Source organism: Eurosta solidaginis, chromosome 4, assembly GCF_040869045.1.
Source record: "Eurosta solidaginis isolate ZX-2024a chromosome 4, ASM4086904v1, whole genome shotgun sequence".
Classification (NCBI taxonomy): domain Eukaryota; kingdom Metazoa; phylum Arthropoda; class Insecta; order Diptera; family Tephritidae; genus Eurosta; species Eurosta solidaginis.
The window spans coordinates 100,245,305-101,398,737 of record NC_090322.1 but is presented as its reverse complement, the minus strand read 5'-3'; the positions used below and the strand labels follow the sequence as shown (position 1 = coordinate 101,398,737).

The window sequence follows — 1,153,433 nt, the reverse complement described above, 5'->3', positions numbered from 1 at the left end:
CCGCTACCAAAAAGCAAATGAGACATTGCAGGAGTTTGCTTCAGATATTGAAAGATTGGCTCATCTTACAAATGCGGACGCACCCGTGGAATACACTGAAAGGGTAAAAATCCAGAATTTCATAAATGGCATACGGGACGTGGAAACGAAGCGAGCTACATATGCGAATCCAAAACTAACATTTGCTGAAACGGTATCGCATGCTCTAATTCAGGAAACAGCGTCGCTTCTGTGTAAGCCAGTTTTCAAAGCACGCCGTGTGGAAGTAGAAAGGCCAGAGTGGGTAGATGCAATATTGGAGGCACTGAAAGGATGGGAAAAGCGAAGTGAAAAAGTTATCAAATGCTTCAAATGCGGGAAGTCCGGTCACATTGCACGTCATTGTGATCTTGGCCTTAATAGTTCCAACAATGTGGGTCGGCGCAAACGCAAAGCTCGAGGAGATGAGCAAGAGCGAGTAAGAGGTAGAGAGCTAGATCCAGCTATTGAATGCCCTGTGATATCTGTGTCGCAAATTGGTAGAAAATCGAGCAGTCTTACCGTCAGAGGGAATGTGGATGGCAAAGAACGAATACTGACTGTAGATACGGGCGCATCTCATTCCTTGATCCGATCTGACTTGGTCAATAGGAGAGTAAAACCGTTACCTGGAGCAAAGTTGCGTACGGTCACTGGTGAGTATAACCAAGTCCGGGGAGAAGTGATCTGTGAAGTCTTAATTGGGAAGGTCATGGTTTTACACAAATTCGTTGTGGCGGAGATTGTTGACGAAGTTATATTGGGAGTGGATTTCTTGGTTGACCATGACATCAAGATCGACATGCAGAGAAGGGTGATGCATTATGAGAACCAAGATGTGCCACTTAACTTCAGTTTGGAAAAAGGGTTCAGCAGTAAGCGAGTGCTGGTGGAGGAGATTCGACAGAGACCACGAAAGTCAAGGAAAGTAGATCGAGCAAAGGTTAATAGGTCGAATGGGTCAAATAAAGTAAAACCAAAAGTACCTGCGAGAGAAAAACTGGCATTGACAAAACCTAAAAGACGCAGGAAAACGAAGCAACGAATTTCCGAGAAAGAATGCGAGGGTAGTTTCAAGCCGGAGCGCACTACTGTTGTGAAATGTGGGAACGATACTGATTATGCGAAGCCAATCCGTCAAGCGCAAGCTCTACGAAGTAGTTCATTGGCCAAGCAACAGAGTGCGGGGGAACGATCCAGGATAATGAGTAGTAAGATGAAACACAGGTACGACAACAAGAATAATTCGGAGGGTTTCTTGGAGGGAGATTTGGTACTGTTGTACAACCCTCGCCGGCGGAAAGATGTTCCTTCCAAATTTTGGAGCAGTTGGGAAGGCCCGTACAAAGCATCACTAAGCTATACCATCACTAAGGCGATGCTAAGGCCATGCTAAGCGGTGTTTACGTCAATAATCAAATCATGTATACACATATATAAGGCAGCCGAGAGATGTCACACACAGATGCATTTACTTATACGCCTATGTGTGCGCGAGAGACTGTAAACTACAAACATTCACATCAATAATTCAATCTTTATGTATCTACATAAACGAATAAATAATTGCGTCTACACATATGTACCATATACGAATACGAACAGCGGAGAGTAAATGCGCAAACACATGCATATATCTGAGAAGTTTGAGAGCTACTGGACTAGTAGATTCTGGAAGCGCCTAAAAGATGCATAAAATTGTGCAATTTTAGTTATAGCTGAGAAAATTGAGAGCTCATGGACAATGCTAGTAGATTCTAGAAAAAGGCGAACGAGGAAACCAAAGAGTATAAAAGGCGACAGAGGTAGAGGCGCTGTAATTCAGTTTGAGTTGAGCTATCAATCAGTTTGCTTAAGCACGCGATCTGGCGGCCAATAGTAGAGTTTCATTTGAGTTATCAATCAGTTTGGTTATTAAGCCAGCGAGTAGCAAAGTATAAATGTTATTTTGAAATACTTTAATAAAGGCCATTTTTCCATCATTCAATATTGGAGTTATTTATTCAACAGTTTAGTGATTCGAACTTAGCAGAGGATTGCAAATAAGAGGATTTGCAAGCAATTTCGTTACAATATATATTTATTACTTACTGTGAATACCACCTTCGATGAGGGTCGAGTCGGGGGTAGGTTATTCCTGCAGAAGTGGTGAGGCCAAATTTTCCTAGAAGAAAGAAAAAAAGATTACAAAAAAAGTAACAATTAAATATATATTTCTTCTTTTTTTACTTCCCGTAATAGCGCGGAATTCAAGTCAACATATGTCCGGCTGAGCTCTCGAGGCAAGAGACATTATCAGGAGTGGGTGTTCCCCGCTTTGGGCGTACTTTGTCCCGCTCGAGGGATGCTGGAGGGTATAAAAGGGCATAAAGACGGAGGCCGCTTCCAATGGTGTCGCCGAAATTCACCTGAAAAAGGCAAAATAAAAGTACTCAAATGTAATAATTTTTATAGGCATGTTTGTAAGTTATGTATACTTCCCATAAATTCGACATTCAAGTGGTTCCAACACATGGCCCGCTGCGTCTCAAGGTCAGAACCATGTGTGAGTGGGTGTCCTCCTCCTCACGGAATTACCCATGTCGCCGGTCAACTTTCATTTTTTGGTGTGACAAATCGGGTCGCCCAAGCACTAGCCTGAAAATATTAAACAAATGAATTTGTGGCGGTGCAGTTCAAGTTTTCAGAACAAAAGTGTTGCTTAGCAACGAACATTTAAATTTTATTTTTCAACAAGTTTTCATAGTTCAGTTTGTCAATAATCTTTTTCATTGTGAGATAATAAAATAATTTTATTTTTAAATTTCAATAGGAAATATTTGTTCCTTATTTCCTATATTGGTGACCCCGATAAAAGTTTATAACGTGTATCTCATAAGATGCTTCGAGATGAAGATCAGCTCATTACCCTTCGCGGAGAAAATGAGGAGCTTCAACGACATATCAACGAATTAAGCCAGCAAGCACAACAACAACATAACCGGAGCATCAGCAGCAGCAGCAGGCACCAACGCCAGCAACGACGACAACAGCAGCAGCAGCGGAATTATGATTTTGCCGCTAACATTGCCGATCATCGCCTTGCAGTTCATCGTGTTGCAGTAAAACTGCCACCTTTTTGGTCTGACAAACCCAAGTTATGGTTTTCACAGGCTGATTCTCAGTTTACGTTGTCCGATATCACAAATGATGTAACAAAGTTCCATTAAGTTGTTTCGCAGCTGGACATTCGTATTGCATTGGAAATCGAGGACCTTATAGAAAATCCTGCTCCGCTGAATCCATACACATTTTTGCGCACAAAATTGATTGATCGTTTGTCTGCGTCTGAGGAACAACGAGTCTGCCAACTTATCAGTGAGGAAGAGCTCGGAGATCGCAAACCATCGCAGTTTCTCCGTCACTTACACTCTCTCGCTGGTTCAACTATCGTGCAGGATAACCTCCTTCGTCAACTCGAGCTTAAACGTCTTCTGTCCAACGTCCAGGCTATCCTTGCGACACAATCTGAATTGCAGCTCGACAACATTGCGGAGCTTGCTGACAAGATTGTCGAAGTCTCACCGAGCACACAGACTTTCGCTGTAAATGCAGCGCGCAGCGATAAAAGTATCGAATGCAACCTATTAAATACGATTGCTGATCTACAAAAGCAAGGTGCCTAATTGTTTGCTTTTCGTTCGTGCCTTCATCATTCCCATAGTTCTTCTAACAGCTCTCGACGCCGTAGCAAATCTCAAAATTGGAACAAATCTAACCAACAAATTTGTTGGTACCATAAAAAAGGACAAAGGAAATTAATTTATAAGTCCCTGTAATTATTTGGAAAATAGAAAAAGCAGTCTGTGAATGCGGCATCAGACTGCTTGTCAACCAGTTGCCGCCTAATTTTCACTGATAAAATATCAAAACATCGCTTTGTCATCGATACTGGTTTTGACTAATGTTGCTTTCCTCGACGTCTATTACGTGATCGTCGTTCTCCTGTCAATTACGACTTGTGTACTGCACATGGAAGCAAAATCAAAACATATGGTTTTTTGACCTTGAATCTCAACTTAGGACTTCGTCGTGATTTTCCATTAAGATTTATCGTCGCTGACGTCGATCTACCAATAATTGGATCGGATTTTCTTGCTTAATATCACCTTTTACCGGATTGTCGTACAAAACGCATCGTCGACGTCACAACTGGTCAAGTACACGGTTTTTCTCAGCCTTCATTGCAAGGCAGTGTTAAAGCAGTTCAGGATTCGTCGTCTTTCCGTGCTCTCATTTTTCAATTTCCTGAAATTACTCGTCCACCAGGTTTACCTCGTAATATAAAACACGAGACTGTTCATCCCATTCGTACAACTCCTGAACCACCACAAGCAAAGTACGACGCTTAAATCCTGAGAAATTAAAAATAGCTAAACAAGAATTCGACGCTATGTTACAGGCTGGTACAACTCGTCCATCAGAGAGTTCTTGGTCATCGACTTTACACTTGGCACTCAAAACTGATTCAACTTGGCGCCCTTGTGTAGAGTTTCGTGCATTGAATGCTCGAACTATCCCAGATCGGTATCCTGACCGTCACATTCACGACGTCACTCACTTAATCGATGGTTGTACGGTATTTTCGAAAATTGATCTTGTTAAAACTTATCAACAAATTCCTGTAGCCGAAGATGACATTTCCAAAACTGCTGTTATTACCATTTGGCCTTTTTGAATTTCCGTTCATGACGTTTGGACTTCGAAACGCTGGCCAGACCTTTCAAAAGTTCATGGATGAAGTTTTGCGAAGTGTACATTTTTGTTTCGTTTATATGGATGACATTCTCGTTTTCTCTCGTTCCAAAGAAGAGCACGAATGCCATCTTAAAATCATTTTTGAACGTCTAGCAAAATATGGATTGTTGATCAACGTCAAAAAGTGTTCTTTTGGAGTTAATGAAATTCCTTTTATTGGTTATATCATCTCTGCTGCTTGAATACAAGCTCCAGAAGAGCACGTCCGAGTAGTCAAGGACTTTCCATTGCCAAAAGCAGCACAAGGTCTTCGACGTTTTCTTGGAATGTTAAACTTCTATCGCAGATTCATTCTGCATGTTTCTGAATACGAAGCTCCATTGAATAATGCAATCAGCAACCCACTCCTGAAAGGATCTCAACCAATCAGCTGGACGTTTGAACTGGAAGAAGCTTTCATAACCTGTAAAAAATGTATCTCTCTGCTTCACTTATGGTTCATCCTCTCATTGGTGCGCCTTTTGGATTGTTTACAGATGCTTCGAACCATTCAGTCGGAGCATGTTTACAAAAGCTTGTCGATGGCGTGTGGCAACCTCTTGCATTCTTCTCGAAGAAAATGTCCTCAAAAGAATGCTCGTAATTTTTTGGAAGGATATTCATTCACGATTTACACCGACCATAAACCATTACGCTTGTCAACAAAAACGTGAAAAACTTCCACCAGTTCAACTCAGACAACTCTCATTCATTGCAGAATTTTCAACAGATATCCAACACATCAAAGGAACCGATAATGTCGTTGCTGATACACTCTCACGAGTTGAAGCTCTTTCTGCACCGTTGGATTACAAGTTGCTGGTTGAATCTCAAGAAAAAGGCGATGAACTTAAGAGAATTACCCAAGAAAATTCTTCTCTCTGCATCGAGCGTGTGCCAATTTCTGGTTCCTCACTTACTGTGTTTTGTGATACATCAACAGGAAAAGCTTGGCCATTCATCGCATCACCTTTCGTCGTTCTGTTTTTGATCAGCTACATAACCTGAGCCATCCAGGTGCCAATGCTTCGCTAAAGCTAATTAGCGATCGTTTTGTGTGGCCGTCAATGAATAAAGACTGTCGAAACTGGGCTCGTGCTTGTAATGATTGTCAACGATCAAAAATTTCACGCCATGTTCCCGCTTCACTTGAAAATTTTGAAACTCCAACAAAGAGATTTTCCCATATTCACACTGATCTGATACGTCCACTTCCACTTGCATGTTCTTTTCGATATTGCTTGACTTTCATCGATCGTTTTACACGATGGCCTGAGGTATATCCTTTGCAGAACATAACTGCAGTTAATGTGACTCATGCACTTTTGGATTGTTGGATATCTCGTTTTGGCGTTCCTGAAATTATAACCTCAGATCGTGGAGCTCAATTTTCTTCTCATTTTTTTTTTCATTGTTTAACAAAAAAGTTTTGCTGAAAGCTAGCTGATGAAGAAGTGAAATTCAGAAACATGTCCTAGTAACCATCGCCGTTTGTAAACTTCCAATTTTTCTCTAATATCAATTACAAAAACCATTGTATAAAGCAATATGAGCAAAGCTCGCTAATTAAATACATATGATCATATTGATATAATAGTAACAGCGGAAGTATTAAAAAAAACAAATACTGTAAAAATCCGAACAAATGTTACTAAGCTTTCAAAAGCGCGCCTAAAAATCATATCCACACCATTAGGAATAAACTACATACAGAGTGTATGTGCCTACATGGTGATCAAAAGGAATATAAACAAAAAGGCAACTCTTAGAGACCAATTGTACAGCGAACAACGGGACATTCATATGGCTTAGCAGCTAAAGGCTTGCACTGATATGAATGTTGGAGATTCGAGTTCAACGCTCAGCTCCCGAAAAGCTAGCTGATGAAGAAGTGAAATTCAGAAACATGTCCTAGTAACCATCGCCGTTTGTAAACTTACAATTTTTCTCTAATATCAATTACAAAAACCATTGTATAAAGCAATATGAGCAAAGCTCGCTAATTAAATACATATAAAATAATTTTATTTCTAAATTTCAATAGGAAATATTTTTTCCTTATTTCCTATAAATTCAACAAAGGCGTGTACGTGAAGATGCAATAAAATGCAGTGTCACAGCGCTGGCTGACTCTAATACTTTTTTGTTGCATCCAATTTTAGCACTCAACAACATATCGGTTTATCTTTATAAACTATAAATAAAAAGTAAAAATAACTCACGTTCGTCACTTTACCAAGCACAAGCTGCCTCACAACAGAGTTAATCCTCCAGCCGATTGCCGTATTACACCATGGTATGCTTCTTGTGTATCTTGTCCTCAGTATAGTATCCCGGGTAGGTCACTAAATCAGTACAGGCACAATTAATGAAAACAAAGCACTTTTTTAGTTAAACAAAGGCTTTTTTTAAATAATTTTACAAAAATTCACAAGTTGATTGCGGTCGCTGCACAATATTTGTAAACAAATAGAGAAATGTCAAAATTAGGAAGTATTCGGAAAGTCACCAAAGGGAAATTTGTAAAAGCTTTTAAGAAAATTTGCCGGACCGCAGCGAAAGGTATGATGAAAGAAAATAGGATCGGTCGAGGAAAAGGAAGGGATATAAGGTAAAGAAAGGGCGATTAGGTTGGAAATGAAGACAATAGGAAACGGTATGTTGAACCGGTGTTGCTGTTGGATTCTGCTGGTATATATATAGGGCATAACTGTGGCGGAAGAAAAGAACAATTTTAACTGTGGGCATATGCACGTCGTGAGTGAATATATGGTAATAGTCGGTGTATTTAATTTGAAAATTTAATTTTTTAAATTTTTCCCTGTGCGCGTAAAGTCCAGTAAGGACCAAAGTCGAGTTTTCGAAACGTGTGTTCGTGCTGTGGGGCAGGATGCCCGGAAACCTAAATTAAGCGCTCGTCCAATTTGAATATTTAAATCAGCAATACAATTTGGATTTTAAACTCAGGACAGTTGGCAAAGCGAAGGGAAGACCATAAATTAAATGGTGATAAGTCATCGGAGTTAATTGGGTTAGTCAACCAAAACCCTTTTTAGGCCCTTTCCAATTTTTTTTGGCGTCGCGTCTTTTTGGGTGATTCATGCGAACCCAATTTTCTAATTTTATCATTAAATTCTAATGGAAATTTTGACCCAGCTCATCGCGTTTGTGCTGGTGCAGATTTCTGTTAAAAGTAAATTTCGATTCACTTCCTTTTTTTCATAAAATAATGTCTTCCTTATATTTTTTTTTCATTTTTATAATTTCTCGTTGTAAATTTTCATATCGCTTCATACATGTATTAGCTTTTGTAGAAATTATTCACATCCATGGTGCGTGAATGCCAAATTGGCGCTCGGGCACACCATTGTACCTTATGGTAAATTGCACCTTGTTGTTCTGCTACCTGGGATACCATAAGATTTGGCGAGCACAGGGAAATTTTCAAGTCAACACGACATTATTTCACCAAACCCAAGTCATAATTTTGATCCATAATCCGTTCCAGCAACAGTGCCTCTGCAACTGTGGGATACCGGAAACCAAGCGAACAAGCAACATTTTCTACCAAACTAGAATATGTGTACAATTAAATGTTTTATATAATTGTGATTTTGGCGACCTCTTAATTAATTACTTATTTTGTTTAAAGCTGGCTTCAGGTCAAATTGAGTAAAACACAATATGCTGAAGTTTTACTACCAATATATTTCGGTTACTCTTCCGGTAACCGTCTTCAGGGCGTAACTCCTGACAAAAACGAAACAAAATAAAATAAAACATTGACAATTGTACATATTAAAAATTATAAAATTGGACAAAATATATGTACATACATTGCATTTATTTACACGTCTGCTCTATCTGACGTGGAGCTGTGTACTGTCTTGTTGGAAAGTAAATATTTGTAGCGCGCAGTTCGCTATATCTGTCTTATAATTGAGCCTAATGTTTGTATCTTTGTCGACGATATGTAACATTTCTAGAGTGAAGCGTTTGCTATAATGTTGTTCCTGCTGGAGAATCTTTGTTTCTTAAAATTTGGTGTATGTGCTCTCATTTTACAGCGCATCATGAGTGCTGTTTTTTGATTCATTACATTATGGCAATGTTTTAAATCCGACTTGTGTTGGGCAAGTCTACTTTTAAATTTTTGTTTGCTTGTTCCTACATAAGCACTATGGCAAGGCTCACTGTTTTTATCTCCTTTGCATGGAATTTTATAAAACGTTTTATGTATATTTCGTCTAGGGTAAGATTTTTATTTAATTATATCTTCAAAAATAGCACATTTTTTTAACATTAATCGTGGCGGAAGACCACTCGTTAATCCAAACATTCACTCAAAATTCCATACATACTGCCCTTTTTTGTTAAATAGCTGCTAGAAAGCCCAGCCCCTAGGAGTCCCTTTACCACAAAAGAGAGCTATTTTAGGTAGGATAGGACCCTGGGAGGGACCTTTAAATGTTGTGCTCATATTGAGCGTTATTATTGTTTGGTTTTTCTGTGTTGGCGGGAAGTCCTGGAACACTGTGTAAAATTAATAATGTTAATTTATGCTTGATTTTGGTATAAGCCGAATTAGGCAAATTTTAAATTTAAAAGAAGCTCCATACTATATTGATGTAAGAGAAAATTTTGCTTGATATAATTACATGTGGTTGAGCCCATTATAAATTTTGATCTTTTTTATTAGTTCAACATCGCCTGTACATAAGCCAATGGTAAAGTTTGATTGTTGTTACAATTTTGTTTGAGTATGGTATGTATGTATTTATCCATATTTAACTTAATTAAAATGTTATATTGAAGCCAGAAAAAAATGTAACATGGTGTGCTAAGTTAACCGAGAAGGAAGGGGAAAGAAGAATAAAGGGTTGGTACGTTGGAATAGGTTGAGGGAAGGGAAAGGAAAGGGGACCAGCAGTGCGATGCAAAGCGAGCGGTCCAAGGAAGGATGGGCTTCTTGCGAGGTGATATGAGAGAGGAATTATTAATATGATTGTGAATCAAGGTGGAAAAAGGGTTCACAACCGCGACTCCATGTACTGAGCTAGCTGGGGCTATTCCACCTTTATTGCGTAAAGGGGCGGATCCACAAATGCATGTGTACGTAAAACATATAACAACAAAAATGAAAAATGGTGGAACAAAAGATAGCGCGATTTTCGCCTGGGGCAGATTTTTTTTTTTGCATATGTATATTAGTGTGACCGTAAGTTATGTGAACAATTTTTTTTTTTTTTCGTATTTTCACTTGGTAAACTCCTTAGATTTATTCCAAATAAGAAAAAAATTAGATGTAAAAAATTTTAGATCGTTTGGATAATTTTTGGGCGTGCCTTGAGCCCACAAAGTTTGCTAAAAATGCTATTTTTCTCACTATGGCTAGCTTTAATTTTTCTTAACTTCAGTAAAACTTATTTTATAGAAACATACTCAGAAAAAACTTGAATGAAATGGCACTTAAGAAATTTTTTCCTCTTCGCAAGGCCAAAATTTCTACAAAATGAGGAGAAATTCCTCAATTTGAAGGATTTTTCCTCATTTTGAAGAAATTTGGCCATGCGAATGAGGAAAAAATTTCTTAAGTGCCATTTCATTCCCATTTTTCTTTAATCGGGAGAAATTTTTTTCTGAGTGCACTTTATTCACAAATATTCTAGGGACATATCTGATGAACAATGCACCTCTCTATTAGTTTTCTTTAACATTAATATTTAATCCAGAAAAAACCAAATTAAAAAAAAAGCGAAATTTTTACATATCTACGCATTATTTGCATACGAACATAATTTCATATAATTACTAGCGTACCCTCGCCCGCTTCGCTAGGCGATAAGTTCAATGATTTGCGGAAAGAGAATTAAATTAATACGAAACAAAGCAAATTCTATGATACAATTTCATTCGAACTTTATTGTAACACTTTTTGGTATACAACGTTTTTGGGTTTTCCATCTTTCGCGTAAATGATTAATGACGATGGTTTGCCTACTCGTGAGCAAGCTATATACAATTGTCCATGAGAAAAAACTGGGTATTCTAAATTAATACCGCACATTTGTAGAGACTGTCCTTGCGCCTTATTTATTGTCATAGCGAAGGCAAGGCGAAAAGGGAACTGCAAACGTTTGAAATCGAATGGTAAATCCGTCGGAATCAGTGGAATTATGGGTATCAAAACGTCTTCTCCTTTGTACTTCCCTTTCAAAAATGTTGCTTCGATAACGTTACCCATTAGCTTCTTCGCAGCGAGTCTGGTACCGTTGCAAAGTCGTGGTATATTATTGTTGCGCAGCATAATAATCGGTGCTCCAATTTTTAATCGTAAATTATGAGGTGGTAGGCCTGGCAAATAGAGTGAGTTTAATAATTCAGTTGGATAATTTACGACATCATCTTGATCAGTAATAGTGTCCATTGACTTATATGCTACTATGTCACCAGGTATTTGATCCAGAATAGCTGCAATTATATCATTGACGTCCTTATTTTTCCCAGCTAAAATTGCTCTTTCGCTGAGCCAGTCATGGTTTTTGTAATGTTGAACTATGTTTGGAAATGCACTCTGTATCAATGCCTCTTTAAACTGTGCAAAAGTGCAGAAATTGTCAGGCAATGTAATCATTACTGTTGGATCGACAGACATTTGGCCATTTTCAATTTTCAGTAAATGCTGTGAAAATTGAGCTCCTGACGGATCGTTTTGTAGTTCAACACGTTTACATGTCTCTATAAATACGATGATTTTAAACATGCATTGATTTCATCTGCAGCCGTGGATTTTGGGATCACAGGTAATGTTTGCCTGAAATCTCCAGCCAATAAAATCATAGCACATCCAAAGGCTGTTTGGCTTCCTCGTAGATTTTTCAAAGTTCTATCAAGTGCTTCCAATGATTTCTTGTGTGCCATAGTACACTCGTCCCATACGATGAGCTTTCATACTTTAAGAACTTTTGCATTCCAAATGTTTTCGAAATATTACATGTTGGTATTTCATTTACCTGCATATTCGAAGGCAACTTTAATGCAGATTGTGCTATGCGACCTCCTTCCAGTAATGTAGCCGCAATTCGGGAAGAAGCGAGTGCCAATGCAACGTTATTATCTGATCGAATTGTTGCTAATATCAATGAAATCAAATAGAGCTTGCCTGTTCCGCCAGGAGCATCCAAGAAAAACAATCCACCATTTCCATGGCTAACATTATTCATGACTGCATTATAAACATGTTGCTGTTGGTCATTCAATTTCGTTAAATTTGATGTTACAAATATGTTCAGTTCATTACAATCATAATGGTATTCACACTCCAGTTCTCGATTGAAAATATCATGTATTGGACGATTTGCTGCTGGCATGCCCAATTGTACTAACGATTTATTTAACATCGGCAAAGAAATGTCGTCAATCCTTATCAATGCTTCATTGTAAATTTCCAATATGAATTCCAACTCATAATTTGCAGTGTTTCGACGCATTTGGTTTAAAATATCATCTGCCATATAATCTTTGAATTTGTTCCATAATTCCAATGGATTAGATGGAGGAACACATTGCAATTATTATCGAAAATAATGTTCGTATTTGATGTGGGCTGTCTATTACAGCTGAAACGCCAAGCGTATCTTCTCAATTCTTGTGATCCTTCAACAAATTTAATTGTTGACATGCTTCACGATATGTAGCACGCAATTCACCCAGAGAAAAATTACCACTCATAAGCACAGCTTCCTTTTGATACCCATATTGAAGCAATCATTAATAGCTTCCATTTGATACCCATAATGTAAAAACACATCTAAGGTTATTCTGATCCACGTTTTGGGCAATATCTCGAGACCATAGTCACCCAGATGTATGATATCCATATTGTATAAACACCTTCTAGGGGTATCTGGGTCCACGTTTTGGCCTATATCTCGAGACCCTAGTCACCCAGAGGTACGAAAAATTATCATGTACTAAAGCACTCATCAACAGCTTTCATTTGATATCCATATTGTATAAAAACATTCTTGGGGTACCCAGGTCCACATTTTGGCCTATATCTCGAGACCCTAGTCATCTAGGGGTACGAAAAGTACCCCATATTAAAGTAATCATCAGAAGCTTTCATTTGATACCCATATTATATAAACACATCGTAGGGTTATCCGGGTCCACGTTTTGACCTATATCTCAAGATCCTAGAAATTTAAAAACAAATTTTTTTTGCTAAAAACCTTCCCCTATTTGATCCCTATAATATGAAAAAAGAACGAATAAAATTGGCCTCGTATCGGCAGCAAAACATGGACAGGAACCAACATCATTTCATTTTTATATATATAGATTTGCAACACATAATGAGTGCAACAGTTTACCGTTAGTTCTTACTGAGTAGCAGAGAAGAATATTATTTTTGTTGTTACTTAACGAAGACTACATTTCATTTATTGTCGTGCTTTGAATGTAATTAGACATGTCATTAAGAATTTTGCTTAAAAAATTAATTTGTTAGGCTATGTTTCTCCTTCCTTAAGTGGGTAAACTACCTTCTAACAAAGAAGTTATGAAGGTATTATTTTTTAATTTACGAGCAGTAAAATTAAATTTACGTGAGAGTGCTAAATTAGTGGTCAAAGAAGAGAATATGTTTTGGGATAAAGGTCGAATCCTAGAACCAAGCAACACTGCATAACAAAACTTGAAGATTTCTATAATGCATGGAGGAAAGTGAATAAGAATTCTAAAATTAAATCGGAAACGCAAAGAGAAAGAGAAGAGGCGTGGACTCCGAAGATAGGTGACTTATTTGATATAGCAAGTGCAAATGCACTGAACCTTATTAAAAATTCAGAGGACAAATTATTTTTGGAGAATCAAAGAAAGAAAGGTAGACCGGGGTTTATGTATGGCATCGATTACAAAACAGCAGTAAGTGAAAAAGGAATGAAAGAACGTCAACTAAATCATTTAAAACGGAAAGAACAGAGAGATCGTGCATTAGCTGCTTTCGGTAAGAAGAAATTGTATATTATTTTTAATATAGTATAACATATATTTATTTGTACTGTCTTTATTCAGGTGAAACAGCTGAACTTTCCTCCTGCAGTTCGGAGAGCGATATCAGCGAAATTGCTGCTAGCTATGAGGTAAGTTCAAGGTTATAAATTATAAATAAAACGTGAGAATGAAACTATATAAAACGTAGATGAGGAATAACTGAAACACACAGGGTTACCTTACAACATTATAACCAGAACACTTAATTCTTTTTTAGCAGGTCTTGGGGACAGAAGCCTTCATGCCAACTCCAGCCAAAAAATTAGAGGATTTAAAAATATAATGACTCCAAAACTTGCAGCCGCTTTAGATGTTTGCAAGATCAGTGATCGAAAAGCCGTTACCAGCTCTTACTGGGAATCAAAAAGTTGACAGACTTCCAGTCATCATTTCATGCGGGTGTACGGAGCAACTACTTGAAGTGCCCGCATTTAAAAGTGGAACTGGCAGAGAGCAGGCGTCTGCTGTTTGTAAAGCTATATTTGAATGTGGACTTCAAGATCATATAAAAGCCTTGGTGTTAGACAAAACTGCCGTAACTACAGCCGTTTTAATGGAACCTGTACAACTACTGAACACAGCCTTCAAAAGCAGCTTCTTTGGCTACCTTGCCGTCACCACATTTTGGAAGTCGTATTAAAACGTGCCTTTGAAGTTAAGATGAGCAAACCCGAAAGCCACAATTTAGAAGTACTTGAGCAATTTAAAAATACATAGGAAAATATTAACCAAAATAATTATCAGTCTGGAATGGAAGATAATGATGTCAAAAAATATTTAACAGTAGATAAAGAAAAAATAATTGAATTTGTAAACGATGGGATCAAAACTAAACAGCCAAAGGATGATTACAGAGAGTTTCTTGACCTAACATTAATATTTCTTGGCGAGACTCCACCTATTCGCGATGCAGCTTTTCGCGCCCCTGGGTCTGTCCACTACGCGAGATGGATGGAAAAATACTGCTTAAAAATATTTTTATTTCGACGTGAATTTGATTTGGCATTAAAAGATAGGAAAACTTTACGTAATACATGTATTTTTATTTTTTCAATATATGTTGAGATGTGGTCTTCTGCCCCTTCTGCTGCACAAGCATCATACAAAGATTTCCAGCTTTTGAAAAAACTGGATTCTTTTAAAAAAATTGATGCTGATATATCTCAAGTTGCATTACACAAATTTAAAAACCACTTATGGTACTTGAGTCCTGTGTGTGGCTTTAGCATTTTTTGATAACAGTGTTTCTGTTGAGTCAAAAAAAGAGATGGTGAAGGCATTGAGTCGTGAGACTTTAGATGAAGACGTAAAACGCGTATCAATTCAAAATTTAAATGTTATGCATATTATTGGAGGCGGGATGGATCAGTTCATTTCTTCTGAGACAAAGAACTTTTTTCTTCGCTCTAAAATCAATACAGCATTTTTGAAAAATTATCCAGGTTTATGGCCTGCGGATAGTAATTTTGAAACTGCTCTTCAAATTATTAATGACCTTCACGTCGTAAAGGATACAGCTGAACGAGCGGTGAAATTGATGCAAGACTACAACCCACTGCTCACAAAAGGCGACGAACTAAAACAATATATATTGCAAGCAGTCAAAAACTATCAAAAACAATTTCCTATGAGCACGAAGGAGATTTTATTACAAAACAGGCAAAGAATGCGAAGATATGTGAAAATTTCGCTGTTATTTTTTTAATTTGAATTTTTCTGGATTAAATATTAATATTAAAGAAAACTAATACAGAGCAACATTGTTCATCAGATATGTCCCTAGAATATTTGTGAATAAAGTTTTTCTATAAAATAAATATTCCTGAAATTAAGAACTATTAAAGCGAGCCATAGTGAGAAAAATAGCACTTTTAGCAAATTTTTTGGGCTCAATGCACGCCCAATAATTATGTAAACTATCTAAAATTTTTATATATAATTGTTTTCTAATTTGGAATGTTGTTGTTGTTGTTTGGAATAAATCTAAGGGGTTTGCAAAGTGAAAATACGAAAAAAAAAAAAATAACGGTCACACTAATATATATTCTGTGTTTATATGAAGGATAATATAAACATGAAAACTTTAATATTGTTGGTCCACCGTCACTTGGGGTAAAATAATAAGATCGTCCCAGGTTAGAATAAAACCAGCTTCTTACCACAAAGATCCTTCCCGCATTAAGCTGGTTCTGCGAAAATAGAAACTGGCTTCGGAGCGCCGGGGGACGAGTCATATTCTCTGATTAGCGCAAAATAAATATATTCAATTAAGTTTTGTGAAGCGTGATTATCCCCAAAAATAGAGAAATGTGGATACACAGCTGCGTTCAGATTACTGTGCTCGATTAGCTCTCCAATTATTGGTGACATGCCGTCTTGAATGCTGTCAGTGTAGGCGGTGGAGTTAGTTTAACTCCCCATTAACAAAATCTAAGCAACTTTTACGGTTTTACGGTTTTGACTCAATCTTCTTGATTTTTGGAACTTACTACACATCACGAACCTTAACTGAATAAAATTTATTTTGCACTCATAAGAGATATGAATCATAGCCAATCGTCTCTGTCCAATTTATGATTTCATAATACCATCTAGCGTGCGGGATCGCTTTTTGTGGTGGAAAGCGGCTTTTTTTTAGCCATGGGCCATCAAATTATTTTTCCTTAATTTCCTATTCTTAAACTCAATGGCAACTTCTGCAGCAGTTTTAAATGTGTTCAGAAGAGCTATCTTCATGATATCCTTATATCCTTATCATTCCATTCAGTGGCCTTTCATGGTCATCCGCTTTCAAAATGACGGGATAAAGTCTCTGGTTCTATATATTTCATCCAGGATCTCCTAAAGGATGACTCATTGCAATGTACATCGCCTATGCTATTCATATTTGAGGTTATTTGCGGTTTGTAGACATTTGTAAATTTATTTCTTAAGGATAACACAATTATAAAAAAAAAATGTAAGGCGCGATAACCTCCGAAGAGATCTAAGGCCGAGCTTCTCTTCCAATTTGCGTCGTGCTCCTCTTGATTTTCCCTACAAATTGGCCGGACGGCATCTGCAAGACAGATGAGTTTTCACTGAAAGCTTTTCATGGCAGAAATACACCCGGAGCGCTTGCCAAACACTACCGCGGGGCGACCCCGCTTAGAAAAATTGTCTTCTAATTTAAAAACCTTATTTCTAAAATTTTGATGTTGCTTTGCCCGGAGTGCGAACCCAGGGCATACGGTGTGGTAGGCGGAGCACGCTACCATCACACCACGGTGGCCGGATAACACAATTACTTTTATTAAATATCGTTGCTTTTACGAAAACTGCTAGGGGCTTACTAACTTTTTTGTCTTAATATACATATCACCAATTGAGATGATTTATTACCAATATTGACCACAAGAACTAAAAACGTGCACCCCAGCGGGTTAGGGGGCTTAGAATATACCCGCGGCAGGTATGACTGTCGTAAAAGGCGACTAAAATACGAAATTGATTCAAGGGGTTGCTAGCGCAATATATACATAGCTTCTCAACCCAATTGTCAACCTAGCCTACCGGTGGCGAATCCTTTTTCTATAACAGCCGAGGCTCCGGCGACTCTAAGTTCCTTATGGATCTGGGGGTGGGAGGGCGGTATGACCTAGAAGGTTTCATGTGGTCATACCAAATCGCTCCCGAGATGGTCGGGCTAGTACCTTAATGGTGCTTGTGATCCGAATGTACCGGATATGCATCCGACAAAGGACAATCAAGATCGATAACACACCCCAAGGCCTTAGGGGAGTATCATTATCGCTACAACAACAACAAGAACAACAACTAAAAACGATCTTTGCGGAGCTGTAGTGACCGTAGACATACTGTAAGAGGAAAAAAATTTACGTCGACTTTTTTTTTGAGCGTAAGTAATAAGCAATTGCTTATATCCACACCGCGGCACCACTGCAAACGTGGCTTCTATTAAATAACTACGCTCAGTAATATTTTCTAGTATGAAATCGCCGATAGGCGTAGAATAAAAAATAGTGTACGCAAAAAAATAATTTACACCGTTCATTATACTCAGCTGATATTTTACAACTAAATAATATAAAAGTATTATTTTCAAATTACGAGAACTTCATTCCTAACTGTAAAGACAGGTTCTTGTCTACAATTTTGAAATGAAGACTTGGGAATATGTCTTACTTATACTTGGGATTAGGAAACTGCATAGAGAGTGCCACATCCCCAAGTAAAAAACTTGGGATTAAGACACTGCACTAGGGGTGTCATGTCACCCTTTAAATGCAGTGATATTAAAAGAGCAGAATTAAAATTGATAAATGAAATCCTTCACATTAAATATGTAGTTCGCAATGATTGTAAGTAGCTTATATAGCACTAAAATTAAATTTCTGGAGATAAAATGGTGTCGCAGAAATATATTAGCATCAACATTTTTAAAAGCAGTAAGTAAAGTTTACTGCTTTTATGCTATAAACGGCAGTATGTTCCTCAGGAATAGCAACAGATAAGGCAATACTTACAGACCTATTGCAAAGCGTGTGGCGATTCATTGGAGATTTCGAGTTCGATACTCAGCTCCCTAGAAGCTAGCTGATGAAGAAGTGAAATTCAGAGACATGTCCTAGTAATAATAACAAGAACAATTGTATATAGCAATATGATCATGTCTCGCTAATTAAATATTGATATTTAGTAGTTGATAATTACCAAATATTCATAACTGCCCGGTTACAATCATGATGTACATTCATTCCTTCACAGCTCTGATTTAGTACACCTATAATGGCTCACAGCCAGCGTTGCCACTTGCTGATTTTTTTTGTATCCAAAAGTGTATCGTTTACGGGAAAATTTATTCATTGTTTTTCAACTGAATGGTTGATATTTGTATGAATTAAGCGGGGATTGCCCTCCTTGCTTTTTAAAATGTAAGAAAACATTTATTTGAAGCAATTTTTGTTTTATAATTTATTTAATAATTATAAATTATATAACAACGTGACATTAGGACGGACAAGGCGAAAGGATCGAAAGATTATATATTGTAAATCCTTTCAAAGCCTTTTCTCTCGGGAGTGGGATTTTTACCCGCACTCCTACGATGGTTGAAGTGTTACAAACGCATTCAGGCACGTCATGCCTTTGTTGTTGTAAACTTTACCTCAATGGCCTTCCTTGCATATTTTATTCTTTTGCACAGTACATACTTTGTAGGTAATCATGTTTTAAAGTTATACTTGTTATTGGCGGTTTGGTAGAAACTGGTATTTTTGTTTTTGTTCTATTTATAGCTGCCGGGCAACGCACAAAATTTGTTTGGTGGTTACCATAGCAACGTGTAGTTGTGTGCGTTTCGGGTGATTGTCGCTTGCCCGGCCACCACACAAGCGGAAAGGCGTAAACATGTCATCGGATGACGATTTTTTATTCCTTGTAAACTTTGCGAATTTTCATAACAATTTTTCAACTTTCTTCTAAGAATTTTTTCGAGTATGCAGTTTTGTAGCTTATTCAATTTTAATATAATAAGATGCTAATCTTAAGCCACTAAGAAAATTACCTGATTTTTGGCAATTTTTTTTTTTCCATCCAACCTTTGCATTCGTAGGTTTCAATAAACCGCAACGTAAAATCTTTTTCTTCCGCGAAGTTGCTCATTGCACATTCTCACAAAACTAACACATTAATGCTTGTCAACGACGTCGTGCACGATCAAATAGACCAGCTGTCAAGCGAAAAAATCTAAAAATTTTGATTTTCATCAACGCGAAGACGACAAAAAATATGTGTGAGCACGACATCGCCCGATACGCACACAACTACACGTTGCTAGGTAACCATCAAGCAAATTTTGTGCGTTGCCCGGCAGCTTATAGAACTACAAAACATTAACCAATGTTGTATATTTGTATGAATTAAGCAGGGATTGTTCTCATTGCTTTTTAAATATATAAAAACATTTCTTTGTAGCAGTTTTTATTTTATAATTTGCGGAAAATTTAAACAATGTGACATCAGGACGGACAAGGCGACAACTTTTTCGAATATACCTTGTAAATCTCTTCAAAGCCTTTTCTAGCGGGAGTGGGATTTGTACCCGCACTCCTACGATGGTTGAAGTGGTACAAACGCATTCAGCCACGTCATGCCTTAGTTGTTGTAAACTTTATCCCAATTGCTGGTTCAAATCCCACTCCCGGGTTCAACGGGTTTTCTATTTAATACAAAGATAATATTTTATTTAACTTGTGTTTTATAACTAAATTTGAACAAAAACTATAACAACCTAAAACCATAAGATATAGAAAAAACTCAACTGCGGTCGGGAAAAAAGGTACGTATTAGAAAACATTTCTGTGAATATTTTGTACCCAAAGAATTTGCTCTTGCCGTAGCGCTATATGCTGCATTGCATTTGCCTCCGGTTGATTACCTGAAGATATTCAACATTTCAAAAAAAAAAAAAAAAAATGTAGAACCCACATGATAGTTAATTTCGAAACTGACAGAAAGTCAGAAAAATAAATAAAAGTTTGAAGAACTTCCACGAAAATTTGAAAATTTTATAGCCAGTCAAATATTAGTTTAAAAGCTGTTTTCTGGTATAGTAATAAGCCTGTAGTCCTTTGGGTGTAGATGACTGGTTCTTCCCGCTTTCGGTATGAAGACTACTCGACCTGTTCTCCAAAATTGCGGGACGTGTTAAGTTTTATGCGACCCTCAAAAATTGCTCGTAGTCATTCAAAAATCGTTTCATCTGCTATCTTCAACAAAGGATTGAATATCCCATCTGGAGCTGGTGATTTGAATTTGGCAAAAGTTCCTATCACCCATTCAATTTTGGTGTTTGTCACCAATCCTGGTGCTGCTCGCTCCGTACTTGGAGTCTAGACGTTGTTGTGTGTGACGATGGGAAGTGTGTGCTGTGAAAACACCCCACGCAGATTGAGTTATGACCAAGATAACGAGACAAATCATACTTTCCGGTTGGTATCTGAGTGGTTCAGAAATGGAATTGTCACATGTATGCAATGGCCAGGTCAATCCGCTGACCTCAACCCCATTGAGAACTTGTGGATTGGCCTTAGGAAAAGATTGGCGTCCTTTTCATTTCAAAACAAGCGAATTATTTTGGAAGAAGACGAAAGATTGGGATGGGATTGCACTCCATTGGAAACCTGCCAAAAATTATTCAAAGCCATGCCCAATAGTGTAGGCAAAGTTATACAAAACATGGAGGAGATACCGGTGATTAAGAAAACAGATGAGTAAGGAATTATATTTCAATGGTGTACTTAGATTTCTAAGAAAAGTTTCATACACCTATTATTTTGACCAACGAAAGTTTTTAATTACCCTGCAGTCAAAAGCCAAAGTAGTCAGCAAACATTCTAGCTCATTGACTATAATTTTGTGGGTTTATTCATACTAGTCAGCTTTTGAAGAGTTTATTGACTATAATTTTGTGGTGTTATTCATATTCGGCGGCCGCCGTGGTGTGATGGTAGCATGCTCCGCCTGCCACACCGTATGCCCTGGGTTCGCACCCCGGGCAAAGCAACATCAAAAATTTTAGAAATAAGGTTTTTCAATTAGAAGAAAAATTTTTCTAAGCGGGGTCGCCCCTCGGCAGTGTTTGGCAAGCGCTCCTGGTGTATTTCTTCCATGAAAACTCATCTGCCTTGCAGATGCCGTTCGGAGTCGGCATAAAACATGTAGGTCCCGTCCGGCCAATTTGTAGGGAAAATCAAGAGGAGCACGACGCAAATTGGAAGCGAAGCTCGGCTCCTCTTCGGAGGTTATCGCGCCTTACATTGTTTTTTTTTTTTTTTTTATTCATACTAGTTAGTGTATGAGTAGTTAATTGACTAGAATTGTGGGGCGTTCATCATACTGGTCAGTTTTAGAATGGTTCATTGACTATATTTTTGTGGTGTTATTAATACTAGTTAGTATTTAAATAATTCGTTTGACTAGAATTTCGTCTGTCGGCTCGAGGAAATGCGCGAGTGCTTTCTGTAGCCAATTTTCAATGCATACTTCAGTTGACAATGCTAGATATCGTCCAAATCAACGGGCACATAAATACAAGCATGACGAGTCAACCCTCACCGTTACTTCAACAGAGGTTAAAGAAGTTATTGAAAAGGCCAAGCCTTCCATATCAATAGTCCCAGACGGAAGACCTATACCGATGCCAAAACACCTTGGCCATGAATGCATCAGTTTCCAGAGTAACAGAGAAAGACCAGAACCCAGCCAGTATCTACCGATATTATATCCATAGTCAGTAACGAAAACGTTTAAAGCCGTTATGATTCCCCCAATTAAATGAAATTGTTCTGTTATCCAGGCATAAGCGTGACTTCCGTAAAGTGCATATCACTACCACCATTCTGAACTCCATTAACACTCATAACAGGACGACGCTAGTGCAGCTTGGCCTGTTTTTACACACTCAACTACTACTGATTCGTTCCTTCTCCGTTAGATAGATAGATAATTTATTGAGGATTACACTGCGACCTTTGGTCAACACCTCATCCCAGCCGACTTCCATAATGAACCCTAGCAGTTCTCTTGGCTTGATGGATTTAATGTAGGAATGTTCTGGCCATGGTGAACCCATAAACTTAGCCCTGCGTCTTGAGATTGCGTCACATTCGTGTGTTATTCCGTTACTTTTTAGTTTTCATATATATATACGTATTTTTGTTAAAATTTATTCCAAAGTGTAATGTATTGAAGTGATAAATTTTAAAGTTATATACATATATATATATATATATATATATACATACCTGTCAAAGACAGTTAGTTACGGATTAACATTCGAAGAGTGCAGACGTGCGAGCTTGCATAAGCTCACGGCAGTCGGCATATGAATTTCTATTTTTTTATTCTTTCTTTAAATATAAATGTCAACTTCAATTACTTTTATTAAATTACATAAACATAACTCGGGACGTTTTATTATTTAATCGGCATTTAATAGTTCAGAAGTAGGATTCGCGCGGGCCTAAAAAATATTTTAGACATACGTACATATATGTCTACATATCGAATGTACACAAACGAAGTTTCTCCTCAACGCGTACATATGTATGTACCAAAATAGAGCAACGTTCTCTGTTCAAACGAAAAGCTTAACAAAAAGGAGCAACGTACTTGGCTCAACGGAAAATATTTCAAACGATACTGGCAACGGCTCGTCATTCACAGCAAACAGCAACGTTATTGTTGTAGCGAAACACAGTGCAAAATTCAACGAATTAAGTCTGCTGAAGCCAAGGCAGCAACGTCATAGGTGTATATGTGTGTACAAGCCAACGACAATCAACGTTACGGGTGCAAACGAAGCAGTAAAGCGAACATACACATAAACATACTCAACGTTTTAAACGGCGCAAATCAACGCTAACGCAGAGACGGCGCAGCGATCTAGCTTCACAGGAATTGGACAACGGCAGCAGACGCTACGCAGAATTGTTTTGCCTAACGGGAAAAGAAACGAAAGTTGTTGTTGGCATGCTTGCTTGGGGTCGAAGTGGAAAAATACTGGAGTGGCAAGCAGACAGCGACAAGAACGGACAGTTTTTGGCAAGCAACGACAACGAAAAGAAGCAAAAGTTAATTGCTTAAGCAACGGCTTGTAAAATAAAGGGAAAAACTGAAGCAAAAGTCACCATGCAAATAAAAATAGAATCTTTAACCGTGGCACAAATATATAAACTATTGCGAAACGCAAATATTTCAGCGACAGGCAATAAAGCACACAAAGTTGCGGCATTAATGCAACATTTTGATTCTGATGAAATTGATGCCAATGAGATCGATCAGGAAGATCTTTGGGAAAGACCAATCAGTGAGTTGAGGGATATGATCACGGAATTAACAAGATCATTGCAACGCAAAATGCATCACGACCATCCGTTGAACCTGTTACATCCCAAGAAACAGTACGAGAATCCAATGTACAATCGACCACACAGCAGACATCCACGTACAAAATACAAGACATCGTTGGAATCTTACCAGAGTTTAACCCGTTGAAGAAATTAATCACTGCACAACAATTTGTAACGAAGGCTGAGCAGCTGCAACGAACATACTTATGGAGTGACAATTTGCTACTTTTTGCGGCACAACAAAAGCTCGTAGGTGTAGCAAAAAGCTGGTTGGATGCTCAACCGGTGTTCCAATCTTGGACTGATTTGGTGAGTATGCTATTGAAAGATTTTCCGTGTGTAGTAAATTCTGCGGAAATTCACAGGGAACTTGGCCGACGCAAGCGAAAATCTGGCGAGACGTTGATTGAACATTACTACGAGATGTTAACGCTCGGAAGACGGGGTAATTTAGATGACGCATCTATAAACTTTTATACGATCAATGGTGTAAGCGATCCACAAACAACACCTACGCTATTAGCAATGAATCTAAACACCAGCAATGAGCTGCTACAGTCACTAGAAAACTTACAAACGGTACAGTCAACAAATTCGATACAGCCAAACCCAACGTCAACGTCTAGCACTAACATGCGCAATGGAGGCTCTGGACAATTGCAAAGATCAGTGAAGTGCTTCAACTGCAACGAACATGGACATATCGCTGTTAAATGTCCGCAACCACAAAAGAAACAACGCTGTTCTAAGTGCTCGAAAGTGGGCCATGACAGCAAGGAATGTCGAGTAAACACCAAGCCAAACGTAGCAGAAATCGTGGAGTCGAAAAAACCTTCGCAAGTGCCACCTATAATTCAACACGTCACAATTGATGGTAAATCTTACGACGCCTTGGTCGATACCGGCAGCGACCACTCACTAATAAGCGAACAGGTAATACCAACGATGCAATGCATCTCTGCATATAAGCGCTTTAAAGGTTTCGGAGGTTCAACTGTGGAATCTGCACGAAAGGCCGAGGTAAAGTTAATGATCAATAACGAAAATGTCAACGCAAACTTATACGTAGTACCGGGCAATACACTTGGGTATGACCTACTACTTGGACGAGATATTTTGTGCGGAGCCAACAAACGGCTGGTCATCGACAATGGGTCTTTACAGTTACAAGTCAAATCGAACATGTTTAAAATCAACGATCAGCTGAATGATACACAACGTAACGATATAAATTCCATGTTACATGAGTATGAAGATTGCTTTGCGGAAGATGTGTCAACGTTGGGAAGATGTAACACTACCACTATCGAAATTAAAGTGACACAGTCAGGACCAATAGTCGGAAAACGATATCAGGTTCCACTATCGCAACAACGAGAATTAACGACAATTTTAAACAACTTATTGGCCAACGATATAATCCGTCCAAGTACATCACCACACGCTGCATCGGCACTTTTAGTACGCAAAGCCAGCGGAGAGAGCCGAATGTGCATCGATTACAGGGCATTGAACGCCGTCACTGAACGTAAGAACTTCACAATGCCTGTGGTCGAAGAGCAACTCTTTAAGTTAGCTGGAGGGAAATTCTTCAGTACATTGGACATGACCTCTGGCTATTACCAGATTCCGATGGATGAAAGCAGCAAGAAATATACTGCCTTCCTTACTCATGATGGATTATTCGAATATAATGTCATGCCGTTCGGATTAGGCAATGCCCCAATGTACCTCCAGGAAATGATCACCAAAGTAACGTCAAAATTATGTAATCGATACCGAGTCATCAGCTACGTCGATGAGATGATAATAGCAACACCAACAGTGGACGAAGGTAAGATCGTGCTAAAAGAGTCTTGGAGGCGATATGTCAATGTGATCTCACACTCAGACCTTCCAAATGTAACTTCCTGCTAGGTCACAATGTAGGTGACACCGGCATAAGTCCAGGTGATGGCAAGACGAAATGCATCAGCGATTTTCCCAAACCATCGAATATCGCAGAAGTACGTCAGTTTCTGGGACTGACCGGATTCTTCAGAAAGTTTGTAGAGAAGCATAGCCACATCGCAGCACCACTAACAAAGCTGTTAAAGAAAGACGCAGTCTTCATTTGGTCAGAAGAACAAGATAGAGCATTTGACCAGCTAAAGCAAGCATTCACGTCTAAGCCAGTACTAGTCTTTTACGATCCAAGTAAATCACATGAGGTGCATACGGACGCCAGCCACCATGGTTTGTCAGGCATATTGCTGCAGGAGGAAGCTGATGGGCTTAAACCAGTGTCGTTTTATAGCCGTCAGTGCAATGGTGCAGAGTCACGCTATGCAAGCCATGAATTAGAAGTCCTAGCCATAGTGGAAACACTAGACAGATTCCGAATGTATCTATTAGGCACGAAGTTCACTGTAGTTACGGACTGCAATGCGATCGTGACGATAAAAGCAACGTCGAAATTACCACCACGTATATCCAGATGGTGGCTACGCCTACTAGAATATGAATTTGAGTGTAGGCATCGTCAAGGCTCGAACATGCAGCACGTCGACTGCTTAAGCCGTTCGCCTACCCTACCTCCATCTGAGCCGGAAACTGTATCTGAAAGAGTTCTAGCTATAACCAGTGAAAACAGCGACGACTGGATTTATACAATGCAGATGCAGGATGAACATGTGAAAACGATTGTTACAGCTTTGAAAACAAACGGCGATGGAGCATCTCAGTTCCGGGATGACTTCATCATTCACAACGGTCGATTATATCGAATTGTCCAAGGTGAGCGACGACTAGTTATTCCTCAGGCTATCAGCTGGCGTGTCACCAAATCTTGTCATGACGACGCTGGCCACTTTGGAGTCGAGAAAACATTACAACGTCTGCAAAAGTATTTTTGGTTTAGGCAAATGAGGCGATACGTAAAGTCTTATATCGCAGCTTGTCCCGAATGCTGTTTAAATAAGATTAAAGGAGGCAAACTGGAAAGTCAAATGCATCTCACCGAAGTTCTACCAATTCCATTTCGAGCAATGTATATGGATCATCTCGGACCGTTCACCAAAAGCAAGCGAGGAAACCAATACGTCATTGTTTGTCCCGAATGTTGTTTAAATAAGATTAAAGGAGGCAAACTGGAAAGTCAAATGCATCTCACCGAAGTTCTACCAATTCCATTTCGAGCAATGTATATGGATCATCTCGGACCGTTCACCAAAAGCAAGCGAGGAAACCAATGCGTCATTGTTTTAGTTTGTGGTTTCACCAAATACACGATATTGAAAGCGGTACGTAACACAAAGACGACACCAGTCCTATCATTGCTGCAAGAAGTTATGGCAATTTTCGGGCAGCCTTTACGGATTACCACTGACCGAGGAACTGCCTTTACATCAAAGGAATTCGAATCCTTTATGACACGCTTTGGGATTCAGCACGTCAAAACAGCTGTACGAACGCCCCGAGCAAAGGGCCAGGCAGAGCGCGTCAACCGCACCATATTGTCAGCAGTTCGATGCTCAACAAAGACCACCAAAGATTGGGACAGCACCCTTTCCAACATCCAGTGGTGCATTAACTCGCAAAACAATAGCACAACAAAGATAAGTCCCAACGAACTTGTGTTCAATTTCGATTTACGATGCGTCAGCGATAATCGACTAATACAAGCACTAAGCGACGAAATATCCATGTCAGATGACGACGACAAACAGGAGAAGCTACAGAAGACCATACAGAATATCAGCAATGAGAAGCAAAAATGGAAGCTAAGATACGATCAAAAGCATCAGAGTCCACCAGTATACAACGAAGGACAATTGGTCGTTATTGACCATGTACCAACCGCAACAGGTGACACACGCAAACTCGATCCGAAATTCAAGGGGCCTTATATTGTCACAAAACAGCTGGTTCATGATCGATACGTTGTGGAAGATCTACCCGACGCACCACGTACACAACGAAGATACTGTAATGTAGTCTCCAGCGATCATATGAAACCATGGTGCCGTTTAAGTCCAGATCTCGAAGGCGACTATGATGAAGCAAACGAAAATACCGAGGATGAGACGCCCTAGGAGGACGAATGTCAGGAAAGGCCGAGCTGTCAAAGACAGTTAGTTACGGGTTAACATTCGAAGAGTGCAGACGTGCGAGCTTGCATAAGCTCACGGCAATCGGCATATGAATTTCTATTTTTCTATTCTTTCTTTAAACAACTTCAATTACTTTTATTAAATTACATAAACATAACTCGGGACGTTTTATTATTTAATCGGCATTTAATATACCTTTTATATATACGAAATATAATGAATAACATAAATTTGAGCTAATTTATCAATTTTCAAGTAATTTTTCAACCCAAATCAGACTAGTATATTAAATAGTAGGATGCTGATGCAAATATCGACTAGTATGTCAACTGTTATTACATTGATGCATAGACTGCAGTCAAACCAATTAGTTGTATACTAGAATAATACTAGTTTGCCAAAAATCTCAACTAGTATGAGTTCTGTCCTTTTTCCATATTAGCAACTGGTTTTTTTAATACGGCGATGTCATACGAAATATCAATTGCCAGCCTCTGCATCAGCATCATACCAATTGACAAACTAGTCATTATATACACCAACATCATACCAGATGACATACTAGTCAGCATACCCATCAGATTCATACCAATTGACATACTAGTCAGTGTATTCAACATCAACATACCCGTTGGTATACTACTCAGTCTATGCATCAATGTAATAACAGTTGACATACTAGTCGATATTTGCATCAGCATCCTACTATTTAATATACTAGTCTCAGTTGGGTTGAAAAATTACTTGAAAATTGATAAATTAGCTCAAATTTATGTTATTCATTATATTTCATATATATAAAAGGTATATTAAATGCCGATTAAATAATAAAACGTCCCGAGTTATGTTTATGTAATTTAATAAAAGTAATTGAAGTTGGCATTTATGTTTAAAGAAAGAATAGAAAAATAGAAATTCATATGCCGAATGCCGTGAGCTTATGCAAGCTCGCACGTCTGCACTCTTCGAATGTTAACCCGTAACTAACTGTCTTTGACAGCTCGGCCTTTCCTGACATTCGTCCTCCTAGGGCGTCTCATCCTCGGTATTTTCGTTTGCTTCATCATAGTCGCCTTCGAGATCTGGACTTAAACGGCACCATGGTTTCATATGGTCGCTGGAGACTACATTACAGTATCTTCGTTGTGTACGTGGTGCGTCGGGTAGATCTTCCACAACGTATCGATCATGAACCAGCTGTTTTGTGACAATATAAGGCCCCTTGAATTTCGGATCGAGTTTGCGTGTGTCACCTGTTGCGGTTGGTACATGGTCAATAACGACCAATTGTCCTTCGTTGTATACTGGTGGACTCTGATGCTTTTGATCGTATCTTAGCTTCCATTTTTGCCTCTCATTATTGATATTCTGTATGGCGTTCTGTAGCTTCTCCTGTTTGTCGTCGTCATCTGACATGGATATTTCGTCGCTTAGTGCTTGTATTAGTCGATTATCGCTGACGCATCGTAAATCGAAATTGAACACAAGTTCGTTGGGACTTATCTTTGTTGTGCTATTGTTTTGCGAGTTAATGTACCATTGGATGTTGGAAAGGGTGTTGTCCCAATCTTTGGTGGTCTTTGTTGAGCATCGAATTGCTGACAATATGGTGCGGTTGACGCGCTCTGCCTGGCCGTTTGCTCGGGGCGTTCGTACAGCTGTTTTGACGTGCTGAATCCCAAAGCGTGTCATAAAGGATTCGAATTCCTTTGATTTAAAGGCAGTTCCTCGGTCAGTGGCAATCCACAAAGGCTGCCTGAAAATTGCCATAACTTCTTGCAGCATTGATAGGACTGGTGTCGTCTTTGTGTTACGTACCGCTTTCAATATCGTGTATTTGGTGAAACCACAAACTAAAACAATGACGTATTGGTTTCCTCGCTTGCTTTTGGTGAACGGTCCGAGATGATCCATATACATTGCTCGAAATGGAATTGGTAGAACTTCGGTGAGATGCATTTCACTTTCCAGTTTGCCTCCTTTAATCTTAATTAAACAGCATTCGGGACAAACAATGACGTATTGGTTTCCTCGCTTGCTTTTGGTGAACGGGCCGAGATGATCCATATACATTGCTCGAAATGGAATTGGTAGAACTTCGGTGAGATGCATTTGACTTTCCAGTTTGCCTCCTTTAATCTTATTTAAACAGCATTCGGGACAAGCTGCGATATAAGACTTTACGTATCGCCTCATTTGCCTAAACCAAAAATACTTTTGCAGACGTTGTAATGTTTTCTCGACTCCAAAGTGGCCAGCGTCGTCATGACAAGATTTGGTGACACGCCAGCTGATAGCCTGAGGAATAACTAGTCGTCGCTCACCTTGGACAATTCGATATAATCGACCGTTGTGAATGATGAAGTCATCCCGGAACTGAGATGCTCCATCGCCGTTTGTTTTCAAAGCTGTAACAATCGTTTTCACATGTTCATCCTGCATCTGCATTGTATAAATCCAGTCGTCGCTGTTTTCACTGGTTATAGCTAGAACTCTTTCAGATACAGTTTCCGGCTCAGATGGAGGTAGGGTAGGCGAACGGCTTAAGCAGTCGACGTGCTGCATGTTCGAGCCTTGACGATGCCTACACTCAAATTCATATTCTAGTAGGCGTAGCCACCATCTGGATATACGTGGTGGTAATTTCGACGTTGCTTTTATCGTCACGATCGCATTGCAGTCCGTAACTACAGTGAACTTCGTGCCTAATAGATACATTCGGAATCTGTCTAGTGTTTCCACTATGGCTAGGACTTCTAATTCATGGCTTGCATAGCGTGACTCTGCACCATTGCACTGACGGCTATAAAACGACACTGGTTTAAGCCCATCAGCTTCCTCCTGCAGCAATATGCCTGACAAACCATGGTGGCTGGCGTCCGTATGCACCTCATGTGATTTACTTGGATCGTAAAAGACTAGTACTGGCTTAGACGTGAATGCTTGCTTTAGCTGGTCAAATGCTCTATCTTGTTCTTCTGACCAAATGAAGACTGCGTCTTTCTTTAACAGCTTTGTTAGTGGTGCTGCGATGTGGCTATGCTTCTCTACAAACTTTCTGAAGAATCCGGTCAGTCCCAGAAACTGACGTACTTCTGCGATATTCGATGGTTTGGGAAAATCGCTGATGCATTTCGTCTTGCCATCACCTGGACTTATGCCGGTGTCACCTACATTGTGACCTAGCAGGAAGTTACATTTGGAAGGTCTGAGTGTGAGATCACATTGACATATCGCCTCCAAGACTCTTTTAGCACGATCTTACCTTCGTCCACTGTTGGTGTTGCTATTATCATCTCATCGACGTAGCTGATGACTCGGTATCGATTACATAATTTTGACGTTACTTTGGTGATCATTTCCTGGAGGTACATTGGGGCATTGCCTAATCCGAACGGCATGACATTATATTCGAATAATCCATCATGAGTAAGGAAGGCAGTATATTTCTTGCTGCTTTCATCCATCGGAATCTGGTAATAGCCAGAGGTCATGTCCAATGTACTGAAGAATTTCCCTCCAGCTAACTTAAAGAGTTGCTCTTCGACCACAGGCATTGTGAAGTTCTTACGTTCAGTGACGGCGTTCAATGCCCTGTAATCGATGCACATTCGGCTCTCTCCGCTGGCTTTGCGTACTAAAAGTGCCGATGCAGCGTGTGGTGATGTACTTGGACGGATTATATCGTTGGCCAATAAGTTGTTTAAAATTGTCGTTAATTCTCGTTGTTGCGATAGTGGAACCTGATATCGTTTTCCGACTATTGGTCCTGACTGTGTCACTTTAATTTCGATAGTGGTAGTGTTACATCTTCCCAACGTTGACACATCTTCCGCAAAGCAATCTTCATACTCATGTAACATGGAATTTATATCGTTACGTTGTGTATCATTCAGCTGATCGTTGATTTTAAACATGTTCGATTTGACTTGTAACTGTAAAGACCCATTGTCGATGACCAGCCGTTTGTTGGCTCCGCACAAAATATCTCGTCCAAGTAGTAGGTCATACCCAAGTGTATTGCCCGGTACTACGTATAAGTTTGCGTTGACATTTTCGTTATTGATCATTAACTTTACCTCGGCCTTTCGTGCAGATTCCACAGTTGAACCTCCGAAACCTTTAAAGCGCTTATATGCAGAGATGCATTGCATCGTTGGTATTACCTGTTCGCTTATTAGTGAGTGGTCGCTGCCGGTATCGACCAAGGCGTCGTAAGATTTACCATCAATTGTGACGTGTTGAATTATAGGTGGCACTTGCGAAGGTTTTTTCGACTCCACGATTTCTGCTACGTTTGGCTTGGTGTTTACTCGACATTCCTTGCTGTCATGGCCCACTTTCGAGCACTTAGAACAGCGTTGTTTCTTTTGTGGTTGCGGACATTTAACAGCGATATGTCCATGTTCGTTGCAGTTGAAGCACTTCACTGATCTTTGCAATTGTCCAGAGCCTCCATTGCGCATGTTAGTGCTAGACGTTGACGTTGGGTTTGGCTGTATCGAATTTGTTGACTGTACCGTTTGTAAGTTTTCTAGTGACTGTAGCAGCTCATTGCTGGTGTTTAGATTCATTGCTAATAGCGTAGGTGTTGTTTGTGGATCGCTTACACCATTGATCGTATAAAAGTTTATAGATGCGTCATCTAAATTACCCCGTCTTCCGAGCGTTAACATCTCGTAGTAATGTTCAATCAACGTCTCGCCAGATTTTCGCTTGCGTCGGCCAAGTTCCCTGTGAATTTCCGCAGAATTTACTACACACGGAAAATCTTTCAATAGCATACTCACCAAATCAGTCCAAGATTGGAACACCGGTTGAGCATCCAACCAGCTTTTTGCTACACCTACGAGCTTTTGTTGTGCCGCAAAAAGTAGCAAATTGTCACTCCATAAGTATGTTCGTTGCAGCTGCTCAGCCTTCGTTACAAATTGTTGTGCAGTGATTAATTTCTTCAACGGGTTAAACTCTGGTAAGATTCCAACGATGTCTTGTATTTTGTACGTGGATGCCTGCTGTGTGTTCGATTGTACATTGGATTCTCGTACTGTTTCTTGGGATGTAACAGGTTCAACGGATGGTCGTGATGCATTTTGCGTTGCAATGATCTTGTTAATTCCGTGATCATATCCCTCAACTCACTGATTGGTCTATCCCAAGGATCTTCCTGATCGATCTCATTGGCATCAATTTCATCAGAATCAAAATGTTGCATTAATGCCGCAACTTTGTGTGCTTTATTGCCTGTCGCTGAAATATTTGCGTTTCGCAATAGTTTATTTATTTGTGCCACGGTTAAAGATTCTATTTTTATTTGCATGGTGACTTTTGCTTCAGTTTTTCCCTTTATATTACAAGCTGTTGCTTAAGCAATTAACTTTTGCTTCTTTTCGTTGTCGTTGCTTGCCAAAAACTGTCCGTTCTTGTCGCTGTCTGCTTGCCACTCCAGTATTTTTCCACTTCGACCCCAAGCAAGCATGCCAACAACAACTTTCGTTTCTTTTCCCGTTAGGCAGAACAATTCTGCGTAGCGTCTGCTGCCGTTGTCCAATTCCTGTGAAGCTAGATCGCTGCGCCGTCTCTGCGTTAGCGTTGATTTGCGCCGTTTAAAACGCTGAGTAGTGTTTATGTGTATGTTCGCTTTACTGCTTCGTTTGCACCCGTAACGTTGATTGTTGTTGGCTTGTACACACATATACACCTTTTTTTTATTTTTTTTTAACTTTAAATCAATGGCAGAGAAACTAAGTCTCCATAAACCAAATGTATTCCAAGAATGTTGTATTCAATTCCAAGTAATTGTAGGTAAACGAGTCCAAGTATAAATGTATTCCAAGAATGTTGTATTCAAATCCAAGTAATTGTAATAATTACACACTTTCCACTTCAAGAATAGAATTTAATTGTAACAACGACGTGATAAAGACTATTACTCAAGTAGTCATATTTGGACATGAAATACTACAGGGCGATCAATTGCATTCAACTTCACCAAAATTTGGTACTCTAACTAAAAAGTTGGGATGGATGAATCTACCACCCTCTAAACGACAGCGCGAAAACCCAGGTAAGAGTAAAGAGTCAAAAAAATAGGCCAAGCTCAAACAATATTGGCTTGGTAGGCGCCCTATATACTGAAAATAGATTTTCCGTCCTTGAAGTCGAAGAAGCAAGCCAACCCAAAGAGAAAGAACTGAAACCTCCCCCAATTTTCATCGACAAAGTCAGTAATATATCTCCACTGATGAGTTTATTATTTAATATTATTTGCCCCAAACTCGTTTCACCTAAAGCTAATAGGTAACGAAAAAGTCAAAATCCAGGCATGATTTCTCGATGTCTACAAAACTATCGTGACCCAATTAGAATTAAGAACACAGAGTCCTTTACATATAAATCTAAACAAGAACGTTCATTTAAAATAGTACTTAAAAATATGCACTTCTCGATAGACACCACAGAAATCGGAGACGCACTCAAAAATGTTGCCTACCAACCTGATATGGTCCGCTGGTCCCTTCTTCTCAATTTTGGTTCTTTTCGGCACGGTTTTTGTACGTTTATTTCTTTTTCACTGAAACTGAAACAAAAATTCAAAATACTGCTAATAAAAATTTCCGCAAATCTATTATCCACATATAATTTTCAATTTACTTCAATGGAATTCTTACCACGAAAATTGCGCTATCAGTAAAATATAGCAGAACAATGACATTTCACTTGGGAGATAATTTAGGCGAGGCTTTAAAAAGGGAAGTGTTGAATGTTCGGGCAAACACATTGTCATTAATTTTTGATGAAACAACGGACTTATCAGTTAAATATTTCGATCGGTATTCAGTTATTACACAGTTGAAACTTTTAAGACGCTTGATTTTTAGTCTGAGTTCAAAACTCACACTTACTGAATCTAGGCTCTGGGGCCGTATTACGTGTTAGATCACTGACTGAAAGGGGGGGGGGGGGAGATGTTGTCCAATTTCATGTTTTTTTTTACGAGGAGGAGGAATCGAAAGCCTCAAAGTTAGTGTGGGACTTTAACCCCACTAAACCTCCTACTGTCTGAGTACCATATACCACGGGTACCACCGTCAAGTATTCCGTCGGGAGGTAGGTTGAGCACTAAGCTCTGCGTCTGTCGGGGTCAGGTTGCGCATGTCCATCCAATTTAATGTCAAGAAACAAGAACCAGTGAATTATACAAGTGCCAAATGACGTGGAGTTTGTGCACATCTTTTTAAAACTCTGAGTACCATATCCTTTCCTTTATCCTTGATCATTTTCATATGTACACTGCTCATGCATAACCCTAAAAAAATTAATTATATTCATCATTACAATCCGAGAATAACTTTTGGATTTTCATCACTTTTCTTACCATTCAAACGATTTTCGACCATCGTTGAGCGAAGCCAAGTCATTACTCTTCTCAACGTGCTAAAGGTCCATTCTATGGAAATTGTCGTACAAGGTAATGCGATAGTAATATACAAAGCAAGCTTCGTCGTTGGATAAAATATTTACGTTTCTTGAACATCACACAGGTCTAACTTATGAAGATCTTCAGCTTTTATGTTTTTGTCCTTCCAATGAAATACCACAATTCGGCCTCCGCAGCAAAACTTGTAAGACCGTAAAACTGAATAAAATTTTCTGTTGCTTTCTTGAAGTCTTGGAAATTCATTTTCAACATGTTAGCTGGGGGCAAGTGAAACAATGTATACGTTGGCAAGTTCTCTTCAGGAAATCTTTGCTCCAGTGAGGCGAAAAATGAATCTAAATACGGAATTAAAAGTGATCTCTTCCAAAATTGAGCGTCATCAGAACCAGGATGATTCGAGCGATGTTTTTGACGGTCCACGGTCCTGGGTTTTTGTAGTTCTAATCCTAGTTGTTCAGCAATTGACTTTGAATCTGTCAAAAGTTCATAAATTCCAGAATCCGTATTCATTCGATGATCTTTTGTTAGTTGAATGATCCGTTGGATTTGTTTTCTGCACAAAAGAAGATCCAACTGCTTTGATTGTAAAATATTAACCACTGGCTCAAGATAAGACGAGCATTTCGATATCAAAGAAAGACATATGATGAAAGTTGATTGAGTGACAGCTGAGTGCAGCTGAAAGGCAGTTGTTTTTGTTGAAGTGTTTCCTTCGATAGAAAGTTCTTTTAACCCATTAACGATTCTGACAAAGTGCTGTAGAAAGATCGAAATACTCCTGTATTTCTCTGACCATCGTGTTTCGCAAAAAGCAGGAATATGTGGAACATATTTCCTTCTGGCAAGAGAACCACCATAAAAATTGATGACGTCCTTGATTGTTGCAATAGTGTTACAAATTTCGGGGACTTCATTTAAATCATTTACTACTAAGCTCAATTTGTGACTTGCGCAATGAAAGTTAAAGCTTGAATATATTGCTCCCTCAAAATAGCTTGCACATAATTTTCTTTTCCTGACATTGTTGAACAGCCGTCATACCCTTGTCCTTTAAGTTTCATAGGATCAAGTCCTGTTTTAGTGATAAAATTATCTATCGCGGTGGCAATTGTTTTGGCATCCATAGCGTCTAGTAGAATAAAACCTGCAAATTCTTCTCGAATAACTTTTCTTCATCGTAGAGTCTGATTCCAATTTATAATTTTTCATTTCCTGCTATGTCACGGCTTTCGTCCCCCATAAGACTGAATGCTGTAGCGTTTTGCATCGTTTATAATGTCATCTTGAATAACCTGTCCACAAAAGGTGATGATTTCATTCTGGATTTGGGGCGAGGTGTTAGTAGCATTTGTTTCCCTTCTTCAAAATGCAGCTTAAGATGCTGATCACCCGCTTTGATTTGGAGAGTAGGTCATAAAATACACCTTAAAGCAAAAAATAGTTTTCGAAGTTTGCTCCAAATCATGAGATACGAGGATAGAAGTAAAAGTTTTGAAACGATAAGCACTAACAAGGCAATTAAACAAGGTAGAATTGACAACTGAAAAATTTTAGTTTTGCATGAATGGGTACTTCAAAAAATTGCAAACGAGCGCATGAACCCTTCGTGGCCCAAGCATATATTTTGGAACCTACACATGACTCAACTACTGCAGGTTTGCTCACTCGAAGCACTCGAAATCAAAAATCAGTACGGGTTGCTTTTACTTAGCATGGAAAAGGGGGAGAAATTATATTTTTCTCAGCAGAAAGTGTAATAGAAAATACTTAAAGTAGTAAGTTCTAGCAAATTCATCCGAACTAGATGCCTTAAAGAATTGAACAACTGATATTCTGAGTAATTCCGTAAACAGCACAGCTTATGAATGTCTTCCCACACTGATTTATTCCAGGATATCACTTATTACGGATGCTCGTTGTTGTTTTTTTTTTTCAAAAAAAGTATTCAAATTGAAATTTTGTGTGTTTACAAAAAAAATTTAATTTTTCGGAAGTCAACGGGTTAAATATTTTTTTAATTTGAAGCAACAATTCATACAGAGAAGGGAGAACTGTCCAGTTCACTATTACTTTGTTTAATATACTTTGAGCAGTAATATTCAGATTTGTCTTATTTACAACACTTCTGTTCTATCACAACTGAAAATGAAAAGTGATATTTAGCTGAAGTGATAAAGTTACACAATTCTATATAAATCAGTAATTTACGAAGCGTCATTGGATGAGCTTTGATCTGCATAATACAAATGCATTGCAAAGTGCGCATTACTGAACAGGATAATCAAAATCCGCTATTTGTTTGCGAGAAGCGTTCTTATGTATATTGTCACAATCAAAATTTTAGATATGATTTTAAAACTGGTGCTAGTATACATAAAATTCAAACTGTGAAGGTAATATCATCATTGTTTTTGCTTCACAGTGGCAGATCATGGACGCCACAAAATATAACAGTTTCTATAATAGACGATATGAATTTTCTCTTATCCTCCACTATTTTTTCGTGCCCAATTTTGTAATGACATGTTGATTGGTGTTATTTCCAAAAAGTTCTTTGCTTCTCTGACTGCTCCCAGGTGCCATTGATTTGTAGAGTGCTTTTCGCAATATTCATGCATGTTTTTATAACGTTGGAAAGGTTTTTTTATCAATGACCGTAGAACACCTTGAACATTTTTCGGCGGAAAAAGAATACAATATAAGCACAATGCTCCATTCAGTTTCTTGGAATACTGAAGCCAAGGAGAATACATTTTCAGCCATTCAAATTTAAATTTTCGGCCTAAGTCTTTGACGTCGTCATTAAAATTATAATTTTCTGACGGTACCCAACATCTCTTTAATAATTCCATCTTGTCAGTAGTTGATATCTGTGATGATCGTCCAACACAAAAACCTAAATCATGTGAGTGATATTCTTCCAAACTTGTTTCATTTAAACATGATGATGCTGAAGTGAAAGAACTTTTTTTAACACGATCGGAGGAATTTGTAGGTTGATGGCTAGAGGTCGAAGTTTGGCCTTCATCACACTTCGAAGTGCATTCTTTCGGATCGTTCGATGGAATATTGTATACTGTTAAATTTTCTACAAATACGAGCAATTACTTGTTGTTGAGAAACTCACAATGAATGTTATCAGCATGAAGCTATAATTTTTATAAATCACAATATTCATAAGCATGTATACGCAGGTAATGTTGTAGGAGAGTGGCCGAGTGTTAAAAAAATAGCTACAAATCCGAAAGTGGTACCCAAAAACGCGTTATGCACAGCATTTCTGCGCAGAACACTTTTACCCACGAGTTTTTTTGTATGTACAACAAAAACACAACAACCACATGAAAACTTCAAATTGGTTTTGCAAACATTTCGAGAATTATCAGAGATATCGGGTTTATGATTTCGGATTCGAGATCCTGTGGTCAAAACGCGTTTTGGGTCCCACTTTCTGATTTTTAGCTATTCTTTTAGCACTCGGCCACTAGAACCTTACCTGCGTATACATGCTAATAAACATTGTGATTGGAAAAAACACAAAAAATTTATATTATTCATTCAAAATTTTGAATATGTAGGCGTCTCTTGCAGACTCGACAGCAACTTCTTCAACCCTAGTCGTGGCGGGTTCCACAATCTTTCGTTTTGGTGCTGTGAAGACACAAGTATAAAATTTGGGTTGAAGCAAGAACAAAACTTTTTAAGGAAGATAAGCTTCAAATGCGAATCCCTTCAATTTGAATAGTTTTGTGATTATGTGTGGAAATGCATTGTATACTTTAACTCCTTCAGCCGGGCTTTTAGTTGAAAAATTTTAATTGATAAAACTTCTTTTGGTAATATTCTAGAACAGGGATCAACTTCAAAATCATTTCCAAAAATATCTGGAAAGTTGTCGAAAGACCCGTTTTGACTTCAGTATTATTAATCCGAAGGCAGGAGTCCAACATTTTGCTTTATCAAAAGATACTCACTACAAAAAAACACAAATGATAATTTGCATTTTTCTGGAGTTTTCGCCTTGCGCCATTGCGATTTTATGAAATAGAATAGATTTATTAATTAATACAATATCTCGAAACAAACAATAATACATCACAAAAGTGTGTAAAATGCATTTCAAAAGCGGGCAGCAGAAAATTCACCATCCAAAATTTCAGCAAACTCTGCCCGAATAACGTGTTGGCGCCTCTTTTTAGAATTACCAAGGTTAATTGCAGACTGCAATTTTATAGAAATGTGACTAAATTTAACTGTGGTTAAAAGTGCTAAGGTTATCAGTAGTAAACACCCTACCTTTAACAAATTTGTGTATGTCCATCTTTGTAATTTATTATTAAACAATTCAACTTTTTTTTTATTTTTTTGAACTTTAAATCAATGGCAGAGAAACTAAGTGTCCATAAACCAAATGTATTCCAAGAATGTTGCATTCAATTCCAAGTAATTGTAGGTAAACGAATCCAAGTATAAATGTATTCCAAGAATGTTGTATTCAAATCCAAGTAATTGTAATAATTACACACTTTCCACTTCAAGAATAGAATTTAATTGTAACAACGACGTGATAAAGACTATTACTCAAGTAGTCATATTTGGACATGAAATACTACAGGGCGATCAATTGCATTCAACTTCACCAAAATTTGGTACTCTAACTAAAAAGTTGAACCGATGAAAACATCTGCATACGTTTGCCACTTTTTTTTTTACTTTTTTCGGTAAATTGTTATCGGATTCAGTTGGGAGAGAGGGGGTGGGGGTTTGTCAAGCGCAAAAAATAAAAAATTCATCCCACTAAAATTAAAAATGGCAAAAAACAAAAAAAAAGTAATTGTATAAATAAAAAAAGTATACGACTTCATGAATTTAGGGGAGGGCACTTGCCCCCCTACCCCCCTGCCAACGCCCTTGGCCTCGCGTTTATCTTACAGCACTTAGTGCAATATCATTTATTTGATCCCGACATTGGAAGCAGGGACAGTGTCTTAGAACGTCAAGGCTTATCTGTCCGGTCAGGCGATGCAAACCTAGAAATCATCAACATCTACATCCCTCCTACCACCTGTTGCCCCAGTGGATACCGCCCCAAACATCAGCGCCTTACTTACTGGCAATAATCGCATTATTAAACGGTTTTATTTAGCTTGACTTGACAGGCAGGCCGCACGACCGCATGCACGGCCGTTGTGAACGAATTTTGTAATTGAAATTTAAGTAACTTCCGGATAAGCTACAAGCTTGAAACTTGGAATATAGTTCAGAACCCGATGACAATGCAATAATAAGAAAAAATCGCCACTAGGTGGCGCAAGGATCGAGATATTCACACAAATCGTATTTGTGGTCCAATTTGGCTCATATTTGGAACACATAACACATACAGGAATAGAAAGGGACCCATGAAAAAAATCGCCGCTAGGTGGCGCAAGGAGCGAGACATTCACAAAAATCGTATTTGTGCTCCGATTGGCTCATGCTTGGAACACATAATACATACAAGAATAGAAAGCGACCTATCAAAAAAAATCGCCGCTAGGTGGCGCAAGGATCGAGATATTCACAAAAATCATATTTGTGGTCCAATTTGGAACACATAATACATACATTAATAGAAAGCGACCTATGATATCCTATTTGGCTCATATTTGGAACAAATTTTACATACAGTGCGGTAGAAGTGACATCAAAATATTTTGTAGTTGGAGGAGGGATAAGCATACGTGGCGCAGAGTCGAGTAAAGTCTTTGGAAGGATTATGTATTAAGGACTTAGATTGTAACTTGTAATTGTGAGGAAAGAGTGCTTGTAATAATTAGTCACTAAATGAACTAAATAGAATGAGAAATAATAGGCAATTAAACAAAGACTAAAAACTTGAAAATAAAATAATTAAAAAAAATTTTTAGTTAAACGGTTTTATGGAAAACAATACTTACATGAAGTATTAATAATACTAAAAGCTAGAAAATAATTAGGTAGGTCCTAGGTACTAGTAATCACACTCCTCATCAATCTAGGGCGTTGATCATACAATTAAATAAAAGCGTTGGACGCGTTAAATTTCTATTGATAGTCATATGTAAGACCAACTGAACCTTAATCTGGTTATGCTACGCCTAACATTTTTAGAAATTTCACGCGCCCAACGCTTTTATTTAATTGTATGATCAACGTCCTAGATTGATGAGGAGTGTGATTACTAGTACCTAGGACCTACCTAATTATTTTCTAGCTTTTAGTATTATTAATACTTCATGTAAGTATTGTTTTCAATAAAACCGTTTAACTAAACATTTTTTTTTTTTAATTATTTTATTTTAGGCGACTTCAATGCCCAGCACGATTTATGGCATTCAAACTTGCAGGCAGACAGTATGGGTGAGATGTTGGCGGATCAAATAGAAGAAACGACGTTCTGCACAATAAACGGAGATGCCCCCACACGTATGGTAGGAAGCTGTCACAGTTCGCCAGATATATCTATCGCGAGCGCAGGACTCGTAGTCTGCGTCAACTGGCAGCCGATGGTAACATTGGCATCCGACCACTTGTCTATACTTATTTCGCTCGAGCGTACCGCCGACTTCATTGTCACAGAAAACTGCACTTTCATAAGCTTTAAAAAGGAAATTGGGACGAATACAAATCCTTTACAGACAACCACTTTGCTGCCATACCAATCCCGACTGATGCTAGCTAAGGGGAGCGTGCTTTCCGCAATGTCATTGAATCCGCCTCGGCTCGCTTCATTCCCGCCGGTAGAATTCCCGAAATTCGGCCTCACTTTCCGGTGGAGGCAGCAAATTTATCGAGAGAACTTGCCCTTATAAGATAGCTCGATCCCGGCGACCCCCAAATAAGGGATATAAACCAACGCATCATATTGCTTGTGGACGAACACAAGCGGGCGAAATGGGAAGAGCACCTAAGAGGTTGTAACCTCTCTACCGGTGTGGGTAAACTTTGGTCCACCGTAAAGTCCCTATCGAATCCGACTAAGCACAATGACAAAATTTCCATCGCCTTTGGCGATAAAGTGCTGTCGGATGCGAAAAAATGTGCGAGCGCTTTCTGCCGACAATATATTATGCATTCTACGGTCGACAAAGATAGATGGAGAGCCAACAGACACGCACATAAACATACACTCAGCGCGTCACCAATTACCATCACCGCCAAAGAGGTTGAGGATGCCATCGGTCATGCTAAACCATCCAAAGTAGTGGCCCAGAGGGCATAGCCATGGCGATGCTTAAAAGGCTAGGGAAAGAGGGTTTCAAATATTTAGCGCATGTCTTCAACCTTTCTCTTTCCACCTTTATCATTCCCGAAAAATGGAAAATGGCCAACGCGGTCCCGCTACTAAAGCCTGGGAAACTATCTAACATAGGACATAGTCATATCGCCCGATATCTCTCCTGTCGCCAGTAGCCAAGACGCTTGAAACCATTTTGCTCCCCTACTTAAAAGCAAATTTGCAGCTAGCCTGTCATCAGCATGGCTTTAGAAAACTCCACAGCACCACCACCACGCTAAATGCCATTAGCACCCAGATAAATGGTGGTTTAAATCAAAAGCCCCACCATAGAAGAGTAATCGTTGCGATAGACCTATCAAAAGCGTTTGATACGGTCAACCATGGCACGTTACTGCAATACCTTGAAGGGTCTACCCTTCCCCCATGTCTTAAAAGGTGCACCGAAAATTACCTAGGTGGTCGGCAGGCGTCGGTGCAATTCAGAAACGAAACATCAAAGCCAAGAAGAATTAAACAAGGGTTGTCCTATCCCCACTTTTATTTAATTTCTACATATCAAAACTACCTTCGCCACCGGAAGGAGTTACTATCATTTCTTACGCCGACGACTGCATAAAAATGGCCACAGGCCCGGGCCCACAGATCGATGAGCTTTGCAACAGAATAAACGGCTACCTCCCTGATATCTCCAGTTTTTTCGCCTCGCGAAACCTGGCATTATCACCGACTAAATCATCCGCGGCATAATTTACAACTTGGACGTCCCAAATGTTGACCATTTTGAACATCTACGTCGGAGGCACTACGCTACCGACTGTCCTACACCCCAAAATCTTGGGTGTGACATTTGATCAGGATCTACATGTTGGTGAGCATGCAGCCGCAATTGCACCGAAAATCCAGAGCCTCAAATCTCTTGCTGGCAGTACTTGGGGAAAAGATAAAGAAGCGCTCATTACTACGTACAAAGCAATTGGCCAGCCGATTGCATGCTACGCGTCCCCTATATGATCGCCAAGCCTTAAAACTACTCACTGGAAGAAGCTACAGGCCTGCCAAAATACTGCTCTCAGAATCGCCACGGGCTGTCTTCTTATGTTCCAGAGCACCATCTACATAATGAGGTGCGAATACTCCCCATCAGGGAGAGAAATGAGATGCTAACCAAACAGTTCCTGTTGAATACCCAGAAACCTGGGCATCCCAACATGTACCTGATTGATTAGCCAACATCACCTAGGGGCTTAAGGAGTCGTTTCCGTAAGCATTATGAGGAACTACGGCACCTGAGAAGCCAAAAAACACAAGCAGGTCCTCAGTGAACTCCACAAACAGGCGTCGGACCTTTATGCCGGGAATTGCCCGGTGAATGCAGTACTAAAAGAGTAGTACCCAAAGTTTGCGGAAGAGGAACGTGCTCTCCTCAGGGAAATACGATTTACTCTAACTCAACTTCGATCTGGATACTGTAACAGGTAAAACTCTTACCTATCCAGAATCAACCCCGACATACAAAATGTATGCCCCGCTTGCGATGTGTCCTCACATGACACCAACCATTTCTTCAATTGTAATGTGGAACCAATGCCTCTAACACGCCTCCCATAATGGTCCACCCCTGTTGAAACAACAAGTTTCCTTGGACTCCCGTTAGAGGATATTGATGATAATTTGTGATCGTTCAGACCTATTGGATGGGGCGAAGCACTGCTACAACAACAACAACAACAATGAGGACAGTTCTGTTGTCGTTGAGCGCGCTTATATTAATATCGTCATTTTAATCCCTTCTCAAATTATAATTTTGAAAATCCAAAAATTGAAGCAATACAAGTCGATCGCTTAAATTGTACTTTCATTTTATAACCTAAAATCGAGAAATAAATGTGAAATTGAATTAAATTAAAAAAAGTGCAAGGATCGTTTATTTAAAAGCGGAAAAGAACTAAAAGAGGCAAGTAGTGAGCCCATATGCATGAGTGCAATTTTAAACAATGTGTAATCAAAGTGTGCCAAATGTTGTGGGCACAGTTGTGAATTTTAACCTCAGTGAAAAAGGAAGAAAAGTCCCAAAATCGTGGCTACTTCCTAAAAAGGACCAAAATTTAAAAAGAGGGACCAGCGGACCAAATGGGGTTGGAAAGAACCATTTTTGGTCCAAATGGACGAAAAGTGGCAACCGTGGTCAGCAGGCGCCTGATGAGTTGCATCGGTGACGAAGAGAGAGCTTATCCTCTCTTAAACTGTTGAAAAATAAATATCATCCAACTAAACAGAGCAGGGATGATAAATGGATTTTTTCATTTTGTACCAAACGAGGGAAAAAAATTTACCAAATCATTCAAAAAGGTACCAAAAGTTTTCGGATGCGAATTTGAACCAAACTAGAGTTATATTCTGCTTCTTTATCCAAAAACTGTTTTTATTCAGGACACGCTTTGAGTTCTTTAAATACTGCAGTTGACAAAAAGCTTTTTTCGTATCTATATTATGACAACTACTGTTAGCTGATTTCATTGAGTCTTTTAGTTTTATTAAATTCGAAATTGTATTTATTTGAAGTATATTTCTGCACTTAGTTTTAATAAAATTTTGTATAAAAATATCCTTTCTACGTTTGTGGATGAATGTGCAATCGACAATACGCCTTGAAATATTCTATAAATATTGGAAAACATTTGAGCGTTTAATTCATTTTTAACTGATCCTAATTCTGTCCAAAAGCTGCATATAGTTAAATACTTAAATTTTTTAGGCTCTCATTCTCTGCTAAAGCTCTAAATTCAGAATTAATTTTCTCTATTTTATCAAATTCAGATTTCGGAAACAAGTCCATAACTAAAGGCACAATACTATTTGTTTCGCCGCTTAAAATACTTCCTGGTGAAAGCTTTGCAGCCGACAACAAAGTTTTATCATTCAAATTTACTTTCTTTAATAAAGTACTACAAATTTGTATATAAAATTGTTTAGCAGCTCTTAAATATGTGTACGTCATCTTTTTCGAAAAGCTTGTTTGATAGAATAATATCCACATTAACACCGAAGTAAACTTCATCTGGGGTTAAGTAATTTTCGTCTGAATCAATATTTAACATCCAAATAGGACTGCAGTCTAAATAAGATTTTTTTATAAAATTTTTAATTTGGTAATAAGTAAATGTGTGCGAATATCTTCAGACTGCATTTCTATACTCACATTATTTATTTTATTTAAAATATAAGAAAGAAATGTAAAATATCTATATATATAAAAAGAAGTGTACATTTTGATTGTCACTCCATAACTCGAGAACGGATAGAAAGATTTCCATGAAATTTTTAGGAAAGATACAGTAAGGAGAGATGATGGTTAGTTGATTTTGAAATCCGAAATCGGTTTAGCCATCTATATATATAAATATAAAATAATAAAAAAAAAATTGTTAAGTTAAACGGTTTTATTGAAAACAATACTTACATGAAATAATAATAATACGAAAACCTAGAAAATAATTAGGTAGGTCCTAGGTACTAGTCATCACACTCCTTATCAATCTAGGGCGTTGAACAGACAATTAAATAAAAGCGTTGGGCGCGTGAAATTTCTAAAAATGTGAGGCGTAGCATAACCTGATTAAAGTTCAGTTGGTTTTACTTATGACTATCAATAGAAATATGACGCGTCCAATGCTTTTATTTAATTGTCTGATCAACGCCCTAGATTGATAAGGAGTGTGATGACTAGTACCTAGGACCTACCTAATTATTTTCTAGCTTTTCGTATTATTATTATTTCATGTAAGTATTGTTTTCAATAAAACCGTTTAACTTAAAATTTTTTTTAAATTATTTTATTTTCAAGTTTTTAGTCTTTGTTTAATTGACTATTATTTCTCATTCTATTTAGTTCATTTAGTGACTCATTATTACAAGGACTGTTGTTGTTGTTGTAGCAATGCTTCGCCTCACCTAATAGCCGCGACCGGTCACAGATTGTCATCAATATCCTCTAACGGGAGTCCAAGGAAACTTGCCGTTTCAACAGAGGTGGACCATAAGGAAAGGGGTATTAGAGGCGTTGGTTCCACATTACAATTAAAGAGAGGGTTGGTGTCATGTGGGGACACGTTGCAAGCGGGGCATACATTTTGTATGTCGGGGTTGATTCTGGATAGGTAAGAGTTTAACCTGTTACAGTATCCAGAACGAAGTTGAGCAAGAGTGACGCGCGTTTCCCTGGGGAGTATGCGTTCCTCTTCCGCGAGTTTTGGATAATTTTTTTTAAGTACTGGATTCACCGGGCAATTCCCGGCATAAAGGTCCGACGCCAGTTTATGGAGTTCACCAAGGACCTTCTTGTGTTTTTTCGCTTCATACGGCTGGGTTCTCAGGTGCCGTATTTCCTCAAAATGCTTACGGAGATGACTCCTTAAGCCCCTAGGCGGTGCTGGTTCATCAATCAGATGTCTGTTGGAATGCTCAGGTTTCTGGGTATTCAACAGGAACTGTTTGGTCAGCATCTCATTTCTCTCCCTGATGGGGAGTATTCTCGCCTCGTTATGCAGATGGTGTTCTGGGGACATAAGAAGACAGGCCGTGGCGATTCTGAGAGCAGTATTTTGGCAGGCCTGTAGTTTCTTCCAGTGAGTAATTTTTAGGCTTGGCGACCATATGGGTGACGCGTAGCACGTAATCGGCTGGCTAATTGCTTTATATGTAGTCATGAGCGTTTCTTTATCTTTTCCCCAGGTACTGCCAGCGAGGGATTTGAGGATTTTGTTACGGCTCTGAATTCTCGGAACGATTGCGGCTGCGTGCTCACCAAAATGTAGATCCTGATCGAACGTTACACCCAAGATTTTGGGGTGTAGGAAAGTCGGTAGCGTAGTGCCATCGACGTGGATGTTCAAAATGGTCGACATTTGGGACGTCCATGTTGTAAATAAGGTCGCGGAAGATTTAGTCGGTGATAATTCCAGGTTTCGCGAGGCGAAAAACTGGAGAGATCAGGGAGGTAGCCGTTTATTTTATTGCATAGCGCATCGATCTTTGGGCCTGGGCCTGTGGCCATTATTGTGCAGTCATCGGCGTAGGAAACGATTGTGACTCCTTCCGGTGGTGAAGGTAGCTTAGATATGTAGAAATTAAACAAAAGTGGGGATAGGACACCACCCTGTGGCACCCCTTGTTTAATCCTCCTTGGTTTTCATGTTTCGTTTCTAAATTGCACCGATGCCTGCCGACCACCCAGATAATTTGCGGTCCACCTTTTAAGACATGGGGGAAGGGTAGACCCTTCCAGGTCTTGCAGTAATGAGCCATGGTTGGCTTTTGATAGGTCTAGCGCTACGAGTACTGTGCTATGGTGGGGGTATTGATTTAAACCGCAATTTATCTGGGTGCTAATGGCATTTAGCGCGGTGGTAGTGCTATAGAGTTTTCTGAAGCCATGCTGATGTGAGGCCAGCTGCAAATTTGCTTGGAAATAAGGGAGAAAATGGATTCAACCGTCTTTGCCACTGGCGATAGGAGAGATATCGGACGATACGACTCTCCTATGTTAGCTGGTTTCCCAGGCTTTAGTAGCGGGACCACCTTGGCCATTTTCAATTTCTCAGGTATGACAAAGGTGGAAAGAGACAGGTTGAAGACATGCGCTTAATATTTGAAACCCTCTTTCCATAGGCTTTTAAGCGTCGGCATGGCTATGCCGTCTGGGCCCACTGCTTTGGATGGTTTAGCATGACCAATGGTGTCCTCAACCTCTTTAGCGGTGATGGTGATTGGTGACGCTCTGAATTTGTGTTTATGTGCGTGTCTCTTGGCTCTCCGTATATCTTTGTCGACCGTAGGATGCATTATATATTGTCGGCAGAAAGCGCTCGCGCATTTTTTCGCATCCGACAGCACTTTGTCGCCAAAGGCGATGGAAACTTTGTCTTTGTGCTTAGTCGGATTCGATAGGGACTTTACGGTGGACCAAAGTTTACCCACACCGGTAGAGAGGTTACAACCTCTTAGGTGCTCTTCCCATTTCGCCCGCTTGTGTTCGTCCACAAGCAATATGATGCGTTGGTTTATATCCCTTATTTGGGGGTCGCCTGGATCAAGCTGTCTTATAAGGTCACGTTCTCTCGCTAAGTTTGCGGCCTCCGCCGGGAAGTGGGGCCGGATTTCGGGAATTCTCCCGGCGGGAATGAAACGTGCCGAGGCGGATTCAATGACCTTACGCAAGGCACGCTCCCCTTGGCGGGAATCAGTCGGGATAGGGAGGGCAGCAAAGCGGTTGTCTGTAAAAGATTTATATTCTTCCCACTTTCCTTTTTTGAAGTTTATGAAAGTGCGTTTTTCGGTGACGATGAAGTCGGCGGTACGCTCGAGCGAAATAAGTATGGGCAGGTGGTCGGATGCTAATGTTACCATCGGCTGCCAGTTGACGCAGTTTACGAGTTCTGCGCTCACGATTGAGATATATGGCGAACTGTGACAGCTCCCTACCATACGTGTGGGGGCGTCTCCGTTTATTGTGCAGAACGTCGTTTCTTCTATTTGATCCGCCAGCATCTCACCCCTACTGTCCGCCCGCAAGTTTGAATGCCATAGATCATGATGGGCATTGAAATCGCCTAAGATAATGCGATTGTTGTCAGTGAGTAAGGCTCTGATATTAGGGCGGTATCCACTGGGGCAACAGGTGGCGGGAGGGATGTAGATGTTGATGATTTCTAGGTTTCCATCGCCTGACCGAACAGATAGGCCTTGACGTTCCAAGACATTGCCCCTGCGGTCGATGCCAGGATCAAATATATAATATTGCACACCCACTCGTATGATAAACGCGAGGCCGCATCCATTTCCGCTCTCGCGGTCTTTCCTGTGGACATTATACCCAGAGCAGCAATGCGGATGTTGTACCGCTTCATGAAATCGACTATTTCCGTAATCTGCCCAGTTAGTCCATTACAGTTTAACTGCAGAATTCTGAAGTGCATAAGGGGAGACGCCGCCACTCTGGGGGTAAGTGACGGGTGACTACGCCTGGGTTGTGGAAGGCCATGACGCAATTGCTGTTGTGGCCCTGGGACTGGGCGTCCTTGGGTACGCATTGGTGTACCCGGATGATTTGGGTTTGCGACCTGTCAACATGGCGCGATGAAACCCTTCAGGGGGTTGCCGTCGCGGAGACCAGAACATCTAGGAAAGTGGCACCACCCAAGGCAGGAGCTGCATTGGGCGGATGTCGCAAACCTATATATTCTGTGCTGGCTAACGGTGCAAACGGAGATAGGGACTAAGAGTCTGTTTCCCTGACCTGCACGATTGCTGCCGGAAAAGAGGGGGGGGGGGGAGAAGACGGGGGTAGGGGCTGATGCTCAGCATTGCTACCGTCTCTACTACGAAGGTAGTAGTTATGAGTGGTAGCAGCTTATTGAGTTGTTGGCGCCGTGGGGCGCGAGCAGCAGCGGGTACTTGTTGTGGCTTGCTGAGCAGCGGGGCTGCTGGAAGGTAGTGGGGGGGGGGCCCTTAGGCGTAGACTACGGGACGCCCTTGGGCGTGAACCGCGAGGAGCCACAAAAGATTACTAAAAGTTACGTGGACGTCGGGTTTTCGGATCAAGCCCAGAACAACCTGTCTGATGCATGCATCCCTTGCACGAGACACACTGAACAGAGTATGACCGTCCTAAAAAGATTCTTTTCCGGCATATGCAGCAAAACCATTTCTCAGGACCGGGGTCAGGAGACGGACCCGGATTGGATTCGATGCCTTCCCGGAGTAAGAGAATATGGACCAGTCCTGCTGCAAGGAGCTGCTGGGAGGATGACAATTTGTGGGAGGGACGCAACAAATTAAATGGGGTCACACTGAAATGACAGTCCTTGGTCGGGAAAAATCCCGAGTCGCTCCGGTACATAGAACTGACTGCCTTGGGAAGCGTATTACAACGACTCTTTCCTGACAATTTGTTACAACCTAAGTCCTCAATACATAATCCTTCCAAAGACTTTACTCGACTCTGCGCCACGTATGCTTGTCCCTCCTCCAACTCCAAAATATTTTGATGTCACTTCTACTGGACTGTATGCAGTATTTGTTCCAATTATGAGTCAAATCGGGCATCATAGGTCGCTTTCTATTCATGTATGTATTATGTGTTCCAAATATGGACCAAATCAAATCGGACCACAAATACGATTTTTGTGAATATCTCGATCCTTCGCCACCTAGCGGCCATTTTTTTGATAGGTCGCTTTCTATTCTTGTATGTATTATGTGTTCCAAGCATGAGCCAAGTCGGACCACAAATACGATTTTGGGACTTAACTTCAGACCAGCGCCAGCTATTCTCTGGAAAACTTCCTCCAAGTTCTTAAGATGTTCATCAAAATTCTTGCCCAATACGATGATGTCGTCCAGGTACACCAAGCATGTTTTCCAATGTAGTCCTTTCAGTACCTGGTCCATGAGTCTCTCAAAAGTAGTTGGTGCATTACAAAGTCCAAAGGGCATTACTGTAAATTGCCAAAGACCATCTCCGACACTGAAGGCTGTTTTCTCTTTGTCTTCCTCCTTCACCTCCACTTGCCAGTAGCCGCTTTTCAAGTACAGTGTGGAAAACCATTTCGTACCAGAGAGCGAGTCCAGAGTGTCGTCGATTCTTGGTAATGGGTAGCTATCCTTTTTCGTAACGTCATTCAACTTCCGGTAGTCAACGCAAAACCTCATTTTTCCATCCTTATTCTTTACAAGTACTACCGGTGAGCTCCAGGGTCTAGCTGATGGTTCGATGACGCCACTGTCGCTCATTTCTTGTATAATTTGACTCACCACTTCCCGCTTCGCCAGTGGAACACTACTTGGAGCTTGACGTATCGGCCTCGCGTCTCCAGTGTCTATTTGATGTTTCACAACATTGGTGTGGCCTGGTTTGGAATCATCCTGGTCAAATATGTTTGCGTACTTTAGGAGCAGTAGCTTTGCCTTACTCTAGCCCCTCCGTCCATTCCGTGATGTCATTTGAAAGATCAGTGTTACTAGATGAAACGTGTTCCTGGAGCTGTTCACAGTTAATAATTACTTCAGCCTCTTGGCATCTTTCCAAAATAGCTCCTTTGGTCAGTTTGAGTGGTGACTTGAACTCATTGAGTACTCTTACCGGAATACGTCCATCTTGTTTTGTCATAGCCAGGGTTTTTCCTACAAGTATGTTCAGTGCTGATTTATGTGCTGCTTCGACAACCCACAATTTGTTTGTCCCACAATCTCCATCAACCTTTGCCCAGATGACTGCTTCTGATTTTGGTGGTATTTGCTGACTCTCTTCCACCAGTACTCGTTTACTGCTGTAGCCTCTCTCGTAGCCGAAATTAAGTGGTACATCCATGTTCTTATATCGCATCGTCTTGCTTTGCATGTCGATCTTGATGCCTTGGTTGATTAAGAAGTCCACTCCAATTATGATTTCTTCAACAATATCTGCCACTATAAAATTGTGTAGTACCGTGACGTTCCCAATTGCTACTTTACATTCTACTTCTCCAATTACCTGGGTGTCCTCTCCCGTGGCTGTACGTAATCTTGCTCCAAGCAATGGTCTTATCTCTTTGTTGACTAAATCTGATCGAATGATGGAATGGGATGCACCCGTATCTACAGACAGTAACCGTTCCTTTCCATCCACATGTCCTCCGACAGTAAGATTGCTTGATCTTCTTCCAATTTGCGAGATAGAGATTATGGGGCATTCAATTGAGGGAGCCAGCTGTCGCCCCTTGCGGCTGACTCTCTTTAGTTTAACGATTGAGTGGACTTGGAGATTTGCTCATCTCCTTCAGCTCTGCGTTTACGACCACCCACATTGTTGGAACTGTTAGGGTTGGTGTTGCAATGTCGTGCAATATGACCTGGGTTGCCGCACTTGAAACATTTAATAACTCCGGCATTTTTCTGTTGTGATCCCTTCAGTGCTTCCAAAATTGTGTATACCCAATCTGGTCTTTCCACTTCCACACGATGAGCTTTGTATGCTGGTTTACTCCATAGTGAGGCGGTTTCCTGAGTCAATGCATGTGATACCGTCTCTGCAAATGTTGGCTTTGGGTTTGCGTATGTGGCTCGCTCCTTTTCGACGTCCCGTATGCCATTTATAAAGCTCTGAATTTTTACTCTTTAGGTGTATTCCACGGGTGCGCCGGCATTCGCCAAATGTGCAAGCCTTTCGACATCTGACGCAAACTCCTGCAAAGTCTCATTAGCTTTTTGGTAGCGGTTTTTTTGGTGTATCTGCTTCATGTGTTCGCTTCCGTATCGCCTCTCTAGAGCGCTCATCAATGTTTCGTAGTTGTTCCGCTCTCCCTCGGGAATAGTCTGTAGGATTTCAGCAGCAGATCCTTTCAATGCCACGAATAGTGCAGCAACTTTATCTTCCGCACTCCAGTTGTTCGCTGCTGCGGTCTTCTCAAACTGAATCTTAAACACCTGGAAAGGAACAGAGCCGTCAAAAGTTGGAGTTTTTACCTTCGTATTGCTTGCTGAAACAACTGGGCGAATTAGTTGCAATTCCTGTATACGACCTCTCAAAGCATCCACCTCTGCCTCGAATTTTTCCTCAAACTGCGTTATTTTCTCGTCCATACGCGGTTCGAGTTTTGATGATATACGTGCTTCTTGCTCTTTCAGTTGTGTTTCCATCTTTGATGTAATCTGTGTCGACATTTCTGAAATACGTGTCTCATGTGATTCCAGCTGGGATGCCATATATGTCTTCTGCTCTTCCAGTTGAGATGACATTTGCGACGACATTTCGGATATACGTGTCTCCTGTGCTTCCATCTTGGATGTTATACGTGTCTCCTGCGATTCCAATTGTGATGACATATACGTTTTCTGTTCTTCTAGTTGAGATGACATATACGTTTTCTGTTCTTCTAGTTGTGATGACATGTTGGTGGATATTTGTGATGACATTTCTGTTATACGTGCCTCTTGCGCTTCCATCTTGGATGTTACTGTCGATGTTTGAGCAGTTACTGCAGCCATTATCATGTTCAAGTCTGTGCTGGTAATTGTCTGCGATGTTTCGTTTTTCTCTTCAATTTTTGTTGTTGTCTCGTCCCCATAAGTATAAAAGACATACTCGTCCACATCAATTCCTTCTGCTTCCATTGCCTCTCGTAGCCGTTCCTGAAGTTCGAGTTTAACGCCCTTGTATTCAATCCACGGCTCTCCAACTCCTTCTTCAGTTGCTGGATCTTCAATTCACTGAACTTTGCCATGTCCAAGTTGTATTCCCAATCTTCGGAATTTACTCAACAATTCCTCTTCTGACACCAATTGTAACTAATTTGCTTGCAAATCCTCTTATTTGGCCTTCTTCTAAGTTCGAATCACTAAATTGTTGAATAAATAACTCCGATATGTAATAACGCAAAATGGCCTTTATTAAAGTTCTTCACAATAACACTCAAACTGTGCAACGAATAGCTTGTTGGAGACATGAACTCCAATTTGATTGAATTTTAAAAATTTTCCTTAATTATTTTAATTATAATATAATAATGAATTTAATACGAAAAACGAATTTACAATGAATTTACACTTATATATGTATATCCTTACCTTAGAATAACTTACCTTGTAAAATTTAACTAAACATTCACTTCTTAAAACCACATATGTATGTACTTACCTTAAATTCCTTAAATCTACTTAAATCTTTTTTCTAAAATACTTACCTGTGCTAGGATACATACCCTTTGTTAAAATACCTAAATTTACTTAAATTAAATTACTTAACTCACATTTTTCAAGCACCCTGAAAAATAAGAATTTACTTACTGTTTTCTGCATTTTTTATACTCTTTGTATATTTTCATATTAACATACATACATACATACTACATACATACTTACTTACGCTGCGCAGGAGACTTGGGAAATTTGCCAAATCAGTTCGTCTGTAACTATCGCCCGCTAACGTTCATTATCGTTCTCGAGTTAGAGCAAGTGTCGGCAAAAATGTTGTGTGGATGTATTAGTGAGAGCGCTTTGATCGTACGAACCAATTGATTCACTGATCATTCGCTTGTAAAACTGCAACGGCTAAGCATGCAATAAATAATAAATTATTGATGCGCACAATGGCAAGCGAATATTTTATGTTGAACAACGCCTTTGGGCAAATTCAATGGGGTTTATGCTACAAAACATTTTCAGCGACGTATGTAAATAACATCAAACGACATTTTGAAAGTTCGCATAAAAACTTAAATAAGTTGAATGCAACAAAAAAATTAAAACTTTTTGAGGAGAGTTGCATTTTTTCATATTAATAAAATGTATTTACGCAAATACGTGCATACATTTTTCGCTGCGCAACTAGCGATATCAACACTCGATTTTGACACGCCAACTGCTCATTGCAGACTGAACCATTCACTAAACAAAGAGCGCAGGCTATCTGTGTGAGCTGCTCACCACCTTAAGATGTATGAAACGCGGATGCCTGAGTTAGAGTTTTTTTGAGTGCCGTTAAGGAAGTTGAACTATAGTTATTAAATAGTTTGAATTAGAAAAATATATTAAACATTTCGTATTTAAAAGGTGCATTTTTCTTTACGTGACTGTGTGTGAAGTGAAGTGCTAAAGTGTGCTTTACCCCCCAGAAAAATATACATGGTCCTTTGCGGCCATAGTGAGCTCAGCGACCTAGAAATTATAAAAGGAAAAAATTATTTAAAGAAAATTACACAAAAAATATACAATTTTACTCGTACATACCTGTGAAAAAAGTGAATTTTATAAATTTTCAAGCAAAAAATTAAATAAAAACTTATACCGGGTACGCGCCGCGCTAAAAAGTGCTGAAAAAAAATTATAAACTAACTAAAATACAAAATAAAGTTGTTTCACATCAAATATTGGAAAGAAAGTGAAAGTAATAAATTATAACAAGAAAAAAACTATTTTCATAAATTGTAAAAAACAAAAAATTGAATCAGTCTAGTGTACATACACACGCTTAGATTATTATTTTAAAGTTTGCCAAAGTGCGAAGTGAGCCGGTGAAAACAAACGGTACACATACAATAATAAAAAAAGGCACTCATTAGACCCATCCAAAAAAATTTGTGTGTGACAGCGGCTCTAATTTTGTAGCAATATTTGCTATTTTTTACTATACCACGAGCAGTAGACCTGCACAAGTGGTACCCCATCAAACAGCAAATAAGCATACATCAAACCAACAGGACAAAAAAGGTGATAAATGAACAAGAATGCCAAAGTAAGTACACCCAGTACAAAATTACACATATTCACAAGTATAGCAAATTTACCCACCCTTCGAGCGGTAGTTGGAACCGTTCATTTACCCAACAACACCGCATACTCTGGTTAGATAAAACCCATAAAAGGTACAGTCGAACCTTAGCCCAATAGTTCGTACATATGGACATAATATAAATTGCAATCGAAGCAAAATTTTCCCATCTCATAGCGGATCTTATCTTTGGAAAAAAGCTGTACTTGTCCCCTCATATATACATATATTATATATATATATAAATACTCAACACCCTCATATATAAATACTGTACTCATACACTCTTGTATACATATAATTGATTCTCATCATTAGCATCCTCTCACCCAAAATTAGTTGCTACCCAAATATAAATAACCCGTTGCACACATTTTTTGCAACATAGAAAAAATCTCCGAAAAACTCAATTTTGCACTTAATTCAGTTGCATAAATAAACTCAGCCCATTACTCCAACAAAAACTCCCACCCATATATAATAAAATTGATTTTATTGGACCAAAAAAAAACTAAAAAACTAAAAAGTTAAACACCCTAATACGCACTTCTTTTAAACTAAGACTTCACTCAGTACGCAACTTAGAACTCAACTTAGTTAAATAATTGCAACTCAAAGCAATTATAGCTCCACCCACTCTTTTTTTATTTCTCCACGCCATATATACATACATATTTATATACATAACCACATACTTGTACTTAGAGCCGCTAAGACAAGTAATTTTCCACCCTCAACACAAAAGCCGCTCATATCCACTTGTTTGTGCAAATTCCGCTACTCATAATTGCACAGTGGGACTAGGCATCTCAAAAACTGAGTAAAATTACAGTGGTAAGAAACACTTAAATTCTCAGTAAATTTTAGACTCAAGTTTAAATTGTAATATGGCGGACGAGAAAAAGGAGCAACCCAAAACCCTAAAGCCACTGTCAGGACCCGTTACCCGATCTAAATCCCAGTCGGAAGATGAATACGGAGTTTTGGACAAGAAATTTTTCTTCGAGATAAACAAATTAGAAAAAATCTGCGAAAAATGGTGGAACTTAGCGGAAACGGACCACTCTGAGACCAGTCTCAAGCTGTACTTGGAGGAACTCAACAAGCGAGTAGACGCAGTGGAACCTGCATACGAAGCAGCACAGCTAGGCAGAACGGAGGAAAAATTCAGGGCGACATGCGAGGATGCATACAACACATCTCTCGACACAGCGATGAGCACAAAACTCAGGATCAGCGGGCTGATTAGCACCCTGCAGACTAGTCAACCGAGCAACATGCCCATACAGGTAAACCATACCCCCTCTCAACACGAACCCTATCTCAAAGTCCCCGCATGCGACACGGATGTCTTCCATGGCGGTTATGAAGACTGGCCGTCATTCCGGGACATGTTCACTGCGGTCTACATAAATCACCTAAAATTATCTCAGGCCCAAAAACTCTATCACCTGAGAGCAAAAACACAAGGCAAAGCAGCTCTGATTATTAAAAAATATCAGCTAAATGATCAAAACTTCGAGCTGGCCTGGGGAGCACTCAAATCCCGATACGAGAATCGGAGAATTCTCGTAGATAACCAATTAAAGACCCTATTTAATATGCCCACAGTTTATTCTGAAAATGGTGAAAGAATTCAAGAAATTCAAACCACCATAAATAACTGTATCTCGACCCTAAATGCGAGCGATGTCTCCACTGATAACTGGGACCCCATCCTCGTATTCTTATGCTCATCAAAACCACCTGATGAAACCCTAGCACTTTGGGAGCAATCACTCGACTCTAGAAAGGAACTACCACTTTGGTCGGAGATGGAAAAATTTCTCACGACTAGGTACGAAGTGGTAGAACGACTCGGCACATATAGACCCAATAAACCCCGAAACTCTAACTCTAGTTTCAACCACAGATCTTCGACGCCTCAAAACCAGTCGAATTTCAGGAATAAGACCCAAACATTCCATGTGGACTCAAAGAGGCAACCCTCATGCAAACTCTGCAATCTGAATCACTCATTAATGAGCTGTATAAAATTCAGAGATCTCTCAACCCAAGAGCGAAGCAAATTCGTAAAAGAAAACAATGATTGCACAAATTGTTTAGCTTGCTGTCACTTGGAAAGAGATTGTGGTAGCAATTTCACATGCGTGTATTGCCAAAAACGACATCACTCGCTACTCCACTTCCAAGGAAAATCCCAGCCAGACAGCAGACCCAGGCAGCAGAGGAACAGGACGCACACAACCCCTCAAGGTCTGCCACCTCCAGCTGAGACCCGAACAGGGCGTCAACCTCAAAAGAGGCCAGCCAAACCCAAGCCACTCAAAACCCTTTTAAGAAAAACTCAACCTCAACTCACTTCGCGAGTAGTAGCGAAACTACTCTTTTACCCACAGCTTTAGTCACGGTGAAAGCAAATGGCGAATACCACAAGATCCGTGCACTAATAGATCAGGGTTCGGAAAAGACATTTATAGCGTCTCGAATCCAGAAGCTTTTGAAACTACCAACCAAGAAAACCCATTATAAGATCTCGGGAATGGGCGGATCGGTAGTTCAAAACTCCAACCACATCTGCGAGATAACACTCTGCTCGTCGGATCTCAAAACAAAAATAAACGCCCAAGCGATATTATTGCCTAAACTGACCCATTTCTTACCCAGCATTAAAGTGTCAAAAATAGATTTGCAAGAAATTGCCACATGGCCACTCGCGGACCCTAACTGTTTTACTCCTTCGAGAATCGACATGGTTATAGGTAGCGATCTCACACCCCAAATAATACTCCAGGGGCTACAAGCCAACGTAAGTGGTTCCTTGTTAGCCCAAATACAATATTTGGGTGGATACTCAGCGGGCCTATTAAAGAACAAGTGAACGCATTCTCCACCCAAGTTATCGAAAACCCAGACGACACCCTTAGCACATTATTGCAGAAGTTCTGGCAACAGGAAGAAATACCTGACACCCAAGCCCTTTCGGAAGAGGACCAATTTTGCGAGGAACTCTACCGAGAAACCACTCACCGCCAGGAAGATGGCCGATATGTGGTAAAGCTTCCATGTAAAAAGGAATGCCCCAGTACCCTTGCCCTTGGACACTCGAGAATTGCAACACAGCAGCAACGCATCAGCGTCGAGCGATCCTTGGAGAAAAGACCAGAATTAAGAGAAAAATACTCAGAAGTTTTGGAGGAATACCTCACCATGGGCCACATGGAGGCAACTTCATCACGCGAAGTTATCGAGAACGGAAAGTACTCGTCGTTCTACCTCCCCCACCACGCTCTCTTAAACCCCGGCAGCAAAACAACAAAGGTACGCATTGTTTTCAACGCGTATAGAACTACCCACTCTGGCAACTCGTTAAACGATGTGTTGCACACAGGCCCCATACTCCAAAACGACTTAATGCTCGTCCTACTCAAATGGAGATTTTTTAAGTATGTATTTAACGGCGACATCGAAAAGATGTACCGCCAAATACTCGTTCATAAAGAAGATCAGGATCTTCAAAGAATTCTCTTCCGAAGATCCCCACAGCTACCGATGGAGGACTTCAAATTAAAGACAGTGACGTTTGGCGTCAACTGTGCCCCATATCTCGCGATACGGACTCTGCACCAACTCGCAGAAGACACAAAACCCACCCACCCACCCACTCGCCTATGATATATTGCTACACGAAACCTACGTAGACGATATACTTTCGGGCGAACACAGTATTCAGTCCGCTCACGACTCTCTACACCAGGTTATCGAAGCGTTGAAATCAGCCGGTTTTCCACTCAAGAAAATAACGGCAAATCACCCAAAATTATTGGAATCCATCCCAGAATCTGATCTCCTAGATGCAGATTTCCTCAAATTTCACGATGCCAGCTCAACAAAGACCCTCGGCATAAAATTGAATGCTATAAACGACTCTTTCACATACTCTTACGACCTTATACCCGCAGAAAACTCGAACACAAAGAGGCAAATTTTATCGGCGGTTGCGAAATTGTTTGACCCGGCAGGATGGCTATCGCCAATAATGATACTAGCCAAGACAATCCTCCAGCAACTCTGGTTAGAAGGAACTGACTGGGATGAACAAGTCAAACCCAGCGCTTTCCACAAATGGAACATATTTCGCGAAAATCTCTCCGCGATAAATGAAATTAAATTACCTCGATGGGTTCAATTTTCACCCAATAAACCCTTTCAGATGCATGGATTCTCAGATGCATCTGAAAAAGCATTCTGCGCTTGTGTGTACCTGCGAGTGCAGAATAGCAAGGGCACATTTTCTACTCACCTGCTCGTGCCGAAGAGCAAAGTGGCTCCCGTGAAAACCGTGAGCCTCCCTCGTCTAGAACTCTGCGGAGCAGTACAAAAAAACAAATTCGCTCACACCTAGCTCTGTCTTCACATGACCTGTTTCCCTGGTCGGACTCCGCTATCGTACTAGCATGGCTGGAAAAACTCCCACACACCTGGAAGACCTACGTGGCAAATAGAACCTCACAAATTCTGGAAAACGTGAGTAACGCCCCTTGGAAACACGTACCCAGTGGAGATAATCCAGCAGATCTTGGTACCCGTGGATGTACACCCAAGGATCTAGCCGAATGCTCCCTTTGGTGGAAGGGCCCAGAGTGGTTGGCCAAATCCCCAACGTCGTGGCCGAAACCAGTGACACAAACCCCTACTCCACCGGAACAAAAGCGCACCCATGTATTTCATGCTGTAGATGTGCCTGATCTACTCGAACGCTTTTCTTACTACTCAAGAGCTCTACGAGTCGTTACTTATATGTACCGATTTATACACAGAGCGCAGGGTCTTGATACTTTGAAAACGATCACGCTAACCCAAGAGGAAGTTCATCAGGCAAAAGTTCGTTTGATCCTGTTGACGCAACATAAATACTTCTCTGCCGAAATTGCAGATCTACAGTCCAACAAACCACTCCACAAAAAGAGTTCATTGTTAACTCTAAACCCTATGCTCGACGAATCCGGCATAATGCGGGTGAATGGTCGGCTCGCAAAAGCCAATCTTAGTTACAACGAGCGTTATCCCATTATAATTCCCGATAACTCTCGGTTTTGCTATTTACTCTTAGAATTTATTCACTCTACCTTGTTGCATGCCGAAAAACAACTGATGATCCGCATGATATAACAGGAATACTACATCCCTCGACTCAAACAAAAGGTGAATAAGTGCATTTTCCATTGTAAGATATGCACGATCTACAAAGAACAGGCTAAATCCCAAATAATGGCCGCACTCCCTCCGGAAAGGTCCACATACTCTCTCCCATTTCACACGACCGGTATCTGGACCTTTTCTCGTTAAAACATCAATCTTACGGAAGGAATCTTACTCAAAGGCATACGTTTGTGTATTCGTGAGTTTTTCAACAAAAGCAGTCCATTTTGAAGTCTGCTCAGATCTGACGGCCGCTGCCTTTAAAGCAGCATTTGCTCGTTTTGTTAGTCGTCGTGGACTCCCACACAAAATAATGTCAGACAATGGCAAAACCTTTATTGGAGCAAGTCGTGCCATTCAAAAGGAGATTTCTTCTTTTCTCACGGAAGCCGCAACTGACATAGCTCAAAAATATGCTACTCATGGACTGTCCTGGCAATTCATCCCACCATATGCTCCTCACATGGGCGGATTATGGGAAGCGGCAGTTAAAAGCTTTAAAACCCATTTCCTTAAAGTTGCACGCAGTCAAAAATTCACATTTGAAGAATTTACTACCCTAATCACTTGAATCGAAGCGGTTCTCAACTCTAGACCGCTAGCTCCGATGTCGCAAGATCCAAATGAATTACTCGCTCTAACCCCCGGACATTTCCTCCGTGGTGCTCCACTACTCGCGTTACCCGAACCCAACTCCGAGAACCTTTCGCTCATCAACAAATGGCAAAAACTACAAGTTCTACACCATCAATTTAGTACGCGCTGGAAAAATGAATATCTCAAAGAACTTCATAAGCGTACTAAATGGAAAACTCAGCAGACAAACATCAAAGAAGGTGATCTAGTCGTCGTGAAAGATGACCTTTTCCCCCCGAATGAGTGGCGACTCGGACGTGTCACTCGTCTTCATCCCGGATCGGACGAAAATGTTCGAGTTGTAGATGTCCGCACTCAAAGCGGAATATATACACGACCCATTGCAAAACTTTGCGCACTTCCCCCAGCAGAATAATATCTCTACCCTCACTCTAGCGATCTCACCGTAGCATATAAGCTCTAGGATATCCACAAAACCTTATCGTTAGCCCCCCTACTCACCTCACAAAACATTTATCTCTCTTTTTATTCTCATTACAGACGCTACGAGAGTTACAGCACTTGTCGGCTCTGTTGCCAAAAGCACTCTTTGCGCTATTGCAACGCCTTCATGGCTATGACCCCTGAAGAACGCTACGAGTCGGTGCGGGCTCATAAATATTGTATAAATTGTTTGGCAACATCCCATGTTACGGGCGCATGCGACTCCCCGGACCGTTGCCGCAAATGCGGCCTTGCACACCACACGCTGCTACATCGGCAGCAAGATAACCCTCCCAAGAAGCAGAAGAACCGACGAAATATACCGAAACCGGTGGAGAAACCCACTACTCGACGAGTGGTCATTGCAAAGCCGAAACAGAAGAGGGAAAGACGCAAGGACACTCAGCGGCGCTTGAAAACCCTGTTCTCCACAGCAGTATCCACCTTGGCAGAGATGCAGGAGTTGCTGCTTCCTTCATCGGAGCAGGCCGGCCGCCATGTTGGAGACATGAACTACAATTTGATTGAATTTTAAAAATTTTCCTTAATTATTTTAATTATAATATAATAATGAATTTAATACGAAAAACGAATTTACAATGAATTTACACTTATATATGTATATCCTTTCCTTAGAATAACTTACCTTGTAAAATTTAACTAAACATTCACTTCTTAAAACCACATATGTATGTACTTACCTTAAATTCCTTAAATCTACTTAAACCTTTTCTAAAATTCTTACCTGTGCTAAGATACATACCCTTTGTTAAAATACCTAAATTTACTTAAATAAACTTCCTTAACTCACATTTTTAAAGCACCCTGAAAAATAAGAATTTACTTACTGTTTTCTGCATTTTTTATACTGTTTGTACATTTTCATATTAACATACATACATACATACTTACCGTTTCCCTGCTGCGCAGGAGACTTGGGAAATTTGCCAAATCAGTTCGTCTGTAACTATCGCCCGCTAACGTTCATTATCGTTCTCGAGTTAGAGTTTTTTTTTTGAGTGTCGTTAAGGAAGTTTAACTATAGTTATTAAATAGTTTGAATTAGAAAAATATATTAAAAAATATATTAAACATTTCATATTTAAAAGGTGCATTTTTCTTTACGTGACGGTGTGTGAAGTGAAGTGCTAGTGGCACCTTAGACCCCCCATAAAAGTGTGCTTTACCCCCCAGAAAAATATACATATGTAGCTTAATAACCAAACTGATAGCTCAAATGAAACTCCACTATTCAAAATAATACTGCTATTGCTCGCTAGATATCGTCTTAGTCGTAACAGCTTGACAACTCAAATCAAACTGAATTACAGCGCCTCTACATCTGTCGCCTTTTATACTCTTTGGTTTCCTCGTTCGCATTTTCTAGAATCTACTAGCATTGTCCATGAGCTCTCAAACTTCTCAGCTATAACTAAAATTGCACAATTTTATAGTTTTTCTCATTGCATACTTATAGGAGTATCTCAGATATATGCATGTGTTAGTGCATTGACTCTCCGCTGCTCGTATACGTACATGGTACATATATGTAGACGCAGTTATTGTTTCGTTTATGTAGATACATAATGATTGAATTATTGATGTGCATTCACGTCACTGCTTAGCATCGGCTTAGAGACGGCAGCACTCCTTAGTTTTGCTAATATTCGTAACAATATATAAATTTGCCTATATTAGTATTTACGATGCTTTTTTCCGGGAAGTATACCAGAGACGGACTGGGACTGGGATTAGGACTGGGACTGAGACTGAGACTCGGAGTGGGAATTGGATTGAGACTCGGAATGGGACTGGAACAAAATACATACCACCCTCTGGGACTGACAATAAGATATGAAGAAGAATGAGTAAAACTTGAGAGAAGAGAAAAAGAGAAGGAGACTGAGAAAGAGATAGAATGAGACGAAGATGAAGATAGATGAAGCGAAAAATACGGAGGGAGGAGTGAACACAAAGATTAGGAAAAAGTGCAGAGGGGCGAGTGCAGAGTTAGACGGAAAATGCTTATTAAAATGTATGCAGATTTACCAAATTTAGGGCAGAACAACGTCTGCCGGGTCTGCTAGTACTTTATAATTATGACTTTATAAAATTTCAGATATAAGATTAATATTTTGATTACTGCTTTTATTTTCAAATACATAAAGTTTTAAATAATACCTGAGGGTATCCCATTGCCCAAGAATTCTATCTATGACTGCTTGTCCAGAAAGCCACCTTGTGAGGCGTACTTTAGTATAACATGCATTTCTGTACCGAAATGTTCTTGAAAAATCTAAAAGTCTGCCTTCCTAACGGCAGTTTATCCAAAAATGATAGTTTACGTCTTTTAAAAATTTATCAATTTTGTTGGGCGGCCATTGAAGCTAAATTTAAAATGTGAAAAAGGCATCCATTAACATGCAGATTTGGAACAACTTGCTTCAGCATTGCTTGCACTCCGCATTTTGCTCCCATCATAAAAATTTAAAAATCTATCAATGCACTTTTTATCAAAAATTCGAATTGAAACTGCCAAATTTTTTTATATACATATATCACTCGTTTCATCTATTATTAGAGAGTAATAATTCTTCTGACAAAATGCAATTATGGATTTATAATTTTGCGGTCCTGTTATTTGATTTTGTATTTTCTGTGCTTTAATTCTATTGGTGTAAAATTTTTTTATGTTTATGTTTATGTTTAATTTATTCAGTCTATGATTAGAATAATCTTACAGACTAGAATACAAAAGTAAATCAAAAACCTAAAACAAATAATCAACTGAAAACCACAACGAAAAACGTAAGTAACATGACTAGCGAAAACAAAAAACAAAAAGATATTGCAAGTTAAGATTAAAGTTGCTCTTGCAGAGTTGACTTGAAGATGTTCCTCGACAAAGAAAAATCAATAAAAAACCTCCCTGAGAGTCTATTAAATTCAGTTAGTGCCCGAAAAATTGGGTCAAAATTACAATAACACTGGACCACGAATTTCAACTTTTTCTCTTTACCAGAAACGCCGTTATGAAATTCGTATATAAAATCACACCCTGATTTCGAAAACTGAGTTCATTTTTGATTCTATGGTACCGTTTTTGAGATATTTCGTTATTCGAGAAAACAAAAAGATGGCTCCATTTAATTACGTTTATCTCACGAACAGGTCATGCAATTGTAATTGCAAAATAGTTTACAGAATCGGAAAGACGATAAAATTTGCTATAAACGAAGCATACATTGTTCTTTGCTCAACCAGATAGTTGTTGAGATATTAGCTTATCATTTCAGATTTTTGTTTTTTTTTTTAAAGAAGTAATATGAAAAAAATTACTTTTTACAAGGGCAGCATTCCAAAACCAAAACCTTTTTTCCAGATATTTTTTCTCTGTTTAATTGGAAAAAAGATAAGCTATCATGGAAGAAAATCGATGCAAAACTACGTAAGTTATAAGCGATCAAATAAAAATACCCAGGTTGCGCAACTTCAATGTAGGTATACATACATAGGTATAAAGTGCAAATGGGATATTATCCGGATAAACGAATAACACCATAACAATGATAATACTTGTTCTTTAAATAAATCAAATAGTACTTTTAATACTCGAATTGTTTTATAGTAGGTAGAGTGGTTGCATCGAAAGGAAGAGTGGTTGGGTTCGAAACCTGCTGTAGGCATGTAGTTATAAACATGTATTTCCGGTAGATTTTCAAAATTATTAGACATAGAACATTTTTAAAGCCTACATCTAAAGCAGGTAGTATTTTCTTTTCCCGGTTTCGTATAAAAAAGAACCTTTCTGTCTAGGTAAAATTTGATTTTTTTCAATTTTATTCTTGTTCCGAGTATAAATATGAGTTAATACGCCTTGAAACTTCATAACATCTGCAAGGCTCGCCGAAGATAGTTCAGTTCATAAGTAAAATTTCAAAACCGTGATTTATTAAAAAAAAAATGAGTAAATGGACGCGAGAATTTGAGTGTAATAACGATCCAGATATGTTCTGTTTCATGTGTGGCCAATATACTATCATAAGGCGACGACGAGTGTTCTCAGATCATATCAAAACTTTATACTCCAAGTATTTTGGCATTGAGCCTAAAAATGCTGAAAAACCATGGACACCGAACACGTATATCGTGTCGAGTAGAATTGATTCAGTCGGAATCAGGACAAGAAATAGAATTTGATACACCAATGATATGGAGAGAACCTACTTGCCATTCAATAGAGTGTTATATTTGTCAAACAAAAGTACTTGGCGTTGGAAAATCAAGAAGAGTAACCTATGCCAGCGTACCTAAAGTTACATTACCAGTACTACATTCAACGGCAGTTGGGGATCCAGTTCCATTGTCAACAGTAATATCTGAGTGCGGGGAATCAAGTTGTACTGAATTTCGCATGGGAAACGAGAGAAACGTTCTGTCACAAGCACAACATAATGATTGGATAAGAGATTTGGAACTATCCAAGGAAAAGGCCGATATCCACACTTCTCGTATGCAACAATTTAAATTTGTGTCATCCGATGTTAAGGTGATATATTGTAAAACTCGTCACGAACCATTTTCCAAACACTATACCAAGAAAGACAGTATATGCTACTGCAACGACATTCCTGGTTTATTCAAAGAGTTTGATCAAACATATGATTGAAAAGAGTGGCGATTGTTCATAGACAGCAATAAACTGAGTTTGAAGGCTGTATTACTTCAAAAAGCCTGCTATCCCGATCGCACATGCAGTAAATACAAAGGAATCCTACGAGGAAATGCTAAAACTACTCAAATTTATCAAATATGAAGAGCATGATTGGAAAATATGTTCTGATCTCAAAGTCGTTGCAATGCTATGCGGTCTACAAACTGGCTACACCAAGCACTGCTGCTTCCTCTGCAAGTGAGATAGCCGAGCTCGTAAGGACCACTACGTCAGAAAGGATTGGCCGGAAAGAGTCGAGTTTACCGTTGGTGTGGATAACATCAAATACACCCCGTTCATCAAGAAAGAGAAAATCATACTTCCACCCTTACACATCAAGCTCGGTCTCATTAAAAACTTTGTTAAGGCTTTGGACAAAGAAGGCGAAGCATTCGACTATTTGAAAACAATTTTTCCAGATATTTCTCAAGCCAAGACAAAGGAAGGTATTTTTGTTGGACCACAAATAAAAAAGTTGATCAACAATAATCAATTCAAAAGACTACTCTCATCAGTTGAGGCAGCAGCTTGGGAATCCTTTGAAAAGGTCGTTGCTTCTTTTCTCGGTAGACACAAAAACCCTAACTACGAGCAGATAGTGAACGACTTAATCAATAATTATGCGAAAATTGGTAAATATTAAAGGCTTATTAAAATTAGTTTCCCAAAATTCTATAACTTGTTTACCTATCTAATATTTTCTTTCCAGGCGTAAATATGTCCTTAAAATTCACTTTCTGCACTCACGTTTGAGCTTTTCTCCGGCAAATCTTGGCGACGAAAGTGACGAACATGGCGAAAGGTTTCATCAGCAAATGAAATTAATTGAGAATCGATATCAAGGATTCTGGGACGTGGCAATGATGGGTGATTACTGTTGGTTTCTCATAAGAGAAACCGATCCTAAACTGAATAAGCGTCAAAGTAGAACACATAATTATTTCGACTACATAGTAAAATCAAATTAAGATAAATATTGTTAAAATATAGTATAAACATAAATAAATTTAAAAAAAAGTTAAAAATATGGGTAATTTCATTCATAAATTGAACGTTTAACTAAAACAAGTAAGGAAGGTTAAGTTCGGGTGTAACCGAACATTACATACTCAGTTGAGAGCTATGGTGACAACATAAGGGAAAATAACCATGTAGGAAAATGAACCGAGGGAAAACCTGGAATATGTTTGTATGACATGTGTATCAAATGAAAGGCATTAAAGAGTATTTTATGAGGGAGTGGGCCATAGTTCTATAGGTGGACGCCATTTAGGGATATAGCCATAAAGGTGGATCAGGGTTGACTCTAGAATGCGTTTGTACGATATGGGTATCAAATGAAAGGTGTTAATGAGTATTTTAAAAGGGAGTAATCCTTAGTTCCATAGGTGGACGCCGTTTCGAGATATCGCCACAGAGGTGGACCAGGGGTGACTCTAGAATGTGTTTGTACGATATGGGTATCAAATTATAGGTATTAATGAGGGTTTTAAAAGGGAGTGGTGGTTGTTGTATAGGTGGTCGCCTTTTCGAGATATCGCCATAAAGGTGGACCAGGGGTGACTCTAGAATGCGTTTGTACGATATGGGTATCAAATGAAAGGTGTTTATGAGTATTTTAAAAGGGAGTAATCCTTAGTTCCATAGGTGGACGCCGTTTCGAGATATCGCCATAAAGGTGGACCAGGGGTGACCCTAGTTTTTGTTTGTACAATATGGGTATCAAAAGAAAGGTGTTAATGAGTATTTTAAAAGGGAGTGGGCCTTAGTTCTATAGGTGGATGCCGTTTCGAAATATCGCCAAAAAGGTGGACTCTAGAATGTGTTTGTACGATATGGGTATCAAATTAAAGGTATTAATGAGGGTTTTAAAAGGGAGTGGTGGTTGTTGTATAGGTGGTCGCCTTTTCGAGATATCGCCATAAAGGTGGACCAGGGGTGACTCTAGAATGCGTTTGTACGATATGGGTATCAAATGAAAGGTGTTTATGAGTATTTTAAAAGGGAGTAATCCTTAGTTCCATAGGTGGACGCCGTTTCGATATATCGCCATAAAGGTGGACCAGGGGTGACCCTAGTTTTTGTTTGTACAATATGGGTATCAAAAGAAAGGTGTTAATGAGTATTTTAAAAGGGAGTGGGCCTTAGTTCTATAGGTGTACGCCTTTTCGAGGTATCGCAATAAAGGTGGACCAGGGGTGACTCTAGACTTTGTTTGTACGATATGGGTATCAAATGAAAGGTGTTAATGAGTATTTTTAAAAGGGAGTGGCCTTCGTTCTATAGGTGTTCGCCTTTTCGAGATATCGCCATAAAGGTGGACCAGGGGTGACTTTAGAATATGTTTGTACGATATGGGTATCAAATGAAAGGTTTTAATGAGTATTTTAAAAGGGCGTGGGACTTAGTTCTATAGGTGGACGCCTTTTCGAGATATCGCCATAAAGGTGGACCAGGGGTGACTATAGAATAAGTTTGTACGATATGGGTATCAAATTAAAGGTATTATTGAGAGTTTTAAAAGTGAGTGGCGGTAGTTGTATATGTGAAGGCATTTTCCAGATATCGACCCAAAATGTGGACCAGGGTGACCCAGAACATCATCTGTTGGATACCGCTAATTTATTTATATATGTAGTACCTCCCAAGATTTTAAGGGTTTTTTATTTCGCCCTGCAGAACTTTTTTAATTTTCTTCTACTTAATATGGTAGGTGTCACAACCATTTTATAAAGTTTTTTCTAAAGTTATATTTCGCGTCAATAAAACAATCCAATTACCTTACCATGTTTCATCCCTTTTTTCGTATTTGGTATAAAATTATGGCATTTTTTTCATTTTTCGTAATTTTCGATATCGAAAAAGTGGGCGTGGTCATAGTCGGATTTCGTTCATTTTTCATACCAAGATAAAGTGAGTTCAAGTAAGCACGTGAACTAAGTTCATTAAAGATATGCCGATTTTTGCTCAAGTTATCGTGTTAACGGCCATGCGGAAGGACAGACGGACGACTGTGTATAAAAACTGGGCGTGGCATCAACCGATTAACGTTATAAAATCTATGCCCATACCAAATTTCAAAAGGATTGGTTAGTTTTTGTTCGAATTATGGCGTTAAAAGTTTCCTAGACAAATTAAATGAAAAAGGGCGGAGCCACGCCAATTTTGAAATTTTCTTTTATTTTTTGTATTTTGTTGTACCATATCATTACTGGAGTTGAATGTTGACATAATTTACTTATATACTGTAAAGATATTAAATTTTTTGTTAAAATTTTACTTTAAAAAAAATTTTTTTTTTAAAAGTAGGCGTGGTCCTTCTCCGATTTTGCTAATTTTTATTGAGCGCACATATAGTAATAGCGGTAACGTTCCTGCCAAAGTTCATCATGATATCTTCAACGGACTGCCAAATTACAGCTTGCAAAACTTCTAAATTACCTTCTTTTAAAAGTGGGCGGTGCCACACCCATTGTCCAAAATTTTACTAATTTTCTATTCTGCGTCATAAGTTCAACTCATCTACCAAGTTTCGTCGCTTTATCTGTCTTTTGTAATGAATTATCGCACTTTTTCGGTTTTTCGAAATTTTCGATATCGAAAAAGTGGGCGTGGTTATAGTCGATATCGTTCATTTTAAATAGCGATCTGAGATGCTCAGGAATCTACATACCAAATTTCATCAAGATACCTCAAAATTTACTCAAGTTATCGTGTTAACGGACGGACGGACGGACGGACATGGCTCAATCAAATTTTTTTTCGATCCTGATTATTTTGATATATGGAAGTCTATATCTATCTCGATTCCTTTATATATGTACAACCAACCGTTATCCAATCAAACTTAATATACTCTGTGAGCTCTGCTCAACTGAGTATAAAGAAACAGAGCATAGCTAGATATTTCACTCTTCTTTAAACCATACATACGTTTTGAGGTATACGTTGAAATTGCGCAACCTGGGTATTTTTATTTGATCGCTTATAACTTACGTAGTTTTACACCGATTTTCTTCGATTATAGCTTATCTTTTTCTAATTAAACAGAGCTTTGCGTAGAGGAAAAATATCTGGAAAAAAGTTGTGGTTTTGGAATGCTGCCCCCCGCAAAGAGTAATTTTTTTTCATATTTTTCCATAAAAAAAAAATCTGAAATGATAAGCTAATATCTCGAAAACTTTCTGGTTGAGCAAAAAAATAATGTATGATGCATTTATAAAAAAATTTATCGTCTTTCTGATTCTGTAAACTTTTTTGCAATTGCTGGACCCGTTCGTGATATATACGTAATTAAAGGAGCCATCTTTTTGGTTTTTTCGAATAACGGTAAATTGCAAATATCTCAAAAACGGTACCATAGAATCAAAAATGAACTCGATTTTCGAAATCAGGGGGTGGTTTTACATACGAATTTCATAACGGCGTCTCTGATAAATTTTGGCCATCGACCAGTGTAATTAGCCCTGCAATAACGCGTGTAAAATGGAAAAAAATGTTCGAAGACTCCGATTAGGTACATTAAATGACACCTTCGCTAAGAGAGCTGGACAATTTGCTCACAATTTTAGAATCCCTTATGGTAGTTTACACAAGCATATTTAAATGATCCATTATTGCAAATGGCAAATTGTACTATGCAACAAAACAACTTAACTATCTATATATTTTCTTCGAAACATTTTATATTTTTTTGTACATTCAGAGCTGCTTTGCAAATGACTTGAAGTATAGGGCGGTGTTTTACAAAAATGTACCAAATATGTCAATGTAGTACCAACGTACTTTCAGGAAGCGAAATGTACCAAAAATAGTACAAATGTACCATGATTATCATCACTGAAACATAGGCCCCTATTATGAGACAAATTCGATCTTCGACTGTGGCCGAAAGAGCTGATCGAACGAATTTTCATTCGGTATTACGACGCGCGTTTGATGAAGGCAAGCGTTATTGTGAATTTCGATAAAACGAAAAGTTCACAATAGCACATTTCCAATACTCTGTCAAATAAAATAAAATAAATAAACAAAAGCAGAACTAGTTATTAAATGCAAATATTAAGAATAAAAGTATGACTACAACGGAATTGTGGTTTGATGATTCGTCAGATGAAGAGGAAAGCTTACTGGAGCTAGCCAGAAGTAGAAGACAGGTGAGATGCTTCAAATCCTTTGGAAATGAATTCCCACCATGTAAGTGTAGCTTTCTAAAAAAAAAAAAAAAAAAATAAATGTAAGGCGCGATAACGTCCGAAGAGATCTAAGGCCGAGCTTCTCTTCCAATTTGCTCCTCTTCATTTTCCCTACAAATTGGTCGGACGGGACCTAAATGTTTTATGCCGACTCCGAACGGCATCTGCAAGGCAGATGAGTTTTCACTGAGAGCTTTTCATGGCAGAAATACACCCGGAGCGCTTGCCAAACACTGCCGAGGGGCGACCCCCGCTTAGAAAAATTTTCTTCTAATTTAAAAACTTTATTTCTGAAATTTTGATGTTGCTTTGCCCGGGGTGCGAACCCAGGGCATACGGTGTGGTAGGCGGAGCACGCTACCATCACACCACGGTGGCCGCTTTCTAAATAGGTGGTTAAACTGTTGAAATTATAAGTTTTGTTTATAGATTTATTCAAAATTTCATTTCATTCAATTTTTTAAATATATATAGTGATACCGTAAAATAGTAGACCAAGCAAGAAAAATTAGAAATTAGTAAAAAACCGTTTTGTGATAAGAAACTACTATGTAGATTAATATTTCATTGCAGTCAATATTTACTCTGTACATGACACAATTGTTGAAAAAAATTAAATCATAAAACAACACGATGTGGTCCTATTTTCGCAAATCTGTCAATGACATTCTCAGGTGTTACTTCAATGTCGAAATGCGTATGTAGTAGTGCCAAACCGATTAATCTTTCTTATAGCATAGTAGTTCTGAGCCATGTTTTCAAACGGCGAAGGGTGGAAAAAGAGCGTTCAGAGCTCGCTTTTGTCACAGGAAATGTGCAGAATATGCGAAGAAAAACGTGAATTATTGGGTATATATCGACATCACATTGCTTTAACGTTTCCCATGCAGAGGTCGGCAACTTATTTGTTTTCAAATTTTGCTGGAGCTGCCAATGAATTTGTCACTGATTCAAATCGCCCTTAAGCCTTAAACGTTGAACGACGTTGTCATAATTCAGAAGACCGTTGAATCTTGTAATCAAGCAGCTGATCAGATTTTCAATTTCATTTGCCTTAAGAGTACACACTTTCTCAGGAAGCAGCGAACATAACTGGAATCCATCCAAAACTTCTTTTGAAAAACGAGTTTTCAAATCTACACTGATACTGTCCAACAGTAATCTTCACAAGTTGGCATGCTGTAATTGTTGCGTCCTGTTTGTCTGCTAGATGTTTTTGGTTTTCCCTCGTTGACATCTAGTTCTTCCGCCAATTTTTTGCATCTGAATAAATAATCTTGAAGGTTTGATCTGCTGTCTTTCTACGATTTTGAAACGACACGAGCAGCATATCAATCATCGTCGATGCTTTAGCCAAATCGATATCCTCTTTTTGGAGTATGACGCTGAGTGAATGAGTGAGCGACAATACATCACACAGACAAAAGAGCCCGACAATGAATTCAAATTTGCACACAGCTGCAATAAGAACCGTTGCTTTACCAGCTGTTTCTCTGTTCGTCCACTCACTTATTTTTGTCAAAGCATGCACAATCAGTGGCATTTTCGCAGCACCCATCGTGTTTCACACGATTGAACAAGTTGTTCCCCAAGTAAATTATATAACGCTGTGGCATGCTTAGGATACGACTTTTTAAAGAACTTGTCGACCTCTCGTATGGTACTGCAAACCATCTCGATTACTCGTAATTTTACAGATTTGGATATGCTGCTGTTGAGTTTATGAGAGAAACAGGGACTTACTACAGCATTTTCTGCTTCTTTTCGGATTTCGTTGACGGCTCCGCAATCTGAGAGCATGATGGCACACGCATCGGTTCCTATTGATGCACACAATTTAATGTTAAGTCCCATTTTCTTCATTTCCTTCAAAACCATTTGCCCGTGACCGACTCCCGTTAAAGATAATTCTCTGTCAGTTTGGTTGTCTTCTTTAGCAGTCGTAGGCGACGAATTTTCATCTTCAACTTCAGAGTCATAAGCATCTGCAGTAGTATTCTTGGATAGCTCACCAAAGGCATCCAAAAACGTGCAGAAGTCCTTTCTAATGCTGGGTCCTTCTTCAGAAAAATCAACATATCGAAGTACTATACTAACCTGTAACCACCCAAAACCAAAAAAATTATATTAATAAGTATTAAGTATTTTTTTAAATTCAAAAAGAAAATTAAACTGGACATCGGAATGTCAAAAATTGAGCTGAAACAAATCATGCTACTATTCAAATTATCACGGAAAATGCAGTGTGAAATTGGTATGGATATTTCTTCCTAATAACTCTATATGAAACGAATTAATGACAAAGTAAATTTAAAAAGCGTTTTGAATAAACCCCAATGTATGCAAAGTAGTTACTCGTTTAAAAAATACATTCCGGCAAATTATTTTTCAAAATTACGACACAGGTTTTTTCTAATTATAACGTAAAAATATGTATTACCTGAGCTTTTCCTGAAAGATCTGGAGATTCATCAAAAACAAGCGAGAAGTATTCAGCTCGAGTCACTCTCATCAAAATTGTCTGTAATATTTCAACCCTGCAACACTCAATTAGCTGATTTTTCGTGTCTTTACTTATATATGTTGCTCTCGAAGACGTGCTATTGAGATGAGATTCCAGAAGTTTGTCACCTGAATCAACCATCAACCTGAGCACTGCCCTAAAGTTTCCGACAATAAATTTCTATTCGCTTGAAAATTAGATACACAACGAAAATTTCGACAGAGACGAGTTGTCATAATACCAATTTCAAATTCGATTTTCGATAGCCAGCGAAGATCGAATAATGCTCATAATAGGGGCCATAGTTAACCATCTCAATTTTTGTGGATGTGTGAGTAAAACTAAAATCATCTTATTGGTGGTGGTTTAGTTAGAGAAGTAAATTTTGAGGAGCAACATCGATAAATTGATCTTTCGATGTATCGACAAAACAAACATCGATAATAAAAAGCATCGGAAGAAAAACATCGATACATCCATATTTTCCGATGTTTTTCAGTAGAATAAAATTTTGGAAAAACTACGTGGCTCTAGTGGGTGGGCTGACATTTATAGTCGCCTGGTTTGTGACATTAGCTCACACACCCCGAAATCGAGGAATTTTAAAGAAAATTTGACCAGAAATGTATTTTAAAGGCCACTTTACAATATGCAGAGGTTTTATTATATATGTATGCAGTTACCGGCCAAAGTCAAAAATTGTGTTGCGCTTTCAATGCAAAAAATTCAAATTCAAATTTTCGCCTGGGTCAAATTAGCAGCGCAGGCGGGATATACTTCTGTAGAATTTAGCTGCTGGCTCTACCCCTAGCAGCGATGTACCAAAATGCTGATAAGTAATATATTTTTAATTATTTTTAATTCCTTTATATTAGGTCGGTGGAATTTCTTTTTTATTTATTGTTTTATTCAATTCCGCTCGAGACCAAACATTAGTTATATACATACATATAAGATGTTTGTTAAGCAATTCATTCAAATAAGAAAACATGTCAATATATATTAGGCCGGGTCGATTTGTGGGGAGGCAAAAAAATCGCCCATTGCTCTGTGAAAATCATATTCTAGGGATCAAAATAAGATACTTTGCCGAAGGAACCATACCTCTAAAACTAATTCTGATGTCCCCCTCTTTAGGTCGTAGGGGCAAATTTTGAAAAATCCCACTTTGAAATGCCTATGTTTTTTCTTTTTGGAGTTGATTTTTCTCTTTAGAAATTTATTTAGTCAAAACATATGTAAATGAAAAAATGAATTTAATAATAGATATTGAAAATAGTAATAGAAAACAAATTTAAAAAAATTATTAGAAATTAGCGTTTTTACAACCCCCTTTTAAAACCAAGGCATCACTGTGATGCATTTGTATGTCGTAAACATAGTTGTGTGGGTTTTTTATTCAACCGTTTTAAAAAATGAAGGTATCACTGTGACACAATTGCAGATCGTAAAATTGCTTGTGTTGTTTTTTTAAGCCACCACAAGACACAGCAGGTAGCAAAAGTTCGACCCAAAGGGGGGACATCAGAATTCGGAAAAGTTTCTTATTTTGATCCCTAGTATACGATTTTCACAGAGCAATGAGCGATTTTTAAATCGACCCGGCCTAATATATATACATGTATAACATAAATTATAATAAGAAAACAGAAAAAACTGATCAGGCAAAAGGCCAAAAATTCACTTAACATTTTTCATACTTATACTCATCGTACACAAATACATATATTACGAATTTATTAATTAGAATGTACATACAATTCGGGAAATAATTCATTGAAAACGGGCAGCATGGTTATGCATATACATATACAACATATATTATGAATAAAAAAAAAAGAAAAACCGAGATCAGTGAAAAGTAAACAATTCAGTTAAAATTGTATTAAGCTGTACGCATCGTATATAAATGGTTGCACTACGACTTTATTTATGACAAAACAGAATTTATTGTATTTAAAAGCAATAGCTTGGATAATCTTTTTCCACTTAGCCGATTTTGTGCTTGAGTTATTGTTGCCCCTGCTTTTGAAATTAGCCTTTCAGACGGCACAGACGTAGAAACTATCGGCAAGTACTGAATAGCAATTTTGTATAGATTTGGGAAAACACTCTTTAGATCTTCCCACATTTCTATCCCATTCTGGTCAATATGTACTGGGTTTATAGGAGATTTAAGATACAGCTGGACCTCATTTGAAATATATCTTTAAAATGGCGATGCTGACTGTTGTCGCTGTTTTAAGTTTTGAAGAGCTAAGCGGTTGTGGTACTCCCATATGTCAAACCTTCGCGGTTCATGACATTGCGAGTCAGTTTGATCTGAAGTGTCATTATCAGGTCTTACTGTAACGTTTAAGTGTTGTAAGAAGGAATTCAAATTATTAATTGCTGCACATTTAGCCAAGTAATCTTGCAGATGCAATGTTTTAAACCTCGGATCCAGTACTGTAGCCAATGCAAGAATATAGTGATGTTCTAACCGATTAAACCGTTTATTTATCTGCTGCTCAAGCTCATGTCTCAGTTGAATTAAGCAATTATGTTTAGAATTTTTAGTACGAAGAACATCTCGAACACAGTTAACGAGTGGTATAACCTTACTTACAGTCACGTAATTTTCAGCCGACAACTCCTTTTTTATGGTTTCAAATGGCTGCAAAATTTCAGTGGTTTCTTTCATAACATCTAACTCATTACCAGAAATCATTGGAGGTGAATGTGATCGAGAAAGCAATATTTCTGTGTCCATCCAGCAAGTTCAACGAATCGTTGGAGCATATAGAAGCAGGAGTCCCATCTCGTCTTAACGTCAAGAATGAGTTTCTTTATTTGGCCTTCTAGAACCCCAGCTAGTTTTAGGGTTTTTCTAAGTTCATCACTGGCATTAACGGATCTTTTTATATATTTGACAATATTCCCAACATGTGTTATTACCGATGAAACAATTACCAGGTTAATAGAATGGGCAAAACATGAAATCATTTTCTCTTCTCCAAAAAGGTTTCTACTTAGTTTCAACATTGTGCTGTCATTGTCTGATACTACTGCCACAACTTTTTTGTCGCATATTCCCCACTCAATAAATATTTCTGTCAAATCCCTTTTTTGGTATTCCGCTGTATGACTTTATGTTAACTCAAAAACCCCGATCGTTTCACTTGCTTGTTCTGCCTTTTCCAAGAAATGTGTAGTGACACCAACAAATGACTTTGTTTGCATAGTTTCGGTCCATATATCTAAGTGAGAGAATAATAGTAAATTTTCTGCAGCGACTGCTTAAATGTGCTTGACAGTACCATGTATTACTGGGGACCTTGTAAAGTGGCACAATTTGTTTCATGAGCTGTAAGAAGCGTTTACTCTGAACCACTGAAAATGGTTTGTTATCAAGCACAATAGAGTTAAAAGGTTTTGATACCGCTCCCCATCTTTGCAAGTAATGATTTTCATTCTTTGAAATATGGAACTTACGGTGGGTTGCACAAACTCCATATCTATAGCATTTTCAGATGGAAGACTTACTTCACTTAAAGATGTAGATGCCGTAGAACCGCTTTGCTCCTGCACTTCGCATTCACAGTCCTGATTTTCGACGGCGAAATCACGAATTTTTGTTTGCTTTGCAGTGGGCAGCGAATCTTCTTCCGACTCTTGGGTCAATTCATGTCCGTGGATTTTATCTAAGTGACAATGTAAATTTCATGTATTGCCGGAAGTCCTTAGAGTTTTGATGCACAATAGACACTTTGCGGAGATGTCCTTAATTTTTTTAAAATACGGCCACATCTTATTTTTGTTCGGCATATTGATTTCGGCGGCTACCATGGTGTGATGGTAACGTACTCCGCCTACCACACCGTATGCCCTGGGTTCACACCCCGGGCAGTGTTTGGCAAGCGCTTCGGCTGTATTTCTGCCATGAAAAGCTTTCAGTGGAAACTCATCTGCCTTGCAGATGCAGTTCGGAGTCGGTATAAAACATGTAGGTCCCGTCCGGTATATTTGTAGGGAAAATCAAGAGGAGCACGATGCAGATCGGAGGAGAAGCTCGGCCTTAGATCCCTTCGGAGGTTATCGCGCTTTACATTTATTTTTATTTATTTATTTATATTGATTTCGGCAAGAAGCTAGTGGAAAATAGAAGTTATTAAAAATGTGCAATTTCGTTTTAATTTAATATTAATAATTACAAATTAGAATGATAGCAGAACAAGCAACTTCCTTTTAAAAGTAATCAAAAAGCAGCCCATTATTAAATAAAAGCAATGTTGGTCAAAGTAGCTGAAAATAAAAACTATTAGGTAATCAAAGGCGATGCAAAAATTAAGTATTATCCACATAATAACATTATTCCAAAAAGCCCGGGACACTACTTCACGATCTACATATTTACATCACGCCTTTGCACTGACGATACTTCATTTTCGATTAAGATGTTCACTTATTTATTTAGTATAAAATATTCATTAGAAGTCACATCAAAATTTAAAACAATTATTATTAATAACTTACCCTTTTTTCATCAGTTTGCAGCAACTTAACAAAAGAAAAAGAATGGCGTCAATAAATGCAACTTTAGAGATGTGGCTGATCGAAACATCGTCAAAGTTGACATCGATGTATCGGCAATTCTTCGATATTGAGTAATTTTGAAACATCGATGTTAAACATCGGATTTTCATCCGATACTATCGAAATCCTGAATCACAAAAGGGAGTGTAGTTAAGTACGAAAATGAAAAAATGTAGTTAGGTGTTGCTCCTTTTTTAGCAGGAGATTTTCATTTTAAAAATGTAATATACAAACCAATGTTCATTCTATTACTTTTTTAGCATGAGATTTTCATTTTAAAAATGCAATATATAAACCAGTGTTCCTTCTATTATGGCAGCATGAAACAGCTGATTATAAACTTTTTTTATTTGATTTGATAAATCAACTTCCGGCGCAGTACGATTTTGACATTTGTCCATCGAATTTGCAAAAACAAAGTACATGGGATTTTTATTTATGTTTGTAGGTATGTCACCATGCTGCCACCTTGTATCGTTCCGCTATGATATAAACATACATATAAACATTGCTTACGATTGTGTTTGTTTGCCGAACTAAACCATAGTATACCTATACCAAGTGTGTTCACTAAGCGATAAACGTCAAAACTACAAACAGCTTCGCTCACCTGATGGAAATCTCAGGTCTAGAGTCGCATTTTTGGTCTCAAGTACAACAATTTGCGCTGGGTTGCATTCGATAGTGAAAAATAATTAAGTTATGTTAAAAGGTGAAATGATTCTGAATATTTTCAAAAACTTTAAAAATAGCAAATAAATAAGTGTCTATAATATAAATTATATAATTATAAATACATTTTTCAAAGTTTAACTTAAGTTTTACCCGGGTTACAATTTATTTTTGCAAAAGTTTTACTACGTTTGAAAGATTTTAAAAGATACTTCAAAATGCAACAATGTGCATAAAAACAACTTGAAAATGCAACACGGCGTATTTTTGTAAACATTTATTTATACCTTTTTATTTGGTAAGTAATTCATTTTTCATTATTCAATATTTCCTTACATGTTACTTATTTGTTCAAATTCATTTTTTTTAGGCTTTCCATAAAAGAAAATTGGTCGCCAAATCAACGAAGGGGTTCTTGCCAAGCAATTTTACTGCCCTAATCTACAATCGGTCATTTGAATTATGAACAAATCCAAGTTTCCAGCAGAATTGGATGTATGGGTTGGTGAAACTTTGAGATTGGACAAATATTAAATGACGTGGACATTACAGGCAATCCAATTTTATTGCACTGAGAGCTGGGTACACTTGTGGGATAGCAGAAAAATGTGAAATAATTAATGAAGTTTTCTACATTAAAGACCTAATTGAACTCAATCTTCCATACAAAATACAAATTTTTAATTATCTCATTATTGATTTATTCAATGCCTAATCGAGTGAAAAATTCAATCGGGTTTGCTTAGAGCTTCCAATTTTATTGTCAATGTAAGAAATGACAATCAAAAATAAATTATTTTCAATAATTTACATAAAATAGAAAAGCACGAAAAAATTCTAAATTTAATTTTCGCTGCATTTGCTGCAAAAGATAATATGGCTTTTTCGAAATTAGTCACATATTTGGTTAGGAGCAACATCTATGGGTAGTTCCGCATGCATTTTATTTTGATTGTATTTATAGTTAAAAAGAAAACGGCTGCTTTCAATTTTAACTATTTTTTCTAAAAACGAATTATTTTTTGGGGCTGTTGACAGATGTTCGCTTAATGAAACAAAAGTGCCTGTATGAAAAGGGAAACTTAATTATTTCATTAAATAGGATTGTGATTTGATTAAACTTTGAAATTTTGACGTCTATGCAGAAGATATCACACTTAGTTATCATTCACAATGCTAGATTCATTTACTGAACATATAACTGAAAGTGATGTGAAATTATTGTTTAACAAATCATTTTTTTTACCACCACGGCAGCCAGCCATATAATTTAGCCATGGCAGGAAAAGTAAAAAAACCCTCAGGAACAAGAGTGAATAATTCCATGTGAAATTTTTCCGCCACGAAATAAAGTGAAAAAATTGTGCAACACAGCAACACTTTTGGGCCTACATAAACCCTGTTTCAGTGTTTTGCGTTTTTGCACAAAACACTTTTTTACCGTTTTTAACCAAACCAACGACGACAACCCAGAATTTCCCGTTATGTTTTTCCGAAGTCCACCAATCGTCTCGACTTTTTCAATCATTCGGCGCATTCGGTAATGGTATCCATTTTGAATTCGCTGTCATTTTCGGTTTGCCGAATCTAGCGAGTGCCTGTCAGAATGCTTGACAGATAAGTCAACACACTTGTACTTGTACACTATGAACTAAACGATACTAAAGGCTCCATTACTGATACTTAGCATAGACTTGACTTGGCTTGCAAACTGTCACTTACAGTTCTGTTAAATGAACATTGCATGTTACTGATTACTCAAAACTTAACTTGACTTAGAAGTCTGTTGAATTTTGATTTTCTATGTAAGTTCTAAGTGACGTTTACATTTTGAGATGCCATTTGTTTGTTTCCATTTCATTTTGACATTTTGTCATACAAATTGACATTTATTTAAAAATAAATTTCAACGCTGATTATGATGCCAGATTTTATGCGCCAAGTGGAGTTAAATCGTGGCTAAGTTGCCAAGTTTACGCCAAGTCAAGTCAAGTCTATGCTAAGCATCAGTAATGGGGGCTTAATTCTCGTGCTTCGATTTTATTCTCCGCTTGCCTTCGTTTGATCAATACAATCGTACGCAAAACCTGTTCGGTCATTCGATCGCAATCATGCTAACAGGGCCTTGTAAAGACAGATGCTGACTATATTCAATTACGAGTTTATTCAATTATGAGTTTATTCAATATGAGTTTATTCGCATGATTAAATGTGAATGCAAGTTTTAGTGTTTGATTAAATCAAGAAAATTGTGATTTTTGCAGTTCTCTGCTATGTACATTCCCAAACATCATATTGCTGTTTAATCATTTTTGTTTTTGTATTCAATAATCGAATGTACCTAAATTTAAAATTTTTCTTGTCACACTTATGCTGCTACAATCACAAAAATTTTATAGGCTGTCTTGTTTTGATTTCGAATTCAAAACACATTGCGAGCATTTTCTATTGGCAATATAGGAGTATCAGATATATGGCATTATATTTTAAATTTTCTCTAACCATTCGTTTTGTGCTGACTAAATTTTGCTTATGCATAACTTTCTTTGGCTATATAAGATAACAATTCCAGAGCCGTTTTCACCATCTTCGGTGAACGCTAACAAACACTTTATTTGAAAGAAATCGTTCAGTGATTCGTCAAATAAGGGTTACTTTAAAATAACGGACGTTAAAAGTTCCCCTGCCACATGAGGAAAAATTAAACAACTATATTTATAACATGAATATAGATAGAAAATTTATTGGGGATTGCACTGCGACCGTTGATCTATTGTGCCCTCATCAGATTGCGTCGCATTCCAGGAGGATATGTTCCACCGTCTCTCCTGATCGATCACGAAATCGACATGAATACAAAATTATGTTTTTTATTTAGTTGAACGGCGATAGAAATTCCCTTATTTTTCCAGAAATCCAGGAAACTTCAAGAGGAACCCTAATTTTTTAATTATTTGTGTTTTGCTCTGACGTTGGCGGTGCGTTACTTATAGATTGAAGCAATTAAAGCGCGTGTGTTCAAAGTCAGATGTAGACGCAACGCAAGTGCCAAAACGACTCAGAAGTCACCTTAAGCTAAGTTGCTTCACGTGTTATTTATCATTATTAATTGAAAATGTTGTATCTCGTAAGAAGCTAAACTTAGGCAAGATACACACGAGATATAGCTTCGTAGACGCGTACAAAATATTGAATGCAGCTACGGTTTTCTACGCCTCAAGATTTCTTATGCTGTACCTAATATGCGTCTATGAAGATACGCCTCTTGTGCATCTTCCCTTAGATTATTTTCAAAGAAAAAATGCTTTGTTTTTTAAACTTTGTTAATATGTTTTTTAATATTTGTTAATATTCACATACAATTCTACTACTATGGCTTCCATACTACTATTTCATTATTTAAAAAAAAAAATAAGTTGTGAAAAATGCAACCTTGTCACATGCGTTCTCAAACACGGTTGCCGCACCATGTTTTCATTTAGGACCAAAATGCATCGAAAAAAAGACCAGATCTAAAAAAAGGACCAAAATTTAGGTTTTTTATTGGTGTACAAACAATTGGGATGTTTAAATGGTTTAATATATAAAATTTTAATAAAGTAGAAACTTGGTTTTAATTCAAACTGCACAAACAAAAATAAAGTGCACCTTTAGGTATTATATGTTCACCTTTCTAGGATTAGTCTATGTCTTTCACCAACCAAACGTTGTGAACCTAGTTTTGCTTGGTTGGAATGGAATAAAGTACATAGCGCAGTTAGGTTTTATTAAAGAACGGTTAAAAAATTTGCGTTGTGGCAAACTCGGTAAATCGTAAATAAAACTAAGCAGTGGTGTTAATGCTATTTTTATAGATGTTTACTTTTTCCCTAACAGTTTAAACTTCATACCAGAGCCTAGATTCAGTACGTGTGTGTCGGAACTCAGACTAAAAATCAAGCGTCTTAAAAGTTTCAACTGTGTAATAACTGAATACCGATCGAAATATCTAACCACTAAAACAAGTATTTTTTCTGATAAGTGCGTTGTTTCATCAAAAATTAATGACAATATGTTTGCCCGAACATTCAACACTTCCCTTTTTAATGCTTTGCCTAAATTATCTACCGGGTGAAATGGCATTGTTCTGCTACATTTTATAGATAGAGCAATCTCCGTAGTAAGAATCCCATTGAAGTGTAAATTGGTTAGGTATTTCAATTATTTTATACGATGTTTAATGATTAAATTGAAACACGACTTTTCTAGTCTTTAGATTTACCGGAAGTGCCGGCCACCATATTTATTTTCAAGGTTGCCCTCTATTTTCATATCGATAGTTTTACAATATTTACAATAGGGTTGCTTAACTTCTAATAACTTAAGCTACATGTACATAATGGGTAGTAAATTGAAAATTATGTGTGTGTAATAGATTTGCCGAAAATTTTATTAGCAGTATTTTGAATTTTTGTTTCAGTGAAAAGAAATAAAAGTACCAAATCCGTGCCGAAAGAAACAAAATTGAGAAAAAGGGACCAGCTGACCATATGGGGTTGAAAAGGGCCATTTTTTGTCCAAATGGACTGAGGTGACAACCGTGTTCTCAAATGCAAGCTTCCACATCAATTAAATACACATATAAGTACTTCGACCATGGTACAATTACCAGGTAGAAGCATTAGCAAAAATGCAACCCTCCCGTGTATTTTGTTGTTGCCGCTGGAATATAAACTGTCAATCGGTCTTTCAATTTCTGCTGTCAAAAGTGATGGAAGAAGAAATGTCATTTGTAATTTTTGTCAACAAACCGAAAACTAAAACAGAAAATTAACTAGTAAAAGTTGGTTTACTGATATAGGAGCTCTTTGCCGCTCACGAAATATGTTCTTTCACACCGACGCAGCACACGCAGTTGGCAAAATTCCAATTAATACAATTAACATTGATTTAATGTCAATATTTGGCCATAAATTATATGGTCCAAAGGGTATTTGGGCACTTTATATACAGAGTGCATCTGGACAAGAGCGTGGTATACGTAGTGGTACTGTACCTGTACTGATTTGGTGCTGCATGTAAGCTATTTGCCTTAACAATTTGTAGTTATCTTTCTGATATTTGTTTTGGTTTTTAAGGAAAACGTGACCTACTGGCCGAATTTTATTCGGATTTAAGCCCAAAATATATTGGATTTACAAGACCGCCAACAGGAACTGGTGCTGCATATAACGGTAGCGGAAGTGATGGGGGACTTCAAACAAGAAGTACACGGCGCCGCGAATTGCTTATACATACTACAAGTCCAGATATAGGCGGTAGCGATAGTGAGCTTTTGACTGATGCAACGACTACATTATTAGGACGTGTGAGACCTACACGTAACCAGGCAGTATCGCCTTCACCGACTACATTAGCTGTAGCAAGTAAAAAGTTTATAAGTCCTATTGAGAAATTACTTGTGCGAAATGGTTCTGCGGTACTCTGCGAAGATACTATAGACAAAAAATTAGCTAACGATTTAGATAGTATACCTACAACGTCAATGATTGGTAATATCGAGTGTGAAAGCGAGTTAGAAAAATTAAGAGGTGATTCACAAAATGAAGACTGCACTAGAGCTGATATTGAGTGTATAAACACGGATAATGTGACGCAGGTAGAACAAAAACAGGAACATATGCAAAGCATTATTGCCGGGGGAAACAAAACAGATTTATCTTTTGAGAATGGGGTATCTCAAATTGCCTTCAAAGTAAAAAATGAAATAAGGACTGACGAAGAAAATGGGAACAAATACTTACAGCTGCACATATCATTTGTTCACGTCACAGCACAACTAACAAATCAGATGCTCATGTCAATGTTAATTGGTGCTTTATATGCGTCGGAGGTGGGCAAGTTATTTGTTGTGAACCATGTCCGACTGCTGTACATGCCAAGTGTTTAAATATTGCATTGGATCCGAGTGAAGGTTACATTTGTGAGGAATGTGAATCGGGCGGCTGCCTTTATATGGGGAAATGGTGTGGAGCAAATTTACATCATTTCATTGGTGGCCAGCAATTATCCTACCACCTACAGAAATACCGCAAAATATCAGACGAAGGCCCCATAATTCAAATGATTTCGTGGTACGTTTCTTTGGTACACATGATCATGGATGGATTTCTAGGCGAAGCGTATACCTTTATTTGGAGGGTGATAGTTCGGAATCGCCAAGAATGAAATCAAGTAAGTTATACAAGTATTTATAATATCAAACGTGTTTACATGGACGTAGGGCATATTAATTGATATAGGGCTTATAGAGAAATAAGGGAGAAAGAGAAAGCAGAACTGGACGTACCGGATCTGCATCCGGCAAAGGACCATCAACTCGATAACACACCTCAAGGCCTTCGGGAAGTGTCCTTATCGCTACAGCAACAACAACAGAAAGCAGAAGGGGCCTAACGGGCTTATAATATCACCTCGGTTGTACAAGTACAAAAATACTAAGTGGCTCTGCATATATGATTTTTAGTCGTTGTTGTTGTAGCGATAAACACAATCCCCGAGGGTTTTATTTCCATATAAAGAAAAATATTTGTAATAATAGTGGTCATAATCGGTGAGTTAGCACGCGCATTTTTTATAATACTTGATTTCAAGAAACTGAGACTAAGGGCCTTATTATGTAACTCAATTCGAATGGAAAGGCTATTTCAAGGCTGTTAATATAGTGTTAACTACTTTGTACTCTTTACTTAAATTTTTAAAATAATTTTTAATTGAGTTTTCGTGTTAACTTAAAATTTTTTATTTAAACTCAAAAATAAATAAAAATAAACTTTTAAAAATAAAATAAATATTTGGTTTATTACCAAAGTCAAATTACATATATTTTTTTTTAAATGCGAAAAAAAATTTGATCAGAATCGAGTTACTTAATAAGGCCCTAAATGAACTGCACGATAGAAGCTCTCAGCTGAGTATATTATGTCCGATTACAGCCGAACTTAGACATCATTACTTGCTTTAATATGAATTTTTGGATTTTGCAGGTTTATACTACAGCTATAACAAGGGCGTGGAAGAGGCCAAACGCATTTATGAAATTTTAAAATCCAAAAAGCTAGCACAAGTCTTTTTAGCGTAATGAGCAAGCAAATGGCAAAGCCATACTCAAATCACCACAGTATCACCATAATTTTAATAATATGGAGGATATAAATAATACAAAAGTAAATTTATAATATGTAAAACATAATTGTATAGCAAATTTTTCCCTTGGTGGCCCTAATAAGGGCCGTTTTGCGTAGGTATAATTGATTAGTAATTTTTTCTCTTTGGTGATTAGTGGTGGCCCTGATAAGGGCCGTTTTTCTTATCGTCAGGTTTGTGCTGAAATAAAGATATAATTTTTATTTGAGTAAAATAATTCTAAATCTTTCTTTTACCAGATTATAGAGTTACTTTACTCATCTTTTTGTTTCGCATTACTCGCGACTTTGCTTTCTCTACCTTTAAGCGGTTATTCAAATGCCGTATTCGGAAAAAAATGCGGCACTTGAAAAAAAAAAATCGTTTTACATTTTCTGGAAGGTCCACATATGTGCTCTGGTCAACCAAGTACTGTTTCAAATTTTTGAAACATCCGATTTCAGTTGAGTTCACGTTGTCAAATACAGCCTCTAAACTCTTTATGCCATTCATGAAGTGAAACGAAGATTTCTTCAAAAGACCCTTTGATACAAGATCGGTATAAGGATATACCGTGGCATTTGTATCCTCATATTGGTTGAGATTCTGCTTTCGGATTATATAACCCGCCAAGTACGCTAATGCGTCTTCTTGCAGAACGCCAACATCGCAGTGTATATTAATACCGCTTAGCGCGTCAAAACTTCATGGTCTTCACCTTCCGCTTCATTGGGCTCGTTAGGGTTTGGCTCAATCGGGAGAAAATCGTCAGGGTTCGATGTACTGAGCCATTCTGTTAAGTCTTGCTGTACATTTCCAGTGTTATCTAAATTTTTAGTGTTCAAGTGTTCAATTAAATCTTGATTTAGACGGCGAGTCGCAATATATTTAAAATTATACTTTGATTGTAGATATTCGTACAACATTGGCAGAGCTCTAGTCGTCATCAACACACCCTTCTGAAATATTTCTATGTCCGTTTTTCAGTTTGTGCCTTTCCTTCTTTGGGAATTGCCGGTATTACCACTTCTGACATAAATGTATGCATCCTTTGTAGGATTTCTTTCTGCTGCTGGAGGTTGAGGCCAAATGGCTCCTTTAAGAAAAACTTTTTGTATACGGTTGTAATATATTTATTAAATACTTTACTTTTCCCGGGTAGTGGTAGTTCTCTACAGATGAGTTAACCACATCGAACCAATCATTCACAAGCTGGATTAAATCCGCTGTATCAACGGCATTGCAAACGTCCATACCTAGCTGGTGGCAGCGCCGTATGGCGTTTGCGGTAGTGCTGGAGAATAACTCTTCCGCTAGCTTTACTTTTTGTTTGCCTAATTTATATAAAGGAAAAATTTAAATAAATAAATGCCTTCCCAATAAACTTGCTCTGGCCCCTCCATTTTCTCCTCCTTTGGAAGCTTAACCTGTGGAGACTTTTTCTAACCTTTGAACCGAGGGAGGGGACTTTTCGAAAACCTACAGCTGAGTATATAATGTTCGGTTGCAACCGAACATACACTCTTTTATTTATATGCAAATGAATAACAATAATTCATATAAAATAAGCAAGAATTTTTGGAAGTTTTGCAATCGGTCAGGAATTAGATCGCAAATAGAATTCGTGAGTAGCTCAAACGATTAATCTATGTAAGCTTATCCCACGAGTACACAAACCTATTTTTTTTCTTTTTATAGAGATATACATACACAAAGTAAAACATGGCTATGTGGGCGAGCTAACAGATTACTGTCTTAGGACTCGTGAAGCTACTACAACTAAATAATTACACTATTCAAGTTAAAGAAGAGGTGTTTGTCGTGAGCATATGCACCGAAAACTATATGTTGTTTGGGCATCGGTAACCCACTCAGCATTTAGGTGATTCAATTTTGAATTTCCCTACATATCAATACAATTTGATTACTCTGTCTGACTAAATAATGAGTTATCATACAATTGGACAAAAGAAATAATCAAATATGAATACCTTTGATGATCAAGAACTGAATATAGTTTTTCAATCACATTTTGGAATCATATTTGAATCAAATGTGTTTACTTTAGGTGATCAAAGATTTATAATCATTTTTCATTCAGCTTTCTGAATCTTTTATGAATATATATGTTGACTGAATAATGAATTTTATACTTGTTGAAATTTTACTTTTCATTAAAAATCTTATTTTTTTCGCATACACATATTTTTCATGAAGCTAAGAAAAAATATATAAAAATTTTATTATTTATGCAGAAGATATTTTTCGTGAACGAAGATTTACCCAACCATTCCTCTCCTTCAGCTTCCCAGAAAATACATAATGATTGGACAATACATAGGTTGTGAGCTATTTGAACCCCAGGTAAATGAAACTATATTGGCATACCTGGATACGGCTTCAACATCCCGTAACGTATACGTATTTTAAGATGCAGACGATAATGCTGATGTTGGATGTTGTAGTCGCAGGTGTATATCGGTCAAGTTTGTTTGCGAGTTAGCTGTGGTTCGAATAGCTCACTTTCGCATGCTTTCTTCCCCTGATGAAATAAGATTATTATGTAGTATCCTATTTTGAATGAGATATGAAGAATAAATGCATTATAATGGCATTCAAAAATGATTCAAAAATCTCAACCAAAACGATTGAAATATATTCACGAATATGATCAGAAAATGACTGTGAAAAGCAGTCAAATATTACTCTAAAACTATTATAGCTCAATTTTACAATGATATCAAATATGAATAAAAAGCATTTCGAAATAGGAATCATAAATGATTATTCAAGAATAATCATATTTATGGTACATTTTTCTCTCGACGATACGTTAATTTTCGAACAGAAAATGCTTTTAAATTTGAACGTTTTTAATCATCTTGGGGTATGATATTTAAATATTTTTTGATCAAAACTATTAAAAAATACTGGCGGGGAACTATTTTGTTTTAATTTGTAATGTTGAATACATAAATGGTTTTAAGCCCAATCCCAAGTTCTATGCACAAATAACAGTTATGGTACTTTACTCCTAAGTTCTACGCATGCCAATTAGTATATATACAATACAAGTTAACGGAAAACACTTACCACGTAGCAACATGTTCTGCATCTGTCCTTCTGTAAAAACAGACTCTACGGCAGACATTACGATGGCGGTGTTGGCAATATTTCTTTTCAATTTTTCATTCTCCTCACGTAGCTTAAGATTTTCCACCCTCAAGCGGGTAATTTCTGACTCCATTGCACACTGGAGTAATATTTCACTAAATAATTTAAATTTATATGGGTATTAGAAAGACTAAAATGTAAAGTGAATAAACTACGGGAACTTACTGCGTCTGGGTTTCACAGCTTATTTGTTGAACATCATGTATATCCGTTTGTGTGCTGCAGTTTTTCCGTGCCAAGTATTGGCTTTTCGCTCCAAAGGTGTCACTTAAACAAAAAAAAAACCAAACATGTAGAAGGGTCTTTATAAAATAACTTGCATATATTATCTTACTTTTCTTTCATATTAGAGATGAAAGGTTCACTTTGTAGCGGCGAAAGTATTGTCCGAAATTTTGGTAGATCACCGTAGTAATTACGGTTGGGGACGACGAGACAACTCTCGTTTTCAAAAAACTCTTGATTAGTATTCCGAAGTCATAAATAAAATTATATTTCATTTTTTATCTTGCACCAATCGGGAAACTGAATACTTACATAAAAGCCAGTAAATATAGCGACGGAGTGGAGTTGGGCATCAAATTTACTCTCTGCGCTCCCACAATAAGGTCAGAGGCTTAAAAATGGAGCGAGCAAATGAAGCCGTTTTGCGGAAACTTAACGCCACAAGCTTTTTCCCAATTTTTCCTCTTCCTTGGATCTTGCGGGACTGTGAAAAGCTTCAAACCCGCTTTCTTCCTTCTAATATTGCACAAACAACACTTTCCCATATTTAAATATGCACAAAACACAAGTAAATTCTGTTTTCTTTCTTTGCAAAAATTTGTAAAATATTTAAAAACCACTGCGTAGTAAGAAATTTTCACATCAAACGTAAATAAAAGAAAAATGTTAACATAAAGAATGTTTGACATTTTATGACCACCTTCGAATGAAAAAACATGTAAAATGCAATTCTGATGCGTTTACCTGGTTATTGTACGATGACTTCGACATTACGAAATACATTGTCGCGTTGTAAGCCAAACTATTTTTGCATAACACCTTTTTGATCACCACAATACCACAGATTAAGTGTAAAATTTCACAAAAACAATAAATTTTTTCGAAAAATCACACCGAATAATTGCAATCCTTGTTTACGAATTTAGAAACAATGAGAATGGCAAACACGAACGAGTATGAAATATAATGTCAAAACGTATATGCACATTGTTGTATTTCAATGCACGAAAATGCTTTAAAAACGCACGAAATTGTTAAATTAAAGTTGAAAAAAAATAATGTTAAAAACTTTAATATAAATAAAAAGTTTCTTTTAATAACAACAAATACGCCTTATATATTCTATTTATACATCAATTTGTAAGGTTTATCTCACTTTAAAATTTAAGCTAAATAATCTAAAGTTTTTTTTGAAATTGAGTCGAAAACTGTGCGTGTGAATGTGCGAATTTCACCGATCAGCTGTTAGTTGCGCTACTTGGTAAAATTTACAATGATCTGCAACAACTAAATACTAAAGACGAAAGAGCACAATAATACGTGTGAAGTGGTGCTAATAATTCTTCAACTAAATGTTTATCCCATGGCGGAACGATACAAGGTGGCAGCATGGGACAATTGATTATAAATTTTTTTTATTTGATTTGATACATCAACTTCCGGCGAGGTACGATTTTGACATTTGTCCATCAAATTTACAAAAACAAAGTACATAGAATTTTTATTTAAGTTTGTAGGTATGTCACCATGCTGCCACCTTGTGTCGTTCCGCCATGGGTTATCCCTGCACTAAAACAACTAATCTACCCCACTCTATTTATGTACTTATGTATTTAATATTTACGCTGATCTAATTAGATTTTAACATTATTATCGGTTTGGTTTTACACACGCCAGTGACGTAGTGAAAATTATATATAAGAGGCAAGCATTGGGTAATTTAATTCCCGAACTTAGAAAACTAATTCGAATATATCCAATTATATTGTAACGAATTTTCTGCAAATCCTCTTATTTGCAATCCTCTGCTAAGTTCGAATCACTAAACTGTTGAATAAATAACTCCAATATTGAATAATGGAAAAATGGCCTTTATTAAAACATTTCACAATAACACTTATACTTTGCTACTCGCTGGCTTAATAACCAAACTGACTGATAACTCAAATGAAACTCTACTATTGGTCGCCAGATCGCGTGCTTAATCAAACTGATTGATAGCTCAACTCAAACTGAATTACTTTTTACTCGCTTGTGCCGCTTTTATAGTTTACGCTGCATACATCTAGGCTCTTCTATTTCCAGAACTTACCAACTATTTCGAGTGTTTATAGTTCTCATATAGTTTCTATTTGTTTACAATTTTCTACTTTTCAGCGTCTCTCAGATGTATGTGAGTTTGTAGTTTACAGTCTCTCGCACACACATAGGCATAAAAGTAAATGCATCTGTGTGTGACATCTCTCTGGGCTGCCTTATATATGTGTATACTTGTTTTGATTATTGACGTAAATACTGCTTAGCATGGCCTTAGTGATGGTATAGCTTAGTGATGCTAATATCCGTGACACTGCCCTCCACCTAAGTCTGATCGTCCCGATCAGACAAATCTCCCGATCTAACTGCCGCTAGCATCTCAAAATGTACCACTCTTCTAATCCGATGTTTCCCAGTGGTTTGTATGCGGTAGATGGTATCACGGATCTTCTTCACAACTTTGTGCGAGCCTTCCCAACTGCACCGAAATTTGGCTGGAACACCTTTCCACCGGTGAGGGTTGTTTAACAGTACCAAATCTCCTGCCAAGAAACCTTCCGAATTAAAGTTCTTGTCATGCCAGTGTTTCATCTTACTACTCGTTACCCTGGGCCGTTCCTTCACACTCTGTTGTTTGGTCAATGAACCACTTCGTAGAGCTTGCGCTGGACGGATTTGCTTTGCATAATCGGTATCGTTCCCACATTTCACAACAGTAGTGCGCTCCGGCTTGAAACTACCCTCGCATTCTTTCTCGGAAATTCGTTGCTTCGTTTTCCTGCGTCTTTTAGGTTTTGTCAATGCCAGTGTTTCTCTCGCAGATACTTTTGATTTTGATTTATTTGGCCCATTCGATCTATCAACCTTTGCCTTTGACTTTCGTGGTCTTTGTCGAGTCTTTTCCACCAGTACCTGATTACTGCTGAACCCTTTTTCCAAACTAAAGTTAAGTGGTATGTCCTGATTCTTATAGCGCATAATTTTTCTCCGCATATCGATCCTGACGTCATGGTCAACCAAGAAGTCCACTCCCAATATGACTTCATCACCGATCTCCGCCACAACGAATTTGTGTAGAACCATGACTTTTCCAATTAATACCTCACATACCACTTCGCCTTGTACTTGATTATACTCGCCTGTGACCGTACGCAACCTTGCTCCAGGTAATGACTTTACTCTCCTGTAGACCAAATCAGATCGGATCAAGGAATGAGATGCCCCCGTATCTACAGTCAGTACACGCTCTTTACCATCCACATTCTCTCTGATGGTAAGACTGCTTGATTTCCTTCCAATCTGCGACACATATATCACAGGACATTCAATAGCCGGGGCAACTTTTCGTTCTTTACATTCGACACGCTCTTGCTCATTTCCGCTAGCTTTGCGTTTACGGCCACCCACATTGTTGGAACTATTAGGACCAAGATCGCAATGACGTGCAATGTGACCTGGGTTGCCGCACTTGAAACATTTAATAACTCCGGCATTCTTCTGTTGAGATCCCTTCAGTGCTTCCAAAATTGTGTCTACCCACTATGGCCTTTCTACTTCTACACGGCGTGCTTTGAAAACTGGCTTACTCAATAGCGACGCTGTTTCTTGAGTCAGTGCATAGGATACCGTTTCTGCGAATGTGGGTTTTGGGTTTGCATATGTCGCTCGCTTCGTTTCTACGTCCCGTATGCCATTTATAAAACTCTGGATTTTTACCCTCTCGGTGTACTCCACGGGTTCGTCCGCATTTGCCAAATGTGCCAACCTTTCAACATCCGAAGCAAACTCCTGCAATGTCTCATTTGCTTTTTGGTAGCGGTTTTGCAACTCAATTTGGAATATCTGTTTTCTATGCTCGCTTCCATAGCGTCGTTCTACAGCAGCCATCAATGCTTCATAATTGTTCCGCTCTCCTTCGGGAATCGTCTGTAGGATTTCCGCTGCTGGCCCCTTCAATGCCACGAACAGTGCAGCAACTTTATCTTCCGCATTCCAGTTGTTCACTGCTGCGGTCTTCTCAAACTGTAGCTTGAAGACCTGGAAAGGAACAGAACCGTCAAATGATGGTGTTGTTAGCTTTGGATTGCTTGCTGAAACAGCTGGGCGGTTTAGTTGTAACTGCTCCATACGACCTTTTAACGCTTCTATTTCGGCATCAATTTTGTCCTCGAGTTGTAAAATGTTTGCATCCTGCTCTTCCAGTTTCACAAAGAGCTGCGATGATACCTGTTCCGAAATTTGTGCCGACATTTCAGATATACGTGCCTCTTGCGCTTCCAGTTGAGATGCCAAATATGTCTGCTGTTCTTCCAATGGTGATGTTATACGGGATTCCTGCGATTCCAGTTGGGATACCATATATGTCTTCTGTTCTTCAATCTTCGATGTTATGCGTGTCTCTTGGGATTCCATCTGTGATGACATTGTCGATGTTTGAGCAGATATTGCAGCCAAAATCATGTTCAAGTCTGTGCTCGTAACTGTCTGCGATGTTTCGTTTTTCTCTTCAATTTTTGTTACTTCCTCGCCATCAAGATGAAAGTCATACTCTTCCACATCAATTCCTTCCGCTTCCATTGTCTCTCGTAGCCGTGCCTGAAGTTCAAGTTTAACGCCGCTTGTATTCAATCCACGGCTCTCCAACTCCTTCTTTAGTTGCTGGATCTTCAATTCACTGAACTTTGCCATGTCCTTGTTGTCCTCTGGAATTTATTCAACAATTCCTCTTCTGACACCAATTGTAACGAATTTTCTGCAAATTCTCTTATTTGCAATCCTCTGCTAAGTTCGAATCACTAAACTGTTGAATAAATAACTCCAATATTGAATAATGGAAAGATGGCCTTTATTAAAACATTTCACAATAACACTTATACTTTGCTACTCGCTGGCTTAATAACCAAACTGACTGATAACTCAAATGAAACTCTACTATTGGCCGCCAGATCGCGTGCTAAACGAACTGATTGATAGCTCAACTCAAACTGAATTACTTTTTACTCGCTTGTGCCGCTTTTATAGTTTACGCTGCATACATCTAGGCTCTTCTATTTCCAGAACTTACCAACTATTTCGAGTGTTTATAGTTCTCATATAGTTTCTATTTGTTTACAATTTTCTACTTTTCAGCGTCTCTCAGATGTATGTGAGTTTGTAGTTTACAGTCTCTCGCACACACATAGGCATAAAAGTAAATGCATCTGTGTGTGACATCTCTCTGGGCTGCCTTATATATGTGTATACTTGATTTGATTATTGACGTAAATACTGCTTAGCATGGCCTTAGTGATGCTAATATCCGTGACAATATATGTATTACATGATATTTACATGCCTCGATTCAATTAGGCTTTCATAAAATGTGTATATATGTATGTGTACGCATACTATTTACGTTTGCATGTACGCACTACATTGTATGCCTATTTTAGAGAATATTTAAAATCATATGGAATATATTATATACTAAGATATATTACTTTTTCTTTTATTTTTACATGTATGTATGTCTACTCGACCTTATTATTTATATCGAAATTAAAAGTAATATAAACGAATTGGAATGAATTAAATGAATCAAAATAAATGAAATAGCTGTCGGAAACCTGGTTCTGCACCGAATCACCCCTTGAACTGCTACCTCGCCTCCTCAAATCGGCATTTGGTGGCTAAATCTGCCGATATCTAGACCATCACGCAAAATTCGGAAATACGGTTGGAACGGAAATTTCTAAGAGTGGTTGTAGCTTAGGAAAATTATGTCATTTAGGAAATTTATATATGTTTGCCGGCGTAACTGGCCTTCAACCACGCTTTCGCGTAACTCCTGGCATACACGTGCTAAGTTACACAAAATATATACCCCAACTTTGTTAAGTCACAATATATGTAGGTATTTTTGGGAGATATTTTTTTCTCCTTTTTTTTCACAAATTCACGAACAGTTAAACCCTTTTGGTTGTTCCGAGAGTTAAGTAAGTTTTTCCCAATTTCTATGCATTATTCTTACAGTATTTTACCTTTCATTTTTTGTTTGCCGTCTTTCTAGAACTTTTCGTTTTATTAAAATTTTTCAAAAATGTTCATACTTTTGGTAAAATTATTTAAACTTATTTTTTTTTCTTCAATTTCTTACTTTGTTTTTTTGCTTTTTCTAAATGTTCCGGTGGACTTTTTGTTTTTTTATCAAGCCGACTACTTAGCACAACCGATCTGCTGCCGCTCCAACATCAAAAAGACCAGCCTATCCCCAGCGGAAATTCAAAGTCGCTCACCTTCGTGCAGGCGGTTTCCCGTCTCTCTCCTGTCAAGTTGACAAACTTCACCGATAGGGCAGTATCGTTATTAGGGTTACCATCAAAAGCATATAATGATATTAGGTTTTTAGAAATGAGTTTTTTCGGTTTCGTAATTCGCGCTCACAAATACAAGCGGTTAGCTTTATAGTCGATGGGCTAGAGAATTTAGTAGAACACTTAGAACAATTAGCAGAGGACACTAACACCACAAGTGACACCAGAAGCGAAGCTACAGTTCTGTTGCAAAATATACTAAATTATGGTTTCATAGCATTAGTTCATTTCTGGTATGAAATCTCAAGTAGGATTGATCGTGTGCAGCTCAGACTACAAGATCCCGGGATGAATTTTAGAGTAGCGTATCATAATCTTAAACCATCAGCGACTGAACTATGCGAAATTCGAGACACACTCTGTGAAGAATCAATAGAAAAAGCGAATTCTTTTTGTGAAAAATGGGATATTGATATAGTAATACGTGTATGAAGGCCGCAAAATGCCCGGAGAATTGGCTAGAGATATTTGTCTTTTCGCATAATGTGAAATTTCTCGCGTTATGAAAAGTATTCTCGATCGTCTCCAACACGAAATACGTACAAGATTTACGCGACCAAATGACTTTAATTTTATATTTGGATTTCTCTTAGACAGTGGAAATTTTTTAATCAAGGATAATAACGACTTAGAAAGAAATTGTAAGAACTTGGGTGAATTTTAAAATATAGATTTCGATGGAACAGAACTTTTTATCGAAATATGTGACTGCAAAATATTACTTCGTAGTAGAAAAGAAATTGAAAACTCCGTTAGAATTACTTATTTTTATAATATCGTATGGAGAAGATGTTTTTTCCAAACTTCCGAGTGGCACTTCAAATACTCTTGACTATCTCAGTATCAATTGCTAGCTGCGACCTTCATTCAGCAAATTAATACTGATTTTAGCGTATTTACGATCAACGATGGGACAAGGTCACCTGAGTGACCTAACATTATTAAGTGAGAAAAAGAAAAATTTGGAATGATAAATTTTGATGATATCATTGATATATTTGAGTCCTCAAAGTCAAGCAAAATTTGCACACAGATATTGGTTTTACTAATGTATTATAATCATATTATTATTAAATATGTATTTGAGTCTACTTATAGATGATATCTTCAGCCCATGATAAAAATATAGGAATGTAAAACTATTCTCTCATCTCGGAGGCCTTACAAGCCAACCTAATATAAACGCACGCAAGTCATTTTATGTCAAAAATGTCCCATGCACATACAACTTGTATGAGAGCAACCCAAATTGAATTTGCTGCGTGAAAACCTAACTCGATTTCCAATTTTTGTTCTGCGTGACATTTATATTTGACGTTTGCACACATGCTTTACTTTGTCGCAACGCATGCTTATTTGGGTTAGGGCAAAACGCCGGTTGTTTGCGTGCGTTAAAAAAACGCAGTGCGGTTTTATTAGGTTGGTTTGTTAATGGTTATTTGATTAACAAAAAAATTTATCTCTCTCAGAAACTTTGTGGAAATGCCAAACCAAAGCATACAAGCAATAATTTTAGCATATTTGACTTTTACAAATGCCCGATAAAAAATACAAATAAAATAGATCGAAAATTTGGTTTGCATTTTTTTTAGTTCGCATTTATAGTTTGTTTTATTTTTTTTTTAATTTGTACGATTTAACGATGCATGGTCATAATTTGCTCATACTACTAGCATCCAGCTTACTTCCCTTATTAGAGATGTTGCAGGTCTTCCCAGCTGGACGATTCACCCAGTCCAATTGGGGATATTAATTTGTGGAGGTTGAATTTTTCCGACAACTTTTCCCCCACTTTAGCGTTAAGAGGGACATCTCGATTTTGTTTTGATGACATGAAGAGAGCAGCGCACATATACATTTTCCTGTTTATCCTCGACAGAACTAGGCGGCGTAGTCTTTTTCCCGTCCGTCCATGTATGGTTCTTATTTTTGTTGTATAAATCCTTCGCCTGTGTTATCAGGCTAGAACACACAAGAAAGTTTAAATAAAATCCTCTAACGGTGTTCCACGGAATCGAGCAGTTGCAATATTGATTTACCAAAAAGAAGTTGATATTACAGATTTTTGTTCCACATTACAGACGAATAGTGGGGTTGTGCTATACACCAGTTTGGGGCCAGAGTAACGCGCATATCCTTCGGAAGTGTGTATTCTTCTTCGTCGATGTCTGAACCCAACTACTTCGGCAGAACTCCTGCCGTCCACTTTCGGCCAAAAAGATCTTGCTACCCTGCAAGAGGTGGTGTCCGCCCAACGTTTGCTGAGCTGACTCGAGGCCCATATATGCAGGAGCAAACCTCAAGTGGCCAGCGGAATCCCGAAATCCCTACTGTTCATTCAGTTGTACCGATGCGGGCTAAGAGATCCGCTTGACAGTTGCCCGGATATCACTATGGCACGGGATCCAGATAACCTTAATTATAAAATAGTTCGATGCAATCGCAAGCGAGGTCAGGCACTCCCAGACCACCCTCGACCACACTGTAGTTGAACTCAAGGTCTTGATAGCCGGTTGGCTATCAGAGTAGATGTTAAATTCCCCAACCGTAGTAGCACTGGATAGCATTTCATCCACCGCCTTAACCCCAGCAGCTTCCACTTGGAAGACGCTGTAGTGATCAGCCAACTTAAACTTGCGGCTTACATTGCTCTTTACAAAAGAAAGGTCTTCCTGACCCTATCTTCAACATTGGAGTTCCAGGACAGTTTCTTGTCCCACTTGTGCATCTTGTATTTCCTGGTAAAAAGAACCAATTCCGTTTTGCCCGGGATGATCGCCAGTCCACATGATTCAGTCCCCCTAACCACAGTATCCAGGTAGCCCTACAGAACATCGCGCAGTGTGCCCAGAAATTTGCCCCTGACTAGGATAGCCAGGCCATCTGCATAGGCAACCACCCGATAGCCATTGGCTTCCAGCTCCACAAGAACTTCGGTGAATACCACAACCCAGAGCAGAAGAGATAGAACACCCCCTGTGGCGAGCCCCTGCACACCTTCCTCTCAAAGAAAAAAAAATTAAAACAATAGAAAAATATCACGCTAAAATTATCAAGTAATAAGGTTAGGTTAAGTTGAACTGGCCGGTCAATGAGGACCTCACATAGACTGAATGAGTCCGTAGTGTTACCAGAAGATTATTTAACGACCAAACTGGGACACCGTATCAAAAACCAAGACCTATGTTATAAAATAACTCCGTCGTCTTGGCAAATATTAAAAGCCCTCTAGGGCCCACTAGATCTGACAGCTGTATCATTCATCCACCCACCTCTTTAAGAACCCCCTCGCAGCGCAGATTGGGAATCAGGTAGTCTGTTCTTCGTGTAATTGATGACGCTATATTATTATGGCCTTATGGTCTGCGCTCAAGCTGCCCGAGGCACTCAGTCTCGTTTCCGTTGTTAACGCTATGTTCTTTGCAGCCAAGTCTATAAGTGGAATGTGCAGAATGGCATACAGTGCAGCCGTCGGTATTGTTTTCAGGGCTCCCATAATGCTAAACGTTGTTAGCCTGCATACCTCCTCTTGTTACTTCCTTCATATTAGGTCGGTTTAATGTTTAACCGCTTTTCATACAAATCTTGCAATCGATTTTTAAGTAACTTCTTATTGAGTTACAAACGTGAAACTTTACACATAGGTGTCACGTACACCTACTTTCGGCTCTTTGGGGTACCCTTTACTAGCTCAGTATAACAATGGGTAGTGGTCCTTAACCCTGCCCCACCAAAGAGCCAGACGGACACATATTCATATCTCCTCTTCGTTCATTTTTACCCACACACCTTCAAACCCCAAGAAGCCCACCCTACCTTGGAGCGCTCGCCTCATTTTTTGCGGTCACCCTAATGCCATGCTCCACCCACCTCTACTTACCTCTTCATCCTGCCATCCTCACACCCCGCCCAAAAAGAAATCAGCAAGCCATACTACTGCTCTTTTCAGTTCAATGACGTATTTTAATAATTAACATGATCTTCAACTCTACACACGAAGGAAATAAAATCTTACTCACAAAGCCTCAAGCTTCGTTTAAATTAAACAATATTTTCCTTCAAACACTTAACTTCCATATACATACATGCAAATTTGAATTTACCACATCTGGGTTTTTTGCTTTATCTCGCAAAAAAAAACGTACATATATAAATTTACACAGATTTATAAGAGCAGAAAAATAAACGTATGGAAACTGTATTCCTGACGTATACAAATTTTATAATAAACCAAAAAAAAATCACAATGTACATGTAAATTCCGTATATAATAAAAATATCTATGATCAATATTCTTTTGGGACTATGTTCCCGGGTCTTTCCGTCACCAAAAAATACCAAACTCGTATCTAACCAGCTGGAGTTATGAGAAAAAAGGAATAGTTTTAAACACACCCTAATGCCTGCCTAAAAGAGCTCTTTTATGTTGGGATTGGGGGGCTTGTTGATACAGGGTTCATACCCTCTGCCATAAAAAAAAGGTAAGACAAAAAAAACAGTCTAAATCGTTTCGGTATCTATTGTGACTGACAGACACCTTACAATTTTCTAGGATTTCCGATATACTAGGAATATTATGTTTAAGACTAAAACGGACCATTGACTCGGACGCATGCCAAGGCACATCCAGGTGATATTCAGATTTTTACAGCATGTACAATTTGGGATACAAAAAAAAAAACAATTTTAAGATTACCCTGACTTGTTTATTAATTCCTATCTCACCTAAAAAGCTTTTATAAATTACACTATGGTGAACTTTTATGCTGCGTGCTATAACGAGGTAGGTCGCTCCAACGTTAAGGTAAATGGCGAGACGAACAAATAAATCCAATTGGATGCAGCTTTCCGAGATGCAAGATTTGTTGCAGGGTTTTGAATAAATCGGCGATCGAATGTGTAGCGGATTTGTCCGCAATAACGCCGAGTACGTATAAAAATGACGTCGACTACGTAGAACGAATAGGGACTTTGCATCAAAAATGGTGTTGAATTTTATCAAAAGGTTGATACTCGCAACACTTTGACGTCGAAGTTGCACAAAGAATTGTTGTATTTGAAAAATTTTGATGCCGAATTCGTGGAGATTCGTAGCTTCGTAAAATTGGATTTTTGTACGATACGTGATTCGCAAAGAACTGTGATTCGTGAAAAATTCGTGATTTGTAGAAAATTCGTGGTGCGCAAAAAAACTGTGATTCGCAAAAATGTGATTCCCTGGCGCTTCCAGAAGGCTTCACTGGCCACCTCCGGTTCCCACTACGAGAATAAAATCTCAATTAGCGCCACTTAAAACAAATTTCCTTTTTTTTTTCTTCACTACGGCTCCCAAACACGATTTGGCGTTCACGCGCCTTATGTCCCACATGCATCACTGTTATATTGCCCTCATACCTACGCGCAATATGACATGAATGCATCCACAAAAATTTATTATTTTGTTCAAAAAAAAAATCAAAGCGATAATAAATTCTAGAGTTTGGGATTATGCAAACGAAAACAATGCTTGAGTGGGAATCTTCACCCAAGAGAATCCGTGCCTGCGGATTTAATGAGGAGGCTGGTGACCGAAGTCAAAATTGAGGTCGCGTGAACCCCAAACGGCGCGGAAGTCTAGATGACAAAAAAAAATCCTTTAACATTTACGGACTCACCTGCTTATTAATTATTCCACCTCTCTCTGCCGCGATGAATCCTGTCCTGTAGTTGGGTTTTGTGTTACCCTTCTCCCTCCCGATTATCGACCGAAACCGCGTTCAGAACCGAAGGCACTTTGTCTTATATCAAAACTACCGAATTGTTATTCTCGGCACTACACTGACCCTTCTGGGTCTCCGCGCACAGGGAATTTTAAAAAACTTAAACCACACACAAAATTTTCGAGGATATCTTCCTTACAAAAAAGCGGCGCGCGCACTTCAGCTTGATATGCTGCTATACTTTACTTTATTTTTGTTCTCCTTCAGTTACCCCCTTTTATACCATCCGAACCGCTGAAAAGAACCGTTTCCTTATGCCGTTTCCCACGGTCTTTCTTTTGTCTATTCCAATCCTGACCACCCTATATCCATCCCTGTCCTTATTCTCACCATATCAAGCACGCCCATCTGGCACTCTTCCAAATGAAGCTTTTTTCATCCTTGTGAACTTATGTGAGTTCACCATGGTGTTTTATTTTGGGACATTTCATTTGACATTTCTCGTGTTTACATTTTTTTGTAAACACAATTTTATAAAATTTTATTAAAGTTTCGAGTTTAGGTGCGAGGTCGACTGCTACCTAGAAGGTCGAAAGAGGTGTCCCACGACGCGTCTTAATCTCGCGGACAATATACCGAAGGCTGAAATTAAAAATTGTATCTCTATCCGGAGATATTTGCGGTGAAAGTTTGTGCTCTTCAGGTGCTTGCTGTTAAGTACCCACCAAAAAAAACTGTGAACATAAGTGTGTTGTGCGGATATAGTTTTGGTCTCCAAACCGGTGTTGGAACCACCCAGGGTACTACTTTCTACGCGCGGCCGTAGGCCACCAACGTAGAGAGGTGTTCTGCGCAAACCTACTGTGGATACCACCCCTGGTTTAGGAGGGGGACCCGAGGGTAAATCTTTGGTTTATTTGTTCATATATTTTGAACAAGGGAAAAATTTAATTCAATCTTGCTGTTTTTACCAGCGTACTCCACCTCGACATGCGAAGCTCCCTACATCCAAGCGGGCCAAGGTGTGAGTGAAGCCCAACGCGGGGACGACCCACGACCTGACACTGTCTCCTGCCTCGCGAGCTATGCCGGGCATTGTGTATATACTGGATATTGGATCTCTCCGGACGACTTGACCCTCATCGCCGGAGATAGATTTACGGGAAGTATTATTATCTCTACAATTCACATATAAGCGAGTTACTTTGTGGATACTTTGTTTATCCTTCTTTCAGGTTGGCCGACATCATCGATCGGTTGTTGCTCTCCGGACGACTTGACCCTCATCGCCGGAGATACATCAAAATGGACAGGAGCCTATTGTTTTAAGTCTTTGGGGTGCCAGGCGCCTAAACTACGTCCAGAAAGTGTTTCTAACAGGTACATGTTCTTCCCGAGTGCTTTCGTTATCCTGCATTTCGTAAATTTTTTACAAAATTTCGCGTTAATATTATTTTTGAAGTCGCTTAGCACAAAATTCCGTTTGTATACTTCCTGCCCGGGTACGAAACGCGTTTCGCGAATCCTTTCATTATACCGTGTCGCATTTGTTCTATATGCCTCATGTAAGTTATCCTTAATTTTATCCCGCATAATCCGAAGTCGATCAGTATTGTTCAGCGATAGCAATTCGTGGTCATCAAGTGAACTAAGTTTTCGGACCAAACATAATCGGCACCACTGGTGAACTGGTGCATTCCAAATAGGACAAAGTAGGGCGATACACCCGTGGCCGAATGCACTGCGCTTCGCAATGCGCATTCAATTTCCGGTAGGTAGATATCCCAATCTCGGTGGTCTGTTTTCAAGTATGCGCGGATTGCGGCCAAAACCGATTGGTTGACCCTCTCCGCTGCATTAGACTGAGGCGAATAAAAGGCGGTTTTTAGGTGTTTGATGCAATACGTCTCTACCATTTGGGTAAATTGCTTTGACGTGAACTGCTTCCCATTGTCAGAATGTATTGTTTCCGGTACCCCGAACTTGTAGAAGATTTCTTCGGTCAGGAATTTCACGACGTTGGTCGCCGTTGCTTCACGCATTGCCTTTAAAAAGGTAAATTTAGAGAAATGATCCACAACTATAAAAATATACGTGTTCCCACTCTTAGATCTGGGGTACTTTCCTAAAAAATCTACATAAATCTTTTGGAAAGGTCGTTCCGTGATAACCTCTGACCCTATACCTGGCTTCAAAGTTACATTGCTAGGCTTACTTTCCTTGCAGACCTGGCAGTCACGGACAAAATTCCGGACTTGTACGACCATGTTAGGCCAGTAGTACATGCGCCTCAAACGATGCAAGGTTTTGGTCATTCCTCCATGTGCGGCTGTTTCAGCACAATGCGCGTTTTCAATTAGCGTCGATGTTAATGACGCCGGTACCCATAGCTTCCACTGGCTTTCTTCAAACTCGATATCCCTAGCTAGCATTTTCTTAAAAACAAAACCGTCCTCTACTTTTAGATCGGGGAATCGCTCAGCATTTTTCTCAATCGTGCCTATTAACCCTAGGTATTCCTCAGATGCGAATTCTATCGTATCCATGCCTGCTATTAATGATTGCGATATATCTTCTACACAGCGAGATAGCGTGTCAGCAACTATGTTTTCCGACCCTTTCCGATGTTCGATTTTGAAATTAAATGCCTGCAGATGCAGGGACCACCTCGCTAGCCTGCCGCTCAGATCTTTAAGTGACATGAGCCACTTTAGACTGGCATTATCCGTCACTACTGTAAATGGCATAAGTTCAATGTACGGTCGAAATCTTCGCACTGCCATCACCGCCGCGAGACATTCCTTTTCGGTTGTGCTATATTTCCGTTGACACTCGTTTAACTTCTGAGAGAAGTACGCGATGGGATTTTCAGCATTATCATCCGTCTTTTGATACAGCACCGCGCCAACGCCATAGTCAGAGGCGTCACATTGGACCCAAAAACGTTTTGTGAAATCCGGGTGCTTTAGTACAGGTGCGCTCGTTAGTGCTTTTTTCAAATTATTAAAGGCCTCTATGGCTTGCGATGTCATTTGGAACTTGTTCGATTTTTTTAAGGTATCAGTCAGTGGTGCAGCCATCATTGCAAAATCCTTTATAAATCGACGGTACCACCCAGCTGTTCCCAGAAAACTTCTAACTTTTTTCACCGTTTTCGGTAAGGGGATATTTAGGATAGCCTTCACCTTTTCAGGATCCGTCTTTAACATACCTCCGCCTACAATATAACCTAAATATGGCAATTCTTTGAAACAAAACATTGACTTTTCTAACCCAATAGTTAACCCTGCTCCTTTTAGACAACCAGCCACTTCTTCCAAAGTTTTCAAATGTGCGTCGAAATCTGGAGCAATGATGAGCAAATCATCCAGATATATAAAAACGTTGGACTTTAACCTCTGCGGTATGACGCGGTCCATCAATCGGCACAACCGCTGTGCCGCATTGCATAAGCCGAATGGCATAACTACAAATTGGTACAAGGGACGTCCCGGGACGGTGAAAGCAGTGTATGGTTTACATTTATCCTCCAATTCTATTTGCCAAAAGGCGAACTTTAGGTATACGCTGCTGATGTAATGCGTATCATCGATTCGACTGATTATGCCTTCTATGTTCTGTAACGGGTAGGCGTCTTTAACGGTCAAGGCATTCAACTTCCGCGCGTCTAAACAAAATCGGTTTTTTCCAGGTTTTCGAACAACAGTCGTTCTGTTACTCCAGGGACTTTCGCTTTCTTCGATTACTCCTAGTTCTAACATTTTGTCTATTTCAGCATATACAATGGCTTGCATGGCCGGCGACAATGGATAGTGACGATCTTTCACAGGCACGGCTTCGTTTTTCGAGCGGCGTGCGACCAAGTCCATCCTGTTCAAACGTCTTAAAACTATCTTTGACTTCTTGCAACCGTTTTTGTTGTTCGGCGGTTAAGTCATGCAATATGCGACGCTCGTGTCTATCCTCCACTGTCACCATCTGTTGTTCTAATCGCGAAAAATCAATCTCATCGATCCCTATAATGCTCGGAGCTAACTGAAATACACGCCAAAAGTCAATCCCCAGATATATATTTTGCTCGAGGTATGGACATAGATAGAATGTAATGTTATTTTCTAAATTATTGTATCTTACAGATACGGTTAGCTTTCCCAGTACCGTATGTGCGCCACCTCCCGCCGTCGTTACACTTGAGATGAACCTTTCAATAGGTACCCCTACCTTGCTGACTAGCTCGCGGCATCCCCGTCCTAGAATACTCACCGATGCCCCCGTATCCAACAATCCGCGCAATTTCATCCCCTTTACCTCTATATCCGCGTATACTCGCGGGTCATTTCGCTCTGCTCTCTTAACCGTGGCCACAACTTCCCGACGCACAAACTTTCTTCGTTGAAACCGTTCTCTGGCCTTTTGTATCCTGCGCGATACCACCCGTCGACCCAGCAACACGCTGTCGGCAAAAATTCGTTCGCGAGCTTCTCGATACCTTCGCAAACGCTCCTCAAGCGAAAGCGTAACTGGACGGTTAAGGGTATTTTTGTTGTTTCCATTTTTCTGTCTATCAGGGTTTTGATTAATTTTAAAGTTTTCAAAAATCTGTGGGTGTGTTGGTTGACTTATCTATTCTTGCGGGGATTGTGTGGAGCGCGACACCCCCGTCGTCATCGCGTTCCGTTTCGCGTTTCCCGTCACATTACATACGGGACATTTAGGTGTTATAACATCCGACTTTCCGCATTTAAAGCAAAATATACGTCGCTGAAGGGACATGCACTCAGTGAACAAATGACCCTCAATTCCACAATTCCAACATACTATTTTACGGCTGGTCTGGTCGCGCCCTGGAGGGTGTTTCGTTACGCGCTGATATCGGACTTCCTCCACAGAGACTTGACCCTCGTCTCTGGGAGCTTCCTGATCATCACTCTGTGTGAGTGTGACCTCGTTTACCTGATAAGATCGGGGCACGTATCCGCCTTGCGGCATACGTTCGCGACGGGGGAAACACCTCTCCACCTCCTTACATTCCATCCGCAACTGCTCAACGGAGTACACCGCGATGGGGTAAACCATTTTCGCCAACGATTCTCTTAAATTCCCCTTGACCAGACGTACCATTTCGTATTCGGGTATTTGGTTCCTTAGCCGAGAACGAAGTACCCCTATAGCATGAAAATATTCGTCAATTGTTTCTCCGGGCTTTTGTTTCCTTTCATTGATTTCCCTCATTAGTTCAAAATCTGTGAGTTGGGAGGCGAATTGTCGCTGTAGCGCAAATTGCAAAGTTGGCCAATCTACGCTTCGGTTCGTACGAATGTACAACCAATACCATTCTCGTGCTTCGCCCCCCAGCAGACGATGGAAATCACGCAAAATATCTCCCCATGAACACCCATATTTTTCCTTTAAATATTCCAATCTAAATAGAAAATCCTCAATAGTCATAGAATCCCGGAATCCTTGAAAACTAATTCCCCATTTTTCTATGTTAAGTTCAGATCTACCAACTGCCGTTCTAACTTGACTTTCGACTGGGACGCTTTCCGAGAACGAATCCTGCCTAGCTGGCTGTGCTGCTTGGATCTGACGATGATGTATTTGCCCTGTAAACGCCGGCAAGGGACCCACCGCAGGCCTTACATGGTTAAGGGTGTCCCTATTATCTCTATTGCCATTGCTATTGACATTTTCATCGGCAATTCCATTTCGAGGAATCGACCGCCTCGACTCCATGGACTCACTGCTAATGTTGTGTCTCCTTCGCTTGTATGGAACACGCGATCTATTTCCTCCCCCAACAGCTCCCCCCTCACCGTTTGAGTTTCGCAAACTATTCATCATCTCCTGCATGTTGGTTCTCATTTCCCCTAAAAGGGCCTCTTTCGCTTCACCCATCATTTCTTTAATCATAGGTGCAACTTCGTCACGAATGTGCTGGGTTTTAGATCGCTGGGCTGTGGCGTGATTCGAAAAGTTATGGAAGGGTGGCGGGCGCGGGAAAGATAATACGGGTGGCCGTACGAGCACGGATTGAGTTACCTGTGCTCCGGTGTTCTGCTTGGGCATCGTCCCGGTTATACTGCCTGTCATAGGTGTCGCACTGCTGGTTCCCTCTTTGTCCCTTTTCTCTCCCGTTTTATCCCCACTACTCTTCGCCCCTCCAAAACGATCTGACAAATCTATGAATGAGGCATCCTCTTCAACCGCGGCGTTCGCGTTTGTGTCATTAGATGCCATGGCTGCAATCTTTGTTTTGGCTCGAGTGTTATGTGCAGGTGGTGTATTGCTCATATACAAGAAATTATTTTCCGTGTATCTCAAAACAGAATAATAGAAATTTTACCGACTATGGACCCCTATATTTTAGCTAACATTTGTATAAAAAACTAGAATATCTATGGTCGTCTATATGTGCTAAACGGCACGCCTTGTTCTCAAATATTTTAAAAGAAAAAACTCAAATATAAGTAGGACTAATCTTTCATAAATTCAAATCTATAACGATGTGCTAATTTGCGGGAGTTTGGATAGCATGACACCCGAAAAGGTTTTCCAATCGGAGGGTTTGGAGCATAGATTAACGTTCCTGGGTTATGTAGTGTGTGGCTATTTATCAACAAAAAACTTTAGGCATCACATCCTCTGCATGTTACCGCATGGTTGTGGTCTCTAAACAACTTTGTATGTACTTATGTATGAAGCATCACAAATTTAATTTCCAATTTCGGTCTCCATACACAAAGACTAAACTGCAGAATCAAATCATCCAACTATGATAAAAAAATTGAAATCTAAATATGTATTGTGTTATGGCGGTGCAAATAGGTCAATGTGCCTGTAGATACCTATGTCACCGATTGACTATTGTAGGGGGGGGGGGACAGATGAGTTGACCCCGACGCACTAGGGCAATTGAACTTAAAAAAAACGCTTAAGCAAGTCACCTTACTCGACAGGATGACAGCTTCCATCCACCCCATTGCAATGAACGCTTTGGATAAAAAGGTTTAAATAAAATTTGTTTGAAAAGCAAGGAGTAATAATTTTAAAAAATGTGTTTATATACCTAAGGCATACTGCTTAGGATTATTATTGCTTTGTTCATGGGCGCCAATTTAACCCTTTCAGCGCTGATTTTATTTCTAAAAAGCTCAGTGATACTCAGCAGTACACTAGCGAAGTTTTCGTTTTAGATTGGGCGCCATATAAATATTGTCACGTACACCTACTTTCGGCTCTTTGGGGTACCCTTTACTAGCTCAGTATAACAATGGGTAGTGGTCCTTAACCCTGCCCCACCAAAGAGCCAGACGGACACATATTCATATCTCCTCTTCGTTCATTTTTACCCACACACCTTCAAACCCCCAGAAACCCACCCAACCTTGAACCGCTCGCCTCATTTTTTGCGGTCACCCTAATGCCATGCTCCACCCACCTCTACTTACCTCTTCATCCTGCCATCCTCACACCCCGCCCAAAAAGAAATCAGCAAGCCATACTACTGCTCTTTTCAGTTCAATGACGTATTTTAATAATTAACATGATCTTCAACTCTACACACGAAGGAAATAAAATCTTACTCACAAAGCCTCAAGCTTCGTTTAAATTAAACAATATTTTCCTTCAAACACTTAACTTCCATATACATACATGCAAATTTGAATTTACCACATCTGGGTTTTTTGCTTTATCTCGCAAAAAAAAACGTACATATATAAATTTACACAGATTTATAAGAGCAGAAAAATAAACGTATGGAAACTGTATTCCTGACGTATACAAATTTTATAATAAACCAAAAAAAAATCACAATGTACATGTAAATTCCGTATATAATAAAAATATCTATGATCAATATTCTTTTGGGACTATGTTCCCGGGTCTTTCCGTCACCAAAAAATACCAAACTCGTATCTAACCAGCTGGAGTTATGAGAAAAAAGGAATAGTTTTAAACACACCCTAATGCCTGCCTAAAAGAGCTCTTTTATGTTGGGATTGGGGGGCTTGTTGATACAGGGTTCATACCCTCTGCCATAAAAAAAAGGTAAGACAAAAAAAACAGTCTAAATCGTTTCGGTATCTATTGTGACTGACAGACACCTTACAATTTTCTAGGATTTCCGATATACTAGGAATATTATGTTTAAGACTAAAACGGACCATTGACTCGGACGCATGCCAAGGCACATCCAGGTGATATTCAGATTTTTACAGCATGTACAATTTGGGATACAAAAAAAAAACAATTTTAAGATTACCCTGACTTGTTTATTAATTCCTATCTCACCTAAAAAGCTTTTATAAATTACACTATGGTGAACTTTTATGCTGCGTGCTATAACGAGGTAGGTCGCTCCAACGTTAAGGTAAATGGCGAGACGAACAAATAAATCCAATTGGATGCAGCTTTCCGAGATGCAAGATTTGTTGCAGGGTTTTGAATAAATCGGCGATCGAATGTGTAGCGGATTTGTCCGCAATAACGCCGAGTACGTATAAAAATGACGTCGACTACGTAGAACGAATAGGGACTTTGCATCAAAAATGGTGTTGAATTTTATCAAAAGGTTGATACTCGCAACACTTTGACGTCGAAGTTGCACAAAGAATTGTTGTATTTGAAAAATTTTGATGCCGAATTCGTGGAGATTCGTAGCTTCGTAAAATTGGATTTTTGTACGATACGTGATTCGCAAAGAACTGTGATTCGTGAAAAATTCGTGATTTGTAGAAAATTCGTGGTGCGCAAAAAAACTGTGATTCGCAAAAATGTGATTCCCTGGCGCTTCCAGAAGGCTTCACTGGCCACCTCCGGTTCCCACTACGAGAATAAAATCTCAATTAGCGCCACTTAAAACAAATTTCCTTTTTTTTTTTCTTCACTACGGCTCCCAAACACGATTTGGCGTTCACGCGCCTTATGTCCCACATGCATCACTGTTATATTGCCCTCATACCTACGCGCAATATGACATGAATGCATCCACAAAAATTTATTATTTTGTTCAAAAAAAAAATCAAAGCGATAATAAATTCTAGAGTTTGGGATTATGCAAACGAAAACAATGCTTGAGTGGGAATCTTCACCCAAGAGAATCCGTGCCTGCGGATTTAATGAGGAGGCTGGTGACCGAAGTCAAAATTGAGGTCGCGTGAACCCCAAACGGCGCGGAAGTCTAGATGACAAAAAAAAATCCTTTAACATTTACGGACTCACCTGCTTATTAATTATTCCACCTCTCTCTGCCGCGATGAATCCTGTCCTGTAGTTGGGTTTTGTGTTACCCTTCTCCCTCCCGATTATCGACCGAAACCGCGTTCAGAACCGAAGGCACTTTGTCTTATATCAAAACTACCGAATTGTTATTCTCGGCACTACACTGACCCTTCTGGGTCTCCGCGCACAGGGAATTTTAAAAAACTTAAACCACACACAAAATTTTCGAGGATATCTTCCTTACAAAAAAGCGGCGCGCGCACTTCAGCTTGATATGCTGCTATACTTTACTTTATTTTTGTTCTCCTTCAGTTACCCCCTTTTATACCATCCGAACCGCTGAAAAGAACCGTTTCCTTATGCCGTTTCCCACGGTCTTTCTTTTGTCTATTCCAATCCTGACCACCCTATATCCATCCCTGTCCTTATTCTCACCATATCAAGCACGCCCATCTGGCACTCTTCCAAATGAAGCTTTTTTCATCCTTGTGAACTTATGTGAGTTCACCATGGTGTTTTATTTTGGGACATTTCATTTGACATTTCTCGTGTTTACATTTTTTTGTAAACACAATTTTATAAAATTTTATTAAAGTTTCGAGTTTAGGTGCGAGGTCGACTGCTACCTAGAAGGTCGAAAGAGGTGTCCCACGACGCGTCTTAATCTCGCGGACAATATACCGAAGGCTGAAATTAAAAATTGTATCTCTATCCGGAGATATTTGCGGTGAAAGTTTGTGCTCTTCAGGTGCTTGCTGTTAAGTACCCACCAAAAAAAAACTGTGAACATAAGTGTGTTGTGCGGATATAGTTTTGGTCTCCAAACCGGTGTTGGAACCACCCAGGGTACTACTTTCTACGCGCGGCCGTAGGCCACCAACGTAGAGAGGTGTTCTGCGCAAACCTACTGTGGATACCACCCCTGGTTTAGGAGGGGGACCCGAGGGTAAATCTTTGGTTTATTTGTTCATATATTTTGAACAAGGGAAACATTTAATTCAATCTTGCTGTTTTTACCAGCGTACTCCACCTCGACATGCGAAGCTCCCTACATCCAAGCGGGCCAAGGTGTGAGTGAAGCCCAACGCGGGGACGACCCACGACCTGACATAGGTTAAAACACCGTGACAATGCAACAAAAGGAAAAATCCATTAGGTGGCGCACGGATCGAAATAATTAGATAAGAATTTGAAAATTTTCAAACTAGCTTTTAAATAACTTCTTGATGAGCTATAGACTTGAAATTTCCAACTTAATTCAGAGGTCGATAACAGCCGATGACACAATGCAAAAAGTTCCGCTAGGGGCGCACGGACAGAGATATTTGGAAAAATCAAACGGAACGCAGGGAATTTTGGGATTGATTTTTATGTAAGTTTTCATTGAGCTCCAAGCGTAAAACTTAATAGATAGGTTAATCCTCCGAGAAAATGTAAGAAAAGGAGAAAAAAATTCCGTTAGATGAAGCACGAATCGAAATATTTAGATACGAATTTGGAAATTTGGAGTTTTGAGATCGATTTTTAAGTAACTTCTCATTGAGCTACAAACATGAAACTTCACAGATAGGTTAAGATGCCGAGACAAAGGAACAAAAGAAGAAAATAAAAATAAAATAAAAAACATTTTAAGCACTTCCTTTATATAAATGGGCAAAAATCAGCGAAAAATGTCTCCTTGTATAAAGACATATTCTTGCTAAACTTTGATTTTAAAATTTTGACAGAAATTGCAAAAATATTTATGAGAAGCAAATATGTAATACTCCTATATTGCTAATAGAAAATGCTTGCAATGTGTTTTGAATTCGAAATCAAAACAAGACATAATATAAAATTTTTGTGATTGTAGCAGCATAAGTGTGACAAGAAAAAAATTAAATTTAGGTACATTCGATTATTGAATACTAAAACAAAAACGTTTAAACAGCAATATATCGGCACTCTGATGTTTGGGAATGTACCTGGCCTTTTGTAGCAATATAGGAGTATTACATATATATGTGATGAGAAGTAAAAATATAAAGGTGGAGCGCAATTGATTGACTAATAAAATCACCTTTCCTACCAACTTTCCATTCCAAGTAATGTGCGCTCCACTTTTACATTTTTACTTCTCATAAATATTTTTGCAATTTCTACGTCAAAATTTAAAAATCAAAGTTTAGCAAGAATATTTCTTTATATAAGGATACACTTTTCGCTGAGTTTTGTCCATTTGTATAAAGGAAGTGCTTAAATTCTTATTATTTTATTTTTATTTTTTGAGGTAGGTTCTTTTTTGTGTGACTTTCTACCAAATAAGAACTCCATAGTATAGGATAGGGTTTACAATCGCTGTAAATACGCAATGAGAAAGAGAAATTAAGAAAACACCCACGTACACCTCAGTGCCTTCTTCACCCCCTCCTTCGCGTTGAGCTTCCACGACAGTTTATTGTCTAGGATGATTTCCAGATATTTTGTGCAAGGTTCCTCCTATAGGGTCACGCCTCCTTACTTAGGCCTGGTCCAATTTGGGACCTTGTACCTCTTAGTAAACAAGACCATATTCGTATTCTCTGCGTTTGCTGCCAACCCGACATTAGATGCCCAGGTATGAATATCTCGAAGCGCCCGATCCATCAAAGAGCTAATCGTTGGAAGGAATTTTCCACTTATGAAAATTGCAACGCCATATGCGTAAGCTTCAAATTTTACTGGTCCCTCATTTTACTGGTCCCTCATCGAACCGTTGTTGCAGTTGCTTGATGACCAGCGTCCACAGCAGAGATGATAGAAGACTCCCAAACCATACTCCTTATATTCCAAGGCTTTCTGTATGTTTATTACCACCCTATGAAGTGCAGTGTCGAGTAATAATAAAAAAATTGCTAAAATTAATAAAAAAAATTTGAATAAAATAAAAATAAAAAAATTAATGTACATAAAAATAAAAAAGACAAATATAAAAAAACATTACGAATAAAATATATAATTGCATACGTCAAAAAATAAATAAATAAAATCAGTCAATAAATAAAATTGACCAAATAAATTAATAATACAACTACAAATACAAAACATTAAACAGAAGCACGCTACCCAACTATTATGCAAAAATATCTTTAGCCTCGTATATGCCGATCTTCTTATCTTTGCTATAACCAAGTTCATACATGGCATTTCCTATAGCTTTTAACACAATGAATTTTGTTTGTGCACCAACTTGACATTATAATTTTCTATTTGTGATCTCTGCTTAAAATTTCGGCGACATACCAATCCAATTTTAAACATAACATCCCTACTCCTAGTATTGTAAATTTTCTTACTCCTCTCGTGGGCCAACTGCAGTTCTTTTAAAATTTTGTTTCTAATAATCCGCTTTCTATCGTTTGGGGCTTCTACCTCGCAATCAACATCTTTTACCGCGACCAGCTTTCGGTATAGCTCATGTCACGAGAACATACCTAATGATAGCGTAATGATAGCGTATATTTATACTTATGACATAGGCATATTGTATGTATGTATATCCATTTGCACATATAACTATATCAGTTCCACATATGCATTTACATTTACTTCGTTACTCAATAAAGTCAGTCTTTAACTTGCACTCTACGTCTATAGTTATACGGTCAGTACTCTATCGTCACATGGTGCCGAAACCCGTTTCGAGAAAAACAAATAACGTACAACGCAATAAAGTGCCAAAGACTCCCGTTGGAGTAGCGAACAAATTATATTAAAACTTATGTAGGGTTTTGTGAGCTCGAGGCCTTGCTTTGAATAAAACACTATGTTAGTATTCATGCATTTATTTGGTCGATATTTCGACTCCAGATTGAATGTATGAATACTAACACAGTGTTTTATTCAAAGCAAGGCCTCGAGCTCACAAAACCCTACATTTTTTTAAATAAACAAGGCCATCAAAAATTATATTAAAACTTATAAAATAAAAAATTTAAGCAATATATAATTAAAATTTGCATAATTATTCAAAATAAATAAAACAAAATGGTAAAGCCACCAAAACCTCTCCTAATAAATAGCCACCTGGATATGGCACGTGAATGAAGCGAATGGTTGGAAACCTACGAATGCTATGCCCTTGCTGCGAAGGTCAACGACGAGGAAGTCCCTGTCCAATTTGCAAATTTCAAAACTGTGCTAGAGCGAGAAGGCACTCGATTAATCAATAATTTGGGCTTAACCGATTCCCAAAAATCTGATTTAACCGAGTGTTCGGCCTGAGTGCGTCGTAAACCGGCAGTGGGTAGGCGCACAAGGGTCGATCTTGGAGTGGATGGTTCGCTCAAAAGAAATAAAAGAAACAAACACAAAGAGGATTTCCTCGTTATAATAAGGTTTTATTAAGAGTGTTAGGAAATATAGAGTGGATGCAATATTACCTTGGTGTTGAACGTGACGATGGCGATCTTGGGCGATGTGTGCTGGTTGGCGGTCAATCGAGAAAGAGGCCGGTTATCCCGTTGAGGACAACCGCTAAGCCGCGGAAAAGTCCTCTGGTATTAAGGAGGGGAAAAAAGCCACACACACAACAGCCCCCACATATACGTGCATGGGTGCTGACAACCTGCACACACACGTGCATGCGTATGAAACGCATGCATGTGCATGCATGCACACAAATGCGGCGTGAGTGTGGGTGGCTGGAAATCTTATTAAAACGTTACGGAGGGGCGCCGTCAATCAAGTAAAAGTTAGGCCTTGGGCCTAAACATGCCGCCCCCCTTGCGGCACGCAACATCACAGTCCGCCAAGGATCACCGACCGTGAAGAAGAGAAGAAAAAAATAAAAAACTTATAACTAATTATATCTAACTTAACATAAACGCCGGTCAGTCCGCCGGCTTGGCGGCACGCAAGATGGTCTGCGCAATGGGTGAGCTTGGTTGCTGATGCCTCTGTCATTCGGCACTTTTCCCGTTATGATTCAAGGCCTAAGCCAGGTTTTCCTAGAGCTAGGGATTGCGAAAAGAAGTAAGAAGATATACGTGTTCATATTTCTTGCCGTTTATTACAAATTCATTGGAAATTCTATGCTTGTGAATTTTGTATGAAGAAAATTCAATAAAAAAATAACTTATTGTAATGATACAAGATTTTAAAACGCACACCTCCATTGTGAGTTCATACAAGTGGCGAATTTTCGATAAAACGTTCACAATAGTGAACAGCGAGTGAGTGTTAATATGTAGTCTGATTTTCTGTATACAAATTTAAAGGAAAAGCTGATTTGAAACAAATGTGCAATTCATGGCACTTCAATTTAATAACGGCGAACACAAGAAAAAGAAACCTTTCTTCCATTCTCTGGCCCTTCGCGACAGCCGTTCTCCCTGTCAGCTATGATTTGACACGTAGGCATGGCAATGGAGGGATAGAAAGATGTTTCACTTGTACGAACTCACAATGCACACCTCTTGCGACTGTGTACAACAGAAATTCAATAAAATAAAAAGGATAAAAAGTGTAAAAATGCATGTATTTCGGTCGTTACCGAACATTTTGCTGTTAGGCCTTCGCTGTGCCCGAGAGTACCCAACCGAAGATGGTACTCTGAGCTAACAAAGGGCCAAACGTGGTGGGCAGAATCCCTGGGAGTATTATCTCGGCATATACATCTGTGCCTAGGACGAGGCGGATCGGGGCGGATGAGTAGAACTGCGGATCCGCCAGACGAAGATGTGCGTACGCGGCTGCGATGGCACTGTCGATGCTGGTTGTGGGTGTCGTGCGCCGAAAATTGGCTACGACCGCAGCATGGGTCGCAATCCTTCTGTTCTGTCCGTGTCTTCCTCGGATACGCAGCAGACATCCTGCTTGCCCGCCAATGTTGCTGGTAGGAAGTTGGAGCTCCTGGGCGAGCTCATCCGCAATCACTGTGGTGGGGGAGCATCCGTCGATTAAGGCGCGAACGAGGTGTAGCCGCCCCCCTGCTTCTATTTTCACGACCGCGGTGGGGGTGATCGCTACCGTCGGTATCATGGTGGCCGTGGCAGCTGAATGCGGGGCTAGGAGCCCTGCCCGGAAGGCGGACACGGTGGTGAGCTGCAGCGAGTTGGATCCGTGACTGCGATCTCGTGGTTGATGATGGGTGTGATGTCGTTGTTGCAGGCGAAGAGGCCTTGTCTCCGCTCTGCGATCGCGCGGTGGTTGTCTTCGTTGAGGGGCCTTAGTTTGCCGGCGAAGAGACCGAGTCTCCGCTCGGCCGTCACGAACATGGCGCTGGACTGTAGATGGGTTGTGCTGGAGCCGCTTCCTTTCGTGCTGCAAAAGCGGTCGATACGATTTGGCTGCTGGTGTTGTGTTCGGGCGAAGAGACCGAGTCTCCGCTCCGGTTCGGTGGATTCGAGCTGGACGAAGAGGCCCAGTCTCCGTTCCAGCATCTGACGCATATAACGAGATGGAGTCGTCAATCCGTTCACGGGGTGATTCCAGCTCATCCTCAACTTGTACACTCCATGGCTTGGAGCGGGCTTCGTGGAGGAGCTGTTCCTCTTCATCAATCGAGGAGATGTGAAGCATCGTGTGATGTTTTTCGGCGCATTTTTTACATCGGCCTTGGCTTGGGCACGCGTTCGAGCGGTGGTCTAGAGCCAAGCAATTTTCACAGCAGCTCCCGCGGATCGCTAAGTAAAGGCGCTCCTCGGGTTTTTTGGCCCGAAAGATGGGGCACAGGCGTATGGGATGTTGCTTAAAACAAGCGCGGCATTCCGACGTATAACGCATGACGTTCTTGGCAGCGCTTCGTTGCATAGCGGCAAAGCGACCCATTTTTCTGAAAGAAATGCAATATGTTTGACTGGGTCGAGTCATTCTCGAAAATGCGGGGGCGAGTGGTCCCTAGTTGCATTATTGGGGATTTGGGAAATTTTATTAGCGCGCGCATAAGGGGAAACATCTGTCGCTGCATAAAAAAAATATTCATATGTGGCGTGCATTATATGCATGGCCTCTTTCCCCGCACGTTATGTGCCTGGGTCTTTAGTGCCTTATTTTGTTTATTTTGTGTCACCCGGTAGCGTTTTAGTTGGCCACGGGCACACTAGTGCTGCAGAAAATGAGCATTTACGCTTTTCGGTTCGCACATTCTGGTACCGAACCGGGTAGAAAGTGTATAGCGTGGGTTCTTTTGAGTCGCTGTTATTTGTGTTGTTGGTGCTAAAAACCAACAACTTCCCTGCCCGCCACAAAAAAAACATTTGGACAGCAAATTGTATGCTATGTAAAGAAAAATAAAAAAAATCTTCGTTTTGGACGAAGAGAAGAATTTGTAGAATGAATCATTTTTTTTTTTTTTTTTGTATTGCCCTTCACTTATTTCTTCAACTTTTCCCCAAGTACCCTTGTAGTCCTGTTTTATTGATGGCCTTTAGCAAAAGGCAAGGTTCCAGAAGGGTAGTTGGCTCCGATACCGATTTTCCAGAAACGGGTTTTTGGGTACCCGTTTGCATTTTTTTTTATGCATCCCTAATACAATGTACATTTAAAACTCGGCATATATATGTAAATACGTTGGTACAAGTATATGGGCAGTCAGTGCGCGGACTCTATCGCATTGGTAGATTGACCTACCTTTTTGACCCATTTTCATTTTTCACTACTTTTACGACTTCTGCTACCAAACCCTAGATTCTACCAATATTTCAGTATTTTCGCACTGAAACCGTATACTGCATTACAGTATTGAGTTGCCGCGCCCACCCAACTACTATTAGGAGGCGATACTGACCAAATCAGTCCATTTTGACAAATTTGTGAATAACTTAAATAGGAAATGAATTTTTTTGATTAGAGAAATATAGTAACTGAGCACGCGAGTATTTACTGCGTTATTTTTTCGCAGTTTTTTTTTTTTTTTGTGACGAGTTTGAACGACAATAAAAAGTTTTACGTAAACGATAACCTGCCGAAATCGGTTATTTTGCGGCAGTGTTTTTGGTACCTTGAAAATTGTTGTGGTTGTCAGACGTTTTGGTATGTGATTTATTTTGAGAGCTGTTTGTTTTACGATGAATTGGGAATTTTTTGTTACCAATAAAACCGTAGTTATTGTTTCCATGAAACTTCTACTACTATTTTCATTCCCTGTTTCCCAACATTTTGCCTTTTAAAAAAGTCCGTGCACTGGTAGATATTTACTAGCAGCAAAGAGAAAAGAAAAAAAGTGTGCATATTCATACGCACCCGTGTATAGAATGTAAATTCCTCTGAATTGAAGCCAACGGGATTAATCGAAAGATTTGTTCCGTTGATTCATTCTTTCATTTTTTACACATGATGGAGTAAGGTTGGTAAGTAAACTGTAATATTTTCTTTCTATTATTATAAAAATAAAATCTTTTTTTTTTCTTTTTCATTAGTAATTACTTTTATTTTATTTTCAGGTGGAGAATGGGCATGGGGCATGGAGCGCTTGGGTAAGGTTGTTTTGTATCGGATTTTGTTCTAATTTTAGATGGCGGCATCTCAAAAGGGGTGCTCCAACTGCGGCGTCGGCCGCGCTGTCAGTTGTCACACTTTTGCGATGTCCACTTATACATTTATTAATGGATTTTTTTCTTTGCAGGTTTTGGTTGCAAAAATCCATCACGGCCGCATCTCTTTGAAACGCTATCACTGGCAATAAAATCGTTGGCACAACAGCAGCAGTTAGCTCCTTTGAAGAAACATTATTTTCTGTTTCATATTGGAATTTATGCCTTATGTTTTTCAAATGCTTTCGCTATTGGTAGAAATACGCGACGGCAGCGGCACTATACCCGAGCCATACTGGGCACTTTTTCCTTGCCCGAATACACAGTTTGGCGTAACCCACTGAACTTATATCGTGGAGCTGAATACCAACGACCCTTTTTTTTTTTTGTGATATTTTTGGGTCGCTACGACGAAATCAAAGGTATACGATATCCCTCTCCTAGTTGACTTGGGGAAATAGAAACCTAATTTCTTAATTTTGACACTAATGGCTATAACAATATTCCTGGTACTCGTGTCGGCTACGGTGCTGTTTGCCATATTTTTGCTAAGCCTTCGTAGTTGGCTGCAGCGCTGTAAAACAAAACTTAAGATTCATGTGATGGGCCTGTGAATATAGGAATATTTCATCCATATTGCAATGCTGGGGGCGGTGGCGAGCGAGTTTTGTGGTGTGCTGTTCGAGCACTACAGGCGAAATACGACAATATATATATATTATATATTGACAAACAAAATAAAAGCTTCGTTTATCTGAAACGTCTAGTGGAAGCTAAGTTGTATCTGTATTTCACATTGCTGGGGCGAAGTCTCGGATGCAGTATTCTCGGACTAGAATCTCTTTGTCGATTTCCACCTGATATTTATATAGACACCACAGGATATACTTTCACGTTGCCTTTGTTTCGTTTTATTGGTAACTGCAAGATCGGGTGCTATGTGTATTATCCCACAATAAGTATGGTTTTGTTGCGGCGTGTTCAACGACGTGAATATTGTCATAACAATCAAGCCTACGTGGTTAGAAACCCATTCATCACCTGGCTCAAGGTTATATACTATCGAATTTTTGCAAATATATATAATGGGCTGGACGATGCTCCGATACGATAATGGTAAAATCCACATGGACTGAAAATCACATACGCGATTTATGGGGCGTACCTTTTAAGACTCATCGTGTGTATCCACCATGTGAAGTAAAGGATCTTAAGAGCTTAACTCGTAATGAAAGTCCAGATAAGATTGTAATCATATCTATAGGTCAATTCCGGCCAGAAAAGATCACCCTCTTCAGTTGCAAGCTATGTTAGGAAGCTCGGTGGAATTTAACGTAAAGGTTAATTTTCAAGAGCTTCTTCAATTGTATCAAAAACGCAGGAATAGGAATTCACACAATGTGGAATGAACATTTTTGAATTGGCATTGTTGAATGTATGGCCGCTGGTATAATAATGGTTGTGCATCGATCAGGAGGACCCTTATTAGATATTATTGAGACGTCTTTGTGGTACATAGCTGTTACTGTCAGGAATTTGCACTTCCACATGTTCGGATTTGGGATTAAATTTTCTCGGTGGGATGGGATACCGATTTGAGTTTTTGATACGAATATGCTGTGCAATGATTTTAATTCAACGTGATGTGTTATGTGTTTCTAATGAATTTGATACCAGTGCACGTGTTGGCTTTAATGACTACACGCCGCTGAAGTATATTGAAATGATGGGTATGCTGCGGTCGAAACCACAAATACTAAATTCCATAGATACACCACCAACTCCACAAAGCACAAGTGATTGGGATAGACCAGTGCGTTTACGTATCTCACATAGGAGAGCTTATCCGATCAACAATTGCAAATTGCTTTAGTTATATATGAACATATAAAACGGAATAGTGGGGTTGCTACCGATGGCATTGTGCCATCAACTTTGGCATAAGTCGTCGTAATTTAATGGCACAATTTAACGAGACGGCGTTAAATGAACCAGCCATTGCTACACTAGAAGATGTTGATCATACTGAAGAAGGAATTGTTGTTACTACTACTGAAATTGGCACGACTTCAGTGTCATTGACTGATATCGTGGATGATGATGAAGCAATCACTGCTATTAGCGTAGTGCCATTTTGCACGCCGACCAAAAGAGTTCAGACTCCACCAGTTACACCGAAACGTCGACCATGCATACCATACGCTATGTCTGGTCTTAAGCGTATTAAAGCAACGCCGTCGACATCGACGCCAAAACGTAGTGCTTCACGGACGCTCGGACTTTAAAAATAGCGACTACGGCAGATCCGAGCCGTATGCTATTCACTACACAGCACGTTGCATAGCGCCAGTGAGCATGTTGAATAATAATTTGCAAAATTAACGAAATCTTTTACTGTTTGCATATGCGCCTTTTGAAGACTTTAGTTTGATTCAAATGCATTATTCTAGTCATACAGAAGGCGAGTTGTATATTTGGTTATATAATAGCTGCGCTTCGATTGGGTCAACATTAGTTTATGATAATCTTTATTTATTCCATAGTCTACAAATTCCTAGAGCCTGAAAAATGATCCTTCCCAAAAAAAAGAAAACGAACGCGTATATATTATAAAACCGGTTTGACCCTAACAGCATGTGCAGATCCCTCGATTGTGGGTGAAAGTTTATCATCGGGCTTTAGGGCCATGGGGTGGAAACGTGTAAGTATAAATGAAAGAGCTGCGTTACTATGTCCATTTGCAAATCCACGCTTTACTCCGCTTCACATTTCAGATCAGCGGTCCCTCTTGAACCGAAGATAATCATAATGGATTGGTTGGCCAACAATTTTTTTTCAAATTATCAGAACATTTTCTACCCTCCAGCAATCAAGACAGCCGTGGTATTGAGAAAGCCCGACCGTATACTACCAGCCGATAAACCCCAAATCTTGACGTCAGCGCAAGAGATCATTAAGTAAGTAGCCTTTTTACGAAAACTTTATACTTTATACGAATTATTAAAAGAAAGGGACGAAAATAGGTTTAGGAACATCAGCTACATCTTTTTTGTTTTTCGCGCAGCCCTGTTTACCTTGAATTAGTTTATTGCAAGCTAGTTTACGTTGAGTTATGGTCCCACCAATTCACCTACGTTGAACAATTTAAAGATCACCATTGACCCCAGCTGGAAGGTGGCGGTAGTAGGACACCGGTAGATCACCATTGGCCCTAGCTGGAAGGTGGCGGTAGTAGGACACCGGTGCTAGCAAAGCTCGCACACACATCCCGAAGGTGATATACTTGTTGATGGTAGTGAGACGGGAAGCATCTCATAGGAGGAGCTATGCTCAAAATTTTCTATTACTCCACAAGAGCCTGTGCTCTTCTCTGCTACTAAACGTTACAATTTGGATCCATTCGATGAGTACAATAATATTGATTTTTTGTGCTTTAGAAGTTTGAGATAAATATTATAATTTGGTTGGAGCACTTGGTAGCTACTCGAGGTAAATAAACTTATTACATATAAGTGAAAAGGAGCATCACGCAATTGTAGGAAAAGTTCGACCCTAAATATCCTTCCGGCCGTTATCGCCCCTTATCACATTTGTGCACTCATATTGTATGGCACATGTCTAAATAAAGATCGGAACCTGCACTTGAAGTGTTGGTGCAAGTGTGGGGCACGTCACCTAACGCATCCGTCTGCACGGGGCCCCAGTCTTGCCATTTTATAATTTAATTTAATTTTTAATACGTTGAGCCCAAGCGATTGTGGCTGCAGTAGGCCAAATATAATAAACACTCGAACAACGAGAACTGATTCTGCTATAGGCAAAGAATTCTCCTCAATTCTGGGGAACAACTTCCATACATATGAAAAAGGGTTTTATTCGATCTTCTCGTATGGACAATAATGTTCCTTTTGTGATTTTGATAACTTCTTTTCGCCTCGTGCATTTGGAAGAGTGCATACGTGTTCTGTGGCAGACAACCAATCTGCGTTAGGGTTCTGGTGTCATAGCTCGCGGTGAGCGAATGAATTGGGGTTTGATTTTGAGAATTAAAAATAAGTGTTTGGCGGCAGATGGGGGATCTGCATTAGGGTTGTTCTGGTATCCTCGATATGGGAGAACGAGTGAGTGGGAAGATTTCTGGTGTCCTCGCTCGGGGTGAGCGAGTGAATTTGTGGGATTTTTTTTTTGAAAATTTAAAAATTGAATGGGCCGGATAATGCCTTTGGTTTCTGTAGCAGAGATCGGGTATGCGTTAGGTTATTGGTTGGCCTCGTTCCGGGTGAACGAGGGCTGGGGTTGATTTTTTTTGGAAAATGTAAAGACGAGGTTGATTTTTTTTGATTTTTTTTTTTTTTGAAAGGAGGTATGAATCGGAACGGAAGGATTGTTAAGAGGAACTCGTGGTCCTCTCACAAACGATCTCCGTAGGAAGAAGGATCAGTTTGACCAAAGGTCGTCTGACTTGACCCTTCTCGGTTATGAGGTCGACTACACGTACTCGGTTATCTTCGCCGGGGTGTACGTTGACGACTCTACCTAACCTCCATTCGTTGGGAGATAAATTGTCCTCTTTGAGGACAGCGAGATCTCCCACTTTTATATTTTCCTTGGGATGCTTCCACTTCACTCGTTTTTGGAGTTCGGATAAATATTCGGTTTTCCATCGCCGGCAGAAGGTTTGATGGAGGGCCTTGAGCTTCTGCCATCTATTTAGCATGGAGGCAGGGCTTTCGTTCGCATCCGGTTCTGGCGGCGCCAGAAGATGGCTGCCGGTGAGGAAATGTCCTGGGGTTAGTGGCTCCAGGTCCGTTGGGTCATTGGACGCCGGGCTGAGAGGCCGTAAATTTAGGCATGCCTCGATCCGGCACAAAAGGGTTTGGAACTCCTCCATGGTATATTTATGGAGAGAAGCGACCTTTTTGAAGTGGCTTTTGAAGCTCTTCACTCCCGCTTCCCACAGGCCGCCCATATGCGGAGCGCCGGCGGGAATAAAATGCCAAGTTAATGCTTGATGGCTATACTTGGAGACTGTTTTGTCTCGGCTTTCTGCCAGGAAGGCTTTGAATTCCGATCGTAGAGATCGGGAAGCTCCGACGAAGTTCGTACCATTGTCGAAGTAGATGTTCTTCGGACATCCTCTTCTCGCGATAAAACGCGAAAAGGCCGCGAGGAAGCATGGGGTGCTAAGGTCACTAGTGGCTTCTAAATGGATGGCCTTCGTGGAGAAACAGACGAAAAGGCATACGTAGCCTTTTGACAGTCGACATCCCCTACCGCGGTAGCTTTTGATGTCGAAAAGCCCCGCAAAGTCTACCCCGGTATTGGTGAACGCGCGTGTAAAAGTAGTCCGTTCGCAGGGAAGGGTACCCATAAGTTGGGACTGTGCCTGCTTTCGGTGAATAATGCAGGTTTTGCAATTGTGAATGACGGCTCTGATCATGGTCTTGACATTCGGTATCCAGTATTGGGTTCGGATAAGGCGGAGCATGAGCTGGTTCTCGCCATGAAGGGAATCATGATGAATCATCATGACGGTGAGACAGCCTGCAATTGTAAGGCAAGATGATCGGATGCCGCTCGTTGAATGACATGTCTTTTGACGCCCCTAGAGGCCCCCCTGTTCTAATAATATCATCTTTGTCGATATATGGGTTGAGTGACAGTATTTCACTCTTTCGGTCGATCGGTTCCCTATTTTTCAATTTTAAATATTCTGTACCGTAAAACTGTTTCTGGCAGACTCGTATTAATGCTTGAGTCGTTGCCTTAATCTCATCGGCTGAGATTATACACGCTTTTTCGTGGAACGAGGCTTTTGTTCTTGGCTGAGTTCTTTTATAAAACCTCCTAACATAGGATAGAACCTTCAAAGCCCTGGGTAAATTTGAAAAACGGTCGAGAATATCTACATGATCTACCCTTGTCGTGGCATATGTTTGTGTCCTCTTCTCCTCAACGGACGTTTTGTATTCGATCTCTTGTGCTGGCCAGTGAGAATTGTCTTCTTGCAGCCAAGAAGGTCCCTGCCACCACAACGAATTGTTGACCAACTCTGATGCAAGTAGTCCTCTGCTTCCTAGATCCGCTGGATTGGATTCCGAAGCCAGTCCTTGCTACCGACCATATCGACGATCTTAGTGATTCGGTGTGCGACGAAGGTTGACCAGGAACAGGGCGTCTTTCTTATCCATGCGAGTACGATGGTTGAATCTGTCCAGAGGTGAACTTTTTCTGGCCCCAAATGAATGTTTCGGAATATTGATTCCATGATTTCTGCGAGCAGCACGGCGCCGCAAAGTTCTAAACGTGGCAGTGAGATGGTTTTCACTGGGGCTACTCGGGTTTTTGCTAGCAAGAGGTTTGTGAAAATTTTATCGTCCCTTTTTACGCGCATGTATATTGCTGCTGCATATGCCTTTTCCGATGCATCGCAAAAATCATGTATTTCGATGTCGTCCTCGGGCGTAAAATTTACCCATCGCGGTATCCTAATGTTATCTATTTCGTTATAGTGTTGGGTGAAATTTTCCCACCGTTCTAAGGTAGTTGGGGAGACACTTTCGTCCCACCCGGTGCCCTCTAACCAGATATGCTGCATTAGTATTTTTGCCACTATGACCATTGGTGCAAGCCAGCCTAAAGGGTCGAAAAGTTTGGCTATAGCGGATAGGATTGCGCGTTTGGTGATGTTCTCGCCACTCTCTAAAACTCCTGCGGTGAAGTAAAACATGTCTGCATGCGCGTTCCATCGTATTCCGAGTGCCTTCACCGAGCTAGCCTCTTCAAACGCTAGGAAGTCCTCGCTGAGCAGATCCGTTTTGGGGATGTCCTGAAGGATTTCCTCACAATTTGATGTCCACTTGCGCAATGGAAAGCCAGCTGAGTGTAATGCTTCGCGAATCTCGTTTCTTGCTCTGATGGTTGACGCTATTGTATGTCCTCCAGATAACACGTCGTCGACATACATACTTTCTCGTAATATACCCGATGCTATTGGGTGCGTATTTTCTACATCATCAGCCAATTGTAGAAGTGACCGTATCGCGAGGTAGGGGGCGCAGTTTACACCAAAGGTGACAGTCTTTAGTTCGTAAAGACTGATGGGTTCGTTGGGGGATGTTCGATGGACAATCCGTTGAAATTTGGTGTGATTTTCGTTCACCCAAATTTGCCTATACATCTTTTCGATGTCGCTATTAAAGACGAAGCGATACAGTCGCCAACGTAAAATTAAAATAGGCAAGTCTGCTTGGAGTACTGGACCTGGGTGGAGTATGTCGTTTAGACTAATGCCATTTGCTGTCGGACTTGACGCGTTGAAGACGACGCGCACCTTGGTAGTGGTACTTTCTGCCTTTACAATGGCGTGGTGGGGCAGGAAATAATTATCCGAAACGTCGGATGGTACATTATTTTTGATTTTTCTCATATGTCCAAGTGTTTCGTATTCTGACAACACCCGAACATACTCTTTCCCTAACTCTTGGTTTTTCAGTAGTTGCCCCTCATTTCTGAAGAATTGTGAACATGCGCGCTTTAGGGATGGTCCTAATGCAATCTTCTCAGGGTAATCCTGCCTGAATGGTAGCGAAACTGTATATCTTCCACTTTCATCACGTTTTGTTGTGTCCTTAAATAGTTGTTCACAATACCTTTCTTCTTCATTAAGCATTTTGTTTTTGGGAACATTTTCTACCTCCCAGAAAGCTTTTAATTGGTTGTCCAACGCAACCTCGTTGTAGAATGACATGATGCTCTTCGTTGGACTCGGTGCTTCGATGCGACCGGTTAGTATCCAACCGAACACTGTCTCTTGGGCCAAGAGTGTATTTAGCACATTCTTTTTCAGACCGCTCAGTATAATTTGGGGATATATGTCTCCTCCAAGTATGAGGTCTACGTCTTAGTTGATGTAGAGTATTTTGTCTGCCAAACCAAGTCTGGGAATGCCTGCATAGTCATGGCGTTGATATGGCAGGATGGAAGATTCCCAGTGAGTTTGGCTAGGACTAGAACGGGTGTAGTCAGGCTGAAGCAGGCATCCACTGGTGAACGTAATTCAATTTTGGATGCCTCTTTCACCTGAGCTGACACCGCACTTGTGATGCCTGAAACTCGGGCATGCATTTTTCTCGCTGGCAAATTGATTCTGCGTTTCAGTCTTTCAGTTATGAAGGAACATTCAGACCCTGAATCAATTAATGCCCGTGCGGAGAAGTCGGTACCATTATGGCGAATGTGTACGCGAGCAGTTTCTAATAGCACGCCTGTGCTGGAATTGGCATGACAGGATTTTACATTCTGGTTCGCAGATTGTCGCGCCTGTGCCGAAGTTGTTGGGGTATTATCCGCATCTTTGAAAGGATTGCGTACAGCCGTGTGCTGAGATGTATCCGCATGCAGGAGCGTGTGGTGACGAGAGTGGCATTTGGAACAGTTGTAGGAACTGGTGCACTTTGTCACGGTGTGTCCTGGGGATAAGCAATTCAGGAAGCCACTTGTGGATTTTATAAATTTAATCCTTTCTACTGGGGTTAACTCGCAGAAGCGTGAACAGTTGCGTAATCTGTGTTCAGGGGATTTACACATTTTACAAATTGATTTTATTGTTTGTTTGGATACTTTTGTTTGAAAAGCACCAAGTCTTTTCGTAGGGGGTCCCGTTGATTGTCGCGACGCGGTTGGTTTTTGCTCTTTCGAAGTGGCATGCCCTGTAAAACCAGACACTGTTTCAAGTGTCTGAAACCGATTAGACAGGAATTTATCCATATCCTCCCACTTGGATATGTCCATTTTATGATCTATACTTTGCTCCCATAGAGCCAACGTGCTCTCTGGTAGCTTGGTTGAGCGGAGATAAGTCAGGATTGCATCCCAATTGGAAGTGTCAATTTTGTGGCATTTGAGGGACGAAATACAATTATTTATATCATTTTGCAGCTTTTTTATTGAACTGCCACACTCACTTTCTACCTTTTTTAAGTTAAATAAAATTTGTAGTTGTGTGTTAACTAAGATACGTTTGTTTTCGTATCTTTCACACAAGTTTTTCCTGGCCATCTCGAAACCTTCATTTGTGAGAGGGCATTTTTTAACGATATCTTTTGCTTCGCCCTGCGTTTTGTTGTTGAGATAGAATAACTTTTCCACCCCTTTCAAGCTGGAATTGTTTATGTAAATTGCCGTGAAAAGGTCGCGAAAAGTTGGCCAAGACAGATAATCCCCTTTAAAAACTTCCGTGTCGCAAGCAGGGAGGCGAATTTTATGCGCATGAGGTTCTTGCTCAGCGTTGACGTTCTTTTCATCCTTCTTGTATTTTTCTGCCTCAGCAGATATAGACGCTGAACATCGCACGTAGATTGCGTATGCTGCCTTTTGCTTCTTTCTGATCGCCATAACGTCATCCGCTGACACCTCATCAGATGCCAATAGCGAATCAAACGCAGACTTTACCTTCTTCCACAAGATTCGCAACTCTTCCTGCTGTATTGCAAGGGTGTGTTTGCTATGGTCGCTCTCCGGAATAAGGCTGTAATCTTTATCAAACTCTGCGATTGATTCTGCTAAACGGATGTAGGTTTCCATTGTTTTATCTACGTTTATTAACGAGAAAATTTCCGATTAGAAAAATAGAACTCTTCTGAGTTAATATGCCTGCCCAGCCCTAAATAAAAACTATTGAACTTCGAGTTTATTATTTATTTTGTTTATTGCAGACTTTTTGTCTTGGTAGCGACAACGAAAAGGGTTTATTTTATGGACTTTTTGTCACAGCAGCGACAACAGAAAAAAGGTTTAATTTACAGACTTTTTGTCTCAGCGGCAACAACAAAAAAGGGGACCACTCGCCACCTCCACAAATAATGGGTGTATTTTGGTGAAAGTGAAAAAATGCGTGCGATATTGCAAAACAAGCGCCAAAAAAGTGTAAAAAGTGTTTAAAAAGTGAAGTGAGCACCGGATTAATTAATTAAAGTGCACTTAATTTCGTGTTTGTGAAGTACAAAAAAACAACAAAAACCTACTTAGTATGGTGCGGGAAGTGAGGTTAGGTTGCCCTCTTCCTTGTGTTGTGTCTGGAAAACCTTACCACTGGTGGGGGGATAGACCAGATAATCACAAGGACTGAAAATAAAGGCTAACAAACCGAGTGATTTAACCTTTGAAATTAGAAAAATAAAGTGGTGCTCACTAAATCACTTCACTGTTTTCACTTTTACTTTCAATTTTTCGCGCACTGCACGGGGTTTTTTTTTATTTTGCAAAAAAAAAAAAAAACAACACTCAAAAAAAAGTGGCAAGAAATATAACACTTACTTCTTAGTTTGTCGTAAGAAAATTTGATTGTGCTGTGCTGTGGTTGGCGAATACGCTGTGGCTCTGGTCACCTATGTACAATATAAAAACTCCAACTTTTTCCTTGTCAATTTTTGGCTGCTGTGATCTGCTGTGGCAAATAAATTTTTTGTAGGCAAAATCCTTCGGCAAATTGTCTAGTAGGCAAAATGTGCTGTGTTGTGGACTGTATATATAAAGAGGCGCTTTTAGTTCCTGGTGAGGAGGACCAATGTTCGGCCTGGGTGCGTCGTAAACCGGCAGTGGGTAGGCGCACAAGGGTCGATCTTGGAGTGGATGGTTCGCTCAAAAGAAATAAATAAGAACACAAAGAGGATTTCCTCGTTATAATAAGGTTTTATTAAGAGTGTTAGGAAATATAGAGTGGATGCAATATTACCTTGGTGTTGAACGTGACGATGGCGATCTTGGGCGATGTGTGCTGGTTGGCGGTCAATCGAGAAAGAGGCCGGTTATCCCGTTGAGGACAACCGCTAAGCCGCGGAAAAGTCCTCTGGTATTAAGGAGGGGAAAAAAGCCACACACACAACAGCCCCCACATATACGTGCATGGGTGCTGACAACCTGCACACACACGTGCATGCGTATGAAACGCAAATGCGGCGTGAGTGTGGGTGGCTGGAAATCTTATTAAAACGTTAGGGAGGGGCGCCGTCAATCAAGTAAAAGTTAGGCCTTGGGCCTAAACACCGAGTTAAAAAAGAAATTAAAGGAGCACTTTGTACCAACGCGTAATAAGACGTACGAGCGGTATAATTTTCATGACATCAAACAGCAAGAAAATGGAGCTTGACGATTTTCTACAAAAAACTCGAGAGCAGGTACGAAAGTGCGATTTTAACGATGACGATCAATTCCTAACTGACCAAATCGTTCTTGGCACTCGCTCAGACGATACCAGGCAAAAACTTTGGATCGAAGTACAGCTGTCACTGCCAAGAGCTATTAATGCACGCCGCGCGGCAGAAAGAGCAACAAAAAAGACAAGACTTGAACGAACCTAGTTCTGCAGTGAAAATCAATAAAATTGATAAAGCTTTTAACTGCCGTAGGTGCCTTACAACTCACGGGCCAAAAAGTTACCCAGCATACAAAAAAGAATGCTCGCGTTGCGGCAAAAAGGGTGATTTTAAGGTCGCGTGCCAACCAAAAGCGAATAAAGAAAAATATTCCAAACCAAAAGAAAAGAACTAAAAAGAATATGAACGATATAGAAACCAACGATGAAAGCGACAGCAATACTTACGAGTTTAGGTTCGTAGGAAATATAAGAAATTCCGCTAGGACAGCCGAAAATGAAGAAAAATTGACAGAAAAGGTGCGAATTGGCGATTATCAGCTAAAATTGACGTTAGATGCCGGACCTTTTTGTAATGTACTACCAATAAAAGTTGCCAAAAAGCTCAGCGTGGAAATAAACCCCAGAGAAATTAAGCGCCTAAAGGCTTACGATGGCGGTTTTATTAAAGTAATAGGCCAAACAAAACTGATGTGTCGCACCCAGCGCACATACAACAACGTTAGAAAAAATGTATGCTTCAAACTAATCGAAGAAAACTTTCAGGCGATATTAGGAGCTGTTGACTGCGAAAACCTAGGATTCGTGAAGCGTGTAAGCCAATTGGGATGCTGTAACAATTTCGAGTACGACATTGATTTCGTAGACAACCCAAAATTTTAAGTCATCCCAGCGAGAAAAATTCCGTACGCAATCGAGAAAAGCGTACAACAAGAAATACAAAAAATGTTTAAACTCGGAGGAATAAAAAGCGTTAGTGAGCCCACACCGGCTGTTAGTCCAATTCTAGTTGTAAACAAAAGAAATAAGCTACGTAGATGCATGAACCCCACCGTACTAAATAAATATATTAAACGTCCGATCTACCCTATAAAAACTGTTGAAGAGGTAGCAGCTAAAATTCATCGTACCAAATTTTTCACTAAATTAGATTGCCAAAAAGGTTTCTGGCAAATCAAAATAACTGAACGAACATCAAAATATTTAACATTTTCTACACCCTGGGGACGTTTCAGTTACCTTCGTATGCCGTTCGGTATTTCATCAGCGCCAGAAGTTTTGTGCGGAGTAATGAATCGAACTTTGGAGGGCATAAATAGGTGTGAAGTGTCCATGGACGACATTTTCATACACGCACCGACTCTAAGTGAACTACGAAAAACAACACAAAATGTAATTAGGCGATTGCATGATGCTGGATTTACGCTATATTCCGAAAAATGTGAGTACGAAAAGAAGTCACTAAAGTTTCTAGGACATATTTTCACCGAAAACGGGTACAAAGCAGACGCAGAAATGATAAAGACAATCTGTTTGCTCAAAAGGTCCACCTGCATTAAAGATGTACAGCCGCTTTTGGGAATGGTAAAAAATCTTCGTAAGTTTATAAGAAACATGTCGCAATTGACAGAGCCATTGCGCCCACTGATACGTAAAAAAACGTGTGGAAATGAGAACACGGGCACACAAGTGCTTTCGAAGCTATGAAACGAACATTGACAACAACTCCCGAACTAGCTTATTACGATGTAAAGAAACCAATGAAGCTAGCGGCCGACGCCAGTAGTCAATCCATGGGGGCATGCCTAATCAAAGATTATCGAAAAGTAAAGATGTTGCAGGTGCAAACTTCGCACAATGTTTCGTGTAGAACAAGCTAGGTGGACAAAAACAAAGTTCTTATTCCAAGAAAAGTGTAATGAGAAATGAAAGAAAACAAACCAAATAACGGGATTTCTGGTTTTTTTGATATTTTTGCTCATATATATTGAGTAATTGAAGTAAGAAGGCAGGAGTGACCGTAAAATGCATTGATTAATTTGCAAAATTCTTGTTGAATATTAAGCTTCATATTTCTTTTAAGTGAACACTTTTATATAATTTTTTTCATGCATTCTAAGCCCGAAGGTAAGTAAAATTTTTTAATAGTAATTCTTTTGCAATTAGAGTATTTTCAATATATTTAACATTTCGTTAATAATAAGAAAAGGTATTTTTTCCCTATATTTGTAATTTTAGGGACAAAAAAGTTACATACATTCGCGGACATCCGGGCTAGATTTTACATATGTTATAGTCGGAAGTATTCTCTAATAGTAGAAAGAAAAGACCATTGCGAATTCTTTGCACATCTATTTTAAATTTTTTTTTGTAGATTTTGTTATCTCTACATATAAAATAGGATGTATATACGTACCAGCTCCGACGAGTTATTTGAACCTTTAAAGCTGATCTACAAACGGCAAAACCAATTCCCAGGTACAGGGAACAAACACGTAGCCATAAAACACACAAAAATAAACGCGCAAGGTCAACCAGAGCACACCAAAAGCAAAAAGGCGAAGATCACTGACTTCAACCTGCCACAACCTACCGCACCAGTCACCAAGGCATAAAAACAGGTACATACAAAACAATCATAATGCAGGTATAACCACACAGGAACGCTACACAAAACAACCCCATTTAGTAGCATCTACGCCAATACCTGAATGTAATATAAATACTGCACAACTGATAACAAATTAGAACGATCAACGACACTTAAGATGGCAGCACAACAATCATCAGCTATTCACCCTGTCGGAAAATCAACAACACAAAGCAGTTTAGTTATAACCGTACCAAGAACGGAGTTTTTTGACATTTGGGTTCAACATTCGAAGGAAACCAGATATAAAGAATTATTGAGTTTTGTTGTACTTAAGTACGATTTAAGCGAAGCAGCCGAGTATTCGATAAAAAGTTTAAGCTTACAAATATCGGCATATTCGTCGAAGCTGGATCAAAAGTGGAACACTTCTGAAAGACATAAGGAGCGATTTTTGAATAAAAACTCGGAGTGGCTTTCGAGTCCAGACTTCACATTTACAATAACGGTGCATTCAAAGTTGCCATCAGACCAACCAACCACTTCTTCAGGTAACCCCGACCCCGCAAAACGAAACAAGGACTTTGTTAGCTGCAGTGAAAAAACAAAACGGCGTCGAGTGGATGACCTCTTGCTATCTAGAAGTCCTGGTGAGTTACTTTATGCGTCAGAAGTATCAACGCGTATGTCCGGCAACAGAAATGTTGCTAACATTATAAAAAAAATCACAGGAAACCACTCAAATATCCGGCAAAAAGATGACATGTGAGCCAGAGGGAAGATAATAGAGCAATGTAGAAGCTTTAGCATACTACGTAGATAGCAAGTCGACGACTCATGGGTACAAAACGACTTGGAAGTGGAGCATCAAGGCAGGCCATAAGGTTTATCCATCATTTTATAGTCTAAGAAAATCTAAGGCAGAATGCTATCCAAATGAAATTGATGTGGGTGAAACACGTGCGGAAATTAAAGTCCAGTCCGTATTAGATAAAACTGTTGAGCGTTTAGTTTTAGCAAATCAAGAAGTTTTTGTTAGTTTATTACCTACAAACTTGACGTATACTTTAATCAGCAAGTGGGGTTGCGATGGAAGCTCTGGACATAGCACATATAAGCAAAAGTTTACATGCAGTTCTGACACTGATGAGTTTTTGTTTATATTTTCTTTCGTTCCTCTTCAATTACAGGATGAAAAAGGTAACATTGTTTGACAGAATCCTCGACCTTCTTCTACCAATTAAATTTATTTTTTCTAAAGAAGCAAAAGATTTTATTCTTTTTGAAACGAACAAAGTTTTAGAGGAGATAAGTGCGTTGTTGCCAACAAAGTACATGCTCGAAGAATACAAAGTTTCCGTAAATCACAATATGCTTCTTACAATGACTGACAGAAAAGTTTGCAATGCTTTGACTGAAACTTCTTCCGCACAAAAGTGTTATATTTGTGGTGCCACTCCAAAAGATATGAATAATGAGTTACGGGACTTTACGCCTAACCTAGATAATATTGGTTTTGGTTTGTCTACTCTCCATGCATGGATAAGATGTTTTGAATGCTTGCTTCACATAAGTTATCACCTCGAAGTAAAAAAATGGCAGCTTAGGAATGAGGCCGATAAAGAGAGTGTAAAGCTACGTTCCAACGAAATCCAGAATAAATTTAAAAGTGTACTTCGATTGATAGTAGATAAACCAAAACCAGGTTTCGGCAATACCGATGACGGCAATACTGCTCGTAGGTTGAACGAAAATTCTAAGGCTAGTGCTGAGAATACGGGATTGGATGTAACGCTCATCAAAAGATTCGACACTGCGTACAATATAAATATCCAAAGATTTAAAAAATTTGCGGTCGAGACTAAAAAACTATATATATATCTCTATCCATGGTTTAATATGCCTGTTACAGTTCATAAAATCTTAGTGCATAGTACTGATATTATAAAATCAGCAATTTTACCTATTGGTCAACTTTCTGAGGAAGCCCGTAACAAAGATTTGAGACGATTCAGGGACGATAACACACAAAAGCAGTCGCGTGAAGCCACGAATAGAGATCTTATGAATATGTTGCTTATAATATCGGATCCTTTAGTTAACATTTTTTGGGAGATACCTAAGAAAAAATTTAAATGTCTGACTTCAGAAGTCTTAAATTTACTGTCCCCCGATAATGTTGAGGAGTCAAAAAATACCCCAGTTGTTTCAAGCTTTCACAGTAGTGTTGCTGATGCTCATGACTATTCCACAAGTGACTCATCGAATGAAAGTGATGATAGCGAATAATAACATAATTATAAAAGATAACCTACCCTATAACTTTTTGTTGGATCAGGTTTTATTTAATTTAAATCTATTGTCTTTTCTACTTTGTATGATACTTTACTTTTAAGTTTTTGTAATAAGTAATTTTCACATAATTAATTTAATTATTTACATTGTTATTATTATTATTGTAATTACTTTTACATTCCTGACTGGTACTATAAAATAATTTTTTAAAAATTGTAGTGCCAGGACAAATACTCAAATAAATAAAAAATATGTATGTACATATGTACAGTCACTCGCATAAATAAGTAGACACCCCTTTTTGGACAATTCTTACAATTTTCGCTTTCGCAAATTTATTTTAACTAATTTCCTATAAGAAAATGTGTCACGATCTATAACAAAAACTAAATTATATTTAAAAACTGTTTGAAAAATTCGACGAAATTTCATAAAAAATTTTAATTTTTTTCGGAATTTTTAAGATTTTTTAGAGTATTGAGATTTGTAGTCCATTCAATTTAAGTACAATAAAGTAATATTCTTAAGTCCTTTAAATTTTTTTGGACCTATGTAACTTATTCACATGAGTTACTGTATATAAAATAAGCAAATGTATGCATATGAAGTAAAATTTTGGAAAAAAATAAAAAAAATAAAATATGGCTGAAAAAAATTACGTAGTTGTAATAAATGACTGCATATGAAACGGAATATCTCAAAATATTTTTGTCCAGCTAGCTTGTTCTACACGAAACACTGTGCTTCGGTGGAAAGCAGCGGAGCGTAACAAAATTCTAGTAGGTCACTTTAACACAATTTTTAACATAATTTAAGCACAGAAATACACTGATTGGAGTTTTGGAGAGTAAAAGTTAAAATTCTGAACACATTACCTGAATAAAAAGTGTACAAATAATTATTAAATAACAAATACAGACAGTGGTATTTAACAAATTCTGCTGTGGTAAGTGGTGAATGTGACCTATTAGAAGTTTGGTGAAGCTTGCTTCACACGATTTTTCGTCCCTGCAACATCTTTACTTTTTGATAATATTTGGCCTAATGCAACGTGGCAGGCCATTGGGATATGCCACGAAAGCCAATATCAGTAAGGAAGCCTGGGCCATCCGTTTTGGATGCCAAAAGTTTCACCATTACGTTTACGGAAAACAGTTAGAAATATAAACTGACCATAAGCCACTGCAAACGATTTTCAGCAATCCGATCCCGATTGCAGAATGTGCTATAAGATATTTTGCGATATTCGCCGAAAATAACGTACACAAAGGGAACGATGTTACCTATTACAGATACCCTGAGTCTCGACTGCGAACCTGCAGAAGTTGATAAATATGAGCCAGTTCATTTAATTCATGCAATTGCAGACAGCATGTGTGAAACTTTAATTAGAGAAACTGCAGCCGATGTCGAGGTACAAGCACTCAAAAAAGCGATCATAGAAAAAATGGGCAGCAAATGAGGCAGAAATACCGCACATCATTGGAAAGTCCTCGGCTTTTAAACACGAAATTACTTACGAGGCCAAATTGCTGTTAAAGGGTAACAAAATTATTTTTCCACATACTTTAATACAATCTGTCATTGCAGAAGCACATAAGGGCCACAGCGGTATCTCAACGTCCATACATCGCCTACGCCAATCATTTTTTTGGAACGGGCTTATAGTGATACAAAAAACTTCGTTGAAAGGTGTGCGGTATGCCAAGAACACAACGAGCGAACTTTAAGGAACCTCTGATACTACGTGACATACCAGAATACCCATTCAAATTAGTGATGATTATCTACTTATCGCCGATCACTACTCTGGACTTAATGAATTCCAAAACCTTAAATCTGCTACATCAAAGGAGGTAATATATTTGTTGCGTCAGTGGTTCTCCGTACACGGAGTTCCCGAAATACTTGAATCTGATGGAGGTCCACAATACAGTAGCTAAGTATTTAAAGAGTTCACAACAACTTGGAAATTTACGCACAAAATTTCGTCTCCACATTACCCTCAATCCAATGGTTTCGCAGAGCGTAACGTTCAAATCGTAAACGGTATTTTAAAGAAGTGTTGGCATGATGGGAACGATCCGCACTTAGCGATGTTGCTGCTGCGAAATACTCCACGCAACGAAATACTAAAATCATCAAGACAACGATTATTCAGCCCCCAAACCCGCACCACTCTACCGACTGAAAAATCTAACTTAATACCAAAAGTCTAATTGGCATCGCAAAGAATTGCATGAACTGCGAAACAATCAGAAACGCTACGTCGATCGGGTCGCAATACCTCGCGTATGCAATGCAAACGGGTCATCGCTAATGATAACCAGCCAAAGCAGTCGAGTTGACTGCAAGTCAACTACTACCGAAGGCAGGAAATATCGTAGAAACAGCAAGTATCTCCACACAACAAAAGCGAACATACCTTCAGAGAACGTGCCCTCTTTAGAATGTGAATCTAATAACGCTCGTGAGCCTGTATCAAACGAGCACAAGAAAACGACGCCTACCGAACAAGCCCCTACCCATAGCAGCGGTACTAAAAGTCAGCGTACGCCGGTGTTCTTACTTTAAAAAGCTTGATTTTTCTATTTAAAAAAATAGTATTTAAGAAAGGTTTTGTTTGTATGTATTTAAGGAAATCAACGTGTTGGAAATTTCGGAAAGATCCGGGGTTTTTGCTTCAAGATCCCGCAGACCGTTCAAAAATTTTCAGGAGTAGCTCCTTGCGGAGGGATTGTCCCTCGTTCACTTAATCCAGAGAGGATTCGAACCTAACCCCGGTCTTTGGAATTAGTGCTGCTGCGTCTGCTGAAAAGAAATAGAGATACATAAAATAGCCACACTTTTGTCTGCATATCCTGTGCAAAGCGTAGTTTCACTTAGGCTTAACTCATTTCTTCTCTTTAAATCATTTGCGGCTCCTTGGCGGTCACGCACAAATCGACTTACGGTTGCTATTAATGGTCTATTAATACTAATGACTCTCGCGGCACAGGGCGCCTCCAGTTTTTTCGGCTGTTTTTAAGAGCTACAATTCCCGATGTGCGACAGTAGCAATCCCGACCACCAGTCGCTACCACGCCTCCTGACCCCCACACCATATGCCAGCACAGAAGCTATAGGACTCCGACTTCGAACTCATACCTTCATCGACGTCATTTTCCTAGAAGCTCTAGGTGTAGCTCCGAAGATTTTCGCGCTATGCTGCCGAGCTACACCAGAGAAACACCTTGAAACGTTAGGGAGTGTCTATTCGGCCAAGGATGCCGTCATTGCGTAATGGGTGAAAATCGTGTAATCCTCGGCGCATCTACATAAATAAAATTTTATAAGGACCCTGGATAAAATTTTTAAAATGTAGACCAAAGTTTGCAGACGTTTGTGTTCGCATCATTGATTTCAATAGTCTTCGTTAAATCAAAACGATACTTTGGAATGAAAGTCGACCGATTTTAAGTTGAAAGATGTTTACTGCTGTTTTCCGGCCTTATGATATAAGAGCTCATTATGGATGACCGCGGTACAACATCCGCATTGCTGCGATTCAAGAGACTAAACTCACAGCAAGATCTGCATTGCAGATCTGCTCTGGGTATAATGTACACAGGAAAGACCGCGAGAGCGGAAATCGAGGCGGCCTCGCGTTTATCATACACCACTCTGTGCAATATTATATATTTGATCCTGGCACCGACCGCAGGGACAATGTCTTAGAACGTCAAGGCCTATCTGTCCGGTCAGGCGATGCAAACCTAGAAATCATCAACATCTACATCCCTCCTGCCACCTGTTGCCCCAGTGGATACCGCCCTAATATCAGAGCCTTACTCACTGGCAACAATCGCATTATCTTAGGCGATTTCAATGCCCATCATGATCTATGGCATTCAAACCTGCGGGCGGACAGTAGGGGTGAGATGTTGGCGGATCAAATAGAAGAAACGACGTTCTGCACAATAAACGGAGACGCCCCCACACGTATGGTAGGAAGCTGTCACAGCTCGCTAGATATCTCTATCGTGAGCGCAGAACTCGTAAACTGCGTCAACTGGCAGCCGATGGTAACATTGGCATCCGACCACCTCCCCATACTTATTTCGCTCGAGCGTACCGCCGACTTCATCGTCACTGAAAAACGCACTTTCATAAACTTCAAAAAAGGAAAGTGGGAAGAATATAAATCCTTTACAGACAACCGCTTTGCTGCCCTCCCTATCCCGACTAATGCCCGCCAAGGGGAGCGTGCCTTCGGTAAGGTCATTGAATCCGCCTCGGCACGTTTCATCCCGCCGGGAGAATTCCGAAATCCGGCCCACTTCCCGGCGGAGGCCGCAATTTTAGCGAGAGAACGTGACCTTATAAGACAGCTTGATGCAGGCGACCCCCAAATAAGGGATATAAACCAACGCATCAGATTGCTTGTGGATGATCACAAGCGGGCACATAAACACAAATTCAGCACGTCACCAATCACCATCACCGCTAAAGAGGTTGAGGATGCCATTGGTCGTGCTAAACCATCCAAAGCAGTGGGCCCAGACGGCATAGCCATGCCGATGCTTAAAAGCCTAGGGAAAGAGGGTTTCAAATATTTAGCGCATTTCTTCAACCTGTCTCTTTCCACCTTTGTCATACCAGAGAAATGGAAAATGGCCAAGGTGGTCCCTCTACTAAAGCCTGGGAAACCAGCTAACATAGGTGAGTCGTATCGTCCGATATCTCTCCTATCGCCAGTAGCAAAGACGCTTGAAGCCATTTTGCTCCCTTATTTCCAAGCAAATTTGCAGCTAGCCCCTCATCAGCATGGCTTCAGAAAACTCCATAGCACTACCACCGCGCTAAATGCCATTAGCACCCAGATAAATTGCGGTTTAAATCAATACCCCACCTTAGAACAGTACTGTTAGCGCTAGACCTATCAAAAGCTTTTGATACGGTCAACCATGGCTCGTTACTGCAAGACCTGGAAGGGTATACCCTTCCCCCATGTCTTAAAAGGTGGACCGCAAATTATCTGAGTGGTCGGCAGACATCGGTGCAATTTAGAAACGAAACATCAGAACCAAGGAGAATTAAACAAGGGGTGCCACAGGGTGGTGTCCTATCCCCACTTTTGTTTAATTTCTACATATCTAAGCTACCTTTACCACCGGAAGGAGTCACAATCGTTTCCTATGGCGATGACTGCACAATAATAGCCACAGGCCCACAGATCGATGAGCTCTGCAACAGAATAAACGGCTACCTCCCTGATCTCTCCAGTTTTTTCGCCTCGCGAAACCTGGCATTATTACCGACTAAATCGTCCTCGACCTTATTCACAACATGGACGTCCCAAATGTCGACCAATTTGAACATCCACGTCGATGGCACTACGCTACCGACTGTCCTACACCCCAAAATCTTGGGTGTGACGTTTGATCAGGATCTACATTTTGGTGAGCACGCAGCCGCAATTGTTCCGAGAATTCAGAGCCGTAACAAAATCCTCAAATCCCTCGCTGGCAGTACCTAGGGAAAAGATAAAGAAACGCTCATGACTACATACAACGCAATTAGCCAGCCGATTACGTGCTACGCGTCACCCATATGGTCGCCAAGCCTAAAAATTACCCACTGGAATAAACTACAGGCCTGCAAAAATACTGCTCTCAGAATCACCACGGGCTGTGTTCTTATGTCCCCAGAACACCATCTGCATAATGAGGCGAGAATACTCCCCATCAGGGAGAGAAATGAGATGCTGACCAAACAGTTCCTGCTGAATACCCAGAAACCTGGGCATCCCAACAGACATCTAATTGATGAACCAGCAACGCCTATGGGCTTAAGGAGTCATCTCCGTAAGCATTTTGAGGAAATACGACACCTGAGAACCCAGCCGTATGAAGTGAAAAAACACAAGCAGGTCCTTGGTGAACTCCATAAACAGGCGTCGGACAATTATGCCGGGAATTTCCCGATGAATCCAGTACTTAAAGAAAATTATCCAAAACTCGCGGAAGAGGAACGCATACTCCCCAGGGAAACGCGTGTCACTCTTGCTCAACTTCGTTCTGGATACTGTAACAGGTTAAACTCTTACCTATCCAGAATCAACCCCGACATACAAAATGTATGCCCCGCTTGCAATGTGTCCCCACATGACACCAACCATCTCTTTAATTGTAATGTGGAACCAACGCCTCTAACACCCCTTTCCTTATGGTCCACCCCTGTTGAAACGGCAAGTTTCCTTGGACTCCCGTTAGAAGATATTGATGACAATTTGTGATCGGTCGCGGCTATTAGGTGGGGCGAGCAATGCTACAACAACAACAACGACAACAACAATATCGCTTCCCAAGGCAGTCGGATGACCGCGTAGCTTCAGTTTTCAGACTAGTTCGACTGTCCACTACGTTAGGGTCATTATTTCGACTGTATTGGGAAAGCTTTTGCTTCACCACTTTCAGTGTTCTTGCGAAGGAAAAAGCCTCACCTGGTAAATATATGTGCCTACGTATTCACATTTGTAAAAGGAGCCGTAACGTGTAGATGATATTTCAACTTGGTTGATAGGCTATAATCAATGTGATTCACTCCAAGGGACTAGTTTTGGACAGGGCCGCCAATTTTAGGAAATGTCAAACCAAGAGACGTGGGTGTTGAAGGATGAAGTGTGAAAATGTATATTAACATTTCAGACGCTATTGTATAGCTTCACAATTAAACAACAAATTTTAGAATGTAAGCTCAAATGATTTTTCAAAACCTTCTCATACGTACATATATCCTCACTTAAGTATGAGGTAAGAATCATTTCAAAGGAGTGTTTATACCCCTAGAACCTACTAAAGGATTTTGCTATACTGATTTGTCTTATTCTTTCAGCCAATCGCAATATAATTTTTTTTTTTTAATCGGCACCTTTTTTTTGTAACAACTTGAGGACAATTTGAAAACAATTTGAAACGCCTTGGGTAATTTTCTTTGAATTCATTGTTCATTATTTTTTGGAAAAAATATGCAAAGTGAACATATAAATTTATTATATTGTATCAACACTATACATTATAAGTATTGTAGTGTGTATTCACCATTATATTTTTAGTATTATTAATCATAGGGTCACCAAGTAAAAAAATGTTTTTGCAAGCACTTCATGAAAGCTTAAATCGTAACATAAAGAAACGCTATACATTCCAATAGAATTGACAAGAGTATAAAAGCTCGATCTTCACAGCAAATGTTTTACTTTGTGATGAACTGTGCACTCGGGAGGTATGTTATATGTTGTGTATACATGTTAATTTCTATATCCATTTGATATGTTGTAGGCGCATTGCTACCATTACAAGGCGAACGGCGCAAAGCCGGTCACTAGGAAAATAGCAATGGACTGCAATATAATAGTTCTATTGCTACCACTACAAGGCGAACGGCGCAAAACCGGTCACTTCGAACATAGCAATAGACTACAATGTGTATTTGTTGTTGTTGTATGGGACAAGGCGAACAGTATAAAACTGGTCACTTGAACGGTACTTGAATTCTTTTGAATATTTGTAAATTAGTTACAGCGGTGAACCCTAATTTAATGTAAATATGACATTTTTGTATATTTTGTCCATTTAGGTTAATTACCTGCGTAAAAACCGTGACATTTTGAAATAAACATTCAAGCACAATTTTCTCTTCTTCTTCTTCCATCGTGAGAGAAATCATTTGGTATAATTCTGATTGTGTTTATACTACACAAGCGAAAAACCCAAACATAACCTTTTTTATAAGTTGGCGCCCAACGTGGGGCCATTATTTTGCGTGGCAAACTCCGTTTTTTACTGCATTTAAATCGTGGCCAATCTCTCGAGTGGCTTCTTCACTCCTATTCGCCGAAGCGAACGAATTGGGAAATTTTCAAAAAACTCCAATATGGCGACCTTCACTACAGAACAAATTGAACGACTTATACAAGCTGTCAGTAATCTTAATTCTCGTCCTGGTTCTTTCTCTAATTGTACCGCCCGTTTTAGCGGCGACCGTAGTTCCACAAAAGTAGAGGAATTTATTGATGCCATCTCCGCATTTAAGTTGGTGGAAAAAATAAATGATGCGGATGCGATTAGCGGTATGCCCATGGTTCTTGAAGGTGATGCTGCAGAATGGTGGCGTGGGGTGAAATCGAAAGCCGAAGCTTTTGATGATGTTATACGAATGTTACGTGAATCATTCGCTCCTCCTAGGTTATCTTGACGTATATACGTTGAAATTTTTGATAGCAAGCAGCTGAAACGTGAGTCGACGGATGTCTTTATTAGGAAAAAACGCGTACTTTTCTCCCAATTAAATAATTTGCCAGCCGAAGCTGACCAAATAGATATTTTGTTTAGGTTAATGCACTTACAAATCCGTTGGAAAATAAACAGTTTTGATGAGTTGCTAAAAGAAGCCCGTGAAGCCGAGTTATTCTGGCAAGAACGTAGGCAAAATACATCAAACGATAGCTACGCCACTAGTTCAAACAACTAAGCACGTTGTAATTATTGCCGCAAGAAAGGTCATAGCATGGATGTATGTATGAAAAGGAAAAACGAGGAAGCGAAAGAAACGCATGCTGCTAACTTGGCACAATCTGTAGCTTTAAAGCCCAATTTTGCTTGCTATGGATGCAATGCTCCTGGTGTAACGCGTGCCAATTGCACGAATTGCAAACAAAAACCCAAAGCAACGCCTAGCACAGTCAATTTTAACTCCTTGTCCACGTCGATTGGTACTGAAATCCCGATCGCAAACGTCCAACTTTTTGGTGTAACTGGACAGGCATATTTTGATTCTGGCGCTCGAACAAGCGTAGCGAGCACCACACTTGCCAATGGTAGTATATCTTTTCAGAAATGCCTATCTACAGTATGCAAAATTGTTATAGGTGGAAGAAAACTGAACATTAAATTTATTATATTGCCCAATGCCAAAGGTAATCGAACTCTCATTGGCGCTGACTTTATGGAACAGGCTGAAATCGTATTGAACATGGGCCAGCATTACTGGTACTTTGAAAGTGATCCATCTACCCATTTCGGTTTCGCAGATTCTGAACCAATGGAAATAACCTATTAGAAACAGTCAAGGTTAGCAAGACAGCGTGTAAACGTAAAGCTGAAGCTGAAATTCCCTGCAAGATTGACACATCGAAAGTTTATATGTCTGACTTTGAATACTACGGGCCAGAGTTGCCGAATGATTACTCTCCACGAGTCATTCAAGACATATTTAGAGATGCTATCCCGCCGGAAATGGTTACGCCTGAACGACCTAAACGTGGTGACCTGTTTACTGGTGTCTACAAGTCGACTGATTTATTTTCCATTGATTTTGAGTTCGTTAAAGAAATGGACGGAACTGAATTGAAGCTACCAGAAAAGACGCAACTGGAAAAGCTTTTGCGTACGCATTCAAATGTATTTGGAACATTGTGTGAGCCAACGCCATATGCACAGCATTTCATAGACACTGGAGATCATGCACCAATAGCTTCGCCACCGTATCGTTTGTCTTTTCCAAAATTACGAAGATGCTTGAAAACGACATCGTCGAGGAAGCGGATTCGCCATGGTCTTCGCCGGTTGTAATGGTACCCAAAAAAGATGGAGGTACACGCGTATGTGTCGACTACCGGAAAATTAATTCGATAATTACTCCAGACCGTTAACCGTTACCACGTATGGATGACTTAGTCCACTTCGCAAAAAGTACAAAATTTATGACAGCATTGGATCTTCAATGCGGATATTTTCAAATAGCTTTTGCTGAAAAGGACAGAGATAATACATGTCTTATAACGCCAATTGATACATATAGATTTAAGCGTATGCCTTTTGGCCTTCGAAATGCTCCCGCAACCTTTCAACGACTCATCGAAGATTTGAATACAGTACTTGAGAAGCTTGAAAAGTTCAACCTACGCGTAAATCTTAATAAATGTACATTCTTTTGCTCAGAAGTAAAATATCTGGGTCATGTACTCACAACATAAGGTATCAAAGTCGATCCAGAAAAAACATCTGCTATTGTGCTAAGAAAGGAGCCACGTAACTTAAAGGAACTGATATCATTCATACAAACGTGTTCCTGGTATCGCCGTTTTATTGATCGTTTTGCAGAAGTCATTAAACCGCTCACAGAGCTAATGAAAAAGAACCATGTATGGCAATGGCGTACACCACAAATTGAAGCGTTTAATCAGCTAAAACAGTTGCTGGTAAACCCTCCTATTTTAAAGCAAGCTTAATATAATATTCCCTTAGTAATAAAAACCGGTGCAAGTGATTACGCATTAGGTGCAGTATTACTTCAAGGAGAGAAAGAAAACGAACACCCAATCGAGTACGCCAGTCGATTGTTAACATCAGCTGAACGGAACTATTCCACAACAGAGCGCGAAGCTCTTGCTATCGTACGGGCCTGTTCAAAAGGATATATTGTTCGAGGATATATTGAAGGTCCTGAGATTCGCTTAAAGACGGACCACCAGCCTCTGAAATGGGTATTGAGCATGAAATCACCTACTGGTCGTCTTGCAAGATGGGCGTGACAGATTCAATTGTATAATTTTCCAATAGAGTATACCCCAGGCAAAAGCAACTCCTTAGCTGATATGCTCTCGAGACCGACATGTGATACAGATTATCATCAATCATTAAATTGTATATGTGCTTTCTATACAGATTTACCTCATAAGACATCTAGCGAACTACGAAATGAGCAGTTAAAAGATGATTACCTAATGAAAGTCATTTCCTTAGAGAAGGGCGATGAAGATATTGTCTTATGGAGCAATCGCGGTTACCTCCTCAACGACGGAGTATTATATCGTTATGCAAATGACGATTCCGAAGAGGCATAACTGGTAATACCGGCGCATGAACGCGCAAATATCTTGGCAGAATATCATGATAAAAGTACTTCTGGTCATTATGGAACCGAAAAAATAATTGACAGAATCGCTAAACGTTACTTCTGGCCAGGGATGCGTGCCGAAATAACTAAGCATGTGAGAACCTGTGTTGAATGCCAACGTTATAAAACAACAAACATGAAACCTATGGGTTACTTCAAACCACGAGTAGCAAACAAAGATTTGAAGTTGTTGCTATCGATCTTTTCGGCCCGTTGCCAAAAACAGATGATGGATATCAGTGGATATTCGTGGTAGAACACGTCGCCACTAGGTGGGTTGAATTATTCCCAATGAAAGAAGCCACAGCAGAAGCTTGTGCAGTAACGCTAACTAATGAAATTTTTCTTCGATACGGTGTACCAAGACGACTTAAGAGCCACAATGATGTACAATTTGTCTCGTCAATTATGCAAAACATAGCATACGTTATGGGAGTACAACAGCTCTTAACGCCTGTTTATCACTCTGAAGCAAACCCAGTTGAAAGGAAAAATAGGGACCTCAAAGCCCAGTTAAGTTTATTTGTACAAAACGAACACAAAGCTTGGAACAGTAACTTATCCGCTACCCGTTTCGCATTGAACACCAGTAAGTGCCAGTCAACTGGTTACTCCGCAGCATACCTCACTTTTGGAAGAGAACTTAGAACGTTTGACGATGTAGAGCATGACATCAAAGCAGTAATTGAAAGCGAGAATTTTATACCGGAGATTACGCCATATTTGAATAGGTTGGTTGACGCCTTTCAAAACGCAAAATAAGTCGAACAACAAATGCAAGATCGCAACAAAAATTATGCTGATAAGAGAAGAAGGTCACAAGGAGATATCTGATGTGGGATCTGAATTTCTAGTAACTACGCACGTACTGAGTCAGGCAGAGAAAGGAATAACTTCAATATTCGTACCAAAACATGATGGTCCATATGTTATTGTCCGAAAGATAGGCACATCAATTTACGAAATTGCAAGTACATACGAATCAAGCGTACCACTAGGAGCGTACCACGCATCTGCCTTGACGCCATATAGAGGTAACGAGGAGAATAGAGATCCAAAACCAATACAACCGATTCGGAAGAGAGGAAGACCCAGGAAATCCTAAGCAAATTTGATGATGGTTGATGAGTATATCCACCCAACATCAAGGGGGAGGATGTAGCAACACTATACATTATAAGTATTGTAGTGTGTATTCACCATTATATTTTTAATATTATTATTCATAGGGTCACCCTGAAAGCATTCCAGGTAAACAGATGTTTTTGCAAGCACTTCATGCAAGCTTAAATCGTAACATAAAGAAACGCTATACATTCCAATAGAATTGACAAGAGTATAAAAGCTCGATCTTCACAGTAAATGTTTTACTTTGTGATGAACTGTGCACTCGGGAGGCATGTTATATGTTATGTATACATGTTAATTTCTATATCCATTTGATATGTTGTAAGCGCATTGCTACCATTACAAGGCGAACGGCGCAGAGCCGGTCACTTGGAAATTAGCAATGGGCTGCAATATAATAGTTCTATTGCTACCACTACAAGGCGAACGGCGCAAAACCGGTCACTTGGAATATAGCAATAGACTACAATGTATATTTTATTGTTGTTTTACGGGACAAGGCGAACAGTGTAAAACTGGTCACTTGAACGGTACTTGAATTCTTTTGAATATTTGTAAATTAGTTACAGCGGTGAACCCTAATTTAATGTAAATATGACATTTTTGTATATTTTGTCCATTTAGGTTAATTACCCACGTAAAAACCGTGACATTTTGAAATATACCAGGGATGGACCTTAATGTTAAGCTAATCGTTTATCCAAAAATTTCCACCGTTTCCGTTCAAACACTTCGAAATATTATCGATAAAGAAATTGTCAAGATAAATTGTATTTCGTTTTTAACCGAAACGAAAAGCTTTCGTTAACGTTAAAAACGTTAACAAAAACGTGATACTTTATGTTTGAATTGTGTTGGCAATGCTATAGCCATGGTGAAGCCGTAAGGTGATAACAGCGAGCGGACATACACACACAAACTCCATGTAATTTGTTTGTGTAGTTCGTTGGTGGTAATGTCAACTCTCATACTCTGAGACATGTTCGTACTGTCAAAATTCATGAGAAAAGTTGCAAACAGCTTGGCTAATGCTTTTACCTTTAATGAATCCGCCATCAATCAGCTTTGCCAGCATAGTTTGAAATTAATAATCAACATAAACGATTTGATTTCGTTTTGATATGGCAGAAAACGAAACAAAATCATTTCGTTAATTTGACGTTCTTAACGTTAATAAACGAAACGAAATGACTTTGTTTCGTTTATTAACGTTAATTATCGTAACGAAATGTTATCGGTTCGTTGGTTAAGCATGCCTGAAATAAACATTCAAACACAATTTTCTCTTCTTCTTCTTCCATCGTGAGAGAAATCATTTGGTATAATTCTGATTGTGTTCATACTACACAAGCGAAGAACCCATACATAACCTTCATTATAATAAAACTTTTTTTGTGTTTTATTTTAATAACTTGATGAATTGGGTGATGCAAAATTCGTGACATCGAAAACGCCTGTTTTTTTAAATAACTTTCGCAATTAGTTTCTCATAACTGGCAATGATGCGCATCCGTGGATACCAATTTCGACCATAGCCGACAAATTTTCGACATGAAGAATAAATGGGCTAAACAGTCTTATACTAATTTCACACAGACGGCTTATTGAATAATAAAGGCAATTTTCTACATTAAGACGCTTATTGAGCTCAATCTTCCCTACAAAATTCGAATCTATTATTATTTCATTAGTAGCTAATCGAATGCCTAATGAAGTCAAAAGCACAATGCAACTCTGTTGGCAGCATTCCGCTTCCGTTTCCGTTTCTTAGTTTTCAAAGCAAATGTCATTGTCTGCATGGCGGAACGATACAAGGTGGCCGCATCGAACAGCTGATTATAACCTTCTTTATTTGATTTGATACATCAACTACCGGCGCAGTACGATTTTGACATTTGTCCATCGAATTTACAAGTACATGGAATTTTTTTTTGTTTGTAGGTATGTCACCATGCTCCCACCTTGTATCGTTCCGCCATGATTGTCTGTCTCATCCTTCATACTAATCGAGCAGTTACTTCTGTGTGAAAGCAAAAAATTTACGATTTCATTAGCAGGTGAAATGAGATCCTTAAGTTTCTGTGGGAAAACAGTATTAAATGAGTAGAAAATATAGTAACGCCGGATGCCGCCGCCGCCGCGCCGATATTTTTGACATTCGGCGGCGGCTTGCGAAAAACGACCCTCATCGGCAGCGGCGTATATCTCTAGGGTACAGACCAGCAGGTCTCCCTCTACGGACGCAAAATCAAACCGTTGTAAAATACGATCCCTCAAAATGTTAATAGTAATGAAGAATCTTTTTAAAAATTGGAATTGATAACACATGTACCTTCTATTTTCTTTATATACCCCATATATGAATACATACTAATATATGTATATTTGTATTTATGTAGTTTATCTATACTAAAATTGACATCGAATATTGAGATCAAAATAACTCATTGCACTTAATTTTCTTTGGTTCAGGCATAGCGGAATGATACAAGGTGGCAGCATGGTGACATACCTACAAACATAAATAAAAATTCCATGTACTTTGTTTTTGTAAATTCGATGGACCAATGTCAAAATCGTACTGCACCGGAAGTTGATGTATAAAATCAAATAAAAACAGTTTATAATCAGCTGTTCCATGCTTCCACCTTATATCGTTGCGCCATGGTTTCAGTGTTAACCAAAGTTAAAATTGTGGCTGCATTAGTGAGAGCGCGATGATCGTACAAATCACTTGACGCACGATCACAGATGACATGATATGAAACTTCTCGCTCTCTGAGAGCGCGTGAAAATGTGCATTTTTTATAATATTGGCCATAGATACCATCATACTCAAAACCAAATTTGGGTGTTTCAGAATAACTTTGGGGTATTTTACATGGTAAAGGTTTAATTTATAATTTTCACTGAAAACTTACTCAAGATTGTCAAATGGGATATCAAAAAACTCGAATTTTTGTCAGGATTACAAATCCGAAGACAAAATAACTATTTTTCACCCGTGGAAAATTTATCAGTGACAACACTTTTCATCGAAGGGCTGCACACGAAACGAGTTTTGATAGCAGCTTTCGATTGGAGAAAAAGTCAGCTTCTTAGTCTTCGCATTGATGTAAATGGATGCATAAAGGCCAGGTTTTTGTGGAGCGTTGCAACATTCCACTTTTGACAGCTGAGATAAATTGTAGGTATACGTATATGTTAACGCAACATGTATAATTAACAGCCTTTTGCGGACGACAACGCAGATACTTCACCAAGTGATATAATTTCGAAATTTCTTATAAATTTTTTGCGTTTTTTATTGTATGTGGATATACATATGTATGTAAATAAACATTTTGGTCGCATCAAAGTGAAAAAGGGGCTAGCCGTTCATTGTTATCTTATGGCGGTGCCAGCGCAACAAAGCAAAGCAACGCAATCGAAATATATTATTTCATATTTTTTCACTAATCTACCACAAAATATTTCTACAAAACTTTGCCTTTTTTTATAAATTTTAATAAGTTTTTATCACCTTACTTGCTGATTTTTTGAAAATAATGAAACCGAACGGATTTCTTGGTTTTTTTTTTTTGGTAGTTTAGACAACTCTATAGCTCTATGATGTTCAAGACCCATTCTTGGAAACGAACGAACTTTTGTTTACAGTCGAATGAACTTCAAGACCCATTCCTGGAAACGAAGTGAGAGAGAATAAAAGTTTCATATCATGTCATCAGTGCGCACGATTCATTCGCCTATTATCAAGCAACGAGGCAACATCGTATGCAAGAATTTTGTTTATTTATGCGCAAGATTACGAAATTTCGCGCATAAATAGCATAGTCGTAGGAAAACAAGCGACACCAACAATCGGCCTTGCTACTCTGCTTGTTGAGCCATAGTACAGATTTACAAGTATGATATGTATGAGAAGGAAACAATTCGTTTCTCTTTCTAACACACTGCCGTTTGACACTTCGGTCAGTGTCAAACTAGTATGGAACTCAGTGGAAACTGCGTGGAACATGCGTTTGACACTGAACGAAGTGTCAAAATTACCGGTGTTGCTGTCGTGGAATAGACGCAGGGAAACAAAAAAAGGAGCGGAATATCAGATATGGGTTGCCGTGATGGTAAATTTTTTTTTACGAGTTTAGTATGAAAATGTATTGCACCTACCCTGCAAAAATCGCGAGTACTCCATGCATGCTTGTATGGAGTACTCGCTATGGACCAACCGAGTGCTCCAAAATTAACCACAATTCATACAAAAAATATGGTCCAATTAACATTGCGATGTCCTAGGACTGGACCATATACTCCAGCTCCGCATTACATCAGAGTAATCCATGGAGTACCCACAGACCAATAAACATCGTGTAGTGATTACAATCGTTAAAAACGAGCAATGATCGGCTTACAATATGTTCGTGTATAAACATGAGTTGGTCCATTGCTGCATTACAGTGGACTACAATGGTATGTACTCCAGTGGACCACATGATCCAACGATTTTTGCAGGGTATATGCGTCCTACAGAAAATTATACAAAAGTCTTGAATTGAGGTATCTGAGGACACGTAGTTATTGCAGCATTAAGAATAGAAACACGAGTGCTAAGTTTTTCTACGCGTTCAAAAGTTCTCCGCGAAAAACAGTTTGAAACCGAGGTCGACTGCAATAATCCGTCCAAAAATGTAGAAAGAGAAATGAAAAGACGCGTTTTGTCCTGTTATCTATAGTTCAAAGGCGAAAAAGTATTCGAATATTGGAAGCGAGGCAAAAACGCGTCTGTTAATATCTCCCCCAACGGTTTTGGTCGTGTTTTAGCAATCGTCCCCAGTAATAAAGTATCACAATTTGTTAATTAAACTAGTCCAAAAACATATGGAATTTAAAGAGAGATGTAATTAAGTGCTCATTTGAAAGTAAAAAAGAATATTTCTTTGTAATTTTGCAATAAAAATTTTACACAGTTTTCGTTAGCAGCTACTACACTTTTCTTGGACCTAAGAAGTACAACAGTGCCAAATAGCATCCACACAAAAAACGAACAAGAACAAGCATTTTATCAGGTGAGCGTGGCTGTGTATGTGCGCGATGCTACATATCCTACTTGTAGACCTGTACTATGTGTTGAGCGACAACTAAAGACGAAAGAGCATAACAAATACATGTGAAGTGGCGCCAATAATTATTCAACTAAATGGTTAAAGCTGGAGAAATTGGTGCTTTATCGGTAAAGCTGCCGGGCAACGCACAAAATTTGCAATTAGCAACGTCTAGTTGTGTGCGTATCAGGCGATGTCGTGCTCACACGTATTTTTTTGTCGGCTTCGCGTTGATGAAAATCAAAATTTTTAGATTTTTTCGCTTGACAGCTGGTCTATTTGATCGTGGCCGACTTCGTTGACAAGCATTAATGTGTTAGTTTTGTGAGAACGTGCAATGAGCAACTTCGCGGAAGAAAAAGATTTTACGTTGGGGTTTATTGAAACCTACGAATGCAAAGGTCGGATGGAAAAAAAATTGCCAAAAATCAGGTAATTTTCTCAGTGGCTTAAGATTAGCATCTTATTATATTAAAATTGAATAAGCTACAAAACTGCATACTCGAAAAAATTCTTAGAAGAAAGTTGAAACATTTTTGTGAGAATTCGCAAAATTTACAAGCAATAAAAAATCGTCATCCGATGACATGTTTACGTCTGCATGCTACGAAATTTCAATACAAATGGCGCTTGATGCTTTCTGCTTGTGTGGTGGCCGGGAAAGCGACAATCACCCGAAACGCACACAACTACACGTTGCTATGGTAACCATCAAGCAAATTTTGTGCGTTGCCCGGCAGCTTAAGCGTATCGGTAACCTTATAACAGCTGATTCGACCAACATTATGCAATCGATTATTGGTGCCGCTAAGGTCGTAACCGTATCGTTTGGTTGGTTTATGGTTTGCCGTCGTAACGATAAACAGCTGATTACGTTAGGGATACGACTACAGCGATACGACAAACGGCACCAATGACTCCCGCTTAACGCTGATTTATACTGACGTAGGCATATTGTATGTATATTCCTTTGGAATATACGCATTTACATTTAATTCACTACTCAATAAAGTCAGCCTTTAACTTGCACTCAGCGTCTATAGTTACACGGTCAGTACTCTATCGTCACAGCTCACATGATGCAGTATGCTGTATCATAGGCAGCGGTGAGCACCACTACATTAACACGGTTACCAAATCGAGGATGCGTTAGTAAACACGAACGCGTGGCGAGCACGAAAGCAAAATCAATTATTTATTTAGTTTGATTTAAATGCTTGAATGGTGAACACGTGTCACACGAACTCTTTGGTACTCCGTTTTAAGCGCGCGTGCGACACTTCCTCACTGTACGACCATCGAAATTAAACTAAAAGAGCTGTCGTTGATTTTGACGAAGTAGACATTGTGCTCTCGCTTATCGTATACATATATGGTCGCTTAGCAGGTGCTAAGTTTATGCCCACCCCGGATCATAGGCATACCGAAAGTGGCATAATATGGAGTGAAGTTTACACCGGTCACTTAATCAGCGGCGGCGGTATATTTTATTTATTTTATTTATTTATTATTTAAAGTCGACGACAAACTATGGTCGACTGCATAATATAAAAGATATATAAATATACAACTCAAAAGATAAAATTTAAGATATATCGAGCTTTCAACAATGTTATATTACAAACAAAGAAAGATTAATGAACATTACTATTTAATTTCAGAATATAATAATAATAAGAAATATGAGCAGAAATAAGATCTTATGCCGAAATCTTATACTGGCGGAATGCATCAGATTCCGCTCAGCATGATTTCGGAATGCAGTGGATTCCAATCTTCCTGTTGGAATGCAACAAGATTCCAATCAGCATGTCATGGGAATACGGCAGTGCTAAGAGTAGTGTAATGAGGATATTCCATCACAAGGCATAAAAAAGTAACATGACCTGTGTTGTTGGAATGCACCGGATTCCAATCAGCTCGATGCCTGACCCATAAGATTATACTGCCGGAATGCATACGATTCCGGTCAGTGACTCATGAAAAAGCATGTTTTTTACGTTGTTAGAATGCACCAGATTCCAATCAACACAGTACTGTCTTGTTCCTTCTTAATGATACATGTTGATAAATGTTCCTCCATCCTTAAGCGAGAGATTTTCCTGTTTTTTATCGAAGGAATAAAATGCCGGCAAATTAAATTAGCTTGCATCTCTTAAATTAGATAGGCAAGTATTGCATTACGTATAGTGGCAAAAGTACATTCAAGACTGATGCAGCTATACAAGTCATTGTAGTGCGCGCACCAGATAAGAAGAGGATTATTTTTAGCAAAGTTTCGTCGACAAAGGGGTAAATAGAAAGGAACGTAGTGTCTGGATACTCTAGGGGGAACCGCAAAAAACAAGCGGCTGAGGAGGTCCGCGGAATCAATTTCTCCAATAATGAGCTTATGGATGAACAATACCCCCAGTAATATTCTCCGATTTTCCAGAGTGGGTAAGTTAATAAGAAGAAGTCTACTTCTGTATGGAGGAAGGTGGAGACTTGAGTCCCAATTAAGGCCGCGCAATGCAAATATCAAAAATTGCTTTTGAACTGACTCAAGACGCTTTATATGCTTTTGAAAAACAGGGGACCAAACGCATGAGCAATACTCGAGTATTGGACGAACCAGCGATGTGTAAAGAACCTTAGTGAGGTACGGATCATCGAACTCTTTAGCCCATCTTTTAACAAATCCAAGTAAACCCAACGCTTTGTTGGCTATAGATGAAATATGCATGTTAAAATTCAATTTCGGATCAAAAAGGACACCTAGATCATTTGCAATAGATATACGCTCCAAAGGCGTACCATCTATTACATAAGATTTCAATGCTGGCTTCACTCGGTGAAATGTCATATGCTTACATTTAGAGCAATTTAAAGCTAATAAATTTGTTGTGCACCAACATTGGAACGAGTCCAAGTCGGCCTGAAGAAGATCCAAGGACCTCAAATCGGTAGGACAGTAAGTGTAGCAAAGTTTTACATCATCCGCATACATTATAGTATGGGAATATAATATTGTCTGTGGCAAGTCATTAATGAAAAGGGCAAAGAGCAAAGCGCCTAGATGACTTCCCTGGGGTACGCCGGAGGAAACTCCGAACGATTCCGACAGATTGCACTTGAACAGGACTTTTTGGGTCCGGTTAGAAAGATAGCTTTTCAGCCACATTAATAGGTGAAACGGAAAGCCCAGTAAATCAAGCTTATGAATAAGCAACTCGTGGTTGACGGTATCAAATGCTTTGCTGAAGTCCGTGTAGATGACATCCGTTTGCTTGTTCGCTAAAAATCCTTCCATAACTATAGAGGTGAATACAAGCAAATTTGTAGTGGTTGACCTTTGACGAATAAAACCGTGTTGGCATGGAGATAAAAGACTAGAACACTGATATTGCAGTTGATTGGTGACAATCTGTTCAAAGACTTTAGGAATGACTGAAAGTTTAGCAATACCCCTGTAGTTTTCAACTTTTGACCTACTACCTTTTTTATGCAGGGGTATAATAAAATACTGTTTCCAAAGTGCCGGGAATGACGCAGATCCCAGAGATAGCTCAAATAATTTTAAAATTGGCTCATACATGTTTTCGGCGCAGTACCTAAGCACGCAACTAGGAACACCGTCCGGTCCCGGAGAAAAGGTGGGCTTCAAAGATTGAAGACTCTGAAGAACAATATTACCATCAATAGCAGGATTCCTAATGTAATTCGAGCTATCTAAGCGATATGGATATTGACCAGAATGAAAACCACTGGATGAATACGTGGACTTAAAGAACTCAGAAAATAGTTCAGCAACGTCGTCATCAGTGCAAGCTTTTTTACCTCCAAAGGTTAATGAGGAAGGATACCCAGAAGTTTTCCGCTTTGAATTTACGAAACTGTAAAACTTTTTCGGATTTCTAAAAAATTGGGCTTTACAACAACTCAAGTAATTTTTATAACAAAGCTGATTAAGACGACGAAATTTAGAACGAGCTATTAGATATTTAGAGAGGTCTGCAGATGCTCCAGATTTCTTGAACCTCTTATAAATCCTAGATTTGATGTTATTAAGTCTGATAAGTTGCCTTGAAAACCAAGGGGGCTTATTCGAACATAGGGTATAGCGAGTAGGAATGCAGGTATCAAAGAAGCTATCAAGCGTACTGTAAAATATAGAGATAGCCGAATCGACATCAATGCAAGCATAGAGATCCGACCAATCATGGGAAGCCAACAGATCATTGAGCATAATGAAATTCGTTTTGTAGAAGCATCTAGATCGGGGACGAGACTGTACTTGAATCCTACGGGGTAGGCTGATATCAAGTGATATCTCTAGCGTAGGGTGAAGAGGGTCTTCTGGAAGGGATAAAGGTGGTATTTGCGTAAGGGCAGTACCCACCGAGCCATCCACAAATACTAAATCCAACATTTTATTTCCACTATTTGGAACATTGTTAATCTGTAAAAGAGATGAGTCTAACAAGCAATTGAGAAACTCATGTTGAGCAGTGGGAGTTAAAAAGTTTGAATCACTTATATTAACCCAACTAACTGTTGGTAAGTTAAAGTCACCAACAACAACAAGTCGATCGTTATCTCCCAACTGCGAATGCAAATCACAGATGGCCGAGCTATGACTAGCATAAACATCCATATCCGAACGAGGTGGTATATACGAACAGCAAACAATTACGCTATAGCTACCGAATGAAAGCCTAACTGCTATGAATTCGATATGAGAGATATTGTCCAGCGAAATCAACTCGGACGATAGGTTAGATTCAACAGCAATAAGGACACCTCCCGCTCTAGAGATGCGATCACGCCGATAAACAGTATATTTATTTGAAAAAACCTCAGAATTGTAATTATCAGGCTTTAGCCAGGTCTCCGTAAAAGCTACAACTTGTGCAGAAAAGTTGAAAGAATTAAGGAAGAATGGAACAAGTTTTGATCGTAAACCACGAACATTTTGATAATTAATGAGAAGACGGGACAGATCAGCAATTACCGTTGTGTTGTTATTACTGTGTTCGTCATACCGTTTTTTGGCTGTAATAAAACAGGTTCGGCCCTCGCCTTTCTCGTGAACAAGTGAACCACAGTATGCTTGGGCCAAAAAGAGGAATCAAGTACCTTATCGAAATATTCATCTGAAAGGGATATTTTGAATGAGGAGATGTCTCTCTCATATTTAAAGTTAAATTTATACCTTTTATGTTACTAGTGGGTGCAACACCAAGTTTAGAGCAAACGTAATGAGCAATGTCATTTTCGGTAAGTGAGGCGTGTAATCGGGACACAAATACAGCCCTACGAGGTGGCACGGCAGTCACCTGCAAAGGAGTAGCGGATAGCGCACCAGAGAGCTGGGAAGGTGCGGCCGTTATAGCGTTGGTTATCGAGCCCGTACTATTTTTTTCAGGTACACTTGTATCGCTAGCAACAACCCCAGTATCGGTAACTATTATTGTTGGAGCTAAAGATACCGGTGGAGGTGTAGGATGAATTGGGGAGTCCAGCGAAATCAACATTGGTGACGTAGAACAAACAGCCGCAAAGGTACCACTATTAGTTCGTGCATCGTTTAATTTGCCAGAGATCGTCTCACTGGAAGTCTCGACACAACCTTGTGGAGATTCTTGTGGAGATTCCTGAGCTGCATTGTTCATATCGTCTTTGGTTAGCCTGTTCGTATTAGTCAACGCGGTTGAAGGGACATTCGTAGGAGGACAGCTTTGCCCCTGACTCGAAGACAAATTGAAGTCATTGTTGGGCATACATTTCTTTCGTTTTGGGGATTCAGATATCACTTTCAATTTTTTAAAGTGAGCCTCCATCGTTTTGAATCTTTCGTTAAGGTCACGAAACCCAATAAAAATGTTGTTGAACTCTTTCTGAGTTTGCCTCATAAAAGCTCGCATGTCATTTTCTACGGAACGACAATCATGACATGTCCAGTTCAGTCCAATTTTGCTGGATATTAGGTCAACCACCCGACCACCTATGTGAGAGAAACCGGCACAGATAACATGAGCCATATTATCACAGAGCCAACAACAAACATAAGTATCACCACGGGAAATTTTCTTTTGATTGGTGCACTTCTTGACACAGCAATCCAACATAATTGCAAAGTTAAACAAACCCAAAAGAAAAATAGGCAAAAGAAACTATAAGTATAAGATAAATTGAACAGCTGTTCAAAAATTATGGGCAAGAGTTATTTTGGAGCACTGGATGCAAATCGCAAGAAAGCGTATAGCTAGCAGCGAACACAAGACAAAGCAAAAAGGGCACACAATGACTTGCTAATAGCAGCTATCAACAAAAAGGTATGCAGTTATCACAAATTTTTGTGAAAATCTATGATATATGAACACACAGACTGAATGTTTAAATTGCACAAGAAGCCACTATGTATATTGCACTGTGTAAAGATTTAATACGAAATTAAACTTGTAAACTGTTTTCTATTATATGAATAAATATTTATAACAGATAAAACTTGTTTACAAAGTAAAAAGAGTAACAATTCGAAGAGCGATCAAAAACACGTCCGCGCACGGCAAGGTTACCAGCATATAGGCTCTATTATTTACCGGCGGCGGCGGAGTGACCGGTGCGCCGACAAATTCATCGGCGTAAACCCCTTAATGAATACGGAAATATACTGCTGACATCAATGGTATGTTTGACAATTTGGAACAATATTGCCACGAATTTTAGGGAAACTCCGCTTCTGCAAACGTTCGAATCGCTAAATTGTCGAATAAATATCTCCGATATTCAGTAATGCAAAATGGTCTTTATTAGATTACTTTGGGAGTAGTTCAATTATACTTCACTTCGCAAATGATAGCATGTTTAAATCAAACTGATTACTGACTACTCAGCTTGCTCTGCTTTTATGCTCTCTGTTGCTTTGTCTGCATATTTCTCCAAATGTGTAGACGCTTCTCCTTCTAGAATCTTATACTTGGTTACCAGCTATATGCGTGTGTATTTGTAGTTTATAGCCTCTCGCATAGCCAATTGCGTGTGTATATTTGAGTACTACTTCGGCTGATGATTACATGTGTTCATGAGTATCTCTTCGTTGCATTGTACGTATGTGGGTAAATAGTGATTAATGTGTTGCAACCCAATTGTTTATGAACACTTCTGCTACTGTTTCCGCTTCTTGATTTGGGATTGGGTATACCTCTGGCCATTTGCTGAAATAATCCATAACCACCAGTCCATAATTTTTTCCGCAGTTGCTAGTAGGAAATGGACCTGCGACATCCATAGCGATCCTTTCAAATGGCGCACCTGATTTATATTGCTTCATCTGGCCATGACTTCGGGGTTTGGGCCCTTTTGCTCTGCTGCAAACCTCGCAGTTGGCAATTCACTCAGTGACCGACTGACGGCAACCAACCCAATGGAATCTCTGCTTAATCTTCTCGGGCGTCTCCGTAATTCCAAGATGACCTCCACTTGGACCGTTATCTAGCTCACTGAGAACGTCGGGAATCCTTTTCCTTGGAACAACTATCTGTTTTCTCTTACTTTGACCATCCTCATTCTCTCATACTCGATGCAGGCAACCGGATATCAATTCTAAACTGTTCCACTGTGCCCAGTGTGACTTCGCAATAGCACTCTCTGCTGACATCTCTTCTTTTTTTCGTTTCGTTCGAGCCCTCGCATAACCTGTGACAGATCTGTATCTTCTAGCTGACACTCCTTTAGTTGTTCCATTCATCCGAACACATTATAGTCATAAGCCGGACATCTATGATGCCTTCTTTAGCCTCAGCTTTCGAACAGTGTTTGCATTCCAAATTACATGGTCTTCATATTCATATTCATATTCATATTCATATTTATTGAGTCAATGGCAGAAACCTTACTGACTAGATTTACAAGTTTGCAAATTAACTTAAAACTAAGCAACTAAAATTAATTAATTCAAGGATGAGACAAATTTTCTCGATAGTAAGACTCAATCCGTAACTTAAACAAAGGCCTGGGCATTGCAAAGTCAAGATTTAGTATTCTGGAAATTTTATTAAACTCTTCGAGACCTCTTGTGAGAGGGGCAAAGCTAAGGTAATTGGTTCTCAGAACTTCACCGTAGAATATATTATGAGAGCGCAGAGATCTACTAGGAACTAGAAAATTTAACTGCTCCAACAGAGCTGAGCAATCAATAGTACCAGAGATAATATCGTAAATAAACATTAAATGTTGTACTGAGCGTCTGACATGCAGTGGCATAACATTTATAAGCATGCACCTGTTTATGTAAGGTGGTAGGGGATTAACAAAATGAAGGGGTAGGAGGGCGAATCGAATGAATTTACGTTGAACCCTTTCAATTCTAGCAGAGTATGTGCTGTAAATGGGATTCCATATGACAGAGGCGTACTCTAATTTAGATCGCACTAATGAATTATACAATATACTCCTAGTGTATGGGTCCTTAAAATCCTTCGCATAACGCCGTAAAAAAGCTAAATTAGCATACGCTTTTGGTATAAGATACTTAACATGGTTAACGAAAGTGAACGAAGAGTCGAAAATGACACCAAGATCACGAAATTCTTTGACCGAGGCAAGATATGTATTAGCGATATAGTATGTTGACGTAAGCGCACTTGTAGATCTAGAAAACGTTATATGCCAACATTTGCTACTGTTAAGTCTCAGATGATTATTAAAAGCCCACACATTAAGAGCATCCAAATCTCTCTGTAGGAGCAATGCATCAGATACAGTGGTGATACGCCTAAACAGTTTTAAATCATCAGCATAAAGTAAATAATTTGAATGCTTTAAATATAAGCCGACGTCATTAATGAAGATAACAAATAAGATTGGACCGAGAATACTACCTTGTGGCACCCCAGAGGTTGTCAAGAACTCATACGACCTCATATTCTCGATTTCAACAAATAAAATTCGGTTTGTCAGGTATGACTTTAACCATGACAGAAAAGCTGAATGGAAACCAATGTACTCAAGTTTCTGAAGAAGTATCTTGTGGGACACTGTATCAAACGCCTTAGAGAAATCTGTATATATAGTATCAACTTGATACCCATCCTTAAAAGCAGAAACACAGTATTGCGAAAAAACAGCTAAGTTTGTCACTGTTGAACGACACGCAACAAACCCATGCTGACATGGATCGATTATTCCTTTAATAGCGAAAGCCAACTTCTCCTTTACTACTTTCTCAAACAGTTTTGAACAGGTTGATAGTTTAGAGATTGGCCTGTAGTTTGCTACCTCGCTCTTATTTCCAGACTTGAAGATTGGAGTAATAGAAGCCAATTTCCATCGATCAATGAAAACGCCAGTGGACAAAGACACATTAAAGATATGGCACAACGGCACGCATAGCGAACTACTACATTTTTTAACCAAAAAAGAAGACAGCCCATCAATATCTTTTTTTAAAGAAGATTGTAGGGACGAGATGCCAATAATAATATCTGATTCCGATACCAATAATGAGCCAAAGTCCAAGGAATTAGCTGTATCAGAACCAACCCTAACATCAGAAATATTAGAGTCAACAACAAAATTAGATTTGAAAAAATCAGCAAAAAGGTTCACTGTTTCCACTAAACTGTTTGAACTAATGCCATTAAAATTGACAGAGGTTGGAATATTGGAGCAACCTTTTTTTGTACGGACAAAGTTCCAAAAGGCCTTGGGATTTTGTTTTAACTCTTCTTCGAAACGGGAGATGTATTTATTATATAAAAACTTATCAAGCACATTGAACTGATTCATGTATAATAAATATCGATCTCTAAATGAAAAGTCGTTGGTTGCTTTGTACAACTTAAAATACTTATTTCTAAGATTTTTAAGCTTTTTTAACCTGGTATTGTACCAGGGTAATTTATGTATTTTGCTTCGAAGAAGGGGGAGATTTCTACTAAATATATCAGATAACTGCACCAGAAAAATTTCAAAGCATTCAGAGGCATTTTTAGCACAGAAAATAGACTTCCAGTCAATTTCAGCAATACTCGAATTGAGTGCATCAAAATTTGCATCTTTGAAATTGTAGGAGGGAGTATTTTGAGTGGTATTGTTGGTAGGTACAAATTCAATGAATTTTAATAATAAAGATAAGGGTACGTGATGCATGTCCGATTTGCAGATAGGAAATTGACACTCAGATAAGTGAGAAATTAAATTTTCATCGACAAAAATAAGATCCAGTATGTTATTTAGCTGGTTCACAAATGAATTAATCTGAACAAAGTTGGCACTAAAAAGAGTATCTAAAAAATATATTTCATGTTGATGATTGACATTCATAGGTGTTAATAGATTGTCATTTAGCAATTTTGACCAAACAACCCTGTTCATATTAAAATCACCCAAAACGCAAAAATGACTGTTTACATTTTTTTCGTAAACTTCAAAAATATTATTCACATGCGCGCAGTACAAAGACTCATTACTACAAGGCGGAATATACGAAACACAAATAAACAGCTTTCCAAACAGCCCACAAATAGAGACACACATTTGGTCCAGTAGCGAGTCAGTATTGGGGAGCTGAACGAAAGAAGAAAGGAGGGTACGTCTTACGGCAATTAGTACCCCGCCACCTCTTTGGCATCCCGTTTTGATTGGATCCCTATCCTTACGATAGGTATGAAACAAAGTAGTATCAAAAAATTCTACGTCAAAGAAATCATTGTTGAGCCAGGTCTCAACTATGACATACACATCATATTCACAGCGCGAAGTGACTAAGAAAATATCCTTAGCTTTAGTTCTCATCCCCGAGATATTTTGGTAGTAAATATTTACATTATTAAAAATTGAATTTTGCGGATTATTTACTAGGGGTTGAGCGTTTGGCCTTTGCCCTTTTGAAAAAAACGAAACGGCTTTACTTTAACATCAGTTGGCCATATAGAAGAGTCTAGTAATTTACTATAGATTGAAGTCGAGACCCCAAGTTTAAAATTGCATCTTACTAACGAGCTAGAATCTGTGTTTTTCTTTACTAACTTATAACAATGAATAAGAGATGGCGAAATATTCGCATTTTTTGATACATAACTGATGATATCAGTCTTCGTGACATTGCACCGGCATTCCCAAGTCATAGCTTTGTAGTCGCTCGATCCACCGTGACAATTGACCCTCTGGATTACGGAACTGCAGGAGCAATTTCAACCCTGCGTGATCTGTCCTGGCGCGGAATCGCTGCCCGTCGAGGTACTTGTAAAAATGTTTAATGCACTCTACTAATGCCAACAGCTCTCTCCGTGTAACGCAATAATTCCTCTCTGATTTTCCAATTGAACGGCTGTAATATGCAACTACCTTCTCCTGTCTATCGACCAGTTGTGACAAAACGCCTCCAATAGCATATCCGCTCGCATCTGTATCTAGAATACACGTTGCTCCTGGAATCGGATATGCCAACATTGGTGCAGTGCAAAAAAATCGCTCTTTCAATGTTTGGAAAGACACTTCTTGCTCCTTCTTTCATTCAAAAGCTTTATTTTTTCTTGTAAGCTCATGGAGGCTATGGGCCACGCTGGAAAAGTTTGGTACAAATCGGCGGTAATATGTGCATAGCCCAAGGAAACTTCTCAATTCATGCAGGTTCTGTGGTCTTGGTCAATCCTTTACAGCCTCTATGTTTTCATTCGTAGTGCAGATGCCATCTGTCTTTACCTTGTTACCCAAATAACTTACTTCTTTTTTAAACAGCGAACATTTTTTGGGACTTAGTTTCAGACCAGCGCCAGCTATTCTTTGGAAAACTTCCTCTAAGTTCTTAAAATGTTCTTCCAAGTTCTTTCCCAATACGATGATGTCGTCTAGGTACACTAAGCATGTTTTCCAATGTAGTCCTTTCAGTACCTGATCCACGAGTCTGTCAAAAGTAACTGGTGCATTACATAGTCCAAATAGCATTACTGTAAACTGCCAAGACCATCACCTCCACTTGCCAGTATCCACTTTTCAAGCTCAGTGTGGAAACCCATTTTGTACCAGATAGCGAGTTCAGAGTGTTGTCAATTCTGGGCAGGAGCTTGACGGATCGGCCACGCATCTCCAGTGTCAACTTGTTGTTTCACAACGTTGGTGCGGCCTGGTTTAGAGCCATCTTGGTCAAATATGTTTGCGTACTTTATGATCAGCTCATTTGCCTTACTCTGATAGTCTTCCTCTAGCCCCTCCGTCCATCCCGTGATGTCATTTGAAAGATTAATCTTTCTAGTTGAAACGTTTTCCTAGAGCTATTCACAATTAGTAACTATTTCAGCTTCTTGGCATCTTCCCAATATAGCTCCTTTGGTCAGTTTGAGTGGTGACTTGAATTTATTGAGTACTCTTACCGGAATACGTCCGTCTTGTTTTGTCATAGCCAGGGTTTTTGCTACAAGTACATTCGGTGTTGATTTGTTTGCTGCTTCGACAACCGACATTTTGTTTGTCCCAAAATCTCAATCAACCTTTGCCCAGATTACTGCTTCTGATTTTGGTCGTATTTGGTGACTGTCTTCCACCAGCACTCGTTTACTGCTGTAGCGTCTCTCGTAGCCGAAATTAAGTGGCACATCCATGTTCTTATATTGCATCGTCTTGCCTTGCATATCGATCTTGATACCTTGGTCGATTAAGAAGTCCACTCCAATTATGATTTTATCAACAATCTCTGCCACTATAAAATTGTATACCACCGTGACGTTCCCAATTGCGACTTCGCATGCTACTTCTCCTAGAACCGTTGTGTCTTCTCCAGTGGCTGTACGCAATCCTGCTCCATGCAATGGTCTTATCTTCTTGTTGACTAAATCCCCTCGAATGATGGAGTGAGATGCACCCGTATCTACAGTAAGTAAACGTTCTTTTCCATCCACATGTCCTCCGACAGTAAGAATTTTAGACCTTTTTCCAATTTGCGAGATAGAGATTATCAGGCATTCAATTGAGGGGGCCAGCTGTCACCCCTTGCGGCTGACTCGCTTTAGGTTAACGAATGAGTGGACTTGGAGATTTGCTCATCTCCTTCAGCTCTGCGTTTACGGCCACCCACATTGTTGCAACTATTGGGACCGGTGCTGCAATGACGTGCAATATGACATGGGTTGCCGCACTTGAAACATTTCATAGCTCCGGCATTTTTATGTTGTGATCCCTTCAGTGCTTCCAAATTGTGTTTACCCAATCTGGCCTTTCCACTTCCACACGATGAGCTTTGTACGCTGGTTTATTCAATAGTGAGGTAGTTTTCTGGGTCAATGCATGTGATACCGTTTCTGCGAATGTTTGCTTTGGGTTTGCGTATGTGGCTCGCTTCGTTTCGACGCCTGTATGCCTTTTATGAAGCTCTGAATTTTTACCCTTTCGGTGTATTCCACAGGTGCGTCGGCATTCGCCAAATGTGCAAGCTTTTCGATATCTAACGCAAACTCCTGCAAAGTCTCATTAGCTTTTTGGTAGCGGTTTTGCAACTCTATTTGGTATATCTGCTTCCGTATAGCCTCTCTAGAGCACCCATTAAAGTTTCGTAGTTTTCCGCTCTGTCTCGCGAATCGTCTGTAGGATTTCAGCAGCAGATCCTTTCAATGCCACGAATAGTGCAGCAACTTTATCTTCAGCATTCCCGTTGTTCAATGCTGCGGTCTTCTCTAACTGTAGCTTAAAGACCTGGAAAGGAACAGAACCGTCAAAAGATGGAGTGTTTACTTTCGTATTACTCGCTGAAGCAGCCGGGCGATTAAGTTGCTACTCCTGGACAAGTCTTCTCAAAGCATCCACCTCGGCCTCGAATTTGTCTCGTCCATACGCGCTTCCAGTTGTGCAGAGATCTGCGATGATACCTGTGTGGAAGTTTATGCCGACATTTCGGATATACGTGCGTCTTATGCTTTAATTTTAGATGCTATTTCTGACGACATCTCTGAATTACGTATCTCCTGTGATTCCAATTGGGATGCCATATATGTCTTCTGCTATTCCAATTGAGATGTTATAAGTGTCTCCTGCGATTCCAGTTGGGATGACATATTAGTGGATATTTGTGATGATATTTCTGTTGTGTGTGCTTCCATCTTGGATGTTATACGTGTCTCTTGTAATTCCAGTTGGGATGCCACTGTCGATGTTTGAGCAGATATTGCAACCAATATATGTTCAAGTCTGTGCTCGTAACTGTCTGCGGTGTTTCATTTTTCTCTTCCAATTTTGTTGTTTCATCGCCATCAAGATGAAAGACATACTCTTCCACGTCAAATCCTTCTGATTCCAGTGCCTCTCGTAGTCGTGCCTGAAGTTCGCGTTTATTGCCAGTTGTATTTAATCCACGGGTCTCTAACTCCTTCTTCAGTTGCTGGATCTTCAATTCAGTCCACTTTGCCTTGTTCTTGTTGTACTCTGCAAATTACTGACTACTCAGCTTGCTCTGCTTTTATACTCTCTGTTGCATTCTCCTTTTAGAATCTTCTACTTGTTACCAGCTATATGCGTATGTATTTGTAGTTTGTAGCCTCTCGTACAGCCATATGCGTGTGTATATGTGAATAATACCTCGGCTGATCGGCCCTTGTGCAACTGTGATTTTTGGAAAGAGAATTAAATAAATTAATTAAATACAGTCGAAAAATAAACACATATACCCTACGAAAATGTATAGAAGACATTTATAAACATCACGCCCAAAAAAAAAGTAGCGACTACCTCTCAGTATACATCGAGTAAATGCCAAAAAAATAACGAGTGGCGGCTCTTATTGTATTTATCCTCTTTGCTTATAGTTGCATACACTTAAATTATTTCTTCTAGAATTGGGAATAGAATTAAAGGTACGTATAGTGTTTACGAAAAAAAGTCTAGTCGACGAAACTGATTTAAATATAGGTACGATTAGATCATTTGTACGAGCAGATCTTGTGAAAGTAAGCTTATTATAAAGGTATAATGGCGCTTTAGTAAGAATTAGTCGATAAAGGCAAATGCAGCTCCTGGCTTTAATAGCGTTTTCTTTTCTGAAATAAATTGTTGCCTAAGTAAATGATAAAGCCTTAATAGTGTTACTCCTACATCTACATTTATAGTGCATACAAAGAACATTTCACCACATTCCCTCATATCACAAATCACACAAGAAGATTGCGCATTGCGTATGTAAACATTAGATCATCTCGTTTTTATGGGCAATTCTTACGTCATTTTCCTTTAGCTCTTTTTTTTCTCTCTTTTTCATTCGCTCAAACAGTCAACTGTGACGTAGATGCGCAGAACGAAGCAATTTTAAACTCGTGAATGCGTAATCTGGTAGGTGAACTGTGCACTCATAGTAAGAGAGTATATGTGGAACTCAAGATCGAATTGAGAGTTGCACTGCCACACCGCCATTTTATACAGGGTAAAAGTGTAACGCTTTTGCGTTGCGAGTAGGCAACAATTTTCCCAAAAGAACGAAATACCCCTTAAAGGCGTTGCCTGTTTTTTAGAATAGATCAACAACCCTTGCGCGGCGTACAAAAAACGTAACACTATAGCAAGAAATGAAAACGCTATAAGATAGTCAAAAATTTGACATCCCAAAAGGCGAGATTTCCAACGAGATATATGATCGAACTTTCGCAGTCCATACACGTAACGTGTAATATGGTTAAAGGCCACATCCATTTTATGAGCAGAGTGCGAGTCTGGCTTGTTGTAGATCAATTCAGTGTATGTGAAATAAGGTAGAATTAGCTGAACAGCCAGTTTATGCCTTATTTTATAGGGAGTAAACATAGCCGATAGCCGCAAGTTCCGCAGGGCATCATATACCTTACCTATGGCTAAGTTAACGTGATCAACACAAGGTTTGTAATTTTATTCACTAGCGTAATTTTAGCGGTGCCTATGTAGAGAGGTGGAATTCTCATCTCAATCAACTTTCTCTTTGAGATAGGCAGAACAAATGTTTTATTAGGGTTGAGGGCACAGCCCGTTATTATTAGCCCAAAGGGAAATAGATGAAATATCAGCATTAAGTTTCGAACACAAATCTTCAACCTCATCAATGCGGCTAGACAGGTAAAGTTGAAAATCATCCGCATAAGCATGCATACTGACGAATTCGCAGATCGTAAAAATATCATTCATCAATAAACTAAATAACAGTGGGCCAAGTATTGATCCCTGTGGTAGACCGCAGATTATTTCTCTAAGGCATGACATTTTCGACATAATTATTACGCGTTAGTATCGGCTAATTAAAAAGCTGTTGATTAATGCCAATGAATCATCACTAAACCCCAGGGATGCACCTTAACGTTAAGCTAATCGTTTATCAAAAAATTTCCACCGTTTCCGTTGAAACACTTCGAAATATTATCGATAAAGAAATTATCAAAATAAATTGTATCTCGTTTTTAACTGAAACGAAAAGCTTTCGTTAACGTTAAAAACGTTAACAAAAACGTGATACTTTATGTTTGAATTGTGCTGGCAATGCTATAGCAATGGTGAAGCCGTAAGGTGGCAACAACGAGCGCACATACACACACAAACTCTATGTAATTTGTTTGTGTAATTCGTTGGTGGTAATGTCAAAAATACTTTGAGAAATGTTCGTACTGTCAAAATTCATGAGAAAAGTTGCAATCAGCTTGGCTAATGCTTTCACCTTTAATGACTCCGCCATCAATCAGCTTTGCCAGCATAGTTTGAAATTAATAATCAACATAAACGATTTGATTTCGTTTTGATATGGCAGAAAACGAAACGAAATCATTTCGTTAATTTGACGATCTTAACGTTAATAAACGAAACGAAATGACTTCGTTTCGTTTATTAACGTTGATTATCGTAACGAAATGATATCGTTTCGTTGGTTAAGCATGCCTGCTAAACCCAAAGTAAGCCTTTAACTTAAAACAAAGTAACTGATGGTCAACGGAGTCAAATGGCTTAGAAAAATCAAGTAGACAAAGTAAAGTTACAAAGTTTTCATCAAAGTGAGTACGAATATCGTCAATAATCTTAGGCATTTCTGTTGTGCAACCATGCTTGGCCCTAAAACCAGACTTAAGAGGTGGCAGCAGCTGATTATTGTGTATGTGATTCGTGATTTTTTCAGCTATTAATGCTTCAAAAGCCTTGGAGAAAGCCGGCAATATACTTATAGGGCGGAAGAGTATCCAGATACATGTACTTTTTCATTTACCCCTTTGTCGTCGAAACTTTGCTAAACATAATACTCTGCTTATCTGGTGTTCGCACTACAATGACATAAAGCTGTATTAGTCTTGAATGTACTTTTGCCGCTTTAAGTAATGCAATACTCGCCTATCTAACCCGAGAGGTAGCAAGTAATTTATTATTATAATTTTTTAATCGCCCGCATTCTTTGTCTAGTAAAAACCCCAGGTACAATATCGTATAAGGATGGGTTGGATACATTGACTATTCAACCTGGAACATTAAAAAGAAACCAGACAGTACTGTGTTGATTGGAATCTGGTGCATTCCAACAACATTAAAAACATGCTTTCTCATGAGATACTGACCGTAATCGCATGCATTCCGGCAGTATAATTTTATGGGTCATAGTAGCCATAGTAGTATGTAAATGCCGGTTCTGGATCACATTTTGTATGGAAAGCTCGGTGCATGTCTCACCCTAAAAACTCAATACTTTTGGACCAGTCTGCCGTCAGTCAGTTAATTATTTTCAGACCAGTCTGGGATGACAGAAGGAATGAAACCAGGTCTATATTTATCTTGACCTGAAATTTTTACCACCTCTCAAGATCATTCAACAGTTCCGCTAGGTGGCGCATACGTTTTTTCGGTTTGTGTTCTGACTGATCTCACCGCTATATGGCGTGTTCTGGCAGATCTTCCGATAGGTGGCGTATAAGAAAAAGCTTAGTGGTGTATAAGAAAAAGCTTAGAGCTTTTTACCTTTAGCAAAGCTTTGCCGTAAACATGACAGCATATAAATTATATAAATATCAACAAATCGCAAAATACATACCGAAACAGACACACCATCCATATACATACATTTAGATAAGGGCTACTTGTCTCAATTTATAAAAGTTGGACATATTTTGAGTAAAAAAACGAGGATCGTTAAATGGGGGGCCCTACATTTTTAAAGGGCCGCAAATTTTTAAATGTCCCCTCATTTTTCTAATGAGTCCCAGACTACACATACATTCAGAAAGATAAGGGCTACTTGGCTCAATGTAAATACTTACTTTTTTGTCAAATAAACCTTTTTCAAATAAATAAAAACAATTTTTATTTAAAATTTTTAATTTATATTTTTCTCCATATTTTGGCGTGGTTAGCAATGCGTAATATACTTGTGTGTGTGTGTGTGTAGTTTCATAAAATTACTATTATTTTTATACTCAGTTGAGCAGTGCTCACAGAGTATATTAATTTTGATTGGATAACGGTTGGTTGAACAGGTATAAAGGAATCGAGATAGATATAGACTTCCACATATCAAAATCATCAGTATCGAAAAAACATTTCATTGAGTCATCTCCGTCCGTCTGTCCGTTAACACGATAACTTGAGTAAATTTTGAGGTATATTGATGAAATTTGGTATGTAGGTTCCTGGGCACTCATCTGAGATCGCAATTTAAAATGAACGATATCGGACTATACCCACGCCCACTTTTTCGATATCGAAAATTTCGAAAAACCGAAAAAATGCTATATTTCATTGCCAAAGATGAAACTTGGTAGGTGGGTTGACCTTATGACGCAGAATAGAAAATTAGTAAAATTTTGGACAATGGGCGTGGCACCGCCCACCTTTAAAAGAAGGTAATTTAAAAGTTTTGCAAGCTGTAATTTGGCAGTCATTGAAGATATCATTATGAAATTTGGCAGGAAAGTTACTACTATTACTATATATGTGCTAAATAAAAACTAGAAAAATCGGATAAATAAAAAAATTTTTAAAAGTCAAATTTTAACAAAAAATTTAATATCTTTACTGTATATAAGTAAATTATGTCAACATTCAACTCCAGTAATGATATGGTGCAACAAAATACAAAAATAAAAGAAAATTTCAAAATGGACGTGGTTTGCCCTTTTTCATTTAGTTTGTCTAGAATACTTTTAATGCCATAAGTCGAACAAAAATTTACCAATCCTTCTGAAATTTGGTAGAGCCATAGTCTCTGTGACGGTAACTGTTTTCTGGGCGAAATCGGTTGAAGCCACGCGCAGTTTTTATACATAATCGGCCGTCTGTCCTTCCGCTCAGCCGTTAAAACGATAACTTGAGTAAAAACCGATATATCTTTACTAAACTCAGTTCGCGTACTTATCTGAACTCACTTTATCTTGGTACAAAAAATGGCCGAAATCCAACTATAACGGCGCCCACTTTTTCGAAATCGAAAATTACGAAAAATGAAACAAAAAATGCCATAATTCTATACCAAATATGAAAAAAGGGATGAAACATGGTAATTTGATTGGTTTATTGACGCAAGAAATAACTTTAGAAAAAACTTTGTAAAATGGGTGTGACACCTACCATATTAAGTAGAAAAAAATGAAAAAGTTCTGCAAGGCGCAATCAAAAGCCCTTGGAATCTTGGCAGGAATACTGTTCGTGGTATTCGATATATAAATAAATTAGCGGTACCCGACAGATGATGTTCTGCGTCACCCTGGTCCACATTTTGGTCGATATCTCGAAAACGCCTTCACATATACAACTAAGGGCCACTTCTTTTTAAAACCCTCATTAATACCTTTAATTTGATACCCATAGCATACAAATACATTATAGAGTCACCCCTGGTCCACCTATATGGCGATATCTGGAAAAAGCATCCACGTATAGAACTAAGGCCCACTCCCTTTAAAAAATACTCATTAACACCATTCATTTCATACCCATATCGTACAAACACATTTTAAAGTCACCCCTGGTCCACCTTTGGAACTATGGCCGACTCCCTTTTAAAATACTCTTTAATACCTTCCATTTGATACCCATGTCATACAAACACATTACAGGGTTATCCTAGGTTCATTTTCCTACATGGTGACTCCCTTATTTTGTCTCCAAAGCTCTCAGCTGAGTATGTAATTTTCGGTTACATCCGAGCTTAGCCTTCCTTACTTCTTTATATTGTGTTTTATGCTAATTTATTTTATTTTCATTCTTTTATTTCAACTTAGTTTATTACTATTTAAATGCAATTTGACTAAATCGGAAAATTTCACGTTGTATATTAAACGAAAAAACGTCCCAAAATGGTTTTTGATTTTAGGTCAAAACGGCAACCAGCATCATAGCGGCCGTATTGCATATGCAGTATATTACCCACTATCTCTATATTAATACGCTAACAAAATTTCCATACAATCAATTGACAGGCTGTTTCGCATACTTACCATACGAAAAATCATATAAAAGTTATATGAATCAATTCGTATGAATCAGCCGCAGTGCATAGGCCTATTTTTGTTAGCAAATATTACTCTATTTGTTTATAATTAGTAGAAAAAGTTTTTTGTAAATTCGAACAATCACTCAAAATATCGAATTTTACTGTCGTGCACTAAAGAGCGCCATCAAGTAGGTAAGTGCTCTAAAACACACACCAACATATCATGTAACCCACCGAATTCGAAATTCGAATAGCGACTACGCAGTGTGCTCAAGTGTTTCACCTACACATATATGTGTACGCGGCAGACGGTGAAAGAATTAAACATGGTTTCCCATTGTTGCCACTTACCTATAGTGGCCTCTACCAAAATCCTAAAAGATTGTTCCAACTAATTTGTAGCGTACAAAAAAATCTTAAATAGAATTAATTTTTGACCGGCCCAATTTTTGTGGTAAATTTCACTTACACGTAAATACACAGGTCTTTATTTAACAGATCCTTTGTTTTTTATTATAGTTGCTTTCAAAAAAAAATTGAAATCACAAATATTGAGTTAACTTTTGTTGAAACTAACTAAATTTATTTATAACAATTAATGGCAAATTTGCCCGAAAATGTTTTTGCATTTGCAGATTTAATCCTCATTTTAGATAAAGTACGTCTTATACTGAATAAAAAAAAAAAGTTACAAAAACATAACACTAAATTTTTTATATTGGCTTTTATGCTAATTTATTTTATTTCTTATTTTATTTTATTATATATTCTCTTATTTCAAATTAGTTTATTATTATTTAAATGTAACTTGACTGAATCGGAAAGTTTGACGTTGTATATTAAACTATACAAAAAAAAAAACGTCCCAAAAAAGTTTTTGATTTTAGGTCAAAGCGGCAACCGGCATCATAGCGGCCGTATTGCATAGGCAGTATATTACCCACTATCTATATATTAATACGCTAACAAAATTTCCATACAATCAATTGACAGGCGGTTTCGTATAGTTAGCATACGTAAAATCATATAAATCATATGAATCGATTCGTATGGATCAGCCGCATTGCATAGGCCTATTTTTGTTAGCAAATATTACTCTATTTGTTTATAATTAATAGAAACATTTTTTTGTAAATCCAACAATCTCTCCAAATATGGACATTTACTTTCTTACACAAAAGCGCGCCATCTTAGGACCAATTATATAGGTGCTCTAGGACACAAACCTACATAAGTGTACGCGCTACACGGTGAAAGATTAAAACATGGTTTCCCATTGTTGCTACTTACCTATAATAGCCTCTACCAAAATCCTAAAAAATTGTTCCAAAATAATTTGTAGCGTACCAAACAATCTTAAATAGAATTAATTTTTGACCTGGCCATTTTTTGTGGAAAAATTCACGTATACGTAAATACATAGGTCTTTATTTAACAGATTCTTTGTTTCTTATTTTAGTTGTTGTCAAAAAAATATGAAATCACAAATAACGAGTTAACTTTTGATGAAACTAACTAAACTCATTTATAACAATTAATGGCAAATTTGCCCGAAAATGTTTTTGACTTTGCAGATTAAATCCTCATTTTAAATAAAGAACGTCTTATACTGAACAAAAAAAACAAAAAAGGTACAAAAATATAACATTAAATTTTTTATATTGTCTTTTACGCTAATTTATTTTATTTCTTATTTTACTTTATTATATATTCTTTTATTTCAACTTAGTTTATGATTATTTAAATGCAACTTGACTGAATGGGAAAATTTCACGTTGTATATTAAACGAAAAAAAACCTCCCTTGATTTCAGGTGAAAACGGCAACCGGAATCATGACGGCCGTATTGCATAGGCAGTATATTACCCACTATATTTATTATTAGGCTAACTTTGTTGGATTATATATCCATTAATCGGATGCTTAGATCCCATAACCCTAATTTGTTTATGTCGCTTAAAGCTATGAAATGAATCTCGTGTTAGTAAATATATTTGCGTGAATAATTTCAATGTTTTGTTTGTTTTTCTTTTCTTTCTAATTTATTCTGCTTTGTTATATCGTAGTATAATATCGTTCACAGACGATATTTTATGGTAGATATGGTCATATATATTCAAGAAATGGAGTGTTTACAAATTTAATACAAATTAATTACGGTCATAGATCTCAATGGGAATCCCAACATTAAATATCCGAACATTAGAATCTTCATATTTCCACAGTGATAACATTAAAAACCCGGAAAAAAGTCTAAGTGCACTTTTTGCGTTTTTATATGGAACTGTTTATTCACTTCACTTAATTTTTCGCATTTTAAGTACTTTATTTTTTTCTTTCATTTAAAATTTTTTTAGTAAACTCTGCCTTCTTTCTCATTACATAACTTTTTTATTTTATTATTTATGAAGGTATCCTCTGTTCTATTCGAAATTTTCGTTTTGTGTCAGACTTACATATTACATATGTATTTATACAAAATTAAACTCGGTAAAGCGCCAATTGCATACTTAACGGGTGGCGTGAAATAGGCTAAATTCCTTTAGCACATTTCTTCGTTTTTAACTAAAAGTTCGTGTTTTTTGAATTATGACACTATTGAAGTAAATGGGCGATATATGTATATGGGTGATATAGGCCTACTGGGGAACCGAGCACCAAAAACTAACTTCGGTAGCGCGCCAACGGGGACCTTCCGGGTGGTGTGGAATAACCTATTTTTCAATTCAATTTCAAGTAATTTCACCATAATTCTATGTCAATTTTATTTGATTGTACATATTTTTTATATTTTTATTTAAGGAGCTCCATACCAAAACGTTATATTACATTTGAAAAGTTTGTAGAAAATTTAAGAAAATATAATCAAAAAGTACAACGTCTTAGATCAAATTCAAAATTTTAATGAAAAATTTAAGTAAGTTAGACCAGTTTGCTATATTTCCAACACTGGATGCATAGACTGAGTTGAAAAAAAAAACAAGTTGGTCGAATTTCGACCACAGGCGATACTAGTATATTATTAGTACATAATTAGCAGGTAAGCAAAATTAAACGGTAGTCCCATTTCCGTCACAGAGGACAAAAACAAAAAACAAAAGAAAAAAGAAGAGAAAAACATTGCGATTGAAGTTTTGTTATTATATACTACTAATATATACTTAGCATTAAGAAAAATAAACGGGTATGCCATTTTTGTCAAAGGGGAAAAAAAGAAAAGAAAACGAAAACCCGTTTTATTTATATAATTAGTATGTAAGAAAAAGATTGTAATTGAATTTAAAGCAACCTAGTAACGCAGTTATATATTAATTGATGAAAACATTTTGAAAAAAAAAAAGAATAAATAAATACTAGGCCCAACACACACACACCAGCAGAGCCCCGTACTCTGGTACGCGGTTAAATGATACCGAGGCACAGCCCAAGGTAGAACAGGTCCTAAGACCAAAACACTTGTTCACCAAAGCGTTAACGCACTGCCCGAGGTAGGGGAGGACTGTAATGCCGTTTTACTGCATTACAAGTATTTCCTACATGCACCCCACTGTAACCAATGCACTGTCCCTATAACATACGCCACCACTGTAACAATTGGCTGCAAGCGAGTGACTGGCACTGACAAATGCAAGTAATAATGGGCAAGCATTTCATTCGCGCACCGATCGTCTAGCTAAGACGGAGTTTAATTCTCAACCTTTTTATATCCACTTCTACTTAAGTACAAATAATCTGCATTTCATGATTAGCGAGAGCTCAACCTTCTGCAAGGTAAGATCCGCACCCCATGCGTGTGAGCTGATACCATTACCTTGTCTGGTACTTTCGATCCAGTGCGAAGTGGGCGACCTTGGTCGCTTCCTTTTTGGGTGTCAGGAGAGCAGTGAGCGAGGAGATTCAATTTCCACCTCACAGTTCCCTCCGACACTGGTGAGTCATCTCCCCATTTACGGGAAGATCCACCGAATAAATTGGGTCTAACAACTAACTTCCGATTTACCGGAAGCCACCAACTTGTTAATTGGTGACATTTAAAGGTTTCACCAACCGCCGGAATCCAGCAATTTGTCAACCACGTCTTATAATGAACAAAAAAAATAATAAATTTGCTACAATAGCATAACACTAATTTTTTTATATTGTCTTTTATGCTAATTTATTTTATATTCTTTATTTCAACTTAGTTTATTATTATTTAAATGCAATTTGACGAATCGGAAAATTTCACATTGTATATTAAACGAAAAAAACGTACCAAAAACGTTTTTGATTTTAGGTCAAAACGGCAAGCGGCATCATAGCGCCCGTATTGCATAGGCAGTATATTACCCAATATCTATATATTAATTTTTTATTTATTTTATTTTGTTTGTTATGTGGAAGGAGGAAATGCTTTATGCACTAAACGGGTTATTAAGCCTTGGTGTTACTCTCTGTAGCAGCGAGCCTCTTCGAGTGTAGGACGCCCTTTCTTTTTCTTCATGGACTACCCACTAAAACCTAACCTCCCACGGCCCGCGCATTTTCCGCACCTGGTACCGCGTTTAGCATAACTTCGGGTACGGAAGCGCGCTACGTGAGCTCTTTGGCTACTCTCACGTTATTGGACTAAGCAACCATCTTGCCGTTTAGCGAGGAGGTCTATATATTAATACGCTAACTAAATTTCCAGACAATCAGTTGACAGGCTGTTTCGCATACTTACCATACGTAAAATCATATAAAAGTTATATGAATCGATTCGTATGGATCAGACGCAGTGCATAGGGTTATTTTTGTTTATAATTAATAGGAACAGTTTTTTGTAAATTCGAACAATCACTCCAAATATCGAATTTTACTGTCGTGCACAAAACCCCGCCATCTGTAGGACCTAGTATGTAAGTGCTCTAAAACACACACCAACATATCATGCAACCCCACCGAATTCGAAATAAGACTACGCAGTGAGCTCAAATGTTTCACCTACTTACATAAGCTTGAAACACAATGCCCTGACGCCGCGAAATATACGCGACGAACATCGCCTTGTCAAAAATAGAATCCCCATAATTACATTGAACACAATGAACGCCAAGAGCGAAATTTACGCAACGTAATTTTGCGAGGTAGATTTATTTATATCGTCGCCGCCGGGCGATGACGACAAACATCCCAAGGGTTGCTGCTGTTCAATTTTTTAAGTAAAAAAAAGAAAACATAATATCCAAAAACAAATTTTTTTTCTTTACATATAATTATTAATTTTTAATTCAATTTCTTAACATTTTTGTTTTGTTTTGTTAATTTCTTTACATTTTAGGCGTGTTTTAGCAGTCAAGCAGAAGATTAAAAAAGTTTTAATTGTTTTCATCTTTATTTCTAAATAATGGCTACTCTGAATAAACAGCGTCAATTTCGCCCAGCATTGTGTTTTAAGTAGATGAAATGTCTGGTTAAATGTCAGTGGTTAAATAACTAGCTACAGCCACAGGGTGTACCGAAAAGCGGAGGAATAATCCTCTGATGGCCATAGGGTAGAACATATAGCTAAATCAGGTGCGATGAATTGTGGACACACATAGAATACATAGAATTAGTGTAGAGGGTGAAATAAAGACATATATTTCAGTTACATCTGAGTATAATGCGTATTGAAATTTAGTAGGACAAATTTTATGCGCAGCAATTTCAGAGGTGTATTTAAAGTTTGTCACTTAGCAGTCCATATAAAGTTTAAGCGTATAGACGTAGAATTAAACATGGTTTCCATTGTTGCCACTTACCTATAGTGGCCTCTACCAAAATCCTAAAAAATGTTTCCAAAATAATTTGTAGCGTACCATAAAATCTTAAAAAGAATTAATTTTTGACCGGCTGTAGCATGTGTATATATTATGTGAGACTAAGATATTTGCATAGTGTTAGTTATGCGGCAGTTACCCACGAACGTACGTAGAAAAAACGTGTCAGCTGACACGACCTATCTTATGAGTGTGCAATGTAAACGAAAACTCACCGACGTGCAACGCCCGTACGTACGTAGCCCGGAACGTAGAAATCAAAACAATTTTGATTTTTTCCGTAAGAACGTGTCAGCTGATCGCTCTCTCACTAGACATAGTTGCCTAGTAAACTTTTGTGCGCTAATTTTTGACCGTTTGCAATTTTATGCAAAAAAGCCTAATTAAAGTTTAAAAAATTGTGGAAATAATTCGAAATAATTACGTAAAAGTGCTGATTATAAATATTTAATCTATTTATACTTATTTAATATGTATTCCGGCCTTTTACAATATCAAAAATTAAATTGGAAAAAGTTGATGTTTCCATAAGCATACATGCCAAATGGTCAATGGCAACAGTGCTTATCTGTAAACAATACACACACAAATATGTTATGTACATGTACACAGACGCACACATTGATTCCTACGGGCTTGAGAGTTCGGTCAAACGTGCTTCGTACGACAAACGTCCTTACGTACGGCACACGTCGGTGGGTAACTGCCGCATTAGGCTTAAGTTAAGATCATTACAGTGTGACAACATTGTTATACATAATATCCAAAGCTTGCTGTTAACTGCCCTGCAAAAATCGTGTGACCAAAAACGCACACAGCCACACGAATTTTTGACAGGGATGACGATTTGGAATGAAAAATTGTGCAAATGAAATAGCATGCTGACAAATTTTGCTTTCCCACAATGTATCGTGCTCTCTCGCACCTATTATTTTCAAAGGGATAGCAAAATACGTCATTTTTGCGTGCGAAAAATCCGCCATTTCTAATTCTGCAGAAAAGTGGAAAATTTTTTCAATTTGTGTGATTTACATTTTACAGAAATTAATATACGCATTCTTTAATATTTTGTGGTCTACTAAAGTGTGTTTTAGCAAAAAAAACTCATATCAATGTGTGCATGTTTATAAAGAAAGAAAGTGAAATATGTAATAGCATAGTATAAATAATCGTGAGCAATTCTAATGCAGAATAGTAAATTTTGATTTCTACATACATACAAGAAAAAAATTCTTGTTACCATTAAGATTTATTATCCAAAATTGAAAAAAAAAGATTAGAAAATGCGGTGTAAAAAAACCGCTATGTGTGCAATAAAATAGCCTCTCTTGTTGAGATACCCCTCCATGGTCTCTATTAATTATTGTGACGGAGGTGTGTTTGCAGCAGCAAAGTGAACCCAAACAGTGTAGGTCGTGGTGGTTGTTGTTCGTGGTCCGCATCAACTGGACCAGGTGGGGCAATGACGCCACATCCAGTTATACCAAGGTATATACCACAACAGCAACCGGGTAATGCAAGGCCACGATAGCAGCAGCAACAACCTCCCAAGGCTGGCTATCATCGTTGATTTATGAAAAAACAGTGTTGTGCATCTTTATTGATTAAATATTTCCTCTGTTGAAACAGTTTCCACGATTCACTGTTCAACGAAAGCAGCAGCCAGCGTATGCCACCACCGAACAGCTGATAACAAAAACTTGGATGCACAGCAGTTTAAATCCAAAATGGAAGTTGAGGAAATATCTGAAAATAAGGTAAATATATGTTTCGCGTTATTAACAAAATCGCCCTAAATTTTATGAATTAACAGATCGCTACGAACGACAAAGCACCCGAACGTGTGATCAAAGAAAGCACTACAGAAATTATTGCCGGCGGGGCCGTATTCTACAATCCAGTACACGAATTTAATCGTGATTTAAGTATTTCAGTACTTAATGTATACTCAAAGCGGTTGATAAGAGAGCGGGAAGCGGCGGCGCATAAAAATCCACAAAATACAAAGGAAAGCAAGCAATGCTAATGACAAGAAACCATACACGGTTGGTGGTGTAAAATACGACGATGGACTGCGAATATTGGAAGCGCTTGCTGCAACAAGTTTACGTAGCATAAGTTATGCAAAAGAAGTAGCAGGCGTGCGTGAAATTGTTGCAAATGATCTATCTAAGGTGGCAGTAGATTCCCTTGGCACATTTAATTGTGCCAAGCGAAGGGGATGCAATGTAGGTTTGATATACGAATCAATAGCTAGTGATTTAACTGTAATAATCAATAATAAAATTCGCAATAGGACTCTCATGTACATTTCAACTTCATATGAGAAGCGTTTCGATGTTATAGACCTAGATCCTTATGGTTGTCCGAATCGCTTTCTGGATGGCGCTATACAATCACTGACGAGTGGGGGTTCATTACTTGTAACTGCGAATGATATGGCTGTGCTGGCAGGCAATACGCCTGAAGCCTGCAATGCCAAATATAGTTCTGTGCCTTTGCGTATGAAATGCTGCCATGAGATGGGATTGCGTATACTATTGCATTGCATTGAAACGCACTCTAATCGTTATGGAAAATATATTGAGCCACTTTTGAGCATTTCTGCCAATTTTTATATACGCGTATTTGTGCGTATGCATAGTAGTCAAGCGAAGTGTAAATATAGCATGAGGTTGGTATACAGCATTTTGGCCTTTTACCACAATCCAATTACTTATCATATCTTTATATTATGAACACAGCAAACAATGAATAGTATTTCAATGCACTGGTTGTGATACCTATATGCTACAGGCAATAGGTATTGTAAAAAGCAAGATCTCAGGTAAAGGCAATGCGGAAGAAAAATTCGGTATACCAACTGGACCAAATGTTAATACAAATTGTGCGTATTGCGGTGATAAACATCATGTAAGTTTCAACTATCCCACTTAATTATTTAAACTCGAATAAATCAAATTTTTTCCTTCTTACTTAATTGGTGCTTAACCGTTTAAACGGTTATGTCCGTTCAAAAAGGCGCGTCAGTCGCTTTTTCAGAGGGTTAACTGGCACCAATTTTTCACACCAAATTGTTTCTTATATTCCCAAATATAGATGGGCGGTCCACTTTGGTCGCATCCCATACATGATCCAACATTTGTTGAAGAATTGCTACAAATCATAGAAGAAAAACCGCTAAGTGATTTGGACACAACGTCGTTTAAAAGGTGTGTTATCGGCGGTATGCCTGAACTTGTATTGGGTACATGAGTTTTTATGTAAAAAATATTCATCATATCCAACATCAATACCTCGCATTCAATTGTGGGCGCTGTACGCACTACATTGGGTTCACGTAATATGGACAAGCATATTGTTGATTCCAGTGGTAAGGCCACAATTTCAAATGATGGGGCAACCATTAAGAAACTATTGGATAAAATAATAACACAACGTAGCGTGCTCAAGTGGTATAAGCTTATCTGGAAAAGATATTTCGTAACGAAAACCCTGGAAGATTACCGCGCCTTGTCTGCTGTGGTTCAACAAAATATAACTTGGATATTTGTTGCTCTTTTTCAATTTTCCTGAATACAAATGTCTGGATTGGAAAAATTTCAAGCAAATAAAGCTTGGCGTGCAAAAGTCAAGAAATTACTTGTCATGCAACGGTAAATGCTTATAAATATATCATTAAAATTGCATGCTTGTTTATGATGAGCCATTCGAGTGAGCATGGAGATGGATGTTTTAAATACTGTAGAGTAAATTGGCTTACTATATAAGAATTTGAAATTTTTCCAAATCTTTGACTAAAAAGTAGCTACTAGCTTGTAGAACTTTATTACTTTACTTTTAAAAAGATAAATCACTTTAGCATGGTAATATATACCTATTATTAAAAATTAATACAAACAATATCTTCAACATTTTTTTCTCGATTCACGGACACATTTAGAAAGGCTACAACGCCTGCTAAAGAGCCGGTATCTTGCCAACGCTTTAGCTTGGATTTAGAGGAGGATCTACACACTTTGCTAGAAGCACGCGCAGCTCCTCATGTAGCGAATGTGGATCAACACGAAAGTAACGTTGCTGTTAGCGGAAATGCAATGAACAAACTATTTGAAATGGAGGATGAAAATAAATCCAACAATGCAAACACTATAAAGAGGATTCCTTATAATTTTTCAACTAAGGCATCTTGTGACGAAACTATATTTGAATGCCAACAGCACGTCTGATGAAAGTTTTATGGCTTTGGAAAAAATGTGTGATAAAACAGCATCCGATCCTAACAGCACACTATTTAAGTACATATGTACATAGCGAGAACAAGGATATGGTTAAAGAAGACGCTAAAAAGCGCAGCGCCGATGGAAACTATTTTAAAATCCCTTGTAAACAAGGTAAGTGAATATACAACATATTGAAAGTTGATAAGATTGCATGGTATAAATTTAATAATATAATCTTAGAACTACAAGAAATAGATGAAGAAGCACAATCACTGCAACGTCTATTGCATGAATTATGCGTACAGGAGCAGCATCAATTGGATAATGAAACTCCTTTAAAAAGTATTGATGTAACACTACTAGAAGATATTGAAGCGCCATCTAAAATGTGGGACTCCACAATAGTGGGCGATACCACTTTACAAACTTCACCTTTGAAAATGGTGAGACTTCTCAGACCATCTACTATACTAGAGGAAAATTGCAAAGATCAGTCTAATAGTTCTTTGGGTGGTGATGATGCATCATCACACATAAGCTTTCAAAGCGCTCAAAAAGGCAGTGAAACTTCAGCGACAACAAGCTTTTAAAAAAAAAAGCTTTACCTACGCTCTAAATCTACGCCGTCATATACGTACTCATACCGGTGGAAAACCATACAAATGCGAATACTGCGAATGCACCTTTGCTGTAAGCGATCCAGTGCTGTCGCATTTACGTACACATCTGGGCAAAAATATTCATAGATGTGAGTTTTGCCCATCAACTTTTCCTCACTTTACGGAGTTACGTACGCATTTAACTACGCACAAAGACGAAGATCCAGAAACGCGAGAGCGAAATATGACAGCCTTAAAGGAGGAGGAGGCTAAATTAAAGCAAAATTTGGCCACTAAAATTCAGCAGCCGCCAAAACCCAAACGAAAATATACGTGCAATTTCTGCAACAAGGGTAAAGGTTTATAAGACTGTGATTGTAAATGATATTCATTTTACTGATCGTTAATTCACAGATTTTACAACTTCATCTAAGCTAAAGCGCCATATACGTATGCATACCGGCGAGCGACCATACTCGTGCTCAGAGTGTGGGAAATCATTCTCATTGAAATCGTAAGAATATACAATAGGGTTCAGAGTTTGAACGGCCGGCAGTTAAAAATGGATTTATTTTAAAAGTTAATAAAAAAACTTATATCTAAACATATCCGTAAAACGAAAGGCACAAGAACAAAAGCTCAGTAAAAATGGGACAACTAAATGAAGCCTTATATCCATATCGCCTGCTGATTGGAATATCACCCGGTTGTTGTTGTAGCAGTTAGGTGGGGCGAAGCACTGCTCAACAATATCACCCGGTCTCGGGTGCCGTTTCGAAAAGCACCTTTCTCAGAAAATATTTGAATAACCCCGTATATTAGAAAAGCCCTATCACAGAATTCGGTTGAAGAATGCCCTAACTCAGATTTGGCTTCAAAAATGACCGATCTGAGCTCAAATACAACACATTTTGACAATAGCTGGAGTGTTTATGAAACAAATTCTAAGATAGGGCGTTCTTCAAACGAATTCTGAGAAAGGAAGTTTTTGGAACGGCAGCCGAGATTTGGTGATATTCCACTCAGCAGCCGATATAAATATATGGTAAGTCTGATTTTTACCGACCTTTCCTTTCCTTTTTAAAAATGTGCTTAACAAAACTTTTTTCTTTTAATGCACTCTTAAAATGAATCCATAAGCAATGTAACGTTAACAACTTTTTCATACTTGTTTTTTGATTTGTATTGAGAGTGGCGATTTATTAGAACGGCTAATTTAGACAATTAAAATAACAAAAATTACTACAAAGCCAAATTTTAGTGAGGACCTCTAGTTTACCATAAAAATATTAAAATTAAAATTCCCCATCTTTCCTATTCGAGCTAAAAAAAAATTACTCGAGGTCAAAGGTCATTGCCTTAATAGCACCGCAGAAAAATTCCTCCAATTCTTTTCTCCTAGAGAGAACAATAATTGGGGAATAGGAATTTCGAATCTTCGAAGTCAGCTGATTTGCCAATTGAAATTTTGTTGCGCATTTCTATTTTTGTTAACAAATTAAAAGTTTAGTTATTGTTGCGAATTTGTTTAAAATTGATAAAAAAAAAAAATATAAGCAAAGCAACAGGGAGCAACAAACGAATGATGCAACCATCTTTCACACGTTGTTATTGTAGCAGTGCTTCGCCCCATCCAATAGGTGCGACCGATCAGAAATTATCATCAATATGCTCTAACGGGAGTCCAAGGAAACTTGCTGTTTCGACAGGGGGGACCATAATGAAAGGGGTGTTAGAGGCGTTGGTTCCACATTACAATTAAAGAGATGGTTGGTGCCATGTGGGAACACATTGCAAGCGGGGCATACATTTTGTATGTCGGGGTTGATTCTGGATAGGTAAGAGTTTAACCTGTTACAGTATCCAGAACGAAGTTGAGCTAGAGTGACTCGCTTTTCTCTGGGGAGTATGCGTTCCTCTTCCGCGAGGTTTGGATACTTTTCTTTGAGTACTGGATTCACCGGGCAATTCCTAGCATAAAGGTCCGACGCTTGTTTATGGAGTTCACCAAGGACCTGCTTGTGTTTTTTCGCTTCATACGGCTGGGTTCTCAGGAGCCGTATTTCCTCAAAATGCTTACGGAGATAACTCCTTAGGCCCCTAGGCGGTGCTGGTTGACCAATCAGATGTCTGTTGGGATGCTCAGGTTTCTGGGTATTCAACAGGAACTGTTTGGTCAGCATCTCATTTCTCTCCCTGATGGGGAGTATTCGCGCCTCATTATGCAGATGGTGTTCTGGGGACATAAGAAGACAGCCCGTGGCAATTCTGATAGCAGTATTTTGGCAGGCCTGTAGCTTCTTCCAGTGGGCAATTTTTAGGCTTGGCGACCATATGGGTGACGCATAGCACTTAATCGGCTGGCTAATTGCTTTGTGTGTAGTCATGAGCGTTTCTTTATCCTTTCCCCAGGTACTGCCAGCGAGGGATTTGAGGATTTTGGTACGGCTCTGAATTCTCGGAACAATTGCTGCTGCGTGCTCACCAAAATGTAGATCCTGATGAAAGTCACACCCAAAATTTTAAGGTGTAAGACAGTCGGTAGGGTAATGTCATATGGTCGACATTTGGCGCGGCCATGTTTTAAATAAGATCACCGATGATTTGGTTGGTTACAATATCAGGTTTCGCAAGGCGACAAAACTGGAGAGATTGGGGAGATAGCTGTTTATTTTATTACAAAGCTCATCGGTGTAGGAAACAATAGCATAGGTGTAGAAGCAATAGTGACTCCTTCTGGTGGTAAAGGTAGCTATTGATATGTAGAAGTAAAACAGAAATTTGATGAATATGAGTTTTTTTTTAAGTTATTGCAAAAAAGCGTTGAGGATTTTTAATATCTTACGAGGTACCTTCGTACATGTTTCTAAGAATGAAGAATGATACCTATTCAAACTTCGCTATACTTTAACATACGATACTTTACCCCATTTTAACACAACTATCATTTATTGATTTTATTAAATTTTATAAAATGTTTCTTCCTCCACAGTTCCATTTCCGTATTGGATGGTAAATATGGCTTTCGCATTTTCTCCATCAATAACTGCCAAGGTGGAAAAAACCTATGCGTGTAAATCGCAACATATCTTGGTCGAGCGTTTCTAGTGGTGATGGTGACAGCAGAGAAACCCAACTGTTTACAAATGTTACAATATATCAATTGCGTCTACGGCTCAAATACCCACAGTATATGAATGAATCGAACGCACCTAATTGTCTGCCTAACGGATAGTATACATATTCATCAAATCGAAAATATTGCATCAAACGAACTGGGTCTGAATACTGAAACAGTACACATATTCAAAATCGATGAGGAAACTGTGATGATGGTATAGGGTGAGTTGTTGAATAACATACGAAAACCACTTTAACCCATCTATATATTTGCATTACAGCTAAAGCTTTACAAACAGCAAAAATTGCTGGCGCCAAGCAATTGGAAAAGGCAGTGAAGCATTCATCACACTGTACGGATGGTGTAAAGTTAGAAACTGCTGTTGTAACAGCTGTCACCGACACAACGGTCATATCTACTTCGCCGAGTAACGGCTCGTCCGACTATCTATCGAAGACAGTATAATCATATCTTTTGCCAACACAGGTTAGCGATGTGCTTGCACAGGAAAAGATTTCAATTGGAAAACAAAAACCAATTAAGAGAGTTTATTTATTATTAAAGTATTCACTTTTCTTTATATCAACAGTATTAATTTAAGTTGCAATATCACGTACATATATAATAAGGATGTGATACGATTGCTGTCGGAATTAGATTTGAAACCAATCAATACTCCTGCTAAGGGTTGTAGAATTATTGCTTGAATAATTAGATTTAGAACAATAATAAGTCTGACTTAATTACAAGTCGTACATTTTTAAATTCATCAATTACGGCAGCAATCGGATTCTACGACACATTTGAATATTCTTGATCTGAAAAAAGAGTAAACCTAATCTGAATTTCTACTAAGCTTTCAGTTGTAGATTATTCAAATAATTGGAGTTTTTTCTAAAGCTTAAAATTATTTTCTGCTCGCTTAGAAAAGATTTCAATTGGAAAACAAAAACCAATTAAGAGAGTTTATGTTATTATTAAAGTACTTAATTTTCTTTATATGAACTGTATTAATTTAAGTTACAATTTCATGTGCATATATAATAAAGTATGTCGTGGTACGATTGCTGTTGGAATTAGATTTGAAACCAATCAATACTCCTGCTATGGGTTGCAGAATTATTGCTTGAATGATTAGATTTAGAACAATAATAAGTCTGACTCAATTACTAGCCGTACATTTTTAAGTTCATCAATTACGACAGCAATCGGATCCACGACACCTTTGAATATTCTTGATCTGAATTTCTACTAAGCTTTAAGTTGTAGGTTCATCAAATAATTGGAGTTTTGTCTAAAGCTTAATATTATTTTTTTGCTCGCTTAGAAGAGATTGGAAAACAAAAACCAATTAAGCGAGTTTATTTATTATTAAAGTTCTTCTGTTTTATATGAACTGGATTAATATAAGTTCCAATTTCATGTAAATATATAATAATATTGAAAATAATAAATATTGAAAATTCAATTTTTTTGGTTCATATTTTATTCATATGGCTGCTCCAGGTAAAGTAAATCTGCAGGTAAAATTCACGTTATATGGCGGTTATATAAATGGTAAAACCGCAGTAAAATTGATTGTCAAATGGCTCGAAAATGTAGAGTGAAATGACGGAAAAATGACCGCCAATTGACGAGCATTGTGACGTGTGTGAGCAGCACAGTGCTATGCTCACATCCTATAAGTGGGAGCGGAATGCACGATCACATTAATAGGAACGAAACGGAAAATTTGGTCACAAAAGTTCATCACGCCCATGCAAACGTGACTATGAATATAACCGCTGCAGAAAGTCACAATGACCGTAAAATGACTAGTAAAATGACGTGGAGCGTTTTTGCAGGGTGAGTATACTGTCCACGGTTGCCACAGCTTGTTTTCATTTGGGACCAAAATTCGTCGAAAAAAAGGACCAAATTTCAAAAAAAAAGACCAAAATTTCAAAAATTTTCTTTTATTGGTATACAAACAATGTAATAACAACAACTTAAAAAGCATAAAACAACACGGCGTTACAAACAAACAAAAAGTGCTTCAACTAAAATTAATGATGATAATTAAATACATTTTATCACATATGGGCATATTTTTCAGTCTTATAAACATATGTATGTATATATTTAAAAACTTAAAGCATATATGTTTATAATATGATCTGGGCTACATCGAAAAAAAACGTATAATAAACACAGTTTTATATCGTTCATTGTATAACTTTTCTAGAACCAGCCTATGTCTTTCACCGACCAAACGTAATGAGGACCTGGGTTTTGCGTACAAAGTTCTTTCGCTACATTTTGTGGTTGATTGAAATAAACTCCGATTTGGTGCGTAATTTGGTTTTAATAAGAGAAAATTCAAAAATTTTTCGCTCTTCGGCCGCCGAACTATGTGACAGACTCAGTAAATCATATACAAAACCAAGCAATTCTTCAAAACACTTTTCGTTCATACCATTTCTATAAAAGCTTACTATTTCGCAAAAAGCTAAAACGTCTATATCATGCGTAAAATCACAGTCTTAAAAGCTTCCATTGTGTAACAATGGTATCTTGGTCGGACTTTATCAAGTACGAAAAATTTATTTATTAGCGGTATTATAGAAGTTTCGGTTTCTGCTAATACCTTGTCGGGAGTAATTGTACATAAAACTTTTATATCACATCTAGAAAAAACAAAGCATTTTTGCATTTGCTTTAAGAGTTCAATATAAAATCTTAAAACTTTTTTTTTTAGCGCAAGTCGTTGTACATCTGTAAAGCTATCGCTTTCAAGAAATCCTCCATCTTTACTTCCAACAAAAATATTTTTTAATTCAAGGTAGTAAGTTTTATCACTTAAATCCAAATTTTTTAAGCATGCAATAGGGGAGTGTAGTAGTTTTACACCCCTGCAAAAATCGTGTGACCAAAAACGCACACAGACACACGAAATTTTGACAGGGGTGACGATTTGGAATGAAAAATTCTCCAAATGAAATAGCATGTTGACAAATTTAGCTTTCCCACAATGTATCGTGCTCTCTCGCACCTATTATTTTTATAGGGATAGCAAAATACGTCATTTTTCGTGCAAAAAAAATCCGCCATTTCTAATTCAGCAGAGACAGCAAAACATTTGGTGGTCGAAAATTTTTTCAATTTAGAGAGTTTTAAATGGAATATCTCCGGAAAGATTTAAAATTAAGAGGGAGTTCTCCAGATCACATATATATATATTTTAAAGTGCGCAAACTTATAATTTAAAAGTTATTTGGTGTTAAAGTTTGCAAATTTCTATACAAATTTTATATGTGTATACGTATATATATGTGGCAGCACAGCTTTGTAATGTCATCAATAAAATATATGTATATATATATGTGCATGTTGCTGCAAAAGCGCGATTGATTTAATAAAAACATTTATAATAAGTGAAAACAATGCAAAAATGAAATGTGAAATATACAAAAATGCAATTTAAGTTTATCGTTGCCAATTTATATAGATATGTATGTGGATTAAGGTTTTGAAAGATGTGTAAATTGTAATTTAAAGTGCTATAGAAATTTGCTAAATTTGCAAACTTTAACAACAAATAACTTTAAAATTATAAGTTTGCACACCTTAAAATATATATATTTGTGATCGGGAGAACTCCCTCTTTCATTTGATACCAAGTTTTACCCCTAACTCGGGGGGTGCTATTCTAAAATTTTCCCAAAGTCTTTAATATACAATGATTTTTGCTGTTTATTTCGACAACAATTTTTTATTTGATTTTTGTGCTCATCGAAAGACATCACAATTATGTAGCACCATGCCGCGAATTATGATAAAAGATGGTGTGTGGAGAAACACTGAGGTAAGCATTTGACGCGACTGGTTACTCTTGGCCGTTTATTAACTAAATTGATAACTTTCAGGATGAAATCCTCAAAGTAGCTGTAATGAAATATGGTAAAAACCAGTGGTCACGTATTGCATAACTGCTGCACCGCAAATCTGCCAAGCAATGTAAGGCACGCTGGTACGAATGGCTTGATCCTAGCATAAAGAAGACAGAATGGTCATGGGAGAAAGATGAAAAGCTTTTGCATTTTGCCAAATTAATGCCAACACAATGGCGTACAATTGCGCCGATTATTTCAGAGGGTTAACTGGCACCAATTGTTCACACCAAATTGTTAGGTACAGGATTCGCCACGGGTAGGTGAGGTTGGCAATCACAACCCCCTGAATCATTTTGGTCGGCAGGTATGCCGCGGATATATTCTTGGCACTTGTTATTGATGGCTTTTATGATGCCACCAACACAACCTGGACAGACGCCAATGCTCAGTCAACCACCCAAGCCCGGTCAACCTCCAATACCCGGACACGTCCGGACGTCCTGGTTATAATGTATGTTAATACAACTAATAATTTACAAATTTGTTGATGATTGTTTTTGTGTTATTTTCTTTACCAACCACCTGCACCTGTTACTGGTAAATATCAACAGCCGCAACAGTATGATCAAGCCCAACGCCGTTTAGATCCCGATCAGATGCCAAATCCGATAAGCGTTATCATTGAAAATCAAAATAGCGCTGGTGGTGCTTTTATTACTAATGAACAGGGTTTATTACCACCATTTGTGACCACAAAATATGTGGTAGAAGATCAGGGTAACTCCTCGCCACGTTACGTTAGGTATCGATAATCGAAATTAATGTTTTGCTTGGCAATTACCTTGATCTTTCTTCTTTGCAGGTCGTCTTTGTATTGCATACCTGCAACAGCTGATTTATTAAAAACAACAGCTTTGTCCATTACACTTACCGTCTCACCAATGGCACGCACGGTTGAGGGTGAATATGAGCCACCCATTGTAAATTTTGGTGAATTGGGTGCAATTAGATGCAATCGTTGCAAGGCTCAATAGCAACTTGTAGATGCTGGTCGTCGTTTCCAATGTCTAATGTGTAAAGTAACAAGAGATGGTAAAAAAAATCTTTCACTTTTACTTGTGTTCATTGATCCATATTTTTTCTCAACAGTGCCAACTGCATATTTCCAACATTTGGGCCATACCGGACAGCGTGTCAATAAATATGAATGTCTTGAACTTGTATTGGTTACATGAGTATTTGTGTAAAAAATGCTTGGGTACCGATAGCTCCCATGGTAAACCTCAACTCATATCCAACATCAATGCCTCGCATTCAATTGTGGCACTGTACGCACTACATTGGGTTCACGTATTATTGACAAGCATATTGTTGATTCCAGTGGTAAGGCCACAATTTCAAATGATGGGGAAACCATTATGAAACCATTGGATATTGTGAATCCAGCCGTAAAACTCTAGTAGACATCGCCAAATCTCAAAATGCTGAGGTAAGTTTTTTGTTATATTAGAATGTGTAGAATAAAAATGTTTCTCTTATGAGGTCGGCGATGGCACCACTTCAGTAGTATTTTAAGCATGTGAAATCTTAAAGCAAGTTAAGCCAGATGTTGAGGAAGGCGTGCATGCACGTATCATCATTAAAGCTATACGTAAAGCATTACAATTATGCATGCTAAAATATGACATGGCGAAGCGCCAATCAAAGGAGCAACAAAGTGTTATTGGAAAAATGATCTGCCACAGCAATGTCCAAGAGTATCAGAAAATTGTTGATGCTGAATGGCGTATTCTGTAGAATAAACTAGCTAAGTAAGGCGCCAATGTTGTGTTTTCTAAATTGCCAATTGGTGATGTTGATACACAGTATTTTGCAGATTGTGATATGTTCTGTGCTGTTCATGTACCAGAAGAAGATTGGAAACGTAGAATGAAAGCTTGTGGTGGTGCTGTTATGACTACAGCTAATGATATTAATTCAAGTGTTTTGGGTCAATGTGATTACTTTGAAGAACGTCAGGTTGGTGGTGAACGTTTCAACATTTTCCAAGGTTTGACATTAATTTCATTTTTATAGTTTATAATTATTTAAAGGTTGCGTTAATGCTAGAACAAGTACATTGATTTTACGTGGCAGTGTTGAACAATTTTTGGAAGAAACTGAGCTTCGTTACATGATGCTAAATTGCTTGTGCGGGTTACAATTAAACATGATTCTGTTGTTGCTGGTAAGTCAAAATACAAATTGAAAAAAATGTCTAATCTTAGGGCCTCATTCTCTATTACGAAACGAACTTTCGATGCGGATCAGAGACGAATCGCTAGTGTATTTGCACTATGTTAAACAATGGCAACTTATCACTTGACAATTACTTTTGCCTTCCTGTTAGTTAGAAAGGCAAAGACCGAACGAAAATGATAGAGAATACCATTGCTAGACGATATCGTTTGGAGGCGAATCGTTCGTCTGAGCTGTCGTTCGCAATACAGAATGAAGCCTTTAAATTGTTAAGTAATATAATGAAAAGATTGTGTCCAAATACCCCCAGCGGGTTAGGGGTCAGAATTTATCTGCGGTAGGTATGCCTGTCGTAAGAGGCGACTAAAATACCAGATTCAAGGGGCTGTGTAGCGCAACCCTTCAGGTTGCCAGCGCAATATATAGCTTCTCCAAACCCAATTATCAACCTCACCTATCCGCGGCGAATCCTGTTTCACTAACAGACAAGGATCTGGGGGGGGGGGGGGGGGGGGGGTGGATAGGGAGGGATGGCCTGAAGGTTTAATGTGGCCACATAAATCGTTCCCGAGATAGTCGGGCTAGCACTTTAATGGTGCTGTGTTACTGGAGCGTACCGGATCTGTATCCGGTTAAAGGACCATCACATCGATAACACTCCCCAAAGCCTTCGGGGAGCAACCTTATCGCTACAAAAACAACAACAACATTGTGTCCAAATCCCGAAAAAAAAACTATAAAATTTGTGTCAGTGAAATGATAATTATTGCTTTTGGTTGTTAGTTTTGAGGCATCGTCATCGAGTTCCTTCTGATCGTATATGCCGGTTCTTTTGCATTCTTTTACATGCATAAAGTGCCGTTGAAGCCTTCCTCACCCTCTCCTCCACGTTGAGCTTCCATGACAGCTTACTGTCTGGGATCATTCCTGGATAATTTGTGCAAGGTTTCTCCCGTAGGGTCGCCCCTCCTAACTTAGGCCTGGTCCAATTAGGGACCTTGTACCTCTTTGTAAACAAGACCATATGCAACGTCATCTGCGTAAACCGTAAGTTTTTCTGGTCCCTCGTAGAATCCCCTAATCAGCTGGTTAATGACCAGCGTCCACAGCAGAGCTGATAGAACCCCTCCCTGCGGAGTGCCCCTGTCCACTAATTTCGTGGCCGCGTACAATCCCCATTGCGATGTAATCTTACTGCAGTTTAACATGCAGTAGATCCATCTGGGTAAGGCTGGATGTACTTTAACGTAATGAAGACCATCAATAATCGCTCATTTAGAAAGCCCCGGCAATGCTTAAGAAGACTTCTAGAGCATATTCCTTATATTCCAGGGCTTTTTATATGCCTATTACCACCCTATGCAATGCGGTGTCTACTGACTTGCCTTTGGTGTACGCCTGTTGTGTTGTGGAGAGCAGCTTTCCATCCACGTTGGACTTTATGTAAGCATCTAGCAGCCTCTCAAAGGTTTTGAGCAGAAATGATGGTAAGCTATTGGGTCTATAATCTTTGGGATACACGTGACCGATCTTCCCCGCCTTTGGTAGGAAAGCTACACGAGCAGTTCTCCAAGAGTGCGGTACATGATTCAGTTTATGCACCCATCGAATATTATTTTAAGCCATCCCACGACCGCCCTACTTGAAACTTGTAGCATGGCCGGACATGTACCATCTGAGCCCGGCGATTTCACCACCACTACGAGGTCCTCAGTAGTGTAATTAGGCAGCATATATGAATGCAGCTGTTTCCTTACCATTACTACAGCTCGCACCCGTCCTTCCGTTTGCGCATAGTAAACGCCAAATCCGCGCGAGCTAATTCCAGAAACCTTTCCTCCCGATGGAAGCCACGGCTCCTGGATCAGCGCGTTAGGAGGAGGAGTTCGCTCGACGCCACTTTACTGTGTTGGAGGTTTATCTGTAGGACTCGCAGCACCAATGGGCTGCTTGTCCCCCTCCAGCACCTTCATCGGGACGTCGTCGTCCTCCCCTAGCCCTTTTGGTTTAGAGTGTTCGAAGCCCCCTTCAGACTCTTGTACCTGTTGTGCCGGGTGTTCCTCTGTGCGACTCACAGCACCATCTGGCTGTTGGTCCCCTTCTAACACATTCGGAGTGACGTGGGCTACCTCCACCTGTCTTTTTTCCCTTAGGCTTTTGAGGTCCTTTTCGACTTCGCCCACGTCCAGCGTGTTAGGACTTTAATACCCGCGACTTCTTTTCCTGAGTCGCATATAAATTTTGCCTGTACCTAAGGACATTTTTCCAAGCTGCGCGTACAATATATCCTCCGCCTGCTTGTTTATTTGGAAGATGTATAACTGACCTTAATCCGTAGGCCGAGATACAGTAAGTACCTTCCAATCCTGTGCCGGTATGTTCGGATTCTGATTCTGAAAAAGTCGCATTGTATCCTCCGACTTCATCACGCATGGTATCCATACCTTAACTTTTGGTACCTTGGGGATTTGCGCTTTATCCACCATCTCAAAACGCGCGTTCGTGCCCTGCCTTTGGGGGTTTGGAACCACTTCCTCCAGCCACCGCAAGCTCGCGATGTTGTCGCACGCTATAATCTTCATACCATTATACCATCCCCCGAATCAAAGGTTGGAAGGAGCTTACTTGGTTATTCCCGCATCATCTTAAGCTCCTTTTCTACAGATCTCCACCTTTCACTAGTCATCTGTTCGAAAGGACTGCTATGATCAACCAGCGCCACAGTCAGTGACTGCTTTGCCACATCACTCATTTTCTCGGGAAAAGCCGGCGTCTTAGTGTTATTTCCCTTTGGCACCTCCGAGAAAGTCGGAGTCTTAGCGTTATCTCCCTTTGGCTTATCTCCTACTTCCATAGTTGGAACTTCCCTCTGACTCGCAGCCTTCGAGGTAGTTGATACCTCGCTATTGGGGCCCATCTGTCTTACAGCTTTGGGCCTACTTGTGTTGTCTATGGGACTGCCCTGCGTCGCGGCTCTGGGACTGGGCCCTTTCTGCCATTCGACGCTTCTTCCTCCTCATACCGGTTGCAGAACCGAGGGTTTCTCGCAGCAAACCTTTTGAACTGCCTTCGACCTACTTCTACCGCCTCATGAGCCCATGCCAAGCGCTCGATCTCCTCTTCTGTTGGGTCCACCACTGCTCCCAAGCACGGTCGACATTTGGCATGTTTTAAATAAGGTCACCGATGATTTGGTTGATGAAAATATCAGGTTTCGCGAGGCGACAAAACTGGAGAGATTGGGGAGATAGCTGTTTATTTTATTACAAAGTTCATCGATGTAGGAAACAATAGCATAGGCGTAGAAGCAATAGGGACTCCTGGTGGTAAAGGTAGCTATTGATATGTAGAAGTTAAGCAGAAGTTTGAATATGAGTTTTTTTAAGTTATAGCAAAAAAAGCGTTGAGGATTTTTAATATCTTACCAGGTACCTTCGTACATGTTTCTAAGAATGAAAAATAAAACCTATTCAAACTCAATTTTCACCAGGACAAAGCCGCTGAGACCTCGCTATACTTTAACATACAATACTTTACCCCATTTTAGCACAACTATCATTTTTTGATTTTATTAAATTTTATAAAATATTTCTTCCTCTACAGTTCTATTTCGGTATTGGATGGTAAATATGGCTTTCGCATTTTCTCCATCAATAACTGTGAAAAGGTGGAAGAAATCTATGCGTGTAAATCTCACATATTATCTTGGTCGAGCGTTTCTTCAATAGCTCTCTAGTGGTGATGGTGACAGCAGAGAAACCCAACTGTTTACAAATGTTACACTTCAAAAAGAATCAAAATATCTTCCATTGCGTCTACGGCTCAAATACCCACAGTATATGAATGAATCGGTTGCACGAACTGGGTCTGAATACTGAAAAAGTACACATATTCAAAATCGATGAGGAGGCTGTGATGATGGTATAGGGTGAGTTGTTGAATAACATACGAAAACCACTTTAACCCATCTATATATTTGCATTACAGCTAAAGCTTTACAAACAGCAAAAATTGCTGGCGCCAAGCAATTGGAAAAGGCAGTGAAGCATTCATAACACTGTACGGATGGTGTAAAGTTAGAAACTGCTGTTGTAACAGCTGCCACCGACACAACGGTCATCTCTACTTCGCCGAGTAGCGGCTCGTCCGACTATCTATCGAAGACAGTATAATCATATTGTCACGGATATTACCACCCCTAAGTTATCCCATCACTAAGGCGATGCTAAGGCCATGCCAAGCAGTATTTACGTTAATAATCAAATCAAGTATACACATATATAAGGCAGCCCAGAGAGATGTCACACACAGATGCATTTACTTATACGGCTATGTGCGCGCGAGAGACTGTAAACTACAAACATTCACATCAATAATTCAATCTTTATGTGTTTACATAAACGAATAAATAATTGCATCTACACATATGTACGTATACGAGCAGCGGAGCGGCAATGCACAAACACATGCATATATCTTATCTCAGTGGTCACAAGAGAGGGCAATAATTTGTGCACGTAGTTGTGGCTGGCGATTTTGTAGCCGAAACAACTAGTAACTTCTGGAAATCGAAGAGCCTAGAAGTAGGCAGCGTAAACTATAAAAGCAGTGCAGGCGAGTAAGAAGTAATTCAGTTTGATTTGAATTGTCAAGCAGTTACGAGTAAGACGATATCTAGCGAGCAATAGCACTATTATTTTGAAAGTCAGTTTCCTTTAAGCTATCAGTTTGGTTATTAAGCTATTCGTTGCACAGTTTGAGTGTTATTGTGAAGTATTTTAATAAAGGCCATTTTTCCATTTTCAATATTGGAGTTATTTATTCAACAGTTTAGCGATACGATCCTAGCAAAAGGGCAAATAAGAGGATTTGCAGGAAATTCGTTACAATTGGTGTCAGAAGAGGAATTGTTGAATAAATTCCGAAGATTGGGAATACAACTTGGACATGGCAAAGTTCAGTGAATTGAAGATCCAGCAACTGAAAAAGGAGTTGGAGAACCGTGGATTAAATACAACCGGCAATAAGATCGAACTTCAAGCACGGCTACGAGAGGTAATGGAGTCGCAAGGAATTGATGTGGACGAGTATGCCTTTTATCCTGATGGGGACGAGACAACAACAAAAATTGAAGAGAAAAATGAAACATCGCAGACAGTTACGAGCACAGACTTGAACATGATATTGGCTGCAATAGCTGCTCAAACATCGACAGTATCATCAATGTCGTCACATATATCATCCCAACTAGAAGCACAAGAAACACGTATGTCAGAAATGTCGACACAGATTACATCGAAGATTGAAGCACAAGAAACGCGTATGGTAGAAATGTCGACACAGATTACATCAAAGATGGAGACACAACTGAAAGAACAAGAGGCACGCATAACAGTACACTCGAAGCGCAAGAGGCGCGTATATCATCAAAACTCGAAGCACGTATGGACGAGAAAATAACGCAGTTTGAGGAAAAAATCGAAGCCGAGGTGGATGCTTTGAGAGGTCGTATACAAGAGTTGCAATTAAACCGCCCAGCTGTTTCAGCAAGCAATCCAAAGGTAAAAACACCATCCTTTGACGGTTCTGTTCCTTTCCAGGTCTTTAAGCTACAATTTGAGAAGACGTCGGCAGCTAACAACTGGAATGCTGAAGATAAAGTTGCAGCTCTGTTCGTGGCATTGAAAGGGCCAGCAGCCGAAATCCTACAGACGATTCCCGAAGGAGAGCGGAACAACTATGAAGCATTGATGGCCGCTGTCGAGAGACGTTATGGAAGCGAGCATAGAAAACAGATATTCCAAATTGAGTTGCAAAACCGCTACCAAAAAGCAAATGAGACATTGCAGGAGTTTGCTTCAGACATTGAAAGATTGGCTCATCTTGCAAATGCCGACGCATCCGTGGAATACACTGAAAGGGTAAAAATCCAGAGTTTCATAAATGGCATACGGGACGTGGAAACGAAGCGAGCTACATACGCAAACCCAAAGCTGACATTTGCTGAAACGATATCACATGCATTGACTCAGGAAACGGCCTCACTATTGAGTAAACCAGCATACAAAGCTCATCGTGTGGAAGTGGACAGACCAGAATGGGTAGACACAATTTTGGAAGCACTGAAGGGATCACAACAGAAAAATGCCGGAGTTATTAAATGTTTCAAGTGCGGCAACCCAGGTCATATTGCACGACATTGCAGCACCGGTCCCAATAGCTCCAACAATGTGGGTGGCCGTAAACGCAGAGCTGAAGGAGATGAGCAAATCTCCAAGTCCACTCAATCGTTAAACTAAAGCGAGTCAGCCGCAAGGGGCGACAGCTGGCTCCCTCAATTGAATGCCCCATAATCTCTATCTCACAAATTGGAAGAAGGTCAAACAATCTTACTGTCGGAGGACATGTGGATGGAAAGGAACGTTTACTGACTGTAGATACGGGTGCATCTCATTCCATCATTCGAGCGGATTTAGTCAACAAGAAGATAACACCATTGCATGGAGCAAGATTGCGTACAGCCACTGGAGAAGACAGCACGGTTCTAGGAGAAGTATCAAGTGAAGTCGCAATTGGGAACGTCACGGTAGTACACAATTTTATATTGGCAGAGATTGTTGATGAAATCATAATTGGAGTGGACTTCTTAATCGACCAGGGCATCAAGATCGACATGCAAAGCAAGACGATGCGATATAAGAACATGGATGTACCACTTAATTTCGGCTACGAGAGAGGCTACAGCAGTAAACGAGTGCTGGTGGAAGAGAGTCAGCGAATACCACCAAAATCCGAAGCAGTCATCTGGGCAAAGGTTGATGGAGATTGTGGGACAAACAAATTGTGGGTTGTCGAAGCAGCAAACAAATCAGCACTGAACATACTTGTAGGAAAAACCCTGGCTATGACAAAACAAGATGGACGTGTTCCGGTAAGAGTACTCAATGAGTTCAATTCACCACTCAAACTGACAAAAGGAGCTATTTTGGGAAGATGCCAAGAGGCTGAAGTAGTTATTAACTGTGAACAGCTCCAGGAACACGTTTCAGCTAGTAATACTAATCTTTCAAATGACATCACGGCATGGACGCAGGGGCTAGAGGAAGCATATCAGAGTAAGGCAAAACAACTGCTCCTAAAGTACGCGAACATATTTGACCAGGATGGTTCTAAACCAGGCCGCACCAACGTTGTGAAACATCAAATTGACACTGGAGATGCGAGGCCGATCCGTAAAGCTCCCCGTAGTGTTCCACTGGCGAAGCGGGAAGTTGTGAGTCAAATTATAAAAGAAATGAGCGACATCGGCGTCATCGAACCATCAGCTAGTCCCTGGAGCTCACCGGTAGTACTTGTAAAGAAGAAGGATGGAAAAATGAGGTTTTGCGTGGACTACCGGAAGTTGAATGACGTTACGAAAAAGGATAGCTACCCATTGCCAAGAATTGACGACACTCTAGACTCGCTCTCTGGTACGAAATGGTTTTCCACACTGGACTTGAAAAGCGGCTACTGGCAAGTGGAGGTAAAGGAGGAAGACAAAGAGAAAACAGCCTTCAGCGTCGGAGATGGTCTTTGGCAATTTACAGTAATGCCCTTTGGACTATGTAATGCACCAGCTACTTTCGAGAGACTCATGGATCAGGTATTGAAAGGACTACATTGGAAAACATGCTTGGTGTACCTGGACGACATCATCGTATTGGGCAAGAATTTCGATGAACATCTTAAGAACTTGGAGGAAGTTTTCCAAAGAATAGCTGGCGCTGGTCTGAAGTTAAGTCCCAAAAAGTGTGCGCTGTTTAAAAAGGAAGTAAATTATTTGGGTCACAAGGTAACGACAGAGGGCATCTGCACTGCGAACGAAAAGATAGAGGCTGTAAAGGATTGGCCAAGACCACAGAACCTACATGAATTAAGAAGTTTCCTTGGGCTGTGCACATATTACCGCCGATTTGTACAAAATTTTTCCAGCGTAGCCCATAGCCTCCATGAGCTTACAAGAAAAAATAAAGCTTTTGAATGGAAGAAGGAGCAAGAAGTGGCTTTCCAAACATTGAAGGAGCATTTGTGCACTGCCCCAATGTTAGCATATCCGATTCCAGGAGCAACATTTATTCTAGATACAGATGCAAGTGGATATGCTATAGGAGGCGTTTTATCACAACTGGTCGATGGACAGGAGAAGGTAGTTGCATATTACAGCCGTTCGATTGGAAAACCAGAGAGGAACTACTGTGTTACGCGGAGAGAGCTGTTGGCATTGGTAGACTGCATTAAACATTTTCACAAATACTTCTACGGCCAGCGATTCCGTGTCAGGACAGATCACGCAGCGTTGAAATGGCTTCTGCAGTTCCGTAATCCGGAAGGACAATTGGCACGGTGGATCGAGCGACTACAAAGCTACGACTTTTCCATTGAGCATCGAAAAGGTAGTACCCATGGAAATGCTGATGCAATGTCACGAAGACCATGTAGTTTGGAATGCAAGCACTGTTCAAAAACCGAGGCTAAAGAAGACATTATAGATGTCCGGCTAATGAATATAACATATACAGATGAATGGGACAAGGAACAGCTAAGAAAGTGCCAGCTAGAAGATGCAGATCTGTCACGTGTTATGCAAGGGCTCGAATGAAATGAAAGACCAAACAGAGAAGAGATGTCAGCAGAGAGTCCCATTGCGAAGTCATATTGGGCACAGTGGAACAGTTTAGAATTGATATCCGGTTGCCTTCATCGAGTATGGGAGAGTGAGGATGGTAAATACAAGAATAAACTGATAGTTGTTCCCAGAAAGAGGATTCCTGACGTGCTCAGCGAGCTGCATAATGGTCCAAGCGGAGGTCATCTTGGAATCACGAAGACGCTCGAGAAGATTAAACAGAGATTCTATTGGGTTGGTTGCCGTCAGTCGGTCACTGAGTGGATTGCGAACTGCGAGGTTTGCAGCAGAGCGAAAGGGCCCAGAACACGAAGTCATGGCCAGATGAAGCAATATAACTCAGGTGCGCCATTTGAAAGGATCGCCATGGATGTCGCAGGTCCATTTCCTACTAGTAACCGCGGAAACAAATACGTACTGGTGGTTATGGATTATTTCAGTAAATGGCCAGAGGTATACCCAATCCCAAACCAAGAAGCAGAAACAGTAGCAGAAGTGGTTAAAAACGAATGGGTTGCAAGGTATGGTGTACCAATGGAGTTACATTCAGACCAAGGCAGGAATTTCGAATCAGCTGTGTTCCAGGAAATGTGTAAGTCATTGGGCATTCGAAAAACACGGACAACTGCATTGCATCCTCAATCCGATGGTATGGTAGAACGATTCAATAGAACATTGGAGGAGCACTTAAGGAAAGTAGTAGACAAGTACCATAAAGAATGGGATACCCGCATACCATTATTCTTGATGGCTTACCGATCAGCAGTGCATGAGACAAAGGGCCAAACCCCTGCAAAAGTAATTTTTGGCAATGACCTTAGACTGCCAGCTGATTTGAAGTTTGGGATAGATGCCAATGCGGAGAGAAATGTCAGGAAATCCACTAGTGATTTGGAAGAAGAGCTAAGAGAAATACATGATCTGATAAGGCAACGAACAAAGATTATGAGTGACAAGATGAAAGCCAGATACGATAAAGCAATTAATTCAGAAGGTTTTCAGGAAGGAGATTTGGTGCTGTTATACAACCCACAACGTAAAAAAGGTTTGTCCCCAAAATTGCAGTGTAATTGGGAAGGCCCATACAAAGTTGTAAAACGGATCAACGATGTAGTGTACCGCATACAAACCATCGGTAAACCACGAACCAAAATGAAAGTGGTCCATTTGGAAAGGCTGGCAACGTTTAGATCGAGAGATTTGTCTGATGGAGACGATCAGACTTAGGTGGAGGGCAGTGTCACGGATATTACCACCCCTAAGTTATCCCATCACTAAGGCGATGCTAAGGCCATGCCAAGCAGTATTTACGTTAATAATCAAATCAAGTATACACATATATAAGGCAGCCCAGAGAGATGTCACACACAGATGCATTTACTTATACGGCTATGTGCGCGCGAGAGACTGTAAACTACAAACATTCACATCAATAATTCAATCTTTATGTGTTTACATAAACGAATAAATAATTGCATCTACACATATGTACGTATACGAGCAGCGGAGCGGCAATGCACAAACACATGCATATATCTTATCTCAGTGGTCACAAGAGAGGGCAATAATTTGTGCACGTAGTTGTGGCTGGCGATTTTGTAGCCGAAACAACTAGTAACTTCTGGAAATCGAAGAGCCTAGAAGTAGGCAGCGTAAACTATAAAAGCAGTGCAGGCGAGTAAGAAGTAATTCAGTTTGATTTGAATTGTCAAGCAGTTACGAGTAAGACGATATCTAGCGAGCAATAGCACTATTATTTTGAAAGTCAGTTTCCTTTAAGCTATCAGTTTGGTTATTAAGCTATTCGTTGCACAGTTTGAGTGTTATTGTGAAGTATTTTAATAAAGGCCATTTTCAATATTGGAGTTATTTATTCAACAGTTTAGCGATACGATCCTAGCAAAAGGGCAAATAAATGGATTTGCAGGAAATTCGTTACAATATCTTTTGCCAACACAGGTTAGCGATGTGCTTGCACAGGAAAAGATTTCAATTGGAAAACAAAAACCAATTAAGAGAGTTTATTTATTGTTAAATAGTTTTCTTTTCTTTATATCAACAGTATTAATTTAAGTTGCAATATCACGTTCATATATAATAAGGGATGTGATACGATTGCTGTCGGAATTAGATTTGAAACCAATCAATACTCGTGCTAAGGGTTGTAGAATTATTGCTTGAATAATTAGATTTAGAACAATAATAAGTCTGACTTTATTACAAGTCGTACATTTTTAAATTCATCAATTACGACAGCAATCGGATTCCACGACACCTTTGAATATTCTTGATTTGAAAAAAGAGTAAACGTAATCTGAATTTCTACTAAGCTTTAAGTTGTAGATTATTCAAATAATTGAAGTTTTTTCTGAAGCTTAAAATTATTTTCTGCTCGCTTAGAAAAGATTTCAATTGGAAAACAAAAACCAATTAAGAGAGTTTATGTTATTATTAAAGTACTTACTTTTCTTTATATCAATTGTATTAATTTAAGTTGCAATATCACGTACATATATAATAAGGGATGTGATACGATTGCTGTCGGAATTAGATTTGAAACCAATCAATACTCCTGCTTTGGGTTGCAGAATTATTGCTTGAATGATTAAATTAGAACAATAATAAGTCTGACTCAATTAATAGTCGTACATTTTTAAGTTCTTCAATTACGACAGCAATCGGATCCACGACACCTTTGAATATTCTTGATCTGAATTTCTACTAAGCATTAAGTTGTAGATTATTCAAATAATTGGAGTTTTTTCTGAAGCTTAAAATTATTTTTTGCTCGCTTAGAAGAGATTTCAATTGGAAAACAAAAACCAATTAAGCGAGTTTATTTATTATTAAAGTTCTTCTGTTTTATATGAACTGGATTAATATAAGTTCCAAGTTCATGTACATATATAATAATATTGAAAATAATAAATATTGAAAATTCAATTTTTTTGGTTCATATTTTATTCATATGGCTGTTCCAGGTAAAGTAAATCTACAGGTAAAATTCACGTTATATGGCGGTTATATAAATGGTAAAACCGCAGTAAAATTGATTGTCAAATGACTCGAAAATGTAGAGTGAAATGACGGAAAAATTACCGCCATTTGACGAGCATAGTGACGTGTGTGAGCAGCACAGTGCTATGCTCACATCCTATAAGTGGGAGCGGAATGCACGATCACATTAATAGGAACGAAACGGAAAATTTGGTCACAAAAGTTCATCACGCCCATGCAAACGTGACTATGAATATAACCGCTGCAGAAAGTCACAATGACCGTAAAATGACTAGTAAAATGACGTGGAGCGTTTTTGCAGGGCACAAAACGCCAAAAAATTATACGGCTATGCATTTGCTACCCCTGCAAAAACGCTCCAAGTCATTTGACTAGTCATTTTACGGTCATTATGACTTTCTGCAGCGGTTATATTCATAGTCATGTTTGCATGGGCGTGATGAACTTTTGCGACCAAATTTTCCGTTTCGTTCCTATTAATGTGATCGTACATTCCGCTCCCACTTATAGGATGTGAGCATAGCACTGTTCTGCTCACACACGGGACAATGCTCGTCAAATGGCGGTCATTTCTTCAGTCATTTCACTCTACATTTTTGAGTCTTTTGACAATAAAGTTTACTGCGGTTTTACCATTTATATAACCGCCATATAACTTGAATTTTACCTGCCGATTTACTTTACCTGGAGCAGCCACATGAATAAAATATCAACCAAAAAATTAAATTTTCAATATTTATTTTTCATTATAACAACCAAACATAACATATAATATAAGCATTTATCTGGTTTTGCATCTTGGAGCCTCATATGTATGAAATTGCAACTTAAATTAATACATTTAATATAAAAAAGAAGTAAGTACTTTAATAATCACATAAAAAATATATTAATTGCTTTGAGCTATATTGCTGCAGCAGCTAACTTTATATTTGGACAATTCAGAAGTGTGTTATATTCATGTAAAATTTGAGTTGTTTCCATGGTTGTTTACTCTTTTTTCAGATCAAGAATATTCAAAGGTGTCGTGGAATCCGATTGCTGTCGTAATGATGAACTTAAAAATGTACGACTAGTAATTGAGTCAGACTTATTATTGTTCTAAATCTAATCTTTCAAGCAATAATTCTGCAACCCTTAGCAGGAGTATTGATTGGTTTCAAATCTAATTCCAACAACAATCGTATCACGAAATACCTTATTATTTATGTACATGAAATTGTAACTTAAATTAATACAGTTGATATAAAGAAAAGTAAGTATTTTAATTATAAATAAACTCTCTTAATTGGTTTTTGTTTTCCAATTGAAATCTTTACTAAGCGAGCAGAAAATAATTTTAAGCCTTAGAAAAAACTCCAATTATTTGAATAATCTACAACTTAAAGCTTAGTAGAAATTCAGATTAGGCTTACTCTTTTTTCAGATCAAGAATATTCAAAGGTGTCGTGGAATCCGATTGCTGTCGTAATTGATGAACTTAAAAATGTACGACTAGTAATTGAGTCAGACTTATTATTGTTCTAAATCTAATCTTTCAAGCAATAATTCTGCAACCCTTAGCAGGAGTATTGAATGGTTTCAAATCTAATTCCAACAGCAATCGTATCACGAAAGACCTTATTATATATGTACATGAAATTGTAACTTAAATTAATACAGTTGATATAAAGAAAATTAAGTATTTTAATAATAAATAAACTCTCTTAATTGGTTTCTGTTTTCCAATTGAAATATTTTCTAAGCGAGCAGAAAATAATTTTAAGCCTTAGAAAAAACTCCAATTATTTGAATAATCTACAACTTAAAGCTTAGTAGAAATTCAGATTAGGTTTACTCTTTTTCAGATCAAGAATATTCAAAGGTGTCGTGGAATCCTATTGCTGTCGTAATTGATGAACTTAAAAATGTATGACTAGTAATTGAGTCAGACTTATTATTGTTCTAAATCTAATCATTCAAGCAATAATTCTGCAACCCTTAGCAGGAGTATTGATTGGTTTCAAATCTAATTCCGACACCAATCGTATCACAACCCTTATTATATATGTACATGAAATTGCAACTTAAATTAATACTGTTGATATAAAAAAAAGTAAGTACTTTAATAATAAATAAACTCTCTTAATTGGGTTAAATTGAAATCTTTTCCTGTGCAAGCACATCGCTAACCTCTGTTGGCAAATATATGATTATACTCTCTTCGATAGATAGTCGGACGAGCCGCTACTCGGCGATGTAGAGATGACCGTTGTGTCGGTGGCAGCAGTTACAACAGCAGTTTCTAACTTTGCACCATCCGTACAGTGTGATCACTGCCTTTTCCAATTGCTTGGCGCCAGCAATTTTTGCTGTTTGTAAAGCTTTAGCTGTAATGCAAATATATAGATGGGTTGAAGTGGTTTTCGTATGGTATTCAACAACTCACCCTTTACCATCATCACAGCCTTCTCATCGATTTTGAATATGTGTACTGTTTCAGTATTCAGACCTAGTTCGTTTGGTGCAATATTTTCGATTTAATTATGTATACTATCCGTTAGGCAGACAATTAGGTGCGTTCGATTCATTCATATACTGTGTGTATTTGAGCCGTAGACGCATTGGCAGATATTTTGATTCTTTTTGAAGTGTAACATTTGTAAACAGTTGGGTTTCTCTGCTGTCACCATCACCACTAGCTATCACTAGCTATTGAAGAGACGCTACGAGTCACGCTGTGGCCACCTTGTCACAGTTACTGATGGAGATAATGCGAAGCCATCTTTACCATCTTATAATAAATTGAACTGTAGAGGAAGAAACATTTTATAAAATTTGAAAAGTTTGATGGAATAAGAAGACGTTGCAAGTTAAAGGTTGCTACTTAAATCTTCACTTTATTGAATAAATTCTTGTCTTTTATACTAATTTGCTTAACCTATACATTAATAAATATCTAAATACTAATAACTAAAAATAAGTACATAGGGAATGGAGAATGCATACATGTCTGTTTGTATACGGTCTTTGTATACATGTATTTTTGTATGCATAACTCCATACATGTATTTTTGTACATTTAGCAGCGTCAGCAGATCAGTTTGAGTGTTTCGGTATTTTCCCAAAAGAGGCTTGTATGTTAGTATGTATAATTACAATGGGTTGTATGTTTATGTATAACTGATTAGCTGTGAATGGATATAGGTCTCATGTCCGGAATTCCATATCGTCTGTGTTAGTTCAATAATTTATGTTGGGAAAAATATTGTAATATGATTATTACTAAAATATATTTGGAATTTATACAGCGTAATGCCGCAAGTGTGTTACAGTCGTTGTGAGGTATAATGGTACCTTACAGTGGGTATGACGTATAATGCTACAAATTTAATAAAATCAAAAAATGATAGTTGTGTTAAAATGGGGTAAATTATTGTATGTTAAAGTATAGCGAAGTTTGAATAGGTTTTATTCTTAATTCTTAGAAACATGTACGAAAGTACCTGATAAGATATTAAAAATCCTCAACGCTTTTTTTGCATTAACTTAAAAAAACTCATATTCAAACTTCTGCTTAACTTCTACATATCAATAGCTACCTTTACCACCAGGAGTCACTATTGCTTCTACGCCTATGCTATTGTTTCCTACATCGATGAGCTTTGTAATAAAATAAACAGCTATCTCTCCAATCTCTCCAGTTTTGTCGCCCCGCGAAACCTGATATTGTAACCAACCAAATCATCGGTGATCTTATTTAAAACACGGCCGCACCAAATGTCGACCATATGACATTACCCTACCGATTGTCTTACACCTTAAAATTTTGGGTGTGACTTTCGATCAGGATCTACATCTTGGAGAGCATGCACTAGCACGAATACTAGTAACGAAAATCCAGAGCTGTAACAAATATTTAATATAATTCGATAATTTGGCAGTACTAGGGGTAAATATAAATAGACGTTTGCATGGTACGCGTCTCCGATATGGTCGCCAAGCCTAAAGGTTACTCACTGGAAGAAAATACAGGCCTGCCAAAATGCTGCCCCCAAAACCGCTACGGGCTGCCTCCTTATGTCCTCGGAACACCACCTGCACAATGAAGCGAGAAAACTCCCAATACGGGAAAGAAATGAAATGCTAACCAAACAGTTTCTGTAAAATAGCCAGCATCCCAACAGACATCTGATTATTGATCCAACACTGCTTAGGGGCTTAAAGAGTCATCTCCGCAAGCATTATGAGGAAATGAGGCACCTGAGAACTCAGCCGTATGAAGTAAAAAACACAAGCAAGTCCTCACTGAACTCCACAAACAGGCGTCGGACCTTTATGCTAGGAATTGCCCGGTGAATCCAGTACTCAAAGAGCAGTACCCAAAACTTGCGGAAGATCGCGTACTCCCCAGAAAAAAAGCGAGTCACTCTAGTTCAACTTCGTTCTGGATACTGTAACAGGTTAAACTCTTACCTATCCAGAATCTACCCCTACATACAAAATGTATGCCCGCTTGCAATGTGTCCCCACATGACACCAACCACCTCTTTAATTGTAATGTGGAACCAACGCCTCTAACACCCCCTTCCTTATGGTCCACCCCTGTTGAAACAGCAAGTTCCTTGGACTCCCGTTAGAGGATATTGATGACAATTTGTGATTAGTCAGACCTATTGGATGAGGCGAAGCACTGTTACAACAACAACAACAACCAGTGCTAAAGTTGATTTTATTTTAATTACTTGCAGTTGGGGCATGCCCTCATTCTCTACTGTGCTCAAAACTATCGCCTCCAAATGGCAATCCAATCAAGATGAGCTAAAAGTAACAGGCAAACATATTATAGTAGCAATACAAAAATCACTAAGCGAAAAATCGACGACAGCTGTATTTGAGCCAGGTAGTGCGAACGCTAAGCTGCAAGAGTCTTTACGCATCTTTAAGCGGCGTTATGATCAACAACACGGCGGTTTTGGTACACAACGAAATTTCCTGAAGGTTCACGTCTCAAATTCCTTTTACATGCCTATATTAGCCGTGTTTTTTAACACGCGCGTATACGTTTCGTTTGCGCGTGTTAAAAAACGCCTATCTTCGCTTAGATAATGCTTAGGAGACCCATCTAGCGGCTGTGGTAAAACAACTAGCTACAGCAACAGGGTGTACCGAAAAGCGGAGACGCAACGCTCTGATGGCCATAGGGTATAACATATAGCTGAATCAGTTGCGATGAATTGTGGACACACATATAATACATAGAATTAGTGTACAGGGTGAAACAAAGACACATATTTCAGTTACATCTGAGTATAATGCGTATTGAAATTTAGTAGGACAAAATTTATGCGCAGCAATTTCAGAGGTGTATTTATAGTTTGTCTCTTAGCAGTCAATATAAAGTTTAAGCGTAAACGGATATACGCGTGTTAAAAAACACGGCTATTATCACCAAAGATGCAGATGTGCTCGATATGGTGCTGCAAACCTTACAACACATTGGTCACGGTGGTATACATGATCATGTTTTTGGTGGTTTTGCGCGTTACTCGGTGGATCGTGTTTGGCATGTGCCACATTTTGAAAAAATACTCTATGATCAAGGTCAACTTATGACCGCCTACGCAAGTGCTTATAAGCTAACAAATGATAAGACATATGTATATGCGCTATGCTGATGGTATATTTCGTTATTTAATGAAAGATTTACGTCACCCTGGGGATGGTTTCTTTGCTGGCGAAGATGCTGATTCTTTACCTACAGCAGATGCTAGCGCAAAAGTCGAAGGTGCGTTCTATGCTTGGACTTGGGCTGAAGTGAAGTCGGCTGTGGATGCAAACGCAACGCTTTATGGAGAAATAAAATTGGACATGGAACGTATATTTGAAATTTATACTTTTCACTACGACTTGCGTGCAAAGGGCAATGTTGAACCAAAAAGTGATCCGCATGGTCATCTAACTGCGAAAAATATACACATTGTTCGTGGTTCCATTGCTGAGACATGTGATAAATTCGGCTTAACCGAAGAGCAATTACAACGGGTACTTAATATTACCAATGAAGTCTTGCACAAAATACGCGATCAACGTCCACGTCCACATTTGTATACAAAAATTATTTGTGCATGGAATGGATTAGTGTTGTCGGGTGTAGCTCAATTGGCAAATTGTGGTGGTGAAAAGCGGCACGAATATGCAAAATCAGCTGAAGATTTATATAAATTTATGCGTAACCATTTATATGATAACGAAAGAAAAGTGGTGCTCCGCTCTTGCAATGGACTAGGGACTGGTGATGCAACGCTGGAAAGTATAGCATAAGTTATTTTATGAATTTTACAGTACCACACCTATCGATGGCTCCCTTGACGACTACCTTTTTCTCATCAGAGGTCTGTTGGATTATTATAAAATGTCGTTGGATGGCAGCGTGCTAAAATGGGCACGTGAACTTCAGGAGATACAAGATGTACGATTTTGGGATAATACACATGGCGCATATTTCTATTCAGAAGAAAATTCTCCAAATGTGATTGTACGCCTAAAAGAAGGTAGTTCATTGTTTTTTATAATCAGTATTGGTTTTTGATGGCAGAGGGGAATTGAGCTACTCTGTAGCCAAATGATTTTTGGGAAACCTAAAACTAAATTATAGCTCAAAGGCAAGTCAGTGTTCAAAGTAACTAGAAGCAGGTGTTGTGATAACCTTCAGCATGCTCACACCAGTGTAAGGGGTGATATGATATTGGGGTTAAGGAAATCGTTCTCGCTATAATTGTGAGTATTTTTACTCTTACAACATAAACCGAATAAAAGGTCTCTTGTGTGATTGAAAAGGTGGTTCGAACCTGCGTAATAAAGCTACTGACTACAGCAGGGCCATCTCTGAGAATTCGAGAAATGCCAAGGCGTGGAAGGCATTAAGCTAAGATAGATACACTACCACGAAGCCTCAGTTTAGCTTTACGTAAGAGCAAGTTTGAGTAAGTGTTCTAGCACGGAACTGACATGAGGGGTTAAACTCTTACATTTTTGACAAATTTTTGAAATTAACTCTGAGCTAAAAAATAACTTAACGTTCTGCAAATGAACCTAAGTCTTTCTTATTGTTACAAAAAATGTGAATTTGTCTTACTTTTCAGATCATGATGGCGCTGAACCATGTGGCAACAGCATAGCTGCACGCAATCTTATCTTACTCTCACATTATTTGGACGAAAAAGCTTTAAGCAACGCGCTTCTAAACTGCTTGAATTCTTTGCTGATGTTAATCCTTTCGGTTATACGCTACCCGCTATGATGTCCGCATTATTGTTACATAAAAATGGTCTTGATTTGGTAGCAGTTGTCGGTCCAGAATCGAATGATACACGACGTTTTGTTGAAATATATCAAAAATTCTATATACCTCCACAATATCCGGATGATACTTATAATCAACGTGTACAACAAAAATTCAAAATGATAAATGGTAAAACAACGGTTTATATATGTCATGATCGTGTTTGTCAGCTACCAGTTACCGATCCAGAGCAACTTGAACAAAATTTGAAAGAAAATTTCTTTAAGAATGAACATTAGGCATGTAATATGTATGTAGAGTTTTTTTTTATGATTTTCGTTATATGTAATCATGTAGTAAAGGCGCTTGGAAGGTAGTTATTAGAATGAGTTATGGTGTATAGCTGATACATTTATATGTCTAGTTATTAATAAATGTATTTTCAAATTCTTCGATTTCAAACTTGAATTGATTCGATTTCAACCTCACCTAACCGCGGCGAATCCTGTTTCACTAACAGACGAGGTTCTGGCGACCTCAAGCTCCTTTGGAACTTGAGGTGGCGAGGGAGGGATAGCCTGAAGGTTTAATGTGGCCATATAAATCGTTCCCGAAATGGTCGGGGTAGCACTTTAATGGTGCTGTGTTACCGGAGCGTACCGGATCTGTATCCGGCAAAGGACCATCACGTCGACAACACTCCCCAAAGCCTTCGGGGAGTAACCTTATCGCTACAACAACAACACCAACAACGACAACAACAACATAATCCAAGTTAGATAATCTAAACTCTACCACTATATGTCTAGGTTTCATTGCTTAGAGAATTTATGTAGTAATTGCATTTACTTACATGCTTGAATTCAGAAGAAATATATGCCTTCTTTGTCAAGCTGGATGTTTTTGTTATCGTATTGCCTGTCAAACCGAATTTTGGCTAATAAGTTCGCGATTCTTGTTCTAGTTCACGAAAAACAGTTGCATTGCGGACATCTGGACTCTCTGAGCATATATAGCAGTTTGAGGTTTCTTAAATAACTCCAATTTTGGCACTGGTTTCATAGAAATTACAAAACGATTCGTTTTCTGTGCACTTGTTAGTGGTGTACGCATTGGTGATGAGAATGGAGTTTTAGCTACAAAAACATGAAGAAAATGAAATCAAATTTTATAAGTGTTATTACATTAAGTAAAAAACTTCTAAATCAACTAATAGTAATTAGTTACAACCCAGATCTAAGCGAGTTAACCAGCTTAAAAGCCATCAATAACAAGAGCCAAGAATATATCCCCGGCATACCTGCCGACCAAAATGATTCAAGGGGTTGTGATTGCCAACCTCACCTACCCGTGGCGAATCCTGTACCTAACAATTTGGTGTGAACAATTGGTGCCAGTTAACCCTCCGAAATAATCGGCGCAATTGTACGCCGTTGTGTTGGCATTAATTTGGCAAAATGCAAAAGCTTTTCATCCTTCCCCGTCTTTATGCTAGGATCAAGCCGTTCGTTCCAGCGTGCCTTACATTTCTTGGAAGATTTGCGGTGCAGCAGTGATGCAATACGTGACCACTGGTTTTTGCCATATTTCATTACAGCTGCTTTGAGGATTTCATCCTGAAAGTTATCAATTTAGTTAATAAACGGCCAAAAGTAACCAGTCGCGTCAAATGCTTATCTCAGTGTTTCTCCACACACCAACTTTTATCATAATTCGCGGCATGGTGCTATATAATTGTGAATTCGGGAAAATTTTAGAATAGCACCCCCGAGTTCGGGGTAAAACTTGGTATCAAATGAAAGTGGGAGTTCTCCCGATCGCAAATATATATATTTTAAAGTGCGCGAACTTATAATTTAAAAGTTATTTGTTGTTAAAGTTTGCAAATTTAGCAAATTTCTATAGCTCTTTAAATTACAATTTACACACCTTTCAAAACCTTAATCCACATACATATCTATATAAATTGGCAACGATAAACTTAGATTGCATTTTTGTATATTTCTCATTTCATTTTTGCATTGTTTTTACTTATTATAAATGTTTTTATTAAATCAATCGCGCTTTTGTAGCAACATGCACATATATATATATATATATATTTTTTTTTTTATTGATGACATTACAAAGCTGTACGTATACACATATAAAATTTGGAAACTTTAACACCAAATAACTTTTAAATTATAACTTTGCGCACTTTAAAATATTTATTTTTGTGATCTGGAGAACTCCCTCTTAATTTTAAAACTTTCCGGAGTTATACATTGTGGGAAAGCAAAATCAGCATGCTATTTCATTTGCACAATTTTTCATTCCAAATCGTCACCCCTGTCAAAAATTCGTGTGGCTGTGTGCGTTTTTGGTCACACGATTTTTGCAGGGACGTCGAAATTTAAAACGAAAAAAAGTTGTTCACGATCCGTAGCTTTCATTTGCTGTAGCAACGTTTCCAACACCAAATACAAAAAATTCTGGGCTCGAATCGTAGCATACGATCACGGATCAGCAACCTTACGAAAGAAAATTACGTGATACGTCAAACGTATAAACAAAATGGGATTATAACATACGATAGCAAACGGAACGTAATTTCATTTCAATTCACAATAAATTTTACGATCCACATTAGTTTGGATTGTATTTTTAGCTCACAATAGATTTTGAAGTGTCAAATTGGTTGCCAAGAATATAAAAAACAAGTAAGGAAGGCTAAGGTGTAACCGAACATTACATACTCAGTTGAGAGCTATGGAGACAAAATAAGGGAAAATCACCATGTAGGAAAATGAACCAAGGGTAAGCCTGGGATGTGTTTGTATGACATGTGTATCAAATGGAAGGTTTTAAAGAGTATTTTAAGAGGGAGTAGGCCATAGTTCTATAGGTGGACGCCATTTAGGGATGCCATAAACGTGGACCAGGGCTGACTCTAGAATTTGTTTGTACGATATGGGTATCAAATGAAAGGTATTAATGAGTATTTTAAAAGGGAGCGGGCCTTAGTTCTATGGGTGGACGCCTTTTCGAGATATCGCCATAAAGGTGGACCAGGGGTGACTCTAGAATTTGTTTGTACGATATGGGTATCAAATGAAAGATGCTAATGAGTATTTTAAAAGGGAGTGGGCCTTAGTTCTATAGGTGGACGTTTTTTCGAGACATCGCCATAAAGGTGGACCAGGAGTGACTCAAGAATTCGTTTGTATAATACGATATGGGTATCAAATTAAAGGTATTAATGAGGGTTTTTAAAGGGAGTGGTGGTAGTTGTATATGTGAAGGCATTTTCGAGATATTGACCAAAATGTGGACCAGGGTGACCCAGAACATCATCTGTTGGGTACCGCTAATTTATTTATATATGTAATAACACGAACAGTATTCCTGACAAGATTCCAAGGGTTTTTGATTTCGCCTTGCAGAACTTTTTCATTTTATTCTACTTAATATGGTAGGTGTCATACCCATTTTACAAAGTTTTTTTGCCTCAATAAACCAATCCAATTACCATGTTTCATCCCTTTTTCGTATTTGGTGTAGAATTGTGGCATTTTTTTCATTATTCGTAATTTTCGATATCGAAAAAGTGGGCGTGGTCATAGTCGGATTTCGGCCATTTTTTATACCAATACAAAGTGAGTTCAGATAAGTACGTGAACTGAGTTTAGTAAAGATATATCGATTTTTGCTCAGGTTATCGTGTAACGACCGAGCGGAAGGACAGACGGTCGTCCGTGTATAAAAACTGGGCGTGGCTTCAGCCGATTTCGCCCTTTTTCACAGAAAACAGTTATCGTCCTAGAATCTCAGCCCGTACCAAATTTCACAAAGATTGGTTCATTTTTGTTCGACTTATGGCATTAAAATAATCCTAGACAAATTAAATGAAAAAGACGCCCATTTTGAAATTTTCTTTTATTTTTGTATTTTGTTGTACCATATCACTACTGGAGTTGAATGATGACATAATTTACTTATATACTGTAAAGAAATAAACTTTTTTTTTGAAATTTGACTTTAAAAAAAATTTTTTTTAAAGTGGGCGAGGTCGTTCTCCGATTTTTCTAATTTTTATTAAGCATACATATAGTAAAAGGAGTAACGTTCCTGCCAAATTTCGTCATTATATCTTCAACGACTGCCAAATTACAGCTTGCAAAACTTCTAAATTAACTTCTTTTAAAAGTGGGCGGTGCTACGCCCATTGTCCAAAATTTTACTAATTTTCTATTCTGCGTCATAAGTTCAACTCACCTACCAAGTTTCATCGCCTTATCCGTATTTGGTAATGAATTATCGCACTTTTTCGAACAGCATAAACCTGGGGGCCTACTTTGTATTGCGATGCGAAAGAAAAAATACGCGAAATCGCAAAATCGGTACTCTGTATCTTGACATTCGCATGTATATTTTGACTTTCGCATTCACATTTTGCCCATTCGCAATTGTTCTCCCTTTTCGCATTGCCGGCACTCTGTAAAGCGAAAGCGAATGTCAAACAGCATTCATTTTCGCATTTTTCTTGCTACAAGTAATAGGCATTCGCATTGTTCAAATATGTAAGTATTAATTGATGATTTTATAAATTGATATCTTTATATTCATTTAAAAATATATAGGACAACTCAAAAAACAAAACAAACACAAAAGCAACAATTTGTAATCCTAGTGGACTTAAAATACATAAATAAATAACAATTAAATCGAAAACACTTTTTTATAAAGCATTTCTATTTGAAATCATGTCATTTTTTATTTGTTCTCTGATACAACTAGCAATATCTCCCATTCTATGATTTTCGACGTTTTCTGTATTTATCACGTTCACTTCTTCCAGTTCAATTTATGAACTGGGAGGATTTCTTCATTTAAATCAATCCTTTCTTCATTTAAATCGTTCCATAATGCTACAGAATCCTTTTTTTAATTTGTTCAACAAAAATTAATCGTTTGCCGAAATTGTAATCGCCTTGTTTCTTTTGTTCTCCTTCTTTGAGTTTGGTCAGTGATGCATACTCAAGCAAAAAATTAGCGAAAAATAAAAAAGCGACATTGTTAGCGATGCGATAGCGCTACAGAGTTCCAATTACCTTTCGCATCGCAATTTATTTTCGCATCGCACTGCCTTTCGCATCGCAATACAGAGTAGGCCCCCTGGTCTGTCATTACTACGTATATTATTAATGAAATTCTGTAATTATACTAAGTTGAGCAGAGCTCAACTGAGTATAATAACTTTGACTGGATAACGGTTGGCTGTACACGTATAAAGGAATCGAGATAGATATAGACTTCCATATATCAAAATCATCAGTATCAAAAAAAAAATTTGATTGAGCCATGTCCGTCCGTCCGTCCGTTAACACGATAACTTGAGTAAATGTTGAGGTATCTTGATGAAATTTGGTATGTAGGTTCCTGGGCACTCATCTCAGATCGCTATTTAAAATGAACGATATCGGACTATAACCACGCCCACTTTTTCGGTATCGAAAATTTCGAAAAACCGAAAAAATGCGATAATTCATTGCCAAAGACGGATAAAGTGATGAAACTTGGTAGGCGGGTTGACCTTATGACGCAGAATAGAAAATTATTAAAATTTTTGGCAATGGACGTGGCACCGCCCACTTTTAAAAGAAGGTAATTTAAAAGTTTTGCAAGCTGTAATTTGGCAGTCATTGAAAATATCATGATGAAATTTGGCAGGAACGTTACTACTATTACTATATATGTGCTAAATTAAAATTAGAAAAATCTGATGGTTTTTTTAAAGTCAAATTTTAACAAAAAATTGAATATCTTTACTGTATATAAGTAAATTATGTCAACATTCAACTCCATTAATGATATGGTGCAATAAAATACAAAAATAAAAGAAAAATTTCAAAACGGGCGTGGTTTCGCCCTTTTTCATTTAGTTTGTCTAGAATACCTTTAATGCCATAAGTCGAACAAAAATTTACCAATCCTTCTGAAATTTGGTAGAGGCATAGAATCTAAGACGGTAACTGTTTTCTGTGAAAATGGGCGTAATTGGTTGAAGCCACGCCCTGTTTTTATTCACAGTCCACCGTCTGCCCTTCCGCTCGGCCGTTAAAACGATAACTTGAGCAAAAACCGATATATCTTTACTAAACTCAGTTCGCGTACTTATCTGAACTCACTTTATCTTGGTACAAAAAACGGCCGAAATCCGACATTAACCGCGCCCACTTTTTCGAAATCGAAAATTACGAAAAATGAAAAAAATGCCATAATTCTATACCAAATATGAAAAAAGGGATGAAACATGGTAATTTGATTGGTTTATTTACGCAAAAAATAACTATAGAAAAACTTTGTAAAATGGGTGTGACACCTACCATATTAAGTAGAAAAAAATGAAAAAGTTCTGCAGGGCGCAATCAAAAGCCCTTGGAATCTTGGCAGGAATACTGTTCGTGGTATTACATATATAAACAAATTAGCGGTACCCGACAGATGATGTTCTGGGTCACCCTGGTCCACATTTTGGTCGATATCTCGAAAACGCCTTCACATATACAACTAAGGGTCACTTCCTTTTAAAACCCTCATTAATACCTTTAAACCATCTAAACAATGCTGACAATATTTACATTTGTGGTTTGTGTGCTCCATCTCAACAAGACGAGTTTATTACTTCACATAACTCTTCTTTACAACAACAACAAGCTACTCTAGTGCAAATGCTTAATCCGCTATCAGCTAATGACAATTTTGCTTCACATAAATCTTCGTTACGACAACAACAAGCTACTCTAGTGCAAATGCCTAATCCGCTAACTGCTAATGAAAATTTTGCTGAGTTGAAAATTTTTAACTCTCAGTGGCTTTCTGCTATGACTGTTTTGCATAAAGATAATGAGGGCTTACGAGAAAAAACAGATTCTCTTCAAGCTGAGGTTCGTGACTTGCATTGTAAGCTCACTGAGAACAATTCTATTTTGTCTCATTTGCTCACGAAATTTGAGAAATTGTGCTGTGTAAACAGCAACTTGTCTACATCAAGTCAGCTTCTTCGTGCGTGTCAACAGTCGCTAGTGGCTCTGTCGACGGTGCTGTTCATCCACCATCGACACTGATGCCTAATAATACTGCTGTTGCTAATATTTCAACTGCGTCTGGCTCTGCTGACGGCGTTGCTAAAGCCGTCGAGAAACTATAAAACCAGACTGATACTGCTTCCTATGCACATCCACCGTCGAATATTCTGCCTCATGATGCTGCTGCTGTTGCTACCTCTTCAAGTGTGGTGCCTATTGTTAATGCAGCTGCTACGCAACTAACTTCGCCGGTTACATTGCGATAGCAAGAAAATGAGATCCTAAATGTTCTTAATTATACCATCAAAATTTAACACGTTTTTTATTAGAACAATTAGGACTGTGATATAAACTGTAAGATTTAATAATTTAGGTGTAAAGTTTTAATGTTAAAAATATATAATTATGTACAATATAGAATTTTTTTGTCGCAGACGAAAAAGCCTAATTATCGTTTAAGCTTACAATGAACTTATAAAGTGTTATATTTCTTTAGAGTCAATTTATTGTTTACTTTTTAGTTAATTTTATTAACCAAAATAATAAAAGCTTATTTTTAAAAATGTTTTTTTTTCTTTAATTTTATTTTCTTTAATTTTATTCCTAGTATTTAGAGTTTATTTTTTATTATAATAGTAAAAAAATAACTAATAAATTTTGACTTTTATTTTAAAAGTTGTTAACGTTACGATCCCTGAAATTTAATCTTTCGTTAGGACAAGCGGGATTCAGAACAAAATGTTAACTTTTCCAAGTAAGGGGTCAAATCAGCTTCGGCATTTTGTCGAATTACGATATTATTAAGTCATTATTTTTGTAGCTGAAGACGCGATAATGATATATCTCAACCTAGTTTTGATCACAATTTCTTTCCATAGTACTTTAAAACACTATATAAACTATATATAAACATTGTGTTGTTAACACATTTTTGATCTTGTTATAACAACGATAAAATACTATAAAAAATAAAAATACGTATACGTCGTTGGCTTGCAGGTTCTGATGCTGCAAACGAAGAAAAGTCCGTACCTGGAATTTTGGACGGCGGAAACACTATATAAGTATTGAACGATATCGAAATACTTCAAAAATCAGAAACTGTCGACCCTAATACAACAAAATATACTAACCAAAATCAAATCACAAATTTACACGACTTTTATATCGAAACCGTAAGCAATGAAAAAATGCCTACTTCGTTTCCACGTGATTGTCATGATAAACCGTTTTCTACTACTATCTTAACCAAGGTCTTGCCCAACGTAGAGTTTGTGGCGCGATTGGTTGGTGTGGAGTAGCAGCAAAAATGCTGTTTATTGTATACGTTTAAATATACATGTATATACAAATGCATATAAATATGTAAAATATAGTAATTTTGATTTTGAGAATTTGTCCATTTTAGTATGGGGGCCCGGATTTTTTTTGCCACCGGGTCCGTATTTTCTCTCTACGGCCCTGGCTGAAGGTCATCGGTGTTAGCCTCTGTATCCATTTTGCTTCTTTTAAACGAAAATTTGTTCAGAATAGAACCATATGTATATGTATAATTGTGCAGCCTTGTAACACTATTAAGCACACAAAACAAACAACAACAGCATTTAAAATGTACAGCTGGGTATGTAATGTTCGCCGAACTTAGACTTCCTTACTTGTGTAATCAACTCCTTGTATTGTGTAATTATTATCATTTTATTTCTTTTGTGGGTACAACAACATTACAACAACCACATGAATTCAACTGCAAATATCTCCGGACAGAGATCAAGTTTTTCTTTTCTGCCTTCGGATTATTGTTGCCGAGGTCAATACGCGTCTTTTGACACCTCTCTCGATATTTTTTTACGCGTATTAGCAGTCGACCCCTCAACTAGACTTTTACCAGAAACATTTTTGAACGAGCTAAAGTTTGGTAATTCTTTACTTTAGCTCACAATTGCTAAAACTCTTCCAAAAATATCGGGAGGGCTGTCAAAATACGCGTTTTGAACCCACAACCATTGAAAATTGCTTGTCTTTCCGGAAAGTTGGAGTGTAGTGCATAATTTTAAACTAGGGTTATAGCCGTCCTCGAACGTGTTTGCGGAAATAGTCCTTCATTTCGTTGAATAAGGAGCACAATGCTTCATTACTTAACCGAAAATAACTTACAAATCTGCAAAATAACTTTATTAGAAGCGTTTAACCTTGCCACTTCGGCCGCTTAAGCTGAGATAAGCAGCAAAATTGTATGCTATCGAACAAAGTGGCAAGGTTAAATACTAGTCAACTTTAACCAAAGTTTAAACTCGCACTGAAAAACCAGGTAGTGCTCAAACAAATATAGAACCTGTAGATACCTTGTGGGATGGGGAAAGGGATACGATAGGAATCTTTCAGTGATTCCCAAAGTCGTTCCAGTTGTTGGGTTTTACCTTAAGGAGTGATTCTGTTTGGTCGCCTGTCAGGTTTGCTGAGAATAAAAATTTTCCATTCTTGGAAAATGAAAGTGTGAAGACTGGAGAAGGGTCCATCAGCGGGGAGATATTCATTTTTATTTTCCAATCCCATTTTTTGGTTTTGTGAAGAAAATTACAACTTCCCCTGCAGAAAATTATACTCACCTGCTTAGAAAAGGTACTTACCTGCGAACTAAATTGTACTCTGTGTGAAAATTTCACAAACTTTAACTAATTAAAAATCAAAAAAAAAAAAAAATTTAATACCTTAAAAATCCCTGTGAGTTGCAAAAACAAATTGTTGGCAATTTTTTGTTAATTTCAGATTCATATACAGCGTATTTATAAGTATAAAGAGTAATGACGTCTAGTTAAAAGCAAAGCCTGCTTTATAGACCCAGCTGTTGGCTCTAGCAGTCCGTTAAAATTTTTATTTATTTATCAAGAGCTCCCTAAAATATCTACCATGTCTAGGATTTGGTAATTCAAAATTTTGTTCAATTAGATAGATTAATTTAATAGTCAGTACAAGGTGTAATTATTTTAGAAATGTGATCCCCCAAGCGAGTTTCAGACACAACAAAATTGTATTTTTCCACATACTTTATTTAGTTGCAGAGATGTACTTTAAATTCCGTTACTCATTCTCTGAGTATTAGAAAACCTGCTAAGTAAGTATAATTTTTCGAGGATTTATTGTAAATTCATCTAAAATTAAATCTTTTAACTCCGCATCATTTTCCGCTACCAATTTTCTCTGACCACTCAGCATACATAAACCTTAAAAAAATACAATAAATAGATTAAAAAATAAAATTAAAGAAAAAAAAACTTTTTTAAAAATAAGCTTTTATTATTTTGGTTAATAAAATTAACTAAAAAGTAAACAATAAATTGACTCTAAAGAAATATAACACTTTATAAGTTCATTGTAAGCTTTAACGATAATTAGGCTTTTTCGTCTGCGACAAAAGAATTCTATATTGTACATAATTATATATTTTTAACATTAAAACTTTACACCTAAATTATTAAACCTTACAGTTTATATCACAGTTCTAATTGTTCTAATAAAAAACGTGTTGAATTTTGATGGTATAATTAAGAACATTTAGGATTTCATTTTCTTGCTATCGCAATGTAACACGCTTTTATTAGAACAATTAGGACTGTGATATAAACTGTAAGGTTTAATAATTTAGGTGTAAAGTTTTAATGTTAAAAATATATAATTATGTACAATATAGAATTCTTTTGTCGCAGACGAAAAAGCCTAATTATCGTTAAAGCTTACAATGAACTTATAAAGTGTTATATTTCTTTAGAGTCAATTTATTGTTTACTTTTTAGTTAATTTTATTAACCAATATAATAAAAGCTTATTTTTAAAAAAGTTTTTTTTTCTTTAATTTTATTTTTTACTTTTTAGTTCGTTTTATTAACAAGTAATAGAAGCTTGTTCTTAGAAAAGCCTTTTTCTGAAATTTAATATAAATATGAATTTTTTTTTTTTAAATTTTTAGTAGGGTAAAATATTGTTTAAATTAGTTACGTAAACTTTACTTAGTTATTTGTAACGTTTCTCATTCTATCCATTTCTTTTAATGCATCAACATTACAGGGTTTCTTCGAAGTCAACTTTGAACAGTCAAGTTCTTCGATTCGAATACCTGCTAAAGACCTAACTCGGCTTTTGACAGAGAGCACATATAAAATTGTGTCAAACAGTGTTAACTAACTGAAAATCATATTTTATTGTGACTTGGCCTATGTGGCGTTCAGTTTAAGCCTACTCATTGCAGATCTCTGCTCTGTGTGTTAAATCTGTTTTAAAATAATAGCCGTATTTTTTTTTTTACACGTAAACGTCTATACGCTTATAATTTATATGGACTGCTAAGCGCCAAACTTTAAATACACCTCTGAAGTTGCTGCGCATAAAATGTGTACTAATAAATTTCAATACGCATTATACGCAGATGTAACTGAAATATGTGTTTTTGTTTCACCCCCTACACTAATTCTATGTATTCTATGTGTGTCCACAATTCATCGCAACTGATTTAGCTATATGTTATACACAGGCATACAACAGAGGGTCGTGTCTCCGCTTTTCGGTACACGCTGTAGCTGTAGCTAGTTGGTTAACCACTGCCGCTAGATGGGTCTCCTAAGCATTATGTAAGCAAGGATAGGCGTTTTTTTTTCACGCGCAAACGTAAACCTATACGCGTGTATAAAAAACACGGCTAATATTCCAACTTTCACTTAGCTAAAATTCTATCGCCAAAAATCTGTAAAACAAAATCAAGTGCGCAGAAAAGTATGCAACACTTACCGATAACAGCCTAACCGCGTTACCGTTCGTTGTATCACAGAATTTTTACACTTTGAAAATGACGGCTGTTGTTTGCTAGGTTGCATTCCTTTGAGTGTTGGTTTTCACCATCTGGATTAACAAAGTCATGAGCCTGAGCATTCGCGCAATTTTAGTGATGTAAATTGCATGGCGCCAGCGCCAATGCGGTGCCAGCTCAATGGTAGCTCATTGACGAAATGACCCCAAGCGAATTTTTGACGCTACTTAGTAGTGAGTGCGTAGTACATTTTACTTGCGCTATTGAGTGAAACGACTTTTGTGTGTCAGGCACGAGTTTGGTGTTATTGGCGCTACTGGCAATGATGACACTGATCTGTTGACGGTAGCGCTGGTAGTTCAGATTTTGAATCAGAGAAAGAATTGATGACCAGTGTAAATTATTATGGCTTTGCCCGTGTAAATTATTATGGTGTATTTGTATATATTAGATTTAATGCACAATTAATATGTGTGTGTTTGAGCAGCCAAATAATAACAGTAGTATTGCTAAAGTGCTGCTTAGTTCATGGAATGTCGCTAATTTCCTAGCGATTATCAGCAGATTGTCAATATTTCGTTCAACGGACGCGCGAAATTGCCACATCTGCTCAAATTTTCCAAGATTTTCCATTCCTGATTTAACTTAAGCTGTTATGCCAATATTTTTCAGCCAGCTTTTTTCAAATAGGTAATTTTTCCAAAAGCAAAATAAATTACAGAAAAGATTACAGAGTTAAACAGCCTTAAAAATTCAGCTATTTTGGTTATACACAGAAATACAACAGAGGGTTGTGTCTCCGCTTTTCGCAAGCGCTGAGATTCACCACGCGTGATACGCGTGATTCACCACGTCCAAATATCACAATCCACGTATAGGTACCGGCGGGTTTGTATGGGACTTAGGCTGTTATGCCAAAGTAAATACAAATCTTTACCGATAACTGTGTTATCGATTAATTTATCGAATTCTAACAAAGTAATATTGCATTGTCATCTGAGTTATACATGTGTGCAAAATTTCAGCTCAATCGGACACCGGGAAGTGTATCAAATTTAACTTGCAAGATTCCATTACAGACAACAAAAGTGAAACTAAATAAAAGCTTATAAAAAAGATGTTTCGCTGTCTACTCTGACTCGAGTGAGTTTCAAGTTGGGTGTTCCTGAGTCGTCCTATGAGAAGGTGTTATGCTCAGATCTTTGGCCGGTGAACGTCGTGGTAAACCTTTTTCAGTTTTTTGGAAGGGCTCATCGGAAGCCGCTACGGAGGTAGTAAGGCGCGACTTCCCCCCTATTAAAAATATCAGTGGACTGAAAATTTATTATCAAAATCTGTCTGGCATGAGGACCAAAGCTGGCCTGGTGTACAAGTTTAGCGCGCAGTTAGATTATGACATCTTCGTATTCGTGGAAACATGGCTTAATGAAAAATTTTTTGATTCTGAGTTTTTTGACTTCAACCTTTTTAATGTATTTCGCAAGGATCGTGATGCAGAAAAAACTGGCCTCAATCGAGGCGGTGGTGTTTTAATTGCCGTCAAACGTGAACTTCGAGCTTATTTAGTGCAACTAAAAATTAATGATACTTTGCTGGACCAGATCTGCGTTTGATTAACTGGCACCACCTCGCAAGGTTCTCTGTACGTTATGGCATCATATGTACCACCTTCGAGCGCACTTGAGTTATACAAGGCTCACACAGACAATATTGTTTCTTTAGCTTTAAGTGATTTAAGTGATAATAATCTCTGTGTGCTAGGTGATTTTAACCTATGTAATGTCAATTGGTCACTCAGTTTATCTAATAACGGCCTTACGCCTTCTAATCTTTCTGGAAATCATGAATTGTACCTCATTGATAATTTATTGAGCCTAAATTTATTTCAAATTAACAATAATGTTAATTCTCTAAACAGACTTTTAGATCTTGTATTTATTAGTGATAATATTAATTGTGAAGTAAGGGAGTGCATGAACCCTATTACGCCTAGTGACAGGCATCATTTGCCTCTGATTACTACAGTTAATTTTTATTGTTTTGCTTCGGAGAATTTTGAAAGCAGTGTTTCTTTCAATTTTAATTCATTTGATTTCTCCGGTTTTAATGATTGCTTATTTCAAATAAACTGGGAGGAGCTACTTGAGGGACTTGATACCGCTAATAGCTTCCGCACTTTCAAAACTATTTTATACAACCACTGCTTGGATTGGATCCCGGTTAAAAGAAAAAGATCCTATACATTGCAATGGTATTCAAGGGACTTAAAGAAATTGAAGAATCTTAGGAACAAATACTTTAAAAAATTCAAAAACTCGAAGAATCATTTGTTCTTTACTAAATACAAGTTTTATCTTAGGAGTTTCAACAATTTGGATAAGTATCTATACACCAATTACATTCGTAACATTGAGTTGAGCATTAAATCGAATCCGAAATCCTTCTGGAATTACATAAAGTCAAAAAAATGCTGCGCCAGTGTCCCAACAGGTGTTTTTCTCGATGACAATTCTGCGAATTCTCCAACTGAAACAGCCAATTTATTTGCGGAGTTTTTCAAATCGAATTTTGACCCAGAAGATAATAATCCAATATTTGAATTTCCAGAGAGTCAGGACTGTGCTGTTAACTTTGGATCGCTATGTCTCTCTTCTGAGGATATTAGTAAACCCATTAATAAATTAAAATCCTCCTATCGGTCTGATGCTGATGGCTTGTGCCCTATAGTGCTAAAGTGCTGTCCAGCTTTAGTATATCCGTTAAGACTGATCTTCAATAAATCCTTGTCTTCTGGGACGTTCATTAATGATTGGAAAATAACTTCCATTACCCCAGTCTTTAAAAGTGGTAACAAGAACGATGTCCGCAACTACAGGCCCGTATTCAAGCTGTCTACTATTTCCGTCAATGCAAAGCTAAGTTTTGCTGTTAAATCTCTCATTTCTCCCTATCAACATGGATTTGTCGCTGGCAGGTCAACTGTTTCTAATCTTGCTGTCTTTAGTGAATATTGTATAGAGTCATTTTCTGCTGGGTTTCAAGTGGATTGCATCTACACAGATTTCTCTAAAGCTTTTGATAGAGTTTCTCATAGAGTTTTACTAGGAAAATTAGCTTCTCTTGGCTTTCATTCCTCGTTTCTTCTATGGATTGCCTCTTATTTATTTAACAGGCAATGTGTTGTTAATATTGATGGTGTATCCTCCAGGCCTTTTGTTGCCACTTCTGGTGTACCTCAGGGTAGTATATTGGGACCGTTATTTTTATTCTTTTTATCAACGACATTAGTAGTGGCTTCTCGTTCGCCAAATGTTTGCTTTACGCTGATGAGCTGAAGCTATTCTCAGCAATTAAGGAGCCAGATGATACCTCAAGATTACAAAATGACATTAACAAACTTTACCACTGGTGCGAGGAATCTCATCTTTCCTTGAACCCCGCCAAATGTTTCCACATAACTTATGCGAAAACAACTAGTACACTACATACGATTTACAGAATTTCAAATTGTGAGCTGCAGTGTGTTAATGAGATTAAAGATCTTGGTATTATCTTTGATAGTAAGTTCTCGTTTAACAATCACGTAAACTATATAACTGCTAAATCATATTCTATGCTTGGTTTCGTTAGGCGTAATACTATAAAATTCTCAGATCCGTATACGATCAAGTTATTATTCACGGCTTTTGTTAGGTCGCGTTTGGAATATGCAGTTTTTATTTGGAGGCCAAGCCAGCAGACAGCTGTAAATAGAATAGAGCGTATACAGAAGTACTTTCTTAAATATGCTCTTCGACCTTTAAACTTCTCTGAACCTATGCCTCCTTATTCTTCTCGTCTCTTGCTATTAAACCTTAAGACCTTGTTGGATCGTGGATCTATTATCTGCTTAAGTTTCGCTTATAACATTATTAATGGGTACTTGCTGGAGCGGTTTCGATTTAATGTCCCTCAACGTTCTCTCGGAAATTTCTATCCCTTTTATGGTGATAATCTTAGAACTAATTATGCCTGTAATGCTCCTATTGCCCGTGCTATACGTGAGTTTAACTCACTGAGCGTTACGGTTTCATTGGATTTTTCACTACCAAGGTTTAAATTTTTAATTATTTTAAACTCTGCATTTTAAGTTCTCCGGTCCATATATGTATATAAGTTTCATACTTTTAGCTCTACATTGAATTTAAGAACTATTTAATATATTTAGTCTGTAAGGATTTATTCCATTGACTGCAAATAAATGAAATGAAATGAAATGAAATTTGATACCCATATCGTACAAACACATTATAGAGTCACCCCTGGTCCACCTATATGGTGATATCTGGAAAAAGCGTCCACATATAGAACTAAGGCCCACTCCCTTTTAAAATACTCATTAACACCATTCATTTCATACCCATATCGTACAAACACATTCTAGAGTCACCCCTGGTCCACCTTTAGAACTATGGCCGAGTCCCTTTTAAAAATACTCTTTAATACCTTCCATTTGATACCCATTTCATAGAAACACATTCCAGGGTTACCCTAGGTTCATTTTCCTACGTGGTGATTTTCCCTTATTTTGTCTCCAGAGCTCTCAGCTGAGTATGTAATGTTCGGTTACACCCGAACTTAGCCTTCCTTACTTGTTTTGTTTATTTTTAAAGTTTCAACTTTCTACTTTCTACCTTATAATTTTCGCACATCGCGTTGCAAATAAATTAATTAAAAACCCAAACCCTTACCCTTGCTCATTATTATTTTACAATTGGCGCCCAACATAGTGGCAAACCTCTTGAGGAATTCAAAAATTCCTATTCGCCGAAGGGAACGTTTAAAAGCTATTTCTAACGCATCTCCAAAACTGTCTACGCTCACCGAAAAACAATTTGCGAAATTTCTGCAATCTGTTGTTCAGGTTAATGAAAGGCCTGGCTCGTTTTCTCGCTGCGCTGCTCGCTACAAAAGTGAACGTAGCTCCGCAAAGTTGAGGAATTCGTTGCTGCAATTCTGACTTATAAAACAGTCGAAAAAGTACACGATGAAGACGCAATAAGCGGTATGCCAATGGTCCTCAAGGGCGACGCTGCAGAATGGTGGCGTAAAAAATTAACTAAATTTCTTGAAGCCGGCTTTAGCAAATAAGTAAAACTCTTCACTTAAAATACTTTAACTTTATTTCGATTATTTGACAAACTTTGCCGCAGGTTAAAAATTTTTTAGTTTTGCTGCTGTCCGTTTCAAGCGATGTTTTCAGAATGATTTTTCATTTTCCTGTTTTCCAGTTGCTAGCCACGCCGCATGAATAATTACAGACTTCTCCCTTTGCCGCTTGCCTTATTTAACAATCAATCGGCGATCGACATATGACGTGCTTTATTTGTCGCAATGAAAAGCTCTTGATGGTGATGCTGCCAGGCTGTTCGTAACACTCCCCCATGGTATATCCTGGTCAGCAGGGTGTACCACTTTTAGATCTAGCACAGCAACTTTAGCAGCAGGTCGTTCATATACACCACTCACAGTTTTTATACTCAGTTGAGCAGAGCTCACAGAGTATATTAACTTTGATTGGATAACGGTTGGTTGTACAGATATAAAGGAATCGAGATAGATATAGACTTCCATATATCAAAATTATCAGTATCGAAAAACAAATTTGATTGAGCCATGTCCGTCCGTCCGTCCGTCCGTCTGTCCATTAACACGGTAACTTGTGTAAATTTTGAGGTATATTGATGAAATTTGGTATGTATGTTCCTGGGCACTCATCTCATATCGCTATTTAAAATGAACGATATCGGATTATAACCACGCCCACTTTTTCGATATCGAAAATTTCGAAAAACAGAAAAAATGCGATAATTCATTGCCAAAGACGGATAAGGCGATGCAACTTGGTAGGTGGGTTGACCTTATGACGCAGAATAGAAAATTAGTACAATTTTGGACAATGGGCGTGGCACCGCCCACTTTTATAAGAAGGTAATTTAAAAGTTTTGCAAGCTGTAATTTGGCAGTCATTTAAGATATCATGATGAAATTTGGCAGGAACGTTACTACTATTACTATATATGTGCTAAATAAAAATTAGAAAAATCGGATTAAGAACACGCCCACTTTAAAAAAAAATTTTTTTAAAGTCAAATTTTAACAAAAAATTGAATATCTTTACTGTATATAAGTAAATTATGTCAACATTCAACTCCAGTAATGATATGGTGCAATAAAATACAAAAATAAATGAAAATTTCAAAATGGGCGTGGTTCCGCTCTTTTTCATTTAGTTTATCTAGAATACTTTTAATGCCATAAGTCGACAAAAATTTACGAATCCTTCTGAAATTTGGTAGAGGCGTAGACTCTATGACGGTAACTGTTTTCTGTGAAAATGGGCGAAATCGGTTGAAGCCACTCCCAGTTTTTATACACAGTCGACCGTCTGTCCTTCCGCTCGGCCGTTAAGACGATAACTTGAGCAAAAACCGATATATCTTTACTAAACTCAGTTCGCGTACTTATCTGAACTCAATTTATCTTGGTACAAAAAATTGCCGAAATCCGACTATAACCGCGCCCACTTTTTCGAAATCGAAAAATATGCCATAAATCTATACCAAATATGAAAAAAGGGATGAAACATGGCAATTTGATTGGTTTATTGACGCAAAAAATAACTATAGAAAAACTTTGTAAAATGGGTGTGACACCTACCATATTAGGTAGAAAAAAATGAAAAAGTTCTGCAGGGCGCAATCAAAAGCCCTTGGAATCTTGGCAGGAATACTGTTCGTGGTACTACATATATAAATAAATTAGCGGTACCCGACAGATGACGTTCTGGGTCACCCTGGTCCACATTTTGGTCGGTATCTCGAAAACGCCTTCACATATACAACTAAGGGTCACTTCCTTTTAAAACCCTCATTAATACCTTTAATTTGATACCCATATCGTACAAACACATTATAGAGTCACCCCTGGTCCACCTTTAGAACTATGGCCGACTTCCTTTTAAAATACTCTTTAATACCTCCCATTTGATACCCATGTCATACAAACACATTCCAGGGTTACCCTAGGTTAATTTTCCTACATGGTGATTTTCCCTTATTTTGTCTCCAAAGCTCTCAGCTGAGTATGTAATGTTCGGTTACACCCGAACTTAGCCTTCTTTACTTGTTATTGTTACACTTCTTACTCTGCCATCTAGACTTTTCCATATATCAATCTCCCTCCCTTTTGGCCAGAAGTTTCGCGGGCTATTCTGGTCGACTATATAGCAAATGTTGCCAATATCGATTGGCTTCACATCATTGAACCATTTGCTTCTTCGTGTTTGTTATTTTGGGAAGGTATTCCATGATCCAATGCCGCCAGAAGGCGTCATCAAGTTATTGCTGGCGAAGTGAATGTTTTGGCCAGCTGATTTTGGTCGATTTGCGAAAATGCGTATTTAAGTTCTTTTTCCGTGCTCTTAAAATTTGTTCAATTGTCACTCCATATTTCTAACGGGGGCCCCTGCGGGCCATGAAGTTTCTAATAGCAAGAATACAAGAGTCTGTAGATAGCGAATGCGCAATCTCTATATGAACAGCCCGTATTGTAAAGCAGGTGAATAGAACATCGTATCTTGCGGTTCTTACAATGTTGGAAGCTGCGACGAATTTGATTCACCACAACGCTAAGCTTAGGGATCCAGTAATACTGGCGAATTTCATTAGCGACGGTTTCTAGACAGCCATGATGATTGTATGAAAATCGTTGGGAATTAAGAACGTTATGTGATGATTACGCGGCATCAACACAGGATCCTGTCGACCATCAATTTTTACTCTTCCATCTACTCGCAACACTTTATCGTTGCCAAGATAGGGCGAAAATTTATAGTCGGCTTTCCCTTCAACAATGAAGCTATCTCATCGGCAAACATATCCATTTGAGCTCTTTTCCAGAGTTGTTTTTGAGTTGTAACTAGGTCTTCAGAGCTGAGTGTGTCTCGTGGAACAGACCCACCACGTACTTTACTTAGCCAAGTGCGTGCGCAATCGATGGTCCTTGCAGTGGCGCGGAGGAGACGATTCCACGTTGAGAACCGTTCAGGCTCACCCGTTATTGGTCGTAAGTGTTGTAATTTATTGTGATTGCCAACATACTGTGGGCGAAGCTCTTCGGTAATGTCTTTCAAAATCGATTTTCTTTGAATAGGCCACTCGTCTGGGTTTAGTCTGAGAAATGGAGGTTCTTTCAGCTAACGGCTTTCGCTGGAAAAATCAGGATTGCCACGCCATTTTGTTGTTTCATCAGCAACATTCTCTGCAGTCGAGACCCAACGCCATTCCTTCAAATTGCTCAACTCTAGGATTTCGCTGACCCGAAAAGCGACAAACTGCTTGTATCGTCGAGCATCAGCCTGTAGCCATGCCAAGACTGTCCTCGAGTCGGACCAAAATATGGAGGCTGTAATTGAGATGGAGTGTGATTCTTTTACGTGCTTTGCAAGATGAGCTCCGAGTAGCAGCTTTCAATTCTAGTTCCGGAATAGACATAACCTTTAGTGGCGCTACCCTAGTTTTACTAGAAATCATGGCGCAGTCAACGACTTTCCCATCTGAAAAGCGCAAGTAACAAACAGCTGCATAGCTGAACTCACTAGCATCAACGAATATGTGTAACTCAATTTGAGGTGGGCTGCTGAAACTGACCCTGGTGTATTGGCGTGGAATTCGCATCTTCTCAATTTGTGGAATGAGGCTTAGCCATCGAAGCCACTTCGAGAACTGGCCATCAGAAATGCGTTCATCCCAGTCGCACCCCGATATCCATATCCCCTGCAAGATTATCTTAGCAAAAACCACGTAGAATCCGATGAATCCAAGTGGATCATAAATAGTCATTACGAGACTTAATATCTCACGTTTGGTTAGCTGACATTGATTGATCAGCAAATCTGACTCCTTGTGCTTGGCTGATACTCTAAAGGCGAGATGGTCCGTTGAGGCGATCCACCATATTCCTAGGACCTTTTCAGTTGGTAGTTTGTTGTCACAGTTGAGGCAAAGAGATTCATTCGTCGTTGCACCTAGGGCTTCCAGTACTTTGTCCGAGTTCGACAAAAAATTGCGGATATGAAACCCCCCTTTTCACGTTTAACATCGAGTGCCAGGTGAATGGCTCTTCTTCAGTGTACACGCTATCTAACATATCGTCCACGTAATGGTCATCACTGACATAATAAAATGAGTTGGCTCAAGTTTTCTTGGCTCGTGCCAGAGGAATCGGAGAAAATTTTGGTTCTCAGAACGGATCCGTACCTGATTGAACATTTCTTCAATATGGCGAAACGTTTTTTACGAAACTTGAATAGAACTGATATCAGTGGTGTTGTCAGATCTGGACGGCGAACAACAGAGAATGGAGTGATACGCCATTCACTTTAGCTGCAGCGTCCCATACAAGGCGAACCTTGCCTGGCTTATTGGGATTAGACACGGCAAATACTGGCAAGTACCAATAACTTTCGACGGCAGTATGCTCTGGTATTATTCGCCTTGCATATCCCTTTCGAAGGTAGTCAACCATTTTGGCTTGAAGTATCTCTGAAAGTTTAGGGTCACGTTGCATTTTATTTAGTAAACATTGAGCTCGGTATTTTGCCATAGGCAGGCTATCTGGTAGCCGCACATTCGGGTGCTTCCAAAACAGTCCGGTTTCAAATCGTTCACCTACTCGGACCGTGAGTTGCTCTTGTTGTTGGGCGGTGAGCTGCTCCTCTTTGGACATCAGAGCTGCATCGTTAGCTACCACGCCCAAATTGTCGAGGCATAGAAATGATTTAACGACTTGTACCAACTCTTTATGCTCAGAGCAATCGCATATGTGATAAAGATGTTGTCCTGTGACTTGGAGTGGCGGTGACCCCTGGCCTTTGATGGTCCACCCTAGCTTAGTTTTTTCGGCAATAGGAAAATTACCACCCCCTTGTTTAGACTTTACTGCGAGGCCAAGAGCAGCATTGTTTAGTCCGACCAAAAGCTGCGGCACTGCGTTGTGATAAGAATGAAATGGAATGTCCCTTAAATACTTAAACTTTGATTCTAATTTCAAAGCGTCGAGAGATTGAGTAGGCAATTCTAGTTTCTTTACGGAACGTACAGCTTTTAATGGAAACTTTTCATTGCCATTCTATGGCTAGGTCGACCATAATGGAGTCATCCTCATAGCGGTGCGTGTCGCAAAGAGGTTGCGGTGTGCCTCTTACGTCCAGTCTTTTCAAAAGCTCTTCACCGATGAGGGTAACAGAGGATCCATCGTCTATAAACGCATATGTCGACACTGCATGCAAAATTACAGGTAATACACGAAGAAACGTATTCCCCTCTTTTAAGTTATGAGAGTTAATATTAGCCGTTTGTGTTTTCTTTGTAACGTTAGACGAATGATTGCCACTAATAGGTGCAGAATCGCTGTGCAATAGTGGGTGGTGGTACCGCGTGCAACCATTTACCCCACATGTATTATTAGATGTACAGTCATAAACTGTATGTTTCCTCAAGCATTTGTATCACAATTTATTTCAACGTACAGTGTCCCACCTTTGAGGTCGCGTCATATCCTGGAAAGAGGTGCAATTAGACAAAGAACTACAATTCTCGCTACACACGATACAGCTTACCGATTTTGTGTGGTGATTAATAGAACCACGTTTCCGCATCTTTGTTTGCTCAGTTGGCACGAGCACACAGTTGGCTCCTTGTGCCAGTTGAAAGAGCCAATCACCGAAAATCTGAAGATTGCAATTCGTTAGACCTTGTTTGTGCATGCCCCAGTACGCCGGTAATAGTCCGGGTAACTTCGATACTAGTTTTTGCTCCAGATCCGGATTGGTCAAATGATTATCTAGCCCTGACGTTTTCATAGTTGCACATATATTTTGCACAGCGATGGCGAAATCTACTATAGTTTCAAGCTGACTTTCTGAAAGAAGTGGCAACTCCTTGATCTGATTTTGGAGTTCATTGATTATTAGTTCGGGACGACCAAACCACATTCTTAAAGTTCAGATGATTTGTGGTACACAGGAAGAATGAAGATATAGATTCTTTACCGCATAGCGCGCCGGGCCCTCTAGAGATTTTCGAAGCCTCAAAAGGTTCTCCGCATCGGAAAACCCACATAGCTCAGTTGTTTGGTTGAAAGTGGCGTAAAAGAGTGGGCATTCCGATGGCTTGCCATCGAACTTAGGTATTTCTTTAGCGATGCTACTTCGAGCGGCGATTTGCTTTCTGGTTAGTCGATGAGGAGAAACCACGGAGCATGCCGTAGTGAATGGTAGATCAGCAGGAGGTACTGATGAGTTTTGCAGAGAAAAGCAAACCTGATTCGTTGCAGATGTTATTCGGAGCTGTTGTTCCAAACACGATATTCTATTTAATAATGTCTGTATGTCAGTCGCTGGTGGGTTGATAGCTCCCGGTTGGCTTCTACGAATTTCAGGTAAAACACCATTACCAGTATTTAGGTGACCTACGTGCTGAATTCGATACATGCGACTTAAAGGGTTGGATCGCATTAAATTTGCCTGGAATCAAGGTCGAACATTCGCGTGGTTGCTCTGATACGTCTTTAGCGTGATCATCCAAGCATATTGTTTCGATGCGATCCAAGAGTTCACATTCTTGTACTACCAGAGCTTCCCTCTGCTTGAGTATCTCCCCCTGTTCTTGAAGTAGTTCAGCACTGCGCCGATATTCTTGTGCTCTACGGCTGGCATGACGATGTATGGATAATGGTGTTGCATATGAATTGATGGCGGTCACTTTACTCGATACGATGGTGGTCATAGCAAATGCCAGCGATGTTGGCGCACTTGTGTTTGCACCCGACGTAAACTCTGTTTGAAGTAGCCTCGGCAACGTATTCTGCGGAGCTGCAAGATTGGCAGTGGTATTTTCTCCGGAAAATATATTGCGCTCAAGCCAGCTGTTGGTGACATTGGCAAATGCCAGCGATGTTGACGCACTTGTATTTGCACCCGAAGTTAACTCTGCTTGAAGTTGCCTCGGCAACGTATTCTGCGGAGCTGCAAGATTGGCAGTGGTATTTTCTCCGGAAAATATATTACGTTCAGCGTTGTGGTGTATTTCCAGACCTCCAGATGTATCATTCAAAGCTGCAAAATTGGCAGCAGCATGTCCTTCAATATGATATTGCGATTCCGTATTTGTCGACATATTTAAGGAAACGGCAACAAATTATGAAAAAAATTTTTTAATTTTGTAAAAAATGAACTAAATTTCTTGAACCCGGCTTTGGAAAATAAATAAAACTCTTCAATTAAAATACTTTAACTTTATTTCGATTATTTGACCAACTTTGCCGCAGGTTAAAAAATTTTTATATGAGTTAATCGGGGATTGCCCCTATTGCTTTAAATGTATGAACATTTATTTTAAGCAATTTTTAATTTTATAATTTATTTAATAATTTGGGAAAAATTTAAACAACGTAACATCAGGACGGACAAGGCGACAGCTGTTTCGATTATACCTTGTAAATCTCTTCAAAGCCTTTTCTCCCGGGAGTGGGAGTCGAACCCGCACTCCTACGATAGTTGAAATGGTAACAAACGCATTCAGCTACGCCATGCCTTAGGTGTTGTAAAGTTTTTCCCATTTGCCTTCTTTCGAATATATTATCTTGCACACATCGCATACTTCGTATGTAGTTATGTGTTGAAGTTATGCACGTCTGTAAGGCGGTTTCATAGAAACTTGGTATTTTGCTCTTTTTGTTCCATTTATTGAACTACAACGAATTAACCAAATGTTGTCTCTTTTTATATAAGTTAATCGGGGATTGCCCGTATTGCTTTAAATGTATGAACATTTATTTCAGGCAATTTTTAATTTTATAATTTATTTAATAATTTGGGAAAAATTTAAACAACGTGACATCAGGACGGACAAGGCGACAGCTGTTTCGATTATGCACTCCTACGATAGTTGAAATAGTAACAAACCTATTCAGCTACGTCATGCCTTAGTTGTTGTAAAGTTTTTCCCAATTGCCTTCTTTCGCATATATTATCTTTCACACATCGCATACTTCGTATGTAGTTATGTGTTGAAGTTATGCATGTTTGTAAGGCGGTTTCATAGAAACTTGGTATTTTGCTGTTTTTTTCCATTTATATAACTAAAACGAATTAACCAAATGTTGTCTCTTTTTATATCAGTTAAACGGGGATTAAATAAAAAAATTTTAGTTTTGCTGCTATCCGTTTCAAGCGATGTTTTCGGAATGATTTTTCATACTCCCGTTTGCCAGTTGCTAGCCACGCCCCATGAATAATTACAGACTTCTCCCTTTTGTCACTTGCCTTATTTAACAACCAATCGGCGATCGACATATGACGTGCTTTATTTGTCGCAATGAAAAGCTCTTGATGGTGATGCTGCCAGGCTGTTCGTAACAGGTGGTGTGGCGTTAAGTCTGAACCACGATCACTTTCTGACGTCATACGTATGCTGCGTGAGGCCTTCTCCCCTCCAAAACCATCATAGCGTATTTATGTAGAGATTTTTGAATTGAAACAGCAGAAAAATGAACCAACTGATACCTTCATCAGTAAGAAACGTGCGCTATTTTCCCAATTGACCAAGGAGCCAGCCGAAGTTGACCAAATAGATCTATTGTTCGGATTGCTGCATATGCAAATTCGTGATAAGGTAAAACGTCACAAAGTTAATAATTATAACGAACTTTTAAAAGAAGCTCGTGAAGTCGAACTATGCCTACAGGAAAGAACTACAAAGGGTATATTTTCTAGAAAGTGAGGTGTGAGATTACACTCGCCGACGGCAGATCCTCGTTTGAAGAATGCTTAGAAACCATTTGTAAGATAAAGATTGGTGGAAAATGCCTCGATATCCAGTTTATAGTATTACCCAATGCAAAAAGAACCTTGCTAGGTGCAGACTTTATGGAACAAAAAGAGATTGTCTTGAACATGGCCCAACGATACTGGTACTTTGAGAGCGATCCTACACAACATTTCGATTTTGCGGATCCATTGCCGCTCGAGTTAAATCTTGTACAGACAGTGAAAGTAAGCGGTCCTATTGGCAAACGTAAGCAAGACGACGTGGTGATAGAAGAAAACCAGCAAAAAGTTCGAATTTGAATATTACGGCCCGGAAGTGCCAGATACATATTCACCGCAATCTATTCAGAATATGTTTAGGTATTCTCTTCCAACAGATGTTATTACACCCAAAAGAGCTTACGGTAGTGGATTGTTCACTGGAGTCGCCAGAGAACTCAGGACAACAGAACTACTTTGCGTAGACTTTCGTTTTTTAAAAGATAGTGCTGGTTTAGAGCTAACGCGAACCGAAAAGATGCAGTTGAATGACACTTTAGAAGAGCATCAGAATGTTTTCGGTGCACATCATGAGCCTACTCCACTTGCTCAGCATTATATAGATACGGGTGAACACGAGCCCATCACATTACCACCATATATATTGTCCTTCGCTAAATTTCAGGAGTTGAAGAGCGAAATTCACAAAATGATTGAAAACGATATCATCGAAGAATGTGATTCAGCTTCACCGGTTGTTATGGTACCGAAAACGGACGGAAGCATACGTTTTTGCGTATACTATCGCAAATTAAACTCTACAACAAAGCCCGACAGATACCCACTGCCTCGTATGGATGATTTGTTGCACGCCGCAAAGAGTACATGACACCTTTGGACTTGCAGTGTGGTTATTTTCAAATTTCTGTCGCAGAAAAAGATCGGCATAAGACATGCCTTATTACACCTTTTGGTACGTACAGGTTCAAACGTATGCCGTTCCGACTTCGTAATGCTCCTGCGACCTTTCAACGCCTAATTGATCGGTTCAAAACATCAATACCAAATATACAGGTATTGGCGTATCTTGATGACATTATCATCTGTTCGCCTACATTTCACGACTATTTAAAAGATCTGCACGTAGTATTGCAGAAGCTATGCGTTAAAAATGCTAAATTTGGTTTTTGCTGGGCCAGTGTAAAGTATCCTGGTCACGTCCTCACAGCTGATGGTATAATGGTTGACCCAGAAAAACAATGGCTATTACAGAGCGTAAAGCGCCTCGTAATATAAAACAGCTGGTATCCTTTATCCAAACGTGTTTTTGGTATCGTCGGTTCACTGAATATTATGCGAAAATTGCTAAACGACTCACAGATCTCACAAAAAAGAATGCTGTTTGGCAGTGGACCGACCCGCAGATTGAAGCGTTTAACAAACTAAAGCAGCTTATGGTCAGCCCACCAATTTTAAAATAAGCCGCGGATAACGCGCACTTCTTGGCAAAAACCGATGCAAGCGCTTATGCATTAGGAGCAGTTTTACTACAGGGGGAGAAAGGACAACAGCACCCTATTGTGTATGCAAGTCGTTTACTTACTTCAGCCGAGCGTAACTACTCAACCACGGAACGGTAAGCACTTGCCATAGTATGGGCATGCGTCAAGTTTAGAGGCTATATTGAAGGTGCTGAAGTACACCTACTTACCGATCACCAACCGCTCAAATGGTTACTAACCGTAAAATCGCCATCTGGTCGCTTGGCCAGATGAGCACGGCAAATTCAACAATATAAACTTCCGTATCGATTATACGCCTGGAAAGACCAACTCGTTAGCTGATATGTTTTCACAACGACCTTGTCATGAAACCAGCCATAGCACTCCGAACTGTGTATGCACTTTTCTTGTAGGTTAAAGACGAGTATTTGAAGAAGATAATAAACTCAATAGAAGAGAGTGACGAAAACGTAAGTTTATGGTGCAATCGTGGATATCTTATTAATGATGGATTTCTGTACTGCTATGCCAATGATGACATGGAAGATGCACACCTTGTAGTCCCACAGCATGAGCGAACTCATATTTTTGAAATGTACCATGACGAGAGTACTGCAGGTCATTATGGTGTGGAGAAAACTATCGCACGTATTTCAAGCCGTTACTTTTGGCCAGGAATGCGTACTGAAATCACAAAGCAAGTGTCAACGCCACAAAGCTCCCAACATGAAGCCGATGGGTTTACTACAAACCACCGCGAGTAAGCAACGGTTCGAAGTAGTCGCAATAGATTTGTTTGGTCCCCTTCCCAAGAGCAACGACGGGTATCAATGGATATTAATCGCAGAAGATGTTGCTAGTCGATGGGTGGAACTATTTCCCTTAAAGGAAGCTACTGCGGAAGTGTGCGCAAAAACACTTATAAATGAAATATTTTTTCGAAGTGTATAATTGGGCCAAATTTCTTTTAACTTATTTTGCTGCATAGAGAGCTGCTTCGGCCGTTTTTTGGTAATAAAACTAAAATTTATTGTTTTTTCATACCTACGCGTTTCGACGCGACAGCGCCATCCTCAGGGTATTCTGTTTTTATTAACAATAAACATGAAAATAGCAATTATTTATAAATACACTTAATAATTTTCTCTGAATATAATATTTTTTCATTGCGTGTTGACTCACCACCATGTAATGGTATTTGCAAAAATATATAGCTAAATCCGTAAGTTTCTCCTTACTTTGTACATGATTTTCTAACATCACAAAGACATTAATACATATAGAATTTCTAACACCAGTACATTAAACATTAATTTAAAAATATATCACAGTTCTTTTCCATTTTGATTGTCAAGTTTATTAATTTTTTTTTATTACCGCAGTATATGCACTATTTGTGTTGTTTATATCTTCTTTGAAGTTTATGACGTTTCTCAGCTGTTGTTGTATACGTAAGGTTTCCAGTGTTAGTCGTCGTTTTTCTTTTCGCTCTATGTCCAATATTTTAGCGTTGGTGAAATCAGCTGTGTGATTGTTGCTTTTCAGGTGTTTTGCAAGTGCTGTTGTATCCTTTTTATTTTTGGCGTCCATTTTATTACCAAAAAGCGGCCGAAGCAGCTCTCTATGCAACGGAATATTTTTTCGTTTTGGCGTACCGGGACGCCTAAAATCTGATAATGGTGTTCAATTCGTTTCATCAGTTATGCAACAGTTTGCTTATTGTATGGGTATCAATCAAGTATTTACTCCCGTGTAGCACCCCGAAGCCAACTTAGTAGAACGTAAAAACAGAGACCTGAAAGCCCAGCTAGCAATAATCGTCCAAAATCATCACAATGTTTGGGATATTGGCTTACCTGTTATACGATTTGCCAAGAATTCCGCTAAATGTCAGTCAACGGATACTCAGCAGCATACCTCACTTTTGGACGAGAGCTACGAACATTCGACGATATAGAGCATGATGTCAGAGCTATCATAGAAAGTGATAACTTCATTCCTCACATTACGCCATATTTTAAGAGCATGATAGAAGGGTTCACGAACGCAAGGGAAATTGAGCAATTGATACAAGACCGCAACAAAGCATATGTCGACAAACATCGCAGACCTCAAGATAATATTGAAGTAGGTTCCGAGGTTCTGGTAACAGCACATGTACTCAGCCAAGCGTCTAAGGGTGTCACAGCGAAATTTGTGCCAAAGCGCTGGTCTCTAGTATTTGTTGTTGGATAGGAATGTAATAACATATTAGGCGAACAGCGAAAAGCTGGTCACTAATATTTTTGATTATATTAAATGACACGAACAGCATAAGCCTGGTCCGTCATTACTACGTATATTATTAATGAAATTCCGTAATTTTGTTTATTTTTAAGGTTTCAACTTTATAATTTTCGCACATCGCCTTGCAAATAAATTAATTAAAAACCCAAACCCTTACCCTTGCTCATTATTATTTTACACGGCCCATTTTTTGTGGTAGGTTAGGTTAGGTTGAACTGGCCGGTCCATGAGGACCTCACATAGACTGAATAAGTCCGTAGTATTACCAGAAGTTTGTTCTAACGACCAAACTGAAAAACCCTATCAAAAACCAGTACCTATGTTATAAAATACCTCCGTCCTCTTGGCAAATACTAGAAGCTTCCTAGGATTTAAGCAACTTGCTGCTTTTAGATCTGACAGCTTTATCACTCCTAATAGCTAGAGTCTTAGCCTGCAAAGCGCACGGCAACAGCACAGAACGTGCTCGATCGTTTCCTCCTCCAGCCCGCACTTCCTACATCTGCTATCACTGACCAAGCCTAATTTAAGGGCATGTGACGCCAAAAGGCAGTGTCCAGTCAGAATACCCGTCATGAGTATACAGTCCTCTCTTTTTAATGATAGAAGCAACTTTGTAGTCTAAGGTTATAAGACCTGCACATAATCTTCGACACTTAACAGCCCCGCGCTTGAACCCACTCCTTTCCTGCTTGGTGGATCATGTGCACCTCTCGCCTTCGCTTAATTTCGCCCAATCTAATTGGGACGTCTACGGAGCAAGCTTCAAGGGATGCGCCCTTTTTAGTTCATCTGCTTTTTCATTCCCATCTATTCCCATATGCCCTGGGACCTAATATAGATGTATGCTTCTCCCTTTCCCGATTCTCTCCAGGGACTGCTTACACTATAACGCGCATTTAGATGCTGTAGTATGCGAGATTATTGCCTTAATTGCTGCTTGACTCTCAATATAAAAGTTAACACGATTGCAGATTGGGCTATTTTCTCCCAGGTTTTCTACTGCATTGGTTACGGCTACTATTTCCGCTTGGAAAACGCTACAGTAATCCGCCAGCCTGTAGCATCTGTTTATTTCCGGATCAGCACAGTATACCGCAGACCCTACTCCTTCCACTACTTTGGAACAATCTGTGTACAGATGTATCGCCTCGTCCGCCATTTGAGCATCCTTGCGCCAAACGTCCACCTCTATTGTGGCCTTAAGATCGCCCTCGAAGCGCAGATAGGGAATCAGGTAGTCTGTTCGTCTTGTGATTGATGACGCTATACTACTATGGCCGTATGGTCGGCGCTCAAGCTGCCCCGAGGCGCCGAGCCTTGTTGCAGTTGTTAACGCTATGTTCTTTGCTACCAGGTCTACAGGTGGAATGTGCAGAATGGCATACAGTGCAGCTGTTGGGGTTGTTTTCAGGGCTCCCGTAATGCTAAGCGTTGATAGGCTGCATACCCCCTCTAATTTTTTGAGGTAGGTTGCTTTTTGTGTGGCTTTCCACCAAACAAAAACTCCATAGTATAGGATAGGGCTTACAATCGCTGTACAACCCCAATGAGAAAGAGAAGGCGATAAGCCACACGTATACCCCAGCATTCTTTTACATGCATAGAGTGCCGATGAGGCCTTCTTCACTTACTGTCTAGGATGATTTCTAGATACTTTGTGCAAGGTTTCTCCTGTAGAGTCACCCCTCCTAACTTAGGCCTGATCCAATTTGGGACTTTGTACCTCTTTGTAAACAAGACCATATCCGCCTTATCCGCGATAACTTTCAACCCGACATTTGATGCCCAGGTATGATAATCGCGAAGCGCCCGATCCATCAAAGAGCTAATCGTTGGAAGGCACTTTCCACTTATGAAAATTGCAACGTCATCCGCGTAAGTGTTACGGGCCCCTCATCAAATCGCCTGAGCAGTTGGATGATGACAATTAATGGCAAATTTACCCGAAAAGGTTTTTGCATTTGCAGGTTTAATCCTCATGTTAGATAAAGTACGTCTTATAATGAACAAAAAAATGAATTTGCTACAAAAATATAACATAAAATTTTTTTATATTGTCTTTTATGCTAATTTATCCCTCACTAAGGTAGGCACCATGTTGTTGGTGTGAGGGCTTAGCCGAACTCCATAGCGCCGGACTATGAGGCGGAGCTGTTTAGGACTGACATCTACGTCGTTTCGCCTCATAGGAGGGCGGTGACCAAGAACTGCCATCCACCTAATCCAGGGTGTTATGCGGACCATGTCTATTGGACGATTTGCAGCCAGGGGATAAATTCGGCTGTATTCGTACGGAGCCTTCCCGATACCGGGCCACCTCGGGCGCTGAGCGCGCCTTGTTGGGCAGGTGGTCCTACGACCAAGATGAACGACTCATTACCTGATTGTATTAAGTACGATGTAAAGAGGATGACTGAGTCGCAAGCCAAGGACGACAAATACGCATTAAGCGATCCGTCAGACTCGGGTAGCGAGAGTAGTGCTGATTCAATGAAATCCGTATTATAGAAGCACACAAATGAAAACGGTATAGAAGAGTGCAGAAGGGTATGGAGCAGAGGAAGTAAAAGAGCTCTATCGCAGTACCGTGCAGCACTAAGGATTGTACAACGCTTGGGAGCAGTGGTCGACCCAACAGAAGTGGAGATCGAGCGCTTGTAATGGGCCAATGAGGCGGTATAAGTAGTTCGAAGCTCAAAAGGTTTGTTGCGAGAAACCCTCGGTCCTGCAACCGGTAGAGGAGGAAGAAGCGTCGAATGGCAGAATGAAGAGGAAAAGTTTGGCGAAAGGTGACAAGCCTGCTTTCAAGAGGCAGAAGGGACCCTGTCCTAGAGCCGCGAGGCAGGGCAGTCACATAGACAAGACAAGTATGCCCAAAGCTGTAAGACAGATGGGCCCCAATAGCGAAGTAACAACTACCTCGAAAGCTGCATATCAGAGGGAAGTTCCAACTACGGAAGTAGGAGATAAGCCAAAGGGAGATAACGCTAAGACTCCGGCTTTCTCGGAGGTGCTAAAGGGAGTTAACGCTAAGATTACGGCTTTCCCGGAGGTTCCAAATGGAGATAACACTAAGATTCCGGCTTTTCCCGATAAGATGAGTGATGTGGCAAACCAGTCACTGGCTGTGGCGCTGGTTGATCGTAGCAGTCCTTTAGGACAAATGACTACTGAAAGGTGGAGATCTGTGGAAAGGGAGCTTATTATCTTAATGCTTAAGATGATGCGGGATTAACCAAGTAAACCCCTTCCAACCTTTGATTCGGGGGGATGGTACAATGGTGGTAAGATGATAGCGTGCGACAACATCGCGTGCTTGCGGTGGCTGGATGAAGCGGTTCCAAACCTCCACAGGCAAGGCACGAACGCACGGTTTGAGGTGGTGGATAAAGCGCAAATCCCCACGGTACCAAAAGTTAAGGTATGGATACCATGCGTGATGAAGTCGGAGGATACACTTCGACATCTGCAGAATAAGAATCCGAACATACCAACAAAGGATTGGAAGGTACTTACTGTATTCCGGCCTACCGAGGATGGTCAGTCCTACATCTTCCAAATAAACAAGCAGGCGGAGGATATTTTGTATACGCAACTTGGCAAAATTTCTTTTGACACTGGCAAAATTTACATGCGACTCAGGAAAAGAAGTCCCGAGGATAAAAATCCTAACACGCTAGAGGTGGGCGAAGTCGAAAAACACCTCAAAACCCTAAGGGAAAAAAGACAGGGGGAGGTCACCGGCGTCACCACGAAGGTGTTAGAAGAGGACCAATCGCCAAATGGTGCTGAGACTCGCATAGAGGATCACCCGGCAAAACAGTTACGAGAGGCTGAAGGGGGCCTCGAATACTCTAAACCAAAAGGGCAAGGGGAGGACGACGAGGTCACGACGAAGGTGCTGGAGGGGGACAAACAGCAAAATGGTGCTGCGAGTCCTACAGATAAACCTCCAACACAGTAAAGTGGCGTCGAGCGAACTCCTCTTAACCCTGGAGGAGGGTCCGTTTGACGTGGCGCTTATCCAGGAGCCGCGGCTCTCATCGGGAGGAATGGTTTCTGGACTTAGCGCGCGCAGGTTTGGCGTTTACTACGCGCAAACGGAAGGACGGGTACGAGCTGTAGTAATGGTAAGGAAACAGCTGCATTCATATATGCCGCCTGATTTCACTACTGAGGACCTCGTAGTGGTGGCCGCTGAGGAAAAGAATAAGCAGGCATTTATCCTGGCGTCCTGCTACATGGCCCATGCTGCGGAGGTTCCACCGATGGAGTGCAAAAGGCTAGTACAGGAGGAAGGGCGCAAAGGACGGTTGGTCATAGGCGCAGATGCAAATGCGCACTACAGTGCGTGGGGAGGAACAGATACGAACGAGAGAGGCGAATCTCTATTTTCTTACATCCTGCAAACCAATTTGCAGATAGCCAACGGGGAAATGTCCCTACATACATTGATCCAACGTCCAGCAATATTCTGGATATAACTTTGAGCTGAGAGCGTGATATATCAAGGTATGATTGGATGGTTCTTGATAGACCATCCTTCTCCGACCATGCGTATATCAGCTTCAGCATCTCCCTAAAGAGGGTAGAGAAGGGAGGAACCTTTAGAAACCCTAGGTCAACAAACTGGAATAAATTCCAGAAACAGGTAGAAACTAAACTGGGACAACCCAAAGAGGTTGCCAATGTGGAGGAACTGGAGGAGTGGAATGAATTCCTAACAAGGACGCTTATGACTACGTGTAACAAAGCTTGCCCTCTAAGAAGATTCAGGGGAAAGAAAAGCCGCCATGGTGGAGCAATGAGCTGAGTCTCCTAAGAAGACAGGTAAAAGAAATGTTTAAGCTCGCAAAGACCGCGGAAAGCGAAGCGTGAAATTTTCAGGGCGAAGAGAATCTCGGGGTAAAGTTTCTGTACGGACATAGAGTTCTCCAGCGAAACAGCACGGTAGAAAAAGTCCTAGCTAGGGGAAACACAGTCCAGGGACTAATAAAGAAAGAGAACGGGGAATGGTCACGTAATAGTGAGGAATCCCTTGAGGTGCTTCTCGAAACACATTTTCCATCGGGAGACGGTTTAGTAGAACCAGCAGACATCACTCACACTTCGACCACGGAGCGAGTAGTGCCGGGCTTGGTGACCGATACCAAGATCGAATGGGCAGTGAAAAAGTTGTCTAAGTTTAAATCGCCGGGTCCAGACGGTATATTCCCGGCATGCTACAAGTTTCAAGTATGGCGGTCGTGGAATGGCTTAAAATAATATTCGATGGGTGCATAAGGCTGAATCATGTACCGCACTCTTGGAGAACTGCTCGTGCAGCTTTCCTACCAAAGGCGGGGAAGATCGGTCACGTGTATCTCATAGACTATAGACCCATTAGCTTAACATCATTTCTGCTCAAAACCTTTGAGAGGCTGATAGATGCGTACAAAAAGTCCAACGTGGATGAAAAGCTGCTCTCCACAACACAGCATGCGTACACCAAAGGCAAGTCGGTAGACACTGCATTGCATAGGGTGGTAATTAGGATAGAGAAATCCCGGGAATACAAGGAGTATGCTCTATGAGTCTTCTTGGACATTGCCGGGGCTTTCAGTAATGTTTTCTGAAAATCTACCTTCTAACGAAGTAATATACGAATACTAACACATATGTACCAGTAGGGTACTTAAGTATTAAATTGATATATTTACTTGAATGCTTATAACTTTTGTATTAGCACATCGATTTTCTTAAATGAAAGCTTATTTTTTTTTGTAATAAAACAGAGCTTAGAGAGAAAAAAAAATCTGCCGAAAAACATTTTTTTATATTATTACAAAAAAAAATTTAAAAATCCGTAATGATTCTGCTGGGCGTAGCAAAAAGTGTTGTATGCACAGTTTATAGCAAATTTTATTACCTTTTAAAAGCTTTCAAACCGTGTTAGAATTGCTCAATTCGTTCTTGAGATAAATATGATTAAGTGGACCCATTTTTTTTTCTTTGAAAAAACGGTAATTCGTAAATATCTCAAAAACGTTACCATAGAACTAAAAATAACCTTGATTTTCGGAATCAGGGGGTGATTTTACATAGGCATTTCATAATGGCGTCTCTGGTGCAGAAAAAAAGTTGGAATTTGTGATCCAGTGTTATTTTTCCTTTCAGTTCACTTACCCACTGTCAATCTTTGTTTGTTTAGAAATTCATTGTACTTGTAATAGTTTTTTATTTAAAACAGTTAATTTTATACATAGTTGTGGATTTATAATGTGTAATTCCTTGCATTGAACAAAAAACACCCATTTTAAAAAATTTTAGTGTTTTCCAATTTAATGTTATAATTCAATTTAGAAAGTAAAATTCTATTGATACAAAGCTCTTTTTCGCTAAGATATAGCTTATTATTTTTGTCTATGACCCTTTTAAAAATTTTTGTATAAAAGTGGGTGTTTTTAACCGATCTCGTCCATTTTTTCTAGAAATATTTCCTGATATACGGAAAATTTGTGTACCCAATTTTATTATGATTCGTTAATTTTTCTCCGAGTTATGGTTCCCGAAACATAGAAAATTCCTTAGTCATAAAAGGAGCGGTGCCACCCCCATTTCTAAAATTTGAAGTTTTTCCTATTTATTGTTATAAATCCACATGGGAAATGAAATACCATTGATATAAAGCTCTTTTTTGCAAAGATATATGTAGCTTATTTTATTCGTCCACGACCCTTTTAAAACTCTTTTATATAAAAGTGGGCATGGTCCTTAACCGATTTCGTTAATTTTTCTTCAAAGCACTCCGTATAGTAAAGGCAACCTCTCTGCCGAATTTTGTTACGATAGGTTTACCGATTTTGATTTATGATTAATAATATTTGTAAAACTGATTTTATCACAAGTGGGCGGTGCCACGTCCATTTTAAAAATTTTTTCAAATTTTTATCAAGAGCCTCAATATAAGTCCACCCGTCAAATTTCAACATTCTAGGTGAATTATTTACTAAATAATCAGGTTTTTTGTGATTTCCAAAATGTTATATATATAAAAAGTGGCCGTGGTTATCATCCGATTTTCCCTATTTTCAATAACAACCTATTCTGGGTCCAGATAAGCTCGTGTGCCAAATTTGGTGAAGATATCTCAATATTTACTCAAGGTCTCGTGTTAACGGTCAGGCCGGCAGACGGGCGGACATGGCTCAATCAAATTTTTTTTCGATACTAATGATATTGATATATGGAAGTCTATATCTATCTCGATTCCTTTATGCCTGTATAACCAACCGTTATCCAATCAAAGTTATAATACCCTTTGTACAAGTACAGCTGGGTATAAAAATTCAAAGAATGAAAATCGGATCACGTAATGCGGCTCATGTTTGTTGTGCCTTTTTATGCGCTTAGTCCTACTACGCTATAAGAATTGGCCCAACTGGTCATGGTATGGTCGTAACTTCAAAAGACGTAAAAAAATTCCTGCAGGTCAATTCGTTGGCGGATTCGGGTTCAGGGCATCACGGTGCTTGGGAAAACATCCGTGGCTGTCACTCATAGAACGTATGTAAATGAAAAAAGTTACACATTAAATTAAATTTCATATACACTAATGTGTTTTTATCTAAGATATTATTACATACTTAGAACTAGTTCTCATTTTCGGAATCAGAATTTTCTGAAGCGTTGGGTTCGGGTAACGCGTCACTAACCTCACAGTTGCCCTATAGACTTTTATAAAAAGAACGATATTCTTTTAGTATAACCAGTTTTTCGCACATTTTTTTTTCAAGTCTTATAGTTTTGCCTCGGCAATAGGCAACGGCTTCGAATACACCGGTTTGCCTTCAATTAAACAACGACGATCTTTTTTTCGGAAAGTAGTGTCGAACACAATTTTTTTAACGATTATATAAATAATTAAATATTTAAAATAACTAAAATTATTAGTAAATATGAGTACGAATGTGTGATATTCTTTTTTTTTCAAAATTGTTGAGCCATATCAACGAATATGTCATACAAACAGGAACAGCATTACTTTATTGCCAGACAGAAACATAAATGTGCCACTTTCCTTTTTCTGGCCCAACTTTACGTGATTAAATTATATGTACATTCATGAAAACGGCATTGCAAATTATTGGGGTTTCCATGTAAGGCAACGTACTCAAATTACGTGACCCCTTTAGGAGTAGGGGGGTTTCTTTAGTTATTACACCTGGTCACAGGGAGGAGGGGAGAGATTGAGACTTTGTCACGTAGTCAATAATCTCTAGAAAATCTTGTAATTTTTTTGTGGAATTTATTTCGCGTCAAAAATTTCCATGAAAAAATCATCAGAAAAACGTGCACGGTAATGCAGTGGACGACGTGTCTCGCGTGCGATCTCTGCAGGTCCTCTCCAGGAGACCAAAAGAGATCTTATGTATCGTGGAGCAAAGCGCGCAGTGGATACATCGAGGCTGTCGACGAGGAAAAAATAATTACGTCTGAGGAAACTCCTGATGCTACTGCTCCCATAATCTACGATGTATCCCAGTGGCTTGATGCTGGAAGCATTATCGTTAAAGTTGAATTAGATTAAAAGAAATAAAAAAGAAAAAAGTCATTACAAATTTAGTTGTTGTTGGAATATGTTTTTAATACCTTTTTTCTTCTTAATATTATCTATATATATAAATATAAGTTCACATTTTTGGAGTTGCTTTATAACTTGAGACCGGCTCCACCAAATTTGACCAAATTTCCACGGTACATTTGGACTATCATGTAGATGGTTTCTGTAAAGTTTCATTGAATTTGGTCTAGCGGTTCATGAGATATATCACACCAAGCTACGGCTACGTTTCATACCAATAGATGGAATAGGTGGTGCTTATTTCCATTTTGCATTAGTCAATGGAATTGACGTTTCTAGAATTATAATTTGACGTTCGGCATTTCTCAAGTGAAAACCAAACGAAAAAAAGAAGTAATTTGTTTTTTTTTTCAATAAAACTGTGAAAAAAAATAAATGAACTGGATTTCAATGAATTCGGTATATGCTGTGCTCCAATTTGGTTAGTGTTAAAAACAACTCATATGGCAGCTCTGCTAATATTTGCTTATATCACAGGTATTATATTACTTTACATTCTTTTACTTCCTTTGTTTATTTTGAACTCATCATTAAAGCCACTTGTGAATTTTCATCCGCTCGTTTTATTTCTACAGGTTATGGGCCCAGCCCACGTACGTGTTCAAAGTACGATAAATGAACTAATACGAAAGCATACGTTGCTAAAAGTTTTATTAAATTCTCGAGCGTAAAATAACATTCGTTGTAAAAAAAGAGAGGGTAAAATGGCGGAGCAAACATTACAGGTGTGTTAGAAATGGATACGTGGCTTTGTAATACAACCCTGTTTAAGTATAGAGACTGAATTCTAAAAATTTGGCTATAACGGCTTCTTCGAGCTTCACTTTTCACGAATTACTAAAGAGGAAGCACGAAGAAGTAAGTACAAATGAAATTAATTGTTTTAAAATTGGATTTTTGTAATTAATATAAATATTTGACAGATATTAAAACCGACGCTTTAATATAATCATCTTATATCGTGTTATTAATATTTTCGTGCTAATATTCAGTTGCATTCGCCGCCGCAACATTATTTTAATATTTCTTCCACGAATCGATGTGAAGAAAATTGCCATTTTAAGTTTGTACATGAGACACTATAATTTAAGAAATTACGCCACGTCGCCGAAAATGCCAAAATCGAATAATGATTCATCTAGCGATAGCGAGGCTGATCGTACTGTCATACAAGATGACACAATCAGCAATCTTCAGGAACAAGTCCACAAATTGCAACTGTCCTTGGAAGCGTCCGAAAGAGACAGACTAAACTTGATGAAAACGTTCGCTTCGTCAACGACCGCAAATAATATGCCTTGCGAATCTTCATCTGAATCATCTGAATCATCTGTTAATAACACGACAAAGATTTATGCAAATGCCTCTACTGCCGCCTACTGTTCAGCCACCATATTGGCCACCGCCGCCACATGTCCAGTATACACACTGCCACACACTGCTGCGAATTATCCAATCCGCACATCACCAGAAATCTCATCTGCTGCCGCTGGTTACCCAGCCCTTACATCACAGCACATTACAGCTACAGCCGCCAACACTACACAAATATCTACCATCACTTCTAACAGCGTTTTTCATGCCCATTCATGGAACAACAATAACATCGTATCATCGGAACAGCAATCGCCTATTGTAGCGTCACACTACGCTCCGCAAAGAAACTACATCACAGGAAGCTATCCTACAAATTTGCCGCCGTACAACTTTTCATACATTTATCCCACAGCTGGTGCATCGTTAAATGCACCACTTTCGTCACCTATACAAAATAGCTAGACACAAATGCTGATGCCAGCCTACAACCGCAAACTTCAAGATTTGCCACAGTTCTCTGGTTCGCCAGAGGAGTGGCCAATGTTTATTGTTGCTTTTCGAGAAACCACTAACATGTTTTCGTACACTAATGTTGAAAATCTACTTAGATTGCAGAAATCCCTAAAGGGAGACGCCAGGTCAAAAGTCGAATCGCTTTTAATTCATCCCTCAAGCGTGAATGCCTTAATTTCATCGTTGGAATTTCATTTCGGAAGACCGGAGGTGCTTGTTCGTAGTCAACTAGCCAAAGCTAGCGCATTCCCTTCTATCGCAAGTGGAAAGGTGCATGAAATTGTCAACTTATCTGCAATGGTAACAAATTTAGTCGCATTCCTGGAAAACGCTGGTGCTCTACCTCACCTGTCTAACCCAACACTGCTGGACGAATTGGTAAGTAAATTACCAATTTATAAGCGAGAAGAGTGGACACGTCACACATTTATTATAAATAAGCCATACCCCACTGTTAGCGATTTTAGTTTATGGTTGCAACAAATTTCAATGTTTGTTGTTAAAGCAACTGAGTTGAACACATCAAATGTCAAATCCGATCAGCTGGTGAATAAAGGTAATAGATCTGTAAAAACTGTGCTAGCCATATCGGAAGAAAAGAGTAAATGCATTTTGTGTAATGAGAACCATAAATTATATCGATGCGAAAAATTTAAAGAATCAAATTATAATGAGCGTTGGGAATTTGTGAAGAAGAATCGTTTATGTTTTTGTTGCCTTTCTGAGGGACATAGCGTTCACAACTGTTTACGACGTCGCGCGTGTAGTATATCATCGTGCCAAAAGTACCATAATAGACTGCTTCACAATCAGAACGATAATATTGGCAGCCCCATCTCAGCTGAAACATCTGTTGCTAATGTAAATATTTACAGCAACAACAACAATAGTCAGTTTAAACAATCTGAAGGAGAGCGTACAAACAAAAACATAAACAGAACCTTTCTCAAATTTCTGCCTGTGGAATTGCATAGGCCAAGAGGAAGCATGCAAGTCATAGCTTTCATCGATGATGGAGCAAAAGTCACATTTATAGAAGAAGATGTAGCAAGTAAAATTGGTCTCACTGGCTCGAAGGATTTGCTACGATTAAAATGGTTTGGTAATCAGACAACAAGCGAGATTTCTAAACGTCAAACTTGGAAATCTCAGCTACCAATAACGGTGAAGGTAAGTTTTATATGAAAGGTGTGCGAACTACAAAGAAATTGTTTTTGCCACCACAAACGTTATGCGTAGACAGCTTTAAGCAATTTAATGAGTCATTAAGAGATATTCCAATTGAGAGTTACGTTGACGCAGCCCCCAAAATTTTAATTGGAATGCCGCACACCAATCTCATTAGGCCTTTGAAACAAGAAAACTTTAACGATGGGTTCACAGTTCATAAAACTAAACTGGGGTGGGTGTTGTTTGGCTCTGATGAATATAATACTGATAACGCTACGGTGTGTCACGTACACATAGATGATAACGATATTAAAGAGTTGCAAAAGCAAGTGGCCGATTATTTTTCACTTGAGGGGTTCAACACAAAGCTAGCGCCAATAAAGTCCGATGCAGATATTAAAGCCGATCACATTTTACGCAGCACAACTAAATTAATAGGTGATAGGTACGAAACGGGCCTCTTGTGGCACAGTAATAATGTAGTCATACCAGAAAGTTATGAGGTGGCATTAAAGCGACTTCAGCTGGTCGAACGAAAAATGGCACGCGATACGAATTACTCAGAATGGTATAAAGGGAAGATAAACGAATATTTGAAAAGGAATATGCCCGAAAATTATCCGAAGTTGAAACGAAACTGCCAAATCCGCGTATATGGTATTTACCCCATTTCGCTGTTTACAATGTAAATAAAGCAAATAAGCCACGATTAGTTTTCGACGCTGCAGCTAAGGTTGACAATATGTCATTGAATTCTGCACTTATGAAGGGCTCCGCCGAATATCAGCCGATACCATTGCAGTCAATATTATTTAAATTCCGGGAAGGTAAAATAGCTATATGTGGCGACATTAGGGAAATGTTTCACCGCATAAATATTCGCGAGGCAGACCAACATTCCCAGCGGTTTCTTTGGCGTGGGGGCAATGTAAATAAAAAACCTGATGTTTACGTTATGCGAGCTATGATTTTTGGCTCTATTTGTTCTCCATGTTCAGCGCAATACGTCAAAAATATAAATGCGCTGACCTTTCAAAACGAAAATCCACGAGCAGTCGAGGCCATTATCAATCGCCACTATGTGGATGACTAATATTGAAGAAGGTATAAGCACGACGAAAAAGGTGATTGAAATTCACAGCAAATCAGGTTTTGAGTTAAGGGGTTTCATTTCCAACTCTGAGGTGCTGCTCCAATCTATTGATAAATAACTTTTACGCCAATGTAACTCTAAAAATGTATGTAATACATATTCCGAATACGAAAAGGTCATTGGAATGCATTGGCATGCAAAGCGTTATGTATTCTCTTTTAATTTAACCTTTGCAAGAATACCGAAGCCAGTTTTGGATGGTAGTCGGCGGCCAACGAAGGCAGAAGTACTAGGAATAGCTATATCGATATTTGATCCCTTCTGTTTTTTGGCAAATGTTACGCTCGCACCAAAAATTTTATTGCAACGATTGTGGCGACTAAATATAGGTTGGCACGATGCCATACCGGACGAAATTTATGAAAAATGGTACGAGTGGTATGCTATGCTTGACCAGCTAAAACAATTCAGCATTCCTCGGTGTTATGGCAGCGTATTCAAAGATCCGGATACTAAAGTGCAGTTACATATATTTGTAGATGCGAGGGAGCTAGCCTTTGTGGCTGCTGCATACTTCCGCATATTCCATGCTGATAATATTACTGTAACTTTTGTCGCATCCAAGTGTCGGTGCAGTCCTTTGAAGCCAATGTCAATTCCCCGACCAGAGTTACAAGCTGCGGTGTTAGGAACGCGTTTGAGTAAAGCGATCCATGATAGTCATACGGTTGCACCAGAAACAACAATATTTTTGTCATTCAGTGGATTCGGTCTGAAGCGCGCCAATACAAACAATTTGTGTGCAATCGCATTTCAGAAGTTCTTAATGCATCAAATGTTTCGCAATGGCACTGGGTCCCTGGTACTGTGAACCCAGCTGATGACGCAACGCGACCACAGTTTAACAAGGTATTTGTTGAAAATAGTAAGTGGATTAGTGGACCTGATTTTTTGAAAGAGCACGAAGACAAATGGCCAATGCTTCCGGCTGCGATTAAAGTGTGCAAAAACGACATCGAGATGGGAACAAATTTTATATACTCAATTAAATTAGATGAAGACGTTATACGTTTTTCTAAATTTTCGAATTTCTACAAATTTCTAAGAGTCATGACCTGGGTCCGATATGCGGTTAAAAGGTTCCGTTCTTTAGTCCAAAATAATATCGAAACGTTTACACAACCATTAAAGATCACTGCTAAAGATATTAAAGAAACCGAGTTCATGGTGGTTCGACTAGTGCAGGAGGACATATTTGCCGAAGATATAGACACATTGAGGAATGAAGAGCAGCTTTCGAAAAGTAGTCCGTTGTACACTTTAACCCCCATAATGGATGACCAAGGAATATTGCGCCTAGGCGGTCGGATCGAAAATGCTCAATGCGTAGACTTATCAACCAGACGACCCATTATCCTACCAAAAGCCCACGTTATGTCGCGTTTAGTAGTACGTCATTATCACGAGCTATTTTATCATCAGAACAGTGAGGCTATTATCGGTGCGATACGGTCCAAATATTGGATTCCCAACGTACGATGTCTTTTGCGGTCTATTAAAAGCGCCTGTCAGCTTTGTAAAAATGCAGCTGCTACTCCAAGGAATCCCCTCATGGGCCAAGTACCACCTGATCGGCTCACACCATATGTTAGACCTTTTTCGTTTACGGGAGTGGACTATTTCGGACCTGTTTTTGTTTCTATAGGGCGGCGACGTGAAAAGAGATGGCTTGCGTTGTTTTCGTGCCTAACCGTTCGAGGGATCCACTTGGAAGTAGCCAAAGATCTATCGGCTGACGCAGCGATCTTATGCCTCCGGAACTTCGTAAATCGCAGAGGTGTTCCCGTATGTATGCGTAGTGATAGGGGTACCAATTTCGTGGGAGCGAGTAAGATTGAGTGGTTGCACGTAGCTGAGCGTCTTGGAGATGAATGCACCCGCCGTGGTATTGAATGGGTATTCAACACGCCTGGAAATCCAGAAGCCGGTGGTGCATGGGAAAGAATGGTCCGTAGTGTGAAACAAGTGTTGGCATTCACTTTGAAAGAGATAGCACCCCAGATTGAAACGCTGCACAGTCTACTAATTGAGGCCGAAAATTTAATAAATTCTCGTCCGCTTACGCATTTGCCTCTGGAAAGTATTGACGATGATCCATTAACGCCTAATCATTTCATTCTGGGTGGCCTAAGCTATATACAAACTTCAGCAGATTCTCAAGAAACATGTTTGAGAAAACAATGGCAAATTTTGCAATATCTAAAACAAACCTTTTGGCGCAGATGGGTTCTGGAGTATCTGCCAACATTGACCAGACGCACTAAGTGGTATGAAAGAGTTACTACAATTAAAGTTGGGGATGTTGTGATTGTGTGTGATGGTAATGAGAATTTGGGCGAGTGGAGGCGTGGAATTGTGTTGGAAGTATTCGTGGCTCCAGATGGGCAGGTAATGTCGGCATTAGTAAAGACATCGAGTGGCACCTTGAGAAGACCAGCATCAAATTTAGCTGTAATGGATGTACGAGGTGAACCTCATATCACAGACGCTCCTTCGGTTCACGGGGGGCGGGATGTTAGAAATGGATACGTGGTTTAAGCATATGAAATAATTTTTTGTAACTTTCCTACTTTGTAATACAACCCTGTTTAAGTATAGAGACTGAATTCTAAAAATTTGGCTATAAAGGCTTCTTCGAGCTTCACTTTTCACGAATTACTAAAGAGGAAGCACGAAGAAGTACAAATGAAATTAATTGTTTTAAAATTGGATTTTTGTAATTAATATAAATATTTGACAGATATTAAAACCGACGCTTTAATATAATCAACTTGTATCGTGTTCTTAATATTTTCGTGCTAATATTCAGTTGCATTCGCCGCCGCAACAAGGTGGTTGAGAAACTGCGCGGAAGCGAAAATTTTCATACGTGGCGATTCGCAATGGAAAGCATTTTGGAGCTGTGTGACCTCCATGGGTGTATTACCGATCCTGTTACTGAAAAAGATGAAAGAAAACTAAGAAAGGCGAGGGCGAAAATTATATTATCGGTATTTATTCACATATACAAAATCAGACAACGGCGTATGATGTTTAGAAAACGCTCCAAAATCTATACGACGATACCGGATTAACGCGAAAAATCGGCTTACTACGGAAATTGATCACCACACGTGTAAAAAATTGTGAATCTATGATGGTATATGTTAACCAACTCGTAAATACTTCGAATAAATTGTCCGGCATAGGATTCGATATAACCGGCGATTGGCTGGGTGCTATTATGCTGGCCGGACTTTCTGAAGACTTTAAGCCATTTATCATGGGAATCGAGAGCAGTGGTATAAAGATTACTGCCGAAAGCATAAAAGCCAAGCTTCTTGATGGAGATTACGAAAAGCCCTCAAGTGATGGCAAGGCATTGTTAAGTGTCAAGAAAAGGTTTGCAAAAACTAACAAGCGTAACCACAAATGCTATAATTGCGGTGGAAAAGGCCATATTAGCAAAGAATGCAATCAAAGTACAAAAAGTCGACAGCAAGCTAGCAACAAAAGCAAGGTGGCCTTCAGTGCCCATGAGAGTAATGAGGGCGGTAGCAATCAGTAAGATTGGTGCATCGATAGCGATGCTTCCATGCACATGACTCCTTGTAAAGGTCTTTTGTACAATTTTAAAGGCACACCTATTAGGGAAATAACAACAGCAAACAATGAAAAAATGGCTGTAAAAGGAATTGGTAGTGTCTCACTTCGTACAGGGTCATTCGAGAATGAAATGTAACGTGTTCTATATGTTCCTCAATTGACATCACTGAGAGGGGGAACCAAGTCCTTTTTAACAAGGGCAATTGTAAGATAATTAGTCAAAATAGCGAGTTGATTGCTAACGTTAATGGTTGCTCGTGTTTTATAGACTTCGTACGCAATCGATTTCTTGTATGCTGGCGAAATCAGATGCAAGTGTAATGACGTGGCATCGCCGCTTGGGAAATTTAAGCTATGCAGATTTATGTAAGTTAAAAATGAGAAAGACTCAAATTTGTACTTCAGTGGCGATTCAAGTCAGTTGGCGAATTGTGCGGCTTGTTACGAGGGAAAGCAATCACGGCTGCCATTTACATGCCAACCTAATTAAACCGCACTGTGTTTTTTTAGCGCACGCAAACAACCGGCGTTTTTTAAAAGGGCGTTTTATACTCGGCCACCGTGGTGTGATGGTAACGTGCTCCGCCTATCACACCGTATGCCCTGGGTTCAACTCCCGGGCAAAGCAACATCAAAATTTTAGAAATAAGGTTTTTCAATTAGAAGAAAATTTTTCTAAGCGGGGTCGCCCCTCGGCAGTGTTTGCCAAGCGCTCCGGGTGTATTTCTGCCATGAAAAGCTCTCAGTGAAAACTCATCTGCCTTGCAGATGCCGTTCGGAGTCGGCATAAAACATGTAGGTCCCCTCCGGCCAATTTGTAGGGAAAATCAAGAGGAGCACGACGCAAATTGGAAGAGAAGCTCGGCCTTAGATCTCTTCGGAGGTTATCGCGCCTTACATTTATTTTTTTTTTATTTTTGTTTTTTACCCTAACCCAAATAAGCATGCGACAATGTAAAGCATGTGTGCAAACGTCAAATCCAAATGTCACGCAGAACAAAAATTGGAAATCGATTTAGGTTTTCACGCAGCAAATTCAATTTGGGTTGCTCTCATACAAGTTGTATGTGCATGAAACATTTTTGACAGAAAATAATTTGCGTGTGTTTATATTAGGTTGGCATGTTAAACATGTAGGCAGCCGCAGTTCGGGTTTATTAGAGCTTATTACTCTCACATATGCGGACCGATGGAGACAATGTCGTTTAGTGGTGCGAAATATTTTCTTCCATTCATAGACGACGACTCTCGCAAAGTTTTTGTATAGTCCCTTAAAAATAAGTCTGATGTTGTTGATTATTTTAAAGAGTTTAAAACATTAGTAGAGAAACAATGCGGAAAGAGTATTAAAGCCATACGTACTGATAATGGTACAGAGTATATGGGTGAACAGTTTCTATCCCTCTGCCGTAAATCTGGCATTGTACACCAGACATCAGCAGTGTATACACCGTAGCAAAATGGGGTTGTTGAGCGATACAACCGAACGATTGTAGAACGTGCTAAGTGCATGTTGTTTGATGCTGGCCTTAATAAAATGTATTGGGCAGAAGCTGTGAACACTGCGTTGTACATAATAAATCGGTCACCTAGTTCGGCATTGAATGGAGAGATCCCAGAAAAATTATGGACAGGCAATAATGTCGATTTAGGTAATATGCGTATTTTTGGATCTACTGTGATGGTCTATATACCAAAGTAACGTCTGTGTAAGTGGGATCGTAAATCGAAAAAGATGATTTTCGTAGGTCATAGTAATCTCACAAAAGGGTATCGCTGTATTGATCCAGAAACAAAAAATATTGTAATCAGTCGTGACGTGGTTTTTGTGGAGAGCGACCAAGAACTGTTTCGTTTGTACCAATGGCTGATCAAAATGAACTAATTTCAGTGAGGGCATTGGAAAAGGCTGATAGTGCTGCTACTATTGCGAATGACTCAATTAGTAAGGCTGCCAGTGCTGATGCCTTTGCGAATGACTCAATTAATGAAACGTACAACGATGCTGCTGACGAAACTTATGTTCCTGATGAAAACATATCGTTACCTCAGTCAATACGGAAATCTTCACGAAATGCAGCAAAACGTGAATTTTCAAGTCATGGGTATGTCAGTCATCTTGCGGCTTTGCATAATATCTCAAGCGATCCACAAACAGTAGAAGAAGCTTTGTGTAGTTCAGATTGTGAACGTTGGAAATTAACCATGCAGTCTGAGATAAAATCGCATGAAGAGAATGTAACATGGATAATTGCGAACTGCCTACTGGTCGTAAACCAATAAAATCAAGGTGGGTTTTCCAAACATAGCGTGATGAAAACAACGCTATAACCCGGTACAAAGCACGTTTAGTGGCTAAAGGTTGTTCACAGCAGTTCGGCATTGATTATCAAGAGACTTATTCACCTGTGGTGCGGTATACTTCGATACGATACTTGATAGCTCTAGCCATAAAATTTGGTCTAAAAATCGACCAGCTAGATGCTGTTACTGCATACCTGCAGAGCGAATTATCAGAACATTTTACAGAATAAATTTAGTGATTTCAACTGTATCTAAACGTGCGCGCGTGTTTTACTGTGTTTTTCATCAAATTTTTTGCACGGTTTGTATTTTCGTTTTGTCTTTTCGACCGCGCATGTGCTTTTCTTAAATTAAATTTCTTGCGTTGAACATGGAGTTTTAGTGAATTTTTTTCCTTTCTCTTGAAGAAAATGCCAGACGTCAAAATATCGGTCGACGTACGCGTAGTGCTAACAGAATGTTAGTTCAAACAAGAGCGCAAAGTATTGATGACCTGTCACAACAAAATGAAATACGACGTGAACGATATGCACGAAATAGATCTGCAAAATCACAGCGGCAAAGAAATCCAGCACGACCAAGACAAATACGACGTCATGTTCTAGAAAATATGTATCGTGCTGCTTTTAATTACGATCCACAAATTGATTACAGTATGCATGGATATATTGTGTCCACATTGTGAAGCAGCTAAGTTTCTGGGTGAAACGGCAGACATGTGTTGTGCTAATGGCAAAGTGAAATTGCCGGCATTTGAAACTCCACCTGATCCATTGCACTCATTGATTTTTGGAGGATCACCATTGTCGAAGAATTTTATGAATCATATACAAGAATACAATTCATCATTTCAAATGACTTCTTTTGGTGCTACAAAAATTATAAGAGACAATTTTATGCCGACATTTAAGGTGATTACTCCATGTGGAATATCTAATTGTTCTGTAGATCTAAATAACAGTTTCTACAATATTTTTAATGATTCTGATCCAACATCAAATTACATTGCATACATATTACAGATTCAAGGTCAGATTTATCATCGAGCGGGTGCATTGTTACCATTTCCTGACGCTAACCATCAATTTTTGCAAATATATTTTATTGGAGATGAAAATCGTGAGTTGGATGAACGTTGCACAATTGTTTCACATAGAAAACGCGCGGTTATTTGCGATCTCCAAAGATTTTTTCATCAGAACAATGAATTGGTGAAATTTTACAAAACCGCTCTCGATCGTATGCCATCTGATAATCACAAAATCATAATCAGAGCGGATAAAACGCCTTTTGGTGACCATGCCAGAAGATTTAATGTACCGACGATTGTTGAAGTGGCAATTGTAATTGTTGGCGATCAGTTTCAATCCCGCGAACAATTACAGTCTGTTTCGGAGCTTTATCGCAGTTACGACGCATTACAATATCCAATTCTACATTGTAAAGGTGATGATGGTTATCACATTAATATACCAATGATAGATCCAAGAACCGGTAAATAATATACTAATTATATTAATCAGATATTAAATAAAAACTAAAATTTAAAATCAAATGAACAAATTTTTTACAGGTCGAGATGTTCAAAAGAAAGTTAGTGCGATGAATTATTATTCTTATCGATTGATGATTCGTGCACAAGAACAAAATTACATTCTGAGATGTGGTAAACTTTTTCGCCAATACATTGTAGACATGTATGCAAAAATTGAAACTGAACGTATCAATTTCATCCGATTCCATCAAGCCAAATTGCGATCTGAAGAGTACATACATTTGCAAGATGCAATAGCGAATGATCAAAATGTGAATGATATCGGACGTCTGTCGATATTACCAGCTTCTTATATTGGTAGTCCACGCCACATGCACGAATATGCACAAGATGCTATGTCATATGTTCGAAAATACGGCCGACCAGATCTTTTCATCACTTTTACGTGTAATCCGATGTGGAACGATATAAAAAATAATTTGTTCGACGGTCAGTCACCAACAGATCGACACGATGTTACAGCACGTGTATTCCGGCAAAAATTGAAGGCACTGATGGATTTAATTGTGAAATTAAGCATTTTTGGAAAGGTATAATGTTGGATGTACTCGATTGAATGGCAAAAAAGAGGTTTGCCACACGCACACATATTGATATGGCTGGTACGTAAAATAACACCGGACGAGATTGATAGCGTCGATCTGGTATTCAAACCATCGATCCAGAATTTTTTGAAGTGGTAACAAAAAACATGATTCACGGTCGATGCGGTGAAATAAATATGAATTTACTATATATGACCGACGGGAAATTATCAAAGCGGTATCCGAGAGCATTAATTTCCAATACCATAACAGGCAATGACGGATATCCATTGTATCGACGTCGTTCATTTGAAAATAATGGTAAAACGGCGATAATAAGAGTGCGCAATCAAGACATTGAAGTTGACAATCGTTGGGTTGTGCCATATTCACCGATACTGTCAAAAAATTTTCACGCTCACATAAATGTTGAGTACTGTAACTCAGTACAGTCTATCAGAAACATTTGTAAATATGTGAATAAAGGAAGTGATGTGGCTGTTTTTAGAGTAGATGGTGAAAATAGAAATGATGACATCACTCAATATCAAATGGGGCGATACATAAGCAGTAATGAAGCAGTTTGGCGTATATTTTCATTTCCTTTGCACGAGAGACATCCTGTTGTTGTCCATTTGGCAGTTCATCTGGAGATTGGTCAACGAGTTTATTTCACTACTGAGAATGTACAGCAGAGAGCAGCACAACCACCAGCAACTACTTTAACTGTTTTTTTTTTCTCAATTGTGTGAAATCGACACTTTTGCCAGAAATTTGATATATGTTGATATACCGCAATATTACGCCTGGAATGCATGATCGAAAAAATTTCAACGGCGTAAACAAGGAACACCAGTTGATGGTCATCCAGTTATTTTCCAAACAGATGCGTTGGGCAGGATGTCTACGGTACATCCCAACAATGCTGAATATTTCTATTTGCGAATGTTGTTGGTAAACGTTCGAAGACCAAAATGATTTCAGGATTTAAGAACAGTTCACGGTCATTTTTGTCAGACATATGCTTCGCTTGCATTTGTTAGAAGATGACACTCATTGGGACGCAACACTTCATGATGCATCGATTTCATCTCATCCACAGCAAATACGTATGTTATTTTCGATTATACTATCAACATGCATGCCATCGAATCCAATTGAATTTTGGAATAAATATAAAGATTACATTACTGAAGATATTTTAATTCGGAAGCGTCGTAGAGCAATGGATCCTGATTTGCTGATTACATTGCAAATGTACAATGAAGCTTTGATAATAATTGAAGATATGTGTCTTGCGTTTGCCAGCAAAGCATTGGGGCAATTAGCTTTGACTTCACCAAATCGTCCAATACATGATTTATTTGATCGAGAGTTGCAGCGTGAACAACAATTCGATTGTGACGATTTACGTACATTTGTTCAATCCAAACATAACCAAATTGAACAATCAACAAAAAGATATATATGACAAAATCATGCAAGCTTTTTCTGAAAACACTAGTGGATTATATTTTTTGGATGCACCTGGCGGCACCGGAAAAACATTTGTGATTTCATTGATTTCAGCAACTATTCGATAGCAACAGAAAATTGCTTGGGCACTCACTTCTTCTGGAATTGCTGCAACTTTATTGGATGGAGGACGAACAGCTCATTCAGCTTTAAAATTGAATATACAGGTGGTTGAAACTCCAACCTGTAACATATCAAAAAATTCAGCGACGGCAAAAGTTTTGCAACAAGCAGCGGTTATTCTATGGGATGAGTGTACAATGGCAAACAAAAAATCGTTGGTAGCATTAAATCGAACGATGCAAGATTTACGTGGAAACAGAAGGCTTTTTGGTGGTGCTTTAATTTTATTGTCAGGTGACTTTCGACAAACATTGCCCGTTATTCCACGATTAACACCGGCAGATGAGATCAATGCATGTTTGAAGTCTTCCCTTTTTGGCGGTACGTGAAAAAATTAACAGTACACATAAACATATATGTAATACTCCTATATTGCTAATAGAATATGCTCGCAATGTGTTTTGAATGCGAAATCAAAGAAAGACAGCCTATAAAGTTTTTGTGATTGTAGCAGCATAAGTGTGAAAAAGAAAAACTTAAATTTGGTACATTCGATTATTGAATACAAAAACAAAAACATGTAAACAGCAATATATCGGCACTCTGATATTGGGGAATGTACTTAGCTTTTTGTAGCAATATAGAAGTATTACATATATGCACATAAACATGCGTGTTCAGTTGCACAATAATCTCTCTGCAGAGCAGTTCTCGAAGCAATTGTTTTTGTACAATTATCCAATCAAAAGGAGAATTAATTGAACGAATGTTTCCAAATATTGTTCAAAATTACATGAATCACGATTGGCTGAGAGAACGCGCAATACTGGCACCAAAAAATGTACATGTCAATGAAATCAATCATCGCACACTGCCAGGTGTGGTGACAACATACAAGTCAGTGGATAGCGCAATGAATCAAGATGACGCAGTGAGTTATCCAGTTGAATTTTTGAATTCATTGGAACCGTCTGGTATGCCACCACTGTTATGGTCCACTTGGGAGATTCAACCTTGGAACGTACCAGTTGGCTATTGATAGGGAAAAGATAGGATTTACCCTCACTCCTGTCTGCCTGGGGTGGTTAAAACAAAATTTTGTTAGTTTAGTGCGGGTGGCATCGCCAAAAATTCCCATGACATTGACGAATTTTCAATAACACCTGGCGCAATGGTGTAGGGGGCTCATCTCATCAGCTGATCTTACTCGTTTCATTGTACTGGCATAGAGATTGTCAAAAGGAGATGACAAACGCAAAATGAAACCGAAGCATTGGCAATTATGCACTGTCGTGGTGGTAAAATTTTACCTAATTTAGCGCAAGACGTTCCCACAACACACAAAAGTTGCAAAGTTTTACGCTTTCTCTACGTTCCATTCACCTAACATCAATACAAAGGTTTGACAACCGGAACGCGACATGTATAGTGCTGTAGGGATGAGCTAACCATAACAATGAACCATTCGATAATGGCCGCCACAAGGAGATAACTGGTTTTTTCCCATCCCTAGGAGGAGATAAAAAAAATTGTTTGGAAAAAAAACGAAAAACACGTGGCGTCGTTTGCTGTGCGGTGGTGGTTTTCTTTTTTTGCGGTTTTTTTCTGGTAACTAAAACTCTGTTTCGAGAACACCCGGAACTATTCTGATGATAATCTGGACATCATCGAATGCGAAATAATAAAATCAACAAAAAAAAATTTACAAGGCAGGACAAGTTGGTCAAACTACAAAAATCAGCAAAAAAATCGTGCACGATATAAAGGCAATAAAACGAAGAAGCCCAAGGAAAACGTGGTGGTTCTGAGGAGGTATTGGTCGGTTTGTGCGCTGCTCGCCCACGCGGATGTGCCCATGCACTCTGGAACTTTCCAGAAAATTTTGTTATGAATACTCAATACTAATAAAAAAAAAAGAGTCGAGTTGGACATTGACGTCCCGAAGGCAGTACTCAGTATAAGAATAATAATAAAAAGTGCACAAATAAGTGGGGTTTAACAAAAATGTACGCAATAACCGGTTAAATGTGATTATCGGTTTAAAGCGAAGATAGTTTGCACATATGTGTACCAAAGTACGGAAGAAAACGTGCAAGACGCGCAGAAATCCGGAGCTATAAGCAACTTCTTATAAATAATACGAGCACCAAATAATTGTCTGCTCGGGAGGTAATTTAATTCAAAACTAGTAAAGGCATCTAAGCACGGTTGTAACCGAACACTATCCACTCAGCCGCAACAAAATTTTCACAGCCATCCTTAGAGTTACGCAGAAGCCTTAACCTATTTAAAACCAACTATTGCAATAAAGAAATATTGAAAAGCGAACTTCACAAATTCGCTGCAGCATAAACTAATTAACACAACTCCTTTTGCGCAATAACCACCACCACCAACGCCCGACGACCTGCCACCACAAGGGCGACCACCTTTCGATTCAGCCCACTAAAACAGGCGGCCCATAACCACCACCAATATCTAACCACCACCATTAATCGCGCGCAACCACCAAACAGGCGGTCACGATAACAACCTCGCACGCCAAAACCGAGCGCCAAATCCACCTACACTAAATAGGTATGGTATTCCTTGTGTGTGGCATTGCTGCAACCATATATGTATGAACTAATTATGGGAAACATCTTTTGAAAAAAAAAACTAGTTACATTTCTTAAACTTGAAAGGAGCATATTTACAATTTGTGTCCGTGCTCTTCCGATTTCCTGGATCATCCGAAAGCTCTAACCTTTTTCAGTTAATTAACCATATATGTACATAGCACGTGTTTACTCATAACCCCATTTACGATATGCCTAAATGTATGTATATGCAAAAAGGGTAGAAAAGAAAACACCTAAGATTATATGAACTTCATTCACGTTTTTTTTTTAAAGAATTTTTTTTCTATAGTAAATACGTATATGACGCCTAGGGCGTGCTCATTTAAATATACTTAGATTATAAGGGAGCACACTTTTAAAAGTCGAAACTATTGATTGACGGCCAATAAGCATTGACCTTTTAGCCACATCTGTTCATGATTATCGAAACGTTAATATTTAAGGCTAACCCCAAATTGGATAATCAAAATTTAAAATCATTATTAAATTTAAAATCAAATGGAAAACAAAAAAATGAAGGATTTGATATCAAATGCCTAATCATGATAAATGCATTGACCGTAGATGTACATTTAGCTTTTAAAGACTATACAGGATAATCCGTATGCTATTTACGCATTTTCATTGAAAGTGTTAAACCATTTTCATTTGCCCTTATCGAAGATTAATTCAATTATACATACATAGATATATAAGAGCTTCTTTGATTTGCAACTTCGCAAGTAAACATACTATATATATTAGTTTTTTTTGGAATGATGTCTAAATAAAATTGTAATTTAAAATGGGAATGCTGACTTCCATAATTATATAGAAGGCACTAGGTGGGACAGGTAAGGGGCCACTGAATATTTAGGCCATGGATTTGAGGGTGGGCTATGCACCGGGCGTCGGAACAACACCCGCGGCGCCCACAAGTTACATTCGCTCCTTTTCTTTTTTATTTTAATTTTTCAGCGTTTTTTCATTTTTGAATATCAGCGTTAGTAACCGGCCATATGCGGTTCGGTAATTTTTTTTGCGTTAGATTTTTTTTTGAGTTTCTTTTTTTGAATTAATTTTTTTGAATGTTTAACGGTCTGTCCGTGGCATCCGTTTCGACCGGATGTTGTTTTATTTTGAATTATAAGCGTTTTGAGTCGGCTCTGCGCTTCTGTAAGTTTTTTTGAATTTGACAGCTGATCTTTTGAATAGGCATGATAGGAACTTTTTTTTTGTTATGGCGCAGGACCAGTAAGGTTGGCAAGGACCCCGCCCAGCCGACATGACTAGCCACTGTTGCTGCTCCCGTAGAAGATGCGTATTCCATAACACCGCATTGTTTAGTTTGAAGGTCGGCTCATCAGTTATTTTATTACGGAATTTAAATGCACCAAAATTGTGTAATGGAACAAGTCTGAATGTAAAAAAGTTGATGACGAATTTAACTGAATCAACAGGAACCGTGCTTTTCGCACGGACAGCTATATGTTGCCTGTTCCAGAGTAGGCATTCCAAATTGTTTGTTTATTCATATTCCAGATGGAATGTACTGAAAAATGTACTGTATCCAAATGTTTTGGATTAAGAAAAAAATTCTATGATATTTTATTCTTTTTCCAATATTTCTATTGGTGTAGCGAAGCACACCGGGGTCCCGCTAATTAACTTATAATTATATGTATGCACGCACGCTTCGCGTAACGCGGCGGGTGCGAATTAATAAAAACAAATATAAATCAAATAATTTTTTTTTTAAGTCAGCAAAAAATAATTTAAAATCATACTTATGAACTACTACGTGAAAACTAAAGGGGCAGGGGGGATCTTAAAATGTACTATTGTGGTCACCGAGGAGGGACAGAGGGATAAAAAGTTGTAGAAAATGGGGCACGTAGTTTGGGTACGTTCCCTAAGGTAGGAAGCTGTAGATTTGAGTAGAACCTTAAGAATCTAAAGGGTAATCCAACGAAGCTTCTAACACGAAAGCGGAAAAATTGCACATTCATGCTTCTGGCTAGCGAGCGTCGATATAATATTATTATACATATATGTATATTGATATTTTTGTGGCCTCATATTGACATTAGGCAAATCAGTCTAAAATTTACAAAGTAAACAAAATTGTTTTGTGAACAAAAAGCACATATTTCATATGTTGGTATGGAAAAAAATATTTGTATGATTCGAGCTTTGCAAATGCGGCTAGCATGAACACTCCTTCGAATCCTTTGCCCGAAAATGCAAAATGCCAAAATGACCATGCGCATAGTAAAAACAGTTTATCTTTATTCATGCAAAAATAAGTAGTAAAAATTAACACTTAATATCACTATAATAATATTCTTAACGTAGGTATGTCAGTGTGCTTCTACGAAAGTCTGAAATATTCGCATATCTCATTGCTGAGTGCTCCTCAGATACATCAGCGACTCGTCTTTCATCTTCTACTCATTGACACTTTCTGTTTGTTTCTTTCCTGCATACATATGTACGTTACCTTGTGCTTAAGTTGTACTTGTATTTGTTGCAGCGTTTGTTAAATAGTGGCGGGAGTTTTGCACAGAGATGAACAATACTTCCTAATTATCAATGATAGTATTTGTCACAGTATATTTCTCAATGAAAATGTTTACAAATTAGCTCTTTAACTTTTACTATTTTAGCTTTTTTAGATATTTATACACTGCCTCTTTTCTTCGTTTCATTGCCGAGCGCATAGATAGAGTAAATGGATCAAAATTTAGTAACCGCTTCTTCCTTCGAAATATGCCTTCCCGCTTCATTAGTGTGCAACTTAACAGAGTCTGAAGAAAAAAAAAAAAATATTAAATTAAATAAATGTATACATTAAATCACAGTCAGACCTATTTTCCGTATAACAAGGCTATCTTCCTTTTCGTAGTTAGCACTTAAACGTTAAATAAATAGATTTTTCATATACATTTTTTCCTTCAGTCATTGTTAATTACCCTGCAGAAAAAAATTACTAAATCTGTTCATAAAAGCTAATTTATAGCTGGCTATTTTATGGAATAAAAAAATAAGTTGAATGCCTATTACGGTATCCGACGGATGCCACTCACGCGATGCCATTCGATATTTACTTCCCCCACTTGTTTAAATTTACACCGACTCACCTCGCGGATTGTGTCATTTCTTTAAATGAATAAAATTTGTTTCTTGTGATTAAATTGTGCTTGGCAAAAATAGAATACTGAAAATATGGATTCAATTGTTTAATACACATGTGATTATACATTTTTTATTTAAAGGTTCATTAAACATTTTCGAGTAAATAAAAACGCTTATAATATACACCTTTTTAACAAAATTTGCGAGAGAATTCCTGTCTTGATTAAATCTACAGCAATAAGACGTCACCAAAAGCTTTCCTTATGTCTGCGAATATTAGCCGAAGATATTATATGCAAGGAATGGCTCAAACACAGATTTCGAGGATATTTGGGGAAGTTCTAGACATAATGAAAAGCGAAATGTGCTAAAAATAGATTAACTAACAAACGAATTACGTTGAACAAATGGAGTCTCGGAGTGATTCCTTCAAAAAATCAAAATTTCCCGGTATTTGTAAAATGCATTGATACTATGCACATATGCATAGCAAAACCTTTGAAAGAGAATTCCCATGTTGTTTTTGTTGTTTTGTTAACAGTGCTTAGACCCATTCAATGGGCGCTACCACTCACAATGTGTCATTAAAGTCCTCTAAGAAGAGTCCAAGGAAACTGACAGTTTCCACAGTCCATAGGGACATTGGTCTTAGAGGTATATGTTCCACATTACAATTGAAAAGAAGTTTGCTGTCATGTGGGGACACATCGCATGCAGGCTATACATTACATATGTCGGGGTTGATTCTGGACAAGTAAGGCTTTAACCTGTTACAGTATCCAGAACGAAGTTGGTCCAGGATGACTCGTGTCTCCCTTGGTAATGTGCTTTCTTCTTCTGCAATGGTGGGATATTGCATATTAATAACGGGGTTTACCTGGCGCGTCCTGACAAAGGCGTTTACCGATTCTGTGTGAATTTGGCTAAGGGCCTGCTTATGCTTGTCTGGATCAAACGGCTGTGTTGGCAGGTGCCGGATCTCTCGCCATAGTGCTTTAGGAGATGTTCCTTAATCCCCATGGAGGCGGTGCTAAATCAAGCAGTTGTTTGGCACGATGTCTTGGTTTTTGACAATTAAGCAAAAACTGCTTGTTCATCTCTATTGAGCTCTTTGGCCTCACTAATGCAGCCATTTCCAGTATGTGTTTTTAAGACCAGGCGACCAAAATGGTGACGCGTAACTCACGAGCGGCCGGCCAATTGCTTTGTACGTCTTTAGTCCGTCATCCCGCACCTGGCAGAACGGATGATCGTGGGAATGGACTTTCTACGGGAGAGGCAAATCACCCTCACGCTTGATGGACAGCCGTTAGAGGCCACCTGGACCAGGAGATCAGCCGAGCTAGACACACTATGTGCAATGACCAGCCGGGAACACGTGAGCAATGGCCAAAATTCGGAGCAGGAAACCTTTTCAGCGCACAACCAGAAGCAATTTGGCAAAACCGTTGAACCAATTACCGCAGCTGAACATTCGATTATCGTGAAGCATAACCGTCCGCTGAAGTAACGCTACTAACTCCGTTGCCCGGCCATACAGAAATATAACTTCAATAAAGAGTACCGAAAAGGAGCGCAGAACGTGGTATGCCATTCACCCTCCCGCTGCCCTTGCAGCACACTGAACCAGACATATTGTATACAATAAAAAGCAACAGAGAAGCGTCCGGCGAGATTATTGCCAACCATGCAATATCAGCGGCCAAGAGAAATAGTAGCCGCCGATCTCATCGATCCACTACCGCATTCCCAGCAAAGAAACACGTACCTCCTCGCCATGATCTACAAATTCAACAAGTGGGTTGAGTTAATCCCGGTGCGCCAAGCAACAACGGCAAGCGTGCTCAAATCGCTACATGAAAGGGTCATATACCGACTTTGTTATCCGAAAACCTTCCTCACCGACAAATCAGTTCGTCGGAAAAGCGGTAGCACCGTTCCTGAGCGACCACCGCACATGGGATCAGGAGATTCCACAAATCGCATTTGCAATAAATATGGTCAGCAATTAGCGTACAAAAGCAACTTCAGCCGATATAAACGACGTCAGAGTGGGTGCACATGGAGGGAGCAGTTCCAGTGGCCAGCCAACCGAGTGAAAATTCAAAGGGTACCAATTTGTTCGGGCCATATTTTAGCGAATACCCCATGGTCAGAATCGAATCACAACCCGAGGAAGATGGCAACAACGCCAAGGTGTCAAAGAAAGCAAAAAGAAGAAGAAGATTGATCACAAGTTATGTATTAAATTATTTTAAAATTGAATACTCTGTTAGTTTTTAGAACAATTAAATTGTAATTATTGCTACGTTGTACAAATGACTTAAACCTGATATGTAATGATTTTTTTTAAATTAGCTTTGTTAGATATAAGTGGAATGGCTCTGTATATTTTTGGGGGGAAAAAACAAATTTTAATAAAGTGCGTCTCCCACATGCACACCGGCATAATACCTAGGCCATGCCTGGAGTTGTTGAGGTCAAAATTCAGAAATCAATATTCAGAAATCAAATTTCAGAAGCCATAATTAAGAAGTCAAATTTCCGAAGACAAATTTCAGGAAATTTGCGCAACATTTAATGTTTTTTTTGCTGTCTGATTACTTTCTGAATTTTGACTTCTGAAATTATTTTCAGACTGGATCACAGCAACGTCGAAAGAAAGCGTTGTATCCAATCGAATTATGGAATATGTTATCACCAAATTGGGTGAAGTCCGGTACAAATAATTCTGTCGAAAGGTGGCAAACGTCATTCGAAGTGCGTTTGGGACACACCATATTTAATTTCATAAATAAAATAAAAAACGAACATGCAATAACAGAAATAAAACTGCGGCAATTTTCAGCTGGAGGCGAGCCATATCGGAAATGCAAGATAAAATATAAAGACTTCGTTTTTTTAATATTGTAAATTCATTTGAAAAAGATAAACGCGAAAAGATTTATTAAGAATTCATGAGCTTAACACCGGCTTATAATAATTGAATATTCAATTATTATGTTTTTATAAGAGAAACTGAAAAAAAGAAAGAATCATTTACTGGCATATTGCGATAGTACTATTTCGAAAACCGCCACGAATTCGTCGTCGGGTGAACACACCATTAAAACAAACAAACATAAATATGTAAAACTGAGCCCGAGTTTACAAAGCTTCTCATTCACAACCAAAAAGAAACTTTTCAAAAACAAATCTACATACGCACAAATTAATAGAGGCAGAATGTCTCAATTGTGTTGTTTGTGTAGAAATATAAACTGAAATACGCAAGGAAACAAATACAAACAAGATAGCCTAGTGATTAAGGCAACTGCAGTTTCACCCTGTGATTCGCTGTTCGAATCTCGGTGAAACCTTTGATAACATTACGAAATTGCCTGGTGATGATTACGTGGCGGTTTTCGAAATGGTATCATCGCAATATGCCAGTAAATGTTTCTTTCTTTGATGTATATTGGAACGATTTTCCGTCTTCCCTTGTCAAATTTGGGTTCGAGACAAATCTACCCTCGGTTCTGAATGAGCACACAGCACATAAAAAATAAAAAATAAATGTAAGGCGCGATAACCTCCGAAGAGATCTAAGGCCGAGCTTCTCTTCCAATTTGCGTCGTGCTCCACTTGATTTTCCCTACAAATTGGCCGGACGGGACCTACGTGTTTTATGCCGACTCCGAACGGCATCTGCAAGGCAGATGAGTTTTCACTGAGAGCTTTTCATGGCAGAAATACACCCGGAGCGCTTGCTAAACACTTCCGAGGGGCCACCCCGCTTAGAAAAATGTTCTTCTAATTTAAAAACCTTATTTCTAAAATTTTGATGTTGCTTTGCCCGGGGTGCGAGCCCAGGGCATACGGTGTGGTAGGCGGAGCACGCTACCATCACACCACAGTGGCCGCCCACACAGCACATACACATAACTAAATATACAAAAGCATCAATTTTGACAATACCTGTTCATATACCTAAGAACTATAAATACAGGACAAACGACAACAACAGATCAGAACGAAAATCGACACTGATGATGGCACAACGCCGATACCGGTTTGTCTCGAAACCAAATTTGACAAGGGATGACGGAAAATCGTTCCAATATACATCATTTATCCACTCTGTCGGAAAATCAACAAAACAAAATAAGGGGGTTTACTTCATTATTGTGTGTCGTATATTTGATCGTAACATGATGTAGGCAGGGTGCATTTATTTTGATTTTTAACGACGGCCAAAAAGGCAAAACATTCTCCAGAAAAAAACGTCGATTATGCAACAAGTAAGGAAGTCTAAGATCGGGTGAAACCGAACATTACATACCCAGCTGTACACTTGAAATGCTGTTGTTGTTTGTTTTGTGTGCTTAATAGTATTACAAGGTTGCGCAATAATACATATACATATTGTTCTATTCTGAATTAATTTTTCTTCGAGTTATGGCTCCCAAAACATAGAAAATTGCTTAGTCATAAAAGGGAAGGTGCCAGGCTCATTTTTTTAAATTTGAAGTTTTTCCTATTTATTGTTATAAATTTACTTGGGAAATGAAATACCAATAAAAATCTTTTATATAAAAGTGGGCGTCGTCATTAACCGATTCCATTAATTTTTCTTCAAAGCATTCCTTATAGTAAAGACAACCTCTCTGCCGAATTTTGTAACGAAAGGTTTAACGATTTTTGATTTATGATTAATAATATTTGTAAAATTGATTTTATCACAAGTGGGCGGTGCCACGCCCATTTTAAAATTTCTTTTAAAATTTTTATGAAGATCAGTATCAAATTTCAACATTCTAGGGTTTTTATTTAATAATTTGGGAAAAATTTAAACAACGTGACATCAGGACGGACAAGGCGACAGCTATTTCGATTATACCTTTTTTAAATCTCTTCAAAGCCTTTTCTCCCAAGGCAATTGGGATAAGGTTTACAACAACTAAGGTTTGGCGTGGCTGAATGCGTTTACAACACTTCAACCATCTTAGGAGTGCAGCGTTCGAATCCCACTCCCGGGAGAAAAGGCTTTGAAAAGATTTAAATTATAAATTAAAAATTGCTTCAAATAAATGTTTTCATACATTTAAAGCAATAAGGATAATCCCCGTTGTGTATTATTTACTAAATATTTACTCAAGTTATCGTGACGGACATGCGGACATGGCTCAATCACATTTTTTTTATACTGAGCTGGGCAGAGCTCACAGAGTATATTAACTTTGTTCGCATAACGGTAATCCGTAACGGCATAAACTAATCGAGATAGATAATAGACTTCTATATATCAAAATGATCTGGGCGAAAAAACAAATTCATTTAGCCATGTCCGTCCGTAAACACGATAACTTGAGTAAATTTTGAGGTATCTTGATAAGATTAGGTATTTAGCTTCCTGGGCACTCATATCAGATCGTTAGTTAAAATTATCGAAATTGGACTACAACCACGCCCACTTTTTCGATATTGAAAATTTCGAAAAACCGAAAAATTGCGATAATTCATTACCTAAGACGGCTAAAGCGATGAAACTTGGTAGCTGAGTTTAGCTTATGACGCAGAATAGAAAATTAGTACAATTTTGGACAATGGGCGTGGCACCGACCACTTTTAAAAGAAGGTAATTTCAAAGTTTTGCATGCTGTAATTTGGCAGTCGTTGAAGATATCATGATGAAATTTCGCAGGAACGTTACTTCTATTACTATATATGTGCTGAGTAAAAATTAGCAAAATCGGATTGCGAACACGCCCACTAAAAAAAAAATTTGTTTAAGTCAAATTTTAACAAAAAATTGAATACCCTTACAGTATATAAGTAAATTATGTCAACATTCAACTCCAGTAATGATATGGTGCAACAATATACAAAAATTAGAGAAAATTTCAAAATGGGCGTGGCTCCGCCCTTTTTCATTTAATTCGTCTAGAATACTTTTAATGCCATAAGTCGAACGAAAATTTACCAATCCTTGTGAAATTTGGTAGGGGCTTATGGGGGTTTTATGACGCTAACTGTTTTCTGTGAAAATGGGCGAAATCGGTTGAAGCCACGCGCAGTTTTTATACACAGTCGTCGGTCTGTCCGTACGCTCGGCCGTTAACACGATAACTTGAGTACAAATCGATATATCTTTACTAAACTTAGTTCACGTACTTATCTGAACTCACTTTATCTTGGTATAAAAAATGGCCGAAATCCGACTATGACCACGCCCACTTTTTCGATATCGAAAATTATATGGTGATCAAAAGGAATATAAACAAAAAAGGCAACTCTTAGAGACGAATTGTACAGCGAACAACGGAACATTCGGAAGCGTAGCAGCTAAAAAGGCTTGCACTGATATGAATGTTGGAGACTCGAGTTCAACGCTCAGCTCCCGAAAAGCTAGCTGATGAAGAAGTGAAATTCAGAAACATGTCCTAGTAACCATCGCCGTTTGTAAACTTACAATTTTTCTCTAATATCAATTACGAAAATTACGAAAAATGAAAAAAATGCCATAATTCTATACCAGATATGAAAAAAGAGATGAAAGTGCTAATTGGATTGGTTTATTGACGCAAAATATAACTTTAGAAAAAACTTTGTAAAATGGGTGTGACACCTACCATATTATGAAGAAGAAAATGAAAAAGTTCTGCAGGGTGAAATCAAACGCCCTTGGAATCTTGCAGGTATTCGTGGTATTACATATATAAATAAATTAGCGGTACCCGACAGATGATGTTCTGGGTCACCCTGGTCCACATTTTGGTCAATATCTCGAAAACCCCTCACATATACAACCCTTTTAAAACCCTCACTAATACCTTTAATTTGATACCCATATCGTACAAACACATTCTATAGTCACCCCTGGTCCACCCTTATGGCGATGTCTCAAAAAGGCGTCCACCTATAGAACTAAGGCCCACTACGGTTTAAATAATCATAAACACCTTTCGTTTGATACCCATATCATACAAACACATTCTAGAGTCACCCCTGGTCCACCTTTAAGGCGATATTTCGAAAAGGCGTCCACCTATAGCACTAAGGCCCATTCCCTTTTAAAATACCCATTAACTCCTTTCATTTGATACCCATATCGTACAAACAAATTCTAGCCTCACCTCTGGTCCACCCTTATGGCGATATCTCGAAAAGGCATCCACCTATAGCACTAAGGCCCACTCCCTTTTAAAATACTCATTAAGATCTTTCATTTGTTACTCATATGTACAAACACATTCTAGAGTCACCCCTGGTCCACCTTTATGGCGATATCTCGAAAAGGCGTCCACCTATAGAACTAAGGCCCAATCCCTTTTAAAATACTCATTAACAACTTTCATTTGATACCCATATCGTACAAACATATTATAGAGTCACCCCTGGTCCACCTTTATGGCGATATCTCGAAAAGGCGTCCACCTATAGAACTAAGGCCCACTCCCTTTTAAAATACCCATTAAAACCTTTCATTCGATATCCATATCGTACACACACATTCTAGACTTACCCTAAGTTAATTTTGCTAAATGGTGATTTTCCCTTATTTTGTCCCCAAAGCACTCAGCTGAGTATGTAATGTTCGGTTACACCCGAACTTAACCTTCCTTACTTGTTCGATACTGAGTTTGATATATGGAAGTCTATATCTATCTCGATTCCTTTATACCTGTACAACCAACCGTTATCCAATCAAAGTTATAATACCCTGTGTACAAATACAGCTGTGTATAAAAAGAAAGTCGAAGGCAAAAATTGCAAAAACGGCAAAACTTCAGCACAAGCTTCTCAGTTTCAACTGCTATTTCTAGCGTGCAATTCCAAACGTTGCTGTTGCTGTGGTAGCGATAAGGACACTCCCCGAAGGCCTTGGGGAGTGTTATCGATGTTGATGGTCTTTTTCCGGATGCAGATTCGGTACGTTACGGTAACAAGCACAATAAAGGTACCATCTCGGGAAACGATTTGTTATGACCACATGAATCCTTCTAGGCCATACCGTCCTCCCACCCCTTGATCTATTAGGAGTTCGGGGGCGCCAGAGCCTCGGCTGTTAATGAAACAGGATTCCCCACGGGTATGTGAGGTTGACAATTGGGTTGGATAAGCTATATAATGCGCTCGCAACCCCTTGAGAGAGTTGCTCTACACAGGAAACCACGCATCAGTAAACATCAATTAAATAGATGCAACGTTGAAACTGAGAGCGTCGAAGATTATTATAGAATCGCATTCTATACTTCCATTCCTTGTTGTATTCATAACTCATATCAAGAGCCGTTACATGAAACACCAACTAATTTTCGAAAATTTCGGTGTTTTGTTCCCCAAAAATGAATACAACGCTGAAAATGCAATAAACTGCATGAGTTTTATGAAAGTGTTGTGAATTGTTCCAAAACCGAGTTTGCAGTGAAATTCAAAATGTGGAGAAGGCGAGTCGATGGTCAGAATTTAAAAAACGTGTTTGATGCACTTGACTGGGTACAATTTTTATGATTACCCACGAAATTTGTATGCTATATTTGTTATATATAAATTCTATATTCCATTCCTTGATGAATTCATAACTCATATTTGTATGCTATATTTGTTATATATAAATTCTATATTCCATTCCTTGATGAATTCATAACTCATATCAAGAGCCGTTACATGAAAGACCAACTAATTTTCGAAAATTTCGGTGTTTTGTTCCCCAAAAATGAATACAACGCTGAAAAATGCAATAAACTGCATGAATTTTATGAAAGTGTTGTGAATTGTTCCAAAACCGAGTTTGCAGTGAAAGTCAAAATGTGGAGAAGGCAAGTCGATGGTCAGAATTTAACAAAACGTGTTTGATGCACTTGAGGTGGGTACAATTTTGATGATTACCTACAAAATTTGTATGCTATATTTGTTATATATATCTTATTTTTTCAGAGGGTGAATCCAAATGCTTTCGAACATGTACATAAGATATTGCGCATATTAGCCGTTCTACCAGTTTCGACAGCAACACCAGAACGCACATTTTCTTCCACCAAAAGGTTGAAATCATACTTGCGGAGTACAATCAGTCAAGAACGTTTGAATGGACTCGCTTCATTGAATATCCATATTGATATACCACTTTCTGTAAACGAAGTACTAGAAGAGTTTTTCAAAAAACCTAGGCAATTGTTGGGAAATAGTTATGGGAAAAATTAGTTTCTTTATGCTGTATGTGTTTAAAGCTTCAATATACAGCCATGTTTTACTGACCGATTTTGGCTACGAACCAATATTCATGTCATAAAAGAGGTACGAAAAATACCTCACATCTACACCATCTTCTTCAATTTTGTAATTAACAAGCTTGGGATGCCCATTTTACAAGCTGATGCAAATTTAAAGTATTTTTCGTACCTTTTTTACGACATGAAAATTGGTTAGTAGCCAAAATCACTCAGTGCTGATATTCTTAATAAAAGTGCATATGTTAATTTATTTAAGTTTTACCGGTAACACCGTCATTTTAACTTTGGTACTTTCTATCAACATCGCCCCGGGGGGTGGGGGGAGGGGATGCGGAACCCGACCCTCACCCCCAGTAAATCCGCCACTGGTTGTAGCAATATATATATGATAAATATTAAATATTATGTGTTAATTTTTTAGTTAAGTTTAGTTTAATCATTTAGTTGAGATATGGCAACCATTTTTTTGATGTAATCAAATAATTAAAGCATTTTCAAAGAATGCTTTCAGAGGTTCGTAATTGGCCAATACAGCTTTTAGAGACTCGATTCGCAATGTAAATCTGAAAGAAAATAATATTCCCACAAAAAAAGGTTTCACAACTTTCTTAATTACCAATTCGGACATCTGTTCCTAATACGTCGTAAACAGAGTGGCCGTGGATTTTGTCTATGATAATGGCAGGTTGCGCGAGGGGAAGAAACTAGAAAGATCGAGGAGATAGCTGTTTATTTTAAAAACTAATTCATCAATTGAAGGGCAAGGTCCTGTTGCCATAATCTTGCAATCGTCGGCATAGGAAATGACTGTAGCTCCTGGTAGGGAAGGGAGTTTTGACGGTGCTTGCGGCCATCTTTTTAGACAAGGAGGAAGGTGTGAGCCTTTTATGTCTTGGACTAGCGAGCCTTGGTTGACTGTGTCAAAAGCTTTTGACAGGTCAAGTGTCACGAGCACCGTCCAATGATGTGACCTCATTAAGTCCGTAATTTTCTGGATGTTTATGGCACGGGGTGGTGGTGCTGTGCATTTGGCGGAAGCCTGCCTCCTGTTGGTGCGTGGCTAGGCAAAGATTTGCCGTGAAATGAGTGAGCAACATGGCTTTAGTAGTGAATTTATCCTTGCCATTTTCCATTTTTTAGGAATGGCGACAGGTTGAAAACGTTCGTTAGGTAGTTTATTCCCTCAGCGCCAAGGTATTTTAACATTGGCATAGCTATTCCGTCTGGGCCTATTGATTTGGAGGGTGGCACGAGTTTATGTTATGTGCCCGTCTGTTTGTACGCCGTCTGGCTTTGTCTACAGTAGAATACATTATAAATTGTCGGAAAAAGGCGGTCGCGCATTTTTTCGAATCAGATAAAGTTTTGTTGCCGAAGACTTTGGATACTTTATCGTTGTGTTTAGTTGGATTTGACGGTTGACCACAATATACCAACACCCGCAGAGAGGTTGCAGATCTTAGAGCTCTTCTTCGAATCGTCGGGAGTTCACAAGGGAATTTACACTTTTTTTCTGTATTTTACTAATCAAAATTTTAAATCTCCATTTTTAATTTAGATTATTTATTTATTAACTAAAAAGTAAAAAAATGTAAAAAAAGTAAAAAAAATAAGCAAAAAAAAAAGGAAAAAAAATGAGCGAAATCTTGTCATTTTTGAATTTCCCTCATTTTTCCAACGCAATTGCCTGGTATTTAATATTTTAAGGCTATTGCTAGAGGAACATATAACAGTTGATAGCAGGCAGTTACAGCAACAAGGCAACCATCATATGACGATCAGCAGTAAATACAGATCCAAAGTAGCGATCTATTTCTTAAAATAACGCAGGCCGTAGAAAAGAAGTGAATTTGCATCCCTTTTCAGTCCTCACAGGTGAGCCAGCGGGAGTGAATGTCTTTTTAAAGACATAATTACCACTCCGGATAGCTAGCTGAGCGGAACGGGGCGCGGTCATGGCACAGGTCTCCCTCACCTGGCCTGGAAGACAGGAGTGGTGTCTTCGGACTACTTTTCCCTCCGTCGCCCACCTAGGTGTTGAGCGGCACGACGCCCTAATGACCAAATAAGCCTTCCCCCAGAAGTTCCAAAGTAGCGGTTAATTTCTTAAGTGCTTTATAATGCAGCCCGTATAAAAGAAGTGAATTTGTTATTGGCATTTCAGTCCTCGCAAGTGAGCCAGCGGGAGTGGATGTCTTTTTAAAGATATACTTATCCCTCCTGCTAGCAAGCTGAGTAGAAGGGGCGCTGTCATGGCGCGGGTCACACATCACCTAGGTAAGGACGAACGGGGCGGATGCCTTCGTGCTATTTCCACCCGTCGCCCGCCTGCGTGTTGTGCGGCCCGACGCCTTAATGACCATATAACCCCTTCCCCTCATCTCTGGCTCCGGCCGTAAACCAATGCGTGTGCATAAGGAGCTACCGCTGTGCTTTTAAGGTGCACTTCCCCTCCGCCCACGGATGGATCCACGTTGTCTGGGATGGTACTATGCCGCCCTCTTTAAGCACCTTCTATCTAGCGTGCAAGTGGGGAGGCGGGGGTGTCCAGCGGCGAAGCCAGCACTAACGAGTCCTCGCAGTCTCTCGTAGGTCACCAATGCGTCCGATCACGCGGACGACTACGACTAGCCAACCAGCCGCTGTACAGGTAAAACCCGTTACCAGCACACCTCCCTTCCCGCCTTCGCCCTGGTACGCGCTCCGTAGCCCACCGCTGTGGCTGTCGCTTCGTCGCCCATCTGGTGCCGCTGCTGCTACGACGACCGTTGCCCATTCGCTACTCTACCGCCGTGCTGATTCCGGCGCTGCTTCCATACCACCGTACTAAACCTACCGCTGCAAAATTTGTTTCTAATTACTTTTATTTTCAAGTTTTTAGTCTTTATTTAATTGCCTATTATTTCTCATTCTATTTATTTCATTTAGTGACTCATTATTACAAGGACCCTTTTCTGTCAATATGTTACAATCTAAGTCCTCCATACATAATCATTCCAAAGACTTCACTCGACTCAGCGCCACATATGCTTGTCCCGCCTCGAATTCCAAAATATTTTGATGTCACTTCTACCGGACTGTATGTAATATTTGTTCCAAATATGAGCCAAGTCGGACCACAAATACGATTTTTTGAAATATTTCCATCCATGCGCCACCTATCGCAGTTTTTTTCTTATTATTGCATTGTCATCCAAGTTTCAACTTGTAGCTTATCGGGAAGTTACTTAACTTTCAATTACCGCCGGCCGGCCGCTACACAGAGTCAAGCTAAATAAAACCGTTTAAAAAACTAAACCACACGCCGTAGCACAGAGGTTCGTGTCTCCGTTATTAAGAACAACTCATTTTGTAGCAGTGCCTTCTTCAATAATTGCCGCTAGATTGGTCTCTTTGCGCGCTTAGCCTAGAGAGTTACCAGCATACAAGCGAAGCTAATATAAGCGTGTTAAAAAGCGTATTGTCACGAATGTTAGCAGCACTAAGGGATTCTATCATCTCTAAGCCGATGCTAAGCAGTGATTCAAGTCACATCAATAATTCAATCATTATGACTACACATGTGTACGTATACGCAGGGAGAAGCAACGCACAAACACATGCAGATATCTTATCTGAGATATGCAATATAATTGTGGAAGTGTCGCTCACAAACACACGCGCATATGATAGCTATACACGTACATCTGTAGTTATAATTATAACAGATAACCAACTAGTAAATTCTAGAAATGGAATCGCCTAGAATATGCAACGAGGAAATCAAAGAGTATAAAAGGCAACCACGGCAGAGGCGCTGCAAGCAGTTTCGATTAAGACGCTATCTGGCGAGCAATACCAGTATTATTTATTGTGAAGTACTTTAATAAAGGCCATTTTTCCATTATTCAATATTGGAGTTATTTATTCAACTTAGATCCGAACTTAGTTGGCAACCCTGATGTGTGAAAGCTAAAGTAATTTGTGCTCCTCTTAAAATTTTCAAATTCATTGTTTATTGTGAGTCTTAATTCTTACAACCTGTGTCTAAACATTAATAAACGTGACATTAGTCTGTGGAAAGTAAGATCCTCTGTCCAGGTGATCTCCAATTCAACTTTACTAACTTGGCAGTATATTGCGATTGGTGCTCCTGCTTTGTTGTTGTTAGTCAACTTGTTTTTCTTTGACACCTTCATCAACTGTGTATCTTCCCGCCAAAAGTTTTATAGTCACTGAAGTTTGTTTGTGCTTCAAGCTTTATTTTGTGGTTTGCGTCTATGCTAAACTTGAAGCCTGCGTCATAATAATAATCTAAGCTGCGTTAGAGCTGCCACCCAGTTTCTTGAAGCAATATTTTTTTTTTTTGACCCGTTTTTTTCGAACACCATGGATCAAGTCAATGGTAAACGTCGTGGTGACGACCTTAATAACGAGGTTGATAGCGCCAAAAAGGTGCAACGGATCAGCGGCTTCTCTCCTAGTTTAATGCAAAGCACGGATCAGCGATTTGCTAAGTTCAACGATCTGATTGCTAAGCAAATTTTGGACTCGGAAAAAAGGCTCATCGAATTCGTATGCAAAAAACTAGAAGACAAATTTGTGGTGCTGAAGAAAGAGGTCAGTAAGCTTAATGCAAGAGTTACTCAGCTGGAGAGTGTGTTCGAGCGCGTTGGTTATCTCGAAGAGGAAGTAAAAAAACTCAAAAACAATGCGTCAAAGCAAGAGAGCCATATTGCCGCAAGTGAAGTCCGTGTACACGGAATTCCCTTTAAGGAAGGAGAAAACTTAGCAAGTGTCTTTCATCACCTCTGTTCCACTCTTAGATTGCAACCAATACCTATAATGAGCATTTTTCGGCTACGGAAAATAGACAACAACGTGACAGATCCGGCCGTAATAATCAAATTTCAGTCGCCGACAGACAGAAACAAATTGCTAAAAAGTATAGGCACCTTTAGGCGCCAAAACAATCCAAACATCAAGGGCCTGCAATTAGTTCATGTGGGCATAAATTCAAATGCTCCGATTTATGTAAATGCTTCGCTGTCTAGGCAAAACTAACCGATCTTCAAGGCAGCGATCCGTCTAAAGAAGAAAAGGAAGGTGGTGGCGGTTTTTTCTAAGAAGGGTCTGGTACATATCAGACGAACAGCCAACGCCAGCCCTGAAGCAGTACATAGCTTGGATTTTCTAGAGCGTCTTGAGAATACCGGCGAAGAAAGCGCGAGTTCCTTTCGAGTTGATGATGCGCCAACGAATAATGATCAATAAATTAATTTCTATGTATGGTATATTACTTAAGTTCTTGAGTCTGTTCGTTTCTGTCTTTATCTCTCCCTATCATACTTGTAAACAATCACTTATGTTGTCTTTATTGTTACGCATCGCAGAGCATTCTTTATATCCCATATATAGTGATGGTCCTAGACTATAGGTTGTCTAGTTCCAAAGACTGCTTACATACACTGTTGCGCGTATTCAGCAAACGTACTAAAGGGCTCAAAGTCATCCATCTTAATGCGCAAAGCCTATATAAAAAGCTGGATGAATTGAGATTCATATCTGAGGGTTCTGATATAGATGTTATATGTATTTCCGAAACCTGGTTTTCTTCATGTCACAAAAATGATTTGGTGCAACTAAATGGATATCAACTTTTCAGGGCTGATAGACGTGGTCATGGTGGTGGTGTTGCTATATATGTTAAAAGTAGTTTATCCTGTAAACTTTGCTGCAGTGCTAGTCCAAGTGATCTTGTCGAATATGTGTTCGTAGACGTGTTCTCTGTAAATAATGAAAGGCTTCTTATCGGCTGTGCATACAGACCTAATCGTGGAGTTGACTTCTCTGGCTTTATTGAATTTCTCGAGCCTCTACTTATAAGCTATGATAATATAATCATCGCTGGGGATTTCAACTCCAACCTTCTCGTCGACTCAACTCTAAAGCTAAGTATGGAGTCTCTTGGACTTTTTCCCACCAATTTAACTTCACCTACACACTTTACTGACTCAAATTCTTCTTTGCTGGATTTATTTTTTGTGAATGATCCCCTGAAATTGCTCCACTACGATCAATTGTCGGCATCTTGCTTTTCAAAACACGATCTAATATTTCTTAGTTACAACTTCCAAACGTCACACATACAATGTTCCTTTACATATCGTGATTTTAGAAGCATAGATTACAGTTCCCTTAATGCAGCGGTGGAGTCGGTTGAGTGGAGCTTGATTCGTACACTGACATCGGTCGATGATCAGGCATCATTCCTACAGAACCATATCATTAGGCTTTTCGACAACTATGTGCCAGTGAAACTCAAAGCTGCTACACACAATAATACCCCTTGGTTTAGTGCCAATCTAAAACACTTAATTCACCAGCGTAACCTTGCTTACTCACGATGGAAAAGATACAAAACCCTGGAGGCTCACAACTGCTTCAAAACAGCTAGGATCGCTGCAAACAAAGCCATTAGGTCAGCTAAGCAGAAATTTTATAATAGCAAGTTTAGTGCTGCTTTGAGTTCGAAGGAAACCTGGAAGTCGATTAAACATATTGGTATCGGAAAATCCAAATGTGATATTTCTGTCCTCCCTGATGTAGACATTAATGAGATAAATATAAATTTTGTAAATCTGCCAATCTCAACTGACAATATATGTGCTGATAATTATTGTATTCGCGCTAATGTTGATTTTGGTCCTCTTGAGTTTGCTAGTGTCGATGAGTGTGATGTCGTTCAAGCCATTCTTTCAGTAAAGTCTAATGCTATGGGGTTCGATGGTATATGTCCGAAATTTTTAAAAATAATTCTTCCTAAAATCCTTCCTCACTTAACCTACTTGGTTAACTCTGTGCTGACGTCCTGTGTATTTCCCAAATGTTGGAAAGTTGCTAAGGTAATCCCAATCCCCAAGCAAAACAAGGAGTATAGGCCTATAGCTATTCTGCCTTTCCTTTCCAAGGTCGTCGAACGAATTTTGCACTGCCAGATAAATACTTATGTGCAGAATAATAACCTTCTCACAGATTCCCAGTCTGGATTCAGGTCAAATCGTAGCTGTAAAACGGCGCTCCTATCGGTGATAGAGGATATTCGAGAACAAGTTGACAAAAATTTTATTGCTTTCCTGACTCTTCTCGACCATTCAAAAGCGTTTGACTCGGTCGACCACACCGTTCTCTGCAAGAAGCTGGATAACCTATTTAATTTCTCCAACTGTGCAACAGCCCTAATCAGATCGTATTTGGCCGACCGAACTCAGGCAGTAAGTGTTGGTAGCAGAAAGTCTGACTTCGTCAGTGTTTTAAGAGGAGTCCCACAAGGCTCAATCCTTGGTCCCCTGTTATTTGTTTTGTATATAAACGATTTGCCTGGTGTTCTCAAGTATTGTAATATTCACATTTATGCTGACGACGTACAATTGTATATGTGCTGTCCTAGTGATCGTACCAGTTCATGTATTAATAACTTAAATTACGATTTGTGTCAAATTGGTACGTGGGCTTCTATGAACGGCTTATGTCTTAACCCTAAGAAGTCGAAATATATAGTCATTCATAGAAGGTCACTAGATAAAAGTGGAATGGAAAATTTAATTTTAGACAACACTATTATAGAATACGTTGACACGGCAAAAAATCTAGGTATAGTTTTTAACAAAACCCTGACATGGAAAGATCACATCTTCCGCACAGTGGGAAAAGTGTTTGGGATGCTTCGTACACTCTGGCTTACACAATATTTTACTCCGTTACATATTCGTCTACTAATAGCAAAAGCGTACTTAATACCTACGCTCCTTTATGGTTGTGAGGTTTACTCCAATTGTGACTATGTATGTAAGAGGAAACTTAATGTTGTGTATAACAACATTGCTAGATACGTCTATGGGTTGAAAAGACTTGACCACGTCTCTCAACATGCTTACAGGTTGCTAAACATTTCTTTCGATAACCTTATTAAACTTAAAACGCTCACTACGCTACATAAATTAATATATATGAAGGAACCTGACTATCTGTATCGGAGGCTAAATTTTCTCCAGTCGTCTAGATCTGTTCTCCTTACCCACTTCAGACATCGTATGCTAATATCTGATCGCCAGTTCTTCATTAATTCCATACGTCTTTGGAACTCGCTCCCTTCTAGACTTAGGCTTATAAGCAATGCTCTGCTCTTCAATAAAGAATTAACAAGTTTCTATAATAACCTAGACAATTAAAATACTGATTCCTTCTAAGCAAATGTACTCTATCATTCCTTATTTATCTATTTACTATTTATTAAATATATTATTTGTTGTAACCTTTTCTTAGCCATAGTCATTAGCTTTAAGTTTCAAGATTAGATTGTTCCTATTTTATGCCTTTTACCGACTAGCACTGTAAAATAATTTTTGTCAAATTGTTGTGCTGGGATGAATTGCCTAATAAATACAAATACAAATACTTGGAAGAAGGTTGCAAATAAGAGGATTTGCAGTAAATTCGTTACAATTGGTGTCAGAAGAGGAATTGTTGAATAAATTCCAGAGTTGCAGAGCACAACAAGGACATGGCGAAGTTAAGTGAATTAAGAACCAGCAACTGAAAAAGGAGTTGGAGAACCGTGGATTGAATACAACCGGCAATAAGATCGAACTTCAAGCACGGCTACGAGAGGTGTTAGAGTTGGAGGGAATTAATGTAGACGAGTATGTCTTTTATCCTGATGTGGAAGAGCCAGCAACTAAAGTGGAAGAGAAGATAGAGACTCCGGATCTATTAGCATATGTTCACACTAACGTGATACTAGCAGTGTTGAACCAAATGTCGTCACAAATGTCATCACAATTGGAATCCCAGGAGTACCGCATAACGTCCAAGATTCAAGCACAAGAAACACGTATTTCATAAATGTCGACACAGATAAGATCCAAGATGGAAACTCAACTGGAATCACAGGAGACACGCATAACATCCAAGATGGAAACTCAACTGGAAGAACAGAAGGCATATATAGCCTCCCAACTGGAATCACAGGAGGCACGTATTTTAGAAATGACATCGCAAGTGTCATCTCAACTGGAAGACCAAAAGACATATATGGTATCTCAATTGGAAGCGCAAGAGGCACGTATATTTTATTTATTTATTTATTTATTACGACTCGAAGATTAATTAACAATAGGTACTTCAGTTTAAATAGATATATGTATATATATATAAACGAGGAAATTTGTAATTTTAGAATTAGATATATAAATTAGGAATACGTATCACAAACCAGCTGGTATTTATGTTATCCTCATAGATTTGACGTAAGTGTATAACCTTTTTTTAAACAAGTTATTATCACTATTTTTTATGTATTCAGGTAGTTCATTGAAGCATTTTAACCCTTTGTAAAAAAAGACTATTCTGTTCAGATTCTGTTTTATAATTAGGTAATTTGAAATCATTTCTTTGTCTTGTATTTCTTCCATGGACATCATAATTAACTCTAATATTTGTTATTAAGTATTCAGGTAAATTTCCGGTTTTTATATTGTATATAAACTTCATCGTAAAGAAAAATATTTGTTGCTTCACGCTCATCCAATTTAAACTAAGTAGCATATCTTTTATTGGGTTATCATAACGTTCGTTTAAGATGAATCGCATAGCTTTATTCTGCATTTTTTGCAATTTATCTATTTGCGAATCTTTCATAATTTCATTTCTTTCTGAAATGTCGGCAGAAATTTTGGCACATGTATCATCAAAACTGGAAGCGCAGGGTGCAAAAATGGCTCAATTTCAGGCAGAAGTCGATGATATAAAGGTCGTATGGAGCAATTACAACTAAATCGGCCGACTGTTTCAGCAAGCAATCCGAAGGTAAAAACTCCATCTTTTGACGGATATGTTCCTTTTCAGGTCTTTAAGCTTCAATTTGAGAAGACATCAGCAGTGAACAACTGGAATACTGAAGATAAAGTTGCTGCACTGTTCGTGGCATTGAAAGGGCCTGCAGCTGAAATCTTACAGACTATTCCAGAGTACGAAAGGAACAGTTATGAAGCATTGATGGCCGCTGTCGAGAAACGTTACGGAAGCGAGCATAGGAAACAGATATATCAAATTGAGTTACAAAATCGCTACCAAAAAGTGAATGAGACTTTGCAGGAGTTTGCGTCGGATGTCGAAAGACTGGCCCATCTAACAAATGCGGACGCACCCGTGGAATACACAGAGGGTAAAAATTCAGAGCTTCATAAATGGCATTCGAGATGTGGAAACGAGACGAGCTACATATGCGAATCCAAAACTAACCTTTGCTGAAACATATCGCATGCACTGACTCAAGAAACAGCCTCACCTTTTGAGTAAGCCAGCTCATCGCGTGGAAGTGGAAAGGCCAGACTGGGTAGACACAATTTTGGAAGCACTGAAGGGGTCACAACAGAAAAATGCTGAAATGTTTCAAGTGCGGCAACCCAGGTCACATTGCACGCCATTGCAGCACCGGTTCTAATAGTTCCAACAATGTGGGTGGCCGTAAACGCAGAGCTGAAGGAGATGAGCAAATCTCCAAATCTACTCAAACGTTAAACTAAAGCGAGTCAGCCGCAAAGGGCAACAGCTGGCTCCCTCAATTGAATGCCTCATATTCTCTATCTCACAAATTGGAAGATGGTCAAACAATCTTACTGTCGGAGGACATGTGGATGGAAAGGAACGCTTACTGACTGTAGATACGAGTTCATCTCATTCCATCATTCGAGCGGATTTAGTCAACAAGGAAATAAGACCATTGCATGGGGCAAGATTGCGTACAGCCACTGGAGAAGACACCACGGTTCTAGGTGAAGTAGCATGTGAAGTCGCAATTGGGAACGTCACGGTAATACACAATTTTATGGTGGCAGAGATTCTTGATGAAATCATAATTGGAGTGGACTTCTTAATCGACCAAGACATCAAGATCGACATGCAAAGCAAGACGATGAGATATAAGAACATGGATGTGCCACTTAATTTCGGCTACGAGAGAGGCTATAGCAGTAAACGAGTGCTATTGGAAGAGAGACAGCAAATACCACCAAAATCAGAAGCAGTCATCTGGGCAGAGGTTGATGGAGATTGTGGGACAAACAAATTGTGGGTTATCGAAGCAGCAAACAAATCAACACCGAACATACTTGTAGGAAAAATCCTGGCTATGATAAAACAAGATGGATGTATTCCGGTAAGAGTACTCATGGAGTTCAAGTCACCACTAAAACTGACAAAAGGAGATATAATGGGAAGATGCCAAGAGGCTGAAGTAGTAATTAACTGTGAACAGCTCCAAGAACGCGTTTCAACTAGCAAGACTGATCTTTCAAATGACATCACGGCATGGACGGAGGGGCTAGATCAAGATTATCAGAGAAAGGCGAAGCAACTGCTCCTAAAGTACGCAAACATATTTGACCAGGATGGTTCCAAACCAGGCCGCACCAATGTTGTGAAACATCAAATTGGCACTGGAGACGCGGGGCCGATACGTCAAGTTCCACGTAGTGTTCCACTGGCGAAACGGGAAGTTGTGAGTCAAATTATACAAGAAATGAGCGACAGCGGCGTTATCGAAACATCAGCTAGTCCCTGGAGCTCACCGGTAGTACTTGTAAAGAAGAAGGATGGAAAAATAAGGTTTTGCGTGGACTACCGGAAGTTGAATGACGTTACGAAAAAGGATAGCTATCCATTGCCAAGAATTTACGACACTCTGGATTCGCTCTCTAGTACGAAATGGTTTTCCACACTGGACTTGAAAAGCGGCTACTGGCAAGTGGAGGTGAAGGAGGAAGACAAAGAGAAAACAGCCTTCAGTGTCGAAGATGGCCTTTGGCAATTTACAGTAATGCCCTTTGGACTATGTAATGCACCAGCTACTTTCGAGAGACTCATGGATCAGGTATTGAAAGGACTACATTGGAAAACATGCTTGGTGTACCTGGACGACATCATCGTATTGGGCAAGAACTTTGATGAACATCTTACAAACTTAGAGGAAGTTTTCCAAAGAATAGCTGGCGCTGGTCTGAAGTTAAGTCCCAAAAAGTGTGCGCTGTTTAAAAAGGAAGTAAATTATTTGGGTCACAAGGTAACGACAGAGGGCTTCTGCACTGCGAACGAAAAGACAGAGGCTGTAAAGGATTGGCCAAGACCACAGATCCTACTTGAATTGAGAAGTTTCCTGGGCTGTGCACATAATACCGCCGATTTGCACCAAATTTTTCCAGCGTAGCCCAGAGCCTCCATGAGCTTACAAGAAAAAATAAAGCTTTTGAATGGAAGAAGGAGCAAGAAGTGGCTTTCCAAACATTGAAGGAGCGGTTGTGCACTGCCCCAATGTTAGCATATCCGATTCCAGGAGCAACATTTATTCTAGATACAGATGCGAGTGGATATGCTATAGGAGGCGTTTTATCACAACTGGTCGATGGACAGGAGAAGGTAGTTGCATATTACAGCCGTTCAATTGGAAAACCAGAGAGGAACTACTGCGTTACGCGGAGAGAGCTTTTGGCATTGGTAGAGTGCATTAAACATTTTCACAAATACCTCTACGGCCAGTGATTCCCTGTCAGGACAGATCACGCAGCGTTGAAATGGCTTCTGCAGTTCCGTAATCCGGAAAGATAATTGGCGCGATGGATCGAGCGACTACAAAGCTATAACTTTTCCATTGAGCATCGAAAAGGTAGTACCCATGGAAATGCTGACGCAATGTCACGAAGACCATGTAGTTTGGAATGCAAGCACTGTTCAAAGGCCGAGGCTAAAGAAGACATTATAGATGTCCGGCTAATGACTATAACATGTACAGATGAATTGGACAAGGAACAGCTAAGGAAGTGTCAGCTAGAAGATACAGATCTGCCCATGTTATGCAAGGGCTCGAACGAAACGAAAAACTAAACAGAGAAGAGATGTCAGCAGAGAGTCCCATTGCGAAGTCATGTTGGGCACAGTGGAATAGTGGGAGAGTGAGGATGGTAAATGCAAGAAGAAACTGATAGTTGTTCCCAGAAAGAGGATTCCTGAAGTGCTCAGCGAGCTGCATAATGGTCCAAGTGGAGGTCATCTTGGAATCTCGAAGACGCTCAAAAAAATTAAGCAGATATTCTATTGGGTTGGTTGTCGTCAGTCGGTCACCGAGTGGATTGCGAACTGCGAGGTTTGAAGTAGAGCGAAAGGGCCCAACACCCGAAGTCATGGCCAGATTAAGCAATATAACTCAGGTGCGCCATTTGAAAGGATCGCTATGGATGTCGCAGGTCCATTTCCTACTAGCAACTGCCGAAACAAATATGTACTAGTGGTTATGGCTTATTTCAGCAAATGGCTAGAGGAAGCGGAAACAGTAGCAGAAGTGTTAATAAACAATTGGGTTGCATGGTATGGGGTACCAATGGAGTTGCATTCTGACCAAGGCAGGAATTCCGAATCAGCTGTGTTCCAGGAAATGTGTAAATCATTGGGCATTCGAAAAACACGGACAACTGCATTGCATCCTCAGTAGGATGGTATGGTGGAACGTTTCAATAGAACCTTGGAGGAGCATTTAAGGAAAGTAGTAGACAAGTACCATAAGGAGTGGGATAGCCGCATACCATTATTCTTGATGGCCTACCGATCGGCAGTACATGAGACAACGGGCCAAACTCCCACAAAGGTAATTTTTGGCAATGACCTTCGACTGCAAGCTGATTTGAAGTATGGGATAAATGCCGAAGCGGAGAGAAATGTCAAGAAATCCACTGGTGTTTTGGAAGAAGAGCTGAGAGAGATACACGATCTGGTAAGGCAATGAGCAAAGATTATGAGTGACAAGATGAAAGCGAGGTACGATAACGCAATTAACTCGGAAGGGTTTCAGGAAGGAGCTGGTGCTGTTATACAACACACAACGAAAAAAATGTTTGTTCCCGAAATTGTAAAACGAATCAACGATATAGTGTACCGCATACAAACCATTGGCAAACCACGAACCAAACTGAAAGAGGTTCATTTTGAAAGGCTGGCAGCGTTTAGATTGAGAGATTTGTCTGATCGGGACGATAAGAGTTAGGTGGAGGGCAGTGTCACGAATGTTAGCAGCACTAAGGGTTCTATCATCTCTAGGCCGATGCTAAGCAGTGATTCAAGTCACATCAATAATTCAATCATTATGACTACACATATGTACGTATACGCAGGGAGAAGCAGCACACAAACACATGCAGATATCTTATCTAAGATATGCAATATAATTGTGGAAGTGTCGCTCACAAACACACGCACATATGATAGCTATACACGCACATCTGTAGTTATAATTATAACAGATAACCAACTAGTAAATTCTAGAAATGGAAGCGCCTAGAAGGTGCAACGAGGAAATCAAAGAGTATAAAAGGCAACCACGGTAGAGGCGCTGTAAGCAGTTTTGATTAAGACGCTATCTGGCGAGCAATAGCAGTATTATTTATTGTGAAGTACTTTAATAAAGGCCATTTTTCCATTATTCAATATTGGAGTTATTTATTCAACTTAGATTCGAACTTAGAAGAAGGTTGCAAATAAGAGGATTTGCAGTAAAATCGTTACAGTATGAAATAGCTTAACATCGCTCGCAGCAAGTAGCAGTATTCCAAAAAGGAAATACAATTTTTCAATTTAGAAAAATTTAAATATAACAATAATTATCATTAGAAAAAAACTATTGTTCTGGCCTTGAGCTCGAATCGCACCTTGAATCATTTATCAATAGGCCGATAAAAACAAAAACAATTGTTAATAAACCATGAGCACTTGGGAATGTAAAATAAAATGATTGACAATAAACAAATCCAGCATTATCAGTGATTTACAACAGAGGGCGCAACACTGAATAAATATAGTTGGTAAGAGGGAATAGAGGTAGCAATATGTCAGTCAAACAAACCACCGCTGTATAGCTAAATGGTTAGCGCAGCGTGCCTAAAGCTGGAGACATTGGTGCTTTATCGGTAACCGTATCGGTAACCTTATAACAGCTGATTCGACCAACCTTATGAGAATCAATGCAATCGATTATTGGTGCCGCTAAGGTCGTAACCGTATCGTAGCCAACCAATTGGGTTTTGGTTTACCGTCGTAACGATAAACAGCTGATTACGTTAGGGATACGGATACAGCGATACGACATACGGCACGAATGACTATGGCTTAAAGCATACTGGTGATGAAGGCTTAGCAAGCTTCGAAATGATCTATCTGCGCAGCTATGGCAGGTTGTCTGAAAATTTTTGTGCTTACTATTCCAAAAACAAAATACAATTTTTCAATTACAAAAAAAAAAAAAAAAAACAATAATCATTGCAAAAAATTATTGTTCTGGCCTTGAGCTCGTTTCGAACCTTGAATCATTTATCAATAGGCCGATAAAACAAAAACAATTGTTAATAAACCAAGAGCACTTGGGAAATGTCAAACAATAAACAAATCCATCATTATCAGTGTCTTGCAACAGATGGCGCAGCGCTGAATAAATATAGTTGTTAAGAAGGAATAGAAGTAGCAATTTGTCAGTCAAACAAACCACCGCTGTATAGCTAAATGGTTAGCGCAGCGTGCCTATAGCGTACTGATGATGAAGGCTTACCACCCTTCGAAATGCATCTATCTGCGCAGCTATGGCAGGTTGTCAGAAAAATTTTCTACTTACTATTCCAAAAAGAAAATACAATTTTTCAAATTAAAAAATAGCAATAATTATCATTAAAAAAAATTATTGTTCTGGCCTTGAGCTCGAATCGAACCTTGGGTAATTCACATCTCGTATTTTTTTGGACTCGAATTCGCCATTAGGGGGTACATAATATCCCCCATGACGCATTGGATGCCAGTTTTTCAATATTCAAAATGGCGGACCCAATATGATTAATTTTTTCAAAGTGTTTTGATTTTCTTGAAGCTCTGTATTCGGGTGTTTGTGAGGTTGATGATATTGAATCCGATGCATGTCCTATATGGCGGTCAATTAAACAAATTTATCAATCGATTTTTTTGGAAAGTCAGTATTTTGAGCCAATGGAGTTCTCTGTCTGCTTAGTCCTTTTTGAAACCACTTCAATTCTTTTATTTTTCAGTTCTTTCTGGTCTACGACATTGAATATATTTTCATACCATTTCGATGCTTCACTACTGCAAAATTTTATTAGTGTGTTATACCGTTTTTCCATAAATGAAGCTAATATCTTTGTTTAAATATCACTATTATTTTCTAAGATTAATATGGTATATGTATGTATGTGATCGTGCTCTTTTTATTTGGTTGATTTATGGAAAAACGGTGTAACTCGACTTATACCATTATTCCACACATCCCCTCAATTGTTGATGAAACAAGCGGCCAATCAGAAAATCTTGTTTTGGTGGCTAGATTTTTCGATCAGTTATCAAACACTTTTCGTGATAGATTTTTGTCACTGTTACAAATGCACGTGCATTCTAAAGAAATTTGAAGGAGTTTGCCTCTGATTAAGCCATTCTTGAATTGAAAACTAAATCAAAGCATGAGACTAATTTGTTTTATATTAAGTGCAGTTACCACTGTTTTATGTTCAAGTTATGCGTGCAAGCATATCGATAGGTATGAAAGTTTGTGAAATAATATATCGGCATGCCAAACAAAAAGTGACCCCTAAAAATGTTTACAAAGAAATCCTATGTAAAAATTTTGAATGTGTTACTTTTCGTTTGGGATAGCAATTTTTAAATTTATCTCACACAGCGCAAAACAAATTTATGAGTTTTAGGAACTCCAAAACTATTGTGGAAAGTGTCTTCTTGCGCACGCCTCACATTGCGATGCGGCTTTATTTAAAATTTTTGTGTTTAGAAGTTAATGGCGTTTCTGTTATACAGCTGTCAAATTCAATATCAGTTACAGCATTAAGAGTTTATATATATTTGCGGCCTGCAGTAAAGAGTTAAATCATAAAAAGTTTGTCTGCTGATATTATTTCATCAATATGAAGTAACTTTTGAGTAATTTTGGGTGCAATGATTATATAAAAATATTGGATATTTAAAAAATTTCAGTGCACATAATTTAGAATACTAAGTATCTTAACCCAAGGAATATTTTTATTGGAAGTAAAGCAGAAATATTTTTTGAAAGTGATAACTTTACAAATGCTCAACGTAGATCTGATATAAACGCTTTACGAATTATTCCCGTTGAAGAGCCGAACCACGGAAACTTTAATAATAACATTGTTAATTAATTTTTTGTACCTATCTAGCCAAATGCGATCGAAATTCCTTTACTACACAGTTCAAACTTTTAAGACTCTGCAATGGTAAATCTGAGGACTGTGGCTAGATTCAAAAAATGTGAGTTTTGAAATGTACATTTTTCTATAACACAAGTTATATGGAAACAAGTGTGCATTTCAAAACTCGCACTTACTGAATCTAGGCCATAGATTGGAAAATTGAAGCATGAGGGTGCACTGTTAAAGGGAAGAGTAAACAATTAAATTAAAAAAAGGAAAAAACCAATTGGAACACCCAGACATTGGAAACAATTTTTTTTTAACTTTTAGACTGATTTTATAATAAAATTGATACAACCCAGCTCTGGAGAAATTTACTTTAAAAATAACATTTTTATGTAAATAAAACAGAGCTAGTTTGGCTTGCGGCACGAGGTTTCGTTAAAACAAATATTTATATGGGGCTTTTTGTTAAAATGTGTGACTTTGTACTTTACCACAACCTGAAATTAAAGATTTTACAACGAATTCGACACATTTGTGATTTGCGGAATAGTTTGCAAGCAAATTAATACTACAAAAATTTGGTCCTTTTTTCGATGAATTTTGGTCCCAAATGAAAATATGGTGAGGCAACCGTGTTTATGAGGCTCCCGTATCAGCACTATCTCCGCGCAAGTCACTAATTCATTCATCATTGAAGACATCGCCCTTTTTCCGAACTCTTGTCAGCTTTCGGGAAGAACTGTTCCCTCAAATCGAAACGACATTTGGATACGAATATGACACAGCATTTGGAAACTATTGCGACAGGAATAAAAGTTACTAAAGCTATTAGACGAAAAGTGTCGATGAAGATAGTATTTTTTTATCACGAATGTAACTAGTTCAATAAGATATTTTAGGAATTTTAAGTTGGCTAAGAAGATTCACATTGATCTGAGAAAATCTTTCGGCAGTAGTGAATAGAAATAGAAAGCCATTTGTAGGGCAAAGCTGGGTTAAAAGGAAGCGCCTCTGGGCAGTGATGTAATCCAAAAATGCGAATGAATTCGTGTCTCATAAATAAAAGTGCGAAAGTACGTTCTTGCTTAGACAAAAATGTTGGGTCTTGCTCAACTTTTTTAATATTTGAAAAAATCAGTGTTTGAACCATTATAATGTTGTTACTAAATGAGAGATTGTTAGTGTCAAACCAAATGATTCCTTTATTAAAGAAGGTTCCTTAGTATTTATACAAAATTATTCCAAATAGTTCTTATGAGCTATATACATTACATATTTACATTAATACATACTTACATACTAAGTGTGGGACCTGCAGGCTTAACACAAATCGAAAAATTGCTGGGAACTGCAACCTACGCAAAAACGGAATAAGTTTTGGGAAATACATTTAAGCATAAATAAATCGTGGGAATAAATTGTGTGCATGCAAAGGTTTGTGGTGACCATTTAGTCGGCTTTTAGTCGGAAATAGAATGAGCTTCAAGTTACGAGACAGTAGACTGTAGCAAGAGTCAGAATATATGTATATTCAAATGAATGAATATGTATGTAAGAGTGAATGAATCTCAAGCCATACCAAAACGAGCCAAAATATATGTATGTACAAATGTATGAATCTCAAGGCACGCTACACCACCCGCCTTTGAAAGAATGGTCATACATAGTTTGTGCACCAACTATGCATGGCTATTCAAGTGACACGATTAACTTTTGAATCTGTATACATTGTTATTTTGTTTATTCATTTGGCGTGTGCCAGTATTTTATGACATAATTGTAACTTGATTTCAAAGAAGGTTTTTATTTGTTTATGTACTCTTTATGTTCTTTTTGATTTCTCTTACATTGTTTTTTTTTTTCATGTGTTCATATTATGTTGTGAGTACTTAATTGAGATTATGAGTAAAGTGGAATGCTTTTATTTATTCAAGTGTGTGCTATGTCAATTTGGTTCTCTGGTTAAGCTATTTTGTTTATTTCAAATTTATAGTTGTTTAAGCCTATTTTTATGAATTATAATTTTTTTATTTTCGTTTTTATTTTCTACATTATAGGTAATTACAGTGTGATAATGTTTATTATCTATATTTTCTACTATATAGTTCCCTTTGCCTTTACTATCTAACTTATGTCCTGATTCATCTTTAACTAGTACTAAATCTCCTATATTTATTTCCTTACGGTAACTATTTTAAACTTCATATTGAATCTTGCGTGAATAGCGCTAAAGGTAATTTGGCTTCGTTAAACGTTGGTCTAAAGAATTTAATGACCCATACGTTACAAAAACTCTTTTTACATCATTGGTCTGACCTACTTTGGAATATGCTTCAATAATTTGGAGTCCGCGTTATCAGGTTCATTCCGACAAGCTGGAATCGGTCCAGAAACAATTTTTGCTTTTCGCTTTAAAACACTTACATGGGATCCTTCTAAAAATCTTCCCCCCTATTGCAGCCGGTTAAAACTAATACAGCTGCCCACATTGCAGAGCCGCAGGGAGATGTTTGGTGTCTTATTTATTGTTAAATTAAGAAGAAGGGCAATAAATAGTCCATTTTTGCTTGGTGAAATTAATTTTAACGTTCCTATTAGGCCATCTAGACATTTTCAATCAATTTTTGTAGCTACATGCATGTCGAATTATGAAATGCACGAACCACTTCACTATTTATGTCGTGATTTTAATAAATACTGTAAAAATTTTGACGTCTGCGAATCGTTTCTTGGTTTTAAAAAATACCTTTTAACTACATTAAATTTGTAATTCGAAATGAAGCAAAGAACGCTATACCGTGATATACTGTTCAACCCTCTGTTTCAAATTTGAAGTACCAGTTACTTGAAACTTGTTTGCAAAATTGCGTTGTGATCATTATTTTTATATGTATGCAATCAAATTTACTCTGTATAAATTCTATTCCGTATATATTTTATCTACTATTAATTTGATTTATTGTCAATTTCATAAATTATTATTTACTAGCTCCTTCATGAGTACATTTTAACACATTCACAACATTTTATCTTTTGCTTACTTCTAAGTTTTTATTGAAATTTTCAAGCGTTTAATTCAATACTGTTTAAATGTTACTTTAAGGTTGAATACTGCTTATGTTGTATATATCGTGTGTTATATCTGAGATTTAAGTGTCCGTATATCTGGTCTGTATAATTGTTTAATTTGTAGACTGATAAATAAATAGATTTTCGTTTTTTCTTAGCTTCTTGTACTAATCTGTTAGCTCTTTGTGGTGCTACTTGTAACCTATATTTATTTTCCTTATCATAAGCATCACGGTTATATACTGGGCTAACTGTGCTTTCTTGTAAAAATTCGTAAGTCTGGGCTGGTTTTCCGAAAACTAGTTCAAAAGGACAATAACCGTGAATTATCGGTGGGTTGTATTGTAACAATACGAAAAATACTTAAGGTCGTCTTTGTCAATAGATATGTAGGAGCGTACATATTCATTGAATGTTCTATGGCTGCGTTCAACCGTACCTAATGTTTGATGATGGTAGGGTGTTTGCTTAAACCATTCTTATATTCGCTTTCCATATCCGTCTTGATAGTTGACATGCAACCATAAATCAGTATAAAGTGTTCGAATATCGCCTTAGCAACTGCTAGTGCATGTTTGCTTTGAATGGGTATAGTGATCAGATATATTTAGTCAAATACAATGGTCACATACAATGGTTACTGCGTATTCGTTTCCTTTTACTCTCTTTGGCAGTGGTCCAGTTGTATCGACCTCTACTATGTCAAACGCTTTCGGAGGTGTCGTCGTTATAGCCATTGGCTCTTTGATATGTTTATTAACTTTGTTTTTCTTACAGTGGATGCAATTTTTTATATACCTTTTTATGTCACTTCTCATATTTTTCCAGCTATATTTTTGCTTGATCTTATTTGTCATGCGATTTATTCCTGAGTGGCCACCAAAACCAGGATCGCCATGATATTTATGAATAATTTCTTTAATTTTGTCGACATTTGTCATATGCATAACTTCTGGGGTTAATGCTATTTTTAAATTTTTGAGAACCTTGGTACCTATTTCTAAAAATTTGTCTACTGCAGTAAAATTATTTTTAAACAATTTGTCCCCTAGAGACAACTGTATCTTTACAAGTCCTAAATTGCCGGCTTCTTTTTTAAGCCTGATCAAGAATTGTCCCAAGTCTATTTATTCATTAGCAACCCAATTGCTTTTATCTATTGAGCTACAAATTGGCTTTCTTTTTTTGAAATATAATCTCGGGGGATCGAAAACGAGCTCGACATGTCTTTTTACTTCAAATTTATTTAGCGCTTCATATATTATAGGGTTCTCTATGTTAGTTTTATTTTCTTCATTTATATTCCCTGCAGTCAAAAACCAAAGTAGTCAGCGAACATTCTAGTTCGTTGACTAGAATTTTGTGGCGTTATTCATACTAGTTATAGTATGAGTAGTTAACTGTCTAGAATTGTGTGGCGTTCATCATACTAGTCAGCTTTTGAGTAGTTCATTGACTATAATTTTGTGGTGTGATTCATACTAGTTAGTGTATGAGTAGTTAACTGACTAGAATTTTGTGGCGTTCACATATATGTAATACTTCTACATATATCACTACCACTGATGACATGATACGAAACTTTTATTCTCTCTCAATTCGTTTCCAAGAATGGGTCTTGAAGTTCATTCGATTGTAAACAAAAGTTCGTTCGTTTCCAAGAATGGGTCTTGAACATCAGATGGCTATAGAGTTGCCTAAACTACCAAAAAAAAAAAACTCCAAGAAATCCGTTCGGTTTCATTATTTTCAAAAAATCAGCAAGTAAGGTGATAAAAACTTATTAAAATTTATAAAAAAGGCAAAGTTTTGTAGAAATATTTTGTGGTAGATAAGTGAAAAAATATGAAATAATATATTTCGATTGCGTTGCTTTGCTTTGTTGCGCTGGCACCGCCATAAGATAACAATGAACGGCTAGCCCCTTTTTCACTTTGATGCAACCAAAATGTTTATTTACATACATATGTATATCCACATACATTAAAAAACGCAAAAAATTTATAAGAAATTACGAAATTAGATCACTTGGTGAAGTATCTGCGTTGTCGTCCGCAAAAGGCTGTTAATTATACATGTTGCGTTAACCTATACGTATACCTACAATTAATCTCAGCTGTCAAAAGTGGAATGTTGCAACGCTCCACAAAAACCTGGCCTTTATGCATTCATTTACATCAATGCGAAGACTAAGAAGCTGACTTTTTCTCCAATCGAAAGCTGCTATCAAAACCCGTTTCGTGAGCAGCCCTTCGATGAAATGTGTTGTCACTGATAAATTTTCCACGGGTGAAAAATAGTTATTTTTTCTTCGGATTTGTAATCCTGACAAAAATTCGAGTTTTTTGATATCCCATTTGACAATCTTGAGTAAGTTTTCAGTGAAAATTATAAATTAAACCTTTACCATGTAAAATACCCCAAAGTTATTCTGAAATGCCCAAATTTGATTTTGAGCATGATGGTATCTATGGCCAATATTATAAAAAATGCACATTTTCACGCGCTCTCAAAGAGAGCGAGAAGTTTCATATCATGTCATCTGTGATCACTACTACTGAACTGTGTAGCCTGTCAAACATTACACTACAGATATACAACGAGAGAAGGAGACAAAATCTCAAGGCTGTCGTTAAATTTTTGTAAAAAAGGGGCTTAAATATATGTATATTTCAACAAGCCGCCTTCTATTAATATTAATGTACAATATTTCTTTCTCCAAATGAAAAAGTAAGCTTTTGTTTTCCATTAGTATTATAAAATTTTTATTGTTTTAAGAACTCCGCAGAATAGCATTACCGATTTGTGCTGAGTGCGCAGATATACGTATGTAAATGAGCCCTTAGTGACCAAAAAGCGACAAAAAAAGCAAATAATGCCAACTCACAACTACGAATGTATGTATAAGTATATTTATATACATGTATATTTGAATGTTTTTCATTTCAAAAATATGAATTCTTCGCCTTGTTTGTTTTTTACTATTTATGTAAATAATGTACTTTAATGGCTGCAGCCCATATTGAAATAATAAATATATTAAGCCTTGTATTGTATTTGTTGGCGTTTTCATTGTTTAATCGAATAAACTGAGATTTGATTGTTGATTTCAGCGACCTTTCTATGATTTGTCTAAAGTATTCATTTATTTAGCCGGCTCAAGGTCAATTTTAATAAAACACTAGTTTGTTTTTATTCCCAATATATATCGATTTCCATCGGATATCGTCATCAGGGGCTACAACAACAATGTAAGTTAGCTTAAATCTACAAATTTTGCTTACATACATACAATTTTTCGTACGTACATTATTTTGTCCTTAGCTAAACTACATACGTCCGTCCTGTTTAATATGCAGCTTTGAACTAAGTTTTCCAATCATCTAGTAGGTGTCTGTAGTTGTGTGAGCAGTTGGCAATGTCTATTTTGTAATTGAGCTTTTTATTTGTTGGTACGTTTGCTATGTGGAGCATCTCTAACGTGAAGCGTTTCTTATAATGCTACTCTTGCTGCAATACCCTCACAGCATCAAAATCTGCTTTATGCCCGCTCTCTGCACAGTGAGCTGCGAGTGCTGTTTTCTGTGCCCTTCCTGATATTATATTTTTCATATCCGATCGATGTCCCGATATCCTCGTTTTTAGCTTATTCTTCGTGGTCCCGACATATTCCTTATTACATTTCATGTTCCCGTCGCCAGCACATGGAATCCTGTATATTACGTTATTCTTGTCCATGGTTGCTGTTCTACTTTTCATATTGCTGAAGAATTTATTCGTTGTGTGAGTCGATTTATGTGATATTTTTATATTCGCCTTATTGTATGTATCAGAGGCCTTTAATCGTTCCAAAAAACCGGGTATATATACCATCGACTTGTATATTTTCGTGTCCACTGCTATGTTTTTTTTGGGTCTTTGCGTTGGTTGTGTGATTTTATCATCATCTGTATTATTCCTGGAGGGAAATCATTAATTTTCAAAATATGTGCAATTGTTTTTTTATTTTCTGGATGGAACACTATGTCGCTTGTGTCCAATACCTTCGCGATGAAAATTTTGGCCGTATTTATTTTCATATTTCTAGGGTGTTTCGATTTGTAATTTATTAATCTTCCGGAAGACGTGGATTTTTGGAACCAATCCAATTTTATTTTGTTGTCCCTTTTGCAGACTAAGGCTTCCAAAAAATGTAATTTATTCTCCGTTTCCAGCTCCATTGTGAACTGAATATCTCTATGGTACGAGTTTAATATGTCCTTCGTCTCCTCCAGGTCTTCCTCCTTTACTATGGCAAATATGTCATCTACGTACTTGGTTAGTAGTCTCGTTTTTGTCCCTATTTTTTCGAGAATTTCCTCCATAATGATGTCTGCTACTACCGGCGATGCTGGAGATCCCATCGGAAGCCCTTTTAGCTGTGTATAAATCCCTTCTTCATACTTTAAATATCTATTTTCTACGATACAAAAGGTTAATATTTCCATAAAAAGTCTCCTTGGAATATTCGTGTGTTCTTTTAAGTTCTTCCACTTTGTCATTATAGTTTGTATAGCTAAATCTGTTGGTATACTCGGAAATAATGATACAACATCAAAGGACACTAGACGCTCATAATCATATATATAGGAGTCATTAATTTTATCTTTAAACTCTATTGCAGTTTTTACATTGGGTTTCGATTTTGTCGTCAGGTTTTTTAAAATATTTGTCAAGTATTTGCATAGGTTGTAGGACGGGGTATTGCTCATAGAACAGATGGGTCTTAGGGGCATATTATCTTTATGTACTTTGGGTATACCATATACGTGGGGCGGGAGAGCGGTGGGTGTAATCATTTTGTACTTTTCACTATTTGTTATCAGACTCAATTTATGTAATTTTTCCACCAAATTATTATTTTTCGTTTGTAAACGTAAAGTTGGGTCCTGACTTATTCTTCTGTATGATATTGATAAATCTCCTAATATGTTTTCCATTCTCGAGCTGTAGTCGCCTTTTTCCATCGCAACCGTCACATTTCCCTTGTCCGCGTTCAAAATAATAATATTTTTATTTTAGTTTAAAAATGTTTGTGTTCGCCTCACTGTATCACTAATAGCAATATCATTGCTGTTCGCTCTGTGCTTTGTCGTAGTTTCTTTTATTAATAGTGATAGTTTTGTTCTCGCGGATTCTTGCTCTTCTTTGTTTTTAACAGTTTGTATTAAATCTTCTCCATCCGCTATACATTTAAATATAGGGAATGCATTTTTTGAGATCGGCGAAGCGAACTATGGACCCTTACCAAGCAGCGATGCGATATCAGGTGGAATTTCAGTTTTTGTTTTGTTAACTAACCACTGTTTGTTGTTAATATTTTCTAATACATTTTTATTCCGCGCGCTTCTCAATTTTTCGAATTTTAATTTTTGTGTATTATTCCACTGTTTGGATCTTGTGAGTGCAAGTTTTTGTTCACTCTCTAAGAAACTGTTGAGCTCGTTTTCAAGCATCTTTCGGCTCAGTCTTGCCTTTGTATGCGCCAGCTGTTTTGATTTAGCTTTTAAAATATCGTGTTTAAATTTAATAAGGGTGCTCATTATTTTGTTGTGAAATAACCCAGTGTGTCTGTCCAGTATGTGTTTTATGTGTTTCGGTATGTGATTGTCAATAGTACATATGTAATCTAATTTTGTAGTGTTTTGTAAAAACCTAGGTATAATTTTCGACTTTCTACATTTTAATAAAAACTTTATATTTGACTTTAATTTTGCCACTTGGATAGATTCCGTTTTAAATTTGTTTAAAGATGTTCTTGTATTGTTGTTGTAGGTATTTTTCAGCTTCGCATAAACCATTTTCTTATGCTCACTTCACGGCGTGCCTTCCGTAATATAAATTGATTGTTGATTTCAGCGACCTTTCTATGATTTGTCTAAAGTATTCATTTATCTAGCCGGCTCAAGGTCAATTTTAATAAAACACTAGTTTGTTTTTTATTCCCAACATATTTCGATTTCCATCGGATATCGTCATCAGGGGCTACAACAACAATGTAAGTTAGCTTAAATCTACAAATTTTGCTTACATACATACAATTTTTCGTACGTACATTATTTTGTCCTTAGCTAAACTACATACGTCCGTCCTGTTTAATATGCAGCTTTGAACTAAGTTTTCCAATCATCTAGTAGGAGTCTGTAGTTGTGTGAGCAGTTTGCAATGTCTATTTTGTAATTGAGCTTTTTATTTGTTGGTACGTTTGCTATGTGGAGCATCTCTAACGTGAAGCGTTTCTTATAATGCTACTCTTGCTGCAATACCCTCACAGCATCAAAATCTGCTTTATGCCCGCTCTCTGCACAGTGGGCTGCGAGTGCTGTTTTCTGTGCCCTTCCTGATATTATATTTTTCATATCCGATCGATGTCCCGATATCCTCGTTTTTAGCTTATTCTTCGTGGTCCCGACATATTCCTTATTACATTTCATGTTCCCGTCGCCAGCACAGGGAATCCTGTATATTACGTTATTCTTGTCCATGGTTGCTATTCTACTTTTCATATTGCTGAAGAATTTATTCGTTGTCTGAGTCGATTTATGTGCTATTTTTATATTATCCGTATTGTATGTATCAGAGCCCTTTAATCGTTCCGAAAAACCGGGTATATATACCATCAACTTGTATATTTTCGTGTCCACTTCTACGTTTTTTGGGTATTTGCGTTGGTTGTGTGATTTTATCATCGCCTGTATTTTTCCTGGAGGGAAATCATAAATTTTCAAAATATGTGTAATTCGTTTTTTATTTTCTGGATGGAACTCTATGTCGCTTGTGTCCAATACCTTCGCGATGACATTTTTGACCGTATTTATTATCATATTTCTAGGGTGTTTCGATTTGTAATTTATTAATCTTCCGGAAGACGTGGAACCGACTCACACAACGAATAAATTCTTCAGCAATATGAAAAGTAGAATAGCAACCATGGACAAGAATAACGTAATATACAGGATTCCATGTGCTGGCGACGGGAACATGAAATGTAATAAGGAATATGTCGGGACCACGAAGAATAAGCTAAAAACGAGGATATCGGGACATCGATCGGATATGAAAAATATAATATCAGGAAGGGCACGGAAAACAGCACTCGCAGCCGACTGTACAGAGAGCGGGCATAAAGCAGATTTTGATGCTGTGAGGGTATTGCAGCAAGAGCAGCATTATAAGAAACGCTTCACGTTAGAGATGCTCCACATAGCAAACGTACCAACAAATAAAAGGCTCAATTACAAAATAGACATTCCAAACTGCTCACACAACTACAGACACCTACTAGATAATTGGAAAACTTAGTTCAAAGCTGCATATTAAACAGGACGGACGTATGTAGTTTAGCTAAGGACAAAATAATGTACGTACGAAAAATTGTATGTATGTAAGCAAAATTTGTAGATTTAAGCTAACTTACATTGTTGTTGTAGCCCCTGATGACGATATCCGATGGAAATCGAAATATGTTGGGAATAAAAACAAACTAGTGTTTTATTAAAATTGACCTTGAGCCGGCTAAATAAATGAATACTTTAGACAAATCATAGAAAGGTCGCTGAAATCAACAATCAATTTATATTACGGAAGGCACGCCGTGAAGTGAGCATAAGAAAATGGTTTATGCGAAGCTGAAAAATAACTACAACAACAATACAAGAACATCTTTAAACAAATTTAAAACGGAATCCGTCCAAGTGGCAAAATTAAAGTCAAATATAAAGTTTTTATTAAAATGTAGAAAGTCGAAAATTATACCTAGGTTTTTACAAAACACTACAAAATTAGATTACATATGTACTATTGACAATCACATACCGAAACACATAAAACACATACTGGACAGACACACTGGGTTATTTCACAACAAAATAATGAGCACCCTTATTAAATTTAAACACGATATTTTAAAAGCTAAATCAAAACAGCTGGCGCATACAAAGGCAAGACTGAGCCGAAAGATGCTTGAAAACGACCTCAACAGTTTCTTAGAGAGTGAACAAAAACTTGCACTCACAAGAGCCAAACAGTGGAATAATACACGAAAATTAAAATTCGAAAAATTGAGAAGCGCGCGGAATAAAAATGTATTAGAAAATATTAACAACAAACAGTGGTTAGTTAACAAAACAAAAACTGAAATTCCACCTGATATCGAATCGCTGCTTGGTAAGGGTCCATAGTTCGATTTGCCGATCTCACAAAATGCATTCCCTATATTTAAATGTATAGCGGATGGAGAAGATTTAATACAAACTGTTAAAAACAAAGAAGAGCAAGAATCCGCGAGAACAAAACTATCACTATTAATAAAAGAAACTACGACAAAGCACAGAGCGAACAACAATGATATTGCTATTAGTGATACAGTGAGGCGAACACAAACATTTTTAAACAAAAATAAAAATATTATTATTTTGAACGCGGACAAGGGAAATGTGACGGTTGCGATGGAAAAAGGCGACTACAGCTCGAGAATGGAAAACATATTAGGAGATTTATCAATATCATACAGAAGAATAAGTCAGGACCCAACTTTACGTTTACAAACGAAAAATAATAATTTGGTGGAAAAATTACATAAATTGGGTCTGATAACAAATAGTGAAAAGTACAAAATGATTACACCCACCGCTCTCCCGCCCCACGTATATGGTATACCCAAAGTACATAAAGATAATATGCCCCTAAGACCCATCTGTTCTATGAGCAATACCCCGTCCTACAACCTATGCAAATACTTGACAAATATTTTAAAAAACCTGACGACAAAATCGAAACTCAATGTAAAAACTGCAATAGAGTTTAAAGATAAAATTAATGACTCCTATATATATGATGATAAGCGTCTAGTGTCCTTTGATGTTGTATCATTATTTCCGAGTATACCAACAGATTTAGCTATACAAACTATAATGACAAAGTGGGAGAACTTAAAAGAACACACGGATATTCCAAGGAGACTTTTTATGGAAATATTAACCTTTTGTATCGTAGAAAATAGATATTTAAAGTATGAAGAAGGGATTTATACACAGCTAAAAGGGCTTCCGATGGGATCTCCAGCATCGCCGGTAGTAGCAGACATCATCATGGCGGAAATTCTTGAAAAAATAGGGACAAAAACGAGACTACTAACCAAGTACGTAGATGACATATTTGCCATAGTAAAGGAGGAAGACCTGGAGGAGACGAAGGACATATTAAACTCGTACCATAGAGATATTCAGTTCACAATGGAGCTGGAAACGGAGAATAAATTACATTTTTTGGAAGCCTTAGTCTGCAAAAGGGACAACAAAATAAAATTGGATTGGTACCAAAAATCCACGTCTTCCGGAAGATTAATAAATTACAAATCGAAACACCCTAGAAATATGAAAATAAATACGGCCAAAAATTTCATCGCGAAGGTATTGGACACAAGCGACATAGTGTTCCATCCAGAAAATAAAAAACCAATTACACATATTTTGAAAATTAATGATTTCCCTCCAGGAATAATACAGATGATGATAAAATCACACAACCAACGCAAAGACCCAAAAAAACATAGAAGTGGACACGAAAATATACAAGTCGATGGTATATATACTCGGTTTTTTGGAACGATTAAAGGCCTCTGATACATACAATAAGGAGAATATAAAAATATCACATAAATCGACTCACACAACGAATAAATTCTTCAGCAATATGAAAAGTAGAATAGCAACCATGGACAAGAATAACGTAATATACAGGATTCCATGTGCTGGCGACGGGAACATGAAATGTAATAATGAATATGTCGGGACCACGGAGAATAAGCTAAAAACGAGGATATCGGGACATCGATCGGATATAAAAAATATAAATTCAGGAAGGGCACAGAAAACAGCACTCGCAGCCCACTGTGCAGAAAGCGGGCATAAAGCAGATTTTGATGCTGTGAGGGTATTGCAGCAAGAGCAGCATTTTAAGAAACGCTTCACGTTAGAGATGCTCCACATAGCAAACGTACCAACAAATAAAAGGCTCAATTACAAAATAGACATTGCAAACTGCTCACACAACAACAGACACCTACTAGATAATTGGAAAACTTAGTTCAAAGCTGCATATTAAACTGGACGGACGTATGTAGTTTAGCTAAGGACAAAATAATGTACGTACGAAAAATTGTATGTATGTAAGCAAAATTTGTAGATTTAAGCTAACTTACATTTATAACAATTAGTATGCCGAAGTTGGGTAAAGTGGATAGTGACCCGTTTGGCCCCTTTAATACTTTTTTTACATACGCTACTACAATTCACTAACACTAACAAAGCCCGCGCATGCGCAGAACATACATTTGCACAGTTTGAGCAAATAATGATTGACAGAAAATTTGCACATTAGGAAGATAGGAAGGTATTGATATAGAAGTATTATATATATGGGCGGTCATCATTCTAGCCAGCTTTTGAGTAGTTTATTGACTATAATTTTGTGGTGTGATTCATACTAGTTAGTGTATGATTAGTTAACTGACTAGAACTTCATGGCATTCATCATACTAGTCAGTTCTAGAATAGTTTATTGACTATAACTTTGTAATGTTATTCATACTAGTTAGTATTTGAATGATTTAATCGACTAGAGTTTGATCCCAGACGGAATACCTATGCCGATGCCAAAACACCTTGACCATGAGGGCATCTGCAGCCTCGCACATTTTTTCTACTTATCGTTAAAAGCACTTGCCATTCCAAAATAACGGAGAATGGCAAGGATAAACCCCCTAAAAAAACCGGAAACCCAGCCAGTATCTACCCATATTATCCCTTTAGTCAGTAACTCATTTAAACGAAATTCTTCGGTTATCCAGACTTCCGTAAAGTGCATATCACTACTGAACTCCATTAACACTCATCATAGGACGGTGCTGGTGCTGCTTGGCCTGTCAACCACGACTGGCTCGTTCTAAAGCTTTTGATACGGTCAACCACGGCACTTTAATGGAAGACCTAGAAGGGTCTCCCCTTCCCCCGAGTCTGATCGGCAAGCATAGGTGCAATTCAGGAAAGTAACATCAAACCAGAGAATTGTTATACAAGGGGTGCCACTTTTGATTAACTTCTTCATATGACCGCCAGAAGGAGTCACTATCGCTTCCTACGCCGATGACTGCAAAATAATGGCCACAGGTCCAGGCCCACAGATCGATGAGCTTTGCAACAGATTAAGCTACCTCCTTGATCTCTCCAGTTTTTTCGCCTCGCGAAACCTGGCGTTATCACCGACTTAATCCTCCGCAAATGTCGACCATTGTGAACATCCACGTCGATGGCACTACGCTACCGACTGTCTTATACCCTAAAATCTTGGGAATGACGTTCGATCAGGATATACATGCAGCCGCAATTGTACCGAAAACCGTAACAGGCGTAATAAAATCCTCAAATCTCTTGCCGGCAACACTTTGGGTAAAGATAAAAAAACGCTTTTTGACTTACAAAGCATTTGGCAGGCCTTCGAAAATACTGCCCTCAGAACCGCCAAGGGCTGTCTTCTTATATCCCCAGAACACCATCTACACTATGAGTCGAGAGTACTCCCCATTAGGGAGAGAAATAAAATGCTAACCAAACAGTTTCTCTTAAATACCCACAAACCTGGACATCCAAACAGCCATCTGAATAATGAGACTACACCGCCCAGTGGCCATATCCGTAAGCAATATGAGGAAATATGGCACCTGAGAACACAGTCGTATGATGCCAAAAAGCACAAGCAGTTCCTGGGTGATATCCACAAACAGGCGTCGGACTTCTATGCCAGGATTTGCCCGGAAAACCGCTACTCGAAGGAAAGTACTCAGAACTAGCAGAGGAGGAACGCGCTATCCGTAGGAAAACGCGCGCCACTCCAGCTCAACTTCGCTCTGAATACTTTAATCTACCCAGAATCAACCCCGACATACAAAATGTATGTCCTGTTTACAATGCGCCCTCACATGACACCAACCATCTATTTAATTGTAATGCGGAACCAACGGGTCTCATTATGGTCCGCCCCTGTTGAGATAGCAAGTTTCCTTGGTCTCTCGTTAGAGGACATTGTTGACAATTTGTGATTGGTCGCACCTATTGGATATGGCGAAGCGCTGCTACACAACAACAACTGGCTCGTTCCTTCTCCATTACATGGATAGATAATTTATTGATTGCACTACGACCATTAGTCTATTTTGCCCTCACCTCCTTCACACTACCTCATCCAAGGATGAACTCTAACAGTTCTCTTGGCTTGAGATTGCGTCACATATCAAGAGGATATGTTCCGCCGTCTCAGCCGTTCACAAAATCGCCAAGTGTTATTTCGTTCCGTTGGCTGAGTAGATTGCGTGCAAGCTTCTTGAGAGGCCGGCCAAAGTCGGTAAAGTTTAGGAACGATACTTCAAAATCAAGGAGAACTATATATAATGGCAAAAGTCTGTGGCCCCTCCATAGATAAATTAGTTTACAAAATGATTGATTATCTATCTAATTTAATATCTCTCTAGTTCAATATACATTAACTTAATTGTAATATGCATACAAAGGCATTACTATAAGGCCGCAAGACACCTACGTCCTAAAATTTTGGAGAAGTATCAAAATACTTGGTTTGGAACGCGAATCCGAAGAAAAAGTCAAAGAGTTTGTGTCTATCGAAATTAATGTTATTTATTTTATTTTGTATGTATGGTTGTTTATTTTATTTGCTCGATGCAATAGATTAATATAACATATCAATGTAAACAAATTATTATGAAAGGCGTCTATAACTCATTAAAATTTACAAATGTATAAGATGAACATACCATTAAATTTCGAGATCATAAAAATTTAGCAGTTAGTTTCAACATTTTATAAAAAAGAATTTGTTTGAACATTATGATAATAGCAAGACTATAAAGTAATATCATTAAAATAAATGTACGAAAATGTCCTTCGTATCCACTGTTTAAAACAATTATTTAGGGCCCCATTCTATATACAAAAGGAACGTTCGTTTCGCCTCAGAGACGAATCGCCAGTATATTTGCATTATTGTACACGATGGTAACATATCATTTGACAGTTGCGTTCGCCTTCTCGTTTGGCATAAAGTAAGAAACGTAAAGTCCGACGAAAAAGATAAAGAAGACCATTGCTAGACGAAATCGTTTGGGGGCGAATCAATTGTTTGAACTATCGTTCGCAATACAGAATGAAGCTCTTAATTTCATTTTCTATTTTCCTTATCATAACCTAACTCATGATGTTTCTCTATTGCAGCTATAGTTTCCCTCATCTCATGATTCCGTTTTTCCAGGGTATCCTTCATACGAGTTTCGATCTTTGTCAGTGAAGTATCATATTCTGTTTTAAGTCGATCATATTCTCGCAATATATGTGCTTCTTTATCTTTGGCGAAGCGCTTATAATTCGCTGCTGTATGTTTTGCTGAATTGTATTTCTTTTGCCATGCTGTCAACGCCTTTCGGTGCGCTCGCTCCAAAGTGTGTACCTTATCTTTCCATTCACTCTCTATAGCATCGACATGTTTACTTTGCTCCTCCCATTGCATCATTACAGCTTTCATCGATTGACGCTCGGCTTCGATTTGCGTTTGCCGTTCTTTCAATTATTTAGATAGTTGAACAGCATGTTGATTTTGTGCTGATAATTCATCATGACATTTATGCAATATGGCAGTTTGTTTTTCAATCATCGCATGCGCTTCAGCATCTTTTTTGTTTAGTACTTCTGCGATATGTTCACGTTCAGCTAGAATAGCTTTCTTTAATAATCCACTTCGGTTTGTCGCTGTTGTAGGACTTTACGCGCAAGTTCATATCCACGTTGTAAACAAATATTTTTCTCTTCAGTTTGATTGTTTTATTTGAAAACGTTTAATTTCGATGGCAAATAACTTGGACATTTCATCGCGTACACGCGCTTCAATTTGCTTTATCTCAATTGTGTGCAAGTGCTTATTTTCTTGCCCATTACTGCCGGTTGCTTTGGTGGAGCTGAACTATGTTCGGATGTGCTACTTTTACTTTTGATATACTCTTCGAATCGTGCAGCTTTGGCTTTGAGCTCGCGTATAAGCGTTTCTTGTTCTTCGGTTGGCTTTAACTTTTCATTGAGCTCTACAATTAAAGCTTTAGATTTATTTAGTTGTTGCGTAAGATCGTCAATTTCCTTTTTATAAATTGAATTGGTATTACTCAATTTTAGATTTTGTAATTTAAACTTTGTGATCTCAGTCATATAATCAATGCATTTGCTCAATTATTGGATCTTTCTGCTTTTGCTGCCTTCAAATTTGCTGTTTTCTCTTTTTCCCAAGGTTCCTTTAATTCTTCAAAATCGCGTTCATGACATGTTTTCTCAGCATCCAATATCTTTGCCAATTCAGAAGATTTCACCTCCGCTAATTGTAGAGCCCGTTGAAGATTGGCTATTTTTTCTTTACATATACGTAAATGTCAACGATGACAAAAGATGTTCGATAAACGAAACTATCGATTTTGATATATCGATATAAGTAAGCATTTCAAAATTTTACGCGCTGCCTTATATTACCCAAAACCATTAAGTTATGGGTTCCTGTAAAAGTATACTGTTCAAAATTTTAAGTATACGACTGTGTTTAGATCCAGTTCAGTGAAAAAAATTTGATGTTCAAAATTTTGTATAGAAATTTCATTTAAAAGGCGATTGGAATTTTTATGCAAAAAGGTAAAATATGTATGAGTACACATTATAAGTTATAAAGATGCCATATAACCCCACGGATTCATGTTGAATAGTGAAAATAGTACAGATATATCGTCAATAAAAGTAAAGGCGGACTTACATGCGCGATATGTAGCGGCAACGGCGCTACAATTTTTGGACTTTGCCCATTAGAATACATGCAAAGAATATTTTGCCGCGTAGTGTAGTGCAGCTAAATCTGTGCTTGTATTAAAGCAGCAAGACGTTTCATAGTTCAAAATCAAGGCAGCAAGGCGATCCATGTAAATTTTTTTGCTCGCGTTGCTTTGCTTTGTGCCTTTGCTGCTGTATTCAACCCATCATCGATTTGCTATCTGTCGTTGCTGCATTGGTGGTTTTACATGTAAAGCTTTATATATTATTTGGAAAACAAGATATTGTGGCTATTCCATAAAAAGTTTGTTATAGTTTTAATATAACAACAGCTGTTTTAAGAAAAACATAACACGAGCCCGGATGATCATATCAGCTGACTACATTTTTTCTATACTCGGCGGCAATCGCCATAATCGATAAACGGCTTGCATATACACATCTAATTTTTCAGTATACATTCCAAATTATCAAACTTTTACGGAAAATTGGAAAAATTTTGCTCGTGCCTTATAAAAATAATATAAAATAAAAAATAAAATTAAAAATATAAATTTTGTGGTGTTTTGCGATTTTGGTGAGTTGAAAATTGCATGTAACAATGAGTAGCAAACGTAATATGAGAAGACTTTTCAAGAAGCAAAGGGAAATGTATGCTAGGACTTTGTTTGGACCAGTTTCTAATAATGATGAAGCAGGGCCATCAAAATCCTCTGTGGAGGAATGCGGTACTAGCATAAGTGGAGTTGGCGATATAGGGAGTTTGCTTACTAAGTATGAGGTGGGTTTTGTCTAAGTCTGGGGTAACGCTCAGTCAATCCAGAGTCGAGTAAAGGTCCCACAAACCCCTACTGAATAAATACACAATATTTATGTGTTACGAACACACGCACACACGGCTGGAGATATTAGACGGGCAGCAGCTTTCCGTCGCAAGATGGTGAGGGGGCGGAGCGGCGGCTAACGGCCGTTGGAGCAGAGGAGGTTAGGTAGGACGGATGAACGGTCGGGTGACGTGCGGATTGGTACGGTGGTACGGAAGCAGCGGCTCAACGGCGGTAGGTCGTCGTAGCAGCAGCGTGACGGATGCAACGTCGGTGGGCTCCGGAGCGCGTACCAGGGCCGGGTGAGAGGGGAAATAGGCTTGCGACGGGGTTTACCTCGATAGCGGCTGCGTGTTCCGGACGGGGTAGGATGGGCGTAGCAAGAGGCTGGTATTGGTCGGTCGGCTTCAACAGGATCGGTAGTCCGCGGGGTCGGTCGCCTGGGAAAGAGACTGCGAGGACTCGTTAGTGCTGGTTTCACCACTGGACACCCTCGCCTCCCTACTTGTACGCTAATAGAAGGTGCGTAAGAGGGGCGGGCTGTACCAGCCGATACACCGTGGATCGATCCGTGCGCTGAGGGGAAGTGCACCCTAACGGCACAGCGGTAGCCCCTTATGCGCACGCATTGGCTCACGGCCGAAACCAGAGCTGAGGGGGAGGGGGTATAGTCATTAAGGCGTCGGGCCGCTCAACACCCAGGGGGGCCACGGGTGGCAATATCACAAAGGCATCCGCCCGCTCGTCCTTACCTGGTTGAAGGGTTACCCGTGCCATGACGGCGCCCCTTCCACTCAACTAGCCGAAGCCAGAGCTGAGGAGGAGGGTTTATATAGTCATTAAGGCGTCGGGCCGCTCAACACCCAGGGGGCGACGGGTGGCAATAGCACAAAGTCATGCGGCCCGCTCGTCCTTACCTGGGTGAAGGGTGACCCGCACCATGACAGCGCCCCTTCCACTCAGCTAGCTAGCAGGAGGGAAAAGTATGTCTTTAAAAAGACATCCACTCCCGCTGGCTCACCTGCGAGGACTGAATTGCAAAAATGCAAACTCGATGTTTATATGGGTGGTGCCGCAAACTGGTTGAGAAGTCAACACACCATTATTGTGATTTTCATTGGTTTGCTATCATTGGTTGTTGACTATGCTATAAAAGAATAAGTACAAGTGGTTGTTGGCTATGCTATAGAAAAATAAGTATAGGGAGGTTCAGCTTTAAGTGAATAAGGAAATACAGGGGGTTGCGTTATTGTAACGCTACGTTACAGTCCCCCTCCCACTTCGGTTGACGGAAAGCTGCGGTGGGGAAAGATGGATCTCCAGGCATGGCCTAGGTCTTATGCCGGTGTGCATGTGGGCGAAGCACTTTATTAATTATTTTTTCCCTTTTTTTCTCAAAAATATACAGAGTCATTCCACTTATATCTAACAGAGTTTATGTTTTGTAATTCATTTGTATAACGTAAGAATAATTACATTTCATTGTTCTTAAAACTAACAGAGTATATTTCATACAATTCACTATAATATATTATATTCTTCTTCTTCGTTTCCATCTTCTTCGGGTTGTGATTTCATCATTGTTATCAGGTCTTCGGTAAAATGTGGCCCGAAAAGAATAGGTCCTCTTCGCGTTTTAGTTCGGTTGGCTGGCCACTGGTACTGCTCCCTCCGTGTGCACCCGCTCTGACGTCATTTTATTTCGCCGCAGTTTATGCCTGCTGTAGATGCTTTTTTACCCTCTTTTCTGACCATGTTTATTGCAAGTGCGATTTGTGGAATCTCCTAATCCCATGTGCGGTGGTCGCTCAGGAACGGTGCTAACGCTTTTCCGCCGAACTGCTTCCCATTGTCGGTGAGGAAGGTTTTCGGACCACCAAGTAAGTATATGACCTTTTCTTGTAGCGCTTTCGCCACGCTTGCCGTTTTAGCTTGGCGCGCCGGGATTAACTCCACCCACTTGTAGAACTTGTAGATCATGCTTCTTTGCTTGGAACGTGGTAGTGGTGTCACGAAGTCGATGTTTACTATTTCCCATGGCTGCGGATATTGCGTGGTTGCCAATAATCTCACCGGGCTCTTCTCTGTCGCTTTTCATTGTGTAAAATATGTCTGGTTCGGTGTTTTGTAACGGGCGGCGGGAGAGCGCATCGCATATCGCGCACGGCGCTCTTTTTCGGTACTCTTTATTGAAGTTGTATTTTTGTATAGCCGGGTAACGGGGGTAGAAGCGTTGCTTCAGCGGTAGGTTGTGCTTACGGATGGTCGAATGTTCGGCTGCAGTAATTGGGCTAACGGTTTTGCTCGATCGCTTCTGGTAGTGCGCTGAAAAAGTTTTCTGCTCCGAATTTTGGCCATTGTTGGCGTGTTCCCAGCTGGTCAGTGTACATAGTGTGTCTAACTCGGCTGATCTCTGGTCAAGGTGACTTTTAACGGCTGGCCATCTAGCGTGAGGGTGATTCCATTCCTAAGATCGTCCTTTCTGCCAGGTTCGGGATGACGGACATCATTGTATTAGTGATTCGTCCTTGGTACGTAATCCTTGCTGGGTAGGAATTAGAACTATAGACACACGTCTGGTCTGCCAATTGGACGATCCGCCTGTTAAGACGTGGTTTGATGTTGCTTCTCTCCAGGTGATTTCGTATTGACTCATCGACGTATGAAAGGGTGGCGCCGGTGTCCACTAGCGCGCGCACGCTCATGCCCTCGATGGTTATCGGTATATAGAAACGGTCATCTACTTGCATTTCGGCAGCGAGATCGCAGGCTGGTGGTTCTATAGGCTTCTGTGGCCGCACAAATAATGCTTGGCGGCTTCCTTTCACATAACTTGACGGCATCCTGGATGTGTTGTTGTCGGTGGATTGGTTGGTCGAAGGGCATAGGCAGTCCCTGGAGAGGATGTTGTCTTGTCCACACCTGGAGCAGAACATTCTCCAGCGGCCCCTGCTTTGGAAGCGGCGGTGTCCACGTTCCTTGCAGCGCCAGCAGCACTCCTTGCTATCGTACTCCTCTTGAAGATGATACAGGCTGTGGATCGCCTCTTTGTCCTGTTACGCTTCCTCGCTTTATAGCAGCTCATATTCCTCCGTTATTTCCAGGAGCTCATCGATCGTTTTATACTCGCTGCGCTTGACGAAGAGGCGGTATTCAACGCGTAGGCCATCGTATATTCGCTCGAGGTGATTTTCCTTGTACATTGTCGGATGCTGGCGGATCAGCGTTTCCAATGCGAGGACGTAGTCCTTGGCCTTTTCTCGGCCTTGTTGCCTGCGTTTTCGGATGGCCTCTTCAAAATGTTGAAGACGACGCTTAGGCAGAAAGAAAATTTTCACCTCCCTTCGAAAATCGCTCCAGTGGTTGATTTGTTGCTTACGGATGCGGTACCATTGGAGTGCTTTGCCACGCAGCAGTTCCGACAGCGTTAGGAGGAGCCGGTCGACGGGGATGCGGTAACATTCGGCGAGCTCCTCTATTCTCTCCAGAAATTCGTGCAGCGACTCCTCGCCCGAAAAATGCAGATCCCAGTGGCGGACGGTATTCATTAGCTCACTGGTGCTCATTTCGGTTGCGCGCGTTCTCTCTCATGCGCATGCGAGAGGGAATTTTGTACCTGGATGGCGGTTGTTGACTTAGTCGGTTGTGTTGGGGTGATTTTTAGTGTCGGTGTTGGTAGTTTAACTGGTTTCCCTTCGTCCTCTTCTACTTCCTTCTCCAACTCCTTCAGTAGGTCTTCACTTGATTTCCTCGTGCGTTTTGCTTGCACGTACGTGCTCAGTGTGCGGCGTAGTTCGGCTACGGTTTGGCCTTCCACGGGAATGCTATGCTTCTTACACTCCTCTATCAACCTCTCCCTTTTCAGTAAGTAGATCCAATTGAGTGAGTCGGTATTCAGCATCATAACTTCGGGGGCCGGTGTGTTTGTTGTTTCGGATGGAGTGTTCGTCGAACCCGCCCCGGCAGTGTTGGTGGTTATTGTATTTGTTTTTCCACGGTCATCTGCAGAGGAGGGTCCCTGCTCGGGCGCCATTTATGAGGTGGGTTTTGTCTAAGGCTGGGGTAACGCTCAGTCAATCCAGAGTCGAGTAAAGGTCCCACAAACCCCTACTGAATAAATACACAATATTTATGTGTTACGAACACACGCACACACGGCTGGAGATATTAAAGGGCAGCAGCTTTCCGTCGCAAGATGGTGAGAGGCGGAGCGGCGGCTAACGGCCGTTGGAGCAGAGGGGGTTAGGTAGGACGGTTGAACGGTCGGGTGACGTGCGGATTGGTACGGTGGTACGGAAGCAGTGGGTTAACGGCGGTAGGGTGGCGAACGGCCAACGGTCGTCGTAGCAGCGGCGTGACGGATGCAGCGGCTTAACGGCGGTAGGATGGCAGACGGCCAACGGTCGTCTTAGCAGTGGCGTGACAGATGCACCGGCTTAACGGTGTTGGATGGAAGACGGCCAACGGTCGTCGTAGCAGAGGCGTGACGGATGCAACGTGGGTGGGCTCCGGAGCGCATACCAGAGCCGGGTCAGAGGGGAAATAGGCTGGTGACGGGGTTTACCTGGACAGCGGCTGCGTGTTCCGGACGGGGTAGGATGGGCGTACCAACGGGCTGGTCGGTCGGCTTCAACAGGATCGGTAGTCCGCGGGTCGGTCGCCTGGGGAAGAGACTGCGCGGACTCGTTAGTGCTAGTTTCACCGCTGGACACCCCCGCCTTCGTACTTGTACGCTAATAGAAGGTGCGTAAGAGGGGCGGGGCTGTACCAGCCGATACACCGTGGATCGATCCGTGCGCGGAGGGGAAGTGCACCCTAACGGCACAGCGGTAGCCCCTTATGCGCACGCATCGGCTCACGACCGAAACCAGAGCTGAGGGGGAGGGGTGACATAGTCATTAAGGCGTCGGGCCTCTCAACACCCAGGGGGGCGACGGGTGGCAATAGCACAAAGGCATCCGCCCGCTCGTCCTTACCTGGGTGAATGGTGACCCGCGCCATGACAGCGCCCCTTCCACTCAGCTGGTCGAAGCCAGAGCTGAGGGGGAGGGGTGAAATAGTCATCAAGGCGTCCGGCCGCTCAATACCTAGGGGGGCGACGGGTGGCAATAACAAAAAAGGCATCCGCCCCGCTCGTCCTTATCTGGGTGAAGGGTGACCCGCGCCATGACAGCGCCCCTTCCACTCAGCTAGCTAGCAGGAGGGAAAAGTATGTCTTTAAAAAGACATCCACTCTCGCTGGCTCACCTGAGAGGACTGAATTGCAAAAATGCAAATTCGATGTTTATATGGGTGGTGCCGCAAACTGGTTGAGAAGTCAACACACCATTATTGTTATTTTCATTGGTTTGCTATGAGTGGTTGTTGACTATGCTTTAAAAGAATAAGTACAAGTGGTTGTTGGCTATGCTATAGAAAAATAAGTACAGGGAGGTTCAGGTTTAAGTGAATAAGAAACAGGGGCTTACGTTATTGTAACGCTACGTTACATAAGTATGAATGTGAGGAAAGTGATTGTTCTGATGGAGCTATTAATGTAGATAGTGGAAATTCAGTTATAGGCAAACTGCAGCGTTCCTTTAAGGAAAAAATTCCTGGAATGGTTTACTACTTTTAGACCATCACGTAGAGCATTTGAGAGCCTTCTTAGTATTTTACAAGAAGAGAATATAAATGTACCAAGAAGCGCCGAAACACTCTATGCCAAAAGAAGAGAAATGGCAGTTACTAAATCCATTCCACCAGGACTCTATTGCCATGTTGGTTTGAGCAAGCAATTGGAGAAAATTGCATACATATTTAAAGAAATTGTTACTGTTTATATAGACATCAACATTGATGGGTTGCCATTATTCAGAAGCTCTTGCATTCAATTGTGGCCAATATTGGTGCGGCTATTTGATTTTAGTTCAGTTTGTGTTTTTCCTGTCGGTATATATGTTGGAAATAAAAAGCCAAGCGATGTTTCGGAATTTTTAAAACCTTTTGTTACGGAAATAGAGAATATCTTCGAAAATGGCACTGAACTAGGTGGCAAATTGTTAAAAGTTCTGATAAGGTCAATTGTATGTGATGCTCCCGCGAAAGCGTTTGCTTGTGGTAGACCTTATCATTCAGCTTCTCATGGTTGCAGCAAGTGTACGCAAATCGGGGTAAAGGTAAACCATGTAATGGTATATTCTTCTGTGTCTGGAAACTTGGTAACTGATAATGACTATTTAACCAGAAGATACAAAACACATCATGAACCGAAATTAAGGAATTCAAAAAAAAAAAAAATTGGTGTAAAAATAATAAGCCAAGTAAGTAGATATAGATAGTATTCATTTGGTGGATTTGGAGATAATGCGAAACTTTTTAAAAAGAATGATACAAGACGATATAAGTTTAAAAGTTGAAAAGCTTAAACAGAAACATATGTCACAATTTTTAGTCTCTCTAGCACCGTTCATAACGAAGGAATTCGCCCGTAAGCCCAGATCGTTCGATGAAATCTCAAATTGGAAGGCAACTGAGTTTCGCCAATTTCTGTTATATACAGGGGTCCTCATTCTGAAAGACAATGTTCATGGTGACTTACATTATCAATTTTTGATTCTATTCTGTGCGTATAGGCTGCTCCTTTATCCCAAATCATATTTAATGTTGTTTTTATTTTTATTTTCGGCCTTTCAAAAGTTATATCAAGAAGAATTTCCGAGCTCTAGGCCACACATATATATTAGTAATAAAAATGCAATTGATTATACCATATATGTTGTATTTATTTATTTAGTCGATATTTCGATTTCAATTAGAAATCATCTTCAGGGCTGTAAAAAATACATTTTTCTATAAAAAACATAAATGCACAAATATAATCTGACACTTACACTTGTGAATGCACCTTGTCGACTAATTTAAAATTTCAATGCAGAACACAGAATATCATAAACAGAAACAAAGATGTATACAAATAATAAACAGTAATAATAAACAAAATATCTGCTAACAACAACGTATATATCAACTTATTTGGACACCCTCAGCATTATTGTTGCTAACTTCTCTTCATTACCAAATGTCTGTATGTGTGAGCGATGTTGTCGGTGTCGCTCTTAAAATTCATGCGTATGTCATTAGGTGTATTGATAATATGTAGCATTTCGAGAGTGTACCGCTTGGAATATTGTTTTTCTTCTTGCAATATTGTAACATTCTCTAAGTCCGGAGAGTGTCCCGTGGTCTTGCAATGTTGCGATAAAGCCGTTCTGTTGTCGTTAGAGTGGTCGCGATTTTTGATGTTCGATTTGTGAGCGGAAATCCTTGTCTTTAGTTTTGATTTAGTAGTACCCAAATATACTTTGTTGCATACGTGGGACCCGTCGCCATTACATTTAATTTTGTATATTACGTCGGATTTCTCGTATTTTTCGATTTTGCTTTTGTATTGCTGTATATTTGTTGTAGGGTATTTTTATACTGGAACGCGATTTGGAATTTTTCTTTGTCCTACATGTTTGAATGTTTTATTCGGTTAAACAAACCAGGTACAAATACGGCAGTCTTATATATATTCTTTATGTTTTGTTTTTGGTTTTTATCCGTAGCGTAAAATTGGTGGATATAACCATTGATAAGGTGGATCGGAAACTCGTTGTTTTGAAGTATTTTTTTGATGATTCCTATATTTTTCGGGTGATATATTCTATCGCTGATAGAGAGAACTCGCCTGATAAAATTTTTGGCCGTGTTTATTATTATACTCCTATCATGTTTCGAGTTAAAATTTATTAAACTCCCGGAAGCCGTATGCTTTTTATACCAGTCAAAGGTTAGGTGGTTGTTATTTCTTATTACTACCGTGTCCAGAAACGGCAACATTCCATTATTTTCCATCTCAGATGTGAATTTTATTGAGTTATGAAATGAGTTCAAGAGGCCCACCATTCCTTCAACGGAATCGGTTTTCACAATAGCGAATAAATCGTCAACGTACTTTGTGAGCAGACGAGGTTTGTGCCGTGATTCTTCCTCAAATTTCAATAGTAATTCCTCCATTACTATATCAGTTATTACCGGTGATGCTTGTGATCCCATAGGCATACCCGATCGTTGTTCATAAACTTTGTTTTTGTACCTAAAGTATCTGTTATCTTGTATACAGAAGCGTACAACACTTAAAAATAGCTCTTGATTAAGGGTTGTGTGGGGTTTTATTTGGTCCCATTTGGACGATATGATCTCTATGGCATGGCCTACTGGGATACTAGGAAACAGGGACATAACATCAAACGACACCAGACTCTCATCATCAAAAATATATGTATTTTTAATCTTATTCTTGAACTCAATCGTGTCTTGAACATTGTACTTGGACTCTTTAGTGATATTTTTCAGGACATTAACCACGTATTTACACAAATTATACGACGGAGAATTAATGGAGGAACATATAGGTCTAAGTGGAGTTCCTTCTTTGTGGATCTTTGGTAGTCCATACAATCTGGGCGCATTGGCCGTTCTGTTCATTAGTTTATATTTTTCTTTTTCATCTATCATTTGGTTTTTAAACAGTTTTTCTACGATCTCGTTATTCCTATCTTGCAATTTATTAGTGGGATCACGTTTTAAAACATGGTATGAGGAAATATCGTTAACTAATGTTTGCAATTTTCTATCGTAATCGGATTTTTCCATTACAACTGTTACGTTTCCTTTGTCTTAGTTCTCAAATGCAGGTAGGAGGAATTACTATTGAAATTTGAGGAAGAATCACGGCACAAACCTCGTCTGCTCACAAAGTACGTTGACGATTTATTCGCTATTGTGAAAACCGATTCCGTTGAAGAAATGCTGGGCCTCTTGAACTCATTTCATAACTCAATAAAATTCACATCTGAGATGGAAAATAATGGAATGTTGCCGTTTCTGGACACGGTAGTAATGAGAAATAACAACCACCTAACCTTTGACTGGTACAAAAAGCATACGGCTTCCGGAAGGTTAATAAATTTTAACTCGAAACATGATAGGAGTATAATAATAAACACGGCCAAAAATTTTGTCAGGCGAGTTCTCTCTATCAGCGATAGAATATATCACCCGAAAAATATAAGCATCATCAAAAAAATACTTCAACTCAACGAGTTTCCGATCCACCTTATCAATGGTTATATCCACCAATTTTACGCTACGAATAAAAACAAAGAACAAAACATAAAGAAAATATATAAGACTGCCGTATTTGTACCTGGTTTGTCTAACCGAATAAAACATTCAAACATGTATGACAAAGAAAAATTCCAAATCGCGTTCCAGTATAAAAATACCCTACAACAAATATACAGCAATACAAAAAGCAAAATCGAAAAATACGAGAAATCCGACGTAATATACAAAATTAAATGTAATGGCGACGGGTCCCACGTATGCAACAAAGTATATGTGGGTACTACTAAATCAAAACTAAAGACAAGGATTTCCGCTCACAAATCGAACATCAAAAATCGCGACCACTCTAACGACAACAGAACGGCTTTATCGCAACATTGCAAGACCACGGGACACTCTCCGGACGTAGAGAATGTTACAATATTGCAAGAAGAAAAACAATATTCCAAGCGGTACACTCTCGAAATGCTACATATTATCAATACACCAATGACATACGCATGAATTTTAAGAGCGACACCGACAACATCGCTCACGCATACAGACATTTGGTAATGAAGAGAAGTTAGCAACAATAATGCTGAGGGTGTCCAAATAAGTTAATATATACGTTGTTGTTAGCAGATATTTTGTTTATTATTACTGTTTATTATTTGTATACATCTTTGTTTCTGTTTATGATATTCTGTGTTCTGCATTGAAATTTTGAATTAGTCGACAAGGTGCATTCACAAGTGTAAGTGTCAGATTATGTTTGTGCATTTATGGTTTTTATAGAAAAATGTATTTTTTACGGCACTGAAGATGATTTCTAATTGAAATCGAAATATCGACAAAATAAATAAATACAACATATATAGTATAATCAATTGCATTTTTATTACTAATATATATGTGTGGCCTAGAGCTCGGAAATTCTTCTTGATATAACAAATCATATTCAGATAATTTGGAAATTGTCAAAAATATGTTATCTTTATTTGCTGAAAAATTTCTCAACTATATTGAGAATTCCAGTGTTACTCATAAAGTTCATCATTTAATGCATCTAACGGAGAGTGTTGAATCAATTGGTATGTTATCAAGTTTTTCAGCTTACGATTTCGAAAATTATTTACAAACATTAAAAAAGTGTGTCAAAAAGCCAACTCAAATTCTTCCAAAAATAATAAATCGAGTCAGTCGTGAAACTTTGCTTGCAAAGGAAAAGCATCAGGGCGTTAAAACTTAGGGGCAGAGGTTTGTGTCATTTTTTCCAGGATTGCGCCTTTTCTTCTTCTAAAAAGCCAGATAGCTTTTGCCTTATTAAACCATTCAAACCAGTAGAAATTACAGGGTTTTTAGGAGACAGACGTTTTATAATAGGGAAAGAATTTGCAAATTTGAGAAGTTTCTTTTAAGAACCAATTAACTCCATGTCTCTCCGTATTTGCGTGGGCGACTTCTCACTCATAGAAGAGGAAAACCAATACCCTATTGAAGAAATAGAATGTAAACCCAGTAGAAAAAGGAAGGAGTAAGAAGCAATTACAAGCTCTTCTCCTGAGTCTAGAGGACCTTACCATTCCGATGAATTCCTTAATTATTTTTTATATGAAACGGGCCAAATTGAAGGGCTTGCCTTTCCGCTTCCGAAGAAATGGCTTTTAGAAGGAGTTCGTCTCAAGCACTCCATATACGCCTCGTTCTAAGTCATTACCGCCTCGCTTAATGAGGAATGGCTTATAGAAGGAATTCGTCTCAAGCACTCCATATACGCCTCGTTCTAAGGCATTACCGCCTCGCTTCCTGAGGAATTGCTTATAGAAGGAGTTCGTCTGAAGCACTCCATATACGCCTCGTTAGTATAAACTAGTAGGTCTCCCACATATTGATAGCATATTATTGCTGCCATTGTTACATGGCACTTTTAACTCAATTTAAATTGAACACATTAGGAAAATTAATAGTTTGTTTTGTTTGGTGGTTCGAAATCATATGCAATTAAATATTAATTTCCCTACTTATTAACTAAATTAACATACAGTAAACTTTGACAATAAATATAACAACCATGCCAAAAGAAATAAAGCGCGTATCCTTCAGCAACGTCGGGAACGTACCATCATCCTCTTGTAAGTTTCATCACATATACATCTGAATAAGATATCATCAACTCAAGTATTCTTTTTGTAGATAAAAAGTCACAAGTTGCAGAGTGTGCAGGTTGCAAGGCGCTGCATGCAAAGATAACAAATTTGCAAGGTAAGTTATTTAATGGGCATGGTAGTCACAGTTTTAGGCTATTTTTCGCTCCCCCGCGCAATACGAGTATAAATGCACTCATCCGTCAGCTTACTATGACACATACAAAATCTTATGTGTCGGACCTATAAATTTCAGTCCAAGAGTTAAATTAATGCAATTTCGATAGTACCATCGGTACTATGCGTTCTCTAACTAGGTACCCTCCTGTCATATCGAACAATTATGTAAACAAATTGTTTATATTTTGAGAACAAGTTCAAGATTTCTTTTATAACTCGTCAACTTTCGCTTAACCTGATATTTTAAGGGATTTGCACACATCGCTTGACTATAATAAAAAAGATAAAATTTTGTGCTACAGGTTTTTACTTTACAACAGGTGTTAGCTGATTAGACACGTCTAAATGTTGCAAGTATGTTACCCCTTTTACGTTTGCTAACCTTGCGCTTTAACTAGAGGCAAATTAAAAGTCCTGGTAAAAGTCTAGTTGAGGGGTCGACTGCTAATACGCGTCCACAAATATCGAGAGAGGTGTCAAAAGACCTCGACAACAATAATCCGAAAGCGAAAAACAAAATTGTATCTCTGTCCGGAGATATTTGCAGTTGAATTTGGCAAATTTCATGTGGTTGTTGTAATGTTGTTAAGCTCCTAAAAAAGTGTGTGTTCAAAGGGATTTTACACGCATTTAATTTTGATCCCACCCCATTGGTGGACCGGCCAGGGTAATTCTTTATAATCGCGGCCGAAGGTCCCCAACGCAGAAAGCTGTTCTCCTCAAAATTTCGGAGGAACCTGTTTTACGTTAATATCTTTTGAACGAGTTATAATGTTTATTTTCCGCCTTCGGATTATTAATACTGAAGTCAAGACACCTCGTTTGACACCTCTCTCGATATTTTTGGACGCGTATTAGCAGTCGATCCCTCAACTAGACTTTTACCATATAAATAAGCCACACGCAAATTTTTACCGTACACCCGATTTAAATGAAATATACAAAAATTTGTAAAAAAAAAAGGGATTCAGTGTACAGGGGGTAATTTTTGTATGTATGGAGCGAGGCATCTCATATGTATACCAACAAAACCGGGGCAAGCAGATGACCAACACCAATCAGTGGAAATATCAGTAGAGAAAAGTGGTAAGAACTGGGGTGCATATGAATGAGGGTCGTGACATCTCCCATACAATATTAATCCAAATCAGATCAATATAGTTATTTTCAAAAAAAAACAGCATATGTTGGAAAGTTACAAAACTCTAAGAAGAAATATCAGTAAAAAAGTTTGAAATTCTGTGGTTGTTGAAATTTTGATGATTTGGCTGCACATTCCATTTACGATTCCGGATAATAAAATAATTTTTGTTATAAGTCTACACTTTTTCCAGTCAAGTTCAGAAAATTACAATAGAAGATCAAAAATTTCAATTTAAACTCAAAAGTTATTGCAATTAATTTTACCTGTGTGCTTGCAATTGACCCAATTTCAGGGCAGGACAAATTTACATGAATACAAGATATATTTCTTAATTTGTGTTTTTTTTACTTCCAGAATCCGTCGGAAACCTGAAGGAGACCATTTTGTGTAAGAATGTTAAATATTTTCTATATATTACATTTACTTAAATTCAACTTGATTTTCTTTAGCCTTAATATCTTCTCAGAATACTGCTGTGATGACTGAATTTGCAGACACGAAAGTGGTGATGAGCAAGTTCAACAAGATGCTGAAGCATGCTCAATAAAATCTTACATTTCTCTGTCGAGTGCAGAGGATTTGTTTAAGAAAAATGAAAAGGTTCTTCCTGAAAACCGGAGTTTTTTTGTGAGTATTTTTTCCAACAGTGAAAATTATAAATAATCAACTAGGTTTGTGGAACTGTTGTTGAATTTTTATATCTTTCATGAGAATGAAATGGTATATTAATTTCGTCACGAATCCCAAAATTGTAAGTTCTTAAAGGAAAATTGATAAACCCACCATTAAGTATACCGAAATGAATGAAGGATGAAGAGCTGAGTTGATTTAGCCATGTCCGTTTGTCCGTCTGTCTGTTCGTATGCAAACTAGGCCCTCACTTTTTGAGATATTTTGATAAAATTTGGTGAGCGGGTGTATTTAGGTGTCCGATTAGACATTTGTCGGAACCGGCCGGATCGGACCACTATAGCATATATCCTCCACACAACCGATTTTTCAGAAAAAGAGGATTCTTGTCATATCTTCCTAAATTTATCAGACTGAAGCGTCAAACTTCACCATATGCTTTCGTATATTGCACATATTGTTGTCTTAAAAAATGGATGATATCGGTCGTATATATAGCATATATCGCCACAACCGATTGTTCAGATAAGGAACTTTTCGTAATTACTGCCCCTTTTTAAGAGCTAGAGGCTTCAAATTTCAACGAATGCTTACGTATATAGCACATGCACGTGCGATAATTCATTACCAAAGACGGCTAAAGCGATGAAACTTGGTAGGTGAGTTTAACTTATGACGGAGAATAGAAAATTAGTAAAATTTTGGACAATGGGCGTGGCACCGCCCACTTTTAAAAGAAGGTAATTTCAAAGTTTTGCATGCTGTAATTTGGCAGTCGTTGAAGATATCATGATGAAATTTGGCAGGAACGTTACTCCTAAGTAAAAATTACCAAAATCGGATTGTTAAAAAAAAACATTTTTTAACAAAAAATTTAATATCTTTACAGTATATAAGTAAATTATGTCAACATTCAACCCCAGTAATGATATGGTGCAACAATATACAAAAATAAAAGAAAATCTCAAAATGAGCGTGGCTCCGCCCTTTTTCATTTAATTCATCTAGAATACTTGGTTTGTTGACGCAAAATATAACTTTAGAAAAAACTTTGTAAAATGGGTGTGACACCTACCATATTAAGAAGAAGAAAATGAAAAAGTTCTGCAGGGCGAAATCAACCGCACTTGGAATCTTGGCAGGAATACTGTTCGTGGTATTACATATATAAATAAATTAGCGGTACCCGACAGATGATGTTCTAGGTCACCCTGGTCCACATTTTGGTCGATATCTCGAAAACGCCTTCACATGTACAACTAACGGCCACTCTTTTTTAAAACCCTCATTAATACCTTTAATTTGATACCCATATCGTACAAACACATTCTATAGTCACCCCTCGTCCACCCTTATGGCGATGTCTCAAAAAGGCGTCCACCTATATAACTAAGGCCCACTACGTTTTAAATAATCATAAACACCTTTCGTTTGATACCCATATCGTACAAACACATTCTAGAGTCACCCCTGGTCCACCTTTATGATGATATCTCGAAAAGGCGTCCACCTATAGCACACTGAGTGTGCTTTCAGAATAATGAACGTATTATTCTGGGTTATGATAAAATATTTGTTAATGTTATAATAAGCCATGTAATGTTGTAGATTGCTCCGTCGGATTTGTTTTAGCGTTAAAAACGGCGTAGGATGTCTTCAGTTGCCGATGTGTAGTAGTACATCCAAACCTGATCCTTGCAAGCATTGATCAGTTTGACTCGACTTAGTGTTATCATCACCACGGAGATTTGCAAGCCTCTTTGAATTTCGCCAATTGATTTTTTTTCAAAAAACAACAGTCTGCTAGCTTTAAAGTGCAGCAGTTTGCTTATTATGTCACTGGAAGGATCTCAGCAGTCTGCTAATTTGAATTGCAGTAGTCTGCTTTTTAAATCACTGGCAGGATCTCAGCATTCTGCTTATTATCAAGCAGGTCTGGCGGGATCGCCATGTAATGTTGTTATTAAATGAAAGAACTTGGTTGCTTGTTAGTGTCAAACCAAATGATTCCTTTATTAAAGAAGGTTCCTTAATATTTTTTACAAAAATTTTCTAATTAGTTCTTATGAGCTACATACATTACATATTATTTACACATACTTACATACTAAGTGTGGGAACTGCAGCCTAAACACAATTCGAAAAATTGCTGGAAACTTCAACCTACGCAAAAACGGAATAAGTTGTGGGAAATGCATTTAAGCATAAATAAATCGTGGGAATAAATTGTGTGCAAGCAAAGGTTTGTGGTGGGCATTTAGTCGGCTTTAAATGAAATGGAATAAGTTTCAAGTCATGAGACAGTAGACTGTCATAGCACGAGTCAGAATATATGTATATACAAATTAATGAATATGTATGTAAGAGACAATGAATCTCAAGCCATACCAAAACGAGCCAAAATATATGTATGTACTGTAGTGTTACATGGAAATGCCCCTTCTTCTGAATGCACTTAACAATACTAAATACAGAAGCACTTACAAACCACACAAAAACCGACCCAAATATTTATTTATGCATGCTCAGCGGGGGTTCACCAATGGGTTGTTAATGCCTGCACATCCAATGCATAGTTGTTTACATTTGTCAATTCGTCACATTGACCAACCCACTTATCGAGCAGTCAATGGTCAATGTGACTGCCAAAATATTTATATGTAATACTTATAGGTATCTAATTGCATGTGTCCGTAAATAGGTCACTAGAATAATAATATGCTGACTTGTCATATATGTACTAGGAATGTAGGTACTTTTTAGTTGGTGAGTATTAGTGTAAATACGTATGTGTAATGTAAGAAATTTGGTATAAAAGAGAAAGCATTTTCAAAGAATAGAAAGGTAAAGAATCAATAATTGTCACGACGCACAGTGGCGCCTCTGCCGATAAAGCATGGCAAAAATCAAAAAAATCATGAAAGCCTTCGCTAAATCTAAAACATGCTTTTTTACAGAAAATTATAGTTTACCAGGTAGAGCCGCTCAAAGTTGACCAATTTTCAACATTGGGAAAAATTTTAAAATTTTCTTATTTTTCGTTGTATTTAAAATGGGTTTGTGAGTAAATAAGGCGGCCGGTTGTCGTTTTCTTGTAAAGCATTTAAAGATAATTTAATTTAGGATTGAAACAACAACAAAAAATTGTTTTTTTTTGGTAAAAGTTGGCGGATATACCTGTTTTTCGAAATGCCTAGTTTTAGGCCCTTTTTAAAACTTTAATGAAAAAGAAATGTTAAAATATGTGCTCCGTCAAATTAACAGCAGTTATTTGTGAAGTATTCAGTTACCTAAATTCATAAAGTCTACCTGCATGCAGCTGCAACTTCACTTTTTATATTAAATAAAGTTAAACAACCTTGGGCAGAAATACGCGCCTGAGCAGGTATGTATAATTCAGTACGGCCGGCCTTAAGGTCGTTTCTTGTTATTGGAACTTGTTAACAACATACATTTTTTTAGTTACGAATTGTATACCTGAAATTCATTTTAATAATTTGAGTAGGTATATAAAGCTATCAATCATACAATGCACATTATCATTCGTCTTTTGGAGATTAAGGAACTAAGTATTTTGTTTACTTAAATAAAGTGAAAAGTATTTTTAAATATAGTTCACAGTTTAATATTTAGACAGATACACTCGAAGCCAATTCTAACATGTATCTAGAAAACTCGAAACTATTTGCGGTGTTTACATCTACAAAGTCAAGACTTCTTTGAGGCTATTATGAGAGAATTAGCGAGTAAAACAAGCATTAAAGAAAAGGAAGGCTTGGAAGAAAAAATTTGTTTACAATACATTATGATAGAAAGAAAATGGAAGGACGGCTATCGTAACAATTCAAAATTTTATATAATTATAAACAAAGAATAAATGTAGACGATGAAACAATTACAGATAGTAATATGTTTATGGCTTCTATTGTTCCATTACGACTAAAAGATGAAGCTTCAGAGTATTGGAAAAATCCACGTCCGTCATCAACTATATTGTGCCACCCGATATTATTTCAATACGAGAAGGAGTCTTCCGAACTCATAAAAGCTACAGTTAGTGATATAAAAAATCAAAGTGCCAAATTAGAACGAACAATAATTGAAATTGAAGAGAGGAATATCATTAAAATAAAGCATGATTTTCTTCTAACAATGGTCGATGGAAAAGTTTTGAACTTAATAACAAATACGACATCTACAATCAAATGTCCAATTTGATTCAATAACTGACGAACTAAATTATGAGTATGGAATATCTCCTTTGCATGCTAGGATAAGATGTATGGAATTTGTTTTGAAGCTGGCTTATACAGTACCACAACAAGGAGAAGTTTTCGACGACAATACAACATGTAAGGAGAAACAAAACAGGAGAAAAAAAATAATTCATGATGCATTCTATAAAGAGATTAGCCTTAGAGTTGATTGTCCAAAGTATGGATACGGAAATACAAATGATGGTAACTCCTCAAGAAGATTTTTTGAAAACGATAAAGTGACTGCTCGCATAACAGGAGTTGATAGAAATATTGTGAAAAGATTGGGAGTAATTTAAATATTTTAAACCGCCATGAACCAGTTAATGGACCCGAATTTGGAGAATATGCATTTAAAACTACAGAGTTGCTGCATCAAAAGTATCCTGAGAAGAAACTTACACCAACGGTACATACAATTTTAGCACATGGAAAAGATTTAGTAGAGTACCAGTGCTTACCATTAGGAGAATTGTCTGAAGAAGCTCAAGAATCTAAGAACAAGGATTACAAAAGATATAGATGTATGAACACCTGCAAAGTATCAGGAGTTAGAAAAAACGAAGACCTTTTCAACATGTTAGCTATCTCTTCTGATCCAGTCATATCATCTATGAGGTATGTAAGAACACAAAAAGATCTTACAGATGCGTATAGCTCAGAAATGGTTGCTTTGTTAGATATATGTTCCAGTGACGATGACTACGTTAAGATAAAATAAGTTTCTCACTACTTATCACAACAATGAAAAAGAGATTAACTAATCAATTTTGTTACTTTATTGAAAAATAAGATATCTATGAACAAGTTAATTTTTTATTTCAAATAAAAGAATTAATTAATTTAGTAATTTATAAATATATACTTTTAGCTATTTCATTTCTTTAAAGTTTATCAAATTTATTTTAAAGCTTAGGCATTTCGCCTTCAAACGATTATTAAATTTTTATAGAAATCAATACGTCTATCGAGTTTGGTACAAATTGGTAAAGCGGTTACTAAGATCAAACTTTTTAGCATAAATGGGCAGTGCCACTCCCCTTTTCCAAAATTCGTTGGCTATTCAATCTTTAGCTCAAATAAAATTTCATTGAACCACTTTCAATAACTTTTAGTTATTAATAAAATACATATTTGGCTTGTAAATTAAAAAAAAATATGTAAAATTTTACGATGAATTTTGAAGCACCTTGTTATTGTGGCACCAAAAACGGACATTTGAGTTTAATAAGAGTATTGCCATTTAAAAGAAACAATACGTCTATCGATTTTGATAGTTATTGATTACGTGACTACTTAGATACAACTTTTTATCATAAGTGGGCAGTGCCACGCTATCTTATCAAAATCATTAGTTTATCTTATTTATTGCTTAAATACGTCATTATAAGACAAAGATGAATAATTTCATAGGACGTTTAAAAATTGCGAAGACACAATAAAATGATTTATAAGAATTACTGAAGAGGTTCTTAAAACCCGTACAAGCTTAAAGCAAGGTCCGACACCGATTACCATAGAAGAGTATCGGCGACGGAATAAGCTTAATAAAAAGGAAGAAATTCCTAAATATACCTACCCCAATAAAAAACCGAAGAAGAAAGTAGGGAGGTAGACAGTTTAAAAAGAAAAAGGAAATAGCTGAAACCTTTAGGTTACTAAACTTAACCACAATTACAATATAGAGGCTGAGACTCAAACAGAAAATAAAAGAACTAAGAAATAGTAAATAAATTAAAATGTTCATATTTCATAATTATTATGGCGGTGAAAGTATAATAATAGCATACAACTTAATTATTACAAAATTTATTTTAAGCAATATTTTGTGAAATAAATTCAAAAAGAAATTAGTCTTAAGAAAATTAGAAATGTTAAAAATATTAAATAAAAAAAAAATTTTTTTTAGGAAAATTTAAAATTTTACAATAAAACATTTTGAATAATAATTTTTATAATGTTAATTAAGTAAAATAAATCAACAAAAGATTTAAGTAAAACGGAATGCTGAGGGTTAAGAATAAAATCAAAAATTTTTTCATTAAAATTTGAATCTATCCCCTTCTTCACGGAAACAGAAAAAATATTATAGAAAATTTAAAAATGTCGTGGTGGACAAAGATTGCGCACGGTATCATGATAGCAATAGAATTAGGGAAAGAAAACTCTGAAACAACAGAGAACCGGATAGTGAAGTATGAACCACCAATAGAATCAGATACGAAAAACGTTCCAAATGTCCCAGATGTTTGGCTAGCAGTCCTAATTTGTGCATTCATGCTATTAATCATCACAATAGCTATGATGCCCAAAAAACTACATGAAACATAAATATAGGCAATTTAAACCCGTTCAAGCTCGTATCAAAGAAATTTCATTTTTAACATCCTATTATTTAAAAACTTTATATTAAAATTTAAAACTCAATTTGCTTCTGGGGAAGAGCTGCAAACTTTTGAAAATTAAATTTTAAACATTAAAATGTTGCAATGAATGGTAAAGGCAGACTCATTAGCCCTGCCAAAGTTCAATAGCAAATCAAGAATTTGCATATTTTCTTTGAATGCTCTTGATATCTTTGAAGACGAAGATAGTCATGAAGCAATAGAAAAATTCTAGGACGGCGGATATATGCAAGGCACAAAAATGAAAAGCCAGCTCATTACAACAACAAAATAAAGAAAAGTCACAAAGAGAACACTAATATATATGTGAAGCGCTATATAAATTTGCAACAATAAGACTAGTCGCGCTCCTTTTCATCTTAGGATAGAAAAATGGTAGCGTAACAGATACAAGCAACCTGATTGACTTAGGACAATTGCTTATTAGGCTGTAGGCACGCTGTACAAATTTTACCGATCTAGGACTTGTAAAGAAGAAAAAACACAGTTGTCTTGAGGGAAAAATTGGTGAAAATAATAATATATACTGCAGTAGGCAAATTTAAAAATAAAAATAGGTACCCAAGTTCTCAAAGATCAAATAATTGCGTTAACTTTAGAAGTAATGCAGGTGACAAATAGCGGTAAAATTAAAATAATTCTTCATGGAAATCATGACGATTCTGTATTGGTGGCCTCCGCAGAAATCGCATGACATATAAGATCAAAACAAAATATTGCTAGAAAATATGAAAGATATAAAGATATGAAAATTTTTGCATCCACTGTACCTTCCTTTTTACCCATTACTTGAACTACTTCTACTAATATGAACTACCTTGCTCTTCCATCAATTACAGCTCCTTTATTTTCCGTATAATTAGTTGCATATTTCTTTTATATGATCTAAGTTTTAAAATGAAAAAAATAAAAAATCTTTATTTAATAGGAATAATAAAGAAAATAAAAGAAAATATAAACTATTTGACTCTATTAGCTATTAGAAATACCACATTAAAGAAATAAATATAAACATTTATTGGCACGGGTTCATCTAAGAAAACCTCGCCTTTTAGAGATGTCATTTAGCCGTTACGTTGGATAATAAATACAAAGGACTGTATAGAGTAAAAAATATTGATAAAAACAACTTCACTCGTCAAGCACATAGAAAAAATCAAAGGCCAACACATTATATGTAAATTAAAAAAAGACAAGAATCAGCATAACATGTTCAAATATCAAGAATGAAAAAAAAAAACGCAATTTACTCATAATTCGTATTAAGTACCCAAAAGGCAGCATACAACAAAATATGAAAAAACAAGGTCAACACAATATGTACACATGACAAAATAGACAATAAGAACATAAGTAAAGCAAATGTGAAAAAAAAATTCCAAAAAAAAAAAAAAAACTACATAAACATACCAATTCACTTTGGCATCAAGTTACCTTTACTTCATAAATTATGACCATACAACGATTAAATGTTAAAGAATAATTTGTAAACACAAGTGGATTTTAAGTGGGTCGACACACTTGAAATTCGATTGTGTCAAACGAATTTTAAATGGGTCACAAATGTAAAATGATACGAAACACACCCCAAATTTAAGGATACAATTTGAATAGCCACACAAAATTAGCAAACGCACATTGTGTGCGGCCATCCTTCAAAAGCCGATCGTGTAGTATTGCATGGAAATGCCCCTTGTTCTGAATGCACTTAACAATACTAAATACACAAGCACTTATAGACCACACAAATAGCCGACCCAAATGCTTATTTATGCATGCTCAGCGGGAGTTCACCAATGGGTTATTAATATTTGCACATTAGGGCGGGTCGATTTAAAAATCGCTCATTGCTCTATGAAAATCGTATTCTAGGGATCAAAATAAGAAACTTTGCCGAAGGAACCATACCTCTAAAATGAATTCCCCCCCCCCCCCCCGCTTTGGGTCGAACTTTTGGGTAGGGGCAATTTCAATTCTACCTGCTGTGTCTTGTGGTGGCTTAAAAAAAACAACACAAGCAATTTTACGATCTGCAATTGTGTCACAGTTGATACCTTCATTTAAAAAAAAAAAAATAAAAAACCCACACAACTATGTTTACGACATGCAAATGCATCACAGTGATGCCTTGGTTTTAAAAGGGAGTTGTAAAAACGCTAATTTCTAATAATTTTTTTAAATTTATTTTCTATTACTAAGTTAAATTCATTTTTTCATTTACATATGTTCTGACTAAATAAATTTCTAAACAGAAAAATAAACTCCAAAAAGAAAAAAACATAGGCATTTCAAGAATATGGTTTTCACAGAGCAATTGGCGATTTTTTTTGCCTCACCACAAATCGACCCGGCCTATTGCACATGCAATGCATAGTTGTTTACATTTGTCAACTCGTCACATTGACCAACCCAATTATCGATCAGTCAATGGTCAATTTGACTGCCAAAAATATTATATGTAATGCTTTTAGGTATCTAATTGCATGTGTCCGTAAATAGGTCCACTAGAATAATAATATATATTTGGTCATATATATATGTCATATCAATGGCGGATACCCCATCGCCCCCCCCCCCCCCCCCCCCCCCCCAGACCTACCTGAATAAATATTGGGCGTGCTGAATTTCCAGAAATTGAAATGCATTTTTTTTAGATTTCCGTAAAATTGAGATTGAATGAAATATTTCTTATCTTCTTTTGTCTGCTTGTCTAGCGAAAAAGGGTAAATAATAAATAAGTGAGTTTTGCTTTTTCAGCTTATTGCCGCAGATATGCCATGGTTTGTGAATAAAATAGTTGAAACATGGTGACCTTGCAAAACATAAAAAAATTCTTCATATCACCAACCAACTTCATTTTTTTTTATAAAGTTCCGGAACACACCTAATATGTCGTTTCATTTATGCAATATCAGAGCCACTGATGACCTGATACGTAACTTTTATTTTCTCTCAATTCGTTTCCAGCAATGGGGCTCGAAATCAGCTGTCTGTTCATTCAATTGTAAACCTTGCAAAACATAAAAAAATTCTTCATATCACCAACCAACTTCATTTTTTTTTTATAAAGTTCCGGAACACACCTAATATGTCGTTTCATTTATGCAATATGAGAGCCACTGATGACCTGATACGAAACTTTTATTCTCTCTCAATTCGTTTCCAGAATGGGGCTCGAAGTCAGCTGTCTGTTCATTCAATTGTAAACCTTGCAAAACATAAAAAAATTCTTCATATCACCAACCAACTTCATTTTTTTTTATAAAAGTTCCGAAACACACCTAATATGTCGTTTCATTTATGCAATATCAGAGCCACTGATGACCTGATACGAAACTTTTATTCTCTCTCATTCGTTTCCAGGGAATGGGGCTCGAAATCAGCTGTCTGTTCATTCAATTGTAAACAAAAGTTCATTCGTTGTAAACAAAAGTTCATTCGTTTCCAAGAATGGGGTCTGAAGTCAAATTATTCATCTCTTTTTTTCCTTTTTTGATTGCTGCAATAGATATAGATTCAAAATAACTCCACTTAGTTAAAGCCACAAGTGAAACTCTCTTATCAGAAAGAACTAGCTTCTACCTTTGAGCTGTATAAAATCATTTCTTTGATTGTTTTTTGTTCGAATTCTTTCAATTAGTTGAGCTAATTTGAGTGCTTAAAAGATAAATTCGATACGTTTATTTGTAATTATGTCAAAATTGTGTTCTGAGCTGTATAAAATCATTTCTTGATTGTTTTTTGTTCGAATTCTTTCAATTAGTTGAGCTAATTTGAGTGCTTAAAGATAAATTCGATACGTTTATTTGTAATTATGTCAAAATTGTGTTCTGAAGTTAATCATTAATTTATATTACTGACTTCCATGGCAAAAATTGATTTTGAGCTTTCGGCCATGATTGCCCACCCCCTCATCTGGAGACCTGTATCCACCCCTGTGTCATATATGCACTAGGAATGTAGGTACTTTTTATTTTGTAAGTATTAGTGTAAATACGTATGTGTAATGTAAGAAATTTTGTATAAAAGAGAAAGCATTTTCAAATAAAGAATCAATAATTGTCAAGACGCTAAGCCTAACAGCGCGTTCAAATTATTTAATATTTCAGTACAAATGTATGAATCTCAAGGCACGCTACACGATTTACTACAATAAAGTGTTTATTCAAGTTAGGAAATGAAAAGCATTCAATTGAAGTGAGAGCTCAGAAATTGCAATAAAGGGTAACTCAAAACGTTAAAGGTAATTAGCGCGTAAATATCTGCTTGGAGGAAAAAATTCCGATAAAACATTATAATAAAATTTAAATTATCTGAAAATTGCTGGCAGGATCTGTGTCCATTGATTTTAATATAATAACGGACGTTTCCTCACGTGAACTTTAAAATTTATCTGTCCTATAATCATGAATTTCGTTGAGCTACTCATATTTGCGGAAGCTATATTGCTATAGTTTGAGCGTAGATCAGTAGACATTTTTTAAAATGAAAATATGTTTTTCCTTTGATTTTTCTTTATGATTTCATCATTTTACATTGATATGCCATGATTTTATTATATTATGGGATTTCTAGTTATACCATTGGATTTCTTTCCAATCATTAAAGAAAAATAATCAGCACCTCATTGGATCAGACATTTTGAATCAATGATATCAGATTTAAAATCAAAAACCTATAAACCCTCGAATACAGAGTTTCAAGAGAATCTAATCACTTTTAAAAATATTGACCGTCTATAGGAATGAATTCGATTGAAAATAAGCGTTTGCGAATTTGCAAAAAAAAACCTTTTGAACCACTCTATGTATATGTATGAAATATTTTTTATAAAGAAAATTACCTCGTTAATAGGAAATTCTAGAAAGTTAAGCACGCCTCTTAAAGTTGTTTCCAAATCATTGACCAAATCATCGTAAAACAGAACTTTTACATTGCCAGAAAAATCTCTTCCCAGCTAAAATTAGTAGCCTCCCATAATTTCAAGCTCTTTAGAACAAACTGCTGCCAATCTAAAAATCAAAAATATTAGAAAAAGTGGTGAAGATAAATTCTGTTAATAAACATTTTTAAAGAATATACCTATTTATTATAACTTATAATAATCAAGAACTTCTGTAGAAACGTTGTTGTTGGTTAAAAGTGCTCTGCCTCATTCAACCACTAACATTTGTCATCAAAGCCCTCCAAGGAAACTAGCAGATTCTGCACGATGGACCATAGGAAGGTTTGTCATGTGAGGACACTTCGCATGCAGGAGATACATTGCGTTTGTTCGGGCTGATTCTGGACAAGTAAGAGTTTAAAATGTTACAGTATCCTGAACGAAGTTGGGCCAGAGTGACTCGTGTTTCCCTTATTAATGTGCCTTCTTCTTCTTCAAGAGTAAGATATTTTCTGTTCAGAAATTCCTTGTGCTTTTAATGTTGAGCTCTTTGGCCTCGCTATGTAGGTGATGTTCAGGGGACCTGAGGATACATCTCATGGTAGTTCTGAGTGATGCCTTTTTACAGGCCGCAGCCTTTTCCAGTATGTGTTTATAAGACCTGGAGACGCGAGCACATGAACGGCCGACCAATTGCTTTATACGTGGTTAGAAACAATTCTTATCTTTTCCCCAAGTGCTGCCGGCAAGCGACTTGACTTGCGAAATTTTCCTTTAGATACAATTTCCGTGGCATGCGCATTGAAGGTGAGAGTATTTTTGTACTTACCCCTGGAACTGGATAGAAATGATAGTAACTCCTTCTGGTAGAAAAGGAGCCTTGATATGTAGAAATTAAATAAAAGCGGGGATATGACACCACCCTGTGGTGCCCAATGTTTAATTTTCTTCGGCTTTGAGGTTTCGTTTCTAAATTCAACCGACGCTTGCCGGACATTCAGATAATTAGCGGTCCATCTTTTAAAACAAGAGGGAAGGGATAAACCTTCTATGTCTTGGAGTAGCGTGCTGTGGTTGACTGTGTCAAAAGCTTTCATTTTTTTAGACACGTCGACTGACCCGTCGTACCGATGGTCGAAAATTGAAGCCGCAGTAGAAGTAACATCAAAAGTACATTAGGGAAGCTATCTGAAATTGAGTTGCCCAACCTCCTGGAATTTTGGCTAGGTTTGATTGTTTAATTTACTCTCTTCATCGTTCTTGGCAGAAAAAATTGGCAGATAAAAATTTGGATAGCCTAATTGAGCCCTTGATTTTGAAAGTGGTATAAGTCAAACATTTTAAAAATCTAGTTTATCAGCTATTTCATATCAAATCCTAATAAAATAACATAATCTGAAGAGATTAGGAGTATGCCATGAAAATTAACTCGATAAAATGTGTTTATTTTTTGGTGGGTAAACATAATACAGTTACTGTTTTTTTTGATATAAGTCAATGGTATAAGTCAATCTGTTCACAAAGTTTGCAAAAAAATAGTAATTTTATCATGTCTTCATATAGTGCTTCAGGTATGATCACGTAATCCTTTTAATGTAAAACGCACTAGATATTTATAGTTAATTGTATACATTATACGGCGAAGAAGTCTAAGTAATGCTCCCAAGAATTTGAATCGAATAAAACTTATATCGTCTTCAGATGAGTCAGTTCATACTTTAAAAGTGAATTCGGAAACCTTACAAATGGAAGAAAGCAACATGAAAGAGGACACGAAATCAACGTATCTATGCACAAAATATAAGAAAAATGAAGGGAAATAGTTGATAGCAATATGAGACAAAAGAGCGGTTTCTTTTCTGAAATAAATTGTTGCCTAAGTAAATGGTAAAGCCTTAATAGAGTTACTCCTACCCCCAGAAAATTTTCAACATTTATAGTGCATGCAAAGAACATAAATAGCTACCGCGTGTATTAGCTGATTTTCACAAACGCGCTGTCAGTGATAATACAAATTCATTAGCAATTATTTCCTTCTTATGTTGGTTGGGCCAATTTATAAATGTTTGGTTTGCTAAAATGAGCATTTGTGGCCATAAATTAAAACAGGGTATATTTGTGGTTCCCGACGCGTTTCGTCGTTTACCTTACGCCTTTCTTCTTTGGGGATCTATTTAATGTTAAGTATATAAAATTAAATACATAAAACATTATACATTAGGATATCTAACAATAAAAATGAAACTGACACATCATTTAACACTTATTTTGCTACTTACATTAATATTAACATTAATACTTATTTGGTTCAAGTACTAATACAATTTGTTGCACAACATTATTCACCCATTAAATGACATTTGTTTATTTTTTTAATATTCTCTTGCATCTCTGTACAACAGCTGAGTAGACGCTGTTTATATTGTTGTTGTTGTTGTAGCAGTGCTTCGCCCCACCCACCAGCCGCGACCGAACACAAATTGTCATCGATGTCCTCTAACGGGAGTCCAAGGAAACTTGCTGTTTCAACAGGGGTAGACCATAATGAAAGGGGTGTTAGGGGCGTTGGTTCCACATTACAATTAAAGAGATGGTTGGTGTCATGTGGGGACACATTGCAAGCGGGGCATACATTTTGTATGTCGAGGTTGATTCTGGATAGGTAAGAGTTTAACCTGTTACAATATCCAGAACGAAGTTGAGCAAGAGTGACACGCGTTTCCCTGGGGAGTATGCATTCTTCTTCCACAAGTTTTGGGTACTTTTCTTTGAGTACTGGATTCACCGGGCAATTCCTGACATAAAGGTCCGACGCCTGTTTGTGGAGTTCACCAAGGACCTGCTTGTGTTTTTTCCTTCATACGGCTGGGTTCTCAGGTGCCGTATTTCCTCAAAATGCTTACGGAGATGACTCCTTAAGCCCCTCAGGGGTGTTGGCTCATCAATCAGATGTCTGTTTGGATGCCTAAGTTTCTGTGTATTCAACAGGAACTATTTGGTTAGAGTATTCTCGCCTCATTATGTAGATGGTGCTCTGAGGACATAAGAACACAGCCCGTGGCGATTCTGAGAGCAGTATTTTGGCAGGCCTGTAGCTTCTTCCAGTGGGTCATTTTTAGGCTTGGCCACCATATGGGTGACGCGTAGCACGTGCTGGCCAATTGCTTTGTATGTAGTAATGAGCGTTTCTTTATCTTTTCCCCAGGTACTGCCAGCACGTTTAAAGAAAGACTCCATTTATTTCGAACAAACGTACTATTTAAGTGCACAAACTTAAATAAAATAAAAAGTGAAAAAAATAAATAACTCCTAAGGCATACTAGATCGGGTGGGTCCCCGAAAGTACCCACCCGAAGATCGTACTTTGCGCGAGCAGCGCTCCGAACGATGGTTGTAAAACTCCCGGTGTTATCACCTCGGCATAGACATCGGCGCCGAGAACAAGACGGATAGGTCTAGAAGCATAAAAGTGTGGATCAGCCAGGCGGACACGCTCGTAGGGAGTCGCAATGCTGGCGTCGACACTAAGTGAAGGGCTGACACGCTGAAAGTCGCGTATGCATACCGCATGGGTCGTCACCGTCCGGCTGTTTCCATGTTTCCCGCGGAGTCGCACAAAATAGCCGACCTCTCCGGCAGCGTGGGTGGTCGGAAGCGCTAAATCTTGCGCCAGCCTGCGGTCGATCGTTGTGCGGGGGGAACATGCGTCAATAAGTGCTCGAATGAGATGCAATCGCCCCCCGGCTTCCACCTTCACGATCGCAGTCTGCGCAAGACTTGCCATCGGTCGCAGAGTTGGGCCCAAGGTAGTATTAATTATCGGAATACCGTTACGAAATGCCGAATAGATAGGTAGCTGGCGCGGCCGTGGGGCCAGTATACGCTCGTGGTTGCCGTCGTTGTGGGAGGAGTCCGTCGTGCGGTGCAGCTGGCGTGGCCGGGTAGCCAGTCTGCGATCATGGCGGAATGGATGTTTCTGACGTTTATTTGAGTAGCGGAAAGGCCGTGATTCCACGCCCCTCTGGTTTCGTTTCTCATGGGCTAACAGGGGTCGGAACGGCCGTGGGTCCGATCCCCCGATGTACGGTTGTGGCGACTTTGTGGTTGCTTCCGCCTGGTGATTTTCTGGTGCGTCGCGATAAAAAGCTGACTCTGAAGCGTGAATCGATAGCACTTCATCCGTCTCTTCTCCTGCGTGGTGGGACCTACTCTCTCTGGATGCCCGTAGCATTTCGCGCTCTTCCTCTTCCACTTGCTGTGCCCAACTTTTATAGAGCTCTGGTTGTCGTGGAAGATCTTCCATAGGTAAATGTAGTGTGGTGTGGTGTGGTCGACCACATTGTCGACACCTGCCGTCGCTGGAACAATTTTTAGCGCGATGTACCATCGATAAACAATTTTGGCAGTAGTTAAGGCGGATGATCTCGCGCAACCGCTGCAGAGGGGTCTTCGCCCGGTAGACAGTACATGAGCGAATGGGATGTTGAGCGTCACATAGAGGGCACGGCTTGGGGTAGCGACCGGCCTGGCGTTCGGTTCTTTTGCGCAACGATGCGTAGCGAGTCATTCTATGCAGTGTGAAAGAAAACAAAAGGAAACTCGTTTACTTATAATGACTGTGTCACGCGTTCGGTGGCGAGTAGGCCCGAATTTGATTATCGAGATTAAGAAATTTTATTAGCGCGTGTGTAGGGGGAAAATCATCTGTTGCTGCAAAAAAAAATATTTGGCGCACATTATGTGCATGGCCTCTTTCCCTGCACGTTACGTGCCTGGGTATTTAGTGCCTTATTTTGTTTATTTTGTGTCACCCGGTAGCGTTTTAGTTAGCCACGGGCACACTAGTGCTGCAGAAAAATTAGCATTTACACACACACACGCATTTGCACATTCTGGTGCCAAACCGGGTAGAAAGTGTATAGCGTGGGTTCTTCTGAGTCGCTGTTATTTGTGTTGTTGGTGCTAAAAACAAACAACTTCCCTGCCCGCCACAAAAAAAAAAATGTTTGGACAGCAAAATTGTGTGCTATGTAAAGAAAGAAAAAAAATGTTCGTTTTGGAAGGGGGAAAAGATTTATAAAATGTATAATTTTTTTTATTTGTTTGTATTCCCTTCGCTTATTTGTTCAATCGTTCCCCAAGTAGGCTTGGAGTCCTGTTTAATTGACGGCCTTTAGCAAATGATACGGTTCCCGAAGGATATTTGGCTCCGATACCGAGTTGTGAGAAACGGGTTTTTGGGTACCCGTTTGCCTCGTTTTATGCATCCCTAATATAATGTACATTTAAACTCGACATATATATGTACATGCGTTGGTATAAGTATATGGACAGTCAGTGCACGGACTTTACCGCATTGGTAGATTGACCAACCTTTTTGACCCATTTTTCATACCTGCTACTCCACCCCCAAACCCAAAAAATCTAACACCATTTCAATATCTTCGCATTAAAACCAAATATTGTAATAATTTGGTATTGAATTGTCGCGCCCACCCAAAATAACATTAAGGGGTGATGCTGACCAAACCAATCACATTTTGAAACATTTGTAAACAGACTGCAAAGACAAGAAATAAAGTTGCTTATCATCAGTTTGAGTGCACAATTCTGAACGAAAAATAAAGTTTAAAGTAAGAGAACATGTCAGTGGTTTTATGGCAGTATTTTTGGCACATTGGAAAAACCTACCACTACCAACCTTTTCATTATTTAGAGTCCGCGCACTGGTATAAGCATACCAACGGCAACGGCAAAAACAAAACAATACTCGCGAACATTGATACATACCTATGTACATATATAACGTAAATTCCACAGAATTGAAGCAAACGGTAGATTGCTTCATTCTTTTCATTTTTTACGCTGGTTGGAGTACGATGTTCGGTGGTCATTGTGGACATGGTAAGTGAATTTTAATTGCATTTGATAATTTAATTTTATAATTAAATTTACATTATGTTATTTATTTTATTTTTCAGGTGGATATGGGCCCGGACACCGTGGATTGCACACAGAAAACATCTTTCTTCCAAGCTTTATCTATTCCCACAAAGATTTCGAAGGGTACTATTGAAATCATCAACGATGTACCTATTTTGAAACCTGGTGAAAAGGTCGGTGCTCATGTGTGAGCTCATTTTTACACCTCAATTTCAGTGAATTACAAATTTGAATATATTTTCTGTCTACATAGAATCGCACATTGCTTGCCTGTCAATTTGTGCTGGACGTAGGGTGATTCAAGCAAACACAATAAACTTTATACATCATATAATTCTTGATGAGTACACTATCTCTTCACATTCGTAAATTGTGAAGATAACAGTTTTCCCTTGTGCGGCTTACAATTCACACGAAAATAAAACTTCCATTATGCTTCGCCTTGCTATTATCGGAGGTACCGGCATGACCGGTCAATGTGTTGTTGATTATGCTTTGGAAAAAGGGTTAAAAGTTCGCCTTTTGCACCGCAGTGAATCGACATTACCCGATCGTTTTAAGGATTTAGATTCATTAGTATTCCAAACCTTATGCACAATAATAAATTACTGGTGTTTCCGAAGCAACATTCCTGAACATGTTAAAAAGCTCGCCGTTTTCATATGGTTTCGTAATGAAGCATCTTAATTGGGATACAAAAATACAAAATAACAATAGAAAATTATAAATTCACTGAAAACCGATTAGTGTAAACTGTAAAAATTAATTTAATTGAACTGATTTGATTAGTTCATTGCTGTTGAGACCAAACTTATTCTGATATTCGTCGTAGGAAAGGCGAGACGGATGCCAGCGATGATGCTGGAGAAACATCTAGGGAGGGTGACAAACATAATTCTGCAGCAGATTCATCATGAAAAAGTTGTAGGTGAGCTATCAAAAACGAGTCCTTAAGGAATGGACAAAATTCCTGAAATTTTGGATTCAGCGTTGAAAGGTCTTCCAGACAGGTGGAAGAACTACGTTATACGTGGCATATTTACATGGATTATGATATGCGGCTTTGCACTTATAATATACGGAGGTCCGTTAGCACTTATGATAACGACGCTCCTTGTACAAGTTAAATGTTACCAAGATGTGATTTCCATTGGCTATCAAATTTATCGCATACATGGTCTACCATGGTTCCGCAGTTTTGTCCTGGTATGTTCTTCTAACGTTCAACTCTTCTTCTATGGTGAAAGCTTAGTAGTTCTTCTATGGTGAAAGCTTGGTAACTTATCATTGCTTCCTGTCCTTTGCGTTATATTGCATTGGGTTTGTTTGGTTTGTGCTGAGTCTGGTGAAAAAGTATTATATGAATCAGTTCAGTTTGTTCGCTTGGACTCATGTCTCGTTGCTGATCGTGGTTACACAGGGTTATTTAATAATACAAACTATTTTTGAAGGACTTATTTGGTTTATATTTCCGGTGTAATTAAACTAAGACCAAAGAAAACATGGGAAGGTTTTATTGGTGGTGGTTTTGCTGCAGTAATTTTTCTGAATTATCTTTTCCTAATTCCTTTGCCATTGTCAATACTTTGTATGTCCAATATTATTCGGAGGAATTGGGACGCATGAAAATGGTTTGTCAGCCAAGTTATTTATTCACAAAATTACAGCTAAGGTATGTTTGGTATGGGTAAATCTATAAATATATCCATTTGTGTGGCACTCAGTTGCATTGAGCTTATTCAGTTCAATTATTGGACCATTTGGTGGTTTCTTAGCCTCAGGATTCGAACGTGATTTCAAAATAAAGGACCTTGATGACATGGATATGGTGGAATAATGGATGGCTTCGACTGTCAATTTTGGGATGGCAACTTTTGTGAATGTCTACATTTTTAGCTTTATTAGACCTCCTGCACCATCGAAGATATTAACACAGATTTACAATTGGAAACCGGAGCCACAACTACAAATTTACAAATCACTCAAAGAAGATCTTGGAGACTTAAAAACCAACTACAAGAACAAAAAGAACCCCAAGCACTGTCACCTCAATGCAACAGCAGCAGCAGCAACCACTTTGATATTTTTCATTCAATGCAGCAACATCATTTGCTTTGGTGTATGTATATGTAGGCTACCGTCTGTATAGTAAGCTGGTGCTGTATGACGATGAAAATGTGGAGGTACGCCGTGATATCGTGTGGCAGACGCGGATTAGGGAGTTGTACTAATACGCCATGTGTGGAGATTTCATCTTTTGCTAACCCCAATAGCAGATATTGCGCTTCAGGTCCAGCTAGAATTGCTTTCATCTGCAAGTTTGCTAACAAAAAATTTTGTCTATCTGATAAAATCCGCAATATTTTCATTGCAATATTGAATTTGTGTTTGCTGCTGATTGCATATACTAATCATGCCATGCCTGTTTTGTATACCAATTTGCCCGTTTTCATTGCTTGCGCCGCGCAACAAAATAATGTTGTTGGCTGACTGTTGCGTTGGAGATTGGGTTTTCGCCAAAAAAAAAACATCATATGATGATATCACATCAGCACATGATTCCAAACACATCATGTGATAATATCACAGATGATTGTAGTTTTGGTGCTTGTGATATACATGAAACGAGTAGTGAAAGTAGTAAAATTAAAATCTGACTAATAAAATAGACACATCATCCATAAACGAAGCCAACAAAAAACAATCATATACCCCTAACGTCCCCCACATCGACAGGTAATACATTAGCCGGCGGAGCAGCATCACCAGCAGGTGGAGGAAATACATCAACAAGCTGGGCGCAGTCGTCATTCAAATCGTCTCGCTGGTAAGCAACGCGCAGTGCGTGTACGCAACGAATCATGTCCAATAAGTGCGCACTATGATATAATATGCAAGGAGAAAGATGCAGTTATTGTTACGAATGCAGCCAGTGACGAAAATGCATTGTAAGCCGCATCGAATGATATCGAAAATTATAGCGTTGGCGCTAATACAAATGTCGACCAGAACGACGGGATACTTTTGATGGCGGGTCAGTGGGTCTAGATGAGATCGAACCACGACTCTACTTAAGTAAGCTTGCCTAGTAATTAATATATGGATATAATAGTAAATTGCTTCCGCTTTCCTTTAGGTACTCTCACTTCAGCGACACGTATGGAAACATTGAAAAAGGAGAATATGGCGCATATATTGACGTTGGACTCAGTTCCGCGGCCACAACATAAAGCAAGGGCAAGCTTCCTTACACCCAAATATGTGCACGGTAAGTTGGATGTATACTTCTTTGGCAGTTTGCAAAAATCTTCGTTAATTGGAATTTGGTGACTTAATAACACCCAATGCTCAAGGACTAAAAACCCAAGATTCTCATTTTTTTTAAAGAATTTTGCATTATTTTAGATTTACCTCTATATATAGAGTATATTAAAGCTTCTATTCGAATTTAAGAGCCATCTGCAAAATTTTGCTTAAATTTATTCAATGCTGCATGCGGTTTTATATCCTTATTCCTTGCACTAAAAATTAATGAGTTATGAAGCTGAAGGCTTAACGTTTTAAGAATATTTGAAAGTTTTGGGAGTTTTCATCGCATTCTTACAAATTCGGGTTGAGTTAATTGAAGTTTGTAAAACTCTAACTCATTTAAAAATGGTAATGTCTGGGGCAGATGGGTTTTCTCGTCTGCGGTAGGCTTTTCTGGTGTCCTCGCTCTGGGTGAGCGAGTGAATTTGGGTTTGTAAGATTAAGAATAAAATGGGCTGAGTCCCTTTCGGTTTTATGTGGCAGATATCGGATCTGCGTTAGGTTGTTGGTTGGCCTCGTTTCGGGTGAACGAGAGCTGGGTTTTGGTGGGTTATCGATAGGGAGGTGGAGTTCGGAAAGGAGGGAGAGGAACGGAGGGATTGTTACGAGGAGCTCTTGGCCTCCTCGCAATCCATTTCCGTTGGAATAAGGATCAGTTTGACCAAAGGTCGTCTGACTTGACCCTTCTCTGTTATGAGGTCGACTACGCGACCTCGGTTATCTTCGCAGGGATGTACGTTGACGACTCGCCCTAACCTCCATTCGTTGCGAGATAAGTTGTCCTCTTTGAGGACGGCGAGATCTCCCACTTGTATGTTTTGTTTGGAATGCTTCCACTTCACTCGTTTCTGAAGTTCGGATAGATATTCCGCCTTCCATCGTTTGCAGAAAGCATGATGGAGGGCTTTGAGTTTCTGCCACCGATTGATCCTCGAGGCAGAGCTCTCACTAACATCTGGTTCTGGCGGAGCCAGTAGGTGGCTGCCCGTTAAGAAATGTCCTGGGGTTAGTGGTTCCAGATCCGTTGGGTCATTCGACCCTGGACTAAGTGGGCGCGAGTTGAGGCACGCCTCAATCCTGCACAAAAGGGTTTGGAAATCCTCCATGGTGTACTTATGGGGAGACGCGATCTTTTTGAAGTGGCTTTTAAAGCTCTTCACTCCCGCCTCCCACAAGCCGCCCATATGTGGAGCAGCGGCGGGAATAAAATGCCAGCTTAATGCCTGATGGCTGTACTTTGAGACTGTGTTGTCTCGGCTTTCTGCCAGGAAGGCTTTAAATTCGGATCGTAAAGACCTTGACGCTCCGACAAAGTTTGTGCCATTGTCGGAGTAGATGTTTTTCGGACATCCTCTTCTCGCGATAAAACGCGCAAAGGCTGCGAGAAAGCCTGGGGTACTAAGGTCACTAGTCGCTTCTAAGTGGAAGGCCTTAGTGGAGAAACAGACAAAAAGGCATACGTAGCCTTTTGACAGTCGACATCCCCTACCGCGGTAGATTTTGATGTCGAAAGGCCCCGCAAAATCTACCCCGGTATTGGTGAACGCGCGGGTAAAAGTAGTCCGTTCGCAGGGAAGGGTACCCATAAGTTGGGACTGTGCCTGCTTTCGGTGATTAATGCAGGTTTTGCAATTGTGGATTACGGCTCTGATCATGGTCTTGACATTCGGTATCCAGTATTGGGTTCGGATGAGACGGAGCATGAGCTGGTTCTCGCCATGAAGGGAGTCATGATGAGCCATAATAACTGTAAGGCGAGACAGCCTACAATTGTAAGGCAAGATGATCGGATGACGCTCGTTGTATGACATGTCTTTTGACGCCCCTAGACGCCCCCCTGTTCTAATAATATCATCTTTGTCGATATATGGGTTGAGTGACAGTATTTCACTCTTTCGATCGATAGGTTCCCTATTTTTTAATTTTAAATATTCTGTACCGTAAAATTGTTTCTGGCAGAATCGTATTAATGCTTGGGTGGTTGCCTTAATCTCATCGCCTAAGATTATGCACGACTTTTCTTGGAACACTGCTTTAGTTTTAGGATGCGTTCTTTTATAGAATCTCCTAACATATGATAGAACCTTCAAAGCCCTGGGCAGATTTGAAAATCGGTCGAGAATATCTATTTGATCTACCCTTATTGTGGCATATGTTTGTGCCTTCTTCTCCTCAACGGACGTTTTGTATTCGGTCTCTTGTGCTGGCCAGTGGGAATTGTCTTCTTGCAGCCAAGAAGGTCCCTGCCACCACAACGAATTGTTGACCAACTCTGATGCCAGTAGTCCTCTGCTTCCTAGATCCGCTGGATTAGATTCCGAGTCCACGAGAAGCCAGTCCTTGCTACCGACCATATCGATGATCTTAGTGATGCGGTGTGCGACGAAGGTTGACCAGGAGCAGGGCGGCTTTCTTATCCATGCGAGTACGATGGTTGAATCCGTCCAGAGGTGAACTTTTGCTGGTCCTAAATGAATGTTTCGGAATATTGATTCCATGATTTCTGCAAGCAGCACGGCGCCGCAGAGTTCTAAACGTGGTAGCGAGATGGTTTTCACTGGAGCTACTCTGGTTTTTGCTAAAAGTAAGTGTATGAAAACCTGATCGTCTCTTTTTACGCGCATGTATATCGCTGCCGAATATGCTTTCTCGGAAGCGTCACAGAAGCCGTGGATTTCTATGTCGTCTTCCGGTGAAAAATTTACTCACCGCGGTATCCTAATGTTATCTATTTCGCTATAGTGAAGGGTGAAATTTTCCCACCGTTCTAAGGTAGTTGGGGAGACAGGCTCGTCCCACCCGGTGCCCTCTAACCAGATATTCTGCATTAGTATTTTTGCCACCATGACCATTGGCGCGAGCCAGCCTAAAGGGTCGAAAAGTTTGGCTATAGCGGATAGGATTGCGCGTTTGGTGATGTTCTCGCCATTCTCTAAAACTCCTGCGGTGAAGTAAAACTTGTCTGAATGCGCGTTCCATCGTATTCCGAGTGCCTTCACCGAGCTAGCCTCTTCAAACGCTAGGAAGTCCTCGCTGAGCAGATCCGTTTTGGGGATGTTCTGAAGGATTTCCTCATAATTTGATGTCCACTTGCGCAATGGAAAGCCAGCTGAGTGTAATGCTTCGCGAATCTCGTTTCTTGCTCTGATAGTTGACGCTATTGTATGTCCTCCAGATAAAACGTCGTGGACATACATACTTTCGCGTAATATACCCGATGCTATTGGGTGGGTATTTTCTACGTCATCAGCCAATTGTAGAAGTGACCGTATCGCGAGGTAGGGGCGCAGTTTAAACCAAAGGTGACAGTCTTTAGTTCGTAAAGACTGATGGGTTCGTTTGGGGATGTTCGATGGACAATTCTTTGAAATTTGGCGTGATTATCGGTCACCCAAATCTGCCTATACATCTTCTCTATGTCGCTATTAAAGACAAAGCGGTACAGTCTCTGTTAAATGTTTATTAGAAAAGCGGTATAAGATTTATTTCTGTATCAAGTGAATTTTTACAATAGACTGACTTGAGAGACAACAGTTATCTGAAATAATAAAAAACATGTTTTTCGCCTGCTGCCGCTTATGTTCCTTTTGTTACGGTTGTTGGCTTTACATATGCACATAGAGAGCGGAGATCGACCAATCAAAGGCTGCGAACACATCAAAAGCTCTTGTTAACGAAAGTAAGATGCACAAAGCATAGCTACCGATGAAAGGTGCACTCTCAGCATATATTCATGCGTTTTTATTAGGGCTGCTGTGCTGCCTGATTGTATTGATCTTTAACATTCCGCCCATCTCGTCCATCCAGTGCGACGAAATTTTTCAGTGACAACCGCCCACCATGCGAATCAATATCAGGGTCGGTCGGTAAGGGGACTAGCTTAGAGATGGCGCGCTTAAATGTTGACGCGCCAGTGCGTATAGTTGCCACCCTCACAATACCATCGCTACCTGGGTGTATCTCTACAACTCGACCAAGGGGCCATTGCAACGGAGGAGAGCGTTCATCTCTAAGCAACACTAAATCGCCGATCTTAAGGTTCTGACACGTCTGCTTCCATTTGTATCTGACTTGCAACGCCGGAAGATACTCACGGCTCCAGCGTTTCCAGACATCTTGTTGAATCTGCTGTAACAATTTCCATCGTTTCAGCCTATTTGTGCTTAGTTCAAGGAGGTTGGGCTCAGGGATAGCGACCAACGGCCCGCCCACCAAAAAGTGGCCGGGAGTAAGCGCTGTTAAATCACTGGGTTCATCCGTCACAGCACATAATGGCCTTGAGTTTAGTGCTGCCTCTACTTGTTTGAGTACAGTAAAGAACTCTTCGAAAGTTAGTGTTGCTCGGCCTATGACGCGTTTTAAATGATGCTTTGCTCCTTTGATTCCAGCTTCCCATAGACCGCCGAAATTCGGGGAGCCTGGTGATATAAAGTGCCACGAAATGCCTTTGACTGCCAAAAACCGAGCTGCAGCTTCAAATTGTTCTTTACAGGCCGCAAGGTCAGCCTTCAGTTCTGCATTCGCACCAACAAATGTAGTTGCGCAGTCGCTGAATATGTGAGAAACAGACCCTCTCTGCGAGATAAACCGTCGTAGAGCAGCTAAAAAGGCATCGGTGCTTAAATCGCTAACAAGCTCCAAATGAACGGCGCGAGTAACAAAACATACAAACAGTGCGATATACCCTTTGTAACTGTGATGGCCTCTACCCTTTGTAGTGCGAATATAATACGGTCCACCATAGTCGATACCGCAATAATCAAATACTTTAGCTGGATTGCAGCGATGTGAGGGGAGGTTTCCCATAAGTTGCGTGAGTGTTGTTGGGTTTTGCCTGACGCATTTTATACATCTATGAATGTACTGTTTGACGGCTGGTCGTGCTTTGATAATCCAATAGCGCTGTCTTAAAAAAGTAAGAGTTGCCTGTGTACCTCCGTGTAAGGTAGTTTCATGTGCATGTGCAATTAACAGATTGCTCAGTATTCCATCATGCGGTAAAATGACTGGAGAACGTTCATCTTCTGAGAGAAATCGCGCATTTTGTAATCGCCCATTTAACCGAATGATGCCATCTTTATCAAGAATTGGATTGAACTGAAGAAGCTTGCTTTTTGTATTGATCGGTCGGTTCATGCGAAAACAAGACAATTCGTTATTAAAATGTATACTCTGAACGTGCCTTAACCAGAATTTCAACGTTTCTGTCCGCTCTTCGGCAGAGCACCATGAAGTAGTTTCGTGTGGTTTCTCCCTTAAAACTGCGATGAATCGTCGAACAAAGGCGGTGACTGCTAGCAATTTGTTAAGATTTGAATACTTGGAGAGTAGTGCCGTTAAAAACGAGGCAGAGTCGCTTAATGGCGTGGTGACCAACGACGAAACAATTCCATCACTCTTAGCTGGTTCATGGTGAGTTTGTTTGGGCCATTGGTGAGGTGGCAACTGAAGCCATTTTGGTCCATCCCACCAAGTAGAGAGCTCCATTAATTGTGATGGCATGCAACCACGCGATGCTACGTCTGCAGGATTGCTTGCTGTTGGAACGTATTTCCAAGAGTCAATCGATGTGTAGGCTTGAATTTTGCTTATTCGGTTACTGACATATTGCTTATATTTTCCAGGATTTGATCGGATCCAACTGAGTACCGTTTTTGAATCAGACCAACAATACTTTTCAAGAGACGGTAGCTGAAGCGTTTCAGAAAGTTTGCTTGCAAGCTTGGCTGCCAAGAGAGCACCGTTTAATTCCAAACAAGGAATGGTAATTTTCTTTAGGGGAGCGACCTTTGTCTTTGCTGCTAAAATAGAAACTTGAACGTTGCTATGCGATGTGTTAATTCTGAGGTATGCTACCGCAGCATATGCAATGTTAGACGCGTCGGAAAATACGTGCAGTTGAAAACCTCCAGACTTGGGTTCTACACCAAGCCACCTGGGAATCCTTAGACGTTCAATTTCACCTAACTCTTTTCTAAATCGTTGCCATTCCAGCTGCAATGGGTCGGGGATGGGATCATCCCAGTCTAAACCTACTAGCCACAGCTTTTGACACATAGCTTTTCCAGTTACAGTTATTAAGAATTGGAGGGTCATAAATTTTTCCGATGTCTGATAGTTGCTGACGTTTGGTGATTTGTGTCGGTGAAGAAGTGAAGCTAACTTTGTATGTTAAGGAGTCTGAATCACACAGCCAATAAATACCAAGAGCTTTCGTCTCGCGGTCTAGATTTAGGTTACAGCAAATGGTTTTCTGCTGGTCATCTATGCTTAAACGCTGCATGGAGTCTGCGGAATTTGAACTCCATTTGCGAAGAACGAACCCACCTCTTTCGAGTAACTTTCGGAGTTGGTATTGCACTTCCAATGCCGCTTCAACAGTGTCAGCTCCATGCAAGCAGTCGTCGACATAAAACGACTCTCGTAAAACCTTTGACGCCTCCGGATAATCTTTCTCTTCATCGTCAGCTAATGTTCGCAGTACTTTAATTGCAAGGTATGGTGAGCAGTTCAACCCGTATGTGACGGTTAGCAACCGATATGCTGCTGCCCCACCCTCGTCATTTCTCCAGATAATGCGCTGCATGTCAGCGTCTTCTCGACTTACCAGAATCTGGCGATAACACTTTTCTATATCTGCCATGAAAGCAATGCGATGTAGTCGCCATTGCATAATTATTTGGCTTAAGTCGCTTTGCAACTTCGGCCCGACATGGAGGCAGTCATTTAAAGAGATGTGCCCTCCCGGTTTACGGGACGCGTTAAACACGGTACGCAATTTAGTTGTAGAACTTGATTCCTTGTACACGCCATGATGCGGTATATAGCAAACAGCTTTTGGTTCGTCGTTTTCAACTACTTCCATATGCCCTAAAGATAGGTACTCTGTCATGAAGGCCGTGTGCAACTGATTCATTTCAGGGTTACTTCTAAGTCTACCTTGCAGAGAATGGAAGAGATTGATAGCGTCAGCTTTCTATCTTGATAATTGTGTAAGGTCACAGTCTTCTTTGAACGGATAACGAATTTGATACCGCCCTAAACTGGTTCTCTGAACTGTGGATTTGAAAAATTCTTCGCAGAATAGTTCGTCTTGTGTCATCGTGGACATAGGTTGAATATCATCGCATTCATGGAACTTCCACATCTGCTGGACTAAACTGCTTAAGTCATCCGCAATTGTTGTAGTACACAGCGTTGTACATAGCTGAGGAGATGCAGAGCTGGGTATACGCCCATAAACAACCCAACCAAGGTGTGTATTTTGTGCTATAGACGCACCACAGGCGGTATGCTTGACATCACCTTTTAATAATAGACCATAGAGGTCTGCGCCAATGATGACGTCAATCGAGCCTGGCTCGAAGAAACAGGGATCTGCGAGTGTAAGGCCTAAAAAGTCCGTGTATGATTTTGGATTGACTCTCTTTAATGGTAAAAGATTTCCCAACCTTGGCAAAATGAGCGCAGAGCAAGTGACCCTAAACGATGGTTCTGTAGGTGATGTTAAAACGAATGAGGTTATACCTTTTGATTCGCCAACGCTACGACCGCCGACGCCTGTTATGGGAATTTGCATCCGATTCCTACGAAGTCGTAATTGTTGAACGGCATACTCGCTTATAAAGGATGCTTGCGAGCCGTTGTTGAGTAATGCCCGCAGTTTCATGTAATGCCCAGTCAATGACTGAGCTTTGATATACGCCGTAGCTAGCAAAACAGCTGGAACACTGGTTTTAGCATGGCTAGGAGTTTGGTTATCGCAGTGGTCTGAATACATGTGAAGTGCAGCGACGCTACTACGTGGTGACGACAGGCTGTCGTGAAGAAGAGTGTGGTGCTTCAGAGAGCACCTAAGACAAGTATATGATGATTGACATTCGTCCGCGGAGTGATTTGTTTTAAGGCAGTTTTTACATAGTTTGAACTTTAAGACCAGTTCAAGCTTCAATGCTGGTTGTTTCTTCTTAAACTCAGTGCAGTACATTAACGCATGCTTACCTGCACAACATACGCAACGTCCGATATTGGTTTGATGAGTACGAACTGTACCAAGAGCTATTGGCTTACTACTGAATGATGCTTCTTTCTATTTGGTCTTATGAGCCGAAGAAACTGCTTCTAGTCCCTGAATACGTTTTTCGAGAAATTGTACCAGTGTTTTATATTCGGGTATAACATTCGCCGATTCCAATGACATTTCCCATTCCTTAACTGTTGCCGGATCTAACTTCTCAGTTACAAGTAGGACAAGCCAATCATCCCAATGTGCAGTAGGTCGTCCAAGCTGTTGTAGTGCGCGAACTGATTCGGTGTCAGTATCCAATAGTTTTCGCATGGCAACGTATGACTCATAGCTGATTGTTGGAAGTTTGGTGATATTTCGAAGATACGACTTAACGAGGCGACGCTTGTTATCATAACGTTGTTGAAGCATATCCCAGGCTATTGTAAAATTCTTCTCCTGTACAGTGACACTGCGAATAGCGGCTTCGGCCTCACCAAGTAGACTGCCTTTCAAGTAATGCATACGTTGCACATCCGATAAATTTGGTTCGTTTATAACGCATGTTGTGAACATGTCCTTGAAACTTAACCATTTGTCAAAGGAGCCATCGAATTTTGGCAGCACAATCTTCGGTAGTTTGGACGTAGATGTGTTGCTCGACCCGCCACATGTAGTATTAAGCATGGCTGGTCGAGAATCTTCACGATGATTGCTGTCGAGTTCATCGATTTCGTCGTGTATTTCGCCTAGTGCTTCGCAATATGCCGACTCTATAGTTGCTAGCCGAGTTTCGCTTAAAATCGTCTTAATTTTTTCTTCTTCCCCATCGGGAATGTCCGCTGAACCCAATTCATCGCGAGCGTCATTATAGCGCTTCCAATAATCCGATAATAGATTGCGCCTTGCCACCAGGTAACCCTTCGTCCTCTTTTGTTTCGAGACCTTTTTGTTGTTTGCAGCAAAGTTAAGAATTAACCTGGATAGGCCTTCCTCCTTTTTAATAGACATATCTAAATGATTGCGATAATTTGTAGTGGACTTAATTGTTTTACGAGCGTAGTTAACAATTAAACAATTGGCGAGAGACGGTTCCCCGCAAGGGATGCCAAGAATGTTAAATGTTTATTAGAAAAGCGGTATAAGATCTATTTCTGTATCAAGTGAATTTTTACAATAGACTGACTTGAGAGACAACAGTTATCTGAAATAATAAAAAACATGTTTTTCGCCTGCTGTCGCTTATGTTCCTTTTGTTACGGTTGTTGGCTTTACATATGCACATAGAGAGCGGAGATCGACCAATCAAAGGCTGCGAACACATCAAAAGCTCTTGTTAACGAAAGTAAGATGCACAAAGCATAGCTACCGATGAAAGGTGCACTCTCAGCATATATCCATGCGTTTTTATTAGGGCTGCTGTGCTGCCTGATTGTATTGATCTTTAACAGTCTCCAACGTAGAATTAAAATAGGCAAGTCTGCTTGGAGTACTGGACCTGGGTGGAGTATGTCGTTTAGACTAATGCCATTTGCCGTCGGACTTGACGCGTTGAAGACGACGCGCACCTTGGTAGTGGTACTTTCCGCCTTTACAACGGCGTGGTGGGGCAGGAAATAATTATCCGAATCGTCGGATGGTATATTATTCTTAATTTTTCTCATATGTCCAAGTGTTTCGTATTCTGACAACACCCGAACATGCTCTTTTTATAAATCTTGGGTTTTCAGTAATCGCCCCTCATTTCTGAAGAATTGTGAACATGTGCGCTTTAGGGACGGCCCTAATTTAATATTCTCAGGGTAATCCTGCCTGAATGGTAGCGAAACTGTATACCTCCCATTTTCATCACGTTTTGTCTTTTCCTTAAACAGTTGTTCACAATACCTTTCTTCTTCATTAAGCATTTTATTTTTGGGAACATTTTCAATCTCCCAGAAAGCTTTTAATTGGTTGTCCAATGCAACCTCGTTATAAAATGACATGATGCTCTTCGTTGGACTTGGTGCTTCGATGCGACCGGTTAGTATCCAACCGAACACTGTCTCTTGGGCCAAAAGTGTATTTAGTACATTCTTTTTCAGACCGCTCAGTATAATTTGGGGATATATGTCTCCTCCAAGTATGAGGTCTACGTCTTCGTTGATGTAGAACCTCTTGTCTGCCAACACCAAGTCTGGGAATGCCTGCATAGTCATGGCGTTGATATGGCAGGATGGAAGATTCCCAGTGAGTTTGGCTAGGACTAGAACGGGTGTAGTCAGGCTGAAGCAGGCATCCACCGGTGAACGTAATTCAATTTTGGATGCCTCTTTCACCTGAGCTGACACCGCATTTGTGATGCCTGAAACTTGGGCATGCATTTTTCTCGCTGGCAATTTGATTCTGCGTTTCAGTCTTTCAGTTATAAAGGAACATTCAGACCCTGAATCAATTAATGCCCGCGCGGAGAAGTCGGTACCATTATGATGAATGTGTACGTGAGCAGTTCCTAATCATAATTCGTATGACAGGATGTAATATTTTTGTTCCCGTTTGAACCTGGTTTTTCTGATTCCTGTCTCGCTAATGCCTGTCTAGAAGTAGAGGGCCTATTATCGTAGGAGTGTTGGGGCGGATTGTAGGTGGTGTTTTTCTGTAGGGTATCCGCATGCAAGAGCGTATGGTGACGAGAGTGGCACGTATTGCAGTTGTAGGAACTGGTGCATCTGGTCACTGTGTGTCCTGGGGATAGACAATTCAGACAACCACTTGTAGATTTTATGAATTTAATCCTTTCTGTAGGGGTTAACTCGCAAAAGCGTGAACAGTTTCGTAATCTGTGCTCTGCGGACTTGCAAATTTTACACATTGCCTTTGACGTCGGTCTGGATACCTTTGTTTGAAAGGCACCAAGTCTTTTCGTAGGGGGTTCTGTTGATTGTCGCGACGCGTTTAGTTTTTGCACTTTCGAAGTGGCATGCCCTGTAAAACCAGACACTGTTTCAAGTGTCTGAAACCGATTAGACAGGAATTTATCCATATCCTCCCACTTGGATATGTCCATTTTATGATCTCTACTTTGCTCCCATAGAGCCAACGTGCTCTCTGGTAGCTTGGTTGAGCAGAGATAAGTCAGGATTGCAACCCAATTGGAAGTGTCAATTTTGTGGCATTTGAGGGACGAAATACAATTATTTATATCATTTTGCAGCTTTTTTATTGAACTGCCACACTCACTTTCTACCTTTTTTAAGTTAAATAAAATTTGTAGTTGTGTGTTAACTAAGATCCGTTTGTTTTCGTATCTTTCACACAAGTTTTTCCAGGCCATCTCGAAACCTTCATTTGTGAGAGGGCATTTTTTAACGATATCTTTTGCTTCCCCCTGCGTTTTGTTGTTGAGGTGGAATAACTTTTCCACCCCTTTCAAACTAGAATTGTTTATATATATTGCCGTGAACAGGTTGCGAAAAGTTGGCCAAGACAGATAATCCCCTTTAAAAACTTCCGTGTCGCAAGCAGGGAGGCGAATTTTATGCCCATGAGGTTCTTGCTCAGGGTTGACGTTCTTTTCACCCTTCTTGTATTTTTCTGCATCAGCAGATATAGACGCTGAACATCGCACGTAGATTGCGTATGCTGCCTTTTGCTTCTTTCTGATCGCCATAACGTCATCCGCTGACACCTCATCAGATCCCAATAGCGAATCAAACGCAGACTTTACCTTCTTCCACAAGAGCCGCAACTCTTCCTGCTGTATTGCAAGGGTGTGTTTGCTATGGTCGCTCTCCGGAATAAGGCTGTAATCTTTATCAAACTCTGCGATTGATTATTCTAAACGGATGTAGGTTTCCATTGTTTTATTTACGTTTATTAACGAGAAAATTGCCGATTATAGAAATGGAACTCTTCAGAGTTAAAATGCCTGCCCAGCCCTAAATAAAAACTATTGAACTTCAAGTTTATTATTTATTTTGTTTATTGCAGACTTTTTGTCTTGGTAGCGACAACGAAAAGGGTTTATTTTATGGACTTTTTGTCACAGCAGCGACAACAAAAAGGGTTTATTTTTTCAAACTTTTGGTCACAGCAGTACAACAACAAAGGGTTGTTCTTTTAGACTTTTGCCTCGGCACTAATAACAGAAAAAGGGGGACCACTCGCCACCTACACAGTTTAATGGTTGAATTGTAAAAAAAAAGAAAAGTGCGTGCGATATTGTTTTTCGGAATTGAAAATAAGCGGAAAAAAAGTGTAAAAAAGTGTTTTAAGTGACGTGAGCGCCTGCTTAATTAAATTGTACTTAATTCTGTGTCTGTGATTTACAAATCTACAACAACAAAAAGGGTTAAATATCGTAAGGTTGTTTGAAAGTGAGGTTATGTTATCCTCTTCCTTGTGTTGTGTCTGGAAAACCTTACCACTGGTGGGGGGATAGACCAGATAATCACAAGGACCGAAATAAATGAAAAACAAGTGATTTAAATTTTGAACCAAGGAATTAAACCATTGGCGCTCACAAAAATAAATTTCACTGTGTACACTTTTTTTTTTTTTTTGAACTCAATTCTTCGCGCCTTTACGTGTCTTTCTTTATTTTTAAATCACTAGCACTCGAAAAAAAGTGGCAAGAAATATAAACTTACTTCTTATGTTGTTTTTTGTGGAGAAATTGATTGTGGCTGTGGCAAACCTTTGGAAAATTGTGCTGTGTTTCCGGTGGCTGCTAGTATCGTGTATTATATGCTCGCAATGAAAATCGGTGTTTTTTCTTGGCTGCTGGGGCAAATCCTTTGTGGCAATTCTTTGCAAAATGTGGTAGTAGGCAAATGTGGTCTGTTGTGGACTGTATATATATAAAGGTGCTTTGAGTTCTTGGTGAGGAGGACCAATGTTCGGCCTGAGTGCGTCGTAAACCGGCAGTGGGTAGGCGCACAAGGGTCGATCTCGGAAGGTTCACTCAGAAATACAATGAAAGAAAACACAAAGAGGATTTCCTCGTTATAATATTGTATTTAATTAAATGGAAAGGGAATGTATAAAGATGATAATGATTTTACCTTGACGTAAAGATGATGGCGGTGATGATCCTTGGACGATGCGTATCGTTAGGCGGTTGATCGAGAAAGAGGCCGGTTGTGCCGTTGATGACAACCGCTAAGCCGCGAAAAAGTCCTCTGGTATTAAGGAGGGGAAAAAGCCACACACACCACCACCCTTACGTATACGTGCATGGGTGCTGATAACCTGCACACACACACACATGCATGTGTATGAAACGCATGCATGTGCATGCATGCACACAAATGCGGCGTGAGTGTGGGTGGCTGGAAATATTATTAAAACATTAGGGAGGGGCGCCGTCAATCAAGTGAAAGTTAGGCATTGGGCTTAAACACCCAGGCTTTAGTAGCGGGACCACCTTAGCCATTTTCCATTTTTCGGGTATGACAAAGGTGGAAAGAGACAGCTTGAAGACATGTGCTAAGTATTTGAAACCCTCTTTCCCTAGGCTTTTAAGCATCGGCATGGCTATGCCGTATGGGTTCACTGCTTTGGATAGTTTAGCATGACAATGGCATCTTCAAACTCTCTGGCGGTGATGGTAATTGGTGACGCTCTGAATTTATGTTTATGTGCGTGTCTGTTGGCCCTCCTGTCTATCTTTTTCCCGTAGAATGCATTACATATTGACGGCAGAAAACGCTCGCGCATTTTTTCGAATCCGACAGCACTTTATCGCCGAAGGCAATGGAAACTTTGTCATTGTGCTTAGACGGATTCGATAGGGACTTTACGGTGGACCAAAGTTTACCCACACCGGCAGAGACGTTACAACCTCTTAGGTGCTGCTCCCATTTCGCCCGCTTGTGTTCATCCACAAGCATTCTGATGCGTTGGTTTGTATCCCTTATTTGGGGGTCGCCTGGGAAACGAATAAAACTTATATCGTCTTCAGATGAATCAGTGCATACTTTAAAAGTGAATTCGGAAGCCTTACAAATGGAAGAAAGCAACATGAAATCAAGAAAGAGGACACGAAATCAACGTATCTATGCACAAAATATAAGAAAAATGAAGGGAAATAGTTGAAAGCAATATGAAACAAAAGAGCGGTTTCTTTTCTGAAATAAATTGTTGCCTAAGTAAATAGTAAAGCCTTAATAGAGTTACTCATACCCCCAGAAAATTTTCAACATTTATAGTGCATGCAAAGAACATAAATGGCTACCCCGTGTATTAGCTGATTTTCACAAACGCGCTGTCAGTGATAATAAAAATTCATTAGCAATTATTTCCTTCTTATGTTGGTTGGGCCAATTTATAAATGTTTGGTTTGCTAAAATGAGCATTTGTGGCCATAAATTAAAACAGGGTATATTTGTGGTTCCCGACGCGTTTCGTCGTTTACCTTACGCCTTCTTCTTTGGAGATCTATTTAATGTTAAGTATATAAAATTAAATACATAAGACATTATCATTAGGATATCTAACAATAAACATGAAACTGACACATCATTTAACACTTATTTTGCTACTTACATTAACGAGCTGTCTTATAAGGTCACGTTCTCTCGCTAAATTTGTGGCGTCCACCGGGAAGTGGGCGGAATTTCGGGAATAGGGAGGGCAGCAAAGAGGTTGTCTGTAAAAGATTTGTATTCGTCCCACTTTCCTTTTTAAAGTTTATGAAAGTGCGTTTTTCTGTAACGATGAAGTCGGCGGTACGCTCGAACGAAATAAGTATAGGCAGGTGATCGGATGCCAATGTTACCATCGGCTGCCAGTTGACGCAGTTTACGAGTTCTGCGCTCACGATTGAGATATCCGGCGAACTGTGACAGCTTCCTACCATACGTGTGGGGGCGTCTCCGTTTATTGTGCAGAACGTCGTTTCTTCTATTTGATCCGCCCGCAAGTTTGAATGCCATAGATCGTGATGGGCATTAAAGTCGCCTAAGATAATGCGATTGTTGCCAGTGAGTAAGTCGCTAATATTAGGGCGGTATCCACTGGGGCAACAGGTGGCAGGAGGGATGTAGATGTTGATGATTTCTAGGTTTGCATCGCCTGACCGGACAGATAGGCCTTCACGTTCTAAGACATTGTCCCTGCGGTCGATGCCAGGATCAAATATATGATATTGCACAGAGTGGTGTATGATAAACGCGAGGCCGCCTCCATTTCCGCTCATTCGATCTTTTCTGTGGACATTATACCCAGAACAGGTTTGCAGTGCAGATCTTGCTGTGAGTTTAGTCTCTTGAATCTCAGCAATGCGGATGTTGTGCCGCTTCATGAAATCGACTATCTGCGTGATCTTCCCAGTTAGTCCATTACAGTTTAACTGCAGAATTCTGAAGTGCATAAGGGGAGACGTCGCCACTCTGGGAGTAAGTGACGGGTGACTACGCCTGGGTTGAGGAAGACCAGGACGAAACTGCTGTTGTGGCGCTGGGACTGGGCGTCCTTGGGCAAGCATTGGGGTACCCGGGTACCCGGTAGATTGGGGTTTGGGATCTGGCAACATGGCGCAATGAAACCCGTCGGGGGGTTGCCGACGCGGAGACCAAAACATCTAGGAAAGTTGGACCGCCCAAGGCAGAAGCTGCATTTGGCGGATGTCGTAAACATATATATTCTGTGCTGGCAAACGGTGCAGACGGGGTTAGGGACTAAGAGTGTGTTTCCCTGACCGACACGATTTCTGTCGGAAAAGAGGGTGGGGGGGGGGGGGGGGGGGGGGAGAAGACCGGGCAGGGGCTGAGGCGTAGACTACGGGACGCCCTTGGACGTGAACAGGAAGGAGCCACAAAAGATTTATAAAAGTTACGTGGACGTCGGGCTTTGGGATCAAGCCCAGAACAACCTGTCCGATGCAACCATCCCTTACACGAGACACACTGAACAGAGTATGACCGTCCTAAAAAGATACTTTTCCGGCAGATGCAGCAAAACCATTTCTCAGGACCGGGTCAGGAGACGGACCCGGATTGGATTCGATACCTTCCCGGAGCAAGAGAATATGGAGCAGTCCCGCTGCATGGAGCTGCTGGGAGGATGACAACTTGTGGGAGGGACGCAACAAATTAAATGGGGTTACACTGAAATGACAGACCTTGGTCGGGAAAAATCCCGAGTCGCTCCGGTACATAGAACCGACTGCCTTGGGAAGCGCTGCTTATATTGTGAAAATCTTCTTTGAAGTTCATCGCGTTTTGTAATTGTTGTTGAATGCGTATACTTCCCAGTGTCATCCTCCTTTTCTCTCCCTGTTCAACGTCTAAAATTTTAACATTTGAGAAATCCGCTACGTGATTGCTCTTTGTTAGGTATTGTGCTAACCGGGTCGACGTTTTTTTGTTTTCTGCATCTTTCTTATGTTCATTAATTTTTATACCTAGTTGCTGTTTTGTTGTACCGATGTAACATTTGTTACATTTTTCATTTTCGTTACCATTGCAAGTTATTTTTTAAACAACATCGGTTTGTTGTTGTTTTGTAATTGGGTCTTTTGTTCTAGTGAAAATTTTTTTGAGCGTGTTGTTTGGTTTTGGTGCGCGTAATTAATGTTTTTGTTATTTATTGTTTTATGTAATATTTCATTATCTGTAAGGCCCGGGATGTAAGTTACGCCTATATATTTCTTGTTCATATTATCTTGTTGTGTGTTGTTATCTTTTTGGTGAACTCTGTTCACAGTATTTTGGATTAGTCTATCCGTAAGAGAACTTGGATAGCTATTGTTATATAGAAATTCCTTTACCTTTTTAATGTCATCCGTCCAGAAATCTTCATTGCTAAGTAATATTACTTTTCTTATTAAATTCGTTGTTGTGTTGATTTTTTGTTTCCATGGATGGTTTGAGTGGTAATTTAGTAATCGTCCCGTGGCAACGAATTTTGCGTACCAATTCATTGGTAAATTTTTATTTTTTCTACTCACTTCTACATCTAGGAAGGCTAATTTATTGTCTTTTTCCATTTCAATCGTGAATTTTATAAGCGTGAGTTGAGAATTTAATGTGTTTAATATTTCTTCCGCGTCTTTAGATTTAATTATTGCGAATACATCATCTACATACTTGTTGATGTATTTGATATATATGTCCTTTTTCTTTAATTCAGCTATGCTGTCGTCAAGGATTTTGTCTAGCACTATATCCGCTATAGTCGGAGATAGTGGATTTCCCATTGGCATCCCGTAGGTTTGTTGATACAATTTTGAATTGTACATGAAATAATTGTTTTCTCGCAGGCAAAATTCTAGTATGGTTTGGAATTGTTTCTTTGAAATATTTGTATGTCTTTCCAACTGCGTCCATTGTTTCATTATCGTCTGTATCGTCTGTGTGTGGGAATGTTTGTAAAAAGTGAAATTACGTCAAATGATATAAGTATTTCGTCATCATCAATATTAATGTTTTTCAATCTCTTCTTTAATTGGAACGCATTTTTTACATTATAATCATCAGATATTAAGTTTTTCAGTATGGCACCGGTATGTTTAGCTAACCTATAGCAAGGTACTTTCGTAGATGATGATATCGGCCTCAGTGGCATGTTGTCCTTGTGGATACATGATAATTGAAATTTTTCTCTTGCATTAATTTTATTTTGTTTGTATAGCTCAGTTTTTCCTCATTAGTTGTTGCGTTGGATCGTTTCTAATTATTTTTTAGACTTTCCTGTCGCTTAGTAAGTCTTTCATTTTTTCCTCGTACTCGGTTTTATTTATCAATACCGTTTTGTTACCTTTATCCGCCTGTGTTAGTACTATTTTTTCCTTGTGTTGACGTAAAAACTTCTTTGTGTCTTCGAAAGTTCTCATAATTAGCTTATCTATGGGATTCTGGTTGATTCGTCTTTGGTAGCTAGTGATTTTTTCAGGTTTCACTTTTTACAAACATTCCCACACACATAGCAATACAGACGATAATGAAACAAATGACGCATTTGGAAAGACATAAAAATATTTCAAAAAAACAATTCCAAACCATACTAGAATTTTGCCTGCGAGAAAACAATTATTTCAAGTACAATTCAAAATTGTATCAACAAACCTACGGAATGCCAATGTGAAATCCACTATCTCCGACTGTAGCGGATATAGTACTAGACAAAATCCTTGACGACAGTATAGCTGAATTAAAGAAAAAGGACATATACATCAAATACATCAACAAGTATGTAGATCAGAGTTTCCCAAACTTGTTTGTGTCGTAGACCCCTTGCCATGTTTTTCCGTGTTGGGTAGACCCCTACTTACCTGATATTGATTTCCTGGAAATTTCTAACTGTAGTGAAGTTTAGTGTTAAAAACTTAAAGTAAGAACACATGTTAATTTATACATTTATTAATTGAATTTAAATTAAAACTACTCAAAATATAATTTTGTATCTGTTATGTAAAATATACGTAACATTAAATAAACATAAAGTAAACTATAAATAAAATAACATAAGCAATAAGTCAATATTTTTAGTGGGAAGGATGAACCTGATGCTTTAGTAATAAATTATCAACATTTGGGGTCAATTTTGTAAGGGTTAATCTTAAATCTTCTCGGCTAATGATGTCCAGTCTGCTTCTTTTTCTCGTTAGGAGATTGGTAACAGCGCTGAACCCCCTTTCCACTAGGTAAGACGACGGAAAGGAAATTAAAAATTTCCTCACTATATTCCATAATACGGGATAAGTAACGGGTATCTTGTTTTGCAGCCAGAATTGCTGATATCCGTTTTTAAACTGAACCTTAAGTTCTTCGTTTGTACTTAGTGGTGGTATTACCATAGTCAAAATATCCTCAAACCTACAATCTGAATAGAGGGCATTTAAATGTTGAACGTAAGTTGAAACGTCGTCTTCCTGGCAGCTTGTCTGTGACAAATTGGGGAACTGAGAAAATTCGCCCCGTCCAATATTTTGCTTCATTAGTTTAACTCTGGCAAGAAACGCAAATAAGATGGACTTTGTTTTAATCAAATTTAAACTGTCGCCTTGTAATTGCAAATTAACCATATTAAATTTTGTAAACAAATCTGTTAAATACGCGATGTCTGTTTTCCTCTTCATTAAATTTTCTTTTAAAATTGTATCTTTAGTATCCAGAAATTCTAAAATAGTCTCAAAAAGCGCAAAAAATCTTGTCAAACATAAGCCTTTCGAAAGCCAGCGTACTTCAGTGTGAAGGAGTAATTGATGAAAGTGTTCGTCATTTTCTTCACACAACTGCGCAAATAACCGCGTATTCAACGCGTTGCTTCGGATTCGGTTTACTGCATCAATGACTAAATGAAGTGATTCATGCAATCTAACACTCAAATTTTTAGCAACTAAATGTTGTCGATGGATGACGCAATGTATTGCTAACACCCCTAACACATTTTGTTTTAAATAGCTTATAAATCCACGAAACGTCCAACCATGGCAGGTGCTCCATCTGTAGCTACTGATATTATATTTGATAAAGGAATTGCTTTTTCAATGAAGTAATCCTTCAAAACATGAAATATTGATTCACCTTTAGTGTCGGTTATCAAAGTTCTTGCAAAGAGCAGTTCTTCGTAGATTTCTTCGTTCATAATAAAACGAACATATGCCAATAATAATGCTGCATTACCAGGTAAAGTTGACTCATCCAGTTGTATAGAGAAATGGGTCATTTGCAAATAATTGCATAAGAAGCTTTCAACATCAGAACTCATTTCATCAATACGTCTTTCAACAGTATTGTTGCTTAAGGGAATTCTTTTAATGATAGCAGATGTAGGTTTGTGTAGAACAGTTTTTAAAACCTCTTCAACGGCTGGCAAAATTAACTTCTCTCCAATAGTATGCGGTTTTCCGGATTTTGCTATAAGTAACGAGATATTGTAAGACGCCCGCAAACCATCATCATTTCTTTGTGACGTCGAAGCGAACATTCTGTCCAGTGTAGGTCTCTTCTGAAGTGCATCTTTGAGTGTTTGAAAGTATTTCAAATCTTTCTCTGTTTTATCAGGGTGGCATCTTCTCAGATGATCTTGCAGTTTAGATGGTTTCATAGCGTCATTGCCCAAGACTTTGTTGCATAAAAGGCACATAGGCAATTGTTTGTTCGGCAATGATGGAATAAAGCCAAATTTCAAATAATCAACACTGTACTGTCTACATTTCTTTTTAGATCAGTCATCTGTGGGCAAAATTACATTATTTAAATAAGACAGAAAATCCAGCAGCTGCATATTAAAAATATTTTTTTATTTTTCCGAAAACATTCCATAGCTCGAATTACGGAGATTGTACAGTAATTATAATACCGATTGCTAAAACTTTCAAAAAGAAACTATTGAGGAGTACTGGTGTAATTTTGCTATTGATTGAATATTAACTAACTAAAGACATGATTGGCGTAATTTATCTATTTTTGCTAACTACGAGTACAAAATAAAATTTAATAAAAAATAATGTACTTACTTTTCTCCAGCACTACCAAACAAAATAACACTGTCTCACTATAATTTGGGTGATATACTATCTGCTTATATTTTTTAAAATATATTCTTAGCACTTTCCTTTTCAAGATTCAGGAAACGATAAAACGTATTTGTCCCACATTCGTATTTATAGAGTGACAAATTGAACAAGTCAGTGCAAGCTAGCGAACCTCTGAGACTGCGACTACGACTGCGACTCTGAGATTTTTACAAGTTCAAAATGTATTGCGACCACAAAGCGAATACCAACATCCTACAACAGCATTGCTAGAAACGAACGCAAATTCAGTGCTGTAGCGGAAAGATGTGTAATGGTGTTAGTAGATCAACTGCCCGTCGTTTATTCGGCTAACGAATGGGTTTGTGGTGTATATTGAGCGCTATATGATGCCTAGGTACTTTTATAAATAATGTATGTGTTTTGATATTGTAAGATAGTATGATGTAAGTAAATAGGTACTATCAGTGTATGTGTTGAGATACACTATCGTGGACCGCCATTTTCATTTCATGGACCCCCAAATTTTTTTTCGCTGACGTAGACCCCTTGCAGGTTGTCATAGACCCCTAGGGGTCGATATAGACCACTTTGGGAATCACTGATGTAGATGATGTATTCGCAATAATAAAATCTAAAGACGCGGAAGAAATATTAAAAACATTAAATTCTCAACTCGCGAGTATAAAATTCACGATTGAAATGGAAAAAGACAATAAATTAGCCTTCCTAGATGTAGAAGTGAGTAGAAAAAATAAAAATTTACTAATGAATTGGTACGCAAAATCCGTTGCCTCGGGGCGATTAATAAATTACCACTCAAGCCATCCATGGAAACAAAAAATCAACACAACAACGAATTTAATAAGAAAAGTAATATTACTCAGCAATGAAGATTTCTGGACGGATAACATTAAAAAGATAAAGGAAATTCTATATAACAATAGCTATCCAAGTTCTCTTACGGATAGGCTAATCCAAAATACTGTGAACAGAGTTCACCAAAAAGATAACAACACACAACAAGAAATATATCGGCGTAACTTACATTCCGGGCCTTGCAGATAATGAAATATTACATAAAACAATAAATAACAAAAACATTAATTACGCGCATAAACCAAACAACACGCTCAAAAAAATTTCCACTAGAATAAAAGACCCAATTACAAAAGAACAACAAACCGATGTTGTTTACAAAATAACCTGCAATGGTAACGAAAATGAAAAATGTAACAAATGTTACATCGGTACAACAAAACGGCAACTAGGTATAAGAATTAATGAACATAAGAAAGATGCAGAAAACAAAAAAAGCGTCGAACGGGCTAGCACAACACCTAACAAAGAGCAATCACGTAGCGGATTTCTCAAATGCTAAAATTTTAGACATTGAACGGAGAGAGAAAACGAGGATGACGCTGGAAAGTATACGCATTCAACAACAATTACAAAAGAAGATTTGGCAATATAAGCAGCGTCTACTCAGCTGTTGTACAGAGATGCAAGAGAATGTTAAAAAAATAAACAAATGGCATTTAATGTGTGAATAATGTTGTGCAACAAATTGTATTAGTACTTGAACCAAATAATTATTAATGTTAATATTAATGTAAGTAGCAAAATAAGTGTTATATGATGTGTCAATTTCATGTTTATTGTTAGATATCCTAATGTATAATGTTTAATGAATTTAATTTTATATACTTAACATTAAATAGATCCCCAAAGAAGAAGACGTAAGGTAAACGTCGAAACGCGTCGGGAACAAGAAATATACCCTGTTTTAATTTATGGCCACAAGTGCTCATTTTAGCAAACCAATTATTTCCTTCGTTCCAATTTTCTTCGCTAAAAATTTGTGAAGTTACAAAAATAAATTTTCACGATCAGCTGGTTTAGCAGAGTTGCACTGCCATACCGCGATTTTATGCAGGGTAAAAGTGTAACGCTTTTGCGTTGCGAGCAGGCAATAATTTTCACAAAAGAACGAAATACCCCGTAAAGGCGTTACCTGCTTTTTAGAATAGAACAAAATATATTTACAACCCTTGCACAGCTTACAAAAAGCGTAACACTTATGCCAGAAAAGAAAACGCTATAAGCATGTGATTGGTAACCTTTTCGAAAATAAAGATTGCCTTTGTTCCAAAAATGTATAAATGGAATCGGATATGAAGACAGGAAAGCTAATTTTGAATCTTTTTGGAAATTAGCAAGTTTCGAAAAACAGAATTTGTGTCGGTATGGTTTGGTTCGAAAACAATCAATAGAACAAAGACGACCCAGAAATTACGGAGGATATATGAGAAAATGTAGTTTTAAGTTTCATCTAAATGTACGTAATTCAGAAGTTTCTGTTTGCAAAACTTTTTTTGGATACTTTCAAAATATCTAACGGAAGATTAAGCCGTATCTTAAATGCTTAAACACCTGGAATGGATGGTCCTGCCAAATGATGGTTCATCTAGAAAAACAGATGAAGAAAAAATTGTGGTACGAGAACATAATTTGAGTTTTCCAGCATGTGAGAGCCATTACATGAGATCACATCACACTTCAGGTCGAGAGTATCTAAGTGCTAACTTAGATATTCGAAAAATGAAAATAATACATCACTTGTGAAGGAGTTGACTTACAGGAAAATATTCAATACGGAGTTCAACTAAAATTTTCATACTCCTCGCAAAGACACGCGCAAAAGTGTGATTCGCTAAAACTAAAAATTAAAGCATCCAGTAATGAAGACGAGAAGTTGCATTTTATTGAAATTCATGATTCACATCTTAACAGTGCCGAACAGGCTAGAAAAAGTTTAACAGATGACATACAAAAAGCAAAAGTAACCCGAGTGAATATTACGGATTCACATTTGATCTTTATGTTTCGGTAGCTTATTATAAGCGGAACATGTACATATGTATACAATTTAGGGTTTCATAGTTTCCACAATGAAAATGCTTAAATGTATGCATTGGGTGAAACAATCGCCTCAAGAGGATCACAGGAAGTTGCGTCCTGCATCATAAAGCACATTCGGGACATAACCACACAAACATAGCTTTAATTTGGTTAAAAGTTGTTCTGTCATCTGATAATAATATTGAAACAGTTGATCATAAAGTTATGGCATTCGGCCATTAGTTTTTGCCAAATGATAGCGATTTTGGTTTGATAGAAAATAAAATTAAAAAATTTAATGATTTATACATCCCTGAGCATTATTATAATTTAATATAATTATGTAAAAAAACCCATTATTGGTAGTACAAATGGCTTAGAAAGATTTCATTTCGACAAAACAACTAAAAGAATCAACGAATAATAGAAAGAAAAACACCAACGAAAAAGCTGGGTCTTGGCTAAAAATAAAATGGATCAGATTTATAAAAACTGCTCCATATAAGATGTTTTATAAAACTTCCTTGGATGACAATTCCGAATTCAAAATACCAGACCTCTCACTTAAAAGAGGAAGACCTAGAATATACGAAAATATTTATTTTCTTCCATTATACACAACAATTAGACCAATAATAGAAGAAAAGCGTAAATATATGATGGATTTACTACCCTATATCCCACCAATTTTTCACAAACACTTTATTTTCCTATACACTAATAAATAATTTACTTAGTTACAATGAAATGAGTTTGAATAAAATGTTTCCTTGATGGTGTAAGTCATTTATAAAGTCAAACAGTTAATTTTGAAAGTGATATAAGTCATTTCAACCTTTCAAAACCACATTTCCTTTTAAAAATGGTTATAAATTTCACAGTCATAATAAATACTTGTTTGTTGGCACTACTTTGCTGTCGAAAAATTATATGCCATAATAAAAAAATATTTTTTAATCCTTTGAAAGGCAAACCTCTAAATATCTCGAAACAAGGAAAATATGACTTATACTACTTTCAAAATAAGGGCTCAATTATTTAAAAAAATAATAATATTTTATGGATCAAGTGAGTACGCGTTGTCCTTAATTTACATATTTCATTAATCCGATGCACAATTTCGGAGCCATTGTGATTTAAAAAACGGCATTCGATCACGGATCGTATGTTACGATTCGGCCCATGATTTAAAAGCATGCGACGTCGAAAATAAATGCCCAATCAGAATACCCATCATAAGACTGCAGTTCCGCCTTTTCAACGATAAGAGTAACCTTAAGTAAGGTTGTAAGGCCTGCACATGATCGTCGATACTTTGTAGCCCCGCGCTTGGTTTCACTCCATTCCTGCTTGGTCGATCATGTGCAGCGAGGTGCCGTGTTTAGCTAGCTCATTCCCAGGGACCTAATATAAATTTATATTTCTCCCTATTATACAATGTGGAAAAAATTAATAGAGTGTTTTGTGAGGTGTCAATGAGTGAATGCATGAATGCTGCTTTATTCAAATATTGTCAGCTTATTTATACTAAATTATTCTACACATATTCTTACATACATATTTAATTTAAGTATACATACTTACATACATATTTACCTTAAGCATACATACTTACATACCTACATACAACTCGACACAAAATATGTACCTAGACATCTGTGTTGAGCTGTGACTTCTGTGGGAAATGCAACGTCCGCAAATTTGCCTGAATGCAAATTTGGTTTGGTCGTGCGTTGTAAACACACGTGTATTAAATCGTGTGAATGGCTATGTCATCAACAATTAGGAGATGCCTTTTTTTTATGTTGATGAAAATTTTAACTCTTTTTGTTTCAGGGTAGCCTATTAACTGATTTACTTATTTGGCATTGAAATTGTTGGCTGTTTACACTACACTTATTATATCTGTTAGCGTGACCATAATATCTTCGGTTTTGGTTACCTCGATAATTATTTTGGTAGCTTCTTCGGAAGTTACCCCGGTAATTACCTTGTGAGCGCTTCAGGCGTAACACTGTATTTGGGTTACCCGTGACTTCAGTACCGCTATTAGTGAATTTTGGAATAGCCTCGTTCATAGATGTGAACGTTCCTGCTTGCATTATCAGTTTAACTCTTTCGTTAGCCGAGTTCTTACACATGGCCTTTACAGCTGATTGTGTGGCATATTTGGTTGCCACATCAGGTGCAAGAACGTCAGATATGTAAGCACCCTCCAACGATTTTGCTAATTTTTTGATTTCGGCAGTGTACTGGTTAGCTGTTTTACTGCGCTATTGGACGTTTAGGAGTTTTGCCGTCAAAACTTCTACAGATTCACCTTTAATTGCTGAACTCAACTTTTGCCTTATTGCTAGTATTGAATTTTCAGTGCTCAAAAGGTTTCTAGCTGTTCCCTTGAGCATAGTCTTTATTATAGATACTGCTATGGTCTCGTGAGTATCCTTAATTTGTTCTAGGATATCTAGTGCGTCTAAGAAACTATGTAAGTTCTCAGGCTTACCATCAAACTCACGCAGAATTGACGAAGCCGTTTTTAAGAATTCTACTGTGGTTTGTTCCATTTTGTATTTTCTTGTTTGGTAGTTTGGTGTCTCTATTAAAATTTCTTTTTGTTCCTGTTTTTGTTCTACTTCTGGTTCTTTTTCTAAATCGGAGGCTGACACCAGAGGAATCTGCTAAAGTCTATTTCTATTTCTTTCTTGAAACTCGTTGGTACTATGAATTCTATATCCTATCTTGCCAGTGAGGATACCAATTTGTCTCTAACGCTGGCAAAAATTTGATATGCTTGGTCTTTTCGATTGCCGTCTAGTTTACCATTTAACTGTTGTATTGTTTTTCCTATTTTGTTAAATGCTTCAACTATTATTTTAAGATGCTTTACTACTGTTTCTGCCTTAACTTTGGCCTTTTTATTAATACATTTGTAAGATTTTTCTCCTATCGTTTTTTCTTCTATGAGTAGTTAAACGATAACTTCCCATTTCCCCATTGGGAATGGTAGATAAAAAAGTTTGTTTAAAATGCTTTGGGATGAGTAGAGCTTCAGAATCAAATTAATGCAACCAGCTACGCAGATAAATAGGAGGATCATGGTATCCTAATGCTAATTTATGCTTATTTCTTTGTTTTTCCTTTATTAAATTTTTGTCATTATATTAATCGGTTCTTCCCATAAATTTGACTTCCAACCTATATAACTCTTCAGGTGTTATTGCTTGTGGGTTCCTAACATTCCATATTGTTGGTTTCCTAGGCATATCAGTGAGTTTCCATTGGAAACTTTCCAATAATTTTTCAACCATACTAGAGTTTTTTCCTCATCTACAATTTCAATTTCATTTTTAAGGCAGGGTTTGAATTGCTTACTGAAAAATAGTCAAATTTACAGATTTTTGGCTTTATCAGCAATGAGTTTTTTGTCGGTTTGGAATTTTTGTATACAGCTTACATTTGTATTTGAAAAATATTTCAGAAACAGAAAAAAGCAAAGCAAAAAAAAATTTTTTTTACAATTTACTTCAGATATTACTTGAATGAATGCGAGCTGTCGTCGTCAGCAGAAACAAAAAACTTGAATATTTTACTGTGCTTTGAAGCTATAAGTATTTCATGATCAACTATTTTTAAGTAAACATTTTTCAGTTTTTTAACAGCCGAAATTCTGTTTTCGAATTACTTGCTGAAAATAAGTAAAAGTAAATTTTTTTTACTATTTCAGCAGAACTATTTGATTTTCAAAGGGACATACAAACAATTGTACGATGTATTGATCGTAATAGCCTTCATCTACGAGTAGGTATTTCTTGTTTTTATGTTGTTTTAACCCCCGACACACAGATATTCGCATGCTTCTACTGAAAAAAAAGACAAATACAGACGTACGTACAAAATCTGCACCTCCACCGGTAGCTTGATATATGTACTGGAGTCACTCGGGGTTTTTCCGTGACCAAAGCATGGCATTTCAATATAGCATGGCTCAATTTCTCTCGGATCGTTCGAAATTTGTCATACAATGAGTAGCTTCTTGTGGAGAGACTGTCCTTCATTCGTTCCTAGAGACTAGCAATGCCCCATCTACCGAAAAAATACATATTTATAAAACGGGCACATATATCTCACATGCAAAACGCGATGTTTGAGGCTAACCCCTAATACTTATTGTCGACGCGATTTCTTTAAAACATGTATGGCTCCTTTCTGTTCACAACCAAGAACGATTCACACCGCGTTTAAGCGCACCTCCGTTCCTTCCTCATCTATGAACACCAAAGCTGGTCTGATAGCAAAATTCTCGCTTGTTGCTAATTGTTGTAATGAAATTTGTCATGCCGCTACTTTCGAACACGAGTAAAGCTGGAGACATTGGTTCTCTATCGGTAACCGTATCGGTAACCTTATAACCGCTGATTCGACCAACCTTATGGGAATCAATGCAATCGGTTATTGGTGCCGCAAAGGTCGTAACCGTATCGTAGCCAACCAATTGGTTTTTGGTTTGCCGTCGTAACGATAAACAGCTGATTACGTTAGGGATACGACTACAGCGATACGACAAACGGCACCAATGACTCCCGCTTAAGGTTCCTACAAGAAGTGGCCGTAATCGGTATATAGCCACGCAGAGTTTTTATATATATATCAAATATATCCTGTAAATTGACTTTTCGATATTTTAATACCTAATTGAGCTATTGCCTTCAAGTCGAGAGCAATATCTTCAGATATTCCTATTCAAGGAGGAAGTGCTCAAAAAAAAAAAAATACAATCGGCAGACAACTACGTCCACTTTCTTTATAAAAATACAAACATATACATAAAAGATATCTCTGTAACGAAGAGCTGCAATCTTAAAAATTAAGGGGAACATCCTCGTAATGATGACTTAAATTACGTATTTTACAAATTTGAAAAACTGGTTTGGCAACGGCTTATTGGGCCATGTATACTATTGCACTTATTGCACTGGCAAAGTTTTAGACCCAACTTAATAATCTGGCTTATTTCTTTTTATATTTTTCAAATATTATATTTTAACATATCTAATTTTCAAAGTGCCTCAAAAACATTTTTTCAATTAAAAAAAAAATTATTTTGCAATGACCTGGCAAAGTTTTAGACCCAGCCTAATAATCTGGCTTATTTCTTTTTATATTTTTCAAATATTAAATTTTAACATATCTAATTTTCAAAGTGCCTCAAAAACATTTTTTCTATTAAAAAAAAAAAAATTATTTTGCAATGACCTGGCAAAGTTTTAGACCCAGCATAATAATCTGGCTTATTTCTTTTTATATTTTTCAAATCTATCTAATTTTCAAAGTGCCTCAAAAACATTTTTAGAAAGCAAAAATTAATTTTTTTGTTAAATTCAAGGGCAGTCTCAGCCCCACCACCCCTTAGCCAGTTCTGCATTTCTATACTTAGATACCATTAAAAAAGCATTGTACATAATTTTCATTGTGCTTCAAATACCTGCTCAAAAATGCTTACCAGCTCTTAGACTATTAGCATATACATGCAAAAATACTAAAAAATCAAACTTTTGTTTAAGAATTTTAAGGAAATGTTCAATATTTTTAACGAAAGAGTATTTTTCGAGAGATGTATGCATTCTTAGCCATTTATTATTATTTGTGTATGTACATACATATGTATGTCAAGCTGATATGAAAACACATAGAATTTTTTAAATCCATCCATCAGTTTATGAGTTATAGCTGTGTAAACAAAAATTTTATGATTTTTTACTATATTTTGGCAATTTGCCACGCCCCTAAAATATATACCTTCAAAATATAATAACTCTACCATCACACGTAGCTAAGCTTTCAAATGCAAAAAACCGTTTTAAAATCGGAGAACTCTGTGTGAAGTTATGTGCATACATGTAATTTAGCGACTTTATTTTATAAGATTTATAGGTTATTCTACACATATTCTTACATACATATTTACTTTAAGTATACATACTTACATACATATTTACCTTAAGCATACATACTTACATACTTACATACAACTCGACACAAAATATGTACCTACACATCTGTGTTGAGCTGTGAATTCTGTGGGAAATGCAACGTCCGCAAATTTGCCTGAATGCAAATTTGGTTTGGTCGTGAATTGTACACACACCTGTATTAATCGTGTGAATGGCTATGTCATCAACAATTAGCAGATGCCTTCTTTTGTGTTTAATGAAAATTTAGACAGGGTAGCATAGTCACTGATTTATTTATTTGGCATTGAAATTGTTGGCTGTTTACACTACACTATCCCGACTCCTTCCAGGGATTTCTCATACTCTAATACACTTTTAGATGTTGAGCTATGGGAGTTTATATTTGCTGTTTGGCTGTCAATGTAAAAAATTTACGCAGATGGTCAGTAAACCATCGGTATACACGTGTTTCGCCTCGGCGGCCATTGCGCCAACTTTCCACCTCTATCGTGGTTCTAAGAGACCCATCTAAGCGCAGATAGGTAACTGAGTTGTTCGTCCGTCCAATATTTGATGAAGCTATACTATTATGCGGTGGCCGCCTTAGTGTGGTAGTAACAAAATTTAGAAAAATATTTTAATAATATAAAATTTGTCTGGTCAGTGTCGCCCCTCAAAAGTGATTTGGCAAACACTCTGAGTATATTTCTTCCATTTAAAGCCTCTCAGTGAAAACTCATGTCCCTTGCAGATGACGTTCGGAGTCGGCGTAAAATATGTATGTTCCGTTGCGACAATTTCTAGGAAAAATTAAAATGAACACGAAGCAAATCGGAAGATGAGCTCGGCCTAAAATCTTTTCGGAGGTTATCGCGCCTTGAATTTATTTTTTCTATACTACTATGGCCGTATGGTTTGCGATCAAGCTTCCCCGAGGCATTGAGTCGGTGTATAAATACACTCGCCGAAGGTTTCAGGGAGTGTTACCGTTGTTGGTGGTCCTTTTTCAGCAATAAATCCGGTGCATTCCGATCGCAAGATATATTGATCAGACCAACCATTAGTAATGTATCATCGGGAAACAATTTAATTTTACAGTTCTTTATAGAGTTGATTACGTCATTAATATAAATATTGAACTGGTTGGGTGCCCAGCACAGATCCCTGCGGTAGACCAAGAGGTGCCTCTCTTATTTCTGTTAAGGATGTTCCAATCACTGTTCTTTGATTTCTGTTAATCAGAAAATCTCCGAGCTATTTCAGTTTTTTACCAGTAACACCAATATTGGAGAGCTTTTCAACATTAAATTTTGGTCAATCGTCTCAAATGCACGTTTTCAATCAGAGCTCAGCTATTACGTGTTTTTCTTGCTCAAGTCCTCTCTCCAATTAGCTATAACGATTTAAATCATCGAACTTCTCAGGTCCAAGCCCCGGATAAAGCAACATCAAAAATTTAGAAACAAGTTGTTCAGTAAGAAAAAAGATTTTCTAAGCGGGGTCGACCCTCGGCGGTATTTTTGCAAACACTTCGAGCAAAGAGGATAAAAACCAAAGATTTTAAAAATATAAAATGATGCAATGTAGATTGTAGTTGGGGCATATCGGAACCGCTGCACGAAAAATTCCCCATACATTTTACTATGCTGTCCGCCCCAAGACGGCTGATTTTTAACACTGTCTAGCTCTGTGAGTGAGGTGGCAATTTTGCGCGTTCGCTGAATGAATTGTTGACGATCTATTAACATCACTAGCAAATTGGGAACATTCAATGAATTGAGAAAATCTTTATCAATACTGTTGTTATTATTTGGCGGCTCGAACACAACCATATGTGAGGTTCGATTGATATCCGCCAGTTATAAGCATTTTATTTCCGGTAGCCATAGGAAATGCTTCTCGTTTATTAGTAGGTGGTATAGTAAACATGTAGTATGTTAACAGGGCATGTGCATGAGCAGTTTCGAAGTTCAAGTTAATATTACAATACATACATTCTAATCACATAAATTCTAATAACAGAAGTGGGAAAATATGTTAACAGGCATCATAACAGCAGGGCTTACACTGTGGAATTTTTGTAGGAAAATGTTGCAGAAATTGCGTGAGAGATTGCTTATTAAAATAACAGCGTGAAGTATGTGAGTATAATATAAATTTATAGGTTTGAAAAGACTAAAAATATAAAAACTATATAAAGGAAAATAGTTCGAAAACAGCCGAATAACGGGGAAAAATAGTTCGCAAACAATTTTTCGAATAGAAAATAGTTCGAAAAAAAAAATTTTTTTTTGAGAGCAAGTGGCTTAATTGCGGCGGACACCGATCTTAGAAAAGGATTACGAAAAGTTCGACAAGTCAGTTGCTGAAGGATTTGAAACATGATCGGATGTCCGGGGAAAAACTAAAGAAAAAATATATATTGTTTCAAATCCCGCCCGTGCGTGAATTTTTTTTTTTCAAACTTCAAAAATTAATAAAATTAAACCTTATAAAGTGAAACTTTTAAAACTTACAACAAAAAAAAAAAATACTATTTTTGTTTAAATTTTATCAATATCGAAAAAAATGTCTATCAAAAGTGAACAAGTAAACAAAAAACGTTATACAAAAAAAAAAAAAAAAAAATTTAAAAAAAATTAATTAGTTGAAAAGAAGAAAAAACTTATTATGCAATTGGAAGTTTAAATGTTTGAATACAAAAACAAGAACAAAACCAAAAATACTAAAATATTTAATTTCGAACCAAGCCACTTGTGAACCGAAAAGTTATACAAAAATCGAGTAAATTTGTCGAAAAAACAATCATTTGGAAGTTTGAAACCAAAAAAATTATAAGAACAAATGAAAAATATTAAATTTCAAAAGGAACCGAAAAAAAACAGGAAAACTTAATAAAAATAAATAAAAAATGAATGAATAAATAAATAATTATTTGGCAGGTTGAATCCAAAAACAAAAAAAAAAATAATAATAATATATTTGATGTTAATATAATGAAGATTTTTCAAGGATCACCCAAAATAGAAACGTAGAACAGACCAAGTAATAACGACAAAGGTTTACGCTATGTGAGAAATGATTTAATTCAAGTATGAGAAGAGTATTGGTTACAGTTTATGAAATATACAAGACGTATCAAAAGAAACGTGTTCACCTTAGCGAGATCTTTTAGAGAGAGAGATAACAAAAACGGAAGAAGAATTACAGAATCCGCCATATTTTTAATTATGACATACAAGAAACGAAATGTAGCTGCCACATTGTAAGAGACAGTTTAATTGCTAAAAGTAAAAATCTCAACACTCCCTCTCGCTTTTACAATTAAACGTATGTTAGGATAGAACAAACTTATTGACAAGATGAAGAAACTTTTCTTTGTTTCCATATACTGAACATCGATTTCGCCCTGAGCTTGCATGTCGCATGTATAAAAATATTGAATGTCAATGTGTTTTGCGGCCGCCGTGGTGTGATGGTAGCGTGCTCCGCCTACCACACCGTATGCCCTGGGTTCGCACCACGGGCAAAGCAACATCAAATTTTAGAAATAAGGTTTTTAAATTAGAAGAAAATTTTTCTAAGCGGGTTGCCCCTCGGCAGTGTTTGGCAAGCGCTCCGAGTGTATTTCTGCCATGAAAAGCTCTCAGTGAAAACTCATCTGCCTTGCAGATGCCGTTCGGAGTCGGCATAAAACATGTAGGTCCCGTCCGACCAATTTGTAGGGAAAATGAAGAAGAGCACAACGCAAATTGGAAGAGAAGCTCGGCCTTAGATCTCTTCGGAGGTTATCGCGCCTTACATTTATTTATTTTTTTTTTTTAATGTGTTTTGTTCGCCTTGCCGACGAGGGACTTTTAACCAAAGTTATAGACCGTTGATTGTCTGAATACAATATTGTAGGCGATGGCTGTTCATGCCCACACTCATACATAAGCTCCCTAAGCCAGTTCGACGCTTTTGCTGCTGCACATAACGAAACGAACTCGGCTCCTGTAGTTGACGTAGCAGTGATTGTTTGTTTTCGTGAGCTCCATGCAATTGGACCACCATTTAAGAAATCAGAATACATCATCAACTGCAAATGCTTAGAAAACAAATTAAAATATATGCCATGATCTACTGCACCTTTCAAATATTTTAGAATTCTTTTTACGCCTTCTCAATGCGTTTCGGAAGGCCTCTCAAGATATCTGCTTAACACACCCACGCTGTAAGCAATGTCTGGTCTGGTACACACCATTTAGTACATTATTGACCCGATGGCTTCACGGTATGGTATTTTAGGGTTCTGTTCAGTTGCATCATCCTTTGAAAAATATCTTCCAACTTCAGCTGGTGTTGACACAGGACAACATTGCATATGATTAACACGTGTTCCAGTACTTTTTCTGCATACACCTTTTGATGCAACTTCAACATGTGATTGTGTTTATTCACTTCAATTTGAAATCCAACAAAAAACTCTGCCTCGTTGTATGATATCTCGAACTCAAGGTGTAGGCTATGTAACCACTTCTCCATTATTTCTTTATCGCTGCCACGTATTATACCGTCGTCAGCGTAGAGTAATAGGAACATGATGTCCTTTTCGGTTTGGTAGATGAATACACATGGATCAACTGATTAAACCCAAACATCAGTAAAAACTTTGCAATGCACTTTTTCCATTGCCTTGAAGCTTGCTTGAGGCCATACAAGCTCTTTTTTAATAAGCAAACTCGATCATCTGTGACAAAACCATACGGTTGTTCCATGTATATGACTTCGTCTAAGTTCCCATGTAGAAAAGCAGTTTTGACGTCGAATTGAACCATATCCAAACACGAGCTGCTGCAATGGCTATAACCATTATTACTGATTCATGTCTGACAACGGGAGCAAAAACCTCTTCACAGGCGACGCCATATTTTTGAGAGCATCCTCTTACCACTAATCGGGCCTTAAACGTGTCTACCTCTCCATTGATTTTAAACTTTTTCTTAAAACCCAACGATTTGTGATTCCGTGCATATCATTCGTACGTGGTACCAAAATCCATGTATTGTTTGCTCTCAAAGATTGAATTTCACTTTGGATCGCTTCAGTCCATTTGTCGCAGCCTTCACTTGACAAAGCTTCTTCTAACGATGAAGGTTCTATAGATGCTATGCATAATTCAGCAACCACTGTGTTAGCAGTTTGCTTTTTAGTCTTTGTTACACTTCTCGTATTATATGGACTTCTCATTAATGTTTGTTGCTTTTCGTTTTCTAGCGAGTTTCTTCGTTCAGGTGATGTGGATGATACTGTGGGTTTTGTGCCCACTCCCTCTGACACTGTACTATCATCCATTTTCTTTTCATATACCTCGGTAATTGTTGTAGGTATTTCATTAAAAATAACATCGGGCCGGATTAGGACCCTTCTGGTCTCAGGATCCTATACTCTATATGCTTTGCTCACTTCATTGTAGCCAACTAAAATACCCTTAAAAGCATTTATCTCCCATTTTGTATGCTGTTCTTTCGGTATGTGAACATACACGTCACCACCAAAAACCCGAAGATGTGTCACTGACGGTTTCTCACCAAACCACAATTCATATGGGGTACGCCAACCAATAACGCTCGAAGCTGTTCTATTTTTTAAATAAACTGCTGTATGCGTAGCATCAGCCCATAAATGCAAAGGTAGCTGCCTACTGTGAAGCACAGATTTTGCACTTTCAACTATGGTTCTGTTTTGCCTTTCAATAAAACCATTTTGTTCGGGCGCTCTTGGCCTAGTAACTTAGTGTTTTATGCTTTTTTTCAGGAGCAATTGATCAATGTGTTCATTACAAAACTCTAAACCACCATCTGAACGTATGCGCTGTACAGAATGTCCGTCTGCTCGGACGTCTACCAAGAACTGCGAAAGTTTTTTATAAACATCTGTTTTATAAATTTTTATAAAATTTTTTTTTTTTTTTTTCGAGGCCTAGGCCATGTATATGTAAATTAAAACACCAAAAATGCTTGTTTTATATATAAATTTTATATCTGTCAAATTTATTTTTATAAATTTATTTTAATCGATATTTCGATTTCAAACTGAAATCATCTTCAGGACTGAAAGGCATGTAAAAACAAAAAAATATTAACACATAAAACATAACAACATTCCATAATTTTTAACTTACACTCTTGAGTGCACCTGATCGACTAATTTAACAAATCTTAAAATAAACAAGTACAAGGGAAAACGATAAACAAAAAAGTAAACATCTAAAGAACCGTAATAATAAACAAATTTTTACATAAACAACAATACGTTAAATAATAAGTAGTAAGTGGCGCTCAGCACATTAGCGTTGGGACAGCATATTTGGAACGACACTCTTCTCACGAGGAATTGTAGTTGTTGTAATCAACCGACGATAGGCTGCCGCGCAGCCTTCTACATCTGCCTTAAAATTTATTCTTTGATCTCTTGGTGTATTGATAATATGAAGCATTTCTAATGTGTATCTTTTGTTGTAATGCCTCTCTTGTTGAATTACTGCTACGTTGTTTAAATCTGGAGAGTGTCCAGTTACTCTGCAATGTTGTGTCAAAGCTGTTTTATTATCATTAGCGTGGTCCCGATTTTTGATGTTAGATTTATGCGCGGAAATCCTTGTCTTTAATTTTGATTTTGTAGTCCCGACATATACTTTATTGCATACGTGGGACCCGTCGTCGGTTGATTACAACAACTACAATTCCTCGTGAGAAGAGTGTCGTTCCAAATATGCTGTCCCAACGCTAATGTGCTGAGCGCCACTTACTACTTATTATTTAACGTATTGTTGTTTATGTAAAAATTTGTTTATTATTACGGTTCTTTAGATGTTTACTTTTTTGTTTATCGTTTTCCCTTGTACTTGTTTATTTTAAGATTTGTTAAATTAGTCGATCAGGTGCACTCAAGAGTGTAAGTTAAAAATTATGGAATGTTGTTATGTTTTATGTGTTAATATTTTTTTGTTTTTACATGCCTTTCAGTCCTGAAGATGATTTCAGTTTGAAATCGAAATATCGATTAAAATAAATTTATAAAAATAAATTTGACAGATATAAAATTTATATGTAAAACAAGCATTTTTGGTGTTTTAATTTACATATACATGGCCTAGAGCTCGAAAAAAAAAAAAAAAATTTTTATAAAAATTTACAAAATAAAGGCCGAAATAGAATAAAAGTAATTAGGGAACGGAGAGCACGCCGTAACAACAACAACACAAGGAAAATCTACAAAGGCATTAAAAACAAATATAATAGTGAGACTAAAACATACATAAAACGCTATCAATATAGCACAAAACAACTAACCAAGCTGAAGCAAACCATAAAGTTTCTAGTGAGATGCAGAAAGACCGCAATAATACCAAAGTTTATATGGAATGCCACACAAACAATTTCCTACGTTCTCAACTGTAATACCAACGACAAGAGAATATCGAAGCAGATTAGGAGCGCAGCAGCAACATATATGAACACAGTACAAAGCAAACTTTTGAATATTATTATCAGAGCAAAGCATGAACTACGGAAGCTGAAAGAAAATGAGGTAAATAGCATAAGAAATAAATTACAACAAAAACTTGATACGGAAGACGCGACCGCATTTTTCGAAAGTGAGAAACCCTTAACACATATTTTAGAAACGAAGGTAAAGAACACACAAACCAACAAATTCGAGAGACTTAAAGACGCTCAAAAACGATCGCTTAATATCCAAAGCGTGCCGGAATGGCTTTGTAATACGACGAACACAAACATACCGACAGACACACAGTGGCTACTCTCCTTAGGTCCAAAGTTCTCGTTACCAACAACCAAGGATAAGTTTCCACTATTTAAACTGATAGCTGACGGAGAGGACTGTATACAGACTATTAAAGAGAAAGAAGAGCAAGAAATTGAGCGGAACAATTTTACCACATTAATAAGAGATCACTTAAACAAGTCAAAAAACAATGCGCGGGACAGGTTTATTTTAGACACACTACACCAAACGAAAACTTTTCTCAAAGAAAATAAAAATTTATTAGTTTTGAATGCCGACAAAGGGAATGTCACAGTTCTGATGGACAAATCAGAATACGCCAAAAAAATACAACAAATCGTGAATGATATTTCGGCTTATCGCGTACTTAAACGTGACCCTACCAATAGGTTACAGGATAAAAACAACGAAATTGTTGAGAAACTATTTAAAAATAAAATAATTTATTTGAAGGAGAAATATCGTCTAATAAGTAAAACGGCAAACGCTCCAAGGTTATATGGTCTTCCCAAGATTCATAAGGAAGGCGTACCCCTGCGTCCTATATGTTCGTCTGTTAACTCCCCGTCTTATAAGTTATGCCAATATGTTGTTAAAGTCCTCAAAAATCTAACCAAAATTTCGAAGTACAATGTCAGAGATTCGGTAGAATTCAAAAACAAGGTAAAAGATACTTACATAGACGACGATGAATGTCTGATTTCGTTCGATGTGGTTTCCTTGTTTCCCAGCATTCCAGTCGACCATGCTGTGGATATTATAGCATCTAAATGGCACCAGTTACAAGCCCATACAAGTATTAGCAAAGAATTGTTTTTGGAAATTGTGAGATTTTGCATTAAAGAAAACCGATATTTCTAATAAAATAATAAAATATATGAACAGCGGTCGGGAATGCCAATGGGGTCACCAGCATCACCTGTCATTGCAGACTTAGTAATGGAAGAATTTCTGAGTAAATTCGAGGAAGACTCTCCTAATAAACCCCGTTTTTTATCTAAATACGTCGACGATCTATTCGCCATCGTAAAAATTGATGCTGTAGAGGATATGCTGACGAACTTAAACAGTTATAATAAATCAATAAAGTTTACCCATGAAATTGAAAAGGATGGCCAGTTACCATTTTTAGACACTATGGTGATAAGAAAATACAAGAAACTGTACTTTGACTGGTATAAAAAGCCTACATCGTCAGGCAGATTGATTAATTTCCACTCGAAACACAGCAAACCAACTATAGTAAACACAGCAAAAAATTTTATTCGAAGAGTGCTGACCATCAGTGATGAAATATACCATAATAAAAATATAGAGATTATTGTAAAAATGCTTAAAAACAACGACTTTCCGATATATCTCATAAAAGGTTATATCCGCGATTATTTTGAAAAATCAAGTACCAACCGAATAAATAATAATAAAAATAAAATATATAAAACGTCCGTATATGTCCCTGGACTGTCCAACAGGCTAAAGTACTCCAATATGTATGACCACGAAAAATTCCAAATGGCCTTCACTTACAACAATACCGTACAACAAATTTTTAGTAACACAAAGGACAAAATCGAAAAATACGAGAAATCTGACGTAATATACCAAATTTCCTGTAACGGCGACGGGTCCCACGTATGCAATAAAGTATATGTCGGGACTACAAAATCAAAATTAAAGACAAGGATTTCCGCGCATAAATCTAACATCAAAAATCGGGACCACGCTAATGATAGTAAAACAGCTTTGACACAACATTTAACCGGACACTCTCCAGATTTAAACAACGTAGCAGTAATTCAACAAGAGAGGCATTACAACAAAAGATACACATTAGAAATGCTTCATATTATCAATACACCAAGAGATCAAAGAATAAATTTTAAGGCAGATGTAGAAGGCTGCGCGGCAGCCTATCGTCGGTTGATTACAACAACTACAATTCCTCGTGAGAAGAGTGTCGTTCCAAATATGCTGTCCCAACGCTAATGTGCTGAGCGCCACTTACTACTTATTATTTAACGTATTGTTGTTTATGTAAAAATTTGTTTATTATTACGGTTCTTTAGATGTTTACTTTTTTGTTTATCGTTTTCCCTTGTACTTTTTTATTTTAAGATTTGTTAAATTAGTCGATCAGGTGCACTCAAGAGTGTAAGTTAAAAATTATGGAATGTTTTATTTATTTATTTATTATTTATTTATTTATTTATTATTTATGTTTTATGTGTTAATATTTTTTTGTTTTTACATGCCTTTCCGTCCTGAAGATGATTTCAGTTTGAAATCGAAATATCGATTAAAATAAATTTATAAAAATAAATTTGACAGATATAAAATTTATATGTAAAACAAGCATTTTTGGTGTTTTAATTTACATATACACGGCCTAGAGCTCGAAAAAAAAAAAAATTTTATAAAAATTTACAAAATAAAGGCCGAAATAGAATAAAAGTAATCTGTTTTATTTTTCAAAAAATAAACAAAACAATAACGCGAGTAGTCATCTTTCAAAAGAAGAAAATAATTGGACCCACCAGCCGATGGAATACTCACTTTTCCACCTAGGCCCATGTGAAAAACTTCTCCCGGTACTTGGGCACGTTTCGCACCGCTTTTTGGAAAAGATTGTCTGTGCTGTTTGCCGTATGCGCAGCCCACATTTTTTGAAGTGTACTAAAGTTCACGTGACCCAATCTCTCATGCTATAACATTGCAGTCTCAGATGTTAGAACATTTGCAGCTGATGCCACCTCTGGTTTCAAGTCCATACGATACAAGCCGCTCTCAATTTGACCTTTGCTAATTACATTTTTTTCATTCATAAAGTAAACATGCTTGCCACCAGATTCGAATACTACACTTGCACCACCTCTGGTCGCTTTAGATATTGAAATGAAATTTTTGTCTAAATCTGGAACTAGTAAAACGTCCTTGATTATGTGCAAGCAGTTCATGTAGCCACGTACCTCGATATCGCCTTTACCTTCAACTTTGAGCTGCCTGCCGTCGCCAACTTTTACATATACGTTGCTAACTTTGTTATTAAAATTCGTTAAGAGTTCTTTCTGAAATGACATGTGATCTGTTGCACCAGAATCTGCATAGAAAACATTCTCAACTTTATTTGCATTTTTTGATGCGTTCAAAATAAATAAATATGAGCTTTGACGATCAGCTGTTTCTTTTGTTTGCCCTTTCCTGTCATTCGCTTTACTTTCAAGTAATTGATTTTGAGACTTAGTTTTCTTATCTATTACGTTTTTTTGATGTTTTTGACGTTTTCGACATTCGCGAGCCCAATGGCCAGGCGTATGACAATAGTTGCAATTGCCTTTTCGCTTTGCATTATTGTTGTTCTTACCTTTGTTTGCTGAATAGTTGTTGTTGTTGCCTCTAAATTTACTTGCTGAGTAGACCGAACTGCTCACATTGTTGGTGTCTACATTTGATCGGGAATTCATGAGACTTTCTTCGTTTACTAGATGCTCTGTTAACCGCTCAATATTTTGGCTTTCACGTGGAATTGCATACCAGGCTGTGCGTACATGATCAAATCTAGCTAGCAAACTGCTTAAGATTTTTGCAAATATCATAGGCTCCTTCTGCTCTAACTCCATATCTTTAAGTCGTTGTGCTACGGATGTAATATCTGCGGCGTAATCGACAATTGGCTGCTTATCGCTCATTTTAGCACTCATAAATTTTTGTAAGAGAACCTGCGCTGACTGTTCGCTTTTTTCGGCATTTACAGCTTTTAATTTAGACCACATTTCGGCTGCTGTAGAGCATTCTGTAAGATACTTTAATTGTTCAAGCTCGATACCTCTCATGATGAAGGCTTGCGCTTCTGCATCCTTTTCGTCCCATTTTGTGGCATTTGAGTCCGTCCGCTTTTCCGCTCCCACACACAGAAAAATTTCTTACATTTTTAGTTAACATGAATCATGTTGAATCAACATGAACAGCTCTAGTACGTAAAACAAAAACAATTTCGAAAAATCAATACGAACATTTTAACATGAATCGTATGGTTAAAATAACATGAACTATTTCTGCATTAGAATAACATTAGTATGTATCCCTCACCATAAATTCGGTTTGATTTAACATGAACAAGTGTTGTTTTCGACCGCCATCTGTCTCCCATCGAAGGTTGTGAACAGAATTTTGTTCTCAAAAGAACAGAAGTTAAGTCGTGGCCAGTGTTGCCAGTATTGGTAAGGTAAAATGGCCAAAAGTTCCAAAGTACCAAAGTTCTCTTATCGAAAAAGAGAAACATTATTGTTTGTGGCATATTGGAGAAACTTTACGAGAGAACATCACGCTTTGGGAAAAGCTACTTTCTGGGAATGGTAGAGGGGGTCGTACAGATCACAACTGTGAAAGTAGAACCTAAAGGAAATTAATATTTTAGTGTGTATATATGTATATATGGGTACCTACCGAAAATCTGATAAAATATATCAAATAGGGGACCCAAACAGGCGTATTTACGTCTAGATTAGGAATCTGGAAACAGAAATTTAATATCTCAATTCGATCAAAAGTAATGCGCGAAAAACCGTGCAAACCCAAAAAAAAAAATGCAGAATATAATATTAAAAGTTTAATAAGTATGTAATAAATGAAAAATAAATTACAATGAAAAATCGGGGTACAAAAGTTTGAAGTAAAGACTGTTACGTTACAAACCACTTTGGGCTCTGAACAAGGTCTTAACTACAAACTCTGCTAATATTATAGTTTATATGAAAAATAGACTTGGAATGCTCCAAGGAAATTGCATTTTTCTGGTTTGTTGACATGCTAGACTTTGGACAAAAAACTATTTTGAATTTTGGACTGTTACGTTACATGAAAAAATGCGATCGAATTCATTGTGTTCAAAAGTACTCAAAACATTTGACTTCTCGAAATATTTTATCTAATTATTTTCAGTTAACCTAAATCTGCCAGAAAAGGGTAACTAGAGCGTTAGAAATAAGATTCCTGTAATGCAACGTACCTTTTCGTTAGATAATGAAATTTTTAAAAATTTTGTTCATTAAGAAACACTACAGAAACTATCGTATGTTTTCGAGGAAAACAAGAGGTTGCGCGATGTCTTCAAGCATAGGTTTCTTTGGGCATGTGTGTAACCCCAAAACAATCAAAAGCACACAATATTTGAAAAAATCTAATTTTTTCTGTGGTTTCGTTTTTGGCTATGTTGGCCATATATGCAAAAATAGAGTACAAAAAACTAGCTTGACCTTAGAAACTAACTTAGTAGTTAAACACACCATTTTATTATTTAGTTTACATTTGGATAAAAAATCTCTCTGTGGCAACACTGTTCGTTCGTTTTTCAATGCTGCGCTGCATGGCGAAACAAAACCAGGTGGCGTCGGTAAGCAGCTGATTGCTAGTTTTTTCATAAGATTGGACATAACATTCTCTAGCGTAGTGTGATTTTGACATTACACTAGAGAATTACAAAAACAAAACACATGGAACGTTTGTATGCATGTCGAGCCGCGGCCACCTTGTACTGTTCCGCCATGGCTGCGCTGCCTCTTGCATTATTCCGATTTTAATATGCAAGCGCATACGTGGCGAAAAATTGTGTGAATTTTAATTACATTTCGTGTTCTAACGTCGTCGCGTCAAGTTCGTTTCCCCACAACTCAACCGCGTGCTATAAAAGGACGCTATTCATGCGGTTGAGAACAAAATGGCGGATAGTGAGGGAATCGAAATGACAAAAAATTATTAAAAATAGTTGGAAAACTTAAAATTTATCGTACTTGGAGTAAACCATTAAATCTAAATATATAATAACCTTAATTACGCAGAAACCTACGCACATGGGTCTGACCTTAGTGTATTACCTGTGTGTTGGTGGAGCAACTGTACAACAATTTAAAGACATTAAAATTTGAATATATAACATGGTGTTATGGATTAACACCAATGAAGGGATAACCTGGTGTATTATAAGCTTAAGCTTTAACCAAGAAACTAATAATCCAAAAAAAAAAAAGAATTTTTAATTATCTAAAACTTTATTTTGTGAAATTGTGCGAACAAATAGATTTCCTTATGCCTCATTTCGACCAAGAGTCGTATGTGTTATTTGTTGAGACTCCAGAGGAAATATTATTTGATTATTCTCCGAATAAAGAAGTGGAAGCTTTACGCGAAATTATTTGCGGTAGGATGCAATTTGATGAACGAGTTTTACAAAGAGTTTTGGGTAAGTAATTTGTGTAATTTTTCATGTTACGTAGGTATCAATAATCCGAAGGCGCTTCCATGGTATTTATGTGCAGAACAGAGTTTGGCATTTGTTTCCTTCTGTGAAGAGATATTTGCAATCAAAGTTGCAAGTTTTCATGAGGTTGTTGTAATCACATTAGGCAAAAAAGTGTTCTGCGCAGAAATACTGGGCATGGCGTCGTTTTATACCTATTCCGAGATTTTTTGGACGTATTATAGCAGTTTTACAATTGCTTGGGCAATTTCGCAAGTTTTTTATGAAACGATTTTGTTTAATTTTCAGATTGTGGCTTAGATGCTGGAAGCATGTGTCTTCTAAACGATGCTGACTTGGCAGACATTTTCCTAAAGACAGATTGGGCTAAGAATATAATTCAGGGAGCGGCTTTCAGACTGGCGCCAAAACGAAGTAAGTTTCCCTTTTTATGTATTTGCCTTATTGTTATAAGGGGTATTCATGTTTAATTGCATATGGGTTATATATTTTTTATAAAAAAAAATTGTAAATGAATTATAAAAGTATTTTTTTATACATAAGTTTTTTGTGTGCCTTATTATTTTGTTATGCGAGAGCGCGTGCACCGAGTGTCACTCAAAATGTCCATATTAGTATAAAAAAACAATCCTTAATTGAAAATGTCATAAATAAATAAAATTAATTTAAAAAACCAAAAGCCAGGTGTTTTATTTTTAGCATGTTCATTTAACAATAAAAACCATGTTAAAGTAACATGATAGATCGTGTTAATTTAACAATAAAAACTGTTAAAATAACATGATAGATCGTGTTAATTTAACAAGAAAAACCTGTTAAAATAACATGATAGATCATGTTACTTTTACAATAAAAAACTGTTAAATAACAAGATAGATGGTGTTAATTTAACAATAACAACCTATTAAATTAACATGATAGATAGTGTTAATTTAACAATAAAACCCTGTTAAGTTAACGTGATAGATCGTGTTAGTTTAACATGACAAATCGTGTTATTTCAACATAGTATAGTGTTAGTTTAACATGTCAGATCGTGTTAGAGTAACATGAAATAATGTTAATTTAACGAGACAAATAATGTTGTATTAACAGGAAGTCATGTTGATTCAAACGTTTGTGATCATGTTAAATTCACACTGTTCCTTCATGTTGATCTGACATGTAGGAACAGTGAAAAAGTAGATTCATGTTAAAACAACCTGAGCGATAGTGTTGAAAAATAATAACCTGAAAAAGTGTTAAAAAAGTGTTGATTCAACATGAAAATTTTTCTGCGTGCAGGATGTATTTCTTTAGCTTATTTTCAGCCATGTATATTTCCATTTGTCTACGCCATAGTTGGTAGTTCTGCCCATTAAAACGATGTATGTAATACACCTTCGATTCACTCATCTTTGTCTCAGTAATGTCTTCACCCTCGGCTTGAATAGTCCTATCACCGTCGGTTAAAATCTCGGTAAGCTCCGTTCCAATCGCAGTATCTATATGGGAAGATGGTTCTTTATTTTCCATATGAAAATGTTATGCGTTTTGTGCAGTTAGGATCCTGAGCCCATAACCTGTTAATATAATGAAGATTTTTCCAGGATCACCCAAAATAGAAACGTAGAACAGACCAAGTTATAACGACAAAGGTTTATGCTATGTGATAAATGATTTAATTCAAGTAATTATGAGATGAGTATTGATTACACTTTATGAAATATACAAGACGTATCAAAAGAAACGTGTTCGATTTAAAAATCGCTCTTGCTCTGTGAAAATCGTATTCTAGGGATCAAAATAAGAAACTTTGCCGAAAAACGAAAACGAATTCTGATGTCCCCCAATTTGGGTCGAACTTTTGGGTAGGGGCAAATTTTGAAAAATCCCACTTTGACCCATTTAGAGTGCTCCAATCGAGTCCAAATGTATGACCGACCCCCACTAACTTTGGAGGCCCGACCCACCGATGCCAGTGGCACACCCCCTGGAACCCCCCTGGGGGTTCACCATACAAACATTTCAAAAAATCGCCGGTTTTGCACTTTACATGAAAAAATCAGCGAAATGCCTATGTTTTTTCTTTTCGGAGTTTATTTTTCTCTTTAGAAATTTTTTTAGTCAGAACATATGTAAATGAAAAAATGAATTTAACTTAGTAATAGAAAAGAAATTAAAAAAAATTATTAGAAATTAGCGTGTTTACAACCCTTTTAAAACCAAGGCATCACTGTGATGCATTTGCATGTCGTAAACATAGTTGTGTGGGTTTTTTATTCAACCGTTTTAAAAAATGAAGGTATCACTGTGACACAATTGCAGATCGTTGTTTTGTTTAAGCCACCACAAGACACAGCAGGTAGAATTGAAATTACCATTTCACTCTTATTACCTCGTCTCGTAGACCATATATAACGCAACAGTTTCTGTGAATACATTAAGTCGTCGTGAAGAACTCAAAGTGTGAAGTGCTAATTTCAGATAAAAAATATTTCAAAAAAAAATAATAAGTGAAGTGACCATTCCAAATCAAAAAGTTTACAATGAATCCACCATCCCCTACATCGGCAAGATGAAGCAACTACATCAACAACTATCGAAAACCCAATGAGTCATATACCCACATGATGTTAGTGTTTTTGGTGTGTCTACTGATTTACTTAGGCGAACGTGCTAAAACAGAACAAAAAAATTTTTCCCATAAATCATTCACTATTCAAGTACAAGATAAGTTGATTGGAATTTGGGAAAAACTTGGTATGGAAATAATGTTGAAAAAAAGTGTATTTAATAAATAGAATAAATTGCTTGACAAGTATCAACAGCAAATCAAGAGAAGAAACAACACCCAACAATTTACAGAGTATGTAAAATCTCTGGAAAAAATTTTTTACATTGGAACATGTAAATGCGATTTGAAGGCAGCTCCATGTGCATGCGGCTGGCCTCAAAGAGTTCATGAGAAGACTTACAATGATTGCATTTATGATGGAAACGGAAGAGCAAGGAGCAACGTCTATGTCATCAATGCCAACATACCAAGATCCCGATGATTCGACATACGCACCGCCACCGGTTCAAGAAGATATGGATAGAAGCACAAGTTGACAATACACAGAGAGATACGATTGTTTTAACTTTGCCTTGGTATGTGACAGATTTTGTGTGCCTGACAGAGTAGCATCAGCATTGGGAACCGCTCTTTTGCAAGATTTTAAAATTAAAGATAAGCATGGGAAACCTCTCATCATGGATAAATCGAAAGTTCGCAGAGAAAAAGAGAAATGCAGACAAGAAGTGCTTCGCAAACGGTTAGATGATACCAATTTGTTAGCGTCTTCATTCGATGGCAGAAAAGATGATACTTTAACGATAGATAAAATTGATGAGAAGTATCATACCATACTAGGATGGTAAAAGAACCTCATCTTGTTATTTTGAGATAATCCAATTCTGAATTGATTGGTTACGTAAGACTGGAACATGAAACCGCTGAATACAAAACAACCAAATTAAATGGTTTTTGCAACGATAAAAATATATCACTCGATGCATTAATTGGAATATGCACTGACGGTGAGCCAACAAACACTGGCCCACACGGTGGAATTATACGACGATTCGAATTGCTGTTAAAAAGACCATTGCATTGGTTCGTTTGCCTTCTACACTTCAACGAACTTCCGTTTCGGCATTTGTTTGAAGCTTTGGATAAATCAACCAGCACTGGACCAAGATCGGCTACCGGAAAACTGAGCCGTCAAATCGAAACTTGTGAAACTCTTCCGGTAAGTTATTGCTATCACTCATTTATTATAATTGTCAACCATTTTTAATTATTTTATTATTATATATTTTCAGGTGGTGGACGGCTTCCAGAAAATTGAGTTGCAAAATATGCCCCCTGCTCCAGAAAAAATTGAATTTTCCACCGATTCGAAGTACTTATACGACATGGCCCATGAAATTTCTAGCGGCGTGGTTCCGGTGGATCTGGCTAACATCAAACCAGGGAAAATTGTACATTCTCGGTGGCTCACCAAGGCCGCTAGATTATTGCGATTATATGTGACAACGGAAAATCCAGATGCAAATTTAAGAATTCTGGTTGAATTTATAATTAAATGTTATGTGCCAATGTACTTCAATATCAAGTATTACAGCTCTGTTGTTGTTGTTGTAGCGATTAGGTTACTCCCCGAAGGCTTTGGGGAGTGTTATCGATGTGATGGTCCTTTGTCGGATACAGATCCGATACGCTCCGGTAACGCAACACCATTAAGGTGCTGGCCCGATAATCTCGGGAACGATTTATATGGCCACATTGAACCTTCAGGCCATCCCTCCCTCCCCACGCTCAAGTTCCATGAGGAGCTTGGGGTCGCCAGAGCCTCGTCTGTTAGTGAAACGGGATTCGCCGCTCGAAGGTGAGGTTGACAATTGGGTTGGAGAAGCTATATGTTGCGCTACACAACCCCTTGAATCCCTTACAGCTCTGTCGTGTACGGCAGTGCATTATTTTTCAAGTTCATTGGTTTGTCACGATTTCTAGAACCTCGTTTACGCAAAATTGTCAATCATGTAATTAAAGATAATTCATATTATGCGCATTCGGAAAATATCTTGTTATCAATGTTGTTTGATGATAGCAAACAAAAGCGCGACTGTGCCATCAAGAAAATTCTACGCTGTTGAAACGATGTTGACGAGCCAATGGAACTTAGAGTTTATAAAAAACCAGATATAAACTTTAATTGCACAAGTTATACGGAAATGATCAATTTGAATGATATAAATATCGTATTTGAACCACCATTCACGCGAAGCATTCCCTACGATACATTGAAAGAATATTTAAATCAAGATGATCCACCGTTTAATGATCCAAAAATTCCATCACACATACAAGGAACGGAACGACATGTTCAATTGCTAGCTACCGTTTCCAAACGGGTTATACCGGAAAATGTAGAGGCTGTTATGGCGACGAAATTAGAGAGCCGTGCGAAATTGCCCAGACTTGAAAGTAAAAAAGACTCCAAACAATAATTTTTTTTATTTTCTTTTCTATAACTCACTTAAATTAATTTTTTCATTTACATATGTTCTGACTAAATAAATTTCTTAAGAGAAAAAATAGATATTATTATAAATAAGTAATAAATATCATTATACATAAATAAATAAAAACAAAGAAAAAACATAGCCATTTAGCTGATTTTTTCATGTAAAGTGCAAAACCGGCGATTTTTTGAAATGTTTGTATGGTGAACCTCCAGGGGGGTTCCAGGGGGTGTACCACTGGTATCGGTGGGTCGGGCCTCCAAAGTTAGTGGGGGTCGGTCATACATTTGGACTCGATTGGAGCACTCTAAATGGGTCAAAGTGGGATTTTTCAAAATTTGCCCCTACCCAAAAGTTCGACCCAAATTGGGGGAGATCAGAATTCGTTTTAGAGGTATGGTTCCTTCGGCAAAGTTTCTTATTTTGATCCCTAGAATATGATTTTCATAGAGCAATGGGCGATTTTTTTGCCTCCTCACAAATCGACCCGGCCTAGTGTTCACCTTAGCGAGATCTTTTAGAGAGAGAGATAACAAAAACGGAAGAAAAATTACAGAATACGCCATATTTTTAATTATGACACAAGAAACGAAATCTAGTTGCCACATTGTAAGAGACAATTTATTTGCTAAAAGTGAAAAACTCAACATTTAATTTAGAATAGAAGAAACATCTACACGAGTGAGCCGAATAGTTATAAACCGAAAAAAACAAACACCGAATTATTTGTAATTTCGAAAAAAAAAACATTTAAAAGAAAAAAATTCTTGAAGAAGAAAAACCTATAATGTGTAAATTTTAATACAAAAGTTAAAATTTAAATAAAATGAAAGCACCATTTATAAGCGAACCTTTATAAGAAGGAAGAAGGGAAAAAAAATATTTTAGAAATTTGAAAAATCGAAGAAAAAAAACCGAAAACAAATGAACAGAAACTTTATTTGTAAATTTTAAACTTAGCAAAGTTCTGAATAGCGCAAGAAATATTTTTATATATATAAATAATTTGCGTACTTATTATAAAAATAACCAAAGCATGAGGAAGAAATTTTTAAAGGAAATGGGGTCAAGTCGGAGTCCCTAACATCGGCAGTAGTTTCGTCCTGGTGCAGGAGGCGCAGCGACAAAACATTTTTTTTAGTTTGTTGTAATATATACGTATTTCTAACACAAAAAAAATTATTTGTATTGTGAAAAGATTAATGTAAGGTCGCTGTGGGGGAGTGAGCGAATCAATATGCCCCAAAAGAATATTCAATTTGAGAAGAAAATGGGTGTTGTTAGGAAAAGGTGCTAAATAAAAAATGATTTTGTTTTCTTCCTAAAAATATTCTAGCAACAACCGTCAACTCTCCATTAACTGGCCAGCGGTAGGAGGATGATTCGTTAAGTGCCTCATCTTTTGACACATGTACGTATAAGAGACCTGCTAAATACTGATTAACCAAAAACAAAAAACAAAAAGTTATTGTTAATTCATTTGTTTAAATTGGACTACTTATTTACTGAGTAAATGCGGAGAAATTACCTAATCCAATCAGTTGATTTAATTGCTTTCTCTGTTAAATCGTCTTTATAATATTTAAATTTTAGCATTTTTTTTTTTTTGTGCGATGAATGTTCGACACATAGTTTTTATTCATTAAAATGATTACCTTAATGTAAAAATTAACCGGTCTGTATATATAATATCTATACAACAATTCATGTTTTTATTTGCACCACTTTGTTGGTCACAAATTCGACTAAAAGTTTACGCTAAAAATAATAAGAACAAAGTAAAAAAAAGTTTTTTTGTGACATTAATAAACTTTTGCGACATGAGCTTTTGAATTTCTTCTGTCTTTGTTTGCACTATGTGAAATTGGGGCACGTAACAACGTTAACTTTAATCATGTTGCAAGAGGGCTATGTTACCACGGTTGCCACTTTTGGTCCATTTGGACCAAAAATAGTCCCTTCCAACCCCATTTGGTCCGCTGGCCCCTTTTTTTCAATTTTGGTCCTTTTTAGGCAGTAGCCACGATTTTGGTACTCTCCTTTTTTTACTGAGGTAAACAACACTGCTCACAACATTTGGCACACTTTCATTAACCAACATAAGTATAATTTCAAATTTACTTCCACACACAATTCCAATTTACTTTTTACCACAAAAATTTTATTGGCTTGCAGAACACCTCGGAGATAATTTAGTATAGGCATAATAAAGAAAAGTGCTGTATCTTAGGGCAAACACATTACACGGACATATTAGAGTTTTGTTTAAGTGGCTTCAAAGATTTTTTTCACTAGTCGAGCTAAACAATTTTTTTTCAAATACACATGTGCCGCTGAGAAACTTGGCAGGGTTTGCCACTGATGGAGCTATTACAATGGCCGTCGAGTTAAATAAATTGAAAACTAAGTAGAAGAATTAAACTAATTTGTTTTATGTTTGGTGTACTTGCCAAACAAAAGGTAACACCTTCAAAATTTTTTACGGATTTTGAAGCAAACGCAAAAGATATTTGATTTCGGAAAAATTGTTTTGTGACAAGTTATTCCCGTAGGTATAATAAATTTCAATAACAACACTGTTATCTAAATTCTAGTACCTAATTAAATGTAATCAGGTTCCGTTATTGCACAGTTGAAACTTTTAAGACATTTGATTTAAAATCCGAGGCCTGGGGCTAGATTCAGTAAATGTGTGTTTTTCAAAAATTTCACTTACTGAATCTAGGCTCTGGTATAAAATTTTAACGTTAAGGGGGAAAATTAGGCATCTATAATAGTAGCATTAACAAAACTGCTTCGAAGAATTGCTTGGTTTCAGTTATGATTAACTGAGTTTGCCACATGTTTCGGCAAAACCAGAACGCGGATTTTTTAACCGTTTCTTACTTATTTCATTGCAATGGCTAACATAATGCTGGAAGTAACAGCTCTGGCAACAACATTAGATTCAAAATGTTTGGTTGGTAAAAGACGTAGACTTATCCTAGAAATGTGAAAATGTAATATACATATATAAGTACCCTTTATTTTTGTTTGTGCAGTTTGAATTAAAGCAATTTTTTTTTGTTTTTATGATTTCCGGTGAATTTATTTTTGTAAAAAAAGTTTTTTTTGGTAAAATTTTGTATATGAAACTATGGAACCATCCTAAAATTTTTTATCATACAAGGAATACGTCACTCTTGTGAATTGCCGAACTAATTGTGTCTCAATAAAATAAAACACAAAATGTGGTCCTTTTAATTTTGGTCCCAAATGAAAACATGGTGTGGCAACCGTGTATGTTACCGCATTCACATAATTTCTATTTTCTACTAAAGATTTTTTTGTTTTCCTTCTCTCAATTTGAAAGAGAATTTGAACCACATAAATATGTTTCCTAACTTCTCATACACAGCTGCTCATTAACTTCAATTTTCTTTCGTTGTTGGTTCATACTCTATGCCAGGGCCATTCAAAACTGAAGGTGATATGAATTATGTTAAATGTGAGAGAATTAGTATTGAGAGATAACTTTTATACTCAGCGTGCTTTGCACACAGAGTACATTAACTTTGATTGGATAACGGTTGGTTGTACAGGTATAAAGGAATCGAGAGAGATATAGACTTCCATATATCAAAATCTTCAGCATCGAAAAAAAATTTGATTGAGCCATGTCCGTCCGTAAATATTAAGATATTTCACCAAATTTGGTACACGAGCTTATCTGGACCCAGAATAGATTGGTATTGAAAATTAGCGAAATCGGATGATAAACACGCCCACTTTTTATACTCAGTTGAGCAGAGCTCACAGAGTATATTAAGTTTGATTGGATAACGGTTTTTTTATATATATAAAGGAATCGAGATAGATATAGACTTCCATATATCAAAATAATCAGGATCGAAAAAAAATTTGATTGAGCCATGTCCGTCCGTCCGTCCGCCCGTCCGTTAACACGATAACTTGAGTAAATTTTGAGTTATCTTGATGAAATTTGGTATGTGGGTTCCCGAGCACTCATCTCAGATCGCTATTTAAAATGAACGATATCGGACTATAACCACGCCCACTTTTTCGATATCGAAAATTTCGAAAAACTGAAAAAGTGCGATAATTCATTACAAAAGACAGCTAAAGCGACGAAACTTGGTAGATGATTTGAACTTATGACGCGGAATTGAAAATTAGTAAAATTTTGGACAATGGGCGTGGCACCGCCCACTTTTAAAAGAAGGTAATTTAAAACTTTTGCAAGCTGTAATTTGGCAGTAGTTGAAGATATCAAGATGAAATTTGGCAGGAACGTTACTCCTATTACTATATGTACGCTTAATAAAAATTAGCAAAATCTGAGAAGGACCACGCCCACTTTAAAAAAAATTTTTTTTTAAAGTAAAACTTTAACAAAAAAATTATTATCTTTACAGTATATAAGTAAATTATGTCAACATTCAACTCCAGCAATAATATGGTGCAACAAAATACAAAAATAAAAGAAAATTTCAAAATGGGCGTGGCTCCGCCCTTTTTCATTTAATTTGTCTAGGATACTTTTAACGCCATAAGTCGAACAAAAATTAACCAATCCTTTTGAAATTTGGTAGGGGCTTAGATTCTGGGACGATAACTTATTTCTATGAAAAAGGGCGAAATCGGTTGATGCCACGCACAGTTTTTATACACAGTCGTCAGTCTGTCCTTCCGCATGGGCGTTAACACGATAACTTGAGCAAAAATCGACATATCTTTAATGAACTTAGTTCACGTGCTTACTTGAACTCACTTTATTTTGGTATGAAAAATGAACGAAATCCGACTATGACCACGCCCACTTTTTCCATATCGAAAATTACGAAAAATGAAAATATGCCATAATTCTATACCAAATACGAAAAAAGGGATGAAACATGGTAAGGTAATTGGATTGTTTTATTGACGCGGAATATAACTTTAGAAAAAACTTTATAAAATGGTTGCGACACCTACCATATTAAGTAGAAGAAAATGAAAAGTTCTGCAGGGCGAAATAAAAAACCCTTAAAACTTGGCAAGTATTACATATATAAATAAATTAGCGGTATCCAACTGATGATGTTCTGGGTCACCCTGGTCCACATTTTGGTCGATATCTGGAAAACGCCTTCATACCACTCCCTTTTAAAACTTTCATTAATACCTTTAATTTGATACCCATATCGTACAAACTCATTCTAGAGTCACCCCTGGTCCACATTTATGGCGATATCTCGAAAGGCCACCTATAGAACTAAGCCCCACTCCCTTTTAAAATGCTCATTAAGCCCTTTCATTTGATACCCATATCGTGCAAACGAATTCTAGGGTCACCCCTGCTCCACCTTTATGGCGATATCTCGAAACGGCGTCCACCTATGGAACTAAGGATTACTCCCTTTTAAAATACTCATTAACACCTTTCTTTTGATACCCATATTGTACAAAGAAATTCTAGGGTCACCCCTGGTCCACCTTTATGGCGATATCTCGAAACGGCGTCCACCTCTGGAACTAAGGATTACTCCCTTTTAAAATTCTCATTAACACCTTTCTTTTGATACCCATATTGTACAAACAAATTCTAGGGTCACCCCTGGTCCGCCTTTGTGGCGATATCTCGAAAATGCGATCACCTATGGAACTAACACCACTCTCTTTTAAAACCCTCATTAATACCTTTAATTTGATACCCATATCGTACAAACATATTCTAGAGTCACCCCTGGTCCACCTTTATGGCGATATTTCGAAACGGCGTCCACCTATAGAACTAAGGCCCACTCCCTTTTAAAATACGCATTAACACCTTTCGTTTGATGCCCATATCGTACAAACGCATTCTAGAGTCACCCCTGGTCCACCTTTATGGCGATATCTCGAAAAGGCTACCACCTATACAACAACCACCACTCCCTTTTAAAACCCTCATTAATACCTTTAATTTGATACTCATATCGTACAAACACATTCTAGAGTCACCCCTGGTCCACCTTTATGGCGATATTTCGAAACGGCATCCACCTATAGAACTAAGGCCCACTCCCTTTTAAAATACTCATTAACACCATTCGTTTGAGGCCCATATTGTACAAACAAATTCTAGGGTCACCCCTGGTCCACCTTTGTGGCGATATCTTGACTCCCTTTTAAAACTTTCATTAATACCTTTAATTTGATACCCATATCGTACAAACTCATTCTAGAGTCACCCCTGGTCCACATTTATGGCGATATCTCGAAAGGCCACCTATAGAACTAAGCCCCACTCCCTTTTAAAATGCTCATTAACCCCTTTCATTTGATACCCATATCGTGCAAACAAATTCTAGGGTCACCCCTGCTCCACCTTTATGGCGATATCTCGAAACGGCGTCCACCTATGGAACTAAGGATTACTTCCTTTTAAAATACTCATTAACACCTTTCTTTTGATACCCATATTGTACAAAGAAATTCTAGGGTCATCCCTGGTCCACCTTTATGGCGATATCTCGAAACGGCGTCCACCTCTGGAACTAAGGATTACTCCCTTTTAAAATTCTCATTAACACCTTTCTTTTGATACCCATATTGTACAAACAAATTCTAGGGTCACCCCTGGTCCGCCTTTGTGGCGATATCTCGAAAATGCGACCACCTATGGAACTAACACCACTCCCTTTTAAAACCCTCATTAATACCTTTAATTTGATACCCATATCGTACAAACATATTCTAGAGTCACCCCTGGTCCACCTTTATGGCGATATTTCGAAACGGCGTCCACCTATAGAACTAAGGCCCACTCCCTTTTAAAATACGCATTAACACCTTTCGTTTGATGCCCATATCGTACAAACGCATTCTAGAGTCACCCCTGGTCCACCTTTATGGCGATATCTCGAAAAGGCTACCACCTATACAGCAACCACCACTCCCTTTTAAAACCCTCATTAATACCTTTAATTTGATACTCATATCGTACAAACACATTCTAGAGTCACCCCTGGTCCACCTTTATGGCGATATTTCGAAACGGCATCCACCTATAGAACTAAGGCCCACTCCCTTTTAAAATACTCATTAACACCATTCGTTTGAGGCCCATATTGTACAAACAAATTCTAGGGTCACCCCTGGTCCACCTTTGTGGCGATATCTTGAAACGGCGTCCACCTATGGAACTAAGGATTACTCCCTTTTAAAATACTCATTAACACCTTTCATTTGATACCCATATCGTACAAACGCATTCTAGAGTCAACCCTGATCCACCTTTATGGCTATATCCCTAAATGGCGTCCACCTATAGAACTATGGCCCACTCCCTCATAAAATACTCTTTAATGCCTTTCATTTGATACACATTCCAGAGTTTCCCTCTGTTCATTTTCCTACATGGCTATTTTCCCTTATGTTGTCACCATAGCTCTCAACTGAGTATGTAATGTTCGGTTACACCCGAACTTAACCTTCCTTACTTGTTATATATAAAAAATTTTGGAAAACACATAAAACCTGATTATTCAGTAAATAATACACCTAGAATGTTGAAAAATTAACGAAGTCGGTTAAGGGCCACGCCCACTTTTATACAAAAGATTTTTAAAAGGGCCGTGGACGAATAAAATAAGCCATATATTTGCAAAAAAGAGCTTTATATCAATGGTATTTCATTTCCCAAGTGGATTTATAACAATTGTTTAGTTATAAGCATATTGTACATACATATTTAAAAGTATAAGTTGATAATTCCTTATTATTACGTTTTGTCATGTACGATCACTGATAACTTTATTTACTTATTATCACTTTACACACAATTTATAATGTTCATATGGATATACATAACTTCATAAACACATATGCTAACATTTGCTTACTTTAAATCTGCACTCCATTTAAACGCTATTGTTATCAATGCATACAAACCTGTTTACTATTGATCTGTAATCATTGTTCTACATAAACATACATATGTACAAACCTATTGTGCACTACCGCTAAAGCAGCTGACTTTGTCAGCATATGTTTGTATATACTTAGTTAAATCTCTTGTTTTTGTTACCGTTAAATCAGGCAACATTTCTGCACCAATGAAAGTGCTCTTTATACAATGGATGCATAGAATAATGATATGATAAGGGTAAATGCTAACAGCAGTTTTTTGCCAGACGTCTTATGTTCATGGTGCAAACTACATATCAAAATAAATTTAATATTTGCATATATCGTGCGGTTTTCTTTATTGCAAAGTAACACGGGTAATAAAAAAGTTTATTATCCTAAAAACATTGTTGACCCCGACGTGATCGCGGAATCGGTTCAAATATGAAAAGTAATTATTTTCGAACACCGTGTTAAATCGTCAAAGTAAATAAAATAAACATTTTCGTAAATGGCACCAACCAAGAAAATCTACTCAGTTGAAGCCAAGAAGAAGATGGAGTCACTAGTCCATCAAATTAGCCAGATCAACAACTCACTCACCTTTGATGTTCTACATGAGTTCGACGAAGCTGCAGTAGAGGTACGCATCGAAAAAGTGGATCGCCTAGAGAAGAGGTTCGATGCTACTTATGCCCAAATGGAAGACAGCGAAGCTGATGACATTTGTACTACGTTTACAAACCATTATATTGAGGTAAAAACGAAGTTGACTCGACAGATGCACACATGCCGAACTACAGAAGGTCACAGCTCTATGTCGCGGGTATCTGCTGGAGATCAGTCGTCGTTCATCTTTACTCAACCTAAGCAAAAGCTGCCCATCCTGCAAATTCCCAAATTTAGCGGTAACTATGTAGATTGGCCAGATTTCTTTTCGATGTTCAACACCGTTGTGCATCAAGACACAGATTTAACAAGAATAGAAAAATTTCAGCATCTTCGATGAAGTCTACATGATGCAGCGTTAGACACAATTCGATCGTTGGAAATATCAGAGCAAAATTATGATAAAGTTATTGTTTTGTTAAAATCTAGTTTTGACAATAAACGCTTAAATTTCCAGGCTCATATCAGGGACATTGTGCAGCTCAAAAAGGTAGAAGGTGATAAGGTTGCCAAACTTAGAGAAATTAGTGATACCATGAACGCTCATTTACGTGCCTTACAAACCATGGGAACAAAGGAACAGATAGCAGATTGTCTCTTGATTCAACTAGTTGCACAGAAGTTGGACATCAAATCTCGATCCAAGTGGGAGGAAGAAGCACCTACAAACGAAATACCAACGTGGAATTCAATGGCCAAATTTTTGGAGCAACGTTGCCAATGCCTCGAAAATGTTGAAAACGCTTTTGCATTGCCGGATAAGCAGGTAGGAAAGAAACTGTCCTATGACAATACCATAAAAAGGTTCTATTGACGTCAACTGTAGCTGGCTGCACCTTAGGCCGCTCTAGCGAACATAGGATTTCAAGATGCCAACAATTTTTAGGTCTTTCCCCATTAATGCACTACAAAGACGTGAAAAAACTACAACTTTGTCTCAATTGCCTCCGAGGAGGTCATTCTATCAAGGAGTGCAAGTCTGGTCATTGTAGACATTGCTCGTCGAAGCATCATAGTTTGCTTCATCAAGGTGCTACTTCATTTGAGAATTCGTCTCAAGTACCTAAGCCACTATCACCTGCACATATGACAACTGCACCGACCGCTCCTGTTAATTCACATTTTTCATTTCCATCTTTCGTTCCTCCATCTTCAGCACTTGTTAGTTCAACAGAATCTGGTGTTACTGACAGAGATTTCGTTCTCTTAGCTACCGCTGTAATATACCTAAAGAGTAAAACTGGCTCTCTAATTACTTGCCGAGATCTATTAGATTCTGCGTCACAGCTCAATTTCATAACCGATCGGCTAGTTAATCAATTGCAAATCAATAAAATTAAATCATCGCAGTTCATTTCTGGTATTGGACAAAATGATTTCGTCGCTAATCATATAGTTGATTTAGACCTGCATTCTCGTATTACTGATTACGCAGCGAAATTGACAGCGGTCGTCACATCTACTATAACAGATTACTACCAAGTCGTACATTGAAAGATGTTGATTGGAACATACCTTCCAATATATGCCTCGCCGACCCGCTATTTTTTGAACCTCAACGGATTGACATGCTTATTGGGGCTAGTTTATTCTTCGACCTACTTTGCGTTGGTCAGATAAAGCTAGCTGAAAATTTACCAGTTTTGCAAAAAACCAAATTAGGCTGGATTGCGTCAGGCGCAACCACATACAAAGCATCCAAACTATCGTGTTTGGCAGCCATCGACATGGCTCTCGATAATGATACAGATATTGATTTAAATAAACTAGTCGAAGGCTTTGGGACTATATAAAATTGCAATGCCTCTTCACCGAAGAATACAGCAGAGGAAGATTTATGTGAAGAAAAAAAAAAAAAAATAAATGTAAGGCGCGATAACCTCCGAACAGATCTAAGGCCGAGCTTCTCTTCCAATTTGCGTCGTGCTCCTCTTGATTTTCCCTACAAATTGGCCGGAGGGGACCTACATGTTTTATGCCGACTCCGAACGGCATCTGCAAGGCAGATGAGTTTTCACTGAGAGCTTTTCATGGCAGAAATACACCCGGAGCGCTTGCCAAACACTGCCGAGGGGCGACCCCGCTTAGAAAAATTTTCTTCTAATTGAAAAACCTTATTTCTAAAATTTTGATGTTGCTTTGCCCGGGAGTTGAACCCAGGGCATACGGTGTGATAGGCGGAGCACGCTACCATCACACCACGGTGGCCGCCATTTTGTGAAGAGCATTTTATAAAAAATTACAAGCGTTTGGAAACTGGCGAGTTTTCTGTTCGCTTACCAACAAAATCGCCTTCATGCGAATTAGGAGAGTCGTACGAGCAAGGAGTAAATCGTTTTAAAGCCCTAGAGCGAAAGTTGCAGCGTAATGCTGACCTTAAACAATAATACTCTTCGTTTATTAAGGAGTACCTCGATTTGAATCACATGTCTGTCGTTGACGCCATACCAAACAAAATTCCCATATACTTTCTACCGCATCACTGTGTGCTAAAAGCTGATAGCACAACAACCAAACTACGTGTGGTGTTTGATGGTTCTGCGCCGACCAGTAATGGGCATTCGCTGAATTCCATTCTTATGAAAGGTCCTACCATTCAACCCCAGCTTTTTGATACTTTGCTCAGGTTCCGAACTTTTAAAATTGCTCTTACCGCCGACATTTGTAAAATGTATCGCTGCGTAAGAATCTCACATCCTGACAACTTTCTTCAATGTATAATATGGAGGGATAGCCCTAATGAAAATTTTCGTATTTTTAAATTAGACACTGTCACATATGGAACAAAACCAGCGTCTTTTCTAGCTATTCGTTCAATGCAGCAGCTTTCTCTCGACGAATCTCACATTTATCCAGTCGGAGCTCAGATAGTACAAAATGGGTTTTATGTAGACGATATGATATCCGGCGCTGACTCCATTGATGATGCCAAAAGAATGTTAAGTCAGACAAAGGGGTTACTTTCTCTTGGGACCTTCCACTTAAGAAAATTTTGTTCAAATGACATTACCGTTTTGGATGATATTGATGCAAATGATAGGCAGGAATTGCTTACATTTGATGATGGTACCAGTATAACAAAACCACTTGGATTGGTATGGGACCCAAGTATAGACGTCTTCATATCCTCATTTTCACCCTTTGCCCCACCTAATAAGGTAACTAAACGTACAATACTTTCAGCTTTAGCTAGACTTTACGACCCACTTGGCTTGATTGGGCCCGTAGTGACCAAAGCAAAGATATTCCTGCAGTGTTTGTGGAAAGAGAAGCTACCTTGGGACGAAAGTCCATCTCAGGCAATAGCTTTGACCGGTACTTGCTTATACCCGGATCCTACTTAAAAATACATGGATTTTGTGATGCGAGTGCTGCTGCTTATGGCGCTTGCATATATATACGTGCTGAAAGGGATGGAAATGTACAAACCAATCTTCTCTGTTCCAAATCTCGTGTAGCTCCTCTTAAAACGCTCACGATACCGAAGCTTGAGCTTTGCGGAGCATCCCTTTTAGCCGAACTTATTGCAAAGGTGGCCGATTCAACTCACTTAAAAGCAAAGGGAATATATTGCTGGTCGGATTCTACAATAGTGCTCTCATGGCTGCGAAGTGAACCAGCTAACTTTAATGTCTTCGTCGCAAATCGTATTAACACGATCCAAACCCTAACGAAAGGTATGATTTGGAGCTATGTTCCCACCGCCTCCAACCGAGCGGACATTCTGTCAAGAGGGGCCAGCCCGAAAGAGCTTTTAAACATGCCCTTATGGAAGCACGGACCGTCGTATCTTAGCAGTGATCTACGAGACTGGCCGAAATCTCCTCTTTTACCTTCAAAGGACTTACCAAAATGTCGCAAAGAGCGTTCGCATTTACTACTAAATAAAAAAATAAATGTAAGGCGCGATAACCTCCGAAGAGATCTAAGGCCGAGCTTCTCTTCCAATTTGCGTCGTGCTCCTCTTGATTTTCCCTACAAATTGGCCGGACGGGACCTACATGTTTTTATGCCGACACCGAATGGCATCTGCAAGGCAGATGAGTTTTCACTAATAGCTCTTCATGGCAGAAATACACCCGGAGCGCTTGCCAAACACTGCCGAGGGGCGACCCCGCTTAGAAAAATTTTCTTCTAATTTAAAAACTTATTTCTCTGGGTGCGAACCCAGGGCATAGGGTGTGGTAGGCGGAGCACGCTACCATCACACCACGGTGGCCGCCACTTTACTACTACGTATTTATTTCAATTCCAAATTTGTTAACTCGTTTGATAGATTACAGAGAGTATATGCATACATTTATCGTTTTTCTCAATAAGCTAAAACTAGAACATCTGGACTACTCAGTACAAAGGAATTACAAGAATGCACTTTCCTACTAATTCGAATGATTCAGAGAGTGCATCTTCGTGAAGAATACAAAGCCATCGAAATTGGACAAACGATCAAGACTTCGTCTGAAATTCTTTCACTGGACCCCTTCCTTGACGAGCGTGGACTGCTTCGTGTTGGCGGAAGACTTCAGCATTCAAGTATGGACTTTTCAGCAAAGCACCCAATTATATTGCCGAAACGGCACCCTGTGACTGATTCAATCATCAGCAGTTTTCATAATAAACTTTTACATGCTGGACCACAATCTCTACTAGCATCCATTCGTCTTCAGTATTGGACCAATCGTGCATTCCTAACGACCCGAGTCGACTTTTGCGGTCCGTTTTACAAATCCGACGTACGAAATCGAGCTCCAATCAAGTGTTATACCTGCATATTTATTTGCTTCGCAACTAAGGCTATACATATGGAGCTGGTCAAAGATTTAGCAACCTCGTCATTCATCGCGTCCTTAAAGAGATTCATTGGCACTCGCGACAAGCCGCAAGTCATATGGTCGGACAACGCCACTAACTTTGTTGGAGGCAAAAATGAGCTATCTGAACTAAAAAACTTATTCTTCGATCAAGAGAATGTGAAAATAATACATGAGCAGTGTGCTAGCGATGGAATTGAATGGAGGTTCATTTTCTATGATTCCGGAGCCATAACTCGAAGAAAAATTAACGGATCGTAATAAAATTGGGTACACAAATTTTCCCATAAGCAGGAAATTTTTCTAGAAATGGGCGAGATCGGTTAAAGACCATGGGCGATATCGGTTAAAGACCACGGCCATTTTTATATAAAAGATTTTTAAAAGGGTCGTAGACGAAAATAATAAGCTATAACTTAGCGAAAAATTTTACTTTCTAAATTGACTTATAACATTAAATTGGAAAACACAAACATTTTTGAAAATGCGTTTGGCCGCCCCTTTTATGACTAAGCAATTTTCTATATATATCGGGAGCCTTAACTCGAAGAAAAATTAACATATCGTAATGAAATTGTGTACACATATTTTCCTTATAGCAGAAAATATTTCTGGTAAAAATGGAGGGGATCGGTTAAAGACCACACCCACTTTTATATAAAACAAGTTTAAAAGGGTCGTGAACTAGAACAATAAGCTATAACTTAGCAAAAAATAGTTTTGAATCAATGATATTTCAGTTATCAAGTTTTATTTTAAGAGGAAATGGGGAGACATTTTTTTTAAACGGGCGGTGCCACGTGTTATGTAAGAAAGTAATTTATCTGAAATGAGTTGTACAATTGAAGCTCACGCTGAGTATATAATGTTCGGTTACACCCGAACTTAGGCTTCCTTACTTGGTTTTTTTTATACTCAGTTGAGCAGAGCTCACAGAGTATATTAAGTTTGATTGGATAACGGTTGGTTGTACATATATAAAGGAATCGAGATAGATATAGACTTCCATATATCAAAATAATCAGGATCGAAAAAAAATTTGATTGAGCCATGTCCGTCCGTCCGTCCGTCCGTCCGTTAACACGATAACTTGAGTAAATTTTGAGGTATCTTGATGAAATTTGGTATGTAGGTTCCTGAGCACTCATCTCAGATCGCTATTTAAAATGAACGATATCGGACTATAACCACGCCCACTTTTTCGATATCGAAAATTTCGAAAAACTGAAAAAGTGCGATAATTCATTACAAAAGACAGCTAAAGCGACGAAACTTGGTAGATGAGTTGAACTTATGACGCGGAATAGAAAATTAGTAAAATTTTGGAGAATGGGCGTGGCACCGCCCACTTTTAAAAGAAGGTAATTTAAAACTTTTGCAAGCTGTAATTTGGCAGTCGTTGAAGATATCATGATGAAATTTGGCAGGAACGTTACTCCTATTACCATATGTACGCTTAATATAAATTAGCAAAATCGGAGAAGGACCACGCCCACTTTAAAAAAAAATTTTTTTTTAAAGTAAAATTTTAACAAAAAATTTAATATCTTTACAGTATATAAGTAAATTATGTCAACATTCAACTCCAGCAATAATGTGGTGCAACAAAATACAAAAATAAAAGAAAATTTCAAAATGGGCGTGGCTCCGCCCTTTTTCATTTAATTTGTCTAGGATTTTTTTAACGCCATAAGTCGAACAAAAATTAACCAATCCTTTTGAAATTTCGTAGGGGCTTAGATTCTGGGACGATAACTTATTTCTATGAAAAAGGGCGAAATCGGTTGATGCCACGCACAGTTTTTATACACAGTTGTCAGTCTGTCCTTCCGCATGGGCGTTAACACGATAACTTGAGCAAAAATCGACATATCTTTAATGAACTTAGTTCACGTGCTTACTTGAACTCACTTTATCTTGGTATGAAAAATGAACGAAATCCGACTATGACCACGCCCACTTCCATATCGAAAAATGAAAAAATGCCATAATTCTATACCAAATACGAAAAAAGGGATGAAACATGGTAAGGTAATTGGATTGTTTTATTGACGCAAATATAACTTTAGAAAAAACTTTATGAAATGGTTGTGACACCTACCATATTAAGTAGAAGAAAATGAAAAAGTTCTGCAGGGCGAAATAAAAAACCCTTAAAATCTTGGCAGGTATTACATATATAAATAAATTAGCGGTATCCAACAGATGATGTTCTGGGTCACCCTGGCCCACATTTTGGTCGATATCTGGAAAACACCTTCACACCACTCCCTTTTAAAACTCTCATTAATACCTTTAATTTGATACCCTATCGTACAAACTCATTCTAGAGTCACCCCTGGTCCACCTTTATGGCGATATCTCGAAAGTCCACCTATAGAACTAAGCCCCACTCCCTTTTAAAATGCTCATTAACTCCTTTAATTTGATACCCATATCGTGCAAACAAATTCTAGGGTCACCCCTGCTCCACCTTTATGGCGATATCTCGAAACGGCGTCCACCTATGGAACTAAGGATTACTCCCTTTTAAAATACTCATTAACACCTTTCTTTTGATACCCATATTGTACAAACAAATTCTAGGGTCACCCCTGGTCCACCTTTATGGCGATATCTCGAGACGGCGTCTACCTATGGAACTAAGGATTACTCCCTTTTAAAATACTCATTAACACCTTTCTTTTGATACCCATATTGTACAAACAAATTCTAGGGTCACCCCTGGTCCACCTTTATGGCAATATCTCGAAAATGCGACCACCTATAAAACTAACACCACTCCCTTTTAAAACCCTCATTAATACCTTTAATTTGATACCCATATCGTACAAACATATTCTAGAGTCACCCCTGGTCCACCTTTATGGCGATATTTCGAAACGGCGTCCACCTATAGAACTAAGGCCCACTCCCTTTTAAAATACGCATTAACACCTTTCGTTTGATGCCCATATTGTACAAACAAATTCTAGGGTCACCCCTGGTCCACCTTTATGGCGATATCTCGAAAATGCGACCACCTATGGAACTAACACCACTCCCTTTTAAAACCCTCATTAATACCTTTAATTTGATACCCATATCGTACAAACATATTCTAGAGTCACCCCTGGTCCACCTTTATGGCGATATTTCGAAACGGCGTCCACCTATAGAACTAAGGCCCACTCCCTTTTAAAATACTCATTAACACCTTTCTTTTGATACCCATATTGTACAAACAAATTCTGGGGTCACCCCTGGTCCACCTTTATGGCGCTATCTCGAAACGGCCTCCACCTATGGAACTAAGGATTACTCCCTTTTAAAATACTCATTAGCACCTTTCATTTGATACCCATATCGTACAAACGCATTCTAGAGTCACCCCTGGTCCACCTTTATGGCGATATCTCGAAAAGGCGACCACCTATACAACAACCACCACTCCCTTTTAAAACCCTCATTAATACCTTTAATTTGATACTCATATCGTACAAACACATTCTAGAGTCACCCCTGGTCCACCTTTATGGCGATATTTCGAAACGGCATCCACCTATAGAACTAAGGCCCACTCCCTTTTAAAATACTCATTAACACCATTCGTTTGATGCCCATATTGTACAAACAAATTCTAGGGTCACCCCTGGTCCACCTTTGTGGCGATATCTTGAAACGGCGTCCACCTATGGAACTAAGGATTACTCCCTTTTAAAATGCTCATTAACACCTTTCATTTGATACCCATATCGTACAAACGCATTCTAGAGTCAACCCTGATCCACCTTTATGGCTATATCCCTAAATGGCGTCCACCTATAGAACTATGGCCCACTCCCTCATAAAATACTCTTTAATGCCTTTCATTTGATACACATTCCAGGGTTTCCCTCGGTTCATTTTCCTACATGGTTATTTTCCCTTATATTGTCACCATAGCTCTCAACTGAGTATGTAATGTTCGGTTACACCCGAACTTAACCTTCCTTACTTGTTTTTTTTTTGCGTTAGTATTTGGATAATAAAAGAATACATTTAATGAGCGACTTTTTCCATTGTACATAGTAAGAAAATCTCACACCAACATTTTTGACAAGTTATAAGAGATAAGAATAATTTTGAGAATATAAAGAAATCAAAGAAAACGGAATAATTAATGTCTTTTGGTTAAGAGAATTACCTTGAATATGCAAAAATTTGGTAAATTGATTTTATGAATTTAATTTTTATTGAGAGACTTCGAAATAAAATGAAATATTGAGAATTCGGTTTCGATAAACATGTTCGAATGTAGGCTAATATATGTGATGTAAGGAACAGTTTAGGTATGTTAGCATATACATATACGTAAAGACATGTCGCACAAATATTAATAAATAAAAACCAAAATAAAAATTCAAGTTTAGCATAATAGTAAATATAGCAACAATAGAAATGTATGATTGAACGAATATTGATTAAAGTTTAAAGATCTGTAAAAGGAAAAAATGAAGGTTTAACTTCTTTTGGATATTTGTGGCAGAGGCAGTGGTGAGTATGTGTGGGCGAAGAGATTAAATATTATCATTCTTTCAGCAGGTTGGATGGGTGTAAACGGAAGTGCAACGACAGCTTAGCCTTCCACCTCTGTAACTGCCGCAAGAACCCAAACAATGCAACGTGTTTCAGGTAGTTTTGTATTAGTTGACCCTTTTATTGTTCTTTCTTTACCTTTTTTTGTTATTGCTTGATTTGTATGAGCCTAACCCTTCGACGGCCTCAAAATTTAATTTTTTTTAGTAAATCTCTGTTTGATTTTTTTAATGAGAAACCGAGATAAAAAACAATGTAGGAGCAAGATCCCTTTATATGTCGAGTTAATGCGTTAACCCGTCAATTCTTGAAAGGAAATTTTAATGTATTGTGTCGATATGTCCACATGCTTTTTGCAGATAATGCGGAAGCTTGGTTTTGGAGGCATCACAGATCGACTGAATTGGGAGGAGATTTGTGAAGGATTAAGGTAAAAATATAAGGACCAGTTGAGCGACTACGACCGAAAAGAAAATATACGTAGACGCAAACAGAGAACCAACGAACCATTTGACCAATTTTTAGATGAGTTGTTAACCATGAATGATAGGCTTCGAATTCCCTCCCATGACAGATTGGGAGCTTATAGAAACAATGATTAGGAATTTAAAACCCGACCTTACATACGAGCTTTTGCATTTGGACATAATCGACTTATCTATGCTTCGAAGAGAATATCACAGGCATAAGCACTTCATGGCTAGTTTCATTAATAGTGCTCCTATCCGAAACTTCCCCGCTAGAAGAAACCAGGGATGGGCGTTATCAAAAATTTGAATAACTATTGACAAAAAAAAATAAAAAAATATTCATCATTTAAAATTTTTTGATTGATGAATAAAAAGTTATTTTGTTATTCAAGTATTTTTGAATGATGAATAACATGTTATCGTTATTCAAAATATCCTGAGTGATAATAATCGGTCATTCTTATTTTTGTAAATTTTGAGTAAAGAGTTGAGTTATTATTCCTTATTTAAAAAATATGGAATAACAATAAAATTTCAATTTTTATTTAGTTATTCAAAAAAAAAAAAAAATAAATAAACCCTCGAGATGGCCTGAAAATATACCCATATGCGTAACCAATGCGCGTGTAGTTCTGAAACTTCTGAGTGTAATATTGAGATGATTTTGGGAGTATTCGCGGGGTTCTTGGCGTAATTTGGACGTAATTTCTGGGACACCTTGGGGATCCTCCCTGGGGTCTCTTGTGGTAAATTTTTGGGTAATTTCAGGGACTCCCTTGGGGTCCCTCCGGGGTTTTTTGGTTTCCTTCCAGGGGCTCCCTCGCGATCCTCCTGGAGTTTTAGGGGGTCATTTCGGGATAGTTTTTGAGACTCCCTCGTGGTCCTCCCGGGGTCATTTGGGGGTCGTTCCGTTTCCAATTTACTTCCATGGAATTCTTACCACAAAAATTGCAAAGCCAATAAAATACAGCAGAACACCTCGGAGATAATTTAGCTTAGGCATTAAAAAGAAAAGTGTTGGATCTTAGGGCAAACACATTACACGGATATATCATAGTTTTGCTTAAGTGGCTTCAAAGATTTTTTTCACTAGTCGAGCTAAACAATTTTTTTTCAAATACACATGCGCCGCTGAGAAACTTGGCAGGGTTTACCACTGATGGAGCTATTACAATGGCCGTCGAGTTAAATAAATGGAAAACTAAGTAGAAGAATTAAACTAATTTATTTCAGGTTTAGTGTATTTTCCGAACAAAAGGTAACACCTTCAAAGTTTTTTACAAAAAAATTCTATGTAAAAATTGCACGTCGATATTTAAATCATTTTCACCCAGCTCCAAGTAGCTTAATGAGTTCAAAGAATTCCAGGACTATTTAAAATTAAGAGCTTGACATAAGAAATATTTTAACTGGAAGTGGGGCAGAAATACTTCTCGAAAGTGATAACTTTATAAATGTACAAGTAATTGCGATTAAAACCAATTTATTTTTATATTCGGATTTTGAAGCAAACGCAAAAGATATTTGATTTCGGAAAAATTGTTTTGTGACAACTTATTCCCGTAGGTATAATAAACTTCAATAACAACACTGCTATCTAAATTCTAGTACCTAATTAAATGTAATCAGGTTCTGTTATTGCACAGTTGAATTTTTTAAGACGTTTGATTTAAAATCCGAGGCCTGGGGCTATATTCAGTAAATGTGAGTTTTTCAAAAATTACACTTACTGAATCTAGGCTCTGGTACTGCTTCGAAGAATTGCTTGGTTTCATTTATGATTTACTGAATTTGCCACATAGTTCAGCAAAACCAGAACGCAGATTTTTTAACCGTTTCTTACTAAAACCTAACTGCACTATACATTTTATTTCATTGCAATGGCCAACATAATGCTGGAACTAAGAGCTCTGGCAACAACATTAGATTCGAAATGTTTGGTTGGTAAAAGACATAGACTTATCCTAGAAATGTGAAATTGTAATATATATAAGTACACTTTATTTTTGTTTGTTCAGTTTGAATCAAGGCAAAGTCTTTTTTTTATACTCAGTTGAGCAGAGCTCACAGAGTATATTAAGTTTGATTGGATAACGGTTGGTTGTACATATATAAAGGAATCGAGATAGATATAGACTTCCATATATCAAAATAATCAGGATCGAAAAAAAATTTGATTGAGCCATGTCCGTCCGTCCGTCCGCCCTTTAACACGATAACTTGAGTAAATTTTGAGGTATCTTGATGCAATTTGGTATGTAGGTTCCTGAGCACTCATCTCAGATCGCTATTTAAAATGAACGATATCGGACTATAACCACGCCCACTTTTTCGATATGGAAAATTTCGAAAAACTGAAAAAGTGCGGTAATTCATTACAAAAGACAGCTAAAGCGACGAAACTTGGTAGATGAGTTGAACTTATGACGCGAAATAGAAAATTAGTAAAATTTTGGACAATGGGCCTGGCACCGCCCACTTTTAAAAGAAGGTAATTTAAAATTTTTGCAAGCTGTAATTTGGCAGTCGTTGAAGATATCATGATGAAATTTGGCAGGAACGTTACTCCTATTACTGTATGTACGCTTAATAAAAATTAGCAAAATCGGAGAAGGACCACGCCCACTTTTAAAAAAATTTTTTTTTAAAGTAAAATTTTAACAAAAAATTTAATATCTTTACAGTATATAAGTAAATTATGTCAACATTCAACTCCAGCAATAATATGGTGCAACAAAATACAAAAATAAAAGAAAATTTCAAAATGGACGTGGCTCCGCCCTTTTTCATTTAATTTGTCTAGGATACTTTTAACGCCATAAGTCGAACAAAAATTAACCAATCCTTTTGAAATTTGGTAGGGGCTTAGATTCTGGGACGATAACTTATTTCTATGAAAAAGGGCGAAATCGGTTGATGCCACGCCCAGTTTTTATACACAGTCGTCAGTCTGTCCTTCCGCATGGCCGTTAACACGATAACTTGAGCAAAAATCGACATATCTTTAATGAACTTAGTTCACGTGTTTAATTGAACTCACTTTATCTTGGTATGAAAAATGAACGAAATCCGACTATGACCACACCCACTTTTTCCATATCGAAAATTACGAAAAATGAAAAAATGCCATAATTCTATACCAAATACGAAAAAAGGGATGAAACATAGTAAGGATTGGATTGTTTTATTGACGCGAAATATAACTTTAGAAAAAACTTTATAAAATGGTTGTGCACCTACCATATTAAGTAGAAGAAAATGAAAAAGTTCTGTAGGGCGAAATAAAAAACCCTTAAAATCTTGGCAGGTACTACATATATAAATAAATTAGCGGTATCCAACAGATGATGTTCTGGGTCACCCTGGTCCACATTTTGGTCGATATCTGGAAAACGCCTTCACACCACTCCCTTTTAAAACTCTCATTAATACCTTTAATTTGATACCCATATCGTACAAACTCATTCTAGAGTCACCCCTGGTCCACCTTTATGGCGATATCTCGAAAGTCCACCTATAGAACTAAGCCCCACTCCCTTTTAAAATGCTCATTAACCCCTTTCATTTGATACCCATATCGTGCAAACAAATTCTAGGGTCACCCCTGGTCCACCTTTATGGCGATATCTCGAAACGGCGTCCACCTATGGAACTAAGGATTACTCCCTTTTAAAATGCTCATTAACACCTTTCTTTTGATACCCATATTGTACAAACAAATTCTAGGGTCACCCCTGGTCCACCTTTATGGCGATATCTCGAAAATGCGACCACCTATGGAACTAACACCACTCCCTTTTAAAACCCTCATTAATACCTTTAATTTGATACCCATATCGTACAAACATATTCTAGAGTCACCCCTGGTCCACCTTTATGGCGATATTTCGAAACGGCGTCCACCTATAGAACCAAGGCCCACTCCCTTTTAAAATACGCATTAACACCTTTCGTTTGATGCCCATATTGTACAAACAAATTCTAGGGTCACCCCTGGTCCACCTTTATGGCGATATCTCGAAACGGCGTCCACCTATGGAACTAAGGATTAATCCCTTTTAAAATACTCATTAACACCTTTCTTTTGATACCCATATTGTACAAACAAATTCTGGGGTCACCCCTGGTCCACCTTTATGGCGCTATCTCGAAACGGCGTCCACCTATGGAACTAAGGATTACTCCCTTTTAAAATACTCTTTAACACCTTTCATTTGATACCCATATCGTACAAACGCATTCTAGAGTCACCCCTGGTCCACCTTTATGGCGATATCACGAAAAGGCGACCACCTATACAACAACCACCACTCCCTTTTAAAACCCTCATTAATACCTTTAATTTGATACTCATATCGTACAAACACATTCTAAAGTCACCCCTGGTCCACCTTTATGGCGATATTTCGAAACGGCATCCACCTATAGAACTAAGGCCCACTCCCTTTTAAAATACTCATTAACACCATTCGTTTGATGCCCATATTGTACAAACAAATTCTAGGGTCACCCCTGGTCCACCTTTGTGGCGATATCTTGAAACGGCGTCCACCTATGGAACTAAGGATTACTCCCTTTTAAAATACTCATTAACATATTTAATTTGATACACATATCGTACAAACGCATTCTAGAGTCAACCCTGATCCACCTTTATGGCTATATCCCTAAATGGCGTCCACCTATAGAACTATTGCCCACTCCCTCATAAAATACTCTTTAATGCCTTTTTTTGTTTTCCTTCTCTCAATTTGAAAGAGAATTTGAACCACATAAATATGTTTCCTAACTTCTCATACACAGCTGCTCATTAACTTCAATTTTCTTTCGTTGTTGGTTCATACCATGGGGCAACGATACAAGGTGGCAGCATGTGACAGCTGATTTTAAGCTTTTTTTATTTGATTTGATACATCAAAATACGGCGCAGTACGATTTTGACATTTGTCCATCGAATTTACAAAAACAAAGTACATGAAATTTTTATTTATGTTTGTAGGTATGTCACCATGCTGCCACCTTGTATCGTTCCGCTATGGTTCATACTCCATGCACCCATGGCGGAACGATACAAGGTGGCAGCATGGAAACGTTGATTATAAACTTTTTTTATTTGATTTGATACATCAACTTCCGGCGCAGTACGATTTTGACATTTGTCCATCGAATTTACAAAAACAAAGTACATGGGATTTTTATTTATGTTTGTAGGTATGTCACCATGCTGCCACCTTGTATCGTTCCGCTATGCATGCACCAAATAAATTATTTCTAAGTGTAGTGAGCATATGAGAGAGCAATATCAAGAGTGAACATACTGAATATTAAGTGCAAGCGGTGATTCTCGCTCACTAGCAAACTGATAGCTATGTATAGATATGTTTGAAATTATATTACATATAAACTTAGGGAAATCTCAGGTGATATGAAATATGTTAAATGTGAGAGAATTAGTATTGAAAGATAACTTTTATACTCAGCGTGCTTTGCGCACAGAGTACATTAACTTTGATTGGATAACGGTTGGTTGTACAGGTATAAATGAATCGAGAGAGATATAAACTTCCATATATCAAAATCATCAGCATCGAAAAAAATTTTAATGAGCCATGTCCGTCCGTAAATATTACGATATTTCACCAAATTTGGTACACGAGCTTATCTGGACCCAGATTAGATTGGTATTTAAAATGAGCGAAATCGGATGATAACCTCGCCCACTTTTTATATATAAAAAATTTTGAAAAACACAAAAAACCTAATTATTTAGTAAATAATACACCTAGAAAGTTGAAAAATTAACGAAATCGGTTAAGGGCCACGACCACTTTTATACAAAAGATTTTTAAAAGGGCCGTGGGCGAATAAAATAAGCCATATCTTTGCAAAAAAGAGCTTTAAATCAATGGTATTTCATTTCCCAAGTGGATTTATAACAATAAATAGGAAAAACTTCAAATTTTTAAAAATGTGCGTGGCACAGGCCCTTTTATGACTAAGCAATTTTCTATGTTTCCGCAGCCATAACTCGAAGAAAAATTAACGGATCGTAATAAACTTGGGTACACAAATTTTCCCATCAGCAGGAAATTTTTCTAGAAAAAATGGGCGAGATCGGTTAAAGACCACGCCCATTTTTATATAAAAGATTTTTAAAAGGGTTGTAGACGAATATATAAAGCTATAATTTAGCGAAAAAGAGCTTTATATCAATAGAATTTTACTTTCTAAATTGAATTATAACATTAAATTGGTAAACAATAAAATTTTTGAAAATGGGTGTGGCACCGCCCTTTTATGACTAAGCAATATTCTCTATATCGGGAGCCTTAACTCGAAGAAAAATTAACATATCGTAATGAAATTGTGTACACATATTTTCCTTATAGCAGAAAATATTTCAGGTAAAAATGGAGGGGATCTGTTAAAGACCTCGCCCACTTTTATATAAAACAAGTTGAAAAGGGTCGTAGACTAGAATAATAAGCTATTACTTAGCAAAAAATAGTTTTGAATCAATGATATTTCATTTATCAAGTTTTATTTTAAGAGGAAATGGGCAGACATTTTTTTTTAAACGGGCGGTGCCACGTGTTATGTAGGAAAGTAATTTACCTGAAATGAGATGTACAATTGAAGCTCACGCTGAGTATATAATGTTCGGTTACACCCGAACTTAGCCTTCCTTACTTGTTTTTTTTTTTTTTGAATTAGTATTAGGGTAATAAAAGAATACATTTAATGAGCGACTTTTTCCATTGTACATAGTAAGAAAATCTCACACCAACATTTTTGACAAGTTATAAGAGATAAGAATAATTTTGAGAATATAAAGAAATCAAAGAAAACGGAATAATTAATGTCTTTTGGTTAAGAGAATTACCTTGAATATGCAAAAATTTGGTAAATTGATTTTATGAATTTAATTTTTATTGAGAGACTTCGAAATAAAATGAAATATTGAGAATTCGGTTTCGATAAACATGTTCGAATGTAGGCTAATATATGTGATGTAAGGAACAGTTTAGGTATGTTAGCATATACATATACGTAAAGACATGTCGCACAAATATTAATAAATAAAAACCAAAATAAAAATTCAAGTTTAGCATAATAGTAAATATAGCAACAATAGAAATGTATGATTGAACGAATATTGATTAAAGTTTAAAGATCTGTAAAAGGAAAAAATGAAGGTTTAACTTCTTTTGGATATTTGTGGCAGAGGCAGTGGTGAGTATGTGTGGCGAAGAGATTAAATATTACCATTCTTTCAGCAGGTTGGGTGGGTGTAAACGGAAGTGCAACGACAGCTTAGCCTTCCACCTCTGTACAATGCAACGTGTTTCAGGTAGTTTTGTATTAGTTGACCCTTTTATTATTCTTTCTTTCATACCTTTTTTTGTTATTTCTTGATTTGTATGAGCCTAACCCTTCGACGGCCTCAAAATTTAAATTTTTTTTAGTAAATCTCTGTTTGATTTTTTATGAGAAACCAAGATAGAAGTCAGTGTAGGAGCAAGATCCCTTCTATATACGCCGTATACTAGCTGGTAGTAACAAACAGAGTATCCGCTCCTTAAACCCTATATCTACTAGGAGAGCTGTTGCAAAGCTTAACTATTGTCCCCTAATTCAGTGCAAAATAAGCTAAACGATTGTCACATAGACAGGAGTTCGTGGCGGGAATGGTGGACGCCAATGGGGCCAGTTTCCTTGCTTAGATGGTGCACTATGTGGTATGCAGACGGAGATATGATGCTATTGGTTCATTACATAAAATGGCGCCCAGCGTGGGCCAGAGAAGGTTAAGAGTTCATAAATTTTTTTGGTAGTTTATTCAATTTTTTTTTTTATCACTTAAAAGATTTTTCCTTGGATTCTCATTATCTGGATTATTTCGGATGTGAACCGGTAAACTTTGTAAGATTTCTTTCAAATTTTAGTATGTTTTGCAGCTCATTACATTTTTTTAGTATGCTTTAACGCAGTTTAACCCTACTTTCTGAAGCTTCTGAGTGTAATATTAAGATGATTTTGGGAGTATTCGCGGGGTTTTTGGGGTCATTTGGACGTAATTTCTGGGACACTTTGGGGATCCTCACGGGGTCTCTTGTGGTAAATTTTTTGGTAATTTCAGGGACTCTCTTGGGGTGCGTCCGGGGTCTTTTGGGGTCCTTCCAGGGGCTCCCTCGCGATCCTCCTGGAGTTTTAGGGGTCATTTCGGGATAGTTTTTGAGGCTCCCTTGTGGTCCTCCCGGGGTCATTTGGGGGTCGTTCCGTTTCCAATTTACTTCCATGGAATTCTTGCCACATAAATTGCAAAGCCAATCAAATACAGCAGAACAAATTGCTAAAAAGTATAGGCACCTTTAGGCGCCAAAACAATCCAAACATCAAGGGTCTGCAATTAGTTCATGTGGGCATAAATTCAAATGCTCCGATTTATGTTAATGCTTCGCTGTCCAGGCAAAACTATGCGATCTTCAAGGAAGCGATCCGTCTAAAGAAGAAAAGGAAGGTAGTAGCGGTTTTTTCTAAGAAGGGTCTGGTACATATCAGACGAACAGCCAACGCCAGGCCTGAAGCAATACATAGCTTGGATTTTCTAGAGCGTCTTGAGAATACCGGCGAAGAAAGCGCGAGTTCCTTTCGAGATGACGATGCGCCAACGAATAATGATCAATAAATTAATTTCTATGTATGGTATATTACTTAAGTTCTTGCGTCTCTTCGTTTCCGTCTTTATCTCTCCCTATCATACTTGTAAACATTCATTTATGTTGTCTTTGTTGTTACGCATCGCAGAGCATTCTTTATATCCCATCGATAGGGATGGTCCTAGACTATAGGTTGTCTAGTTCCAAAGACTGCTTACATACACTGTTGCGCGTATTCAGCAAACGTACAAAAGTGCTCAAAGTCATCCATCTCAATCCGCAAAGCCTATATAAAAAGCTGGATGAATTGAGATTCTTATCTGAAGGTTCTGATATAGATGTTATATATATTCCCGAAACCTGGTTTTCTTCATGTCACAAAAATGATTTGGTGCAACTAAGTGGATATCAACTTTTCAGGGCTGATAGACGTGGTCATGGTGGTGGTGTTGCTATATATGTTAAAAGCATTTTATCCTGTAAACTTTGCTGCAGTGCTAGTCCAAGTGATTCTGTCGAATATGTGTTCGTAGACGTGTTCTCTATAAATTATGAAAGACTTCTTATCGGCTGTGCATACAGACCTAATCGTGGAGTTGACTTCTCTGGCTTTATTGAATTTCTCGAACCTCTACTTATAAGCTATGATAATATAATCATCGCTGGGGATTTCAACTCCAACCTTCTCGTCGACTCAACTCTAAAGCTAAGTATGGAGTCTGTTGGACTTTTTCCCACCAATTTAACTTCACCTACACACTTTACTGGCTCAAATTCTTCTTTGCTGGATTTATTTTTTGTGAATGATCCCCTGAAATTGCTCCACTACGATCGATTATCTGCATCTTGCTTTTCAAAACACGATCTGATATTTCCTAGTTACAACTTTCAAACGTCACACATTCAATGTTTCTTTACGTATCGTGATTTTAGAAGCATAGATTACAGTTCCCTTAATGCAGCGGTGGAGTCGGTCGCATGGAGCTTGATTCGTACGCTGACATCGGTGTACCATATATGTGCCATACATGGTTTTAATTATAATGAATCAGAGAGGCCCCGGCGTGCATTTGCAAAGGGCTTGCCTACTCTGGGAATGATTACTTACAAGATGCCTTCCTGACGGCGGGAGCTGCAGCCTTGCAGCTTGTCTCAAATAACACCTGCTGTACTGTAGCCGGCACTCAATAAACGGAAAGATGGTTTTGTTGAATTTCAACTAGGTTGCTTTATTTAACACTTTTTACTCAATGTTATGTTGAAGCACTCTATGCTTTCATTGTATTTTTAAATTACAATTTGTTATAAGTTAAACCATAAGTTTAATTATATGAAAAAAGATGTGTCCGCTCTTGTTGCCGAAAATATAATGGCCGAGCCACTCACGCACTGGGTTGCATTTTGCCCGTGCTCGCGACGTCAGCTGATGTGTGCTTGATGTGTTGAGTTTGAGAAAGGTGTCATTACATCACCCTCCTTTGGAAAAGAAGGAGTCGGCAGGGTGATCAATTCTGCCGGCTTCTTCTTGCCCAAAATTAATTGATGTGTAAGATGTTTTAAATGCATAAACTCAAACACATATCAGCTTAAGTTTCAATTAATAATAAGTACATTTAATTGTACAATGCTATTGAACTTATTTAATATTTAATATGTAAAATAGTTTTAATATGTGGTAATTCGATTTATTTATACAATGCTATTGAACTTATTTAATATGTAAAAAGAGTTTTAATTAATGCTGATTACATTTATTTATACAATATTTTTGAAAAAGATATATATATATATTTTTTTTCATTGCATTGCACTATGCAAATATTAGTTATATGATATAATCTATTGTATAAACAGATTATTGTTTTTGTTTTTATCGGCCTATTGATAAATCATTCAAGGTTCGAATCGAGCTCAAGGCCAGAACAATAATTTTTTTCTAATGATAATTATTGTTTTTTTTTTAATTTTTCTAAATTTGAAAAATTGTATTTTGTTTTTGGAATAGTAAGTAGAAAATTGTTCAGACAACCTGCCATAGCTGCGCAGATAGATCCATTTCGAAGGGTGCTAAGCCTTCATCATCAGTACGCTTTAGGCATGCTGCGCTAACCATTTAGCTATACAGCGGTGGTGTGTTTGACTGGCAAATTTGCTACTTCTATTCCTTTTTACCAACTATATTTATTCAGTGTTGCGCCATCTGGTGCAAATCACTGATAATGCTGGATTTTTGTTTATTGTCAATTACTTTGTTTGACATTCCCAAGTGCTCATGGTTTATTAACAATTGTTTTTGTTTTTATCGGCCTATTGATAAATCATTCAAGGTTCGAATCGAGCTCAAGGCCAGAACAATAACTTTTTTCTAATGATAATTATTGTTTTTTTTAATTTTTCTAAATTTGAAAAATTGTATTTTGTTTTTGGAATAGTAAGTAGAAAATTGTTCAGACAACCTGCCATAGCTGCGCAGATAGATCCATTTCGAAGGGTGCTAAGCCTTCATCATCAGTACACTTTAGGCATGCTGCGCTAACCATTTAGCTATACAGCGGTGGTGTGTTTGACTGGCAAATTTGCTACTTCTATTCCTTTTTACCAACTATATTTATTCAGTGTTGCGCCATCTGGTGCAAATCACTGATAATGCTGGATTTTTGTTTATTGTCAATTACTTTGTTTGACATTCCCAAGTGCTCATGGTTTATTAACAATTGTTTTTGTTTTTATCGGCCTATTGATAAATCATTCAAGGTTCGAATCGAGCTCAAGGCCAGAACAATAATTTTTTTCTAATGATAATTATTGTTTTTTTTTTTAATTTTTCTAAATTTGAAAAATTGTATTTTGTTTTTGGAATAGTAAGTAGAAAATTGTTCAGACAACCTGCCATAGCTGCGCAGATAGATCCATTTCGAAGGGTGCTAAGCCTTCATCATCAGTACGCTTTAGGCATGCTGCGCTAACCATTTAGCTATACAGCGGTGGTGTGTTTGACTGGCAAATTTGCTACTTCTATTCCTTTTTACCAACTATATTTATTCAGTGTTGCGCCATCTGGTGCAAATCAATGATAATGCTGGATTTTTGTTTATTGTCAATTACTTTGTTTGACATTCCCAAGTGCTCATGGTTTATTAACAATTGTTTTTATTTTTATCGGCCTATTGATAAATCATTCAAGGTTCGAATCGAGCTCAAGGCCAGAACAATAATTTTTTTCTAATGATAATTATTGTTTTTTTTTAATTTTTCTAAATTTGAAAAATTGTATTTTGTTTTTGGAATAGTAGGTAGAAAATTGTTCAGACAACCTGCCATAGCTGCGCAGATAGATCCATTTCGAAGGGTGCTAAGCCTTCATCATCAGTACGCTTTAGGCATGCTGCGCTAACCATTTAGCTATACAGCGGTGGTGTGTTTGACTGGCAAATTTGCTACTTCTATTCCGTTTTACCAACTATATTTATTCAGTGTTGCGCCATCTGGTGCAAATCACTGATAATGCTGGATTTTTGTTTATTGTCAATTACTTTGTTTGACATTCCCAAGTGCTCATGGTTTATTAACAATTGTTTTTGTTTTTATCGGCCTATTGATAAATCATTCAAGGTTGGAATCGAGCTCAAGGCCAGAACAATAATTTTTTTCTAATGATAATTATTGTTTTTTTTTTTAATTTTTCTAAATTTGAAAAATTGTATTTTGTTTTTGGAATAGTAAGTAGAAAATTGTTCAGACAACCTGCCATAGCTGCGCAGATAGATCCATTTCGAAGGGTGCTAAGCCTTCATCATCATTTAGCTGTACAGCGGTGGTGTGTTTGACTGGCAAATTTGCTACTTCTATTCCTTTTTACCAACTATATTTATTCAGTGTTGCGCCATCTGGTTCAAATCACTGATAATGCTGGATTTTTGTTTATTGTCAATTACTTTGTTTGACATTCCCAAGTGCTCATGATTTATTAACAATTGTTTTTGTTTTTATCGGCCTATTGATAAATCATTCAAGGTTCGAATCGAGCTCAAGGCCAGAACAATAATTTTTTTCTAATGATAATTATTGTTTTTTTTTTAATGCATGCCTAAAGCGTACTGATGATGCAGGCTTAGCACCCTTCGAAATGGATCTATCTGCGCAGCTATGGCAGGTTGTCTGAACAATTTTCTACTTACTATTCCAAAAACAAAATACAATTTTTCAAATTTAGAAAAATTAAAAAAAAACAATAATTATCATTAGAAAAAAATTATTGTTCTGGCCTTGAGCTCGATTCGAACCTTGAATGATTTATCAATAGGCCGATAAAAACAAAAACAATTGTTAATAAACCATGAGCACTTGGGAATGTCAAACAAAGTAATTGACAATAAACAAAAATCCAGCATTAACAGTGATTTGCACCAGATGGCGCAACACTGAATAAATATAGTTGGTAAAAAGGAATAGAAGTAGCAAATTTGCCAGTCAAACACACCACCGCTGTATAGCTAAATGGTTAGCGCAGCATGCCTAAAGCGTACTGATGATGAAGGCTTAGCACCCTTCGAAATGGATCTATCTGCGCAGCTATGGCAGGTTGTCTGAACAATTTTCTACTTACTATTCCAAAAACAAAATACAATTTTTCAAATTTAGAAAAATTAAAAAAAAACAATAATTATCATTAGAAAAAAATTATTGTTCTGGCCTTGAGCTCGATTCGAACCTTGAATGATTTATCAATAGGCCGATAAAAACAAAAACAATTGTTAATAAACCATGAGCACTTGGGAATGTCAAACAAAGTAATTGACAATAAACAAAAATCCAGCATTATCAGTGATTTGCACCAGATGGCGCAACACTGAATAAATATAGTTGGTAAAAAGGAATAGAAGTAGCAAATTTGCCAGTCAAACACACCACCGCTGTATAGCTAAATGGTTAGCGCAGCATGCCTAAAGCGTACTGATGATGAAGGCTTAGCACCCTTCGAAATGGATCTATCTGCGCAGCTATGGCAGGTTGTCTGAACAATTTTCTACTTACTATTCCAAAAACAAAATACAATTTTTCAAATTTAGAAAAATTAAAAAAAAAACAATAATTATCATTAGAAAAAAATTATTGTTCTGGCCTTGAGCTCGATTCGAACCTTGAATGATTTATCAATAGGCCGATAAAAACAAAAACAATTGTTAATAAACCATGAGCACTTGGGAATGTCAAACAAAGTAATTGACAATAAACAAAAATCCAGCATTATCAGTGATTTGCACCAGATGGCGCAACACTGAATAAATATAGTTGGTAAAAAGTAATAGAAGTAGCAAATTTGCCAGTCAAACACACCACCGCTGTATAGCTAAATGGTTAGCGCAGCATGCCTAAAGCGTACTGATGATGAAGGCTTAGCACCCTTCGAAATGGATCTATCTGCGCAGCTATGGCAGGTTGTCTGAACAATTTTCTACTTACTATTCCAAAAACAAAATACAATTTTTCAAATTTAGAAAAATTAAAAAAAAACAATAATTATCATTAGAAAAAAATTATTGTTCTGGCCTTGAGCTCGATTCGAACCTTGAATGATTTATCAATAGGCCGATAAAAACAAAAACAATTGTTAATAAACCATGAGCACTTGGGAATGTCAAACAAAGTAATTGACAATAAACAAAAATCCAGCATTATCAGTGATTTGCACCAGATGGCGCAACACTGAATAAATATAGTTGGTAAAAAGGAATAGAAGTAGCAAATTTGCCAGTCAAACACACCACCGCTGTATAGCTAAATGGTTAGCGCAGCATGCCTTAAGCGTACTGATGATGAAGGCTTAGCACCCTTCGAAATGGATCTATCTGCGCAGCTATGGCAGGTTGTCTGAACAATTTTCTACTTACTATTCCAAAAACAAAATACAATTTTTCAAATTTAGAAAAATTAAAAAAAAACAATAATTATCATTAGAAAAAAATTATTGTTCTGGCCTTGAGCTCGATTCGAACCTTGAATGATTTATCAATAGGCCGATAAAAACAAAAACAATTGTTGATAAACCATGAGCACTTGGGAATGTCAAACAAAGTAATTGACAATAAACAAAAATCCAGCATTATCAGTGATTTGCACCAGATGGCGCAACACTGAATAAATATAGTTGGTAAAAAGGAATAGAAGTAGCAAATTTGCCAGTCAAACACACCACCGCTGTATAGCTAAATGGTTAGCGCAGCATGCCTAAAGCGTACTGATGGTGAAGGCTTAGCACCCTTCGAAATGGATCTATCTGCGCAGCTATGGCAGGTTGTCTGAACAATTTTCTACTTACTATTCCAAAAACAAAATACAATTTTTCAAATTTAGAAAAATTAAAAAAAAACAATAATTATCATTAGAAAAAAATTATTGTTCTGGCCTTGAGCTCGATTCGAACCTTGAATGATTTATCAATAGGCCGATAAAAACAAAAACAATTGTTAATAAACCATGAGCACTTGGGAATGTCAAACAAAGTAATTGACAATAAACAAAAATCCAGCATTATCAGTGATTTGCACCAGATGGCGCAACACTGAATAAATATAGTTGGTAAAAAGGAATAGAAGTAGCAAATTTGCCAGTCAAACACACCACCGCTGTATAGCTAAATGGTTAGCGCAGCATGCCTAAAGCGTACTGATGATGAAGGCTTAGCACCCTTCAAAATGGATCTATCTGCGCAGCTATGGCAGGTTGTCTGAACAATTTTCTACTTACTATTCCAAAAACAAAATACAATTTTTCAAATTTAGAAAAATTAAAAAAAAACAATAATTATCATTAGAAAAAAATTATTGTTCTGGCCTTGAGCTCGATTCGAACCTTGAATAAACAGATTATGTATAAAATTTTGATACAAAATTCAGTTCATTTTTGTACTATTATTTAAACTATAGTTAAAGTTTTGTAAAGTTTTCAATATTATAAAGTACAATATATTCTTTTTTTTATAATTTTACATTAGATAAGGAAATTGTTGCTTTTAATTAATAATTATTTTGTATGTTGTATATATATACTTATAATAATAATAAAGTGAAAAACTTATAATTATATAATTTGGATTATTTTTTTGAAGGTTAATAAAATAGGAAATTTTGTGTGTTCCGTTTAGTGTAATGATAAAAATGGTCTATGTTACTTTTTGTACACGGTTTTTATGGATTGTTTTTAATGTTTTAGTTTTTTGCCAAAAGTTTTTACATTTACGCCATCCATTTGCTTAACTACGTATGGACCCTCGTATTTGCTTGCGTGTTTATCGCGCGGTTCTTTTTCTACTAGGACCGTATCGTTTAATGCAATGTCTGAAGGACGTATATTTCTATCGTAATACAATTTATTACGTACCTTATGTTTATTTATGAGCTCTTTTGCCAATGCATGGGATTTTTGCATACGGTACTTCACTTCCTTTGCGTAATTCTCTACATTATATATTGGATCAATGGTTTCTTTTTTTAGTTCATTTGGTAACACTGGCTTCCTACCAAATGTTAGATCAAATGGAGTGAATTTGTTGTCGAAAACAGTGTTGGATGTTGTATTGTGTAGGAAAGTAAAGTACTTTAAATATGTATCCCAATCAGAGAAGTTTTCGTTAAGATATGACCGTAGGTATTCGTTAAATACTCTATGGTTACGTTCTATTGAGCCAACTGTTTGGTGATGATACGCTGTTGAAAAGTCATGTTTGATATTCAAAAGTTTCATAAGTTCTGCAAGAATTTCATTCTTATATTCGGTACCTAAATCTGACCTGATGGATTTCATAGGACCATATATCAAAATAAAACTCTCGAAAATTGCTGAAGCTGTTGTTTTTGCGCTTTTATCTGGCACTGCTATTGTTACCAGGTATTTTGTTAAATCGCATATGATGGTAACTACGAACTTGTTACCGTAACTCGATTGTGGTAAAGGTCCGATTGTATCAATAATAGCTATATCAAATGGTTTACTCGGCGTTGGAGTCAATACTAAATTTTCTTTGATTTTTGGTTTGACTTTGTTTACTAAACATTTGTGAAAATTTTTGACGAATTTAGCAATGTCACGAGTCATGTTTTTCCAAAAGTATTTAGTACGAATCTTTGCGTAAAACTTTTTAACACCGCAGTGACCGCCTGATATGGGGTCATTATGATAAATTGTCATGATTTTGGTTTTTGTATTGTCGTCTGTTATCGTCTCTACTGGGTCTGTAAGTTGTATTTCTAACGTTTTTAAAATTTTATTTCCGCATTGTTTTAAATTTAAAATTGTACAATATTTGAAAAATAGATCATCTTTTGGCCATTCAACTTTGTTAATATGGTGTTTGTTAACTACTCTTTGTAACTTCGAAAGTAACTCTCCTAAGTTTGTTATTTCGTTACCAATGTCTATATTAAGTAGTTCGATCTTTTTGCGTCGCATTGTGGTTCTTATACGCGGAACTTTTTTCCAATAATTAAATGAAAATTTGTCATAAACGTGTAAATTAAGTTGTTTTTCCTCTTTTTTGTCTGTTTTCTTAAGAACGTTTTCATCGTTTTGCCGTTTTGGCAGTCTGTACTGCTAAAATTTGTTTGTTCGATTCATTAATCTCATCGATTGTAATACACGATAGCGCATCAGCACCAACGTTTGATTTACCCTTTATATAAACTATAGTAAAGTTGTATTCTGCTAATTCTAGCCTATTTCTTGAGAGTTTTGAAGAGGGGTCTTTCATATTGAAAAGGTATACTAGAGGCCTGTTATCTGACTTTACAATAAAATGTGTGCCATAAACGTATGGTCGAAATTGCTTGATTGCAACGTTAATAGCTAAAAGTTCCAATTCTATTATTGGTTTTTTCTGTTCGGCTTTATTAAATGCTTTAGAAGCGAAGCAAATTGGTAAATCACTACCTTGCTGTTCTTGACTCAAAATAGCTCCACATCCAGTTGTTGAAGCATTAACGGTAATTATGAATTGTTTCGTAAAATCTGGATATTGAAGTAATTTTGGTGAAAGTAACGCTGCTTTCAAAGATAAAAATGCCCTTTCGCATCTACATCCTAAACGAATTGAACTCTTTTTCTACTTAATCGGTTTAGAGGCGCTGCCAGAGACGCAAAATTTGGTATGAACCTTCTGTTATAGTTTGCAAACACAACGAATCGTCGTACCGCGTCTTTAACAGTTGGCTTTGTATACTTTTTAATTGCGTTTATTTTGGAGTCGTCTGGCAACAAACCTTTTGCTGAAAATTTATGACCTAAAAATGTAACTTCTGGTAGTAAAAAGTTGCATTTATTCGGGTTAAGTTTGAGATTGAAAGACCTACAAGTATCGAAAACTTTTGAAAGATTTTTAATGTGGTGTGCTTCGCTGCAACCTATCACGATAACATCGCCGACGTACAAAAATGCGACATTGGGCGGTATACCCGAAAAAGCTATTGTCATCATTCGTGAGAATAAATTAGGTGCTATATTTAAGCCGAATTTAAGCACTTTCCATCTAAATGCACCTCGGTCACTGCTGAAAGACGTAATGTCACGTGAGTCAGGATGCAAGGGGATTTGATGAAATCCAGAAAAAAGATCTAATGCGGAAAAATATTTTGCTCTACCGAGATTATCTAAAATATTGTCAACTCTAGCTAGTAGAAAATTATCAGCAATGAGTTTTTTGTTTACTGCGCGAAAATCTACGCACACACGATAAGCTTTTTGACCGTTAGTATCTTTCTTTGGGACTACAATCAAAGGACTATTGTAGTTAGAGTAACTGGGTTCAATCAAATCGTTGTCTAATAATTTATTTACTTGGCGATTTATTTCTTCGCGTAGAGAGTATGGCAATCGATAGTTTTTTACATATACCGGCTCGTTGTCTGTCAATCTTAATTTTTGCTCGCAGAAGTTGTTTAAAGTCATTTTGTCCGTGTCAAGAGCGAAAATGTCGGCATAATCTATGCAAAGATCAATTAATATACTATGAGCATGTTGAGGTATTTAATTTTTTAAAATCGAAATAAGTTTGTTCGTAAGTTTGTCTTCTGTTTCTGTCTTGTTAATTGTATAAACATTGTAGCTTGAAAGTTTTTCTGTCCTACTACTATTTCTTTTCACATACTTTATATCATCCGTGTTATTTATGACTTTAGTTATTGGGTTACTGGAATTAACAATGCACCTAGCTGTGAAAACGCCATTTTCAATTTCCTGCGAGTCCACGAAAAGTGGCTCGGGTGAATCTCCTAAATCAAAAAGTCTGAACATTTCACATCTGGGAGGAATGATACAACTGTCGTTTTCTGTTCCATGTAGGATTGGTATCGCGACTTTTTCATTACCTACCCAAAAGGAAATTCTGTTTCTTTCATAATTAATAATTCATTTGTTAATTTTCAGAAAATCTTTACCCAATATGCCATCGGATGGAATATTAAAGTCTTCATTTACAACATGTAAAGTATGTTTAAGAGAAAAGTTTGAAAAATTTAAATTTACGGTAATTATACCTAAAGTCGAAACTGAATTTGAAGTTAAGATGGTGTTGTTGGATTTCAACTAGGTTGCTTTATTTAACACTTTTTACTCAATTTTATGTTGAAGCGCTCTATGCTTTCATTGTATTTTTAAATTACAATTTATTATAAGTTAAAACGTAAGTTTAATTATGTGTAAAAAGGATGTGTACGCTCTTGCTGCCGAAAATATAATGGCCGAACCACTCACGCACTGGGTTGCATTTTGCCCGTGCTCGCGACATCAGCTGATGTGTGCTTGATGTATTCAGTTTGAGAAAGGTGCCATTACATCGGTCGATGATCAGGCATCATTCCTACAGAACCATATTATTAGGCTTTTCGAAAACCATGTGCCAGTCAAACTCAAAACTGCTACACACAATAATACCCCTTGGTTTAGTGCCAATCTAAAACACTTAATTCACCAGCGTAACCTTGCTTACTCACGATGGAAAAGATACAAAACCCTGGAGGCTCACAACTGCTTCAAAGCAGCTCGGGTCGCTGCAAACAAAGCCATTAGGTCAGCTAAACAGAAATTTTATAATAACAAGTTTAGTACTATTTTGATTTCGAAGGAAACCTGGAAGTCGATTAAAGATATTGGTATCGGAAAATCCAAGTGTGATATTTCTGTCCGCTCTGATGTAGACATTAACGAGATAAATATAAATTTTGTAAATCTGCCAATCTCAACTGACAATATATGTGCTGACAATTATTGTATTCGCGCTAATGTTGATTTTGATCCTCTTGAGTTTGCTGGTGTCGATGATTGTGATGTCGTTCAAGCCATTCTTTCAGTAAAGTCTAATGCTATGGGGTTCGCTGATATATGTCCGAAATTTTTAAAAATAATTCTTCCTAAAATCCTTCCACCTACTTGGTTAACTCTGTGCTGGCGTCCTGTGTATTTCCCAAATGTTGGAAAGTTGCTAAGGTAATCCCAATCCCCAAGCAAAACAAGGAGTATAGACCTATAGCTATTCTGCCTTTCCTTTCCAAGGTCGTCGAACGAATTGTGCACTGCCAGATATATACTTATGTGCAGGATAATAACCTTCTCACAGATTCCCAGTCTGGATTCAGGTCAAATCGTAGCTCTAAAACGGCGCTCCTATCGGTGATAGAGGATATTCGAGAACAAGTTGACAAAAACTTGACTGCTTTCCCAACTCTTCTCGACCATTCTAAAGCGTTTGACTCGGTCGACCACACCGTTCTCTGCAAGAATCTGGACAACTTATTTAATTTCTCCAACTGCGCAACAGCACTAATCAGATCGTATTTGGCCGACCGAACTCAGGTAGTAAGTGTTGGTCAGTGTTTTAAGAGGCGTCCCACAAGGCTCAATCCTTGGTCCCCTGTTATTTGTTTTGTATATAAACGATTTGCCTGGTGTTCTCTAGTATTGTAATATCCACATTTATGCTGACGACGTACAATTGTATATGTGCTGTCCTAATGATCGTACCAGTTCGTGTATTAATAACTTAAATTACGATTTGTGTCAAATTGGTACGTGGGCTTCTATGAACGGCTTATGTCTTAACCCTAAGAAGTCGAAATGTATAGTCATTCATAGAAGGTCACTAGATAAAATTGGAAGGGAAAATTTAATTTTAGACAACACTATTATAGAATACGTTGACATGGCAAAAAATCTAGGTGTAGTTTTTAACAAAACCTTGACATGGAAAGATCACATCTTCCGCACAGTGGGAAAAGTGTATTGGATGCTTCGTACACTATGGCTAACACAATATTTTAATCCGTTACATATTCGTCTACTAATAGCAAAAGCGTACTTAATACCTACGCTCCTTTATGGTTGTGAGATTTACTCTAACGCCACGATTCTAGTGTGGTAACAGCATTATTCACCACGGTAACGAAATCATGTGGCAACTTTTACACCCTTTTGTATTCTACCTGCGACAGTAGCTGGATAATTTTTTACCCACAAAAGTAGGTGGTTACATCGAAGTAACCACACAACAGCTGTTGTTCAGAAATAGAGTTGTACTTTTTCGTTCATTTCAGAGATTCGAATCTTTCGTTCTTTTTCTGATGTTGTTCTTTTTGTTCATTTGTTCTTTTTTTTCAAGCAAATTTCTTCACTGCTGCTCGCCCCCGCGGAAAAAGCCCACACGTATAGATTGGGGTGTGTATGCAGCAATGCTTTGTGTAGGTATATTTAAATGTGTTATGAATAAATAAGTTAATATATATATATATGTATAATTAACTTAAAAAAAAAAAGTTACAAATTTCGGAAGATCCAGGAAATTGAAAGAGTACAGACACAAATTATAAATATGAACTTTTCAAGTTTAATAAATGTAATAATTAGTTTCTTACAAAACATGTTTTTCATAAATAGTCCATACATATATTAGCCGTGTTTTTTAACACGCGTATATCCGTTTACGCTTAAACTTTATATTGACTGCTAAGAGACAAACTATAAATACACCTCTGAAATTGCTGCGCATAAATTTTGTCCTACTAAATTTCAATACGCATTATACTCAGATGTAACTGAAATATGTGTCTTTGTTTCACCCTGTACACTAATTCTATGTATTATATGTGTGTCCACAATTCATCGCAACTGATTCAGCTATATGTTATACCCTATGGCCATCAGAGCGTTGCGTCTCCGCTTTTCGGTACACCCTGTTGCTGTAGCTAGTTGTTTTACCACAGCCGCTAGATGAGTCTCCTAAGCATTATCTAAGCGAAGATAGGCGTTTTTTAACACGCGCAAACGAAACGTATACGCGCGTGTTAAAAAACACGGCTATTGTTGTAGCAGTGCCACACACAAAAATGACCATACATATCTTTAGTGTAGGTGGCATAATCGACATTCGTGCTCACCGTGAATTTCTGCGTATGTATGTATGAATTTACGTATGTATGTTCGCGAACGAGATGAGAGAAAGAATAACATTAGATAAAACGAACTAAAAGAACAAATGAACTAAAAGAACAAATAGAACCGAAATCGAAGATCTAGTTCACTTGTTCAGTTGAGAGACCCGGTCAATTGAACAAGTTCAGAACGAAACGACCCAACTCTTTATTCGTTAACCTCGTATCTACAAGTGAGACATTTTCGGTAAAGCGAACACGGTTGCCACACCATGTTTTCATTTGGGACCAAAATTCATCGAAAAAAAACCAAATTTTTGTTTTATTTTATTAGTATAAAATACAAAATTTTAGGATGTTTCTATATAAAATTTGACTAAACATAGTGAAGACTTTCCTTTAATTCAAGCTGAACAAACAAACATATGGGCATGCAACCAAAAATGATATTATATTTTGACATAGGATAAGTCTATGTCTTCCACCAACCAAACATTGTGAACCTAGTTTTGGTCACAAAGCTCTTGGTTCCAGCATTATGTTGTTGATTGCAATGAAATAAAATGTATGGTGCAGTTAGGTTTTAGTAAGGAACGGTTCAAAATTTGCGTTCTGGTGTTGCCGAACTATGTATGTGGAAAACTCAGTAAATCATAAATGAAACTAGGCAATTTGTTAGTGCTATTTTTATAGATGCTTATCTTTTCTCTTAGCGTTTAAACTTAATATCAGAGCCTAGATTCAGTAAGTGTGAGTTTTGATCACAGGACTCAGGGATTCTGCTAGCACCTACGGGAATAATTTTATACAAAACATTTCTTCCGAAATCAAATCTCTTTTGCATTTGCTTTGTTCTGTCTTCGAGTTAAAATATTTCTTGTGCGAAGATACTTAGTTTTCAATTACGATGCGTGGCTTAACACCACAATAGTACTGGAATTCCTTGAACTCATTCAGCTGGGTGAGAAAGATTTAAATATTAAATTTCCAAACGAGAAGTAATGCATCGAATTTCTTTGTATAAGTTTTGAAAGTGTTAGGCTCACGACAGATTGCTCGCTATAAGCTATGCTAGGCGAGAAGAAATTTCTATTTTCATATATTTTACATAGTGTTGTATAACCGATCGAAATATCTAGCCGTTATTAATATTATTATAAAATAAGAGTTTTTTTTAGATTAGTCGGTTATTTCATCAACAATTAACGGCAATGTGTTTGCCAACACTTTTCTTTTTACTGCCTGTCTTAATTATATCGTAGGTAAAATGTTATTGTTCTGGTACATTTTACTGACTGAGCAATTTTTTATGGTGAGAGTTCCATTGAAGTAAATTCAAAAATATATGGGGGCTAACGAAAGTGTGGCGAATTTTTGGGCAATATTGTGAATTTTTACCTGAGTGAAATAGAAAGAAAAGTACCAATTGTGGCTACTGCCTAAAAAGGACCAAAATTGGAGAAAAGGAACCAGTGGACCAAATGGGGTTGGAAGGGACCATTTTTGGTCCAAATGGACCAAAGTGGCAACCGTAAAAGTGAAAAAAACTACCATTCAAATTTCTCCACAGACACTGGTGAGTTTCTTGGTAATGACAGCGTTACCACTTGGGTCAGAATCGCGAATAAAAGAACTGGTAACGATATTCGGTTACATAATGTTCTGGGAACTATTTTACCGGTAACGCACAGAATCGAAGCGTAATTGTGACTATGTATGTAATAGGAAACTTAATGTTGTTTATAACAACATTGCTAGATACGTCTATGGTTTGAAAAGACCTGACCACGTCTCTCATCATGCTTACAGGTTGCTAAACATTTCTTTCGATAACCTTATTAAACTTAAAACGCTCACTACGCTACATAAGTTAATATATATGAAGGAACCTGACTATCTGTATCGGAGGCTAAATTTTCTCCAGTCGTATAGATCTTTTCTACTTATCCACTTCAGACATCTATGCTAATATCGGCAGTTCTTCATTACTTCCTTCCTACTACGCTACATAAGTTAATATATATGAAGGAACCTGACTATCTGTATCGGAGGCTAAATTTTCTCCAGTCGTATAGATCTGTTCTACTTATCCACTTCAGACATCGTATGCTAATATCGCCAGTTCTTCATTACTTCCATACGTCTTTGGAACTCGCTCCCTTTTAGACTTAGGCTTATAAGCAATGCTCTGCTCTTCAATAAAGAATTAACAAGTTTCTATAATAACCTAGACAATTAAAATAATGATTTCTTCTAAACAAATGTACTCTATCATTCGTTTATTTATTTATTATTTATAATTGTTTTTGTTTTTATCGGCCTATTGATAAATAATTCAAGGTTCGAATCGAGCTCAAGGCCAGAACAATAATTTTTTTCTAATGATAATTATTGTTATTTTTTAATTTTTCTAAATTTGAAAAATTGTATTTTGTTTTTGGAATAGTAAGTAGAAAATTTCTCAGACAACCTGCCATAGCTACGCAGATAGATCTATTTCGAAGGGTGCTAAGCCTTCATCATCAGTACGCTTTAGGCATGCTGCGCTAACCATTTAGCTATACAGCGGTGGTTTGTTTGACTGGCAAATTTGCTACTTCTATTCCTTTTTACCAACTATATTTATTCAGTGTTGCGCCATCTGGTGCAAATCACTGATAATGCTGGATTTTTGTTTATTGTCAATTACTTTGTTTGACATTCCCAAGTGCTCACGGTTTATTAACAATTGTTTTTGTTTTTATCGGCCTATTGATAAATCATTCAAGGTTCGAATCGAGCTCAAGGCCAGAACAATAATTTTTTTCTAATGATAATTATTGTTATTTTTCAATTTTTCTAAATTTGAAAAATTGTATTTTGTTTTTGGAATAGTAAGTAGAACATTTTTCAGACAACCTGCCATAGCTGCGCTAAAGCGTACTGATGATGAAGGCTTAACACCCTTCGAAATGGATCTATCTGCGCAGCTATGGCAGGTTGTGTGAAAAATTTTCTACTTACTATTCCAAAAACAAAATACAATTTTTCAAATTTAGAAAAATTTAAAAATAACAATAATTATCATTAGAAAAAAAATTATTGTTCTGGCCTTGAGCTCGATTCGAACCTTGAATGATTTATCAATAGGCCGATAAAAACAAAAACAATTGTTAATAAACCATGAGCACTTGGGATTGTCAAACAAAGTAATTGACAATAAACAAAAATCCAGCATTATCAGGGATTTGCACCAGATGGCGCAACACTGAATAAATATAGTTGGTAAAAAGGAATAGAAGTAGCAAATTTGCCAGTCAAACAAACCACCGCTGTATAGCTAAATGGTTAGCGCAGCATGCCTAAAGCGTACTGATGATGATGGCTTAGCACCCTTCGAAATGGATCTATCTGCGCAGCTATGGCAGGTTGTCTGAAAAATTTTCTACTTACTATTCCAAAAACAAAATACAATTTTTCAAATTTAGAAAAATTAAAAAATAACAATAATTATCATTAGAAAAAAAATTATTGTTCTGGCCTTGAGCTCGATTCGAACCTTGAATGATTTATCAATAGGCCGATAAAAACAAAAACAATTGTTAATAAACCATGAGCACTTGGGATTGTCAAACAAAGTAATTGACAATAAACAAAAATCCAGCATTATCAGGGATTTCCTCCAGATGGCGCAACACTGAATAAATATAGTTGGTAAAAAGGAATAGAAGTAGCAAATTTGCCAGTCAAACAAACCACCGCTGTATAGCTAAATGGTTAGCGCAGCATACCTAAAGCGTACTGGTGATGAAGGCTTAGCACCCTTCGAAATGGATCTATCTGCGCAGCTATGGCAGGTTGTCTGAAAAATTTTCTACTTACTATTCCAAAAACAAAATACAATTTTTCAAATTTAGAAAAATTAAAAAATAACAATAATTATAATTAGAAAAAAATTATTGTTCTGGCCTTGAGCTCGATTCGAATCTTGAATGATTTATCAATAGGCCGATAAAAACAAAAACAATTGTTAATAAACCATGAGCACTTGGGAATGTCAAACAAAGTAATTGACAATAAACAAAAATCCAGCATTATCAGTGATTTGCACCAGATGGCGCAACACTGAATAAATATAGTTGGTAAAAAGGAATAGAAGTAGCAAATTTGCCAGCCAAACAAACCACCGCTGTATAGCTAAATGGATAGCGCAGCATGCCTAAAGCGGACTGATGATGAAGGCTTAGCACCCTTCGAAATGGATCTATCTGCGCAGCTATGGCAGGTTGGCTGAAAAATTTTCTACTTACTATTCCAAAAACAAAATACAATTTTTCAAATTTAGAAAAATTAAAAAATAACAATAATTATCATTAGAAAAAAATTATTGTTCTGGCCTTGAGCTCGATTCGAACCTTGAATGATTTATCAATAGGCCGATAAAAACAAAAACAATTGTTAATAAACCATCAGCACTTGGGAATGTCAAACAAAGTAATTGACAATAAACAAAAATCCAGCATTATCAGTGATTTGCACCAGATGGCGCAACACTGAATAAATATAGTTGGTAAAAAGGAATAGAAGTAGCAAATTTGCCAGTCAAACAAACCACCGCTGTATAGCTAAATGGTTAGCGCAGCTTTCCTAAAGCGTACTGATGATGAAGGCTTAGCACCCTTCGAAATGGATCTATCTGCGCAGCTATGGCAGGTTGTCTGAAAAATTTTCTACTTACTATTCCAAAAACAAAATACAATTTTTCAAATTTAGAAAAATTAAAAAATAACAATAATTATCATTAGAAAAAAAATATTGTTCTGACCTTGAGCTCGATTCGAACCTTGAATGATTTATCAATAGGCCGATAAAAACAAAAACAATTGTTAATAAACCATGAGCACTTGGGAATGTCAAACAAAGTAATTGCCAATAAACAAAAATCCAGCATTACCAGTGATTTGCACCAGATGGCGCAACACTGAATAAATATAGTTGGTAAAAAGGAATAGAAGTAGCAAATTTGCCAGTCAAACAAACCACCGCTGTATAGCTAAATGGTTAGCGCAGCATGCCTAAAGCGTACTGATGATGAAGGCTTAGCACCCTTCGAAATGGATCTATCTGCGCAGCTATGGCAGGTTGTCTGAAAAATTTTCTACTTACTATTCCAAAAACAAAATACAATTTTTTAAATTTAGAAAAATTACAAAATAACAATAATTATCATTAGAAAAAAATTATTGTTCTGGCCTTGAGCTCGATTCGAACCTTGAATGATTTATCAATAGGCCGATAAAAACAAAAACAATTGTTAATAAACCATGAGCACTTGGGAATGTCAAACAAAGTAATTGACAATAAACAAAAATCCAGCATTATCAGTGATTTGCACCAGATGGCTCAACACTGAATAAATATAGTTGGTAAAAAGGAATAGAAGTAGCAAATTTGCCAGTCAAACAGACCACCTCTGTATAACTAAATGGTTAGCGCAGCATGCCTAAAGCGCACTGATGATGAAGGCTTAGCACCCTTCGAAATGGATCTATCTGCGCAGCTATGGCAGGTTGTCTTAAAAATTTTCTACTTACTATTCCAAAAACAAAATACAATTTTTCAAATTTAGAAAAATTAAAAAATAACAATAATTATCATTAGAAAAAAATTATTGTTCTGGCCTTGAGCTCGATTCGAACCTTGAATGATTTATTATTTATTAAATAGATTATTTATTGTAACCTTTTCTTAGCCATAGTCATTAGCTTTAAGTTTCAATTGTTCCTATTTTATGCCTTTTACCGACTAGCACTATAAAATAATTTTTGCCAAATTGTTGGGCTGGGATGAATTGCCTAATAAATACAATAAATAAAATACAATAAATACACCTCGGAGATAATTTAGTATAGGCATTAAAAAGAAAAGTGCTGGATCTTAGGGCAAACACATTACAAGGACATATCAGAGTTTTGTCGAGCTAAACAATTTTTTTTCAAATACACATGTGCCGCTGAGAAACTTGGCAGGGTTTACCACTGATGGAGCTATTACAATGGCCGTCGAGTTAAATAAATTGAAAACTAAGTAGAAGAATTAAACTAATTTGTTTTAGGTTTGGTGTACTTGCCAAACAAAAGGTAACACCTTCAAAATTTTTACAAAAAAATTCTATGTAAAAATTGCACGTCGATATTTATATCATTCTCACACATCTCCAAGTAGCTTAATGAGTTCAAAGAATTTCAGGACTATTTAGAATTAAGAGCTTGACATAAGAAATATTTTAACTGGAAGTGGCTCAGAAATACTTCTCGAAAGTGATAACTATAAATGTACAAGTAATTGCGATTAAAACCAATTTATTTTTATATTCGGATTTTGATGCAAACGCAAAAGAGATTTGATTTCGGAAAAATTGTTTTGTGAAAACTTATTCCGTAGGTATAATAAACTTCAATAACAACACTGTTATCTAAATTCTAGTACCTAATTAAATGTAAGCAGGCTCCGTTATTGCACAGTTGAAACTTTTAAGACGTTTGATTTAAAATCCGAGGCCTGGGGCTAGATTCAGTAAATGTGAGTTTTTCAAAAATTACACTTACTGAATCTAGGCTCTGGTACTGCTCCGAAGAATTGCTTGGTTTCATTTATGATTTACTGAGTTTGCCACATAGTTCGGAAAAACCAGAACGCAGATTTTTGAACCGTTTCTTACTAAAACCTAACTGCGCTATACATTTTATTTCATTGCAATGGCCAACATAATGCTGGAACTAAGAGCTCTGGCAACAACATTAGATTCTAAATGTTTGGTTGGTAAAAGACATAGACTTATGCTAGAAATGTGAAATTGTAATATATATAAGTACACTTTATTTTTGTTTGTTCAGTTTGAATTAAGGCAAAGTCTTTTTTTTTATGATTACCGGGGAATTGTTTTTTGTAAACAAACACCTTTTTTGGTAACTTTTGTGTATATGAAACTATGGAATCATCCTAAAATTTTATATCATACAAGCAATACGTCACTCTTGTGAATTGCCGAACTAATTGTTTCTCAATAAAATAAAACACAAAATGTGGTCCTCTTTCTTGATGAATTTTGCAGGCATGCTTAACCAACGAAACGATATCATTTCGTTACGATAAGCAACGTTAATAAACGAAACGAAGTCATTTCGTTTCGTTTATTAACGTTAAGATCGTCAAATTAACGAAATGATTTCGTTTCGTTTTCTGCCATATCAAAACGAAATCAAATCGTTTATGTTGATTATTAATTTCAAACTATGCTGGCAAAGCTGATTGATGGCGGAGTCATTAAAGGTGAAAGCATTAGCCAAGCTGATTGCAACTTTTCTCATGAATTTTGACAGTACGAACATTTCTCAGAGTATTTTTGACATTACCACCAACGAATTACACAAACAAATTACATAAAGTTTGTGTGTGTATGTGCGCTCGTTGTTGCCACCTTACGGCTTCACCATTGCTATAGCATTGCCAGCACAATTCAAACATAAAGTATCACGTTTTTGTTAACGTTTTTAACGTTAACGAAAGCTTTTCGTTTCAGTTAAAAACAAGATACAATTTATTTTGATAATTTCTTTATCGATAATATTTCGAAGTGTTTCAACGGAAACGGTGGAAATTTTTTGATAAACGATTAGCTTAACGTTAAGGTGCATCCCTGGAATTTTGGTCCCAAATGAAAACATGGTGTGGCAACCGTGTATGTTACCGCATTCACATAATTTCTTTTTTCTACTAAAGATTTTTTTGTTTTCCTTCTCTCAATTTGAACCACATAAATATGTTTCCTAACTTCTCATACACAGCTGTTCATTAACTTAAATTTTCTTTCTTTGTTGGTTCAAACTCCATGCACCGAATCAATTATTTCTAAGTGTAGTGAGCATATGAGAGAGTAATATCGATAATGAACATACTGAATATCAGTGTTGCCAGGTTAGCCTTTTCGAGGCTAGATTTAGCCTTTTTTTTGCCTTTAGCCTCGAAATTTTGTGTTTAGCTTCGTGACTTTTTTCTAGCCTTTTTTACTCCGAATATATTTTTAAAAATTTCTAAAATAAAATAATTTCAATAGTTCCTGTGAACACCAATACCTAATAATATGAGTTCTCTACAAAAGATGAATTCTTTTTCTGCTGAAAATTCGTTGAAAATTTCAAAGCCAGATGTATTTTCTTACTTTGAAAAAGAGAAGTATAGTTATTCTGCAAGTCAAATAGCATTAATAGAGCTGCAGTCGCGAAAACTTGTAACTATACAAAGGAAAAATGTACACTCCACCATGGAATTTTGGTCGGAAGTCCGACAACATAAAAATGCATTAAACGAACCTCCTTTTTTAGAACTTGTCGAATTCATATTTAGTTTTTTAGTATTACCACTCAGTAACGCGGAGGTTGAAAGAGTTTTTAGTGGCATGAAAATTCTGAAAACTAAATTAAGGAACAAACTAAAAATTAAAATGCTTAATGCGCTGCTTAATATTAGATGCTCGTTAAAACGCTTATCTAAATGTTGTAATGACTTTGAAATTACCGATGAATTTATATCTATGGTAAATAGCCAAACTTTATACCCAGACATAAGCTTTTCTGATTCTTCAGACGGGGAATATTTTATATAAATAATTAGTTTGTAATATTTTTTTTATGTATATACACATATGCAATCATTTAAAGTAATTCCATGTGCTAGTCAAAGAAAATGTGCCTGATATGTTTTGAAACAGAAAGTTATGCTTAAGTTATGTTTATAAGTTTTTATATAAAAAAATTTAATGAATTAACCAAAAAATTTCTGGCCTTTTTTAGCTTCTTTTTTTTCTAAATTTAGCCTTTTCTTACCTTTTTTTTTTGCCAATCTAGCTTCTTTTTTTTGCATCACCTGGCAACACTGCTGAATATTAAGTGCAAGCGGTGATTCTCGCTCACTCGCAAACTGAGAGCGATGTATAGATATGTTTGAAATTATGTTACATATATATATATATATATATCAATACCTTCCTATCTTCCTAATGTGCAAAGTTTCTGTCAATCATTATTTGCTGAAACTGTGCAAATGTATGGTCTGCGCATGCGCGGACTTTGTTAGTGTTAGTGAATTGTAGTAGCGTGTGTAAAAAAAAGTATTTAAGGGGTTCAACTGGTCACTATCCCCTTTACACAACTTCTGCATACTAATTGTTATAAAATCTCAGTTTAGTCGATTAAACAATGAAAAGGCCAACAAATACAACACAAGGCTTGATGTATTTATTATTTAAGCATGGACTGCAGCCATACAAAGTATATTATTTACATAAATAGTAAAGAAAAAAACACGGCGAAGAATTCGTATTTTTGAAATGAAAAAATTCAAATATACATGTATAAAAATATACTTATACATACATCCCAACAAGCATTTCTTTAAACGTTTTTAAAAATAATTTAAAGTGAATTAGCTTGAACAAACGATATATAAAAGTTTTCAAAAATTTTACTTATTTTGAGTTTTCTAATGAAGTAAATTTTTGATGAAGTAAACAAAATATGAGTAGGTACTGGGCAGGCTGCTATTGGTGTTGAAATAATATAAATTTTTTAAGTTTTTTTTTATATTCTTTTTCGCCCGTGCTTTTTTTCGTTTCAAAAAACAAACGAGGCTAAGGGCTCATTTACATACGTATACCTACACACTCAGCACAAATCGGTAATGCTATTCTGCGGAGTTCTTAAAACAATAAAAATTTTATAATACTAATGGAAAACAAAAGCTTACTTTTTCATTTGGAGAACGAAATAGCCTAATGCACCATATTGATAGAAGCAAGACGGCTTGTTGAAATATTCATATATTTAAGCCCCTTTTTTACAAAAATTAAACGACAGCCTTGAGATTTTGTCTCCTTCTCTCGTTGTATATCTGTACTGTAATGTTTGACAGGCTGCACAGTTCAGTAGTAGCGATATAGAAGTATTACATACATGGTTACATATAAACTTAGGGAAATTTCAGGTGATATGAATTATGTTAAATTTGAGAGAATTAGTATTGAGAGATAACTTTTATACTCAGCGTGTTTGCACACAGAGTACATTAACTTTGATTTGATAACGGTTGGTTGTACAGGTGTAAAGGAATCGAGAGAGATATAGACTTCCATATATCAAAATCATCAGCATTAAAAAAAAAAAAATTGAATGAGCCATGTCCGTCCGTAAATATTAAGATATATATATAGATTGGTATTGAAAATTAGCGAAATCGGATGATAACCACGCCCACTCTTTATATATAAAAAGTTTGGAAAACACAAAAAACTGATTATTTAGTAAATAATACACCTTGAATGTTGAAAAATTAACGAAATCGGTTAAGGGCCACGCCCACTTTTATACAAAAGATTTTTAAAAGGGCCGTGGACGAATAAAATAAGACATATCTTTGCAAAAAAGAGCTTTATATCAATGGTATTTCATTTCCCAAATGGATTTATAACAGTAAATAGGAAAAACTTCAAATTTTTAAAAATGGGCGTGGCACAGGCCCTTTTATGACTAAGTAATTTTCTATGTTTCCGGAGCCATAACTCGAAGAAAAATTAACGGATCGTAATAAACTTGAGTACACAAATTTTCCCATAAGCAGGAAATTTTTCTAGAAAAAATGGGCGAGATCGATTTAAGACCATGGGCGATATCGGTTAAAGACCACGCCCATTTTTATATAAAATATTTTTAAAAGGGTCGTAGACGAAAATAATAAGCTATAACCTAGCGAAAAAGAGCTTTATATCAATAGAATTTTACTTTTTAATTGAATTATAACATTAAATTGTTAAACACTAAAATTTATGAAAATGGGTGTGGCACCGCCCCTTTTATGACTAAGCAATATTCTCTATATCGGGAGCCTTAACTCGAAGAAAAATTAACATATCGTAATGAAATTGTGTACACATATTTTCCTTATGGCAGAAAATATTTCTGGTAAAAATGGAGGGGATCGGTTAAAGACCTCGCCCACTTTTATATAAAATAAGTTGAAAAGGGTCGTAGACTAGAATAATAAGCTATTACTTAGCAAAAAATAGTTTTGAATCAATGATATTTCACTTATCAAGTTTTATTTTAAGAGGAAATGGGGAGACATTTTTTTTTTAAACGGGCGGTGCCACGTGTTATGTAGGAAAGTAATTTACCTGAAATGAGATGTACAATTGAAGCTCACGCTGAGTATATGTTCGGTTACACCCGAACTTAGCCTTCCTTACTTGTTTTTTTTTTTTTTTTTTTTTTTTTTTTGGAATTAGTATTAGGGTAATAAAAGAATACATTTAATGAGCGACTTTTTCCATTGTTCATAGTAAGAAAATCTCACACCAACATTTCTGACAAGTTATAAGAGATAAGAATAACTTTGAGAATATAAAGAAATCAAGAAAACGGAATAACTAATGTCTTTTGGTTAAGAGAATTACCTTGAATATGCAAAAATTTGGTAAATTGATTTTATGAACTTAATTTTTATTGAGTGACTTCGAAATAAAATGAAATATTGAGAATTCGGTTTCGATAAACATGTTCGAATGTAGGCTAATATATGTGATGTAAGGAACAGTTTAGGTATGTTAAAATATACATATACGTAAATACATGTCGCATATTAATAAATAAAAACCAAAATAAAAATTCAAGTTTAGCATAATAGTAAATATAGGAAAAATAGAAATGTATGATTGAACGAATATTGATTAAAGTTTAAAGATCTGTAAAAGGAAAAAATGAAGGTTTATCTTCTTTTGGATATTTGTGGCAGGGGCAATGGTGAGTATGTGTGGGCGAAGAGATTAAATATTACCATTCTTTCAGCAGGTTGGGTGGGTGTAAACGGAAGTGCAACGACAGCTTAGCCCTCTGTAACTGCCGCCAGAACCCAAACAATGCAACGTGTTTCAGGTAGTTTTGTATTAGTTGACCCTTTTATTGTTCTTTCTTTCATACCTTTTTTTGTTATTGCTTGATTTGTATGAGCCTAACCCTTCGACGGCCTCAAAATTTAATTTTTTTTAGTAAATCTCTGTTTGATTTTTTTTATGAGAAACCGAGATAAAAGTCAGTGTAGGAGCAAGATCCCTCCCATATACGCCGTAGACTAGCTGATAGTAACAAACAGATTATCCGCTCTTTGAACCCTATATCTACTAGGAGAGCTGTTGCAAAGCTTAACTATTGTCCCCTAATTCAGTGCAAAATAAGCTAAAGGATTGTCTATGTGAAGGAGTTCGTGGCAGGAATGGTGGACGCCAATGGGGCCAGTTTCCTTGGTTAGATGGTGCACTATGTGGTGGGCAGACGGAGACATGATGCTATTGGTTCATTACATAAAATGGCGCCCAGCGTGGGGCCAGAGAAGGTTAAGATTTCATCAAATTTTTTTTTTATCACTTAAAAGATTTTTCCTTGGATTCTCATTATCTGGATTATTTCGGATGTGAACGGGTAAACTTTGTAAGATTTCTTTTAAATTTTAGTATGTTTTGCTGCTCATTACATTTTTTAGTATGCTTTAACGCAGATTAACCCTCCTTTTGCTTTCCTAAAGATTTTGCCTTGAATTGTACACCATCTGGATTATTTCGGATGTGAACCGGTAAACTCTATATCAGTGTAAGTTGTTTGCATGCTTTGGGCGGCGAAGTAGATGACATTGGCTAATGTCGAATTCATATCCGATCAAATAGATAAAACCTTATATTGGTTTCCGTAAATTTATATCGGAAATCGTTAGAGATTTTTTCTACTGGGTTATCTTGGAAGATTATTCACGAATTGTACCGCTTGATATTGTTTTTTTTTTTGGATTAAGTAGCTAGAGGTTATTTTAGTTGATGACTAGACTCTCGTCACTTTTCCGAACTTGAAATCGCAGCCATTAAATAAATAAATTTTTGCACTGTCATTTTGTTGCTGGGTTGAGTTCAACCGGTAGTACGTACATACATGTACTGAAGCCCATGTAAGGCCTCGATGCCACAAATATATTATCACGATAATAATTTTTTTTGCAAAAGGAAAAGAAAAATGCTACATATATAAAGAAATGAAATCAAAAAAGTAAACGTATAATAAATCTAAGATACGTAAACCTGAAACGATCAACACTAAACAAATAAATCTACGTTCGTCAATAATAATAAACGGTGTGCATATCGACTAGTTTGCACAATGTTTCAATTAAGTAAATCGAAGCGTTTTCAAGCAAGGTGATAAATGGATTGGATTTTTTTTTTTTTGGGAAACAACATACTTATAACGAAAATTTCGTCGTGCACGGATTTATCTAGAAAACCAAATAACTACAAATACGAATAACTAAAAACATAAATAAATATAAACACAAATAAATATAATTACTAGTAATTAAGTTTTTCTTCAAGGTTCGAAACGAGCTCAAGGCCAGAACAATAGTTTTTTGTAATGATTATTGTTTTTTTAATTTTTCTATAATTGAAAAATTTTATTTTGTTTTTGGAATATTAAGTAGAAAATTTTTCAGACAACCTGCCATAGCTGCGCAGATAGATCAATTTCAAAGGGTGCTAAGCCTTCATCATCAGTACGCTTTAGGCACGCTGCGCTAACCATTTAGCTATACGGCGGTGGTTTGTTTGACTGACAAATTGCTACTTCTATTCCTTCTTAACAACTATATTTATTCAGCGTTGCGCCATCTGTTGCAAGACACTGATAATGTTGGATTTGTATATTTTCAATTACTTTGTTTGACATTTCCCAAGTGCACATGGTTTATTAACAATTGTTTTTGTTTTATCGGCCGATTGATAAAGTATTCAAAGTTCGAAACGAGCTCAATGCCAGAACAATAATTTTTTGTAATGATTATTGTTTTTTTTTTTTAATTTTAGTAAGTAATTGACAATAAACAAATCCAACATTATCAGTGTCTGCCAACAGATGGCGCAACGCTGAATAAATATAGTTGGTAAGAAGGAATAGAAGTAGCAATTTGTCAGTCAAACAAACCACCGCTGTATAGCTAAATGGTTAGGGCAGCGTGCCTAAAGCGTACTGATGATGAAGGTTTAGCACCCTTCGAAATTGATCTATCTGCGCAGCTATGGCAGGTTATCTGAAAAATTTTCTACTTACTATCCCAAAAACAAAATAAAATTTTTCAATTATAGAAAAATTAAAAAAAAAAAACAATAATCATTACAAAAAGTTATTGTTCTGGCCTTGAGCTCGTTTCGAACATTAAATACTTCATCAATAGGCCGATAAAACGATTGTTAATAAACCATGAGCACTTAGGAAATGTCAAACAAAGTAATTGACAATAAACAAATCCAACATTATCAGTGTCTTGCAACAGAAGGCACAACGCTGAATAAATATAGTTGGTAAGAAGGAATAGAAGTAGCAATTTGTCAGTCAAACAAACCACCGCTGATAGCTAAATGGTTAGCGCAGCGTGCCTAAAGCGTACTGATGATGAAGGTTTAGCACCCTTCGAAATTGATCTATCTGCGCAGCTATGGCAGGTTATCTGAACAATTTTCTACTTACTATTCCAAAAACAAAATAAAAATTTTCAATTATAGAAAAATTAAAAAAAAAAAACAATAATCATTACAAAAAGTTATTGTTCTGGCCTTGAGCCGATAAAACAAAAACAATTGTTTTTTTTTATAATGGCGGTGAGACATAGCAATGAGGAATTGAATTTAAATAACGCAGCCGAAGAAATGATCTGCACAATTTGCAGCGAAGGTGTGACACAGGATCGTGTTGAGACTCCTTGCAAGCACATCTTCCACAAGTCATGTTTAGGTAGGTGTATAGACACGAATATTTCTTGTCCTTCTTGCAGGGAACCAGTAACCATGTCCGACCTACGAGGCCCTACTGGCGTAGCGGGGGCAACAGCCTCACCAGCAACTACTTCATTCAGAGCCATAGGAGGAGCTATATCCCGAAATAGAGTAGAGACTCGATCAATAACACGTGCACTTGGAACCACTGCCACTGATTTAAATAGACCGAACGCATAACATTCACCTAGATACGACCACAGATTGACTGCTACTGCTCCTATGTCAACTAGTAATGTAGATTACTCTAGAGTTCGAAACATAATTCAGGAATCTTTGACTAGATTTCGCGAGCAAATAACCGCCCAAATCGGTAGTGATTTGAGCACCCTCTTGGGACATTTAAATGTAGGAGAGAATCGCTATCGCCAATCCACTCAAGAAACTCAAAGGTGACCACAGGAGATGCCACCTAATCAGGAGGAGCAACCCAACCGACCGTACCGTGATAGTGAACCTCTGCCCCTGACGAGCAATTTACAGGCTAATAAGATCTCAAGCATGATTTCCAATTGGCGAATACGTTTCAGTGGTAAGCCAAATGATATGTCGGTGTAAAACTTTATATGTCGAGTTAATGCGTTAACCCGTCAATCTTTGAATGGACATTTTAATGTATTGTGTCGATATGCCCACATGCTTTTTGCAGATAATGCGGAAGCTTGGTTTTGGAGGCATCACCGGCAAACAGATCGGCTGAATTGGGAGGAGATTTGTGAAGGATTATGGCAAAAATATAAGGACCAGTTGAACGACCACGACCGAAAAGAAAATATACGTAGACGCAAACGGAGAACCAACGAACCATTTCACAATGTTTCGTGTAGAACAAGCTAGCTGGACAAAATTATTTTATGAGATTTTCCGTTTCATATGCAGTCATTTATTACAACTACGTCATTTTTTTCAGCCATATGTTCTTTTTTTATTTTTTTCCAAAATTTTACTTCATATGCATACATTTGCTTATTTCATATACAGTAACTTATGTGAATAAGTGACATAGATCCAAAAAAATTTAAAGGACTTAAGAATATTACTTTATTGTACTTAAATTGAATGGAATACAAATCTCAATACTCTAAAAAATTCTAAAAATTCGGAAAAAAAATTAAAATTTTTTATGAAAATTCGTCGAATTTTTTAAATATAATTTAGTTTTTGTTATAGATCGTGACACATTTTCTTATGGGAAATTAGTTAAAATAAATTTGCGAAAGCGAAAATTGTAAGAATTATCCAAAAAGGGGTGTCTACTTATTTATGTGAGTGACTGTACATATGTACATACATATTTTGTATTTATGTGAGTATTTATCCTGGCACTACAATTTTTAAAAATTATTTTATAGTACCAGTCAGGAATGTAAAAGTGAATTGCAATAATAATAATAACAATGTAAATAATTAAATTAATTATGTGAAAATTACTTATTACAAAAACTTAAAAGTAAAGTATCATACAAAGTAGAAAAGACAATAGATTTAAATTAAATAAAACCTGATCCAACAAAAAGTTATAGGGTAGGTTATCTTTTATAATTATGTTATTATTCGCTATCATCACTTTCATTGGATGAGTCACTTGTGGAATAGTCATGAACATCAGCAACACTACTGTGAAAGCTTAAAACAACTGGGGTATTTATTGACTCCTCAACATTATCGGGGGACAGTAAATTTAAGACTTCTGAAGTCAGACTTTTAAATGTTTTCTTAGGTATCTCCCTAAAACTGTTAACTAAAGGATCCGATCTTATAAGCAACATATTAATAGGATCTCTATTCGTGGCTTCACGCGACTGCTTTTGTGTGTTATCATCCCTGAATCGTCTCAAATCTTTGTTACGGGATTCCTGTGCTTCCTCAGAAAGTTGACCAATAGGTAAAGTTGCTGATTTTATAATATCAGTACTATGCACTAAGATTTTATGAACTGTAACAGGCATATTAAACTATGGATAGAGATCTATGCATAGTTTTTTAGTCTCGACCGCAAATTTTTCAAATCTTTGGATATTTATATTGTACCCAGATGCTAATGCGCGAAGGAGAGTGTCGAATCTTTTGATGAGCGTTACATCCAATCCCGTAATCTCAGCACTAGCCTCAGAATTATCGAAAAACCTACGAACAGTGTTGCCGTCATTGGTATTGCCGAAACCTGGTTTTGGTTTATCTTCATCAATCCATTGTATGTACCTGTTTTTATGCCTTGGTGACTGGTGCGGTAGGTTGTGGCAGGTTGAAGTCAATGATCTTTGCCTTTTTGCTTTTGGTGTGATCTTGTTGACCTTGCGCGTTTATTTTTGTATGTTTTATGGCTACGTGTTTGTTCCCTGCACCAGGGAATTGGTTTTGCCGTTTGTAGATCAGCTTTAAAGGTTCAAATATCTCGTCGGAGCTGGTACGTACATATATCCTATTTGATATGTAGAGATAACTAAATCTACAAAAAAAAAAAATTAAAAATTGATGTGCAAAGAATTCGCAATGGTTTTTTCTTTGGACTATTAGAGAATACTTGCGACTATAACATAAGTAAAATTAAGCCCGGATGTCCGCGGATGTATGTAACTTTTTTGTCCCTAAAGTTAAAAATATAGGGGAAAAATACCTTTTCTTACTAATAACGGAATGTTAAATATATTGAAAATACTCTAATTGTGAAAGAATTACTATTAAAAAATTTTACTTACCTTCGAGCTTAGAATCCATCAAAAAAATTATGTAAAAGTGTTCACTTAAAAGAAATATGAATCTTAATATTCAACAAGAATTTTGCAAATTAATCAATGCATTTTACGGCCACTCCTGCCTTCTTACTTCAATTACTCAATATATATGAGCAAAAATATCAAAAAAAAGCAAAAATTCCGTTATTTTGTTTGTTTTCTTTCATTTCTCATTACACTTTTCTTGGAATAAGAACTTTGTTTTTGTCCAGCTAGCTTGTTCTACACGAAACACTGTGCATTTGACCAATTTTTAGATGAGTTTCTAACCATGAATGATAGGTTTCGAATTCCCATGACAGATCGGGAGCTTATAGAAACAATGATTAGGAATTTAAAACCCGACCTTACATACGAGCTTTTGCATTTGGACATAACCCACTTATCTATGCTTCGAAGAGAATATCACAGGCATGAGCACTTCATGGCTAGTTTCATTAATAGTGCTCCTATCCGAAACTTCCCCGCTAGAAGAAACCAGGGATGGGCGTTATCAACAAATTTGAATAACGATTGACAAAAAATAAAAAATTAAAAATTATTCATCATATTAAATTTTTTGATTGATGAATAAAAAGTTATTTTGAATTACATTTTATTGTTATTCAAAATATCCTGGTGATGATAATCGGTCATTCTTATTTTTGTAAATTCTGAGTAAAGAGTTGGGTTATTATTCCTTGTTTAAAAAATATGGAATAACAATAAAATTTCAACTTTTATTCAGTTATTCAAAAATAAAAAAATAAACCCTCGAGATGCCCTGAAAATATACCCATATGCGTAACCAGTGCGCGTGTAGTTCTGAGGCTTCTCAGTGTAATATTGAGATGATTTTGGGAGTATTCGCGGGGGGTTTTGGGGTCATTTGGACGTAATTTCTGGGACAACATGGGGATCCTCCCTGGTCTCTTGTGGTACATTTTTGTGTAATTTCAGGGACTCCCTTGGGGTCCCCGGGGTCTTTTGGGGTCCTTCCAGGGGCTCCCTCACGATCCTCCTGAAGTTTTAGGGGATCATTTCGGGATGGTTTTTGAGACTCCCTCGGGGTCCTCCCGGGGTCATTTGGGGTCGTTCCGGGATCTTTTTGGGGACTATCTCAGGGTCATTCCAGGATGGTTTTGGGGCTCCCTAGGGGTCATTTGGGGTTCATTCCGGGATGGTTTTGGGGACTCCCTCGGGGTCATTTGGGAGTCGTTCCGGGATCTTTTTGGGGACTCCCTCGGGGTCATTTGGGAGTCATTCGGGAATGGTTTTGGGGACTCCTTCGGGGTATTCCTGGGGTCATTTGTTGTTGTTCCGGGATCTTTTTGGGGACTCCATCGGAGTCATTTGGATGTTGTTCCGGGATGGTTTTGGGCAGGGACGGAAAATAATAATTTTTTTCGGTGTCGAAAAAGTCCTGGTGAAAAAATTCTCCTAGTTGAAAATGTTTGAGTTCCCAGGTATCCCTATAGCAATATCATGTCGAATCACGCATCCCTTTTATTTTTCGAACTTTTTTCATAGAAGTCCACATATAAAAGTAAAGTCTGTATTTTTATTTCTTTAGACCGATAGAACTAGTTAAACTCGGACTTTTAAAAGTAAAAGTCCGGAAGTAGAAGTTGAATGCGGGCTTTTATTTTTTAAGGCCAAAATAAAAGTCCGGCTTGATAACAAAGAAACGGCTTATCCGTATTAAAAAAAATTGTTTGTTTCGGATAAGCCGTTTCTTTGCCATCAAGCCGGACTTTTATTTTGCCTTAAAAAATAAAAGTCCGGATTTAACTTTTATTTCCGAACTTTTATTATCAAAAGTCCGAGTTTAACTAGTTCTATCGGACTCAAAATATAAAAGTCAGAAAATAATTTTTATCTTGATCGAAACACATATATTAAAATTAAAAATTAATAGTTTTGCAAGGAATTATATTATAAAAGGAGTAACAGTTTCGGCCCCTGGTTTTGGGGACTCCCTCAAGGTCATTTGGGGGTCATTCCGGAATGGTTTTGGGGAATCCTTCGGGACCTCCCGGGGTCACTTGGGGGTTGTTCCGGGGTTCTTTTTGGGGACTCCCTCAGGGTCACTTGGGGGTCATTCCGGAACATCCCCCAAATGACCCCGGGAGGTGCTCGAAGGAGTCCCCAAAACCACTCCGGAATGACCCCCAAATGACCCCAGGTAATCCCAAAAACCATCACGGAATAACCCCCAAATGGCACCGAGGTAGTCCCCAAAACCAGTCCGCATTTAACTTTTATTTCCGAACTTTTATTTTCAAAATTCCGAGTTTAACTAGTTCTATCGGACTCAAAAAATAAAAGTCCGAAAATAATAATATATTAAAATTTAAAATTAATAGTTTTGCAAGGAATTATATTATAAAAGGAGTAACAGTTTCGGCCCCTGGTTTTGAAGCAATTTTGTGATACTGAAAATTAGTTCAGCATTTTCAAACCCTGCCCCAATCAAAATAAATGTTTCATACCTATTTATTAAGATTTCTTTTCTTTTATATTTTTTGATAAAGAAAATTAAAAAAAATCCTTTTTAAAGCAAAACTCAGTATAATATTGTCCGTATTTGCACGCAGTCAAAAAACTGCCAGCGGCGGGCCTGATTAGTATATAAATAGGTTCCGCTTCTTTTATATTTTGGTTTTATTGCAGTAAAAACTCAAATTAGAAACTAGTCCGATGAGGGTTTGAAGAACTTATTCTACTAAGGGTTTAATAAAAACGCTTTTTATTCCAAATTGTCGCCTGCAGCACTTCTTTAGCTGAAAAGTCGGATAAAACACTGGTCTAGTTGGAATTCCTTTGAAGAAGTGAGAAGAACTTAAACAAATACAATACGACACCCTTATTTGGCGGACAAGGAAGAAACTGACAGCTGAGTTGATTGTGTTTGATGGTAAATGCTAGATAGGCAAAATATCACTGGCATTGGTAATACTTTGCCAATTTTCTATCTTAGAAGTAGGTAAGACATGTTACATATGTTGAACTTTCAAAAATTGTGTGAAATAAAGCAATGCTACAGTTCAATCTTTGATGTGAAATATCTATAGGCGCACGTAAAATCGACTTCTGTCGTGGCGACGCGTCGCCACGCTATATGATGGTATCTATGTACATATACATTTATACTCTATATGCAGTAGTGTGTGGCGACGGAGCCCTATCGGGAGGTTTTGGGAACTCTCGGGGTCGTCCTGTAGTAATTGGGAGCGTTACTGACCGATTTTCAGACTCCGCGCGATTTTTCCGGGGTCAATTTGGGGATAATGTCAGGATGACTTCGGGAACTCCATTGGAGTCCTCCTGGAGTAATTTCGAAATGAGTGTGGTCCCGGCATCCTTCCAGGGTCATTTGGGGATCACTTCGGGATCGTTTGGGGGTTATTACGGGATGATTTCGGGATCCTTCCAATTCCCAGGATCTCTTCGTGGTCATTAGGAGTACATTTCGGAGCTCTCTTGGGTCCTCCCGGGTTCATTCATTTCGGGATGATTTTGGCGACTCCCTCGGGATCCCTTCGGTAAAATTTATTTTTTTCTTTGTGTTGGTGCTGGTCTTGATATAATAGATCTAAGGTTATGGCCTATTTTTATAGACCAAAAAATAAAAAAATTTTAAAAAGCCATAAAGTAATTTGGCCGCATAGCCTTTAAAGTAACCATAAGATCAATTGGCCTCATGACGACTTGAAGAGGAAGTAAGACAGTTGACCATATGACCTTGACCTACCCCACTTTTAAGACAGAAGGCAGGCTAAGTTCACTTTTAAATAGAGATAAATTAACACTTACATTTTCCTTTAGTTCTCTTATAATGATCGGGAGAGGCAAACCCAATATGACCACCACCTTGTCTATTAAATTCTGCCAATATCGCTTTTTCTGGATCTCGTACTAATAGAATAGCTTTAGTAAATGCTTTCCAAGCCTTAGGCCCATACTCGTGAGTTTTCACAATTAACACGGAGGTATTTCGCACATTTTCCGCTGGAAATCCTGATTTCAGCAAACCGTAATCCTTATAAATACTCCCAGTTAAAATACCTAAAACAAAGGTCGCATCCATGTTAATTCATAATTGCATTTAAAAAATGTAGTCTATAGGGCAGTTCCTCTGTCTAGGAAGCGCAGTAAACGTAAAAAATATTCCATGTTTTCTAGGCCAAATATATAACACTCACGCACCACTAACACAAGAAATATCTTTTCGATTTGATCATCCATTTAGCGCCGAAAGTTAAAAGAAAATGAATATCTCCCTAGAAAAACATAGTTTCTACACCAATAAATTGAAAACCATTCACTTACATTGATATTTAAACATTGAAGCTAAAATAGGAATTTAGACATTTATTTTTATCATTAAGTTAAAAAACTGATTTTTAGAATTAAAAACGATACAATCTAATGTGGTACACTTGTCATACTAAAAACTAACTAAGTAATATTAAAACTCATAATCATAATACGTAGCTAGCCGCGATACCGTCTGTGTCCTCTTTCTTGTTCATCGTTTTATCTCTGTTTTGCAAAATCCGTAAGCTCTCTAATGTGTATCGTTTTTTTTTTTGGCTTCCTTGTCTATAATTTTCATGTTTTTAAAATCAATCATAAGCTTGTGTGTAGTTGCGTGCTGTGAGAGAGCTGTGTTTTGTTTTTGCTTCCTCGGCTTCATGTTCGGCTATTCGCGTGCACAATGCGCGCTTAGTTGTGCCTATGTAAATTTTATTGCAATTTTCATCATTGTTTCCTTAGTTTTCTATTGACAATAGGCTACCGATCTAACCACACGTTATCGAGTTATTTAATAAAAACAAAAACCCTACTCAACATAGAACAACAGAACAAAGTGGTTTATAAAATAACATGCAAAGGAGAGAACGATGAAAATTGCAATAAAATTTACATAGGCACAACTAAGCGCGCATTGGGCACGCGAATAGCCGAACATGAAGCTGATATTAGGAAGCAAAAACAAAACACAGCTCTCTCACAGCACGCAACAACACACAAGCATATGAATGCTTTTGCAAACACGAAAATTATAGACAAGGAAGCCAAAGAAAAAACACGATACACATTAGAGAGCTTACGGATTTTGCAAAACAGAGATAAAACGATGAACAAGAAAGAGGACACAGACGTACAGTCTTTCGTGTAGAACAAGCTAGCTGGACAAAATTTGTTTATGAGATTTTCCGTTTCATATGCAGTTATTTATTACAACTACGTCATTTTTTTCAGCCATATGTTCTTTTTTTTATGGTTTTCCAAAATTTTACTTCATATGCATACATTTGCTTATTTCATATACAGTAACTCATGTGAATAAGTGACATAGATCCAAAAAAATTTAAAGGACTTAAGAATATTACTTTATTGTACTTAAATTGATTGGACTACAAATCTCAATACTCTAAAAAATTCGGAAAAAAATTAAAATTTTGTATGAAAATTCGTCGAATTTTTCAAAAATTTTCGAAAGCGAAAATTGTAAGAATAGTCCAAAAAGGGGTGTCTACTTATTTATGTGAGTGACTGTGCATATGTACATACATATTTTGTATTTATTTGAGTATTTATCCTGGCACTACAATTTTTACAAAATTATATTATAGTACCAGTCAGGAATGTAAAAGTGAATTACAATAATAATAATAACAATGTAAATAATTAAATTAATTATGTGAAAATTACTTATTACAAAAACATAAAAGTAAAGTATCATACAAAGTAGAAAAGACAATAGATTTAAATTAAATAAAACCTGATCCAACAAATAGTTATAGGGTAGGTTATCTTTTATAATTATGTTATTATTCGCTATCATCACTTTCATTCGATGAGTCACTTGTGGAATAGTCATGAGCATCAGCAACACTACTGTGAAAGCTTGAAACAACTGGGGTATTTATTGACTCCTCAACATTATCGGGGGACAGTAAATTTAAGACTTCTGAAGTCAGACTTTTAAATTTTTTCTTAGGTAACTCCCTAAAAATGTTAACTAAAGGATCCGATGTTATAAGCAACATATTCATAAGATCTCTATTCGTGGCTTCACGCGGCTGCTTTTGTGTGTTATCATGCCTGAATCGTCTCAAATCTTTGCTACGGGCTTCCTGTGCTTCCTCAGAAAGTTGACCAATAGGTAAAATTCCTGATTTTATAATATCAGTACTATGCACTAAGATTTTATGAACTGTAACAGGCATATTAAACCATGTACAGAGATATATATATAGTTTTTTAGTCTCGACCGCAAATTTTTCAAATCTTTGGATATTTATATTGTACGCAGATGGTAATGCGCGAAGGAGAGTGTCGAATCTTTTGACGAGCGTTACATCCAATCTCGTATTCTCAGCACTAGGTTCAGAATTTTCTTTCAACCTACGAGCAGTGTTGCCGTCATCGGTATTGCCGAAACTTGGTTTTGGTTTATCTACTATCAACCCAAGTACACTTTTAAATTTATTCTGGATTTCGTTGGAACGTAGCTTTACACTCTCTTTATCTGCCTCATTCCTAAGCTGCCATTTTTTTACTTCGAGGCGATAACTTATGTGAAGCAAACATTCAAAACATCTTATCCATGCATGGAGAGTAGACAAACCAAAACCAATATTATCTAGGTTAGGCGTAAAGTCCCGTCACTCATTATTCATATCTTTTGGAGTGGCACCACAATTATAACACTTTTGTGCGGAAGAAGTTTCAGTCAAAGCATTGCAAACTTTTCTGTCAATCATTGTAAGAAGCATATTGTGATTTACGGAAACTTTGTATTCTTCGAGCATGTACTTTGTTGGCAACAACGCACATATCTCCTCTAAAACTTCGTTCGTTTCAAAAAGAATAAAATCGTTTGCTTCTTTAGAAAAAATAAATTTAATTGGTAGAAGAAGGTCGAGGATTCTGCCAAACAATGTTACCTTTTTCATCCTGTAATTGAAGAGGAACGAAAGAAAATATAAACAAAAACTCATCAGTGTCAGAACTGCATGTAAACTTTTGCTTATATGTGCTATGGCCAGAGCAACCCCACTTGCTGATTAAAGTATACGTCAAGTTTGTAGGTAATAAACTAACAAAAACTTCTTGATTTGCTAAAACTAAACGCTCAACAGTTTTATCTAATACGGACTGGACTTTAATTTCCGCACGTGTTTCACCCACATCAATTTCATTTGGATAGCATTCTGCCTTAGCTTTTCTTAGACTATAAAATGATGGATAAACCTTATGGCCTGTCTTGATGCTCCACTTCTGAGTCGTTTCGTACCCATGAGTCGTCGACTTGCTATCTATGTAGTATGCTAAAGCTTCTACATTGCTCAAGCATCTTGCATCTAGCTGACATGTCATCTTTTTTCCGGATATTTGAGTGGTTTCCTGTGATTTTTTTATAATGTTAGCAACATTTCTGTTGCCGGACATACGCGTTGATACTTCTGCCGCATAAAGTAACTCACCAGGACTTCTAGATTGCAAGAGGTCATCCACTCGACGCCGTTTGGTTTTTTTACTGCAGCTAACAAAGTCCTTCTTTCGTCTTCCGGGGCCGGGGTTACCTGAAGAAGTGGCTGGTTGGTCTGATGGCAACTTTGTTCCACCGTTATTGTAAATGTGAAGTCTGGACTCGAAAACCACTCCGAGTTTTTATTCAAAAATCGCTCCTTATGTCTTCCAAAAGTGTTCCACTTTTGATCCAGCTTCGACGAATATGCCGATATTTGTAAGCTTAAACTTTTTATCGAATACTCGGCTGCTTCGCTTAAATTGTACTTAAGTACAACAAAACTCAATAATTCTTTATATCTGGTTTCCTTCGAATATTGAACCCAAATGTCAAAAAACTCCGTTCTTGGTACGGTTATAACTAAACTCTTTGTGTTGTTGATTTTCCGACAGGGTGAATAGTTGATGATTGTTGTGCTGCCATCTTAAGTGTCGTTGATCGTTCTGATTTGTTATCAGTTGTGCAGTATTTATATTACATTCAGGTATTGGCGTAGATGCTACCAAATGGGGTTGTTTTGTGTAGCGTTCCTGTGTGGTTATACCTGCATTAGGATTGCTTTGTATGTACCTGTTTTATGCCTTGGTGACTGGTGCGGTAGGTTGTGGCAGGTTGAAGTCAGTGATCTTCGCCTTTTTGCTTTTGGTGTGCTCTTGTTGACCTTGCGCGTTTATTTTTGTGTGTTTTATGGCTACGTGTTTGTTCCCTGTACCTGTGAATTGGTTTTGCCATTTGTAGATCAGCTTTAAAGGTTCAAATATCTCGTCGGAGCTGGTACGTACATACATCCTATTTTATATGTAGAGATAACTAAATCTACATAAAAAATTAAAAATATATGTGCAAAGAATTCGCAATGGTTTTTTCTTTCGACTATTAGATAATACTTGCGACTATAACATATGTAAAATTAAGCCCGGATGTCCGCGGACGTATGTAACTTTTTTGTCCCTAAAGTTAAAAACATAGAGAAAAAATACATTTTCTTCTTAATAACGGAATGTTAAATATATTGAAAATACTCTAATTTCGAAAGAATTACTATTAAGAAATTTTACTTACCTTCGAGCTTAGAATTCATCAAAAAAATCATATAAAAGTGTTCACTTAAAAGAAATATGAAGCTTAATATTCAACAAGAATTTTGCAAATTAATCAATGCATTTTACGGCCACTCCTGCCTTCTTACTTCAATTACTCAATATATATGAGGAAAAATATCAAAAAAAAGCAAAAATCCCGTTATTTTGTTTATTTTCTTTTATTTCTCATTAAACTTTTCTTGGAATAAGAACTTTCTTTTGTCCAGCTTAAATAAATTTAAACGGTATCGCGGCTAGCTACCTATTATGCTTATGAATTTTAATATTACTTAGTTAGTTTGACAAGTATGACAAGTGTACTACATTAGATGGTATCGTTTTTAATTGTAAAAATCAGTTTTTAGTTTAATGACAAAAATCAATGTCTAAATTCCTATTTTAGCTTCAATGTTTAAATATCAATGTAAGTGAATGGTTTTCAATTTATTGGTGTATGAAACTATGTTTTTCTAGGGATTATTTTAAATCGTTAACTGTTGTTGTTTGGTATGTTTTATTGTTAAAAATATAGATCCGCCCCTTAAGATGCCAAGGAAAGTTGGCGAAACGTTGGGCCGTAAGGTGAAATAACTCGTTTTATTTGCACTCAACGCATTTAGACCGAATGAGCTTAAAAATTCACGAAAAAGTCTACAAATCGATCGGAATCCAATATAAAAAAAAAAGAAAATGAGTATATTTTGCATTCAAAATGTTTAAAAAACTGTCGCACACAGAAATATATTGCTTTTTTGAATTAAAAATTCAATTTCAACATTCTTGTCATATTTATAAATTTTCTATTCAAATATACATATGCTTGGGTATAGAAAATGTGAAACCGTAGAAAATTATTCACAAATGTATTTTGTTGTTGCTTGTAGAATCCTTTCGACAGTCAAGTGGAAATCTTTCTACGTTTTCTATGAATTCTAGATAGAGATAATACCCCTTATGTATATACCGTATATACCACTGTGGATAAAACAAGTGTGATATCTTATCCGTCAACTGCCTGACAGGATGTTCAATATAGCTACTTTTTACCATTTTGGCAGCGTTTTGACAGGGTGTTCAATATGGCGGCGCATAGGGCCGGCTATCTTCAGCGGGTGATAGAAAGAGATGCAGAATGAGACAGCGATAGTCAATTAGAAATCAGGTGATCCATTCTATTTGTAATTTTGGCGTCTATACAGAAGTTATCACACTTGCTTTATCCACAATGGTATATACCGCTTAATTTACAAGCGCTAAACAACAAATTTAAAATTTTACAGAGAAAGCAAAAAACATTTTTTTTTCGAATTAACTATATTCAGATATGGGTTCTTGAAAGCTGCGGAACTCCGTTTTTTGTTGGTTCGAACACTTTAAAGTTTTTACTGATGGTGTATTTTTATATATCATACCGAAATATGTGAACAACTCAATTTCGACAAATCGGTTGGAAAGGGCCTTCGTGAATTATGAGAACGAAATAAAGAAGTAAGTTGCTCGTTTGTCCCTCTAAACTCGGCAACCGCTGATGTTGTGATGTTGAAGTGTCGGGATCATAGAATTGACAGGGACATAATTTTACCGCTTTGCCATAGAAAATAAAAAACTTTTTTGAAACACGTATTTCAAACTGAACATTGTGAAGATTCATACTATGCTAAGTAATACATCATTCAAAGAGTGATACAATTGTCCTAGTGAGGTCAATATAAGATAAATAAATTTAAACATTTTCTTTTATATAAATGGACCAAAGCAGCGGAAAATTTATCTTTAAACACAGAAAATAGCTATTGTAAACATCTTATCAAAAACAAAACTATAAAGTGTGCGTTTAGTAAAAGTCCATCTAAAAGGGGTACTTCGCAGAAAAGAAAATATTGAACGTCCATAAATTGTACTCTACCTTTATAAGGGAGTTCAGGATTTTGTGCAAATGGTGTAGCAACATTGCATTGCAAACTTACGTAGCATACATTTTAAGATACACTAACAAAATACATGGCTATGCATTTTCTACGTCATTGCAAATACGCAACATCATAAACCGTGGTTTATTTTTTCAACACGAAATTGAAATCAGCAACTATGAACATAAAATAAAAATTGGAAAGAAAAATGTTTAAATTGAAAAATTTTCTTACGAAAACTCTGAACTTTCTTTAGATTAGCTACCTTACAATAGCTAATGTATTTCAAAATAGTAATTCATCACCATTACTGTGTTTAAGGAAAATTTTGCGTCGTGTTTTGATCCATTTATTTAAGGAAGTGTTTAAAGTGCTTGTATCTTATATCCATTTTACACTTTTGTTGCCTCGCCTCGGTGCTCTGAACGTTTCAAGATTGTAACTCAAAGGCACGTATGTATCTTAAACAAATTTATAAGATTTCCCATTAGAAGTAAATTGCCCTTTCCTGATCAAAATTGGCAACGTTTTCACTGACCAAGTTATGAGTAGATTTCCAGAGTATTCCATGGTCCACAACCAGGGAATAAGGAGACAGACATCATTTAATTCGGTATGTGTGTGCAGATTGTGATTCCTATTTGAACAGCGTACCGTCATTTGAGACCACTTTTACTACATCTTCAACAATCGATCAGTGATTATCCGTAGCACGAATAGCCCTTTGATCTATCTGGTACTTTTAATGAATAGGCATGCGTATTTTATTTGCATATAAAATTTCAAAAGAAAAGAAAAATGAATAATCAATAATATTTTATTTCTGAAGTTTAAGTTTAGGGTGAAAACATGATTCAATCACAATTAATTAATTAAATAAATTATGGGGGAAAAGTATGCTGATTAAAATTCAAAATTTTTATTTTGTACTGTCTTACTAACAGCTTTCAGTTTAAGTTTAGGGTGAAAACATGATTCAATCACAATTAATTAATTAATTAAATCATGGGGTGAAAAGTGTGCTCATCAAAATTCAAAATTCTTATTTTGTAATGTCTTACTGACAGCTTTCAGTGATTTAGGTTTTTTTCTCGCACCCAGACTAAATGATAATACAATATTTTAAGTAAAATATTTAAAGAATTGGGATTAATACCAAACCAATCAAATTAAAGTGGAGCTCTGATCTACATGAATTATAAATGTCAACTTATACGTGTACGTTGCCCTGTCGGCCTCAAGTAAGGGAGGAGGGTAGCGAAGTTAAGTGTCGTTCCTAGGGTGCCGTTATTAAGCAGGTGAAATCGCCAGGGAGGATCCACGCAGTGAATTGAGTTCCCTCGCACAGTACTGGGGCAAATACTCAGTGGGGTAACAACAGGTTGACAGGGCTTGCAAAATGCCACGGGCGTCCGACCAAGGAGGGCACCGGGCCAAGAGGCCGCGAGCTCGAAAATATTGTAACGAATTTACTGCAATTCCCCTTATCTGCAATCTTCTGCCAACGTTCGTATCGCTAAACTGTTGTATAAATAACTCCAATATTGAATAATGGAAAAATGGCCTTTATTATAGTACTTCACAATAACACTTATGCTTTGCAAAGAATAGTTTGCTTAATAGCCAAACTGATTTATAGCTCAAATGAAACTGACTTCTCGCCTCCACTGTTGTCGCCCTTTTATACTGTCCGACCTCCTCGTTGCATATTTCTAGGTTTTTCTAATTCCAGAACTTACTAGTTAGTTATAAATTTCTCAGCTTCAACTACAGATGTATAATTTTTATAGCTTCTCTCATACCCCATGCGCTTGTATGTGTGAGCGACACTTCCACAATCACAATTGCATACCCTTAGGAGCATTTCAGAAAAGATATCTGCATGTGCTTGTACGTTGCTTCTCCGCCGCGTGCACGCGTATGTGTAGACATAATGATTGAATTATTGATGTGAATTCACGTCACTGCTTAGCATCGGCCTAGATATGGCGGTACACCTTAGTGTTGCTAATATTCGTAACACTGCCCTCCCGGTCAGACAAATCTCTCGATCAAAACGCTGCTAGCCTCTCCAAATGAACCACTTTCATTTTGGTTCGTCGTTTGCCAATGGTTTGTATGCGGTACACTACATCGCTGATCCGTTTTACAACTTTGTATGGACCTTCCCAGTTACACTGCAATTTCGGGGACAAACCTTTTTTCCGTTGTGGGTTGTATAGCAGCACCAAATCTATTTCCTGAAACCCTTCCGAATTAATTGCTTTATCGTACCTCGCTTTCATCTTGTCACCCATAATCTTTGCTCGTTGCCTTACCAGATTGTGTATCTCTCTCACCTCTTCTTCCAAGACACCAGTGGATTTCTTGACATTGCTCTCCGCATCGGCATCTATCCCATACTTCAAATCAGCTGGCAGTGGAAGGTCATTGCCAAAAATTACCTTTGCGGGAGTTTGGCCCATTGTCTCATGCGACATCCTTGGCGGGCCTTTCAAATGGTGCACCTGAAATATATTGCTTCATCTGGCCATAACTTCGTGTTTTGGGCCCTTTCGCTCTGTTGCATACCTCGCAGTTGGCAATCCACTCGGTGACCGACTGACGACAACCAACCCAATAGAATCTCTGCTTAATTTTCTCGAGCTTCTTTGTGATTCCAAGATGACCTCCACTTGGCCCATTATGCAGCTCTCTGAGCACGTCAGGAATCCTCTTTCTGGGAACAACTATCAGTTTCTTCTTGCATTGACCATCCTCACTCTCCCATACTCGATGAAGGCAACCGGATATCAATTCTAAACTGTTCCACTGTGCCCAATATGAGTTTGCAATGGCACTCTCTGCTAACATCTCTTCTCTGTTTTGTCTTTCGTTTCGTTCGAGCCCTTGCATAACATGTGACAGATCTGTATCTTCTAGCTGACACTTCCTTAGTTGTTCCTTGTCCCATTCATCCGTACACGTTATAGTCATTAGCCGGACATCTATAATGTCTTCTTTAGACTCGGCCATTGAACAGTGCTTGCATTCCAAACTACATGGTCTTCGTGACATTGCATCGGCATTTCCATGGGTACTACCTTTCCGATGCTCAATGGAAAAGTCATAGCTTTGTAGTCGCTCGATCCGCCGTGCGAATTGTCCGTCCGGACTACGGAAGAAGCCATTTTAACGCTGCGTGATCTGTCCTGACAGGGAATCGCTGGCCGTAGAGGTATTTGTGAAAATGTTTAATGCACTCTACCAATGCCAACAGCTCTCTCCGCGTAACGCAGTAGTTCCTCTCTGGTTTTCCAATCGAACGGCTGTAATATGCAACTACCTTCTCCTGTCAATCAACCGGTTGTGAAAAAACGCCTCCTATAGCATATCCACTCGCATCTGTATCTAGAATAAATGTTGCTCCTGGAATCGGATATGCCAACATTGGGGCAGTGCACAAACGCTCTTTTAATGTTTGAAAGCCACCTCTTGCTCCTTCTTCCATTCAAAAGCTTTATTTTTTCTTGTAAGCTCATGGAGGCTATGGGCTACGCTGGAAAAATTTTGTACAAATCGGCGGTAATATGTGCACAGCCCAAGGAAACTTCTCAATTCATGTAGGTTCTGTGGTCTAGGCCAATCCTTTACAGCCTCTATATTTCCGTTTGCAGTGCCGATACCCTTTGTCGTTACCTTGTGACCCAAATAATTTACTTCCTTTTTAAACAGCGCGCACTTTTGGGGACTTAACTTCAGAACAGCGCCAGCTATTCTCTGGAAAACTTCCTCCAAGTTCTTAAGATGTTCATCAAAGCTCTTGCCCAATACGATGATGTCGTCCAGGTACACGTTTCAGTACCTGGTCCATGAGTCTCTAAAAAGTAGCTGGTGCATTACAAAGTCCAAAAGGCATTACTGTAAATTGCCAAAGACCATCACCGACACTGAAGGCTGTTTTCTCTTTATCTTCCGCCTTCACCTCAATTTGCCAGTAGCCGCTTTTCAAGTCCAGTGTGGAAAACCATTTCATACCAGATAGCGAGTCCAGAGTGTCGTCAATTCTTGGCAACTTCCGGTAGTCCAAGCAAAATCTCATTTTTCCATCCTTCTTCTTTACAAGTACTACCGGTGATCTCCATGAACTAGCTGATGGTTCGATGACGCCGCTGCCGCTCATTTCTTGTACGATTTGACTCACAACTTCCCGTTTCGCCAGTGGAACACTACGAGGAGCTTGACGTATCGGCCTCTCGTCTCCAATGTCAATTTGATGTTTCACAACATTGGTGCGACCTGGTTTGGAACCATCATGGTCAAGTATGTTCGCTTACTTTAGAAGCAGTAATTTTGCCTTATTCTGATAGGCTTCCTCTAGCCCCTGTGTCGATGCCGTGATATCATTTGAAAGATCAGTATTACTAGATGAAACATGTTCCTGGAACTGTTCACAGTTAATAACTATTTCAGCCTCTTGGCATTTCCCAAAATAGCTCCTTTGGTCAAATTAAATGGTGAAAACTCATTGAGTACTCTTACCGGAATACGTCCACCTTGTTTTCTCATAGCCAGGGTTTTTCCTACAAGTATGTTCAGTGCTGATTTGTTTGCTGCTTCGACATCCCACAGTTTGTTTGTCCCACAATCTCCACCAACCTTTGCCCAGATGACTGCTTCTGATTTTGGTGGTATTTGCTGACTCTCTTCCACCAGCACTCGTTTACTGCTGTAGCCTCTCTCGTAGCCGAATTAAGTGGCACATCCATGTTCTTATATCACATCGTCTTGCTTTGCATGTCGATCTTGATGCCTTGGTCGATTAAGAAGTCCACTCCAATTATGATTTCATCAACAATCTACCGTGCCGTTCCCAATTGCGACTTCACATGATACTTCTCCTAGAACCGTGGTATCTTCTCCAGTGGCTGTACGCAATCTTGCTCCATTCAATGGTCTTATTATCTTGTTGACTAAATCCGCTCCAATGATGGAATGAGGTGCCCCCGTATTTACAGTCAGTAAACGTTCCTTTCCATCCACATGTCCTCCGACAGTAAGATTGTTTGACCTTTTCCAATTTGTGAGATAGAGATTATGGGGCATTCAATTGAGGGAGCCATCTGTCGCCCCTTGCGGCTGACTCGCTTTAGTTTAACGATTGAGTGGATTTGGAGATTTACTCATCTCCTTCAGCTCTGCGTTTACGGCCACCCACATTGTTGGATCTATTGGGATCGGTGCTGCAATGTCGTGCAATATGACCTGGGTTGCCCACTTGAAACATTTAATAACTCCGGCATTCTTCTGTTGTGATCCCTTCAGTGCTTCCAAAATTGTTTCTACCCAATCTGGTCTTTCCACTTCCACACGATGAGCTTTGTATGCTGGTTTACTCGATAGTGAAGCAGTTTCCTGAGTCAATGCATGTGATACCATTTCTGCAAATGTTGGCTTTGGGTTTGCGTATGTGGCTCGCTTCGTTTCGACGTCAAGTATGCCATTTATAAAGTTCTGAATTTTTACCCATTCGGTGTATTCCACGGGTGCGTCGGCATTCGCCAAATGTGCAAGCCTTTCGACATCTGACGCAAACTCCTGCAAAGTCTCATTAGCTTTTTGGTAGCGGTTTTGCAACTCTATTTGGTGATCTGCTTCCTGTGTTCGCTTCCGTATCGCCTCTTTAGAGCGCTCATCAATGTTTCGTAGTTGTTCCGCTCTCCCTCGGGAATAGTCTGTAGGATTTCAGCAGCAGATCCTTTCAATGCCTCGAATAGTGCAGCAACTTTATTTTCAGCACTCCAGTTGTTCACTGCTGCGGTCTTCTCAAACTGAATCTTAAACACCTGGAAAGGAACAGAACCGTCAAAGGATGATGTTTTTACCTTTGGATTGCTTGCTGAAACAGCTGGGCGATTTAGTTGTAACTGCTCCATACGACCTTTTAAATCATCTACTTCTGCCTGAAATTGAGCCATTTTTGCAACCTGCGATTCCAGTTTTGATGATACCTGTTCCAAACTTTCTGCCGACATTTCTGATATACGTGCCTCTTGCGCTTCCAATTGAGATGCCATATATGTCTTTTGGTCTTCCAGTTGAAATGACACTTGCGACGTCATTTCTGAAATACGTGCCTCCTGTGATTTCAGTTGGGATGCCATATATGTCTTCTGTTCTTCGGGCTGTGTTTCTATCTTGGATGTTATTCGTGTCTCTTGCGATTCCAGTTGGGATGCCATATTTGTGGATATTAGTGATGACATTTCTGTTAAGCGTGTTTCCTGGGTTTCTATTTTTACCGATATCTGTAATAACAAAGCCAATATCGCATTATTCTCGCCGCTTGCGATTGGACTCGGACTTCCGTTCTTCTCTTCAATTTTTGTTGTTGTCTCGTCCCCATCAGGATAAAAGACATACTCGTCCACATCAATTCCTTGCTACTCCATTACCTGTCGTAGCCGTGCTTGAAGTTCGATCTTATTGCCGGTTGTATTCAATCCACGGTTCTCCAACTCCTTTTTCAGTTGCTGGATCCTCAATTTACTCAACTTTGCCATGTCCAAGTTGTATTCCCAATCTTCGGAATTTATTCAACAATTCCTCTTCTGACACCAATTGTAACGAATTTACTGAAATTCCTCTTATTTGCAATCTTCAGCCAACGTTCGTATCGCTAAACTGTTGAATAAACAACTCCAATATTGAATAATGGAAAAATGGCCTTTATTAAAGTACTTCACAATAACACTTATACTTTGCAACGAATAGTTTGCTTAAAAACCACACTGTTTGATAGCTCAAATGAAACTGACTTCTCGCCTCCACTGTTGTCACCCTTTTATACTGTCCGACCTCCTCGTTGCGTATTTCTGCTTTAAATTTCTCAACTTCAACTACAGATGTATAATTTTTATAGCTTCTCTCATACCCCATGCGCTTGTATGTGTGAGCGACACTTCCCCAATCACAATTGCATACCGTTAGGAGCATTTCAGATAAGATATCTGCATGTGCTTGTGCGTTGCTTCTCCGCCGCCTGAACGCGTATGTGTAGACATAATGATTGAATTATTGATGTGAATTCACGTCACTGCTTAGAATCGGCCTAGTGATGGCAGTACCCCTTAGTGTTGCTAATATTCGTAACAATATTTTTTACATTGTACTTGAGTATTTAATTTTATTTGAAAAGTATATTTTTATATGATTTGCTTAAGGCAAGTAATTTCAAGTTAATCATTAAGCGTTTCAACCAAACTAAACAAAAAGATATTGATTAATCTTTAAAGATGTAAAGAGAGAAGTTATTGATATGCCAAATTTTTTTGCTTTAAAAGCCCGGTTGATGAAATCCAAAAAGCTTTAACGAAAGCATTCAGTTAAATTGTAAATCAAAAGAAAGGAATGAATCTGTTTCACTCAAAAAGAAGATCGAAAACTACAATTTTGTTATTGGTTTCCCTTTGCAAGATCCTACTTACTATCGATGCAGCCTCTAAAGCATTTCAGTGTAAAGCCATCGATCTCTCAAATGCCTTAAGACGTTTGAAAATTTGTCCAGAAGAATTGGAAAGGTATCGACATGAATTTGAAATTTTAAAAATGTAAGCGAATAGTGTAGCAGAAAAATGATCCGCTATTTTGATGAGCTTTGCGAAGATGAGCGTCTCCAAGATCCAGAAAGTTTGTTCAAAGTGAACATATTTTATCGAGTATTGGACTTGTGATAAACCAACTGAAATCGCGTTTCATTCCAATGAATTAAATTATTTAAAATGCGATTGTTTTGCAGACTTCCACTTTAAAAGTTTTAAATGACACTGGCCTTTTAAAAAAAGCTCAAGAATTTGTTGAGATATATAAAAAAAGACATTTCTTAATCATTTGCCAGACAAATTCTCAGTTTTTGACTCACTTTCAGAGACGAAATAGAAAAATCGTGATTTATTAGAGACCTTGCTGATTTATTAATAATAAAAAGTCATTTTAGGTCATCGAAAAAAATGTTTTTTTTCTTGAAGTATTATTGTTTCCTGTGAGAACCGCTAGTACTGAAAGATAATTTTAAAAACTAAAATTGATAAAAACCTACTTATAGAACTCTATGAGACAAGACAGGGTATATAACTTCGCTATTCTGTCTATTGAAAATTCTATAGCCAGATCTTTAAACTTTGATTTTTCTTAATAAATATCTTATTGAAATTAAATTGTTATTTTTATTTCATTGTAAATGCATTCAGGTTTTCGCATTGGGCTAGCATGGACTACATACCATTCCTTCTTGCCTAAGAGAGGAGGCCTATGGTCATTAGTGGGACATATACAACGTGTAATTGAGTATGCTGAAAATCTCGAAGTTTATTAAAATAAAACTGAGTACAATGCGAAGATTTTTATTGATCGGGTCCCATAAAATTAATTCTCCGTGGATTCAAAATGGTATAGTTACGCATCTGCTAATACAAAAAAGGTATTGATACTTGAGGGTACAAAATTATATACGGCAAAGGCCTATGATTTGCATTGAGCTTGCCAAAATCTTTTGATGGTATTATGGTGGCTAGCACATAAAACTACAAATACTCTGAAAAAGCAGTTACCAAAGAGATTAATTCAGGTGTGAGATCCAAGAATCCAGGAGTCATTTCGTTGATTTTCCTGCAGGGTTTGTTTGCCAACTCTTGTCATATTTGGTTGGGAGATAAACCAGTTTCACTGTTATGATATCTTTAATGTAATTTTTCTTTCTGATGCGCTGTTATCGTTTGTATTGTATGTATTTAAAGTTCGTAAGTAAATGTAGGTGGTTTTCAGCCGATCACTCCGCTTGCTAAGATGAGGTAGGTAGAATTCAGTAATTTCAGTCGTTTGACCCATTGTAAACCTTATTAACTAGCGTAACTCGCAGCTGATCGCTCAAAATAAGCACAAACACACAAACATTTCTCGACTCTATTATTCAAAAATTTTTTTAAATTTAATGTAAGGCGCGATTACCTCCCAAGAGATTTTAGGCCGATTAATTAAACTTTAATATTTAACAGATATAAGCTTTGCCAATTTTAGAACATACAGTACTTATAATAACTTATCCCTCACTAGGGTAGGCACTTTGTCGTTGGTGTGAGGGCTTAGCCGAACTCTATATCACCCGACTATTAGGCGGAACTGTTTAGGACTGATATCTACGCCGTTTCGCCTCATAGGAGGGCGGCGGGATGCCGGTGACCAAGAGCTACCAACCCCTTAATACAGAGTGTTATGCGGACCGTGCCTACTGGACGATTTGCAGCCAGGGGATAAATTCGGCTGTATTCGGATTGAGCCATCCTGATACCGGGCCACGTCGGGAAATATTTATGGCCTTACCACAGAAAGGGCCGCTGCTGTGGCGGACGGTTCTTTCCCCGTATATAATACCGGACCGCTGACCCCGACTTGTCGGGCATGTGGTCGTACGACCAAGATGAACGACTCATTACATGACTGTAATAAGGACGATGTAAACAGGAGGACTAAGTCGCAAGCCAAGGACGACAAATACGCAATAAGCGATGCGTCGGACTCGGGGAGCGAGAGTAGTGCTGATTCAATGAACTCCGTGTTGGAGAAGCACACAAATGAAAACGGAGTAGAAGTGTGGAGAAGTGTGGGAGGGACGCACCAAATTAAATGGGGTCACACTGAAATTACAGTCCTTGGTCGGGAAAAATCCCGAGTCGCTCCGGTACATAGAACTGACTGCCTTGGGAAGCGCCAAACAGTTCCTGTTGAATACCCAGAAACCTGAGCATCCCAACAGACATCTGATTGATGAACCAGCACCGCCTAGGGGTTTAAGGAGCCCTCTCCGTAAGCATTTTGAGGAAATACGCCAGCTGAGAACCCAGCCATATGAAGCGAAAAAACACAAGCAGGTCCTTGCTGAACTCCATAAACAGGGGTCGGACCTTTATGCCGGGAATTGCCCGGTGAATCCAGTACTTAAAGTATCAAAAACTCGCGGAAGAGGAACGCATACTCCCCAGGGAAACGCGTGTCACTCTTGCTCAACTTCGTTCTGGATATTGTAACAGGTTAAACTCTTACCTATCCAGAATCAACCCCCACATACAAAATGTATGCCCCGCTTGCAATGTGTTCACACTGACACCAACCATCTCTTTAATTGTAATGTGGAACCAACGCCTGTAACACCCCTTTCCTTATGGTCCGACCCTGTTGAAACGGCAAGTTTCCTTGGACTCCCGTTAGAGGCTATTGATGACAATTTGTGATCGGTCGCGGCTGTTAGGTGGGGCGAAGCATTGCTACAACAACAACAGCAGTGGAGAAGGGTACGGAGCAGAGGAAGTAAAATAGCTCCCTCACAGTACCGTGCAGCACTAAGAATTGTACAACGCTTGGGAGCAGTGGTCGACCCAACAGAAGTGGAGATCGAGCGCTTGGAATGGGCCCATGAGGCGGGAGAAATAGGTCGAAGGCAGTTCAAAAGGTTTGCTGCGAGAAACCCTTGGTTCTGAAACCGGTACGAGGAGGACGAAGCGCCGAATGGCAGAATGAAGAGGCAACGTTCGACGGAAGGCGACAAGCCTGCTTTCAAGAGGCAGAAAGGACTCAGTCCTAGAGCCGCGAGGCAGGGCAGTCGCATAGACAAGACAAGTATGCCCAAAGCTGTAAGACAGATGGGCCCCAATAGCGAGGTAGCAACTACCTCGAAAGCTGCGAGTCAGAGGGAAGTTCCAATTACGGAAGTAGGAGATAGCCAAAGGGAGATAACGCTAAGACTCCGGCTTTTTTTTTAAGACTCCGGCTTTCTCGGAAGTGCCAAAGGGAGATAGCTCTAAGACTCCGGTTTTCCCGAGAAGATGAGTGATGTGGCAAAGCAGTCACTGACTTTGGCGCTGATTGATCGTAGCAGTCCTTTCGGACAAATGACTACTGAAAGGTGGAGATCTGTGGAAAGGTAGCTTATTAGCTTAATGCTTAAAATGATGCGGGAACATCCAAGTAAGCCCCTTCCAACCCTTGATTCGGGAGGATGGTATAATGGTATGAAGATGATGGTGTGCGCCAACGTCGCGAGCATGCGGTGGCTAGACGAAGTGGTTTCAAACCTCCAAAGGCAAGGCACGAACGCGCGGTTTAAGGTGCGCAAATCCCGACGGTACCAAAAGTTAAGGTATGGATACCATGCGTGATGAAGTCGGAGGATACACTGCGACTTCTGCAGAATCAGAATCCGAACATACCGACACAGGAAGGCCAGTTCTACATCTTCCAAATAAACAAGCAGGCGGAGGATATTTTGTACACGGAGCTTGGCAAAGTGTCCTTTGGCACTGGCAAAATTGACGTGCGACTCGGGAAAAGAAGTCCCGAGGATAAAAACCCTAACACGCTAGAGGTGAGAGAAGTCGAAAAGGACCTCAAAAGCCTAAGGGAAAAAGGACAGGTGGAGGTCCCCGCCGTCATCACGAAGATGTTAGAAGAGGACCAACCGCCAAATGGTGCTGAGACTCGCACAGAGGAACACCCGGCACAAGATTAACGAGAGGCTGAAAGGGGCCTCGAATACTCTAAATCAAAAGGGCAAAGGGAGTACGACGACGTCACGACGAAGGTTCTGGAATGGGACAAACAGCCCAATGGTGCTGCGAGTTCTACAGATAAACCTCCAACACAGTAAAGTGGCGTCAAGCGAACTCCTCCTTACCCTTGAGGAGGGTTCGTTTGACGTGGCGCTGATCCAGGAGCCGTGGCTCTCATCGGCAGGAAAGGTTTCTGGACTTAGCGCGCGCGGGTTTGGCTTTTACTACATGCAAACGGAAGGACGGGTGCGAGCTGTAGTAATGGTAAGGAAACAGCTGCATTTACATATGCTGCCGAATTACACCACTGAGGACCTCGTAGCTGTGGCTGTTGAGTAAAAGAATAAGCAGGCATTTATCCTGGCGTTCTGCTACATGGCCCATTCTGCGGAGGTTCCACCGATGGAGTGCAAAAGGCTAGTACAGGAGGAAGGGCGCAAAGGGCGGTTGGTCATAGGCGAAGATGCAAATGCGCACCACAATGCGTGGGGAGGAGCAGATACGAACGAGATAGGCGAATCTCTATTTTGTTACATCCTGCAAACCAATTTGCAGATAGCCAACAGGGGAAATGTCCCTACATATTTTAACGATTTTAGTGCAATTCTCCTTATCTGCAGCCTTCTGCTAACGTTCGAATCACTAAACTGTTGAATAAATAACTTCGATAATGCAAAATGGTCTTTATTAGACTACTTTCAAAATAACACTTCTATTGCTCGACAGATAGCGTCTTAAATCAAATTAATTTTCGTGCCTCAATTGTTGCTGCTTTTATAGTATTTAGTTTCCTCGTTGACATATTTCTAAGCGGTTCTATTCTAGAATTTACTAGTTAGTTAGCAGCTATAAAATTACCAACTATAACTACGTTTATAGCTTCTCATATGCGCGTGTATATGTGAGTGCTACTTGCACAAATTATTGCCTACTTTTGAGCGCATCTCAGATAAGATATATGCATGTGTTTGTGCGTTTTCTCTCTCCTGCGTGTACGTACATATGTGTAGACATAATGATTGATTCGTTAATGTAGATACAAGTGACTGCCTGCTTTATTGTTGTTGTGGCTTCATTTACTTAGCATCAGACTAGTGATGTGAGTATCACTTAGTGTCACTAATATTCGTCACTCTGCCCTCCACCTAAGTCTGATCGTCCCGATCAGACAAATCTCTCGACGCTGCCAGCCTTTCCAAATGAACCACTTTCATTTTGGTTCGCGGTTTGCCAATGGTTTGTATGCGGTACACTACATCGTTGATCCGTTTAATAACTTTGTATGGGCCTTCCCAATTACACTGCAATTTCGGGGACAAACATTTTTTTCGATGTGGGTTGTATAACAGCACCAAATCTCCTTCCTGAAAACCTTCCGAATTAATTGCTTTATCGTATCTGTCTTTCATCTTGTCACTCACTTAGCAGATCGTGTGACTCTCAGCTCTTCGTCCAAGACACCAGTGGATTTCTTGACATTTCTCTCCGCATCGGCATCTATCCCAAACTTCAAATCAGCTGGCAGTCGAAGATCATTGCCAAAAATTACCTTTGCGGGCGTGTTGCCCATTGTCTCATACACTGCCGATCTGTAAGCCAACAAGAATAATGATATGTGTGTATCCCACTCTTATGGTACTTGTCTACTACTCTCCTTAAATGCTTCTCCAATGTTCTGTTGAAACGTTCCACCATACCATCGGAGTGAGGATGAAATGCAGTTGTCCCTGTTTTTCGAATGCCCAATGATTTACACATTTCCTGGAACACAGCTGATTCGAAATTCCTGCCTTGGTCAGAATGTAACTCCATTGGTACACCATACCTTGCAACCCAATTTTTTATACACACTTCTGCTACTGTTTCCGCTTCTTCACTTGAGATTGGGTATACCTCTAGCCATTTGCTGAAATAATCCATAACCACCAGTACATATTTGTTTCCGCAGTTGCTAGTAGGAAATGGACCTGCGACATCCATATCGATTCTTTCAAATGGCGCACCTGAGTTATATTGCTTCATCTGGCCATGACTTCGGGCTTTGGGCCCTTTCGCTCTGCTGCAAAGCTCGCAGTTCGCAATCCACTCAGTGACCGACTGACGGCAACCAACCCAAAAGAATCTCTGTTTAATCTTCTCGAGCGTCTTCGTGATTCCAAGAATACCTCCGCTTGGACCGTTATGCGGCTCGCTGAGCATATCAGGAATCCTCTTTCTGGGAACGACTATCAATTTCTTCTTGCATTGACCATCCTCACTCTCCTATACTGGATGCAAACAACCGGATATCAATTCTAAACTGTTCCACTGTGCCCCATATGACTTCTCATCTCTGTTTGGTCTTTCGTTTCGTTCGAGCCCTTGCATAACATGTGACAGATCTGTATCTTCTAGCTGACACTTTCTTAGTTGTTTCTTGTCCCATTCATCCGTACACGTTATAGCCATTATCCGTACATCTATAATGTCTTCTTTAGCCTCGGCCTTTGAACAGTGCTTGCATTCCAAACTACATGGTCTTCGTGACATTTCATCGGCATTCCTATGGGTACCACCTTTCCGATGCTCAATGGAAAAGTCATAGCTTTGTAGCCCCTCAATCCACCGTGCCAATTGTCCTTCTGGATTACGGAACTGCAGAAGCCATTTCAACGTTGCGTGATCTATCCTGACGCGGAATCGCTGGCCATAGAGGTATTTGTGAAAATTTTTAATGCACTCTACCAATGCCAACAGCTCTCTCCGTGTAACGCAGTAGTTCCTCTCTGGTTTCCCAATTGGACGGCTGTAATATGCAACTATCTTCTCCTGTCCATCAACCAGTTGTGGCAAAACGCCTCCTATAGTATATAACAATTCCTCTTCAATTGTAACGATTTTAGTGCAATTCCCCTTATTTACAAGCTTCTGCTAACGTTCGAATCACTAAACTGTTGAATAAATAACTCCAATATTCGGTAATGCAAAATGGTCTTTATTAGACTACTTTCAAAATAACACTTCTATTGCTCGACAGATAGCGTCTTAAATCAAACTAACTTTCGTTCCTCGACTGTTGCTGCTTTTATGGTGCTTGGTTTCCTCGTTGACATATTTCAAGGCGGCTCTATTCTAGAATTTACCAGTTAGTTAGCAGCTATAAAATTACCACCTATAACTACGTTTATAGCTGCTCATATGCGCGTGTATATGTGAGTGTTACTTGCACAAATTATTGCATACTTTTGGGCGCATCTCAGATAAGATATATACATGTGTTTGTGCGTTCTCTCTACGCTGCGTGTACGTACATATGTGTAGACATAATGATTGATTCGTTTATGTAGATACAAGTGACTGCCTGCTTTATTGTTGTCGTGGCTTCATTTACTTAGCATCAGACTAGCGATGTGAGTATCACTTAGTATCACTAATATTCGTCACAATACCTTGGTCCAACATCCAGCAATGTTCTGGATATAACATTGAGCTCCGAGCGTTATATATCAAGGTATGATTGGATGGTTCTTGATAGACCACCCTTCTTCGACAATGCATATATCAGCTTCAGCATCCCCCTAAAGAGGATAGAGATGGGGGAACCTTTAAAAACCCTAGGTCAACGAACTGGATTAAATTCCAGAAACATGTGGAAACAAAACTGGGACAACCCAAAGAGGTTGCCAATGTGGAGGAACTGGAGGAGTCGAATGAATTCCTAACAAGGACGCTTATGACACAAAGCTTGCCCTCTAAGAATATTCAGAGGAAAAGCAAAGCCGCCATGGTGGAGCAATGAGCTGACTCTTCTAAGAAGACAGGAAAAGAAATGGGATCTACTGAGGATCTACACGCGTGAAATTTCCAGGGCGAAGAGAATCTCATGGAAAAGTTTCTGTGAGGACATAGAGTGCTCCAGCGAAACAGCACGGCTGAAAAAAGTCTAGCAAGGGGAAATATAGTCCAGGGACTAATAAAGAAAGAGAATGGAAAATGGTCACGTAATAGTAAGGAATCCCTTGAGGTGCTTCTCGACACACATTTGCCATCGGGAGAAGGTTTAGAAGAGCTAGCAGACATCACTCACACTTCGATTACGGAGCGGGTAGTGTCGGGCTTGTTGACCAATACCAAGATCGAATGGGCAGTGCAAATATTTTCTAAGTTTAAATCGCCGGGCCCAGACGGTATATTCCCGGCCATGCTACAAGTTTCAAGTATGACGGTCGTGTAATGGTTTAAAATGATATTCGATGGGTGCATACGGCTGAATCATGTATCGCACTCTTGGAGAACTGCTCGTGTAGCTTCCCTACCAAAGGCGGGGAAGATCGCTCACGTGTATCCAAAATACTATAGATCCATTAGCTTAACATCATTTCTGCTCAAAATCTTTGAGAGGCTGATAAATGTGCACATAAAGTCCAACGTGGATGAAAAGCTGCTCTCCACAACACAGCATGCGTACACCAAAGGCAAGTCGGTAGACACCGCATTGCATAGGGTGGTAATTAGCATAGAGAAATCCCTGGAATATAAGGAGTATGCTCTAGGAGTCTTCGTGGACATTGCCGGGGCTTTCAATAATGTTTCTAAATGGGCGATTATGGCTGGTCTTAATTACATTAAAGTACATCCCGCCTTAATCAGATGGATCGGCTGCGTGTTAAATCCAGGAAGATTACATCACAATGGCGATTGTACGAGGCCACGAAAACAGTGGACAAGGGCACGCCGCAGTCAGGGGTGCTATCACCCCTGTTGTGGACGCTGGTCATCAACCAACTGCTCAGGCGATTCGATGAGTGGCCCGTAAAACTACGGCTTACGCAGATGACGTTGCAATTGGCATAAGTGGAAAGTGCCTTCCAACGATTAGTTCTTTAATGCATCGGGCGCTTCGGGATATTCATACCTGGGCATCTAATGTCGGGTTGAAAGTCAATGCGGAGAAGACGGATATGGTCTTGTTTACAAAGAGGTACAAGGTACCAAATTGGACGAGGCCTAAGTTAGGAGGGGTAACCTTACAGGAGAAACCTTGCACAAAATATCTAGGAATCATCCTAGGCAGTAAGCTGTCATGGAAGCTCAACGTGGAGGAGATGGTCAAGAAGGCCTCAACGACACTCCATGCATGTAAAAGAATGCTGGGGTGTACGTGGGGCTTAACGCCCTCTTTTTCTCATTGGGTTTTTACAGCGATTGTAAGCCCTGTTCTTTACTATATATGTTGTAACGAATTTACTGCAATTCCCCTTATTTGAAATCTTCTGCCAACGTTCGTATCGCTAAACTGTTGAATAAATACCTCCAATATTTAATAATGCAAAATGGCCTTTATTAAAGTACTTCACAATAACACTCAAACTTCGCAACGAATAGCTTGCTTAATAACCATACTGATTGATAGCTCAAATGAAACTCTACAATTCAAAATAATACTGCTCTTGCTCGCTAGATAGCGTCTTAATCGAAATCTCAAATCAAACTGAATTTCAGCGCCTCTACAATTGCCGCATTTTATACTCTCGGATTTCAACGTTCGCATCTTCTAGGCGCTTCCAGAATCTACTAGTCCAGTAGCTCTCAAACTTCTCAGCTGTAACTACAATTGCATGGTTTTATAGTTTTTCTCATTGCATACTTTCAGGAGTATCTCAGATATATGCATGTGTTTGTGCATTGACTCTCCGCTGCTCGTATACGTACATGGTACATATGTGTAGACGCAATTATTGTTTCGTTTATGTAGTAGATACATAATGATTGATCTATGGATGTGCATGATATCACTGTTTAGCATCGGCTTAGAGTTGGCAGCACCCCTTAGTTTTGCTAATATTCGTAACATTGCCCTCCACCTAAGTCTGATCGTCCCGATCAGACAAATCTCCCGCTCTAAACGCCGCTAGCATCTCCAAATGTACCACTCTTCTAATCCGTGTTTTCCCGGTGGTTTGTATGCGGTAGATGGTATCACTGATCTTCTTCACAACTTTGTATGGGCATTCCCAACTGCACCGAAATTTGGCTGGAACACCTTTCCGCCGGTGAGGGTTGTTTAACAGTACCAATTCTCCCTCCAAGAAACCTTCCGAATTTTTGTTCTCGTTGTACCTGCGTTTCATCTTACTACTCATTATTCTTGATCGTTCCCTCGCACTCTGTTGTTTCGCCAATGAACTTCTTCGCAGAGCTTGCACTTGACAGATTGACTTTGCATCATCAGTATTGTCTTGATGTTTCACAACAGTAGTGCGCGCTGGCTTGGAACCACCCTTGCATTCTTTCTGAAAAATTCTTTCAGTTGTTTCAGTGCGTCCATTAGGGTTTGTCAGTGCCGGTCTTTTTCTCGCAGGTACTTTTAATTTCGCTTTATTTGGTCTATTCGATCCATCAACCTTTTCTTTTGACTTTCGTGGCCTTTGTCGAGTCTTCTCCACCATTACTCGATTACTACTGAACCCTTTCTCCAACTTGAAGTTAAGTGGTATATCCAGGTTCTCATAACGCATCACCCTTCTCTGCATATCGATCTTGATATCATGGTCAACCAAGAAGTCTACTCCCAATATGACTTCTTCAATGATCTTCGCCACAACGAATTTGTGCAGAACCATGACCTTTCCAATCAAGACTTCACATATCACTTCTCCCTGAACTTGGTTATACTCGCCAGTGACCGTACGCAACCCTGCTCCAGGTAACGGTTTTATTCTCCTGTTGACCAAGTCAGATCGGATCAAAGAATGAGATGCGCCCGTATCTACAGTCAGTACACGTTCTTTACCATCCACATTCCCTCTGACGGTAAGACTGCTCAATTTTCTACCAATTTGCAACACAGATATCACAGGGCATTCAGTAGCTGGATCTAGCTCTCGATCTCTACCTCTTACTCGCTCTTGCTCATCTCCTCCAGCTTTGCGCTTATGGCCACCCACATTGTTGGAACTATTAGGACCAAGATCGCAATGACGTGCAATGTGCCGGACTTCCCGCATTTGAAGCATTTGATAACTTTTGCACTCCGCTTTTGCGATCCTTTCAGAGCCTCCAATATTGCGTCTACCCACTCTGGCCTTTCTACTTCCACACGGCGTGCTTTGAAAACTGGCTTATACAGAAGCGACGCTGTTTCCTGAATCAGAGCTTGTGACACCGTTTCTGCGAATGTTGGCTTTGGGTTTGCGTATGTAGCTCGCTTTGTTTCGACGTCCCGATGCCATTTATAAAGCTCTGAATCTTTACCCGTTCAGTGTATTCCACGGGTGCGTCCGCATTCGCTAAATGTGCTAGCCTTTCAATATCCGACGCAAACTCTTGCAATATTTCACCATGCCTCTGGAAGCGGTTCAGCAACTCCATTTGGTATATCTGTCTCCTATGCTCAGTTCCGTATCGTTTGTCTAGAGCGCCCATCAATGCTTCATAACAAATCCATCCGCCCGCTGGAATGGTTTGTAAAATCTCAGCCGCCATGAATAATGCAGCAACTTTATCTTCAGCATTCCAGTTGTTCACTGTTGCGGTCTTCTCAAACTGTAGCTTAAAGATCTGGAAAGGAACAGAGCCGTCAAAAGATGGAGTTTTTACCTTCGTATTGCTTGCTGAAACAACTGGGCGAATTAGTTGCAACTCCTGTATACGACCTCGCAAAGCATCCACCTCGGCCTCTATTTTTTCTTCAAACCGTAAAATGTTTGTATCTTGCGCCTCCAACTTCGAGGAAATACGTCCTTCTTGCTCTTCCAGTTGAGCAGAGATCTGCGATGATATCTGTGCTGAAATTTGCGCCTACATTTCGGATATTCGTGCCTCTTGTGCTTCAATCTTCGCTGTTATTTCAGATGACATTTCTGCAATACGTGTCTCCTGTGATTCCATCTTGGATGTCATATATGTCTTCTGTTCTTCCAGTTGAGTTTTCATCTTGGATGTAATCTGTGTCGACATTTCTGAAATACGCGTCTCTTGTGTTTCCATCTTGGATGTAATCTGTCGATGTTTGAGCAGATATTGCAGCCAATATCATATTCAAGTCTGTGCTCGTAACTGTCTGCGATGTTTCGTTTTTCTCTTCAATTTTTGTTGTCTCGTCGACATCATGATGAAAGACATACTCTTCCACGTTAATTCCTTCTGCTTCCATTGCCTCTTGTAGTCGTGCCTGAAGTTCGAGTTTAATGCCGGTTGTATTCAATCCACGGCTCTCCAACTCCTTCTTCAGTTACTGGATCTTCAATTCACTGAACTTTGCCATATCCTTGTTGTCCTCTGGAATTTATTCAACAATTCCTCTTCTGACACCAAAAAAACATTTATATGGCGCGCGGTATGGACGTACAAAATTCTGCTCGGGAAAAGTTAACTAAAATAATAGTAAAACGCTCCTAAAAAATGTTGAATATCGCTGCAATTGTGAGATAGAGACTCAATAAGTGCTTTATAATAATTTTGCTAAAAATAAAGTGCAACTATTTTATATTTAAACAATTTTAAACTATATTATTAATTTAAAAGTGCTCAAAACCATAAACGCGGATAAACAAACGGGAAAGAGAAAAAGAGGCAAATTATGGGTGTGTGTGCTAAATGCAATGGTAGTATCAGAGGGGAAAGTGGTATACCGTGCGAAGGTGTGTGTGGTAAAATATACGATGATAGCGTTCAATGCTCAGGAGTTGATAAATACAGCTCAAAAATTATTGGCGAGAAAAACCATATGGTTCGGTTTATGTGTGATGAATGTATAACATACATTCAAAACGTTGACTTGGTGTTACAAGAGATGCAGGTTAATGTGAAAAAAAATAACTCAATTCTAAGTGAGTATAAGCTTGAGTTTGAAAGTGTAATGAAAACAAGCCAAAATGAAATAAAAGCTCTATTGGAAGCAGTTGAGAGTCGTTACACTCAACGTGCTGCGATGATAGAAAAATCGCAAAAGCAATTTGAAAAGAAAATAGGAGAAATGAAAAGTTTATATTCCATGGTTGAAGAGATAAAAAATAAAACTGATTTAATTGGCAAAGGCAGTGAAAAGGTACAGAATATGGTTGAAGAAGTGAAAAAGCAGGCAGAGTTAATTGGTAAAGACAATGAAAAGGTGCATACTGAAATAAAAAAAATAAACAGCAATAATAATGAAAAGAGAGTGTCATATGCTGATGCCATAAGAAATAATAATAAAAAGAGTGAAGTACCACAGCTTAAAAAAGACTTCGCAATAATAGTGAAACCGAAAGGAAAACAAACAAGTGAAAAAACAAAGCAAGATCTGAACAACAAGGTGGATCCGAAAAACCTAAAGATTTCAAATATCGAAACAAGAAATAATGGGGTGATGGTAATCCATAGTGAAAATAATGATGAGCGTGAAAAAATAAAATTAGCAATTGAAAACAACATTGGTAGAGAATACGAAGTAAAAGTGCCTGATCAGATTCGTCCAAGTTTTGTAGTCACGGGCATAATTTTTAAATACGAAAATGATGTGCTAATAGACACCATAAAAAAACAAAATGAATGTGTAAGCAAGAGTTCACTAAAAATTGTAAAAAAAAATCGAGAGAAAACGAGGTATCACAATGGTGCAAGATATAATTTTTGAAATTGATAAAGAGGACTTTTCCAAGATTTTGGCAGCTGAGAGAATTAACATCGGGTGGGAAAGATGCAAAGTGTATGACGCGATTAGCGTACTAATGTGCTACAAATGTAAAGGTTTCAATCATAGAGCATCAGATTGTAAAAGCGATGAAGCCTGCAATAGGTGCCATGGAAAACATAGCTCAAAAACGTGTGAAGAAACCCCCATAAATAAATGCCTAAATTGTATAAAGGCCAAAGAAAATTTGAAGTTAGAAATAGACTTTAATCACGACACATTTGATAAAGAGTGCCTATGCTATATCAATAAACTACAAATAAAAAAACAAAAGTTCGGTTATTAGCAATTAAGAAATAATGAAGGTACCAATATAAAAGTACAAAATAAAGTGAAAGCAGAGTTGAAGTGTGTATACCTCAATACTAACAGTATTACGGCAAACAAAGCCGAAGTCCAAAGAATGGTTGAAGAAGAAAATCCCAGTATTGTGTTATGTGCTGAGACCCACACCACAGAGAATATAAGTGACACAGAAATAAATATTATTGGATATAATCACGTTAGATGCGATTCGCATAGCCGACACACAGGTGGTGTCCTTATATACATTCATAAATCGATCGAATTTAAAGTAGTATTTAATAACAGTATTAATAATAACCTATGGTGTATTGTGATTAAAACCATAAAAAACACGATTAAATGGAAAATAGGTGTAGTATATCACTCACCAAACACAAGCGATGCTGAATTTATAAACCATATGGGCGAAGTGTTAGAAGAATATTTTTGTGAAACTGAAAACAATATTATTATAGGCGATTTTAACATAAATGTGAATGTACAGTCAACGTACACAAACCAGCTAAATCATATATTCGCGATAGCATCAATGCACCAACTAATTAAGTTTAATACAAGGGTAACAGAAGTGTCACAGACAAAAATGGACCTTCTTTATAGTAACAATGATAAAATTGAAATAAAAAATCTAGAAAACCATAGAATATCAGACCATGAAACGATCTGCTTCAAAATGCCTGTTCAAGAAAGACACAAAATGAGAATATATGAAAACCGCGTATGCTGGGATAATTATACAAAGGAAAGTCTGGTTGCTCTCCTTAGGAATTACAATATATCGGAACTGAATAAATGTGATATGGGACTTAAAGTTGAAACTATTAACAATATATTAGGGGATATAATGGCAACGCTTACTTACGAGAAACGAGTGCAAATTAAATTAGTAAATAAATGGTATGACCGGGAGCTTACGAAGTTAAACAAATTAAAATATGAGCTTTACAAAATAGCACAGAGTACAAATGAGTGGGATAGTTATAGCTATACAAAACGTATATATAAAAAACTTGTAAAAATAAAAAAGAAGCAATACATGGAAAATAAAATAGCGCTTAATTGCAACAATCAGAAACTAATGTGGAAATGTCTTAAAGATGCCATAAACATGAGTCATGACACAGCCCAAATAAAACATATAGTAATAAATAGTACAGTTATTGAAGGATACCCCGATATCGCGACCCATTTGAATCAGTTCTTTGTCGAGAGCATCACAACAAAATGTAATACCATTGAACCAGCTACATCAGATGAGGCCACAGAGGATATTAGGGGGAGTGTTTTTGAACTGAAGCAAATAAATGTGGAACAGCTGTTGAGAACAGCAACTAATTTAAAAAATAAGTATGGAGGAAAAAAACTGGTAACAGAAGGTGTATATAAAGACAGTATGGAATATTTGGGATACGCTTATACATGTATTGTTAATGAGAGCTTTAGAGAAAGTGTAGTCCCAGCATGCTGGAAAACATCGACAGTGATACTAGTTGAAAAAGTTAAAGGGACTGAAAAACCAGAGGAAATACGGCCTATTAATACGTTGCCTAGTGATGAAAAGATTTTAGAGAAAATCGTAAAAGACCAGCTTCTCGATTACCTGAATAAAAATCAAATTATTATATGTGAACAATCAGGGTTCAGAACTAAACACTCTTGTGAAAGCGCTCTAAACCTGGTTATAGCGGAATGGAAACAAAGCCTATCAAACAAGTTAGTAACAGTGTCGGTCTTTCTGGACCTAAAAAGGGCATTTGAAACCATCGACAGGGTCCTCCTACTAAGGAAACTGCATAATATTGGGGTACGTAATACAACACTGCGGTGGTTTAAAAGCTACCTTACTGGCAGAAAACAGAAAACCATAATTAGAAGCACATCGTCGCCGGAAGTTGATGTTGACATAGGTCTTCCACAAGGATCTATTCTTGCTGCAATATTATTCATTGTATATATAAACGATATAAAGAGCTGTCTTAGCCACTGCAAGATACGACTCTTCGCAGATGATGCATTATTGACAATAAGTTGTTCATCGGAGATTGAAGCTATAACTAAAATGCAAGCGGACTTGAATGCTGTTTATAACTGGTTGTGTCAAAATAAGCTTAAAATAAATATTGAAAAAACCAAATGGATGACCATGAGAAGAAAGAATGTAGAAGAAAATAATTTAGCCTTGAAAATAGCAAATAGTACCATACAAAAAGTTAAAGAAATTAAATACCTAGGAATTATAATTGATGAGAAACTTAAGTTCAATGAGCATCTTAAGTATACAGAGGCAAAGATATCAAAAAAAATTGGATTTATGTTCCGGACATGCAAGCACGTCAGCAAATATTATAAAATTATGGTTTATAGGTCCATTATAGAACCTCATTTCATATACTGCCCTACGATATTATTCATGTTAGCCGACTCGAACATCGCAAAACTACAGGTGAAACAAAATAAAGCAATGCGGTTTATTCTTAGAAAACGATATGATACCCCAATACATGAAATGTTAGAAAGTTTAAATTGGCTGAGTGTAAAGCAACTCATTGTATACTACACTCTAAAATTCATACACAACATGAAACTAGGCAACCTGCCGAAATATTTAAATGACCGAGTAACATACAACAACGAGGTTCATGACTACCACACAAGAAACAGGAATAACTTCCGTCTGCCAGCTGTTCGATCAGAATTCGACAAGAACAATATATACTACGAGGGATTGAGAGAGTACAATGATCTACCATTTGAAATAAAACAATGTCCAAATATCAATAAATTTAAGAAATTATTATATAACTATTGCAAAGCACTACCATTTAGATAATGATCTCATACATACATGTACCTAATTTAGGTCAACAAGACTGTAATTAAATAAATAAATAAATAAATTGTTACGAATTTACCGCAATTCCCCTTATTTGAAATCTTCTGCCAACGTTCGTATCGCTAAACTGTTGAATAAATAACTCCAATATTTAATAATGCAAAATGGTCTTTATTAAAGTACTTCACAATAACACTCAAACTTTGCAACGAATAGCTTGCTTAATAACCAAACTGATTGATAGCTCAAATGAAACTCTACTATTCAAAATAATACTGCTCTTGCTCGCTAGATAGCGTCTTAATCGAAATCTCAAATCATACTGAATTTCAGCGCCCCTACAATTGCCGCCTTTTATACTCTCGGATTTCAACGTTCGCATCTTCTAGGCGCTTCCAGAATCTACTAGTCCAGCAGCTCTCAAACTTATCAGCTGTAACTACAATTGCGTGAATTTTTAGTTTTTCTCATTGCATACTTTCAGGAGTATCTCAGATATATGCATGTGTTTGTGCATTGACTCTCCGCTGCTCGTATACGTACCTGGTACATATGTGTAGACGCAATTATTGTTTCGTTTATGTAGTAGATACATAATGATTGATCTATGGATGTGCATGATATCACTGTTTAGCATCGGTTTAGAGTTGGCAGCACCCCTTAGTTTTGCTAATATTCGTAACAATATATACCACCTACCTCAAAAAATTAGAGGGGGTATGCAGACTATCGAAGCTTAGCATTACGGGAGCCCCGACGGCTGCACTGTATGCCATTCTGCACATTCCACCTGAAGACCTGGTAGCAAAGAACATAGCATTAACAAATGCAACTAGGCTCGGTGCCTCGGGGAAGCTTGAGCGCCGACCATATGGCCATAGTAGTAAAGCGTCATCAATCACAAGACTAACAGACTACCTGATTCCCTATCTGCGCTTCGAGGGAGATCTTAAGGCCACAATAGAGTTGGACGGTTGGCGCAAAGGTGCGCAAATGGCGGACGAGGCGATACATGTGTACACAGATAGTTCCAAAGTAGTGGAAGGAGTAGGGTCTGCGGTATACTGTGCTGATCCGGAAATAAACAGATCCTACAGGCTGGCGGATTACTGTAGCGTTTTCCAAGCGGAAATAGTAGCCGTAACCAAAGCAGTAGAAACCCTGGAAGAAAATAGCCAAATCTGCAATCGTTTTAACTTTTATATTGACAGTCAAGCAGCAATTAAGGCAAAAATCTCGCATACCACAGCATCTAAATGCGCGTTAGAGTGTAAGCAGGCTCTGGAAAGAATCGGGATAGTGAGAAGCATACATCTGTATTGCCTCCCAGGGCATATGGGAATAGATGGGAATGAAAAAGCGGACGAACTAGCTAAAAATGGCGCATCCGTTGAAGCTTGTTCCGTAGACGGCCCATTAAACTGGGCGAGATTAAGCGAAGGCGAAAGGTGCACATGATCGACCAAGCAGGAAAGGCGTGGGTTCAAGCACAGGGCTGTAAAGTGTCGAAGATTATGTGTAGGTCTTACAACCTTAGACTAACAAAGTTCATTCTATCATTAAAAAGAGAGGACTGTAGACTCGTGACGGGTATTCTGACTGGACGTCTGGCGTCACATACCTTTAAATTAGGCTTGGTCAGTGGTAGCAGATGTATGAAGTGCGGGTTGGAGGAGGAAACGATCGAGCACGTTCTGTGCTCGTGCCCTGCACTGGCCAGGCTAAGACTCCAGCTATTAGGAGTGTTACAGCTGTCAGATCCAGAAGCAGCAAGTGGCTTAAGTCCTAGGAAGCTTCTAGTATTTGCCAAGAGGACGGAGTTATTTTATAACATAGGTCCTGGTTTTTGATAGGGTTTTTCAGTTTGGTCCTTAAAACAAACTTCTGGTAACAAACTACGGGCCCAGTCAGTCTATTTGAGGTCCTAATGGACCGGCCAGTTCAACCTAGCCTAACCTATAACAACTTATATGTATTGACAGAGAGAAAACTTTAATTCTTTTTCAAAAGGTTATTAATTTTTGTACAATTTTCTCTAATATCAATTAAAATATTTTAAGTGTTTTGGTACAATGCACCTTAAATCAGGAAATAGAGAAAACCTTATGGCATTTTTAAGTTTTTAGTTATTTTTTGACAATCATATATAATACAATTGTTTCTGTTTTTCTCGGCTTATAAAGGATTCCAGATTCCATTCGAGCTAAAGGCCATTACAATCATTTTAATGGCAATTATTGTTTTTTTTTTAATTGAAACATTTCTTTTTAATTTTTTGAATAGAAAATAGAAAATTTTCCACACATACCAACCCTAGCTTCTCTTCCAAAAAAAAAATTCAATTATAGAAAAATAAAAAAAGCAATAATTTGTTATGGCCTTGAGCTCGAATCGAATCTGGAATAAATATCTGTAATATTGAAGGATTTTTTCATACATTGCAGCTCTGGCGCCGTGGTGTGATGGTATCGTACCAGAAAAATTAAAAAATGCAATAATTGTCAAAACAATTGTCGAATCGAATCTGGAATCAATTATCTGTAATATTGAAGGTTTTTTTCATACAATACAGCTCTGTTCTTCATTCGACTGCCAGTTTAAAATCTTGTGTTGGAAATAGGATTTGTCCTTTCACATATTATTCTACCTTCAGGTTTTTGTTCGTAGATTTCCACGTTTTCGAGTAATTTCAGATGTCGGCCTTTTGCTTGTTTATGAAGGACCTTGACTGTTTTATTGATTTTTGCATGCACCCTGGTATGATGGTTGCATTCCGTGTCTTTTTGTTGTAATCTCTAATTGTTTCTCTAAACCTCATTCTTGCTAGTACTACGCATGTAACTGTGTTGGCATTCGCATGTAAGATTGTAAACGCTGTGGCTTCTTAATGGATCCTCTGAATTAGTGTTGATTCTTTGTTTTCACCCTATATTGCTCGATTTTTTAAATGCTGTGCTAGTATTGTATTTCCTAAAAAAATTGAAAATTCATATATTAGTTTTCATCTTTTATATCCGTTGTTTGTAGCAATATCATATGTATATCACTCCATGCTCTCTCATATATGTATGCCGCCTCTGCTCTGATATATACCAAGTGCCCTAATGCTGCAGTTTTATGTTGTGGGGGATTCGAGGTTGTTGTTGTAGCAGTGCTTCGCCCCACCTAATAGGTGCGACCGATCACAAATTGTCATCAATATCCTCTACCGGGAGTCCAAGGAAACCTGCTGTTTAAGCAGGGGTGGACCATAATGAAAGGGGTGTTAGAGGCGTTGGTTCCACATTACAATTAAAGAGATGGTTGGTGCCATGTGGGGACACATTGCAAGCGGGGCATACATTTTGTATGTCGGATAGGTAAGAGTTAAGCCTGTTACAGTATCCAGAACGAAGTTGAGCTAGAGTGACTCGCGTTTCCCTGGGGAGTATGCGTTCCTCTTCCGCAAGTTTTGGGTACTGTTCTTTGAGTACTGGATTCACCGGGCAATTCCCGGCATAGAGGTCCGACGCCTGTTTGTAAAATTCACTGAGGACCTGCTTGTGTTTTTTTGCTTCATACGGCTGAGTTCTCTGGTGCCGTATTTCCTCATAATGCTTACGGAGATGACTCCTTAGGCCCCTGGGCGGTGTTGGCTTATCAATCAGATGTCTGTTGGGATGCCCAGTTTTCTGGGTATTCAACAGGAACTGTTTGGTTAGCATCTCATTTCTCTACCTGATGGGGAGTAGTCTCGACTCATTATGTAGATGGTGTTCTGGGGACATAGGGACATAAGAAGACAGCCCGTGGCGGTTCTGAGAGCAGTATTTTGGCAGGCCTGTAGCTTCTTCCAAAGAGTGGTTTTTAGGCTTGGCGACCATATAGGGGACGCGCAGCATGCAATCTGCTGGCCAATTGCTTTGTATGTAGTAAAGAGCGTTCCTTTGACGGCTGTGGATTTTAGTTACAATTGCGGCTGCATGCTCACCAAAATGTAGATCCTGATCAAACGTCACACCCAAGATTTTGAGGTGTAGGAAAGTCGGTAGCGTCGTGCCATCGACGCGGATGTTCAAAATGGTTGACATATGGGACATCCATGTTGTAAATAAGGTCGCGGAGGATTTAGCGGTAATAATGCCAGGTTTCGCGAGGCGAAAAAACTGGAGAGATCAGAGAGGCCTTTGGCAATTATTGTGCAGTCATCGGCGTAGGAAACGATAGTAACTCCTTCTGGTGGCGAAGGTAGCTTAGATATGTAGAAATTAAACAAATTTGGGGATAGTACACCACCCTGTGGCACCCCTTGTTTAATTATTCTTGGTTTTGATGTTTCGTTTCCAAATTGCATCGATGCCTGCCGACCACCCAGATAATTTGCGGTCCACCTTTTAAGACATGAGGGAAGGGTAGACCCTTCCAGGTCTTGCAGTAACGTGCTATGGTTGACCGTATCAAAAGCTTTTGATAGGTCTCGCGCAACGAGTACTGTTCTATGGTGGGGGTTTTGATTTAAACCGCAATTTATCTGGGTGCTAATGGCATTTAGCGCGGTGGTGGTGCTATGGAGTTTTCTGAAGCCATGCTGATGACAGGCTAGCTGCAGATTTGCTTTGAAGTAGGGGAGCAAGGTGCTTCAAGCGTCTTGGCTACTGGCGATAGGAGAGATATCGGGCGATATGACTCTCCTATGTTAGCTGGTTTCCCAGGCTTTAGTAGCGGGACCACCTTGGCCATTTTAATTTTTCAGAAATGACAAAGGTGGAAAGAGACTGGCTGAAAACATGTGCTAAATATTTGAAACCATCCTTCCCTAGGCTTTTAAGCATCGGCATGGCTATGCCGCCTGGGCCCACTGCTTTGGATGGTTTAGCATGACCGGTGGCATCCTCAACCTCTTTGGCGGTGACGGTATTTGGTGACGCGCTGAATTTATGTTTACGTGCGTGGGGATTCGAGGTGTCAGTTGGTTTTTTCACTCTGATATCAAATGAGGTTAGAAAGACTTATTTTTTTTTGTTGATTTTCCGACCGGGTGGATAAATGATGTATATTGAAACGATTTTCCGTCATCCCTTGTCAAATTTGGAACGAAAATCGACCCTGATGATGGCACAACGCCGAAAGCGGTTTTTCTCGAAGCCAAATTTGACAAGGGATGACTGAAAATCGTTCAAATATACATCGGTTAGAAAGAGTTAATTTTCGCAATTGGTTTCTAATTACTGGCAGTGATGCGCATCCGCTGATACCCCTTTCGACTATATCGGACCAATTTTCGACATGAAATTTAACGGAATAGACAGCCTTAAATGAGTAGAAAATATAGTAACGCGCCAAACGCCTCAGCCACCGCATCGATATATTTGGCATTCGGCGGCGGCGTGCGAAAGCCGACAATAATCCGCTGCGGTGGAGTTTATTTTGTGGCGTATATCTCTACTCAGGATCTTAGACGAACAAAGTTACTCCGATAAAAAAAATATGGAACTGTAGACTCATGATGCGTATTCTGACTGGGCACTGCTTTATGACGTCACATGCTTTTAAATCTGGCTTCGTCAATGATAGCTGTGTGCTCATAACCCGCGCTCGTCAGAATAAGACTTCAAATATTAGTTCTAGAAGCAGCAAGTAGTATAGACCCTAGATTGCTTCTAGTTTCCAGGGTCTTTCAGTTTGATCGTCAAAAAAACACTTTGCACACATTTAGTCTATGTGAAGTCCGCAGGGTCGGGCCAGTTCAACATTTTCTAAGATGAAAAGGTAAAACTTGTTTACCCAACAAGGCGCGCCCGTCGCTTTTTCGCGTTGCCAGCTGGCGCCATTTGGTCACAACAAGGGAGTATACATCGTTTTCCACCTGGTCCTCCCAGTGGAGTGGGGGCCTCCTTCTTCCCCTGGTGCTCCCCATCAACTCAGAAGAAAAAATTCCAGAAACACATTTTGGCAGAAAATATTGGTCGGAACCCTTTTTTCAGAAAGACAACATTTAGAAGTCATATTTAAGAAGTAAAAACTCAGAAGTTAAATTTCAGTAGCCAAAATTCAATAGGGGACATCCCTGCCAACCATGACTACCCACTTTTAACCACTTTCCCCTGAAATTCCAACGCCATCAAAAATTTCGGTATCAAAAAATTCAAGTTTTTGGGATATTTTTCAGGGTGAAAAAAGTTTCCCATAAATAGAATGAGTGCGAATAAACCAACATGAGTGTCTTGCTTATGAATATCCCAAAACAAGGGAAATAAAGAAAAATTATTTGACGTGCCATTGTCGTTGGAAATTTTCAAACATTTAAACGTGATTTTTGTAATTTTGTTAAAATTAATAATTATTTACAATTTAATTGTTAGAAATACCAAAAAAAGTGAACAAACAGTAAAGTACTCTTGCTTAACTAAAAACAAAAGTGGAACCGATGACCAGATTTATAAGAACTGCCGTTTTCAAAAAAATTGTGTATTATTATCCTAAATTAATATATTATGGTATCCAACATAATATAGAGATGCAACTGCGCTGATGTATCTATATATTATGACGAATACCAAAACGAGTGAAGTGCCAGGCCCCTGAAAAAGTTCAGGAAGATTTTATGGTATCACCATAATATGTTCATGTACATGCTTGTGCATTTATGTATCATGGTGTACACCAAGACAAGTGAAGTGCTAAGTCCCTGACAAATTTCATGAAGATTTTACGATGTTATCATAAAATATATATGTGCATGCGCCTGTACATATATGCATAATAGTGTATGTCAAAACGGGTTCAGTGCAAGGCCCCTGACAAAGTTCAGGAAGATTTTATGATGTTATCATAAAATATATATGTGCATGCGCCTGTACATATATGCATAATAGTGTATGTCAAAACGGGTTCAGTGCAAGGCCCCTGGCAAAGTTCAGGAAGATTTTATGATGTTATCATAAAATATATATGTGCATGCGCTTGGACATATATGCATAATGGTGTATATCAAAACGAGTCGGGACTTCGAGATCCTCTCAGGGTCATTTTGGGGATCTGAAAACATCCCATATTTCGGGATCATTTTGGGAACCTTTCGGCATCATTTTTGGATGATTTTCGCGATACGTCCGCGATACCGTCGGGGTCATTTCATGGCTTTTATGGATAATTTCGGGATCATTTGGAGACGCTGTCAGGTTACCACCTTGTCATTTAGTTCTCTTTTTTACTCTATCACAAAAATAAAAAAATTACACAGAAAAACATTTTTAAACAGATAAATTCATAAGCAGGCTAACGTTAATAGCCCATATATTTCTAAACAGATAACTTGATAAGCAGGCTAACGTGAATAGCCCATATATTTTATTTTCTCCTTGTGAACGGGCCGCGGATAAAGACTAGTAAAGTATATATTATTAAAAGATATATTTGCAGGCTTTATTACTTAATGTTTTTAAAAAGGAAAAGCTGATTACTTAAAAAATGATTTAAAATTGGTGCGCTTAAAGTATTTTGTTGGAACAAATGCATACATACATTTGTCATAAAGAAAAGAGAAAAATTGGGCTTTAAAGAGAATTTTCCATTGATTCCAAAGGTATATCTCTTTCTTGTGCATATAGAAGCTTTAGGGGTAATTCCACGTCAAACGTTCAAACCATCGTTTTTTAAATTGAAATATTTTCAAAACTAGTTAACGAATTTTAACATGATCACAACTCCAAAGTAGCTTATAAAAATACCTTCGAATTGATATATATCTATTTAACCACTAAAATCCCCATTTACTAAAAAATTGCAAAAAAAATAACTTTTTATTTCCAGTTCTTTTTAGCAACACACTGCAGAAGAGCACAAGAAAACAGGATAACACCTTTTGGAAGGAGCAGGACCTAATGGATTGCCAGTGGACGCCAGAACAGTTCTGGGTACAAGCAGGGAACTAGTAAGTATTATGCCTTTTTCAGCGGGCGAGCTTTTGTATTTTGGGATTGAATATAATTTTTACTTTAAAGAATTTGATTATCTCGAAAGTTTAGAACGAATTTCAATAGATGTGGGGATAGATGGGCTTAAAGTTTTCAAAAGTTCTAACAGGGCATTATGGCCAATTTTGGGCCACGTTGTAGATTTCTCCAATTCGGAACCATTTATGATAGCTTGTTATTCAAGGATGAGTAAGCACCCAGATGTAAATGATTTTTTAATAGAATTTTGCAAAGAGATATTCACTTTAGCTCAGAATGGGGTGAAACTAGGATCTAGACAATTGTTAAATGAATTTAGTGTTAGGCTATTTACTTCCGATTCACCAGCTAAGGCATTTATAACTGGGGCAAAGGGTCATACGGCAAAAATAGCTGCCAGAAATGTTTGCAAATGGGGCAACATTTAGATCGGGTGTGCCTATCCCAAGAAGTGGACGAGCTAAGAACAGATGATTCATTTAAAAATAGGCTAGATTTGCCATTCCATAAGCAGAGGGAAATTTTGCTAAAATCCGTAAATATTGGCATGGTTTATCAGTTTCCCTTAGAACCCATGCATTTAGTGGACTTAGGAGTAAATAGCTATTTTTTAACCCGAGCTCTAAAAAAAGGGAAAATCAAGATTTTAAAAATCGTGTTGAATAAGCAACTAATCTTTGCTTGTAATTTTATTTCAGCAATAAATATTCACCTCAGCACTAGTGTATTTTCTTTAACCCGAGCTCGAAAAAGGGAAGATTCAGACTTACACAATGTTGTTAAATTGATTTCTAAGTTTGACTTTATTGTTCTTTTTTTCTTCTTAGCAATCAAACACTTCAATCTGCTTTCATAACAGGGTGAAGAAATAGCTTCGGTAAGCAGAACTTTAGAAAAGGTAAATAAAGCCTGTCTCTAAAAGTTATATTGAATCTATAACTAATTTTGAGTTTTATTTTTTCAATTTTTTCAGTAGCAAACATATTGTTCGGAGCATCAAGAGGGACATCATCAGAACCACTTCTGCTGACAACGAAGAAAGTATTTTTTTTAACTAATAACTTAAATAGCTACAAATAATGTTAAGAAAATTTTAAATATGTAACGAAAGTGAATATTTTTCACTCATTGTAAACGAGTAATAAATGTTAGTATATATCAAAAGAAATGTATGATGATTACTTTTCTTTCGATACTACTATCGTTAAAATTTATAAACGATTTCTGAAATTTTTTTCAAATTTATAGACACATATATGTAGCTAGAGGAAATGTTGTTAAAATTGTAACGAAAGTGAATATTTTTCACTCACTGTAAACGAGTAATGAATGCTAGTATATATCAAAAGAAAGGTAATTTCATTACTTTTCTTTCGGTACTACTATCGTTTAAATCTATATCCGATTTTTTTAAAATTTTTGGAAAATAAGAGGTACATGTTGAATTGATTGAACAGTTGGCAACCCTGATGACTAAAGGAAAGTTTTTCGCGCCCTTTATACGATTTTGTTTTTAAAATTAAAGACTTAATAGCCAATTAAATATAAATAAAGCTAACTTCACAAGCTAAAGTGCATTTAACAACTTTTATCATTAAAAATTTGTTCCGGCGGATGTATTTTTGTAAAAACAAGTAAGTTTTTAAAGGTGCTCCTGCTTTTTGTTCTTGTGTTGGCAAACCAGCTGTCTCGATATAGCAACAACAACTAAGAGAATCATCATCTGAGTTCTTGTGTTCAGCGCCATCTGTTGTCAGATAACATTGATCTTGGTTTGTGTCCTGGACAACTAACAGTAGCGCCATCTGCCTGAAAACTAAACATCTCCTACAAAGATCGTGCTGCCACCTCTCATTCAACTAAAAAACTTAAATATAACACTAAAGAAAAAAGAAAAAATCATCAACGGTATTTTATTTTACAACACAGACCTCGAGCCAGCTAAATAAGATAGTAATATTAGAATCTGAAAGCAGGATTAAGGAGGATTTTCGCATAAAATTTGAGGATAAAATTGCTAGTTTTCAGAGCGAACTTCTGAATCTGAGCGAAAGAGTCAACTGTTTGGAAGACGTTTCGTAAAGAATAGTTAATCTGGAAGCTGATATAATAAATAAAATAAATGTAAGGCGCGATAACCTCCGAAGAGGTCTAAGGCCGAGCTTCTCTTCCAATTTGCGTCGTGTTCCTACTGATTTTCCCTACAAATCGGCCGGATGGGACCTACATGTTTTTTGCCGACTCCGAACGGCATCTGCAAGGCAGATGAGTTTTCACTGAGAGCTTTTCATAGCAGAAATACACCCGGTGCGCTTGACAAACACTGCCGAGGGGCGACCCCGCTTAGAAAAATTTTCTTCTATCGGAAAAACCTTATTTCTAAAATTTTGATGTTGCTTTGCCCGGGGTGTGAACCCAGGGCATACGGTGTGGTAGGCGGAGCACGCTACCATCACACCACGGTGGCCGCTGGAAGCTGATATATCTTCTTTACAAATGAAACTGTCAAAGCAAGAAAACCTTAAAGCTGCTTGTGACGTTAGAGTACATGGTATTCCTCGAGAAGATTCTGAAAATCTTCAAAACATGTACAACCAACTCTGTTTCGCCCTGAACCTTCAGCCGCCCCACTCAAAAGCATTTTTAGAGCACGTAACCTTGCAAATAGTCATGTAGACCCTGCTGTCATTATTAAGTTTCAATCTCCAGCAGACAGAAATCCGCAATTGAAAACTGTGGCAGATTATAGGCGGCTAAACAACAACGGGCTACGACTAACCCACGTGGGACCTAACTCCGATTCCCGCATCTATATAAATGAGTCATTAACTAAACACAATCATGACATTTTTAAATCAGCTCTAAGCCTTAAAAAACGAAAAAAGTTTGCTTCCGTATTCACGAGAAGGGGAATCGTCTATATCAAGTGTGGGAAAGCCGACGAACCACGCCCTTTTCACTCTCTGGATTCCCTTAAGGATTTTGCAAATACCATTTATGAATGCGACCGATCCTTTCGTGGAGAGCAAAACACTTCGGCTGGTCAGCAGGGTACTCACTAATATCTTTGATCTATCCATATATTACTTTTATTATTCTATATCTTTTTATACTCAGTTGAGCAAGCTCACAGAGTATATTAAGTTTGATTGGATAACGGTTGGTTGTACATATATAAAGGAATCGAGATAGATATAGACTTCCATATATCAAAATAATCAGGATCGAAAAAAAATTTGATTGAGCCATGTCCGTCCGTCCGTCCGTCCGTTAACACGATAACTTGAGTAAATTTTGAGGTATCTTGATGAAATTTGGTATGTAGGTTCCTGAGCACTCATCTCAGATCGCTATTTAAAATGAGCGATATCGGACTATAACCACGCCCACGTTTTCGATATCGAAAATTTCGAAAAACCGAAAAAGTGCGATAATTCATTACAGAAGACAGCTAAAGCGACGAAACTTGGTAGATGAGTTGAACTTATAACGCAGAATAGAAAATTAGTAAAATTTTGGACAATGGGCATGGCACCGCACACTTTTAAAAGAAGGTAATTTAAAACTTTTGCAAGCTGTAATTTGGCAGTCGTTGAAGATATCATGATGAAATTTGGCAGGAACGTTACTCCTATTACTATATGTACGCTTAATAAAAATTAGCAAAATCGGAGAAGGACCACGCCCACTTTTAAAAAAAAAATTTTTTAAAGTAAAATTTTAACAAAAAATTTAATATCTTTACAGTATATAAGTAAATTATGTCAACATTCAACTCCAATAATGATATGGTGCAACAAAATACAAAAATAAAAGAAAATTTCAAAATGGGCGTGGCTCCGCCCTTTTTCATTTAATTTTTCTAGGATACTTTTAACGCCATAAGTCGAACAAAAATTAACCAATCCTTTTGAAATTTGGTAGGGGCATAGATTTTATGACGTTAACTCTTTTCTGTGAAAATGGGCGAAATCGGTTGATGCCACGCCCAGTTTTTATACACAGTCGTTCGTCTGTCCTTCCGCATGGCCGTTAACACGATAACTTGAGCAAAAATCGACATATCTTTAATGAACTTAGTTCACGTGCTTACTTGAACTCACTTTATCTTGGTATGAAAAATGAACGAAATCCGACTATGACCACGCCCACTTTTTCGATATCAAAAATTACGAAAAATTAAAAAAATGCCATAATTCTATACCAAATACGAAAAAAGGGATGAAACATGGTAAGGTAATTGGGTTGTTTTATTGACGCGAAATATAACTTTAGAAAAAACTTTATAAAATGGTTGTGACACCTACCATATTAAGTAGAAGAAAATGAAAAAGTTCTGCAGGGCGAAATAAAAAACCCTTAAAATCTTGACAGGTATTACATATATAAATAAATTAGCGGTATCCAACAGATGATGTTCTGGGTCACCCTGGTCCACATTTTGGTTGATATCTGGAAAACGCCTTCACACCACTCCCTTTTAAAACTCTCATTAACACCTTTCATTTGATACCCATATTGTACAAACAAATTCTAGGGTCACCCCTGGTCCACCTTTATGGCGATATCTCGAAAATGCGACCACCTATACAACAACCACCACTCCCTTTTAAAACCCTCATTAATACCTTTAATTTGATACCCATATCGTACAAACACATTCTAGAGTCACCCCTGGTCCACCTATATGGCGATATTTCGAAACGGCATCCACCTATAGAACTAAGGCCCACTCCATTTTAAAATACTCTTTAACACCATTCGTTTGATGCCCATATTGTACAAACAAATTCTAGGGTCGCCCCTGGTCCACCTTTGTGGCGATATCTCGAAACGGCGTCCACCTATGGAACTAAGGATTACTCCCTTTTAAAATACTCATTAACACCTTTCATTTGATACCCATATCGTACAAACGCATTCTAGAGTCAACCCTGATCCACCTTTATGGCTATATCCCTAAATGGCGTCCACCTATAGAACTATGGCCCACTCCCTCATAAAATACTCTTTAATGCCTTTCATTTGATACACATGTCATACAAACACATTCCAGGGTTTCCCTCGGTTCATTTTCCTACATGGTTATTTTCCCTTATGTTGTCACCATAGCTCTCAACTGAGTATGTAATGTTCGGTTACACCCGAACTTAACCTTCCTTACTTGTTCTTATCTATTAATGTACGTTACTTCTATATTCTACTGGTTAAGTGTATGTTTGGTTGGGTCATATAGTTGTCTAAGTTTATTGTTTTTGATTTTAAGTGAGCCCTATTGTCTATGATATCTAACTGTAATGTAACGAGCTCCAAAGAATCTACTCACACAATGCTGCGTATACTTAGTAAACAAGCTAGCGGGTTAAATCTTATTCACATTAATGCGCAAAGTTTGTATAAAAAGATTGACGAGTTTAGATACCTTTTTAAAGATTCGGAAATTGACGTTCTGTGTGTGTCAGAAACATGGTTTACGTCACGGCACAGCAATGGTCTGGTAAAAGTTAATTTTTATCAACTTTTCAGGGCTGATCGGAGTGGTCATGGTGGTGGTGTTGCAATATATGTAAAAGACGGTTTATCTTGTAGAATATGTTGTACTTCTAGTGATGTTGACTCCGTGGAAAATGTGTTTGTTGAGGCTTTTTCAGATCAAAACAAGCTTCTTATTGGGTGTGTATACCGTCCCAATCGCCAAGTTGACTGGATTTTTCAGAATTTATTCAGCTATTACTAAACAACTACAGTAGCATTATAATAGCTGGTGATTACAACAGCAACCTGTTCGAAGAAAATTGTTTAAAACTTTTCATGGAATCTCGGGTTCGAATCGAGCTCAAGGCCTAACAATAATTTTTTATCATTATTATTGTTATGATACATTTTTTCTTAATTGAAAAAATTTTTAAATTAGAATAGAAGAAAGAAAAAATTTAGACAACTGCCAAAGCTCGTTGTATAGATCCATTTCGGGAACTGCTAAATTCCTTCATCGGCAACGTTTAGGCGCCGCTGGAATCTCTTGGACTATATCCTACCAATAACTCTTCGCCAACGCATTTTACTCGCAGAAGTAGCACCCTAATCGATTTATTCTTTGTCAGTGATCTTGAAAAGTCACTCCACTACAACCAGTTATCAGCCCCTAGTTTCTCAAAGCATGACTTGATCTTCATGACCTATGACTTTCAACAACTAGAACACCTGTCTATGTAACTTATCGCGACTTTAATAGAATCAATTATGAATCACTTACACTCGCCGTAGATCTGGTGGACTGAAGCCTCATCCGAAGCTTCATATCTTTTGAAGATCGAACATGCTTTCTGCAAGATAAGATGAACTGGCTCTTTGATAATTATGTCCCCTTAAAAAGCAAAGTAATTAATCGCTCCAGTGGGCCTTGGTTTAATGCGAATATCAAACCCTTAATCAATGTGCGGAATAAAGCTTATTCGCGGTGGAAGAGATACGGTACTATGCATACATTTAACAAATTTAAATCTGCCCGATGTGCGGCCTCCAAAGCAATTAGAGCAGCCAAAACCTTGTTTTATAGTGAAAAGTTTAGTATAGCAATATATTCGCGACGAACTTGGAATACCATAAGGTCGATTAGTATTGGAAGTCCTAAGACAAGTGTACCTATTTCCACTGATTTGGATGAACTGAACAATAATTTTGCTAGTTTTCCTGTATCCAGTCCTCGTGCATGTCTTAATAACTATCCTCTTGATTTTGTATGTGTTGATGACTGTGATGTTGAACAAGCCATACTCTCGGTAAAATCCAATGCTGCTGGATTTGATGGAATCAGTGCAAAGTTTCTTAAAATTATACTACCTATGATCCTGCCGCATGTGACCTGCTTAATAAATTCTATCTTAACAACTTGTGTTTTTCCTAGGTGCTGAAAAGCTGCCAAGATTATTCCTGTACATAAGAAAAATAATGAGTACAGACCCATTTCTATCCTACTGAGCGTATCATGCATAAACAAATAATGTCATATGTGCTGGACACCAAACTTCTTACAAACCGACAGTCCGGTTTCAGACCGAAGCGCAGTTGAACTTCGGCACTGTTGGACGTAATCGGCAGCATTCGAATGGAAATTGATGGCAGTAATCACTGCTCAACCATTCCAAAGCATTTGACTCAGTCGACCACGACGTTCTATGTTGTAAGCTTAAAAATTCTTTAATTTCTCTAGTCATACCATTGCTTTGATTGGGTCTTACCTTGCTGACAGGGTGTTCCGCAAGGTTCTATCCTGGGGCCTCTGTTGTTCGCGTTGTATGTTAATGGCTCACCTAATACTTTAAGATATTGTAATGTTCATATTTATGCTGATGATGTCCAATTATATTGTAACGAATTTACTTGCAAATCCTCTGGCCTTAGCATCGCCTTAGTGATGGTATAGTTTAGTGATGCTAATATCCGTGACACTGCCCTCCACCTAAGTCTGATCGTCCCGATCAGACAAATCTCCCGATCTAACTGCCGCTAGCATCTCCAAATGTACCATTCTTCTAACCCGTGGTTTCCCAGTGGTTTGTATGCGGTAGATGGTATCACTGATCTTCTTCACAACTTTGTACGGGCCTTCCCAACTGCACCGAAATTTAGCTGGAACACCTTTCCGCCGGTGAGGGCTGTTTAACAGTACCAAATCTCCCGCCAAGAAACCTTCCGAATTAAAGTTCTTGTCATGCCAGTGTTTCATCTTACTACTCATTATCCTGGGCCGTTCCTTCACACTCTGTTATTTGGTCAATGAACCACTTCGTAGAGCTTGCGCTGGACGAATTTTCTTTGTATAATCGGTATCGTTCCCACATTTTACAACAGTAGTGCGCTCCGGCTTGAAACTACCCTCGCATTCTTTCTCCGAAATTCGTTGCTTCGTTTTCCTGCGTCTTTTAGGTTTTGTCAATGCCAGTGTATCTCTCGCAGGTACTTTTGATTTTGATTTATTTGGCCCATTCGATCTATCAACCTTTACCTTTGAATTTCGTGGCCTTCGTCGAGTATTCTCCACCAGTACCCGATTACTGCTGAACCCTTTTTCCAAACTAAAGTTAAGTGGCACATCTTGCTTCTCATAACACATCACCCTTCTCTGCATATCGATCTTGATGTCATGGTCAACCAAGAAATCCACTCCCAATATAACTTCATCAACAATCTCCGCCACAACAAATTTGTGTAGAACCATGACCTTCCCAATCAATACTTCACATATCACTTCTCCCTGAACTTGGTTATACTCGCCAGTGACAGTACGCAACTTTGCTCCAGGTAACGGTTTTACTCTCCTGTTGACCAAGTCAGATCGGATCAAGGAATGAGATGCGCCCGTATCTAGAGTCAGTATTCGTTCTTTGCTAACCACATTCCCTCTGACGGTAAGACTGCTCGATATTCTACCAATTTGCGACACAGATATCACAGGGCATTCAATAGCTGGATCTAGCTCTCTACCTCTTAATCGCTCTTGCTCATCTCCTCCAGCTTTGCGTTTACGGCCACCCACATTGTTGGAACTATTAGGACCAGGATCGCAATGACGTGCAATGTGACCTGGGTTGCCGCACTTGAAACATTTAATAACTCCGGCATTCTTCTGTTGAGATCCCTTCAGTGCTTCCAAAATTGTGTCTACCCACTCTGGCCTTTCTACTTCCGCACGGCGTGCTTTGAAAACTGGCTTACACAGAAGCGACGCTGTTTCCTGAATCAGAGCTTGTGACACCGTTTCTGCGAATGTTGGCTTTGGGTTTGCGTATGTAGCTCGCTTTGTTTCGGCGTCCCGTATGTCATTTATAAAGCTCTGAATTTTTACCCTTTCAGTGTATTCCACGGGTGCATCTGCATTTGCGAGATGAGCCAATCTTTCAATATCTGAAGCAAACTCCTGCAATGTCTCATTTGCTTTTTGGTAGCGGTTTTGCAACTCAATTTGGAATATCTGTTTCCTATGCTCGCTTCCGTAACGTCTCTCTAAAGCGCTCATCAATGTTTCGTAGTGGTTCCGCTCGTACTCTGGGATGGTCTGTAAGATTTTCGCGGCAGGCCCTTTCAGTGCCACGAACAGAGCTGCAACTTTATCTTCAGCATTCCATTGGTACCTTTGGATTACTCGCTGAAACTGCTGGACGATTTAAATGTAACTGCTGAATCCGATCTTTCAAAGCATCCATCTCAGCTTCCATTTTATCTTGTCGTTCACTAAAACCCTCCAACTGCGATGATATGCGATCCTCTTGCGCTTTCAACTACTGAGCCAACTGAGATATCATATATGTCTTCTGTTCTTCCAGTTGCGATGCCATATATGTCTTCTGTTCTTCCAGTTGAGATGACATTTGCGACGACATTTCTGAAATACGCGTTTCTTGTGCTTCCATTTGTGATGACATATACGTTTTCTGTTCTTCCAATTGTGATGACATGTTGGTAGATATTTGTGATGACATTTCGGACATTTGTGCCAATATTGCTACCAATATCATGTTCAGGTCTGTGTTCGCCATTGTCTGCGGTGTTTCATTTTTCTCTTCAATTTTTGTTGTTGTCTCGTCCTCATCAGGATAAAAAAACATACTCGTCCACATCAATTCCTTCTGCTTCCATTGCCTCTCGTAGCCGTGCCTGAAGTTCGAGTTTAACGTCGCTTGTATTCAATCCACGGGCTTCCAACTCCTTCTTTAGTTGCTGGATCTTCAATTCACTGAACTTTGCCATGTCCTTATTGTCCTCTGGAATTTATTCAACAATTCCTCTTCTGACACCAATTGTAACGAATTTACTTGCAAATCCTCTTATTTGCAATCCTCTGCTAAGTTCGAATCACTAAACTGTTGAATAAATAACTCCAATATTGAATAATGGAAAAATGGCCTTTATTAAAGTACTTCACAATGACACTTATACTTTGCTACTCGCTGGCTTAATAACCAAACTGATTGATAACTCAAATTGAACTCTACTATTGGCCGCCAGATCGCGTGCTTAATCAATAACTGATTGATTGCTCAACTCAAACTGAATTACAGCGCCTCTACATCTGTTGCCTTTTATACCCTTTGGTTTCCTCGTTCGCATTTTTCCAGAATGTACTAGCATTGTCCATGAGCTCTCAAACTTCTCAGCTATATGCATGTGTTTGCGCATTGACTCTCCGCTGCTCGTATTCGTACATGGTACATATGTGTAGACGCAATTATTTATTCGTTTATGTAGATACATAAAGATTGAATTATTGATGTGAATGTTTGTAGTTTACAGTCTCTCGCGCGCACATAGGCGTATAAGTAAATGCATCTGTGTGTGACATCTCTCTGAGCTGCCTTATATATGTGTCTACTTGATTTGATTATTAACGTAAATACTGCTTGGCATGGCCTTAGCATCGCCTTAGTGATGGTATAGTTTAGTGATGCTAATATCCGTGACAATATGTATGCTGTCCCCAAAATCGTATTGATATATGTATTAACGAACTTAACTCCGACTTGAACCAAATAGGTACATGGGCATCTGCCAATAGCTTGTCAATAAATCCTGACAAATCGCAATGTATTGTCATTCGCAGGAAGACCTTCGATACACAAGCCTTAAACAAGGTAAGGTTGTGCTGAGCAGTCATTGAATATGTTGACACAGCGAAACATCATGGTCTAATATTTAACAATACTCTGACGTGGAATACTCACATCTTTAGTTCAGTAGGTAAAGTGTATGGAATGCTTCGTACACTCTAATTAGCAAAGTACTTCACTCCTTTCAACATTAGACTTATTCTTGCGAAAGCGTACCTTATACCTACGCTACTGTATGGATGTGAGACTTTTGCTAACTGTGACTATGTATGTAAGAATAAACTTAATGTTGTTTATAACAACATTGCTAGGTATGTACTTGGACTTAAACGACTTGACCATGTGTCTGCTTATGCCAAAAAGTTGCTAAGCATTTCCTTTGAAAACCTGTTAAAAGTCAGAGTGCTAGTATTCATACATAAGGTTATCCATAATAAGGAGCCAAGCTACCTGATTCAAAGGCTGCAGTTTCTCCAATCTTCAAGGTCAGCACAGCTTGTCTATACTAGACACAGAACTCTCACCTCTGAACGCCAGTTCTTTATAAGTGCGGTTAGTCTTTGGAATTCTCTTCCTGTTAGATTAAGGCAACTAACTAATACACTGGTTTTCAAAAACGAGGTGACCAGTTTTTACAATAATTACAATAATGGATAAATACTAGTTATGTACAGCACGAGTATATATGAACATATATGTATTCTTTTACAATCTATATATATATCTATTTTCTCTAATATGTTAATCTTAATTATTATTGGTATATTTCACTTTCTTTCTCTCTACTTCTGCTACTACTTTCATCATTTCCTTCTGTTTAATTAATTACACCTAAGAAGTTAAATTGTATAACACGTGACTGCCACTTTAAGATAATTTTGTTTTAAATTGTTGAGTCAGGATAAACATTTATATGTTAATAAATAAATAAATAAATAACAAATAAATACATGTATATTACTTACTTACTTAATTGGCGCTTAACCGTCTAAACTGTTATGGCCGTCCAAAAAGGCGCGCCAGTCGCTCCTTCGCTCCGCCAACCGGCGCCAATTGGTCGGACCAAGGGAGTTTAAATCGTTTTCCACCTGGTCCGTCCAACGGAGCGGGGGCCGCCCTCTACCTCTGATTCCATAGGCGGGTTCCGATAGAAACACTTTCTTGGCCGGAGCATCATCTTTCATTCGCATAACATGGCCTAGCCACCGCAGAAGCTGCGTTTTAATTCGCTGGACTATGTTGATGTCTGCGTATAGCTCGTACAGCTCATCATAAATCTTCTTCGGTACTCGTCATCGCCAATACGTAGAGGTCCATAAATCTTTCGAAGAACTTTTATCTCGAACACTCCCAAAGCCGCTTCATCTGCTGTTGTCATGGTCCATGCTTCTGCCCCATATAGCAGGACGGGTATGATAAGTGACTTGTATAGTATGATTTTCGTTCCCCGGGAGAGGAATTTACTTTTCAGTTTCCTACCTAGTCCAAAGTAGGATTTATTGGTAAGATTGATTCTTCGCTGGATTTCAGTGCTGATGTTGTTGGCAGTGTTGATGCTGGTTCCCAAATAAACGAAGTCTTTTACTATTTCGCATTTATGGCTGCCAACAGTAGCGTGGTCGCCAAGGCGCGTATGCGCTGACCCTTTGCTAGATGACAGCAGGTACTTCGTTTTGTCCTCATTTACCATCAAACCCATCTTTACCACTTCTTTTTCCAGTTTGGAGTAAGCAGAACTAACAGCGCGGGTGTTTAGACCGATGATATCAATGTCATCAGCATATGCCAGTAATTGCACGCTTTTATAGAATATTGTTCCAGTGCGGTTAAGTTCTGCAGCTAGTACGATTTTCTCCAGCATCAAATTAAAGAAATCGCACGATAGGGGGTCACCCTGTCTGAAACATCGTTTAGTTTCGACCGGCTCGGAGAGGTCTTCCCAATTCTGACTGAGCTGATGGTGTTGCTCAACGTAATTTTGCACAGCCGTATAAGTTTTACGGGGAAACCAAATTCAGATATAGCGGAATATAGGCAGCTCCTTTTCGTGCTGTCGAAGGCGGCTTTAAAGTCGGCGAAGAGGTGATTGTGTATTTTCACGGGGTTTTTCCAAGATTTGGCGCATTGTGAAAATCTGGTCGATGGTAGATTTACCAGGTCTGAAGCCGCACTGATAAGGCCAATCAGCCGGTTCACGGTGGGCTTCAATCTTTCGCCCAATACACTTGAAAGGAACTTATATGTGTAATTAAGAAGGCTGATTCCACGATAGTTGGCGCGTTTTGCAGTATCCCCTTCTTGTGGACTAGGCAAAGAACACTTAGATTCCAATCGTCGGGCATACACTCGTCCGCCCATATTTTGCTAAGAAGTTGCCGCATGCGCCTTACCAACCACTCGCCTCCGTACTTGAATTGCTCCGCAGGCAATCCATCAGCGCCCATGGCCTTGTTGTTTTTCAATCTGGTTATTGCTATTCTAACTTCGTCATAATCGGACGGGGGACATATATTCCATCATCATCGATTGTGGGATCGGGTTCTTCATCTCTGCGCGGTGAATCGCTGCCTCCATTTAGGAGAGCAGAGAAGTGTTCCATCCATAATCTAAGCACTCTCTGGACATCAATTACAAGGTCGCCGTTTTTGCTCTTACAGGAATTTGCCCCGGCCTTAAAACCTTCCGCCTGTCGCCGTATTTTTGGTAAAATTTTCGGGCGTTATTCCTGGTGGCTAGCAGCTCAAGCTCCCTGCACTCACGCCTTTCTGCTGCTGCTTTTTTCTTTCTAAAAAGGCGTCTCGCTTCCCTTTTCAACTCACGATTTGCTTTTATTCGGATAGCGGCGAGACGCTCGTCCACAGGCGTGAACGCCAGAACTTGGCGACGAAGTCTCTCTCCCACCAAGAATCCGACGCCGAAACTGCGCTTATTCGTAGGGCCACTCCAGAAGATGTCAAAATTTTTCATCTTCTCTCTTCTTTGCTTCGTCCAACGCATTTCTTGGATGGCAGTGATGTCAGGTTTTACTTTGACGAGGACATCAATCAGCCGGTCATCTGCACCAATCCCATTAAGAGAGCGGATGTTCCAGGTGCATAACCTGAATTCATTTTCCTTCACACGTTTGCCATGGTCGTCATCAATAGTGCGTGTATTTATCCGTGTCTTGTTGGTATATTTCAGTGGAGTATGGTTTTACGTGGCGGTCCCAAGCTCAGCGCACAACCCGCTCAGCGGGGGTGAAAATATTACTTGCACGTTTATATAGCGAGCCGCTTGCTGCAAGACAGACTCCCGCTTGCAGCCGCACCCAGAGGTGTACAGACGCTGCCGCTGAGATCTCCCCGGCTAGCCCTTAAGTCGATTGTCAGAGTGGCCTAGCCAGTTTGTCGCCTTCTCCAATTAGCTCACCGCTAAACGGATGTTTAGCGGCTACCCAGAGGATACTTGGCCGCAAGCGACCGGCAGTAGTGCGCTGCTTGAACCGCATGCAAAAAAGCGCCCGGCCATTACCAGGTGAATGGCGGTCAGAAGCTTTCCCCACTTTCGTGGACTTCTACACACGGCTCCACCCTCCTATACATACATATACATATATACATTAGGGTGTCCCTTATATGAACGAAATATTTCGTTTTGCAATTATCAAAACGCATACCCTCTAATTTGGTTCAGTATACAAACCTCTGCTTAAATAACAAATTTAAACTTTCCACGTAAACTTTAACCCGTTCCGACAGGGCCTCAAAAATAGCAGTTTCTTTCTTCATCTAGGAGCTAGATCAACGAAAATGTTCATTGCTTTGTTTAATAATAGAAATTTGTATTAAAGATTGTTTAATTTAAATATTGTTAATAAGATTACTCAGAACATTTTCTTTTTACAGTCTGTTTTTTACAATCTGGATACATATCTCTATGTTCTTGCACACAGCGTAAAAGGAACTGCTTTTGTTCTTCTTCTGCGGTTATCAAACCATGAAAGTCTTGCATAAGTTTAACAGCTCTTTCAGCTGTGTCATTAACTGCTTTTAAGCACAAAATCTTCTTTTTTGCTTCTATATAGGCCACGTTTTCTTCCCACGAAGATATATTTTCCTGAAGGAAACTGCAGTCAACTTTTAGCCTCGAAAATATATTTTTGCTTCTAATAGTGATGAAATCACTCAAAGATTTTTCTAAAACAAGAACAAAAGTTTAGCGTTTAGTAAATAGTGAGCATAGCTTAATACATATGAATAAATATTTACCATATAAAGATATCGACGTTTCATCCTTCGATGGAACGTATCTCTTTCCGGAATCATCAAAGCTTTCTCTTTTTAAGTTAATTACAATGTTCTTCTTGGTTTGTTCATCAACGTCTTTGTCAAAAATTGATAGCAGGTTTATTTCTTCTGATAAATACCACAGGTGGTGACTGAATTTTCCTAAAGCTGCTTTGGAAATCAACTTGTCAACTCTTTCGTAATCCTTCAGGGTCTTTAAAAAGAGTAAGTCTTGATTCGGCGCTTTTACTGCTAAACTGCATCTTAGCCAGGGCTTAACATAAACTGTCACAATGAATAAAGAAATATCTCTAAGCGCTTGTTCGTCCTTGACGCTCATTTTAAATTGAGACTGCAACAAACATATTTTTATAGAGTAAATAGCTCTTGCCATCCACCGAGCTTGATGCAATGCGCCTGGAGGTCTGATTTTAATTTTATTCTCAGAGTTTCCTCCCAAAAAAATAATAGCTAGTTCAATCAGTTCCCGATAATCATCTCGTACAATTGACTTCTCCAGTTCGTTGTAATAAAACTCCACCAATTCATTTACCATCGTCTCACAAAAGTGTTGTTTTACGAAATTAGAGCAGGGTTCGATAGCATTAGGATTAATATTCTTCCAGTTATCTTTGAACTTTTTAAATAGTGGAATCTCGGGACTGGTACTGTCCTCTTGGATTTTAGTTTGAAATACACTTTTGAGCACAAGTTCGTAAACATGATGACGACAAGCAAAAAGTAACAATTCTCTTTCTAATGCTTGCTCCAAAAGCACACAAGCTCCATTCAAGCGACTTGTTTTAGATGCTGTCGTATCACAGCACATTATTTGTACCTTATCATTAAGGTTCCAATCATTTAGCGTATTTAGTACTGCATTTGCTTGATTTTTGCCGGAAGAGCTCTCTAATTTCGGGACTGCAAGAATTTGTTTTTTCTCTTCAAACGAAATAACGATTGCCAAGCGTTCTTCTTTAGAGCTTTTTACGTTGAGACTAGGTAACAGTTTTCCATCCCAATGAACAGCAACAACTTCGGGTATTTTATTCTGAAAATCAGATTTAATGGATTCTGCTCTATGTTTTCTCATTTGCGTTCGAATGCGTTGAATAAAGGATTTGTTGATTGGGTAATCGTCACAGTTAAGACCTAGTGCTTCCACTACAGCTTGAACTACATAAACAGAATCTCGAATGCTTAGTTGACATCTGTCTAAATTCGCAACCAATTTTGGCGTGATGAAATTTTTTCTTCCTCTTTTTGCTACTGCACTCAAAGAACGAATTGATTGAGAAGTGGAAGGAGTCGGTTCGTTCAGACTTTCTTCAGAGCTTGCAGATTGGTCATGTAATTCTGTATGTGTCATATCCTTGTAAGCAGCAACAGATGTCGATACGGCATCTGAGGGCATTTGTTTTAATCTATATTTCTCTTTTGCTAGTTGTCTTAACCTTGCCTTTTCTTCAATTACAGCCAACTTTTTGTCTACACCCATTAAGCAACCTGGGCGGCCTGGCTCTCTCTGTTTACGTAAGAATACTTTATCTTCTTATATTTTAATTCTGTTGAGAGCATGAGTGCGATATCGAATAAATTATCCAAATCCTGTTGAAACTCCTCCTCGCGACGTTTATAAAAATCCGGTATCTTTTTACAATTTTTTTGCAGCTCTCGCCAGAACTGATAAAGATCCACAATTTTTTTAACACAATTAGGGAAAGCTCTGGTGGGTATTCTAGCTTTTTCCCAGAATATAATGCACTCCCGAGCCACAAGATTTGCACTTTCACTAATATTTAACTTTATTTCGCGAATGTTGAAAAACAGAACCGCAAGAATTTGACGATTCGACGGTAATTTTGCGCCTGTTATTTGGTGATTAATCTCACCCACCAGAAATATACTGTTTTTATTGCTTCTTAGTTCCACTGACATTTTCGAAATGAAAAACCCGACAACTCAAGAATAATAATCCGTGCACGTCTTATTTGAACGAACAGTTATGTAGAAACTTTTTTCTATTAATAAGAAAAGCCACCAAATCAGTTGGCCTAATATTATCAAATTGTTTTTATTTGGAAAAAGCTAGCGTATTAGGGAAAACAGATTCAAGACGACAACGACGGTGCGGCATCTGTCAAATTATTTTTACACATGTTCTTATGGGGAGGAATTTTTTGGGTACGACACGGTAAAGCGGCAATTAATCATGAATGCCGCTGTCGCTAGATTAGATCTATTTCTATTTTGACAGGCGACGGTCGTGGCGTCCTTTTTTCTTTTTGTGAATAAAAATCAAAATAAATGCAAATAGCCTTAAATATGTGTTGAAATTGATTTGTTATAAATTTTTTTAACACATGCAATACTTTTTTCTAAATTTTTTGTTGTTGTTTGAGCTAATGCAGAACTGTCGTTGTCGCTTTCATTATAATCAGTCGTCGGTGCTTGGCGGCAATTATCGTCAAGCTTCAGTTTTTCGCCGTTGTCGTTCGCAGTCGTCGTTTTGAATGTAGCCGGGCTATATTTTTGTTTAAAGCTGCACTGCGTTGCGTTGTTGTTCTAATACAGAAGGTGGCGCCACTGACGGATGAACATTTAACATAAAAATTTAAGAACAATGTGATCCATATGGAACAATTTGTTGTTTCGAAAGAGCATTTGCGTGGTATTTGGTGGTATTTGGCTTTCAAAGAGTTCTTTTGCCAGTAAAATTGCCTTCTTTTGTCTTTTTCCATAGAAAATCGAGGAAAAGGAACTGCTTTTGTTCTTCTTCTGCGGTTATCAAACCATGAAAGTCTTGCATAAGTTTAACAGCTCTTTCAGCTGTGTCATTAACTGCTTTTAAGCACAAAATCTTCTTTTTTGCTTCTATATAGGCCACGTTTTCTTCCCACGAAGATATATTTTCCTGAAGGAAACTGCAGTCAACTTTTAGCCTCGAAAATATATTTTTGCTTCTAATAGTGATGAAATCACTCAAAGAAGGCGGAAGGTCTAGTTTTCTATTGTAGCATCTCCACAGTATGGCGGCAATAAAAACAATTGCGCATATCGAGAGGATTTCTGAAGCGAGAGAGAAATTTACTTTTTCATTAACGTACCCAAGATACCTTTTGTTTTCCATAGTCAGGTCGTGGACGTATTCTAGGTTGACCTTCATGGTGTGGCTCTTCACCTTTGATAGTACTGATGGAAGGGCCTGTGCGGTAATGGTTTCATAACTGGAAAATACTTGGTCAGCAATGGTGACTGTTTCGTTATTTAATTGTATTACATAAGTGCCATTTACCATACTCGAGGCATTGCTACTTTTGATTACTCCTTGGAAGTTTGATATGAATACAGTGTTCTCGTTTATCAGCTCTATTTGGAACCCATTCTGTCTGATGAATTCGCAGTTTGCTTCTCCACCTTTTAAGAGTTGCGGTAGGCAACTGTTTTCTTCCAGTTTAGTTAAGGATTCTGCTTTACATACCGTGGATGAGCTGATTACCAGGAAATCTTTTGTTAGGCCGTTCGTCTCTTCCTGGTTGACGAGCATCCTGTCAAAAGGAAGATTTAGTTGCTTACCTCCATAGATTCCAGCGCGAGTGACCAGGAGATTATATTTCTTAGTTGTTACTTTTGGCATTGAAAGGACGTAGAGGAGAAGTGTCCCGTTAGTCAGTACCGACGGTTGGCCATATTCGATTGCTTCTATTATATTCTGATATGGGAGTGTTTCTATTTCGGATAGGATCTGGTTAACTTCGTCCATATCCATTAGGTTGGTGTTGACAATTCGTTCTTTGCCAACTGATATCCCCGCACCATTTCGTTTACATCCTCGCGAAGGAGAAAAATGTTGTGAAGCGCGTTTTGTCTGAATTCCACGATTTCTGTTTCTTTTGCCACGTTATTCGTGAGGTCCACGACCTCGTCGATTATTTCAATACCTTCTGTGTAGCCGTGAATAGTTTCCTGTTGACCCTGATGGTTGCTATTCTGAAATATCTGATTCTGACTGTGCAGGATATTGCTCCAATCCGTTGCGTCAGGTGATCCTGCTATCCATTTCCACGCTGATCCTAGCCAGTCAATAGATCGAGTACTCCTTCTTCTACTTGTGTTGCCCATTAGTTCATGAAGTCGTTCTAGCGTTTGATTAATGTCACTATGCCTCATAGTTGTAGCATATTGTTGCAGGTTGATGACGTGTACCAGTTGAATGACCCGCAAATGATCCACCCATTTCCGTCTTGGATTGTTACGATCGGAGCCTTGTAACTGAAAACGTTCAAACCGCTGATGGCATTTGCCAGCAGTGAGAATCTGCAACGCAAGATGTTAATTCTAATTTAATGTTATTAGTAAGTTAGTATTTGTTAGGTTCTAAGTGGGTGAGTTACGGTTATCTATTTAGTGGAAAGAAAAAATTTTGTTGATAGTAGGAAGGTATTATTAGTAAGCGGAATTCTTAGGATTAGATTGATTATCATTAACCTAGGGTTACAATCTTGGTTAAGGATTTTCGCTTTTCCTGCGATATTATCTTGTTAGCATGTCAGTAGTGTACAAGTTATGTCTTTTTTTTGTTTTTTTTTTTTTTTTTGTTTCTTTTTCAATTAACGATTTTTTCGCTTTTCTTCATTTTCATAATATTTGCTCTTTTTCTTTTTTTGTTTCTGTCTTCTCCAACGAATTTTAAGCGAGGGAGGCATCTCCAACTGACTAGGCGAAGGAGGCATTTTTAAATTTTGTTTTTTTTTTTCTTTCTTCTCCAACGAATTAGGCGAGGGAGGCATTTTCAATTTTGTTTTTATATTTTTTTCTCTCTTCTCCAACGAATTAGGCGAGGGAGGCATTTTCAATTTTGTTTTTATATTTTTTTCCCCTCTTCTCCAACGAATTAGGCGAGGGAGGCATTTTCAATTTTTGTACAGGACAGAGGGTCATACTGTTCTCGAATCAGCTACGGGGAAATCGCCAGCATCCCGTTTGGAAGTAGTGTAGCCATTTGTCAAATTCGATGGCACTACGAGCGTACTAGGGCACGATTCATCCCGCTATCAAGCCCGCTCTTGTAGTAGTGACAATTTCCTTTTGTTCTGGACTAGAGGTGTTATCATTTCTCGAACCCGCTATGGAGAATCGTGCTATCCGATTAAGGCACGATTTGTCCCACTTGCAAGCCCGCTCTTGTTAGACAACGTACCCCTTAATACCAAGTTCTCTTTCTTGTTTTAGTTTATTTCGGTAGTCTTTTCATTTCTTATTCAGTATTATTCTTTATTATTTTTTTATATCGGGCAACTCACAAAGGTCTCGTATTCGTCGTATCGCTGTATATTGTATTTTGTTTCCATGGTTTCCCTTATAAATTTTTCAAAAAAGGATAGCACATAAGACAACAGGAGACCCCGTGAATTGCCTATATGTTTTTTGTTTTATGTGCTAGGATGTGTATTCCTATGTTTCACATTTTTTATGTGAGTTTCGTGTAGCTTCTTGCCGCTTAGCGTGGTGACTGATACTTTGTTGTCCCTTGCAACAATCTCCCTCTTATACGCGGGTTTTTGCTTTCCTTTAATCTGCTTGTCCTTCACGTATATGACATCGTTTTCGTCATAACGCCCCGGTAGAGATCTTTTCTTATTGTGACGTTTGATCTGTTCTAGCTGCTTTTTCGTCAACAAGGCTTTCAAATATTTATTAGTCTTTCTACTTTTTTCTAACAGCTCTTGACAGTTAGAGGACTTTGCTCGGTTAAAAAATATTTCACTCGCTTTTTGGTTTATAACCGAGTGAATTGAATTACTATATCGGTCTACTGCTATGTTAATTAATTCTTTTGTCCTTAAGTTTGGATTGTCTATCTTCAGGCATCTAATTATTTCTATTAAGATGGAGTGAAGTCTTTCTACCTGACCATTCACTTCGCTTCTTTGGGATGGTGTGCGATACAATTTTATTCCCAAAGAATCTAACAGGTTCTGGATTATTGGACTAATTAAATCGCGCTCATTGTCGGTCACGAGAATATCAGGTGTTGTGAAATAGTGTAGGAGTTTTATTATTTTGTCCTTAAGGTGCAAGTGGACTTGTTACGTAAATGGAAAAGTTTCGCGAATTTGTCGATAACACTGAAGAATTTCTCCCCTTGAATTTCGAAAATTTCCAAATGGATTATCTCACAAGGACGTGATGGAATTGGTGTTTTTTGCAGCTCTGGTGCATTCGGATGTCTATCGTATTTACTGACCTTATATGTTTCGCAGGACGAGACATACTCTTTGGTTATACTATTCATTCTGGGAAAGTAGTATTTCTCTAGGATTTCTTTCTTATTTTCTCTAGCATTGCGGTAAGCGCTTTTATGTTCTCCCCATATTATCTCACAAATCCTATCCGGATCCCTCAAGTCTTCTACCATAGTCTGAGCTACCCGGATCTTATATTGCATAAAATTTTCTAAATATACCTTCTGGAGTAGTCCTAATTGAGCTTATTGCATCTCAATACCTTTGATTACGTTTGGTCTTAGTTTTTTCTTGAGGACGTCGATAAGCTCTGCTTCGCTAATTCTCTCTGACCCTAGGTAGTGCCGCGAGTAACCGGGATGGGGTTCCTCGAATATTTCTAACCTACCTCCAAACACAAGTTGATTTCTAAATACGTTTGTTGGCACTTCCACGAATGGTATCAGATCCGAATTATCTTGCCCTGCGCTGTGGACGGTGTTGCCTGTTGAACCGTCCTCGCTTGTCGAGTCCGATTCTGATCCTGAGGTTGCATTTTGGCTTGCATTCTCGGATATGGGCCTTGCAAGGGGATTCGCCTGAGTCTTTAAGCGAGAAAGAGAGTCTGCCACGACGTTTGATTTACCTGGTTTGTATATTATTTCATAGTTATATTCTTCAAACCTAGACTTCCATCGCTTTAGTTTTGCGTTGTAGTTCCGGTTACTGAGGGAAAATATTAACGGTTGATGATCGGTGAATATTCGTATCTTCTTAGCGCCATATAGGTAGTTCCGGAGATTGTCCAATGCCCAAACGATGGCGAGCATCTCCTTTTCGTTGGTAGCATACGCTTCCTCCGTAGTACTTAGGCTTCTTGATATATATGTTATTGGTTTATCTTTACCATCGTGATCTTGTGACAACACGGCTCCAATGGCGAAGTCGGAGGCGTCAGTTGTCAGATTGAAGGGTTTGTCGAAGTTGGGGAAGGTTAGGACTTCTGATGCTGTCAGTATCTCCTTGAGATCAACAAATGCCTTTAGTGCTTCTGTGTCCAAGCTTAGCGGTACCTTTTTGGATTGTGTTGTTCTTACCTGCGCGTGCTCCCCTCGTGTGAGGTTGTTTAGCGGTTTTGCGATTCTAGCGTAATCTCGGATGAATTTCCTATAGTATGATGTTAAGCCTAGGAAACTTTTAAGCTCCTTTAAGTTGGAGGGACGCTTGTTTTAAGGAACTGCGTTTTTTCTAGATTAACTCTGAGACCCGCATTCAGAAGCCTGTGGAGAATGGTCTCGATGTCCCTTAAATGAGTATCTTGGTTTTGCTGAAGATTATGATGTTGTCGATGTATACGAAACATATACGACCTATGAATTCTTTGAGCACGTCGTCTATCATTCGCTGGAAGATAGAGGGTGCATTTTTGAGACCAAAAGGAAGTCGCAAAAATTCGTATTTTCCGTTCCTTGTGGAAAATGCCGTTTTTGCGATGTCGCTGTCCTTTATTGGAATTTGGTGAAATCCCGAAGTGAGGTCAAGTGTCGTGAAATATTTAGCGTTACCAAGACTCGCGATGGTGGCATTAATGTCAGGTATAGGATACGTGTCAGGGACAGTTACGGCGTTTAACCGCTTGAAATCTATAACCATTCGATATTTCTTTTCCCCATCAGACTGAGATTTTTTCGGCACAATCCATATGGGCGAATCGTATGGGCTTTTTGGAGGACGAATGTTTCCTTCTGAAAGTAGATTCTGGATTTGCTTCTCAACTTCTTCGCGCATGTTTACAGGGTAGGGGTAACTTTTTGTGTAAATAGGGTTTCTGGTATTAGTTCTTATTTCGGGTTGGACATTGGTTTGAATTTTCATACTGCGGTCAACCGGGCCAAACAAAGTTTCATATTTATCTAAATTATTTTTAGTAAGGTTAGTAATATTGGGATCCAGCGGTATGTTTGTTTCTATTTTATTAACTTGTTGTGCTATTTTTCGCTTAAGGGGCAGTACTACATTTGGTTTTAGCATAAGGGCGTTGAGTTCCATATCTATTACCGCTTTAACTTCAGTCAACGTGTCGTCGCCTATGATCCCGTCGAACGATTTGAGTCCTGGGAGGACGAAAAATGTGGTGTAAGTGTCCTTGCCCACAAACTTAAAAAAATATACACATATTTTCCTGTATACTTTTATGTCGCCACCCGCAGAGTTACTTTGAATAGCTTTTCCACTGGCATGGTGTTGCGTGCTACGCGTTCACTTATCTAATTTTTGTTTGCCCCGTGTCTACTAGAAACTCTAATGTACCGTGATCATGCGTAATATATTCTAAATATGGTACGCCAGACATGAGGCTCCCATGGTAAAATTTACTTGATCACCCGTGAGTTGTTCTTTGTTTGCTATATCCTGGGTTTCTTCTTTATCTACCAGGTGGAATAACTTTTGTTGTTTACTAGGAGATTGGTTCATATGTCCCGTGGAACCTGCACCCCTATTTGCGCCGTCATATGCGGAAAATCTAGTGTTTCGCGACTGGGAAGATGGCTTGTAATTTGTTTTTACCAACGCCGACGGAGTGCTCCGCCAATTTTGCGTTCTTCTCGGTTACAGTCTTGCCACGTTCGTTTGTTGTTCGGCTGGCGTAGGCGATACTGGTCTGAATAGCCTTGGCCTGAGCCAGTGTAGTCCCTTCTGTTACGGGAGAAGGATGGGGGATCAATAGTATTCCCGTCTCAGGCAAGCAGAGTATGCCTCTGGCAAGGTTTTAATATTTTGAACGAGGAGCAGGGCCGGTAGGTCTCCGTTAAGCCCCCTAATAAACACGTCTAATGCTCTTCGACGGTGCGCTTCTGTCAGCGCTTCTATAGTTTCCTTATGTGCGTATTTGTCTGGTTTGATTGTGTTTATATTCAGGGATAATTGCTTCTGAATTTGTGAATAGAAGTCGGATAATCTCTGTCGCCCTTGCGACATAACGTCAGTTGCTGTTCCAACGTTTGGATGTCTCTAATGTCTCCATAGTGCAGCGAAAGGGTTTCTTTAATTTCGCCCAGTCCGAATCGTGGATGTTGTGCGCAAATAGCGCAGAATCCGCGGCTCCCTAATTTTTCCTCTACTCTCCTCAAACTTCTTTACCTTAGCAAGAATGGAATTCAAAGCGCCATTCATCTCCGTGAGGAACCTCGAAATCTCGTCGGAGTTCATTTTTCTGAAAATAGAAGATTTTAATTAAGAAATTGACAGACTTACACAATCCAATATTTCATTGGCTTCTTGAAAAAACGACGTGACCAGAACCAAATGTTTCCAAATTTTTTTCTCACGTATTCAAATTTGAATGAAGTTTTCTTTTTCTTTTCACAAGTCACTTCGCACCGATTGCTCGGGCGCCACTTACAGTTCCTCTTTTAGGAACGGTCAAAAAATTAAAGTTGCGGTGAACCAACTCGTTCACCGATGTAAATAAAAGACTGATATCAATTTAATTCACGAGTATAAATTTTATTGTGCGCTCGTCGCACTTCCAACACTAACTGATTTTAATAATCATTTCTTCTTACCACCTAACTTTTTAACCTAAGCTAATTTGCTAACGTTGCAATTTCCACCACTTGCCGGTATTTCGAAATCGTTGGGTTGCGCGTGTTGATCAATATGCTTGCATTGCAATTCCCAAGCATTGGATATTGTTATTGATCGCTTGCGCGTGTGTCGTGTCAGCGAAAGTTCTTCTGTGAACTTTAATTGGAGCAATGGGGTCACGTGTACTGCAATGTGATCACAGGGTGCGTCATTGGGAAGTATAGTGGTATAAGGCAACGTAACTTACATAGGTGTATGTTGAATAATAGAATTTTGTATGGAAAGTCATCAAGTCAAAGGTGTGCATATGAAATGAAAATATCTAGCATCAATACTGCGGGCCCTTTTTTTCTCAACGGAATATAATAGAGAGTAAAAGTTTGCATATGTGGTTTTCCTTGCGTGCAAAAATGTGCTCCAGAACAATTTTTTGCACGGTTTTTGCAACAATTTTAAAAATAGAAATTTATTTCACAGAAATAGAAAATGTGCTCTTAAAGAGTTTTTAATTACAGGCAAATTGATTTCAACTTTGAAAGAAAAAGGACAAAGAAAATTCAAATGCCCTTCAAAAAACGCGAGTACTCCATAAATAGTGTAAGGAATACTCCTTTAGGAGTATAGGAGTGTTCCAAAGCAAATCTGTATTCGTACAAAAAATGTGTTCCAATTAACATTGCGATGTCCTAGGAGAGGGGTAGGTGATCCCACTCTCGCTTTGTTTGTCAGTATTCCATAGAGTACATACGTGAGAGTACTTTCCAAAGTACTTCCACTGTAGTACTCCATGGAGCACCCACAGATGATCATATGCCAAAGTACTAAAGAGGAATTGTATCGGAAAGAATTATCGGAGTGAATTTAATTAAAAATGAAAGTAAGTGAAGAGGGGCAATACAACTTTTATATATTATACTACGAATATTCCTTTGTTATTTAGTAGTTGCGTGAATAAAGAAACTAATATTTCTCTATACTATATTATGTATACATAAAACCAGTGCGCGGTTGCATTTTATCAGAGTTCCCATAGTAAAATTATATTATCAGTTATTTGTATGCAATATTTTACTTTTGGCAACTCTGTTCGATCGTCATCGTGTCGTGATCACGGTCGTTAAAAAACGAGCAATGATCGGCTGATGGTGGTCCGCAAATGCATTGCAAAGGAGTATTGTTAGAGTACTCCAACATGAAGAAAATGGAACACGTAGTCCAACAATTTTTGCAGGGTGGCGATAATTAAGGATACAGTTTTTTTGGAAAAATCGAAGACGAGTATTTGTTTGTATTACCGAAGCTATCAAATAATGCCTTTGTTGCTCAAAAATAAATTATGACGTTTTTCGGTGACCCTTTCAGAAATTTTTATTCTGTGTCTTTAAACATAACATTTATTTACATTGTATTATTACATCGTTTTATTATAACTATATAAGTATGAAATGTACTCACCGAGTGATGATAAAAGTAAAATAAAACATACAAAAAGTATTTAAAAACAGAATACATACATACTTTCGAAAGTACTTTGAAATCGAAAGCTTACATATTGGTATTATTAAGCGCTATATGCAGATGAAAAGTAAACATTCAAGAAAAATTTTGTATTTTTCTTGAACATGAAAATAGCAGTAGGCACAAAATTTTGACATTTCACTATGCATGGCAATTTATACATGAATACCGCTTTTATAAAAATAAAACAAAATTTATGAAACTTTTTGATACCATTCCAGCGTGAAACGCTGCCAAAACGCTAAAAAGGAGCCATCTTGAACATTCTGCCAAGCAGTTCACCTTGTTTTATCCACAATACTCGACTCCAGCTGAAAATTGCTACAGTTTTGTTTCCATTATTGTCTGTTCGTTTTTTATTTTATTTTTGAAATTAAATGTTAGGGTGTACCTCAAACGCACTTCGAATGGCGTTGTGCCACCCGTCGATGGAATTATTAGTTCGGGCTTCACCCAATTTTGTGATATTATACATAATCATCGATAATTTGATAACGACTTCCTTCGACATTGCTGTATTCCAGGAAGTGGCAATCAATACATGTTACCTCGAAATGACTCAGTACTTAAAAATTAGATTCCTTTTCTTCCATATTCACATAAAATTCCATTTCGGATATCAATACGATTGCATCACCTGGCACAAATGCAAGAGCTTATAAATATGTCAAGTTCATCGCGAAAATTGCACAATTTTTCTGACTTGCTTGCAGGCTTAATTATTGGATATGTCTCCAAACGTTTTAGGCAAAGCGGAAAAAAGGCCATGAACCAATGGTTTAGGAAAACCAAACAGCGGAAATTGAGTTTTGAATTCTAAATTTTGATTTATGAAATTTGACATCTGGATTTTGACTACTGAATTTCGATTTCTGAATTTTGGCTTTCTGACAAAAGGGTTCTAACTAATGTTTTTTGATAAAATATGTTTCTGAATTGATGTTTTCTGAATTTAGGGGGGGGGGGGGGGGGGCTATAAAAATACTTTTTTAGCCGGAGCTTTATCTTTGATTTGCATAACATGGCCTAGCCAGCGTAGCTGCTGCGTTTTAATTCGCTGGACTATGCTGATGTCTGCGTAAAGCTCGTACAGCTCATCATTAAATCTTCTTCGGTAGTCGCCATGGCCAATGCGTAGGGGTCCGTAAATCTTTCGAAGAATTTTTCTCCCGAACACTCCCAGAGCCGCTTCATCTGACGTTGTCATGATCCATATTTCTGGATCTGGATGGATACAACAAGTGACTTGGAAACCATGATTTTCGTTTGCCGTGGGAGGACTTTACTTTTCAATAGGTAGCAATTCCAAAAAGCATTTATTGGCAAGAGTGATTCTTCGCAGGATTTCAAAGCTAATGTTGTTCTTTGTGTTAATGCTATTCCCATATAAACGAAGTCTTATTTCGAAATTATGGCTCCCAACAGTGGTTTCCAAGGCTGAAATGCGCTGAATCATTGCTCGAAAACAGCAGGTACTTCGTTTCGTCCCCATTCAACATCACTTAATTTTCCAGTTTGGAGTAAGCATAACTTACGGCGCTGGTGTTCAGGCCGATGATATCAATGTCACCAGCATATGCCAGTAATTGCATGCTTTTATAGAATATTGTTCCAGAGCGGTTAATTTCTGCATCTAGTTTAATTTTCTCCAGTATCAAACTAAAGAAATCACACGATAGGGGGTCACCCTGCCTGAAACCTTGTTTCGAGCGGCTAGGAGTGATCTTTCCCAATTCTAACTGAGCTGATGGTCTTGCTCATAGTAAGTTTTGGGTGCAAACCAAATTCAGACATAGCGGCATGAAAAGGTACAAAGGAACTTAAAAATCATCCCGTAAGCATTATAGTGATAGAACGACACACGTTCTAAGCGGGTGGTATCGATTCTTTTCTAAAAAGTACTCTAGTATTTTGTAATCAATGCTTTTTACCAAGTACTGAGTAAAGTATCAATACTTTATATCGGTACTTGCTCCCGAACAGAGGCGTCCAAGAGACTGGTGGATGAAGAAGGGTGTAGAGGACGGCTTGTCACTGGCGTGGATGCAAATGCGCATGACGGCTTACGAGCAGGGGAAGATATTAATGATAGAGGTGAGTCCCTTTTTTTGTTATATATACTACAGAGTATCCAACAGGGGTAACGTGCCTACATATGTCGGGCTTACATCAAGCAATGTGCTTGATATCACATTTATTTTTGGGCAGGATATATCGGCGTATGCATGGAGGATCCTTGACAGGCCATCTTTCTCAGACCGTGCATATATCACCTTCAAAGTCCCCCTAATGATTAGCATTGAAGGGGAAAACCTTTAGAAACCGTAGAGCAACGACTAGTACAAATTTCCGAAATGTGTATCACGAAGACTGTGGTAGCCTAAAGAGGTTACCACCGTAGAGCAGTTGGAGGAGTGCAACAACTTCTTATCAAAGGCGCTAACAACTGCGCACAACAAAACTTGTCCTCTGAGAAAATGCAAGGGTAGAGCAAAGCCACCATGGTGGACTAAGGAGTGGCGGGGTAATAAAACGTGCCAAGTTCAAATCGCCGGCTCCAGATGGGATATTCCCTGCCATGTTCAGATGGTCGGTGGAACGATTATAGAATGGCTAAGAGCAATCTTTGTGGGTTGCATAAAACTGAACCGCGTCCCGCGATCTTGGAGAACGAGCAGTCTTCATACCGAAAGAAGGGAAAAGCCAGCTATCATCTTTTATGCTCAAAACCCTAGAGGGATTAATAGATTTTATTCTCTTCAGCACAACATGCTTATACCAGTGGCAAGTCAGCCGATACTTCATTGCATAGGGTTGTCATCAATATAAAGAAAGTCTTGGAACAGCAGGAATATGCCCTAGGTGTTTTTCTGGACATTGCCGAAGCTTTCAACAATGTCTCGCAAAGAGCAATCGTGAACAGTCTCAACTCGATTGAAGTTCATCCAGCTTTAGCTAATCGGATCGGCTCCATGCTAAGCTGCAAAATGATCACATCGCAATGGCGAGGCAATCTGTATACAGAGGAACGCCACATAGTGGGGCTCTTTCACCAATGCTGTGGACGCTGGTTATAAACCAATTACTTAGGCGGTAAGACAGAGGACCTGCCAAACTTACGGCATATGCACATGACGCTTCAGTCATCATAAGCGGCTGATGCCTTACAACAATCAGCTCTCTGATGGATCAGGCACTCCCGGATGTAAATGCCTGAGCATCTGGAGTGGAGCTCTAACCCGAATTATTTCATTGGTTAATTACGGCAATTTTCAAACCCATGCTTTACTATGGAGTTCTTGTTTGATGGACTGCCAAACAAAAAAGTACGTTTACCAAAAAAAATTGAAGGGATATTAAGAGTATCAATTATTATCATAACGGGAGCCCTAAAAACTACCCCAACGGCAGCACTGCACGCCATTATATATATGCCACTTGCAGGCCTAAAGGCAAAAAACATCGCGTTAGCAACTGCAACAAGTTTTAAGGCCCCTTGCTGTTCACGCCCAAGGGCGTCCCGTAGTCTGCGCATTAGTGCGCCCACTACCTTCCAGCAGCCCCGCTGCTGCTCGCGCCCCACGGCGCCACCAACTCATACGGCTGCTCCCACTCACACCTACAATCTCCGTAGTAGAGTCGGAGGCAATGCCGAGCAGCAGCCCCTGCCCCTTCTTCTCTCCCCCTCTTTTCCGGCAGCAATCGTGTAGGTCAGCTCCTGCCTTGGACAGTGCCACTTTCCTAGATGTTCTGGTCTCCGCGACGGCAACCCCCCGACGGGTTTCATTACGCCAGGTTGCCAGGCCGCATACTCAAATACACCGGGTACCCCTATGCTTACCCAAGGACGTCCAGTCCCAGGCCACAACAGCAGTTGCATCCTAGCCTTTCACAACCCAGGCGTAGTCACCCGTCACTTACTCCCAGAGTGACGACGTTTCCCCCGTTGCACTTCAGAATTCTGCAGTTAAACTGTAATGGATTAACTGGGAAGATACGGATATAGTCGATTTCATGAAGCGGCACAACATCCGCATTGCTGCGATTCAAGAGACTAAACTCACAGCAAGATCTGCTCTGCAGACCTGTTCTGGGTATAATGTCCACAGAAAAGATCGCGAGAGCGGAAATGGAGGCGGCCTCGCGTTTATCATACACCACTCTGTGCAATATCATATATTTGATCCCGACATCGGGCGCAGCGACAGTGTCATAGAACGTCAAGGCTTATATGTCCGGTCAGGCGATGAAAACCTAGAAATCATCAGCCTATACATCCCTCCTGCCACCTGTTGCCCCAGTGGCAATAATCGCATTATCTTGGGCGATTTTAATGCCCATCACGATCTATGGCATTCAAATTTGCAGGCAGACAGTAGGGGTGAGATGTTGGCGGATTTAATAGAAGAAACGACGTTCTGCAGAATAAACGGAGACGCCTCCACACGTATGGTATGAAGCTGTCACAGTTCGCTGGATACATCAATCGTGAGCGCAAGACTCGTAAACCGCGTCAACTGGCAGCCGACGGTAACATTGGCATCCCACCACCTGCCTATACTTATTTCACTCGATCATACCGCCGACTTCATTGTCACAGAAAAACGCACTTTCATAAACTTCAAAAAAGGAAAGTGGGACGAATACAAATCCTTTACAGACAACCGCTTTGCTGCCCTCCCTATCCCGACTGATGCTCGCCAAGGGGAGCCTGCTTTCCGCAAGGTAATTGAATCCGCCTCGGTTCGCTTCATTCCCGCCGGGAGAATTCCCGAAATTCGGCCTCATTTTCCGGCGGAGGCCGCAAACTTAGCGAGAGAACGTAACCTTATAAGCAGCTCGATCCCGGCGACCGCCAAATAAGGGATATAAACCAACGCATCAGAATGCTTGTGGATGAACACAAGCGGGCGAAATGGGAGGAGCACCTAAGAGCTTGTAACCTCTCTGCCGGTGTAGGTAAACTTTGGTCCACCGTAAAGTCCCTATCGAATCCGTCTAAACACAATGACAAAATTTCCAGCGTCTTTAGCGATAAAGTGCTATCAGATGCGAAAAAATGAGCGAGCGCCTTCTGCCGACAATATATAATGCATTCTACGATCAACAAAGATAGACGGAGGGCCAACAGGCGCGCACATAAACACAAATTCAGCGCGTCTCCAATTACCATCACCGTCAAAGTGGTTGAGGACGGCATAGGTCATGCTAAACCATCCAAAGCAGTGGGCCAGACGGCATAGCCATGCCGATGCTTAAAAGCTTAAGGAAAGAGGGTTTCAAATATTTAGCACATTTCTTCAACCTGTATCTTTCCACCTTTGTCATTCCCGAAAAATGTAAAATGGCCAAGTTGGTCCCGCTATTAAAGCCATGGAAACCAGCTAACATAGGAGAGTCCTATCGCCCGATATCTCTCCTATCGCCAGTAGCCAAGACGTTTGAAGCCATTTTGCTCCCCTACTTCAAAGCATATTTGCAGACAGCCTGTCATCAACATGGCTTTAGGAAACTCCATAGCACCACCACCGCGCTAAATGCCATTAGCACCCAAATAAATTGTTTAAATCAAAATCCCCTCCATAGAACAGAACTTGTTGCGCTAGACCTATCAATAGCTTTTGATACGGTCAACCATGGCACGTTGCTGTAAGACTTGTAAGGGTCTACCCTTCCCCCATGCCTTAAAAGGTAGACCGCAAACTATATGGGTGGTCGGCAGGCATCGGTGCAATTTAGAAACGAATCATCTAAACCAAGAAGAATATAAAAGGGGTGCCACAGGATGGTGTCCTATCTCCACTTTTGTTTAACTTCTATATGTCAAAGCTACCTTCGCCACCAGAAGGAGTTACGATCGTTTCTACGCCGATGACTGCACAATAATGGTCACAGGCCCAGGCCCACAGATCGATGAGCTTTGCAACAGAATAAACGGCTACCTCCCTGATCTCTCCAGTTTTTTCGCCTCGCGAACCCTGGTATTATCACCGACCAAATCTTCCGCGACCATATTTACAACATGGACGTCCCAAATGTCGACCATTTTGAACATCCACGTCGATGGCACTACGCTACCGACTGTCCTACGCCCCAAAATCTTGGGTGTAACGTTTTATCAGGATCTACATTTTGGTGAGCATGCAGCCGCGATTGCACCGAAAATTCAGAGCCGTAATAAGATATTCAAATCTCTTGCTGGCATTACTTGGGGAAAAGACAAAGAAACGCTAATTTCCACATACAAAGCAATTGGCCAGCCGTTTGCGTGCTACGCGTCCCCTATATGGTCGCCAAGCCTAAAAACTACCCACTGGAAGAAGCTACAGGCTTGCCAAAATACTGCCCTCAGAACCGCCACGGGTTGTCTTCTTATGTCCCCAGAGCAGCATATACATAATGAGGCGAGAATACTCCCCATCAGGGAGAGAAATGAGATGCTAACCAAACAGTTCCTGTTGAATACCCAGAAACATGGGCATCCCAACAGACATCTGATTGATGAGCCAATACCGCCCAGGGGCTTAAGGAGTCATCTCCGTTAGGATTATGAGGAAACACGGCACCTGAGAACTCAGCCGCATGAAGCCAAAAAACACAAGCAGGTCCTCAGCGAACTCCACAAACAATCGTCGGTCCTCTATGCCAGGAATTGTTCGGTGAATCCAGTACTCAAGGAACAGTATCCAAAACTTGCGGAAGAGGAACGCATACTCCCCAGGGAAACGCGAGTCACTCCAACTCAACTTCTATCTGGTACTGTAACAGGTTAAACTCTTACCTATCCAGAATCAATCCCGACATACAAAATGTATGCCCCGCTTGCAATGTGTCCCCATATGATACCAACCATCTCTTTAATTGTAATGTAGAACCAACGCCTCTAACACCCCTCTCATTACGGTCTACCCCTGTTGAAAGTGCAAGTTTCCTTGGACTCCCGTTAGAGGATATTGATGACAATTTGTGATTTGTCGCACCTATTGGATGGGGCGAAGCAATACTACAACAACAAGAACAACATAGTGTGGCGGCGATTAATGCAATAATCTCAAACAGCATTTCATGAAGAAATGTTTTAGAATGGAAAGAAGCATTGGAAAGACTTCGCTCAGGCTGGACTATACATCTATCCTAGGTTCTCGATCATAAAGTAATAGAAGGTAACAAAAAGGCCGATGAGTTGGCAAAGAAAGTTGAAAGGAGACAGGAGTTGCATATGATCCATTAAGCAGGAAAGGCGTGGACAAAAGCGCGGGGCTGCAAAATTTCTAAGATCATGTGCAAAGCCTACGATACTAAACTCACAAAGTGGCTCATATCTCTGAAGAGAGAAGGCTTAAGACTCACGATGGGCGTATTAACTGGACAGTGCTTTCTGGCGTCATATGCTTATAAGTTAGGCCTCGTCAGTCATCAAGAAGAAACCTGCGCTCGCCAGGTCAAGGCTCCACTTATTAGGGCCGCCAGAGTTGCTAGATCTTGACTTCAGTATTTACAAAGAGGACTGAGTTATTCTATGATATAAGTCCTGGTACCTGATTGGTGCTCTTCCGTTTGGTCGTGAAAAAAATTCTGGGAACACTATGGACACATTCAGTCTATGTGAGATCTTAATGGACCGACCAGTTCAGCCTAACCTTTCCCCGAAACTTTACCAATAGCCGCTAGTGTACATGTTTGAGTTCAACAAAGTGTAGAACATTAAACCTAACATTAAACATAGAACCCTATCAAAAGTTAAGATATCTTCACCAAATCTGGAACACGAAGTTATCGCAGCTCTAGATATCAAAAAGAATTTGCGGTAATGTTGGAATGGCAGCCGAATCACGAACATTTTACAAAAACAAATCCTGCTAACGCCAACAAAATCATGAAAAACTGCTAGCTTCATAAAATTTCAATACATATGTATGTAGGATGTTGAGCGACATTTTCATTTATGTATTGAATTTCTTGTTCTACTCTAAAATTTTTTTGCAGCATCGGCGACGATGGAATCATCTAAACCGGTTTTTTTTGACATTGAAATTTGATGGCCTATATATTTATCAGCACATTTGCGCCTTAGCAACCACGACACTATTGGTAACCATAATTTGGAAATAGTAAAAGACTTCGTTTATTTGGGAACCAGTATTAACAGAACCAATAACACTAGCTCTGAAATCCAGAGAAAGATCCTCTCTCGGCAAAGGAAAATCATGCTCTACAAATCACTTATCGTACCTGTCCTACTATATGGTGCAGACGAATAGATTCTTACAACATTAGATGAAGGGCCACTGAGAGTTCATGCGAGACAAGTTCTTCGAAAGATTTACGAACCTCTACGCTTGGCGATGGCGAGCACAGACAAAGACTTAATGATGAGCTTTACACAGACATCAACATAGTCTAGCGAAATAAAAAGCAGTGGCTACGCTGCAAGGCCATGTTATGCAAATGGAAGATGATGCTCCGACCAAGAAAGCATTTTAATCGAAACCCGACTCTGGAAGGACCAGCCGGAAAACAATTTAAATTCCCTTGGTGTGACCAATTGGCTCCAATCAACCCAGCGAAGAATCGGCTGGCGCGCCTTTTTGGACGGTCATAATCGTTTAAACTGTTAAGCGCCAATTAAGTAAGTATATATATGTGACCCGGCTTATGAAAAGGTGGCTTGTGACTCAAAAAAATAATGCAAAAGAAAAACTACTAAGAAACTGAAGAAATGCATTGTTTATCTTTAACAGCTGTTTCTTTTTTAAATCATAAGCCACCTTTTCATAGGACGGGTCACATATAATGATATAAAGCATAAGGAAATAAATTTGTTTCCGACATCCTGTATCATCGCAGTCCGTTCATATTCGGTCACTCCCTTTGCACAGGCAATAAACCTTATAATGAAAACATTTTAGTGAATTTTGGAGATCTCACGTTTTCGAGTTGAAACACTGGTGAAAAGGTATATAATGTTCGGTTTCGCCCGAACTTAATTTCCTTACTCATTTTGTTTTGATGGTTTTCCGACAGTGTGGATAATTGGTTTATATTTCAAAGATGTGTTGCTGCCGTTTGACGTGTATTTATAGTACATGAGCAGATATTGTCAAAATGAATGATCTGTGTGGCTGACAAAGCGTTTACTGTTTTGTGTTGTTGTGCGGTTGTCTGTTGTATCTGCATGATTACTTTGTTTCTTGTAAACAAGTTTTAAAGGTTCATATATTGTGACCGAGGTTGTGTTTGTCTGTTCGTTTATTATTCTACCGTCGATCGTTTTCTGTTTGTAGATTTCCATGTTTTCGAGTAAGTTCAGATGTCGGCCTTTTGCTTGTATGAAGGATCCTGACTGTTTTATTAATGTTTATTTTATAATGTTTATGGTATAATGTTTGGATTCCGTTTTTTTTTTTGTTGTTGTAATCTCTAATGTGAATCTCTCTGAACCTCGTTCTTATTTGTCGTCCTGTTTGTCCTATGTAACTGTGGTGGCATCCGCAGGTAAGCTTGTCTACGCCGCGACTTCTAAACGGATCCCCTGCTTTAGTGTTAGTTTTTAGTTTTTGCCCTCGATGTTTTGAATGCTTTGCTACTGTTGTATTTTTTAAAAAAGTTTGCCAATTTACATATGGCTTTTCCAGTATATGTCATAGTCGTCCAAGTGTAATTATTTTCCTTTTCATTATTTCTTTTTGGTTCTCCATGCGTCCTACTGAGCTTATCTCCTAGTGCCTTTTTATGGCCGTTGTTTGTAGCAATGTTATAGATTACCTCAAGCTCTGCCTTATATGCTTTTTGTGTAAGAGATGTCCTTAATGCTTTAATGCTTCATTTGTATGCTCTTGGTCGTGATTTGAGGTATTATGTATTATTGTGTCGGTGGCCATTGTCTTTCTATATACGTCGTAGTTACATCTTTATCATCTTTATCAATATCTATCATGAGGTCTATATAGTTGATTCCTCTGTCTTTTTCGGTTTCCATTGTGAATTTAATGTCCCCGTGCTACTTGTTGAGGTACTTCAGTACTAGCTCTTCGTTATTAGTAGTTAAAACGCATTCTATGTCATCCACGTATCTAGCATAAAATTAAATGCCTTATTTGGATTTCAGTTCCTGTACATATTTGTCTTCCAGGGTTTGCATGAACACTTCCATAAGAATGGCTGATATGGGGCTTCCCATTCCAAGACCGTTTGATTGTCCACATATTTCACTGTTGAATTGAAAATAGTTTTGACGTAAAGGTCTTCGTGATTTGCATACTTTTAACTTTGCTTTTTGTATCATAAAGTATTGCTGAGTTAATTATGTCCAATGTCTCCGATAGTGGTATTGATTAGTGTAGATCTTTTATGTCAAAAGATACCAATTTGCTGATCTTTGCCAGCTCAATGGTCCCAAGTTTTTCTTTTAGTTCTTTTGTGTTAGCTATTGAATATTCGTTCCTTATCTCCAGAGTGTCTTTTAATATCGTTTTAAATATTTGTACAGTTTGTAATATGGTGGCGATTTGAAATTAATGATGGGCCTCATTGGAGTGTTCGGCTTGTGGATTTTTCGTAACGCAATCAGTAGAGGAGCCGATGGGTTAGTTTGGACCCTTCTATATGTCATGTTAGAATCTAGTATATTTGTTGCATTTTTTAAAGCAACTGTGATTTGCTTCTGGTATTCATCCGTAGGATTCCTTCTCATTCTACGAAATTTCATTTCGTTGATGAGTTCTTCGGTTTTGGTTATATACTCCTCTTTTTCTATTAGCACAGTGATGTTTCCTTTGTCCGCTTTCGTTATGACAATATTGTTTTTCCTAAATGTATGCTGTAGATTCTTTGTTGTTTTCTCTTCTGCATTACCTCTTTGCCCTTCCTTTGCTGAATGTCTTTGTTTACTCCACATGTGGCTTGCGTGCGCCTGTCCCTCTTGTGGTATCAATGATATTGCGATCTCTGCAAGGTCAATCGCCTGCTCCGTTTTTGTTGTTTTATTTTGGTCCATGATATTGTGCTTTAGGCTCTTTTCGAGAAGCTGTGCTTCTTCCTTGGTGATGGCCGCGTCGTTTGTAAACTGTTAGTAGTCTGTTGGTGTTCAAGCTAAAATCAAGCATTAACTAACTCATTTTGTATTGTTGATTTTCCGACAGGAGATATACATCGCAATATCATCGTTTGTCAAATTAGTTTCGAGACAAACCGGTTTCGGCGTTGTGCCATCATAAATGTCAATTTTCGTTCTGATCTGTTGTTGTCGTTTGTCTTGTATTTATAATTCGTAGGTTTGTGATCAGGTATTATCAAAATGGATGTTTGTGAATGTTATGTGTGTTCATTCAGAACCGATGGTGGTTTTCACTGATCAATTTGTGTGGCTGTCTGAGGCAGGTAGACGTCAGTATTTCTAGTCGTTTGACCTCTTTGTGTGTTTGGTGCTTGCTGCGTTTATTGTTTTGTGTTTGTTTGTTGTTGTGTGTTTGTCTGTTGTAACTGTGTGACTACTTTGTTTCTTGTAAACAAATTTTAGAAGTTCAAGTGTTGTGTCCGAAATTGTATGTCTGTTCGTCTGTAACTCTACCGTCGAAAGTTTTCTGTTTGTAGATTTCCATGTTTTGGAGTACGTTCAGGCGCTTGAATGTGAAGGACATTGACTGTCTTATTGATGTTATGTGGGGAATATTCGTTTTCGACCGCACGACTCCCGCAGTTGCACTCTGGTATGATGTTTGGATTCCACATTTTTTTTGTTGTAAATATGAATCATATTTCGTTACTGAAAGCTGTCAATTCAATGTTGAAGCCTATTGATTCGATAATTGTCTTGGGCGGCTTTAATATTCCGCACGTATCATGGAACACATCCGACCATGGTATTGTGACGATTTCTTCAAAATTGTCCAGCAACGACTTTTTAGCCGAAATAACTGAACTTTGCCTTAGACAGATAAATATAATTCCAAACATTTTCGGGAGGGTACTTGATTTGGTATTTGTTGATGATACATCAAAATCCATTCTTACGAGGTGTGATCCTCTGTACCTGAGGACCCTTACCATCCTTCGCTGGAAATAATTTACAAATTGGAAAAAGTTCTCGGAGTTGCACTACCACAGAAAACGACTCTAATTTTAGATTTGAACTAGCAACACGGACCTTGTTTCAGACAGGTTGCATTGTTTAAAAATAGTAATTTGTTGTTGCATTTTGAATTAATGGTTCAATTAAAAAATAAAGATAATTCATAAAAAAATTAAGTCCAAAGCGGAGTTAAATATATATCCATACATATTAACTGTTCATATTCAGTTAGTTTTTAATTTCTTTCTTATAAAATTTCATTGCATACTATGTTTGCAGCTTTCCCATCAGGAGCCAAAACATATAAATAACTTTGATTGTTCCACGGGATAGAGCTATATATAATTGATCTTTTGGTACTATCGGGATTCTTAGAATCAAGACATTTTCTCCAGCACCACAACCAGTCAAAATTGAACACTCAATCAAACCTTATATGAAAAGCTCAGCTCAAAAACTATTTAAATCGTAACAATAAATTATTATTAAACTAGAAGACCCGGCAGACGTTGTCCTGCCCTAAATTTGGTCAATCTGCATACATTTTAATAAACTTTTTCCGTCTAACTCTGCCCTCCCCCCTCTTCACGTTTTCCTAATCCTTTTATTCACTCCTCCGTCCGTATTTTTCGCTTCATCTATCTTCATCTTCGTCTCATTCTATCTCTTTCTCAATCTCCTTCTCTCTTCTCTTTTCTCTTCTCTCAATTTCTTCTTATTCTTCTGCATCCCTTATTGCCTGTCCCAGAAAGTGGTATGTATTTTATTCCAGTCCCAGTCCCATTCCGAGTCTCAGTCCCAGTCCTAGTCCTAATCCCAGTCCCAGTCCGTCTCTGGATAATATATTACTCTGTACTAAAGCTCTCATCAACAGCTTTCATTTGATATCCATATTCTATAAACACACTCTAGGGGTACCCGGGTTCACGTTTTGGCCTATATCTCGAGACCCTAGTCACTCAGGGGTATGAAAATTACCCTCTACTAAATCACTCATCAACAGTTTTCATTTTATATCCATATTCTATAAACACACTCTAGGGGTACCCGGGTCCACGTTTTGGTCTATATCTCGAGACGCTAGTCACCCAGTCACCTATCCTATATTTCATGTTAGATCAAGCTACACACGCGGTGCAAACCAAATTCAAAATTGTTTCAGTAATTTAGGAGTCCATTGGCCTCAATTGTGTGACACGTGTTTTTTATAAATTAAGATTATTAAACTGTATGGATGAAAGTTAAGGAAAAATTATCTTAATTAATTGTTTTCATCCCCTTTCCTTTCTTTTCCCTTTCCCTTTTCTTTTTTCCTTTCCCTTTCCTTCCCTTCCATTCTTTTTTCCTTCTTTTCCTTCCTTCCTTTCTTTTAATTTCCATATCCTTTCCTTTCCCATCCTTTCCTTCCACCTCCTTTCATATCCTCCTTTCGCCTATCCTTTCCATTTTCCGTTTCCTTTCCTTTTCTTTCATTTCCTGTCCTTTCGTACGCGGTCCGTTCCTGTCTTCTCCCTTCCTTTCCACCCTGTAATTTCCTCGCTGTTCCTGTCCCTTCCTTTCCTCTTCTTTCCATTCCTTTCCTTTCCTTTCCTTTCCTTTCCTCTTTTTTACTTCCCTTCTTTTCTTTTATTTGTCCTTTAAAAAAAGTTTACCGAAAAATTATACCAAATAATATAGAAAATCGCACTGAATAGTAGTTACCTTTGCAATAATATTGATAAAAAGATATTGATAAAAAAAGCTCACTTTTGTTTTGATTTAATTATTTAATAAAATAAATTACTGGCACAGCTTAAATAACTTACGTACAAATTTTAATAACAAAATTCGTGAAAACCAACTCTTTTTTCTAAAATAACTCCTTTAGGGCTGCCATAAAAAAATTAAAAATGGATACTCATTTAATTTGTCTTAAGGAACAGTATATAAATTATCATAAAAAATATATTGAAGAATTAAATCTCCTCAGTGCACAAATATTAGTATATACATACATATAAAAATACCAAAAAATTAAATTTGTGTTTAAGAATTTTAAGAAAATGTTTAATATTTTTAACGAAAGAGTATTTTTCACGAGATGTACGCATTCTTAACCATTTATGTTGCATCGCCTCAGCAATATAAGTTGACGCCCACGCAACGCGTGGCAGAGCATCGCCCGGCAATACAAATGGGCGCCGAGGCAAGGCGCGGCAGAGCATCGCCTCAGAAATACAAGCAGACGCCGGCGCAAGGCGTGGCAGAGCATCGCCCAGCAATACAAATGAACGCCGACGCAAGGCGCGGCAGAGCATCGCTCCAGCAATACAAGCAGACGCCGACGCAAGGCGCTGCAGAGCATCGCCTCAGCAATACAAGTAGACGCCGACGCAAGGCGCGGCAGAGCATCGCATGGCGTAAACGCGGTAAACTCAAAGGAATGCAACCTTGCAAACATAATTGCCGTCCTTTTCATCAGAAATCTCCGACATCAGCAAATCATTTACAAGAATTTCTTAGTAAAGATGTTTTAGTTTTGATTTTTCACTTAATCTTGGCATTTTTTAATTTATATAGCAATCAAACATTTTTTGGCAATAATGCAGCGTGTGTAAATGGATATAATTATACACCTTATAAATTTATATGTTTTAATGAGTCCCCCTTATATTAATCTGTTTACGTACATACAAGTGTGGCAGCTTGCTTTATTGCTGTTGTGGCTTTATTTACTTAGTATCAGATTAGTGATGTGAGTATCACTTAGTGTCACTAATATTCGTCACAATATATCGCCATTTTAATAGTGAAATTTACTTGTCTTATATTCTTTCTGCACAACCGCGGTGTAGACATTGTCGTTTTGTTGTGCCCTCATAGTGCTGATTGCATTTTTCATCACATTTTGCCGTTGCACTTTATTTGGTATACTACGTAATTTTGTTGCTCTTCTTCACTTTGTCCTTTGTTTCGGTAAAAGTATGTCGTATAGTGTTGTTTGGTTTGCGGCCGTAAATTATATTTCTAGATTTTATGGTTTTTTGGAGGATTTGGCTCTCCGTTAGGCCCTATAAGTGTTACTCCGATAAATTTTTAACTAACTTCAACTAGCTTCAACGAACTTAGTCAAATTATTATTTTATATTTTATATTTTATGAATATGCCCCAATATATTCGGATCATGTTATAAAAATCGTGTACTCATACTCAGTCAGGGTTATTAAATGTAGCGATCGTATTAGTAATTTGGTTGAGGGTCTTGTTCATCCTGACACCGCGTTAGCGTTGAACGCGAAAGATCTGACAACCGAAGATGCTGATATCTGAAGTGAAGCCACTTTTGGCAAAGACATAGGATATGTTTTCTCGAAAATCTGTATATTCATATGTATGTATGTATGTACTTACGTTTTGTTGTTGCAAGAACACGTGAACTTGTGTATGCTCATATACCCAAATTCATTTGAATGAGTTGAACAAAGCATGGGGCGCATTCCAAAAGCACAACTGCTGGCGAAGCTGATTAGTGATAACTTCTTGGAACGCACAGTTGCAACTTTACGACAAATTAGTGAGCATAAAAATTTCCCGCTACATTCACTCAACGTTTTTATCGATTTTTTGTTGACAGTTGGCTCACCGTATGGTTTCAACAGCACAATTTCTTTCACTCAGCTGATAACTGATTAGCTGAGCTAGCAGTTGTGCTTTGAAATTCACCCATCAATAGCATCATAGCTTATACTTACACATAAATTTTCGTATGTAAACGAATAGATCAGGCTAGCTGCGCTTGGTTGCTTTATAGGTACTCATACTCAAATTGCTGCGGATATATTAGAGATTCAAATAAAATTAAAGAAAAAAAACTTTTTTAAAAATAAGCTTTTATTATTGGTTAATAAAATTAACTAAAAAGTAAAAAATAAAATAAAAAATAAAACTTTTTAAAAATAAGCTTTTATTATTGTTTAATAAAATTAACCAAAAAGTAAATATAATTAAAGAAAAAAAACTTTTTTTAAAAATAAGCTTTTATTATTGGTTAATAAAATTAACTAAAAAGTAAAAAATAAATTAACTGTAAAGAAATATAACACCTTATAAATTCATTGTAACCTTTAACGATAATTAGGCTTCTTCGTCTGCGACAAAAAAACTCCATATTGTACATAATTATATATTTTTAACATTAAAACTTTACACCTAAAATATTAAATCTTACAGTTTATAACACAGTCCTAATTGTTGTAATAAAAACGTGTTACATTGTGATAGCAAGAAAAGAAGGTCCCAAATGTTCTTAACTTTACCATCAAAATTTAACACGCTTTTATTAGAACAATTAGGACTGTGATATAAACTGTAAGATTTAATAATTTAGGTGTATAGTTTTAATGTTAAAATATAAAATTATGTAAAATATGGAATTTTTTTGTCGCAGACGAAGAAGCCTAATTATCGTTAAAGGTTACAATGGACTTGTAAAGTGTTATATTTTTTTACAGTCAATTTATTTTTTAATTTTTAGTTAATTTTATTAACCAATAATAAAAGCTTATTTTTAAAAAAGTTTTTTTCTTTAATTATATTTACTTTTTAGTTAATTTTATTAACCAATAATAAAAGCTTATTTTTAAAAAAGTTTTTTTTTTATATATTTTTTTTTTACTTTTTAGTTAATTTTAATTTTTATCACTCTTTTTGCCTTTCGTTTTATTTAATAAAACTGCTGTAGTTGCAAGTAAAAAAAAATTATATTCACGTCCGAACGCTTCGCTTTCTCAATACAAATGTTGATTGATGGCTTTTTTAGTCACCGGAGGCCTTTATGCTGTGCAGTCAATACTTTTAAAATTTCTTCCACGTCCTTTCTTTTTATGATAGCGAATATACATATCATCTACATACTTATTTATATATGTGATATATATGTACGTCATTAGGGCTGATTATATTCAACGCGGTGCCTACAGACCACAACCACAATATAGCAAAGCTTGACGACAACCATAGCCAGGCATTGACTACTTCATTACTTTGATGGCGGCAGCTACAAATATAAATTATAGCAAGCAGTAGCGAAAATTTATTATTATCCGTTATTTGCTTATTTATTAGTTTTTATTGACAAAATAGAGAGGACGCCACTCACTGTCGCTACCCAAAAATAGAATTAGATCTGGCTACAACGGCAGTCGTGATTGATTGTCCTGCTGCTGTGTCGCGCCGAATATAACGACGAACATGTGTAAAAATAATTTGCAATATGTTGCTTTGTAAACGCTGTCGTGAATGTATTTAGGCCTGTTGGCGTTAAGTTCAGCTATGCTGTCGTCAAGTATTTTGTCCAGTACTATGTCAGCTATGGTGGGAGACCATTGTACAGGTTTACAAGTAGGATATTTTTGAGAAGGAAACAATTTCTTTCTCTTTCTAACACACTGCCGTTTGGCACTTCGGTCAATGTCAAACTAGCGTGGAATCCAGTGGAACATGAGTTTGACACTGAACGAAGTGTCAAAATTACCGTGGTTGCTGTCGTCGAAAGCGTCGCAGGGAAACAAAAAAGGAACGGAATATGAGATATGGGTTGCTGTGATGGTAATTTTTTTTGAACGAATTTAGTATGAAAATGTAAAGTGCACTTATATGGGTCCTACAGAAAATTATACAACAGTCTTCATTTGGGGTATCTGAGGACGCGTAGTTATTCCAGCATTAAGGATATAAACACGGGTGCTAAGCTCTTCTACCCATTCAAAAGTTCTCCGCGAAAAACAGTTTGCAACCGTGGTCGACTACAATAACCCGTTCAAAAATGTTGAGAGAGGTATGAAAATACGCGATTTGTCCTGGTATCGATAATCCAAAGGCGAAAACGTGTTCGGATTATTGAAACCGTGGCCAAAACGCGTCTATTAAGTCCTCTCCCGACGGTTTTAGTCGTGATTTAGCAATCGTCCCCTGTAATAAAGTATCACAATTTCATAACTAAAATCGTCCAAAACGAATGGATTTTAAAAAGTGATGTAATTGAGTGCTCGTTTGAAAGTAACTAAGGGTATTTCTTTGTAATTTACAATTAAGTTTTTGTGCAGTTTTCGTTAGCAGCTACTACACTTTTTTTTACCTAAGAAGTACAACAGTGCCAAATAGCATCCACAAAAAAAACGACAAGAACAAGCATTTTTTAAGGTGAGCGTGGCTGTGTGTGTGCGGGCTGCTATATATCCTACTTGTAAACCTTTACAATTGTGAGAGTTAGTTGTTTACCCATGGGCATGCCGTATATTTGTTGATATATTTTTAAGTTTTACATGAAATAATTGGGTTCTCTCAGACAAAATTCGAGCATATTTTGAAATCGTTTATTTGAATTTGTTTATGTTTTTCCAACTTTGACCACTTTTTCATTATTTTCTGTATTGCAAGGTGTATCGGGATGTTTGCGAACAGTGAAACTACAAATGAATTAAGAATTTCGTCGTCTTCTATATGGATGTTTTTAAGTTTGTCTTTTAATTGGAATGAATCTTTAATATTATATTCGCCAGAAACTATATATTTGAGTATAGCCCCGATATGTTTGGATAAGTTGTAACATGGTACATTTGTTGATGTTGCGATTTGTCTAAGTGGCATGTTGTCTTTGTGTATTTTGGGAAGACCGTATAGTTCGGTGCGATGGATGCTACATTGGACAAGTGAAATTTATCTTTAATATCGATTTCGTTTCTTTTAAGCATTTCGTTTAAAATTGTCTTTTTGTATCGTTTTATGTACTTTTCTGTAACTTGGTAATTAATTTACATATATTCTTCACAGGCATTTCTCTTCATCATTTGCATTATCTTTGGTTCCGTCATCTTCGATTTCTGAACATCTTGCTCCAGTTCTTCGATGATAAGTAATGGTGAAAAACTATTTTTGGTGACTGCTAGAGCAAATTTTGTGCCTAACGAAAGTAACCAACGGTACTCTTCTGGTATTTCAATTTTAGTTTTGTTTATAAACCAATTTCGTTAAAATCGAATCCCAAATTGCTGTACGTTTTTAGAAATTTGTTTTTGTATTTTTTTTGGTGCTTTTTTTCCATCCCGGTATCAATGTTTTTGATGTAATGATGTTATTGTAGTAATAGTAGTATTAGTATATTTATTTTCAACCATTCAAAAGATCATACATTTGTAAAATAATGAATAAACATTAAAGACTTAAAAATAGTTTAAAATAAATTAAAATTATGGCAGTAACAAACGTGTTGAGTGCCACACTATAATTAACTAAGCTTATTTCACATAAAGAGCTTATGAAAATTCATTTAAAATAAGATCTCTATACTTTAAGCTGGTTTGCAAATACTTAAACAAATTAACATAATCTCTACCATTTAATGCTTACCACACTTGCCAGGTCCAAAACATTTTCACCAAAACTAGCCAACCGGTAATAATTGTAGGCTGGACAAACACCGATAAAATGGTGAACACTTTCATCATCGCCTAGGTTACATACTGGACATATTGCAGTTGTTACGTTCTTATAAGATCTTGCACTAAGGTTCAAGAGACAACCTCTCGCACGGAGAACTAAGCTAATGGCATATGCTGAATGTTCGTCGTCAAAATATGTAACGCTCATGGGAGCCAAGTAAGGGTAAAGATCATGTGTGGTAGAGCCTTGAGCGCGATACACATATAGTTTAAGATCTTTATCGACTAGCTTACTAAGCAACAAAGAAGTGAAGACTTTAAGGAAAGCAGGAGAAAATCGGTTAGTGGTTCTAAGCCCGCTCTGAGTGATAGCTTTTTCAAATTTTTACCCAGGGTGCATCTTGCCGTATGCTTTCCTCAGCAAGTATACGAGGGAGAATGTTCACAGGTAAACTAAGACAACGTACTATAAATAACATGTGCGTCCGCAGTGATATTATTGGTGTAGTAGATGGGGCGAAGCATCCAATAAGTGCGACCGATCACAAATTGTCATAAATGTCCTCTAACGGGAGTCCAAGGAAATTTGCTGTTTCAACTGGGGTGGACCATAGTGATAGGGGTGTTAGAGGTGTTGGTTCCACATTACAAGCAGGACATACATTTTGTATCAGGGTTGATTCTGTATAGGTAAGAGTTTAACCTGTGATAGTACACAGATCCAAGTTGAGCTGGACTGACGCGCGAAATAAGTTTTTTACGAAATAAACATATATATGTATTTAAAAACCCACAATAAAATTTATTTTATCACAAAGGATATATTTTTTTATATTAGAAAGTTGTTGATACGCATGTTACAAGAATATGAAAATATGAAAATTTCTGATGTATTGAATTGAAATATGAAGTGATTTTTTCTTTGAATACAAGAAATATCTTTTTGGTACAAAGTTGTTTAACAATTTGTAGTAGAAATCAGAAATCCGAACATACCGACACAGGATTAGGAGGTCCTTACTGTATCTCGGCCTGCTGACGAAGGTCATTTCTACATCTTCCAAATAAACAAGCAGGCGGAGGATATATTGTACACGCAGCTTGGAAAAATGTCCTTTGGTACAGGCAAAATTTATATACGACTCAGTAAAAGAAGTCCCGAGGATAAAAATCCTAACACGCTGGAAGTGGGCGATGTCGAAAAGGACCTCAAAAGCCTAAGGGAAAAGAAAGAGATGGAGGTAACCGACGTCACCACGAAGGTGTTAGAAGAGGACCAACAGCCAGATAGTGCTGTGAGTCGCACAGAGGAACACCCGGCACAACAGTTACAAGAGGCTGAAGGGGGCTTCGAACACGCTAAACCAAAAGGTCACGACGAAGGTGCCGGAGGGGGACAAAAAGCCCAATGGTGCTGCGAGTCCTACAGATAAACCTCCAACACATTAAAGTGGCGTCGTTTGACGTGGCGCTGATCCAGGAGCCGTGGCTCTCATCGGGAGGAAAGGTTTCTGGACTTAGCGCGCGCGGATTTGGCGTTTACTATGCGCAAACGGTAGGACGAGTGCGAGCTGTAATAATGGTAAGGAAACAGCTGCATTCATATATGCTGCCTAATTATACTACTGAGGACCTCGTAGTGGTGGCCGCTGAGCAAAGGAATAAACAGGCGCTAATCCTGGCATCCTGCTACATGGCCCGTGCTGCGGAGGTTCCACCGATGGAGTGCAAGAGGCTAGTACAGGACGAAGTGCGCAAAGGGCGGTTGGTTATAAGCGCGGATGCAAATGCGCATCACAATGCACGGGGAGGATCAGATACGAACGAGAGAGGTGAATCTCTATTTGTTTAGATATTACACTGAGCTCCGAACGTGATATATCAAGGTATGATTGGATGGTTCTTGATAGACCATCCTTCTCCGACCATGCGTATATCAGCTTCAGCATCCCCCTAAAGAGGGTAGAGAAGGGAGGAACCTTGACCAACGTTTTAAAAAATCTGACTTACGAATCAAAATTTAATGTTAAAAGTGCAATAGAGTTCAAAAATAACATAAACAACTTCTGTATATGTGATGATGAACGTCTTGTGTCGTTTGATGTAGTGTACCAAGCGTCCAAGTGTACCAACGGATTTAGCTATAGGGACTATAATGACAAAGTGGGATGACATAAAACAATACACAGATATACCAAAAAAGCTCTTTATGGAAATATTGACCTTTTTTATCACAGAGAATAGATATTTTAAGTATGAAGAAATTATTTATACGCAGTTAAGAGGGCTTCCAATGGGATCTCCAGCATCACCGATAGTAGCCGACATCATCATGGAAGAAATATTGAAGAAATTGGCAAACACGAGACTACTTAGTAAGTACGTAGGTGATGTGTTTGCAAACACACATCATGAAGATGTACAATTTACGATGGAGCTAGAGACTGAAAACAGATTATCCTTCCTGGATTGTCTCGTATGTAAGAGAGGTAACCAAATAAAAGTAGATTGGTACCAAATGCCTACATCATCAGGACGGATAATGAGCTACAAATCCAAACATCCGAGAAGCATGATTATAAGTACAGCCAAAAACTTTATTGGGAAGGTGTTGGATACGAGTGATGCACTGTTCCACCCAGAAAACAAAAGAAAAATAGCAAATATACTAAAAATGAATGACTTCCCTCATGGAATTATATGGAGGATGATAAAAGCTTACAGTGAAATAAAAATACCCATAAACGGAGAAAAAACAACAACAAAGTACAAATCGATGTTATATATACCAGGCTTCTCCGACAGATTAAAAGGTTCCGACATATATGACAAGGAGAACATCAAAATTGCACATAAACCAGCCTATACACGAATATTTTCTACAACAACATGAAAAGTAAAGTAGCATTATTAGACAAAAACAACATTGTATACAAAATTACATGCGCTGGAAATGAAAACGATAAATGTAACAAACAGTATGTAGGTACAACTAAGAATAAATTGAAAACGAGGATATCAGGCCACCGATCTGATATAAAATGCAGAACAGCTAGTATCACGCAAAAAACTGCACTTGCGGCCCACTGTGCAGAGAGCGGCCCATTGTGCAGAGAGCGGCCATCAACCAGATTTCGAAGCAGTGAGTATACTTCAAACGGAGCAACATTACAAAAAACGCTTTACTTTAGAAATGCTCCACATAACAAACACACCAATAAACAAGAGACTTAACTATAAAATAGACAAAGACGGCTGCTCACATATCTACAGAGACCTGCTAGAATCGTGGAAAATTAGTTCAAAGCTACATGGCGAACCGAACGGACGGAGATTAGCAAAATAAAAATATAAATGTATGTAAGTATATAAATATGAATGTGATTATATACGTCGAATTGTTTATTTAGTTATTGTTGTTAGTTATTACAAACTAATCTGAATTGTGTATTATTGTTGTAGCCCCCTGAAGAAGATCTCCGAAGGTGATAGAAATATATTGGGAAATTAAAAAACCAAATCGTTGTGTTACTTTTGACCTAGAGCCGGCAAAATAAAAAAATTTACATTTAAACGTATAAAGGTCGCTAAAATCAAATATTAATTGAAGGGAGGAACCTTTAGAAACCCTAGGTCAAAACACTGGACTAATTTCAGAAACAGGTAGAAACAAAACTCGGACCACCCAAAGAGGTTGCCAATGTGGAAGAACTGGAGGAGTCTAATGAATTCCTAACTGGGACGCTTATGACTGCGTATAACAAAGCTTGCCCTCTAAGAAGATTCAGAGGAAAAGCAAAGCCGCCATGGTGGAGCAATGAGCTGAGTCTTCTAAGAAAAAAGTTAAAAGAAATGTTTAAGCTAGCAAAGACCGCGCAAAGTGAAGCGTGTCGGGACGAGTACCTACAGGGATCTACTGAGGATCTACAAACGTGAAATTTCCAGGGCGAATGGAATCTCATGGAAAAGTTTATGTACGGACATAGAGTGCTCCAGCGAAACAGCACGGTTGAGAAAAGTCGTAGCAAAGGGAAATATAGTCCAGGAACTAGTAATGAAAGAGAAAGGGGAATGGTCGCGTAATAGTGAGGAATCCCTTGTTTCTCGATACATATTTCCCATCGGAAGATTGTTTAGAAGAGCCAGCAGACAGCACTCATACTTCGATCACGGAGCGGGTAGTGCCGGGCTTGGTGTCCGATACCAAGATAGAGTGCGCAGTGAAGACGTTTTGTAAGTTAAATCGCCGGGCCCAGGTGGTATATTCCCGGCCATGCTACAAGTCTCAAGTAGAGCGGTCGCGGAATGGCTTAAAATAATATTCGATGGATGCATAAGACATAATCATGTACCGCACTCTTGGAGAACTGCTCATGTAGCTTTCCTAACAAAGGCGGGAAAGATCGGTCACGTGTATGCCAAAGATTATAGACCCATTAGCTTAACATCATTTCTGCTCAAAACCTTTGAGAGGCTGATAGATGTGTACATAAAGTCCAACGCCGTTTCCAGATATCGCCACAAAGGTGGAACAGGGGTGACCCTAGAATTTGTTTGTACAATATGGGCATCAAACGAATGGTGTTAATGATTATTTTAAAAGGGAGTGGGCCTTAGTTCTATAGGTGGATGCCGTTTCGAAATATCGCCATAAAGATGGACCAGGGTTGACTCTAGAACGTGTTTGTACGATATGGGTATCAAATAAAAGGTGCTAATGAGTATTTTAAAAGGGAATAATCCTTAGTTCCATAGGTGGACGCCGTTTCGAGATATCGCCATAAAGGTGGACCAGGGGTGACCCTAGAATTTGTTTGTTCAATATGGCTATCAAAAGAAAGGTGTTAATAAGTATTTTAAAAGGGAGTAATCCTTAGTCCCAAAGGTGGACGCCGTTTCGAGATATCGCCATAAAGGTGGACCAGGGGTGACCCTAGAATTTGTTTGTACAATATGGGCATCAAACGAAAGGTGTTAATGAGTAGTTTAAAAGGGAGTGGGCCTTAGTTCTATAGGTGGACGCCGTTTCGAAATATCGCCATAAAGGTGGACCAGGGGTGACTCTAGAATGTGTTTGTACGATATGGGTATCAAATTAAAGGCATTAATGAGGGTTTTAAAAGGGAGTGGTGGTTGTTGTATAGGTGGTCGAATTTTCGAAATATCGCCATAAAGGTGGACCAGGGGTGACTCTAGAATTTGTTTGTACGATATGGGTATCAAATTAAAGGTATTAATGAGGGTTTCAAAAGGGAGTAATCTTTAGTTCCATAGGTGGACGCCGTTTGGAGTTATCGCCATAAAGGTGGGCCAGGGGTGACTCTAGAATTCGTTTGTGCAATATGGGTATCAAACAAAAGGAGTTAATGAGTATTTTAAAAGAGAGTGGGCCTTAGTTCTATAGGTGGACGCCTTTTCGAGGTATCGCAATAAAGGTGGACCAGGGGTGACTCTAGACTTTGTTAGTACGATACGGGTATCAAATGAAAGGTGTTAATGAGTATTTTTAAAAGGGAGTGGGCCTTCGTTCTATAGGTGTTCGCCTTTTCGAGATATCGCCATAAAGGTGGACCAGGGGTGACTTTAGAATATGTTTGTACGATATGGGTATCAAATGAAAGGTGTTAATGAGTATTTTTAAAGGGAGTGGGCCTTAGTTCTATAGGTGGACGCCGTTTCGAAATATCGCCGTAAAGGTAGACCAGGGGTGATTCTAGAATGTGTTTGTATGATATGGGTATCAAATTAAAGGTATTAATGAGGGTTTTAAAAGGGAGTGGTGGTTGTTTTATAGGTGCTTGCATTTTCGAAATATCGCCATAAAGGTGGATCAGGGGTGATTCTAGAATTTGTTTGTACAATATGGGTATCAAAAGAAAGGTGTTAATGAGTATTTTAAAAGGGAGTAATCCTTAGTTCCATAGGTGGACGCCGTTTCGAGATATCGCCATATAGGTGGGCTAGGGGTGACTCTAGAATTCGTTTGTGCAATATGGGTATCAAACGAAAGGATTTAATAAGTATTTTAAAAAGGACTGGGCCTTAGTTCTATAGGTGGACGCCTTTACGAGATATCGCCATAAAGGTGGACCAGGGGTGACTCTAGAATGAATTTGTATGATATGGGTATCAAATTAAACGTATTAATGAGAGTTTTAAAAGGAAGTGGTGGTAGTTGTATATGTGAAGGCGTTTCCCAGATATCGACCAAAATGTGGACCAGGGTGACCCAGAACATCATCTGTTGGATTCCGCTAATTTATTTATATATGTAATACCTGCCAAGATTTTAAGGGTTTTTATTTCGCCCTGCAGAACTTTTTCATTTTCTTGTACTTAATATGGTAGGTGTCACAACCATTTTATAAAGTTTTTTCTAAAGTTATATTTCGCTTCAATAAAACAATCCAATTACCTTACCATGTTTCATCCCTTTTTTCGTATTTGGTATAGAATTATGGCATTTTCATTTTTCGTAATTTTCGATATCGAAATAGTGGGCGTGGTCATAGTCGGATTTCGTTCATTTTTCATACCAAGATAAAGTGAGTTCAAGTAAGCACGTGAACTAAGTTCATTAAAGATATGTCGATTTTTGCTCAAGTTATCGTGTTAACGGCCATGCGGAAGTACAGACGGACGACTGTGTATAAAAACTTGGCGTGGCATCAACCGATTTCGCCCATTTTCACAGAAAAGAGTAAACGTCATAAAATCTATGCCCCTACCAAATTTCAAAAGGATTGGTTAATTTTTCTTCGACTTATGGCGTTAAAAACATCCTAGACAAATTAAATGAAAAAGGGCGGAACTACGCCCATTTTGAAATTTTCTTTTATTTTTGTATTTTGTTGCACTATATCATTACTGGAGTTGAATGTTGACATAATTTACTTATATACTGTAAAGATATTAAATTTTTTGTTAAAATTTTACTTAAAAAAAATTTTTTTTTAAAAGTGGGCGTGGTCCTTCTCCGAGTTTGCTAATTTTTATTAAGCGTACATATAGTAATAGGAGTAACGTTCCTGCCAAATTTCATCATGATATCTTCAACGACTGCCAAATTACAGCTTGCAAAAGTTTTAAATTGCCTTCTTTTAAAAGTGGGCGATGCCACGCCCATTGTCCAAGTTGAGCTGGACTGACGCGCGAAATAAGTTTTTTACGAAATAAACATATATATGTATTTAAAAACCCACAATAAAATTTATTTTATCACAAAGGATATATATTTTTTATATTACAAAGTTGTTGATACGCATGTTACAAGAATATGAAAATATGAAAATTTCTGATGTATTGAATTGAAATATGAAGTGATTTTTTCTTTGAATACAAGAAATATCTTTTTGGTACAAAGTTGTTTAACAATTTGTAGTAGAAATCAGAAATCCGAACATACCGACACAGGATTGGAAGGTCCTTACTGTATCTCGGCCTGCTGACGAAGGTCATTTCTACATCTTCCAAATAAACAAGCAGGCGGAGGATATACTGTACACGCAGCTTGGAAAAATGTCCTTTGGTACAGGCAAAATTTATATACGACTCAGGAAAAGAAGTCCCGAGGATAAAAATCCTAACACGCTGGAAGTGGGCGATGTCGAAAAGGACCTCAAAAGCCTAAGGGAAAAGAAAGAGATGGAGGTAACCGACGTCACCACGAAGGTGTTAGAAGAGGACCAACAGCCAGATAGTGCTGTGAGTCGCACAGAGGAACACCCGGCACAACAGTTACAAGAGGCTGAAGGGGGCTTCGAACACTCTAAACCAAAAGGTCACGACGAAGGTGCCGGAGGGGGACAAAAAGCCCAATGGTGCTGCGAGTCCTACAGATAAACCTCCAACACATTAAAGTGGCGTCGTTTGACGTGGCGCTGATCCAGGAGCCGTGGCTCTCATCGGGAGGAAAGGTTTCTGGACTTAGCGCGCGCGGATTTGGCGTTTACTATGCGCAAACGGTAGGACGAGTGCGAGCTGTAATAATGGTAAGGAAACAGCTGCATTCATATATGCTGCCTAATTATACTACTGAGGACCTCGTAGTGGTGGCCGCTGAGCAAAGGAATAAACAGGCGCTAATCCTGGCATCCTGCTACATGGCCCGTGCTGCGGAGGTTCCACCGATGGAGTGCAAGAGGCTAGTACAGGACGAAGTGCGCAAAGGGCGGTTGGTTATAAGCGCGGATGCAAATGCGCATCACAATGCACGGGGAGGATCAGATACGAACGAGAGAGGTGAATCTCTATTTGTTTAGATATTACACTGAGCTCCGAACGTGATATATCAAGGTATGATTGGATGGTTCTTGATAGACCATCCTTCTCCGACCATGCGTATATCAGCTTCAGCATCCCCCTAAAGAGGGTAGAGAAGGGAGGAACCTTGACCAACGTTTTAAAAAATCTGACTTACGAATCAAAATTTAATGTTAAAAGTGCAATAGAGTTCAAAAATAACATAAACAACTTCTGTATATGTGATGATGAACGTCTTGTGTCGTTTGATGTAGTGTACCAAGCGTCCAAGTGTACCAACGGATTTAGCTATAGGGACTATAATGACAAAGTGGGATGACATAAAACAATACACAGATATACCAAAAAAGCTCTTTATGGAAATATTGACCTTTTTTATCACAGAGAATAGATATTTTAAGTATGAAGAAATTATTTATACGCAGTTAAGAGGGCTTCCAATGGGATCTCCAGCATCACCGATAGTAGCCGACATCATCATGGAAGAAATATTGAAGAAATTGGCAAACACGAGACTACTTAGTAAGTACGTAGGTGATGTGTTTGCAAACACACATCATGAAGATGTACAATTTACGATGGAGCTAGAGACTGAAAACAGATTATCCTTCCTGGATTGTCTCGTATGTAAGAGAGGTAACCAAATAAAAGTAGATTGGTACCAAAAGCCTACATCATCAGGACGGATAATGAGCTACAAATCCAAACATCCGAGAAGCATGATTATAAATACAGCCAAAAACTTTATTGGGAAGGTGTTGGATACGAGTGATGCACTGAACCCAGAAAACAAAAGAAAAATAGCAAATATACTAAAAATGAATGACTTCCCTCATGGAATTATATGGAGGATGATAAAAGCTTACAGTGAAATAAAAATACCCATAAACGGAGAAAAAACAACAACAAAGTACAAATCGATGTTATATATACCAGGCTTCTCCGACAGATTAAAAGGTTCCGACATATATGACAAGGAGAACATCAAAATTGCACATAAACCAGCCTATACGACGAATATTTTCTACAACAACATGAAAAGTAAAGTAGCATTATTAGACAAAAACAACATTGTATACAAAATTACATGCGCTGGAAATGAAAACGATAAATGTAACAAACAGTATGTAGGTACAACTAAGAATAAATTGAAAACGAGGATATCAGGCCACCGATCTGATATAAAATGCAGAACAGCTAGTATCACGCAAAAAACTGCACTTGCGGCCCACTGTGCAGAGAGCGGCCCATTGTGCAGAGAGCGGCCATCAACCAGATTTCGAAGCAGTGAGTATACTTCAAACGGAGCAACATTACAAAAAACGCTTTACTTTAGAAATGCTCCACATAACAAACACACCAATAAACAAGAGACTTAACTATAAAATAGACAAAGACGGCTGCTCACATATCTACAGAGACCTGCTAGAATCGTGGAAAATTAGTTCAAAGCTACATGGCGAACCGAACGGACGGAGATTAGCAAAATAAAAATATAAATGTATGTAAGTATATAAATATGAATGTGATTATATACGTCGAATTGTTTATTTAGTTATTGTTGTTAGTTATTACAAACTAATCTGAATTGTGTATTATTGTTGTAGCCCCCTGAAGAAGATCTCCGAAGGTGATAGAAATATATTGGGAAATTAAAAAACCAAATCGTTGTGTTACTTTTGACCTAGAGCCGGCAAAATAAAAAAATTTACATTTAAACGTATAAAGGTCGCTAAAATCAAATATTAATTGAAGGGAGGGACCTTTAGAAACCCTAGGTCAAAACACTGGACTAATTTCAGAAACAGGTAGAAACAAAACTCGGACCACCCAAAGAGGTTGCCAATGTGGAAGAACTGGAGGAGTCTAATGAATTCCTAACTGGGACGCTTATGACTGCGTATAACAAAGCTTGCCCTCTAAGAAGATTCAGAGGAAAAGCAAAGCCGCCATGGTGGAGCAATGAGCTGAGTCTTCTAAGAAAAAAGTTAAAAGAAATGTTTAAGCTAGCAAAGACCGCGCAAAGTGAAGCGTGTCGGGACGAGTACCTACAGGGATCTACTGAGGATCTACAAACGTGAAATTTCCAGGGCGAATGGAATCTCATGGAAAAGTTTATGTACGGACATAGAGTGCTCCAGCGAAACAGCACGGTTGAGAAAAGTCGTAGCAAAGGGAAATATAGTCCAGGAACTAGTAATGAAAGAGAACGGGGAATGGTCGCGTAATAGTGAGGAATCCCTTGAGTTGTTTCTCGATACATATTTCCCATCGGAAGATTGTTTAGAAGAGCCAGCAGACAGCACTCATACTTCGATCACGGAGCGGGTAGTGCCGGGCTTGGTGTCCGATACCAAGATAGAGTGCGCAGTGAAGACGTTTTGTAAGTTAAATCGCCGGGCCCAGGTGGTATATTCCCGGCCATGCTACAAGTCTCAAGTAGAGCGGTCGCGGAATGGCTTAAAATAATATTCGATGGATGCATAAGACATAATCATGTACCGCACTCTTGGAGAACTGCTCATGTAGCTTTCCTAACAAAGGCGGGAAAGATCGGTCACGTGTATGCCAAAGATTATAGACCCATTAGCTTAACATCATTTCTGCTCAAAACCTTTGAGAGGCTGATAGATGTGTACATAAAGTCCAACGTGGATGAAAAGTTGCTCTCCACAACACAACATGCGTACACCAAAGGCAAGTCGGTAGACATCGCATTGCGTAAGGTGGTAATAAGTGTAGAGAAAGCCCTGGAATATAAGGAATATGATCTGGGAGTCTTCTTAGACATTGCCGGGGCTTTCAATAATGTCTCTAAATGGGCGATTATGGATGGTCTTAATTACATTAAAGTACATTCAGCCTTAATCAGATGGATTGGCTTCGTGTTAAATTGCAGGAAGATTAAATCACAATGGGGATTGTACGAGGCCACGAAATCAGTTGACAGGGGAAAGCCGCAGGGAGGGGTGCTATCACCTCTGCTGTGGACGCTGGTCATCATCCAACGGCTCAGGCGATTTGATGAGGGACCCGTAAAACTTACGGCTTACGCGGATGACGTTGCAATTTTCATTAGTTGAAAGTGCCTTCCAACGATTAGCTCTTTGATGGCGCTTCGGGATATTCATACCTGGGCATCAAATGTCGGGTTGAAAGTTAACGCGGATAAGGCGGATATGGTCTTGTTTACAAAGAGGTACACGGTCCCAAATAGGATCAGGCCTAAGTTAGGAGTGGTGACTCTACAGGAGAAACATTGCACAAAGCATCCAAGAATCATCCTAAACAGTAAGCTGTCATGCAAGCTCAACGTGGAGGAGAGGGTGAAGAAGGCTTCAACGGCACTTTATGCATGTAAAAGGATGCTGGGGTGTACGTGTGGCTTATCGCCTTCTCTTTCTCATTGGGTTTTTACAGCGATTGTAAGCCCTATCCTATACTATGGAGTTCTTGTTTGGTGGAAAGCCACACAAAAAGCAACCTACCTCAAATAATTAGAGGGGTATGCAGACTACCAATGCTTAGCATTACGGGAGCCCTGAAAAAAACACCGACAGCTGCACTGTATGCCATTCTGCACATTCCACCTGTAGACCTGGTAGCAAGAACATAGCGTTAACAACTGCAACCAGGCTCGGTGCCTCGGGGCAAATTGAGCGCCGACCATACGGCCATAGTAGTATAGCGTCATCAATCACAAGAGGAACAGACTACCTGATTCCATATCTGCGCTTCGAGGCCGGCCTTAAGGCCGCAATAGAGGTGGACGGTTGGCAAGTGTGCTGAAATGGCGTACAAAGCGATACATGTGTACACAGATGGTTCAAAAGAAGTGGAAGGAGTGGGGTCTGCGGTATACTGTGATGATCCGGAAATAAACAGATCTTACAGGCTGCCGGATTACTGTTGCGTTTTCCAAGCGGAAATAGTAGCCGTAACCAAAGCAGTAGAAACCCGGAAGAAAATAGCCCAAGCTGTAATCGTGTTAACTTTAATATTGACAGTCAAGCAGCAATTAAGGCAATAATCTCGCATACCACAGCATCTAAATGCGTGTTAGAGTATAATCAGTCACTGGAGAGAATCGGGAGAGGGAGAAGCATACATCTATATTGGGTGCCAAGGCATATGGGAATAGATGGGAATGAAAAAGCGGATGAATTAGCTAAAAAGGGCGCATCCCTTGAAGCTTGCTCCGTAGACGTCCCAATTAGACTGGGCGAAATTAAGCGAAGGCGAGAGGTGCACATTATCGACGAAGCGGAAAAGGCGTGGGTTCAAGTACGGGGCTGTAAAGTGTTGAGGATTATGTGCAGGTCTTACAACCTTAGATTAACAAAGTTGCTTCTATCATTAAAAAGAGAGGACTGTAGACTCATGACGGGTATTCTGACTGGACACTGCCTTCTGGCGTCACATGCCTTTAAATTAGGCTTGGTCAGTGATAGCAGATGTAGGAAGTGCGGGCTGGAGGAGGAAACGATCGAGCACGTTCTGTGCTCTTGCCCTGCGCTTGCCAGGTTAAGACTCCAGCCATTAGGAGTGATACAGCTGTCAGATCTTGAAGCAGCAAGTGGCTTAAATTCTAGGAAGCTTCTAGTATTTGCCAAGATTACGGAGTTATTTTATAACATAGGCCTTGATTTTTGATAGGGTTTTTCAGTTTGGTCATTAGAACAAACTTCTGATAACACTACGGACTTATTCAGTCTATGTGAGGTCCCCATGGACCGGGCAGTTCAACCTAACCTAACCTATAGTAGAAAGCAACAATAATTAAAAGTTAACATAATAACATAACTTCTGGAAATGTTAACAAGCGATTTTATTGAGTGAAGTTGGACATAAAGTGAAAAAAGGAAGTATTTATACATTTTAATAATATTAAGTGATATTGTACTACATTATGCATAAATCTAAACGATTAAAAGTGAAGTGAGGCAAATAATAAATTTGCTTACTGAAAGGGCACAACAGTGGCATAGGGAATAATAGAAAGTTCAGGAGTAGGCGCCACCTTAGGCGAAGGCCCTTCTATTTCCAATAGTGTTAGTCTGGCATTCTTAACCAACGAAACGATATCATTTCGTTACGATAATCAACGTTAATAAACGAAACGAAGTCATTTCGTTTCATTTATTAATAACGTTAAGATCGTCAAATTAACGTTAAATGACTTCGTTTCGTTTATTAACGTTGATTATCGTAACGAAATGATATCGTTTCGTTGGTTAAGCATGCCTGGTGTTATTTATGATCGAAGTGACATTGATGCAGAAAGTGAAACGGAAAGTGTTATACGAGAAGAGCTAGCCAGATGGGCCGTCCATTTTAATATTTCCACTGCTGCAACTAATGGTTTGTTAGGAATACTTCAGAGATATATTACTGGCATTCCTAAAGATGGCAGGACATTGAAAAGATACCGTCAGTTAAAAAAATGGTGTCAGGAGAATATTTCCACTACGGTGTTGAAGATTCCATTTCAGATTTTTTAATGAGAAAATCGTTTATATCTTCTGAAATCCACCTCAGCATAAATATTGATGGTCTTCCACTAGCAAAAAGTTCCAAAATGCAGGCATAGCCCATTTTAATAAACGTGAATGGGGACGGTTGTTATGGTCGTAGTTTCTGAATGTGGAAATAGCAAAGCACTGTGCCCAAATATATACTTGCAACGTTTTGTACTTAATGGAACAAGGTTTAGATTTCAATGGCAAGCATTATTCAATTCACTGTCGCTCTTTTGTTTGTGATGCTGAAGCAAGATCGTATATATTGGGTGTTAAGGGACATACGGGTAATTTTTGTTGCGTAAAGTGTTCGCAGAAAGGATCCCCAATCCGTACGATATGTCGAAAAATAAAATGTTGAATCACAAAAGGCCGAATCGTTAAAAACCTCATTATACAGAAATCTTTTTTTATCGAATTAAAAAATGTCGAAAAAAGGAAAATGACCGAAAAAGGCCGAAAAATGTCGAAATTGGTATACTTAAAGCAAAACTCCAAAAATAAAATTTTAAGGCAGTGTTTTATTATTATGGTTGCATATCCATACATACATGCACATTACTGGCACGTTGAATTTTCGGGAACAACAGAAAATTGCTTTCATTAATTTCAAATTAAAGACACAAATTTATTATTTTATTATAAATTAACATAATTTCGGATTTGCTAAACAAACTAAATTTATTTCAAAGTTACATTTTAACAACCATAAATATATGGAAGCATCTAAAGTTACAAATAAATTACGGACGCGTTAGCATAGCGAAGTGGAATATGCTAAATTTCTCAAAACTTCAATTTTTGTACACTCTGTCTTTTTATCAAGAATATTTCGAATGCGTTGTTTTCTCTTTTGATATACTTTTTTAGGTTTTGTTCCATCTTCAATACTAACAAGTAAGGAAGGTTAAGTTCGGGTGTAACCGAACATTACATACTCAGTTGAGAGCTATGGTGACAACATAAGGGAAAATAACCATGTAGGAAAATGAACCGAGGGAAACCCTGTAATGTGTTTGTATGACATGTATATCAAATAAAAGGCATTAAAGAGTATTTTATGAGGGAGTGGGCCATAGTTTTATAAGTGGACGCCATTTAGGGATATAGCCATAAAGGTGGATCAGGGTTGACTCTAGAATGCGTTTGTACGATATGGGTATCAAATTAAAGGTCTTAATGAGTATTTTAAAAGGGTGTAATCCTAAGTTCCATAGGTGGACGCCGTTTCCAGATATCGCCACAAAGGTGGAACAGGGGTGACCCTAGAATTTGTTTGTACAATATGGGCATCAAACGAATGGTGTTAATGATTATTTTAAAAGGGAGTGGGCCTTAGTTCTATAGGTGGATGCCGTTTCGAAATATCGCCATAAAGGTGGACCAGGGTTGACTCTAGAACGTGTTTGTACGATATGGGTATCAAATAAAAGGTGCTAATGAGTATTTTAAAAGGGAATAATCCTTAGTTCCATAGGTGGACGCCGTTTCGAGATATCGCCATAAAGGTGGACCAGGGGTGACCCTAGAATTTGTTTGTTCAATATGGCTATCAAAAGAAAGGTGTTAATAAGTATTTTAAAAGGGAGTAATCCTTAGTCCCAAAGGTGGACGCCGTTTCGAGATATCGCCATAAAGGTGGACCAGGGGTGACCCTAGAATTTGTTTGTACAATATGGGCATCAAACGAAAGGTGTTAATGAGTAGTTTAAAAGGGAGTGGGCCTTAGTTCTATAGGTGGACGCCGTTTCGAAATATCGCCATAAAGGTGGACCAGGGGTGACTCTAGAATGTGTTTGTACGATATGGGTATCAAATTAAAGGCATTAATGAGGGTTTTAAAAGGGAGTGGTGGTTGTTGTATAGGTGGTCGAATTTTCGAAATATCGCCATAAAGGTGGACCAGGGGTGACTCTAGAATTTGTTTGTACGATATGGGTATCAAATTAAAGGTATTAATGAGGGTTTCAAAAGGGAGTAATCTTTAGTTCCATAGGTGGACGCCGTTTGGAGTTATCGCCATAAAGGTGGGCCAGGGGTGACTCTAGAATTCGTTTGTGCAATATGGGTATCAAACGAAAGGAGTTAATGAGTATTTTAAAAGAGAGTGGGCCTTAGTTCTATAGGTGGACGCCTTTTCGAGGTATCGCAATAAAGGTGGACCAGGGGTGACTCTAGACTTTGTTAGTACGATACGGGTATCAAATGAAAGGTGTTAATGAGTATTTTTAAAAGGGAGTGGGCCTTCGTTCTATAGGTGTTCGCCTTTTCGAGATATCGCCATAAAGGTGGACCAGGGGTGACTTTAGAATATGTTTGTACGATATGGGTATCAAATGAAAGGTGTTAATGAGTATTTTTAAAGGGAGTGGGCCTTAGTTCTATAGGTGGACGCCGTTTCGAAATATCGCCGTAAAGGTAGACCAGGGGTGATTCTAGAATGTGTTTGTATGATATGGGTATCAAATTAAAGGTATTAATGAGGGTTTTAAAAGGGAGTGGTGGTTGTTTTATAGGTGCTCGCATTTTCGAAATATCGCCATAAAGGTGGATCAGGGGTGATTCTAGAATTTGTTTGTACAATATGGGTATCAAAAGAAAGGTGTTAATGAGTATTTTAAAAGGGAGTAATCCTTAGTTCCATAGGTGGACGCCGTTTCGAGATATCGCCATATAGGTGGGCTAGGGGTGACTCTAGAATTCGTTTGTGCAATATGGGTATCAAACGAAAGGATTTTATAAGTATTTTAAAAAGGACTGGGCCTTAGTTCTATAGGTGGACGCCTTTACGAGATATCGCCATAAAGGTGGACCAGGGGTGACTCTAGAATGAATTTGTATGATATGGGTATCAAATTAAACGTATTAATGAGAGTTTTAAAAGGAAGTGGTGGTAGTTGTATATGTGAAGGCGTTTCCCAGATATCGACCAAAATGTGGACCAGGGTGACCCAGAACATCATCTGTTGGATTCCGCTAATTTATTTATATATGTAATACCTGCCAAGATTTTAAGGGTTTTTATTTCGCCCTGCAGAACTTTTTCATTTTCTTGTACTTAATATGGTAGGTGTCACAACCATTTTATAAAGTTTTTTCTAAAGTTATATTTCGCTTCAATAAAACAATCCAATTACCTTACCATGTTTCATCCCTTTTTTCGTATTTGGTATAGAATTATGGCATTTTTTTTATTTTTCGTAATTTTCGATATCGAAATAGTGGGCGTGGTCATAGTCGGATTTCGTTCATTTTTCATACCAAGATAAAGTGAGTTCAAGTAAGCACGTGAACTAAGTTCATTAAAGATATGTCGATTTTTGCTCAAGTTATCGTGTTAACGGCCATGCGGAAGTACAGACGGACGACTGTGTATAAAAACTTGGCGTGGCATCAACCGATTTCGCCCATTTTCACAGAAAAGAGTAAACGTCATAAAATCTATGCCCCTACCAAATTTCAAAAGGATTGGTTAATTTTTCTTCGACTTATGGCGTTAAAAACATCCTAGACAAATTAAATGAAAAAGGGCGGAACTACGCCCATTTTGAAATTTTCTTTTATTTTTGTATTTTGTTGCACTATATCATTACTGGAGTTGAATGTTGACATAATTTACTTATATACTGTAAAGATATTAAATTTTTTGTTAAAATTTTACTTAAAAAAAATTTTTTTTTAAAAGTGGGCGTGGTCCTTCTCCGAGTTTGCTAATTTTTATTAAGCGTACATATAGTAATAGGAGTAACGTTCCTGCCAAATTTCATCATGATATCTTCAACGACTGCCAAATTACAGCTTGCAAAAGTTTTAAATTGCCTTCTTTTAAAAGTGGGCGATGCCACGCCCATTGTCCAAAATTTTACTAATTTTCTATTCTGCGTCATAAGTTCAACTCATCTACCAAGTTTCGTCGCTTTATCTCTCTTTTGTAATGAATTATCGCAATTTTTCTGTTTTTCGAAATTTTCGATATCGAAAAAGTGGGCGTGGTTATAGTCCGATATCGTTCATTTTAAATAGAGATCTGAGATGAGTGCTCAGGAACCCACATACCAAATTTCATCAAGATACCTCAAAATTTACTCAAGTTATCGTGTTAACGGACGGACGGACGGATGGACGGACGGACATGGCTCAATCAAATTTTTTTTCGATCCTGATTATTTTGATATATGGAAGTCTATATCTATCTCGATTCCTTTGTATATGTACAACCAACCGTTATCCAATCAAACTTAATATACTCTGTGAGCTCTGCTCAACTGAGTATAATTAAGCTGATTTTATTGTTATCAACTATATACTCATCTCTCAAATAAAATATTATTTTATATACTCCCACATGAGACTTATCAATTAGTATTTGTAGCCTTCTATGCCATGCTTCCACTGAATTCTGAGTCGTTGGAATATTAGTATTTATTTGATTAGATATTGACCAAAACGTAGGTGGATAGCTTAGGTTACTTGTTGCGTTTACTCCAGATGATTTTCGTTTTCTTGAAGTTCCTATAATATAGTTCTTTTCGAACCATTTTAAAATTTCCGAGCAGTCATTATCCATGTGTGGCTTGAGTTCATTGTAATATTCTGATATTTCATCTGGATTCAAATATGCTAAACTTTTTAACATACGCAGTTGTAGGGAAAAGTGTTTGTGTGTGGCATATTTTGAGGCAAGTTTCTGATTTTGAATCTTACGGCACAAGATCTGCCCGAAATGAAAGAAACATTCTTTATTGGCTGTACTAGGAAAATATGATTTGGTAACCGATATTATAGCTTTTTCGAAATCGGTAATAATAATATCCGGATTGAGGTTTACATTATGGTCACAGGCCAGTCGATGAATTTCGTAAAACACCTCATTGTAGCACTTTTTGTCTTGCTGCTCATTATACAAAAAATGACAGGTACAACTTGTTCATTTGTAAATGCATGAATGGTGAAAAGCTGCCGCATTATTGTCGGTACCACTTTAAATGTACCGTCCATAAGCCAAACGCGGATTTTTCTAGTAGTTTTAAGTTTGATACACTTCCAAAGATTAAAATCTTTTCATTTTCAAAACTTTTATGAGATAACAAAAATCTTTCACCTTCAATATTTTGAAGCATTTCTGGTATAGTTATTTCATGTAAGCTTTTAGGTTCTTTTAACATATTATTTCTCACTCTTTCAGTCTTTTACAGGCAATTCCTATGTTTTGACAAATATATTCTACACTCAGGGTGACACTGGGCTATTGCGGAATTAATTATTTGTGATGGTTTATCATTAGTGTGTTTTGCGCGCGCTTTCAGATTGGCGTTTGTTTTATAAACTTTATGTTCAAATGCAGGCGGATCATGAGAGTGTTGAAAAGATGACTCTTTTATTTGGTGTTTGCTATTGTATAACTCTGTAATTGCTCGTGCCATGCAATTCAATTGATTTTTTTTTTCGCACCTCCAATAAAACACATCGTTATTTTGTTTTTCCAAATGAAAAACGAATCCATCTAACACTAGCTTATTTTTTCCTTTATTAGAGTTAACACTAACAATAATTATAGACATTATGCACGATTATAAATGGAACGCTCAACGATGAAGAAAGACCAACTAATAATTTAGATTTAATAAAACCATAGAATTAACCATTCAGCTTTGTTGATTTTAAGAAATTTACCGTTGTCTGATTGAGCTAAACCACTTGCCAAAATAACTCGATGTATTTTTGATTCGATACATCAACTTGCATACCAAATTTTCACAAGCACACTTTAACACAAAGTTCTAAAATCCTTTTAAGTAATAACTAAGAGCAAGCCCACGCTTAACTCCGTTTTTTGTGCAATTAAAGCATGTTTGTCAAATTTACTACTCGTTTTTGCACATTGATAAGTTACAATGTCGATCGATATACGGAACATTTATTCATCGAGAAAAACAGCCTATGTATTGATCGATGTTTTTCTTGAAGTTGTAAACCATACATTACTCTCACTAGCTGGAAGAGTATATTATTATTTACTTTTATTGAGAAAAGCTGATGATTTGTTTGTTTGTTGTTTACCATTAGCTCGCAGGCTAGCTCGTCGTCTTGGGCGGGGTATTGCACCACCGACCTCACCCGCAGCCACATGAACAAAATTGGGGTTCATACCTGCATGATGAAAAAAAAGGATGAAAGAAAAGCTGAAAAAATATAAATAGACGTGAGGGGCACAGTTATAGAGGGGAAAGCATGAGGGGCAGAAAAAGGTGAAGGCCTGTCCTGTCAGGTGGAGTCTACCCTCCCTCTGCAGTGCAACTTGCACTGCACCGTGGGCACTGTGCTGACTCCTGTTTACCTTACAGTGCCCCCAAACCTGACACGAGTCTGTCCCCTGTCACTCAGTCATTTTCCCTAGACACACACCTTCACCTAACCTTTCCGCGCCCAAGCGCAGCACCAACACCAAACTTAAAACTTTAGCCCTGCATAATGAATGTATTAAAATTTCATCTAATCATAATTCTTATAATTTATTTACAAAATTTTTGTTTTACAAATTACCGACTAACACCCTACTACCAGTTCAATAATTTCAATAAAACTTTAAACTCAAAGTTTCCTACAAAATAATTTTCCAAGGGTTTCAAAAGGCTTAACTAGTATCAATTTCTAAAGTTTCTATTTACTCAAAGTAAAAATAAAAAAAAAAATGCTCAAATATAATGCTGAACTTTATTACTAGCTAACATTACGAATTCATGGGAATGCAGGATGGAGTAGATAAATTTCAAATTCAATGCAATACAATATACCTATGATTAATAGAAAAAAGTGTCTGAACTCATATAAAAAAAATTCAAGTACCCTAATCCCTGACCTACCGCAACCGCTCAAATAAACATAAGATCACTTATGTACACAGCAAAAGTAAGTCATCAAGGAAAAGAATTTATGTGTATATGAAAACAAATGGTATGTATGTAAGTGGAAATGTACGTTTGTGACGTTTTCCATGCATGCACATATGTTCGTTGCACTCTGTTTTTATTTTTCTGCTTTGCTAATTCCTGTTCTATTTTTGCAAGAGCAGGAATCTGTGCCAACACATGTACATACAACTAAACAGGCGTATTTTGATAAATTTTTATGTTTCACTCAAAACACTCACCAAGCTACTCCTGTCTGCTCTACTACTGTCCTGTCAGGTGGAGTCTACCCTCCCTCTGCAGTGCAACTTGCACTGCACCGTGGGCACTGTGCTGACTCCTGTTTACCTTACAGTGCCCCCAAACCTGACATGAGTCTGTCCCCTGTCACTCAGTCATTTTCCCTAGACACTCACCTTCACCTAACCTTTCCGCCCCCAAGCGCAGCACCAACACCAAACTTAAAACTTTAGCCCTGCATAATGAATGTATTAAAATTTCATCTAATCATAATTCTTATAATTTATTTACAAAATTTTTGTTTTACAAATTACCGACTAACACCCTACTACCAGTTCAATAATTTCAATAAAACTTTAAACTCAAAGTTTCCTACAAAATAATTTTCCAAGGGTTTCAAAAGGCTTAACTAGTATCAATTTCTAAAGTTTCTATTTACTCAAAGTAAAAATAAAAAAAAAAATGCTCAATTATAATGCTGAACTTTATTACTAGCTAACATTACGAATTCATGGGAATGCAGGATGGAGCAGATAAATTTCAAATTCAATGCAATACAATATACCTATGACTAATAGAAAAAAGTGTCTGAACTCATATAAAAAAAATTTTAACTTTTAGGGCCACCCTAATGCCATATTATTAATAGAAGCTAATTCTAAATTCTAAAGATACAAATTCAAATAAAATAAAATAAGAGGGCGAATAAAAAAATTCAAGTACCCTAATCCCTGACCTACCGCAACCGCTCAAATAAACATAAGATCAATTATGTACACAGCAAAAGTAAGTCATCAAGGAAAAGAATTTATGTGTATATGAAAACAAATGGTATGTATGTAAGTGCAAATGTACGTTTGTGACGTTTTCCATGCATGCACATATGTTCGTTGCACTCTGTTTTTATTTTTCTGCTTTGCTAATTCCTGTTCTATTTTTGCAAGAGCAGGAATCTGTGCCAACACATGTACATACAACTAAACAGGCGTATTTTGATAAATTTTTATGTTTCACTCAAAACACTCACCAAGCTACTCTCCTTGTCCAACGGCGCCGCTGCAGTTGAGTAGCTTTGCTGAAAACGCTGAAAAGAAATACTCCTATCATGCATACAATTCTACAGGCCACGCCCACGTCGGCCACCCGCACTCACTCAGCAAAGATCACTCGCTAGCAATCTTTTAGTAATGAGTGCTTTGGTAGTATTAATTCTACTAACGTGATGGTGAGACACAAAAATTAAAAATGTGTGTTCAAAAAAAAAAAAATGTTCTTGGTGCTGAAAGCACACATATACACCCTCGGGGTGTGAGGCTGATGGCTAAGAGGTAGGTTGGCAGGAATCGATTTTGCCAATAATCGCGTAAAAAAAAAGGATTTAAATACGAAAAAAAAACAGCTACAACAAAATTTTAAAATTCGCTAACTTCGAGTTAGGCCCTGTTTTAACAGAAGTGAAAATCATATGTGAGAAAAATGATAAAGTGTGTATACCGCGAAATGGCAAAAATTGAAAGGGAAACGTGAGAGCGAAGAATTACCAATGGATCAAAAAGAAATAAATGTCGTACTGAAATATAGTTCCAAACATGTTCGGGAGGGTACTTGATTTGGTATTTGTTGATGATACATCAAAATCCATTCTTACGAGGTGTGATCCTCTGTACCTGAGGACCCTTACCATCCTTCGCTGGAAATAATTTACAAATTGGAAAAAGTTCTCGGAGTTCCACTACCACAGAAAACGACTCTAATTTTAGATTTGAACTAGCAACACGGACCTTGTTTCATACAGGTTGCATTGTTTAAAAATAGTAATTTGTTGTTGCATTTTGAATTAATGGTTCAATTAAAAAATAAAGATAATTCATAAAAAAATTAAGTCCAAAGCGGAGTTAAATATATATCCATACATATTAACTGTTCATATTCAGTTAGTTTTTAATTTCTTTCTTATAAAATTTCATTGCATACTATGTTTGCAGCTTTCCCATCAGGAGCCAAAACATATAAATAACTTTGATTGTTCCACGGGATAGAGCTATATATAATTGATCTTTTGGTACTATCGGGATTCTTAGAATCAAGACATTTTCTCCAGCACCACAACCAGTCAAAATTGAACACTCAATCAAACCTTATATGAAAAGCTCAGCTCAAAAACTATTTAAATCGTAACAATAAATTATTATTAAACTAGAAGACCCGGCAGACGTTGTCCTGCCCTAAATTTGGTCAATCTGCATACATTTTAATAAACTTTTTCCGTCTAACTCTGCCCTCCCCCCTCTTCACGTTTTCCTAATCCTTTTATTCACTCCTCCGTCCGTATTTTTCGCTTCATCTATCTCCATCTTCGTCTCATTCTATCTCTTTCTCAATCTCCTTCTCTCTTCTCTTTTCTCTTCTCTCAATTTCTTCTTATTCTTCTGCATCCCTTATTGCCTGTCCCAGAAATTGGTATGTATTTTATTCCAGTCCCAGTCCCATTCCGAGTCTCAGTCCCAGTCCTAGTCCTAATCCCAGTCCCAGTCCGTCTCTGGATAATATATTACTCTGTACTAAAGCACTCATCAACAGCTTTCATTTGATATCCATATTCTATAAACACACTCTAGGGGTACCCGGGTTCACGTTTTGGCCTATATCTCGAGACCCTAGTCACTCAGGGGTATGAAAATTACCCTCTACTAAATCACTCATCAACAGTTTTCATTTCATATCCATATTCTATAAACACACTCTAGGGGTACCCGGGTCCACGTTTTGGTCTATATCTCGAGACCCTAGTCACCCAGTCACCTATCCTATATTTCAAGTTAGATCAAGCTACATACGCGGTGCAAACCAAATTCAAAATTGTTTCAGTAATTTAGGAGTACATTGGCCTCAATTGTGTGACACGTGTTTTTTATATATTAAGATTATTAAACTGTATGGATGAAAGTTAAGGAAAAATTATCTTAATTAATTGTTTTCATCCCCTTTCCTTTCTTTTCCCTTTCCCTTTTCTTTTTTCCTTTCCTTTCCTTTCCCTTTCCTTCCCTTCCATTCTTTTTTCCTTCTTTTCCTTCCTGCCTTTCTTTTAATTTCCATATCCTTTGCTTTCCCATCCTTTCCTTTCACCTCCTTTCATATCCTCCTTTCGCCTATCCTTTCCATTTTCCGTTTCCTTTCCTTTTCTTTCATTTCCTGTCCTTTCGTACGCGGTCCGTTCCTGTCTTCTCCCTTCCTTTCCACCCTGTAATTTCCTCGCTGTTCCTGTCCCTTCCTTTCCTCTTCTTTCCATTCCTTTCCTTTCCGTTCCTTTCCTTTCCTCTTTTTTACTTCCCTTCTTTTCTTTTATTTGTCCTTTGAAAAAAGTTTACCGAAAAATTATACCAAATAATATAGAAAATCGCACTGAATAGTAGTTACCTTTGCAATAATATTGATAAAAAGATATTGATAAAAAAAGCTCACTTTTGTTTTGATTTAATTATTTAATAAAATAAATTACTGGCACAGCTTAAATAACTTACGTACAAATTTTAATAACAAAATTCGTGAAAACCAACTCTTTTTTCTAAAATAACTCCTTTAGGGCTGCCATAAAAAAAATTAAAAATGGATACTCATTTAATTTGTCTTAAGGAACAGTATATAAATTATCATAAAAAATATATTGAAGAATTAAATCTCCTCAGTGCACAAATATTAGTATATACATACATATAAAAATACCAAAAAATTTAATTTGTGTTCAAGAATTTTAAGAAAATGTTTAATATTTTTAACGAAAGAGTATTTTTCACGAGATGTACGCATTCTTAACCATTTATGTTGCATCGCCTCAGCAATATAAGCTGACGCCCACGCAACGCGTGGCAGAGCATCGCCCGGCAATACAAATGGGCGCCGAGGCAAGGCGCGGCAGAGCATCGCCTCAGAAATACAAGCAGACGCCGGCACAAGGCGTGGCAGAGCATCGCCCAGCAATACAAATGAACGCCGACGCAAGCCGCGGCAGAGCATCGCTCCAGCAATACAAGCAGACGCCGACGCAAGGCGCTGCAGAGCATCGCCTCAGCAATACAAGTAGACGCCGACGCAAGGCGCGGCAGAGCATCGCATGGCGTAAACGCGGTAAACTCAAAGGAATGCAACCTTGCAAACATAATTGCCGTCCTTTTCATCAGAAATCTCCGACATCAGCAAATCATTTACAAGAATTTCTTAGTAAAGATGTTTTAGTTTTGATTTTTCACTTAATCTTGGCATTTTTTAATTTGTATAGCAATCAAACATTTTTGGGCAATAATGCAGCGTGTCTAAATGGATATAATTATACACCTTATAAATTTATATGTTTTAATGAGTCCCCCTTATATTAATCTGTTTACGTACATACAAGTGTGGCAGCTTGCTTTATTGCTGTTGTGGCTTTATTTACTTAGTATCAGATTAGTGATGTGAGTATCACTTAGTGTCACTAATATTCGTCACAATATATCGCCATTTTAATAGTGAAATTTACTTGTCTTATATTCTTTCTGCACAACCGCGGTGTAGACATTGTCGTTTTGTTGTGCCCTCATAGTGCTGATTGCATTTTTCATCACATTTTGCCGTTGCTCTTTATTTGGTATACTATGTAATTTTGTTGCTCTTCTTCACTTTGTCCTTTGTTTCGGTAAAAGTATGTCGTATAGTGTTGTTTGGTTTGTGGCCGTAAATTATATTTCTAGATTTTATGGTTTTTTGGAGGATTTGGCTCTCCGTTAGGCCCTATAAGTGTTACTCCGATAAATTTTTAACTAACTTCAACTAGCTTCAACGAACTTAGTCAACTTATTATTTTATATTTTATATTTTATGAATATGCCCCAATATTTTCGGATCATGTTATAAAAATCGTGTACTCATACTCAGTCAGGGTTATTTAAATGTAGCGATCGTATTAGTAATTTGGTTGAGGGTCTTGTTCATCCTGACACCGCGTTAGCGTTGAACGCGAAAGATCTGACAACCGAAGATGCTGATATCTGAAATGAAGCCACTTTTGGCAAAGACATATGATATGTTTTCTCGAAAATCTGTATATTCATATGTATGTATGTATGTACTTACGTTTTGTTGTTGCAAGAACACGTGAACTTGTGAATGCTCATATACCCAAATTCATTTGAATGAGTTGAACAAAGCATGGGGCGCATTCCAAACGCACAACTGCTGGCGAAGCTGATTAGTGATAACTTCTTGGAACGCACAGTTGCAACTTTACGACAAATTAGTGAGCATAAAAATTTCCCGCTACATTCACTCAACGTTTTTATCGATTTTTTGTTGACAGTTGGCTCACCGTATGGTTTCAACAGCACAATTTCTTTCACTCAGCTGATAACTGATTAGCTGAGCTAGCAGTTGTGCTTTGAAATTCACCCATCAAAGCAAACTTTTGCCTCGTATTTCAATTAAAATTTCATACGAAAGCAGACCAAACACGAGAATAGTTCGTGAGGGACCGTTGTCGCTTGTATCCATATGCATCACAGCTTATACTTACACATAAATTTTCGTATGTAAACGAATAGATCAGGCTAGCTGCGCTTGGTTGCTTTATAGGTACTCATACTCAAATTGCTGCGGATATATTAGAGATTCAAATAAAATTAAAGAAAAAAAACTTTTTTAAAAATAAGCTTTTATTATTGGTTAATAAAATTAACTAAAAAGTAAAAAATAAAATAAAAAAAAAAACTTTTTAAAAATAAGCTTTTATTATTGGTTAATAAAATTAACCAAAAAGTAAATATAATTAAAGAAAAAAAACTTTTTTTAAAAATAAGCTTTTATTATTGGTTAATAAAATTAACTAAAAAGTAAAAAATAAATTAACTGTAAAGAAATATAACACCTTATAAATTCATTGTAACCTTTAACGATAATTAGGCTTCTTCGTCTGCGACAAAAAAACTTCATATTGTACATAATTATATATTTTTAACATTAAAACTTTACACCTAAAATATTAAATCTTACAGTTTATAACACAGTCCTAATTGTTGTAATAAAAGCGTGTTACATTGTGATAGCAAGAAAAGAAGGTCCCAAATGTTCTTAACTTTACCATCAAAATTTAACACGCTTTTATTAGAACAATTAGGACTGTGATATAAACTGTAAGATTTAATAATTTAGGTGTATAGTTTTAATGTTAAAATATAAAATTATGTAAAATATGGAATTTTTTTGTCGCAGACGAAGAAGCCTAATTATCGTTAAAGGTTACAATGGACTTGTAAAGTGTTATATTTTTTTACAGTCAATTTATTTTTTAATTTTTAGTTAATTTTATTAACCAATAATAAAAGCTTATTTTTAAAAAAGTTTTTTTCTTTAATTATATTTACTTTTTAGTTAATTTTATTAACCAATAATAAAAGCTTATTTTTAAAAAAGTTTTTTTTTTAAATATTTTTTTTTTACTTTTTAGTTAATTTTAATTTTTATCACTCTTTTTGCCTTTCGTTTTATTTAATAAAACTGCTGTAGTTGCAAGTAAAAATAAATTATATTCACGTCCGAACGCTTCGCTTTCTCAATACAAATGTTGATTGATGGCTTTTTTAGTCACCGGAGGCCTTTATGCTGTGCAGTCAATACTTTTAAAATTTCTTCCACGTCCTTTCTTTTTATGATAGCGAATATACATATCATCTACATTTTTATTTATATATGTGATATATATGTACGTCATTAGGGCTGATTATATTCAACGCGGTGCCTACAGACCACAACCACAATATAGCAAAGCTTGACGACAACCATAGGGAGGCATTGACTACTTCATTACTTTGATGGCGGCAGCTACAAATATAAATTATAGCAAGCAGTAGCGAAAATTTATTATTATCCGTTATTTGCTTATTTATTAGTTTTTATTGACAAAATAGAGAGGACGTCACTCACTGTCGCTACCCAAAAATAGAATTAGATCTGGCTACAACGGCAGTCGTGATTGATTGTCCTGCTGCTGTGTCGCGCCGAATATAACGACGAACATGTGTAAAAATAATTTGCAATATGTTGCTTTGTAAACGCTGTCGTGAATGTAATTAGGCCTGTTGGCGTTAAGTTCAGCTATGCTGTCGTCAAGTATTTTGTCCAGTACTATGTCAGCTATGGTGGGAGACCATTGTACAGGTTTACAAGTAGGATATTTTTGAGAAGGAAACAATTTCTTTCTCTTTCTAACACACTGCCGTTTGGCACTTCGGTCAATGTCAAACTAGCGTGGAATCCAGTGGAACATGAGTTTGACACTGAACGAAGTGTCAAAATTACCGTGGTTGCTGTCGTCGAAAGCGTCGCAGGGAAACAAAAAAGGAACGGAATATGAGATATGGGTTGCTGTGATGGTAATTTTTTTTGAACGAATTTAGTATGAAAATGTAAAGTGCACTTATATGGGTCCTACAGAAAATTATACAACAGTCTTCATTTGGGGTATCTGAGGACGCGTAGTTATTCCAGCATTAAGGATATAAACACGGGTGCTAAGCTCTTCTACCCATTCAAAAGTTCTCCGCGAAAAACAGTTTGCAACCGTGGTCGACTACAATAACCCGTTCAAAAATGTTGAGAGAGGTATGAAAATACGCGATTTGTCCTGGTATCGATAATCCAAAGGCGAAAACGTGTTCGGATTATTGAAACCGTGGCCAAAACGCGTCTATTAAGTCCTCTCCCGACGGTTTTAGTCGTGATTTAGCAATCGTCCCCTGTAATAAAGTATCACAATTTGATAACTAAAATCGTCCAAAACGGATGGATTTTAAAAAGTGATGTAATTGAGTGCTCGTTTGAAAGTAAATAAGGGTATTTCTTTGTAATTTACAATTAAGTTTTTGTGCAGTTTTCGTTAGCAGCTACTACACTTTTTTTTACCTAAGAAGTACAACAGTGCCAAATAGCATCCACAAAAAAAACGACAAGAACAAGCATTTTTTAAGGTGAGCGTGGCTGTGTGTGTGCGTGCTGCTATATATCCTACTTGTAAACCTTTACAATTGTGAGAGTTAGTTGTTTACCCATGGGCATGCCGTATATTTGTTGATATATTTTTAAGTTTTACATGAAATAATTGGTTTCTCTCAGACAAAATTCGAGCATATTTTGAAATCGTTTATTTGAATTTTTTTATGTTTTTCCAACTTTGACCACTTTTTCATTATTTTCTGTATTGCAAGGTGTATCGGGATGTTTGCGAACAGTGAAACTACAAATGAATTAAGAATTTCGTCGTCTTCTATATGGATGTTTTTAAGTTTGTCTTTTAATTGGAATGAATTTTTAATATTATATTCGCCAGAAACTATATATTTGAGTATAGCCCCGATATGTTTGGATAAGTTGTAACATGGTACATTTGTTGATGTTGCGATTGGTCTAAGTGGCATGTTGTCTTTGTGTATTTTGGGAAGACCGTATAGTTCGGTGCGATGGATGCTACATTGGACAAGTGAAATTTATCTTTAATATCGATTTCGTTTATTTTAAGCATTTCGTTTAAAATTGTCTTTTTGTATCGTTTTATGTACTTTTCTGTAACTTGGTAATTAATTTACATATATTCTTCACAGGCATTTCTCTTCATCATTTGCATTATCTTTGGTTCCGTCATCTTCGATTTCTGAACATCTTGCTCCAGTTCTTCGATGATAAGTAATGGTGAAAAACTATTTTTGGTGACTGCTAGAGCAAATTTTGTGCCTAACGAAAGTAACCAACGGTACTCTTCTGGTATTTCAATTTTAGTTTTGTTTATAAACCAATTTCGTTAAAATCGAATCCCAAATTGCTGTACGTTTTTAGAAATTTGTTTTTGTATTTTTTTTGGTGCTTTTTTTCCATCCCGGTATCAATGTTTTTGATGTAATGATGTTATTGTAGTAATAGTAGTATTAGTATATTTATTTTCAACCATTCAAAAGATCATACATTTGTAAAATAATGAATAAACATTAAAGACTTAAAAATAGTTTAAAATAAATTAAAATTATGGCAGTAACAAACGTGTTGAGTGCCACACTATAATTAACTAAGCTTATTTCACATAAAGAGCTTATGAAAATTCATTTAAAATAAGATCTCTATACTTTAAGCTGGTTTGCAAATACTTAAACAAATTAACATAATCTCTACCATTTAATGCTTACCACACTTGCCAGGTCCAAAACATTTTCACCAAAACTAGCCAACCGGTAATAATTGTAGGCTGGACAAACACCGATAAAATGGTGAACACTTTCATCATCGCCTAGGTTACATACTGGACATATTGCAGTTGTTACGTTCTTATAAGATCTTGCACTAAGGTTCAAGAGACAACCTCTCGCACGGAGAACTAAGCTAATGGCATATGCTGAATGTTCGTCGTCAAAATATGTAACGCTCATGGGAGCCAAGTAAGGGTAAAGATCATGTGTGGTAGAGCCTTGAGCGCGATCCACATATAGTTTAAGATCTTTATCGACTAGCTTACTAAGCAACAAAGAAGTGAAGACTTTAAGGAAAGCAGGAGAAAATCGGTTAGTGGTTCTAAGCCCGCTCTGAGTGATAGCTTTTTCAAATTTTTACCCAGGGTGCATCTTGCCGTATGCTTTCCTCAGCAAGTATTCGAGGGAGAATGTTCACAGGTAAACTAAGACAACGTACTATAAATAACATGTGCGTCCGCAGTGATATTATTGGTGTAGTAGATGGGGCGAAGCATCCAATAAGTGCGACCGATCACAAATTGTCATAAATGTCCTCTAACGGGAGTCCAAGGAAATTTGCTGTTTCAACTGGGGTGGACCATAGTGATAGGGGTGTTAGAGGTGTTGGTTCCACATTACAAGCAGGACATACATTTTGTATCAGGGTTGATTCTGTATAGGTAAGAGTTTAACCTGTGATAGTGCACAGATCGAAGTTGAGCTGGACTGACGCGCGAAATAAGTTTTTTACGAAATAAACATATATATGTATTTAAAAACCCACAATAAAATTTATTTTATCACAAAGGATATATTTTTTTTATATTAGAAAGTTGTTGATACGTATGTTACAAGAATATGAAAATATGAAAATTTCTGATGTATTGAATTGGAATATGAAGTGATTTTTTCTTTGAATACAAGAAATATCTTTTTGGTACAAAGTTCTTTAACAATTTATAGTAGAAATCAGAAATCCGACATACCGACACAGGATTGGAAGGTCCTTACTGTATCTCGGCCTGCTGACGAAGGTCATTTCTACATCTTCCAAATAAACAAGCAGGCGGAGGATATATTGTACACGCAGCTTGGAAAAATGTCCTTTGGTACAGGCAAAATTTATATACGACTCAGGAAAAGAAGTCCCGAGGATAAAAATCCTAACACGCTGGAAGTGGGCGATGTCGAAAAGGACCTCAAAAGCCTAAGGGAAAAGAAAGAGATGGAGGTAACCGACGTCACCACGAAGGTGTTAGAAGAGGACCAACAGCCAGATAGTGCTGTGAGTCGCACAGAGGAACACCCGGCACAACAGTTACAAGAGGCTGAAGGGGGCTTCGAACACTCTAAACCAAAAGGGCAAGGGGAGGACGACGACGTCCCGACGAAGGTGCCGGAGGGGAACAAAAGCCCAATGGTGCTGCGAGTCCTACAGATAAACCTCCAACACAGTAAAGTGGCGTCGTTTGACGTGGCGCTGATTCAGGAGCCGTGGCTCTCATCGGGAAGAAAGGTTTCTGGACTTAGCGCGCGCGGATTTGGCGTTTACTATGCGCAAACGGTAGGACGAGTGCGAGCTGTAGTAATGGTAAGGAAACAACTGCATTCATATATGCTGCCTAATTATACTACTGAGGACCTCGTAGTGGTGGCCGCTGAGCAAAGGAATAAACGGGCGCTTATCCTGGTATCCTGCTACATGGCCCGTGCTGCGGAGGTTCCACCGATGGAGTGCAAGAGGCTAGTACAGGACGAAGTGCGCAAAGGGCGGTTGGTTATAAGCGCGGATGCAAATGCGCATCACAATGCACGGGGAGGATCAGATACGAACGAGAGAGGTGAATCTCTATTTGTTTAGATATTACACTGAGCTCCGAACGTGATATATCAAGGTATGATTGGATGGTTCTTGATAGACCATCCTTCTCCGACCATGCGTATATCAGCTTCAGCATCCCCCTAAAGAGGGTAGAGAAGGGAGGAACCTTGACCAACGTTTTAAAAAATCTGACTTACGAATCAAAATTTAATGTTAAAAGTGCAATAGAGTTCAAAAATAACATAAACAACTTCTGTATATGTGATGATGAACGTCTTGTGTCGTTTGATGTAGTGTACCAAGCGTCCAAGTGTACCAACGGATTTAGCTATAGGGACTATAATGACAAAGTGGGATGACATAAAACAATACACAGATATACCAAAAAAGCTCTTTATGGAAATATTGACCTTTTTTATCACAGAGAATAGATATTTTAAGTATGAAGAAATTATTTATACGCAGTTAAGAGGGCTTCCAATGGGATCTCCAGCATCACCGATAGTAGCCGACATCATCATGGAAGAAATATTGAAGAAATTGGCAAACACGAGACTACTTAGTAAGTACGTAGATGATGTGTTTGCCATAGTAAGAGAGGACGAACTAGAAAAAGCAATGAAAACCCTAAACACACATCATAAATATATACAATTTACGATGGAGCTAGAGACTGAAAACAGATTATCCTTCCTGGATTGTCTCGTATGTAAGAGAGGTAACCAAATAAAAGTAGATTGGTACCAAAAGCCTACATCATCAGGACGGATAATGAGCTACAAATCCAAACATCCGAGAAGCATGATTATAAATACAGCCAAAAACTTTATTGGGAAGGTGTTGGATACGAGTGATGCACTGTTCCACCCAGAAAACAAACGAAAAATAGCAAATATACTAAAAATGAATGGCTTCCCTCATGGAATTATATGGAGAATGATAAAAGCTTACAGTGAAATAAAAATACCCATAAACGGAGAAAAAACAACAACAAAGTACAAATCGATGTTATATATACCAGGCTTCTCCGACAGATTAAAAGGTTCCGACATATATGACAAGGAGAACATCAAAATTGCACATAAACCAGCCTATACGACGAATATTTTCTACAACAACATGAAAAGTAAAGTAGCATTATTACACAAAAACAACATTGTATACAAAATTACATGCGCTGGAAATGAAAACGATAAATGTAACAAACAGTATGTAGGTACAACTAAGAATAAATTGAAAACGAGGATATCAGGCCACCGATCTGATATAAAATGCAGAACAGCTAGTATCACGCAAAAAACTGCACTTGCGGCCCACTGTGCAGAGAGCGGCCCACTGTGCAGAGAGCGGCCATCAACCAGATTTCGAAGCAGTGAGTATACTTCAAACGGAGCAACATTACAAAAAACGCTTTACTTTAGAAATGCTCCACATAACAAACACACCAATAAACAAGAGACTTAACTATAAAATAGACAAAGACGGCTGCAGAGAGACCTGCTAGAATCGTGGAAAATTAGTTCAAAGCTACATGGCGAACCGAACGGACGGAGATTAGCAAAATAAAAATATAAATGTATGTATGTATATAAATATGAATGTGATTATATACGTAGAATTGTTTATTTAGTTATTGTTGTTAGTTATTACAAACTAATCTGAATTGTGTATTATTGTTGTATCCCCCTGAAGAAGATCTCCGAAGGTGATAGAAATATATTGGGAAATTAAAAAACCAAATCGTTGTGTTACTTTTGACCTAGAGCCGGCAAAATAAAAAAATTTACATTTAAACGTATAAAGGTCGCTAAAATCAAATATTAATTGAAGGGAGGAACCTTTAGAAACCCTAGGTCAAAACACTGGACTAATTTCAGAAACAGGTAGAAACAAAACTCGGACCACCCAAAGAGTTGCCAATGTGGAAGAACTGGAGGAGTCTAATGAATTCCTAACTGCGACGCTTATGACTGCGTATAACAAAGCTTGCCCTCTAAGAAGATTCAGAGGAAAAGCAAAGCCGCCATGGTGGAGCAATGAGCTGAGTCTTCTAAGAAAAAAGTTAAAAGAAATGTTTAAGCTAGCAAAGACCGCGCAAAGTGAAGCGTGTCGGGACGAGTACCTACAGGGATCTACTGAGGATCTACAAACGTGAAATTTCCAGGGCGAATGGAATCTCATGGAAAAGTTTATGTACGGACATAGAGTGCTCCAGCGAAACAGCACGGTTGAGAAAAGTCGTAGCAAAGGGAAATATAGTCCAGGAACTAGTAATGAAAGAGAACGGGGAATGGTCGCGTAATAGTGAGGAATCCCTTGAGTTGTTTCTCGATACATATTTCCCATCGGGAGATGGTTTAGAAGAGCCAGCAGACAGCACTCATACTTCGATCACGGAGCGGGTAGTGCCGGGCTTGGTGTCCGATACCAAGATCGAGTGCGCAGTGAAGACGTTTTGTAAGTTAAATCGCCGGGCCCCGGTGGTATATTCCCGGCCATGCCACAAGTCTCAAGTAGAGCGGTCGCGGAATGGCTTAAAATAATATTCGATGGATGCATAAGACATAATCATGTACCGCACTCTTGGAGAACTGCTCATGTAGCTTTCCTACCAAAGGCGGGAAAGATCGGTCACGTGTATGCCAAAGATTATAGACCCATTAGCTTAACATCATTTCTGCTCAAAACCTTTGAGAGGCTGATAGATGTGTACATAAATTCCAACGTGGATGAAAAGTTGCACTCCACAACACAACATGCGTACACCAAAGGCAAGTCGGTAGACATCGCATTGCGTAAGGTGGTAATAAGTGTAGAGAAAGCCCTGGAATATAAGGAATATGATCTAGGAGTCTTCTTAGACATTGCCGGGGCTTTCAATAATGTCTCTAAATGGGCGATTATGGATGGTCTTAATTACATTAAAGTACATTCAGCCTTAATCAGATGGATTGGCTTCATGTTAAATTGCAGGAAGATTAAATCACAATGGGGATTGTACGAGGCCACGAAATCAGTTGACAGGGAAAAGCCGCAGGGAGGGGTGCTATCACCTCTGCTGTGGACGCTGGTCATCATCCAACGGCTCAGGCGATTTGATGAGGGACCCGTAAAACTTACGGCTTACGCGGATGACGTTGCAATTTTCATTAGTGGAAAGTGCCTTCCAACGATTAGCTCTTTGATGGCGCTTCGGGATATTCATACCTGGGCATCAAATGTCGGGTTGAAAGTTAACGCGGATAAGGCGGATATGGTCTTGTTTACAAAGAGGTACACGGTCCCAAATAGGATCAGGCCTAAGTTAGGAGTGGTGACTCTACAGGAGAAACATTGCACAAAGCATCCAAGAATCATCCTAAACAGTAAGATGTCATGCAAGCTCAACGTGGAGGAGAGGGTGAAGAAGGCTTCAACGGCACTTTATGCATGTAAAAGGATGCTGGGGTGTACGTGTGGCTTATCGCCTTCTCTTTCTCATTGGGTTTTTACAGCGATTGTAAGCCCTATCCTATACTATGGAGTTCTTGTTTGGTGGAAAGCCACACAAAAAGCAACCTACCTCAAATAATTAGAGGGGTATGCAGACTACCAATGCTTAGCATTACGGGAGCCCTGAAAAAAACACCGACAGCTGCACTGTATGCCATTCTGCACATTCCACCTGTAGACCTGGTAGCAAGAACATAGCGTTAACAACTGCAACCAGGCTCGGTGCCTCGGGGCAAATTGAGCGCCGACCATACGGCCATAGTAGTATAGCGTCATCAATCACAAGAGGAACAGACTACCTGATTCCATATCTGCGCTTCGAGGCCGGCCTTAAGGCCGCAATAGAGGTGGACGGTTGGCAAGTGTGCTGAAATGGCGTACAAAGCGATACATGTGTACACAGATGGTTCAAAAGAAGTGGAAGGAGTGGGGTCTGCGGTATACTGTGATGATCCGGAAATAAACAGATCTTACAGGCTGCCGGATTACTGTTGCGTTTTCCAAGCGGAAATAGTAGCCGTAACCAAAGCAGTAGAAACCCGGAAGAAAATAGCCCAAGCTGTAATCGTGTTAACTTTAATATTGACAGTCAAGCAGCAATTAAGGCAATAATCTCGCATACCACAGCATCTAAATGCGTGTTAGAGTATAATCAGTCACTGGAGAGAATCGGGAGAGGGAGAAGCATACATCTATATTGGGTGCCAAGGCATATGGGAATAGATGGGAATGAAAAAGCGGATGAATTAGCTAACAAGGGCGCATCCCTTGAAGCTTGCTCCGTAGACGTCCCAATTAGACTGGGCGAAATTAAGCGAAGGCGAGAGGTGCACATGATCGACGAAGCGGGTAAGACGTGGGTTCAAGTGCGGGGCTGTAAAGTGTTGAGGATTATGTGCAGGTCTTACAACCTTAGATTAACAAAGTTGCTTCTATCATTAAAAAGAGAGGACTGTAGACTCATGACGGGTATTCTGACTGTACACTGCCTTCTGGCGTCACATGCCTTTAAATAAGGCTTGGTCAGTGATAGCAGATGTAGGAAGTGCGGGCTGGAGGAGGAAACGATGGAGCACGTTCTGTGCTCTTGCCCTGCGCTTGCCAGGTTAAGACTCCAGCCATTAGGAGTGATACAGCTGTCAGATCTTGAAGCAGCAAGTGGCTTAAATTCTAGGAAGCTTCTAGTATTTGCCAAGATTACGGAGTTATTTTATAACATAGGCCTTGATTTTTGATAGGGTTTTTCAGTTTGGTCATTAGAACAAACTTCTGGTAACACTACGGACTTATTCAGTCTATGTGAGGTCCTCATGGACCGGGCAGTTCAACCTAACCTAACCTATAGTAGAAAGCAACAATAATTAAAAGTTAACATAATAACATAACTTCTGGAAATGTAAACAAGCGATTTTATTGAGTGAAGTTGGACATAAAGTGAAAAAAGGAAGTATTTATACATTTTAATAATATTAAGTGATATTGTACTACATTATGCATAAATCTAAACGAGTTAAAAGTGAAGTGAGGCAAATAATAAATTTGCTTACTGAAAGTGGCACAACAGTGGCACAGGGAATAATAGAAAGTTCAGGAGTAGGCGCCACCTTAGGCGAAGGCCCTTCTATTTCCAATAGTGTTATTCAGGCATGCTTAACCAACGAAACGATATCATTTCGTTACGATAATCAACGTTAATAAACGAAACGAAGTCATTTCGTTTCATTTATTAACGTTAAGATCGTCAAATTAACGTTAAATGACTTCGTTTCGTTTATTAACGTTGATTATCGTAACGAAATGATATCGTTTCGTTGGTTAAGCATGCCTGGTGTTATTTATGATCGAAGTGATTCAGAAAGTGTGGATTGCGACTTTCCGGAATCTGACATTGATGCAGAAAGTGAAACGGAAAGTGTTATACGAGAAGAGCTAGCCAGATGGGCCGTCCATTTTAATATTTCCACTGCTGCAACTAATGGTTTGTTAGGAATACTTCAGAGATATATTACTGGCATTCCTAAAGATGGCAGAACATTGAAAAGATACCGTCAGTTAAAAAAATGGTGTCAGGAGAATATTTCCACTACGGTGTTGAAGATTCCCTTTCATATTTTTTAATGAGAAAATCGTTTATATCTTCTGAAATCCACCTCAGCATAAATATTGATGGTCTTCCACTAGCAAAAAGTTCCAAAATGCAGGCATAGCCCATTTTAATAAACGTGAATGGGGACGGTTGTTATGGTCGCAGTTTCTGAATGTGGAAATAGCAAAGCACGGTGCCCAAATATATACTTGCAACGTTTTGTACTTAATGGAACAAGGTTTAGATTTCAATGGCAAGCATTATTCAATTCACTGTCGCTCTTTTGTTTGTGATGCTGAAGCAAGATCGTATATATTGGGTGTTAAGGGACATACGGGCAATTTTTGTTGCGTAAAGTGTTCGCAGAAAGGAAATTGGGGATCCGTACGATATGTCGAAAAATAAAATGTTGAATCACAAAAGGCCGAATCGTTAAAAACCTCATTATACAGAAATCTTTTTTTATCGAATTAAAAAATGTCGAAAAAAGGAAAATGACCGAAAAAGGCCGAAAAATGTCGAAATTGGTATATTTAAAGCAAAACTCCAAAAATAAAATTTTAAGGCAGTGTTTTATTATTATGGTTGCATATTCATACATACATGCACATTACTGGCACGTTGAATTTTCGGGAACAACAGAAAATTGCTTTCATTAATTTCAAATTAAAGACACAAATTTATTATTTTATTATAAATTAACATAATTTCGGATTTGCTAAACAAACTAAATTTATTTCAAAGTTACATTTTAACAACCATAAATATATGGAAGCATCTAAAGTTACAAATAAATTACGGACGCGTTAGCATAGCGAAGTGGAATATGCTAAATTTCTCAAAACTTCAATTTTTGTACACTCTGTCTTTTTATCAAGAATATTGCGAATGCGTTGTTTTCTCTTTTGATATACTTTTTTAGGTTTTGTTCCATCTTCAATACTAACAAGTAAGGAAGGTTAAGTTCGGGTGTAACCGAACATTACATATTCAGTTGAGAGCTATGGTGACAACATAAGGGAAAATAACCATGTAAGAAAATGAACCGAGGGAAACCCTGTAATGTGTTTGTATGACATGTATATCAAATGAAAGGCATTAAAGAGTATTTTATGAGGGAGTGGGACATAGTTTTATAAGTGGACGCCATTTAGGGATATAGCCATAAAGGTGGATCAGGGTTGACTCTAGAATGCGTTTGTACGATATGGGTATCAAATTAAAGGTCTTAATGAGTATTTTAAAAGGGTGTAATCCTTAGTTCAATAGGTGGACGCCGTTTCCAGATATCACCACAAAGGTGGCACAGGGGTGACCCTAGAATTTGTTTGTACAATATGACCATCAAACGAATGGTGTTAATCAGTATTTTAAAGGGGAGTGGGCCTTAGTTCTATAGGTGGATGCCGTTTCGAAATATCGCCATAAAGGTGGAACAGGGTTGACTCTAGAACGTGTTTGTACGATATGGGTATCAAATAAAATGTGCTAATGAGTATTTTAAAAGGGAATAATCCTTAGTTCCATAGGTGGACGCCGTTTCGAGATATCGCCATAAAGGTGGACCAGGGGTGACCCTAGAATTTGTTTGTTCAATATGGCTATCAAAAGAAAGGTGTTAATAAGTATTTTAAAAGGGAGTAATACTTAGTCCCAAAGGTGGACGCCGTTTCGAGATATCGCCAGAAAGGTGGACCAGGGGTGACCCTAGAATTTGTTTGTACAATATGGGCATCAAACGAAAGGTGTTAATGAGTAGTTTAAAAGGGAGTGGGCCTTAGTTCTATAGGTGGACGCCGTTTCGAAATATCGCCATAAAGGTGGACCAAGGGTGACTCTAGAATGTGTTTGTACGATATGGGTATCAAATTAAAGGCATTAATGGGGGTTTTAAAAGGGAGTGGTGGTTGTTGTATAGGTGGTCGAATTTTCGAAATATCGCCATAAAGGTGGACCAGGGGTGACTCTAGAATTTGTTTGTACGATATGGGTATCAAATTAAAGGTATTAATGAGGGTTTCAAAAGGGAGTGGGCCTTAGTTCTATAGGTGGACGCCGTTATCAAATTAAAGGTATTAATGAGGGTTTCAAAAGGGAGTGGGCCTTAGTTCTATAGGTGGACGCCGTTTCGAAATATCGCCATAAAGGTGGACCAGGGGTGATTCTAGAATGTGTTTGTACGATATGGGTATCAAATTAAAGGTATTAATGAGGGTTTTAAAAGGGAGTGGTGGTTGTTTTATAGGTGCTCGCATTTTCGAAATATCGCCATAAAGGTGGACCAGGGGTGATTCTAGAATTTGTTTGTACAATATGGGTATCAAAAGAAAGGTGTTAATGAGTATTTTAAAAGGGAGTAATCCTTAGTTCCATAGGTGGACGCCGTTTCGAGATATCGCCATATAGGTGGGCTAGGGGTGACTCTAGAATTCGTTTGTGCAATATGGGTATCAAACGAAAGGATTTAATAAGTATTTTAAAAGGGACTGGGCCTTAGTTCTATAGGTGGACGCCTTTTCGAGATATCGCCATAAAGGTGGACCAGGGGTGACTCTAGAATGAGTTTGTACTATATGGGTATCAAATTAAACGTATTAATGAGAGTTTTAAAAGGAAGTGGTGGTAGTTGTATATGTGAAGGCGTTTTCCAGATATAGACCAAAATGTGGACCAGGGTGACCCAGAACATCGTCTGTTGGATTCCGCTAATTTATTTATATATGTAATACCTGCCAAGATTTTAAGGGTTTTTATTTCGCAATGCAGAACTTTTTCATTTTCTTGTACTTAATATGTAGGTGTCACAACCATTTTATAAAGTTTTTTCTAAAGTTATATTTCGCTTCAATAAAACAATCCAATTACCTTACCATGTTTCATCCCTTTTTTCGTATTTGGTATAGAATTATGGCATTTTTTTTTCATTTTTCGTAATTTTCGATATCGAAAAAGTGGGCGTGGTCATAGTCGGATTTCGTTCATTTTTCATACCAAGATAAAGTGAGTTCAAGTAAGCACGTGAACTAAGTTCATTAAAGATATGTCGATTTTTGCTCAAGTTATCGTGTTAACGGCCATGCGGAAGTACAGACGGACGACTGTGTATAAAAACTGGGCGTGGCATCAACCGATTTCGCCCATTTTCACAGAAAAGAGTTAACGTCATAAAATCTATGCCCCTACCAAATTTCAAAAGGATTGGTTAATTTTTGTTCGACCTATGGCGTTAAAAACATCCTAGACAAATTAAATGAAAAAGGGCGGAGCCACGCCCATTTTGAAATTTTCTTTTATTTTTGTATTTTGTTGCACTATATCATTACTGGAATTGAATGTTGACATAATTTACTTATATACTGTAAAGATATTACATTTTTTGTTAAAATTTTACTTAAAAAAAATTTTTTTTTTAAAAGTGGGCGTGGTCCTTCTCCGATTTTGCTAATTTTTATTAAGCGTACATATAGTAATAGGAGTAACGTTCCTGCCAAATTTCATCATGATATCTTTAACGACTGCCAAATTACAGCTTGCAAAAGTTTTAAATTACCTTCTTTTAAAAGTGGGCGCTGCCACGGCCATTGTCCAAAATTTTACTAATTTTCTATTCTGCGTCATAAGTTCAACTCATCTACCAAGTTTCGTCGCTTTATCTCTCTTTTGTAATGAATTATCGCAATTTTTCGGTTTTTCGAAACTTTCGATATCGAAAAAGTGGGCGTGGTTATAGTCCGATATCGTTCATTTTAAATAGAGATCTGAGATGAGTGCTCAGGAACCCACATACCAAATTTCATCAAGATACCTCAAAATTTGCTCAAGTTATCGTGTTAACGGACGGACGGACGGAAGGACGGACATGGCTCAATCAAATTTTTTTTCGATCCTGATTATTTTGATATATGGAAGTCTATATCTATCTCGATTCCTTTATATATGTACAACCAACCGTTATCCAATCAAACTTAATATACTCTGTGAGCTCTGCTCAACTGAGTATAATTAAGCTGATTTAATTGTTATCAACTATATACTTATCTCTCAAATAAAATATTATTTTATATACTCCCACATGAGACTTATCAATTAGTATTTGTAGCCTTCTATGCCATGCTTCCACTGAATTCTGAGTCGTTGGAATATTAGTATTTATTTGATTAGATATTGACCAAAACGTAGGTGGATAGCTTAGGTTACTTGTTGCGTTTACTCCAGATGATTTTCGTTTTGTTGAAGTTCCTATAATATAGTTCTTTTCGAACCATTTTAAAATTTCCGAGCAGTCATTATCCATGTGTGGCTTGAGTTCATTGTAATATTCTGATATTTCATCTGGATTCAAATATGCTAAACTTTTTAACATACGCAGTTGTAGGGAAAAGTGTTCGTGTGTGGCATATTTTGAGGCAAGTTTCTGATTTTGAATCTTACGGCACAAGATCTGCCCGAAATGAAAGAAACATTCTTTATTGGCTGTACTAGGAAAATATGATTTGGTAACCGATATTATAGCTTTTTCGAAATCGGTAATAATAATATCCGGATTGAGGTTTACATTATGGTCACAGGTCAGTCGATGAATTTCGTAAAACACCTCATTGTAGCACTTTTTGTCTTGCTGCTCATTATACAAAAAATGACAGGTACAACTTGTTCATTTGTAAATGTATGAATGGTGAAAAGCTGCCGCATTATTGTCGGTACCACTTTAAATGTATCGTCCATAAGCCAAACGCGGATTTTTCTAGTAGTTTTAAGTTTGATACACTTCCAAAGATTAAAATCTTTTCATTTTCAAAACTTTTATGAGATAACAAAAATCTTTCACCTTCAATATTTTGAAGCATTTCTGGTATAGTTATTTCATGTACGCTTTTAGGTTCTTTTAACATATTATTTCTCACTCTTTCAGTCTTTTACAAGCAATTCCTATGTTTTGACAAATATATTCTACACTCAGGGTGACACTGGGCTATTGCGGAATTAATTATTTGTGATGGTTTATCATTAGTGTGTTTTGCGCGCGCTTTCAGATTGGCGTTTGTTTTATAAACTTTATGTTCAAATGCAGGCGGATCATGAGAGTGTTGAAAAGATGACTCTTTTATTTGGTGGTTGCTATTGTATAACTCTGTAATTGCTCGTGCCATTTGCAATTCAATTGATTTTTTTTTTCGCAGCTCCAATAAAACATATCGTTATTTTGTTTTTCCAAATGAAAAACGAATCCATCTAACACTAGCTTATTTTTTCCTTTATTAGAGTTAACACTAACAATAATTATAGACATTATGCACGATTATAAATGGAACGCCCAACGATGAAGAAAGACCAACTAATAATTTAGATTTAATAAAACCATAGAATTAACCATTCAGCTTTGTTGATTTTAAGAAATTTACCGTTGTCTGATTGAGCTAAACCACTTGCCAAAATAACTCGATGTATTTTTGATTCGATACATCAACTTGCATACCAAATTTTCACAAGCACACTTTAACACAAAGTTCTAAAATCCTTTTAAGTAATAACTAAGAGCAAGCCAACGCTTAACTCCGTTTTTGGTGCAATTAAAGCATGTTTGTCAAATTTACTACTCGTTTTTGCACATTGATAAGTAGCAATGTCGATCGATATATGGAACATTTATTCATCGAGAAAAACAGCCTATGTATTGATCTATGTTTTTCTTGAAGTTGTAAACCATACATTACTCTCACTAGCTGGAAGAGTATATTATTATTTACTTTTATTGAGAAAATCTGATGATTTGTTGTGCATATTTATGTTTACCGTTAGCTCGCATATATTTTGTTGGAGCATTTACATGAATAACCCTGTGCAAAGCAGAAAGAAAAATACTTCCTACGAAGGGGTACATGTATGCAAAACACGTCGAAACAGTATAATGAATGATGTTGTTACGTGGCTGTCTGTTTGGGTGGTGAGGAGCGGCGACAAGCAGGTATGCTTGCGGGCCCAGGCTAGCTCGTCGTCTTGGGCGGGGTATTGCACCACCGACCTCACCCGCAGCCACATGAACAAAATTGGGGTTCATACCTTCATGATGAAAAAAAGGATGAAAGAAAAGCTGAAAAAGATATAAATACACGTGAGGGGCAAAGTTATAGAGGGGAAAGCATGAGGGGCAGAAAAAGGTGGAGGCCTGTCCTGTCAGGTGGAGTCTACCCTCCCCCTGCAGTGCAACTTTCACTGCACCGTGGGCACTGTGCTGACTCCTGTTTACCTTACAGTGCCCCCAAACCTGACACGAGTCTGTCCCCTGTCACTCAGTCATTTTCCCTAGACACTCACCTTCACCTAACCTTTCCTCGCCCAAGCGCAGCACCAACACCAAACTTAAAACTTTAGCCCTGCATAATGAATGTATTAAAATTTCATCTAATCATAATTCTTATAATTTATTTACAAAATTTTTGTTTTACAAATTACCGACTAACACCCTACTACCAGTTCAATAATTTCAATAAAACTTTAAACTCAAAGTTTCCTACAAAATAATTTTCCAAGGGTTTCAAAAGGCTTAACTAGTATCAATTTCTAAAGTTTCTATTTACTCAAAGTAAAAATAAAAAAAAAATGCTCAAATATAATGCTGAACTTTATTACTAGCTAACATTACGAATTCATGGGAATGCAGGATGGAGTAGATAAATTTCAAATTCAATGCAATACAATATACCTATGACTAATAGAAAAAAGTGTCTGAACTCATATAAAAAAAATTTTAACTTTTAGGGCCACCCTAATGCCATATTATTAATAGAAGCTAATTCTAAATTCTAAAGATACAATTTCAAATAAAATAAAATAAGAGGGCGAATAAAAAAATTCAAGTACCCTAATCCCTGACCTACCGCAACCGCTCAAATAAACATAAGATCAATTATGTACACAGCAAAAGTAAGTCATCAAGGAAAAGAATTTATGTGTATATGAAAACAAATGGTATGTATGTAAGTGCAAATGTACGTTTGTGACGTTTTCCATGCATGCACATATGTTCGTTGCACTCTGTTTTTATTTTTCTGCTTTGCTAATTCCTGTTCTATTTTTGCAAGAGCAGGAATCTGTGCCAACACATGTACATACAACTAAACAGGCGTATTTTGATAAATTTTTATGTTTCACTCAAAACACTCACCAAGCTACTCTCCTTGTCCAACGGCGCCGCTGCAGTTGAGTAGCTTTACTGAAAACGCTGAAAAGAAATACTCCTATCATGCATACAATTCTACAGGCCACGCCCACGTTGGCCACCCGCACTCACTCAGCCAAGATCACTCGCTAGCAATCTTTTAGTAATGAGTGCTTTGGTAGTATTAATTCTACTAACGTGATGGTGAGACACAAAAATTAAAAATGTGTGTTCAAAAAAAAAAAAATGTTCTTGGTGCTGAAAGCACACATATACACCCTCGGGGTGTGAGGCTGATGGCTAAGAGGTAGGTTGGCAGGAATCGATTTTGCCAATAATCGCGTAAAAAAAAGGATTTAAATACGAAAAAAAAAACAGCTACAACAAAATTTTAAAATTCGCTAACTTCGAGTTAGGCCCTGTTTTAACAGAAGTGAAAATCATATGTGAGAAAAATGATAAAGTGTGTATACCGCGAAATGGCAAAAAAATTGAAAGGGAAACGTGAGAGCAAAGAATTACCAATGGATCAAAAAGAAATAAATGTCATACTGAAAGTAGAAATGAAGAAAAAAAAAAAAAGGAAGATGAACAAATGATGGAAGCAAAAGTGCAACCATTAAATTAGCTATGAAAGTGAAGCCCTAAAAAAAAATGTTTATTGTCAAACCAAAAAGAAATATATTCGCCCCGGAAATGGAGTGTCCTGTTCGCTACCAAATTTATGCCCCCCCCCCCCCTTATGACAGTATTTAAATAAGAAATATAATAATAATACGTAGAAATATGCAAAAATAAATGATGCTAAACTTAAGTGTTGCCGGAAAGCTCCTCCCTCTGCTGGTGTTGATAGTTGCTTTCGTTATCAGAATCAGCTGGGCCAGCCCGATAAATGTATGAGTATTGCCGTAAACTTGGTTATGGTTATTGCCACCTACAAAGCAGAAAGAAAAATACTTCCTACGAAGGAGTACATGTATGCAAAACATGTCGAAACAGTATAATGAATGATGTTGTTACGTGGCTGTCTGTTTGGGTGGTGAGGAGCGCCGACAAGCAGGTATGCTTGCGGGCCCAGGCTAGCTCGTCGTCTTGGGCGGGGTATTGCACCACCGACCTCACCCGCAGCCACATGAACAAAATTGGGGTTCATACCTGCATGATGAAAAAAAAGGATGAAAGAAAAGCTGAAAAAATATAAATAGACGTGAGGGGCAAAGTTATAAAGGGGAAAGCATGAGGTGCAGAAAAAGGTGAAGGCCTGTCCTGTCAGGTGGAGTCTACCCTCCCTCTGCAGTGCAACTTGCACTGCACCGTGGGCACTGTGCTGACTCCTGTTTACCTTACAGTGCCCCCAAACCTGACATGAGTTTGTCCCCTGTCACTCAGTCATTTTCCCTAGACACTCACCTTCACCTAACCTTTCCGCGCCCAAGCGCAGCACCAACACCAAACTTAAAACTTTAGCCCTGCATAATGAATGTATTAAAATTTCATCTAATCATAATTCTTATAATTTATTTACAAAATTTTTGTTTTACAAATTACCGACTAACACCCTACTACCAGTTCAATAATTTCAATAAAACTTTAAACTCAAAGTTTCCTACAAAATAATTTTCCAAGGGTTTCAAAAGGCTTAACTAGTATCAATTTCTAAAGTTTCTATTTACTCAAAGTAAAAATAAAAAAAAAAATGCTCAAATATAATGCTGAACTTTATTACTAGCTAACATTACGAATTCATGGGAATGCAGGATGGAGTAGATAAATTTCAAATTCAATGCAATACAATATACCTATGACTAATAGAAAAAAGTGTCTGAACTCATATAAAAAAAATTTTAACTTTTAGGGCAACCCTAATGCCATATTATTAATAGAAGCTAATTCTAAATTCTAAAGATACAAATTCAAATAAAATAAAATAAGAGGGCGAATAAAAAAATTCAAGTACCGTAATCCCGCTCAACCGCTCAAATAAACATAAGATCAATTATGTACACAGCAAAAGTAAGTCATCAAGGAAAAGAATTTATGTGTATATGAAAACAAATGGTATGTATGTAAGTGCAAATGTACGTTTGTGACGTTTTCCATGCATGCACATATGTTCGTTGCACTCTGTTTTTATTTTTCTGCTTTGCTAATTCCTGTTCTATTTTTGCAAGAGCAGGAATCTGTGCCAACACATGTACATACAACTAAACAGGCGTATTTTGATAAATTTTTATGTTTCACTCAAAACACTCACCAAGCTACTCTCCTTGTCCAACGGCGCCGCTGCAGTTGAGTAGCTTTGCTGAAAACGCTGAAAAGAAATACTCCTATCATGCATACAATTCTACAGGCCACGCCCGCGTTGGCCACCCGCACTCACTCAGCCAAGATCACTCGCTAGCAATCTTTTAGTAATGAGTGCTTTGGTAGTATTAATTCTACTAACGTGATGGTGAGACACAAAAATTAAAAATGTGTGTTCAAAAAAAAAAAAAATGTTCTTGGTGCTGAAAGCACACATATACACCCTCGGGGTGTGAGGCTGATGGCTAAGAGGTAGGTTGGCAGGAATCGATTTTGCCAATAATCGCGTAAAAAAAAAGGAGTTAAATACGAAAAAAAAACACAAAATTTTAAAATTCGCTAACTTCGAGTTAGGCCCTGTTTTAACAGAAGTGAAAATCATATGTGAGAAAAATGATAAAGTGTGTATACCGCGAAATGGCAACAAAATTGAAAGGGAAACGTGAGAGCAAAGAATTACCAATGGATCAAAAAGAAATAAATGTCGTACTGAAAGTAGAAATGAAGAAAAAAAAAGGAAGATGAACAAATGATGGAAGCAAAAGTGCAACCATTAAATTAGCTATGAAAGTGAAGCCCTAAAAAAAATTTTTATTGTCAAACCAAAAAGAAATATATTCGCCCCGGAAATGGAGTGTCCTGTTCGCTACCAAATTTATGCCCCCCCCCCCCCTTATTACAGTATTTAAATAAGAAATATAATAATAATACGTAGAAATATGCAAAAATAAATGATGCTAAACTTAAGTGTTGCCGGAAAGCTCCTCCCTCTGCTGGTGTTGATAGTTGCTTTCGTTATCAGAATCAGCTGGGCCAGCCCAATAAATGTATGAGTATTGCCGTAAACTTGGTTATGGTTATTGCCACCGTTTTTATACTTGTAGTTGCTCGGGTTGTCCGATTTGTTAAAATTGTATGCTATTTTTGTTATATGTGTTGGCGTGGCTGTTGTTGTGGTTGCGTCTCAATGCCGCCGGTGAAAAAGTGCTATCGATGTTGCCAATTCTATTGTGCTTTTGCCGTTGTTGTTGTGGTGTGCGCATGCAACGAATTAAATAGAACGTAGTGTTTGTGGACGCGTGGCAATTGTTTTTTGGCCGGAATGTCACCAGTGTGATGTTGTTGTTGTTGGCGTTGCGTCGCCAATGTAATGGGGATGATATAGTTGGTGTTGAGTGGTATGTCGCCAATGTGATTACTCTCAGGAACCGATTTTGCCAATAATCGCGTAAAAAAAAAAGGATTTAAATACGAAAAAAAAAACATCTACAACAAAATTTTAAAATTCGCTAACTTCGAGTTAGGCCCTGTTTTAACAGAAGTGAAAATCATATGTGAGAAAAAATTATAAAGTGTGTATACCGCGAAATGGCAAAAAAATTGAAAGGGAAACGTGAGAGCAAAGAATTACCAATGGATCAAAAAGAAATAAATGTCGTACTGAAATTAGAAATGAAGAAAAAAAAAAAAAGGAAGATGAACAAATGATGGAAGCAAAAGTGCAACCATTAAATTGGCTATGAAAGTGAAGCCCTAAAAAAAAATTTTTATTGTCAAACCAAAAAGAAATATATTCGCCCCGGAAATGGAGTGCCCTGTTCGCTACCAAATTTATGCCCCCCCCCCCCCCCCCCCCTTATGACAGTATTTAAATAAGAAATATAATAATAATACGTAGAAATATGCAAAAATAAATGATGCTAAACTTAAGTGTTGCCGGAAAGCTCCTCCCTCTGCTGGTGTTGATAGTTGCTTTCGTTATCAGAATCAGCTGGGCCAGCCCAATAAATGTATGAGTATTGCCGTAAACTTGGTTATGGTTATTAGTTTCTCGGGTTGTCCGATTTGTTAAAATTGTATGCTATTTTTGTTATATGTGTTGGCGTGGCTGTTGTTGTGGTTGCGTCTCAATGCCGCCGGTGAAAAGTGCTATCGATGTTGCCAATTCTATTGTGCTTTTGCCGTTGTTGTTGTGGTGTGCGCATGCAACGAACGTAGTGTTTGTGGACGCGTGGCAATTGTTTTTGGCCGGAATGTCACCAGTGTGATGTTGTTGTTGTTGGCGTTGCGTTGCCAATGTAATGGGGATGATATAGTTGGTGTTGAGTGGTATGTCGCCAATGTGATTACTCTCACTAGCTGGAAGAGTATATTATTATTTACTTTTATTGAGAAAAGCTGATGATTTGTTGTGCATATTTATGTTTACCATTAGCTCGCATATATTTTGTTGGAGCATTTACATGAATAACCCTGTGCAAAGCAGAAAGAAAAATACTTCCTACGAAGGAGTACATGTATGCAAAACATGTCTAAACAGTATAATGAAAGATGTTGTTACGTGGCTGTCTGTTTGGGTGGTGAGGAGCGGCGACAAGCAGGTATGCTTGCGGGCCCAGGCTAGCTCGTCGTCTTGGGCGGGGTATTGCACCACCGACCTCACCCGCAGCCACATGAACAAAATTGGGGTTCATACCTGCATGATGAAAAAAAGGATGAAAGAAAAGCTGAAAAAATATAAATCGACGTGAGGGGCAAAGTTATAGAGGGGAAAGCATGAGGGGCAGAAAAAGGTGAAGGCCTGTCCTGTCAGGTGGAGTCTACCCTCCCTCTGCAGTGCAACTTGCACTGCACCGTGGGCACTGTGCTGACTCCTGTTTACCTTACAGTGCCCCCAAACCTGACATGAGTCTGTCCCCTGTCACTCAGTCATTTTCCCTAGACACTCACCTTCACCTAACCTTTCCGCGCCCAAGCGCAGCACCAACACCAAACTTAAAACTTTAGCCCTGCATAATGAATGTATTAAAATTTCATCTAATCATAATTCTTATAATTTATTTACAAAATTTTTGTTTTACAAATTACCGACTAACACCCTACTACCAGTTCAATAATTTCAATAAAACCTTAAACTCAAAGATTCCTACAAAACAATTTTCCAAGGGTTTCAAAAGGCTTAACTAGTATCAATTTCTAAAGTTTCTATTTACTCAAAGTAAAAATAAAAAAAAATGCTCAAATATAATGCTGAACTTTATTACTACCTAACATTACGAATTCATGGGAATGCAGGATGGAGTAGATAAATTTCAAATTCAATGCAATACAATATACCTATGACTAATAGAAAAAAGTGTCTGAACTCATATAAAAAAAATTTTAACTTTTAGGGCCACCCTAATGCCATATTATTAATAGAAGCTAATTCTAAATTCTAAAGATACAAATTCAAATAAAATAAAATAAGAGGGCGAATAAAAAAATTCAAGTACCCTAATCCCTGACCTACCGCAACCGCTCATATAAACATAAGATCAATTATGTACACAGCAAAAGTAATTAAATCATCAAGGAAAAGAATTTATGTGTATATGAAAACAAATGGTATGTATGTAAGTGCAAATGTACGTTTGTGACGTTTTCCATGCATGCACATATGTTCGTTGCACTCTGTTTTTATTTTTCTGCTTTGCTAATTCCTGTTCTATTTTTGCAAGAGCAGGAATCTGTGCCAACACATGTACATACAACTAAACAGGCGTATTTTGATAAATTTTTATGTTTCACTCAAAACACTCACCAAGCTACTCTCCTTGTCCAACGGCGCCGCTGCAGTTGAGTAGCTTTGCTGAAAACGCTGAAAAGAAATACTCCTATCATGCATACAATTCTACAGGCCACGCCCACGTTGGCCACCCGCACTCACTCAGCCAAGATCACTCGCTAGCAATCTTTTAGTAATGAGTGCTTTGGTAGTATTAATTCTACTAACGTGATGGTGAGACACAAAAATTAAAAATGTGTGTTCAAAAAAAAAAAAAAATGTTCTTGGTGCTGAAAGCACACATATACACCCTCGGGGTGTGAGGCTGATGTCTAAGAGGTAGGTTGGCAGGAATCGATTTTGCCAATAATCGCGTAAAAAAAAAAAGGATTTAAATACGAAAAAAAAAAACAGCTACAACAAAATTTTAAAATTCGCTAACTTCGAGTTAGGCCCTGTTTTAACAGAAGTGAAAATCATATGTGAGAAAAATGATATAGTGTGTATACCGCGAAATGGCAAAAAATTGAAAGGGAAACGTGAGAGCAAAGAACTACCAATGGATCAAAAAGAAATAAATGTCGTACTGAAAGTAGAAATGAAGAAAAAAAAAGGAAGATGAACAAATGATGGAAGCAAAAGTGCAACCATTAAATTAGCTATGAAAGTGAAGCCCTAAAAAAAATGTTTATTGTCAAACCAAAAAGAAATATATTCGCCCCGGAAATGGAGTGTCCTGTTCGCTACCAAATTTATGCCCCCCCCCCCCCCCCCCCCCTTATGGAAGTATTTAAATAAGAAATATAATAATAATACGTAGAAATATGCAAAAATAAATGATGCTAAACTTAAGTGTTGCCGGAAAGCTCCTCCCCCTGCTGGTGTTGATAGTTGCTTTCGTTATCAGAATCAGCTGGGCCAGCCCAATAAATGTATGAGTATTGCCGTAAACTTGGTTATGGTTATTGCCACCGTTTTTATACTCAGTTGAGCAGAGCTCACAGAGTATATTAAGTTTGATTGGATAACGGTTGGTTGTACATATATAAAGGAATCGAGATAGATATAGACTTCCATATATCAAAATAATCAGGATCGAAAAAAAATTTGATTGAGCCATGTCCGTCCGTCCGTCCGTCCGTTAACACGATAACTTGAGTAAATTTTGAGGTATCTTGATGAAATTAGGTATGTAGGTTCCTGAGCACTCATCTCAGATCGCTATTTAAAATGAACGATATCGGACTATAACCACGCCCACTTTTTCGATATCGAAAATTTCGAAAAACAGAAAAAGTGCCATAATTCATTACAAAAGACAGATAAAGCGACGAAACTTGGTAGTTGAGTTGAACTTATGACGCAGAATAGAAAATTAGTAAAATTTTGGACAATGGGCGTGGCACCGCCCACTTTTAAAAGAAGGTAATTTAAAAGTTTTTCAAGCTGTAATTTCGCAGTCGTTGAAGATATCATGATGAAATTTGGCAGGAACGTTACTCTTAATAAAAATTAGCAAAATCGGAGAAGGACCACGCCCACTTTTAAAAAAAAAATTTTTTTAAAGTAAAATTTTAAAAAAAAATTAATATCTTTACAGTCTATAAGTAAATTATGTCAACTTTCAACTCCAGTAATGATGTGGTGCAACAAAATACAAAAATAAAAGAAAATTTCAAAATGGGCGTGGCTCCGCCCTTTGTCATTTAATTTGTCTAGGATACTTTTAACGCCATAAGTCGAACAAAAATTAACCAATCCTTTTGAAATTTGGCAGGGGCATATATTTTATGACGTTAACTGTTTTCTGAGAAAATGGGCGGAATCGGTTGATGCCACGCCCAGTTTTTATACACAGTCGTCCGTCTGTCCTTCCGCATGGCCGTTAACACGATAACTTGAGCAAAAATCGACATATCTTTAATGAACTTAGTTCACGTGCTTACTTGAACTCACTTTATCTTGGTATGAAAAATGAACGAAATCCGACTATAACCACGCCCCCTTTTTCGATATCGAAAATTACGAAAAATGAAAAAAATGCCATAATTCTATACCAAATACGAAAAAAGGGATGAAACTTGGTAAGGTAATTGGATTGTTTTATTGACGCGAAATATAACTTTAGAAAAAACTTCATAAAATGGTTGTGACACCTACCATATTAAGTAGAAGAAAATGAAAAAGTTCTGCAGGGCGAAATAAAAAACCCTTAAAATCTTGGCAGGGATTACATATATAAATAAATTAGCGGTATCCAACAGATAATGTTCTGGGTCACCCTGGTCCACATTTTGGTCGATATCTGGAAAACGCCTACACATATACAACTACCACCACTCCCTTTTAAAACTCTCATTAATACCTTTAATTTGATACCCATATCGTACAAACTCATTCTAGAGGCACCCCTGGTCCACCTTTATGGCGATATCTCGAAAAGGCGTCCACCTGTAGAACTAAGCCCCACGCCCTTTTAAAATACTCATTAACACCTTTCGTTTGATACCCATATCGTACAAACATATTCTAAAGTCACCCTTGGTCCACCTTTATGGCTATATCTCGAAAAGGCGAACACCTATAGAACGAAGGCCCACTCTCTTTTGAAATACTCATTAACTCCTATCGTTTGATACCCATATTGCACAAACGAATTCTAGAGTCACCCATGGCCGACCTTTATGGCGATATCTCGAAAAGGCGAACACCTATAGAACGAAGGCCCACTCCCTTTTAAAAATACTCATTAACACCTTTCATTTGATACCCATATCGTACTAACAAAGTCTAGAGTCACCCCTGGTCCACCTTTATTGCGATACCTCGAAAAGGCGTCCACCTATAGAACTAAGGCCCACTCTCTTTTAAAATACTCATTAACTCCTTTCGTTTGATACCCATATTGCACAAACGAATTCTAGAGTCACCCCTGGTCCACCCTTATTGCGATACCTCGAAAAGGCGTCCACCTATAGAACGAAGGCCACTCTCTTTTAAAATACTCATTAACTCCTGTCGTTTGATACCCATATTGCACAAACGAATTCTAGAGTCACCCATGGCCCACCTTTATGGCGATATCTCGAAACGGCGTCCACCTATGGAACTAAGAATTACTCCCTTTTAAAAACTCATTAACACCTTTCTTTTGATACCCATATTGTACAAACTAATTCTAGGGTCACCCCTGCTCCACCTATATGGCGATATCTCGAAACGGCGTCCACCTATAGAGCTAAGGCCCACTCCCTTTTAAAAGACTCATTAACACCTTTCGTTTGATGGCCATATTGTACAAACAAATTCTAGGGTCACTCCTGGTCCACCTTTATGGCGATATCTCGAAACGGCGTCCACCTATGGAACTAAGGATTACTCCCTTTTAAAATACTCATTAACACCTTTCTTTTGATACCCATATTGTACAAACAAATTCTAGGGTCACCCCTGGTCCACCTTTATGGCGATATCTCGAAACGGCGTCCACCTATGGAACTAAGGATTACTCCCTTTTAAAATACTCATTAACACCTTTCTTTTGATACCCATATTGTACAAACAAATTCTAGTGTCACCCCTGGTCCACCTTTATGGCGATATCTCGAAAATGCGACCACCTATACAACAACCACCACTCCCTCTTAAAACACTCATTAATACCTTTAATTTGATACCCATATCGTACAAACACATTCTTTAGTCACCCCTGGTCCACCTTTGTGGCGATATTTCGAAACGGCGTCCACCTATAGAACTAAGGCCCACTCCCTTTTAAAATACTCATTAACACCTTTCGTTTGATGGCCATATTGTACAAACAAATTCTAGGGTCACTCCTGGTCCACCTTTATGGCGATATCTCGAAACGGCGTCCACCTATGGAACTAAGGATTACTCCCCTTTAAAAAACTCATTAACACCTTTCTTTTGATACCCATATTGTACAAACTAATTCTAGGGTCACCCCTGCTCCACCTTTATGGCGATATCTCGAAACGGCGTCCACCTATGGAACTAATGATTACTCCCTTTTAAAATACTCATTAACGCCTTTCATTTGATACGCATGTCATACAAACACATTCCAGGGTTTCCCTCAGCTCTCAACTGAGTATGTAATGTTCGGTTACACCCGAACTTAACCTTCCTTACTTGTTATACTTGTAGTTGCTCGGGTTGTCAGATTTGTTAAAATTGTATGCTATTTTTGTTATATGTGTTGGCGTGGCTGTTGTTGTGGTTGCGTCTCAATGCCGCCGGTGAAAAGTGCTATCGATGTTGCCAATTCTATTGTGCTTTTGCCGTTGTTGTTGTGGTGTGCGCATGCAACGAATTAAATAGAACGTAGTGTTTGTGGATGCGTGGCAATTGTTTTTGGCCGGAATGTCACCAGTGTGATGTTGTTGTTGTTGGCGTTGCGTCGCCAGTGTAATGGGGATGATATAGTTGGTGTTGAGTGCTATGTCGCCAATGTGATGTAGTTGTTGTTGGGCGTTACGCCGCCAATATGAAAAAATGCTGTTGTGGTTGTTGTGGCCGTATATCGCCAATATAGAAAATAAATACCGGTTGTGGTTGGTGTTGCGCCGCCAATATAACAAGAAAATGCTGTAGTGGATGTTGTTTGCCGGTACGAATGTAGTTGCTGTTGTTGCTGCGTTCTAACCCCGCCAATAAGACATGTTTCTGAAATTGCTTTGCCGTCGGCTAAATAATAAAGTGTGGTGCTTGTCGATGGTAGTAATTGTTGTTGTGCGGTATTTCGCCAAGTACAAGGTATTTGCTTTTGGGCGGTACGCCGTCAATGTACGTGCCCAGTGGGTCTTTCCCAACGAGAAATCAATTGTGCGCTGAAATTAAATACAAAAGAAAACCTATTTAGAAATTCAAAAGTAAAAGCGTATCTATGTACATGTACATAATTGCCTACGGATATCTTGTCTGCATAGTCATATATTCATCTGCATACATATATTTGTATGCAGAGATGTATATGTCGATGCAAGTTTTCTTTTTACTTGCTTGGGAACTAGGCTATATAGAAGCCAACTTCCCAGTGGGCATGCCAGGTTGGGAGAGAGAGTTAAAACACGGAAAGGTTACACTTACCTGGTTTTATAAATTTTGTTGGCGGGATCCCAATGGAAACTGCCAGACTAGGGTGTAAGTAGGCCTCGCAACTCCGCGCACTAAAAACTTTTCCAGGACTTTTCTGACGTCTTTAAATAACGCGCACTAAAAACTTTTAAATCTTTTGAAAAGGTCTTGCTAACTTGGCACTTCACACTTTTTTAGTTTATTAGTTTTTTATTTATTTTTTTTTCCACTTCACTTCACTTGCACTGGGCACTGTTACAAGAAAATATTTGCCCGTTGCCTAGCTTGATGCCCTTTTATAGCCACCGCCGTGGTAAAGAACGTTATCCAGAAACGGAAAATTTTTACTATCACATGCAAACTTTCTTTTCGGCTTTCCCGTATTTTCCATCTATACAATCAGGCACTCATACATTCACACGCTTACCGCTCCACAAAACGAACACCTACACAGATACATTCGGTTCGTGCCTTGACCGCTCGCACTGATGCATTCACACGCTCATAGCCTTGCACAAATACACATCCACATACATAATACCGAACCGAAAAAACACATAGTTACATATCATTCGTCAAGGCTGCTAGGTTGTTAGCAACATGGTGAAATTTTACTTATTATAACAACATGATGCCAAGCGCAACATCTTATTTCCGTTGCAACATTGTGTTCACTATAGGTACAATGTTGTCAATGTTAATGTTATTATATTAATATTATTTTAATGGCAACATTGCGGCCAAGGCACGGACCTGGACACAAAACACATAAACACATAGACGCATATACACTCTGCCACTCATTTAAGCCAGTATGGAGACAGGCTGTCGTTACAGGCTCGCAACCGCCGTTGGTGCCTGCACTATGGAGCGTGTGCGTAAAGAATCCAAACGCAGCCTGCTAAGTCTTATTTCCTGCGTCCAACGTGTGGCCTCGACCCACGACTCAATGCCGGGCCTATTTTTTTTTTCACGCCTTTAAACTTTTGTTCTGTTTAACTACGAACTAAATCACTGGGCTAATGCTACTACTTAAACGTACATCACAGATACTACTCTACATATCTAATAGAAAATAAGGTAACACAGATAAAATAAATACAAAAAATAAATAAAAAAATGAAATAAAATAAAATATCACAGTTAGCAGAACAAAAAAAAAAATTTATAAAATAAAATATCACAGATGGCAAAAAAAATTTATAAAAATAAATATCACGGATCAAATAGTCAAGTAGGTAAAATAAATAAATAAATAAAATAAAAAAATAAATAAATGCAAAAATAATCAAATAAATCAAAAGTAAAAAAAAAAATAAATAAAAATAATTTATTAATATAATCACATACGTCAATAAACTAATAAATACAATACGTTGATAAATAAATAAATAACATAGAACAAGAGTACTAACACTACAAAAAAAAAACATTAAGCTATTTTGCAAAAATGTCTTTAGCGTGGTATACGCCGATCTTTTTCCCACTACTATCGCCAAGCTCGTACATTGAATTCCCTATAGAATTAAGTACGATACATTTTACTTGTTTCGGAGCTAGCTTGGCGTTGTAGCTATCGACCTGGGAACTTTGCTTAAAGTTTCGGCGATATACCTCTTGTCCAATTTGAAACTTAACATCCCTACTCCTAGTGTCATATACTTTTTGGCTTCTTTCATGGGCCAACTTCAGCTCTTTCATAATTTTGTTCCTAATTATTTGCATTCTATCGCTCGTTGCATCTACCTCACAATCAACATCCTTTACCGCCGCCAGCTTTCGGTATAGCTCGTATGATGCAGCATGCTGTATCATAGGCATACCGAAAGTGGCATAATATGGGGACATGTTGATGGCTGAGTGTGCAACGCTGCGGAGGGCAAATGCGGCATCGCTGACGCATTTGTCCCAGTTTTTCTGGTTATCCTTTATAAAGGATCTGAGGATCTGCAGAACAGATCTATTTACCCTCTCCGCCGCATTACCCTGTGGCGAATAAAATGCAGTTTTTATATGTTTGGTACCATATTTCTCTAAAAAGTTGTTGAAGATCACAGATACAAACTGTTTTCCGTTGTCCGAATGGACATATTCGGGCACGCCGAATATGTGGAAAACATCCCTCTCTAAATATTTTATGACTTCAGCTGAAGTTGCCCTTCTCATCGGTTTTAAAAACACAAACTTCGAGAAATGATCTAAACATACAAAGACATACACATGACCCTCACTAGTACGCGGATAAGGACCCATAAAATCAATGAACAGACGTTGGAAAGGTCGTACTGTGACTTTTTGTTTCCCCATTAACGGTTGTTTAAAAACGTTTTGTGTCTTATTTGCTTTGCAAGTTTCGCAATCTTTTATATGGGCGCATACATCTGTGACCATTCCTGGCCAGTAATATTTCTGACGTAGTCGGGACAGTGTTTTGTGGATGCCACCATGACCAGCGGACGGTGAGCTATGAGACGACTCTACCAGCCCCGGTCGCAGTTCCGACGGAACCCAGAGCTTCCAGGTCTGGCCCGCTAGAAGATCGTCCCCCCTGTCGAATTGCGTCCGTTTGTAAACGTAACCGTCCGATAAACACAGATCCGGTAACTTGTCTTTGTTCTCGGTGACCGTTTTTTTCAACTCCGTATACTCCTCCGACTCGAAGTACGGTGACTCGAGACACACGTCTATGGCTCTGTCATTCGTCTGTATTTCGTCCATGTGCATTCGTGAGAGTGTGTCGGGAACCACGTTTTGCGCACTAAACCCTCCCACTCCGTCAGTTGATGCATCACATTGAATATAGAAACGACGATTAAAGTCCGGATGTGTAAGCACCGGTGCAGAAACCAAACTCTGCTTTAAAATTTCAAATGATTTCGTTGCTTCGTCCGTCATTGCAAACTTTTTGATTTTGTCTTTCTTGAGGCAGTCGTGCAGCGGAGCTGCAATAGTCGCGTAGTCCTGTATAAAACGTCGGTACCAGCCCGACATACCCAGGAACCGTCGTAGTTGCTTCGGGGTTTTCGGTATTGGAAAGTCCCTCACAGCCACCACTTTGTTGGCGTCTGTCCTAATACATCCATCCCCGACCACGTACCCTAGATATCGAACTTCTTTGAAACAAAACTTGCTCTTTTCGACATTAATTGTTAACTTAGCTTCGCGAAGACACCGAGCGACCTTTTCCAATAGACACATATGGGACTCGAAATCTACAGAACAAACTAACAAATCGTCAAGATAAACAAAAACAAATTCACGTAAAGCGGCCGGAATGACCTTGTCCATGAGACGACACATTCGTTGTGCTGCATTGCACAACCCGAAAGGCATGACGGTAAATTGGTAAAGGGGTCGGCCAGGGACAGTGAAGGCAGTCTTCTCACGTGATTTTCTCTCGAGGGGAATCTGCCAGAAAGCGTCCTTGAGGTCAATTGAAGAGATATATCTCGTGTTTTGTAGCCGGCTTAGTATTCCATCGATGTGGGGTAACGGGTATGCGTCTTTTACTGTTTCTCTCATTCACCTTATGAGCGTCCAAGCATAGGCGATTCTTTGTTCCTTTAATGACCAAGGAGACCGGTGAATTCCAGCTGTTGTTGGACTCCTCTATTACTCCCATGCCTAACATCCTGTCCTAACTCTGCATATATCAATTTTTGTATGGCTGGTGATATTGGATAGTGGCGTTGCTTGTTAGGCCCTGTTTTAAACAGAAGTGAAAATCATATGTGAGAAAAATGATAAAGTGTGTATACCGCGAAATGGCAAAAAAATTGAAAGGGAAACGTGAGAGCAAAGAATTACCAATGGATCAAAAGAAATAAATGTCATACTGAAAGTAGAAATGAAGAAAAAAAAAAAAAAAGGAAGATGAACAAATGATGGAAGCAAAAGTGCAACCATTAAATTAGCTATGAAAGTGAAGCCCTAAAAAAAAATGTTTAATGTCAAACCAAAAAGAAATATATTCGCCCCGGAAATGGAGTGTCCTGTTCGCTACCAAATTTATGCCCCCCCCCCCCCCTTATGACAGTATTTAAATAAGAAATATAATAATAATACGTAGAAATATGCAAAAAATAAATGATGCTAAACTTAAGTGTTGCCGGAAAGCTCCTCCCTCTGCTGGTGTTGATAGTTGCTTTCGTTATCAGAATCAGCTGGGCCAGCCCAATAAATGTATGAGTATTGCCGTAAACTTGGTTATGGTTATTGCCACCGTTTTTATACTTGTAGTTGCTCGGGTTGTCCGATTTGTTAGAAATGTATGCTATTTTTGTTATATGTGTTGGCGTGGCTGTTGTTGTGGTTGCGTCTCAATGCCGCCGGTGAAAAGTGCTATCGATGTTGCCAATTCTATTGTGCTTTTGCCGTTGTTGTTGTGGTGTGCGCATGCAACGAATTAAATAGAACGTAGTGTTTGTGGACGCGTGGCAATTGTTTTTGGCCGGAATGTCACAGTGTGATGTTGTTGTTGTTGGCGTTGCGTCGCCAATGTAATGGGGATGATATAGTTGGTGTTGAGTGGTATGTCGCCAATGTGATTACTCTCACTAGCTGGAAGAGTATATTATTATTTACTTTTATTGAGAAAAGCTGATGATTTGTTGTGCATAATTATGTTTACCATTAGCTCGCATATATTTTGTTGGAGCGTTTACATGAATAACCCTGTGCAAAGCAGAAAGAAAAATACTTCCTACGAAGGAGTACATGTATGCAAAACATGTCGAAACAGTATAATGAATGATGTTGTTACGTGGCTGTCTGTTTGGGTGGTGAGGAGCGGCGACAAGCAGGTATGCTTGCGGGCCCAGGCTAGCTCGTCGTCTTGGGCGGGGTATTGCACCACCGACCTCACCCACAGCCACATGAACAAAATTGGGGTTCATACCTGCATGATGAAAAAAAAGGATGAAAGAAAAGCTGAAAAATATAAATAGACGTGAGGGGCAAAGTTATAGAGGGGAAAGCATGAGGGGCAGAAAAAGGTGAAGGCCTGTCCTGTCAGGTGGAGTCTACCCTCCCTCTGCAGTGCAACTTGCACGGCACCGTGGGCACTGTGCTGACTCCTGTTTACCTTACAGTGCCCCCAAACCTGACATGAGTGTGTCCCCTGTCACTCAGTCATTTTCCCTAGACACTCACCTTCACCTAACCTTTCCGCGCCCAAGCGCAGCACCAACACCAAACTTAAAACTTTAGCCCTGCATAATGAATGTATTAAAATTTCATCTAATCATAATTCTTATAATTTATTTACAAAATTTTTGTTTTAGAAATTACCGACTAACACCCTACTACCAGTTCAATAATTTCAATAAAACTTTAAACTCAAAGTTTCCTACAAAATAATTTTCCAAGGGTTTCAAAAGGCTTAACTAGTATCAATTTCTAAAGTTTCTATTTACTCAAAGTAAAAATAAAAAAAAAATGCTCAAATATAATGCTGAACTTTATTACTAGCTAACATTACGAATTCATGGGAATGCAGGATGGAGTAGATAAATTTCAAATTCAATGCAATACAATATACCTATGACTAATAGAAAAAAGTGTCTGAACTCATATAAAAAAAATTTTAACTTTTAGGGCCACCCTAATGCCATATTATTAATAGAAGCTAATTCTAAATTCTAAAGGTACAAATTCAAATAAAATAAAATAAGAGGGCGAATAAAAAAATTCAAGTACCCTAATCCCTGACCTACCGCAACCGCTCAAATAAACATAAGATCAATTATGTACACAGCAAAAGTAAGTCATCAAGGAAAAGAATTTATGTGTATATGAAAACAAATGGTATGTATGTAAATGCAAATGTACGTTTGTGACGTTTTCCATGCATGCACATATGGTCGTTGCACTCTGTTTTTATTTTTCTGCTTTGCTAATTCCTGTTCTATTTTTGCAAGAGCAGGAATCTGTGCCAACACATGTACATACAACTAAACAGGCGTATTTTGATAAATTTTTATGTTTCACTCAAAACACTCACCAAGCTACTCTCCTTGTCCAACGGCGCCGCTGCAGTTGAGTAGCTTTGCTGAAAACGCTGAAAAGAAATACTCCTATCATGCATACAATTCTACAGGCCACACCCACGTTGGCCACCCGCACTCACTCAGCCAAGATCACTCGCTAGCAATCTTTTAGTAATGAGTGCTTTGGTAGTATTAATTCTACTAACGTGATGGTGAGACACAAAAATTAAAAATGTGTGTTCAAAAAAAAAAAAAATGTTCTTGGTGCTGAAAGCACACATATACACCCTCGGGGTGTGAGGCTGATGGCTAAGAGGTAGGTTGGCAGGAACCGATTTTGCCAATAATCGCGTAAAAAAAAAAAGGATTTAAATACGAAAAAAAAAACATCTACAACAAAATTTTAAAATTCGCTAACTTCGAGTTAGGCCCTGTTTTAACAGAAGTGAAAATCATATGTGAGAAAAATGATAAAGTGTGTATACCGCGAAATGGCAAAAAAATTGAAAGGGAAACGTGAGAGCAAAGAATTACCAATGGATCAAAAAGAAATAAATGTCGTACTGAAATTAGAAATGAAGAAAAAAAAAAAGGAAGATGAACAAATGATGGAAGCAAAAGTGCAACCATTAAATTGGCTATGAAAGTGAAGCCCTAAAAAAAATTTTTATTGTCAAACCAAAAAGAAATATATTCGCCCCGGAAATGGAGTGCCCTGTTCGCTACCAAATTTATGCCCCCCCCCCCCCTTATGACAGTATTTAAATAAGAAATATAATAATAATACGTAGAAATATGCAAAAATAAATGATGCTAAACTTAAGTGTTGCCGGAAAGCTCCTCCCTCTGCTGGTGTTGATAGTTGCTTTCGTTATCAGAATCAGCTGGGCCAGCCCAATAAATGTATGAGTATTGCCGTAAACTTGGTTATGGTTATTGCCACCGTTTTTATACTTGTAGTTTCTCGGGTTGTCCGATTTGTTAAAATTGTATGCTATTTTTGTTATATGTGTTGGCGTGGCTGTTGTTGTGGTTGCGTCTCAATGCCGCCGGTGAAAAGTGCTATCGATGTTGCCAATTCTATTGTGCTTTTGCCGTTGTTGTTGTGGTGTGCGCATGCAACGAACGTAGTGTTTGTGGACGCGTGGCAATTGTTTTTGGCCGGAATGTCACCAGTGTGATGTTGTTGTTGTTGGCGTTGCGTTGCCAATGTAATGGGGATGATATAGTTGGTGTTGAGTGGTATGTCGCCAATGTGATTACTCTCACTAGCTGGAAGAGTATATTATTATTTACTTTTATTGAGAAAAGCTGATGATTTGTTGTGCATATTTATGTTTACCATTAGCTCGCATATATTTTGTTGGAGCATTTACATGAATAACCCTGTGCAAAGCAGAAAGAAAAATACTTCCTACGAAGGAGTACATGTATGCAAAACATGTCTAAACAGTATAATGAATGATGTTGTTACGTGGCTGTCTGTTTGGGTGGTGAGGAGCGGCGACAAGCAGGTATGCTTGCGGGCCCAGGCTAGCTCGTCGTCTTGGGCGGGGTATTGCACCACCGACCTCACCCGCAGCCACATGAACAAAATTGGGGTTCATACCTGCATGATGAAAAAAAGGATGAAAGAAAAGCTGAAAAAATATAAATCGACGTGAGGGGCAAAGTTATAGAGGGGAAAGCATGAGGGGCAGAAAAAGGTGAAGGCCTGTCCTGTCAGGTGGAGTCTACCCTCCCTCTGCAGTGCAACTTGCACTGCACCGTGGGCACTGTGCTGACTCCTGTTTACCTTACAGTGCCCCCAAACCTGACATGAGTCTGTCCCCTGTCACTCAGTCATTTTCCCTAGACACTCACCTTCACCTAACCTTTCCGCGCCCAAGCGCAGCACCAACACCAAACTTAAAACTTTAGCCCTGCATAATGAATGTATTAAAATTTCATCTAATCATAATTCTTATAATTTATTTACAAAATTTTTGTTTTACAAATTACCGACTAACACCCTACTACCAGTTCAATAATTTCAATAAAACTTTAAACTCAAAGATTCCTACAAAACAATTTTCCAAGGGTTTCAAAAGGCTTAACTAGTATCAATTTCTAAAGTTTCTATTTACTCAAAGTAAAAATAAAAAAAAATGCTCAAATATAATGCTGAACTTTATTACTACCTAACATTACGAATTCATGGGAATGCAGGATGGAGTAGATAAATTTCAAATTCAATGCAATACAATATACCTATGACTAATAGAAAAAAGTGTCTGAACTCATATAAAAAAAATTTTAACTTTTAGGGCCACCCTAATGCCATATTATTAATAGAAGCTAATTCTAAATTCTAAAGATACAAATTCAAATAAAATAAAATAAGAGGGCGAATAAAAAAATTCAAGTACCCTAATCCCTGACCTACCGCAACCGCTCATATAAACATAAGATCAATTATGTACACAGCAAAAGTAATTAAATCATCAAGGAAAAGAATTTATGTGTATATGAAAACAAATGGTATGTATGTAAGTGCAAATGTACGTTTGTGACGTTTTCCATGCATGCACATATGTTCGTTGCACTCTGTTTTTATTTTCTGCTTTGCTAATTCCTGTTCTATTTTTGCAAGAGCAGGAATCTGTGCCAACACATGTACATACAACTAAACAGGCGTATTTTGATAAATTTTTATGTTTCACTCAAAACACTCACCAAGCTACTCTCCTTGTCCAACGGCGCCGCTGCAGTTGAGTAGCTTTGCTGAAAACGCTGAAAAGAAATACTCCTATCATGCATACAATTCTACAGGCCACGCCCACGTTGGCCACCCGCACTCACTCAGCCAAGATCACTCGCTAGCAATCTTTTAGTAATGAGTGCTTTGGTAGTATTAATTCTACTAACGTGATGGTGAGACACAAAAATTAAAAATGTGTGTTCAAAAAAAAAAAAAAATGTTCTTGGTGCTGAAAGCACACATATACACCCTCGGGGTGTGAGGCTGATGTCTAAGAGGTAGGTTGGCAGGAATCGATTTTGCCAATAATCGCGTAAAAAAAAAGGATTTAAATACGAAAAAAAAAACAGCTACAACAAAATTTTAAAATTCGCTAACTTCGAGTTAGGCCCTGTTTTAACAGAAGTGAAAATCATATGTGAGAAAAATGATATAGTGTGTATACCGCGAAATGGCAAAAAATTGAAAGGGAAACGTGAGAGCAAAGAACTACCAATGGATCAAAAAGAAATAAATGTCGTACTGAAAGTAGAAATGAAGAAAAAAAAAGGAAGATGAACAAATGATGGAAGCAAAAGTGCAACCATTAAATTAGCTATGAAAGTGAAGCCCTAAAAAAAATGTTTATTGTCAAACCAAAAAGAAATATATTCGCCCCGGAAATGGAGTGTCCTGTTCGCTACCAAATTTATGCCCCCCCCCCCCCCCCCCCCCCTTATGGAAGTATTTAAATAAGAAATATAATAATAATACGTAGAAATATGCAAAAATAAATGATGCTAAACTTAAGTGTTGCCGGAAAGCTCCTCCCCCTGCTGGTGTTGATAGTTGCTTTCGTTATCAGAATCAGCTGGGCCAGCCCAATAAATGTATGAGTATTGCCGTAAACTTGGTTATGGTTATTGCCACCGTTTTTATACTCAGTTGAGCAGAGCTCACAGAGTATATTAAGTTTGATTGGATAACGGTTGGTTGTACATATATAAAGGAATCGAGATAGATATAGACTTCCATATATCAAAATAATCAGGATCGAAAAAAAATTTGATTGAGCCATGTCCGTCCGTCCGTCCGTCCGTTAACACGATAACTTGAGTAAATTTTGAGGTATCTTGATGAAATTAGGTATGTAGGTTCCTGAGCACTCATCTCAGATCGCTATTTAAAATGAACGATATCGGACTATAACCACGCCCACTTTTTCGATATCGAAAATTTCGAAAAACAGAAAAAGTGACATAATTCATTACAAAAGACAGATAAAGCGACGAAACTTGGTAGTTGAGTTGAACTTATGACGCAGAATAGAAAATTAGTAAAATTTTGGACAATGGGCGTGGCACCGCCCACTTTTAAAAGAAGGTAATTTAAAAGTTTTTCAAGCTGTAATTTCGCAGTCGTTGAAGATATCATGATGAAATTTGGCAGGAACGTTACTCTTAATAAAAATTAGCAAAATCGGAGAAGGACCACGCCCACTTTTAAAAAAAAAATTTTTTTAAAGTAAAATTTTAAAAAAAAATTAATATCTTTACAGTCTATAAGTAAATTATGTCAACTTTCAACTCCAGTAATGATGTGGTGCAACAAAATACAAAAATAAAAGAAAATTTCAAAATGGGCGTGGCTCCGCCCTTTGTCATTTAATTTGTCTAGGATACTTTTAACGCCATAAGTCGAACAAAAATTAACCAATCCTTTTGAAATTTGGCAGGGGCATATATTTTATGACGTTAACTGTTTTCTGAGAAAATGGGCGGAATCGGTTGATGCCACGCCCAGTTTTTATACACAGTCGTCCGTCTGTCCTTCCGCATGGCCGTTAACACGATAACTTGAGCAAAAATCGACATATCTTTAATGAACTTAGTTCACGTGCTTACTTGAACTCACTTTATCTTGGTATGAAAAATGAACGAAATCCGACTATAACCACGCCCCCTTTTTCGATATCGAAAATTACGAAAAATGAAAAAAATGCCATAATTCTATACCAAATACGAAAAAAGGGATGAAACTTGGTAAGGTAATTGGATTGTTTTATTGACGCGAAATATAACTTTAGAAAAAACTTCATAAAATGGTTGTGACACCTACCATATTAAGTAGAAGAAAATGAAAAAGTTCTGCAGGGCGAAATAAAAAACCCTTAAAATCTTGGCAGGGATTACATATATAAATAAATTAGCGGTATCCAACAGATAATGTTCTGGGTCACCCTGGTCCACATTTTGGTCGATATCTGGAAAACGCCTACACATATACAACTACCACCACTCCCTTTTAAAACTCTCATTAATACCTTTAATTTGATACCCATATCGTACAAACTCATTCTAGAGACACCCCTGGTCCACCTTTATGGCGATATCTCGAAAAGGCGTCCACCTGTAGAACTAAGCCCCACGCCCTTTTAAAATACTCATTAACACCTTTCGTTTGATATCCATATCGTACAAACATATTCTAAAGTCACCCTTGGTCCACCTTTATGGCTATATCTCGAAAAGGCGAACACCTATAGAACGAAGGCCCACTCTCTTTTGAAATACTCATTAACTCCTATCGTTTGATACCCATATTGCACAAACGAATTCTAGAGTCACCCATGGCCGACCTTTATGGCGATATCTCGAAAAGGCGAACACCTATAGAACGAAGGCCCACTCCCTTTTAAAAATACTCATTAACACCTTTCATTTGATACCCATATCGTACTAACAAAGTCTAGAGTCACCCCTGGTCCACCTTTATTGCGATACCTCGAAAAGGCGTCCACCTATAGAACTAAGGCCCACTCTCTTTTAAAATACTCATTAACTCCTTTCGTTTGATACCCATATTGCACAAACGAATTCTAGAGTCACCCCTGGTCCACCCTTATTGCGATATCTCGAAAAGGCGTCCACCTATAGAACGAAGGCCCACTCTCTTTTAAAATACTCATTAACTCCTGTCGTTTGATACCCATATTGCACAAACGAATTCTAGAGTCACCCATGGCCCACCTTTATGGCGATATCTCGAAACGGCGTCCACCTATGGAACTAAGAATTACTCCCTTTTAAAAACTCATTAACACCTTTCTTTTGATACCCATATTGTACAAACTAATTCTAGGGTCACCCCTGCTCCACCTTTATGGCGATATCTCGAACGGCGTCCACCTATAGAGCTAAGGCCCACTCCCTTTTAAAATACTCATTAACACCTTTCGTTTGATGGCCATATTGTACAAACAAATTCTAGGGTCACTCCTGGTCCACCTTTATGGCGATATCTCGAAACGGCGTCCACCTATGGAACTAAGGATTACTCCCTTTTAAAATACTCATTAACACCTTTCTTTTGATACCCATATTGTACAAACAAATTCTAGGGTCACCCCTGGTCCACCTTTATGGCGATATCTCGAAACGGCGTCCACCTATGGAACTAAGGATTACTCCCTTTTAAAATACTCATTAACACCTTTCTTTTGATACCCATATTGTACAAACAAATTCTAGTGTCACCCCTGGTCCACCTTTATGGCGATATCTCGAAAATGCGACCACCTATACAACAACCACCACTCCCTCTTAAAACACTCATTAATACCTTTAATTTGATACCCATATCGTACAAACACATTCTTTAGTCACCCCTGGTCCACCTTTGTGGCGATATTTCGAAACGGCGTCCACCTATAGAACTAAGGCCCACTCCCTTTTAAAATACTCATTAACACCTTTCGTTTGATGGCCATATTGTACAAACAAATTCTAGGGTCACTCCTGGTCCACCTTTATGGCGATATCTCGAAACGGCGTCCACCTATGGAACTAAGGATTACTCCCTTTTAAAAAACTCATTAACACCTTTCTTTTGATACCCATATTGTACAAACTAATTCTAGGGTCACCCCTGCTCCACCTTTATGGCGATATCTCGAAACGGCGTCCACCTATGGAACTAATGATTACTCCCTTTTAAAATACTCATTAACGCCTTTCATTTGATACGCATGTCATACAAACACATTCCAGGGTTTCCCTCAGCTCTCAACTGAGTATGTAATGTTCGGTTACACCCGAACTTAACCTTCCTTACTTGTTATACTTGTAGTTGCTCGGGTTGTCAGATTTGTTAAAATTGTATGCTATTTTTGTTATATGTGTTGGCGTGGCTGTTGTTGTGGTTGCGTCTCAATGCCGCCGGTGAAAAGTGCTATCGATGTTGCCAATTCTATTGTGCTTTTGCCGTTGTTGTTGTGGTGTGCGCATGCAACGAATTAAATAGAACGTAGTGTTTGTGGATGCGTGGCAATTGTTTTTGGCCGGAATGTCACCAGTGTGATGTTGTTGTTGTTGGCGTTGCGTCGCCAATGTAATGGGGATGATATAGTTGGTGTTGAGTGGTATGTCGCCAATGTGATGTAGTTGTTGTTGGGCGTTACGCCGCCAATATGAAAAAATGCTGTTGTGGTTGTTGTGGCCGTATATCGCCAATATAGAAAATAAATACCGGTTGTGGTTGGTGTTGCGCCGCCAATATAACAAGAAAATGCTGTAGTGGATGTTGTTTGCCGGTACGAATGTAGTTGCTGTTGTTGCTGCGTTCTAACCCCGCCAATAAGACATGTTTCTGAAATTGCTTTGCCGTCGGCTAAATAATAAAGTGTGGTGCTTGTCGATGGTAGTAATTGTTGTTGTGCGGTATTTCGCCAAGTACAAGGTATTTGCTTTTGGGCGGTACGCCGTCAATGTACGTGCCCAGTGGGTCTTTCCCAACGAGAAATCAATTGTGCGCTGAAATTAAATACAAAAGAAAACCTATTTAGAAATTCAAAAGTAAAAGCGTATCTATGTACATGTACATAATTGCCTACGGATATCTTGTCTGCATAGTCATATATTCATCTGCATACATATATTTGTATGCAGAGATGTATATGTCGATGCAAGTTTTCTTTTGACTTGCTTGGGAACTAGGCTATATAGAAGCCAACTTCCCAGTGGGCATGCCAGGTTGGGAGAGAGAGTTAAAACACGGAAAGGTTACACTTACCTGGTTTTATAAATTTTGTTGGCGGGATCCCAATGGAAACTGCCAGACTAGGGTGTAAGTAGGCCTCGCAACTCCGCGCACTAAAAACTTTTCCAGGACTTTTCTGACGTCTTTAAATAACGCGCACTAAAAACTTTTAAATCTTTTGAAAAGGTCTTGCTAACTTGGCACTTCACACTTTTTTAGTTTATTAGTTTTTTATTTATTTTTTTTTCCACTTCACTTCACTTGCACTGGGCACTGTTACAAGAAAATATTTGCCCGTTGCCTAGCTTGATGCCCTTTTATAGCCACCGCCGTGGTAAAGAACGTTATCCAGAAACGGAAAATGTTTACTATCACATGCAAACTTTCTTTTCGGCTTTCCCGTATTTTCCATCTATACAATCAGGCACTCATACATTCACACGCTTACCGCTCCACAAAACGAACACCTACACAGATACATTCGGTTCGTGCCTTGACCGCTCGCACTGATGCATTCACACGCTCATAGCCTTGCACAAATACACATCCACATACATAATACCGAACCGAAAAAACACATAGTTACATATCATTCGTCAAGGCTGCTAGGTTGTTAGCAACATGGTGAAATTTTACTTATTATAACAACATGATGCCAAGCGCAACATCTTATTTCCGTTGCAACATTGTGTTCACTATAGGTACAATGTTGTCAATGTTAATGTTATTATATTAATATTATTTTAATGGCAACATTGCGGCCAAGGCACGGACCTGGACACAAAACACATAAACACATAGACGCATATACACTCTGCCACTCATTTAAGCCAGTATGGAGACAGGCTGTCGTTACAGGCTCGCAACCGCCGTTGGTGCCTGCACTATGGAGCGTGTGCGTAAAGAATCCAAACGCAGCCTGCTAAGTCTTATTTCCTGCGTCCAACGTGTGGCCTCGACCCACGACTCAATGCCGGGCCTATTTTTTTTTTCACGCCTTTAAACTTTTGTTCTGTTTAACTACGAACTAAATCACTGGGCTAATGCTACTACTTAAACGTACATCACAGATACTACTCTACATATCTAATAGAAAATAAGGTAACACAGATAAAATAAATACAAAAAATAAATAAAAAAATGAAATAAAATAAAATATCACAGTTAGCAGAACAAAAAAAAAATTTATAAAATAAAATATCACAGATGGCAAAAAAAATTTATAAAAATAAATATCACGGATCAAATAGTCAAGTAGGTAAAATAAATAAATAAATAAAATAAAAAAATAAATAAATGCAAAAATAATCAAATAAATCAAAAGTAAAAAAAAAAATAAATAAAAATAATTTATTAATATAATCACATACGTCAATAAACTAATAAATACAATACGTTGATAAATAAATAAATAACATAGAACAAGAGTACTAACACTACAAAAAAAAAACATTAAGCTATTTTGCAAAAATGTCTTTAGCGTGGTATACGCCGATCTTTTTCCCACTACTATCGCCAAGCTCGTACATTGAATTCCCTATAGAATTAAGTACGATACATTTTACTTGTTTCGGAGCTAGCTTGGCGTTGTAGCTATCGACCTGGGAACTTTGCTTAAAGTTTCGGCGATATACCACTTGTCCAATTTGAAACTTAACATCCCTACTCCTAGTGTCATATACTTTTTGGCTTCTTTCATGGGCCAACTTCAGCTCTTTCATAATTTTGTTCCTAATTATTTGCATTCTATCGCTCGTTGCATCTACCTCACAATCAACATCCTTTACCGCCGCCAGCTTTCGGTATAGCTCGTATGATGCAGCATGCTGTATCATAGGCATACCGAAAGTGGCATAATATGGGGACATGTTGATGGCTGAGTGTGCAACGCTGCGGAGGGCAAATGCGGCATCGCTGACGCATTTGTCCCAGTTTTTCTGGTTATCCTTTATAAAGGATCTGAGGATCTGCAGAACAGATCTATTTACCCTCTCCGCCGCATTACCCTGTGGCGAATAAAATGCAGTTTTTATATGTTTGGTACCATATTTCTCTAAAAAGTTGTTGAAGATCACAGATACAAACTGTTTTCCGTTGTCCGAATGGACATATTCGGGCACGCCGAATATGTGGAAAACATCCCTCTCTAAATATTTTATGACTTCAGCTGAAGTTGCCCTTCTCATCGGTTTTAAAAACACAAACTTCGAGAAATGATCTAAACATACAAAGACATACACATGACCCTCACTAGTACGCGGATAAGGACCCATAAAATCAATGAACAGACGTTGGAAAGGTCGTACTGTGACTTTTTGTTTCCCCATTAACGGTTGTTTAAAAACGTTTTGTGTCTTATTTGCTTTGCAAGTTTCGCAATCTTTTATATGGGCGCATACATCTGTGACCATTCCTGGCCAGTAATATTTCTGACGTAGTCGGGACAGTGTTTTGTGGATGCCACCATGACCAGCGGACGGTGAGCTATGAGACGACTCTACCAGCCCCGGTCGCAGTTCCGACGGAACCCAGAGCTTCCAGGTCTGGCCCGCTAGAAGATCGTCCCCCCTGTCGAATTGCGTCCGTTTGTAAACGTAACCGTCCGATAAACACAGATCCGGTAACTTGTCTTTGTTCTCGGTGACCGTTTTTTTCAACTCCGTATACTCCTCCGACTCGAAGTACGGTGACTCGAGACACACGTCTATGGCTCTGTCATTCGTCTGTATTTCGTCCATGTGCATTCGTGAGAGTGTGTCGGGAACCACGTTTTGCGCACTAAACCCTCCCACTCCGTCAGTTGATGCATCACATTGAATATAGAAACGACGATTAAAGTCCGGATGTGTAAGCACCGGTGCAGAAACCAAACTCTGCTTTAAAATTTCAAATGATTTCGTTGCTTCGTCCGTCATTGCAAACTTTTTGATTTTGTCTTTCTTGAGGCAGTCGTGCAGCGGAGCTGCAATAGTCGCGTAGTCCTGTATAAAACGTCGGTACCAGCCCGACATACCCAGGAACCGTCGTAGTTGCTTCGGGGTTTTCGGTATTGGAAAGTCCCTCACAGCCACCACTTTGTTGGCGTCTGTCCTAATACATCCATCCCCGACCACGTACCCTAGATATCGAACTTCTTTGAAACAAAACTTGCTCTTTTCGACATTAATTGTTAACTTAGCTTCGCGAAGACACCGAGCGACCTTTTCCAATAGACACATATGGGACTCGAAATCTACAGAACAAACTAACAAATCGTCAAGATAAACAAAAACAAATTCACGTAAAGCGGCCGGAATGACCTTGTCCATGAGACGACACATTCGTTGTGCTGCATTGCACAACCCGAAAGGCATGACGGTAAATTGGTAAAGGGGTCGGCCAGGGACAGTGAAGGCAGTCTTCTCACGTGATTTTCTCTCGAGGGGAATCTGCCAGAAAGCGTCCTTGAGGTCAATTGCAGAGATATATCTCGTGTTTTGTAGCCGGCTTAGTATTCCATCGATGTGGGGTAACGGGTATGCGTCTTTTACTGTTCTCTCATTCACCTTATGAGCGTCCAAGCATAGGCGATTCTTTGTTCCTTTAATGACCAAGGAGACCGGTGAATTCCAGCTGTTGTTGGACTCCTCTATTACTCCCATGCCTAACATCCTGTCCAACTCTGCATATATCAATTTTTGTATGGCTGGTGATATTGGATAGTGGCGTTGCTTGACTGGCAAATTCTCGTCCACCACCTCGATGACGTGTTCTTCTTTGTCTGTCCGGCCTAACCCCAGTATCGCGAAGGGCGGGAATTGGGCCTTCACACGCTCCAACATATTATGCTGTTCCGTCGTTAAAACGTGTTGCACGGCATCGAAAGACAAGTCACCCTCGGCGGGTACAAGCTCCGCCACACTGGCACCATTCACACTACCACTCACACCCTTACTCACAACACTCATACCGAAAGCCTGCCAAAAATCTATCCCAAAATATACTTCCTGTTGCAGATCAGGAACTCTCAGAAATTCTAATTCCCTGGTCGTATTATCCCACTCGACTGGTAACTTTATTACCCCTACCACGGCGGTTTCCTCCCCGTTCGCGATTCGGATATTTTGGCCCCTGATTGGCACAATCAAGGCCTCTTTACCACACAGGAGTGCCGCTGAGCCTTTCCCTAAACAGCTGGCACTCGCCCCTGAGTCCAAGAGAGCTAAAACTTCCCTACCTCCTATCGCGGTTTTGGCGAAAAATCTATTGTTACCTTTCACGGTGACTATGGTGGCAATTATTTTATTTTTCAGCCGTTTAAAATATCTCTTCTTCTCCCGCATTTTCTCCAATTTTTATAAAATTTCTCTTCTTTCTATTAATATCTATTGTTTCACAAAAAATTCTTCTCCTAGCTTCTTCATATTCAATTTTCCTCTGATGTAAACTTTTTCCCTCGCGCATTTTCAACTTTCCTTCTATCTTTTCAACTCTCCTATCTACCTCTTCCCTACTCAAAATCTTTACGGTTGTGCTGCCGGGTTGCCTGTCTTCTGGCTGAAGTCCCCGGTCAACTCCGCCAGCCTGGGGTTTCCCTGCTTCGGTTTAAAAACACAAAAGGACGAATCACTTACACACGCAAAACATACCATATTGTGGAACGAGGACGAACATTTATTTGGTTTTTGTGCTTCTGCCGGATTTTTCACAAAGTGATCCACCGGCATGCCACACGAAAAACACAACATTATGTGGAAGGGGGAAGCACAAAAGGAGTTGACAGTGGACTTGGACGCGGGACTAACAGAAGGACGAACACTATTGGGATTGGCTGTGGTTTGGTGTTGGGGTAAGGATTGGGATTGGTGTTGGGGTTTCCTATCAAAGGCTTCGACTTTTGTTGCCTCTCCTACCCTTGACTGCTCAAAATCGACCTCGTTAACTACCCTAGTCCTACTCTTATTCTCTTTAATAAGTTTTTCGGCTCTCTTGCATTCCGACTTGAGCTCCGCCAACGAGTCCATTTTTATGGCGAAAGTCAAGTTGGCCACGTACGGTTTGAAGTTGCCCCTGATGATGCCAACCAACTCCCTCTCAGGGATCCTCTTCCGCAAACGGAATGTCATATTGTGGACTTCGGCATAAAAGTCATCGAAAGCTTCCGCGGGCAGCTGTTTCCTTTCCATGATTTCACGGATTATTTCATAGTCGGACTCGGCGGACTTGAAGTGACTTGCAGTTCTGCTTTCAGACCAAAATACCCAAAATCGGGATCATCGGAATGGTCTTCGAGCACCTGCCAATACCGCTTCAAGGCACCGCCGGAAACCAGACAATGAAAGTCCGTGAAGAGCTGGAAGTAGGAAATATTATGCTGCTCGCGCATCCTCTCCACCCGAAAGATGAAGCTTTCGACGCTTATACCTTTACTGGTCCCATCGAATTTGATGTGCCACTTTTTAAGGTCGAGCTTCTTCCACCTGAGAGGATCGCTGGCATCTCTCCCGGTACTGTAACTGACCGTTGGCTCATTGACGAGCTCTGCGTTTCCCCCCCCCCCCCCCCTCCGGCTCTGAGGCTCGGGTGTAGATGCCAAGGCGGACCGATGTACAGGCACTTGCGCAGACGTTTCTATGTCTGCTACGCGGCCACCAAGGTTATCGACACTGGTCATAATGCTCATCACCTCATTTGCCATTTGCGCCACCAAGTCGTTTTGTGCGCCATCATCACCATCATTCGGCTCAGCTGTTCGACATTATTTGCATCTTGGGCGGTGTGGCTTTGAGGAGCATTAAGGCTAATGCCGACATTCGTTGATGGTGCGTTCTGCGCCGGAACATCACCCCCCTGGGCACCTACGTTTTCCCTATCGACCATTTGGCACACCAAATCGATTTTTTAGGAGAAGTTTAGACTATTATCTAATTCGTTGAATGACACCCCGTTCGCGACAGAGACCCTCAGCGGGCGATCAGGGCCAAAAGTTCCAAAAATCCGCGACGCGCACCTATTGAAATAATCCGTAGGCACAAAGTCTATGGGCTTAGGAATCCCTGTGTCAATTTGTGTGAAGAGTGAACCAGCAATCTGGTTTTCAAGAGCCCTGGCACGACTCCTTGTAACACGCCTATTGGAATCTAAAATTCCCAATCCCCCAAATACGTGGTTCTCTGTCTCTTTATCAGACATTCACTGTCTGAACAATAAATTAATGTCAAAAATTTAAAAAAAAAACCAAAAAATCTATTTAGCCAGACACCCTAATATATCCAAGGACATGATATCCAACCCGCAAGTCAAATGGTAAAAAAAAAATTATGCGAAAAAGAAAAAAAAAAATGAGATGCAAAGAAAATATTCCAATAAAAGCAATCTGTTTGTATTTGCGGATCTAAATAATAAAAGCGTAAACACTATAAGATAACAGGTCCAAATTCACCCAAAACCCAATAAAAAATATATAAATAAAGGATATTAGATAATAGATATAAAAGTTACAATATATGTATGTATATAAAAATTCAATTCAATTATTAAGTAATAGGTTTGTGTGTATGTATGTATGTGTATGGTAATTCAAGTGATTTGTGGGTTTATGCGTATGAGGAATGAGAAAAAAACTTACACGTTAATATCAAAAACAAAAATTTTGAAGTATATAAAAAAAATTTATTAAAACTGAAGTTAAATTCAGGGGCTATGTGCGTTGTGTTTGTGTGTGAGAATTCAAACAATGTTTGTTTGGGTGTAAAATATTATGTATATGCTAATCGAAACAATAGAAACTTAGGACTTACAAAAGGGGGAATTAAAATTATATGTTGACTTGTGGGTGTAGGCGTAGCAAGACAAACTTTTTTTTTTTTATTTTCCTGCCTTAACTGTCTCGTATCCAACCCAAAAATATTATCCAAAATAATAATCTCGAAACTTCAAGGATATTAAATTTTGAATTCGAAATCAAAAATTACCAAATGAAATTTAATGTATTTGTATTGGTGTCTGTGGTACTGCCTTGGCGAAGGTTCAGCGAAGGTGGTTAGTCCGTCTCTATGTATTTGAAGTCTGTTCAATCGTGCAGTCCGTGGAAGTGTGACACTTCACGTTCAAGAACTTGTTCCTAAGCGTGGATGCCACACCTCCTACTCCTAAATATCGTGGCGACGACTGCAAACCTCACTTACCGGCAGTGCTGGACTCCAGGTAAGGTAGCCTGAACATTTCGCCACGATCTCCTACCTAAGTCCGTCACTAGCTAAATGTCATACCAGTTACCACTTTGTTGAGCTGTTGAAGTTCAACAAAGGAACCCTGACATGGACACTCAGCTAATCCCTATCCTCTGGTCATGATGACACTTGTCGATCAGGTGAACCCAATCGGCGTTGCCATCATGACTGTCCCTGTTCTGTCAAAAGACGGAAATAAGGATTGGGTTTGAAAGGAACATAGGATAAAAAAAAAACAGGAAATCTGAAATAAAAGTGGGAAAATTAAGGAATAGTGAAAAATAGAGTTAGTTGAAAAGGTTGGAGATAAAATGAGGATCGGGCTATTAACGTTGGGCGCCATTGTTACGTGGCTGTCTGTTTGGGTGGTGAGGAGCGGCGGCAAGCAGGTATGCTTGCGGGCCCAGGCTAGCTCGTCGTCTTGGGCGGGGTATTGCACCACCGACCTCACCCGCAGCCACATGAACAAAATTGGGGTTCATACCTGCATGAGGATGAAAGAAAAGCTGAAAAAGATATAAATTGACGTGAGGGGCAAAGTTATAGAGGGGAAAGCATGAGGGGCAGAAAAAGGTGAAGGCCTGTCCTGTCAGGTGGAGTCTACCCTCCCTCTGCAGTGCAACTTGCACTGCACCGTGGGCACTGTGCTGACTCCTGTTTACCTTACAGTGCCCCCAAACCTGACATGAGTCTGTCCCCTGTCACTCAGTCATTTTCCCTAGACACTCACCTTCACCTAACCTTTCCGCGCCCAAGCGCAGCACCAACACCAAACTTAAAACTTTAGCCCTGCATAATGAATGTATTAAAATTTCATCTAATCATAATTCTTATAATTTATTGACAAAATTTTTGTTTTACAAATTACCGACTAACACCCTACTACCAGTTCAATAATTTCAATAAAACTTTAAACTCAAAGTTTCCTACAAAATAATTTTCCAAGGATTTCAAAAGGCTTAACTAGTATCAATTCCTTAAGTTTCTATTTATTCAAAGTAAAAATAAAAAAAAATGCTCAAATATAATGCTCAACTTTATTACTAGCTAACATTACGAATTCATGGGAATGCAGGATGGAGTAGATAAATTTCAAGTTCAATGCAATACAATATACCTATGACTAATAGAAAAAAGTGTCTGAACTCATATAAAAAAAAAATTTTAACTTTTAGGGCCACCCTAATGCCTTATTATTAATAGAAGCTAATTCTAAATTCTAAAGATACAAATTCAAATAAAATAAAAAAGAGGGCGAATAAAAAAATTCAAGTACCCTAATCCCTGACCTACCGCAACCGCTCAAATAAACATAAGATCAATTATGTACACAGCAAAAGTAGGTCATCAAGGAAAAGAATTTATGTGTATATGAAAAACAAATGGTATGTATGTAAGTGCAAATGTACGTTTGTGACGTTTTCCATGCATGCACATATGTTCGTTGCACTCTGTTTTTATTTTTCTGCTTTGCTAATTCCTGTTCTATTTTTGCAAGAGCAGGAATCTGTGCCAACACATGTACATACAACTAAACAGGCGTATTTTGATAAATTTTTATGTTTCACTCAAAACACTCACCAAGTTACTCTCCTTGTCCAACGGCGCCGCTGCAGTTGAGTAGCTTTGCTGAAAACGCTGAAAAGAAATACTCCTATCATGCATACAATTCTACAGGCCACGCCCACGTTGGCCACCCGCACTCACTCAGCCAAGATCACTCGCTAGCAATCTTTTAGTAATGAGTGCTTTGGTAGTATTAATTCTACTAACATGATGGTGAGACACAAAAATTAAAAATGTGTGTTCAAAAAAAAAAAATGTTCTTGGTGCTGAAAGCACACTGTGCATATACACCCTCGGGGTGTGAGGCTGATGTCTAATAGGTAGGTTGGCAGGAATCGATTTTGCCAATAATCGCGTAAAAAAAAGGATTTAAATACGAAAAAAAACAACAGCTACAACAAAATTTTAAAATTCGCTAATGGCAAAAAAATTGAAAGGGAAACGTGAGAGCAAAGAGAAATAAATGTCGTACTGAAAGTAGAAATGAAGAAAAAAAAAGGAAGATGAACAAATGATGGAAGCAAAAGTGCAACCATTAAATTAGCTATGAAAGTGAAGCCCTAAAAAAAATGTTTATTGTCAAACCAAAAAGAAATATATTGGCCCCGGAAATGGAGTGTCCTGTTCGCTACCAAATGTATGCCCCCCACCCCCCCCCCCCCCCCCCTTATGACAGTATTTAAATAAGAAATATAATAATAATACGTAGAAATATGCAAAAAAAAATGGAAAAACCGGAAAGCTCCTCCCTCTGCTGGTGTTGATAGTTGCTTTAGTTATCAGAATCAGCTGGGCCAGCCCAATAAATGTATGAGTATTGCCGTAAACTTGGTTGTGGTTATTGCCACCGTTTTTATACTTGTAGTTGCTCGGGTTGTCCGATTTGTTAAAATTGTATGCTATTTTTGTTATATGTGTTGGCGTGGCTGTTGTTGTGGTTGCGTCTCAATGCCGCCGGTGAAAAGTGCTATCGATGTTGCCAATTCTATTGTGCTTTTGCCGTTGTTGTTGTGGTGTGCGCATGTAACGAATTAAATAGAACGTAGTGTTTGTGGATGCGTGGCAATTGTTTTTGGCCGGAATGTCACCAGTGTGATGTTGCTGTTTTTGGCCGGAATGTCACCGGTGTGATGTTGTTGTTGTTGGCGTTGCGTCGCAAATGTAATGGGGATGATATAGTTGGTGTTGAGTGGTATGTCGCCAATGTGATGTAATTGTTGTTGGGCGTTACGCCGCCAATATGAAAAAATGCTGTTGTGGTTGTTGCGGCCGTATATCGCCAATATAGAAAATAAATACCGGTTGTGGTTGGTGTTGCGCCGCCAATATAACAAGAAAATGCTGTAGTGGATGTTGTTTGCCGGTACGAATGTAGTTGCTGTTGTTGCTGCGTTCGAACCCCGCCAATAAGACATGTTTCTGAAATTGCTTTGCCGTCGGCTAAATAATAAAGTGTGGTGCTTGTCGATGGTAGTAATTGTTGTTGTGCGGTATTTCGCCAAGTACAAGGTATTTGCTTTTGGGCGGTACGCCGCCAATGTACGTGCCCAGTGGGTCTTTCCCAACGAGAAATCAATTGTGCGCTGAAATTAAATGCAAAAGAAAACCTATTTAGAAATTCAAAAGTAAAAGTATATCTATGTACATGTACATAATTGCCTACGGATATCTTGTCTGCATAGTCATATATTCACCTACATAAATATATTTGTATGCAGAGATGTATATGTCGATGCAAGTTTTCTTTTGGCTTGCTTGGGAACTAGGCTATATAGAAGCCAACTTCCCAGTGGGCATGCCAGGTTGGGTTAGAGAGAGTTAAAACACGGAAAGGTTACACTTACCTGGTTTTATAAATTTTGTTGGCGGGATCCCAATGAAAACTGCCGGACTATGGTGTAAGTAGGCCTCGCAACTCCGCTCACTAAAAACTTTTCCAGGACTTTTCTGACGTCTTTAAATAACGCGCACTAAAAACTTTTAAACCTTTTGAAAAGGTCTTGCTAACTTGGCACTTCACACTTTTTTAGTTTATTAGTTTTTTATTTTTTTTTTTCCACTTCACTTCACTTGCACTGGGCACTGTTACAAGAAAACGTTTGCCCGTTGCCTAGCTTGATGCCGTTTTATAGCCACCGCCGTGGTAAAGAACGTTATCCAGAAACGGAAAATTTTTACTATCACATGCAAACTTTCTTTTCGGCTTTCCCGTATTTTCCATCTATACAATCAGGCACTCATACATTCACACGCTTACCGCTCCACAAAACGAACACCTACACAGATACATTCGGTTCGTGCCTTGACCGCTCGCACTGATGCATTCACACGCTCATAGCCTTGCACAAATACACATCCACATACATAATACCGAACAGAAGAAACACATAGTTACATATCATTCGTCAAGGCTGCTAGGTTGTTAGCAACATGGTGAAATTTTACTTATTATAACAACATGATGCCAAGCGCAATATCTTATTTCCGTTGCAACATTGTGTTCACTATAGGTACAATGTTGTCAATGTTAATGTTATTATATTAAGATTATTTTAATGGCAACATTGCGGCCAAGGCACGGACCTGGACACAGAACACATAAACACATAGACGCATATACACTCTGCCACTCATTTAAGCCAGTATGGAGACAGGCTGTCGTTACAATGTGTGAAATTCGCGCGAATTTTACATATCATTCATTATATTGTTTCGACATTTTTTCTTCGGCATTTTTAGTTTCGACATCTAAATTTTCGACATATCGTACCAGACCCAGGGGAGAGTAAAGGCCATAGAATGATTTTTCATCATGAAATGAATAGTAGTAGAACAGACTCAGATTTCCGCCTAAGGTCTGATATAAATCATCACAGAATAACAGAACAAACCGCCATTGAGAAATTGCCAATTGATGTTGTAAAATCCTTCCCATATGACTACATTCATGTGGTATGCCTTGGTGTGATGAAAACTTTGCTCGTAGGTTGAGTTAAACAAAGAAATTAGCCGTATTCATTAAAATCTGCACAGATTGATGCATTAAATTCTAAAATATTATTTTTGGGTAATAAGGTACCTAGAGAGTTCGCTCGACGTCTACGTATCTTAAAGGAAATTGAAAGATTTAAGGCCACAGAATTGAATTTCTATTATATACTGGAGTTTTTTTACTTGCCGATATCTTAGACGCCGAACGGTCCACCGTTTCTTGTTACTTAGTTTGGGTATTCGAATTTTAGTTGATAAAAAATCATGTTCGGAAAATAATGAATATGCGAAAATTCTTTTAAATTAATTCTTTAAAAATATCTCTAGGCTCTATGATGATTCTTTTTTAACATTTAATTTTCACTGCCTTACTCATTTACACAGTGATGCATTAAAATTTGACGATTTAGAATCTGTAAGCGCGTTTAAATTTGAAAACTTTTTGTCTAAACTAAAACGAAAATGTAGAAAAAAACCATATTGCTGCAAAAATTTATAATCGTTTAGTAGAAGAAAGCTTGTTCTGTAACGAAAATTACGGAAAAAATTTAAAAGGAAAAATTACAAAATCGGCCAGTAAACTCAATTAATACAAATTTATTTTATTTATGTTTGCTGGGTAGGAACTGCTTCGGCCGATAGATTAATAGAGAAAAACCAAAAAGTTTTTACTTTTCCCCTCTATGCATTTCGGCGCTTTCGCGTCATCATCAGGAAGGTATACATTTATTTTAAAAAACAGAAACAAGAAAACACAAAATGAAATATAAGAATACAGCTCAATCAATAGACATAAAAACTAACATTTGGAACTTTACTCACATTAATTTGATAAATTTTTTAAATTACAATTGTTTTTTTGTTTTTATCGGCCTATTGATAAATCATTCAAGGTTCGAATCGAGCTCAAGGCAGAACAATAATTTTTTTCTAATGATAATTATTGTTATTTTTTAATTTTTCAAAATTTGAAAAAATGTATTTTGTTTTTGGAATAGTAAGTAGAAAATTTTTCAGACAACCTGCCATAGCTGCGCAGATAGATCCATTTCGAAGGGTGCTAAGCCTTCATCATCAGTACGCTTTAGGCATGCTGCGCTAACCATTTAGCTATACAGCGGTGGTTTGTTTGACTGGCAAATTTGCTACTTCTATTCCTTTTTACCAACTATATTTATTCAGTGTTGCGCCATCTGGTGCAAATCACTGATAATGCTGGATTTTTGTTTATTGTCAATTACTTTGTTTGACATTCCCAAGTGCTCATGGTTTATTAACAATTGTTTTTTTTTGTTTTTATCGGCCTATTGATAAATCATTCAAGGTTCGAATCGAGCTCAAGGCCAGAACAATAATTTTTTTCTAATGATAATTATTGTTATTTTTTAATTTTTCTAAATTTGAAAAATTGTATTTTGTTTTTGGAATAGTAAGTAGAAAATTTTTCAGACAACCTGCCATAGCTGCGCAGATAGATCCATTTCGAAGGGTGCTAAGCCTTCATCATCAGTACGCTTTAGGCATGCTGCGCTAACCATTTAGCTATACAGCGGTGGTTTGTTTGACTGGCAAATTTGCTACTTCTATTCCTTTTTACCAACTATATTTATTCAGTGTTGCGCCATCTGGTGCAAATCACTGATAATGCTGGATTTTTGTTTATTGTCAATTACTTTGTTTGACATTCCCAAGTGCTCATGGTTTATTAACAATTGTTTTTTTGTTTTTATCGGCCTATTGATAAATCATTCAAGGTTCGAATCGAGCTCAAGGCCAGAACAATAATTTTTTTTTCTAATGATAATTATTGTTGTTTTTTAATTTTTCTAAATTTGAAAAATTGTATTTTGTTTTTGGAATAGTAAGTAGAAAATTTTTCAGATCTATCTGCGCAGCTATGGCAGGTTGTCTGAAAAATTTTCTACTTACTATTCCAAAAACAAAATACAATTTTTCAAATTTAGAAAAATTATAAAATAACAATAATTATCATTAGAAAAAAATTATTGTTCTGGCCTTGAGCTCGATTCGAACCTTGAATGGTTTTTTAAATTACAAAACATCACATATTAACATTAAACATATTGTTTTTATATTATTATTTGTTTACATGTTTGATCACAGCTGTGTAAGCGCTGTTTGTGTTGTCCACGTCTTCTTTAAAATTCATTACCTTTGTGAGTTGCTGTTGAATTCGGAGACTTTCCAGTGTCAACCGTCTTTTTTCTCTTCTCTCAACATCCAAAATCCCGGCGTTCGCAAAATCAGCTGTGTATTCATTTTCGATCAGGTGTTGAGAAAGCGCTGTTGTTGTTTTGTTGTTTTTTACGTCCATTTGATGTTCGTATAGTCTCGATACTAATACCCTTTTTGTTGTGCCTATGTAACACTTATTGCAGTTATTGTTGTTGTTGCCTTTGCATTGGATTTCGTAGACTACGTTGCTTTGCTGTTCCTTGTCTATCTTCTCTTTTGTTTTTGTAAAGATTCTCCTTAGTGTATTGTGCGGTTTATAGGCAAAATTTATGGCGTCATTTTTCATTATTTTTCTTAGCGCTTGATTGCCGGTTAGGCCAGGCACATATGTAACGCCGATGTATTTTTTGTTGGTATTTGGCTCATTTTTTTCGTAGTATTATTTATTAAGTTTTCTATTAACTTATTGGGGTAGTTATTTTTAAATAGAATACTTCTTATTTTTTTCAGTAAATTCATTATCGCTTAGGAGGTATATTTTTCTTATTAGGCTGGTTGCCGTATTTATTTTTTGTTTCCATGGGTGATTTGAATGGAAATTAATAATTCTACCCGACGATACTGTCTTTGTATACCAGTTAGTATCAAGTTCTTATTTCTTCGATGTATTTCCACATCTAGGAAGGCAATTCTGTTGTTTTGTTCTATTTCCTTTGTAAATTGCATTTTGGTATGCTGTGCGTTAAAAATTGTCAATATGTCTTCCACGTCTTTGGTTTTTACAATAGCGAATATGTCATCTACATATTTGGCTATGTATTTGACATATATGTCTTTACTTTTTAATTCAGCGAGGCTGTCGTCCAAAATGTTATCAAGTACGATATCTGCAATGGTTGGAGATAGTGGGTTGCCCATTGGCATTCCGTAAATTTGAATTTGTTGATATAAAGTTGTATTGTATGTGAAATAATTATTATCACGCAAGCAGAAACCAAGTATCGCCTGGAATTGTTTCTTATCTATTTTCGTGTATTTCTCCAACTTATCCCATTTTTGTATTATAATACGTATTGCGAGATGTATTGGTATATTTGTAAATAGGGATATTACGTCGAATGAGATCAAAACTTCATTTTCTTCTATTGTGAGATGTTTAATACTTTCTTTGCGTTCCATGGAGTTTTTTGCGTTGAGATCTTCGGATATAATATTTTTTAAGATACTTCCAATGAACTTTGATAGCTTATAGCATGGCACATTCCTAGAGGAGCAAACCGGTCTAAGTGGTGTATGCGGTTTGTGTATTTTCGGAAGTCCGTACAGTCGTGGTGCGTTAGCACCTGACAACTTGTAAAGCGTTGGGCGCGTGAATTTGCTAAAAATACGAGGCGTAGTATAACCTGATTAAGGTTCAGTTGGACTTATATATGACTATCTATATAATTGTGACGCGTCCAACGCTTTTATTTAATTGTCTGATCAACGCCCTAGATTTATGAGGAGAGTGATGACTAGTATCTAGGGCCTACCTAGTTATTTTCTAGCTTTTAGTATTATTATTACTTCATGTAAGTATTGTTTTCAATAAAACTGTTAAACTTAACAATTTTGTTTTAATTATTTTATTTTAAAGTGTTGAGCAGAGCTCACAGAGTATATTAACTTTGATTGGATAACGGTTGGTTGTACAGGTATAAAGGAATCGAGAGAGATATAGACTTCCATATATCAAAATCATCAGTATAGAAAAAAATTTGATTGAACCATGTCCGTCCGTCAGTCCGTCCGTCCGTCTGCCCGTTAACACGATAACTTGAGTAAATTTTGAGGTATCTTGATTAAATTTGGTACGTAGGTTCTCCTGTGCACTCATCTCAGATCGCTATTTAAAATGAACGATATCGGGCTATAACCGCGCCCACTTTTTCAATATCGAAAATTTCGAAAAGCCGAAAAAATTTGATAATTCATTACCAAAGACGGATAAAGCGATGATACTTGGTAGGTGAGTTGAACTTATGACGCAGAATAGAAAATTAGTAAAGTTTTGGACAATGGGCGTGGCACCGCCCACTTTTAAAAGAAGGTAATTTAAAAGTTTTGCAAGCTGTAATTTGGCAGTCGGTGAAGATATCATGATAAAATTTGGCAGGCACTTTACTCCTATTACTATATGTATGCTTAATAAAAAGAACGACCACGCCCACTTAAAAAAAAAAATTTATGTCAAATTTTAACAAAAAATGGAATATCTTTACATTATATAAGTAAATTATGTCAACATTCGACCCCAGTTATGATATGGTGCAATAAAATACGAATATAAAATAAAATTTCAAAATGGGCGTGGCTCCGCCCTTTTTCATTTAATTTGTCTAGGATACTTTTAATGCCATAAGTCGAACAAAAATTTACCAATCCTTGCGAAATTTCGTAGGGGCTTAGACTCTAGCACGATAACCGTTTTCTGTGAAAAAGGGCGAAATCGGTTGAATACACGCCCAGTTTTTATACACAGTCGACAGTCACTTTGTATTGGTGTCAAAAATGGCCAAAATCTGACTATGACCACACCGACTTTTTCGATATCGAAAGTTTCGAAAAATGCAAAAAATGCCATAATTCTATACCAAATATGAAAAAGGGATGAAACATGGTAATTGGATTGGTTTATTGACGCAAAATATAACTTTAGAAAAAAACTTTGCAAAATGGATGTGACACCTACCATATTAAGTAGAATAAAATGAAAAAGTTCTGCAGGGCGAAATCAAAAGCCCTTGGAATCTTGGCAGGAATACTGTTCGTGGTATTACATATATAAGTAAATTAGTGGTACCCAACAGATGATGTTCTGGATCACGCAGGATAACATTTTGGTCAATATCTCGAAAACGCCTTCACATATACAACTACCACCACTCCCTGTTAAAATACTCATTAACACCTTTCATTTGATACCCGTATCGTACAAACAAATTCTAGAGTCACCGCTGGTCCACCTTTATGGCGATATCTCGAAAAGGCGTCCACCTATACAACTAAGGCCCACTCCCTTTTAAAATACTCATTAACACCTTTCATTTGATACCCATATTGTACAAACGCATTATAGAGTCACCCCTGGTCCACCTTTATGGCGGTATCTCGAAAAGGCGTCCACCTATAGAACTAAGGCCACGCCCTTTTAAAATACTCATTAAGACATTTCATTTGATACCCATATCGTACAAACAAATTCTAGAGTCAGCCCTGGTCTACCTTTATGGCGATATCGCTAAATGGCGTCCAACCATAGAACTATGACCTACTCCCTCTTAAAATACTCTTTATTACCCTCCATTTAATACACATGTCATACAAACATGTTCCAGGGTTACCCTAGGTTCATTTTCCTACATGGTGGTTTTCCCTTATTTTGTTTTCAAAGCTATCAGCTGAGTATGTAATATTCGGTTACACCCGAACTTAGCCTTCCTTACTTGTTTTAATTGCCTATTATTTCTCATTCTATTTAGTTCATTTAGTGACTCATTATTACAAGGACTCTTTCCCGACAATTTGTTACAATCTAAGTCCAAAATACATAATCCTATCAAAGACTTTACCCGAATCTGCGTCACATATGCTGGTCCCTCCTCCAACTCCAAAATATTTTGATGCCACTTCTACCGGACTGTATGTAATATTTGTTCCAAATATGAGCCAATTCGGACATCATAGGTCGCTTTCTATTCATGTATGTATTATGTGTTCCAAATATGGACCAAATTGGACCACAAATATGATATTTTTGAATATATCGATCTTTGCGCCACCTAGTGGCGATTTTTCTCATAGGTCGCTTTCTATTCTTGTATGTATTATGTCTTCCAAATATGAGCCAAGTCGGACCACAAATACGATTTTTGTGAATATCTCGATCCTTGCGCCACCTAGCGGCGATTTTTTTTATAGGTCGCTTTCTATTCTTGTATGTATTATGTGTTCCATATATGAGCCAAATAGGACCACAAATAGGATTTTATGAATATTTTGATCCTGGCGCCACCTAGCGACGATTTTTTTTCATTGGTCGCTTTCTATTCTTGCATGTATTATGTGTTCCAAATCTGAGCCGAATCGGATCACAAATACGATTTTTGTGAATATCTCGATCCTTGCGCCACCTAGCGTCGATTTTTTTATAGATCGCTTTCTATTCTTGTATGTATTATGTGTTCTAAATATGAGCGAAATAGGACTACAAATACGATTTTTGTGAATATCTCGATCCTTGCGCCACCTAGCGGCGATTTTTTTATAGGTCGCTTTCTATTCCTGTATGTATTATGTACCAAATATGAGCCAAATCGGACCACAAATACGATTTTTGTGAATATCTCGATCATTGCGCTACCTAGCGCCGAGTTTTTTCTTATTATTGCATTGTCATCGGGTTCTGAACTATATTCCAAGTTTCAAGCTTGTAGCTTATCGGAAAGTTACTTAAATTTCAATTACAAAATTCGTGCCAACCAGCCAACCACCCAGCCTGTCAGCTCAAGCTAAATAAAACCGTTTAAAAATAGCTTGGCACAAAATAATAACTGACAATGTTGCGCAATGGTATTCCTGGCAAGGAACTAAAACAAAGACACCAGCTAGGGCGCTAAGTCTAACAGGAGCAGTGAAATGTAATTACGCGTATGATCTTATGCTGTGGCTTTAGTAATTTTTTTGATTATAATTAGAAGCCTTTTATCTCAAATTTCCTAATGTGGCCAGTGAGTTTGAACGAGCGACAATCAACTTCTGCCAATACGCTAATACTAGGCTAAATAAAAAGTTGAATACGAAAAACAGAAGAATACCAGCTTGCAATAGATTATAATCTATATATAATAATTATTAGATGCATTTTATTTATTTATTTGTTATTTAATTTGAATTTTTGTATTAAATGCTTTTCACTTCTTCAACTAAATTGAAAGAACATTTATATGTGTAACCCGAGGAGTTTTTCTAGCTCATATGCATTTTTTGTAATCTTTTATGCAAATTTTTTTTTTATTTATGTGAAATAATAGGCCTGTTCATTTACAAAAAAATGTTTACTGAAATTTACTAATTGTTGATGTATTGTATGAGCAATGACAGATTTTTCGTAACTTCCAGTAATAATTTTTTTGTAGATGAACAGACCTACTATGTTAGGCTTGTATACATGTCACTAATGGGAACTTTTGTACCTCATCTGCACTTTTCTTTGCAACCTTAAATTTTTGTACCTAAGTTTTTTGTTTACCTATATGTGTACTTAATCAACATGAAATAATATTTTTATGTATTCACCATATATGTATAACTAGTGGGAGTTTCATATCATCATATGCTTTTTTGTAACATTGAATTTAATTATTATTTTTTTGATTTTCATGAAATAATAATTTTTTTAGTAATATAATTTTAATTTTTTAATCACGTATCTATCAACATTAAATAATATAAAATGTATACATATTTGTTACAGCATATTTTAATATAATAGAGAGATGGTTGAAAACTGGTATGTAACTAATTTTTTGCACTCATTTACTTTTTAGAATTGACTGAATAAAGAAAATTTTAATAATTTTTCAAAACTCATAAAAAAGAACTCTGATTATTAAAACTGGATATTTCTTTTGCAGCGTAGGTAGGATAGGATAGGTTAGGTGGTAGCTGCCCTGATAAGGATAGCTCACTTGGACAACACGAAGGTCCGTTGTGATACCACATACACCAAAAATAACGGTGACTTAGATCTAGCTACTTAGAGAATCGTTGGGTAGCAACGATAAAGCTCCGAATGATACCGATCTCAACTTTGGATATATCCTCGGGAGATCCAAGTGAGTCGCGACCGAAGTACTTTCGCCTAGTTCTGGCAAAAGCTGGACAATCAAGCATAAAGTGATTTGGTGATTCCACCTCATCATCCTCCAAACAGCTGCAGCAGGATGGAGTTTCCAGTATATTGAGACGTACCGAATGGATACCCATGGGACAGTGCCCTTTTTTGTTTTTTTTTTTTTGCGGGGAGGCTGAAAAATGCCTAATGCCCCATAATTGCTGCCGTCGCAGCAACCGTGTGTCCGTAGACTAAAAAACAGCCCCGTTCTGGAACCGTCGCCCACCCCGGCACCACTTTCGCATTACTTCAGGGTGGCGTTCCATATTTCTCATTTTTTAAGAGCCTACTGTTGTCCCTGCGTCCAGGTTCCCGCTATTTGCTCTGAGTGTCCATTTAATCACCACTGCTTCGCATGCGCATTTCTCTGCGCTCCCTCTCAGCATCCATCAGACGTGTCATTACTATAAATGCCATTTTGCTCACTGCAGTCCAGCATTCTTTCCTGCTGCACATATGTGAAACTAAATTTCTCGTGGTAGGTTCCTCCCCAAAGACTCCATGCAAGGTGAGTCTTTCTTCGTGGAAACGGGGGCAGTAGAACATGACGTGTTCTGCGTTTTCTAACTCTGTGGTACACATTGGGCAATGAGGATCTTCCTCTATCCTACGCTTCCATAAATACTCTTTGAAACCGCCATGTCCACTCATTATTTGCGTGAGATGGTAGTTCAGTTCGCCGTGCTTCCGCTCATTCCATTGAGCTACGTTCCAAACTAGTGTGAAAGTCCAACGCCCTTTACTCGAGGCCTCCCACCGTTCTTGCCACTTAGCTATTGTTTGTGTCCTTGCTCTTTTCTTGTCTTCTTCAGATGGTCGCTCGATATTAGTGTTATACAGATCGGCCATTTCGCTTGCCAGTAAGTCCACTGGGATTTTCCGGGTTAGAACCAGGATCGCGTCGTCGGACACCGTCCGATAAGCACTTGCTATTCTTAAAGAAGCAAGTCGGTACGCTGCTAATATATATTTTTGATGGGTCTGTTTAGATCCATACCACACTGGTGCTGCGTATAGTATTATTGAGCTGGTTACTGTGGACAATAGCTGACGTATAGCTTCGCTCGGACCACCAATGTTAGGCATTATTCGCATAAGTGATCCATTAACTTTGGTAATTTTCTCCCCCACCGCTTTGAAGTGCTCTTTGAAAGTTAACTTAGAGTCAATGTGCACTCCTAAGTATTTTAAGGAATCCTTTGAGGTGATTTGATGATCCCCGACAGTTAAGACTAACTCGTTCGCCGACCGTTTGGAGCTTACTAATACCACTTCCGTCTTTTGGCTAGCCAACTCCAGTCCTGTATTGGTCAGCCATTCCTTTATTCTTGCTACGGCGTCATTACATAATGCTTGAAGCAGGTCCAGTTTCTTGGCCACTACTACCACTGCAATATCATCAGCATATCCCACAATTTGCGTGTTTTCTGGTAGATCAATCTTTAGCACCCCGTCATACATTACATTCCAAAGCGTTGGACCGAGAACAGATCCCTGTGGGACGCCTCCTGTGATTTTGTACTCTTTAGCTCCTTGATCCGTGTCAAAAAGAAGTACTCTGTCTTTAAGATAGCTACCTATAATTCTGCGTAAGTAAGCTGGAGTGCCGAAGCTTTGCAGCGCTGCCATTATCTGCATCCAGTTCGCAGTGTTAAAAGAATTCTTGATGTCCAACATAATCAGTGCACAGAACTTCCTTTTATTTTGGCCTCCAGAGATAGCTTCTCTACCTATATTGACGACTGTTTGTATTGCATCTACGGTGGATCTTGATTTGCGAAATCCATATTGACTATTCGATAAGCCACCTGGTCTTTCTAGAGTCAGCTGTAGGCGCTCACTAATTATACGCTCGAAAATCTTCCCTAGGGAATCCAGCATACAAAGTGGCCTATATGAGGATGGTTGGTCCGGCTGTTTACCACGTTTCAGCAATAGGACAAGTCTTTGTCGTTTCCACGGGCGAGGGAACACGCCTTCTTGCATACAGGCATTAAAAAGATCAGTAAATAATGTAGCCCTAGTTGTAATCGCGGCTTTAAGGGCTATGTTTGGTACTTCGTCGGGTCCTGGGGATTTGTTATCAGCAACTCTTTTTGCAGCGTCCAGCACCTCTTGCTCTGTAATTTGCGGAATTTCCGTACTTTCTAGATCCTCGCTTGGATAAGTCCAGCGATCTTGCGCCGGGAAAAGTGTTTCAACAATAATATTCATCAGTATCGGGCACGTAGGTTGCTGTGATATCGGTCCTTTAACTTTGGCCATCACAGTTCTGTAGGCTGATCCCCAAGGATCTAGGTCGACATTATCCAGCAGTTCCCTAAAGCATAACTTCTTGCTCTTTTTTATGGCATTTTTAAGTGCCTTTCTTTGTGCGACATAGGTGCTGTGTAGCTCTGCATATCGTGGTGATGAGCGTGCCCTCTGCGCTATTCTTCGTGCTTTGTGGCATTTTCTACGCTCTTCCGCAATTTCGTCATTCCACCAATATACCGGAGTGCGCTGTGCTTTTCCGCGACTTCTGGGCATGGCAGCATCACATGCCATACATAGCAACTTAGTGATTTGAACCGACTGGTCTTCCGCATGCGATTCTCGTACTATGGCGTCCTTCCAGATAATGTCAAATATTTGTGGGTCGAAAAGGTGCTGTTTCCATTTCCTACTTTGTCGATGTCTTGCTGCTACCGTTCGTGGAGTTTCGAGCAGCTCTACGCTAATAGCTTTATGGTCGCTGTGTGTGTAGACGTTGCTTATGGACCATTTTGCTCGTCTTGCTATTTCGCTGCTAGCGAAGGTGAGATCTATAATGGATCGTCTGGTACCTGTATCGAAGGTATATATCCCTGGTTCATTTAGGAGTTCTAGCCTCAAAGAAGTAAGACTTTCGAGGAGAACTCTCCCTCTTTCGTTGGTTCGTCTACTTCCCCACACAGATGACCATGCATTGAAGTCTCCACACACTAAAAGCGGGTGTTTACCTCGTGCTTCAATGGTGATCCCGTATATCATGTCTTCGAACTCGGCGCTGGTCATGCTCGGAGGGGCATAGCAACTGAAGACGTATATACCGTTGATTTTTGCCCACGTGAATCCTGCTACCGTTGGCGTTATAATTTCCTGTGGGAGAAATTTCCCTGGTGCCCAAATTGAGGCTTTCCCTGCTGAATCTGAGAGCCAACCCTGCTCCTGGCGATTTTTGTATTGTTCAGAGAGTACCACTATGTCATATCCTCCTTCATAGACTGTTTGGGATAATAGCTCTTGGGCTGCCTCGCAATGGTTTAAATTGAGCTGCAATACCCTCATGAGACAGTCATTTTGCTGCCCTCTCGTTGTGGGCATTTAAAACTGCCTACTGAATGTTGTCCCCCACATAGCGCGCATTTCGGTGCATTTTCGCAACTTGCAGCCTTATGACCTTCCTGGCCGCATTTCCTGCATAGGCTAGACCTATCTACAGTCTCCTTACATTTCTGAGCTATATGCCCGTAGCCCCAGCACCTATAACAGCGTTTTTCTTGCTTGAGCTCTCTAATTCGGCAGGAAACCCATCCTACCCGGATTCTTTGCGTATTAAGAACCGCCTTGGCATCATCCGCTGTAAGGCTTATAAGTGCCGACTTCGTGCCACTGTACCCTGTGCGTATGCTTTTTATGGCAGCCACATCTGGAAGTTTGATGTTGCATTGCTGGTGGAGGGCGTTGCAAATCTCCTCGGGCGTAGTAATCTCATCGAGATCTCTGCACTGTAGCGTGACCATTTGGGACTTTGTTATAACTTTAGCAGAGTCCTTTAGTACCGCTTCAATTTCTGCTTGGTACGCCCTTGTTTTCCCATCTTGCGATTTTTTCAGCTCTAGTAACAGCTCTCCTTTCGCCGTTCTTCTAATCGTTTTGACGTCATCACCCAGGGATTTTAATTCGTCGCATCTTCTCACTTTACGCAATATGTCGGCGTACGTCGCATCCCCCGCCTTGGAAATGATGATTGCATCCGGCCTAGCCTTAAGTGATTTTTTCTTGCTCTTCTTTTTGGCTAAGTGCCACTCTCCCGTCTTTTGGGCTGCAGTTTCCTCTTTCCGCTCCGTCTTCTCTTGCGTTTCTTGCCGTCGTTTGTGTCCACCCACGTGCCCTGGTAAGACATCTTTTAGAGTAGTAGTGGGTTTTACCACGTTTTTCTCCTTGGTCGAGTACGAATTATTCCTCGGTCGCTTTCCTGGGGGTGATGGACTTCTATCCTTGGCGCATTCGCTTGCACGCAATTTATGTTCTAAATTCTTTACCTCTAGGGCCGACTCGATGTACAGCACTTTTATTACGGAGGCCAAGCGCTTGATTTCCGCGTGTATATTATTACGCCCTATGAAGAACTGCATCAAGTCCTCAATCGCCTTGCCTAGCTTGGTCATCTTTTTCTCTCCAGGGGGGTTTTGCTGATTTAACGCAGCTGACGCCTGCTTAATTAGCTCACTTAATAATGGTGTGCCCGTTTGAGCCTTGCTGTCGGAGTTCTTTTTGCAAAGCTTCGGTGTAGCACCCGGCGACAACGCTCCTTGCTTGCTTTCGGCCTCCGCTCCTTTGGGTTTCGTTACCACTTGCGACGAAATGTTAAGGCCCCCAGCCGATGGGCCACGCCCTTCTGGAGAGCGAGCTAGCTTCCTTCCTACAAATGGATTGAACGCCATTTCATTCTCCTGTGTTTGGTTTTTTATTTTAGTATTGTTGTTGCTCATCATTTATTTAATTGGGTCCCCACTTGAGGCCGCTATCTTGGTCCGAGTGTGCAGTTACCTATATAGATCCCGTGGTTGTCTATGCGAAGGCAGGGAGGCCACGTGAAGGTTGACGCAGTCCCTCATGAAGACTGCGTTCAGAGCCAGATCAGTATTAATCGGGAGGATCTCAACCGAACCTGCACCACCAACTTAATGATGACGGACTTTGAACGTACCCCAAGGCCTGCCAAGGTTTTAACGGGACGGAGACGAATGGGACATTAACCGGAAAGTCATTTCGACGGTGTGTCAAGCCGTGTACTGAGATTTCCGAATGCCACATTCGCCAGCCCTTAACAAACATATCCGAGTTGTTGATTCCAGTATACCTTAATTAAGACCTTACTGGGCTCAGTCTTAATGTGACAATCACCTTAAATTTACAAATAATTTACCTCTTTACCTTCCTGAGTGTGTATCCCACGTCGTATAGTTGCCTCCCTATCTTGGGTAGGTATTCCCTCGAAGCAACCCCGCACTAGGCTGTGGATGCTTAATTCAGGGCGGCATCTACTCGCCCTGTCACTGGAGGTTCTCAGGGTGCTTTAGGCCTTTTAAGCCAAACCCTCCTCACCAGCCGCTCTTGGTCGAGGGCTGCTTATTTGATATTCGCAGCTAACCTAATTAATAGGCCGTTCACTGTCCGCCAGCAGTGACCCCCTTGGCCTGAGCTCAGCCACAAGGGGCAGTGCCCTGTCAAAACCCCAATGACCATTGATAGCTGAGCCTTAGTGAACCCAATTATTTCAGCAGACCTCCTGCCATCCACTTTTGGCCAGAAAGATCTTGCTACCCTGCAAGACGTGGTATCCGCCCAACGTTTACTGAGCTGATTCGGGGCCCAGCTATGGAGGAGCAATCCACAGGTGGCCAGCGGGATCCCGAAATCCCTACAGCCATCTTCATCCGGTTCAGTTGTACCGATGCGGGCTAAGAGATCCGCTTGACAGTTACCCGGGATATACCTATGGCCCGGGACCCAGATAATCTTAATTGTAAAATAATTCGATGCAATCGCAAGCGAGGTCAGGCACTCCCAGACCACCCTCGATCGCTCTGTAGTTGAGCTCAAGGCCTTGATAGCCGCTTGGCTATCAGAGTAGATGTTAAATTCCCTAACCGTGGTAGCACTGGATAGCATTCCATCCACCGCATCCTTAATCGCAGCAATTTCCGCTTGGAATACACTGCAGTGATCAGCCAACTTAAACTTGCGGCTTAAATTTAGCTCTTGACAAAAGACCCCCCCCCCCCCCCCCACCAACCTTTCCATCCAGCTTTGACCCATCCGTGAACAAGTTAACCGGTCCCATGCCCCAGATAATTCCTCTTCCCCAATCCTCTCTCTCTGGAATAACTGGGGTGAAGGTTGTATAGGGAACAGTTATCGGCATACAGTAGTCCGTTCTGTCCGGGATCAAGTCGAAACTGGTAAGAAGGCTAGAGTGTCCGCGGTCAGAAAGTCTATATCCCATATCACGAAGCCTGACCAACGACCTTGCCGCGGCCGCCTTTCCCGCAATATCTACTGGGTATATGTTCAGCATGAAGTTCAGTGCCAAGGTAGGTGTTGTTCTGAGAGCGCCACTGATACCGATCAGCGCCGTCCGTTGCACTGACACTAACATTTTGGAGGTGCTCGCCGTGTCCAGTGCTTTCCACCAGACCAGCACCCCATATAGCAGAATCGGGTTGACCACCATCTCATAAAGCCAGTGTACTATTCTTGGCGAGAGTCCCCATCTCTTTCCGATAGCTCCTCTGCAGCAGTACAAGGCAATGGCGGCCTTCCTAGCCCGATCTTCCACATTGGGTCTCCAGGACAGTTTCTTGTCCAAAACAATCCCCAAATATTTAACCCTATCAGAAAGTACCAACGGTACCCCTCCAATCGAGGGAGTTCTGAAATCGGGCATCTTATATCTCCTTGCGAAAAGGACCAATTCCGTTTTTCCCGGGTTGACCGCCAATCCACATGATTCAGCTCACCTTGCCACAGTATCCAAGTAGCCCTGCAGAACATCGCGAAGGGGGCCCAGAAATTTGCCTCTGACTAGGATAGCGAGGTCATCTGCATAGGCAACCACCCGACAACCATTGGCTTCCAGCTCCACAAGAAGCTCGTTGACTACCACAACCCAGAGGAGAGGAGATAGGACACCCCCCTGTGGCGTGCCCCTGCACACCTTCCTCTTAATTATGACCCCTCCCCACTCCGCTGCGACAATTCTGCCGCATAGAAGTTTGGTAATAAATTCAACCAGAGCCGCCTCGACTCCTAAACCCACCAGAGCTCTTTCGATTGCCCCCGGTAAGACATTGCTAAAAGCTCCCTCAATGTCTAGAAAGGCACCCAGAGCATACTCTTTGTGTTCTAGGGACCCCTCTATTTGCTTTACAATCGAATGGAGAGCCGTTTCCGTCGATCTGCCCTTGCAGTACGCATGCTGTGAAGCCGACAGTAACCCCCGAGGTATCCTTTCCCGTAGGTACAGGTCAATCAACCGCTCAAACGTCTTAAGAAGAAACGACAAGAGACTGATTGGCCTGAAATCCTTAGGTGATACATGAGAGCTTCTGCCAGCCTTCGGGATGAAAATAACCCTAACCGTGTGCCAAGACTTCGGGATATAGTTAAGCCTGAGGCAGTTAGTATATATGATGGCCAACCAGCGGCAGGAAATCCCCAAAGACCTTTGAAGCTGCGCAGGAATGATTCCATCCGGGCCCGGAGACTTATAGGGCTTGAACGACCCTAGAGCCCAGGTTATTTGACTTTCCCGTATTGGAATGGCAGGCACTTCTGCACGGCCAACGATCGCCGACCATGTAGGCGAAGATCCCTGCGCAACTGGGATAGATAGATAGATAGATGTTGTGAGGTTAAGCACTGCGACCTATTGGTCTATTGTGCCCTCATTCTCTTTACAACACTTCATCCAAGCCGAGTTCTCTGATAAAATCCAGAATGGTTCTTGGCTTCAGAGAATATATGTGACTATTTTCTAATTTGGATGATCCTAGGATCCTAAGCCTTCGTCTCGCGACTGCATCACATTCCTTCAGGATGTGTTCTGCAGACTCATCTTCGGCATCACAGAATCGACAGAGGCTACTAGCCGATATACCTAATTTATGCATATGGCTCTTTAGCCTACAGTGACCTGTGAGTATACCTGTTAAAATCCTAAGGCTAATTTTTGGGAGATTAATCATAGCCTTATATCGCTTTGAATTGTACCCTCCTATTAGTGCCTTTGCCTGCCGAAGTCCTGGACTTTCACGCCAGTGTTGTTCTCTGAGGCACGCCTCCTTTTGTCTAAATTCCTCCCTTATTGTATGTGACCCTATTGGGACCATAGGCTCGGGACCTATTGGCTTTCCGGCCGCTGCCAACCTGGCAAGCTCGTCCGCTCGCTCGTTACCATCCACTCCCCTGTGTCCAGGTACCCATGCTAGACGGATGGTGTTATTAACTCCTAGACTGTTTAACCTCTCTACGCACTCAAGGACTGTTGATGATTTAATCTCAACTGATGATAATGCCTTGAGTGCAGCTTGACTGTCGCTGAGTATAGCGATTTTCTCGTTGGTATATCCCCGCTGTAAGTTTATCTCTGCACACCGGCTTATGGCAACAACTTCGGCTTTGAAGATGCTCGGATATTTTCCGAGTGGTAGGGATATTTTGGTTCGGGGGCCGACGATCCCCGCTCCTATGCCCTCCGGTGTCTTCGAGCCATCGGTGTACCATATTATGGTGTGTTCCTGGTGAAGCGCTTCAATCCTGGAAGTGTCCCACGTACATTTGTTCCCCAGCTCTATTTTGAAGCGCTTCTCAAACTTAATTATCTTCCGGGTATCATCTCTGGGAAGTTGGATAAGTGGAATCTGCTCCTGCAGCTTCGCCATGCTCCGTGACTGTATCACTTTGCCTCTTCCATATCCCTCTTTAGCTATGTTTACTAAAGTTCTCCTGGCTGCCTGCTCAATTATTATATGTAGAGGCGTTAACTCAATCAGCACCTCTATTGCTGCCGTCGGGCATGTTCGCATAGCTCCCGTAATGCAGACACACGCTAAGCGTTGAAGCTTCGTGAGTGATTTTTGTACGGTCACCATGGTTGTCCTTGATGCCCACGCAACTGCTCCGTACACTATGATAGGTCTCACTATCATAGTGTACATCCATCTTAGGATCTTTGGGCTGCATCCCCAGGATCTTCCTGCAACCACACCATTATTGCTCTTGTAGCCTTTGATATGGTATTGTCGACGTGTTTCCTCCATAAGAGCTTAGAGTCAAACGTGACTCCCAAGTATTTCACTTCAGTCGTGTACTCCATCTGTACTCCCTCCATTGTGATTTGCCTAATCCCTTCCAGTTTTCTTTTCCTGGTGAAGGGCACAATGGATGTTTTGTTAGGGTTGATACTTAGCCCTACCTCATTACACCATTCTTTCGTTAGCCTCAATGCCCTTTGCATTATGTCGCAAAGGGTGCTCTCAAATTTGCCCCTTACAATGATAACAATATCATCCGCGTACCCCTGACATCGGATTCCGTTTTCTGAGAGCCTCTGTAGAAGTTCATCTACTACCAGGCTCCACAGCAGGGATGACAGGACGCCCCCTTGCGGACATCCTTTCGTTGTTTTGATCTCTACTGTACCGTCCCCACTTGAGGTTTCGGCAGTCCTCGCACGCAATAAGGCGTTTATCCACATACGGATTGGACGTTGTATCTCTCTTCTCTCGAGTGCCCGATTCACACTTTCGTGTGTCGTGTTGTCGAAAGCCCCCCTCTATGTCCAAAAATGCGCATAGCGTTATCTCCCCGCACTCGAACGCACTTTGGATTTCTGTGGACAGTTGATACAATGCAGTTTCTGTCGACCTGCCTGTCCTATATGCATGCTGATCTCGATGTAGTGGCATTCTATCGAGAACCTTTGATCTGATCTCGTGGTCTACAATTTTCTCCATTGCTTTCAGAGCAAAGGATGTCAGGCTTATAGGCCTAAAGGACTTTGGGCTAGAGTAGTCCTTTTTTGCCACTTTAGGTATAAAGACCACTTTTGCTCTTCTCCACACTGTTGGTATGTATGCCAGTGCGAGGCTATCCCTCATAATCCTGGCCAGGTGTGGGATCAATTCCTCTCCCTGCTGCAGAAAGGCTGGATATATGCCATCCACTCCCGGAGATTTGTAGCTCTGGAAAGACCTTACTGCCCACTTAACTGCGCTGTCGCTGAAGAGTTCTTTGGCGAGGTTCCAATCTGTGGGTGTCGGTCTTACCTCTCGAACCTCCCCCGGCGAGGTTTCCGAGGATGCGTCCGGGAAGTGCGCTGCAAGCAGGGCATGTGCTCTTTCCTCCTCTGTCCTTGTATAGGTTCCATCGGGGAGTTTCATCGATAATCGCGTCTCCCTTTGGTCCTTGGCTAGGGCTTTATGAAGCCTTGCTGCCTCTGGAACTTCTGTTATGCCCTCGCAAAATTTCCTGAACCTGCGCAACTGGGACATCGGGAAAATGATTGTCCAGTAAAAGCCTTAGGGACTCCTCGCTACTCATCGACCAGTCCCCACCATCATCTCTCAGATACCCCAGAGGAGCGGGGTTCCTAGAGAGTATTTTTCGATATCTCGCAGATTTATTGCAGCCTTCTACGTTTTCGCAGAAGCTTCGCCATGCATCTCGCTTGGCTATCCTTATTTCATATTTATAAATCCCCAGACTCACCTTATAGAGCTCCCAGTCCGAGGGTAATTTACTCCTCCTGGCTCTGTTGAAGAGCCGCCGACTGGACGCTCTTAGGTCGTCAAGAGAATCCGACCACCAGGGCGGCTTGCCCTTCCCCCTGTAAGTTTTCAATGGCAGGACAGCTGAAAGGCGCTATTGCCCTCCGAGGTGAAGTTTTCCACCAGAACTTCTATCTCAGTTTCGGACAGGCCCGAACTTATGGCAGGCACCGCAGGCAGTAGCTCTCCCAGCTTCCTGCAATACAAGTCCCAGTTAGTACTTTTAGGGTTCCTAAAAGATATTTTACCGGGACGTTCTTCGTTCACTAAGAACTGAATTTATCGGTGATCAGAGAAGGAGTGCTCGTTGAGAACCCTCCATCCAGGTCTCCGACCTTCTAGTTCTCTACTAACCAGGGTGAGGTCCAGGACCTCCTCCCTTACCGCAGTAATAAAAGTCGGGTCATTCCCCCTATTACATATACAAAGTCCCTCATCTACAATAAAAGTAAATAAAGACTCACCTCTAGTGTTGGTATCCGAGCTTCCCCAAATGCTATGATGGGCATTAGCATTGGCACCGATGATCACGCCAACACCTACTAGGCCTACTTGCCTCCCCATGCACCAAGGTGTTGAATTTTCCAGTCCTTAATCCAGAAATCTTACTGCCGTTACTACTCAGCCACGGCTCCTGGACAAGGACTATATCCACTCCGCCTTTTTCAAGGCAGAGCAACAAATTTGCGGAAGCCGCCTTAGAGTGCTGAAGATTGATTTGACGGATTTCCATCAAAAGCGCTCTTCTTCCGCACCCCATCCTTGGCGGATTCGTATTAGTCTTGTCCATTCTAAAAAAAAAAAAAAAAAAACACTGAAGAAATAATTCAATTAGAGTAATTGGATTCCATTTCGTTCCGCTTTATTCTCGTTTGAGAAAAAGTTGGGAATCAAAAATTCTCCATTTGAAGATAAATAAAAATTCCATATTAAAAATGTGCGTGTGTGTGATTCCCAAATGTATCTCAAACTAAGAATTGACAAAGATGTTTAACTCTCTTTTATGACTCCTTGATTCAACATAAAATCTATTTGCTTACAAATTTATTTTTCATGTATTTGAGGTTATCGATATAGTTTCGAATATATTGGTTTATCAATAGTTGTTTTAATTTCATGTTGAATAACATTCGTGCTAGTTAGAGGTTGTCCTCTTTATAAGTTAACTCTCTAAAATAAGCAAGAATATATTTTACAACTTTTTCCTCTTCATTGTTCAAATCTTTAAAAATGCATTCAATAACCTTCTTGTTAACATCGCAAATTTCCAATTGATGAATTTCGTTATTTGAATTGGACACCATTGAAAAAAATGTATAACACTACCATTTATAATTAAAATGTCATTGTTCATATTTATTATTGATTTCATTGGCTTTAGAATATTTTGCACTGTTATTGCATCAAATTGTTTCCCTTTAAAATCTGTTAACTTCCATGTGAAGTTCCTTCTTCCTTAACCCTGGAGAACACGCGCTATGAGCATTTTGCTCAAGCAATTTTTAATTTTGCGAAATTTCTATGTTCTATGGAATTCTTGTACTTATTGTGGTGAGTACCTTCACTAGTAATTGTGCTTCGTACTTTGAAGAGCATTTCTTTCGATTAGTGCACGATCGGACGTGAACGGTAGGTGGTCTTTTTTAAGAGCGGCATTTTGCTCATTGCGCGAGAAACAATGTAAGTATTTCATGATTTATCTTTTTTGTTGAAGTCCTCGGTTTTAACCCTAAGATTACTTTCTTTCACAATATTTATATTAGTATTTCCTAGTGTTGGTGAAATGGAACGCAAACGCTCTCGTTGTGAAAAAGATACTTCACAACTTGTTTCCTGGTTGGAAGGAATTTTAGATGATGATAGCTCGGATTATGATGGAAATTAATTATTTCCAGATAGTCATGATGAAACCATACATAGTGACCACAACTCTAATTCTGACCAATCCGCTGAGGAGGATCAATAGGAGGAGGGCAGCGTTTCTGAGTATACTGAAACACCACGAGGTAGACGCAGTGTATATTGGGGAAAAGATAAGTGCACCAAATGGCCACTTGGTCAACCCCTTTGTAATGTTCGTACGAGGCAGAGTAATATATTAACATACTTCACAGAAGTTACAAATTATTTACAAACCAAATACAGGCAATTTAACTCGGACGAGGACATTTCTGAAGGTAATTGCCCTCGAGCTAATAAAGCCACATATTTCTAATAGGCAGGTCATAAAACTTTACCTCCTGATTTAAGGAATACTATGGATACTATGGCATTGTACCATCAAAAGAACCTGAAAACCAACACGTACAACCTGGCTTTTGCGAGCTTTGCCCCAGGAGTAAAAACAGACGTTTGAAAAAAGGCTGCATTTTATGTGGAAAATTACTTTGCACGGAACACGTTAAGTATATGTGCCCATCTTGATTTTTGTATTTTATTTATTTATTTTCTTACAAGGGGTTTTTTTAATATACTAAATTATGAATGTAAAAACTTTGGTTATGTTTTGATTAAATGAATTTATATAATTTTACAGTGTGAATTTCTTAAATAAATACATAATTGCAAAAAAATGACTTGGTATTATAACTATGTTAAAAAAGAAATGTTTAAAAATCGTAATCCATTAAAAGGTTACATTGTTACATGAAGTTAGCAAAATGCTCATGCCCGAGAATCCGTGCTATCTTACGAGGCGCATGTTCTCGAGGGTTAAATTCATTAGGTAATTTAGTTATAATTTCATAATTAATCAAAGTCGAATTATAATTGTTAATAGATGAAACTAATTATTAATAGATGAAAAGCATATGACTTAAGTAATATTCTCCAATATTTAGGCAACTTCTCTTGATTCAAAAGCGAAATTGTTGATCCTGTATCAACTAAATCCCTTAATTTATCATTACCTATTGTTAACTCAATTATGGGTAGTGATTTTGTGAGGCTGTTAAATTAAAATTTGCATGTGAACTATTTGGTAAATCCTGATTTATTTTTCCCACTTGCATATGATCTACGTCCATATTATTATTATTACTACTACTATTATTATATTTATTTCGATACTGATTATAATTATTATGTCTATTATTGGAATTAGAATTAAAATTAGAATAAGGACAAGAATTGTTATTATAATTAAAATTAGAATAAGGAAAAGAATTACTAGAATTATTTAAAAAAGTATTGTTATTAAAATTGGGATAGTTTTGATAATTTCTATTATTTGATAAATTATTAAAATTTTGTTTTCCATATCCATTTGGATTACTATTACTAGGAGTAAAATCATTAATTATTATTTTGCTTAAAAAAATTGAATTATTTCTAAAATTATAGTCAGTTTTATTTTCATTTCTTATTAAACCTTCTTTGTCAAGAAAATTTAAAGCATCTCTAAAACTAGTAAACTTATTATTAACTATGATAGATGCCAAACTTAAATATAAATAACTTAAAAATGTTTTTAAATAATATATTCTACATTAACTGGGCTAAATGCAATAGGTTTAGTCAATAGGTTTAGCCTCATCAAGTTTATTAAAATAGTTAGCTATCCCGTAATTTTTTAAAGAAAACGCTTGTTGGTATAAATTTTAATAAGATTCTTTTACATCGAAATTATTTATTACATTTTTTTAGTAGCATCCCAAGATGGGTTTGGCCCTAATGAACCTTGAATTTTATTTAAAATTACCCTATGGTGAATATAATATTGAAATTGTTGCTCACCATTTTTCAAATGCAAAACGGATTCGACTTCTCGAATAAAAGATGTTAGTGCATAAGAAGAATCGCCTATAAATTCATTTATATGCTGGGCATCTTTCACAATATCTTTGAATGTTAATTGAATTGCCGTTTTTTAAAAACGGATTTATTCGAAATTATCACCCTTCAATAACTATTGTTCAATTTATAATATTACCCTTATATTTTGATTTGTTGTTGTTGCCTGATGTTTTTTGGTGCTTGCTGTTGTTGTGAATTTTTGTATCTTTTGCTTGTTCTTAATTGTTGCACCTTGTTGTTGTTATTAATTGTTGTAGCTTATTAGTGTTGTACCTTGTTGTTAATTATTGTTGTAGCTTTTTTGTTGTTACTAATTAAATTCCTTAAATTCCTCTCTTGTTCCAATTGTTTTGTTTATTTATATTTGATTGAAGAGATCCTTCTATTTAGCCCTAAATTTTTATCGATAGTTATTTATTGTTGTAGCCCTTCTCATGTAAATGATTAAAAACCAATCCTTGTAGTTTAGGATTTTAACATTGATATACACTTTTCATATATTTTTGAAAATATAAAAATTCGCGTTAAACTTCGATTAAAATTAACGTCTGTTCGAATAGACTGCACCAAATATGTTTTTTACCAGATATACATATATATGGGGTATTCCATCCCATTTCGACCAATTTTGAACCCGACCCCTTTAGAATTGGCTGAAAGTTTTTCTTCTTTTTCTAGCTTACGAAAGACGTTTTTCAGATTTTTTCAAGTTTTTTCATCCAACTCAAAAAAAGTTATGAATTAAAAAGAAACCGTGTTTTTTTCAAAATGCTATAAATTTTTCAAAAATTGACCGTTTGGGATCTTTTTTTTTTTTGAAAATTTGTTTTTAAATGTACTTTTGGGAAAAAATACAAAAAAACTTTTAAAGTTTTGTTTTTTTCAATTAAATAAAAAAAAAATTTAAAAAAAAATTATCGGCCCACTCCGGGATTAGTGGGGATGATTGCAGGATTGATTGAAGTTTTTTATGAGAAAAAAAATGGCGAAATTCGAAAAATCTCGAAAAACTGAAAAATTACGAAAAAAAAAAATTTTTTTATTTTTTTTTGTATTTTTTCCGAAAACTACATTTAAAAACAAATTTAAAAAAAAAAGATCACAAACGGTCAATTTTTGAAAAAGTTATAGCATTTTGAAAAAAACACCGTTTTTTTTTTTAATTCATAACTTTTTTTGAGTTGGATGAAAAAATTTGAAAAAATTCTGAAAAACGTTTTTCGTAAGCTAGAAAAAGAAGAAAAACTTTCAGCCAATTCTAAAGGGGTCGGGTTCAAAATTGGTCGGTAATTTAAATTATGTCAACATTCAACTCCAGTACTGATATGGTGCAACAAAATACAAAAATAAAAGAAAATTTCAAAATGAGTATGGCTCCGCCCTTTTTCATTTAATTTGTCCAGAATACTTTTAATGCCATAAGTCGAACAAAAATTTACCAATCCTTGTGAAATCTGGTAGGGGCATAGATTCTTACGATTACTGTTTTCTGTGAAAATGGGCGAAATCGGTTGAAACCACGCCCAGTTTTTCGACCGTCTGTCCTTCCACTCGGCCGTTAACACGATAACTTGGGCAAAAATTGATATATCTTTACTAAACTTAGTTCACGTACTTATCTGAACTCACTTTATAATGTCATAAAAAATGGCGGAAATCCGACTATGACCACGCCCATTTTTTCTAAATCGAAAAATGAAAAAAAATGCCATAATTCTATACCAAATACGTAAAAAGGGATGAAACATGGTAATTGGATTGGTTTATTGACGCAAAATATAACTTTGGAAAAAACTTTGTAAACTGAGTGTGACACCTACCATATTAAGTAGAAGAAAATGAAAAAGTTCTGCAGGGCGAAATCAAAAGCCCTTGGAATCTTGGCTGGAATACTGTTCGTGGTATTATATATATAAATAAATTAGCGGTAACCGACAGATGATGTTCTGGGTCACCTTGGTCCACATTTTGGTCGATATATAGAAAACGCCTCCACATATACAACTAAGGGCCACTCCCTTTTAAACCCCTCATTAAAATAAATAAATAAATGCAAGGCGCGATAACCTCCGAAGAGATTTTTGGCCGAGCTTCTGTTCCAATTTGCGTCGTGCTCCTTTTTAATTTTTCCTACAAATTGGCGGGACGGGACCTCCTTGTTTTATGCCGACTCCGAACGGCATCTGCGAGGCAGATGAGTTTTCACTTAGAGCTTTTCATGGCAGAAATACACTCAGAGTGCTTGCCAAACACTGGATTGGATTGGTTTATTGACGCAAAATATAACTTTGGAAAAAACTTTGTAAAATGAGTGTGACACCTACCATATTAAGTAGAAGAAAATGAAAAAGTTCTGCAGGGCGAAATCAAAAGCCCTTGTGATCTTGGCTGGAATACTGTTCGTGGTATTACATATATAAATAAATTAGCGGTACCCGACAGATGATATTCTGGGTCACCTTGGTCCCTCATTAAAATAAATAAATAAATGTAAGGCACGATAACCTCCGAAGAGATTTTTGGCCGAGCTTCTGTTCCAATTTGCGTCGTGCTCCTTTTTAATTTTTCCTACAAATTGGCGGGACGGGACCTACTTGTTTTATGCCGACTCCGAACGGCATCTGCGAGGCAGATAAGTTTTCACTTAGAGCTTTTCATGGCAGAAATACACTCGGAGTGCTTGCCAAACACTGCCGAGAGGCAACCCCGCTTAGAAAAATTTTCTTCTAATTGAAAGACCTCATTTCTAAGATTTTGATGTTGCTTTGCCCGGGGCGTGAACCCAGAGCATTCGGTGTAGTAGGCGGAGCACGCTACCATCACACCACGGTGGCCACCTTCATTGATACCTTTAATTTGATACCCATATCGTACAAACACATTATTGAGTCACCCCTGGTCCACCTATATGGTGATATCTTGAAAAGGCGTCCACATATAGAAGTAAGGCCCACTCCCTTTTAAAAAACTCATTAACACCATTCATTTCATACCCATATCGTACAAACACATTCTAGTGTCACCCTTGGTCCACCTCGAAAAGGCGTCCAACTATATAACTAAGGCCCACTCCCTTTTAAAATACCACTAACACCTTCCATTTGATACCCATATCGTGTAAGCTAACCCCAAATTGGTTAGCTTGCGTTGCTTACCCACAAGGTTTTTCCTGTTGTGTGCCTCCCCAATTATCCTCATTGGGATAAGCGTTAGCACCCTAATGGTCGCCTTCGCTACGTTTTTAATATTTTAGAGCCGCAATTAAAATCAGAACTTCAGTTTTATTTTTTTCGGACACGTCCGTCCACTTCTGTTGCAAATTTTATTGTTCAGTTATCTACATCATTTTTTATGTAAGTAGCCGCAGTTGTATTTGAAATGCGCGTTGCCACCTGTACTCGCCTGTCAAATACAACTTAAGGCCCAACCACATATAATACCTTATTATATTTTCGTGTAAGGCTTATGTTCCTTATATCATCCTTCCTTTTCAAAAGAAGAATTTGGCAAATTAATTAATTAAACACGTGTGCCATATTCTTCTTTTGTATTCTATTAATTGGTTCGGATGAACGAAAATATTAGGGTGTACCTTCCTTTTTGAAATTCGTTCATCCGGAGAAATTTTGCATTTTGTTGTAAAATAAATTGAAAAATTTTTAAATACATTAATATTTCTTTTGCTTTATGTTTTTTTGTTTTTATATATAATGCAGTTCAATTTTTAATTTTAATTTCCTTTAATTAATTAATTTATATTAGAAAATATTTGTGTAGGCATTATAGAAAATATTTTTTTTTTGTTTTACATTTTACATTGATTACACGCTAATACCGATAAATATATTTGTATTTGACATTTAAAATTGTATTTGTTTTGTTCTGCATTCTTGGCTGTTTGTAAATAAATCGTATGTACATATGAATGTAATATTACTGTATTTATTAATTTATTTTGTTTATTCTAGTTTTATGTATAGTCTTTTCTTTTTTTGTTGTTTTATCAAGAATTTTAAAATTAGGGTCGTTAATTTTGATTACAACAAAAGGACCCTGGTATATATTTTCATGTTTGCGGCGTGGTTCTTTTTGTACAAGAACTGCATCGCCTATTTTAATAGCTAATAGTCGTGCCGTTCTATCATAAAACGTTTTGGTTTGTATTTTATTTTTAATTATTAAATCTTTTGCCATTTCATGTGTTTGTTGCATTCTAAATTTAATCTCTTTAGCATAGTTTTCGGCATTGTAAAGTGGATCAATTTTTTCCTATCGTAATTCATGAGGCAAAGTTGCATTTTTACCAAATACTAACTCGAAGGGAGAAAATTTATTGTCGAAAAGTGTGCTAGTTGTTGTATTGTGTACGAAAGTAAAGTATTTTAAGTAAATATCCCAATCATAAAAAGTATTGTTTAAATATGCACGTAAGTAGTCATTAAAGATTCTATGATTACGTTCAATTGTACCAACAGTTTCGTGATGGTATGCAGTTGAAAAATTATGTTGAATATTAAAGAGTTTTGTTAATTCTTCAAATAATTCATTTTTAAATTCTGTACCTAAATCTGATTTTATGGCGTTCATTACGCTCTAGGTTAAAATAAATGTTTCGAAAATGGCTGAAGCAATTTGTTTTGCTGATTTGTCTGGTATAGCAACTGTTACCAGATATTTGGTCATGTCGCAAATCATGGTAACCGCGAACTTGTTACCGTGTTTGGACCCAGTAAGAGGTCCTATTGTATCTATAACTAGTAGATCAAATGGTTTACAAGGGGTTTGTGTTAAAACGAGTTTTTCTTTCGTTTTAGGTTTAACCTTGTTTAAAAGACAATCATTACAACTTTTGATATATTTCGATATATCACGAGTCATGTTCTTCCAATAAAATTTTGTTCGAAGTTTTGCGTAAAGTTTTTTCATTCCGCAATGTCCCCCTCAAATTGGATCGTTGTAAATTTTCATTAGTTTTAGTTTTGTGTCTTCGTCTGTTCCTGTCTCCACTGTTAGAATAATTTCTAATGATTTTAAAATCTTATTTCCAATATCTTTGAAATTTGTAATAGTATAATATTGGAATAAAGTATCGTTTTTAGGCCATTCAATTTGTTTAATTTTGCTTTTGCCGGCTTCTGATTCAAGCCTCGATAGTAATTTCTCTAAAGTCATTATTTCGTTAACAAATTTAAAACTAAGTAACTCGAGTTTCTTATGTTTAATATGCGCGAAAATTCTTAAATTTTTTTTTTTATTATTTTTATTGTAAGTAATTTCAGATCTTATCCGTGGTATTTGTTTTGAAAAATTAAATGAAAATTTGTCGTAGACATGTAAAGTAAGTTGTTTTTCGTCTGTTTTCCTAGGAAGGTTATTGTCGTTTTGCCGTTTTGTCGTTGATCTTGTCTGTACTGCTAAAATTTGTTTGTTCGATTCCTTAATCTCATCGATTGTAATGCGCGATAGTGCATCAGCACCAACGTTTGATTTACCCTTAATATATACAATAGTGAAATTATATTCAGCTAGTTCCAGCCTTATTCTTGAAAGTTTTGAAGATGGGACTTTCATATTTAAAAGGTATACTAGAGGTCTATGATCTGACTTTACAATGAAATTGGTGCCATGAACGTATGGTCGAAATTGCTTGATTGCGAAGTAAATAGCTAAGAGTTCCAATTCTATAATTGGTTTTTTCTGTTCTACTTTATTAAATGCTTTAGAAACGAAACAAATTGGTAAATCACTTGCTGTTCTTGACTGTTCTTGACTCAAAATAGCGCCACATCCAGTTGTGGAAGCATCAAAGGTAATAATGAATTGTTTAGTAAAATGTGGATATCGAAGTAATTTTGGTGAAAGTAACGCTGCTTTCAAAGATAAAAATGACTTTCTCACTCAGCATCCCAAACGAATTCAGTTCTTTTTCTGCTTAATCGGTTTAGAGGCGCTGCCAGAGACGCAAAACTAGGTATAAACCGTCTGTAATAGTTTCCAAACGCGACGAATAGTCGTACCGCGTCTTTATCAGTTGGTTTTGTATACTTTTTAATTGCGTTTATTTTGGAGTCGTCTGGCAAAAAACCTTTGGCTGAACATTTGTGACCTAAAAATGTAACTTCTGGTCGTAAAAAGTTGCATTTATTTCGGTTAAGTTTGAGATTGAAAGACCTACAAGAATTGAAAACTTTTGAAAGATTTTTAATATGGTGTGCTTCACTACAACCTATGACGATAATATCGTCGACGTACAAAAATGCGACATTGGGTGGTATTCCCGAAAAAGCGATTGTCATCATTCGTGAGAATAAATTTGGTGCTATATTTAAGCCGAATGGAAGAACTTTCCATCAAAATGCACCTCGGTCAGTGCTGAAAGAAGTAATGTCACGTGAGTCGGATGCAAGGGGATTTGATGAAACCCCGAAAAAAGATCTAATGTCGAAAAATATTTTGCCCTACCGAAATTATCTAAGATATCGTCAACTCTAGCTAGTGGAAATTTATCAGCAATGAGTTTTTTGTTTACTGCGCGAAAATCTACGCACATACGATACGCTTTTTGACCATTGGTATCTTTCTTTGGGACTACAATCAAAGGACTATTGTAATTGGAGTAACTAGGTTCAATCAAATCGTTGTCTAACAGTTTATTTACTTGGCGGTTTATTTCTTCGCGTTGAGAGTATGGTAATCGACAGTTTTTAACATATACCGGCTCGTTGTCTGTCAATCTTAATTTTTGCTCGTAGAAGTTGTTTAAAGTCATTTTGTCCATGTCAAGAGCGAAAATGTCGGCATAATCTATACGATGGTCAATTAATTTACTTTGATCATGTTGAGGTATTTGATTTTTTAAAATTGAAATTAGTTTTTTCGTACGTTTGTCTTCTGTTTCTGTCTTGTTAATTGTATAAACATTATAATTTCAAAGTTTTTCTGTCCGAATACTGTTTCTTTTCACATACTTTACATCATTATGACTTTAATTATTGGGTTACTGGAATTAACAATGCACCTCCCTGTGAAAACAGCTTTTTGAATTTCCTGCGAGTCCACGAAAAGTGGCTCGGGTGGATATCCTAAATCAAAAAGTCTGAAGATTTCACATCTGGGAGGAATGATACAACTGTTGCTTTCTGTTCCGTGCAGGATTGGTATCGCGACTTTTCCATTACCTACCCAAAAGGAAATACTATTTCTTTCATAATTAATAATGCATTAGTAAATTTTCAGGAAATCTTTACCCAGTATGCCATTGGATGGAATATTAAAGTCTTCATTTACTACATGTAAAATATGTTTAAGAGAAAAGTTTGAAAAATTTAAATTTGCTGCCATTTTACCTAAGGTGGAAACTGAATTGGAAGTGACACCGATAATGTTGATAATGTCGTTTATATTTTAGGAAATATTACTGTCTAGATATGATATTTTTATTAAAGAAATGTCTGCTTGGGTGTCTACTAAGAAAGAACAAAATTTTTGTGACTCTTTAAGTTGTAATTCTATGAAATCCGAGTAATTTAAATTTTAACAATAGATGCCTATTGGTGAGGAAGTTCGCTTACTCGCTTAGTTCGTCCTCCCTCAGTGTTCGCTCCTGAGGGGCACTCGCGTTTAAAGCGCGTACGTTTGCATTTCTACCTCTACCGTTTGATGATCTTGAATTGTTACTTCTATTGTTACTGCTATTTGAATTTGAATTGGAATTTGGACGTGTATTACTATTGTTGCTATTCGGGTATCCATTTCCGTTATAATTTCGATACCTCTGATTATTGTTACCGTTACGGTTGCTGTTGTATGCAAATGAACTATTATTTCTATAACCAGTATAGTCGCGATTTGGGTAAAAACTTCGATAACTACCACGTGAATTTCTGAATGCATTGTTACCACGCGATCGAAAAGCTAAAACTTGACGCTCTGTTACTTCGTTATTTTGTTCTACAATTAGTTTCGCTACTACGTCTTTCGGATCAGTAAGTGCCGTTGAGGCTAAAATGGTTTTTACTAAATTTGATTTTGCGTTTAAACGACACACGTTAACAGTTTGTTCGACTGCCATTTCATGAGCTTTCGCTTGAGTGATCCCTTCAATAATAAGAGACCGCGCAAAATCTGTATAATTGTTGTTGATAACGTGCAACGTTGCTATTTTCCCTGCTACAACTTTCGAGTTGTCTGGTTTTATCCTATTACGTAGAGCTACTTTAATTTCGTAAACTGACATTACTTGCGTCGGTATTGCTTCACGGGCTTTACCCTCCAGTTTTGATGTTAAGAACGGTATAAAAGTACCAGTTAAATTTACATCAGCGAACTCTTCAAGTAATTCGATTTTGTCTATAAAGTACTAGAGGATCACCGCTGTAGTTTTCTCTAATAGAATTTGCACACATGTTAATGAAAGCTTTCTTTTCCTCAGAAGAAGGTGAGGCAACGTTTGTACTAATTGGATCGTTAAGATCTGGGTTTAAGTTAGAAGAAGGGGTAACTAAGTTTGCACTATTTCTTGAGGCTGATTTATCGGAATCGGATTCTGAATCTGAAGTTTTTTGCACTTGCTTCGTATTTCTAAGGTTGTATATATGTAGTTATCAGAATAGCAAAAGAATTTAGTTTAAACTACTATGAAATTAATGAAGCATTTATTTGAATGTAGGAATTTATAATTGAAGCTGAAATGTTGAGGAAAAAGGGGAAAAAATTTGTAAAAGGGAACTGATTTATAGTGAATTGTCGCTAACGAAATATTTAAAAATTTATTGGAAGAATTAATTGCAACTGAAATATAATTGTATGAAAAATTTGTAAGAAGTAATTTAATTAAAAATGGCACAAAAGTATACAAGTATGAATTGGTAAAAATCTCAAAAATGTGGTAATCAGTTCAAAAAAATCCATATATATTCACGGACGCACCGCTTTACTAAAAAAATCTCAATTGGTTTTTCACGGAACCACCATTTTATATCAAAAAATCGTTTGGTTTTTCACGGAACCACCGCTTTATATCAAAAATTATCAAATTTATAGGGTACCTGCAGACTGCTTATCTAGTTCACTCAGTCTTATATGGTGATATTTTGTTGAAAAATGTATTTAATAAAAAAACTGAAGTATAATGAAAATTTGAAAAATGGAAATTCAGGCATATGAAACTTTAAATGGAAGATTTGTGAAATTATTTGAAAAATGGAAGCTTGAAAGTATGAGAATTTGTAAAATGAGTTGAGAAGTTTTTAAATTAGAAATTTGAAAATAGGAAAAATTTGAAGAAAATTTAAATTTGTAAAATGAGTTGAAACTCAAGAGAAAAAAATTTAAATGTAGATTTAAAAATGTTGGAATTTATAAAATGGATCGAAAATTTTAAAATTGTTGAAAACTGAGGTATTTAAATTTAGACGCACGCACCGTTTTAGTATAAAAAATCCAAGTGTTTTATATAAACCGTTGTTATCAAAAAAATCCACAATACTTTATACGAACGGACGCGCCACGCCGTTGTAATCAAAAATAAAAAAATGTATAATATTTAATGTGGACGCACCGCACTTAATAAAAATTGTATTGTATGTAAAAACCCGTATGAAAAATTTTATTAATACATACATATATATCATATACTTATTTCTCTGCTTCACTGCCGCTATGATGATGGCTGTTGCTGATCTTAATGCTGCTGCTGGCCTTCGCTGCCGATGGTGGTTGCTGCTGCTGGGCTTTGCTGTTGATAGTGTTCGCCGCTGCTGGTGTTCGCTGCCGCTGGCGGTGGTACGGTTTGTGGATCCGTTATCTGAGTGTCGTGGGTTTTTGCATGCCGTTATTATGTATGTTAAATAATTGAAAATTTTGTAGAAAGTCGAATTTACTTATTTTTATTAACTCCGTAGTTTTAGTTTTTAGATAATTTGTTGTATTGTTGTATTAACTTTTAGTAAAATCTAGTATCTCCGCTTTTTATTAGAAAGTTTTATTTGGTAGATTTGATTATGTTAATTTAGTAGAAAATTGTAATTGTATTTAACTCCGTATTTTATTATAAAATTTTTTGTTTTTTCTGATTTACTCGTTTTCATGTATAATTATTTAATATAATATAACTTGTGAAATATATATTTTACAAAATTAATAAAGGTGGTCTTGAAGACAAAAAATTAATATTATAATAAAATTTTACCGAAAATTTTATTAAAATTGTATTTAATTAGAAAAATTTCTGTTATCTCTGTATTTTATTAATTGAATTTGTGGCAAAATCGCGTTTACTTAGTTTTATTATCTTCGTTGCATTTAGTTTTTATTATTGAAAATTGTCTTTAATAAATTATTTTGCCACTGCACGCACTCAAATCACCTGTACCACTACCAAAGACCAGCACGGTCGCAATGTAAGCTAACCCCAAATTGGTTAGCTTGCGTTGCTTACCCACAAGTTGTTTCCTGTTGTGTGCCTGCCAAATTATCCTCCTTGGAGGGCGCCGCCTCAAAACGGTTGCCCTTTTGCGATGATGGTGCTGGGAAAACGTTGGCACCCTAATGGTCGCCTTTGCCACGTTTTTAATATTTTAGAGCCGCAATTAAAATCAAAATTTCACTTTTATTTTCTTCGGAAACGTCCGTCAACTTCTGTTGCAAATTTTATTGTTAAGTTATCTACATCATTTTTTATGTATGTGATGTGGGCCGCAGTTGTATTTGACATGCGCGTTGCCACCTGTACTCGCCTGTCAAATACAACTTAAGGCCCAACCACATAGAATACCTTATTATATTTTTGTGTAAGGCTTATGTTCCTTATAATCGCACAAACACATTCTAGAGTCATCCTTGGCCCACCTTTATGGCGATATCTCGAAAAGGCGTCCACCTATAGAACTAAGGATTACTCCCTTTTAAAATACTCATTACCACCTTTCATTTAATACCCATATCGTACAAACACATTGTAGAGACACCCTTGGCCCACCATTATGGCGATATCTCGAAAAGGCGTCCACCTATAGAACTAAGGCCCACTCCCTTTTAAAATACTCATTAACACCATTCATTTCATACCCATATCGTACAAACACATTCTAGAGTCACCCCTGGTCCACTTTTATGGCGATATCCCGAAATGGCGTCCACCTATAGATCTATGGCCCACTCCCTTTTAAAATACTTTTCCTACTACCTTCCATTTGATACCCATGTCATACAAACACATTCCAGGGTTACCCTAGGTGCATTTTCCTACATGGTGATTTTCCCTGATTCCAAAGCTCTCAGCTCGGTTACACCAGAAATTAGCCTTCCCTAATTGTTTATATTCATTTTATAATTGAAATATATTTTCTTTGTCAATTAAATCAATTTAATCAATATACGCAATATTGAACAACAATACACTATTAATGGTTTACATATATGTATGTCTATATACCGTGCAAAAAAATGTGATACTATTTAGATAAGTAATCAATGTAATCAATGTAAGTAATAATTTTATGACAATTTGTGAGTGGTTGTGCCCATTAAATGGGCGAAGCACTGTTAACATAATATTTTGATTTATTTCTTTTGCATGGAAATAAGAGTAGCCAAGAAGTTTTAACGATGCCTTGTGATTCACGGGCAATACACATAGAATATTGAATTTCATTTGATTTTTATAAATGTAGTAGTAGAAATATCTTTCTGAGAGTCATGGATTTTTTGGTTTTCTTAAGAGCTGCGTACGGTTCTTAAGGATGGTTGTATCAGCTGCTTTATATGGATATGGATATGGCAAGTTTGCCAGTCCCATATGTTGCATGTACATTTATAATTATTTAGGAGGAAATTAAAACAATTTGCTTGCGTGCGAAAGCTCGCTAGTGTGTCTTATCGCTTCATATATTTCCAATTAAGGAATTTACTGGATTATTCATATTTTGTAAAGATAAATATAATAATTTTTGTATTGTGTATAGCAGTATGAGCAAAGCTCGTTAATTAAATACATATGGTAAATATAATAATAATATTGTAAAATAAAATGCACCATTTATGAGCTTTGCGAGGCATTTGCAACTTTCCAGAATTGGTCTAACAGTTTAAAACAATCTATGTATGTGCAGAAACACGCTAGCTAAAAAAAAATTAAAAAAACGTGCACATATGAATATGAAATGATCGCTCTTTGGGCCGGAAAATATCTCTGGTTGTAGCTTTGGTCTGGATATTTCTATTGATCTGTTTTGAGCATGATTTCGAAAACCTGGAATGTGGACATGCGTAATACCAGGATGGTCCCAACAAATCCAAATTATCTGGCAGTTTAAGTAGTAATTGATGCAAATGTACTTTTTAAGACTTACCAGTAGCTTGTTGCAGTAAGTAACGCAGCCAAGTGTTACCACTCCCTGGAAATGATGCTAACGCAGTCAATCCTGTAATCCGATAACTTACATCGCTATCAGTATCTTTTATAGTTGACGCTGAAATTTAAAGTTTATCTTTTATTTGAAATGTCAGTATATGTCGTTTTAAAGGAGGGGTAACATAAGGTCAACACCCAAGAGGTTAATTAACGTTATAACAACTTCAAATGGCCAAAAGGTCAATTGGCTTTATGGCCACTTCAAATGGTCACAACGTCATTTGATTTTTTGTTTTTGTGGGAGTAAAATAAAAATTTAAATTCGCTACATCTATTATTTGGTAGATAGATTCGATATATGAGATCACATAATGGTTAGAAAGGTAGAATGGGCGTCAAAGGTGAGAATGGGAGTCATACACAAATTTAAATTCTTGGGAATGGGAGTGGTATTAGGAATTAGAGCTGAAGTGAAACAAAACCTTAACTTCGCTATATCCTCGTAATTATATTAAGTTGGTATCCAACATTTGATGTATAGACTCCATATATGAGGATATTTAGGTGGCGGATGTAGAGGGATAGGAATTGAGAGTGGGAAAAAACAAAACCTTAAATTCGGTATACGTTCGTGATTATTTGAAGTGATATCATTTATTTGGATTCCATATAAGAGTCAGTTAAACTTGTGGAGGTAAAGAACGTGGAATTGAAACAAATTCGCTATATCTTCTTAATTATTTGAAGGGGTTTTCAATTATTTGGTACGAAGATCCCACATATGAGATAATAATGTACCGAATTTACTGCAAATCCTCTTATTTGCAATCCTCTGCTAAGTTCGAATCACTAAACTGTTGAATAAATAACTCCAATATTGAATAATGGAAAAATGGCCTTTATTAAAGTACTTCACAATAACACTTATACTTTGCTACTCGCTGGCTTAATAACCAAACTGATTGATAACTCAAATGAAACTCTACTATTCAAAATATTACTGCTATAGCTCGCTAGATAGTGCTTAATCGAAACTGCTTGACAGTTCAAATCAAACTGAATTACTTCTTACTCGCCTGCCCCGCTTTTATAGTTTACGCTGCATACTTCTAGGCTTTTCGATTTCCAGAACTTACTAGTTAGTTTCGGCTACAAAATCGCCAGCCACAACTACGTGCACAAATTATTGCGCTCTCTTGTGACAACTCAGATAAGATATATCCATGTGTTTGTGCATTGTGATGCTAATATCCGTGACAATAATATATAATTTTTTTGAACAGGTCGGCCCCTGGTCTGCTAATCGGAAAGAAATGATTATGAAATATTAATGCAGCTAAATAGTTACATCTGTATCAAATTTCCCGCTAATCGGAGCAGAAATAAGAAAACCTAATTTTTAATTTCACTCATTTACATCACATATGTATATAGTGATCCCTAATGCGTGATTTCTGTTCGCAAGTTCGAATAAGTTACACTAGTTGGAATCGCGTTTTCCCTTAAATTTCAATCGATTATTATTTGTTATCAGAGAATTTAACTAAAGAAAATTTATATTAATTAATTCTAATTCTAATTTAATTAATTCTAATATATAAAATTCTTGTGTCACGGTGTTAGAAGCATAACTCCTCCGAAACGGCTAAACCGATTCCCATGAAATTTTGTGAGCATATTGGGTAGGTCTAAGAATCGGCCAACGTTTACGTTTTTTTCGCTAGGTGGCTAGTGTCTTGAGATCAAAACGTGGATCTGGGTAATCCTGGGATGTGTTTGTACAATATGGGTATCAAACGGAAGCTGTTTATGAGTACTTTGATACGGGGTATTTTTTGTACACCTGGGTGACTAGGGTCTCAAGATATAGGCCAAAACGTGGACACGGGTACCCCAAGACAGTGTTTATACAATATGGATATCAAATGATCATACCTATTGGTGACTAGGGTCTCGAGACATAGGCCAAAACGTGGACCCATGTACCCCTTGACATTGTAATACCCTACCTTTATGTTTTCGTGGATGCTGAATCCGAATTTGAAATTTATTTTATCCTAAAATTGTCAAAATCGACAATTACGTTGAAAATGAGTAAACATTTTTTTCATGATTTTTCGTGTTCAGCTCGCTGTCACTCAACCAATTATGAATATTTTTCCTTGAAAATTCTATGGCGTATTTGTGAACATATTCGTAAACTAGTAAAGGTTGTTCGAAATTTTTAAAGCATTTTCCGATTAGTAGGGAAATTTTGGAAAAAAAATGTCTGCTAATCCGACTAGGCGGCCACCGTGGTGTGATGTTAACGTGCTCCGCCTATCACACCGTATGCCCTGGGTGCGCACCCCGGGCAAAACAACATCAAAATTTTAGAAATAAGGTTTTTCAATTAGAAGAAAATTTGTCTAAGCAGGGTCGCCCCTCGGCAGTGTTTGGCAAGCGCTCCGGGTGTATTGCTGGCATGAAAAGCTCTCAGTGAAAACTCATCTGCCTTGCAGATGCCGTTCGGAGTCGGCATAAAACATGTAGGTCCCGTCCGGCCAATTTGTAGGGAAAATCAAGAGGGGCACGACGCAAATTGGAACAGAAGGCCTTAGATCTCTTCGGAGGTTATCGTGCCTTACATTTTTTTATTTTTTTTTTTAATCCGACTCGGCGCGTACTTTTTCAAAGGTTGTGTGACAAAGTTTTTAATTTTCAATATCTAAATATGCAGTCTCAAAGAATAATATATATAGAAGTTTTCTAGAAAATTTCAAACCTTGATCTTTATTAGAAAAAAAAGACAGCGATTTCAAAATCCGCGCGGTCAGAGTTGCGTACGCGCGCGAGCGCGCTCGGTTCGAACATGCTCACGCTGAGCAAGCTTTGACAGGTCCTGCTAATATAGCAGCCGATTTGGTCGAATTTGCACGAGTTTCTTTGCTCTCGTTCAGAAATGCATTTTAGAAATATTATATACTTATCAAATGTTAAGTGAACGTAAGTATTTAACAATTAGCACTTACTGCGTGATAATTTCATGCACATTTAATTACTTTCATCTATTATAATTCATAGTGTCGTAAAATGGCAAAACGACGATCCTACGATTTTGACACCGAGTCAACGAGTAAAAGAGCGCGTACATTGCAGCCTGCATCATTTGATTGGTTAAGTTTTTGCTTCTTTTGTGGAGAAGAAGAAAATCCGAAGAAAAACGTCAAATTGTATCAAAAGGTAAAAGTGCGGATAATAAATCGAAAGTTCTCGGTGGAGCGCACACTCGAAATGATTTGGTTATACAAAATTTATTAAGCAGCCACAAATTCAATTTGTATGAAAAGAAGGCTCGATATCATCTCTTGTGCTATCAAAATTACGTAAATGATAATACTCTTAAATGTATCACAAACAGTGCACCGGCGATGCCGGTGCTTTATAATTCTATTGCAAGAGATGTTGTTCTAGCTTACCGAGATAAATTTGAGGCTGGTGAGATCATATTTTTACCGCAGCTTTGCGAAAGTTTCATCCAAATGCTTATTGAGAAAAAAATGAAAAGTTAAGATGATGCTCAGAATGTTAAATCGAGTTATATAAAATCAAAATGAATGCGTGTTAAAGATATAGACCTGCAGTTCCATTCATATCAAGGAAAAGCTGATATTGTAAACTTAACTAAATTTCCTCTTGTACTATTAGTTCACAAGCTGTATGATAGTATACATAAAAAATTGATGAATGTTATCAGATTGCTGATAGCAATAGCAAAAGTGATGAAAACGTTATGATACATCAGGTAGCTGCGTGTATTCGACATGAAATTCATAAAATACCCAAAGATACAGAATATTTTCTTCCTGACGAAATTAGAATAAAATTTTCAAAATATTTGTTCCAAAAGTATTGCAAAAATTGATTGTTGGGTAATTGATACGTCATCTTTCCTGAAAGGACAGTTAGCAATGGATGAAAACATTCTACGTCGTATTCTCAGCATTTCAGAGACTATAATTTATTGTTCGCGGAGAAGAATAAATAATTCACTTACACCACCTTTCACGTTTGGATTACCTCTACAATTACATCATATGTTCGCCAAGAAATCATTAATTGCAATTTTAAATGCACATGGGTTTTGCGGTACAAATGAGGATATTTATTAGGCGTTTTCTAACAATTGCAGCTGAGAAAGAAATACAGAAAAATTCAGGTATTTATATACCATCGGGAATTATTCATCGTGATAATGGCGGCGGCTTCATTCACGAAGGTGACGATAATATCGACATAAATACTGAAACAATTGATGGAAAAATACATATCATGCGATGGCGAGAGTTTTATTTCAAAATCAAGAGATCGGGGATTTTCAGTCGATGGAAAGAATTCCCAAGACGAGCTCCAACAGAGCGCTACCTGAAAATAGCACTGATTCGCTAAATATTTTGCCTTATAAGAAGCCATCAGTTAGACCCAATCCACCTAAATTCACAGGTGCTATAACGGCATTAGAAAAGTTTATTAAAAATTACCAAGATCTTGATTCAATCGATCTTACGTGGGCTCTTTTGAGAAATGTACCGCGAGCAATTGTGAGGACCAAATAAAACCTCATTAATTTGGCCTACACAAAACGACTCACACCATATGGATCACAACCATTAACACAACATTAACACAACAGGCGGCCACAAAAGGCCATAGCAATACGACAAACCAACAAGTCTCAGCAACACAACGAGCGATCGCAACACTTAACAGCAACACGGCCAACCAACAAGTCTCAGCAACACAACGAGCGGTCGCAACATTTAACAGCAACACGGCCAACCTACAAGTCTCAGCAACCCAACGAGCGGTCGCAACATTTATCAGCAACATCGCACAGGAACTGGGTATCGAGCACACAGGCACAACGCAGGAGATCCACAAACGCATCGCGACTTTGGCTGCTAAGGCACCAAACGACTTGGAAATATATAAGTTCCTCTCAGTGGAGGCAAGATACAAGGATAGCGACAAATCAAATGAGGGAGGAGGTGAGCCGAAGACACCAATCCCTCCGACGGCAGACGGAACCACGACCGGGGGTCAACCACAGCAGAACCCACTGGAATATCCTCCACGGAATAAGCAGCCCGCGCAACCGCACCAGTCATCAATTATACATCTCAGGTAACTCAAGCACCGACAGTTGTGTTCGCACCCATCATCGACCAAGTGCGGAAGTGGTCAGTAAAGTACGACGGTAGGCGGGACCCGTTAGCGTTCATCGAACGGCTAGAGGAGTTAGCCGAAGTGTACGCGCTAAACGTGGATCTCATACCAAAAACCATGCCCGAGCTACAGGGGGCACCGTGCTACAATGGTATCACAATAACAATGCGCACTGGGTAAGGTGGACAAGCTTCAAACAGGATTTTTTATGTTTCTTCCTGCCAGTCAGATATTTCGAACGGCTCGAGGACGACATACGCCAACGAAGGCAGTATAACAGGGAGAAGTACAAGGATTACGTGCTAGCGATACAGAGCTTAATGAGAAACACAGGGTACAGCAGCGACAGCGCCTGCAACGAATCTTCCGTAATAGCCACCCCGATTACCTACTTTATATCCGTCGGAGGGACTTCACCAATCTCGCAGAACTCTTAACCCTTGCCGAGGAATACGAGAGCATACATGAGGACTGTCGAAGACCATCAGGTGGATATCGCCGCGAAGTTACGCGACACGTCGTAGGTGACAGGACTTTAGTCCAACCACTGCCACCTGCATCCCAACCACCGCCACAACCACCGAACATACCGCACCACACGCCTCCTGGCCAATCAGAGATTCGACCCCAACAACGTATGCAGGAGGTGCGGTGAACAAGGACACTACACCGATAGATGCCGAAACCCACGAAAAATTTTTTGCTGGGAGTGTGGCCGCAGTCGACGTCAGGGAAACGATGGAGGGTTTCACGAAGAACAAGGCGCGGTGAGCTCAAGGAACCCAACGCCGAATCGGCGGTAGCAATGTACCAAGAGCATGGCCGCCTTTACGTCGTAGCCAGCCTTGGCCCGGAATCAGGCGAGGCGGTCATCGATACAGGGACATCGAGAAGTTGCGTTTCGAGCAGCCTTGCAGACCGTGTGGTAAACTCTGGGAGCGGAGAAATGGTGAGAGTGGCCATCAAAATAACGACGGCAAATGGGACTAGCACCACAATCTTCGACGCCATAAGGACCGAGGTACACCTCGGAGAAGCGTCACACCGCACAGTTTTACACGTCATGCCCGGAGCAATCGACGACATCATACTGGGCCTAGGTACGCTAGGGAGCATGGGAGCCACCATATCCTGCGGTGGAGGTCACCTCGCGCTATCCAGGCCACTCACACAGCACATTGTTGGAACTATTAGGACCAAGATCGCAATGACGTGCAATGTGACCGGACTTCCCGCATTTGAAGCATTTGATAGCTTTTTCACTCCGCTTTTGCGAGCCTTTCAGCGCCTCCAATATTGCGTCTACCCACTCTGGCCTTTCTACTTCCACACGGCGTGCTTTGAAAACTGGCTTATACAGAAGCGACGCTGTTTCCTGAATCAGAGCTTGTGACACCGTTTCTGCGAATGTTGGCTTTGGGTTTGCGTATGTAGCTCGCTTTGTTTCGACGTCCCGTATGCCATTTATAAAGCTCTGAATCTTTACCCTTTCAGTGTATTCCACGGGTGCATCCGCATTTGCGAGATGAGCCAACCTTTCAACATCTGAAGCAAACTCCTGCAATGTCTCATTTGCTTTTTGATAGCGGTTTTGCAACTCAATTTGGAATATCTGTTTTCTATGCTCGCTTCCATAACGTCGTTCTACAGCAGCCATCAATGCTTCATAATTGTTCCGCTCTCCTTCGGGAATCGTCTGTAGGATTTCCGCTGCTGGTCCCTTCAATGCCACGAACAGGTCAGCAACTTTATCTTCCGCATTCCAGTGTAACGAACCCCGTTAGTCGGGTATATAGCTGGGGTATAACTCAGCGAATGGGTTCGCCTATACAATAAAAGATGTTGTTTAGCGTTATAAAATAACGATTTATTTAAATCAATAATAAAATCTATATACATACGTATAAGACTATAATATATACGTAATCGGTGAGCGTTTTACACAACTCACCGAATCCCTAGTAAAATACGTAATCGGTGAGCGTTTCACACAACTCACCGGATCCCTAGTAAAATACGTAATCATCGAACGTTTTACACGACTCGGCGGTATACCTAGCATAAACAGCTGGGGTTTGACACCACCAGTTGCTCCGTAGTGGATGTTTAACTCAGCCCACTGTATAACTCACTCTACGACTTCTAAGCCAAGAGTGCCTTGCTTATGAATTTGCCGCTCCTTTTATACCATTTTTGAGTCGGCTTCCGTTGATTTTACAATAAAAGTTCTTAAAGCTAGCTAAGCATCCTAAATGTATATTTGTACGCATGTGTGTCCGCTATCATTTGATAATTCCATTTCTCCTTGTTTGCTTATACGTAAGTATGTATGCTTGTGTATAATTATTTGAGTTCTTACACTCTGCGATAAAAGTTTTCATTATTCTATATATAATTTAATATGTGTCATAATTATATATGTTTTAAAATGTATTTAATTCCAAATGTATGTAAATTCATTTCATATGTATAAATTTTTATAATTCATTTTATAATTGAAAGGTATATCTATATAACAATAGGTAAGTTCATTATATATAAATTATTATAATTTCAGTTTATAGCTGGGAAGCGTATATACATGTATGTATAAGTAAATTATAATTCAATTTATACAAAATCCAAATTTGTGGAGGCCCCGAAAGCCTGTAATTTTGGGGTCTTCACATTCCCCCCTTACTTCCGGCTCGTGACTGTTACCTCGCCCCCTCTGTTGATCCGTTGTCATCGCGTGAAAGCTGTAAATTTTGTCCAAAACCATCTAGTTGTAACCCGAACCGTGTTGGTATTTTCTTCCAAAGGTTTTAAATTTCGCAAAATTTCGTATGTTTATGTGTATAAATGTACGTGTGAGTTTGTTAATTTCTTACTTGTTGTTGCTGTCACCAAATAATTATTCCTCTTTAAGTTACGTTGACCTCTATTGTTGTTATACTGTAGCTTTAATACCTCGCAATTCTTATGTTAGTTGCTGTCGGTATCCTCGTGTCTTTGCCCTTTCTTGTATTGCTTGTGTTTGTTGTTGTTGTACCACCGTATCTTTTCATTTCGTGCTTGCATGCGTTGTTTGTTGTTGTACCATGTAGCTGTGATATTTTCTATTACGTATGTTAGTTACTATTGTTATGCGCGTGCATTTGCCCTTTATTGTATTGCTTGTGTTTGTTATTGTTGTACCACTGAGTTTATATTTCGTGTTTGCACGTGTTGTTTGTTGTTGTACCATTGCATTTCTTTGTTCCTTGTTATTGTTAGTCGGCTGTGATTTGTTTGGGGATGCCGTTTATGGAGTAGATAAGCGTTGTTTTGGCTTGTACCAAATTAGGGTTGCCGAAAAATTTTGTTACCGGTAATATAAATGTGACGGTTACTATTATTGTGATTATTACTATCATCATAAATAGGGCTATTATGAGTATTAGAGCATTATTATTAAAATAATAAATAATAATATTATAGAAAATAAGTTGAGGTAATTGTAATAATTATTAGGGCAATGATTGAAATTTATGAAACTTGTTTATATTGTGATTTACCGTCGTGCTACGCCTTCCTTTGTAGTTTTCGGTGATTTTACTCTTCGGTTGTGTTTGCAAGGATGTAGATGGGCATCTGTGGAGGGTTTTGTTGCGCTTTCGCTTCCTCCGTCGATTAACTTGTTTTCATAAAATGGTTTAAGCTCGCTTAGATGCGCTGTTCTCTTCTTGCCTTGAAACGTTTTGTCCAGTTCGAGGATGACTGGCGAAATAAAATTCGTGATTCTATGGGGCCCGCTGAATTTTGGTGCTAGTTTGGCCGCAAAGTTGTCGGTTGCCTTAGACAGATGGTGTTCCTTTACTAAAACTCTGTCTCCTATCGCCGGATTCCACTTCCTTCTCCGCAAATTATAATGTCGTGCCTGTTCTGCCGACGCACGTTGCTGGTTTCTTCGTACCATTTGAAATATCTCCTTCATTTTCGCTACCTTTTCATTTGCCGTTGTTGTGGCTTCACCTGTGCCAAATGTTCGTTCGTCGTATAAGGCGTTAGGGATCCGTGACTCTCGTCCTTGTACCAAGAATGCCGGGCTGTACCCTGTTGCCTCGCACACACTCGATTTTAGTGCTAACATTATCTCTGGTAATAACTCGTCCCAGTTGCGTTGTTCTTTTCCCGTGAATTGTGCCAACATCCGTTTGATGTTTCGGTTTGCCCTCTCCGTTGGGTTCTCTTGTGGTGTATAGGGTGCTGTTAATTGGTGCTTTACTCCATAGTCCTGAAGGAGTCTCTTGAATTGTCTGCTCGTGACCTGGGCACCGTTGTCTGTAATAATGACCTTCGGAACTCCAAATCGTGATAATATACGCTCTCTAAATGCTTTGATGAGGCTGTCCGCTGTTGCCTTACGTAATGGTACGATCTCTACCCACTTGGTGAAACGATCTAGAAATACAAGAACCATGGTATTGCCGTGCTTTGAACGTGGTAATGGTCCAACGAAATCTGCGCTCACCGTTGCCCACGGTTCTTCTGGAATTTGGGTTAACATTTTCCCCGCTGCTTGCTGTTGATTAGGCTTGTAAATTTGACAGGTTGGACATTGTTGTACATACCGTTTTATGTCGCGAAACATTCCTGGCCAGTAGTACCTTGTGGCTGCTCGAGCTATTGTCTTCCGGATATCCATGTGTCCGGCGCTTGGACTGTCGTGCACTTCCTGTAATACTTTACCGCGTTGTGGTTTCGCTACACATAGCTTCCACGGGATCGCGTCTTGATCGTCGATCTGAACAGCTATGTGCCGATATTACTCACCGTTTTCAATTATGTAGTCTGGAAACTTCTCCGGGTTTCGTTTAACTTCCTCCTTCCTTTTTTCAAGCCATTTACACGATATTTCGTTTTCGTGTTCCAGTCTGTTGAGTTGTGCGTCTTGCGGCTGTCGTGACAGTGCATCCGCTACTACGTTTAGCTTACCTTTCCTGTACCGTACATCGAACGAGTATTGTTGCAACTCCAACGCCCATCTCGCAATACGTCCCGAAGGACTTTCGATGGCGTTCAACCATTTCAATGATAAGTGGTCCGTGATTACCGTGAATTCGTAGCCTTCTAGATATGGTCGCATTTTGCGTATAGCCCACACAATGGCTAGACACTCTTTCTCCGTGGGTGAATAATTAATTTCTGCTTTGTTGAGGCGGCGGCTAGCGTGCGCGATTACACGCTCTCCGTCGTCTAGCTCCTGTGTGAGGACTGCTCCTAGTCCAAAATCGCTCGCGTCTGTTTGTAATGTAAATCTTCGTGTAAAATCTGGGCACGCCAGTACTGGTGCTTCGGTGAGTGAATTCTTCAGTATCTGAAATGCTGTTTCTTGTGTTTCGGTCCATTTCCATCTGTTACCCTTCTTTAACATGGTTGTCAGCGGATGCGCTATTTTTGAAAACTCTGGTACGAATCGCCGGTACCAAGATGCTATACCTAAAAATCGTCTTAATTCTCTTACGTTTGTTGGTGCTTGCAATTCCTTAATCGCTGCTACTTTATCTGGGTCCGTGTGTATACCCTTTTCGCTTATGACATGTCCCAGATACTTCAGTCGCTTCTTGAAAAATTCGCACTTTTTGGCGTTGATTCTTAAATTTGCTTTTCGTAGGCGTTTAAATGCTTCCGTTAGATGTTTAATATGCTCCTCTAGCGTTGAACTTGTAATTATGATGTCATCTAGGTATGCGAATGCGTTCGGTTCTAATTCGGGGCCGATTACTTGATCTAATGCCCGTTGAAATGTTGCGGGTGCTGAATGAAGCCCAAATGGCATCACGCGCCATTGAAACAGCCCGCGTCCAGGTACAGTAAATGCCGTATATTGCTTACTTCCTTCCTCCATAGGGATCTGCCAGTAGCCGTTTTTCAGGTCCAGACTACTTATGTACTTCGCATTTCTTAGCCGGTCTAGTATGTGTTGGATCCGCGGTAGTGGGTATGCATCGGGGACTGAGCGTGGTGCGTTGAGCTGGCGATATTCTATACATAACCTCCACTTACCATTCTTCTTCTTTACGAGTACGATCGGTGCACTATGCGGGCGTCGCGATGGCTCGATGTACCCCTTCTCCAATAACTCGTTTATCTCCATATTAATGGTTTCCTGCATCTTCGGATTCCGTGGAAAGTATCTTTGTTTTATCGGCCGATCGTCATGCATGACTATTTTATGCGCCGCGATATTTGAGGTACCAGTCATATTTTCGAAGCTAAGAATCTGTTCGTCTAGGAAATCCTTATCTCTTGTACTGTTTTCAGACGGGCTTTGTTGGTCCATAGTTAGCTCTTCCATGTCGTTTGCCTCAGGCTCGCCTGCCTCAGTTATTGTCCTGCACATAACCGTGTCTTTGCTTGCCTCTTCTGCGTGTAGCGTTACGTGTGACCGCCGAAACTTAGTGATGTGTTTGCCCTGGAAAGTATGTCCATGCCGAGGACAACTTCTTCTATTAGTCCTGGAAGAACGAGTATTTCGCTGTTATACTTCTCTTTCTCGATCTCTACGTCTGCCACCATTGCTTCCTTTATCGTGCTGACTCTACCATCGCCACTCGGCTTCGTACCTGTTTCAAAATCGCCTTACCTAATCTCCTCGAACATGTGTCACTCATAAAACTCCTTGTCGCTCCTGTATCTACTGTTGCTGTTACTTTGCAGCCATTTATCGTTACGTCGGCCAAAATGCGCCCTCCTGTTTGCTTCAAAATAGTTAGACCTCCCGAATTTGTACTGTTGGAGACCCTACCCCTCGGGTCTGGTCGAGTCTCCGGTCGTTTCCCGATGCTACGTGGCAACAATTTTTTGTGAGAATGTTGTGCCGACCACATTCCCAACAAAAGTCTCGACGCTCATTGCGGCACGCATAGGCCCGATGTCCGTTTTCACCACATCGCCTGCACGCGGTCCTGGGATTCGTATACGTTTGTCTTGTTGGTGGGTTACTTCGTTGTGTATTGCCATTGCCAATCCTGCTACTAGGCTCTACATCTGGTAGTTCTTGTATGGAAAATTGCCGGTCATCTGGACGCCTTGCTGGAAGTGCTCTTGCCACTACCCTTTGCGCATCTCTGCCATTCGTGATATTTTCGAAGTCCTCTGCCAGACTCACCAAGCCTTCGAGCGTCTGAAATTCAGTTCGTTTTATATATAATTGATACTCACTGCGGCAGTTTCGATATATTCTTTGCAGTCTTTGTTCCTCGGTGAGGTTAGCGTGTCTCATAAGGTTCTGTAGTTCCAAAACGTAATCCTTGAACGACTCTCGTGGTCGTTGTGTTCGCTGACGTATCTCGTCTTCCAGCCTTTCGAAGTATGATGCGCTCAAGAAGAAGCGTAAAAAGTCGTGTTTAAATTTGTTCCATTCGCTCCAGTGACGATTATTGTTCCGCAGCCATACCAGGGCTCTGTCCTTGAATAGTTCTGGTAGCGCTCGCGGGAGTAAATTAAGGTCCACTTCATATCCCTCCGCCAGCTCTTCTACTCTCTCGACGAAACTCAGTGGGTCACCTTTGCCATCGTACTTAATTCCCCATTTTCGTGCTCGATCCATTACGCAGACGGTAGACGGAGGTTGGATCAGTTGTCCTGCAAATTGATATGACATATTAGGTATCGTAGGTATGCTTACGCTTTCAATGTTGTTGACTGGGGTTGCTGGTCGACTTCCGAAAGTGGTTCCACTGTTGCCTTGACCTTGTTGATTAGTGGTTAATGTTGTTTTGGAATGCTTTGTTTCCAACTCTGCGAAACGTGTTTCGTAGCTCGGATTTTGGTTAATAAACTGGGCGAACTCCTTCCTCAACTCGTCGACGGTTCCGCTGTTGTTGAATCCAAACTCGGCCGCGTATGTCAAAAGATCTTCCTTCTTCAGATAATAAATCCAATTTACCTTGACCATGTTGTTTTGTTATATGTTCCGGTGAAATAAAATATATGTCCCCTTATATGTATAAGGGTCCCTCCTCGGGCGCCAATTGTAACGAACCCCGTTAGTCGGGTATATAGCTGGGGTATAACTCAGCGAATGGGTTCGCCTATACAATAAAAGATGTTGTTTAGCGTTATAAAATAACGATTTATTTAAATCAATAATAAAATCTATATACATACGTATAAGACTATAATATATACGTAATCTGTGAGCGTTTTACACAACTCACCGAATCCCTAGTAAAATACGTAATCGGTGAGCGTTTCACACAACTCACCGGATCCCTAGTAAAATACGTAACCGTCGAACGTTTTACACGACTCGGCGGTATACCTAGCATAAACAGCTGGGGTTTGACACCACCAGTTGCTCCGTAGTGGATGTTTAACACAGCCCACTGTATAGCTCACTCTACGACTTCTAAGCCAAGAGTGCCTTGCTTATGAATTTGCCGCTCCTTTTATACCATTTTTGAGTCGGATTCCGTTGATTTTACAATAAAAGTTCTTAAAGCTAGCTAAGCATCCTAAATGTATATTTGTACGCATGTGTGTTCGCTATCGTTATACGTAAGTATGTATGCTTGTGTATAATTATTTGAGTTCTTACACTCTGCGATAAAAGTTTTCATTATTCCATATATAATTTAATATGTGTCATAATTATATATGTTTTAAAATGTATTTAATTCCAAATGTATGTAAATTCATTTCATATGTATACATTTTTATAATTCATTTTATAATTGAAAGGGATATCTATATAACAATAGGTAAGTTCATTATATATAAATTATTATAATTTCAGTTTATAGCTGGGAAGCGTATATACATGTATGTATAAGTAAATTATAATTCAGTTAATACAAAATCCAAATTTGTGGAGGCCCCGAAAGCCTGTAATTTTGGGGTCTTCGCACCAGTTGTTCACTGCTGCGGTCTTCTCAAACTGTAGCTTGAAGACCTGGGAAGGAACAGAGCCGTCAAAAGACGGAGTTTTTACCTTCGTATTACTCGCTGAAGCAGCCGGCCGATTAAGTTGCAACTGCTCCTTACGACCTTTTAATTCATCTACTTCTGCCTGAAATTGAGCCATTTTTGCATCCTGCGCTTCCAGTTTGGATGATACCTGTTCCAAAATTTCTGCCGAAATTTCAGATATACGTGCCTCTTGCGCTTCCAATTGAGATGCCATATATGTCTTTTGATCTTCCAATTGAGATGACACTTGCGACGTCATTTCTGAAATACGTGCCTCCTGTGATTCCAGTTGGGATGCCATATATGTCTTCTGTTCTTCGAGCTATGTTTCCACCTTGGATGTAATGTGTGTCGACATTTCTGACATACGCGTTTCTTGTGCTTCAATCTTCGATGTTATGCGTGTCTCCTGCGATTCCAATTATGATGCCATATTTGTGGATATTTGTGATGACATTTCTGTTATACGTGCCTCTTGCGCTTCCAGTTGGGATGCCAATTGCGACGACATTGATGCTACTGTCGATGTTTGTGCAGATATTGCAGCCAATATCATGTTCAAGTCTGTGCTGGTAACTGTCTGCGATGTTTCGTTTTTCTCTTCAATTTTTGTTGTCTCCTCGCCATCAAGATGAAAGACATACTCTTCCACGTTAATTCCCTCTAATTGCCGGTTGTATTCAATCCACGGCTGTCCAACTCCTTCTTCAGTTGCTGGATCTTCAATTCACTGAACTTTGCCATGTCCTTGTTGTCCTCTGGAATTTATTCAACAATTCCTCTTCTGACACCAATTGTAACGAATTTACTGCAAATCCTCTTATTTGCAATCCTCTGCTAAGTTCGAATCACTAAACTGTTGAATAAATAACTCCAATAATGAATAATGGAAAAATGGCCTTTATTAAAGTACTTCACAATATAAGATATATGCATGTGTTTGTGCATTGCCGCTTCGCTGCTCGTATACGTACATATGTGTAGACGCAATTATTTATTCGTTTATGTAGATACATAATGATTGAATTATTGATGTGAATGTTTGTAGTTTACAGTCTCTCGAGTACACATAGGCGTATAAGTAAATGCATCTGTGTGTGACATCTCTTTCGGCTGCCTTATATATGTGTATACATGATTTGATTATTGACGTAAATACTGCTTGGCATGGCCTTAGCATCGCCTTAGTGATGGTATAGCTTAGTGATGCTAATATCCGTGACAATAATATATAATTTTTTTGAACAGGTCGACCCCTGGTCCGCTAATCGGAAAGAAATGATTATGAAATATTAAGGCAGCTAAATAGTTACATCTGTATCAAATTTCCCGCTAATCGGAGCAGAAATAAGAAAACCTAATTTTTAATTTCACTCATTTACATCACATATGTATATAGTGATCCCTAATGCGTGATTTCTGTTCGCAAGTTCGAATAAGTTACACTAGTTGGAATCGCGTTTTCCCTTAAATTTCAATCGATTATTATTTGTTATCAGAGAATTTAACTAAAGAAAATTTATATTAATTAATTCTAATTCTAATTTAATTAATTCTAATATATAAAATTCTTGTGTCACGGTGTTAGAAGCATAACTCCTCCGAAACGGCTAAACCGATTCCCATGAAATTTTGTGAGCATATTGGGTAGGTCTAAGAATCGGCCAACGTTTACGTTTTTTTCGCTAGGTGGCTAGTGTCTTGAGATCAAAACGTGGATCTGGGTAATCCTGGGATGTGTTTGTACAATATGGGTATCAAACGGAAGCTGTTTATGAGTACTTTGATACGGGGTATTTTTTGTACGCCTGGGTGACTAGGGTCTCAAGATATAGGCCAAAACGTGGACACGGGTACCCCAAGACAGTGTTTATACAATATGGATATCAAATGATCATACCTATTGGTGACTAGGGTCTCGAGACATAGGCCAAAACGTGGACCCATGTACCCCTTGACATTGTAATACCCTACCTTTATGTTTTCGTGGATGCTGAATCCGAATTTGAAATTTATTTTATCCTAAAATTGTCAAAATCGACAATTACGTTGAAAATGAGTAAACATTTTTTTCATGATTTTTCGTGTTCAGCTCGCTCTATGGCGTATTTGTGAACATATTCGTAAACTAGTAAAGGGTGTTCGAAATTTTTAAAGCATTTTCCGATTAGTAGGGAAATTTTGGAAAAAAATGTCTGCTAATCCGACTAGGCGGCCACCGTGGTGTGATGTTAGCGTGCTCCGCCTATCACACCGTATGCCCTGGGTTCGCACCCCGGGCAAAGCAACATCAAAATTTTAGAAATAAAGTTTTTCAATTAGAAGAAAATTTGTCTAAGCAGGGTCGCCCCTCGGCAGTGTTTGGCAAGCGCTCCGGGTGTATTTCTGGCATGAAAAGCTCTCAGTGAAAACTCATCTGCCTTGCAGATGCCGTTCGGAGTCGGCATAAAACATGTAGGTCCCGTCCGGCCAATTTGTAGGGAAAATCAAAAGGGCACGACGCAAATTGGAAGAGAAGCTCGGCCTTAGATCTCTTCGGAGGTTATCGCACCTTACATTTTTTTTATTTTTTTTTTAATCCGACTCGGCGCGTACTTTTTCAAAGGTTGTGTGACAAAGTTTTTAATTTTCAATATCTAAATATGCAGTCTCAAAGAATAATATATATAGAAGTTTTCTATAAAATTTCAAACCTTGATCTTTATTAGAAAAAAAGACAGCGATTTCAAAATCCGCGCGGCCAGAGTTGCGTACGCGCGCGAGCGCGCTCGGTTCGAACATGCTCACGCTGAGCAAGCTTTGACAGGTCCTGCTAATATAGCAGCCGATTTGGTCGAATTTGCACGAGTTTCTTTGCTCTCGTTCAGATATGCATTTTTAGAAATATTATATACTTATCAAATGTTAAGTGAACGTAAGTATTGAACAATTAGCACTTACTGCGTGATAATTTCATGCACATTTAATTACTTTCATCTATTATAATTCATAGTGTCGTAAAATGGAAAAACCACGATCCTACGATTTTGACACCGAGTCAACGAGTAAAAGAGCGCGTACATTGCAGCCTGCATCATTTGATTGGTTAAGTTTTTGCTTCTTTTGTGGAGAAGAAGAAAATCCGAAGAAAAACGTCAAATTCAAAAACGTATCAAAAGGTAAAAGTGCGGATAATAAATCGAAAGTTCTCGGTGGAGCGCACACTCGAAATGATTTGGTTATACAAAATTTATTAAGCAGCCACGAATTCAATTTGTATGAAAAGAAGGCTCGATATCATCTCTTGTGCTATCAAAATTACGTAAATGATAATACTCTTAAATGTATCACAAACAGTGCACCGGCGATGCCGGAGCTTTATAATTCTATTGCAAGAGATGTTGTTCTAGCTTACCGAGATAAATTTGAGGTTGGTGAGATCATATTTTTACCGCAGCTTTGCGAAAGTTTCATCCAAATGCTTATTGAGAAAAAAATGAAAAGTTAAGATGATGCTCACAATGTTAAATCGAGTTATATAAAATCAAAATTAATGCGTGTTAAAGATATAGACCTGCAGTTCCATTCATATCAAGGAAAAGCTGATATTGTAAACTTAACTAAATTTCCTCTTGTACTATTAGTTCACAAGCTGTATGATAGTATACATAAAAAATTGATTAATGTTATCAGATTGCTGATAGCAATAGCAAAAGTGATGAAAACGTTATGATACATCAGGTAGCTGCGTGTATTCGACATGAAATTCATAAAATACGCAAAGATACAGAATATTTTCTTCCTGACGAAATTAGAGTAGAATTTTCAAAATATTTGTTCCAAAAGTATTGCAAAAATTGATTGTTGGGTAATTGATACGTCATCTTTCCTGAAAGGACAGTTAGCAATGGATAAAAACATTCTACGTCGTATTCTCAGCATTTCAGAGACTATAATTTATTGTTCGCGGAGAAGAATAAATAATTCACTTACACCACCTTTCACGCTTGGATTACCTCTACAATTACATCATATGCTCGCCAAGAAATCATTAATTGCAATTTTAAATGCACATGGGTTTTGCGGTACAAATGAGGATATTTATTAGGCGTTTTCTAACAATTGCAGCTGAGAAAGAAATACAGAAAAATTCAGGTATTTATATACCATCGGGAATTATTCATCGTCATTATGGCGGCGGCTTCATTCACGAAGGTGACGATAATATCGACATAAATACTGAAACAATTGATGGAAAAATACATATCATGCGATGGCGAGAGTTTTATTTCAAAATCAAAAGATCGGGGATTTTCAGTCGATGGAAAGAATTCCCAAGACGAGCTCCAAGAGAGCGCTACCTGAAAATAGCACTGATTCACTAAATATTTTGCCTTATAAGAAGCCATTAGTTAGACCCAATCCACCTAAATTCACAGGTGCTATAACGGCATTAGAAAAGTTTATTAAAAATTACCAAGATCTTGATTCAATCGATCTTACGTGGGCTCTTTTCAGAAATGTACCGCGAGCAATTGTGAGGACCAAATAAAACCTCATTAATTTGGCCCACACAAAACGACTCACACCATATGGATCACAACCATTAACACAACATTAACACAACAGGCGGCCACAAAAGGCCATAGCAATACGACAAACCATCAAGTCTCAGCAACACAACGAGCGATCGCAACACTTAACAGCAACACGGCCAACCAACAAGTCTCAGCAACACAACGAGCGATCGCAACATTTAACAGCAACACGGCCAACCTACAAGCCTCAGCAACACAACGAGCGGTCGCAACATTTATCAGCAACATCGCACAGGAACTGGGTATCGAGCACACAGGCACAACGCGGGACATCCACAAACGCATCGGGGCTTTGGCTGCTAAGGCACCAAACGACTTGGAAATATATAAGTTCCTCACAGTGGAGGCAAGATACAAGGATAGCGACAAATCAAATGAGGGAGGAGGTGAGCCGAAGACACCAATCCCTCCGACCGCAGACGGAACCACGACCGGGGGTCAACCACAGCAGAACCCACTGGAATATCCTCTACGGAATAAGCAGCCCGCGCAACCGCACCAGTCATCAATTATACATCTCAGGTAACTCAAGCACCGACCGTTGTGTTCGCACCCATCATCGACCAAGTGCGGAAGTGGTCAGTAAAGTACGACGGTAGGCGGGACCCGTTAGCGTTCATCGAACGGCTAGAGGAGTTAGCCGAAGTGTACGCGCTAAACGTGGATCTCATACCAAAAACCATGCCCGAGCTACAGGGGGCACCGTGCTACAATGGTATCACAATAACAATGCGCACTGGGTAAGGTGGACAAGCTTCAAACAGGATTTTTTATGTTTCTTCCTGCCAGTCAGATATTTCGAACGGCTCGAGGACGACATACGCCAACGAAGGCAGTATAACAGGGAGAAGTACAAGGATTACGTGCTAGCGATACAGAGCTTAATGAGAAACACAGGGTACAGCAGCGACAGCGCCTGCAACGAATCTTCCGTAATAGCCACTCCGATTACCTACTTTATATCCGTCGGAGGGACTTCACCAATCTCGCAGAACTCTTAACCCTTGCCGAGGAATACGAGAGCATACATGAGGACTATTGAAGGCCATCAGGTGGACATCGCCGCGAAGTTACGCGACACGTCGTAGGTGACAGGACTTTGGTCCAACCACTGCCACCTGCATCCCCACCACCGCCACAACCACCGAACATACCGCACCACACGCCTCCTGGCCAATCAGAGATTCGACCCCAACAACGTATGCAGGAGGTGCGGTGAACAAGGACACTACACCAATAGATGCCGAAACCCACGAAAAATTTTTTGCTGGGGGTGTGGCCGCAGTCGACGTCAGGGAAACGATGGAGGGTTTCACGAAGAACAAGGCGCGGTGAGCTCAAGGAACCCAACGCCGAATCGGCGGTAGCAATGTACCAAGAGCATGGCCGCCTTTACGTCGTAGCCAGCCTTGGCGCGGAATCAGGCGAGGCGGTCATCGATACAGGGACATCGAGAAGTTGCGTTTCGAGCAGCCTTGCAGACCGTGTGGTAAACTCTGGGAGCGGAGAAATGGTGAGAGTGGCCATCAAAATAACGACGGCAAATGGGACTATCACCACAATCTTCGACGCCATAAGGACTGAGGTACACCTCGGAGAAGCGTCACACCGCACAGTTTTACACGTCATGCCCGGAGCAATCGACGACATCATACTAGGCCTAGGTACGCTAGGGAGCATGGGAGCCACCATATCCTGCGGTGGAGGTCACCTCGCGTTATCCAGGCCACTCACACAGCACATTGTTGGAACTATTAGGACCAAGATCGCAATGACGTGCAATGTGACCGGACTTCCCGCATTTGAAGCATTTGATAACTTTTTCACTCCGCTTTTGCGAGCCTTTCAGCGCCTCCAATATTGCGTCTACCCACTCTGGCCTTTCTACTTCCACACGGCGTGCTTTGAAAACTGGCTTACACAGAAGCGACGCTGTTTCCTGAATCAGAGCTTGTGACACCGTTTCTGCGAATGTTGGCTTTGGGTTTGCGTATGTAGCTCGCTTTGTTTCGACATCCCGTATGCCATTTATAAAGCTCTGAATCTTTACCCTTTCAGTGTATTCCACGGGTGCGTCCGCATTTGCGAGATGAGCCAACCTTTCAACATCTGAAGCAAACTCCTGGAATGTCTCATTTGCTTTTTGATAGCGGTTTTGCAACTCAATTTGGAATATCTGTTTTCTATGCTCGCTTCCATAACGTCGTTCTACAGCAGCCATCAATGCTTCATAATTGTTCCGCTCTCCTTCGGGAATCGTCTGTAGGATTTCCGCTGCTGGCCCCTTCAATGCCACGAACAGATCAGCAACTTTATCTTCCGCATTCCAGTTGTTCACTGCTGCGGTCTTCTCAAACTGTAGCTTGAAGACCTGGAAAGGAACAGAGCCGTCAAAAGATGGAGTTTTTACCTTCGTATTACTTGCTGAAGCAGCCGGCCGATTAAGTTGCAACTGCTCCATACGACCTTTTAATTCATCTACTTCTGCCTGAAATTGAGCCATTTTTGCATCCTGCGCTTCCAGTTTTGGTGATACCTGTTCCAAAATTTCTGCCGAAATTTCAGATATACGTGCCTCTTGCGCTTCCAATTGAGATGCCATATATGTCTTTTGATCTTCCAATTGAGATGACACTTGCGACGTCATTTCTGAAATACGTGCCTCCTGTGATTCCAGTTGGGATGCCATATATGTCTTCTGCTCTTCCAGTTGGGATGCCATATATGTCTTCTGTTCTTCGAGCTGTGTTTCCACCTTGGATGTAATGTGTGTCGACATTTCTGACATACGCGTTTCTTGTGCTTCAATCTTCGATGTTATGCGTGTCTCCTGCGATTCCAATTGTGATGCCGTATTTGTGGATATTTGTGATGACATTTCTGTTATACGTGCCTCTTGCGCTTCCAGTTGGGATGCCAATTGCGACGACATTGATGCTACTGTCGATGTTTGTGCAGATATTGCAGCCAATATCATGTTCAAGTCTGTGCTGGTAACTGTCTGCGATGTTTCGTTTTTTTCTTCAATTTTTGTTGTCTCCTCGCCATCAAGATGAAAGACATACTCTTCCACGTTAATTCCCTCTAATTGCCGGTTATATTCAATCCACGGTTGTCCTCCTTCTTCAGTTGCTGGATCTTCAATTCACTGAACTTTGCCATGTCCTTGTTGTCCTCTGGAATTTATTCAACAATTCCTCTTCTGACACCAATTGTAACGAATTTACTGCAAATCCTCTTATTTGCAATCCTCTGCTAAGTTCGAATCACTAAACTGTTGAATAAATAACTCCAATAATGAATAATGGAAAAATGGCCTTTATTAAAGTACTTCACAATAACACTTATACTTTGCTACTCGCTGGCTTAATAACCAAACTGATTGATAACTCAAATGAAACTCTACTATTCAAAATAATACTGCTATAGCTCGCTAGATAGCGCTTAATCGAAACTGTTTGACAGTTCAAATCAAACTGAATTACTTCTTACTCGCCTGCCCCGCTTTTATAGTTTACGCTGCATACTTCTAGGCTCTTCGATTTCCAGAACTTACTAGTTAGTTTCGGCTACAAAATCGCCAGCCACAACTACGTGCACAAATTATTGCTCTCTCTTGTGACAACTCAGATAAGATATATGCATGTGTTTGTGCATTGCCGCTTCGCTGCTCGTATACGTACATATGTGTAGACGCAATTATTTATTCGTTTATGTAGATACATAATGATTGAATTATTGATGTGAATGTTTGTAGTTTACAGTCTCTCGAGTACACATAGGCGTATAAGTAAATGCATCTGTGTGTGACATCTCTTTCGGCTGCCTTATATATGTGTATACATGATTTGATTATTGACGTAAATACTGCTTGGCATGGCCTTAGCATCGCCTTAGTGATGGTATAGCTTAGTGATGCTAATATCCGTGACAATAATATATAATTTTTTTGAACAGGTCGGCCCCTGGTCCGCTAATCGGAAAGAAATGATTATGAAATATTAAGGCAGCTAAATAGTTACATCTGTATAAAATTTCCCGCTAATCAGAGCAGAAATAAGAAAACCTAATTTTTAATTTCACTCATTTACATCACATATGTATATAGTGATCCCTAATGCGTGATTTCTGTTCGCAAGTTCGAATAAGTTACACTAGTTGGAATCGCGTTTTCCCTTAAATTTCAATCGATTATTATTTGTTATCAGAGAATTTAACTAAAGAAAATTTATATTAATTAATTGTAATTCTAATTTAATTAATTCTAATATATAAAATTCTTGTGTCACCGTGTTAGAAGCATAACTCCTCCGAAACGGCTAAACCGATTCCCATGAAATTTTGTGAGCATATTGGGTAGGTCTAAGAATCGGCCAACGTTTACGTTTTTTTCGCTAGGTGGCTAGTGTCTTGAGATCAAAACGTGGATCTGGGTAATCCTGGGATGTGTTTGTACAATATGGGTATCAAACGGAAGCTGTTTATGAGTACTTTGATACGGGGTATTTTTTGTACACCTGGGTGACTAGGGTCTCGAGATATAGGCCAAAACGTGGACACGGGTACCCCAAGACAGTGTTTATACAATATGGATATGAAATGATCATACTTATTGGTGACTAGGGTCTCGAGACATAGGCCAAAACGTGGACCCATGTACCCCTTGACATTGTAATACCCTACCTTTATGTTTTTGTGGATGCTGAATCCGAATTTGAAATTTATTTTATCCTAAAATTGTCAAAATCGACAATTACGTTGAAAATGAGTAAACATTTTTTTCATGATTTTTCGTGTTCAGCTCGCTGTCACAACCAATTATGAATATTTTTCCTTGAAAATTCTATGGCGTATTTGTGAACATATTCGTAAACTAGTAAAGGTTGTTCGAAATTTTTAAAGCATTTTCCGATTAGTAGGGAAATTTTGGAAAAAAATGTCTGCTAATCCGACTAGGCGGCCACCGTGGTGTGATGTTAGCGTGCTCCGCCTATCACACCGTATGCCCTGGGTTCGCACCCCGGGCAAAGCAACATCAAAATTTTAGAAATAAGGGTTTTTTAATTAGAAGAAAATTTTTCTTAGCAGGGTCGCCCCTCGGCAGTGTTTGGCAAGCGCTCCGGGTGTATTTCTGGCATGAAAAGCTCTCAGTGAAAACTCATCTGCCTTGCAGATGCCGTTCGGAGTCGGCATAAAACATGTAGGTCCCGTCCGGCCAATTTGTAGGGAAAATCAAGAGGGGCACGACGCAAATTGGAAGAGAAGCTCGCCTTAGATCTCTTCGGAGGTTATCGCGCCTTACATTTTTTTATTTTTTTTTTAATCCGCCTCGGCGCGTACTTTTTCAAAGGTTGTGTGACAAAGTTTTTAATTTTCAATATCTAAATATGCAGTCTCAAAGAATAATATATATAGAAGTTTTCTAGAAAATTTCAAACCTTGATCTTTATTAGAAAAAAAGACAGCGATTTCAAAATCCGCGCGGTCAGAGTTGCGTACGCGCGCGAGCGCGCTCGGTTCGAACATGCTCACGCTGAGCAAGCTTTGACAGGTCCTGCTAATATAGCAGCCGATTTGGTCGAATTTGCACGAGTTTCTTTGCTCTCGTTCAGAAAAGCATTTTAGAAATATTATATACTTATCAAATGTTAAGTGAACGTAAGTATTGAACAATTAGCACTTACTGCGTGATAATTTCATGCACATTTAATTACTTTCATCTATTATGATTCATAGTGTCGTAAAATGGCAAAACGACGATCCTACGATTTTGACACCGAGTCAACGAGTAAAAGAGCGCGTACATTGCAGCCTGCATCATTTGTTTGGTTAAGTTTTTGCTGCTTTTGTGGAGAAGAAGAAAATCCGAAGAAAAACGTCAAATTCAAAAACGTATCAAAAGGTAAAAGTGCGGATAATAAATCGAAAGTTCTCGGTGCAGCGCACACTCGAAATGATTTGGTTATACAAAATTTATTAAGCAGCCACGAATTCAATTTGTATGAAAAGAAGGCTCGATATCATCTCTTGTGCTATCAAAATTACGTAAATGATAATACTCTTAAATGTATCACAAACAGTGCACCGGCGATGCCGGAACTTTATAATGCTATTGCAAGAGATGCTGTTCTAGCTTACCGAGATAAATTTGAGGCTGGTGAGATCATATTTTTACCGCAGCAAATGCTTATTGAGAAAAAAATGAAAAGTTAAGATGATGCTCAGAATGTTAAATCGAGTTATATAAAATCAAAATTAATGCGTGTTAAAGATATAGACCTGCAGTTCCATTCATATCAAGGAAAAGCTGATATTGTAAACTTAACTAAATTTCCTCTTGTACTATTAGTTCACAAGCTGTATGATAGTATACATAAAAAATTGACGAATGTTATCAGATTGCTGATAGCAATAGCAAAAGTGATGAAAACGTTATGATACATCAGGTAGCTGCGTGTATTCGACATGAAATTCATAAAATACCCAAAGATACAGAATATTTTCTTCCTGACGAAGTTAGAATAGAATTTTCAAAATATTTGTTCCAAACGTATTGCAAAAATTGATTGTTGGGTAATTGATACGTCATCTTTCCTGAAAGGACAGTTAGCAATGGATGAAAACATTCTACGTCGTATTCTCAGCATTTCAGAGACTATAATTTATTGTTCGCGGAGAAGAATAAATAATTCACTTACACCACCTTTCACGCTTGGATTACCTCTACAATTACATCATATGCTCCCCAAGAAATCATTAATTGCAATTTTAAATGCACATGGGTTTTGCGGTACAAATGAGGATATTAGGCGTTTTCTAACAATTGCAGCTGAGAAAGAAATACAGAAAAATTCAGGTATTTATATACCATCGGGAATTATTCATCGTGATAATGGCGGCGGCTTCATTCACGAAGGTGACGATAATATCGACATAAATACTGAAACAATTGATGGAAAAATTCATATCATGCGATGGCGAGAGTTTTATTTCAAAATCAAAAGATCGGGGATTTTCAGTCGATAGAAAGAATTCCCAAGACGAGCTCCAAGAGAGCGCTACCTGACAATAGCACTGATTCGCTAAATATTTTGCCTTATAAGAAGCCATCAGTTAGACCCAATCCACCTAAATTCACAGGTGCTATAACGGCATTAGAAAAGTTTATTAAAAATTACCAAGATCTTGATTCAATCGATCTTACGTGGGCTCTTTTCAGAAATGTACCGCGAGCAATTGTGAGGACCAAATAAAACCTCATTAATTTGGCCCACACAAAACGACTCACACCATATGGGTCACAACCATTAACACAACATTAACACAACAGGCGGCCACAAAAGGCCATAGCAATACGACAAACCAACAAGTCTCAGCAACACAACCAGCGATCGCAACACTTAACAGCAACACGGCCAACCAACAAGTCTCAGCAACACAACGAGCGGTCGCAACATTTAACAGCAACACGGCCAACCTACAAGCCTCAGCAACACAACGAGCGGTCGCAACATTTATCAGCAACATCGCACAGGAACTGGGTATCGAGCACACAGGCACAACGCGGGAGATCCACAAACGCATCGGGGCTTTGGCTGCTAAGGCACCAAACGACTTGGAAATATATAAGTTCCTCTCAGTGGAGGCAAGATACAAGGATAGCGACAAATCAAATGAGGGAGGAGGTGAGCCGAAGACACCAATCCCTCCGACCGCAGACGGAACCACGACCGGGGGTCAACCACAGCAGAACCCACTGGAATATCCTCCACGGAATAAGCAGCCCGCACAACCGCACCAGTCATCAATTATACATCTCAGGTAACTCAAGCACCGACCGTTGTGTTCGCACCCATCATCGACCAAGTGCGGAAGTGGTCAGTAAAGTACGACGGTATGCGGGACCCGTTAGCGTTCATCGAACGGCTAGAGGAGTTAGCTGAAGTGTACGCGCTAAACGTAGATCTCATACCAAAAACCATGCCCGAGCTACAGGGGGCACCGTGCTACAATGGTATCACAATAACAATGCGCACTGGGTAAGGTGGACAAGCTTCAAACAGGATTTTTTATGTTTCTTCCTGCCAGTCAGATATTTCGAACGGCTCGAGGACGACATAGGCCAACGAAGGCAGTATAACAGGGAGAAGTACAAGGATTACGTGCTAGCGATACAGAGCTTGATGAGAAACACAGGGTACAGCAGCGACCGCGCCTGCAACGAATCTTCCGTAATAGCCACCCCGATTACCTACTTTATATCCATCGGAGGGACTTCACCAATCTCGCAGAACTCTTAACCCTTGCCGAGGAATACGTGAGCATACATGAGGACTATTAAAGACCATCAGGTGGACATCGCCGCGAAATTACGCGACACGTCGTAGGTGACAGGAATTTGGTCCAACCACCGCCACCTGCATCCCCACCACCGCCACAACCACCGAACATACCGCACCACACGCCTCCTGGCCAATCAGAGATTCGACCCCAACAACGTATGCAGGAGGTGCGGTGAACAAGGACACTACACCAATAGATGCCGAAACCCACGAAAAATTTTTTGCTGGGAGTATGGCCGCAGTCGACGTCAGGGAAACGATGGAGGGTTTCACGAAGAACAGGGCGCGGTGAGCTCAAGGAACCCAACGCCGAATCTGCGGTAGCAATGTACCAAGAGCATGGCCGCCTTTACGTCGTAGCCAGCCTTGGCGCGGAATCAGGCGAGGCGGTCATCGATACAGGGACATCGAGAAGTTGCGTTTCGAGCAGCCTTGCAGACCGTGTGGTAAACTCTGGGAGCGGAGAAATGGTGAGAGTGGCCATCAAAATAACGACGGCAAATGGGACTAGCACCACAATCTTCGACGCCATAAGGACTGAGGTACACCTCGGAGAAGCGTCACACCGCACAGTTTTACACGTCATGCCCGGAGCAATCGACGACATCATACTGGGCCTAGCTACGCTAGGGAGCATGGGAGCCACCATATCCTGCGGTGGAGGTCACCTCGCGCTATCCAGGCCACTCACACAGCACACATTGCCAGCAGCCGAGCCGACACAGATCACGGAGGAGGTAACGCCACCAGGCGAGGACAACAATAACATATATGATAGGATCAACAGGATCAACGGTGCCTACGATGAAGACGATACGGAACGAGTGCGCGGTTTTCTAGCAAAAGAACTCCGAAAATTCGAGAGCATGAGTGGGGTGACGGCAATAGCCGAACACAGGATTATCCTGACGGACGACCGCCCCATCAAGCAACGTTACTTCCCACGCAACCCAGCTGTGCAGACCACTATCAACAACGAAATTAATGAATTACTTCAGAAAGGATGCATCGAGCCATCCTGTAGCCCATACAGTGCACCAGTCGTACTAGCCAAGAAGAAAAAGGGGAAGTGGAGGTTATGCGTGGATTATCGGCAGCTCAATACCCGATCCGTACCCGACGCGTACCCCTTACCCAGAATACAACATATACTGGACAAGCTACGACGAGCGAAATATATCAGCAGCTTGGATTTGAGAAATGGCGACTGGCAAATACCGCTGGAGGCCCAGAGCCGTCCCTACACAGCTTTCACAGTACCGGGACGCGGGTTATTCCAGTGGCGCGTTATGCCGTTCGGCCTACACTCCGCACCTGCAACGTTTCAAAGAGCGCTAGATCAGGTTATTGGCCGGAGATGGAACCCTACGCTTTCGCATACCTCGATGACATAATCATCATAGGAGCCACCTTGGAGGAGCATATTCGCAACTTGAAAGAAATAATCCTACGACTGCAGCGCGCCAAACTCAGAATAAATCCGGAGAAATGCGAATTTTTCAAGAAGGAAATCCGATACCTAGGACACGTAATAAGCGACAGGGGAATTCACACCGACCCGAGAAAATTGCAGCCATCAAAGACCTGAAACCATCAACGAACGCGAAAGAGGTGCGTCAATATCTTAGTATAGCATCTTGGTACCGACGGTTCGTGCCCGACTTCGCCACGATGAGCCAGCTACTCACAACCCTGCTGAAAAAGGGCAAACACTGGAAGTGGGGGCCGAACAACAGGATGCCTTCGAGGTCTTAAAAAGAAAATTCACGGAAGCACCGATACTTGCCTGTCTGGACTTCACCAGGGCCTTCACCTTACAAACGAACGCAAGCAATGTCGGGCTGGGCGCCGTATTGACACAGGACTTGGAAGGCGGAGAACGCGTGATCGCCTCCGCCAGCAGGAAATTCAACAAGACAGAAACCCACTCCTCGCCCACCGCGAAGGAATGCCTCGCGATCGTCTGGGGAATACGCAAGATGAGGCCATACTTGGAAGGGTACCGATTCAAGGTAATCACGGACCATATATCCCAAAAGTGGCTGAACTCCATCGAGAGCCTCTCCGGCCGTATAGCACGATGGTCTTTGGAACTTCAACAGCACACCTTCGACATTGAGTGCAGGAGGGAAAGCTGAACCTGGTAGCGGACGCCTGGCAACGACAACAGAGCGACCATGCAAGTGGTGGCACAAGCGCCTGAACGAAGTGCGCACTAACCCAGAGAAATATGCTGACTACATAATACAAGATGGACAACTGTACCGTCATATTCCTTGCCGGTCACACGATGAGGAAGCGGTCCCTTGGAAATTTTCTGTGCCCACACAACTACTACAATGTGTATTAGAAGAAAACCACGATATCCCAAGCGCTGGACACATGGGCATCCGCCGGACGGTAGCGCGGATTGCCAACCGGTACTACTGGCCCGGCATGTTTCAGGAAATCAGTTGATACGTACGACAGTGCGAGTCTTGCCCGAAGTACAAGGAAGCACAGCAAAGGCGGGTGGAAAAATGCTCACATAGGTGGCCAAGAACCATTCGCCACGGTATGCGTCGATTTCACGCCCACGATCCACACACGGGAACACGATGCTACTAGTATTTTTGACTGCTTCAGCAAATGGGGGGAACTAATTCCCATGAGACGTGCTACAGCAGATGGCCTTCGCCGCGCGTTCAGAGAACGCATTCTCGCAAGATTTGGTGCCCCCAAGATACTGATATCGGACAACACCGTCTAGTTCACTAGCACAATGTGGCAGCGTTATCTCAAGGAAATGGGGATACGACAACAATTCGCGGCACCCTACACCCCACAAGAAAACCCAACGGAACAGGCGAACAGAACAGTCAAGAGAATCATAACACAACTTACCAGATCACAGCACAACAGATGGGACGACTTTCTCCCAGAGATCGAGCCGGCCATCAACACCAGTGTGACCGCGTCAACAGGATACAGCCTTCCTCGTACAAGGGCGGGAACCGCCACTACCAGGGGCCATGTTTGACGAGGTCAACCTTGGAACGGGCACAGCTACCACCACGGCAGAAGAGAAATCCGACAGAATACAAGACGCATGTGTCCAATGGCATTCAGAATAGTAAGGCAGAACATGGAACGAGCGGTGGCAGACCAAGCACGGCACTACAATCTACGGCGGAGAAAATGGAAATTCATGCAGCAGAGCCCATCGCCAGAAATTCAAATAAATCCCAAAAAAAAAAAAAAAAATACTATTAATTATTATCAAAGATTGGAGGATAATCAAGCACCGGTCATTCTATTCCAAACCACAGAGGTGACAACATCGTTTTCTTTTGCTACGAATATCTACTGATCAACAATTTACAATGGAGAACTACAACGCTAACCTGACCAACAGCGTCGAGTGTATGCGCCAGCGCTACGAGGAGGAGGAAGCAAAGCGTCCTAGGGCCGTACTGCTGGAAGGAGCTACAGGCGGCTACGTCAACAACATGCGCGCAACTAAACGCGCAAGCACGTACGCTGACGTCGCACGCACCACAACACCGCCAAACACTACTGGCGCCGAAGCCAACAACATGCGCGCAACTAAACGCGCAAACACGTACACTGACGTCGCATGCACCACAACACCGTCAAATACGACCGCTGGGTCCGGAACCTCGACCTGTTTGGCATTAGCGTGATCTTCGCACCCCACAACGCAGCCGAACACTGGTACCTGCTCGGTCTGGCGAATGCAGTAGTCACACACCACGTCACTGACACGGAATGCTGGCAGGAGCAGTACGTATGGGTAGCGGACTCGATGCACAGGGCCAAAGTTCCGCACGCAACACAGGCTTGGGTGGATTTCCTCTGGCGCGAATACATGCAGCGGTACGGGCATGATGGATTGAAGGCCCAGGAGCTAGTACTCGAGGTACCATAACAATACAACAACAACGACTGTGGCGTCTACGTGGCCGAAAACATAGAAAGTGTATTGCGATACACGGGGAGCGGAGAACGAATACCCGGACTGTGTAGACAGCCGGTCACGGAAGGCATGGCGAGCCAGAAGCGCATAGAAAAGCTGATCCGGTTCCTACGGGACGGTCGAAACCCCAAGGGGACGACACAAACCACTACCACACTTAGACAGTTCCATAACCAAACACCGAAAACAACACTCACTACCCATGAACCATAATACCAGACAACGAAACCACGACCGACAGCAGAAGGCCACCAATCGAGGTCCAAGACGCGGATGGACCGATGCTGGACCTATTCCCGGACATAGCAAGGGAAGTACGGGACATATTCCGACTCATCGCCGAAAGCAAAGCCCGCTCCCGAATACGGTTCCAAACAGCGAAGTACAAGGTTACCATAGTGAAAAGCAAGTCGCACATACTGAAACTTGATACCGCGGGCTGACTCTCCGAAGGGGAGGGGGGGGGGGGGAGTGTGAGGACCAAATAAAACCATTAACACAACATTAACACAACAGGTGGCCACAAAAACCCTAGCATTACGACAAACCAACAAGTCTCAGCAACACAACGAGCGGTCGCAACATTTAACAGCAACACGGCCAACCAACAAGCCTCAGCAATACAACGAGCGGTCGCAACATTTAACAGCAACACGGTGACCATAGCAACGCCACCATTTTATCTAGCAACACCAAACACAACAGCCATAAAAGGAGCGACACAGCAGCACAGTAGTCAGTTAGCACGGAGCTGTGGTCGTGACCTGAGCTACCAGTGAAACGCACCTCGAATATGTCGGTTCTGCCACCAAAAGATATCGTTTCATAGGAGTGAGTCGTGAATGTGTCGGTTCTACTACCAAACACCGCTTGAGACTTCCTTCACACCCGTGTAGACAAAGGTCCTGTCACAACAGCGAGCAGGTGACGTCCGCTCGCCTGCGCCGCGGCGCGGCGACAGTAATAAACCGCAGCGACGCCAACGCCACTGAGACGCCGACGCAAGGCGCGACAGAGCACCGCAGTCGAGAGAGGTGCCGGCATAAGGCATAGCAGAGCATCGACCGGCAATTCAAGTAGACGCCTACGCAAAGCGCGGAAGAGCACCGCCTCAGAAATACAAGTAGACGCCGACGAAGGCACGAAAGAGAACCGCAGCAGGAAGAGACGCCGACGCAATAAGTAAAGAAACGCTCATGACTACATACAAAGCAATTAGCCAGCCGATTACGTGCTACGCATCACCCATATGGTCGCCAAGCCTAAAAATTACCCACTGGAAGAAGCTACAGGCCTGCCAAAATACTGCTCTCAGAATTGCCACGGACTGTCTTCTTATGTCCCCAGAACACCATCTGCATAATGAGGCGAGAATACTCCCCATCAGGGAGAGAAATGAGATGCTGACCAAACAGTTCCTGTTGAATACCCAGAAACCTGAGCATCCCAACAGACATCTGATTGATGAACCATTACCGTCTAGGGGCTTAAAGAGTCATCTCCGTAAGCATTTGGAGGAAATACGGCACCTGAAAACCCAGCCGTATGAAGCGAAAAACAGAAGCAGGTTCTTGGTGAACTCCACAAACAGGTGTCGGACCTTTATGCCGGGAATTGCCCGGTGAATCCAGTACTCAAAAAAAGTATCCAAAACTCGCGGAAGAGGAACGCATACTCCCCAGGGAAACGCGTGTCACTCTTGCTCAACTGCGTTCTGGATACTGTAACAGGTTAAACTCTTACCTATCCAGAACCAACCTCGACATACAAAATGTATGCCCCGCTTGCAATGTGTCCCCACATGACACCAACATTCTCTTTAATTGTAATATCGAACCCTTGCCTCTAACACGCCTTTCATTATGGTCCACCCCTGTTGAAACAGCAAGTTTCCGTTAGAGGATATTGATGACAATTTGTGATCGGTCGCGGCTGTTAGGTGGGGCGAAGCACTGCTACAATAACAACAACGCCGACGCAAGGCGCGGCAGAGCACCGCCTCAGCAGTACAAGTAGACGCCGATGTAAGGCACGACTGAGCACCGCAGCAGAGAGAGATGCCGCCATAAGGCGCGACAGGGCACAGACGCCACATACTGACGGGATACGTCTAACTGAATACGGGCGGACCGTTAAGGGCCGCCACCACAGTCGAGGATACCGCAAGATAATCTAAGTGAATTTGCAAATGAAGTATAGAAACATGTTTTCTTTTATATTATAGTACTTAAGCAATCAATCAATAAAGTGAAGTATTATATTAAATCGATTTGCAAGGTGCCCCTTAAATACAAATTTATTGTAAACGAACCCCGGACACGGCGAGTATACCCCAGCAATTATTAAAGAAGCTACGAGGTCACGGAAAATCTTCGTTACACAATAGACATAGATTTTCTTTCAAAAGATGTTGTTGAACAAAATATTCCTATTTGGGTGCCATTTAATACTCGCTTTGCAGATGAGAAAACCGATTTTGCTGGACCGCAATTTCTTCCAGCAATAAAAGCTAAACCAAGCGACTTGGGTACTGTATATACAACGCTAAAAAAGGCACAGCAATTGTTCAAATCTTGCGGCCGAAAATACAGCGTGCATACCTTCGATCAGCAACTGTTTGCCGTTTCTCAAATGGTCAAATTTGATCTCAAAGAAGAGTTATCGGATTTTAAGTATTCTGCGAATGGGTCCTTTTCACACAATGAACATATTTATTACATGCATTGGAAGATATAGGGTGATTGCGGCTTGCGTGATACCTTCATGTATGAATAAAGAAATTCCAATAAATGGGGAAAATGATTAATTTGATTTGATTTATTCTATATATAAATATATTAATCAACAAACGAAATATTACTTGTACAAAATTTTGAAGTTAAATTGTACTCATGTTTTTACTCGAAGTAGCAATAGAAAACTAAAATTCATTGACTAAGCATTTGGCGTGATGACACGTCACGCGCTCGGTTTATTGAAATCGCTGTCTATTTTTTTCTAGTAAAGATCAAGGTTTGAAATTTTCTGTAAAACTTCTATATATATTACTCTTTGAGACTGCATATTTAGATATTGAAAATTAAAAACTTTGTCACACAAATTTTGCAAAAGTATGCGCCGAGTCGGATTAGCACAAATTTTTTTTCCAAAATTTCTTACTACTCGAAAAATGCTTTAGAAATTTCGAACAACCTTTACTGGTTTACGAATATGTTCACAAATATGCCATACAATTCTCAAAGAAAAATATTCATAATTGGCTGAGTGACAGCGAGTTGAACACGAAAAATCATGAAAAATAAATTTACTAATTTTTTAACGTAATTGTCGATTTTGTCAATGTTCCCCCAATTTTAGAATAAAATATATTCGGATTCAGCATTCTCGAAAACATACCCTACAAGAATACTGACTATCTATCATATGACTATCATCTGATTATCAGCAATGTCAACCTAACGATCAGCGCCTCATACAAACTTTCTATCACAAACTTAAGGGGACTTGCGCAAATGTGATGTAAACAACTGTGTACGTGTGAGTTTTTGTCTCCTTCTTATACACCAACATGGCCTACTGATTAAGTATATAGCCGTACTGCTCACTCTCATTCCTTTCCTGGATCAGTGCTGACACTCTAACTATCAAAAAGTGTCCTAAATGATAGTTTACTGTAGATATCAGGTTTGACTGTTATACTATCATAAATGACCATTGTTAAATCCGCCAAAAATGAAACAATGCTTTTTGCTTTTTATTTACTTTATTTCATTACGTTTTTAATTTTGTACGTGATAAAAGCATACGTGTTTGTTATTTGTTTAAAATAAATAGTTTTATAAGAATTCGAGTTCAGAATGTTTAAAATCAGAAAATAACAAAACAACAGAAGAGCGCTTTCCTCATGCGGAAACACATTTAAAAATGAATCACCACTAACCACTATTATTTTTCGCGTATCAATTTTTTGAGTGCGCCCCATACATTCCGACAGCTTTTGGTATTTTTTAATATTATTTTTGATTTTTTTTCTTTTAGCATGGAGCTTTGAAATGCTCTCTTTTTCATTTTTTAAACTTATTTTTTATATGGTTTTCGTCGGTTGAAAATGGCGGAATTTAAAAAATAACAAAACAACCGTGATAATCATTTGATTGTCATATGACAGTCAGTAGTGACAACATGATTAAATCGGATAAACTGTTCTCGCATACATAAAATTCCGTTGAGAATTATGTATCTGTCTCACATGCATAATGATATCTGCTGTATGTTCTTTTGTTCTGTACCAGGTGTCCGAAGCTTCCCCAGTTTGAGTCCTTTTTCATGATTATAGGCTGTCGTCGGGAACATGCGGACATGCGTGAGCGAACAAAGGAACATACATAAATTTGAGTATCAATGTTTACGTCATAGCAGGATCAGCATTGTCAATTACAAGTGTGAGTGTATTAGTAAAACTGTCAGCGTTTCTTGTAGGGATAAAGGTAGGCTATTATTAGCGACTAGGAATGATCTGGTCACTCCTATGTCATTTTTGGGGTAGTTGCCGCTGGTCTATTAGGTTTAAATTAAAGCAGATAATGCCAAGCTTAAAAGTATGCAGCAAAAAAAGTAGTACGGGAAGACGAAGACGAAAACGAAGACATTCATTCACCAAAACTATCGGAAACACAGAAATTGACATTGACAATCGTTGGGTGGTACCATATTCACCTCTGTTGAGCAAAACATTCAATGCTCATATTATTGTAGAGTTCTGCAGTACGGTGAAGACTATAAAATATATCTGCAAGTATGTGAATAAAGGAAGTGATATGGCTGCATTTCGACTTGAAAATACTAATATTGTAGTAGAACTAAGTATAGGGTTTTAGAACGATAATAAGTCAGACTATCTGGCATCACTGTTTGGTTCAATTTAAAGCATACTGGTAACTTGTAAGCACTAATGTCAACCATTTTGGGGTGTGAAAGAAGAAAGAAATAAAAGTCATTCGATTGCAACCACGAAGCCGGTAAGTTATACTTTGTTTAAAGGAAAAGCCTATTGCGTATCAGTGGTCGTGAATCCACTATCCCAAATTCAAATTAACTAATAATGGATGAAAACCAAATTAATGCAGAAAGATATACACTAATGCAACTTAAAGCATGGTGTACTGAAGTCGGGGTAAACGCTAGCGGAGCAAAGGCGTCGCTCGCAGCTAGACAGAGTGAAATTTAAGCGGAAGCACGCGTATTATGTCCAGCGCAACAAGAAAAGTGTACCACAAAATCCAGCGAAAAAGACGACGGCAACGGCTTACAAAGAAAAGACAATAGCACCGGCGTGCAAGTAAATGAAGACGTTAGTGACAGTGAAAACGGCAATGATAACGGAAATTGCGATGGAGGCGAGTCGGTAAGTAAAAATGACAACGACGCAAGCAGCGCTGTTGGCAGCAACGCCAATGAAAACCACAATGATGCCCGACATAGCGGAATTTAGTGTGCCAATAACGGCGCTTCAGGCAAGAGTATTGTAGCAAGCCATCACGACGCTAACGAATCTGCTGAAGCCAGAACCGACTCCGTCTTTTACAACTTCAAACTTTTAGAAGAAGAAATCGAACTGCTTAAGCTCAAATTATAAATGGAGAAAACAGGCGTATCTCACAGCACCAAACACGATATGCCGCTACAAACCGTAAAAGAATGAATGACTGAGTACGAACGTGGCGATGGCTTCGAGACAGGGTGCTCCCAGCTGCGACGCTTCTAACGAGTACTACATATTTCGGATGAAGTTTTAAGTTTGGTGATAAGACTTAAATTTAAGGGCATTGCGTTGTCGTGGTATAACGTCAATCACATATTTAACCGGAGCGTCAACGATACTCTCCATGAAAAGGCAGCGCTATTCACGTGCAAAATACGTATTAGAGGTACGCCGAAAATTTGAAAAATGTGCTTGGCAGACTGGGGAAAGTTTCGGCAATTACGTTAGAGAAAAGCGATTGTTAAGCTCTGCTTTAAATCTTGCAGAAAACGAGCTCATCGATTACTTAATATACGGCATACCTGATTATCAATTGCAGGTACAAGCAAAGATACAAAACTTCAAAACGGTAAACGAGTTGTCGATGGCGTTCCGAACAATTGAATTACCTCAACGCACCGTGTAAAATTTGAAATGAATGACAGTAAAACTCAAAGAAGTTTGTGTGGTGCCGCATTGCAGCACCAAGTGTAAGTGTCTTTATTAAAATAATTTTCGGTTTATTTATACTTAATTATTCTAAACAATGTCTTATTCATTGAAGTACCTACATACTAAACATACGTACATACACATTTGCTTTAAACTTTACATACCTACATATCTACATACAAATCGACACAAATATGTACCTTCATATTTGTGTCGTCTGTTTGAAATGCAGTATCAACAAATTTGCCTAAATGCAAATTTGGTTTAGTGGCACGGTGAACGCACATCTGTACTAAATCGTGGGAATTGCGTTATCAGCAACAATTAGAAAATGCGCTGCTTTTTGTTGATTAAAGTTTATACGCGATTTGACACAGGGTGGCACATTAAGTGGATTACACGTTTTGGTATTGCAATTGTTGGCTGTTTACACTACATCCCCCTGTTTACACTACATCTTTTTAGAATGCTTATGCATTTGGCGAATGCATGAGTATTCTATTCTAATTTAGATTTTTATTCGGTTAAATGTAATTAAATTAATTCTATATTTTTTATTTTATGTTTACAAGTTGAAAATTCTCTTATTCATTAACTCAAGTCTATTTTTGTGTATTATATTTTCTTATTGTTTATGATATCGCTATTTTCAATGTTATTGGAAAACGTCTGCTTATCATTATTTCCTATCTTAGACGGGATTAAAGTGTAATTATTTTTACTATCGATATTTTCTACTCTATAGGGTCCTTTGTATCTACTATCTAACTTATGACCTGCTTCATTTTTACAAAGACTAAATCTCCTAAGTTTATTTTTTATATTGTGTCTTCCTTTCATAACTAGCTTTCTGCTTTTCTTTTGGTTGCTGTACTAATTGGTTAGCTCTCCTGTGAGCTATCTGGGGCCTATATTTAATTTCCTTGTCGTAAGCTTCATAGTTATATAGTGGGCTTACTGTATGTTCTAACAGAAATTCAAAACATTGGGGCATCTTTCCAAAAAGGAGTTCAAACGGACAATACCCATGAACAGTGGATGGTGTTGTGTTATAGCAATACGAAAAATATCTGATGTATTCATCATTACATTACTACATTACGACATTAAAGGCTCCATTACTGATACTTAGCATAGACTTGACTTGGCTTGCGAACTGTCACTTACAGTTCTGTTAAATGAACATTGCATGTTACTTATTACTCAAAACTTAACTTGAATTAGAAGTCTGTTGAATTTTGATTTTCTATGTAAGTTCTAAGTGACGTTTACATTTTGAGATGCCATTTGTTTGTTTCCATTTCATTTTGACATTTTGTCATACAAATTGACATTTATTTAAAAATAAATTTCAACGCTGATTATGATGCCAGATTTTATGCGCCAAGTGGAGTATAATCGTGGCTAAGTTGCCAAGTTTACGCCAAGTCAAGTCAAGTCTATGCTAAGTATCAGTAATGGGGGCTTAATTGTCTTTGTCAGTGGATATGTGTGAGCGTACATATTCATTGAATGTTCTATGACTACGTTCAACTGTGCCTAGTGTTTGATGGTGGTAAGGCGTTGAGGTTTTATGCTCTATTTTCAAAAGTTTGCACAATTCCTCAAACAAAAAATTTTTGTATTCGGTTCCCATATCCCTTTTAATTGTTTTCATACAACCATAAATTAGGATAAAATTTTCAAATATAGCTTTGGCTATCGTTTTTGCATGTTTGCTAGGTATTGGGATTGTAACCAAATACTTAGCCAAGTCAAATATTATGGTGACTGCGTATTAATTTCCATTTTCTGACCTGGGAAGGGCACCCATTGTATCGATTTGTACTATGTCGAACGCTTTTATGGGTGTTTTGTTATAATCATAGGCTCTCTTAAATTTTTATTTGTTTTATTTTTATTGCAATGAACGCATTTTTTAATGTATTTTCGGATATCATTTTTCATTCCTTTCCAGTAATATTTTTGTTTTATTGGGTGGCCACCAAAAACATGATCGTCATGATATTTATGAAGAATTTCTTTAATTTTTTCATTATTTGTCACATGCATAACCCCCGGAGTTAATGCTATAATTAAATTTTTGAGAACTTTGGTACCTTTCTCCTTAAATGTGTCTACTCGAGTATAATAAAACAATTTGTCTCCTAAGGACAACTGTATTTTTCCAATTCCTAAATTGCCGGCTTCTTCCATAAACCTGGTAAAGAATTGGCCTAAGTCAATCTTCGCATCAACAATTAGGTTTTTTATATTTATTTCGCTGCAAATTTTCTTTCCCTTTTTGAAATATAATTTCGGAGGACCGAAAACGAGCTGGACTAGTCTTTTTACTTCACATTTATTAAGCGCTTCATATATATTAAGGTTCTCATTGTTACTTTTATTTTTTATATTATTGGTTTTATTACTGGGTGTTTGTTTAGTTTGCGATCTTGTCGTAACTTTAATTAGTTTACATGCTTGTACTGACATTTCTTTTAAATCTTTGATATCTATTCGTGACAATGCGTCTGCTACATAATTCTCTTTTCCTGCTATGTACTCCACCTCGAAATCATACTCTTCCAAATCTAATCTAGTTAATTTTGATGAAGGGTTTTTCATCGAAAATAGGAATGTTAAGGGTGTATGGTCTGTCTTGACCAAGAATTTTCTACCATAAACGTATGGTCTAAAATATGTTATGGCCCAATGAATGGCCGCTAATTCTTTTTCAATTGTGGCTTTAACTTCTCCTTTTGAAAATGACCTAGAAGAGTATGCAACAGGTAGTTGCCTACCTTCGTACTCTTGACTCAAAACTGCACCAAAAGCATAGCCGCTGGCATCTGTTGTTATACAAAGTTGTTTACTGAAACCTGGATATTGTAGAATATTAGGGCTTATTAACGCATCTTTCAAATAGTCAAAGGATTTTTATGATCTTCCGTCCATTCGAAAACTACATTTTTCTTGCAAAGTCTTGTTATTATTCTAGAGTATTCTTCAAAATCTGGAATAAATCTTCTATAATAATTGCAAAATGCAACGAATCTTTTCGTTTCATCCGCATTTTTAGGTGTCGGATAGTTTTTAACAGTTTCAAACTTATTGGTGTCTGGTAAAATTCCATTGCTTGTGCATTTATGACCAAGGTAAGTTATTTCTTGGCTAAAAGATAGGCATTTATCCGGTTGTAATTTTAAATTATATTTCCTGCAAGCTGCGAAAATATCCCGTAAACTGTTTATCATATGACAACGGGAATTTATCTGCAGTTAGCTTTTTATTTACTTGCCTGTAATCAACAACCATTCTCCATCTTTTTTCTTGTTTATTTGGAAGTGAAGGGCACCAATAGAGTTGGACTATTAAATTCTGAAAGTGGAGGTTCTATTATATCGTCTTTAATTAATCTTTTTACTGTTTTATTAATTTCAATCTTATGGGCTTCTGGTATTCTATAGTTTTTTACGTTATCTTTCATATGACCACCGTGGTGTGATGGTAGCGTGCTCCGCCTATCACACCGTATGCCCTGGGTTCAACTCCCGGGCAAAGCAACACCAAAATTTTAGAAATAAGATTTTTCAATTAGAAGACAATTTTTCTAAGCGGGGTCGCCCCTCGGCAGTGTCTGGCAAGCGCTCCGATTGTATTTCTGCCATGAAAAGCTCTCAGTGAAAACTCATCTGCCTTGCAGATGCCGTTCGGAGTCGGCATAAAACATGTAGGTCCCGTCCGGTCAATTTGTAGGGAAAAATCAAGAGGAGCACGACGCAAATTAGAAGAGAAGCTCGGCCTTAGATCTCTTCGGAGGTTATCGCGCCTTACATTTATTTTTTTATTTTTTTTTCATATGAAGTTTTTGTTTGTAAAAATTATTAGTAGTAATTGGTTCTGTTTCTAATGAAAAAATGTCAATGAACTCTGCGCATAATGTCTTAAGTGATTTATGTGCAAAGTGTGGAAAGTTTTTATTCAGTCTTTCTAATTTTTCTTTGTTGTTGGCCTCATTTTCAAGTTTATTATTTTGTATTATTGTATAATCACTCAAATTTTCTGTGCGTATATTGAAATCTTGGAGTTTTGCATTTTTATCGGTTGTATTTATAATTCTAACAAATGTTTGATGTGAATTTGCTAAGGTGTTTGCAATAAAGTTGACTTCAGATACTTCTTGTTGTGGAATTAGTAATTCGGTATTATTATTTTTAATGTGAATTTGTCGAACTACTTCTGATCTTGCGGGAATTGATATGCTATTTATTGATGGTTCATTAGTCATTTGAATTATTATGTTATCTGGGTAATCATATGGTCTTAGTATTAGAGTGTCACCTTCTTTTTGATAATCCAAAATGCAATTATATGTTTTAATGAAATCTAATCCTAATATTCCATCGCATGGAATTGGGAAATTGTCTTCAACTACGTAAAATTTGTGCCTAATTAATAGATAATCGTCTTTTAAGTCTGATTTAACCATGCCAATAGTGCTTGTTGTACCTTGACCAATTCCTCTTAAATCTGTTTGTTGTGAATTATTTATTGTGACATTGCTGTCAATTTTACCCTTTTTATACCTTTCATGAACATGAAATGGTATATTAACTTTGGTCCGATGTTTGTAACATTGAGAAATATAAAAGATAGGCTCACCATAAAGTATACCGAATTGATCAGGGCGACGAACTGAGTTGATATAGTCATGTCCGTCCGTCTGTCTGTTTGAACGCAAACTAGTCCCTCAAATTTTGAGATATCTCAATGAAATTCGGCACAAGGATGTCTTTTTGTATTGTATTAGATATTTGTCGGATACGGTGTTGTTGTTGTTGTTGTAGCAATGCTCGCCCCACCTAACAGCCGCGACCGATCACAAATTGTCATCAATATCCTCTAACGGGAGTCCAAGGAAACTTGCCGTTTCAACAGGGGTGGACCATAAGGAAAGGGGTGTTAGAGGCGTTGGTTCCACATTACAATTGAAGAGATGGTTGGTGTCATGTGGGGACACATTGCAAGCGGGGCATACATTTTGTATGTCGGGGTTGATTCTGGATAGGTAAGAGTTTAACCTGTTACAGTATCCAGAACGAAGTTGAGCAAGAGTGACACGCGTTTCCCTGGGGATATGCGTTCCTCTTCCGAAAGTTTTGGATAATTTTCGTTAAGTACTGGATTCACCGGGCAATTCCCGGCATAAAGGTCCGACGCCTGTTTATGGAGTTCACCAAGGACCTGCTTGTGTTTTTTCACTTCATACGGCTGGGTTCTCAGGTGCCGCATTTCCTCAAAATGCTTACGGAGATGACTCCTTAAGCCCCTAGGCGGTGCTGGTTCATCAATCAGATGTCTGTTGGGATGCCCAGGTTTCTGGGTATTCAACAGGAACTGTTTGGTCAGCATCTCATTTCTCTCCCTGATGGGGAGTATTCTCGCCTCATTATGCAGATGGTGTTCTGGGGACATAAGAAGACAGCCCGTGGCGATTCTGAGAGCAGTATTTTGGCAGGCCTGTAGTTTCTTCCAGTGGGTGATTTTTAGGCTTGGCGACCATATGGGTGACGCGTAGCACGTAATCGACTGGCTAATTGCTTTGTATGTAGTCATGAGCGTTTCTTTATCTTTTCCCCAAGTACTGCCAGCGAGGGATTTGAGGATTTTGTTACGGCTCTGAATTCTCGGAACAATTGCGGCTGCGTGCTCACCAAAATGTAGATCCTGATCAAACGTCACACCCAAGATTTTGTGCCATCGACGTGGATGTTCAAAATGGTCGACATTTGGGGCGTTCATGTTGTAAATAAGGTCGCGGAAGATTTAGTCGGTTATAATGCCAGGTTTCGCGAGGCGAAAAAACTGGAGAGATCAGGGAGGTAGCCGTTTATTTTATTGCATAGCGCATCGATCTTTGGGCCTGGGCCTGTGGCCATTATTGTGCAGTCATCGGCGTAGGAAACGATTGTGACTCCTTCCGGTGGTGAAGGTAGCTTAGATATGTAGAAATTAAACAAAAGTGGGGATAGAACACCACCCTGTGGCACCCCTTGTTTAATTCTCCTTGGTTTTGATGTTTCGTTTCTAAATTGCACCGATCCTGCCGACCACCCAGATAATTTGCGGTCCACATTTTAAGACATGGGGGAAGGGTAGACCCTTCCAGGTCCTGCAGTAACTAGCCATGGTTGACCGTATCAAAAGCTTTTGATAGGTCTAGCGCTACGACTACTGTTCTATGGTGGGGGTATTGATTTAAACCGCAATTTATCTGGGTGCTAATGGCATTTAGCGCGGTGGTAGTGCTATGGAGTTTTCGGAAGCCATGCTGATGAGGGGCTAGCTGCAAATTTGCTTGGAAATAGGGGAGCAAAATGGCTTCAAGCGTCTTTGCCACTGGCGATAGGAGAGATATCGGACGATAAGACTCACCTATGTTAGCTGGTTTCCCAGGCTTTAGTAGCGGGACCACCTTGGCCATTTTCCATTTCTTAGGTATGACAAAGGTGGAAAGAGACAGATTGAAGACATGCGCTAAATATTTGAAACCCTTTTTCCCTAGGCTTTTAAGCATCGGCATGGCTATGCCGTCTGGGCCCACTGCTTTGGATGGTTTAGCACGACCAATGGCGTCCTCAACCTCTTTAGCGGTTATGGTGATTGGTGACGCGCTGAATTTGTGTTTATGTGCGTGTCTATTGGCTCTCCGTCTATCTTTGTCGACCGTAGGATGCATTATATATTGTCGGCAGAAAGCGCTCGCGCATTTTTTCGCGTCCGACAGCACTTTGTCGCCGAAGGCGATGGAAACTTTGTCTTTGTGCTTAGTCGGATTCGATAGGGACTTTACGGTGGACCAAAGTTTACCCACACCGGTAGAGAGGTTACAACCTCTTAGGTGCTCCTCCCATTTCGCCCGCTTGTGTTCATCCACAAGCAATCTGATGCGTTGGTTTATATCCCTTATTTGGGGGCGCCTGGATCAAGCTGTCTTATAAGGTCACGTTCTCTCGCTAAGTTTGCGGCCTCCGCCGGGAAGTGGGCCGGATTTCGGGAATTCTCCCGGCGGGAATGAAATGTGCCGAGGCGGATTTAATGACCTTATGGAAGGCACGCTTCCCTTGGCGGGCATCAGTCGGGATAGGGAGGGCAGCTATGCGGCTGTCTGTAAAGGATTTATATTCTTCCCACTTTCCTTTTTTGAAGTTTATGAAAGTGCGTTTTTCAGTGACGATGAAGTCGGCGGTACGCTCAAGCGAAATAAGTATGGGCAGGTGGTCGGATGCCAATGTTACCATCGGCTGCCAATTGACGCAGTTTACGAGTTCTGCGCTCACGATTGAGATATCTGGCGAGCTGTGACAGCTTCCTACCATACGTGTGGGGGCGTCTCCGTTTATTGTGCTGAACGTCGTTTCTTCTATTTGATCCGCCAGCATCTCACCCCTGCTGTCCGCCCGCAAGTTTGAATGCCATAGATCATGATGGGCATTGAAATCGCCCCATCTAATTTGTTTCGTCCCTCCCACAAATTTTCATCCTCCCAGCAGCTCCTTGCAGCAGGACTGCTCCATATTCTCTTACTCCGGGAGGGCATCGAATCCAATCCGGGTCCGTCTCCTGACCCCGGTCCTGAGAAATGGTTTTGCTGCATCTGCCGGAAAAGAATCTTTTTAGGACGGTCATACTCTGTTCAGTGTGTCTCGTGCAAGGGATGGTTGCATCGGACAGGTTGTTCTGGGCTTGATCCCAAAACCCGACGTCCACGTAACTTTTATAAATCATTTGTTGCTCCTTGCTGTTCACGCCCAAGGGCGTCCCGTATTCTACGCCTAAGCGCCCCCCCCCCCACTACCTTCCAGCAGCCCCGCTGCTCGGCAAGCCACAACAAGTACCCGCTGCTGCTCGCGCCCCACGGCGCCTACAACTTAAACAGCTGATACCACTCACAACTACTACCTTCGTAGTAGAGTTGGTAGCAATGCTGAGCATCAGCCCCTGCCCCCGTCTTCTCCCCCCCCCCCCCCCCCCCCCTTTTCCGGCAGCAATCGTGCAGGTCAGGGAAACAGACTCTTAGTCCCTACTTCCGTTTGCACCGTCTGCCAGCACAGAATATATAGGTTTGCGACATCCGCCCAATACAGCTCCTGCCTTGGGTGGTGCCACTTTCCTAGATGTTCTGGTCTCCGCGACAGCAACCCCCCGACGGGTTTCATCACGCCATTTTGTCAGGTCGCAAACCCAAATCATCCGGGTACCCCAATGCTTGCCCAAGGACGCCCAGTCCCAGGGCCACAACAGCAATTGCGTCCTGGCCTTCCACAACCCAGGCGTAGTCACCCGTCACTTACCCCCAGAGTGGCGACGTCTCCCCTTATGCACTTCAGAATTCTGCAGTTAAACTGTAATGGACTAACTGGGAAGATTACGGAGATAGTCGATTTCATGAAGCGGCACAACATCCGCATTGCTGCGATTCAAGAGACTAAACTCACAGCAAGATCTGCATTGCAGACCTGCTCTGGGTATAACGTCCACAGGAAAGACCGCGAGAGCGGAAATGGAGGCGGTCTCGCGTTTATCATACACCACTCGGATCCGGTAGGATCGGACCACTATAACATATATCTCCCATACAACCGATCGTTCAGATAGAAATATTTTTGGCCATTTCTCCCTTAATTTAGAAAGTATAAACGTGAAACTCGGTGATATATATTTTAATATATCATAGAAGATTTTCTGAAAAAAATCACTTTGATCGGAGCTATATATAGTATATATCTCATACAACCGATCGTTCAGATAGAAAGATTTTGGCAATTTCTCCCTTAATTTCCAATATAAAAACGTTAAACTTGGTGATATTTATTCTAATATATCATTGAAGATTTCATGAAAAAATCATTTCGATAGAAGCTATATATAATATATATCCCATACAACCGATCGTTCAGATAAAGGGGTTTTGCCAATTTTTATTTTATATTTATCTTAAAAATCGTTTAGGTATGTACCTCTGTATATACCTATCCCATACAACCGATCGTTCAGATTGAAAGATTTTTGGCCATTTCTCCCTTAGTTTCCAATATGAAAACGTGAAACTTAGTGATATATATTCTAATATATCACAGAAGATTTCCTGTGAAAATCATTTCGATCGGAGCTATATATAATATTTATCGCATGCAACCGATCGTTCAGATAAGGGGGCTTTTGCCATTTTTTATTTTATATTTATCTTAAAAATCCTTTAGGTATGAACATCTGTTCACTATATATTTCTTATCTTCTACATCCGATTATTTGGACATTACGAACGGGATAAGATTATTGTTCAGCCCCATTAGTGAAAGGTATGAAGTCCCGCCTTTACTTGTCTATAATTGAAATATTTGCTCCTGTATCGATCAGGAGGGTTGAAATGGAATTATTCAGAGTTGTTCTGGCAGATATGTAGCTATTGAGGTGTAAATTGAAAACATATAATTTTTTATTTATTGAGGTGGAGTTTGTTGGTTTTATTGTTGTGTATCATTTCGGATATTTCTGGTATTATTGCGGTTAGATCCTCGCGATCCGAAATTTCGACTAGATCTTTGGTTATTTGGTCAGTTATTATTATTATTGTTATAATTACTGAAAGTGCGCCTCTGATTGCCTCTATAATTATTATTTTGATAACTCCTGCGGAAGATACCTCGGAAATGATTTTGTTGGCGAATATGTAAAAGCGAATGTGGATTTTGAGTTACTTCTGTGCAACCGTTAGTAAATTTTGATATAGCTTCGTTCATTGCGGTGAACGTTCCAGCTTGCATGATAGTTTTTACTTTGTCATTGGAGCAATTTTTGCACATAGCTTTTACAGCTGATTGCGTAGCATACTTGTTTGCTAAATCTGTTGTTAGTCCATCTGATATGTATGCTCCTTCCAACGATTTCGTAAGTTTTTCTATTTCAGTGGTATATTGATTTGTAGTTTTACTGCGCTGTTGGATATTCAGGAGTTTTGCTGTTAAAACTCCGACTGATTCTGCTTTAATTGCTGTTTTTATACCTTTCATGAAAATCAAATGGTATATTAATTTCGTCACGAAACCGAAAATTGTAAGTCCTTAAAGGAAAATAGATAGACCCACCATTAAGTATACCGAAATAATCGGGTTGAAGAGCTGAGTTGATTTAGCCATGTCCGTCTGTCCGTCTGTCTGTTTGTATGCAAACTAGTCCCTCAATTTTTGAGATATCTTGATAAAATTTGGTGAGCAGGTGTATTTGGGTGCCCGATTAGACATTTGTCGGAACCGACCGGATCGGACCACTATAGCATATATCCTCCATAGAACCGATTTTTCAGAAAAAGAGGATTTTTGTAATATCTTACCCAATTTAACAGTTGAAGCTTCAAACTTCACCATATACTTTCGTATATTGCACATATTGTTGCCTGAAAAAATTTATGAGATCGGTCGTATATATAGTATATATCCCCCACAACCGATTGTTCAGATAAGGAACTTTTCGTAATTACTGCCCTATTTTAAGAGCTAGAGGCTTCAAATTTCAGCGAATGCTTACGTATATAGCATATATTGTTGTCTGAAAAAATCATAAAGATCGGTGGTATATATAGTATATATATGGTGGTATATATAGTATATATATATAGTATTTATATATATATTTTCGCAAATTTTAGCCCCATTTTAACAGCTAGAAGCTTCAAATTTCACCGAATATTTACTTATATAGCATATATTGTTGTCTGAAAAAATCATAGAGATCGGTTGTATATATAGTATATATCTCATACAACCGATTGTTCAGATAAGAAACTTTTCGCAATTTCTACCCCATTTTAACAGCTATAAGCTTCAAATTTCACCGATTGTTTACGTATATAGCATATATTGTTGTCTGAAAAAATCATAGAGATCGGTTGTATATATAGTATATATCTCATACAACCGATTGTTCAGATAAGAAACTTTTCGCAATTTCTACCCCATTTTAACAGCTATAAGCTTCAAATTTCACTGATTGCTTACGTATATAGCATATATTGTTGTCTGAAAAAATCATAGAGATCGGTTGTATATATAGTATATATCTCATACAACCGATTGTTCAGATAAGAAACTTTGCGCAATTTCTGCCCCGTTTTAACAGTTAGAAGCTTCAAATTTCACAAAATGCTTTCGTATATAGCATATATTGTTGTCTGAAAAAATCATAGAGGTCGGTGGTATATATATTATATACTTCATATAAACTCTCATATTGACCCCTTTTTTACGGCTAGAAGCTTCAAGATTCATCAAATTTCATCAAATAGTTACGTTTACGTCATATATTTTTGGAATACGTGATTCGTAGCCATAGTTTTTACATGCAGACCACAAAAAACGTGAAGCTTTGCATCCTCACACAGATTACCTACCTATTTTTTATTTTATATTTATCTTAAAAATCGTTTAGATATGTTCAAATTTCACCAAATGCTTACGTGTATAGCATACATTGTTGTCTGAGAAAATCATAGATACCGGTGGTATATATAGTATATATCCCATACAACCGATTGTTCAGATAAGAAACTTTGCGCAATTTCTTCCCCATTTTAACAGTTATAAGCTTTAAATTTCACCGATTGCTTACGTATATAGTATGTATTGTTGTGTCAAAAAATCATAGAGATCGGTGATATATATAATATATATATGATGGTATATATAGTATATATATATTTTTTTACGATTTCGGCCCCATTTTAACAGCTAGAAGCTTCAAATTTCACCAACTGCTTACGCGTATAGCATATATTGATGTCTGAAAAAATCATTGAGATCGGTGGTACACATAGTATATATCTCATACAACCGATTGTTCAGATAAGAAACTTTGCGCAATTTCTGCCCCGTTTTAACAGTTAGAAGCTTCAAATTTCACAAAATGCTTACGTATATAGCATATATTGTTGTCTGAAAAAATCATAGAGATCGGTCGTATATATATTATATACTTCATATAAACTGTCATTTTTACCCCTTTTTTACGGCTAGAATCTTCAAAATTCATCAAATTTCATCAAATAGTTACGTTTTCGTCATATATTTTTGAAATACGTGATTCGTAGTCATAGTTTTTACACGCAGACCACAAAAAACCTGAAACTTTGCATCCTCACACGAAGTACCTACCTGTTTTTTATTTTATATTTATCTTAAAAATCGTTAAGGTATGTAGATCTGTTCACTATATATTTCTTATCTTATACATCCGATTATTCGGAGATTACGAACGGGATACGATTATTGTTCAGCCCCATTCATGAAAGGTATGAAGTCTTCGGCACAGCCAAAGACAGTCCCGTTCTTACTTGTTAATTTTTGTTTTAACGCTCCAATTGAGCTTTCAGTGCCTAACAGGTTTCTGGCTGTTCCTTCATGGGTATCCTTAATTTGTTCTAGGATATCCAAAGTATCCAAGAAGCTATGCAAGTTCTCGACCTTACCATCAAATTCTGGCAGAATTGACGAAGCAGTCTTTAAAAATTCGACAACTGTTTGTGACATTTTGTCGTTTTCTGTTTTGAAATTTTTATGAAGAATTTCAGTTTTTGTAGTTTGCTCAAAATTGGGTTGACTTTCCGTTAATAAGGCATCAAAGTTTATTTCTATCGCTTTTTCATATGACGTTGGGACCGATGTCTCAATGTTATATCTTGCTAGTGAGGACACCAATTTATCCCTAACACTGGAACAATTTTGTTGTACTTCCAGCTGATGACTGGTTGTTAATTGGCTATATATCTCGTGTATAGCCTTGCCTATGTTATTCAACGACTTTAATATTATCTTGAGGTGCTTCAAAACAGTTACATTTTGTATTGTTGCATTTTTATTAATGCATTTATAAGACTTTTCTGCCAAAGTCTTTTCTTCCACAAGTGTGTTGAGAAGAGTTTCCCATTCACTCATTTCGGTACATTGGGAAAAAGATTTTTTTATACTCAGTTGAGCAGAGCTCACAGAGTATATTAACTTTGATTGGATAACGGTTGGTTGTACAGGTATAAAGGAATCGAGATAGATATAGACTTCCATATATCAAAATCATCAGTATCGAAAAAAAATTTGATTGAACCATGTCCGTCCGTCCGTTCGTTTGTCCGTCCGTCCGTCTGTCCGTTAACACGATAACTTGATTAAATTTTGAGGTAAATTGATGAAATTTGGTATGTATGTTCCTGGGGACTCATCTCAGATCCCTATTTAAAATGAACGATATCAGACTATAACCACGCCCACTTTTTCGATATCGAAAATTTCGAAAAACCGAAAAAGTGTGATAATTCATTTCCAAAGACGGATAAAGCGATGAAACTTGGTAGGTGAGTTGAACTTATGACGCAGAATAGAAAATTAGTAAAGCTTTGGACAATGGGTGTGGCACTGCCCACTTTTAAAAGAAGGTAATTTAAAAGTTTTGCAAGCTGTAATTTGGCAGTCGGTGGAGATATCATGATATTACTATATGTATGCTTAATAAAAATTTGCAAAATCGGAGAAAGACCACGCCCACTTAAAAAAAAATTTTAAATCAAATTTTAACAAAAAATTTAATATCTTTACTGTATATAAATAAATTATGTCAACATTCGACTCCAGTAATGATATGGTGCAATAAAATACGAAAATAAAAAAATTTTCAAAATGGGCGTGGCTCCGTCCTTTTTCATTTAATTTGTCTAGGATACTTTTAATGCCATAAGTCGAACAAAAATTTACCAATCCTTGTGAATTTGGTATGGGCTTAGATTCTAGGACGATAACTGTTTTCTGTGAAAAAGGGCGAAATCGGTTGAAGCCACGCCCAGTTTTTATACACAGTCGACCGTCTGTCCTTCCGCTCAGCCCTTAATACGATAACTTGAGCAAAAATCGATATATCTTCACTAAACTCAGTTCACGTACTTATCTGAACTCACTTTATATTGGTGTAAAAAATGGCCGAAATCGGACTATGACCACGCCCGTTACGAAAAATGAAAAAAATGCCATAATTCTATACCAAATATGAAAAAGGGATGAAACATTGTAATTGGATTGGTTTATTGACGCAAAATATAACTTTAGAAAAAAACTTTGCAAAATGGGTGTGACACCTACCATATTAAGTAGAATAAAATGAAAAAGTTCTGCAGGGCGAAATCAAAAGCGCTTGGAACCTTGGCAGGAATCCTGTTCGTGGTATTTCATATATAAATAAATTAGCCGTACCCGACAGACGATGTTCTGGGTCACACAGGGCCACATTTTGGTCAATATCTCGAAAACGGCTTCACTTATACAACTACCACCACTCCCTTTTAAAATACTCATTAACACCTTTCATTTGATACCCGCATCGTACAAACAAATTCTAGAGTCACCCCTGGACCACCTTTATGGCGATATCTCGAAAAGGCGTCCACCTATAGAACTAAGGCCCACTCCCTTTTAAAATATTCATTAACACTTTTCATTTGATGTCCGTATCGTACAAACAAATTCTATAGTCTCCCCTGGTCCACCTTTATGGCGATATCTCGAAAAGGCGTCCACCTATAGAACTAAGGCCACGCCCTTTTAAAATACTCACTAACACCTTTCATTTAATACCCATATCGTACAAACAAATTCTAGAGTCGCCCCTGGTCAACCTTTATGGCGATATCTCGAAAAGGTATCCACCTATAGAACTAAGGCCCACGCCCTTTTAAAATACTCATTAACACTCTTCGTTCGATACCTATATCGTACAAACAAATTCTAGAGTCTCCCCTGGTCCACCTTTATGGCGAGGCGTCCACCTATAGAACTAAGGCCACGCCCTTTTAAAATACTCATTAACACTTTTCATTTGATACCCATATCGTACAAACAAATTCTAGAGTCAGCCCTGGTCCACCTTTATGGCGATATCCCTAAATGGCGTCCACCCATTGAACTATGGCCTACTCCCTCTTCAAATACTCTTTAGTACCTTCTATTTGATACACATGTCATACAAACACATTCCAGGGTTACCCTAGGTTCATTTTCCTACATGGTGCCTTATTTTGTCTCCAGAGCTCTCAGCTGAGTACGTAATATTCGGTTACACCCGAACTTAGCCTTCCTCACTTGTTTTTTTTTTTTTTTGTGAATTTACACTTTGTCAAGACCGTCTGCTCGGCTCTGGTACTTCTTTTTCAAAATTTTGTTATGTGTTGAATAGCATCTCAAAAATAAGTTCACAGCGCTAATAACGACAATAACTAGGAGGTAAATTTTTATGATTTCCAATGCTTCAGTTTGGTCTATTATTTGAACCGTGTTTAAAACGTTAGCAATAGGATTAGTAACTTTTGATTTTTGGCTTCCCATTGTCAAAAAGATATATACAAAGACTTTGTTACTTTTTTTTAATTTATTGTCACGGATATTAGCATCACTAAGCTATACCATCACTAAGGCGATGCTAAGGCCATGCCAAGCAGTATTTACGTCAATAATCAAATCAAGTATACACATATATAAGGCAGCCCAGAGAGATGTCACACACAGATGCATTTACTTATACGCCTATGTGTACTCGAGAGACTGTAAACTACAAAAATTCTAATCTATCTACATAAACGAATAAATAATTGCGTCTACACATATGTACGTATACGAGCAGTGGAGCGGCAATGCACAAACACATGCATATATCTTATCTGAGTTGTCACAAGAGAGAGCAATAATTTGTGCACGTAGTTGTGGCTGGCGATTTTGTAGCCGAAACTAACTAGTAAGTTCTGGAAATCGAAGAGCCTAGAAGTATGCAGCGTAAACTATAAAAGCGGGGCAGGCGAGTAAGAAGTAATTCAGTTTGAGTTCAGCTATCAATCAGTTTGATTAAGCACGCGATCTGGCGGCCAATAGTAGAGTTTCATTTGAGTTATCAGTCAGTTTGGTTATTAAGCCAGCGAGTAGCAAAGTATAAGTGTTATTGTGAAGTACTTTAATAAAGGACATTTTTCCATTATTCAATATTGGAGTTATTTATTCAACAGTTTAGTGATTCGAACTTAGCAGAGGATTGCAAATAAGAGGATTTGCAGCAAATTCGTTACAATTGGTGTCAGAAGAGGAATTGTTGAATAAATTCCGAAGACTTCGAATAAACTTGGGCATGCCAAAGTTGAGTGAATTGACGATCCAGCAACTGAAGGAGGAGTTGGAAGTCCGTGGAGTGGCTACTTTTGGCTATAAATCCCAGCTACAAAAACGACTAAGTGTAGCTATGGTATTTGAAGGAATCTACAATGCTGAGGAGTATGACTTTCATTATGATAGCGACAAAACAACAAAAATGGAAGAAAAAAACGAAACATCGCAGACAGTGACGAACACAGTATCTGTACAAACATCGACAATGGCATCTCAGCTGAAGTCACAGGAGGCACGCATTTCCGAAATGGCGTCGCAAATATCATCTCAATTGGAAGAACAGAAGACATATATGTCATCTCAATTGGAAGCGCAAGAGGCACGTATATCTGGAATGTCGACAAACATTTCGGAACAGGTATCATCGCAGCTCTTTGCGTAACTGGACGAGCAGGATGTAAAAATTTTACAACTCGAGGACAAAATTAATGCCGAGATAGAAGCGTTGAAAGGTCTTATGCAACAGTTACAACTAAATCGCTCAGCTGGTCCAGCGAGCAATCCGAAGATAAAAACTCCATCTTTTGACGGTTCTGTTCCTTTTCAGGTCTTTAAGCTACAGTTTGAGAAGACCGCAGCAGTGAACCAAAGGAATGCTGAAGATAAAGTTGCAGCTCTGTTCGTGGCATTGAAAAGGCCTGCCGCGGAAATCTTACAGACCATCCCAGAGTACGGGCGGAACCACTACGAAACATTGATGAGCGCTTTAGAGAGACGTTATGGAAGCGAGCATAGAAAACAGATATACCAAATTGAGTTGCAAAGCCGTTACCAAAAAGCAAACGAGACGTTACAGGAGTTTGCTTCGGATGTTGAAAGATTGGCTCATCTTGCAAATGCGGACGCACCCGTGGAATACACAGAAAGGGTAAAGATTCAGAGCTTTATTAACGGCATACGGGACGTCGAAACGAAGCGAGCCACATACGAGAACCCAAAGTCAACATTTGCTGAAACCGTATCCCATGCACTGACCCAGGAAACAGCGTCACTTTTGATTACAACAAAATAATGCCGGAGTTATGAAGTGTTTCAAGTGCGGTAACCCAAGTCACATTGCACGTCATTGCAGAACCGGTCATGGTAGTTCCAACTTGGCTCGTCGTAAACGCAAAGCTGGAGGAGATAAACAAGAGCGAGTCAAATGTAAAAATCGAGGACTTGCCCCAACCATAGAATGTCGTGTGATACCTATCTCGCAAACTGGAAAGAAATCGAGCAGTCTTACCGTCAAAGGAAATGTGGATGGCAAGGAGCGTGTACTGACTGTAGATACGGGCGCATCTCATTCATTGATCCGATCTGATTTGGTCAACAGGAAAGTAAAGCCATTACCTGGAGCAAGATTGCGTACGATTACTGGCGAGTATAACCAAGTCCAGGGAGAAGTGTTATGTGAGCTCTTAATTGGGGAGGTCATGGTTCTACACAATTTCGTTGTGGCGGAGATCGTTGATGAAGTCATATTGGGAGTGGACTTCTTGGTTGACCATGACGTCAGGATCGATATGCGGAGGAAAATTATGCGTAATAAGAACCAGGACATACCACTTAACTTTAGTTTGGAAAAAGGGTTCAGCAGTAATCGGGTACTGGTGGAAAAGACTAGACAAAGACCGCTTCCCAAGGCAGTCGGTTCTATGTACCGGAGCGACTCGGGATTTTTCCCGACCAAGGACTGTCATTTCAGTGTGACCCCATTTAATTTGTTTCGTCCCTCCCACAAATTGTCATCCTCCCAGCAGCTCCTTGCAGCAGGACTGCTACATATTCTCTTACTCCGGGAAGGTATCGAACCCAATCCGGGTCCGTCTCCTGACCCCGGTCATGAGAAATGGTTTTGCTGCATTTGCCAGAAAAGAATCTTTTTAGGACGGTCATACTCTGTTCAGTGTGTCTCGTGCAAGGGATGGTTGCATCGGACATGTTGTTCTGGGCTTGATCCCAAAACCCGACGTCCACGTAACTTTTATAAATCTTTTGTGGCTCCTTGCTTCTCACGCCCAAGGGCGTCCCGTAGTCTACGCCTAAGCGTATCCCCACTACCTTCCAGCAGCTTCGCTGCTCAGCAAGCCACAACAAGTACCCGCTGCTGCTCGCGCCCCACGGCGCCAACAACTCAAACAGCTGATACCAGTCATAACTACTACCTTCGTAGTAGAGCTGGTTGCAATGCTGAGCATCAGCCCCTGCCCCCGTCTTCTTCTCCCCCCCTCTTTTCTGGCAGCAGTCGTGCAGGTCAGGGAAACAGACTCTTAGTCCCTGCCTCCGTTTGCACCGTCTGCCAGCACAGAATATATAGGTTTGCGACATCCGCTCAATGCAGCTCCTGCCTTGGGTGGTGCCACTTTCCTAGATGTTCTGGTCTCCGCGACGGCAACCCCCCGACGGGTTTCATCGCGCCATGTTGCCAGGTCGCAAACCCAAATCATCCGGGTACACCAATGCTTGCCCAAGGGCGCCCAGTTCCAAGGCCACAACAGCAATTGCGTCCTGGCCTTCCACAACCTAGGCGTAGTCACCCCTCACTTACCCCTAGAGTGGCGGCGTCACCCCTCATGCACTTCAGAATTCTGCAGTTCAACTGTAATGGACTAACTGGGAAGATTACGGAGATAGTCGATTTCATGAAGCGGCACAACATCCGCATTGCTGCGATTCAAGAGACTAAACTCACAGCAAGATCTGCATTGCAGACCTGCTCTGGTTATAATGTCCACAGGAAAGACCGCGAGAGCGGAAATGGAGGCGGCCTCGCGTTTATTATACACCACTCTGTGCAATATCATATATTTGATCCTGGCATCGACCGCAGTGACAATGTCTTAGAACGTCAAGGCCTATCTGTCCGGTCAGGCGATGCAAATCTAGAAATCATCAACATCTACATCCCTCCTGTCACCTGTTGCCCCAGTGGATACCGCCCTAATATCGAGGCCTTACTCACTGGCAACAATCGCATTATCTTAGGCGATTTCAATGCCCATCATGACCTATGGCATTCAAACTTGCGGGCGGACAGTAGGGGTGAGATGTTGGCGGATCAAATAGACGAAACGACGTTCTGCACAATAAACGGAGACGCCCCCACACGTATGGTAGGAAGCTGTCATAGCTCGCCAGATATCTCAATCGTGAGCGCAGAACTCGTAAACTGCGTCAACTGGCAGCCGATGGTAACATTGGCATCCGACCACCTGCCCATACTTATTTCGTTCGAGCGTACCGCCGACTTCATCGTCACCGAAAAACGCACTTTCATAAACTTCAAAAAAGGAAAGTGGGAAGAATATAAATCTGCAACAGACAGCAGCTTTGCTGCCCTCCCTATCCCGACTGATGCCCGCCAAGGGGAGCGTGCCTTCCGTAAGGTCATTGAATCCGCCTCGGCACATTTCATTCCCGCCGGGAGAATTCCCGAAATCCGGCCCCACTTCCCGGCGGAGGCCGCGAGCTTAGCGAGGGAACGCGACCTTATAAGACAGCTTGATCCAGGCGACCCCCAAATAAGGGATATAAACCAACGCATCAGATTGCTTGTGGACGAACACAAGCGGGCGAAATGGGAAGAGCACCTAAGAGGCTGTAACCTCTCTACCGGTGTGGGTAAACTTTGGTCCACCGTAAAGTCCCTATCGAATCCGACTAAGCACAAAGACAAAGTTTCCATCGCCTTTGGCGATAAGGTGCTGTCGGATGCGAAAAAATGCGCGAGCGCTTTCTGCCGACAATATATAATGCATCCTACGGTCGACAAAGATAGACGGAGAGCCAATAGACACGCACATAAACACAAATTCAGCGCGTCACCAATCACCATCACCGCTAAAGAGGTTGAGGACGCCATTGGTCGTGCTAAACGATCCAAAGCAGTGGGCCCAGACGGCATAGCCATGCCGATGCTTAAAAGCCTAGGGAAAGAGGGTTTCAAATATTTAGCGCATGTCTTCAACCTGTCTCTTTCCACCTTTGTCATACCCGAGAAATGGAAAATGGCCAAGGTGGTCCCGCTACTAAAGCCTGGGAAACCAGCTAACGTAGGTGAGTCATATCGTCCGATATCTCTCCTATCGCCAGTGGCAAAGACGCTTGAAGCCATTTTGCTCCCTCATTTCCAAGCACATTTGCAGCTAGCCCCTCATCAGCATGGCTTCAGAAAACTCCATAGCACTACCTCCGCGCTAAATGTCATTAGCACCCAGATAAATTGCGGTTTGAATCAATATCCCCACCATAGAACAGTACTCGTAGCGTTATACCTACCTATCAAAAGCTTTTGATACGGTCAACCATGGCTCGTTACTGCAAGACCTGGAAGAGTCCACCCTTCCCCCATGTCTTAAAAGGTGGACCGCAAATTATCTGGGTGGTCGGCAGGCATCGGTGCAATTCAGAAACGAAACATCAAAACAAAGGAGAATTAAACAAGGGGTGCCACAGGGTGGTGTCCTATCCCCGCTTTTGTTTAATTTCTACATATCTAAGCTACCTTCACCACCGGAAGGAGTCACAATCGTTTCCTACGCCGATGACTGCACAATAATGGCCACAGGCCCAGGCCCAAAGATCGATGAGCTATGCAATAAAATAAACGGCTATCTCCCTGATCTCTCCAGTTTTTTCGCCTCGCGAAACCTGGCATTGTCACCGACTAAATCTTCCGCGACCCTATTTACAACATGGACGCCCCAAATGTCGACCATATTGAACATCCACGTCGATGGCACTATGGTGCGCACGCAACCGCAATTGTTCCAAGAATTCAGAGCCGTAATAAAATCCTCAAATCCCTTGCTGGCAGTACCTGGGGAAAAGATAAAGAAACGCTCTTGACCACATACAAAGCAATTAGCCAGCCGATTACGTGCTACGCGTCACCCATATGGCCGCCAAGCCTAAAAACCACCCACTGGAAGAAACTACAGGCCTGCCAAAATACTGCTCTCAGAATCGCCACGGGCTGTCTTCTTATGTCCCCAGAACACCATCTGCATAATGAGGCGAGAATACTCCCCATCAGGGAGAGAAATGAGATGCTGACCATACAGTTTCTGTTGAATACCCAGAAACCTGGGCATCCCAACAGACATCTGATTGACGAACCAGCACCGCCTAGGGGCCTAAGGAGTCATCTCCGTAAGCATTTTGAGGAAATACGGCACCTGAGAACCCAGCCGTATGAAGCGGAAAAACACCAGCAGGTCCTTGCTGAACTCCATAGACAGGCGTCGGACCTTTATGTCGGGAATTGCCCGGTGAATCCAGTACTTGAAGAAAAATATCCAGAACTCGCAGAAGAGGAACGCATACTCCCCAGGGAAACGCGTGTCACTCTTGCTCAACTTCGTTCTGGATACTGTAACAGGTTAAACTCTTACCTATCCAGAATCAACCCCGACATACAAAATGTATGCCCTGCTTGCAATGTGTCCCCACATGACACCAACCATCTCTTTAATTGTAATGTGGAACCAACGCCTCTAACACCCCTTTCCTTATGGTCCACCCCTGTTGAAACGACAAGTTTCCTTGGACTCCCGTTAGAGGATATTGATGACAATTTGTGATCGGTCGCGGCTATTTAGGTGGGGCGAGCATTGCTACAACAACAACAACAACAACAACTAGACAAAGACCACGAAAGTCAAAGGCAAAGGTTGATAGATCGAATGGGCCAAATAAATCAAAATCTAAAGTACCTGCGAGAGAAACACTGGCATTGAAAAAACTTAAACGACGCAGAAAAACGAAGCAACGAATTTCCGAGAAAGAATGCGAGGGTAGTTTCAAACCAGAGCGCACTACTCTTGTGAAATGTGGGAACGATACTGATTATGCGAAGCCAATCCGTAAGCGCAAGCTCTACGAAGTAGTTCATTGGCCAAACAACAGAGTGTGAAGGAACGAACCAGGGTATTGAGTGGTACGATGAAACACAGGTACCATGAGAACAATAATTCGAAAGGTTTCTTGGCGGGAGATTTGGTACCCTCACCAGCGGAAAGGTGTTCCATCCAAATTTCGGTGCAGTTGGGAAGGCCCGTACAAGGTTGTGAAGAAGATCAGTGATACCATCTACCGCATACAAAGCATTGAGAAACCACGGAGTAGAAGAGTGGTACATTTGGCAATGCTATCAGCGCTTAGATCGAGAGATTTGTCTGATCGGGACGATCAGACTTAGGTGGAGGGCAGTGTCATGGATATTAGCATCACTAAGCTATACCATCACTAAGGCGATGCTAAGGCAATGCCAAGCAGTATTTACGTCAATAATCAAATCAAGTATACACATATATAAGGCAGCCCAGAGAGATGTCACACACAGATTCATTTACTTATACGCCTATGTGTACTCGAGAGACTGTAAACTACAAACATTCACATCAATAATTCAATCATTATGTATCTACATAAACGAATAAATAATTGCGTATACACATATGTACGTATACGAGCAGTGGAGCGGCAATGCACAAACACATGCATATATCTTATCTGAGTTGTCACAAGAGAGAGCAATAATTTGTGCACGTAGTTGTGGCTGGCGATTTTGTAGCCGAAACTAACTAGTAAGTTCTGGAAATCGAAGAGCCTAGAAGTATGCAGCGTAAACTATAAAAGCGGGGCGGGCGAGTAAGAAGTAATTCAGTTTGAGTTGAGCTATCAATCAGTTTGATTAAGCACGCGATCTGGCGGCCAATAGTAGAGTTTCATTTGAGTTATCAGTCAGTTTGGTTATTAAGCCAGCGAGTAGCAAAGTATAAGTGTTATTGTGAAGTACCTTAATAAAGGCTATTTTTCTATTATTCAATATTTGAGTTATTTATTCAACAGTTTAGTGATTCGAACTTAGCAGAGGATTGCAAATAAGAGGATTTGCAGCAAATTCGTTACATTATTTTTATTTTTGATCTGTAAGGTTATACATTGTCAACATGTGTCTGGTTTCCTCGATTCTAGTGGGAGGATTAATAACATCCTCAATATTTGACTCCCTAGTCATTCCAATATCCTTCCAAATTCCTCTCGACCACTATAATTCCTTTTCTAAGTCTCTTTTTTCTATTTTGTCCTCAAGCCAAGTGATTGGGTTCTTGGTCGGCATTGTTCGTTTAAAAAAATCCCTTTTATAATTCTTTTAATTGCCTTATCTTATTTTTTAAGCGGATTCTTTCCTCCGTGCTTGTTGTCAAATTAATTTTTTGATATAATATGGATACAGCCCTTCTTAGGTTAAACCTTTTTCCTCCTCTCTTTCTTTTGCTTTTAGTTGGTTTTGGAATCCTTGGTTCCTCTATCTTTTGTGGTTTTATCCTACGTCTATATTCCTCTATTGTTATTGCCTTAGGGCCCTGCTTAATTTCTTCTACAGTTTCTATTCATCCTGGGTTTGCTACTACCTTTTCTCCTTCTAATATTTCTAACTTGTTTTCTCTTCTACAATTAGTCTACTACAACGCAAGAATACTGCATCAAATTCCTCTTGACTATTAATGTCGTTCATTTGAAAAAATTTTCTTAAATTTACTGGCAGAAATCTACTCTTTGCCCATGGTACAATAACCAGGTAAAAGCATCAGAGTTGCATTTTACATGTTTTTTCATTCGAAAGTGGTCATAAAATGTCAAACTTTGTTTATGTTTACATTTTTCGTTTATTTACTTTTGATGTGAAAATTTATTAGGTAATTCTTTACTTTAGCTCACAACTACTAAAACTCGTCCAAAAATATCGGGAGAGTTGTCAAAAGACGCGCTTTGGACCCAGGACCACGAATCCGAAAACGGAAATTGAAAATTTTATTTCGTTCCAGATATATTTACAAAGTTGAAAATTTTCATGTGGCTGTTGTAGTTTTGATGGTGTTGTGTACCCACAAAAAAAACTGTGGGTAAAAGTGTTTTGCGCGGATATAGATTTGGTCTCCAATGGTAATTTTTTATAAGCGCGGCCGAAGACCGCCAACGCAGGTTCTGCAGGATCCCACCCCCGGATTCGGAGGTATCCGCGGGTCCTTTTTCGGTTTTTGGTTAATATCTTTTGAACGAATTAAAATTTTAATTTTGCGCCTTCGGATTATTAATACTGATGTCAGACGCGTCGTTTGACACCTCTCTCTCGATATTTTTGGTAGCGTATTAGCAGTAGACCCCTCAACTAGACTATTACCTGCGCGAAAATACTATGGATTCTACCCCCGGTTTTGGAGGGCTCCGGTGCCATTTTTCAGTTTTTTGGGAATATTTTTTGACAGAAATAAAATTTTTAATTTTCGCTTTCGGATTCGTCGACCTGAGTCCTAAACGCATTTGTTTGACACCTCTCCCGATATTTTTGCACGAGTTTTTGCAGTTGTGAGCTAAAGTAAAGAATTACCCCGCAAGATCAAGGAAGAGGAAAAATTGGGAAAAAGCTTGTGGCGTTAGCTTCCCTAAAATGGCTTAATTTTTTCGCTCCATTTTCAGGCCTGTGACCTTATTGTGGGAGCTCAGAGAATAAATTTGATGCCCAACTCCACTCCATCGCTATATTTACCGTCTTTGATGTAAATATTGTTTCCCGAATGTTGTAAGATAAAATATATTATATAATTTTATGTATGACTTAGCAGTGCTAATCAAGAGTTTGTAAAAAACGGAAGGTGTCTCATCGTCCCCAACGGTTATTTCTACAGTTATCTACCAAAATATCGGACTATACTTTCGCCGCTACAACGTGAAGGAAGGACGAAGGATAAATAATAAAGTCCCTTCTACATGTTCGCTTTTTTATAAGTGACACCGTTGGAGCGAAAGGTTAATACTTCGCACGGAACAGCTGCAGCACACAAACGGATATACATGATGTACCAAGAATAAGCCGAGAAACCCAGACGCAGTAACCTCTCCTAGTTTCAGGGCCACCATTAGTTTACAAAGAGCGAAAATATGCTATAAAAGTATACGCAAAACGGCCGTTATCAGGGCCTCCACTAGTCAACAAAGAGAAAACAAAAATGCTAAACAATTATACCTACGAAAAGCGGCCCTTATCAGGGCTACAAACAGTTTGCGAAGAGAAAATATTGCCAGACAATTATGTTTTACATGCTATAGATTTACTTTTGGATTATTTATATCATCCATATGATGACAAGAAAAAAACTGGAGTATAACTGATACTGAAGTTGAAAACAGAAATATTCCAAGCCGAACTTTTACCGTAGCAGGTACCGATACCAGATCCAACCTAAAGCCGAAATTGCTACAAAAGCCTCCTGGCTAGAGCCAGAAGGAAAACCCGGAACCGTAATTGAAGTCAGTACTACAACCGAACTAGTATCCAAAATTAAACCGAAAGCAAAATCGGTTCCGAACAGAGGAGCCAAAAGAAAAATTGGATCAAAACAACCATGCAATCGCGCTGAACCCGAAAGTTCTGTGGCATAGCGACTCATTTGTAATTTTCAACACACCCGTGCTTTTTAATTAAAAAAGATTACATCTAAAGACATGGAGTACATATCCTTCAAAGAAATCTGCACCTCAAATACCGACACGAAGAGTTTCCAACGTTAAACGTTATTATGTATATATGTACCTTCGATATTTATTAGGTTACTAACTTACTTAATTTTTACTTTACAAAATACATGAAATTTTAAAATAAATCAGTACTTATTCATGAACATACTATTAACTCAGCATTTTATATACAATCTCATCCCAAATTTTCAACATCTCTTGGAGCCAGTAACGTTAGCATTCATACATACATGTATTGAGAATAAGGTCCACTACAAAAAACATTTAGAAATAGCATTTCCCAATATAATTTTAATACTACAAAATAACGACCTTAGGCAGATAAAGTAGGAACAATATAATTCATAAAAAGTTGTGTCTCACTTTACATTAAACTGCTTTGGAATATAAATACATACACTAAAAGATGCATACAATACAAAACGGTCCCTTATTTATATATCATAAACAAAATTAATGTTGCGACCATTGGCTATTTTTCAAATCAATTGGTTCTAGCACCATCTCCCATAATGAAGACATTTCACGTAAACGTTCGACATGTTTGATGCAGGTATCGGTAATATAAGCAACCTCTTCAATTGTGGTAAAACAACCAATACCAAATCTATTAAAATTTAACAATAAATTACATTCAAATTAACTAACCAATTCAGTACGGTAAACTCGTATACCTTATTGAACTATGTGCCAAATCCTCATCAGTTGCAATCGCACGTAGGTTCCAGTGATGCAGAAGTACATGCTGAGGCACTAGACAACGCCACATCTTTTAAGGCCATAAGTAATGATAAATTTAATAAACCACTATACCTTTGATCTGAATCACCATTACATATACCATGTGATAATCTTGAAGTGATGCGATCATATAAACGTTTCGACAGAAAATCTATAAATTTCTTATCATATTCCATTTCTTTGAGTGCAGGATAACATGCAGCACCAAATCCAATAACAATAATCCGAAGGCGGAAAAGAAACATTTTAGCTCGTTCAAAAGATATTCCCGAAAAACCGAAAAATGATCCCGGAGTGCTTCGAGACCGGGGTGGGATCCATAGTATTTTTGCGCTGGCGGCCTTCGGACGCGCTTATAAAAAATTAATCTGGGTGGGTCCAACACCGGTTTGGAGACCAAAACTATAGCTGCGCAAAACATTTATGTACACAATTTTTTTTGTGGGTACATATCATCAACATTACAACGCGCACAAGAAAATTTTCAATTGAAAATTTTCAACTTCTTTTCCAAATATCTCTTGTCCAACACAAAATAATTTACCTCCGCCTTCTGATTATTGTTGTCGAGGTCAATGCGCGTCTTTTAACACCTCTCTCGATATTTATGGACGCATATTATCAGTGTCATTCTGTCGTATAGAATTACCAAGAGTTGATGCGCTGGAAACGTTGAAGAAGTGATTCAGCTGCTATATGTTAATAAATAATAACAATACATTAAATATATACAATTTAAAAATCAGCTAATTACCTTTATTTTCCATTAAAAATGCCTTTTTCCTCCAACTTCATCAGCAAACCAACTTTTTTCTTTTTTTGTTTTGGCTTTGTTGACGAAAATTACATGTGATATTTTTCTTTTTCCATCACTTTTGACAGAAGAAACTGAAAGAAGTTTTGACAGTTTATGTACAATCGGCAACAACAAAATACACGGGAGGGTTGCATTTTCGCTAATGCTTCTACCTGGTAATTGTACCATGTATTTGCCCTTAAACTGGCAGCCGTTAGGTTGCCATATGCTTCTAATATGAGGATAAAAATACTTAAATAATAAATTACTTAACTAATTCACATTTTCAGCTGCCTCTTCGTTCTCCTTGTTAATTTGTTCCCTTGCTGCGAGATTAGAATTGTTTTTTTAGGCCAGGATCTTGTGTTTAATCCACTCCGTTATGCGCATTCCACCCTGTTATGCATGTGTTGTTTTGCCGGATCTTGATCATATTTGCCTTTGCCATTTGTTACGGTATGACCCCGCGATTTCCAAAATGATACGATGCTTGTCGTTGTTGTTTCTTCTCTCCCGACGGCAGTCGTGGAGATGGTTATCATCGCGGTGGCCGCGGAGGCGGCGGTGGAGGTCGTGGTGGCAGAGGAGGATTTGGTGGGGTGATCGTAACCGGGGTGGCGGCGGCTATCGCGATTGTGGTGAACGTGGTGGCGCCAATAAATCCTTTAATAAATCATTTAAAAGAGGTCTGCATATATTACACGCAGCAGACGAAGGATTTATTATTTTTTTTTGAGGGAGTCTGCCGATTTAATTCAGCAGCTCAAAATAGTAAACGAATGAAAGGAGACTGCCGGTTTAGCTTCAGCAGCTCAAGACTGGCAGGATCGCCATGTAAAATTTGAAATGAATGAAAGTAAAACTCTAAGAAGTTTGTGTGGTGCCGTATTGCAGCACCAAGTGTAAGTGTTTTTATTAAAATAATTTTCGGTTTATTTATACTTAATTACTCTAAACAATTTCTTATTCATTGAAGTTCCTACATACTAAACATACGTACATACACATTTGCTTTAAACTTTACATACCTACATAAAAAAAAAAAAAAAAATGTAAGGCGCGATAACCTCCGAAGAGATCTAAGGCCGAGCTTCTCTTCCAATTTGCGTCGTGCTCCTCTTGATTTTCCCTACAAATTGGCCGGAGGGGACCTACATGTTTTATGCCGACTCCGAACGGCATCTGCAAGGCAGATGAGTTTTCACTGAGAGCTTTTCATGGCAGAAATACACCCGGAGCGCTTGCCAAACACTGCCGAGGGGCGACCCCGCTTAGAAAAATTTTCTTCTAATTGAAAAACCTTATTTCTAAAATTTTGATGTTGCTTTGCCCGGGAGTTGAACCCAGGGCATACGGTGTGATAGGCGGAGCACGCTACCATCACACCACGGTGGCCGCCGCATACATACCTACATATCTACATACAAATCGACACAAATATGTACCTTCATATTTGTGTCGTCTGTTTGAAATGCAGTATCAACAAATTTTCCTAAATGCAAATTTGGTTTAGTGGCACGGTGCACACACATCTGTGCTAAATCGTGGGAATTGCGTTATCAGCAACAATTAGAAAATGCGCTGCTTTTTGTTGATTAAAGTTTATACGCAATTTGACACAGGGTGGCACATTAAGTGAAATGCACGTTTTGGTATTGCAATTGTTGGCTGTTTACACTACAACCGCAGCAAAGCTCATGTCCACACCAATCAAGTGCTATAATTGTAACTGCTCCGGTCACATCTCGAAAGATTGTCGAAAACCCAAACGCAGTCCAGCAACATGCTACGCTTGTGGAGAATTAGCTCTAATATAATTGGCGTAGGCAATTGCCCGGCAAGGCAAAGCAGTATTGATAGTACTCTAAGCAAGTTAGATAAACGTTTTTGACACAATTTTATAAGCGCTATCTGTCAAAAAGCTTCAACTAACTTAAAATCACATTTTATTTCGACTATAACTATGCCCCTATCGGTTTGGATTGCTTTTTCATTTTTGTAAAAGCCAGCGACATCTGTAAATGCAGGTTGATAATAAACTAGAGCGTTAATTTGAAAAAATTAGTACACTTGACTTGTTTTGCGAAACGCAAATTTGTGCAAATATATGAGTATGCCGTCGATAAGCTTACATAGGTCAGTTTCGCTTTAATTGTTGCAAGCTTCGTATTTCTGTTGTCAGTGGTGGAATTATTGGTAAATTTTTTAATTTGTGAATGTAATTTCGGTTGTAATTATTCACGGGTCTTTTAAAGACATACACTAAGCACTGATTTATAAAATGTAAAGATAAGAATCTATTAAATAAATGAAATGAAAAAATTAGTGCATCACTCATTTACTTCGAGAGTGTCACAGCTCAAAAATCATGATTTTACAGTTAAATACAAAAAAAAAAAAAAATCATCATCTATATTGTGTAAAAAATTCTTGACGATTCGTGGAAAATTGGGGGCTTGAGATAAAAATTAATTTCTAGCTTTACGCGCCCAATAAATGAAGCAAAAGGCTCAAAGTGAAATTTTTTTTCTAACTTTTAGTTATACTCATATTTGTATAGTTTTGTTTGTGGACACAGAGTTTGTTTATGGCCGGGCCATAACCCTACTACCCAGAAATTACAATAAGTACTCAACTTTAAACTTTAATGTCTCGAAACAATGTGTCTGTTGAAAACTTAAAATGGCTCTCTTGAAAAGTTGTGTGTTTTGGAAAGTGTTACTGTTGAAGTAAATGGACGATATATTTGTGCATGTGTAAGTTTTGTTTGCGAAAAATATTGCCAAGAACTCAATATGATGGGAAACGATGCCAGGAATACAATTTTCATTCTAAACATTGAAAATGGGATTTTAATTAGTTTCTATGAAATTTGCAACATTTTTCACGTGAAAATACAATACCAAGCTTCGCATGTGAAATACATAATCATACAAAATTCTGTGCGTTTTTTTCAGTAATATACAAATTTTATTTAACCAAACACTTGTTTTGAATAAACTATATCTAATGGATTATAAACATTTATCGGGAGCAGCGAAACGAGCTGAGAAAAAGAGCAAAGAAACCGAAAAAAAAGGGACAGCAAACGCTCTATAAGTTTAATTTTAGCGTAAGTAACACCGATGTAGACAAAAATATGCCTTTAAGCCCTTCCAGAGGCGTTAGGGACAATATGAAACCTACAAATGCTGAGGATGAAAAAGACGAAACCACCTCTTCAGACAATTTCATAGCTGCTAGAGATGATATGCCATATCCAAACGTTGAGCACGAAACACGTGCTGTACAAGATACAAAGGCAGTGGACGGTGAATCCAAAGAAGTACTAAGCTCTTTTGACATTGGTGGCATAGAGTCCGCGGAAATAAAATGTAGCCAGGTTGAAGAGGTGTGTGTGGCTGAAGGGGAGCATTCTTTTAGTCTATTGTCTCGCGTGAACAATTTTTTACGTTCTACTACGAGCCAAAATCGCTTGACAAGCCTTGGAACATTGGCGTGGGAGTCCAGCCTTGCACGCAGCATTAGTTTTGAATCAGTAATTTCCATATTCGCAGACGAAAAAGCACGGAAGGTTTTCCTTGGCTGATTCAAGCTCTTAAAATGTACATATTTAGAAAAAGTTAATGTAGGCAAATCAAACAATGAAATCTAACATTTCATTTATGTAAGTCCTCCAGTAAATCTTATTTTATATGAAATAAAACTGACAATGTGAATTGAAAAATTTATGTATGTTATGTTATTTTTTTTTACTGGATTGAGTTTATTTTTTAGGGGGGCCCGTAAACGCGAACTGTCCCATATATATATATATATTTTAATATACAAGCTCCTCTATTGAATCAAAATGATGAAATTACTAACGCGTATATTTCCCGAACGAGACAGCACTTGATCATGTTATGAATCCACCAAAAACAACGCTCACAGAATTTTTTGAATTATTTACTTAGTAGTGCGGATGCTTTTGGTGCCTTCGCACAAACACTGCTCTATTCAGAAGTACCGCAATATTTTACATGGGCTCAATCGAAAAAATGCATGCCCAGAAAGAAAGGTACACCAGTTGATGTGTGTCCCGGTTTATTTAAATCAAATAAATTGGGTCGCGTATATACAGCCAATCCAAGGCAGACCGAGTGCTTTTGTCTGCGACTGTTGTTGGTTAATGTCAAAGGACCATTATCGTTTCATGGTATACGTTAAATAGATGGGCAACAGTACGCAACACATAAAGATGCACGCCTTGCTTTAGGCTTATTAGAAGACAGCATTAAACTGCACAGCAGCACAAATTCGTCTACTATTTGCTTTAGTAGTAACTACATGTTTCGCGGCCCGAGCAGAGATGTTGTGGGATAATCACAAAAACGAAATGACTGATGATATATTATATCGACATCGTACAAGGTGCACCGACCTAACGATGTCATTCAGTGATGCAATGTACAATGAAGCACTGATTACTATCGAAGATTTTTACATTGGCATTTTAAATTCACCAATCAGCCATTTCGGAATGAACTCAGCAAATCGAAGTGTATCTGATTTACTCAACAGAGATATGAATCGTGAACTACAGTACGACATTTCAGAAATGGCAGGCATTGTTAGTCGCAATATTTAGCTATTAAATGATGAGGAACAAATAATTTATGACCGATTATGCAGCCAATTTCGGCAGGGCAAGGGGATTCTTTTTTTGGATGCACCAAGTGGAACTAGCAAAACATTCCTTATTTCGCTACTTCTTGCCGAGATACGATTAAGAAATTGCATCGCATTAGCTGTTGCATCTTCATTGCATGCATTGCAACCACATTATTAGTTGGAGGCAGAACGGCGCATTCAGCATTTAAGTTGCCACTGAACATCCACAATAACCCTGATGCAATGTGCAATATAAAGAAACAGTCGTCCATGGGCACAGTGCTGAAACAGTGTAAAATTATTATCTGTGATGAATGCACTATGGCACACAAACATTCGCTTGAGGCTTTGGATAGGACATAGAAAAATATAAAAAACAACGATAAACTATTTGACGGCTTTTTGTTACTCCTGTCATCTGATTTCAGGCAAACCCTTCCCTTTATTCCACATTCGACGCACGCTGATGAAATTAACGCTTGCTTAAAAACATCACGGCCATGGCGCAATGTTGAAAAAGTGCAACTACCGTTGAACATGCGTGTTCTAATGCTTCAGGATGCGTTCGCCGAAACTTTCTCGAAACAATTAATACATACTAGCAGGGCCGTAGAGGGAAAATCCGGGCCCGGGACTAAACAATTTACGGGCCCCCTATAAAAAATCCACTTATACTGATTATAAATTTGAATTAATGACGTCTCCTTCATGAATCATTATTGATGGATTACATCAAAAAAATGTTTACAACATCAACTAAATGATTTTTGGACTAAGGGCTGAAAATAAAATTAACACAGAATATTTACATGCTATTTATACTCTTTTATTGTAACGTAGAAATAAAATTCTCTTTTAACAGTCACGTATTGTTTTAAATAACCTTTTCTAGTTATTGGGTAACATTTTAGTACATTTCTGATAAATATAATGATGATTATATATTTTAATTATTCAATATAGAAAGTTCGGATATTAAAAAGCTGCTTTTCTTGCTTTTTTCGCTGCAATCTTTTTTATAATAATATCAAAATTTAACTGACTTGCCAAAACGGATTCAACACAAAGCGTGGCAAGTCCTGAAACACGCTCTTGAGATGAACAGGATCTATGAAAGTTTTTGATTTTGCAAGGGCGCGGAAAGAACCTTCTGCACTAGCTACAGTGACAGTTATAGTGCACAAGATACGTAAAGCAACACAAATGTTGGAAAAACCTGTATACAGATTTTGAACATAGTGGTGACAGACCTTTATAAAAATTTGCTTCGTAAATATGTTTCAAGTGAATTATTTCGCATTCTAAGCTTTAAGAAACGTCCGGCTTGTATTTTTCAACCAACTTTGCTGCGCTCGCCCAAACCGTAGTTCCATCTATGTCTTGAAATTGCCACAAAAACGAAAACGTCCCGTTCAAATTTCTCATAGCTACAAATCATTCGGTAATGCCAGTGATTACTAAATCAACGATCACAAAGAATGTATTGTTTTTAAAATCAGACTCTGGGTCATCCGTATTCAATTATCATCTCATTTCCATTATCCTCAAAACGTCTTTTGGGTTTTCTCTTTCGAATGTCCGGAAACTTTGGCGAGATGTTCAATTGAATAGTAACTGTTTTCCTTTCGTTTAAAATTTTTTCCCATTGGTTCCCGATCAACTTCAAATCAGCTAATAAGGCATCTAGATATCGAACCTCAACATATATGGTGGTGTCTCTAGCTTGGAGTACGACGTTTCTTTCATTAATGGTAGTCAGTATTTTTAACCAAATAGAGGACAGCAAGATACATTCGAACTTGTTGATGTACTTGAGAATGCCGGTAACATCTTCGTATGCTTGTGCAGTCAAATTTAGCTTAAGTAATACGTTTAGTGCTTGTGTTAATCCTGGAACATGGTTTGCGAATGGTCTGATTGCATCAATTCTAGCCGACCGCCTAGTGTCTGAAATACTGTGAAGAGAGCTCGGCACACGCTTCCCAAGGCAGTCGGTTCTATGTACCGGGCGACTCGGGATTTTTCCCGACCAAGGACTGTCATTTCAGTGTAACCCCATTTAAATTGTTGCGTCCCTCCCACAAATTGTCATCCTCCCAGCAGCTCCTTGCAGCAGGACTGCTCCATATTCTCTTGCTCCGGGAAGGTATCGAATCAAATCCGGGCCCGTCTCCTGACCCCGGTCCTGAGAAATGGTTTTGCTGCATCTGCCGGAAAAGAATCTTTTTAGGACGTTTATACTCTGTTTCAGTGCGTCTCGTGTAAGGGATGGTTGCATCGGACAGGTTGTTCTGGGCTTGATCCCAAAACCCGACGTCCACGTAACTTTTATAAATCTTTTCCGGCTCCTTGCTGTTCACGCCCAAGGGCGTCCCGTAGTCTACGCCTAAGCGCCCCTCCCCACTACCTTCCAGCAGCCCCGCTGCTCAGCAAGCTGCTGCTCGCGCCCCACGACGCTAACAACTCAAACAGCTGCTACCACTCATAACTACTATCTTCGTAGTAGAGTCGGTAGCAATGCTGAGCATCAGCCCCTGCCCCCGTCTTCTCCCCCCCCCCCCCCCTTTTTTTTCCGGCAGCAATCGTGTAGGTCAGGGAAATAGACTCTTAGTCCCTACCTCCGGTTGCACCGTTTGCCAGCACAGAATATGTATGTTTGCGACATCCGCCCAATGCAGCTCGTGCCTTGGGTGGTGTCACTTTCCTAGATGTTCTGGTCTCCGCGACGGCAACCCCCCGACGGGTTTCATCGCGCCTTGTTGCCAGGTCGCAAACCCAAATCATCCGAGTACCCCAATGCTTGCTCAAGGACGCCCAGTCCCAGGGCCACAACAGCAATTGCGTCCTGGCATTCCTCAACCCAGGCGTAGTCACCCGTTACTTACCCCCAGAGTGGCGACGTCTTCCCCTATGCACTTCAGAATTCTGCAGTTAAACTGTAATGGACTAACTGGGAAAATTACGGAGATAGTCGATTTCATGAAGCGGCACAACATCCGCATTGCTGCGATTCAAGAGACTAAACTCACAGCAAGATCTGCATTGCAGACCTGCTCTGGGTATAATGTCCACAGTAAAGATCGCGAGAGCGGAAATGGAGGCGGCCTCGCGTTTATCATACACCACTCTGTGCAATATTATATATTTGATCCTGGCATCGACCGCAGGGACAATGTCTTAGAACGTCAAGGCCTATCTGTCCGGTCAGGCGATGCAAACCTAGAAATCATCAACATCTACATCCCTCCTGCCACCTGTTGCCCCAGTGGATACCGCCCTAATATCAGAGCCTTACTCACTGGCAACAATCGCCTTATCTTGGGCGATTTCAATCTCCATCACGATCTATGGCATTCAAATTTGCGGGCAGACAGTAGGGGTGAGATGTTGGCGGATCAAATAGAAGAAACGACGTTCTGCACAATAAACGGACACGCCCCCACACGCATGGTAGGAAGCTGTCATAGTTCGCCGGATATTTCAATCGTGAGCGCAGAACTCGTAAACTGCGTCAAATGGCAGCCGATGGTAACATTGGCATCCGATCACCTGCCTATACTTATTTCGCTCGAGCGTACCGCCGACTTCATCGTCACCGAAAAACGCACTTTCATAAACTTCAAAAAAGGAAAGTGGGAAGAATATAAATCTTTTACAGACAACCTCTTTGCTGCCCTCCCTATCCCGACTGATGCCCGCCAAGGGGAGCGTGCCTTCCGCAAGGTCATTGAATCCGCCTCGGCACGTTTCATTCCCGCCGGGAGAATTCCCGAAATCCTGTCCCACTCCCCGGCGGAGGCCGCCAACTTAGCGAGAGAACGTGACCTTATAAGACAGCTTGATCCGGGCGACCCCCAAATAAGGGATATAAACCAACGCATCAGATTGCTTGTGGATGAACATAAGCGGGCGAAATGGGAGGAGCACCTAAGAGGTTGTAACCTCTCTACCGGTGTGGGTAAACTTTGGTCCACCGTAAAGTCCCTATCGAATCCGACTAAGCACAAAGACGAAGTTTCCATCGCCTTTGGCGACAAAGTGCTGTCGGATGCGAAAAAATGCGCGAGCGTTTCTGCCGACAATATATAATGCATTCTACGGTCGACAAAGATAGACGGAGGGCCAACAGACACGCACATAAACACAAATTCAGCGCGTCACCAATCACCATCACCGCCAGAGAGTTTGAAGGTGCCATTGTCACGCTAAACTATCCAAAGCAGTGGGCCCAGATGGCATAGCCATGCCGATGCTTAAAAGCCTAGGGAAGAGGGTTTCAAATATTTAGGGCATGTCTTCAACCTGTCTCTTTCCACCTTTGTCATACCCGAGAAATGGAAAATGGCCAAGGTGGTCCCGCTACTAAAGCCTGGTAAACCAGCTAACATAGGAGAGTCGTATCGTCCGATATCTCTCCTATCGCCAGTAGCAAACACGCTTGAAGCCATTTTGCTCCCTTATTTCCAAGCAAATTTGCAGCTAGCCTGTCATCAGCATGGCTTCAGAAAACTCCATAGCACTACCACCGCGCTAAATGCCATTCGCACCAAGAAAATTGCGCTTTAAATCAAAACTCCCACCATAGAACAGTACTCGTAGCGCTAGACCTATCAAAAGCTTTTGATACGGTCAACCATGACTCGTTACTGCAAGACCTGGAAGGGTCTACCCTTACCCCATGTCTTAAAAGGTGGACCGCAAATTATCTGGATGGTCGGCAGGCATCGGTGCAGTTTAGAAACGAAACATCAAAACCAAGGAGAATTGTTTAATTTATGCATATCTAAGCTACCTTCACCACCGGAAGGAGTCACAGTCGTTTCCTACGCCAATGATTGCACAATAATGGCCACAGGCCCGGGCCCACAGATCGATGAGCTATGCAATAGAATAAACGGCTACCTCCCTGTTCTCTCCAGTTTTTTCGCCTCGCGAAACCTGGCATTATCACCGACTAAATCTTCCGCGACCTTATTTACAACATGGACGTCCCAAATGTCGACCATTTTGAACATCCACTTCGATGGTACTACGCTACCGACTGTCCTACACCCCAAAATCTTGGGTGTGACGTTTGATCAGGATCTACATTTTGGAGAGCACGCAGCTGCAATTGTTCCGAGAATTCAGAGCCGCAACAAAATCCTCAAATCCCTCGCTGGCAGTACCTGGGGAAAAGATAAAGATACGCTCATGACTACATACAAAGCAATTAGCCAGGCGATTACGTGCTACGCGTCACCCATATGGTCTCCAAGCCTAAAAATTACCCACTGGAAGAAGCTACAGGCCTGTCAAAGTACTGCTCTCAGAATTGCCACGGGCTGTCTTCTTATGTCCCCAGAACACCAACTGCATAATGAGGCGAGAATACTCCCCATCAGGGAGAGAAATGAGATGCTGACCAAACAGTTCCTGTTGAATACCCAGAAACCTGAGCATCCCAACAGACACCTGATTGATGAACCAGCACCGCCTAGGGGCTTAAGGAGTCATCTCCGTAAGCATTCTGAGGAAATACGGAACCTGAGAACCCAGCCGTATGAAGCGAAAAAACACAAGCAGGTCCTTGGTGAACTCCACAAACAGGCGTCGAACCTTTAGTCCGGGAATTGCCCGGTGAATCCAGTACTCAAATAAAAGTATCCAAAACTCGCGGAAGAGGAACGCATACTCCCCAGGGAAACGCGTGCCACTCTTGCTCAACATCGTTCTGCATACTGTAACAGGTTAAACTCTTACCTATCCAGAATCAACCCCGAAATACAAAATGTATGCCCCACTTGCAATGTGTCCCCACATGACACCAACCATCTCTTTAATTGTAATGTGGAACCAACGCCTCTAACACCCCTTTCCTTATGGTCCACCCCTGTTGAAACAGCAAGTTTCCTTGGACTCCCGTTAGAGGATATTGATGACAATTTGTGATCGGTCGCGGCTGTTAGGTAGGGCGAAGCACTGCTACAACAACAACAACAAGAACAAGAGCTCGGTACATTTTCTTTTAGGATGTCCCGTCGTTGTGGACTGCTGCCGAAAATAGTAAAATATTTTTGTACAACTCCAAAGAAAGTGGCGCCGTTATCGGATACTTGTGCACGACAATATTTTAATAGAATTTCATGCTTACCTAGAGTATGGCAAATTAAAACAGCGATTTCCTGACCAGTTTTTTGGTTACAATCCACGAAAGCCAAAAACCGTTCTTGAATTGTGAAATTTGTTGCTTTGGAATTGAAATGGAAGTAGCGCAAAATGGACGTAGTCTGTTCAACGTGATTAGCATCAGACGTAGCATCAACGATAAAAGCAAAATACTTGGCTTTTTTGCTTTGATCTAATATAGTTTCCCTCACGTGTTTTGCACAAATTTCTATAAACTCGTTCTGAATGTCTGGGGAAAGATAGTGAAGTTGTAAACGTTTGTGCTGCTGTTGTGAAATCCTAACTTTCTCCAAATGATCTCTAAGTATCGGATCATAATGGCTTAAATAAATGAAAAAATTAAATAGTGTCCAAAATCTATCTATCTATATATATAAAATTCAAATTATGTATGTATGTATGTATGTATAGATCGAGTTGCGTTCTAAACGGATTGACCCATCACAACCAAATTTGCCCACTAGAAACCTTCCAAGGATGGGCATAGGCTAAAAATAATATCGATATATAAAAGGGGCGTGGCGCCTCCCATACAAAATTAATATTTGGTACTGCATAAATCTGAAGGTATTCATGCTAGAACATTGAAATTGAGTAAGGAGTTATATGAGGTCAATCCCTAACACCACCAAAAAAATGTTGGGTGGGGGAGAAGGAGGCGTGGCACCTCCCATATAAATGGAGTTTATCGTACTGCATATCTCTGGATGTAGTAATGGTAGGATAATGAAAATTGGTAAGGAGCTATATGAGGTTAAGTCCTAACACCCCCAGTAAAATGTGGAATTGGGGAAAAGGGTGCGTGGCACCTTCCCTACAAATGGGTTTTTCCAGAACTATGGCTGAAAGACACTTTTTATGAACAATTAGAACGCACGTACGAGCGCTGCCCCCGTCATGATATAAAAGTCGTGCTTGGCGACTTTAACGCCAGGGTGGGCAAAGAAGGTGTTTTTGGCCCTACAGTCGGAAAGTTCAGCCTACACAATGAAACTTCTCCTAACGGACTGAGGCTGATTGACTTTGCCGGTGCTCGAAACATGGTCATATCAAGCACGAGGTTCATGCATAAAAAGATACATCAAGCTACATGGCTGTCTCCTGATCGAAATACTCGCAATCAGATCGATCACGTTGTGATAGACGGACGGCATGCCTCCAGTGTTTTAGATGTGCGAACGATCCGAGGACCTAACATCGATTCGGACCATTATCTCGTTGCAGCCAAAATACGCAACCCGCCTCAACGCGGCTAAAAACAAGGAACAAAAAACACAAGGAAAGCTAGACGTCGAAAAGCTTCAATCACAACAGACTGCCAATGATTTCGCAACTCGACTCTCACACCTGCTCTCTGAGGGCACAACTCATCCTGAAGGAATACAGGAGCAGTGGGAGCATATCTCCAAAGCACTTCATACTGCCGCCGAGGAAAAAATTGGTTACCGGCGGCCACGAAAAAACAGCTGGTATGATGAAGAATGCCGCGTTGCAACCGAAAGAAAAGACGCTGCCTACAGGGCTACGTTAAAAGCGAGCGCGACAAGAGGAGTGTGTGAACGCTATCGTGAGTTGAAAAGGGAAGCGAGACGCCTTTTCAGGAAGAAAAAAGCAGAAGCAGAAAGGCGTGAGTGCGAGGAGCTTGAGCTGCTAGCCACCAGGAATAACGCCCGAAAATTCTACCAAAAAATACGGCGACAGACGGAAGGTTTTAAGACCGGGGCAAACTCCTGTAGGAATGAAAACGGCGACCTTGTAACTGATGTCCAGAGAGTGCTTAGATTATGGAGGGAACACTTCTCTGCTCTCCTAAATGGAGGCAGCAATTCACCGCGCAGAGATGAAGAATCCGATCCCGCAATCGATGATGATGGAATATATGTCCCCCCGCCCGATTATGACGAAGTTAGAATAGCAATAACCAGATTGAAAAACAACAAGGCCGTGGGCGCTGATGAATTGCCTGCGGAGCTATTCAAGTTCGGCGGCGAGGAGTTGGTAAGGCGCATGCAGCAGCTTCTTAGCAAAATATGGGCGGACGAAAGCATGCCCGACGGTTGGAATCTAAGTGTTCTTTGCCCAGTCCACAAGAAGGGGGATACTGCAAAATGCACCAACTATCGTGGAATCAGCCTCTTTAATATCGCATATAAGGTCCTTTCAAGTGTATTGTGCGAAAGATTGAAGCCCGCCGTGAACCGGCTGATTGGACCTTATCAGTGCGGCTTCAGACCTGGTAAATCTACCATCGACCAGATTTTCACAATGCGCCAAGTCTTGGAAAAAACCCGTGAAAAGAGAATCGACACACATCACCTCTTCGTCGACTTTAAAGCCGCCTTCGACAGCACGAAAAGGAGCTGCCTATATGCCGCTATGTCTGAATTTGGTTTCCCCGCAAAACTTATACGGCTGTGCAAAATGACGTTGAGCAACACCATCAGCTCAGTCAGAATTGGGAAGGACCTCTCCGAGCCGTTCGAAACTAAACGAGGTTTCAGACAGGGTGACCCCCTATCGTGCGATTTCTTTAATTTGATGCTGGAGAAAATTATACTAGCTGCAGAACTTAACCGCACTGGAACAATATACTATAAAAGCGTGCAATTACTGGCATATGCTGATGACATTGATATCATCGGCCTAAACACCCGCGCTGTTAGTTCTGCTTACTCCAAGCTGGAAAAAGAAGCGGTAAAGATGGGTTTGATGGTGAATGAGGACAAAACGAAGTACCTGCTGTCATCGAGCAAAGAGTCAGCGCATATGCGCCTTGGCAACCACGCTACTGTTGGCAGCCATAATTTCGAAATAGTAAAAGACTTCGTTTATTTGGGAACCAGCATCAACATTAGCAACAACATCAGCACTGAAATCCAGCGAAGAATCAATCTTGCCAATAAATGCTACTTTGGACTAGGTAGGCAACTGAAAAGTAAAGTCCTCTCTCGGCGAACGAAAATCATACTCTACAAGTCACTTATCGTACCCGTCCTGCTATATGGGGCAGAAGCATGGACCATGACAACAGCAGATGAAGCGGCTTTGGGAGTGTTCGAGAGAAAAGTTCTTCGAAAGATTTATGGACCTCTACGCGTTGGCGATGGCGAGTACCGAAGAAGATTTAATGATGAGCTGTACGAGCTATACGCAGACATCAACATAGTCCAGCGAATTAAAACGCAGCGGCTGCGCTGGCTAGGCCATGTTATGCGAATGAAAGATGATGCTCCGGCCAAGAAAGTGTTTCTATCGGAACCCGCCTATGGAAGCAGAGGTAGAGGGCGGCCCCCACTCCGTTGGAAGGACCAGGTGGAAAACGATTTAAACTCCCTTGGTGTGACCAATTGGCGCCGGTTGGCGGAGCGAAGGAGCGACTGGCGCGCCTTGTTGGACGGCCATAACCGTTTAGACGGTTAAGCGCCAATTAAGTAAGTAAGTATGGCTGCCATACAAACTTAGGTTATTATAACAGCTAAAGTTTGACTACAGAGTTCTTTGGCTGTTATTCCTTTTGGATGTTTAGTAATCTTCCGCCGTTAAAATTCTTTTTCAACTTCAGTCTATCCACATCTTCTATCTATATATATATAAAGTTAAAAATATGATTGCTTGTATGTAGGTATAAAACGGGTTGCGCGCTAAACGGATCGGCCGATCACAACTAAATTTGAATCACCCACTAGAAACCTTCCAAAGTTGGTCACAGATTAAAGATAACTTCAATATAAACAAGTAAGAACGGGACTGTCTTCGGCTGTGCCGAAGACTTCATACCTTTCATGAATGGGGCTGAACAATAATCTTATCCCGTTCGTAATCTCCGAATAATCGGATGTATAAGATAAGAAATATATAGTGAACAGATCTACATACCTTAACGATTTTTAAGATAAATATAAAATAAAAAACAGGTAGGTACTTCGTGTGAGGATGCAAAGTTTCAGGTTTTTTGTGGTCTGCGTGTAAAAACTATGACTACGAATCACGTATTTCAAAAATATATGACGAAAACGTACCTATTTGATGAAATTTGATGAATTTTGAAGATTCTAGCCGTAAAAAAGGGGTAAAAATGACAGTTTATATGAAGTATATAATATATATACGACCGATCTCTATGATTTTTTCAGACAACAATATATGCTATATACGGAAGCATTTTGTGAAATTTGAAGCTTCTAACTGTTAAAACGGGGCAGAAATTGCGCAAAGTTTCTTATCTGAACAATCGGTTGTATGAGATATATACTATGTGTACCACCGATCTCAATGATTTTTTCAGACATCAATATATGCTATACACGTAAGCAGTTGGTGAAATTTGAAGCTTCTAGCTGTTAAAATGGGGCCGAAATCGTAAAAAAATATATATATACTATATATATATACTATATATACCATCATATAAATATTATATATATCACCGATCTCTATGATTTTTTGACACAACAATACATACTATATACGTAAGCAATCGGTGAAATTTAAAGCTTATAACTGTTAAAATGGGGAAGAAATTGCGCAAAGTTTCTTATCTGAACAATCGGTTGTATGGGATATATACTATATATACCACCGGTATCTATGATTTTCTCAGACAACAATATATGCTATACACTTAAGCATTTGGTGAAATTTGAACATATCTAAACGATTTTTAAGATAAATATAAAATAAAAAATAGGTAGGTAATCTGTGTGAGGATGCAAAGCTTCACGTTTTTTGTGGTCTGCATGTAAAAACTATGGCTACGAATCACGTATTCCAAAAATATATGACGTAAACGTAACTATTTGATGAAATTTGATGAATCTTGAAGCTTCTAGCCGTAAAAAAGGGGTCAATATGACAGTTTATATGAAGTATATAATATATATACCACCGATCTCTATGATTTTTTCAGACAACAATATATGCTATATACGAAAGCATTTTGTGAAATTTGAAGCTTCTAACTGTTAAAATGGGGCAGAAATTGCGCAAAGTTTCTTATCTGAACAATCGGTTGTATGAGATATATACTATGTATACCACCGATCTCAATGATTTTTTCAGACATCAATATATGCTATACACGTAAGCAGTTGGTGAAATTTGAAGCTTCTAGCTGTTAAAATGGGGTAGAAATTGCGAAAAGTTTCTTATCTGAACAATCGGTTGTATGAGATATATACTATATATACAACCGATCTCTATGATTTTTTCAGACAACAATATATGCTATATACGTAAGCAATCAGTGAAATTTGAATCTTATAGCTGTTAAAATGGGGTAGAAATTGCGAAAAGTTTCTTATCTGAACAATCGGTTGTATGAGATATATACTATATATACAACCGATCTCTATGATTTTTTCAGACAACAATATATGCTATATACGTAACCAATCGGTGAAATTTGAAGCTTATAGCTGTTAAAATGGGGTAGAAATTGCGAAAAGTTTCTTATCTGAACAATCGGTTGTATGAGATATATACTATATATACAACCGATCTCTATGATTTTTTCAGACAACAATATATGCTATATAAGTAAATATTCGGTGAAATTTGAAGCTTCTAGCTGTTAAAATGGGGCTAAAATTTGCGAATATATATATATATATATACTATATATATATACTATATATACCACCATATATATACTATATATACCACCGATCTTTATGATTTTTTCAGACAACAATATATGCTATATACGTAAGCATTCGCTGAAATTTGAAGCCTCTAGCTCTTAAAATAGGGCAGTAATTACGAAAAGTTCCTTATCTGAACAATCGGTTGTGGGGGATATATACTATATATACGACCGATCTCATAAATTTTTTCAGGCAACAATATGTGCAATATACGAAAGTATATGGTGAAGTTTGAAGCTTCAATCTGTTAAATTGGGTAAGATATTACAAAAATCCTCTTTTTCTGAAAAATCGGTTGTATGGAGGATATATGCTATAGTGGTCCGATCCGGTCGGTTCCGACAAATGTCTAATCGGACACCCAAATACACCTGCTCACCAAATTTTATCAAGATATCTCAAAAATTGAGGGACTAGTTTGCATACAAACAGACAGACGGACAGACGGACAGACGGACATGGCTAAATCAACTCAGCTCTTCAACCTGATTATTTCGGTATACTTAATGGTGGGTCTATCTATTTTCCTTTAAGGACTTACAATTTTCGGTTTCGTGACGAAATTAATATACCATTTCATTTTCATGAAAGGTATAAAAATAGGTAGGTAATCTGTGTGAGGATGCAAAGCTTCACGTTTTTTGTGGTCTGCATGTAAAAACTATGGCTACGAATCACGTATTCCAAAAATATATGACGTAAACGTAACTATTTGAAGCTTCTAGCCGTAAAAAAGGGGGCAATATGACAGTTTATATGAAGTATATAACATATATACCACCGATCTCTATAATTTTTTCAGACAACAATATATGCTACATACGAAAGCATTTTGTGAAATTTGAAGCTTCTAACTGTTAAAACGGGGCAGAAATTGCGCAAAGTTTCTTATCTGAACAATCGGTTGTATGAGATATATACTATGTATACCACCGATCTCAATGATTTTTTCAGACATCAATATCTGCTATACACGTAAGCAGTTGGTGAAATTTGAAGCTTCTAGCTGTTAAAATGGGGTAGAAATTGCGAAAAGTTTCTTTTCTGAACAATCGGTTGTATGAGATATATACTATATATACAACCGATCTCTATGATTTTTTCAGACAACAATATATGCTACATACGTAAGCAATCAGTGAAATTTGAAGCTTATAGCTGTTAAAATGGGGTAGAAATTGCGAAAAGTTTCTTATCTGAACAATCGGTTGTATGAGATATATACTATATATACAACCGATCTCTATGATTTTTTCAGACAACAATATATGCTATATACGTAACCAATCGGTGAAATTTTAAGCTTATAGCTGTTAAAATGGGGTAGAAATTGCGAAAAGTTTCTTATCTGAACAATCGGTTGTATGAGATATATACTATATATACAACCGATCTCTATGATTTTTTCAGACAACAATATATGCTATATAGGTAAATATTCGGTGAAATTTGAAGCTTCTAGCTGTTAAAATGGGGCTAAAATTTGCGAAAATATATATATATATACTATATATATATACTATATATACCACCATATATATACTATATATATCACCGATCTTTATGACTTTTTCAGACAACAATATATGCTATATACGTAAGCATTCGCTGAAATTTGAAGCCTCTATCTCTTAAAATAGGGCAGTAATTACGAAAAGTTCCTTATCTGAACAATCGGTTGTGGGGGATATATACTATATATACGACCGATCTCAAAAATTTTTTCAGGCAACAATATGTGCAATATACGAAAGTATATGGTGAAGTTTGAAGCTTCAATCTGTTAAATTGGGTAAGATATTACAAAAACCCTCTTTTTCTGAAAAATCGGTTGTATGGAGGATATATGCTATAGTGGTCCGATCCGGTCGGTTCCGACAAATGTCTAATCGGACACCCAAATACACCTGCTCACCAAATTTTATCAAGATATCTCAAAAATTGAGGGACTAGTTTGCATACAAACAGACAGACGGACAGACGGACATGGCTAAATCAACTCAGCTCTTCAACTTGATTATTTCGGTATACTTAATGGTGGGTCTATCTATTTTCCTTTAAGGACTTACAATTTTCGGTTTCTTGACGAAATTAATATACCATTTCATTTTCATGAAAGGTATAAAAAGGGGGTGGCACCTACCATACAAATGGAATGTTTGATACAGCATAACTGTGGAAGTATTCATGCAAGAACATTGAGATCCAATAAAGAGTTATATTGGATCCATCCCTAACACAACTAAGAAAATAAGGGGTGAGTAAGAAGGGGTGTGGCACCTCCCACACAAATGGAATAATGAAAATCTGTAAGGAGCGATATGACGTTAAGTCCTAACAGCACCAGTAATATATGGAATTGAAAAAAACAAGACAAATGGGACTTTCAGAACTATGGCTGCCTTAAAAACTTAGGTTATTTCAACACGTTAAATTTGATTGCAGAGTTGGGTTTGGCTGTTATTCCTTTAGTATTCTTTTATGTTATCTTTATGGTTGGTATTTTTGGATACTCCTGGAGGAACCGGAAAAAGACATTTCTGGTTAATTTGATATTAATTGATGTAAGAGCAAAAAGAGAAATCACTATGACAGTTGCTTTCTCAGATACCGCGGATACCCTTTGTGTGGTGGACGTACAACTCCGCATTTAAATGACCACTGTCTGCAAACATCTGATACACAGGTGTGCAACATAAGCAAACGGTCAGGCCTAAGTGTGGGTGTGCGATGTGTGCACCATGACTCATAAACAGTCGCTGCAAGTTTAAGACTGAACCCTTAAGGATTTAAGGTGTAATGATCATCTCAAAGGTGGTGCTTTCCTGTTACTTGCTGGAACAGCCGCAGTTGAAGTAAGTGCGTGCTTTTTCGTCTATAGACAGCTTTACTTACAACAATTTACTCTCTTTAGAAATATGAGAGAGCATTTTGGCGGAAACACTTCAGCAGCAGCTTTTGCTAAACAAATTCTTGAAATTAATTATGGCAAAATTCCTATTTCTTTACTAATAGATTTTATTTTTTTTCCTGTAAATTTTTGAGAAATTATGACTTCACCTGAAGCTTTAAAGCTAATGTTCTTTCCAAATATTGAATCTATCTTTACAAACTATAAGTGGCTTTGAGAAAAGACATTTTAGGCACCTTAAGATGAGGATGTTAATATCACTAGAACCAAGACAACGTATCGCTCTATTAACACGGTCATGGATGATTGATCCTTAAAAATTGGCCCATAATATCAAAATTTTTATGCTTCGTTAGTTCGATTCTCCACGCTTATGTTGTGGGAGAAGGCTTTTCATCACAAAACTTTTACGAATGTTTCCTTTCCTCGGTTAGAACTGAGCTAAAATCAACCTGGAGTTTTTCCTCTACTGTAGTTGGTATAGTTATTTCTATGTTGTATCTATCTAAAATATACTAATTTGTCTCGTACGTAGGAGAAGAATTGGTAAGCTTCTGTTTGGTGTTCTTTGGTGAGTATATTATTTACAGTATTGATTCACTAAGCTATACTATCACTAAAGCGATGCTAAGGCATGCTAAGCGATATTTACGTCAAAAATCAAATCATGTATACACATATATAAGGCAGCCGAGAGAGGTCACACACAGATGCATTTACTTATACGCCTATGTGTGCGCGAGAGACTGTAAACTACAAACATTCACATCAATAATTCAATCATTATGTATCTACATAAACGAATAAATAATTGCGTCTACATATATGTACCATGTACGTATACGAGCAGCGGAGAGTCAATGCACTAACATATGCATATATCTGAGAAGTTTGAGAGATACTGGACTAGTAGATTCTGGAAGCGGCTAAAAGATGTATAAAATTGTGCAATTTTAGTTATAGCTGAGAAGTTTGAGAGCTCATGGACAATGCTAGTAGATTCTAGAAAAATGCGAACGAGGAAACCAAAGAGTATAAAAGGCAACAGATGTAGAGGCGCTGTAATTCAGTTTGAGTTGAGCTATCAATCAGTTTGATTAAGCACGCGATCTGGCGGCCAATAGTAGAGTTTCATTTGAGTATCAATCAGTTTGGTTATTAAGCCAGCGAGTAGCAAAGTATAAGTGTTATTGTGAAGTACTTTAATAAAGGCCATTTTTCCATTGTTCAATATTGGAGTTATTTATTCAACAGTTTAGTGATTCGAACTTAGCGGAGGATTGAAAATAAGAGGATTTGCAGTAAATTCGTTACAATTGGTGTCAGAAGAGGAATTGTTGAATAAATTCCGAAGACTTCGAATAAACTTGGACATGCCAAAGTTGAGTGAATTGACGATCCAGCAACTGAAGGAGGAGTTGGAAGTGCGTGGAGTGGCTACTTTTGGCGATAAATCCCAGCTACAAAAACGACTAAGTGTCGCTATGGTATTTGAAGGAATCTACAATGCTGAGGAGTATGACTTTCATTATGATAGCGACAAAACATCAACCAAAATGGAAGAAAAAAACGAAACACCGCAGACAGTGACGAACACAGTATCTGTACAAACATCGACAATAGCATCTCAGCTGGAGTCACAGGAGGCACGCATTTCCGAAATGGCGGCGCAAATGTCATCTCAATTGGAAGAACAGAGACATATATGTCATCTCAATTGGAAGCGCAAGAGGCACGTATATCTGGAATGTTGACAAACATTTCGGAACAGGTATCATCGCAGCTCTTTGCGAAACTGGACGAGCAGGATGCAAAAATTTTACAACTCGAGGACAAAATTGATGCCGAGATAGAAGCGTTGAAAGGTCTTATGCAACAGTTACAACTAAATCGCTCAGCTGGTCCAGCGAGCAATCCGAAGATAAAAACTCCATCTTTTGACGGCTCTGTTCCTTTCGAGGTATTCAAGCTTCAATTTGAGAAGACGTCAGCAGTGAACAACTGGAATGCTGAAGATAAATTAGCTGCTCTATTCGTAGCATTGAAGGGGCCAGCAGCCGAAATCCTACAGACGATTCCCGAAGGAGAGCGGAACAACTATGAAGCATTGATGACCGCTGTCGAGAGACATTATGGAAGCGAGCATAGAAAACAGATATTCCAAATTGAGCTGCAAAACCGCTACCAAAAAGCAAATGAGACATTGCAGGAGTTTGCTTCAGATATTGAAAGATTGGCTCATCTTGCAAATGCGGACGCACCCGTGGAATACACTGAAAGGGTAAAAATCCAGAGTTTCATAAATGGCATACGGGACGTGGAAACGAAGCGAGCTACATACGCAAACCCAAAGCTGACATTTGCTGAAACGGTATCACATGCATTGACTCAGGAAACGGCCTCACTATTGAGTAAACCAGCATACAAAGCTCATCGTGTGGAAGTGGAAAGGCCCGATTGGGTAGACACAATTTTGGAAGCACTGAAGGGATTACAACAAAATAATGCCGGAGTTATGAAGTGTTTCAAGTGCGGTAACCCAAGCCACATTGCACGTCATTGCAGAACCGGTCATGGTAGTTCCAACTTGGCTGGTCGTAAACGCAAAGCTGGAGGAGATAAACAAGAGCGAGTCAAATGTAAAAATCGAGGACTTGCCCAGCTATGGAATGTCGCGTGATACTTATCTCGAAAACTGGAAGAAAATCGAGCAGTCTTACCGTCAAAGGAAATGTGGATGGCAAGGGGCGTGTACTGACTGTAGATACGGGCGCATCTCATTCATTGATCCGATCTGATTTGGTCAACAGGAAAGTAAAGCCATTACCTGGAGCAAGATTGCGTACGATTACTGGCGAGTATAACCAAGTCGAGGGAGAAGTGGTATGTGAGGTCTTAATTGGGGAGGTCATCGTTCTACACAAATTCGTTGTGGCAGAGATCGTTGATGAAGTCATATTGGGAGTGGATTTCCTAGTTGACTATGACATCAGGATCGACATGCAGAAAAGGATTATGCATTATAAGAACCAGGATGTGCCAATTAACTTCAGTTTGAAAAAAGGTTTCAGCAGTAATCGAGTACTGGTGGAGAAAAGTCGACAAAGGCCACGAAAGTCAAAGGTACAGGTTGATGAAACGAATGGGCCAAACAAAGCGAAATCAAAAGTACCTGCGAGAAAAACACCGGCATTGACAAACCCTAATGGACGCACTAAAACGACTACTGCAAGAATTTTGCAGGAAGCATGCAAGGGTGGTTTCAAGCCATCGCGTACTTCTGTTGGGAAACGGCGGAACGATACTGTCAAGCCAATCCGTCAAGCGCAAGCTCTGCGAAGTAGTTCATTGGTCAAACAACAGAGTGCGAATGAACGACTAAGGATAATGAGTAGTAAGATCAAACGCAGGTACAATGAGAACAATAATTCTGAAGGGTTCTTGGAGGGAGATTTGGTACTGTTAAACAACCCTCACCGGCGGAAAGGTGTTCCAGCCAAATTTCGGTGCATTTGGGAAGGCCCGCACAAGGTTGTGAAGAAGATCAGTAATTCCATCTACCGCATACAAACCATTGGGAAACCACGAAATAGAAAGGTGGTTCATTTGGAGATACTAGCGGCGTTTAGATCGAGAGATTTGTATGATCGGGACGATCAGACTTAGGTGGAGGGCAGTGTCACGGATATTAGCATCACTAAAGCGATGCTAAGGCATGCTAAGCGATATTTACGTCAATAATCAAATCATATATAAGGCAGCCGAGAGATGTCACACACAGATGCATTTACTTATACGCCTATGTGTGCGCGAGAGACTGTAAACTACAAACATTCACATCAATAATTCAATCATTATGTATGTATCTACATAAACGAATAAATAATTGCGTCTACATATATGTACCATGTACGTATACGAGCAGCGGAGAGTCAATGCACTAACACATGCATATATCTGAGAAGTTTGAGAGCTACTGGACTAGTAGATTCTGGAAGCGCCTAAAAGATGTATAAAATTGTGCAATTTTAGTTATAGCTGAGAACTTTGAGAGCTCATGCACAATGCTAGTATATTCGAGAAAAATGCGAACGAGGAAACCAAAGAGTATAAAAGGCGACATATGTAGAGGCGCTGTAATTCAGTTTGAGTTGAGCTATCAATCAGTTTAATTAAGCACGCGATCTGGCGGCCAATAGTAGAGTTTCATTTGAGTATCAATCAGTTTGGTTATTAAGCCAGCGAGTAGCAAAGTATAAGTGTAATTGTGAAGTCACCTTTTCCATTGTTCAATATTGGAGTTATTTATTCAACAGTTTAGTGATTCGAACTTAGCGGAGGATTGCAAATAAGAGGATTTGCAGTAAATTCGTTACAGTATTATAGGAGGGTTACCCCCTTTATCCCCAAAATCTAAATCGCCAAATCAAAATCCCAAAACCAAAAGCCCCAAAATCAAAATCCCCAACACGAAATACCCATCGCGGCGATTTTAAACCTAATTTGAAAGTTTTTCACACAGAAGAGGGATAGTTATGTTTATTGTATTTCCAAATTAACACTTCAATATTGATGATTTCACAAATATTTAATGGACACATTAAAGAAAATACAGTGCAACGCAATACCTTATAAATATAATTAATATAGTATTTACATAACAACAAAATTCAAAATTCATTTCATTGCAAATAAACACCGGAACATTTTTTTTTTGTTTTTACAAATTATAAATACATTTGTACATACATATATTTTTATGTATAAATTACATTACAAAACCCTGCCAGCAGTCTGATCATTTTATCGTCTATCGCCAAGAAGTAACTAGTTCGATACATTTTGCAGTTAATACGGCGATAGAAATTCATTTGACAAACAAAACTTATACTTTAACGGAATTGTTTCTCTAAGAAGATATTAGGCGATGGAGATCTGTAACGTTTGGAATTTTCCCTTTTTCAATTATTTTGAGAACTTTTGCAGTTTGCTTTCGTAGTCTCCTTCTATTCAATAGGTATATTAATGATATTATGCTAATTTTGCGATATTTTCTCATCGTCGGTTCACTACCAGATCTAGGTTTTTCATTTAAATTGTTTTATATTTTTTCACAGTATTTTTAATAATAAAAATAAAATTTAAATCCGTGATCTGGCATTGAACCGACGACTTTTGTACGGTAGTTGAAGACCCAAGCCTCTGTGCCACTGATGTACATAAGAAGTTGTTGTCAAATACGCAATATAACATTGACATCGTTAGAACAGAAAGAAAATATGAAAACACAATGCAAGTAGAACGTGTACCGTTAGGTTATTCCCCATTATTATACTCAGCTGAGCTGAGCTCACAGAGTATATTAACTTTGTTCGCATTACGGTAATCCGTAACGGCATAAACTAATCGAGATAGATATAGACTTCTATATATCAAAATAATCTGGGTGAAAAAAGAAATTCATTTAGCCATGTCCGTCCGTTCCTAAACACGATAACTTGAGTAAAATTTGAGGTATCTTGATGAAATTTGGTATGTAGGTTCCTGGGCGCTCATCTCATATCGCTATTTAAAATGAACAAAATCGGACTTCAACAACGCCCACTTTTTCGATATCGAAAATTTCGAAAAACCGAAAAAGTGCTATAATTCATTACCATAGACGGATAAAGCGATGAAGCTTGGTAGGTGCGTTGACCTTATGACGCAAAATAGAAAATTAGAAAAATTTTGGACAATGGCCGTGCCACCGCCCACTTTTAAAAGAAGGTAATTTAAAAGTTTTGCAAGCTGTAATTTGGCAGTCGTTGAAGATATCATGATGGAATTTGGCAGGCACGTTACCCCTATTACTATATGTGTGCTAAATAAGAATTTGCAAAATTGGATGACGAACACGCCCACTTTTAAAAAAAAAAATTTTTAAGTCAAATTTTAACAAAAAATTTTAAATCTTTGCAGTATATAAGTACATTATGCCAACATTCAACTCCAGTAATGATATGGTGCAACAAAATACAAAATTAAAAGAAAATTTCAAAATGGGCGTGGCTCCGCCCTTTTTCATTTAATTCGTCTAGAATACTTTTAAGGCCATAAGTCGAACAAAAATTTACCAATCCTTGTGAAATTTGGTAGGTGCATAGATTCTATGACGATAACTTTTTTTTGCGAAAATGCGCGAAATCGGTTGAAGCCACGCTCAGTTTTTATACACAGTTGACCGTCTGTCCTTCCCTCGGCCGTTACCACGATAACTTGAACAAAAACCGATATAACTTAACTAAACTTATTTCACGTACTTATCTGAACTGACTTTATCTTGGTATAAAATATGGCCGAAATCCGACTATGGCCACGCCCACTTTTTCGATATCGAAAACTACGAAAATAAAAAATGCCATAATTCTGTACGAAATATGAAAAAAGAGATGAAACATGGTAATTGTATTGGTTTATTGACACAAAATATAACTTTAGAAAAAACTTTGTAAAATGGGTGTGACACCTACCATATTAAGTAGAAGAAAATGAAAAAGTTCTCCGGGGCGAAATCAAAAGCCCTTGGAATCTTGGCAGGAATACTGTTCGTGGTATGACATATATAAATAAATTAGCGGTACCCGACAGAAGATGTTCTGGGTCACCCTGGTCCACATTTTGGTCGATATCTCGAAAACGCCTTCACATATACAACGAAGGGCTACCCCCTTTTAAAACCCTCATTAATACCATTAATTTGATAACCATATCGTACAAACACATTCTAGAGTCATCCCTGGTCCACCCTTATTGCGATATCTCGAAAAGGCGTGCACCTATTGAACTAAGGCCCACTACGTTTTAAATAATCATTAACACCTTTCATTTGATACCCATATCGTACAACACACATGCTAGAGTCATCCCTGGTCCACCTTTGTGGCGATATCTTGAAATTGCGTCCGCCTATAGAACTATGGCGCACTCCCTTTTAAAATATTCTCTAATTCCTTCCATTTGAAACACATGTCATTCAAACACATACCAGTGTTACCCCAGGTTCATTTTGCTAAATGATGATTTTCCCTTATTTTGTCCCCAAAGCTCTCAGCTGAGTATGTAATGTTCGGTTACACCCGAACTTAGCCTTCCTTACTTGTTTTTATTTATGCTTATATATTTTATCATACTTACATATATATAAATGCGTAATTATGTTTATACGCGGCAGAGCTTTACTTTATGATTTAATTAACATTTTTGTGATTTTGTGTTCGAGGTTTTTTGATATTTCCTCAAAAAAGGTTTGGGTGATTTAGCCCCAAAAAAAGTGCGGGGATTTTGTGTTGCGGATTTTGGTTATGTGATTTTCAATTTGGGGATTAAATCTTTGGGATTTTTTTTGAGTTATTATTTATATTTTTTTTTTCAAAATTTTTCTATTAAGCTAGTCCTATTATGAAAAAATTTATTCTAATTTAAATGAAGAGAGAGAAGAAAAAAAATTCCCTCATAGTTTAGCGTCCCTGAGGCCGCTCAATTGATTCTAAGGTTTATTATATACTTATAAATAGTAGTCGCTATTCATGCTGCCCGTCTCAGTTGTTGTGATTACTGCCGTCGGCTAAAATTATTATCCTTGTAATATTCCACTCCTTTTTATGCCAAAATTATTATCCCTGTAATATTCCACTCCTTTTTATGCCAAAATTATTATCCTTGTAATATTCCACTCCTTTTTATGCTGTGTCTCCAATTTAATTTAATGTTTCCATTTCTATTCTTTTTCTGTGGTACGACAAAGTGTCCTTGCAAATATAATTATGTAAAATGTGGAATTGCTGTATCGTATCTTCTTTAGTGTCCAATCATTACTTGAAATGTTCTGTTTTTGTTACCATGTAGCATTACTTGAAATTTCCTGCTTTTTTTGCATAGCAGAGTCCAGTTAATATGTAGATTTCGAGGACTTTTAGAAAAAGTTATTCCATTTTAATTAAAAATTTTTAAGAACGTAGATTTCGAGGACTTTTAGAAAAAAAATTAGTCCTTTTTAATTTAAAAATACTTCCGAGACCGATTTGGCAGGATCTCTGGTCAGCAAGATCTAGCGAATTTTTCTTATGAGCAAATTTTCCGCTAATTGAAGATCAGGCTGGCAGGATCTTCCTCCAACTAGATTTTTTAGCAGTTTCGCCAATTTTAATCTAGTTTGGCAGGATTGCCATGTAATATGTTATAAGCGCTTAAATGAAAACACTGAAGAGTAGCGTTGGAAAGCGATTGTATTTATTTGAGAATTGTCTTTCCTTTTATACAAAATTATTTAGTCTACACATACATATTTCCACTAACACTAATACATTGCATTCTTAACATTTACATACTAGGTCAGCATATTAGCTCGATCTAGTTTTACAAATTTTTACTGTAGAAATATTTTGGCAGGCGTATTGACAAATTGTCATTGACACTCGGTCACGCTATTGACGGGTTCGTCAGTACGCCAGTAGAATTGTAACCAGATACAGGTCTTGCTGTCGGCATTAGTAAGTGAAGTTGAGCTCCCGCTGTGTACGGGTACATGAAATGTATTTATGTCAATATTGTAATGTGCATGCAACATGGGTGGTCTGCATAGAAAGTACGTCGGCATATTAAAGTATTAGAGTATTATGCATAATACTACAAACTTATTGACATAAGTAGGTATCATGAATAATACCACAGTATAATGAAACAGCTGTCGCCTTGTCCGTCCTGATGTCACGTTGTTTAAATTTTCCCAAATTATTAAATAAATTATAAATTAAAAATTGCTTCAAATAAATGTTTTCATACATATAAAGCAATAAGTGCAATCCCCGCTTAAAACTCATACAAATAGACAACATTGGTTAATTCGTTGTAGTTCTATAAAATAGAACAAAAGCAACAACACCAAGTTTCTTTGAAAACCCGACTTCCAACGCGCATCTTTACCATATGATGCCATACGAAGTATGGACTATGAATAAAGAAAATATGCAAAGAAGGCAATTGGGATAAGGTTTACAGCAACTAACGCATGACTTGGCTGAATGCGTTTGTAACACTTCAACCATCGCAGGAGTGCGGGTTCAAATCCCACTTCCGGGAGAAAAAGCTTTGAAGAGATTTACAAGGTATAATCGAAACAGCTGTCCCTTGTCCGTCCTGAAGTCACGTTGTTTAAAATTTTTCCCAAATTATTAAATAAATTATAAATTTAAAATTGCTTCAAATAAATGTTTTCATACATTTAAAGCAATAAGGGCAATCCCCGCTTAAAAACTCATACAAGTAGACAACATTTGTTAATTTGTTGTAGTTCTATAAAATAGAAACAAATCACAACTCCAAGTTTCTTTGAAAAACCGCCTTACCAACGCACAACTTTACCATATGATTCATCACGAAGTATGGACTATGAATAAAAAAATATGCAAAGAAGGCAATTGGGATAAGGTTTACAACAACTAATGCATGACGTGGCTGAATGCGTTTGTAACACTTCAACCATCGTAGGGGTGCGGGCTCAAATCCCACTCCCGGGAGATAAGGCTTTGAAGAGATTTACAAAGTATAATCGAAACAGCTGTCGTCTTGTCCGTCCTGATGTCACGTTGTTTAAATTTTTCCCAAATTATTAAATCAATTATGAATTGAAAATTGCTTCAAATAAATGTTTTCATACACTTAAAGAAATAAGGGTAATCCCCGCTTAAAAACTCAAACAAATAGACAACATTGGTTAATTTGTTGTAGTTCTATAAAATAGAAACAAAGCACAACTCCAAGTTTCTTTGAAAAACCGCCTTACCAACGCACAACTTTACCATATGATTCATCACGAAGTATGGACTATGAATAAAGAAAATATGCAAAGAAGGCAATTGGGATAAGGTTTACAACAACTAAGGCATGACGTGGCTGAATGCGTTTGTAACACTTCAACCATCGTAGGAGTGCGGGTTCAAATCCCACTCCCGAGAGCAAAAGCTTTGAAGAGATTTACAAGATATAATCGAAACAGCTGTCGCCTTGTCCGTCCTGATGTCACGTTGTTTAAATTTTCCCAAATTATTAAATAAATTATAAATTAAAAATTGCTTCAAACAAATGTTTTCATACATATAAAGCAATAAGTGCAATCCCCGCTTAAAACTCATACAAATAGACAACATTGGTTAATTCGATGTAGTTCTATAAAATAGAACAAAAGCAACAACACCAAGTTTCTTTGAAAACCCGACTTCCAACGCGCATCTTTACCATATGATGCCATACGAAGTATGGACTATGAATAAAGAAAATATGCAAAGAAGGCAATTGGGATAAGGTTTACAGCAACTAACGCATGACTTGGCTGAATGCGTTTGTAACACTTCAACCATCGCAGGAGTGCGGTTTCAAATCCCACTTCCTGGAGAAAAGGCTTTGAAGAGATTTACAAGGTATAATCGAAACAGCTGTCGCCTTGTCCGTCCTGACGTCACGTTGTTTAAAATTTTTCCCAAATTATTAAATAAATTATAAATTTAAAATTGCTTCAAATAAATGTTTTCATACATTTAAAGCAATAAGGGCAATCCCCGCTTAAAAACTCATACAAGTAGACAACATTGGTTAATTTGTTGTAGTTCTATAAAATAGAAACAAAGCACAACTCCAAGTTTCTTTGAAAAACCGCCTTACCAACGCACAACTTTACCATATGATTCATCACGAAGTATGGACTATGAATAAAGAAAATATGCAAAGAAGGCAATTGGGATAAGGTTTACAACAACTAATGCTTTACGTGGCTGAATGCGTTTGTAACACTTCAACCATCGTAGGAGTGCGGGCTCAAATCCCACTCCCGGGAGATAAGGCTTTGAAGAGATTTACAAGGTATAATCGAAACAGCTGTCGTCTTGTCCGTCCTGATGTCACGTTGTTTAAATTTTTCCCAAATTATTAAATCAATTATGAATTGAAAATTGCTTCAAATAAATGTTTTCATACTTACTTACTTACTTAATTGGCGCTTAACCGTCTAAACGGTTATGGCCGTCCAACAAGGCGCGCCAGTCGCTCCTTCGCTCCGCCAACCGGCGCCAATTGGTCACACCAAGGGAGTTTAAATCGTTTTCCACCTGGTCTTTCCAACGGAGTGGGGGCCGCCCTCTACCTCTGCTTCCATAGGCGGGTTCCGATAGAAACACTTTCTTGGCCGGAGCATCATCTTTCATTCGCATAACATGGCCTAGCCAGCGCAGCCGCTGCGTTTTAATTCGCTGGACTATGTTGATGTCTGCGTATAGCTCGTACAGCTCATCATTAATTCTTCTTCGGTACTCGCCATCGCCAACGCGTAGAGGTCCATAAATCTTTCATATTTCCATATGATGCTATACGAAGTATGATGGACTATGAATAAAGAAAATATGCAAAGGAGGCAATTGGGATAAGGTTTAAAACTAAGGCATGACGTGGCTGAATGCGTTTGTAACACTTCAACCCTCGTAGGAGTGCGGGTTTAAATCCCACTCTTGGGAGAAAAGGCTTTGAAGAGATTTACAAGATATAATCGAAACAGCTTGCTTCGTATGGTGTCATTCAATGCTTTTGTTGGTGCACGGTTTCTTAAATAAGCCGCCGTATTGACAGCCTCAGCCCACAAAGATTCATCTACACCAGAGCTTACAATTATACACCTTGCCATCTCAAATAATGTGCGATTTAGCCTCTCCGCTACGCCGTTTTGCTGTGGTGTATAGGGCACTGTCAATTGTCGCACAATACCGTGGTTCTTAAGAAACTTATCAAACGCATTATTTACAAATTCTGTGCCATTATTACTGCGAAGCTTTTTTAGTCTTTTTTGGGTTTGGCACTCAACCATTTGCTTCAACTCCATAAATTTATCAAATACTTCGTCTTTGCGTTGTAAAAAATATACAAATACAAATCGCATTTTATCATCAATAAACGTTGGTATATATTTTGCATCACCAATTGATTCATGCCTCATGGGCCCACACATATCAGTGTGAATCAATTCCAAAATATCTGTTGCCCTGTTATCTTACTTACTGTATTGCCGCTGTACACATTTAGTGGTCATGCAAAAAGTACAATTTACGTCCGTTTGTATATTCACTTTCATTCCACGAACCATATTGTTGTTGCTCAGCTGACGCAAGCTAGCAAAATTCAGATGGCCGTATCTTGAATGCCATTTTATTGCTTCATCATCAGATTTGCATGCAAAAAACAATTTCTTTTTATTGGGCTCAAAAAGAAACAGATCTCATACCGGTTTAGCACTCAAAATCATAGCTCCGTGCTTATTTTTGATCATCGCGTTGTTTTTTGTAAATTCAACTTTATATCCACTGTTAACTGCCTTAGAAACAGATATAAAATTACATTCTAGTCCTGGTACGAACAATACTTCAACCAATGTGACGTCGAATGTATTCGTTTTTAAATGAACAACACCTTTCCCAGTCGCTACCATTTTGTTGTTGCCAGCAAGTATGATCTCTTCCTCATACTCATCGAATTCGCAGAACTTTTTTTGTAACACAAGTTTTTATGTAACACAAATTTGTTAACCGCCGCAAATAATCCATTGCTTTTGTTGTTGTCACCATTGTATTGTACGTGTGAGTTTTTACGTTCTTTGCACTGAGCAGCGAAGTCGCCTTTTTTGCCACAACTGTAGCACTTCATGTTGTGTCGTTTGTTCTTGTTGTTTGATATGTTGCAAGCATCAGTTGATTTCGAATTTATAGAACTATTTCTTTTGACAGAATTTTCTCGAACCATAAACGCTTGTACGCTATTTTCGGGTATTTCCGCACCACAAGATTTACGTCGTTCGCCTTCTTCTATTAATTTTATTTTTATTGAATTAATTTTGGGTAATTTATCGCGAGACTCCAATGCGACAACTAGATTCTCAAAAGATTTTGGCAAGCTTGCTAGTAACATAATGACGAAAAATTCGTCTTGGAGACTTACCCCAATTTCCTCTAGCTTTTCTGCCAACGCAGTGAGCTGCTTAAACATAGTTACCTTACGTACCGGTCACTTGACCCCTTGCAATTCTTCACATGAGATATCTGCATCGTTGTTATACCCAACATTATAATTGCCGTCGCCTTCTCATCTTTGACTTTCCACTCCATCACTTTCTTGTCGTGTGAGTCCCCATCTGGACATTTTTCTTCACCTGACGTTATTGACCATAATTCTTGGTGTACCAACACACCTTTTAGCTGTATAATCCAGGAGTCGTAGTTGGACTGATGCAACTTCTCGATGTTAAAAAGTGATGAACTCATTTTCACTTTTTTACGTAAAACAATTAAACTATTTTATTTTTCACTTGAACCGCAGGAATTTGCACCTGGGCCCATAACCTGTTGCAGTTTTATTATCTTACTTTTTATGTCCAAGTGAAAAATCAAGCACATACATGTTAATGCTTACAAATTATACGTTTTATTCATTTGTAGTTCAGATTGAGAATCAGCATATTAAAATGAATACAAAGAGAAAGAACAGACAAAGTTCAGGGTTGCATGGATACAGTGGCGTATCCAGCGGAGGGGGTTGGGGGGATAGCTCCCCCCCTTCGTCGCTCAACTTCTTATTTTACTGCGTAATTTATATTAAAATTACCAAACTTCCTTCTGATTTACCAAGAAAATACAAGAGAAAATCAAAATCTCTATATAAGTACGTACGTGGGAATGTAATATTAATATTTAATTTTGTCGTGGAGTATACAGTACTCATGAAATTCCATATCGTCGGTCCCAACGAAGACTATCTCAGTTCGTTATTTGCGTCGAAGACTATCTCAGTTCGTTTTGATTTATGAAATACTGACACCTTTCGCTTGTTTGCTAATTTTGTATTTTTTTTTTTAATTTTAGTTATTTTTGTATTATTTTATTAAATTTTTTTTTGTTTAGTTTATCTTATTTTATTTATTTTTATTTATAAAATTAATAAAAAAAAAATAAAAACCTAAGTAATTAACACAAAAATAAACAAATTAAAGTAATACAAAAATAAGTAAAATTAAACTAAATAATACAAAATTAGCAAACAAGCGAAACGTGTTAGTTAAAAAAAAAACGAACTGACATAGTCTTCGATGCAATTTGAACTGAGATAGTCTTCCATGGAACCAACGATATAATCACTTCAACAATTTTCAAATATTTTAAATCAAAAGTGCACGTGATTTTAGCAAAAAAAAGATTAAGAGATTGAGTGTTAAGGAGCGAAGACTAAATTTCGTTTTATAACGAACAGAATTAAAGTTTTAAATAAAGCTTTTCAATTTAATTGAAATAAATGAATAATAACACATATTAATTGAAATAATCCAAGTATTTCCCTTGAAGTAAACGATTTTGCATAAGTATATGCATGTATATATGTGTGACGAATATTAGTGACACTAAGTGAGACTCACATCACTAGTCTGATGCTAAGTAAATGAAGCCACAACAACAATCAAACAGGCAGTCACTTGTATCTGCATAAACGAATCAACCATAATCTCTACACATATATGTGCGTACACGCAGCGGAGAGAGACGCACAAACACATGCATATATCTTATCTGAGATGCTTCCAAAATTAGGCAATTATCTGTGGAAGTATCACTCACATATACACGCGCATTTGAGAAGCTATAAACGTAGTTATAGTTGTTAATTTTATAGCTGCTAACTAACTGGTAAATTCTAGAATAGAACCGCCTTGAAATATGTCAACGAGGAAACCAAGCACCATAAAAGCAGCAACAGTCGAGGCACGAAAGTTAGTTTGATTTAAGACGCTACCTGTCGAGCAATAGAAGTGTTATTTTGAAAGTAGTCTAATAAAGACCATTTTGCATTATCGAATACTGGAGTTATTTATTCAACAGTTTAGTGATTCGAACGTTAGCAGAAGGTTGTAACTAAGGGGAATTGCACTAAAATCGTTACAATTGGTGTCAGAAGAGGAATTGTTATATACTATAGGAGGCGTTTTGTCACAACTGGTTGATGGACAGGAGAAGATAGTTGCATATTACAGCCGTCCAATTGGGAAACCAGAGAGGAACTACTGCGCTACACGGAGAGAGCTGTTGGCATTGGTAGAGTGCATTAAACATTTTCACAAATACCTCTATGGCCAGCGATTCCGCATCAGGACAGATCACGCAGCGTTGAAATGGCTTCTGCAGTTCCGTAATCCAGAAGGACAATTGGCACGGTGGATCGAAGGGCTACAAAGCTATGACTTTTCCATTGAGCATCGGAAAGGGTGTACCCATTGGAAAGCCGATGAAATGTCACGAACACCATGTAGTTTGGAATGCAAGCACTGTTCAAAGGCCGAGGCTAAAGAAGACATTATAGATGTCTGGCAGGAATTCGAATCAGCTGTGTTCCAGGAAATCTGTAAATCCTTGGGAATTCGAAAAACAGGGACAACTGCATTGCATTCTCACTCCGATGGTATGGTGGAACGTCTCAATAGAACATTGGAGAAGCATTTAAGGAAAGTAGTAGACAAGTACTATAAGGAGTGGGATACACACATATCACTATTCTTGATGGCTTACAGATCGGCAGTGTATGAGACAATGGGCAAGACTCCCGCAAAGGTAATTTTTGGCAATGATCTTCGACTGCCAGCTGATTTGAAGTTTGGGATAGATGCCGATGCGGAGAGAAATATCAAGAAATCCACTGGTGTCTTGAACGAAGAGCTGAGAGAGATACACGATCTGGTAAGTGAGTGACAAGATGAAAGCCAGATACCATAAAGCAATTAATTCGGAAGGTTTTCAGGAAGGAGATTTGGTGCTGTTATACAACCCACAACGAAAAAAGGTTTGTCCCCGAAAGTGCAGTGTAATTGGAAGGCCCATACAAAGTTATAAAGCGGATCAACGATATAGTGTACCGCATACAAAGCATTGGCAAACCACGTACCAAAGTGAAAGTGGTTCATTTGGAAAGGCTGGCAGCGTCGAGAGATTTGTCTGCACACTCACATATACACGCGCATATGAGAAGCTATAAACGTAGTTATATTTGGTAATTTTATAGCTGCTAACTAACTAGTAAATTCTAGAATAGAACCGCCTAGAAATATGTCAATGAGGAAACCAAAAACTTTAAAAGCAGCAGCAGTTGAGGCACGGAAATTAGTTTGACTTAAGACGCTATCTGTCGAGCAATAGAAGTGTTATTTTGAAAATAGTCCAATAAAGACCAATTTGCATTATCGAATATTGGAGTTATTTATTCAACAGTTTATTGATTCGAACGTTAGCAGAAGGCTGAAAATAAGGGGAATTGCACTAAAATCGTTACAATATGTAGGGACATTTCCCATGTTGGCTATCTGCATATTGGTTTGCAGGATGAAACAAAATAGAAATTCGCCTCTCTCGTTCGTATCTGCTCCTCCCCACACATTGTGGTGCGCATTTGCATCTGCGCCTATGGCCAACCGCCCTTTGCGCCCTTCCTCCTGTACTAGCCTTTTGCACTCCATCGGTGGAACCTCCGCAGCATGGGCCATGTAGCAGAACGCCAGGATAAATGCCTGCTTATTCTTTTGCTCAATGGCCACAGCTACGAGGTCCTCAGTGGTGTAATTAGGCAGCATATATGAATGAAGCTGCTTCCTTACCATTACTACAGCTCACACCCGTCCTTCCGTTTGCATGTAGTAAACGCCAAACCCGCGCGCGCTAAGTCCAGAAATGTAACTCAGGTGCGCCATTTGAAAGAATGGCTATGGATGTCCCAGGTCCAATTCCTACTAGCAACTGTGGAAACAAATATGTACTGGTGGTTATGTATTATTTCAGCAAATGGCTAGAGGTATACCCAATCCCAAATCAAGAAGCGGAAACAGTAGCAGAAGTGTTTATAAACAATTGGGTTGCAAGGTATGGTGTACCAATGGAGTTACATTCTGACAAAGGCAGGAATTTCGGCAGTGTATGAGACAATGGGCAAGACTCCCGCAAAGGTAATTTTTGGCAATGATCTTCGACTGCCAGCTGATTTGAAGTTTGGGATAGATGCCGATGCGGAGAGAAATATCAAGAAATCCACTGGTGTCTTGAACGAAGAGCTGAGAGAGATACACGATCTGTAAATCATTGGGCATTCGAAAAACAGGTACAACTGCATTGCATTTTCACTCCGATGGTATGGTGGAACGTCTCAATAGAACATTGGAGAAGCATTTAAGGAAAGTAGTAGACAAGTACTATAAGGAGTGGGATACACACATATCACGATTCTTGATGGCTTACAGATCGGCAGTGTATGAGACAATGGGCAAGACTCCCGCAAAGGTAATTTTTGGCAATGATCTTCGACTGCCAGCTGATTTGAAGTTTGGGATAGATGCCGATGCGGAGAGAAATATCAAGAAATCCACTGGTGTCTTGAACGAAGAGCTGAGAGAGATACACGATCTGGTAAGTGAGTGACAAGATGAAAGCCAGATACGATAAAGCAATTAATTCGGAAGGTTTTCAGGAAGGAGATTTGGTGCTGTTAAACAACCCACAACGAAAAAAGGTTTGTCCCCGAAAGTGCAGTGTAATTGGAAGGCCCATACAAAGTTATAAAGCGGATCAACGATATAGTGTACCACATACAAAGCATTGGCAAACCACGTACCAAAGTGAAAGTGGTTCATTTGGAAAGGCTGGCAGCGTCGAGAGATTTGTCTGCACACTCACATATACACGCGCATATGAGAAGCTATAAACGTAGTTATATTTGGTAATTTTATAGCTGCTAACTAACTAGTAAATTCTAGAATAGAACCGCCTAGAAATATGTCAATGAGGAAACCAAAAACTTTAAAAGCAGCAGCAGTTGAGGCACGGAAGTTAGTTTGAATTAAGACGCTATCTGTCGAGCAATAGAAGTGTTATTTTGAAAATATTCCAATAAAGACCATTTTGCATTATCGAATATTGGAGTTATTTATTCAACAGTTTATTGATTCGAACGTTAGCAGAAGGCTGAAAATAAGGGGAATTGCACTAAAATCGTTACAATATGTAGGGACATTTCCCCTGTTGGCTATCTGCATATTGGTTTGCAGGATGAAACAAAATAGAAATTCGCCTCTCTCGTTCGTATCTGCTCCTCCCCACACATTGTGGTGCGCATTTGCATCTGCGCCTATGGCCAACCGCCCTTTGCGCCCTTCCTCCTGTACTAGCCTTTTGCACTCCATCGGTGGAACCTCCGCAGCATGGGCCATGTAGCAGAACGCCAGGATAAATGCCTGCTTATTCTTTTGCTCAATGGCCACAGCTACGAGGTCCTCAGTGGTGTAATTAGGCAGCATATATGAATGCAGCTGCTTCCTTACCATTACTACAGCTCACACCCGTCCTTCCGTTTGCATGTAGTAAACGCCAAACCCGCGCGCGCTAAGTCCAGAAACCTTCTCTGCCGATTAGAGCCGCGGCTCCTGGATCAGCGCCACGTCAAACGAACCCTCCTCAAGGGTAAGGAGGAGTTCGCTTGACGCCACTTTACTGTGTTGGAGGTTTATCTGTAGAACTCGCAGCACCATTGGGCTGTTTGTCCCATTCCAGAACCTTCGTCGTGACGTCGTCGTACTCCCTTTGCCCTTTTGATTTAGAGTATTCGAGGCCCCTTTCAGCCTCTCGTTAATCTTGTGCCGGGTGTTCCTCTGTGCGCGTCGCAGCACCATTTGGCGGTTGGCCCTCTTATAACACCTTCGTGATGACGGCGGGGACCTCCACCTGTCTTTTTTCCCTTAAGCTTTTGATGTCCTTTTCGACTTCTCCCACCTCTAGCGAGTTAGGGTTTTTATCATCGGGACTTCTTTTCCTGAGTCGCACGTCAATTTTGCCAGTGCCAAAGGAAATTTTGCCAAGCTGCGTTTTCAAAATATCCTCCGCCTGCTTTTTTATTTCGAAGATGTAGAACTGACCTTCCTGTGTCGGTATGTTCGGATTCTAATTCTGCAGAAGTCGCAGTGTATCCTCCGACTCCATCACGCATACCTATCCATACCTTAAATTTTGGTACCGTGGGGATTAGCGCACCTTAAACCGCGCGTTCGTGCCTTGCCTTTGGAGGTTTGAAACCACTTCCTCCAGCCACCGCAAGCTCGCAATGTTGTTGCACGCTATCATCTTCACACCATTATACCATCCCCCCGAATCAAAGGTTGGAAGGGCTTACTTGGATGTTCCCGCATCATTTTAAGCATTAAGCTAATAAGCCACATTTCCACAGATCTCCACCTTTCAGTAGTCATTTGTCCGTTTGTAGCAGTCCTACGATCAATCAGCGCCAAAGTCAGTGACTGCTTTTCCACATCACTCATCTTCTCAGGAAAAGCCGTGCTATCTCCCTTTGGCACTTCCGAGAAAGCCGGAGTCTTTAAAAAAAAAAAAAGCCGGAGTCTTAGCGTTATCTCCCGTTGGCTTATCTCCTACTTCCGTAATTGGAACTTCCCTCTGACTCGCAGCTTTCGCAGTAGTTGCTACCTCGCTATAGTAGCCCATCTGTCTTACATCTTTGGGCCTACTTGTCTTGCCTATGCGACTGCCCTGCCTCGCGGCTCTAGGACTGTGTCCATTCTGCCTCTTGAGAGCAGGCTTGTCGCCTTCCGCCGAACGTTGCCTCTTCATTCTGCCATTCGGCGCTTCGTCCTCCTCGTACCGGTTGCAGAACCGATGGCTTCTCGCAGCAAACCTTTTGAACTGCCTTCGACCTACTTCTACCGCCTCATAGGCCCATTCAAAGCGCTCGATCCCCACTTCTGTTGGGTCGACCACTGCTCCCAAGCGTTGTACAATTCTTAGTGCTGCACGGTACTGCGAGGGAGCTCTTTAATTCCTCTGCTCCGTACCGTTCTCCGCTCTTCTACTCCGCTTTTATTTGTGTGCTTCTCCAACACGGATTTCATTGTATCAGCACTACTCCCGCTCCCCGAGTCCGACGCATCGCTTAATGCGTATTTGTCGTCCTTGGCTTGCGACTCAGTCCTCCTGTTTACATCGTCCTTATTACAATCAGGTAATGAGTCGTTCATCTTGGTCGTACGACCACCTGCCCGACAAGTCGGGCTCAGCGGTCCGGTATTATATACGGGGAAAGAACCGTCCGCCACAGCAGCGCCCCTTACTGTGGTAAGGCCATAAATACTTCCCGACGTGGTCCGGTATCAGGATGGCTCAATCCGAATACAGCCGAATTTATCCCCTGGCTGCAAATCGTCCAGTAGGCACGGTCCGCATAACACTCTGTATTAAGGGGTTGGCAGCTCTTGGTCACCGGCATCCCGCCGCTTTCCTATGAGGCGAAACGGCGTAGATATCAGTCCTAAACAGTTCCGCCTAATAGTCGGGTGATATAGAGTTCGGCTAAGCCCTCACACCAACGACAAAGTGCCTACCCTAGTGAGGGATAAGTTGTTATAAGTACTGTATATTCTAAAATTGGCAAAGCTTATATCTGTTAAATATTAAAGTTTAATTAATCGGCCTAAAATCTCTTGGGACGTTATCGCGCCTTACATTAAATTAAAAAAAATTTTTGAATAATAGAGTCGAGAAATGTTTGTGTGTTTGTGCTTATTTTGAGCGATCAGCTGCGAGTTACGCTAGTTAATAAGGTTTACAATGGGTCAAACGACTGAAATTACTGAATTCTACCTGCCTCATCTTAGCAAGCAAAGTGATCGGCTGAAAACCACCTAAATTTACTTACGAACTTTAAATACATACAATACAAACGATAACAGCGCATCAGAAAGAAAAATTACATTAAAGATATCATAACAGTGAAACTGGTTTATCTCCCAACCAAATATGACAAGAGTTGGCAAACAAACCCTGCAGGAAAATCAACGAAATTACTCCTGGATTCTTGGATCTCACACCTGAATTAATCTCTTTGGTAACTGCTTTTTCAGAGTATTTGTAGTTTTATGTGCTAGCCACCATAATACCATCAAAAGATTTTGGCAAGCTCAATGCAAATCATAGGCCTTTGCCGTATATAATTTTGTACCCTCAAGTATCAATACCTTTTTTGTATTAGCAGATGCGTAACTATACCATCTGGAATCCACGGAGAATTAATTTTATAGGACCCGATCAATAAAAATCTTCGCATTGTACTCAGTTTCATTTTAATAAACTTCGAGATTTTCAGCATACTCAATTACACGTTGTATATGTCCCACTAATGACCATAGGCCTCCTCTCTTAGGCAAGAAGGAATGGTCTGTAGTCCATGCTAGCCCATGCTGCGAAAACCTGAATGCATTTACAATGAAATAAAAATAACAATTTAATTTCAATAAGATATTTATTAAGAAAAATCTTTTTTTTTAGATTTCTGTTCCGCAAAAGTGTCTATAACATCATCAAAGTTTAAAGATCTGGCTATAGAATTTTCAATAGACAGAATAGCCAAGTTATATACCCTGTCTTGTCTCATAGAGTTCTATAAGTAGGTTTTTATCAATTTTAGTTTTGAAAATTATCTTTCAGTATTAGCTGTTCTCACAGGAAACAGTAATACTTCAAGAAAAAAAACATTTTTTTCGATGACCTAAAATGACTTTTTATTATTAATAAATCAGCAAGGTCTCTAATAAATCACGATTTTTCTATTTCGTCTCTGAAAGTGAGTCAAAAACTGAGAATTTGTCTGGCAAATGATTAAGAAATGTCTTTTTTTATATATCTCAACAAATTCTTGAGCTTTTTTTAAAAGGCCAGTGTCATTTAAAACTTTTAAAGTGGAAGTCTGCAAAACACTCGAATTTTAAATAATTTCATTCATTGGAATGAAACGCGATTTCAGTTGGTTTATCACAAGTCCAATACTCGATAAAATATGTTCACTTTGAACAAACTTTCCGGATCTTGGATACGCTCATCTTCGGAAAGCTCATCAAAATAGCGGATCATTTTTCTGCTACACTATTCGCTTACATTTTTAAAATTTCAAATTCATGTCGATACCTTTCAAATTCTTCTAGACAAATTTTCAAACGTCTTAAGGCATTTGAGAGATCGATGGCTTTACACTGAAATGCTTTAGAGGCTGCATCGATAGTAAGTAGGATCTTGCAAAGGGGAACCAATAACAAAATTGTAGTTTTCGACCTTCTTTTTGAGTGAAACACATTCATTCCTTTCTTTTGATTTACAATTTAACTGAATGCTTTCGTTAGCGCTTTTTGGACTTCATCAAACCGGGCTTTTAAAAGCAAACAAATTTTGCATATCAATAACTTCTCTCTTTACATCTTTAAAGATTAATTAATATCTTTTTGTTGAGTTGGTTGAAACGCTTAACGATTAACTTGAAATTACTTGCCTTAAGCAAATCATATAAAAATATACTTTTCAAATAAAATTAAATACTCAGGTACAATGTAAAAAATATTGTTACGAATTTTAGCAACACTAAGGGGTACTGCCATCTCTAGGCCGATGCTAAGCAGTGACTTGAATTCACATCAATAATTCAATCATTATGTCTACACATACGCATTCACGCGGCGGAGAAGCAACGCACAAGCACATGCAGATATCTTATCTGAAATGCTCCTAAAGGTATGCAATTGTGAGTGTGGAAGTGTCGCTCTCACATACAAGCGCATGGGGTATGAGAGAAGCTATAAAAAGTATACACCTGTAGTTTTCGGATTGCTACCTTCGGGATCGTTCCCAATATCAATTGGGTCTTCTTGTTGGGTAGCACTGACTCCGTCGCCGGAATTTTCTAAAGCGACTTCAATAGTGTTGCGCAAAGTTCTTGACAATGTGGGTACTTCAAGTCTTTTTTTCATCCATGGATTTATTAGCGAAGCACAGAGTTTTTTCATATAATCCTTACGTGTTAAAGGTTTCTGGTTAATACTTATCATTTTATGGCAATGTATTACATATGAGTTAAGGAATGCTATATTTAGCATGCCATAAAAAACTGCCATCGGCCACCTATTAGTTTTCCGCGAACACGACATTACGGAACACATTTGATCTAGAGTGTCGTTGTTTGATCTAACGGTGCCGATAAGAGTCAATTTGTAGGGCTCTTTTAACAAATCTTTAGCAAGTGGGATCGATGTGAACCAATTATCGCAGGTAATACATCTGCATGAACCATGTATAGGCCGTGAAAGTTCTTTTACATAGTACTCACCTAAAGGAAGATTGCTGGTTGTCGTTGTTTTTCCAAGATACGGAATTGCATTAAACATATATTTTGTAGAACTTTCGCATATCATAGGTATTTTGATACTATACTTTTTCGGTTTATTAGGAATAAACATTTTAAAAGGGCGCCGTCCACGGAATCCCAAAAGCTATTCGTCGATTGTTGTGTGTGAGCCAGGGATGTAGCTAGATTGGCACTGCTTTATAAAAATATTCCATATATTTCTGATAGGAGTGAATGCATCGTTTGGTCGAAGTGATGGGCGTAATGCTTTGTCATCCATTCTTAGATGCCTGATCCGATAGTCGAACCTATCTCTGCTCATAATAGCCGTATATCTTGTTTCACAGTATGATGCATTGAACAATTCTTCAGTAGTAAGGTGATTGTCTTTTAAAACCGCGGCCAGTGTTAGTATTCCAATTAATGCACGTATCTTATCGACGTTTGTTTCTTTAAATGTGGCAGAAGTAATATCGTCACGACGATTTTGTATAATTTCGGTGTTTATCCAGCGAACCACTTCTGAAATAATCTCGTCCGTAAAAAATATCGTGAAGCACTCCAGAGGTTCATAAAACGATTTGTTCTGCCGGGTAGGTCTTCTTGCAGTTCGAACTATGTTTATTATTGCGTATCGGGAAGAACTAGTTCCTTTTGTTGTACTCCAACAGTGTCCACTTTTACTTCTTAGCATTTATACGGAATCTGTTATAATGCGTCCATCAGAAGTAATTTTATCAGGTGTTTCAGATCCCGTCATACTCTCATTTGGACTGTCAACGAACTGATCTTCAAAATCACCTTGAACATTGTCCTCTAGTACTACATCCTCCGTTTCACCTTTGATCAGATGAAATCGATTCATTATCTAACTCTTCCAAAAGAGCAGCTATTTGTGAGTCATCAAGTGAACTTGAAGATACCATTATATATTTAAGCAAATTAAATCTAAAAACCAATCACTAATATAGTAAGCCGAACACAAAAAAGCAAATAAAACATACATGCGATTGAAAAACCGAAATGTCACACTAAAGATAACGATACGTCTTTTCGACGTACGATTTGATCATAACCCAGATATGAAAATACTCACCGCAAAAAATCAACCACCACCAATAAGCTGCTGCTACCGACTAAGATAAATAAGCGCAAGAACCCTGCAGTCAAATGCCAAAGTAGTCAGCAAACATTCTAGTTCATTGACTATAATTTTGTTGGTTTATTCATACTAGTCAACTTTTGAATAGTTCATTGACTATAATTTTGTGGTGTTATTCATACTAGTTAGTGTATGAGTAGTTAATTGACTATAATTTTGTGGCGTTCATCATACTGGTCAGTTTTAGAATGGTTCATTGACTATAACTTTGTAGTGTTATTAATACTACCCTGCAGTCAAACCAACTAGTTGTATACTAGAAGAATTCTAGTTTGGCAAAAATCTCAACTAGTATGAGTTCTGTCTTTTTTCCATATTAGCAACTGGTATTTTTAACACAGCGATGTCCTACGAAATATCAATTGCCAGCCTCTGCATCAGCATCATACCAATTGACAAACTAGTCATTATATATACCAACATCATACCAGATGACATACTAGTCAGTATACCCATCTGACTCATACCAATTAACATACTAGTCAGCCTTTGCGCCAGCATTATACCAGATGGCATACTAGTTATTATATACACCAATATCCTACCAATTGACATACTACTCAGTGTATTCAACATCAACATACCAGTTGGCATACTACTCAGTTTATTCATCAATGTAACAACAGTTGACATACTAGTCGATATTTGCATCAGCATCCTACTATTTAATATACTAGTCTCAGTTGGGTTGAAAAATTACTTGAAAATTGATAAACTAGCTCAAATTTATGTTATTCATTATATATCATATATATAAAAAGTATGTATATTAGACTTTTTCGATTTATCAACCGATATCGCGCCATTGATTTTTACAACAGTTTTTTGAAAAAAAAAAAAATATTTTTTTGGGTTTTGGTCAAAAAATTTACCCTTTCGCCATTATTTTTTTCGCAGGCTCGAAAATTATTTTTTTGGGTATTCGTAGTGGAACTTTTTTCTTGAGCCCAAATCCTATCGAAAAATCGATGGCGCGATATTGGTTAACTTTCGTCCATACAAATATACCCAAGTTAATATTCATACATATATCACATTAAAATTTATCACTTCAATACATTATTCTTTGGAATAAATTTTGATAAAAATACGTACATATATATAAAACCTAAAAAGTAACGGAATAACACATGCCGAATTTTGTGATCAATCAGCGGAGCCGGCGGACCATATCCTGTGACGCAATCTCAAGACGCAGGGCTAAGTGTATGGGCTCACCATGGCCAGAACATTCCCACATTAAATCCCTCAAGCCAAGAGAACTGCTAGGGTTTATCATGGAAGTCGGATGGGATGAGGTGCTGACCAAAGGTCGCAGTGCAATCCTCAATAAATTATCTATCTATCTAACGGAGAAGGAACGAACCAGTAGTGGTTGACTGTGTAAAAACAGGACAAGCTGCACTAGCGCCGTCCTGTTGTGAGTGTTAATGGAGTTCAGAATGATGGTAGTAATATGCACTTTACGGATGCCATGCTTATGGCTGGATAAGCGAACAATTTCATTTAATTGAGGGAATCATAACGGCTTTAAACGTTTTCGTTACTGAAGTTACTGGGTTTCCGGTCTTTCTCTGTTATTCTGGAAAGGCATAGGCTTTTAACGACAAGTAGAAAAAATGTCCTAGGCTACTGATGCCCTCATGGCCAAGGTGTTTTGGCATCGGTATAGGTCTTCCGTCTGGGACTATTGATACGGAAGGCTTGGCCTTTTCAATAACTTCTTTAACCTCTGTTGAGGTAACGGTGAGGGTTGACTCGTCATGCTTGTGTTTATGTGCCCGTTGATTTGGACGATATCTAGCATTGTCAAATGAAGTATTCATTGCAAATTGGCTACAGAAAGCACTCGCGCATTTCCTCGAGCCGACAGACGAAATTCTAGTCAAATCAATTATTTAAATACTAACTAGTATTAATAGCACCACAAAATTATAGTCAATGAACTATTCAAAAGCTGACTAATATGAATAAACCCACAAAATTCTAGTCAATGAACTAGAATGTTTGCTGACTACTTTGGCTTTTGACTGCAGGGTAGTTAGTATTTAAATAATTCATTTGACTAAAATTTCATCTGTCGGCTCGAGGAAATGCGCGAGTGCTGTCTGTAGCCAATTTGCAATGCATACTTCAGTTGACAATGCTAGATATTGTCGAAATCAACGGGCACGTAAACACAAGCATGACGAGTCAACCCTCACCGTTACCTCAATAGAGGTTAAAGAAGTTATTGAAAAGGCCAATCCTCCATATCAATAGTCCCAGACGGAAGACCTATACCGATGCCAAAACACCTTCGCCATGAGGGCATCAGTAGCCTAGGACATTTTTTCTAGTTGTCGTTAAAAGCCTATGCCTTTCCAGAATAACAGACAAAGACCGGAAACCCAGCCAATATCTACCGATATTATCCCTTTAGTCAGTAACGAAAACGTTTAAAGCGTTATGATTCCCTCAATTAAATGAAATTGTTCGGTTATCCAGCCATAAACATGACTTCCGTAAAGTGCATATCACTACCACCATTCTGAACTCCATTAACACTCATAAAAGGACGACGCTAGTGCAGCTTGGCCTGTTTTGACACAGTCAACCACTACTGGTTCGTTCCTTCTCCGTTAGATCCCTGCAGCCAAACCAACTATTTGTATACTAGAAGAATACTAGTTTGCCAAAAATCCCAACTAGTATGAGTTCTGACTTTTTTCCATATTAGCAACTGGTATTTTTAACACGGCGATGTCCTACGAAATATCAATTGCCAGCCTCTGCATCAGCATCATACCAATTGACAAACTAGTCATTATATACACCAACATCATACCAGATGACATACTAGTCAGCATACCCATCAGACTCATACCAATTGACACACTAGTCAGTGTATTCAACATCAACATAACATTGGCATACTATTCAGTCTATGCATCATTGTAATAACAGTTGACATACTAGTCGATATTTGCATCAGCATCCTACTATTTAATATACTAGTCTCAGTTGGGTTGAAAATTACTTGAAAATTGATAAATTAGCTCATATTTATGTTATTCATTATATTTCATATATATAAAAGGTATGTATATATATACATATGTATATAACTTTAAAATTTATCACTTCAATACATTATACTTTGGAATAAATTTTAATAAAAATACGTACATATATATGAAAACTAAAAAGTAACGGAATAACACATGAATGTGACGCAATCTCAAGACGCAAGGCTAAGTTTATGGCCAAAACATTCCCACATTAAATCCCTCAAGCCAAGAGAACTGCTAGGGTTCATCATGGAAGTCGGATGGGATGAGGTGCTGGTCAATGGTCGCATTGCAATCCTTAATAAATTATCTATCTATCTAACGGAGAAGGAACGAACCAGTAGTGGTTGACAGTGTCAAAACAGGCCAAACTGCACTAGCGCCGTCCTGTTATGAGGGTTAATGGAGTTCAGAATGGTGGTAGTGATATGCACTTTCCGGAAGTCATGCTGATGGCTGGATAACCGAAAAATTGCATTTAATTGAGGGAATCATAACGGCTTTAAGGGTTTTCGTTACTGACTAAAGGGGTAATATCGGTAGATACTGGCTGGGTTTCCGGTATTTTTCTGTTCTTCTGGAAAGGCATAGGCTTTTAACGACAAGTAGAAAAAATATCCTAGGCTACTGATGCCCTCATGTTCAAGGTGTTTTGGCATCGGTATAGGTCTTCCGTCTGGGACTATTGATATGGAAGGCTTGGCCGTTTCAATAACTTGTTTAACCTCTGTTGAGGTAACGGTGAGGGTTGACTCGTCATGCTTGTTTTTATGTGCCCGTTGATTTGGACGATATTCTAGCATTGTCAACTGAAGTATGCATTGCAAATTGGCTACAGAAAGCACTCGCACATTTCCTCGAGCCAACAGACGAAATTCTAGTCAAATGAATTATTTAAATATTAACTAGTATTAATAACACTACAAATTTATAGTCAATGAACCATTCTAAAACTGATTAGTATGATGAAGGCCACAAAATTCTAGTCAGTTAGCTACTCATACACTAACTAGTATGAATAAACCCACAAAATTCTAGTCAATGAACTAGAATGTTTGCTGACTACTTTGGCTTTTGACTGCAGGGATAGATAGATAATTTATTGAGCATTGCACTGCGACCATTGGTCAGCACCTCATCCCACCTGACTTCCATGATGAACCCTAACAGTTGTCTTGGCTTGAGGGATTTAATGTGGGAATGTTCTGGCCATGGTGAACCCATAAACTTAGCCCTGCGCCTTGAGATTGCGTCACATTCGTGTGTTATTCCGTTACTTTTTAAATATAAAAAAAAATAAAATATGTACGTATTTTTATTAAAATTTATTCCAAAGTATAATGTATTGAAATGATAACTTTTAAAGTTATATACATATGTATATATTGTAACGAATTTGCTGCAAATCCTCTTATTTGCAATCGTCTGTTAAGTTCGAATCACTAAACTGTTGAATAAATAACTCCAATATTGAATAATGGAAAAATGGCCTTTATTAAAGTACTTCACAATAACACTTATACTTTGCTACTCGCTGGCTTAATAACCAAACTGATTGATAACTCAAATGAAACTCTACTATTGGCCGCCAGATCGCGTGCTTAATCAAACTGATTGATAGCTCAACTCAAACTGAATTACTTCTTACTCGCCTGCCCCGCTTTTATAGTTTACGCTGCATACTTCTAGGCTCTTCGATTTCCAGAAGTTACTAGTTAGTTTCGGCTACAAAATCGCCAGCCACAACTACGTGCACAAATTATTGCTCTCTCTTTTGACAACTCAGATAAGATATATGCATGTGTTTGTGCATTGCCGCTCCGCTGCTCGTATACGTACATATGTGGAGACGCAATTATTTATTCGTTTATGTAGATACATAATGATTGAATTATTGATGTGAATGTTTGTAGTTTACAGTCTCTCGCGCATACTTAGGCGTATAAGTAAATACATCTGTGTGTGACATCTTTCGGCTGCCTTATATATGTGTATACATGATTTGATTATTGACGTAAATACTGCTTATCGTGGCCTTGGCATCGCCTTAGTGATGGTATAACTTAGTGATGTTAATATCCGTGACACTGCCCTCCACCTAAGTCTGATCGTCACGATCAGACAAATCTCCCGATCTAAACGTTGCCATCCTTTCCAAATGGACCACTTTCATTTTGGTTCGTGGTTTACCGATGGTTTGTATGCGGTACACTACACCGTTGATCCGTTTTACAACTTTGTATGGGCCTTCCCAATTACACTGCAATTTCGGGGACAAACCTTTTTTTCGTTGCGGGTTGTATAACAGCACCAAATCTCCTTCCTGAAAACCTTCTGAATTAATTGCTTTAACATATCTGGCTTTCATCTTGTCACTCATAATCTTTGTTCGTTGCCTTATCAGATCATGTATTTCTCTTAGCTCTTCTTCCAAATCACTAGTGGATTTCCTGACATTTCTCTCCGCATTGGCATCTATCCCAAACTTCAAATCAGCTGGCAGTCTAAGGTCATTGCCAAAAATTACTCTTGCAGGGGCTTGGCCCGTTGTCTCATGCACTGCTGATCGGCAAGCCATCAAGAATAATGGTATGCGGGTATCCCATTCTTTATGGTATTTGTCTACTACTTTCCTTAATTGCTCCTCCAATGTTCTATTGAATCGTTCTACCATACCATAGGATTGAGGATGCAATGCAGTTGTCCGTGTTTTTCGAATGCCCAATGACTTACACATTTCCTGGAACACAGCTGATTCGAAATTCCTGCCTTGGTCAGAATGTAACTCCATTGGTACACCATACCTTGCAACCCAATTGTTTATAAACAATTCTGCTACCGTTTCCGCTTCTTGATTTGGGATTGGGTATACCTCTGGCCATTTGCTGAAATAATCCATAGCTACCAGTACATATTTGTTTCCGCCGTTGTTAGTAGGAAATTGACCGGCGACATCCATAGCGATCCTTTCAAATGGCGCACCTGAGTTATATTGCTTCATCTGGCCATGAATTCGTGTTCTGGGCCCTTTCGCTCTGCTGCAAACCTCGCAGTTCGCAATCCACTCAGTGACCGACTGACGGCAACCAACCCAATAGAATCTCCGTTTAATCTTCTCGAGCGTCTTCGTGATTCCAAGATGACCTCCGCTTGGACCATTATGCAGCTCGCTGAGCACATCAGGAATCCTCTTTCTGGGAACAACTATCAGTTTATTCTTGTATTTACCATCCTCACTCTCCCATACTCGATGAAGGCAACCGGATATCAATTCTAAACTGTTCCACTGTGCCCAATATGACTTCGCAATGGGACTCTCTGCTGACATCTCTTCTCTGTTTGGTCTTTCATTTCGTTCGAGCCCTTGCATAACACGTGACAGATCTGCATCTTCTAGCTGGCACTTTCTTAGCTGTTCCTTGTCCCATTCATCTGTACATGTTATAGTCATTAGCCGGACATCTATAATGTCTTCTTTAGCCTCGGCTTTTGAACAGTGCTTGCATTCCAAACTACATGGTCTTCGTGACATTGCATCGGCATTTCCATGGGTACTACCTTTTCGATGCTCAATGGAAAAGTCATAGCTTTGTAGTCGCCCGATCCACCGTGCCAATTGTCCTTCCGGATTACGGAACTGCAGTAGCCATTTTAAAGCTGCGTGATCTGTCCTGACACGGAATCGCTGGCCGTAGAGGTATTTGTGAAAATGTTTAACGCACTCTACCAATGCCAACAGCTCTCTCCGCGTAACGCAGTAGTTCCTCTCTGGTTTTCCAATCGAACGGCTGTAATATGCAACTACCTTCTCCTGTCCATCGACCAGTTGTGATAAAACGCCTCCTATAGCATATCCACTCGCATCTGTATCTAGAATAAATGTTGCTCCTGGAATCGGATATGCTATATTGGGACAGTGCACAAACGCTCCTTCAATGTTTGGAAAGCCACTTCTTGCTGCTTCTTACATTCAAAAGCTTTATTTTTTCTTGTAAGCACATGGAGGCTATGGGCTACGCTGGAAAAATTTTGTACAAATCGGCGGTAATATGTGCACAGCCCAAGGAAACTTCTTAATTCATGTAGGTTCTGTGGTCTTGGCCAATCCTTTACAGCCTCTATCTTTTCGTTCGCAGTGCAGATGCCCTCTGTCGTTACCTTGTGACCCAAATAATTTACTTCCTTTTTAAACAGCGAACACTTTTTGGAACTTAACTTCAGACCAGCGCCAGCTATTCTTTGGAAAACTACCTCCAAGTTCTTAAGATGTTCATCGAAATTCTTGCCCAATACGATGATGTCGTCCAGGTACACCAAGCATGTTTTCCAATGTAGTCCTTTCAATACCTGATCCATGAGTCTCTCGAAAGTAGCATTACATAGTCCAAAGGGCATTACTGTAAATTGCCAAAGACCATCTCCGACGCTGAAGCTGTTTTCTTTTTGTCTTCCTCCTTTACCTCCACTTGCCAGTAGCCGCTTTTCAAGTCCAGTGTGGAAAACCATTTCGTACCAGAGAGCGAGTCCAGAGTGTCGTCAATTCTTGGCAATGGGTAGCTATCCTTTTTCGTAACGTCATTCAATTTCCGGTAGTCCACGCAAAACCTCATTTTTCCATGCTTCTTCTTTACAAGTACTACCGGTGAGCTCCAGGGACTAGCTGATGGTTCGATGACGCCGCTGTCGCTCATTTCTTGTATAATTTGACTCACAACTTCCCGCTTCGCCAGTGGAACACTACGTGGAGCTTGACGGATCGGCCTCGCATCTCCAGTGTCAATTTGATGTTTCACAACGTTGGTGCGGCCTGGTTTAGAACCATCCTGGTCAAATATGTTCGCGTACTTTAGGAGCAGTTGTTTTGCCTTACTCTGATATGCTTCCTCTAGCCCCTGCGTACATGCCGTGATGTCATTTGAAAGATTAGTATTACTAGCTGAAACGTGTTCCTGGAGCTGTTCACAGTTAATAACTACTTCAGCCTCTTGGCATCTTCCCAAAATAGCTCCTTTAGTCAGTTTGAGTGGTGAATTGAACTTATTGAGTACTCTTACCGGAATACGTCCATCTTGTTTTGTCATAGCCAGGGTTTTTCCTACAAGTATGTTCAGTGCTGATTTGTTTGCTGCTTCGACAACCCACAATTTGTTTGTCCCACAATCTCCATCAACCTTTGCCCAGATGACTGCTTCGGATTTTGGTGGTATTCGCTGACTCTCTTCCACCAGCACTCGTTTACTGCTGTAGCCTCTCTCGTAGCCGAAATTAAGTGGTACATCCATGTTCTTATATCGCATGTTGTTGTTGTTGTTGTTGTAGCGATTATGTTACTTCCCGAAGGCTTTGGGGAGTGTTATCGATGTGATGGTCCTTTGTCGGATACAGATCCGATACGCTCCGGTAACACAGCACCATTTAGGTGCTGGCCCGACCATCTCGGGAACGATTTATATGGCCATATTGAACCTTCAGGCCATCCCTCCCTCCCCACCCCCAAGTTCCATGAGGAGCTTCGGGTCGCCAGAGCCTCGTCTGTTAGTGAAACGGGATTCGCCGCTCGAAGGTGAGGTTGACAACTGGGTTGGAGAAGCTATATATTGCGCTACACAATCCCTTGAATCCCTCTTATATCGCATCGTCTTGCTTTGCATGTCGATCTTGATGCCCTGGTCGATTAAGAAGTCCACTCCAATTATGATTTCATCAACAATCTCTGCCACTATAAAATTTTGTACTACCGTGACGTTCCCAATTGCGACTTCACATGATACTTCTCCTAGAACCGTGCTGTTTTCTCCAGTGGCTGTACGCAATCTTGCTCCATGCAATGGTCTTATCTTCTTGTTGACTAAATCCGCTCGAATGATGGAATGAGATGCACCCGTATCTACAGTCAGTAAACGTTCCTTTCCATCCACATGTCCTCCGACAGTAAGCTTGTTTGACCTTCTTCCAATTTGTGAGATAGAGATTATGGGGCATTCAATTGAGGGAGCCAGCTGTCGCCCCTTGCGGCTGACTCGCTTTAGTTTAACGATTGAGTGGACTTGAAGATTTGCTCATCTCTTTCAGCTCTGCGCTTACGGCCACCCACATTGTTGGAGCTATTGGAACCGGTGCTGCAATGTCGTGCAATATGACCTGGGTTGCCGCACTTGAAACATTTAATCACTCCGGCATTTTTCTGTTGTGATCCTTCAGTGCTTCCAAAATTGTGTCTACCCAATCTGGTCTTTCCACTTCCACACGATGAGCTTTGTATGCTGGTTTACTCAATAGTGAGGCCGTTTCCTGAGTCAGTGCATGTGATACCGTTTCAGCAAATGTCAGTTTTGGGTTTGCGTATGTAGCTCGCTTCGTTTCCACGTCTCGTATGCCATTTATAAAACTCTGGATTTTTACCCTCTCGGTTTATTCCACGGGTGCGTCCGCATTTGCGAGATGAGCCAACCTTTCAACATCTGAAGCAAACTCTTGCAATGTCTCATTTGCTTTTTGGTAGCGGTTTTGCAACTCAATTTGGAATATCTGTTTTCTATGCTCGCTTCCATAACGTCGCTCTACAGCAGCCATCAATGCTTCATAATTGTTCCGCTCTCCTTCGGGAATCGTCTGTAGGATTTCCGCTGCTGGCCCCTTCAATGCCACGAAGAGTGCGGCAACTTTATCTTCCACATTCCAGTTGTTCACTGCTGCGGTCTTCTCAAACTGTAGCTTAAAGACCTGGAAAGGAACAGAACCGTCAAAGGATGGTGTTTTTACCTTTGGATTACTCGCTGAAACTGCTGGACGATTTAGTTGTAACTATTCGATACGTCCTCTCAAAGCATCCACCTCGGCCTCGATTTTATCCGGTCGACCACTGAAGCCTTCATGAAACTGGGTTAGTTTTCTTCCATATGCGCCTCCAGTTTAGATGATATACGGGCTTCCTGCTCTTCTAGTTGTGTGGAGATCTGAGATGATATCTGTGCTGAAATTTGTGCTGACATTTCCGAAATACGCGTTTCTTGTGCTTCAATCTTTGATGTTATACGTGTCTCTTGGGATTCCATCTGTGATGACATATACGTTTTCTGTTCTTCTAGTTGAGATGACATATACGTTTTCTGTTCTTCTAGTTGTGTTTCCATCTTAGATGTTATATCTGTCTTTTGCGATTCAGTTGAGATGACATGTTGGTGGATATTTGTGATGACATTTCGGACATTTGTGCCGATATTGCAGCCAATATCATGTTCAAGTCTGTGTTCGCCATTGTCTGCGGTGTTTCATTTTTCTCCTCCAATTTTGTTATCTCATCGCCATCAAGATGAAAGACATACTCTTCCACGTCAATTCCTTCTAATTCCATTGCCTCTCGTAGTCGTGCCTGAAGTTCGAGTTTAATGCCGGTTGTATTCAATCCACGGTTCTCCAACTCCTTCTTCAGTTGCGGGATCTTCAATTCACTTAACATTGCCATGTCCTTGTTGTCCTCTAGAATTTATTCAACAATTCCTCTTCTGACACCAATTGTAACGAATTTGCTGCAAATCCTCTTATTTGCAATCGTCTGCTAAGTTCGAATCACTAAACTGTTGAATAAATAACTCCAATATTGAATAATGGAAAAATGGCCTTTATTAAAGTACTTCACAATAACACTTATACTTTGCTACTCGCTGGCTTAATAACCAAACTGATTGATAACTCAAATGAAACTCTACTATTGGCCAGATCGCGTGCTTAATCAAACTGATTGATAGCTCAACTCAAACTGAATTATTTCTTACTCGCCTGCCCCGCTTTTATAGTTTACGCTGCATACTTCTAGGCTCTTCGATTGCCAGAAGTTACTAGTTAGTTTCGGCTACAAAAACGCCAGCCACAACTACGTGCACAAATTATTGCTCTCTCTTGTGACAACTCAGATAAGATATATGCATGTGTTTGTGCATTGCCGCTCCGCTGCTCGTATACGTACATATGTGTAGACGCAATTATTTATTCGTTTATGTAGATACATAATGATTGAATTATTGATGTGAATGTTTGTAGTTTACAGTCTCTCGCGCATACATAGGCGTATAAGTAAATGCATCTGTGTGTGACATCTTTCGGCTGCCTTATATATGTGTATACATGATTTGATTATTGACGTAAATACTGCTTATCGTGGCCTTGGCATCGCCTTAGTGATGGTATAACTTAGTGATGTTAATATCCGTGACAATATATACATACCTTTTAGATATATGAAATATAATGAAAACCATAAATTTGAGCTAATAAGTAATTTTTCAACACATACTAGTCTCAGGTATATTAAATAGTAGGATGCTGATGCAAATAGCAACTAGTATGTCAACTGATATTACAATGATGCATAGACTGAGTAGAATGCCAACTGGTATGTTGATGTTGAATACACTGACTAGTATGTCAATTGGTATGATATTGGTGTATTATATAATAACTAGTATGCCATCTGGTATAATGCTGGCGCAAAGGCTGACTAACTAGTATGTTAATTTGTATGAGTCTGATGGGTATGTTGACTAGTATGTCATCTGGTATGATGTTGGTGTATATAATGACTAGTTTGTCAACTGGTATGATAATGATGCAGAGGCTGGTAATTGATATTTCGTAGGATATCGCCGTGTTAAAAATACCAGTTGCTAATATGGAAAAAACACAGAACTCATATTAGTTGGGATTTTTGGCAACCTAGTATTCTTCTAGTATACAACTAGTTAGTTTGACTGCAGGGTAACAACTAGTATGCCATCTCGTATAATGCTGGCGCAAAGGCTGACTAGTATGTTAATTGGTATGACCCTGATGAGTATCCTGACTAGTATGGCATCTGGTACGATGTTGGTGTATATAATGACTAGTTTCTCAATTGGTATGATGCTGATGCAGAGACTGGCAATTGATATTTAGTAGGACATCGCCATGTTAAAAATACCAGTTGCTAATATGAAAAAATTACAGAACTCATACTAGTTGGGATTTTAGGCAAACTAGTCTTCATCTAGTATACATCTAGTTGGTTTGACTGCAGGGAAGATGCTCAGTAAACAAATAAAAGTGTGAGAGCGTAAAAAAAAAAAACTGTGGACGTCGTTTCGACGTACGTTATCTTTCTAGGGTTAAAGCACTAAGGGCAATCCCTGCTTTAAAACTCATACAAATAGACAACGTTGCACTATGGCGCCTCTGCCCGAAAAGCCTGGCAAAAATCAAAAATTTCATGAAAGCGTTCGATAAACCTAATACATGTATTTAATTTCCAAGGATTACGAATATATAACTCTTATCAAACAGAAAATGATATTTTAGGAGGTAGAGCTGCTCAAAATTGATTAATTTTTAACACTTAGAAAAATTTGTGTTTTTTGTTCTTTTTTGTTGTATTAAAAATTGTTTTCTCTCTAAACAAAACGGCCTGCTACCTCTTTCTTGTATTATAACGAAAGGATATTTAATTCTAATTGGAAGCAAAGCATAAAATTAGTTTTTTTTTTATAAAAATTGTCAGATCTACCTATTTTACGAAAAGCTTATTTTTAGGACGTTTTTCGAACTTTGATGGAAAATAAAAGAAAAGGACAAAAAAGGTCTCCGTGAAATTTACAGTAGGTATTTACTAAATATTCAGTTACCTGAATTCATAAGGTCTACCTGCGTCCAGCTGCGATTTCACTTTTTACATCAAATAAAGTGAAGCAATTTTGTTTATAAATACACGCCTGGGCAGGTCTAGGTAAGAAGGAGGCGAATTTAGTACGGTCCATTTTGTTGTTGGAATTTGTTAATAAAACCAAATTTTTCGGTTACAAGCTGCACAATATACCTGGAAATCATTTCCATAATTTAAGTATATAAAGCAATGGTTAATACAACGCCCAAAATCAGTCGTTTTTTGGAGTCTATAGAATAAAGTATTCTGTTTATTTAAATAAACATAAATATAGCTCACATATTTTTTTATTAAGATATACTCGATGGTAAATTTTAGAATGTCTCTAGAAAAAATTGAGGTGTTCAAAGCTTCAAAGACCAAAGCGGAGTTCGTTGAGGCTATTATGACAGAATTACCAAATGAAACATGGAATAAAGAAGACGAAGACTTGAAAGAAGCCTGTCATCAGCTTGGCTTTAGAAAACTCCATAGCATCACCACCGCGCTAAATGCCATTAGCACCCAGATAAACTTTGGTTTAAATCAGAAGCCCCACCATAGAACAGTACTCGTGGCGCTAGACCTATCAAAAGCTTTTGATACGGTCAACCATGGCACGTTACTGCAAGACTTGGAAGGGTCTACCCTTCCCCCATGTCTTAAAAGGTGGACCGCAAATTATCTGGGTGGTCGGCAGGCATCGGTGAAATTCAGAAACGAAATATCAAAACCAAGAAGAATTAAACGTGGGATGGCTCAGGGTGGTGTCCTATCCCCACTTCTGGTAAATATTTACATATCAAAACTACCTTCGCCACCAGAAGGAGCTACTATCGTTTCTAACGCCGATGACTGCACAATAATGGCTACAGGCCCGGGCCCAAAGATCGATGAGTTTTGCAACAGACAAAACGGCTACCTCCCTGATCTCTCCAGTTTTTTTGCCTCGCATTATCACCGACTAAATCATCCGCGACCCTATTTACAACTTTGACGTCCCAAATGTCGACCATTTTGAACATCCAAGTCGATGGCACTACGCTACCGACTGTCCTACACCCCAAAATCTTGGGTGTGACATTTGATCAGTATCTACATTTTGGTGAGCACGCAGCCGCAATTGTTCCGAAAATCCAGAGCCGTAAAAAAATCCTCAAAGCCCTTGCTGGCAGTACTTGGGGAAAATACAAAGAAACGCCCATTTCCACATACAATTGGCAATTGGCCAGCCGTTTGCGTGCTACACGTCCCCTATATGGTCGCCAAGCCTAAAAACTACCCACGGGAAGAAGCTACAGGCCTGCCAAATTACTGCGCTCAGAACCGCCACGGGCTGTCTTCTTATGTCCCCAGAACACCATCTACATAATGAGGCGAGAATACTCCCCATCAGGGAGAGAAATGAGATGTTAACCAAACAGTTCCTGCTGAATACCCAGAAACCTGGGAATCCCAACAGACATCTGATTGATGAGCCAGCACCGCCTAGGGGCTTAAGGAGTCATCTCCGTAAGCATTTTGAGGAAATACGGCACCTGAGACCTCAGCCGTATGAAGCAAAAAAACACAAGCAGGTCCTTGGTGAACTCCACAAACAGGCGTTGGACCTTTATGCCGGGAATTGCCCGGTGAATCCAGTACTCGGGGAACAGTACCCAAAACTTGCGGAAGAGGAACGCATACTCTCCAGGGAAACGCGTGCCACTCTTGCTCAACTTCGTTCTGGATACTGTAACAGGTTAACTTCTTACATATCCAGAATCAACCCCGACATACAAAATGTATGCCCCGCTTGCAATGTGTCCCACATGACACCAACCATCTCTTTAATTGTAATGTGGAACCAACGCTTCTAACACCCCTTTCATTATGGTCAACCCCTGTCGAAACAGCAAGTTTCCTTGGACTCCCTTTAGAGGATATTGATGACAATTTCTGATCGGTCGCAGCTATTAGGTGGAGCGAAACATTGCTACAATAACAACAACAACTTGAAAGAAAAAATTGGCTTCCTCTACATTCCAATACAAAGAAAATGGCAAGCAGGCGGTGAATCTACTTCAAGGTTTATAAGTAAGCATGAAAACTTGCTAGCTGGTAAAAGTTTTTTCGACGAATAAATGCCTAGCACATCAACCAATCGAACTAGAGGAAAACCAACAAAACCCATAGAAGAATGTTCGACCTACACAAGGAAAAGGAATCTGTCAGATTATACTAGAACTATGGCCACGACTCATCTTTCAGAAGCATTGGCTATTAAATATAAAAAGGACGAAGAAAACACCAAGTCTCATATCATAGGAGCAGTTGCGTTCGCAAGTCCAGTGCGACTGGGAGATACACTCCTGAAGAGTCTTTGGTGCTGTTTATAGATCTCGGATTATCGAAGGATAAAAATAATATATTGCGTGAGTCATTATTGCAACATAATGCCGATCTTTTCCCTGAATACAAACAAATCGCTCAAGCCAAGAAAGAAGCAGTTCTCCAAGAGGCAAAATAACCGAAATATCAGCTAAAGTTGAGCTCCAAGTCTTAATGGATCATACGTTTTTTACGTTATTTATGGTTTCTATTGTTTTCCTCCGTTTAAAAGATGAAGCTTCAGAATCTTGGAAAAATCCGCGGCCATCATCAGTTATATTGTGCTGGCCGATATTATTTAAATATGAGAAGGAGTCTTCGGAACTCATAAAAGCTACAGTGAGTGATATAAAAAATCAAATCGCAAAATTAGAACCACCAATAATTGAAATCGAAGACGGGAATACCATAAAGCAACTTACTAACAAACACATCATCTATATTGAAATATCCAATCTGAAAGAGGAGTCAAAAAGACTTTGAAAATCTTGATGATTATTGACGAACTAAATTATGAGTATAGTATATCTCCTTTGCATGCGAAGATAAGTTGCATTCGAAGATAAATGCAATTCGTTTTGAAACTGGCTTATACACTACCACAACAAGGAGAAATTTTCGACAACAATGCAACATCTAAGGAAAAACAAAAAATTAGAAAAAAAAATAATTCAAGATTCATTCTATAAAGAGCTTGGCCTGAGAGTTGACTGCCCAAAGTATGAATACGGCAACACAAATAATGGAAACTCCCCAAGAAAATTTTTTGAACACGATGAAATGACTGCTCGCAACAGAAATCAATAAAATTGGTAAAGCGGTTATTAGGATAAAACTGTTTATCATAAGTGGGCAGTGCTCAAAAATTTATTAGTTGTTTTCTTAGTTAAGTATTAATAAAATATTTGGTTTTTGAATTTTTCAATATAATGAAGTAAATTTATTCAATGAATTTTCGAGCAATGTTTATATACTTATCCCCTAGCATACACATTTCACTTTAATAAGAATATAAGATCTTAAAAGAAGTAATGCGTCCATCAAGTTTGGTGGGGATTGATAACATTGCTACTAAGACAAACCTTTTAATAAAAAGTGGGTAGGGCCACACTCCTTCATACAAGTCATAATTTTATCTGATTACATTTGAAACTACATCCTCATAAAAAAAATTTCAAAGTTTGTCCTTCAGTTTTTAACAATTTTTTTTTTTTCTATTTTTTTACAATTTTTAAATTTTGACGAATTATTGTGAAGCACCCTGTTATTCTGGCACCCTGGATTTTAAACAGTCCAAAGTCTAAATAATTAGCTTTCAGGTGCAGTATAAATCTTTAAAATATCTCCATTAGTTCAAGAGTTATGAGTTTTGGAAAGAAAAAACTCAAAAGGCGCCATAGTGCGTTGGTTAATTCGTTGTAGTTCTATAAAATAGAACAAAAGCAACAACACCAAGTTTTTTGAAAACCCGCCTTACCAACGCACAACTTTACCGTATCATGCCATACGAAATATGGACTATGAATAAAGAAAATATGCAAATAAGGCAATTGGGATAAGGTTTACAACAACTAAGGCATGACGTGGCTGAATGCTTTTGTACCACATCAACCATCGTAAAAGTGCGGGTTCAAATCCCACTCCCGGGAGGAAAGGCTTTGAAGAGATTTACAAGGTATAATCGAAATAGCGCAACCGGCGCTTGGTCACACCAAGGGAGTTTAAATCGTTTTCCACCTGGTCCTTCCAACAGAGTGGGGCCGCCCTATACCTCTGCTTCCATAGGCGGGTTCCGATAGAAACACTTTCTTGGCCGGAGCATCATCTTTCATTCGCATAACATGGCCTAGCCAGCGCAGAAGCTGCGTTTTAATTCGCTGGACTGTGTTGATTTCTGCGTATAGCTCGTACAGCTCATCGTTAAATCTTCTTCAGTACTCGCCGTCGCGAACTCGTACAGGTCCATAAATCTTTCGAAAAACTTGTCTCTCGAACACTCCCAAAGCCGCTTCATCTGCTGATGTCATGGTCCATGCTTCTGCCCCATATAGCAGGACGGGTACGATAAGTGACTTGTAGAGTATGATTTTCGTCCGCCGATAGAGGACTTTACTTTTCAATTGCCTACCTAGTCCAAAGTAGCATTTATTGGCAAGATTGATTCTTCGCTGGATTTTAGTGCTGATGTTGTTGCTAGTGTTGATACTGGTTCCCAAATAAACGAAGTCTTTTACTATTTCGAAATTATGGCTGCCAACAGTAGCGTGGTTGCCAAGGCGCCTATGCGCTGACTCTTTGCTCGATGACAGCAGGTACTTCGTTTTGTCCTCATTCACCATCAAACCCATATTTACCACTTATTTTACCAGTTTGGAGTAAGCAGAACTAACAGCGCGGGTGTTTAAGCCGATGATATCAATGTCATGAGCATATGCCAGTAATTTCACGCTTTTATAGTATATTTTTCCAGTGCGTTTAAGTTCTGCAGCTAGTATAATTTTCTCCAGCATCAAATTAAGGGAATCGCATGATAGGGGGTAACCCTGTCTGAAACCTCGTTTAGTTTCTGAGAGGTCCTTCCCAATTCTGACTGAGCTGATGGTGTTGCTCAACGTCATTTTGCACAGCCGTATAAAATTCAGACATAGCGGCGGATCCTTTTCATGCGAAGGCTGCGCATTGTGAAAATGTGGTCGGTGGTAGATTTACCAGGTCTGAAGCCGCACTGATAAGGGCCAATCTGCCGGTTCACGGTAAGCTTCAATCTTTCGCACAATACACTTGAAAGGACCTTATATGCGATATTAAGAAGGCTGATTCCACGATAGTTGGTGCATTTTGCAGTATCCCCCTTCTTATGGACTGGGCAAAGAACACTTAGATTCCAACCGTCGGGCATGCACTCGTCCGCCCATATTTTGCTAAGAAGCTGCTGCATAAGCCTTACCAACTCCTCGCCGCCTTCGCCACGGCCTTATTGTTTTTCAATCTGGTTATTGTTATTCCAACTTCGTCATAATCGGGCGGGGGGACATATATTCCATCATCATCGAATTCGGGATCGGGTTCCTCATCTCTGCGCGGTGAATTATTGCCTCCATTTAGGAGAGCAGAGAAGTGTTCCCGCCATAATCTAAGCACTCTCTGGACATCAGTTACAAGGTCGCCGTTTTCGTTCCTACAGGAGTTTGCCCCGGTCTTAAAACCTTCCGGCTGTCGCCGTATTTTTTGGTAAAATTTTCGGGCGTTATTCCTGGTGGCTAGCAGCTCAAGCTCCTCGCACTCGCGCCTTTCTGCTTCTGCTTTTTTCATCCTGAAAAGGCGTCCCGCTTCCCTTTTCTACTCACGATAGCGTTCACACACTCCTCTTGTTGCGCTCGCTTTTAACGTAGCCCTGTTGGCAGCACCTTTTCTTTCGGTTGCAACGCGGCATTCTTCATCGTACCAGTTGTTTTTTCGTGGCCGCCGGTAACCAATTTTTTCCTCGGCGGCAGTACGAAGTGCTTTGGAGATATGCTCCCACTGCTCCTGTATTCCTTCAGGATGAGTTGTGCTCTCAGAGAGCAGGTGTGAGAGTCGAGTTGCGAAATCACTGGCAGTCTGTTGTGTGAAAGCGTCTAGCTTTCCTTGTGTTTTTTGTTCCTTGGTTTTAGCCGCGTTGAGGCGGGTGCGTATTTCGGCTGCAACGAGATAATGGTCCGAGTCTATGTTAGGTCCCCGGATCGTGCGCACTAGCATTTCGATCAGGAGACAGCCATGTAGCTCGATGTAGCTTGATGTATCTTTTTATGCATGAACCTCGTGCTGGATATGACCATGTTTGGAGCACCGGCAAAGTCAATCAGCCCCAGTCCGCTAGGAGAAGTTTCATTGTGTAGGCTGAACTTTCCGACTGTAGGGCCAAAAACACCTTCTTTGCCCACCCTGGCGTTAAAGTCGCCAAGCACGTCTTTTATATCATGACGGAAGCAGCGCTCGTATCTTTCACCTCATCGTCTTTCTCCTCTGTCGACGCATGGGCGCAAGCGAGATCACTATTCCCCCAAAATTAGTGAGTTTGACATACTTTTGTTTATGTTTTACATTAACACTTTTAACAAAATAAATAATGCAAATAACACGCGAAAATTATTTCGTCCTCTAATGGCTCACTTTACAAGAAAGTTGATTTTAATTGTGTTTTTATGCACCAAATATTAAAACTAAAAACAAAATTTTCATGTGTCAGAAAAGAATAAAGAAAAAACGGCCGAATGTCAAAAAAACCTACCGAAATACAAACTGGCTCCTTTGTTTTTAATGAACTAGATTGTATTTTCCTTGTATTTCGTTAGTTTTTTTGAAATATAGTTTACACACTTACACCAGTACTGAAGTCGTATTAGGAGGGAGTGCGACAAAAAATTGAAGATAAAATACAAGAAAAAATACACGAAAAATAAGTAGTGTCATATAGGCAAAGAGGATAAATATAATAAGAGAATTCACTCGTTATTTTTTAGGCATTTACTCGATGTAAACTGTGAGGTAGTCGCTACTTTAGTTTTATGAGGGAAATTTTTGAATTGCCTTCCATTTATCCATGCGGTGTTGTCACTTTATGCAAACGTGTTCTTTTGAAAGAGAATTAAGTAATTAATTAAATACAGTCGGAAAAATAAACACAAATAAAATAAATATAAATAAAGGTAAGGCGCGATAACATCCGAAGAGATCTGAGGCCGAGCTTCTTTTCCAATTTGCGTCGTGCTCCTCTTGCTTTTCCCTACAAATTGACCGGACGGGACCTACATGTTTTATGCCGACTCCGAACGGCATCTGCAAGGCAGATGAGTTTTCACTGAGAGCTTTTCATGGCAGAAATACACCCGGACCGCTTGCTAAACACTGCCGAGGGGCGACCCGCTAAGAAAAAATGTCTTCTAATTGATAAACCTTATTTCTAAAATTTTGATGTTGCTTTTCCTGGGGTGTGAACTCAGGGCATACGGTGTGGTAGACGGAGCACGCTACCATCACACCACGGTGGCCGCACACACAATACACAAATACCCCATGAAAATGTATAGAAGACTTTTATAAACATCTCGCCCAAAAAAAAGTAGCGACTACCTCATAGTTTACATCGAGTAAATGCCTAAAAAATAACGAGTGACGGCTCTTATTATATTTATCCTCTTTGATATAGATATAAGGCGGTTTTTCAAAGAAACTTGGTGTTGTTGCTTTTGTTCTATTTTATAGAACTACAACGAATTAATCAATGATGTCTATTTGTATGAGTTTTTAAGCGGGATAACCCTTATTGCTTTAAATGTATGAAAACATTTATTCGAAGCAATTTTTAGTTTATAATTTATATAATAATTTGGGAAAAATTTAAACAACGTGACATCAGGACGGACGGGGCGACAGCTGTTTCGATTATACCTTGTAAATCTCTTCAAAGCCTTTCCTCCCGGGACACACTGGTCGAAATGAAATATGCGAAAACGATAAATGTTTTTTATTGCATCGATTACCGATACTTTGCTGAGAAAATTGGTTTGTGTATTTTTGTTCTGCTTTCAATACTCACTCAGCTGTTAGCTGTCAAACATAACATTTGCTGCTGAAAGTGCATTTAAGGAATTTTCCGCCTAATCATTCAGTGCGTATTTTTTGTCACCATTAAGTCAGTTTTTCATAAATTTTGAGCCTAAAAGTTTTAATTTAAAGTAAAAGGTATGCATTAACTAAAAAATAAGTGTATGTGGCCTGTGTGTATCTAGTTTAATAGTAGTACGTTGTTGGGGTTGGCATTTGTGATTGGGGTTTTAAAGTGTAATATCTTATTGTTTCATGAAGTGTAACTTTTGAGATTCGATCGTGTTCGGTGTAATTATTTTTTTGTTTATTAATTTGGATTATTAATGTTGTGAACCGTCCAACATGACATGCCCGTTCACGCCCGATTATTGTTTAATTAATGTTTTAGGCACGATGAATGTTTCCAAACGCACTTTTTTTAATCTGGCACAATGAAAACACTCCATCTACAAAATTTTCGGCTGTGGAGGACTATGTGTTTAATATAATAGGCGAAACAAAATATCATGAGGAGGAGTGTCAAGAAATAAAAAAAGTTAAGGAGCTTTATAAACAAATTAGTTGGGAAGTGGAAGAGCTACAACAGAACATTATCGCGTTTTGAAGAACGTAACAAAGAATGGTTGGACAGTGAAATAATATTAGTTCATCCGACAAGTACCACTTCGTTTGGACGACCTCCAAAGGATTTCACAGAATGTACCTCTAAAACACAAGTAAAAAAAGTTTCACCTCTTGTAAATAAAACTTCTTTTGATCAACTTTTGGTAGCGAGGCGAGTAAGTTTACATAAAGTAAGAAAAAGAACCGCTGCAGAAGTTGTATCTTGGTCCATTCTGATGCCGAGGTCCCAACAAAGCTTAAAAAAACTGTCGATTCTATAGGAAAAAACTATATTGCATACAGCCCTAATGAAGCTTTAGCTCTTTACGTGGACGGGGATTTAACAAAACACTCATATAAATTGTTTCAATTTACCTAAACATATATCCAAAAAATGATGCATTGTTATTAGCAAACAAGAAGTGCTATCCGATCGGAATCCAAATTACCGAGCCATCTGCTGAAGTGTCCTTTCAGAGGTTAGTTGATCATTGAATCACAGAATGATATTTTCGTCAATCTCAATAAAGAGAGTATTACTGCGATATACAAGTGGGGATGTGATAGCAGTAGTGGACATTCCACTTATAGGCAAAGCTTTTCTGACCCTGAATTGAGCAATCACGACCAAGATTTATTTGCAGGATGCATTGTGCCCTTACAAGTAAAAATGGGAAGCGTTATTCTGTGGGAGAATTATCGGCCTTATTCTACTTGCTTTTGTAAACCAATTAAATTGATTTATGAAAAAGAAACATCTAACTTAGTGAGAACTGAAGTTGAAAGAGTAAAACAGCAAATATCTGAAATTATTCCAACACAGTTTGATTCGTTTGAAATTCACCACAAATTTTATCCTACAATGATCGATGAACAAAGTGAAACACTTTTTCAAACACATAAGTTATAAGTATGACGAGACCACCTGTTACATTATTAAGCAATACAAGAAATACAATAAAAAACTTTCCAAGCAACAACAAAGGTTAAAATTTCTACAGCGATGCAAAGATTTCGGGATCACACCATCACATTTAAAGGGTAAGGCAGACAGAATTAAACACGGGTTTAAATTGGAGAAAACAAAGATACGGAGAAAATACAAAAACAATTTATATTAAAAATTTTAAACCTAGAAACAAAGGAAGCCAATATTCAAATTAAAATCATCAGTACCGATATAAGACACATTAGGGATGACCTTAAAAAGCGACTAGATGAGGATGATATTACTTCGGTGTTGGCAAGTGAAAAACAATTTATAAACAAAATACACACTACCACAGAGGAACACTTAAACTCAAAAATACAAGTGCATGTCCGAAAAAATTTTGAAATGTTTGGTCTAAGGACGAACAAAGAGTGGTTTATAAACGAAACCAATATACCAGTATCACCAGAGAACTGTTGGCTACTATCAATGGGGAAAAAATTTGCGTTACCAGTTTCTAAGAAAACCTTTTCACCCACTTATTTGATTGCAGAACAAGGTATTCAAACAATAGAAGATGAGAGACAAAAAGATATACTGAGACGTAATCTAGCAACGAAAATAAACACATATAAAAACAAAATACCCAACAATCCAAAAGAGAAACTTATTTTAAAAATATTTAAAACACCAGAAACTTTGTTAAAAAACATAAAGATAAAATAATCGTTACAAACGCAGACATGGGAAACAAAACCGTAATGATGTACAAACTGGATTATGAACAAAAAATGAAACAATTACTCAATGACAAAAACACATACAAAACAATAAGAAACGATCCCACTCAACAATTGTTAAGGAAAAACAATAATATAATAAACAACATCTACAAACAGAAAAATATTAATCTTAAAGTTAAAAAACAGCTCACTTGCACAGCGGTCACTGCACAAAGGCTATATGGACTTCCAAAGATCCATAAAGAGAACAGCCCTCTGAGGCCAATATTATCTTCCGTAGGTGTGCCATGCTATAAACTCTCAAGACACATAGGAATAATAATGAAAAATATAATTAGTGATACCCTAAACATAAGTAATTCTCTACAACTAAAGAACAACCTTAAAGATGTGACGGTGGAAGATGACGAAATGCTAATATCGTTCGATGTAACATCCCTCGTTACCAACATTCCGGTACAATTGGCTATTTGCACAATTATGAGACAATGGGCAACGTTAAAAGATCATACGACTTTAACAAACAAACAATTTCAAACCTGCTTAGAATTTTGTTTGAGGGATAATAATTACTTTACATACGATGGAAAATTCTACCAACAGGTTTACGGAATGCCAATGGGCAACCCACTGTCACCAACTGTAGCTGGATAAGATACTTGACGACAGCATTGCCGAATTAAAAACTAAGGACATATATATCAAATACATCAATAAGTATGTAGATGATATATTCGCAATAATAAAAACCAAGGACGCGGAAGAAATACTAAAAACTCTAAACAGACAACATAATAAAATCCAATTTACAATAGAAAAAGAGAAAGAAAACAAAATAGCCTTACTAGACGTTGAAATAATAAAATCAAACAATAAACTTAAAACTAATTGGTACTACAAGGCCGTAGCATCATCAAGGATGATAAACTATCACTCCAACCACCCATGGGTGCAGAAGAAAAATACGGCAATTAACTTTATTAAGAAAGTTCTAAACTTAAGCGAAAAGGAGTTCATGAAAGAAAACGAACGACGAATTAAAAATATTTTATACAAAAATGCCTACCCTAATAAACTCATAGACGCATGGATTACAACAACCAAGGCAAACATACCTAACAATGCGCGAGATAATGTAAGCTTAAGAACTGAAAACGAAAAGAAAATATACATAGGCGTCAAATACATACCAGGCCCAGCAGACAACAAATCAATGCAAAGCTTTACAAAGAACAACAACATAAAAATTGCACACAAACCAAACCAAACACTTAGCACAATATTTACAGCGCTTGCTGAGCACCTGGCTAGCACAGGCCATACAGCAGATTTTGAAAACACGAATATTATAGATATTGAGAGAAGAGAGAAAACGAGATTAACATTAGAAGGGCTGCGCATACAACAAAAAGTAAACAAAACGATGAATTTCAAAGAAGATGTAGATAACATAAACTGCGCCTACGCGACTGCAATCAATTACAGTGTACGAGGCAATGGACGCAGTGGCTCTTTTTAAATGTGCAGAATGTTGTGTTATTTATTATTATTGTTATTGTTGTAGTCACAATTAAATTATATTTGAATGTGTGTAATTATACAAATTAATGTAAGTGAAATATTGATAAATATGGTTTGTTGTGAAAATATTAATAATTGTCATTTTTGTTTTATGTTTTATGTTAAATACGGCCTTAAAGCTCTGAAAATCAAAATATCGATGGTAAAGTTTTTAGTGTGATTGCAGAATCCTCGTTACAAACATGTGGCATATGTGGAGCCACACCAAAAGTTATGTATGACTTAAATTCCATTAAAGCTCTATCACTTAATACTAATATGTATGAGTATGGCCTGTCAACATTACATGCATGGATAAGATGCTTTGAGTGCATTTTACATATTGCATATAGATTGCCAATTCAAAAGTGGCAAGTTCGTGGCTTTATCTGTGCCAAACTAAGTTGGATATTCAAGAAAAGTTGAGAAATGAGATGTGCTTATCTATTATATATATAAAATAGGATGTATGTATGTATGTATGTATGTTTGTATGTTTGTATGAGGCTTATGGACTCCGAAACTACGACGCCGATTTTATTCAAATTTTCAGGATAACTTAGTAGGAACCCGGAGAGTGTTTGTGGGAAGTGGACCAGGGACCGATTTATTCTAAACTATCGTATATATGGCTCGATTTGCCTGAAATTTGGTATCTAGGCAGCGTTATATCTAGAATAAAATGTCGGATAATTTTTCTTCCGGGAAGTGGACCAGGGACCGATTTATTCTAAACTATCGTATATATGGCTTGATTTGCTTGAAATTTGATATGTAAATAGCGTTATGATGAGAAACTAAGTTTCACAGAACATATGAATCATTTAGAGAAAAAAATTGCAGAGAAAATAGGATTTATGTATCGAACATGTAAGCATATTAGCCAACATCACAAAATATTAGTATATAGATCAATTGTAGAACCACATTTTATTTACTGCCCAACAATACTACTAGTAACAAATGATACGTTAATTAATAAGCTCCAAATACAGCAAAACAAAGCAATGCGTTTGATACTAAAATGCTCTTATAGAACATCAAAAATTATTATGCTTCTTATGTTAAATTGGCTTAGTATTAAACAATTAATCTGTTATTACTCTTTGAGGTTTATACATTACATAACACAGGGAATGTTACCAAACTATCTGAGTGATAGGATACAGTACAATCATGAGATCCATAACAATGGAACAAGGAGTAGCAGAAATTTAAGACTGCCCAAAGTAAGAACCGAGTTCGCAAAAAAGACCTTAGAATACCTCGGCTATAAAATGTATAATGAACTACCAGCAGAGTTAAAAGACTGTGAAAACGTTGTTAAGTTTAAAGAAAAACTATTTCTATATTGTAAAAATTTAAATATGTAATATTGTTAAACAATGAAATTACTCATTTCTTTTTAATGAAATAATTTTAAGAAACAATTATGAGTCTTGTAAATTGTACTATACAACCCTGCAGTCAAAAGGCAAAGTAGTCAGCAAACATTCTAGTTCATTGACTAGAATTTTGTGGGTGTATTCATACTAGTCAGCTTTTGAATAGTTCATTGACTATAATTTTGTGGTGTTATTCATACTAGTTAATGTATGAGTAGTTAATTGACTAGAATTGTGTGGCGTTCATCATACTGGTCATTTTAGAATGGTTCATTAGCTATAATTTTGTGGTGTTATTAATACTAGTTAGTATTTAAATAATTCATTTGACTAGAATTACGTCTGTCGGCTCGAGGAAATGCGCGAGTGTTTCTGTAGCCAATTTGCAATGAATACTTCAGTTGGCAATGCTAGATATCGTCCAAATAAACGGGCACATAAACACAAGCATGACGTGTCAACCCTCACCGTTACCTCAACAGAAGTTAAAGAAGTTATTGAAAAGGCCAAGCCATCCATATCAATAGTCCCACATGGAAGACCTATACCGATGCCAAAACACCTGTGCCATGAGGTCATCAGTAGCCTAAGACATTTTTTCTACTTGTCGTTAAAAGCCTATGCCTTTCCAGAATAACAGAGAAAGACCGGAAACCCAGCCAGTATCTACCGATATTATCCTTTAGTCAGTAACGAAAACGTTTAAAGCCGTTATGATTCCATCAATTAAATGAAATTGTTCGGTTATCCAGCCATAAGCATGACCTCCGTACAGTGAATATCACTACCACCATTCTGAACCCCCTTAACACTCATAACAGGACGGCGCTTGTGCAGCTTGGCCTGTTTTTACACAGTCAACCCCTATTGGTTCGTCCCTTCTCCGTTAGATAGATAGATAGATAATTTATTGAGGATTGCGCTGCGACCTTTGGTCAGCACCTCATCCCATCCGACTTCCATGATGAACCCTAACAGTCCTCTTGGCTTGAGGGATTTAATGTGGGAATGTTCTGGCCATGGTGAACCCATAAACTTAGCCCTGCGTCTTGAGATTGCGTCACATTCGTGTGTTATTCCGTTACTTTTTAGTTTTCATATATATGTACATATTTTTATTAAAATTTATTCCAAAGTATAATGTATTGAAGTGATAAATTTTAAAGATATATACATATACATACCTTTTATATATATGAAATATAATTTGAGCTAATTTATCAATTTTCAAGTAATTTTTCAACCCAACTGAGACTAGTATATTAAATAGTAGGATGCTGTTGCAAATATCGACTAGTATGTCAACTGTTATTACATTGATGCATAGACTGAGTAGTATGCCAACTGGTATGTTGATGTTGAATACACTGAGTAGTATGTCAATTGGTAGGATATTGGTGTATATAATAACTAGTATGCCATCTGGTATAATGCTGGCGTAAAGGCTGACTAGTATGTTAATTGATATGAGTCTGATGGGTATGCTGACTAGTAGTCATCGGTATGATGTTGGTGTATATAATTACTAGTTTGTCAATTGGTATGATGCTGATGCAGAGGCTGGCAATTGATATTTCGCAGGACATCGCCGTGTTAAAAATACCAGTTGGTAGTATGGAAAAAAGACAGAACTCATTCTAGTTGAGATTTTTGGCAAACGAGTATTCTTCTAGTATACAACTAGTTGGTTTGACTGCAGGGAATGAATTAGGCTTTTTTGACTGTAATAAATAAAATAATAATTATGCCTGGATTAAAATAACAATAATTTTTCTTCCGGGAACTGGACCCGGGACCGACCTATTCTAAACAATAATTTTTCTTCTGGGAAGTGAACCAAAAACCGGTTTGTTCTAAAATATAATATTCGTAATGCGATTTAGTAGAGTTTTGTAAATTAGTAGCCTTTTGTCTTAATTAAAATATAGCATAATTTTTATAGAATAGAGGTCCTAACAAATGTACACTAACTAATGTTTTTCGTACATACATATACCTATGCCTGTATTGTTTACTCCAGAATGCATAATTTGCTTCCCCTATATTCCTATACAAATATCATTTCACAACATTTATGAAAAGAATACCTACACAGAATAAGGGTTTTTACCCGAGTAAATGTTTGAAAGTTTAAATTTTGAAGCTGGAAATTGCTTCCCCTAATATACTATTAGCCTTTATTTGAAGGTTTTAGGTAGTTACAAAATAAAATTTACCTAAATAATGATCTTACCCTTAGGATTTTCCTAAATACATATACATACATTCGTATGATAAGTACCTGCGGAGAGTATATAAAGTCGCACAACTAATACATTATCTCATAACAAATTAAGACGCCGCACACACGGTAGTGAATACGAATACGAAATATTATTATTGACATACATTTATAAAAAAAAAAAAGCAACCAAGAAAGCATCTCTTGGAAGAAAAACGCCCAAAACAAGACACTTGATGGAATACAGAGCAGATGAAATATGGAAGCCCAACGATATCTTCGACTTGAACAAAATCGCATACGAGATTCAATCTCCAGAGACGATGAAACGGAAGCCCAACGAAATCTTCGAGTTGAACAAAGTCGTATACGAGCTTCAACCTCCAGAGAGGCTGAAACACTGGATCAAAGCGAATCTCGACTTGAGCAAAATCTTGTGATAGCTTCTACCTCCAGAGACGATGAAACGGAAACCCAACGAAATCTTCGAGTTGAACAAAGTCGTATAGGAGCTTCAACCTCCAGAGGCGCTGAAACACTGGAGCAAAGGGAATCTCGACTTGAGCAAAATCGTGTGAGAGCTTCTACCTCCAGAGACGATGAAACGGAAGCCCAACGAAATCTTCGAGTTGAAAAAGGCGTATACGAGCTTCAACCTCCAGAGACGATGAAACACTGGAGCAAAGGGAATCTCGACTTGAGCAAAATCGTGTGAGAGCTTCTACCTCCAGAGACGATGAAACGGAAGCCCAACGAAATCTTCGACGTGAACAAAATCGTATACGAGCTTCAAGCTCCAGAGACGATGAAATAGAAGCCCAACGAAATCTTCGACTTGAACGAAATCGTGTACCAGCTTCAACCTCCAGAGAAGCTGAAATACTGAACAAGGAGGGTCTCGCCTTCAACAAAACCGTCTGAGAGTTTCATCTTTGAGAAATTCAGAAAGTTCCGAACAACACGTCGAACGGGTGCAAGCTAATTTATCACGATTAACTCATTCGAGAGAAAGAAAACAGCTAACGTTGGAGGCATACAATTATGACAAAAACATAGACTACATAAATTATCCCTATGTCGCCATTGGACCGATGAATAAAGTCTGTCCGCATTGTCATGCGTTAAAGTTCGAGAAGGAGTCTCCAGGACTATGTTGTTCAAATGGTAAAATAGTTTTGCCATTTATAATGGAGCCACCTGAACCACTTCTCAGTTACCTTTCTGGCACGACTTCAATTTCAAACCACTTCCTGAGAAACATACGCAAGTACAATTCTTGCTTTCAAATGACTTCGTTTGGAGCAACGGCAATTATATCTGAGGGTGGTTACATGCCAACATTTAAAGTTCAAGGCCAAATATATCACAAAATTGGTTCATTACTGCCTCTGCCACAACAAGATGCAAAATTTCTGCAAATCTATTTCACTGGAAATGATGAACAACAAGTAGAACAGCGTTGCGCAATTGCTTCTGGGATTCAACGCGAAGTCATTTTAAGCCTGCAAAAAATGTTCCATGAGCAAAACAGTTTGGTACGTCTTTTTCAAACAGCTATTGATGAAATGCCATCAGATGACTATACCATTGTAATTAGAGCAGACAAAACAACTGTTAGTGAACACGAACGGCGCTTCAATGCTCCAGTAACAGGAGATGTTGCAGTTGTAATAGTTGGTACCGAATTCGATAGACGTGACATAGTCATCCACCGGCGAAATGCTAATGTGCAGAGAATAGCGGAAACACATCGAATGTATGATGCACTCCAATATCCAGTGCTATTTCCACATGGAAAAGATGGGTATCACCTCAACATCAAGCAAGTCAACCCCAACACAAATTAAGAGACGACATAGAAAGTGTCCTGCATGGATTATTATTAGCCGCATTATGATTCGTGGAAATGAATCCAACAATATTTTGAAATGTCGTGAACTATTTCAACAGTTCATTGCGGACATGTACGTGAAAGTCGAAAGTGAGCGACTTCTTTTCATTCGGCTAAATCAAAAGAAGCTGCGAGTTGAGGAATACGTTCATTTACGTGATGCAGCTGCCAATGATGGAAATGTTGCTAACATTGGACAAGTGGTAATTTTACCAGCAACGTATACAGATAGTCCCCGACACATGCACGAATACACCCAGGATACTATGACCTACGTTCGAAGATACGGGCGACCAGACCTATTTATTACCTTCACCTGCAATCCATCATGGAGTGAAATAACAGAGCTGCTGTTTGCAGTCCAGAGTCCATCGCACAGACATGATCTTCTCGCTCGAATTTTCAAGCAAAAACTAATAAGTCTTATGAACGTCATCACGAAGAATTTTATTTTTGGAGAAACCCAATGCTGGATGTACTCAATTGAATGGCAAAAGAGATGTTTACCACATGCTCACATTTTGATTTGGTTAAATTAAAAAATCATACCTACGCAAGTTGATAGTATTATATCAGCCGAGCTTCCAAATCAAGCTGAAGATCCTATTCTTTTTGAAATTATTAAAAAAAATATGATAAATGGGCCATGCGGAACTACCAATCCTAATTCAACATGTATGCAAAATGGCAAATGCACAAAGCGATATCCGCGCGAATTGATTACAGAAACTCAAACTGGGGGTGATGGATATCCTTTCTACAGGCGAAGAAACCTCACTGATGGTGGATACTCAACTACTATCAAGATGGGAAATATAGATATCGACATTGACAATTGGATTGTGCCATACTCACCGCTACTTTCAAAAATGTTTAATGTCACATCAATGTTGAATATTGTAATTCGGTAAAATCCATTAAATATGTTTGTAAATATGTTAACAAAGGCAGTGGCATGGCAGTATTTTGACTAGCAAATCGAGGAGATGAGATCACGCAATATCAAACAGGACGCTATATTAGTAGCAACGAAGCAGTATGGCGGATATTTGCGTTCAATATCCATGAACGATACCATAAAGTTCAAAATCTCGCTGTACATTTAGAAAATGGTCAGAGAGTTTACTTCACTGAAGAAAATGTGCGAAATAGAGTAGAACAACCACAAAACACAACATTCACCGCTTTTTTCCAATTGTGTGCCCCCGATGATTTTGCTAAAACGTTGCTATACCAGGATGTGCCCAAATATTATACATGGAATACACCAACAAGAAAATTCAGCAGAAGAAAAAGAGGAGCAACTGTTCTAGAGAATCCTGGTATATATTCGTCCGAAGCATTGGGGCGAGTGTACACTATTCATCCAAATAACGAAGAGTGCTATTATTTACGGTTGCTGCTACATACAATCAAAGGTCCATTATCATTCATCGCTTTGAAAACCATCGACGGAGTGGAATGCGAAACTTATAGAGAAGCATGCCTTAAATTAGGCTTACTCGAAAATGATCAGGATTGGAACACAACTCTGACCGAAGCATCACTCACGTGTCATCCAAGGCAAATACGAACTTTGTTTGCGATAACTCTAACCACATGCGCACCATCGAGTCTCAACAACTGTGGGAAATGCATCGTGAAAGCCTCAGTGAAGACATTTTAAGGCAAGCACGTGCAACCGACCCTGATCAGGAATATTCGGATAATATTTTCAATGAGGCTTTAATATTAATTGAAGACTTATGCATGGCGGCCACCGTGGTGTGATGGTAGCGTGCTCCGCCAACCACACCGTATGCCCCGGGTTCAACCCCCGGGCAAAGCACCATCAAAAATTTAGAAATAAGGTTTTTCAATTAGAAGAAAAATTTTCTAAGCAGGGTCGCCCTCGGCAGTGTCCCGCAAGCGCTCCGAGTGTATTTCTGCGATGAAAAGCTCTCAGTGGAAACTCATCTGCCTTGCAGATGCCGTTCGGAGTAGGCATAAAACATGTAGGTCCCGTGCGGCCAATTTGTAGGGAAAATGAAGAGGAGCACGACGCAAATTGGAAGAGAAGCTCGGTCTTAGATCTCTTCGGAGGTTATCGCGCCTTACATTTGTTTATTTTTATGCATGTCAGTTAACAACAAAACTCTTTGTCAACTCGGTATGCCAGCACCGATGAGAAATAGAAATGATCTACAAGACAGGGACTTGATGCGAGAACAGCAGTTTGATACAAATAATCTTGCACAGTTTGTGCAAACGCAAACAAATCTTTTAGTTGCTGACCAAAAATTAGCTTATGAAAAAATCATGGAGCGCGTAACCAACGGAGATGGCGGAATTTTCTTCCTAGATGCTCCAGGAGGTACGGGAAAAACATTCCTCATCAATTTAATATTGGCGTCAGTTCGAATGCAAAATTTGATTGCAGTACCAGTCGCATCATCAGGGATTGCAGCAACACTACTTGATGGTGGACGTACGGCGCATTCATCTCTTAAGCTTCCATTAAATTTGAACCAGACCGAAACACCTACATGCAACATCAGCAAAAACTCTGGTGTGGCCGCAGTCCTTAAAACGTGCAAAATTATAATTTGCGACGAGTGCACCATGGCACATTAAAAATCGCTCGAAGCAGTTGATCGAACTCTTAAAGATTTTCGTGGAAAGGACCAGCCGATGGGAGGGGCTCTCATGCTTCTTGCAGGTGATTTTCGTCAAACATTACCAGTTATTCCAAAATCAACGCCTGCAGATGAACTGAACGCTTGCTTAAAGGCATCGCATCTGTGGAACCATGTACAAAAAAACACTAGCAACAAATATGCGTGTGCATTTGATGCAAGATGCGTCTGCCCAAATATTTTCCAAGCAACTTTTGGACTTTGGAAACGGTGTAGTCCCTATTGATCGCACAACAAATGAGATATCATTTTCATCCAACTTTTGCCAAATGCAGCAAAGTATTCAAGACGTTATAGACGGTGAATTTCCGAGCTTACAATTACAAAAACCTAGATTGGCTCCATGAAAGAGCAATTTTAGCTCCAAAGAACGATGATGTTAACAAATTAAATTATCAAATTCAATTGAAAATTCCCGGAGATACGGTTCAGTATAAATCCATTGATACGGTAATGGACAGAGATCAAGCTTTTAATTACCCATATGAATTTCTAAATTCTTTAGAGCCACCTGGAATGCCTCCGCACATCTTGACGTTAAAAGTTGGATCACCAGTGATACTTATTCGAAACTTGAACACACCAAAACTTTGCAACGGAACCAGGGTAGTAATAAAAAAGTTAACACCGAATTTGATCGAGGCAACAATCATCAGCGGTAAATTCAAAGGGGAAGACGTCCCAGCAAAAAACATGATTACCTCAGTGAAGTGAAAATGAAATTAGGTAAAATATGGGCAATCGCTTACCGTTTCCCTTCTATAATGCATTACTTTAACATGGGCATGTCATTGCAGGTATGGCCTTACTACGTGGATCACCGTAAAAGGAATAGAGAACAAATTACCTCTACGATTGAAAAGTAACGACTGAGGAAAACCTTACCGAGAAGCGGATAAAGAATGCATTCCTATATTAAATTCATAGAAGGGAAGCAAGAATGCCTTATTGAGAAGTGGACAAAGAATGCCTGCTCTGTTGATTCTTTTGAAGCGAGTCAAGGATGCTTTACGCAGAAGCGCACAAAGAATGCCATGTTCTCTTTATCCCAAAGAAGCGAGGCAAGGATGCCTTACGCAGAAGCGGAACTATTCAATTTGGACAATAAAAACAGGGTGTCTTAAAATGTTGTCATTATACCTTTTTTAATTTCATGTTTCAATGGTTATTAGCATTTAAAATCAAACTTAAAACTTGAAGTTTTGTATGTACTTAGTATATACATAAAATATAAAGGAAAAAAATTAAATTAAAATTGTAATGAACTCAGTCTTGTATATGCATATTCAAAACTTTTGAAAATAAACTTATTTTTGATAAACATTAATTATCTGCCACTTCAATTAGTACATTGTATTATGTATTTATATTAAAAAATTAAATTAAAAAACGTAAATTTTAATTATAATGAATTCAGTCTTATTTCTGAATATTTATATCAAAAAGAAATAAACTTATTTTTGCTAAATATATATTAATTATCTTATTAATTCTGCTGTGTCGTCATTTTGAGAGCGCTTTCGCTTAAGGCAAGAGGTCTTGTGGTGTCGATTTTTTACCGATTTAATTGCACAGCGCAGCTGCAAAACTGCAACTGAACGCGTTCTGGACTAGTTCAAAGGGGGCAATTGCCATTTCGTTGGACAACACAATGTTAAAAGTGTCAGTTGAAAGCACTGCGAAATACCGACCAATATTACTTACTTACTTACTTACTTAATTGGCGCTTAACCGTCTAAACGGTTATGGCCGTCCAACAAGGCGCGCCAGTCGCTCCTTCGCTCCGCCAACCGGCGCCAATTGGTCACACCAAGGGATTTTAAATCGTTTTCCACCTGGTCCTTCCAACGGAGTGGGGGCCGCCCTCTACCTCTGCTTCCATAGGCGGGTTCCGATAGAAACACTTTCTTGGCCGGAGCATCATCTTTCATTCGCATAACATGGCCTAGCCAGCGCAGCCGCTGCGTTTTAATTCGCTGGACTATGTTGATGTCTGCGTATAGCTCGTACAGCTCATCATTAAATCTTCTTCGGTACTCGCCATCGCCAACGCGTAGAGGTTCATAAATCTTTCGAAGAACTTTTCTCTCGAACACTCCCAAAGCCGCTTCATCTGCTGTTGTCATGGTCCATGCTTCTGCCCCATATAGCAGGACGGGTACGATAAGTGACTTGTAGAGTATGATTTTCGTTCGCCGAGAGAGGACTTTACTTTTCAATTGCCTACCTAGTCCAAAGTAGCATTTATTGGCAAGATTGATTCTTCGATGGATTTCAGTGCTGATGCTGTTGCTAATGTTGATGCTGGTTCCCAAATAAACGAAGTCTTTTACTATTTCGAAATTATGGCTGCCAACAGTAGCGTGGTTGCCAAGGCGCATATGCGCTGACTCTTTGCTCGATGACAGCAGGTACTTCGTTTTGTCCTCACCGTTGCAACCTGTCATAAAACATGTATAATTTTTTAAGGTATATAAATTAATATACAAATATAGTTTTGTTAAGATGATCTATGTTGTTGTACACGGTCAAAAGTTGAACCATTCATCAGTGTAAGCAAGTTTTCAAACTTTTTCACGAAAACTGGCATAACCTTAATTGAAACCTAATTTGGTTTGGTCATATATGTGTAGGAAGGGAATTAAGATTAGTCATATTAAAGTATAGTTGGCAACCCATAAAATAGTCCACGTAAGGGTTAAACAGAAAGTAGCCGAAAAAATGAACGAAGCGTCGTTATAGACAAAAATAGAATATCGGTTGTCGTTCAAAAAAAGTATTCTGTTGCAAGGAGTGAAAATTCATGGACGTTAATCCGTACAAGCGGAAGTTTTATATTAACGTAACTTAAATACTTATTGATATAACTTTAAATTTAAAACGCAATAGAAATGAATAAAATTTGTGAAAATATAAGTACTTCTAATGAAAGCGGCAGTGTTTTAATTACCACAAATGGGGGCTCGTCCGGGATCTGTGCACGCATTCATGAATAAACGCGTAGAAAATTTTTTCTAATGCACATAAAGTAAACCCGAAAAAGATTATCATGCACGAACGTGAAAAACTAACACAAAAGAAGTCAGTGAGTAGTGTAAAATAGTTGCAATAAAACTAAAAAAAAAAAAAAATAAAACTCGAAGAAAATGCGTAGACACGCATTCACCATTGATTTAGGTGCTCCATCGGACTGCGCAGCAGCGTTCTTAAAACTCGCAAATAAGTGTTCGTGAAAACGAAGTTGAAAACAGAAATGCAAAGTTTTCCTTAAGCGAAACAGAAAGTGTTTAAAAACAAAACCGAATGAACGTTGATGTGGTGCCGAAAAGAGACATAAATAAGTCCAACAGTCAAAGAATATTATACATGCATAGTTCGCTTGCGTAAGTGAGAAAAACAACTTCACAAGAATTGGTAATATACAAGAACATCGTGTTGTAACACAGGTGTGCTAAACAGAGACAATAATTAGTCCAACTAAAAATGGCACATCCCAATGTACTTATACAAATTTTGCTTTTGCGAAATGAGTGAAACAAAAAGATTACGATTAGCATCGTATGAATGCAAACAGTATGAAAGGAAAAGAAAGCAACAACCAAATGAAAATTAAATAAGACGAAGTGCCACAGCAGCAGAGGAGAGACAGCAAGACGGTCAACAAGAAGCAGAGAAGCAGTGGTATATTTATATGTATATATATTTTTCTTATTTTTATTTTGAAAATTTTGACATTAGAATGATTTCATATGTTTGTACGTGTTAACAAGTGAATTTGCATTCCTTTTCGGATTTTGGAAAATAATTTTGATAATATTAAGGTATGTTTGTATAGTTGTATAAGCGCTACAACTAACAAGAGAATTTTCAGTTTATGTCAGTAACCGCGGTTTTGTTTACAGCCGGTTAAAATAAATGCATTATCAACGTAAAATCTGAGTAAAGAAGTATCGCAAATTTTCATTTTTGTCTATAAATTCGCTAAATTGTTGTTGAAATTGCAATATGGATACAGATACCATAAACGCAATGACGGTAGAAATGTTGAAGGAAAAGCTAAGAGAGCTTAGTTTGAGTGTAACGGGTAGGAAAAAAGAACTGCAGTTGCGTTTGCTGCAGCACCTAGTATTTGAGGGCGAGAGAGTGGAAGACGGAGAACTAAGCGAAGGTGAAACAGGAAATTCAGTTTATGGCGATACCGTAAATATTCTTGGGGGGAAAAGGGCACTGTTCATGCTACGGGATATAGAGGAGAGTGTGCCGACATTTTCGGGTGATGGTACCCGTGGGGTGAATCATTGGGTGAATGAGTTTGAAGAAGTTGCTGACACGGTAGGTTGGAATGGCCTACAGAAGTTTATTTACGCTAAGCAGTTACTAAAAGGTGCTGCAAAATCATTTGCTCGAGGACTCCAAGGAAACAGAGATTGGAGTGGTTTGAAAGAAGCTCTGGTTGAAGAGTTTGGGGAAAAGCTGTGCGCCTCAGAGGTTCACCGCACGCTAAGAACCAGACGAAAGCAGGCAAAGGAAAGCCTTCACGAATATTTGTATGCGCTCATAGAGATAGGGAAGCCAATCCAACTCGACGAGAGGAGTGTAGTTGAATACTTCGTGGAGGGAGTACCAGATACGCGGCTAAACAAAGCAATGCTGTACCAATCGAAAAGCCTGAGTGAGCTTAAAGAACAGATACGGGTATATGATAAGGTTAGAGGTGTACAAACGTCGTCAAACGGTTTGGGTACGTCTCAAGTAAGGTCTGAAAAAAGCGGGAGCGAAAAAATGTACACAAGGAAAAAATGTTACAAGTGTGAGAAAGAGGGTCATCTGGCCAGAGAGTGTCCCAATTCAGATGTAAGCAACGTGACATGTTTCAAATGCAAGCAAAAGGGCCACTATGCCAATGACTGTAAATCGGGGAAAGATAAAAAGGCAATTAAAGATGAACGCGCAAATACGCTAGGCAAACAGGGCGATAGAAAATCGCAGAGTAACCTTATAATTACTGATGTAACACTAAATAATTCCACTTTTAGCACGCTAGTAGATACGGGCTGCGATTCCTGCATAATGAGATACGATACCTTTATGATGATAGGAAATATCGGGCTGAGTAAAGAGAGGCGTCAACTGTATGGAATAGGTAAGGGCCAACTCACGACATTGGATAGCTTCAATGCCGAAATACAGATTGATGGGGTCACATTAAAAATAACTTTCCATGTTGTAAGGGAGTATGAAATGCCATATGCCGCTATAATAGGAAGCAATGTGCTTGAGAATGTAGAGTTGGTGTTTAAGAAAGGGGTAGTGGAGTTCCGACCACCGGGTACGCAGGCCGGGGTGGGTCGTAAAGATGCAAGTGGGAAATCTGGAGTGGTTGGGCCAGAGTCTCAGGGCAGTAGAGCCAGAGATTGTCAGCCAAAACCTAGGGAGGTTGGAAAAGTAGCGATAACAGAGAGAGATATCGCAGAGACTATTCAAGTGACTAAGAGTTTAGATGACATGAAAGATGGTGCCGTGGGTTGTGCATCAAACCACAAATAATTAAAACACTGCCGCTTTCATTAGAAGTACTTATATTTTCACAAATTTTATTCATTTCTATTGCGTTTTAAATTTAAAGTTATATAAATAAGTATTTAAGTTACGTTAATATAAAACTTCCGCTTGTACGGATTAACGTCCATGAATTTTCACTCCTTGCGACAGAATACTTTTTTTGAACGACTACCGATATTCTTTTTTTGTCTATAACGACGCTTCGTTCATTTTTTCGGCTACTTTCTGTTTAACCCTTACGTGGACTATTTTATGGGATGCCAACTATACTTTAATATGACTAATCCTAATTCCCTTCCTACATATGTAGTACAAAAAAGTTTCAGATTTAGGTTCAAACTTTTAATCGCGTATGTGTAGTAATATAGCAAGTAAAGATAAAGACACTTACCATGTGATTTTGATTTTCTACACAAATAAATGACTCCAGGCTGTCCACTTCATTCTGTGTTTTTAAAGGAAATCTTGAAGAGAATTTAGGCACACGGTAGATGTAATCAGTCAAAGTTTGTATTTGGACGGTTTGTTCTGCTAAAATACTTTTGATACTTTCCAAATTTGCGTGGTAAGTGTCTGCAAAAAATTTTTTTATGAGTTAAACGAGAACTTAAATGAACTTTGTTACATATGTAATATATTTTTGTTAAAGAATATAAATCAAAATTTATGCAGAACCAGAAAATGGCTCTATCTTGTCATAACATGATAATGCTATGAAGTTACCTTTCATTTCTTTAATTTCCGATTTAAAGTTTCTGTCGCAGTACTTTTTTGTAATAATAACTCTTCTATTTTTCCTCTCAGCTCGAATACGGTATCTGTAAATTATCAAATTAAATTAATTTATTATTATTATATGCCTGTGAATATACATATGTATATAAATAGGGTTACAGAGGTTTGAGTTACAAAATTCATAGAAGTTTTTTCTTAAATTAACGGTAATAGGAGAAATTAGAATTTAATTGACGAAATTTGATCAAAATTACCACTGCTATTTTTTACGGCCTCTGTATATGTATATAGGTATATATATATTAGGGAGGCTCTAAAAAATAATACATACCATTTAATTCACGAACTTCGTTCCGCAGTTTTTTTGTTTCGCCATTTTTTTATTTTATTTAAGAGCTTTTATATAAAATATATTTTTTAAATATTTGTTTTAAGTGTAATAAAATTTTTGTTTGCTGGATGTGTTCTGTAGGTACAACTATGTAATAAAGGCAATAAAACAATATTGTCTTTGTAAGGTAAAGAAATTAGTTTGTGAGAAATTTCATTTAAATTGTACAATCCTTCCAAGCTCACTTGATTAGAACTAACTATAGCAATTCCCAGATCTAATGAATTTACAGGTGTTGTAAAAAAGTTTTATGGATGCAAAAACGATTTTGCTGTGAAAGTATTTTCATCCAAAAATTTTTTTGGTTTTTAAAAAGGGGTTATCTGTCGTCGAGCAGTAATTATTGGGAAAGTTTACAGAAAAATATGCATTAGATTCGCTTGTATACCATTTTATTACTCCTTTTGAGTTTTTTTTAACTCCAATATTTTTCACAACTTTTGAAATAGACCGCGAATTGAAATTGTTGAAAACTTGGTGAGGAATGAACCGAGGTTTATTAATACTATTCTTTAAAATTTGCAGATAACTTTCAAAACTGTAGGAAGAAAATTTATCAGGATGACCAAATCTAGTCAAACAATGACTTAAATGTAGTAAGTTATGTACATTAGAAGAAACGCTTGTTTCCCCATAATAATGTGCAAATTTCTCAACAAACTCTTTCAACATACTATTTGCCCTTTCAATGTTGACTAAGAAATTTTTGGAATGTAAAAAAAGTCTATACGCGCATTTAAGGAGTAAAAAGTGATAGTATGTGTCTTCTGCTAAAACGCCTTTGAAAACAATAAACCCTGTATATAAATAAACTGCCTAAATTCTACAGCCTTCCAACGCGGTAATTCCTGAAATCCTCTTGGCTTTCGTACAAAATCCTTTGGAATGTAGGGTGTTAAAAACAAAAAAAATGATGAGAGCTCAACGCGTTTTTGAGAACTTATTTTAAATGTGCTTTTGCCTTTCAGAATATTGTCAATAATTTTTTTAACAACCCCAAGGTCGACAAGATGCATGACATCCAAAGGTAATTGTGTGACCATTTTTATATTTATTTCTTCAAGGCAAAGGGCCCAGTCTTTATAAAATGGTAAATGGAATTCTTTATCAGACCTATTTGCAAAATCAGAGTCGCTCCTTAAGTCCCCAGTAAATGAACGGAAAACTGTTGTTTCTGATTCGCTCACCTTTTTGAGTGCATTTTGAACACCCAATAAACGCTGTGTGCCCTTTTATGCCACAAATATATGAACGGGCGGGTGTATCGCAAATGATGGCACGTATCAAGACCTTTATAGGCCTGTTGTTGCATAGAAAGTCATTTATTAAAAATGCTTTTACTTCCTCTGGCGGCCACCGTGGTGTGATGGTAGCGTGCTCCGCCTATCACACCGTATGCCCTGGGTTCAACTCCCGGGCAAAGCAACGTCAAAATTTTAGAAATAAGGTTTTTCAATTAGAAGAAAATTTTTCTAAGCGGGGTCGCCCCTCGGCAGTGTTTGGCAAGCGCTCCTGGTGTATTTCTGCCATGAAAAGCTCTCAGTGAAAACTCATCTGCCTTGCAGATGCCGTTCGGAGTCGGCATAAACATGTAGGTCCCCTCCGGCCAATTTGTAGGGAAAATCAAGAGGAGCACGACGCAAATTGGAAGAGAAGCTCGGCCTTAGATCTCTTCGGAGGTTATCGCGCCTTACATTTATTTTTTTTTTATTTTTACTTCCTCTACAAAATCGTGCAGATATACATCAACAATATAAGGCTTTTTGACTCCAACGTAACTTCCAATAAGAAACACTGGATTTCCTTTCAAATTGTAAACGCGTCCCAATATAGGCCAGAGACCTAAGGACGAGCTTTTGTACAAGGGCATCCCATCTATCCCTATATCAATCTCTAGCACTTCTAAATTCTGCTCAATAATTTCACCCACAAGGTTTTCTAATTGATTTTTTAATCCTATGTGCACATATTGTCCTGGCGACACTGTGCGAGTTACACAATTTGTTTGTTCACCTATCAGAGTCCTAACACTTAAAGGTACACAGAGATTTTCATTCTTTAATACTTTTAAAAGACTTGTAACACATCGTATCGAGGGCCAAAACTCTAAAAACCAGTACTTAAGCTTTTCCCTAAGTGGTACTTCTCCTAATGCAAGATTATCTGTATTTATTTCCATATAATTTTCAGCCGATTCACTGTCCAGTTGTCCAATGTTGTCTAAATTTATTTCTCTATTATTTTTAGCTGATTCCATTTGTTTACCACTTTCACTATTCACTTCACTGAATTTTAAATCTATTTCACCCTTTTTTATTTTAATTAAACGTTTTAGTTTTCTTTTGCTCAGCATTTTTTAATTTTTACAACTCACTATTAAATTTTTTGCTTCGTCACTTATAGACAGCACTTCACTTACTGGCTTCAACTCCAAACTAAGCAATGTAAAACATGATTTTTGTCGAATGGAAATTTCCACAGTAGTTAACGGGAGTTGATATTTTTTGCTATTTATATACCTATAGCGAGACATATTCTCTTCTGCATTACCCGTAACGTATTTTGGAAGCGAATAAAAATCAATTGCGCGACATATTCCGTTTTGCATTACTCTTAATGTATTTTGGAAGCGAATAAAAATCAATTGCGCGACATATTCCATTTTGCATTACCCGTAATGTATTTTGGAAGCGAATAGAAATCAAGGTTGCGGTAGTGGTAATGTCTTCTGCAAGACATTACCGTTAGAGGCGCTTACCATTTTTTTTGCTGGGGTGCTGATTCCACGTATACCGATGATTTCCAACGATTTACCTTTCGAATTCAAGCGACTTCAATTCCCGGTGCGCCTTGGCTTTGTTATAACCACAAATAAAGCACAAGGGCAATCACTAACTATAGCTGGCTTGGATTTGAGAAATTCGTGTTTTCACATGGCCAATTATACGTCGCCTGTTCACGAGTCGGATCAACAAAAAATTTATTTATTTACACACATAATGAAAAAACCAAAAATATTGTTTATCCTTTAGCATTAAGATAAATAAAAATTTCCTTAAATGATAAAATCTAATCCAGATGTTTTTCTTTAGCGTAGCAACGCACACCGGGTATTGCTAGTTAGTTGATATTTCTAAACCTAGTTCGGGAAATACCAATAGCGGAAATACTGCTAGACGCTTTTTCCAAGAACCAAAATTGGCTGCACTTTTAACTGGAATAAGTGAGGAACTAATCAGAAGATTCAGTGTTATTTTACGAACTATGGCTTGTGGGTATAAAGTTGATACACATGCTTTCAAAATATATTCATTTGAAACAGCGGAAATCTTTGTTAAAACATATCCATGGTTCTATATGTCAACTTCCGTGCACAAAATATTAATTCACGGTGCTGACATAATAAATTATGTCTCGCTCCCAATTGGCATGATGTCAGAAGAAGCACAGGAAGGTCGAAATAAGGATTTAAGGAATTTCAGAGAGCACCATACACGCAAAATTTCAAGAAAAAACACAATGGAGGATTTAATACACTCACTTATTGTCTCTTCCGATCCTCTCATCTCTTCGCTGACCAAGCAACCATCTAGCTACTCCAGGAACAATATAGAAATTGGTAGTGATGTTCTAAATTTGCTTACAGACCCAAGTGTTCAATAAGACTCTGTTGATTCGGACGATTCTGAATAAAAATTTATATATTTGCCTTAAGCCTATTTTGTACAACATAACTGTTACACATATGTTGTTACATTAACTATATATTACACTGAAATAAATACAAATTGTTTAAAATTTAATACTTTACTCATTTTATAGCCGAAGACATATATGTATGTAATACTCCTATATTGCTACAAAAGGCTAGGTATATTCCCAAACATCAGAGTGCCGATATATTGCTGTTTAAACGTTTTTATTTTTGTATTCATGAATCAAAATTACCAAAATTTAAATTTTTTCTTGTCACACTTATGCTGCTACAATCATAGAAATTTTATAGGCTGTCTTGTTTTGATTTCGAATTCAAAACACATTGGGAGCATTTTCTATTAGCAATATAGGAGTATTACATATATGGCCGAAGATAACAATTTGGCTTTGTTAATTTACATTTACGGCTTTAGCGCCGCTAGATCAGTGTGCGGGAGTGGGATTTGAAACTCATCAGTTGAGAAGTATAGATTCGCAAATTCAATAGATTAAAAGTATACATATAAAATTTTAATTATTAAGAGAAGATAGAACCGTTTTTTTCATGATAAAGAGAGAGTCCGAAATTTCAATTATTCTCGAGGGAGAGTTATAATCTTCACACAAACATAGAAAAGGTTCGTTTAGTTGGAAATTGCTTCTGTTTAAGAACTATAGGTTTATAATGCCTTGAAACTAGGCATGGAACATTCAAGTTTACTTGGTTCAAAAGAAATGGCCTTGTAATCGATTCCATTTTTAATAGTTTAGCCATAAATAGTACACCTGGCATTTCTCTACGACTTGAAAGGGTAGGAAGATTTATTAGTTAATTTTATTTAACCCATTAGTGTAAGGAGGAAGATTATACAAGGAATCCCATTGAAGATTTCTCAAGGCGAAAAGTAAAAATTGTTTTTCAATTGATTCTAGCCTATCCACATGAACTTGATAACGCGGATTCCAAATTATCGATCCATATTCTAATATCGGTCTCACCAATGATATAAAAAGGGTTTTTGTAACGTAAGGATCACTAAACTCTTTTGCCCGTCTTTTCACAAATGCTAAAACTCCTCTCGCTTTATTGACTGTGCATTAATATGAGGGTTGAAACTAAGTTTGCAATTCATTGTAACTCCCAAGTCGACAAAAACATCAACGCTTTCCAGAGTTTAGCCATTAATTGTGTAAGAAGCTGGCTGTAAGTTCCCACGTGAAAAACACATGAATTTACATTTTTCTATGTTGAGCGGCATAAAATTCGCATTACACCAAGTAAATAAACAATTTAAATCCGACTGAAGTACAGAACGTTCTTCAACGGACGCGTATGGCTTAAAAAGTAATATGTCGTCGGCATACATTAAAATTTTAGAATATTTTATAGTTGTGGAAATATCGTTTATACAGAGCAAAAACAGAATCGTACCGAGATGGCTGCCCCGAGGCAAACCGGAGGGAACGTCGATGACATTCGAACAAATGTTTTTAAAAATTACTCTTTGAGTTCGGCCGCAAAGATAGGAGGAGATCCAGCGAGTTAGGCTTTAAATGTATGAACACATTTATTTGAAGCAATGTTTAATTTATAATTTATTTAATAATTTCGGAAAAATTTAAACAACATGACATCAGGACGGACAAGGCGACAGCTGCGTCGATTATACCTTGGGATTTGAACCTGCACTTCTACGATGGTTGAAGTGTTACAAACGCATTCAGCCACGTCTTGCCTTAGTTGTTGTAAACCTTATCCCAATTGCCTTCTTTGCATATTTTCTTTATTCATAGTACATACTTCGTATGGCATCATATGGTAAAGTAGTGCGTTGGTAAGGCGGTTTTTCAAAGACTCTTGGTGTTGTTGCTTAAGTTTTATTTTATAGAACTACAACAAAATAATCCAATGTTGTCTACTTGTATGAGTTTTTAAGCGGGGATTACCCCTATTGGTTTAAATGTATGAAAAGAATTATTTGAAGCAATTTTTAATTTATAATTTATTTAATAATTTGGGAAAACTTTAAACAACCTTGTAAATCTCTTCAAAACATTTTCTCCCGGGAGTGTATTTTGAACCCGCACTCCTACGATGGTTGAAGTGTTACAAACGCATTCACCCACGTGATTGTTGTAAACCTTATCCCAATTGCCTTGGTTGCATATTTTCTCTATTCATAGTCCATACTTCGTCTGGCATCATATGGTAAAGTTGTGCGTTGGTAAGGCGGTTTTTCAAAGAAAACTTGGTGTTGTTGCTTTTGTTCTCTTTTATAGAACTACAACGAATTAACCAATGTTGTCTATTTGTGTGAGTTTTTAAGCGGAGATTACCCTTATTGCTTCAAATGTATGAAAACACTTATCTGAAGCAATCTTTAATTTATAATTTATTTAATAATTTGGGAAAAATTTAACCAACGTGACATCAGGACGGACAAGGCGACAGCTGCTTCGATTATACCTTGCAAATCTCTTCAAAGCCTTTTCTTCCGGAAGTGGGATTTGAACCTGCGCTCCTACGATGGTTGAAGTGTTACAAACGCATTCAGCCACGTGATGCCTTAGTTTTTGTAAACCTTACCCCAAATACGTTCTTTACATATTTTCTTTATTCATAGTCCATACTTCGCATGGCATCATATGGTAAAGTTGTGCGTTGGTAAGGCAGTTTTCAAAGAAACTTGGTGTTGTTGCTTTTGTTCTATTTTATAGAACTACAACGAATTAACCAATGTTGTCTATTTGCATGAGTTTTTAAACGAGGATTACCTTTATTGCTTTAAATGTATGAAAACATTTATTTGTAGCAATTTTTCATCTATAATTTATTTAATGGCGGCCACCGTGGTGTGATGGTAGCGTGCTCCGCCTATCACACCGTATGCCCTGGGTTCAACTCCCGGGCAAAGCAACATCAAAATTTTAGAAATAAGATTTTTCAATTAGAAGACAATTTTTCTAAGCGGGGTCGCCCCTCGGCAGTGTCTGGCAAGCGCTCCGATTGTATTTCTGCCATGAAAAGCTCTCAGTGAAAACTCATCTGCCTTGCAGATGCCGTTCGGAGTCGGCATAAAACACGTAGGTCCCGTCCGGCCAATTTGTAGGGAAAAATCAAGAGGAGCACGACGCAAATTGGAAGAGAAGCTCGGCCTTAGATCTCTTCGGAGGTTATCGCGCCTTACATTTATTTTTTTTTTTTTTTAATTTATTTAATAATTTGGGAAAAATTTAGACAACGTGACATCAGGATGGACAAGGCCACAGCTGTTTCGATTATAACATGTAAATCTCTTTTCTCCCGTGATTGGGATTTGAACGAGCACTCCTACCATGGTTGAAGTGTTACAAACGCATTCAGCCACGTCATTAGTTATTGTAAACCGTATCCCAATTGCCTTCTTTGCATATTTTCTTTATTCATAGTCCACACTTCGTATGGTGTCATATGGTAAAGTTGTGCGTTGTTAAGGCGGTTTTTTAAATAAACTTGGTGTTGTTGCTTTCGTTCTATTTTATAGAACTACAACGAATTAACCAATGTTGTCTATTTGTTTGAGTTTTTAATCGGGGATTACCCTTGTTGCTTTAAATGTATGAAAACATTTATTTGAAGCAATTTTTGATTTATAATTTATTTAATAATTTGGGAAAATTTAAACAACGTGACATCAGGACTGACAAGGCGACAGTTGTTCCGATTATACCCTGTAAATTTCTTCAAAGCCTTTTCTCGCGGGAGTGGGATTTGAAACTGCGCTCCAACGATGGTTGAAGTGTTACAAACGCATTCAGCCACGTCATGCCTTAGTTGTTGTAAACCTTATCCCAATTGGCTTCTTTGCATATTTTCTTTATTCATAGTCCATACTTCGTATATCATCATATGGTAAAGTTGTGCGTTAGTAAGGCGGTTTTTCAAAACAACTTGGTGTTGTTGCTTTTGTTCTATTTTATAGAACTACAACGAATTAACCAATTTTGTCTATTTGTGGAGCCGTGTGTAGAAGTTCGCGAAAGTGGGGAAAGCTTTTGACCGCCATTCACCTGGGAATGGCCAGAACGATTCTTTTGCATGCGGTTCAAGCAGCTCACTACTGCCTGTCGCTTGCGGCCAAGTATCCTCTGTTGGTATATTTCAGCGGTGAGCTAATGTGAGAAGGCGACAACCCGGCTAGGCCACTCTGACATAATCGGTTTAAGGGCTAGCCGGGGGAGATCTCATCGGCAGCGTCTGTACACCTCTAGGTGCGGCTGCAAGCGGGCGTCTATATATAAACGTGCAAGTAATATTTTCACCCCCGCTGAGCGGGTTGTGCGCTGGGCTTGGGACCCGCCACGTAAAACCATACTCCAATGAAATATAACAACAAGCCTCGGATAAATGCACTCTCTATTGATGACGACCATGGCAAACGTTTGAAGGGCAATGAATTGAGGGCATGCACCTGGAACGTCCGCTCCCTGAATGGGATTGGTGCAGATGCCCGGCTGGTTGATGTCCTCGGCAAAGCAAAATCTGACATCACCGCCATCCAAGAAATGCGTTGGACGAAGCCAGGAAAAAAGAAAATACAAAATTGTGACATCTATTGGAGTGGCCATACGAATAAGCGCAGTCTCGCCGTCGGATTCGTGGTGGGAGAGAGACTTTGTCGCCAAGTTCTGGCGTTGATGACTGTAGGCGAGCGCCTCGCCGCTATCCGAATAAAATCAAATTTTTTTAGTATATAATTTATCTGCGCCCATGCGCCGACAGAGGGGAAAGACGTTGAGGTGAAAGACACTTTTTATGAACAATTAGAAAGCACATACGGGCGCTCCTCCCGACATAATATAAAAGTCGTGCTTGGCGATTTTATCGCCAGGGTGGGCAAAGAAGGTGTTTTGGCCCTACAGTCGGAAAGCTCAGCCTACACAATGAAACTTCTCCTAACGGACTGTGGCTGATTGACTTTGCCGGTGCTCGAAACATGGTCATATCTAGCACGAGGTTCATGCATAAAAAGATACATTAAGCTACATGGCTGTCTCCTGAGATACTCGCAATCAGATCGATCATGTTGTGATAGACGGACGGCATGCCTCCAATGTTTTATATGTGCGCACAATCCGAGGACCTAACATCGACTCGGAACATTATCTCGTTGCAGCGAAAATACGCACCTGTCTCAGCGCGGCTAAAACCAAGGAACAAAAAACACAAGGAAAGTTAGACGTCGAAAAGCTTCAATCACAACAGACTCCCAATGATTTCGCAACTCGACTCTCACACCTGCTCTCTGAGAGTACAACTCAGCCTGAAGGAATACAGGACCAGTGGGAGCATATCTCCAAAGCACTTCGTACTGCCGCCGAGGAAAAAATTGTTTACTGGCTTCCACAAAAAAACAACTGATACCATGAAGAATGCCGCGTTGCAACCGAAAAAAATACGCTGGCTAGAGGGCTACGTTAAAAGCGAGCGCAACTCGAGGAGAGTGTGAACGCTATTGCGGGTTGAAAAGGCAAGCGAGACGCCTTTCCAGGAAGATAAAAGCAGAACCAGAAAGGCGTGAGTACGAGGAGTTTGAGCTGCTAGCCACCAGGAATAACGACCGAAAATTTTACCAAAAAATACGGCGACATACGGAAGGTTTTAAGACCGCGGCAAACTCTTGTAGGAACGAAAACGGCGACCTTGTAACTGATGCCTAGTGAGTGCTTAGATTATGGAGGGAACACTTCTCTGCTCTCCTAAATGGAGGCAGCGATTCACAGCGCAGAGATAACGAACCCGATCCCGCAATCGATGATGATGGAATATATGTCCCCCGCCCGATTATGACGAAGTTAGAATAACAATAACCAGATTGAAAAACAACAAGACCGTGGGTGCTGATGGATTGCCTGCGGAGGTATTCAAGTACGGCGGCGAGGAGTAGGTAAGGCGTATGCATCAGCTTCTTAGCAAAATATGGTCGGACGAGTGCATGCCCGGCGATTGGAATCTAACTGTTCTTTGCCCAGCCCACAGTAAGGGGGTACTGCAAACAGCACCAACTATCGCGGAATCAGCCTTCTTAATATCGCATATAATCCTGTCAAATGTATTCTGCGAAAGATTGAAGCCCACCGTGAATCAACTGATTGGATCTTATCAGTGCGGCTTCAGACCTGGTAAATCTACCATCGACCAGATTTTCACAATGCGCCAAAACTTGGAAAAACCCCTTCGTCGGTTTTAAAGCAGCCTTAGACAGCACGAAAAGGAGCTGCCTATATGCCGCTATGTCTGAATTTGGTTTCTCCGCAAAACTTATACGGCTGTGCAAAACAACGTTAAGCAACACCGTCACTTCAGTCAGAATTGGGAAGGACTTCTCCGAGCCGTTCGAAACTGAACGAAGTTTCAGACAGGGTGACCCCCTATCGTGCGATTTCTTTAATTTGATGCTGGAGAAAATTATACAAGCTGCAGAACATAACCGGCCTCGAACAATATTCTATAAAACCCTGCAATTACTGGCGTATGCTGACGACATTGATATCATCGGCCTAAACACCCGCGCCGTTAGTTCTGCCTACTCCAAACAAGAAAATGAAGCGGTAACGATGGGTTTCATGGTGATTGAGGACAAAACAAAGTACCTGCTGTCATCGAGCAAAGAGTCAGCGCATATGCGCCTTGGCAACCACGCTATTCTTGGCAGCCATAATTTCGAAATAGTAAAAGACTTCGCTTATTTGGGAACCCGCATCAACACTAGCAACAACATAAGCTCTGAAATACAGCGAGGAATCACTCTTGCCAATAAATCCCACTTTGAACTAGTTAGGCAATTGAAAAGTAAAGTCCTCTCTCGGCAAACGAAAATCATACTCTACTAGTCACTTATCGTACCCTTCGTGCTATATGGGGCAGAAGCATGGACCATGACAACAGCAGATGAAGCGGCTCTGGGAGTGTTCGAGAGAAAAGTTCTTCGAAAGATTTATAGACCTCTACGCGTTGGCGTGGGCGAGTACCGAAGAAGATTTAACGATGAGCTGTACGAGCTATACGCAGACATCAATATAGTCCAGCGAATTAAAACGCAGCGGTTGGGCTGGCTCGGCCATGTTATGCGAATGAAAGATGACGCTCCGGCCAAGAAAGTGTTTCTATCGGAACCCGCCTATGGAAGCAGAGGTAGAGGGCGGCCCCCACTCCTTTGAAAGGACCAGGTGGAAAACGATTTAAACTCCCTTGGTGTGACCAATTGGCGCCGGTTGGCAGAGAGAAAGAGTGACTGGCGCGCCTTATTGGATGGCCATAACCGTTTAAACCTGTTCGAAAAACGGAGATAGTACTTTGTTTACTTAAGCCTCAATCTCTACGAAAAAGTTGTCCAATACCCAGAAAAAAAGTTGAGTTTGTCGCATAGTGTTATTATTATAAATACGAAACAACAGGTTTGACTCACTTGTTTACCGTGACTTCCCCTGTTCATGATATTTTGCATATATATATTAACCTTTCAATGCAAACCCTAATAATAATTTTTCCTCCAAAAATACCATGAGTTCCAGGTCTAAGTATAATAAGAATCAGGTAAAATAACAGTTGCAATAAATATTGGAAGTGCTATAACTTCTTTGTTTATTATTTTAGTAATATGGTTTCAAAGCAACATTTTCTTGAATTTTTAAGTACTTCCGTTTGGTAAGGAAAAAAAAAGGGGGGGTGCAACTTTGTTAGCTGACCTAATCATGTGAAAACGACTTCATAGCTTAAAAGGACATGTGAAGCTTCTCAAGGCCAAAATAATGACATATCAATTTTAAAAATCGGACGCCAAATACCCAAGTTAAAACGAAAAAACCTTTACGGCTGTATTTCGAAGGATCAAAAAAAAATTTTAAAAAATTTTCCGAAACCCTCTCAACATAATCTTTAAATTTAGGGGCGGACATTAGCAACTTTTTTTTTGTATGGGGACCAACCCAATCTAGAGTACCCACAGTCCAATAAACATCGTGTAGTGATTACAATCGTTAAAACCGAGCAATGATCGGCTTACAATATATTCGTTTAGAGCAGTACACGGACTTTTAAAAAGAGAATGTTGGTAGACGAAAAATTAAAATAGTGGTAGAAGTTGGTAGATTTTTTTCCAAAAAAAAAATAACTACAGTTTATAATTGTACAAAACAATTCATATTTTATATTAAAACAAATAAAGCACATGTCACGGAAATATCACTTTTAAAAAAACATGTAAACAAAACAAAAAAATGTATGTAAATTTGTATATACATAGCTTATGCCTATATGATACTTGCTTGCTGTATTTCGAGCTTGAAGTACTGACGAAAATTTACCGAAACGTCTAGGATGTAGGTTGAACTGGCCGGTCCATGAGGACCTCACATAGACTGATTGAGTCCGTAGTGTTGCCAGAAGTTTGTTTTAACGACCAAACTGAAAAACCCTATCAAAAACCAGGACCTATGTTGTAAAATAACTCCGTCCTCTTGGCAAATACTAGAAGCTTCCTAGGACTTAAGCCACTTGCTGCTTCTAGATCTGACAGCTGTATCACTCCTAATAGCTGGAGTCTTAGCCTGGCAAGTGCAGGGCACGAGCACAGAACGTGCTCGATCGTTTCCTCCTCCAACCCGCACTTCCTACATCTGCTACCACTGATCAAGCCTAATTTAAAGGCATGTGACGCCAGAAGGCAGTGTCTAGTCAGAAAAGCCGTCATTAGTCTACAGTCCTCTCTTTTTAATGATAGAAGCAACTGTGTTAGTCTAAGGTTGTAAGACCTACACATAATCTTCGACACTTTACAGCCCCGCGCTTGAACCCACGCCTTTCCCGCTTGGTCGATCATGTGCACCTCTCGCCTTCGCTCAATTTCGCCCAGTCTAATTGGGACGTATACGGAGCAAGCTTCAAGGGATGCGCCTTTTTTAGCTAGTTCATCCGCTTTTTCATTCCCATTTATTCCCATATGCCCTGGGATCCAATATAGATGTGTGTTTCTTCCTGTCCAGATTCTCTCCAGGGACTGCTTACACTCTAACACGCATTTAGATGCTGTGCTATGCGAGATTATTGCCCTAATTGCTGCTTGACTGTCAATATAAAATTTATCACGGTTGCAGCTTAAGCTATTGTCTTCCAGGGTTTCTACTGCTTTGGTTACAGCTAATATTTCCGCTTGGAAAACGCTACAGTAATCCGGCAGCCTGTAGGATCTGCTTATTTCCGGACCACCGCAGTATACCGCAGACCCTACTCCTTCCACTACTTTGGAACCATCGGTGTACACATGTATCGCTTCGTCCGCCATTTGCGCACCCTTGCGCCAACCGTCCACCTCTATTGTGGCCTTAATATCTCCCTCGAAGCGCAGATAGGCAAACATGTATCGCTGTAAAAACCCAATGAGAAAGAGAGGGCGATAGGCCCCACGTACACCCCAGCATTCTTTTACATGCATAAAGTGCCGTTGAGGCCTTCTTGACCCTCTCCTCCACGTTGAGCTTCCATGACAGCTTACTGTCTAGGATGATTCCTAGATATTTTGTGCAAAGGTTTCTCCTGTAAGGTCACCCCTCCTAACTTAGGCCTGTTCCAATTTGGGACCTTGTACTTCTTTGTAAACAAGACCATATCCGTCTTCTCCGCATTGACTTTCAACCCGACATTTGATGCCTAGGTATGAATATCCCGAAGCGCCCGATCCATCAAAGAACTAATCGTTGCAAGGCACTATATCCCAGGGATTTCTCTATGCTTATTACCACCCTATGCAATGCGGTGTCTACCGACTTGCCTTTGGTGTACGCATGCTGTGTTGTGGAGAGCAGCTTTTCACCCACGTTGGACTTTATGTGCATATCTATCAGCCTCTCAAATGTTTTGAGCATAAATGATGTTAAGCTAATGGGTCTATAGTCTTTGGGATAGACGTGACCGATCTTCCGCGCCTTTGGTAGAAAAGCTACACGAGCAGTTCTCGAAGAGTGCGGTACATGATTCAGTGTTATGGACCCATGGAATATTATTTTAAGCCATTCCATGACCGCCCTACTTGAGACTTGTAGCATGGCCGGGAATATACCATCTGGGCCCGGCGATTTAAACATAGAAAACGTCTTCACTGCCCACTCGATCTTGGTATCGGTCACCAAGCCCGGCACTACTAGCTCCGTAATCGAAGTGTGAGTGATGTATGCTGGCTTTTCTAAACCGTCTCCCGATGGGAAATGTGTATCGAGAAGCACCTCAAGAGATTCCTCACTATTACGTGACCATTCCCCGCTCTTTTTCTTTATTAGTCCCTGGACTATATTTCCCTTTGCTAGCACTTTTTTCAACCGTGCTGTTTCGCTGGAGCACTCTATGTCCGTACAGAAACTTTTCCATGAGTTTCTCCTCTCCCTGGTAATTTCATGCTTGTCATGCTCCCTGTACTCGTCCCGACACGCTTCGCTTTCCGCGGTCTTTGTGAGCTTAAACATTTCTTTTACCTGTCTTCTTAGAAGACTCAGCTCATTGCTCCACCATGGCGGCTTTGCTTTTCCTCTGAATCTTCTTAGAGGGCAAGCTTTGTTATATGCAGTCATAAGCGTCCTTATTAGGAATTCATTCGACTCCTGCAGTTCCTCTACATTAGCAACCTCTTTGGGTTGTCCCAGTTTTTTTCTAAAGGTTCCTCCCTTCTCTACCCTCATTAGGGGGATGCTGAAGCTGATATACGCATGGTCGGAGAAGGATGGTCTATCAAGAACCATCCAATCATACCTTGATATATCACGTTCGGAGCTCAGTGTAATATCCAGAACATTGCTGGATGTTGGACCAATGTATGTAGGGACATTCCCCCTGTTGGCTATCTGCAAATTGGTTTGCAGGATGTAACAAAACAGAGATTCGCCTCTCTCGTTCGTATCTGATCCTCCCCACGCATTGTGTTGCGTATTTGCATCTGCGCCAATGACCAACCGCCCTTTGGGCCCTTCCTCCTGTACTAGCCTTTTGCACTCCATCGGTGGAACCTCCGCAGCATGGGCCATGTAGCAGGACGCCAGGATAAATGCCTGCTTATTGTTTTGCTCAACGGCCACCGCTACGAGATCCTCAGTGGTGTGATTAGGCAGCATATATGAATGCAACTGTTTCCTTACCATTACTACAGCTCGCACCCGTCCTTCCGTTTGCGCGTAGTAAACGCCAAACCCGCGCGCGCTAAGTCCAGAAACCTTTCCTCCCGATGAGAGCTACGGCTCCTGGATCAGCGCCACGTCAAAGGAACCCTCCTCAAAGGTTAGGAGGAGTTCGCTCGATGCCACTTTACTGTGCTGGAGGTTTATCTGTAGGACTCGCAGCACCATTGGGCTGTTTTTCCCCTCCAGCACCTTCGTCTTCACGTCGTCGTCCTCCCCTTGCCCTTTTGGTTTATAGTATTCGAGGCCACCTTCAGCCTCTCGTGACTGTTGTGCCGGGTGTTCCTCTGTGCGAATCACAGCACCATTTAGCGGTTGGTCCTCTTCTAGCACGTTCGTGGTGACGTCGGGGACCTCCAACTGTCTTTTTTCCCTTAGGCTTTTGAGGTCCTGTTCGACTTCGCCCACCTCTAGCGTGTTAGACTTTTTATCCTCGGAACTTCTTTTCCTGAGTCGCATGTAGATTTTGCCAGTGCCAAAGGACATTTTGCCAAGCTGCGTGTACAAAATATCCTCCGGCTGTTTGTTTATTTGGAAGATGTAGAACTGACCATCCTCGGTAGGCCGAGATAGAGTAAGTACCTTCCAATCCTGTGTCGGTATGTTCGGATTCTGATTCTGCAGAAGTCGCAGTGTATCCTCCGACTTCATCACGCATGGTATTGATACCTTAACTTTTGGTACCGTGGAGATTTGCGCTTTATCTACCACCTCAAACCGCGCGTTCGTGCCTTACCTTTGGAGGTTTGGAACCACTTCCTCCAGACACCGCAAGCTCGCGATGTTGTCGCACGCTATCATCTTCACACCATTATACCATCCCCCCGAATCAAAGGTTGGAAGGGGCCCACTTGGTTGTTCCCACATCATCTTAAGCATTTAGCTAATAAGCTCCCTTTCCACAGATCTCCACCTTTCAGTAGTGATTTATCCGAAAGGACTGCTACGATCAACCAGGGCCACAGTCAGTGACTGTTTTGCCACATCACTCATCTTCTCGGGAAAAGCAAGAGTCTTAGTGTTATCTCCCTTTGGCACCTCCGAGAAAGCCGGATTCTTAGCGCTGACTCCCTTTAGCGCCTCCGAGAAAGCCGGAGTCTTAGCGTTATCTCGCTTTTGATTATCTCCCACTTCCGTAATTGGAACTTCCCTCTGACTCGCAGCTTTCGAGGTAGTTGCTACCTCGCTATTGGAGCCCATCTGTCTTACAGCTTTGGGCCTACTTGTCTTGTCTATGCGAATGCCTTGCCTCGCGACTCTAGGACTGGGTCCTTTCTGCCTCTTGAAAGCAGGCTTGTCGCCTTCCGCCGAACGTTGCCTCTTCATTCTGCCATTCGACGCTTCTTCCTCCTCGTACCGGTTGCAGAACCGAGGGTTTCTCGCAGCAAACCTTTTGAACTGCCCTCGACCTACTTCTACTGCTTCATGGGCCCATTCCACGCGCTCGATCTCCACTTCTGTTGGGTCGACCACTCCTCCCAAGCATTGTACAATTCTTAGTGCTGCACGGTACTGCGAGAGAGCTCTTTTACTTCCTCTGCTCCGTACCCTTCTCCACTCTTCTACTCCGTTTTCATTTGTGTGCTTCTCCAACACGGAGTTCATTGAATCAGCACTACTCTCGCTCCCCGAGTCCGACGCATCGCTTAATTCGTATTTGTCGTCCTTTGATTGCGACTCAGTTCTCCTCTTTACATCGTCCTCATTACAATCAGGTAATGAGTCGTTCATCTTGGTGGTACGACCACCTGCCCGACAAGGCGGGCTCAGCGGTCCAGTATTATATACGGGGAAAGAACCCTCCGCCACAGCAGCGCCCCTTACTGTGGTAAGGCCATTAATACTTCCCGAGGTGGCCCGGTATCGGGAAGGCTCCGTTAGAATACGGCCGAATTTATCCCCTGGCTTCAAATCGTCCAATAGGCACGGTCCGCATAACACCCTGGATTAGGGGGTTTGCAGTTCTTGGTCAACGACATCCCGCCGCCCTCCTATGAGGCTAAATGGCGTAGATGTCAGTCCTAAACAGCTCCGCCTCATAGTCGGGCGCTATGGAGTTCGGCTAAGCCCTCACACCAACGACAAGGTGCCTACCCTAGTGAGGGACCGAAATGTCTAATTACAACAACATTTTTCCACTAAACCAAGAATACTGCCACAAAATAACCGACTTTGGTATTTACTTCAACCTTTTTTATTTTCGTTTAAAATTATTCACAAAAAACTGATGAAAATAGCGCAGAGAAAATTTACGTGCTCATTTACCACATTTATTTCATGAACAAATTTATTTCTTGTTTGAATTCGTACACAAACTTTTCAAAATAAAAACCGAAAGAAATGTAATGTTCGTTTGAAATAGCAGTGGCAAAATTATTATATACCTAATGATCGCAGTATTTGGTTTCAATGCGAATATGTATATTGAAATGTTGGTAGATTTTTGGGCTTTGGTGGTAGAAGTGGTAGAAAATGAAAATGGGCTAAAAAGTTGGTAGATCTACCAATAAAGTGGTAAAGTCCGCGCACTGGTGTAGAGAAATGAGTTGGTGCATTGATGCATTACCTTTATACTCTACATAAATGTAAGTACTCCAGTATGATACAAGTGGACCACATGATCCAACGATTTTTACAGGGATTTAATTCATTATTATCAAATCCCCCTCGTACAGTTCGGCGGCAGCATATATTTCGCTGTTTTTTCTATTATTATTGTTTTCGAATACAACACTCCGAAAATTCCGGTTCAGCCGCTAGCTCTTTTTTTGGCCGTCTTTAAAATGTTTGCCCCTTTTTGGATCTAAATCTATGGCGGCAATACATTTTGCGAAATTTGTAATGCGTTTTATGTGTGTCGAAGTTTTATTTTATTTATTTTGTTATGTATGATAGTGATGGACGATATGGCTATTTTGAGCTATCAGTGAAAATAGGTATGGCTATTTTTAAATCACGGCTATTTTTTATAGCTATAGCGATCGCTTTATTTTAACAAGCAATTCTATACAGAAGATATGATGGGCGATACAGCGATTTTGAGCTATCATTGAATATAGATATGGCTATTTTTTACAGCTATGGCGATCGCTTTCATTTATCTTTGATAAGCGAATCTGCAATTATTTGTTTACTTGGATATAAAAAATTAATGTTTAAATTTGTTTACCGGAGTAGATTGAATGTTATACATTAATTTAATTTAGTATACAGAATATATGAACCAAAATTGGAATAAAAAGACAAAAATATGTACCTTTTATTGTAAACTGATGTAATGTGAAATTCTAATTTTCTGAGATGTTATGATATATATTATTAACTGGATTACGATAATATGTTCAGTCTCTTATTACACTCAATAAGATGAAACTAGCTGAAATAGATGTCTATACATCTTTGTTGTATAAATTTTGCTAATTGAAAATGCTTTGATTTTTAAATGTAAGATGAATCAACCCGAAATAAATCTGTATATGTAACACCATAAAAAAATGATTTATTTACTATATTTTACTACACCGATGTATTCAGAAATACTCCGTATGAATTTATTCTGAAAGTTGTATTTGGCTGCATAATATTTGTAGAGTAAAGTGAATCAATTTTTAATGAAAAAGACAGAGCAAAATATAGCAAATTCTTCAAACTATTATAAAAATACTCTTTAGCAGAAAATTAGCCACCCACTTAAGTGCCTTAGAAATTAGCCGGAGAATTCAACCATATACAAACCATATGACAAAGCTTGAATTGCATTCTCCCAAAAAACTTAAATTTTGAGTTAATCTGTTTACAATAAGACGAGTGACATATGTTTCTATAATTCTTTTATTTTTCCTTCAAAAACACAAATTTTCTAAAACTGTTTGTTATGGAAATGCAGTGGAAGCAGTAAGGAAGGCGGTCGGTATGATGTTGTGGTGCACAGTGGCTAGTCATTGTCGGCTGGGGCGGGTCCTTGCCAACCTTACTGTTCCTGCGCCATAAACAGAAAAAAGTTCCTATCATGCCTATCAAACTAGCAGCTGTCAAATTTAAAATAAACTGACAGAAGCGCAGAGACGACTCAAAACGCTTATAATTCAAAATAAAACAATATCCGGCCGAACCGGATGTCACGGACAGACCGCTAACATTCAAAAAATTTAAACTTCAAAAAAAAACTAACGCAAAAAAAATTACCGAACCGGACATGGCCAGTTACTAACGCTGAAATTAAAAAAAACGCTGAAAATTTAAAATACAAAAAGGAAAGGGCCGAATATATCTTGGGGGCGCCGCGGGTGTTGTTGCGACGCCCGGTGCTATGTCCCAACCTCAAATCCATGGCCACCGACGCACCTATTTTTCGGTGGCCCCTTACCTGAAATACCCAAGTGCCTTCTAAATCAACAAGACGGTCAGCATTCCCATTTTATACAACATTTATTGACAATTCATTTAGTTAAAAAAAAGGACTTTAAATGAAACAAAATTGCTAACTTACGCATAAGTTTTGGCGGTAATTGTGCTTGGGAAACTTAAATATATGTAATTAGATGGTATGCTAGCTAAATACTTATCGTATCTATTTTAATTTTACAAAAAAAAGTTTTCCTTTTTTTTTTTGTTTTCACCAATGACATTATTAATGCGTTTTGAAGTCGTGATTCTTTCCATCATAAATTTTTTTGTTTTGTTAACCTTTTTATTTTGTAAATTGAAAAGAAAAATTTTACATATCTATACATCCAAAAGCAGAAAATATAGATGGGGACCTACATTTGCCATTTAATTTGAAATTGAATCTTTTTTTTTTTTTTAAATTGTAACCCATTGAGCTCTTCTCAATGTGACGTTTATAATTTCTACTGGGTAATTAACGTTAACTGCCCATTGGTCATGGTATTTATATATATGACGCCCCATTTAAATTTCATTTTATGGACTTTTAATTTCAATAATCCGAAATCTTAAAATTGACCTGATTGAAACCATCATTATCACTTTTTAATTTTCTTCTCATATATGTTTTTAGTGTTGCTTATATATATCATTTATATATGTATATATAATTATAAAATAAAAAGCATTTATTTTCTATTTTTATCAATAATTCAATACGTATTAGTCGTCACTACCGTGGTTCACACCTTTCAGTGGTATGTTTCCTACCGTCTAAGTATATTTAAAACGTATACGCCCATGCATGGAAGTATATATGTAGCAGGAAAAAAATACATTTTATGCAAAAGACTTAAATGACGTTCATATTAATTACTGCAATTCTTTCTATGATTCGTGCTTATATATACATCTATGTATATTTGAATTATGTAGCAAACGTACACGCTCTTACATAGATGTATATATGTGGCAAGTTAAGAATACATCAATGTATGTTTCTAATGGGGTTATCTCAAAAATTTATCATAAGTTCATTACTTTAAGTAAAATAAAATGGTTGAACTGTTTACAGCAATGAGCTCGAAAATAGCATCGAAAATTAATAACACTGGTCTCGGGTCACTATCTCCCTTCACTTAATCGTGCAAGTTCGAAGGTGTCAAAAAAAAAGCTTCGTTAGAGGTTCAAAGATAACTCTGCCTTTCGAAACAGTTTAACCAGTTTTATTAACTCTATATGTCTAACTTAGCTACAAGCGTCCTCACAAGCTAGGTGAAGGAAAACAAAATTTTGGTTATCCGTATCCCGGAACGAACTCACCGCTTAGGCTGTAGTTGTTGCTGTGTTGTTATATCTGGGGTTGCAGCTGGCGTTGCAGCAGGCCTAGGTTTAGCGGCCCTGTCGTTGTTGTTATACCTGGCGTTGCAGCAGGCCTATGTTCAGCGCCCTTCCTTTGTTCCCGCCGAACCAATATCAACAATTCTGCTCTTAAGGCCGTTTAACTGGATTTAATGGATGTACTTGGTATTGGTTGACAAAATTGTGACCAGAACGTTCGCGTCAGATGTGTTGGTGGATAATGAAGGCGATGAATGCCTCGCTGTTGTTGTTGGAGCTGGTGCTGGTGGCAAGCCTGGTGGATTGAGCGCGTTTGGTTGGCGCTGCCGATGGAATACCGCGCCTTGGTGGCGCTGCGATGGTGGTTGCGCAATTGGCGGTGGATGCGCTCGTGGTTGGTATGGTCGTCGTCGTCGTAATCGTCGTGTAGCTCTCAGTAAGGGCGGGTATCGAGTATTTCCTTAAAAATGGATTCAAATCTATGCCCGTACAACTTTGTGAAATTCACTGCGAATTTTGTTACGCAAATTCATTTGGTTTTCGTGTCACAAGTACCAGCCACTATCAACCATACGGTCGGGCCCGAATATACACGGCACAAATTTTTTGTGAGCTGTTTCTTATTTTATATCCACGTTTTACGAAATTATTTGGTTTATCGCTATTATGGATGAAAGCAGATCGATTCCACGTTTTCTGCCCACCTCCAGCTGTCGTAATCCAAGCAATAATCTTTTTTCCGGAAACTGCGTGTTTCTTCTTAGAGATCGACGGCCTTTGCTTTTCTTGTTTTCCGATACTTTTTTATCGCAACTTTCGCCCCATCCACAGTCGTTATGTGTGTTCGCACGAAAACGCTCCCAAGTGGACCGTAACCGTAGACCATAACAGCAGACCGTAACAAACCTGCTTCGCTTTGAAGACCTGGCGATGAAGCGAACAGGAAACCGGATCCGCTGTGGGAAGCCACTGCCATGGGCCTCTGATGCCAATCAACGTGGGGCACGACTCACCCCTGAGATAAGAGTCTCAAAGTCCTACTACGAAGCTAGCCGGGCAACATAGGTCCATCAAAAAAAAAGGTTAAGTCAAGTTGGGAATTATTTCTGTTTCCTAGTTTAAAAGGGCTTTGCGGAAATTAGACATTTGTTATGGAGAACTCGTCAAAACTCCGAAAGATGATTTCTAGTGGTCATCGCCCCCACAGAAAGGCAAAAAAAAAAAAAACAGGTGTAGACATTTTGATCTGGAGAACTCGTCCAAACTCCGAAAGGCTAGTCCGACCTAAGCGTGGACTGCCAGGGGGTTTACGGTCCTCGGTGAGTACGCGTGTGAACATCCTATGAGGTTAGTGCTCGGGGAGAATAATGGGCGAGATGTCCCCGACCGCCAAAACGCCCAGACAAAAAAGAGGTCCAATTGGTAGGTATATAAAAAAGTCAAATTGTAATTTGGCAAAGAAACGTTCTTTCTGGTTCATTGCGGACGAATGTCCGAAGCGTGAAAGCGACCTATCAATTTCCCGTTTAGGTCTTCGAGATCATACAGTGCATTGCCTATTTTTCGGAGCTCGCGACACTTAAGGTATTTCGGCAGGAATTTGGCGTTAATACCGTGTTTGAAGTTACTTGAGGCAAAGTTTTTCCGAAAAACTTCCTGACCTTCCTTATAGTTGACTTGCCTAGAGCACTTGTTATAGCTTATTACTCCCCTATCCTTGGCCTGATCTAAATTTCTATGGATCTGCTCACGAATATTAGTCAATTTGTCAGTTCTGCTTACTATAGTAATCTGGTCTTCCCGATGGCTGCCGATTTTCTCTAAAATTTTGTACGTTGAGGCATATTGGGCCATATTTTGGCCATATAATGCAAAGTACGGAGAGCACTGAATCGCTGGTGACAATTCATGGAGGTTAAGTTCCTCTTCCTTTTCAAGTCTAATCTCTATACACTCTACGCTTGGGAATATTTCGGGAGCTAACGCAAATGTTCTCCAAAAATCTACCCCGAAGTAGGCTTTTTGGAGAAGTGAAAGGACAAGGTAAAAACGAATAACCTTTGTGATATTTTTAAAGGTGACCGGTAGAGATACTGAGCCTAAAATTTTTTGCTTGTTGCCGCCCGCGGTATATACGAAAGCATGTAAGGGCTTATATTCGAAGCCGTTATCCTCTAGGAATTCTAATCCATTTTTTCCTAAGATGGAGACGTTGGCTCCCGAGTCCACAGCCCTACAAGAAAACTATCTTTAATTTTAGCCTTTACGAGAGGCCTTTCATCCTCTGTAAGCGTTAACGTAGTGGCTTGCAGCAGTCTATGCTCCTGTACTCTCCTGTGGTATTTCTTCCTACACCTAAAAATATTGTCCGATACCGGCTATTGTTCGAAAATGGTATGTCTTATTTGTTCATACCTATGTTCTCTTTCTTCTAGGTTTGGTGAAAATTGCGTTTGGCAAGCGGCGTTGCAGAATTCTGGTCGGTTCGCCCATCGGTGATGAGGACGTTTGACTCTCGGATTCAGAACTATTAGAATTGTCTGTACTGTCAGGGTAAGTTATTATCACGGTTGAGGGTTGTTGTTGTAGCGATTAGGTTACTCCCCGAAGGCTTTGGGGAGTGTTATCGATGTGATGGTCCTTTGTCGGATACAGATCCGATACGCTCCGGTAACACAGCACCATTAAGGTGCTGGCCCGACCATCTCGGGATCGATTTATATGACCACATTAAACCTTCAGGCCATCACGCGAGCTTCGTTTACATGCCGTCCTGGGTAAGTAGCTCCCAACAGCTTGCTTTCTTTCAGCACTTGTTCACCTCTGCGTGCTACATCGCGTAGATCATGGAGGGTCCTTACATCTGCGTTGAAAAGCATCAGCTACTGTTGACGTTCCTTTTTATAATGTCAATCAGTAGAACCTCCGACATGGGTTCTCTTAAGCCCGCGTTCAAGGAAATTATGTCCGTGTGGAACACGTCATAGCACTCGCTTGCTTTTTGCTTTCGCATGGAGATCTCCATCATGATCTCGTGGTCAGTTTTCAAAGTGCCAAACTCTCATTTCAAATGAGTAGCACAAAAAGGTATAAGTCGCATTTGGGTTTTGTTTCGTGAACAGCCAGTACCATTCTTCGGCCCGCCCGGAAAGAAACAGGTGGAAACTAGCCATTATTTGTTCGCCAGTGCATTGTGTACGGTCACACAACGTGTCCAGCTTAAAAAGGAAATCCGCTACGCTTCCAGTGCCGTCGAACACGATTTTCCACTCCTGCGGTTTCACTAATATGCTGCTCGGAGCAGGCTATATTGGTGGTATTACTGTTGGCAGTGGGTTACGCTCCATCCTATTCGCGTTCCGGTTCTGATGAATTGATTGTTGCGCAGATTCGAGAGCGGCGTTGAGCTGATCCATATTGTTTCTGATTGACCCCATCTCTCTCCGCATTTCCTCCTGCGAAGCCTGGAACAGCTGGTGTAGCACGTCCACCCACGAGCCTCCACGAGTAGCTTCGTTCTGCATTCCTGGGGTATTCGCCCGGTCACCTGCAGCTCTCCAAAGTTTCCAACTCCTTGGTGTAATGGTAAGGCACCAGCTCCATCCGGTGCGTAGGTCGACACATTGGTCATTAGCCCCAAGATATCATGCGCGTTCAATAGGGGCGCATTCGGATTACTGGTGCTTCCAGGTCTGTCCAGCTTATTGCGAGGGTCATTCGGGTCCGAGCCCATATTCGGCCCCGCGGGATCTCCATATAGTCCACCTACTGGGGTGTGCACCACCAAGGGACTCCTGACCTTGAGGAAAGCCCCCCTATTATTACCGCCCGGTTCTGGCTCCGCCGAAAGCTTCCCGCACTCCCAAACGGAGTATTTCGGCCCGGTTGGCCGTACGACTGCTCGCACGACATATTCCGGTGAAAAAATAAAATAAAAAAAAAGGTAACTAGTTGTGTGGTAGTTTTGGAGAGAAAAAAACTTTTGCCGCGTAACGCGGTTAGGGGTAAAAAAAAAGATCAGAATTCCCCCTTCACCTTATATTTTAGACGATGATTTGTTTTAAAAAAAATGTGTATATATATATATGCGAAAAAAAATTTTGTGCGGGAAAAAAATCACGCGAACAAATACTATTGTCCTTTGTTCGACTATCGTATCGACAAAGAAATTCAAGGCTGAAAAAAAAGTAGTTAGTAAAATATACAATATAGGTGGTGATGGGAATGCTGACATCCCATCATTAGAAGGCAGCAGGGCTACAGAATAAAAAAAAATAAACACACAGATACATTCATACATGTCCCTAGTGCTCCCAACCGCAATGCGAGGGGGTCTTAAGGCCCCCCTCCGAGACTGGTTGGGGCCACTAGGGTCCGCTCCAGGCACCCTCTGCTTATCGGACACCCCGCAGGTTTACCCACATTTCCGGTGAGTAAGACGGGATTTACACCCCTTATTACTCATCGGAAAGGTAATGCACAAGCAGCCTTCTCGGGTAGGAAGGAAACCCGTCCCAACGCCAGTGGCGGGTGGATTTCCCCACTACCCTGGCAGACTGCCCGAGCCAATATAAATACATTGTAGGGGCTCCCTTTGGGTCGACGGGGGGTAAAGTTACAAGGTCGGTTCTGCCGATGGTACTTCCCCCCAGGCCTATTGGGCAGCCTTACCCATATTCCAGGGACTCCCTTTGGGTCGAGGGGGGTAAAGTTACAAGGTCGGTTCTGCCGATGGTAATCCCCCCCGCCTATTGGGCAACCCTAATATTTTGTTATCATCTCCTCTGAGTAAGACGGGGCTCACCCTCCCTCCCTTTAATCAGAGGAAGGGTAATGCACGGATATACAGCTCAGGTAAGAGGGGAACACTTCCCAACGCCTGCGGCGGGACAAACTCCCCTACTACCCTAGCCGAATACCCGAGCCAATATATTGTAGTTAGTTAGACTAGCCTCATACTAATATCGATACTTCGCCGTAGGTACAACATAACCACGATCCCGATCCTCGGACATCCCATCCCGAAGTCTAGCCACCACCGTCGTCATAGCTATTGGGTGAGAGCCACCGTCACTCAGTACTCTCTCTTCGGGCGTGATCCTAACTACCGCCGTCATTACTACCGCCGTTAGCACCCCTTAGCGAGAGCCAACGTCGTCTTCACAATCTCAGCCACCGCTTAGCTAGCACTCTATCTCTCTCTCTCTCTCTGCGGAGAGCCGTCGTCCTTGGATTATAATATATTGTCAGCAACACTACCTAGTGATCATCTCTCTCTCTCTCTCTCTCCTGGATTCAAGGTTGTGGATATTTTAACCTGAGAGCCGCGTGTGTGTGTGTGCTCGAAATAAAACACTAATTTACTGTGTATTTATTTAGGTGGGGGAAGTGGAACCTCCATCCGACTCTGGATTGACTTGAGCATACCTCAGCCTTTGACCAAACCCACCTCATATACTTGCAATACTATTACAATATTTTTGTACAATACTTACACACTAAAAATAACTACATTCTATTTCTATATACCTATTCAGTATAATATTCTTATTACCTAACTATGTAATAATGTTTGGTCAGTCGCACCGACAAACCGACGCTGTCGATCAGTCATGCTGATCAACACGTGCGCTAGTGAATGTGACGCTTATGGGTTAAGCAACTGTAAACGGATACGGCTCGCCGCTGGGTTCAATATAACTTATCTATGCCGCTATGAGTAATTTGTGTGTGGTCGAAAGTGAAATTCATTTGCTTGTGCATTCTTAGCTGGACCTATTCTGGCATGTACATAAATACAAATATCTTGTATTGTGGTAATGCCACACTAACCACCTTTAAAAAGAATCACATACACTTGAGAACAATTGTATGTGATTCTTAAAGTGACGAAATGGGTCATCCATTTAGCGTTTAAAAAATTTTAATTGCTTTTTAGTTTGCTATTGTAATTTATTGTCTTGCGGTAATTTGATATTGTTTACTTATTTTTATATATGTTTACATTTGCTTGCCATGTGTGTTTTTTTGTACTGACACATTTCTTTTTTGTTCTTTGTTTGTACATTTTTGTTTTTTTTTTTAATATATTTTGAAGTATAATATATATATATGTATATTTGTATGGTTATATGCTTGTGATTATGAATAATGTTTTGCATCAAGTGTTATTGACATTTGTTTTTACACATCAGAATTTTAAATATATTTTGCACAGCCGGTCTTTAAGAGCGTCGACTCACTTAAAAATCGGCATGTGTTTATAAATTATTATGAAGTAACCGTAACTTGATGCCAACATGACTTTATATTTATGTATTTTTTTTACATTTTTAATGACGAGTAAATTGGAATGTCTATAGTGTGATTGTTTTGATTTTTTTTTTTCAAATCATTTGGGTTACTAATGTTACAAATGTTCTATACTGGTTTAAGCCTATTTTTATGGATTATGTGTGTAGGTTGAAGTAAAAATGTTTCCTATTACTATTTTCTATTCTGTAGGGGGGTTTGAAGTAAAAATATTTTTTATTACTATATTCTATTCTATTTAGATTAAAAGATATTTTCCTATTAGTATTTCCTATTCTACCGGTGGTTAAAGTAAAAATATTTTTCCTAAAATTATGACCTCTCTAAAAGCGAGGTTTCCTAACTAAAGCTGCCTATACTTATATCTATTTCCGTTTTTTTTTTTTTTTTGATATTTCTTACTTTAATTATTTCTATTAAATAACAGCTTTTCATTGTTATTTCATTTCATTAAGGTTATACAGGCGGTGCAAATATTTTTCATATCTTTTAATTTATTTTTCTTCTTTTCCAGCAATATCTTTTTGATCTTATTTATCATGCGATTTCTGCGGCGGTCACCAGGACAGAATTGTCGTGACTTTTATGAAGAATTATGTTTATTTTTAACCGGGATTTGTCACATTCACAACCTCTTTGCTTAGTGCAATTAATTGATCTTTGAGAACTTGGGTACCAATTATTATCATTTTGAATTTGCCTATTCGAGTAAATATTCAATTATTTTCCACCAATTTGTGCCTAAGGACAACTGTGTTTTTTATTTTTTAAAAGTCCCAGATTGGCGGCATTTGTACAGCATGTGTACAGCCTGATAAGGAATTATGCTAATCAATTTTATCATCTACAATCAGGTTGCTTGTAATTCTTTCTAACGCGACATTCAAATTTATATAGCGCTTCACATATATTTTTATAGGTTCTCTTTGTGACTTTTTCTTCAAAATTTTTTTTTGTTATGGGCTCGTTTTAAAATTTTTGTAATTTTTTTTTCCTTCTTAGTTATTGCCTATTTCCACTGTCCTAGAATTTTTCTATTGCTTCATGACCATCTTTGTCAGGAGCATTCAAAGGAATTATGCAAATTTTGATTTGCTATTAGATTTTGGCAGGGTTAATGAGTCTGCCTTTACTGTTGATTGGGACATTTTAAGAGTTATTATTTTACTTATTTGTTGCTTTTCCTCAGCTTTGGGTTTGGTTTAAAAGGGGTTTAGAGTACTTTGAATATTAAATGCGTGGTTGAACATTTTTCAACTGCCTATATTTAATTTTTATATAGTTTTTAAGTATCGCGGCTATCGCAATGGTCAATAGCACGATAACGCACATTAAAACTGCTAGCCAAACATCTGGAATGTTTGGAGCAGCTTTTGTTTCTGGTTCAGCTGGTGGTTCATATTTTACGACTCTATTTTCCGTTGATTCAAAGTTTTCCTTCCCTAACTCGTATCCGGCTATCGATTTCATGATGCCTTGAGCTATGTTTGTCCACCAAGACATTTCGATTGAAAGAGGAAATTCAAGAAAAAAAAAAATTATTGCTGATTCCTTGGGGAAAAAAATTTGCTAATTTAAGCTTTAATTTTAATCTTTATTCAAACATTCCATTTTACCCTTTACCTTATTTAATTTTTAATAAATTTACCTTATTTAATTAAAAGGTATTTTAACTATTTATTTCCAAAATTGTAATTTTGTTTTACTTTAGAATTTTTCCTTTTTGATTTAAATAATTAAAATTTTACCTTAAAAAAATTTTTCTAATTTTATTTTTTTTTTCAAATTTATAGTTAAGTACACTTTTATTTTCTTTTGTTTAATTAATTTTACAAAATAATTAACATTTTTAATATTTAAAAAAATTTTATGATTTAATAGTTTAGTATATATGTTTTTTTCTTTTAAATAATTTTACAAAAATATCTAAAACTTTATTCCTAGGCGAATTTGTTTCATTTTTATTTATGCATAAATAGAATTTTTTTGCAAAGATATTATAATTTTAATATTGATCCTTATCGGGGAAAGTCACACTGTTTGGTCGTAGGGTTTACCACATCCTCTAGGGTTGGTTCCCTAGTCATACCTATTTTCTTCCAAAAAGACTTTAACCATTGTAATTTTTTTTCATAATCTACCTTTCCTGCATCTAAACTTACTTTATCTTCCCATTTAATGGGGTGATCCCAATATTTTCCTGGCATTCCAATTTACTTACTTAAATTTTGAAATTTAATAAAAGTTTTGTAACATTTAATTACTTCTTTTTTTTTTTTTAAAAAAAAGTTCTTTAGATTTTAGCTTTACAGGTTTTTTCAATAAGACATTTTAAAAATTTTCTTTCAATATTTTAAATTTTACATTTATTTTTTTTCATTCTGCTTAAATTTTAGCTGAACAAATTAATTAACTTTGCACATTTGAAGTATTCTTTTTTTTTTTAATTTTTTAATTACAATTCCTGATAAAATTTTTGCTAATGGGTAAGCGTCACAAGGTCGCTCAATTTATTCTACATTTTTAAACATACTTAACGTTATTAGTTGTCATTCTAAATTCTCCTTTGTGGTGTCTTCTATATTCCACGTGAGTTATTGGTTACCAATGTCCATGTTTAGTTGACTTCTTTACCTAATCCTTGCCGCGTATTAATAGTGCTGCTAGTCCAAACATTTTTTTCAACTCTTATGCTGCCTGTTGTTAATTGCCTTTTGCGTTTTATTCCACTCTGATTTTATGCATCAATGGTCCGATTGGGTGCAATGTCGTGTATTTACTTCATATGTCCGACTGGTCTCGTCCTTTTCGATGTGCTTCTTTATAATAACTAGTTTATTCCGCTGACATAATTTATGTCCTTTGCCTTGTGGCAGGATAACGTTTTTAACTTCTAAAACTTTTAAAACTTGAAGGATCTCATTTCAGTGAGTTGTTTTTCAAATAATACTTTTGCTGGTTAAATTTAAACAGGCAGGATCTCTGTTCAGTTAGATTATTTTTGCAGTTTTGCAGATTTTAATCTAAGCTGGCAGGATCTTCCTCCTGCTAGATCTTTAGCAGTTTTGCAAATTTTCATCTAGACTGGCAGGGTCGCCATGTAGTGTGTTTTAAATAAAGCTAAACGAACATATAAGTTGAGTAGCGCTTATGTTCAGCGCAGACATCAGATTAATTCTTTATTAACAAATGCTTTCCCTTTTATAGGAATTTTACTTGCAATACTATTACAATATTTTTGTACAATACTTACACACTAAAAATAACTACATTCTATTTCTATATACCTATTCAGTAGAATATTCTTATTACCTAACTATGTAATAATGTTTGGTCAGTCGCAACGACAAACCGACGATGTCGATCAGTCATGCTGATCAACACGTGAGCTAGTGAGTGTGACGCTTATGGATTAAGCAACTGTAAATGGATACGGTTCCCCGCTGGGTTCAATATAACTTATCTATGCCGCTATGAGTAATTTGTGTGTGGTCGAAAGTGAAATTCATTTGCTTGTGCATTCCAAGCTAGACCTATTCTGGTATGTACATAAATACAAATATCTTGTATTGTGGTAATGCCACAGTCGGTGTCACACCCATTTTACAAAGTTTTTTCTAAAGTTATATTTTGCGCCAATAAACTAATCCAATTCCATGTTTCATCCCTTTTTTCTGTATTTGGTATAGAATTATGGCATTTTTTTCATTTTTCGTAATTTTCCATGCCGAAAAATTGGGCGTGGTAATAGTCGGATTTCCGTCATTCTTTATACCAAGATAAAGTGAGTTCAGATAAATACGTGAACTAAGTTTAGTAAAGATATATCGATTTTTCCTCAAGTTTTTGTTGTAGTATTAACGGCCGAGTGGAAGGACAGACGATCGACTGTGTATAAACACTGGGCGTGGCTTCAACCGATTTCGCAATTCACAGAAAACAGTTATCGTCATAGAGTCTATGCCCCTACCAAATTTCAAAAGGATTGGTAAATTTTTGTTCGACTTATGGCATTAAAAGTATTATGGACAAATTAAATGAAAAGGGCGGAGCCACTCCCATTTTGAAATTATCTTTTATTTATGTATTTTGTTGCACCATATCATTATTGGAGTTGAATATTGACATGATTTACTTATATACTGTAACGATATTAAATTTTTTGTTGAAATTTAACTTCAAAAAAACATTTTTTTTAAGTGGGCGTGTTCTTCATCCGATTTTGCTAATTTTCATTTAGCACATATACTGCAACAGTAGTAACATTCCTTCCAAATTTAATCATGATATCTTCAACGACTGCCAAATTACAGCTTGCAAAACTTTTAAATTACCTTATTTTAAAAGTGGGCGGTGCCACGCCCATTGTCCAAAATTTTATTAATTTTCTATTCTGCGTCATAAGGCCAACCCACCTACCAAGTTTCATCGCTTTATCCATCTTTGGTAATGAATTATCGCATTTTTTTGGTTTTTCGAAATTTTCGATATCGAAAAAGTGGGCCGACATCGTTAACTTTAAATAGCGATCTGAGATGAGTGCTCAGGAACCTACATACTAAATTTCATCAAGATACCTCAAAATTTACTTAAGTTATCGTGTTAACGGACAGATGGACGAACGGACAAAAGGTTGGTGATTACAACCAACCGTTATCCAATCAAAGTTATAATACAAAGACTACTTTTGGTAGTAGTTGTGTCAAAGTTTGCTAAAATAACAAAATAATTGAAATACGTTTATTCGAAAAAAAAAATTGTGTTCAAAAATAAATAACGTGTCCTGTAAGCAATTCACTTTTCAAATTTAGATTTCGCCTAAACTATATATCGTAGCGTGATTTTCAATTAGAAAACTTTTTCTTAGCGGGCTCGCCTTTCGGTAGCGATTGCGGGTGTATTTGTGCCATGGAAAGTTTCTTAGTGAAAATTCATCTGCCTTGCAAATGTCGTTCGGCGTCAGCGTAAAACATGCAAGACAAGTACCTCCAATTTGTAGAAAAAATTAAAAGGAGCACGACGTTAATTGGAAGAGAAGCTAGGCCTTAATTCTCTTCTGGGGGTTTACTATAATTTACTTATATTCACATACATATTACGGGTACAGGCTTAGTCTATGTACAGAAAAGAACATTTTGGATTTTTTCAGCTAATTAATATGAAGGAATAAAAAATTGTTGCCAAGGAATTTTGAGAATTATTTGATTTTTCACAGCGGCCGCCGTGGGGGGGATTGGCGTAGGCTCTGCCTACCACACCGAATATCGGACAATAGTGAGATTGGTGTTAGAGGCGTAGGTTCCACAATACAATTTAAAAGATGGTTGGTGTCATGTGGGGACACATCACATGCAGGACATACATTACTTATGTCGGGGTTGATTCTGGGCAAGTAAGAGTTTAACCGGTTACAGTATCCAGATCGAAGGTTAGATAGAGTGACGCGCGTTTCCCTATGGAGAGTGCGTTCCTCTTCTGCGAGTTTTTGGTATTTTTCTTTAAGAACTGGGTTCGCCGGGCAATTCCTGACATAGAGGTCCGACGTCTATTTGTGGATACCACTGATGACCTGTTTGTGTTTTTTTTGCTTCATACGGCTGTGTTCTTAGGTGCGGTATTTCCTCATAATGCTTACGGAGAAGACCCCTTAAGGCCCTGGGAGGTGTGGCCTCATCAATCAGATGTCTGCTGGGATGCCCAGGTTTCTGGGTATTCAACAGAAACTGTTTTTTCAGCATTTCACATCTCTTCCTAAGGGGGAGTACTCTCGCCTTATTGTGTAGGTGGTATTCTGGGGACATAAGAAGTCATCCGGTACCGGTTCTGAGGGCAGGGTTTTGGCAGGCCTGTATTTTCTTCCAGTGGGTAACCTTTATGCTTGGCGACCATATCGGGGACGCGCAGCATGCAATCGGCCGGCCAATAGCTTTGTAAGTAGTAATGAGCGTTTCTTTGTCTTGACCCCAAGTGCTGCCGCAAAGAGATTTGAGGATTATATTAAAGCTCTGGATTTTAGGAACAATTGCGGTTGCATGCTCTACAAAATGTAGATCCTGATCGAACGTCACACTCAAGATGTTTGGGTGCAGGAAAATCGGTAGCGTAATGCCATCGACGTGGATGTTCAATATGGTCGACATTTGGCGCGTCTAAGTTGTAAATAAGGTCGCCGATGATTTGGTCGGTGACAATGTCAACTTTCGCGGACGACAAAATTAAATGGATCAGGGAGTAAGCTGTTTATTTTATTAAAAAGCTCATCGACGTGTGGGCTTGGCCTGTGGCCATTATTGTGCAGTCATCGGCGTAGGAAACGATAGTAACTCCTTCTGGTGGCGAAGGTAGGTTTGATATGTAGAAGTTAAACAAAAGTGGGGGGAGGACACCACCCTGTGGCACCCCTTGTTTAATTTTTCTTGGTTCTGATGCTGCGTTTCTAAATTGCACCGATGCCTGCCGGCCACCCAGATAATTGGCGGTCGACCTTTTAAGACATGAGGGAAGGATACACCCTTCCAAGTCTTGCAGTAACGTGCCATAGTTGACCGAATCGAAAGCTTTTGATAGGTCTAGCGCAACGAGTACTATTCTATGGTGGGGGTTTTGATTTAAACCGCAATTTATCTGGATGCTAGCGCGGTGGTTGATTATGAAGTTTTCTAAAGCCTTTCTGATGACAGGTTAGTTGCAAATTTGCTTTGAAATAGGGGAGCAAAATGGCTTAAAGCGTCTTGGCTTCTGGCGATAGGAGAGATATCAGGAGATATGACTCTCCTATGTTAGCTGGTTTCCCAGGCTTTAGTAGCGGAACCACATTGGCCATTTTCCATTTTTCGGGGTGACAAAGGTGGAGACAGGTTGAAGACATGTGCTAAATATTTGAAACCCTTTTTTCTAGGCTTTTAAACATCGGCATGGCTATGCCGTCTGCGCCCACTGCTTTAGATGGTTTAGCTTGACCGAAGGCATTCTCAACCTCTTTGGCGGTGATGGTAACTGGGGGCGCGCTGAATTTATGTTTATGTGCGTGTCTGTTGGCCCTCCGTCTAACGTTGCGGAGCGCTGTTCAGCATTTCGTTGTGCTCTTTGGCCTCACTATGTAGGTGGTGTTCGGGGATCATAAGGAGATGTCCCGTGGCAGTTCTTATTGCAGCACTTTGACAGGTGTCCAGCCTTTTCCAGTGTGTGTTTTTAAGACCAGGGGCCGAACTGGTGAAGCGAATCACATGAGCGGCCGGCCAATTGCTTTGTATGTGGTTAGCAACGTTCATTTTCTTTCCAAAAGTGCTGAGGGCAAACTACTTGAGGATTTTGTTGCGGCTTTGTACTTTAAAAACAATCGCGGTGGCATGCGCCTTGATGGTCAAAGTATAATCGAACGGTACCCCTAACATCTTTAGGTGACTGACAGTCGGTAGTGTGACACCATCGACCAGAACGTTATGTGTTCCTCCCACGTCGTAGACAGAGTGGCCGTGGGTTCTGTCGATAATAATACTAGGTTTCGCGAAGTGAAGAAACTTGAAAGATCAGGGATATAGCTGTTAATTTTAGAAACTCATTAATTTATTTAAAGGCCGGGTCTCGTTGCCATAATCGTGCAGTCGTAGGCAAGGAAAAGAATTTAACTCCTTCTGGTGTTGAAAGGAGTTTTGATATGTAGAAATTAAACAGAAGCAGGATAGGACACCACCCTGTGGTGTGTTTAATTTTCCTATGTTTTGAGATTTCGTTCCTAAATTTAACCCACGTTTGCCGACCGTTCAGATAATGTTCGGTCCATCTTTTCAGACAAGGGGGAAGGTGTGAGCCTTCTATGTCTTTGAGTAGCGTACTGTGTCAATGCTTTTGACAGGTCAAGTGCCACGAGCTCCGTCCTGAGATGGGCTTTTTTTACTGTCATCGTTCCTTAATACGTGCGCAACCTTGAAATTTCCCTTATGGCCTTTTGAAGTGGCGGTCAATTGACCTTGTGTCCGTTGACATTTTGTCAGCCCACCATCAAATTATTGCATTGTCATCGGTCTTTGATAAGTGCACAAAGTTTGAATTAAACCTGTCCATTTAAAGTGGTCCAAATCGAATAAAAAGAGTTGGTTACATGCAAGCATAAAGGTGAAGCTAATATAAGGGTCTTAAAAAAGGAAAGATTCGAGAGCATTATGTCGTTTGTCAATTTTCTCCTAGCATAAACGGTTGCATAGCAAGCAGTAATGTTTGACCCTGTTGAAAAATTTAACAAGAATACTAAGCATATAGGTATAAAATTACTATAGGTATGTTGCACAAATATTTTGGCGACATCTAAGAATAGCAGATGTTCAACAAAAGTTCTACTTACCTTTGTTCGAGCTGAGGGCTGGCGCAGATTTCCACATGTAATATGACAGGTTTGTCTTGAGAAACTTGGGGCTACTACACCAACGTATGGTCGTTTTGGAGGTGAACCCACGATACCTCGGGTTATGAAAATTGGAAAACTAGAATTTTAATTATGTATCAATATTTTATTGATTTTATGGTATGTCAGTGTACGTATTAATTGCATCATACAAAATAAGAAAAATGTTCTGTACATTTGGCAGAACAATATCTACAAATACATACATATATACATACATATGATGATTTTCTGTGGGGACGCTACAATTATGAAAACGAAATTCGTTAAGTATTCTGAATTTTTCAGTGTTTCTGCAACTTACACGACAAATAATTAGGTAGGTCCTAGGTACCCTGCAGTCAAAAGCCAAATTAGTCAGAAAACATTCTAGTTCACTGACTAGAATTTTGTGGGGTTATTCATACCAGTCAGCTTTTGAATAGTTCATTGAGTAAAATTTTGTAGTGTTATTCATACTAGTTAGTATTTGAATAATTTATTCGACTAGAATTTCGTCTGTCGGACTCGAGGAAATGCGCGAGTGCTTTCTATAGCCAATATGCAATGCGTACTTCAGTTGACAATGCTAGATATCGTCCAAACCAACGGGCATGTAAACACAACCATGACGAGTTGCACCTCACCGTTACCTCAAAAGAGGTTAAATAAGCTATTTTAAAGGCCAAGCCTTCCATATCAATAGCCCCAGACGGAAAACCTATGCCGATGTCAAAACAGCTTGGCCATGAGGGCATCAGTAGCCTAGCACATATTTTCTATTTGTCGTTAAAAGCCTTTTCCATTCCAGAATAACGGAGAATGGCAAGAAAAACCCACTACCAAAGACCGGAAACCCAGCCAGATTCAACCGATATTATCCCTTTAGTCAGTAAAAAAAAAAGTTCAAAGCCCAGTTCCCTCATTTAAATGAAATTCTTCGGTTATCAAGCCATCAGCATGACTTCCGTAAAGTGCATACCACTATCACTTCTGAACTCCATTAACACTCATCATAGGACGGTGCTAGTACAGATCGAAACAGCTTGAACCACGAATGGCTCGTTCTTTCCCCGTTAGATAGGTAGATAATGTATTGAAGATTGCACTGCGACCATTGGCCTATTGTGCCCTCACCTTCACAGCACCTCCTCCAACCCGGCCTTCTTGATGAACCCTAGCAACCCCTAGCGGGTTAGGGGGTTAGAATATACCCGCGGTATGTATGCCTGCCGTAAGAAGCGACTAAAATACCAGATTCAAGGGGTTGTGTAGCGCAACCTTTTCAGCTTTCCAGCGGAATATATAGCTTCTCAAAACCCTATTATCAACGTCACCTTCGAGCGGCGAATCCCGCTTCACTAATAGACGAGGCTCTGGCGACCCCAACCTCCTCATGGAACTTGGGGGTGGAATGGAGGGATGACCTGAAGGTTTAATGTTAATCTCGTTCCCGAGATGGTCGGGCTAGCATCTTAATGGAGCTGTGTTACCGGAGCGTACCGGATCTGCATCCGGCAAACTACCATCACATCGATAACACTCCCCAAAGCCTTGGGGAGCAACCTTAACGCTACAACAACAACAAAAACATGAACCCTAACAGTTCTCTTGGCTTGAGCAATTTAATGTGGAAATGTTCTGGCCATAGTGAGCCCATAAACTTAGCCCTGTGTCTTGAGATTGCGTCAAACACCGGGAGGATATGGTCCGCCAACTCCACTGATCGATCACAAAATCGGCATGTGTTATTCCGTTACTTTTTAGTTTTTATATATATGTACGTATTTTTATTCAACAATATTCCAAAGTATTGTGTATTGATGTGATAAATTTTAAAGTGATATATGTATGTATATATACACATACTTTTTATATATATGAAATATAATGAATATAATGCATTTGATCTAGCTTATCAATTTTCAAGTAATTTTTCAACCCCACTAGGACTAATATATTAACTAGTGTCATCGTGCACTTTCATGTTCATTAGCAGCCCTGTCCTCTCACTTCTATTATTATCTACTCATTCATTCTCTCTTTACTTTGTACTGAAATGTTAATTCTGAGCACAGTGTACAAGACAAGTGTGTTGACTTCTTTCTGACAGGCACTCGCTTAAGTGAGCATAACGGGAAAATCTGGGTTGCCATTGTTGTTTCGGTTGGAAACGGTCAATTAGGGTTCTGTGCACAGACGTAAAAGATTGAAACAGGGTTTATGTAGTCACAAAAGTATTGCTCCTGTTCCACAGCATTTTAATTTTATATCATGTTCAGTTCAGAGTTATTGATTTTCATTAAAAGTTTAATTAATTACGGAGGGTTAGTCCTTTAAGTGTAAAAAGCAGAGAAAACGTAGAGTTTTTCAGATTATTGTGAAAAACTTTTTAATTTGAATTTCTGTACCCAAATTCACTATATTTGTGTAACACACGAATCTGGGGGTCAATTCCTTAACTAAGAAAAAGTGAAAAATGTACACTTATTGAAAACTCATTTGCACACACAATTTACACTTTGAATTTAGTTGTGTTTTTATGCACAAAATTTTGAAACTAAAATCAAAATTTTCATTTGTCAGACAAAATAAAGGAAAAACGGCCTAGTGTCAAAAAACCGTATCGAAATACAAACTGGCTTCTTTGTTTTTAATGAACTAGGTTGTATTTTCCTTGTATTTCGTTAGTTTTTTTTAAATATAGTTCACACACTTACACCAGTACTGAAACCTTATTGGCTCCCTCGACAAAAAATATAAGAGAAAATACAAGAAAAATACATAGAAAATAAAGTAGTGGCATATAGGACTTTGATTTGTTTGCACTTACAGCACCATTTTATTTACAGGAGACTTTCACAGCTACTAGTGATGGAGCGCTATTTCGCTATTGGTTTTTGCATCGCCGCTATTGACAAATCGCTAATAGCTATAGCTATTGCAATTCAAATATATGAGTGATTGGCGATTTTCCTTCATTCGATTCTTTTGAATGACAATCACCTCTGGCAGAAAATCGCCAATAGCGATTATAGCAATTGTCGATTTTCCTTCAGCATGAAATTCTAATACTAATAGTGATAGCGAGGATGCAATCATCAATAGTGAAATATCGTTCATCACTACTCATCTGTGTGCTTTAATTTCCGACTGAGTAAAAAAGTTTATGGGATACAAAAAAGAATAATTTTCTCTGAAATTGGAAAAAATATTCTTTTACAAAAGTTTGCCAGCTATTATCGAAAAATGGGTATAGTTGTCTTAAGAACTGCACAACGAAAAAAATTTCTCGTCAAAAGATATTGGTAAATAAGGGCGAAAAAGTGTGCTTTTTGTGCAGAGAAATTGTGGAAACGGCAAACGGAACAAAGCGAACTTGTGCAACAACAATTTCGACGACGAAGTGATGTGCAATATTTGCAAAAAATGGTTTTGCAATGGGCGTGGAAGCACATCTGGATCCCAAATTGTTAATCTTTCGGTGAGGGCTAAACATAGGAAAGCCACCCTACATTCTGAAGGTCCACTTGGAGAAACAGTACTAAAATGTTACTCGTGTGGCGTACGTAATATATTTGTATTAGGATTCATTCCAGCACAGGCTGATTCTGTTGTAGTGTTGTTATGCCGGTGAGCTGAAAATGGAGTAAATATTAAAAAGTGTATCTATTTAAACGAATAAATTTAAATTTAAGTCAACCATGTGCAGAGCAAAACTCTTTGAAAAATATGAATTGGGATCAAGAACAATGGAAGCCACTTATAACTGAGGCTTCGTTTTTCCCGTGGTTGGTTAAGGTGCCTACCGAGCAAGAGCAGTGGCGTGCACGACAAATATCAGCAGCACAAATAAACAAATTAGAGGAATTATGGAAGGAAAATATTGATGCAACATTTCAGGATTTAGAGAATCCAGGTATAGATACTGAACCATCACAAGGTCTATTGCGTTACGAAGTAACAGAATACGATAAAAATTTAAAAGAATCGCAAACACAGGAGGGTTGGAAATAAGATGGGACGTTGGCCTAAACAAAAAAGCAATAGTATATTTTACGCTTGCTAAAACTGATTCGGACATGAAACTAATGCATGTGTTATTCATAAGTTAATATGTACTTCTAGGCTGTAGCCGTTAACAGTTTTATAAAATTTGTGTTTTTGATGGAAAAATAAAAGAATTATAGAAACATATATCACTCGTCTTATTGTAAACAGATTAACTCAAAATTTATGTTTTTTGGGAGAATGCAATTCAAGCTTTGTCATATGGTTTGTATATGGTTGAATTCTCCGGCTAATTTCTAGGGCACTTAAGTGGGTGGCTAATTTTCTGCTAAAGAATATTTTTATAATAGTTTGAAGAATTTGCTATATTTTGCTCTGTCTTTTTCAGTAAAAATTGATTCACTTTACTATACAAATATTATGCAGCCAAATACAAATTTCAGAATAAATTCATACGGAGTATTTCTGCATACATCGGTGTAGTATAATATAGTAAATAAATCATTTTTTTATAGTGTTACATATACAGATTTATTTCGGGTTGATTCATTTTACATTTAAAAAGCAGAGCATTTTCAATTAGCAAAATTTATAAAACAAAGATGCATAGAAATATATTTCGGCTAGTTTCGTCTCATTGAGTGTAATACGAGACTGAACATATTATCGTAAGCCAGTTAATAATATATATCATAACATCTCAGAAAATTAGAATTTCACATTACATCATTACATCTTTTATTGTAAAAAGGTACATATTTTTGTCTTTTTATCCCAATTTTGGTTCATATATTCTGTATACTAAATTAAATTAATGTATAACATTCAATCTACTCCGGTAAACAAACTTAAACATTCATTTTTTATATCCAAGTAAACAAATAATTGCAGATTCGCTTATCAACGATAAATGAAAGCGATCGCCATAGCTGTAAAAAATAGCCATATCTATATTCACTGATAGCTCAAAATCGCTGTATCGCCCACCATATCTTCTGTATAGAATTGCTTGTTAAAATAAAGCGATCGCTATAGCTATAAAAAATAGCCATATCTATTTTCACTGATAGCTCAAAATAGCCATATCGTCCATCACTAACAGCTACAAAAATTAACGCGGATTTACACAGACGCTTTGGTTGTGTTGCATTCATTCATGACGGAACGATACAAGGTGGCAGCATGGAGACATACCTACAAACATAAATAAAAATTCAATGTATTTTGTTTTTGTAAATTCGATGGACAAATGTCAAAATCGTACTGCGCCGAAAGTTGATGTATCAAATCAAATAAAAAAAGGGTATGATCAGCTTTCCCATGCTGGCACCTTGTATCGTTCCGCCATGCATTCATTAATTCATCTGTCGGGTGAAGTACCCTACAAGACAGGTACTCGTTAGTTAATCGATTACTTAATCGTCATCGATAACTTGGTCACCAATTATCTTCTTAATGACTTCTACATTGCTGTCGTGAAAAAAGTAACGCACGCGCTCTCTCAAAATAGCGTACGTGTGACTCGCTTTCTCGCTCTTACCTCTTGTTTTCGACATTCCTTCTCGCTCGATGTTATTTACATTATGAAGTTACTTCATTAAGCTGGAGACATTGGTGCTTTATCGGTAACCATATCGGTAACCTTATAACAGCTGATTCGACCAACCTTATGAGAATCAATGCAATCGATTATTGGTACCGCTAAGGTCGTAACCGTATCGTAGCCAACCAATTGGGTTTTGGTTTCCGTCGTAACGATAAACAGCTGATTACGTTAGGGATACGGATACAGCGATACGACATACGGCACCAATGACTCCGGCTTTACGGACATACGCAACAACAAACAACACGGGTAACTGGCTTGCCGGTTACCCGTACCGGTTACCTTCTGTCAAATCGCTTTTGGGATGAATGAAACGCGTCCTTTTTGTTTAAATAATATTTAATTATTAATAATTTATATTTACAATGTTTTTTTACAATTTAAATTATTTCCTTATTACTCTAGTAAGCTTTACATATGTGTATAATGATATCTACAAGCTACATAAATACATTAACGTATATTTATAGCCGGGCTATTCAAAACTGAAGGTGCACCTGTATTAGTGAGAGCGCAATCGTAGCGATGCTCGTGCGAGTGAATTGATTTTTCATTTAGTCGCTTACTAACAAGCACTGATGACATGATACGAAACTTTTATTCTCTCTCAATTCGTTTCCAGGAATGGGTCTTGAAGTTCATTCGATTGTAAACAAAAGTTCGTTCGTTTCCAAGAATGGGTCTTGAACATCATATGGCTATAGAGTTGCCTAAACTACCCAAAAAATCAGCAAGTAAGGTGATAAAAACTTATTAAAATTTATAAAAAAGGCAAAGTTTTGTAGAAATATTTTGTGGTAGATAAGTGAAAAAATATGAAATAATATATTTCGATTGCGCTGCTTTGCTTTGTTGCGCTGGCACCGCCATAAGATAACAATGAACGGCTAGCCCCTTTTTCACTTTGATGCGACCAAAATGTTTATGTATATCCACATACAATAAAAAACGCAAAAAATTTATAAGAAATTACGAAATTAGATCACTTGGTGAAGTATCTGCGTTGTGGTCCGCAAAAGGCTGTTAATTATACATGTTGCGTTAACCTATACGTATACCTACAATTTATCTCAGCTGTCAAAAGTGGAATGTTGCAACGCTCCACAAAAACCTGTCCTTTTTGCATCCATTTACATCAATGCGAAGACTAAGAGCTGACTTTTTCTCCAATCGAAAGCTGCTATCAAAACCCGTTTCGTGTGCAGCCCTTCGATGAAAGGTATTGTCACTGATAAATTTTCCACGGGTGAAAAATAGTTATTTTTTCTTCGGATTTTTAATCCTGACAAAAATTCGAGTTCTTTGATATCCCATTTGAGAATCTTGAGTAAGTTTTCATTGAAAATTATAAATTAAACCTTTACCATGTAAAACACCCCAAAGTTATTCTGAAATGCCCAAATTTGATTTTAAGTATGATGGTATCTATGGCCAATATTATAAAAAATGCACATTTTCACGCGCTCTCAGAGAGTGAGAAGTTTCATATCATGTCATCTGTGCTAACAAGCAACCAGCTAACAACAAGCATATGTATCGCGCATAATTTTTCATATATATTTTGATACCCATCAGCCGATACCCACCACTGATGTTGCTACGCCAAGTGCCAATGTGCTATGATATGAATAGCCCTTTTTGAAACCTTTTTTCGAAGCTCAGAGTGATGCTGCTCAATTTTCCCTGCGCTGGTGGTGTCATTCAACATCAGTTTGCAGAGCAATATGAGTTTTGTAGGTATAATACCGGTGATGTTGAGCCTTTGGTCTTGACCCTTTCCCATAATATACTTGTTAGGGCCTTATATGTGGTACTAAAAAGTCGGATGGATAGTTGTCGCAGGTTTCGTATAATTTGAGCAAATGTATGTTCTTCTTACAGCCACAGCTTGAATATTTGGGATAAAAAGTTTTTAATATATGTAACCCGAAAAGTTTTCTATAAATAGGGCTCCACAATTAGGTATTTGCTGAGAGGCAAATGGCACAAGGCACTCAAGGAGATTTCAGATAACCAGAATCAGGGGTACCCGAAGATACTTCGCTATTGCATTTGTAGAGAACATAAAATTATAACAAGGGATAATTGATTGATGTTACGAAGTAAATTAGACGTGCTACAAAAACAAATAAATGCAGATGACTGTTTAATAAATTATCTGAAGTCCTTGAATGGATATTCAATTTGAAAAGGGCAGAGTACTGCTAAAACTGCTTTCCCCGAGTAACCCGGAAACGAATTGATATGACTACGCCTATCCTTCTTTACGATTGGTTGTCTCCAAGCTGATCATATGCTAGTACAGAATATACTTGTTTGATGCACCACCGAAAGGATTAAAGGGCTGCTAGCGCAATTTATAGCTTCTCTTTTCTGACCCCAGGATCCTGATGGAACTAGGGGGTGGTCGGGATGGCCAAGAAAGTTCAATGTGGCTATGTTAAATCGCTCCCGAGATGGTCGGGATTGCTTCTCAATGGATTTTGTTACCGGAACGGACCAGATCTATATCTGGCAAAGGATCATCGACATCGATAAAACTTGAACCTTCTATATTATCCCACCCTAGGTTATCCAACTAAATCCAGGCGGCAGGCCAAGTGGCGCGCACATTACCATCATATTGCGTCTCCCATTACCACCATCGGCAAAGAGGTTGAAAAAACCATCAAACTTGCTAACCAAGTGGAATCCAGTTGTTTTTGTTCGGGACTGTTGTTGTGGTGCTGGTCTACCTTCCGATATTAAAAGTCGTTGATTAGTGTAATCTCCACGTAGTTAGTTACTCCCACGACTACGCCCGCATCTAGTGCCACGATTACTCAAATCAGCGAGTTGTAACTATTACATTTGAAACGCTCATTACCACATACAAAGCCGTTTGCGTGCTACGCGTCCCCTATATGGTCGCCAAGCCTAAAAACTACCCACTGGAAGAAGCTACAGGACTGCCAAAATACTCCGCTCAGAACTGCCACGGGCTGTCTTCTTATGTCCCCAGAACACCATCTACATAATGAAGCGAGAATACTCCCCATCAGGTAGAGAAATGAGATGCTAACCAAACAGTTCCTGTTGAATACCCAGAAACCTGGGCATCACAACAGACATCTGATTGATGAGGCAACACCGCCTAGGGACTTAAGGAGTCATCTCCGTAAGCATTAGACAATACAGTTGAAAAGATGGCCTAGGGACTTAAGGAGTCATCTCCGTAAGCATTAGACAATACAGTTGAAAAGATGGTTAGTGTCAAGTGGGGCCACATTGCAAGCGGGACATACATATTGTATGACGGGGTTGATTCTGAATAGGTAAGAGTTTAACCTGTTACAGTATCCAAATCGAAGTTGAGCTAGAGTGACTAGCGTTTCCCTAGGGAGAGTGCGTTCCTCCTCTGGGAGTTCTTGGTATTTTCTTTAAGAACTGGATTCGCCGGGCAATTCCGGCATATAGGTTCGACGCCTGTTTGTGGATATCACTGAGGAGCTGCTCATTCTCTTTTGCACCGCTCTGGATTTTCGGTACAATTGCGGTTGCATGCTCTCCAAAATGAAGATCCTGATCGAACTTCACACCCACATTTTCCTTGACTTGGACAATTAAGTTAATTGTTAATAAAGTTTTAATTGTCCTACAGACTTATATAGATAATAATATAGATATGTGTCTTCAACGCGATTAGACGTGTTTTTCGGTGCGCTGCAGTTATTGTCTATTTAGTTATATATTTTGTCATTGTACTTGCTTTTTTGGCGTTTGCGGGCTTTGCGTGTTGATTTTCATCGTTTAATTGTTTCTACTCAATCACTTGATACGAAGCTATTCTGCTTTTTGTGTATAATTATTTAATTTTTCCTAATTGCAAACAATATTACAAACAACAACAATATCACAAACAACAAATTTATCGAAGATGCGCGATACTAGAGCTTCCCGCCAAGTGGTATTTACTCCCAACAAAAATGCGAGTGCAGTCGGCAGATCTGGTTTAAAAGAGAGCTCGTTACCTTCATCTTGGATTGAGCTTATAGAAGACAAATTGGAGATGCAGAGAACGGCCATCATTGAAGAGATTGCAGATCGTCTGAAAAGTTCTGAAGAGCGGCTTATGGCTGAAATGTCAAACCTAAAGAAGGCGCTGAGCAAAATGGAGGAAAGAGTGGTTAAAGCAGAAGCCCAGGTTGAATGCAATGAACAACTGCGAAAGGAAATTGTGCTACTAAAAAAAGAGTTAAATGAATGCCAAAACAAATCTGTCTCCAGTGACATAATAATTAATGGCCTCCCCGTCAGTGATGGTGAAAGCATTAAAGGCACTGTTAACAAAATGTGCCAATCATTGAAGGTGCCAGCATTGCCTATTTCCTCGGCGTTTCGTGTGCCTAACAAAAACAACAGCAAAACACCTACATCTGTCATTGTGCGACTGAGCTCTTCTGATGATCGATCTACACTCTTTAAAGCAGTGGCCCGTTTTTGCAAAGAGAATAAGCGTCCACTAATGCATCGTGATGTAGGAATAAATTCGGACGGGAAAATACACATACATAAGTGCCTAACCAAAAACAATCGTGAGCTAATCCATTTTGCAATGCAGTTGAGAAGAGAGAAAAAGCTCGTTGCTGCTTTCTCAGTTCGTGGATATGTGTATGTTCGTGTACGTCCAAATTGTAAAGCTTTCAAGGTGACTGATATCGAGAGTATTGAGCGTGTTGTTGCTGCAGACACCTGATTACGTATGATTCATGTTAAGTGTATCCAATATTATATATTCTCTTTATTTTTTCTCTAATCTTCTTTTTCAAACAATCTACTGTCCTCCTACACTCTCATCCTATCATATGTTTAATTGTTGTCACTACCGTTTTTTTCTCTATTTTTCAATCATGTGTTTAATTGTCTGTCTTTCTTTATTTTGTCATTCCTCCATTGTTTTTGCCTTGGTCTCTTGTACACACATGCGTGTTGCTTGCCTGCCTTTGGTTCGTTCTGTTTTGGTTCAGCTTTATGTGTATGGGGTCATTCCATAGATCTCGCCCTGGTGCTAATGAAAATGAAATAATTTTGATTGATATTTTTTGTAAGCAAAATCATGGCTTCAATGCAGTACATTTTATTGCTCGTAGCCTTAGCCATGACAAACTCGATTTTGTTAGGTATGTTTTTGAGGATTCTGCGGTGGATGTGATTTGTGTCTCTGAAACATGGTTCTCCAGTGAGATTCCTTATCTCAACTTTTCGATTAATGGGTACAATCTATTTCGGAATGATCGTAGGTACAAAAAAGGAGGGGGAGTTGCAGTGTACTGTAAAAAAACACTCAAATCTAGACTACTAAAAACTTCTAATTCCTGTGATGCTGAATATATTTTCACTGAACTGTCAGATGGAGTAAATAAAATTATGGTAATATGTCTTTACAACCCCAAAAAAACTTTTTCATTAGAATAATTTTTTGTTGATTTGTCCGAATTTGTAATTGATTATGAACGTATTTTGATTTGTGGTGATTTTAATGTGAACCTACTGGTTAATCATTCCTACAGTAGTAAACTACTTGACCAGCTTGCAACAGCAGGTCTATGTGTTGTCAATAGTGCTAACCCGACGAGATTTGATAATAATTCTGTACCCAGTCTTCTTGATTATTTTGTAACTTGTGATCCCTGGCACGTCCTAAAATTTGAGCAAATATGCTTTGTTTCTGACCATGATTTGATTTTCTGTACTATAGATGTTGAAATGAACCGTTCTGATTTAGATTGTACGTTTGTGTATCGTGATTTTAAATCGTTGAATGTTAATGCGTTGTACTCCGATATATGTGGTGTTGATTGGACTGACTGTTGGTTTCTTGACACGGTTGATACCAAGTTAGATTTTCTTAATAATAACTTGACCAGATTGTTTAATGTGCATGTGCCTATTCGCTGTGCAAGTGTTATTAACAGTTCGTGTCCCTGGTACAATTCGAGAGTTCGATCGGCTATTAAGAAACGTCAAAATATTATGGTAAGTGGCGTAAAAATAGGACAGATATTTTCTGGTATCGATACAAAGAAGTGCGAAATGAAACAACAGCTATTATCAGGCAGGCAAAGTGTAGGTACAGTAAATCAAAGCTAGATCCCTCACTTCCATCCAAGGAGTTGTGGAGAAACTTAAAAAGGTTTAAAATACATGGCAAGGATACTACTAAGTGTGAAATAGATGTGGATGAACTAAATGACTTTTTTGTTAGCACTAACAATGACGTCAATGCTCCAGCCCTGCTAAAAGAATACTCCTCCTATGTCGGCCCTGATAACAAATTTCAATTTGATACAATTGGCGAGGTTGATGTTTTGAAGGCTTTATTAAGTATAAAATCGAATGCTTTGGGGGAGGATGGAATCTCTCTAAGATTTATTAAGATCGTAATAGAGTTTATACTAGGTCCGCTTACTCACATCATAAATTTCTGCTTCACCTCTTCATGTTTTCCCACGATGTGGAAGAAAGCAATTATTCTTCCTATTGCAAAAAAAACTAATGCTACGTGTGCAGGTGATTATAGGCCTATCAGCATACTGCCTACATTTTCGAAGGTATGTGAAAATTTAATGGCAGCACAAATTTCTTACTTTATCCAGCAAAATAAATTACTCAGTCCGTTGCAATCTGGCTTCAGACCAAAGCACAGCTGCTCTACAGCAATGGTTAAAGTATTGGATGATATAAGAACTAGTTTTGATACTGGCGACCTAACACTTCTTTGTTTACTAGATTTCTCCAAAGCATTTGATTCTGTGAATCATGAGCTGCTATGTACGAAGCTGAAGTATTACTTCGGATTTGATGATAGCTCAGTCAAGCTTATTGCCAGTTATCTTAAGGATAGAACGCAGTAAGTTAAATCAGGAAATTCTTTGTCGCAGTCTAAACCTGTGTATGCTGGCGTACCGCAAGGGTCGGTCCTTGGTCCACTTCTGTTTAGTCTATTTGTGAATGATATTTTTGATGTGTGCCAGTATGTCAATATTCATGCATACGCCGATGATATGCAGTTACATTTGTCAAGTCGTATCGGTCTTGTTGAAGATTTATGTTTCAAAATTAATAATGATCTGTCTGCAATCTCTCTTTGGGCTAGTGAAAATTCGTTGTGTTTGAATGCATCCAAGTCTTATGTCTTGCCTATATGTCATAGTGTTGTATATAATATTGACCTTCCTGCGTTGTATATTGGAACTAGTCTACTTAAATTTGTTGACAGAGTAAAAATTCTAGGGTATATTGTGAACTGTAAACTTACTTGTAGTGACCATGTCAACAGGGTAGTTACCAATATTTATGCCATATTACGGAAGTTAAGAGTATCGGCCCCATTCACACCCGTTGAAACCAGGCGAAAACTTGTGCTGCAATTAATTATGCCACTTATAACGTACGCCGATACAGTATATGGTAAGATGGACTCAGTGTCATACAACAAAGTTGCTGTAGCGTTTAACAATGCTACGAGATACGTTTACGGGATTGGTAGATATGATCACATATCTGCCTGGCGAACGAAAATTCTTGGGTGCAGCCTTGAAAATTATCTAGCCGCCAGGAATTGTATCTTTATATACAAATTATTATTGTGGAAGACACCAAATTACTTATTCGAAAGGTTGAGACCAGTGAGATCACTGAGACATCAGAGTCTGGTCGTACCATCGCACAATTACTTAACTTCATCTAGACTATTTTTCATTAGCGCGGTTAAATTATGGAATTCAATCCCAGATAATGTGAAGGCTGGACTAAATAGATTCAACTACAAGGATGTAATACTCAAGTACTTCAAAGCTGTATGAAAACAATGCAAAAACATTGTAAGGGTGTTTAAGATACCTGCTTCTCTTTTCTTTCCCCTTTTCCCACTTTGATCTTGACTATCTTTTCTTTCGTTAAGGTTAGATGTATTCTAAATTTGTTATTTAGATTTAAGTTAGAATATACATATTTACACTGTTTTATGTTTAATAACCCAGTTGAAGTACTTCTAAAAGACTATATCTGGTCTTACTCTGTACTACGTTGGTAAATAAATAAATAAATAAATATAAATAAATAAATATAAATAGTCGAGGAAACGATCTTGACTAAAAAACTAATCGTGACATTAATTAATTCTTAGTCACAAAATAGGTCAAGTGATTATGTTGCTATCTCGGTATTAAATATAATATGCAACTTTTTTACTTTCACCAACGATATGCATATGCGATATTTGTTTGGACTCACCAGTCAATTGTTAGTATAACATCACCATCTGAAATTTTCTCTTGTACAGAGTAACGAATAGATTCGGCCGCTTTTCCAATTTGATTTTCTACGTACGTTTCAACTGTAAGTACAAGTATAATAATCACGTTATACTAATAAAAACAGATATTTACGCTTACATCAGATTCCCATTGATCAGTTGGCACATAGTGTACTTATGCACAATGAGTTGGCAGCTGTGTCAATGTATTCGGTCGACAGTCTTGTAAATGTTCAACACTATTTGTTTTTATGAATGCGTGTTCTTTACTCCTGAAGACCTTATTATGATGATTAGTTCTTATACTACACAATCACAAAAATTTTGAAGGCAGCTACTTATCTTTTTTTGATTTCGAATTCAAAACCCATTGCCTGCATAATATAGCGGTATGGTCTAGAAGGTTTAATATGATCATGCTAATCTTTCCCGAGATGGTTGGGCTGGTACCTTAATGGTGCTTTATTCCCGGAACGTACCGGATTTGTATTCGGCAAAAGCCATCAACATCGATAACACTCCCTAAAACGTTCGGCTAGCTTCAAAGCAAAGTGAACGTTGGATAGCTGATCAGGAAGAAGAGTTTAAAGCTTCGCTAGGGAATGTACTAAATCGAAAAACATATGAAGATTTAAAACGTCAAGAATTGTTGTAAACCTTCAAGATTTAACTTTAATGGTTTTGCTTTTGTGCTATCTATAATACGAGTATTAAATTCACCGTTCTAAGGTTTTTATTTAAATTGCTCTAAATTCAGTTGCAAACCTAAGATATTCAAACAGGTAAGTGGTAGAAGTGTTGCGTTTCTTTCTGCTTTCTCTTTGAACACATTTCATAGACAAAGGAAATTCTAGAATGAACAGCATTAGACTTTGCCATAAATGCTAATATTCACTATTTCATACCTGATAATGTGAACTTTGGCTAAAGCGTACAAACGCCTGTTGTTGTTGTTGTTGTAGCGATAAGGTTGCTCCCCGAAGGCTTTGAGGAGTGTTATCGATGTGATGGTCCTTTGCCGAATACAGATCCGGTACGCTCCGGTAACACAGCACCATTAAGGTGCCAGCCCGACCATCTCGGGAACGATTTGGTAATTCTTTACGACAGCATGACACTGCTAACACGCTTCCAAAAATATTGAGAGAGGTATCAAAGGACGCGGCTTGGTAATTGTTTACTTTAGCTCACAACTGCAAACCAAAATATCGGGAGAGGTGTCAAAAGACGCGCTTTGATCCCAGGACCACGAATCCGAGGGCGGAAATTCAAAATTTTATTTCTGTCAAAAGTTATTTCCAAAAAAACGAAAAATGTCCCGGAGCGCTCCGAAGCCGGTGGTGGGATCCATAGCATTTTTGCGCAGAACACCTTTCTGCATTGGCGACCTTCGGCCGCGCTTATAAAAAATTACCCGGGGTGGGTCCAACACCGGTTTGGAAACCAAAACTATACCCGCGCAAAACACTTTTACCCACAGTTTTTCTTGTGGGTACTATAAAATCATCAAAACAACAACAACAAACACATGAAAATGTTCAATTTTGTTTGCAAATATATCCGAAACGAAATAAAATTTCCGCCTTCGGATTCGTGATCCTGGGTTCAAAGCGCGTCTTTTGACACCTCTCCTGATATTTTTGGACGAGTTTTAGAGTTGTGAGCTAAAATAAACAATTACCCGCATCTTAACATCAGTATTCATAATCCGAAGGCGGAAAATAAAAATTTTAACTCGTTAAAAAGATATTAACGAAAAACCGAAAAAAGAGCCGCGGGTACCTCCGAATCCGGGGGTGGGATCCATAGTATTTTTGCGCAGAACACCTTTCTGCGTTGGCGGCCTTCGGCCGAGCTTATAAAAGATAACCCTGGGCTACGTCATGCCAAGTCCGGGTGTGTGGTATAACCGTGGCTACAACCACATGAAAATCGCCGACTTCAACTGCAAATATCTCCGGACAGAGATAAATTTTTTTTTCCGCCTTCGGATTATTGTTCTCGAGATTAATGCGCGCCTTTTGACACCTCTCTCGATATTTTTAGTAGCGTATTAGCAGTCGACCCCTCAACTAGACTTTTACCAAAATTACCTTGGGTGGGTGCAACACCGGTTTGGGGCCCAAAACTATATCCGCACAAAACACCTATGTTCACAATTTTTTTTGTGGGTACAACAACATTACAACAATCACATGAAAATCGCAAACTTCAACTATCTCCGGACAGAGATACAATTTTTCTTCTCCGCCTTCGGATTGTTCTCGAGATTAATACGCGTATTAGCAGTGTCATGCTGTCGTAAAGAATTACCAACGCCTTTTGTGGGGCCACATTAAACCTTCAGACCATCCCTCCCTCTCCACCCCAAGTTCCATGAGGAGCTTGGGTCACCAGAGCCTCGTCTATTAGTGAAACAGACACACAGAATTTTTTCTTTTATAGTCAAGGGATGTTTGCAAATCCCTTAACACACCAGGTTAAGAGAGAGCTGGCGATCTATACAATGGGTTCTAACTTCTTTTTTATCTTATTAAATTTATAATCGCAAATTCTTACGCGTGCATTGTAGCTTAAAATGAGATAAAACAATATAAATTCATTCAATTTCTGAACTGTCATTAAAACTGACACTGTCATTTCGATGACAGTATGGAATGTTACATGTTTAGTGGAATGAAAAAAGCTTTGAATGTGTGGGTGAACTAGTTAGTTACCTCCGTCTTGTAGGGTATCGAAAAATTTACATAAATGCGTGCCTACGCTTTGACAAAGCCATACGAAAAACAATGAAACGCCGTAAGTTATCTTTGCTTTGAAGCGACCAAAGCGTTTATATAATTATGCCCTTATGCATTTGTGTAAACAGCATTAGAAGTGAAATTTTTCCATGTTACACGTATGGCGCTTTATATTTTGACTCTAATTTAAATAACTTTTGCTTTCCGTATGTTTCCGCATTGTTGCAGGCTACAAATCTTCTAGTATACTTATTTACGCGGAAATATATGCAACTATTTCATCTGTAAATACTACAAAGTTTAATTAAACTATCAAATGCAACTCAGCTTGAAGTACTCTCACGTACCAAAAATGCAACTCTAGACCTGAGATTTGCATCAGGTGAGCGAGGCTGTTTGCAGTTTTGACGTTTATCGCTTAGTTGACACACTTGTATAGGTACACTATGATTCTGAGCTTAAGTTGTATCATGGCTGAATGATACAAGGTGGCAGCATGGTGACATTCCTGCAAACATTCCTGCAAACATAAATAAAAATTCCATGTACTTTTTTTTTGTAAATTCGATGGACAAATGTCAAAATCGTACTGCGCTGGAAGTTGATGTATCAAATAAAATAAAAAAAGATTATAATCAGCTGTCCCATGCTGCCACCTTGTATCGTTCCGCCATGAGTTTTATTTGGTATCATTTTATGAAATGTAAAGGGAGTTGGTCGTTAAACTGAATTCAATAAAGTTGGTCATCCAAAACTGTCGTAGTGACACTAGTAGGATGTTGGTGCAAATATCGACTAATATGTCAACTGGTATTACAATGATGCATAGACTGAGTAGTATGCCAACTGGTTGAATGCAATAACAAGTATGTCAATTGGTATGCTATTGGTGTATATAATAACTAGTATGTAATCTGGTATAATGCTGGCGAAAAGACTGCCTACTGTGTTAATTGGTATGGCCCTGGTGGGTATGCTGACTAGTATGGCATCTAGAACAATGTTCGGTATATAATGACTAGTTTGTCAATTGCTATGATGCTGATGCAGGGACTGTCAATTGATATTTCGTAGGACATCGCCGTGTTAAAAATACCAGTTTTTAATATGGAAAAATTACAGAACTCATACTATTTGGGATTTTTGGCAAATTAGTATTATTCTAGTATACAACTAGTTGGTTTGACAGCAGGGTACTAGTCATCATACTCAACATCAATCTAGGGCGTTGACCAGACAATTAAATAAAAGCGTTGAGGCGTGAAATTTCTAAAAATGTGAGGCGTAGCATAACCTTATCAAGGTTCAGTTGGCTTTATATATGACTATCAATAGAAATTTGACAAGTCCAACGCTTTTATTTAATTGTCTGATCAACGCCCTAGATTGATGAGGGGTGTGGTAACTGTACCTAGGGCCTACCTAATTATTTTCTAGCTTTTAGTATTATTATTACTTCATGTAAGTATTGTTTTCCATAAAACCGTTTAACTAAAAAAAATTTTTAGTTCTTTTATTTTCAAGCTTTTGGTCTTTATTTAATTGCCTATTATTTCTCATTCTATTTAGTGCATTTTGTAACTCAATATTACGAAGACTCTTTCGTGACAATTTGGTAAAATCTAAGTCCTCAATACATAATCCTTCCAAAGACTTTACTCGACTCTGCGCCAGGTATGCTTGTCTCTCGAACTCCAAAATATTTGATGTCACTTCTACCGGACTGTATGTAATATTTGTTCCAAATATGAGCTAAATCGGACATCATAGGCCGCTTTCTATTCATGTATATATTATGTGTTCCAAATATGGACCAAATCGGACCACAAATACGATTTATTTAATATCTCGATCCTGGCGCCACCTAGCGGCGATTTTTTCATAAGTCGCTTTCCATTCATATATGTATTATGTGTTCCAAATATGAGCCAAATCCGACCACAAATACGATTTTTTTGAATAAATCGATCTTTGCGCCTAGCGGCGATTTTTGTCATAGGTTACTTTCTATTCTTGTATGTATTATGTGTTCCAAATATGAGCCAAATCAGACCATAAATACGAGTTTTTTGAATATCTCGATCCTTGCGACGCCTAGCGGCGATTTTTTACATAGGTCGCTTTCTATTCATATATGTGTTCCAAATATGAGCCAAATCGGACCAGAAATTCGAAATTTTGAAATATTTCGATCCATGCGCCACCTATCGGAGTTTTTTTCTTATTATTGCATTTTCATCGGGTTCTAAACTATATTCCAAGTTTCAAGCTTGTAGCTTATCGGGAAGTTAGTAAAATTTGAATTACAAAATTCGTGCCGGCCAGCCAGTCCAGTCAAGCTAAATAAAACCTTTTAATTAAAAATCTATCACCTCAAAAAATGACTATGCGCCACTGCATTTCTTTTACAAAGCTGAGTTACCTACTCAATTGTATGTCTCTAATTATAAATTTTTTTATATAAGAACATTAGAGGTACCGCAGGCATTCGAATTAATTTAATTCGTGTGCATTTTTGTTCCACTGAGTTGAAGAAAAAAGTAATGCAAACGAAAAGAAAAGCAAAAGGCAAATTAACGGGTGAGCTTTTTGGGGAGTCGAAGACGAGGAAGATTTATCAAATGAAGCCCTTACGCCATACAATGCAGCTTTGCTTGCTGCTGCGAAAAAAAGTAAAAAAGTAAAAAATTATAAGTATGTGTGGGTTAGTAATAATAAAATTCTAATGAACAAGGATGATAATGACAGGGTTCTTATTTTAAGAACGTTTCAGGATTTGTTGCAAATAACCTAATTTAAACTAATCTAGTTTAGTACTTTTTATTCTTATATTTTAACATGAATTTTACTGATCTTCTTGAAACAAACAACAACCTCATTATTAGTCCCATAAACGACTTGGATAAGTTATCTTCCGCTAAAAACTCCTTTGTTATTGTTCATTAGTCATGGACAATATGGGTATTTTGAGCTATCTGTAAAAATAGATATGGCTATTTTTGAATCACGGCTTTTTTTTATAGCTATAGCGATTGCTTTATTTTAACAAGCGATTCTATACAGCGATGCAGCGATTTTGAGCTATCATGAATATAGATATGGCTTTTTTTTACAGCTATGGCGATCCTTTAATTTATCTCTAATAAGCGAATCTGCAATTATTTGTATACTTGGATATAAAAAATGAATGTCTAAGTTTGTTTCCCGAATAGATTGAATGTTATACATTAATTTAATTTAGTATACAGAATATATGAACCAAAATTGGAATAAAAAGAAAAAATATGTACACAATATTGTAAACTGATGTAATAAGAAATTCTAATTTTCTGAGATACAATATTATTAACTGGCTGACGACAATATGTCCAGACTCGTATTACGCTCAATGAGATTAAACTAGCTGAAATGATGTCTATGCATCTTTGTTTTATTAATTTGAAAATGCTTTGATTTTTAAATATAACATGAATCAACCCGAAATAAATCTGTATATGTAACTCCATAAAAACATGATTTATTTACTACATTATACTACACCGATGTATTCAGAAATACTCCGTATGAATTTATTCTGAAAATTGTATTTGGCTGCATAATATTTGTATAGTAAAGTGAATCAATTTTTAATGAAAAAAACAGAGGAAAAATTTAGCAAATTCTTCAAACTATTATAAAAATATTCTTTACAGAAAATTAGCCACCCACTTCAGTGCCCTATAAATTAGCCGGCGAATTCAACCATATACAAACCATATGACAAAGCTTGAATTGCATTCTCCCAAAAAACTTAAATTTTGAGTTAATCTGTTTACAATAAGACGAGCGATATATGTTTCTATAATTCTTTTATTTTTCCATCAAAAACACAGATTTTATAAAACTGTTAACGGCTACAGCCTAGAAGTACATATTAACTTATGAATAACACATGCATTAGTTTCGGTAACATTTTACAAGACGGTGCACCACCTAATTTTTATCGAAATTTATCAAAGGTCGTATCAAAAGACGGGCCCCGACCTCCGTTTTAAGAATCCGAAAGCGAAAATTAAATTCTTATTTCTATCACAAGATATAAGCAAATAATCGGTTAAAATTTCCATGTGGTTGTTGTTTTTTGCCACATTTGATGTACTCCTACACACTAATGCAGAAATGTGTTCTGCGCGTATTTAGTTTTGATTCCCAAACCGGTGTCGGATCAACCCAGGGTAATTTTTTATAAGCGCGGCCAAAGGCCGCCAACCCAGAAAGGTGTTCTATGCAAAAAAATTGTGGATCGGGCCCCATATTTCGAGCCCTCCCGGGTCGTTTTATGGTTTTTTGTAAATAAATTTTGACTGAAATAAAATTTTTGATTTTTGTTTTCGGGTTCTTAAAACGGAGGTCTAGACGCGTCTTTGGATACCAGCTTTCAGATATTTCGATAAAAATTAGGTCTTGTAAAATGTTACCTTAGTTTCATGTCCGAATCAGTTTTAGCAAGCGTAAAATATGCTATTGTTTTTTTGTTTAAGCCAACGTTCCATCTTATTTCTATATCCTCCTGGGTTTGCGATTCTTTAAAATTTTTATCGTGTTCTGTTTCTAGGCGCACAAGTGGACCAAAAACTTTCTCGTATTGATAACCATCTTCATAACGCAATTGCACTTGTGATGGTTCAGTATCTATACCTGTCTTCTCTAAATCCTGAAATGTTGCATCAATATTTTCCTTCCATAATTCCTCCAATTTGTTTATTTGTGCTGCTGATATTTGTCGTGCACACAACTTCTCTTGCTCGGTAGGCACTTTAACCAACCACGGCAAAAACGAGCGATCAGTTATAAGTGGCTTCCATTGTTCTTGATCCCAATTCATATCTTTCAAAGAGTTTTGCTCTGCACATGGTTGACTAAAATTTAAATTTATTCGTTTAAATAGATACACTTTTTAATATTTACTCCATTTTCAGCTTACCGGCATAACAACACTACAACATAATCAGCCTGTGCTGGAATGAATCCTAATACAAATATATTACGTACGCCACACGAATAACACTTTAGTACTGTTTCTCCAAGTGGACCTTCAGAATATAGGGTGACTTCCCTATGTTTAGCCCTCACAGAATGATTAACAATTTGGGATCCAGATGTGCTTCCACGCTCATTGCAAAACAATTTTTTGCAATTATTGCACATCACTTCGTCGTCGAAATTGTTGTTGCACAAGTTTGCTTTGTTCCATTCGCCGTTTCCACAATTTCTCTGCACAAAAAGCAGCCCTTATTCACCACTATCTGTTTACGAGACATTTTTTTCGTTGTGTACTTCTTCAGACAACTATCCCGATTTTTCGATAATAGCTGGTAAACTTTTGTAAAGTATATTCTTTCCAATTTTTTGTATCCTTTTTTTTTTTTGGATCAGTAGTTTATTGGTTGCTTAAGCATAATAAAACACCAGGTTATCCCTCCATTGGTGTTAATCCATAACACCAGGTTATATATTCAGAAGTTTGCTGTCTTTAAATTGTTGTACAGTTGCTCCACATACACACATGTAATACACTAAGGCCGGAACCATGTGCGTAGGTTTCTGCGTAATTGAGGTTTTTATATATTTAGATTTAATGGTTTACTCCAAGTACGATAAATTATATTTAGATTTAATGGTTTACTCCAAGTACGATAAAATGTATTTAGATTTAATAGTTTACTCCAAGTACGATACATTTTAAAAATGTTTTTAATTTAATTTTTTGTCATTTCGATTCCCGCGCTATTCGCCATTTTATTCTCTACCGCATGAATAGCGTCCTTTTATAGCACGCGGTTGAGTTGTGGGGAAAAACGAACTTGACGCGACGACGTTACAAAACGAAATGCTTTTTGTTTTTTTTTTTGTCTCTAATCAACTTTTTACTCAGTCATAAAGTCAAGCACACAGACGAGTAGTGATGAACGATATTTCACTACCGATGATTGCATCGCCGCTCTCACTATTAGGATTCGAATTTTATGATGAACGACCGTGATCACGACACGATGACGATCGAACAGAGTTGCCAAAAGTAAAATATTGCATACAGATAACTGATAACATAACTTTACTATGGCAACTCTGATAAAATGCAACCGCGCACTGGTTTTATGTATACATACTATAGTATAGAGATATATTAGTTTCTTTATTCACGCAACTACTAAATAACAAAAGAATATTCGTAGTATAAATTATATAAGGTGTATTGCCCCTCTTCATTTACTTTCATTTTCAATTAAATTCACTCCGATAATTCTTTCCGATACAATTCCTCTTTAGTACTTTGGCATATGATCCTCTGTGGGTGCTCCATGGAGTACTACAGTGGAAGTACTTTGGAAAGTACTCTCACGTATGTACTCTATGGAATACTCACAAACAAAGCGAGATTGGGATCACCTACTCCTCTCCTAGGACATCGCAATGTTAATTGGAACACATTTTTTGTATGAATACAGATTAGCTTTGGAACACTCCTATATTCCTAAAGGAGTATTCCTTACACTATTTATGGAGTACTCGCGTTTTTTGAAGGGTATTAGCGATTTGTCAATAGCGGCGATGCAATCACCAATAGCGAAATATCGTGCCATCACTATTGTTCATCAAAACATTCGTAGTCTCAGAGAAAATTTTGATTTGCTGCTTTGCAACCTCGAATTGTTTGAAATTTATCCAGATATTATCTTTGTGTCTGAAATATGGATTTTTGCTTATGAAAAGGAGGATTTCAGTATACGCGATTATAAATTTCTGGCGAACACTAATGAGTATTATTCTGCAGGTGGAGCAGGAGTTTTCGTGGGTAATACGTACGAGCAGGCCCGGCCGCAGAGGGAGCATTTTAGTGGTTCAAACCCCCTCCTCCCCCACCTATAAGGAGAATTGACTTCATGGTATATTTTTAAAGCATCATCGCAGTATTTAAACATACAAAAGCTAATTTTAGTCGCATGAAAAAAAATGTATAGAATATGGAACGTAAGTAACAATCAATATGACATTCAAACCCCCAAATAAGCCGAAATTCGTTTTTATTTTAAAAGTAATACTTTCGGTAATACGGTCGCTTAAAAACCGCTTGGAATTTTTAGAATTGTTTTTGTGTTTAGGCGACTTTAAAACTGCTTAAAAGTGCCACCTTGTTAGACTAAAATTTAATGGCTACAAAACAGTTTCTCGGTTTTTTTGATCTTGAACTCTTAAAATATATGAACGTTGTGAACACCAAAGATTAATATGGCTTTGAAATAACATTTCTATAAAAAAAATTTTGAAGTAAAAAGGAAATTATATAAATGGTTAAAACATGTCAATTATGAGTGGGTTATATGTATGTATTTGAATTTGGGAATATTATCGGTAATTTACTACTTTTTAATGACAAAAAAATAATAAGATTTATCCTAACCTGCTGCCGAAAAAAATTTTTAGTACCCACCAGATACATCCACGCCCCTCCCCCGCCCCTCTAATTCTTCCTTCGAACACAAGATTCCTTAGCCCAGCAGTAATATTTTTTACTCAATTTTTCTGTCGCTCCTTTTGGAGTACCCATAGTTTATTTAAATGTCTGAACTTTGACCTCGGTATTACCGATCACACAATGACTGGTTTAATTATTAATAAAATTATTGACAAACAAGAAAATATAGCTTCGAGCAAATTAAAAATCAATTTCAGTCTTCTGAAGGAAAAACTTCTGTTTGAGTCTTGGGGAGAAGTTTATAATGAGAGCAATATATCAAAGGCGTACAATAACTTTTCAAATATTTTAAAAAACCATACCTTCACTGTTGAGCTCCGTAAATCGGCTATGAATCTGAAATCATGGATAAGCAAGTCCCATATTAGTAAAATAAGGCTGAAAAATAAATTAGCAAGAAAGTGGCGTAAGCACGCGCAGAATCACAAATTTCGTAGGCGTTATGCTTTTTTGTATAATGACGTAAAAAAAGAAGTCCGACTGCAACGTGATAATTTTTATCGCAATAAGTTTATGGCTTCACGAGGAAATTCTAAGAAAGAATGGACTATTATTAATAGTATTGTAACGAATTTGCTGCAAATCCTCTTATTTGCCCTTTTGCTAGGTTCGTATCGCTAAACTCTTGAATAAATAACTCCAATATTGAATAATGGAAAAATGGCCTTTATTAAAATATTTCACAATAACACCCAAACTGTGCAACGAATAGCTTAATAACCAAACTGACTTTCAAAATAATACTGCTATTGCTCGCTAGATATCGTCTTAGTCGTAACTGCTTGACAACTCAAATCAAACTGAATTCCAGCGCCTCTACATCTGCGGCGTTTTATACTCTCTTGTTTCCTCGTTCGCATCTTCTAGAATCTACTAGCATTGTCCATGAGCTCTCAAACTTCTCAGCTGTAACTACAATTGCACAATTTTATACATCTTCTAGGCGCTTCCAGAATCTACTAGTCCAGTAGCTCTCAAACTTCTCAGCTGTAACTACAATTGCACAATTTTATAGTTTTTCTCATTGCATACTTATAGAAGTATCTCAGATATATGCATGTGTTAGTGCATTGACTCTCCGCTGCTCGTATACGTACATGGTACATATATGTAGACGCAGTTATTGTTTCGTTTATGTAAATACGTAATGATTGAATTATTGATGTGCATTCACGTCACTGTTTAGCATCGCCTTAGAGACGGCAGCACTCCTTAGTTTTGCTAATATTCGTAACAGTATGTTAAACCGGAAGTGTAAGCGAAAAGACACGTCCATTGCTCTAGTGAATTGTGAAGATAATATTTCAAACCCTAAGTAGCCAATATTTTTAATGAACACTTCTCAACTATTGCGCAAAGATATGCTATCACATCTTCGTGTACATGTCTAGAGTCGGAGTACGTGGAGTCAAGTTCAGACGGTAGTTTTTTCTTCGAACCCTTTACTAGATTAGAAATCTTAAAAACCATTAAGTCTTTGAATAACACAAAATCAGGTGGCTATGATGGAGTATCAAACCAGGTTCTGAAAAATGTGGATTTCCCTTTAGTTGATATTCTCACACACCTTTTCAATACTAGTGTTTTCTCTGGAACAAGTAGCAAGACATTGATAAGTATGCATCTTTCATTGTAGGGTGGCAGGGGATTAACAAAGTGCAGAGGTTGAAGAGCAAATCGTATGAACTTGCGCTGAATTCTTTCAATTCTTAAAGAGTGTGAAGAGTATATGGGATTCCAGATGACTGATGCATACTCTAACTTGGAACGCACTAAGGCATTGTATAAGATTTTCCTGGTATATGGGTCCTTGAAATCCTTAGCATATCGTCGCAAGAAAGCTAAGTTGGTATAAGCCTTTGGTATGAGAAAGTTTACATGATTACCAAAAGTAAAAGATGAGTCAAAAATTACGCCAAGATCGCGAAACTAATACATTGACGCAAGAAATCGAGTACGCGAATGAAACCACATTCATAGACTTAGTACACGTCATCTGACAGCATTTACTAATATTGAGTCGCAGATTATATTGAAAGGCCCAATTATTTATAGCATTCAGATCTTCTTGCAGACGCAAGACATCAGAAGTACAGAAGATTCTCCGAAATAGTTTTAAGTCGTCAGCATAAAGCAAATAATTCGAAAAGTTTATGAATGAGCCAACATCACTAATAAACATTAAGAAAATAGGACCAAGGATGTTCCTTGTGGTACACCCGAAGTTGCTGAGAATTCATAAGACTTAGTTTTCTCGATTTCAACAAAAGAGATTCTATTTTCCAAATAGGACTTCAGCCACGACAGAAAGCTTGAAAGCGAAAGTTCAAGTTTCCATAGAAGTAATTTATGCGAAACTGTGTCAAATGCCTTGGAGAAATTCGTATATATGGTGTCAACTTGACATCCATCCTTAAACGCAGAGACACAAAACTTAGAGAAAACAGCCAGATTTGTAGCAGTCGAACGTCCCGTAATGAAACCATGCTGACATGGATCCACTATTTTATTGATAGCGAATGATACTTTGTTTTTAACTACCTTTTCAAAAAGTTTTGAGCATATTGACAGTTTGGATATTGGCCTGTAATTCTTTACTTCATTTTTATTTCCAGACTTGAAGATAGGGGTGATAGACGTCAGTTTCCAGCGATCAACAAAAACTCCAGTCGATAACGAAATATTGAAAATGTGGCACAATGGCACACAAAGAGAAATACTACACTTCTTAAATAAAAAAGAGGACAATCCATCAATATCGACCAAACTGTTAGAGCAAATGTCATTAAATTTAACACAGGTTGGTATATTAGCAGAACTTTTTTTTGAACGAACATAGATCCAAAAAGATTTAGGATTAACTTTCAGCTCATCTTCAATTCGAGAAACGTATTTATTGTACAAAAAATTATCAAGAACATTGAAATGCACCATATAAGAAGTATAATGATCTTTAAAAACAGTATCGCTAATAGCCTTTTATAATTTAAAGTACTTATTTCTTTCATTTTTGAACATTTTCAACCTAGTATTGTACCAGGGTTGTTTGTGAACTTTAGCCGGTAGGAGAGAGAGATTCCTACTGAATATGTCAGCCATCTTTAGCAAAAAGATGTCGAAACATTCAGTTGCATTTTTAGCAAAGAAAATAGATGTCCAGTCTATTTCAGATATGAGAGAGTTTAGAGATTCATAATTTGTATCCTTAAAGTTATAGGAGCGCCCATTATTATTCATATTGTTTTACGGCACTAGGTCGAAGAATTCAATAGATAAAGATAGTGCTACATGATGCATATCTGATTTATATATAGTGTAACGAATTTGCTGCAAATCCTCTTATTTGCAATCCTCTGCTAAGTTCGAATCACTAAACAGTTGAATAAATAACCCCAATATTGAATAATGTAAAAGTGGCCTTTATTAAAGTACTTCACAATGACACTTATACTTTGCTACTCGCTGGCTTAATAACCAAACTGATTGATAACTCAAATTGAACTCTATTATTGGCCGCCAGATCGCGTGCTTAATCAATAACTGATTGATTGCTTAACTCAAATTGAATTACAGCGCCTCTTCATCTGTTGCTTTTTATACCCTTTGGTTTCCTCGTTCGCATTTTTCCAGAATGTACTAGCATTGTCCATGAGCTCTCAAACTTCTCAGCTATAACTAAAATTGCACAATTTTATACATCTTTTAGGCGCTTCCAGAATCTACTAGTCCAGTAGCTCTCAAACTTCTCAGATATATGCATGTGTTTGCGCATTGACTCTCCGCTGCTCGTATTCGTACATTGTACATATGTGTAGACGCAATTATTTATTCGTTTATGTAGATACATAAAGATTTAATTATTGATGTGAATGTTCGTAGTTTACAGTCTCTCGCGCGCACATAGGCGTATAAGTAAATGCATCTGTGTGTGACATCTCTCTGGGCTGCCTTATATATGTGTATACTTGATTTGATTATTAACGTAAATACTGCTTGGCATGGCCTTAGCATCGCCTTAGTGATGGGATAACTTAGTGATGCTAATATCCGTGACACTGCCCTCCACCTAAGTCTGATCGTCCCGATCAGACAAATCTCTCGATCTAAACGTTGCCAGCCTTTCCAAATGGACCACTTTCATTTTGGTTCGTGGTTTACCGATGGTTTGTATGCGGTACACTACATCGTTGATCCGTTTTACAACTTTGTATGGGCCTTCCCAATTAACTGGAATTTCGGGGACAAACCTTTTTTACGTTGTGGGTTGTATAACAGCACCAAATCTCCTTCCTGAAAACCTTCTGAATTAATTGCTTTATCATATCTCGCTTTCATCTTGTCACTCATAATCTTTGTTCGTTGCCTTATCAGATCATGTATTTCTCTTAGCTCTTCTTCCAAATCACTAGTGGATTTCCTGACATTTCTCTCCGCATTGGCATCTATCCCAAACTTCAAATCTGCTGGCAGTCTAAGGTCATTGCCAAAAATTACTTTTGCAGGGGCTTGGCCCGTTGTCTCATGCACTGCTGATCGGTAAGCCATCAAGAATAATGGTATGCGGGTATCCCATTCTTTATGGTACTTGTCTACTACTTTCCTTAAGTGCTCCTCCAATGTTCTATTGAATCGTTCTACCATACCATCGGATTGAGGATGCAATGCAGTTGTCCGTGTTTTTCGAATGCCCAATGACTTACACATTTCCTGGAACACAGCTGATTCGAAATTCCTGCCTTGGTAAGAATGTAACTCCATTGGTACACCATACCTTGCCACCCATTCGTTTTTAACCACTTCTGCTACTGTTTCTGCTTCTTGGTTTGGGATTGGGTATACCTCTGGCCATTTACTGAAATAATCCATAACCACCAGTACGTATTTGTTTCCGCGGGTGCTAGTAGGAAATGGACCTGGAATCGGGACACAAATACAGCCCTACGAGGTGGCACGGCAGTCACCTGCAAAGGAGTAGCGGATAACGCACCAGAGAGCTGGGAAGGTGCGGCCGTTATAGAACAGTTGACAGAAAACGCATTGCTTGACCTAGCGTTGGTTATCGAGCCCGTCAAAGAAGTACTATTTTTTTCAGGTACACTTGTATCGCTAGCAACAACCCCAGTATCGGTAACTGTTATTGTTGGAGCTAAAGATACCAGTGGAGGTGTAGGATGAATTGGGGAGTCCAGAGAAATCAACATTGGTGACGTAGAACAAACAGCCGCAAAGGTACCACTGTTAGTTCGGGCATCATTTAATTTGCCAGAGATCGTCTCACTGGAAGTCTCGACACAGCCTTGTGGAGATTCTTGTGGAGATTCCTGAGCTGCATTGTTCATAACGTCTTTGGTAAGCCTGTTCGTATCAGTCAACGCGGTTGAAGGGACATTCGTAGGAGGACAGCTTTGCCCCTGACTCGAAGGCAAGTTGGAGTCATTGTTGAGCATACATTTCTTACGTTTTGGGGATTCAGATATCACTTTCAATTTTTTAAAGTGAGCCTCCATCGTTTTGAATCTTTCGTTAAGGTCACGAAACCCAATAAAAATGTTGTTGAACTCTTTCTGAGTTTGCCTCATAAAAGCTCGCATGTCATTTTCTACGGAACGACAATCATGACATGTCCAGTTCAGTCCAATTTTGCTGGATGTTAGGTCAACCACCCGACAACCTATGTGAGAGAAACCGGCACAGATAACATGAGCCATATATCACAGAGCCAACAACAAACATAAGTATCACCACGGGAAATTTTCTTTTGATTGGTGCACTTCTTGACACAGCAATCCAACATAATTGCAAAGTTAAACAAACCCAAAAGAAAAATAGGCAAAAGAAACTATAAGTATAGGATAAATTGAACAGCTGTTCAAAAAATATGGGCGAGAGTTATTTTGGAGCACTGGATGCAAATCGCAAGACAGCGTATAGCTAGCAGCGAACACAACAGAAAGCAAAAAGGGCACACAATGACTTGCTAATAGCAGCTACCAACAAAAAGGTATGCAGTTATCACAAATTTTTGTGAAAATCTATGATATATGAACACACAGACTGAATGTTTAAATTGCACAAAAAGCCACTATGTATATTGCACTGTGTAAGGATTTAATACGAAATTAAACTTATAAACTGTTTTCTATTATATTAATGAATATTTATAAAAGATAAAACTTGTTTACAAAGTAAAAAGAATAACAATTCAAAGAGCGATCAAAAACACGTCCGCGCACGGCAAGGTTCTAAATGAATAGGGTAAAGAGCAAAGGGCCTAGATGAATTCCCTGAGGTACACCGGAGGAAACTCCAAACGATTCCGAGAGACTGCACTTGAACAGAACTTTTTGGGTCCTGTTAGAAAGATAGCTTTTCAGCCACATTAATAGGTCAAACGGAAAGCCCATTAAATCAAGCTTATGAATAAGTAACTCATGGTTGACGGTATCGAATGCTTTGCTGAAATCAGTAGAGATGACATCCGTTTGCTTGTTCGGTAAAAATCCTTCCATAACTAAAGAGGTAAATACTAGCAAGTTTGTAGTGGTTGACCCTTGACGATGGAATTCGAGCTATCTAAGCGATAGGGGTATTGAGCAGAACGAAAACCACTGGATGAATACGAGGACTTAAAGAACTCAGAAAATAGTTCAGCAACGTCGTCATCAGTGCAAGCTTTTTTACATCCAAAGATTAATGAGGAAGGATACCCAGAATTTTTCCGTTTTGAATTTACGAAAGTGTAAAACTTTTTTGGATTTTCAAAAAATTTAGCTTTACAACAACTTAAGTAATCTTTATAACAAAGCTGATTAAGACGGTGAAAGTTAGAACGAGCTATTAGGTATTTAGAGAAGTTTGCAGATGCTATCAGGCTTTAGCCAGATCTCCGTAAAGGCGACTACTTGTGCCGTAAAAGTGAAGCTATTAAGGAAAAAAGGGGCGAGTTTTGATCGTAGGCCACGAACATTTTTGTAATTAATGATGAGATGGGATGAATCAATGATTACCTTTGTGTTGTTGTTTCTGTGTTCGATATTACGTTTTTGGGATTTGTATTAACCGCTATGACAGGTCCAGCCCTCGACTTCGTGGCAAATAAGTGTATCACCGTATGTACAGGCCAAAAAGAAGGATCAAGCACCTTGTCAAAGAATGCATCAGGAACAGATGTTTTAAACGAGCAAATGTCTTTATCATATTTAAAGTTAAATTTATAAACAATGATGTTACTGGTGAGCGACACACCGAGCTTAGAGCAGGCATAATTAGCAACGTCATGTTCCGTTAGAAATACATGTAGCCGTGACACAAATATGCCCTACTAGGTGGCACAGCAGTCACCTGCGTAGTAGTAGCAGATAGCACACCAGAAGATGGAGCTACTGTAAGAGAAGGGGCAGTTAACGCGCTGGTTGGCCTAGCGTTGTTGTTCGAATCAGGCAGTAACATTTGGTTGCTGGCAGCCACAATTGTTGCCAAACTGTCGGTTACTGTGGTTGTAGGAGTTAGAGAAACAGGTGGAAGAGAAAGTAAAACTTGGGAGGTTAATGAAATTAAGAGTGGTGTCGTGGGGGCAGTCGCTACAGAGGTACAATTGCTAGTTGGAACGGTGTTAACATGGTTAGAAATCACCGTAGCACCGCTAGAAATCTCGGCAGACCGTTTAGGGGATTTCTGATTAACATTAGTTTGATATGTCTGTGAAGTTGGAGGTACAGACGTATGAGGACAACCTTGTCCCAGACCCGAAGCCAAGTTGGTGTTATTACTGGGCATGCATTTTTTGCGTTTTGGTGACTCGGAAATTACTTTAAATTTTTTGAAATGAGTCTCCATCCTTTTAAATCTTTCGTGAAGCTCACGAAAGCCAATGAAAATATTATTAAACTCTTTCTGAGTTAGTCTCATGAAAGCGCGCATGTCATTTTCTACTCGACCACCTATGTGTGAGAATCCCGCACACGTGAGCCATGTTTTCACATAGCCAACAGCAAACATAAGTGTCACCTCGGGATATTTTCCCCTGGGAGGAACACTTCTTGGAATAACAATCCAACATTATTGTTAATTAAATCTTAAGCAAAAAACAAAAAAAAAAAAAGAACACAAAAACTCTTCTTAAACCAAATTTTTTGGTGGGCACTCGCTAAGATGGTTTAATGAGAGTTATTATGGAGCACTGTATGCTAACAGCTGGCAGCGCTTAGCGGACAGTAAATAGAGCAGAAAGCAAAAGACACACAGGCCCCTATTATGAGACAAATTCGATCTTCGACTGTGGTCGAAAGAGCTGATCGAACGAATTTTCATTCGGTATTATGACACTCATTCGATCAAGATTAGTGTCATTGTTCGATAATTCGATAAATTCAACCGTTCAGAAAAGCACATTCCCATCATCTGTCAAATAAAATATAAGCAAAATTATTTATTATGAAGAAAAAAGCTTAAGTACTGGAACTAGCCAGAAGTATAAACCGCTGAAATCATAGTGTACCTATACCAAGTGTGTCAACTAAGCGAAAAACGTCAAAAATACAAACAGCCTCGCTCACCTGATGCAAATCTCAGGTCTAGAGTTGCATTTTTGGTACGTAAGAGTACTTCAAGCTGAGTTGCATTTAATAGTTAAATAAAACTTTGTAGTATTTACAGATGTAATAGTAGCATATATTTCCGCGGAAATAAGAATACTAGATTTGTAGCCTGCAACAATGCGGAAACATACGGAAAGCAAAATTTATTTAAATTAGAGTCAAAATATAAAGCGCCACACGTGTAACATGGAAAAATTTCACTTCTAAGGCTGTTTACACAAATGCATAAGGGCAAAATTATATAAAACGCTTTCGTCACTTCAAAAGCATATATGACACTACTTTATTTTTGCTTGGATTTCAAGCTAATAAAACTAACGAAACTTTATCGGAACTTCAAAACACAAAAAAAATGTCTATCATGAAAAAGCGAGGCCACTATTCCCCCATAATTAGCGAGTTTGTCATGTTTTTGTTTATGTTTTACATTTTATTTTTACATTAACAAATTTAACAATAAAACAATGCAAATAACACGCGCAAATTATTTCTTTCTCTAATGGTTCACTTTTTTCACAAAAAACTTGATTCTAATTGTGTTTTTATGCACCAAATTTTCAAACTAAAAAAAAAACTTTCATTTGTCTGAAAAAAATAAGGAAAATACGGCCGAATGTCAAAAAAACCTATCGAAAAACAAACTGGCTCGTTTGTTTTTAATGAAAGGTTGTATTTTTAAATTAACAAACCTGCATAAAAGAAAAATAGAATCTTATAAAACTGCTCGAAATACTGGATTTTGGGACGAATATAACGTCATTAAGAAAATATATAAAAGAACCATAATTTATAAAAAAAAGAAATACATGGAAGATAGAGTAAATCATAACAATGGCGATATCACTAAAATTGTAATTAACGGTGAATGCCTGGAAAATGAATATGATATAGCTAATGCCCTAAATAACTTTTTTATACAAAGTATTGTTGAAATTAATGATAGCATCGAAGAAATTGTAAATGGGGATGAAATAAGCGCAAATCATAGTAATCCATTTGAAACATTTAAATTTACTGACATTGTAGTGGACGATATTATTATTATCACAAAATCACTTAAAAACAAATATGGCGGCGACAAGCTTTTATCGGAGGGTGTCGTTAAAGATGCCATGACATATACTGCTAATTTCTACAAAGACATAATTAACGAATCCTTAAACAGCGGTATTGTACCTAGTTACTGGAAAATTTCAACAATAATACCTGTTGAAAAAGTAAAAAATACAATGAAACCTGAGGAACTACGTCCAATTAACACGTTACCTACAGATGAAAAAATTATGGAGACAGTGGTGAAGGATCAACTTGTGGCATACTTAGAGAAGCACAATGTGATTATCCCAGAACAATCGGGATTCAGGAAGAGCCATTCTTGTGAAACAGCGTTGAATATGGTAATTGCAGATTGGAAAGAAGACATGGCGGACAAAAAATTTACGGTGTCTGTCTTCTTGGATTTAAAACGGGCTTTTGAAACTGTCGATAGATCTGAGCTATTGGACGTTATGTTTAAAATTGGTATAAGAGGAAAGGCTTTGGAATGGTTCCGGAGTTATTTGGGTGACAGAAAACAGAGAACGATAATTGGAAAGGAGGTTTCATCAGTGGTGGATGTTAACATTGGTTTACCACAAGGCTCGGTCTTGGCGCCAATATTGTTTACATTGTATATCAATGATATCAAAAGATGCTCAAAATATTGTAAAATACGTCTATTTGCGGATGATGCATTGCTTATCATAAGTGAAAAATATGCAGAATGTGCCACGCTGAAAGTACAAGAAGACCTGGACTCGCTATACAAATGGTTATGCCTTAGAAAACTGAAATTAAATGTCGAAAAAAGTAAGTTCATGATATTTTGTAAAAACACCAATATCATAAGTAACAATAGTTTAAATAATATTACGCTGAAGGTAAAAAACATGGAAATCCAAAGAGTAGACAAAATTAAGTATTTAGGAGTTTTGATTGATGATAATCTAAATTTTGGAGAGCATGTAACTTATCTGGAAAGGAAAATTGCACAGAAAATAGGCTTCATGTATAGAACATGTAAACATATCAGTCAAAGTCATAAAATATTGGTATATCGTTCAATTATTGAACCACACTTTATTTATTGTCCTACTATTCTGCTATTAAGTAATGATATATATATTAAGAAACTTCAAATACAGCAAAACAAGGCAATGCGATTTATTTTAAAATGTCCTCCAAGAACGCCAAAAATTGTAATGCTCAATAGATTAAACTGACTTAGTATTAAACAGTCAGTTAGTTATTTCACATTGAAATTTATACACCAACTTAGGTTAGGAATGTTACCGAATTACCTGAGTAGTAAAATACATTATAATCATGAAATCCACAATTATGGAACAAGAAATTGCAATAATATAAGACTGCCTAGAATAAGAACTGAGTTCGCCAAAAGGTCTCTTGAATATTTAGGGTATAAAATGTATAATGAGTTACCTTCTGATTTGAAAGACTGTGAAAATATTAGTAAGTTCAAAGAAAAATTGTTTTTATATTGTACGTCACTAAATGTGACATGAGTAGTTATGTTTAATTTCTTATTTTAACCTAAACTAGGTCTTAAAGACCGTAATAATAAATAAATAAAATAAATAAATGATTCAAGGTTCGATTCGAGCTCAAGGCTCAACTGATAATAAAATTTTACTATGGCAACTCTGATAAAATGCAACCGCGCACTGGTTTTATGTACACATACTATAGTATAGAGAAATATTAGTTTCTTTATTCACGCAAATGCTAAATAACATAAGAATATTCGTAGTATAAAATATAAAAGTTGTATTGCCCGTCTTCATTTACTTTCATTTTCAATTAAATTCACTCCGATAATTCTTTCCGACACAATTCCTCTTTAGTACTTTGGCATATGATCCTCCGTGGGTGCTCCATGGAGTACTACAGTGAAAGTACTTTGGAAAGTACTCTCACGTATGTGCTCTATGGAATACTCACAAACAAAGCGAGATCGGGATCACCTACTCCTCTCCTAGGAGATTTTATTTATTTATTTAATATTTAAAGTCGACGACAAACTATGGTCGACTGCATAATATAAAAGATATATAAATATACAACTCAAAAGGTAAACTTTAAGATATATCGAGATTTCAACAATGTATATTACAAACAAAGATATATTAATGAACATTACATTTTAATTTCAGAATATAATAGTAATAAGAAATATGAGCAGAAATAAGATCTTATACCGAAATCTTATACTGGCGGAATGCATCAGATTCCGCTCAGCATGATTTCGAAATGCAGTGGATTCCAATCTTCCTGTTGGAATGCAACAAGATTCCAATCAGCATGTCATGGGAATCCGGCAGTGCTAAGAGTAGTGAATGAGGATACGCCAACACAAGGCTTAAAAAAGTAACATGACCTGTGTTGTTGGAATGCACCGGATTCCAATCAGCTCGATGCCGGACCCATAAGAGTATACTGCCGGAATGCATACGATTCCGGTCAGTGACTCATGAAAAAGCATGTTTTTTACGTTGTTGGAATGCACCAGATTCCAATCAACACAGTACTGTCTTGTTCCTTCTTAATGATACATGTTGATAAATGTTCCTCCATCCTTAAACGAGATATTCCTGTTTTTTATGGAAGAAATAAAATGCCGGCAAATTAAATTAAATTAGCTTGTATCTCTTAAGTTAGATAGGCAAGTATTGCATTACGTATAGTGGCAAAAGTACATTCAAGACTGATACAGCTATACAAGTAATTGTAGTGCGCGCACCAGATAAGAAGAGGATTATTTTTAGCAAAGTTTCGTCGACAAAGGGGTAAATAGAAAGGAACGTAGTGTCTGGATACTCTAGGGGGAACCGCAAAAAACAAGCGGCTGAGAAGGTCCGCAGAATCAATTTCTCCAATAATGAGCTCATGGATGAACAATACCCCCAGTAAAATTCTCCGATTTTCCAGAGTGGGCAAGTTAATAAGAAGAAGTCTACTTCTGTATGGAGGAAGGTGGAGACTTAAGTCCCAATTAAGGCCGCGCAATGCAAATATCAAAAATTGCTTTTGAACTGACTCAAGACGCTTTATATGCTTTTGAGAAACAGGGGACCAGACGCATGAGCAATACTGGAGTATTGTACGAACCAGCGATGTGTTAAAACCTTAGTGAGGAACAGATCGCAATGTTAATTGGAGCACATTTTTTGTATGAATAGAGATTAGTTTTGGAACACTCCTATACTCCTAAAGGAGTATTCCTTACACTATTTATGGAGTACTCGGGTTTTTTGAAGGGTTGTTACATTTGTTAAAAACTAAACTTCATAATGACCATAGAAGCGTTCATGGACTTGCTATCTCGTAAAGATGGATAGCTGCAATAATGCACAAGAGCCAAGTCTATTCCAACCATTTTGAAATTGGAAACAATTCTCAGATTTTGCGCTAGGGATTGTGTTAACTGATCATCGGACACGAGAATGCATTTGAAATTTTTTCCACCGGATCTTTTCTGCAAGTTCGTTTTGTTATAAACGGATTTTATATTCACGACCTTGGACCTATATGTAGGGTTCCTAAATTATATTGACTAAATTAATTTTATTTATTTGTTATTATGTTACTTTGAACTTTGTAATTTTAATATGTTTTACAATATTTTAATTTTCAATATTGATTTTACTATTTTCAAAATTTTCGTTAATATTCAATTTTGCATCATGAAAATGTAACACTTTCTTTTAAATAATTTTGTGTGGATATTAATTTTAATAAAAATAAAGCATCCTACACTATATAAGATTAATACAAATAGTTTGAAATTACTATTAGGTAGCAAAACAGTAGAAGATAAACACAAAAACTTACATTTCAAACAATTTTCTTCTAATACGATACAGCGTCTACAACAAATTTCCATTCGCTACAAAATTAGATACACAACGAAAATTTCGACAGAGATTAGATGTCATAATACCAATTTTTAATTCGATTTTCGATGTTCGATAGCCAGCGAAGATCGAAGATCGAAAAATTTTCATAATAGGGGCCACAATGACTTGCTAATAGCAGATATCAACAAAAAGGTATGCAGTTAGACAATAATTATTGTGTAAGTTTACTAACACAGAAATTAAATCACTAAAAATGCACAAAATGCCACAATATGTATTGCACCTTTATTAAAATTTATACTCTGTAAGCTAATAATTGAACTGTAAAGAATTAAAACAATTTATATGCAGAATTTAGGTTGTTTACAAAAGTAACAAGTAAGGAAGGCTAAGTTCGGGTATAACCGAACATTACATACTCAGCTGAGAGCTATGGAGACAAAATAAGGGAAAATCACCATTTAGGAAAATTAACCTAGGGTAACCCTGGAATGTGTTTGTATGACATGGGTTTCAAATGGAAGGTATTTTGAAAGGGAGCGGGCCATAGTTCTATAGGTGGACGCCATTTCGGGATATCGCCATAAAGGTGGACCAGGGGTGACTCTAGAATGTGTATGGGTATCAAATAAAAGGTGTTAATGATTATTTAAAACGTGGTGGGCTTTAGTTCTATAGGTGATCGAACCCCTTTTCGAGATATCGTCATAAGGGTGGACCAGGGGTAACTATATAATGCGTTTGCACGATATGGGTATTAATGAATGTTTTAAAAGGGAGTGGCCCTTAGTTGTATATATGAAGGCGTTTTCGAGATATCGATGAAAATGTGGACCAGGGTGACCCAGAACATCATCTGTCGGGTACCGCTAATTTATTTATACATATATGTAATACCACGAACAGTATTCCGGCCAAGATTCCAAGGGCTTTGATTTCGTCCTGCAGAACTTTTTTATTTTCTTCTACTTAATATGGTAGGTGTCACACCCATTTTACAAAGTTTCTTCTAAAGTTATATTTTGCGTCAATAAACCAATCCAATTACCATGTTTCATCTCTTTTCTCATATTTGGTATAGAATTATGGAATTTTTTCGATTTCCGTAATTTTCGATATCGAAAAAGGGGGCGTGGTCATAGTCGGATTTCGGCCATTTTGTATACCAAGATAAAGTGAGTTCAGATAAGTACGTGAACTAAGTTTAGTAAAGATATATCGATTTTTTCTCAAGTTATCGTGTTAACTGCAGAGTGGAAGGACAGAAGGTCGACTGTGTATAAAAACTGGGCGTGGCTTCAAACGATTTCGCCCATTTTCACACAAAACAATTATAGTCATAGAATCTATGCTCCTACCAAATTTCACAAGGATTGGTAATTTTTGTTCGACTTATGGCATTAAAAGTATTGTAGACGAATTAAATGGAAAAGGGCGGAGCCACGCCCATTTTGAAATTTTCTTTTATTTTTGTATTTTGTGGCACCATATCATTACTGGAGTTGAATGTTGACATAATTTACTTATATACTGTAAAGATATTAAATTTTTTGTTAAAATTTGACTTAAAAACATTTTTTTTTCGTCATCCGATTTTGCTTATATTTATTTAGCATATATATATTAATAGGAGTAACGTGCCTGCCAAATTTTATCATGATATCTTCAACGACTGCCAAATTACTTGCAAAACTTTAAATTACCTTCTTTTAAAAGTGGGCGTAGCCACGCCCATTGTCCAAAATTTTATTATTTTTCTATTTTGCGTCATAAGGTCAAAACGCCTACCAAGTTTCATCGCTTTATCCGTCTTTGGTAATGAATTATCGCACTCTTTCGGTTTGCGAAATTTTCGATATCGAAAAGGTGGGCGTGTTGTAGTCCGATTTCATTCATTTTAAATAGCGATCTGATATGAGCGCCCAGAAACCTACATACCAAATTTCATCAAGATACCTCAAAATTTACTCAAGTTATCGTGTTTAAGGACGGACGGACATGTCTAAATGAATTTCTTTTTTCGCCCAGATCATTTTGATATATAGAAGTCTATATCCATCTCGATTAGTTTATGCCGTTACGGATTACCATTATGCGAACAAAGTTAGTATACTCTGTGGGCTCTGCTTAGCTGAGTATAAAAATAATAAAAGGTTACAGAGCGATCAAAAACAGGCCGCGCAAAAAGAGTCTATGTATTTCACCATCCAAACGTTGTGAACCTAGTTTTGTGCAAAAATCCCCAAGTTCCAGCATTATGTTATAGATTGCAATGAAATAAAATGTATAGTGCAGTTAAGTTTAGTAAGGAACGGTTAAAATTGTGGGTTCTGGTGTTGCCGAACTATGTTGAAAACTCATTAAATCATGAATGAAACTAAGTAATTTTGTTAGTGCTATTTTTATGCTCAGCTGAGCAGACACAGAGTATATTAATTTTGTTCGCATAACGGTACCCCGTAACGACATAAACTAATCGAGATAAGTAGTAAGTTTATGTATGTTTTGGATGGAAAACTCGGAGCATGTCTCACCCTAAAAACTCAATACTTTTGGCCAGCCTGTCACCAGTCTGGCTCTAGGAATGAGACCAGTTCTATATTTTCGGCCCAGGTTGGGAGAGTCTGACCGTAGGAATGAGACCAGTTCTATATTTATCTTGACCTGATATTTTTACCACGTCTCAAGATCTTTCAACCATATTTTGCCTGCATTTAGGAGCAAACGTTCTTAAGCTTAGAGCTTTTTGAATTTCTATGGAAAAATTCGGAGCATGTCTCAGCCTACCAACTCATTATACGTTCTTCCGGTTTGTGTTCTGGCTGATCTATAAGAAAAAGCGGAGCTTTTTGTTTTGTATTCTGCCTGCAAGAAAAAAAGAGCTTAGACGTTCATCAGTAAAGAAGAGTATCGAGCTCAGATTTTAAAAGCGGGTCCTAAATTTTTAAAGGGCCCCAAATTTTTATGTGACCTCTCATATTTCTAATGAGCCCTAGACTTCGCCCGAGCGTTTTTAAAGAGTCCCTTAGATTTTTAAAGAGCCCCTTGACTTTGTCTTGTATACATACTGGTACATATATATATGTACGTGAGAATTTCCTGAAGCCGCATAATTAGTTTTTAGATTTTTAACTAAAGTGCATCTTTACCATGGTATTGTGGTTTCTTTATCACACAGTTCTGCAGTTTTTTGCATTTTGTATGAAAAAGTCGGAGCATAACTCACCTTAGCTAATCATCCTACATTCTTCCGGTTTGCGTTCTGGCTGATCTGTAAGAAAAAGTTTAGAGCTTTTTGCATTTTGTATGGAGACATGCATCGGTCTCACCCTAACAACTCCTTACTTTCAGTGCAGTCTGGGTTGAGTCTGGTCGTAGGAATGAGACCAGTTCTATATTTATCTTGACCTGCAATTTATGTCACCTCTCAAGATCATCCAACAATTTCGTCGGCTAAATTTAGGCGCATACGTTCATCAATGAAGGAGAGTATCGAGCTCAGATTTTAAATGGGGGCTCCAAATTTTTACAGAGCCCCTCGACTTTGTCTTGGTGCTCCGATATACCGCCCACTCTATCCCCAACCACCCACCTCAACCCCCACCCAATCCCCATTTTTTCTCGTCTACAAAAAGGGTCAGTCGGACCACACCCGTACAACACTTAAATATTTTTTAGATTTTTAACTAAAGAGCTTCCTTACAATGAACTTGTGATTTCTTTATAACAAAGTTTTGTATTTTAATAAAACGTTGAATACAACCATTTGGGCTCCTTAAACATGACCGCATATAAATTATACATTTTTAAATTTGAAGATTGAACATTTTATTTGTCTTTTTATTAGGTTTTAAGTTTGTATGTACATGCTTACACATATGCATGTATGTGAGAATTTCATGAAACGATAAATAAATATGAAGGCTGAACATTTTGTTTGGCTTTTTATTAGGTTATAAGTTTGTATGCAAATAGTAACACATATGTATGTACAAGAGAAAAACTTAAACTACGCTGATAACTAACCTTAACCGTACAACATTGAAACATATTTACATGTATATAAGTAAATAAAACCTCATGCCTTATTTCATTAGATTGTTTGCATACATTTAGGCGCAAACGTTCTTAAGCTTGGAGCTTTTTGCATTTTGTATAGAAATTAGGAGCATGTCTCACCCTATCAACTCATTATACGTTCTTCCGGTGTGTTCTGGCTGATCTATAAGAAAAAACTTAGAGCTTTTTGTTTTGTATTCTGCCTGCAAGAAAAAAAGAGCTTAGACGTTCATCAATACAGGAGAGTATCGAGCTCAGATTTTAAATGAGGGGCCCCAAATTTTTAAAGGACCCCAAATTTTTAAATGACCACTCATATTTCTAAAGTATATAAGTGCGGGGGAATGGTTAAAAATTCTTTTTTATATCCAACTATGCTTCACTTATCATCGGCCTAAACACCCGCGCTGTTAGTTCTGCTTACGCCAAACTGGAAAAAGAAGCGGTAAAGATGGGTTTGATGGTGAATGAGGACAAACCGAAGTACCTGCTGTCATCGAGCAAAGAGTCAGCGCATACGCGGCTTGGCAACCACGCTACTGTTGGCAGCCATAATTTCGAAATAGTAAAAGACTTCGTTTATTTGAAGATTTAATGATGAGCTGTACGAGCTATACGCAGACATCAAAATAGTCCAGCGAATTAAAATGCAGCGGCTGCGCTGGCTAGGCCATGTTATGCGAATGAGAGATGATGCTCCGGCCAAGAAAGTGTTTCTATCGGAACCCGCCTATGGAAGCAGAGGTAGAGGGCGGCCCCCACTCCGTTGGAAGGACCAGGTGGAAAACGATTAAACTCCCTTGGTGTGACCAATTGGCGCGGGTTGGCGGAGCGAAGGAGCGACTGGCGCGCCTTGTTGGACGGCCATAACCGTTTAGACGGTTAAGCGCCAATTAAGTAAGTAAGTATGCTTCACCAGTCTGTGCTCAACATAAAAAGCTTATCATTAAAAAAATATTTCATATTTAATAAGCATGCTGTTTGCGACAGCAGATGTTCAAGGCTTTAAACATACGATAACCGATTTATTGTAAAGGAAATATCTGTGGTCCTCAACAATGAAGAATTCCACTTTTTTCACATAAAAGCTCCAATTAAATTTTCGGATCTGAGTAAGGATAATCAGCGACAAGCTAATTGGTTAATGTTACACTACCATAATTTATTATGGTCCTATGGAAGCGATAGTTTTAAATCTTTAAAAAACTATTTGGTGTCAACATTGAAGAACATAAAAGTTTATGTTAAGAGGAAAGAAAAAAGTGTGTGGATAGCAGAGTTCCTCCAAAAGCCGGTGTTTACCTTTAAAGAGGAGAGTACAGGATGTGGTGGAATTAACCTCTCTAGATTATATAGTTTACACCCAGATGCTGTACGTTGTCAATGTCATTTTCATACTGATTGTAATGTCAAAATCAACCAACCAAAAATTCATTGTGCTTTAAAATCAGCATATATTTTGTTCAAATACATATTGGATAGTAATTTAAATGTATAATGAAATAAAATAGAATTAGAAATCTTAACTTTAGTGTGTTTTTGTTTCTAAAGGGTGAGAATAAGAAGAAAAAAGTAACTATACAAACATACTGTTTTCCAATATCAACCTCATTTTAAATTGACGTGAACAAAGGGATATGTCACAATGAATTTTAAATTTTATATCTCATTATTATTATTATTTGTTTTCAAAACTACATACGGAGCACCATTTTGGGGAAACTTAGATAGTAATGCGCTTGCGATAAACCAAAACTCGAAAGGCATTCAATTTAATTTAACATTACCGAATAGTAATGATATTTTATCAATCAATATTTCATTCTTATTACTTAAACAAAGTGATCCTCTTTTAACGAATTACGAAGAAGAAATTGAAGTGTTGTCAACGACGCCATTATTTTCATCATCCACAACAATCGCACTATCTTCTAAAGTTGATTTTTCAACGGAAGAGAAGCCTATGAGAATGTTTAATATAGATAAAACTATAGAGGCATTTCGTAGTGAGCTCGTTGAAAAGGAATCTGATATTGGAGGAATCATTGAGGCAAAACAAGCATTTTATCGACCTTTTAAATTGGAATATGATAATTTTGATATACTAATTCGTTGTACTTATGATAGTAGATACATTGAAAAAATGTTGAGCATCAAGTGCTTTGAATATCGTGATTTTGAAGCTGAACGAATTCTAAGTAATAGCGATATTGAAAAGATTCTAGTACAGGATACTTCATTTAAAAAACCAATTTAGAAATAATTGATGTGAAAAACTATAGACAAACATATAATATGGTCATTGTATAATGTGCCTCACACGTGTATAGATGTATAGATAAAAATAAAAAAATAAAAAACGATATGAAATTATCTAATTTAATAAAAATTCTACTTATTTACCTGCTTTTTTCAAGTTATGGAACAAGTTATCCCTATAATCAATATGAATCAAATACAAAATATAAACAGCTTTAGAAATTTTGAAAATAGTAACCAGAATAATTTTGAATATAATATTCCAAAGACTTCATTACGTTTAAAAAGAAATGTAACAATTCAATTGTTAGATCAGAGTTTCCCTGAGCTCAACCCATCATTATTTAAAACAACATCAACAACAACAACGCAGAGACCTGAGGGATCTTTTAGACCAACTAACCGCGATCAAAGGAGTGAACTACATGGTGCGAAAATAAACGAATACACCATGCTAGAGGCTATTGCCAATTTTAAAGAATTACTAGTTGAAAAGGAAAAGAGAATAGGAGGCATTCTTGAAAGCCCAGAGGTTTTTTATAGACATTTCAATTTAGTTTACGATAATTGTGAAATACGAATTAAATGCTCTTATTACGGCAATTATATACAGCGTACTTTAAATATATATTGCTTTGAATTTCCGAAAAACAATACGGAGGCATTACCAAAGAGGATATAAATACAATAGCCGTGTTTTTTTTATGCACGCGTATACGTTTACGTTTGCGCGTGAAAAAAAAGCCTATCTTCGCTTAGATAATGCTTAGGAGACCCATCTAGCGGCAGTGGTTAAATAACTAGCTACAGCCACAGGGTGTAAAAAGCGGAGACAAAATTCTCTGATGGCCATAGGGTATAACATATAGGTAAATAAGTTGCGATGAATTGTGGACACACATAGAATACATAGAATTAGTTACATCTGAGTATAATGCGTAATGAAATTTAGTAGGACAAATTTTATGCGCAGCAACTTCAGAGGTGTATTTAAAGTTTTTCGCTTAGCAGTCCATGTAAAGTTTAAGCGTATAGACGTTTACGTGTAAAAAAAAAACACGGCTAATAAGAGCCGTCACTCGTTATTTTGTGGCGAGTGTTTCGCTGGAAATTGAAAAAATGGATGCCGAATATTTTCTGAGAGGGACATTTTTAATTGCCTCGCATTTATCCATGCCGTGTAGGCCCCTTGTGCAACTGTGATTTTTATTTACTGTATTTATCCTCTTTGGCATTACGTAAACGAGAAGCATTATATGAGCACGCTTCATACGATATAAATCCAACAATAATTCATGTTGGTCGTTATTATCAAACATTGCATATGAAGGTTCAGTAATCACAGATATGTCATCGTCGTCAGCAGCAGTAAACATATTTAATTTTCTGAACAAGTTTTACCTGAAGAGCAGAAGAAAAGACTTTTCTAAACTCATTCCAAAATTGGATATAGAGATAAATTAAGTAAAATAAGGAATCATTTCGGTGAACATTACGAAATTTGTGTTTGGTCGAATTCTAATAGCACAGATGGCGCAGACACTTCCAATTGCTCACACCTAGGGCGGTTGGATGAGGAAGCTTACAAAATTATGAACACTTACACAAAAATTTATAATCAACTTCGTTGTAAATATTGTAAATAAATTCTACCTGTAAATACTTACTTTTTTCAAATAAACTTTTTAAATAAATAAAATCAATTTTTATTTTAAGTTTTTAAATTTTTTATTTTTTAATAACTTAAACAGAGTGTTATTGAACCCTCTATAAAGAGGATTTCACCCTCTGCTAAGGGTCATAAAGTGCCTATATATTTTTCGCAAATTTGGACAAAGGCAGACAAATTTCCTGCTTCTATATCTTCCAAATCCGTATCTGTAACAACCGATGTTAGGTTAGATACATTAAGGAACTCCGGTTGCAGCCTCAGGTATTCCACCAGCCCTTCCGTGATCTCATCAAGTAGCTCTTCACGCTGCTGTTGGTCTGCCAGAATTAGGTACCATCGCGCAAAATCATTAAGAGGGAGATTATCACTCTCAATATGTGCATTAGTCATCATTTTTTAGATTTTACACGTAAATCAATCTTAGTCAAAAATTTGAGTAATTTGAAGTAGAGCTGAGCTGAACTTTTATTGTGGGTTCGATAATTTTATACAACTATAAAACATCTATAACAGACATATGCCACATCAGATTCTTATCAGATACACAGCTGATAGGTAACGGATTTACCAGATTCTTATGAAATGCACAGCTGATACGTAACATATTTACCAGATTCTTATCAGATACAAAGCTGATAGGTATCATTTTTTTCCGATCGCTCATTAAAAAAATCATGTCAAGTAATCATATGACTGTATTAGCAAGTCTTTCTAAGACCAGGAAAGTATTAAAAGAAAAACTTATAAGAATGAAATTGGGAGAACTGGATAGAATAAACTTGATGAAGACTACATTTAAGCCCATTTCAAAACCATTAAATGAATTAGTTGATAATTTGAAAAACTCTAATAATAAAAATAATGTTACTAAATATAATGGTGATGATGATGATTATGAAATTTGGCGGGCGGAGAGTGTAAAAGAAAGTAAAGACATGCAAGTTTTTTTATTCTTTTATTTTATAATGACCCCAAGCGTAGGTATTAATTCCATTATTTTTTACAAATCTCTTATCATCTAAAGGACTTAATGTTAATTTATTTATTTCTTGTGTATACAATTCATGACATTTTGACCTAAAAATATACATTGAGTCAAAGTACAAGTTCTTTTCGAATAAACATCTTTTAAAATCATTTGCAGGAGGTTTGAGAGTAACACACTCTTTCACACCCTTAATTTTTTTAATCTCTTTTTCTTCTTGATCGATGCGAATAGAATACATTTTTGCTCTGAAACCAATAAATTCCTTCATTAATTTGCCATTAGATTCATTTTTCATCATACCCAAAACCTTTTTGTTTAACAATGGAAAATAAAAAACATTTGGATTTGGGTATACAGATGTATCAAATTGCATGCTTATATCTTTACAAATATAATCATAAAAGTCATTTGTCTTAATATCGTAAATAAGGGAGTCAGTATCCATATAGTTAGGATTAACATTTTCACAATATTTTTGTTTAATATAATCATAATGAAATTCATACATTTTCAATCTAGAAAGTTCTAAAACGGTAAAACCTATATAAGTAGGTTTTTTGTAAATTGTGAAACCTTTATTCAATTGTATTCCAATCATATTATCAGTACATTGTTGTGAACTATGAAAATTAAACTTTGTTATTAGAGCTCTAGCTCCTAATCTCCTACCTCTACTCTCCCATTCAGTTACTTTTTTTTATATCTTTTCGTTTATCAACATTTTCCATAGTCTTTCCGAAGACTGCATTGTTTAATAGCTTAAAAAAATTGTGTTCAAATGCATTTTTAGCTAATGTTCGATGGTGGTTATTCAAATCAATATATTTTTTCAACCAATCTGATTGAAAAATTTTTAGAAGTTCTTAATGTATCTAACCTAACATTGGTTGTTACAGATACGGATTTGGAAGATAAAGAAGCAGGCAATTTTTCTGCCTTTGCTCAACTTTGCGAAAAAGATATAGGTACCTTATGACCCTTAACAGATGGTGAAATCCTCTTTATAGAGGGTTCAATAACACTCTGTTTAAGTTATTAAAAAACAAAAAATTTTAAAATTTAAAACAAAAATTGTTTTTATTTATTTAAAAAGGTTTATTTGAAAAAAGTAAGTATTTACAGGTAGAATTTATTTACAATATTTACAACGAAGTTGATTATAAATTTTTGTGTAAGTGTTCATAATTTTGTAAGCTTCCTCATCCAAACGCTCTAGGTGTGAGCAATTGCAAGTGTCTGGGCCATCTGTGCTATAAGAATTCGACCAAAAACAATTTTCGTAATATTCACCGAAATTATTCTTTATTTTACTTAATTTAGCTCTATACTCAATCTTTGAATGAGTTTCGAAAAGTCTTTTCTTCTGCTCTTCAGGTAAATTATGTTCAAATTGTTTCATAAAATTAAATATGTCTACTGCTGCTGACAACGATGACGATGACATATCTGTGATTACTGAACCTTCATATGCAATGTTTGATAATAACGACCAACATGAATTATTGTTGGATTTATATTGTGTGAAGCGTGCTCATATAATGCTTCTCGTTTATGTAATGTCTCAGTATTGTTTTCCGGAAATTCAAAGCAATAGATATTTAAAGTACGCTGTATATAATTGCTGTAATAAGAGCATTTAATTCGTATTATACAATTATCGTAAACTAAACTGAAATGCCTATAAAAAACCTCTGGGCTTTCAAGAATGCCTCCTATCCTCCTTTTCCTTTCAACTAGTAGTTCTTTAAAATTGGCAATAGCCTCTAGAATGGTGTATTCTCTTTTTTTCGCACCATGTGGCTCACTGATCGCGGTTAGTTGGTCAAAAAGATCCCTCAGGGCTCTGCGTTGTTGTTGTTGTTGTTGATGTTGTTTTAAATAATGATGGGTTGAGCTCAGGAAAACTCTGATCTAACAATTGTATTGTTACATTTATATTTAAACGTAATGAAGTCTTTGGGATATTATATTCAAAACTATTCTGCTTACTATTTTTAAAATTTCTAAAGCCGTTTATATTTTGTTCTTGATTCATATTGATTATAGGGATAACTTTTTCCATAACTTAAATAAAACAGGTAAATAAGTAGAATTTTTATTAAATTAGCTAATTTCATATCGTTTTTTTTTTTTTATCAATACACGTGTGAGGCACATTATACAATGACCATATTATATGTTTGTCTATAGTTTTTCACATCAATTATTTCTAAATGTGGTCTTTTAAATGAAGTATCCTGTACTAGAATCTTTTCAATATCGCCATTACTTAGAATTCGTTCAGTTTCAAAATCACGATATTCAAAGCACTTGATGCTCAACATAAGTACAACGAATTAGTATATCAAAATTATCATATTCCAATTTAAAAGGCCGATAAAATGCTTGTTTTGCCTCAATGATTCCTCCAATATCAGATTCGTTTTCAACGAGCTCACTACGAAATGCCTCTATAGTTTTATCTATATTAAACATTCTCATAGGCTTCTCTTCCGTTGAAAAATCAACTTTAGAAGATAGTACGATTGTTGTAGATGATGAAAATAATGGCGTCGTTGACAACACTTCATTTTCTTCTTCGTCATTCGTTAAAAGAGGATGACTTTGTTTAAGTAATAAGAATGAAATATTGATTGATAAAATATCATTACTATTCGGTAATGTTAAATTAAATTGAATGCTTTTCGAGTTTTGGTTTATCGCAAGCGCATTACTATCTAAGTTTTCCCAAAATGGTGCTCCGTAGGTAGTTTTGAAAACAAATAATAATAATAATGAGATATAAAATTTAAAATTCATTGTGATATATCCCTTTGTTCACGTCAATTTAAAATGAATTTGATATTGGAAAACAATATGTTTATATAGTTACTTTTCTTCTTCTTATTCTCACCCTTTAAAAACAAAAAACACTAAAGTTAAGATTTCTAATTCTATTTTATTTCATTATAAATTTAAATTACTATCCGATATGTATTTGAACAAAATATATGCTGATTTTAAAGCACAATGAATTTTTGGTTGGCTGATTTTCACATTACAATCAGTATGAAAATGACAATGACAACGTACAGCGTCTGGGTGTAAACTATACAAGTAAGAACGGGACTGTCTTCGGCTGTGCCGAAGACTTCATACCTTTCATGAATGGGGCTGAACAATAATCTTATCCCGTTCGTAATCTCCGAATAATCGGATGTATAAGATAAGAAATATATAGTGAACAGATCTACATACCTTAACGATTTTTAAGATAAATATAAAATAAAAAACGGGTAGGTACTTTGTGTGAGGATGCAAAGTTTCAGGTTTTTTGTGGTCTGCGTGTAAAAACTATGACTACGAATCACGTATTTCAAAAATATATGACGAAAACGTAACTATTTGATGAAATTTGATGAATTTTGAAGATTCTAGCCGTAAAAAAGGGGTCAAAATGACAGTTTATATGAAGTATATAATATATATACGACCGATCTCTATGATTTTTTCAGACAACAATATATGCTATATACGTAAGCATTTTGTGAAATTTGAAGCTTCTAACTGTTAAAACGGGGCAGAAATTGCGCAAAGTTTCTTATCTGAACAATCGGTTGTATGAGATATATACTATGTGTACCACCGATCTCAATGATTTTTTCAGACATCAATATATGCTATACACGTAAACAGTTGGTGAAATTTGAAGCTTCTAGCTGTTAAAATGGGGCCGAAATCGTAAAAAAAATATATATATACTATATATATATACTATATATACCATCATATATATATTATATATATCACCGATCTCTATGATTTTTTGACACAACAATACATACTATATACGTAAGCAATCGGTGAAATTTGAAGCTTATAACTGTTAAAATGGGGAAGAAATTGCGCAAAGTTTCTTATCTGAACAATCGGTTGTATGGGATATATACTATATATACCACCGGTATCTATGATTTTCTCAGACAACAATATATGCTATACACGTAAGCATTTGGTGAAATTTGAACATATCTAAACGATTTTTAAGATAAATATAAAATAAAAAATAGGTAGGTAATCTGTGTGAGGATGCAAAGCTTCACGTTTTTTGTGGTCTGCATGTAAAAACTATGGCTACGAATCACGTATTTCAAAAATATATGACGTAAACGTAACTATTTGATGAAATTTGATGAATCTTGAAGCTTCTAGCCGTAAAAAAGGGGTCAATATGACAGTTTATATGAAGTATATAATATATATACCACCGATCTCTATGATTTTTTCAGACAACAATATATGCTATATACGAAAGCATTTTGTGAAATTTGAAGCTTCTAACTGTTAAAACGGGGCAGAAATTGCGCAAAGTTTCTTATCTGAACAATCGGTTGTATGAGATATATACTATATATATCACCGATCTCAATGATTTTTTCAGACATCAATATATGCTATACACGTAAGCAGTTGGTGAAATTTGAAGCTTCTAGCTGTTAAAATGGGGTAGAAATTGCGAAAAGTTTCTTATCTGAACAATCGGTTGTATGAGATATATACTATATATACAACCGATCTCTATGATTTTTTCGGACAACAATATATGCTATATACGTAAGCAATCGGTGAAATTTGAAGCTTATAGCTGTTAAAATGGGGTAGAAATTGCGAAAAGTTTCTTATCTGAACAATCGGTTGTATGAGATATATACTATATATACAACCGATCTCTATGATTTTTTCAGACAACAATATATGCTATATAAGTAAATATTCGGTGAAATTTGAAGCTTCTATCTGTTAAAATGGGGCTAAAATTTGCGAAAATATATATACTATATATATATATACTATATATATATACTATATATACCACCATATATATACTATATATACCACCGATCTTTATGATTTTTTCAGACAACAATATATGCTATATACGTAAGCATTCGCTGAAATTTGAAGCCTCTAGCTCTTAAAATAGGGCAGTAATTACGAAAAGTTCCTTATCTGAACAATCGGTTGTGGGGGATATATACTATATATACGACCGATCTCATACATTTTTTCAGGCAACAATATGTTCAATATACGAAAGTATATGGTGAAGTTTGAAGCTTCAATCTGTTAAATTGGGTAAGATATTACAAAAATCCTCTTTTTCTGAAAAATCGGTTGTATGGAGGATATATGCTATAGTGGTCCGATCCGGTCGGTTCCGACAAATGTCTAATCGGACACCCAAATACACCTGCTCACCAACTTTTATCAAGATATCTCAAAAATTGAGGGACTAGTTTGCATACAAACAGACAGACGGACAGACGGACAGACGGACAGACGGACATGGCTAAAACAACTCAGCTCTTCAACCTGATTATTTCGGTATACTTAATGGTGGGTCTATCTATTTTCCTTTAAGGACTTACAATTTTCGGTTTCGTGACGAAATTAATATACCATTTCATTTTCATGAAAGGTATAATAATCTAGAGAGATTCATTCCACCACATCCTGTACTCTCCTCTTTAAAGTTAAACACCGGCTTTTGGAGGAACTCTACTATCCACACACTTTTTTCTTGCCTCTTAACATAAACTTTTATGTTCTTCAATGTTGACACCAAATAGTTTTTTACAGATTTAAAACTATCGCTTCCATAGGACCATAATAAATTATGGTGGTGGAATTAACCAATTAGCTTGTCGTTGATTATCATTACCCAGATCCGAAAATTCAAATGGAGCTTTTGTGTGGAAACAATAGAATTCTTCACTGTTGAGGACCACAGCTATTTCCTTTACAATAAATCTATTATCGTATGTTTAAAGCCTTGAACATCTGCTGTCGCAAACATTATGCTTATTAAATATGAAATATTTTTTTAATGATAGGCTTTTTATATGTTAAGCACAGCCAGGTGAAGCATGGTTGGATATAAAAAAGAATTTTTATCCATTCCCCCGCACTTATACAGTTTAGAAATATGAGGGGTCCTTTCAAAATTTCGGTCCCCTCATTTAAAATCGGAGCTCGATACTCTCCTGTATTGATGAACGTCTACGCTCTTTTTCTTTCAGCCAGAATACAAAAACAAAGGCTCTAAGCTTTTTCTTATAGATCAGCCAGAACACAAACCGGAAAAACGTATAATGAGGTGAAAGGGTGAGACATGCTCCGAGTTTTTCTATACAAAATGCAAAAAGCTCCAAGCTTAAGAACGTTTGCGCCTAAATGTAAGCATACAAACTTACAATCTAAAAAAATACGGCATGTGGTTTTCTTTATTTATATACATATAAATATGTTTCAATGTTGTGCGGTTAAGGTTTCTTATCAGCGTGGTTTAAGTTTTTCTTTTGTACATACATATGTGTTACCATTTACATACAGACTTATAACCTAATAAAAAGACAAACAAAATGTTCAGCCTTCATATTTATTTACCGTTTCGTGAAATTCTCACGTACGTGCATATGTGTAAGTTGTACATACAAATTTATACCCTAATAAAAAGACAAATAAAATGTTCAATCCTCATATCTAAAAAAATTGTAATTAATATGCGGTCATGTTTAAGGAGCCCAAATGGTCGTAATCAACGTTTTATTAAAATAAAAAACTTTGCTACAAAGAAATCGCAAATTCAATATAAACATGCCCTTTAGTTAAAAATCTAAAAAATATTTATGTGTTGTACGAGTGTGGTCCCACTGACCCTTTTGGTAGACGAGAAAAAAAGGGGGATGTGTGGTGGGTTGGCGGGTGGGGTTGGCGGTGGGTGGTTGGGGATGGGGTGCGTGGTATATCGGAGCACCAAGATAAAGTCGATAAGCTCTGTAAAAATTTGGGGCCCCATTTAAAATTTGAGCTCGATTAAATTTCAGGCAACATAAATATAGAACTGGTCTCATTCCTACGACCAGACTGCACCAAAAGTATGGAGTTGTTAGGGTGAGACATGCACCGAGTTTTCCATACAAAACGCAAAAAGCTCTAAGCTTTTTCTTACAGATCAGCCAGAACACAAACCGGAAGAATGTAGAATGAGTGGTTAGGGTGAGTTATGCTCCGACTTTTTCATACAAAATGCAAAAAACTGCAGAAATGCGTGATAAAGAAACCACAAAACCACGATAAAGATGCACTTTAGTTAAAAATCTAAAAACTAATTATGAGGCTTCAGGAAATTCTCACGTACATACTTATATATGTGCCAGTATGTATACAAGACAAAGTCAAGGGGCTCTTTAAAAATTGAAGAAACTCATTAGAAATATGAGGGGTCATTTAAAAATTTGGGGCCCTTTAAAAATTTAGGGCCCCCATTTAAAATCAGAGCGCGATGCTCTCCTGTATTGATAAGCGTCCAAGCTCCTTTTTTCTTGCAGGCAGAATACAAAATAAAAAGCTCTGCCTTTTCTTATAGATCAGCCACAACACAAACCGGAAGAACGTATAATGAGTTGGTAGGGTGAGACATGCTCCGAGTTTTTCCTTAGAAATGTAAAAAGCTCTAAGCTTAGGAACGTTTGCACCTAAATGTAGGCAACGATATTGTTGAATGATCTTGAGAGGTGTTAAAAATTTCAGGTCAAGATAAATATAGAACTGGTCTCATTCCTACGGTCAGACTCATCCCAGACTGAACCAAAATATAGAACTGGTCTTATTCCTAGGGCCAGACTGGTGACAGAAAATTATAGAGTTTTTAGGGTTCAAATGATCCCGAAATAATACAGAAAAAGTGCCGAAATTACCCTGATGGGTTCCTGTACAGATCCCGAAATCCATTCAGAAATGATGCCGGAAGGGTCCCCAAACGATCCCGTATTAGCCCCGAAAAAGTCTAGAAATTACCCTGAAGTGATCCCGGACAGATTCCGAAATCAACTGCTCGCGAACTAGTCCCGAAATTACACCGGCAGGATCCCGGACTGATCCCGAACACCATCCAGAAATTATCCCGGAAGGGTCTCGATATGACCCTAACGGGATTACAAATAAGGTGAAGCTAATAATAAAACCATGTTAATAAGGTAACAGGCGCGTTGGAGCGAATGAAGAGTTACATAGAAACATACAGGTAAAGCTAATAAAAGCGTGCTAATAAAAACAATTGAAGCAGGGCGGATGGCGGGAGGAGAAGGAGAGGACCACTGATCGTTTTTCCAAAATTGTTTAGATCTCGATATGTATGTGCCAGATATCAAAAACTATTGATTTAGGAGAAAATTTATATTGAGTTATAACAATTTATATATTTTACACCAGATGGAAGAGAAGGGGAGGGGGCGGAGGGTGTCACTGCTCACTTTGTAAGCCCTCGACCTATTTGACCCATTGTAATATTGGTGAAGGCCAGTATACGTAAAGTTATAATGTGTAAAAATTATTAAAAAGTAATTGTTCGAAGGCGTCGTGGGACCCCCACCCCCCTTTCCATGTTCGAAAAATATTTCGCTAGTAGACTATTGTCTATATCCCAAATTTCATCAAAATCCGTGAAGCCGTTCTGGCATGATTCAGTCACAAACACGAAAAAATATAATGATTAAATTATAACTGTTCCTAGGGGGCGAAGACCTTCCCCCTTTTGAAAAATATATAGCTAGTAGATCTTTCTAGACTATTGGCTATATGTGTGCTAAATTTCATCCAAATCCGTCCAGCCGTTCTTGCGTGATTGCGGCACAAAGACAAACGTCTGGACATCCAAACATCCAAACATTCCCATTTATAATATATATTAGATAAGATTAGATTAGATATTAGATTAGATTAGATACATTAATGATAACGATTTGCCAGTGATAATTTTATTTTATTTTATATCATGTTCATTTGTAACATTTAGATTACTTAAAGGATTGAATTCCAAAACAAAATTCAATATCTTAATGTGGCAGTAAGCTCAAATTATTAACATTTGTTAAGTGAACTATTAAAAAATGCACATAAATACGGAGCAAGAATAAACACGTCCGTATCGCTTGACGACTTCTATATCTATCTCGATTCCTTTATACCTGTACAACCAAGCGTTATCCAATCAAAGTTATAATACCCTGTGTACAAATACAGCTGGGTATAAAAATGAGGTAGGGCAGACAACGTACAACAAAAGAGATAAATACTTTAAACCCTGTGGGAAGATATGTGGGAAGCCAGGAATTTTTTTAAATTTCTGTGAGTAATTTTATAGAGTTTCTCTGGCTTCAATAACACAAGTTATCCTACATGAAATATATATATAAGTCTACCAATAATGAGTTTATAGACGGAATGGCCCAACTTTGCCTTCAACAAATCAACATCCAATCGAATAAATTCGGAAAAGTATTAGATTTAGCCTTTGTGGATGCGAGCCCATTATTGAACCTGAAGATGTTTACCACCCTTTCCTCAAAATAGTTTACGAAGTGTTAAGTAATGCTTGTAACCGCGATAATAAACGACTCAACTCCAGTTATCTCTTTGATTTTGTGAAGGCCGATTTCAAAAAATTAAATCGTGATCTATCTCGAATAGTGTGGCCAATATTTAATGCTGACGTGAAGCAAAGCGTTTCTCACTTTTACAACACCATTTACTGTCTTTTGGAAAAATACGTAGGTACCTAAGCGGATTTGTATACATTCCCATACAAGCCAAGTATGGTTCACTAAAGAGCTGAAAATTTAAAAAAATAAAGAGCCCCGGTCTTTCAAGTTGTTCAAGAAGACGAGTTTACATAACCATTACTTAAAGTACTCAATTCAACGCCATAAGTACTTTCAATTGAACAAAAAGTGTTACAAAGCTTATCTTTGCAAAATGAAAAGAAATATAATTTGCAATCCGAAAGCATTTTTCAGATTCGTAAACCCTAAACGCAGGGTTAAAGGGTTTCCATCATCCATGAAATTCAAAGATAATATTTCCAGCGAGATAATATTTCCAAGAGATCGCCGGCTTCTTTGCGGAATTTTTCAAATCAAATTACTCTATTGAGACCAACGTTTCGCCTAATGAACACCCATAACATCTTGATAGATGTAATTCAATCAGAGCGCCATTTATATCTTCAGAAGATGTATTATCTTATTTAAAAGCTTTAAAAGTATCATATACATACGGCCCTGCAGGATCCTGACACACTTTCTTAAAAAATGTGCTGCATACATCTATCAGCCGCTAATAGATTTATTTAATTTATCTTTAATATATGTGACCCGGCCTATGAAAAGGGGGCTTATGAATCAAAACAGCTGTTAAAGGTAAACAATACATTTCTTCAGTTTCTTAGTAGTTTTTCTTTTGCATTATGAACAGTCATGCCCAAATGGCAAAGCACAAACCAGTTTCTGACCGAAAAAAAAATCGTGTGAGTGCTCAGATTTAAAAGCAATGTTGAACGAGTAGGACGTGTGTCGCTTGTGAATAATGTCTGTCGAAGAATAATTTAGCTAGTTTTTCAATCATATTTCTGTGAAAACGAAGATAATGATGATGATTATTTCGATGATGTTGGTACCAATTACGAGGACGAACTACATGCATTGTTTCAAGCTGAAGGTCAAATGGAAGTGGATGAAAATATTTTTACAGTAGACTTGAGTATTACAGATAACGAAGAAAAGGAATTGGTAAATAAAGTTATTTCGCAAGATTGCTATAAACTGCAAGAAATAACTATCTAGAACTATCAAAACATGAACTTGATTTGGTTATACTGATGCTTACACAGAAACGACTAAGTGGAGGAAACATGGAAGGCAAAAAAAGATGTTGAAAGGCATAAATTGATGTTCACTTTTTATCACTTACCTGTTTGCCGTTAATTTTTCCTTTTTGTGCATGCGTGTGGAAGAAAACGTTTTGAAAATTTACTTCGACATTTTCATACACAAGGATCCATAACACGGGTACATGGGTAAGCTCTTCCACTGCCAGGACGTTTACCCAAATTCAAAGATTATCGCGTCATGAAGCTGTCATCTAATGAGACAAAAGATTCAGTATATCGTAAATACATTTCTTCACTCGGTAATGATGAACTTAAAATAAGTATTCGTTCCTTCCGACGCATATGGGCCAAATACACACCATATGTGACAGTTATGAAACCAGCACATGATCTTTGTGATTACTGTCGTAGTAAGTACGTCATTGTTTACTTTTTTTAAAGTTGTATCTATTGTAATTAAAATTGTCGTTTTCTTCACCATTGAACTTAATATCAATTACGCAAGCCGAAAACCTTTCTGAACTTGAATGTGAAGAAAAACTTCATCTTTTTCTTTATCACTTACAAAAAGCTCAAAATCAACGTGCATACTATCAAGAATGGTGTGACAATACTGATGATACTGTAAAGGTCTTATCATTCGATTTTGCGCAAACGATCCATTATCCAGTGTCTCCTCAACAGCCAGGTACAGCCTACTTCAAAGCAACGAAACAGTGCGCAGTCTTTAGAATTACAGACGAAAAAGGCAAAATACAGGATAGGATTTCATTGTACAAATTCAAATCACTTGTTTTGAAAGTATCTAGATTATTTTTTTTTCGACAGTATTATTACATGATAGATGAGGAACATTTTATTTATTGGCAAAGGTCCAAACACCGTTGTGAGCATCCTACATTATCATTTGGATACGTATTGCAAAAATGTCCAAACAATTGTACTTTTCTGCGATAATTCTGTTGGACAAAATAAGAATAATGTTATGATATCATATCTGCAATGGCGGCTGGTTCGAGGACTCAACACAACCATTTTATTAAATTTCCTATTGACGGGGCATACTAATAGCGTTTTCTTTTCTGTAAAAAGTATTACGCTTTTTGCACGCCGCGCAAGGGTTGTTGTTCTATTCTAAAAAGCAGACAACGCCTTTACGGGATATTTCGTTCTTTTGTGAAAATTGTTGCCTGCTCGCAACGCAAAAGCGTTACACTTTTACCCTGCATAAAATGGCGGTGTGGCAGTGCATCTCTGCTAAAACAGCTGATCGTGACAATTTATTTTCATATTTTTTTTAAAAAGCGGCAAATAAAATATGGAAGCAATAATTGCTAATGAATTTTTAAACGAATTTATGGACTCTTCTTCATCATCTGATGAAGAAATGGAAGCCGTACTCGTTGATAGATGGGCTCATCCAAAAGTTAATGGCTTCATAGAAAGAGTTGTGCATTCCTACACTGATTTGGAGGTAAGTGTATCAATTTGGCCAAGAAAGCATATGTATGTATTCATATCCATTAATTATATTTTTGTAGTTCAAAAACAATTTCCGCATTTCACGTGGAAGTGCAGAATATCTGGTGGAAACCTATACTTCCAGCAGATTTTATACGGACAGGAGCTACCAGGGAGGCAGAGCGCAATCAACAGCAGAAGCCCATTTGCTTCCCTTTTTATGGTATGACACTGTAATGCTCTAGGATACTGTAACACTCGACTATTAATAGAAGTCCAAAAATACCGGTAGAGGTGTGAAAATATGTGTTTTGACATCGGTATCAATTGATGTAAAAAGATATGAGCAAAAACTCTTGCAAATAATTTTGATTGACGTATTTTTGATGATTTTGTTGTACACGCAGCAACACAAGTGTTTTGCTCGTAAATATTACTGAGTTCAAAACTCGTCTTTTGACACCTCTCCGGATATTTATTGACGAGTATTACCAATCAACCCAGATCAAAGTGTATTACCACACATGTTATAATACAGGGATGTCATGAATCTGTATCGTTTAGGTTCAGCGCTAATAAGACACCCTTTAGAGAAGTGGTAAATCTCTTTGATGTATCGTTGTCAAATCTTCACTCAACCTATAATAAAGTGTTGAGTTTTCTTGTGGAGACGTGGCGCCGGAAACAATAAAATTTAATAAGGAAGAAGAAGAAAAAGAAGCGATAGCAAGAGAGTTTGAAAAGGTGCATTCGTCTATAGTCAGACTTCACACAGTGAAGAAAAAAACGCAGCAAAATATATTTAAAGGAAGTTTTTAATTACAAACCAAAATCGCATAAATTCTGAAAAGTGCGCTGAAGCTGTGATCATGTATATACATGGAAGAAAATTTACCTAATCAATACATTATCTAAAATTTTACCTTTTACAGATTGCTGGGTTTCCAAACGTTTTGGGTTGTATAGATGGTACGTACATTACCGCCAGAAAGCCTAAGGGTAAAATCCGTTCCACTTATACAAACAGGCACGACTCTGTTTCGATAACCCTACAAGGAATTTGCGATGCAAACCTACGTTTTTTGGACGTGTACACACTGTGTACTACACAGGTATTCCAAGTAAAATTCATCACTCACGGGTTTTAAAATTATCGTTCATTCACCAAAATACCCTTGCTTGGTGATTCTGCCTATCCTCTTCGTGAGTATTTACTGACACCATTTCGAGATTATGGAAATATGTGCGAAACAGAGAAGAAGTACAATCTAAAATTTTGCCAAACTCGCGTAAAAATAGAAAACACGTTTGGTGTCCTAAAATCTCGGTTTCGCCAGCTAATGCGACTAGATTTTCACAATGTCGAAACCATGGCGAAGTTCATCATAACTTGCTGCACACTTCACAACATTTGCATAGCACGAATGATAGTTGTGACATTGATATCGACCATATTGTAGAACCTGAGATCGCCCCTTCCGGCAACGGGGGTGACAGAAGAGATCAGTTGCTAACTCAGTTGGGGCATCTAAAGCGGAATGAAATTAAAAAAATTTTTTCCAACATGTGAAACCATAAACATAAATATTTTAATAAATATTTCAAAGAAATAAAATATGTTACGGAGAGTTATGAAATTCGTTGTACTAAATATTTAGATTTTTTTTTTTCGTGATCAGTCCTGGCCTAGTGTGGCAGGTCCATTTGAACGATATCGACATAATAGTTTAATGATTACTTCGTCATCATTCATTGGCGTTTAGCCACGTAGGCGGAGTTGGCCGTCATCCATATTTCGCGATAACTGACGTCAATTGGGAGCATCAAGGGAGACCAAGTTTTTTCCCCAACTCAGTGGAGGTCTCCCCCTTCCTCTGCTACCAAATACTGGTGGTGAAACGAAGCTGCCCCGAGGCACCGAACCTGGTTGCAGTTGTTAAAGCTAAGTTCTTTGCTACCAAGTCTATATGTAGAATGTGCAGATTGGCATACAGTGCAGCCGTCGAGGTTATTTTCAGGGCTCCCGTAATGCTAAGCATTGATAGTCTGCATACCCCTTCTAATTTTCTGAGGTAGGTTGTTTTTTGTGTGGCTTTCCACCAAACAAGAACTCCATAGTAGAGAATAGTGCTCACAATCGCTGTAAAAACCCAATGATAAAGAGAGGGCGATAAGCCCCACGTATACCCCAGCATTCTTTTACACGAATAAAGTGCCGTTGATGCCTTCTTCACCCTCTCCTCCACGTTGAGCTTCAATGACAGCTTACTGTCTAAGATGATTCCTAGATATTTTGTGCAAGGTTTCTCCTGTAGGTGTCACCCCTCCTAAATTGGGCCTGCTCCAATTTGGGACCTTGTGCCTCTTTGTAACCAAGACCATGTCCGTCTTCTCCGCGTTAACGTTCAAACCGACATTAGATGTCGAACCATCAAAGAGCTAATCGTTGGAAGGCTCTTTCCACTTATGATAATTGCAACGTCATCTGCGTAAGCCGTAAGTTTTACGGGCCCCTCGTCGAATCGCCTGAGCAGTTGTTTGATGACCAGCGTCCACAACAGAGGTGATTTCACCCCTCCCTGCGGCGTGCCCCTGTCAACTGATTTTTTGGCCTCGTGCAGTTCCCATTGTGATGCAATCTTCCTGCAATTCAACAATCAGCCGATCCATCTGGTTAAGGCTGTATGTAATTTAATCCAATTAAGATCATCCATAATCCGACTTCATCACGTATGATATCCATACTTTAACTTTTGGTACCGTGGGGATTTGCGCTTTATCCACCACCTTAAACCGCTTAATGCGTATTTGGCCCGGTGGCCCGGTATCGGGAAGGATCCGTTGGAATACAGCCGAATTTATCCCCTGTCTGCAAATCATCCAATAGGCACAGTCAGCATAACACCCTAGATTAGGGGGTTGACAGTTATTGGTCACCGACATCTCACCCCCCTCCTATGAGGCGAAACGGCGTAGATGCCAGTCCTAAACAGCTCCGCCTCATAGTCGGGTGCTATGAAGTTCGGATAAGCCCTCACACCAACGACAAGATGCATACCCTAGTGAGGGGCCACTGTGGTAGACGTAGCAAGACCCTATTGTCTCTCTTTCTCTCGGTCATGCCGTTTCCATCGCGCTTCCTGTGAAGCGGTGATGTCGGCCTTTGTCTTAAAGAGGACACTAGCCAGTCGGGCATTAGTACATGGTTTCCCAGCAAGTCTAAAAAGCTGGACCGCAAATTATCTCAGTGGCAGGCGTGCCTCTGTTCAATTTAGGAACTCCAAATTTACGCCCAGAAAGTTTAAACAAAGGGTGACGTAGGGTGGTTACCGAAATCTTTGTTGTGGCCTCTGTAGATAAAGACAAAGAAGCGTTACTGACTACATGTAAGGCAATTGGCCAGTCGGTACTGTGCTACACGTCGCCAATATGGTCACCTGCATTACATGACGCCCAATGGAAGAAGCTGCAAGGATGCCTTAATACCTCACTCAAAACTGCGACTGGATGTCTTCTCATAACTCCTGTACGCCATCTATTGGGTGAGGTAATGAAATCGTCAGTAAACAGTATCTAATAAACTACCTATTGCCAAAAGAAAGCAGCCTACCAAGAGAGACGAGAGTTACTGTATCGCAACTTCGATCTGTAAAATTTTATTTTTACAGATTAATATCCGTACAGCTTCCGATGAAGCAGACCGAAGTACTGGTACAACAACATACATATGCAAATAATCAATTGGTTTTTTATTTCAATAAATAAATACAAAAATTAAGTAAATGCATTCTTTTGTTAAACAAAATAAAAAGTGAATTCAGTCTTAAAATGTGATGTGGTTAGGAACTTTGTGCTGTGATCATAGTTGTGCACAACTATGGCTGTAATTAGGACTTCTATTGACTTTTATTTTCCAGTATTTTTTCTAGTAAAGTTCGCATTTTATGTGCAATTTCCTTCAATGTGGCTTGGATTGATTTTACTTTTTTCTTTGTTTCGCACTTAACAACCTCCTTGCAGTTAACGACAGCTTTATGGCTGCTCATTTGGATTTCGGGTGCAAGGGAGTCATCAATTTTACAAATTTCATCGAGCTCGCTTTCGAAATCTATTTTTTGTCTTTTTGCTCTTGTTGCGTTGTTGTTCATCACAGCTGCTTTCTTTCGCCGGATGATCGTTTTATAGCGATCCTCGCACGGTTTCGGGCTTTTCCCTTCAATTTCTGTTGAAATCTTTACCCACATATCCTTTTTATTCTTGAGTGTTTTCAGTGGGCCAATATCAGGTAAGTATTGGGCGTACCTATCGAGGAGGAGACGTGTTTCACCTTCTGACCACACTGCAAAGAGGAAAATCCAGTGGAACTTTGAAATTGTAGTTTAAATTTATTATTCATACTTACGCTGTAAAGTTTTGAATGATGGGCTAACATTTTGTGTGTCAATTTCCATAAAATGCATAAAATTGTCCATCTCCGTAATTTTTTTACAACAATTATGAAAATTTGGTTTTTTATTACTATTTCTTGACAGCGCGCTTTAGAGAATCAGCTGATACACGGGGTAGCCATTTCTGTTCTTTTTGTGCACGATAAAAGTTCTGTATGTAGTTTATTCCTAATGGTGTGGATATGATTTTTAGGCGCGCTTTTGAAAGCTTAGTAACATTTGTTCGGATTTTTACAGTATTTGTTTTTAATACTTCGGCTGTTACTATTATATCAATATGATCATATGTATTTAATTAGCTAGCTTTGCTCATATTGCTTTATACAATGGTTTTTGTAATTGATATTAGAGAAAAATTGTAAGTTTACAAACGGCGATGGTTACTAGGACATGTTTCTGAATTTCACTTCTACATCAGCTAGCTTTTCGGGAGCTGAGCGTTGAACTCGAATCTCCAACATTCATATCAGTGCAAGCCTTTAGCTGCTAAGCCATATGAATGTCCCGTTGTTCGCTGTACAATTGGTCTCTAAGAGTTGCCTTTTTGTTTACATTCCTTTTGATCACCATGTAGGCACATACACTCTGTATGTAGTTTATTCCTAATGGTGTGGATATGATTTTTAGGCGCGCTTTTGAAAGCTTAGTAACATTTGTTCGGATTTTTACAGTATTTGTTTTTAATACTTCCGCTGTTACTATTATATCAATATGATCATATGTATTTAATTAGCTAGCTTTGCTCATATTGCTTTATACAATGGTTTTTGTAATTGATATTAGAGAAAAATTGTAAGTTTACAAACGGCGATGGTTACTAGGACATGTTTCTGAATTTCACTTCTTCATCAGCTAGCTTTTCGGGAGCTGAGCGTTGAACTCGAATCTCCAACATTCATATCAGTGCAAGCCTTTAGCTGCTAAGCCATATGAATGTCCCGTTGTTCGCTGTACAATTGGTCTCTAAGAGTTGCCTTTTTGTTTATATTCCTTTTGATCACCATGTAGGCACATACACTCTGTATGTAGTTTATTCCTAATGGTGTGGATATAATTTTTAGGCGCGCTTTTGAAAGCTTAGTAACATTTGTTCGGATTTTTACAGTATTTGTTTTTAATACTTCCGCTGTTACTATTATATCAATATGATCATATGTATTTAATTAGCTAGCTTTGCTCATATTGCTTTATACAATGGTTTTTGTAATTGATATTAGAGAAAAATTGTAAGTTTACAAACGGCGATGGTTACTAGGACATGTTTCTGAATTTCACTTCTTCATCAGCTAGCTTTTCGGGAGCTGAGCGTTGAACTCGAATCTCCAACATTCATATCAGTGCAAGCCTTTAGCTGCTAAGCCATATGAATGTCCCGTTGTTCGCTGTACAATTGGTCTCTAAGAGTTTTTGCTCATGACAACGAACCCCATCCTTTTTAACGGATTTGCTATCATGCATCCCCGGCATTATGCGGCTGACATCATCGCATAGGTAAAATTCGTCAACAGCTTTTACAGTTTCTGGATTTATGGGACGGCCTTTTTTCTTCTCAGGGCGAGATCCTACTCCTTGTGTGTTTTTGTAGCTTTTTTGCATTAGAAACCATACGACGAGACACATTAAAAGTTTCACGAATCTTTCTGATGGTCCACGTTTTTGGAACAAATGTCAATATATTCATTTTGTCTCCTCGAGTTTTTTGATTGTTAAAGGATTTTTTGTGCTTCAATATTTTCATTTTCAGGTGGCATATCACTGCTTTAACTGCTGTCACACGTTGTTCCTATAAGATCGAGCTTAGCTGCTAATTTTGCTTTCTCCTCTTTTGAAAATTTTGAAATGCGCCGACCTTTTATTGGGCTCACATCACATTGTTCAAACAAATTATTTATTTTATCCACGTTTATTAATTTGTCAACAATTTCACTATCGAAACCTGAATCACCATTTACATCATCATCAGGCACAATGATTTTCTCCGGAGAACTATCACGCGAGTTAATTGCATCTTTTTCGATAGACATATTTTCCAGTTCACTAGATTTTGTTTTCAACAAAGCACGTTTGCAAGAGCGACATATGTATTGGCCGATAAGACCACTGAACTTTTAACTGTACTTTTCATTTACTTGCACTAAATCTTTCTAAACGCGACAGTGATTTTTCTTTTGCAAAGGATTATAACACCGGTGTGGATTTGGCATTTTACTAATTAACGAAATTGGGAAATTCACGCCAGTCGGCTTATAAATGTATCTGTTTAGAAACTACTATTCAAAATATACTTTGTTTTTGAGAAAATTAATGTGATATATGTAACAAGTCTTTATTAAAATAACATCCGCTTGCGACTAAATTTTTAAATTCAAATCAAAGAGTTTATTACTTAAAACTCAAAGACGTACGATTATGCAGTTAGATGCACCAAGCTATCTAACTGCTCAGTTCCAATGAACTTGACCTATTTAATATTTCTTTGCTAATTGTTGTTGTTGAAACAGTCTCATTTCAATTCCCCAGCATACATATCTATTTACACACATTAAGTACAGTCATACTTCCCCACATTCACGGCGGATGCACTCGCACATATACCGTTATTAAAAGGAACCTATTGCTGGGCCCCCTTTTTTTTCAGAAATAAAAATACAATTGAATACCATATAATTTACCGTTATTTAATTTTTTTCAGAGGCGCAGAAGTTAGTTATATAATAATTTGTTTATAACAATTAATTTTTATAAAAATTTTTTTCGAGCTCTAGGCCATGTATATGTAAATTAAAACACCAAAAATGCTTGTTTTACATATAAAGTTTATATTTGTCAAATTTATTTTTATGAATTTATTTTAATCGATATTTCGATTTCACACTGAAATCATCTTCAGGACTGAAAGGCATGTAAAACCAAAAAAATATTAACACATAAAACATAACAACATTCCATAATTTTTAACTTACACTCTTGAGTGCACCTGATCGACTAATTTAACAAATCTTAAAATAAACAAGTACAAGGGAAAACGATAAACAAAAAAAGTAAACATCTAAAGAACCGTAATAATAAACAAATTTTTACATAAACAACAATACGTTAAATAATAAGCAGTAAGTGGCGCTCAGCACATTAGCGTTGGGACAGCATATTTGGAACGACACTCTTCTCACGAGGAATTGTAGTTGTTGTAATCAACCGACGATAGGCTGCCGCGCAGCCTTCTACATCTGCCTTAAAATTTATTCTTTGATCTCTTGGTGTATTGAAATATGAAGCATTTCTAATGTGTATCTTTTGTTGTAATGCCTCTCTTGTTGGATTACTGCTACGTTGTTTAAATCTGGAGAGTGCCCGGTTACTCTGCAATGTTATGTCAAAGCTGTTTTATTATCATTAGCGTGGTCCCGATTTTTGATGTTAGATTTATGCGCGGAAATCCTTGTCTTTAATTTTGATTTTGTAGTCCCGACATATACTTTATTGCATACGTGGGACCCGTCGCCGTTACATGAAATTTGGTATATTACGTCAGATTTCGTATTTTTCGATTTTGTCCTTTGTGTTGCTAAAAATTTGTTGTACGGTATTGTTGTAAGTGAAGGCCATATGGAATTTTTCGTGGTCATATATATTGGAATATTTTAGCCTGTTGGACAGTCCAGGGACATATACGGACGTTTTATGTATTTTATTTTTATTATTATTTATTCGGTTGGTACTTGATTTTTCAAAATAATCGCGGATATAACCTTTTATGAGATATATCGGAAAGTCGTTGTTTTTAAGCATTTTTACAATAATCTCTATATTTTTATTATGGTATATTTCATCACTGATGGTCAGCACTCTTCGAATAAAATTTTTTGCTGTGTTTACTATAGTTGGTTTGCTGTGTTTCGAGTGGAAATTAATCAATCTGCCTGACGATGTAGGCTTTTTATACCAGTCAAATTATAGTTTCTTGTATATTCTTATCACCATAGTGTCTAAAAATGGTAACTCGCCATCCTTTTCAATTTCATGGGTATACTTTATTGATTTATTATAACTGTTTAAGTTCGTCAGCATATCCTCTACAGCATCAATTTTTACGATGGCGAATAGATCGTCGACGTATTTAGATAAAAAGCGGGGTTTATTAGGAGAGTCTTCCTCGAATTTACTCAGCAATTCTTCCATTTCTAAGTCTGCAATGACAGGTGATGCTGGTGACCCCATTGGCATTCCCGACCGCTGTTCATATATTTTATTATTTGATTTGAAATATCAGTTTTCTTTAATGCAAAATCTCACAATTTCCAAAAACAATTATTTACTAATACTGGTATGGGCTTTTAACTGGTGCCATTTAGATGCTATAATATCCAAAGCATGGTCGACTGGAATGCTGGGAAACAAGGAAACCACATCGAACGAAATCAGACATTCATCGTCGTCTATATAAGTATCTTTTACCTTGTTTTTGAATTCTACCGAATCTCTGAAATTGTACTTCGAAATTTTGGTTAGATTTTTGAGGACATTAACAACATATTGGCATAACTTATAAGACGGGGAGTTAATAGACGAATATATAGGACGCAGGGGTACGCCTTCCTTATGAGTCTTGGGAAGACCATATGACCTTGGAGCGTTTGCCGTTTTACTTGTTAGACGATATTTCTCCTTCAAATCAATTATTTTATTTTTAAATAGTTTCTCAACAATTTCGTCATTTTTATCCTGTAACCTATTGGTAGGGTCACGTTTTAGTACGCGATAAGCCGAAATATCATTCACGATTTGTTGTATTTTCTTGCCGTAGTCTGATTTGTCCATCAGAACTGTGACATTCCCTTTGTCGGCATTCAAAACTAATAAATTTTTATTTTCTTTGAGAAAAGTTTTCGTTTGGTGTAGTGTGTCTAAAATAAACCTGTCCCGCGCGTTGTTTTTTGACTTGTTTAAGTGATCTCTTATTAATGTGGTAAAATTGTTCCGCTCAATTTCTTGCTCTTCTTTCTCTTTAATAGTCTGTATACAGTCCTCTCCGTCAGCTATGAGTTTAAATAGTGCAAACTTATCCTTGGTTGTTGGTAACGAGAACTTTGGACCTAAGGAGAGTAGCCACTGTGTGTCTGTCGGTATGTTTGTGTTCGTCGTATTACAAAGCCATTCCGGCACGCTTTGGATATTGAGCGATCGTTTTTGAGCGTCTTTAAGTCTCTCGAATTTGTTGGTTTGTATGTTTTTTACCTTCGTTCCTAAAATATGTGTTAAGGTTTTCTCACTTTCGAAAAATGCGGTCGCGTCTTCCGTATCAAGTTTTTGTTGTAATTTATTTCTTATGCTATTTACCTCATTTTCTTTCAGCTTCCGTAGTTCATGCTTTGCTCTGATAATAATATTCAAAAGTTTGCTTTGTACTGTGTTCATATATGTTGCTGCTGCGCTCCTAATCTGCTTCGATATTCTCTTGTCGTTGGTATTACAGTTGAGAACGTAGGAAATAGTTTGTGTGGCATTACATATAAACTTTGGTATTATTGCGTTCTTTCTGCATCTCACTAGAAACTTTATGGTTTGCTTCAGCTTGGTTAGTTGTTTTGTGCTATATTGATAGCGTTTTATGTATGTTTTAGTCTCACTATTATATTTGTTTTTAATGCCTTTGTAGATTTTCCATGTGTTGTTGTTGTTACGGCGTGCTCTCCGTTCCATAATTACTTTTATTCTATTTCGGCCTTTATTTTGTAAATTTTTATAAAAATTTTTTTCGAGCTCTAGGCCATGTATATGTAAATTAAAACACCAAAAATGCTTGTTTTACATAAAAATTTTATATTTGTCAAATTTATTTTTATGAATTTATTTTAATCGATATTTCGATTTCAAACTGAAATCATCTTCAGGACTGAAAGGCATGTAAAAACAAAAAAATATTAACACATAAAAGAAAAATATTAACACAGAAAGAGCGCAATAATACCAAAGTTTATATGTAATGCCACACAAACAATTTCCTACGTTCTCAACTGTAATACCAACGACAAGAGAATATCGAAGCAGATTAGGAGCGCAGCAGCAACATATATGAACACAGTACAAAGCAAACTTTTGAATATTATTATCAGAGCAAAGCATGAACTACGGAAGCTGAAAGAAAATGAGGTAAATAGCATAAGAAATAAATTACAACAAAAACTTGATACGGAAGACGCGACCGCATTTTTCGAAAATGAGAAAACCTTAACACATATTTTAGAAACGAAGGTAAAGAACACACAAACCAACAACGATCGCTTAATATCCAAAGCGTGTCGGAATGGCTTTGTAATACGACGAACACAAACATACCGACAGACACACAGTGGCTACTCTCCTTAGGTCCAAAGTTCTCGTTACCAACAACCAAGGATAAGTTTCCACTATTTAAACTGATAGCTGACGGAGAGGACTGTATACAGACTATTAAAGAGAAAGAAGAGCAAGAAATTGAGCGGAACAATTTTACCACATTAATAAGAGATCACTTAAACAAGTCAAAAAACAACGCGCGGGACAGGTTTATTTTAGACACACTACACCAAACGAAAACTTTTCTCAAAGAAAATAAAAATTTATTAGTTTTGAATGCCGACAAAGGGAATGTCACAGTTCTGATGGACAAATCAGACTACGACAAGAAAATAAAACAAATCGTGAATGATATTTCGGCTTATCGCGTACTAAAACGTGACCCTACCAATAGGTTACAGGATAAAAACAACGAAATTGTTGAGAAACTATTTAAAAATAAAATAATTGATTTGAAGGAGAAATATCGTCTAATAAGTAAAACGGCAAACGCTCCAAGGTTATATGGTCTTCCCAAGATTCATAAGGAAGGCGTACCCCTGCATCCTATATGTTCGTCTGTTAACTCCCCGTTTTATAATTTATGCCAATATGTTGTTAATGTCCTCAAAAATCTGACCAAAATTTCGAAGTACAATGTCAGAGGTTCGGTAGAATTCAAAAACAAGGTAAAAGATACTTATATAGACGACGATGAATGTCTGATTTCGTTCGATGTGGAAATTGTGAGATTTTGCATTAAAGAAAACCGATATTTCAAAACAAATAATAAAATATATGAACAGCGGTCGGGAATGCCAATGGGGTCACCAGCATCACCTGTCATTGCAGACTTAGTAATGGAAGAATTGCTGAGTAAATTCGAGGAAGACTCTCCTAATAAACCCCGCTTTTTATCTAAATACGTCGACGATCTATTCGCCATCGTAAAAATTGATGCTGTAGAGGATATGCTGACGAACTTAAACAGTTATAATAAATCAATAAAGTTTACCCATGAAATTGAAAAGGATGGCGAGTTACCATTTTTAGACACTATGGTGATAACAAAATACAAGAAACTATACTTTGACTGGTATAAAAAGCCTACATCGTCAGGCAGATTGATTAATTTCCACTCGAAACACAGCAAACCAACTATAGTAAACACAGCAAAAAATTTTATTCGAAGAGTGCTGAACATCAGTGATGAAATATACCATAATAAAAATATAGAGATTATTGTAAAAATGCTTAAAAACAACGACTTTCCGATATATCTCATAAAAGGTTATATCCGCGATTATTTTGAAAAATCAAGTGCCAACCGAATAAATAATAATAAAAATAAAATATATAAAACGTCCGTATATGTCCCTGGATTGTCCAACAGGCTAAAATATTCCAATATATATGACCACGAAAAATTCCATATGGCCTTCACTTACAACAATACCGTACAACAAATTTTTAGCAACACAAAGGACAAAATCGAAAAATACGAGAAATCTGACGTAATATACCAAATTTCATGTAACGGCGACGGGTCCCACGTATGCAATAAAGTATATGTCGGGACTACAAAATCAAAATTAAAGACAAGGATTTCCGCGCATAAATCTAACATCAAAAATCGGGACCACGCTAATGATAATAAAACAGCTTTGACATAACATTGCAGAGTAACCGGGCACTTTCCAGATTTAAACAACGTAGCAGTAATCCAACAAGAGAGGCATTACAACAAAAGATACACATTAGAAATGCTTCATATTTAAATACACCAAGAGATCAAAGAATAAATTTTAAGGCAGATGTAGAAGGCTGCGCGGCAGCCTATCGTCGGTTGATTACAACAACTACAATTCCTCGTGAGAAGAGTGTCGTTCCAAATATGCTGTCCCAACACTAATGTGCTGAGCGCCACTTACTGCTTATTATTTAACGTATTGTTGTTTATGTAAAAATTTGTTTATTATTACGGTTCTTTAGATGTTTACTTTTTTGTTTATCGTTTTCCCTTGTACTTGTTTATTTTAAGATTTGTTAAGTTAGTCGATCAGGTGCACTCAAGAGTGTAAGTTAAAAATTATGGAATGTTGTTATGTTTTATGTGTTAATATTTTTTTGTTTTTACATGCTTTTCAGTCCTGAAGATGATTTCAGTTTGAAATCGAAATATCGATTAAAATAAATTCATAAAAATAAATTTGACAAATATAAAATTTATATGTAAAACAAGCATTTTTGGTGTTTTAATTTACATATACATGGCCTAGAGCTCGAAAAAAATTTTTATAAAAATTTACAAAATAAAGGCCGAAATAGAATAAAAATATAACAATTAATGTTATTTAACAAATATATATATTTTTCTGTTTGTGAACTCTATTTAAAAGATAAATAAAACAACTCGGTTTGTTGCTAGTATGTATTTAATTTTCATTTGAAAATTTTAATTTGAAAATTTTAATTTGAAAATTAAATACATACTAGCAACAAACCGAGTTGTTTTATTTAAAAGAGGCCTAGAGCTCACAAACAGAAAAAAAATAAATAAATGTAAGGCGCGATAACCTCCGAAGAGATCTAAGGCCGAGCTTCTCTTCCAATTTGCGTCGTGCTCCTCTTGATTTTCCCTACAAATTGGCCGGACGGGACCTACATGTTTTATGCCGACTCCGAACGGCATCTGCAAGGCAGATGAGTTTTCACTGAGAGCTTTTCATGGTAGAAATACACCCAGAGTGCTTGCCAAACACTTCCGAGGGGCGACCCCGCTTAGAAAAATTTTCTTCTAATTGAAAAACCTTATTTCTAAAATTTTGATGTTGCTTGTTGGGGTGTGAACCCAGGCCATTCGGTGTGGTAGGCGGAGCACGCCACGGTGGTCACCACAAACAGAAAAATATATATATTTATTCATTAACGGCCAATAAACAAATTAATTATGTTATTTAACAAACAAAAAAATGAATTTGTGTATAAAAAGAAAATCAAAATTATAGTGCATTGTATTATAAATTTCAAAAAAAAAATTATTAAAATCGGTTCCGTAGTTTCTGAGAAAAAAATGTTTGACCGATTTGATGCAAAAAAATCCAATTGGTTATAACAATTTAACAATAAAAAATTTCGAGAAAAAAATTAACAGGATTTCCTACCCTTTTATAAGGCTTTAATGTGAAAAAAATTTTTTTGGTTATTCGAATACTTGGTAAATGCGATGCTCACTTGAGATGGCCTCACCCTTATACAAGCTAGATATCATTAAAGAGAAAATTCAGTGCAGCTTATTTAAAATTTAAGCACGCGCTTTACCTGTATAATTTTAAATCCCAAAATTCTTTTACAAGAGCTATTGTTAAAAGTTTTTAGCCAAAATTCAACAAGACTATGTCTGTATTAAAGGAAAAATTGCGTTCTATTTTTTGGTCCATTTATATAAAGGTAGTCCTTAAAATTTTTTTATCATCTTTTTATTTTCAATTTTTTTAGTACTGCCTACAAAAAGGCAATTGTGACTTTGATTAGTAATTTAAGTAATTCCTAAGTGAAAATGTTTATCTTTATTTATTTGCTCCCCGTTCTTTGGCGTTGCTCGGATGTACTACGTCTATATCTATATTCGGCTTAGGTGACTGTAGAAATATGTATGTGTGCTACATATAAATCGGTGAATTATTATAGATGTTCGATGTTCTTGATATTGGTGGAGCGGGTGAGTTGGACAAAGAGGATGAATGTGGTGAATTATTCTTGTTAGCGATTGTTCTCATAATTGGCGAAGCCGAATAAATCTGCAAATACAAGACACAAACCTTTCTGGATATATGTATATGATATAATGGATATAATGGCATTTAACCAGAAGGGTTAGTGTCTTTTATTTGCATTGTGTATTGCTATGGTTAGTTTCACAGCTTTCAGCTCTTCAATTTTCACATCTAAAAAGCTTGAACTGAGGGAAATGCTTGCTCTGATAAATCATTTTTGCTATTGATAGCGACGTATTTCGTGCGATATCTATTTGGAATTGATCCACTATGAAATCTTATTTGCATCTATAAAAAGTCATATCGCATTTAATTTTTTTTTTTTTTGATGTTGATGGGACATTCACACATTCTAGAGTCACCTCTGGTCCACCCTTATGGCGATATCCCGAAATTGCGTCCACCTATAGAACTATGACGCACTCACTTTTAAAATACTCTCTAATACCTTCCATTTGAAACACATGTCATACAAAAAACATTCCAGGGTTACCCTAGGTTCATTTTGCTAAATGGTGATTTTCCCTTATTTTGTCTCCAAAGCTCTCAGCTGATTATGTAATGTTCGGTTACATCCGAACTTAGCATTGCTTACTTGTTTTAATTAAGAAGTTTCATGAATTAAATATTAGGTGTTAAAACGACAATATATGAATTCAAAGAAGTTCACAAAAAAATTTTAACTGATTCAACTGTTAAATGGCACCGTTACATTGAAAATACATGTATGAGCGATAAAAAAATTGAAATATAAATTCTGTCGCCTTATTAATTGCGGTAAATACTAAAATTGTACAAATAAGCCACGTAGGTAACCAGACGTATAGCCAAGAGATTGGGTTTTAATTTAAGCTGAAGCTCTATCAGTAAATATTTAATTGCATGGCTTTCCGATTAATGTCACGCGGAATAGATATATTTTATTCTCTTTAATGATATCTATCTTATATAATTAAGTTTTTTGGAGCAACAGTGCTTTAAAAGAATATGTAAATAACATTTTAGATTCCAATTTAATGTCAGCAACTTTTCTTACCCAATTGTTAGGCTTTAGGTCCTGGGGGTTTCCCACTATAGGTGTCCTGTTTTTTACACATACCTTATTTTTTATTCCCTAGCTATCAGAAAATTTTGGGAGCGAATACAATCACAATTTTGGTTTTATGGGTATGGTGGTTGAGTGCTCCGCCTACCACACCGAAGATCCTGGGTCACGCCCCGGGCAAAGCAACATCAAAATTTTAGAAACAAGTTTTTTTTCAATTAGAAGAAAGTTTTTCTAACCGGCGTTGCACCTCGGCAATGATTTGACTAGCACTCCGAGTATTTTTCTGCCATGCAAACTTCTCAGCAAAAACTCACCTGCCTTGCATAGGCCGTTCGTAGTCGGCATAAAACATGTGGGTCCCGTCCCGCCATTTTGTAGAAAAAATTAAAGGAGCAGGACGACCATTGGAAGAGAAAATCTAACATTTATTATTTATTTATATCTAAAGAACATTAGTTACGTTTAGGACTTAATGTTTATGGGTCATTCGAGAAAAGAAGCTGCTCCTCAATTGGTGTAAATTACTGAAAGTCTTTTCGCAAAATGTCGACGATACCTAAAGCTTCATTTTAAAATGATTAGCGTATAGACTTTTAATCATAAGAGAAGTTCTTCGAAGTTGTTCAATTATTTCAACGTATTTTTTAATATTTTCATCTAAGGATGGAAGGAAGGTATTTCTAAAAAAAAAAAAAAACAAGTAAGGAAGGCTAAGTTCGGGTGTAACCGAACATTACATACTCAGCTGAGAGCTTTGGAGACAAAATAAGGGAAATTAACATTTAGCAAAATGAACCTAGGGTAACCCTGGAATGTGTTTGTATGACATGTGTTTCAAATGGAAGGTATTAGAGAAAAAGGGAGTGCGCCATAGTTCTATAGGTGGCCGCAATTTCAGGATATTGCCATAAAGGTGGACCAAGGGTGACTCTAGAATGTGTGTTGTACGATATGGGTATCAAATGAAAGGTAGTAACGATTATTTAAAACGTAGTGGGCCTTAGTTCAATAGGTGGACGCCTTTTCGAGATATCGCAATAAGGGTGGACCAGGAGTGACTCTAGAATGTGTTTGTACGATATGGGTATCAAATTAAAGGTATTAATGAGGGTTTTAAAAGGGAGTATCCCTTAGTTTTATATGTGAAGGCGTTTTCGAGATATCGACCAAAATGTGGACCAGGGTGACCCAGAACATCTTCTTTCGGGTACCGCTAATTTATTTATATATGTCATACCATGAACAGTATTCCTGCCAAGATTCCAAGGGCTTTTGATTTCGCCCTGCAGAACTTTTTCATTTCCTTCTATTTAATATGGTAGGTGTCACACCCATTTTACAAAGTTTTTCTAAAGTTAATAAACCAATCCAATTACCATGTTTCATCTCTTTTTTCATATTTCGTACAGAATTATGGCATTTTTTTCATTTTTCGTAATTTTCGATATCGGAAAAGTGGGCGTGGCCATAGACGGATTTCGGCCATATTCTATACCAAGATAAAGTGAGTTCAGATAAGTATGTGAACTAAGTTTAGTTAAGATATATCGGTTTTTGCTCAAGTTATCGTGTTAATGGCCGAGCGGAAGGACAGACGGTCGACTGTGTATAAAACCTGGGCGTGGCTTCAACCGATTTCGCCCATTTTCACAGAAAACAGTTATCGTCATAGAATCTATGCAGCTGCCAAATTTCACAAGGATTGGTACATTTTTGTTTGACTATTGGCCTTAAAAGTATTCTAGACGAATTAGAAAAGGGCGGAGCCACGCCCATTTTAAAATTTTATTTTATTTTTTTATTTTTTTGCACCACATTATTACTGGAGTTGAATGTTGGCATAATTTACTTATATACAGCAAAGATTTTAAATTTTTTGTTAAAATTTGACTTAAAAATTTTTTTTTAAGTGGGCGTATTCGCCATCCCATTTTGCAAATTTTTATTTAGCACACATATAGTAATAGGGGTAACGTGCCTGCCAAATTTCATCATGATACCTTCAACGACTGCGAAATTACAACTTGCAAAACTTTTAAATTACCTTCTTTTGAAAGTGGACGGTGCCACGCCTATTGTTCAAAAATTTACTAGTTTTCGATTTTGCGTCATAAGGTCAACGCACCTACCAAGTTTCATCGCTTTATCCGTCTTTGGTAATGAATTATCGCACTTTTTCGGTTTTTCGAAATTTTCGATATCGAAAAAGTGGGCGTGGTTGTAGTCCGATTTCGTTTATTTTAAATAGCGATCTGAGATGAGTGCCGAGGAACCTACGTACCAAATTTCATCAAGATACTTCAAAATTTACTCAAGTTATCGTGTTTACGGAAGGACGGACAGACGGACGGACGGAGGGAGGGACGGACGGACGGACATGGCTAAATGATTTTCTTTTTTCACCCAGATCATTTTGATATATAGAAGTTTATATCTATCTCGATTAGTTTATGCCGTTACGGATTACCGTTATGCGAACAAAGTTAGTATACTCTGTGAGCTCTGCTCAGCTGAGTATAAAAACAATTTTTTAGTAGTCTACAGTTCGGTTATAAATTTTTTGTTCATAAAAATAATGGTTATAGGTCTAGAGCTCGAGTCGAACCTAAAATTTTAAATTAATAAAAGTGATTTACCGCGGGAAATCTTGCCGTGTGGACGTTTTGCCGTCTTGACTGAGAGGAGGTAAGAAATAGCACGCTGCATATGTATATCACTATGGCTACTGAAACTCCCAACAAACGCAAGTTTTGTAATATCATACCGTAACTCTGGCATTACTGATGTCTGTTTGCATGGCTATATTTGTTTGAAATCATCTGTAAAATATAAAAACACACGTATGTATGAATTTTAATTTGAATTGAACTTTACGAAAAATTCCGATTTTTTCGTAAGGACTATCGACTTGATCGGTGGTAGCGCCTAGCGTGTTTGTTTTTATATTCTATTTAGGTCAACCAGAAAAGTCGATAGTCTCAACCTAAAAAAATTTTAAGTTAGAATTGCTCATCCATTCATCGGTCTATCCGTCAGCCTATTTGTTCGCGGTTTCACCAACCCAATGTTTTTTTTTGCAATAACTTTCATGTAAATGAATGAATTGTAATGAAACTCAACCTACCAATATTTCTGACCGCGACTAATAGTCCTGCTAAAAATGGGCGTAATAGGTATGTTGTCACACCCACTTTTTAGAGGACAAATATTATTTTAAACTAAACAAGTAAGGAAGGCTAAGTTCGGGTGTAACCGAACATTACATACTCAGTTGAGAGCTGTGGAGACAAAGTAAGGGAAATCACCATGTTGTAAAAAGAACCTAGGGTAACCCTGGAATGTGTTTGTATGACATGTGCATCAAATGGAAGGTATTAAAGAGTATTTTAAGAGGAAGTGGACCATAGTTCTATAAATGGACGCCATTTAGGGATATCGCCATAAAGGTGGACCAGGCCTGACTCTAGAATTTGTTTGTACGATATGGGTATCAAATGAAATGTGTTAATGATATTTTTAAAAGGGAGTGGGCCTAAGTTCTATAGGTGGACGCCTTTTCGAGATATCGCCATAAAGGTGGACCAGGGGTGACTCTAGAATTTATTTTGTACGATATGGGTATCAAATGAAAGGTATTAATGAGTATTTTAAAAAGGCGTGGGCCTAAGTTCTATAGATAGACGCCGTTTCGAGATATCGCCATAAAGGTGGACCAGGGGTGACTCTAGAGTTTATTTTGTACGATATGGGTATCAAATGAAAGGTATTAATGAGTATTTTAAAAGGGCGTGGGCCTAAGTTCTATAGATGGACGCCGTTTCGAGATATCGCCATAAAGATGGTTCAGGGGTGACTCTAGAATTTGTTTGTACGATATGAGTATCAAATGAAAGGTGTTAATGAGTATTTTAAGAGGGCGTGGGTCTTAGTTCTTTATGTGGACGCCTTTTCGAGATATCGCCATAAAGGTGGACCAGGGGTGACTCTAGTATTTGTTTGTACTATATGGGTATCAAATGAAAGGGAGTGGGCCTTAGTTCTATAGGTGGACGCCTTTTCGGTATATCGTTATAAAAGTGGACCAGGGTTTACTTTAGAATGCGTTTGTACAATATGGGTATCAAACGAAAGGTGTTAATAAGTGTTTTAAAACGGAGTGGGCCTTAGTTCTATAGGTGGACGTCTTTTCGGAATATCGTTATAAAAGTGGACCAGGGGTGACTCTAGAATGCGTTTGTACAATATGGGTATCAAATGAAAGGTGTTAATGAGTATTTTAAAAGGGTGTGGTCCTTAGTTCTATAGGTGGACGCCTTTTCGAAATATCGCCATAAAGGTGGACTAGGGGTGACTCTAGAATTTGTTTGTACTATATGGGTATCAAATGAAATGTGTTAATGAGTATTTTGGAAGGGAGTGGGCCTTAGTTCTATAGGTGGAAGCCTTTTCGGAATATCGTTATAAAAGTGGACCAGGGTTGACTCTAGAATGCGTTTGTACAATATGGGTATCAAACGAAAGGTGTTAATAAGTGTTTTAAAAGGGAGTGGGCCTTAGTTCTATAGGTGGACGCCTTTTCGGAATATCGTTATAAAAGTGGACCAGGGGTGACTCTAGAATGCGTTTGTATAATATGGGTAACAAATTAAAGGTGTTAATGAGTATTTTAAAAGGGTGTGGGCCTTAGTTCTATAGGTGGACGCCTTTTCGAGATATCGCCATAAAGGTGGACCAGGGGTGACTCTAGAATTTGTTTGTACGATATGGGTATCAAATGAAAGGTGTTAATTAGTATTTTAAAAGGGCGTGCGCCTTAGTTCTATAGGTGGACGCCTTTTCGAAATATCGCCATAAAGGTGGACCAGGGGTGACTCTAGAATTTGTTTGTACGATATGGGTATCAAATGAAAGGTGTTAATGAGTATTTTAAAAAGGAGTGGGCCTTAGTTCTATATGTGGACGCCTTTTCGAGATATCACCATAAACGTGGACCAGGGGTGACTCTAGGATTTGTTTGTACTATATGGGTATGAAATGAAAGGTGCTAATGAGTATTTTAAAAGGGCGTGGGCCTTAGTTCTATAGGTGGATGCCTTTTCGAGATATCGCCATAAACGTGGACCAGGGGTGACTCTAGAATTTGTTTGTACGATATGGGTATCAAATGAAAGGTGTTAATGAGTATTTTAAAAGGGCGTGGGCCTTAGTTCTTAAGGTGGACGCCTTTTCGAAATATCGCCATAAAGGTGGACCAGGGGCGACTCTAGAATTTGTTTGTACGATATGGGTATCAAATGAAAGGTGTTAATGAGTATTTTAAAAAGGAGTGGGCCTGAGTTCTATATGTGGACGCCTTTTCGAGATATCGCCATAAACGTGGACCAGGGGTGACTCTAGAATTTGTTTGTACTATATGGGTATCAAATGAAAGGTGCTAATGAGTATTTTAAAAGGGCGTGGGCCTTAGTTCTATAGGTGGGTGCCTTTTCGAGATATCGCCATAAACGTGGACCAGGGGTGACTCTAGAATTTGTTTGTACTATATGGGTATCAAATGAAAGGTGCTAATGAGTATTTTAAAAGGGCGTGGGCCTTAGTTCTATATGTGGACGCCTTTTAGAGATATCGCCATAAACGTGGACCAGACGTGACTCTAGAATGTGTTTGTACGATATGGGTATCAAATTAAAGGTATTAATGAGTATTTTAAAAAGGAGTGGGCCTTAGTTCGATATGTGGACGCCTTTTCGAGATATCGCCATAAACGTGGACCAGGGGTGACTCTAGAATTTGTTTGTACTATATGGGTATCAAATGAAAGGTGCTAATGAGTATTTTAAAAGGGCGTGGGCCTTAGTTCTATATGTGGACGCCTTTTCGAGATATCGCCATAAACGTGGACCAGGGGTGACTCTAGAATGTGTTTGTACTATATGGGTATCAAATGAAAGGTGTTAATGAGTATTTTAAAAGGGCGTGGGCCTTAGTTCTATAGGTGGATGCCTTTTCGAGATATGGCCATAAACGTGGACCGGGGTGACTCTAGAATTTGTTTGTACTATATGGGTATCAAATGAAAGGTGCTAATGAGTATTTTAAAAGGGCGTGGCTCTTAGTTCTATATGTGGACGCCTTTTCGAGATATCGACCAAAATGTGGACCAGGGTGATCCAGAACATCATCTGTCGGGTACCGCTAATTTATTTATATATGTAATACAACGAACAGTATTCCTTCCAAGATTCCAAGGGATTTTGATTTCGCCCTGCAAAACTTTTTCATTTTCTTCTACTTAATATGGTAGGTGTCACACCCATTATACCAAGTTTTTTTCTAAAGTTATATTTTGCGTCAATAGACCAATACAATTACCATGTTTCATCCCTTTTTTCGTATTTGGTATATAATTATGGCATTTTTTTAATTTTTCGTAATTTTCGATATCGAAAAAGTGGGCGTGGTCATAGTCGGATTTCGGCCATTTTTTACACCAATACAAAGTGAGTTCAGATAAGTACGTCAACTGAGTTTAGTAAAGATATATCGATTTTTGCTCAAGTTATCGTGTTAACGGCCGAGCGGAAGGACAGACGGCCGACTGTGTATAAAAACTGGGCGTGGCTTCAACCGATTTCGCCCTTTTTCACAGAAAACAGTTACCGTCCTAGAAACTAAGCCTCTACCAAATTTCACAAGGATTGGTAAATTTTTTTTCGACTTATGGAATTAAAAGTATCCTAGACAAATTAAAGGAAAAAGGGCGGAGCCACGCCCATTTTGAAATTTTCTTTTATTTTTGTATTTTGTTGCACCATATCATTACTGGATTTGAATGTTGACATAATTTACTTATATACTGTAAAGATATTAACTTTTCTTTTAAAATTTGAATTTAAAAAAATTTTTTTTAAAAAGTGGGCGTGGTCGTTCTCCGATTTTGCTAATTTTTATTGAGCAGGCATATAGTAACAATTGTAACGTTCCTGCCAAATTTGATCATGATATCTTCAACGACTGCCAAATTACGGCTTGCAAAACTTCTAAATTACCTTCTTTTAAAAGTGGGCGGTGCCACGCCCATTGTCCAAAATTTTACTACTTTTCTATTCGGCGTCATATGTTCAACTCACCTACCAACTTTCATCGCTTTATCCGTATTTGGTAAGGAATTATAGCACTTTTTCGATTTTTCGAAATTTTCGATATCGAAAAAGTGGGCGTCGTTATTGTCCGATATCGTTCATTTTAAATAGCGATCTGAGATGAGTGCCCAGGAACCTACATACCAAATTTCATCAAGATACCTCAAAATTTACTCAAGTTATCGTGTTAACGGGCAGACGGACGGACGGACGGACATGGCTCAATCGAATTTTTTTTCGATACTGATGATTTTGATATATGGAAGTCTATATCTATCTCGATTCCTTTATACCTGTACAACCAACCGTTATCCAATCAAAGTTAATATACTCTGTGAGCTCTGCTCAACTGAGTATAAAAAAGGACGTGTGGCACTCGGGGACTGCCGCGGTAAAGCTATTGCATATTATCAACTTTTGCAATTATAATATTTATGCAACATTTTGTTTTCTTTGATATTAATTCAAGCTTTGTCTTTGATATTAATTCAAGTTAATCTTTTTAAGCGCGGTGACCGATAAGAAAACAAATTTTTTACTTTTATTGAATAAATGAGAAGTTAATATTTAACTTTCACTTTAACTTTATTTTTAACTTTCACTTTAACTTTAACAATCACTTTAACTTTAACTTTATTTTTAACTTTAACTTTAACTTTACTTTAACTTTCACTTTAACTTTAACTTTAAATTTAACTTTAACCTTAACTTTAACTTTAACTTCACCTTTAACTTTAACTTTAACTTTAACTTTAACTTTACTTTAACTTTCACTTTAACTTTAACTTTAATTTTAACTTTAACTTTAACTTTAATTTTAACTTTAACTTTAACTTTACTTTAACTTTCACTTTAACTTTCACTTTCACTTTAACTTTAACAATCACTTTAACTTTAACTTTATTTTTAACTTTAACTTTAACTTTACTTTAACTTTCACTTTAACTTTAACTTTAAATTTAACTTTAACCTTAACTTTAACTTTAACTTCACCTTTAACTTTAACTTTAACTTTAACTTTAACTTTAACTTTAACTTTAACTTTACTTTAACTTTCACTTTAACTTTAACTTTAATTTTAACTTTAACTTTAATTTTAACTTTAACTTTAACTTTAACTTTACTTTAACTTTCACTTTAACTTTAACTTTAACTTTATTTTTAACTTTAACTTTAACTTTAACTTTATTTTTAACTTTAACTTTAACTTTAACTTTATTTTTAGCTTTAACTTTCGCTTTAACTTTACCTTTAACTTTAACTTTAACTTTCGCTTTAACTTGAACATTCACTTTAACTTTACCTTTACCTTTAACTTTAACTTTAACTTTAACTTTAACTTTAACTTTAACTTTAACTTTAACGTTAACTTTAACTTTAACTTTAACTTTAACTTTAAATTTAACTTTAACTTTAACCTTAACTTTAACTTTAACTGTAACTTTGATTTTAACTTTAACTTTACTTTAACTTTCACTTTAACTTTAACTTTATTTTTAACTTTAACTTTAACTTTATTTTTAGTTTTAACTTTCGCTTTAATTTTACCTTTAACTTTAACTTTAACTTTAATTATATTTTTAACTTTAACTTTCGCTTTAACTTGAACATTCACTTTAACTTTACCTTTACCTTTAACTTTAACTTTAACTTTATTTTTAACTTTAACTTTCGCTTTAACTTGAACATTCACTTTAACTTTACCTTTACCTTTAACTTTAACTTTAACTTTAACGTTAACTTTAAATTTAACTTTAACTTTAACTTTAACCTTAACTTTAACTTTAACTTTGATTTTAACTTTAACTTTACTTTAACTTTCACTTTAACTTTAACTTTAACTTTATTTTTAACTTTAACTTTCGCTTTAACTTGAACATTCACTTTAACTTTACCTTTACCTTTAACTTTAACTTTAACTTTATTTTTAACTTTAACTTTAACTTTATTTTTAGCTTTAACTTTCGCTTTAACTTTACCTTTAACTCTAACTTTAACTTTATTTTTAACTTTAACTTTCGCTTTAACTTGAACATTCACTTTAACTTTAACTTTAAATTTAACTTTAATTTTAACTTTCGCTTTAACTTAAACATTCACTTTAACATTCACTTTAACATTCACTTTAACTTTAACTTTAACTTTAACTTTAACTTTGACTTTAACTTTAACTTTAACTTTAACTTTAACTTCAACTTTAACTTTAACTTTAAGTTTAACTTCAACCTTAACTTTAACTTTCACTTTAACTTTAACTTTATTTTTAACTTTAACTTTCGCTTTAACTTGAACATTCACTTTAACTTTACCTTTAACTTTAACTTTATGATCCGGGGTGGGCGTGAGCTTAGCACCTGCTAACAAGCCAACCTAATATTAACGCACGCAAGTCATTTTCTGTCAAAAATGTCTCATGCACATACAACTTGTATGAGAGCAACTCAAATTGAATTTGCTGCGTGAAAACCTAACTCGATTTCCAATTTTTGTTCTGCGTGACATTTAGATTTGACGTTTGCACACATGCTTTACATTGTCGCAACGCTTGCTTATTTGAGTTGGGGCAAAAAACGCCGTTTGTTTGCGTGCGCTAAAAAACGCAGTGCGGTTTTATTAGGTTGGCTTGTAAGCGACCATATATCTATACGATAAGCGATGGCTACTTCGTGAAAATCAACGACAGCTCTTTTAGTTTGATTTCGATGGTCGTACAGTGAGGAAGTGTCGCACGCGCGCTTAAAACAGAGTACCAAAGAGTGCGTATGACACGGATTCACCGTTCAAGCATTGAAATCAAACGCGTTCGTGTTAACTAACACATTCTCAATTTGGTAACCGTGTAAATGTAGTGGTGCCCACCGCTGTTTATGATAGATATCCAATTTTATGTATTTGGCCTGTTGCTAACACCGAACCTTTACGAACCTTTTCTAACCTTTTCGAGCCTTTTCGGATGTTTTTTGACAAATATCCGTTACGGTTTTTCTTGATTTAGTCGCCAAGCCCGCGATAAAATCTATGCAATGGCTTAAAATAAAATTCTGCGATAATACAATACTTCTCGAGCACATTCTAGAGTCACCCCTGGTCCACCCTTATTGCCATATCTCGAAAAGGCATCCACCTATTGAACTAAGGCCCACTACCTTTTAAATAATCATTAACACCTTTCATTTGATACCCATATCGTACAACACACATTCTAGAGTCACCCCTGGTCCACCTTTATGGCGATATCCTGAAATTGCGTCCACCTATAGAACTATGGCGCACTCCCTTTTAAAATACTCTCTAATACCTTCCATTTGAAACACATGTCATACAAAAAACATGCCAGGGTTACCCTAGGTTCATTTTGCTAAATGGTGATTTTCCCTTATTTTGTCTCCAAAGCTCTCAGCTGAGTATGTAATGTTCGGTTACATCCGAACTTAGCATTGCTTACTTGTTTTAATTAAGAAGTTTCATGAATTAAATATTAGGTGTTAAAACGACAATATATGAATTCAAAGAAGTTAAAAAAAAAAATTTGAACTGATTCAACTATTAAATGGCACCGTTACATTGAAAATACATGTATGAGCGGTAAAAAAATTTAAAAATAAATTCTGTCGCCTTACTAATTGCGGTAAATACTAAAATTTTACAAATAAGCCACGTAGGTAACCAAAACGTGTAGCCAAAAGCTTGGGTTTTAATTTAAGCTGAAGCTCTATCAGTAAATGTTTAATTGCATGGCTTTCCGATTAATGTCACACGGAATAGATATCTTTTATTCTCTTTAATGATATCTAGCTTATATAATTAAGTTTTTTGGAGCAACAGTGCTTTAAAAGAATATGTAAATAACATTTTAGATTCCAATTTAATGTCAGCAACTTTTCTTACACAATTGTTAGGCTTTAGGTCCTGGGGGTTTCCCACTATAGGTGTCCTGTTTTTTACACATACCTTATTTTTTATTCCCTAGCTATCAGAAAATTTTGGGAGCGAATACAATCACAATTTTGGTTTTATGGGTATGGTGGTTGAGTGCTTCGCCTACCACACGAATATCCTGGGTCACGCCCCGGGCAAAGCAACATCAAAATTTTAGAAACAAGTATTTTTTTTTTCAATTAGAAGAAAGTTTCCAAGCGGGGTTGCACCTCGGCAATGATTTGACTAGCACTCCGAGTATTTTTCTGCCATGCAAACTTCTCAGAAAAAACTCACCGGCATAGGCCGTTCGTAGTCGGCATAAAACATGTGGGTCCCGTCCCGCCATTTTGTAGAAAAAAGTAAAAGGAGCAGGACGACAATTGGAAGAGAAGCTCGGCCTAAAATCTTACATTTATTATTTATTTATATCTAAAGAATATTAGTTACGTTTAGGACTTAATGTTTATAGGTCATTCGAGAAAAGAAGCTGCTCCTCAATTGGTGTAAATTACTGAAAGTCTTTTCGCAAAATGTCGACGATACCTAAAGCTTCATTTTAAAATGATTAGCGTATAGACTTTTAATCATAAGAGAAGTTCTTCGAAGTTGTTCAATTATTTCAACGTATTTTTAAATATTTTCATCTAAGGAGGGAAGGAAGGTAGTTCTAAAAAAAAAAAACACAAGTAAGGAAGGCTAAGTTCGGGTGTAACCGAACATTACATACTCAGCTGAGAGCTTTGGAGACAAAATTAGGGAAAATTAACATTTAGCAAAATGAACCTAGGGTAACCCTGGAATGTGTTTGTATGACATGTGTTTCAAATGGAAGGTATTAGAGAAAAAGGGAGTGCGCCATAGTTCTATAGGTGGCCGCAATTTCAGGATATTGCCATAAAGGTGGACCAGGGGTGACTCTAGAATGTGTGTTGTACGATATGGGTATCAAATGAAAAGTGGTAACGATTATTTAAAACGTAGTGGGCCTTATTTCAATAGGTGGACGCCTTTTCGAGATATCGCAATAAGGGTGGACCAGTCACTCCTGGTCCAATGTGTTTGTACGATATGGGTATCAAATTAAATGTATTAATGAGGGTTTTAAAAGGGAGTAGCCCTTAGTTTTATATGTGAAGGCGTTTTCGAGATATCGACCAAAATGTGGACCAGGGTGACCCAGAACATCTTCTTTCGGGTACCGCTAATTTATTTATATATGTCATACCATGAACAGTATTCCTGCCAAGATTCCAAGGGCTTTTGATTTCGCCCTGCAGAACTTTTTCATTTCCTTCTACTTAATATGGTAGGTGTCGCACCCATTTTACAAAGTTTTTCTAAAGTTATATTTTGCGTCAATAAACCAATCGAATTACCATGTTTCATCTCTTTTTTCATATTTCGTACAGAATTATGGCATTTTTTTCATTTTTCGTAATTTTCGATATCGCAAAAGTGGGCGTGGACATAGTCGGATTTCGGCCATATTTTACACCAAGATAAGGTGAGTTCAGATAAGTATGTGAACTAAGTTTAGTTAAGATATATCGGTTTTTGCTCAAGTTATCGTATTAACTTCCGAGCGGAAGGACAGACGGTCGACTGTGTATAAAAACTGGGCGTGGCTTCAACCGACTTCGCCCATTTTCACAGAAAACAGTTATCGTCATAGAATCTATGCACCTACCAAATTTCACAAGGATTGGTAAATTTTTGTTCGACTTATGGCCTTAAAAGTATTCTAGACGAATTAATCGAAAAAGGGCGGAGCCACGCCCATTTAAAAATTTTATTTTATTTTTTTATTTTGTTGCACCACATTATTACTGGAGTTGAATGTTGGCATAATTTACTGCAAAGATTTAAAATTTTTTGTTAAAATTTGACTTTAAAAAATTTTTTTTTAAAAGTGGGCGTGTTCGCCATCCCATTTTGCAAATTTTTATTTAGCACATATATAGTAATAGGTGTAACGTGCCTGCCAATTTTCATCATGATACCTTCAACGACTGCGAAATTACAGCTTGCAAAACCTACATACCAAATTTCATCAAAATACTTCAAAAGTTACTCAAGTTATCGTGTTTACGGACGGACGGACAGACGGATGGACAGACGGACGGACGGAGGGAGGGACGGTCGGACGGACATGAATAAATGATTTTCTTTTTTCACCCAGGTCATTTTGATATATAGAAGTCTATATCTATCTCGATTAGTTTATGCCGTTACGGATTACCGTTATGCGAACAAAGTTAGTATACCCTGTGAGCTCTGCTCAGCTGAGTATAAAAACAATTTTTAGTAGTCTAAAATTCGGTTATAAATTTTTTGTTCATAAAAATAATGGTTATAGGTCTAGAGCTCGAGTCGAACCTAAAATTTTAAATTAATACAAGTGATTTACCGCGGGAAATCTTGCCGTGTGGACGTTTTGCCGTCTTGACTGAGAGGAGGTAAGAAATAGCAGGCTGCATATGTATATCACTATGGCTACTGAAACTCCCAACAAACGCAAGTTTTGTAATATCATATCGTAACTCTGGCATTACTGATGTCTGTTTGCATGGCTATATTTGTTTGAAATCATCTGCAATATATAAAAACACACGTATGTATGAATTTGAATTTGAATTGAACTTTACGAAAAATTCCGATTTTTTGGTAAGGACTATCCACTTGATCGGTGGTAGCGCCTAGCGGGTTTGTTTTGATATTCTATTTAGGTCAACCAGAAAAGTCGATAGCCTCAACCGAAAAAAATTTTAAGATAGAATTGCTCATCCATTCATCGGTCTATCCGTCAGCCTATTTGTTCGTGGGTTCACCATCCCATGTTTTTTTTTTTTTGCAATAACTTTCATTTAAATGAATGAATTGTAATGAAACTCAACCTACTAATATTTCTGACCGCGACTAATACTCCTGCTAAAAATGGGCGTAATAGGTGTTATATACTATATATTCGTACAAGTATGGCATCCCCCTTCACATATGTTACAGCTACTTACATTATAAAATAAGTATACTTATGTACATGAATACGACATTGCTGTCACTTGAATCTATATTAAATAAACAGTCTTTTACTGCTCTCGTAACAAATAACACATGGCGCAGCCGAATAAGGAATGAAAACACGTAGTGGGACTGAATTGAAGCAAGAAGCAAGTGAACTAAACACGGACAGCGAAACTGAGGACTTTGTAATGGCAAATAACAGCAACGCCTATAGCAATCTGGACGTGAGACGTCCTGATCCGCTAAAATTTGAAGGAAATGTTTCCGAGCAATGGAGAGTTTTCAAGAAAAATTTCGACATATATGCCATTGCCATTGATTTCGAGGAAAGAAAAGAACAGCAGAAAGTTGGAATATTCTTCAACGCCTGCGGCCCAGAGGCAATTGAAATATTTAACACTTTTGGACTCTCTGAGGCGCAGAAGAAAAATTATGACGCAGTTTTTGCAGCTGTTGAAAATTATTGCACACCCAAAAAGAATGAGGTATACGAAGCTTTTAGATTCAATTCCAGAAAACAGGAAGAAGGGGAGCCATTTGAATCTTATTTGCTTGATTTGCGTAAAAGGGTAAAAAATTGTGGATATACTGACACGGATAGAATGATTCGAGAAAACATTGTTATTGGTACAAATAGCCAAAAGCTGCAGAAAAAGCTTTTGGAAGCAGAAAATTTGACTTTGCATAAAACCATCGAAATCGCGCGTGCTGCTGAGCTTGTGGACAAATATGCAGACGAAATGCAACAACAGATCAAACTATCAACAGTAAATGCAATACGCAAACAAAAACAAATTTCGCAAAATAGCAGTACACGCAATTATATGGAAAACACAAAAAGTATGAACAGAGAAAATGTACGAGTTAAGGCTAATTCAAGACAAAGCTCTAATTGTAAATTTTGTAAAGGTGTTCATGAGTTTGGCAAATGCCCAGCATTCGGCAAAAAATGCAACAACTGCGGTCGTTTAAATCATTTTAGTGTTGCTTGTTATAGTTCACGAGTTCACGAAATAAACGAAAGTGATGAAAAAAGAGGAAGTGGCGATGATATTGTTTTGCACAATATTGAAGACGTAATTGCGGGTCGGAAAAGATGGTATGAGAAAATTAGAATCAATTACTGCCTTATAAATTTTAAGTTAGACACCGGTGCTGACGTCAATATTTTGCCTTACAAGTATTTTAAAAAATACATGAAAGATACGTTGCTATACGATGGCGGTTTGCCACCACGGAGTTACAGTGGAACTGAGTTGGACTACAAAGGTGTAATTCAATGTGTAGTTATGTGCCGAAATGAGATAAAGATTTTAGAATTCACGGTTGTTGATACACCATACGAACCTTTGTTAGGACTTGCAGCATGTGAGCAACTAAACCTTATTAAACGCGTTAACGCTATTCGAGAAGTAACAAAGGATGAATTTATACGAAAATATAGTGATGTTTTTGAAGTGACGGGATGCTTTGTAACAAATTTGGATATTCAGGTTAAGAAAAATTCCGTCCCTGTGGTAAAGCCAGCAAGGAGAATCCCGCAATCCTTAGTAGCAAGAGTAAAAACCGAGTTACAGAAAATGGTTGAAAATAAGATAATTGAACAGGTGGATGGTCCTATTGAACGAGCCAGTAATCTTGTAGTTGTAGAGAAGAAATCAGGCAAACTTCGCTTGTGTATTGATCCTCAAGATTTAAATGCAGATATTTTGTCGGAAAATGATACGATTCCATCATTTGAATCTACATCGGTACGTATTGCTAATAGTAAGATATTCACTGTGTTGGACCTGCAAGAAGGGTTTTGGCAAATAGGACTTAGCGAAAAAGCTAGTGAGCTCTGTGCTTTTAATACACCGTTTGGGTGTTATCGTTTCAAGCGCTTGCCATATGGTATCAAAATAGGTCCAGAAGTTTTTCAAAAATATAGCGAGCGAAACTTCGAAGATATTCCAAACGTAATAGTTTTCATTGACGATATATTGATTGCGGCTAGAAGTGTTGAAGAGCATGATCGCACTCTGAAGCTAGTTATGGATCGCGCAAGAAAATTGAACATTAAGTTTAATGTCGACAAAATTCAATACAAGGTAACAGAAGTTAAATATTTGGGTAAAATTTTTTCACCAGATGGCATACGCTGCGATCCTGATAGAGTGAAAGCGATAATGAAAATTAGAAAACCAAATACTAAGAAAGACTTGCAAAAATTACTTGGCATGATAAATTATATTCGCGAATACATACCTAATTTGTCTAGTATCTCCAAACCGTTACGAGAGTTGCTAAAGTCCAACGTCGTGTATGAGTGGCAGTCACCTCATGAAAGCTGTTTGGAACAAATAAAAACAATGATAGCAAATGCACCGACGCTCCAATCATTTGATGACAAAAAAGAAATAACGCTCGAGACAGATGCATCTAAATTTGGTGTAGAGTGTTGTCTCATGCAAAATGGAAAGCCCATTGCATTTGCTTCACGCAGTCTCACCGACGCAGAAGTTAACTACGCTCAGGTAGAGAAGGAATTTTTAGCCATTTTATTTGCTTGTCGTAAATTTCATTTTTATATTTATGGTCGGAAGGTTACAATTAAGACGGATCACAAGCCCCTAGTTTCCATAATGAAAAAAGAATTTTGCAAAATTCCTTCCGCTAGACTTCAACGCATCAAACTAAGTTTAATTAAATACGACATAAAATTAGTTCATGTTCCAGGAAAGTTTTTATATATCGCTGATCTTTTGTCTCGTTATTTTGATGACGACAATAACGCTCCTGACATTGAGGACCTCAATGAGTTCGTCCATTCCTTAAACATCACCGACGAACGCCTAGACAGTTTTCGAAACGAAATCAATAAAGATGAGCATTTGGCACAATTGAAGAATGTTTTAATAAATGGCTGGCCTCATAAAAAAGATATGTTAAGTGACGCTCTCAAACAGTTTTGGAAGTACCGTAACGATCTGTTTTTAGAAGATGGTATCTTATACTTGAATAGTAGGGTTATCGTTCCACCAAACTTGCGGAAAATCATATTATCACAGCTACACTTGTCTCATTTGGGTATTGAGAAAACGAAAAAGCGCGCTCGCGAATTAGTGTACTGGCCAGGAATTGATGATGCGATTGAAAAAATGATAACAAATTGCGACGTATGCCAACGAAGTCGGTCATCAAATGTTAAGGAACCCATGATACCCCATTGCATTCCAAATCTACCTTTTAATAAGATAGGCTTAGATATTTGTGAATGTGAATCAAAAAATTATTTAGTAATAGCTGATTACTATTCGCGATATTTAGACATAGCTCCATTGAAATGAACAGCAGCTGATTGTATAAATGCATTAAAAACTTGCTTCGCAGTACACGGATTACCTATAGAAATAATTTCAGATAATATGCCTTTCAATTCATATGAGTTTAAACGATTTTGTGACCAAATTGGAGCTAAATTAACTACAATAAGGCCTAGATATTCGCAATCCAACGGTTTTGCTGAGCGCTTTGTTGGGATAGCAAAAAACTTAATAAAGAAATCACGTGAGAGTAATCAAGAGTTAAGGCTAGCCTTACTTGAGTATCGTAATACGCCGCTTAAAGATGTTGATGCTTCGCCAGTGGAACTTTTAATGAGTAGAAAAACCCGCACTCTTGTACCAACGAAAAAGACTTTATTTCAAACAAGAATCACTCCTAACATAGTTAATAACATAAATGCAAAAAATTATAAATCAAAAAGGTACTACGATCGATCTGCTTCGCAAAAACAATCATTCGTAAAAGGAGAGAAGATATGGTATAAGCACAATAGAAAAGGCTGGTTAAAAGCTAAAATCATTGACACACACGACTCACCTAGATCATACTGGATTGAATTAGAAGACCAAACCATTTACCGTCGAAATTCCAGATGGTTGCGAAAACGATTCTAGTTATAAGAACATCTGAACTTTTATATATTTAAATCTTAGTATACATAGTACACCCACATGTACATTCATGCATATGTATGTACATAAATATGTGTTAATGTATATGCTCCGGTGTACGAATGTCATTTAACGAATTTACCATTTCAATTAAGAAGGGAGATGTTATATACTATATATTCGTACAAGTATGGCATCCCCCTTCACATATGTTACAGCTACTTACATTATAAAATAAGTATACTTATGTACATGAATACGACATTGCTGTCACTTGAATCTATATTAAATAAACAGTCTTTTACTGCTCTCGTAACAAATAAAACAATAGGTATGTTGTCACAACCACTTTTTAGAGGTCAAATATTATTTCAAAATAAAAAAAGGACGTGTGGCACTCAGGGGCCTGCCGCGGTTGCATATTATCAACTTATGCAATTATAATATTCATGCAACATTTTATTTTCTTTGATATTAATTCAAGTTTTGCCTTTGATATTAATTCAAGTTAATCTTTTTAACCGTGGTGACCGATAAGAAAACAAATTTTTTACTTTTATTGAATAAATGAGAAGTTAATATTTAACTTTCACTTTAACTTTAATTTTAATTTTAACTTTATTTTTAACTTTAACTTTAACATTCACTTTAACTTTAACTTTAACTTAATTTTTAACTTTAACTTTAACTTTCACTTTAACTTTAACTTTAAATTTAATTTTAATTTTAACTTTAACTTTAACATTCACTTTAACTTTAACTTTAACTTTATTTTTAACTTTAACTTTAACTTTCACTTTAACTTTAACTTTAAATTTAATTTTAATTTTAACTTTAACTTTAACTTTAACCTTAACCTTAACTTTAACTTTAACTTTAACTTTAACTTTAACTTTAACTGTAACTTTAAATTTAACTTTAACTTTAACCTTAACTTTAACTTTGATTTTATCTTTAACTTTAACTTTAACTTTACTTTAACTTTCACTTTAACTTTAGCTTTAACTTTAACTTTAACTTTAACTTTAGCTTTAACTTTAACTTTAACTTTAACTTTAACTTTAACTTTAACTTTATCTTTAACTTTAACTTTAACTTTAACTTTAACTTTAACTTCAACTTTAACTTTAACTTTAACCTTAACTTTAACTTTAACTTTCACTTTCACTTTAACTTTAACTTTATTTTTAACTTTAACTTTCGCTTTAACTTGAACATTCACTTTAACTTTACCTTTAACTTTAACTATAACTTTAACTTTAACTTTAACTTCAACTTTAACTTTAACTTTAACTTCAACTTTAACTTTCACTTTAACTTTAACTTTATTTTTAACTTTAACTTTCGCTTTATCTTGAACATTCACTTTAACTTTACCTTTAACTTTAACTTTAACTTTAAATTTTACGATTTTAATAATCGGGGATTGCCCATATTGCTTTTTTAAATGTATGAAAACATTTATTTGAAGCAATTTTTTAATTTTTATAATTTATTTAATAATTTGGGAAAAATTTAAACAACGTGACATCAGGACGGACAAGGCGACAGCTGTTTCGATTATACCTTGTAAATCTCTTCAAAGCCTTTTCTCCCGGGAGTGGGAGTCGAACTCGCACTCCTACGATAGTTGAAATGGTTATAAACGCATTCAGCTACGTCATGCCTGTTGTAAAGTTTTTCCCAATTGCCTTCTTTTTGCATATTTTAATCTTTTACACATTGCATACTTCGTATGCAATTATGTGTTAAAGCTATGCTTGGTACGGCGGTTTTCAAAGAAACTTTGGTTTTGTTGCTGTTTTCGTTCTATTTATAGAACTACAACGAATTAACCAATTTTGTCTGTTTGTATGATTTTAATAATCGGGGATTGCCCATATTGCTTTTTTAAATGTATGAAAACATTTATTTGAAGCAATTTTTTAATTTTTATAATTTATTTAATAATTTGGGAAAAATTTAAACAACGTGACATGAGGACGGACAAGGCGACAGCTGTTTCGATTATACCTTGTAAATCTCTTCAAAGCCTTTTCTCCCGGGAGTGGGAGTCGAACTCGCACTCCTACGATAGTTGAAATGGTTATAAACGCATTCAGCTACGTCATGCCTGTTGTAAAGTTTTTCCCAATTGCCTTCTTTTTGCATATTTTAATCTTTTACACATTGCATACTTCGTATGCAATTATGGGTTAAAGCTATGCTTGGTACTGCGGTTTTCAAAGAAACTTTGGTTTTGTTGCTGTTTTCGTTCTATTTATAGAACTACAACGAATTAACCAATTTTGTCTGTTTGTATGATTTTAATAATCGGGGATTGCCCATATTGCTTTTTTAAATGTATGAAAACATTTATTTGAAGCAATTTTTTAATATTTATAATTTATTTAATAATTTGGGAAAAATTTAAACAAAGTGACATGAGGACGGACAAGGCGACAGCTGTTTCGATTATACCTTGTAAATCTCTTCAAAGCCTTTTCTCCCGGGAGTGGGAGTCGAACTCGCACTCCTACGATAGTTGAAATGGTTATAAACGCATTCAGCTACGTCATGCCTGTTGTAAAGTTTTTCCCAATTGCCTTCTTTTTGCATATTTTAATCTTTTACACATTGCATACTTCGTATGCAATTATGGGTTAAAGCTATGCTTGGTACTGCGGTTTTCAAAGAAACTTTGGTTTTGTTGCTGTTTTCGTTCTATTTATAGAACTACAACGAATTAACCAATTTTGTCTGTTTGTATGATTTTAATATTCGGGGATTGCCCATATTGCTTTTTTAAATGTATGAAAACATTTATTTGAAGCAATTTTTTAATTTTTATAATTTATTTAATAATTTGGGAAAAATTTAAACAACGTGACATCAGGACGGACAAGGCGACAGCTGTTTCGATTATACCTTGTAAATCTCTTCAAAGCCTTTTCTCCCGGGAGTGGGAGTCGAACTCGCACTCCTACGATAGTTGAAATTGTTATAAACGCATTCAGCTACGTCATGCCTGTTGTAAAGTTTTTCCCAATTGCCTTCTTTTTGCATATTTTAATCTTTTACACATTGCATACTTCGTATGCAATTATGGGTTAAAGCTACGCTTGGTACTGCGGTTTTCAAAGAAACTTTGGTTTTGTTGCTGTTTTCGTTCTATTTATAGAACTACAACGAATTAACCAATTTTGTCTGTTTGTATGATTTTAATAATCGGGGATTGCCCATATTGCTTTTTTAAATGTATGAAAACATTTATTTGAAGCAATTTTTTAATTTTTATAATTTATTTAATAATTTGGGAAAAATTTAAACAACGTGACATCAGGACGGACAAGGCGACAGCTGTTTCGATTATACCTTGTAAATCTCTTCAAAGCCTTTTCTCTGCTTTGCTTCAAATAAATGTTTTCATACATTTAAAAAAGCAATATGGGCAATCCCCGATTATTAAAATCATACGAACAGACAAAATTGGTTAATTCGTTGTAGTTCTATAAATAGAACGAAAACAGCAACAAAACCAAAGTTTCTTTGAAAACCGCCGTACCAAGCATAGCTTTAACACATAATTGCATACGAAGTATGCAATGTGTAAAAGATTAAAATATGCAAAAAGAAGGCAATTGGGAAAAACTTTACAACAGGCATGACGTAGCTGAATGCGTTTATAACCGTTTCAACTATCGTAGGAGTGCGAGTTCGACTCCCACTCCCGGGAGAAAAGGCTTTGAAGAGATTTACAAGGTATAATCGAAACAGCTGTCGCCTTGTCCGTCCTGATGTCACGTTGTTTAAATTTTTCCCAAATTATTAAATAAATTATAAAAATTAAAAAATTGCTTCAAATAAATATTTTCATACATTTAAAAAAGCAATATGGGCAATCCCCGATTATTAAAATCATACAAACAGACAAAATTAGTTAATTCGTTGTAGTTCTATAAATAGAACGAAAACAGCTACAAAACCAAAGTTTCTTTGAAAACCGCCGTACCAAGCATAGCTTTAACACATAATTGCATACGAAGTATGCAATGTGTAAAAGATTAAAATATGCAAAAAGAAGACAATTGGGAAAAACTTTACAACAGGCATGACGTAGCTGAATGCGTTTATAACCATTTCAACTATCGTAGGAGTGCGAGTTCGACTCCCACTCCCGGGAGAAAAGGCTTTGAAGAGATTTACAAGGTATAATCGAAACAGCTGTCGCCTTGTCCGTCCTGATGTCACGTTGTTTAAATTTTTCCCAAATTATTATATAAATTATAAAAATTAAAAATTGCTTCAAATAAATGTTTTCATACATTTAAAAAAGCAATATGGGCAATCCCCGATTATTAAAATCATACAAACAGACAAAATTGGTTAATTCGTTGTAGTTCTATAAATAGAACGAAAACAGCAACAAAACCAAAGTTTCTTTGAAAACCGCCGTACCAAGCATAGCTTTAACACATAATTGCATACGAAGTATGCAATGTGTAAAAGATTAAAATATGCAAAAAGAAGGCAATTGGGAAAAACTTTACAACAGGCATGACGTAGCTGAATGCGTTTATAACCATTTCAACTATCGTAGGAGTGCGAGTTTGACTCCCACTCCCGGGAGAAAAGGCTTTGAAGAGATTTACAAGGTATAATCGAAACAGCTGTCGCCTTGTCCGTCCTGATGTCACGTTGTTTAAATTTTTCCCAAATTTTTAAATAAATTATAAAAATTGCTTCAAATAAATGTTTTCATACATTTAAAAAAGCAATATGGGCTATCCCCGATTATTAAAATCATACAAACAGACAAAATTGGTTAATTCGTTGTAGTTCTATAAATAGAACGAAAACAGCAACAAAACCAAAGTTTCTTTGAAAACCGCCGTACCAAACATAGCTTTAACACATAATTGCATACGAAGTATGCAATGTGTAAAAGATTAAAATATGCAAAAATAAGGCAATTGGGAAACACTTTACAACAGGCATGACGTAGCTGAATGCGTTTATAACCATTTCAACTATCGTAGGAGTGCGAGTTCGACTCACACTCCCGGGAGAAAAGGCTTTGAAGAGATTTACAAGGTATAATCGAAACAGCTGTCGCCTTGTCCGTCCTGATGTGACGTTGTTTAAATTTTTCCCAAATTATTAAATAAATTATAAAAATTAAAAAATTGCTTCAAATAAATGTTTTCATACATTTAAAAAAGCAATATGGGCAATCCCCGATTATTAAAATCATACAAACAGACAAAATTGGTTAATTCGTTGTAGTTCTATAAATAGAACGAAAACAGCAACAAAACCAAAGTTTCTTTGAAAACCGCCGTACCAAGCATAGCTTTAACACATAATTGCATACGAAGTATGCAATGTGTAAAAGATTAAAATATGCAAAAAGAAGGCAATTGGGAAAAACTTTACAACAGGCATGGCGTAGCTGAATGTGTTTATAACCATTTCAACTATCGTAGGAGTGCGAGTTCGACTCCCACTCCCGGGAGAAAAGGCTTTGAAGAGATTTACAAGGTATAATCGAAACAGCTGTCGCCTTGTCCGTCCTGATGTCACGTTGTTTAAATTTTTCCCAAATTTTTAAATTTTACTTTAACTTTAACTTTAACTTTAACTTTAACTTTAACTTTAGCTTTAACTTTAACTTTAAATTTAACTTTATTTTTAACTTTAACTTTAACTTTCGCTTTAAATTTAACTTTAACATTCACTTTAACATTCACTTTAACTTTAACTTTAACTTTGTCTTTAATTTTAACTTTAATTTTAACTTTAACTTTAACTTTAATTTTAACTTTCACTTTAACTTTATTTTTAACTTTAACTTTCGCTTTAACTTAAACATTCACTTTAACTTTACCTTTAACTTTAACTTTAACCTTAACTTTAACTTTAACTTTAACTTTAACTTTAACTTTAACTTTAACTTTAGCTTTAACTTTAACTTTAACTTTAAATTTAACTTTCACTTTAACTTTAATTTTAACTTTATTTTTAACTTTAACTTTCGCTTTAACTTGAACATCCACTTTAACTTTACCTTTAACTTTAACTTTAACTTTAACTTTAGCTTTAACTTTAACTTTAACTTTAACTTTAACTTTAACTTTAACCTTAACTTTATCTTTAACTTTAACTTTAACTTTAACTTTAACTTTAACTTTAACTTTAACTTTAACTTTAACTTTAACTTTAACTTTAACTTTAACTTCAACTTTAACTTTAACTTTAGCTTTAACTTTAACTTTAAATTTAACTTTCACTGTAACTTTAACTTTATTTTTAACTTTAACTTTAACTTTCGCTTTAACTTTAACATTCACTTTCACTTTAACTTTAACTTTGACTTTAACTTTAACTTTAACTTTAACTTTAACTTTAACTTTAACTTTAACTTTAGCTTTAACTTTAACTTTAACTTTCACTTTAACTTTAACTTTATTTTTAACTTTAACTTTCGCTTTAACTTGAACATTCACTTTACCTTTACCTTTAACTTTAACTTTAACTTTAACTTTAACTTTAGCTTTAACTTTAACTTTAACTTTAACTTTAACCTTAACTTTATCTTTAACTTTAACTTTAACTTTAACTTTAACTTTAACTTTAACTTTAACTTTAACTTTAACTTTAACTTTAACTTTAACTTTAACTTTAACTTCAACTTCAACTTTAACTTTAACTTTAGCTTTAACTTTAACTTTAAATTTAACTTTCACTTTAACTTTAACTTTATTTTTAACTTTAACTTTAACTTTCGCTTTAACTTTAACATTCACTTTAACATTCACTTTCACTTTAACTTTAACTTTGACTTTAACTTTAACTTTAACTTTAACTTTAACTTTAACTTTAACTTTAACTTTAACTTTAGCTTTAACTTTAACTTTAACTTTCACTTTAACTTTAACTTTATTTTTAACTTTAACTTTCGCTTTAACTTGAACATTCACTTTACCTTTACCTTTAACTTTAACTTTAACTTTAACTTTAACTTTAACTTTAGCTTTAAGTTTAACTTTAACTTTAACCTTAACTTTATCTTTAACTTTAACTTTAACTTTAACTTTAACTTCAACTTCAACTTTAACTTTAATCTTAACTTTAACTTTCACTTTCACTTTAACTTTAACTTTATTTTTAACTTTAACTTTCGCTTTAACTTGAACATTCACTTTAACTTTACCTTTAACTTTAACTTTAACTTTAACTTGAACTTTACTTTTAACTTTAACTTTAACTTCAACTTTAACTTTAACCTTCACTTTAACTTTAACTTTATTTTTAACTTTAACTTTCGCTTTAATTTGAACATTCACTTTAACTTTACCTTTAACTTTAACTTTAACTTTAATTTTAACTTTAACTTTAAATTTTACTTTAACTTTAACTTTAACTTTAACCTTAACTTTAACTTTAACTTTAGCTTTAACTTTAACTTTAACTTTAACTTTAACCTTAACTTTATCTTTAACTTTAACTTTATTTTTAACTTTAACTTTAACTTTAACTTTCGCTTTAACTTTAACATTCACTTTAACTTTAACTTTTACTTTAACTTTGACTTTAACTTTAACTTTAACTTTAGCTTTAACTTTAAATTTAACTTTCACTTTAACTTTAACTTTAACTTTACCTTTCGCTTTAACTTGAACATTCACTTTAACTTTACCTTTAACTTTAACTTTAACTTTAACGTTAACTTTAACTTTAACGTTAACTTTAACTTTAATTTTAACTTTAACTTTTACTTTTACTTTAACTTTAACTTTAACTTTATTTTTAACTTTAACTTTCGCTTTAACTTGAACATTCACTTTAACTTTACCTTTAACTTTCACTTTATCTTTAACTTTAACTTTAAGTTTAACTTTAACTTTCGCAGCAAACCAAAGAGAACAGAAAATGGCGGTCGTCGAAGTGGACCAGAATATTGGCAACGCCCTACTCAAAAAAGGTAAAATTCCTATCGGATGGATACAGTGCCGAATCAGACAGCGAGCAGAAGTACAACGCTGCTTTAGGTGTCTCGGCTACGGACACCGGAAGGCAGAATGCAAGGGTCCAGACAGGAGTAACGCCTGCTGGAAGTGTGGGCAAAGCGGCCACAAAGCTTCGGCCTGTACCGCAGCTCCAAAATGTTACCTGTGTAATACACAGAAGCTCGATCATGTCCCTGGATCTGGAGCATGCAGCATTTTCAGAGCGGCACTCGCTGTTGCAAAGGCCAAAGTCTCAATTCAATAGTGATTAGTTTTATCCAAGGCAACCTAAACCGGAGCAGACTTGCTGATGAGCTACTACAAGAGTTGGTCTTAGACCATAAAGCTAACAGCGTTATCATCAGCGAACCCTATAGAGCCCGAAATGATTGGCATATAGACAGCACCGGCACCGCCGCAATCTGGATGACAGATGCAAACGCCAATATTGTGAACCGTGTTGCCGGACAAGGCTACGTCCGCCTAACTACGAATAATACCACAATAGTAAGCTGCTACTTGTCCCCGAATGATCCCATTCAAACGTTCAGGGACAAGCTTGAACTTATTGAAGACGACCTGAGGGACTTAACTAGTAACCTGGTTGTGGCGGGAGACTTTAACGCAAGAGCCGTCGAATGGGGAATGCCGCAGACTAACACCCGTGGAAGGTTAGTCCTTGAGATGGCAGCCAGGCTCGGTTTGAACGTGCTTAACACTGGTACGACCCCTACATACCGACGGCCAGGCTTTGGATTCTCGATCCCCGATGTAACACTAGTGTCAGAAAGCCTGCTGCTGACCGCTGCTGGATGGAGAGTCATAGAGGATCTGACTGGCAGCGATCACAACTACACCACTTTCCACCTAAACGATCCCGGTCAGAGGCAGATTCCGAACGGACCACGCAGAACAAAAGCATGGGACGCATCCAAGGTCGACTCTGCCACGTTCTCCGCATCAGTACTGGGGGATGCACGACGGATAATCAACAACTCCAGTCCGACGGAAGAGACGGTTGAAAAGACAATGAGCTGTCTTCGCCACGCTTGCAACCTCTCTATGCCACGGAGGGGAGTGTGGAGGGGTAAAAAGCAGGTATACTGGTGGAATAGCGAAATCGCGGAGCTGCGGAAAATATGCCACAGGATGCGAAGGCTAGCAACTCGCGCGCGCGGCAGGCCTGAGGCTCTAGAAAAGTCGGAAGCGTACAAAGGAGCGAAGAAAGCTCTTAGTGCGGCCATTAAGCAAAGCAAGCTTAAGTGCTGGAAAGCGCTTTGCGAGGAAGTGGATCGAGACCCATGGGGGCAGGGATATAAGATAGTAATGAAGAAGTTCCGTCCGCCAAACCAGCTGATGGACGAGAACCAAATAAGGAACATTGTGGATGGCCTGTTTCCCACCCAACTGCCTAGGGAGGGCGGGTACGTTACCCATGAAGATCGCAACGTGGAACCATTCCAAGAAGAAGAGCTTAAAACTGCCGTGCGAACTATGAAACCTAGGAAATCATCTGGGCCCGACGGAATACCCGCGGAGGCAATTAGACTAGCTGCAAACGACTGCCCAGAACTTATGTTGCACATGTACAACAAATGTCTCGAAGAAAGAATTTTCCCCACCATATGGAAGACAGCACGACTGGTTCTCATTCCAAAAGGGAAAGGAGATCCCAACTCTCCATCATCCTACCGTCCCCTATGTATGTTGGACACAGCAGGGAAATTGATGGAGAGTCTCCTGAAGCAACGCCTCACCAGAGCGTTACAGGACGCCGGAGGACTGTCGCCCAGACAGCATGGTTTTCGGAGGGGGCACTCTACAATAGATGCCATAGCAGAAGTTATAGACGCAGTCAAGAAAGCCGAGACAGCGTGCCACAGAGCAAGACCTATAGTGTTGCTGGTCACGCTGGACGTCAAAAACGCTTTTAACTCAGCTAGGTGGGAGGACATGCTTGAGGCACTAGAAAGCACTTTCAAAGTACCGCAATACTTGTTAGAAATTTTAAGGGACTACCTAAGAGAGATGTATCTAATATATGAAAGTACTCACGGTCAAAAAAAAGTAAAAATAACAGGTGGAGCAGCCCAGGGTTCGGTACTAGGTCCCGATCTCTGGAATATAACTTACGACAGTCTTCTTCGATTAGACATGCCAGAAAGCACCTTCCTCGTTGCATTTGCAGACGACGTGGCAGCTGTGATAACAGCACCAAGCTGCGAGCTGGCACAGCTAAAATTAAACCAGTAGCCCGTTTCTGTATCCTTGCGATACGAATTATATCGCAAAAAGCAACCCTGATGCTTTGTTATCGCAAGGTAGTGTTTCTGTATGAGTGGTGAATATGTATTTTCGTTATTTCTTGCGATATTCATATCACTAGCTCCGAAGGTGGTGATAGCATACATTTTCTGTAATTTGAATTTTTTGTGTGCTAAGCAGCTTTTCATTTTTTCATTCTTGTGTTTGTCAATTTTAGCATTTAAAAAAGCTGCAACACCAAAAATATTTCACGGTGAACGTGTGAATACTTAATAGAGAGCAGAAATTTGTTTTTTGGGCGAGATTGAGCAGAAAAGCGAGGGATTGTCTCTGAAGAAGTGTGAATTTGGAGGAAGAAATATTGATCAATTTATTATATACATCTAAGAACTGTCCATACATATATCAGCAATGGAGTTGGACGCCAAGCGTTTAGTTTTAAAGAAAGTATTGCATAAAACTACGCTCATATGACGTGATGAACCAATTTTCGTATACGCCGTTTATTTGGACAGCGAAGTCGATATTAAATGGAAGATTTTACAGAAAAGCTTTTCCGGCACTTATACGAAATGATTAAGACCTTTTCTTGTTCTGTAAATATGCTGCACTTATACATCATGAACAAAAACGTAAAGGATTTTCTAAAAAATATACAAAAGAATTATAGGAAGGGGGACTTTCTGAGGTAAATGTACATAAATATTCTCGGTAAAAACGTCGGAACCCAAAGGTTCAAAATAAGTTCGGCAAGGCGAATGTTTTTTTGGATTGTGTCGTGAATCCAAATGTTTATTGCTGCTTGTTTATGTATACTAACATTTTATGTTTTTATTTGCAGACAAATGAAATAAAAGATGACCTAGAATTTTTGGATCTTGCTAACCAAACTCCAAAAGTGACTTCAAGGGCGACTCCACAACCAAAGACAAACTCTACCGTACTCGACCCAGCTACATCTCAATCGAACCCACCTGGTTATAATACTTTCAGCGGTGCTTACGCCGAAAAAAAACATATGGAAGACCAAGACGAAAGGCAAAGAGAATTTAATAATGGGCAACAAAAATTAACTTGCGAAATTTTAAATACGCTTAAAGCCATACACGAAACCCTCAAGTCAATAGAAATGTCGTTAAAACCACAGTATATTAATGATTAAATTACCATTATACACATTCTCAAAAGCCATTACAACTTAAAAATGCCCAGCATCAGCGTTTTTCTATAAACTGGTTGAAAGAATATATCTCTAGCGACAGACAAAAAAAACCGTGGCCGTAGTCAAAAATATAGGACCAAATTTAAACACAAATATATGTAAATTTTATCTATTTTACGTTGTTTTGCCAATTTCTAAATTTTTTTTCATAATTTTATATCAACAAGCATAGTAATTAATTTGGAACACTCCAAATTCGAGAAACTTTTTAAGTCACCCCAAGCTTTAAAATTGTTTTCTTAGAAATCTTAAAAACTTTCTGAATATGCATTTTTTTAAGGCCCATTTCTCTATATAAACTTATTTCTTTTGTTTGGGAGAATATGCTAAACACTTCAGAAAAAAAAATTCTCAAAATTAAGCAGAAATTTTAGGATTAAAGTTGAATTTGTTTATCTAGTATTGATGGAATTCTGGTTTTCTGGAATTTTCTTGAAATTTGAATAAAGTGTTTCAAATTAATTGCAATGCTTTGTACATACATATAAAGTATCTATTTCATACAAAACTACTTATGAAATGAATTTGATGAAGAAATATTGAATATTGAAACAATAGTCGCAAAGTAGTTTATATAGTAGTGCATACATATTAATTATAATTAAATAAATCAGCATTCAAATAGATAACGTTTTCTTTTTTCTCTAACTCATTACACAATATTAATATAAACGTAATAACGCACCTGAAAACACATTACAACTTCCATTATATTTAATAATTATATTTACAAGAAAAAAAAATATCATTTATATATATAAATAATTATAGTTAAAAAATTGTTGTTCTTGTTGTTGTAGCGATAAGGTTGCTCCCCGAAGGCTTTGGGAGGTGTTATCGATGTGATGGTCCTTTGCCGGATACAGATCCGGTACCATAGCACAATTAAGGCGCTAGCCCGACCATCTCGGGAACGATTTATGTGGCCACATTAAACCTTCAGGCCATTCCCTCCCTCCCCACCCCAAGTTCCATGAGGAGCTTGGGGCGCCAGAGCCTCGTCTGTTAGTGAAACAGGATTCGCCGCGGATAGGTGACAATTGGGTTTGGAGAAGCTATATATTGCGCTGGCCACCTGAAGGGTTGCGCCACACAGCCCCTTGAATCTGGTATTTTAGTCGGCTCTTACGACAGGCATACCTACCGCGGGTATATTCTGATCCCCTAACCCGCTGGGGGTGTTCTGCGCATATACGTAATACTCCTATATTGCTACAAAAGGCTAGGTACATTCCCAAACATCAGAGTGCCGATATATTGATGTTTAAACGTTTTTGTTTTTGTATTCAACATTCGAATGTACCTAAATTTAAATTTTTTCTTGTCACACTTATGCTGCTACAATCACAAAAATTTTATAGACTGTCTTGTTTTGATTTCGAATTCAAAACACATTGCGAGCATTTTCTATTAGCAATATAGGAGTATTACATTTATGGTTCTGTGAGAACTTTATTGAATGGTCTCATTCTGTCTGCTGTGTATCATTTTATGCAACTTGTTTGCCTTTTTCACCTTGGTCGCTAATTTTGTTCTTGCTAGTCTAAATTGTACAATTATCCGTAGCCAATCAACGCCCAGTATCCTATTTTCTACAATCCCAGGGAAACGTATTCGCCGGCCTGCAGCTCAACCAAATCCTTTTTACGATCTGGAAGGGAATGAAGAGGGTAGAAGGGTTAATGTGGTTTCCCGAGATGGTCGGGCAAGTACCTTAATGGTGGTATTTTCCGGAATGTACCGAATCAATATTCTGTCCACATCGACAACAGCAAAACTCCCGAAAATCTTCAAGGAGTCTCCTTATCGCTAGAGTGAAAATAGTTTTCGATCCGTGATCTTGAGCGGGAAGCTATTGTTATACTGGTCATTAGCACCGACTTGTTGATTCTACCTTAACATTTTACAAATAATATCATTAACCATTTGTAAAGAGTCATATCCCGGTATTATTTACCCATCGGTTAAGAGCCAAAACTGATTCTTCGTCAGGATACTGGCCACCACGTTTCTCTGCATACTTCAATGTCAGCTTAGAACGAGCCAAGGGGTATCTATGCCAAGTTAAAACCTTGAATGCCAAGTTTTCACAACCCGGTAACGGATGAATATTAGTCATACTAAAGACCATATTACATTGGGTTAACCGCAGACAAGCACTTAATTCTGGCATATGATGTTTGCGCGCATAAGCATTATGTTCATACCAACGTTTTACAGCATTAAAAACATCTTTCTCGCACCGTACATGCAAATTGTCTCTTTCTATGATAGGTTGCAACTTTTTGGCGTCAAAATCTAAAAATTCACTGCTCTGGGTTACCTGCGAGATAATAAAACAATAAATTTAATGCTTAAATAATCGCACACGTTGATTTACATGCATACAGTTTTGTGTTTCGTAAGCCAGAATTTTTTCATTTAGTGTCTCACACTGAGTCTACTTCTCCAGACTATATGCTGGCTGCAATGTGAAATCGGTTATATTCTCTATTATAAAATCAGCAGTTTGCAACAGCGCCTTTCAATTGTAGTATTAAAGCCGCTTTTAACAGCCGATCCACATTGTCAATGGTTATGAGCGTTTTGCCGGTATAGTAAAAGGTGATTAAGCGCTCGAAAGTGTCGCTGTCGATATTGGTGGTTTCTATAAGTGGACAAATCCCGTTGTCCCTTTTGAACAGTTCACCGAAATAAGGGCTTGCCGCCGATAGAATTAGACGATGAGTCGTAATTCTGTAAATACATATATAACAAGCGTAGTTAATATATGTGACATACAAGCTGCAATAGCGTTAATTCAAATGAAAGTTTACTTACAAGGAAGATGGATTTGTTAATTTGAATGTCACATCAACTAAACTCTGGTCGTCAAAAAGTTCATATATTTGAAACAAAAGGTTTTCAATAAAGTACTTGGCTCCATCTGAGGCGTTGTCGTGTGATGTTACATGCTGCCATTGCTATTGCGTCAGGAAGTATAGTTTTTTTGTAATTTTGAATTTTAGAATGTTAGATTACTTACATGGATACTCCGTGGTGTATGCTTTTAGTTCGGAAGGTTGTCGTTGTTATATTTATGGACGTTATTGAAGTAGTTGCAATATATCCAGGAATTGCCCGATCGAGATAAAAAACTGTATTTTTTCCGGTTTTGGGAATTGAATATTCCAATTCCAATAGCTGGCAAGAGGACGCTTAGATTGCCTCTTAAATCGCAAGATTAACAAACGTATAAGGGTAATATACTTCCAACATTCAGACGTGCCTAAGCAGCTAACACGTCGCAAAGTAAATACCTGTAGCACGATATTTTTCTTTTATTATTATAGTCAAGGGATGATTGTAAATCACTTATAATACCAGTTTAAGCAAAAGTTCACAATTTATATAATGAATCTTGAACTTCTTCACTTGCTATTAAAAAGAATTTGTGTTTGTTATTATATCTTTTTCGCTATTGGTGACAGATCCTATGTTCCATTTCGATTGTTCCATCGATATGATAAAAACTCACCACTATTATATCGCTAGTTGAATTGAGTGCGTTACAGAAACACTTTTCATATCGAAAGCGATACGGCCTTGCGATAGCAAATCGTTCGTTATTATAACGCAAGGTTACAGAAACGGGCTACAGGTCATGCATAATGTAAATAGGTGGATGGCGGAGCACGGTCTCCAGTTAGCAACAGCCAAAACGGAGATCGTCATCCTCACAAAAAGACGTATTCCCACTACCAGGAACATGATGGTTGGGGACCAGCCAATAGAAACACTCGCTTCAACGAAATATCTGGGAGTGAGGTTAGACAGCAAACTCAACTTCTCGGATCACATACGAGGGACCTGCGAAAGAGCTGCGCGCATAATAGCGCAGTTGAGTAGATTAATGGCAAACACAGGGGGCCCAAAGCCATGCACAAGGAAGTTGCTTGCATCAGCCTCGGATTCTATACTCTTATATGGTGCAGAAATCTGGGCGGACGCAATGAAATACCGGAAGAACCGAGTCGCCCTCACCTCGGTCCAACGCAGAGGGGCGCTGCGAATATCTTCGGCTTACCGCACGGTATCAGCTGAAGCTGTCCTGGTCGCTGCGGGAACCATACCGATATATCTTCTCATTGAGGAAAGAAAAACAATATATGACAACGGATCGCAAGCAAGTAGAGCTGCTGTTGCCATGCAGGCGCGAGAAGAATCGATCCGATGTTGGCAAGATCAGCGGAGCAACAGCATCGTAGGAAAGTGGACTAGGGAACTAATCCCTGAACTTGATCCATGGTTGAAGCGACCGCACGGAGAGGTAGACTTTTACCTGACCCAGTTTCTAACGGGACATGGTTACTTCCGCAAATACCTACACAGGATGGGTAAGGTTGATAGCCCGAGCTGCCTGTACTGTGGGGAAATAGACGATGTACGCCACACCTTCTTCGAATGCAGGCACTTCTCCCATCAGCGAATGAGGGTAGAAGAGGTACTCGGCGACCTATCCCCGGGCAGTGTCATTAATAACATGACCTGTCGAAGAGACAGATGGGATACGGTCAGCACATATGTGAGGCATATACTTACCAGTAAACGAGAAGACGGATGCCTAGCCCATTAGCGTGAGAGTAGCCATAGAGCTCACGTAGCGCGCACCCGTACCCGAAGTAATGCTAAACGCGGTCCCAGGTACGGGGATTTGCGTGGGCCGTGGGAGGTTAGGTTTTAGTGGGTAGGCCTTCATGGAAGAAGGGAGTCCTACACTCGGAGAGTCTCGCAGTGAGGCTTAAATATCCCGGTCAGTGCATAAAGCATTTCCTCCTTCCACGAAACCAAAAAAAAAAAAAAAAAAAAAAATTACTTTAGCTTTAACTTTGACTTTAACTTTAACTTTAACTTTATCTTTAACTTTAACTTTAACTTCAACTTTAACTTTACCCTTAACTTTAACTTTAACTTTGACTTTAACTTTAACTTTAACTTTAACTTTAGCTTTAACTTTAACTTTCACTTTAACTTTATTTTTAACTTTAACTTTCGCTTTAACTTGAACATTCACTTTAACTTTACCTTTAACTTTAACTTTAATTTTAACTTTCACTTTAACTTTAACTTTAACTTTAACTTTAACGTTAACTTTAACTTTAACTTTATTTTTAACTTTAACTTTAACTTTAACTTTAACTTTAACTTTAACTTTATTTTTAACTTTAACTTTCGCTTTAACTTTACCTTTAACTTTAACTTTAACTTTAACTTTAACTTTAATTTTAACTTTAACTTTAACTTTAAATTTTACTTTAACTTTAACTTTAACCTTAACTTTAACTTTAACTTTAAATTTAACTTTCACTTTCACTTTAACTTTAACTTTATTTTTAACTTTAACTTTAACTTTAACTTTAACTTTCGCTTTAACTTTAACATTCACATTAACATTCACTTTAACTTTAACTTTGACTTTAACTTTAACTTTAACTTTAACTTTAGCTTTAACTTTAACTTTAACTTTCACTTTAACTTTAACTTTATTTTTAACTTTCACTTTCGCTTTAACTTTAACATTCACTTTAACTTTACCTATAACTTTAACTTTAACTTTACTTTAACTTTAACTTTAAATTTATTTTTAACTTTATCTTTCCCTTTAACTTGAACATTCACTTGAACATTAACTTTATTTTTAACTTTAACTTTCGCTTTAACTTGAACATTCACTTTAACTTTACCTTTAACTTTAACTTTAAATTTTACTTTAACTTTAACTTTAACTTTAATCTTAACTTTAACTTTAACTTTAAATTTAACTTTCACTTTAACTTTAACTTTATTTTTAACTTTAACTTTAACTTTCACTTTAACTTTACCTTTAACTTTAACTTTAACTTTAACTTTAATTTTAACTTTAAATTTAACTTTAACTTTAACCTTAACTTTAACTTTAACTTTAACTGTAACTTTAACTTTAAATTTAACTTTAACTTTAACCTTAACTTTAACTTTAACTTTGATTTTAACTTTAACTTTACTTTAACTTTCACTTTAACTTTAACTTTAACTTTAACTTTAACTTTAACTTTAGCTTTAACTTTAACTTTAACTTTATCTTTAACTTTAACTTTAACTTTAACTTCAACTTTAACTTTAACCTTAACTTTAACTTTAACTTTCACTTTAACTTTAACTTTATTTTTAACATTAACTTTCGCTTTAACTTGAACATTCACTTTAACTTTACCTTTAACTTTAACTTTAACTTTAAATTTTACTTTAACTTTAACTTTAACTTTAACTTTAACTTTAACTTTAACGTTAACTTTAACTTTCACTTTAACTTTAACTTTAACTTTATTTTTAACTTTAACTTTCGCTTTAACTTGAACATTCACTTTAAATTTACCTTTAACTTTAACTTTAAATTTTACTTTAACTTTAACTTTAACCTTAACTTTAACTTTAACTTTAACTTTAGCTTTAACTTTAACTTAAAATTTAACTTTATTTTTAACTTTAACTTTCGCTTTGACTTTAACATTCACTTTAACATTCACTTTAACTTTAACTTTAACTTTGACTTTAATTTTAACTTTAAATTTAACTTTAACTTTAACTTTAACCTTAACTTTAACTTTAACTTTAACTTTAACTGTAACTTTAACTTTAAATTTAACTTTAACTTTAACCTTAACTTTAACTCTAACTTTAACTTTGATTTTAACTTTAACTTTAACTTTACTTTAACTTTCACTTTAACTTTAACTTTAACTTTAACTTTAACTTTAGCTTTAACTTTAACTTTAACTTTATCTTTAACTTTAACTTTAACTTTAACTTTAACCTTAACTTTAACTTTAACTTTAACTTTAACTTTAACTTTAACTTTCACTTTAACTTTAACTTTATTTTTAACTTTATTTTTAACTTTAACTTTCGCTTTAACTTGAACATTCACTTTAACTTTGTCTTTAATGTTAACTTTAACTTTAACTTTAACTTTAAATTTTACTTCAACTTTAACTTTAACGTTAACTTTAACTTTCACTTTCACTTTAACTTTAACTTTATTTTTAACTTTAACTTTCGCTTTAACTTGAACATTCACTTTAACTTTACCTTTAACTTTAACTTTAACTTTAACCTTAACTTTAACTTTAACTTTAACTTTAACTTTAACTTTAACTTTAGCTTTAACTTTAACTTTAACTTTAACTTTAAATTTAACTTTCACTTTAACTTTAACTTTATTTTTAACTTTAACTTTCGCTTTAACTTGAACATCCACTTTAACTTCACCTTTAACTTTAACTTCAACTTTAACTTTAACTTTAACTTTAACTTTCACTTTAACTTTAACTTTAACTTTACCTTTAACTTTAACTTTAAATTTAACTTTAACTTTAACTTTAAATTTTATTTTAACTTTAACTTTAACTTTAACCTTAACTTTAACTTTAACTTTAACTTTAACTTTAGCGTTAACTTTAACTTTAAGTTTAAATTTAACTTTATTTTTAACTTTAACTTTCGCTTTAACTTTAACATTCACTTTAACATTTACTTTAACTTTAACTTTGACTTTAACTTTAACTTTAACTTTAACTTTAACTTTAACTTTAACTTTAACTTTAACTTTAACTTTAACTTTAACTTTAACTTTAACTTTAACTTTAGCTTTAACTTAACTTTCACTTTAACTTTAACTTTAACTTTATTTTTAACTTTAACTTTCGCTTTAACTTGAACATTCACTTTAACTTTACCTTTAACTTTAACTTTAACTTTAAATTTTACTTTAACTTTAACTTTAACTTTAGCTTTAACTTCAACTTTAACTTTAACTTTAAATTTAACTTTCACTTTAACTTTAACTTTAACTTTATTTTTAACTTTAACTTTCGCTTTAACTTGAACATCCACTTAAACTTTACCTTTAACTTTAACTTCAACTTTAACTTTAACTTTAACTTTCACTTTAACTTTAACTTTAACTTTAACTTTATTTTTAACTTTAACTTTCGCTTTAACTTGAACATTCACTTTAACTTTACCTTTAACTTTAACGTTAACATTAACTTTAAATTTTACTTTAACTTTAACTTTAGCTTTAATTTTAACTTTAAATTTAACTTTCACTTTAACTTTAACTTTATTTTTAACTTTAACTTTCGCTTTAACTTTAACATGCACTTTAACATTCACTTTAACTTTAACTTTAACTTTGACTTTAACTTTAACTTTAACTTTAGCTTTAACTTTAACTTTAACTTTAACTTTAACTTTAACTTTCACTTTAACTTTAACTTTATTTTTAACATTAACTTTCGCTTTAACTTTAACATTCACTTTAACTTTAACTTTTACTTTAACTTTGACTTTAACTTTAACTTTAGCTTTAACTTTAAATTTAACTTTCACTTTAACTTTAACTTTACCTTTCGCTTTAACTTGAACATTCACTTCAACTTTACCTTTAACTTTAACTTTAACTTTTAACTTTAACTTTAACGTTAACTTTAACTTTAATTTTAACTTTAACTTTTACTTTAACTTTAACTTTAATTTTATTTTTAACTTTAACTTTCGCTTTAACTTGAACATTCACTTTAACTTTACCTTTAACTTTCACTTTAACTTTAACTTTAAGTTTAACTTTAACTTTAGCTTTAGCTTTAACTTTAACTTTAACTTTAATTTTAACTTTAACTTTATCTTTAACTTTAACTTTAACTTTAACTTCAACTTTAACTTTACCCTTAACTTTAACTTTCAATTTAACTTTAACTTTAACTTTATTTTTAACTTTAACTTTCGCTTTAACTTCAACATTCACCTTAACTTTACCTTTAACTTTAACTTTAAATTTTACTTTATCTTTAACTTTAACTTTCACTTTAACTTTAACTTTATTTTCAACTTTAACTTGAACATTCACTTTAACTTTACCTTTAACTTTAACTTTAAATTTAACATTAACTTTAACTTTAAATTTTATTTTAACTTTAACTTTAACTTTAACCTTAACTTTAACTTTAACTTTAACTTTAGCGTTAACTTTAACTTTAACTTTAAATTTAACTTTATTTTTAACTTTAACTTTAACTTTCGCTTTAACTTTAACATTCACTTTAACATTCACTTTAACTTTAACTTTAACTTTGACTTTAACTTTAACTTTAACTTTAACTTTAGCTTTAACTTTATCTTTCACTTTAACTTTATTTTTAACTTTAACTTTCGCTTTAACTTGAACATTCACTTTAACTTTACCTTTAACTTTAACTTTAACTTTAATTTTAACTTTCACTTTAACTTTAACTTTAACTTTAACGTTCACTTTAACTTTAACTTTATTTTTAACTTTAACTTTAACTTTCACTTTAACTTTAACTTTATTTTTAACTTTAACTTTCGCTTTAACTTGAACATTCACTTTAACTTTACCTTTAACTTTAACTTTAACTTTAATTTTAACTTTAACTTTAAATTTTACTTTAACTTTAACCTTAACTTTAACTTTAACTTTAAATTTAACTTTCACTTTCACTTTAACTTTAACTTTATTTTTAACTTTAACTTTAACTTTCGCTTTAACTTTACCTTTAACTTTAACTTTAACTTTAACTTTAAATTTTACTTTAACTTTAACTTTAACTTTAATCTTAACTTTAACTTTAACTTTAAATTTAACTTTCACTTTAACTTTAACTTTAACTTTAACTTTAACTTTATTTTTAACTTTAACTTTAACTTTAACTTTCACTTTAACTTTACCTTTAACTTTAACTTTAATTTTAACTTTAAATTTAACTTTAACTTTAACCTTAACTTTAACTTTAACTTTAACTGTAACTTTAACTTTAAATTTAACTTTAACTTTAACCTTAACTTTAACTTTAACTTTAACTTTGATTTTAACTTTAACTTTACTTTAACTTTCACTTTAACTTTAACTTTAACTTTAACTTTAACTTTAACTTTAGCTTTAACTTTAACTTTATCTTTAACTTTAACTTTTACTTTAACTTCAACTTTAACTTTAACCTTAACTTTAACTTTAACTTTAACTTTAACTTTAACTTTAACTTTCACTTTAACTTTAACTTTATTTTTAACTTTATTTTTAACTTTAACTTTCGCTTTAACTTGAACATTCACTTTAACTTTACCTTTAACTTTAACTTTAAATTTTACTTTAACTTTAACTTTAACCTTAATTTTAACTTTAACTTTAACTTTAGCTTTAACTTTAACTTAAAATTTAACTTTATTTTTAACTTTAACTTTCGCTTTAACTTTAACATTCACTTTAACTTTAACTTTAACTTTGACTTTAATTTTAACTTTAAATTTAACTTTAACTTTAACTTTAACCTTAACTTTAACTTTAACTTTAACTGTAACTTTAACTTTAAATTTAACTTTAACTTTAACCTTAACTTTAACTTTAACTTTAACTTTAGCTTTAACTTTAACTTAAAATTTAACTTTATTTTTAACTTTAACTTTCGCTTTGACTTTAACATTCACTTTAACATTCACTTTAACTTTAACTTTAACTTTGACTTTAATTTTAACTTTAAATTTAACTTTAACTTTAACTTTAACCTTAACTTTAACTTTAACTTTAACTTTAACTTTAACTGTAACTTTAACTTTAAATTTAACTTTAACTTTAACCTTAACTTTAACTCTAACTTTAACTTTGATTTTAACTTTAACTTTACTTTAACTTTCACTTTAACTTTAACTTTAACTTTAACTTTAACTTTAACTTTAACTTTAGCTTTAACTTTAACTTTAACTTTAACTTTATCTTTAACTTTAACTTTAACTTTAACTTTAACCTTAACTTTAACTTTAACTTTAACTTTAACTTTAACTTTAACTTTAACTTTAACTTTAACTTTCACTTTAACTTTAACTTTATTTTTAACTTTATTTTTAACTTTAACTTTCGCTTTAACTTGAACATTCACTTTAACTTTGTCTTTAATGTTAACTTTAACTTTAACTTTAACTTTAAATTTTACTTTAACTTTAACTTTAACGTTAACTTTAACTTTCACTTTAACTTTAACTTTATTTTTAACTTTAACTTTCGCTTTAACTTGAACATTCTCTTTAACTTTACCTTTAACTTTAACTTTAACCTTAACTTTAACTTTAACTTTAACTTTAACTTTAGCTTTAACTTTAACTTTAACTTTAACTTTAAATTTAACTTTCACTTTAACTTTAACTTTATTTTTAACTTTAACTTTCGCTTTAACTTGAACATCCACTTTAACTTCACCTTTAACTTTAACTTCAACTTTAACTTTAACTTTAACTTTAACTTTCACTTTAACTTTAACTTTAACTTTACCTTTAACTTTAACTTTAAATTTAACTTTAACTTTAACTTTAAATTTTATTTTAACTTTAACTTTAACTTTAACCTTAACTTTAACTTTAACTTTAACTTTAACTTTAACTTTAGCGTTAACTTTAACTTTAAGTTTAAATTTAACTTTATTTTTAACTTTAACTTTCGCTTTAACTTTAACATTCACTTTAACATTTACTTTAACTTTAACTTTGACTTTAACTTTAACTTTAACTTTAACTTTAACTTTAACTTTAACTTTAACTTTAACTTTAACTTTAGCTTTAACTTAACTTTCACTTTAACTTTAACTTTAACTTTATTTTTAACTTTAACTTTATTTTTAACTTTAACTTTCGCTTTAACTTGAACATCCACTTTAACTTCACCTTTAACTTTAACTTCAACTTTAACTTTAACTTTAACTTTAACTTTCACTTTAACTTTAACTTTAACTTTACCTTTAACTTTAACTTTAAATTTAACTTTAACTTTAACTTTAAATTTTATTTTAACTTTAACTTTAACTTTAACCTTAACTTTAACTTTAACTTTAACTTTAACTTTAACTTTAGCGTTAACTTTAATTTTAAGTTTAAATTTAACTTTATTTTTAACTTTAACTTTCGCTTTAACTTTAACATTCACTTTAACATTTACTTTAACTTTAACTTTGACTTTAACTTTAACTTTAACTTTAACTTTAACTTTAACTTTAACTTTAGCTTTAACTTAACTTTCACTTTAACTTTAACTTTATTTTTAACTTTAACTTTCGCTTTAACTTGAACATTCACTTTAACTTTACCTTTAACTTTAACTTTAACTTTAACTTTAAATTTTACTTTAACTTTAACTTTAACTTTAGCTTTAATTTCAACTTTAACTTTAACTTTAAATTTAACTTTCACTTTAACTTTAACTTTAACTTTATTTTTAACTTTAACTTTCGCTTTAACTTGAACATCCACTTAAACTTTACCTTTAACTTTAACTTCAACTTTAACTTTAACTTTAACTTTCACTTTAACTTTAACTTTAACTTTAACTTTATTTTTAACTTTAACTTTCGCTTTAACTTGAACATTCACTTTAACTTTACCTTTAACTTTAACGTTAACATTAACTTTAAATTTTACTTTAACTTTAACTTTAGCTTTAATTTTAACTTTAAATTTAACTTTCACTTTAACTTTAACTTTATTTTTAACTTTAACTTTCGCTTTAACTTTAACATTCACTTTAACATTCACTTTAACTTTAACTTTAACTTTGACTTTAACTTTAACTTTAACTTTAGCTTTAACTTTAACTTTAACTTTAACTTTAACTTTAACTTTCACTTTAACTTTAACTTTATTTTTAACATTAACTTTCGCTTTAACTTTAACATTCACTTTAACTTTAACTTTTACTTTAACTTTGACTTTAACTTTAACTTTAGCTTTAACTTTAAATTTAACTTTCACTTTAACTTTAACTTTAACTTTACCTTTCGCTTTAACTTGAACATTCACTTTAACTTTACCTTTAACTTTAACTTTAACTTTTAACTTTAACTTTAACGTTAACTTTAACGTTAACTTTAACTTTAATTTTAACTTTAACTTTTACTTTAACTTTAACTTTAACTTTATTTTTAACTTTAACTTTCGCTTTAACTTGAACATTCACTTTAACTTTACCTTTAACTTTCACTTTAACTTTAACTTTAAGTTTAACTTTAACTTTAACTTTAGCTTTAGCTTTAACTTTAACTTTAACTTTAATTTTAACTTTAACTTTATCTTTAACTTTAACTTTAACTTTAACTTCAACTTTAACTTTACCCTTAACTTTAACTTTCAATTTAACTTTAACTTTAACTTTATTTTTAACTTTAACTTTCGCTTTAACTTGAACATTCACCTTAACTTTACCTTTAACTTTAACTTTAAATTTTACTTTATCTTTAACTTTAACTTTCACTTTAACTTTAATTTTATTTTCAACTTTAACTTGAACATTCACTTTAACTTTACCTTTAACTTTAACTTTAAATTTAACATTAACTTTAACTTTAAATTTTATTTTAACTTTAACTTTAACTTTAACCTTAACTTTAACTTTAACTTTAACTTTAGCGTTAACTTTAACTTTAACTTTAAATTTAACTTTATTTTTAACTTTAACTTTAACTTTCGCTTTAACTTTAACATTCACTTTAACATTCACTTTAACTTTAAATTTAACTTTGACTTTAACTTTAACTTTAACTTTAACTTTAACTTTAACTTTAACTTTAACTTTAACTTTAACTTTAGCTTTAACTTTATCTTTCACTTTAACTTTATTTTTAACTTTAACTTTCGCTTTAACTTGAACATTCACTTTAACTTTACCTTTAACTTTAACTTTAATTTTAACTTTCACTTTAACTTTAACTTTAACTTTAACGTTCACTTTAACTTTAACTTTATTTTTAACTTTAACTTTAACTTTCACTTTAACTTTAACTTTATTTTTAACTTTAACTTTCGCTTTAACTTGAACATTCACTTTAACTTTACCTTTAACTTTAACTTTAACTTTAACTTTAATTTTAACTTTAACTTTAAATTTTACTTTAACTTTAACTTTAACCTTAACTTTAACTTTAACTTTAAATTTAACTTTCACTTTCACTTTAACTTTAACTTTATTTTTAACTTTAACTTTAACTTTCGCTTTAACTTTACCTTTAACTTTAACTTTAACTTTAACTTTAAATTTTACTTTAACTTTAACTTTAATCTTAACTTTAACTTTAACTTTAAATTTAACTTTCACTTTAACTTTAACTTTAACTTTAACTTTATTTTTAACTTTAACTTTAACTTTAACTTTAACTTTCACTTTAACTTTACCTTTAACTTTAACTTTAATTTTAACTTTAAATTTAACTTTAACTTTAACCTTAACTTTAACTTTAACTTTAACTGTAACTTTAACTTTAAATTTAACTTTAACTTTAACCTTAACTTTAACTTTAACTTTAACTTTGATTTTAACTTTAACTTTACTTTAACTTTCACTTTAACTTTAACTTTATTTTTAACTTTAACTTTCGCTTTAACTTGAACATTCACTTTAACTTTACCTTTAACTTTAACTTTAACTTTAACTTTAAATTTTACTTTAACTTTAACTTTAACTTTAGCTTTAATTTCAACTTTAACTTTAACTTTAAATTTAACTTTCACTTTAACTTTAACTTTAACTTTATTTTTAACTTTAACTTTCGCTTTAACTTGAACATCCACTTAAACTTTACCTTTAACTTTAACTTCAACTTTAACTTTAACTTTAACTTTCACTTTAACTTTAACTTTAACTTTAACTTTATTTTTAACTTTAACTTTCGCTTTAACTTGAACATTCACTTTAACTTTACCTTTAACTTTAACGTTAACATTAACTTTAAATTTTACTTTAACTTTAACTTTAGCTTTAATTTTAACTTTAAATTTAACTTTCACTTTAACTTTAACTTTATTTTTAACTTTAACTTTCGCTTTAACTTTAACATTCACTTTAACATTCACTTTAACTTTAACTTTAACTTTGACTTTAACTTTAACTTTAACTTTAGCTTTAACTTTAACTTTAACTTTAACTTTAACTTTAACTTTCACTTTAACTTTAACTTTATTTTTAACATTAACTTTCGCTTTAACTTTAACATTCACTTTAACTTTAACTTTTACTTTAACTTTGACTTTAACTTTAACTTTAGCTTTAACTTTAAATTTAACTTTCACTTTAACTTTAACTTTAACTTTACCTTTCGCTTTAACTTGAACATTCACTTTAACTTTACCTTTAACTTTAACTTTAACTTTTAACTTTAACTTTAACGTTAACTTTAACGTTAACTTTAACTTTAATTTTAACTTTAACTTTTACTTTAACTTTAACTTTAACTTTATTTTTAACTTTAACTTTCGCTTTAACTTGAACATTCACTTTAACTTTACCTTTAACTTTCACTTTAACTTTAACTTTAAGTTTAACTTTAACTTTAACTTTAGCTTTAGCTTTAACTTTAACTTTAACTTTAATTTTAACTTTAACTTTATCTTTAACTTTAACTTTAACTTTAACTTCAACTTTAACTTTACCCTTAACTTTAACTTTCAATTTAACTTTAACTTTAACTTTATTTTTAACTTTAACTTTCGCTTTAACTTGAACATTCACCTTAACTTTACCTTTAACTTTAACTTTAAATTTTACTTTATCTTTAACTTTAACTTTCACTTTAACTTTAATTTTATTTTCAACTTTAACTTGAACATTCACTTTAACTTTACCTTTAACTTTAACTTTAAATTTAACATTAACTTTAACTTTAAATTTTATTTTAACTTTAACTTTAACTTTAACCTTAACTTTAACTTTAACTTTAACTTTAGCGTTAACTTTAACTTTAACTTTAAATTTAACTTTATTTTTAACTTTAACTTTAACTTTCGCTTTAACTTTAACATTCACTTTAACATTCACTTTAACTTTAAATTTAACTTTGACTTTAACTTTAACTTTAACTTTAACTTTAACTTTAACTTTAACTTTAACTTTAACTTTAACTTTAGCTTTAACTTTATCTTTCACTTTAACTTTATTTTTAACTTTAACTTTCGCTTTAACTTGAACATTCACTTTAACTTTACCTTTAACTTTAACTTTAATTTTAACTTTCACTTTAACTTTAACTTTAACTTTAACGTTCACTTTAACTTTAACTTTATTTTTAACTTTAACTTTAACTTTCACTTTAACTTTAACTTTATTTTTAACTTTAACTTTCGCTTTAACTTGAACATTCACTTTAACTTTACCTTTAACTTTAACTTTAACTTTAACTTTAATTTTAACTTTAACTTTAAATTTTACTTTAACTTTAACTTTAACCTTAACTTTAACTTTAACTTTAAATTTAACTTTCACTTTCACTTTAACTTTAACTTTATTTTTAACTTTAACTTTAACTTTCGCTTTAACTTTACCTTTAACTTTAACTTTAACTTTAACTTTAAATTTTACTTTAACTTTAACTTTAATCTTAACTTTAACTTTAACTTTAAATTTAACTTTCACTTTAACTTTAACTTTAACTTTAACTTTATTTTTAACTTTAACTTTAACTTTAACTTTAACTTTCACTTTAACTTTACCTTTAACTTTAACTTTAATTTTAACTTTAAATTTAACTTTAACTTTAACCTTAACTTTAACTTTAACTTTAACTGTAACTTTAACTTTAAATTTAACTTTAACTTTAACCTTAACTTTAACTTTAACTTTAACTTTGATTTTAACTTTAACTTTACTTTAACTTTCACTTTAACTTTAACTTTAACTTTAACTTTAACTTTAACTTTAACTTTAGCTTTAACTTTAACTTTATCTTTAACTTTAACTTTAACTTTAACTTTAACTTCAACTTTAACTTTAACCTTAACTTTAACTTTAACTTTAACTTTAACTTTAACTTTAACTTTAACTTTAACTTTCACTTTAACTTTAACTTTATTTTTAACTTTATTTTTAACTTTAACTTTCGCTTTAACTTGAACATTCACTTTAACTTTACCTTTAACTTTAACTTTAAATTTTACTTTAACTTTAACTTTAACCTTAACTTTAACTTTAACTTTAACTTTAGCTCTAACTTTAACTTAAAATTTAACTTTATTTTTAACTTTAACTTTCGCTTTAACTTTAACATTCACTTTAACTTTAACTTTAACTTTGACTTTAATTTTAACTTTAAATTTAACTTTAACTTTAACCTTAACTTTAACTTTAACTTTAACTGTAACTTTAACTTTAAATTTAACTTTAACTTTAACCTTAACTTTAACTCTAACTTTATCTTTGATTTTAACTTTAACTTTAACTTTACTTTAACTTTCATTTTAACTTTAACTTTAACTTTGGCTTTAGCTTTAACTTTAACTTTAACTTTAACTTTATCTTTAACTTTAACTTTAACTTTAACTTTAACCTTAACTTTAACTTTAACTTTAACTTTAACTTTAACTTTAACTTTATTTTTAACTTTATTTTTAACTTTAACTTTCGCTTTAACTTGAACATTCACTTTAACTTTGTCTTTAATTTTAACTTTAACTTTAACTTTAACTTTAAATTTTACTTTAACTTTAACTATAACTTTAACGTTAACTTTAACTTTCACTTTCACTTTAACTTTAACTTTATTTTTAACTTTAACTTTCGCTTTAACTTGAACATTCACTTTAACTTTACCTTTAACTTTAACTTTAACTTTAACTTTAACCTTAACTTTAACTCTAACTTTAACTTTAGCTTTAACTTTAACTTTAACTTTAAATTTAACTTTCACTTTAACTTTAACTTTATTTTTAACTTTAACTTTCGCTTTAACTTGAACATCCACTTTAACTTTACCTTTAACTTTAACTTCAACTTTAACTTTCACTTTAAATTTAACTTTCACTTTAACTTTAACTTTAACTTTAACTTTAACTTTATTTTTAACTTTCACTTTCGCTCTAACTTGAACATTCACTTTAACTTTACCTATAACTTTAACTTTAACTTTACTTTAACTTTAACTTTAAATTTATTTTTAACTTTAACTTTCGCTTTAACTTGAACATTCACTTGAACATTAACTTCATTTTTAACTTTAACTTTCGCTTTAACTTGAACATTCACTTTAACTTTACCTTTAACTTTAACTTTAACTTTAAATTTTACTTTAACTTTAATCTTAACTTTAACTTTAACTTTAACTTTAACTTTAGCGTTAACTTTAACTTTAACTTTAAATTTAACTTTATTTTTAACTTTCGCTTTAACTTTAACATTCACTATAATATTCACTTTAACTTTAACTTTAACTTTGACTTTAACTTTAACTTTAACTTTAACTTTAACTTTAACTTTAACTTTAGCTTTAACTTTAACTTTAAATTTAACTTTCACTTTAACTTTAACTTTAACTTTCGCTTTAACTTTAACATTCACTTTAACATTCACTTTAACTTTAACTTTAACTTTGACTTTAACTTTAACTTTAACTTTAACTTTAGCTTTAACTTTAACTTTAACTTTCACTTTAACTTTAACTTTATTTTTAACTTTAACTTTCGCTTTAACTTTAACATTCACTTTAACTTTAACTTTTACTTTAACTTTGACTTTAACTTTAACTTTAACTTTAGCTTTAACTTTAAATTTAACTTTCACTTTAACTTTAACTTTAACTTTACCTTTCGCTTTAACTTGAACATTCACTTTAACTTTACCTTTAACTTTAACTTTAATTTTAACTTTAACGTTAACTTTAACTTTAATTTTAACTTTTACTTTTACTTTAACTTTATTTTTAACTTTAACTTTCGCTTTAACTTGAACATTCACTTTAACTTTACCTTTAACTTTCACTTTAACTTTAACTTTAAGTTTAACTTTAACTTTAACTTTAGCTTTAGCTTTAACTTTAACTTTAACTTTAACTTTAATTTTAACTTTAACTTTATCTTTAACTTTAACTTCAACTTTAACTTTACCCTTAACTTTAACTTTCACTTTAACTTTAACTTTAACTTTATTTTTAACTTTAACTTTCGCTTTAACTTGAACATTCACCTTAACTTTACCTTTAACTTTAACTTTAACTTTAACTTTAAATTTTACTTTATCTTTAACTTTAACTTTCACTTTAACTTTAACTTTATTTTCAACTTTAACTTTCGCTTTAACATGAACATTCACTTTAACTTTACCTTTAACTTTAACTTTAAATTTAACATTAACTTTAACTTTAAATTTTATTTTAACTTTAACTTTAACCTTAACTTTAACTTTAACTTTAACTTTAACATTAACTTTAGCGTTAACTTTAACTTTAACTTTAAATTTAACTTTATTTTTAACTTTAACTTTAACTTTCGCTTTAACTTTAACATTCACTTTAACATTCACTTTAACTTTAACTTTAACTTTGACTTTAACTTTAACTTTAACTTTAACTTTAACTTTAACTTTAGTTTTAACTTTAACTTTCACTTTAACTTTATTTTTAACTTTAACTTTCGCTTTAACTTGAACATTCACTTTAACTTTACCTTTAACTTTAACTTTAATTTTAACTTTCACTTTAACTTTAACTTTAACTTTAACGTTCACTTTAACTTCAACTTTATTTTTAACTTTAACTTTAACTTTCACTTTAACTTTAACTTTATTTTTAACTTTAACTTTCGCTTTAACTTGAACATTCACTTTAACTTTACCTTTAACTTTAACTTTAACTTTAATTTTAACTTTAACTTTAACTTTAAATTTTACTTTAACTTTAACTTTAACCTTAACTTTAACTTTAACTTTAAATTTAACTTTCACTTTCACTTTAACTTTATTTTTAACTTTAACTTTATTTTTAACTTTAACTTTAACTTTCGCTTTAACTTTAACATTCACATTAACATTCACTTTAACTTTAACTTTGACTTTAACTTTAGCTTTAACTTTAACTTTCACTTTAACTTTACTTTATTTTTAACTTTCACTTTCGCTTTAACTTTAACATTCACTTTAACTTTACCTATAACTTTAACTTTAACTTTACTTTAACTTTAACTTTAAATTTATTTTTAACTTTAACTTTCGCTTTAACTTGAACATTCACTTGAACATTAACTTTATTTTTAACTTTAACTTTCGCTTTAACTTGAACATTCACTTTAACTTTACCTTTAACTTTAACTTTAAATTTTACTTTAACTTTAACTTTAATCTTAACTTTAACTTTAACTTTAAATTTAACTTTCACTTTAACTTTAACTTTAACTTTATTTTTAACTTTAACTTTAACTTTAACTTTCACTTTAACTTTACCTTTAACTTTAACTTTAACTTTAATTTTAACTTTAAATTTAACTTTAACTTTAACCTTAACTTTAACTTTAACTTTATCTTTAACTGTAACTTTAACTTTAAATTTAACTTTAACTTTAACCTTAACTTTAACTTTAACTTTAACTTTGATTTTAACTTTAACTTTACTTTAACTTTCACTTTAACTTTAACTTTAACTTTAACTTTAACTTTAACTTTAACTTTAACTTTAATTTTAGCTTTAACTTTAACTTTATCTTTAACTTTAACTTTAACTTCAACTTTAACTTTAACCTTAACTTTAACTTTAACTTTAACTTTCACTTTAACTTTAACTTTATTTTTAACTTTATTTTTAACTTTAACTTTCGCTTTAACTTGAGCATTCACTTTAACTTTACCTTTAACTTTAACTTTAACTTTAACTTTAACTTTAAATTTTACTTTAAATTTAACTTTAACTTTAACTTTAACGTTAACTTTAACTTTCACTTTAACTTTAACTTTAACTTTATTTTTAACTTTAACTTTCGCTTTAACTTGAACATTCACTTTGACTTTACCTTTAACTTTAACTTTAACTTTTACTTTAACTTTAACTTTAACCTTAACTTTAACTTTAACTTTAACTTTAACTTTAGCTTTAACTTTAACTTAAAATTTAACTTTATTTTTAACTTTAACTTTCGCTTTAACTTTAACATTCACTTTAACATTCACTTTAACTTTAACTTTAACTTTGACTTTAATTTTAACTTTAAATTTAACTTTAACTTTAACTTTAACCTTAACTTTAACTTTAACTTTAACTTTAACTGTAACTTTAACTTTAAATTTAACTTTAACTTTAACCTTAACTTTAACTCTAACTTTAACTTTGATTTTAACTTTAACTTTACTTTAACTTTCACTTTAACTTTAACTTTAACTTTAACTTTAACTTTAACTTTAACTTTAACTTTAACTTTAACTTTAGCTTTAACTTTAACTTTAACTTTATCCTTAACTTTAACTTTAACTTTAACTTTAACCTTAACTTTAACTTTAACTTTAACTTTAACTTTCACTTTAACTTTAACTTTATTTTTAACTTTATTTTTAACTTTAACTTTCGCTTTAACTTGAACATTCACTTTAACTTTGTCTTTAATTTTAACTTTAACTTTAACTTTAAATTTTACTTTAACTTTAACTTTAACTTTAACGTTAACTTTCACTTTCACTTTAACTTTAACTTTATTTTTAACTTTAATTTTCGCTTTAACTTGAACATTCACTTTAACTTTACCTTTAACTTTAACTTTAACTTTAACTTTAACCTTAACTTTAACTTTAACTTTAACTTTAGCTTTAACTTTAACTTTAACTTTAAATTTAACTTTCACTTTAACTTTAACTTTATTTTTAACTTTAACTTTCGCTTTAACTTAAACATCCACTTTAACTTTACCTTTAACTTTAACTTCAACTTTAACTTTAACTTTAACTTTAACTTTAACTTTCACTTTAACTTTAACTTTAACTTTAACTTTACCTTTAACTTTAACTTTAAATTTAACTTTAACTTTAACTTTAACCTTAACTTTAACTTTAACTTTAACTTTAACTTTAGCGTTAACTTTAACTTTAACTTTAAATTTAACTTTATTTTTAACTTTAACTTTCGCTTTAACTTTAACATTCACTTTAATATTCACTTTAACTTTAACTTTAACTTTGACTTTAACTTTAACTTTAACTTTAACTTTAACTTTAACTTTAACTTTAGCTTTAACTTAACTTTAACTTTAACTTTAACTTTATTTTTAACTTTAACTTTCGCTTTAACTTGAACATTCACTTTAACTTTACCTTTAGCTTTAACTTTAACTTTAACTTTAAATTTTACTTTAACTTTAACTTTAACTTTAGCTTTAACTTTAACTTTAACTTTATTTTTAACTTTAACTTTCGCTTTAACTTGAACATCCACTTTAACTTTACCTTTAACTTTAACTTTAACTTTAACTTTAACTTCAACTTTAACTTTAGCTTTCACTTTAACTTTAACTTTAACTTTAACTTTAACTTTAACTTTATTTTTAACTTTAACTTTCGCTTTAACTTGAACATTCACTTTAACTTTACCTTTAACTTTAACTTTAACTTTAACTTTAACTTTAAATTTTACTTTAACTTTAACTTTAGCTTTAACTTTAACTTTAATTTTAACTTTCACTTTAACTTTAACTTTATTTTTAACTTTAACTTTCGCTTTAACTTTAACATTCACTTTAACATTCACTTTAACTTTAACTTTAACTTTAACTTTGACTTTAACTTTAACTTTAACTTTAGCTTTAACTTTAACTTTAACTTTCACTTTAACTTTAACTTTAACCTTAACTTTATCTTTAACTTTAACTTTAACTTTATTTTTAACTTTATTTTTAACTTTAACTTTCGCTTTAACTTGAACATTCACTTTACCTTTACCTTTAACTTTAACTTTAACTTTAGCTTTAACTTTAACTTTAACTTTAACTTTAACTTTAACTTTAACCTTAACTTTATCTTTAACTTTAACTTTAACTTTAACTTTAACTTTAACTTTAACTTTAACTTTAACTTTAACTTTAACTTTAACTTTAACTTTAACTTTAACTTTAACTTTAACTTTAACTTTAACTTTAACTTTAACTTTAACTTTAACTTCAACTTCAACTTTAACTTTAATCTTAACTTTAACTTTATTTTTAACTTTAACTTTCGCTTTAACTGGAACATTCACTTTAACTTTACCTTTAACTTTATCTTTAACTTTATCTTTAACTTTAACTTTAACTTTAACTTTAACTTTAACTTTAACTTTAACCTTAACTTTAACTTTAACTTTAACTTTCGCTTTAACTTTAACTTTATTTTTAACTTTATTTTTAACTTTAACTTTAACTTTCACTTTAACTTTACCTTTAACTTTAACTTTAACTTTAATTTTAACTTTAAATTTAACTTTCACTTTAACTTTAACTTTATTTTTAACTTTAACTTTAACTTTCGCTTTAACTTTAACATTCACTTTCACATTCACTTTAACTTTAACTTTAGCTTTAACTTTATCTTTAACTTTCACTTTAACTTTAACTTTAACTTTATTTTTAACTTTAACTTTCGCTTTAACTTGAACATTCACTTTAACTTTACCTTTAACTTTAACTTTAACTTCAACTTTAACGTTAACTTTAATCTTAACTTTATTTTTAACTTTAACTTTCGCTTTAAATTGAACATTCACTTTAACTTTAACTTTAACTTTAACTTTAACTTTAATTTTAACTTTAACTTTAACTTTAACTTTAACTTTAACTTTAACTTTAACTTTAAATTTTACTTTAACTTTAACTTTAACCTTAACTTTAACTTTAACTTTAATTTTAACTTTAACTTTAACTTTAACTTTAACTTTAACTTTAACTTTAACTTTAACTTTAACTTTAACTTTAACTTTAAATTTAACTTTCACTTTAACTTTAACTTTATTTTTAACTTTAACTTTAACTTTCGCTTTAACTTTAACATTCACTTTCACATTCACTTTAACTTTAACTTTAGCTTTAACTTTATCTTTAACTTTCACTTTAACTTTAACTTTAACTTTATTTTTAACTTTAACTTTCGCTTTAACTTGAACATTCACTTTAACTTTACCTTTAACTTTAACTTTAACTTCAACTTTAACGTTAACTTTAATCTTAACTTTATTTTTAACTTTAACTTTCGCTTTAACTTGAACATTCACTTTAACTTTAACTTTAGCTTTAACTTTATCTTTAACTTTCACTTTCACTTTAACTTTAACTTTAACTTTATTTTTAACTTTAACTTTCGCTTTAACTTGAACATTCACTTTAACTTTACCTTTAACTTTAACTTTAACTTTAACTTTAACTTTAACTTTAACTTTAACTTTAACTTTAACTTCAACTTTAACTTTGACTTTAATTTTAACTTTAACTTTAACTTTAAATTTTACTTTAACTTTAACCTTAACTTTAACTTTAACTTTAACTTAACCTTTAACTTTAACTTTAGCTTTAACTTTCACTTTCACTCTCACTTTAACTTTAACTTTATTTTTAACTTTAACTTTCGCTTTAACTTTAACATTCACTTTAACATTCACTTTAACTTTAACTTTAACTTTGACTTTAACTTTAACTTTAACTTTAACTTTAGCTTTAACTTTAACTTTAACTTTCACTTTAACTTTAACTTTAACTTTATTTTTAACTTTAACTTTCACTTTAACTTGAACATTCACTTTAACTTTACCTTTAACTTTAACTTAAACTTAAAATTTAACTTTAACTTCAACTTTAACTTTAACTTTAAATTTAACTTTAACTTTAACTCTAACTTTAACCTTAACTTTATATTTAACTTTAACTTTAACTTTAGCTTTAACTTTAACTTTAACTTTAACTTTAACTTTGTCTTTAACTTCAACTTTAACTTTAACTTTAACTTCAACTTTAACTTTAACCTTAACTTTAATTTTAACTTCAACTTTAACTTTAACTTTAACTTTCACTTTCACTTTAACTTTAACTTTAAATTTAACTTTAAATTTAACTTTAACTTTAACTCTAACTTTAACTTTAGCTTTAACTTTAACTTTAACTTTATCTTTAACTTCAACTTTAACTTTAACTTTAACTTTAACTTTAACTTCAACTTTAACTTTAACTTTGACCTTAACTTTAACTTTAACTTCAACTTTACCCGCGGGGGTACCGGTCCCCTACCGGGCGCCTCCTCAGGTGGTGGATAGAGGAACGCTTCCCACAAGACGGGAGGTACTGAGTGAATTAAGTACTCAGGGCGAACCAAAACGAGCAATCCAGTGGAAAAATGGGAATGTGTTGCTCTAAGGGCAACACATCCCAAAGTTCCGGTGGAAGGGCGATAGGATGCCGCCCTAAAATACCCAATCAAGCATCCACAGGATCGAGACCAGTAAGATCCTGTTGACCAAAACTGGAAATATGATTATGAACTGATTGCTACGGGCTGGCGATGACGATAGGCTACTACCTTAATAAGCAAGGGTGACACCTTGCCGAAACGGCTGGTAGGTTAATATCGGCATCGTCTCCGTCTCGTTAAAACCTTGGCAGGTCTTCAAGTACGTTCGAAGCACGTCGCCATTAAGTTGGTGGTGCAGGCTCAGTTGAGACGACTCCTGTCTAACGCTGTATTCTGGCTCTGAACACAGACTCCCATAAGGACCTGTGTCAACCCACGCGTGGCCTCCCTGCTTCTGCAAAGATAACCACGGGAATTGAAGACGGCGACTGCACATCGTGCGGAGATAGCGGCTTGAAGCGGAGACCCAATAGAACAAATGAGCAACAAAATAAAAACAATAAAGGAAGATAAAAGAATAGAAAGCGAGAAAAAAGGGGCGATGAAGCGGTGTTCAAGAAGAGCACTAAAGTGCTGAGATCGCCGGTTTTATCAACCCCCGCTAAAGCGACCTTGTCGGTAATGCCCACACAAGGCACCGAATCGGCGGAAAAGACAAAGGCGGCGAAAGCACAGCTGCGCAATAACCCCAGCCAGTCAACACCTGCTACTGCAAGGGAAAAAGCGTCGGTCAGCTCACCCAGTGTCGTTGCACAGCGCGCTGTTGGGAAGGAGAAACGTGCGACTCCGCCAAGAGGCTCACTCTCATACACAAGCCTCGAAGGGAAGAGCCAAGACGAACTGCTGGAGTACGCGGTATCAGTGCTGCGCGAGATGCAGGAAACCGCTCTCAAGCAGAATACCGTGTCCAAGGACATAAAAACCGGTATGGCTCTTCTCGAGGAAGCGTTAAGCTGCATGGGATCGTTAAGGGCCCAAAAGGCAGATGAGAGCAGAGAATCGGGCCGAAAAAGCAAGAGGGCACGAACGAGCTCAGATTCCCACTCGGAGGACTTGGAAGCCAAAAAGAAGCGAGATGAAAGAACAAATACGCTTTCACGCGCGCCGGAGGCTGAAACAGCGGGCCCAGCCAGCCAAGCAGGCAACCCCCGTCCAAGCTCCTAAAGCTCAAAAACGGGCGAGAAAGAGGAGACAAGCAGCAACTTTTGTGGTAAAACCTGTGGAAGGCAAAAGCTATGCCCAGGTACTAGGGGCCATACGCGGCCAGCTCCGCCCTAATGACACAGGTACGGTGGTACGGTCAGTACGAAAAACCAAATCTGGTAACGTACTGATAGAAACGGCGCGCTGCATTGACCAGACGGCCTTCAGAGCAGCTATAGGTAGTGCAGTAGGAGAGGTCGGTGAAGCACAACAGCTCTCCAAGCGGATGAAGTTGGAAGTACTTGGCATGGACTGTCTCACAACTGAAACAGAAATCCAAGACGCAATAAGGAGGGAGGTCGGAAAAGAAGAAATCACTAGACCTCTCCGTGTCTCTGTGTTCGCAGCAAACCAAAGAGAACAGAAAATGGCGGTCGTCGAAGTGGACGAGAATATTGGCAACGCCCTACTCAAAAAAGGTAAAATTCCTATCGGATGGATACAGTGCCGAATCAGACAGCGAGCAGAAGTACAACGCTGCTTTAGGTGTCTCGGCTACGGACACCGGAAGGCAGAATGCAAGGGTCCAGACAGAAGTAACGCCTGCTGGAAGTGTGGGCAAAGCGGCCACAAAGCTTCGGCCTGTACCGCAGCTCCAAAATGTTACCTGTGTAATACACAGAAGCTCGATCATGTCCCTGGATCTGGAGCATGCAGCATCTTCAGAGCGGCACTCGCTGTTGCGAAGGCCAAAGTCTCAATCCAATAGTGATTAGTTTTATCCAAGGCAACCTAAACCGGAGCAGACTTGCTGATGAGCTACTACAACAGTTGGTCTTAGATCATAAAGCTAACAGCGTTATCATCAGCGAACCCTATAGAGCCCGAAATGATTGGCATATAGACAACACCGGCACCGCCGCAATCTGGATGACAGATGCAAACGCCAATATTGTGAACCGTGTTGCCGGACAAGGCTACGTCCGCCTAACTACGAATAATACCACAATAGTAAGCTGCTACTTGTCCCCGAATGATCCCATTCAAACGTTCAGGGACAAGCTTGAACTTATTGAAGACGACCTGAGGGACTTAACTAGTAACCTGGTTGTGGCGGGAGACTTTAACGCAAGAGCCGTCGAATGGGGAATGCCGCAGACTAACACCCGTGGAAGGTTAGTCCTTGAGATGGCAGCCAGGCTCGGTTTGAACGTGCTTAACACTGGTACGACCCCTACATACCGACGGCCAGGCTTTGGATACTCGATCCCCGATGTAACACTAGTGTAAGAAAGCCTGCTGCTGACCGCTGCTGGATGGAGAGTCATAGAGGATCTGACTGGCAGCGATCACAACTACACCACTTTCCACCTAAACGATCCCGGTCAGAGGCAGATTCCGAACGGACCACGCAGAACAAAAGCATGGGACGCATCCAAGGTCGACTCTGCCACGTTCTCCGCATCAGTACTGGGGGATGCACGACGGATAATCAACAACTCCAGTCCGACGGAAGAGACGGTTGAAAAGACAATGAGCTGTCTTCGCCACGCTTGCAACCTCTCTATGCCACGGAGGGGAGTGTGGAGGGGTAAAAAGCAGGTATACTGGTGGAATAGCGAAATCGCGGAGCTGCGGAAAATATGCCACAGGATGCGAAGGCTAGCAACTCGCGCGCGCGGCAGGCCTGAGGCTCTAGAAAAGTCGGAAGCGTACAAAGGAGCGAAGAAAGCTCTTAGTGCTGCCATTAAGCAAAGCAAGCTTAAGTGCTGGAAAGCGCTTTGCGAGGAAGTGGATCGAGACCCATGGGGGCAGGGATATAAGATAGTAATGAAGAAGTTCCGTCCGCCAAACCAGCTGATGGACGAGAACCAAATAAGGAACATTGTTTATGGCCTGTTTCCCACCCAACTGCCTAGGGAGGGCGGGTACGTTATGAAGATCGCAACGTGGAACCATTCCAAGAAGAAGAGCTTAAAACTGCCGTGCGAACTATGAAACCTAAGAAAGCATCTGGGCCCGACGGAATACCCGCGGAGGCAATTAGACTAGCTGCAAACGACTGCCCAGAGTTTATGTTGCACATGTACAACAAATGTCTCGAAGAAAGAACTTTCCCCACCATATGGAAGACAGCACGACTGGTTCTCATTCCAAAAGGGAAAGGAGATCCCAACTCTCCCTCATCCTACCGTACCCTATGTATGTTGGACACAGCATGGAAATTGATGGAGAGTCTCCTGAAGCAACGCCTCACCAGAGCGTTACAGGACGCCGGATGACTGTCGCCCAGACAGCATGGTTTTCGGAGGGGGCACTCCACAATCGATTCCATAGCAGAAGTTATAGACGCAGTCAAGAAAGCCGAGACAGCGTGCCACAGAGCAAGACCTATTGTGTTGCTGGCCACGCTGGACCTCAAAAACGCTTTTAACTCAGCTAGGTGGGAGGACATGCTTGAGGCACTAGAAAGCACTTTCAAAGTACCGCAATATTTATTAGAAATTTTAAGGGACTACCTAAGAGAGAGGTATCTAATATATGAAAGTACTCACGGTCAAAAAAAGGTAAAAATAACAGGTGGAGCAGCCCAGGGTTCGGTACTAGGTCCCGATCTCTGGAATATAACTTACGACAGTCTTCTTCGATTAGACATGCCAGAAAGCACCTTCCTCGTTGCCTTTGCAGACGACGTGGCAGCTGTGATAACAGCACCAAGCTGCGAGCTGGCACAGCTAAAATTAAACCAGGTCATGCGTAATGTAAATAGGTGGATGGCTGAGCACGGTCTCCAGTTAGCAACAGCCAAAACGGAGATCGTCATCCTCACAAAGAGACGTATTCCCACTACCAGGAACATGATCGTTGGGGACCAGCCAATAGAAACACTCGCTTCAACGAAATATCTGGGAGTGAGGTTAGACAGCAAACTCAACTTCTCGGATCACATACGAGGAGCCTGCGAAAGAGCTGCGCGCATAATAGCGCAGTTGAGTAGATTAATGGCAAACACAGGTGGCCCAAAGCCATGCACAAGGAAGTTGCTTGCATCAGCCTCGGATTCTATACTCTTATATGGTGCAGAAATCTGGGCGAACGCAATGAAATACCGGAAGAACCGAGTCGCCCTCACCTCGGTCCAACGCAGAGGGGCGCTGCGAATATCTTCGGCTTACCGCACGGTATCAGCTGAAGCTGTCCTGGTCGTTGCGGGAACCATACCGATATATCTTCTCGTTGAGGAAAGAAAAACAATATATGACAACGGATCGCAAGCAAGTAGAGCTGCTGTTGCCATGCAGGCGCGAGAAGAATCGATCCGACGTTGGCAAGATCAGTGGAGCAACAGCATCGTAGGAAAGTGGACTAGGGAACTAATCCCTGAACTGAGTCCATGGTTGAAGCGACCACACGGAGAGGTAGACTTTTACCTGACCCAGTTTCTTACGGGACATGGTTACTTCCGCAAATACCTACACAGAATGGGTAAGGTTGATAGCCCGAGCTGCCTGTACTGTGGGGAAATAGACGATGTACGCCACACCTTCTTCGAATGCAGGCACTTCTCCCATCAGCGAAGGAGGGTAGAAGATGTACTTGGCGACCTATCCCCGGGCAGTGTCATTAATAACATGACCTGTCGAAGAGACAGATGGGATACGGTCAGCACATATGTGAGGCATATACTTACCAGTAACGAGAAGACGGATGCCTAGCCCATTAGCGTGAGAGTAGCCATAGAGCTCACGTAGCGCGCACCCGTACCCGAAGTAATGCTAAACGCGGTCCCAGGTACGGGGATTAGCGCGGGCTGTGGGAGGTTAGGTTTTAGTGGGTAGGCCTTCATGGAAGAAGGGAGTCCTACACTCGGAGAGTCTCGCAGTGAGGCTTAAATATCCCGGTCAGTGCATAAAGCAGTTCCTCCTTCCACGAAACGCAAAAAAACAAAAAAAAAAAAAAAACAAAAAAAAAACTTCAACTTTAACTTTAACTTTAACTTTAACTTTCACTTTCACTTTCACTTTAACTTTAACTTTATTTTTAACTTTATTTTTAACTTTAACTTTCGCTTTAACTTGAACATTCACTTTAACTTTACCTTTAACTTTAACTTTAAATTTAACTTTATTTTTAACTTTATTTTTAACTTTAACTTTAACTTTCGCTTTAACTTTAACATTCACTTTAACATTAACTTTAACTTTAACTTTAACTTTAACTTTGACTTTAACTTTAACTTTAACTTTAGCTTTAACTTTAACTTTCACTTTAACTTTATTTTTAACTTTAACTTTCGATTTAACTTGAACATTCACTTTAACTTTACCTTTAACTTTAACTTTAACTTTCACTTTAACTTTACCTTTAACTTTAACTTTATTTTTAACTTTAACTTTCGTTTTAACTTGAATATTCACTTTAACTTTACCTTTAACTTTAACTTTAACTTTAGCTTTAACTTTAACTTTAACTTTCACTTTAACTTTAACTTTATTTTTAACTTTAACTTTCGCTTTAACTTTAACTTTAACTTTAGCTTTAACTTTAACTTTAACTTTAACTTTAACTTTAATTTTAACTTTAACTTTAACTTTAACTTTAACTTTAAATTTTACTTTAACTTTAACCTTAACTTTAACTTTAACTTAACCTTTAACTTTAACTTTAACTTTAGCTTTAACTTTAGCTTTAACTTTAAATTTAACTTTCACTTTCACTTTCACTTTAACTTTAACTTTATTTTTAACTTTAACTTTCGCTTTAACTTTCGCTTTAACTTTAACATTCACTTTAACATTCACTTTAACTTTAACTTTAACTTTAACTTTAACTTTAACTTTGACTTTAACTTTAACTTTAGCTTTAACTTTAACTTTCACTTTAACTTTAACTTTATTTTTAACTTTAACTTTCACTTTAACTTGAACATTCACTTTAACTTTACCTTTAACTTTAACTTTAACTTAAACTTAAAATTTAACTTTAACTTCAACTTTAACTTTAACTTTAAATTTAACTTTAACTTTAACTTTAACTTTAGCTTTAACTTTAACTTTAACTTTAACCTTAACTTTATATTTAACTTTAACTTTAACTTTAGCTTTAACTTTAACTTTAACTTTAACTTTAACTTTAACTTTAACTTTATCTTCAACTTCAACTTTAACTTTAACTTTAACTTCAACTTTAACTTTAACTTTAACCTTAACTTTAACTTTAACTTCAACTTTAACTTTAAATTTAACTATAACTTTAACTTTCACTTTCACTTTAACTTTAACTTTAAATTTAACTTTAAATTTAACTTTAACTTTAACTTTAACTTTAACTTTAACTTTAACTTTAACTTTAGCTTTAACTTTAACTTTAACTTTAACTTTAACTTTAACTTTATCTTTAACTTCAACTTTAACTTTAACTTTAACTTTAACTTCAACTTTAACTTCAACTTTAACCTTAACTTTAACTTTAACTTCAACTTTAACTTTAACTTTAACTTTAACTTTAACTTTAACTTTCACTTTAACTTTAACTTTAACTTTAACTTTATTTTTAACTTTATTTTTAACTTTAACTTTCGCTTGAACTTGAACATTCACTTTAACTTTAACTTTAACTTTAACTTTAACTTTAAATTTTACTTTAACTTTCACTTTAACTTTAACTTTATTTTTAACTTTAACTTTCGCTTTAACTTGAACATTCACTTTAACTTTACCTTTAACTTTAACTTTAAATTTTCCTTAACTTTAACTTTAACTTTAACCTTAACTTTAACTTTAACTTTAACTTTAACTTTAACTTTAACTTTAACTTTAACTTTAACTTTAACTTTAACTTTAACTTTAACTTTAACTTTAGCTTTAACTTTAACTTTAAATTTAACTTTATTTTTAACTTTAACTTTAACTTTCGCTTTAACTTTAACATTCACTTTAACTTTAACTTTAACTTTGACTTTAACTTTAACTTTAACTTTAACTTTAGCTTTAACTTTAACTTTATTTTTAACTTTAACTTTCGCTTTAACTTGAATATTCACTTTAACTTTACCTTTAACTTTAACTTTAACTTTAGCTTTAACTTCAACTTTAACTTTAACTTTAACTTTAACTTTCACTTTAACTTTAACTTTATTTTTAACTTTAACTTTCGCTTTAACTTGAACATTCACTTTAACTTTACCTTTAACTTTAAATTTAACTTTAACTTTAACTTTGACTTTAACTTTAACTTTAACTTTAACTTTAGCTTTAACTTTAACTTTAAATTTTACTTTAATTTAACTTTAACGTTACCTTTAACTTTCACTTTAACTTTAACTTTAACTTTAACTTTAACTTTAGCTTTAACTTTAACTTTAAATTTTACTTTAACTTCAACTTTAACTTTAACCTTAACTTTAACTTTAACTTTCACTTTAACTTTAACTTTATTTTTAACTTTAACTTTCGCTTTAACTTGAACATTTACTTTAACTTTACCTTTAACTTTAACTTTAACTTTAACTTTAAATTTTACTTTAACTTTAACTTTAACATTAACTTTAACTTTCACTTTATTTTTAACTTTAACTTTCGTTTTAACTTGAATATTCACTTTAACTTTACCTTTAACTTTAACTTTAGCTTTAACTTCAACTTTAACTTTAACTTTAACTTTAACTTTAAATTTTATTTTAACTTTAACTTTAACTTTAACCTTAACTTTAACTTTAACTTTAACTTTAGCTTTAACTTTAACTTTAAATTTAACTTTATTTTTAACTTTAACTTTAACTTTCGCTTTAACTTTAACATTCACTTTAACATTCACTTTAACTTTAACTTTAACTTTGACTTTAACTTTAACTTTAACTTTAACTTTAGCTTTAGCTTTAACTTTAACTTTATCTTTAACTTTAACTTTAACTTTAACATTAACTTTAACTTTAACTTCAACTTTAACTTTAACCTTAACTTTAACTTTAACTTTAACTTTCACTTTAACTTTAACTTTATTTTTAACTTTATTTTTAACTTTATTTTTAACTTTAACTTTCGCTTTAACTTGAACATTCACTTTAACTTTACCTTTAACTTTAACTTTAACTTTAACTTTAACTTTTACTTTAACTTTAACTTTAGCTTTAACTTTAACTTTAAATTTTACTTTAACTTTAACTTTAACGTTAACTTTAACTTTCACTTTAACTTTAACTTTAACTTTAACTTTAACTTTAACTTTAGCTTTAACTTTAACTTTAACTTTAAATTTTACTTTAACTTCAACTTTAACTTTAACCTTAACTTTAACTTTAACTTTAACTTTCACTTCGACTTTAACTTTATTTTTAACTTTAACTTTCGCTTTAACTTGAACATTTACTTTAACTTTACCTTTAACTTTAACTTTAACTTTAAATTTTACTTTAACTTTAACTTTAACATTAACTTTAACTTTCACTTTATTTTTAACTTTAACTTTCGTTTTAACTTGAATATTCACTTTAACTTTACCTTTAACTTTAACTTTAGCTTTAACTTCAACTTTAACTTTAACTTTAACTTTCACTTTAACTTTAACTTTATTTTTAACTTTAACTTTCGCTTTAACTTGAACATTCACTTTAACTTTACCTTTAACTTTAACTTTAACTTTAACTTTAACTTTAACTTTAACTTTGACTTTAACTTTAACTTTAAATTTTACTTTAAGTTTAACTTTAACCTTAACTTTAATTTTAACTTTAACTTTAACTTTAACTTTCACTTTAACTTTAACTTTATTTTTAACTTTAACTTTCGCTTTAACTTGAACATTCACTTTAACTTTACCTTTAACTTTAACTTTAACTTTAACTTTAACTTTAATTTTAACTTTAACTTTAACTTTAAATTTTACTTTAACTTTAACCTTAACTTTAACTTTAACTTAACCTTTAACTTTAACTTTAACTTTAGCTTTAGCTTTAACTTTAACTTTAAATTTAACTTTCACTTTCACTTTAACTTTAACTTTAACTTTAACTTTATTTTTAACTTTAACTTTCGCTTTAACTTTAAATTTAACTTTCACTTTAACTTTAACTTTATTTTTAACTTTAACTTTAACTTTCGCTTTAACTTTAACATTCACTTTCACATTCACTTTAACTTTAACTTTAACTTTAGCTTTAACTTTAACTTTAACTTTCACTTTAGCTTTAACTTTATTTTTAACTTTAACTTTCGCTTTAACTTGAACATTCACTTTAACTTTACCTTTAACTTTAACTTTAAATTCAACTTTAACTTTAACTTTAATCTTAACTTTAACTTTAAGTTTAACTTTAACTTTAACTTTAATCTTAACTTTAACTTTAACTTTAACTTTCACTTTAACTTTAACTTTATTTTTAACTTTAACTTTCGCTTTAACTTGAACATTCACTTTAACTTTACCTTTAACTTTAACTTTAACTTTAACTTTAACTTTAACTTTAACTTTAACTTTAACTTTAACTTTAACTTTAACTTTAACTTTAACTTTAACTTTAACTTTAACTTTAACTTTAACTTTAACTTCAACTTTAACTTTAATTTTAACTTTAACTTTAACTTTAAATTTTACTTTAACTTTAACCTTAACTTTAACTTTAACTTAACCTTTAACTTTAACTTTAACTTTAGCTTTAACTTTAACTTTAAATTTAACTTTCACTTTCACTTTAACTTTAACTTTATTTTTAACTTTAACTTTAACTTTCGCTTTAACTTTAACATTCACTTTAACATTCACTTTAACTTTAACTTTAACTTTAACTTTGACTTTAACTTTAACTGTAGCTTTAGCTTTAACTTTAACTTTCACTTTAACTTTAACTTTAACTTTATTTTTAACTTTAACTTTCACTTTAACTTGAACATTCACTTTAACTTTACCTTTAACTATAATTTTAACTTTAACTTTAACTTTAACTTTAACTTTAACTTTAACGTTAACTTTAACTTTCACTTTAACTTTAACTTTATTTTTAACTTTAACTTTCGCTTTAACTTGAACATTCACTTTAACTTTACCTTTGACTTTAACTTTAACTTTAACTTTAACTTTAACTTTAACTTTCACTTTAACTTGAACATTCACTTTAACTTTACCTTTAACTTTAATTTTAACTTTAACTTTAACTTTAACTTTAACTTTAACTTTAACTTTAACTTTAACGTTAACTTTAACTTTCACTTTAACTTTAACTTTATTTTTAACTTTAACTTTCGCTTTAACTTGAACATTCACTTTAACTTTACCTTTAACTTTAATTTTAACTTTAACTTTAACTTTAACGTTAACTTTAACTTTAACTTTCACTTTAACTTTAACTTTATTTTTAACTTTAACTTTCGCTTTAACTTGAACATTCACTTTAACTTTACCTTTAATTTTAACTTTAACTTTAAATTTTACTTTAACTTTAACTTTAACATTAACTTTAACTTTCACTTTATTTTTAACTTTAACTTTCGTTTTAACTTGAATATTCACTTTAACTTTACCTTTAACTTTAACTTTAGCTTTAACTTCAACTTTATTTTTAACTTTAACTTTCGCTTTAACTTGAACATTCACTTTAACTTTACCTTTAACTTTAACTTTAACTTTCGCTTTAACTTTAACATTCACTTTAACATTCACTTTAACTTGAACATTCACTTTAACTTTACCTTTAACTCTAATTTTAACTTTAACTTTAACTTTAACTTTAACTTTAACTTTAACGTTAACTTTAACTTTCACTTTAACTTTAACTTTATTTTTAACTTTAACTTTCGCTTTAACTTGAACATTCACTTTAACTTTACCTTTAACTTTAACTTTAACTTTAAATTTTACTTTAACTTTAACATTAACTTTAACTTTCACTTTATTTTTAACTTTAACTTTCGTTTTAACTTGAATATTCACTTTAACTTTACCTTTAACTTTAACTTTAGCTTTAGCTTTAACTTTAACTTTAAATTTAACTTTCACTTTCACTTTAACTTTAACTTTATTTTTATCTTTAACTTTAACTTTCGCTTTAACTTTAAATTTAACTTTCACTTTAACTTTAACTTTATTTTTAACTTTAACTTTAACTTTCGCTTTAACTTTAACATTCACTTTCACATTCACTTTAACTTTAACTTTAACTTTAGCTTTAACTTTAACTTTAACTTTCACTTTAACTTTAACTTTATTTTTAACTTTAACTTTCGCTTTAACTTGAACATTCACTTTAACTTTACCTTTAACTTTAACTTCAACTTTAACTTTAACTTTAATCTTAACTTTAACTTTAAGTTTAACTTTAACTTTAACTTTAACTTTAACTTTAACTTTAATCTTAACTTTAACTTTAACTTTAACTTTCACTTTAACTTTAACTTTATTTTTAACTTTAACTTTCGCTTTAACTTGAACATTCACTTTAACTTTACCTTTAACTTTAACTTTAACTTTAACTTTAACTTTAACTTTAACTTTAACTTTAACTTTAACTTTAACTTCAACTTTAACTTTAACTTTAATTTTAACTTTAACTTTAACTTTAAATTTTACTTTAACTTTAACCTTAACTTTAACTTTAACTTAACCTTTAACTTTAACTTTAGCTTTAACTTTAACTTTAAATTTAACTTTCACTTTCACTTTCACTTTAACTTTAACTTTATTTTTAACTTTAACTTTAACTTTCGCTTTAACTTTAACATTCACTTTAACATTCACTTTAACTTTAACTTTAACTTTAACTTTAACTTTGACTTTAACTTTAACTTTAACTTTAGCTTTAGCTTTAACTTTAACTTTCACTTTAACTTTAACTTTATTTTTAACTTTAACTTTCACTTTAACTTGAACATTCACTTTAACTTTACCTTTAACTTTAATTTTAACTTTAACTTTAACTTAAACTTAAAATTTAACTTTAACTTCAACTTTAACTTTAACTTTAAATTTAACTTTAACTTTAACTTTAAATTTTCCTTAACTTTAACTTTAACTTTAACCTTAACTTTAACTTTAACTTTAACTTTAACTTTAACTTTAACTTTAACTTTAACTTTAGCTTTAACTTTAACTTTAAATTTAACTTTATTTTTAACTTTAACTTTCGCTTTAACTTTAACATTCACTTTAACATTCACTTTAACTTTAACTTTAACTTTAAATTTTACTTTAACTTTAACTTTAACGTTAACTTTAACTTTCACTTTAACTTTAACTTTATTTTTAACTTTGACTTTCGCTTTAACTTGAACATTCACTTTAACTTTACCTTTAACTTTAACTTTAACTTTAAATTTTATTTAAATTTAACTTTAACTTTAACCTTAACTTTAACTTTAACTTTAACTTTAACTTTAACTTTAACTTTAACTTTAACTTTAACTTTAACTTTAACTTTAACTTTAACTTTAACTTTAACTTTAACTTTAACTTTAACTTTAACTTTAACTTTAACTTTAACTTTAACTTTAACTTTAGCTTTAACTTTAACTTTAACTTTCACTTTAACTTTAACTTTATTTTTAACTTTAACTTTCGCTTTAACTTGAACATTCACTTTAACTTTACCTTTAACTTTAACTTTAACTTTCACTTTAACTTTAACTTTAACTTTAACGTTAACTTTAACTTTCACTTTAACTTTAACTTTATTTTTAACTTTAACTTTCGCTTTAACTTGAACATTCACTTTAACTTTACCTTTAACTTTAACTTTAACTTTAAGTTTTCCTTAACTTAAACTTTAACCTTAACTTTAACTTTAACTTTAACTTTAACTCTAACTTTAACTTTAACTTTACTTTAACTTTAAATTTTACTTTAACTTTAACTTTAACGTTAATTTTAACTTTCACTTTAACTTTAACTTTATTTTTAACTTTAACTTTCGCTTTAACTTGAACTTTCACTTTAACTTTACCTTTAACTTTAACTTTAACTTTAAATTTTCCTTAATTTTAACTTTAACTTTAACCTTAACTTTAACTTTAACTTTAACTTTAACTTTAACTTTAACTTTAACTTTAACTTTAGCTTTAGCTTTAACTTTAACTTTAACTTTAACTTTCACTTTAACTTTAACTTTATTTTTAACTTTAACTTTCGCTTTAACTTCAACATTCACTTTAACTTTACCTTTAACTTTAACTTTAACTTTCACTTTAACTTTAACTTTAACTTTAACTTTAACTTTAACTTTAACTTTAACTTTAACTTTAACTTTAACTTTAACTTTAACTTTAACTTTAACTTTAACTTTCACTTTCACTTTAACTTTAACTTTATTTTTAACTTTAACTTTCGCTTTAACTTGAATATTCACTTTAACTTTACCTTTAACTTTAACTTTAACTTTAGCTTTAACTTCAACTTTAACTTTAACTTTCACTTTAACTTTAATTTTATTTTTAAATTTAACTTTCGCTTTAACTTGAACATTCACTTTAACTTTACCTTTAACTTTAACTTTAGCTTTAACTTTAAATTTTACTTTAACTTTAACTTTAACCTTAACTTTAACTTTAACTTTAACTTTAAATTTAACTTTTACTTTAACTTTAACTTTATTTTTAACTTTAACTTTAACTTTCGCTTTAACTTTAACATTCAATTTCACATTCACTTTAACTTTAACTTTAACTTTAACTTTGACTTTAACTTTAACTTTAACTTTAACTTTAACTTTAGCTTTAACTTTAACTTTAACTTTATTTTTAACTTTAACTTTCGCTTTAACTTGAACATTCACTTTAACTTTACCTTTAACTTTAACTTTAAATTATACTTTAACTTTAACTTTAACCTTAACTTTAACTTTAACTTTAACTTTAGCTTTAACTTTAACTTTAACTTTAACTTTAACTTTAACTTTAACTTTAAATTTAACTTTCACTTTCACTTTAACTTTAACTTTATTTTTAACTTTAACTTTCGCTTTAACTTTAACATTCACTTTAACATTCACTTTAACTTTAACTTTAACCTTAACTTTATCTTTAACTTTAACTTTAACTTCAACTTTAACTTTAATCTTAACTTTAACTTTAACTTTCACTTTAACTTTAACTTTATTTTTAACTTTAACTTTCGCTTTAACTTGAACATTCACTTTAACTTTACCTTTAACTTTAACTTTAATTTTAACTTTAACTTTAACTTTAACTTTAACTTTAACTTTAACTTTAACTTTAACTTTAACTTTAACTTTAACTTTAACTTTAACTTTAACTTTAACTTTAACTTTAACTTTAACTTTAACTCTAACTTTAACTTTAACTTTAACTTTAACTTTAACTTTAACTTTAACTTTAACTTCAACTTTAACTTTAACTTTCACTTTAACTTTAACTTTATTTTTAACTTTAACTTTCGCTTTAACTTGAACATTCACTTTAACTTTACCTTTAACTTTAACTTTAACTTTAACTTTAACTTTAACTTTAACTTTAACTTTAACTTCAACTTTAACTTTAATTTTAACTTTAACTTTAACTTTAAATTTTACTTTAACTTTAACTTTAACCTTAACTTTAACTTTAACTTTAACTTTAACTTTAACTTTAATTTTAACTTTAGCTTTAACTTTAACTTTAAATTTAACTTTCACTTTCACTTTAACTTTAACTTTAACTTTATTTTTATACTCAGTTGAGCAGAGCTCACAGAGTATATTAAGTTTGATTGGATAACGGTTGGTTGTACATATATAAAGGAATCGAGATAGATATAGACTTCCATATATCAAAATAATCAGGATCGAAAAAAAATTTGATTGAGCCATGTCCGTCCGTCCGTCTGTCCGTCCGTCCGTCCGTCCGTCCGCCCGTTAACACGATAACTTGAGTAAATTTTGAGGTATCTTGATGAAATTTGGTATGTAGATTCCTGAGCACTCATCTCAGATCGCTATTTAAAATGAACGATATCGGACTATAACCACGCCCACTTTTTCGATATCGAAAATTTCGAAAAACAGAAAAAGTGCGATAATTCATTACAAAAGACAGATAAAGCGACGAAACTTGGTAGTTGAGTTGAGCTTATGACGCAGAATAGAAAACTAGTAAAATTTTGGACAATGGGCGTGGCACCGCCCACTTTTAAAAGAAGGTAATTTAAAAGTTTTTCAAGCTGTAATTTCGCAGTCGTTGAAGATATCATGATGAAATTTGGCAGGAACGTTACTCTTATTACTATATGAACGCTTAATAAAAATTAGCAAAATCGGAGAAGGACCACGCCCACTTTCGAACAAAAATTAACCAATCCTTTTGAAATTTGGCAGGGGCATATATTTTATGACGTTAACTGTTTTCTGTGAAAATGGGCGGAATCGGTTGATGCCACGCCCAGTTTTTATACACAGTCGTCCGTCTGTCCTTCCGCATGGCCGTTAGTACGATAACTTGAGCAAAAATCGACATATCTTTAATGAACTTAGTTCACGTGCTTACTTGAACTCACTTTATCTTGGTATGAAAAATGAACGAAATCCGACTATGACCACGCCCACTTTTTCGATATCGAAAATTACGAAAAATGAAAAAAATGCCATAATTCTATACAAAATACGAAAAAAGGGATGAAACATGGTAAGGTAATTGGATTGTTTTATTGACGCGAAATATAACTTTAGAAAAAACTTTATAAAATGGTTGTAACACCTACCATATTACGTAGAAGAAAATGAAAAATTTCTGCAGGGCGAAATAAAAAACCCTTAAAATCTTGGCAGGTATTACATATATAAATACATTAGCGGTATCCAACAGATAATGTTCTGGGTCACCCTGGTCCACATTTTGGTCGATATCTGGAAAACGCCTACACATATACAACTACCACCACTCCCTTTTAAAACTCTCATTAATACCTTTAATTTGATACCTATATCGTACAAACTCATTCTAGAGTCACCCCTGGTCCACCTTTATGGCGATATCTCGAAAAGGCGTCCACCTGTAGAACTAAGCCCCACGCCCTTTAAATACTCATTAACACCTTTCATTTGATACCCGTATCGTACAAACATATTCTAAAGTCACCCTTGGTCCACCTTTATGGCGATATCTCGAAAAGGCGAACACCTATAGAACGGAGGCCCACTCCCTTTTAAAAATACTCATTAACACCTTTCATTTGATACCCATATCACACAAACAAAGTCTAGAGTCACCCCTGGTCCACCCTTATTGCGATACCTCGAAAAGGCGTCCACCTATAGAACTAAGGCCCACTCCCTTTTAAAATACTCATTAACACCTTTCGTTTGATGGCCATATTGTACAAACAAATTCTAGGGTCACTCCTGGTCCACCTTTATGGCGATATCTCGAAACGGCGTCCACCTATGGAACTAAGGATTACTCCCTTTTAAAATACTCATTAACACCTTTCTTTTGATACCCATATTGTACAAACAAATTCTATGGTCACCCCTGCTCCACCTTTATGGCGATATCTCGAAACGGCGTCCACCTATGGAACTAAGGATTACTCCCTTTTAAAATACTCATTAACGCCTTTCATTTGATACCCGTATCGTACAAACATATTCTAAAGTCACCCTTGGTCCACCTTTATGGCGATATCTCGAAAAGGCGAACACCTATAGAACGGAGGCCCACTCCCTTTTAAAAATACTCATTAACACCTTTCTTTTGATACCCATATTGTACAAACAAATTCTAGTGTCACCACTGGTCCACTTTTATGGCGATATCTCGAAACGGCGTCGACCTATAGAACTAAGGCCCACTCCCTTTTAAAATACTCATTAACACCTTTCGTTTGATGGCCATATTGTACAAACAAATTCTAGGGTCACTCCTGGTCCACCTTTATGGCGATATCTCGAAACGGCGTCCACCTATGGAACTAAGGATTACTTCCTTTTAAAATACTCATTAACACCTTTCTTTTGATACCCATATTGTACAAACAAATTCTAGGGTCACCCCTGGTCCACCTTTATGGCGATATTTCGAAAATGCGACCACCTATACAACAACCACCACTCCCTTTTAAAACACTCATTAATACCTTTAATTTGATACCCATATCGTACAAACACATTCTTTAGTCACCCCTGGTCCACCTTTGTGGCGATATTTCGAAACGGCGTCCACCTATAGAACTAAGGCCCACTCCCTTTTAAAATACTCATTAACACCTTTCGTTTGATGGCCATATTGTACAAACAAATTCTAGGGTCACTCCTGGTCCACCTTTATGGCGATATCTCGAAACGGCGTCCACCTATGGAACTAAGGATTACTCACTTTTAAAAAACTCATTAACACCTTTCTTTTGATACCCATATTGTACAAACTAATTCTATGGTCACCCCTGCTCCACCTTTATGGCGATATCTCGAAACGGCGTCCACCTATGGAACTAAGGATTACTCCCTTTTAAAATACTCATTAACGCCTTTCATTTGATACCCATATCGTACAAACGCATTCTAGAGTCAACCCTGATCCACCTTTATGGCTATATCCCTAAATGGCGTCCACCTATAGAACTATGGCCCACTCCCTCATAAAATACTCTTTAATGCCTTTCATTTGATACGCATGTCATACAAACACATTCCAGGGTTTCCCTCGGTTCATTTTCCTACTTGGTTATTTTCCCTTATGTTGTCACCATAGCTCTCAACTGAGTATGTAATGTTCGGTTACACCCGAACTTAACCTTCCTTACTTGTTAACTTTAACTTTAACTTTCGCTTTAACTTTAACATTCACTTTAACATTCACTTTAACTTTAACTTTAACTTTGACTTTAACTTTAACTTTAACTTCAATTTTAACTTTAACTTTAACTTTCACTTTAACTTTAAGTTTAACTTTATTTTTAACTTTAACTTTCGCTTTAACTTGAACATTCACTTTAACTTTACCTTTAACTTTAACTTTAACTTTAACTTTAACTTTAACTTTAATTTTTACTTTAACTTTAACTTTAACCTTAACTTTAACTTTAACTTTAATTTTAACTTTAAATTTAACTTTAACTTTAACTTTATTTTTAAGTTTAACTTTAACTTTAACTTTAACTTTCGCTTTAACTTTAACATTCACTTTAACTTTAACTTTCAATTTAACTTTAACTTTAACTTTAGCTTTAACATTAACTTTCACTTTAACTTTAACTTTATTTTTAACTTTAACTTTCGCTTTAACTTGAACATTCACTTTAACTTTACCTTTAACTTTAACTTTAACTTTATCTTTATTTTTAACTTTAACTTTCGCTTTAACTTGAACATTCACTTTAACTTTACCTTTAACTTTAACTTTAACTTTAACTTTAACTTTAACTTTAACTTTAACTTTAACTTTAACTTCAACTTTAACTTTAACTTCCACTTTAACTTTAACTTTATTTTTAACTTTAACTTTCGCTTTAACTTGAACATTCACTTTAACTTTAACTTTAATTTACATTTAAATTTAGCCTTAACTTTAACTTTAAATTTAACTTTCCCTTTAACTTTAATTTTAACTTTATTTTTAACTTTAACTTTAACTTTAACTTCAACTTTAACTTTAACTTTAACTTCAACCTTAACTTTAACTTTATTTTTAACTTTAACTTTTGCTTTAAGTTGAACATTCACTTTAACTTTACCTTTAACTTTAACTTTAACTTTATGATCCGGGGTGGGCGTGAGCTTAGCACCTGCTAACAAGTCAACCTAATACAAACGCACGCAAGTCATTTTCTGTCAAAAATGTCTCATGCACATACAACTTGTATGAGAGCAACTCAACTTGAATTTGTTGCGTGAAAACCTAACTCGATTTCCAATTTGTGTTCTGCGTGACATTTAGATTTGACGTTTGCACACATGCTTTACATTGTCGCAACGCATGCTTATTTGGGTTAGGGCAAAAAACGCCGGTTGATTGCGTGCGCTAAAAAACGCAGTGCGGTTTTATTAGGTTGGCTTGTAAGCGACCATATATCTATACGATAAGCGATGGCTACTTCATGAAAATCAACGACAGCTCTTTTAGTTTGATTTCGATGGTCGTACGGTGAGGAAGTGTCGCACGTGCGCTTAAAACAGAGTACCAAAGAGTGCGTATGACACGTATTCACCATTCAAGCATTGAAATCAAACTAAATAAATAATTGATTTTGCTTTCGTGCTCGCTACGCGTTCGTGTTTACTAACACATTCTCAATTTGGTAACCGTGTAAATGTAGTGGTGCCCACCGCTGTTTATGATAGAGATCCAATTTTATGTATTTGGCCTGTTGCTAACACCGAACCTTTACGAACCTTTTCGAGCCTTTTCGGATGTTTTTTGACAAATATCCGTTACGGTTTTTTTTTGATTTAGTCTTCAAGCCCGAGATAAAATCTATGCAATAGCTTAAAATAAAATTCTGCGATAATACAATACTTAGCGAGATATTTCCGTAATTTAAAAATCGACAATGCTAAGATTTTATATGAACAACTTCGTAAGTTGACTTAAATACCGTATTTAGCTATTTTAAAAATACACTTGCAAACCAATTTCGGACATTAATTAATAGTGTGACGACTATCGACTTATCTGTTCCCCGAAATGTAGCATATATGACTCAAAGTTTAACCATTAGAAGATGCATAAAGCTACATCCGAACGAAAAATACTGCGCAGAGTATAGGAAAAATGTGAATGGCTAATAAAAATTCACCGAAAGAGAGAAAGTTTCAAGCCCAAGTCAAATGTCTGTCAGATAGAATAGGGCAACCTGGTAACCAATGTTCAGAGCGTGCTTAGATTCTAGAGGGATATCATCTATCTATCTTCTATCAGCTATGAAGCACCAGCGAAGATGATAATGTTCCACCCTCATAGCTACTAGAGCATTCCATGGTTAGTGCGGCCCAAATCATATAATTTTTTTCTCCTTTTTGGGTCTTAAATTAAGAGAAACTATAACATTTTCAAACAAACAATTTAGTGCATTAATATTGTGTGGTAAATGTCTAAATAAAAATAGAAACCTGCTCTTGAAATATTTGTGTAAGTGCGTGAAAAATTTACCGGATTTTGTGGTTAGCCAGATGAAATTTCAACGAAATCTTAATATTTGAAACAAAAAAAAAAAAAAAAAACAAATACTTGTATTAAGGTTTTTAAAAATAATTGAAAATTAAAATTGGTTTATTCAAATAAAAAACTTGTTTGGGAAAAAATTGAAACAATTCACCATTACACCTTGCAAATCTCTTCAAAGCCTTTTCTCCCGAGAGTGGGATTTGAACCCGCACTCCTGCCATGATCGGACTGTTTACAAGTGCAGCCGACCATCACCACGTATTGCTGTTATACAACTTTTTCCCGATTGCCTTCTGCTTTATTTATTTATACTTCCACATAAAACATAATATTTTTGCTTCTATGAAAGAATTAACATAAGCAGCGGTTCGTTTAGAACATGTTTTTTGTTACTCTGTTCAGTAGAAGCAACAACAACTAGCTATGCATATGGGGTATTCCATCCCATTTCGACCAATTTTGAACCCGAGCCCTTTAGAATTAGCTGAAAGTTTTTCTTCTGTTTCTAACTTACGAAAGACGTTTTTCTGAAGTTTTTCAAATTTTTTCATCCAACTCAAAAAAAGTTATAAATTAAAAAAAACACACCGTTTGTGTTTTCAAAATGCTATAACTTTTTCAAAAATTGACCGTTTGGGATCTTTTTTTTTTTTAAATTTTTTTTAAATGTACTTTTCGGAAAAAAAAACTTCAATTAATTCTGCAATCATCCCCACTAATCCCGGAGTGGGCCAAGAATTTTTATTTTTTTTTTATTTAATTGAAAAAAAACTTTAAAATTTTTTTTGTATTTTTTCCGAAAAGTACATTTAAAAACCATATAAAAAAAAAATGATCCCAAACGGTCAATTTTTTAAAAAGTTATAGCATTTTTAAAAAAACACCGTTTTCCAACTCAAAATAAGTTTTAAATATTTTGAAAAAAAACGGTGTTTTTTTGAAAATGCTATAACTTTTTCAAAAATTGACCGTTTGGGATCATTTTTTTTTAATATGGTTTTAAATGTACTTTTCGGAAAAAATACAAAAAAAATTGTAAAGTTTTTTTTTTCAATTAAATAAAAAAAAAAATTCTCGGCCTACTCCGGGATTATTGGGGATGATTGCAGAATTGATTGAAGTTTTTTATGAGAAAAAAAAAAAACAACAAAAGGGCGAAATTCGAAAAATCTCGAAAAACTGAAAAATTACAAAATAAAAAAACTTTAAACATTTTTTTGAATTTTTTCCGAAAAGTACATTTAAAAAAAAATAAAAAAAAGAACCCAAACGGTCAATTTTTGAAAAAGTTATAGCATTTTGAAAACAAAAACGGTGTTTTTTTTTAAATTCATAACTTTTTTTGAGTTGGATGAAAAAATTTTAAAAACTTCTGAAAAACGTCTTTCGTAAGCTAGAAAAAGAAGAAAAACTTTCAGCCAATTCTAAAGGGGTCGGGTTCAAAATTGGTCGAAATGGGATGGAATACCCCATATACATATGCCCATTTGCTTTTGAATGCATTCAAGCATTTTTTGGAAGTAATTATTTAAATGATCAGACTGTTTACAAACGCATCCGACCATCACTACATCTTGCGGCTATACAACTTTTTCTCAATTTCCTTCTGCTTCATTTATTTGTAGTTCCATATAGAACACACTTTTTCTGTTTGCTTATATGAATGAAATGACATTCTGGGGGCAACTCTCCTCCAGTTCCCTTCTCCCACGTGGATCCGCCAAGGTCCCAGAACAATGCACCGTATTACGTTTTACGACCCATGAACTAAACTTATTTTTTAAATCGTAATTGATCTGAAATGGTGGATCGGGTTAATGACACATGTTAACTGGCGACACATAGTACTCGTTAGATGCATAAATTATTATAATTTTTAGAAGTAGTATGAAAGTTGCATTGTTATGGTTTCAAGTAAATGGTGAACCATGGCCGGTCAGTAAAGGCCACACATAGACTGAATGTGTCCATAGTTTTACCAGAATTTGTTTCACAGCCAAACGGAAGCATTTGAACAGGGTGCTGGACTTTTGTTGCAAATAAATCTGCTCTCTTGGCAAATACTAGAAGTTTTCCAGGACTTAGCTTGGTTGATGACTCAAGACCTAGCTACTAAGTCCTAATACGGGCCCAGAAGGCAGTCTTATGGTGTTTTCTTTTCTACACGAAAATGTCACCTTCACGCCAACCATTCAAAAAGTTGTGTTCTGTTGTAAAATTAGCTTAGCCTCAATAGAGGGCATCATTATCTTTTCTCAACAACCTATCCCTAAAAATGGCCATAAATGCAACATTACTTGCCCTCGCGGCGATTGACGGTTCATAAAACAGCCCTGTCAATTAGCTGATGAATCGCACGAAGCTGAAGCGAATGCTATATATGTACGTACATATGTGTCGCATCATGCCTCAATCAAAAGAAATTTGCGATCACAGTTGACAGCCAACAACCACACGAACTGCATTTTTTTGTAAAAATGGTTACAGTTTTTGTTCTTTTCAAGTCATGCAGTGCCACCCTGAACATTTTAAGTGACTACAATTTCGCAAGGCGAAGTGGGAATCTTAAAAATGTTTGCCCCTGAAAGTGGCGACATTTTCGTGTAGAAAAGAAATCACCACTAATTTTTACGAATCTATATATATAACAAGTAAGGAAGGCTAAGTTCGGGTGTAACCGAACATTACATACTCAGCTGAGAGCTTTGGAGACAAAATAAGGGAAAATCACAATGTAGGAAAATGAACCTAGGGTAAACCCGGAATGTGTTTGTGTGACATGGGTATCAAATGGAAAGTATTAAATAGTATTTTAAAAGGGTGGTGGGCCATAGTTCTATAGGTGGGCGCCATTTCGGGATATCGGCATAAAGGTGGGCCAGGGGTGACTCTAGAATGCGTTTGTACGATATGGGTATCAAATGAAAGGTGTTAATGATTAATTAAAAGGAAGTGGGCCTTAGTTCTATAGGTGGATGCCTTTTCGAGATATCGCCATAAAGGTGGACCAGGGGTGACTCTAGAATGTGTTTGTACCATATGGGTACCAAATGAAAGGTGTTAGTGAGTATTTTAAAAGGGAGTGGGCCTTAGTTCTATAGGTGGATGCCTTTTCGAGATATCGCACATAAAGGTGGACCAGGGGTGACTCTAGAATGTCTTTGTACGATATGTGTATCAAATGAAAGGTGTCAATGAGTATTTTAAAAGGGAGTGGGCCTTAGTTCTATAGGTGGAAGCCTTTTCGAGATATCGCCATAAAGGTGGACCAGGGGTGAGTATACAATTCGCGTGTACGATATGGGTATCAAATTATTATTATTATGTTTTGTATTATTAGTTCTATAGGTGGAAGCCTTTTCGAGATATAGCCAAAAAGGTGGACCAGGGGTGACTCTAGAATCTGTTTTTACGATATGGGTATCAAATTAAAGGTATTAATGAGAGCTTTAAAAGGGAGTGGCCCTTAGTTGTATATGTCAAGGCGTTTTCGAGATATTGACCAAAATGTGGACCAGGGTGACCCAGAACATCATCTGTCGGGTACCGCTAATTTATTTATATATGTCATACCACGAACAGTATTCCTGCCAAGATTCCAAGGGCTTTTGATTTCGCCCTCCAGAACTTTTTCATTTTGTACTACTTAATATGGTAGGTATCGATTTGTGCCCATTTTACAAAGTTGTTTCTAAAGTTATATTTTGCGTCAATAAACCAATCTAATTACCAAGTTTCATCTCTTTTTTCATATTTGGTACAGAATTATGGCATTTTTTCATTTTTCGATATCGAAAAAGTGGGCGTGGTCATAGTCGGATTTCGGCCATTTTTTATACTAAGATAAAATGAGTTCAGATAAGTACGTGAACTAAGTTACGTAAAGATATATCGATGTTTGCTCAAGTTATCGTGTTAACGGCCGAGCCGAAGGGCAGACGGTCGACTGTGTATAAAACCTGGGCTTGGCTTCAACCAATTTTGATAGAAAACAGTTATCGTCATAGAATCTATGCACCTACCAAATTTCACAAGGATAGGTAAATTTTTGTTCGAATTAAGGCCTTAAAAGTATTCTAGACGAATTAAATGAAAAAGGGCGGAGCCACGCTCATTTTGAAATTTTCTTTTATTTTTGTATTTTGTTGCACCTTTAATAACTGGAGTTGAATGCTGCCATAATTTAATTCTATACTGTGAAGGTATTAAATTTTTTGTAAAATTTGACTTTAAAAACAATTTTTTTTTAAAGTGGGCGTGTTCGTCATCCCATTTTGCAAATTTTTATTTAGCACACATATAGTAATAGGGAGAAGGTGCCTGCCAAATTTCATCATGATATCTTCAACGACTGCCAATTACAGCTTGCAAAACTTTTAAATTAACTTTTTTTCAAAGTGGGCGGTGCCACGCCCATTGTCCAAAACTTTACCAATTTTCTATTTTGCGTCATATGGTCAACGCACCTACCAAGTTTCATCGCTATATCCGTTTTTGGTAATGAATGATCGCACTTTTTCGGTTTTTCGAAATTTTGATATCGAAAAAGTGGGCGTGGTTGTAGTCCGATTTCGTTTATTTTAAATAGCGATCTGAGATGAGCGCCCGGGAACCTACATACCAAATTTCATCAAGATACCTCAAAATTTACTCAAGTTATCGTTTTTACGGACGGACGGACGGACATAGCTAAATGAATTTCTTTTTTCGCCCAGACCATTTTGATATATAGAAGTCTATATCTATATCGATTAGTTTATGCCGTTACGGATTACCGTTATGCGAACAAAGTTAATATACTCTGCGAGCTCTGCTCAGCTGAGTATAAAAAGAAAAGCTAAAATGTGTTAGTTGGCCGCCGGTGTTTGACGAGATGCACATAAGTTGCGTATACCTCACGCGGTGGTTATTACATAGGTTTGGTTGCGATCGACGCACATGGTCTCGAGATATAGGTCAAAACGTGGACCTGGGTACCCCTAGAATGTGTTTATAGAACATGGATATCAAATGAAAGCTGTTGATGAATGCTTCAGTAGGGGGTCATTTTCATACCCCTGGGTGACTAGGGTCTCGAGATATAGGCCAAAATGTGGACCCGGGTATCCCTAGAATGTGTTTATAGAATATGGATAACGAATGAAAGCTGTTGATGAGTGCTTTAGTACAGGGTAGCCTTCATACCTATTGGTGACTAGTGTCTCGAGATATGGGCCAAAACGTGGATCAGGGTAACACTAGGATGTGTTTTTACATTATGGCTATCAAATTGAAGCTGTTGATGTGTGCTTTAGTACAGCGTAAGTGTTATACCGCGTGACTAAGGTCTCGATATATTGGCCAAAACGTCGACCCGGATACCCCTAAAATGTGTGCGTAATATAGATATCAAATGAAAGCTGTTGCTGAGAGCTTTAAAGTAATAATAAATAATATTCGATTTAGTCGCATCCACCTGGCAAAACTGATAAATATGCATGCGAAGCCGAAATAAAGACATGAATTAATAATACCCACATACCTATTTACATACGTACTATTGTATTTGCCTGAAATTTGGTATATAAATTTGCCTATATTAATATTTACGATCCTTTTTTTCGGGGAAGTAGACCAGAAACAGGCTGGGACTGGGACTGAGACTCATATTGGAACTGGGACAGGGAATGGGATTGGAACAAAATACATACCACCCTCTGGGACTAACAATAAGGGATGAAGAAGAATGAGGTGAACTTGAGAGAAGAGAAAAGAGAGAAGGTGACTGAGAAAGAGATAGAATGAAACGAAGATGGAGATATATGAAGCGAAAATTACGGAGAGAGGAGTGAATAAACGGATTAGGAAAAAGTGAAGAGGGGGAGGGCAGAGTTAGACGGAAAAAGTTTATTAAAATGTATGCAGATAGACCAAATTTAGGGCAGAACAACGTCTGCCGGGTCTGCTAGTCTAATTATATATTAAGAGATAATAATTTTGCATCTCCGCGGCTTAAGCACGCTTCCAACATGTGTGCTTATTTCTGCATCGATACAGGAATCAGAAGACGCAATCTCTTTCGTTAAATTGGAACCACGTACACCATAGGTGTACAATATATTATGCCATTTCTGAACCCTTGCGCCAACTCTCCGGCTTAAATTTGGCCCAACGTTCCTCTCGAAGCTCAGGCATTTTAGATGTCGCATTCCTGCTTTGGTTACACGCCTGCACTTAAGCTGTCCGGAGGCCTTGTTACAGTTATTAACTCTTCTATATTCTTGACCATTAGGTCTGCAACCGTGAATCTGTGAGCATTTTTTCCCTCGTGTTGCATTGTCGTGGGGCTCTGAACCAAGTTTTTAGTTTCAAAAATCTATCTCTACGGGAAGTTTCTCAAGACTCCAGCTCTCTGGGAAGTTACTCAAAATTGGATTGCAAGATTCTCCAATTTTTTATGGGAATGTGCACAAGAACATCCAAAGAAACTATCATAATGGAATTAATAAAAAGAGGATCACGTGTCTAGATGTTTCTTCACAATGACTGCAGTTCTAACCCTGCTTTTCGTATTTGATGAATTTCATATCAAAGGCTGAAAAAAACGTACATTTTGAACCCGACACCCTCAGAATTTGAAGAAATTTTGCATGGGGTTACATCTTACCCACCCAAACAAAACCTCATTTTTAGAAATTGCATTTTCGAAAAATTGTGGGCGTGGCAAGGTATCGAAATATCAGAAAATATTAGAAAAATTACGATAATAGGTACTTTTAAAGTGTGATTACTACGGAATGGCTTTCAAGCTCTTCATACCATTAGAAAGGTATTGAAATAAGCTTTCAAAAAAATACACTGTAAAAATTTTTTAGTACACTGAAAAAAATTTTTTTTTTTAAATAAAATTTAAAACTGAAAAAACACTTCAAAGATCAAGCAAAATAAAATTTTATTTTAGAAAGGTCTATTTAATATATATAACATATCTGAAAACTAAAATGGGGTTTTTTCTTTTTAAATTTATTTAAGTAAATGCATCTCTTGGTTACTTTCTCATATTTGGATATCACGCGTTAATTAATCAACCAATTTGAAAAATTTTTGTACCGTTAGAAAGGTATTAAAATCACCTTTGAAAACATATACTGTAAAGATTCTATATTACACTGAAAGAAAAAAAAATTTTTAATTTTTTTCTAACTTTGTTTTATTTTTTTGTATATCTTTGCTAATTTTTATCAATTCGTAAGATAAATCATGCCCAAAAATGTCTTTAATTTCCTTAGATGTCATGGTGTTTGGTAATAGAGATAATATTTTTTGCTTATCCAAATTATTTGAGCAGTTTTCGATTTTATATTTCATGTTGTCCAAAATTTGTTCGTAGTAAGCTTTGATCTTCTTTAGGTCTTCTGATAAAGTTGACAGTGAACCTCCTCCAAGTGAATCCGAAATACTTTGCGCAATTTGCTGTGTTTGTTTTTTGCAGTATGAATCCCTTTCTAAATATTTTCGCTTCATTGGCGATGGATGGCTTCCAAGATGAGGAATAACATGCTTATTTATATTGTCGACGAGTTCGTTGCGTTCGAGTGATTTAGTATAGCTGCTGCATGTTGGAACTTCCTTATACTCTTGATACAATTCACCGCTAGTCAAGATTTCTTGTGCCTCTTCACTTTCCGTTTCAGTAGAACGCTGATTATCAGCAATCTTGATAGCATCCTTAAGTTTAAAGCGACAACTTTCGCAAATACAGCAACGATGAATGTCGGAGACTGCTGGAAAATGCTCAGATATCAGCGCTGCTTCGTTTAAGCTAATGTTTCGAAGTTGAGAGGAACATTTTCTTGATAGCTGCACACATCTGTATTTATTAGTTGATTCCATATCAATGCCTAGTTTCGTTCTGGTCTGTGTCTATCCGTTGTGTTGTTTTTTATAGTCCATGGGTGCTGTGGCAGGTAATGCCAATCTATTTGTCCGTGGTAGGTAACGTTAATATGCGTGTGTGTGTGCGCGGTATTGATACGTCCGAATTGTTACCTTTTCCAAGGGTTGTTTTTGTAGGTATCTAGACATACCGCTTGTTAGCTAAGCAGTAGGTTGAGGTAGGTAGAAATCGGTGATTTTTGCCGTTTGGTAAATTTTTAGTTTTTGCTTGTTCATTGTTACGTGTTTGGGTGCTGTACCTTCTGGCTTGTGCTGTTTTTTGTAAACTAGTTTTAAGGGTTCAAATATTTCGTCAGAGATAGTGTTGGTTTGTTCGTTTATTATCCTGCCGTCAAATGTTTTTAACTTGTATATCTCCATGTTCTCAAGTACAATGAGCCGCCGACCTTTTCCTTGTACGTGAAGTATTCGAGCCGTTGTTTTGATGTTAGCTGGGGTGCACCCCACTGGAATAAAAATTTTTTACAGTGTATTTTTTCAAAGATGATTTTAATACCTTTCTAACGGTATAAAAATTTTTGAAATCGGTTGATTAGTTTACGCGTGATATCAAAATATGGGAAAGTAACCAAGAGATGCATTTAAATGTAAGGCGCGATAACCTCCGAAGAGATCTAAGGCCGAGCTTCTCTTCCAATTTGCGTCGTGCTCCTCTTGATTTTCCCTACAAATTGGCCGGACGGGACCTACATGTTTTATGCCGACTCCGAACGGCATCTGCAAAGCAGATGAGTTTTCACTGAGAGCTTTTCATGGCAGAAATACACCCGGAGTGCTTGCCAAACACTGCCGAGGGGCGACCCCGCTTAGAAAAATTTTCTTCTAATTGAAAAATCTTATTTCTAAAATTTTGATGTTGCTCTGCCCGGGAGTTGAACCCAGATGCATTTACTTAAATATTTAAAAAAAAAAAACCCCCATTTTAGTTTTCAGATATGTTATATATATTAAATAGACCTTTCTAAAATAAAATTTTATTTTTCAAAATCGCTTGATCTTTGAAGTGGTTTTTCAGTTTTAAATTTTATTTAAAAAAATTTTTTTTTCAGTGTACTAAAAAATGTTTACAGTGCATTTTTTTGAAAGCTTATTTCAACACCTTTCTAATGGTATGAAGATCCTTGAAATCGGTAAAGCCATTCCGTAGTAATCACACTTTAAAAGTACCTATTATCGTCGTTTTTCTAATATTTTCGGATATTTCGATACCTTGCCACGCCCACAATTTTTCGAAAATGGAATTTCTAAAAATGAGGTTGTGTTTGGGTGGGTAAGATGTAACCCCATGCAAAATTTCATCAAATTCTGAGGGGGTCGGGTTCAACGCATATTGGATTTGATATGAAATTCATCATACATATGTATCTATAGCTGGCTTTAGGTCCGTGTTTTATAATTGAAAAATTAAAAACACCCTTTGATTCTTCTTTTAAATCGATATATTTCGATTGCTCAACGGCAATCATCTTCAGGATTGTAGCAACTAACAAAAATAATAAACATTAGAATAAACAAATTTTGCATTTTACATATCACATAAATACATACTTTTATTAACACGTCTGCTTTGTCTGACGTGGAGTATGGTACTGTTTTTTAGTGAGCAGGTGTTTGTAGATATGTGCGCTGTGATCTACGTCGCTCTTATAGTTCAGTCGTGTGTTAGTCGGAATATTAATAATGTGTAACATTTCTAGTGTGAAGCGTTTGTTATAGTGTTGTTGTTGTTGCAGTATTTTAGTCTCATCAAAGTTTGGTGTGTGGCCGCTGTCTGCATAGTGGGCCATGAGTGCTGTTTTTTGATTATTAACTTGATGGCAAAATTTAAAATCAGAATTATGCTGTGAATGCTGATTTTAAATTTTGCCATCAAGTTAATAATCAAAAAACAGCACTCATGGCCCACTATGCAGACAGCGGCTACACACCAAACTTTGATGCGACTAAAATACTGCAACAACAACAACACTATAACAAACGCTTCACACTAGAAATGTTACACATTATTAATATTCCGACTAACACACGACTGAACTATAAGAGCGACGCAGATCACAGCGCACATATCTACAAACACCTGCTCACTAAAAAACAGTACCATACGTGTATTTATGTGATATGTAAAATGCAAAATTTGTTTATTGTTATGTTTATTATTTTTGTTAGTTGCTACAATCCTGAAGATGATTGCCGTTGAGCAATCGAAATATATCGATTTAAAGGAAGAATCAAAGGGTGTTTTTAGTTTTTCAATTATAAAACACGGACCTAAAGCCAGCTATAGATACATATTTAAAGATAAAAGGTCGCCAAAAAATTCATAATTGAAATTCATCACTTGTGAAATAAACGCTGAATCCACGGGCGCCGAGTTCAGAATCATTTCCTCCAGATAAAAGAGACCCTCAAGTGTCTGTATTGAAAGTTTATATGTAAAACTTGTTGGAATATCCAAGTAGTTCGACTACGCTCAGTACCAAACACCCTTTATAACGAAATGTAACAAACAACAATAAGTAACTATATACTCGTTTCTCTCATTATAACTTTAATATGAAACATTGCTCTTTAATATTCCATACAGTCCTTTATTAACCGTATAACGGAACGCACCGCTATTTTCTATATATATGCTTAAATAAAACTTTACTTTAACGGCGCTTAGCTGGAATCCACCGTGTTATAATTTTTTATAGGTTATGGGCCCAGTCCATAAGTGCGTTAAAGTATTTTAGTCGGACTAAAGTAATTAATTTAAAACGAAAAGTTTTCCTATTTACGCGAGCGGTAATATTAATCCAAAAAAATAAAATAAAAATTGAAATGGCTGGTGTCGCGCGGATTGAGCCGCTAAACGCGGATAATTATGACACGTGGCGACTACAAATTCGAGCAATCCTCATAAAAAACGACATGTGGTCATACGTTGACGGTAGCGAGGAATGTCTCACTGAGGCTGCAGAAGCAGCAGTGTGGAGAACTAATGACCAAAAAGCGTGCGCTGATATTATGCTATCCATGAGTGCCAGTGACTTAAGGCTTGGTTTCCTTGAAAATCGGTGGCGCTTCATTACGACCGCTAAAGAGCGCCCGGTATATACACCGTTTTCAGCGGTATATACACCGCTTTGTTGGAAACTACGAACACTTACGGCAGACGATCCACACAATTTTATTTTACATTTTTCCTTTTTTTTAGTTTTTCCTCTTATTTTTTTAACTGCACATACAAAAATAAAACATGTTCAAAAAAATTTAAATTCAAAAATGGTGGTGAACGAGTTTCTAAAGTCATGACGGCCGTAATATTTTCTGCCCTGCCACTATATTGCGTTACGGTGAACTCCGCCGTCTTCTTAGTTTACACATAATTACTTTTACACTGCAACAATTTTGAAAACATACTCTACCGCTATGTAGCGGCCGCTAAATAGCGGCACCGCTTTCGAGGAAACCAAGCCTTTAGGGTTGATTTTCGAATGCGAAAATACGCGGAAAATGTGGATTAAATTAGAATCAACGTATCAATCAAAGGGACCTGCGCGAAAAGCCACACTCTTGAAGAAAATTGCGTCGGCACGTATGAAAGAAAGTGATTTGGTTAGAGACCATTTAAATGACTACTTTGACGCTATTGCTAAGTTAAAACCAGGGATGCACCTTAACGTTAAGCTAATCGTTTATCAAAAAATTTCCACCGTTTCCGTTGAAACACTTCGAAATATTATCGATAAAGAAATTATCAAAATAAATTGTATCTCGTTTTTAACTAAAACGAAAAGCTTTCGTTAACGTTAAAAACGTTAACAAAAACGTGATACTTTATGTTTGAATTGTGCTGGCAATGCTATAGCAATGGTGAAGCCGTAAGGTGGCAACAACGAGCGCACATACACACACAAACTATGTAATTTGTTTGTGTAATTCGTTGGTGGTAATGTCAAAAATACTTTGAGAAATGTTCGTACTGTCAAAATTCATGAGAAAAGTTGCAATCAGCTTTGCTAATGCTTTCACCTTTAATGACTCCGCCATCAATCAGCTTTGCCAGCATAGTTTGAAATTAATAATCAACATAAACGATTTGATTTCGTTTTGATATGGCAGAAAACGAAACGAAATCATTTCGTTAATTTGACGATCTTAACGTTAATAAACGAAACGAAATGACTTCGTTTCGTTTATTAACGTTGATTATCGTAACGAAATGATATCGTTTCGTTGGTTAAGCATGCCTGGTTAAAACAAATCGGAGTTGAAATCTGTGATGAACTTTTAGCTATATTGCTCCTTTACAGTTTACGGGATTCTTACGAAACATTTCGGTGCGCTTTAGAATCACGTGATGAACTACCAAAACCCCACATACTTCACATTAAGATTCTAGAAGAGTCGGAGTCCAGAAAAGCTAAAGATGAAAGAAGTGAAAATGACGTGCTTTATGCCAAAACTCGGAAAAATAAAGCAACCGGTTATAAAAGCAACCACAATACCTAGCATAGTGCATCAAAAATCGCAATATTGTTTGTTATAAGTGCGGGAAAGGCGGTCACATCGCGAGAGAGTGCAGATCAATGGTAGATCACAAAATGCGCAAAAGAAAGGAAGAAAAATGCGGCGAAAAACAAACTGCTTCGTTAAACGTCACCGAATCCCTATTCTTGTGTCCAAATGGAAAAAATGGTGTATAGACAGTGGTTGCACATCGCGAATGAGTTCCAACAAAAACAAGTACCTCGCGATGTCTGAAGTGAATCAAGTGCTCAATTTAGCAAACGAAATGTCAACAGTTATAAACGGTATCGGTGATGTGAAAATGACAATGGACGAAAAAGAAATAACGCTTAAAGATTTACTTTATGTGTCGGATCTGCGCACTAATTTACTATCGGTATCGAAAATAACCGATAACGGCAATGAAGTGCATTTTCGGCAAAACGATGCGTTGGTAGGTAATCGATAAAAATAAAAATGTTTTGTTCTCAGCTGAACGTGATGAAAATTTATATTTTATGAAAAATGTGGCCGAAAGTAGAGCTTTTTGGCAAAACCAAAAAACCACGTCGATTTATGGAATTGGGCCACTTAAATGAACAAAACTTAAAAAATATGGCTAAAAATGGTAATGGTCTAAAAATTGAATCCGATCAAAATATGTCGGAATGTGAAGTGTGCATTAGTGAGAAGTTAACTCGAGCTGTTTTTCCTAAAGCGACTGGTAACCGCACAAACGAGTTACTCGAAATCGTACACACGGGCATATGTGGACCAATGAGGCACGCCTCAAACGGTTGTGCAAAATATTTTATAACATTCATAAACGTTGGTGAGAAATATATTTCATAAAAGAATAATTCGAAGTATTCGAAACTTTTAAAAAATTTAAAGCTGTCGCGGAAAATTTCACAGGTCAAAAAAATAAAGTCACTGCAGTCGTATAACGGACGTGGATTTTTTATATTTTAAAGATTATGTTGATAGGGCTTCGGAAATTATTTTTTTTGGTTCCTTCGAAATACAGCCGAAAAGGTTTTTTCGTTGTAACTCATTTTGATATATAGAAGTCTATATCTATCTCGATTAGTTTATGCCTTTACGGATTACCGTTATTCGAACAAAGTTAATATACTCCAGGGATGCACCTTAACGTTAAGCTAATCGTTTATCAAAAAATTTCCACCGTTTCCGTTGAAACACTTCGAAATATTATCGATAAAAAAATTATCAAGATAAATTGTATCTCGTTTTTAACCGAAACGAAAAGCCTTCGTTAACGTTAAAAACGTTAACAAAAACGTGATACTTTATGTTTGAATTGTGTTGGCAATGCTATAGCCATGGTGAAGCCGTAAGGTGGTAACAGTGAGCGGACATACACACACAAACTCCATGTAATTTGTTTGTGTAATTCGTTGGTGGTAATGTCAAAAATACTATGAGAAATGTTCGTACTGTCAAAATTCATGAGAAAAGTTGCAATCACCTTGGCTAATGGTTTCACCTTTAATGACTCCGCCATCAATCAGCTTAGCCAGCATAATTTGAAATCAATAATCAACATAAACGATTTGATTTCGTTTTGATATGGCAGAAAACGAAACAAAATCATTTCGTTAATTCGTAACGAAATGATATCGGTTCGTTATTATCGTAACGAAATGATATCGGTTCGTTGGTTAAGCATGCCTGATATACTCTGTGAGCTCTGCTCAGCTGAGTATAAAAATAAATATTGTTTTGTAGAAAGAAAGAAACATTTCAAATAAATAAAAGTATAAATATGTAATATGTAAAAATATAAATATGTGTATATTTATAGGTAATTATTATTTACTGGCACTTTGGCCAACCCCCCCTCCCCCCCGAAATTTTTTTCTGGCTACGCGCATGCTACAAACAGAAGATAAGATATGCCAGCAGACGTGTTAACCAAAGACTTAAGTGCCGTGAAGCATCACAAATGCGTTACAGCCCTTGGCATTCTATCGATGTAATATAGTCTCACCACATGGAAGGGAGGTGTTGGAATATTCAAGTAGTCCGACTACGCTCAGTACTAAACACCCTTTATAACGAAATGTAACAATCAACAATATGTAACTGTATACTCTTTTCTCTCATTATAACTTTAATATGAAACATTTCTCTTTAATATCCTTTACAGCCCTTTATTAACCGTATACCGGAACGCATCGCCATTTTCTATGTATGTGGTTAAATAAAACTTTACTTTAACGCCGCTTAGCTGGAATCCATCGTGTTATAATTTCTTATAAAACTCAATGCGCCATTGAGCTGTTTATCTCTCTCCGAATTCTACGCTATTGTGTTCACGCTATGGATTTTTGCCGCTGATCACAGATTCTAAAAAGCACTGTATTACTCACAATTCTGCGGTCCAGCGTATCTATTTATGAAAGTGTAATCAACTTTTTTCAACTTTCTTATTAGATTTCCCATTGAAAATTATGCCAACAAGGTTAAAATATATCTATATTCCTTAAGTTACTTTCTTAACTACAATAATCATTTTTCAAAATATTTAAATATCCCAGTCCTTATTTTTATATACGGTTAAAAGTTTGAACGAAAATTCCAAACCAAATTTAGTTTAAAAATGAAACTTTTCCGGTAATTAATGCCCTAGTCACAATGAAGTTGTTTATAAAGATGCCTTCATCGCAATTTTATGCAAGATGACTACATTTCATGTATTTTTATAGAGAACGGCATATCTGACATACAAAAATTTTCTGCTACATGCAAATCATAAGAAAAGAATTTGATATTTTCTTTGGCTATGGGTGCTTTCACTTGCAAGCGAAGCTATTTTATCCACTCGTTGGAGCTTTTATAACATTTTTCACAATTAAAAACTGCATTTTGTAAAGTACACCTAGTGTGGATCCGCCCCTTTGCGCAATCAAGGTGGATTGCCCCCAGCTAGCTCAGTGTGAGGGGTCGGGGCCCTTAACCCTTGTCCACCTTGATGCGGGGCGGATGTTACAATCATCTCTATCTTACATCCATGCACACACCTCGGAAGAAGCCCACCCTACCTTGGACCGCTCGATTTGTTTCGCCTGGCAGCGAGTCCCCTTTTCCCATGCTCCAAATGACCCTACATACTCACCCTAATGTCATCTTTCCCCTCCCCACCCGATTCAATTTAGCATACCATATTTATCTTTTTTTTCCTCACTTTAAACAGGGCATTTTTAATATCAAATAATCTAATGATCTATACAACAATTAAATAAAAAAAAATAGGTTTAGTTTACCAAAGCACTAGGTTGAAGTCGAAATTTGGTATTTGAACGGCAGCGTAATCATAGGTATGTCTTAAAAATGTTAAATCAGCTAGGCTTGGACGAAATACAAAAACAAAACAGGATAAAAACTTTTAGATTCGAATACGCCAATAAAAGCTGAAGGTATATATATATATATAGAGAGAGATTTACATGTGTCTCGATACGATTAATAGGTCGCATGAAGTGAAATATTGTAAGTCCGAAATAGTGAGATGTGTAAATTGTTACGAACTTGTGCAAAAAAAGGTAGCAGACGTCGATGCAAATCATTTTGCATTTAGTACTAAATGTCCGGCTTATGAAAAATATTGCCGTAACAATGGTCCTAACCGTAAATAGCAACTACTTGGTTTATACCTAAATGTAAGTAGCATCATGGCGAACAAAAATGAGGTTGAAATGCTCATATATAAAAAAACCCCATTTATTGTGATGTGCTCAGAATCAAGAACAACAAGTGATATAGAAGATTCCGAATTGAAATTAATTAACTACACGATCGTAAGATGTGATTCACATAGCCGTCACACAGGCGGTGTGTTAATATATGTTCACGAAATAATTTAGTATAAAGTGATTTACAACAACAGCTTTGACCAAAATATGTGGTGTATAATTATTAAAATTAAAACAAATGGTACAAAATGGTGTATGGGACTCTTATATCATTCACCTAATAGTAATGACAGTGATTTTATAAATTACTTGTGTGAAAATGTTCTACATAAGTTTGAACCAAGCGATAATAACTTACTTATGGGGGATTTGAATATAGACATGAACAGGAACACTTCCATCCGAAATCAGTTAAATGACATTATGGCAAATGTATGTATGACTCAGGAAATCGATTTCAATACCCGTATAACAGAAACTTCTCAAACAAGAATTGATTTACTTTACTCAAATAGTGATAAAATTAACTGTATGAGGCTTGAAGAAAATAAAATCTCTGACCAGGAAACAATTGGGTTTATTTTAGAATCAGAGAAAGAGTACCAAATGAGTGTAACAAAAACTATAACTTCATGGGAGTGCTACAATGCTGAAAACCTTCTTCATATCTTTAGATATATAACTTGAGTATATTAAGCAATTTATCACTTGAAGATAAAATCAAAGCTTTAAATTATGTTATGGTTCAAGCAGTGAAAGTTCTAACGTTTGAAAAACAAATTGAAGTGAAACTAATGAATAAATGGTAAGATCGCGAGTTAACTGATCTAAACAGACTCAAAAATGGTCTCTATAAAAGTAGTCAAATGAGTGGTGACTGGAGGCAGTACAAAAGCCTTAACAGACACTACAAAAAACTAATTAAGATTAAGAAAAACAGGTACCTGGAAAGTAAAATCTTGGCTAATAGAAAAAACAATAAGCTTATGTGGAAATATTTAAAAGACACAGTTAATTTAAAAAAAGAAAAACTCCGATAACAAAAATGGAAATAAATAACATAATATACAGCGATGAAAGAGATATAGCAAATAAACTAAATCAATTTTTCGTGAACAGTATACAAAGTATTAATAACGAAATTGAAATAGTGGGAAATAACTTTAACCATGATTATAATGTTGTGAGGACCAAATATAATCCATTAATTTGGCCCACACAAAACCACCGCCCCATAACACAGGAGCAGTACTACAGACAACACGAGACACAAACAAGTCTCTGAAACATCATAAAAACACGATTAGCAACATTGCCAACACAACACGGGACACAAACAAGTGTCAGAAACATCACTAGCGCAACAAGTTGCCGCAACACGCCACAGCAACACCGTAACCATGGCAACGCAACGAACTATGCTAGCAACATCAAGAGCATTGGCTATAAAAAGTGCAACACGAGAAGACAGGAGTCAGTCAGCACGCGGTTGTAGTTGCGACCGGAGCTACTATTGGAGCGCTCTGGAAGGCATATCGGTTTTGACCAATACAAGCCAGTGCGTTTCATAGGAGAAAGTCGTGGACTGAAGATTGTGGGTAAGCAGGTTTTGACCGCTCTACAACGCTTTAGATAACACTTTCTCCCTCGTAAGCAAACGCCCTCCACAGCATCGTGATCCCGCGCTCAGCCAAACGTCATCCGCGGCAGAAGTGCGTCGGCAACCGCAGTAGGAGTGAGTCGAGGTGAAACGCAACAACGTGACTGTACCGAGGCTAACGGATCTCACCTAACGGGGCGCAAAGTTGCGACTGTCACCTGAGCAGCAATTGAAGGGCATCTGAAAGGCGTATCGGTTTTGACCATCGCAAGACAGTTCCCGTCATAGGAGAGAGCCGTGGGTTGAGGATTGTGGGTAAGCTGGTTTTGACCGCTCTACAACGCCTTAAACTACGCTCGCTCCCCGCTAAGCGAAGGCGCACAACGTCACGAGCCCGCGCGCCATCGCCATAAGCCTCGGCGGCAGAGTCACGCTTACACACGGCGCCAGCAGAGTTACGCATACACACGACGTTGGCCATAGCAGAGTCATGCTTACATACGACGTTGGCCGCAGTAGAGCTACGCAGATATACGACGTTGACCACAGCAGAGTCACGCATACACACGACGTTGGCAGCAGAGCCACCCATAAATACGACGCTGGCAGAGCCACGAATACGCACGACGTTGGCAGCAGCAGAACTCCGCGTACATACGACGTTGGCCGCAGCAGAGATACGCAGGCATACGACGCTGGCCGCAGCAGGCTTAGCACTGCCACTAACCAAAATAGGAACACGCCGGCGCAAGGCGTTACCGAGACACATTCACACATACCTAGACGGCGACCAGTACGGCGCCCTAACAGAACGCTCCTAACGGGACACGAGGGACCGCTAGCCCATCACGAATTATAAATTTTAGGGAATTTACCAATAAAGTGAATTTATATGAAAACGATTTGCAAGGTGCCCCGAAATACAAATTCATTGTAAACGAACCTTGGACACGGCGAGTATACCCCAGCAGTTACTGAAGGAGCACCGGGGCAAGGAAAAGCTTCGTTACCATTGGCGCCCGAGCAGGGACCCTGCAAATCGTACAACGTCAGAAGGAACATTCCTGACTAGAAACCTAACAGAAAAATGGCCGACCAGATTGACACCACGTGGCTAGACAATATTTCAAAGGAGCAGCTGATATCCATTACACAGGAGCTGGGCATTGAGCAGACAGGCACCACCCGAGAAATCAGAAAACGCATAGCAGCCATGGCTTCAAAAGCAAATGTTGACTCGGAAATACACACAAAATTTTTATCCTTAGAAGCCGCGTATAGGAAGGAAAATACAGCAAACACGAGTGAGGAAAATGAGTCTAAGACACCGATCCCGCCGAACGGAGGCGGAGCCATGAATATCGCCGATAGACCAGCTGAGCACAACCAGTTTGCGTTCCCTCCCAGGAACACAGTACCCCCACAACAGTGCGCATCATCCGGAGTAGCGGTACCACCCAACGGTGCATCTCAGGCACCGACCGTTATATTCGCACCCATCATCGACCAGGTAAGAAAGTGGTCAGTGAGATATGAAGGTGGACGGGACCCTCTAGCTTTCGTCGAACGGCTGGAAGAACTAGCCGATGTCTATACGCTAAACGTAGACTGGCTCCCAAAAACGATGCCCGAATTGCTAGGTGGCACCGCTCTTCAATGGTACCGCAATAACAACGTACACTGGAGCAACTGGACGACCTTCAAGCGCGACTTTTTAGGCTTCTTTCTACCAGCCAGGTACTTCGAGCGTCTCGAGGACGAAATACGGCAACGAAGGCAGCACGCCCGCGAAAGATATAAAGATTATGTCCTAGGGATACAAAGCTTGATGAGACACGCCGGATACAGCTACGAGCAATGCCTGGAAAGAATTTTCCGCAATAGCCACCCCGATTATTTACTCTACATTCGCCGAAGAGATTTCAACACCCTAGGAGAACTCATCTCTCTCGCCGAGGAATATGAAGGTATCCACGAAGGTTACCGACGGACATCAGATGGATCACGTCGCGAAATAGCGAGACACGTCGTTGGTGACAAAACTACAGCTTCATCACGGCAGTCGGAACGATCATCCCACCAGCAGCCACCGAGGGTACAGCGCCACTCACCACCAGAAACTCGGGTTTTCGATCCGAGCAGGGTATGTAGAAGGTGTGGCCAAGAAGGACACTATGCAAGGAGATGTCGTAACCCACGGAAAATTTTTTGTTGGGAGTGCGGTCGAAACGATATACGCACGATTGAATGCTGCCGTCGACGTCAGGGAAACGACGGAGGGCTTCACCAAGGACAAGGCGCGGTGAGCCCACTGAACCCAGCGCCGAATCAGCGGTAGTCATGTACCAGGAACACGGTCGCCTATATGCCCCAGCCCAGATTTGAGCAGTATCGTCGGAGGCAGTTATCGATACAGGGGCCTCAAGGAGCTTCGTTTCAGCCACCCTCGCGAATCACGTGGTGAGTTCTGGAAGCGGGGAGAGGGTAAGAGTGGCCATCGAAATAACAATGGCCAACGGAGTCAGCACTACGATTTTCGATGCCGTAAGGACAGAGGTACGCCTCGGAGATTCGTCATTGCACACAGTCCTACACGTGATGCCCGGGGCAATCGACGACATTATACTTGGCCTAGATACGTTGGGGAGCCTAGGAGCAGCCATATCATGTGGAGGAGGACACCTCGTGCTAACCAGACCCCTTGCTCAGCACGCACCGCCTCCTGGAGCCACGGCGGAGACCATTCAGGGTATAACACCACCGAGTGCGAGGAACGGCAAGTATGACGTCAAGAATGGAATTAACGGCGACACACCCAGCAATGAACATAGTGGTATAAAAGGCGAGGCGGATCGCATACGAGAATTTCTGGCAGTAGAACTCAAAAAGTTCGAGGCCATGAGCGGAGTGACGACGGTAACCGAACACAAGATCATCCTGACTGACGACCGTCCCATCAAGCAACGGTATTTCCCGCGCAATCCAGCGATGCAGAGCATAATTAACAACGAGATCGACGAGCTGCTCGCGAAGGGATGCATCGAGCCATCCTGCAGCCCACATAGCGCCCCGATCGTGTTAGCTAAGAAAAAGAACGGTAAGTGGAGGCTTTGCGTGGACTACCGGCAGCTCAATGCCAAGTCAGTTCCCGACGCATACCCGCTGCCAAGGATACAGCACATCTTGGACAAACTACGACAAGCGAAATATATAAGTAGCCTCGACCTGAAGAACGGCTACTGGCAAATACCGCTGGAATCAAACAGTCGCCCCTACACGGCTTTCACGGTACCCGGACGCGGCCTGTTCCAGTGGCGTGTCATGCCCTTTGGTTTGCCCTCGGCACCCGCAATGTTCCAGAGGGCGCTCGACCAGGTCATTGGGCCAGAAATGGAGCCCCATGCTTTTGCGTACCTGGATGATATTATCGTCATAGGCACAACTTTAGAGGAACACATCCGAAATTTAAGAGAGGTGATGTTACGACTACAGCGCGCCGACCTCAGGATCAATCCAGAGAAGTGTGATTTCTTTAGGAAAGAACTCAAGTATCTGGGACACGTGGTCAGCGATAAAGGGATCCACACGGACCCAGAAAAGGTTGCCGCTATTCAGGAACTGAAGCCACCGACCAGCGCGAAAGAAGTACGCCAGTATCTAGGAATAGCCTCGTGGTACCGCCGTTTCGTGCCCGATTTCGCCACTATAAGCCAGCCGCTCACCGCCCTGTTAAAGAAAGGCAAGCATTGGAGATGGGGAACCGAGCAGCAAGAAGCCTTCGACATCATCAAACGGAAACTCAAAGATGAGGCCATCCTTGGAAGGCTACAAATTTAAAGTAATAACCGACCACATGTCACTAAGGTGGCTAAATTCCATTGAGAGCCCTTCTGGCCGCATAGCGCGATGGGCTTTAGAACTACAGCAGCACACCTTCGACATTGAGTACCGTAAGGGAAAGCTCAACCTGGTGGCGGACGCTCTATCTCGACAGCCGCTGGAAGCATTACGATTTACCACGACGACGGAACCACAATGCAAGTGGTGGCACAAGCGGGTCAGCGAGGTACGCACCAACCTGGAGAAATACGATACAGGATGGACACTTATACCGCCATATTCCCTGCCGGTCACACGACGAAGAGGCGGTACCATGGAAATTGTGTGTGCCCACACCACTCAGACAGCGAGTGTTACAGGAAAATCATGACGTACCAAGCGCGGGATACATGGGTATCCGCCGGACAGTAGCACGAGTCGCCAACCGATATTATTGGCCCGGTATGTTCCGTGACATCAGCCGGTATGTACGTCAATGCGAATCCTGCCAGAAATACAAGGAAACACAACAAAGGCCAGCCGGAAAGATGCTCTCACAGGTAGCCCAGGAACCATTTGCCACGGTCTGCGTCGACTTCGTTGGACCCCTACCACGGTCTACACATGGAAATACCATGTTACTGGTATTTTTCGACCGATTCAGCAAGTGGGTGGAATTGATCCCCATGAGGCGTGCTACCGCAGACGGCCTTCGCCGAGCTTTCAGGGAACGGATACTCGCAAGGTTTGGCGTCCCCAAAGTACTCATATCCGACAACGGCGCACAGTTCTGTAGCACGCTCTGGCAGCGCTACCTTAAGGAAGTTGGCGTACGACAACAATACACCGCACCCTATACTCCCCAAGAAAACCCAACAGAACGAGCAAACAGGACCATCAAACGGATCATAGCGCAGCTCACCAACTCAAAACATAAGCGATGGGACGACCTCCTCCCGGAAATTGGGCTAGCGATAAATAGTAGTGTCAACGCTTCTACAGGCTGCAGCCCAACTTTCCTCGTGCAAGGAAGAGAGCCACGACTGCCAGGAGCCCTATTCGATGAAGTCAACGTTGGTACGGGTGCAGCTCTCGCTACGGCCGAGGAGAAGTCCAACAGAATGCAGGAGACCTTCAGAATAGTGAGGCAGAATATGGAGCGGGCAGCAGTAGATCAAGCACGTCATTACAAGCTACGGCGGAGAAAATGGACCCCCGTAGTCGGCGAGTTGGTCCTTGCCAAGGAGCACCACTTTTCAAAGGCTGCGGAGGGATTTGCAGCGAAATTGGCACCCAAGTATGATGGCCCTTACCAAAACCTGGGGTATGTCTCCCCAGTAATTGTCAAACTAAGGAAAATCGATAGCGGGAAAGAGAAGACGGCAAGCATTGCCGAACTAAAGGCATACCATTCATCGGAGACCGGAGAGACCTCGAAACCAGGAAATAATAAACACAACCGAAATTAAAATAAATTCAGGGGAAAACAAACATATATTAATTAATGTCAAGGATGGGAGGATAAGCAAGCACCGGTCATTCTATCGCAAACCACCGAGGTGACAACACGTTCTTTTGCTACGAATTTCTTGACAAACCAACAATCTACAATGGAGGGTTATAACGCCAAATTATCCAACAGCGCCAAACGTATGCGCCAGCGCTACGAGGAGGAGGAAGCAAAACGCCCTAGGGTCGTGCTGCTGGAAGGAGCTACTGGCGCCGACGTCAGCAACGCGCGTGGACCTACACACGCAAAATCGTACGCTGACTTCGCACGCAACATCACACCACTGAAAACTACGGGCGGCGACGTCAACAACATGCGTGCAACTACTCGCGCAAATACGTACGTTGACGTCGCACGCACCATTACATCGGACAGGTTGTTCTGGGCTTGATCCCAAAACCCGACGTCCACGTAACTTTTATAAATCTTTTGTCGCTCTGTGCTGCTCACGCCCAAGGGCGTCCCGTAGTCTACGCCTAAGCGCCCCCCACTACCTTCCAGCAGCCTCGCTGCTCAGCAAGCCACAACAAGTACCCGCTGCTGCTCGCGCCCCACGGCGCCAACAACTCAAACAGCTGATACCACTCATAACTACTACCTTCGTAGTAGAGCTGGTAGCAATGCTGAGCATCAGCCCCTGCCCCCGTCTTCTTCTCCCCCCCCCCCCCTCTTTTCTGGCAGCAATTGTGCAGGTCAGAGAAACAGACTCTTAGTCCCTACCTCCGTTTGCACCGTCTGCCAGCACAGAATATATAGGTTTGCGACATCCGCTCAATGCAGCTCCTGCCTTGGGTGGTGCCACTTTCCTAGATGTTCTGGTCTCCGCGACGGCAACCCCTCGACGGGTTTCATCGCGCCATGTTGCCTGGTCGCAAACCCAAATCATCCGGGTACCCCAAAGCTTGCCCAAGGGCGCCCAGTCCCAAGGCCACAACAGCAATTGCGTCCTGGCCTTCCACAACCTAGGCGTCGTCACCCGTCACTTACCCCTAGAGTGGCGGCGTCACCCCTCATGCACTTCAGAATTCTGCAGTTAAACTGTAATGGACTAACTGGGAAGATTACGGAGATAGTCGATTTCATGAAGCGGCACAACATCCGCATTGCTGCGATTCAAGAGACTAAACTCACAGCAAGATCTGCTCTGCAGACCTATTCTGAGTACAATGTCTACAGAAAAGATCGCGAGAGCGGGAATGGAGGCGGTCTCGCGTTTATCATACACCACTCTGTGCAATATCATATATTTGATCCTGGCATCGACCGCAGTGACAATGTCTTAGAACGTCAAGGCCTATCTGTCCGGTCAGGCGATGCAAATCTAGAAATCATCAACATCTACATCCCTCCTGTCACCTGTTGCCCCAGTGGATACCGCCCTAATATCGAGGCCTTACTCACTGGCAAAAATCGCATTATCTTAGGCGATTTCAATGCCCATCACGACCTATGGCATTCAAACTTGCGGGCGGACAGTAGGGGTGAGATGTTGGCGGATCAAATAGAAGAAACGACGTTCTGCACAATAAACGGAGACGCCCCCACACGTATGGTAGGAAGCTGTCATAGCTCGCCAGATATCTCAATCGTGAGCGCAGAACTCGTAAACTGCGTCAACTGGCAGCCGATGGTAACATTGGCATCCGACCACCTGCCCATACTTATTTCGTTCGAGCGTACCGCCGACTTCATCGTCACCGAAAAACGCACTTTCATAAACTTCAAAAAAGGAAAGTGGGAAGAATATAAATCTGCAACAGACAGCAGCTTTGCTGCCCTCCCTATCCCGACTGATGCCCGCCAAGGGGAGCGTGCCTAACGTAAGGTCATTGAATCCGCCTCGGCACATTTCATTCCCGCCGGGAGAATTCCCGAAATCCGGCCCCACTTCCCGGCGGAGGCTGCGAGCTTAGAGAGGGAACGCGACCTTATAAGACAGCTTGATCCAGGCGACCCCCAAATAAGGGATATAAACCAACGCATCAGATTGCTTGTGGACGAACACAAGCGGGCGAAATGGGAAGAGCACCTAAGAGGTTGTAACCTCTCTACCGGTGTAGGTAAACTTTAAAAAAATAAATGTAAGGCGCGATAACCTCCGAAGAGATCTAAGGCCGAGCTTCTCTTCCAATTTTCGTCGTGCTCCTCTTGATTTTTCCCTACAAATTGGCCGGACGGGACCTACATGTTTTATGCCGACTCCGAACGGCATCTGCAAGGGAGATGAGTTTTCACTGAGAGCTTTTCATGGCAGAAATACAATCGGAGCGCTTGCCAGACACTGCCGAGGGGCGACCCCGCTTAGAAAAATTTCTTCTAATTGAAAAATCTTATTTCTAAAATTTTGATGTTGCTTTGCCCGGGAGTTGAACCCAGGGCATACGGTGTGATAGGCGGAGCACGCTACCATCACACCACGGTGGCCGCCATAGGTAGGTAAACTTTGGTCCACCGTAAAGTCCCTATCGAATCCGACTAAGCACAAAGACAAAGTTTCCATCGCCTTTGGCGATAAGGTGCTGTCGGATGCGAAGAAATGCGCGAGCGCTTTCTGCCGACAATATATAATGCATCCTACGGTCGACAAAGATAGACGGAGAGCCAATAGACACGCACATAAACACAAATTCATCGCGTCACCAATCACCATCACTGCTAGAGAGGTTGAGGACGCCATTGTTCGCGCTAAACCATCCAAAGCAGTGGGCCCAGAAGGCATAGCCATGCCGATGCTTAAAAACCTAGGGAAAGAGGGTTTCAAATATTTAGCGCATGTCTTCAACCTGTCTCTCTCCACCTTTGCCATACCCGAGAAATGGAAAATGGCCAAGGTGGTCCCGCTACTAAAGCCTGGGAAACCAGCTAACGTAGGTGAGTCATATCGTCCGATATCTCTCCTATCGCCAGTGGCAAAGACGCTTGAAGCCATTTTGCTCCCTTATTTCCAAGCACATTTGCAGCTAGCCCCTCATCCGCATGGCTTCAGAAAACTCCATAGCACTACCTCCGCGCTAAATGTCATTAGCACCCAGATAAATTGCGGTTTGAATCAATACCCCCACCATAGAACAGTACTCGTAGCGCTAGACCTATCAAAAGCCTTTGATACGGTCAACCATGGCTCGTTACTGCAAGACCTGGAAGGGTCTACCCTTCCCCCATGTCTTAAAAGGTGGACCGCAAATTATATAGGTGGTCGGCAGGCATCGGTGCAATTTAGAAACGAAACATCAAAACCAAGGAGAATTAAACAAGGGGTGCCACAGGGTGGTGTCCTATCCCCACTTTTGTTTAATTTCTACATATCTAAGCTACCTTCACCACCGGAAGGAGTCACAATCGTTTCCTACGCCGATGACTGCACAATAATGGCCACAGGCCCAGGCCCAGAGATCGATGAACTTACTTACTTACTTAATTGGCGCTTAACCGTCTAAACGGTTATGGCCGTCCAACAAGGCGCGCCAGTCGCTCCTTCGCTCCGCCAACCGGCGCCAATTGGTCACACCAAGGGAGTTTAAATCGTTTTCCACCTGGTCCTTCCAACGGAGTGGGGGCCGCCCTCTACCTCTGCTTCCATAGGCGGGTTCCGATAGAAACACTTTCTTGGCCGGAGCATCATCTTTCATTCGCATAACATGGCCTAGCCAGCGCAGCCGCTGCGTTTTAATTCGCTGGACTATGTTGATGTCTGCGTATAGCTCGTACAGCTCATCATTAAATCTTCTTCGGTACTCGCCATCGCCAACGCGTAGAGGTCCATAAATCTTTCGAAGAACTTTTCTCTCGAACACTCCCAAAGCCGCTTCATCTGCTGTTGTCATGGTCCATGCTTCTGCCCCATCGATGAACTATGCAATAAAATAAACGGCTATCTCCCTGATCTCTCCAGTTTTTTCGCCTCGCGAAACCTGGCATTGTCACCGACTAAATCTTCCGCGACCTTATTTACAACATGGACGCCCCAAATGTCGACCATATTGAAAATTCACGTCGATGGCACTACGCTACCGACTGGCCTACACCCAAAAATCTTGGGTGTGACGTTTAATCAGGATCTACATTTTGGTGCGCACGCAACCGCAATTGTTCCGAGAATTCAGAGCCGTAATAAAATCCTCAGTACATGGGGAAAAGATAAAGAAACGCTCATGACCACATACAAAGCAATTAGCCAGCCGATTACGTGCTACGCGTCACCCATATGTTCGCCAAGCCTAAAAACTTCCCACTGGAAGAAACTGCAGGCCTGCCAAAATACTGCTCTCAGAATCGCCACGGGCTGTCTTCTTATGTCCCCAGAACACCATCTGCATAATGAGGCGAGAATACTCCCCATCAGGGAGAGAAATGAGATGCTGACCAAACAGTTTCTGTTGAATACCCAGAAACCTGGGCATCCCAACAGACATCTGATTGACGGACCAGCACCGCCTAGGGGCCTAAGGAGTCATCTCCGTAAGCATTTTGAGGAAATACGGCACCTGACACACGCAGACGCCCCGAACGCCACCGCCGACGATATGCGCCCCGCAGCACGCGCAACCGCTCAGGACGCCGACAGTGATCCCAAGGCAGCCGTATACGCCGTTCGTATAGCTGCGGCAAACGCAGACACCATCGTAGCGAACGCCCGACGCGCTTCCGTCTCGCACGCGCAGACAGCACGCATAGTCACGGCGAACACAGCTATCGCCGGTTCCATAGCCAGACGCGCAATTGCTTCGTTTGCGAACGCCACACTCGCAGCAGTACGGGAGGTTGCCTCGGTCAAGGCCGACATGCCAACAACCGGACCACCGACAACAACCAACATCCTGGGAAGGGTACGGGTAGACCAGGCCGCCACAATTACAAGGGCAATGCCAACCGGCCACATAGCCCAATAAAATAGGCCGACACGATCGAGCTATCATCGGACGATGAGAAATTAGCGCTGGAGAAGAAAGGGCCGGAGATAAATTTCCCACCGGGACCACGAGGTATCGCACTCTACGCGACCGATCTCCGTTCCCTCGAGGGAAGCCGCTGGCTCACCGACACGGTCATCGACGCGTGGGCGAAGGAACTGGAGATCATGTACGGGCAACAGGGTACAACATTAAGCCCATTCGTAATTTGGCAACTCACCCAGAAGGATAACGAGGATGAAAACCATCGGCGCATACACCGATGGCTGAGGAATACGGACCTGTTTGGTAAGCGCATCATACTGGCACCCCACAATGTATCGAACCATTGGTACTTACTGGCGCTAGCGAATCGGGAAATGACCCACCACGTGGCTGATGTGGAGTGCTGGCAAGAGCGCTACATATGGATAGCCGATTCCAGGGTCAGGGGCAAGGTCACATACGCGACTGAGGCGTGGCTGAAGTTCCTGCGGTGGGAGTACATGCAGAGATACGGGAGTTCCGACTTCATGGCCCAGGAGTTACAGTTAGCCGTGCCGCAGCAGAGCAATGACAACGACTGTGGCATATATGTGCTGGAAAGCATCGACAGAGTCCTACGCTATACAGGGCGGCGAGAAGGGGGACCTGGGCTCATACAGCAGCCGTTTACGGAGGAGATGGCAGCCCGGAAACGCGCAGAAATCTTAGCCACGATCCGCCGCAGCCATGCACCGAACAGAAAACGACCACATACCACCACCACCGTCGACCAGCCATATCCTGTAGCACAAACACACGCCAAAACAGTGCGAGCCCAGCCCAGCCATAAGCCGACGCAGGCAGAACCTGGTTCAAACCCAGCGGAGGGACCGGGATACGGCCGAACAATAATACTCGCCGAGGATGCAGAGGGCCCAGCGCTAGAACAATTCCCGGAGGTAGCAAACAAAGTACGAGAGTTGTTCACCGACATCGCCGATGGGAGGTGCAACCCCCGGGTAAAATTCCGAACCGATAGGTACAAATTCACAATGAACAGAATGAAGGTAACGATACAAGTAGCAGACACGTGGGTTTAAATCGCCGAAGTGGGGGGGGGGGGGGGGGGGGGGGGGGAGTGTGAGGACCAAATATAATTCATTAATTTGGCCCACACAAAACCACCGCCCCATAACACAGGAGGAGTACTACAGACAACACGAGACACAAACAAGTCTCTGAAACATCATAAAAACACGATTAGCAACATTGCCAACACAACACGGGACACAAACAAGTGTCAGAAACATCACTAGCGCAACACCCCACAGCAACACCGTAACCATGGCAACGCAACGAACAATGCTGGCAACATCAAGAGCATTGGCTATAAAAAGGGCATTACGAGAAGACAGGAGTCAGTCAGCACGCGGTTTTGGTTGCGACCGGAGCTACTATTGGAGCGCTCTGGAAGGCATATCGGTTTTGACCATTGCAAGCCAGTGCGTTTCATAGGAGAAAGTCGTGGACTGAAGATTGTGGGTAAGCAGGTTTTGACCGCTCTACAACGCTTTAGATCACGCTTGCTCCCTCGTAAGCAAACGCCCTCCACAGCATCCTGATCCCGCGCTCAGCCAAACGTCATCCGCGGCAGAAGTGCGTCGGCAACCGCAGTAGGAGTGAGTCGAGGTGAAACGCAACAACGTGACTGTACCGATGCTAACGGATCTCACCTAACGGGGCGCAAATTTGCGACTGTCACCTGAGCAGCAATTGAAGGGTATCTGAAAGGCGTATCGGTTTTGACCATCGCAAGACAGTTCCAGTCATAGGAGAGAGCCGTGGGTTGAGGATTGGGGGTTAGCTGGTTTTGACCGCTCTACAACGCCTTAAACTACGCTCGCTCCCCGCTAAGCGAAGGCCACGTCACGAGCCCGCGCGCCATCGCCATAAGCCTCGGCGGCAGAGTCACGCATACACACGTCGCCAGCATAGTTACGCATACACACGACGTTGGCCTTAGCAGAGTCACGCTTACATACGACGTTGGCCGCAGTAGAGTGTGAGGACCAAATAAATCCTCATTAATTTGGCCCACACAAAACGACCCCACAACATATTTGACACGACATTAACACAACAAGTGGCCATAAAAGGCTCTAGCAACACGATCAACCAACAAGTCTCAGCAACACAACGAGCGGTCGCAACATTTAACAGCAACACGGCCAACCAACAAATCTCAGCAACACCACGAGCGCTCGCAACATTCAACAGCAACACGGTGACCATGGCAACGCAACCATTTGAGCTAGCAACACCAAACACAACAGCCATAAAAGGAGCGACACAGCAGCACAGCAGTCAGTCAGCACGGAGCTGTGGTCGTGACCAGAGCTAATAGCGAAGTATATCCCTATTGCAGTTGATCTTCTCTATGCAATAAGAATCCACTTCATAGGAGCGAGTCGCGGAGCGGTGATTGCGGTTGATCTTCTCTACGCATCACCCCCAAAGACCAAAGGCCCCGCCACAGTAACGCGCAACCGCGACAGGTGACACCCGCTCACCTCCGTCAGTACAAGTACGCCGGCAGAGGCCGCAACAGAGCAGCAACGCACGTAAACCAGCGCAGAGCGCGGCAGCAAAGCGCAGCAGAGGTCCGCCGACGCACAACGTAACCAGGGTAAGCCAGCGCGAACCGCGGCAGCAGAGGTACACCGACAGAGACCACGTCAACGCGGCGACGCATAGCGCAGCCAGGCTAGGCCAGCGCCAAGCGCGGCGGCAGAGCGCAGCAGAGGTACACCGACAGAGTAATACAAATAGACGCCGACGCAAGGCGCAGCAGAGTAATACAAGTAAACGCCGACGTAAGGCGCGTCAAGGCACCGATGCCACATACTAACGGGATCCGTCTAACGGAACACGGCGATAGAGCATCGCCTCAGCAATACAAGTAGACGCCGACGTAAGGTGCGATAGAGCACCGCAGCAGAGAGAGACGCCGTCATAAGGCGCGTCAAGGCACTGACGCCACATAACGGGACCCAGCTAACGGAATACGGCCGGGCCGCTAAGGCCCGCCACCGCAATCAAGGATACCGCAAGATAATCCAAGTGAAATTGCAAATGAAGTATACAAACACGTTTTATTTTATATTATAGAATTTAGAACCAATAAAGAGAGTGAAGTTTTTTATATTAAATCGATTTGCAAGGTGCCCCTTTAATACAAATTTATTGTAAACGAACCCTGGGCACGGCGAGTATACCCCAGCAAATATCAAAGAAGGAACGGGGCACGAAAAAGCTTCGTTACAAGAGCTACGCAGATATACGACGTTGGCCACAGCAGAGTCACGCTTACACATGACGTTGGCAGCAGAGCCACCCATAAATACGACGCTGGCAGAGCCACGAATACGCACGACGTTGGCAGCAGCAGAACTACGCGTACATACGACGTTGGCCGCAGCAGAGATACGCAGGCATACGACGCTGGCCGCAGCAGGCTTAGCGCTGCCACTAACCAAAATAGGAACACGCCGGCGCAAGGCGTCACCGAGACACATTCACACATACCTGGACGGCGACCAGTACGGCGCCCTAACAGAATGCTCCTAACGGGACACGAGGGACCGCTAGCCCATCACGAATTATAAATTTTAGGGAATTTACCAATAAAGTGACTTTATATGAAAACGATTTTCAAGGTGCCCCGAAATACAAATTCATTGTAAACGAACCTTGGACACGGCGAGTATATCCCAGCAGTTACTGAAGAAGCACCAGGGCAAGGAAAAGCTTCGTTACAATGTACACACATACTTCGAGTTCACGGAAGTGACAGCAGATACTGTAACAAAAGTTGTTAAACAGTTTAAACACAAAATAGGTGGCAAGAAACTTTTGACGGATGCACAGGGTACTTTTATGCTGATATATTTAATGAGAGCTTTAGAACTGCTACCATGCCAGATTGTTGGAAACTTACTACGGTAACGCCAGTTTATAAAGTCAAAAATACCATAAAATCGAATGAAATGCGACCAATAAATACATTGCCAGCAGATGAGAAAATCATCGAATTAATTTTAAAAGAGCAGCTGCAAGAATACATTGAATTAAATAAAATTATAACTTCGAAACAATGAGGTTTTCGAAAAAAACACTCATGTGAGACGGTTTTAAATTCAATTGTTTTTGAGTGGAAAAATCAACTAAATGAAAGAAACTACGTAATTGCGGTATTTTTGGACCTAAAACGAGCTTTCAAAACCGTATCTCACCAAATTATGATGGATAAACTGTATAGTATCGGCATAAGAGACAAAGCGCTGGACTGGTTTATAAGTTATTTCTCCAACCGACGTCAACAAACATTAATTAATGGTACTTCTATATCAAGTGAAGAAGCTGTTAATATCGGCCTTCCACAAGGATCGATACTTGCACCAATACTTTTTAAAATATATATAAATGACATAGTCAAAGCAGTAAACCATTGTGATATCAAACTGTTTGCAGATGACACCCTTATTATGATAAGCGATAAAAATCTCAATGTAGCTATTGAAAAAATGCAATCAGATTTAGATAGTGTATATCTCTGGATGTGCCAAAATAAATTAAAGATAAATGCTAATAAGACCAAATATATGATCTTAAGTAGAACACAAATGAACTAAAAATCGGAAACTGCAAAATTATGGAAGTAGATAAAAAAAATACCTAGGTATAGTTATTGATAATAAAGTGAAATTCGAGGATCATGTAAACGACTTGAAGCAAAAGATTGCAAAAAAGATAGGCTTTTTATACAGATCATGTAAATTTGTTTCAAAAAAGCATAAAATTCTTTTATATAGAACAATCGTGGAACCTCATTTTAATTACTGCCCTACCATATTGTTTTTAGTGGCAGATAGTTTGATAGACAGTTTACAAAAAATGCAAAATAAAGCGATAAGGTTTATTCTTAATAATACGATACTCGGACAAGAGAAATGCTAAATGAATTGCAATGGCTTAGTGCAAAACAGCGGATCCTTTTCTTTGTGATGATTTTTATTTTTAATATTAAAAAGGGAAATCTGCCGGAGTATTTGAGCAACAATATTGTATATCAAAGAGACGTTTACAATATTAATACGAGAAACAAAAATAGCTTCAGACTTCCGCTCTTTACGACAGAAAGAGGACAGCTTAACTTGTTTTTTAAAGGTCTAAAAAGATTTAATGAACTTCCTGTAGAAATTAGAAACAGCGAAGACTTAAATATGTTTAAAAATAAATTATACTTATATTGTCACACAACTGTGATACGATAGAGATTTCATGTTACGTGTGATAAGTTTATATGTTGTAAATCTAGGCATAAAAGCTGTAATAATAATAAATAAATAAATAGTTTCGTCACATAAAAAACCATGAAGTACATTTTGACGAACTGCTTACTTACTGTCCTTTGTTTACCTTTACTTTAATTTCAGCATTAACAAAAACAAAAAACAAAAAAAAACAAAATTATAGTTGCATAATGCATATACGATTTATTTAAGAATTTCAATTACAAAGGTAGCCAGTAAACCGTTCGGTCATTTAATAAATTTAATTATACTTTTAATGCTCCTAATTAAACAAAGAAAAGAAGAAAAATTAAACAAAGTTTGTAAATTGAATTTGTCTTAGGATATAGGCAAAATGTATACGTATATAATATATATAGACATATTTACTTATTATCCATAATATAGATTAGAGAGTGGCCAATGAAGGCATCATCATAAACACATATGTAGAATTACGTAGCTCGAAATAGATTTATAAGCATACAACACACATACTAGCCTTAATATGTATGATTAGCTATTTAGGTAAATAAGGGTGTGGATTGTCTTGGGTGAATAGCAACAAACGATTAAGCCTATGGTCATGCACACGTATTTGGCACATATATTTTGGCCATCATCACGTCAGCATCTTTGGGCTACGTTTTAGCTTACAAACAGTAGGAATTTTGAAATAACAAATAACACTTTATGAAGTGAGATAGGAACAACCAAGAGAGTAGAAAAGGTAACCCAGATAATAGAGCCACCAAGCGATCTTTAATTAATACAAGATTGAAGAGGCGAAGGGTAATTAAAATTTAGTACTTTATTATAAAATATGAGAGGTGTGCTAAAAATTTTTTTTTTGATTCTTCTTCACGAAACAACACACTCATATACATAGAAACCCAACAAACCACATTCGTAGTTATAACACCGACACAGGTATCGATTACACTCAACTAGAATTAGTAGTATTTAACGCGCAATACTAATTACTAACCATAGTTACTAATACTTACCCCTCAAGTACTAACGATTCAATGATTACATTAAAATTTTCCAGTTTTTCTGTTTTAACGAAGTTACGTGCGAATATACGTACTTTGAAATATTCGAAGCGAACCTAATCGAATAGTCCGAGCAATCCGGTTTATTCGAATAATTTAAAGAAATGCAGGCCTTTTAAAGTTTCTAAGCGATCATTTTTTCTAAAGCTTTTTGGTATAGTAAGAAGGATTTGAAAACGGCAAAGAGTGCGAACATTGCCGCTAAGGAAAACAAAATAAAGAAAGTGGATTTTTTTAGGAGATTTTATTTCTTTCCTTTGCTGTACATTTTTTTTGTGATACTTGGATGAGTCCTAGTATAAATCTAGATGTATTGCACTCGTTGCCATGTATATACGTATTGTTCCAATCAATTAAGGTCTTAGGCCAGAACGTTTGTAAGGAATATTATCTTGCAAAAGCAAAATCAAAACAGGCTCAGTTCTTTTATTATCCTCGTTAACCGGAGATGCGAGTCCGATATTAAACCTAGTTAACTTTCAGTGATGAACGAGTCCTTACCCTTGATCGTGATTTTGTAGGATTGATCAGTAGTTAGGTTTAGACTTTAGAAGTTCACCTCGTATTAATTCGATATATACCCAGATACATTTTGAGTAAGTCTTCTTGCAATGAATTCTAAATAAAGTGTCTTTAATCTTCATTTAGAAGGCACGTAGGGTTAACAGGTAAGGGGCCACTGAAAATCAGGTGCGTCGGTGGCCATGGTCTTGAGGGTGGGACAAGCACCGGGCGTCGCAACAACACCCGCGGCGCCCCCTATGTATATTCGGCCCTTTCCCTTTGTTTATTTTCCTTTTGGTTCTTTTAAATTTTCAGCTTTTTTTCGGATTTTTAACGTTGGGTAACCGGTCAACTCCGGTTCGATTAGGTTTGTTTTTTTTTTTGCGTTCAGATTTTTTTAGAATTTTAAGTTTTGAATGTTTAACGGTCTGTCCATGGCATCCGGTGCGACCGGATGTCGTTTTAATTTGAATTTCAAGCGTTTTGAGTCGTCTCTGCGCTTCTTTGTCAGTTTTTTTAAAGGCAAGGTTGGCAAGAACCCAGCCTAGCCGACATGACTAGCCACTGTGCACCACAATATCATGCCGACTGCCTTTCTTGCTGCTCCCATAGAAAATGCGTAACCATAACAGATGGCGCCCAACGTGGCACCTGAAACGCTGGTCACGAGGGTCATTTCGGGTCGACTTGTGAAGTCGATCATCCCACCAGTACAAATGTACATATTTTTAGTATTAAGGTAATTATGAATGTGTAGGTTAAGAATGTATCTATAAAAGAGAAAGAATTTGTTTAATAAATTGATTGATGTTCAGATATTCAAACTACAAACATTTCGTTTTATAAATTTAAATATTTTATGGCGATCCTGCTAGCCTGATCTTCAATTAGCTGAAAATTTGCTCATTAAGCAAAATTCGCTAGATCTTGCTGAACAGATATCCTGCCAAGTTTTTAGTCAAATATTAAAATATTAAAATTTAATGGGCACACATTAGTGCCAAAGAGACTAACAAAAAGTCCTAGCAATATAATTTTTACACTAATGAAGAGCACTGGCGAATACTAGATGAAGAACACTGGCGAATATTTTACTTGGACAAGGAGCATGAACGGATGTTACGTTTTTTAAAAAACATTTCAATCAAACTGGCGACACACAAATTTGGACGCAGCTGATTGCGCATAGAAGAAGTGGAATAACATTTCAATCAAACTGGCGACACACAAATTTGGACGCAGCTGATTGCGTATAGAAGAAGTGGAATAACATTTCAACCAAACTGGCGACACACAAATTTGGATACAATTGGATGCGCATAGAAGAAGTGGAATAATATTTCAACTCGACTGACGGTATACAACTTTGCACTACGATTTAAACTGGCATCATGATTGGCGAAAAGCGGCATATCATAAGTATATTTAGAAACACATTGAGCGGCCTTTATGGACGCTAAACTATGAGCAAAAACGAAAGTTTTTGCTTAGGAATTTTTTTTTTAAATAGGACTCGTAATTAATCGAAAAAACATAAAGCTACTTTGTCAAAATTTAAAGAAAAGTGTGTAGGAAGTATATATATGTTAAACTTTGAACAAATTTATTTGCAATTTTAAGAAAAATACGAATGTTAAATATATTAACTTTAGAAATAATTTTTTTTATGGAAAACAAAAAAATTTTTTAGAAACAAATTTTATACAATAATGTTAATAAGTAAAACTATTCAAGTAAATTGGAATGTTTAGGACACTTCTTTAAAATAGTCAGTTAACTCAGACAGGTTCACCTTTCCTTTGGAGAAAGCCCATAGGACATTTTTATAAGGTTTAAAAATAAAATGACTCTGTTAATAATAAATAAAAATGCAAAGAGATTCCTCAGACATTCCTCTCTATTGGTGGGACGAAAATACCCGACACACTAGGGACCTACAAAAAGAATTAGAAGGCTTAAAGATAATTGGTATGGAAAGGGAACCCACAATAGAGGACATTATAAACCCCACTACCAGGGTGGAAGAAATAATGCGTATGATGAGGAGAGTGTTTCCCGAAAATGCCAAATGTTGAGTAGGATCCGAAAAAAAGTATATAATAAAAGATTGTTTATTACGAATATATAAAAATATTTTCAAATATATTATAAACTACACTAAGTTAGTATAAAAACAATTTTTTTTTTTGAATATTAAAATATTTTTTTTTAAATAAAAATATTTTTAATCAACAATTTTGACAAAATAAAAAGTTATAAAACAAAATATCTATCATCTTATTAACTTTCAAAATGTCTTGGTGGACAAAAATAGCCCAAGGCATTATGATAGCCATAGCTGGCTACGAGGTAGGAAAAGGAAACTCTGAAACATCAGAGAACAGGATAGCAAAATATGAACCACCAGCTGAATCAGAAACAAAAGCTGTCCCAAACATCACAGATGTTTGGCTAGCAGTTTTAATCTGCGTTATCGTGCTATTAATCATAGCGATAGCAGCTATACTTAAAACCTAAATGAAATTTAAATATAGGCAAATGAATAGCGTGCAACAGCGCGTCTAATATCCCTTTTTCCTCATACCCAAGTTTCTAAACTCAAAGCTGAGGAAGAGGAATAAACAATTAAAGTAAAATCCCAAACAGTAAGTCTTAAAAATGTCACAATCGACAATAAAGGCAGCCTTGCCTAAAGCGAACAGCAAATTAAAATTCGCATAATTCCGTTGAATGTTCTGACAAAGATGGTCAGGAAGCAATGGGAAATTCTAGGACAGTGGAAGGAAGCAAAACCTAAATATACATATTTTTCAACCAGCCCATAACAACAAAAGAAAAAATAAAGAAAAGTCACAAAGAGAACCTATAAAAATATAAGTGAAGCGCTATATAAATTTGCAGCAATAAGACATGTCGCGCTCGTTTTCATCTTAGGATAGAAAAATGGTAGCGTAGGAAATACAAGAAACCTGATTGTAGATGATAAAATTGACTTAGGACAATTACTTATCAGGCTGTACACACGTTGTGCGAATGCCGCCAATACAGGACTTGGTATTTATAAGAAAAACACAGTTGTTCTGAGGGACAAATTGGTGGAAAATGATTGATTATTTACTCGAGTAGGCAAACGTAAAATAATAATTGATAGTTCTCTAAGATCAAATAGATGCATTAACCAAAGAGGTTGTGCATGTGACAAATCCCACAATAAAAATAAAAATAATTCTTCATAAAAGTCATGACGATTCTGTTCTGGTGGCCGCCGCAGAAATCGCATGACAAATAAGATCAAAGAAATTGCTGGAAAATATGAAATTATTGAGAATATAAAAAGAACATTTAAAAATACGCAAATTTTGTTTTGCACCCACTGTACCTTCCACTACTATCAATAAATAGCTACCCCGCTCTTCCATCAGCAACCCATCTATTGTCTATACAATATATTACAAATTCATCTTATTATTAATGAGAAAAACAAATGTCAAAAGAAAAAGTCTTGAATAATAATAAATAAAATCATTTATTGCCTAGGTCTCGTATGATCATATTTTTACATATTAGGAAAATACTTTACTCTAACCCTCGGTAGATAGATAAACAAAAAAAAAAATTTTTTTTGCGGTAAATCATATACATTGAAAAATTTCTATAAGAAAGTAGTGCGGTATAATTTAGAAAATAGAGATAGTAAAAACAAAACAAAAGAAATAATAGTCCATAAGAATAGACTTAAACCCATTTAAAATATCAAAATATCTTTTGTTAAATTAAAACAAATAATCATTCCAATTTACTCGATTTGTAAGAACATGCCGATTTTTAAGTGAGTCGACGCTCTTAAAGACCGGCTGTGCAAAACAAATTTAAAAAAATTCTTTATCTGTTAAATAATCGTTAAATTTAAAATTTTGAAAAAAAGGGACTTGTACAAAAAAAAAACAAAAAAATATATGTAAGATGCAAATAATAAAAGTATGAAGGTCAGCAAATCAGAAATTAAATCCAAAAACTCTTTCAATACAATATTAATTTACAGTAAAATATAAAAATCATCTAAATGCAAACAAATAGTCTTATACCATTGTTCACAAAACAATTATATAATCCTCTTTTTCTAAGGCGGATGGTGTAGCATTGAGCGTCTATGCCCACCTATGCAATACATTTTGCGGCATTGCGCATCATGAACTCCTATGCAATACATTTTTAACAGCTCAATCATATTACAATATTATACAAATTATTGACCTAACACAGCTGTTACCTAACATCAATGGAATGCCGAATATGAAACCCTTGTCTGTTAACAAATAATAAATTCTGCTTATTATCAATTTTAGTTTCTCACCAAAATATTTACTTACAACCAATCATGAGAATTAACCAGACAGAATATCGATTTGCTGACGAATGCATACATATTTACATATCTGCATAGCATGCATACAAATCTACATGCATGCAGACTATGCATACAAATCTACATGCATGTAGACTATGCATACAAATCTACATATATGCATAGCGTGCATACAAATCTACATGCATGCAGACTATGCATACAAATCTACAGGTAAGCATACCATGCTTACAAATCTACATGTATACATACCGTGTATACAAATTTACATGTATGATTAGTGTTAATAAAAATGTACATATTTTTAATATTAGGGTAATTATGAATGTGTAGGTTAGGAATGTATCTGTAAAAGAGAAAGAATTTGTTTAATAAATTGATTGATGTTCAGACATTCAAACCGCAAACATTTCGTTTTATAAATTTAAATATTTCAGTGGTCATCGCGGGCAGTAGCGAAGGGTTCCACGTGACTTAACGTCAGTCCTCCGAATTTTTGTATTCACCCGATGACGTAGTGCTGAACGCACTTAGTTTTTTTTGTAGATTTGGGGTTTTTGTGTCCGGATGTTGTCCGTTAGTCGGCTTAGGTAATATATATGTCCGCTAATTGGGATTTTTATAATTTTTTTTGTTTAATCTTTTTTTATAACTTTTTATCTGCCGAATTTGTATTGTCTGGTGTGAGTATGTGTGTGAATAGTAGGACCCCAGCTCATCCCACGTCTCAGGTGGTACCACAGGATACCACCTGGATTGTGACGGGTTGAAGCGGCACCCTTTTCTGCCCCACCAGTCTGGGGAGCGGCCCTTGAAGCCGCTCCACCCATAGCGGCGGAGGCAGGAGGGGTGTCCAGGGTGAATGGACGGGAGGCCTCAACACCCCCAGCCAGTCCCACTAGCGCGTCCCTGGAGACCGCCTCTGCGTTGCGGCTGGGTGTGTTGGGACCAAACTTTGTGTGTAGGAAATAGACCCTAGTGGCCCAACCAGTCCCAGAGGCAAGTCCTCAAGACCCCTTATGCGCTGCGGTTGGGAGCAATAGGGACAAGTGTGAGTGAGTCTTTTTTTTTAAATACCCCTGTGTGCCTTCGAATGGAATGTCAGCATTCTCATATTTAACTAATCACTTTTTCTTTACAGCTTTTTTTCCAATTTCTTTTTCCTCTTAAGTCTTTTTTGAGATACCAATACTACGATTTAACAAAGTACATTTTTTTCCGAATTTAATGTCGCACGACCAATCGTTCGGGCGAATGCCCACCAGAAACACTCCTTCCGGGAGTGATGGCAACTTTTTTTCCAAATATATAAATTGATTTTTTTTAAACCTACAAATTTGATTTTTTTTTACCCTGTCTGGGCGTTTTGGCGGTCGGGGACATCTCGCCCAGTATTCTCCCCGAGCAATGATATCATAGGTTGTTCACACGCGTACTCACCGAGAACCGGAAACAGCCTGGCAGTCCATGCTTGGGTTGGACTAGCCTTACGGAGTTTGGACGAGTTCTCCTTATCAAAATGTCTACACACCTCTAATTTTTTTTGAATTTCTGTGGGGGCGATAACCACGAGTTCTCCATAACAAAGGCAAAGCCTTTTAAATTAAGAAACAAAATTAATTCACAAATTGACTTAATTTTTTTTTGATGGACCTTGTTGCCCGGCTTGCTTCGCGGTAGAACTTTGAGACTCTTATCTTAGGGGTGAGTCGTGCCCCACGTTGCTTGGCATCGAAGGTTCCTGGTAGTGGCTTCCCACAGATGAACCCGTTTCCTGTTCGCTTCATCGTCAGGTCTTTAAAGCGAAGCAGGTTTGTTATGGTGCACTTGGGAGATTCAACCTTGGAACGTACCAGTTGGGTAGTGATATGAAAAAAGGTGGGATTCACCCTCACCCATGTCTGCCTGGGGTGGTTAAAATAACATTTTGTTAGTTTCGTGCGGGTGGCATCATCAAAAATTCCCATGACCAAAGAGGATAAATACAATAAGAGCCGTCACTCGTTATTTTGTGGCGACTATCTCGCTGGAAATTGAAAAAATTGATGCCGAATGTTTTCTGAGAGGGATATTTTTAATTATCTCGCATTTATCCATGCCGTGTAGGCCCCTTATGCAACTGTGATTTTTGGAAAGAGAATTAAATAAATTAATTAAATAAAGTCAAAAATAAACACAAATACCCCACGAAAATGTATAGAAGACATTTATAAACATCTCGCCCAAAAAAAAGTAGCGACCACCTCTCAGTATACATCGAGTAAATGCCAAAAAAATAACGAGTGACGGCTCTTATTGTATTTATCCTCTTTGTCATGACATTGACGAATTTTCAATAACACCTGGCTCAATTGTGTAGGTGGCTCATCTCATCAGCTGATTTTATTCGTTTCGTTGTACTGGCCTAGAGATTGTCAAAAGGAGATGGCAAACGCAAAATGCGACCGATGCATTAGCAACTATGTGGTGTCGTGGTGGTAAAATTTCACCTAATTTAGCGCACAACGTTCCCACAACACACAACAGTTGCAAAGTTTTACGCTTTCTCTACGCACCTAACATCAACACAAAGGTTTGACAGCCAGAACGCGACATGTATAATGCCGTAGGGATGAGCTAACCATAACAATGAACCAATCGATAATCGCCGCCACAGTTAGATAACTGCGTTTTTCCATCGCTGAATGGAAGAAAAGAAATTTTTCAATAAGTCGATGGCGTGTGTGGCCATTTTTGAGCAGAAGGAAAAAGATTAATTAGAAAATGACCAGCGTGGTCATCGGTCGAAATCATGTAGTGGTCGGACCTATTGAACAGTAAAAAAAAAAAAGAAAACGGGAATTATAAGTGTGCGCGCACCAAAAGCGTTGTTACAAAAATTGTTTCCTCGCGGAGAAAAGTGTGTTTTTCCACAAAACAGGAATTTTATAATACCTTTTTCATCTCAAGAAAAGAAACTAAAGTGCGTAAGTGAGGAAGGTTGGTATCCCGTAAGGCAGTGAGTGGGTAAAGGACTGTAGTCCGGTATAAGTTATCTAACCGGAATGCCGGAACCGTACGGGGCTGATATAAGGTCACCAAAGACCATAAAAGAATTTGTGTCGATATAACAAACAGTGTTGGGTGCAGCGAGCGTACATCCTTGGATTACCTCCGCGGGGATGTACAAATTCCCATTGGCCATTATCCTAATAAAGATAATAACCATTCACCTGATTTCTAACGTTGGCACGATCCTTATCAGTTCTGCGTTCCTGTTGCTGTCGCTCTGTGTACATTGGTAATAGCATTCTAGGTATAATTTTGATGGAAAATTCTCCAGACTCCAACTTCGACCAAACCAGTATATATATTCACCGGCACTTGGGAGCGCATGGCGCGCAGTTTTGGGTGGTACCAATTTGGATTCTTTTGTGCCCACGGTTTCTAATTGCCACCACTTTCGCAAGTATTTCTTGCAGTGAATCGAAAAAACAGAGTCACTAGCATACCCGCGGAGTAACTATCTTATGCAGTATCAGACTTAGGGCTACCTCGGTTATCACCACCAATACTTAACAATCACCATCATAAGTGCAACCACAACCACTTAGGCAGCGCACCACCACCAACAGCGCCTACCACTACAACGCGCCAACCACAACCACAAGTGCAACCACAACCAATTAGACGCCGCAACCACCACCGTCATCGGACGCCTAAAACCGCGCACCACCACCAACATTGCGCGCCAAAACCGCGCACGACCACCACATTGCGCGCCCAAAACCGCGCACGACCGCCACTTTGTGCGCCTAAACGGCAACAACTAGCCGCCTCATATGCTACACCACCACTAGCCACCACCAATATTTAAAAACCACCATCATTGCGCATCAAAACCGCGCACCACCACCACTACTAATAGCGCCAACACTACGCACACATACCACCAGATACGACGACATCAATGCCGGCAACAACACTCCACACCGGAACGACCATTACAGCAAGGCCGTGGGCATAGGCCACGATAGCAAACATACCGGCATCATCTTAGGAACACCAAACACCAATTCTAGCAACAACGGGGTGAGTTCGTTCCGTAAAGCGGACAACTACATTTTTCTAAGCTAGGAATTTTCATGTTTAAATTTGGTAGTTTACTTTTTTCCAATCAGTTAAGTTTCATTAACAAGTTTTACTCAAGCCTTAATAATACCAAGGGTGGTTATCACCATCAAATTAATAGCAACTAGTAGCTATATAAGTAAGAATATAAACTAATATATGTAATTCAGCACTACTTGGAAAAAGAAAAAAAAAGAAAACTTGCTGAAATTTGTGCAAATAGTACTTCTAATTTAGAGTAGGAATATATGATTACCTAATCAAATTGACTATAAATTATAACCGACCTATAAAATTTTGCTCCAAACATCCTGATCATAGTTTCGTCAAATAAAAAACCATGAAGTACATTTTGACGAACTCCTTACTTACTGTCCTTTGTTTACCTTTAGTTTAAGTTCAGCATTAACAAAAACAAAAAAAAAAACATAAAATTATAGTTGCATAATGCATATACGATTTATTTAAGAATTTCAATTACAAAGGTAGTCAGTAAACCGTTCGGTCATTTAATAAATTTAATTATACTTTTAAAGCTCCTAATTAAACAAAGTTTGTAAATTGAATTTGTCTTAGGATATAGGCAAAATGTATACGTATATATATATATATACACATATTTACTTATTATCCATAATATAGATTAGAGAGTGGCCAATGAAGGCATCATCATAAACACATATGTAGAATTACGCAGCTCGCAATAGATTTATAAGCATACAACACACATACTAGCCTTAATATGTATGATTAGCTATTTAGGTGAATAGCAACAAACTATTAAGCCTATGGTCATGCACACGTATTTGGCACATATATTTTGGCACATATATTTTGGCCCATCATCACGTCAGCATCTTTGGGCTACGTTTTAGCTTACAAACAGTAGGAATTTTGAAATAACAAATAATACTTTATGAAGTGCGATAGGAACAACCAAGAGAATAGAAAAGGTAACCCAGATAATAGAGCCACCAAGCGATCTTTACTTAATACAAGATTGAAGAGGCGAAGGGTAATTAAAATTTAGTAGCGACTTTATTATAAAATATGAGAGGTGTGCTAAAATTTTTTTTTGATTCTTCTTCACGAAACAACACACTCATATACATAGAAACCCAACAAACCACATTCGTAGTTACAACACCGACACAGGTATCGATTACACTCAACTAGAATTAGTAGTATTTAACGCGCAATACTAATTCCTAACCATAGTTACTAATACTTACCCCTGAAGTACTAACGATTCAATAATTACATTAAAATTTTCCAGTTCTCTGTTTTAACGAAGTTACGTGCGAATATACGCACTTTGAAATATTCGAAGCGAACCTAAACGAATAGTCCGAGCAATCCGGCTAATTCGAATAATTTAAAGAAATGCAGGCCTTTTAAAATTTCTGAGCGATCATTTTTTCTAAAGCTTTTCGGTATAGTAAGAAGGATTTAAAAACCGCAAAGATTGCCGCTAAGGAAAACAAAATAAAGAAAGGGGGTTTGTTTAGGAGATTTTATTTCTTTCCTTTGTTGTACACTTTTTTTTTTTGTGATACTTGGATGAGTCCTAGTATAAATCTAGATGTATTGCACTCGTTGCCATTTATATACGTATTGTTGCAATCAATTAAGGTCTTAGGCCAGAACGTTTGTAAGGAATTTTATCTTGCAAAAGCAAAATCAAAACAGACTCAGTTCTTTTATTATCCTTGTTAACCGGAGATGCGAATTCGATATAAAACCTAGTTAACTTTCAGTGATGAACGAGTCCTTAACCTTGATCGTGATTTTGTAGGATTGACCAGTAGTTAGGTTTAGACTTTAGAAGTTCACGTCGTATTAATTCGATATATACCCAGATACATTTTGAGTAAGTTTTCTTGCAATGAATTATAAATAAAGTGTCTGTAATGGGAATGTTAATGTTCATCTTCATTTAGAAGGCACGTAGGGTTAACAGGTAAGGGGCCACTGAAAATCAAGTGCGTCGGTGGCCATGGTCTTGAGGGTGGGACAAGCACCGGGCGTCGCAACAACACCCGCGGCGCCCCTATGTATATTCGGCCCTTTCCCTTTGTTTATTTTCCTTTTGTACTCACCGAGAACCGGAAACAGCCTGGCAGTCCATGCTTGGGTTGGACTAGCCTTACGGAGTTTGGACGAGTTCTCCTTATCAAAATGTCTACACACCTCTAATTTTTTTTGAATTTCTGTGGGGGCGATAACCACGAGTTCTCCATAACAAAGGCAAAGCCTTTTAAATTAAGAAACAAAATTAATTCACAAATTGACTTAATTTTTTTTTGATGGACCTTGTTGCCCGGCTTGCTTCGCGGTAGAACTTTGAGACTCTTATCTTAGGGGTGAGTCGTGCCCCACGTTGCTTGGCATCGAAGGTTCCTGGTAGTGGCTTCCCACAGATGAACCCGTTTCCTGTTCGCTTCATCGTCAGGTCTTTAAAGCGAAGCAGGTTTGTTATGGTGCACTTGGGAGATTCAACCTTGGAACGTACCAGTTGGGTAGTGATATGAAAAAAGGTGGGATTCACCCTCACCCATGTCTGCCTGGGGTGGTTAAAATAACATTTTGTTAGTTTCGTGCGGGTGGCATCATCAAAAATTCCCATGACCAAAGAGGATAAATACAATAAGAGCCGTCACTCGTTATTTTGTGGCGACTATCTCGCTGGAAATTGAAAAAATTGATGCCGAATGTTTTCTGAGAGGGACATTTTTAATTATCTCGCATTTATCCATGCCGTGTAGGCCCCTTATGCAACTGTGATTTTTGGAAAGAGAATTAAATAAATTAATTAAATAAAGTCAAAAATAAACACAAATACCCCACGAAAATGTATAGAAGACATTTATAAACATCTCGCCCAAAAAAAAGTAGCGACCACCTCTCAGTATACATCGAGTAAATGCCAAAAAAATAACGAGTGACGGCTCTTATTGTATTTATCCTCTTTGTCATGACATTGACGAATTTTCAATAACACCTGGCTCAATTGTGTAGGTGGCTCATCTCATCAGCTGATTTTATTCGTTTCGTTGTACTGGCCTAGAGATTGTCAAAAGGAGATGGCAAACGCAAAATGCGACCGATGCATTAGCAACTATGTGGTGTCGTGGTGGTAAAATTTCACCTAATTTAGCGCACAACGTTCCCACAACACACAACAGTTGCAAAGTTTTACGCTTTCTCTACGCACCTAACATCAACACAAAGGTTTGACAGCCAGAACGCGACATGTATAATGCCGTAGGGATGAGCTAACCATAACAATGAACCAATCGATAATCGCCGCCACAGTTAGATAACTGCGTTTTTCCATCGCTGAATGGAAGAAAAGAAATTTTTCAATAAGTCGATGGCGTGTGTGGCCATTTTTGAGCAGAAGGAAAAAGATTAATTAGAAAATGACCAGCGTGGTCATCGGTCGAAATCATGTAGTGGTCGGACCTATTGAACAGTAAAAAAAAAAAAGAAAACGGGAATTATAAGTGTGCGCGCACCAAAAGCGTTGTTACAAAAATTGTTTCCTCGCGGAGAAAAGTGTGTTTTTCCACAAAACAGGAATTTTATAATACCTTTTTCATCTCAAGAAAAGAAACTAAAGTGCGTAAGTGAGGAAGGTTGGTATCCCGTAAGGCAGTGAGTGGGTAAAGGACTGTAGTCCGGTATAAGTTATCTAACCGGAATGCCGGAACCGTACGGGGCTGATATAAGGTCACCAAAGACCATAAAAGAATTTGTGTCGATATAACAAACAGTGTTGGGTGCAGCGAGCGTACATCCTTGGATTACCTCCGCGGGGATGTACAAATTCCCATTGGCCATTATCCTAATAAAGATAATAACCATTCACCTGATTTCTAACGTTGGCACGATCCTTATCAGTTCTGCGTTCCTGTTGCTGTCGCTCTGTGTACATTGGTAATAGCATTCTAGGTATAATTTTGATGGAAAATTCTCCAGACTCCAACTTCGACCAAACCAGTATATATATTCACCGGCACTTGGGAGCGCATGGCGCGCAGTTTTGGGTGGTACCAATTTGGATTCTTTTGTGCCCACGGTTTCTAATTGCCACCACTTTCGCAAGTATTTCTTGCAGTGAATCGAAAAAACAGAGTCACTAGCATACCCGCGGAGTAACTATCTTATGCAGTATCAGACTTAGGGCTACCTCGGTTATCACCACCAATACTTAACAATCACCATCATAAGTGCAACCACAACCACTTAGGCAGCGCACCACCACCAACAGCGCCTACCACTACAACGCGCCAACCACAACCACAAGTGCAACCACAACCAATTAGACGCCGCAACCACCACCGTCATCGGACGCCTAAAACCGCGCACCACCACCAACATTGCGCGCCAAAACCGCGCACGACCACCACATTGCGCGCCCAAAACCGCGCACGACCGCCACTTTGTGCGCCTAAACGGCAACAACTAGCCGCCTCATATGCTACACCACCACTAGCCACCACCAATATTTAAAAACCACCATCATTGCGCATCAAAACCGCGCACCACCACCACTACTAATAGCGCCAACACTACGCACACATACCACCAGATACGACGACATCAATGCCGGCAACAACACTCCACACCGGAACGACCATTACAGCAAGGCCGTGGGCATAGGCCACGATAGCAAACATACCGGCATCATCTTAGGAACACCAAAATCCAATTCTAGCAACAACGGGGTGAGTTCGTTCCGTAAAGCGGACAACTACATTTTTCTAAGCTAGGAATTTTCATGTTTAAATTTGGTAGTTTACTTTTTTCCAATCAGTTAAGTTTCATTAACAAGTTTTACTCAAGCCTTAATAATACCAAGGGTGGTTATCACCATCAAATTAATAGCAACTAGTAGCTATATAAGTAAGAATATAAACTAATATATGTAATTCAGCACTACTTGGAAAAAGAAAAAAAAAGAAAACTTGCTGAAATTTGTGCAAATAGTACTTCTAATTTAGAGTAGGAATATATGATTACCTAATCAAATTGACTATAAATTATAACCGACCTATAAAATTTTGCTCCAAACATCCTGATCATAGTTTCGTCAAATAAAAAACCATGAAGTACATTTTGACGAACTCCTTACTTACTGTCCTTTGTTTACCTTTAGTTTAAGTTCAGCATTAACAAAAACAAAAAAAAAAACATAAAATTATAGTTGCATAATGCATATACGATTTATTTAAGAATTTCAATTACAAAGGTAGTCAGTAAACCGTTCGGTCATTTAATAAATTTAATTATACTTTTAAAGCTCCTAATTAAACAAAGTTTGTAAATTGAATTTGTCTTAGGATATAGGCAAAATGTATACGTATATATATATATATACACATATTTACTTATTATCCATAATATAGATTAGAGAGTGGCCAATGAAGGCATCATCATAAACACATATGTAGAATTACGCAGCTCGCAATAGATTTATAAGCATACAACACACATACTAGCCTTAATATGTATGATTAGCTATTTAGGTGAATAGCAACAAACTATTAAGCCTATGGTCATGCACACGTATTTGGCACATATATTTTGGCACATATATTTTGGCCCATCATCACGTCAGCATCTTTGGGCTACGTTTTAGCTTACAAACAGTAGGAATTTTGAAATAACAAATAATACTTTATGAAGTGCGATAGGAACAACCAAGAGAATAGAAAAGGTAACCCAGATAATAGAGCCACCAAGCGATCTTTACTTAATACAAGATTGAAGAGGCGAAGGGTAATTAAAATTTAGTAGCGACTTTATTATAAAATATGAGAAGTGTGCTAAAATTTTTTTTTGATTCTTCTTCACGAAACAACACACTCATATACATAGAAACCCAACAAACCACATTCGTAGTTACAACACCGACACAGGTATCGATTACACTCAACTAGAATTAGTAGTATTTAACGCGCAATACTAATTCCTAACCATAGTTACTAATACTTACCCCTGAAGTACTAACGATTCAATAATTACATTAAAATTTTCCAGTTCTCTGTTTTAACGAAGTTACGTGCGAATATACGCACTTTGAAATATTCGAAGCGAACCTAAACGAATAGTCCGAGCAATCCGGCTAATTCGAATAATTTAAAGAAATGCAGGCCTTTTAAAATTTCTGAGCGATCATTTTTTCTAAAGCTTTTCGGTATAGTAAGAAGGATTTAAAAACCGCAAAGATTGCCGCTAAGGAAAACAAAATAAAGAAAGGGGGTTTGTTTAGGAGATTTTATTTCTTTCCTTTGTTGTACACTTTTTTTTTTTGTGATACTTGGATGAGTCCTAGTATAAATCTAGATGTATTGCACTCGTTGCCATTTATATACGTATTGTTGCAATCAATTAAGGTCTTAGGCCAGAACGTTTGTAAGGAATTTTATCTTGCAAAAGCAAAATCAAAACAGACTCAGTTCTTTTATTATCCTTGTTAACCGGAGATGCGAATTCGATATAAAACCTAGTTAACTTTCAGTGATGAACGAGTCCTTAACCTTGATCGTGATTTTGTAGGATTGACCAGTAGTTAGGTTTAGACTTTAGAAGTTCACGTCGTATTAATTCGATATATACCCAGATACATTTTGAGTAAGTTTTCTTGCAATGAATTATAAATAAAGTGTCTGTAATGGGAATGTTAATGTTCATCTTCATTTAGAAGGCACGTAGGGTTAACAGGTAAGGGGCCACTGAAAATCAAGTGCGTCGGTGGCCATGGTCTTGAGGGTGGGACAAGCACCGGGCGTCGCAACAACACCCGCGGCGCCCCTATGTATATTCGGCCCTTTCCCTTTGTTTATTTTCCTTTTGGTTCTTTTAAATTTTCAGCTTTTTTTCGGATTTTGAACGTTGGGTAACCGGTCAACTCCGGTTCGATTAAGTTTGTTTTTTTTTTGCGTTCAAATTTTTTTAGAATTTTAAATTTTGAATGTTTAACGGTGTGTCCGTGGCATACGGTTTGACCGGATGTCGTTTTAATTTGAATTTCAAGCGTTTTGAGTCGTCTCTGCGCTTTTTTGTCAGTTTTTTTTAAAGGCATGATAGGAACTTTTTTTGTTATGGCGCAGGACAGCAAGGTTGGCAAGAACCCAGCCCAACCGACATGACTAGCCACTGTGCACCACAATATCCTGCCGACTGCCTTCCTTGCTGCTCCCATAGAAAATTCGTAACCATAACATATGATTATTGAAAACCTAATTCCGACGATATACATACATAAAATATGTTACTACAAAAACTGAGGCTATAGGTCAATGTCAATTTTCGCAACTTTCAGAATTAAATTTATTTGCATGTTGACGATATAACTATTTACGTAATATTTTAGGCAAACATTTTGTAACTTGAAACCAAATCTTCAACTTTTCCCGACCTCAAACAATTAAAATTTTTTTAATAAAATTTTTTTAAATACCTAAAAATTTCAGTACACCTATAATTTTGTACATGTATTTTTTTATTTATTTAGTCACTCATCTTGAAATTGTTACATTTCTTACAGACTATTGACATATACATATAAGACTTAACGCACTAATTTAACATTTGATTAAGTAACAATTTAAAAGAATTTTCATAGTAGGAGAAATCCAAAAGTGAAAAATTTGAGAGCAATTTCAACTCTTTAAGAGCTCTGGAAAGAGGAGCATTTGCAGCACAGTTAGTTCTTGCCAATGCCACAAAAAAGTATGCATTATTTCTTAAGCATAAATGTGGAATAGCAAAGAACATACGTTCTAAAAGGTAGGGACAATCAACCGTCCACGTATTAAATTAAAAACAAATATTAGATAGAGAAAAGTTCTCCTGCAGTTCAAAGTCTCAAGATTGATAAGCAAACAACTGGATTTATAGGAAGGAAAAGGAAGATCAAAATGAAGGGGACATAGAGCGTACTTAATAAATACTTTTTGAATTCTTTCAAGACGATAAATGTGACAAGCATAAAACGGTCGCCAAATAAATACGGCATATTCCAATCTCGAACGTACCAGAGTAGTATAAAGCGATTTTAAAATGTATTGGCCAGTGAAATCAAAACTAAATCGTCGAACAAAAGGCAACATCGAGTATACTTTAGCTATTGTAAATTTTAAATGACTATGAAAAGAAAAATTGGAATCAAACACCACCCCAAGATCGGTGACCTCAGAAACAGTGCTTAGTTTTGCACCCCCAATGTGGTAGGAAGTAGGAATGAGTAAACGAGATTTCGAATATAAGACATGGTAACATTTTTTAATATTTAACGCAAGTTTATTATTTGTGCCCCAAGTAAATACGTTATCTAGGTCCTTCTGAGAATTAATTGAGTCGGAGGGGCATATAATCTTGTTGAAAATCTTCATATCATCCGCATATAGCTCGAATTGTTAAGAGTCAAAAGAGCAAGCAATATCATTTATGAAAATCACAAAAATAATAGGGCTCAGTATGCTCCCCTGAGTAACGCCTGAAGAAGCTATTAAGGGATATGAGGACACACCATCAACTACCACGGTACAACTACGGTTGGAGAGATAAGATTTAATCCATCTCAAAAAAAACAGAGTGAAAACAAAAACAATGTAATTTCGATAGTAGAATACTATGATTAATTTTATCGAAGGATTTCGAAGAGTCAGTTTACACGGTATCTACTTGGGTTCGATTAGTAAAAGCGTCGATTCAGTATTCTAAAAATACTGCCAAATTAGACATGGTTGATCTTTGAAATCATGCTGATCTATAGATATTAGACGATTTATTGAGAAAATGATTTTTTCTTTTACAATACATTCGAAAATTTTTGAGACAGTAGATAATTTAGACCTCGGTATGTAATTAACAATATTGTTTTAATTGCCAGTTTTGAAAATGGGATTGATAAACGTATTTTTCCATATATCAATGAAGGGTAGGCGATAGCAGAACTGTTTTTGAAAAGGAGAGACGACAAGCCATCAATATCAGTCGGTGATGACAATTTTACTTGTTGACTCCCCCTTTCAACATCATCTAAATTGAGCACGGGACCACCAAAATTTAATGTAGAATCAGCAGGAAGAAGCCTATTATTACTCACGTCCGAGCCTGGGTCAAAATTTGAACTTAAATAATCAGCGAAAAGATTCGCAGCATCTGATGAAGAGTCTGCTTGCTTATCATTGAAGAACACAACGGAGGAAATACTTGAGCAAGATTTTATAGACTCAACATAACGCCAGCTTTGGGATTCTATTTTATACCTGCCTCAAAGTTACTCACATATTTCTTCTTCAAATCCTTGCCCAATGACTTAAATAAACTCTTTTAAGTACTGCAAATACTTTTCTTTATGAAAAGGCAAGTTCGATTTTTTAAATTTTGTATACAACTTGTTCCTTAAATTGTAAACCAAGTAATTTTATAACCCGTTTTTTGGCTTTCGGGATGTTGTCACTACAGATAGTGCTTAAATTTTAAAAATATCAAAACATCGACATCGTAATTTTTGAAGCAAAGGTGTGAAAAAGAGTCATCACAATAAGAATTAAACTCGTAAATCTCCAAATGAAGAACAAGCGGTACATGATGCAGGCAAGGAGTAGACAAAGGGGCGAGACACTCCTGCATAGACAAATTTATATCGCTTTAAAAGATAAGGTCCAAAATTCTCTGAAACGTATTATAAAAAATGTTGACTTGACTAAGGTCACATCTTCAAAAACCGTCAATCATGTATGTTTCAGCAAAAGTATTAATAGGTTTTGGGTGGAGCCCCAGGCCACCGTTTATATTAGACCATTCTAATTTGCTAAGGTTGAAGTCTCCGATTACGCAAACGTTTTCGTGATCAGATGCTAAAGCTTCAATATTATCAACATGAGATTGGTTAAGTAAATCCTCACTAGTTTGCGGTATGTAGGAAGCACAGATTAATAGTTTGGCAGATCCATGTACTTTAATGCACAGCAAATCCAAGAGAGTAACTTCAATGGGTAGTGGCATCAATGTCGAACGATATTTTCGCCTGGCGAAAAGACCAAAACGGCCGAATTTGGACATTTGTAGGCCAGATACTAGCATTAACTATTTTATTATAGTAGCAGTGCGGTACGCCCAGTTTTAATTAGTTCTTTTATGCTGGTATCTTTATTGGCAAGTGCATAACACACGACAAATTTTTCGTCAATTTCAGCGTGCTTTGAAATATACGCTACAATTTCTGCACTGGACACATTTGGAGAGAATGATGATAGATGCGGCCATGCCAATCTGGGGGCAACAAGTAATTCTTGATTTTCTCTAGATACAATCACAAGTGGCTTACTTAAGGTTATTTGTGCAGTATGCACAGATTTCCTATTGGGTACTTTTAAAACAGATGACGTACCCGAATTCACTAGGTTAGCATTATTTACCGTATTCGGTTGAGCGGATGGATCCAGAGAGACAAGAATAACTGAGGCAACAGCAGAGGTATTCGGCATCGATGTCAGCTTCGCTTGTGCTGAAGCAGGGGCCAAAACCGAATGCGCACTAACAAGAGAGCCGCCCACAGTAGCATATCATATATATGTGAAATTCCTTATAACCGGACACTCACCGTTGCAGTGTTTTTATCGGGCTATGGGAGATGTCCGCTTATAAGGGATGAAGTCACAAACTATATACCACACATATAAATTGTATTGTACATTTGTAATTTATTTAAAAATTTTTTGGAAGTAAAGCGCCAAATACACGACACGAACATTTCCGCGAACATTCCCGTTATGTCATGTTTCTGCGACCTTTTCTGTCGTGTATGGTGGTGTTTGCCAGTTCACGCAAATGTTCGCCAAAAATCAAAATATTTTAATTTTTGGCGAACATTTGCGCGAACTGTTCGTTCGTGTATGGCGAAATAGCTCATAATCGTAGTAATTTCTGAACGGAACAGACGTGCGCGGAAAAGTAAAATGGACAATAAAAAATTTCTGAGTGAATTTATTGAAATGTATAAATTTTTTTTCGCTTAATTGCCACAGCGAGCAATATTGCTGCAGCACAATTGTTGTCCGTATTCATCGCTGTCTGAAAGAGAACTAATGTTCGGCCAAAAGTTCGTATGGTGTATGACCAAAGCTGCGAACAAGATTGCGGAATGTTCGCGGAAATTTTCGTGTCGTGTATTTGGCGCTTAAAGAATATTTGCATACTTTAGTATTACATATAAATACATATATGTACATATATCGATTAAGTACATTGTACAAGTCTTTACATTTCAATACTAGTTTGATTGAAAAAATTGGGTAATGCTTGATTGCTAAAACATTGATTGCTTTAATTTAAAATGTTCATTTTCAAAGTGACTCTCGATATTTTTAATGTGCTGAAAAGCTAAATAGTAATTTTTTGAAAATTGTTACAAGCGCGTAACAAGTTTTAAAGCCTCATCATATGATGTTATAAGCTCACTTATTTCTTCTGAAAATTCATCCTTTGAATCACTTAGGTCCATAATATCATCTTGTTGGTCAAATTGAATTTCTATATGTTGTTGTTGTTGTTGTAGTAATGCTCGCCCCACCTAATAACCACGACCGATCACAAATTGTCATCAATATCCTCTAACGGGAGTCCAAGGAAACTTGCCGTTTCAACAGGGGTCGACCATAAGGAAAGAGGTGTTAGAGGCGTTGGTTCCACATTACAATTGAAGAGATGGTTGGTGTCATGTGGGGACACATTGCAAGCGGGGCATACATTTTGTATGTCGGGGTTGATTCTGGATAGGTAAGAGTTTAACCTGTTACAGTATCCAGAACGAAGTTGAGCAAGAGTGACACGCGTTTCCCTGGGGAGTATGCGTTCCTCTTCCCCGAGTTTTGGATAATTTTCGTTAAGTACTGGATTCACCGGGCTATTCCCGGCATAAAGGTCCAACGCCTGTTTATGGAGTTCACCAAGGACCTGCTTATGTTTTTTCACTTCATACGGCTGGGTTCTCAGGTGCCGTATTTCCTCAAAATGCTTACAGAGATGACTCTTGGGATGCCCAGGTTTCTGGGTATTCAACAGGAACTGTTTGGTCAGCATCTCATTTCTCTCCCTGATGGGGAGTATTCTCGCCTCATTATGCAGATGGTGTTCTGGGGACATAAGAAGACAGCCCTTGGCGATTCTGAGAACAGTATTTTAGCAGGCCTGTATTTTCTTCCAGTGGGTGATTTTAAGGCTTGGCGACCATATGGGTGACGCGTAGCACGTAATCGTCTGGCTAATTGCTTTGTATGTAGACATGAGCGTTTCTTTATCTTTTCCCCAAGTACTGCCAGCCAGGGATTTGAGGATTTTGTTACGGCTCTGAATTCTCGGAACAATTGCGGCTGCGTGCTCACCAGATCCTGATCAAACATCACACCCAAGATTTTGGGATGTAGGACAGTCGGTAGCGTAGTGCCATCGACGAGGATGTTCAAAATGGTCGACATTTGGGACGTCCATGTTGTAAATAAGGTCGCGGAAGATTTAGTCGGTGATAATGCCAGGTTTCGCGAGGCGAAAAAACTGGAGAGATCAGGGAGGTAGCCGTTTATTTTATTGCATAGCGCATCGATCTTTGGGCCCGGGCCTGTGGCCATTATAGTGCAGTCATCGGCGTAGGAAACGATTGTGACTCCTTCCGGTGGTGAAGGTAGCTTAGATATGTAGAAATTAAACAAAAGTGGGGATAGGAGACCACCCTGTGGCACCCCCCGTTTAATTCTCCTTGGTTTTGATGTTTCGTTTCTAAATTGCACCGATGCCAGCCGACCACCCAGATAATTTGCGGTCCACCTTTTAAGACATGGGGAAAGGGTAGACCCTTCCAGGTCTTGCAGTAACGAGCCATGGTTGACCGTATCAAAAGCTTTTGATAGGTCTAGCGCTACGAGTACTGTTCTATGGTGGGGGTATTGATTTAAACCTCAATTTATCTGGGTGCTAATGGCATTTAGCGCAGTGGTAGTGCTATGGAGTTTTCTGAAGCCATGCTGATGAAGGGCTAGCTGCAAATTTGCTTGGAAAAAAGGGAGGAAAATGGCTTCAAGCGTCTTTGCCACTGGCGATAGGAGAGATATCGGACGATACGGCTCACCTATATTAGCTGGTTTCCCAGGCTTTAGTAGCGGGACCACCTTGGCCATTTTCCATTTCTCAGGTATGGCAAAGGTGGAAAGAGACAGGTTGAAGATATGCGCTAAATATTTGAAACCCTCTTTCCCTAGGCTTTTAAGCATCGGCATGGCTATGCCGTCTGGGCCCACTGCTTTGGATGGTTTAGCACGACCAATGGCTTCCTCAACCTCTTTAGCGGTGATGGTGATTGGTGACACGCTGAATTTGTGTTTGTGTGCGTGTCTATTGGCTCTCCGTCTATCTTTGTCGACCGTAGGATGCCTTATATATTGTCGGCAGAAAGCGCTCGCGCATTTTTTCGCGTCCGACAGCACTTTGTCGCCAAAGGCGATGGAAACTTTGTCTTTGTGCTTAGTCGGATTCGATAGGGACTTTACGGTGGACCATTTCGCCCGCTTGTGTTCATCCACAAGCAATCTGATGCGTTGGTTTATATCCCTTATTTGGGGGTCGTCTGGATCAAGCTCTCTTATAAGGTCACGTTCTCTCTCTAAGTTTGCGGCCTCCGCGGGGAAGTGGGCCGGATTTCGGGAATTCTCCCGGCGGGAATGAAATGTGCCGAGGCAGATTTAATGACCTTACGGAAGGCACGTTCCCCTTGGCGGGCATCAGTCGGGATAGGGAGGGCAGCAAAGCGGCTGTCTGTAAAGGATTTATATTCTTCCCACTTTCCTTTTTTGAAGTTTATGAAAGTGCGTTTTTCAGTGATGATAAAGTCAGCGGTACGCTCAAGCGAAATAAGTATGTGCAGGTGGTCGGATGCCAATGTTACCATCGGCTGCCAGTTGACGCAGTTTACGAGTTCTGCGCTCACGATTGAGATATCTGGCGAGCTGTGACAGCTTCCTACCATACGTGTGGGGGCGTCTCCGTTTATTGTGCAGAACGTCGTTTCTTCTATTTGATCCGCCAACATCTCACCCCTACTGTCCGCCCGCAAGTTTGAATGCCATAGATCATAATGGGCATTGAAATCGCCTAAGATAATGCGATTGTTGCCAGTGAGTAAGGCCCTGATATTAGGGTGGTATCCACTGGGGCAACAGGTGGCAGGAGGGATGAAGATGTTGATGATTTCTAGGTTTGCATCGCCTGACCGGACAGATAGGCCTTGACGTTCTAAGACATTGTCCCTGCGATCGATGCCAGGATCAAATATATAATATTGCACAGAGTGGTGTATGATAAACGCGAGGCCGCCTCCATTTCCGCTCTCGCGGTCTTTCCTGTGGACATTATACCCAGAGCAGGTCTGCAATGCAGATCTTGCTGTGAGTTTAGTCTCTTGAATCGCAGCAATGCGGATGTTGTGCCGCTTCATGAAGTCGACTATCTCCGTAATCTTCCCAGTTAGTCCATTACAGTTTAACTGCAGAATTCTGAAGTGCATAAGGGGAGATGTCGCCACTCTGGGGGTAAGTGACGGGTGACTACGCCTGGGTTGTGGAGGGCCAGGACGCAACTGCTGTTGTGGCCCTGGGACTGGGCGTCCTTGGGCAAGCATTGGGGTACCCGGATGATTTGGGTTTGCGCCCTGGCATCATGGCGCGGTGAAACCCGTCGGGGGGTTGCGGTCGCGGAGACCAGAACATCTAGGAAAGTGGCACCACCCAAGGCAGGAGCTGCATTGGGCGGATGTCGCAAACCTATATATTCTGTGCTGGCAGACGGTGCAACCGGAGGTAGGGACTAAGAGTCTGTTTCCCTGACCTGCACGATTGCTGCCGGAAAAGAGGGGCGAGAAGACGGGGGCAGGGGCTGATGCTCAGCATTGCTACCAACTCTACTACGAAGGTAGTAGTTATGAGTGGTATCAGCTGTTTGAGTTGTTGGCGCCGTGGGGCGCGAACAGCAGCGGGTACTTGTTGTGGCTTTCTGAGCAGCGGGGCTGCTGGAAGGTAGTGGGGGCGAGGGGGGGAGCTTAGGCGTAGACTACGGGACGCCCTTGGGCGTGAACAGCAAGGAGCCACAAAAGATTTATAAAAGTTACGTGGACGTCGGGTTTTGGGATCAAGCCCAGAACAACCTGTCCGATGCAACCATCCCTTGCACGAGAAACACTGAACAGAGTATGACCGTCCTAAAAATATTCTTTTCCGGCAGATGCAGCAAAACCATTTCTCAGGGCCGGGATCAGGAGACGGACCCGGATTGGATTCGATGCCTTCCCGGAGTAAGAGAATATGGAGCAGTCCTGCTGCAAGGAGGTGCTGGGAGGGTGACAATTTGTGGGAGGGACGAAACAAATTACATGGGGTCACACTGAAATGACAGTACTTGGTCGGGAAAAATTCGAAGTCGCTCCGGTACATAGAACCGACTGCCTTGGAAAGCGAATTTCTATATTGTTGTCCTCAGTGAAAACATGTTGATCCATTTGAAGAAAGCCTTCCAAATCATTTGCCAAATATAGTCCTTCCTGAAGCCTAGCATAGATTGCCAGTGGAATGTCATCTTGGGGATCAAAATCTGGAAGATCCTTATAAGTTTCCAAAAATCCTGCTTTACGGAAGCAATTTCGGACGGTTGTGGCTTCCACTTTATTCCAAGATGCTTTGATGAAATACACTGCTTCTAGTGCATTAATCGATTTTGAGAGCTCTGGGGCTGAATTTGTACTGTCAATCTTAGATAGCAAGTGTTTTAAAACTAAGCTTCTATACAAACTTTTAAAACTTTGGATTATACCTTAATCAACGGGTTGGCTAACTACCGTTGTATTTGGCGGCAGAAAATAATTTTTAATTGGTTAAGTTTAATTCCTTTGAATGAGAAGTCGCGTTATCTAAAAACAAGATAATTTTTCGATTCTGGGCTACAGCCATTCTTTACTTCTCGAGTCATCCATGCTTTTTTATTAGACTTCCTATCCACTGGCAGTTTTGCGATTGGAACATTTTTAAAAGATCGAGGACGGGCTACTTTACCTATAACCAAAAGCAGCTCTTTATCTCCAGCCATGTTAGCACAGACCAAATTGCGAGTATTTCCATTGAGAGTTTACCGCCCACGCATTTTTCGGATTTAAGAGCGAGGGTTTTGTCAGGAAAGGCACGAAAGAAAAGCCCACTTTCGTCTGCGTTGTAAATGTCTTGAGGCTTGTAACCAGTCAACAAGATGACAGTTTTGTCCTAAACTGTTCCACACCATGCTGGTTTACATCTGCAGCTTCACCAGATACGTATTTCAAAGCAACATTATTCCTTATTCGGCATTTGTTTAACCATCCATTAGGTACACCCAGTTTGCCGGCTTTGCTGTCAAAACCAGACCAGAAATCGGAATGTTTTGACTTCTAGTCTTAGCGAACCAATTAAAACACATCTTGTCTATTTCAGAGCCGCCTTCTTTAAGAAAACTTCACTTTTGATGAACATTAACTCCAGACTCCCATTTAGAACGAATTTTTTCTTTATTTTTATTGATTTCAGCAGCTTGTGTTTTGCCAATATTGAACCTTTCAAAGCAAAAGAAACGTGTACCTACTACCATTAAATTTTTGGGCTCACTATACTTTACCTTTTTGCAACTCCACGTACTGATAATTTATCTTTTTCTGATGGACTTTTATATTGGCTGCGCAAGATGCGTACGGGTCCGGCTCGTGTTTGCATATTATTATTTAGAACTGCTGCACCGATAGCGGTATTAGAAGCAGCAGAAGCGATTGTAGTGTTAGCTGTAGACGGCGAAAGCACACTTAGCGTATTTGTATCAACAGATATATGTGTCACTATCCACATTAATATGCTTTGGTCGATCGACATTGTTGGGTCTTTTTGAACCAATACTGGATTTTGAGGTTTTTAAATTAGCGCCAACAACAGCAGTATCACCATCAACAGCAGGAGTAGCTGGTTGAGGTGAGCATTAGACTGGCCGCAACTTGTATGGAGAAAAATAAATATTGAAAATCCCGAAATTTGTTCTTCTTAAAATATGAGGCTAGAAGTAGAAATAAATAGTGTAATTTTTCAGCCCGATGCGATGATGCTAAAACGTGCCTTGTGGAGCTCAAAGTAGGTATAATATATATAGATAATCGTGTTTACTTAATTGCGCTCTAAGCCAATTACACATCGGAATTAGGAAAACAGCTGACAAAGTCTTGTTCTTCTTGTCCATATTTGCAATATAGTCGGTGGCATTGCATTTTGAAGCTAAAAATTAACTAATCGGTAAAAAAATGAGTTATAAATCATCAGCGGGCATTTCAAAGAAAAGACTACGCTCTGAGCAAGATAGATTTTTAGTGGGGAAATGTCAGAGTGTTATTTCTGGGGCCAAGTTGCCAACAGGGAAAGAGGTGCTCCAATTATTATTTTAAAAAAATGCGCAAGGAAAATATGAGTTTGCAATTCAGTATGAAATTCACGATTGGTGCCACGATTGAATTTTGGAAAAAAGCAAACATCCCTACAATGAAATAAGGCAATTGTATTAAAAAATTAAAAACACTTTACCAGAAATGGAGAAATTTACAAAAAAAAATGCAAATTTCCATATGCAAAGTATCGCAAAAATTAAGCAGACTTTTTAGATAAAATTGATAACTACATATTCGAATTAGCAGCCCCGAATGCCCTGGATATAATAGAAATACAGGAAGATAAAGATTTTCTTTTGCTTCAAAGGAATAAAAGTCGTCCAGGTAGTATGTGTGGTGCTGATACTGTATTGGCTAGAAAACAAAAACGCAAAGAACAACGAATGGAAGAAGAAAGAAAGCGTGTTGAAAAGCATCAAATCCAAGGAAAGTACAATTTAGTTTAAGTTTGCAGTTTTTTTTTAATTTTAAGTCACTTCCATATATCTAGCTGCTGAATATACTAACGCTTTTGGAAGCACTTTCCCCGAAGACAGTGATATGGACTGTGTACCTGGTGAAGAAAATGTGCCTACTGATATAATTGATAGTGAAAATACTGACATTAGGTTAGAACTAACAAAACCAAATCACGGAAAAATTAATTTCATTGATGATAGAATGCTTGCGAGTATGGACAAATGTAGGCTCTCTACCAGAGATGCCATGCATTTGGTGAGTGCAACGGTTTCCGCCTTCGCATACAAACTACAAGAAGTTAATGGTGGAAAATTGCCGATAAAAATGGAAGATTTAGTCCTCAATCGAACCACAGTACATTCGATGAGAAAGAATTTTCGTCGCAGACAAGCAGAAGAGATTATCGATGGATTCAATGTAATAAATTTGTATTTCTGAATACGTTTATAAGTATGTTTGATTTTTTATCCTGCTTTAGATTCCTGAAATTTGTGTCCGTCACTGGGATGGTAAGCTTCTTCCAGAAATCAAAGGCACCGAAAAAAAGATCGATTGTCTCTCGTTGTAACGGGGCAAAACATGGAGAAACTGCTAGGTATACCTAAAATGGAAAATTCAAAGGGAGAGACTATAGCTGCAGAAATTTATATTTTTTTGTGCGCATGGAAACTCGAAGAATTAGTGGAAATTGTATCATTTGATACAACGGCTGCTAATGCTGGACTTAATAATGGAGCTGATTTCCTGCTTGAAAAAAATATGCCGCACTCTACTTTTCTTCCCATGTCGTCATCATATTAGCGAGCTGTTAGTGAAAGCAGTGTTTCAATTGATATTTGGTAAATCATCAGCCCCAGATGTTCCACTTTTCAATCGTTTTTCTAGCTGCTGGAAAAATATTAACCATAAATCCTTCAAAAGTGGAATATCGGACGTAGAAATTCGGCGAGTCTTAACAATAGCAGAAATAGATACTTTTAAGAATTTCTGCTTAACTACGTTAAATAAACACCACATTCGTGCTGATTATAAGGAGCTGTTACAACTATCTCTACTCTTTGTTGGGGAAGACATACCAAGTTTTTCACAAGTTCGGTCACCTGGCGCAACTTCGCATGCAAGGTCTATGTCGAAGTGTCTGTATTGTTACAAAATTTTTCTGTTTCGCAACCAATTCAAATTAACAACTTCAGAGAAAAAGAGTCTACGAAGCATTTGTATTTTTCTGGTCTGCATCTACGTTCCGTATTGGTTTCGTTGTGTAGATCCAATAGCTGCTCCACATAATGACCTAAGGCTGATTCAAGATTCGATTGCCTATTTTGATAAAAAATTTTCCAATGCTTTATTACAAAAAATAAAAAATCATTTATGGTACTTGTCGGAAGAAGCTGTTAGCCTTTCATTTTTCGATGATAAAATTCCCTTGCATATTCAGCAACAAAAGGTAAAAGCAATTAATAAAGAAAACCAAGATGACAATGCTGTTCCAAAGCGAATTACCGCAACAATGCCCGATATACTTCCCTATGGCAGCAAGGATATAAGTAATTTTGTTTCACCAAGAATTAAAGCAATTCTCACACGTTTAGGAATAGAAACAAGTTTTTTGCAATAGTATCCTTCCACATGGCAAGAGAGAGAAGATTATAAGGCAGAAAAAGGAATTTGTCAACATTTAACTGTAGTCAATGACGCTGCTGAGAGAGCATTGAAATTGATCACCGACTTCAATCGATCACTGACTTATAATGAAGAAGATAAACAGTACTTATTGCAAGTTGTTGAGCACTACAGGCAAAGTTATCCATCTTGCACCAAATCGTCTCTCATTAAATAAGTAATCAACTTTTATTTCTCTTGGAAATAGTACTATATACTAATAAAAAAAAAAGGGAATTAAAAGAAATATTTTGTTACACTTCTTTAACTTGTTATTTTGTCGTTTTAAAAACAATTTGAACAAACTTCAAAAAACTGAAAAATGACACTAAAAATCGTAAAAATGCTAATTTTCTTGAAGTTCTACGTAATTTGGCCTTCACAAGGCACGTTAAGAGATGATCGGATCGAGCTGAAAAATTATACTGTTTCGTTTTACACATAACCTCATATTTTAAGATGAAAAAATTAAACGTTTTCAAAAAAAAAAAAAATTACGGCCAGTCTAGTGAGCATTTAGCATTTATCGCTAAGACACTAGCAGAATTTTCACTGCCTTTGACCATCGAGCGAGTAACAATGGGTTTGTTTTTCTTGTTATTTGCATTTACATCAAACAAACAATTCTCGCCCACACTCACAGACAATTATTTAAAAAAATCACATAAATTATTTAAGTTTGATAAAGTTTCTGCAATTGGCTCTTTACTTAATGAAAAACACTGGGCAGCACAATTAGAGCAAATTGGCATTATTTTGAAGTTTGTAGATATCAAGTTCTTGAAAAATTTGCTTCTAAATGGTGAGCAAAAAAACACACGTCCGTTCTCTACAAAACTCAACTAGGTATAAATGTGATTTGCACTTCCATATAAAAAATTTTGAGCAGCACTGCTCATAAAGATATCTAGGTTGTTGATATTTTATTATTTTATATAAACACAGTACATTTCGGACATTGAGATAGACTTCGATGTTAAACCCAAGTACATTTTTTGAGTATGGCAAAATGTGGTTAAACTTTCTTTAACAATAGATGAATCTTGCCACGTTGTTAATAGTCAATCTTAGTTTATTTTAAGATTCGCAGTCTAAATCTCCATACACATTTTCAAAATAGCTTATTTGAGGCACAATCACAGCCTTAACTAATTTAAGTTTCATGTAAGGAGGTAGACAAAACAAGTATGCTACAGTTTCCTTAAAGTATTGTATATTTTTCATATACTATAGGAAATGTGATGTGGGCATGTTAAGCGGGTGTTAACTTTAAAGGCGAGACTATTAACTACGGATTGATACTGTAATATTTTTCCATAGAGGATTATGGGTGATAGCGCAGTTAGATCAACCTAATCGTGCGATATTGGCAGGACCTGTGTTCTTTCAGCGATCAGACAGAGGCCATTTGTTTTTGCCCAAACTGATATTTTGTCAAGGTCATTGTTTAGCCTAAAGATAAGATCTTCCCTAAGTCCTATTGGGCATGACAAATAAATCTGAGTATCGTCAGCATATAAATGTATTGAAGAATTTTGACAGCAATAAACGATGTCGTTGATAAAAGCTGAGAAAAGTATAGGACCCAAGATTTATCCTTGAGGTATCCCTGACGGAATCTTACTACGTTCAGAAAATACTTAACCACACCGAACTTGTTGTAGCCTGTTCGACAGGTAGCTTTCAATAAGCTTAATTGAAGTTGATTCAAAACGGAAATAATGTTTCAGTCTCAAAAGTAATATATCATGATTGACAGTATCAAAAGCTTTAGAAAAATCTAAAAGAATTAAAAATGTAAATAATTTGCCATCAAGACTGGGGCGAATATCACCCATTACGTTGAGCATGGCTGTGGAACAACTGTGAGCAGCTCTAAAGCCAGATCGATTATCAGCCAGCAGTATATTCTTGCTCATGTGAGATGCTATTTGATTAGCAATAAACTTTTCAAACACTTTTGATAAAGCTGGTAAAATACTTATAGGCCTATAATTATGAGGCCAGCCATAGTTGTTGCTCTTGGCTATAGGAACAACGTTTGCTACCTTCCATTGGTCTGGAAATGTAGAGGAGGTTATGGAAAAGTTTATGATATGTGTAAGGGAGGGGAATGCAGAGAGTAAGATTAATTTTAAAAAGCGTAGACTAAGTCCATCCGCACCCACAGCACTCGACTTGATGTTGTATACATACTTGGCGATCTCATTTTCAGTGCCTGAAGCAAATGTAAATTTATTAGGGAGGTTGTATTCTAACCTCCGATTCACAACAAATTTTGAATCTTGGTCGTGTCGGGTATTTATTCTTATGAAATACGAGTTCATTAAATTTCCATCAACAATGGAAGCTTTATCAGCTTTTGGACGAACTCCTAACGAATTTAAATTTTTCCACAGAATTTTTGAAAGAACGTTATCGTTAAATTTGGTTTTGAGGTAATTTGTTTTTGCTTGACGCAGATCAGTTGTTAAATTGTTCCTTAATTTTTTGTATTCTCTCCACCGCTCAATAGTAGGGTTACGCTTCCAATATTTATAAGCATTATTACGGTTCTTGATGAGAAGATTCTAGTATTGAATCTAGGTTTCTTGTTGTCAATTGCATGGGTAGTGGAAATAGGAATATACTTTTCATATATATATTTTATCAGCATTGCAAAAGAAGATAGATTATCTTCAATATTCGGAAGAAGATAGCAGTAACTCCAGTCCATTGCGAAACTTTCGTACTGGAGAGCATTCATATTTTTCTGAAAAGCCCTGTACATAAGTTTCACAGCATTTTTAGTTTTGCTAAACTCAACATCATAAAATAAAAAAATTAACTCATGGTCCGAAATTCCAGCTAAAGGAAATTGGTCAATATGCATTATATTGCTATTATTATATTATTATATAGCTATTGTATATTGCATTACTTGGTCTGCATTAAGACGCAAAACGTGTAGTGTATTTGGTAGCAATGGTAATACCAACAGAGCTAAATTTGCTTAACAAGTTCCTGGATCTATTACTATCAGCTAATTTATCTACATTAAAATCACCACAGATTAGCACATGTACATAATGTATTGAAAATTCGGATATTTTATTGAAAACTATGGTAAGGTCATTGTTTTTATGGGGATTGTAGATGAAACAAATAAACATTTTTGAACGTTATCATAAAATTCTACAAAAATACTCTCAACAGGATCTGTACAGACTAATGCATGTATAACTTTACATTGCAAATAAGATTTAAAATAGATGGCTATGCCGCCACCTCTGTTACCAGTGGATCGATCATTTGTTATCAATGAGTAATCACATAACGTATACATTGAGTCTTTCATACCAACTTTGAACCAAGATTCTGTTACGCATATCACGTCCATTTTAACATTATGAAAAATATAAATTAGATATTCGAGCTTAGCGAGTGTTAAGCTACAAGAGTTAAAATGACAGATATTAAAACCTCTGTTGTACTCGCATGTTAATCGTAGCGCAAGCTTTAGGTTATCTTGGTTAGTGCTCTCACTGATGTTAATCAAACCAACCAAATACAACAGGTGCTTGCAAACGGGTAGTTACAAATATAGAATGGGATGGAAAGAAAGAGTATAAAGTGGCAACAGGGAAAAAGATAGGCGAACAAAGTATTTCTTAAGAGAATAAGTATTGCAAAACAACAATATTATCTTAATCATAACAAAATACATATGATGACATAATTATGGCTCATGCAAATGCACTCACCAATTGTTTTTGTCTCTTCAGTCGCGCAGCATACTGCATTAATTCTCGATTCTTTTTGGTAAGACATTCGTGAACATACAATTTTCCATCAGCATCGATCCCAATGTCATGCAGAGTCAACGATTTGTTATTAGTTTTAAGCTAACTAACGTTCGCCTTGAATAAGAGAGAGCGGTCGTGTGGCGAATTTAGTTTAAAAATTATGGGAGGGGTTTCAACTTTTGGTATTGTTTTTGTTACGTATTCTAACACATGAGCGGAATGGTGAGTGGGGCCACTTTAATTGCTTTGCATAGCTGAGAAAACAATGCAGGGAGGTTCTCAACAGGAAGTTGCGGTATTCCATACACAACAACGTCACAAGACACAAATGTATTTTCAAGATCATCAACACTTTTACAAAGAGTGATAATGTTTTTATCCCTCCACAATCGTAAACCTCTCATCAATATTCATGACTTTCGTTTTTAGGTTAGATAGCTCCTCAGCAACTTCATCCAATATTTTCATAACGCGCTCTTCACTTTCAGTTATTTTCGCGATTATGTTCTCCATGAATGTTTCCATCTTATTTTCCATTATTTCCAGCCTCTCAAACAAACTAATTGTTGATGAACTGCTCATAAGTTTTGTTCACTTTTGCCCTAGGGTTAGCAATTGCGGAGAGCTCTCTTTTTTTACATACTTATCAAGGTTTGTTGAAAATTAAAACCGACAAAAATAATGCGGGTGATGTATGCAAATAGATTTTCAGCAGCGTAATGAAAAGCTGTTGTGATAACTTATATTAGCTTGGTAACACTAGGAAATTACTTAACAAAACATGATTTACTGCAGCGCCACAAAAACACGTCCACTTACAGCGACATTCTTTCTTAATGACGTAATTTCTCTTTAATGGAAGTAAAAGTTTTTAAAAATATGCTGTTCAATGTAATTATGTTTGTTGTGTGTAAAAATATCTAACAATTCTGTTCTTTTTGTATTTTAATTGTTTTGGAAAAAATTTAAATACAGATCTAACCTGGAAAAGCCAGCATTATTGGTGAAACGTCGGGTTATAAGGCGGAATAAACTTGTTTTATTTGCACTACAACTGATACGTCGAAAAAGCTGAAAAAATGCATAGTTAACTATAACACCGATAAACCGAAAAATTGCAATCAGCTGATGAAATCGGCCAGGCTGGTGTTAAAATTGCAACCGATTATCGGCCTATTTTGCATGCAATTAATCAATTTTTTAGTCCACCGCACAAATAATTAATTTTTAACAGTAAATGCACGCAATTTATCGGACGATAAAATTGAACACGGCCGAATTTATCTGCAGTGAATCAATCACAATGAAACCTCTCTTAACGGACTGGGGCTGATTGACTTCGCTGCTGCTCGACACATTGTCATATCCACCCCATCAAACTACATGGCTGTCCCACTTTCGAAATACACGCAATCAGATCGGCGAATTTGTAATAGGCGGACGGTATGCCTCCAGTGTTTTAAATGGGGATCTAACATCGACTCTAACCATTATTTCGCTGCAATGAAAATACGACCCCGCCTCTGTGAGGCTAGAACCAAGGAGCAAAAGCACGATTAAAGCTAGACGTCGAAAGGCTGCGATCGCAACAGACTGTCGATGATTTCGCAACTTGACTTTCACTCCTGCTCTCTGAGAGCACAAGTCAACACGACGGCATGCAGGAGCAGTGTAAGCATATCTCTAAAGTACTTCGTACCGCCGTCGAGGAAAGAATGCTGAAACATTAAAATCGAGTACATCAAGAAGATTCTGTAAACGCTACTGCGAGTTGGAGTTGAAGAGGGAAGTGAGATGCATAGGCAGAAAAAAGAAGAGGCAGAGAGGAGTGACTGCGAGAAGCTTGAGCTGCTAACCACCAGAAATAACGTCCGTGAATTTTAATAAAAAAATTTGGTGACAAACGGATGGTTTTAATCCCGGGGCAAATCCTGTAAGAACAAAAACGGCGACCTTGTAACCGATGTCCAGAAAGTACGTAGATTATGGAGAGAGCCCTTCTCTACTCTCATAAGTAGGAACAGCGATGTACCCCACAGGGATGATGAACCCGATCCCGCAAGCGACGATGATGGAACTAATGTCCCCCCACCAGGGGGTTTATGCCGATAACTATATCGGCGGCGGCGGCGTAGGCATTATTATATAACGGCGGCGGCGGCGTGGGCGGCGCCCCGGCTTACGCCGGTGTTCTTACTTTAAAAAGCTGGATTTCTATTTAAAAAAATAATATTTAGGAACGGCTTTGTTTGTATGTATTTAAGAAAATCAACGTTTTGGTCATTTCGGAAAGATCCGGGCGTTTGCCTCATAGTGTCGCGGATCATTCAGCTCCTTTTGTTCACTTACGCCAGAGAGGCTTCGAACCGAAGCTGGTTTAAGGGACTGGTACTGCTGCGTCTGCCGAAAACAAATTTAAGTACTAGGCGCAGTTTCATCGAAGGAGAGGTCTAACTCCTAATACTCCTTGTAGACACGACTTCTTTAAATTATTTGGGGCCCCTTGCTGGTTACGCACAAAGCCGACTTACGGTTGCTATTAATTGCCTTTTAATAATCATAGCTCTCGTGGTACAGTTTTAACGATTAACACCAACGCTGGCTTATTGTTGATCGCGGCAAAGGGCGCCTCTAGGTTTTCCGGCTGTTTTAAGAGATATAATTCCCGATGTGCGAACAGTAGTAATCCTGTCCTTCACCAGTCACTACCACGCCTCCTGGCCCTCACACCACATGCCAGCACAGAAGCTATAGGACTGCGACTTCGAACTCATACATAAGTAGGTGTAACACCGAAGACTTTCTAACTGATTTTTTTTTTGTCGCGCTATGCTGCCGAGGTGTTGTGATGGTAGCGTGCTCCGCCTACCACACCCAAGATCCTGGCTTCACGATCCGGGCAAAGCAGATACCGTTTTGAGTCGGCATAAAACAAGTATGCCCGTCCCGCCAATTTGTGAGAAACATTAGAAGGAGCACGACGCAAATTGGCCTAAAATCTCTTCGGAGGTTATTGCGCCTTACATTTATTATTTATGCTGCCGAGCACTACCAGAGAAACACCTTAAAACATTAGGGAATAACTATTCGGCCAAGGATGCCGCCCTCGAAATCATAAGCAATCTAAGTGAATATTATTGCGTAACTTATAGGCGAAAATAGTATAATCCTACATAATAAATTTTACAAAGGCCATGGATAATTTTTTTAAATGTATACCAAAATTTGCAGACGTTTGTGCTCGAAACATTGATTTCAGTAGTCTTCGTTAAACCAAAACGATATTTAAGAATGAAAGTCGACCGATTTTAAGTTGAAAGATGGTAATGTTAGGCTCAGTCCAAACTATTGTTTTCATGCCTTTTGATACAAGGATTCATTATAAATAACCGCGTAGCTTCAGTTTTGAGCCTAGTTCGACTGTCCACTACGTTAGGGTAGTAGCACACCCGGTCATTTGTTCGACTTTCTTGGGAAAGCTTTTCCTTCACCAATTTGAGTGTTATTCAAAGCCTGACCTGGTAAATATATGTGCCTACGTATTCACATATGTATGTTTGTAACAGGAGCCGTAACTTGTAGGTTATATTTAAACTTGGTTAATAGGCTATAAACAATGTGATTCACTCCATTGGGCTAGTTGGGGATATGGCCGCCGACTTTAAGAAGTGTAAACCAAGAGACTTGGGTATTGAATGATGAAGTGTGAAATTCAAAATTAACATTTCAGACGATATTTTAAAGTTTCGCAAATAAACAACACATGTTTGACAATATTTCCAAATGATTTTTCATACCCATCTGATAGGTACATATATCTTCAACTTATGTATGAGATGGGAATCATTTCAAAGGAGTGTTTAACCCCCGGGAACCTACTAAAGGAATTGATCAGGCAGGCGATCATGATAACCAGTAAACACCTCCAGACGCAGCAACAACAGACACTAAGAAATACCACAATATGACATACATTCCAAAGCTCAGTGCTATAGTCGATCACAACATAATTAAACAACAAAACATCACTCTAGCTTACAAGTCCAACAATTATCCAAAATATACACAAAAACAAAGACTCCAATAGACAAGCAACAACAAAACAACGTGATATACAAAATGGAATGTAAAGGAAAGGAAAACGAGAACTGTGATAAAACATACATTGGGACGACAGAGTGGGCGTTATGTGTTCGCATTGCCGAACACGCAGCTGATATTAAAAAACAAAAACCCAGCACTGCACTGTCACAGCACATACCCAACTGTGGTCATACAGCAGATTTCACGAACACCAAAATTATTGATAAGGAAATAAGGGAGATGGTGAGATACACACTTGAAAGCATGGTATAAATATTACAAGGTAAAACCGGTGAGAGCCGAAATGACGTTTAAAAAAATTTTAAAATTCTCACTGCTCTCACATTTTCATTCTTTTGTTTTGGTTTTGTTTTCAAAACAAAAATATAACAAACTGTAATATATTTGGTAATTCTATACGACAGCATGACACTCTTAATACACGTCCATAAATATCAAGAGGGGTATCAAAAGACGCGTTTTGGATCCAGGACCGCGAATCCGAAAGCGGAGGTAAAAAATTTTGGGTCAGTCAAGAAATTCTTGCAGAAGAAATTTTGAAAATTTTCATGTGGTTATTGTAATTTTCATGATTTTGTTATACCCACAAAAAAATTGTGAACATAAGTGTTTTGGGCTGATATAGTTTTGGTCTCTAAACCGGTGTTGCATCCGGTAATTCTTTACAACAGCATGACACTGCTAATACGCGTCCAAAAATATTGAGAGAGGCATCAAACGACGCGTCTTGACATCAGTATTAATAATCCGAAAGCGGAAAATAAAATTTTAACTCGTTCAAAAGATATTAACGAAAAACCGAAAAAAGACCCGCGGGTACCTCCGAAACCGGGGGTGGTGTCCATAGTATTTTTGCGTAGAACACCTTTCTGCGTTGGCGGCCTTCGGCCGCGCTTATAAAAAAGGGTTAAAGACGTATCAACCAAGTGAAGGAGGACGAATGAAAAATCAGTAGGGGTGGTCTCCAACATTCGCTTCTTAATTAGAAGAGGTTAACAAGTCCTTTTATCCCTTTGCAAAAATGGGACGTGTTGAGGCATCCATTATATTGCTAACTCACATCTTTGCCATATACATAAAAACCGATTTCAAAAATTTTCGAATTATTTTTTCACTTATTTCATAAGAATTTTATTTTTTTGACATTAAAAAGAGTGAAAAATGGCATACCAACAATTTTATTTGTGTTTTCTTTGGTTTGGCATTTCCACAAAGTTTAAGAGAGTGATTTTAAAATTTTTTTAAAAATCAAAAAACCATTAGGCCAAGAAGAGCAAATGGTTTTACCTGGTAATGTTTATACCATGCTTGAAAGCATAGTAAATTTTACCAAGTAGCGCAACTAACAGCTGATCGGTGAAATTCGCACATTCATACGCACAGTTCTCGACTCAGTTTCAAAAAAAAAAACTTTAGATTATTTAGCTAAAATTTTAAAGTGAGATAATCCTTACCAATTGATATATATATATAGAATATATAAGGCGTTTTTGTTGTTATTAAAAAACCTTTTTATTTATCATTTATTTTTGAACTTTATTTTAACAATTTCATGCGTTTTTAAAGCATTTTCGTGCATATAAATACAACCATGTGCATATACGTTTTGGCATTACATTTCATACACGTTCGTATTTGCCGTTCTCATTGTTTCTTCGTAAACAATTACTGCGGATATTCTGTGTGATTTTTCGAAAAAATGTATTTTTTTTGTGAAATTATATACTTAATCTATTGTATTGTGGTGGTCAAAAAGGTTTCATGCATCAATACTTTGCGACAATGTATTTCGTAATGCCGAAGTACTTATATGTGGAAGCTTGCATTTGAGAACACGGTTGCTACGTCATTCCATTTGGAACAAAAATGGTCCCTTCCAACCCCATATGGTCCCTTTTTTCAATTTTGGTTCTTTTTCGCACGGTTTTATACGTTTCTTTCTTTTTCACTGAAACTGAAACAAAAATTGAAAATACTGCTAATAAAAATTTCCGCAAATCTATTATCCACATATAATTTTCAATTTACTTCAATGGAATTCTTACCACGAAAATCGCTCTATCAATAAAATATAGCAGAACAATGACATTTCACTTGGGATATAATTTAGGCGAGGCATTAAAAAGGGAAGTGTTGAATGTTCGGGCAAACACATTGTCATTAATTTTTGATGAAACAACAGACTTATCAGAAAAAGTACTTGTTTTATTGCTTAGATATTTCGATGGGTATTCAGTTATTATATAGTTTCAACTTTTAAGACGCTTGATTTTTAGTCTGAATTCAAAACTCACACTTACTGAATCTCTGGTATGAAGTTTAAACTGTTAGGGAAAAAGTAAGCATCTACAAAAATGGCATTAACACAATTTCTTAGTTTCATTTACGGTTTACTGAGTTTGTCCCAACGCAAATTTTTTAACCGTTCCTTACTAAAACCTAACTGCGCTATACATTTAATTCATTGCAATCAAGCAAAATTAGATTCACAACGTTTTATTGATGAAAGACATAGACATATCCTAGAAATTTGAAAATGTATTACCTAAAGGTACACTTTATTTTCGTTTGTGCAGTTTGAACTAAAGCCAAATCTCTCCATTATTAAAATTGTATATAGGAAACTAGGGAAACATCCTTCAATGTTTGCTTTTTACATCGAATACGACACTCTAGTAATTTGCCTAATTGTTTGTATACCAATAAAATAAAACTAAAAATATTCCTGTTTTTGAGGTCTGGTGCATTTTCGATGAATTTTGGTCCCAAATGAAAATATGGTGTGGCAACCGTGTTTGAGAATGCATGTGACAAGGTTGCATTTTTCAGAATTAATTTTTTTTAATAATGAAATAGTAGTATGCAAGCGACTGCCATAGTAGTAGACATGTACATTAATATTATGGACAAAGTTTAAAACAGAAGATGGACACGAGGCGTAGCTTCATAGAGGCGTATTAGGCACAGCATAAGAAATATTGAGGCGAAGAGAGATCGTAGTTGCATGTCATATCTTGTAAGCGTCTACGAAGCTACGCCTTGTGTGTATCTTGCCTAGGTTTAACTTTGTACGAGATCCAACATTTTTAATTAATAATAAATAACAGGTAAAGAACTACGCTTAAGGTGACTTTTACGTCGTTTTGGCACTTGCGTTACATCTACATCTGACGCACTTCAATCCATAAGCAACGCAACGCCAACGTCGAAGCAAAACATAAATCATTAAAGACTTACGTTCTTCTTGAAATTTCTTGCATTTTATAAAAAAAAACTTTTTTTCTATTGCCGCTGAACTAAATAAAAACATAATTTTGCATTTATGTCGATTTTGTGATCGATCTGCAGAGACGGCAGACTATATCCTACGGGAATGCGACGCAATCTGATGAGGGCACAACAGACCAATGGTCGCAGTGCAAACCTCAATAAATTTTCGATCTATCTGTGGCAGGGAAACTTTTAACGTGCTTTATTTCAAAGTGACACTTTATTTGACAAATCACTAAACGATTTCTTTCAAATAAATTGCTTGTTAGCGTTAACCGAAGATGGTGAAAACGGCCCCTGGAATTGTTACCTTATATAGCGAGAAAGTTAAGATACAATACATAGGTATAAAATGCTTGCATGCGTAAAATCATTTTTATTACATAAAAGTAGTATGACATTGAGACTTTAGTTCTATTTTTAACACAGAATTATTTTGAACATAAAGTAAGAAATAAAAAACATGATTAATGACGTGTTTCATTTATTTTCATTGAGGGATTTATCAATCATGTTATTGTAAAGATTATGCGAAGCCCCATAAGTAAAATGAGTAATAAAATGAACACTAGTTTATATATTACATTTTTAAAATGAAAATCTCCTGCTAAAAAAGGAGCAAAGCATTTTTTCATTTTTGTACTTAACTACACTCCCTTTTGTGATTCAGGATTTTGGGCATTTTGAAAAAACTCCCAACATCATTCCTTCATTATATGTCATTCGACTGCCTAGTCAACTGCCTTCCACTCTATTCGCAACATAACGTCAATTTAAGCTGCCAAACTATATAGTAAACAATGCTTGCAAGCATTGTGAATCAAACTAAGTGTGACTATTGAACACACTGTCAAAACGCTAAAAAGTAGCCATATTGAACATCCGGTCAGGCAGTTGACAGATAAGATATCACACTTAGTTTGATTCACAATGCTTGAAAGCTTACACATTTTAAACAACAGACAAAAGACGATGAACAGAAAGGAGGACAGCGACAATATCGCCGCTGGATACATACTATGGCCTAATTAAATAAATTAGTAAAAGCAAGACTCCCACGCAGGGTGGTACTGATTTTTTAATTCTATATGTATGTTCATTGGTGGATCTTCTTTTTCCAGTTCGCTGTATGTCTTGCTTCGTATATTCCACCGAATAGTGCTGATAGCCTCTATATCACTGTAAATTTTACCAAGTAGCGCAACTAACAGCTGATCGGTGAAAATTCGAACACTCACACGCACAGTTCTCGACTCAGTTTCAAAAAAAAACTTTAGATTATTTAACTAAAATTTTAAAGTGAGATAATCCTTACGAATTTATGTATATAGAATATATAAGGCGTTTTTGTTGTTATTAAACCAATAGTTTTATTTATATTAATGCTTTTATCATTTTTTTTTTTAATTTTGAAAAAAACTCCGAGCACCATTCCTTCATTCACATTCGACTGCCTAGTCCACTGCCTTCCACTCTATTCGCAACATAGCCTCTATTTAAGCTGCCAAACTATATAGTAAACAATGCTCTATATCGCGCATGCTGATAACATTATAACGTTTGTACACAACAGACTGGACGAGAACCAGATTTGGGTTTTTGGTGATTTTATCCTTGGTTGCGTTAGCTGGTCAAATAGCTATTCATGTACTGGTCTTGTTCCTAATAATTCTTCTTCTTTTTATGAGACTTATGTTATTGATAATCTACTTGGCTTAAATGTATGTCAAATTCACAATTATGTTAACAAGCTCGATGGAATTTTAGATTTAATTTTTGTTGATGTTGGTTTGCATCATGGTCTATCTGAATGTCTTGATCCAATATCGTTACCCGGGTTGCATCATATTGCTCTGGCTCTGAAAATTAACTTTTATCGATTTGCATAGATTTCTCCGGAGAAGGATATGTCTTTTAATTATGCTCGTTGTGATTATGATCATCTAAATATTATTTTTTCTGATGTTAACTGGGGTGACTCTTAGGATGGTTTAGATGTTTCTGCCAGTTTTTACAAATTCAGAGAAATTTTGTTAGCCATTTGTTCTACCAATATTTTTTTGATAAAAAGCAAACCATATATGTTACCTTGGTATAACCATCGTTTGATGGATTTAAAAAATCTTCGCAATAAATTTTACAAGAAGTATAAGGCAACCAACAGTCAATGCCATTATAACACCGACAAGTGTTTGCTGAAAGAGTTTAACTGTCTGGATAAGTTTTTGCATAGAAATTATATCCCTAATATCGAACATTGTATCGATTCTAATCCTAAGACCTTTTGGAATTTTTTGAAGCCGAAAAAGTCCTGTTCTATAATACCATCAACCGTTTTTCTTAATGATAAATCAGTTAATATTCCTGTAGATGTGACAATTGTGTTTGCCGACTTCTTCAAGTCTAATTTACAATTATTCTGAGTCAGACATTGATCTCAATTTTTCTTCTGACGCAAATTTATCGTCAGGTTTTGGGTCGCTTCTTCTCACATATGAAGATGATGCTAATGATATTGTCACGGATATTAGCATCACTAAGCTATACCATCACTAAGGCGATGCTAACTAAGGCCATGCTAACGCTTGCAAGTTCTCGGCGCTATAGTCTCAACGACACGTCCGATTGTTGTACTGGTATGCTTAAAATTTTCGTAGTTAAATTACCTACAACATAGGAGAGCTAACTTTTTTTCGATTTTAAAGTGGTTAAATCTGAAATTTTGTAAAAAATTTCGTTTTTTTTGGTTCAACATTTTTTGAACGTTTTTTGGCATAGTGGCCAAACTACTGAAGATACTTAAGGGAGGTCAAGGCAAGAAATGTTTACGGGAATTAGTATAATGTATAATTCCACAGCTTAAGACAAGAAAATGAAAACTACAAATTTTTACCCTACCTATATAAAGTAGGGTTCTGCAAAAATGGGAATTTTCATATTTTCGCCGATATCTCGGAAACTAGATCTCCCACAGGAAAATGGAAGTCATATTCGGAATCAGGAGAAAATTTTACTTTAGGAAAGGCCTATTTTATTTTTGGAGATTTTTTTTGTCGAGTAGTGTAATCTCTTAGCATCATCTTACAGTATTTCAGCTAAAACTCTGCAGATATCTAGTGAAATAAAGGATATTGGTGTTATTTTTGATGCAAAGCTCTCTTTCAACAGCCACATTGATTTTACAGTATCGAAGTCATATGCTATGCTAGGTTTTCTTAGAAGAAATTGTTCTAAGTTCTCAAATCACTATACATTAAAATTGCCTTATACCACTTTTGTACGTCCCTATCTGGAATATGCAGCCTTTATCTGGCGTCCATTTCATAAATTTAGGATAGACACGATAGAACGTAGAAGATAGAAAAAAGAAGGTCTATCCTCTCGTTAACTTTTGTTTTTGGCATTATACAAGGAATTGTTGACTGTACTTACATTCTGGAGCGCATTTATCTTAATATCCCGCAAAGGACACTGCGATATTCAAATATTTTTTATTCCGAAAACTTTAAGACAAACTATCTTCGGAATGCACCTTTGTCAAGGGCTGTTAATGAATTCAATATAATTTCTAAATCGTATCGATATTGATTTTACGGTCTCGAAATCATGTTTTCTGTATACTTTAAATTTAATGTAATCTATTAAGTTGCTAAATTTGAATTCTCTGATAGTCTGTAAGAATATTTGTTATGTTCATAGACTAATTCAAATCTATATATATAAAAATGAATGCCATTTTTCGTCGTGATTTTATAACTCAAGGGCCCACCTATCCAAAACAAATTTTTATGCTTTGTTCTGACTATTCAGTAGCTGGCTTTTGTTTTGAAATTTTAAGAATCGTATACCAGGGTCTCGAGATATAGGCCAAAACGAGGACTCGGGTAACCCTAGGATGAGTTTGTACAAAATGGGTATCAAATGGAAGCTGTTGATGAATGATATAGTATAGAGTATTTTTCATACCGCTCCGTGACTAGGGTCAAGAGATATAGACCAAAACGTGGACCCGGATAACTTTAGGATGTGTTTGTACTAGAGGTTTACGCCGAGCACTTTATCGGCGGCGGCGGCGTAGGCTCTATTATAACCGGCGGCATACGCCGGTGCTCTTACTTTAAAAAGCTTTATTTTTCTATTTAAAAAAATAATATTTAGGAAAGGTTTTGTTGGTATGTATTTAAGGAAATCAACGTTTTGGCCATTTTGGAAAGACCCGGGTTTTTTGCCTCAAAATCTCGCAAATAGTGTTATGTGACTTTTGGCCGAGCTCTCAGGATGGGCTTGCAAAGCCTGTCAGCAGCCACGGTGTGTGCACTGGCGATTGCCGGGGCTTCAGCCTTGGGAGGATTCAGATACGCGCCTGCTAACCAAGCCAACATCCATCAACCTAAAGCCATAACAAAATATATTAATTTGCACACAAATGGTAACTTCCACCAAATAACTACATGCAACCACCCATACTCGCACGTGAAACATCCCAACCATGCAGCGCTAATGTATATTGATGCGTCTGCTCTATACCCACCCTACCGTGGCTTATTAGATGGTAATAAAGCCCCTTTTCCACACACCAACCTGCAAGAATCAGACTACTTTAATCTTCGATTTACTCCATATTAACAATTTATATTTATAAAAATTCAGCTCATGTCTAGATATATATAGGTATAAAAAAATATCCTTAGTATACTAATTAAAGAATAAAGATCCAGTAATAAGTAAACATTAGTGTTGATGAATTAGCAAAAGAAAATATCTTACATGTTAATACAATGTAATTGCGTAGGGTAACGAAATTCTTTTGGGGGTATGCTAACAGCTGATACTAACCTACTGACCTACTTTCTCATTCTCCAGTGCTTACATATAATATACATATAATAGTGAGAGTGAGCGCTTACTAAGTGGAGAGCATAGAACGTAACAAAAAAAAAAGAGACAAAGAAGAGGAATCGAGAACCTACGTTAATTTATATGTGCGTATGTTTGTGCGCTTAGGTATGCCTCCTCTTTTTAAAGCCAAAATAAAGCCCATTTGATTCATACAAAAAAAATTCGATTCATTGAGAGGATATATGAAAAATATTGATATGTGATGTTATACATACATATAAGGTTCTTTTTGTCCTCTCTTTTTTTTTGTAACTAATAATATCGAAGGTAGCGTGTTCTAGGTAGACATAGATGACTGCATTCAAACTTTGAATGGGGTCCATTCAAGCTTTGAATGAACGAAGAGACAAAAAGACACGTCAGGTAGCGTAAAGTAAATTTTTTTTTGAGCTCACGGAAAATGCACAATTTTACTTATATAAATATATACATATGTAGGTGATCATACATTTGGTTAGGACTTACTTCAAGGTTGGTGCTCCGTCGTTGTTTGCGCAAACAGTTGCCGGTTCCAACGTAGTACGGTTGTTGTGTTACTAGCCTGCTCGAGTAAGTATATTTATAACTACAATCATACATTCTTCTAAAAATTGAAAGATTGACGTCTCTTGGACTGTTTCGGATTTACATAATAGCGAACTGTGCAATTCGCGCTTCATTTTCTTTTCTTGTTTTTATTTTTTTTGTTTGATCAATTCTAATTATACCAAAACAACACGCGGTCGAGTGAGTATACCTAAGCAATCGTAACTAGAAAGTTATTATGTAGGTAGGCCAAATTCCCAAAACTATCAAAATTTAAAGAAATAAAGATTACAAGTCCCTATTCATTACAAATAATCGGTTTGTGCCTACTGAACAATGCCGCAACGGGAAACCACACAATTCATCCACTATTTCGTACTCAATTCCATGTGGCTGACCCTGTTTTATTCGCTTCTCTTTGCTTTCTTCTCTCCCACCTTGACGATCTCCATTCCTTAAAAAAACTGTTTCTGTTCCCTCTTGTTGGTTGCGCATTGGCTACACTTTTATGAAGCTCGTAGTTGCTTGACTCTTGAAGGGTGATGGTAGTCCAGTTGAACGTTAAAATTTCGGCGGCCAATTTACCCTCACAACAGCTTCAAGTAATTCGTATCATTTGGTGACATCGCAATCATATTGGGTTTGTTCAGTCTAGAAGGTATTCCAATAGGTCTTGCTGATTGTAAATCTCTTTACCACTCAAGAATTCACTCAGTGGAAAAGTAAAAATGTTATTTTGTAGCTTATATATGGCTGTTTTTGCTGCGAATTCAGGCAAAACTTCACGTTGCTCGATTTTGACGTCAATGAAAAGGATAAATCCCTAATCAAAATACCTTGGTTTATGCAAAATATATAAGTTGGCGGGCTCCGGTGTCTTTACTTAGTGTAAACGTGTTAAACTTTCCACGTAATTCTTAAGGATTGCTTACAAAAAAAAACCGATTTAAAATAATAAACTTTTATATAAAAGAACTTAGTTTCTTCCTCCGGATGTAAGTGTCTCCCTCCGGTGCGCTGCCAAAAAACCAAATGGCCGAGCCAATCGAACTTCTGTCGCGTCGTCCCCCAATTCTCTCATTCTCAGCTGTTAATGTCATACAGTCAGTGTTGAGTAACAACAAAAAGAAAGGGTATGTTCAAAGCAAGCGTTGATGGTTTTGATGCCTTATTATTTAGATCACTTTTGATGGGTAGATGTGATATGTGAGTATATTCCACGACACCCATAACCGCAATTCTCGGCGAATGAAGAAGAATAAGTTAAGCTAGTCAAACGTTGGAGCTTTGACCACAAAAAAGGAATAAGATAACTACACGAGTATATCGTAAACTTTGACGGGGTAGTTTTGTATTAGAAGCCTCAAATATGATTGGAAGCAAAATTTCTTCATTCATAACAATATCTCTAGTTTTATTTTAGGCCTGCTAGCTTTTATCCTGCACAATTTTAGCATCTAACTATTTCCATCTTTGATACTTTATAGTAAGAGACAACCCAATAATTACTTGTTAGATTGATATGAGAATTGCTTCAGTGATGTTGAAACTTAGAATGCTTAAATTCTTCAATATATGAGAGCATATACAAAAGCGGGACTATAAATTATGTTCTTGTCCCTAATGAATATTTGGGGGCAAATACCTCTAGAATTGATTTGACTTAAAAATAAATATGTAGACGCTGGCCGAGTTAAGGTGACCTATTTTGAGGCCGCAGTTTATAACTATTTGTAAACCTGAATGATACTTAAAAGTCTTAAACTGACGAAATTTATATACTAGACCGTTGTGCTAATGTGATACCCGTTCAAATTAATAAAAATAAAGAGAAGACTGAGGGTTTTCTTGAAGGAATCTATGTACGTCAGTACACCCCCCCCCCCCACACTTGGAGGGTTGGTGCGTTGTGTCATTGAGTTTTGCTTTTCTGAATATCTTTCCCATGATATACTCCCCGCTTCCCTGTGCTGTCATCCTGTAATTCGTATAAAGAGTTGCCTTTGACTGTAATGACTTTTGCTTTTACGAACTTTGGGGCGAACTTCGAGCAAAATTTCTTTGTGGCATCACTTAAAATGAAATTCCTCCTGTATACGCTATCTCCTATCTTAAAGCTTTCCCCCGTACTTCGCAAATTGTAATGTTTGGCAGAGACTTCGAACGCTTTTTGAATATGTTCGCCGATCGACTTTCGCACCAACACCAGTCTCTCGGATCTGTCTAGTATATTTTCGTCTACGGTTCCTAATTTACGGAGAAGCTCATACTTGTCGGCATGCGACGTCATTTGCTGTCCGAAGGCAGCATAGTATGGCGAGCAGCCGATAGCCTGATGATATGAGCTTCGCAATGCTTCCGATATGCTAGGCAGGTGCTTATCCCATAGGGTCTGGTCCTCCTTCAGATATGCTCATACCCCTGCAATTATCGATCGGTTAAGTCGTTCGCTCGCATTGGCTTGAGGACTATACAGGGCCGTATACACATGTTTGATTCCACGCTCAGAAAGAAGGTTGTTAAATAGAGCTAATTTAAACTGCTTGCTATTGTCACTTAATATAATTTCGGGAGTGCCGAACACGCTAAAAACGTGTTCTTGTAGGAAGTTGCAGATGCCCGTCGCATTAAAGTTCCTTAAAGGTTTGAGTAAGGGAAATTTCGTGAAATGATCTAAAACTATCACAATTCCGGTATTGCCATGTCGAGATCTAGGATACGGACCTAATAAGTCGATATAAAGCTTCTGAAAGGGTCGCTGGACATTGTATTGCGCTGACATAGGCGGACGCAATGTTACGTTTGGCGCTTTGGTACTTCGGCAGATACCACAAAGACCGATGTATTCCTTAAAATCGACGATCATTTTAGGCCAGTAGAAGGCCGTTCTTAATCGTTCTACGGTATTCGCGATTCCACCATGTCATTTTGTTGGCGGACAGTGCGCATTTTCGATAACTTTTCTAATCAAATTTTTAGGGATCCACAGCTTCCAATGATACACCTCCCGCTCTGCGTTACCGTCCGAATGCTCTGTTTTTTTGTACACTCGATCATCCACTATTTGCAAGTCAGGTAGGCGAGCTTGATTGTTTCGGACATGGTGTATTAGCCTTTTGTACTCGGCGGAATGAAATTCGACCAAGCCCAAATCTACAAGGGGACACGCTTCCGTCTCGCTGATCTCTTCAAAATTTTGGCGGGATAAGCTATCCGGTACTACATTTTGAGACCCTTTTCGGTGTTCTATATTAAAGCGATAACCTTGTAATTTTAGAGACCATCGAGCTAACCTGGTGGACAAGTCCGTCTGACGCATGAGCCATTGAAGACTGGCATGGTCGGTGACAATAGTAAAGTCTTGTCCTTCAACATAGGCCCGAAATTTTTTTAAACTGAGAATGGCCGCAAGGCATTCCAGCTCGATAACGCTGTAGTTACTTTGGGCCTTGTTAAGTTTTTGCGAGAAGTATGCGATTGGCACCTCGACGCCATCGTCGTTTTTCTGTGCCAATACAGCACCTACACCGAACTTAGACGCGTCGCATTGGAGTATGAAGGGTTTCTCGTAATTTGGACTGGTTAAACGGGAGCTGAACAAAGCATTTCTTTCAAAGTTTCAAATTCTTTCTGCGCATCGTCATTCCAAACAAACCCTTTGCCTTTCTTTAACAAGTTTGTTAGGGGAGTTGTAATGGAGGCAAAATTGGTCACGAACCGGCGGTACCAGCCGGCCATTCCGAGGAAGTGCCGGAGTTGTTTTACACTGGTTGGTACCGGATAGCTAGCCATGGACGAAATCTTATCCGGGTCAGTGCTTAAGGTTCCGTTACCCACAATATATCCAAGGTATTTTACTTCCTTGATGCAAAATTTGCTCTTTTCTAGGTCAATCGTCAAACCAGCTTTCCTGAGGTGAAGTACGACTTCGGAAAGGACAGCCAAGTGATTGTTAAAATCTTCGGACAGTATAAGAAGGTTGTCTAAATAGACGAAGACTTGATTCTTCAAGTGGGGAGGAATGACGCGATCCATCAGACGACAAAGCGCTTGAGGGGCGTTGCATAAGCCAAAGGGCATTACGCAATAACGGTACAACGGACGATTGGGGACTGTGAAGCAAGTGTAATCTCTAGAGTTTTCGGACAGGGGTATTTGCCAAAAGGCTCGACGCAGATCTAGTGAACTTATGTACTTAGCCTTTGGTATTCTACTTAATATACCATCAATGTGTGGCAGGGGATAAGCGTCCTTAACGGTAACGCTGTTTATTTTTCTTGAATCTAAACACAGACGGACTTTTTTTGGTTTCTTCACTAGTACGACCGGACTTGACCATGGACTGTTAGGGGACTCCTCGAGTACACCTAAATTCAACATTTCGTCAATTTCTGCATGAACTAGTTTCTCTATAGCAGGGGAAATGGGAAAGTACCGTTGTTTTATCGGACGGACATTAGGCTGGAGTTCTATAACGTACTCCAAGAGAGAAGTTTTCCCTAAGCCCTCTTTTCCACAATTCGGAAACCTGTGGTTGACTATTGCCAACTGACGCTGTTGTTCGCTACTTAGCGGCTGGGCATTTTCATCAAGTTTTTCTTCCTTGTAGTTAAGGGTCACCTCGGATATAACGTGAGGAGAAATCCGGAATTTGCTCCAAAAGTCAACCTTTAGTATAATGGATTGGGACATGCTCGGTATTACAAAAAAAGTTATCACTTCTGTTTTGCTTTCAAACTTGACACTTAGGTCAAGGACTCCAAAAACAACTTGGCATTTGCCGTCGGCAGTACAGGCCGCCGTTTTATGTTCGCGTAGATGTCTTTGTTTGCGAACAACTTCTGCTAGAGTGGCTCCTATACATGAAACCTGTGCTCCACTATCTAGCAGGCCAAGATACTCTTCTCCAAGGACTACGATCTTTGCGTAGGGCCGAAGATCATACGATTTTCTTTCTATCGATGATATAAAATTTCTCAAGGACTTGCGTTTTAGTTTGGTTTTTCTCCAAGATGCTTTAATTCGGGTGGCTGAACGGCTAGGAGATGCGGAACCACCTGTGCCAAAAATTCTGTTCTTCACTTCGTTATAATTTCTCAGACGAACGTCATAAGGCACGATCTGGCGAACATACGGGAGATTTTTGAGCATTTCTTCCGGGTGAATAGGAGACATTACCCCATCGCTAGTGTGGGTATTGACGGGACGTAAGAGTACCTTCGGTCTTTCTACAGTTTTGGGTCCTGGCGAGGATTCCGGTGCGAAGCCTCGCTCGGTTTGGAGTTTCCCGAACACGACTCGCACTTCGGGCTATACACATCAGGCGTACCACATCCATAGCAAAATACGGTTCGGTTCTTCAAACAATCTACATATCTATGTTCTTCACTCCTGCAGTTCCAGCACAAAAGTTTTCGGGATCTCTCATTGATTTCATCTACTTCAACCTCCGACTCATGGGGCGTATCATCTTCGAGTTGCAACTCATTGGCATAACGTCATGTGTATTCACGAGAATTTACTGACGGAAGTGTATTGCTAACCTTACCAAATTCGTTGACAAGGCTTTCACCCTTCAGGCAGAGTCTGCGCAATTCGGCGAGCGAGTTAATGGGCATGTACAACAATTGTTGTCGAACACGGAAGCGTAAATTATGTTGTAATATCTCTACTAATTCAGGCTCAGTCAAAGGGGTTTGCAAAGGTTCAGCGAGCTTAAGTACCGCATTACGAAATTCGTCGAAAGTTTCACTTGCTCCTTGTTTCCGGCTTCGAATTTGCTCTATAAGTTCGAAGTCACTTTTATGCAGCTGGAAGTTGGTTCTTAAAGCTTGACATAAGGACGGCCAGGTAACTCGTTCTACCGAGCGGCGGTATCTCCAATACCAATCTTTGGCGTCTTTCGTAAGTAGGCTCTGTACATGCTCACAGAGAAGGTTGAAATTTCCCCCAAGAGTATCTATGACTTGGCACTCAATCCGTTGAATAAAGCTATCTACTGACATTCGGGTGGACCCATCAAAAATAACACCCCAACTTGAAATAAGCTGTGCTACTCTACCTGAGATTGGAACACTCGATGTATCGCTAAATCGCATCTGCTCCACAGTACGGTAAAAATTTTGGTTAGAATGATTTGGCAGGTTTGGAATGTCCCTAGGCCAGTATGGAGTCGAGTTGTTGGGTGGAGGATTTACATGGGCGATGTTTTCAACTGGACTAACATTACTGACGGGAGGAGCTGACTGTATATTAGTCGCGTTAAGATTTAACCTTCCCAATACGTTGGCGAGGGTGGTCTCGAGTTTTTGTTCAATAATTTGTGCAACGCGGTTCTCAAGGTCTTCAAAAATCGAGGCTTGCCGGGCTGTTATAACGCCGGAAACTATATTTCGTATGCGAGTCTCCTCCTCTTTATGGCTACTTCCTGGTGGGCTTTCTAGAGGTAAGGCTGCGGCACCTGTAAGAGCCTGACCCTGCTCCTGATTAAGACGGGGAAAATTCAGATCCTCGTTGTCGTCCTGAGCTGTAGCACGTATCCAACGACGTGCACCTGTGTTTTCGAAGCAGTTGCGACTACTGTACTTCGCGCGACACTGCGGGCAAGCTGCTTTAGTTTTGAGTTAAAAGACAGGCTCGGTGGAAGCGTTCAGAGCACGCAGTCGGTTGTCAAAGCATCGTCATGTTCCGAAAAAACTTCCCTACAGATTGTGCAAACCGTACCCGAAGGATGTCCGTATTTGTTGCTATTTCGCGTCGCCATTATTACAAAACTCAGTTAATTAACAGAACAAAAATCGAAGGAAGTGGATAAAACTTAAGAATATATGCGTGTAATGTATGTCTACTTTCTCAGACAAAACTAAAACTTTCGAGCTAGTTAGACACGGTTGGTGGAGATTGTAAAAAGAAATTTTACAAAAGTCAGCTCCGTTATATTGTATCTCCCTTTAGAGTTTAGAGTTATCATACAATGTTAAATCTCAAAAGACAATGAATTTAAGTTAAATCCTTGTCAAAGCTTTAATGGTATTGCGCAATGAACGCTATATTTTACCTTCGCAAATAAGCGTAAGTGAAGCCAAAAAAAAAATAAGCAAGATCAGGAAAACTATCAGGACAAAAAAAAAAAAATAGCTATCCTATAATAAATTTGGCTATATACGTGCGAATGTATGTGCCTTAGTATAGATGTCAAAACAAATGCAACTGTTTTATGTATGTATTTATAGTAAAAAAAATAATGTGATTCTAGTACTTGATAGCAGCAAAAATGAACGCAAAAAAAACTTTCATAAAGTAATGGTCTGACTCCCAGGCAGTGTGGTGGTTAGGTTAGTATAGTTTCATCGAGAATGGTGGTATAGTTGAGCACTGAAAACTTGGTCGTAATAAAAGAAAAGAAATAAACATCACTTCAGTAATAAAATTTAAGCCCCGAAAGGATTTGGGACTAACTGAATTAATAGCAATTTTCAAGACCTGTTAGGTAATTTAGTTATTGGTTAGCTAGAGGACATATAGTTGAGGAAAAAAAAGATTGTTAAGGAGTTTATGTGCACTTGTCATCATAGGTCAGATCCGTAGACATAAAGCCTTTAGGATACTGCAATTCCAGCATCAGAGTTGCCACACAACTATATAACCACAGTTGAAAAAAAAAAAAACAAAAAGGTATATTAGATTTTAATTGGGTTGGTCAACATCCGAAGCATATAGCCTGAGGTTCGCAAATTCCTGAATCCAATCAATTGCTCTAATTTAGGTGATTATTTAAAGAAGGATATCGACTATAAACGTTCTTACTCAAATACAAATAAACTCGAACAGACAGTAATGTTCCAAGAGGGAACTATGTAAAGGGATCACATCAGGTTAGGGCTCCTCAAAAGTACACCCCAAGTCGTATGTAGGTCCCTGCTAGGGCGCCATTTTCTGTTATGTGACTTTTGGCCGAGCTCTCAGGATGGGCTTGCAAAGCCTGTCAGCAGCCACGGTGTGTGCACTGGCGATTGCCGGGGCTTCAGCCTTGGGAGGGTTCAGATACGCGCCTGCTAACCAAGCCAACATCCATCAACCTAAGGCCATAACAAAATATATTAATTTGCACACAAATGGTAACTTCCACCAAATAACTACATGCAACCACCCATACACGCATGTGAAACATCCCAACCATGCAGCGCTAATGTATATTGATGCGTCTGCTCTATACCCACCCTTCCGTGGCTTATTAGATGGTAATAAAGCCCCTTTTCCACACACCAACCTGCAAGAATCAGACCACTTTAATCTTCGATTTACTCCATATTAACAATTTATATTTATAAAAATTCAGCTCATGGGATCGAGAACCTACGTTAATTTATATGTGCGTATGTTTATGCGCTTAGGTATGCCTTTTCTTTTTAAAGCCAAAATAAAGCACAATTGATTCATACAAAAAAAATTCGATTCATTGAGAGGATATATGAAAAATATTGATATGTGATGTTATACATACATATAAGGTTCTTTTTGTCCTCTCTTTTTTTTGTAACTAATAATATCGAAGGTAGCGTAGTCTAGGTCGACATAGATGACTTCATTCAAACTTTGAATGGGGTCCATTCAAGCTTTGAATGAACGAAGAAACAAAAAGACACGCCAGGTAGCGTAAAGTAAATTTTTTTTGAGCTTACGGAAAATGCCCAATTGTACTTATATAAATATATACATATACGTTTGGTTAGGATTTACTTCAAGGTTGATGCTCCGTCGTTGTTTGCGCAAACAGTTGCCGGTTCCAACGTAGTACGGTTGTTGTGTTACTAGACTGCTCGATTAAGTACATTTATAACTACAATCATACATCATTCTAAAAATTGAAAGATTGACGTCTCTTGGACTGTTTCGGATTTACATGATAGCGAACTGTGCAATTCGCACTTCATTTTCTTTTCTTGTTTTTTTTTTTTATCAATGCTAATTATACCAAAACAACACGCGGTCGAGTGAGTATACCTAAGCAATCGTAACTAGAAAGTTATTATGTAGGTAGGCCAAATTCCCAAAACTATCAAAATTTAAAGAAATAAAGATTACAAGTCCCTATTCATTACAAATAATCGGTTTGTGGCCTACTGAACAATTCCGCAACGGGAAACCACATAATTCATCCACTATTTCGTACTCAATTCCATGTGGCTGACCCTGTTTTATTCGCTTCTCTTTGCTTTCTTCTCTCCCACCTTGACGATCTCCATTCCTTAAAAAAACTGTTTCTGTTCCCTCTTATTGGTTGCGCATTGGCTTAACTTTTATGAAGCTCGTAGTTGCTTGACTCTTGAAGGGTGATGGTAGTCCAGTTGAACGTTAAAATTTCGGCGGCCAATTTACCTCACAACAGCTTCAAGTAATTCGTATCATTTGGTGACATCGCAATCATATTGGGTTTGTTCAGTCTAGAAGGTATTCCAATAGCTCTTGCTGATTGTAAATCTCTTTACCACTCAAGAATTCACTCAGTGGAAAAGTAAAAATGTTATTTTGTAGCTTATATATGGCTGTTTTTGCTGCGAATTCAGGCAAAACTTCACGTTGCTCGATTTTGACGTCAATGAAAAGGATAAATCCCTAATCAAAATACCTTGGTTTATGCAAAATATATAAGTTGGCGGGCTCCAGTGTCTTTACTTAGTGTAAACGTGTTAAACTTTCCACGTAATTCTTAAGGATTGCTTACAAAAAAAACCGATTTAAAATAATACACTTTTATATAAAAGAACTTAGTTTGTTCCTCCGGATGTAAGTGTATCCCTCCGGTGCGCTGCCAAAAAACCAAATGGCCGAGCCAATCGAACTTCTGTCGCGTCATCCCGCAATTCTCTCATTCTAAGGTGTTAATTTCATACAGTCAGTGTTGAGTAACAACAAAAAGAAAGGGTATGTTCAAAGCAAGCGTTGATGGTTTTGATGCCTTATTATTTAGATCACTTTTGATGGGTAGATGTGATATGTGAGTATATTCCACGACACCCATAACCCCATTTTTCGGCGAATGAAGAAGAATAAGTTAAGCTAGTCACACGTCGGAGCTTTGACCAAAAAAAAAAGGAATAAGATAACTACACGAGTATATCGTAAACTTTGACGGGCTAATTTTGTATTAGAGGCCTCAAATATGATTGGAAGCAAAATATCTTCATTCATAACAATATCTCTAGGTTTATTTTAGGCCTGCTAGCTTTTATACCGCACAATTTTAGCATCTAACTCTCATCTTGGATACTTTATAGTAAGAGACAACCCAATAATTACTTGTTAGATTGATATGAGAATTGCTTCAGTGATGTTGAAACTTAGAATGCTTAAATTCGTCAATATATGAGAGCATATACAAAAACCGGTACAATAAATTATGTTCTTGACCCTAATGAATATTTGGGGACAAATACCTCTAGAATTTATTTGACTTAAAAATAAATATGTAGACGCTGGCTGAGTTAAGGTGACCTATTTTGAGGCCGCAGTTTATAACTATTTATAAACCTGAATGATACTTAAAAGTCTTAAACTGACGAATTTTATATACTAGACCGTTGTGCTAATGTAATACCCGTTCAAATTAATAAAAAAAATGAGATGACTAAGGGTTTTCTCAAAGGAATCAATGTACGTCAGTTCAATAGTTCATAAATGTTCAGGGATAACTCATTTAGGAGGGATTGTCCCCCGTTCGCTTACTCCAGAGAAGCTTCGAACCTAACCCCGGTCTTTGGAATTGGCACTGCTGAAAAGAAATAGAGATACATAAAATGGTCACACCTCCCAATAATCGTCACGAACACAATTTCTTTAAATTATTTGTGGCTCCTTGGCGGCCACGCACAAAGGCGGCTTACGGTTGCTATTAATGGTCTATTAATACTCATGATTTTTGTGACGCAGGGCGCCTCCAGTTTTTTCGGCTGTTTTGAATAGCTACAATTCTCGATGTGCGAACAGCAGCAATCCCCACCACCAGTCGGGACCCTCACACCATTTGCCAGCACAGAAGCCAAAGGACTGCGACTTCGAACTCATACCTTTCTCGACGTCACTTTCCTAGAAGCTCCAGCTGTAGCTAAGAAGACTTCCTAACGGATGTTTTTGCACCTTGAAACGTTAGGCAGTGACTATTCGGCCAGGTTCCCAAGGCAGTCGGTTCTATGTACCGGAGCGACTCGGGATTTTTCCCGACCAAGGACTGTCATTTCAGTGTGACCCCATTTAATTTGTTTCGTCCCTCCCACAAATTGTCATCCTCCCAGCAGCTCCTTGCAGCAGGACTGCTACATATTCTCTTACTCCGGGAAGGTATCGAACCCAATCCGGGTCCATCTCCTGACCCCGGTCCTGAGAAATGGTTTTGTTGCATTTGCCAGAAAAGAATCTTTTTAGGACGGTCATACTCTGTTCAGTGTGTCTCGTGCAAGGGATGGTTGCATCGGACAGGTTGTTCTGGGCTTGATCCCAAAACCCGACGTCCACGTAACTTTTATAAATCTTTTGTGGCTCCTTGCTGCTCACGCCCAAGGGCGTCCCGTAGTCTACGCCTAAGCGTATCCCCACTGCCTTCCAGCAGCTTCGCTGCTCAGCGAGCCACAACAAGTACCCGCTGCTGCTCGCGCCCCACGGCGCCAACAAATCAAACAGCTGATACCACTCATAACTACTACCTTCGTAGTAGAGCTGGTAGCAATGCTGAGCATCAGCCCCTGCCCCCGTCTTCTACTCCCCCCCTCTTTTCTGGCAGCAATCGTGCAGGTCAGGGAAACAGACTCTTAGTCCCTGCCTCCGTTTGCACCGTCTGCCAGCACAGAATATATAGGTTTGCGACATCCGCTCAATGCAGCTCCTGCCTTGGGTGGTGCCACTTTCCTAGATGTTCTGGTCTCCGCGACGGCAACCCCTCGACGGGTTTCATCGCGCCATGTTGCCAGGTCGCAAACCCAAATCATCCGGGTACCCCAATGCTTGCCCAAGGGCGCCCAGTCCCAAGGCCACAACAGCAATTGCGTCCTGGCCTTCCACAACCTAGGCGTAGTCACCCCTCACTTACCCCTAGAGTGGCGGCGTCACCCCTCATGCACTTCAGAATTCTGCAGTTCAACTGTAATGGACTAACTGGGAAGATTACGGAGATAGTCGATTTCATGAAGCGGCACAACATCCGCATTGCTGCGATTCAAGAGACTAAACTCACAGCAAGATCTGCATTGCAGACCTGCTCTGGTTATAATGTCCACAGGAAAGACCGCGAGAGCGGAAATGGAGGCGGCCTCGCGTTTATTATACACCACTCTGTGCAATATCATATATTTGATCCTGGCATCGACCGCAGTGACAATGTCTTAGAACGTCAAGGCCTATCTGTCCGGTCAGGCGATGCAAATCTAGAAATCATCAACATCTACATCCCTCCTGTCACCTGTTTCCCCAGTGGATACCGCCTTAATATCGAGGCCTTACTCACTGGCAACAATCGCATTATCTTAGGCGATTTCAATGCCCATCACGACCTATGGCATTCAAACTTGCGGGCGGACAGTAGGGGTGAGATGTTGGCGGATCAAATAGACGAAACGACGTTCTGCACAATAAACGGAGACGCCCCCACACGTATGGTAGGAAGCTGTCATAGCACGCCAGATATCTCAATCGTGAGCGCAGAACTCGTAAACTGCGTCAACTGGCAGCCGATGGTAACATTGGCATCCGACCACCTGCCCATACTTATTTCGTTCGAGCGTACCGCCGACTTCATAGTCACCGAAAAACGCACTTTCATAAACTTCAAAAAAGGAAAGTGGGAAGAATATAAATCTGCAACAGACAGCAGCTTTGCTGCCCTCCCTATCCCGACTGATGCCCGCCAAGGGGAGCGTGCCTTCCGTAAGGTCATTGAATCCGCCTCGGCACATTTCATTCCCGCCGGGAGAATCCCCGAAATCCGGCCCCACTTCTCGGCGGAGGCCGCGAGCTTAGCGAGGGAACGCGACCTTATAAGACAGCTTGATCCAGGCGACCCCCAAATAAGGGATATAAACCAACGCATCAGATTGCTTGTGGACGAACACAAGCGGGCGAACTGGGAAGAGCACCTAAGAGGTTGTAACCTCTCTACCGGTGTAGGTAAACTTTGGTCCACCGTAAAGTCCCTATCGAATCCGACTAAGCACAAAGACAAAGTTTCCATCGCCTTTGGCGATAAGGTGCTGTCGGATGCGAAAAAATGCGCGAGCGCTTTCTGCCGACAATATATAATGCATCCTACGGTCGACAAAGATAGACGGAGAGCCAATAGACACGCACATAAACACAAACTCAGCGCGTCACCAATTACCATCACCGCTAGAGAGGTTGAGGACGCCATTGGTCGCGCTAAACCATCCAAAACAGTGGGCCCAGACGGCATAGCCATACCGATGCTTAAAAACCTAGGGAAAGAGGGTTTCAAATATTTAGCGCATGTCTTCAACCTGTCTCTTTCCACCTTTGTCATACCCGAGAAATGGAAAATGGCCAAGGTGGTCCCGCTACTAAAGCCTGGGAAACCAGCTAACGTAGGTGAGTCATATCGTCCGATATCTCTCCTATCGCCAGTGGCAAAGACGCTTGAAGCCATTTTGCTCCCTTATTTCCAAGCACATTTGCAGCTAGCCCCTCATCAGCATGGCTTCAGAAAACTCCATAGCACTACCTCCGCGCTAAATGTCATTGGCACCCAGATAAATTGCGGTTTGAATCAATATCCCCACCATAGAACAGTACTCGTAGCGTTAGACCTATCAAAAGCTTTTGATACGGTCAACCATGGCTCGTTACTGCAGACCTGGAAGGGTCTACCCTTCCCCCATGTCTTAAAAGGTGAACCGCAAATTATCTGGGTGGTCGGCAGGCATCGGTGCAATTCAGAAACGTAACATCAAAACAAAGGAGAATTAAACAAGGGGTGCCACAGGGTGGTGTCCTATCCCCTGTTTAATTTCTACATATCTAAGCTACCTTCACCACCGGAAGGAGTCACAATCGTTTCCTACGCCGATGACTGCACAATAATGACCACAGGCCCAGGCCCAAAGATCGATGAGCTATGCAATAAAATAAACGGCTATCTCCCTGATCTCTCCAGTTGTTTCGCCTCGCGAAACCTGGCATTGTCACCGACTAAATCTTCCGCGACCTTATTTACAACATGGACGCCCCAAATGTCGACCATATTGAACATCCACGTCGATGGCACTACGCTACCGACTGTCCTACACCCCAAAATCTTGGGTGTGACGTTTGATCAGGATCTACATTTTGGTGCGCACGCAACCGCAATTGTTCCAAGAATTCAGAGCCGTAATAAAATCCTCAAATCCCTTGCTGGTAGTACCTGGGGAAAAGATAAAGAAACGCTCTTGACCACATACAAAGCAATTAGCCAGCCGATTACGTGCTACGCGTCACCCATATGGTCGCCAAGCCTAAAAACCACCCACTGGAAGAAACTACAGGCCTGCCAAAATACTGCTCTCAGAATCGCCACGGGCTGTCTTCTTATGTCCCCAGAACACCATCTGCATAATGAGGCGAGAATACTCCCCATCAGGGAGAGAAATGAGATGCTGACCAAACAGTTTCTGTTGAATACCCAGAAACCTGGGCATCCCAACAGACATCTGATTGACGAACCAGCACCGCCTAGGGGCCTAAGGAGTCATCTCCGTAAGCATTTTGAGGAAATACGGCACCTGAGAACCCAGCCGTATGAAGCGGAAAAACACAAGCAGGTCCTTGGTGAACTCCATAGACAGGCGTCGGACCTTTATGTCGGGAATTGCCCGGTGAATCCAGTACTTGAAGAAAAATATCCAGAACTCGCAGAAGAGGAACGCATACTCCCCAGGGAAACGCGTGTCACTCTTGCTCAACTTCGTTCTGGATACTGTAACAGGTTAAACTCTTACCTATCCAGAATCAACCCCGACATACAAAATGTATGCCCTGCTTGCAATGTGTCCCCACATGACACCAACCATCTCTTTAATTGTAATGTGGAACCAACGCCTCTAACACCCCTTTCCTTATGGTCCACCCCTGTTGAAACGGCAAGTTTCCTTGGACTCCCGTTAGAGGATATTGATGACAATTTGTGATCGGTCGCGGCTATTAGGTGGGGCGAGCATTGCTACAACAACAACAACAACAACTATTCGGCCAAGAATGCCGCCCTCGTCTAAGTGGATGTCATTGCGGAATGTGTGAAAATCGTATAATCCTCGGCGCATCTACATAATTAAAATTTTACAAGGACCCTGGATAAAATTTTTGAAATGTAGACCAAAGTTTGCAGAAGTTTGTGTTCAAAACATTGATTTCAATAGTCTTCGTTAAATCCAAACGATATTTTAGAATGAAAGTCGACCGATTTTAAGTTAAAAGATGTTAACTGCTGTTTTCCGGCCTTATTATATAAGAGCTCATTATGGATGTCCGCGTAGCTTCAGACTAGTTCGACTTTCCATTACATTAGGGTAGTAGCACACACGGTCATTAGTTCGACTGTCTTGGGAAAGCTTTTGGTTCACCACTTTGAGTGTTCTTACGAAGGAGAAAGCCTCACCTGGTAAATATATGTGCCTACGTATTCACATTTGTAAAAGGAGCCGTGACGTGTAGGTGATATTTATACTTGGTTGATAGGCTATAATCAATGTGAATCACTCCAAGGGACTAGCTTTGGATAGGGCCGCCAACTTTAGGAAATGTCAAATCGGGAGACTTGGGGGTGAAAATCAAAATTAACATTTCAGACGCTTTGTATAGTTTCGCAAATAAACAACAGATGTTTGAATGTAAGCCCAAGTGATTTTTCAAACCCTTCTCATACGTACATATATCCTCAACTTAAGTATGAGGTACGAATCATTTCAAAGGGGTGTTTATGCCCCTAGAACCTACTAAAGGATTTTGCATCACTGATTTCGCTTATTCTTTCAGCCAATCGCAATATACATTTTTTTTAAATCGGCACCTTTTTTGGGTATTTTTCTTTTTTTAACAACTTGAGCACAATTTGAAAACATGTTCGCCGTGGGTCATTTTTTTTGAATTCATTGTTCACTATTAATTTTTTGAAAAAAAAAAAAATATCCAGTGAGCATATAAATTTATTATATAACTTTTCTTTTAGTGTTTTGTTTTAATAACTTGGTAAATTGGGCGATGCAAAGTTCGTGTTAAGCTAACATCGAAAAGGCCTGTTTTTTTTAAATAAGTTTTGAACAGTTAGAAAGAGTTAAATTTCGCAATTAGTTTCTTATAACTGGCAGAGATGCGCATCCGTTGATACCACTTTTGACCATATCCGACCATTTTTCGACATGAACAATAAATGGCCTAAACAGTCTTTTTAAACGAGAAAATATAGTAACGCGCCGGACGCCGCCGCTGCCGCCGATATTTTTGAATTTGCGAAAATCTGCCAAAATCGGCGGCGGCGTTTATCGGCGGCGTATATCTCTAGTTTGTACAATATGGGTAGCAAATGGGATCTGTTGATGCCTGCTATAGTATAGATTATTTTTTATGCCCCTCCGTGACTAGGGCCTCGAGGTATAGACCAAAACGTGGACCCGGATAGCCCTAGGATGTGTTCATAAATGCTAATGAAAGGGGGGTTTCCTTTTCGCTGGGTAACTAAGGACTCGAGATATAGACCAACTGGGAACTCGCCTTCAGGTTATGAGATTTCATTCTTATATACTACAACCAGTTAAAATGGTATATTCAATCACATAACAATATAATCTTTTTACCTGAAGGCGCTGAAAAGCGCTCAATGTATGGTGAAATTATTTTGAAATCCCACTTAGCCAGCGGATTATACGTTTTCATATTAACATACATACATCAATAACACATCAAATACATCAAAAATTGTTCTAAGTTCTCAAATCACTATACATTAAAATTGCCTTACACCACTTTTGTACGTCCCTATCTGGAGTATGCAGCCTTTATCTGGCGTCCATTTTATCAATTTAGGATAGACACGATATACCGTGTTCAAAAAGTGTTTCTTAAATACGCTTTGCTTTGCCTTCGCTTCTCGGAACCAGTTCTTTCCTACAGGTCTCGATCATTGTTAATAAATCTTAAATCTTTATAAAAAAGAAGGTCTATCCTCTCGTTAACTTTTGTTTTTGGCATTATACAAGGAACTGTTGACTGTACTTATATTCTGGAGCGCATTTATCTTAATGTCCCGCAAAGGACACTGCGATATTCAAATATTTTTTAATGCGAAAACTTTAAGACAAACTATCTTCGGAATGCCCCTTTGTCAAGGGCTGTTAATGAATTCAATAAATAAATAAATAAATGTAAGGCGCGATAACCTCCGAAGAGATCTAAGGCCGAGCTTCTCTTCCAATTTGCGTCGTGCTCCTCTTGATTTTCCCTACAAATTGGCCGGATGGGACCTACATGATTTTATGCCGACTCCGAACGGCATCTGCAAGGCAGATGAGTTTTCACTGAGAGATTTTCATGGCAGAAATACACCCGGAGCGCTTGCCAAACACTGCCGAGGGGCGACCCCGCTTAGAAAAATTTTCTTCTAATTGAAAAACCTTATTTCTACAAATGTTGATGTTGCTTTGCCCGGGGTTTGAACCCAGGGCATCCGGTTTGGTAGGCGGAGCACGCTACCATCACGGTAGCCGGCGAATTCAATATAATCTCTAAATCTATCGATATTGATTTTACGGTCTCGAAATCATCAATCAATCATAATAATATAATCTATTAAGTTGCTAAATTTGAATTTTCTGATAGTCTGTAAGAATATTTGTTATGTTCATAGACTAATTCAAATATATATATATAAAAATGAATGCCATTTTTCGTTGTGATTTTATAACTCAAGAACGGTCTCACCTATCCAAACCAAATTTTTAGGGTTTGTTCTGACTATTTATTAGATGGTTCGTGTTTTGAAATTTTAGGAATCGGATACCAGGGTCTCGAGATATAGGCCAAAACGTGGACCCGAGTAACCCTAGGATGTGTTTGTACAATATGGGTATCAAATGGAAGCTGTTGATGAATGCTATAGTATAGAGTATTTTTCATGCCGCTCTGTGACTAGGGTCTCGAGATATAGACCAAAACGTGGACCCGGATAACTTTAGGATGTGTTTGTACAATATGGGTAGCAAATGGGATCTGTTGATGATTGCTATAGTATAGATTATATTTCATGCCCCTCCGTGACTAGGGTCTAGAGGTATAGGCCAAAACGTGGACCCGGATAGTCCTAGGATGTGTTTCAACCACATGAGTATCCAGTGTAAGTTGTTGATAAATGCTAATGAAAATAGGGCTTTTCTTTTCGCTGGGTAACTAAGGACTCGAGATATAGACCAATTGGGAACTCGCCTTCAGGTTAAGAGATTGCTTTCTGATGTACTACAACCAGTTAAATTGGTATATTCAATCACATAACAATATAATGTTTTTACCTGAAGGCGCTGAAAATCGCTCAATGTATGGTGAAATTATTTTGAAAAACACACCAAACCCCATTTGTTTGGTCAGATTCATCCCACTTAGCCAGCGCATTATACGTTTTCATATTAACATACATACATCAAAAATAGTTTAATCATTTACTAAACGATTTGTTACCAACTTAGCTACGCTCTTTCGCTCTCAAAATTTATTTACTTTCGTCTTAACTTACTTACTTACTTAATTGGCGCTTAACCGTCTAAATGGTTATGGCCGTCCAACAAGGCGCGCCAGTCGATCCTTCGCTCCGCCAACCGGCGCCAATTGGTCATACCAAGGGAGTTTAATCGTTTTCCACCTGGTCCTTCCAACGGAGTGGGGGCCGCCCTCTACCTCTGCTTCCATAGGCGAGTTCCGATAGAAACACTTTCTTGGCCGGAGCATCATCTTTCATTCGCATAACATGGCCTAGTCAGCGCAGCTGCTGCGTTTTAATTCGCTGGATTATGTTGATGTCTGCGTATAGCTCGTACGGCTCATCATTAAATCTTCTTCGGTACTCACCTTCGCCAACGCATAGAGGTCCATAAATCTTTCGAAGAACTTTTCTCTCGAACACTCCCAAAGCCGCTTCATCTGCTGTTGTCATGGTCCATGCTTCTGCCCCATATAGCAGGACGGGTACGATAAGTGACTCGTAGAGTATGATTTTCGTTCGCCGAGAGAGGACTTTACTCTTCAATTGCCTACCTAGTCCAAAGTAGCATTTATTGGCAAGATTGATTCTTCGCTGGATTTCAGTGCTGATGTTGTTGCTAGTGTTGATGCTGGTTCCCAAATAAACGAAGACTTTTACTCGAAATTATGGCTGATAACAGTAGCGTGTTTGCCAAGGCACATATGCGCTGACTCTTTGCTGGATGACAGCAGGTACTTCGTTTTGTCCTCATTCACCATCAAACCCATCTTTACCGCTTCTTTTTCCAGTTTGGAGTAAGCAGAACTAACAGCGCGGGTGTTTAGGCCGATGATATCAATGTCATCAGCATATGCCATTAATTGCACGCTTTTATAGTATATTGTTCCAGTGCGATTAAGTTCTGTAGCTAGTATAATTTTCTCCAGCATCAAATTAAAGAAATCGCACGATATGGGGTCACCCTGTCTAAAACCTCGTTTAGTTTCGAACGGCTCGGAGAGGTCCTTCCCAATTCTGACTGAGCTGATGGTGTTGCTCAACGTCATTTTGCACAGCCGCATAAGTTTTGCGGGGAAACCAAATTCAGACATAGCGGCATATAGGCATCTCCTTTTCGTGCTGTCGAAGGCGGCTTTAAAGTCGACGAAGAGGTGATGTTTGTCGATTCTCTTTTCACGGTTTTTTTACAAGATTTGGCGCATTGTGAAAATCGATGGTAGATTTACCAGGTCTGAAGCCGCACTGATAAGGTCCAATCAGCCGGTTCACGGTGGCCTTCAATCTTTCGCACAATACACTTGAAAGGACCTTATATGCGATACTAAGAAGGCTGATTCCACGATAGTTGGTGCATTTTGCAGTATCCCCCTTCTTGTGGACTGGGCAAAGAACACTTAGATTCCAACCGTCGGGAATGCACTCGTCCGCCCATATTTTGCTAAGAACCTGCTATATGCGCCTTACCAACTCCTCGCCGCCGTACTTGAATAGCTCCGCAGGCAATCCATCAGCGCCCACGGCCTTGTTGTTTTTCAATCTGGTTATTGCTATTATAACTTCGTCATAATCGTGCGGGGGGACATATATTCCATCATCATCGATTGCGGGATCGGGTTCTTCATCTCTGCGCGGTGAATTGCTGCCTCCAATTAGAAGAGCACAGAAGTATTCCCTCCATAATCTAAGCTCTCTCTGGACATCAGTTACGAGGTCGCCGTTTTCATTCCTACAGGAGTTTGCCACGGTCTTAAAACCTTCCGTCTGTCGCCGTATTTTTTGGTAGAATTTTCGGGCGTTATTCCTGGTGGCTAGCAGCTCAAGCTCCTCGCACTCACGCCTTTCTGCTTCTGCTTTTTTCTTCCTGAAAAGGCGGCTCGCTTCCCCTTTCAACTCACTATAGCGTTCACACACTCCTCTTGTCACGCTCGCTTTTAACGTAGCCCTGTAGGCAGCGTCTTTTCTTTCGGTTGCAACGCGGCATTCTTCATCGTACCAGTTGCTTTTTCGTGGCCGCTGGTAAACAATTTTTTCCTCTTCGGCAGTACGAAGTGCTTTGGAGATATGCTCCCACTGCTCCTGTATTCCTTCAGGATGAGTTGTGCTCTCAGAGATCAGGTGTGAGAGTCGAGTTGCGAAATCACTGGCAGTCTGTTGTGATTGAAGCTTTTCGACGTCTAGCTTTCCTTGTGTTTTTTGTTCCTTGGTTTTAGCCGCGTTGAGGCGGGTGCGTATTTTGGCTGCAACGAGATAATGGTCCGAGTCGATGTTAGGTCCTCGGATCGTGGGCACATCTAAAACACTGGAGGCATGCCGTCCGTCTATCACAACGTGATCGGTCTGATTGCGAGTATTTCGATCAGGAGACAGCCATGTAGCTTGATGTATCTTTTTATGCATGAACCTCGTGCTGGATATGACCATGTTTCGAGCACCGGCAAAGTCAGTCAGCCTCAGTCCGTTAGGAGAAGTTTCATTGTGTAGGCTGAACTTTCCGACTGCAGGGCCAAACACAACTTCTTTGCCCACCCTGGCGTTAAAGTCGCCAAGCACGACTTTTATATCATGACGGGGGCAGCGCTCGTATGTGCGTTCTAATTATTCATAAAAAGTGTCTTTTACCTGATCGTCTTTCTCCTCTGTCGGCGCATGGGCGCAGATGAATGATGTATTCAAGAATTTTGCTTTTATTCGGATAGCGGCGAGACGCTCGTCCACAGGCGTAAACGCCGGCACTTGGCGACAAAGTCTCTCTCCCACCACGAATCCGACGCCGAAACTGCGCTTATTCGTATGGCCACTCCAATAGATGTCACAACTTTTGATCTTCTTTCTTCCTTGCTTCGTCCAACGCATTTCTTGGATGGCGGTGATGTCAGATTTCGCTTTGACGAGGACCCCAACCAGCCGGGAATCTGCACCAATCCTATTCAGGGAGCGGACTTTCCAGGTACATTCCCTCAATTCATTGTCCTTCAAACGTTTGCCATGGCCGTCATCAATAGAGAGTGTATTTATCCAAGGCTTGTTGTTATATTTCATTGGAGTAAGGTTTTACGTGGCGGGTCCCAAGCCCAGCGCACAACCCGCTCAGCGGGGGTGAAAATATTACTTGCACGTTTATATAGCGAACCGCTTGCTCCAAGACAGACGCCCGCTTGCAGCCGCACCTAGAGGTGTACAGACGCTGCCGATGAGATCTCCCGCGGCTAGCCCTTAAACCGATTATGTCAGAATAGCCTAGCCAGGTTGTCGCCTTCTCACATTAGCTCACCTCTAAACGGATGTTTAGCGGCTACCCAGAGGCATGCTTGAACCGCATGCAAAAGAATCGCTCTGTCCAAGGTGAATGGCGGTCAGAAGCTTTCCCCAATTTCGTGGACTTCTACACACGGCTCCACCCTCCTTTCGTCTTAACTAGCTTACTTATTATTCCCGCCTACAAACTTACTTGCATTATATTTATATCAACATGTATGTATGTAGCAGGTAGATCGACAAACAAAGTAGGCTTTGAAAAGACATCTAACAATATTACGATGCTTTTTTTTTGCTTAGAGAAATACATGAATATTTTGTATAGATAGGTGTCTAAGCTTTTGGCAATTGAGGGCGAGCAGTTTAATAAGAGTTATAAATGAGTAATTTTATGTGCTTGTAAGCGTATGAGTCGTGGCACAGTGGCTGACGTACCCGACCAAACGCCCGGGGTTGCGGGTTCAACTACCACCAAGCATTCCTTTTTTTTAAATTTATAAATTATTATTATTAATGGACTGTATTGAGTTTATGGGGTTTTTGATTTAATGTATTCCATTTATTGAGTTGGGTAGTTTTAGTGTTATTGGTGTATTTAAGTCATGGGAGGATGCATAGCATCAGTACACCTTTATTTATTTATTTGTGTTTATTTTAAGGGATTCAGTTTATTAAGTTGGGTAGTTTTAGTGTTATTGGTGTGTTTAAGTCATGGGAGGATGCATAGCATCAGTACACCTTTTATTTATTTAATTTGGGGGCGAGCACTGGGGGCTCTGAGGCTTCGCTCTACTGAGCCACCTCATCCTCTATTTGAAGAACCCTTTAAAATGTGATATGGAGGCGAGCACGGGACGGCTCTGAGGTATTGGCACCCCATTTTCTACAAGAAAAACCTCTATTTATTTAATTTGGGGCGAGCGTTGGGCACTCTGAGGTTTCGCTCTAATGAGCCACCTCATCTTCTATTTGAAGAACCCTTTCAAAGTGTGATATGGAGGCGAGCACTGGGCTCTGATGTAGTAGCACACCATCCGAAGAACCTCGCTTTTAATTAAAAAACTCAAACTATGTCTTTAGAATATTTCACTAACCAGTTGAGAATTACAAGCACACTCAATGGCTACTGAAACAAACGAACGAAAAATGTTCATAGTTTAAGTCGCTTAAACAATAGGTATATAGAGCTTTGGCTCTTAGCATTAAGAAAATTCAAATTAGGAGAATAAATGGCATTGGAGTGTAAACATCGCTGGAGCGTTTTCTTTGGCCTCAACACCATTAGTTAGCAGAATAAACGAAGCAGCCCAATACGGTCAGTAGTGTCCGAAATTACCACGGTGCAAATTATTACATAAAAATGCCAATAGTGTTTTTTTTAATAATTATTGAAGTTTGTGTGAATTTGTGAAAAGAAGAAATATAGCGCAAAGGGAATTTCCGAGCAAAAAACGGTAAGTTTTGAACTGTTGAAGTGAATTACACGAATGCATGTGTGTTTCCTTATTTGAAAAAACATATGGTGTACCACTATTAATGTAGACATTTTTTAAAATTTAATTTATTCTTTTTTAATTGAAAGAAAAATGCCACGACCCACACGAGGAAATATAGGCCGACGAACGCGTCATGCAAATGCTGCGGCATTACAAAGGCGATCACAGACTCCAGATGAACGAGCACAAGCTAATGCATCGCAGCGTGAACGTAATGTACGAAACAGATCTGTTGTACCTGAAATTATGCGTGCAGCTTTTAATTACAACAGTCAGATTGATTACAGTATGTACGGATATATTGGAATAATGGATGCAATATGTCCACATTGTGATGCGGCTAAATTTCCAGGTGAAACGCCCAAAGTGAGATTGCCAGGATTAGAAACTCCACCCGAACCATTGTCTTCATTAATTTTTGGGACTTCTGAAAATTCGAAGCCCTTTTGAGTCATATTCAACAATACAATTCGGTATTTCAAATGACTTCTTTTGGTGCTACTAACATTATTAGAGATAATTTTATGCCGACGTTTAAGGTAAATACTTAAACAGGATTGTCCCAATCAATCTGAATCATAAAAGTATTCTACAGTTTTAAAAATTATTATGCAATATATATCTAAAATTGCATACATGTTGCAGATTCAGGGCCAAATTTATCATCAAGTTGGTTCGTTATTGCCATACCCCGGAGCTGATTATAAATTTTTGCAAATTTATTTTATTGGTGATGAAAATCGTGAATTGGATCAACGTTGTGCAATTGCTTTGAATACAAGACGAGAAATTATTTGTGAGCTACGAAGGTTTTTCTATCATCATAACGCATTAGTTCAATTGTTCAAAATTGCTCTCGATCGTATGCCATCTGATAATCACAAAATCGTAATAAGGGCTAATAGGACACCTTTTAGAGAGCATGAAAGGCGATTCAATGCAACGACAATTGATGAGGTTGCAATTGTAATTCTTGGTGATCAGTTTCGATCCCGTGATATTATACTTCATCGCAGAAATGAGCAATTGCAACGTGTTTCGGAACTTCATCGTAGTTACGACGCATTAAAATACCCAATATTGCATTGGAAAGGTGACGATGGCTACCATATCAATATACCAATGACTGATCCACGAACAGGTAAATAATATTATCAGTGTGTTGATATTTCATAATTTGTATACATTTCTTGAGTCATATTTTGCACTTATTTTCAGGTCTACATATACAGAAAAAAGTTAGTGCCATGAATTTTTATTCGTGTCGATAGATGGTTTGTCCACAAGAACAAAATTATATCTTGAAATGTGGTAAACTATATCATCAGTACATCGTTGATATGTATGCCAAAATAGAAACAGAACGTCGTAATTTTATTCGTTTCAACCAAGCAAAATTAAGATCTGAACAATATATTCATTTGCAAGATGCGACAGAAATGATGCTAATATAATTTACATCGGACGGTTAACTATATTGCCATCTTCGTATATTGGTAACCCACGGAATATGAACGAATATGCACAAGACGCAATGTGGTATGTACGAAGATACGGTCGACCGGATCTGTTCATTACATTTACATGTAATCCGCAGTTGGATGACATCAAAAACTATTTATTTGCAGGACAGTCGAACCGATCGTCATGTCATTAATGCGCGTGTTTTTCGGCAAAAATGTAAAGCACTTATGGATTTAATTGTGAAATTATATGTATCTGGGGAGGTGCGTTGCTATATGTAGTCCATCGAATGGCAGAAAAGGGGATTGCCGCACGCACATATACAAATTTGGCTGGTACATAAAATGACTCCGGATCAAATCGATAACCTTATATCAGCTGAAATTTCTGATGATACTGCTGATCCTGAGTTATTTCAAGTTGTCGTTAAAAACATGATACAAGGACCGTGCGGTGAACTAAATGTGAATTCACCATGTATGATTGATTAAAAGTGTTCGAAACGATACCCAAGGCAATTTACTTCAGACACAATAACGGGCAATGACGGATATCCGTTGTATCGACGTAGATCGCCTAACGATAATGGCAAACCGGCAACCATTAGAATGCATAACCAGGAAGTTGAAGTTGATAATCGTTGGGTGGTTCCGTATTGTCCATTATTAACGAAAATATTCAATGCTCATATAAATGTGGAATATTGTAATTCTTCCGGCGGCCACCGTGGTGTGATGGTAGCGTGCTCCGCCTATCACACCGTATGCCCTGGGTTCAACTCCCAGGCAAAGCAACATCAAAATTTTAGAAATAAGGTTTTTCAATTAGAAGCAAATTTTTCTAAGCGGGGTCGCCCCTCGGCAGCGACTGGCAAGCGCTCCGAGTGTATTTCTGCCATGAAAAGCTCTCAGTGAAAACTCATCTGCCTTGCAGATGCCGTTCGGAGTCGGCATAAAACATGTAGGTCCCGTCCGGCCAATTTGTAGGGAAAATCAAGAGGAGCACGACGCAAATTGGAAGAGAAGCTCGGCCTTAGATCTCTTCGGAGGTTATCGCGCCTTACATTTATTTTTTTTTTTTATTGTAATTCTGTCAAATCCATTAAATATATTTGCAAGTATGTTAATAAAGGGAGCGATATGGCAATTTTCGGTGTTGCAGGTGATAATACAAATGATGAAATTACTCAGTATCAAATGGGGCGCTATATTAGTAGCAATGAAGCTGTCTGGAGGATTATGTCGTTTCCAATGCACAAAGACATCCTGAGGTTGTTCACTTGGCTGTACATCTTGAGAATGGCCAACGTGTTTATTTTCATGTAGCAAATTTATTGGAAAGAGCAGGACAACCACCAGCAACTACGTTAACAGCTTTTTTCAAATTATGCGAAACTGATACATTTGCGATAACTTTGTTATATTCTGAAGTGCCTCAGTATTACACATGGAATGTGTCTTAGAAAAAATTTTAAATACGTAAAGAAGGAACAGCGGTTCATGGGCATCCTGGCATTTTCCAAACAGGTGCAATTGGGAGAATATATATAGTACATCCAAACAATGTTGAGTATTTTTATTTGAGATTGTTATTAGTTAACGTGAATGGCCCAAAATCATTTCAAGAATTGAGAACAGTCAACGATCATTTGTGTCAAACATACCGTGAAGCATGCCAACTTTTGCATTTGTTGGAGGATGATGCACATTGGGATTCAACACTTCATGATTCATCTATTTCGGCTCATCCTCAGCAAATACGAATGCTATTTGCCATTATATTATCAACATGTATGCCATCAAATCCACTTGAATTATGGAACAAATATAAACATTATATTGCAAAAGATATTTTAATTCGTATGCGTCATCATGCAAGAAATCCTGATATGTTAATAACTTTGGAAATGTACAACGAAGCTTTGATAATAATTGAAGATATGTGTCTAACGATTGCAAATAAAACATTAGTACAATTGGTTATGATCGCACCAAATCGTGAGATGCATGATCTCTTTGATCTTGAATTGCAACGTGAGCAGGAATTAAATTCTAATGATTTGCATTTATTTGTACAACCGAATATAGCCAAAATGAATATTCAGCAAAAACATGTATATGACACAATCATGCAAGTACCTATATCACTGATTTTAGCGACTATTCGATCGAAACAGAAAATTGCATTGGCACTTTAATCTTCGGGAATTGCTGCTACATTATTAGAAGGTGGTCGGACAGCACTCTCCGTATTAAAATTGCCATTGAATGTACAGGTGATTGAAACTCCAACTTGCAATATTTCAAGAAATTTTGCTATGGCAAACGTTCTGCGATTAACGTCAATTATTTTATGGGATGAGTCTACAATGGGGAATAAAAAATTACTAGAAGCATTTAATCGAACAATGCAAGATTTACGTGGTAATCAACAGTTTTTGGTGTTGCTTTGATATTACTGTCAGGGGATTTTTGACAAACATTGCCTGCCATTCCTCGATCAACTCCTGCTGAAGAAATAAATGCCTGTTTGAAGTCATCAGTTCTTTGGAGATATGTACAAAAATTGACACTGAACATTAATATGCGTATTCACCTACAAAATGATCCAGCTGCCCATGAGTTTTCAAAACAATTGTTAGAAATTGGTGATGGCAAAATACAAATCGACAGAACCAACGGATTTATAACTGTACCGAACAATTTTTGTACAATAACGCAATAGATAGATGAATTGATTTAATGTGTTTTTCCAAATATTCATCAGAATTACAGAAATCATGATTGGTTGCGAAACGCGCCATTTTAGCACCGAAGAACATTCATATCAATGCCATTAATTTTTAAATTCAAGCAAAACTCGCAGGTGTAGTCACGACATATAAATCAATTGGCAGTGCAATGAATCAAGATGAGACAACTAATTATCCAATTGAATTTTTAAATTCATTAGAACCGGCTGGTATGCCACCGCATTGTTTGAACCTGAAAGTGGGTTCTTTGATTATATTATTGCGAAATATTAATCCACCAAAACTGTGTAATGGCACCAGATTGGCAGTGAAAAATTTATTGCCAAATTTGATTGAAGCTACGATCTTAACTGGTAAATCAAAAGGAGAAGTTTGTTTAATACCGCGTATACATATGATTCCAACTGATATGCCATTTGAATTCAAACGATTACAATATCCTGGGCGTTTATCATTTGCATTGTCCATCAACAAAGCCCAAGGGCAAACACTTAACGTTTGTGGTGTGAATTTGGAGGAATCATGTTTTTCACATGGCCAACTTTATGTTGCCTGTTCCAGAGTCGGTACCCCCAGCCGTTTGTTTATTCATGCTCAAAATGGAAAAATAAAAAATATTGTTTATCCAAATGCTTTGAACTAAGTTTTAAAATATCTAGCAATTAATAAAATATCTTTTTTTTTGTAATAAATGAGTTTGATTTGATATTTCACTTTATACGTAGCGAAGCACGTACCGGGCCGCTAGTAAATAAATAAATACATATTGTCCAATATTCTTGTAAGTGTAATTTAATGTTTTCATGTTAATTTCCATGTGTTGTGACATTTTGTATCTTTATTTATTTCAAAATAAAAATAGTGTAGCCTCTGAAGAGGCTGAAATATTCAGCGAAACGTTGGGCGAAAGGTAAAATAAATCTTTATTTGTACCCAGAAGTATGAGATCAGACTAGCCTACTCAAAAAAACCAAGAACATAATCGAACTGATCGCAAACATACCTACAACAAAATTTAATTACGGAAGGTCTGCCGATATAACGCACACCATTTATTATTTTCCAAAAACAATAGAAATTCAATATGAAACACTTCTACAAACATATGAAGTTCAAACACAGAGAAGCTACATGTATTACATTGGAACACTACAGCAAACATAAACACGCATTGGGGAAACAAAGAGAGCAACTAAAATTTCAACTGCGTTGTAAACAGTACGGACTTATGCCCAACTACCGCATAAATTCAAAGAGGAATGTAACAATTAGCACAACATGCGAAAAAATAAAAAAAAATATGGAAAACTGCAAACGTCTATTTCTAACAAAAACAATTAACATTGACATAACATATCAACATAAAAACAACGAAATATCTACTATATCATGCACAACAACAATACAAAGCAAATTTAAACCGTTTAGAGTTTGACGATTTTATGTAAAAGAAACACATCCAAAGCCAGAAGACTGCAAAAGAAACCGAAGCAACACACAATTCAAAGCTAGAAAGACTAAAACAGGAGCAGACAAGGAAACTGGGAATAGGTAAAAAACACTTGGTTCGTGAACAAAACCAACATCGTTTTTCCTGAGGAAGAAAGTGGTTACTTTAAAGTTCCCGATACCAACAACAAGTAAGAGTTTCTCACGCTTCCCAAGGCAGTCGATTCTATGTACTGGAGAGACTCGGGATCTTTCCCTACCAAGGACTGTCATTTCAGTGTAACCCCATTTAATTTGTTGGTCACTCCCACATATTGTCATCCTCCCAGCAGCTCCTTGCAGCGGGACTGCTCCATATTCTCTTGCTCCGGGAAGGTATCGAACCCAATCCGGGTCCGTCTCCTGACCCCGGTCTTGAGAAATGGTTTTGCTGCATCTGCCGGAAAAGAACATTTTTAGGACGGTCATACTATTGTCAGTGTGTCTCGTGTAAGGGATGGTTGCATCGGACAGGTTGTTCTGGGCTAGATCCCAAAAGCAGACGTCCACGTTATTTCTATAAATCTTTTGTGGCTCCTTGCTGTTCACGCCCTGGGCGTCCCGTAGTGTACGCCTTAGGCCCCCCCACCACCTTCCAGCAGCCCCGCTGCTCAGCAAGCCACAACAAGTGCCCGCTGCTGCTCGCGCCGCACGGCGCCCACAACTCATACGGCTGCTCCCACTCATACTTACAATCTCCGTAGTCGAGTTGGGAGCAATGCCGAGCATCAGCCACTGCCCCTGTATTCTCCCCCCCTTTTTTCCTGCAGCAATTGTGTAGGTCAGGGAAGCAGACTCTTAGTCCCTACTTCCCTTTGCCAGCACAGTCTATATATTTTGCAACATCCGCCCAATGCAGCTCCTGCCATGGACGGAGCCACTTTCCTAGATGTTCTGGTCTACGCGACGGCTTTGTTGCGATTCAAGAGACTAAATTCTCAGCAAGATCTGCTCTGCAGACTTGTTCTGGGTATAATGTCCACAGAAAAGATCGCGATAGCGGAAATTGAGGCGGCCTCGCGTTTATCATACGTCACTCTGTGCAATATCATACATTTGATCCTGACATCGGCCGCAGGGACAGTGTCTTAGAACGTCAAGGCTTATATGTCCGGTCAGGCGATGCAAACCTAAAAATCCTCAACATCTACATCCCTTCTGCCCCCTGTTGCCCCAGTGGATACCGCCCTAATATCAGCGCCTTACTCACTGGCAACAATCGCATTATCTTAGGCGATTTCAATGCCCATAACGATCTACGGCATTCAAACTTGCGGGCGGACAGTAGGGGTGAGATGTTGGCGGATCAAATAGAAGAAACGACGTTCTGCACAATAAACGGAGACGCCCCCACACGTATGGTAGGAAGCTGTCACAGTTCGCCGGATATTTAAATCGTGAGCGCAGAACTCGTAAACTGCGACAATTGGCAGCCAATGGTAACATTGGCATCCGACCACCTGCCTATACTTATTTCGCTCCAGCGTACCGCCGACTTCATCGTCACTGAAAAACGCACTTTCATAAACTTAATAAAAGGAAAGTGGGACGAATACAAATCCTTTGCAGATAATCGCTTTGCTGCCCTCCCTATCCCAACTGATACCCGCCAAGGGGAGCGCGCTTTCCGCAAGGTCATTGATTCCGCATCGGCTCGCTTCATTCCCGCCGGTATAATTCCCGAAATTCGGTCCCACTTTCCGCCGGAGGCCGCAAATTTAGCTAGAGAACGTGACCTTATAAGACAGCTCGATCCCGGCGCATCAGATTGCTTGTGGATGAACACAAGCGGGCGAAATGGGAGGAGCACCTAAGCGGTTGTAACCTCTCTGCCGGTTTAGGTAAACTTTGGTCCATCGTAAAGTCCCTATTGAATCCGTCTAGGCACAATGACAAAGTTTCCATCGCCTTTGGCGATAAAGTGCTGTCGGATGCGAAAAAATGCGCGAGCGCTTTCTGCCGACAATATATAATGCATTCTACGGTCGACAAAGATGGACGGAGGGCCAACAGACACTTACATAAACATAAATTCAGCGCGTCAGCAATTACCGTCACCGCCAAAGAGGTTGAGGATGCCATCGGTCATGCTAAACCATCAAAAGTAGTGGGCCCAGACCGCATAGCGATGCCGATGCTTAAAAGCCTAAGGAAAGAGGGTTTCAAATATTTAGCAAATGCCTTCAGCTTGTCTCTTTCCACCTTTGTCATTCCCGAAAAATGGAAAATGGCCAAGGTGGTCCCGGTACTAAAGCCTGGGAAACCAGCTAACATAGGAGAGTCATATCGTCCGATATCTCTCCTATCGCCAGTAGCCAAGACGCTTGAAGCCATTTTGCTCCCCTACTTCAAAGCAAATTTGCAGCTAGCCTGTCATCAGAATGGCTTCAGAAAACTCCATAGCACCACCACCGCGCTAAATACCATAAGCACCCAGATAAATAGCGGTTTAAATCAAAACCCCCACCATAGAACAGTACTCGCTTGACCTATCAAAAGCTTTTGATACGGTCAACCATGGCACGTCACTGCAAGACCTGGAAGGGTCTACCCTTCCCCCAGGTGGACCGCAAATTATCTGGGTGGTCGGCAGGCATCGGTGCAATTATAAACGAAACATCAAAACCAAGAAGATTTAAACAAGGGGTGCCGCAGGGTGGTGTCCTATCCCCATTTTTTTTTTTTAATTTCTACATATCTAAGCTACCTTCCCCACCAGAATGAGTTACTATGGTTTCCTACGCCGATGACTGCACAATAATGGCCACAGGCGCAGGCCCACAGATCGATGAGCTTTGCAACAGAATAAACGACTATCTCCTTGACCTATCCAGTTTTTTCGCATTCGAAACCTGGCATTATCACCGACTGCATCCTCGGCGACCTTATTTCTAACATGGACGTCCCAAATGTCGACCATTTTGAACATCCACGTCGATGGCACTACGCTACCGACTGTCCTACACCCCAAAATGTGACGTTTGATCAGTATCTACGTTTTGGTGAACATACAGCCGCAATTGTACCGAGAATCCAGATCCGTAATAAAATCCTCAAATCCCTTGCTGGCAGTACTTGGGGAAAAGACAAAGAAACGCTCATTACCACATCCAAAGCAATTGGCCAGCAGATTACATGCTACGCGTCCCCTATATGGTCGCCAAGCCTAAAAACTACTCACTAGAAGAAGCTACAGGCCTGCCAAAATTCCTGTTGAATACCCAGAAACCTGGGCATCCCAACAGACAACTGATTGATGAGCCAGCACCGCCTAGGGGCTTAAGGAGTCATCTCCGTAAGCATTATGAGGAAATACGGCACCTGAGAACTCAGCCGTATGAAGCAACAAAACAAATTTTCATTAAAAAACAAAAAAAAAAAACATACCCCAGCGGGTTAGGTGGTCAGAATATTCCCGTGGTAGGTATGCCTGTCGTAAGAGGCGACTAAAATACCACATTCAAGGGGCTGTGTAGCGCAACCCTTCAGGTTGCCAGCGCAATATATAGATTGTCCAAACCCAATTGTCAACCTTACCTATCCGCAGCGAATCCTGTTTCACTAACAGACGAGGCTCTGACGACCCCAAGCTCCTCATGTAACTTGAGGGTGGGGTGGGAGGGGATGGCCTGAAGGTTTAATGTGGCCACATAAATCGTTCCCGAGATGGTTGAGCTAGCACCTTAATGGAGCTGTGGTACCGGAGCGTACCGGATCTGTATCCCGCAAAGGACCATTACATCGATAACACTCCCCAAAGCCTTCGGGGAGCAACCTTATCGCTACAACAACAACAACAAGCAAAAAACACAAGCAGGTCCTTGGTGAACTCCACAAACAGGCGTCGGACCTTTATGGCAGGAATTGCCCGGTGAACCCAGTACCCAAAACTTGCGGAAGAGGAACGCATGCTCCCCAGGGAAACGCGAGTCACTCTAGGTCAACTTCGTTCTGGATACTGTAACAGGCTAAACTCTTACCAATCCAGAATCAACCCCGCTTGCAATGTGTCCCCACATGACACCAACCATCTCTTATATTGTAATGTGGAGCCAACGCCTCTAACACCCCTTTCATTATGGTCCACCCCTGTTGAAACAGCAAGTTTCCTTGGATTCCCGTTAGAGGATATTGATGACAATTTGTGATTCGGTCGCACCTATTAGGTGGGGCGAAGGACTGCTACAACAACAACAACAACAAGAGTTTCTCACCAATACGTATCATAGTGGAAATGGAGCAAATAATCGGCATAAAAACGAAAAAAAAAAAGATATAGCGAGAAACAAGGTGAGCAACAGCATATTACTTTTTAAACGAAACATCAAACAGAACTCCGCGGAAAAATTCATACTCGCAGCATTAAATAAAACAAAAGCGTTTCTCAAATGCCACACTAACATTGTTATCACAGATGCTGACAAGGGAAAAAAGACGGTAGCAATGTACGAATCCCAATACAAAGACAAAATGAACAAGTTATTAGAAGACAATACATGCAAACCCATAAGAGCAGATCCAATAGATATGATACAAAGGAAAACAACAAAATATTAGACGAACTTTACAAAACAAAACAAATCAATAAAAGAGAAAAGCAGCAATTAACTAGAACGGCCGTGGCGGCGCGAAGGCTGTATGGACTGCCGAAATTAAGAAACCACAGATTCCCTTGCGTTCGATTGCCTCATTGTCATGGCACCCTGTTACAATCTGTCGAAATACATGGGACAAATACTTAAAACAATCATATCTGAAGAGCCCAATGTGAAAAATGCGTTTAATTTAAAAGACATGAGTTAGTTTCGTTTGATGTCATATCCTTGTTTACAAATATACCGACAATGTTAGCTACAAAAATCATAATGAGAAAATGGGCCAAATACAAAACACAACAAAAATAACAAAAGCTAAGTTTCAACAATCTCTAGATTTTTGTATGAGAAAAAATATTTACTTCCAGTGCAATAAGAAACTATACAGTCAACTCATGGAATGCCAATGGGCAACCCGCTTTCACCGACAATCGCTGATATTGTTATGGACGACCTTTTTGACAACACCATCTCTAAGCTCAAACAAAAACACAATATTGACTTGAGATTTATTATTAAATATGTAGAGGATGTTTTCGCAATAGCAAAGCGCAGTGACGTGTAATACTCCTATATTGCTAATAGAAAATGCTCGCAATGAGTTTTGAATTCGAAATCAAAACAAGACAGCCTATACAATTTTTGTAATTGTAGCAACATAAGTGTGACAAGAAAAAATTTAAATTTAGGTACATACATTCGATTATTGAATCAAAACGTTTAAACAGCAATATATCGGCACTCTGATGTGTGGGAATGTACCTAGCCTTTTGTAGCAATATAGGAGTATTACACACATATATGGGGGCACCGAAGTTTACACGCTTAGAAAAAAATAAGCATCTATAAAATAGCATGAACGAAAGTGCTTGGTTTCATGCAGACCTGTCAACTATTGATTACTAATGGCAATGATTAGCCGTTCCATCGACTATTTTCTTTAAACGTCATTTAATGATTACTTGCCATTATTTTCTATTTTTAATGATTACTTTTCAATTGATTAAAAAAATAATAACAAAAAATCATAATTTTTTACGATTAATTTGATTCTTTCAATTATTTAGATTTTTATTGATTTTTTTTTTTTTGAATATTTTTCCGCTTTGTTGGAAAAAAGTCTCGTTTTGTTGCATGCACGGGATAATTTCTAAATACAAGTACATTTTAGGATGCAATAGCAAATCGTAAGCGCATATCGTCGCCCGCTTGCCAGAAGCATGAATGTGCCAAAATAAAAATGTTGGGAAATCGAGTTTCAAAGTTTATTGCTCCCTCAAAATTAGAAGAATTAGTTTGTAATGTAAAAGTGTATCTATATATTATATTCACACTATGCTCTTTCAACTGATATAATTGCTCTGCTCGCATCCCTTCTATTTTCCGAGATTTAGCACATTCATTTTTCTGGCACAACAAAAATTTAAAAAACTGATCTAATTTTTTGTTAACACAGCTATACAAAAAATTTAAAAGTAGGCGGAGCAGGTAATGCGACTCATTTTTTCTTTACATTTTGATGCGCTGAATCCGCTATAAGAATCGGCCAAAGTGGTCATGGTATGGCCTTAACCTCAAACCACGTAAAAAAATCACTGCAGATTAATTTTTAAATAATGTTAGGGCCAAGCCAATACCTGCTAGCCCAATCCTGTTGGCGGATTGGGATTCGGAGCATCACAGTACTTTGACTTATCGAAAGTATGTATGTAAATGAAAAAGTTACACATTCAATTCAATTTCATATACACTAATGTGTTTTTATTTAAAATATTATTGCAAACTTAGAACTAGTTCTTATTCTCACCAGAGTCAGAATCTTCTGAAATATTGGGTTTGGGTAAAGCGTTGCCCTTAAGATTTTTTTTGTTTGTTTATTCCATATATTCACTGCGTGATCATCGGCATAATAGATTATTTATCGAAATAACTCATAAAACGAATTATGCTATGAATGAACCTATAACTAGGACTATACATCTAACAAATCGACTCAATAATGTTCTTAATTTTATTAACAGCTTATATAAGTTTAAGCTTGAATTGTTTTCTATTTTTAACTAGTCTGTAAGAAAGCATATACTTTTAGACTGAATTAATTAAATAAATAAATAAAAAGAATGATACTCTTTTGATATAACCAGTTTTTCACACAATTTTTTCAAGTATTTTAGTTTTGATTCGAGAAGAGGCAACGTCACCGAATAAATTGGTTTGTCTTCAATTAAACAACTATTTCTTTTTCGGATACTCAGCTATTAAAAATTGTTCATCGGTATAATTTTTTATGAAGAAACCTTATACAGCTCATCTTTTGTGTATCTCAACTAACTAACTGCGGTATGCATGGGTAGTTTTATAGCTCCTTGAGTAAAATAATTATAAATAAAAAAATCGTCGCACAATTGTGTGTGAACCTCGAAAAGTTTTGGTGAGTTACGAGTTGGTTTCCAACATTCAGGCACGTATACCAGAACATTCAAACATACGAATTTGTGCTGTTCTTACTTTTTTCAAAAATTGTTTAGCCATATCAACGAATCTGTCATACAAACAGGAAAATCATTACCTTATTGCCAGCCAGAAACATGAATGTGCTACATGAATGTGCTACATTCATTTTTCTGGCTCAACATTGTGTGACTGAATTGTACATTCATGAAAATGGCACTGCAAATCATTGGGGTTTCCATGTGCGTAGGAAGCTCTAGATTTAAGTAGCACATAGAGAATCTAAAGGGTAATATAACGAGGCCTATAACACAAAATCGGAAAAATTCCACATTCATGCTTCTGGTTAGTGGGCGACGATATTTAGGCGTATAGATACATGTAAAATATAGGGCGAATAGTTCATAAGCGTTGATTTAAACATATTCTGAGGTAAGTACATATATACACAAGCACATAATTTGCTACTTTCAATATATAAAATAATAACGATCCTCTATGGTTTCATCATTAGGTCTATCTAATTTTGTTATATCCAAAATTAATATATACGCTATTTGGGATTAAGTAAGGGCTATGCACAGGCGGCCGGTGAGTTGTGATGGTAGCGTGCTCCGCCTGTCACACCGAAGATCCCGGGTTCACTCTCCGGGCGAAGCAACATCTACATTTTTGAAACAAGTTTTTTCAATTAGAATAGAATAGAATTTTTCTAAGGGTGGTCGCCCCTCGGCAGTGTTTGGCCAGCACTACGAGTGTATTTCTTCCATGGAAAGCTTCTCAGTGAAAACTTGTCTGCCTTGCAGATGCCGCTGGAGTCGGCTTTAAACAAGTAGGTACCGTTCCGCCAATTTGTAGGCAAAATTAAATGGAGCACGACGCAAATTGGCAGAGAAGCTCGGCCTAAAATCTCTTCGGAGCCTATCGCGCCTTACATTTTGTTTTAAGGGCTATGCACTGATTGATCAAAGTTTTTCATGTTGTAGCTTTATTTTAGTAATATTGGTTTCGTATCATCGTGACTGTGTGAGTGTTATTCGTCCCACACTTTTAGAGAGCTTTAACATAAAAAGACATTTTTGTTTTTCATTAATTTCTTTTGAACGACTCAAAATTTGTGGTTTCTTCCTTCCCATTATTAATACTGAGGTCAAGCCAAGTCTTTTAGGACTTTTACAATTTATATATATGGGGAAATCCGCCAAACTTTGGTTTTTTTGGAGAAAAAAAATTTGTTTTTGAAACATGTTTTCAAGCAAATATCTTTTTGTTAGGAACATTGGGGGGTAAATTGTGCATCGCCGTTACTCGTCTTACATAACGCCTCAAAAAGATATAGTCAAAAGATCGAGCAAAATATATATAAATTGAGGTCGTAATGTTAAATATACATTTATTTCAATACTTCTGTACCGAAATTTTAACAAAATATGGAGATATGTGCATCTGTTAGCTATGTAAAATTTTTTTGATACACGAGACCCGGTTTTGTAGATATCGGTAAAAATAAAAACCGAATAACCGACAAATATTTTTTACTGCAAAGTTTGCAACACATTTATTGTAACAGCTTTCTACCGATTCTTTTGAAACTTTAAAAACGTACAGATATGTGAACGAAGTATGTTTAGGTAAAAAAGTTTTAATACCCGAGATCCAGTTTTGGAGATACTGATAAAAATATAAACCCGGAAAACCTTAAATTTTTTTACTTATTTAAACACTTCTTAATCGATTGTGTTAAAATTTTATCAGGATGTACATATTTATGTGGGGTATATTTAGGTAAAATTTTGTTGATACTCGAAACCCGGTTTTAGAGATATCGGCAAAAATATGAAGCCGGCTAACCGTCAAATATTTCATACCCGTTTGTTAATTTTTTCTCTACACCACAGTAGCATACCATCAATTGCCTCATCTTGGAATATTCACGCAAGGAAAGTTATTGATGTTTGTACATGGAACAAATATATTTCCGACAAAAATTGGCAATCGTCAAAAAATGTAGAAAAAATTTTTTTTTTAATTTTCTTACCAAATTTGTGTTTCTTTTCATTTACTTTTAAATAAAACCTGGTAAAAAAAAATAAAAATTCTACACTTTTTGACGATTGCCAATTTTTGTCAGAAATTTCGTATATTTGCCCCATATACAAACACCAATAACTTTGCTTGCGTGAATATTCTAAGATGAAGGAATTGAAGGATTACCACTGTGGTGTAGAGAAAAAATTAACAAACGGGTATGAAGTGATAAAAGTAAAATTATAGCTGTGCCCACAAAAAAAATGCTCCTGAAAAAATTGCTTCCACTTTTCTGCCGCTACCTTCAAAACTGAAAGGGGCACATCGAATTTGAAGCCCCCGGGTATTTTTAGTACCTGATAGGCTATTATCGTGCATAATCCAAATTTCAATACTCAGTTGCCTCAAAAAGCTATAAGCAAAAAACTGTCAATATTGAAAATGACAAAAAAAAGTATCGCTACTTTGATTGATGATAGTTTTGAGTATTGGAGGGCCACATTAATTTTGCTCATACTTTTAGAATCTCCGTCTCAAAAACAACATTCAGTTTAAATTCCATAGCGTTTCAGCAATGCCTCAAAATTTTATCGAAAAAAAAAAAAAAAAAATCAAGGGTACCGCTTGAAAAAGTGTAAAAATCGACGTTTTTTACGTTTCGAAGTTCTGCAAAAACTTACTATCAACTTTCTTGATGTTTAAAATCATCAGATCGGAGAGTCAAAACGTCAAACTTAATGTCCTTGTACTTTTTTCTGGCCTTAAATATTTTTCCCGTGTGTAAAACCCTAGTATCCAAAAAAGTAAAAGTTTTTCGGATTTACCCATATGTAAGTTAAGGGATCAAGGATCTTTGCACTGAAAAAAATTAAAGGGCCAATTTGCCCTGGAGACTCAATAGAAAAACACAGATAAGATTTTACAATAAAATTTTTTTTAGGATACTTATAATGCTAATTACAATTTTTGAGAATAGAATATAGTATTGGTTAGTACGAATACCCCGGTGCAACTGCCCTCGCCAAGTCTTCTGCTGCCTTTTATAACATTTCTCTTGGCGTCGTTCCGTAGCCAGACATATGCGACGTCTGGGTGTGAGTGTGGCCTTAACTTTCAGCAGATGTCTTAGCTGGCTGGCATGTGCAATGCAAAAGTTTCACAACAGTGTGAAATAGAAATATGCTGACTCCGCTGCAATGTGCATAGGTACTGACTTGGTTCCCATAGGTTTGATAACGTTGCGCAATATTGTGATTGCGCGATATGATGATGCACTTGGCCTTGAAGCGGGGTTGCAATTATGCTGCTTACAATAATTATGCTAACGCAGCTGCAGGTGGCCCATGGGACTGTGGGAAGAATAATTATGCTGACACAGCGGTAGGTGGACTATGGGACTGTGGGAAGAATAATTATGCTGACAACATATTGGGTGCCGCCAGCGTGTTAACTCCTCCTTTAAAGATCTGCGTCCCACGGATTAGTTGGCAAAGAAGGATCTTCGATTTAGCCGATTTGCAATGTATATTTCAGGTAAGAGTATCTTTGCTGTGGAGGAAGCTCCAAATGCACCAAATGGAAAGCATAAGTAGCAATAACCCTGATCCTTCAGAAAGTGCGAACCAATTGGTCTTTCCCTTAGGTATTTCAGAAGTGTGATGTTTTCCATTGTTATTCCGTGTGCCAGGTTGAGGCTTAGTGCCATGCTGTGGTTTGTAATGCTGGTCAAAGGTGGTGGAAGAGCCTGTACTCCAGAGTTACTAGTGCTTGAGTATGCTTCGTTGTTAATGACAATGGTCTCGTTGTCCATCTGAAGAATATAAGAACCGTTTAGAAAAACTAAACTTTTACCTGATCCTACTGTGCACATAAAGTTATCCAGGAATACCGTGACCTCTTTGGTAACTTCTACCGTGTATTCGTTATATGTAGAGTGGGTACAACTTGTGTGTCCGCCTTTGAGAAGGCGTGCCAGAGAACCAGTTTCCGGTAATAAGTCAAGAGATTTCCGGTCGCAGACCATAACAAAAGATAATTGCAAGCAACGTTCTCTTATCCCATAAGTCTCGAATTTGTTGGTCAGGATTGACCTGTATTGCAAATCTATACGGTGACCTCTTTGGATGTTTGTCTTTGTGATTAGGTGATTAAATCTGGCATCAGTTACCTTAGGCAAGGATAGCACATACAGAAGGAGCGTGCTGTTGGTGTAGATCGATGGCTTGCCATACTCAATCGCTTCGATAATGTTGCTGTATGGGAGGACGTCGATTTCACTAACAAGTTGGTTGACTTCTTTTTTGCTTAATAATGCTAGTTTTAGCCATCTGGTAGGCGCGGATAAGCTCGTTAACATCCTCCTTTAAAATTGTTATCCTGTGTTGGATTTCTTGCTCTAGTTGTTCCAGGTGCCTCCGATCAAGGATATTGTTCTTGATGTTCACGATTCCATTTAGCTTCTGCAATAATTCATTAGTCTTTTTGAAAATGGAATCGTTTACCGTATACTGTTGTTCGTCGTTTCTGTTAAGAGAGTCTCCGTTTCGAAGGATTTCGTCCCAATCTGTGGCGTCAGGTGAGCCAGCGATCCACTTCCAGGCAGACTCAATCCAGTTAATGGATCGCCTTAATCTTCCGGATTTATGGCCTTTTACCTCGCTGAGTTGTGTGCGGATCCTCTTCAGTTGGAAAGATAGTACCTCTGTTGTTGAAGTTGTTTCATTTAGCATCCCTAGTGATAGCTCAAGCTGATTTATTACTAAGTCGTAGCGCTCCAAGTCAATGATGTGAATAAGCTTAAAGTGTCCATCGATGATCCAGCCGTACCCATCACGTATAGCAGCCAATGGAGAGTTTATCATAAATATATCATACGAATATACAGTTGCGCAGAGGCAGATGCTTTGAAGTAGAAAAATAATTAATCTAATTTGTTAGTACTCTTCCTATATCTCCTTACGTGTATTTTAATTCTACTATTAATTTCTACTCTACAGGATTTTACACATTCATTCATTCATACAGTGAATCGATTTAAACTATGTAAAATTATAACCATCATTATTCTAGGATATTTATACTAGTTGTGGTGCACGGGTGGAAGAGTTGGAAAGGAAATTAGTGTTTGAGAGATGTTATTAGTTTTCTTTTTTTTAAAGGGTTTTGGGGTCCAGTAGTGAAGTAGGTTCAACGAAATTTTTTCGAGTCCTTTCTTTTAGAGTTAGTATGTTAGTTTATTAGTGCTAGGTTAGTAGTTTCTGTTTTCATTTTTCTGGAGGATGCCATTTTTTTCTCTTTTTTGTTGTTGAACGCTTTTATGCGTTTTGTTTTAATATGCGCTTTATGCGTTTTTGATTCAACAGTAATGTGTACGAATATTTTCATGTTTTTGGCAGTTCGCACACTGTTATTAAAAAAAATCGTATCTTTTGCATCTGAATATAGGCGTTGATAATTGCAAATGACCTACTCGTGGCACGATTGACTTCACTTCAATTAAAGCAGAGACCTTGTGGTAGACTTGAATCATACCGATCGTCGTCATTCGAACAGCCGAGTTATTTGGAGTTGAACAACATCTCACTCTGATCGGCTAAAAATGATTTGTACCCAAAGCCCTGGGTCTCCAGGATCTAAGCATAAGATTTGCCTTCTGACCAATGTTATCTTAGACGTTTTTACGTCTGTTTTTTGGAATTTTTTCCCACTTTCCGTAACAATGGTTACGTTTCTGTCGTCAGCAACAGTTTCCTGTTTGTACAGTGGCTTTTGTTTAGCCTTTATCTGATTATCTGATTTATTATGCACTGAATGTGCGTGGGGTAGAACGTTTATTGTTCAACTTAGCGTTCTTGGCCTCCTGCTCCCCTTCTAATAACGCTTTAACGGCCTAATACCTTTTCTCTTGTGACGGACTTTTCCTTTGGTTTTGCCGGGGTTGGCCTCAGTCCGTCCAGGGTTCCTGAAAGTAAAGATCCCTACCGCTCCTTCTGAATTAATAACCCTGTTGATTTCATGTAAAGAACGTTATAAATATTTATTTCATAAAAATTCTATTTCTACTCCTAGCTTATTCTCTTGCTTTGTAAGAGGCGACTGAGGTAATAAAACCCTCGGCCAACCTCTGCGGTCGAAAAAGTCTCCAGACGAATATTCTTTAGTACAAATGAAGTCAACACCTTCAGGTGTACTCTTGGTCGGTAGTCATAAAACCTACCGACTCGTACGCCTATCTCCTAATCTCTCTATTTTAATGCGAATTCGTCGCCCTTATATACTAATTTTTGCACGCAGGCAAGCGGTTATTGTATAATAACAATTTCTAACTAATAATATTAACAATATAAAACAACAGTTATTCCGGTGAATATTTATTTCCATAGATATCCACGCACCATAATGTTCCTTATTGAATACAATGCCTTTGTATTTGCCCGCATACCGTACTTTCCAGCCATCGCTTTAACTATTGTGTGTTTGTACATTTGTTTGTCGTCACCTGATTCTGACGTTGTGTTTTGTTTTGCTTAATGCTTCTGCCTTCTGTTGTATGGCGTGCGTTGGTGTGTTGTATGCTGTGCGTAAGAATGTATAGCACAATTCCAATTAGTAGCGGCGCTTATTTTTGACGACTTGCTGTTGATCTCCGTTCACTTAAGTTATTATTATGTATGTTGTATTTGTAGCTGGTTGCATTGGATTTCGTTGCTCAAAGGGTTGGTTGACCGATGCATTTTTATGTTTTGTGCGTATCTACTTCCCTTCCAAATACTCAATGCTTGTTAGGGTGATCCTATATTTAAAATGTATGTGGGCGGAAATGTAAATATTTTGCTTGCGTGCAAAAGTGCGCAAGTCTAATTTGTACTTGAATTTGTTAATAATTAATTCAATATAAAACAGAATATATATATTTTAGAGTATAATTCATTAATATATATGTACATATCGGGTACTTTATGAAAATGTATAAACAATAGGTTCAAAATTATAAATTCAAATATTAGGTATATTACAAAATGCATATTAAGAAAATATTTGTATATATGTATATGTTGTATGGATACAAAACCCTCGGCTTTGGGGTCCTCACACTCTCCCCTTACCTGCCACAATGAGTCCCACCGTCACCAACCGGTACGTGTGATGCGTATGCGGTAGAGATGGCTTTCAACAAAGCGCTGGAACGACTGATGTCGTTGAGGTTGCCGTTGACCTCGCTGGCCAAATGGCTTAATATTTTGCTGTCGTCGTTGCTGTCATTGAGGCTGCCGTTGACCTCGCTGGCCATACGGCTTAATGTTTCGCTTTCGTCGTTCTTCGTTGTTGCCCTTCCAGTCGGTGGTGTGTGTGATGCCAGTCTCTACTTTAAATGAAAACTTGTGGATTTTCCTTAGGATGTTCCCGCCGTGTATGGTGGAATTAAAAAAAAAACGTGGTATATCTGCGCCTAGTTAAAGGATATATTTATGTGATTATGTTATTGTGGTTAGAGTCTACTGAGCTTTTAGTGGTTGATCCGACTTCCGGGTACTTCTTGAAATGAAATTTCTTCGTGTATGGTTTTACACTATTCTGGTTGGGCGTGTCCGTTGCTACCGACTTTATCCGGATTGAAGTAGAATCTTACAAAATAGTCTGCTATTCCGCAGTTGTCTCGGGGTATGTGTTCGTTTAGGGCTGCCATAGCGAACTGCCTTCCTAGGTGTAATCTTGATCCATGTGTTGGTCCTCTGGCGATCCGTACCTGATTTTCTGGATATGTTCGTACCTGATTATCCGCAATGTTTTGCACTTGACCGTCTCTGTATGCTATCAGCTGCTGACTTGTGGCCTGGTTCTCTCCGTGTTGTTTCTCGGTCTCTTCGCTGACTCGTGTGAGCGTATCGCAAATGGCTACCTCGCTGTTCTCTCTCTGTTGTTGTACCTCGGAAATATTTATTGCTGTTCCATTGCACGATGTTAACGGGGTTTGATTTTCACTAGCCTTCTTCTTATTGTTCTGTTTATGACTTTGCTTCCTGGATTCGTTTTTGTCGGCGGCGTCGGTTGCGTGGTATGCTTTCACCTCACTTAAGTGGGTTGTCCTTCTCCTTCCTCTGAAGAATTTCTTTAGCTCCACGATTACTGGTGACACAAATTTCGTTACCCGGTGAGGTCCACTGCACCTGGACGCTAGTTTGGCTGCAAAGTTATCAACCGCTTTTGACAGCTGATGCTCCTTTACCAGCACTAGGTCGCCTATCGCCGGTCGCCATTGCCTTCTTCTTAAGTTATAATGCTTTGCTTGCTCTATAGATGCTCTCTCTAGCTTATATCGTACCATCACGAATATTTCTGTGGAGTCGACACACATAGCTTCCATGGCACTGCGTCGTCGCCATCCACTTGACTTCCTATGCGTCTGTACAACTTTCCATCCTCGATAACGTACTCTGCTAATTTCTCCGAGGCCTTTCTTGCATCTGCCATCTTTGCTTTAAGCCACTTGCACTCGGCTTTTCCGTCATCCATCGTCAACGTACCCAACTTCTTGTCCATCGGTTGCCTTGATAGTGCATCTGCCACAACGTTCAACTTTCCTTTTCGATGCTGTATGTCAAATGAGTATTGCTGTAGTTCCAGCGCCCATCTCGCAATCCGACCAGTCACACTCGCTATCGCATTCAACCATTTCAACGCTAGGTGATCTGTTATTACTGTAAACGTGTATCCTTCTACGTACGGCCTCATTTTTCGTACTGCCCAAACTATTTCCAAACACTCTTTTTCTGTCTTTGAGTAGTTCATCTCTGCCTTGTTTAACCTGCGGCTTGCGTATGCTTTTACTCGCTCTTCGTCGCCTGAACCTTGCGTAAGTACTGCACCAAGACCAAAATCACTTGCATCCGTCTGTAAACTAAACTTCCTCGAAAAATCCGGACAAACGAGGACCGGTGCCTGCATCAGTGCTGCCTTAAGTGCTTCGAATGCTGATTGCTGCTCTTCAGACAAACTCTACGTACTACCTTTCTTAAGCATCGATGTTAACGGGTGTGAGACTTGGGAGAAATCCGGCACGAATCTTCTATACCACGACACGACTCCTAGAAAACGTCGTAACTCTCGTATGCTCTTTGGTGGTCCCAGTCCTTCGATGGCTGCTATCTTGTCTGGATCGGTATGGATGCCTTCCTCGCTAACGGCATAACCTAGATATTTCAAACTTTTCTTAAAAAACTCACATTTTTCCGGGTTCATCCTCAGGTTCACTCTATGCAGTCTTCGAAATATTTCTGTTGAATGTGCAATGTGCTCTTCCAATGTTTTGCTTGTAATGATAATATCGTCAAGATAAGCAAACGCGTATGGTTCCGGTCCTATGACACGATCAAGTGCTCGCTGGAAAATTGCTTGGGCTGAGTGCAAGCTAAATGGCATTACCCTCCATTGGTATAGTCCACGCCCAGGTACTGTGAGTGCGGTGTATTACTTGCTGCTTGCTTCCATAGGGATTTGCCAATATCCTTTTTTCAAGTCGAGGCTACTGAAAAATCTCGCACTTCTTAATTTGTAAAAGATATGTTGTATACGTGGTAAAGGGTATGCGTCTGGTACTGATCTTGCGTATAGTAGGTAGTCCACGCAGTCTCCATTTGCCATTCTTCTTCTTTGCCAAAACTATGGGTGCACTGTGCGGGCTATTGGATGGTTCGATGCAACCTTTTTCGATCGTTCGTCGATTTCCTTGTTGATAATTTCTCTCATTTTCGGATTCTTTGGATAGTACCTTTGCTTAATCGGACGGTCGCCTCTCATAACTATTTTGTGTGTGGCCACGTTGGATACTCCTGCCATCTTTGCGAACACCTGTAATTCTTGGCTCAGAAATTTACTCACCGAATCCTCTGTCGTGCTATTTGCTACCGACGCCATTGGGTTGTGTTCCTTGTAATCTTCGCTATTCGTTTCGACCATAGTTGTACATGTCGCTACCTCTTCCTTCCGTTCGTCTACTCTCAACGTTGTACATGTCGTTACCTCTTGCTTCCGTTCGTCTACTCTCAACGTAATTTCTTGACCACCACATCTCATCTCCAAGTTTACCTTCGCCAGATAGTCCGTGCCAATTACCACCTCATCACCCAGTCTCGATAGGACTAGCATCTCGTTCCTCAGTACTTTATCACCCATTCTTAATTCTGCATCTACCGCTTCTGTGATTATTATTGCTCTGCCATCGCCCATCCTTACTCGTGTCTTTACTTCCTTGAATCTGCCAGTTTTTAATCTTTTCGCCATTGCATCGCTTATAAAGCTCCTCCTCGCTCCCGTGTCAATCGCTGCTACCGCTTCTTCTCCGTTCAAATACGTTGTTACCAATATGCGGCCCTTTGTGTATTTGAACATGTCTAATTTCTCCGAGGCTGCTCCTGCGAAGACCCCATCCCTCGGATCCAATGTGGTTTCTGGTTGTTTCTCTGTGGCTTCCTACAACCATCACGAGTGAGCACGCCTATCTTACCACATGCCCAGCAAAATTCTCTTCTTATGCCTCGGCACCCGTATGAGAAATTACCACCTCTTCCGCATATTCTGCAGGCCGTTCTTGCATCTACATATTCTTTTTGCGGCTCTGGCTTCTGCTGCTGTTGGGCTTCTACTCGCTCCTCCTGTATTTGTTCTGCCTGGAGACACTGGTACTGACCTTCTTGACGCCGTGGTATGAATGGCCTTGTGGTTGGTCGCATTGGTTCCCTGTCATATTTTCATAATCTTGAGCTAAACTTACCAGCTCCTCAAGATTGCTGGCCTCGCTCCGCTTTATATATAGTTGGTATTCTCTCCGCGAGTCTCTGTAGATGCGGGTTAGTTTCTGCTCTTCGGTGTAGCCCGCGTGACGCATGAGTCCTTGTAGTACTAAGGCATAATCTTTAAATAGCTCACCTTGTCGTTGTACGCGCATTCGAACTTCATCTTCCAACTCCTCTAAGTATCTTAAAGTTTAAAAGAAAAATAATAATAAGAATACCCCAGACGGGAACACCATTTACTAAAAATCTCTATCACTTCCTTATATTAGGCAATAGTTAAAGCGATCAATTATATATGTGCATACGATTATATGTTGAGCAAAGAAGCAAAGGAAAAGAAAACAAGAGATCCTAACAATGTCATATATAGATTACCATTAATTACATATAATCATTCACTTACTCATCTCCTCACGCTCATCTGCAGTCCAGGTACTAAGGCTGTAGCAGCGGAAGCTGAAAGAAAATAGAAATAAAGAGCAAAAAAACCCCTATTCCATGTACTTATGTACTATTATATACTATTACCTCATGGAACTTTCAGTTCCGGTTTGTAATACTAAAAATACGCATGCACATTTCTTCGCGATCGTGATAATTACTAAAAAGAAACACTTAAAAAAATAAAAAGTGAAAATAATCGCGAGCCGAGTGCGAACTACGTTGTTAGTGAAAGTATTATAGTAAGTATAAAGCAACCAAGTGGTTAAAAATTAAGTGATTTAAAAAAAGTCAGAAAAGTAAAGAAGAAAAAGGAGGTGACACGTGTGTAATGCAGTTTCACAAAGAGCGTGGAGTAAGATCCTCCTTTCACACAAAGAAAAATCCAAACCAAAAAAAGGAGCAAAAGGATTTTTATATTTTTTTGTCTGTAAAACGAAGTGAAAAAAAATATAATGAAAAAAAAATTTATCAAAAAAAAATTAGCAATATGTAATAAAAATCGTAAAGATTCCGGTGTACCCACGGATTAGGGTGTGCAAAAAAAAATCAGGAAAAGAAAACCAAGCTCACAAAAAAGTACAAAAAAAATTTTGGCAAATACTTATAAGTACCAAAAATATTGAAATATATAAGAAAATAAAATTATCTGTAGGTGTGTGCGATAAAAAAAGAAATGTCAGTGAAGTGGTTAATGCATATGTGTGTGTGTGTTTTTGGGTAAGTTAAATATGTACAAAACATGTGTATGCATAAAAAAACTGAGAGAATCAACAAAATATGAACTACAATTCAGAAAGGTATTTCCTATATAAGGATTATAGGGAAATTCAAAAAAAAATAAAAAGGAAACTTATAATCTAAGAAAAAAATATTTTTAAAGCAAAATGAAAACTAAAGTATATTCTCGGTCCCCTTCGCGGTGGTGTGATTTTGTCGTTGTTGCGGCGAATTGGACGAGATGATGTGTCTGCTCCTACTTTTGTGATGTCTTCTCACCACAGTCCTGCTGATGCAGCAATCCACACCATTGACCGACTATATATAACTCACCGCTGTAGTTTGTGATATAATGTGATGTGATCTGATGTGATGTCATATGTTGCCTGCTCTTGTTTGGTGTGGCGTGATGTGATGTGCAGCCCTCTCTTTGCGTGTGTTTAAGTTGTGTTTTGGGAAAATAGCCTTTCACCTGCTAATAGCTTTGGTTGTGTCTGTGCTTACTGTGTATTTTGATGGATAGTTGGAATTGCTGGATGTTGGTTTTACTATTTCCGTGTTTGAATGTTTTGTATCAGAAAGTATGTAGAAATGTGGTCGTGGTGTTTTTAACTGTTGCGTGGTTATTGTTGGTGCGGTTGTTGGTAGTCACTGGTGTGGTTGTGATCAGCAGGTGTGGTTGCTAGTTGAATGTTTCGTAGTTAAGGTGGTGCGTGTATCTATGAGATTGTGGTTGCGAATGTTGATCTGTGATGTGGTAGCTTATCTGTGTTTCGGTGGTTGGTCGCAAATGCGTGTGGTTGTGACCGTGGAATTATGCCGTCTCTCGGTGTGGATCTGATTTTCGGACTATTTAATTTGAAAAAATGGTAGGGTGTTTTATGTGGTACTGTGTGGCCTTCCTCTTCCGTGTGGTTTTTTTTTTCTTTTTTGTAGATTTTGGTGTTTGTGGATCGGTGAGGTGGCTGTTGGTGGCTGTGAAGCGGTGCGGTTTGTAGTTGGTGGTTCGTGTGCCTCGCACCGTTGCTTTAAGCGAGTCTTCTTGTGGTGATGGGGATTCTAAGAAAAGGAAACCAAACAATAAAGATATATAAGCAGGGCATCAAAATGTCGTATAAAGCATTCATAGGCCATTTTCTCCGGCGAACTCTAATGTTTATCTGTCCAAAAATAAATAAATTTTCTCTCAAAATCATTCTTCTTTACGGGCGGACAAACTTCAAAGTTCACTTGAGAAATTGGCACTAAATTCACTATCACTTTTGGGCTAGTCACTAAGGGGTGGATGTATTTAACTTACTGCTGGTGGATTTGTAGTGTCTAGCAACGACGGTGATGGTTGGTTTTCTTTGCGGACTCCTTCAACAGAAACTATGGGTGAAGAGAGGAGGATTAGTGAAATTAAGCGGGTATTAAAAGGATATGGGCATTGGATTACAAGAGGGTCTTTAGGTATATGGAAATGTTGGTACTTACCGTTTCTGGTGGTGCTGGATCTGTTGGTGGCAGGAATACTATTTCTGTTTGGATGTTGTTTTCACATAACCGCTTCTATACGGTTTATCACTTTAAAACTGTATAAGCTCTTTATAAATTTTTCCATTTTTTGTTTTTTTTTGTTTTTGTATTTGCACTTTTTCTGCACTCGCGTTGTGGATTCGACACCGTATTCAATACTTTTTAATAGAAAAGAACGGGATGGTGGCCCTTTTATAGACAACTTTTTCCAGTTGCCACTACCGTTTTCGGTTTACTGGCAACCCACTTTAGCCCAAAGTCACTCAAAGTTCCTGGAAGACTTCAAACATGTTATCTATAAACTTGGCTTTGTATTCACACACATATACACATAATACGCAGTTGGTTTTCAGACAATTGGCATTGCTATTTTCAGGGACAGTGGTGCGCGTGCGTGTAGGCGCACAGGGGCGTAGTTTGTTAAAAGGCTGTCGTTACATTTGGTAGACTTATATTCCTAGTGAGCGGACATAGTTTAAGGCAAGAGGAGTTAGAAAACCCCTTTCATTGTCCATGACCAATATTTTTGGTACTGAGAAGTAGTGCAGGAGATCAGTAAGCTTTTTTCGAATGGGTATTGAAGACTTGTTCTTTATCGCAAATAGCTTAGCGAATTTTCAAAATTTATTTATTGCGCTATGGTATTTTTTTTTTTTTCAATCTCAAATATGTCTATGTGCAGAATCTCGCAGGGATAGCTTGGAATCGGTGTGGGCTGAAGGAAGGGTTTCGATTGAAGCCTATCGTATTTATTTAGTTTGCAGGTGTCACATTGTTTGGAATATTCCCTGATTTGTCTGGCCATTGCCGGAAGTAATATTGTTAGAGAATCTGCACCCTATTTTTGCGCGAGTTTCTATGGGCTCGCTTGTGTTCCCTCTCGATTATCTCAAAAATCCTATCAGGTACCGTAACATCTTCTACGATTCTTTGTGTTATCCTGATTCGGTACCTTTGGAAGTGATTTATATAAACATCCTGTAAAGAGGCCAGGAACCTTTCGGGAATTTTTATTCCGTTTATCACATTAGGATTGATACATTCTCTCAAAATAGAAACCAATGAGGCGTTGTCGGATTCGGGATAGGAGACGTAATGTCTATTATAACCTGGATGAGGATGTTCGAGGCATTGAGGGCGATCCCCGTCCCTGAAAACTATTCGGTTTCTAAACACGTTAAGTGGGGCCTCTACATGTGGAATTAGATCCGAACTGTCCTGATCAGCAGAATGCATTGTATTTGAGTCAACTTCAGCATTTGCATGAGTGTCTTGTCCTAAAACAGAAGGATGCTGAGCAATAACAGAATCAGTCAATGTGATAAACTCAGTTTTGAATCGAGAAAGGGAGTCAGCCATTAATTTTGATTTACCTGGATTGTATACGATTTCGCAATTATATTCCTCAATGTGAGCTTTCTAGCGCTTCAGCTTGGTGTTGTAGTTCCGACAACTCAAGGAAAACGTTAAAGGCTAGTGGTCAGTGTATATTCTGATTTTTTCGCCCCATTCAAGTATGTTCTTAGATTATCGAGAGCCCACAAGATCGCGAGCATCTCCTTTTCATTTGTCGCGTAATTCTCCTCCGTCTTGTTTAACGAGCGAGAAATAAATGCTATTGGCTTGTCTTTACCTATGTCCCCCTGGAACAAAACAGCGCCAATTGCATATTTTGAAGCCGCAGCTGTCAGATTAAAAGGCTTCTCAAAGTCTAGGAAAGCGAGGACTTCAGCAGAAGTAAGCATCCTCTTCAAATCCTTTGAAGGCTTGCAAAGCTGAAGAGTTAAGTGTTATCGGTACCGTCTTCGATGCATTAGCCTTAATCTGTGCATTTTCTCCACGGGTTAGATTCGCCAATGGCTTGGCTATTTTCGCATACGAATGAATTTCCGATAATAGGATGTCATTCCTACTCTTTAAGTCTTTCAAATTACATGGTGGCAAAGTTAAATTCATGGCTTCAACCTTTTTTGGGTCAGGGCGAACACCTTCGGGTGTAATAATATATCCGAGGAACTCGATTTCAGTTGGAGGAAACACTTCTTCTCCAAGTTAACCTTCAGGTTAACCTCGCGCAATATTGAAAATACTTTTTCTATGTTTTGTAGATGTTCTTCCATGTTCTTTCCAAACACAATGATGTTGTCGATGTACACATAGCAAATTTTAGCAATATATTGCTTGAGCACATCGTCGATCATTCGTTGGAAGATTGCTTGGGCGTTTTTCAACCCAAAGAGAAGCCGCAAAAATTCATATTTCCCTTTCATCGTCGAGAACGCAGTCAGTTTCTTTCATATGTATCTGGTGGAAACCAGATGTCAGATCAATAGTGGTGCAGTATTTTGATTGGCCTAAACTGCACAAAGTTGCGTTTATGTCAGGAATTGGGTAGGTATCTGAGGTCGTGACGGCATTCAATCTTTTGGAATCGATGACCATGCGGTATTGTTCCTCGCCGTTAGGTTTAGGTTTTTTAGGAACTACCCATATTGGGGAATTGTAGGGACTTTTCGATGGTCGGATAACACCTTCCCCAAGTAATTCGTTGACTTCTCTATCGACCTCTTCTCTCACTAGGGTAGGCACCTTGTCGTTGGTGTGAGGGCTTAGCCGAACTCCATAGCGCCCGACTATTAGGCGGAGCTGTTTAGGACTGGCATCAACGCCGTTTCGCCTGATTGTAGGGCGGCGGGATGTCGTTGACCAAGAACTGCCAACCCCCCAATCCAGGGTGTTATGCGGACCGTGCCTATTGGACGATTTGAAGCCAGGGGATAAATTCGGCTGTATTCTACCGGAGCCTCCCCGATGCCGGCCCACCTGGGGAAGTATTGATGGCCTTACCACAGTAAGGGGCCCTGCTGTGGCGGACGGTTCTTTCCCCGAATATAATACTGCACCACTGAGCCCGCCTTATCGGGCAGGTGGTCGTACGACCAAGATGAACGGCTCATTACCTAATTTTAATAAGGACGATGATAAGAGGAGGACTGAGTCGCAAGCCAAGGACAACAAATACCCATTAAGCGATGCGTCGGACTCGGGGAGCGGGAGCAGTGCTGATTCAATGAAATCCGTGTTGGAGAAGCACACAAATGAAAACGGAGTAGAAGAGTGCAGAAGGGTACGGAGCAGAGGAAGTAAAAGAGCTCTCTCGCAGTACCGTGCAGCACTAAGGATTTTACAACGCTTGGGAGCAGTGGTCGACCCAACAGAAGTGGAGATCGAGAGCTTGGAATGGGCCCATGAGGCGGTAGAAGTAGGTCCAAGGCAGTTCAAAAGGTTTGTTGCGAGAAACCCTCGGTTCTGCAACCGGTATGAGAAGGAAGAAGCGTCGGAAGCTGCGAGTCAGAGGGAAGTTCCAACTACCGAAGTAGAAGATAAGCCAAATAAGATAACGCTAAGAATCCGGATTTCTCGGAGGTGATAAAGGGAGTTAACGCTAAGACTCCGGCTTTCTCGGAGGTGCCAAAGGGAGATAACACTAAAACTCCGGTTTTTCCCGAGAACGTCAGTGACGTGGCAAAGCAGTCACTGACTGTGGCGCTGGTTGATCGTAGCAGTCCTTTCGGACAGATACAACTGAAAGGTGGAGATCTGTAGAAATGGAGCTTATTAGCTAAATGCTTAAGATAATGCGAGAAAAACCAAGTAAGTACCTTCCAACCTTTGATTCGGGGGGATGGTATAATAGTGTGATGATGATAGCGTGCGACAACATCGCGAGCTTGCGGTGGCTGGAGGAAGTAGTTCCAAACCTCCAAAGGCAAGACGCCAACGCGCGGTTTGAGGTGGTAGATAAAGCGCAAATCCCCACGGTACCAAAAGTTAAGGTACGGATACCATGCGTGATGAAGTCGGAGGATACACGCAGGCACTTACCCTGGCATCCTGCTATATGGCCCATGCTGCGGTGGTTCCACCAATGGAGTGCAAGAGGCTAGTACAGGACGAAGGGAGCAAAGGGCGGTTGGTCATAGGCGCGGATGGAAATACGCACCACAATGCGTGGGGACTAGCATATACGAACGAGTGAGGTGAATCTCTAATTTGTTACATCCTGAAAACCAATTTGCAGATAACCAACATGGGAAATGTCCCTACATACATTGGTCCAACAACCAGCAATGTTCTGAATATTACATTGAGCTCCGAGCGTGATATATCAAGGTATGATCTTGATAGACCATCTTCTCCGACCATGCGTATATCAGCTTCAGCATCCCCTAAAGAGGGTAGAGATGGGAGGAACCTTTAGAAACCCTAGGTCAAAGAACTGGACTAAATTCCAGAAAGAGGTAGAAACAAAACTGGGACAGCCCAAAGAGATTGCCAATGTGGAGGAACTGGGGGAATCTAATGAATTCCTAAAAAGAACGCTTATGACTGCGTATACCAAAGCTTGCCCTCTAAGAAGGTTCAGAGGAAAAGCAAAGCCGCCATGGTGGAGCAATGAGCTGAGTCTTCTTAGAAGACAGGTAAAAGAAACGTTTAAGCTCGCAAATACCGCGGAAAGCGGAGCGTGTCGAGACGAGTACAGGGATCTAATGAGAATCTACAAGCGTGAAATTTCCAGGGCGAAGAGAATTTCATGAACAAGTTTTTGTATGGACATAGAGTGCTCCAGCGAAACATCACGGTTGAAAAAAGTCCTAGCGAGGGGAAACATAGTCCAGGGACTAATAAAGAAAAAGAACGGGGAATGGTCACGTAATAGTGAGGAATCCCTTCAGGTGCTTTTTGATACACATTTTCCATCGGGAGACGGTTTAGTAGAACCAGCAGGCATCACTCACACTTCGATCACGGAACGGGTAGTGCCGGGCTTGGTGACCGATACCAAGATCGAATGGGCAGTGAAGACGTTTTCTAAGTTTAATTCGCCGGGCCCAGGTGGTATATTCCCGACCATGCTTAAAGTTTCAAGTATGGCAGTCGTGGAATGGCTTAAAATAATATTCGATGGGTGCATAAGGCTGAATCACGTACCGCTCTCTTGGAGAACTGCTCGTTTACCTTTCCTACCAAAGGCGGGGAAGATCGGTCACGTGTATCCCAAGGACTATAGACCCATCAGGTTAACATAATTTTTGCTCAAAACCTTTGAGTAGCTGATAGATGTGTACATAAATTCCAACGTGGATGAAAAGCTGCTCTCCACAACACAGCATGCGTACAGCAAAGGCAAGTCGGTAGACACCGCATTGGATAGGGTGGTAATAAACATAGAGAAATCTCTGGAATATAAGGAATATGCTCTAGGAGTCTTCTTGGACATTGCCGGGGCTTTCAATAATGTTTCTAAATGATCGATTATGGATGGTCTTAATTACATTAAAGTACATCCAGCCTTAACCAGACGGATCGGCTGCATGTTAAATTGCAGGAAGCTTACATCACAATGGGGATTGTACGAAGCCACGAAATCAGTGGACAGGGGCACGCCGCAGGGAGGGGTGCTATCACCTCTTCTGTGGACGCTGGTCATCAACCAACTGCTCAGGCAATTCCATGAGGGACCCGTAAAGCTTACGGCTTACGCAGATGACGTTGCAATTGTCATAAGTGGAAAGTGCCTTCCAACGATTAGTTCTTTGATGGATCGGACGCTTCGGGATATTCATACCTGGGCAACTAATGTCCCTTGAAAGTCCATGCGGGGAAGATGGATATGGTCTTGTTTACAAAGAGGTACAAGGTCCCAAATTGGACAAGGCCTAAGTTGGGAAGGGTGACCTTACAGGAGAAACCTTGAACAAAATATCTAGGAATCATCCTAGACAGTAAGCTGTCATGGAAGCTAAACGTGAAGGAGAGGGTGAAGAAGGCCTCAACGGCACTTTATGCATGTAAATGAATGCCTGGGGGTGTACGTGGGGTTTATCGCCCTCTCTTTCTCATTGGGGTTTTACAGCGATTGTAAGCCCTATTCTATACTATGAAGTTCTTGTTTGGTGGAAAGCCACACAAAAAACAACATACCTCAAAAAATTAGAGGGGGTATGCAGACTATCGATGCTTAGCATTACGGGAGCCCTGAAAACAACCCCGACGGCTGCACTGTATGCCATTCTGCACATACCACCTCTATACCTGGTAGCAAAGAACATAGCATTAACACCTGCAACCAGGCTCGGTGCCTCGGAGCAGCTTGAGCGCCGACCATATGGCCATATTAGTATAGCGTCATCAATCAAAAGACGAACAGATTGCCTGATTCCCTATCTGCGTTTCGAGAGAGACCTTAAGGCCACAATAGAGTTGGACGGTTGGCGCAAGGGTGCGCAAATGACGGACGAGGCGATACATGTGTACACAGATGGTACCAAAGTAGTGGATGGAGTAGGGTCTGCGGCATACTGTGCTGATCCGGAAAAATCAGATCCTACAGACTGCCGGATTACTATAGCGTTTTCCAAGCAGAAGTATTAGCCGTAACCGAAGCAGTAGAAACCCTGGAAGAGAATAGCTTAAACTGCAACTGTGTTAACTTTTATATTGACAGTCAAGCAGCAATTAAGGCAATAATCTCGCATAGCATAGCATCTAAATGCATGTTAGAGTGTAAGCAGTCTCTGGAGAGAATCGGGACAGGGATAAACATACATCTATATTGGGTCCCAAGGCATATGGAAATAGATGGGAATGAAAAAGAGGCCGAACTAGCTAAAAAGGGCGCATCCCTTGAAGCTTGCTCCGTAGACGTCCCAATTAGACTGGGCGAGATTAAGCGAAGGCGAGAGGTGGACATGATCGACCAAGCGGGAAAGGCGTTGGTTCAAGCGCGGGGCTGTAAAGTGTCGAAGATTATGTGTAGGTCTTACAACCTTAGACTAAAAAAGTTGCTTCTACATTAAAAAGAGAGGACTGTAGACTCATGGCGGGTATTCTGACTGGACATTGCCTTCTGGCGGCAAAGGCCTTTAAATTAGGTTTGTTTAGTGATAGCATATGTAGGAAGTGGGGGTTGGAGGAGGAAACGATCGAGCACGTTCTGTGATCGTGCCCTGCACTCCAGCTATTAGGAGTGATACAGCTGACAGATCTAGAAGCAGCAAGTGGCTTAAGTCCTAGGAAGCTTCTAGTATTTGCCAAGAGGACGGAGGTATTTTATAACATAGGTCCTGGTTTTTGATAGGGTTTTTAGTTTGGTCGTTAAAACAAACTTCTGGTAACACTGCGGATTCAGTCAGTCTATGTGAGGTCCGGCCAGTTCAACCTAAATCGGTTGAAATAATTTGCCATATTTTCCAATTATTTCGCCTACCCTTCTTCTCGCTCTAAGGGTAGGTCCTTAGACATTGTATAATTTACTTCACTGGATATTCGTGAAGGGGTATCTTAAATTTCCCCACCATCAGAACATTGGATTTCCTATAAACTATGGCTCCGACATCCTTCTAGGTATCGTGCCCTATGATTCCATCAAAGGAGCTTAATTCTGGCAGAAGAAAAAACGTAATCTGGGAGCCGACATCTGGGAGCCGACATTTATATAAATTTAAATTACCTTTCTCCTTTATTGGAATATTTCCGCCCGCCGATCGTACAGTAAAGGATCTGTCGACCGGGTTGCCTTGTTTGACGACCGCCTGTTTTATGAAATTTTTATTAGCTCCTGTGTCGACAAGTCTAATGTGCGGCCGTCGGGAAGAACGTACTCTACGTAAGGTACGCAAGATGGCCGTTGGATAAAAAATTTTCTTCCTGCGCAGTCTATAAGTACTCCGCAGTTTTAGCATTGTTAGCATCCGTTTCGATATTGAATAACTTCTGTTGTTTGCGGAGAAGGTTTTCGGATCTAGCGCCCCATTTGAATGGATTCGGTTTATGTAATTTAGAGGAGCTGCTTTGGCGGCGTGGAAGCCGTGCATACGATCAGGAATAGCATTAAGGGGTACAATAACGCGATTGTTTGGGGGCGCGCTATGAATCGTGAAGTTTCGAAAGGTTGTGTTTTGTATTTCGAGGCATGCTGAGTATTCCTCAGGCAGAGTTTTGGGGCGTTGAATAAGGAGCATCTTGACCAGCTCCCCATTCAGTCTGCGGATGAAAACGTCCAAAGCGCGGTTACGGTAGGTGTCAATCATGACGGTAGGTGTCAATCATGATCCTGGGAGTAGGACTCCGTTTTAATTTTATTAATGATTAACGAAAATTGGTGATTCACGGCAGTATAGAATGCGTCGAGCCGTGACTTCTTTTGGGGTAATTGGTGGAGCTGGTACTCCAAAGTACGGACATCGCGCTTGTCCGAGTAGTGGAGTGATAAGCACTCCTTTATAGCAGCCCAATTTATATCGAAAATATTATATGATATCAGGGCACAATCGGATGCCCCTTGCACCTCACACATAGGCTTATTCTTCACTATTTTAAAATCAGACAGGATGCTCTCCACTGAGTACACCCACGAAACATATTGAACTGGACTGCCGTCAAAGGTTTGGAGCCCTTTAACAGCATCTTGCAACCTTGATATATCCTTGAGGTCCATCTCCGTTACAGGAGCTCCCGGTTCCTCTTCTATCACTTTGTTGGTTCCACTTTCCAAGAGGGCAAACCGAGATCCAAAGAGGGTACCCGCCGGTCCATGATATTCAACTTTTTGAGGAGTGCGTTAACAGCACCCGTCAGGTTAGTTACCGTAGTTTGTGGTGCCTCCATTTTGGCCTATAATTACAAAGATAGAGTTAAGTGACAAGAGTTTACTTACAATAAGAGATAGAGTGTTGGCATTTCCAACTTGGTTGTTATTATCAAATATAAACCGTGCATTCACTGAGAACGGCTTCGTCAAATGCCTACTTTGGACCACTTGGTCTCTTTAGCACTTTTTTAGTTTTCAATTTGGACCGCTTGGTCTCTTTATTCACTTCCTTTGATATTAAAGGATTTCACTTTTGACCTCTTGGTCTATTAGCACTTTTTTATTCTTTTCTTCTTCACTACTGGTCTCTGCCAGTTAAAGGATAAAGGATCTTTGCACTGAAAAAATTAAAGGGCCAACTTGCCCTGCAAACACAAAACAACAACACGGTTAAGAATTTACAACAAAATTTATTTTAGGATACTTAAAATCCTAATTACAAATTTTGAGAATATAATATAGTATTGGTTAGTACGAATACACCGATGCAACTGCCTTCGCAATGTCTTCTGCTGCCTTTTATAACATTTCCTTGGCGTCGTTCCGTAGCCAGACATATGCGACGTCTGGGTGTGAGTGTGGCCTTAACTTTCAGCAGATGTCTTACCTGGCTGGCATGTGCAATGCAAAAGTTTCACAACAGTGTGAAATAGAAATATTCTAACTCCGCTGCAATGTGCATAGGTACTGACTTGGTTCCCATAGGTTTGATAACGTTGCGCAATATTGTCATTGCGTGATATGATGATGCACTTGGCCTTGAAGCGGGTGTTGGGTTGCATTTATGCTGCTTACAATAATTATGCTAACGCAGCTGCAGGTGGCCCATAGGACTGTGGGAAGAATAATTATGCTGACACAGCAGCAGGTGGGCTATGGGACTGTGGGAAGAATAATTATGCTGACACAGCGGCACGTGTAAAATTCAGCTTGTAGGAATCCAACATGTTGGGTGCCGCCAGCGTGTTAACTTATATATTCTTGGAAAATATCCAACTATGGCGAAAAAATAATGTATGATAGGCAAAGAAATGTGTTTGGGATTTCCATTTTGAGTACTAAAAATATGGCTCACTTTGCAAAACATAAAATTTTATAGGAAATATCCTAGACGTAATCATAAGGAATTAAAAGAAAGTTTCAACCTAATGTACATGAACATATGTAAATAAATTTATTTGGGATATAACAACCTTTGTTTAGATAACTTATCATGATGATGAATGACAATTTAGAGGATCGCTCCAGTTGGAAGTGAAGCTCTCAACCTAAGAAGATTTACTCATACATATTGTTTTAATTAATTTAAAAAAAGTTTCAACCTAATGTACATGGATATATGTTAATAAATTTATCTGGGATATAACAATCTTTGGTTAGATAACTGATCATGATGATGAATGACAACTTAGAGGATCGCTCCAGTTGGAAGTGAAGCTCCCAACCTAAGAAGATTTACTCATACATATTGTTTTATCGTAAAAAAATACGCACTCCTCCGCAACAAGTTATTCGCCGGATACATTTATAGACACGATAATTTGTAGGTGGGTATGTATGTACTCATATGCCTAGACAAGCGCTCACAATATACCGTTACATCCACCAATGTACTTGTATGTACAAAACAATCAGGACATAGCCATAGCGTAATCCAAATTAGTGTATATATTTATTTTGGATATAACAAAATTGGCTAGACTTAAGGATGAAACCATAAAGGATTGTTGCTAAATGAAAGCTTTTGGACGCCAACCTATGAATCCAACATTTTTTTGCATATTGTCTGGGCAATTAGACAAATCGCCGTTTTCGATCCTACATTATCATATATATTATTTCTAATTCCTGTTTTTATGTACGGGTCCCTTTTTCGCTCTTATTTGGAATGCAAATCTATAAATAAAGTTTTGGTTGTAAAGATGGAGATTCGGGCTATTAGCGAGCTTTGAGCAATTTTGGTCGTAATGCTTTTTTGTTTAGCTTTATTTTATTGAAATAATTTGTTAAAAATAAACGATTGTGAGTACACAAAGAAATCTATTTGCATTACCGACGGTTGCTATCATACGCCAGATGGCAGTACAAGCTGCAAGTTTTAATTGATTGATAGAACAGCTGATTTCTGTTGATATTTGATAAGAGCCTTTTATATTGGTTGCACAAGGTGCGCACGGGTCCGGCTCGTTTTATATAATGAGTGTAGTAAGATATGCACAGGGGAATATACCTACCGGAGAATATGTTTAGATCAACGCTCATATACCATTCGCCCTATATGTTGCATGTATATCTTCGCCTCGATAAAACCTTACGATTTATTATTGCATCCTAAAATGTACTTGTATGTAGAAATTATCCCGTGCATGCAACAAATGAGAATTTTTATTTCAACAAAGCGGAAAAATAATAAAAACTAAAAAAATAAATTTTTTGATTACTCTTGATTTTTTTCAATTATCGGAAAAAATCATAATTTTTTTCCTAATGGTAAGCAATTAGTAATTGCTTTTTTCGGAAAATAATTGAAATAATCAATGGCATCTAATTAATTGATTACTTATGCTAATTCAAATTTAACAGGTCTGGTTTCATTCGTGATTTACTGAGTTATCCACATAGTTCGGCAACTCCAGACCCCAAGTTTTTGAACCGTTCCTTGCTGAAACCTAACTGCTATACATTTTACTTAATTGCAATCAACAACATAATGCTGAGACTAAGAGCTTTGTTAGCAAAACAAGGTTAACAAGAGGACACTTTATTTGTTTTTGTGAAGTTTATATTAAAGCAAAGAGTCCTATGCGTTATGTTCATGGTATAAAAGAGAAGGTAGTTCCACTCAAAATTGTTTGACGTATTTGGGGATTTTTGAAGTTTCATAATGTTTGTTGTTTTGCTAGAAGCGTTGTATAGTTTAAATTAAAACTATTTATTTTTAATTTTGAATTTAGAAAATATTAAACTTTATTTTTTTTAAAAGATGTTTTTCTTATAACTTCCAATATTTTCATTTTGAAATGTTATACAAAATAAAATGATTTAAAAATAATTTATAAAAACAAAGTATATATAACTAAAGTATATAACCCTATATTTACTCCCCCTCCAGTGAAACGAAAAATTTATTTTTTAGATATTAACTTACAGTGTATATTAATTACTGTAAGAATTTTGTGTTGTAGTTTGAAAAACATTTGAATTGTGTCTTAATTGCGTTAAAAGTTTATGTTAGTATTGATGTAAGTAGCCAATCTTTTGATGAATTGATGTACTTGATAACTGATTTTTAGAATATTTTATGTATATTAATATTTGGTTGTATTATTTCTATGTTGTTTGAGAAATATTGTTATTTATCGTGATGTGATTGAAGAACCTGGGATGAGGTTGAATAATAGTAGATTGCAACTTTGTGTGCACAATTACTCAAACATTAAAACTTGTATTATGCAGAATATATGTTCAATATATAATTGTACTCTGCATAATGTATGTCCAAGTTGTTGATAAGGAATGAAAAGTTGATTCCTTTAATTGTTTGAGGGTGAAATTGTCATTGATTTATATTCAGCCCAATTCTAAACGAAAATTCCGTGCGAGTTTTATCCCTTCTCCCATTCCTCGTATTCTAAATAAAAATTCCTTGTGAGTTTTTTCACTTCTCCCTTTCCTCCTATTCTGAACAATGTTCGAAAAAGCGGAAACCGGTTATGGGAGAAAAGTAGGTATTATGAATGTGAGCGAGAGGGAGATTTCTTTGCCATTTCATAGGAGTTTTTTCACTAGTTAAATTAAAGGGAATGCATCAAAATAGTTAAAGGAACTTGGTTCTTTTAAGAAAGAACACTTATTTGTACAAATTTGCGCTAAAATATGTATTTATATTCTACCACAATATTCTCACTGTTAATACAACAACAACTACAACCACAATATTCTTTATTTTAAGTCGAAAAGTATATCATAAGCAACGGTAGAGCTCTTGGTATACAAATTTGATGCAGCCATCCAGAAATTGCGCAAGGATTTTTTAATAAGGTTTAAATAGATTTTGGCATATGATGAAGGATGAATTCAACTCAACTTGGCCGCCAGAAAATTGCTTTGCTGAATGAAAGCAGGCAACTCCGGCAGATTTGTGTTATGCGGCCGTCTTCTTCTTATGTTCCGCTGTTGATGTTGCTGTGGCACCAATTCATTACTCATTTCAGTGAATACCACATGAAATGCAATAAATACTGTGCAATGTTTATATTTTATTTCTTAATTTCCAACAAATTTGCAACAATAATTAAACTTTTCAATTTTTTAAACAAAATAAGAAATGTGCAACGAAACTTCAATTGACAAAACAGCTGACTTCGAAAATTCGAAATTCCTATTCCCCAATTATTGTTCTCCCTAGGAGAACAGAATTGGAGGAATTTTTCCGCGGGAATAAAAAAATCCGCGAGAATATTTAGAATTGGTCTGATTATGTTAGTGAGCATAAATTGAGTTTTTTATATGATTTTAATTTCAATATGAAAGAATTGATATACATAAAAATTATTTTAAGAATCTTTTGAGATTTTTTAAAATTGATTACAGTAATTAGTTTGATTTAAAAAGTTTTAAGTTGTTTGTTATTTTTAATTGGAAATGAGATTGGTAAAATATGAATTTGAGTTTATATGTATGTTGCTGTAAATTTAATTTCATATGTTAATTATACTGGAGGAAAAGTATATATAATTAAAATATATTTAATGTAATTATAAATTAGAACAATCGTTTTTATTTTTATCGGCCTATTGATAAATCATTCAAGGTTCGAATCGAGCTCAAGGCCAGAACAATAATTTTTTTCTAATGATAATTATTGTTATTTTTTAATTTTTCTAAATTTGAAAAATTGTATTTTGTTTTTGGAATAGTAAGTAGAAAATTTTAGGCATGCTGCGCTAACCATTTAGCTATACAGCGGTGGTTTGTTTGACTGGCAAATTTGCTACTTCTACTTTGCGAAACCCGGCAAAGGAGACCCCGAGAGGAGACGCAAGAGAAGCGGGAAAGTCGAAACCGCATACGCTCACCATCAAGGGAGAGACATTGCCATAGCAGCAGGGAGTCAGCGGCTAAGAGAGGTCAGGCACGACGGGAGGACGCAACGCAGACCAGGGGACAGAGAGCTTACCCCACACCGTCTACCTCGAGAAGAGCGAATGCGGCGCTGCCAGCACCTGGTACATCAACTGCGCAGGGGAGGCCAAAAATGCAGGGATACTCGGATGCCTTAAAGGGCATACGGATGGCGGTGCTTCCAAAGCAATACCCGGCGGAGGTCTTGAGCCAGGAAGAGCTGACGCCGCTGCAAGACACGATAATGATCGAGGTATCGAAGGGATGGGGAAAGCAATCTCTGGCTTTCTGCGTCGTGTACTTTAGGCCAGGATTACTCCTTGTAGACTGCAAGGATGAGGAAACAGCCGAATGGCTGACCAGAGTCACATCAACTCTGCATAGTTGGGAGGGCCCTGCCCTTATTACGAGGAAAGGGGATGATATACCGCCGACGCACACCGTCACTATGTATCTCCCCAGAAGTAGCGACAAAGAATTCGCACTTAAACTGCTGAAGGCACAGAACACCTTCTTAAATGTTGGGATGTGGCGTATAATCAGCAGCAGTGCTGAGGAGGGGGGCTTGTGGGTAAACATGGCAATTGACGAGGCATCGTTCATTAAAATAAAGGAAGCTAGCTTCAAGGTGAACTACCGGTTCAGCTTCGTCCCGGTCAGACCTTGGAAGCAAAAAGCCCCAGCCAGTGTGGAACAACCCCACGTTCCAGGACAAGTCCAGAGCACTGGGAAGCCAAGCGAGGAGGTAGCAACAACATCCAGGGCAGCAACATCCAACCAGTGCCCAACCAGTGTCTCGTCAGCCACAGGGTCAACAACCGGGTTAATCACCGGTAAAGAGCATACGCAAGCTCCATCAACAGAGGAGCTCCTGGAAGGTCTAAACTTAGAAGACCTAGGTTAGGAGGACAGAAGAGAGGAAAACCCGCGGCTGTCCGATGAGGACGAGCCGGTAAGGCTTCAGCACTGACCGGCCCATACATAAAGGTTGCCCAGATCAACCTGCACCATGCTAAAGCTGCTTCGGCAGTAATAGCACGCAGGTTTGCCTCGGAAGATCTGGGCATAGCACTCATCCAAGAACCTTGGGTGTACAAAGGTCAGGTGAGAGGCTTAAAAGAGAGAAATAATAAGGTAATTTGGGATCTTTCTCAAGAAAGACCAAGAGCGTGTGTAGTGCTTAACAACTCCATTAACTATTTTTGCATTACAGAGTTTATGAGTCAAGACCTCGTAGCAGTTCAGGCGACGATGGTAATACAAGGAGAGTCAACAGACATCGTATTCGCAGCGGCCTACTTTGCGGGAGACAACTACGAGGTCCCTCCAGAGGGTGTGAAGAAACTGACGGAATACTGCAGATGGGCAAAAATACCGTTGATCATTGGATGCGACGCGAATGCGCACCACGAGGTATGGAACAGTACAGACACCAATTCGAGGGGTGAGTCCGTTCTTGAATTTATTATTAGTAATGACCTAAGCATATACAACGTTGGGAATTCACCAACCTTCATCACTAGGTCTAGAGAAGAAGTCCTGGACATAACCCTGGGTAACGATCTGGCTGATGAGCTGGTCTCTGGATGGGGGGTTTCCTCTGAACCCTCAATGTCGGACCATCTTATTATCCAGTTCGTCATCGGGGCTATGCCCATAGAAAGACCACCAAGGCGAAACCCCAGGAACACAAACTGGGACATGTTCAGGAACATAATACAGGGAAATCTTCCTATCATAGATAGAAGAAACAGAGGAACAAGTTATATGGAATTAGAGACAAGAGTTAATAACTTCAACCGTGTCATTATTGAAGCGTTTAACTCTAGCTGTCGAGAATCCAAAGGCCCAGGAAATAAAACCCCCTGGTGGTCGAGGAAACTCTCGGAAATGAGGAAAACCGTGCGCAAACTCTTTAACCAAGCGAGGCGCACGGGAAACTGGGAGCAATACACAGCGAATCTAACAGCATATAACAAAGAGATTAGAAAAGCTAAAAGAAAGAGCTTCAGGAAATTTTGCGAGGGTATTTCGGAGGTTCCAGAGGCGGCAAGGCTCCACAAAGCCCTAGCCAAGGACCAAAGGGAGACACGACTATCAATTAAGCTCCCTGATGGAACCTACTCAAGGACTGAGGAAGAAAGAGCACGTGCCCTGCTTGCAGCTCATTTCCCGGACGCATCCTCGGATACCTCAACGGAGGAGGCTCGAGAAGGGAGACCAACACCCACAGATTGGAACCTCGCTAAAGAACTCTTCAACGATGGCACAGTTAAGTGGGCAGTAAAGTCTTTCCAGAGCTACAAGTCTCCGGGAGTGGATGGTATATATCCAGCCTTTCTGCAGCAGGGCGAGGAATTGATCCCACACCTGGTCAGGATTATGAGGGATAGCCTCGCACTGGCATACATCCCGACGGTGTGGAGAAGAGCAAAAGTGGTCTTTATACCTAAGGTGGCTAAAAAGGACTACTCCAGTCCTAAGTCCTTTAGGCCTATAAGCCTGACATCCTTTGCTCTCAAAGCAATGGAGAAGATTGTAGACCATGAGATTAGATCAAAGGCTCTCGTTAGAGTGCCACTACATAAAGATCAGCATGCATACAGAACAGGCAGGTCGACAGAAACTGCACTGTATCAGCTGTCCACAGAAATCCAAAGTGCGCTCGAGTGCGGGGAGATAACTATATGCGCATTTTTGGACATAGAGGGGGCTTTCGACAACACGACACACGAAAGTGTGAATCGGGTACTCGAGAGAAGAGAGATACAGCGTCCAATCGGTATGTGGATAAACGCCTTATTGCGCACAAGGATTGCCGAAACCTCAAGTGGGGACGGTACAGTAGAGATTAAAACAACGAAAGGATGTCCACAAGGGGGCGTCCTGTCACCCCTGCTGTGGAGCCTGGTAGTAGATGAACTTCTACAGAGGCTCTCAGACAACGGAATCCGATGTCAGGGGTACGCGGATGATATTGTTATCATTGTAAGGGGCAAATTTGAGAGCACCCTTTGCGACATAATGCAAAGGGCATTGAGGTTAACGAAAGAATGGTGTACTGAGGTAGGGCTAAGCATCAACCCTAACAAGACATCCATTGTGCCCTTTACCAGGAAAAGGAAACTGGAAGGGATTAGGCAAATCACAATGGATGGAGTACAGATGGAGTACACGTCTGAGGTGAAATACTTGGTAGTCACGTTTGACTCTAAGCTCTTATGGAAGAAACACGTCGACAACACCATATCAAAGGCCACAAGAGCAATAATGGTGTGCAGACGTATTGCAGGAAGATCCTGGGGATGCAGCCCAAAGATCCTAAGATGGATGTACACTATGATAGTGAGACCTATCATAGTGTACGGAGCAGTTGCGTGGGCATCAAGAACAACCATGGTGACCGTACAAAAATCGCTCACGAAGCTTCAACGCTTAGCGTGTGTCTGCATTACGGGAGCCATGCGAACATGCCCGACGGCAGCAATAGAAGTGCTGCTTGAGTTAACGCCTCTACATATAATAATTGAGCAGGCAGCCAGGAGTACTTTAGTAAACATAGCTAAAGAGGGATGTGGAAGAGGCAAAGTGATACAGTCACGGAGCATGGCAAAGCTGGAGGAGCAGATTCCACTTATCCAACTTCCCAGAGATGATACGAGGAAGATAATTAAGTTTCAGAAGCGCTTCAAAATAGAGCTGGGGAACAAATGTACGTGGGACACCTCCAGGATTGAAGCGCTTCACCAGGAACACACTATAATATGGTACACCGATGGCTCGAAGACACCGGAGGGCATAGGAGCGGGGATCTTCGGGCCCCGAACCAAAATATCCCTACCACTCGGAAAATATCCGAGCATCTTCCAGGCCGAAGTTGTTGCCATAAGCCGGTGTGCAGAGATAAATTTACAGCGGGGATATACCAACGAGAAAATCGTTATACTCAGCGACAGTCAGGCTGCACTCAAGGCATTAGCTTCGGTTGAGATCAAATCATCAACAGTCCTTGAGTGCGTGGAGAGGTTAAACAATCTAGGAGTCAACAACACCATCCGTCTGGCAAGGGTACCTGGACACAGAGGAGTGGATGGTAACGAACGAGCCGACGAGCTTGCCAAGTTGGCAGCGGCCGGAAAGCCAATAGGACCCGAGCCTATGGTGCCAATAGGGTCACATACAATAAGGGAGGACTTTATACAAAAGAAGGCGTGCCTCAGAGAACAACACTGGTGCGAGAGTCCAGGACTTCGTCAGGCAAAGGCACTAATAGGAGGGTACAACTCGAAGCGATATAAGGCTATGATTAACCTCCCAAAAAGTAGCCTTAGGATTGTAACAGGTATACTCACAGGTCACTGTAGGCTAAAGAGCTACATGCATAAATTGGGCATATCAGCTAGTAGCCTCTGTCGCTTCTGTGATGTCGATGATGAGTCTGCAGAACACATCCTGAAGGAATGTGAGGCAGTCGCGAGACGAAGACTTAGAATCCTAGGATCATCCAAACTAGGAAATAGTCACATACACTCTCTGAAGCCGGGAACCATTCTGGATTTTCTCAGAGAACTCGGCTTGGATGAAGTGTTGTAAAGAGAATTGAGGGCACAATAGACCAATAGGTCGCAGTGCTTAACCTCACAACATCTATCTATCTATCTATCTACTTCTATTCCTTTTTACCAACTATATTTATTCAGTGTTGCGCCATCTGGTGCAAATCACTGATAATCCTGGATTTTTGTTTATTGTTAATTACTTTGTTTGACATTCCCAAGTGCTCATTGTTTATTAACAATTGTTTTTGTTTTTATCGGCCTATTGATAAATCATTCAAGGTTCGAATCGAGATCAAGGCCAGAACAATAATTTTTTTCTAATGATAATTATTGTCTGAAAAATTTTCTACTTACTATTCCAAAAACAAAATACAATTTTTCAAATATAGAAAAATTAAAAAATAACAATAATTATCATTAGAAAAAAATTATTGTTCTGGCCTTGAGCTCGATTCGAAACTTGAATGATTTATCAATAGGCCGATAAAAACAAAAACAATTGTTAATAAACCATGAGCACTTGGGAATGTCAAACAAAGTAATTGACAATAAACAAAAATCCAGCATTATCAGTGATTTGCACCAGATGGCGCAACACTGAATAAATATAGTTGGTAAAAAGGAATAGAAGTAGCAAATTTGCCAGTCAAACAAACCACCGCTGTATAGCTAAATGGTTAGCGCAGCATGCCTAAAGCGTACCGATGATGAAGGCTTATCACCCTTCGAAATGGATCTATTTGCGCAGCTATGGCAGGTTGTCTGAAAAATGTTCTACTTACTATTCCAAAAACAAAATACAATTTTTCAAATTTAGAAAAATTAAAAAATAACAATAATTATCATTAGAAAAAAATTATTGTTCTGGCCTTGAGCTCGATTCGAACCTTGAATGATTTATCAATAGGCCGATAAAAACAAAAACAATTGTTAATAAACCATGAGCACTTGGGAATGTCAAACAAAGTAATTGACAATAAACAAAAATCCAGCATTATCAGTGATTTGCACCAGATGCCGCAACACTGAATAAATATAGTTGGTTAAAAGGAATAGAAGTAGCAAATTTGCCACTCAAACAAACCACCGCTTTATAGCTAAATGGTTAGCGCAGCTATGGCAGGTTGTCTAAAAAATTGTCTACTTACTATTCAAAAAACAAAATACAATTTTTCAAATTTAGAAAAATTAAAAAATAACAATAATTATCATTAGAAAAAAATTATTGTTCTGGCCTTGAGCTCGATTCGAACCTTGAATGAATTAGAACAATCTAATAAGTAAACTATTTTATTATTTTATAATTTCACGATTTTGTGAATTGTAATATTTTTAAATAAAATTTGTATCTAAAGGTTTATAGAATCCGTAAAAAAAAATATTTTTTGTAGATGATAAATTCATAAAAAGAAAATGGTTGACTAGTAGTGAAATTGTTGATCTTTCATTGGTTTTATTTTAAAAATTGCACCGTTTTATACTTTAATCACTGATGTCAATCTTAAATTGTTGTTTATATGTATGTAAAATTGCTGTTTGATATTGAATGAAATATGTTTTTGTTAGTTTTAGTGATTGTAGTTAACGTTAACTCTTCATTCGAATTGGGTTTTTGAAATATACTTCTTGTTAATTCAATATAAACAATGCGTTGAATGATTAAAAATTATAGTGGTTTGGCTAATTGTTAAAGGCATTTTTAGAACTGGATTTTTGGTAAGACGTAAACTTTCTGCGTTATTAATATTTGTTTGTTTTCCTTTAATTTCTTTCTTTTGATTTTGGTGCTTGATATAAATTTATTTTACTATATGAATTTTCAGATTTTGTACAGGATCGTTGGTGGGATCGCCATTTATAGTTTAAATTAAAACTATTTATTTTTAATTTTGAATTTAGAAAATATTAAACTTTATTTTTTTAAAAGATGTTTTTCTTATAACTTCCAATATTTTCATTTTGAAATGTTATACAAAATAAAATGATTTAAAAATAATTTATAAAAACAAAGTATATATAACTAAAGTAGATAACCCTATACGTTACCATACCGTTACTGTTTAAGGCGAAATTGTGCTTTTTCGGGATAGAAATTTCCTTCAGGATGAAAACGCAATCTGAAACAATAATAATATGCTTTAGCACGCTTTATGTGCATACATATCTTTTGAGAATACAGTAAAAAATGCAATTTTATTAAAAAATAGTGGATAACGGCTCATACATTCGTTAATGACTCATATCTGTATGGCAGCTTGACCCCTAGAAAAAAAAAGTTGTTCCAGCATGGCCCTATTATCATGCCTCTACAGTGGATATTTCTCAATGCATGTTGAGAAAGAGTGTACCTACAAAGTCTGCAGTGAGTGGTAGGTGTTGAATTTGTTACGTATGTTACGTTGTAGGACGCCACATCCATGTCAATGCTAAAAGGGCATAGAATGTGTATATGCAGGGCTTGCTCCAGGTGACCCTTGGTACAACGGGCAAAAGAACTCTCATGACTAGTGGCTAACCTACAGAGATACACAGCAATGTTCTCCCTTCTCAAGGGCTACGCTTGAATTATACAATAAATAAAAAATGTGGACTTGTAGACAATTTATGACCATCCAATTTCAAAAAATTGCGTTAAGTATGCTAACGTACGGACACATAAGAAGGCTATATTCCCTTGCTTTGCATACTTCGGTCCATGCTTCTTCCACCAAAACAATTTATGGGAGCTCGAAGAACTTGTGAAAACCCTTCTTTTCTAGGCTAATATTTCGTATTAAAATATTTCAAACGCACGCTCATATTTTTGTTCTTTTTTATTTAAAATAACTATAAAAATGTGTCGTATCCGTTAATATGAAAAACATTAAAACTAGAAAAATTCGTAACATTTTTCAATCTGGTAGCTTGTTTTTGGTGAAATTGTCATTATTCCCGCAAAGGTCAAATGGCTAATGTCACACTAAATGGAACTACCTCCATTTTTTGTATCATGGTTATGCTTAGTAAAATTTTATAAAGGAAACTGTGAAAACATTCAAAAATTTTATATTTTACAACGAATACGATACTCTTGTGAATTGATGAATTGTTTGTATCCAATAAAATAAAAAAAAATTCATTCATTTCTTATGAATTTTGGTCCCAAATGGAAACATGGTATGGCAACCGTGATCCACACTAAACTTCTATGAAAGCGCGAAGAAGTATTCACAAAATTTGGATTAAAAACGGATAGTATACATATTGTTACGAATATTAGCAAAACTAAGGGGTGCTGCTATCTCTAAGCCGATGCTAAACAGTGATATCATGCACATCCATAGATCAATCATTATGTATCTACATAAGCGAAACAATAATTGCGTCAACACATATGTACCATGTACGTATACGAGCAGCGGAGAATCAATGCACAAACACATTCATATATCTGAGATACTCCTAAAAGTATGCAATGATAGAAGCTATAAAATCGTGAAATTGTAGTTACAGCTGAGAAGTTTAAGAGCTGATGGCAACTAGTAGATTCTGGAAGCGCCTAGAAGATGCGAACGTTGAAATCAGAGAGTATAAAAGGCAGCAAATGTAGGAGGCGCTGGAATTCAGTTGATTTGAGCTATCAAGCAGTTTCGATTAAGAAAGCAGTATTATTTTGAAAGTCAGTTTCATTTAAGCTATCAGTTTGGTTATTTAGCCAGCTAGTTGCAAAGTTTAAGTGTTATTGTGAAGTATTTTAAAAAGGCCATTTTTCCATTATTCAATATTGGAGTTATTTATTCAACAGTTTAGTGATACGAACTTAGCAAAAGGGCAAATAAGAGGATTTGCAAGCAAATTCGTTACAAGGAAGAGGAATTGTTGAATAAATTCCAGAGGACAACAAAGACATGGCAAAGTTCAGTGAATTGAAGATCCAGCAAGTGAAGAAGGAGTTGGAGAGCCGTGGATTGAATACAAGCGGCGTTAAACTCGAACTGCAGGCACGGCTACGAGAGGCAATGGAAGCAGAAGGAATTAACGTCGAAGAGTATGTCTTTCATCTCGATGTCCACGAGACTACAACAAAAATTGAAGAGAAAAACGAAACCTCACAGACAGTTACCAGCACAGACTTGAACACGATTTTGGCTGCAATATCTGCTCAAACATCGACAGTGTCATCCCAACTGGAATCGCAAAAGACAGATATAACATCTCAACTGGTAGAACAGAAGACATATATGGCATCACAATTGGAAGTACAGGAGGCACGCATTTCAGAAATGTCGTCACAAATGTCATCCCAACTGGAATCGCAGGAGACACGCATCACATCGAAGATTGAAGCACAATTGGATGAACAGAAAACATACATGGCGTCACAAATTGCAGAACAATTAAAAGAGCAAGAGGCACGCATAACATTACAACTCGAAGCACAGGAAGAGCGTATCTCAACGAAGCTGGAGGCTTTTAGTGAACAACAAGATAAAATGGAGGCCGAGATGTATGCTTTGAAAGATCGTATACAGGAGTTGCAACTAAATCGCCCAGCTGTTTCAGCAAGCAATCCAAAGGTAAAAACACCATCCTTTGACGGTTCTGTTCCTTTCCAGATCTTTAAGCTACAGTTTGAGAAGACCGCGGCAGTGAACAACTGGAATGCGGAAGATAAAGTTGCTGCACTCTTCGTAGCATTGAAAGGACCAGCTGCCGAAATCTTACAGACTATTCCATAGTACGAGCGGAACAGTTATGAAGCATTGATGGCCGCTGTCGAGAGACGTTACCGAAGCGAGCATAGAAAACAGATATTCCAAATTGAGTTGCAAAACCGTCACCAAAGAGCGAATGAGACTTTGCAGGAGTTTCCCTCGGATGTTGAAAGGTTGGCACATTTGGCAAATGCGGACGCACCCGTGGAGTACACCGAGAGGATAAAAATCCAGAGTTTTATAAATGGCATACGAGATGTGGAAACGAAGCGGGCTACATATGCGAATCCAAAACTAACATTTGCTGAAACGGTATCCCATGCACTGACTCAGGAAACAGCGTCACTTTTGAGTAAGCTCGCATACAAAGCTCATCGCGTGGAAGTGAAAAGGCCGGATTGGGTAGACACAATTTTGGAAGCACTGAAGGGGTTACAACAGAAAAATGCGGGAGTTATGAAGTGTTTCAAGTGCGGTAACCCAAGTCACATTGCACGTTATTGCAGCACCGGTCCTGGTAGTTCCAACTTGGGTGGCCGTAAAAGCAAAACGGGAGGAGATGAGCAACAGCGTGCCAGATGTAAAAATCGAGAGCTAGCTCCTGCTGTTGAATGTCCTGTGATATCTGTCTCGCAAATTGGAAGAAAGTCGAGTAGCCTAAAAGTCAGAGGAAATGTGGATGGAAAAAAACGTGTACTGACTGTCGATACGGGCGCATCTCATTCCGTGATCCGATCTGATTTGTTCAACAGGAGAGTAAAGCCATTACCTGGAGCGAGATTGCGTACGATTACTGGCGAGTATAACCAATTCCAGGGAGAATTGGTATTTGAAGTATTAATTGGAAAGGTCATGGTTCTACACAAATTCATTGTGGCGGAGATTGTTCATGAAGTCATATTGGGAGTGGACTTCTTAGTTGACCATGACATCAGGATCGATATGCGGAGAAAAATTATGCGCTATAAGAACCAGGATATACCACTTAACTTTAGTTTGGAGAAAGGGTTCAGCAGTAATCGGTTACTGGTGGAGAAGACTCGACAAAGACCACGAAATTCAAAGGTAAAGGTTGATGGAACAAATGGGCCAAACAAATCAAAACCGAAGGTACCTGTGAGAGAAACACTGGCAATAAAAAGCCCTAACGGACGTACTAAACCGAAGGAAAGAATTTTGCAGAAAGAATGCAAGGGTGGTTTCAAGCCAGCTACGAAGTAGTTCAATGGCAAAACAATAGAGTGTGAAGGAACGGCCCAGGGTAATGAGTAGTATGATGAAACACTGGCATCACAAGAACTTTAATTCGGAAGGTTTCTTGGCGGGAGATTTGGTACTGTTATACAACCCACAACGTAAAAACGGTTTGTCCCCGAAATTGCAGTGTAATTGGGAAGGCCCATACAAAGTTGTAAAACGGATCAACGATGTAGTGTACCGCATACAAACCATCGGTAAACCACGAACCAAAATTAAAGTGGTCCATTTGGAAAGGCTGGCAATGTTTAGATCGGCAGATTTGTCTAATCGGGACGATCAGACTTAAGTGGAGGGCAGTGTTACGAATATTAGCAAAACTATTATTTTGAAAGTCAGTTTCATTTAAGCTATCAGTTTGGTTATTAAGCCAGCTAGTTGCAAAGTATAAGTGTTATTGTGAAGTACTTTAATAAAGGCCATTTTTCCATTATTCATTATTGGAGTTATTTATTCAACAGTTTAGTGATACGAACTTAGCAAAAGGGCAAATAAGAGGATTTTGCAAGCAAATTCGTTACAATATGTTTATTGTATATGATTTTAGACCGAGTTTCTCTCCTTCAATTTGCGTCGTGCTCCTTTTAATTTTTCCTACAAATAGGCGGGATGTGTCCTACTTATTTTATTCAGACGCCGAACGGCATCTACATATGAGTTTTCACTGAGAAGCTTTTCATGGCAGAAATACAATCGGAGTGCTTGCCAAACACCGCCGAGGGGCGACCACGCCTAAAAAAAATGTCGGCTAATTGAAAAAACTTGTTCCTAAAATTTTGATGTTTCTTTGCCCTGGGCGTGAGCCAGGATCTATGGTCACACCATGATGGTCCTAAATGTGTATAAAAGGAAAAGCAACAAAGGCAATACGTAGAGACCAATTACAAAACTTGCAGCGTGGCATTCATATGGCCTTACCCTAGTATGAAGTATGAATTTTGACGCAAGGGCGTTCAAATGCCAGAGGCGGTTCCAAAGCAATGGCAGAAGAAGGGCCTGTTCTAACCTGCGAAGATCCGGAAATAAAGAAGTCCTACGAGCTGCCAGATCACTGTATTATTTTTCAGGCGGAAATAGTAGCCGTGACTAAAGCAGTAGAAACCCTGGAGTAAAATAGCTTAAACTGCAGCAACGTAAATTTTAACACCGACATCCAAGCAGCAATCAACCCAGTAAAAAACGATGTATATTGGAAAGATTTTCTGTCATCCCTTCCCAAATTTGGTTTCGAGACAAACCGGTGTCGGCGTTGTGCCATCATCAGTGTCTTGGATCAATATCAGAACCGAAAAATGAAGGAGTTAATCCTTTGGGTACAATAATCGGGCGATCCAATATCTAATATTTATTCCTCGGACAGTCAATGTTAAAATGGAGTAAGAAATGCGAGAGGTGGAACTTTGTGAAGGACTCCCTTGCCAATAAAAGAGCGATTAAAGATTCATCTTTGGATAATCTATTTTTTTACTGGAAAGTAAAAAGTAGTCCGTACCATATGTGTTATTGAATGTTTGCATTTCCTAAGAGTTGAAATTCTCGCGAAGACTGTTGTGCTTTATCAGAAAAGTGGAAGTTGTTTTTGTGTTGTAGTAGAATAGTATAAATAACTTCTGTCTATGTAAAAGTCGTCATGTTTTTATTTTTACCAACAACTCTGTATGAAAGATGTAAAAGCATAAAATTACCAAAGTGTTATAAAGGTATGGGAAAGTAGGACATATTTATATTAACTCATACCTTTCACAAAGAATTTATTTTAGAACAATAAAAATAGGGAGACGCAAGAAAACGGGATATCTAACAAGTGTGCCCAAAATGAGGAGAATCAACCGACGCCATCACTAGTTGTGAAGTAAAGTTTAACTTGTTCAGGAAAATCAAAAGTGCCAAACCTTCGAAAAATATTTGAGTTGCGAAACAACGTACACACAGTTTTTTTTTTTTTTATTTATGTCAAGCAAAAAAATGTAAAACCAAAAAAATAGTTCTGCCATCGAAAAATTCTGATACAATTCAGAAAATTTGACCCATAAGCGGTTTTGCAACATACCGTGTTTTGAAAAATGTACTGTTGGAAAGTGAAAGTTAAATCTAATATCAACGGATAACACTTAATATATGGAGTTCAGAGTTACCAAATCTCATTTTTTCCACTTTGATGAGGTTTTGAATTTGGTCGATTGTGGTTTGGCCAAAGCATTGACGATATAGCCGTTGAAATCCTCTTATAGTAAATAAGTATTTAGCAGCATAATTATTTTGATATTATGTATTTACATTAGGCCGAAATCCATAGAACGTTTTGCCCAGTGCTTTGCTTTTACAAATCAGTTAATTTATAGGCGAACCTATGTGGAATGTAAAGCAAAGCAAGATGTTGGAGTATTGTTAACTTATAACGCGAAGTGACGCGGAAAGCTCTCTACATATTTTCGGCATTACATTGAAAACGAAATAAATAACGTATAAAAAATCGCCACTAAATTTTAACTTATGTTAAGAGGATCTCGGAACAAAAAAACATGTTCACGTTTATAAAAGCGACAAACGATTTGAAAAAAATTTTAAATCGGATATTCAATAGCTAAGTTATTATAAAAAACATAACATAAGCTTCAAACTAAGAAGCAGTCTTTTGCAACTTTTTATTTCGACGCAGTCTAAGCCACAGGCGTATATACTTATGTATGTACATTCTACTATTAAGGATGAACTTACTTCGCGCACAATGTCATGAAAGCCATTTTTCGCTCCATCCGCTATTTTCTTCTCATGAGCCAATTCATACATTCATACTTTTTACAAACGGATTTTACTTCAAGATACCTATTTTGATTATCGTTAAATTTATAAATATAATATAAATAATCGTTCACGTCTACTACCAAGTTTGGCACTGAAATGTTGCTCTATAAAGCTTTGAATAGAAACACCCTTCCTGAAATACAATACAGCGCATGCCCCGCTATTAGCTATAGATTATATATCTTAAGTATACTTTGATATTGTTACGGATATTAGCAAAACTAAGGTGGCTGCTATCTCTAAGCCGATGCTAAACAGTGATATCAGATGTCGAAAGGCTTGCATTTGGCGAATGCCGACGCGCCCGTGGAATACACCGAAAGGGTAAAAATTCCGAGCTTTATAAATGGCATACGGGACGTCGAAACGAAGCGAGCCACATACGCAAACCCAAAGCCAACATTTGCAGAAACGGTATCACATGCATTGACTCAGGAAACTGCCTCACTATTGAGTAAAGCAGCATACAAAGCTCATTGGGTGGAAGTGGAAAGACCAGATTGGGTAGACACAATTTTGGAAGCACTGAAGGGATCACAACAGAAGAATGCCGGAGTTATTAAATGTTTCAAGTGCGGCAACTCAGGTCATATTGCACGTCACTGGGGTCTTGGTCCTAATAGTTCCAACAATGTGGGTGGCCGTAAACGCAAAGCTGGAGGAGATGAGCAAGAGCGAGTAAGAGGTAGAGATCGAGAGCTAGATCCAGCTATTGAATGCCCTGTGATATCTGTGTTGCAAATTGGTAGAAAATCGAGCAGTCTTACCGTCAGAGGGAATGTGGATGGTAAAGAACGTGTACTGACTGTAGATACGGGCGTATTTCATTCCTTAATCCGATCTGACTTGGTCAACAGGAGAATAAAACCGTTACCTGTAGCAAGGTTGCGTACGATCACTGGCGAGTATAACCAAGTTCAGGGAGAAGTTATATGTGAAGTCTTGATTGGAAAGGTCACGGTTCTACACAAATTCGTTGTGGCGAAGATCGTTGAAGAAGTCATATTGGGAGTGGACTTCTTGGTTGACCACGACATCAAGACCGATATGCAGAGAAGGTGATGCGTTATGACACCCAGGATGTGCCACTTAACTTCAAGTTGGAGAAAGGGTTCAGTAGTAATCGAGTAATGGTGGAGAAGACTCGACAAAGGCCTCGAAAGTCAAAAGAAAAGGTTGATGGATCGAATGGGCCAAATAAAGCGAAATTAAAAGTACCTGCGAGAAAAAGACCTGCATCGACAAACCGTAGTGGACGCACTAAAACGACTGAAAGAATTTTTCAGAAAGAATGCAAGGATGGTTTCAAGCCAGCGCGCACTACTGTTGTGAAACGTCCAGACGATAATGATGATGCAAAGTCAATCCGTCAAGTGCAAGCTCTGCGAAGAAGTTCATTGGGCAAACAACAGAGTGCGAGGGAAAAATCAAGAATAATGAGTAGTAAGATGAAACGCAGGTACAATGAGAACAAAAATTCGGAAGGTTTCTTGGAGGGAGATTTGGTACTGTTATACAACCGTCACCGGCGGAAAGGTGTTCCATCCAAGATTCGGTGCAGTTGGGAAGGCCCGTACAAAGTTGTGAAGAAGATCAGTGATACCATCTACCGCATACAAACCACTGGGAAACCACGGAGTAGATGAGTGGTACATTTGGAGATGCTAGCGGCGTTTAGATCGGGAGATTTGTCTGATCGGGACGGTCAGACATAGGTGGAGGGTAGTGTTACGAATATTAGCAAAACTAAGGTGTGCTGCTATCTCTAAGCCGATGCTAAACAGTGATATCATGCACATCCATAGATCAATCATTATGTATCTACATAAACGAAACAATAATTGCGTCTACACATATGTACCATGTACGTATACGAGCAGCGGAGAATCAATGCACAAACACATGCGTATATCAGAGATACTCCTGAAAGTATGCAATGAGAGAAGCTATAAAATCGTGCAATTGCAGTTACAGCTGAGAAGTTTGAGAGCTGATGGCAATTAGTAGATACTGGAAATGGAAGCGCCTAGAAGATGCGAACGTTGAAATCAGAGAGTATAAAAGGCAGCAAAAGTAGAGGCGCTGGAATTCAGTTTGATTAAGACGCAGCGGCCACCGTGGTGTGATGGTAGCGTGCTCCGCCTATCACACCGTATGCCCTGGGTTCAACTCCCGGGCAAAGCAACATCAAAATTTTAGAAATAAGATTTTTCAATTAGAAGAAAATTTTTCTAAGCGGGGTCGCCCCTCGGCAGTGTCTGGCAAGCGCTCCGATTGTATTTCTGCCATGAAAAGCTCTCAGTGAAAACTCATCTGCCTTGCAGATGCCGTTCGGAGTCGGCATAAAACATGTAGGTCCCGTCCGGCCAATTTGTAGGGAAAAATCAAGAGGAGCACGACGCAAATTGGAAGAGAAGCTCGGCCTTAGATCTCTTCGGAGGTTATCGCGCCTTACATTTATTTTATTTTTTTAAGACGCTATCTAGCGAGCCATAGCAGTATTATTTTGAAAGTCAGTTTCATTTAAGCTATCAGTTTGATTATTAAGCCAGCTAGTTGCGAAGTACAAGTGTTATTGTGAAGTACTTTAATAAAGGCCATTTTTCCATTATTCAATATTTGAGTTATTTATTGAACAGTTTAGTGATACGAACTTAGCAAAAGGGCAAATAAGAGGATTTGCAAGTAAATTCGTTACATTATGGTGATGTTAATTTTTGTGGTGCAGTTTAACGGCTGAAGGGTGAAAAATCGCCAGTGCCGATATATCAAAGCTAAATTATGTAGATGGCCGTATTCCAAAAAGAAACATTTTACTCAGTGTAAAAATTAGACGTAAACCTAAAAAATATTATCTGATAAACAAAACTTTTCCATTTAGTTGTGTCAAATTGTGAAATTTTGAATTTTAGCTTACGAAACAAGCACGTATAAAAATGTAACTTTCCTTTTAATTTTTTCTTACAACGCGGTTTCTTTCTGTTGCTGCTAACGAAAAAATTGAATTGTTTCGAGACGTACCCCCATTCCCCAAAATGCCTCACTGGATTTGCCCATAATTCCAATAGAGTTAATTTGATAAGTTTATTGAAATCAGTTTACAAAGTTTTGTTTAATACATTTTATTTGGGGGAATACTAGTGACATAGAATTCAAATTACCCATGATGTAATAACGACAAGATGGTCTATGTAGTGACAACTCATTTTGAAAACTCCCATACAATACGAATGATGACGGAAAAGGGAAGAATAGAAGGGGCCGTTTTGTAAAATAGTATTAAATTTGGTACTTTTTTGTATAAAAGTATTCTAATAAAATTGGCGAAGAAACTGTTTTTGTTTTCATTTGTTTATGAGAATGCCAATCATATTAAAATGCCTTGAGACAGGGGAAAGCTATTTCTTATAAAATATAAACCAAGTTAAATTGATTAACATTTTTGAAGCTGCAGTTTTTATATATAGGTATTCATCACATATTTTTTGCAATACTTTCTCTCAATTAAATAAACGAAACATGATAATTCATATAGAACATATTAAAAAAAAGCCAAAGAACATTATGCAGTTATTTTTATTATTTACATTTATGCGAATTTCACTACTTATTTTTCATTGCTTTGTTAAGGCTTTTTATGCGAAAATACATTCGACTTTAAAAAATAATCTTTTTTCTTCGATTTCGCAGTCGCAACCCTCACTTTTTTTATTAAACCTTCAATAAATTTGGTCTTTATTATTGCTCCATTATTTTGATAAAAATTGTTTCCAACTCCATTATTTTATTTAAAATTTCACGACAAGGCATTACTAAACCACCTTTGGATACAAATCAACATATGAAGAGAAGCTTTCCTCACTCACATGCTGAGAGGTGGTTTCTTTACTAACATAATGAGAGAGTCCCAACTTTCTTATTATGTAGCCTGCTACATATTCTAGACCATTCTCGTACAAGCCTTCGATTTCCATAAGTTGTGATTCTGGAATCGTGCAGTTGACATCTTCGTCCTCAATGCTCTTATTATAAAATAACAATTGTTGTCCAGATCGATATCTAACCATTCCGTTTCGTCTATCTCATCGTTTCCAAGTGTAGCCAACGTCTCTGTATTTCGTGCTGTAATGTTATTAAAATTTGTATATCCCAATATACGACTAGATACCAAAATAAGTGATATTTTATCTAATAAATATTTTCGTAATCTGTATTTGAATTGCATCGCTGTTGGATGATCATATAAACCACCTTTCGCGCGCATTGCCGAAAA

The 1,153,433-nt window shown here is 38.1% G+C and overlaps 4 protein-coding genes, 4 long non-coding RNA genes and 3 pseudogenes across 11 annotated transcripts; 7 read left to right on the top strand and 4 right to left on the bottom strand.

The window, feature by feature from the left end:
- Positions 1-120,097: 120,097 nt before the first annotated feature.
- LOC137248626 (GDP-Man:Man(3)GlcNAc(2)-PP-Dol alpha-1,2-mannosyltransferase-like) lies at positions 120,098-122,043 on the top strand (annotated as a pseudogene).
- Positions 122,044-180,578: 58,535 nt separating this feature from the next.
- Positions 180,579-188,140, top strand: LOC137250076 (tRNA (guanine(26)-N(2))-dimethyltransferase-like). Of its 3 annotated transcripts, XM_067782330.1 has the most exons (12): positions 180,579-180,750; positions 181,186-181,313; positions 181,370-181,495; positions 181,529-181,784; positions 181,853-182,230; positions 182,301-182,469; positions 182,656-183,212; positions 183,500-183,950; positions 184,020-184,731; positions 184,793-184,892; positions 187,371-187,720; positions 187,780-188,138. In XM_067782330.1, exons 1-4 carry the CDS (start codon positions 180,741-180,743, stop codon positions 181,580-181,582), a joined length of 318 nt encoding a protein of 105 aa, XP_067638431.1. In that variant the 5' UTR covers positions 180,579-180,740; the 3' UTR covers positions 181,583-181,784; positions 181,853-182,230; positions 182,301-182,469; positions 182,656-183,212; positions 183,500-183,950; positions 184,020-184,731; positions 184,793-184,892; positions 187,371-187,720; positions 187,780-188,138. The 3 variants fall into 3 exon arrangements, with proteins under 3 accessions (XP_067638431.1, XP_067638430.1, XP_067638429.1); XM_067782329.1 differs by having other exon boundaries at positions 180,736-180,750; positions 181,370-181,784; positions 187,780-188,140; XM_067782328.1 differs by lacking the exon at positions 180,579-180,750 and having other exon boundaries at positions 180,900-181,313; positions 181,370-181,784; positions 187,780-188,140.
- A 2,284-nt stretch (positions 188,141-190,424) lies between these two features.
- Positions 190,425-191,876, top strand: LOC137248092 (uncharacterized). Its single transcript, XR_010952062.1, has 3 exons — positions 190,425-190,724; positions 191,134-191,343; positions 191,405-191,876. It is a non-coding gene; the product is annotated as an uncharacterized lncRNA (long non-coding RNA).
- A 76-nt stretch (positions 191,877-191,952) lies between these two features.
- LOC137250077 (protein transport protein Sec24C-like) lies at positions 191,953-193,052 on the top strand. The gene is made up of 4 exons (XM_067782332.1): positions 191,953-192,173; positions 192,234-192,463; positions 192,521-192,860; positions 192,914-193,052. The coding sequence occupies exons 1-2, from the start codon at positions 192,028-192,030 to the stop codon at positions 192,403-192,405; spliced, it is 318 nt and encodes a 105-aa protein (XP_067638433.1). The 5' UTR covers positions 191,953-192,027; the 3' UTR covers positions 192,406-192,463; positions 192,521-192,860; positions 192,914-193,052.
- Positions 193,053-193,163: 111 nt separating this feature from the next.
- On the top strand, positions 193,164-197,781 carry LOC137250078 (uncharacterized). Of its 2 annotated transcripts, XR_010952715.1 has the most exons (5): positions 193,164-193,182; positions 193,281-193,390; positions 193,448-193,598; positions 197,213-197,537; positions 197,597-197,781. It is a non-coding gene; the product is annotated as an uncharacterized lncRNA (long non-coding RNA). The 2 variants fall into 2 exon arrangements; XR_010952714.1 differs by lacking the exon at positions 193,164-193,182 and having other exon boundaries at positions 193,250-193,390.
- Positions 197,782-206,016: 8,235 nt separating this feature from the next.
- Positions 206,017-208,337, bottom strand: LOC137248091 (uncharacterized). The gene is made up of 2 exons (XR_010952061.1): positions 207,724-208,337; positions 206,017-207,664 (listed from the first exon to the last, which is right to left on the bottom strand). It is a non-coding gene; the product is annotated as an uncharacterized lncRNA (long non-coding RNA).
- Positions 208,338-209,954: 1,617 nt separating this feature from the next.
- Positions 209,955-213,021, top strand: LOC137248625 (spermatogenesis-associated protein 20-like; annotated as a pseudogene).
- A 56,225-nt stretch (positions 213,022-269,246) lies between these two features.
- Positions 269,247-931,447, bottom strand: LOC137250075 (WSCD family member CG9164). The gene is given in 8 exon segments (XM_067782327.1): positions 269,247-269,796; positions 340,125-340,234; positions 340,237-340,293; positions 459,706-459,957; positions 660,471-660,590; positions 843,452-843,590; positions 920,544-920,726; positions 931,378-931,447. Coding segments are annotated over 7 exon segments (954 nt in total). The 5' UTR covers positions 920,670-920,726; positions 931,378-931,447; the 3' UTR covers positions 269,247-269,646.
- Positions 340,589-348,500, top strand: LOC137247689 (phosphatidate cytidylyltransferase, photoreceptor-specific-like; annotated as a pseudogene).
- LOC137247688 (regulator of nonsense transcripts 1 homolog) lies at positions 864,598-865,310 on the bottom strand (the record flags this gene model as incomplete). Its single annotated transcript, XM_067778655.1, has 2 exons — positions 864,598-865,042; positions 865,108-865,310. Coding segments are annotated over 2 exons (648 nt in total), but the record flags the coding sequence as incomplete, so codon positions are not given.
- A 17,914-nt stretch (positions 931,448-949,361) lies between the features above and the next one.
- On the bottom strand, positions 949,362-950,361 carry LOC137248088 (uncharacterized). Its single transcript, XR_010952060.1, has 3 exons — positions 950,225-950,361; positions 949,785-950,140; positions 949,362-949,727 (listed from the first exon to the last, which is right to left on the bottom strand). It is a non-coding gene; the product is annotated as an uncharacterized lncRNA (long non-coding RNA).
- Positions 950,362-1,153,433: the final 203,072 nt, after the last annotated feature.

Bases quoted from the DNA above. Each gene is read 5' to 3' on its own strand.
- LOC137250076 (XM_067782329.1), top strand. From the start codon at position 183,767: ATGCCAACAGCACGTCTGATGAAAGTTTTATGGCTTTGGAAAAAATGT. The intron at 183,951-184,019 runs GTAAGTGAATAT...ATATAATCTTAG, and splicing joins TAAAATCCCTTGTAAACAAG to AACTACAAGAAATAGATGAA.
- LOC137250077 (XM_067782332.1), top strand. From the start codon at position 192,028: ATGCCAAATCCGATAAGCGTTATCATTGAAAATCAAAATAGCGCTGGT. The intron at 192,174-192,233 runs GTATCGATAATC...TCTTCTTTGCAG, and splicing joins TCCTCGCCACGTTACGTTAG to GTCGTCTTTGTATTGCATAC.